General features: G+C 45.2%; 7 protein-coding genes across 7 annotated transcripts; 6 read left to right on the top strand and 1 right to left on the bottom strand.

The window, feature by feature from the left end:
* Positions 1–96,307: 96,307 nt before the first annotated feature.
* Positions 96,308–117,524, top strand: LOC147679925 (gastrokine-1-like). Its single transcript, XM_086944766.1, has 6 exons — positions 96,308–96,386; positions 99,175–99,228; positions 102,284–102,421; positions 115,532–115,642; positions 116,680–116,824; positions 117,341–117,524. Exons 1-6 carry the CDS (start codon positions 96,375–96,377, stop codon positions 117,430–117,432), a joined length of 552 nt encoding a protein of 183 aa, XP_086800892.1. The 5' UTR covers positions 96,308–96,374; the 3' UTR covers positions 117,433–117,524.
* An 84,610-nt stretch (positions 117,525–202,134) lies between these two features.
* On the top strand, positions 202,135–228,059 carry LOC147679924 (gastrokine-1-like). The gene is made up of 6 exons (XM_086943493.1): positions 202,135–202,181; positions 204,088–204,141; positions 206,258–206,395; positions 225,034–225,144; positions 227,116–227,260; positions 227,813–228,059. The coding sequence occupies exons 1-6, from the start codon at positions 202,170–202,172 to the stop codon at positions 227,902–227,904; spliced, it is 552 nt and encodes a 183-aa protein (XP_086799619.1). The 5' UTR covers positions 202,135–202,169; the 3' UTR covers positions 227,905–228,059.
* A 64,665-nt stretch (positions 228,060–292,724) lies between these two features.
* On the top strand, positions 292,725–305,920 carry LOC147679923 (gastrokine-1-like). Its single transcript, XM_086944765.1, has 6 exons — positions 292,725–292,795; positions 295,114–295,167; positions 298,369–298,506; positions 298,833–298,943; positions 299,395–299,533; positions 305,568–305,920. Exons 1-6 carry the CDS (start codon positions 292,781–292,783, stop codon positions 305,660–305,662), a joined length of 552 nt encoding a protein of 183 aa, XP_086800891.1. The 5' UTR covers positions 292,725–292,780; the 3' UTR covers positions 305,663–305,920.
* A 71,880-nt stretch (positions 305,921–377,800) lies between these two features.
* Positions 377,801–394,797, top strand: LOC147679922 (gastrokine-1-like). The gene is made up of 6 exons (XM_086943492.1): positions 377,801–377,888; positions 383,081–383,134; positions 388,790–388,927; positions 389,488–389,598; positions 391,113–391,251; positions 394,456–394,797. Exons 1-6 carry the CDS (start codon positions 377,877–377,879, stop codon positions 394,548–394,550), a joined length of 549 nt encoding a protein of 182 aa, XP_086799618.1. The 5' UTR covers positions 377,801–377,876; the 3' UTR covers positions 394,551–394,797.
* A 54,113-nt stretch (positions 394,798–448,910) lies between these two features.
* On the bottom strand, positions 448,911–465,669 carry LOC147679921 (uncharacterized). Its single transcript, XM_086944764.1, has 6 exons — positions 465,559–465,669; positions 465,249–465,313; positions 460,720–460,755; positions 454,080–454,517; positions 450,653–450,868; positions 448,911–449,225 (listed from the first exon to the last, which is right to left on the bottom strand). Exons 4-6 carry the CDS (start codon positions 454,515–454,517, stop codon positions 448,941–448,943), a joined length of 939 nt encoding a protein of 312 aa, XP_086800890.1. The 5' UTR covers positions 460,720–460,755; positions 465,249–465,313; positions 465,559–465,669; the 3' UTR covers positions 448,911–448,940.
* An 89,361-nt stretch (positions 465,670–555,030) lies between these two features.
* Positions 555,031–569,027, top strand: LOC147679920 (gastrokine-1-like). Its single transcript, XM_086944763.1, has 6 exons — positions 555,031–557,082; positions 558,353–558,406; positions 562,543–562,680; positions 563,258–563,368; positions 564,905–565,043; positions 568,684–569,027. Exons 1-6 carry the CDS (start codon positions 557,071–557,073, stop codon positions 568,776–568,778), a joined length of 549 nt encoding a protein of 182 aa, XP_086800889.1. The 5' UTR covers positions 555,031–557,070; the 3' UTR covers positions 568,779–569,027.
* A 76,102-nt stretch (positions 569,028–645,129) lies between these two features.
* Positions 645,130–1,132,855, top strand: ANTXR1 (ANTXR cell adhesion molecule 1). The gene is made up of 18 exons (XM_086943491.1): positions 645,130–645,509; positions 781,264–781,335; positions 802,612–802,683; positions 811,863–811,944; positions 813,587–813,620; positions 815,243–815,322; positions 817,308–817,376; positions 819,375–819,455; positions 853,500–853,560; positions 869,433–869,531; positions 898,553–898,622; positions 899,158–899,236; positions 907,214–907,309; positions 956,023–956,064; positions 1,044,427–1,044,522; positions 1,045,151–1,045,318; positions 1,073,561–1,073,641; positions 1,132,432–1,132,855. The coding sequence occupies exons 1-18, from the start codon at positions 645,352–645,354 to the stop codon at positions 1,132,708–1,132,710; spliced, it is 1,719 nt and encodes a 572-aa protein (XP_086799617.1). The 5' UTR covers positions 645,130–645,351; the 3' UTR covers positions 1,132,711–1,132,855.
* Positions 1,132,856–1,153,433: the final 20,578 nt, after the last annotated feature.

Below are 1,153,433 nucleotides of genomic sequence, written 5' to 3'. Positions count from 1 at the left end.
TGACTTGTCTGGCTCCCACCAGGTTCTGTAACCCAGAATCCCTTGCAAACCTCAACCTTTATTAAAAAAACATATTTTCCTCCTATTTCTGTGGTGGAAAGTTTGAGAATCTGCGTGGATCCACATAATTACACCCAACCGGCATTCCTCTAAGTCTTCTGAGAAAAATGGTTCCTCACTTGTACGGGTAAGCCTAGTATCCGGAACAGGAAACAGCCCAAAACACAATGTGAACACACCACATGTTCACAGTGAAAACTGACCCTTTTTTTGCAAAGTGTCTAGCTATAGAGTTTGAACCTTAGCTCTGTAGGCACCTAGGGAAACTTAGCAAACCAATTCATTTTTTAAAACTGTACACCAAGGGGAATCCAGGATGGGGTGACTTGTCTGTCTCTCACCAGGTTCTGTTACCCAGAATCCCTTTCAAACTTCAAACTTTGTAAAAAAAAAACAAGTTTTCTCACATTTCAGTTGTGGAAAGTTCTGGAATCTGCATGGATCCACAAATTTCCACCTACCTCTCATTCCCCAAAGTCTTCAGAGAAAAAGGTACCTCACTTGCGTGGGTGGGTCAAGTACCTGCGACAGGCAAGGGCCCAAAGCGTATTGAGGAGACATCAAAATTACATATCACAAAACAACCTGATTTTGCAAGGGGGTCACCTGGGTTTTTGACCCTGGGCAGGGGGCCATCTCGGGAAACCTACCAAACCCACACATTTCTGAAAACGAAACACCCGGGGAGTTCAGTGAGGTATGGCTTGAGTGGGCGCCCCAACGTTTTCCTACCCAAATTCTTTTGCAAACCACAAATTTTGCATAAAAAATAAAACATTTCTCAAATTTCTGTTTGGGACAGATCTGGAATCTGCATGAAACCATAAATTTCCTACCACCCAGCATTACCCCAGGTCTCCTGATAGAAATGGTAACTCACTCACGTCGGTGGGTCAGGGCCCAAAACTCATTGAGGAGACATCAAAATTACCTATCACAAAACAACGTGGTTTTGAAAGGGGATCACCTGGGTTTTTGGCCAGGGACTCAGTGGCCATCTTGGGAAACTACCAAACCAACACATTTTTGAAAACTAGACACCTGGGGAGTCCAGCCAGGTATGACCTGTGTGGATCTCCCAATGTTTTCCTACTCAGAACCCCTTGCAATCCTTAAATTTAGCTGAAAAATACACATTTTCCACATATTTTTGTGTGGAATCACTGTGCCGGCACAAATGGCCTACCCCACAGCGTTCCTCTCAGTCTCCTGAGTAAAATGAATCCCTGGCACTGAGTGGGCTTTCTGCACCCCCCCCCGGGGACAGGTCAGGGGCTAATGCCCCCATCTGCCTACTGGGGGGGCAGAAAGTATTTTGTTTTCTTTGTGGGGGTAGGGAGGGCGCATTTGCATGCCCTTTCTGGGCAGCCCCCACCCTGGGCCTATATAAAAATCCCTGGAATCTAGGGTGCTTTCTGCCCCCCAGAGGGGATAGAAAGACTGGAATTTTGTAGGAGGGAGGGATGGGGGGATTGGCATGCCCATCTTGGGCCACCCCCACCCCTAAATTCATTGGGGGGGAAATAACATGGTGTCTAGTGGGCTTTCGGCCACCCTGGGGGGACAGATTAGGGGCTACTGCCTCCATCTGGGGGCAGAAAGACTCTAATTTTGCAGGGGGTGGAGGCATTGACATGCCCATATTGGGCAGCCCCCACCCCTAATGTGCATTTTTTTTAAATCCCTGGTTTCTTGTGGGCTTTCTGCCCCCCTTGGGGGCAGAATGGGGGGTACTGCCCCCAGGGGGGGTAGAAAGACTGTCATTTTGCAGCGGGGGCATTGGCATGCCCACATTGGGCAGCCCCCACCCCTACCCACCCCTAATTCCAAGTAAAAAAAATCCCTGGTGTCTAGTGGGCTTTCTACCCCCGAGGGGGAGGGGGCAGAAAAACTGAATGTGCCCAACAAAATATGAGGAGAGCAAAGGCCCTTGCTTGCCCAAGCGGCCGCTCCCCCCTCCCTGGTACCAAGTGGGTGGATCCCTGCTTGCGGATCACCCCAGTGCGATCCCCAAGCCAGTCTCCAGTCTCCAGCCTCCAGTCAGTCAGTCAAAATACTCTTTATTCGATTTTTGTTAAAATCATAAAAGGACAAAATACAATACAAATACAATTTTTACAACATCAATTGATCTGGTTACTGAATTATAACATGTTAATTTCATTTTTCCATAAAATCACACTGGTTAAAATTATTACAATAATTTAAAATGTTCAGTTAAAACCAAGTTTAGATTAAAATAAGGCTGTCTTAGGTATTCTTTTCTTCCTTGATCTAAATGCAGCTGTTAGATAACATGCAACGCTAAAAATAGTAGCCCTTAAAACAGGAAGTAAGTATTTTGCCCTCTCCCTATTGTAGAGACCACAGAAAAATGTAAAATGGAGGGTATCCTGAACTGAGAACTGATCACAATCACAGGGTGGTCCATCTTCAGGTTTTGACCACACAGGGAAGTTACCTAGTGAGTAGTGAATTAAGTTCAGCCTGAATTTTGTGAGTAGGAATCTATGGAGTGGGTTGGTCACGATTTTTAAGTACGGTTCCAGGGAGGGAGTGGTCAGTAAAACTATATGCGCCCTTACCGGGGGTTTCCTCAGTTCCAACTCCTCTCTCGCCAAACAAGCCCTCTCCAGGAACGCCTGCTTAATCCATCTAATGTCTTCCCTTCTGATGTTAATTGGGTTATTAAAGAGTTCCGGTCTCCCAAGCGTGGCAAAAGCAGATTTAATATATTTCAGCAAGGGTATTCTCAAGGCATTATCCCTCAAGATAACATCTTTGAGGATAGCGTGATTTAACGTTAACTCAGGGTTCAGCCATGTTTTAGACCAGAAGAGAAGTGGCGCTAGTTTTAATTTGTCAACAATATAGGGCAAGCCCATTTCTGGATCGTGAAGGTGGGAGTGGAATTTGGGACAGATAAAATTTTTCTGATGATACCATTTTCCACCCTCTGTATTTTTTCCAGGTTTGCATATCCCCACATAGCGGACCCATACATAGCAATTGGAACACACTTGCTATTATATACTTTAATCACTGCCTCCATCGGTTTCGCTCCTAGTCTTTTTGTAAAGGCCAGCAAGGCTGATGTTGAGCGTGCTAGACTAAGACTCTTTGCTTTGATCTGGGGAACCCAGGACCCTCTCTGGTCAAAAAGGACCCCCAGATACGGAAAGACTGGTACCCTAGAAAGAACCTCGCCCTTGCAAGTGAAGGATTTTTTGTGCAACATATTTCCTTTACGGCTGTTAGACGGGGACCTGGAGGGTCGGCCGAGGACACGGGGAGAGGCCTCCGGGGAGGGCCGTCTCCAGCGATCGTCCTCTTGAGGTCCTCTCAATTCTAGTCTCTGGAAGGGAAAGGGGTAGCGGGACAGTCTTAGTACCGGTCCGGTACAGGTGGTAGGGTGGATAGCTCACAATCCTCGAGCTCGAAGTTCCGGGAGGTTGGGCCGCAGCAGCACCAGCGGCTCGGATGGTAGTTCACACAAGGAAGGGCCGCGGCAGCGCCAGCAGGTCCCTTGGAGGCCGTAGATTGCAGTGGGCCACGGCAGCGCCAGCAGGTCCCGACGAGGAAGTAGGTTGCAGTGGGCCGCGGCAGCGCCAGCAGGTCCCGACGAGGATGTAGGTTGCAGTAGGCCGCGGCAGCGCCAGCAGGTCCCGACGAGGATGTAGGTTGCAGTGGGCCGCGGCAGCGCCAGCAGGTCCCGACGAGGATGTAGGTTGCAGTGGGCCGCGGCAGCGCCAGCAGGTCCCGACGAGGATGTAGGTTGCAGTGGGCCGCGGCAGCGCCAGCAGGTCCCAACGAGGATGTAGGTTGCAGAGGGCCGCGGCAGCACCAGCAGGCAGGACGATGGTTCACAAGGCAGGGCTGCGGCAGCGCCAGCAGTCCGTCAAGGATGAGTTCTTCAAGGTGTCTCTCGACTCCAGGATACAACTGCCATCCTGCTCTGGAGCTGCCCCAGTTATAGGTCTGGCCTCCTTTGATGTCCGGACCCTCGCTCTTGGAGGTCGGGAGGTCCGGGATGAGGGAGTCCAGACACCCAGCAGGGGGGTGGAGCCAGCGCCCGGGGAGGCTGGGGGCGATCGGCCCCTGGCGGGGAGAGCCATCGACACTCCTCTCCCCCATTGACCTGCCAAGTGGTCCGTTCACCTCCTGGGTGGATGGTGGTGCCGGGATGTCGGGGCCTGGCCAGGCCCAGGGTTGTGGTCGAGCTGAGGCCACGCGGCCTCGTGGTGCAGTGTCCAAGATGGCGGCTGGGCCGAGCAATGGTACTGACGGTGGCCCGGGCCAGTGATACAGAGATGTCCAGGAGCAGGCGTCCCGTAGGGGACGGGTTGCGGGTTGCTTCTGTGGGTCGTCGGGGTTGTTCTTCTGGTGGCACCGGGAGAGCCGGTGTCCGGGCTCTGTCATGCGGGGAGGGAGCGAGCCCTTCACGAGACCTGTCCAACATGCGTCCCCCCCAGCTGAAGGCGGGGAGAGTCACCCATCCTCTTGGGGACTCTCCTCGTCGAGGCGGAAAAAGTGTGACAGGCCGTCCGCGTTGGCGTGGTCCTGGCCTGGACGATGCTCCACAGTGAAGTCCATCCCCTGCAGGGAGATGGACCATCGCAACAGTTTGGGATTCTCCCCCCGCATCTGCATCAACCATTGCAGGGGTCGATGATCTGTTTGTACCCGGAAGTGGGTACCGAAGAGGTAGGGCCGGAGCTTCTTGAGGGCCCACACTACTGCAAAGGCCTCCCGTTCGATGGTGCTCCAGCGCTGCTCTCGGGCCAGCAGGCGTCGGCTGATGAAGGCCACTGGCTGGTCGACTCCCTCGGGGTTTAGTTGGGAGAGGACTGCTCCAATGCCATGGTCGGAGGCGTCTGTCTGGACGATGATCTCACGGCTGTAGTCGGGGGCCTGGAGCACAGGGGCGGTGCACATGGCGGCCTTCAGCTCCTCGAAGGCCGCTTGACAGTCTGGAGTCCAGTTGACTGTTTTGGGGTGTTTCTTGGATGTGAGTTCCGTGAGGGGCCCCACAATGCTGCCATAGTCCTTCACAAACCGCCTGTAGTATCCGGTGAGCCCCAAGAAGGCTAGGACCTCGGTTTGGGTGACGGGTGGCTGCCAGGACTGGATGGCAGCGATCTTGAGCTGGAGAGGGGCCACCAGACCGCTCCCCACTTGGTGCCCGAGGTAGGTCACGGACCCCTGGCCAATTTGGCACTTGCTGGCCTTGATGGTGAGGCCGGCCTGTTGGAGGGCGTGCAGGACCTCTCGGAGGTGGTGAAGGTGGTCTGTCCAGTGGCGGCTGTACACAGCGATATCGTCCAGGTAGGCGGCGCTGAATTCTTCGAGGCCCGCCAATACCTGGTTCACCAGTCGTTGGAAAGTGGCGGGAGCGTTTTTCATGCCGAAGGGCATCACTTTGAAATGGTAGTGACCATCCGGGGTAGAGAAGGCGGATCGTTCTTGGGCTCTGGGGGTGAGGCCAATCTGCCAGTAGCCCGCTGTCAGATCAAAGATGCTCAGGCAGCGGGCAGCCCCCATGCGGTCAACCAGTTCATCTGCTCGGGGAATGGGGTGAGCGTTGGTTCGGGTGACAGCGTTCAGGCCCCGATAGTCGACGCAGAATCGGAGCTCGGGGGTGGTGCCCGGGGCAGCAGCTTTGGGGACCAGTACGACTGGGCTGGCCCAGGGGCTGTCGGATGGTTCGATGACTCCGAGTGTGAGCATTTTGGAGACTTCGTCTTGGATGCAGGCGCGCACCCGATCTGGCACCCGGTACGCCCGGTGTCTGATAGGGGGACTGTCCCCAGTGTCCACATCGTGAAGGCACCAGGGGGTGACCCCGGGGGTGAGGGAGAACAGGTTTGCAAATTGCAGCCGGAGAGCCCGACAGTCTTGGCGCTGCTCCGGGGTCAGGGCATCGGAGAGTCGGACCCCGTCCACCGAGCCATCTTTCTCGCGGGTCCTCAGTAGGTCAGGGAGGGGCTCGGAATCTTCCTCTGTCCCACTATCTGTGGCCATCAGTAGGCTGAGCTCCGAGCGTACGAAGTGTGGTTTGAGTCTGTTGGCGTGAAGGACCCGGAGGGGGTTCCGGGGGGACTCCATGTCGATTAGATAGGTGACAGGGCCCTTGCGCTCAACCACCTTGAAGGGTCCTGTCCATTTGTCCTGCAAGGCACAAGGCTCGATGGGAGACATCACCCATACCTGTTGACCAGGCTCGAACTCGATGGAGGAGGCATGTTGATCGTACGATTTCTTCATGTCCTCCTGACTGGCCTCGAGATTGGCTTTAGCGAGTTCCCTGAATCCCCGGGTCTGGTTGCGGAGGGTCAGGAGGTACTTATACACGTCCGGAGGGGTCTTCTGGGGGGCCATTTCCCACTCTTCTTTAACCAGGCTGAGGGGCCCCCGGACAGGGTGTCCGTACAGGAGCTCGAAGGGGCTGAAACCGAGGGATTTCTGGGGGACTTCTCGGTAGGCGAAGAGGAGGCGCGGGAGCAGCACGTCCCACTGGCGACGTAGGGGTTCCTCCAGGCCCATGATCATCCCCTTGAGAGTGCGGTTAAACCGCTCAACCAGTCCGTTTCCTTGCGGGTGATATGGGGTCGTGAACCGGTAGGTAACCCCGCACTGCTGCCAGAGAGATTTCATATATTTGGAGATAAAGTTCGTGCCTCTGTCGCTGACGACTTCCCGGGGGAATCCTACTCGAGAGAAGATCCCCATTAGGGCTCGGCCTACCACAGGCGCTGTTACAGTTCGAAGAGGAATGGCCTCGGGATAGCGGGTGGCGTGGTCCACCAGAACCAGGATGAATCAATGCCCTTGTGCTGTTCGGGGTCCAGGGGCCCCACAATGTCTATTCCCACCCGTTCGAACGGGGTGGTGACGACGGGAAATGGTTGCAAGGGTGCTTTTATTTTTCGGCCGCTCTTCCCGCTGGCCTGGCAGGTGGGGCAGGCCCGGCAGTGGTTGGAGACGTCATTTCGCATTTTGGGCCAGTGAAAGTGGGTTACCAGGCGGTTATACGTTTTGTCTTGCCCCAAGTACCCAGCAAGGGGGACATTGTGTGCCAAGTTCAAAAGGAAGTCTCTGAAGCGGAGGGGCACCACCAGCACCCGACTGGCCCCCAACTCTGCAATTCTTTGCTCGCTGTATAGTAGGTCATTGTCCCAATAGATCCAGTGGGCCCCTGCGGTGTCTCCCGCGCTCTAGGCGAGTGCTTGCTGTCGGAGTCCCTCGAGGGAGGGACAGGTCTTCTGCTCCTGGCGGAATTGTTCCTGGGTGGGTCCCCCTTCCTGACGCCACTGGGCCAGTTCTGGAAGATCTTGGAGCTGAGTGGGCCCCTCTTGGGGTTGCTCTGGGGGATCAGTACTGAGGGTGTCTTCCTCTGGCGTGATCGGGGAGGAGGTGCTGGCCATTCGGGTTCTTCGGGTCTGGGGATGGCGCGGGCGGCCATGGACCGGGTTGTTACGCACGCCCAGTCCGGGAGGCCCAACATCCCCAGGTGCTCTCTTCTCTCAACAGCTGCCCACGGGGAACTCTCGAGGTCGTTTCCCAGGAGGCAGTCCACTGGGGCATCATCGCGGACAGTCACTTTTAGCATACCGGACACTCCTCCCCATTCGAAGGGGACGCAGGCCATCCGACACAGGCTCTCTGAATTGTCGGCTGTTCGGACGGGGAAAATAACGTTTGGCAGGATTTGTTCCGGGGTCACCAGGTGACAGCGGACTGCCGTCACACTGGCCCCGGTGTCGCGCAGGGCTTCGGCCTTGCGCCCATTTATGTTCACCCACTGGCTGTATTTTCTGGTGTTGGCAGGTAGGGGAGCCCGCGGGATCATGTCTCTTTCCCCTAGGCAAGCCAGGATCATGGCGGCAGGTTCCCACTCGGGCTGTTCCTGCTCGTACTCTTCGTACTCTTCGGAGGTTGGCTCCTCTCCTAGGGCGGCGGCCGCGACCTGGCGGGGCACGGGAGTCTGGTTCTTCGGGCAGCTTGGGTCGCTGGCATAGTGGCCGATTCGCTGGCACCGGTGGCAAGTAACGTTGGCTCGGAACCCTGGGCGCATCGGGGGGTTTCCCCGACCGGCCGGGGTGTTGCTGGGGGGGGGTTGCCGGGACGGCCTCTCTGCCCCGGCCCTGGCCTCCTCCTCCTCCTCGGGGGCGATGGGGACCTTGGTTGGTTCTGTTTTGTTCACTGTGCCCACTCCGGGCCACTCGAGTGCTTTCCCATCGGTCAGCTTCAGCGGCGAGCTGCCGAGGTTCAGTCAATTTACTGTCGAGGAGGTGCTGCCTAAGCTCGACGAAACAATTGTTGGAAAGGTGCTCCCACACAATCAGGTTAAAGAGTTGCTCGTAGGTGGTTACGTGGCTGCCCTTGATCCACCCCTCGAAAGCTCGGCTGAAATAGTTCACATACTCCACCCAAGTTGTACCCGGGATCCGTTTGCAGTCGCGGAACCTCTGGCGGTACATCTCGGGCATGAGTCCGTATCGAGTGAGGAGGGCGGCCTTCATGTGGTCATAGGAGGTCATCTGATGGTCCGGGAGCTGTAGCAGGGCATCGCGGCCTTCATTGACGAACCTTCCCAATAGCCCGGCTCCCCAGTCACTTCGATCAATCCAGTGGGAGGTCATGGCGATCTCGTAGGCCTTAAAACACTGCTGTATGTCGTCCTTCCAATAATATTCTCTGACGACATCCTTGGGGATGTGGACCTTTGGTTCGGTAGTGCCCGGGGTGTGCGGGCGCTCGGTCACCCCTAGATCTTTGTTCTGTTTCCGCATTTCTATTTCTGCTAGCTTGCGCTCGTGTTCGTATGCCAGTTTTTTCTCTTTGAGTTCTCTCTGCCTTTGTTTCTCTTCCCGCTCCTCTCGGAGCCGCAAGTGTTCTAAGTTTATCTTTTGTTCCGCCAGTTTCAGCTCTCCGTCCAACCGGAGCCGTGCCAACTCTAATTCATGTAGTCTGCTTTTCTCTCGTTCTTGGATCTCTTACAGGGAGAGACCCGCTCTCCATTCTTCCGTCGGAGTGGTGTTTGTTTCTGGTGTCTCGCTGTTTTGGTTCCGGGGTACAGCCGTACCCGTTTCTGCCCAAGATTCTAGGGCGTGTTTGAAGTCGTCTTTCGTGCTTAGCCCGGTGGTAGCAATGTCTAGTTCCATGCAAAATTGCTTTAGCTCTCGATGGTTGTACTCTTCTAGTTTCTCCATCTGGAATTTCTCTGCGGATCCGCTCTCATTTGTTGTCATTGTGGTTGAGTCGTGGGGTGAGTTACTCTCTGTACGATTACGCGTTGGTTCGGATCGCGCCGCTGGCCACCAATGTTAGACGGGGACCTGGAGGGTCGGCCGAGGACACGGGGAGAGGCCTCCGGGGAGGGCCGTCTCCAGCGATCGTACAGACAAGTAACTTTCCCCCCACAGATGGACACCACACAAGGATAAGGTTAACTCTCTTTATATGCAGTTCTTGAAGTAAAGTATCACGGTACAGTGAGATCGGGACACGAGGGTCCTCTCAATTCTAGTCTCTGGAAGGGAAAGGGGTAGCGGGACAGTCTTAGTACCGGTCCGGTACAGGTTATAGGGTGGATAGCTCACAATCCTCGAGCTCGAAGTTCCGGGAGGTTGGGCCGCAGCAGCACCAGCGGCTCGGATGGTAGTTCACACAAGGAAGGGCCGCGGCAGCGCCAGCAGGTCCCTTGGAGGCCGTAGATTGCAGTGGGCCGCGGCAGCGCCAGCAGGTCCCGACGAGGATGTAGGTTGCAGTGGGCCGCGGCAGCGCCAGCAGGTCCGGACGAGGATGTAGGTTGCAGTAGGCCGCGGCAGCGCCAGCAGGTCCCGACGAGGATGTAGGTTGCAGTGGGCCGCGGCAGCGCCAGCAGGTCCCGACAAGGATGTAGGTTGCAGTGGGCCGCGGCAGCGCCAGCAGGTCCCGACGAGGTTGTAGGTTGCAGTGGGCCGCGGCAGCACCAGCAGGTCCCGACGAGGATGTAGGTTGCAGAGGGCCGGGGCAGCGCCAGCAGGCAGGACGATGGTTCACAAGGCAGGGCTGCGGCAGCGCCAGCAGTCCGTCAAGGATGAGTTCTTCAAGGTGTCTCTCGACTCCAGGATACAACTGCCTTCCTGCTCTGGAGCTGCCCCAGTTATAGGTCTGGCCTCCTTTGATGTCCGGACCCTCGCTCTTGGAGGTCGGGAGGTCCGGGATGAGGGAGTCCAGACACCCAGCAGGGGGGTGGAGCCTGCGCCCGGGGAGGCTGGGGGCGATCGGCACCTGGCGGGGGAGAGCCATCGACACTCCTCTCCCCCATTGACCTGCCAAGTGGTCCGTTCACCTCCTGGGTGGATGGTGGTGCCGGGATGTCGGGGCCTGGCCAGGCCCAGGGTTGGGGTTGAGCTGAGGCCACGCGGCCTCGTGGTGCAGTGTCCAAGATGGCGGGTGGGCCGGGCAATGGTGCTGACGGTGGCCCGGGCCAGTGATACAGAGATGTCCGGGAGCAGGCGTCCCGTAGGGGACGGGTTGCGGGTTGCTTCTGTGGGTCGTCGGGGTTGTTCTTCTGGTGGCACCGGGAGAGCCGGTGTCCGGGCTCTGTCATGCGGGGAGGGAGCAAGCCCTTCACGAGGCCTGTCCAACAACGGCCTATAATCATAGTATGAGACTTAGTTACGTTAATTTTTAAGTCTAGGTTCTCCATGAAGGAGCCAAAGCGGTCCAGAAGGGCCTGTAGACCAATGCCGGTTCGTGCTATTAAAACGGCATCGTCCGCGTATAGGAGGGCTGCTATCTGTTCTCCTCCTATACGCGGCACATCAGCCATTCCTGCTTCTAAGTGTTTCCCCAGCCCATTTATATAGATAGTGAAGAGAAGGGGGGCCAGGATACAGCCCTGGCGCACCCCTTTCTCAGACTTAAAGCTGTCCGAACACCTTCCATCCCTAGTGACCCTTATTTTAGCATTGAGGTCCTGATGTAACCTAGCGATGAAAGCTACCAGGTGTTCTTCTATACCTATCTCGAGTAAGAGGGTCCATAGCTTAGTCCTATTCACCAGGTCGAAGGCCGAGGAGAGGTCCATAAAGGCCAGATATACTGACCCCTCCCCGGCCACCGTGTATTTGGAGACCAAAAGATGGAGATTGGAACATTGTTCAAGGGTCCCTCTCTTCTCACGGAACCCGTATTGAATATTTGAGAGCCCCCCACACACTTCTAAATTTTCCCTCAGTTTGACCAATAAGACTCTGCCCAAGATCTTAAAGGCTGAATCAATGAGGGAAATGGGGCGGTAACACCCTGGATCCTCCCGGTTTCCCCTTTTGAAAATGGGTACAATAATGGATGTTGCCCATGTTTCAGGGAAGGTTCCTTCATTTGATGCTCTGAACACTCTAGCTAATACTTTGGACCAGAGTGTCGGACAATATTTATAAAAGTCCGCCGGCACTCCATCAGGGCCTGGTGCCTTGTTTTTTGTGGTCTCCATTATGGCTTTATAAACCTCCTCTTCAGTAAACTCTACTGTGGCTAAGCAATGGTCCATCTCTGTTGTGCCTGTGGTTTCGTTTCGGGTACCTCCATATATATTGCTAAAATGCTGTACCCATTTCTCATCAGGAATTACACAATCTGTAACCATATTATCATCCCCCGAAAAGAAAGAATGATTGATAATGTCCCAGAATTGTTTACTGTTTTTAAGGACATCTACATTAAGAAGATCGTTCCATGCGTTATTTTTAATCTCATTTTTCCTTGCCTTAATATTTGCTTTATAGGCCCGCCTCAGGTTTGAAATTGCTGCCTTGTCTCTTTCCTTAGCCTTTGGAGCCTGTTTCAGAGCTTTATAGGACCGTGAGCGTTTAGTCTCAAACCATTTATGAGGCTTTGTAGGGAACTGTGATAAAGGTATTGTGAGGTCCCTGGAGGTTTGTGCACAAATAAAGTTGAAAGCTGTAATGATTTGGGGGTTTAAAGTGGTGTGATCCATACAAATTTCCAATGGTCCCTCAATTTTAGGCAATAAAGTGTCCATAAACTTTTCCTCCACAACCTTACCCCATTTAAGCCGTCTGCCCTGATCACTGGGCACCGCCATGGTGCATACCCGGGATTGACCCACTTGTTTGCGCCATAAGTCACTCCAGTGTATCTCGATCGACAGAGGGTTGTGGTCACTATGGGGTGAGGTAGATGCCTTATAGTCTCTCACCTTTGAAGTAAGGCCTGGGGAAATGAATATGTAATCAATTACCGACCCATTGATCGAGCCTTTAAAAGTGGGTACCATCTCGTTTATTCCTGTTTTGGATGGTTTGTGCATATTAAAACTAGCGAGCAATAATTCAAGTGCTTCCCCTGTTTTGGTGTGTTCAAAGTGAGGGATGCCTGCTCCATTTGGGGCCTCTGAATCACCTGAATGGCACAATAGTTTACATTGATGACTGTTAAAATCTCCCATCAAAAGGATTTCAAAAGGAATATGTGTATTTTGACTGTAGTTATTAAGAAAGATCTCAAAATGATCCACATGATCAGTTTCTGTTTGTCCTCCCCAAGCATTGTAAAAATGGATTACAAGTAGAGTATACCCTGGGGAAGCTGTCCATTCTATTGCCAAGATATTCGGTGAACCTGAATCCAGCTGAATAAAAGACCCTGCTAACTCTAAAGAGAAAAGTATGGTAAGCCCCCCTTTCGCTCTCCCAGCTTTACTAGAGCTTGCTGGTACTGTGAAACTTGAGAAACCATCTAGGAAAAAGATTGGCGAGGTGTCCCAAGTTTCTTGAAAAGCTATCACCTGGTATTTGGAGATATAATTTACCCAAGTTGGGTCTGTCCTTTTAGCTCTTGTCCCTGCGACATTCCAGGTCAGGAATGTACATAGGGATGGAGCCACCATCTCAGAGGTTACTTGTATTGGCGTCGCTATTGGGACTGATTGTCAGTCATTTGTGTTTAAATCGGTTAGGGGATTGAAACGATTTACCAGGTCCAGGCTTGGACCTTCACTGTGGTGTGTAGGTCTATTTTGTCTTGCTTTCCTAGATACTGTTTGCCACCCATTTCCCACTGATTCCGTATTGGGGGGTACATTCATGTGTGAGTTAAATCGGGTTTGCGAGGGATAAAAGAACCCTAAGGGAACCGCCCTGAGACTATCATTTTCTCGTATATCTGATCCACGCCCACCCGTTAGGCCACGCCCACCTCTTCGCTCTCTAAATGTGCCTCCCTCGCAAGCGCAGCGGACGAGCGCAGCGGGAGCACCGTTTGCGCGCCAAAGGCGCGCCTAAGGCAAGCCCGTCTGTGCCCGTCCGCGCCTGGCCCGTGCCTAGGGCCAGTCCCCCTGCCTGCCCGGCTGTCTCTGATCGCACTTGCTGGACCAGATCCCAGCTTCTTCTTCTCAAACCTTCAACTTGCCCTTCCACCACAGGCTGTAGTCCCGAGCACTTGGAGGATGCCTCTTTTAACTGCCCTCAATGCAATTTCACGCTCCCGCCTTGGAGCCTGCGCCCCTCTCCTTGCCTCAGCCAGCTGAAACTCTTGTCCCACCCCCTGAAGCTGAAAGCAGGTCTGATTAACTGCCGCTCACTGCCCCGCCACGCCAACGAGATATGGACCTCTATTATCTCCGATGCCTGGGATATCCTATTTCTCACCGAATCTTGGCTTACAGATACCTCCACCCCCGATGTCTATCTTGCCACCCCTCCAGGTTACCTCTTAAAGGGCATCAATCATGAAGGTGGCAAAATAGGAGGTGGTCTGGCCATCATCCTAAAATCCCACCTAAACTAAAGAATATCGGAATGATCGAAGCTTTATACTTCACTATCTCGAATACTGCGGCAGTAGTACTGGCAGGCTCTCTAGTATACAACCCTCCTACTGCCTCAACCCCCTCTTTAACGGCACTCACTCACCTGTTGGCGGATCTTTCCCTCAAACACCAACACTTTTTGGTATTAGGAGATTTCAACCTCCATGTGGACAATTCTCTCTGCTTGAAAGCCAACAATCTGCTTGAAACAATGCAAAGCTTGAACTTATCTCAACTAGTCAAGGGCCTTACACACAATGCTGGACACACCCTGGATCTAATCTTTGCTAATTTCTCTAATATCACAGTCTTTCCTTCCCTCCCTCTCACTTGGTCTGATCATCACCTTGTCCCTTTTAACCTAGAGCTAAGTTCGAGACCCGCCTCGACTGCCCCTAGAAAACAGCTGGGGAGAAAGTGGCACAAAGTCACCTGTGCTACCTTCGACCCCCTATTCAACTTTCAGCCTGACCCTCTATCTAGTGACATTGATGGAAATGTGTCTAGACTCAATTCTGCACTGCTCCTTGCCATCGACTCCCTTGCCCCTATCAAACCCATTTCCTCTGCTAGAACCCGCCCCTCTGCCCCCTGGTTCTCTACAACCCTCCATGAGGAAAAAAGCCATTGCAAACTACTTGAACGCAAGTGGCGGCAGAACTACGACCCGGAATCGAAAGTTATTTACAAAACTGCTTTGAAAAAATTCCTTAAGCAAAAAAAGACCACTATGAGAGAATACTTCTCATTACAAATCTCCAACGCGAGGAATTCCTCAAAAACTCTCTTCAATATTATCAAAGAATTTGTAAATCCCCCCGCCAGGGCCTCACATAATCCATCCAGCCAGACACTATGTGATGGACTCTCGGATTACTTCCTCGAAAAAATTGAAACAATCTGTACCTCATTTCCTACTGAGGTACCCCCCCTGATTCCCCATGCAATGGCCCCGGAATCCGCCTCTCTGCAGTTTTTTAACGAGCTGACTCTGGAGACCGCCCTCAGGCTACTTAGCCAATGCAGATCTGGTTCCCCCTCTGACCCAATCCCGGCTAAGATTATGGGTGACCTTGCCCCCTCCTTGGCCGACTCCTTTCTATCGATCTGGAATGCCTCACTTCATCATGGCATCTTCCCTACTACGTGGAAGGAGGCTTTGTTGGTCCCCATACTAAAGAAGCCTGACGCCGATCCTACTAAATTTTCTAATTATCGCCCCATTTCCCCCCTTCCCAAACCCGCAAAAATTTTAGAAAAGGCAGTGCAGCTGCAACTAACTGAGTATCTCGAAAACAACTCCCTGCTGCACGACTCCCAGTCCGGATTCAGAGCAGGTTTTAGCACGGAGACTGCTCTCCTGGAAGTGGCCGAGACTATCCGTGAATGCGTGGATAGGGGCGAGGAGGCCATGCTTGTCCTCCTCGACCTATCCGCTGCTTTTGATACGGTCTCTCACAAAATCCTACTTGACCGCCTAAAGCAGATCGGAATCGGTGGCTCCGCTCTTGCATGGATTGAATCCTTCCTCACTGGCAGAACTCAAAAGGTTATGCTTAGGCCGTTCAGATCAGAGGGTAAACCCCTGCTTTGCGGTGTTCCACAGGGCTCTGCTCTTAGCCCCCTGTTTTTTAATGTTTACCTTGCACCCTTGGCCCCAGTGGTGGAGGCTTGTGGAGTCAGGGTGGTCTCTTACGCTGATGATACTCAGTTGATATTTTCCTTTAGAGACCACTCTGACTCCACCTTTGCCAACTTCCGCCAATGCTTGAACAACATCTGTGATTGGATGACCAACAATCACTTGAGATTGAATGCTGATAAGACTGAGGTCTTGTTTTTTAACCAAAAAACACCTATCTCCCCTAGCCTGTGGTGGCCCACAGTGCTTGACCCGGCACCTACCCCTGTTCAATCAGCACGCAACCTGGGCTACCAACTCGATGACTCCCTCTCTTGCAAGGCACAAGTCAACAAGGTTACCTCTGCCTGCTTCGCGAAGCTGCGCATGATTAAGAAGATCCTTCCTTACCTTCCTTTAGACGCCCGCCGAACTGTCACTCAGGCCCTCATAACTTCTCACCTGGACTACGCCAACAGCTTATATGCCGGTGCTCCCCAATATCTGATCGATCGGCTCCAGATCGTTCAGAATGCGGCGGCCCGACTGATTGGCAATATCCCCTACCGTCAGTCGGTCGCCGCCTATCGCATAGAGCTCCACTGGCTGCCTATTGCAAGCCGCATTCAATTTAAGATCCTCACCCTCGCCTTTCGAGCTATCAACGGCCTGGGACCCAATTATCTGAAAAAGCGAGTGTCAATCTCTCAATCTGTCAGATCTCTAAGATCCAACAACTTACGCATCCTGATTGCACCTCGCTTCCGACGCTCCAGAATGGGCGGCAGAGGGTTCAGCGTAATCACTGCCAAACTATGGAACTGCCTCCCCATCGATCTCAGGTTCTGCCCGTCTGAATCCATCTTCCGTGCTAAATTGAAAACCTGGCTGTTTTCCAGAATATGATTTCTGTCTCACAATATGCTTCTCCTCCCCTCTTTCCCAGAGGCTCTGTTTCTAGCGCCGGGACACCCCTTCGGGGGTAGCTGCGCGCTGTATAAGCTACATAAATAAATAAATAAATAAAATCCCAAAACAAACTATTCGGGCAATAAGCGTTATCAAAATTTATCACCACACAGTCACCTTTCACTGTTTTGGCTCGCTTGACCCACCCACCCCACCCTTCTCGCTAAAATAATGCTGGATTGCTGAATAATGTTTGATTCACCACTACTAGAATCATCGCACCATTTTTTTGCCTTTCTTATAAGGGTAGCAGTAGATTCAACCTCTCCTTTCCTCAGCGGGGGCACTCCTATGAAAACTGCCACAAAAGGTACTACTGCTGGGGGCAAGTTTAGATGGATCCTACTTTCTGAGTGCGTAGGCTCCCGTAATATTGAGGGAACCCCCTGTGGAATAGTAGATATATGGTTGGGGTTTTCCCGGCCCTACGCTGTGCACTGCCATGGCATCATTAATGGGCACTGGTAGCAGTGATGTTGCCCGCATTTTTGTTTGGCATTCTGGACCCGGTATGTGACCCTTATAGGTACTATCAAATTTTTTCACTAGTTCATCTATCAGGACACATTTTTTTAACAATCCTTCGAGGCATGTATTCATAGTATCAACTATGTCCTTTGCAATACCCACTAAAAGGGGTTCAATTCGTTCCTCGAAGAGAGCCTCAAGGTGATCTTTTAAAGTGTCCTCCACCACTTTTCTAGCTTCTGGGTCTCCCTCGCCCTTCTTTCTCTTTTTCGATGTTGGTTTTGGGATAACAAGTGGGTCCAAAGTCACTATGGGTAACACAGTTTGTGGTGCACATGTTTGAATCAAACTGGGAGCAGTGGCAGTAGTGGGTTTCATGATAATAACGTCAGGCTCTAAGGGGATGCCTTGCGCTGGGGTTTGTTCTGTTATGGTGGGAGAGCCGGCTAATAAGCCCAGTTCTTGCTGTGCCGTAGCGATTTCTTTAGATAAAGCCCCAACCGCGGAAGTAAGGTAAGACATAATGGAATCAGATTGTTTGGCAACTTTTGCCTTCTTCCCACCATCATCCGCTGTGGCTCCATTTTTGCGCTTACCCTGCCTGATCCTGCCGTGGACTGCCATAGACTGTCCCGCCCTTGTCCCGGATTTCTCCCGAGCTGCTCCCACGCGCGACTCGTGGGGCGAGAGTAGCCTCTGCCTTATGTAGCGCCTCCAGGCGCGCTGATCTTGTGGCAGGTGTGCGGGGTAGCCGGGGTTGCTGGGAAATGTAGTTCCTGATTGGAACTACTGCTGTTGCCCTCACGGCGCTCACGAGTCTCTGGCCGTTCCCCTCACGGCGGTCAAGTGAGACACAAGCTGTCCCCCCGAGATGTCTCCCGCTGAGGCTCGTGCAGCCTCTGCCTTATGTAGCACCTCCAGGCGCGCTGATCTTGTGGCAGGTGTGCGGGGTAGCCGGGGTTGCTGGGAAATGTAGTTCCCGACTGGAACTACTGCCGTTGCCCTCACGAGTCTCTGGCCGTTCCCCTCACGGCGGTCAAGTGAGACACAAGCTGTCCCCCCGAGATGTCTCCCGCTGAGGCTCGTGCAGCCTCTGCCTTATGTAGCGCCTCCAGGCGCGCTGATCTTGTGGCAGGTGTGCGGGGTAGCCGGCGTTGCTGGGAAATGTAGTTCCCGATTGGAACTACTGCCGTTGCCCTCACGAGTCTCGGGCCATTCCCCTCACGGCGGTCAAGTGAGACACAAGCTGTCCCCCCGAGATGTCTCCCTCTGAGGCTCGTGCAGCCTCTGCCTTATGTAGCGCCTCCATGCGCGCTGATCTTGTGGCAGGTGTGCGGGGTAGCCGGGGTTGCTGGGAAATGTAGTTTCCGATTGGAACTACTGCCGTTGCCCTCACGGCGCTCACGAGTCTCTGGCCGTTCCCCTCACGGCGGTCAAGTGAGACACAAGCTGTCCCCCCGAGATGTCTCCCGCTGAGGCTCATGCAGCCTCTGCCTTATGTAGCGCCTCCAGGCGCGCTGATCTTGTGGCAGGTGTGCGGGGTAGCCGGGGTTGCTGGGAAATGTAGTTCCCGATTGGAACTACTGCCGTTGCCCTCACGGCGCTCACAAGTCTCTGGCCGTTCCCCTCACGGCGGTCAAGTGAGACACCAGCTGTCCCCCTGAGATGTCTCCTCTGACGATGGGTACCATTAGAAAGGGGAGATTCTCCCCTTTCCAGTGATACCTCTCCCATATTTCTAATAGCTCAGGGGGCAGAGATAGCTCTCTGAGCATGTAGAAAGCGCAACCGAAATGAGCCTCTTGGGAAACCAGGGAAGCTGTGGGGGGGGGGGAGTAAATCCCTCTGGTGCCCGCACCAGAGGGATTCCATGTACCATGTGCGAAAACGGCCAGGAGCTGTCAAAGGCACATGAGCACTGGTGCGTCGGACGGCCCTCATCCGTCCAACGCACCGAAGGGTTTACCCTGTGCCCCTGGAGTGATGTCTACATGCTCAGTCACTTTTTAAGTTCCGCTGCTGTGCAGGTTCGACGGAGCCACGGGCAGGCAGTGTTTCTGGGGTGAGAGAGATGCTTTGAAGAATGTTTGACTACAAGCGCTCCTCCCCTCACGTGTTAAAGCTCATGGGGCCCAATTAGGCAACCTAAAATTTCATAAATTAAGGAATTGCAAATTCGTTTTGTTAAGAAGTTGGCAAGTAGGTACAGAATGAATGATTTGCACATTGGATGTATGTTAATACAGAACACCCATCAGGCTAACGGCACCAGGCATTAGTCAGAGTGGTAACAGAGATCAATATACTAGGTCATAAGAAGAAGCTTAGGGGTAGGCTTCGAAACATATCGACCTGTGAAAGAACTGCTCATTAAAGCATCTTTCCCTCCTTATTCCCCATATTTTATTAATACTAGCTATGGGGAGCATTAAAGTTTAGTTTCTCCACAAAGTCAGGTATTTTGTAATTTACTCACTTCTGACCCTTCCAATCTTACACCAAACACATAACTTCACTTCACTTAAAAGTGCTCCCACGTATCCATCGGTCGTAGCACGCCCCATCCCGCAGCGGGGCGGTTAGAACCCGATGACGAAGCATGCCACCGAGGGACCTTTTGGTGGGTGAGGGTTATTTTAGAAGACTTATCATTTCTCCCATGCTAGTAACCAAACGATTCGCTTAGGTTTAGTCACTTTTTGGAAGGTTAGCACTATATTTTGCAACTCAGAGTGGACTCTTTTTGTTTTTCCATAGTTTACAGAGGAGGTTGAGTCCATGACTGATTATACATCTCCACTCCCCCCTTGTTTTTTGGTGTGCTTGACTCACCCTTGGCCTACATCATATTGGTGTGAAGTGCTGCACAGTGCAGAAGTGGTGTATCGGTGCCGGGTGTATGTATGCCTGGGAAAGGTGCAATACAGGTATAGTGCAGTATTGAGCAGTGTGTGCATAGTGCATGCTGGATGTACATGTGCCAATGAGGGGTACAGTGCCTAAATGCTCTAGTGCAGTGCAAGCATGACAAATGCATCTACTGGGTGTATATGTACTTGTGAATGCTACAGTACATGAGGAATATAGTGTGTGCATGTTAAATGCATTTACTGGATATGTTTGTGCCTGTGAGTGTAACTATACATAAAGGATACAGTGCTGGGCTGTGTGCTCATGTTAAATGCATATGCTGGATGTATGTGTGCCTGTGAGTGTCACAGTTTATGACGTATGCAGTACTGTGTATGCTATATACAAGCACTAGGTGTACGTTATGTACTGTTAACAAAATGTGTATAGCTCTCGTATACCCATAGGTGTCTTGGCACTGAATACTATGTGTGCTTGTGGATGGTGCAATACATGGAGGGGCCTGAGCTCCATTTTGGGAGACCCAGGCCTGCATGGTGAAATATGGAGAGGAGGTAAAGATATTCCCCAAGACAGATTTGTATATTGTTACATTTATCCAAGGAAGGGGGGACTCTGGGCTTTTTAAGGAGGTCCAGCGTACAAGCCCAATCAATATATGCAACAAGAAGAGGTACGCAGTTCCTCAATGTGTATAAGTGAGACCTACTGAGTGAAGGTCATAGTGCAGGTGGTGCTACCCAACATCCAATGAGGAGGGGAATTTCTCCTTTTGGAACTAGGGACCTCACACACCCAGCAAGCTAGGTGTCATGCTTCATCGTATGGGCCTGCTCCTCATCGAGTCGGCGCTGCAATACCAAACGGGCACCCCCAAGAGGGGCTCTTTGCCGGATCTCTTTTGTTCCTGACGTATGGGTGCCGTGGGTGGGAGGGGCCTAGGCCTAGATGTAGGTAATAGCAATTTACCGAATGGTAAATACCGAATTTTACAGATTCGGTATTCACTATTCGGTAATTGCTATGTAGGTAAAATAATCGGTAAAAATACCGAATCATACATCTGTATGATTCGGTAATTACCGATTCTGTAATTACAGAATCGGTATTTGCCAATGATTCCTATGGGCCTTGAAGCCCATAGGAATCAATGGCAAATACCGATTCTGTAATTACAGAATCGGAAAAATGACCGATTTTGCAAGGGTGACAGGGTGTCATTTTGACACCCTGTTGCACCCCTGTTTCTGGCTTGGGTGCCATTTGACGCACAGACATGCCCTTAGGGCATGTCTGTGTGCCACATGGCACAGGTGTACATGCACAGATGTGCATGTACACTGGAATTCGTTATTTACCATGGAATAGTATTCCATGGTAAATAACGATTCGGTAAGGGCCTGTGGCACTGATTACAGTGCCACCTACATTTTGATTTACAGAATCGGTAAATTTACCGATTCGGTATTTTACCGATTCTGTATATTTACCGAATCGGTAAATATACCGATTCTGTAAATAAAATGCCCCCTACATCTCAAAAGCCAAATACCGGTCGGAAACGGCCGAAATCGGCCGTTTCTGACCGGTATTAAGGCTCGTACATCTGGCCCCAAGTGTGTGTGTAGATGTGATGGATGGTGAAAATTAAAACAAATGAGAAAACAGGAAGTCTTACAGCAGGTAAGAACTGCCCTGAGCACTCTGAATGCACTGTGAGTGCGTAGCAAAAGGTAAACTAGAGATATCTGGCGAGATATTCAAAGTTTCGTGAATATTTTATTCAGCAGAGTATTTCAAGTCAATCCAAAAAACGATATGGGTAACACATATTTCTTCATATGGTTAAACTTCTAGTGAAGAAATCCATAGCAATTCTTGACACATATTTGCATGAAGTGAAATGGAAACCCCAATGCATTTCGTGCTATAGTAGCACTTCTTCAGGAGGATATATTTCTAGAAAGAAAAAGGAATAACACATATTGTAGGTTGCTGCTGTACAGGAACATCAAAGTGAAAAAGTATACAGAACGAACTAGGAAACAATGGGAGTGAAAACGCACCCCAAGTGAAACCTCAAGTGAACGTGACTGGTGTGAGGAAAGTGGTCGAGAAAGTCGAGATACGAAATTCGTGAAGAGGCCAGTGAATTAAAGTAATGGAAAAAAGGACTATGAAATCTAGGTAGGAAGGAAAACCATGAGCATTCTTGGAAAAGTACTGAGGTCACCCCGGTGAAACTGTAGGGAAAGTGACTGTACTGAATTTATAAAGAACGTACGCCATGTTCTCGAGAAAACAGAGAAACCACCACCTGAATCGCAGGAAAAATGGTTACTATCAACTTACCCATCACCAAGAACGGGCGTGTGCAACAGTGGAATCACAGGAGTGAGTCCGAGCCGCAACCCGGAAGACGCCGAGTGTGCGCATTAGTTCCCATAAAAAAAGAGAAAGAGAGAAATAGGACTCGCGGACACGTAGAGAAATGAAGATCGAAGTAGGACTTTAGGGTATGAAAGGTAACGAAAAGAATAGCGGAAAGGTATATTAATCATGGGCGACCACAACTAATAAAAATGTGTACAAAACGGAAGTATCAAGTCCAGAAGGAAAAATGAAAATAAAAATATAATGGAACAAGTCAGAGAAAAGAAAAAAAGAGAAAACAAAAGGACCAAGGTCTAAATAGAATACAGATGAAATACATTATGATTCGGTCATAAACACAGGTCAAAGGAAGATCACATATCAAATGACAACAGTTATCAATGTTCAAAGGTGACAGCTGAGTTCAATTCTATCATTAAGTCCCTTAGGTTGAAGGGCTTGTAGATAGTAAATCCAGTGAAGTTCGCGTTGTAGCAAATGTTTACTATTGTCTCTATGAGGAACTTTATTGACTGTCTCCAGAATTAGATATCGAATTTGACTGGGGTTGTGGGATTGTGAAACAAAGTGTGCTGCAATACATGACTTCATGTTCTTGGGACGAATGTTACTCCGGTGTTCGTTGAGTCTGATTTTAATTTTACGTTCGGTTTTTCCCACATATGGGAGGCCACACGGGCATTTTAGCATGTATATAACATTGGTAGAGTCGCAAGTTGCATTCACTCGAAGGTGAATGGGGGTACCTTTAGTAGGGTGACATAGTGTATTACCAGGTATGATGCTGTTACAGTGTCTACAATTGTGGCAGGGAACGGTACCCTTGTAGGTGATGACATTTTGCAAAGTGGGTTGTTTTACCAGGGATTGAATATTTCTGGAGCGTTGATAAGCAAAAATGGGTGGTTTTTCAAAAATATTGTTAAAGTCTTTCTCCAGATTTAACAGGGGCCAGTGTTTGCGAATCACTTCCTTGATTTTCTTAGATTGCAGTGAATATTTGGATACAAAAACAGAACGATTCTCCTCTTCACAGTTTTAAATTTTTACTTTGAGTCAGTCATCTCTGTTGAGACACATAGCTCTTTCTTCTGCAGTTTTAGTTAGTTGACTGGGGTATCCCCGTTGTTGGAATATTGTGATAATTTTTTGACTGTCCTGTAGGTATAACTCATTTGTCGAGGCAATTCTTTTAGCACGTAGTAGTTGCGAATAAGGCAGGTGACGTTTCAAGCTGGGTTGATGGAAACTGCGGTAGTGTAAATAGTTGTTTCGATCAGTTTCTTTAGTGTGTATAGATGTGACAAAACGGTTGTTGACAAGTTTTATGTGGACATCAAGAAATGATATTTCAGTTCTACTGTGGGTATAAGTAAACTGGATTCGGTCATTGATGTCGTTGAGTACAGATATGGCACGAGTCAGTTGAGTTTCGGTGCCCTTCCAAATTAGAAAGATATCGTCAATGTAACAATGACATGAACATAAGAATGGCTCCCAATTTCTGTCTTTCAAAATATGTGAAGTCATGTATTGCAGCACACTTTGTTTCACAATCCCACAACCCCAGTCAAATTCGATATCTAATTCTGGAGACAGTCAATAAAGTTCCTCATAGAGACAATAGTAAACATTTGCTACAACGCGAACTTTACTGGATTTACTATCTACAAGCCCTTCAACCTAAGGGACTTAATGATAGAATTGAACTCAGCTGTCACCTTTGAACATTGATAACTGTTGTCATTTGATATGTGATCTCCCTTTGACCTGTGTTTATGACAGAATCATAATGTATTTCATGTGTATTCTATTTAGACCTTGGTCCTTTTGTTTTCTCTTTTTTTCTTTTCTCTGACTTGTTCCATTATATTTTTATTGTCATTTTTCCTTCTGGACTTGATACTTCCGTTTTGTACACATTTTTATTAGTTGTGGTCGCCCATGATTAATATATCTTTCCGCTATTCTTTTCGTTACCTTTCATACCCTAAAGTCCTACTTCGATCTTCATTTCTCTACACGTCCGCGAGTCCTATTTCTATCTTTCTCTTTTTTTATGGGAACTAATGCGCACACTCGGAGTCTTCCGGGTTGCGGCTCGGACTCACTCCTGTGATTCCACTGTTGCACACGCCCGTTCTTGGTGATGGGTAAGTTGATAGTAACCATTTTTCCTGCGATTCAGGTGGTGGTTTCTCTGTTTTCTCGAGAACACGGCGCACGTTCTTTATAAATTCGGTACAGTCACTTTCCCTACAGTTTCACCGGGGTGACCTCAGTACTTTTCCAAGGATGCTCATGGTTTTCCTTCCTACCTAGATTTCATTGTCCTTTTTTCCATTACTTTAATTCACTGGCCTCTTCACGAATTTCGTATCTCGACTTTCTCGACCACTTTCCTCACACCAGTCACGTTCACATGCGGTTTCACTTGGGGTGCGTTTTCACTCCCATTGTTTCCTAGTTCGTTCTGTATACTTTTTCACTTTGATGTTCCTGTACAGCAGCAACCTACAATATGTTTTATTCCTTTTTCTTTCTAGAAATATATCCCCCTGAAGAAGTGCTACTATAGCACGAAGTGCATTGGGGTTTCCATTTCACTTCATACAAATATGTGGCAAGAATTGCTATGGATTTCTTCACTAGAAGTTTAACCATATGAAGAAATATGTGTTACCCATATCGTTTTTTGGATTGACTTGAAATACTCTGATGAATAAAATATTCACGAAACTTTGAATATCTTGCCACATATCTCTAGTTTACCTTTTGCTACGCACTCACAGTGCATTCAGAGTGCTCAGGGCAGTTCTTACCTGCTGTAAGACTTCCTGTTTTCTCATTTGTTGCTCACACCTTTTTGGAACCAGAAGGTGTCTCCCTGAGCACCTAAAAAACTTTTACCTAACGGACTACTTTACTACCCCTCTCTTTACACCCACAGAGTGCAACGGTTTCTTACTAGTTCATATTGAAAATTAAAACAAGTCACAAAATCCTTAAGGTAACTTTAATCTGGATGGATCCCTGCTCTATTCAAAATTGTGAGGAGAGGCGACTACCAAGCTCTGAAGAGTCAAGCGTCGCTCTACTCCTGAGTGGTCGACGTTTCACGCCAATAAGTCACAAGGATCAAGTGGCGTTTCTTCAGGACCGTGAAATATAGCTATCTACATCAAGTGGTGTGTTATGTTTACCACTAGTAAGGACTATCTAGGGTGGTCTGGTAAAGGTTTACCTGCCACCGTATGTGAGTGCTGGGTAGTACCCGGAGGCAGTAGGGCAAACCTGCAAAAAAACGTGTGAAATAGCACATGATTATTAATGCCCAAAGGTGCCGACCGCATGTTAAAAACACGGGGTGTATGGCCCCTTTCAAATGTGTTCACAGTAATGTATAAGCGATCAAGAAGTAAAATAACAACTAACATGTTGGCGACAATGAATGTAGCAGAAATGAAATCTAGTATCAGCATCATATGTATGCACCAAGAATACACAACCTGTGGTGCAAGTTGGGGAGTGGCGGAGATCTTAAACCCAAAAGACTCACCTAAAATTGGTAAAGATTGCACCCCAACCGCTTCAGCACAATCTTGGATATCTATATTAGGATGTCTGATGAAAAGTAGAAGAAAATCAAGTGAGAAAGGTTAAAACCTAGTAGAGGCAGGTTTTGTATAATCTGCTCGAGAAAGACAGGTCCCGCCTCTCAGGGACTGAGTTAGGTTTAGCGTGAGATAAGACAGTGTGTCGGAATGGCAGCAGATCACTGCCCCGGGGCTCCCTCATAATCCTCGAGCCGTGGCGAGTGAGGGCACGGGTCCCCAGCCCCTACGAGGTAGTGGGAATTACTCCTGACACACATTCGGTCAGGGAGCGAGGACCCACGCCCCAGCTCACCGCCAGCGGCCGGGAACAAGGCCGGTATTTGAGAGCCACTGGGAAGGATCCCAAGGGGCAGACTCTCAGCCAATGTCACAGACCCCACTGCCCTCAATACAACCCGCTTGCATAGCTGCCAAGGTTTCAGATTGCCATGTGTGACATTTTTAAATGTCAGTGAAATTATCAGTGACATTCCAACGACTATGAGTGACACTTTTCCGCGAGCAAAAATCATGCAATGAAGACTAGGGAAACATCTAAATATCAGAAATTACAGCCATTTGAGCAACAAGAAACTCCAAGGACTTCTTGAAACTGCCGCAGAGCACCAGAAATGGAAGGACACTAAACCTCAGTTGAAACAGACCCCCCCTCCCCCCTCAGTGCCGAGAGAGATCAGCGAGAGCCAGCCTGGCTGGTAAAACTGACCCGCACTGACCCGCAATTTGTGATAATAGTCAGGGCACCCATGATAAGGATGAGGAGACAGAGCAGCCCTGCGACCGGGCCAACAGATTGATTGTGATTAAATCAGATCTGCACTTGCAGATAAACCAGGCTCACTCAGAACGATGAATAAGACAGAGTTGCCCTGCCTGCAGATTTTAAACTATATTGATTGTGTTTGTGTGTGACTGAAATAATGTATTCAGAGATGATCAGACTGTGCGTGTACTGACACAAGCACTGTGCTCTGTAAAGTAAGTTCCGGACAGGGGGCCTCTGAGGAATGACACTACCTACCCGGTGACCTTCCCCTGTGCCGGGCCCCAGTGTGGACAGCAGAGAAAGCCCTGCCTTGCTTGGTAAAACTGTCACGCACTGAGTCCGGAAGGTTGACAGAGCAGCCCTGCCTGCAGATGCGAACTCTGATCATGAGAAGGGACAGAGAGGGGGCCTCTGAGGAATCACGGTACCCCCTTCCAGCCATCATTTCACTCGTCCATCCCTCCATCCACACTATCACTCATCCATCCATCCACTTTTTCACCCTATCCATCCGTACACTAATCTATCCACTCTTCCATTTACCCTTTCACCCATCCAGCTATCCTTTCACTTACTCATCCATCCAGTCACTCATCCTTCCACCCATTCATCTTTTCAGTCATCCACCCATCCTCTCTTTCTCTCTCTCCATTGACCCTTTCACTTAGCCATCCTTCCTTCCATCCATCCACCCATCCTTCTACTCATCCACTCAGAGGGCAGGACCCACGTCGGTAATTGGCAGCAGTGAGAGAGAGTGTGTGTGTTAAAGGAAAGTCACGAGGCCCCAGCCAGCCACGACAGGCTGGGCAGATTTGTTACTTTGTAGCGTTCTCACCCACTCCAGGTCGGAGAGCAGATGGATCTTTAACTATTTCTTGAACTCAGCCAAGCAAGCAGATGGCGGCAGCTCGTCTCTCGGAGCAGCAGAGCAAGTGCACAGGTGCCGCTGGCGGCGCGCGCTGACCAGTGACAAAATGCGTGACAATGCATTTCAGTGCGGTGATGCGGAACACCGCACTGAAATGCGTTAGCGTCACACCTATTGCGTGATACTTAACAGGACTGCACTTGCCTCCGTTAGTCGCTGTAGAATGCTGGGTGTTCTCTGGAGCTCTAAAATACTCACCCGCTCCTATTAGAGGCCGCACAGTTCTCCTACCCCTTCGTGCTGAAGCCGGATGATGCAAAGCAGCCCTTCGAATGTTGCTTATATACCCCAAACCGCCAGCATTACAAAGGTGTTGGGAAGCCGATCGGTAACAGCTGTGCCTCGGGGACAACATGTGCCCTGTCAAGGTTTATTAGTAGAAGTGGGGAAAACATGTTGGCCATCTTGGAGGGGATAATAGCTCAATATCCGGAAAGACCCCCCAAGGTAGTCAGGAGGGTTTAAGTAACCTGTGATATTGATTCTTTGACCAATGTAGATAATATAAATAAGAATAGTAAAGGACATGATTGTTAAAATTATATTGGGGATGATGAGGTACTCAATCTCATCATAAGCCCTTATATAAAGTGAGAAATAATATCACTGGTATGTTGGGCATCTGATGTCGTAATGTAGCTAACGGTTCAGCAGTATGGGTAGGTCAGTGGTTTCTGTGAGCCGGGCTGGGGGATATGTTTTTCAGAGTGTGATAACACTTGAACCCCATATGTTATGATTATTGCTATGAATGGAGGGGGGGTTGTCAAAAGATATCAATCCGGATGGAGGAAATGGACTCATAGTCATAGTCATTAGTAGTTCTAGACCAGGGAACCCGATGGTATCTCATCGTTTAGTCCCTGCTGGTCTTGTTGCACTCCCATAAGCTGGGGGGACATGCACTGGGGAAGGGAGTGTCTGGTTTCCCCTGTAATCTTCAAAGGGAGCTCAATGATTCTTGAGAGGTCACAATGAAGGGGCCTTGGCACATCTCAGAAAGTAGATGGGGCTGATAAGACAATCATAAAGTGTAGAGCTTGGGTCCTGGGCTAAGCTTTTGTTGCACATATCACTGTGGCTGACATCCAGGTGTCAGCTCTAGTCACTCCCATGGGCTGTGTTGCCGGACTATCAGCTTGGCAGACACTCCTGGTGTGACAGACTCCTTTTCAAGATGAAGATGCAGCAGAGGAGTGGGTACTTCAAAAGAAGCAGAACCCCAATGTACAACTTCAAAGACTCAGACCCTAAATCACATTTAAAGTCTCGAAATAGACTAAAAGAAGGGGAGGTCGAGACCCCAGAAATTGTCATTTGGCAAGCAGCATGATGGACTGTCTGAGGAGGGAAAGCTCTGAAAGACTTCTGCCTGCGACCAGGACTAGGGACCAAGGCCTGCTAGTCTCCCTGCTGAGTGAGGGGACAGCACCCAGGGAAACCAAGGCTACCTGCCAAGGATCCAGCACCTATCTGCTTTCCAAAACCAGTGTGCCCTGTAGGGAAGGGGAGAGCCTTAGAGGGAGAGAGGTCCAGTGGGGAGACCTGTAGAGTGGACTCCCTGTGCAAGGTGTGAAGAAATGGGTGCTGTATCATCGGGTTGTTGCCCATATGAAGAACAAAGGTGGCAACCCTTGTATGCCAAGAGAGGGTCACAGTGAATTAAGCCATATGTTGTGCTGTGCTAATTGAGCCGGAGCCCCTGAGTGGTAATGAGGGGCTACCGGAAAAAGACTACAGTGAGAAAAGGGGTTGTAGCCTTGCAAAGTAGCAAAGCAGCGTCCTGTAATCAGGAGGGTCATTAGAGAAAGACTGCTGTGAGGAAAAGGACCGTAGCCCCATGCTGCAGTGAAGCAGTGATCCCGTGTTCCAGAAGGGGCCGCTGTGCAATGTTTCAACGTGCTGATCAGGCCAGGGCCTGAGGACTTTGAGTAGTGGTGACCCCAAGATGGTAGAGTGGGTTACTGCGAGCACGAAGGACTGTGGCTTGTTCTTTCCAGCTGGAGAAATGAGGACACCTTGGGAGTGCTGGTGCGCCGTCACCAAGGTGAGGCACCCAGGGCAAGATTTTCCAACCATCAGGAGCCAAATGAACACTTAACCCACCGTAGCAGCCACAGGAAGTCTCCGAACAATTCAGGAGCTCTACTCTGAGTAACACACCACGAGTAAATTAGAGCATGGTAAACTTAACTGCACCCATTGCAAGCACCGTCAGATGGGGCGCACTGAGGAACACCGAACGATTCACACCTGCCTGTGCGGGTCGGACTAGTTTCAGCCTATCAGCTACGAGGGAACTTGCTGCTAATAGTGCTGCGCCACTAGAACTCTGTTGGCTTTAGCTGAGAGTCAAAGTAGACTCTTGAGGTTCGGACGGATAGAAGGGCATACCCTGAATGTTACCAATAGTGAATGGGGAATAACCACTATCGCTACTGCAAGAAGGGAATGGGAATGTTGTATTTTTCCTTTGCATTGATTAGCGATTGAAAAATAAAATACTTCTCTTTTCTCATAAATGTGAGTATTTGGCTGCATGGGACTTATTGCTGCGCGGATTTTGAGTCGTGATCCTGTGTTCACTAATCTGTATCCACACCTCGCCCCCATGGGAGTCTTGGCCTGCTCTGGCCTTGCTATCCTGAGATTCAGGTGCAGGACGGGTGCTTGGCCCAGTTGCTCAGAATCCATCGTAGTTCGGACTCCAGAACGTCAGGGGTAAAAGGCCTCAACCACCATGGTTGGGCCCATAAACCCCTGCATGCCCTGTGGCCCTCTGATAGGGGATTTGTCAATACAGCATAAATATTTTACACGTTGGCCTTTATTTAAGGCTGTCTGCTGTGTCAAATCTAGCAGGGTATTGAGTGCAGGTTAATTAAGTGACCTTAAGGGTTCACCCAGACAAGGCCTGTGGATATTCCTTGTGGTCGATTAGTTACCCACTCCAATTTATAATCCAATTAAGTTCTTATATAAAACATTTTATATTTACACTCAGACATACTTTAAAAGGGGTAAAGCACTTCCCAGAGGTCCAGATGCCATCAGCACTGTCTATGTTTCACCCGCCTAGAGTGCCAATGAAAGATGGAGCACCCAGCCCAGTTTCTTCCATGCAGTGGGTGGGCCCACCCTGGGGCCTGTGCCAAGTCTGATCTAGTTGAGTCCCTCTGCTACTCACAGTCTTGGGCTCACCCCATCATGTGCAAATGTCCGAGACAAGAACAACAAATAGCTGCAAGTGGCGATAAAGGGCTTTTGGCATGTGTGATCCCATGATGACAGCAACAGCACTTCTTGTGTACCCGCAAGACCACCCTCAGGCTCCAGCTCATCTGGCGTTTCAAAGGGAAATCATTTTGGCAAGAACAGCAAAGTCATTCAGATCAAAGAAGGGCACACCACTGCATTTGGACCACGCATTAAATAGGCTGGCCATGTCTGTTGCAGTAATCAAGAGTGTGAACCCTAGCTTCAGGTGGTGGCCAAGTACATGTGATTGCAGTAGTATGTGCATCCTGTTTTAAGGGAGTGTCATGCTGGAAGGAACAGCATATTATCTGTACCAAAAAATAAAATGGTGAGGAAATGGAAGGTTTTTCTTACTGTGCATGCAGGGTATGCCAGCTGCAGTTTTTGCCTCTACAAAAGAGCACTCAGTTTATGCTATAGGAACGTGAAAAGAATATGTCTGAGAAGGACACGTGCTCTCTAGTAGCCTGTACAATAAACAAAGAGCAGCATCGTTAATCAAAGCAGCAGCATGTCCTCAAGGAGCATTTAATGTTGACTCCAACCCTAGTTGCATGACTTTTTCTAGGTTTTCCTCACACATTGAGTCGAATGTAAACTCTGAGAGGCTGAAATGATCATGTGTGAGTCCTGCTTAGAGATGCCAAACATGAGAATGAGGCTGTGTAGTCAGAAGCGAAAAAGCTGAGCAGGCCCACGTGCAAGATGGGCCAAACATAAACCCAAGACGTCAGCTAGTGATTCATCGCAGCGGCAGCTGTTGCGGTGGTTGTAAAACAAATATTGAAACTTTATGCAGTTTCACAACTGCTCTGACATTTCCAGAAGGTTCGAACTCCTCTTAGTAAAGCACATGATTATGTCACCTGTTTAGGAACTACAGGCAGAATCTGAGAGAGAGACTTTTGTTTATGCAAAGGTTCCTAGAATGTATATTCCAGTTGTAGTTTTGGCAACCCTGACACCCACAAAGTATTCCAAGCAAACCAACATGCAGTCGTATGTAACCAACACATCCCACACAAACCAAAACACACGCTCCCAAACTCCAAGTACATTATTCATCTTCCCTCTTAAATGAACAAAAAAAAGCAAGTTACAAAGAAAACTAACTATACTCAAAAAGATAATAAAGTAGATTGTTATGAGCAAAAGAGCATCTAGACCTCTTCTGCTGGACCCAGCTGAGATAAAGAACGTACTCATCACTACATGTTACACTTTACAGGTCTCAAATGAACAGACCAATAATTCATGTTCCATGTACGTAGATTCAATGTTTGCATGTATGTGGTATTTCAAGAACGCGAACCTACCAAAAGGCACTGTACAGAGTTAAAGACAAGCATAAAGTCAATGAATGATAAAACCGGTAGCAGGATTGTGCACAGTTAATGCACTGCAATGTGGTTTATAGATGTGCATCTTCAACTCTTTCCTACATTGGAGCAGTGTTGGGGAGCTCTTGAGGAACATGGGGTTGTTGTTCTAGATCCAGAGTGCACAGATGGGAAGGGCCTGCTGCTCTGTTTTTCCTTTTCCAAACTCCTTACTCTGAAGTCAGGTGGCCCCCTGCCTCTGGATGTGCAGAGAACCAAGAGGAAGGGACCTTGTCTGGTAGATAAGAAAGAGTGCTGTTCTCGATGGCTTTGTAAATTATGCAGCTAGTTTTGAAGCTGATGTGGACGGGCAAAGTGAGCCAATTGACTTCCATCAGGATGGGATATTATTCTTTAGACCTGGATGGGATGAGCTGCATCGTGTAGGATGCCATTAAGGGATGCCAGTAAGGAGTCTGAAAAGCCATATAGCTGGGGGTTGCCACCATCCAGATGCGAAAATACGAGGACTTGAAGTCGCTTTCTGGAAGAAATGGCTTCACAATATTTAGAGGAAAGAGCTGGCACCAGGCCAACATTGTTGTTGTTTTTTTTGTAACGTGTTCCTTTTCCTTGAGGATGAGATTGGTGTTCAGGGTGAGTCAGAGTGACCTGGAGTTCAGTGAGTTAGGTTCAAAGCTGTCAAGGTTCATGTCATTGAGCCTGGTTTGTACTGTTGTTTTTCTGTTGTTCTTAGAAAATATTCGGAAATGTCTTGGTTGGGTTGAGCTTCAGATAGGCACTGGAGATCCTAGTATGGATGATGTGCAGGCAGTGTTTGAGGATTAGGAGACTTTTAGCTAGAGTTTCATATCATTGACATATTGAGGAATCTTGGTGCTGTTGTTTGTTAGAAAAGCACCAAATGGCTCCATCTTGCCCTTGAAGATGAGAGGAGAGTGAATGGAACTCTGGGGAACTCTGCAGGTGATAGGGATCATTTGGGACACGGAGTTTCCCATGTCAATTGTTTACATGAGCAGCACATGATTGTCCCCTGATTTTCATATAACTGGAAAACATGAAGAACCTTTCTTGTTATGTTATGTCTTGTTATGTTATGTTATTTACATTTGTAGCGCGCACGGATACTCCGAAGAGTGTCCCGGCGTAAGCCTTAAGGAATGCAGAGATCAAAATAAGCAAAGAGAAATAGTTTCACTTTCTTTTTAAACAGAATGGTATCTTGAATGCTTCAAAGAGCAAACAGCAGCGAGTTCCAAGCTAATGCAGATTTCAAAGCAAGGGAATTGCCTCCCATCCTTTGCAGCCGGAAACGAGGGACATGGGCTAGGAGTTGTGTGGAAGAGCAGAAATGCCTCGCCGGAGCATAGAAAGAGAAGCGCTTTCGTGGATAGATAGGGCCTGAGGCATGAAGAGCGCGATGGTCTAAGACTAAAGAGTTGAATTTAAAATGTTCGGCTATGGGCAGCCAGTGCAGGGCACGCAGATGATGTTGCATGCTGCTTCTGACGGGGACGTTGAGAAGGAGCCTGGCTAATGCATTCTGAACAACCTGCAGCTTGTTAAGCAGATATCCCAGGATGACAACATAAAGGGCATTGGCATAATCCAATCGGGATAAAATCAGGGCTCAGGTAACCAATTCTTTAGCAGTTCTAGGAAGAATAGGAAGGAATTTTCTAAGGATATAAGTAGTCCGAAACAGGTTCCGGCTACCTTCTTGATCTGGGTCGCGAACGCAAGATTCTCCTCAAACCAAACCCCAAGATTCTTGGCGGGTTGCCCCGTTGAGGTTGGCAGAGCAGAATCAGACGGCCAGAGTATTTCTCTAAACTGGGCAGGGGACTTTCCATACAGTCGGATTTCGGATTGCTTCTCATTACATTTCAGTTGTGCAGAAGCCAGCCACTGAAAAATTTTAGTCAAACAGTTTTTTGCCGAGGAGGTAGAGCACTCATTTTCCCCCCAAGTAAACAAAAGCTGGGTGTTATCAGCATCAGCAATGATTTTGGCCCCAGACCCTCAGCCAATTGAACCAACAGGTTGACGTAAATGTTAAAAAGGAGGGGGCTCAAGAAGGACCACTGTGGGACCCCCTTAGACACCATCTGTAGTGATGACAATGAGGGGGGGAGTCATACCTGTTGGGTCCGGTCCTCCAGAAAGGATTTGAGCTAGCCTCAAGCTGTACCAGATATGCCTATCTCAGCGAGTCGGGTCAACAACAGTGAGTGAGAGACAGTGTTAAATGCCGCCGAGAGGTCAAGAAAAACCAAGGCTGCCCTCCCACCAGCATCCAGACGGTCTCGAATGGCCTCGGATACTTCTACTAGCACTGCCTCTGTGCTATACGAGGCCCTGAACCCTGACTGGGCCGGATGTAAAAGGTCACCACTTTCAATGAACTCAGTCACCTGTTTGGTAACTACTTTTTCACATACCTTTGCCACGCAGGGCAAAAAGGAGATGGGACGATAGCTTCCTGGGTGCAATGACAGAATATTGATGTTGGGATATGGAAGTGCCAGAATATGGAGTTGTTAATATCGAAGTGGCACAATATCGACTGCAAGAATATCGTTGACCAGAATATCAACTTGAACGTAAGAAATATTGTTTACCTTAATATCGAAGTCAGTAATATCATTAGTAAAAATATTGTTGCTAATGATATCGATATTCATATTAGTGTTCTATATTTTTAGCAGTAATGAATTTTATGTTAATTAGTGTTTGCGTATTTTAGTTCTGTAGCGGGTTGTGGGCTAATAAGGGAATAGGGTGGGAAGTCATTTAATTATAATAAAGTAATTATTAGTTTGTATTTATTAGTATTTATAATTAATCAATTATTAATTGGTGATACATTTTTATGATTTAATTAATTGATAATTATATTAACTGTGTTATTTTTTTAGGAGCGGGTTGTGGGTTTATAGGGAATAGGGTGGGATTTTTATTTATTAGTATTTATAATTAATTTATTATTAAATAATTATTAATTGGTTATTAATTTTTACTAATTAATTAAGTAATAATTATATTCATTGTTTTATTAATTGTGTTATTTTTTAGGGGTGGGCTGTGAGTTTATAGGGGAATAGGGTGGGAAGTAATTTAATTATAATAAAGTAATCATTATTTTTGTATTACTTCCTATAATTAATTCAATATTAATTAATTATTAAGCGGTGATACATTTTTTATTATTATTTAATAGATAATTATGTAATAGTGTTATTTTTGTAAGAAATGAGTTGTAGGTTTATAGGGGAATAAGGTGGGAAGTAATTTAATTAGGGTAAAGTAATTAATATTTTTTGTTTATTAGTCTGTATAAATCTTTATTCGGTAAATTGATCACCATAAAAGACAACAATATACATTTTAAAATACATTTTAAAATACATTTCATCAAATTATACTAGCAACAACAAGGGTTGACCATACTTAAAATACGACTGGGCACTGACATGAATGATAAAAACCACAGACAAAAAATACTCCAGGCACTCAGGATTAGCAGCTTCAAACAACTCCACTCTAGGTAGGTAGAGGCCTTGCAATCATTCCCAGAGATCTTGATCTAATAATCCAGGCACTACCTAAAAACTTTGCCACCCCGCATATCAATGGGGTAGATGATAGATCCGATGTAATCACTCGTAAGGCCGAGCGGTGGCACCTCAACCCCAAACCTTTACATACTGGTTTCAACCAGTTTTTCCGATTTTATAGTATTGTTTGTGGTAATTTATTTATAAATAATTAATTATTAATTGTTTGTAAATTATAAATAATTAATTGGTAAATCTGTTAATTGTGTCAAATCTGTAGGAGGTGTTTGTGCGTTTATAGGGGAATATGTTGTGAAGTAATTTAAAAAAAAATCATGAATAAATATTTTTTGGTTATAATTAATTTATTTTAAAGATAGATATTTGTTTGTAAAATGTTGTTTTTAAACTTTTTTAAATTCATGTTTGTAGGTAATTTTTAGTATTTATTATCATTAAATTATTTTGTATATATTTTGAATTTTTTTATATTTTTATATGGTTTTTATTTTTGTATTATTAACAATTTGTGTTTTATTTAATTTTTTATTTTTTTGAAATATTAATTTTAACCCTCTGCTATCCAACACTTTGCCTACTGTTGCACTCAATTGAGTAGGAACCCCTCCGCTATCCAACACTTTCCCTACTGTTGCACTCACTGGAGTGGGAATAGTAATTTTTACCCCTACACTATCCAACACTTTCCCTAATCGTGCACTCTCTGGAGTGGGAATAGTATTTTTTACAGCTCTGCTATCCAATACTTTCCCTACTGTTGCACTCACTGGAGTGGTAATAGTAATTTGTACCCCTTCGCTATCCAACACTTTCCCTTCTGTTGCACTCTCTGGAGAGGGAATAGTAATCTTTACCCCTACACTATCCAACACTTTCCCTACTGTTGCACTCACTGGAGTGGGAATAGTAACATTTACCCCTCCCCTATCAAACACTTTCCCTACTGTTGCACTCTCTGGAGTGGGAATAGTAATGTTTACCCCTACGCTATCCAACACTTTCCCTCCTGTTGCACTCACTGGAGTGGGAATAGTAATTTTTTACCCTTTGCTATCCAACACTTTTCCTACTCATGCACTCTCTTGAGTAGGAATGGTAATGTTCATCAATTCGCTATCCAACTTTTTCTCTACTGTTTCAGTTAATGTAGTGTAAAATAAATTTTAAAAAGATTACAATTGTTTTAATATTTTAATGTATTATATATATTTTATTTTTATTTTTATGTTATTGGTGTATGTCTATATATATATGTATTTCCAATTTTTAATATGTTTCTAACAATTTATAATTTGGAGAGGCAAACCTGCACACAACACACCAGCACAACAACACACATGCCATCTACACCACCCTCACAACCACAACTGCACCCCAAAACATTAGCACATCACAAACCATGGCACCACAGAAAATGCCCAAATTCATAGAAAGTTAGTTGCCAGTCATGATAGATGAGATAATCAGAGTAGAACCCCAAGTTTTTGGTATCCTGGTCCAACAGACACCATTAGCCACAAGAGCACAAATGTGGGCAAGGATAGTTGACATGGTCAATGCAGTAGGGACCACCCCATGTTCCAGAAATGAAATCATGAAGCCTGGCATGACCTGAAGAGGGTTGTCAAAGAAAAGAGGAACAAGAACCGTGAGCTGGCTCAGAGGACTGCGGTGGGCCTACCATCCCACCAAAAACATTCAGTGCATGTGAGAAGAAGGTGCTTGCCATACTGCATCCAGAGAGTCTCACATGAGTACCCGCGGGAGTGCAGGCTGGTTAGATCAAACACATGTAAACCATTACACTGCCATGTACTGTCTTGCACAACTACAAAGCTGCCATTCCTAGGCCCAGGTAACTCCATATGCACCACAATATCAAAAACAGGTCTCACAGATGGAACATCCACTCCATCTAAATCACCCCAAGGGTAGCCTGTAACATTCCCAGGGATGCATGTGTACAGCACCCTGCATTACAACTCCCCCCATGCCCCCTGTCCTACCCCTGAGCAGGATGGAATACTCCCTCCCACCCAGAAGCATGTGTCAGCCATTGCAGTGTTCACTTCACCTTACAGGTAGGTACCCATCTTGGCATGGACGGCTGTTTGGGGGTGGGAGGCCACCACTACAACTCCCACCATGCCCCCTGTCCCACCACTCAGCAGGATGGAGCACTCCCTCCTACCCAGTAGCATGTGTCGGCCATTGCAGTGGTCACCCTCACCTAACAGGTAGGCAGCCATCTTTTCATGGAAGGCTGTTTGGTGGTGGGAGGCCTGCACTACTACTCCTACCATGTCCACTATCCCACCTCTGAGCAGGATGGAGCACTCCTGCCACCTAGAAGCATGTGTCAGCCATTGACGTGTTCACCTTCACCTAACAGGTAGGTAGCCATCCTGCTGTGGAGGGCTGTTTGGGGTGGGGGTCCTGTACTACAACTCCCAACATGCCCCCTGTCCCACCTCTCAGCAGGATTGAGCACTCCCTCCCACCCAGAAGCATGTATCAGCCATTGCAGTGTTCCACCTTCATCTAACAGGTAGGTAGCCATCTTCACAGGTCGTGCTGTTTGGGGGTGGGAATCCTTCCCCCCTATTCCCACCATGCCCCCTACCCCACCTCTGAGCAGGATGGAGCACTCCCTCCCACCCAGAAGCATGTGCCAGCCATTGCAGTGATCACCTTCATCTAACAGATAGGTAGCCATCTTGACATCGGCAGAGCATCAATGACCATATGAAAAGCTAAGCAAGCATGGTCTGTAGTACAAATTGAGATTTGCACATAACATGACAAAGGTATACATGAGACAACAATGGCTAGTGCATGCTCAGATGAAATGTCTGCCAGGCAGGCACTAGTATGTAGACCAACAATGTGATAACTAGTAAACTGTGTGGTGTATAACCTGTGAATAAGATGCATCAAACACCAAGCATGAGGAGTGCACTTCAATGACCATTTCCCCTCTATCCCACAGGTGATCAAGAACTGACTGCAGAGGACAACAACAGCAAACTGCAGAGCCAGTCCCCCCCCTGGAACATGGACTCTCTGATGAGGGCTCCCTGGAACTTTTGAATGCGGAGGTCGCAGCCGGACCATCTGGTGTGCCAGGGTGCAACAGGTCCCAGGAACCCATTGTCCACCCCACCACATCTGCAGCAATACCAACATCTACGCAGACCCCTGCTGTAATGGTCTGTGCGGCTTCCAACACCACCACCACCATCAGCACCATCAACACCAGTGCTGCCTGCAACACTCTCCCTGCCACAGAGGATTACCAGCACACTCCAAAAATTGAAGATGGCAGGGAGAGGATGCTGGTGCCAACAGTGATGAGGCAACAGGTCCGTGGCAGTAGGGCAGGTGGGAGGGTAAGGGTCAGTAACAGACAACCGGACACTGGGACCGAAGCTCTGGACAGCATCAACAGAGTCCTTGGGCCTATGAACAGGCCCAGGGATGAACGGGCCGGGCTGAGGAAACTGTATGCGAGCTCCTTCTGCTGATGAGGTCCATGGATACCTGCAAGGCCAAATCGTGGACCTCTTGGGTCAGCTATTGCCGGTCCTGAGGGACAGGCCTGCACCACAACCAACACCTCCACCTCCCTCTGGTGGCCTGCAGGATGACTTGAACCATCCTCCCCTGCGGCCACAGAGTGGGTGGAGTCCTCAGACCCCACTTGCCCCACAGCAGAGGCCCCAAGCCAAAGGATCAAGGGGCAGTCTGAAGAAAAACCAGGAAGGATTCCGTGGCAAAGCACCTGCCAAACTCCAGTCATGGAGCCAGACATGATGGCAACCCTCTACACTACTACATTGACTTTTTGGACTGTCCTTTCCCACACTGCCTTGTGAATGGCATACGTCTGTTGGACTGGGTCACCACACCAATGTGGTGACTACTCAATTGTCTCATGTACCATCACTGACAACGCACTACGTTACCAATCACCGTATTGTAAATATACACGCCCAGTCACATGTCCCCATTGTAAATAAACACTCCTTACATACACATTTCATTTTGTCTGCTCCATGATTACAATGTACCCGGAGTATTGAATGTATGTAGGCGAGGAGAGGCTGAAGGGACCTAGGAAAACACAAAATAACATTGTTCACGCATCAGGTATTGGCATCACAGCCATCACACAACACTTGTCATCAAGGTACTCCAAACTCCCCTATCCCACAAACATTGGCAGACATCACTGGGTCACCAACAGGCTGCAGTCACAAAGTTCACATACCCCTTGCTAACAACAACAACATCAGCAGACAATGGCTCTGTTGTACATTGTCACTCAGCTTCAGGTGAAGGGGCGATTGATGAGCTGTTGACGCAGGTCGACACCTTCCTCCTCTCCACTCTGGGTGTGAGATACACAGAGCAACATTGTCATGTAACTGTGGCAGAAGATAGCATGTCACACACATAGCGCGCCAGTGGACTCTTCTTACTCACCCACAATCCATGCATGCTCCGGAAGCAGATTATCCACCAGTCGGGGCACAATGCTGTGACGAATGATGTACGGGTCATGGGCCGAGCCTAGGAATTTGACACAGACGTGTGAGATGATCATATTCGCCTAGCACACCACTTGCACATTGATGCAATGGAGATGCTTCCTATTCCTGCAGATGTGCTCATGTGCCTGTGGTGGAACCAGGCCAACATGTGTGTAGTTAATGGCACCAACAACAGTGGGGATGTGGCCAAGTGCATAGAAATCTGCCTTTAGAGCTGCCAATTCTGCCTCCTGGGGAAATTGATATATCTGTCCTTGTAGATCATCGTAGCGGATAGGACATCGCGTAGCACCATGCTGAACATAGGTTGCGACATCTCACCTGCGCTGGACACCGTGAACTGGAAAGATCTAGAAGCAAAAAAATGCAGGGCCGCAATCAGCTTAGACGTTGGTGTAAAAGCACCTGGATAAGTCCTGCGAGGCTGCAGGTGGGGCTCCAATATAGCACATAGGTCTTGGAGGGTGTCTCGATCCAGATGGAATTTCCGTATGACCTCCTCATCTTCCATGTCTGCCAGCACTGTGAAGGGACGATGCACATTTGGTCTCCTCCTAGGTGAGATGAAAGCAGACACATGTCAAAGTAATTCACCAGGAGATGCGTCCAACAACTTACGTTGTGACAGACACATCACTAACAATGACTAGGCTCACAGTTCAGCTTACGGCACACTTGCATGTAGGGACAACCCTTAGCTAAACCATCCGTATACCTGTCCACTTTTCATACAGCTAGCACCTCACAAAAAATATCTAAATATGTGAATGTACAAAGGTACATGGCCACATCTTGTATGGGCAGCCCTGAGAGTAGTACCAACAGCATATGTTGGAATCTTCTGCACTACTGTCTCCTACCTAGCTACTGTACCTGCCACACCTTCTTGAGTAAGTCACACAGGACACACATCAACCACACAATGACCCAAAACTGTGCGTAGATTGACAAGTATGTGCATGATCCAAGAAAAGTATATCTGCACAATGTGAAGTCAGACGTTCATCACTGTGAGTTGCTCATCACTCTCACACATTGACATGTGTATCCATTGGGGTGTCTATCACTACACTGTTTTGTGTACATGCCCAGCAGAATCACAGGTGACATGTGAGGGAGTAAATGCCAATGCTACTAATCATATTCAACAACATGGCATGTGTAGTCAGCAGTGGGGTTAATATTATGTTGGGATTGAGTGCCCAATCTTGTGCCATGATTCATGTGTCCAATGTGCACTGTTGAGACCTGGCCATTGGCCATACACACTGCATGACGTGTCAATAGGTGCTGTCAAGGTGATCTGTCACCCAATTCACGGTCACGGGCTCACATACATGGCAGCCATTCCGCAGTAGCAACCACCTGGCCACTGCTGTGTGTCGCAGCCAATGCCCAATACACAATCGCTGTAGTGATAGTGATGTGAGTATGGTCAAAAGGCAGTTGGCATGCACCGTCACCCAAATCCTGGTCATCCATAGCAATGTATGGCACACAAATTGCGGTAGCGACCGCCTGGCTACTGCGGTGTATCCCAGCCAATGCCGAATACACAATTGCTGTAGTGATAGTGATGTGAGTATGGTCAAATTGCGGTTGGTATGCACTGCCACCCAAATCACAGTCATCCATAGCAATGTATGGCACATAAATTGCAGTAGCGACCGCCTGGCCACTGCCGTGTGTCACAGCCAATGCCCAATACACAATCGCGGTAGTGATAGGCATATACCCATGCTCAAATGGAGGTTGGCATGCACTGCCAACCAAATCCCATGCATCCATAGCAATGTATGGCACAGAAATCACGGTAGTGACCGCCTGGCCTCTGCAATGTGTCCCAGCCAATGCCCACTGCACAATCTCGGTAGTGATAGTGATGTGAGTATGATCAAATGGCGGTTGGAATGCAACGACATCCAAATCCCGGACATCCATAGCAATGTATAGCACACAAATTGGGGTAGCGACTGCCTGGCCACTGTGGTGTGTCCCAGCCAATGCCCAATACACAATTGCAGTAGTGATAGTGATGTGAGTATGGTCAAATGGCAGTTGGCATGAACCGCCACCCAAATCCCGGTCATCCATAGCAATGTACGGCACACAAATCGCGGTAGAGGCCACCTGGCAACTGTGGTGTGTCACTGCCATGGCCCATGCCCTTACAGCCAATGGATACGGCAATCATGGTAGACTAATGCAATTTTGAAAATCAAGGTAGGCGTGCTCCGCCACAGCGCAGCCGGTCATTGGATGCAATTGCAAAAATGCACAACAGCGGTAGCTTGGCCTGGCCCTTGTGGTGTGTCACCGCCATGGACCATGCACTTACAGCCAATGGGAACCGCAATAGGGGTAGACTATTGCAATTTTGAAAATCGCAGTAGGCGTTCTCGCCACCACGGAGCAGGTCATTGGATGCATTTGAAAAAGGCTGACCTGGAACACCAATTGCAGCAGCTTAGTACCACTGAAACTGCCCCAGGGGGCTAAATATGTGTGGGAGAGAGCCTCACATTTCCACAGCTTCCAGAGCCTGCTGCCTGCCACCCCTCACCACCACTTTCTGATGCTGCTGCTCCTGTCTCCAGAGCCTGCTGCCTGCCACCCCTCACCACCAACTGCTGCTGCTGCTCCTGTCTCCTGGACAGAGTGATGATGAGGACTGAGAAGATCTGGGCCAGTCCCTTCACCACCGAGGAACTGGTGGTCCTGGTGAACGAGGTGCTCACACAGTATCCAAGGCTATATGGTGCTCCAAATGTCAAGGTAAGTGTTTCAGAGTGGAAGTGAGAGTGCACGGGGGCACACATAACATTCATCCTCTGCAGTATGTGCCTGAGGGTGTGGGGTTGTGTCATGCACTGCCTAGCATGCTTTCCCCAGGGGAAAGGGTTGTGTAGCCTACATCACACGTTTTCCTGCCTGCACATTAAGATTGGAGGAGCACGTATCGTCTTGTCAGCCATACAGTGACGCAGCAACTTGGTAATGCTGGAGTCAAGACAGTAATTGCTTGTGTGTATGGATGTGGGGGTCCCTGGTGTCAATCAGAGGCTCACCTGTGGCCTTAGCAAGGGTTTACATTCAGAGGGTAGTGGTGGAATTGTGTCTGACTCAAAATTTGCATCAGCCATGGGACGGCACTATGCTAGGGCTTTAATACTAGAGGGTGACACTCCTTGGGGTCATTCACCTATGAAGCAGCAGATTGTTATACTTGTGTGCACAGCCCCTTCCATTTCCACCAGCTTGTGTACTGACTGGCATTTGTAGGCAATATTTCGACTCTCATATTGTCCCTTCATGTGACATTTCTGATGCCTCATGTTCTGCCTCAGCGTGATCCCACATGGCCTGCACAGGCACTGCCCAATCTGACTAGGACACATCACTGAATGTAAAGAGTGTAACATGTGTGTGGTTTTCTCAACTCTCCATCAAAGAGCCATCTCAGCCCTGTAGAGTGCACACGACAGACCTTGTGAGTAGGGTATGGGATTGTAAGATCATGTCCCTCGATGTGACCTCCATGACACAGAGAGCCATTTACAGGTAGAGGACATTGTTGGATGCACAGTGCTGGACACAGTGAGTGGGCCCCTAAACATATATTAAAATGTGATGTATGACTTGCTCACCCTCAGACTGGATAGTAGATGTGGGCAGCCTACACATGACTTTCTGTGCTGGCATCCTGCATGTATCAGAGATAGCCAGGTACTGTGTCCACCCTCATGCTTGCATGCATTTTCGTATGATTCTCCCATGTAAATGTGCCATATGAGATGCAGTATTATCTCAGCTTGACACGTATGTGAAGTTAGGCTGAGTTAATATTGTGCACCTGTACTGAGAAATAGTGGTACAGAACACTGTCACTGATTTTTGCCCCTCTTGTCTCCCATGCCTGCAGCTCAAAGTTGAGCAGCGTAAGGCCGTGTAGCGGACCATTGCATGTAAGGTGCAGGCTCCGGGTGTCTCCAACTGATAGCGCACACACTGTCATAAGATGTGGGATGACATCTGCCGGCTGAGCAAGAACGTGGCTGAGATGACACTGGGGCTGCTCCCTCGGATTGGCAGGTTGGCGCGCCGGAGCATGACACCACTAATAGCCCACATCTTAGCTGTGGCACAGCCTGATCTGGATGCATGTCAAAGGAGCATCAGCAGCAAGATGGGGGTGAGTATTCTGGGAAGGGTGACTTTGGTTGTGAGTGGCTGCATGTGTTGGGTTAGTCAGGGAAATCACATGGAAGGGAACGGCAGTGTGCATCATCTGAGTGTGCATTCCTCAATGTGTGCATTGCCTTATGTCAGATTTGTGAGGACCAATGTGCAACTGTAGTTGTGCCCTAAAGAATGACCTGGTGGATGGCATGAGTTCATGGCCATTGTTGACTGTTATGTTGGAGTCAGTGTCACTCTGTGCTGTCCACTTCTGCTCCCTCCAGATGTGAGCGTGGCAGCATGTTTGGAAGTGAATGGTTGCCCCCCTTGGTCACCCAGGTCCTCGTCAGCAGCAGGTTGGACTATGGAAACGCCCTCTACGCAGGAGCCTCTGCCAAACTCCTGAAACGACTTCAACGCATCCAAAACGCCTCTGCACGCCTGATCCTCGACATCCCTCACCGCGTCCACATCGCACCCCACCTGAGAGGCCTGCACTGACTCCCCATCAACAAGAGAATCACTTTCAAGCTCCTCACCCATGCACACAAGGCACTCCACAACACCGGACCGGCATACGTCAACAGACGACTCAGCTTCTACACACCCAACCGCCAAGACCTGGAACACCATCCCCATCCTCCTACGGCAGACCCAGGACCTGCTAACCTTCAGGAGACTCCTCAAGACCTGGCTATTCGAGCAGTAGCTATATCCACCCCCCAGTGCCTTGAGACCCTCACGGGTAAGAAGTGCACTGTACAAATGTTCTGATTGATTGATTGTTTGGGTGTGCTCAGAGAGATTTCTGTGTCTGGTTAAATGGAGCCAACAGCAGGCTATTTGGCTGTGTGGTCATCACATGGCTCACGTATGCCACGTTTGAATGATGTCACGCAAAATCGAATTTTTAATTGACTTTGCACATTGTTACTGCACAGCGTGGTGTGCAACATGGGAATATCATCATCTTATTCAATGCATTGTTTGCATATGATGTTTGTGTTGATGCTACTGAACTAAACCTAAATATCTACCTCTTGCAGCATCTCCCGTGGGCACAGAAGGACAGGGGACGGACACCAGTGGTGAGGCATCAAGTACGACTGCTACACACGAGCACAGTGACACAGATGTAACTAGCGCCTCAGAGGGAGACAGGAGTCTGTTTGAGGAATCACAGCCAGGGACACCAACCTCAACGTCATCTGATGCCAGTGGTGATGCATCTAAGTTGGCTGGCACAGGGAGCAGAGACTCTGCCTCCTCTTCCACCACACAGAGTCCAGTGCACACCTTCCCACCTACTTCCACTAGTGCTGCCTGTGTTCACACCAGTAAGAAGGGAAGAGTGTCCTTCACCCCAGGCACAGCTGCCCCTGTCCCCCCTGCTGCCATCAGTGCTGAGTCTGTGAACCTTTTGCACCAGCTGTGTGGGGCTTAGACAACTCTCATCAATGCCTTCCTAGACCACCACAAAAAATTGGCACAAGTTGTTGCTTCATGGAGGGCATTCATTCAGACGTGGGTGGGCTACACCGGACTGTCCAGTCTTTGTCTTCCGCAGTGACGTCAGCCATTCTACCTGGCACATTCGCAGAGTCCAGCTACAGTCCCTTTGGCCACCCCATGCCGGTAGCTACATCTGACGATAGGGACCAGACACCACAGACCTCAAGGGCAAGATACAGCACACGTAGCACACAACAGCAGCAGCCCAAGTGGTCTAGGGTGCAGACACCATCCCCACAGAAAACTAAAGCCACTCCAGAGTGCAAAGGCAAAGTCCCTTCTGGTGACACACAGGGCCATAATGCCAAGAAGCAGGTCTCAGGCTCACATGCCTCAGAGGCATCCCCAGCCAAGGACTCCCCTGTCCAAAAAGCATCTCACAAGGACAAGCAGATACTTGCGGTGCCCGCTGAGAAGATTGTGCCTGCTAAGAGTACACATAAAAAGAGCTCCAACGGTTATTTACCCACAACATCAACTCCCATCAAGAGCCTTGTGAAGCAGGCTAAGGAGGGCCCTGTAGGGGGTACACCTGGCAAACAGGGGATGGAGGGGCAGAGGCAAGGCCAGGCCAAGAGCACCGCTGCATCCAGCATGTCCCCAGAGGGAGGGACACAGGCTGCACCTGTTGCTGCTTTGGTGGAGAGTGTGCCTGTTGTGCATACACCACTTACCACTCCGACCAAAAATATAGAAGCCATTTCGAATTCCCAAGAAGTGGAAGGGCACCCCTCCACATTCTCAAACCCACACTGTATCTCAGGGCAGCATGACTCCACCTCTTCATGCCACCAAGCAGCCCTCCGGATTTCATTGCCAGTGAGACCTCTACCTCAGATGGGCCTCTCTTTCCCCGTTTCAGTCCTTCAACTGGTTTTGACACTCAGCCACCTTCCAGTCCAACTGACAGCCAAGTCTGTTTGGAAGTTCCTCTCACACACCTGTCTCTCCCACTGCAGTGCCTGGACTGCCCATTGTTACCCCCTGACTGTGTTGCTGACATGGCAGGGTACGTATCACCCCTTCCCTGTGCAGGATCTCATGTACTTACTCTGCAGATTGGACTGGCTACTGGCCTTGTGTTCGCTGATGTTTGACCCTTCCCTGTGCAGCTTCTCATGTACTTACTCTGTACCCTGGATTGGCTACTGGCCTTGTGTTCACTTATTTGTGCCTCTTCCTTGTGCAGGATCTCATGTACTTACTCTGCAGATTGGACTGGCTACTGGCCTTGTGTTCGCTGATGTTTGACCCTTCCCTGTGCAGCCTCTCATGTACTTACTCTGTACCCTGGATTGGCTACTGGCCTTGTGTTCACTTATTTGTGCCTCTTCCTTGTGCAGGATCTCATGTACTTACTCTGCACCCTCGACTGGCTACTGGCCTTGTGTTCACATATGTTTGACCCTTCCCTGTGCAGGATCTCATGTGCTTACTCTGCACCTTGGACTGGCTACTGGTCTTGTGTTCACTTATGTTTGACCCTTCCCTGTGCAGCTTCTCATGTACTTACACTGCACCTTTGACTGGCTACTGGACTTGATGTGTGCCCCTTCCCTGTGCAGGATCTCGTGTACTTACTCTGCACCCTGGACTGGCTACTGGCCTTGTGTTCACTGATGTGTGGCCCTTCCCTGTGCAGCTTCTCAAGTACTTACACTGCACCCTTGACTGGCTACTGGCCTTGTGTTCACTGATGTTTGACCCTTTTCCTGTGCCGGATCTCATGTACTTACTCTGCACTTTGTACTGGCCACTGGCCTTGATGTTCACTGCTGTTTACCCCTTCCCTGTGCAGGATCGCATGTAACTGTTCTGCACTTTGTACTGGCCACTGGCCTTTTGTTCACTGGTGTTTGCACCTTCCCTGTGCAGGACAGGATCTCATGTACTTACTCTGCACCCTGGACTGGCTACTGGGCTGGATGTGTGCCCCTTCCCTGTGCAGGATCTCATATACTTACTCTGCACCTTGAACTGGCTACTGGTCTTGTGTTCACTGATGTTTACCCCTTCCCTGTGCAGGATATCATGTAACTACTCTGCACTTTGTACCTGCTACTGGCCTTGATGTTCACTGCTGTTTACTCCTTCCCTTGCAGGATCTCATGTAACTGCTTTGCACTTTGTACTGACCACTGGCCTTGATGTTCACTGCTGTTTACCCCTTCCCTGTGCAGGATCTCATGTAACTACTCTGCACTTGCTCTTGTCTACTTTTTGCGCCTATCTGTGTGATATGTAAATAAATACAGTTAGTCCTGTTGTCTGCCTTGTCAGTGTCCTTGCTAAATAAAGCGTTTTCTGTGTGGTTATGGTTTACGGTGACACATGCTCCATATACCACTTCAACATTGCCAATGGCCTGTTTCATTTTTCAGGGTTTTGCAGAGGTGACAGGCACTTCATTTCTTCTTGACTCTGGGGCTTGGGGCTGTAATGCTGTTGGTTTATGATGAACTACTGTAATCATATTCACTGTTTGGCCATGTTAGCTATATTGTACACATGTCATGTTTGTATGCACTGCCATCACGAAGTGGGATTCTATCCAGAGGATTGCAGGGTGGCTTGCCAGGGTCATCATGTATGTGTGATCTTTCTTGATATGTGACCAGCAGTGTTGGTGCATGCTCATCTTGTGATGGCCATTCATCCTAGTCACATGAGTGAATTTCTGTGTGTGTACTTGGGTGGTCAAGAAGTGTGCAGTGTGAATGGGGTGGCTTTGTCGGTGGTGTTGATGTGTGTGTGCCCCTTCAATGTCAACTGCATACATGTGTAGTCCAGGAGTTGGGTGCTTGTTATTTGAATTGGTCAGCCCTGTGCTTGTGAGTGTGTGCACATGTGGGATTTGTAGGTTGTGCACTGGGCAGTGAGTTGGTATATCCTTGCACTTCTGGGGGACACCTACTTGTTGTTGGTGGCAATTGTGAGTATGCAGAGTGTATGACAGGCAAGTCAATGTTCGGTTTTGTTGTTCAGCCATGTGTCTTGATACTGTTTTTACTCGCTGTGCAGCCATGCTCAGCCACACTGACATTGTGGGTGTGTTTTCTCATGCACCAAAGCCAGGCAAAAATCACCACTCTACTCAGGGCAAGGGAACTACTCCTCAGAATGACCCCTGCTCACCCTTTCAGGTAGTGTGGCACGAGCAGACAAGGCTAAATTTCGGGGCGCTAGTTTAGCGTTCATGACCTTTCTCAGTAAAACACACTGATTCCCCCCACAAATGGACACCAGGCTTTGGTTCTGTAAAAATACGTAATCTTTATGTAAAATGTATATATATATATATATATATATATATGAGGCAGTGACTTATCACAAGACCAGTGTAACACAGTTTGAGGCCACAAGATCTTTAAATAGGCAAATGTTCTTTTTGTGACAGTTCAAATTACCAAAGTTCCTTCTACAAGGCAAGGCCACAATACTTTAAATATGCCAGAGTTCTTTGGAGGTTGTCAAAAACGGTTTTGGTTCATTTGGCAATGGTCTCTGTCTTTTTAGAATTCTGAAATCAAGGATGTTGAGTTACTTTTTAAAAATGATAAGGTAGGGTTTCAACCTCTTTGGTGCCTCTTTTACCCATTGTACGCTTTGTAGTGCTTCGGTGCGCTATGAACGGTTGAAATCGGCAGGCCCCACCAATACTCACGCATCTATCGTGAGCAAGAGTACGTTGAGTACAGTTCTCAACAGCACTATGAAGCGCACAGTGTACGGGTGAGGTTCCAGGCTCTTACACGGTTTCAGTCATGATGACCTTCCCTCTCGGACACTACCTTCCCCCACCTTGGGGCAGAATCTGGGCTCTTGTTTGGTTTCTTTGCAGGCGTGGCACTCACCAGCTCTCTGTCGGCCACTGGACGCGTCGCACGGGGAAGCCCGTCTAAGTTGCATGCCTCTCGCGGGCGCATAATATGAGTCGTACGATTTCAGTGCGTTTCACACTTCAGGACGAGCTGTGGCCTTTCTTCCCGTGTGCGCCTCGTATCAAAGGCGTACAAGGCTGGGAGGCAGGAGCAAGCAGGGGCAATAGGCAGTGCACAGTGCTACGGGGAAACAAGAACGTTGCGGGCCCGAGCCCGGTGCAGGATTTTTGTTAGGCGTGCTGACACGGTAAATTAAGGATAGTCCCTCTTCACAGGGGGACGTGTCAGGCTCTTGATGCGCTTCGTAGCGCAGACGTACCTCGGGGTCTAGGAAGCAGCGGGAGGGTTCTGAAGGTGTGGCGCGGCACGGGGGCCTCCAGCACGGTCCATGCTGTGGGGCCAAGTCCTCTGTTGTGCAGCGCAGCCTCTCCACAGGTCAGGGGGCACAGCGGGACGGCCGTGTGCATTCACAGCGCACGGGCGGCCGTCCAGGCTTCAGGAGTGCGCCCAAGAGACCAGGATTCCCGCGGGAGGGGCGGACAAGTACTCCAAGCACCTCCAATAACGAACAGGGGCAGAGGAGCAGGCGGCCTGACCCGAGGGGCAGAGAGCGACTCTGTAGCAGAGCGAGGCTCTCAACGGGCAGAAGGGCGGGCCACTCCCGAATGCCACAGGTCTAGAAGGGAGGAAACACACGGCTCAGTTCCACACAAGCCAAGGCACAGAGAACCCCCTAGTCCTGGGGTTCAGGTCAGGGGGCAAACTCAATCAAGCCCTTGGAACACAAGTCAGCAAAGTCCTCTTTAGGTCTCTTCCTCTCCTTCCTCAGCAAGGCAGACAGCAGGCCAGTCCTTCCAGCTTCTTCTTCTTCCTTCTAGTTGGGCAGAGGTTCATTGTGGGAAATAGGATCTAGTTTCTTGGGAGCAGGGCTCCTCTATTTATACTCAGTTTCTTTTGTTCTTTCAGGCCAGGGGGGCTTTGCATAGCCTATTTCAGTTTTGAAGCACTCTGTTGTGCTGTTTCTGGCTTTTCCTTTCAGTGTGAGGGGCAGGCACATCAGACGCTCTGCAGGAGGTGGAGCCAGCATTGTGATGACAGGGGCAGCCAGGAGTACTCTGTTGACAGTCCTCCCTCTTCCTGGGCCAGGTGTCGGGCTGGGTCATCAGTCGCTCCCCAGGAGGTGGAGCCAGCATTGTGGTGGCAGAGCACAGCCCTATTCAGAGTCCAGGGGCACTCCCACCTTCCACTAAGGTGCAATCCTTGCATTCACCACCTCGCATCCCCCAGCCCTGTCACTCATACAACCCAGACAGCAGATACACATCCTAGCAGAGGCGGGCTGAAATGGTTAGGCAAGCAAATGCTAGCTTTCTAAAAGTAGCAGTTGCAAACACAGGATATTAAAATAAACTTTACTAATAGAAGAATTTTATTATTCTGAGTTTAGGCATACTAAACACGACTCTCTACCATGTTCCCTGAGCCTGCTGGGATTATAGGGTGTGATAATTCCAGCAGCCTATCTTGGCCTAAGAGAACAGGTAGCCTTACATTAGTGAAAAAGTAAATTGACTGTAATCCACTGTTAGGACTTGCCACACACATCAGGGCTTGTCCTACCTTACACTTACAATGCACCCTGCCCTAGGGCCTACCATAGGGGTGGCTAATATGAAGCAAAGGGAAGGTTTTGAGGCTGGCAAGTGGGTGCACTTGCCCAGCCAGCATGACAGTACCAGACTGCACACAGGTTCTGCAATGGCAGACCCTAGATATATTTTAAAAGGCTGCTTCTGTGGGTGGCGCAACCAGCGCTGCAGGCCCACTAGCAGTATTGGCATTTACAAGCCCTGGCACTCCTGGTGCACTTTACTGGGGACTGACAGTAAATCCAATGAGCCAATCATGGAAATCAATCACATATACATTTTACATTGGGAGAGCATATTAGCACTGGTCAGCAGTGGTAAAGTGCCCAGAGTCATTAAACCAACAAAAACAGGTCAGAGAGAATGTTGGAGGAAGGCAAAAAGTTCAGGGATGACCCTGCCAAGAGGGCCAAGTCCAACAGTTACACTATGCGCCGTGGTGCTGTTCTGTGCACAGGACCAATGTGCCACTCAGGACAGTTTCCCAATTGGTTTTATGTGCACAGTCTTCTGGTCATGTTGTTTTCACCTGGGTGTCCCAGACTTGCGCATCTGTGGGTGTTGAGTTAGCTGTGTGTGTTTGCTGAGGTACTGCTTCCCTTCCTGAGTGTGATGTTGTCTGTTTGCCATGTGGATTTTCTTGTCTTGTTTTGCAGCCATGGATGCTCATCTGCAGTTCAACTGTTAGTGCTGCACAGTCCTCTGGTCATGTTGTTTTTACCTGGGTGTCCCAGACTTGCACATCTGTGCGTGCTGAGGTAGCTGTGTGTGTTTGCTGAGGTACTGCTTCCCTTCCTGAGTGTGATGTTGTCTGTGTGCTATGCTGATTAGTGTTGTAGGGGTTCATGGTTTGTCACTCATGTCTGTGTGGAACTGGTATGTTTGGTGTGCTCACAATGCTTGTCGTGCATACAGTCCTCTGAGTGTATGTTGCCTTGTCCTTGCCTGGTGTGCCCACCTGTTGTCCTGCTGTGTTTGCAATGTGATGTATTTGCATGTGCATCTGTTGTGTGTTTGATGTAGATCTGTGCAGTGTTTGACCTGTGCTGTCTCTTGCATCTGACAGATGCTGTGTGTGTGATCTTATATTTGCATGTCAGTGTGTGTGTTTTGTTAGTGGGTTGTGATTCATTCAGATGTGTGTTGCTACTGTGGTGTTCATTACTTGTGTGTCTGTCACATGCCTAAGGCTAATCTTGTGTCTGGACTTGTTTTGGGTGCATCATTGAGGGTTTCTCATCTCATATGTGACCTGTCATTTGTCAGGATTGTGCATGTGCATGCTTGTGGTGCACTATGGCACCATGTGGACTTGATGGGTGGTGTGGTATGTCTGTCTCTGTTTCATTGTAGGCCCTTTGGTCACAGTTTGTGTCCATGATTGTTTTGATATGATGCAATTCTTGTCTGTCTTGTGGTATGTTGTCTGTGCATTGTTCCTGGGTGATAAAGTTGTGTACTCCTGTTCTGTCTTTGCTCCCATTGCCTTTCTACTGTTTTACTGCACAGGTCTGGTCTTGTTGTCCTTCTGTGTATGTTGTTTGTGTGGTTTGTGTTTGGCTTTTGTTTTTGTGCCAGTATTGGTTCAGGCATCGCTGAGTGTTTGTGTGATGTTTGTGTATGCCCCGCAGGGAGTGTGATTATTTGTCAGTGTATTGACTGGACATTATTGGCACCCTTCTGTGTGTTTGACACTGGTGTTGTGTGCTGAAGGTGTGAGGTTGGGGGAATGTGTGAAGGATCCTACTTATGTTTGACAGTCATGGAGTGTGTCCATGGGCCCTGTGTGTTGTATTGCTGACATACACCTGTCAAGTAGTTGGATGCAGATGCGTGGCTGCTCACTGTTTGACTTCAGAGACTACCTTTCATCTCTCTGCCTGAACATGGTTTGACTTGCTTTCTCCCTGAGGTGTTGCACAGAGGTAACTGTGGTTTAATTTCACTCTGTGCCAGCCAAGTGTGATTTGATGTGCTCATGGGTGCTGTTATATTTTCCTTCTCTTGCATGTGATGTACACATGCTTAGTGGTTGTGTCCTTGGCCTTCCATTTGTGTGCACCCCACATTAGCTTTCTTATGTGTTGTCCTCCATTGCTGCTGACATCTGGTCTGAGTATATGGCTGTGTGTCCGTGTGGGGTCTGTGTGTGTGACTTGACAGGCTGTGTGTCCAGTTGGTTCATATTCTCTGTGGATGTTCATTTTGTGCTTGGACTTGTTTTCTGGCCATGTGTGTAGAGTGGGTGTGGTGTGTGGGTTGCCATGGCCCTGAGCTTCTGTGTTGAGTGTTACTCTGCAGCCCCACCTGCTGAGACTGTGTCCCTGGTTGTTTGTGTGTGGTGCAGGGTGTGGGTTCCCCTGTCTATTTCTTGTGAATGGGGGGTACATGGGGGAAATAGCATGTCCCTTTATGTTTGGGTGGGGGGCTGGTTTGTGGAAGGTTGAGGTGTGGCCCTTTGTTCTTTGTGCACTGCCCATGCCTGGAGCTGGCCTTGCCTTCTGCATTATGCGCATGTTCTTCGGCGTCTTCACAGCTGCGGTGACGTGACCGGGATATTGCAATAATATCGCGGTTGGTGGGTGACCTGGATGCAGAGGGGTGATTTGTAGGCAGGTAGGTAATGTGTGGGTACACTTGTGGATGTGTTCCTGTCCCCACCAGGGTGCATTGTGTGGACAGGAACCCTATATCTGCCCAGGTATTGTGTGTTGTTGTTGTGTGCGGATTTGTGCTACTGCGTACCTGCCGCAAAGGTGTCCGCGACGGTGCATGAGTTGCTGGTAGTTTATCAGGTACAGCACCAGGAATACGTGTAGAGCAGGATCCATTGCGTTCCGGACCTGGTGGTGTGGACCGGGACTCTGGTTTCGCGCTCCGCAGTCGTGTTTCCACCGTCTCTGGTTGGGTAGTTTCTCCGCTGCGGTGCGACTGGCTTTTTGGGGCATCCTGATTTGTACAGTGGATGGGACATCATTCCGCACGGCAGTGGGTCTCCATTGGCTCCTACCGCCGCGGTGGCAGGCGCTTTTTGATGGCGGTTCGCGTCGTATAGCGGCAGATGGGAAATGGGCTACGTTTAGCCATACCAATATGGCGGGTGTGAGGACCGCTGCTCGCATGCGGAAAATGGCATTTTCCACCACCGCCAAGCACCGCGGTGGTGCCTCCACCCACCATCATAATGGGCCCCAATATTTTTTACTGATATTTTTGTACTTCCCATTATGTAGATAAGACTTTAATATTCTAGGCAGCGATATTTTTGTTCCGATATTTTTGTACCTCAATATTTTCGTTGTCGATAGTCTGTCAGTGATCCAGCTTCCTAGGCTCAGAGGATCCAATGATGGCTTTTTTAATAAGGGTAGAATTTTGGCCTGTTTCCAAGCTACTGGAACATGAGCCTCCTGAAGGGACATGTTAACAAGTCTGTTAACTTCTTGGTTAACAGTCTCAGCAACTTCAGCCAAAAGTCTGGCAGCGCAGGGGGCCGATGGAGAGCCTGATTTCAGGCTCTAGAGAATTCTAAGTAAGCTAGGCCAGTTAATTTGAATGAAATCAACTTCTCGCAGTTACTGGCCACAATGTTCAAATACCAAATCATTCTGAGGTGTTACTTAGAGATGTGATTTCTTAGGCTACATATCCCACATTGCACCCAAATAGTGGTAACGTTATCATAGGATTGCCTTTTTAACAGCAATCTATCTAGCCTTGAGTAATTCTTTATGGGAAGTCCATCTGCCTTAACATGTAGTCTAGTTGATTAATACATTTAAACAACCTGTTTTTTGGAGTGAGGCATCTGTCTTCCACTCTGAGAATGGATTCATTATTTACAGGTGCAGCTGCAATCTTACTTCAATTAGAGTGTTAAATATTGTTTACTTTTGATATTCTTATTACACAAAGGGCAATGTTGACTCTTAGTAGTGTGGTTTGGGGTTGTCATTATGTAAATATACTCGCCAGTTTGATTAGATCATTTGGGTTTTCCTTGCTATCATATACTGACGACACTCAAATTGTCGTCTTGTTCTATAGTGGTGACAACAACACTGGAACCAGATTTCACAGCATGCAGGCTCTGAGTGACAGGATGAACAATCATTTCCTAAGGCTAAATTACAGGAAGACAAAGGTCTGCTTCCTGTTGGTCCACCTCAGGAGTCCCCAAGAACTAGGGACGTTTCTAATCCCGATCAGGAATGTAAGGAACCAAGGAGTCATAGTTGATGGCAACCTCACCTTTGGTGTTCAAGTCAATACTGTCATTTCTTCTTCTTTTTACACTTTAAGGACAATAAAAAAAAAACTACATTCCAAACAAAATACAGAAGACTGTAGTGACGTTTTAGTTCTATTTAAATCGATTTCTGTAATGGTCTCTATTTAAAAATGCAACAGAACTTGATTAATATGCTTCAGAGACTGCGGAATGCAGCAGCACGCATGGTCTTAGGGATTTCCACATTTCATTCTGCATCCAAAGCCTTACAAAAACGACACTGGCTACCGATCAAGCATCGTGGCACCTTTAAGGCCTTGTCTATCGCCTAAAAAGTTCTACAGGACACGGGCCCAGACTATCTGAAAGGTAGCTTCACATGGTACTTTCCTAGCAGGATGCTTTGCTCTACATCGGCCACCAACGTTTTATTCCCAAGTTCAAGCGATCCACATGGGGTGGGGGAAGCTTTGCTATTTACACAGCTAAACTATGGAGCAGTCTACCTTTAAATATTAAAATCCATGTGCAATCTCCTGTCTTTTTGAAAGGTTTTAATTACCTGATTATCTGTTAATTATTAAGAGCTTCACCCCTGACCTTTTGAACACTGCAGCACCAAGATGCCTTTGAATATTCTCACGCTTTATAAGTACTTAACAATTACATATGTTTTCAGTGAAGTAAATCCGACTGAACTAGGCCTGCCATTTAACTAAATCCATTATAATAGGAATTGTGTCATATCCATTAATAAAGGAAAATAACTTAAAGGATGATATCAAGCATTTGAAAAATGTGTTTTGAAAACACACTGTTTTTTTTGTTTAAATAAAAATATCCAACCAAGCATGACTTGTGTGAATGGTAACATCAAAGAATGTATTACCTTCTGTGCAACAGAATAACATTTGTCGTACTAACCCCCTTTTCATTTCAATCATTCTGAGTAACAAATCCGCCCCGTTTAGTATGCTCCCACTTTACCATTGTTACCTTGAACAGCAAGGAAAATAGGGGAAGCGAGCAAATGGCTACTGGTAAAACTGTAACCAAAGCCCACCTCTTGCTTCATATTGGGACACATGTCCTATGCTCTAATGGTTAGGATGAAACTGAAGCAAAAGATAAAACCATATTACTATGCCTCCATTTAGAATTTTTGATAGAGCTGGAAGAGGGCCCAGCCATGTACATATATTAAACCCAATGGGAAAGAAACCTAGAAGATGTGAAAAATATATGCAAGATATAACCTTATTTTGCATGGCAGTATGATCATCCGTAATGTATTTGAAAATTAACAGCTCCTCTATAAGCCCTTTGTAAACATTTAGTTTTTTTATCGCCATCAAGCACTTGGTAGTTGTATCCAGATGGAGTTCTCTAATGTGTACCTTTGGGCCTGGAGTTCATCTGGCAAAAGAGTTGATAAAGAATGTTGAGCCATAACTGTGTGAAGTGAGATAGAGGAATGCTAAAGGACAGAACCGATGCACAAATATAGAATTTTATTGTATGGTACTGCAATGTCAACTATGTCATTGCAAATATAAATGGCACTGGAGCTGTACAAAGAAGAGTACTGAGCTAGGCCTGGTCCCTCAGTTGTAGATAGGTGATGATAAAATCATGGGTGATGTGATCTTGTAAATAAAGGAAGGTTGGAACTCTTTTGGTGCCCACTGCGCAATCAATCAAGACATTTTTTAAAGCGTGGTACTCCCCAGTGAGGGTCTCAAGGTGCCGGGGGGTAGGGAGGTGCTGCTACTGCTCGAATAGCCAGGTCTTAAGTAGCCTTCTGAAGGTTAGTAGGTCTTTGGTTTGCCATAGGAGGATGGGGAGGGTGTTCCAGGACTTGGCGGTGAGGTAGGAGAATGATCTGCCACCGGTGGTCGCTCTCCTAATGTGGGGGATGGTGGCAAGGGCAAGGTCGGCCGAGCGGAGCTGGCGGTTCGGGGTGTAGAAGGTGATCCGTTTGTTGAAGTATGCTAGTCCGGTTTTGTTGAGAGCTTTGTGTGCGTGGGTGAGGAGCTTGAAGGTGATCCTCTTGTTGACAGGAAGCCAGTGCAGGTCTCTCAGGTGGAGTGTGATGTGGCTGTGGTGAGGGATGTCGAGGATCAGGCGGGCGTTGGTGTTCTGTATGCGTTGCACTCGTTTCAGCAGTTTGGCCGGGGCTCCTGCGTAGAAGGGTTTTTCCACAGTCTAGTCTGCTGCTGACGAGGGCCTGAGTGACCGTTCTTCTGGTGTCAGTGGGGATCCACTTGTAGATCTTTCGGAGCATGCGGAGGGTGTTGAAACAGGAGGATGAGATGGCGTTGATTTGCTTGGTCATGGAGAGTCGAGGATGAATCCCAGGTTGCGTGCGTGGTCGCTGGGTGTTGGAGCTGCTCCTAGGGCGGTCGGCCACCAGGAGTCATCCTAGGCCGAAGGCGTGGAGCTGAGGATGAGGACCTCCGTCTTGTCTGAGTTCAGCTTCAGATGGTTGATCTTCATCCATTGAGCGACAGCTTTCATACATTCATGGAGGTTGGTTTTGGCGGTGAGAGGGTCTTTGGTGAGTGGGAGGATCAGTTGTGTGTCATATGCATAGGAGATGATGTTGAGGTCGTGCAGTCTGGCGAGGGGGGCGAGTGGGGCCATGTAGATGTTGAACAGCGTCGGGCTGAGGGAGGATCCTTGGGGTACGCCGCAGATGATCTTGGTGGCTTCGGATTGGAAGGGAGGGAGGTGGACGCTCTGTGTTCTGCCGGAGGGGAAGGAGGTGGTCCAGTCCAGTGCTTTGCCTTGGATTCTTATGTCGTGGAGGTGGGTGGGTAGGGTGCGGTGGCAGACAGTGTCGAAGGCAGCTGACAGGTCCAGGAGGATGAGGACCGTGGTCTCGTTGTTGTCCAGCAGGGCCCTGATGTCGTTGTGGGTCGATGAGGGCCGTTTCAGTGCTGTAGTTGCTGCAGAAACCGGACTGGGACGGGTCCAGGATGTTGTTCTCCTCTAGGTAGCAGGTTAGCTGTCTGTTGACAGTTTTCTCGACGACCTTTGCCGGGAACAGGAGCAGGGAGATGTGCCGGAAGTTCCTGAGGTACTTGGCCTTCGCTTTAGGGTTCTGGAGCAGGGCGTTAATCTCGGCATGCTCCCAGCTCTCCGGGAAGGTCGGGGTCTCGATGGAGATGCTGATGGCTTTGCGGAGGCGGGGTAGGAGGGTGGCACTGGCTTTGTTGAAGATGTGGTTGGGGCACAGGTCTGATGGGGAGCTGAAGTGGATGGTGCCTTCATCGTTTATGTTGGTCCAGGTGAGAAGTGGGTCGCCGTGGGTGGAGGCCGTGGGGTCAGAGGTGTTATTGACTGTAGTGGAGGCCTGGTTGTTGAAGCTGTCATGGATGTCTGCGATTTTGTGGTGGAAGAAGGAGGACAGGGAGTCGCACAGGTCTTGCGAGGGTGGGATTTCCTTGGTGCTGGCGCTGAAGATAGAGAGTGCCTTTACAATGTTGAAGAGCTCTTTGCTGTTGCGTACGTTTTTGTCGAGGCGGTCCTTGAAGGAGGTCTTTTTGGCGGATCCGATGAGGTGATGTTGTTGGCGCATGGCGTTCTTGTGGGCTGCTTGGTTCTCTGGTGTCTGTTCATGGTGCCATTTCTTCTCCAGCTTTCGCCAGTTTTGCTTGGAGGTCTGGAGCTCGGCGGTGAACCAGCTGGCAGCCTTGTTGGTGCGGCTATTTGAGGGATTCTTGATCGGGGCGGGGGTGTTGGCGCAGTCTTCGATCCAGCATCTGAGGTTGCTGGTGTCAGGGTCGGTGGGGTCTGTGGGTGGTCTTCGGGCAAGGGCGGTGTGTAGCTGGTGTTCGGTGATTTTGCTCCTTCAATTGCGAGGGTTCTGTTGGGTGCAGTGGTGCGTGGAGGGCTTCTAGAAGAAGCAGTGGACGCAGCGTGTTCGGTCCAGTGGAGTTCAGTGGTGTGGCTGAAGGAGACGTGGGAGCTTGCGGAGAAGATGGGATTGAGTGTGTGTCCGGCGGAGTGGGTAGGAGTCATGATGAGCTGTTTGAGTCCGAGGTTGGCGAGGTTGTTCAGCAGGGTGGTGGAGTTGGTGTCGTTGTTTTTCTCGAGGTGGAAGTTCAGGTCCCCGAGGAGGATGTAGTCCATGGACGCGAGGGCGTGCGTGCTGACGAAGTCGGTGAGGGAGTCGCTGAACTGTGGCCGGGGTCCCGGAGGCCTGTAGACCAGAGATCCTCAGAGGGTGGTGTTGGGATCAACGTGGATCTGGAAGTGCAGGTGTTCGGCGGTGTTGAGGGTGTTGTCAAAATTGGTCGAGACCTTGAGGGTGGACTTGTGGATGATGGCGATTCCACCTCCTACTCCGTTGGTGCAGTCTCTGTGGGTGTTCTTGTAGCAGTCTAGGATGTCTATGGTAATGTGCCGAGGATTCATTCATCCAGGTCTCTGTCAGGAAGGCGACGTCCGCTGAGGTCGTGTGGAGCAGGTCCCAGAGTTCGACGGCGTCCAGGTATGGACTGTCGCAGAAGGGCTTGCCTTAGGCACGCCTTAGGCGTGCCAGTGGCGCACCCGCTGCCCGCGGCCGCGCTGCAGCCGCTTTAAGAGGGGAAGTGGGAGGGAAGAGCAGCTGGGAGGGGGGAGCCGACGAATGGGCGTGGGGGGCGGGGATGCAGGGGACGCAGTGGCAGGAAGCGGGACCGGACAAGGAATGGAAGGCAAAACGGGCACAACAATCAGGGGGAATAAAAGGAGGAGGAAACAAGCACATAATATACAGTACAAACTGGGTACATCAATCGGGGGAGTGAAAGGAGGAGGAAACAAGCACAAAATATACAGTACAAAACGGGCACAACAATCAGGTGGAATGAAAGGAGGATAAAACAAGCAATACAGTACAGGCAAAAACAGTAATGGCAAAAACAGTCAAAACAACAGTGAAACAGGCAAAAGCAAACCTAAGATCTACCATGGGCCACCAGGGATGAGGCGCAGGTGGTAGCCTGCGGGTGGAGGTGGGCCTCGAACTCGCAGCAGCAGCTGGGCTCAAGACACAGGCGCATTCAGGTGGAGCTGTGCGGCGTGGGGAGCGACCTGCTTGGAAACAGGGTCAAGGGTCGCAGGTGACATAAGCATTGGATAGGTGTTAAGACAGGGTTAGAATGTTGAGTTCTGACTTGCTGACAGATAAAGACATATACAACTACTCTCCATGTGTGGTGTGGGCATTGGTGACTACCTGGGACTGGAAGGATGCTACCACTGGTGACAAGATAGTAGATACAAAGCCAGTACACTGAAAGCACTCTTCCAGCAACTGCTTGTGTGTGCCACGTGTGCCACAGTCGAAGCACAGAATCAAAGTTGGCACTGGTGGAGCCCAGCACAACATCAGTCTTTGTAAAATGCTTGAAGACAAAGAAAGCAACATTGAAAGTCTACATGTGGGTGGCTGGGAACTAAATGAAACAGCAGCAAAAAAAAAATTACTGCTCCATTATGCAAATTAATGCCATGTATTAAATGGAGAGAGAACGCTAACGGCGGATGCAACCAGGTTACAAAAGCAGCACATAGCAATAGTTCAATCCAAATGAAACTGAAATTCATGTGCTAGCAGAGGTTAGCCAGGTGTTTGTAAAAAGACATTTAATCACAAAGCTGACAAAATATCATAACGCTATCTGCTTTTATGAACTAGTAGTCTACAAGGTTTGTCTACCTACTGAAAGCACTAAAGACTGTGGAGAGGCCTCAGAAAGAGGGCCGGGTTGTGCTTGAAGAGTGGTCCCCAGAGTAAGCGGCCCACCACCACAACTGCCGCACAGGGCCCAGAATAAATCCCTACACTGCCCTCTAACAAAGAGCTCTAATAGAGATTGAGGAGAAGATCCAAGCTCCAAAAGTTGTTAAAGCTTACCCTTAAGCCAGCATGTCACAAGGCATTAGAGAAGCTCTACCTGATCTAAATCCACAAGAAGGACATGAGATACCACTACTGTCCTCCAACGTGTATACTGCTGCTACATTCTTAAACCTCACATCTGCATTTGATACTACCAAGAAACACAATATTGGTAATAGATGTACTGCATTGATAGAGACTTTTGAAGATTTCATAGATACAATAGATGAAAAAGATCTGAGAACATGGCTGGTGAAAGAGTGAAAGAAGTCATGAAAAAGATACCACAAGAAGGTGAAGGGACTAATGATCAAATTAAAACAGCCTCGAATGTCCAATTTAATTCAGTGCCAAATGTGGATCATGAATATTACATATTCAATTTAGAGTGCCAGAGACCATGTGAAACGATTAATGAGTCTGTTGAGAGACTAGATGTTCTGGTGAATCCCTGTAGATTCAATGAGTTTAACAATGAGGAAGCTACCCACCTCAGATTGATCAACTGATATCTGTCAGATTCCTTTCGACAATGAATCCTGATGAAAACTCTGCATGCTGATCATCAAGTGACTGACATGGGGGCCGTGCACCAAAGCATGAGGCTGAGGGACATAAGGTGATGTCTCTCTCCACAGATGAAGAAAACGTGTTACATATGTGGACTGTCCCTTACACAAGAAGGCAAATGTCCCACAATTGGTCAAATATGGTGAAGTAAAGCAAACCATTTTGTGTCAACTTGCAAGGCGAATAGAAAAGTAATTGCGTCCCTGCGTGCAGACAAAATGTCCAACCGAACTCTACCTCAGTGATGGAATCCTCCTTGATTCTAGAAGCAATTGAATCAGGAGAAGGCCCGGGAAACTGATCTGGTGCAGAACCAGAACAACTTTGAGAATGAGAATAAGCATTGGCACCATGCTGGATAGGACACTTCGCAACCTTGCTTACATTCCAGACCTTTCCATCTTGCGTGATAACAGAGTTATTAAAAACATTCTTAACCTGAATGGGTCTACCATACCTGCTCATGCCCTTGCTAACAAAAGCAGGTTTCAGAATCTTAACCCAATCTCCAACAGCCAAACCATGCTCTCTTGCCTTCCACTTCTTGTTATACCACACAGCAGACTTATTCTGTTTACAAGAAACCCTGTCCGCAATAACCTTGACATCCACAACATCCTCACCAAAACCCCTACACTTCTCCTTGAACCACCAAGGACAAATAACAGAAGCTGGATCTCTCCCCTTAAGAAGTTTGAAAGGACTAACCTCTGTAGTAGTGTGAGGAGTTATGCGGTAATTCCAAAGTTTCTCTCTGAGCACATTCAACCAATTACCCTTTTCCTTAATAGCATCAACAACAAAGTTCTTTAACACTCAGTTGAAACGCTCAACCTGACCGTTCTCATGCGGTTCATATAGAGAAGTTCTAACATGTCTGATATTACAAGATTGTAAAAATGACTGCATTTCTGACGAGACCAATTGCACTCCGTTGTCTGACACCAAAACAGAAGGGCAACCTTCTCTAGAGAATACTTCCTTAAAGAACAAAATAATGACCTCAGAAGTGACTTTGGACACAAATTTTACTTCTGGCCATTTTGAATGGTAATCAATAATTACAAGAACAAAACGAGAAGACTCAGGTAAAATATGAAACGGACCAGAAATATCAAAGGCAATTTTATTCCACGGAAATTCAGGCCACACTACCGGTTTAAGGGGTGGGACAAAAACCTTCAACATCTTGTCCTTATCACAACACTCACTGCACTCTCTAACCACACGATCTACAAACCTGTCCAATCCTGGCCACCAAAAGTTCAACCTAATAAGACGCTTCATGGCAGAAATTCCAGGATGGGTTTATGCTCCAACTTGAGTATCAAATCCTGAACTCCAACCGGTGGAACACACTTATCACCTTTAAAGACTAAATTCCCTTCACAGAACAATTCATCAGCAACATTAAAAAACGGCACAATATCCTCTCTGATATTGGCTTTGCTGGGCCAACCTTCCAAAAGGTATTTCCTTAAAGTAATTAACTTATCATCCTCATCCTGACATTTGATCCAAAATTGTTCGGTGATATCCTGATACTGAGTAGCAACAAAATCCTGCAAACTAGAAACAAAATCAACATCTTTAAATCCACTAACACTGTCAACCAAACTAACACAAGGAAGGCGTGATAGGCAATGAGCAGTAACATTTTTCTTTCCAGGTATGTATTCCACCGTAAAGCTATATTCCTGCAGTTTTGATGTCAAACGTGCAATCCTTGCTGTAGAATTCCAACCTCCTCCCACTGATAGAATATAGACAAGAGGCTTGTGATCAGTTCTCAAAATGAACTTACTTCCCCAAATGTAGATCCTATAATGTTCAATGGCCCACACACACGACAGTAACTCTCGCTCAATGACTGCATACCTGCGCTCTGTCTCACTCAGCGTCCTGGAGGAAAAAGCAACATTCCACTCCGCCACACCATCTGTTTGAGACAGCACACACCCCAAACCGTATAAACTTGCATCCGTAGTACTGATACACTTCTTGCCCATCCTAAAGGGTCTTAAAGTTGGTGAATTGGCAATGTCCTTTTTAATCTCAGTGAAAGCCTTTTCTTGCTCTGTGCCCCAAACAAACTCATTCTTTTGTCTCAAAAGTTTCCTTAAGGGCTCCATTTTGGTAGCAAAATTAACCACAAATTTGCTGTAATATTTGCACATGCCCGAAAAGGACAGAAGCTGTTCCTTAGTACTAGGAGCTGGGGCATTAAGAATGGCTTCAACATTAGATTTCTTTGGAACCAAACCTTCCCCCGATAGAGTAGGCCCCAAATACTCCACTGACTTCCTAAACAAATTGCATTTATGTGCTTTAAGAGTGAGACCATAGTTTTGCAATCTAGAACACACTTCATCAAGGTGGACAGAATGCTCAACATAATTTTTAGAAAAAATCAGAATATCATCCTGGAAGCACTTAACAAAAGAATCAAGATCTCTAAAAATCTGAAACATTACACGCTGAAAAACAGAAGCAGCAGATGCTAACCCAAACGGCGATCTTCTATACTGGAAGAGACCCATGGGTGTAATAAAGGCTGTGAATTTTTTAGATTCTTCCGTTAGCTCAATTTGATGGTACGCTGACCTAAGATCCAGGGTAGAGAAGATCTGCGCACCATCAAAAAGAGAAACCAGCTCATTAATATTTGGGAGCGGATGGCAATCAATAACAATATTTGAATTAAGAGCTCTCAAATCAATGCAAACTCTCAACTTTTGATCAGGTTTTCGTACGAGAACTATGGGTGAAACCCATTCAGATGACTCTATGGGTTCGATAATATCATCCTTCAATAGGTCATCCAGCATTTCTTTTAATTCAGACCTAACATTCAGAGGCACGCCTCTTAATTTTTGCTTAACAGGAATAGCCCCATCTTTTAACACTATTTTGTGTGCAAAGCCTTTCAACTTTCCCAGCTGATCACAAAAGACTTTGTCAAATGTTTTACTCCACAATGAGGTAACATCCTCTCCCCCATCACTAATGGTATTAATCATTTCCTGGTCACTACAAAAATCAATGGGATCCTTAGCACGTGGATTCAATTTGATACCAAGTTCCCATTGATCATGCCACCCCAGAACATTAACACCCTTGATAGCAATATATAACTTGATGTGAGCCAGCCTACCTCTAAAAGTTAAAGGAACATTCAAAAATACTTCAATAGAAATATTGCTTCCATTAAAACTCTCAGCTAAAATGTCAGATGGCTGTAATTTTGAAAAATCACACACACCCTGTAATTTCTCATTAAAGTATTGCTTTGTAATAATGGTCCATGGAGACCCAGAATCTACCATCAGTTCAATATCAATCTCAAAAATGTGAAATATGCACTTAGGTGATTTCCTACTAGTCAAAACAACAGTACCACTTAGAATGATGGAAACAACATAGCCTCTTGCAACTTCCTGTGATGTGATTTCAGAATCATTAACAGAAGAAACTTTAGCAGGAGTAGGATAATTAGAAATAGAACATGATTGTCCCGCTCGCCCTTGTGTATTAAAACGTTTTTCTCTGCAGACATTGCTAAAGTGTCCCATTCTACCACATACATTGCAAGTTCTATTCAAGGCAGGACAACCTTGGAAAGAGGCAATGTGCGACTTGTTACCACACCTAAAACAAGATTCAAAATTACTGTTAAAATCAGGTTTCCTGTAATTACCACTTGAAACATTCTTTGTACCCAAATGTGTAGTAGTGAAATTTTTCCCTTCATTTTTGTGCTTAACTAAGCATACTTCTTCCTCAACATTAGCTTTGTTGCTATTGGTACTCTGTTTCTCTACAATATTCGTCCACTTTTCAGACATCTCTGTGGACTTAGCAATAGCAATGCTTTCCTCTAAACTAGGATCACCTAAGCACCACAACTTATCCTGGACCTTCTTATTTTTAACGTGAACAATGATTTGGTCACGTATCATTTCATCAGCCATGGCCCCGAAGTTACAACGTAAAGTTAACGCTCTTAAAGAAGTGAGGAAATCATCGAATGATTCATCCTGTGTCTGCGCCCTGGTGTAAAATTTAAAACGATTAAGCGCAATATTGGCAGTAGGTTTAAACCTCTTCTCCAATCTGACAAGAGCTTCAGAATAAACATTAAGGTTATCACCACTTCCAGAAGGAGCAGTAACCTGAGGCAAAGTTCTAAAAATTTCTTGCCCTTCTGAACCTAAGCAATGCAACAATATACTCTTTTTCCTCTCCGCACCCATACGTTCTCCATCGATGGCCCTCATATAATTGAAGAATTCCTCCTTCCATCTTGCCCAAGGCAAAGGAGGGTCACCCTTGATTTGTAAAGATTTTGCAGGAGGGTCAAATTGCATTTTAAATAACACAAGTAAAACACAAGTAAAAGAAACAGTATCAATACACCAATAATGTAAATAAAATTTCCCAAAATGCACTCTAAAATAAATGTACTTAAATGTAAAATATTGTGGCAAACACACTGAAAAGAGTCACTGTGCTAATGAAAGTGACATATACAAGTTCCTCCATGTGATTGCAGAAGAAGAAAGTACCTTTGTGGATTTGGCTGAAACAGTTCAAAAATACGATGTAAGTAAGCCCAAATGTCACAACACGGAAAAATAAGAAAGCGCTGATAATTTAAAAGAAACAAAGAAAGCGCTGTTCAAAAGAATCAATAAAGCGGCATCTCTGTGGAGATTTGCGGACAAAGAGGTCGTTGCTAGACAGCAAAATGCTCCCGGAGACAAAATGGTGGCACGTTGCATGCATCGTCAGTACGTAGGACGTTACGTGAATGCTGCGTGTAGATGGAAACGCTCCGTGTTACCGTGGCAGCAACGCGATGAGATAACAACGCGCTGAGACGCTTCACACGTCAGTTGCTACGTGACACAGCGATGACGTAGACAGGAAGCCTTGATGTCTCGATGCACTGTTACGCTTCTCACGCCGAGTTCCACACCTCGGAAAGCGTCTTGGTAACCAGGCAGCAGATTGGAATCTTCGGTAGAGGGAACCTTGTACGTTGATAACAGGTACAAGAAACTTGAAAGATGCACAAGTCCAAATTCAATGTAAATTAAACGAAAGCAAGCTGTAAATTCTCCCAAGCAGTGAGAGAAACAAAGGAACAAATCCAGGAAGCCACAGATCCAATATAAGTATTTTCTTCAGAAGATTAAAGGCAAAATCTTCATAAAAGTCCAAATAAGTCCCAAATGAAATAAAATTGGGTTCACTCCGCTCCTGTGCTGTAGATGTCTGGAGTCCTCGTCGCCAAAATTTGTAGAAATGCAGGAAACAGGTTAAAATTAAGAAGGTTTATTCAGCAGCACAGCATCATAACATAGGGCTTCAGAGTCCAGATGCAACTGACTCAAAGATGCAGAATGCATCATCAGGAAAGTTCTGTGAAGAACACAGAACTAGAACAAAGAGCAAACAGGTCTCATGCCATTAAAGGGGAAGGAATATAATACAAGATGTAACAAGTTTCTAAATCACATCCATAAAAAGCAATCAATAAGCACTTCTCTTTGGCTCCAGGCCAATAGCCTGGTAGCACGGTTCATGAGTACTCTAAAGAAAGCTGCTCAGCATGCTGGATTGGAGAAGCTCAACCTCAAGGGTGTTTTGAGCACTACTTTTCTAGCGTACCATTCGACTTCTCATCCAACGACAGGGGAAAACCCTGCAACTTTCCTATTTGGAAGAGCCATCCCAGCCAAGCTGCCCCAATGGACCAACCTAAGATCCAAGAATGAGGAAAGCATGTATACTATGAACTTTGGTTGCAAACAAAAGATGAAAATATATGCTTACAGACAACGTCATGTAAAATATGTCACCTTTACATTAAGAGATCGAGCGCTTGTTAGCCAACACAGAAGAAGAAAGTCTGATGCTCCTTTTGAGGCTGATTCATTGATTATCACTAATATCAAAGGACTTATAGTGACTGCCCAGTGTCCTAGGAAGTCCAGTGCGAGAGATTCCTCTCACTTTCGAAATGTGGTCCATCAGTCCCCAAATATTGATGTCAATGTAGAGACTGGGTCTAGACAGAGTCTTGATGACTCTGTTTCTGATGATGATTCTGCCTCACCTGTACAGATCACTGACAGTTTACCTGCCAGTTCCAGGTTTCCAGCGACCTGATCAGGAAGTGTGATTCAATTGGCACAAAAATTAATTGAAGAATTATAATTGCTTGAATGGAGATGCGTAGCGCTCTCTTGGATGCGAAGTCCGGTGCCCACACTATCTCAATGGTCGAATGTGATGATATATTGCTGCACGCAAACTGAATTATACAACGACTTACTGCCCCCCTCGTCACAGACCAAAGAACTTCTGGTCTAGGTTTCTAGAGAAGCAACCCACATAGGACACTCCGGATGAGGAAGATGTGGAGATGAATACGGGGGTGGAGGGTTCGAATTGGGATCCTTAAGGTACTTGGTCGTGCATCCATTCCCTGGACGCCCTGCATGCTAACTGGACGATAGGCACATATACAGGACTGACCTTATGTACCCTGGATTGAGATAGGTATCTGAAATGTTGCGCCCCCGGTGGACCTCCAGTTGATATGCAATGTGTGCCTGCATTCTTACTGTGTACGTCTATAGTTTATTTTACTGCCTTTATCACTGACTGGTATTTGTACATTCTAATGTCATGGATTGCTGCCTTTGTCTTTTGTGCTTGTTTCTTTCTGAAATGCCAATAAACACATACATTTTTTTTAATTATAACTGCTTGAATACCTATAATTATCTGTACATTTATTCATGTATTTAGTTATTTATCTATTTATCTATTTTGCACATTTTTATTTAACAAAGCGGGTGATGTATTGTCTTTTGCTTCCCACTGTACTGTAGGCCTTTGACATAATCATTGGAGAGATGAGTTGAAGACAGGCTTAGAATGCTGAGCTCTGACTTACATGCAGCAGAATAAAGACTAAAGACTTGTGCAACTACCCTCCTCCTAGTCCAGGTTTTGCGATTGCTGCCACCAGACACTACACTCTGAGCAAGTGACAGCAAGTGAGAGGAGGTGGAAGACGCTGCGCCACTCCTCGCTATTTTCATTCTGTTTCATCCTGCTTTTTCACCCTGCTGAGCCCCTCAAGGCAGTGCTGAGCTCCGTGGAGCCCAGCTGAGGCCTCCCGCAGCCCTTGCAGCCCTTGTAGTTATGGAAGGGAGGGGTGGGGGGGATAGAGACCACATCAGGTTTTGTGTGAAAAAGGCTGCTTTAATGGAACAGGTGCACATCATATTTACAAACTCCTCGGCAAATGCCTTACAAAACTATACTTCACTAAATAAAACACTCACTTACCCCCGGGCCCCTCTACCCCGCCCCTAAACATTTTACAGACCTGCCCCCAACCCAGCATTACAACATTACAAATATTACAAACTAATTCAATGCATAAACAGAAATCTAAAAACATGTATCACCCACAAACTTCACTGCCTGCCCCTTCACCACTTGCGACCACCCAACCCCTGTGAGTACCTTGACAAACAACCTGCCCAAACAATCCCTGTCAATTACCCAACTTTAAAGTAAACACCAAAAACTCTGCCAACCCTGGCCAACTTCCACTAATCCCGCACCGCACCTGCTCCAAGCGACAATACAAAATGATCTATCCTGTGCACCAGAACCAACCAAGAGACCTTACTATAAAAAGGGGCCAAATCCACATTCAGAGGGGGTAAAAAGGCAAAAAGAAAAATAGTAAACCTAAAAAATTGAGAGGGAGGGAGGGAGGGGACAAAAACCTAACTATGCTCCAGCCACCAGGTCACCAATCGACAAAATGGTGGCTGGAGCAAGTAGCCCAACGTATTTATACATTGGGCTACATTTGGGCTATAAAAACCCGCCATTCCCAAACAGCCCCGGGGGGAACCTCCCTGCGGTCATCCGCCCCCCCACCTCCCCCAAGCCCCCCTTATAACTGGCTCTTGGAATTTGTTCTGGCGGGACTTTTGGGTCTGGAAGTGTAGCCTGTGGGTGGAGCAGGTGTGTGGTGTGCTGCAGGGAGCGCGGTGGTGGAGAGAACGAGCCAAGAGCTGAGGAGACAGAGCCGAATTGTGTGCATAAGGTGAGGGGGTGCCCACGCCAGTAAGGGCTCCTTATCAATCCCCCTGCAACAGCAATAGCTTCCAACATCGATCTCCTTGACCGTCCTGACTTCTTGACTATTGGTGCATATTTGGACGTGTCTGGATGAGAGGGTCATTGCAGGCACCCGAGTGGAAAGGGCTTTGGCAAGCGCAGCTGCCTTTAGCACGGCGGCCGCAGTGAGAGTGGCCTAGGCGATATCACGGAGGTAGCCTGCTTAGGTACCTCGAAAGTCCTGCTTGCTCCACCGCTGCCTCATTCCCTTTCTTGCTACCTGCATTTTCCCCGATCGGACCAGCAAGCCATCCTGGAGCTTCTGGAGTAACGACAGGGGGCCTGAACGATTTCCTTGCAGCTCCACTACCACTACCACTTTTCCTTCTCAGGATTTCACAGCATTAAAGAAATAAATTCAACACCCTTAATTAACTTCATCTGCTGAGTTAAGCTAAAACTGTTGACTCCGTCTGCCCTTTAGCTCTTAAGGTGGGTAGAGCCAGGATGGACAGACAGACCAGGGGTATTCTTACATGAACTCGGTTTAGAACTTGTTGCAAACTTTTTGCACTATCATCTGCATTTGTCATACTCTAGTAGTTCCGGTAGTTTTGCCGCACCGGCCTCCATTTGGAAAGTTAAAGGGTTCCCAGCTAGGCACAACTGAACCCTCACATCCCTCAGCCCCTAGCCTCTTACAGCCCCATACACAGAGACATTTTAATGCATGGGCAAAGTGGGCTCTGGCCCAGGGCCCCATCCTTTCAAGGGGCCCCCTGACAGATTCATCTCAGTTCTCCAGAGTTTTGCCCTAATGACCGTGAATATTTGTAAAAACAGATTGTTTTAAATAATGTTATCCTTTAGTTTATTGTTTATGTACCTTATATGTGAGAGTCTAGTACAGCCATTTTGCAGAGAAATTTTGTTTTTTTGAGATCAAAACTAGGCCTAACATATAAGAAATGGTAGGGCGTCACAGAGATTATTTGCAGTAATATTGATGAGTTGCTGCTGTTACAATATTGAAAACACACATAACTATCCCTGAATATTAGATGTAAACAGATTTAGGGGCACATGCATCAATGTAGGCTTTTGCAGTTCCTTAATGGCGACTATTAAGGAATCGCAACTATGGAATTACAAAAACCTCTGCATGTAAGAATCAATTTCAAGTCTGCAAGGGTGTCAAAAGGACACCCTGTTGCACCCCTGAAATTGATCTGTGCACACATGTTGGGCACACACATGCCCCAAGGGCATGTGTGTGTAATCAACAACTTAGTGCATTTTTCAAAATGTTTTTGCAAATTACCATGAAGTTCAAATTGATGGTAATTTTTGACGTATCTGTAGGCGCAAAAGTGATGCATTGTTAGGGTGTGGCTGAAAATAGACGCAACTCCAGCAATGTGTCCTTTCACATGGGGCAAGCCCCATGTGAAAGGGCCTTCATCAGTCTCACGCCTGCTGTGAGTCAGGTGTAAGATATTGACACAATGGCGTCCTAGAAGTGGCGCACTGAGTTCTCATAGATTTCAATGCGCCACTTATACAAGGCTTTTGGCGGGTGAACACCGAACTTGCAAACATTATACCTGGTGCAGGTGTAATGTGGTGCAGGGGTTTACAAAGTGACGCATATGCCTAGATGCATCACTTTTGTAAATAGGGCACAAAATGGCACATTTTTTACGCTGCTGGTGCGTCAAAAAAAGTGACACACTGGCGGCATAAAAGTGAAGCAAAGGTTCATAAATAAGGCCCTTAGAATTTGGACGAGTGATCCTTTGAACTGTCAGGGACCTAATGAAATGAAATAGTGTATTTTATAAAGCGCGCAGCCACTCAGACTAGAGTGTACTGGCGCGTGACAGCGGGAGGAAAACAAGCGTAAAAGACCCATCAGTTCTTAAAAAGCAAGATTTTTAAGTTCTTCCTGAAAGAGAGTAGGTCTGTGGTTAATCTCAGAGATCAGGGAGTCTATTCCACAATTTTTCAACTAGAAACCCGAGGGATCCGCCTCCAGTGCAGGCACTGCATATTTTAGGTACGATGGTGAGGTTGGAATTGGAAGATCTTAGGGGTCTAGATGTTGTGTAGCGATTAACGCTACACAACATCGCTTTGAAGTCGATCCGTTCTTTTATGTGGAGCCAGCGTAGAGACTTAAGAATAGGGATCATACTAGATCTGGGGTTAGGTCTCAGGATGGCTCTGGGCGTCGTGTTTTGTACCACTTGTAGGTACTGGATAAGGGATTTAGGAACACCGAGGTACAAGCTGTTGACATAGTCAAGCTTTGATGTCACCAGAGCCTGCACCACGATCTTTCTACTCTCAAACGGTAACAGTGGCAGGAAATTTTTTAGCATCCGGAGTATGCCAAAGCAAGCGCGAGTTAGATTTAGGATTCGAAAATGCCTGGAGTGTGTCTTGTCTATGACAATTCCTAAGTTTTTGACTTTCTCCTTTTTCACAGGCAGGGGAGGCAGATATTTTGGCCACCAAGAGCTCCAGTCAGGCATTTCTGGATTACCAAAGAAAACAACTTCAGTTTTGTCAGGATTGCACTTTAGCTGATTGATCTTAAGCCAGTTAAAAAACTTTGTGAGGCAAGACCTAATCATTGCCCGGTCAAAGTCGGTTCCTTTTTCACATGTAAAAATCAGCTGAGTGTCATCAGCATAGGAAACAATTTTGGCACCCTCTTTCTCTACCAGAAATGCAAGAGGGATAGATATATATTAAAAAGGGTAGGACTTAGAATGGAGTCCTGAGGGACACCTACATTCATGGCCAGAACCAGGGATGAGAAAGGGGGGAGCCTGATGTCCTAAGATCTATTTGCCAAGAAGGATGGCATCCATGTTATGGCACCCCCCCTCTTCCCAGGCTGACATTAGCAAGTGTCTCCAGGAGCCTCTCGTGTGGGACGGTATTGAAGGCCGCTGATAGATTGAGCAGTATCAGAACAGCCTTTCCTCCCTGGTCCATCTTACCCTTGAGAAATTCAGTCACTTCCAGCAGAGTAGACTCTGCACTGTAGTTAGCCCTAAAACCAGATTGAGACTCATGAAGGAGAGGGCAGGAAGAAGAGAGATTGGCGTGTCGTTGGCAGGGTCCATTGGTTTGGCATTAGCCTTTTTTATTAGTGAAGAATCTTAGCATTCTTCCATAATTTCGGCATGTTGCTGAGGAGAGGAAACATTAAATAGCTGGTTTATGATAGTGGGTGGAGATTTTAATTCTGTGGCCTCAGGTGCGTTGGATTGTCACCCGCCCAGGGACTTAGGTCCCTCAAACTGATCTCTGCCAGATTTCCTGGACTCACTGGAACTGATTGATGTCTGGCGATCCATTAATCCCAATAGCATCGAACACACTTATCATTCAGGAGCACACCATAGTCTATCACGTATTGATTACCTTTTGGTACCGGTGTCCCAAGCTGAACATGTTCAGGAAATAAGACATATGGCAAGGGGCATCTCGATCACTCCCCTAGATGGGCACAGTTTGTGATTGTACAACAGAGGGTGGGTAGTGTTGCCCCCACTAAGCCCTGGCACCTCCGAAACTCGAGGGTCCGAACAGTACTGCAAGAGGCAATGGAACTCTATTTCTCTGAAAATCAGGGGACAGTATGCTCCCACCAGACACTGTGGTAAGCGTTCAAGACTGTATTTAGAGGACAAGCACTCTCCCAAATAGCAGGAGTGTGAAAGGAAAAATTAAAAGAAGTGGTAACAGTAGAAGAGGAAATCCTTCAGCTGGAGGGAGACCTTGACAGGGAGGTGAAGCCAGAAAAGCTCCATTTCTTGCAACTTAAAAGAGATAGTTATAAGGCGATAGTGACAGTCCTGGAAGACAAGGCGGGGAAACTCATTGCATGGTTGGACAAGAAAGAACTTGCAAGTAGACTGGTGCCCGAGTTAGTTGATGAGACAGGCCAAAAGATCACTGGTCCTCAGGCAATAGCGACTATGTTCGCGATGCACTACAGCGACATCTACCGCTCTCAGGCAGCACACACAATAACTGATTCCCAGCAATTTCTCAAAGACATCACCCTTCCGACCCTTTCGACTGATGACTCAGCACTGCTAGAAAGTAACCTGAGTAACAACGAGATAGCCCAAGTGATTAGGAGTCTCAGGTTCGGGAAAGCTCTGGGCTCCAATGGCCTACCAATAAAGCTCTACAAGTTTCGTCCGGATAAACTTGCACCATACCTGCAGGGGATGTGGGAGGAGACCAGGGACTACTCCTGAGAGACCAACGGTTTGCGACACTAGTGACAATACACAAGGAGGGCAAACCCAAGACAGAGTGTGCCTCCTACAGACCAATATTGCTGCTTAACACAGAACCCAAGATTTTGGCCAAGCTCCTAGCCAACCATTTGGTTAAAGTGATTAACAGTCTGGTTCACAGGGACCTATCAGGCTTTATGCCTCAACAAAACCCTGTACTCAATTTCAGTAGAGTGCACAGGCTGGTAGGGAGAGTAGAAAAGGGAGTGGTGATGAACAGAGTGTCTGAATTGAGCAGACCACTCTTACCCAGTCCAAAGATCAGGGCTTGATCCATCACCGTTATTTATCTCACTGCCCCATCCCAGCTCAGAACCTGGCTATATGAAAATCAGTCTGTCCCTGGCCCAGTGCATCATGGGAACAGGGCAGACTAAACTACCAAGCCAATTCTTCAACCAGAAAGGAAACAAGCTACCAGGGACCGGTTTCTGGCATTTCAGCCGTCTTCGGCCCGGCTTGCTTCAATCCTGATGGAGCAGTGAGAAAGGGACTCATGTCTGAGTATACCCTGCCACACCAATAGTGGCCAAAATCGATTCAGAAAAGGGGGTGGTGATGAACAGAGTGTCTGAATTGAGCAGACCACTCTTACCCAGTCCAAAGATCAGGGCTTGATCCATCACCGTTATTTATCTCACTGCCCCATCCCAGCTCAGAACCTGGCTATATGCAAATCAGTCTGTCCCTGGCCCAGTGCATCATGGGAACAGGGCAGACTAAACTACCAAGCCATCAGGATTCAAGCAAGCCGGGCCGAAGACGGCTGAAATGCCAGAAACCGGTCCCCGGTAGCTTGTTTCCTTCCCAGTATAAGAATTGGCTTGGTAGTTTGGTCTGCCCTGTTCCCATGATGCACTGGGCCAGGGTCAGACTAATTTGCATATAGCCAAGTTCTGAGCTGGGATGGTGCAGTGAGCTAAAAAACGGTGATGGATCAAGCCCTGATCTTTGGACTGGGTAAGAGTGATCTGCTTAATTCAGACACTCTGTTCATCACCACCCCCTTTTCTGAATCATTTTTGTCCACCATAAGCGTGGAAGGGTATACTCAGATGTGAGTCCCTAGCTCATTGCACCATCAGGATTCAAGCAAGCCGGGCCGAAGACGGCTGAAATGCCAGAAACCGGTCCCCGGTAGCTTGTTTCCTTCCCAGTATAAGAATTGGCTTGGTAGTTTGGTCTGCCCTGTTCCCATGATGCACTGGGCCAGGGTCAGACTAATTTGCATATAGCCAAGTTCTGAGCTGGGATGGTGCAGTGAGCTAAAAAACGGTGATGGATCAAGCCCTGATCTTTGGACTGGGTAAGAGTGGTCTGCTTAATTCAGACACTCTGTTCATCACCACCCCCTTTTCTGAATCATTTTTTTCCACCATAAGCGTGGAAGGGTATACTCAGATGTGAGTTCCTAGCTCATTGCACCATCAGGATTCAAGCAAGCCGGGCCGAAGACGGCTGAAATGCCAGAAACCGGTCCCCGGTAGCTTGTTTCCTTCCCAGTATAAGAATTGGCTTGGTAGTTTGGTCTGCCCTGTTCCCATGATGCACTGGGCCAGGGTCAGACTAATTTGCATATAGCCAAGTTCTGAGCTGGGATGGTGCAGTGAGCTAAAAAACGGTGATGGATCAAGCCCTGATCTTTGGACTGGGTAAGAGTGGTCTGCTTAATTCAGACACTCTGTTCATCACCACCCCCTTTTCTGAATCATTTTTGTTCACCATAAGCGTGGAAGGGTATACTCAGATGTGAGTCCCTAGCTCATTGCACCATCAGGATTCAAGCAAGCCGGGCCGAAGACGGCTGAAATGCCAGAAACCGGTCCCCGGTAGCTTGTTTCCTTCCCAGTATAAGAATTGGCTTGGTAGTTTGGTCTGCCCTGTTCCCATGATGCACTGGGCCAGGGTCAGACTAATTTGCATATAGCCAAGTTCTGAGCTGGGATGGTGCAGTGAGCTAAAAAACGGTGATGGATCAAGCCCTGATCTTTGGACTGGGTAAGAGTGGTCTGCTTAATTCAGACACTCTGTTCATCACCACCCCCTTTTCTGAATCATTTTTGTCCACCATAAGCGTGGAAGGGTATACTCAGATGTGAGTCCCTAGCTCATTGCACCATCAGGATTCAAGCAAGCCGGGCCGAAGACGGCTGAAATGCCAGAAACCGGTCCCCGGTAGCTTGTTTCCTTCCCAGTATAAGAATTGGCTTGGTAGTTTGGTCTGCCCTGTTCCCATAATGCACTGGGCCAGGGTCAGACTAATTTGCATATAGCCAAGTTCTGAGCTGGGATGGGGCAGTGAGCTAAAAAACGGTGATGGATCAAGCCCTGATCTTTGGACTGGGTAAGAGTGGTCTGCTTAATTCAGACACTCTGTTCATCACCACCCCCTTTTCTGAATCATTTTTGTCCACCATAAGCGTGGAAGGGTATACTCAGATGTGAGTCCCTAGCTCATTGCACCATCAGGATTCAAGCAAGCCAGGCCGAAGACGGCTGAAATGCCAGAAACCGGTCCCCGGTAGCTTGTTTCCTTCCCAGTATAAGAATTGGCTTGGTAGTTTGGTCTGCCCTGTTCCCATGATGCACTGGGCCAGGGTCAGACTAATTTGCATATAGCCAAGTTCTGAGCTGGGATGGTGCAGTGAGCTAAAAAACGGTGATGGATCAAGCCCTGATCTTTGGACTGGGTAAGAGTGGTCTGCTTAATTCAGACACTCTGTTCATCACCACCCCCTTTTCTGAATCATTTTTGTCCACCATAAGCGTGGAAGGGTATACTCAGATGTGAGTCCCTAGCTCATTGCACCATCAGGATTCAAGCAAGCCGGGCCGAAGACGGCTGAAATGCCAGAAACCGGTCCCCGGTAGCTTGTTTCCTTCCCAGTATAAGAATTGGCTTGGTAGTTTGGTCTGCCCTGTTCCCATGATGCACTGGGCCAGGGTCAGACTAATTTGCATATAGCCAAGTTCTGAGCTGGGATGGTGCAGTGAGCTAAAAAACGGTGATGGATCAAGCCCTGATCTTTGGACTGGGTAAGAGTGGTCTGCTTAATTCAGACACTCTGTTCATCACCACCCCCTTTTCTGAATCATCGGTAGGGAGAGTAGCCACTGTTCAAGAAGTGGTGATAATCGTATCTCTTGATGCCACAATGGCATTCAACGCCATTGAATTGCTATACCTCTTTGCAGTCCTCTGAAAAATGGGGTTTGGGCCACGCTTCACCCAATGGGTTAAGCTCCTTTTTTCGGAAACCCTTGCCAAAGTAGTCATCAATAACAAGAGATCTGAAGTATATGAACTGGGAAGGGGGACCCGCCAGGGCTGCCCACTCTCCCTCCTCCTTTTTGTGCTAGCGTTAGAGCCATTGGCATGGATCCGTAAAGATCCAGTGATACGGGTACTGTGATGGGCAGACAATTGGGGACACCACATTTTGTTATATGCGGACAACATCCTCCTCTTCTTGGGTTCACCTAAGGCATCACTTACAAGTGTACTAGATACATTTGCAGTTTTTGAACGATACTCCGGCTACTTGATTAACTGGAGTAAATCGACTATATATATCCTCAAGGGACCCCCTCCAGGCCTCCAGAGAGGGTGCCCGGCATAGATCACAATGTTAGGTTTTAAATATTTGGGCATTTTTAAAAGGACAGATCCGACATGCCGCTTTGAGTGTAATCTCCTTCCCCCCTACAAAGACTGAAGCGAGATACAGTGAATTGGAGGGCACTCCCGCTCTCATTGTTAAGCAGGGCATCGCTTTTCAAAATGATGCCCCTACCCCGCTTTTTATACGTGTTGCAAAACTCCCCTGACTTAGTGTCTGCCAGCTTTTTTAAAGACATTGAGAACCTGCAAAGGAACTTGCTATGGAACATGAAACCTCGTATAGCACTCGCCAAACTTAATCTTGTCTGGTATTATGGAGGTATCGGCCTCCCTAACCTCAGAAAGTATTATTGGGCGGTGTACCCCGCCGCCATTAACCATGGCATTAACCAACGAATGGACGACCCAGGCTATTCCATGGATCAATGGTTACTACCTGGGGGCCAATATAATAGAGCGCTGTACTCGAAAAGTGGATGGAGACTTCTGACAGGCCTAACCAAGCACTCTGTACAGGTATGGCAAGCAGCCAACAGGAGTTTGGGGTGGGACTACAGGTTGGCGCTTGCAACCCCCTATGGGACTCAAAACTGCTAGGAAACCTGTGACAGTCAAAAGGTTTCAACAAATGGGACCTCATGGGTATCTCCAAGGTGGGAGACCTCTGGGTGAAAGGGGACATGAAACCCTTTGCTTACCTGCAACAAGAATATGACTTGGCCAAAACGGAGCACTTTAGGTACATGCAGGTCCACCACGCACTGCGCACAGCGCTCCCAGCGGGGACTAATCCCCCGGAGTCTTCACCTTTTGAGGATAGACTGTAGGAAGGCTACCTCGCATCCAGGGCCATCTCCCTGATGTATAAAAAACTAGTTAATCACTCAGGGGACGTACTCAGAGACATTAGGGAAAAGTGGGACAAAGACGGTATGCTCATGGATGATGACGACTGGACGGTGGCTACAGCATCCCCGCGAGAGGTGGCTATATCTGCGCGAGAGGTGGCTATATCTGCAAGGCTGCGACTTATCCAACTAAAGATTTTGCACAGAATATATATAACTGGGCCCACGCTAGTGAAAATGGGGAGCAGGTGGTTAAGGGACTTGTAGGAGAAACTGCGGTAGTATAGGGACCATCATACATATACTGTGGGGTACACAGTCAAAATATCGAATTTTTAATTTCGACTTACACTTATATCGAGTTGCTAATATCGATGGGACAGAATATCGATGTCCAGAATATCGATGGCCAGAATATCGACCCTAAGGTAAGTAATATCGAAATTACTTATATCGATAGCCTATATATCGATGTAAGTAATTTCGATTTACTAATATGTGTTAGAAATTTTAGTTAAGTATTTAAATTAATTGTTATAATATGTGTTTAATATGTTTTTATAAATAAAAAATATATGAAAGTAAATAATATGTTTTACTACCAGAGCTGGTTGTGGGTTTTTAGGGGAATAGGGTGGGAAGTAATTTATTTGTAATTAAATAATTATTTTTTAATGATTAATTTATTTTGCAATTACATATTAATTGGCAATGAATTATTTTAATTGATTAATTGATTAATTAATTGATAATTTATGTATATTTTTAAGTAAATTATATGTTTTACTACTGGAGCGGGTTGTGGGTTTATAGGGGAATAGGGTGGGAAGTAATTTATTTGTAATTAAATAATTAATTTTTAATGATTAATTTATTTTGCAATTAAATATTAATTGGCAATGAATTATTTTAATTGATTAATTGATTAATTACTTGATAATTTATGTATATTTTTAAGTAAATTATATGTTGTACTACTGGAGCGGGTTGTGGGTTTATAGGGGAATAGGGTGGGAAGTAATTTAATTGTAATATTAATTAATTTTGGGTAAAGGAGTATGTTTAGGGTTCAGGGTCAGTTTTGGGTTTTTGGGTAAAGGGGTATTTTTAGGGTTCTGGGTCAGTTTTGGTTTTTTGAGGTAAAGGGGTATTTTTAGGATTCAGGGTCAGTTTTCAGTTTTTGGGTAAAGGGGTATTTTTAGGGTTCAGGGTCAGTTTTCAGTTTTTGGGTAAAGGGGTATTTTTAGGGTTCAGGGTCAGTTTTCAGTTTTTGGGTAAAGGGTTATTTTTTGGGTTCAGGGTCAGTTCTCAGTTTTTGGGTGAAGGGTTATTTTTAGGGTTCAGGGTCAGTTTTTAGTTTTTGGGTAAAGGGGTATTTTTAGGGTTCAGGGTCAGTTTTCAGTTTTTGGGTAAAGGGGTATTTTATTTATTTTTATTTTTTTATTTTTGAGAATTTGTAAAGCGCGACTGACACCTTGCAGGCTTCCTGGCGCTGGAAATTACTCTGTTAACGGTTAACCGGGGGAACAGTCAGACGGACAATTTATTTGGGGAAGAGCCAGGTCTTGATACGTCTCCTGAATGGAAGAAGCTGTGATATCTGACGTATGTCAGTGGGCAGGCTGTTCCACAGCTTGGCCGCTGCAACACTGAAGGATCTACCCCCTGTTCTGGTTCTGTTGAATCTGGGTACCTTTACCAGACAGGCAGAGGATGAACGTAGATCTCTGGCAGGAGTGTACCACAGGAACAGGGCTTGCAGAGGTTTGGGTCCAAGTCCGTGCAGAGCCTTAAAGACAATGCAAAGGGACTTGAAGGCCACTCGTTGTTTTAAGGGTAGCCAGTGTAGCTCAGCCAGAGCTGCTGTGGCCGAGGCCCTCCTCGTCCAGCCAAGAGCCAGCTTGGCGGCGGCAGATTGAATTCGCTGTAGTCGGTCCATCAACGTGACTGGAGACTCCAGGAGCAGGGCGTTGCAATAGTCAAGGCGACTGAGTATCGTGCACCTGACTATCGACGCCCTGGCTTGTGCCGGGAGAAGAGGCATGATTTTCCGCAGTGATCGAAGCAGGGCTGTGCAGATCCCCACAGTTTTCGTCACCTGGGTTTCCATACTTAATTTGTTGTTCAGCATGGCTCCCAGGTTTTAGGGTTCAGGGTCAGTTTTCAGTTTTTGGGTAAAGGGGTATTTTTAGGGTTCAGGGTCAGTTTTCAGTTTTTGGGTAAAGGGTTATTTTTTGGGTTCAGGGTCAGTTTTCTGTTCTTGGGTAAAGGGGTATTTTTAGGGTTCAGGGTCAGTTTTAGGTTTTTGGGTAAAGGGGTATTTTTAGGGTTCAGGGTCAGTTTCCCTACTGTTGCACCCACTGGAGTGGGAATAGTAATTATTGTTAAGTAAGTATATATTATATATGATTTTTAAATATTATTTTTTTTATTAAATATGTATTATTATTTTTTTTACCATTATTATATATATTTAAATATGTTTAGGTAATTAATAAGTATTATTTACAGTATTTTTTATGTTATTTTAAATCCCCAAAAAATCGATATATTTGACAACGATATTTTTAACATCGATATTATTTTTTCGATATTTTGGTACTTACCATGTTGTACATAGGGCGTAGATATTTTTGCTATCGATATAATTACGCCGATATTTGTGTAGGTCGAAATTCTGTCTGTCGAAATTCTGTCATAGATCCATACTGTGGGAGTGCAGACACATCCAACGATACTGGTATAGAATACACAAGACTATCAGTGAAGTACTCTCCCATACTATCCGTCCAGAGGCTAAGAGGTGTCTCTTAAATGTGTGGGAGCCCACGGATTTGAATAACAAACGCGTCCTGTGGGTAACACTGGGCCTTATGGTGGCAAAACTAAACATAGCGCAACTATGGGGCGCTGTACACACACCGGCGACAGAAGCCTGGGGAAGGGACATGAACTGGTGCATGATTAGAGAGAAAACAGTTTATGTAGCTCGTGGATGCCCCCAGAAATGGTTACAAGTGTGGAACTATTGGAACATTTATCGAGGGGAGATCTGTAACCCCCCAGTCATACCTACACAAGATGACCCACCGTTGCCGTAATTATCATTGCAGCAATTATTTAACTGCTCATGTACTGATTTGGAAATCTAAGTCAAGTCTTACGTGATCTGTATACACTGTAATGTACCTTGTATTGTCGATTCTTTTGTTCAATAAAAAGAATTATAAAAAAAATAAAGAGGTGGTTCGCCGTGGGGTTTATGGTGGGAGCCAAAGGGTTCAGGATATTCGCTGGACTTGGGTCGGTAGGAGATGCAGACTTAATGCTTTGGAGAAGGGTCAGTGATTCTTCAAGCTGAAACTCAGGGAAAACTAGTAAAGATGGAGGATCCAAGAGGTGAAATGTGCTAGTAGAACTAAGGTAGAAAGTCTGTTCTTCCTCTGAGAAGTTAGTGAAGGCTTGTTGGATCACAGTGATCTTTGTGGATCAATTGAGCTATTTGCTTATACCATTCTTCCGTGCATGGCCCTTCCTTTGTGCCGGCTTTCGGGCAGTAAAGGATTTAATTATGCTAAAGATTTCCCTACTCCTATTTTGGGCATTTTCTATCTTGGTTTGATATAAGTTTTTCTTGGCTGCCTTCAGAGAATGTAATGAGCTTTTAAGGTGGCTTTATACACCTTCCTATCCTCAGGTAGATTGCATTTACGCCATTTACATTCCATTTTTCTACAATTTCTTTTGCTACATCTGAAGGAATCATTAAACCATGGAGCTGGTGGGGCCGACCTCTTTGAGGAGCGGTAAATAACCGGTACCACTGCACCAATTTTGTGAGCCATGAATCTATTGAGAGGGCGTCCGTGACGGGCTGCCAGACAGCTCCGGTGAGGAATGGCTGAGGGCGTCTGCTAACATCCCGATGGATATTCTATGGAACGCCCTCTAATTAGGGACCCACGATCCTGCATTAGCCTGAGGGACTGTGGCAGAGTTGGGAATTATGAATTTTATTAGGAGGTGGTCAGACCAGGTAATGGGAAGAAGTAGGCCTAATGATATATACATTTTATGAAAGATTTGGTCTAGGGTATTGCCCTTCTCATGGGTGGCCGAAGAAATAGATGGAAACATGTTACAGGCCTGCAGAGTCTCCAACAAGGAAATTGTTTGAGGGTCTTTTCCTTTGTCCATATGTATATTGAAATCAAATCTCCCAGGATAAGGCAGTTGTTGTATTTTAAGGCCAAAGAGGTGGTGGCTGTACTAAGCGTAGTAAGAACATTTTCAATACCACTGGGAGATCTGTAAATCAGAAAAACAGCCATGCTATGATGGGGGAATAAGGTACTGCGGAAGCGTAAGGACTCTGCGCCCTCGATGTTTTCAATCGGGATGGGAGAGCAGTCTAGATTTTGATTGTAAATTATGGGGACATCGCCCCCCTTCCCACTCGGTTGGTCCCTCCTAAGAATTTTATAACCCTTAGGGATGTCCGAGGTGATAGTAGGGTTGGAGGCTTCAGACAGCCAGTCTCTGTGAGAAATAAAAGATCAGGCTGTTCGTCCAAAAGTAGGTCATGAATGTGTGGTTCATGCATTTGCATAGAGCAACAATTTAAAAGGGTGGCATTTAAGTCCTCTGTTTTTTTTTTGTTTTTACACTTATTGTTGCATGGAAGGATCTTGGGTGCGAGTTTCCTGGGCTGGAGGAGAGACCAGTTGCACTTACAGCATCGAAAGTCTACCTCCAAGCTTGGATCCGTCGCTGTACACTGACATAATGGTAGCCGCCTAAGGCTAAGCAGTTTTTCCCTATTGTAATATAGTGGAAGAAACTCACTGGAGGGGAACGTGGCAGCATGGCCAGCGCCGGACGCCTCCGGGATGCTGACGGGCGCAGACGGACTTGCCTTTGGCATGCCAGTGGCGCACCAGCTGCACGCATCGATTTGCATCGGGAATATATAGGCTATGATGCAAACTGGATCGCTAACATAGCTGAGGAAGCGGAAACCACGTGGGCGGAAGTGAGGAGCCTGATAGTAGCCCCAGCCCTCCGCACAATTGGCATATCAGCCGCGGCGGATCAGGACTGGAGCAAAAGCGAGATGCAAATCGGAGCAGCTAAGGAGGTGTAGGCAAGCATAATCAAGTAAAGTGCTACTGCGCGTAGGTAGGAGAAATTGTTACAAAGCACAGAGTAATTCAGCCAACCCTTATACAATTTAAAAAGTATTAAAAACCTAGTAGCAGGGCCAGAAACACTAAATCCTACCGTTGTCAGCTGCGTGTGTCTGTTTTCATTGGGAATATATAGGCTAATGCCTATAATGCAAAATGGATCGCTAATGCAGCTGATGAAGCGGAAACTGCATGGGAAACGGGGGCTCAAGTTGGATCATAAATTCAAAGCTGTTCTGAACAAGGGACCCCCAAAATATGTTTGGCCAGGGCCCCCAAAATCTTTAAGATGTTCCTGCCCATACAGTCCACACGGATAAATCATCTGGCGAGTCGGACATCGGGGCTGGGAGCCATGAGATTGGGCAGAGTAAGAAAAGCCCCAACAAAACCAAAATCACAATCACAATCTAAAGCAACCAAACGGCAGAACGAGGGCAGGAGAGGTCCTAGAGACACTAGCACACTGGATCTTGGCCCTCATAGTCACAATATAAAACGTGAAAAGTTTGATGACACGCAAAACGACTAGACGGCCAATACAACACTCAGTTCTCAGAGCAGCTTGCATCCTAATGTCGCTAATAACAAAGTCTTCTTACCCCTGGAAGGCAGTAATGCAGCAGCAAGGGACAACGTAGTCAACACGAGGCTAGGTCTGGAAGAACAGGATCAAACTAGGGCAGAAGAAACACCACCAAGGAGGAACCCTTGTTTCTTTCAGACTAATATATACACAAAGCTTTCCTTCCTGAAAGATCCTGGTACACTTATATTCTAAAAAAGTGCCACCATAGAAGGGTTGCAATCTCCTCTTTTACCCCTTGTTCCACAAAGCCTCAACCAAAAATTCCATCCTAATGGCAGACTTCAAGTAAGTCCTCAATACAAAATTAAGGGGAACAACGACATAAGGCAAGCAGTCAAAGAATCAAATGCACCATGTACAAATAAGGAGTATGAATGTGACCAATTGGTACACCAACATGCTGACCAGAAGGACAACAACAATGAGCATGCAACCTCCTTCCAAAATAATCGATCGATTAGTTTATGCAACGCTCAAAATACTACCTTGTACTTTCAACTGTTTAGGCCAGCATTTGAGGATCCATTAGAGTCAACAACTTTAATACCCTACCTGCAAGGGGGACCAATATCAGGTTCAGACCCTCAGAATCCTCAACCCTCCTCTTATATTGCTGAGACTATTCTAGGCGAGGGTGCTTACACTTTACTTCATCCTACGAGGTCTGACATGGGACCTGCCCTTAAGCTTCATCAATGCCTTTCACTGGCAGCAGACCAGCCGGAGGAGCATAAACCAAGGGAACCGGCATTACAACTAAATAAGTCTCTCCTACAGTCCTCGTCACTCATCAGTTCAGACAAAACATTGCCTGTGGCATGCTCGCCGATATCTGGCAAATCTAATGAAACAAAACATTCAGTGCTAGGACAGCCGCCCCCAAACGAAGATCAGTCTGCTTCCAATGGCGACATGTCCTTCTTAGCTTTCCAAGAATGGGAGGAACTAGTCACCTCTTACAGTCATGACTCCAATACTCTTCCAAAAATTGTGCAGACAGGAAGAAGCAACATTAGTCACAATAACAAAATTTCAATTTGGGAATCGTTACTAAGTACTATGCAATATTCAACTGCGGCTTTGCAATATCAATCTCACAAACTGGACCTTCAGTTCACAGTTCTACAAACTCTAGCTGACTTCAGGGATTGATAGGAAGCTAGGCGACTTGAACGGCCTAATAAAGAGAGGGCAGGAAGCGGCCTCTAAAATACAGCCCGTGCAACAAGAATGTCCATGTGCCCCAATAGTGGATAAATTACAAATGCTACCGACAATATTAGGTGATTTGCTGACCGCACTGAAATTAACAGCTATAACCCAGAACACTAATAGTAACGAAAACTTGATGGCAGACGTGACAGCATTGGCCCCACAATTAACATGACCGACACCATTAAGCAGCGAATTCTTATCAGGAGGAAGCAGTCCCTTGCAAGGCATTAAAACCAGATCACTAAACAAAAATGATTTACCCAAAAAATCTGGAGGCAAGCAAAAAAGGAACGGTAGGAACAAGAAACTAACAGTCCAGGTCCAACATTCGGCCACCCATTTCCAGTCTGGCTCAGCCACAATTGATCTAACAAGCGATAAAACATTAAACTCAGTAGTTCCAGCACTGGCAAAATGCACAAGGGTCTTGACCACAAGACCCAATCCCACAAAGCCGCAGCAAAGGAGTTCTTTCCCCCCAGACAGTGTTAGTAATAAACGAGAAGATGAGTATGAATCATTAAGGAAATCGTCTGGCAGTATCTCTTCTTTAAGCCCCTCTATTCAGGGGAAGCATCTGGCAAGCACTAACCCAAGGCAAGAGCCACCTACAACTATATCAGACATGAAGGTGCCTATAGAAGGAACACAAGTAATAACATCAAAGTCAGGCTCAGACTCGCAGGACCCTCAAAAGAGCGCCCACTACCCTCAAGTCAAAATCATGAGCAAGATGCCAGAACGCACGACACAACTCGGTTCTCATCTGACAAACTGATATTTCCACATAACAATCACAACCCAGAAACAACCAAAGCATATTCTCTTCATCAAGGGCTTTTTGTCTACACTGCACATAACAGCACAGGTTTACTGTACCAAAATCTGGACTCATTTGCCCACACAGCAACTAGCAGTGATAGCACACAGCTTCAAGATCAGAACTCAACCGAGGCAGAAGAGCTCGACACTATAATATTCCATTCTCATTAAAAATCACGAGGTCCCGTGGACATATTGAATAGAGGGAATATTTTACGGCTCTTACATTCCATCACACCCTTAGCCAACATTGAAACTTCTGACTTATTGTCAATAGAATTCTTGTCATCCAATACTACCCAGAGCCCCGAAGCGACCAAAACAAGATGGCGAACCTCAGAGGTTGCAGGCAGAATCTTACGGGAAAGAAATAGATTTCAAAACTGGGGGATAACCCTGAAATCAATCCCAAAGTCATCATATCCAAAACCTTTCCTTAGCAGAGTCGCAAACAATCCAAGTCTGATGACCGTTTCAGTTTTTAAAGGAGCAAGGAGCAGAACAACAGGCACAACAACTGAGGCCAACTTGACAATTGCCCTGTTACCAACTCAATGTTTATCTGCCCCATCACATCCTCCAACAAGTAACAACTGGACAGGCACACGTCGGCTAATAAAAACTGCATGTCCAAACTGCCATCCAACAGTCGTTGCACAGCCACCGTTAACAGAACGAGATGAAAATTCCACATGTGTCTGGAACATTAATGGCTTAGCCTCTAAAATGTGTGGTTAGGAGATTCTAAACTATCTGAAAACCCTTAATATAATCTTGCTTCAGGAGACCTAGGAAGGCAAGCCCTTTGATCTGCAACGTTACACCTCCCACTCACTTCCACCGAACAAGAGATCTGTCTTTGGCCGCTGCTCGGTGGCTCATTGTTTCTAGCCCTAATAACAGAAATAGGAGAATTTCTTTCTGTAACAATACATTTAACACCTCCAAGCTGTATTCAGGCTGTGAAAATAATGCTTATGCTTAATCAGCTTAAACAGTATATCCATCCATATCCATACTAATATTATAAAGCCCACCATATACATTGTAAGGGGGAAAGAACGTTAGGGGAAAAGTAGTCCGTTGTGGGTGTGGGCGTTCTGCTGGAAAGCCATGGGCGTGTGCATGGGCGTGTGCATAGAGCGATGGGCGCGGCCTGCTGGGACTACGAGGGGGTGTTGCATTTACCATTGTTGTGGCTGTTGGCCGTTGGCACAATGTGGGGCGTGTAATTGCCGTTGGATGGAGCGTAGCTGTCCCAATACAAGTAGGCGTCGTCCCAATACAAGTGGCTGTTGCATTTACCATTGTTGTGGCTGTTGCATTAACCATTGTTGTGGGCATTGCACGTTGACGCGATGTGGGGCGTCTAATTGCCGTCGGCTGGAGCGGAGTGTCAGGTGGAGCGCACAAACCCGTTCGCGTCTGCAGCGGACACAAACGTTCCCATATTGCATTGAGGACACAGCTTCACAGTGGACGCATTCTTCTGCGGGGGCTGAGCCGGGTGATGAGGCGATTCTGAGTCACGGGGCCTGAGCCAGGTGATGAGGCGATTCAGAGTAAGTTTTAAAATAAATTTGCTTCACAGTGGACGCATTCTTCTGCGGGGGCTGAGCCGGGTGATGAGGCGATTCAGAGTACGTTTTAAAATAAATTTGCCTTGCAAATTCAAAGCATTGCAGACATTCTATTTCATCCCCGGACAATGTCGGGACGGGCTGCTAGTAATAATAATAAATGTTTACGTGCACTCTAAACAAAAATCAAAAGCAGCGAAGGAGCTGTCGACGGAGCTACAGAGAGTAATGGAAGAGGCGGCAACTGACCTCATCGTCCTGGCTGGAGACTTTAATATGCACCTTCTAGGGTTTACTCAGGATGATAACCCAACGCAGGAGCTCTCAGGCGCATGGGGTATTCCAACGCAAGGCCTAATAGAGACCATCAAGCCTTTAAGGACTGCGAAGAACTTGATCCGGGAATTCGAGCACTTAAATATGAGAGCACTAAACGGCCGGCTTAAAGATAACAATCCACCAGTAGCTACGTATTACTCGTCTACAGTATAATCTCATTTAGATTACACCTTTACGACTCTGACTCTGTTCAATAAAATTACTACCTTCAAGATTGGCAATAACGAATTTAGCGATCATTTGCCACAAGAGCTGTGTCTTCAAACAAGACCTTGCAAATACGAGAAACTAGCAACTCTATTGCGCTGGATGAAACCAGTAATCTTAAAAGAATAAGGTGCAACATCAACAGCTAAAACCCTATACAGCCAAGGAGGAGTTAACTTAGCCCAGCCCTTGAAAAGCTGGGAAAAGGTTGTTACATCTCTAGGAGAAAATTTCTTAAATAGCCAAGGCCTGAAATAAAGGAAGGTTGTTGCTACTCCAACCAACGCAGCAAAGAGCCCTCTCTCCAAAAAATTCAAGCGAACCATAAATCGTGTCTTACAGCAACAACGCAAATGTCCAAACAACAAGAGTATGCAAGGAACTCTCCACAAACTAAATTACATCATTAAAACGGAGAAGATGGGTAAGCGAAAGAGCAAAGGAAAATAAATTATGGACAAAACTTCTTCATGATGCAAACCAGAAAAACAGCGCCTAATTCTGGAAATCAGTTAACAAACTGCAGCGGCCTAATCACCCTGGCATAGACTCTAATATCAATGAAGCTACCTGGGTTGACTATCTCTTCAAACACTGAAACGATCAGGAACCAGAAACAGTCACTCCCCTTGTCCATTTGGGAAACGTCTGCATCAACAATTTAATAAGTGCAGGAACAAATCAACACCGCTCAAGTGATGTTGACAGTGGACAAACCAAGCTGACTCAGCTGGAGATGGCACTGCCATCAGGCCCACACTGACTACCAAGTGCAGTAGACAAGCAAAATGGTCCCTTGGCTATAGCAATAAGGAAACAAATAGCCAGAGGTAGACTGGCGGGAGTACATGGCCCAAACAACATACCACCAATGCTGTACAAACAGGATCCTGAATTTTGGTGCAACTCACTAGCTCCTGTGTTAGGACATGCTCTACGAACCACAGCATTTCCAGAGTCATGGAGAGGCTCAATTATTAGCCCTATATATAAGCAAGGAGCGAGGTTTGCTCCAAACAATTACCGCCTGATAGCCCTTATAGATACTGAGGCCAAATACTACGAGGAGATTATATTAAATGATCTGGTTAGCTGGTCTTCCATGAATCACATTATACCTATAATTCAAATAGGTTTCTGTCAAGGGCATGGTACTATAACTAAGATTAAGGCCTTATCTATGCTTATGGAGGCTGCGAAGCAGGGCAAATCCCCCTATACCTCGGCTTTATAGACTACTCAGCAGACTTCAATCACGTTGACTGTGCCAGGCTTTGGTACAAGTTGGACAGATGGGGGATACCACCACCCCTCTTAGACCAACCTATACAACTTCATACTAAAACAGGGATCAGAATTAAACTAGGCGCTGGGAAGTATCTTTCAAGCTGAATCACCACTACAAAGGGGTTAAAGCAAGGATGCGTTCTAGCCCCCTTGTTATTCAGCCTTTTTATGGTGGACTTACCTGGAGAACTGGACAATTGTTCTTTACATGCCCCGAAGCTAGGTGGCATGATATTGACACACTTTCTATATGCTGACGACTTAGGGCCTTATTTATGAGGCCGTGCGTCACTTTTATGCAGCCAGTGTGTCACTTTTTGTGACGCACCAGCAGCGTAGAAAATGTGCCTTGTCGCACCATATTTATAAAGTGACTCATCTAGGTAGATGCGTCACTTTGTAAACCCCTGGGCCACATTATACCTGTGCCAGTTATAATGTATGTAGGTGGGGCATTCTGACGCAAGAAAGGGTCATAGAAGTGATGCAGTGAAATCTTATAGATTTCACTGCGGCACTTCTACGGTGTAAATGCGTCAATATCTTACGCCTGCCTCACAGCAGGTGTGAGACTGACGCAGGCCCTTTCACATGGGGCTTGCCCCATGTGAAAGGACACATTGCTGGAGTTGCGTCACTTTTATGACACACTCCAGCAATGCGTCATTTTTTGCGCCATACAGATACATTAGAAATACTGACGTATCTGTAACACCTTGCGACATGATGTGTCATACATTAAATATGACGCATCAATCATGTCGCAAAGAGGGCGCACTGAGAAGTGACGCATCGCTGCTTTCACGCAGCGATGCGTCACTTCTCATAAATGAGGCCCTTAGTTTAGATCAGCCGAACTTCTATCGGACTTCAGCACCTTCTAGTTGCAACTGACAAATTCTGGCAATGGAATGCTCTAAAAATAAATTTCAAAAAGTATGGCAGTAAACCATCATAAGAAGGCAAATCTTAGCTGGTATTTGGCCGATAAACATCTAGACCAAGTAACAAACTATAAATATCTGGGCTTGCTCTGAGGTCAAAATAACTCCTTCAAGCCGCAGTTGGAATCCCTACGAAGGAAGGGCACTACAACCTAGTTCGCACTAAAACCCTTGAAGAAGATGCTACCGGACCTAACACTTGAACCTTTTCTGAAAGTCCTGGCAGCCAAATTGCAGCCTACGATCACCCATGGGAGTGAATCTCTGACTGGAAGAGACGCAGCAATGCTCAATAGCATAAAAGCATAATCTTACTGAGAGATTTTCCCGCTTCCCAAATATGTTTCACCGGCCCAAATTAGGCTGGAATTTGGCCTCCAAAACTAGGTGAAAGAAAGAAAGGGAGCCTTTGTAAAAAGCTGGCATAAAATTAGAGCTGCTGATATAGGGTCCTTGAATAATCATCTCTGGGTTGAGCTGTCCCACACTGGAAAATTGCCAGCCAATGTGTACCTTCAGGAATCTATTAACACTCTAGGTCTGACAGACGCCTGGAACACCTCAATGGGCCATTCAGTTTTTTAAAAAAATTGTAACAGAGTGAACAAGACTCATATCAGCCATAGAGGACAAGAAAGCATTATCAAAACGAGCTCATGGCTGGGTTATGCTCAATAATGACAATGTCCTTAAACACCAACCCTATCTCAAGGCAGGAACCAAGATTTTGACTAAGGAAAAATTGTTAAGACTCTGTTTGGGAGTCGGTTCAATCAATCCCTTTTACCACCTTGGGACAGAAGAGGAGGAGACCAGCCTTGCCGTCTACGCGCTTCCAGCACGGAGAATCTCATTCACATCATATGTATCTTTAACAAGCTAAAGGACATATGGAAAACTCTGTTAAAACCATTCATTAACCAGCACAGAGTAAGGTCCTGTAGGCAGGCAGTGATGCTGTGCTTTAATCCAAATTTAGTACAGCTAAACTGCCACATTACAAATTATTTTGATTTAACAGTATTGAAAAAACCTATTCTCAGCAGTTAAGATCTAGCCCCGTACAATGGGTTGGGCACTATTTGAGCCAGCCCTTTAATGCTACACAATGGCTTCTTATAGTGGCATCAGGACATCACAATCAGGGGCAACAAGGTGCAGTTATTTGTCGCACAGGAACATCTCATCAGCTTAAACTGATTTTTAACAGACTGACTCTGACTCTAACTATGTCAGGGATGCAAGTACTTCCGAGATCATTTTTAAGTTTTTATGTATAACACAAAACAGTTTATTTTAAACTTTGTAATTATATTAGTGCAATGTTCTTTGATGTTAATGTACTGTATGCAATGGTTTTAATTAAAACACTGGTCAGCTCTCAAGTTTTGTCTTCTCTTGACTACTGCAATGGCCTATTCTTAAACGCCCAGGTCAGGGTAACCAATAAGCTTCAGACGATACAGAACCCAGCAGCACGTCTGCTTTCTAGAACACCCAAGTTCTCGGCCATATCAGACACAATTAATAAATATCACAGGTTGACGATCCGGAATCGGATCAAGTTCAAATCACTCTGCATAGTGTACAAGGCACTCCATGATCAAGGACCGCATTTTCTGAAGGATCAGCTGATACCCTATAAACCAGCTAGACAGCTCCGATCCACTACTCTTAACCAACTAGTGGTCCCACGTACCAAAACAGTCTCATGGGGTGACCGCCGCTTTCTAGTCACGGCACCCAAACTATGGAATGCCCTGCCTCAACACATTAGGACAAGCCCTTCACTCCTGCTGTTTCGTAAAAGATTGAAGACCTGGCTTTTCAACCAGTAATACTGGCCATTAACATCCTGGGGAAAGTTATGTGAATAGTCTAGCGCCGAGACGCCTGCTGGTATTCGATCGTGCTTAATAAATCGCAAAAATAAATAAAGAAAAATAAATTAATTAATTAATCAAGCATAATACAATTTACTGACTTACTTACTCTCCTTGTTGTGTTGGCAGGACTCTACAATGGTGTAGATTTCCAGGTGGAAACAATAGTTGCAATATTTGAACACTGGCCTTTTGATGATGGCAGATCCATTCACTGCAGGAATGAGCTGAAGCTTCCAAGAATTGGCACTTTACTTTCCATATGTACAAACCGGATCTTACTGCCAAACGTTGTGTCCACCTGGGGAAATGTTTTTGGAAGACTGTAGAGTTGAAGGTGTAGTGAGCATGCAGTCAAATATTGTCACACGGGAAGCTACACATTTCAGTCTAATATGTCCCTAGCCCTGGGACACTGCCCCCCCGGTTAAGGGACATAATGAGATGGGAGATAATTAAAAACATGGATTGGTGGTAAACAATTCAAGAGAAGCTCCATCCACTGGCACTGTCCCATTAAGTTGAAGATAACCTATGTCACAAGCATCTTATATCCCTGCCATATTCTCGATGACTGACAGCCATTCTCTGGGCAGTACAGAAGCACCCTCAAATGGTTGGTAAGCTCATCCCTGAATGCTCTGCATTCTTAACATCTCACCCCTGTGTACTTCCAACCTCTAGTTCTTCTGTTGTGCATATATAAATTGCCTCACACTCCTCTTCTTTCTCCTTATTCATCTCTCTTCCTGATTCTTCTCTGGTAGGCTGTAGGAAAATCAGCACCAGACTGTATCCCTGCGTTGGCATCCATGGGCAGGCTCTTGTAAATCTTGTTTTTTTGTGCTGAGGGGGCAGAAATAGGTGTGCTGAGCCTACTTATGTTTTGCCTCTATTGGAGGGAACACCCTGGATTTAGTGTCCAATTCTCTATTTCAAAGGGTGCCTTGGTCTAAACTCTTTTATATATTTCAGCTATTTACAGCACCTACTGGTGAGACCAGGTACAAGTTTTTGCACCTTGTGTGATGGCTGCAGTACACATTAGCGATGTAGACTCCTTCCACCAGCGGCCATAATAGTCATATGTGTCTGCCCACTTATTTTCTCTCCCAATACGTACTGCTTCTCACTTGTGTACCTGATAAAGTATCACCTGCTATGATAACAGTCTTTAACACTTCATTGAAATGACTTATTCAATAATTCCTCATCCAGGAGAAAAGAAAATTGCACATGTCATTTTAACTGTATACTTTTGGCATGATTCAAAAGTCTTCCGAGACATCGAGGACACCTCACTCATGTAATCAACACAAAAAAGGACACCAAGGTCCATTTTTGACCCCCTGCCTCTCCCTTCTACACTCAGGTGTAATTCTCACTTAGGCATCCAAAGAACATTCCCAGTGAACGGAGATTTCGAGAACAGTAATCTCCAGACAAACCCTAAAATGTATTTGACTAACTTCTAGAGCAACAAGGCCTAGCTTAATCTTTGTTGACTTACAAAGCTAAAATACAGGTTTTTGTTTTATTGGTCCTCTCTTCTACATGTACAAGCAGTCAGCATAGGGGTACCCTCTGGGACCTCTGGAGCATGTACAGTGCCATGAGCCCTATTCTGATCACAAATAGACCCAAGAAGTGACCGCAGTGACCTGTCTTTGCCCTTTAAGTCTGACTGGACTGCCAAAGAAGTACTCCTATTGTTAGCCCCAAGAGTAATGGCATCTTTCTGTTATTGTAAGCCAACAACAAATGAAAAGTTGTCTTCTGTTCTTTCTGTTTCCATACTATAAGACAGACTGTTCTCATTCATTCATAGCCTTCATTTTCTTACAGAATTCACCTCAGAATACCCAATTGGGATATGGCGACACAATAAAACAACATGGCTACTATCCCAGGATGTTGCCACGCTTCATCCAAGTTTTCACTTTGTCTTTAAAGATAAAGAACAATAATCAAACTCTGCCCCGAAGACACAATGGGACTTTACTTAGTAATGGGATTAAGATTTGTTTGTATATTTCCAAGATTTCAAAAGCCTACTTTTTTAACTTCCAATAGCTTCTCAAATACTTGATTAAGATCAATATTTTACATACGTTTATTAGCATCATATTTTCAACATGGCAAATAAACGAAGGACCTGATTTAGAGTTTGGTGGATGGAATACTGCAGCACAAACATGATGGCTATCCCGTCCGCCATATTTCAAGGAGCATCATATCCTACCGCACTTGTAATCCAGCAGACTGGATAACCATCTTGTGATGGAGTATCCCATCTGCCCAAATCAGTCTAAATCAGGTTGTAAGTTTTTTTATACAGATGAAGTATACTGGCAAAAAGTTAACAGGCAAATTCTCATTTTCCATTGAACATGAATTCAAAGGAGGCAAAAGCCAGAATCAAAACAAGTCCAAGAATGCCCCAGTGGAAAAGGCATTAAGCTAATGTGCTGATTTGGGGTGCTTAAACTCATATATGCACATCTAAAATGTAGAACCCTGTAAAGCAGAAGGGTTGGAAATATTTTAACCCAAACTGAGAGCATTTGGTGGTCTGTACTCTGCATAACATGCAGAATTAGTAGCTTCTCCATCAAGATAAACTCCTTGGCTAAAGAAACTTTGCCACTCAACAGTGAAAGCCATCTTTTTCTGAGAAAGAGTCTGATCAGTGAAGCCGTATTGCTAGAAAGGCTACACCTATGATAAATAAAGAACTTTAAATAGGCAGCCGTGTTTGAATTTAGGGTTTGATAATCTTGAATGTGATTTGATGGAAATGCAGGTAGTACTGGCTCATAGATATGTATACTGCTGAGAAGTTGATACATGTTCTGACCCCTAATACGATTTTTTTATTGCTTCTACCTGCACAGGAATGTCTGCTTTGTGAGCACCACTTATCAGAAAGCTAATCAGGGTGGGCCAATGTGTGGGTGGGTCTTCATTTGGAACTTCTGGCGATTCTTAATGGAGATTAAATAAACCAGGCTATCTAACATGTGGTGGGGTTATGCAAATATAGAGATTGGTTTACCACTGCAAACGTCACAGGGAAGTAGATAAGAGAGATCAGGTCTAACACGGTGCAAGCCCTGGACTTTCCACACAAGGTACGGGTTCAAATTCCCTATAAAAGCACCGGGTAGAGGGGACCATCTCAGGCAGATCTTTACAGACTCTGAACAAAACACAATGAAGATGTCTGTAAGTATTTGATCTAGAACATGTGTCATTAAGCTGTCTGTAACTATGTGATCCTGACTAGAACATGTGTCATTGCTGAGTGATTTGAACGGTCTAGGAGTGAGGGTGGAAGTAACACGGAAAGGCTTTGGGCGTCACTTTAATATATAGAACTGTAAGGCGTTATCGCTCAGACTTTCACAACAACAGCTAAGACAGAAAAGCTGCCAATCTTCATGCATATAGCAGTGTCTCATGCAGCACAGGCCTCATACCATTGGCCAATTGGAAGTCATATGATTGGCAGCAAAAACCTGGTGCACAGTTAAGGGTGTCTTACTGCATTTTGTGAATTGCTTATTGGAGACACATACATTTCAAAATATTTGAAGACTAAACCTGGGTTCCAATCTGTTTCACAATATGGATGTAGTCTATCTGCTGTATTCCACTTTGGTTTTCATGCCTCAGTAATGGTCATCATGTTATTCCCGGTTTAGTCTCTGTTCACTAAGAAGTAAGGGTCTAATTACACATATCCTGTAAAATTCCAACCCCTGCACATACCCCGGTACATTATTTCTGCCAAACTTGCCAGAATGTAAGGGAGGCAAAAGGTTAGCTTTACTAGGATGTGGATTTTGATGTACTTAGAACTAAAAGTCATATGTTATTCCCCATTACTGCATAAAAACTCCGCATAAGCAGAAATTAACTCCCCGGAAAGTGTGGAACCTTGAGTATGCAGATGCTATTGGGTGCAAAAAATTCTGTCATGTCCTTGGTGTGGTCAGTGTCAAATAACATACGACAAACAGAAGAAAGATATCGAGCTTCCATATTAGTTGTATGAAAATAACCAATTTGTTTTTTTATTTAACAGTTTTATGTACTGTGAACTGCACCAGCTGTCAGAAGTACATGTTACCTGAAAAAGAAAATGAGAGTAGCGTGTTGGAAGTGGGAAAAATAATGAAAGGATGGCATAGCATTAAAAAAAGCAAGTCACCTTGGGAAACACAGTAGTGGGCCCTGTAGTGGGGTAATGGCCTTAGTTGAGGTGCAAGCAAAAAGCTGCATTGTCAAAGCCCTATTGAAGGACAATAGAGCCAGCTGAGTTCTGCGATGAAAGGATAGAATGTTCCATACTTTATTAGCTAGCTGGGAAAAAACGTCATGGCAAAGTTTGACTTGTATTTAAGTGTTTCAACTAGATGAAAATTCTTACTCCGTAATACATGTTGGTCTTGCGAGACAATTGGAAGATCTTCCCAACAAGACAGTATTTTCATGTGGATGGCTCTATTTATTTATTTAGTTAGTTATAAGTGAACTGGTTTATATCTATAGATCCCTTCTTGAGTCAACGGATCAAAGGACTATATTGTTGAACATTAGACTGGTACAGTTCCTGGACACCTTTAAAAACCTTGTCAAAACACTTGTACAGACATAGGTTGGGTAGGAGGAGGAATGAAGAAGGCCCACAATAAGAATCCCTGTGTGTACTACTCAGTGGAGGTTTGCTAAGGAAAATAAACACCAGTTGCTTCCTAACCCGTTGGGCTAAGTACAAAATCAACATCACCTTGTCTGTCCCTTGGTTATTTGCACTTTCAACATAAATTTGCACAATTGCACAAAAGCACTTTTAGCACAAATTTGCAAAATTGCACAAATATATTTATGTTTTTGCAGGCTGTTAGAGCCCATAAACTATGAGGTCTTCAAGCCCGTAAAGTCATGTATGAGTACTTTTAATACTCCTCCTTTCCTGTGTCTAAATATCGAAACATTCTGCTTAAATTTGCACACGTCATAGGCTTCGCCAGCTTTTAATCTTTGCACATTTGCACTTTTTGCGAAATTGTCCACTGTATGTGCCGCAAATGTTGTATTATTGATCGCTCCCCAAATGAGAATGAATGTGTTCATGATTGATAGCCATTTTTTAGATTTTCTATTTATCTGTTTTAATGTGTATGTCCTCTTGTAGAGGTGTATTGTTTTAATTGACTAATAAACATATTATTTACTCAGATACCTTGCTAATTAGTTGCAGCTGAGCAATCATTTGGACTAGCAAGGATCAGTTATGTAGCACGCATGCGACTGTCTCATGCCTACTTGCCTCTCAAAGACATGATTTTTCCAGAAACTCCCTTCACTTCCCAACGAGACAGCTCAAATTTGGTGTTTCACTTTCAAATTTCATGGCCGAGTAGGAGAACTGAATAAATGTGGGAATTATTTCTATAGTGGAAACAAACTAACCTCTTGGAGATAACAAGTAAGTGACGTAGTAGAATGGCCTAGTGATAGAGTGAAGGTGTATTTAGTTATATTTCACTATCTGCCCTTTCGTGTCACCATGCCCCTTCTCCATCATCTGTGCAAACTCCTCTCACTAATTGCCATTATTTCACAGCAACCCTGCACACTTACTCCGTCAGAGGGCAGACCCCACATTAGATCCAAATCCCCTAAGGAATGAAGTAAGAATATTGCCAAAAACATGGCGGTGGAAAGTGGAAATTGTCACTGATTTATATTTGGTTACTTTGTGATTTCCAGCTAACTGCATCACTGTGACATTGGGGCACAATAGCTGGTGTCGCCAAGAACAAGCAAGGCCAGGGGTAATGAATGAAGCAACAATAAATGTTCGCCACTTTGACTGAAGTAGATTGATTCCATAACTGGTCCACCTTTAATGTGCATGGTTTACTTTTTAAGTAGCCTAAACATAATTGGTTTTCCTGCAGTAGTGCTATGTGTCTGATAATTTGTGTATTTATGTCTCTCACAGATCTTCCTCCCTGCCCTTCTGGCAGCCTTGTTGATACCATCTCTGGCCGATGATGTAAGTAGAAAAACTAGATTATGGTAAAATACAGCTGTTTAAGAATGTAGGCTAACTTGGCAGTGATAGAACCTGATACTCTGTATGCACTAATTATGTACACATTTCCTTGCATGTTTATTTTGTTCACTCTGCTAACCATTTCAGACGCATTTGTTTTCTTGATAAACGGTGGATAGTTACATTGATTAGATCAGAGGGATTATTGATGCCTTGTCTGACATTAATTTTACATTACAGTACTCGTTGGATGTATTTTTTTCAGTCTTCAATATGTTTTGTACTATATAACCAAGCAGCACAAAAAGTTCCTCGAGTATAATGCAACCACACCTACTCAGTACTGGAGAGTTTTGTAAAGAACAATCAAGGGGCCAAAAGGTATATATGGAGTCCAAAAATTCCAATAGTAATCCTAAAAAGGAAACTATATATGGAAAATTAGGAAAGTGTAAGAAAACTGAACAGATTGTCACAACACTGAAATGAGGTGAAGCAGCCAGGTCAAAGGTACAGTGGGAAAATAGGTTCTGCAGGTTTTTTGGGAAAAAATGAGTTAAAAACATTTCTGATGTTTTGGGTGGTTGGATTATAGCTTTTTTTAAATCAAATTTGAAATTGTGAGAAATTGGATTGTTTGACAAAAGGATTCAGTTTTAGTTTTGGCACTCTTGAATTGTAGTTGCAGGACAAAATGTAGTCAATTGAAATATATATTTGGCCTTGTGTGGTTGGAACAGTAAATAAAGAGCTGAGTGAGGAGTATTTCCGAAAGCTGCACCCTCTCTCCATTGCCCACTATGCACGAGCACCCTCTGTAGCAGATGGGTTTATGAATACAGGGTCCCTGTACTCAGAGACTTCTGCATGCGTCCTAACGCCATGCATGTGCCACGTGCAGGCTGGATCCAGAGGCAGTGTACAGCTGACTGTGGTAGTACACATACTCGGCATAATATGTGGCCATGCACGAAGAGTTGTGTGAACTCAAGATTTTAGGTTTCAGGGAAAATAAATATGGGCAGCTGTGCTGGGCAATTAGTCCTGCACACCTGCATCAGAAAGTTTACTTCTCAAACCTGCTGAACTTTGGTCATGCAGAGGTGATTCGGATAACCAGGAGTGGCACTGAGCATGGTTCAAAGACATACCCTCCAGCCAGACCCGACTGCACCCAGACACCATGGACGCTGCAAACTCATTTTGTGGGGGTTAGTTTAGAAATAGAATCCATGGATAGCTGTACACTGCCTTGGAAGGTTGTGTGCCCTGGAGAAAGTTATTGATTCCGTTCTGGGAAGGACATGGCTTTTGTAGTTCGGACTGGACTGTTCCCATGGGGCACAGGGTCAGAGCTGATTTGCATATCGCCATTGTCTAACCCGGGGTGGTGTGGAGTGCAAAAAAACGATGGATTTGGGCCCAGATCTTCGGACTGGGGTGAGTGTGTGACATTGATCCACATTCGGTCCATCACTTGTTGTTTTTGCAAATTCCGCCCTAAGTGCGCTGGGGATGCCCAGACGTGGGTCCCAGGCACTCCACACCACTGGAGTCAAGCTAGCCGGGCTGATGAGAGGTGTTACCTCGAAACCGGTCCGGTCCTCGGATGCTTGATTCCGTTCTGGGAAGGACATGGCTTTTGTAGTTCGGACTGGACTGTTCCCATGGGGCACAGGGTCAGAGCTGATTTGCATATCGCCATTGTCTAACCCGGGGTGGTGTGGAGTGCAAAAAAACGATGGATTTGGGCCCAGATCTTCGGACTGGGGTGAGTGTGTGACATTGATCCACATTCGGTCCATCACTTGTTGTTTTTGCAAATTCCGCCCTAAGTGCGCTGGGGATGCCCAGACGTGGGTCCCAGGCACTCCACACCACTGGAGTCAAGCTAGCCGGGCTGATGAGAGGTGTTACCTCGAAACCGGTCCGGTCCTCGGATGCTTGATTCCGTTCTGGGAAGGACATGGCTTTTGTAGTTCGGACTGGACTGTTCCCATGGGGCACAGGGTCAGAGCTGATTTGCATATCGCCATTGTCTAACCCGGGGTGGTGTGGAGTGCAAAAAAACGATGGATTTGGGCCCAGATCTTCGGACTGGGGTGAGTGTGTGACATTGATCCACATTCGGTCCATCACTTGTTGTTTCTGGAGAAAGTTATGGCAGAAGGCAGAAGTGCCCAGAGGCCCACTGCCCACTGCCAGTGGCTGAAGCCCATACTTCTGTAGACTCCATAGACTGAGGATCTTAGGGGGTGTAGTGAAAACACAATAAATACTAGCTTGATATGTTGTGTATGGATGGGTGCAATGACCTCAGAACGTTTACTTTCCCAATCAGGGTAAATGCACACAAAGCTGATTTGGGAGATACAAGTGGGCACATAATGTTGCCAAATGCCTATGGACATACACCACTGCATTTGTGACCCTTGAATTTTGCCGACAAGACCAAAACACATTTTTGTGTCCTAAACAAGCAGTGCACAGCCAAAGGTTCAAATTGTGCCTGGTGAAAGCAAGACAAGTAGTATATCTGCCAAGCACTCCTTGTGGTCTCATCCCATCCACCTATCATCATCTGTACATGGTATAGGTCCTTACTTGGTTACATGGAGGGCTGAATTGTGATCTGAATCTTGTGCCGTCTATTGCACCCACTGTTCAGGTGGCTAAATTCTTTAGCCAAGACATTTCCCATGGTATTGATCTGTATACATTCAATACAGCCAACACTCTAGTGATTTGATGCTTTTGATTAGAGTTTGTACCATTGCTCAAAATGTAATATCGTTTATTAGACTCTATGCCATTTAAACTCATCTGATGATGCCCTGCAGGCACTTCCTAATATTAAATTTGAAGAGGCGCAGCAATTCCACACTGTAGATGTTTTGCTCACACTTCTAATGAGTTGATCTATTAAATTAAATCTGATGATGCTATGATGATTTCTGTTCACTTCTGTTTTGTCATTTCACGGTAGACCTGGTCGCATATGTCTCCTCTGAAGATCATGTTGTAACTGCTAAGTGTTTCCTGTTTTCTCCGGCAGTGTGTCAACCTTACTAACCGGGACAATGATGGCGGCAGTGTTCACCAGACGGTGAACATCAACAATGAGCAGAACATTGTCAATATCAACACTAACGCTGGGTGGAACTCAGTGAACTCCATCTGGGACTACAACACTGTGAGTACCTGAGAGTGTGGGCTTTACATCAACGTGAAAAAAATGTGGACGACCAAATACAAAAGTAGATAGCATGTATATGTATAAAACACATTAGTGTTAAGGGGAATGTTGGGTCTCCTTGACTGGGAACCATCAATATGCTCGACCACCACTTCTTGAGCCATTGACTGGACTCTGTGGCCACTATGTTGGTGATAATTTGGCCTGGATCCAACTCTTTATCACGGGCCATACCATTCTACTCAAGCTCGGAACCTCAGTATCCATACCCGAAATTGTAAAATATGGGTAAGACAAAGCCTAGGCTTTTCTCCATGTAAATTAATAAGCTACTTCTAATGTTAGAAGTATACTACGTCAATCGTATGTCAATGACACACAATTTTATAGGGAGTTTAAAAGCTATAAATAAACGATAATTTAATTTCCCCTCACGCTTTGAACATGGTATGCAGCTGTATGGCATTTGAAATTGATAAAATGGAAGTCATTAGTGCATATTAACAAGGGTATATCGCCGCCAGAACGTCACTTTTAGTGATGTTCTGGTGGCGTTAACTCCTCCTTATTTACAAAGCAGAGTTAAGCCACTTAATAGGCTTAACTCCGCCTTCTAAATAAGGCACCTTTTCACGCTTCACTTGGCATGAAAGGGGCTTGCAGTTGGTGTTGCAGTGGGCATTCTGCTGCCACACCCATTGCTCTTTGACAGTACCCCATATTTACAAGGATGAGACAGCGTCAAAAACTAAGTCCAGGTAAAACCTGGTCTTAGGATGGCAATACGGGGAGAAATTAATAATTTCTCCTCATATTTAACTCTTTCTATGTGTGCTGCATTCTGCACCACACATAGAAACATCACATCTCCTTTAAAGATTATATATGTGCAGAAAGTTGTGCCTTCCTGCACATAAGCAATCCCCTCTGCAGCGCAGGCACCATTGCAACATGGCGGAAGGGTGGCTGGTGTTGCGCTAGGCAGCTTTTTAGCGCCAGCACTAGGGGAAATACATGGGTTCACCGTATTTTAAAAAATACGGCACATCCCTGTGTTTACAAATGTCAGAGCGCGGCGCTACAAATTTTGGCCTAACACTGCACTCCGACATTTTATTATAAATACCCCCCATTATTTTCTAGATTATAGCTAGAATAAGCAATTGGCTAAATGACACAATATCACCATTATTTATGCAAATGGTATCAGTGCTCTGATAGTGAAAAATACAAGTTTTGAATATGTAAAATACATGTTTAATTCACAGATTCCTATTTAACAGCAGTTCTATACATTTGAAATATAAAGTAATTTATCAAACGGTCAGGAGCTTGAGGATCTAAGGTGCCGGCCTTGCATCTCCTCACCGTTCAATGCTCAGCCTTAGAAGGCGGGAGAATGGCATTGCTTGAGCAAAACACATGAAACTCACTGCCACTAACACACTCCAACACTCAAAAGGGATCCTGAAAAACTACTTTTCGCTCACTAGGTTCATTGTTGTAGAAGACAACTACCTTTCCTCCACCCAATGATGGTTTTCATGAAGACAGTACCTAAATGTTCCATTCATTCATTTATCCAATGTTCACAGTGCTATTAAAGGGCACCTTCCTGGTTGCACACAGAATGCTCATCAGACAGACAAACCCATTAAACTACAAGACTTGACCAGTGTTGTGTTGGACATGGATGGGAGGGGTAGGTAACACCATAGGCTCGTCCATTAACATTTGAGCAGACTGAGCTCACATAAATTGAGTGTGGAAATTATACGTTTAGTGCTGTTTGATAGCAGGAAGTGGGAGATTGTGGCCCTCCAAAGGCGGTGGATTGAAGTACCAGGAAGTCAAGAGATTTCCTTGTGAACTTAAACATAATTATCTATCTTGTTAAAGGAAAGATATGATGCTCCAATGTTATGTCAGTTCATCCTGCAAACATTTACAGTTCTGTTTGTTTTTCAGAGATTACTTGCTGTAGGAACTAATATTATTGGCAAAAAAAGTACGAAGATTGTTTGGAGGGCGGGCCATTGGATTTAGGAATATTTAAAGCTTCATGTTGTGGTTTTCTCTTTATTTATTTTCTGATACAACAGTTGCACACAGTTTGCCAAAGCATGTACGCATATTGCATGCATGCACATTTATGCCTGCAGTCCATATCCATTCCGTTTTTTTAGGTCTCGCGACCTATCGATGCGCACAAGCGCATCGAGCGGAGCGAGAATTCAAGTCGGCAATACACAAGTCAAACCAAGGGCTTTTCAGCCCCGCGGTTTTCTTGCAGTTCCCGTGTACATGCACGCGCATCTCTTGCAAGCCCAGCCTCTCGCATTCCCAGGCTCTCCCGCCCCCATCCGGCATCAGGCTTCTCCTCCCCTAGCAGCACTCCTCCCACACCAGCACCTACCCCTCCCACACCAGCCCCTCCCCTCTCTCTCCCTGCAAACACAGCCTTGCCCTAGCAGCACTCCTCCCACACCAGCACCTCCCCCCTCCCACACCAGCACCTCCCCTCTCTCTCCCCGCAAACACAGCCTTGCCCTAGCAGCACTCCTCCCACACCAGCACCTCCCCCCTCCCACACCAGCACCTCCCCTCTCTCTCAACGCAAACACAGCCTTGCCCTAGCAGCACTCCTCCCACACCAGCACCTCCCCCCTCCCACACCAGCACCTCCCCTCTCTCTCCCCGCAAACACAGCCTTGCCCTAGTTTTACGACTTGTGCCTTGGTTGTACAAAACATCAGCTGGATAGTGTAACTTGAACGCCCGAAGCGCCAACTTCATATACGGCGCATGGTCCGTGTTTTTCAGAGTGTAAACCATTCACAAACATTTTCACGTTAGTGGTTGATATCAGCAAGTATACAAGATCTTATTTATGCTTTTAAATTTGAAATTCCGATTACCAGAAACGTATGTTCAAAGCAAACCGTCATGTGGTTTTAAGGAAAAGTCCACCTTTTGCACGGGCTTAAAGCAGCCCCACAGCTTTGTGTGCAGACAATGACGCTGCCAGGCTCTCTGCTCTGCTAAGCTTCTGTGAATGCGCGTTCAGATTGTTTTACCTACTTGTTGAGTCTGATGACTAGCGTAATTATATCAATCTGCTGTATAAACAGAGTGCGCCCTGGTACTCTAACCACGTGTGTAGTATTTTAATATGTCAGCTTATATTGGAAAGTTTTCAATGAGTGAGTAACACCATACGAAGTAAATGGAATTAACAAATCGACTAATCGAAGGGGAGCAAATTCTGATTTATAAAAGTGATGAAGATGCCAGCTTTCCCTTTTGCGAGGATGAGTTGGAACATTCCACTTTTCTAGGTACCTCATCATATGGAACTGACCCTGACTTTGGTTTTATCGTGACTAGATTATTGCAACACACACGCTACGCCACTCGCACACGCAACGCAACTCACACACGCAACGCCACTCACACATGAAACGCAACTCACACATGCAACGCCAATAACACATGCAATGCCACTCACACATGCAACGCCACTCACACATGCAACGCCACTCACACATGCAACGCCACTCATCCACGCAATGCCACTCATCCACGCAACGCCACTCATCCACGCAACGCCACTCACACATGCAACGCCGCGCACCCACGCTACACGACTCACACATGCAACGCCACTCACACATGCTACGACACTGACACATGCAACGCCACTCACACATGCAACGCCACTCACTCAAAGCAACGCAATTCACTCACACAACGCCACTCACACATGCTACGCCACTGACACATGCAACGTCACTGACACATGCAACGCCACTCACACATGCAGCGCCACTCACACATGCAGCACCACTCACACATGCAACGCCACTCACACATGCAACGCCACTCACACATGCAACGCCACTCACACACGCAATGCCACTCACACACGCAACGCCACTCACACACGCAATGCCACTCACACACGGAATGCCACTCACACAGGCAACACCACTCACACAGGCAACGCCAATCACACAGGCAACGCCAATCACACAGGCAACGCCACTCACACACGCAACGCCCCTCACACACGCAACGCCACTCACACACGCAACACCACTCACGTTGCCAATAGGTCTCGCAGTAGGAAAGTTGGAGCCATTACCATTGCAAATAACAATGCCTTTTATTTTTTTTCATTTTAAAAACATAAAGGGCTTTGTCATTTACAAAACCAATAGCTCAAACTTTCCTACTGCAAAACCTATTGGCAACGCCAGTGCTTGTTTTATTGAACCAGGCGAACCAGTTGGCCCTGAGGCCTGCATGAGAACTAGCATGCTACAAGAAAACTATTGCCAATCTCCTTTATCTGAGGGAAAATAATTATTAAACGGGGTTTTAGCCACTGTTGCAGTCTACAATCTAGCCCCTTCCTGGTGGGTATGGGTGTTTCATCCCACTTGTTTCTGACCTGATAGACAATTGACTCCCAACATAAGTATAACCAGTTGTCTACGCCCTCCCTCTAGCGATTGCTTGTGTTATATAGGTGTCATACTTCAGTTTATGACAAGTTCGCAAAAAGTGTGTGGTGTATCGCATTCACATCCTGATAAGACCTGATGATGATGATTCAAGTTTCTTGTCTGTTTTAGAATTTAGTGCTTTCAAGTGCTATCAAACAGTCATACTAAGTTAGCAGACCCCTAAGGCCCTGGATATATAGTTTGTCCCCCATTTGAGGAGGTCTTCAATCTACCATTGATTGCTCAGTGTCCCATGCGATTTCCAGGTCATGGCAATGCTTCATTTGGCTGGTGATTTCGCCAGAGCTATAAATTGCACAAGATATTTAGTTTTGTTCATGTGCAGTCTCAGCCCCAAGAGACACTGCTCAGGGGTCCATGTAAGTGTTTTGTTCTTAAGCTCAGCCACAGTCCGCACCCCGTCTTCCGTGTAAGTTACTAATTCAGGGCAGGGCCACACCATTTGTTGGAAGTCCTCTGTTGATGAGGTGCATCTAAGACATTTGGGTTCTATCCCCAAGTTGATGCGGTTCAACGGCACTGGGGTAAGGTATGTTTGATGTGAATAGTTGAACTGGGTGTACTTGATTCTGAGGTTTGACACTGTCTTTACATGCCCCATCGCCCCTTCCTACTTCTCATTTGTCAATACGTGTCCCACAATGGCTTCCCATTTACCCTGTAGGCTGGGGTACTCATTAAGGCCGGTGCCCAGCAGCGCATTGTATAGCAGAGCTACCACCCCCCTAACCCTGCCATATAGTAATGGGAGCCACAGCCTTTCTGAGGTGCTCTGCTCTGAGGGATTTTGGCCCCATTGTTTTTTAAGGATGAGTCAGTGTATTATACTTCAGGAACAGCCCTAAGCCAAGACCATACTACTTAGTCACTTCTGGGAATGTGAGCAATATGTTGGGTTGAAATATATCTCCGAAAGGGGGGAAGTTCGTTCCCTGACCAGTGCTTTGTGTCATGATGCTGGGTGATTGTTTTGAAATCAGTGTTTGCCCTTAGCAGCAGGACCGGAAAGTAGGGAATATTGGGCATTCCAGTGAGTACATACTTATGCCAACAATACTTTGCCACCTTGGCGGGTCTGCCAACCATAACATCAGACACCCCTTGGTCTAGCAGCCATTCCAGTAATGACTGCTCTCAGAGTCCCCGTGCAATTTGAATTGCCTCAGGAGTCAAATCATTCGACAGCCATTTCATGGGCTACTGCAGCTGGGCAGCTGCATAATATAACTCGTAGTTGGATACTCCCAGACTCCCTCTATCCATCGGGTTGTGTAACTTCTGCAGAGCTGCCCTCTTCCTGCCACATCCACAGACCAAGTCTGTCAGGTCTCTGTCAAACTCTTTGAAAAAGGTTCTAGGAAGCTGCAAAGGGAGTGCCGCGAAATAGTACAGCAACCTCGGCAGTACCAGCATCTTAGCTATCACAATTCTTCTTATCAGAGAAGTGTATTGACCTGAACTCCTGCAGTATGGTTAGTACATCGGGGAGATCCCTTTGTACTTTCATGAGGTAGAAAAGAGTCTCATCCACATACCGGGAGATGACATCCTATGTGCCATAGTGTGTTATTCCCCACTCTGGGTCTCTCGTCCGAATAAGAGCCACAAGCAGATTTATGACTAGTACACATATTAATAGCACCCCTGCCTTGTGCCCCAGCTAAAGGGGAAAGATGCAGAAATGTCTCTTTTCGTGTGCACTCTAGGTGTCAGAGTGTAGCATAGGAGGTAAATCCAGCATCTAATGTCATGATCGTACCCTATGCATTCAAGTATTGCCTCTAGGAACGGCCATCCCAACATATCAAATGCTTTCTTGGTGTCTAGAGGAATCACCATCGGTACTGTATCTTCTTCTGTTCCATTATCATAAATATTCATTGCAGATTCAGGAAAGTATTCCTCCCTGGTATAAACACATTTTGATCCAGGTGCACCAGTGTACTAATCACTTGGGTCAACCTGTTTGCTATCACCTTTCCTAAAATCTTGCAGTCAGTGTTAAGCAACGACCAATAGGATCACACGTTTGAGTGATCGCGATTCGCTTATACTTCATGTCATGTTTAACCTGTATTTCTTATCCTCAAATTATGTCTCTAGTTTATCGTAATATGTTCTGGTAGCGTGTACACACCTCTTCTCTGAATTTCACCAGGCACTACTCTTCAAAGTATGAAAAATCCACAAGCTCTGATAGAGCACCACTGTATACACTTATATCTGAGTATTGAGGAATTCATGTAGCTCTCACATGGCACTCTAACACTATCTGCTTTATTCAGCTCCATCTCATTACTGAAGAGCACACACATTCTCATGATGCATTTCTACAATGACTTTAACTGTGCATTGATATTTCGGTGCAAACAGATTCACAGATATCTCACAATTCACCTCCTTACTGGTATGCACCATACATTCATGTTCTTGGTTAGACAATAACAGGGCTCTAATGCACTTCTATCCTGATGTACACTAAGCACTCCTATCCTCTACATGGTCAACAACATATCTGCGACAATGTCCCTCACTTCTGCAATTGACTGCTATCCTTGCTCTGAGACATTTGCATTTATTATATTTCACAGATGTTAAATTCTGAAACATGACCAGCCAGCCAAACTCTGAGACACTGAGTATTCACATTTTACACAACTGCAACATGTACCAATAGCCAAGTACTGAGACATTAACCTAGACTGACGTACAAGTACTGAGACATTTAGAATACTCTGATGTTGAACATCAGTGTTTACTAACATTATGCACTGATATCCCAGTAGTAAAGGCATATATTGAACCACACTTTGCTCCGCTGTGGTACAATGGTGTCCCAGACATGGATACAAAGTACCAGCTTCTTTGACATTGCCGTAGAGAGCATTGATAGACATGGTTCCTCCTCTCTCACCATAATAGTACGTGGTACAATGGGAAAACATATGATTTATGCCCAACTGACTTAGTTAATGAAAGCTTGTTGACATACTACTAAATCCACTGTAGAGAGATGTGCAAGAAGTAGATTGAGAGAAATAGTAGTTAGGTATATTGCAGTGTTCACGCATCACTTTAGAATGAGGTGCATAGACAGTATACCTTAGCCCTGATGAGACCCGATACATTTTAATTGGGCCAAAATGTCAACAACAAACTTTTGATTGCAGTTTCGTTGACCCGCATTGCATACCTCAAATAGAGTTTTGGCAGGGCTCAGTGTTGTTTAAAGTGGCCATAACAACCTTGGTTTTCATGACACACATCCCACTGGACACTTCTTATATGTATTTCAGGTGGAAAATTATACTGCACGTCAATGTGGTCCCCACTTTATACACCCCAGTCCCTCCTGGCGGGAGGGATTTTCAAAGTATTGTATTTCAAGGGGTGAAGGTTATGCCTCTCTTCTCCTGTCTGCAAAAAATAAGAGTGCTCAAAATCAAACTTTATTACAAAAAACTAGAAAATGTCATACTTCCACAGAACGCACAAGCAATGTCAGACCTTCCATTTCCATGTCCTGAATCATGCTTGCTCTGCCAGATAATAAAGAGCATTGGCAAGTTGTGCCTGAATACCCAGAGATAAGCTCCGCACACCCTTTCTCCCTATCCTTCTGTACCCATGAATGCCAGGCTAGAACAATAATATGAATACTTATGATAACAATTTATTGTACATACCACACTTCTCCATTTTTTAGCAATGCAAAATAACAAATAATATAACAAAATGTAATACTATATATTTAATTTAAAATAAAATACATATATTAGATTGATTCAATTAATATATACATGAAAAGGTCCATATAACATTGCTTGATTTGTATACTGTTCTCTTCACTGGTAGTGTTTTCCTTGAGCTTCTGATAGGCTTTTTTGTATGAATCTACCTACCTAGTTTAGAAGAACCCTCACTCACCACTTTCTCTCTCATACTTATTGCCCATCTCTCTCTCTCTCTCTCTTTCTCTCTCTCTCGACCTCTCCATCTCTTCATTTCTCAATGGCCCTTGGTTGGTAGATCACTATTAAAATCAAAAGACTTTATTAACTTTATATGTTGTTTACAATAAATTTACATCTGCAGACAGTTTTCCCTACTTGGGGCCCAATAAGATGTTGAGCGGAAAGCCTCTGACTGACAGTCGGATTCTTTTCAACTGTGTTGGAACCCTTCCGACTGACTCAGTCGGTTTACAATCTGACCGATTAAGATGTTCTCAGTTGAATTGTAAACCGCTTGGTCATTCCAAATCGGTTCGGAATGGCTCTCGGAGTATCCCTGTCAGTCAGAACTGCATCGTACACATCTATGGACAGTGTTTCCGACCATGTGATTAAGATGCGGATATCCTACAGCCTTTCTGAGTTGGCCCGACTGACATGGAAAGGCTGTCGGAGAGTGAATGTGGGGGCCCCTAGCAGGCCCCTGTCATCCTGTGACCTCCGGTTGGGGGCCGATGGGGGACCTAATGGATCCCCCTTTAATACCCTGCACTGTGTAGCAGGCAAAATGGGGTGCCTGAGACAGAGTGCAGTGTTTTCTGCACACACCCCATTTCCCCAATGTAACCTGTGTTACGGCCGGATGTCGGTCGGAACACGGACTACCATAGGAATCAATGGGAATCCGTCAAACAGTGTTCAATCGCATCATAATCAGTCGGGCGAAACCGCCACTCACAAGTCGGTCAAAACCTATTCAGAGAAGGTGTTGGGCAGAAAGTTTCCGCCCGACATTGTAATCGGGCCCTTTATCTCTCATAAATGCTGCACAATTAGCAGAAATTGCAACTCAAAACCGTCCACAAAATGACACTTTGTTGAATTATTAACCTATGATGCACTACATAAATTCCTATCTCTGCTTTCATAAACACTTGAAACCTGTTCCAGAATGCTCACCGATGGCCATCTCCGCCCTTCATGCGCGTTCTGCCCCATTATCAAATGCATTGTTTCTAGCCAAGCCTGATTTGTTTACAAAATTATATAGGATTCAAGAAATTATATTATTACTTCAGCCACAGTAAACATGGCCTCACAAATCACAGCAGGTTCAGTGTGGCTGCTGAAGTAGCCTGGTTGTCTGAATCGACTTGGCATCTATGCTTCAAAGCAACACTCTATCAGGCATTTGGAGGATATGGCATGTCTTCATCATTCCCCTATGCACATTTTATCAACATTTTATCAATCCACTACTCACAGGGACCCATCATTCCACAATCTACTGAATAATTTAAACTTTGGATTTTTAACATGTGTCCTGCTGCTTTGCCAGATAATAGTTTTTAAACAGCCATTCTGCTCCTCTGTGACAGAATACAAACAGTAGCAAAAGATCAGTTATGATTTTAATAATCTCATACTATCTAGAATGTAAACCCAGAGGGTAGATCAAATATAAAAGACTTTCTTGAAAACCTTTCATCTCTACACAATAAGCAAAACGGAATGATGAAAATATGTTAGAATATCAACCACAGAAACATTGTGCTATCAAAACATAGGGGCCAAAATATTGGAAACCACAATACAGAGAAGATATGTGTATATGTAAGTAGAGATGTAATAGTCTTAACTCCATATAAATGTATCAAGACGATATACATAGTCAAGGTATATATATGTGTAGTTAATTAAAATAATCATATTCTTACCTATCTGTACTTATCAACTTGATATTTTGGTCCTCAATATTTTAGTCAAAATAATTTGGTAGGACGAGATACTGGAATTGATGTTACGGAGGAATACTAGGCATCTAGAAGGAAAAGGAGGAAAACCATTTTATCTAAACATCAAAATGCATACATATTATTGTTATTAATTTTTTACCTGTTTCAAAGATTTACAAAAAGGCATATTATGTTGAGGGCTTTCTTGATTAGTCAGAAATGGTACTTTTTCACTCTAACTTACTTTATTTACATTGGAAGGTGCATTTGTTTGCTTCAAAACATCCCTAATTGTACGTTTCCGCCTCCCGCTTTCAACAAGGAATTCATGCCAGTGTAAAAATTCAGTAAAAGGTGTTTATCCATTTACACTGATAAGGGTTTTTCCTTTCATTGTGATTGTACCAGTGTTTTTGCATTTGAACTTAAAACAGGCATGCTTAAACATAATACAAAATAAATGTCTGGATACATAAGGCTATCTATGAATAGCAGTTGAGTGTTAATTGGCATATGTGCTTAATGGTCTGGTGGCTTAGTGGACTAATGCGTCCACTGTTGGGACCTGTGCATTACCTGATGTTCACAGGTTCAAATCTTGGTGGGTTCACTCATCCTTTCATCCTTCTGAGGTCGATAAAATTAGTATTTTTGAGTTGGGTAACAATAAACATCTGTTATTCAGCGCCATGACACCTTCTGGGTGAAGATGCGCTTTACAAATACTTATGTTCTGTGCAAGAGGAGGTTGCTCAGTGGTCAGATGCTGTTATCATGTTGCGTTGAATGTGTGTTGTCTATATAGCATTAATGAGGGTGATAGCATGTCGAGCTAGAGCAACTACAGCAGATATTTGCCTTTAATGTGCACATCACATTTACAGGTGCCAGTAAAGTAGGTGATGCTAGTAAGATAGCTCACTATAATAATGTTTCCGCTAAAGAGGTGTTTGCGTAACCTGCAAGTCACAAAGAAGGTTGTATGACATAGGCACGCATAGCTAAACCACGCATGCTTCTACCACGCTTCCTGAACAGCAAATGTGCCTTAACTATGCATTCCTTTACCATGCATGCCTTTACCATGTAATGTTGTTGTGAAGGCTTGTTTGGTAAAGGAATCCGCGTGGTTAAGATTGCCACTACCCCGACCTCCCTCCCTGCACTAAGCCCTAAAATTCTAATCTCTTACCTCGCCTTTCCATCCTCAGACCTTAAACCAACCTCGTCCTGTGCTAAAATTTACCCCTTCCCTTCCCCTGCCCTGAGGCCTAAAACTCTGCCCCCTTTAACAAACTGCCCTGACCCCGCCCTGAAACTTACCCTGCACTGCCCTTAAAATGACCCCAACCCTCTCCCCTGCCTAGATCAGTAAAACCCTGTCCCCTTTAAAAGAAATGCCCGATCCCTACCTACCTTGAACCCTAAATCCAACCCCAAACCTTTAAAAAACTACCCTGACCCACGGCCCTGACACTTTCCCCAGTGCTGCCCTTAAAATTACCCCTAACGATCTCCCCACCTAAAACCCTAAAACCCTGCCCCCTTTAAAATGAACTGCCCAGACCCCAGCTGCCCTGAACCCTAATCCAACCCTTAAAAACTACCCCCAAACCAAGCCCCACTTACCTGTCCTCGTCCAGAGCTTCCAGTTGCGCCGCTTTCTCCAATCTCCAAACCCATCCGGACACTAAACTGCACTATCTGCCTTAACCAGACATGTGTAAAAAATAAAAGACTAATGCATATGCCTATTTTAATGCACCCCATATACATATAAAAAAGACACAGTTCACTGATGTGTACTTTAACGCCTTTGATAAAAAAATATATGATCTTAATGTAAATGGCATTACATGAAAGTCATAATGCCACCGTTCCTGTTTGTACTGCGGTGGGATTAGAGGTGTAACCAGGGAGTAAAGGACAGCATGGCCTGCAAACAAACTGACTCGTTCCTAATTTCCCATTGAGTGCCACAGTTCTGCTGTACACTGCAACCTAGAGTAATAACAGTGGCGGCTGGAATGGCTCACCGGTGGTGAGGCGGGTGGTTGCGCACAGGAGGGAGGTCGCACACATTAAAAAAAATGTTTTTACAAAAAATAAAATAAACGTACTTTAGCGCCGAGTCCCGCATCTACGCTCCTGCTCTTCTCCATCTCAGACAGAAGCACAGCCAGGCCCCATTGTCCACTCACAACTGTGATTGGTAGGCATGCAGGCTCCCCTGACCAATCACAATGCTGCAATGCAGCGTTGTGATTTGGTTTGAGCGTCCTGGTTGGACGCTCAACCAGGGAATGGAAGCCTGGGCATGTTCTCCATGCAAACTGTAATGCAGCCTGCATGGAGAATGGGGAAAGTGTGCATGACTCGGGCCGCCCAAACAGTCATTATGCCCTTAAAAGTGGGCAAACTGCCCCTCCACTGTCCTGCTCTGAGAGCAGAGCAGTACCGCCCCGCTAAAGCAGCAGGAAGCATTAAAAGATCATAACTTAAAGTTGTTACCATTTAACGCTTCTTCAGCAGTGCGGTGACGCTCCTCTGCCACTGAGTAATAACAACAAAAATGTGCTGGTCCAAAGGCCTTGCTGAGCAGATGCAGTTTTGTGGCTCTTCCCCTCTTCCTTACTACAGCACAAGCTGTCGCATGGAATTCTGCCGTGAGTATTCATTTTGTGGATTTGAACCAGTGACGTCCATAGAATGCATATGTCTCTCCAGAGAACACAAAAAGCTATCTCTCAAGTGTTTAGGGGGTTTTCCCATCAGTTCAGTGCACTTCAGAATGCATCTATTCCATCAAAATTCCACAATAAGCCCATGTCATACACCAGTCTATTGTACACATTGCATTACGTTGATCAAGGTTGTTTTATCTTCCAGGGATTCATTGCAGTCCGGCCCTTTGCTAAGAAGTCCTGCTACGTTCACAGAATGAACAAGAATGTGGTACCCAGTATCCAGGAGCTCGCCCGCCTCACCAAGGAGAAGAAGGTCACAGTGGGAGCGGGGGGACACTGATAGGGCCTGAAACATAAAGATTTTGATGTGCATAGGAGTGACTTACCCTTAGAGGAATCCTGACATTTCCAAATTCCACTCATTTACCAGGCATACTCCTGGGTTATTCCTAACATTTAGTTTCAAACAGCTAGCTTGTTTTCAGTCGCAGTGCATTCAGAGTGCATGTAAGTGTTCATTCCTGCAATCTGCACAGTGCATTCTCTGTAAAAGGGTGCTCTGTCTTAGTGACCCCAATAAGTAATATGACCACTAGTGAAGTGTATCATGTTCTAGATGGATGTACGTCGTTACAACGCATGCTTTTACAATGCATGCCTTTACGATGCAACTTTTACAACGCAAGTCGTTACAACGACTTGCGTTGGGGGGCGCTGGATAGTGAATAGTTTAATTTACTATTCTAACTCCAGTCCCCGTGGATAGTAGGGAAGGTGTTGGATAGTAAATTAAAACTATTCCCTATCCTAAAGCACCCCCCAGCGCAAGTCGTTGTAATGACTTGCGTTGTAATGGTTGCGTCGTAAAGGTACTTCGTTGTAAAAGTTGCGTTGTAAACGCTGTTTACCGTTCTAGATGCAGTTTGTGGAATGCTATATTCAGTTTTGTTTGCCACATTTCATGTATCATGCAAAGTTCATGAGGGCATAATTGGGGTTCTGTGTAGAGCTCTAAAGGCTTCACCTGGTACAGTATCAAGTTCTAAAGCCATATCTGTTGGATTCTGAACCTTTTAGATGGCTCCCTCTAGAGCAGTATATCCAGTTCTGTGGGCTATATCTAACGTACTGTTTCTAGTTAACATTTGGAACTTGAATTGTGTCCCATTTGGAAAGATTTATTGTGGCCATTTCCAAGTAGAGGAGTCATGATGAGGCCAGATCCCCAGAAGACAGGCTATGAAGAAAGATCAAGAGAAAGAAGAAAAGGAGAAGGGAGATGAGGTGTGAGCAGAAGGGGAGAACAGCAGTAAAACCTGTATTTGATTACATCTCTGCCCCCCCCTCTAGGATCAGAAGGCTCCTGCTGGACCACCCCCTCGCTCCTTGCAATACACAGTCACCAGCACTAAAGCAGAGAACTTTGCAGTGTATGGGAAACCCATTGAGGTCATGTGCCAGGGAGTGCCATCCTACATTGCTGAGGAAGATCACGGTGAGTACCCTCCAGGTACACTCCTCAGTGGTAAAATGGTGAGACGAGGGAAGTGTTTTTTTCAAATAATATGCTAAATCTGTGTAACAGTCACATTGAAAGAATCAAACTAGGGCACAGTTAGCCTTAAGATTTGGAGTCTTCCAAACATGTCTGCTACACTGGCCTTTCAGAGGCAATGGCATCCTATGGATAACATCTTAATTTGATGATAGTCCAATCTTGTTCTGATCAACGCATCTCAAACTTAAAATCAATAAAATCATCCAAGGTTAGGTATTCTGTTCTCTTCTTTGATGGAGGGTTTGGTCAGATGTATATTATATGTGTACGCCTTACGTGAGCTGTTTACATACTTACCAGTATCAAAGTTAATATGTTTTGATGAATTAATATGTAGTATTTCTGTTGTTAATTGGGGTTAACTAACAGGTTCTAGCCTAATAATGAATGCACTTTACATTTTTTAATTACTCTGAAGGGGTCACATATCTCCTTTCTTTCCTCCCTCTCTAGGGAACAGCTTCTTTTTGGGAATCGGTGGCTGTGTACAGGCTGACCTTCTCTTCATCCTAAATGTCAGTGTTTGTGGAGGAGTGGGATTCTAATTCCAGACTCATTGAACATCAGATCTTTCAGATTCCTGTCTGCCATTTTGGTTTTCCCGTGATTTACCAGCAGCTTGTCTATTTTATATCTCCTCCTGAGCCGTGTGCCCCAAAAATCTGTAAATAAATCTATTGTAGCATTTCATCCCTCGGTGTCTTATTAACATGTATTAGCGCTGAATGTGAACTTGTTTGGGTGAAGCAGAGTCTCTAATCTTTTAGGTAATGAGAGCTACTTCTGATCAGTGAAAATCATTGTGAGCTACCAAAGGTCAAGTAACTTGCATATTGTTACCAGACACCCCCTCACCCAGCTTCATTAACTTTCAACCTAGGGAAATATTTAGAAGCCCCTATCGCCACTACAACATCACTTTTCAGGACATTGTGGTGGCGATAGGGTCTTCGCCTTATTTAAAAGGTAGTGGCTGCAGATCACTCAGAACCAAGCGGCACGGCTGGTCTTCAGGATCCCTAAATGGCAGTCGGCCAAGCCTCTTCTTGCCAAACTGCACTGGCTCCCGGTCAATCTCAGGGCAGCCTTCAAGATCGGCTGCATAGTATTTAAATCCCTGACCGGCCCCTCCCCTAGGTTCCTGAAATCCCTCATCACTCCATATCACCCCACTCGCAATCTCAGATCTTCCCACCTTCATCTTCTTGCCACTCCTTCTTTCAAACTTGCGAGGATGGGAGGTCGGAGTTTTTCACATCTTGCCCCCACACTCTGGAATTCCTTTCCCCTTTCTCTTAAATCTGCCAACTCTCTTATTCTTTTCCGTAAATCTCTTAAAACTTGGCTTTTCCCCCAATCCGGCTAATCTCTCTCTGCTATCTCACTGATATCCCAATCAGCGCCAGGAAACTCACGGTGTTAGTGCGCTCTAAAAATACCCCCCTAACATAACATAGTGTTAAGACACTTAACATGGCTTAAAGCTGGTTTGTAAATAAGGCGCCCTTTCACGCCATACTTAGTGTGAAAGGTGAAGGCAATTGGTGTTGCTGTGGGCGTTCCAGAGCAACACCCATTAAGTTTGAAGCTGCCCCATATCTACAAAGGTTAGTGTAAATATGGGGCAGCCGCAAAATTAAGACCAGGAAAATCCTAGTCTTACCATGGTGCAACAAGGAGACATTTTTAATTTCTCCTCATTTTTGCTGTTTCCGTGTGTGCTGCGTTGTGCAGCACACATGGAAACAGCAAAACACAATCAATTGTTTATGTGCAGGAAGGTGTCCTTTCCTCCACATAAATAATCATTTAAAAAATTTCATTTTGCAACTTAGATATGTGCTGCATGTAGCAGCACACATAGAAGTTACAAAACACCATTTAAAGATTGTTTATATGCAGGAAGCGACACCTTCCTGCGCATAATCAATCAGTCCCCTCAACGCAGGCACCCTTGCACTTTGGTGGAAGGGTGCCTGCATTGAAACTAGGCAGCTAAATCTAGCACCAGCACGACGAAAACGCACGGCTGCACAATAGTCTTGCAAATATGGTGCAGCCCTTTTCTGGTAAATAGGGTGCAGCCCTGCGTTTCTAAAGATACTGAGCATGTCGTTAGCCTTCTTGGCTTAACGACAAGCTTTGCCTCTTTCCTAGCAAATATGCCACCTATTGTCCTTGGAGTTTGATACTGGGGTTAGAATAAAATACTGTGGCTATGGGTACTATGATATGGCTGCCATATGCGTCAGTGAGTGCCTGGTCTGTGGGGATGTATGAACATGTGAGTGAATGAATGGGATATATGCGTATAGGTGATTGATAGCCTGGGTCGTATGTACCTGTGGAACAGGACATCCGTTTTGCCACGTTTGGCACTGCTGACGTGTACAATACATACATACAACCATTTGTTTTAAAAATGGGAAAAATTAGAAGTGCAGAAAAATGTTCAGCCAAATTTTTCCTAATATAGAACATATTTTCTGAGTCAATGGAAAAAAATTCTCTGCACTTTAAATTTCTCCCATTTAAAATGAATGGCTGTATTTTTCAGTTATAAATATGACATATGTCTACCAGACACTGGGTGCAAGATGTCTGCTGTGTCTAAATGCAACTCTTTGAAATGGAGCTAACTTTATGTTTATATCCATTACAAAAAAATAATCATTTAAATTTTCTTCCACGTCAAAGTGTCTTTATATACAGCAGGCATTTTACTCCCAGTGGCCTGTAGACATAGTGACATATTTCTAACAGGAAAATTCAATCATTTGTTCAAATGTGAGGAATTTGAAGTGAAAAAACATGCTTCATAAAACATTAGGACTTAATGAGATTAATTTAAATATAGAAACATTAAGACAAAGTTTCATAGAAACAGTTTTCTTCGCTTTTAAATTTCTTCCATCTAAAAGAAAATGACTGTATTTTTCAGTTACAAATACAGCACTGTTTCTACCAGCCACTGGGTGCAGGATGCCTGCTGCGAGTAAAGCCAACACTTTGTAAAGATAGAAAATTAAAATGAAAGTTAACTTAATTATTAAGTTAACTCTTCAGTTGAATTTTCTCTCATTTAAAAGCATTCAGAAAAATCATTTTGTTCCCATGCTCCAATACTGAGTTGAGAATTACTTTATATAAGAGTTAAAGACCTTTGTGCTTCAGTTTTCAACCTCTATGACCCATCTGGGTTATAAATCTGAGTGGAGCACTGCTCATTCTCAGCCCTGCTATCTGCAGCCTGATAATAATGTCAAATAAACGTAGCCTTGGTGTTTATTGCAGTTCTTAGCTCAAAATGAAGCTAAGATTTCTTGATTTTGATACAACAGCTATGCTACCTTAATGCCATTCTGATTAATTCCAAGACAACAGAGCAATGCATATTAAATGGGTTTAGCAGTCGTCAAACCAAATGTCAACACCTACAGAGTGCTTACAGAGTATTAATGCTGACCCAGAATTAGAAATATTTTCTGCAATAGGTGTACTTAGTGCATATTCACAAGAAGGAATAGGGCCCTCAACTGAACACAGGTGCCAGGTATACTAGGTCTGATCCTTAATGAGTCAGTTGCCCGTGTCGTTATTGTAAAGGCCAGGACTCTTCTGAATGCAATGACCTTTTCCAGGATTTCTCCCTGTGCAGCCTTTGTGACTATATTCCTGAATCTCCCTGTATCCTGTCACTGCATCCTACAGCATCTGCTAGAACAGCCCTGTCATAAATACTCAAGCCTGGAAAGCCATAAATTCAGTCACTGTGCCAGTTACCTTTGCCAACATAGTATTCTATGGATTGGTGTCACTACAACGCATGCTTTTACATCGCATGCCTTTACAACGCGGTTTTTACCACGCAGTCCATTACAACGCATAATGCTTTTAGGCGCTGGATAGTGAATTATTTAATTTACTATTCCAACTCCAGTCCCTGTGGATAGCAGGGAAGGTGTTGGATAGTAAATTAAATATATTCCCTTTCCTAGATGGCCCCCCAGCGCAATGCGTTGTAATGGTATGCGTTGTAATGGTTGCGATGTAATGGGAGTGCGTTGTAAAAAATGCTTTGTAAGTGAAGTTCCCCGTATTCTATCTACACTACTTTTTTGAGATCTGGTGAGTACTAATAGATCAAACAAATAGTGCAAAAGGAGTTTGGTGATTGCATATGTGAGTAAAAGATAAAATAGTGAAGGGTGAAAAAGTGAGCACCAGGAACAATATTTTGTGCAATTAGCACAAAAAACATTGGTAAAGCTAACAGGTCTCACTTTGATAAAAGAGTAAATGTCAATAAAATTCTCATATACTTCCAAAACAGCAGTTAGCACTTTCTTCATGCCACTACAGTACCATGGGCAATTAGTAGAGGTCCCATGGGTCTGATACAACTCCTTGGTTTGGCAGGCGATAGTACCGCAGGGAGTTATTATTGCATGTTGTTCCATAATACTATACTACTGGAATAAACATAAGCAGGAAGAAGCTGAACTCCATGGGTTAAATACATACAGTGGGAAATGACCTTGTAACACACACCTGCAGGGTTGGACTGGGAAAAAAATAAAGTGTCCCTCTAAGTGAATTAGAAAGCTAAACAATTGGCCCATGTTTGCAAATTGGGGCAGTTTTGAACTTGTAAAGACAAGCTGTGTACGTGTTTGGAGAGATATGGAAGACTGTGTGGATTTGAGCTTACTGGAGGCAATGTTTTCTTTAATATCAGATACATTACCAGTAAAAACGGGCCCAGGAGACCATAAAACAAGACGATAGTCAAAAAAATGGTCCAAACACAGACATGTCATCATAGCTACCAAGGTGTCAGATTGCTATGAATTACATTTTTATAATGTCAGTGTAATTGTGAATGGCATTTCAAGGACTATGAGTGGCATTCTTGCGAGCAAAATCAATCAATGAAGTCGAGGGAAACATATAAGGAATGACACCCATTTGAGCAATGAGAAACTCTAAGAAGATCTACAAACTGCTGCAAAGCACCAGAAATGGAGGGGATCTAACAGGAGACAAAATATGTGACTGCAGTTCTCAGTAATAGAGGGCAGGCAAGCACTGCAGCTGCTCAGAAGACAATATCATTAATCTGATCATTCTTGACAGCGTTTTAGCCTAAAAAGTACATTTTATAGCTTATTACGTGCAAGTAGGAGATTATACCAATTCCACTTAAGAGGAAGAATAAGGGAATTAGATGCACAGACCACATTGTAAAATTAATATGATTTAGAAATGACAGATCGGTGCTCTATACAGGAGGGATGTCAACCCTGCATCCCAAATAATTATAGTCAATAAATAAAAACAAACCTCTGAGCACACGCAATCATACATCCACAAGAATCATCCAGTATTCTTGATGCTCTCCAAGTCTTTGCTTTACTCAAATAATAGTTCTCACAAACAAAACTTGTTTCGTCTGTGGCTAAGTCACACTACGACTTCCTCAGGGGTGGAATATTAAATTAAAATAAAGTATGTCTTACAAATTAATCCAGTATTGCTATGTATTAACACATCATATCCCGTGTGTTTATAAGTGCTATATCAAAATACTATACTATATCAAATACCACTCGCAATTGACTTTGTTGCCCTTGCTGTTCTGGAGCTTTGAATCGCCGCCTACGCTACAGGAGTAGCTGAACCACTCTCACCTAGTGTTGCTGGATCGGCTAGGACGCCGGTAAACACCGCGTGGCCGCAGAGGAGGGTGAGGCGCTGGCCCCGGGACTGCGAGGACCAGCATACAACAGCTCCAGCTGGTCCTCTTCCCGCGAGAGCCGCGCCCCCTCACAGTGCCGCGCCCCCAGCCAAACCCTTTAACATCTCGCGGCACCCGCTTCGCGGGTGCCACTCGCAATTGACTTTGTTGCCCTTGCTGTTCTGGAGCTTTGAATCGCCGCCTAGGCTTCAGGAGTAGCTGAACCACTCTCACCTAGTGTTGCTGGATCGGCTAGGACGCCAGTAAACACAGCGTGGCCGCAGAGGAGGGTGAGGCGCTGGCCCTGGGACTGCGAGGACCAGCATACAACAGCTCCAGCTGGTCCTCTTCCCGCGAGAGCCGCGCCCCCTCACAGTGCCGCGCCCCCAGCCAAACCCTTTAACATCTCGCGGCACCCGCTTCGCGGGTGCCACTCGCAATTGACTTTGTTGCCCTTGCTGTTCTGGAGCTTTGAATCGCCGCCTACGCTACAGGAGTAGCTGAACCACTCTCACCTAGTGTTGCTGGATCGGCTAGGACGCCAGTAAACACAGCGTGGCCGCAGAGGAGGGTGAGGCGCTGGCCCTGGGACTGCGAGGACCAGCATACAACAGCTCCAGCTGGTCCTCTTCCCGCGAGAGCCGCGCCCCCTCACAGTGCCGCGCCCCCAGCCAAACCCTTTAACATCTTGCGGCACCCGCTTCGCGGGTGCCACTCGCAATTGACTTTGTTGCCCTTGCTGTTCTGGAGCTTTGAATCGCCGCCTACGCTACAGGAGTAGCTGAACCACTCTCACCTAGTGTTGCTGGATTGGCTAGGACGCCGGTAAACACCGCGTGGCCGCAGAGGTGGGTGAGGCGCTGGCCCCGGGACTGCGAGGACCAGCATACAACAGCTCCAGCTGGTCCTCTTCCCGCGAGAGCCGCGCCCCCTCACAGTGCCGCGCCCCCAGCCAAACCCTTTAACATCTCGCGGCACCCGCTTCGCGGGTGCCACTCGCAATTGACTTTGTTGCCCTTGCTGTTCTGGAGCTTTGAATCGCCGCCTACGCTACAGGAGTAGCTGAACCACTCTCACCTAGTGTTGCTGGATCGGCTAGGATGCCGGTAAACACTGCGTGGCCGCAGAGGAGGGTGAGGCGCTGGCCCTGGGACTGCGAGGACCAGCATACAAAAGCTCCAGCCGGTCCTCTTCCCGCGAGAGCCACGCCCCCTCACAGTGCCACGCCCCTACAATCCACCACATCTTAAAAGCAACCACTGGAACGCGCATCGCGGGACGTGCGCGGGTCGCAGCCCGGGGCGAAGACCGGGCAAAGAGCGGGCCGTTCGAGACTGTGCGAGTGCGGTCCGGCCCACCCCCCTAACCTCTGCACTTTGGACATCTAAACACAGGTACCTAATACCTCCCTGACCTCTCCTATAACCAAATAGCCATCAGAGGAGGGTGAGGCGCTGGCCCCGGGACTGCGAGGACCAGCATACAACAGCTCCAGCTGGTCCTCTTCCCGCGAGAGCCGCGCCCCCTCACAGTGCCGCGCCCCCAGCCAAACCCTTTAACATCTCGCGGCACCCGCTTCGCGGGTGCCACTCGCAATTGACTTTGTTGCCCTTGCTGTTCTGGAGCTTTGAATCGCCGCCTAGGCTTCAGGAGTAGCTGAACCACTCTCACCTAGTGTTGCTGGATCGGCTAGGACGCCAGTAAACACAGCGTGGCCGCAGAGGAGGGTGAGGCGCTGGCCCTGGGACTGCGAGGACCAGCATACAACAGCTCCAGCTGGTCCTCTTCCCGCGAGAGCCGCGCCCCCTCACAGTGCCGCGCCCCCAGCCAAACCCTTTAACATCTCGCGGCACCCGCTTCGCGGGTGCCACTCGCAATTGACTTTGTTGCCCTTGCTGTTCTGGAGCTTTGAATCGCCGCCTACGCTACAGGAGTAGCTGAACCACTCTCACCTAGTGTTGCTGGATCGGCTAGGACGCCAGTAAACACAGCGTGGCCGCAGAGGAGGGTGAGGCGCTGGCCCTGGGACTGCGAGGACCAGCATACAACAGCTCCAGCTGGTCCTCTTCCCGCGAGAGCCGCGCCCCCTCACAGTGCCGCGCCCCCAGCCAAACCCTTTAACATCTTGCGGCACCCGCTTCGCGGGTGCCACTCGCAATTGACTTTGTTGCCCTTGCTGTTCTGGAGCTTTGAATCGCCGCCTACGCTACAGGAGTAGCTGAACCACTCTCACCTAGTGTTGCTGGATTGGCTAGGACGCCGGTAAACACCGCGTGGCCGCAGAGGTGGGTGAGGCGCTGGCCCCGGGACTGCGAGGACCAGCATACAACAGCTCCAGCTGGTCCTCTTCCCGCGAGAGCCGCGCCCCCTCACAGTGCCGCGCCCCCAGCCAAACCCTTTAACATCTCGCGGCACCCGCTTCGCGGGTGCCACTCGCAATTGACTTTGTTGCCCTTGCTGTTCTGGAGCTTTGAATCGCCGCCTACGCTACAGGAGTAGCTGAACCACTCTCACCTAGTGTTGCTGGATCGGCTAGGATGCCGGTAAACACTGCGTGGCCGCAGAGGAGGGTGAGGCGCTGGCCCTGGGACTGCGAGGACCAGCATACAAAAGCTCCAGCCGGTCCTCTTCCCGCGAGAGCCACGCCCCCTCACAGTGCCACGCCCCTACAATCCACCACATCTTAAAAGCAACCACTGGAACGCGCATCGCGGGACGTGCGCGGGTCGCAGCCCGGGGCGAAGACCGGGCAAAGAGCGGGCCGTTCGAGACTGTGCGAGTGCGGTCCGGCCCACCCCCCTAACCTCTGCACTTTGGACATCTAAACACAGGTACCTAATACCTCCCTGACCTCTCCTATAACCAAATAGCCATCACGCAAAGATCTCCTTACACTCATTCATTGGAAAATGAACACGAGATCTAGTAAGCAGAAAAAATCTAAAAAAAATGGGATAGGAGAAAAACTGTTAGGTCCAATGGATGATTTTCTCGCCAAAGCAAACACATTCATTGACCAAAGTATAAGTTTAATTGAGGGGAGAGTTTCAACCGAACTTGCAATTGCACGTCGATCCTCAATGGGACCACTAGCAACCGCAAGAACCCCAGATGTTCAGTCAGCGCCAACCCAAACCTCGGCGACTGCAAACAGACTCAGCCTCCCAAACAATGTAGACCTTTCAGCCTCCCAACTCTCAGTAACTTTCTCGGAAAGCGACTTAGAAAAAACGCCAGACATCTTCCCCGACCCAACCCCTGAAGAAGTAAGGCAAATGAGAGGGAGGCGGGAGGGAGCCATTAAGAAAAGGAACGTTAGGAAAAATCCAGATCACATTGAAAATACTAAAGCGACCGACCTCATAGTTCTGGTAGGTGATACAAACCTAACAGTGTTACCCCTTCACTCTGCCCCCCCTTCCAGCAACGTAGTAATGATACACCAGCTACCACATGACCTTCAAGATTCCCCAATCCCAGAACCCCCAAGCCCACAACAATTAGGCAAAGAAAGAGAATCAGCCAGACTAATCAAGGAGATAGCTTCCCTCCTAAATTCCTACATTCGCCCTTTAGAATCTAGACTTAGTAACATCGAGAGTCAAATAATAAAAATTTCCAGCTCTCTTAAATCCATACCCCCACAAGCCCCTCCAAAGCCAGTTTCAAATTCCTCGACCACACTTCACATAATTAAGAAACCTGTAACCATACCTCTTCCGGAGACCAAAAAACAATCCACAGTAAAGCTCTCTACAATACCAAACCCTCCCACTGCACAAAAATCTATTCCCAAGCCCCTGACCATTCCCCCACAATCCAATCCCCATCCTACACCAACAGTAAATACCCAAGCATAAACACACCCGCCTCTAAAACCCCAGTCACCACAAACACTCATGCCCCCAAAACCCCCGCCGCAATAAATACAAACCCACCAAAAACAAAAGGAGCCCCGAGAGAGACTACTGACCAAAGACCCTCTTTTAACTTGCCACCTGCGGCATGTCCATACGTGGTAGTCATGACGGGGGTCCCCGAACTTACAGGTGAGGGGACGGAACCCAACTGGTCACTGAAGAACAAAGTCCAGTATTGGCTGAAAACAAATCGCCCCGTCCCGCCACCCTGGAAAAGTAGAATAGCATCAGTCTGCCGGACCTTGTGGGTGGGCCATAGAAAAAAAACTATTCAGGGAGACTGCGTAGTAATCACGTTTGAGGATCCCAGCATAGCCGAGTACATCTGCTCCTGGGAACATAATAACTCCTCAGGGGGAATCGCCACAAGATCTCTGTCATACTTTTACCCAAAAAGATACAATAACAATAATTATACCCGTGACACTGATAACATCTGGCGGAAACCAATTCCACAGCCATGGGAGCTAAATGTCGCTGGACTAAAACTAATGCCGCGACACAGTGACTCCGATAATCCTTGGTGGTCAGTAAATCAAAGTCACCAGCAAAGAGAAGTTCCGTGGCAGATCATGGGCCCACAAAATAGACCTAGAAATTGGGAGCAGTGGGAGAGACCACCGCAGAATCCATACGGGCCCAATTATAGAGATACCATCAATGGGCAAAACTGGCCAGGCATACCGACCATGAACCGGTTTAGCGGCCTGGAAATGGTCGATTGACAAATAACCAAATCCCCGGAGCCCTTACAAACAACTCTGGCCCCCTCCATTTCTATTACAGCCCCTCCACAAACGAAAAACTCAGCTTTAGAAAACACATCCTCACCGCTACCTGTGATCTTTTGGAACGTGGCGGGTCTCCGAAATAAAATAGAGGACGGTTCGGCCGCTGGCTTCTTGAAGGACTCTCAAATTATCTGCTTACAAGAAACCTGGGCAACGACGCCTCTACATCTTGCGGGATATAGGACATTCACATCTCCCGCCCTTTCCAGCATCGCAGGTAGACCGAAAGGGGGACTGGTAATCTACCTAGAAAATACAATTTCTGACATGAAGATCATCAAGGCAGACTTATTACCAAATTTCCAGATCCTCACACTCATAATTGGGAAAAAACTTCGCTTCACAATAATCAACCTATATAACAACCTAGAGGATGACATTTTCTTGAATGTTCTTTCCCTAATTCAAGAAAAAATAACCGAACATTGGCACTCCAAACAGAAAACGGAAAATGGCCATATAATTTGGGAAGGAGACTTTAATCTACATCCCTGCCCCTTCAACGACACCTGTGGAATGGTGGATGAAAATGAGAACTCCCTAGTCCACTTTATCCATTCAGGAGTGGGGCTTGCCATGAATAAAATACTATCTGATTTGGATCTGCAAATTTTAAACCCCATCCAACAGCGAAATAACAAACTAGAACCCACTTACAGAGGAAGGGGCCACGAGACCACCGTTGACTATGTATTAGTCTCAGAAGGCCTGAAAGATCAAATCAATAACTTTAAAATTCTGGAAAACAATCTCAGTGACCATTCTGCTCTAAGCCTGATCTTTCATACTAATCAACCAAGAACACTGATGGCAACCATAGCAAACACTCTAACGCAGAATAGGCTTGAACTGGGCAAAAATAACGGATATACCATAAAATGGGAAAAAGTGGACCCCAACATTCTAACAAAACGGTTAGTAGAATCTGGCTATAATAGCATCTTGATTTGTCTCGACCCTCATGCGGAGCCAAATCAAATTTTGGAAAACTTCAACATAATAACAGAGCAAGTTAAAAAACTGCTAACCAAAACACCTAGCCAAAACAAAACAAGCTCCACAGGCTGCTTCAACCGAGACTGTACTAAGGCACAGACCAAACTGAGGAAAGCTCTCGGAAATCCAGACAGAGACAAAACAAACATCCAAGCTCTTCGACGAGAGTATAACACTGCCAGAAAAGCGAGGAAAAAAGAACTGAAACAATCTTTGTGGAACGCCCTACATAAGAGCGCACTTCTGAAAGACAGTCGGACTTTCTGGAAAATAGTTAAATCCCCCTCGCTAACGGAATCCAACGGCCCAAAAATAGACGTGGCCATTGACGAGGATGCGTGGGTGAACCATTTTTCAAAAATCTTCAAATTTACATCTACCAGCGAAGAACACCATCCTAATATCTACCCAGTAGTTTATCCAATACCTATGGACGTTGATATGCAGGATCTAGTATTGGCGCTATCTTCAAGCAAGAGTGGGAAAGCTCCCGGCCCTGACGGGGTCCCAGTCGACTTATTTAAACATCTACCTGACCTCTGGGTACCAATCCTCACAAGAGTTTGTATAGCAACAACAAAACTCGGCCTGTTAGAGTCATGGTCATCTTCCATCATGGTCCCAAATTTCAAGAAGGGGGACCGACAAGACACCAAGTGCTACCGACCAAAATCGCTCCTAGACTCCTTGGGCAAAGTAGTTGGCAGAGTCCTTCTCGAAAAGCTACAGCAATGGGTAGAAGATAAAAACATCCTCTCGGACTTACAGTTCGGGTTCAGGGAGGGCTTTGGGACTGTCGAACAGGCCCTAAATTTAAGCTTGTTAACATCAAAATATACCCACGCTAAACCTGGTTCCATCTACATGGTATATGTGGATTTGTCCTCCGCATTCGATTGTGTTTCGCATGCGAAGCTCTGGTCGCTGCCGAGCGCAATGGGAGTAGACCCTTCTCTTCTGGACTTTTTGAGGGAGCTATACAGCGAAGCCACGGCGAGAGTGAGATACGGGACAAAAGGAGAACTGACGGCACCATTCAGGGTAGAGCGGGGAGTGAGGCAAGGCTGTGTCCTGGCCCCCTTCCTCTTCTCTTTGTACACCAATGGCCTAGAAGAGTCTATGTTGAGAGGGGGGAGGGACCTCCCTAGAGCAAAAGACCGCTTGATCCCCGCGCTCCTTTACGCAGACGATGCAGTCATTCTTGCTCGTACCCCCAATGAACTGCAGAAATCTGTATCTAAATACGCAGACTTTATGGGTGCCTTGGACTTGCACATTAACATCAAAAAAACTTTTGTCATGGTAATCAGTGGATCAAGAAAAGCAACTAAGTCCATCTTTCTGAAAGATCAAAAAATCGAAAAGACCTCACAATATCCCTACTTAGGTATTATGATCGACGACGCCCTAAATTGGAAAGCGGCGGTTGAGGCCAGGAGACATCTCTTCAAACGCGCGATCATGGCGTTGATGAAATTCTCCAATAAACTGGGAAAAAGACCACCAACAGAATTGCTACAGATCTATGCTGCGAAATGCCAATCCATTGCACTATATGGAGCAGGGATCTGGGGACACGCACCCTCCGGCTCAATACAAAAAGAGGAGAATATCTTCACTAGATTCCTTTTGTCAATTCCAAGAGGCACCTCCACCTACGCCTCACATCTGGAACTGGGAATTTCTCACATCGAAGATTTAATAAAAATTCAACCTCTTTTGCTTTGGAGGCGAGTTTGGCTGTCGGAAAAAACCATCCTGACCAAAAGCATCCTACAGGACACAATGGATTTGGACCATGCCCACAAAATAGCATGGCTCTCTTACGTAAGAAATTTTTTTACCGACCTGGGTCTACAAAAATATTTCCACACGCCAGAAAGCTTGAAAGAAATATCCAAAAAAGAACTGAAACAAATTGCGTTGGGTCATCTGGAATCTCTGAGACTGACTTCACAGATCGCAAAAAAATCTGTTACCCACGCAATTATGACACAGCAGTCCCCGAAAATTCAGTTATATTTGACCATGGAGATAACAGCATATGAAAGGATGCTCCTAACAAGGTTCAGAATGAATCTTTTCTTCAGATTAGTGACTTTTCCTGAAAAAAACAACTGGAACATTCAGATAGTCCCGTGCCCATGTGACAACCTTTCCCAACAGTCCACCATGCACACAATACTGTTTTGTAAGTTTTTCCACACTCATCGGAAAATCTGGCTAATCCCTCTACTAAAAAAATGGGGCCACAGACAATGTCGTCCAGCCATGCTGGCACTTCAAATTTTGGACTCCGAATGCACTGTTTATCATGTACTAAATTTTCTAAAGTGTATCATGAGGCACAGAAATAACTTGTAAAACAGTGGACTAATTTCTATTTCAATCTAATCGTCTGCATTTTTCACTTTTTAATGTATATTTTAACTGTACTTTTTTAAACAAACCTTATTGCGAATTTTTTGTACATTGTGATATCTTTTATGGTTTTGCAAATGCTAAAAAACCGAATAAAGATTATTATTATTATTATTATATCAAAATATTCTCTATAATGTCATACACCGGAGAAAAAACATGCTTTACTCTATACAAGTTATAATAATAATACAATGTCTCAACAGGGATATCATGCAAGCAGACAAATAAAGAGTGAATCAATCACACAGCACCAGGCAAGGACAACAAGGGAGACCAAAGGATAGTTAACAATTATTATTTGCATATAGAAGGACACAGGAACAAATGAATTGTGGTAACCAAAACAATCAAAGGTGTACTGGCAACGTGAAAGTGAATGGACTGCGCAGGACACAAGTGATTATGTGACAACGTGAGGCGGCGCAAAGTGGACAATTATAATGTGAAGATCAAAATACAATATTTACAACTATATACAAAACATTTCTATCATTTGCAATTTGACCAAAATGAAGCAGCAAATGGTGTTGCAGGGTCCACGGCGTTTCAACCTCTATGACTTGAGGTCATCATCAAAACAATGGTTACATTGATGTGGTCCTATGCTCTAAAGAATAAGGAGAGAGGGATTGATATAATTTAGGGCCCATAAACCTAGAATCAGAATCAAGAGGTGTGACAAGAGAAGGGTACTACTTTTCAAATAGTAAGACAGATTCCAGGTCTGGAATCCAAGGACACGTCTTCAACGGAGTAGAGGTCCAGAACTAATGTGGGGGACAAAACAAGAGAGTCAGGAAACCCCTCAAGGCCCGTGTAATGAGGACGAGGAGTAGGGGATGGGGAAGAGGGGTGGAGAGAGATCACACAAGGATGAGTAAGGGGGGGAGGGGAGGGGGAAGGGGAGGGGGAAGTGGGGAAAGTAAAGGTGGACAAAATCAGGTTGTGTGTACAATGGCAGCGCGAAATCATGTAAGCCACATAGGCGGCAATGCTTACCAGGAAAACGCCCGGGGGCTTCAATGGGGGATAGAGACTCAAGCTCTGAAAAGGAAGAGGAGGCTGGTATAAATGGCCAGTTATGTCCGGTGCATAGAATAAATAAACTGGTTGGCCAACTATAATCGAGGTTAAGGACCGCGTTCTTACCAATATATGACTGAAGGAAGTCCGTAACCGGGGGACCAATTCCAAATTATCGACGGGGCATGGGCGTGCCATGCAAGTCAGGCATCCGCATGAGGGAATGTTAATTCTGAGAGTACTTCACTGTTAACATTGTTAGGATGATTCATTTAGCAATGTGTGTGCTACATTATCTGAGATATTGTCCAGATCTTTAGAATGGTTTAACATTGCTTCCTAATTTTGTAGTTATTTATGTGATAACTGATATACCAAAAATTCCCAAAAGTTTTCATTAACACTGTTTTGTTGTATTGTTGGAGACATTGTCATTTATGTCAATGAACCCCGTTTTTCTCCCTTTTCCCCGCTTCATTTCTCCTTTCTTCTCTCGTTTCTTTCTTCCATTCCTATTCCTAACCCTCCGGTCGTCCTCCACCCCTGGACCATTTATTCCGGCAGTCATTGCAATACGTTGCAGTAGTTAGGCGCCCTTTCTTCCCCGGGGGCACTAAATCACGGCTATTGCACTGGCTAGTCATTTTTCGATGACGTGAGCAGTCCTGAAACCCGGAAGCTCACCTTCAAGCAAACGTCGGAGACCCTTGAATCGTCAAACCTGTTCTCTGGTTACTTCCCGGAGTTACAGAAGGAATTTTCGAGTACAATTTGCTCTCTATGTGGTTATTAATAAAAATATTTTTAAACAAATGTGGGCAATACGGACTATGAATAGGGACTATACATGTCTTTAGATGGACATAAAAGGTGAAATAAATTTCACGACATCAATTGAAGGCAAAGAGTACTGATACAATCTATAGTTGTGTATTTAGGATGCCACAATTATCGTATTCCACTCATGAAGGGAATTTAACCCGTGGGCTACGGAGTCAGTTTGTGTGATCAATCTACATTCACATCTGTTCATCAGGGTTTGGAGATTGCTGCCTCTTGTTGGTAAAATTGTGCGGTCTATTACCTGCCATGTCATATCTGTTTCAGAATGGTTCATTTCTTTGTAATGAGTCCAGGCTTTTTATTAAACAGCTTGTTGCATTCTGGGACTTGCAGTTTCGCTTTTAACATTGTACATATCAGCTCCAAAAAGTCACAAAACACAATGAAATTTACTAAATTGGAAGTAACGGCTAACATGTGACAAGGGGCATTTGGCAGCTGTGCCGTCTCTCACTGTTACACTTAGAGACAGATTTAGAAGGTACATGAATTATGGGAATTAGCACCAAAACAAAAACACCTTCAGATCTCCAGAAACAGAAAAGGTGGGTAGCGTATGGGATGAATACATTTAAGCACAGAAACATTCATTTTGGATAGCTACATTTGAAAAGGTGAGGGTTTAGAGTTGGAGTCACAAGCCGCCTACATAGTTGTGCGAACGTCCTCATTTTGCAATATTTAAATGCATTTCCTACATCTTGTGAAAAGTCATCTATTTGGAGAAAACCCTGGTACGGGATTCAGAGGTGCGGAGAAGAGAAACCACAGACAATCTTGTAAGGTGTGGAAGATCAGCTTTGTTGAAACAGGTGCACATTAACAGCTTGTTACTGGGCAAACTGCCCTACAAAACAACCATCTCGCTAAACATCCAATTGACTAAGCAATGTCCTAACTCCCCAAACCCACTACGCCACCCGCAATACCCCTCCCACGAGTGGCTCAATAATATTGAAGCGCATTTCAACATTTTCAACCTAAAGTTTCCCCTCCTGCCTATGTCTGCAAGTATTAAACTTGAAGCAACTAAACTTCGTAACCTTAAACTTCCTGCCTACCCTCACTTTCCCCGCATTTCACCAATGGCAATGCCACTCCAACTTCTTGAACCTCCTGGAAAACTTTCCAGGCCACCATCACCCAGAAAAAAACTACCTTTTCCTTTTTCTGACCCCCCCCCATAACTAACCTACCCAGGGGCCCCCTATTTATCTACAAATGTTCAGAGACCAATTCACTACCTCATTCCACTCCAAACCGTACAACTCCATCCCTACCTGTGAAAGATGATCACTGTCACTCCGAAAAAACTCATCATCATAATATTTAACCTCCAAGTGGCAGATGCTGGCAAGACCAAGCTCCAGAAAAACAAACTCATCTCTCTGTTAATCTTCCTGCATGCCCTATATACTGCTGCTATCTTCTTGACTCTCCTCCACTGACTACTGGGTATAAACTCCTTCCAGATTACAAACTAACCGGACCACTGGGACTTTAACTTCCTTAAGTCATGTTTCCTAGCTCTCATCAAAGCCAAGCTCATTTTACTCCAAATGGAAAACCAATAGATCCAGGCATCTTTCTCCCACCAGCATACCATTCAAACACCTTATCAACTTGCACCACCTCATGCCCCAATACCCCCACCAGGCAGCAGAAAACATGCATTAGTTGAACCCCAAGTTGGTCCCATATCCCCACTGAGCCGCCTGAGGTTCCGCCCATTTGATGAAGGAATTTCCAACTACCCTGATCGATACATCCTCCACCGTCATACATACAACTGAACCCGAACAGTCACAGCAATAAATATTCATACAGGAAGATCTGTCAAGCTGCACGCCCCGAAAGTGGAGCGCACATCTTGGAAAGCAATCTGAAGATCAGCGCCCAAACCTCATATCAATAACCCCATTATTGATAGACCTATTGTAAGGTTCCTGAGGCTTGAGCCGGGAACATCGTTTTTGCGATCTCGAGCGCACATTTTAAAAATCAATTTCTCTGTGTTGTTGTTTTTAAAATACTCCCGGGGAATTTATTACCTTTATTATTCACTTGCTCACGCATACGATCATCGCGCTGAAGCTGGGCCATTGCAGCAGAATAAACGCTGCATTGGAAACTTCACCGCCATCTTGGGTCAGTCACAGGGCGAGCAGACTACTTGCTCGGCCCTCCCACCCTCCCACCCTGACCAATATAAAATGGGACCTCCTCCTCGGAGGTGCAGCGGACGGGTGCAGCGGGCGCGTCGGCGGCGCGCCGAAGGCTCGCCAAAGGAAAGCCCGTCTGTACCCGTCCGAGCCTGTCCCGAGCCTAGGGCCAGCCCCCCTGGATCAAACACTTCCGACTCACCATACTCGAGAATCTGCTATGATGCAGAATATTTAACATCTTTAAACACCAATAAAGCCCACTGCTCCCCGATTAACCTACATACTCTAGACTATGCCCCATATACCTGTCCCCTTTGCCCTCTTCACATTATGGAACATCCACACTTACCAAATCTAGTTGTTACTCCTCACAATAAATCCTTTTATATCATCAAACTAGCCCTTTTAAACACTCGATCACTCCCTAAACACAGGTATGAAATTGCACATTTCATTGATAGTTGGCACCTCGATATTCTGCTACTCACTGAAACCTGGGGAGACCAAGCTTCGGACCCTGATTTCACCTCAGCTCCTCCGGAAGGATTTTCTAACATCAGACTTGATAGGTCACTAAAAAAAGGGGGGGAGTGGCGATTATCTATCGCAACACTTTTCGTTTACGCACAGAACCCCTAAAAATCAACACATGTGAAGCTCTGAACTTCACCTTTGTTACTCCTTATTATACCTCCTTCCGAGGTATTTTTCTTTATCGCCCCCCTGGCCCCCGTTCCACTTTTCTGTCCTCTTTGAGCCATATTTTAGAACCAATTCCTGGAGAAAACAATTTCACTATTCTGGGTGATTTTAATTTTCACTTAGAGAGGAAGGAAGATCCTGATACTCACTCCCTCATCACGGAAATTAATGCAGCAGGTCTCACTCAACTTATCCACTCTCCTACACACCTAGCTGGACATACATTGGACGGAGTCTTTTCCAATCTCAATTCCTTAACCATAGAGCACATATTACCTCTCACTTGGACAGACCATTCTGCTGTTTGCTTTATTATTCTCCCTCTGACGCCGACTCACACGAAATCCTGCAAACCAGGCACCTTCAAATCCTGGAAAAATATTAATGTTTCTGAATTTACTAATAAACTAGACGCCTTGAAAGAAATCGACACCGCTGACCCAGAAGCCGCAGCCATTCGTTACACTACGTGTATTAAGACCGCAATTGACACCTCTGTTCCCATAAAAAAACGTTCCTCTAACAGACTTTCAAACTCTGCTCCTTGGTTCACTGAAGCACTCAGGTTAGAAAATCAAAGTTGTAGATGCCAGGAGCGCAAGTGGCGTTCTAACTACGACCCCCACGAGAAAAGCTGTTACAAAGAAAAACAAAAAAATTACAAATTATCAATCATTAATCAGAAAAGCAATTTTTTTAATAATCAAATTGAATCAGCTCAAGATTCAATTAAACAACTCTTTCAGGTCGTATCCCATCTCTCCGGCCATGACAAACCTTCCACTGTAGAAGCCTCCCAACCTATGTGCAATGCACTTTCTACCTATTTTCAAGAAAAAGTTTGTGATATTTATTCCAACTTTAACAAACTTACTAATGGTGCACATCAGACCTATACCCACACCACACTCAAATCCACTCTCCCCAACCACCCCATAACCCCCAATCATCCCAATTTTTCATTTAGCCACATTTCACCTGAGATGATTCACAAACTCATGATGTCCACCAACTCTGGTTCACCCGATGATCCCTGCCCACCTTCAGTCATTAAAGTGGCTCTAGAGAAGATTTCAATTGCTCTTGCAAACATCTTTAATGCCATGATTTCATCCTGTATTTATCCTACCATATGGAAAAAAAGGTATACACCTGTTACAACGCAACTTTTACAACTACCTACTATTACAACGCAACTTTTACAACGCATACCATTACAACGCATTGCGCTGGGGGGCGCTCTAGGATAGGGAATAAGTTTAATTTACTATCCAACACCTTCCCTAGTGTCCACGGGGACTGGAGTTGGAATAGTAAATTATACTTACCACTATCCAGCACCTCTAAGCGCTATGCGTTGTAATGGTATGCGTTGTAATGGTAGCGTTGTAATGGTAGGTAGTTGTAATGGTATGCGTTGTAACATGGTACATCCGGAAAAAAATAGTAATTAAGCCTTTACTCAAGAAAACTACTTTGGACCCTTCCAAAGTAACCAGTTACAGACCTATAGCATGCATTCCCTACCCATCCAAGATCATTGAGAAAATTATGAACACTCAATTATCTGAATATATAGATTCCAACAACTGTCTAGACGCCTCCCAATTTGGTTTCAGGAGGGGACACGGGACGGAGACAGCATTAATAAAAGCCTCAGATGAGATACGAATGATCCTTGACAAAGGAGGCGCCGCGGTGCTCATACTACTCGACCTGTCTGCGGCTTTCGACACGGTCGATCATTCCATTCTGATCGACCGTGTCGGAAAAGCTGGAATATCATCTGATGCTCTCTCACTCCTGACTTCCTTCCTGACAGACTGGGAGCAATCAGTCTCCATGGGCACATTCTCTTCTGACTCCTTCTCACTACCTTGTGGAGTCCCCCAGGGATCCTCGCTAAGCCGAACACTTTTTAACTTTTATGTGACTGACTTAGCAAGGATCATTAAAGCTCATCGTCTAGCAGTTACATCGTACGCAGACGATACACAGCTTGTCCTGGCTATTAACAACAATGGAATGGAGGTTGCCAATAACTTCCAAAAAGGAATGGTTGCCATATGTAATTGGATGAATTCAAACTGTCTGAAACTTAACTCGGATAAAACCGAGGTGATGGTGTTTGGGAAACTTACCTCTGCATGGTCTTTTATATGGTGGCCGCAAGATCTTGGCCCCCCCGCCCAATCCTGTCACCAAGGTTAGAAATCTTGGTGTTATCTTTGATAACAAACTCTCATTTATTCAACAAGCCAACTCCATAGTTTCTGTCTCTTTTTTCACACTTAAAATGATTTAAAAAATCCAGCCCTATCTTCCTTTAAATACCATAAATACCTTGATTTCTACCTTACTAATGTCCCGAGTCGACTACTGCAATGCACTCATGCTTAACGCCCAAGAACAAGTAGTCAACAAACTTCAGCTGGTCCAAAACGCGGCCGCATGACTCGTCACAGGTATACCAAAATTCAAGCCCATCTCCAATACCATCTGTAAGCTTCATTGGTTGCCAATCAGACAACGTATCAAATTCAAAGCCCTCTGCATTGCCTTCAAGAGCATTCATGAAAAAGCACCTTCCTTTCTTAAAGATGCCCTCTGTCCCTATCGATCACCACGCAATCTTAGATCTGCTGATGCAAATCTTCTAAAAGTAATCAAAACTAAAAAAGCAACTTGGGGAGATAGATCCTTTGCAGTAGCTGCTGCTAAATTATGGAACACCATGCCAGGACATCTAAAAAACGCTCCAACATTATTATCATTCAGGAAGCAGTTGAAGACATGGCTGTTCAATTATTAGATCCCTTTATTCCCAGGCCCAACCTTCAATTTTTCTCTCTCAAAGCGCCAAGACACCCTTGGGTAAACGTGCGCTCAACAAATTGCATAAATAAATAAATAAATATATTGTCATCCTGTACTCAGCTGCAATTTCCTCCATACGGGGGTCCCATATCCCCACTGAACGACCTGATGTTCCTCCCATTTGATGAAGGAATGTCCTTCTACCTAGATAGATACATCCTCCACCGCCAGACATACTACTGAATCTGAACAGAAACAGCAATAAATATTCATACAACAAGATCTGTCATGCTGCCCTCCGCCCAGTGGAGCGCACATCTTGGAAAGCAATCTGAAGGCCAGGGCCCAAGCCTCATTTTGTTATCCTGTGCTCAGCTGCAATTGCTTCCCTAATGGCGGCTGCCCCCCAAATCCTCAATTAACCAACTGAGCTACAACATCTCAGCAAAAGTGTCTAGTATAATTTGTTTTAGAGGAGGCTGTGCAAAGTCACAGCAGGCAAGCTTATTATGCTATTTTAGATGCCAAAACTTTTCAACACTCCTTTTCAGAAAAGTATTTTTCTACATTTATTTAATCTGATATTGATTTGGGCAATCCAAAATGTATCTTGCCTATCTTTTATATGTCCTCATACTTTAATCTTCCATTCTCAACAACGTGTAATGCTACTATTGTGACTTTGATTTTTTGTACCTGGGGAAATCCTGTCTACAAACCAGTCCATGTTAATCAGTACTTACCTTGCTACTGGGCAGGACAATTGGCCCTTATTACAAGTTAGGTGGGTTAGGTGAATTATTTACCAAAAGTGGTAAATACCATTACCATAGAGTGAGGTACTTAACACGTGTGGTAAATACCTCTGATTCCGACCAGTTAACTTGCAAACAAGACATAACATGCAGGATGGGTATTACAGAGCCAGTTTTCCCATACTACGCATTTTTGTGCGGGCCTTTTCACCTGGTGACTGTGTTGACAAGTTTAACCTGCCTGAATTTATCAAGGGAAAACTATCAGGATAGGGTAATTATTACACAACTCATAATTCTGATCCATCTGCAAATGTTTGCACAGAGATCCAAACCCCGCCTTGCACATATAATTATTGCCATAGAGTTTCAGAACAAGTGAGGCTGTGAAAAAGGTGCTGAAAAGCTGTCATCTTCTGTAGAAATAAAATGTATGTATCTCTCAGAATAGATCAGCCCCTGCAAAATACTTCTCACACCACAAAGATGTATGAATAGTCATTTGTGCATTGGGAAGTTACCAAGGTACTAAAGGAAGTTTGGAGCTGAAGGGGGCAATGTCAAGGAGTCTGTGCCATAAGAATAAAAGATGTGCCCAAAAAAGATTTATAGATTTCGGTGTAAATTGCTAAGAAGTCATATCAGAGCCACAGATGGGACTCTTAGTCAAAGAGCTCTGACTTCGCTGACATTTTGTTATACACTAGGTCATTGAAACTGTATGGGGAGACAAATCAATCTGCTTATCAAGCCTGACTATAAAGCAGCAGTAGCTTTCCATAATTGATATTTATATTTTACCTACACAAAAAAACACAGCCAGTACACAGGTAGCTTGCTACTTCCATGTACACACTTGTTCTGCCTTGTATGTTCACACATATTCACAGTTATTCAGAAGCCTTTTTCCCCCCAAGTCAAAAAACTTGCATGGTCAATGTCAGTGGTAGTTGGTGATCTCCGAAAGTTGTGGTGCATAATATTTATGAAAAAACTACCGTAGATTGGGGGTCTGTAGGGATGTTTTATAGACCACTCAGTGTGCGTTCCCAACTATAAATACTACACAAAAATGCGCAACTGTGGTCTAAACCATATGTATGTAACCACATGTGCCAGGTTACCTATCTCAAGACCGACAATTACACTACAAAAATAACTGGGGGAGACATCCCTTAAGGATAAGAACCCTCACTCACCCGAGAGTGACATGCTTCATCATATGGGTCCTCCTTACCAGTGACGCAAACCTGGTCAACACTGGGAGCTACTACTCCGGTGATTTAAAGGAGGAGCTCAGAGATTTTTTTTGGACGTAAGGCTGGTAATCCCATATGTGAGGAAATAGGTGTAGTGAGGTATGCAGCGCTGTGTGAAGGATAGATAAGTGAATTTTAAAACTATCTAAGTGGATACACTATAATGTTTTATTGTTGTGTTCTGCTTGACAGAGTTAAAAGAAACAGCACAGAGGTATAGATACAGAACCACTGTCACGTGATAGTCAACATGCTTCAGCCTATAGATCCATACTGTATCAACGGCTTTCTTCAGGACCAGATCGAAAATTGAGTGAAATTGCTGCTGCAATAATATGTGACAACACAGTAGAAAATACACAATAAAGTGAATTTATATATCCCACCGGTATTCCTGTCTTATATTTGATGATCAGGTCATACCCAGGTATCTGTAATAACAAGTAGCAAACAGAAGGATAGTGAGAGAAAAAACACCTGTACACATTGTGAGGTTAACAAACATATTCAGGGACAAACCAGAAAAATTATGTTGCTGGTTACCAGTGAGTGAATTTACACTGGATAGAACTCACCCTCAATAGTAGGAAAGTCCTGCCTCACCTCTACCTGGCTGGCTGCTCTGGGAGGAGGCCCGCGCTATGGGGAGAAAATATATATAGGTGTCTAATAGAGTACACCATACAAAAGACTTCCAAAACTAAGTGCTAAAGAAAGACAAGGCCACAGAGTTCCCTCTAAGTGCACTTGGTACGGTCCCATGATTAATGCTCAATGGTGAGCAATTGATTACAAAGTTGAAAGCTGTAGGAAATAAGTAGGCTATTTCTAGGTTCCCAAAGGCATCAACGCCCTTCCTATATTACCAAAATTAAAAGAGCCCTTAAAAGTGGTAAAAACGGTGGTAAAAAAAGGGGGTGGAATATCAGCAGTCTTACCTGTCCGTCGGTACCTCGTTGCTCAGTAGAGCTAGCCCCGGGAGGTACTGATCGGCAGGAAGACTCGGTGTTAAAAAACCGTATCGTAAATCGACAGCAGCTGTGATTACAGGGTCCTGCCAGCTAACTGTCGTTTTCCGCATTGCCTGAATGGAGAGTACGCATGCGCGAGGGACGAGTGGTAGAGAGCCGTGCATGCGTGTTAGCGAAATACGGACTCTAGCACTTGCTGTCAATTGCGCATGTGTCTAGGAGAGGCTACTGGGAAAATACACGCGCATGCCCAGTTAATGGACTCCGCGAGCGTCGTGCTGTGGTGATATTAATGCCTTAACCAAGTCTAGAGATGATACAGACAAGGTAGACATAAAACGAATGACATGACAGGGAGACCTGGCCTGATCGCCAGATCGGGAAGGACTTAATTTTACTTAAACAATTGCCGAAAAACCTCTTGCATTACCAGATATGCTCAGAGCATAGTGCAAAGTGCTTTTAATGTTTTAAATCCTCATGTTGCAAGATACACGGGTGATTTATGCCAAATTAGTGAGATGTTGGTCAAAATGTATATCTCACATATGACATGATCAGGGAATCATGGCCATATATGACATCAGATATCTGTAAATATCTTAACAACAGAACGTGTAATGCATGTAGGGCAAAACATAACCCTATATATTGCATAGGTTGTCTGAAACTGTGTAAACTGCAACACAGGGTAGACCATATGTTATTGAAAAGAAGGTCTCTATTATTTCTAAGTAAATCAAAGAGTGTATATCCAAAATGAATGATAAGAGGGATAAGCATGTCTACAATAATCCCCTACTCTGAAAAATACACCCTAATGATGTAGTTAAAGATAACTCGAACACACAACCAGTCATGTACTTATACAGACACCCAGGGTATATCATCATTGAGACCCAGGGTGTATGTTTTCAGTTTATACACCCACTGTTGCTCTCTGCTAAATAGAAATTTAGCGGGGTCTGTCAAATGTGTTAGCAACAGTGGGTGTATAAACTGAAAACAGACACCCTGGGTCTCAATGATGATATACCCTGGGTGTCTGTATAAGTACATGACTGGTTGTGTGTTCGAGTTATCTTTAACTACATCATTAGGGTGTATTTATCAGAGCAGGGGATTATTGTAGACATGCTTATCCCTCTTATCATTCATTTTGGATATACACTCTTTGATTTACTTAGAAATAATAGAGACCTTCTTTTCAATAACGTATGGTCTAACCTGTGTTGCAGTTTACACAGTTTCAGACAACCTATGCAATATATAGGGTTATGTTTTGCCCTACATGCATTACACTTTCTGTTGTTAAGATATTTACAGATTAAGCATGGGCGAATTTTGTGAATTCTCAATCCGCAAAATTCGCAAATTTGTGCGAATTTGCGGATTTTTGTTTTTTTGCGTGTTCGCGGGGTTTTTTGCGTATTCGCGGGGATTTTTGCGTCTTCGCGAGCCGCTTGCATAGCGAAGTTACCCATGCAGCCGTTTATGGGAGAGAGAGATAGATAGATAGATAGATAGATAGATAGATAGATAGATAGATAGATAGATAGATAGATAGATAGATAGATAGATAGATAGATAGATAGAAAGAGAGAGAAAGAGAGGGAAAGAGAGAGGGAGAGAGAGAACGAGAGAAAGAAAGAGAGGCCGGATCTCTGAAGGGCCAGATTCCTGAGTTGCCCCTACAGAACATACAGCTTTTTATTTTTAGCAAAATGCATATGAAAATTGTGCTGTAAAGGTCTTTTTAGTTTAACCCCTCCTGACAACTCAAAATGGGTGTATTTGCCATCCTCTCCCTTCTTCCTGTTTTTTATATCTGTAAGTGCTTCCTGAAGAGGTTTAATTCCTTGGACAGGTGCCTCATTGCCTACTTGTAACTGTTCTCTGACCCTGCTTCAAGGGTCAGAGCAGGATCAGAGAATAGTTGCAAGTAGGCAACGAGGCGCCAGGAAGCAATTAGCAGCAGGTGTCCAAGTTGAAGTTAATTTGTTTGTAACCCTTTTGTAAAAGGTTACAAAGAAATTAGGTTCAACTTTTGCACCTGCTGCTGTAACCCTTGCTTGGCTGAAAATTCGTCCCCGCTGATTCGCGGATTTTACCGCGATTTCGCGAGATTCGCGGATCGCGAAATCGCGGAAAATCCGCAAATTCGCCCGCGAAACGGATTTTACGCCCACCCGTATTACAGATATCTGATGTCATATATGGCCATGATTCCCTGATCATATCATATGTGAGATATACATTTTGACCAACATCTCACTAATTTGGCATAAATCACCCGTGTATCTTGCAACATGAGGATTTAAAACATTAAAAGCACTTTGCACTATGCTCTGAGCATATCTGGTAATACAAGAGATTTTTCGGCAATTGTTTAAGTAAAATTAAGTCCTTCCCGATCTGGCGATCAGGCCAGGTCTCCCTGTCATGTCATTCGTTTTATGTCTACCTTGTCTGTATCATCTCTAGACTTGGTTAAGGCTTTAATATCACCACAGGACGACGCTCGCGGAGTCCATTAACTGGGCATGCGCGTGTATTTTCCCAGTAGCCTCTCCTAGACACATGCGCAGTTGACAGCAAGTGCTAGAGTCCGTATTTCGCTAACACGCATGCGCGGCTCTCTACCACTCGTCCCTCGCGCATGCGTACTCTCCATTCAGGCAATGCGGAGGACGACAGTTAGCTGGCAGGACCCTGTAATCACAGCTGCTGTCGATTTACGATACGGTATTTTAACACCGAGTCTTCCTGCCGATCGGTACCTCCCGGGGCTAGCTCTACTGAGGAACGAGGTACTGACAGACAGGTAAGACTGCTGATATTCCACCCCCTTTTTTTACCACCGTTTTTACCACTTTTAAGGGCTCTTTTAAGTTTGGTAATATAGGAAGGGCTTTGATGCCTTTGGGAATCTAGAAATAGCCTACTTATTTCCTACAACTTTCTACTTTGTAATCAATTGCTCACCATTGAGCATTAATTATGGGACAGTACCAAGTGCACTTAGAGGGAACTCTGTGGCCTTGTCTTTTCTTTAGCACTTAGTTTTGGAAGTCTTTTATATGGTGTACTCTATTAGACACCTATATATATTTTCTCCCCATAGCGCGGGGCCTCCTCCCAGAGCAGCCAGCCAGGTAGAGGTGAGGCAGGACTTTCCTACTATTGAGGGTAAGTTCTATCCAGTGTAAATTCACTCACTGGTAACCAGCAACATAATTTTTCTGGTTTGTCACTGAATATGTTTGTTAACCTCACAATGTTTACAGGTGTTTTTTCTCTCACTATCCTTCTGTTTGCTACTTGTTATTACAGATACCTGGGTATGACCTGATCATTAAATATAAGACAGGAATACCGGTGGAGTTTATAAATTCACTTTATTTTGTATTTTCTACTGTGTTGTCACATATTATTGCAGCAGCAATTTCACTCAATTTTCGATCTGGTCCTGAAGAAAGCCGTTGATACCGTATGGATCTATAGGCTGAAACATGTTGACCATCAAGTGACAGTGGTTCTGTATCTATACCACTGTGCTGTTTCTTTTAACCCTGTCAAGCGGAGCACAACAATAAAACATTATAGTGTATCCACTTAGATAGTTTTAAAATTCACTTATATATCCTTCACACAGCGCTGCATACCTCACTACACCTATTTCCTCACATATGGGATTACCATCCTTACGTCCAAAAAAACAGCGTTGAGCTCCTCCTTTAAATCACCGGAGTAGTAGTTCCCAGTGTTGACCAGGTTTTTGTCACTGGTAAGGAGGACCCATATGATGAAGCATGTCACCCTCGGGTGAGTGAGGGTTCTAATCCTTAAGGGATGTCTCCCCCAGTTATTTTTGTAGTGTAATTGTCGGTCTTGAGAGAGGTAACCTGGCACATGTGGTTACATACATTTGGTTTAGACCACAGTTGTGCATTTTTGTGTAGTATTTATAGTTGGGAACGCACACTGAGTGGTCTATAAAACATCCCTACAGACCCCCAATCTACGGTAGTTTTTTCATACTTAGTAAGGTTTTCAGCCGTGGGTCTTTCTCACTGTTTGGCCAATCCTTTTGACCGAACCCCTTCCTCTCTTGGCGCTCAGGATTGGACGGGCTGTTCACTGTTTCTTCTTGCTCAGAACTGGTACTTAGGTCAAAATCAAAAATATTTTCAGACATGGCAGAGAGACTTGGTTTGTCCTTTGACGAGGAAATGACACAAGAGATACTGAGTAATCCCAGTATCCTAAATATCACTCCAACCACAACTTCTAAAGTGAATGATGACTGGACTAAATTGGCTCTTCTAAAGAAATCCCACTCTAGAACCGAAGTACATGGGCTAATTATGATTGAATATTTTAGGGCTAACTGTGCACCATCTGGTCTAATAGTCACCAATGCTATATGTCTCTTCCTTAATGATAAAGCTTTCTTATGAGACTGGTCTCTTATTTCATGGAAATGCACTAGAGACTGGTTAATACTGATTATAACAACGGCAAAGAAGCAGCCGATTTAATCCTTGTTGAAATCCAAACACTTGAGGCGAGTATTAAACAAGCTATTGTGAACTTAGTTTACAAGAAGCAGGCAGACAAAAAACAAGCAGAGGAAACTTGTAAAAAGCAAATTGAAGACACAAATAAAGATATTGGTGAATTTAGAGAGTCTATTCTAACTACGAAAATTGCAAAATTCAAAAAAGACTTGGACAAATTTGCGATGGACAAAGTATATCCCTACACCAGCGACGATTATGACCAACCACAATTTAACCGCAGAGGAGGAAGACAAGGGTCTAACTACTCAACGTCATCCAGCGAAGATGACCTGAATATGGATGATAATACGTCCTATGGAGCCCAAACTGGAAGACCATCCAATCGTCATGGAAGAGGAAGAGGGTCCAGAAGAGGTAATAACTTTGGACAAGGATATAATCTGTGGTGGCAACCCCCACCATTTGGTTTTCCACCTGGCAACCATCCACAAACCCAGTTCATTCCTTATCCTCCTTTCACTCAAATGATGCCACAACAGCCTTTTTTAGGGTTTGGTCCCAACAACCAAAGAGGCAGAAGAAGAGGACAAAAAACCAGAGTGAATTGGAACTCACCATTGCCCACAACAATGACAGCTCAATCGTCAGGAACAGCATCAACGAGCGGCACGAACAAATAATAATAAATCTGAGCTCATATGAGCCAAGTGATGTAGAGCTACGAATCCTAAAGAAAGGATTGGGTTTTGTACCAACATTTAAAGAAAGACGCTTTTCAAACATGTCAAGAATTAGCGTCCTTCTTTAGGAAGATAAGACTAAATGCCTTTTTTAAGGACAAAGAACAAGGAGATAACAGCAACATTAACACTGGACTACGCCCAAAATCAACATTCAATCCACCCATGCATTTAATTCCAGCACGGATTGTGGCTTTTGAAGAGGCGGTATTATATGATTTTGATACCATCACTAACACTAACCGCAACCAATACCAGAACCTCTCCAGGATGGAGAAAATTGCCCTTACCAACTTGGCTAACAACCAAGACCTTGTCATAAAACCCGCGGACAAGGGTGGTGCGGTAGTTCTCCTGAACAAAGAAATGTATAGAGAGGAATGTTTACGCCAACTAAACGATCCTAAATCGTATCATAAATTATCTATGGACCCAACGACACGATTGACCAATGAAATCACCACAAAAGTGGAAGAGGCCAGGGAGAACCAATGGATCACAGAACACGAGGCACAGTACCTAATTGTTATGGCCCCCATCATCCCGTACTTTTACGTACTACCTAAAATACATAAAGCCACTAGACCACCTCCAGGACGACCGATTGTCTCGGGAATCGGGTCGGTACTTGAACCGCTTTCTACGTTTGTGGATTCATTCCTTCGGCCATTGGTATCACAAATGCCCACCTTCATTCAAGACACCAAGCATCTTCTCACTGAAATTCAAGACTTACCATTTGATGTAGAAAAAGATTGGCTGGTGTCTTTTGACGTGGAATCCCTTTATACATGCATCCCACAAAAACAGACTCTAACCACCATCAAATCAATGCTGCAAAATCTGGTTTGGGACAGCATGACACCGATAGACTTTGTTATGTTCTGTGCCAGAAAAGTGCTCAAAGACAACTTTATTTAAGTTTGAAGACCAGTTGTACCTACAGATATCCGGTACTTGTATGGGGAGTGTCTGTATCCCTAGTCTGGCCAACTGGTATGTCCACAAGTTGAACAAGAGATCGTATTAACACCGCACAATCCGTTTGTCAATCATCTATGTACCTGGAAAAGGTACATAGACGACATTTTTGTCATCTGGCGAGGTAGTGAAGACACTCTAAAATTATTTCACGAATGGCTGAACCAACAGGATGATTTCCTAAGATTCACATTGGAATGCTCTAGATCTAGTCTCCCATTTCTGGATTTGTTAATCAAACCAAGTAATGGTGTCCTAGTTACAGAGTTATACAGAAAACCTACCTCATGTAACTCTCTCTTACCTTTTCAAAGTTACCACCCACGTGCTCTCCGTAAAAACCTTCCATTCGGGCAGTTTTTACGCATAAGATGTAACTGTACCGAATTGGCTGAATATGAGAAACATACTATGGCACTGACACTTGATCTAAAAGAAAAGAAATACCCCACATACCTGATTCGTAACTCAAAGAAAAGAGCAGCTAACAACAACAGAGAGGCTTTGTTAGAGAGGAGTTCTCCAAAAGAAACAAATGAGAGAATCACCTTTGTCAATACCTACTCTAGCTTTTCCAACTCAGTAAAGAAGAGCATAAACAAACACTGGGGTATATTAAATCTAGCTAACAACACCCTTCCACGTCCACTGTTTGCATACAAACGTAGCCCTAATCTTTGTGATAAATTAGTTCACACTCGTCCTTACAATAGCACGCCCAACCAGCCACAAACCACTTTATGGAATCTACCACCTGTAGTTGGCCACTTTCCATGTGGGACTTGCTCAGTGTGTCCACAGACCGAAAAAACCATTGAAGTTGATATAGGTACATCAAGACCTTGGAAAATATTTAAACATACAAACTGTAACAGTGATCGGTTGATCTACCTTGTTTCGTGTCCCTGTTTACTCCGCTATGTGGGTATGACCACTAGGAGGATCAAGATCCGCATCCAAGAGCACAAAAGCACCATCCGATGCGGTAAACGGTCGACCAAATTGACCAACCATTTTATTGACAAAGGACATCAGGATACAGACTTTCATTGGGTAGTTTTGGAAAAACCTTGGATACCCCCACATTTGACAGACCCCACTAAATTTCTATTTCGCAGAGAGCAACAGTGGGTGTATAAACTGAAAACAGACACCCTGGGTCTCAATGATGATATACCCTGGGTGTCTGTATACGTACATGACTGGTTGTGTGTTCGAGTTATCTTTAACTACATCATTAGGGTGTATTTATCAGAGCAGGGGATTATTGTAGACAAGCTTATCCCTCTTATCATTCATTTTGGATATACACTCTTTGATTTACGTAGAAATATTAGAGACCTTCTTTTCAATAACATATGGTCTACCCTGTGTTGCAGTTTACACAGTTTCAGTCAACCTATGCAATATATAGGGTTATGTTTTGCCCTACATACATTACACGTTCTGTTGTTAAGATATTTACAGATATCTGATGTCATATATGGCCATGATTCCCTGATCATGTCATATGTGAGATATACATTTTGAACAACATCTCACTAATTTGGCATAAATCACCCGTGTATCTTGCAACATGAGGATTTAAAACATTAAAAGCACTTTGCACTATGCTCTGAGCATATCTGGTAATACAAGAGGTTTTTCGGCAATTGTTTAAGTAAAATTAAGTCCTTCCTGATCTGGCGATCAGGCCAGGTCTCCCTGTCATGTCATTCGTTTTATGTCTACCTTGTCTGTATCATCTCTAGACTTGGTTAAGGCTTTAATATCACCACAGCACGACGCTCGCGGAGTCCATTAACTGGGCATGCGCGTGTATTTTCCCAGTAGCCTCTCCTAGACACATGCGCAGTTGACAGCAAGTGCTAGAGTCCGTATTTCGCTAACACGCATGCGCGGCTCTCTACCACTCGTCCCTCGCGCATGCGTACTCTCCATTCAGGCAATGCGGAAGATGACAGTTAGCTGGCAGGACCCTGTAATCACAGCTGCTGTCGATTTACGATACGGTATTTTAACACCGAGTCTTCCTGCCGATCGGTAACTCCGGGGCTAGCTCTACTGAGCAACGAGGTACCGACGGACAGGTAAGACTACTGATATTCCACCCCCTTTTTTTACCACCGTTTTTACCACTTTTAAGGCCTCTTTTAAGTTTGGTAATATAGGAAGGGCTTTGATGCCTTTGGGAATCTAGAAATAGCCTACTTATTTCCTACAGCTTTCAACTTTGTAATCAATTGCTCACCATTGAGCATTAATTATGGGACAGTACCAAGTGCACTTAGAGGGAACTCTGTGGCCTTGTCTTTTCTTTAGCACTTAGTTTTGGAAGTCTTTTGTATGGTGTACTTTATTAGACACCTATATATATTTTCTCCCCATAGCGCTGGCCTCCTCCCAGAGCAGCCAGCCAGGTAGAGGTGAGGCAGGACTTTCCTACTATTGAGGGTAAGTTCTATCCAGTGTAAATTCACTCACTGGTAACCAGCAACATAATTTTTCTGGTTTGTCACTGAATATGTTTGTTAACCTCACAATGTGTACAGGTGTTTTTTCTCTCACTATCCTTCTGTTTGCTACTTGTTATTACAGATACCTGGGTATGACCTGATCATCAAATATAAGACAGGAATACCGGTGGAGTATATAAATTCACTTTATTTTGTATTTTCTACTGTGTTGTCACATATTATTGCAGCAGCAATTTCACTCAATTTTTGATCTGGTCCTGAAGAAAGCCGTTGATACCGTATGGATCTATAGGCTGAAACATGTTGACCATCAAGTGACAGTGGTTCTGTATCTATACCACTGTGCTGTTTCTTTTAGCCCTGTCAAGCGGAACACAACAATAAAACATTATAGTGTATCCACTTAGATAGTTTTAAAATTCACTTATCTATCCTTCACACAGCGCTGCATACCTCACTACACCTATTTCCTCACATATGGGATTACCATCCTTACGTCCAAAAAAACATCTCTGAGCTCCTCCCTTAAATCACCGGAGTAGTAGCTCCCAGTGTTGACCAGGTTTTCGTCACTGGTAAGGAGGACCCATATGATGAAGCATGTCACCCTCGGGTGAGTGAGGGTTCTTATCCTTAAGGGATGTCTCCCCCAGTTATTTTTGTAGTGTAATTGTCGGTCTTGAGAGAGGTAACCTGGCACATGTGGTTACATACATATGGTTTAGACCACAGTTGTGCATTTTTGTGTAGTGCATAATATTTATCCTGATATTCAGCAAGTAAGTGAAATGAGGGTTGCTGACTACTAGGAGGATTCAGGGGTCTGCCCCTGCGGAATTTGGGGCAACACACTGCATTTTGAAGCACAATTTCCATATAGATTTGACAGAAAATAGAGGCTCTGAAAGGACACTAGTGAATTATTCAAGTACTTTAATGGGGTGCCAAGTTTCCTTTCATACAGCAGTCACCAACCCCAGGTTCTTTACCATTCGCACGATTCCTCCAATTTCGGAGAAATTCTTCCCGTAAACAAGACTACTAAGGTTTTGTGTACCGAACTGCAAAATAGGGGCTACCCATGGAAACTGGTCCGGAAGTTAATGAAAATGGCTTGGTATTGTCCCCGAGAGCTACTATTAACCCTGAAATCTAAAGAAGAAACGAAAAATTATCAGATTGTCTGTGTAGCCACTTTCTCCCCAGTATCCAATCAAGTAAAGAAATGCATATTGAAACTTTGACCAGTAATAAATAGAGGCAAACTAAAATTTGAAAGACCGCTTTTTGCATTTCACAAGAATAAAATGATTAAACACCATTTGGTGAGAGACAGCCTTCCCTTGATTAAACTATCACAAACCTTACCAGAGCTATGGGGGTTAGCCCCCCACCCCCGAGAGAGGGCATTTTAAATGTGGCAATTGCAGTGTTTGTTATAATCATGTCAACATTGTGTGGACCATTTTTCAAACTATAATACCATGAACGTTATATATGCCATTACATGCCCCTGTGAATTGATATCGGGCAGACCACCTAAAAGGTATGCATACGAATCTTTCAGCACAGAAGTAGCATTCTATGCAAAGTAAGCAGTGCACCATTGGTGGATCATTTACATCTCAAAGGCCACACTGAGGATGACTTACGCTGGCAGGTGATCATGGTGGTCAAGTCCCCACCCGAGGTGCTGATAATAATTCACTTCTGAACAAAGAGTGATTTAAATGGATCTTACGGACCAAGAGTCTACACAGCAGGTTAAACAGAGTAGAGAATGGGATGACTTTGTTAGTACCACCTTATTTTTTTTGATAATGTCAACTGCTTTCTGAACTTCCCGAACATTATTTCAGTCCTAATAGGGGTACTGTAGCCATCATAATTACTTCTCTTTAATCAATATTTAGTACTGTATTTAACCAACAATCTAAGTATTCAAACACACTCAAGGCAAATGTTACATTACCTCTTTGTGGATACTAGTCCCCCCATCCCCCTCCCCCCATTCGGAGTGATAGAAATAATGTCTTATTGTGTATTTACCAATTGCTTATGGATTATTTCCAATGTCTATATAGAACCTTTTCCTTTTTTGCACCTTTCCTTTCTCCTTTTCATCTCCCTTTTATCACTTTTCCCTTACACTTGATAACTATACTTGGTTTATTTTCTTCATTAAGATGGGCACCACCATGCCGACGTTAGCGTTTGGCTTCCAGTAGGTTGAGGCAAGCAGCGCGCAACCTTTTCACTTCCGGGTTGTATCCTCAGCAATTCATGCACGCACATTGATTGAAAGAAATGGTGTTGCAGCAGGTAGCCTCAAACTGCTGCCACTCCGGCCCCGTGACTTGACATTGCAGATGGGGCTCTGTCTGATGCCTCGTACATTTGTTCTATCCGGTGACTAGCTGTCTCATTTTTTTGTTTAAATCTGTTTTTATTGACATTTATATGTCAACAGTACAGCATAACAAGAGACAACTGGCCACAAATGCCAGGTGAGAAAACTGTAGCAGATAAAGGCTTTGCATTAGCCATGGTAGCTTGGGATCACTGTGATGGGTATGGTGCAGATATGTTGTCCATAATGTCAGAACACTTAAGATGAAGTGTGAATGAATGTGTGATCACAGTGCTGTGCATTGTGATGCTCCACTAAGCGTGATGCTGAGAAGTAAGGAATGATGGGTGGAGGATACAACATAATGAGGACAAAGTAACTTAACTAAGGGAAAGGGGTAACTATCCGTGACCTAAGGACCTGAAATGTAGCTATGGCTAAATAACTGCCTGTATAGTGCATGAAGATGCCGTGTTTCTATGGGGTGTGTGAAGATTGTATAAGGCAGCCCCCATTATGGTGATGCATTAGCGAGTGTGGAGAGCCCTCTCGGCGCTGAAGCAACCTTGGTCTCCTCTTGGGTGTTTGCTGCGGGTGGAGCTGAATTCTGCAATTCTATCACGATAGCCCCCCAAGCTGTGGTAAGAGGGAATTTGTGGAGTCCCAGTAAGTCTTCCCTCTGCAGTGTCATACCCTCTGACTTGGCCCAGTTGAGCATAGAGCAGTGCCAGGCCAGCACATGAGGTGCTGCCAGGGCGTTCCATCTTTTAGTGATCAAGCACTTCGCTGCGATGAAGCCCAGGTCTAAGAAACGTGCAGTAGCCTTTTGCTTCTTGCTCCTTTAAAAAGAATTTAATACGTACACCTCCCAGTGGAAGGGAACCACATGCTTAGTACAGCAGGCCAAGGAGTCTGCCACACCTGTCCAGTATTCCCATAGGGTAGGGCAATGCCAGAGCATATGTAAGAGGTCTGCGTTGGGCAGGTGCCACCTGGGCATTCAGGGTCGTCCCTATGGAAGAACTTATTTATCTGGGCAGGGGAAAGGTACGCGCAGTGGAAAATAAAATATTGGATCTGGCGGAAGCGCTGGTTGCGAGGGACACTTGTAGAACTTTCGGGTATAGCCATTCATTCTTTTTCTGATAGGGCACGACACAGGTCAGCCTCCCAGTGTTGCCTCAGTGGGGGGGTCAGTGATATTGTAGTGTGTTGGCGGAGTGAGGAGGCAACCCAGTGTGTCACGTGTCCCCCTGTGACCATAACATGTAGATATTGCAACAAGTAATGTGTGGGGGGTTCTGTTGCTAAATTGTCTCATCTAACTGAAAGTGACGCTATGAGTGTCTGGTGCATAAGGAATTCCATGGTAGCCCATCTTTCGAAATAAGGTCTGCATAGGGAATTAGGGTGCCATCTCTAAAAAGGTCTCCTGTGTCATGAATGCCCACAGCCTCCCAACTACGGAACTCTTGCCACTGTGACGTATGACCCACCCTCTGGAGATCCTAGTAAAGGGATAGCATGGACGTAAAGTGTAGTAGTGCGAGTGATGTATAAGCTTCTGCGATAGCATCTGAATGCTATGGAAAGCAACAAGAGTCCACTTTCCTGGGCTTAGTGCATAGGTGAAACATTTGAAACATTTGAAGCAAGTCATGGAGGGCCATGGGAGGTTGCAGAGAGGAGGTATCCGGTAGGTGTCGCGATGCTAGCCATCTGGCTATCCATTGCAGCTAAGCTGCCAAGAAATAGTGCTCAAAATTAGGCATTGCCAACCCACCTAGTCCCGCAGGAAAGTATCATATCCTGATGGAGACTCTATGTGGAGACATGCCCCAAAGGAAATCCCTAACCTTTGCCTCTAGCTTAGTAAAGTATGAGGGTGGAATTTAGAGAGGTAGGGTAGCGAAATAATAAAGCAGGCGTGGGAGAACCACCATCTTTGCAAGAGTCACTTACAGAATGCCATCTGTGAATAAATAGAGGAAGTGGCTCTAGGAATGTTTCCATCAAAGAGATCAGTTTTAGTATGATATCTATGGATACCCAAGTACCGAAATGTACCCGTACACCAGGCTACCCCCCTTCACCTGTGTTTTTCATTATTTATTGGTTAAATTGAAATGAACCGCCTTTAGTGGGCGTGGCTATTATTGATGCCGCATAGCATGATGGATCTCGTAGTCCCACAGGTGAGTAATGTCTTTCCTTAGTAGGCTCCATGCCCCTGTACAATATTTAAGCTTGTGTGTGTATGTAATTTAACCAATAAATAATGAAAAACACAGGTGATGCTCTTCCAATGCCTCTGCACATTAGCTCATGATTAAGAGGCGGAATGCCTCGAAACGCATCGAGCATGAACAAGAACTGGATGACAGGAGGGTGAGCTGCAGCGAGGCTACACAATCCCTGATGGGCGCAACAGCATCGAGTGCACTCTCAAGCGCAAGGGCTTTGGATGAATAAAGATGCGCGGCTGCCTGAGCCGCGGGAATGAGATGAGCACCATTCCTGGTGTGTCAGGAAGGCTATGGAGGACAATGTTCCGTTCCAAGAAGCATGCTGTTGTTTTCTGCAAAAACTAAGCCCGCCTTCCCTGGGATCCTTTCCTACTAAAGGTTTTTACACAAGCTTAAATATTGTACAGGGGCATGGAGCCTACTGAGGAAAGATATTACTCACCTGTGGGACTACGAGATCCATCATGCTATGCAGCATCAATAATAGCCACGCCCTCTAAAGGCGGTTCATGTCAATTTAACCAATAAATAATGAAAAACACAGGTGATGCTCTTCCAATGCCTCTGCACATTAGCTCATGATTAAGAGGCGGAATGTCTCGAAACGCGTCGAGCATGAACAAGAACTGGATGACAGGAGGGTGAGCTGCAGCGAGGCTACACAATCCCTGATGGGCGCAACAGCATCGAGTGCACTCTCAAGCGCAAGGGCTTTGGATGAATATATATATATATATATATATATATATATATATACATATTATTAACAAAACATGTACAATATTTTTTCTGTAGGATAGCGAGAGGGTTAAATTTACTATTCCCACTCCAGAGAGTGCAACAGTAGGGAAAGCGTTGGATAGCGTAGGGGTAAAAATAACTATTCCCACTCCAGTGAGTGCAACAGTAGGGAAAGCGTTGGATAGCGTAGGGGTAAAAATTACTATTCCAACTCCAGAGAGAGCATCAGTAGGGAATGCGTTGGATAGCGTAGGGGTAAAAATTACTATTCCCACTCCAGTGAGTGCAACAGTAGGGAAAGTGTTGGATAGCATAGGGGTAAAAATTACTATTCCCACTCCAGTGAGTGCAACAGTAGGGAACGCGTTGGATAGCGTAGGGATAAAAATTACTATTCCTACTCCAGAGAGTGCAACAGTAGGGAAAGCGTTGAATAGCGTAGGTATAAAACTTACTATTCCCACTCCAATGAGTGTAACAGTAGGGAAAGCATTGGATAGCGTAGGGGTAAAAATTACTATTCCTACTCCAGAGAGTGCAAATAATTAATTTTAAAACATATATATATATATATATATATATATATATATATATATATATATATATATATATATATATATATATATCCACAGAAACGCCGTCTCCAACAGTTCATAAGACAACAAGTCGAGGCCCAATTTGCATTTAAAGTGAATTTATTTTCAAGCGATCACACCCAACGCGTTTCGCAGCCTTAGCTGCTTGCTCACATACATATATATATATATATATATATATATATATATATATATATATATATATACATATTATTAACAAAACATATACAATATTTTTTCTGTAGGATAGCAAGAGGGGTAAATTTACTATTCCCACTCCAGAGAGTGCAACAGTAGGGAAAGTGTTGGATAGCGTAGGGGTAAAAATAACTATTCCCACTCCAGAGAGTGCAACAGTAGGGAAAGCGTTTGATAGCGCAGGGGTAAAAATTACTATTCCCACTTCAGTGAGTGCAACAGTAGGGAAAGCGTTGGATAGCGAAGGGATAAAAATTACTATTCCTACTCCAGAGAGTGCAACAGTAGGGAAAGCGTTGGATAGCGTAGGGTTACAAATTACTATTCCCACTCCAGTGAGTGCAATAGTAGGGAAATACTTCATATATAAATATAAATAACATAAATATTAATACCAATTACAAAATAATTAAAATATTTTACAATTTTATAAAATATTTTAAGTAATCAATTAAAATTACAAATAAAAATTAACTATTAATACAATTTACCTACTAATACTAATTATTTACCAATTACTAATAAATTAATTTACAATATAAAAATAATAAAAAATTAGACACAAAAAATATTTAAAAATTGTAATGACTTATAATTAAATTACTTCCCAAGCTATTCCCCTATAAACACACAACCAACTACAGAAAATAATGTAATAAAAGTAACATATTTATCAATTAATCAATTACAATAAATTACAAATTATATTTTAATTAATTACCAATTAATAATTAATTAACAATTAATTCTAAATAAATAACAATAAATAAAATAACATATTTCATTAATTATAATTAAATTACTTCCCACTCTATTCCCCTATAAACCCACAACCCGCTACAGAAAATAAATTACTAAAATTAACATATTTATCAATTAATCAAATAAAATTAATTACCAATTATATTCTAATTATTTACAAAGTAATAATTAATTCACAAGTATTTCCTAAAAATACCAATAAATAAAATAACATATTTAATTATTATAATTAAATTACTTCCCACCCTATTCCCCTATAACCCCACAACCCGCAACAGAAAATAGATTACTAAAATTAACATATTGATCAATTAATCAATTAAAAGTAATTACATTTATATTGTAATTAATTACCAATTAATAATTAATTGACAATTAATTTTTAATAAATACCAATACATAAAATAACATATTTAATTAATTATAATTAAATTATTCCCATCCTATTCTCCTATAAACCCACGACCCGCTACAGAATTATATTACACAAAAATTAAAAATTAATATTAACTTACCTTAAATTCGATATTTTTGTTGTCTATATTCTGTCTAGTCGCTATTATGTCCATTCTATATTTTTGATTCAATATTATGTCCATTCTATTCGATATTAAAATTTTCTAGTCGATATTTTGGTAGTCTATATTCTGTCTAGTCGATATTATGTCTATTCTATATTTTTTAATCGATATTATGTCTAGTTGATAATAAAAACTCTATATTCTGACTCTATACCATTTGACAAGAAGAGAGATAGCAAATTCACAGGGTGATTGACATGCAACCCCAGACAAGGAAGGGCTAATGTCTAAAGCACCCTCGCCCTTAGTGATACTCAGCTGTGTCACAAATGGATAACAGGAAAGCATATCAGAAAGGTCAGTACTGGGGCTTCACCTGCTTGGAAAATCTCTTTGATAGCTGGTGAAGGCACCTCTGTGCAACTGCTCCATCGATCGGACATGTTTACCGACTTAGGCTACTGCTTGAGCATAGCATATATTGAGCGTCGACATTTTTCAATTATACCAAAAGTGAATAATCGGCTACTATTCACTATTAGTACAATAATAAAGGCTAAAAACAAGGACTGTACGGCCTCAAAACCTACAAGGGTGACCACCACTGACATCCTTGTACCTACTGTCCTTCACAGAACTGCAACACATGAAGAATGTTTCTTGCTGCAATCCAGCAATTCAATTTATATGCAATAACCATCTCCCACTTACTGCCAGTCATATTTAACATCCTATATTACCTTAATTTTCTCTTGTATGTTTACAGCACCCAGCCTTTTGGCACAATGATAAATATTAACTTGCAGGTTCAACCCAGCTAACACCACATACTATGGGTTTTGGGTTTCTTCTATAAAGAGCTTTTAGCACCACAAATTCAGTAATGGGGTATTGAATTAGCTTGCAAAAATATGTGAGAAGCACACCATAAAAAATAAAAAACAACTCTTAATTTGACCCAAGAGAAATAAGTATTACATACAAATGTTCCAATTTAGTTGCTCAATCCCCCAAATATACGAATACTGATTTGAAGTCAAAATAACATTCTTTCTTTCTTTCTTGCAATATACAGATGAACACAGCCATCACGTTTCATCCAAAGGATAGTGGGACTTCTTTCTAAAAAAATACAAAAAAGCAAAAAATATGAAAACTTCTACATGAGAAAAGGAAAACATATTAAAATTATAATTTGTTAGAATCCTAATACCATTGTGGTACTTTGATTAATTAAAAATAAAACCTTTTTAGGATCAATGACCATACAAATGGTAGTCCTAATTGATAGCAAGAAATGCCTCATGTACAAGTTGATTTATAAAAGATTAATCACCCAATAGAAAATTGGCTAAGGGTTCTCCTAGGCATCCTTTCTTTACAATATAATTAGAATGCGTATTCATCGATCATCTATAATTTCTTGGTTTAACCAACATGTAATCCCAAAATGTTCACCAACAGTCAGTAATCATAATGCAAAAAATGGCCAGGACTTTAAGACAATAGTAAATCTCTATTAGACAATTCACATAAAAAAATGTAAATCCTAAAATTATAAATATTTATTCATTATATAGTAAAATACAAAACTAATATCAAATGTATTTAAATAATCAGGGTACATTATTGTACCTAAAAAGGAGCCCCTGTGAATGACTAAAATTCCTGGGACAGGGTAAAACAAATGATGAAAAATAACACTCCCAGGCAATATATACTGTAGCGCAATGTAAGCAAGAAACTCACAAGAAAAAGTGTGAATAAAAAATTTCATACATTTTAATCATATTCATAAAGGTTAAAAAAACATCATAGAAACAATAACATATCACAAGATTATGGTACACCTAACATATTAAAAACATTTCGTATTATGGTGCTTAGTTAAAGGACGATGGTTTCTTCAACGCGTTTCAACACAATTGGTGTCTTCATCAGGAAAGTACCATCAACAATCTTATGTAAGCAATCCTGTGTATATTTTAGAAGGGCCACAAATCTGTTAGTCGAGAGTATTGATATAACATTTTTTAATTCACACTTTTTCTTGTGACTTACTTGCTTACATTGCACTACAGTATATATTGCCTGGGAGTGTTATATTTCATCGTTAAATAATCAGCGTACATTTTGCATTACTATCAATATAAATACATGTGAACAGCGTATACAAATAGTCAATATTACTCATTTTACTCAATTGATAGTATGAATTACTTAATAAAATCATATTGAGTCCAAGTTAGAGTCATAAAAAATATTTTGGCAGGCCCCTGTCAATAAAAATAGTTGAAATAAACTTGTTTAGGTGCAGCAGTCATACAATAAGTTATAAAATTACATTTTATATCTATTATTTCATAAGAAATCCAAAAGTATGATATCGCAGTTGCCCTTATAAACCTGCAATGTCCAAAAATAATGTGTTTTCAAGTGTCCCGATATCAGAACAAAACGGTACCAATTTTAAGATAACACACAAATACCTACAAAAATTCATTTACTTATCATTCAATTAGCTCAAAACATAACTTTTTATAACAACAGTCCTTTTTAATGATAATTTGACCTTCCCACATTTCCTAAAGGATAACATTTGATCATTATTATCATAGTGTAAAAACTATAAAATCACTGTAATATATGTGACCAAGTACTTATTACACCTCAGACAAGGTGTTGTATAAATATCATCACATCCTTCATCCAAAACAATATAAGAATATCTATAATGTTTCGTATGGTACTCATCTTCTCATTTCCACATAGAAACTGTGCTACCATATTAGAAAGGTTCAAACGTAACTCTTAAAATAATGTTAAAAGCATCCAACCTATATTAAATATATATCTCGTATACCAACAATATTCAGTAATCTTAAGGTAAATCAAAAACAGCCCTTTAGATAACCAAAAAGTAAATGAATAGATCACAATTGATCATGTACCTATGTTACCCTTCCAAAATACTAGATTTGTTAACCAAACTTAAACTGTTCGGCCACGATTGAATTCGTCAAGCAAGACACATAAGGAATCAAAGCTGAGCGTTTCTCAGCTCTATACATCATATGCTACTCTTGTTCCTTCCAGCCATTTTACAACATACTCAGGCCATCAAACTAGTCAATATTAACACTGTCTCCATACTTGAATCCTTTGATATACACTAAATCTAACCATTGTAGTCACATTCCAAACAGGCGCCATATTTCAATTCTGTCAAACTGAAAGCAGGAACTCAAAATCCACATCGATAACCGACCAGAGCACAATCTCATCTAGTCTAAGTAATATGGTTTTGTATAAGAAAAATGTAAACAAATATCTAGTCCCTTACAATCAAATTACAACCTACTATAACCATCAAACAATACAATCTTATTGCACTCCCACTATCGGAGGCCTTCAATGGGAGCCGAATCTTAGAGTCCTATTCACATGTTTAAAAGGGTGTGTGGGTGTGTCATATTGCAGCTCTGTAAATTTCATACAGTCAACCAAAAATTATGTTCATAACCAAATAAGGCATATATTAAGAAAACATAATTAGCCAGGGGTTATTTTGAAACAGAAAAAAACAGCCATTCAGTTCACAGCAAACCAGAATAAATCAGCCAATGTTCCTCTTAATTTCTTCAATAAATAACCTACATTGACTAATAATCTAATTGAAAACTGATACATTGGTGCACAAAAAGCACCAGCAACAAATGCAAGTTGAAATAATGCCATAAAACAACAATCACAAATGTGCAGATATGCAAGAAATGTAAGATGACTAGTTACACCTGAATTTAAAGGCCAAGCAGGTACTCAAAGAAACAGGGGGTCATGTCTGCAGTTTCTCGATGGGTGGCCTAGGGGCTATCTGTGCCCATCTTGTAATTGCCCATGAGTGGCCTATAAATTTTGCAACAGTGCATACAAATAAATAATGGTCCTACTTCTGATTTCAGTATGCGCGCGGCCTCTCTAGAATCTCGCCGATTTGCCTGCAGATGGGAGTCAGCCATTTGCTCCTGGATTTTACATAAGCTGTACAGGCAAAAAGAAAATGGCCAATGGATTGGTGCAAGCAAGACCAATAGGGGCAACCCTTTTGCTGTACTTTATTGGCCATCCATGAGTTTGTAAAAGCATTAACTGGCAGACTACCATGCCTGAATAGGATGCAAAGCTTTCTGTCTGCCGGCACTTTGATTATATCATGGTAGCTTTCTAACGTGCGGCTGATTTGGACTTCTCTAAAGTTTTCAGTTAGACTGTTCTGTGCGCTATCTATCCAATACAAAGATTAGATCTGGCATCTACTGCAAATTGGGGGACAGGCATTATTATGGCCGGGAAAGCCTAGACTGGACATAATACTTCTGACATATTTGATCCAGCCTATTTTATTAGCAGAGTCTTAGGCACAGATCTCCTCAAAAGCGGTAGCATAGGATGAGAGTTCCGGGGTGAAAACCATCTGCTGCCAGAACAACAAGGGGCGGAGCTTCGTTAAGTCACCAACAGGTTTTATGCCCATACCAAGCAGTAGTGGGAAAAGTGGGGTGCTTTGCGAGAAGGAAGTCAGGTTTCTGAGGAACTTATTCTCTAAATTAGTCAGGTTGCTCACTCCTTCCATACCCCACAACTCCGCTCCACTGTTCATAGCCTTGCAGCTGTATACCTTCAATGCTGGAGCAATTGGCTTAGTGTAAGAAAGGCAATGTTCTTTACCAAGAGCCCCGGTTACCTGGGAAACGTTGAGGTAGGCCATGTTGAGGTGGTGCTTCCAGGCCATGTCCTCCGACAGCTTATTCCCCAGGTAATGGAAGGAGCTCACTCTCTCCATGGGAGTGTTGCCTAAAAACAGTTTTCTCTTGAAGGACTTGTGGGGATTAAATAACACAAGCTTGGTTTTGGACGTGGTAATTTCAAGCCCCCTTGTAGCGCTGAAGAACTTGAATTGGTGTAAGTGTTTTTGCAAGCCCATTAGAGTCTTTGAGACGATAAGAGTGTCATCTGCGAATAAGAGGGTAGAAATTCCTTGCTTAGCTAAGGAGGGGGCATCCACTGAGATGGCTGTTAAAGACTCAACAATGTTATTAATGTAGAGTGAGAACAGGGTTGATGCCAGGGCACAGCCTTAGCGGACCCCACATTGTAATCTAATGGGGTTGGTGGCCTGTCCCTACCCCGTCTGACCATGGCAAAATTCTCAGCGTGGAGCCTGACAAGCAGTGTGAGAATATTCAATGGCATACCCATTTCCCTAAGTACCTGCCAACGTTTGACCCTTGGAATGAGATCAAAGGCAGATTTTAAATCTATGAATGCGATATATAGGCTCCCTTTGCTCAACTCAACTACCATCCAGTAAAGCATGAGCAGGCAAACAACCTGATCGATTGTGCCAGTTTTCCGTCGAAAGCCCACTTGAAAGGGTGAGAGAATGTCATTCTTCTCTATCCAATCTGAGATTTTGGCTAGGAGCAAAAAACAGAAAACGTTCGATCAGGCTAATTGATCGATAATTGGCCATTTTTTAAAATAGGAATCAATTCCGCCCCCTTCCAAGAATCTGGGATCCTCCCCCCACTTGCGATGTCATTGGCCAGTGTAAGAATATATGTTGCCCAGTTTTCCCTGTCTGATAGAAAGAGGTCTCCGTGGATGCCATCCAGCCCGGTGGCCTTAGCAGGTACTATTGCATCCAAGGCAGTCAATATTTCATCTTGAGTAAATGAGAGATTGATTGTTGATTGGAGTGGGGCAGGTACTGATAATTCGTTATCAGGAGTGCCAAGGATTGAATAAAGGGCTCCAAAATTATTTTGCTACTCATTGGCTGGGATATTATTAGCCAGAGGAGGTGACCTTTTGTGATTGCCCTTACCCACGAGTAGCCTAAACAACCTGGGATATGGATGCAGAATGGACTCCCCCAGATATTCCCACCTCCTTCTGTCCCATTCTCTCTTGGCCATAAGCTGTGCCAGCTTGTATCTCCCCACCAGTTCCCGAATTAACGGGATGTCCTATTGCCTAAGGGCAAGGGATAGCCATTTCTTGCAGTATCTACACTCCTGTGAGAACCATAAACTTGTTTTAGCCAATTTGACCTGGTTTGAGTAAACCTTATGTGAGGGACCAATAAAATTCCTTGCCAAGTGATTGAAAAACATGTGATGTAGTGCAATACAGCTGGATGGTGTAGTTGTATCACTTGAGGGGGAGAACAGCACCTCTAAATGGCTCTCTAGGTCGTGTTTTAAGGTATTGAGTTTTTGTTCATCAGCCATAATTGTGGGCCATTTGAGCCAGCGTTTGTCATTTGAGGGGATCACATCCCTTGTGGCAAGAAGAGCAGGAGCTATCCTTATCTTTTCACCCCACTGATGCTCCAATTGTCAGGCTAAGAGTGTTGTGGTCGCTCCCGGATGTCTGGAGTATAGACATATCTACTACAATTTGCCATAGCATGAGGTCCACAAGTATGTAGTCTACTCTACTTAATCCATTTGGCCCAACAAAAGTCATACCTCCACTCTTATCAGAGGGAGTCCTCCCATTTGCAGCTCTTAGCCTATGTGCAAGAGTTAGGGAATTCAACTGGAGGGCTGTTTGTGACCACTTCTTTATTGGGTGTAACTCCAGGGATGGAACTGACCACTTGTTATCCTCCTCATTGAGTTCAAGGATGTCTTCCCAGTCGAGGGGCTCAAAGGTTACATTAAAATCGCCTTCCACAATTGAGGGCATTGCTGCCAGCTTTGTGTCCAATACCTCGTCTATGGCCTGCAGGGTTGGTGATCTGCCTGATTGGGTGCTCCTTGCATAGACATTAAAATACCAATGCACTTGCCCAGTGGGCCTTTGAGTCTGGCCCAGAAGATGTCACAGTTGTTAGTTGGGATCACCTCAGTGGCACAGTTTAGTGAGATGTTGATTAGAATGAGGAGCTCTTCAGAGGGGCAACTGTGTTTGGAAGGGATTGCTGGTTTATGAAAAGTTACAAAACCTGGGATGAAAATAGTGGTCAGGTGCCAGGTTTCCTGCAAAATACAAATCTAAGTTTGGTTAATAAACTCATGCCAATGCGGGAGATTTATTTTCCTCCTAATGTGCTCCACATTCTATGAGGCTCTTTTCAGTGTAGTTAGGTGAATGGGTAGATGCGATCGTGATGCCAGCCTGATCATCATCTCTCATTTGTTGGGTAAAATAAGCATGTAAAGGAGGATGGCCCCTCAGCATTAAAGGAGAGATAACATATTGGTCAATAGTAGGAGGACGCTCACATTCCCAGAGATGCTCCGGGGGCAGTCAGTCATTCTGCGAGAGAGGCAAGAGTTATATATCCCTAAGTGTTGCTGCTGTGGTCCTGAGAGTCGCTACAAAGGAGTGATGCTGAGTTTCAAATGAATATTGGTGGTATGTGGGGGGCAAGTTCTGGCTTCCAGGGTTTCTAGATTATGCACTAAATTTTCATTTGTAAGAGTGAGTTCTACTGCGTCAACAGTGCTATTGCTCAGGATGCGTCTTCTAGCACACAGGATATCATCCCTAATCACTGATCAACAACCCCTGTTGCATTCTGCTTTGTGGAAATTAGTCCTATAAATGATTCACTGGGAAGGCGTAAGGGGGGATTGGGTGGGACCTGGAGAAAGTAACGCTTTACTACGGCCGGTGATCTAATGGAATGGTTCTTTCACAGTGGCTGCCATGGGTCCGGTCGACCCCTTGGTGTTTCCTCTGGGGCAATTTTGGTATTGGTATTTGTCCTGAGTGGGTAGTATATTGCAGAAATACCCTTCCCGATAGCCAGTGCTGCAGGTCAGAGGTGCAGCATTGATAGATGGAATATTGTGCATTAATGTAGGGCATCATGTGGTGGACTGGTTAGATTCGTGGACCTAGTTGTACTCGAAGGACCCTTGGATGACTCTGACTTCATAGTGTTTCGATCTGCAACTATAAGATATTATTTGGAGATAAGGGTATTCAGGGCCCCAACTGTTTCTTTAAGGGCTATGATTTTCCTCTGGAGTTTGAAGTTGGTTAGAGATGTTTCAATGTCTGTCAGCCTACGATCACCATGATGGGAGGTTGAGTTCACCCCACTCGGAGCTATGCCCAAGAGCTCTGGGCACTCCATTAAAGTTGATTGTTTATAATTAGTTTTGTGGTCCGCAAGAGGTGGGAATCTATTGGTCAGAGTTAGATCTGCTGGGATCCCACTTTGGGTTTTGGTATGGTCACTCGTGGAACTGGTATAGGGACCCCCAGTGTTATCAGGTGCTTTAGATGGCCGCTTATTAGTGGCAGACTTCCTGAATAGGCTTAAAATGCTGCCAGGCCTGGGCTGGTGATGGATGTGGCAGGGTGGCTGAGGGATTGGGGACCCTTGGAGGAGGGTGCAGATGCAGTAAGAAAACCCTCACAGTCAATTAGTATGTTCTCTATTCGATCTAGCACACTTCCCCTGCATTCCCCATGCCTCTCAGGCCCGGAGCTAGGGATCTTGGGCCATCTCTTAGACCTTTTCTTTTGGGCACCTCCCAACCCTCCCTCAGTCACTTTCCTTTTTCCAATTGACACCTGTCTAGCTAGTTACTGCTAAGGGGACTGTATGAGGCTTGGTGTGATCAAAAACAATCACAATACCTTTTTGAGGCAAAAAGTCCAAAGTCCTGGTGCCTCGAGTGAGAGATTTCAGATGGTTGGCCCAGCCCAGCCTTCTCCGGCTCTAACGGGTACAAACGGGCCCGCCCTTGGCCCAGGCTTTGTCCAGGTGCAGATACAACAAAGAAACTTAGGGGTCTAAGCTAGAAATCCTTTGGTGATTTCTTAGAGTTTTCCTAATGCCTCATCGAGTACACAGGAAAAAACAGATTAAACTAACAGACCATATCACCAGAATGTGAAACACCTGTGATTGTCAGTCAACCTCAATGAGGATTCCCATCAATGTCTTGTATCGATCAATATTCTCATCTGGTAATCCTACCAGGGTAGTGTTTCTCTTGATCATTGAGACAGCCAGCATACCCTAATGGTCGGTTTGGGGTGACGACCTACAATCACTCGGTTATACCACATGGTGTTGATATGATGGGAAGGTTCAGTGCAAAAATTATATAGGTGGTGATTAAAAAAGGATAGGGAGCTTAACAAAAAACTATTTATTGGACGTAAGCCCCTTCCGGTTTAAAAACAAGAACAGTGCATCACAGTAATCGCAGTACACACAAATAGCTGCGAGAGGGCCAACATGTTTCAGCCTGTAGTGGAAAATGACCAAGGCTTTCTTTAGGACCTCTGTTCTACATTCATGCTACTGCCTACAAGTGACTAAATGTGTGAAAAATAATATAAGAAACACACAAGTGAACCATCAACAGTAAAGGATATAATATTCCTTCAACTGTCTGTTATCCTCTCTTCGGCTCCTGGTGTCTTAGTAGCATCCAGTGTGTCCGGGGAATGGACCTCACCTCTTCCTGGACCTGGCTCAGGATATGTGAGACCCCGCTCTGTCCTTCGTTGTCTCGGTCAGTGACTGAGTCAGGGGGAGGCTCCCCTGACTCAGTCACTGACCGAGACAATGAAGGACAGAGCGGGGTCTCACATATCCTGAGCCAGGTCCAGGAAGAGGTGAGGTCCATTCCCCGGACACACTGGATGCTACTAAGACACCAGGTGCCGAAGAGAGGATTACAGACAGTTGAAGGAATATTATATCCTTTACTGTTGAAGGTTCACTTGTGTGTTTTTTATATTATTTTTCACACATTTAGTCACTTGTAAGCAGTAGCATGAATGTAGAACAGAGGCCCTGAAGAAAGCCTTGGTCATTTTCCACTACAGGCTGAAACATATTGGCCCTTTTGCAGCTATTTGTGTGTACTGCGATTATTGTGATGCACTGTTCTTGTTTTTAAACCGGAAGGGGCTTACGTCCAATAAATAGTTTTTTGTTAAGCTCCCTATCCTTTTTTAATCACCACCTATATAATTTTTGCACTGCACCTTCCCATCATGTCAACACCATGTGGTATAACCGAGTGATTGTGGGTCGTCACCCCAAACCGACCATTAGGGTATGCTGGCTGTCTCAATGATCAAGAGACACACTACCCTGGTAGGATTACCAGATGAGAATATTGATCGATACAAGACATTGATGGGAATCCTCATTGAGGTTGACTGACAATCATAGGTGTTTCACATTCTTGTGATATGGTCTGTTAGTTTAATCTGTTTTTTCCTGTGTACTCGATGAGGCATTAGGATAACTCTAAGAAATCACCAAAGGATTTCTAGCTTAGATCCCTAAGTTTCTTTGTTGTATCTGTAGTTCCCCTGGGGGATAATACTTAGGCAAGGTCTTTAAACATCCCTCTAGCCCTCTACCACGTATTGTTTTTTTTGTCCACGTGCACCCTTGCGCTTCCCACGCTGTGAGAGGCCTGGACTTGATTTATGCACCTCCGGGCAGACAGAGTTCGCATTGGTACCCCCAGGCACAAGGTTTGGTGGGGGTTGAAGTCTTCTGGAGTGCAGCAGCAGTGAGCCGGAAATGATATTACACAAAAAGCAGTATTCAATAGTGCACTACCAACAAATGGTAATGATATCAACGTCAACCAGTAATTATCCTTGGAAAAACAACAGGTGCATGTATTTATCAGAATCAGAAAACCAGGGAATATTCTTAAAGAATATGTAACCAAGCAATGAGCTGTTCCCACTAAACTAAATCACGTCGGTTACAGATGTCTGTCATTCCCATCTCAAATATCTTATGTACAAACTACCATCCTCACCGTTTATGTATTAAAAATGGATTTAATACATCATATTAAATGATGACATTCATGTTCCCTATATAGTCTGAATTCAGGAGAGTGATTGAAATGTCACACAAATACCTAGATACAAACTTCATTCACACAAAGGGGCCTATTTCGATGTTGGTAGGAAAGCCTCTGACCTGCAGTCGGAGTCTTTTCAAAAGACATCTACGGTTTCACTTCCGAAGGCCTAATTACAATTTCGGCGGCCGAAAGTGAAACTGGACAGTCATTCCGGCTGGATTCCTATAGGCTCAGGGATCCCGCTGGTCAGTCGGAACCAGCACAAAATCCCAATAGTGCAGCGTTTCTGCAATCGGGATTATGATATCAGTTACCGACAGGCTTTCCATGCCAGGCTTGCCTGTCGGAATGTGACTTTGGGGGCCCCTAGCATGGCCTCCATCTCTCTAATGCTTCTGGTGGGGGGCTGAGCATGCCCCCTGTTAATCCCTGAAAGGTGTCACCGGCACACCGTGCAAGGATTATCAGAATCTCTCATTTTTCTATGGAAGCTTGTGCTACATCCAGTTTATAGAGAAATGGGAGTATGTGACAACACCATGTGTCGGCACCACTGTCCATAGGTCAGTATGTACCGAGATTGACACGGTGTCGGTCAGAGGCAACGCCCACTGACATCATAATAAGGCCCAAAGAGTTAGACACTAGCTGGGACTTACTTTCTCTCTGACAGTCTGCCCCTGCTATATGTCGCAAAAGGCTTCTTAGTCAGCACAGTTTCTAAACCAGGAGCCCTCAGAAGAAGCTCCCAATGTTTATTGAGAACTTTCCATATGTTTTGGTAGAAGTTGTGTAGGTGGTGATGGAAGCTAAAATGCCATTGCTTTTCTCTTTATTCCTTTCCTTTAATGAGGTTCTGCCTTGGAATTGTTTGAACTTTATGTTTGGTCCTTTTTATAGTCTTGGGATTGTACTCACTCTGAATTATTCTTTTCATGGTTAAGTCAAGTGTTCACATTCAATCAGCGCTGTACTGGGAAGCCAAAGCAGCCCAGGTAAATTTTGTCACAGCAGCACCCGTGCAGGGTGTAGCGAGCAAGCACAGCGAGTGAGACTGACTACTAGTAGGGGTTTTGGGGGGTGTTTCCCCTAAGAAAATTTGGTAAAAATGGAAAAAATGTTTTCTACAACACATTTGTCCTTATAATATCAGTATTAGTACCTTTTAAATAATGTGCTTACAGCAACCCAGGATACCTAGTCATACCCACACACCTTCTAATGGAGAACACAAAGACCATTTTGATGGATGTTAGCATTCTCAACCCCAGTAAGTGGTTGGAAGGGACAGCTTTAGCACTGTGGCACTCGGTTCGACAATATTTTTGGACCATCGCTTCCCTAATGATGCCCTCCTCCACCACAAATTCCCTCACTATCACTTTTCAACAGGGCCCCTCATCTCTCCATAGCCCACGCTAACATGTATTTAATTTGCTTTATAGAGCCTATCATACCAGTGTAGGGTGTCAGACAACTTTACATCACACACACATACAGAAACAATGAATCAGTGTATAGAAATGTTACCTAAGATGGCGTAGGATTCAAATGTCATCCATCTGGTAGGCATTTTGTAAATGTGCTTGTTCTGGAGAATCACAAACTCAGGACTGAAAATGTAACACAGTGTTTAGGGTTGGCTTTACTAATAATACATGATTTCTAACCAATCAAACCCTTTTTGGAAACATAAGGATAATTAAAGTGTAGTTTGCATGTAGCTCTTTGCAGGCAGTTCGCTGCTAAATTATGATTTTAACTTATGAACTGCAAGTGATAAAAGGATCATTATGACAAAAGCAGTAACCAACTGAGATAGCCATAAAAAATACAGTTCTGTGATCTGCATTGAACATGTTCTTTGCAACATGTAGGTTAACCCCCTGCACTACTTTAGGTGAGTAAACTCTGTTTTGGGTAAATCGCAGATCCTTCTTTAGCAGGAACATTAAATCACAGCGTTATCTATTTTTTTTGTAGACTGAAAACTGTTGGACATAAAAGGAACTCTACAATGGGTGCTTTTCAACCCATATCATTTCGCAAAACACAAATTCCCAGGTCAGAGATAAACCGGGCCCATAAACAAAACCACCCCCCACCTTTCCAGCCTCCGGGGGACATGCATGTTTGGCCTTGCTATCAGTCTCCTAGTGCATTAAATAAAAGAAGTAGGGACCTAATGACTGCTACAATAAAATTCCCGGTGATTCCCCAGAGCTTGACAATATACAGGCATTGGAATCTCCCTTTAATTCAAAAGTACATTTTGTTCACACCTTTAAATATCACACAAATACCTAGCTTCGGCTTTCTTTCACACAAAGGGGAGGACATTGTTTATGAATCTCTAAACTCCATAGGTGATACCTGTCTATTATTTGGATTGGAAACCATGTAGATGTACATAGGAATAGTGTCTGAAAATTAAATATTGTATTCCACAGGTTGCATATTTGATGGACAATGTGCTGAGTAGGTGGGAAATTATTTACAGACTGACTTAGAGTTTGGCTGAACAAGCAGAGCTTAATTTGAGCTGTGGTTTCCGGCACTTTACTGTCAACTCCGGGACTTATGACAGCCTGCCACATGGTGTTGCTGTTTGTTTTTATTTTTTCAGAAGCACAACATATGTTGTATAATGATTAAATATACAATTAATATCACTAATACCTGCCACCTATAAGAATAGCTCGGGCGACATGTATTAGTTATTTTAATGTCTATTTAAAGACTAAACTGTCACACTTATATGAGTATGATGGCTAGTACTGCCATTGTCAGTGCTTGTGGAAGCAATGGTTGGTGAAAGCTGCAGTGGCCTCCTGACAAAGTACTGGTAATGAGAGAACCTGCCTGCTAAGCACACAGTTTACCCGCCCCATTTAAAGCACAGGAACTGCTTTTTGACCACCAATGGACCACCGAAATTGGCCACCCATTTGCCTCAAAATGATTGCATTTCATGCATTGCGTGACGATCCAACCTAGAGTGGTCCTCCGAGACAGGTTTTCTGCGATTCACCATTCATAGGGGTGTAGCTACAAATGGTGCAACAGGTACAGTGGCACAGGAGCCAGAGTTCTGAGGAGCCCCTTGCCCAAGACATCTTCTTTACGCTATTGATCATGGTGAACCTTGGCGGGTAAAATTAAAAATACCACCGGGGGGACACTGCTGACGACCTACCTGGAGGGTCGCACTTTCCATGGGGATTACTGCTAGGCTCCTGACGCTGGTTGTTTCCCTCGCCGCCGTTGCTCACCACCTAGCACGGCCGCCGTGGGGGGAAACTACAGCTCCCAGCGAGCTCGGCACTCAGCACCGCCCACTTCCTGGTCAGTCGCGCCCGGAGGCGCTTAAACGGAGAGAGCTCCCACAGAGGAGCGGGGGACACTGCTGACGACCTACCTGGAGGGTCGCACTTGCCACGGGGATTACTGCTGGGCTCCTGACGCTGGTTGTTTCCCTCGCCGCCGTTGCTCACCACCTAGCACGGCCGCCGTGGGGGGAAACTACAGCTCCCAGCGAGCTCGGCACTCAGCACCGCCCACTTCCTGGTCAGTCGCGCCCGGAGGCGCTTAAACGGAGAGAGCTCCCACAGAGCAGCGGGGGACACTGCTGACGACCTACCTGGAGGGTCGCACTTGCCACGGGGATTACTGCTGGGCTCCTGACGCTGGTTGTTTCCCTCGCCGCCGTTGCTCACCACCTAGCATCGCCGCCGTAGGGGGAAAATACAGCTCCCAGCGAGCTCGGCACTCAGCACCGCCCACTTCCTGGTCAGTCGCGCCCGGAGGAGCTTAAACGGAGAGAGCTCGCTCCGCGTCGCGGACACGCGCGGGCGGCGCCGGGCTAAGCCCGGGCAAAGGGCGGGCCCTCTGTGGCCCTCAGAGGCACGAGGAGGCCGGGTCGGGACACCCCATTTGGCTGTTACGAACTTGGAGGTACTGTTTTATTACATTGCACTGTTTTTATACCATGTCCATCTGGGAGGAGCTGAATGCCCTGTGTGGAACGAACTACGCCCTGAATGTATCTACCCCCCTATAGTGGGTAGAGATGCCGATGAGGTAAATGACATTGACATTGAGAATACCGATATAATGTGCACTAGTCCCTCACTACAACCTCCCAATCCACCAATAATATTGCCAACGGAGGCGTTGAACAAAACAACTGACCCAGTTTCACCACTCCAATTGACCCTGCTGGCACAGATCGAACAACTGCTAACAACCGCACTATCACCCCTGATTATTAAAATAAATTAGCTGGGAGACAGGTTGACCAGTATTGAAAATAAATTATCAAGGAACCCTATCCCAACTGAAATAACTGCCGCATCCATTTACCCTATTCTCCCCTGCAATAAAGAAAACCTCAAACCCACAACACCTATGAAAGCTCAAATTCCTGAACCCCTCATCTCTCCACCAATTCCAAGAGGCCGGAACATTATTTCACCCCATAGACTACCCAGGTTTGCACATGAAAGCAGGAATTGGATCAACCTACCTCCAGAAGCTGCCCCCTTCGTGACTGTTCTTTCTGGGGTCCCTGCACCTATCCAGGGCAAATTTGAATCTCATCAGGACTTGTTAAATAAAACCATCTCCTGGCTAAAACAACACAGACCATTGCCACCTGCTCTAGATGGCGGCATATTGAGGGTCAGGAGGGTGGGGTGGCTTGGTACGTCACCCAAAGACATTCCGGGCGACCTTATTTTAATTAAATTCAAAACTATGAACATCGTCCCCTATTTGCGATTCTCCCAACCCAAAGAGGGAGATGGTCCCATTTGCATTTGGGACTTGTACGATTTTTATCCCGGTCCTCGACCCTACCCGTCCCTAAGGCAAGCGACATGGAACCATAATTCTTGGTAAAAGGGGATGTCATGAACCTTGTGCTACCAACAACCACCCTTTTTTTCCGATTTTTTGTAAATACCTTTCTATTCACCTGAAGGGACAAATTGATTTTAGCTTGTTTATTACAGTAGGTTTTTCTTTTTTACTCTGCAAATGATATGTTGAGTCATGTTTACATGTTTTGTATTTCTTTGTTGCTTTTATGGTTTTAAACAAAAACCGAATAAAGCTTATTTGATTTGATTTGATTTGAAAATACCACCTCACACAAACAAAAATATCTGCACTTTCAAGATCCTTGATTTTGTTTCTTTTTCAGTGCCACTGTTTTCAACTTTTTCAGAAACAACCCCAAGCTTCAAGGATTTGTCTTCGGAAAACAAAACAAAATGCTGGGCAGACCAAAAAGGTGGACAGCCCGTTCGGCATTCTTCAGGGCTGAAAGTGCATTGGCCACACTGGCAGATGCACTTTCTGCTAATTGATCCTTACTAGGAGGTGTTGTACTTTGCTGACCCTCTGGCCCAGCATGACACCCAACAGTGTAAAAAAACCCTCATAATTCAATGCAGTATCTGACACCCCCAAGGATGCTCACAGGTGGATATTAGTGGTTTTATAATCTATTCTTTTTAATTGCATAGCAATAATATTAGTTCAAAAGCAATCACAGAAAAATGGAAATTTGCCATTCTCCCTTTGACTATTTTTGTGGTTGCAGTTTACTCAGTTAGCTCAATCTCATGACTGGGGAGAATAGTGTATTTTAATGTTTACATTCCTTCATGGCTCCTCCCTCTTTTTTGCTGGGGCAATACAAGGGCACACAAACGACTAGGAAAGGTGTGGCGGCGGGCCATTAACATGCTATCAGAACTATGAACTTTGGGAAAATACTGATTGCGATCACAACAATAATCTTTGGAGTATATGGAAAAAGGCCAGCACCTCCTACCGAAATAAACAGCAGGCTAAATATAACAAGAATTTTCCATTGTAAGAACATATTTATGACAGAATAAAGTAAGATAAAAAATAAAACCTACAGCAAAATATGAATAAAATGAATACTGCCATAGAAACGTATCTGGTATCACAAACACAGTGGAGTTGGGAAATTAACTCCTTGCGACCTCATTATGGACATCTAGGGGTCTGAGGGGCATATTATCAAGGGGTTTTATCTCCGCTTTTTTGGCTTTAAAAGCCAAGAAAGCGGAGATAAAATTATCTCCCTATTACCTAGCTGTCGCTAACACCAGTAAGCGACAGCTAGTAGGAGATAGCGACCATCTTGGGCCCCACTTTGCATGTCAGTGATATTTATCACTAATGACATGCAAAGTGGGCGTGCCAAGATGTTAGCGACTGGAAACAGTCGCTAACATCGGTATCTCCTATTACCAACTTTTGGAGATATTCGCGCTAAGCGCGAATATCTCCAAAAGCTAACACCTGCCCTGAGCAGTTCTTAGCCAATATCGCTGACTTTTCAGCGATATTCATGAATTGCGGCCGATTTTTATCGCATTTGCGATAAACCTTGGTAATACCAAGGTTTATCTGCGATAAAAATCGCCGCAGCTCAGCTGTAAATTTTTGTCTCTAACCAAGCAATAGCGATAATTATCGCTATTGCTTGGTAATATGCCCCTAAATTCCTCATCTACAGTTAATGATGCTAGGGGGTCCTTTTGATTCTGGGTATGCAACATGAAAGGCGAGTTTGAGTTGAACCCTGAGAGTTTCCTCAGAAATGAGAAATTACAAGGGAATCAGTCACTTGCTGTCTGACTCCCTTGCAAATTCTTCATTTTCCCCCAGACCTTCACACACAGATTTCTGAAATCTCTGAGTGAGAGCAAACGTCTGTGGTGTTCCCGCAGATCTCATAATTCAGATGGGTCTGAGAACTGTGGTTTATAGTGACAAATTCTGTCTAAGGAACGCTCACAATATTAAGAGGTTGCTTCATTTTATGCCGGATTTTAAGAGTGCTATAAATAATCCCCTCTACTTCTCTTAATGGGGGACTTCAAGCTGCAGATGTGTCCACAATATTGCCAAAGTGCTGGAAACTTAGATAGGTCTCCATGCAACCCGTTGATCACTGTAAACATGACCTGCAAGGAAAATCATTGAACAATATACTATGTAAACTCTGATAAACACCTGTGAGGTTAGTAAATCTGCTTACTTGGGTATCCCAACCTTTACATGGAGAGGGCACTATAGTATTAGTGACTATTTTTTTATGACATGAGAATTGTGATTGTAACTTTTAAAGTTATCACAAATAGTTTTAGTAATCGTAACCCACTACTTTGATCAATTTCGTGGAAGAAGGGTAGGTGCACAGTTCAGTGGCGGCTTCTCCGCTAAAACGGAGGAGCAACGCCCCACAAGAAAAATTAAATGATAATACCGCCAGGTTATTATCATTTGATCTCCAGGTGTGGTGCAGGGCGGGGCTGCATGCCCAAAGAGCAGGGAAGGACCGGTAGGCACTCTTCAAGTGCTCATAACTGCTTGGCCGGCAGTCTCATGCCGGCCAAACAGTCATGTGCACTGTGCATGATCTGCACCAGGCTGCAATGTACAGCCTGGCGAGGACCATGCCCAGGCCCTCAGTCCCAATCTGAGTGCCGATCCATGGCGCTCAGACCAATCGCGACGCTGTTCAGCGTCGTGATTGGCTAAAGGACTCTGAAAGCCTGAGTGTTTCCTGTTTCTGCCATCGTGGAGAAGAATGGAGGAGAGGTGGCCGCAGGCAAGGTAAGTTTATTGGGGTTTTTTCCCCAGTTTTTCTTTTTTTAACTCTACCTATGACCCCCACTCTCTTAAAGCCTGCCTTGCCACTAACGTGCCGTAGTAGCCGCTACTGACAAAAGCTGCTATTACCTTCTCAACAATTGAAATAATTTATTATAATGGGAGCAAAATACATCAAAATTCTGTAAGTCCCAATATTTTAAAAAAATATTTCTTGCTAAGCTAAACCAGGGAGGTTTTATTTGTTTAGATATTAATATGTCTTATTTGCCATGAAAAAATGGCTCCGTTCACCCTTCTCTGTGGCCCACCGCAAACTTGGTCATGGTGCGTAGCTTTTTATGCAAAAATGCTCTGTAGGCTGAAAAATAGGCAAGAAGAGACATGGGATAAGCTTAGAGATGTCAGTGATTTAAATGATCTTGGGGCTTTTCTGGAGAATATTTAACATTCTGTGTTTTGGGATTTCTGTGCTACTGCCCTATACCTGACCAGACATTAGTTTGAGGAAATCCAATAATTCCACTAAAAAAGTTAATAATAACTGAAAACAAGTAAGTATTGCAACAAAATCAGATCATTCAAACTTAATTTCCAGTTATTTCACCAAGTGCTATTGAATGAAGTAGTACAGGTAAACTAACCTCTAACCAGATGGTCAGAGACCCTCTGGGTGACCTTTCTTGCCAGCACAAGGCAAAGCAATGAGACTATCAGCCCCTCCGCCACAGTATTTTGTCTAGTGAAGTATGAACAATGTAAATATTTCAGTTGTATCAGCCTAAACTGAGAGGCAATGGCAGGTGCTCTGGGGAAGCCTCTTGACTCTTTATAACCGTCTTCAGCTAGAGGTTCTCAAAATCATTCCCAAGCCTCTTTCAAGCCAAGGAAGGAGCCAGGAGTATTGTTCACAAATGATCCACACTAGTGCTTCATATTTTGGAGTCCGTGGACCCCTGGTGTTCCCCAATATCTACTCAGGGTGTCCCTGACTGCTTAAAAAAAATTAATAGCCCACCGCAAACTGGTTTTAGAGATATATAAGCTCCAATATGACATATTGGTGGTCATGGTGTGTAGCTCGGTATGCAAATATGCTGTGAAGGTTTGGAAATTGGCATGAAGAGGCATTAGGTAAGGTTACAGCTGTCTGTGCTTTGAATAATCGTGGAGCTTTTCTAGAGAGTATCTACCAATTCAGTGTTTTGTGACACCTAATCAGACATCAGCATGATGAAGTCCAATAATTCCACTAATAAAAAAACATAAAATAAAATTGGAAATTTTAAAACATACTCTAAATGTGAGGAAATTTGAAACTGGAAGAAAAAAATTACATTAGTATGCATAGCTCAATTTATATGAGCAGCTTAAGGAGAGCAAACAGCAGTATGGAAGAGGAAGAGGTGTGGCGCAAGGGCAGCTGACTATGAAACACCGGGGCTCACGGTTCGATCGCCAGTGGCAGGTTAGGTTAGCCCAGCACCATGTGACTCTGGTCAATAATTTGCTTAGTCTTCCCGACGGCCCACAGCGCCTTGACACCCTTAGGGGTAAGTGTTTGAGCTTTACAAATACCACTATGAACAATTGGTGAACTCAATTAAACACTAATATGCACTGTCAAAAATGATACCTGGAAAAATGACAATGCAATATGCTAGAGCTTGTTTCTTGAAAACAAATCCAAAATTTGAAACGCCCCAACCTTCCCATTAAAATCTTTTGTCTGTGTATTGAAGACAATATTTCTGAATTGATATGTTTGTTTACTTTACTTTTTTTGCTACAGTTGTATGTATTTTTTCTGAGGTTCAAATCGTAGGCATTTCTTTGGTGGGCTTCACCGATGTCTAGTAGTCAAGCATTGAGGTATTTATTTTGGATCATTGTTTTTTTGTTAGAACGAAAATCAACATCAGTCACAAATAAAGCAGCAATCATTACATAGTCAGATATATGTTGTCTACAAAGTATACCCAACAAAAGTCTACTTACACTCAGCCATTCTTATCCTTCCTGTTCCATCGGTTTATTGTCATCTCCATTTCAGTGGCAGACGAGACACACAAATAACCCACTGCTGTTCCACCCCGGTGAGGTCCGTCGCTTCCCATATGTTGAGGAGCCCTAATTGTGGTGTCATTGTGATGTCTTTCCCTAGTGCTCGCTGCATGTGCCGTGTAACCTTTTCCCATAGGGCCTGTAGGAGGGGGCATTCTCATATGATGTGATAGAAGGTTGCCTCCCTGTTACAGAGGAGGAGACACAGGGAATCTTGTTGGCTCCCAATCTTTGCAAGGGTGACACCTGTGAGGTACCCTCCATGTAGGACTTTTATTTGGATAAGGCAGAGTCTGAGCGGGATGGCTGTCTCTTTTGGGGACATCAAAGCTGTTTGCCAGTCGTCATCCTCAAGTAGTCCCAGATCCGTTTGCCACTTTTCTCAGAGGGGTTGAAATGGGTCTTGTAGATTATTATAGAGTTTTCGATATGTGAGCAACACAGCTTTTTTTGCAGCGGTTCATTTACTGGAGGTATTAAAAGAACTGACTGCACGGAACCTTAGACTCAGGCTACCATCCTCTCATTGATTTATTCAAGCTGGCAATCCTTGACATAATGTCACCCAGCTGTGAGGTCCCTATGACATTGCTGCAGCTGAGACACTTGGGAATGCCACCTCGTCACCCTCAGATGGGTCGCACTTGTAAGCTTGCCTTAACCACACATATGCATGATAAAGGCAGTCAGCATTCTAGGTTCAGAGCAGAAGGGCATTGAGTTTGTGTGGAGGATTAGGAAGGATTGAGATAGGAAGGATTGGGACGCGGACTGGTAAGCAGGGCTGGAAACAGGTTTTAGAGCCCAGGGCGGGGTGGTCAGTGTATCTTTTAGGACTGGGGGTCGGATAAAGACTCGGGGCAGGGGGCTGGGTTCAGAGTTGGTTTTAAGGCTTAGGGTGGGCAGTTTTTAAGGCTGAAGACTCAGGGCTGAAGGGGGGGGGTCGGAGTAGGTTTTAGGGTTTAGGGAGGGTTGGATGACCTTTCTCACACATACCTTTATCAATCGTGCCTTTACAATAACATTTGTTGTAAAGGCATGCGTGGTAAATACGCGACTGTGGTTGTATAGTCATCTCTTATGAACTATGTTAATTCCTTTTTTTTTTTTTTTTTTTAAATAGTTTTTATTGAAATTTTTAACACATTTTTTGTACCCCCTGCACCGGGGATGAGGAACAAATTACTATATAGATTCGGTCATGTTTTCCAAACCAAACAAATCTACTAATACATTTCAAACAGAGAAACATATACATCATATATAAGATTTTTAACTATATTCGACAAGTAACAAAATAAAACTAGAGAGAGAGAAAAAGAAAAAAAAGAATAAGTAAATAGACAAGTAGATAATGAAAAGGTAAACAAGAAGGAGTGGGGAAAGACCATACAAGACATTGTTTCCTACTAGACACTTAAGAACCCTACCTCCTATCACAATAAACATTACGAGCCTATACATCATGATACATTATATTTCTTCCTTCCATTTTGTTATTGGCTCCCATATTTTCAACCCCAGTTTCCTCCCCTTTTTTCCTTTTCTAGAATATATTGCTTTTTCCAAACTGTAAATATTTAGGATCCTGGCTAACCACTGTTGAAATACTGGTGGTGACTGATCAAGCCACGCTGAGGCAATACATAATCTCAATACAGCCATTGCCACAAAAATAAAATAACAACCCTCTCCCTGGGTGCTGTCTGAGTTTACTCCCAGTATCACTATCGTAGGGGTTAAGTTGACTACTATTTTCAATGCTCTTTGTAGAAAGTTCTGTATTTCTTTCAATATTGTCGATAAGCGCGGACAGGTTGCAAATATATGAATTATATCGGCCTGCAAACTTCTGCATCTGGGACAATTAATTCCAGTAACCGCCCCCCATTGTGCAAGTTTTGCCGGGATATAGTACAGCCGATATATAGTTTTATAATGCTGTGCCTGTAGTGCTGCAGAGCACAGAATATTTTGACCCAGTTCTAGTGACAATTTAAAGCATTCCAATTCTGCCTCCAACTTAATCGACCAGCTTTCCCCCCACTTATCCATGTCATCTGGTTTTGTTTCAATTAACTCAGCATAGAACCTTTTAATAGTACAGTTTACTCCCTTTTGTACCACCTCAAGTATAGGATTTTTCTCAAATCCACTCAAACCCCCCCCTTTTATTCGCCAGAAAGCTTCTTACTTGGAGGTACTTAAAAAAATGCCTTGTTGCCAGATCATATTTCCCCTGTATTTCTACAAACTGCTTCATCCCCTGCGGGCCCATCAAGTCCCCCACCCTTGTAATTCCCTTCCTGTGCCATTCTATATAAGTTGAGTCGGAGAATATATCTTCAGGGAATAATGAGTTGTTTTTTATTCTAGTATATCTATTAATTTTCCCCAGACCATACTTTTTAGTGAAAGCTTTCCAGATGTTATAGGCTCCCATAATAGTCTTAAATCGCGTCCTTTGAAAGTAAGCTGTATCAAAGTGTCTTAAAAATATATTCTTTACCTCTTCCCCCATCAATAAGCCATATATTGCTAGTGATCCTAGAACATCCTCCCCCTCCACTTCTGCTCCGCCTATCAATCCAACCATGTATTGTAGGGCGGCCGCCCAATAGTAAAGTTTCAAATCCGGTAAAGCCCACCCTCCTCTCTCCCTTGGGAGCGCCATAAATCTTGCTGCTCTCCTAGTTTTACCTTTAGACCAGATAAATCTGTTAATCATACCTTCAATCTTTTTAAACCAAGAATTGTCGAACCATAAAGGGATTGTCCTAAAAATATATAAAAATTTTGGTAAAACTAACATCTTAATGATATTTACTCTACCAACTATTGTAAGATGTAAATTGTGAAGCCTGTCTAAATCTTTACCCACCTTCCTTATAATAGGGTCTATATTCAATTCTACTATCTTTCCCAGTTCTGCGGTAATTGTTATACCAAGATATGTTCCTGTCTGCACTACCCGCGGGTCTTGACATATTGCCTTGTCATTTTTAATAATTTGTGTTTTACCAGTGTTTAGGGAGTATCCTGATACTTTCCCAACATTTTTTGCCTCCAGTTCCAGATATCTAATAGCATCTGTGGGTACTGGTGTTACAACAGCCACGTCATCGGCATATGCAAGTATCTTGCAATCCCCCCTAGGTGTAGTAACTGGAGGTATATTCTCATTCCTTTCCATTATGCGAATTAATGGGTCCAAATACATGGCGAAGAGTAGAGGGGAACACGGGCATCCCTGTCTGGTACCCCTACTAATTTGCACTTGTTCAGTTATCCCTGAGTTTATTCTTATTGCAGCCACCGGATGTCTATATAGTGTCTTTATCGCAGTGACAAAGCCATTCCCAAATCCTGCCCTTTTTAAAACACTCCACATATAATCCCAGGACACTCGATCGAATGCTTTCTCAGCATCTAAGAGCAATACCGCTATTGGTTCCCCTGTAACTTCCATTTTATCAAAAAGAGTAATTAATTTCCGTGTGTGATGAGTGGTTCCTCGCCCAGGTATAAATCCATGCTGGCTGATGGTAACTAATGGGGTTATCACACTGGCAAATCTTATTGCTAGTGCTTTTGAGTAAATCTTTGTATCAGTATTCATTAATGTTATTGGTCTATACGAACCAGGGTCTGTAGGTGCCTTTCCTTTCTTTAAAATGACCACAATTTCTGCGCCGGACCAGGAGTTTGGTATTGATACACCCCTCTGCGCCTGTTGCATAGCACGTACCATATCCTTCCCTAATTCTTCCCAAAAAACCTTGTAAAATTCTAAAGGTATCTTATCTGGTCCAGCTGATTTACCAGATGGGAAGCTCTTAAGAGCCACTTCGATCTCCTGCTGATCTGATAAGTTATCTAATCTCCTTCTCTCTAGTTCATCCATCTCAACCCTTGGGGAATCATTCAAATATGTTGTTATTTCCCCTAAATCTTTTACATGGCTTTCTTGATGTAGGTTAGTATAGAATTTTCTAAAGACTTCTCTAATTTGGTGTGTGCCCGTTACCACCTTCCCACAACTATCTTTAATTGCATTTATCTACCCAAGCGCTGACTTTTGCCTTGCTCTGACGGCTAACATTCGACCTACTCGGTCACTCAACTCATAGCATTTCTCCCTATTGGTCACATATGTTTTGCTGCCTTGGATGCTATATATTCCTCTGCCTCCATTCTCAACTTCGCTAGTTTAATTATAGCAGGCTCTAGCACATTCCCATTGCTATTGGGTATGTTTGTCTGATTTACTGCACCCTCACTCACTTCTTCCTCAGCTAATAATATCTCCCTTCTTAGAACATGATTTCTCTCTTGCTCCTGCTTCCTTCTCTTTACCCCAAAACGTAGAGTCTCTCCCCTCACTCCAGCCTTAAAGCTATCCCAGACCATACCTTCGGTTGCTGTGCCCCTATTTATTGTCAGGTATTCCACGATCCATTGCTTCATATGTTGAATATATACCTCATCTTCTAACAGCGCTCTTTCAAAGGTCCAGACTGAGTCCCCCTTTAACTCTGATATTCCTTTTAAATTAATAATCAAGGGATTATGATCCGCCAATAATCTTGGCAATCTTTCAATATGTACACCAGGCATCCCAGACATCTAATAGACCGTTGTTCCTTGCTAGAGAGCAAACTGCTTGAAATACTCTTCTTTTTCTTCCTTGATATTTAACAGGAGGTCCTAGCCCTAATCCCAGCCCCCCTGCACCATTAATATTAAAATCCCCTCCTAGCACAACACAAGGGGCCCAAGTTGCCAATTCTATATCTATCTGTTCAAAAATTTCAGCATCGTCCCCAGTAGATCCATATATAGAGCCAAGAGTTATCCATTGTTCCCCTACCAAGCATTCAACCAAGGCCCATCTCCCCCAAACATCTTCCCATTTTTTCCTGGTGTTAATACCCCACTGTCTTGCTAGTATTGCTACTCCCCTATTCCTAGACCCCTGTCGTGAGTAGGCTAAAACTGAGAGTCCCAGTTGTTCAAGCAAGTGTACTTCAGACGCCTGGATATGCGTTTCTTGCAGTATTAGAAAATCCAATCTCAAACTTTTTATTAGAATAGACACCTTTTGTCTCTTTTGTCTATCGTTTAGCCCGCAGACATTCCATGTCATTATCCGAATATTCATTCTAGAGTATTAAGTAGACCGACATTTCTTATAGCGTTGCAAAACTCAAAACTTATACATAATAAACTAACAGCCATGTAGAAATAATACAATTTTCTTTTATTAGTCATTCTCTTCTGACTTACTTGTTTTGTTCGTCTGTAATATCTCCAAACCTTGTGTTCCTCACCCCCCCCTACCCTCCCCCACCCCTGAGTTCCCACCCTGTCGATCCCACCCCCCCTACTGGCAAATAGGTCCATAGGACCTATGTGTGGCAACTGTGACTGACTGGGAATCCCGTGTCCCCCACTCCCCCCGTCATTTTATACAAACCTATGCAGACCAAAAAGGAATCCCCAATATATACATCTTTTCCTTACTTTGCTATAAGGCCATTGTACATTTTATGCATTTTATGTCTTTTTATTTCCTTGTGACACCAGAGCTACCGCTCGCTCTTTATCAGCCTGTGTCTTGTTCTCTTTCAGCCAAATCAAAAATTCTTGAGCCTTAATTTCAGAGTGGAAAATTTTAAACTGTCCATCCCTTACCACTTTCAGCCGACTAGGAAACATTAGGTATGCCTCACATCCTATCTTTTGAAATGGCACAATCAACTCCCGCATTCTCCATCTCCTTTCTACTGTTGTATGGTAGAAGTCAGGCCTAGCAAAGAACTCAACATCCTTATATCTGCACTTGGCCTGAGGTTTTGCCTTTGCCATAATCTCCTCTCTCAACAGGTAGTTACCTACATATATGAGTATCGCTCTAGGTTTATTTGATGAATTCCCCTTTCTCTGTGTAAATGGGAATCTATGTGCACGCTGTATCTCAGTCTCCCAGTCCCAGCCTGATATGCCAGGAAGTGCACCTCTGAGTAACTCAATAACATATGACCTCACATCCTGCCCCTCTTTTCCCTCTGCAATACCCAAAAGTCTTATGTTGTTTCTACGCTGCCTATTTTCAAAATCTTCCAATTTCCATAAAACATCTGATGTGGTCTTTTCTTGATCTTGCCTGAACTCCTGCCATTTCTTCATTTCATCCTCCAACATGCCGGTTCTTTCTTCCACTTCTGTAACTCTCCCTGTCAGATCTGCATACAATTTATTCACTTTACGGAGAGATCCCTGTATCTTTTTACTTTCCTGCCTGGCTCTGCGGATTTCCACTCTCGCCTCCACTTGTATCTGTCTCAACATCGAGAACATCATTTCGAACCCCTTAGGTGGTTGCCCTTGGGACTGACTCTGCCTCTGTACTTGTTCTAAATCCTGTTCTGGTGTATCTATAGCTCTAGCTCCTGCCTCCCCAACAGTCTCTTGATATAACTGCGATGTTGCAGAGTAATCCCAGTCCAATCGCTTTGCTATGCCAGTATGTAGAGGACTAGAAACATTTTTTGATTTACTCCGTTTTTTTGTCAACATTTTTGACTTGCGCTTCGAGGATGATTTCTGGGCTGAACCCTCTCCTGAATCTGATGTGGCCTGTGCCTCTGTCGCTAATCCAGACATTGTTAAATCGTTCTCTGTTTCCGCAGAACTTGAGGAGGATGCAGAGGAGCTTTCCCCACCCCCCCCTCTGCCCCCTCTTCCTCCTCCTCCTCCTTCTCACCCTCATTCACAGAAAAAAAACATTCATCAGAAGGTGAGCCTGGATTAACCAAAGGATGCATACTGGATTGCCCTCCTTTTTAAAAAAAATCAGAGTCTTCAATATCCATATCGCTCATTGTTTGAACAGTCCCGGAGTTAATCAGCCCTTGAGTACCCCCAGCCCCCAGATTAGCTCCCAGAGTGACACCCAAGTCATTATCAATTTTGTCCACATCCACATCCCCTTCCACAGCCTGTAATTCAGCTCTTACTTCCACTGCTGATACCATGTCCTTGTCCATGTGTATGTGTATGGCTGTTGCTCCCTCTTCACCCGCAAAATTATCCTTGCTTACTACCCCCTGCTCTTGTTCTAGCTCGTGACATACTGTTGCCGGGGTCAGTGGAGTTCCTGTAGTCCCTGGGTTCACAAGAGTCACCGATGTTGTCAATCCATCTTGCTCCTTCCCCTCCGGCAATACGCTCTCTCCCCTTCTCGCATCCCCGTCAGCAGTGCCGATTCCTCCCCCGGCTGCTTTGGAGTGACTAGCCCCGCCCCCTGCTCGTTTGGTGTTTCTGCTACTTCCAAGCTTCCCGGTACTGCCGTAGCTGGGTCCTCGCCATTACACACATTTTTTTTTTTTTATTGAACTCAATCCAAACAGGTACATAGCAAAATAGTATTGCAGACTGATCATAGGAACAAAAACATAATGAATAAAAATACATAAATTCAAAATTTTAAGACACAGTACTCATGATCAAAGGAATTTCACATATTCAAAACAATAATAAAGTTTTTTTTTCCCCCAATCAATAAGAAGGAAGAAGAAGCAATAAATCAGGATTCAATACATAATTAAACTATTTACCATCTTCCACCCTTTCAGAGAAAATCTAAATGGGTGGATTTAATCCTGATTTCCACCTCAGAACTGGAGACCAGATTGATTCGCCCAGCTTTTTCCATTTACTTCCTCTTGTTGAGTATATGGCTTTTTCAAAACTGAAAACAGCTAAAAACCGAGATAGCCACATCTGGAAGCTTGGTGGTTCAACTTCTTTCCATCGAGCCGACAAAATAATCCTAAGCACCACAGTGCCTATAAATAATAGATTTTGCTCACTTTTTGATAGGGCGATTGAAGAATCATATCCTAAAATAAACAATGAATCTGTCTCTGGAAGATTATGGCCAAACAACACCTCCCAAAAATTAGCAATCATTTGTTTAACTTGACTAAGCTTGGGGCAACTGCTTAACATATGTATTAAGTTGGCTGGTCCTTGTGACCATCTTGGACATAAATTATTCTCTCTTTTACCCCAGGAGTATAATTTAGCGGGTGTATAGTAGAGGTCAAAAATAGTTTTGTATGTTTGAGCTTTAAGGTTACTGGCCCTGAACAGTCGTTGGCTCAGCTCGATGCTCTCATAGATGTCAACATTCGGATTGCTAAATTTAATAGCCCAGTTAGTTTCAGTCTTTTCCAAATCATCTTGCAGATTTACAAGAAGAAGGTTATATATAACCCCAATTTGTGTGCTAGGCCTATTAATGACCTCCAACAAGTCTATTTTTCCTAGCCCTAGGGTAGATCTTTTCGCCTTAAGGTTTGTATATAATTGAATATATTTAATATAGTCCCCATTGGAAAGATGATATTTATCCTTTACATGTGAAAAAGTGGTTTCTAAGCCATGTATCAAAAAGTCTTTGACACGCAGAAACCTGAGTCTCTGCCATTTTCTTGCTATGATATCGTTCGAAAATGCTGAGAACGCTTTCATATGCCATAAGGAGGTGTACCTATTCACATTACTAATATGCAAATGTTTAGCAACTTTGCCCCAAACCTTAATTGCACCGTTTATAACTTCATATTTCCGATCATGTGAATAACCTTGTGCCTCCTTCTGTTGTAAAAGCAATCCATTGGCCAAATTTCCCAGTAGTAATTCATAAATTGAGGGTGGAGTATTATTATTCATAAAGGGTGTTGTTTGTAAATTAAAGCTGATCAGTGGGGTCATTTGTTTAAGGCGTGCTGCCCAATAATACATACTAATATTGGGTATTGCCATCCCACCCCTTTCACTAGGAAGAGACATTAATTTATAAGACCTTCGAATTTTTCCATGTTGCCAGATAAATTTAATCATAAGGGATTCAAGAGTTTTCAGAATCTTAAGGTCAATAGCCAATGGAATTGCTCTAAACAAGTAGAGGCATTTAGGGAGTATATTCATCTTTAGAAAGTTAGCTCGTCCTATAATGGTCAAATGAAGTCCGTTTACTCTATCCAAATCTTTTTTTATACTTTGAATTAAAGGGTTATAGTTGTAGTTAATTAGAGATCTAACAGCGGGAGTAATAACAATTCCTAAGTATGTAGCACTTACTGCTTTTCTTTGATCATTATAGTCAATGTTATCCGTACATAGTACAACTGTCTTTGTCTTATTCAAGGAATATCCAGAATAGATGCCAAATTCTGTGGTTATAGCTTCAATTTCCCCCATAGCTTCAACCGGGTTTGATGTTACAACCGCGATATCGCGGTTGTAACATTACACACATTTTGTTGCAGATTCTGTTGCAGAGCTGCCCCGGACCGAGGGTCTTGAATCGAGGGCTGAGGTTGAGTCATGTCCGCTGCACACTCTCTGGGAGCCAGCGAGTTTGCTGGTGTCACGCGGGTATTGACAGGTAAGAATGCCTCGTAAACTGTAGGCTGCCTCATGGTTGCCTGCTCAGCCGTTTTAGCCCCTGTAATGCATTTCTTGCTAGACGCCGTCTTCTCCTTACTTTTCTCCTTCTTCTTCCTCTTTTCCGTCGTGCTGATAGCTACAGTGTTTGTAACAGCATTCTTAACCTGATCGTTGGCACGAAAGTTATCGCGCTCCTCCTGGTTTCGCGTCACTTTATTTGCTCTTAGGTTAGCTGCCGGGGCATCCGAGTCGCTCCACGCAGCCTTCTCCTTTTCTTTCCTCAGGTTCCTCAATAGCTTCAGAGCCATCGTATCCCAGTGATAGCACAGTGTCAGTGCCTTCCAATAGCAAAGCCGACTCCAGCCGGTGAGTTCAGCTATCAGCTGTGTTGACCGAGTCAGCGTCCACTCTACCGCCGCCGCCTTAGCACTCCAGAAAAGCGATTTCCTCCTGAATAAAATTAACTTGTATTCTGCTGTGGGGCGTAATGCTAAAATCAAGCTTTTAGCGTCCTGCTGTCCAAACCCGTACAGCATGTCCTTGTATATCAGGGAAATTCAGCTGCTGTAGTACCGGTCTGCATTTCTATTCCAATTCTTCCCGAAAACCAGGAAGAGTGAAGAGACACGTCCTCTCCCTACAGCCTGCCAGCGGCCATCTTGCCTCCCTCTATGTTTATTCCATATAATGCATACCATCAAATTTGTAAAGCCCACTGTAACCATGTGTGCATTAGGGGTCCAAGACAGGTCTTTTGGTGGATTGCGGACTATAAATAGATTGAATATGAATTTATTCATCGGCAAATCAATATACCTACATAATGATCTGCTGTTATCTCAGTACCGACTGCTGTTAATTGTTTAGAAAAAAACTTATATACCCTCATCATACAATGCCACCCTCATTGATAACCCGTGTTCACTGTCAAACCTTTTTACATGGGCATGTACTCTGATCTACTTTGCGGGGGGTTTAAACATAATATCAATGCATAGGCGAAGGCAGCAGGCATGCCTACCTAGTACCGCGTTGTAGCTTGAACACCTCTGACACTTACCTTTACACATGCAGGTTAGTATATAGTAATTGCACTTAATAGAAGAACGTGGGGCTAAAGTTTCATCCTTCAAGCAGGAGAAATAGATAGTCACACAGATTTATTCAAATGCCTCTTCAAAATCTTCTAAAAATATCGCCAGGGGACCACATAATTAGGCTGCTAGAGCCAGTGCATTCTGAATCTGTTTTATCTCATGTCGCACGGTTTGGCATAAAGCCAGATCGGTCTTTATTAACCAATAAGCTTATTACTTTAAGCATCCTATTTGTAAAGGCTTTCGCTATTCTTAACTTTTATGGACAATGATAATATAGGGTGATATGACACACACCAGTCAGGTGGGTGACCTAGCTTGTGGACTACAACTATTTTCGCCAAGTGCATGTTTGTTGGTAACCTCTTCTCTCTAAGGCCACCATAATCACCTGTAATAATTGGCTGGCTAGTTTAGTCATGGAGATTTTAAAGAACTCTACAGAAACGTCATTTTGAATGTGTCAATTGATAATCAGCTTAAAATGGTCAGTGAAGGATGGTGTAGGAAATCCACCTTTTCTGTGTGGTAACCCTGCAATTTTCGCATTTTGATGGACCCTATGCTATAATTGCTGGTGTTCCAACTCTGTGGACTTTCTTCCTGCTCACCAGTGTTAAAGAACCTGTGCTCCACCTTTAAACATAGTTGGATTGCATATTCCTAATTTATATTTTTAACTGACGTAAAAGTCCTAGTACATTATACAAAGTGCACCAAGGGCCTGTAATTTAATTGTGCCATCCAAATCCATAACAGTGTAAAACATGGCTTTCGGTCTAAAATTGGAGCCGGACAGTTTAAGAACTGCAATGCGACTTATCAAAATAAACCCTTAGACAGGTCAGAACCTACCTGTTAAATATCAATACATCAGCCCTATATAGGCCTTGTCCCCACAAGGCAGAGGACAAGGTATTTAAAAGAAGACCATGTGGAAACGTAATGTTAACATAAATATTGTTACTGTTACTAGCACTCAAATGTTATTTGTCACGGTGGCAGGTCTAGCTGTCCTTTGTAGAAAACCAAAGTACAGAATAAAATCCTAATAGGGTATCTTGGGAATAGGACTAGCTAGAAAAAAACAATTAAACAACTATTTTAATAGCTATTAAAAATCCAATTTAATAGAAAGTCAGATTTTTAATAAATAGTAAGGGAAACTCATTTTTAGAAAATTAACTTTTCCTTGCCTGAAGTTCCTGGAGGCTAAATGTGCATGTGCTCTCACACTTCTACCAGTCAGTAAATAGCATTTGAATTTGTGTGGTTTGAAATGAGCAAACAATAAGCTTACCAGAATGGGCAGAGATGACTACTCTAAACCTCCCAGAATATGCAGGATGGGGATGATGGATCAAGGTCTCGGAGAGAAGAGATTTGCTTGGAGCAATCCGCTCGTTTAACTCACTAACAAGTTAGTAATAAAGTTTTATGGATACTAATACGCATTTACATGAACACTTTTCGGTCAGCGAAGCTTGAATATGAAGGTATTAACCCAGATAACATTGAAGAAGGACTAATACCGCTTTAAACAGGAAATCTGTTTGCGCATGTTTCAACTACATATACGTAGTATGACGAGGTAATGCTTGGAGGGAAATTTTGGCGCATGAGCAGAAGCTATTAACATGCCGGCTTGAAGACTTGCATGCATGGCACCTGCTTGCTTGAAATCAGAGCAAGCTATTTTACTAATGCTAACGCAGGGATGAGTCTAATAAATAAATTGTGATAGAGTAGAGGTGGGTGGTATACAGTGTAAACACTCTGAGAAATTAACAGCTGTCTTTTGACTTTTATCAGTAGTGCGTATTTGGGCCTTTCTTGGAATTAGCTGATTGACCCGAAATCTGTGCATGCCCACTGAGGGAAGTAATGAAGGTCCATGACACAGCAGTTCAAAGAGAGCCAAGATCGAATGCTACAGCCTGGGAACAGATGGTGTAGAGTTCAGCAATTAAATGTTCTATTCATTGTACTGTCATTAATGTTTCAACATTGATACATGTAGTGTATGAGAATATAATTTCTGAATAAAAAGTAAGGGGTTGGGTATACGAACAATGGTTTAAGTGAATTTAGAGATAGCACCGAATGAGGTTTTGATGAAGTTAGAAAAGCTTAAGCCACGATACCCCCGATGAAGGGTTGTCCCGAAATGCATTGGGTTTTATAATAAAGCGTGGCATGGGGAATACTTGACACTCCTGCGTATTCTGTGAAAAACTGTTAATGGTTAATGGTTAAGAAAATGAGTAAAATGAATTGAATAAATTAAGGATGAAAAGATGAGAAAAGAAGTGAAAAGTGGAGTAACCAAAGAGTTAAATAGGAATTTGATTCATTGGATTCACTGGATTCGTTTGGCAGTGCAACTTGGAAGGGAGCCAGGCGGTTCCTTCGTGTTTTGCCCTTAAGTGAATTTAGTGACATGTAAGCATGTAAGCATGGTGTGATGAACCAATAAGATTTTGTATTTTACGATATTGAAACATTAGTGGGGGGAACATGCAGAACGAAAGGTATAATTAAGTTAGTTTTAGTTAGTTATTGAGCGGAGAGCACAGAGCTGAATGCTGGGAGGGGGAAAAAGGTAAATAATTCAACATTTTGTTTCCCTCAGTGGTATGGCAAATACCAAATGGTAATATGTTGTCTCCCGAATTAGGCCAGACCATCAAAGCCTCTATTGAGTCCAGCATCTTCCCCAACACTTGGAATTGGGCAGAGTTCAAGCCTCTCCTCAAGAAACCCTCAGACATCCCGACGGACCTGAAAAACTACCGGTCCATCTCTCTCCTTCCATTCGCAGCCAAAGTTACAGAGAGATTCATCAACGCCCAGCTGACCCCCTTCATCGAAGAGAACGCCATCCTCGACTCCTCCCAGTCTGGTTTTGGCAGCAACCACAGTACCGAGACTGCCCTTCTCGTCGCCACCAATGACATCCGCATGCTAATCGACCAGGGCCACACTGCAGCCCTCATCCTACTAGACCTCTCCGCAGCCTTCAAAACCATTTCGCACTGCACTCTCGCATGATGCTGGTATACGGGGAACCGCCCTCGACTGGATGCACTCCTTTCTCTCCAGCAGAACCCAAAGTATCAGACTCCCTCCCTTCCTCTCCGAACCTACAGAGATCAACTGTGGAGTACCCAATTGATCCTCGCTCAGTCCCACGCTCTTCAACATTTACATGATCCACCTCGATGCCATTGTCAGACAGCATGGGCTCAGCATAGTATCTTACGCGGACGACACCCAGCTCATCCTCTCTCTCAAAAAAACCCCAAGGACACCAGACTCAGCTTCCAAGAAGGAACGAAATACGTTGCAGCCTGGATGAGTGACAGCTGCCTGAAACTGGACTCGGAGCAGCCAAAGGTCCTCGTCCTCTGCCCATCCCCCACTGTGTGGGACAGCTCCTGGTGGGTCCCTGCCCTCGGAAATCTACCCACCCCGATGGACCACGCCCGGAACCTCAGCATCATTCTAGACTCTTCCCTCACCTTGACCTGCCAGATCAACACCGTCGCCTCCACCAGCTTCAAATCCCTCTGCATCTCCTGCAACACCTTCAAGTGGTTCCCCCCGAATGCAGAAAGACCGTGACCCACGCTCTCATAACCAGCAGACTGGACTACGGCAATGTCCTCTAAGCCGGAATCAACAAAACCCTGCTACACAAGCTCCAAACCATTTAGAATACTGCAGCCAGACTCATCCTCGGAACCCTGCGACACAAGCACATGACCCAGCATCTAAGAGACCTCCACTGGATCCCCATTGAGAAGAGAGTAACCTTCAAGCTACTCACCTACGCCTACAAATCCCTCCACAACATCGAACCCAAATACCTCAACAAAAGACTCTCCTTCCACTTACCCAAAAATAACCTCCGCTCTGCCGACCTCGCCCTGGCAGAGACCCTACGCATCTGCAGAATCAGAGCAGGTGGAGGAGCCATCTCCTACATCGCAGTAAAGACCTGGAATGAACTCTGAGTCAACATCAGATGCTCCCCTACTCTGCACTCCTTCATTAAAGGCCTCAAGACCTGGCCCTTCGACTGATCAGGAGCTGAACCCCCCACCCTCCAGTTCATTGAGACCCCAATGGCGCTGAGCAAGCAGGGATAAGCGTGAGTAAGCAGGAAGTGGGAAGCGGCTGACCTTGCCGATACCGCTGCTTTTCTTTCTGCTGTGGCACTGAGTGAGTAGAGCAGAGTAAGCTGATCCACTGATCCTGCCGATATCGTCTGCCTTCTTTCTGCCTTTCTTCTTTGGTGGCGGGCAGCCAAGTTGCTCTCAGTGAGCTGAGTAAGCGGGAAGAGGCCGAACTGCTCCCCCACCCCCCTGCTGATCCAGACGCTGGAGTCATAGTAAGGACAGTTCACTGCAGCTGCGGTTTACTCTGGGTACAGTGCTGCGGTACTGCGTTGCTGCGTTGCTGCGAGAGTGCTTTCTCTGGGGGAGCAGCAGGGACTCCTAAGAACCTCCCAACGTGGCAGGAGTATCGTTGAACACAGGGGGAAATCCGCAAAGTTACCAAACATCGCAGGAGCCGCATGAATCATCATTGAACGCGGTGGAAAGCCGCAAGATCCCCCATGCTGCAGAGTCACGAGCGCCACAAGCACCACCATTGAACGAGGTGGAAAGCCGTGAAATCCTCAAGGAGATTTTCAACTAACAGCAAGTAACAGCCTTTGTCGTTTGCCATTTGCCACACTAACATATTACCATTTGATATTTATGGTGTCTCTGTGGTAGATGTGCGGTGGGCAAGGGTCCATGGGGCTCCTGAGTGGGTGTTCTTCGTGGTCGTGGTGGTGTCTTCACTGGTGGCAGATTTCCAGGTGGTGATGTTCGGCTGGTTGTCAGTGGTCGAGAGGGTGGTGGTGTCTGGAGTCTGTTCGTTGAAGTTGTCGTAGAGGGCCTTGATTTTCTGTCGGAAGTAAGAGCTGAACTTTTGCAGAGGTCCTGAGATGGTGTGACGTCCGTGGCTTCACTGGGTGGTTTCGTGAACTGATTTATGATGTTGAAGAGTTCTTTTGCATTACTAGCATTAGTGTGGATTTCGTTATTCATAAAGGTCCGCTTGGTGGCTCTTCCGCGCTGGTGGTATTCATTCATGGCACTCCTTTAGTTGTTCCGGTCTTCTGTGGTTTTCCTGTTCTGCCAGAGTTTCTCAGGGGTCTGCAGGAGTGCCTGGCTTCTTGGAGGTCGGTGGTGAACCAAGCGGCCTTCAGGTGGCTTTGTTTGACACGGTGGCGGAGGGGTGCGAGCTTGTTAGTGCAGCCGGAGATCCAGCGGTGTGGTTCTTTGGCTGCGGAGTTGGTGGTGGTCGTGGCAGAGCGGGGGTCATGGAGGAGGGTGGTGTTGAGATGTCCCTTTGTGATCTTGCTCTATTTCCTTTGTGGCCAGCTTGGGGCAGGTTTGGGTGGGGTGGTGGTGTTGTAGGTAGGGTTAACGCAGCGGCGGTCTGTCCAGAGGGTCTGCGAGGTGTGGCTAAAGATGGGTATGAGGGTGTGTCCGCCTCTCTGGGTGGGGGTGGTGATGAGCTGCTTCAGTCTGAGGTTGGGGAGGTAGACGAGGGTCCCGCGCAGTGTAGTTCTGGGACTGGTTTGGATCTGGAAGTGAAGGTGCTCTCTGTTGGAGAGGGGGCCGCTTGTGCTGGAGGTTGGGAGTCGGAGGGAGCTCTCATGTGCGATGGCGAGTCCTCCTCCCAGGCGGTGGGGGTGGTCCTTTCTTTGTATCTTGTATCCGTCTGGGTGGGGCTGGCGATTTCGGGGCAGAGATGGCGTTGGTCCATGTTTTCATGAAGAAGGTGACGTCTGGTGAGAGGGTGTCGAGCAGGTCCCAGATCACTGTAGCGTGTCTGTGGAGGGAGCGCAGATTGAGGACGTCACGGCTTCGGTGTTGTGGGCATCCAGTGTGGGTTCAGCGGTCATGGAGGGGGCTGTTGATGGTGAAGGATTGTCACCAGTGTTGGCAGGGGAAGTGGCCGTGGGTGGTGTTTGGCGTAGATCTGTGGCAGTTGTTATCTCTTCCGGGGTTGAGTGCGAGGAGGGCAGCTGAATCATAGCAGTGGATGGCCGGGGAACAAGGGTCCCTGGCACTGGCTGCGGTCGGGTCTCGTACGGGCGCAGACAGGGTTGCCTTTGGTGAGCCTTTGGCGTGCCAGCGGCACACCCTCTGCGTGGGTGCGCAGCGTCCGCCATTAGGTTGGGGAGGGTGGAGGGAAGCGCTGCTGGGAGGCGGGATGCAGGAACCGGCGGGGGGGAGTGGATGCCGGAGCAGCAGCGTGGGAAGGACAGAGAGGAAGCAGAAAACGGGCACGAGGGGGACCGAATAAACAGAAAAAGGCACAGAGACAGACATGGGGTTGAGCAGGTCCCTGACCAGGAGGTCAGACGTCTTGCTCACACTCCCTCTCAGCGGCCGCCATTAAGTAGGGGAGAGAAAGGGCAGCACAGCTAGGAGGCAGGAAGTGCAAACTGGCAGGGGGGAATGGCCAAGGGGGCAGCAGCGGCGGGAAGGACAGAGTGGAGGCAAAAAATGGGCACAAGGGGGACTGAATAAACAGAAAAAGGCACAGAGACAGTCACAGGCAAAAAAAAAAACTGAAAAAGGCACAGAGACAGACGGCACAAAGGAGACAGAAATAACAAATTGGCACAGAGACAGACGGGCACAAAAGAGACAGAAACAGCAAAGTGGCACAAGGACAGAATCAGACAACAGTGGCCAGCAGAAGAGCAAGGCTCTCCCACTGGACCACCAGGGATGAGGTGCAGGCAGGAGCCTGCGGGTGGAGGAGAGCGTCAACACCTATCTGAGCAGATCCTGGTGCCCTGAGCGGTGGCACTTAGGAGAGGAGATGTGGGGGAGAGCATGTCTCTGACCAGGAGGTCAGAGGTCTTGCTCACACTCCCTCACAGAGGCCGCCATTAAGTAGGGGACGGGGAGGGAAGCACAGCTGGGAGGTGGGAAGCGGGAACCAGCAGAGGGGAAAGGCCAGGGGGCAGCAGTGGTATGAAGGACGAGAGGAGGCAGAAAACGGGCACCAGGGGACAGAATAAACAGAAAAAGGCACAGAGACAGACACAGGCACAAAAAAGACAGAAACAATATAGTGGCACTGAGACAGACACAGGCACAAAAGAGACAGAAACAACAAAGTGGCACAAAGACAAAACCAGACAACAGTGGCCAGCAGAAGAGCAAGTCTCTCCCACTGCACCACCAGGGATGAGGTGCAGGCAGGAGCCTGTGGGTGGAGGAGGACCTCAGCAACTACCTGAGCAGATCCCGGTACCCCGAGCGGTGGCACTTAGGAGCGGAGCTGCGCGGGGAGAGCAGGTCCCTTGGAACTTTGTCCATCTTGATGCAATTTCTACGTAAAACTTTATAAATTCATATCTCCTGCTCTCCCTATTGGTTTTTCATCATTAAGGTGTTCTTTTGTTTGTTAATTTTCACACAGTTTTTCTTATTTGTTTAGGATTTTATTGTTTTGCATTTTGACTTTATTACTGTTAATAATATTTTTTATTAATATTTTGACTTTATTACATGTAAAGGAAAAGTCCTTAACATGGTGAGAGACGTGCACGCTTGCCCTGAGTGCCCAACTATGTCGATGTCTGGATACTTAATGCTGATTTTTGTTGCCATAGACAAACACAAATCATGCGTGTGTGCCATGACATTGATCCGTCTCACAGATTGTGGTCTTGTTGGACCTGGAGGGGTGAATAAAGCTCTTTTATCATTTTGGTGGAAAACTACTGCCTTTACCAGGAGCTATGTACCACTAGCAGAGTGATAGCGCTATACAGGGCAGTGATCAGTTGGAGTGAACAAATCATTTTTAAACTGTGTCACTGGAGTATAGTCTACAGGCTCACTCACTTTTTAAGTTCTGCTCCTGGGTGCTTGACTCACCCTTGGCCTACATCATGTTAATGCGAAGTGCTGCATGGTGCAGAAGTGGTGTATCTATGCCGGGTGTATCTGTGCCTGGGAAGGGTGCAATACAGGTGTAGTGCAGTACTGAGCAGTGTGTGCATAGTGTATCATTGTACATGTGCCAATGAGGGATACAGCGCCTGAATGATGTAGTGCAGTGCGTGCCGGACAAATGTGCGTGCTGAGTGTATGTGTACTTGTGAGTAGTACAGTACATGAAGAATATAGTGTGTGCATATTAAATGCATACACTGGATATGTGTTTGCCTGTGAGTGTTGCAATACATATAGGATGATACAGTGCCTGGCAGTCTGCGCATGTTAAATGCATGTACTGGATATACATGTGCCTGTGAATGGCACAGTATATGGCGGATGCAGTTCTGTGCAGATTGTGTTTGCTGTATTTGTAAAGCGCTAGTATACCCTGAGGTGTCTTGGTTCTGACTGCTATGCATGCTTGCGGATGGTACAATACAAGGGGGGCCCTGGGTTCCTGCATGTTGAAACACAGAGAGGAGGTAAAGATATTACCTCAGACAGATTTGTGTATTGTTGCATTCCCATAAGTTGGGTGGACATACACTGGGGAGGGGAGTGCCAGGTTTCCCCCGTAACCTTCAAAGGGTGCTCTTTTATTCTTGAGAGGTAACAAGGAAGGGGCATTGGCTCATCTCATGAAGGAGATGGGGCTGATAAGGGAATCATAAAGAGTAGAGCTCGGGTTCTGGGCTAACCTTTTGTTGCACATATCACTGTTGCTGACATCCAGGTGTGAGCTCTAGTCACTCCCATGACCTGTGCTATGGGACTGTCAGTTTGGCAGGCACTCCTGTTGTGACAGACTCCTCTTCAGGGTGAAGACACAGCAGAGGATTGGGTAATTAAAAACAGCAGAACCCCAACGAAAATCTTCAAAGACCCAGACCCTAAATCACATTTGGAGTCTGGAAATAGACTAAAAGAAGGGGCGGTTGAGACCCTACAGAATTGTCATCTGCAAAACAGCCTGATGGGCTGCCTGGGGAAGAGAATCTCTGCAAGATTTCTGCCTGTGACCAGGACTAGGGGCCAAGGCCTGCTAGTCTCCCTGCTGAGTGAGGGAACATTACTCAGGGGAATCAAGGCTACCTGTCCTGGAGCCTGGAGCACCAGTGCCTGCCTGCCTGCCTGCAGAGTGGACTCCCTGTGCAAGGTGTGAAGAAATTGATGCTGCATCATCGTATCTTTGCCCATGTGCGGAATAATGGCAGCAAACCTCATATGCCCGGAGAGGGACATTGTGAATTAAGCCAAGTATTACTCTGTGCTGATTGAGCTGAAGCCTGTGCGTGGTAATGAGGTCCACTGTAAAAAGATTAGAGTGAGGAAAGGGGCTGTGGGCCTGTGAAGTAGTGAAGCAGCGTCCCTTTTACAGGAGGGTCACCAGAGAAAGACTGCTGTGAGGAAAAGGGAGTAGCCCTGTGCCGCAGTGAAGCAGTGGCCTTGTGTTACAGAAGGGGCTGCAGTGGAATATTTCACCATGCTGACCAGGGCAGAGCCTGTGAACTGTAGATTGCGGTGACCCCAATATGCTAGAGTGGATTACTGAGAGCACGAAGGACTATGGCTTGTTATTCCCGGCTGAAGAAGTGCAGACACCTTAGGAGTACTGGTGCACGGTCACCAAGATGAGGCACCCAAGGCAATGTTTACCTCCCATTGGGGCCAAATGAACACTTAAGCCAAAAGAGGAGCCACAGGAAGTCCTGGGTCAATTCCAATTACGTTCTTACATACAACATTTTAGATTTACACTCAGACATACTTTAAAGGGGGTAATACACTTCTCTGAGGTCCATTTGACATTAGCATTGTCTACGTTTGAGCAGCCTACAGTGTCAATGAAAGATGGAGCACCCAGCCCAGTTTCCTCCATGCAGTGGATGGGTCCACCCTAGGGCCTGCACCAAGTCTGATCTAGTTGAGTCCCCCTGCTACTCACAGTCTTCGTCTCACACCTGCATGTGCAATAGTCCAAGACAGGAACAACAAACAGCTGCAAGCGCCGATAAAGGGCTTTTGGGATGTGTGCCAAAAAAATTAAATGGTGAAAAAAGTGTAGATTATTTTTCCTGTGCATGCAGAGTATGCAAGGTGCAGGTGTATGCCTTATGAACTTGAAAAGAATATGTCACAGAAGGACACTTGTGCTATCTAGTAGTCTGCACAAATTTAGTCGGTACAATAAGCAAATAAAAACATTGTTAATCAAAGCAGCAGCATGTCCCCTACAAGGAGAATTTAATGTTGACTCCAACCCTATTTGCATTACTTTTTCTAGGTTTTCCTCATACATTGAGTCGAATGCAAACTCTGAGAGGCTCAGCTGGTCATGTGTGAGTCCTTGCTCAGAGATGCCAAACATGAGAATGAGGCTGTTTAGTCAGAAGCGAAAAAGCTGAGCAGGCCCACGTACAAGATGGGACCAATATACACCCAAGATGGCAGCCAGTGATTCATCCTAGTGGCACCTGGTGTGGTGGTTGTAAAGCAAAGATTAAAACTTCATGCAGTTTAACAAAAGCACTGACGTTTCTAGAAGGTTCGAACTCCTCTTAATGAAGCACTGAATAGGAAGCTGCGGGCAAAGTCTGAGAGAGAGTCTTTTGTTTATGCAGAGGTTCCTAGAATTTATATTCCAGCTGTAGTGCCGTCGTTTTGGCAAACCTGACATCCACAAAGTATTCCAAGCAAATTAAGATGCAGTCATTTGTAATCAACATACCAAACACAACCCAAAACACACACTCCAAAACACCGAGTACACCATTCACCTTCCTTTTAAATAAACAACAAAAAGCAACATATATATAGAAAACTAACCATACTCATAAAGATAACAAGATAGATTGTTATGTGAAAAAGAACATCTAAATCTCTTCTGCTGGGCCCAGCTGAGGTAATTTAAGTACACATCACTACATTTTGCATTTTACAGGTCTCAAACGCATAGACAAATAATTAATGTTCAATGTATGTTGATTGTATGTATGCATGTATGTGGTATTTCAAGAAAGTGAACCTACCCAAAAGGCACTGTACAGAGTCAAAGACAAGCATAAAGTCAATGAGTGATAAAGCAGGTAGCTGGACTGTGCACGGTAAGTGCACTGTAATGTGGTGCTCTCTTAAGAGGTGCGTCTTCATCTCTCTCCTAAATTGGAGCAGCACTGGTGTGGTCTTAAGGAATATGGGGGTGTTCCAGATCCAGGGTGCACAGATGGAAAAATCCTAATGCTTTGTTTTCCCTTTTCTACACTCCTTATTCTGGAGTCTGGTGGGGTCCTGCCTTGGGGGTGCTGAGAACCAAGAGATGGTGACCTTGTCTGCTAGAGGAGCGAGGGTGCTGTTTGTGATAACTTTGTAAATAATGCAGGTGTTTTGAAGATGATGTGGATGGGCGAGGTGAACCAGTTGGGTTCCATCAGGATGGGGGTGCTGTGATAATATTTCTTCAGAGCCTGGATGGGATGTGCTGCATCGTGTGGTATGAAGTTAAGGTATGCCAGTGAGGAGTCTGCAAGCCCATGGAGCATGGGGTTGCCACCGTCCGGAGGCAAAAATACAAGGACTGGAAGTCTCATTCTGGGAGAATTGGTTTAACATTATTTAGAGGAGAGAGCTGGCACCCGATCATCGTTGTTTATTTTTTTGCAACATGTTCCTTTTCCTTGAGGATGAGGTTGATATCCCAGGTGAACTCGATTGGCGTGGTGTTCTGTGAGAGTTGGGTTCAAATTTGTTAAGGTTCATGTCACTGAGCCATGTTTGTACTGTTTCTTGTTCTTGGAGAATAATAGGAAATGTCTTGGTTGGGTTGAGCCTCAGATAGGCACTGGACATCCAAGTATAGATGATGTGCATGCAATGCTTGAGGTGTTAAATATCTCAAATAGAGGAAACTTTCAAGCAGAGTTTTGTATCATTAGTCTATTGAGAAATCCTGGTGCTGTTGTTTGTTAGAAAAGCACCAAATGGCTCTATGTAGACCTTGAAGATGAGAGGAGAAAGTATGTAACCCTGGGGAACTCTGCTGGTTATAGGCATCATTTTGGACCTGGAGTTTCCCATGTCAAAAAACTGTTGTTGATTGGAATTGTTTACATAAAAAGCTCATGATTGTTCCCTGATTCTCATATAACTGGAAAACATGAAGAACCTTTCTCATTATCAGCTGGTCAGTTAATCTGTATGTAATCATCTTCTCCCACTTACTGTCCACAATGTTCAAGTACCAAATCATGTTAAAGCGCTACTTAGAAATGTGATTTCTTGAGTAACATATCCCACATTGCACCCCAATAGTGGTAACTTTAACATAGGTTCGCCTTTTTTAACAGCAATCTATTTAGCCATCAGTAATTCTTTGCGGGACGTCTTTGCGCATTACCATGTAGTGTTGTTGAATAATACATTCAAGAAACTCGTTTGGAGGGAGGCTCTGAGAATGAATTGGTTATTTATAGGTGTAACTGCAATCCTATTTCAATATGAGTGTTAAACATCCGTCCCTATTCATTAAGGTAAACGTTTGTTGTAAACTTAGACCAAATGTCCAAGTTTACGAATTTGGGAATTCACATAGGGCCTTTACAAGTTCTATCTTTATGTTGTCACTCGTGAAACGGCATACTGGTTATCCATCCTGTGATGGAGTATCCCATCTGCCTAAATCAGGCTGCAAGTTCTATTTCAGATGAAGAATACTTGCAAAAGGTAAAGGCAATTTCTCATTTTCACTTGAACATGAATTCATAGGAGGCAGAAGCCAGAAAAAAATCAGTCCCACAATGGCCCAGTGGAAATGGCTTCAAACTAATTTACTGCATCATCAAAATAATGTGGGGTGCTTAAACTCATTGGGGCACATCTAAATGTAGAGCTCTGTAAAGCAGATGGGTTGGAAATAATTTAACCCACACTGAGCGTTTGGTAGTCTGTACACTGCATAACATGCATAATTAGTAGCCTTTCCATCAAGATGGACTCCTTAGCTAAAGAAACTTTGCAAGTCAACAGTGAAATACGTCTTCTTATGAGAAAGAATCTCATAAGGGAAGTCATATTCCTAGAAACTCTACACCTATGGTAAATAAAGAAACTTTAAACAGGCAGCTATGTTTGAATTAAGTGTTTGTTAATCTTGAACGTGATTTGGTGAAAGTGGAGGTATCAATGGTTCAGAAGGGTGTATACTGATGAGAAGGTGATAAATGTTCTAACCCCAAATATGATTTTTTGTTGGTTTTACCTGCAGAGGAATTTCAGCTTTGTGTACCCCAGCTCCTCAATAAGCTAATCAGGGTGGGCCAGTGTATGGGCGGGTCTTCATTTTGAACATCTGGTGATTTTCAATGGAGAGCAAATAAATCAGGTGGTCGGGTTATGCAAATATAGAGATTGGTTTACCACTGCAAACGTCACAGAGAAGTAGATAAGAGAGATCAGGTCTTACATGGTGCAAGCCCTGGACTTTCCACACAAGGTACGGGTTAAAATTCCCTATAAAAGCACTGGGTAGAAGGAACAATCTCAGGCAGATCTTTACAGACTCTCAACACAACACAATGAAGCTGACTGTAAGTATTTGATCCTGACTCGAACATGTGTCATTGCTGAGTGGTTTGAATGGTCTAGGAGTGAGGGTGAAAGTAACATGGACAGGCAGTGGGTCTCACATTAATATATAGAACTGTAAAGCGTTATCTCTCAGACTTTCACAACAACAGCTAAGACAGACGAGCTACCAATCTTCATGTATATAGCCATGTCTCATGCAGCACAGGCCTCATACCATCGGCCAATTGGAAGTCATATGATTGGCAGCAAAAACCTTGTGCACAGTTAAGGGTGTCTTACTGCATTTTATGAATTGCTTATTAAAGCTACATTAAGTACACAATATTTTAAGACTAAACCTGGTTTACAATCTGTTTCAGAATATGGATATAGAATATCTGCTGTATGTCACTTTGGTTTTCATGCCTCAATAATGGTTCATCATGGTATTCCTGGTTTAGTCTTTGTCAACTGACGAGTAAGCGTCTAATCACAACTCTCCTTTAAAAAATTTCAACCCCTGCACAAACCCCAGTAAATTTCTTCAGTCAAACCTGCCTGAATTTAAGGGAGGCAAAGGGTTGGGTTTAACAGGATGTGGATTTTGATGTACTAAGCACCAAAGCCCATATGGTATTCTCCATTACTGCGTAAACCTCCGCATAGGAAGTAATTAACTCCTTGAAAACTTTGGAACCCTGAGTTTGCAGATGTATTGGGGGCAATACATTCTGTATATCCCCTTGTTCAGGTGATCATGTCCTTTGTGTGTTTTGTGTTAAGTAACATATGACAAACAGAAGAAAGATATCGAGCTTCCATATTAGTTGAATGGAAATAAACAATTTGTTTTATTTAACAATGTTATGTACTGTGAACTGCACCACCTGTCAGAAGTACAAGTTACATGAAGAAGAATATGAGAAGGAACGATGCAACCACTGAGGGGCAGACTATTGGGAGTGGGAGAAGTGATGAAATGATGGCATAGCGTAACAAAAAGCAAGTCATCTTGGGAAACACAGTAGTGGGCCCTGTGGTGGGTAATGGCCTCAGTTTAGGTGCAAACAAATAAGCTGCATTATCAAAGCCCTATTGAAGGACAATAGAGCCAGTTGAGTTCTCTGATGAAAGGCTTGAATGTTCCATACTTTATTAGCTACCTGGGAAAAAACTTCATGGCAAGGTTTGACTTGAATGTAGGTGTTTCAACTAGAAGAGAATTCCAAATCTGTAATACATGTTTTTCTCACGAGATAATTGGAAGATCTTCCAAACAAGACAGTCTTTTCATTTGGATGGCTCTATTTAGGCAGTTAGAAGTCAACTAGTTTATATCTATAGATCCTATGCTAACTAGGTGCAGCCGAACAATCATTAGGACCAGGAAAGGATCAAATAACAAGTAAGTGACCCTCAGGTAGTAGAACGGCCGAGTGACAGAGTGAAGGTGTATTTAGTCAAAAAGCATTGTCTGCTCTTTCGTGTCACCATGCCCCTTCACCATCAACTGTGCAAACTTCTCTCACTAATGGCCATTATTTCACAGTAGACCTGCCTACCTACCCTGTCAGAGGACAGACCCCACATTAGATCCAATACCCTAAGGAATAAAGTAAGATTATTGCCTAAACATAGCAGTGGGACGTGGAAATTGTCACTTTGATTTATATTTGATCAGTTTCTGATTTCAAGCTAACTGCACCACTGTAACATTGGGGCACAATAGCTGGTGCCACCAACAACAAACAAGGCCAGGGGTAATGAAGCAATAATAAGGTTCCACCACTTTGACTGGACTAGATTGATTCCATAGCTGGTCCACCTTTAATGTGCATGGTTTATGTTGTAAGTAGCCTAAACAGAATCGGTCTTCCTGCAGTGGTGCTATGTGTCTGATCATCTGTGTATTTATGTCTCTTACAGCTCTTCCTCTCTGCCCTTCTGGCAGCCTTGTTGATTCCATCCCTGGCTGATGACGTAAGTAGAGAAAAATTTGATTATGGTCAAATGCAGCTGTTTAAGAATGTAGGCTGTCTTGGCAGTGATAGGCCCTGATAATCACTAACTATGTTGACATTTCCTTGCGTATTTATTTTGATTCACGCTGCTAACCATTTCAGATGCATTTGTTTTCTTGATAAAAGGTAGATAGATACATTGATTAGATCAGAGATAATATTGATGCCTTGTCTGACATTATTTGTATATTGTGCTCCTCGTTGGATGTATTTTGTTCAGTCTTGAATATGTTTGGTTCTGTATGAGCAAGCAGCACAAAATGTTCCTAGAGTATAATTTAGTCAGTCAAGGGGCCAAAAGTATAGGGAGTCCACAAATTCCGATAGTTATTCTCAAAAGGAAAATAAATATGGAAAGGTAGGAAAGTATAACGACACTGAATAGATTGTCGCAAAGCTGAAATGAGGTGAAGCAGCCAGGTCAAACGTACAGTGTGAAAATCAGTTGAGCAGTTTTTGCAAGAACACGTACATTTGGTTACATAATTAGTTAAAAATATTTATGATGTTTTGGGTGGGTGGCATGTTGATTTATTTTAATAACATTTGAATATGTGAGAACTTAGATTTTTTGACAAAAAGATTCAGTTTTAGTTTTGCCAATCTTGAACTTGTGATTGCAGGACAAAATCTAGTCAATGGAAAAATATATTTGGGAACTAAAGGGCTGAGTGAAGAGTGTTTTCGAAAGCTGCACCCTGTCCCCATTACCCTCTGCAGCAGATGGGTTTGTGAATACAGGGTCCCTAAACTCATAGACTACTGCATACGTCCTAAAACTATGCATGTGCCCGTGCAGGCTGGATCCAGAGGCAGTGTACAGCTGACTGTGGTAGTTCACATACTCGGCATAAAATGTGGCCATGCACAAAGAGTGTTGTGAACTCAAGATTTCAGGTTTCAATGAAAATAATTATGGGCAGCTGTGCTGGGCAATTTGTCTTGCACACATGCATCAGAAAGTTTACATCTCAAACCTGCTGAACTTGACCTTTGGTCATACAGAGGTAATTCGGATAACCAGGAGCTGGCACTGAGCATGGTTCAAAGACATACCCTCTATCCATACCCAACTACTCCCAGACACGGTGGGCGCTGCAAACTCACATTTTGTCGTTAGTAAAAAAAATCTGTGGCCAGATATGCCCAGCCTTGGGAGGTCCTGTGGCCCTGAGCAAAGTTATGGTAGAAGGCAGAAGTGCCCAGAGGCCCGCTGACCACTGCCCGTGGCTGAAGCCCATGGGCTGTGGCATCCGTAAACTCTAGACTGGTGATCTTGGGGAAGAGGGGTTAGTGACACCACACTAATGACTCGCTGGATATACAGTGTATGGCCGGTGGGTGGGTGCAATGACCTCAGAAAGCTTACTTCCCAAATTAGGGTAAATACCATGTACCTACAGCTGATTTGGGAGGTGGGAGTGGGCACAGAATGTGGCCAAATGTTCACACCAGTGAATTTGTGGCTCTTGAATTTTGCGGACAAGACCAAAGCACACTTTTGTGTCCTAAACAAGCAGTGCACTGCTAAATGCTAAAATTGTACTTGGTGAAAGCTACACAAGTAATATATCTGCCAAGCACTCTTTGTGGTCTCATCCCATTCACCTATCATCATCTGTACATGGTAGAGGTCCTTACTTGGTTACTTGGTCTGCATCTTGTGCCATCTATTGCACCCATTGCTCTAATGATTTAATCCTTTAGCCAAGACATGGCCCATAGTATTGTTCTGTGTACATTCAATACAGCCCACACGCCAGTGATTTGATGCTTTTGATTAGAGTCTGTGCCACTGCTAAAATTATAATATTGTTTTTTAGGTTCATTGCAATTAAACTCATCTCAGATGCGCAACGGGCACTTTCTAATGTTAAATGTGAAGAGACGCAGCAGTTCCACACTGTAGATATTTTGCTCACTTTTCAAATGAGTTTATCTATTAAATTAGATCTGGAGGTTCTATGACACTTTCTGTGCACTTCTGATTTGTCACTTCACAGTAGAATTGGTTGCATAGGGCTGCTCTGAGGATCATGTTGTAACTTCTAATGGTTTGCTGGTTTCTCTGGCAGTCTGTCACCCTTACTAACCAGGGCAATGATGGCGGCAGCGTCCACCAGACGGTCAACATCAACAATGAAAAAAACATTGCCAATATCAACACTAACGCCGGGTGGAACTCAGTGAACTCCATCTGGGACTACAACACTGTGAGTACCTGAGAGTGTGGGCTTTGCATCGACGTGAAAAACATGTGAATAACCAAATACAAAAGTAGATAGCATGTATATTACACATTCGTCTTAAGGGCAATGTTGGGTCTCCTTTACTGGGAACCATCAATTCTCTTGAGCACCATTTCTTGAGCCATTGACTGGACTCTGTGGCCATTATGTTGGTGTTTTTTCATTTGGTCTGAATCCAACCCTTTAGCTCAGAAGTTACCATTCTACTCGAGTACGGAACTTTAGTATCCATACCGAGACTTTAGAATATGGGTTAGCACAAGGCCTGGGCTCCACATCAATTAATAAGCTATTTCTAATGTTAGGACTTTATTTTGTCAATCTTATGTCAATGATACTCAGATTCACAGGGAGTGTAAAATATATAAATAAACCATAATTTCATTTTACCTTATGTTTTGAAACCTGTATGTAGCTGCATGCAATTTGAAAGAGACAAAATGGAATTCATTAGAGCATATTTACAAGCGAATATCGCCACCAGAACGTCACTTTTAGTGACTTTCTGGTCACAATATCCCTTCTCCTTATTTACAAAGCAGCATTAAGCCTTGTGGCTTAAGCAACGTTAATCCACTTCTAAATAAGGTCCATTTTCATGCATCACTTTATGTGAAAGGGGCGTGCAATGGGTGTTGCAGTGGGCGTTCCAACCAACACCCATTGCTTTTTGACCCTGCTCCATATTTAGAAGCTCGAGGCAGCATCAAAAAAACAAGGTAGATGAGGTGATGCCTGGTCTTAGGATGGCGATACGAGGAGATATTATTATTTCTCCTTGTATGTTGCTCTTTCTATGTGTGCTGCATTCTGGCACATACTTCTGTTTGAAAATGTCAGAGCACGGCGCTATGAATTTTGGCCTAACACCGTACTCCGACATTTTATTGTAAAAATCCCCTTTTATTTTCTAGGTTAAAGCTAGAATAAGTTATTAGCTAAATGACGTAATATCACCATTATTTATGCAAATGGTAACAGTGCTCCGATAGTGAAAAATCAAAGTATTGAATCTGTAAAACCCATGTTTAATTCACAGATTCCTATTTACCAGCACTTCCACACATTTGAAATATGAAGTCATCTATCAAACGGTGTGAAGTTTAAGGATCTAAGGTACCAGACCCCCTTCTCTTCATAGTTCAATGCTCAGCCTTAGAAGATGGGAGAATCACATTGCTTGAGCAAAACACATGAAAGTCACTGCCACACACACACAACAGCACTCAAAAGGGAGCATGAAAAACTACTTTTCGCTCACTTGATTCATTGACAATTACCTGTGTACTACCCAGTAATGAGTTTCAGGAAGGCACTACATAAATGTTCCATTCATTTAGTAAATGATCACAGTTGTATTAAAGGGCACCTTCCTGGTTGCACACAGAATGCTTGTCAGTCATACAAAGCCACTAAACAATAACACTTGACCAGTGTTGGACAAGGATGGGAGCGGTGGGTAACACCATAGGCTCCTCCTTGCATTTTTGAGCAGCCTGAGACCACATTAATTGAGGGTGGAAATTATAAGCCTGGTGCTCTTTGATAGCAGGAAGTGGGAGCCTGTGGCCCTCTGAAGTTCCCACATACGGTGGTGGATTGGAGTACCAGGAAGGCAGGAGATTTGCTTGTGGACTTCAATATAGTTATCTTTATTGTTATAGGAAATAAATGATGCTCCAATGTTATGACAGATCCAGCTACAAATATTGACAGTTCTTTTTGGTTTTTAGAGTATACAGGAGGAACAAGTAATTTTGGCAAAAATATGAGAAAGGTTATTTGGCAGGCGGGGTACAGTGGGTTTAGGAATATTTAAAGCCTCATGTTGTGTTTTTGTTCACTAGTATATCTTTATTGATTTTCTGGTACAGCAGTTGCACACTGTTTGCCAAAGCATGTAAGCACATTATCATAAATTTCATGCATGTCTGTAACATAATGTACATCTGTCCCAGGTGTTTTGTGGAACTGAAAATACATGATACATTACATGTTCCTAGGGCATGGAAGCACGCCAAAGTTATTCCTTTAATAAAAAAATCCACTCTTGATCCGGAAGATCCGGCAACTATCGCCCCATATTCCGGCTACCTTTTTTGGCCAAGTTGGTAGAAGCGCATGTCAACTCTATGCTATCCAAATTTATTGAACAGCACAGTATTTTTGTTTCATCACAGCATGGGTTCTGACCTCGGCATAGCACTGAATCAGCGCTATTGGCAGTGTCAGAATCCATTCGGAGTAGGTTGGATGTGGGAGATTCAGCGGCCTTGGTCCTGCTGGACCTAAGCGCCGCTTTCGATACAGTGTCCCATACAATTCTCCCTGAACGCCTCTGGGAAGTTGGGATTAGGCATGGGGCTTTGGACTGGATCTGCTCCTTTTTGGAAGACTGGACGTTCCAGATCTCAGTACCACCTTTCCACTCCCAGGAATGTGCCCTGTGCCAGGGGGTACCACAGGGCTCTATTTTAAACCCACTTTTGTTCAATCTATATATGAGGCCACTGGCAGAGGTGGCAAAAGGCAGGGGACTGTCCTTGGAGTCAGACGCCGACGACACCCAGTTGGTAATTGCCTTCTCCAAAAATTGCTGTGTTAACTTGGAGAAATTTAAAGAAGATTTGCTAGCTATCTCGGATTGGATGATGGCAAACTGTTTACAGTTAAATGCCAGTAAATCTGAGATCTTGCTATTTGGCAAGGACCGGGAGCTCTGGTCTGAGCAGTGGTGGCCGGGCCGTCTCAAACTGCCCCGTCACCTAGGGAGGCTGTGAAGAACCTGGGCATGTGGTTTGACAACGGACTAACATTTGAGAAACAGACAAAAGTTGTTGCCGCTGTCTGTTTCGGGCTCTTGCGAGGGCTGAGACCCTTGCTTGGCTTTTTTCCACCTAGAGTTCGTCAAACCATTGTTTAAGCGTCCATTCTCTCTAGGCTTCACTACGGTAACTCTCTGTATTTGGGCGCTAATAAGGCCAGTATCAAACGCTTGCAGAGGGTCCAGAATGCTGTGGCACGCCTTCTGGTGGCCTTACCTAGATCCTGCTCGGTGGCACATGTGCTCCCTAAGCTTCACTGGCTACCCATCGAGAAACGCATTCAGTTTAAGGTGCTGTGTATCTCACATAAGATTTTGACGCATCAAGTCCCGGGGGGGCTTTCTTGCTTTTTGACACCGTATGTGCCTGGGCGAGCATTGAGATCTGCCGCCCTTGCTAAGGATGGGCGGAAAATTCGTTCCGCTCGCGGAATTTGTGGATTTTCTGCGATTTCGCGATCCGCGAATCGTGCAAAATCACTGCAAAATCTGCGAATCCGCGAGTGGGACGAATTTTGCCCAGGAAGCACTTACAGGGTTACAGCAGGTGCCCAAGTTGAAGCTAATTTCTTTGTAACCATTTACAAAATGGTTACAAAGAAATTAACTTCAACTTGGGCACCTGCTGTAACCCTGGAAGTGCTTCCTGAGCGGCGCCTCGTTGCATACTTGCAACTATTCTCTGACCCTGCTCTGACCCTCGAAGCAGGGTCAGAGAATAGTTACAATTAGGCAAAGAGGCTCCTGTCACAAAAATTAAACCTCAGCAGGAAGCACTTACAGGTATAAATAAAGCAGGTGCCCGAGTTGAAGCTCAAATTCTGTAACGCATTATTAATCAGCCCAGGAATCTAGTGAGCACGGTCGATGCTAGGCAGGTGTGCTTTCTCCCCAAATCTACAGTCTACAATTACATGTAATTCGTGATGGGGGTCTAGGCATCCACGAGTTTCTCGAACGCAATACCCCTGTACTTCCAGTGACCAGCACTTACTGCTTTCTCCTCATTTGCTGCTCTGATCGGTCTTGACCCTTTATAAACAAGAGGCATGTGAACTCGCACAGAAGCCCGGCCCCACACACACTAGGCTATGCAACCTCTTCCCGCCCTTTCCCCACTGTGATGGACAGCTCACTCAAGGAGCCTCGCACCTATGGGCGCAGTGGCAAAGTTATAGACACACGGGGTCACTGAAGACAACTCTTCTGGGCCTTTACGCAGCTGTAGTGCAGGAAAAGCATGATACATTTACCCAACGAGGTAGCACTTACTGCTTTCTCCTCATTTGCTGCTCTGATCGGTCTTGACCCTTTATAAACAAGAGGCATGTGAACTCGCACAGAAGCCCGGCCCCACACACACTAGGCTATGCAACCTCTTTCCGCCCTTTCCCCCACTGTGATGGACAGCTCACTCGAGGGACCTCGGCACTTATGGGTGCGGTGGCAAAGTTACAGACACACGCAGTCACTGAAGACAACTCTTCTGTGCCTTTACGCAGCTGTAGTGCAGGAAAAGCACAATACATTTACCCCATGAGGTAGCACTTACTGCTTTCTCCTCATTTGCTGCTCTGATCGGTCTTGACCCTTTATAAACAAGAGGCATGTGAACTCGCACAGAAGCCCGGCCCCACACACACTAGGCTATGCAACCTCTTCCCGCCCTTTCCCCCACTGTGATGGACAGCTCACTTGAGGGACCTCGGCGCCTATGGGCGCGGTGGCAAAGTTACAGACACACGGGGGCACTGAAGACAACTCTTCTGGGCCTTTACGCAGCTGTAGTGCAGGAAAAGCACAATACATTTACCCAACGAGGTAGCACTTACTGCTTTCTCCTCATTTGCTGCTCTGATCGGTCTCTGACCCTTCATAAACAAGAGGCATGTGAACTCGCACAGAAGCCTGGCCCCACACACACTAGGCTATGCAACCTCTTCCCGCCCTTTCCCCCACTGTGATGGACAGCTCACTCGAGGGACCTCGGCGCCTATGGGAGCGGTGGCAAAGTTACAGACACACGGGGTCACTGAAGACAACTCTTCTGGGCCTTTACGCAGCTGTAGTGCAGGAAAAGCACGATACATTTACCCAACGAGGTAGCACTTACTGCTTTCTCCTCATTTGCTGCTCTGATCGGTCTTGACCCTTTATAAACAAGAGGCATATGAACTCGCACAGAAGCCCGGCCCCACACACACTGGGCTATGCAACCTCTTCCCGCCCTTTCCCCACTGTGATGGACAGCTCACTCGAGGGACCTTGGCGCCTATGGGTGTGGTGGCAAAGTTACAGACACACGGGGTCACTGAAGACAACTCTTCTGGGCCTTTACGCAGCTGTAGTGCAGGAAAAGCATGATACATTTACCCAACGAGGTAGCACTTACTGCTTTCTCCTCATTTGCTGCTCTGATCGGTCTTGACCCTTTATAAACAAGAGGCATGTGAACTCGCACAGAAGCCCAGCCCCACACACACTAGGCTATGCAACCTCTTCCCGCCCTTTCCCCCACTGTGATGGACAGCTCACTCGAGGGACCTTGGCGCCTATGGGCGCGGTGGCAAAGTTACAGACACACGGGGTCACTGAAGACAACTCTTCTGGGCCTTTACGCAGCTGTAGTGCAGGAAAAGCATGATACATTTAACCAACGAGGTAGCACTTACTGCTTTCTCCACATTTGCTGCTCTGATCGGTCTCTGACCCTTAATAAACAAGAGGCATGTGAACTCGCACAGAAGCCCGGCCCCATACACACTAGGCTATGCAACCTCTTCCCGCCCTTTCCCCCACTGTGATGGACAGCTCACTCGAGGGACCTTGGCGCCTATGGGCGCGGTGGCAAAGTTACAGACACACGGGGTCACTGAAGACAACTCTTCTGGGCTTTTACGCAGCTGTAGTGCAGGAAAAGCACGACACATTTACCCAACGAGGTAGCACTTACTGCTTTCTCCTCATTTGCTGCTCTGATCGGTCTTGACCCTTTATGAACAAGAGGCATGTGAACTCGCACAGAAGCCCGGCCCCACACACGCTAGGCTATGCAACCTCTTTCCGCCCTTTCCCCCACTGTGATGGACAGCTCACTTGAGGGACCTCGGCGCCTATGGGCGCGGTGGCAAAGTTACAGACACACGGGGTCACTGAAGACAACTCTTCTGGGCCTTTACGCAGCTGTAGTGCAGGAAAAGCACGATACATTTACCCAACGAGGTAGCACTTACTGCTTTCTCCTCATTTGCTGCTCTGATCGGTCTCTAACCCTTTATAAACAAGAGGCATGTGAACTCGCACAGAAGCCTGGCCCCACACACACTAGGCTATGCAACCTCTTCCCGCCCTTTCCCCCACTGTGATGGACAGCTCACTCGAGGGACCTCGGCGCCTATGGGAGCGGTGGCAAAGTTACAGACACACGGGGTCACTGAAGACAACTCTTCTGGGCCTTTACGCAGCTGTAGTGCAGGAAAAGCACGATACATTTACCCAACGAGGTAGCACTTACTGCTTTCTCCTCATTTGCTGCTCTGATCGGTCTTGACCCTTTATAAACAAGAGGCATGTGAACTCGCACAGAAGCCCTGCCCCACACACAGTAGGCTATGCAACCTCTTCCCGCCCTTTCCCCCACTGTGATGGACAGCTCACTCGAGGGAACTCGGCACCTATGGGTGCGGTGGCAAAGTTATAAACATACGGGGTCACTGAAGACAACTCTTATGGGCCTTTACGCAGCTGTAGTGCAGAAAAAGCATAATACATTTACCCAACGAAGTAGCACTTACTGCTTTCTCCTCATTTGCTGCTCTGATTGGTCTTGACCCTTTATAATCAAGAGGCATGTGAACTTGCACATAAGCCCGGCCCCACACACACTAGGCTATGCAACCTCTTCCCGCCCTTTCCCCCACTGTGATGGACAGCTCACTCGAGGGACCTCGGCGCCTATGGGCGCGTTGGCAAAGTTACAGACACACGGGGTCACTGAAGACAACTCTTCTGGGCCTTTACGCAGCTGTAGTGCAGGAAAAACACGATACATTTACCCAACGAGGTAGCACTTAATGATTAGCCAGTAGAAAATACTCCAGTTGAGTACAGTGCAATTGCCAAAAAATCTGCGATTTTGCGGGGAAATCTGCGAATTCGCAGATTTTTTTGCAAATTCGCAAACCGCGAATTTTCAAAATTCGCCCATACTTAGAGCTTTCACTTGTCTGTGCTCCTCGGGTCCAGAGAGCGAGGGCATGGGGCCGTTCCTTCCACTATTTAGCGGCAAAACTCTGGAACTCACTCCCAGCGCACATTAGAGCTATGCCTAATCTCTTAGCGTTTCGCAAAGCTATAAAAATCTGGCTGTTCCCACTCTCTGTTTAGTTATTTAGGCTGGGCTCTCTCATCTTTTCTCTTGAGTCTCAGGTTGCGCTGGGACGTCTCGTTGCTGTGGCCGCCATGTGCATTATAAATCTTAATAAATAAATAAATAAATAACGTCCCCTTGTTAGTTGGGTTGCACATTTGTGCATGCAGTCCATATCCAGGCCCATGCAGTCTTTCCTTTTTTTAGAAGCCAGGGGAACCCCTTGGTCCTGAGGCCAGCATTTGAACTAGCATGAAACCAGAACTATTACAACTCTTTCTTATCTGGAGGAATATAATTATTAAACCGGGTTTTAGCCACTGTTGCAGCCTACAATATGGTGGGTCTGGGTGTTGCATCCCAATTTTTCCTATCCTGATAGACAATAGACTGTTATCATATCTATACCAGTTGTGTACTCCCTCGCTACAATTTTGGTTGTGTTACATAGGTGCCATTCTTTAGTGTATAACACAGTTCGCACCCACTACACTCAATACAAAAGGTGTGTGGTGTATCGCATGCACATCCTGACTGAGACCTGATGATGATGGCGTTTTGTTGTCTGTTTTAGATTTTAGTGCTGTAACATAGTCATCCTATGGTGGCAGCCGCCTAAGGCCCTGTGCATTTAGTTTATCCCATGCATCTGTCTCTGCTGTCCCCATTTGAGGAGGTCTTTTAACCACCATTGAGAAGTGCCTCATCTAAATACAGGGAGATGACATTGCATGTTATTCCCCACTATGGGCCTCTCGTCCTAATAGGAGCCGGTAGCGGCTTAATGACTAGTACAAATATTGAGGATGACAGTGGGTACCCCTGCCAAAGGGGAAAGATTCAGAAATGTCTCTGCCTGAGTGCACTCTACCTGTCAGGGCAGAGTATAAGAGAATAATCAAGTATCTAATTTCGGGCTCAAACACAATTAATTCGAGTAGGAACAGCCATCCCAACATATCAACTGCTTTCTCGATGTCTAGAGGGATCAGAATCGTATCATCTTCTATTCCATTATCACATTATTATATTATTTTAGGATCATACCAAGAAAGTGGCTGGTACCTGTTTTGACATACTCCGGGGTCTGAAACCCCTGCTGGGGTACTTTGACCCGTCCATGCGACAAACGATTGTCCATGCGGCTATCTTGTCAAGGCTGAACTATGCCAGCTCTCTCCTCTTGGGCGCTAATAAGACACGTCTGCAGAGAGTCCAAAACGCGGCTGCCAGAGCCCTGCTTGGACTCCCTAGAAGCTGCCGTACAACTGGCACCATTCGTCGACTACAATGGCTACCTATGGCCAAGTGCATTGAGTTCAAGGCCCTCTGTCTGGCCTTTAAAATTCTGAAGACCACCTCCCCGAGGATCATGGCCAATCTATTAGTACCTTATACTCCTCGGCGCCCCCTGCGGTCCATGGGGCAATGCATGGTCACCATTCCTCGGGTAAAACGTGTTCGTGCTGGCGGACGGTCATTTCGTCATCACTGATTTTATCACCCAACACGCCCTCTCCTCCGAGGACTACATCCTCTTGGGAGACCTCAATTTTCACCTTGAAAAGAGCAACGACAACAACATCACCACCCTTCTGGACAATCTCGCCAACCTCAGACTCAAACAACTTGTTAATACCTCCACACACCACGTAGGTCACACTCTCGACCCTATCTTCACCTCCAGCAAACATATTTCCTTCAGTCACACCACAGCTCTCCAATGGACGGACCACAGCTGCGTTCACTTCATTTACAATAAGACCACAACCCACAACCATCCTCAACGTACCCTGCGAAGAAACTGGAACAAAATCACCATCGACCAGATCTCCTCATCGCTTCTTCTAAACCCCCCTGCCCACTCATCGAACCCCAACCAAGCAGCCATTAACCTCACTCAATGGCTAACCAACACCGCCGACAACCTAGCACCTTTAAAAAAACGTCAAATCAAACCAGGCAGCAAAAACGCCCCCTGGCTCAACGAGGATCTTAAGAAATCCAAGAAACTCTGTCGCTCCCTTGAGAAGGCCTGGAAAAAAGACCCAAACACCAACACCAGGGACACCTTCAAAAACGCCACCCGCATACACCACCAATTGATCCTGACTGCCAAGAAAACCACATTCAAAGACCGACTAGACAAAAACGCCCACAACAGCAAGGAATTATTCAACATCGTCAAAGAGTTTACCAACCCCACTGCCAACTCCAACGACATCTCCCCCTCTCAAACTCTTTGCGACTCCCTAGCTTCGTTCTTCCACGACAAAATCGCAGACATCCACAACAGCTTCGACAACCAACTCGAAAACAAACCCACCCAACCCTCCGCTGTACCTCCACCCCCCTTGAACATCCTTAATGACAGAAACCCAATCTCCACTGAGGACACCGTCCGCATGATGAACTCCATCCACTCAGGATCCCCCACAGACCCATGCCCTCACCACATCTTCAACAAAGCAGACTCCATCATAGCACCACACCTCCGAAACGTCATCAACTGCTCCCTCAACTCCGGCACCTTCCCAGAAAGCTGGAAACCCGCCGAACTCAGCGCCCTTCTGAAAAAACCCACAGCTGACCCCACCGAACTCAAAAACTACCGCCCCATCTCGCTCCTCCCTTTCCCGGCCAAGGTCATCGAGAAGGCTGTCAACAACCAGCTCGCCGCCTTCCTCGAAGCCAACAAATCCCTCGACTCCTCACAGTCCGGCTTCCGAGCCAAACACAGTACTGAGACCGCACTCATCGCAGCAACAGACGACATCCGAACTCTACTGGACAATGGAGACACAGTCGCCCTCATCCTCCTCGACCTCTCCGCAGCCTTCGACACAGTCTGTCATAACACCCTGTTACAACGACTCAGAAACATCGGAATCCAAGGAAAAGCACTGGAATGGATCACCTCATTCCTTGCCGGAAGAACTCAGAGAGTACGCCTCCCACCATTCAAGTCAGTGTCCACTGAAGTCATCTGCGGCGTGCCACAAGGATCCTCACTCAGCCCCACCCTCTTCAACATATACATGAGCCCCCTCGCGACCATCGCACGCCAACACAACCTCAACATCATCTCCTACGCTGATGACACTCAACTGATCCTCTCACTCACCAAAGACCCAAACATCGCCAAAACCAACCTACATGAAGGAATGAAAGAGGTAGCCGAATGGATGAAGCATAGCCGTCTGAAACTGAACTCAGACAAAACAGAAGTCCTCATCTTAGGCACCTCCCCCTCCGCCTGGGACGACTCTTGGTGGCCAGAAGCCCTTGGAAAAGCACCCATCCCGACGGATCACGCACGGAACTTGGGCGTCATCCTGGATTCCTCACTCTCGATGACCAGACAAGTCAACGCCGTCTCTTCATCTTGCTTCAACATTCTTCGCATGCTCAAAAAAACATTTCGCTGGATCCCCACCGAAACTAGTAAAACGGTCACCCACTCACTGGTTACAAGCCGCCTGGACTACGGAAACTCCCTCTACGCAGGTACCACCGCAAAACTTCAGAAAAAACTCCAACGCATCCAGAACGCATCAGCCAGACTCATATTAGACATCCCGCGTAAAGAACACATTTCTGGTCACCTGAAAGACCTCCACTGGCTCCCCGTCAATAAGAGGATAACTTTCCGCCTCCTCACCCACGCACACAAAGCTCTTTACGAACTTGGACCCGAATGCCTCAATACACGTCTTTCCTTCTACACCCCCCCCCCCCGCCAGCTGCGCTCTTCCAACCAAGCCCTGGCTGCTATTCCCCACGTCAACAAAACCACCATGGGAGGAAGATCATTCTCCTACCTAGCGGCCAAAACCTGGAACTCACTTCCCATGCACCTTCGCCTCACTCAAAACCACCTAGCATTCTGAAAGCAACTTAAAACCTGGATATTCGAGAAGTAATTCCCCACCCCTCTTCAAGCGCCTTGAGACCCTCTGGGTATGTAGCGCGCTATATAAATTTATTGACTTGACTTGACTTGACTTTCGTAGCCTTGCGGCTAAACTCTGGAATTCCATTCCTTCCCAGATCCAATGTTTGGACAATTATCTGATGTTTCGTAAGGTGATCAAAACCTACCTCTTCCCTGCAGCTTAGGTCTCTCTCCTGTGTTTTGCTGCTCGCAGCGCCGGGACGCCTCTTTGCTGGGGCAGCTGTTGCGCTATATAAGATGCCTTAACATAACATAACATAACAAACAGTCGTCGCAGATTCAGGAATGTATTCCTCCCTGGGATAAACCCATTTGGATCAAGGTGCATCAGTGTGAAATCACTTGGGTCAATCTGTTTGCTATCACCTTTCCTAAAATCCTGCAGTCATGTGTTGAGCATGGACAGAGGCCAATAGGATCACACATCTAAGGAATCGCGATCTGGTAATACTTCATGTCATGTTCAACCTGCATTTCGTATCTTAAAAATATGTCTCTAGTTTTATCATATTATGTTTTGGGAGTGTGCATACACCTTCACCCTGAATTTCACCAGGTACTACTCTTCAAGGTATGAAACATCTACAAGTCCTAATAGAGCACCTCTGTATAAACTTATATGTGAATATTGAGACATTCATATGCCTCTCATATTGTGCTCATACTGAACTGTACTATTCAGTTTTAGCTCGTTTCTGAGGAGCTCGCAAACTCTCATGATGCAGCTCTACACTGACTTGGACAGTGCATTGATATTTCAGTGCAACGAGGTTCACAGATATCTCACAATTCACCTCCATTCTGGCAGGCGCCATACATTCATATTCTTGGTTAGACAGTCACAAGACTCTCATACACTTCTATGCTACACTTCAATGCTGATGTAGACTAAGCACTGCTATCCTCTACAAGGTCGACCGTAAAGCTACGACAATGCTCCTCACTTCTGCCTTTGACTGATATCCTTGTTCTGTGACACTTGCATAAGTTATATTGAGCAATATTAAATTCTGCAACATGCACAGCCAGCTGTCCACTGAGACATTGAGTGTTTACATTTTACACAGCAGCAACATGTACTGATAACCAAGTGCTGGACCATCGCCTAGATTACCCTGCACTTTATACTGACGTTCAAGTACTGAGACATTAAGACTACTCTGAAGTTGAACCTCTGTGCTGACCAACATTATACACTGATGTCCCAGTAGTAAAGGCCTACATTGAGCCACACTCCGACCCTACAGATTAGCAGCTTCTTTGACATTGCTTTGGAGAGCATTGACAGACAGGGTTCAACTTCTCCTCACATAATAATATGTGGACAAGGGGAAAAAATTTGACTTATGTCCAAATGGCCTAGCTATTGAAAGCTTTGTTGACATACGACTGCATCCATTGTAGAGAGATGCACAACAGGTAGATTTAGAGAAATAGAAGTTGCAAGTATTGCAGTGTTCACACATCACCTTAGAAGGAGGTGCATAGACAGGAAGCCTTAGCCCTGATGAAATCCGATAAATGTTAGCAATAAAGTCTTAGTTGTAGTTTCATTGACCCAAATTGTGTACCTCAAATAGGCTTTAGTGTTAGAGAGTGGCCATAACAATCCTGGGTTTTCATGACGCATGGCCCACTGGACAATGCTTATATGTATTTCAGGTGTAAAATTATGCTGCACATCAGAGGGGTCCTTACTTAATCGAGCCCAGTTTTCTCTGGGAGAGCTTTGCAAAGTATTGAATTTCAAGGGATTAAGGGATCAAGGCTATGCATCTGTTCTCCTGGCTACAAAAACTAAGGGCATGATTACACGTTTAGCGCAAAGGCACACCTCTACTGGCCAAACCCACGCATGGACAGCAAGCCGTATTACGAGTTGTAAAAGTACAATTGCTAATACGGTGGGCGGTCCTTTGCCTTTCCCATGGCGGTGCATTGAAAACAGGCACCCCAATGGTAATGGGCAAAACGTTCCAGGACGGCATGGGCGGTGATGTACATGCTGTGCTGGAACTGTGGGGAATTCAGGTGAATGTATCAGGCAGGGGGATCTTGGGGCCCTGCAGGGCCCCCTTTGTTTCTGCCTAGCCAGTCTTTTCATGGCGGGACTCCACCATGAAAAGGCTGGCGGTCAAGGAACTCAAAATATGCTGAGCGGGACTGCGCCAGTCCATGCTCATCATAATGTGTTGTAGGACTCCTGCACCACCACCAGGGAATGGCTGTTCCCTGGTACTGCCGGTGGTCCACTGCTATGATTTAGAATGTTATAATCAGCAAAACGGTGGACTGCCACTCCTTTGCCACCGCATATCTGGGGGTCGCAAGAAAGCCAGGCTTGTAATCAGGCTCTAAGAGTGCTCAGGGGCAACCTTTCCTACCAGAAACTAAGACATTTCATACTCCCACAGAATGCATTAACAATGTCAGCCCTTCCCCTTTCATGTCAGAATCTTGATTTCTCTGCCAGGTAATAAAGAGCAGGAAGTTGTGCCTGAAGTCATGCCCAGAGATGAGCTCTGTACATCCTTGCATCCTAGACTACCGAACCCACGAATGCCAGGCTAGAACATTATAACAATAATGTCTTGTCCATACCCCACCTCTCCATTTTGAAGCTATGCAAAATAATACATATTTTAACAAAATGTTATAATATATATTTAATTAACATTCATATATTACATTGATTTAATTATTATATACATTAATATCACTATATAACATTCATTGCTGGATGTGTATGCTGTTCTCTTCATTGGCAGTGTTTTCCATAGGCTTCTGATAGCTTTGTTTTGCATGAATCTACCTATCTAGTTTAGAACAACCCTGACTCCACCACTTTCCCTCTCATACTCACTGCCCATCTCACTGCCCATCTCTCTCTCTCTCTCTCTCTCTCTCTCTCTCTCTCTCTCCCTCTCTCTCTCTCTCGCTCTCCCTCCCTCCCTCCCTCCCTCTCTCTCTCTCTCTCTCTCTCTCTCCCCCCCCCGCCTTTGGCTGGTAGGCCACTATTAAAATCCCAAGACGTAATTAACATCATATGTTGTTTACAAAATCTTCATCTGCACACAGTTTTTCCTACTTTATCTCTCTTAAATACTGCACATTTAGCAGAAATTGCAACTCCAAACTGTCCACAAAACAACACTTGGTGGACATATTAACCTATGATGCACCACATAATTTCCTATTCCTGCTTTCATAAACACCTGAAACCTGTTCCAGTATTCTCACTGATGACTGTGTCCGCTCTTCTGTGCACGTGTTTCAGTTGTGCTGCCAATATATATGTAAATGTAAATTGATACTTGTATAGCACACTACTCACCCGCAAGGGTCTTAAGGCGCTGGTACAAATACCGCTGTGGAACCCATCCTGGCTTTCCCTGTGAGGAGTCCCCTCCTGGGCATCCCCAAGGTGGAGGCCAGGCATCCTTAGCATTGTGGGGGCCGTTGTGGAGATTAAGCAAGCTATTGACCAGAGTTGCAGAGTGGGACTCAATGATTAGAATAGGCACCGAGGTGAGAATTATCAGGTCCGTGGAATTTTTTGAGCCCAAGACCCGCCGAGGCAGGGAATTGAACCCTGGTCCCGGGCTAGACCTCTGCATCAGGTTCTGCCGCTCTAACCATTGAGCCACACTTCTCCAATGTATAGATATTCATAGCTGCCAATCTGCCCCATTATCAAATGTATAAATTCTATCCAGGCCTAATTTGTTAACAAAATTATATAGGCCTCAGGAAATGGTAACATTTCTTTAACCAAAGTAAACACGGGCTCACAAAACCCAGAATTGCCAGTGTAGCTGCTGAAGTAGCCTGAGCGGCTGGATCCACTCGGCAGCTATGCTTAAAAGCATCACTCCATCTGGTATTTGGAAGATGCGGCATATCTTCACCATTATCCTCTGCACATTTTATCAACATTTCATCATTTTACTACTCACAGGGACCCATCATTACACAATGCATTGAATGACTTGAACTTTGGATGTTTGGCACGTGTTGTGCTAGGGGTACTGACTTCTTTTTCTGATATTAATGTGTAACCGGTCATTCTGCTACTCAGTGACAGAATAAAAGCAGTAGCAAATGATCAGTTATGATTTTAATAATCTCATACTTTCTAGAATGCAAACCCAGAGGGTAGATCAAATATAAAAGCCATTCTTATAAACCTTTAATCTCTGCACAGTAAGTAAAACAGTCGTATGTTAGATCAACTACAGAAACATTCTGCTATCAAAACATTGTGACCAAAATATTGGGGAGCACAATTGAGAGAAGCTATGTGCATAGATGTATTATTCAGAACTACACATTAATGTATCAAGAAGATATAAATAGTCAAGGCATATGTATGTGCAGTCAATTAAAGTCAACCCATTATTAGCTATCTATACTTATCAACTTGATATTTTGGTCTAAATGTTTTGGTAGCACAAGTTTCTAGAGATGATTTTCCGGAGAAATACTAGGCACTTAAAAGGAAAAAGTTGAAAATCGTTGTATCTAAACATCAAAACGCATACACATTGTTGTTAATCATTTTGTAATTGTTGCAAAGATGTACAAAAAGCCATATTATGTTGAGGGCATCCTTGATAAGTCAGAAATAGCATATTTTCACTATTGCTCAATTTGCATTGGATAGTGCATGTGTGTGATTCAAAAATATCCCACATTGTGTGTTCCCGCCTCCCGCTTCGAACAAGAAATCCATAACAGTGTAAAAATTCAGTAGAAGGTGTTTATCTGTTTCCACCAGTAAGAGTTATTTTCTTTCATTGTGGTTTTACCAGTGTTTTTGCATAATGCATAAGGATATCTCTGGATACATAGGGATATCAGTGAATAGCAGTCGAGTGTCACTTGGGCATATGTGCTTCTTTTCTTTGGAAGAGGAGAATGGTCAGATGCTGTTATGGTGCTCGGTTGAAGGTATATTGCCTGTATAGTTTTAAAGAGGGGGCAGGAGCTTAGGCCCCCATAAACATTTATCTCCGGACCGATGTCTTGGTAGCACCTTGAGAGATAAAAGAGAGAAAATAATCACAGTTAAATCGCAATACAGTGTAACTAATTTGGTCACACAATAATCCACTAGACAACTAAATCTGAGTTTAGTAGGGTTTAATTATAAATTTAGAAACAAGTCAATATAGACCAGCCTTAACATTATCATATAGAAATACAGAACAACCACAATAAGCCCAAACATCCTGAAGAGATTTACCCTATATAATACAAAGAAGACAATGAACAATGCAAATGATCAGGAAAAAGAATTAAGTTTTAAACTGCATCAAATCGCTCTCCAAGGTAAGCATTAGCAAGCTATCTCTCCCTAGACTACCTTAAAGAGGCAACCCTAAACTTAAAAGCATTTAGTAAAGGTGAAATTAGAAAGGTGTCAGCTGTCGGAGTCTTCAGTAGAAGGCCCTCCAACCATGGGTCACGTAGCATAAAGCCACACAAAGAGACACATAGATCTCCTCCCAGTGAAGTCTTAAATGTCTCTCTGTTTCTCACTGACCTACAGCATAAAATACCAATTGTATTCAAGGTAGACAATCCTATGAGAATTTTGCTAGTACTTTTTCAGTACTCCGGCACAACTGGATACTTGCACCACCTTTCCCAAATTGACAAGTTGCAACTTCATTCATCCTTGGTCATTCTTCTCCTCCTCCATGAGAACTAGTCTCTTTGCTCAATACTGCACTTTTCCTTGCCAGACTTAATCTTCTCCTAACTTGCTATCTAATGAAAACAATCTATGCCAACTAATGAGGCCTTGTCCACACCTGCAGTGGAAATAAAAATACAAGCAAATACATACTACATTGAAGGTTAAATATGAATTACATGTTAGACTAAACGTGAACTTGAATTGAACGGGTTTTTCAAGGTCCACTCTACTCAACCTTTGCAATGCCCAGTTTTACAGAATACATGCACATTTCTACACTCATAATAAATGCAGCTTCTTAGTACATGAATACATCATGAAGAACTACAGAGATAGCATTCTAAATGTGCCTACATAGAAATAATTCCTCTTACACATATACATGTTCAAACATTAGTCTACACATGCACATTCTATTTTATTGACCTCACAATGCAACACATTTTACATTAACTTTGTCATATTAATATGGAAATGTTATATAGATCTCTATTAGTCACACTCTATACACAGAATTCTTCACATGGAGTGCTTTAAATATGCAATACTCCATTTCCCTTAGGAACATTGATCACACAGAATATATCTGAGTGCTGACTACACATGATTATGATGCACTCCTACGGTATCTCAGAATTGGATCAACATTAAACTTCTCCAAGGTTGATAGCATGTCAAGCTAGTGCAACTACAGCATATATTTGTGTTTAATGTGCACACCACATTTCCAAATGCCACTAAAGTAGGTTGTGCTAGTAAGGTAGCTCACTGGATGGATTTTCCCAGTAAAGAGAATTTTGTGTAGCCTGCAGGTTACAAGGAAGCATCAGCGTACTTCAGGTTGTCAATGTGACTCTTCTGCAAGGAATTTTTAATTCTTCACGCTGACAGGTTTCAGTGTCTTTAGGACAGTTGAGTTGTGTGTGTGCTGCCTAGACCCAGATGTAAAATGCAGGTCACAAGTAGTTCCAGTCTCAGTTAAACAGTCTGTGATACATCTTGCTTAAATCTCGGCATAATCTGCTGATCACAGGTTCGAATTCCTGCAGGACAGAATCAGACTTTAACACTTTCAAAGTTAACAGAATTAGTACATTGGCTGTGGTAATGGAGGTTTTTCAAGAATCTTCACATATTTTACTGGCTCTACTAGGTATAAAATATAAAATACTACTACATATGCTCTTCTTCGCAACCCTAAAAACACAGCGCAGACATGTATTCTTGTATGCCTTTGACTAAAAAAAATTATATTAATGTAAATGGCCTTGCATTAAAGCCAAGATGTCACTGTTCCTGTTCGTACTGCGGTGAAAGCAGGGGTGCAACCAGGGAGTAATGGACAGCATGGGCTGCTAACAGACTCACTCCTTCCTAATTTCCCATTGAGTGCCACAGTCCTGCTCGACACTGCAAACTTGGAGTAATAATAAAAAATGGTGCTGGTTCAAAGCCCTATGTGCAGATGCAGTTTTGTGGTTTTTCCCCACCTTCCTTACTAGAGCACACGCTGTAACATGGAATCCTGCCATGAGTCATCATTGTGTGGATTCGAACCACTGACCTGAATAGAATGCATATACCTCTGCAGCAAACACAACAAGCTATCTCTCAAGTGTTTTGGGGGGTTTCCCATCAGTTCAGTGCAGTTCAGAATGCATCTTTTCCCTCCAAATTCTACAATAAGCCCATTTCATACACCAGTCATGTGTACACAAGGCATTATGTTGATCAAGGGTTTTCTATCTTCCAGGGATTCATTGCACTCAGGCCTTTTGCCAAGAAGTCCTGCTACATCCATAGGATGAACAAGAATGTGGTGCCCAGTATCCAGGAGCTCGCTCGCCTCACCAAGGAGAAGAAGGTGACAGTGGGGTTGGTGGGATATTCAGTGGGCCTGGGACTCTAAGAATATGGTGTGCGTAGGAGTGATTTAACCCCAGCGGAGTCCCGTCACTTCCAAATTCCACTCATTCACCAAGAGTACTCCTAGCTTATTCCTAAAATTGACGAATAAGACAAGAGTAACCCAAGGATACTTCACATAAAAACCACAAACTCATGCTGCACACTCATACACACTCAGTCAGTACTGGACTCTTATGTGCAGCACTGAAAGTCGTACCTGCAGTATGAGCACTTCTGTGGTTGTATCACAACCAGTGCTCCAGTGGCAGAAGGGGTTTTTACACATATTGAGCTCCAAGAGCATTGAGACATTATAAAAGGGAGTCACTGCTCTTGTGCTGACCCTTCTATAATGCTGATCATGCAGTTGCCCGTTTTGTGTGAGTGTGTGCCCCATGGAATTGAGGGGAAGCTTTGCCTTTGTGCCTGAGCCATATAACAGATGCAGATACAGAGGCAATGGAGCTGTAACCAAGCACACTGGATATACGCCATAAACAGGTGGCATGGAATCAGTGCACCTGTCAGGGTGTGCATTATAAAAAGGAACAAGGATCCCAGGAACCCCCCAGACATACCCCAACAGGCAGATGCTGTCACTAATTGTACCCACCTGCACCTCCAGTGGTGTCACTAGTCAGACTGATGTTTAGGAAATAATCCTCCTCTGTTCATTACACAGATCACATAAGTTCGTTTTTAAAGATTTATTCTTCATTAACTCATCTTTGAATCAGATAAATCATCGCGAGGCTAGTAACCAGCCTCGCGATGATGCCAGTCCAAACCTTGCCGCCTTTCATTTAATGCTCCCCGACGAAGGGCAATGCCCGAAATGCATTGGAGCGAATATGAAATGGAATGAGAGAGAATGTTTCTCAACATAATTGGCATCACTTGTCTTTGGAAAAAAAACATGATTTATCTGAATCAAAGATGAATTAATGAAGAATAAATCTTTAAAAACGAACTTATGTGATCTGTGTAATGAACAGAGGAGGATTATTTCCTAAACATTGGTGTGCCCTATGGGATGTTATCAGTTCTTAACTGACCACGCTTATCTCACAGTTGTTCTCATTCGCCTAACGGGTGGAGGGCGATACCAGAGGAGCACCCTTCGAATTAACTATTGGAGCATTTAACTCAATTGAAATCTAGGTGTGCACGCGTCAAACAAACAATATATAATATTCTAGTCAGACTGAAACACAGACTGGGATGCCACCTGCATTGAAAGGGATAAATTCAGTTTCAAACATCTAGCTTGCTTCCAGTCACAGTGTGCTCAGAGTGCATGTGAAAGTTTGGTCCTGTACTCTACACAGTGGATGCATGCTCTGTAAAAGGATGCGCTGTCTCACTCTGTGCCAGTGCACCCAGTTATGAGTATGTCAGGCACATGTTACGACAGTGACCCCAATAAGTAATACAACCACTAGTGAACTGTATCATGCTCTAGATGCAGTTTGTGGAATATATTCAGTTCTGTGGGCCAAATTTGATGTATCAGGTAAAGTTTTTGAGGGCATAATTGGGGTACTGTGTGAAGCTCTGAAGGCTTTCCCTGGAGCATCGTGTCCAGTTCTGTGTGTGGCGTCTATGTATTGTATCAAGTTCTAAAGCCATATCTGCAGGACTCTGAGCCTTTCAGGTGCCTTCATCTGGAGCATTATGTCCAGTTATGCGGGCTATATCTAGTTTACTGTTTCTAGTTTACACTTGGAGATTGAATTGTGTCCCATTTGGAAAAGTTAATGGTGGGCATTTCCAAGTAGAGGAGTCATGATGAGGCTAGATCTCTAGAAGATATGCTATGAGGAAAAATCAAGAGAGAGCAGGAAAGGAGGAGAGAGACAAGGTGGGAGGAGAGGGGGAAGGACAGCAGTAAAACCTGTTATTTGATTTTATCTCTGACTCCCTACAGGATCAAAAGGCTCCTGCTGGACCACCCCCTCGTTCCTTGCAATATACGGTCACCAGCGCTAAAGCCGAGAACTTTGCACAGTATGGAAAACCCATTGAGGCCATGTGCCGGGGAGTGCCATCCTACCTTGCAGAGGAAGATCGTGGTGAGTATCCTGCAGCTACATTACTCAGCGGCAAAACTGTCAGAGGAGGCCTGCACATTTTAGAAGCAGCCCAAACAAGTGTTTTTTTTTAAAGAGTATACCGAATCTGTGTGACAGTCACATTGATAAATACAACCTAGGGGACAGTTAGCCTTAAGAATTGGGGTTATCCTAACATGTCTGCTACACTGGCTTTGCAGAGGCAATGGCCTCCTATGGAGGACAACGCAGTTTCTTGATAGTCCAATCTAGTTTGGATTAACGCATCTTAAACTTATAATCAAAAAAGTCAGAGTTTGGTATTCTGTTCTCTTCTTTGATAAAGGGTTTGGCCACATGCATATTATATGTGCACGCCTTACGTGAGCTGTGAGCAGACTTTCCAGTATTAATGTTCCTATGTTTTGTGCAGGACCCAGTTTGATGCATTGCCATGTAGTTTTTCTGTGGTTAATTGGGGTTACCTAGCAGGTTTCTAACCTAGTAATGAGTGCTCTTTACATTTGTTAAGTCCTCTGAAGGGGTCACATTTTTCCTTTCTTTCCTCTACAGGGAACAGTTTCTTTTTTGGAATCGGTGGCTGTGTACGGGCTGACCTTCTCTTCCTCATAAATATCAGTCTTTGTGGAGGAGTCGGGTTCTAAGTCCAGATTCTGTGAAAATCAGACCTTTCAGATTCCTGTCAGCCATTTTGTTTTTACCAGTGATATCGCATGTTTACTAGCCGCTTGTCTATTTTACTTCTACTCCTGAGCTGTGTGACTCAAATATCTGCAAATAAATCTATTGTAGCATTTCATCCATCTGTGTCTTATTAACATTTATTGACACTGAATGTGAACTTGTTTGTGTGAAGCAGGATCTCCAACTTTTTCTGTAATGAGAGCAACTTCTGATCAGAGAAAATCATTGTTAAATGTTGTATACTTGTAAAGCGCACAGCTGCCCCAGCAAAAGGGCTTCCCGGCACTGTATACCGCTGGGGAACCCATCCTGGCTTTCCCTGTGAGATGATCCCTCCTGGGCATCTCCAAGGTGAAGACAAGCATCCCCTGCGCTGATGGGGCCGTTAGTAGAGATTAAGCAAGCTATTGCCCAGAGTTGCTGAGTGGGACCCATGGTTGGAGTAGGCACTGAGGCGAGAATTATCAAGTCCGCTGACCATGGCCCAAGACCCTGCCACGTCGGGAATCGAACCCTGGTCCCGGGCCAACCTCTGCTTCCGGGTCTGCCGCCTCTAACCAGTGAGCCACACCACTCCACTCCATTGTGAGCTACTGAAGGCCAAGTAACTCGCACATTGTTACCAGACACCCCCTCCCCCAGCTTCATTGACTTTAAACCTAATGTCCTTGGAGTCCTTGGAGTCCGATACTATATTTGAATAAAATACTGTGACTAAGGGTACTATGATGGGGCTGCTATGTGCGTCCGTGAGTTCATGGTCTGTGGGAATGTATGAACGTGTGTGAATGAATGGAATATATGTGTATGCATGATTGACAGCCTGTGTCGTATGTCCTTGTGGCACAGGACATACATTTGGTCTTATGTGGCACCGTTATAGGAACAACAAAATCAGGGAGGTAGAGGTTAAGGATAGGTTTACCCTCCTTATTGTATATAGTTTCACATAATTTGAGTATATCGAAAAAAAACTAACCTATGGGGGTACTAGGATTCAATGAAAGTTTATTGTAATCACCTTACTAGAACAAGCATTTGCAATGCAGTAGGTCTGTATTTGCAAGAGTTTGAGCTATTGGCATTGTAAATGACAATGCCTTTTATTTATGACTTTGAAAACCTGCAAGCTGTGCATAAACAAGCACTTTGTACTTCTAGCTCTTGCTTATGAGAAGCAAACGTGGCAGTCTCTTTTACTGACAGCCTTGCTCGTCATATTCCCAAATGTTCTCGATTTTCATATCACATAAATATATAGGTATTAATGTGGTCCTTTACACCAAAGCATAATGGCAATAAAAGTCACTCCTGACAACCAGCATTACATGTTTTTTACATTTTTAACAAAAACAGTAACTGACATGGGCATCCTGTTTCTGGAAAGTCTCTCAATATCGGTAAAATAGAAAATATTAGGTGGAAATGTTCTGGTGAAATGATTAGGCTAAATTGGCCTCACAGAATGTGCCAAAGATTTCTCTTACAGGATTGATTACGTTGCCATTTCCATGAAAACGGACTCCCTCTAAGTGCGGAATGATTCTGGTGAGGGAGAGGTACGAAGTAGAAAATAAATGTATGATTCTGTGTTGCATTAGTTCGATATGTTCTTGTTTACCCGGATTTCAAAGTTTTATTAAAAAATAATGTTTGTTAACGGATTTCATTACAACTGAAACGCCTGAGTGGCACAATGTACATGGTGTATCGCAACATGTATGGCATGGGAAATATTTAGAGTTAAATTGGTAATTTATGTCCAGTGTGAACGAAGCCAACAGTAAAACAAGATAAGGGGCAGACAGCTATGTACAATTGTGGGATGAGACATTCCAAAATAACCAACTGAGAAGGAAAAGGAGCATGTGTGAGATGAGGGGAGAGAATATGGATAGGGGCAAGAGAGGAGAGATCTACATCCGGGGGTGAGACAAGTTTATTGGGGAAAGGTGAAGGCAGGACAACACCTCAAAAGAAACTAATATATAACGAATACTTGCCCACTTAGTTTTTTGGGGTGAAAGATACACTTCAGAATATGGATTTGGGAGGAAGAGTAATATTTGTACACATCAATTAGCAGCTAGGCATAGCAGGTGTGTAGTACTGAGAGACAGGATATACATTCATGTTCTCTTTAGGGGTAACGGCCGATGTGACTAGATACTATTAGAGGGCCCGCCAAACCAAAACACTCCCAGCCCACACACACCTCTCACCATAAATCTCTGATAGCTCCGCAGCACGGGCCAGGTTAGCGTGAGAGCCACAGCCCCAGCCTGCTGTAAACTCTGGCACCTGAACTGTGGGCATTGATGAGAAATCTGGCTGTTTTCAGCAAACTGTATGTCTCAGATAATTTCTTCATAAACTTAAATGACTATTGTTTGTAAAGTGCACTGATACCCCCGGGTCTTGCCAGCGCTATATAAAACACTTTAAATGAAATTAATGTAATTGCTGCCCTCTTGATCACTTTTTGAACCCCCAGAAGCTAAAATAAATAAACAGTTTTTTTCGTAGTCACCACTGTTGTTTGAAGCTGTCTAACATAAGAATTTAAAAGCAACATTGTTCGAGGTGGAATAAAGGTAAATAAACAAGCCCCCATATGCTAGGCTCATTTCGCTTGAGATAAGAAAATATGGTTCCCATACTGATTTCTCTTGCAACTTTAAGGGGAAGGGCTTGATTTTTTGGGGGATTTTTTTTTACTTGTCCACATTAACTAATTTGCACCACAATCACAAGAATTGAGGCGCAGCAGAGACTTGAATGGGGTTTCCCAGCATTAAAAGCCACACCTCTGCACATAATGAAACACATTGCAATGTGGTTCTGGTTGTCTACAAATGGGTGGCATTTGAACCTGGGGAACCAATAAAACTTCCGGCCTCGCCACAACTGCTTGCAATTATTGTGCAAATTAATTAACATGCTCATTTAACAAAAAAGGATGAATGAAATGTAACCCCTAACATTGTCATTGAAGAGAGCATTGGAAGCAAATGTTCTCATCGCAAAGGAAACTGAGTGCGACAGTATGTGTAATAGAGGTAAGCAGTTCCGGGAATGTGATAAAATGTGCTTGAGCTAAGAATAAGCAAACACTCACGTGCAAGGTCCGCTTACAGTCATGTGCTAAACACATAAACTCAGGCAAATGAAAACTTCTTTTAAAAAAACACAGCAAGGTTGTCGCCGAGATGCAGTTGCAAACAGTGGTGAAAGCTATATAAACAGGTGGACACAGACAACGGGGGGTGTGCGCATGGGATGGTGGGAGGCAAACACAGACGAATAAACAAAAGAACAAGCAAACACAGACAACGGGATGGAGCCTCTGAGCCAGCTACGAAAGATGCATTCTGTAGAGTGGCAAAACAAAAAGAAAACAAGAATTACATCGTATATGACGAGCCCGAAATAAGAAGCAACTAATTGCAACCTTTGACCCTAATGCTATGTTGGAAATTACAGGAACAGGGAGATACTAACCAAAGGGCCAGAAGAACAAGCATTATTTGCCAGCAAACGTGAATGCATACCTCTAAACTCGCCCTCATTTGGCCGTTTCTACCGCTATGAAGTCTTATTCACCATCCTGAGTTAAAAAAAAATGCTTCAGCAGACTTCAGTGTTTTAAATGGGCAGGTACTGTCCGGGAATGAGTACCTGCACTTCTTTAATTTGAAATGGAAAGTACCTGCACTTCTCAGCACAGCTGCAATATATTTATTGAGAGAGTAGCGGCACTTCTCGGGAGCAAACGGGCACTCTAAATAGTGTGTACCTGCACTTTTACATTTTAATTTAACCTCTTTTCAAACCTATACCACCAGAAAAAAGTTCCTTCTCTAACATTCGCCCTCTTAAACACCACCAGATTTTAAGTTCAGTTGAAATCAGAAAGCTTACCGGTACTGCAAATACCGGTATTATAGTCCCTGGCCACGGAGATTTAGGGAACAATGCATGACCATGACGGAAAAGTCACCAGGATTCGTCTGCTCCTGCATCGTTCCCTAAGACGGCCTGTACGCACGTCGTCACGTTGTGTCATCAGCTGACTCCCTGCCGCGAACCTCGGTGCACCTCCTGATCCGAGGATCTTTGCCACACCCTCCCGCTCCTGTCTCCTCTGAGCGCTCCTCTGCGTGGCGCAAGTGCGCACGGACTGCCTGACTTCACACTTTACTCCCTGCCTTTCTGGTCCCTCTATGAATGCGGTGAGTGTCATTTCTGACGAGAACGGTTGCCCACTCCGGGGATAGATTTGCCTGTTTGGTAATTATACTACACACAGTGTGAAGGGCGGCCAAGTGTTATTTGTTTACGCCATTGTAACATCCCATTGAAATGTATTAGATGTGAAGTCGTATACACAACCCTACTTGGGGAGCCTTACTACTAGGGTGTGGGGGCGTGCATGTGTGTGTATGCAGTGTGTGTGTGTATGCAGTGTGTGTGTGTGCGTGCGTGGGTATGTGTGTGTGTGTGTGTGTGTGTGTGCGCATGCGTGAGGGTGGCTGTGTGTGTGCGCGCACGAATGAGAGAGGCGGGAGGCTGCTGAATGTTGAACAGGGGATGTGCACGGCGGCGGGTTGGGTGGGCGCATCCTAGAGATGCAATCGCCGAGGGAAAGCGCGTACCCATCCCCTGTCCAACATTCCCGGCAAGCCGACAACAATAGGTTTTTCGCTGGACACCAGCGAGACCTAAAAAAGACTATTTTTCTAGAGACCCCTCACCCACCAGGGTTTCCCCTATGTCGCATGCTACCGCATGCGGTCTCCAGGGACAGAAGTAGGTAACGAACCAAGAGGCGTGCTTTGATGAAGGTGTGACTAAAAGCACCTCTGCCCCTGTTGTTGGCCAATGAGGTAATAGTATTGCTTAAATAGAAATACGGAGTATCATTTAGTACCCATATGTATTTTGTGCATACACATTCGGTGTACACTTCACTGTATCCTCATTATAGGATTTATTAGGAGTGGTATGCATGGGGCTGGACCCTGTGTAGTCCTGAGGAAGAGCATGTAGGGGACAACTCAAAACATGTTGACACAGACGCAATACTAGGGAAACCAAACTCATTAAGGTCAGGTTTCTCCTGGTATTAACCCCTGATTTTAACCGTACCAGCTAGGGGCGGGAATAGAATAGAAGCTCACTAGTTAGGTATTTTTAAGACTTATCCTCCTTCCACTCCACATCACTGCACCTCACATAGTCCATAACTAAGTACTCCTACATAGTTCGCAAATTGCAGCACGCCTCCATCCGTAGAGGATTGAGAGGAACCCCAGTGATGAAGCATGCCACCTAGGGGAAACCCGGGTGGGTGAATGGTCTCTAGAAAAAGAGTCTTTTTTCTAGTAATGTGATGAAAACGAATTTTCGTTGAACCGTTATATGTACAACACAAACATACAATCTTTTTTTTTAAATCGGAGAAATTTGAAGTACAGAAAAAAGTTCAGCAAACGTTTTCCTAATGGGGGACATTTTTCTGCACTCCAATTTAAAAAAAAGACTGTATTTTTCAGTTATAACTATGGTATTATGACTTCTAGCCACTGGAAGTAAGATGCCTTCTGTGTGCAAATGCAACACTTTGAAATAGGAGAAAAATTAAACTGATGAGTTAACTTAATGTTTATGTGCATTACATAAAACTCATTTTAATGTTCTTCCATGTCAAAGTGTCTTTACAAACAGCAGGCATATTACTTCCAGTGGTCTGTAGATATGGTGTCATATTCATAACAAGAAAATACAGTCATGTGGTTAAATGTGAGGAATTTAAAGTGAAGAAACAGCTTCAGAAAATATTAGGACTTAATTGGCTTAATTTAAAGTAGGGAAAACATTTTTTCTACAGTTTATATTTCTCCCATTTAAAATAAAATTACTGTATTTTTCGGTTACAAATATGGCACTGTGTCTACCACCACTGGGTGCAGGATGCCTGCTGTGCATAAATGCAACACGTTGAAAAGGAAGAAAATTAAAAGGAAAAATTAACTTAATTATTAAGTTAACTCTTCGTTTGAATTTTCTCTCAGTTAAAAGTATTAAGAAACATAAGTTTGTTCTCATGCTCCAATATTGAGTTGAGAATGACTTTTTATAAGAGTTAAATACCTTAGTGCTTCAGTTCCACCGCTCTGTGACCCACTTGGGTCATACATCTGAGTGGATCCCTGCTGATTCTCAGGCCTGCTATCTGCAGCCTGATAATAATGTAAAATAAATGTAACCTTTTCTTAACTCTAAAAGGAAAACACAGTGGTATTAATTGCAGATCTTAGTTCAATATGAAGCTAAGATGAATTGCCTTTAATACAACAAATATGCTACCTTAATGCCATTTTGATTAATTCTGTGACAATAGAGCAATACAGAATAAATGGGCTGAGCAATCGTCAAACCAAATGCCAACACCTACAGAGTGAGCCCTTAAATTGTAGCAGGCAGTGGCTGATCACAGTGGAGGGGCATACTACCCGGACGGTGTTTCAGTGGCTTCTCCCATTTGGGTTCAGAAAGGGTCATACTCAGAGATAATTTTGAAGAAAGTAGGCGAAACAGAGCATTTTCCTAATGCCCCCAATGGGATCCCCACCCTTATGGCGGGCGGTCCCTAGACACGACAGGATGACGGGCGGACTTCCTAATTGGCCCCTTAGTGTGTATTCACAAGAAGGAATAGGGACCCCACCTGAACACAGGTGCCAGGTATACTAGGTCTGACCCTAATGAGTCAGTTTCCTGTGTGGTTGTTGTGAAGGCCAGGACTCTTCTGAATGCAATGACCACTTCCAGGAATGCGCTCTGTGCAGCGCCTGTGCATGTGACATTTTCCTGAATCTCCATCTATACTGTCACTGCATCCTTCAGCATCTGCAAGAGCAGCCTTTTCATAAATATTCAAGCCCAGAAAGCCTTAAAGTCAGTCACTGTGCCAGTTACCTCTGCCAACACAGTATCTACCCAGGTGCTGCTCATGCAGTTAAGAGCGGTGGGGCGTAACTCAACGGATGTCGACGAGGGAAGATTAAATAAATAGGGCCTCATTTATGAAGGCCATGCGCCACTGGTATGTCACTGTTTCCCATTTTAAAAGTGACACACCGGCGTCGCAAGACCTTCATAAATAAGGCCCATAATATTTTTCCCTCGTTATTATCTGTCAAGTTCCCCCATACCGCCCGCCACACTTATCTGCACGAGCCGCTCCTGATTCTACCTGCACTACATTTCTGGGACATGATGAGTACTAATACATCAAAGAAATGGTGCAAATGGAGTTTGGTGATTGCATATGTGAGTAAACGATAAAATAGTGATGTTTGAAAAAGTGAGCACCAGGAACAATATTTTGTGGAATTACCATAAAAACATTGGTAAAGCTAATGGGTCTCCTCAATATGTTCAAAGAATAAATCTAACTAAAATGTTCATACACTTCCTAAGCAGCAGTCATTACTTTCTTCATGCCACTGCAGTACCGTAGGCAATTAGTAGAGGTCCAATGGGTCTGACACAACTCCTTAGTTTGGTAGCCGGTAGTACTGCAGGCTCTTACTAGTGGCCCCTAAGCTTAGAAAAAATAGTAACAGGCCATTAGTGCCATATACCATTAGTACAGGTGTTGTATGATTCTAGAACAAAGAGCACAGCAAGATGCTGGGTCAAAGTCAAAACTACTTCACCTCAAATATACAGAAGATAAGGCTAGGTCAGAATTAATTTTAGGAAAAATTAACATTACCGCATATCGTTCCAAAATATTGAACTACTGAAAAACATAAGCAGGAAGTAGCTGAACAACAGGGGTCAAATACATACAGTGGGACATGACCTTCTAACACAAACCTGCAGGGTTAGGCTGAGAAACAAAAAAAAAGTGGCCCTGTTAGTGAATTAGAAAGCTAAAAAATTGGCCCATGTTTGCAAATTGGGGCAGTTTGAACTTGTGAAAACATGCTGTATACATGTTTTTAGAGATATGGAAGACTGTTTGGATTTGAGCTTGCGGCAGGCAATGTTTGCTTTAGTGTCAGAAAAATTACCACTAAAAACGGGCCTAGCAGACCATGAAGCAGGGCCACAGTCAATAAAATGAGCCACACACGGACCTGTCAGCATATCTGCCAAGTTTTAGATTGCTATGTGTGACTTTATCATAATTTCAGTGTAGTTATGAATGACATTTAAGTGACTATTAATGACACAGTCTCAGATCAAAATCAACCAATGAAGATGAGTGAAATATAAATATCAGAAATTATACCAGTTTGAGCAATGAGAAACTCTAAGATCTTAAAACTGCTGCAAAGGAGCAGAAATGGAAGGGCACTAACGGGAGACTGCCTGTGTGACTGCAGTTCCCAGTAAGAGAGGGCAGGCAAGCACTGCAGCTGCTCACAAGATGATCTCATTGGTCTGATCATTCATGACAGTGTGTTAGCCTAAAAAGTAATTGTTATAGCTTAGCAAGTGCCTCTAGGAGATTATACTGTCACTAAGTCTCAGTTACTTACTTCTTTGGAAACCTGGTGAGCTGATGCCACAAAAACAAGTAGGCACCATCACACTCAACTGGTGCCGCTGGGGTCAGGTCCGGCCCGTGGGATCAATACCGCTGCGGTGCGAGTGGCGAGCTTTTCTTTTGCCTGAAGGTTCACAAAAGCGAGTCAACCGCTGGTGCTGATGGGGTCGGATCCAGTCGCAGGATCCATACTGCTGTGGTGTGAGGGGTATGCTCAGCTGCACTGCCATTGCCCACACACTCACTGCAGCAGCCAAAATGTGAATTGCTGCCAACTCGCGGCACAGCTGGCAGGAAGGACTTATCAACCAATTTCACTGTCTCAGTAGTAACCATTGGGCACTGATTCCTCCTGATGTCAGTTATTATGCCACTTTGTGTCAGGTGACCTGTGTGACATTGTAGCACAGACTAGTACTAGCAGCTAGTGAGCAGATGAGAGCATTCCCCAAGCCTGCTGGAAACACTACAGCAACAATGTGTGATTTTGCATTTCTATGAGGTGAAGCGGTTGGAAAGTGGGTTATTGGTAGGGGTAAGTATGCACCTACCACTAGTAATAAGTCCACTAACACGTTATAGGGTCCAGTAAAGATCTCATTTAATTAGCCTCTTGCTAAACCCTTCGTAGCTGACAATGAGTAGTAAGGCCTAACTTAGGAGACAGGACTGTAAAGCATTTAAAAACACCAATATATCAAATAGGTAAGACACAACACACCACAAAAATCCCACACCAATTTACAAAAATAGTAAATATTTTTATGAACAAATAGACACCAACATGACAAACATCCAGTGTACGTAACCAGAGATATGAATTTTTTGAAGGTTAATCACTTTATTGTGCTCAAAAACCTATGGCGGTATTTTGGGAAATTTGGTCAGGCTTGACTGGGACAAAGGCAAAGTTTCAGGCTGACCACAATAGAGCACTGCCAGATACACTAAGCAGGAGGCCCAATCAAAATTTTAACTACACACTTTGAAATTTTTTGGGAGTTTTTTCTTCCAATGGCCCTCGACCCTCCACAGCAGGCCAGATTCGGAGAGAGTTCGCCGGCGTGACATCCCGCGAGACCTCGGTCAAGTCCTGGAACCCTAAAGCACCAGAGCTTTCAGCAGGATGAACATAAAATCCTGGCCAGGTCGTGGTTGGAGGGAATCAGCTTGCCTCTCGCAGTCAGATCAGTCACCTTATGGAACATTTTCCCAAAAGTTCTCCAAACTTCAGGAAATGGTTCCTGAAGGTCTCATTGGAGGCTCAAAGTGTCAAAAACACAAATCCAAAATCTGAAATCTCCTAGATGGTCTCTTGAAGGTATGGACCATAGTTTCCACAATGCACCTGGCCAGGTTAATAAAGTTAAGAATCTCAGCTTCATCATTGATAAGAATTTTTCCCTCAAGCAGCAGGTCTCCAAGCTCACAGCCTCTTGCTTTTCCATTCCTAAATGGCTGAAGAAAATCCTCTGGCTGATTCCTTTTAACGCCCAGAGAACTGTTCTACAGGCCCTGATAACATCCAGATGGAACTTTGGGAATGTACTGTATCTGGACGCCGACAAATGTTTGATCCATCGCTTGTAGATCATCCAGAACGCGGCCGCCCGCCTTGTCTTTCTGCTGCCTAGATATGCTTCTGTCTCTCCCTTGCGCCACAAACTACATTGGCTTAAGGTTGACAAGTGCATTACATTCAAGGCCTTATGCTACATGTGTCAAGCAAGACACAAATTCGCCCCTTCATACATGCAAGGTTTAGAGTATCCGTATGTCCCCCACCCTATCGCTGAGATCAGCCAATCTCTCACTGTTTACCATGCCTAGGTTTCATCAAGCCCGTATTAAGGGGCGTTCTTTCTCCTATTTAGGCCAGAAACTTTGGAACTCTCTTCCTGTAGATCTCAGAACCTGAAGACTCTGCTCTTCAATTGCTCTGACTGAGTTCATGTCATCTGGCATGATGCTATATTATCCTTGCTTTCTTTGGCAGCTCTCCTTCACTGTCTGCTTTAGTGCGGAGAGACCCTTTCCAAATAGCTGTATGCTCTACAGATCTCTTAAATAAAAAAATTTAAGTAAAATAAATCCTTAAAAGTCCACTGGAAACACTCCAGGATGGGGACTCTTGGTGGAGATGATGCCAGTGGGCTCTGCTAACCTGTGGCTGCAGAGATTCCACTCCTTAATTCTTCTTGAAGCAAGGCACAGTTCACAAGACTGAAGTACCAAAGTGTTTAGCAGGCGCAGTCATTGCAAGTGCAGTCCTTTGGGAGCAAATCAGATTCCAGAAGTCCAATCCTTCTTTTCTTTGTAGATTCAGGCAACAGAAATTAGATGCTATGCACCTCTCACATATTTATTCTTAGCTTCTGAGCATCAAGCGTGGGGCACCTCTGACCAATGGGATACAGGGTGCCACCCATGTACATGACCACTTCCTCCAAAGTGTGGCATTTTCTTGTCCCAGAAAGCACTAATCGTCCAAAATCCATCATGGCTGGAATCTCAGCACAGCAGTAAGAGCTAGCTAAACCAACTCACAGTGTGGGTAATTTGTACTAGCTTCCCTCCTCACATCTGTAAACTTCTCTACTAAGCCTGCCATCTAACCGGGAGAGGGGCAGGCCTGGCTAGCATTCTAGTCTGCCCTGACCTTTTTTGAAGCTCATGCTTTATGGCCCATCCTCCTGCTCGGGCATTCCATTGCAGTTGCAGAACTCCCTCCATCAGATAACCTCTGCTCACCCAGGGCAATTATCACCTAATCAAAGAAGCCTGGCTAATCCTGTTAGAGCTTACCAATCAGGGAAGACTGCAGGAAGGCTGGATTTTGGCTCTTTGAAAAGAAAGTCTTATAACTTATTTTCTGTTCAAGTTAAGATAAATCCACATTAGCAATGCGTTCTGTTTAGCAATACCATTCTGTTAAGTTTTTGAATGATATTTCATTCCCTTCCCAGCAATAATTATGCATGCAAAAAATATTGCAATGTTAGCCAATGGGCCTAGTGTCTACAATGATGAAAAAATAATTGGGCAGATTTCCCTCAACATCTTCTATAAGGACCCTGCTTATAGTTACATGCCCCCCCCCCCACCCCTGGGGAGACCTTGCGGGTACTTAATTTGTAAACATAAAGTAGATTATCACTTCAAAAGTCCCCATAGCACCAAAGTCGAGTATGCAGTAAATTTCAATCAGGGATTCTTTTTTTTCCCCTTTATGCATGCTACTCACCTGTGAGCGGTCTCAAAGCGCTGGGGAGGGGGGAGCAGCTCCAGTCAGTCAATGAGCCAGGGCTTGAGGGTCCTACTGAAGATGTGCAGTGGGAGTGGCATCTGATGTCGATCAGGAGCTCATTCCAGGTCTTAGCCACGATGTAGGAGAAGGTTCTGCCACCCGTTCTTGCTCTGCGGATGCACAGGGGTTCACTGAGGGAGAGGTCAGCTGATCAGAGGCTCCTCTTGAAATTTAATTTCAAAAGCAGGGCTGCTTTTAAAATGACCACAGGCACTCAGCTGTGCACACATGCAAGTGCAAAAAAGCTGCTGACCACTAAACTTCCATGCCCTATTAATTATTAGCGTCTTATAGGTAGTTTCTATACCCCTACCCTATCATCTACTGGGAACTTATAGGGTAGGTGATGCCAATTGTAAGAATTTACTTTTAAAGGCAATCTGCAAGGCTACATTTAAAATGGCAGACAGCCACTCAGCAGTTCACACGTACAAAGTGCTTAAAACCTGCTGGGCCTCTAAACATAATCTAATTGTATGTGTACTCTAAAACATAGTGTACCCTATATATGTGTAGTGTTTTAAACATCACACCTTCCTGGGCTGGCCAGCAGAGCCCAGGGCACAGTCAGAGTCATTTACCACCAGTATCATTCAGCAAGAAAGTGGGTGAACAGGGGAAAAGGATGACTTTCTAACAGATGTGGACCACCACACTGAAATACATTAGTCTAATGCCGGAGGCGTAGCACTTGGTAGGGCTGTGTCAGATCAAGCCATCAGGCTCCGCCTGATTGCCCTGTAGGCCAGTTTGATACTTAACACTTAGACAGATAGAGACAATACAATGTACTTGGAGGGATGGGGAGAACCAGGAGCCCCTGAAATCTCCAGTCATGAAAACAGAAATGGTTTGGGAGTAATACCATAAATTTAAAATAAGAAAAGGGGGTAGAATGGAGTAAAGAGCAGTGACTGGCGAGATAAAGGGGCTTTGTAATACTTTTATTTTTAATAATAGTGTTAATAAAAACAAATGCATGTTTCTTTCTGTGTATATGTTCTGGTGTCTTGCTTCAATCACATCCCCTTCTGCCCCCTTTACCAGTTTAAACATGACTGTTCCATGATTTTTCGGTACACCTCTCTATCATTTCCTACAGAATGGCGATTGCATTCAGTAGCATATGAAAAATTACAAACATGTATAACTGTTCTAGTCTGTCACTAAAGACATTTCTGTGAGATGGCATCATGGCATGCATTTTATTTTTTTAGTCCTCATCACGCAAAGTTTCGAATAATAGAGTGTTGTAGCAAAATGACCACCTAAAAAGAGCCTTTCTGACTGATCTGTACCTTCCATGGCCCTTCCCCGGCACTAGGATCATTCCTTAATCTTTATGGGGGTATCCTACCGGCTTGTTAGGCGTCTCTTAAGCAGCTTGCCCACTCCTTTCACAGGCTATATTCTATACCCGATACTCAAAACTATTGTTGCAGTTAATCATTGGACCTCAAGGTTTGCCGAATCATGGTTTCTTATACTCTTTCCGTCCAGTACTGTTCCCAGTTATTCCAAAACTCCAGCCTTTTACTATATGGCCCGCTTTATCCAATTTATTTATTCAAATAACTGAATTTGACCATTCATCTACTGTGGGGGAAGGGGATTAACCCACTTTATACAGATCTCACGTCTGGCTGCTAACACCATCATAAATAACAGATTCCTGAGCCTTTTGTTTAGGCTAGATCCCCCGGTGTTATCTAATTTCACCCCAAATAGTATCAAATGGGCGCCTACCTGTATTTCTTGTTCGAGGACCTCGGAGAGGATCTTACCTACATTGTCCCAATAAGACCGGAGGTGCGGGCACTGCCAAAACATATGGATGTCGTCCACTCTTTCTTCGCTGCATTTGGGGGCAACTCCTTATTCTCCCTTTGTTCATTTTTGATAACAACTTGGGTGTCCAATATGCTCTATGGAGAGTAAACAAGAAGTTGTTTTTCAAGGGTGTGGATTTAATCACATCCCCACATGCAGTCACAGATACTTGCCATAGTGCTGATACATCCTGAGATGGCAGCGCCTTCCCCCATATCTCATTAGGTAAGGTGAATTCCTCTCATCCTTAATTGATAAGCGCCCAGTACCAGTAGGCTACTTCTCGAATGTTTGTTGAATTTTCGCCTCTAATTCTAAGTTTCCTGGCCAAATATTTCCCTTGGGTTTTAGCCCGGCTTGCTAACTGGTAGTACTTAAATTTTGACAGACTTCCGTTTGTTAAGTCTACAAGATTTTCCTAGTCGGTAATGTTAATCCAGTTAATATTTGTCCCCCTTCCACTATTCCGTTTTCTTTCAGTGGAACTGATAGCACATCCTTTAAGCATACAGGGTGAATCCCAGATGGGGAGGTAGTGACTATGATAGGGAATCTTCCAGAAGCATCTCATCTGGACCCACAATCTAATGGCTGCTCCCAATATTTTTTGTTTAATCTTCTTGAAAAATGTTGTGTGGCCGAATTTGTACAAAAAATAGTCCCCTTCTGGACCTGTCATTGCTTGCATATGAACTGGAAAACAGTATAGTTTTTTAAACAGCACTCTAATATTCTTAAAATGGAATGCACTATACTATTGGAGTAGGTCTGGGCTAGCTATCCCTCCATGTTCCTGTTTCCTTCTCAGCTTCTTCCATGAAATTCTGACTCCCTTGGAGGCCCAAATAAAGCTATTGATTTCGCCCTGCATTTTGGCTATCAAATCTTTTTTAAACTCTAATGGTATCGAGTTGAAAAGGTATGTGAATTTGGGTAAGATCATCATCTTGACCAGATTAGAGCGTCCTATAAATGACAAAGGAGGTGAACTCCAAGCATTAAATAGGTTTTTGACCTTAGATTGAACCTTGTTAAAGTTTATCTGAGCAAACTTCTCAATCTCCTTCACAATTAAGATCCCTAAGTATCTGATTTGCAGTTTTTCCAAAGGTTGGTTAACCTGAGTGTTCCAACACATTATCTCAGTCTTTTGTTGATTAATTTGGTAGCCTGATAGGCTTCCAAATTGCTGTAGTGTACCTATTATTTCGGGAAGTGAGCCTGTCAAGTTGCCTGTGTATATCATTAAGTCGACTGCGTAAAGAGCGACTTTCTTTTCCCATTTCCTACAGCTAAAAGGAGATATGTGTGGGTTGGATCTTAAAGCACAGGCCAGGGGCTCAATGTATAGATTGAACAATATAGAAGATAACGGGCACCCCTGCCTAGTACCTCTTTCTATATGTAGTCTCTCTGTCAGGGACCCGTTAACCAACACACATGAAGTTGGAGAACTGCATATAGCTCTAACCGCTCTTGAAAAGGTATTGCCTAAATTATAAGCTTCCAATGTGTCATGTAAAAAACTCCACTTAACCCTATCAAAAGCCTTAGCGGCATCAAAGGTAATGACCGATAGGGGAAGATTTTCCTCGTTAGCTAGATCTATGGCTCCTATCAACTCATGTGTGAGTTCCGGAATCTGTCTATCCCTTATAAACCCTTTCTGATCTGTGTGAATTAAATGTCCTGCGCATGTTCCTAATCTATTTGCCAACAGCTGCGTAAAGATTTTGTAATCACAGTTTAACATAGAGATCGGCCTGTAGGACTCGCAGGGTTTACGATCTTTTCCTGGTTTCAATATTATACAGATAGTAGCTTTGCTCCATGATTTAGGAGGTATTTGTCCTCTTATAAAAATGTCATTGAACAGTATGGTAAGTTCTGGAACCAACATCCCTCGCAATACTCTATAGAATTCATTAGGCAAGGCATCAGGCCCAGCTGCCTTAGCGCTTTTCAGACCTTCAATCACCTCGTCGACTTCCGATTCTGTAAATTCTGCATTTAGTTTCTCTTTTTGATCTTCTGACAAAGTTTGTTTAACCCATTGCCTAAGATATTCTTGGGTTAAGGCCTCGCTATTTTTTGTATCGTCCTTATACAGTTCTGAGAAAAATTCAAAGAAAGCGTTTTTAATATCTGCTTCTTCCACCAGTGGTCTAATACTATTTGCTTCTTGAATACTTGAGATTTTGCTTTTAGTTAGATCGGTCTTTGTTTTCCAAGCTAAAAGCTTGCCACACCCCTCCCCGTTTTGATAATGAGCTAACTTCCTTGCTTCCCACCTCTTCTTAATTCTAGAATCTAATATGTTTATTAGGTTATTTTTTGCCTTGATTAGTTCCTTCCTAGATATTTCTACTATTTCAGTTGATGTTTCCGCATTAATATTCTTTTCCCACCTATGTATTTCACCCTCTAACCTCTCTATTTCCTTCTTCTTTACTTTGTTTCTGTGGGCCGTTAGGCTGATCATTTTACCTCTAAGCACCGCCTTGTAGGCCTCCCATCTAATGTGGCTCGAGGTCTGTTCCTAATTTAATTGAAAATATGATAAAGTTTCATCCCTGAGAACCTCTATTATTTTGACCTCTAAAAGTATTACTTTGTCTAGAGTCCACCTTGGCTGAGTCCAGAGTTTGTCAAACTCAATTTCCATTGTTACGGTGAAATGATCTAACAAGTGTTCAGATAAGGGTCTAACCTTTTTAACTTCCCCCAGTAATGATTTATCAATTGAAAAGTAATCAATTCTAGAAGAATATCCCAGTTTTTTATTTTTAAATGTAAACAAATGGTTTGTTTTTCTCCCTTATCTCTCCATACATCTATTAGACCTAGATCTTCTTGGTAAGTCTTAAGCCACCTCCTCATTTTAGGCAAAGTGTGTCTACTTTTTGGAGGACTCCTATCTAATACCGGGTCCAACAAAATGTTAAAATCGCCACCAAAGATGATGGGCCATGGTGCGTCCAACAGGTGTGCATAAATCTCCTGCAAAACTAAGGGATTGTCGACATTAGGCCCGTAGTACCCTCCAATCACTAATATTCTGCCATCTATACGTATATTACCAACAGCCCATCTCCCTTTTACATCAGCTTTGTAAGCCTCCATAGTTGCTTTTGCTGATTTAAAAAAAATAATGATTACACCTTTAACACAACATGTTTGTTTCGTACAAATATAAAAATCTACCCAGCGATGGCCTTTCATTATTCCTTCCCATTCGGATAACAAGAGATGGCTTTCTTGAAGGGTAATTATGTCCCAATCTTTATTTTTGAGGTACTCTAAGATCCTTTGCATTCTTGTTCTAACTCTCAAGCCATTCACATTCCATGAAAGAATTTTAATTCCCATGATTTAAGTTGGTAAGAGCACTTTTCCTCTTAGCTGTGCATGATTCAGACCGGATTCTTTTTTAAAAATTCCCCAATATGCTCCCACACCATGTGCACCATAATTTGTACAAAGGCCGTGTCTCCCCTCCCGCCCCCCCCCAGTTTATCCCTCCCCTGGAGAACCCTCCCTTTACTCTTCGGCAGGCCTATCCTGCCTATTCGAGAACCCTACCCCATGGGCAGATTTCGTACAGTCTGGCTTTTTGCACCTTAATTGTATCTATCAGCGCTTCTACCCCTTGTTATACTTAAGGTGCTATATTAGTCCAGACCCTCATTTCTGCCCCCAATCTTCTGCTATTCTGCGAATGCGAGCCGAGAAGCTCCCGACCGGCTTCTCTATCCGGCCGCATTTTATTATTATTTATCATTTGACATTTGTAGAGTGCACTGTAACCCTGCGGGCATCCGGGCGCTGAGAGAAAAGTTGGAAGAGACAGTCAGCTGTGAGGACAAAGAAGAAGGCATATCAACAAGGATCTCTTACTGTTGCCCCTGGGGATTATACCCTAGGAAAGAGCCAGGTCTTGATGTTCTTGCGAAACAGCAGCAGACCTTGTGTTATCCTGATTTCAAGAGGGAGACTATTCCAAAGGCGGACTGCTGCCATGCTAAAAGCTCTTCCACCCTGGGTCACTTTCTTTACCCTGGGTATTCTGACAAGGTTGGTGGAGGAGGAGCGAAGGGTCCGGTGGGCTCATGCCACTGAAGCTTGCCCTGGAGCGGCTTAGGACCCTGACCATGCAGTGCTCTGAACACAATGCACAGGGACTTGAACAGGATCCTTTGAGGTACTGGAAGCCAATGTAAATCTGCCAATGCTTGTGTTGTTGAGGATCGGCGAGTTCGGGAGAGTGCTAACTTAGCTGCTGCCGCCTGGATTCTCTGCAGCCAGGAAATCAGAACTCCCGGCGATTCCAGTAGCAGGGCATTACAGTAGTCCAGGCGGCTAAGGATGATACTCCTGACTACCGTTGTTCTTACCTGTACAGGCAGCAAAAGCAGCAGCTTCCGAAGACCTCGTATTAGAGTAAAGCAACTTCCCACCAGTTTGTTTACGTGGGTCTCCAGATTTAGGTTTCCATTGAAGCAGACCCCCAGATTACGCACTGTATTCACTGGTGTCAATGTGCCATCTGATGTTAGAGGCCAGAAGTCTGCTGGCAGACTTTCGGTGATCCCCCCACCTTACACTGTAGGATCTCCACTTTCCCACTGTTAAACTATTCTCCCTCTATCCGCCTCACGGCATGCATGTAATATCTAGCCAGTCTAAACTTTTTAATAAACAGCAAGTTGCATTTTGGGACTTGCAGTTTCACTCTTAACATTGTAAACATCAACTGAAAAAATCACAGAACACAATGAAATGTACTAAATGGGAAGGACCGACTAAGGTGTGACAAATGATTTAGGGGATTTGGCGGCTGTGTCGTCTCTCACTGTTACACCCGGAGACATATTGAGAAAGTACAGGAATTATGTGAACCAGCACATAAACAAAAATGCCTTCAGCTCTCCAGAAACAGAGAAAAGGCGGGTAGCATATGGGATGAATACATTTAAGCACATAAGCATCCATTTCAGATATCTACATTTGAAAAGATGAGGGTTTAGAGTTGGAGTCACTGGCCGCCTGCACAGCTGTGTGAAGACCCTGGCTGTGCAATATCGAAATACTTTTCCTACATCCTGTGAAAAGTCTGATTTTTAAAGACAACCCTGGTACAGGGCTGGGAGGTGGGGAGCAGACAAACCACTGATCATCTTGTAAAGTGTGGAAAAGGCCGGTTTATTGAAAGAGGTGCAAATTCACAGCTTATTACTGAGAAAAACGCCTTTCAAAACTACCACCTTGTTAAACATCCAATTAACTAACCAATGTCCTAACCCCACCCCTATGGTACCATCCGCAATAGCCCACCCGACAAGAATCTCTTTACTATTGAAGCGCATTTTAACATTTTTAACCTTAAATTTCCCCTCCAGCCTATGACTGCAAGTATTAAACTTGAAGCAACTAAACTTCTCAACCTTGAACTTCCTGCCTACCCTCCCTTTCCCAGCATTTCACCATTGACAATACCACTCCAACTTCTTTCACCGTCTGGAAAATTTTACGGGCCACCGTCACTAAGTATCATGAGCCGCAATGCACCCAATATAGGCCTAGGTAGCTACACAACTTTTTATCTACATTCAGCCTACCTTGGTCTACATAACAATTCCGGCACTGACCTTTTGCCTAGTTATATGGTGAATAAATGTTGATCAGTTTTCTCTAAAACTACCCTCATTTTTATGCATGAGGATTCCTAGTATCATATCTTAATACCCTGCCCAGGACATACACAGAAGGATTACCATCTTCTGTATAATAACTCTGTACAAAAGTCACTGCTAATGGATCACACCCGGAACCTCGGCGTCATACTCGACCCCTCCTTCACCGTGACCGGACAGATCAACACAGTCACCTCCACCTGCTTCTACACCCTCCACATCCTCCGCAAGACCTTCAAGGGGAAATCCTCTGAGGCCAGAAAGACCGTTACCCACGCTCTCATTACTAGCGGACTGGTCTATGAAAACGCCCTCTATGCCGGAATCAACAAATCCCTATTACGCAAACTCCAGACCATCCAGAACACCTCTGCATCCCACGGCATGAGCACATCACCCAACACCTGCGAGACTTCCGCTGGCTCCCCATCGAGAAGAGAGTAACTTTCAGGCCTACAAATCCCTCCACAACAGAGGACCCAAATTCCTCAACAAAAGAGTCTCCTTCCACGTACCCAAAAGGAACCTCCGCTCTGCCGACCTCGCCCTAGCAGAAACCCCTTGCATCCGTAGAACAAGAACAGGTGGAAAAGTCTTCCCCTACATCGCAGCCAAAGCCTACAATGAGCTCCAGTCAGCATCAGACGCCCCCTCACTCTGCACACCTTCAGGAGGAATCCCAAGACCTGGCTCTTCGGCTGATCCAGCCTTGAGACCCTCACAGGTGAGTAGTGTTCTTTAAACCCCTGATTAATCAATTGATTGCTTTACATGCAGTCTCAGGCAAGGAAGGGCTAAAGTCTAAAGTGCCCTAGTGATCAGTGATACTCAGGTGGGTCAACAATGGGTAGCAGATAAGCATATCAGTTGTCTAAGGTTAGGACTGGGGCTTCACCTGCCTGGATAATCTCTTTGATGGCTGGCGCAGGCACCTTTGTGCACCTACTCCATCGATCAAACAGATTCACCGACATAGGCTACTGCTTGACCCTAGCTTACAGTGAGGGTCAACATTTTTCTATTGGTACAATAATAAAGGACAGACAACAAGGAGAGTGGAGCCCCAACACCCACAAGGGTGACCACCACTGACATTCTTGTACCTTCTGTTCTTTGCAGAGCTTAAAAATATGAAGAATGTTTTTTGCTGCAACCTAGCAGTTAAATTTGTTTGCAATCACCATCTCCATTTACTGACAGTCATATTTGACAGCACCTGACTTTATGGCACAATGATCAATATTAACTCACAGGTTCAACCCAGCTAACACCACATACTATGGGATCTTCTTCACCAGCTCCATTGGCTGCCGATAAGGCAACGCATAGAATTCAAGACGTGTTGTACAATACACAAATGTCTGTTTGGCACAGGACCCAAATACCTGAAGGAAAAGTTTGTACCATACACCCCGGGACGCACTTTACGCTCCAGTAGTCACCAGTTACTTCAGGTCCCAAGGTTTAGAAGAACCAGACAAGGAGGTCGTGCCCTCTCCTATAAAGGCCCTGTCCTCTGGAATTCTCTCCCCCTTATGCTGAAGCAAATCACCAATCTAGAATCCTTTAGGAAAAATCTCAAAACCTATTTATTCACCCAGTCCTAAGAAACACTTTTGCTATCAGCATATGATCGTGACTGAGTCTATCAGATAGGAGCGTAAGCGCGGAGATATCCCTCCGGGGATCGATTCAGGCGCTATACAAGAACATAAATAAAATTGGGGTTTCTTCTATAAAGAGTTTGTAGCACCACAAATTCAGTAAAGTGGTAATGAATAAGTATGCACAAATATGTGAAAAGCACACCGTAAATAATAAAACAACTCTCAGTTTGTCCCAAAATAAATTAAGAATTACATACACATGTCCCAATATTGTTGTTCAACCCCACAGATATAAGGATACTTGTTTGAAGTCAGAAATAATATTCTTTATTTCTCTCTTGCAATACACAGATGAACACAGTCATTGCGTGTCATCCAAAAGATAGTGGGACTTCTTCAGGTCTGATTAAAAAATAACCCAAAAAGCAAACAAGTATTACAATCTTAACCATAAGAAAAGAAAAACATATAATACACAAATATTAAAAGTATACCTTGTTAAAATCATAATACCTTTGTTGTACATTGATTAGTAAAAAAATCTAACCATTTTAGAATCAATGACTTTACCAAGGTGTAGTCCTAATTGAAAGCAAGTTATGCCTCATGTACAAATTGATTTGTAAAAGGTTAGTCTCCCAATACAGAATGGGCTAATGGTTCTCATAGGCATCCTTCCTTTACAATATAAGAAGAATGTGTATTCATCAATCATCTTTACTTTCTTGGTTTAACCAACATGTAAGCCCAAAATGTACACTAATAGTCAGCAATCATAATGCAGAAAATGCCCTTTAAGACAATAGTAAATCTCTATTTGACAATTCACCTTAAATTAATGTTGAAACTTTAAATTGATAAATAATTCTCCATTATATATTGAAATATTGAAATACAAAACCAATATCAAATGTAATTAAATAATCATCATACATTTTGCATTACAACCAAAATAAATACATGTGAAAAGAGTATATAAATAGCCAATATTACTCATTTTACTCAAATTGCTAGTATCCAAAAAGGTTCTTAACAAATTCATATTGAGTCCAGGTTAGAGTCATTAAAACTATGTTGGCAGTCCCCTGTAAATAAAATTAGTCCAATCAAACTTGTTTAGGTTCAGCAGTCATACTAGAAGTTATAAAAATGCATATATTATATACATTATAAAAAAAAATTGTAAAGTGCACAGATATCAGGATATAACAGTGCAACTCTCAAGATAATACACAAATACCTACAAAGTAATAATTTAGTTATCATTCCATTAGCCTAAAACATAAGCCTTTGTAACAACAGTCGTTTTTAATGATAATTAGACCGTTCCATTTTTCTTACAGGATGCGATTTGTCCATTAATACCAATACAAAAAGATAACCCCCAAAAATAAACATAATGTCATAGTGTAACACTATAAAATCCCAGCAATATATGTGACCAAGTAGTTACAAGTCAGAAAAGGTGTTGTGTAAATATGACAAACACAATAAGAAGGACAGAGCGCTGAAACTTTTCAGACACTCACCCCCAGTCACTATTAGATCTCAATTAAGTCCATCATCATTATTTAGCTCACTTCACCACCCCGGGCTGGCGTGTTCCCATGAGGAAGATTGTTTTGCATATGGCTGGGTGTAAACTGGGGTGCTGAAGTGAGCTAAAGAACAATGATGGATTCAACCCAGATCTTATAGTGATCGGGGGGGTCTGAAAAGTTACACTGCGACGTCCATCATCTCCTTATTGTGTTTGCTTTGTTAGCCCTAAGTTGGCAGTGTATGCCCAGTCGTGGGTCCCCTGCTCACTTTGCCACTGGATTCAAGATAGCCTGGCTGATGAGGGGTGTTATCCTAAAACCGGTCCCAGAATGCTTGTTTCCGGTCTAAGGAAGACCTGGCTCAGCAGTTCGGGCTGGACTTTTCCCATGGAGAGCAGGGTCAATACTGATTTGCATTTGGCTGGTTCTGAACTGGGGTGACGAAGTGAGCTAAAGTACGATGATGGATTCAAACCAGATCTAATAGTGACTGTGGTGAGTGTCTGAAAAGTTTCAGTGCTCTGTCCATCATCTCCTTGTGTATGATTTGTTTGACCTAAGTTGGCATGGAGTGCCCAGAAGTGGCTCCTTTGCACACTTTGCCACTGGATTCGAGCTAGCCTGGGTGATGACGGGTGTGACTCTGAACCCGGTCCTAGGATGCTTGTTTCAGGTCCAGGAAAGACCTAGCTTGGCAGTTCAAGCTGGACTGTTCCCATGAGGAACAGAGTTAAGACTGATTTGCATATGGCTGCGACTGAACTGGGGTGGTGAAGTGAGCTAAAGAACAATGATGCATTCAACCCGGATCTAATTGTGGCTGGGGGTGAGTGTCTGAAAAGTTTCAGCGCTCTGTACATCATCTCCTTGAGTTTGCGTTGTATAAATATCCTCAAAATCTTCATCCAAAACACTATACTAATTTCTATAATGTTTTGTATGGTCCTCATCTTCTCTTTTCCACATAGAAACTGTGCTGCGATTTTAGAAAGGGTCAAACCCAACCCGTAAAATATTATTTAAAGCATTCAACATATACTAAATATATATCTTGCATACCAACAATGTTCAGCAATCTTAAGATGAATCAAAAACAGCCCTCTAGATAACCGACAAGTAAATGAATAAATCACAATTTAGCCTGTGCACATGTTGCCCTTTCAAAATACTAAATTTGTATACCGAAGTTAAACTGTTCGGCCGTGATGGAATACGTCTAGCAGGACACAGTAAGAATCAAAGCTGAGCATTTATCAACTCTATAAAACATGTGCACCTCCTGTTCTTTCTACCCATTTTACAACATAATCAAGCCATCAAACAAGTCAATATTACCAAAGTCTCCATACCTGAATCATTTGAGGTACACTGAATCTTACATTATAGTCACATGCCAAACAGGCTCCATATTTCAATTCTGTCAAATTGAAAGTAGAAACCTGAAGCGCACATGGATAACCGACCAGAGCAACATCACATCTAGTCTAAGAAAAAAGTATTGTTTAAGAATTTTTTTTACAAAATATGTAGTCCCTTCCAATCACTTTACGACATACTATAGCTATCAAATAATTTGATCCTATTGCACTCCCCTCTCATGAGCCCTTCAATGGGAGCTGAGTCTTAGCGTCATATTCACACGTCAAACGGGTGCCATATTGCAACTCTATAAACGTTATAGGCAGTGACCCAGAAAGGACGTTTGTAACCGAATAAGGCATATATTAAGAAAACATCATTAGCCAGTGGCCATCATGAAAGAGAAAATACACCCATTCTATTCACAGCAAACCAGAACAAATCATTTTGAGAAATGAGGAATATTTAAAATACATACAGGCACACGGGGTAAATGCTGGAAGTCACCAGCTGTGAATATAGTTCAACTTACCCTATAGTTGGGAGGGTACTGACAGTTAGGGAGGCTCAAGGTTGAAAGCCTTAATAATTTTAAAAATAAAAAAGGCGCTTAGCTGATGTCAGGAATTTCTGAAAAGGAAGGTTCAAAAACCCAGTAAATACGTATGTTGCACAGGTGGTCAATATATATTTATATTGGTCAAATTGAGGAAACTCCCACCTGTGGTAAAGGGCTGAACTCTAAATTAGCCTCAAAAGAAAATGACGACAATCCATCTTTTTGTTACCTAAAAATAAACAGTGAAATGAGTGAATAAACATCCAAACAAAACAAACCAACGAGAAAGAGGGTCTGAGGGAATATTTAGAGACCCAGCGTGGACCTATTCCCCATCTATACCTTATTAACACTAGAAAAGATCCACGAGTCTGAAAGGCCCAGGAAGCCTCACACCAATTTCATGTCGAGCAGTGATAGGAATCCGTCCTCCTTTTAGGATTTTCCCTGAATTTTCATATCTTCTTGTTTCTTTCCTAATCAGTTTTATGGGATCATAACTACTCAACATGAAATTTGTGTGAGGCTTCCTGAATAAACACCCACTCAATTTCCAAACTATAAAAGCAGGATTTGGCGCAAATGTACTGTTACTCGGTGTGGAGAGGATAATGGAATGAAAGGGGTTGCCAAGGTCAGCTGCGGCCTGCGGTAATTAATCAGGCTCGCCTCATGGCGTGGAGAGAACGCACCTGTCTGTCTCTCCTGTGCAAAGACAAGACCGATCGAAAGGAATTGGTATTGTTTTATGCTCACAGGGCGCACCCTGCTGGTCATAAATAAAATAGATGAGCAGTCATGACTAAAGGAAAAGACGATAATAATAGAACAATGTCTCAACTGGTATATCATACAAGGGGACTGTTCATAGAGAGTGCGTCAATCACATAGCACCGGGACAAAGGTACGAGGGAGACCAAGAAAGGTTGAAGGGTTGTTATTTGCATATAGAAGTACTATAATACAACCAGAATGCAGTAATCATAACAATCAAATTTGCACTGGAAGTGTTGTAGTGAGTGAACGGCGCAGTGACACAAGGGATTAAGGAACAACGTGAGGCGGCGGAGAAAACAATAAAGAGCAATAAATTGGGGGGGGGTCAAAAAAAGGTATATACAGGTACAATTACATGGTTTACAATTGACCCTTTGTTAGCCGTGAATGGCGTTGTGAAGTCCTGCACCAGAGGGATACCCTGGGTCTTGCCGTTGGACACGCGGGAGCCTCCTGACGCACATGACCACTTATGCGTCGAGCAGCTCCCGCACATCCGATGCACAGAAGGAGTTAAGCCATTAGCAGTGTTTCTGTAGGCTTCTAGAAAAAACACAGCTGGATGCTGGGTCGAAGTCCAAACTGCCCAAGCTCAAAACATGGACAAGGAGAGGTCAGAATTAATTTGAAAAAAAAATACATTACTGCATGTTGTTCCAAAATACTGTGCTGATGGAATAAACGTGAACAGGGAGTAGATGGTCATCTGGGGTTACAGCCATGCAGTGAGATATAACATGCATAAAGAGGAAATGCAATGAAATTTGAGGAATGGAGGAAAGAGGAGGCCCGGATATATCCAGACCTAGAGACAGAGAAGGTTTGGGAGTAATACCATGAATTAAAAGTGCACCAATTCATAATGCTAAAGGCAGAGTAAGGGGTAGAATTTGTGAGAGACATTGCTTAATTTGAGCCAGTGGTTTCCAGAAGGGGCCACCGGCTCTTATTTATGGGGTCTAGCACTTATTTATCTTCATCAGATAATTGCCAGGAGCATGAGGGGCAATACACACAAAACCAAAAGACAATGAAGATAAAGACTGAAAACCAGTGCCCACAGAGAAAGCAGGAACATGCAGGAGTACAATAAAGGGGCAGGGAGATTTTAGTAGTGGATGAAAAAGCCTTGAAGTGGCTTTTATGCTACGCAGCATTGGTATTTGGGACTCTAGATTAACTACTGGTGAGAGAGCAGTGACTGGCAAGAAATAGGAGCATAGTAATACTTATATTTTTAATAATAATGTAAATAAAATAAATGCATGTTTCTTTATGTGTATGTGTTCCGGTATCACATCAGTCAAGTCCTCCCCCAATTCTCCGTCTGACTAAACATAATTGTTCCCTGATTTTTAGTGGCACCTCGATATGAGTTCAGTCAGTAGTGTATGAAAAGTAACAAACACAATTGTGTATATCTGTCTAAGCCAGCACTAAAAACATTTCTGTCAGGTGCCACTGTGGCATGCATGACATCTCTTGCCTGTCCAGTGTTTGTAGTCAACAGCATGTTGCATTCTGGAACCTGCAATTTCGCTCTAACCATTGTACTTGCCAGGTTGAAAAATCACACAATGTTCTATTAACTTAAAAGCTGGGACTGGCTAAAGTTGTGATATGTGACACATGACGCTTGTACAGCATCCATTTTAGGACATCGTCACTCCTCATCCCTATGTCTCATCCTTATTTCTCATCCATCATCACTACTTCTCATCCATCATTAATCATCCCTACTCCTCATCCATCATCCCTACTAATCATTCCTCATCCATCATTCCCACTCCTCATCCATCAACCCTACTCATCATCCATCGTCCCTACTCCTCGTCCATCTTCTATCATCTCTACTCCTCATCCATCATCCCTACTCCTCATTTCCTATCCATCATCCCAACTCGTTATCCATCATCCCTACTCCTCATTTCCTATCCATCATCCCAACTCGTTATCCATCATACCTACTCCTCATCCATCACTGCTCCTCATTCCTCATGCTGGGTGAAGACTAAAGAGGAGAGAAAATACAAGTGCATGTGTGTTTCCAGTCTGTTCATTGGTGCACAGCATTTCGTTTTATTTAACCCCTTGCATGCTGGGGATGGCCCCCGCCCGTCATGCTTCACGGTGGGCGTGTGCGGAGGATGGCCGGGAGCCGCCCAAATTCAACCCATAATTCAAATCGCCCACACAGAAAGAAAATTTGTGCTGCATGCAAGGGGTTAAGTAAATGCATTTCTGTTTAAACAGGCATCTGTAGAAAGCTCTGGTGGTTTGGGGAAGACATTGGGATCTCCAATGAGGCCATTGGAGAAAGAGTTATACAGTTCATCTAAAAAACACTGGAGCTAGAGCAATCCAATTGGAAAACATTTCTGGTTTCATTTTTATCTGTGACAAATACATTGTTTTAGTTTGAGGGTTCGTTTAGCTCTGAGAGCTGATATTTTTCTCTTAAAGTTAAAAAAATGTGAGACATGGCAGAGCTTCTTTGTGTAGCAAATCAGGAAGAGCAAGGCCTGAACAGAGGGAAGGTTCAAGGTAAATGAAGATTCAATGAAAAATAAAAGCTAGCTTGCCTTTTAAAATGTTTAATTTACAAACGCTCAATGTCAGCACCATGCACTGTGGGTGTAACATCTATGTTTGCTCATAAATAACATGTATTTATTTTGTTCTAAATATATTGAAAGTAAACATTGGGGTCAGAGAGAATGTTAGGCAATTAGGGAAACTCTAACCTTCCTGTTGAGAGACTATCTGTAATGACATGCATCAAATTTTTTTTAGCAGACATCACATATGCACAGTTTAGCCATTTTATTAAGCATAATTTCTCCCGATTGTGATATTTTCCCAGCAGATTTCAACTTTTTGCACCAGCCAGCTGTATGTATTTATTTAGTTACCTGCCGATTATTTTGCTGAAATCTGAGTTTCACAAGTACTGATCTTCAGGAAGAACACTTCTGTATGGGAAGACAGCTGGTGGCTAGCAAAACTGGGACCAACACCCACACCCACAGACCATGTTCACAACCTAGGAATCATCCTCAACAGTGACCTGATCATGAAATGACAAGTCAACACAGTCAACTCTTTCTGCTTCCAGGCCCTTTGCACGCTCTGCAGAATCTTCAGATGGATCCCTGTCAAAACCAGAAAGACCGTCACTCAAGGCCCAAGTCATCAGCCACCTTGACTATGGCAACACTCTCTATGCTGGCATCTCTATCAAGCTCCTCAGAAGACTCCAGCCTATACAGAATGCTGCAATCACACTCATCCTGGACCTCTCCAAATGGACCCACATCACCCCCACCTCAGGAACCCCCACTGGCTCCCCATCAAGAAGATATGACAGTTCAAGATCCTCGCGCACGCCTGCACAGCCATAGATGATTAAGGATCGGCCTACTTCCATCTACCCACAAGACATCTGCGCTCCTACTCACTGGATTGTGCACACATCCTCCGCACCCATTGCAGCAGGTGCTGCTCCTTCAACTACATAGCTGCCAAGACCTGGAACGACCTGCCCCTCTATCTTCGAACAGCACCCTCCGTGCTGAACTTCAGAAAGAAACTCAAGACCTTGCTTTTTGACGGAGATGTCGCACCCAGAGCACCCAGATCCACTATGGGTTACAGTGTTGCACTATACAAATACAAATGCAAATTGGGGATATGGGAGTGCTTCTGTGGATGATGTCATCAGTGATATTTGAGATGTCGTCAGTGATGTCATGAGTGATGTCACTGACCATGCCATGAGCAATGTAATATTTGAGATCATAAGCAGTGCATTGCGGGGGCATAAGTTATAGTTAACTCAGGTAACTATAATTGCTGAATTTCACTGGTTTCTTAAGAGTAAAATCGGAGCTTAACTATTACATCTCTGTAACCTTTGATTCTTTTCAGTGAATTTATAAAGTTTTTTAATTCTATTTCCTACCTATAACGTCCCTGTAACCTTTGTTTTTTTCATTGAATTCCTATGTTTTTTTAATGTTATTTCCTAGCTGTAACCTGTAACCTGCAACCTTTGAGAGTTTGTGAGTGAGTCCATGAGTGTCTCAGTGGGTGTGTGAGTGAGTGTGTGAGTATCTCAATGGGTGTGTGAGCATGAGTGTCTCAGTGGGTGTCTAAATGTCTGAGTTGTTCTGTGAGTGGGTGCACAGTGCCTGAATAGATTCTGCTTCTTTTCTCCCTTTATTCTGCTCCCTTGTGACCTTTACTTTCCCTCTTTCTGCTCAACTCCAGGGAATTCTGCAGAGTTACTGAATAACTAAGCCAAATTCAGCAGAGTTCCGTGAGCGGGTAGAGTATTGCTACGCCAACCCTAATTAGGTCCCCTTGGATGCTGAGAGTAATTAGGGGCCACAAACCCCTCCTGTGCAACCAGTAAGTCCCTCACAGTGGAAATGCTGAGACCTTGATGGTGGCCCTACCCCCTTTCTCAACCACTCCGCAAACACACTTAAAAAAACAAATGTTACAGGGACATTATAGTTAGGTAATATAATTTATTTTAAAACCTTAGAAATCCCACTGTGGAGGACTTACTGGTGGCAACAATAGGGGTTCTTGGACCCCGAGGGCCCTCAACAGACCTGGGGACTTCCTTCCCCAACCAGTAATGCACTAGAAGTCTATGTTTATTTGCTGAGTTGTCCGTAAGTGTCAGAGTAGATTCAAGATTTTTGCCAGTACTAGTGGGTGCTTCGGATAAAACCCGTGGATCTTTTAGCTTCAATATCGTGTATTTTAACTCTCACATTTTGGATTCATAGACACAAGGAGCTCATCAACTTCAGTAGGGTTTATAGGAAAGCATTGCTGGGCAACAATGTCTATTTGCATCTCTTTGGTTACATTGCTGGCCATCAGTGGCGTAGCTTGGGGGGGGTGGTTGCAATCCGCTCCAGGCAGCACTATTTTGGGGGCAGCTGCCTTTGTAGTTTATTTGGGGTCCGGGACAGTCACTGACACTACTGTCAGTCAGTCTAGCCACGCCTCTGATTCCCTCTCTTTCTGTCTTGCTCCTCACTTACTGAAAACCATGACGTGAAGAAACGGTTCACAACCTCTCTTTCCTTCTTTCATTTAGTTGCTTCCCTGTGAAATGGATTCAAAATAGAAAAACACTCTTGCGGGAAATGCCCTTTTTCTGAAATTTTTCAATTCCAAAGTGCAGCCTCGGAATGGAGAGAAATAAAAGGTTTTCAATATGAAAAATAAATAGATAACTAAATAAAGCAAGACAAAGTGGTTGCAAAGTGGCCAGATTGGTTTTATTCACATCCAAACACATCAGCGTAACTTTACAGACTTTGCAGTGAAGCACTACTTTGGTTTTCTCATCTTTCTTTGAACAGCATTGCTGTCCCCAGGTGGGCAAGTGCACCATTCCTGGATGTATTGCAATACGTGGTTGATGGGTGGATTGGAAAACAAAATGATTACCATGGCTCTGTGTTTAAGGATGTGATCTTTTTAAACCATACTGCTTATGTTTTGTAAGGATATAAGTAATGGACATTGAAACGGTTCCCTTCAGGGCCCTGTAGTCATGTCCTTAACTTTTCAGGTAAAACCACTCGCTGATTTCTGAATAGTAAGTGAGAGATCGTTAAGGTAACCATGTCGTTTCTGCTTACATTTCACATGCTTTACTTAATCTTGCATTCCCTATGAGTGTTTACTTTTACTTTTTTTTTAGGCAGCATATTACTCTTATCAAGTGCATAATTTGAATTGAGCCACATCCAAGTGTTTATAGCTGGCACAATTCGGTTGTAGCTGAAGGCAGTGCGATTCTCTCTCAGTGGGGCAGTATGGTGTACAGTGGGAGAGAGGATGTGGCACTATGGCCAGAGCTGTCGAATTTGGACTGGGGAACTCAGTTCAGCCTTCATGACCAGTCCACCAGACCACTCTACTGAGGGAGCATATTCCCATTTAAGACCTTAGAAGGCCCCACTGGACTTTAGAAGGCCTGATGTCTTAGCGCTAGCAGGTGTACCCTAGTAGTGTCGATTGTGGGTTAACCGTGAAGACCTGTCCACCACTATCCATACAGAAGTTCATCTCCAGTCTTGTGGGCAGGCCTACGAAGCAGCACACCCTAGAGCAACAGTGATCCCGTCACTGTGACTCTGTCACTGAGGTCACATGCACCTTGAGCAGGTTAGGGCGGTGCGAATGGTGTGACCGCACTGGGTACCTATTTTGGGAGGGTGCAAGTATATCATAGTTTTAAAAAACTTGCTGCCTCCTTCCTGGCCTCCAGCAATTTTCAGCAACAATAAAAATGTCATGATAACTTCGGTGATTAATGTTCTTCCTAGAGACAGAGCGATGTTTTGTCTAGTGGAAGGGCTGACTCCTGGAAAAGTGGCACAGAGGGTTAATGTGCCTGCTGCAAAGATCGTGTACCATGGGGATCACAAAGTGCACATAATGTTAACTAGGTTAGTAGGTTACTGCTTTTGTCATAGAGATCCTTTTGTTACTTGCAGTTTATAAGTTAAAATCCTAACATGGAACAATGAGCTATTAAACTATACTGCCTACTAGTAGGGTTTTCATGTGGCTTCTACACCTTGTAGACCTTTGTCATATGTAACATTTCCTATACAGTGATTTACACACGTATAAATGATTGTCTCTGTGTAGTGTGTGTGATGTAAAGTGCTCTGACACCGTACACTGGTATGAGTGGCACTGTAAATCAAATTAAATGCATCTAGTGTGGTTATGGAGACTTGAGCATGGTTGCCGGGTGGGCCTCAGTAGAGCCTGTGGGACGCGCGTGCCGATCGAAGGTCAGGCAGGCTGACGGACATGTTTGGAGGTATTAGGAAGAATCACAGCGGTATGGTTGGACGAGTCACCCCGGGATGCTGTGCGCCCCTCTGCGGCTGCAAGTTCAGATGGTTGGCACTTGCTTGCACTAGTTGGTGGACCGGTGTGCAGGGGCATTCCAGTGATACATGTGAGAAATATTTGTGCCTGAGGTTTGACAGGGGGGGGCGATTCGAAATTCGAGTCAAGACTTGGCCTCGCACGGTCATGGGGCTGCAGATGCCTTGGGCGGCAGTCTGTGGGATGGCCGGGCACCACGGGCTCTAGCTACACCTCGTCTGGCCATTATCCTTTCGGGTTGTTATACAGTAACCTAATCCTCCAGCTGGAGCGGTTCAAGCCTTTTTGTACACAAAACAGTTGGGGGAAACAGCCTTAACAACGATTCCTTAAGCACGCATGCCATATCCCAAAAGCTTAACAACGCTTGCCTTAACTACGCATACGCCATCACCAAGAATATGTGTGTTTGAGGCAGTCGGCTTTCTAGCTGTCTCAGCAAATGGGAGAGGAACCGGAAGGCATGTGTCAGGCAGGACGGATCAAGACATGGCTGGGTAAGTTGGGTTGGGGCCGGGGGATGTTTTAGGTGGTAGGGGCTGGTTTTAGCTCTCAGGGAGCGAGGCTGGGGTCGGAATAGTTTTTAGAGTCTGAGTTATAGGGCCCAGTGCAGGTGGAAGGGGGCAGGAAAGGGGCATTTCCTGGCTTTGGGCAGTTTTTAGGGATCAGGATGGGTGGGAAAGGGGCAGTGTTAAGGGTTTCAGGGTGGGGATGCTGGTGGCAGCGTCATTTTTGGGGGCTGGGGGTTGGGTTTTAGGGCTCAGGATAGGGCTGGGGTGGTTAGAATGCACAGCATGAGAGACGAATTTAGTGCCCAGGGCAGAGAGGCAAAGCAAAGATCATAGTTCAGACATGCGTTGTTGAGGCATGCATTGTTCCATCACACAATCAACAGTTGGCATTATATTACTACAATCATTAAGTCCCATACTAAGAGTCCTCTGCAGTTCATTACAGCTGTTCAGCGTTTTGGCAATAAAGTTAAGAAATATGTCTGATGAGCACTTTTTCTGGTTCTCAAAAAATGTAGCCCTCTTTTTTGTTTTACCATTTACCTTCACCACCAAGCATCTATTCCATAACATAGACCCTATTTCTTCTATTAGCTTGTCAATATCTGCTATTGAGCTGTTCTCTGTTGCATGCTTAACTTGTTTTTTCTTTTCTTTATGCCCTGAGGGTTTGATGCAGCTTTCTTCTTTACCATGCTACACTATCCAAGTGGCTTACACAGACAACACAATTAACGTGGCAAGATGGAAAAGACACTCGGGGACTTATGATTGTACAACACCAATTTGACCCAGTTCCTGCACATAGGAAGCAAAAGGTGAAAGAGAAAAAATAAAAACGCGTCCAAAAATACCATGTTAAGGATGGGGCACTCAAACCGAAGTTCAGTGGCTTGAGTTGCAAAGCCTTTGGGGTGGACCAGCCCTCCCTCTTTCAAGTGTTGATGGGTACAGAGGGCAAAGATGGGCCCGCGTTGGCCTAGGGTTTACCCCGGTGCAGTCTGCATGCATCCAACACTGCAGGAGAACTTCTTATGCTATTAGGGGCCATATGTATCAAGCCGTTTTTGAATTCGCAAAATGTGAATTCGCAAATAAGGAAGCTTAAGGAATAGCAATTAAAAAGCGATTTTGTTCATACATACAATTTTGCATTTCCTAAATAGCGATTCCTTAAAATTCGCTATTTAGGAAATGCAAAATAGTTTGATGATACATATGGCCCTTAGACTTTGATTTTGTGCCTCAGCCCCTTTCTTTTGTTGGTGTTCGGGTGAGTTTCGACGTTTCATAGTACTACAGTGGTATTGCAAAACGTACTACAAGGCACTATTCTCAAACTACACTTTTGTAATCCAACACTATACATGGCCAACTCATGGGTGGGAACAAATAGGGAAATGTAATATTTACATTACTTGAGAGCCTTTCTGTGTTTTTGTAGTGGAAATGGCAAGGGCGCACAAACGACTTCGGAAAGGTGTGGTGACGGGCCATTCAAATGATATCAGTATAACCTTTAGGAAAATCCTGATAGCAGACAACCCTTTATCAACAGTGTCCCTTCTTTCAACGTGATTCTTGCCGTTTGGGTGCGTGAATTACTACACCTGAAAAAGGAAATGGAGAGAGACCTTATAAGGAGTTCTTAATAGGAGAATTTGATTGTTTCAAAAAGTGACAAAAAGTTCAATTCCTCATTCTACAAGAGCTGAAAGCAATGGTCTTTGAAGTCTGTGTAAATATAAATGTAATATAAAGTTTCTCCTGAGCAAACATATTTATTGCAATATGATGGAAGGCAAAACGTAAAGTAAAAATAAGGATAAGGCTAACACTGACATTATTATAAGATATGTTACCTAGAAAAGTATCTCATACTACAGACACAGTGGAGATGAAAAATAAAGGTATTGCAACCTCATTCCAGACATCCCAGATAGAGGGCAGTTATTCTAAGCCCAGAGTTAATGTTACTAGGGGTCCCTTTAATTCACTGGGTGTGGCATTAGAAGCGATTCTGAACTGAACCCAGAGAATTTCCTGAGAAATAAGAAATTGGAAGGGAATCATTAACTTCATGTCTGATTTCTCGAGACTTTCGCCCAAAGATTTCTGAAATCTCTGAGTGAAAGTAAGCATCTGAGGTTTTCCTCTGGACCTCATAATTCAGATGGGTCGGAAACTGCTGATACCAGCCCCAGCAGCATTTAAAGGGATCTTGTTATGAATTCCAGAACGAATCACAAAATGTTTTTTACCTGCGTTATTCAGTGTCAATGGTGGTAAATAAAGCAGTTGTCAGTTCTAACACCTTTTACCAATGTATCATGAAACAGGATTCTGGTGGAGGCAATTTGTGACAAGAACATTTGGGCATGTTTGTGACACTTTGTCAAGGTGGTCACGTGTTTGTAGCAGCCTGACACTTAGGACGACCAGGACAGTGACTGACCATAGGGCACTAGGACCCTGTGGGTCATGAGGGCAGTGACCAGGTCACTGGACACCACATCCTGTTAGGGACAGGAAGTGGACAGAGATAATACAGACTGACCAGAGGACGGACGCACAGACGATCGCTCCTGTATAATAATAAAGAAGATTGCATTCACTGACCTGGCACTCGTGTTTGGTGTGCCAGCTATGAGGATCTGACAACTGGCGACGAGGGAAGAAAGCGGATCAACGCGTAACGACCACCGTAGTGGGAAACAAAAAAAAAACAGGTGCCACCCTGGACAAGCGGAAAAGACAAGAAACGGAGACATCAGCGCGGGAGCCAACCCCAACATTGTTGACTGCACAGTGCGGCCGATCGTGGTAAGCGCAAAACAAGCAAAGCACGAAGGCACAGAGAGATGCGCGCGCGTTCAAATACAGGCGCGTAGTCTCGCGAGAACAGTGAACTATCGGGGGCCATTTGCAAGTCAGGCAGCCGGGGCCAATCAAAGAAGAGGAACACCACAGAAGACATCTTAGGGTCAGAAAACGCGAGATTTCGAGCGCGAAATCTCGCGAGATCACAAGCGGCCATTTTGAATGGGACATTGAAGAGAAAGGCATAGAAAAAGAAGGACAGCCATTTCAAAGGCAGGCAACAAGGAAATACAAAATAAAAGAAGAATAATTATAAAGGAAATTAACTACAAAACGAAAAGGCAGGCTGGTAGAAGGAAATAAAGAGGAAAGGGACAAGAAGATCCCCACAAAAACACTATCGCAGACCACTGCCATTTAGTGTGTCAGAACCACAGGTGGGAATACGATGGGAAAAGTGGATCATGAAATTCGAAAGATACATGGAAGCCACGGATGTAGTAGAAGGAAAAAAATTAGGGCTCTTGCTAAACCTGGTGGGTGATGAAGTGGATGACCTTCTGATAACAATTCCAAAGACTGAAACAAGCACATACAAAGGGCTAATAAAATGCCTGACGAATAAATTTGATCCTCAGAGAAACCTCGACTTTGAAAGATATAGTTTCAACATAGCCTTTCAACAACCTGACGAGTCCATGGATGACTTTGCAACAAGGCTACGAAAGCTAGTGGCTCACTGTGAGTTTGAAAAATATGACAATGAGCAAGCCATCCACCTAAGACTAATAGAAGGATGTCGTGACACAGACTTCCGTACAAGGATACTAAAAGAACCGACCACACTAGAAAAAAATCTGGAGCTGGCCAGAGCAGAGGCGAGGGCGATGGCACATGCAAGACAAATGGATCGACGGAGCGAGCAAGTCCACAGAATGACAGACACGAGTCGAACGGGACACTGGAAGAAAGGGTCGAATGACCAAACAGCAAGGAAACAACAAGGATCACAATGCTACAGATGCGGGCTAGAGTTCCCGCATCGAGGGGCATGCCCAGCATTCGGTCAGACATTTCGAAAGTGCAACAGAAGCAACCATTTTGCCACCATGTGCCAAGGCATGAACTTCAAGAACGAAAGAGGAAGACCAGGGAGACCTAGAACGACAACGAACAGACATCCGCGACACATGGAGGCAACAACATGGAGCTCTTCACTAGAATCAGGAGAAGAAGAAGAAGAAGAGGAAAAAGTACAACGCCTATACCTCATGTCCACAGAAGAAGGACCAGAAGATGAAAACATTAGGCTAGTGGACAAGCAGTCAATAGAAACAACAGACTCTGTAACCATTGATGTAGGACCGCACCAGGCAGACTTTGTGTTAGACAGTGGTGCCACTTGCAACATTATGTGTGCCATAGAATATGAAAAAATGAAAAGAAAACCACACCTACAACCGTCTAGAGTGCGAGTATTTACCTGGGGTGCGAAGAAACCGGTAACGAACTTGGGAAAATTCACGGACACCTTAACATACAAGGACAAAACAATTACAGAAGAAATTCATGTGCTAAGAGGAGACATCCCAGCACCGTGCCTACTAAGCAACATCACGGTGAAAGTGATGGGTCTACTACAAATTACATACCACGTGTCTGACAAAGGAAGCATCCTACGAGAATACCCGAAATTGACAAAAGGACTAGGGAAACTGAAAGGGCGGCAGATCACTCTGCACATCAACGAGTCAGTCAGACCTGACGCTCAGCATCACCGAAGGGTACCGATCCACCTCCAACCACAAGTGGAAGAGGAAATAAAGGCACTGCTAGAACAAGATATCATCGAGCCAGCTGAAGGGCCAACACCATGGGTATCTCCAATAGTAGCCGTACCAAAAAAGGACACTACACAGATCAGAATATGTGTAGATATGAGAATCCCGAACACAGCCATTGAAAGAGAGCGACATCCGGGCCCGCATTTGGATGACATGATCAGTTGTCTGACGGGGACGCGAAGATTTCCAAGCTAGACCTGTGCAAAGGGTACCACCAACTGGAACTGGATCAACAATCAAGGTACATAACAACATTTTCGACACACTTAGGCCTGTTTCGCTACAAACGGCTAAGCTTCGGGATCTCATCGGCAGCTGAGATTTTCCAAGAAACAATAAGGCAAATAATAAGACCAATAAAAAACAGCCTCAACTACAGTGACGACATCCTGGTATTTGGAAAATCAGATGAGGAGCATGACAAAGCACTAAGAGAAGTATGGTCACAGCTGGAAGAAGTGGGACTAACGGTGAATGAAAAGAAGTGTGAACTGGGAAGAGAGGAGTTGGTGTTTTTCGGACACATCTTCTCGAAAAAAGGAATGCGGCCAGATCGCAGCAAGGTAGACACCCTAGAAAAGGGGAAACAACCAAAGGATGTAGCTGAGGTAAGGTCATTACTTGGACTTGCCAGCTATTGCGCACACTACATCAAGGACTTCGCAACAGTGAGCACACCACTGCGCGAGCTCACGAAACAAGGACAAACATTCAAATGGACCACAGAGTGCGGTAAGGCGTTTGAAGAAATAAGGGCATCAGTGACGGCAGTAGAACACCTGGCGTACTTTGACCCAGACCTATGCACCGAACTAACAGTAGATGCCAGCCCGGTGGGACTGGGCGCAATACTGGCACAACATAAATATGGAAAAGACTCGCCACGACGGGTCGTGGCCTACGGAAGCAAAAGTTTGTCTGACGTTGAGAGAGCATACTCTCAACCGGAAAAGGAGAGTCTGGCTGTGGTGTGGGCATGTGAGCACTACCACATGTTCATCTATGGGAAGCCGTTCACGATTGTAACTGATCACCAGGCCCTAATAACAATATATGGCAACCCCAGTGCCAAAATACCACCAAGGATCGAGCGGTGGGGGATAAGATTGATGGACTACAATTTCAAAATAGTTCACAAACCTGGAAAAGAACAAAACCCGGCTGACTATATGTCACGACACCCACTCCCCCATCGAGAAGATGGCACTACAATGGCCGAAGAATATCTAAACTTCATCCTCAAACAAAACACGCCAATGTCAATAACGATTGCCGAACTGGAACAAGAAACGAAGAGAGACCCGACAATGCAGGCCATCGGGAGAGTAGTGCGACAATAGAGATGGAGACACATCAACAACAACAGCACCACAGAAGAAGGAGTAATAAAAGAAGAAATGCTAGCATTCAAGAAAATAAGTGAAGAGCTATCGGAAACAGAAAATGGAATACTAATGAGAGGATCCAGAATAGTGATACCATATAGACTGAGGAAGAAAACAATTGAACTAGCCCACGAATCACATCGAGGCATTGTAGCAACAAAGAAGATGTTGAGGGAAAAGGTGTGGTTCCCAGGACTGGACGGAATGGTGGAAGAAGCGATAGCCTACTGCCATGTGTGTCAAGTGACGGGACCGCCATCAAAACCAGCACCGTTACAAATGTCGGAACTGCCTCAGGCGGTATGGACTGAGTTGGCGGCGGATTTCTACGGACCACTTGAGACTGGAAACTACCTTTTGGTTCTAATTGACGAATTCTCAAGGTTCCCGATTGTAAGACAAATATCATCGACATCAGCAAGTGCCACACTACCAGTGCTAGACGACATTGTCGCTGCCTGGGGCTCCCCACAAACATTAAAGACGGACAACGGTCCCCCCTTCTCAGGAGAAGAGTTTTGTCGATTCATGGAATACCTGGGGACCAAGCATCGGAAAATAACACCTCTGTGGCCACAGGCCAACGGGATGGCTGAGCGATTTATGGGGACCATAAAGAAAGCTATCCAAAGAGCTAAATTAACTCAAATATCGACTGGACAAGCCCTGTGCCAAGTGTTGAGAGATTACAGAATCACCCCCCATAGCTCCACAGGTCGATGCCCAGCAGAACTGGTGCTAGGACGATCCAGCAGGACAAGACTGCCTCAAATGGACGCCAAAATGAGCAAGGATCGGAGCGAGATCACGGAAAGAGACCATGAAGCAAAGAGAAAAATGAAAGAATATGCCGATCAGAGGAGGCACGCATCGGAACCGAAGTTAAATGAAGGAGACCTGGTGGTGGTGAGATAGAGACAGCAACGGAAATCCGACAGCCCATTCTCCAAAGATCCGCTGGTAGTGACAAAAGTAAAAGGATCGATGGTAACGGCCGTCTCAAGTCACCAAAGGATAACGAGAAACAGCTCTCACTTCAAGAAGCTCAAGGAGGAGAAAGAAGAATCAGTAGCAGCGACCACACCGGAGATGAAAAAAGGAGAACAAGGAGATGATGGAGAGACAAGACCAAGAAGAGCATGCAGAAAACCACAAAGACTTATTGAAGAGATATAGAACGAACATCTATCTCTCTCTCTCTCTCTCTCTCTCTCTCTCTCTCTCTCCTCCCTCTCTATGTCTCTGTTCAAGGAGACGTCAGAAACATTTGTTTGCGACAGAGGGGGAGATGTAGCAGCCTGACACTTAGGACGACCAGGACAGTGACTGACCATAGGGCACTAGGACCCTGTGGGTCATGAGGGCAGTGACCAGGTCACTGGACACCACATCCTGTTAGGGACAGGAAGTGGACAGAGATAATACAGACTGACCAGAGGACGGACGCACAGACGATCGCTCCTGTATAATAATAAAGAAGATTACATTCACTGACCTGAGTCTCGTGTTTGGTGTGCCAGCTATGAGGATCTGACAGTGTTTTCTCGTGTGTTGTACTGCTGTGCTTTTATGATGCACAATTGCAAAGTGAATGTGAAGATCATGTACAACTAAAAACAAGGTCGTCCATTGGCTTAAATTCCAAATTTATGTTGACATCATTATGGTAAGAAGAGTCGCTTGGATGGCAAAAGATATCAAGCAGAGGGCTGTTGATTATATGGTCATTCATTTTAGGCCAGCCCTAGCCAGTTGGCTTACCAATATACTGTATAAATTATCTTGCAATAAACCTTCTTGAAGCCCGGATTAGGACACCGCCCCTTGGTTTCTTATATAACCGAGTTTTTTCATCTTGGCACCAACTTATGAACCTGAGAACAATGTTGTGTGGACCGCCACTGACATGCCGCTCGTTGGCGGTCGGCCCTTTAAACAGGCCTTCGATCCTACCTCCACATTAACATTACAGATGGTCGGACCGCAGAGGTGGGGGGGAGGACCGTCGCCTCCAATAGGATCCAAAATCCCATCGGGGCGATGGTCCGAATTGTATCCCTACCATGGAGGCGGTGCCTGGGAAGGCACTGTCATAGGGATTACAATGTCCCTTTCCGACAGCCTTTTCATGGTGGTCTGACTGCCATGAAAAGGTTGTTAGAAACGGATTTTGGGTGCCTCCACGCACATTCATGCACCGCCCTTTTCTGGGGCTGCAGGACAAACTTCAGTGTAAAAGAGCACTTTAGGGGCCGATTACGATAATGGGCGGTCAGACCACCGCCATTCTTTCGGTTGTTCTCTTGATCGACATGATAGCAGACAGCGGTCTGACTGCCCGTTATTGTAATTAGCCCCTAAGTTTCAAAGAACACAGCGTGGAACCTTTCTCTTTATCAGTCTTTGATCTCTTTGGACTGCAACAACTGCCTTTTTCCATTTTCTCAGGCTCTGAGAATCTTCTTTCCTTGAATGTTGCAGGGCTACAATTCAAATTGATAATTCAGACTGTGTCACCTTCATCAAGCACATTTTTATTTTTACTTCAGGAAACCTGGTCTATGATGACCTGTTATTTAGATGGATTCATGTCCTTTGCCATTCCAGCTAACCCTTGCCGTGCATGCAGAGCAAAGGGTGGCCACTTAACTTTGGTTAATATTTCTTCAGATTATAGGGCAACTATTTTGAATACTGGCTCGTTAAAGTCTTTTTTAAGCTACCCTCTTAATTTCTAGAAACAAAATAAGTATACTTGCGCTAAACTTTTATAATGTCAATTTCAGTCAAAGTTACTCTCACAATATTAAGACGTTCCTTCATTTTATGGAGGATTTTAAATGTTCGAAAAATCCCCCCATCACCTTCGTTTTAATGGGGGGCTTCAATCTGCACTTGTGCCCACAATGATGTCAGAGTGCTGGTGACTTCGATAGGTCTCTTTGCACTCCTTTTGTTTAACTGTCAACATGACCTGCAATGAGCACCGCTCAACAAAATGCTTTGTAAGCTCTGTTTGATAAAGTGAGTTCAGTGATTCTTGAGTATTTCAACCTTTACATGGAGAGGGCACAATGGCAATTCTAACTATATTCTTATGATGGAAGACATGAGAAATGAGATTTTAACTTTAAAAGTTATCACAAGTAATTTTAGTGATCACAATCCACTAATGTTATCACTTTTGTAGAAGAACAGTAAGTAACCAGCTGCTATTACCTACCCATGAATTGAAACAATTCATAATAATGGCCACAAAATACCTAGATTCCTTGATTGTTGATATTTTTCCTAAACATTTGTTGCTGAGCTGTATCAAGGAGGTGTTTTGTTGTTTAGATGTTAATGTGTCTTGTTCAGATGATTTGTCCTCTTTCGATCTGATTTGTAACAGCACGAAGAGATTACTGACTGCCTCTTGAAAGCATAAACCTGCTATTTATCCTCAATTCACCCTGCTCTTTTGCCCACTGCAAATTTTTACTCGCATTAAATTAAGCTCAACATGACCTATTAGTCATCATGGCGTATGGATTTACTAGGAAATCAGCACTTAAAGAAGAAGCATGGAGCGAGGTTATAGTTGCCTGTGCTTTAAATTATCTTGAGGCTTTTCGGGAGAGTGATTAATGCTATTTTTAGGGACTGTTTTGCTACTGCCCTAGATGTAACCACACTGTCTAATTCCTGGGTAACCCATTTCACTAAAATCAGCTCCATGCCAATGTTACGGGAAGAGTCCGATATGGGATTGGGGGTGAATGTACAGATTCTTTTCAGTTAAGCCGGGGTGTGTACCAAGGTTGTGTCTTGGACCTATTTCTTTTTCAACTCCACAAATCAGCTTGAAGCCACTCTGGTATCCAACGGCCATGTAACACCCATGATATATTTTCTCCTTATTCCTGTGCTGTTGTATGTGGATGATGCCATTTTACTGGCCTGGTCCAATAATGGGCTGAGGAATTTGATGGAGACATTTGTTGCCTTTTGAAACAAAATAGAGTTAAGTACAAAATTCTCAAAAACAGATACTAAAAAATTAGGCCATAGTCAATTAAAACTAGAACATTTAGGATCAATACCAAAATATTAAATAAAGTCAAATCCTTTTCATATCTCAGTGTCCCTTTCGATCAGCAAAATAAGTGGCAACAACTTCTTACTTTTAGAAAGATAACATTCTTAAACCATTGTTGAGATGCCGGAATAGTAATGGAACAGGCGCGAGGGTTCAAAAAGTGGTTTAGAGATTTGTAGAGTTCCTTTGCAGAATTGCCCGCTAGGGAAATTGTAGAAGTAGCGTGTACTTTTGGTGCCACCCTTATCTTCCTGTAATAATCACTAAGCATGGCTCATAGGCTGCCTTGTCCTCCAGGGATTTAGTGGAATGTCTTCGCCTTTTCAGGCATTCGCATTTCGAATTTTTCCTGCCATAAATTATCAGTGTACCAGGGTGCCTTGTTTCTAGGTGAAGAGGGAGAAGGAAAGGATTTTTTAAGAGGATCTATTTTATTGAAGGAGGTTGTGAGGAAATCACGATGGACCGTCAGGTGGCTTTATTTGATACCAGAGCTTGCTCCACGTTAGACATGATTTATCTTATCTACCTCGGTTTGCTGTTTGCAGATGTAAAATAAGTTGTGCATGTATCTATCTCCTCCACCTATTTGATGACTTTCTATATTTGCCTTTCACTAAAGATAGAATAGTCAGAAGTTCAGAACAGAGACCAATTCACATACAAAGCCACTGTGAGTACCTTCTTGAGATATTTGTTCACCCAAAGCTGAGGACACACCTCACCAGTATTGTTATGTGTTTTTCACCAAATCAACTCAAAGCTTGACAAACACTAAACCCGAATAAACCACGAATGTACTTTTTTATAATTTTTTTCAAAGATGTAGACTTTCCAACCTTCATAATCAAACTGCTGCATTGAAAAGGTGGCCTTTCACTGTTCAGTTGTAAAGTTCTTTTCTCTTAGTAACTCTTAACTTATTCAGAGACTTCTAATTCAGCATGTACAAGAGAAAATGCCCTAACTATGGCTTAGAATACTAGTAAGCCTTCCTTAGTCCCTGATGTTCTTAGGTATACATTTACATGTGCTCTTAAAAAATCGCAGCACCCCGATCATCTTTTAACAAGTGTTACATAAGCTAGCAGCCATTTTGTCTAGGAGTTCATGGGGATTTGCTTTCTTAATGTGCTCCCTCTCACATGAGCTCATATTCAATGATAAATAAAAACTTGCTCATATTTCAATTTGCTTTCCTTTTCCAGTTAGACTTTCTTTGAAGGAGACTTTTGTATAATTTGAAAACACTTGGATGGAAACTAAGAGCATGAATAATTCACATGTAAGGTGCGAATCTGACATACTTAAATGGACGTAAACCTGGTAGTGTTTTGTCATGTAGGAACTGTACACAAAAATTCTCAATCCTAAAATTCAAGTAGAATCAAAGGTTCTTCATGGCAAGGCCTGATCATTTTTCTACTCAACAACTGAGTAAGTACAGTAATGTAATCCCCTGATGAAGTGTGGTGATCTCATGCGAAGGAGAGCATGTTATTTTGTAACAAATCACAGTGGACAGCAGAAGGGACATTTATTCCCTGTAGAGAAATCACCTTTTTTGGCCTGCTCACCCCAATTTTTGACTGATGCTGCTGGTTACTGACTCTGAAAGTGCCCAGGGCTCTGGCAACCAGGCCCGGGGCCAGTACACTGTCCATTAAAGATATATGGTAATTGGTACAATTCTAATTGTCAAAGACACCCTACTTGTAAGTCCCTACTACATGGTGATGTATGTAGGTTTAGAGACACCAGTGGACTTAGTGCACTTAAATGAGCACTGCTCCAGTGCCTGGTGTCATTTTAAAGCCAGGTCTGCCTTGCAGGATGGTTTTAAAATAAAACTATGTCCAAATTCGTCTTTGGGATTAAAAGTACTTCAAAAGTCCAAAGCTACCATTTTTATTACATTTAATTCACCCTAAGGTCTGCCCTATGTGCCCCAATGATAGGATTCATTGTTATAAAAGGCAGGAATAATATAAAATATGTTATATATGCCCCGATAGGGATAAATAGCCAAAGTCGTTTTCCCTATTGTAGTGCTGCTAGCCCCATGGCTAACATGGAAAGGCTTTATTAAACACAATGAAGTCTAAATTGTGACTGGAGCTAGCTAGACATATTATTCAAAGTATCAAAATAATGGTTACAATAAATCCTACAACTTGCCATGGTCAGATTTATTATAACTATTACAGGAAAGTAGTTTTAGAATTTACCATCCTGGAGTTACCTTAGATAGCCCTGTAGCAGCCTCTTCTGATTGGCTTGCCTTTTACAGCCTGAGCCCAGCTGCTGCCTGAGTAGGTGTGAAGAGTTCTGGGGCTGCAACAATCCAGCCATTTGGTGGAAGGAGATTTGCTTTCTGGAAAAGCAAGGGAGTTATGCTGGACTTCAAAGGCAGGAGAGCAGATGTCATAGGATTCGGACCAGCCCCCACTTCCTTGATCCCCAGCCAGATCGGAGCCCCCTATTTAGATTAGGAGAGGGGCTGGGAGGGGAATATAGTCAGATGGTAGCCACACCCCTGGGTTGTGTTACACAGACACACACATCAAGCAGATAATTTTCATCTTGATTTTTGGAAAAAAAAGTGCATTTTGGATCAAACATATGCCACACTTTGCAAGAAGTGGTCATAGCGGAGGGAGATGGCTTCACGTCTATTGGTTGGGGTGTCCTCCCCTCCAGCCAGCCCAGAATGGAGGATGAATATGGGAGAGCGGTAGGAGCTCATCCGACCACTGTCTGGAAAATCATAAGAAGCACTAGCCTGCTGGGCCCTTGAACTGCACCACAGAAGGCTTGCACTTAGAAGTACTGCAACAAATGCACTCACAAGGCTTCACAAAGGGCAGACTGTGCCTGACTCAAAGGGAAAGGAGTGAACTCTCTGATCAGCAACAGGTACAACAGAGTTGGAAGAAGTCACCTGCCCAACCAAAGAGGGGGTCGCCACAACTGACCAGTTGCAACAGGCTTTTTCCTAGAGTGTGCAGGTGCTTTGTGGGAAATTGAGTCCTAGCCCCCAATAGGCAATCCGGAGTCTCTGACCCCTTATTGGTGCTACTGGACTCTTGTTGTCCCCAAAGGAACCAAGAAACAGCAAGAACTAAAGGTTTTGAAACTTTCTGTAACCACTGGCAGAAAAGCTCCAGTAGTAGACCAGCTGAACGTCAAGACTCAAGCCACTAACATCGACTCATCGATCCGAGTGACCTAGCTGGTTCATCCTGCTGAAAAGCCCCAGGCAGAACCCAACTTGACATCAAGAGAGAAGCTTTTGATTACTGATTCAAGACCCTTCTTACCATTGAGGATTTGACGCCTGTCTTTTTACTGAGACACCGAGCTGAAGCAGGCCACCATCGTCGACTCGAATTCGGGTCCAAGAAACCTGAGGACCCAGCAACGATCTCGTTGTTGATAGAAAAGCTAAAAAAATAGACCTTATTTAGTTGTTGGTGGTTCTGGGACCACCGTACCAGTAGATGGTGGTCTTACTGTCGCCATCGCTTTGGGCCTCTCACCCAAACATGATGGTGGCAGTGGGACCTCCACAAGACCGCCACCAGTGCCAGGATCCAGGATCCTGTGCCAGCACAGGTGGGGAAAGCAGACGGGAATTATGGCAGTGCTGATGCCAGCACCGCTGAGCAGATTCCGACGTGCCTTCCTCCAAGCATTTCATGGCTGGGGACCCCCCATGAGATGCTTGGTGCATAACATGGTGCATGCCACACAGTAAATATGTTGAATATATCTTTTTTTTAAAAATCTTTTTTATTCAACTTTGATCATCTGCAGTATAAAGTATCGCAAATGCATGTACATGGATGATGCATAGAGAACTTTAGCAGTATGAGCTTGTAATTTACTAATACAACATTTATTCTGCGGCAAGTTCCAATCTGACCTCATTATGGTATATATTGGGTTTATTTCACCTAGTGGTGCCACTATTATTGACCCTCCCCCTTCCCCTCCCACTGTTCTTAAATTCCCCTTTATTCCACCCTTCAGGACCATATTTTCCCCCATAGTCAAGGGCAACCTCTGCTTTCATATACCACTTTTTCTGTTGCACTGCACCAATCTAGATCAATCTTCCCTTGGTACACTCTCGGGGAGATTCACCCCCCAGGCCTTAGCAATATTTCTTTTGGCCACCGTTGCGGCCATCATTAACCACATTTTCAGGTACTTTTGCCATGCTTGCTCGCCCGTCACAGTCAAAATAAGCCTTCTAGCCACCAGGGGAATTCCTGTCCTATCACCGTGGACATGATTTGAACCACCCCTTCCTGATATATTTGTGTAGCCGTGCATCCACAGATAATATAGAAAGATTTACCCCTTTTGCTGCATACTCTTACGCATACATCTGAGGAGCTGCTTCCCAACTTGTGCATCAACATTCCTGTAGCATAGGACCTACGTAGGATCCTTAACTGGACTAATCAAAACCGTGCTCTCACTGCTACCTCCCTTGGACTCTGTATTGCTTCATTCCAGTCATCGTTTTCCAATAATCCAATATCCGCTTCCCGTGCTTCCCGAGGGCCCTAAGCGGGTCATGTGATTTATTAATAATTTTCTTATTGATCAGGGAGATGGCTTTATCGCAAATCGGGTCTATTAATAACCGGTCCTCAAGAGGGCTGTAATCTGGTAGTTGTTCCCCTTCTCTGATGGGTCTACGTAGTGCATGCCTCTCTGAATATCTCCAAGATGCGATATGTCTAACAATTTCCATTTACTTAATCCCTATAGCGTACCCACTTCCTTTAACATATCGCTATCCCAAAGCGGGGTTTGCTCTGTCAATCTCTCCACCCACCCTAGGAATTTGGTGGCCCTTTCCCAAGCACTTATCACTGCTTGTGTATGTGGGGGCAGCTGTTGTCCACTAGTCTTCCAGTATTGCAAGCCTAGGTAACCCCTCTGCCCCATTGCTAAATGGTCTACCATATACGCCGGCCCTCTCTGTCTACAAAGAGCCAGTCGTTGATTGCCACCGTCTGTGATGCCCAGTAATATTTTTGATTTCTGGAATTGCCAGACATCCATTATAAACCCCTCTTTGAAGTTTAGTCAGAGCTATCCTCAAGCCACCTCCATCACACAGGAGCTTCCTTAATTCACTATTGATTTCTCCAAAGAACCTATCCGAAATCCTGCAGGGGTTATTTTGTAGGATGTATAACAAGCGCGGCAACACCATCATTTTGAAGAGCACTGCTCTCCTCATCAAGGTCTCTCTTCAGACGTTCCAATTTGGGGTAACTAATTTGCTTCCATCAGTTCAGTTTCTATCTTTGGAATCATGATGCCTAAGTATTTAAATGCATCTTTGGTTTGGAGTTTAACCTCTCTAATCAGCAGGGGTAGGGCTCCATCTTGAAGCCCGAAAAGGAGAGATTTGTCCCAGTTAATTTGGTAGCCTGAGTAGGTGCCAAATAGTTGGAATATCTGTAGCAGTCTGTCTATTGTAAACTGGGCCTTGTGGCATAGAGAAGGACATCATCTGCAAATAGGGATATGCGTTCCTCCCAGTCTCTGCCTCCCATAGTCCCTATTACTAGGGGATCAGCTCATGCCCAGGCTGCCAGTGTTTCCAGCGCAAATAACATGGAGATCAGAGTGCACCCCTGCCTCTTTCCTCTATTCAGGACAAAGGAGTGGGAGACAGCGCCGTTCACTCGCACTCTAGCCAATGGATTGGTGTAGAGTGGCATGTTGAATATATGTTGTGCTTTGAAAATTTTCAAAAGGTTGTTTTCCATTTAAGAAACTTATGGATGCATGTGCACGCTCAGTAACAAAGCAATGTATGTTTCTAGAGAGCCATGTATGCAATTATATATCAAGTGTGATACCTTGATTTCACTCACTCATAGCTCAGAAGAAAAGCATGTATACAGTAAAACAGGTAGTTTGATACTGGCATAAGGAGGTAACCAATGAGTCAGAGATATGGTGACAACTGTCATGAATCTAACAGCAATGAAGGTACTTTCTCAGTCAGTCAGGCAGTATTAAGGCACTCATGCAATTACCCAGCCACTACTCGGGGATTCATCAAATCAGTGATTCACTATCCATGGAGGTATTCAATTACCCAGACACTACTAAGCATGGGTGAATTTTGCGAAGTGGCAATTCGCGAATTTGCGGATTTGCAAATTGGCAATCCGCAAAATTCGGGAATTCGCGCGAATTTGGGGATTTTTTTATTTTTGCGTGTTCGTAGGTGTTCGCGAGGCACTTTGCAATTTCGCGGGGGTTTTTTTTTTGCCTGCTTAATCACTTCCACCCTCTCGTTTTTTATGCCCATCTGCCCTCTGTACCACTCGTTTCTGTGCCCTTCTGCCCTCTGCCCCACTCATTTTTTGTCCCCTTCTGCCCTCTGTCCCACTTTTGTGCCCTTCTGCCCTCAGCCCCACTTAGAATGGCGCCGGCAAGCTGCCAGCGCCATTCTAAAATAGCTAGAAATAGCTTCAACAGGAAGCACTAATAGATAAAGTAAAGCAGGTGCTCCAGTTGAAGGTCAAATTAAGTTGCACAATCATTAATCACCCCAAGTTTGGGGTGATTAATGATTGTGTAACTGAATTTGAGCAGCACCTGCTTTACTTTATCTATTAGAGCTTCCGGTTGAAGCTGACTTTTGTAACTATTTTAGAATGGCTCTGGCAGCTTGCCGGCGCCATTCTAAAAGAGTTACAAAAGTCAGCTTGAACTTTTGACCCAATCCGTTCCGTTCGCGGATTTTGCGGGAAATTCGCCAATCTCGCGGATTGCGAATTTACTGGAAATCCGCGAGCGGAACGGATTTTCCGCCCATGCTTAGACACTACACATGTACTCTTGCAATCAGGAAGGAAGAAATTATGTAGTGATTGATCCATGCAGGTACTACCTATACATTCATCTAATCACCCAGGTACTAGCTATGGACTTATGCAACTAACAAGACTGTAACTATGCAATCATTATAACATTTGAGCACAGCCTCTGCAGGCATCTAAACACCCATTTACAACCCATGCAGTCATTGAAATACTGAGTCAATAGTCTTGCACTAATATAATCACCCCAGCAGTATACCTACTTTCAACCACTCTCTCAAGCTATAACAATGGAATCATGCAGTTACTCAGACACTAGTCATGCATTCATGTAATTAGCAGGTACTACTGATGCACGTATTCGATTCTTCAGGCACTACCCATGTAGTTATGTGAGATGCTTGGTGCATAACATGGTGCATGCCACACAGTAAATATGTTGAATATATCTTTTTTTTTTTTTTATTCAACTTTTGTCAGCTGCAGTATACAGTATCGCAAATGCATGTACATGGATGATGCATAGATAACTTTAGCAGTATGAGTTTGTAAATTACTAATACAACATTTATTCTGAAGCAAGTTCCAATCTGACCTCATTATGGTGTATATTGGGTTTATTTCACCTAGTGGTGCCACTATTATCGACCCTCTCCCTTTCCCTCCCACTGTTCTTAAATTCCCCTTTATTCCACCCTTCAGGACCATATTTTCCCCCATTTTCAAGGGCAACCTCTGCTTTCATATACCACTTTTTCTGTTGCACTGCAACAATCTAGATCAATCTTCCCCGGCCTTGGTACACTCTCGGGGAGATTCACCCCCCAGGCCTTAGCAATATTTCTTTTGGCCACCGTTGCGGCCATCATTAACCACATTTTCAGGTACTTTTGCCATGCCTGATCGCCCGTCACACATAAAATAAGCCATCTAGCCACCAGGGGAATTCCTGTCCTATCACCGCGGACATGATTTGAACCACCCCTTCCTGATATATTTGTGTAGCCGTGCATCCACAGATAATATAGAAAATTGTACCCCTTTTGCTGCATACTCTTACGCATACATCTGAGGAGCTGCTTCCCAACTTGTGCATCAACATTCCTGTAGCATAGGACCTACGTAGGATCCTTAACTGGACTAATCAAAACCGTGCTCTCACTGCTACCTCCCTTGGACTCTGTATTGCTTCATTCCAGTCATTGTTTTCCAATAATCAAATATCCGCTTCCCATGCTTGCCGCAGGGCCCAAAGCGGGTCATGTGATTTTTTAATAACTTTCGTATAGATCAAGGAGATGGTTTTATCGCAAATTGGGTCTATTAATAACCGGTCCTCAAGAGGGCTGTAATCTGGTAGTTGTTCCCCTTCTCCGATGTGTCTACGTAGTGCATGCCTCTCCAAATATCTCCAAGATGCGATATGTCTAACAATTTCCATTTACTTAATCCCTATAGCGTACCCACTTCCTTTAACATATCGCTATCCCAAAACAGGGTTTGCTCTGTCAATCTCTCCACCCACCCTAGGAATTTGGTGGCCCTTTCCCAAGCACTTATCACTGCTTGTGTATGTGGGGGCAGCTGTTGTCCACTAGTCTTCCAGTATTGCGCGCCTAGGTAACCCCTCTGCCCCATTGCTAGATGGTCTACCATATACGCCGCCTCTCCTCGGTCTACAAAGAGCCAGTTGTTGATTGCCACCATCTGCGATGCCCAGTAATATTTTTGATTTCTGGAATTGCCAGAAATCCATCATAAACCCCTCTTTGAAGTTTAGTCAGCGCTATCCTCGAGCCACCTCCATCACACAGGAGCTTCCTTAATTCACTATTGATTTCTCCAAAGAACCTATCCGGAATCCTGCAAGGGTTATTTTGTAGGATGTATAACAAGCGCGACAACACCATCATTTTGAAGAGCACTGCTCTCCTCATCAAGGTCTCTCTTCAGACGTTCCAATTTGGGGCAACTAATTTGCTTCCATAAGTTCGTTTTCTGTCTTTGGAATCATGATGTCTAAGTATTTAAATGCATCTTTGGTTTGTAGTTTAACCTATCTAATCAGCAGGGGTAGGGCTCCGCCTTGAAGCCCGAAAAGGAGAGATTTGTCCCAGTTAATTTGGTAGCCTGAGTAGGTGCCAAATAGTTGGAATATCTGCAGCAGTCTGTCTATCGTAAACGGGGCCTTGTGGCATAGAGAAGGACATCATCTGCATATAGGGATATGCGTTCCTCCCAGTCTCTGCCTCCCAAAGTCCCTATTACTAGGGGATTAGCTCGTGCCCAGGCTGCCAGTGTTTCCAGCGCAAATAACAAGGAGGTCAGAGTGCACCCCTGCCTCTTTCCTCTATTCAGGGCAAAGGATTGGGAGACAGCGCCGTTCATTCGCACTCTAGCCAATGGATTGGTGTAGAGTGGCATGTTGAATATATGTTTTAGAAGCAGAAGAAGTATTTGAGAAATGATGTAGGTATGCCATTCGCAAAAAGTTTTGTGCTTTGAAAATTTTCAAAAGGGTGTTTTCCATTTAAGAAACGTATGGATGCATTTGCACGCTCAGTAACAAAGCAATGTGTGTTTCTAGAGAGTCATGTATGCAATTATATATCAAGTGTGATACCTTGATTTCACTCACTCATAGCTCAGAAGAAAAGCATGTATACAGTAAAACAGGTAGTTTGATACTGGCATAAGGAGGTAACCAATGAGTCAGAGATATGGTGACAACTGTCATGAATCTAACAGCAATGAAGGTACTTTCTCAGTCAGTCAGGCAGTATTAAGGCACTCATGCAATTACCTAGCCACTTCTCAGGGATTCATCAAATCAGTGATTCACTATCCATGTAGGTATTCGATTACCCAGACACTACACATGTACTCTTGCAATCAGGCAGGCAGAAATTATGTAGTCATTGATCTATGCAGGTACTACCTATACATTCATTTAATCACCTAGGTACTAGCTATGGACTTATGCAATTAACAAGACTGTAACTATGCAATCATTATAACATTTGAGCACAGCCTCTGCAGGCATCTAAACACCCATTTACAACCCATGTAGTCATTGAAATACTGAGTCAATAGTCTTGCACTAATATAATCACCCCAGCAGTATACCTACTTTCAACCACTCTCTCAAGCTTTAAAAATGGAATCATGCAGTCACTCAGACACTAGTCATGCATTCATGTAATTAACAGGTACTACTGATGCACATATTCGATTCTTCAGGCACTACCCATGTAGTTATGTGAGAACTACCTGTTCAGTCAACCAAAAAGAAATGGGCAGGATCCAATCATCCAATAGGCTAGGTGATATGCATGGGCTTAAACAATCAGGTATGCACTATCCACGCACTTGCTTAAATCAGCAATATACTATGTATGTGCTCTTGCAATCATCCTGGCACTAGAGTTGCATTCATTCAATTCTCCTACTAGTATCTATAAATGTATTGAATTATTGAAGCATTAGTTATGCACTTGTCGAATCATTCAGGCTCTACTGATGCACTCATCCAAACACCCAGATACTACTGGTATACTCATGCAAACACGCAGGCAGTAATTATGCAGATATGGAATGATGCATGGAGGTATGACATTGTCAGGAAATAATCTAGGCACTACTTGTATCCTCAGGGTATCACCTAGGCACTACCTATGCACTTATTCAATCATCCAGGGAGTATTGATTAAGCATGGGCGAATTTTGCGAATTCGCGAGGAACTTTGCGTATTCGTGGGGTGCTTTGCGTGTTCGCGTTTTTTTTTTGCTTGGTTCATCACTGCCACCCTCTCGTTTTTTATGCCCTTCTGCCCTCTGTACCACTTGTTTTTGTGCCTTTTTTGCCCTCTGCCCCACTCTTGTTTGTGCCCTTTTGCCCTCTGCCCCACTGGTTTCTGTGCCCTTCTGCCCTCTGTCCCACGTTGTGCCGCTCTGCCCTCAGCCATAATTCAGCTTCAACAGGAAGCACTAATAGATAAAGTATAGCAGGTGCTTGAGTTGAAGGTCAAATTAAGTTACACAGTCATTAATCACCCCAAGTTTGGCGTGATTAATGTGTAACTGAATTTGAGATTCAACTCTAGCACCTGCTTTACTTTATCTATTAGTGCTTCCTGTTGAAGCTGACTTTTGTAACTATTTTAGGGCAATATGTTGTCTTTAAACAATATGGGTGATATGTTTACTACATTGGCACTCTCTGCGTAATTACATGAGTGCATGAGTTGAGCCTGAGTGTTTCATCAGTACACGTGTGTGCCTCAGTATTTCAATGACTGCATGGGTGCTAAGTGGTTGCTCAGTTGGCTGCATAAGTTCTGTGCAGATGTTATGATAATTGCATAGCTACAGCCTTGTAAATTTAGTGTTAAATTTTAAAAAATGTAGAAGAAGGAGAGATGCAGTGGAACAGAAAGAACAAGTTGAGAGAGTAGTTGATAATGGCTTTGCTTTGAAGAGGAAGCTTTTCATTTTCATTCTAAATAGAATGAAGACACATGACAAAAGAGTGTTGTGCATGAGGAGACAAAAGCAGAAAAAAAATGGTGAATAGAAGTAACTGTTGTATAGTTCTTAAAAGATAATGGATACATGCTGTTTGTAGAGAGCCATTCTTTAATGAAAAAAGTCATCTCCAGGGTAACAAATTAGTTCATGCTATTGATTAAAGAGGACGATGTTATGAAATTAAGAATGGTAGTCATATATCAGTAGAGTTGATGGTACCTAGAAATGTAGAAGTTATTGCAGAAGAGGTACAAGGAAGGCGTTGTCACGGTATTGTATACAAATGGAATTGTGGTAGTGTTTCTAGTATTAGACAGTAATCCATTGATATATTAAGAAGATTCCCACATATATTTCAAAGGCTAACTTCAAAAAACAAAATAAGTTATACCGCTCAACAATGCAAACTTTAGGTAGGATGCTGTATTATGTGAAAACTCCTGCTGTATGTTTAGGGGAAATGAATAGAGCACTTTTGCATGGTAGTGTGGCACACGTAGAATAGGTTTCAGGTGATGTGCAGTTTAGTTTCTTTGGTCCTGAGCAGGATTCTAGGGAAAATGAAGAGCTGTTAAGAGGAGGAGTTGCAGAACAAGATGCATATATTACAGTTGATAGTTTAAAAGATGAGAATACAAAATTTAACACAGTGTTGTCTATAAAAACAGAGTATGTTTGTATATGTTGTTGATACACTTACTAGAAGATTTAAACACAGACTGTTGATTTATATTTAATAAGTGAAACATTTAATCATAACTGGCGAAAGTTACCTGTGTACTTATTTGTAGATGGACGGGTTGACTTGTCTAGACAGCAAGTTATATGTAAGTAGTGTTACAATAAATTAGGAGGTAATAAAATGAACAACACATAGATAATAGATACCCATTTTGTAAAATAATAAAATGCCTGCTAATGTAGAAAAGCTATGAAGGGCCAAAAATAAAAAAAATCAACATTTATTATTCTTTGCAGCATTGCGAAGATTATGTTATCTCCAGCATTCACTACAACTCCACAATCCATGCAGAATAAGGCCATCAGGGAAAACTGTGGAGCAAATCTTGAAGTTGAGATTGGACTTTTGAAGGGACTCTCTGCTTCGGTGTTGTTGTGCTGTAATTGGAGTTGAGGGTTCTTCAGCTTTGCGTTGCCTTCCTGCTGTTCACTATGAACTCCTCTTATGAAATGCACAAAAAATATAAAGGGGGAAAAATGTTTACCATGTATGATTTTTGGCAGCATTGTGAATAGCTGTAAGGAACTACTCACCAGCTGTTATGACAACACTACAGTCCATGCAATGCGTGACCATTCTTGAAAATTCTGGGGCCATATCTGTTGTAGTAGTCTGTACCTGTAAAGGGACCTTGTGGACAGGAACTGTAGCTGCTGCCAATGATCTAGATGGTCCTCCAGCTTCCTTCTGCTTGGTCAGCAGTTGGCAATGTTTTCAATGATAAGTTTTAAGATGATATATAATGAACGTCATCACAAATGAGTCCAAAATTGTTTCTCGCCAAAATCTGCCACTTGCTCAGGATAAACTTCTGTAAAATAGATTCAAGAAGGAGGAGTGAGTTTATACTTCCTATTCATTTTACTGAACAGTATAATATCCAATGATATTCCTTACTCTCACGGCCATGTGATGTTTTCAGATTGTGCATTGTACTAGTTTGGCAATAGTTTTTAAATACACATAAGTTTGGTTAACCATGGGTAGTTTGATGGGGTTTTGGTAGTTAAGTTCTATTTGAGAGTTCAGAGGTTTAGTTATTTTTTGGAACTGTTCTTTTTTTATTAATGTGCTGTTAAAATAAAGTTAAGCCAATATGTTACTAAAGAGCAAGACTCAGACTTTGTGGAAAAAATGTCTATCTATCTGTTTTTCACTTTGCCATTTGGATTTATGACTACTGATGTAATTGCGACCTCTGGTGTTGCTGTGAAGAAGGAAAATGCATTTTTGATTTTGTTATTTTGAAAAATGAATACAAAGAGGAAGGGTACATTAGTATCTTACTAAATAGCTACACTGAAACCTTATATAAAATATGTCTATATATGTGTTTAACACTTTGTGAAAAACACCTGGTATTCACAGTCTGTGCTTGGCTATGGCCCTCATTGATTAATACAGGCAGTATCTGTGCAATCATGAAGGACCTCCTTTCTCCATCAATCTGTAAACGCGCCTCCTGGCATAGTACTAGTTGGGGGATGAAGCCTCCTTGGCTATTGAGGGTATTTTGGGGCCAAATATCCCTCTTGTTACATATATGTACACCAAGGTGTATTGACCTTTGGTTTTTTCAGTGAAAAACAAATGATATATATATATATATTTTTTTATTCAGTATATATATATATATATATATATATATATATATATATATATATATATATATATATATATATATATATATATATATATATATATATATATATATATATATATATATATTTCAAAAACTCCACTGCCAGCTGGCTTTTGAAGTAACACACAGATGGAGCACGGACCACCATTCAGTGCACAGAATCTCCTTTATTCTGGTTCACCTCTGTCGGCCATTACGCGTTTCGGCACTTGTTCAGTCTGATTCAATTCTCAACACCTACGACCTATGAGCTAAATGACAGAACAGCATAATCTGGAAGAAAATCTGAGTATTTATTTATAATATTCTTTATTCTTTGTTTTCAGATTGCAAACATATGTGCCTGTTCTCAAGGGTGTAAAGAGTAATGAGTGTCCTGAAATATTCCTATAGAGATTGGTATTTTGAGCAACTCCTTTTGCTGACATCAACGAGGTGGTGTGTCCAAATAAAGGAGGGGTGAAAAAAGCATGGATATTTGATAACCTATCATACCACAAAGGTTAGTAAGTTCAGCATACCAAAGGTTATTTCTTTGTCTAACTGTCAGACTTTCTTCTACAAATCACAATCCTTTCCCACAAGGTAAGAAAACAGGTGCATTGCATTTATGAAGCAAAACCTTCAGTCATTTCAGCCTGCACTGCATGTGCGGTACTTGTTCATTGTGTTTGAATACCTTTCTTTTGTTTAAGCTACAGCTCTTCTATATGTGAAGAAAACTTACTGTGCATTACTTGTGGTTGTGTGTGAATAAAGTGTGCACAAGTGTAACACATGTTTTAGCTGTTCCATTTATAAAGAACTGGCACACCACATGTTCCTGCAGCTTTATTTTTAACTAAACACCAAGACCACACTTTGTGGTTCCAGCTTTGTTTGTTGGAAGGTTTGCATTTTCGGGGCATAGATGGTCCATTCTTGATATATTGTGGGCATTACTAGCATAATTGTGGCTACATTTGGCACAATGATGACCCTGACCTTATTGCACCCACACATGACATATAATGTGCATTCTTAGCATAATTCTGTCTGGTACAATATTGTCCCTAGCTTAATGGTGGCTATCCTTGACATATTGTGGGCATTACTAGCAGAATTGGGGCTACATTTGGCACAATGATGACCCTGACATTATTGTGCTTACCCTTACATATTATGTCCATTCTTAGCATAATTCTGTCTAGTACAATAATGGCCCTAGCTTAACGGTAGCCATCCTTGACATATTGTGGGCGTTCTTGACATATTTCTAGCTATTCCATACATACTGGTGTTTCTAGAATAAAGGTGGCCAGCTTCGAGATATTGTGACCATTGTTAATATAGCCCTGGCCTTCCATTGTCATTATGCTTGCCGTGGGTTAAAGATAGCCAACTTTTTATATTGTGGGTATTCTAATGATAAATGATAGGTGAAAACAGAATATATTCCTACAAGCAGTCGTAAATGATGAAAATGACAGGCGTATGGTTGCGGACCAAACATATACTTAGTAAAATTTAAAGGCTGGTTGCTTAGCACAAATACTATTTTGAGTGCAACAGACTGGCATAAATTTATGATCAGTCAGGAAGAACACATGTGAGGATCAAACACATAAAGAAAGACGTTCCCTATACAGCCAGTAGCAGGATTACCAGAGTTTACAAACAGGGACAGAGGTAAAGCGACCCAGAGACAGGCCTGCCCGCGCACACAGGACGAATATGAGCTACAAACACAATGAGTGACGAAACATACACAGCACTGACATGGAATGTCAATGGGCTAGGTTGCAAGATCAAGAGGGTACTGGTAACAAGACACATTAAGAAACTTAAGCCTGATATTTTTTTTGCAGGAAACCCACCTGCTGGGTACACATTGTACCTTTGTCTTGAGGGGGTCTTATACAACGCTCGCACACATGGGATTTTCCCCGGGGGCACAAGGAGTCGCTATACTAATTTAAAACCCTTCCACACAACTAAAACTTGGACAAATCTCAGTGGGACTAGTGTCGCTGTTCAGGGGACCTGGGGACAATGAGAGCTAACGTTAATCAGTGTCTGCACCCCGCCAAGACTGTGACCCAAAACCTTAGAGGCAATCGCTAGGATACTATTAGAATCAGGCCCCTCTACACACATCATTGGAGGTGACTTTGATGATGTAATCGACCCTGGTCCCTGCATATGAAGGCTTGTCATAAGGATGAGAAGCTAGAGAAAGACGTAAGACGCTGTTATTTGGAGAGAACTATGCAGGGATTTGTTGAGTGCAATGGGGGTAGGAGCTGAGTGGATCTGACAGTAGCAGCGACACATAGAGATTGGTGATTGGGCAACTTCCTAACTAAGTATACTGACATGCATATTGCGATGCCATTTTTGTATGAATATTTGGGAAATGTGTACAGGACTCAGATACATATTGGAAATAAGTTGATAAGCATTACCGGGGGTAACTCTGTTTGTAGCACCGCTCAGTTATGCGTGTGAAAACTTGAATAAATAAAGTTTATAAAAAATGTTTTTAAAGTGTAATCGACCCAAGCATTGACCGCACACACATTGCCACAGGAACTCGTTTTCCCACTCCACTGGCGAACTTCGCGAAGTCGCTGTGACTGACTGATCTTTGGCGGCGACAACATCCATTAGACAACACTATTTGTCCCTCGTGTAATTTCACGGTCAACAATTTAAAAATCAAAGATATCTCCCTATTGGATTCAAGGATTAGAAAGAATGTAGCACATACAAAGCCCGTGGAATGTACTTTATTAAATACAAGATCCCTGATGGAAAATAAAGTAGAATTTAATGATTTCATCAATTCTAACAGAGTAGATCCAGCAATTATGACAGAAACATGGGCGAACACATTGGCAGGCCCTGACCTCGTAGCCACTCTACCCACGGGCTACTCCATTTACAGATTAGATTGTTTGAACAAAAGAGGAGTAGGTCTTGCTATTGTTTGTAAAAGCCATCTCAGTACTACCCTTTCTCCCTTTCCTCATAATGTCAACTATGAAGATTTTGCTCTACAACTCAGTCTTAGTTTAGAATCCAGATTTGACACCACTAACTACACCATACTTGGTGATTTTAATTTCCACCTTGAGAATGGCTCATACAAAGACACTGAATCCCTAATAGAAACAATAGCTAGTTTAGGATTAAATCAGATAATTGGCAACCCCACCCATGTAGCAGGACACACCCTTGATGGGATTTTTAATGTCAATCCCCTGCTCAATTTCATATGGTCGTACCACTCTCATGCTGCGATCATTCAATGGTAATGTTAAATATCTCAACTATCGAAAAAGAGCTTCCTCCCACATTACCACTTACAAACAAGAGAATACAACCTTGGCAAAAATCAGATTCCTCAAGTTTAGAATCTACCCTCACTAAAACATTACCTACTAGAAATTTAGACCAAACTGTTGCCAATGTGATAAAATCAACAAAGTATAGATTATTACTTTCTGAACCCTGGTACTCTGACCGGCTCAAAATACAAAAGAAATTGTGCCACTAACCAGAAAGGCAATGGAGACAGCACTACAATATTGCAGATAAAAGACATATACAAAACTTCCCTAAAGGTCTATAAGATTATAATTTTCAAGGAAAAATCATCTTTATTTACTCAAAAAAATTGAGTCAGCCAAAGATTCTAATAAAGGACTTTTTAAAACAGTGAAAGCGCTATCTAAGATCTCGCAGAATAGCAGCACCAATGCCAGCCAGATTTTTGTAATACACTTGCCTTTTTCTTCCAAAACAAAGCAGAGGGTGTTTTCTTCTTCTCAGCAAAACATATAGTGACATCTACATCGCTACATCACAGATTACTAATTCAGAACTTTTAACCTCATTCTCCTACTACTAAAATTGGCAAAATCCATTAAATCTTACTCTCCTGAGGGCCAATGCCCCCCTCAAGTTCTTCAAAAAATATCTGAAATAATTTCTGGTCAGTTGAAAAATATCTTCAACTATATTTTCCTTACAGGTTATTTTCAAAGGTTTGGAAGAGAGCTCCCATCCTACCTCTAATTAAAAAAACGAATATCCTGCCATCTGATCTGAGTAAGTACCGGCCCATATTTGGCTGCCATTTCATTTCCAGCAAAGATCATAGACAAGGCTAAATTCTAACAGCTTTATTGATGCTAATGATTTTTTAGATGCTACCCAAATTGGCTTTAGGCGCCAACATAGCACAGAAACTGCATTAATTGTATAAGAGCCCATATCAGCAGAGGAGAAATTGCTGCCCTTTTTGTGTTAGAGCTCTTTACAGCTTTTGACATAGTCAATCATAATATTTTGATTGACAGTCTTTAGTCCTTTGGGATCAGAGGTACAGCCCTTGCCCTCTTATCATCCTTTTTGTCTGAACAAGTGTAATAAGTAGCAGTTGATGATTTTTTTTATCTCATTCCTTCACTCTTCTATATGGTGTTCCACAGGGTTCTTAAGCCCCACTCTTTTTAAGTTATATATTGCACCACTGTCCGAATTTATAACCCAGATTACACAGCTACCAACTTCTATATTCGCATGAAAACCATTGGAGATTGGATGAATGATATTTATTTGAAACTTAACTCAGGAAAAACTGAGATTGTCTTTTTTGGAACATCACTAAATATTGGTCCTTTAGTCGGTGGGCACCATGATATTGGTGCCTTGTCAAAGCCAGCTGACAAAGTAGGGAATGTAGGTGTAATTTTTGACAATCGACTGACTATTATCAACCAAGTCAATCAAATTGCCTCCTTTATCTTTTACACCTTAAAAACAATTAAGAAAATTCTCCCATTTATAACTAACAATCTTCAAAAGACAGTAAACACTGCATTAGTCCTGTCCAAATTAGACTATTGCAATGCGCTGTACATTAACATACACCAAAAGCTGCTACCTAAATTGCAAACCTTCAAAATGCGGCAACACATTTGGTGTTTGGACTTCCCAAACATCAATCAGCAATTTTTTCACTTAAAAAATACAGTGGTCACCAATACAAAAGAAAATTGCCTTTAAGGCCTTATGTATCACCTTCAAGGCGCGGCACAATATGGGATTAGACTATCTAAATCAAACCTTTTCTTGGTACATTTCCCCTAGACCCCTATGCTCTATGGCTGCAAAACATGCTGTAATTCTCAAAGTTAGGAAATCTTATTGTGGAGGCAAGAGCTTTGTGGTTGGCACAGCTAAATTGTGCAATTCCCTTCCACTCGAATTATAAGAAATTAATAATCTCCTGAAGTTTAGGAGGGCCGTAAAACACGGCTTTTTAATCAACAACTCATGTAATTTTTTTTTAATGACTAGGAAACAAACAATCTTAAATTGCTATCTAACAAGGCAACGCCAAGACACCCTCGGGTAAACAAGCACTCTGTAAGACTATATAACATAGCGTCTTTCTTTCAACCTCATCTCATTCCATCATTTGTTTTATCTATCTGTTCAAAGAGTGTCGGGAAGCCTGAGAATCTGTTGACTTCGCTGATTCTCATTCGGTACACTGTAGAGCAGTGTAGAGCAGTTTCTTAACCTGTGATATTAGAAGTCCTGGGGGTCCGCATCACATACTAAAGAGATCTGCGACTGCTTAGAAAAATAAATAATATTAATAAAGTGTGTATAAGGGGCAGAATGTAAAGTTGAGAATGTTAAAAACATTCTGTAAATGAGTAGAAATATGAAATTGGAAGCTAAAAATCAAGTTAGTATCCTCAGATTGATTTGTAGGAGCAGTGCAAGAGCATCAAACCAAATACAGTATGGTCGATGCGTGGCCTCAATTGAATTTAGAAAAGCTCCAACCTTCCCATTAAAATGTAACTTTTCATTTTTTTGTATTTGATAGTATATTAATTCAAACATTTCATAATTTGTGTATTTGTTTGATGAATGCCTTTCTGCAATTTTGGCAATTGCTTTCCAATACACATCTCTGAAATTTGTTGTCCTCGGATTGCAAAATGACCCAGCAATAATTAACTTGGGGTCCACAGAAGTCAAAATGTTAATAACCACTGCTGCAGAGCTGTTATTGGTAGTTATGAGAAATCTGTCATCCTTAGGCTTATGCTTCCTTTTTATAGATATGTATTGCTCAAATCCTTATCAACAAGATGTTCATGCTACCCCATGGAAGGCACTTCAGGGTTAACTGTTCCCATCTCAATCAAATATCCCAGAATATAAATCCTTATCCTGTCCCTGTAAGACTTATGAGGCCCCTAGATGAAAACTGAACCTGGAATCCACCAGCTGACTTTGGACATGAGCTGTTTGGTCATTCAAAGAAGCATCTGCTTCTTGGCCAATATTACCCTGCCCTAGGTTGGAGAAAGCTTGGACAAGTCAGAGGTAACTCTGGGTGGTTAGCTCAGTGGTGGCATTGGATTCGTTAGGTAGGTGTAATGTGGGTCATTCAAGGTTTATTTGCACGGCATCCAGACCATGAGGTGTCGGAGAACCTGCCTCAGCCGCCTCACTGCAACACACTTATTACGTTTTTGTTGTTGTTTCTGTCACTCCAAAATACTTGAAGGAAACTGCAGCATGTCAACCAGCCAGACATTTCATGGCAGTATGGTGGGCATCGTCTGTGTCTTTTTTTCCAAAAAGCAAAACCCCAAAGCAGAGTTTTTTTTTGTAAAATGTAAAACCAGTTCTCCTGATACATGTAGGGGGCACTGGGTAGAATTAATTGATAGTTTATTCTTGCCATGGTGAAAATAGATACAAGACACCCAACGCCGGAATCCCTTCCTGAAATATGGCACCTACAGATGTTATTGGGCCGTCTGTTCTAAAATAGCTTGCCTGCCCTGAGGGCCAGCTGAGTCTCCACCCTCAGAAATTCAGTGGTCGCCCACCATTATGTTATGCAGGGAATTACTAGGAAAGTGGACGAGACAGTTGACGGTTTTGGACAAATGTCTCGTAAACTCAAATTACTCCCTTAGTTTTAGGCTGAGTGGAAGAGGTGGGATGTGGCCACCTTGGAGCAGTCCTCAGTAGTAACTGACTCACTTCACGGAAAATTACCAGGAGAATTCCTGTGAGCATTCTCGGAGACCTCATGGATTAAATGAGTAGGGAGTGGGTCAAATTGGATGGCTATTCAGTTTAGGAATGTTTGATTCTACTTCCTAATGTCTAGATGATGCTAAAACTTGTATTCAGTATTGATTTTTGTTTTTTCTGTTGCTGATTTGTCTTTACATGCCAAAACCTAATACAAATATATCTAAAAAAAATGAGTAGGGAGTCGGAGGCACCATTTCTTTTTCTATCTCCTTGCAGGACTGAGGTACACAGACTGATGCTGGGAGTGAGAGATTCCTGATAATGCGGAAGACTGAGGCTGGGTATTGCTCATTCCCCTAACCATATGGCAGATAGTAAGGTAGCTTAGTAGGTAAGGTGTTTACTGAAGGTTTTTGAATCAAACTTTCGTCCGTCTTGAATAAAATGACTTTTATTGAGTGGAGAAATCACTGTTATGATCTGAGTACCAAAAAGCGATTTATTTTGTAGCATGAATTGTGTAAATGGAAAATATAGTTTGCTCACTAATTCAAAGTAGAGCCTATAGGCAATTTAGGTCAGAGTGTGTGTGTTATAAAAACATCAACAACTCTAATTTATAACAAACTTGAATTTCACAATAGGGCCTCAAAGTAACTTAGATCACAGTGTGTATGTTATAAAAAGGTCCCCAACTCCCTTATTTACAATCATGTAAGTTTATCCCTGTTAAAATTTGTAATCAGCAATATACAATGACACCTCTGCTTTATCACGATTCACAACTGTGTGCACATTCCACGGTGCCCCTACAAAAGAATGGATGTGCTTTAAAACATAAATTCCATCTTCTGTTCTGCAGCTTTCCAGTCCTCAAGTGCGGACCTTCCCATTAATCCAATATGCACGCCTCTCTGATCTTTTCTGTACAGCTGTCAACCCATAAAATGGGAACAGGAGGGTGGAACGGTAGTGGGGAAACATTCAAACCTATCCTATTTTGCAAATAAATGTGGTTGTTATCAGTTCTCTGCACACAATTTCACAAGATAAGTAGATATTTTATCTTGTGGTGGGTCAGGGGTCTTGGTCGTGCACTGGGTTATATAAATAGGGAATTACCACCAAGCAACACAAGCATTTCCGCCATCACTCCTCATCTTTATTGTGTCCGAAGGGGCGCCAAGCACCAAATATGATGAAAACCACGGTAAGTATTCCAGTCTCTTATTATTTTTATAAGTATGTTTGGTGAAAGGTCTGGCCTGGACTAGCAGGTTGAAGATGCTGGAAAGGAATAATCTGCTAGATGGGTCTGATGTCAAAGAGCAGCAGGGTTCTCATACAGTTTCTCAACTTCTCAAAATCACCAGAGTGTGTAAGACTTGTTTACCATATGCACATATGTATGCAGAATTAATGGCTTTATTCCTAATGTTTGTAAGTTTCCCATTAAATATGACAAGCACAGGAACTCGAAGCACACCTTGTAAATATTTATATATGTATTGTTTACTAAAGAGCAACAATAATCCTTCAAGAACATTGTTCACAGTAAATTAAACGGTGCATAAGGCAACTACTGGCTGGGTGTACAGGTGGTGCCATACAATTGAAGGTTTGTGGACAGTGAATGAGGTGATAAGGTAGGACAGTATATGTATTAGTAGGGTGCTTACATAGACCAACATGTAGTAAAACCCACTTTAGATTTTGATAGATTCTGCCTTTTGTTCCATCATAGCTTTTTTTTACAATGCACAGCTGCTAGGGTATAAAACATATTCTAAGAGACTGGTTTTGATGACAATGATAGAGCTAGTTAAGGGCTACTTTTTGGAAATGTAAACACACAACCTGGTGAGACTTTCGCATAACCGGACATTGCTTAGAGTTTGTCCCTGCAAGCAAGGGAATCTCTGTTTTATCAAAAGTGGGACCCTCAAGGACAATGTGAAACATTACCTGCAACCCTCAGCTGAAAACCTTTACTATCTTCGGTATCCTCTTGTCGGACAGGTGGACATATTGGGGGATCCGGAGTAGGATATTAAGACCCATTACAAGAAGGGACCTTTGCAAGCCTAGTATGGCAGCGCAATGTGTGTCACGAGCCACATTTTTGCACATGATTTACAGATATTGCTGTAGCAAGGTCAATAACGTGTAAGACATTTTTGGTAGGGCAGGGAAGACAGTCTTATGCTCCAGATGCGGTTCTAAAAGGTTGTCATAGACAGTTTTGCTGGAAAATATTTCAGTGTAGGGGTGCTGGCGGTGGTGTCTGCTGTCACAAAACAGTTAGATGAATGCGAAGTATAACATCACAAAATTAAATTCAACACAACCTGCGGGTGTCGATCAATGAAGTGGTATTGTATTGCAGCATACCTACTTTGATAAATAACTTGATTCTTTGCATAGTGCTTCGGGCTCCAGTTTTTGCCAGGAGACCTACCTTCCCTGTCACAGAGTTCACTCACTGTTGAGTCTTCAAATGCATCATTTTTAAGCAGTGCTTAATTTGTAAAAGAAAGAACGCCGGTGCCGATGCTCTGCTCACAAGGCGGGGCCGGTGCACTTATAGTCAGTGCGCCTAGTACCACAGCTGAGAGTCTTAAATCCACCTCATGCATCTTTAATCCAGTACCGGACACTCCCGGCTTGCTTATTTCACTCTTGCAGGGGCCTGTTCTCTCCCTTTGTGGCGTTGAAGCCGTATTTTTCTTCCTGTCTTTTCGATCTGTGTGCATTTCACCTGATTCGGAAAAATAAGTGACTGCCCCCACCTACAACCACCGTTTTTAACTGGAAAATGTACAATAGTATATCAGCGTAGTTTAAGTCATGCATGCATTACACAAAAAAGTAAAATCAATCCACTTTTTATTGTCTCGACGGGAAATCTTTGCTTCCTTTAAGTTTTAAGAAGCCCACCCTACCTTATATTTGAAAATGTGTAAATATTAGAAAACACCTAGGGAATGTTTTTTTTTAAGCGTATTGCCACCTCCCTGCAATAGTGCCACTTAAGTTCAAGGGGACGTTATTTTTAATGAAGACACACATAAAGTGATCTGCATGATAATAAAATAAGGAGTGGTTGGTCATGAGTTGTCATTTTGCTATGTTAAATTATATTTGACATTTGACTACGCTTAAAAACACAGACAACATAGCAAAAAAGTAACTATTTAAAAGTCTTTTTAATGCTTATTCTTCTTCGGAATGTTATCCTGGTCATGTGGGGGTGCTGCAGCACCTGCCGCACCCATATTCTCAGAGCCACTAACCATGGACGGGCCCCACAGATATGTTTACCAAGGCAGGGCACTTGAAACACCTGCAGGTCAAGAAGCTTTTCACCACGCACCACAAGTCAAGACGATATCTTTGAACGGCTCCTTGGTCCTGGCCCGCAGGAAGTAACGTCATAGCACTGTACGTGCGATGCCAGTACGAAAGGGGGAGTAACATATTCCAGTGCTCTGTGTCACACACACATTTATTATCTTCCTTTTTTCGCAGGTCCTGGTCGGGGTGCTTCTGGGAGTCTTCTTGGCACCAGCGCTTGCTGATGATGTAAGGGGCAGCAGATGAAAAGTACACTTGGCTCGAACCTCTGTCCTGGATATCCGGATTCATCCGGCCTCTCAAACCTCTCTTTCTGTGTTTATGAATGTTATACAGCGAGATATGTCTCATGTGGAACACTTACTTCATCTTTCCTCCTCAATTTCTTTCCATCCACCGCTCTATTTCTGTATCGTCACCCCTCTCGTTCTCACTATCTTTCTGCTCAGTTCAACTAATGTAATTTATTTTAATTGTATTGAATGTATAAATGCATCAGCAGTAAGAATTCTGGGGCAGATTTATGATAACTGGCGCATCCCCAGGGATGCGCCAGTTATTTTGCGCCGCTGCTCCGCCACCCATGGTGCACCGCATTTACAATGCGGCGCACCATGGGGCAAAAACGGCACAGATGCGTGACGCATCTGTGCCGTAAAGGTGGCGCATTGCTGGAGTTGCGTCGCAAGCGCGACACAGCTCAAGCAAGGCTCGGGGTGCCCCATCTTTACAATGCTGCATCAAGACCTACGCCTGCTTCAAGCAGGCGCAGGGTTTTGACGCAGCATTGGCCTGAAAGTGACTGAGTGAAATCTTATAGATTTCACTCAGCCACTTTTGCGAGGCGCACCTGCCCCGGAACGCCCACCCTGCGCCGGAACGCCCACAAGTGGCGCAGGGCTTTACAACATGACGCATCTGCCTAGATGCGTCACGTTGTAAATTGGTCGTAGGGATGCGCCACGTTTACGCTGCAGTTGCGTGACGCAAACGTGGCGCATTCCAACACATAAATCTGCCCCACAATGTTTAGAAGTACTACCAAAGCTTAACAAGCATTGTTCTCTTTGTTTCCCTCTCCTCTGCATTGCATTTCATCCGACTCATCCCCTCTAAATCTAAATGCATTCATTTGACTCATTCACCAAAATCTGCCATTCATCCATCCGCCCTACTTGACTTTTCCTCCGTTTGTCCATCCATCCTTCCACCCATCCATCCTTCCGTCCAAACATCCGGGCATCTGCCCGTCCATCTGTCTGCTGCCTTGGAGATGGTACTTTTTTCACTTACTAAAAACCATTAGCATTACGAGGAGCAGTGATATAACCAAGATGGACTTCGACTTCGACCTCATCTGGCTCAAGAGTGAACAGGGGTTGAGTCACACTAGGCAATAGGGTCATCTTGAGATCTAGACATGATAGACTGGACTTATGGCATAAAGTTTTACAAGGATTTACACTGGACACTCAGCCTTGAAAGCCTAGTAAGTTAAAACGCGACACGACAAATTATCGAGCCATCTATATGTGAGTAGAATGGTCCAAGACGCAAAGATTTTTAACTGCGTTTTATTATAGCAAGTGGTTCGAGGATATCACCGTAACCTGAATGCCAAAGGACTTCGAAACGGTGGTGCATATTTACAAGGCCCTATCACCACAGGAATGTCACTTTTTATGCGTGCATGTGGTGATAAACCCTTTGCTTTATTTACAAGCTGGCATCCTTATTTCCAAGGTGGCGTTAAGCCAATTAACATGGCCTAACACCGCCTTGTAAATAAGGCCCCCTTTCATGCTACGCTTAGCATGAAAGGGGCGTACAATGGGTGTTGCAGTGGGTGTCACGCCGCAACACCCAATGGTATTGACGCTGCCCCTAATTTGCAAGGCTGGCATAAATAAGAGGCAGTGTTAAAATTAAGACTAGGGAAAACCTGGTCTTAACATGGCAAAAAGTGGAGAAATGCGTAATTTCTCCTCGCTTTTGCTGTTTCTATGTGTGCTTCATTGAGCAACATACATAGAAACAGCAAATTGCCATGAATGATTGTTCATGTGCTGGAATGTGTCCCTTTCTGCACATAAACAATCATTACAAATTGACGATTTGCAACTTCTATGTGTGCTGCACAATGCAGCACAAATAGAAGTTACATTTCACCATTCATGATTGTTTATGTGCAGGAAGGGACACCTTCCTGCACATAAACAATCATTCCCCCAACACCCTTTCTTTATGGGGAAAGGGAGCCTGCAATGGCGCTAGGCAGCTAGATTTAGCGCCAGTGCTAGGGTAATACAGGGGTACGGCGCGTTCTTGTGAATACGGTGTATCCCTGCCTTTTCAGAATGGAGGAGCCTGCCATTAGCAATGTTTGCTTAATGCCAAGCTTCACCATTCCCTTGTGAACATGCCCCTTAGTATTTCTGTGATGCTTAGACAAACCTTTGGAGAAAAAAAAATCGAGTGGACAAAATATTGTGTCAAGAATATCAAGGACAAAAATATCTTGAAGGTAAGATTCCATAGCTAAGCAAAGTTTTAGTATATAACTCCAAATATATGTACCTTGCGATACATACATCTTCAAGGCACGTAAATGTGGAGTTAAGAATATCAACTCTATACTTACCTATTTGCACTTACCTTCTCGATATTTTGGTCCCAATATTTTTGACAGGATAGTCTTTCCACAAAATATTTCTGATAATCAATCTGTGATCCATTTTTGCAGTGTTTTATGGTTAAGTATTATCTATTGATGTACAGTTATACACATTCCTCTGAAAAATGAAGCAAACACAATTTGTTCATTCGACCTAGCACACCACTGAACTATAGCTTTGACTCTTTGATTATTACCAGTTTAGTCATTCCAATCAAAGGCTAAGCATTCTGTGGCAAATATCAATGCTTAACCCTTTGCATGCTGATGACGGAACCGCTCCGTCATCAGCTGCGGGTGCGCTGTGCTGATGACGGAGCGGTTCCGTCATGGCCCAGCCGCCGCACCTGCGCGGCGCTGATTTCGCGCCTGCGCGGGCGTTCTAAAGAGCGGGGCGGGTTATGACGGAACCGCTCCGTCACCAGCAGAGCTCAACCGCGGCTGGTGACGGAGCGGTTCTGTCACCAGCATGCGGCCGCCGCGCGGCCGCCCGCCCCTTTAGCGCTGCAGCGGAATAGCCGCCGCAGCGAAGGGGTTAAAACACTTAAGTGCAGGAGCAGAACAAATGATGCCCTGATGAAGGAGATAAAGATGAGGTTAGCACTGAATCCTCCATTGAAAATCTTTGTTTTTACGCAGTAAAGTGATAGTGGGAAAAGTCTGCAATAACTTTCGACTGCGCCAAACTTGAAATAGATCAGCTTTTCCCCATCATCAGGTGATTCACAGTAGCTTCTTGTGTCTTCCCCCTGAAGTCAATCCAGGTTATAAACCGAGGGAATGATGGAGGCAATGTCTACCAGACGGTGAACATCAATCAGCAGGTCAACGTGGCAGTTTTTAACATCTACTCTGGACGCAGCACAAGCAACGTTGTCCTGGACTACAACCAGGTAAGTGTAGAGCCCGCATACCCTTCTCACCCTGGAGACATACTATTAATTTGTCATTCCTGTAAGCCACTATGCAGGCTGCTTGGTGACGCTTAGGCCGCTCCTACTGCCACAGTGCAGAGTTACAGCTCTTGTAGTCACAACATCATTGTTTGACCGTATTCCAAATTTCTGTAAACATTGCGGCATGATCAATTGCATCGAACAGTGGTAATTATATGGTAAAATGGTGAGGCGTGGCAGTGTGTTGGATGGTGGAGCTGCCAGAACTGCTCGAAACATGATAGGGAGTGAGTATTCAACGCTGTTGCCTTGCTCTCTTACAGAACATCATTGCTTACCACATGCCCTACAAAGGTATCTGCATAGTTGCCCATATGCACCTCAGCTCCTTCCCAGGACTTGGTCGATTTGAAGAATTTATTCACAGCAGAAGAGTAAGTTGAGCCTGTTTCTTGAATCTGACAGGAGGGACAGGGCTTATCTCTAGGCTTTGAAAGGTTTAGTTGTTTCTAGACAGACTTGTTCTCTGGTGATTAGTATATGGTGTCCCTACTCAACAGTTCCTATTTGTTGTCCATATATTATCTAGGTTTGATAAAATCTTGTCAACTGCTAATTTCTTGTATATCATTATTTTGTACGCAATCAATAATATCCCATCTGCCACCAACATCTTATCTTCCCTCACAACATCATCTCCCATCATTATACCTTTGTCTGCCATCAATATGTTAACCCTCATGTTTATACGACACATACAAAATATTGTATTTGCTGCCAATAGTATCATATTTGCTTTTACTATTAATTCCTTATCTGCTGTCAATCACATCTCATCTGCCACCAGTTTCACATTGACACATTTTTTTCCCTACTACCCAACAGGACCTGAAGAAGGACCTAAAAGCTCTGAGAAAACACTATCAGATCACCAACAACCAAGTCAACAACCTGGCGCAGTTTGGTGGTGCCATCCAGGGCCTCTGCTGGGGCATCCCCACCTACTGGGCTGTTGAGTACCAGCGTAAGTAGAAAGTAGATGGCGAGAAAAAAGTACCACTTGCAAACATAGCTTTGCAGATGTAAATTGCATTCATATAGCGCTTACTACCCCACACAATGCTTTGAAGCACTTATCGGCAAGTCACACGCTACTCTGGAACCCAAGATTAGAGGTAAATTGTGGATTAGTATTGTGTGCCATTATAGATCAGTCATGGTAAGTCTGTTCAAAACTTGAACCTGAATAGAGGTGTGGGTGTTGTGATGATTCAGGAGGTAGTAGATTGGGGCTAGAGTGGCATATCCAAGAGGAGGTGATGCACTGGGGGTTGGTACTGGGAGCTCTTTTAGCACTCCGACTGAGCTGGAAGGCTAGCAGGAAGCAACAACAGACATTCGGGATACTAATCATTTTGACCATAGAGTGCCTACTACAAAGTGCTTAGGGGCAGATATACAAGCCCCTTGAGTCACTTTTGCGCCACCGTTGAATCACTTTTGTGACGCAGCGGCAGCATAAAAGTTGCGGCTCATTTACAACGTGACGCATCTAGGGAGATGCGTCACGTTGTAAAGCCCTGCGTCACATTATACCTGCGCCAGGTATAATGCATGCAGTGTAGGCGTTCCCATGCAAAAAGCCACGTGGAACTGGCACAGTAAAATGTACAAGATTTCACTGTGTCACTCTACGCCTTCACTGCGTCAAAATCCCTGCGCCTGCTCAGACCAGGTGTAAGGATTGATGCAGGGCATGTTACAGGGGACCTACCTATGTTTTCTGGCGCATTGCTGGAGTTGCGTCACTTTTGTGACAAACTCCAACAATGCGTCACTTTTCCTCCAGTAGATGCGTCATAATTTCTGACACATCTGTAATTCCTTTGACCATAGTGCACTGTATCGTAAATACTGCACATCCATGATGTCGCAAGGACATTTGGAGGTGAGGCAAGGAAACTGACGCATGTATGCAGATGCATCAGTTCCTTGTAAATCTGCCCCATAGTGTGTTGGCTCTTCAATAGTATTAAAAACAGATGTTATTAGCCAACTGGATACCACTGGTTATTCACCTGAAAAGAGCGAAGAGCTGAGTTGGTCCTTCCAAGACTGACATGTGCAAACTCATTTTAGAAATATATATCTACAGCAGGCTGTCAAACCGCTGGGATACCATACTAACCATAAAGGCACGAGCTAAGCAGGCTGCAAGACCACAGAGCATTGAGGCAGCATTCTTTGGCACTATAACGGGTTTGCAGGATAAGGAAATAAATCAAATATAACAAAAATATCAGCTCTATGAAAAATGCTTACGAAGGTGCTTTGTGGGACTTTAAAGCAAACCAAGGCTAGTTTTGCTTGAAGCTCTTTGAAGTCCCTTCATGGAGCATCAGAAAAAATTAATTAGGACAACTTGTTTATTTTTCTTTTGGAAGATCAGAGTGTCTTTTAATGTGGGCATCGCGCCAGAACCGTCAAGCCTATTCTGGGCAGCTACACGGCTTCTATTTTTAGTTTTGTTCAGACACAGACAGGTAACTCAGCGAGTTAAAACACCCACTGCAGAGATGTGCTTTCAACTATCAGCTCACGGGTTTCAATTCCTTTGAAACACAGTTCAGCCTTTGTCCCCCCGAGGACAATAAATTAAGTATCGTAGCCTTGGTGGAGATAGATGTTTTTTCTTAATTTTACACACAAATACAAGTGGAAACAATGTGCTTATTTGTCCCTATTTTTAAAAACGGAAAATATACACAGTAGCTCTTCTTCTGAGGGACTCTTCAGCCTTTCACTCATTACGTTTGGGTCAATATCTGTGCAGATTGACAAGGAAGGTTGAAAAAAGATGTTGTTGCAATAAATAAATATAGGTATATAAATAGCAAGGGCGGCTCTTCGGCTATGGTGGAGGAGCGTCACCCCACTGCTCTCAGAGCAGGAAAAAAATAATTGAAAATAACCTTGTTATTATAATTTTATTTTTCACTACGAGGCTGGGTTAGGGTGGGCCAGGACTGAGGTCACAGCGGGAGGACTGTGCATGACGGTTTTGCTCCTGTCTTGGGCCGGCCAAACTGTCATGCGCACTTTGCATCTTACCCACCATGCTGTAATGCACAGCCTGGTGAGGAACATTCACAGGCTCCCTGTCCCCGTCTGAGCACTGAACCACAGCGCTTAGACCATTCACAGCGCTGCATTGCAGTGTTGTGATTGGCTTAGGGAAGCCTGTGTGCTTCCTGGACCGAAGCTGGGGAGAAGGCAGCCGTGGGAAGGGACCATAGCAGAGGATAGATAGCCGCCATGAAAAGGTACATGTTTCAAAAAAATATATATTTTAGTCACCCCACACCCTGCCCCCCGCTCCGCCACCCCATTCCCTGCCAGCCGCCACTGATAATTAGTTGAATATGTGAACACCATTATTTCCTCTACAATTTGACTTGATTTAGCTTTTATACAGTGCTCCGTTCCCCATGTGGGTGAATACATCGGTTTTCAGTTGTTTCCTAAACTACAAAAGAGAGACAGTGTGGCGTGAAGCTTGGTAGATAATGTATTCCAGGCGGTCACTGTTAGGTGGCCAAAGTTTGGCCACCTAACCTGGCTCCCCTGATACGCAGAATGGTGAGTCGGTGTGCAGACATGGAATTTAGTCTGCGAGAAGGGTTATATCTCTAAACAATGTCTTGTAGTAGGGCCACAAGAGTGTACAGACCGACGACAAGAGCACAGACCTTTAAACACGCGTCTTTTCTCAAAATAAAACCATGGAAGGTGTTGCAGGTGACAGGATGTTGGTAGTACTTCCGGGTCTCCTGACGGAGTAGGGCTGATGCACTTTGAATCAGTTGCATGCGGTGAATCTGCATTTTTGGGACACAAAGGAAGACAGAATTACAATAATCCAGTATAGCCACAATGGTGGATTGGACAGTGATTCCCCTGTGCTCAAACAGTCTCATAGGAAGAACTTTTCCCGGAACTTTCAACGTAACAATTAATTAGCAGTAGCTTTAGAAATATTTTCATGAAAATTCAAGCTGTTATCAAAGATGATTCCAAGTGTTTTAGCAGATACAGAAGTGAGGTAGAAGGGCGAGCTCGCTAGGACGCCAAATAGAGTCCCAGAGGCAGCGGAAAGCCTTTAAATCAAATCTTAAGATCAAAAATTGTTTAAACCCTGGGTACTCACAAACATTTCCCAAGGGACCAAAAACCGTTGTCTGTCATGTGACTGAGGGTCACATTGAATCCAGCAGGGTGATGGTCAGGAGCAGGGGCGGTGCTGGTAAGGTGGGTGTAGGGGAAGCAAAGCATATGCATCTAGTGGCTGAATTGCACAATGTGAAACCAGAAAACCTGGGATTAATCCCGGCTTCCCCACGTCACCAAATTGTGTGATCCTAGGCAATTGTTTTATTTACCTTTTCCTTCATTTTCCTCAGTACCACAAATAAAAGGACATCAAAATACATGCCTTCAGTGCATTGTACAAAACCTCCTCCTGTGTTTCATTTAATAAACTATAATGTTGTCCATGAATAATAGGAAACCAGCCCAAAGAGTGCATTTAATAACCGACTTGCATCTTGTTCACTACTGACATTGTTGTCCAGGAGGGGGAGGATTTGGAGGGGTGAGATTTGAATGTTGGAAATTCATGCTTGAAAACTATTGCTTCAAATAACATACTGCTCAGTGCACTGATATACTGTGACATACTAAGGTGAAATGGTTCTGAAATATACTTTTTGAATTTTGAAGGGACCCTGTCATACTTCTATACTTTTGCTGTAAAGTAAAGGTGTTTCTCAAGTTAAGTGGTGCAGGATACACTAGTTACTTCATTTTTGTAACTTCAAATAGCCTTTAAATAAAGCCTTGCCTATTTATTTAACTTCTTTCTCAATGTTAGTGCTGAGTTAAGAAAACAGGAGCCCAGTGCTGATGTTGACCTAGGGGCCAGTAAAGATCAGGAGGGCCGAATGTGGACTCTGGGCCATACTTTGAGTTTCAGTGGTATAAACCTTGCTTGTGCAGGATCACTTACCAGCATAAGAACAAGCTAGGCACCACCACCATAAAAGGAGTTGGAGAAACCAAAAGATTGGATCAAGGACACTAATGGGGTAACATAAAGATCAAAAAGAGTGGGGTGCAGTGGCATGGAGGACACCTCATTTGATGCCTTTGAATTTGAATTGAAAAGAAGCGAGCAAGACTTCCTGGGAGTGGTCTGCCAAAGTAGACGCTAGCTAGTTGGGAGAACGGTCTCTTATCCCAGCCCTGGGTAGACCGATAGCCAGTGTGGAGTTGGATATCATGTTGAAAGCGGTCAATAAATAAAGGATGATTAAGAGCTTCCAGCATCCAGGAACATTCTGATTTAATTCGGAAACATAATTACGTCTGAGTCAGTGCTAAAACTGGATCCATTCTGAAATCAGACTTATGCGGGTCAAAGGGGCTATTGCTTTCGAAGAAGGCAGAGAGTTGAGAGGTAACAAGGGATTCAAGATTTTTTGTAGGACCGGGTAGTAGAGCGATGGGTCTGTAATGGGATACATTCTGAAATCATCTGAAGTTTTTTGTTTTTTTATTGGACTGCCTAAGACTTCTTTCGACTGCCACAATGGCAGATTACTGATGTTTTCTATTGAGCATAATATAGCATATACGGCTCGTGATAATGGTGAAACTAGGCATACATCCAAGTGTGAGTGTAAATTTACCACTTAAGTAAATGTTGACATGTACACATTGCAGCCTATTTTTTCACAGACCACAAAATAAATATTTATAGGTGTTATTAACATCAAAGGAAAGCAAATGTGACACATGTATATCAAATAGGAAAAACATAAATCGGATACATCCAGAAGCCCTGGTTATTATCATTCTCAACCAGGCATTTTGCATCTGTGAATGTCATACTATTCTGCCAAAGATCCTATGTACTGCACAATGCAGATAGGCAGTGTACTTTGATGCATTGCGATTTTCCAATAGTACCCACGAATCTCATGACAAACACTGGGATCCACTGGGATTTGATGCTTTTAGGGATGTAGTTCTATTTATGTCCCCCTGAATTACCATCAGGGTGCCACACTGGGTTTTAGTTTCGGGAATACTTTCTACAGAGGCTGTTATTTTCTGGGGACAGAGTATAAAATAGTACTCCTCATTGAGGCAATCTAATCTTGCTCTTAAATGGTATTAACATTGGTAAAGCCAGTAGGTCAGACTTTAATGTGCCAACACATGTAAACACAGACATTCACAAATGCTTTTTGCATGTGTTGCTTGTACAATGCATTCGATCACTTTAAAGCGTGCCCTACTGGTTTTCCCAATGCTGGGAAAAAATAAGTGACAAATACATACATAAAGGAGATAAACAAACGAATGTGATAAATAGTGTCATGATTCAGCGTATTGTTCAGATGTAAAATAGTCCTTCATGCGTTCCAAAAGAAGCACTTCCTGGAAGGCGGAATAATATACTAAATAGCCAGTAGCATTATTGGAGAAAGTCAGACTCCTCTGGGTGGAGTCCATTCAATATATATTTACAAACATGTAGGGCAGGTATAGCAGATGCAATGAACGGCAATATTTGCAGCATTTCGAGGAGATTTGATTAGTGAAGGGGGTTGTTAAAACCTAATAAACAAATAACATCTGCTGGGGAGTACAGGTCTGAAAGAAGGCAGACTGGAAGGACCCTGAGCTTAATACACAGATTGCCCCCGTGTCAGGCAATAGTTATTGCCATTTACCCCAGTCGCTAGATGCAAAACCAAAATTGGCACTGACTGACGAATTTGCACTGAATTTGCAAAAAGTCATTATTCCATTGATCAGTCTGTAAGAAGTGTGCAAGGGTTGGTGCAAACAATGGTGATTATCTACACCAACTCTTTTGCAGTTTATGACATTAAAAATGGTGGGGGTTCTAATGATACCAAATTTTCTACGAACTTCTATCGTATGATGTTTTTTTTTTTTAGCTCTAGCTGACCTTGTTCTTTAAATTACAGCTCCCCAACCACTGGAGATCGGCGCGGGTGGATGTGCTGGAGCCAGGTTCCTCTTCCTGGAGATCGGGTTGTGCGGAGGGATACACTTATTCTAAATGTGTGAGGCGTTGGGATTCCAATCCTGGCAGTCTTCCGGTCACGCACCACAACACAAGATGTCTGCACTATTGACATTGAAGACTGAAGATGGAAAATCTTGGGGGGGGGGTCATGTTAAGTATGCACAATCCATACTCAATTAACATTTAGAGGAAGGGGGCACTTGTCCCAATGATATTTAATGCACCTGCAATTTTTTACTATTCGTCCAATGTTTACATGCACAATAAATGCCTCGTGCTTTGCCCGTCTAATAGTCTGTTGACTTTTGTGCGACCATGATCTGCAGTATATAGTCATCATGAACGTTTTTGCTTTCCTTCATTATAGTTACTATCTACCGACAGTACGGCCTAGTTCTAAAAATATGTTAGTTGATAGTACATGGAATTACCCTTCACTCTAGCTGAACCTTATCGTACCTGCTTGAGTTCGTGCCAGTGCAATGTGTCACCACCATGGCACTATACCAGTAGCTGCAGTGCTTTAAATGGGTCGGTACTGTTCATTACTGAGTACCAGCACTTTTTTATTTTGAGAGGGAAAGTACCTGCACTTCTCAGGAGAGACATAATACTTTTATTTGGAGAGTGTCATCACTGCTCAGAAACAAACAGGTACTCAGATATAGAGCACCAGCACTTATTTTCTGCCATTTCAGCACTGGGTAGGTGTAATGGGAATTGTAGTACCAGGTTACGCAGGAATTAATGAATGAGGTAACACTTGTAGAGCGCCTGGTTACCCGAGGGCATCCCAGCACTGAAAGATATGCAAATACCTTATTCAGACATATTAGGGGACGAGGAAGGATTTTAGCTTTTTAAGGAAGTTCATGTGGTTTAATTGAGAACGAATGGGGAGGGGAATGTGATTCCAAGTTTTGGCAACGTTATAAGAAAACAGGCGACCTCCACTTCTCATTCGTTTAATTTTTGTAACTATAAGCAACATTAAAAATGTTACTAAGGTGTAAGAGTGCAGAGCAGAGTACCAGGGATTCTTTTTTTTACTACATGTAGGGGTGGGAGCTACTCAGAATGTGCATGCCAATGCTCCCAACCCCCCTCCCCCCCCCCATAGTCCTTGATCTGCCCATTGGGGGACAGAAAGCCCACTGGCCACAGGGATTTAGTTGTTTTGTATACTTAGGGATGGGGGCTGCCAAGAATGGGCTTGCTAATGCCCCTAGCCTCAATAAAGGACTTCTGCCACTCCCAAAAGGTAGATCGAGTCAACTGCCCACTAGGCACCATGGATATGTTTATGGGCATGCTAGTGAGAAGCCCCATAGGCAAGGGTTGCTCTCCTTTTTTTATGTACACATTTTGACAGTTTCATTTATATATTTTGTCTCAGCTGCACCCCGGGGGGGAGGGGGCAGAAAAACACTAGAAACCAGGGTTGGTCGAGCAGCAATCTGCCAGGACTGGTTGCTGTTCCCACTCCGGCCCTGCTTGGCTGGCGGTGTGTCAGTCAAAGTCAGTCAGTCAGTCAGTCAAAATATCTTTATTCGGCTCTTTAAAAGCCATACAAAGAAGCAACCAATAAAATACATTACATACAAAATTTACCAAAAAATGCACATGATACAAAAGTCAGATACTGTTTTAAGAATTATTAAAAAGACAATTTAAGAGAAAAAATGTAATTAACATTAAAAATTATTCTTGGCTAGGGGCTTTCGCCCTGGAGGCAGCTGTCAGGAATTTGGCAACGCAATAGGTAATATGAGGGTTAGGTAGTAGTTGTAAGTAGAGCAAAGCCGGTCTCACCTGTGTGAAGCCGGCCTCCTTAAGAATTGGTAACAGGAATTTTTTCCTAGGCTCTAAATACAGACTACAAAACATAACAAAATGCATTGTGTCCTGTGGTGAAAACTGGTCACAACTACAGGGCGGGGCTAAATCTAATTTCTGCCAACTGGTAAAAGAACCTAAATAGTAGTGCAGCAGGTTAAATCTGAATTTAGTTAAAAGAAACCTATGGAAAGGATGTGTAACATAACTAAGGTAAGGTGCAAGTGAAGGTGAAGTAAGCAGCAGGCAATGATCCCTCACTGCCGGCTTTGCTAGTTCGCGCTCTTCACGGTGCATTTCTTTCCTTCCCATAAAAGACTTTCTAACTAGATCAATGTCTTGGATCCTGATGGACTCCGGGGAGGAAAAGAGCTCCGGGCGGCCTAGATCAGAGAAAACTTTTACTAGATAGGCCAGCCAAGGAATTTTGTTGGATTTATCTAAGGCCAAGACATCGGTCAAGATCTTGTGATTTAATGGAAGTTCATCGTTCAGCCATATTTTTAGCCAGAGAATCAAAGGGGCCAGGCTTAATTTATCTGAAAGAAATTCAAGACCAACTTCTTTATGTACGGAGTACGTTGGGGTGGACTGAGGTACGGAGAGCAGGGCTCTGATGAATCCGTTCTCCGCTCTCTGTATAGGCTCCACATTTGCGTACCCCCACAGTGCTGAGCCATATAATGCGATGGCCACAGATTTACTATTATAAATTTTTAAGATGGCTTCCATAGGCCTTGCTCCTAGCCTACCAGCAAAGCTCAATATTGCTGAAGCTGATCGTGTGACCGCCAATCTCTTGGCTCTAACCTGTGGGCCCCATGTCCCTTTCTGGTCGAACAAAATACCTAAATAGGGAAATGTGGGTACCCTACTAACCAAAACCCCCCTACAGGTGAATGTTTTAGTTCTCTTCCTGCGGCACTCTGTGCCCACCACCATGGTGTGTGACTTGGCGACGTTTATTCTAAGGTCTAGATGGTCCATAAACGTGCCAAAAGCGTTCAATAGGCGCTGGAGGCCAACTCCCGTGCGGGCGATTAGCACGGCGTCGTCGGCGTATAGGAGTGCCGGTATCTTGGTTACTCCTACACACGGGACGTCGGCATCCTGCCCCTCAAGGTGCGCACCCAGGCCATTGATATAGATGGTGAACAGTAAGGGGGCCAAAATGCAGCCCTGCTGCACCCCCCTTAGAGATCTAAAGAGAGCAGTGCACCTGCCCTCGTTGGTCACGCGTATGCTAGAGAAGAGTTCCTGATGCAGGGAGGACATAAAGGTAACTAATGCTTCATCTATGCCAATCTCCAACAGAATGGACCACAGTTTAGTCCTATTGACTAAGTCGAAAGCGGAGGAGAGGTCCATGAATGCAAGATACAAGGACCCCTCCTTAGCTACAGTATATTTGGAGATGAGCAGATGTAGATTAATGCATTGTTCAATAGTGCCTTTTTTTTCCCTAAATCCATATTGGATTTCAGATAGCCCACCACAACCCTCAACATTCTCCCTTAACCTAGATAAAAGAACTCTCCCTAAGATTTTTACCGAGGAATCTAAGAGGGATATGGGCCTATAGCAGCCTGGGTCATCCCGCTGGCCTTTTTTAAAAATAGGAACAATGGTGGAAATATTCCATGATGCAGGTGCAGGATTATCATTCACTGCGTTAAACACATTTGTCAGGACTTCGGCCCACAATTTTGGGGAGTACATGAAGAAATCAGCAGGCACACCGTCCGGACCAGGAGCCTTGTGCTTGGTGGTGGACATAATGGCTTTCTCCACCTCTACTTGGTTAAAGATAATGGGGCAGGTGGCTGGTCTTATCAACGGGGCGTCTGTGATAGCGTCAACAGAATCCCCATAGACATTTTTAAAATGGCATAACCATTTATCATCAGGAATAACGCAGTCCATGATATCATTATCATTATCTGAGAAAAAGGGCTGTTTAATAATCTCCCAGAATTTTTTGCTGTTCTTCAGGACTGCTGCCGAAAGGAGGTCTTCCCAGGCTTCTTGTTTAATGGTGTCCTTTCGTTTTTTTACTGCTAATTTATAAATTTTCCTGAGTTTTGAGATCTCATCGTTTACCCTAGGAACTCTTTTGAGGGCTGCCAGTAATGATCTATGGGCTTTTGAGCAAGCTGAATCAAACCAGCGCTTGTTTCCTGGGGTTACGTTTTTAGTTTTTGCCAAAAGGTCCTGTGACACCTGCTCACATATGGCCTCAAACGCCTCTACGGTTTCTTTGCCCTGTGCGCTAAGATTTTTACAGACCTCAACCTGCCCCTTAATCCTTGGGAAGTTCTCTGCGTAAAATTTATCTGGGACCACCTTAGCCCATTTCAAGCGTCTTCCTTGGCCAGTTGTCTTTAATGGGTGGGTGGTTACTTTCAGCGGGGAAGGTCCTATGTTGCCTCCCCAAGCCACTTCTAGCTCAACAGGGTTATGGTCACTTGAATGAAATTGTGTGGTGCGATATATATTAACCCGTATAAGAATGCTTAGGGATACAAATATATAGTCAATAATAGTGCCATATGAAATACCAGTGAAAGTTGGCTGTCTAGTGTCACCATCAGGTTCATAAAGGTCGAAACTGACAAGAAAGTCCTCCAATTCCTCCCCCTCAGGGGAGTGTTCGAAGTGGGGTCCCTCAGGCCCATCATCCCCATCAGGACTGTTTTCCCTGCAATTTAGGTTACACGGATGGATGTTAAAATCACCTAATAAAATATAATCCATATCGAGCGTATTATTTTGACTGACCTTATTTAAAATCTTATCCAAATTAATAATATTGCGGCCTCTGTGGTCACTGTTCCCTGAATTATAGAAATTTACAAAAATCGTCCTTTTGGTGTTTTTAGTCACTCTTTCGACCACCAGGATGTTAGGAGAGTCAGTGTCGATCTGCCTAAAACTACCTATTAAATCTAAAGAAAACAGAAATAGGAGGCCTCCCTTGGCCCTCCCCATGCGGCTATGAACAGCGGCTTTGGTGAAACTAATGAACCCATCCCACCATAGGTTGTCGGAAGTATCCCACGTTTCCTGGAGGGCAATAATATGGTGGCTTAGGACAAAGCTTGACCAGGATTTATCCTCACGTTTACCATTTAACCCCGCAACATTCCAGCTCATTATCCTGCAGGAGTCCCTGGGAGTCTCAGTTAATGGGGCCGGAGCTGATGCCACGTCCAGTTGTTGAACCGTGGTATCTGTTCCCTGGTTCGTGGCCTCTGTAAGTCAATCACAGTCATTTAGACCGGACAGGACCCCATATCTGTTCCCCATTCCCGCTCCCCAGTCAAATGGATTGGGTACCTGGCCCCAACCATTTGCTGCTAGATTCCACGGTGGCTGCGGGGTGTTTGGTCGCATTGGAAAGTGTTCGTTCCCTTGCCTGAACATAGGCCCATTGCCCTGGCCCCTATATTCATAACATGGAGTTTGTGGGCCCCACCTATTTATATTGGGCCAAAGTGGCCCTGATGTTCTGGCCGTTGGCCCATATGGAAAGTTATTTTGCCCTAGCCCTCGACTACTCAAGAGGCGAGGATGGTTATTGTTGAATCCGGATCTAGTTTCCCCACCCCAGTGAGCAGTTCTATCATTTCTTCTGAACCTTGGAATTTTGGAGGAGGTCTCCATCTGGCTCTCAGTGTAAAAGAATTTCAGGGTTAGGGGAATTATGGATCCAGTTCTACGTTGCGGTGGGAGGATATTAGCTAGGATGTTAGGGAGTACTTCTGCGTTAACAAAATTTAATATGACACAGTCTCCATTAAATTTCTTGGTCTTATTGCCAATCCAAGATACCCTTCTTGCCCTGACAATTTCCCCAGCTAACTGGTCGGCTCCCTGATCTGCCATGCGCATGTTGTTGGTAAGCCAATATAAGGCTTTGTCCTTAAGGCCTTGGGCAGATTCTTTTTGCTCCTGAGATAAGGCGGGGACATTCGCCAGCACCAGGACTAAAGGAGCAGCTTCCTGAAGAAATTGTGGGGGGTCATCCACTTGGGGCGGTGGGGTTGGAGCCAAAGGTTGTGACGTGGGGGCCTCTCTAGTAGCATTGTCGTTAGTGGGCCCAGATGGTAGCAGTTGGCCATCCAAGGTGGGCTGTTGTACGATATCCGTGGTGCCTAAAGCTGCACCCAGATCTTCCTCAGGGGTTACTACAGGTTTACGGACTTCGTTGCCTAAATTCTCCAAATCATCCGCCAACTTGCTTTGAAGCCCTCCCAACTTTTTTATTTCAGATGTTAGTTTGTCAATTTTCCCGATGAGGGGCTTGATGATGGTTTTAATTTTGATATCTATCATGTCAGAAATCCTGTTAAATAGGTCATCATCAATAATTTGTTTAAACTCATCCACATCTACACGCTCCACATTTTTCCCTTTATGTCTAGGGGGTGAATTGATTTTTTTCTTACCTTGCTGTTTTCCCCCCCTTTTGACTTGAGCTTTTCTACAATTTCTCATAGGGCGCGTAACCGGGGAAGAAGATGAAGGAGAAGGAAACTCCTCAACAATATTTTGCTGCTGCTCAGAATCAGACGCAACATTTACTGACTGATCCGCTAACAAGTCAGCGTTTCCGTCATCTACCTCCAAATTAATTAAGTTAGTTAGGTTATCGTCAGGTATGAGGATTGAAGGGTCTAGCAATGGAGTGTCGGGGATTTGTATGCTAGGGTCTGGGCTCAATGGTGGCAGGATCGGCGATTGACTCAAGCCCAGAGATTCCCTTCTGTCATTATTTATCTTTTTAACCACTTGTACTAAAAAGGAGTCAAGAGTTTTAAGTGGGGCTGGGGTAGCGGAGGCCGATTTTTTAGACATAATTACAGGTGGATGGGGATAGATTCAAAAGTCGCAAACTACACAGGTGAAAGCTATAGACGAACAAAAGCAGGTTACAAATGTACCTAACCAAAGAAAAAATATTTTTTAAAATAGTATCGCGCAGCATGCACACATTATAGATTAAATAAACTCTAATCCTAAAACAATTACGAAAAAATACCAAGGCTCTGATTTGTATAAGTCTTAAAAATAACCTATGGTCAGTCCCAGGCAGTCTTGATAAGCCACCTATGAGGAAGAATCAATTAACAGGAGAAAACGTCCAGAGAGGACCAGATGGTCTATGTTTTACTCCTATTATATGGCGTTTACTCCCACCTACTAAACCTTATACCTGGGCGATTCAGTGGGGGATCAAAAGAACCCCACTGACCCCCGTCTGGCTACAAGTAGTAGAAAGGAGAACAGCTCTAAATGACACTCCAGGTGACAATACTTGGCAGTCCACAAATGTTAGTTTGAATGAACCAGTACCTTGGGTATGTCGTAAAATGAGATGTTAGGGAGTGGGCCCAGCCCGGCCTCCTATGGCCTCTGACGGCCACAGACGGTACCGCCCTTGTCCCGGGCTTCTCCCGGCGCGCTCCCGCTCGCTCCCGCTGAGCGGGGACAATCGTCCAATGTAAACCCTATGGGCTCTTGCTTATTGGTTGGCGTACAGGGGGGTGTGGCCAGCGGGGAGAGCAGCCCAGGTGTGTTAGATGGGCGCGCAGGGGCTCCTGGTCATTGGAGTCCCTGCCTGCGTGCTCGCAGCCCCGCCGGCTTGCTCACCTGCCCGCGCCTCCTGTCCTCAGCTGTTCCAGAGTCTGCAGCCTCCTGTGTGCGAGGCGCTGCGGGGTCAAGGGTGACGACGAAAATGCTCCGAAATCCTCAGGAATCCTCTAGTGATGCAGGCTTTCCCTTCCTGCGGACAGTCTCCAAAAACGGGCAGCAAGGAGATAAGGGGTCCGTTCTGTTTACTGAACCGCCGCTTTTTCAGGTCTGAGGGCGGGGGGCGTGGCCAGCGGGGAGAGCAGCCCAGGTGTGTTAGATGGGCGCGCAGGGGCTCCTGGTCATTGGAGTCCCTGCCTGCGTGCTCGCAGCCCCGCCGGCTTGCTCACCTGCCCGCGCCTCCTGTCCTCAGCTGTTCCAGAGTCTGCAGCCTCCTGTGTGCGAGGCGCTGCGGGGTCAAGGGTGACGACGAAAATGCTCCGAAATCCTCAGGAATCCTCTAGTGATGCAGGCTTTCCCTTCCTGCGGACAGTCTCCAAAAACGGGCAGCAAGGAGATAAGGGGGCTGGCGGTGTGCAGGGATGGCGCTGGGCTGGTGGAGTGCATGGTTGGCGCTTCAGGGTTAGGGGAATTATGGATCCAGTTCTACGTTGCGGTGGGAGGATATTAGCTAGGATGTTAGGGAGTACTTCTGCGTTAACAAAATTTAATATGACACAGTCTCCATTAAATTTCTTGGTCTTATTGCCAATCCAAGATACCCTTCTTGCCCTGACAATTTCCCCAGCTAACTGGTCGGCTCCCTGATCTGCCATGCGCATGTTGTTGGTAAGCCAATATAAGGCTTTGTCCTTAAGGCCTTGGGCAGATTCTTTTTGCTCCTGAGATAAGGCGGGGACATTCGCCAGCACCAGGACTAAAGGAGCAGCTTCCTGAAGAAATTGTGGGGGGTCATCCACTTGGGGCGGTGGGGTTGGAGCCAAAGGTTGTGACGTGGGGGCCTCTCTAGTAGCATTGTCGTTAGTGGGCCCAGATGGTAGCAGTTGGCCATCCAAGGTGGGCTGTTGTACGATATCCGTGGTGCCTAAAGCTGCACCCAGATCTTCCTCAGGGGTTACTACAGGTTTACGGACTTCGTTGCCTAAATTCTCCAAATCATCCGCCAACTTGCTTTGAAGCCCTCCCAACTTTTTTATTTCAGATGTTAGTTTGTCAATTTTCCCGATGAGGGGCTTGATGATGGTTTTAATTTTGATATCTATCATGTCAGAAATCCTGTTAAATAGGTCATCATCAATAATTTGTTTAAACTCATCCACATCTACACGCTCCACATTTTTCCCTTTATGTCTAGGGGGTGAATTGATTTTTTTCTTACCTTGCTGTTTTCCCCCCCTTTTGACTTGAGCTTTTCTACAATTTCTCATAGGGCGCGTAACCGGGGAAGAAGATGAAGGAGAAGGAAACTCCTCAACAATATTTTGCTGCTGCTCAGAATCAGACGCAACATTTACTGACTGATCCGCTAACAAGTCAGCGTTTCCGTCATCTACCTCCAAATTAATTAAGTTAGTTAGGTTATCGTCAGGTATGAGGATTGAAGGGTCTAGCAATGGAGTGTCGGGGATTTGTATGCTAGGGTCTGGGCTCAATGGTGGCAGGATCGGCGATTGACTCAAGCCCAGAGATTCCCTTCTGTCATTATTTATCTTTTTAACCACTTGTACTAAAAAGGAGTCAAGAGTTTTAAGTGGGGCTGGGGTAGCGGAGGCCGATTTTTTAGACATAATTACAGGTGGATGGGGATAGATTCAAAAGTCGCAAACTACACAGGTGAAAGCTATAGACGAACAAAAGCAGGTTACAAATGTACCTAACCAAAGAAAAAATATTTTTTAAAATAGTATCGCGCAGCATGCACACATTATAGATTAAATAAACTCTAATCCTAAAACAATTACGAAAAAATACCAAGGCTCTGATTTGTATAAGTCTTAAAAATAACCTATGGTCAGTCCCAGGCAGTCTTGATAAGCCACCTATGAGGAAGAATCAATTAACAGGAGAAAACGTCCAGAGAGGACCAGATGGTCTATGTTTTACTCCTATTATATGGCGTTTACTCCCACCTACTAAACCTTATACCTGGGCGATTCAGTGGGGGATCAAAAGAACCCCACTGACCCCCGTCTGGCTACAAGTAGTAGAAAGGAGAACAGCTCTAAATGACACTCCAGGTGACAATACTTGGCAGTCCACAAATGTTAGTTTGAATGAACCAGTACCTTGGGTATGTCGTAAAATGAGATGTTAGGGAGTGGGCCCAGCCCGGCCTCCTATGGCCTCTGACGGCCACAGACGGTACCGCCCTTGTCCCGGGCTTCTCCCGGCGCGCTCCCGCTCGCTCCCGCTGAGCGGGGACAATCGTCCAATGTAAACCCTATGGGCTCTTGCTTATTGGTTGGCGTACAGGGGGGTGTGGCCAGCGGGGAGAGCAGCCCAGGTGTGTTAGATGGGCGCGCAGGGGCTCCTGGTCATTGGAGTCCCTGCCTGCGTGCTCGCAGCCCCGCCGGCTTGCTCACCTGCCCGCGCCTCCTGTCCTCAGCTGTTCCAGAGTCTGCAGCCTCCTGTGTGCGAGGCGCTGCGGGGTCAAGGGTGACGACGAAAATGCTCCGAAATCCTCAGGAATCCTCTAGTGATGCAGGCTTTCCCTTCCTGCGGACAGTCTCCAAAAACGGGCAGCAAGGAGATAAGGGGTCCGTTCTGTTTACTGAACCGCCGCTTTTTCAGGTCTGAGGGCGGGGGGCGTGGCCAGCGGGGAGAGCAGCCCAGGTGTGTTAGATGGGCGCGCAGGGGCTCCTGGTCATTGGAGTCCCTGCCTGCGTGCTCGCAGCCCCGCCGGCTTGCTCACCTGCCCGCGCCTCCTGTCCTCAGCTGTTCCAGAGTCTGCAGCCTCCTGTGTGCGAGGCGCTGCGGGGTCAAGGGTGACGACGAAAATGCTCCGAAATCCTCAGGAATCCTCTAGTGATGCAGGCTTTCCCTTCCTGCGGACAGTCTCCAAAAACGGGCAGCAAGGAGATAAGGGGGCTGGCGGTGTGCAGGGATGGCGCTGGGCTGGTGGAGTGCATGGTTGGCGCTTGGCTGGCAGTGTTTGTGGATATTGCTTGGCTGACTGTGTGCATGGATGGCATTTGGCTGGCAGTGTACGTGCATGGCTCTTGGCTGGCAGTATGTATAGTAGGCGCCTGCCTGGCGGTGTGTGTGGATGGCGCTTGACTGGGGGTATATGTGGATGGCACTTGACTGGTAGTGTGTGTACTGACTCTTGGCTGGTAGGGTGGCTTGCATGGATCACCCAGCGTTTTCTAACCCAGAATCCCCAACAAACCTCAAATTTACTAACAAAGTCACATTTTCCTCACACTGCTGTGTGAGTAAGTTGGAGGATCACCGTGGAGATACAAATTTCCTACCACCCAGCATTTCCCTTGGTCTCCCAATAAAAATGATACCTCACTTGTGTGGTTGCCCAAAGTAGTACAAGCCTAAACACATATAAAGAAACTGCCGTTTTGGAACCGTTTTGGGCTCCCCTAAATCCCCACACATTTTTGGCCCATCCATGCTGAATCCACTGCAAACCTCAAATTTAGCTAAAAAAATCGCATTTTCCTCACATTTCTGTATGAGATCACCGGGCCGGTAAAAAATGTCCTAACACATAGCGTTCCCCTTGGTCTCCTCATAAAAATGATACCTCACTCTATACTTTGTTACCATTTCAGAAATATATAGGTTTCCTTGGTACCTATTTTTCGCTGTTTATATTTTACCAAATAAATTGCTATATACCCGGTACACAATGAAAAACCATTCCAGGACTCAGCTCAGTAATTGGCTCTGGGTTCCTCTGGTTCTTGGTGACCCTACAAGTCCTATATATATTCCCACAACCAGAAAGGTCCAGCGGATGTAACAGTATATTTCTTTTAAATATCTGTCATACTTAAGAGAAGTTACAGATGAAAATGTTGGAACAAATGGCTAATTGTATCAGCTCAATTTCAATATTTTTATTTTCAACTGTTAGTTTCTATTAAAAAAAACCTTGAATGATGTACACAAAGGACCTCTTGCTGAATTTAGAATGTTGTCTACTTTTAGGAAATGTATAGTTGTCCTGGATCCGTTATTGCTTTTACACCAATTTCTACGATTAACTGGAAAGAGGTTAAAAGCACAACAAAATAGGTAATGTCCCAGTAAAATGCCCAAACTGTGTTGAAAATGTTGGTTTTCTGACAAAAGTCTGCCTGTCACTGAAAGCTGAGAAGATGGTGTATTCAGCACTACTGGTGCTCTGATACCCGATTCGGGTCAAATTCACGCTATATAAAAACTCTGTAAAATAAAACATGTGTTAATCCCATTTGCAGGGGAAAAACTGACGCTTTCTTCTACAGCACTTTTTTTCCCATTTAGAAATAAAAAAAATTGCTGTATTTTGGCTAATTTTTGGGTCCCTTCCAGGGGAATCCACAAATAGTGTTGGAAAAAAAGGACACAAATTGGAAGTGGATACCTTTTGTGGACAAAACGTTACAGGGGCCTAAGTGCAAAGTACCCCAAATAGTCAAAACAAAAGCTTATCACAAGTGGGGAAAGGACTAGCAGCAAAAGGTTTAGTAAGTGAAGTGGATTTGTGACATTGAGCCAGCACATGTGTAGAATGCGTGTATAGAGTTGGTACATTGCACACTAGGGCAAGAGACTTTAAAGCTTTTTGAAATAGACAAAGCGAAGACAAAAGAGAACAGAACAATGATGGCTATCTCTGTGTCAGAAGGTTTGAATAGATTACAGGGTTCAGGGGTGCAATTATCTGGGCCGGGTGAATATTGTTGAGTGTTTGGAGATAGTGCAAAAGTGCAACATTTGCCATGCTGCGCTTTTGTCCTGTTTAAGCAATGCTGGCATGTTGTTGCATGTCAACAATGCTTTTGTTGGAGTTGTTAATAATGAGTGCGACATTTGTATATGATGCCGCACTCGTGTCTTTTATAAGTATCGCTATAATGAGTTTTTACTGTATCATCGGAGAGTTTGGGGTTGTTGATGTTCGATGGAGCTGCAGCAGGGGATGGAACTTGGAATGGGAGTCAAATAGAAGCTGTGATGTTTGAACGTCATTTGTGACTTGGACAGTGCTACTGATGCAACCATCTTTGGAGTAATAAACTTTCACACCTTTTCTTAACATTGAAGAGTCTGTGGTATTTTTCTTACTCTCTGTTACACTGGCAACGAGGATCACACCATTAGCAGGCATGCAGGATTTTTCTACATTGGACCTAGCCAGTGCTTACCACCAGGTCAGGCTCAAGGAGGAATCCAAAAAACCTGCCCCATTCATCACACCGGAAGGGCTGTTTAGATATTGCCGCATGGCTTATGGGATTGCTAGACATGCATCTGTGTTCCAGAGACTTGTGAAGGAAACGTTAGATGGCATAGCAGACGTAATTGCATTACAGGATGACATCTTAGTCCTTGGCCAGAATGCAGAAGCGAATGATGGCAAATTGGAAAATGTTTTGTCTGCTTTATCTCCCAAAGGACTCACGTTAAGACTAGACAAATGCAAGTTTGGGAAAAATTAGGTTGAATACCTAGGAGACCTCATCAGTTGTTCAGGAATCCAACCCTAACATTATCTTATGGAAAGTATCATAAAGCACCTATTCCTGTGAGCCAAGAACAGTTGATTGCATTTCTTAGGTTACCGAACTTCTATGCTAAATTCATTCCGAACTCCACTTCCAAAGTCTGGTCTTTAATTAAAAAAAATGTAAAGTTTGAGTGGAAAGATATTATGACCAAAGCTTTCACCAAATTGAAACAGTTAGTAGTTGGTGGGCCCTGTCTTAAGCCATTTCTAGTTGGACAGGAATGCATAATGGTTGTATATGTATATAGTTACAGGTTGGGAGGAGTACTTATGCAAAGGGGAATGGGAATGGGAAAGAATTGATTGTATTGTACGCACCAGGAGCATTGCGTGAAGCAGAAGAACATTATTTTGTAATCGAAAGGGAGTTACTAGCGTGCATTTGGGGTTCTGAACACTTCAGAACTTTCCTGTGGGGCACCAGTTCACTATGAAAAATGGACCACAAACCATTAATACACATAATGCCACCTGGGAGCGGTCGCAGTATGATGGCAAGGCTGGCCAGATAAGCATCTAGATTGCAATCATACCAGCACAGAATAAATTACATGCCAGGGAAAAATAATATACACGCTGACTGCATGTTGAGGTTACTTTTAGCAGTGGAGGATCCCAGAGGCCAAACAAAAAATGAATGTGAAGTGGCTTTCACACTGCTTAATATCAACTTGATAGGAATGAATAGGATTTTTTCAAGGTGAGGGAAGAGTTGGCTATTGAAAACTGAATTTTGGTAAGAGGTTACAGATTCATACCACTGTTCTCCCTCATAGTGCCCATGAAGGACATATGGATATTCCATGTAGATAGTATGGTGGAACACTATGTGAGTGTCTATGGCTGGAGTGCTTAGTCCAGATTCCCGACCAGTTGAATTTCCAGGAGGGCATTGAAGGAATTTAGGAATGGATATAATTGAGCCTTTTGCCCAGACAAGAAGCCTTTGGAATAGTCATGGTTGATTATTTTTCCAAGTGGCCCAAAATCAAAATGGTGAGGTTAGTCACTTCTGAAAGTGTTGAAGACTTTCTTGATGATGTGTTGTGCAGGGAAGGAATTCCCAGTGAAGTGGTAAGGGACAATGGGTGCATTGAAGATTTCTGTTTTCCATCCTGAATCAAATGGTGAAGTAGAAAGGTCCAATGGAGTGGTAAAGGAAGCTATTGCGCTGTCTATTAAGGGAGGTCTGGACTGCAGGAAGGCATTGCAGGCTATGTTACTTGCTTACAGAAAATCTCCTAATTCTGGGACACATCTGGTGGCAATGAAATTTTGTTTGGCCACTTCTCCTTAACTATGGGATGCCCACAATGCGCACAAATCAACAAGCACCAAGAAATCTCCCACATCTAAGGAAATAACACAGGATGGAAATTCTCTCTTTGACTTTCCATCGCTTAAACTCAAAAAAGTGTTAGGATTCTGATCAATACGGTCTCTATCATTCACCCTGTCAATGCTATGTTGAACGAGGTTCATTCTCCTAATGCTGGATGTGCACACCCTGTTAAGTCTCCTTTCTTATTACATTTGGAACATACCTTATCTGCTGTTCTGCAATTCCTGGAGTTGCCTAAATGTGAAAAACTACCACACCTGTAGAATAATGCTACCCCTTTTTTAAATAATTTTTCTTTGAAACTGATTTTTTCCAATCTGTCACCACCATTTTTCTTCACAACATGGACTTCATTATCCAGGCTACATGTAATCTCCTGTACAAACTTCTCATAATGTTCAGTGGCTTTTGCAATATCAATGGCAGCATTAAGGGAGTTATTCATCCTCATTTAAATCTGGTCCCCAAGAACTTGTTCATAACATATATGTTCAAACTCGCAAGTTAAAGCTAAGGATCTCAAAGCTGATACGTAAAATTCTATGGACTCATCCACTCCTTGTTTTCTAGAATAAAATTTAAACCTTTCCATGACAATGCTTTTTCCATACCTAATACAGATGTGCTTGAAAGCATATTGATACACATCAGTACCATCAGGATTAATTGACACAGGTAAGTTTTTAAACTCCTTAAACCCAAAACCACCTAAACAATGCTTTACCAAGGCTAGTTTCCTCTCTGGTCCACAATCCTCTCCACTCAGAATGTCAACATATGCCAAAACATTGCATCCATAGGTAGTTCACCAGGTACAACAAGAAATTAAGGGGGTTGGTACAATCCCGGACATTTTGCCCCTGGACCACAAAGACAATTGTTATAGTATACAAATACAAATGTTATGTCCCAATCAGTATTGTAGAAAAATAACAAAAGTAGTCAACATTATCATACATTACATGTGGGTGTGCCCGGTGGTAACTCCCAGTCCAATCACATAGATTCCATAGTTTCATCCACAATAAAAGCTCACCATTTGGTCAAAACCACATTGAAAAGCTCAAACAACCTCAATCTAGGCAAAGTGTCTGTATTGAGGATTTCATTCGCCTCAAAAAAGGAAGGATGGTGAGCAAGGGTGTACCATGTTGGTCAGATATAACACGTGTCAATGCAGTGCGTGGAATTTTAATCGGGTTTCGTTGTATAAAGGAAGAGATCTCAGTTATGGCAATAAGGATGACAGGAGCAATGTGTTTCTGGATGTGGGTGAGAATGTCAGTAGAGGAGGCATAGTCTGGAGCGATGCTCCTGCCACTATTGTGTGTGTTGATCCTACCTGCGCATCTTCCAGCATAAGTGGATGTTTGGATCAAGAGAGAGATGGTAGGATACACAAAATACCCACTATGTTCCAGGAATATGTTTTGGGGTAGTCAGACTTTATAGTAGAATACAAATAGGAATAACTATTTAGTAGAAAAGAAATAACAATAAATGTTTTCTTTTGAAAGCAGGAAGGTGTGTTGGGTATTGGTGATAGTGCACGTGCGCGGCAGTTGCCATGCTGCGCTCGTGTCTGGTTCAAACAGTGACTGCATGGTGATGCGTGTTAACAATGCTTTGGCTGGAGTTGTTATGCACAAGCACAACATCTGTATGATGCCACACTTGTGTCATTAAGAAGTAATGCTGTGGTATTCCTACTTAGAATGTTCTTTTTTTGGTTTTTGTTTTTATAGGGGGAAGGTGTGTGGTATTTCGACTTAGAATATTGTTAGGTTTTGGAATGTTATCTGTATTCTATGTTGGGGGATTCTATGAGCGTTGGGGTGAGTCAAGAGAACGTTATTTCCAGTTGTGGTTGTTTAAGCTGTGTTATGAGAAAAAACAAAATTTTCTCCATGAACCTGCGTTTGGAAGTTACTTCAAATGCTATAACGAATTTTCAATGTATCACCGGAATAGGGGGGGTGGGGAGTTAGATGTTGTTGATGTTCAATGGAGCGGGAGCGGGGATGGTACGGGGAAAGAGGTTAAATAGAAGCTGTGATGTTTGAACGGAGTTACTGATGCAGCCATCTTTGAAGTAATAAACCTGCATACCTGTTCTAAACCTTGGAGTTTCTGTGGTGTTTTTGCAGTGCAGCAAGCCTTCCAGCTACGCTGCCATGAGTGTAAAGAAAAGAAAAGGAATGCGCCAAAACTACAAGATACGGTGCATTCCTGTCCTTTTCCCACTGTGCTAGCGCACAATGGGCTGCCATGCGCCAACGCAGGCACACTTGCGCCATTGGGTACGAGGGTGTCTGCGTTGTAGGGCGGATTGTTTTGTGCAGGAAGGAACGCCTTCCTGCACAAAAGCAAAGAATGCAGCACCCATAGGAAAGAGAAAAGCAAGGAGAAATTACGGTAATGCTCCTCGTTGCGCCACCCTTATGCCTTCCTTGGGGAGGCAAAGACTCGGACGCATTCCCAGGTTTACGAAAGCTTGTAAATCTGGGAATGCATCTGGTTCCATGAGTGTTGCATTGGAACACCCACAGCAACACCCATGGAATGCCTCTTTCACACAGAAAGCTGCGCAAATGGGGGCCATATTTACAAGCCATGAAAAGCCATGTAGAGTGGTTTTGAATGGCCTTGTAAATATGGGCCAGCACACTGCGCCACCGGAGCGTAAAGAAAAGTGCAGCTCCATTGCTGCAAGGGACCTTGTAAACAAGGCCCTATGTGACTCTAGTGAAGGCAGCTAGGCAGCAGTTTTTAGGACTCCCTGAGCTAGCGCATGCGCTGTCTGCAAGACTTCTACTGTGTGGCTCCAGAAAATGCTACCACACGCTTTTGGTTGTGGCAGCCTAGAGCTTACAGAAACGCGCACAAGCACGCGTGCCTCGCTCTCCCTCTCCAATGCTCACTATGCCTCTCCTTCTTCCTTTTTCTTAAGGCTGTGCAATGAGGCTCGAGAATACTTCTGAGGGGGTAGGGGGCAACATGTGTGAGCATGGTTGCACGCTCGCGTGAACCAGTCGCTAAGGGAATCCACAGTTTTTGTATCTTCAGGAGGCACGTCATATCTGCATTCCAGGTCTCCCATACCACCTGCGAGATTGTGTCCCCAGGGTTTTTTTCAGATAAGGCTAGGCTTGCTTTTGTGGACGATCGGGGATGGAGAAGGAAAAGGACTCTGTCTCTTCCTTACTGCCCAGAGAAGACAGACAAAGTCCTCTTCTTTTCTGTGCTAGCAGCTGACCCCCCCTCACCCCCTCTTCCTATTATTCCCTCTCTTTCTGTCTTGCTCCTCACTTACTGAAAACCGTGACTTGAAGAAACATTTCACAACCTCTGTTTCCGTCTTTCATTTAGTTGCTTCTCTGTGAAATGGATCCAAAAAAGAAAAACACTTGCGGGAAGTGCCCTCTTTCTGCCATTTTTCTATTCCAAAGTGCAGCCTCTGGATGGAGAGAAATAAAAGGTTTTAAATATCAATCAATCAATCAAAAATCACCTTTATTCGATTCATAGAATCATATAAGAACAAACAGTGTTAAAAATACATTATATCAATCCTGTACAATAGTCCTCAAGAGCTCCTACATTTGAAAACCGCCTAAGTGGGTTTTACAAGCTATTACAATTATATTCACACAAGTTTAGGGATCTTTACAACAGTGGAGGATACGAAAGGCATGTTTGCTAAAGTAAAACTACAATATGTAGATAAGATACTAAAGTGCTTTAGTGCCTAGATACAATTTCGGAAAGTAGATACTTGACCCTTTAACCTTAATATTAAAATCAGTTAAATAAATAGATAAAAATCTACTTTTCCTCAAGTACTTCGATACAAAGTGCAATGTGCAAGTGCAAAAGAATATTCAACAGATTATTCCAACAATGCAAAATTTGCATTCTAAAGTGCTCTAGTACAGGTAGATAGTTATAACTTAAATTCTTTCTTCATTCTCATAAAATTGATTGCCAACAGAAATCTACTGGTACCAAATACAATAAGTTGTGTATTATCGGTCTTTAGGATACGTAGCATATCATTATACTTCCTAACGCCCAGTTTCCTCCCCAACGGTTCTATCCATTTTCTTCTAGCATTAAGATAGGTCGGGCAGAAAAAAAGGACGTGTGCTACGTCCTCCAAGTCACCTAGGTGGCACATTTTACACATACTATCTTCTTCGCTCTTCTGTGGCCTTTCCCATTTGGATACAAATGTTCCAACTCGGAGGATACCGTACCTGAATTTCAGTTGGAGTATTTTCACGAGTGGCGGTTCAATCTGTTCCAAAAATGGTTCAAAGCAGGGAGTTGGCTTAAACATTACAAATTCAGTTGTCAATGAACCATTTCCACCATTCAAAGTAACTTTGCATAAAATAAAGTTCCAATAGACATTTTTTAGTTCCCTTTTGGATTCAACGGTCAGCGCATTAGGATCAGTACAAAATTTCCTTAGGCCCAAATCCAAGAGCAATTTACGGACATTAGCCAACCAGGGGAATCTAACATGGGTATCCAATGCAAGTAATTCTCCCAATGCCTGCCTATAGATGAAAAGTTCCTCAGTAACCCATATCCTTATCCAGTAAGACAAAGTCATCCAAACCGCCCTGTGTTCAATGCGTTTTAGCCCCAAATCATAGATGTAAGGGATCAGTGGGGTATTTTGGGGAAGGGGGACCATCGCTCTTAGAGCCTTGTTTTCTCCCACAGTTAATGTAGAGAGCTATTCTCCTCCCAACAGTTCAGAGCCATACAGAGCGGCGGTTTGCACTCTGGATTTATAAACCTCCAGTGCAGGTGTAATATTCTTTATTCCAGTGGCATGGAGTTTTTTTAGAATGGGTGCTGCATATTGCGTTAGGATAGTCCTGGATTTGTTTATGTGTGGGTGCCATGAAAGGGTAGAATCTATAGTAACCCCCAGGCAAACAAAAGTGTTGACTCTCTCTAAATTAGCACCATTCAGCATTATATTACTCTTAAAACTTTTATGTGGCCTAATAGCCATGTATTTTGTTTTCGCAGGGTTTATTTCCAGGCCTTTTAATTTGCAGTACACATCAAGTTCATTCAGTAAATTTTGCAAACCCCTGGGTGTCTGTGAGAGCAAAATAGTGTCATCTGCAAATGTCAAGGCGCATATGCTGGTACCACCCAGTTTTGGGAAATCATGGTTTGTTTTTTGTAGGAACTCAACCATGTCGTTGACATAAAGGAGGAACAAAGTGGGCGCCAGGACACACCCCTGGCGTACCCCTTTCTTAACCGGTATTTCCTCTGCGAGCTTCTACCTTTCCCCCAGCGCACCTTGGCAAAATTATCTACATGAAGTCTAATAAGCTGAACCAGTATGTTTCTTGGAACCACTTGTTTCAGTAAATGTACCCACAAAAGGTCTTAGGAATTGAGTCGAAAGCATCCTTTTGATTGATAAAATCCACGTACAAATTGCCTTGTCTTAATTTGGTATATTTCCAGGCAATAGTTTGTAACCTAAATACCTGGTCGATGGTACTGGTTCTTTTTCTAAAACCTGCCTGGCAGGAAGATAAAATTCTATTATCGACTATCCATTCATTTAACTTGTCCAGTATCTGTTTAGAATAGACCTTTTGGGTAATATCTATCAGACTGATGGGTCTCTAATTTGCGGGGTCGTCTCTATTACACTTTTTATGTATTGGGACGATCTCCGCACCCTTCCATGATGGGGGGACAGGCTGACCTTTACTTATTGCATTACATAGTAAATTAAGGTATGGTACCCATACATCAGGAGCATGTCTGAATAAGTCCCCATGGATTTTATCTGGGCCTGGCGCTTTAGACAGCTTAATAGCAGCTATAGTTTGCTCGGTATCTGCAATACTAAAGTGTAGGTGTTCAAAGTCGCTCGACTCCATCAAGTCTTTAATGGTGCATTGATGCTCGCTTACTGTGGGTCCTGGACATGCATATAATTGTGCAAAATGGTTAAACCATGTTTTGGGGTCTAGGTTATAGTCCTGGACCGGTTTGCTAATATTATTATTTATTTTATTTATTTATTTCTTTAAAGAGTTTTATATAGCGCTGGCTAGACCCGGAGGTATCAGAGCGCTTTACATGAGGTTCCACAAAATGACAAGATTACATCATTTTCAATTTACAACAGTTGCTAGAAAAACAATTACAAGTGCATAGAGAATGAGATAAGTGGAGTGTAGAGGGGAAGGGGGGAAGGGTAAAGGGGTGGGGGGGAGATACAACAGAAAGACGAAGGAAGGTCTGCCCCAAAGTCTTGCTGGGTAGGTGACGGTCGAGGGGGAGTCCCAAAAACCATCTCCTCTATAGCTATCAGGTAGCTCCACTGGGCTTTGGCCAAATAGCTAGGTCTCAAGGGAAACATTAAAAGAACATGGAGGGCAAAATAATGGAGCGAAGAGGGGAGGGTGAGAAAAGGAAGGAAGGGGGATATACAACAAGGAGAGACAAAAAGAAGTCTGTCTAAAGGCCGACTGGGTAGGTGACGACCAAGGAGGGAGTCCACGGCCTATCTCCCCTATAGCTAAACCAGGTAGCTCCATCGGGCATCAGACAAAATAGTTCAGTCTCAAAATATTGAGAGAGGAGAGAAGGAGAGACATAGATAAAGGGAGGATGCGGGAAGAGATGACAGAAGAGTTGAAAGGAAGTCTGGCTAAAGACCGCCTGGGTAGGTGACGTCTAAGAAGGGAATCCCCGACCTTTCTCCCCAATAGCTAAAACAGGTAGCTCCATCGGGCATCAGGCAAAATGGCTAGATCTCAAATGACAAGGGAAAATTAATGGGTAAGCAGGGTGGGGACTAGGACCAGGACAAGGTGAGGGCAGAGGTCAGTAGCAGGCAAGTGGAGAGGAGTTGAGCGGGGAGGAAAGAAAGAATTGCAGATGTTCGCATAAGGGTAGGCGCAGTCCTGGACGGGAAGAGTAAGTCAAAGTTCAGCAGGGGGGAAGAAGTCATCATTTTCGGCCATGATGGGGTCAGGCATCCTTGGACCCTGTTCCATATGGAGTGTGTCAGGAGCGGCGGAGCTTTTCAGGGGTGGGGCGCCCATTAGTTGTTAAGACAGGCAACAAAGAACACCCCTGGTGTCCCTGGGTGCCCTGCCCTGTAGGTGAGCTGGGACACATTGGGGGCCGCCATTTTGCCTTGCGTATGGGTGGGGGAGTGGGGGGCGCTCACCTCGCTTCTTCACCAACCGGAGGCTGAGGGCAGACAATCTCTCCAGAATAAGGTTTGTTCTCCTGTTTTTGCGGCAGCTAACAGGTCTTCCCAATTGGAGTCCTCCCAGTTTCTGCGTGCAGTTTTTAGTGCCTGGTTATAAATTAACCTTTCTTGTCTAACTTTTCCCGGTTCTTTCAGCCTTAGCACTTTAATTAAACTCTTTTAGCTTTCCTACAGTCTTCATTAAACCACGGGTTAGACAGAGATATATTATTACTATTAGGACATTTCCTTCTCCCTTACTTAGGGGGTCATTAGGATGGCGGACGGACCTGCGTCCGTCCGCCACCCCCGAGGTAGAGGGACCGTCCGCATGGGCAGCGGTGGTCCCTCCATGCAAATTAGGATGTGACCGCCACCCTGGCGGTCACATCCCATATCTTTAACCTTGCGGCGGGTGCTGCTTGAAGCAGCACCCGCCGCAAGGTTAAAAATGCATGTATTGCATTTACATGCACAAAGCGGCAGGCACCGCGCGGTGCCTGCCGCTTTGTTCATGTAAATGCAGAGGGGTACCATAGGTACCCCCCATGTGCAACCCCCACCCCCTGACACCCTGGGGGCCCGCAACAGGCCCCCAAACTGAAAAGACCACATGCTTTTCCCCGGCGGAAAAGCCGCTGTGGAAAAGCATGTTTCCTGCCCCATCCTAAAATGGCTGGGGTGTCTGATAGACACCGCCCCCATATTAGAGCTTTTCCGCCACGGTCGGAAGGCGACCCCCCAGCCATCCTAATCTGGTGGGGGGTCTTTGGAGGCACTGCTGCGGTGATTCCGCATCCTCCGGGCCAGCGGTGGCTTCTGCCGGCCCGGAGGATGCGGAATCACCGCAATCCTAATCGGCCCCTAAGTTAGGTGAGGTATGATATTTTCGATTAGTGAGGAATGGATTTGAGTGATTGGTATGGGATTCAAATCCTGGTTTAAAAGAAAGGAAGAAAGAAGATCATAAAAATGATTACAAATAAAGGTAAGGGGTTCAAGTTTTCCTAATATAAATGGCCATTTAACTGTCCTTTTATTGTTGCACATTATGAGCTGCAGATCCTCTTCTCTAGTATGGGCAAGTTCTGGAAGTGTTCCCCCTTAAGGGTGAGGCAAAGAGGGAAGTGGTCACTTTCCCTCCTAGACTCTACTCTAAAATCGATCACAAACGACCAGTGTGCAGCACTGATCATAATGTACTCAATACAAGAGGATGATTGGACCCTTGAAAACATGTTAGACCACCCAAAATCATCTTCCATTACAGGATCGTAATCCTTTTTCTATCGTAAAGTCCAGGATCTGTAATGCGGAAACAGTACACCCTATCGGTGTCTCTGTTCTAAGTAAGGGGATGCCCAGTGCCAGGTCTTCCGCATCAAAAATAGATTCCATACCACTTAGCGGCTCATAACAACAATTAAAATCACCACCAATTATAATAAGGCCATCAGATGGACTTAAGTCGATGATTTCTTCTAGTTATTTAATTAGCGGTGACTCTTTAGAGCGAACTCTCGGTCTTATGTATTTATTAAATAAGGAGATCCTCTTTTATTGGGGAGATTTAAACTTAGTCCCTGGATGTCATTAGAGCCTGTGGGCAAAGTTTCAATCACAGCGTTTACATGGTTTTTAACCCATATTAAGAGTCCACCCGAGGGTCTTCCTCACTTTGGATGTTCAGCCTCTATGCTGAAGGTTCTAAAACCCTCCTTATAAAGTGGTTCCAATGCCCAAGTCTCTTGAAAGAGACAAAAGTCATAGTTGCCTACATAGTCCTGCCAATCTGGTTCCTGGAGTTTTTTTGTGGGTCCCGCTATATTCCAGGATAAAATTTTCACTGCGTTTATATCAGGAGCACTACTCTTAAGAGTACTAACCCCTCGATCCTTGAGTTTGTTAATTCCTTCTTGTATGATTGAGCTAGACCCTACTATAAGTGTTGTATTAATACTTTGATTATTTGGTGCGGCTCGAATTAAGTTCCCGATGTGGTGATACTGTTCCCCGCATATTATCTGGGTCTGATCATTGCATGGATTCAGTCAATCCACTGCTTTGAGGTTCTTTTGAGCTATCAGAAAATCAGGAAGAGCACCAGCGTGGATATGGGCAATTGGTGGATTCAACTGTGGATCTACCCGTTTTAGTCTGTCTGATACAAATTTTTGTGTCAAATAAGGAATGGGTTCTCAGGTTCAAAGTAATTAGATTATCAGCTATAGATTTTGAATGATATATTAACCTGACATCATCTAAGTCCCCATCCTCTTGTTGTAGTCGTGTTGCACTCTTGATATCAGTTCTAATCACAGAGAGACATTGTCTTTTTGTTCTTATCCAATGTATAACTAGGGAGTCCTCGTCCTCCCTGGTGCCTGGTTTTAGTCTAGGGACATTTGTAAGGAAAACATTATAAGATGTATTGCCCCCAATTACCCCCTGGTGGGATCCCGTACGTTGGTCACCTTGCCATACTTCATCTCTCATGCCATTCCCACCACCCCTATCCCCCTGTTGCATCCTAATCGGGGGTTGTCTATCTAAATATCTTAATGTATGGGGAGGGGATGGTTGGGGTCTATGGGCCCTATAATATTCCTGCAGGCTAGTCACCGGGTGTCCCTTGTGCAGTTGGGGACCATCAACGTTGTTTTTGTTAGTACACTGGACACCTATATAAGCTTGTGGGGGATTTAATTTTCTCACAGTTTGCTTCTTAGGGATATCATCTCTAGTGTAATGAACGTTCATCCTATTGTCTATAGGTCGGCTAGATCCAGGTGGAGCAGCTGCAACCTTTTCGCTTAAGTATGAGTTGTTGGTAAGTGTTTCAATCATTTTTGTAATCACTCTCACCTCTCCCTCAACAATATTTAATTTGGTAGTCAGGTCTAACACAAGTCTACGTGTATCAGTAATATATGTATAAGCCTGAGTATCCAATGTTGTTGTATTAGGCAAGCTTCTGTTCGCTATGTCCTCCCTCCTGGATTCTGGCACTGATATTACATCTGTGTTTTCAGATAATACAGAGTATTTATTGGAGCACTCAATGGTTATGATCTCTTCCTGTGGATCACTACCGCTATCTTTGCCTGGGGGTTCATAACCTTGTTATTAGGGGTAATTGTTTCGCTTGAGGTTGTTTTGGAATTATTAGCAGCTTTTGCGGGTGGCAAAACCGTTTCATGGATTTGGTGGACAGTGACTATATGACTATTAGACTCTTTACAGGTTTTCTTATCCTTTTTATTTTAATATGATGAGATTTTATTTCTCCCCTTTGAGTTGGAATCCTTGTCATTAGATAACATGCTCTCTACCTCTTCAATAAGATTATCTATAGCAGCTAGAGTACAATTCTCTGCTGCTGATTTGAGTTGTTTCTGAGTCCTTGGGTTCTTTTTCCTGCCTGTTATCGCTTCTGCAGCTTTCCTCTTCCCCATTGTTGGCTATGAGAAATTTTAAGACAAGTGTACTTTGGGATTAAAGGTATGCTAAAATGGCTATATAATTTCTCAAGCAATAACAAACAACAATTATTAGTATGTAATAACACAGATTTCTATGCACAAGCTACAATGTAACTCAGCAATATCAAATATTGCAAAAGGAAAGCTTATGCTCATTAAATCAGCAGAGAACACAGAGATTTTACGAGAATACTCTAGAAAATAATTGAAGAGGAAGAAAATCCATCAATAGTATCTCATTTAGAAAACAAAACAAAACAAAAAAATTAAAAAATAAGGATGTTTTTGATTATAGTTAATATGTAATAAGGCCCTTTGACGGTAACAATTCTTTACAGTCACAAAGTCTTACCGATGTGACAAGAATATCAGGCTGGTCTACTACTCCGATTGTCAGGGGGGCCCAGCCCAGCCTTGTCCGGGATTTGACGGGCAAGGACGGGCCCGCCCTTGGCGCAGACCGCGTCGCAGGTGGCGGTGCGCACATTTTTGTGCCTGGCGGCCCCTCCCCTTCAACAAAGGGTTCTGGGCAATGAAGTCCCCCCGCAGCGAGTGCAGGCAGCAGATGACAGTTCCCACGTCGCTAGTGGCGGTGTGCGCGTTTATGCGCCTAGTGGCTTCTCCCCTTCAACAAAGGGTTCTGGGCAATGAAGTTCCCCCGTGGCGAGTGCAGGCAGCAGATGACAGTTCCCGCAGCGAGTGCAGGCGCAGCGAGTGCAGGCAGCAGATGACAGGTTTTAAATATGAAAAATAAATGCATAACTAAATAAAGCAAGACAGAGTGTTAGCAAGTGGCCAGATTGGTTTTATTCACATCCAAACACATCAGGCTCACTTTACAGACTTTGCAGTGAAGCGCTACTTATCTTTTCTCGTCTTTCTTTGAACAGCATTGCTGTCCCCAGGTGGGGAAGTGCACCTTTCCTGGATGTATTGCAATACCTGGTAGATGGGTGGATTGGAAAACAAAATGCGTACCTCTGTGTTTATGGATGTGGTCTTTTTAAACCATACTGGTTCCGTTTATTAAGGATATAAGCAATGGACTTTGAAACGATTTCCTTCAGGGCCCTGTAGTCATGTCCTTAACTTTTCAGGTAAAACCACTCGCTGATTTCTGAATAGTGAGTCAGAGATCGTTAAGGTAGCCATGTTGTTTCTGCTTACATTTCACATGCTTTACTTAATCTTGCACTCCCTATGAGTGTTTGCTTTTACATTTATTTTTTTCAGGCAGCATATTATGCTTATCAAATGCATAATTTTAATTAAGTCACATCCTGGTGTTTATAGCGGGGCACAATTGGGTTGTAGCTGAAGGCAGTGTGAGTTTTTCTCAGTGGGGCAGTATGGTGTTCAGTGGGGGAGAGGATGGGGCACTATGGCCAGAGCTGTCGAATTTGGAACCGGGGAGCTGAGTTCAGCCTTCATGACCACTCCCCCAGATCACTCTCCTGAGGGAGCACATTCCCATGCTAGGCCTTAGAATGCCCCACTAGACCTTAGAATCCCAGGTGTCTTAGCACCAGGAGGTGGACCTTTGCAGTGGCTGGTGTTAAGAATGTCGTAACATTTACATCCAGAAAGTCAGATTAGAAATATTTTTTACTTTAAGGGCAAAAAGTTTTATTTCAATCTATAACCCTAGAAAACATTATAATTTCTAATATTGAAAAGTCTTTTCTCCTATGGAAATTAAATGTTAATGTTTCTGATCAAAGCATGTAGTTTCAACACGCGCTTTTTAATCAATGTGTGTAATTTTTAACTCCATTTATCTTCAGAGCCATGTGGGTGCAATACAGATTCCATATGCTTTTCTCATCCGTTTCTGGCAGCCTGCTGGAAATCATGTAGACAACTTGTCCCCAAATGGAGCTAATCACCCAGGACAACAACCCTTATTCCTTACAAACTTGCCTCAGTATTTCAGTCTGCCACAGACAGTCTCAAAGGCCTCCCTGCAATGCCCCTTGACCGGTCTTGATGTTCTGCTCGCTCGGTAAAAATACAATTAAAAATACAATTATTCAAATTGCTAAACATGTCGAGGCTTACTCAGGAAATACGGGGCATGTGTTTGCCAAGGACAACTGTCTGGCATCTCAGGAGAGAAGCAGTAACTTATTTGCCTGGCCAGTTTTGCATGATTTTCTTGTCTGATTGGCACTTCTTAGTGCCGCCTGTTGGGTATTGCTTTGAGACAATTTCTTAAGATTAGGTGTCTGGGGAAGAAGTATCCCCTGTGTCCGATAACTCTTTTTATGTTGTATAATCCACCCTCTGCAGATTCTTTACCCCACGCCATTCTCTCCTTTTGAGGTTGGGCCAGTACTAGGAAGGTTCCATTGTAGGTTCTGGTTGATACTTACATCTGTCTAGTTTCCCCCTCCTTAGGCTTTGGTTGGCCGCCAGGAAAACCAAGCATTGGCATGGACAATAGGTCTCGCCTTTGGGACCTTATAAGTGTTTAGCCATGCAACAGTTGATGTTGATGCTCAAAGGATATTGTGCTGCATAACTAAATACTTATAAGGTCCCCAAAACAAGGCTCATTGGCTATTCCAATGCTTGTTGTTAATGGTACGGAGAGCAGTTTAAAGGATTTTTGGGATGGGAATGTCTGTGTGAAAGGTTTAAGCCTTGTTGGGTTGTTAAGAATGATATTGTATTAATTTGGGTGGGTCGTTTAATGTGTGTAAGGCGTGCCTTGTATTTTATTTAAAGTTCATACAAATCTGTCTCATTAAAACAGCCTTTTTCACACTATCTCATTCTGTGTTGGATTGCGCCATCTCGCCCCATGTCAGCTCAAGAGAAAATCACGTAACATAAATGAGTGAGTTTTGATCACTGCGGCCAGCCCTAACCTTCCACACACAGTCACTTATTAACTGTAGTAGCTACTGCAAGGAATGCATTTCAACACACTGTGTGGCCTCTAGTATTCGGATACGTTCCTACCTGCTAACAAAGCTGCCATTCACATGATAATAGCTTAAATATACAGATCTTCCAAAGTAGAAGGATCGGGTAGATACATCTGTAGACAGTAATTTTGCCATAAATCTATAACTGATTGCCTAAATCAATGGCATAGGCAGGTATACTCACGTTAGTGACAGCAGTGCCAATCTAATTTGAGCATATTTGAGCCTCGAGCTGCTTTGGTGGGTTATGTTTAGGGTCGCTGGAATTATGCGGTGGGGGAGAACCAGATTGGACTAATGCATCAAGAAAGGGAAATTATGCAAAATAATGCAACACACTATTCTGTCATTTTTGCACACTTTAACACACTAACAGATGTCAAAACATGTTAACACAGTCTGGGCAAAAGTTTCACCTCCTTAGTATCAGTGTAACACTAAATAAAGCAATCACCTACACAAAGGTGGGCAGCTAAACTTTGCAGAGGACCTGGTACAGTGCAGCAGCAAGCCTGTCAACATTTTTTTAACTTTTAATACTAAAAAGCTTGAAACAATACAATATGTTGTTAACATCTTCAAATGGAGCAGCAGTTAATGGATTGTGTGGCAAGTGCGGCAAATCCATAATTATGTTGGAAATACTGTGGCTTCAGAAATAATTCCAGTGGCCATGGTTATGCTGTTTTGCTCCATATTTACTGCGTATATATTTAGGCGTGAGCCCTAAAACGTATTAGTGCATTTGTTTTTATTATGTGAGTGCCAAGTCAGTGAAAAATAATGTACTGATATCCATAACTTGAGCAAGCTCATGATGTCTTAAATGCACAACTCATGTAAAATGAAAAATTACAAGTTGCAGAAAGCAATATTCTGACTCAACTTGCAAAAAAGAGTGAGGAAGGGCGAGGGGCTAATTTCTGAAATTTACCTCATTACTAATAGATCACTGCTTCGTTTTACTAGCAATAGAAAGTCACTGAAAATGTCACACGACAATTTAATGACGCACCTAAACACACTGTAAACATGGACTTGACGCAAATTAGCAATATGAAGATATGGAAGTTACTGTAAATGAAAAAAAATTAAAGTACCTACTGTGACTGTCTGCGAGGATGTTAAAAGCACTGTACACACGGCAAAGGGAAAGCCAAGGTCAAGATGAGTAGCACAGACTACTGCCAGGAGTCTAGCACAGACTACTGCCAGGAGTCTGGGCATCTCCTTCTCACTGCTATTTAGTCAAGCACAGATGAAGCAGATGAAGTATGTTCTTGCCTGGTGGAGTCTCCATCTCTGGTGGAGTCTTGGGCTGGGAGACCTTGAGAGGTACCTTAATAGACATCACCTTAGCAAACCCTTAGCTGATGGTACAAATTGAAACACTTGCGAGTTTCACCTGTGACCTGCCCCCCAAGCAACAGCATGGGCATTTATTGTTGGAATCCCAAAGCTGCTTTTAGATTCATAGAAAATTACCCTGCATACTCTGCTCTTGGTCCCGCCCAGTCCAGGTGTCTCAAGGGCAGTACAAAGTATTGCAGGGGGCAAACCAATGGTAGCTACTGCGTCTGCTGGGGAACCCTAAAGGAACTCGAATGAAAGTGCCCAGAGCTGACACATAATTGTTGATGGATCATAGGGAGAAGTCCCCTCAGTAAGGAAGCCCAGGTCTTGCCAGGCTGATGATGTTGTAGCACTCATGGATATGAGACCTTCTGCCTGGCAAACCCTGGCTAGGTACCACCTGTGCATCAGCACTTGAAAAGTGCCTGGTGCCTTCATGACATGACGAGTGCTTCCTGACCCTTGCTCGGAAGCAGTGTCAGTGTAACAGACACTCATTGTGCAATGGAAAACTCGGAACATGGACCGCCAATGCGCAAATCAACAATCCACCACTGCCACAGAATGAGCTACATATGGCTCAGTGGCGGCTGGTGGCATTTCAAAGTGGTGAGGTCACAGGCGCAAAGGTTGTGAATGAGTTTTAACTAGTGGGCATCAAAGCAAGGGAACCCAACTGACATATTGAAACAAGCATTTACAATGCAACGGTCTTGGCTTTATTAAAGTTAGAGCTATTGGCATTGCAAATGGCATTTTTTTCATTTTTTGTTTTTTTTAAAACATAAATAAATTGTATTGTCATTAACAATGGCAATAGGTGAGCATTAGAGAGTAGTAGAGAGTATAATTAGCGGACACAGAGCCACACACACAGAGCCACACACACACACACACAGAGCCACACACACACACACACACAGAGCCACACACACTAACACACAGAGCCACACACACAGACAGAGACACACACACAGAGAGAGAGAGCCACACACAGACAAAGCCACACACAGACAAAGCCACACACACAGACAAAGCCACATACACATACAATACCTTACACACACAGCCAAAGCCACACACACACACAGACAAAGCCACACACACACACAGACAAAGCCACCCACACACACACAGACAATGTCACACAGAGACAAAGCCACACATACACAGACAGAGCCACACACACACAGACAGAGCCACACAAACACAGACAGAGCTCTCTGCCCAGTAACGCCCTACGGAACAGAGGCACGAAAAACCGGATCACAAGCAGGGCACAGAGGAACAAGCAGGGAACAGAGGCACAAGCAGGGCACAGAAGCACAAAAAACGGATCACAAGCAGGGCACAGAGGCACAAAAACTGGATCACAAGTAGGGCACAGAGGCACAACAAGCAACGCGGGGGCAGGGGCAGGAGAGCAAGCACAAGCAACGAGGGGGCAGCAAGCACAAGCAACAAGGGGGCAGGGCATCACAGAAGCACAAAAACCGGATCACAAGCAGGGCACAGAGGCACAACAAGCAACGAGGGGACAGGAGAGCAAGCACAAGCAACGAGGGGGCAGCAAGCACAAGCAACGAGGTGGCAGGGGGGTACAGAGGCACAAAAAACGATCACAAGCAGGGCAGGGCACAGAGGCGCGAAAACCGGTTCACAAGCAGGGCACATAGGCACAACAAGCAATGAGGGGGCAGGGGCAGGAGAGCAAGCACAAGCAACGAGGGGGCAGCAAGCACAAGCAACGAGGCGGCAGGGGGGCACAGAGGCACAAAAACCGGATCACAAGCAGGGCACAGAGGCACAAAAACCGGATCACAAGCAGGACACAGAGGCACAACAAGCAACGAGGGGGCAGGGGCAGGAGAGCAAGCACAAGCAATGAGGGGGCATCAAGCACAAGCACGAGGGGGCAGGGGGGCACAAAGGCACCAAAACCGGATCACAAGCAGGGCCTGGCACAGAGGCACAACAAGCAACGAGGAGGCAGGGGCAGGAGAGCAAGCACAAGCAATGAGGGGGCAGCAAGAACAAGCACGAGGGGGAAGTGGGGCACAGAGGCACAAAAACCGGATCACAAGCAGGGCACAGAGACACAAAAACCGGGATCACAAGCAGGGCACAGAGGCACAACAAGCAACAAGGGGGCAGGGGCAGGAGAGCAAGCACAAGCAATGAGGGGGCAGCAAGAACAAGCACGAGGGGGCAGGGAGGCACAGAGGCACAAAATCCGATCACAAGCACGGCATAAAGGCACAACAAGCAACGAGGGGGCAGGGGCAGGAGAGCAAGCACAAGCAATGAGGGGGCAGCAAGCACAAGCAACGAGGGGGGCACAGAGGCACAAAAACCGGATCACAAGCAGGGCAGGGAACAGAGGCACAACAAACAACGAGGGGGCAGGGGCAGGAGAGCAAGCACAAACAATGAGGGGGCAGGGGGGCACAGAGGCACAAAAACCGGATCACAAGCAGGGCGGCACAGAGCCACAAAAAAACGGATCACAAGCAGGGCACTGAGGCACAACAAGCAATGAGGGGGCATGGGCAGGAGAGCAAGCACAAGCAACGAGGAGGCAGCAAGCACAAGCAACGAGGGGGCAGGGGAGCACAGAGGCACAAAAACCGGATCACAAGCAGGGCACAGAGGCACAACATGCAACGAGGGGGCAGGGGCAGGAGAGCAAGCACAAGCAACGAGGGGGTAGCAACCACAAGCAACGAGGGGGCAGGGGGGCACAGAGGCACAAAAACCAGATCACAAGCAGGGCAGGGCACAGAGGCACAAAAATCGGATCACAAGCAGGGCACAGAGGCACAACAAGCAACGAGGGGGCAGGGGCAGGAGAGCAAGCAGAAGCAATGAGGGGGCAGCAAGCACAACCAACGAGGTGTGCCACGATTGAGCACCGGGAACCTAGTTAAAGTCGCTCTAAGGGACGCTTTTGTTTTGGGGAGGCCCGGTAGATGTTTGCCGGAAAACCTGGACAGGTAGTTGTGTCTTACCTCCTCTCCCGGTCTGCGGCAAAATCCCGGAGTTCGCAGCACCATCAATTCCGCTCCAACCTGCCTGATGCGACCCTCAGCAGTCGGGGGACACTGCGGCAAAACCAGCAGAGATGATAGGGCACGACCCTGTCGCTGAGCAGCCCCAGAAGATATACAGCCTGAGGCAATCCCAGAGGAGGACATCAGGGCATTCTCCGGTCACCGCCTCACCCCTACAGAGCGACGCGACTCATCAAGTAGGGTCGGGTTGAGGTACACCCTCGTGGCTGTGGAGCACTCAAAATGGCGGCTACCACCTACGAAGGAGCGGAGATCACCCGCTAGTGATGCCAGCTGCTAAGAGACTCACCGCCTCATAGCGGAGCCTATACCGGAGCACCTTTTCGGGAGCAGCAAGAACTGCACCACGGCTGGAGACCTCTGACAACAGCCCATGGGAGAGCAGAAACAAACCTAGCACGACCACGCCATGAACACGACCACGTTTCTCCGAGGCGAGGCAGAAATGCCTCGGAGAAACACACGTCATTTTGGGATTCGGGGGCGTGTTTTTAGGTTTGAGTGACTGAAGACGTCACAGAAAGAAAGAACCTAAAAAACACACCCCCGAATCTGAAAAAGACGGGGCTTGATCGGAGTTACGCCCCTCTCCTCCAATGGCCTCCGTTTTGGAAGCCAGCCAATGGAGAAGAGGGGCGGGTTCAAGCCCCCAATACTGTTGACATTAAATCTCGGCTGTGCGACACTGCTGCGCAGTGTACACTAGGCCGAGACCTAAAAAGTAGGATGAGTAAGTGCATGTCACTCGAGACATGCAAACGGAAAAATCAAGCAACAGGAAATGTAACACCAATGTTAGAGCATACAAAAAAACACAGACAAACAAGCACAGAGAGGCACAAACACACGCATGCCTGGCACACACAGACACACACCACACAGAAGCTGGCGCGCACAGGCGTACCTTGATTTTGATTAACGATCACGTCAGCATCACCTATTGAAATAATATCAGCGGACTGAAAAAAAGGGCAGGGTATAACGATTCAATTTTAAAGCTTCTGTCCCTGGAGCACCTTGATTCTTAATCTACAACTTGCATAATAGTCTTTTCACCTTACCCAGGAGGCCTGTGGAATGATGTGCCAGGACGATTGCAGGACACTACTTCTCTCTCTCTCTCTCTCTCTCTCTCTCTCTCTCTCTCTCTGTCTCTCTCTCTCTCTCACACTCGCGTGCAATGCCATCACTGATGCTGCGCATGAAGGGGAAGCGAACATTACATCCATTGTAAGGGGAAACACATGGCCAATCATTGCATGGCTTCACAATAAAGCTATACATTGTTTGGCCATGTCCTGTGAATGTCCAACCCTTGCAGTGACTCTTCTGTAAAGGCCCACCATGGGGCTAGAGGCTTACCACCTAACTCCTGACTGCACCAATCCAGACGCTGCTCCTGGGCTGTTGATTGTACTTGTAATTGTAATTTATATGGCACTTACTGCCCCAAAGAGGCGTTGAAGCTCTTTTTGAGCAAGTAGCACACTACTCCCGAATTCAAAAAGGATTAGTGGTGAATTAGTATAGGGAGACATTTAATTAATTTGAGCAGTGAGCATGTGAGTTTACTATTTGGATTCAAAAAGGATAGTGAAGGGATAGAAGAAAGAAGGCTTTGCATTTATACAGCGCTTGCTATCGTTGATGACATGTCAAAGTGCTTTACGGAAGATGGCACACTAGACCGGAACCCAAACAGAATTAGTGGGAAATTAGTATTGGGAAATATGAAATTAATTTGATATTAGTAAACAACCTGGGAACAGCACTTGGATTGGCTGGAGCAAGTAAACCCAGCGCTCCTTAGGAGACTGCTGTCTGTGGCTGTGTTCCCCATAGATCCCTAAAATTGCACAGGTAGGTGAGCCCTAAAGTGCACATGTCAGGCTGGCCACAGCAAGCTGTCCAGTCCAACCTGAGATGCGTACTTCACGTTAAGACCGCGTCACTTCTGTTTAATGAAGCTTCACCGCAGGCTCCACTCCTCAGGCAGAAAGGCAGGTAATCAGAAAGCCACTTAAAAAATTCAAATATGTGTTGGATCACATCGAACAGGGAGTCAATCACCCTACTGCCCAAATGAAGAAACTGCCCCTTATAAGGCTGTATAATTTGCATATTCCCACAAAATGTAGTCAAAGCTGTATCATGTTTTGCTCATGCATTGCAGCAAACTTCCAGTGTTCCAGCCTATAAAACGATGTCTTCTATTTTACAGTCAGAATCCAGCAAAAGAGTAATAGCCCTTATGAGTGTAAGCAGGTAAATACAGCCAAATAAGAGTCCCTCACACTCAGCCACTGCCTAGCAGGTCAGCTGCTAAACATAATCAGGAATGCATTGGGCTGCTGAACCATCCTTAATTTTACTAATTCATTTTGCTGTGCTGTTATCAGCCCTGCCTCTGTGAATGCCCTCCCTCTGCGAATGATTATGGCAACTTGGGTGGAAAATACCCATAATGTGATCCAAAGAAAATGGACATTTACAAGGAGAGAATGCATTAGGATTAGTCTGCCTTCATTAATGTTTAGGAAAGTTACTAAGAAAGGAAAATACCGTTTTGCCCTCCCCTTGTGCATAGAGAGTGTTAAATAAATTTTACCAATGCATTTTTCCGTATAATTATCAATACAAGACAGCTCATTCAAATGAGAGGCAGAGTCCGTGGTGTCTGAGTCATACGGGCTTTAATGGAAAATCCTCGAGGATTGGATATCATGTTCCATCACCTCTAAGGTTCAGGAAGGGACATTCAACGTTTTATTAGCATTACACATTATATATAGTAAAACGTTACAATTGAATCCAATACAGTAGGCGTAACAGGTGAAAAGAGAGAGATAAGAACACATGTACGTAACAAGAGGCGTGTAAGAAGGCGTACACGTGGGCGTGCACTTGATATGTCAGAGAAACGTAACATGAAACGTCACAAGTGGGTGGATGCTTTAGAGAAAGTTTGCAGAATCAGCAGAAACTTCTGACCTTCTGACTGAGCATGACGTGTAACCGGGAGAGCTGGGGGCTTTGACTTTTGCACGAGTAGAGGAGACCAATGTCTGGGGTGTCACGGCAACCTGTACCTATAACATATCTGATATCTCATGTTTGGAGGATGTAGAGTCTGGAGTAAAAGGTCTCTCGGGCAGGGGCCGCTCAATACTGAATGTTGGTGCGTGCATATGAATCCTCATGTAGAGAGTGCGGGGGCCATGGGCCTACCATGGTAACGGGAGCAGTAAATTACTTGCATGGTTTCCCACTAGGCCCTGCGCATTGGAATAACATAAACAGTAGTATCGACGTGGAACTGCGGATATTCCAGGCCTCCACTGACTATGCTAAACTTAATTGGGTTGTGTTACCAACTAGCTCAGAGGTCACTGGAAACTTTCTTCTCTGCATTGGAAGTGATCAGCTTCCTTGGCACAGACAAGAAGGGATTCAGTTTTCCAACAACCGTGCAACATGACAACTTTGCTCCTCAGATCAAGAGTCGATCTCTAGGGTCGTGTGAAACAATAGACATAGATTTCACTCAGTCAGTCTAGTGCAGTTTACTTTCACAATATGTAGAGAATAGAGAGACGGGCGTTTATCAATAAAGGGTTAACATTTATTGAACAGTCTTTCTTCTCATACAAGAGAAATGTATTGCCACAATTGCAATAACTGTTATTATAAAAAGTACGTACAGTAAGATAAGAATTGCGAAATAGAACTGTAAAAGCATTGATATGGTTTCTTAGCCATACAATGGTTTAAAAGTAATAAAACATATATACAGTCATATATACATTAGGCTAACATACTCAACTGGTGCTTCTAACTAAGCCTACCCCGGTGTACCTGACCTAAGCCTAACACGTGAAAAGGGGAGTAAGTAAGTAGCTTAAGTTAAGTTGGTTTTGCCAAGGTTTGTTTTCAAGAATTCTCTTCTAAGGGTTTAGTCAACACCATACCTCTGAATAGAATGATGGAGGATTGGTATCTCCTTCAGGGGTCTCTCTCGATATCCCAGTCACCCGCGAGGGTAAACCGGAAGCGCCGGGACTGGATTTCTCTGCACGAGAAAGGCAGCGGCTTCTCTCAGCGCGTCGAGGAAGGAGGGGTGACAGCGTCCGCGGGCAGCTGGGCTGGATGTCTTCGCAGAGGACGGCTGCACGGCTCCTCAAGCGTACTGAACCACAGTTCGCGCTGTAGCGGCGATAGTGATAATCAGTAGCTTCACCACCACAGGATAGCAGGCTGCAGCGACAGAGTGCTAGTTGTTACCAACACGGGGTCATGCAGGCAGCTGGCATCAGCAACAGGTTCGCTCGCTCAACAGCAGCTAGCTTCGCATTGCTTAAGGCAACGTTGGTAATATTTATACCTGACAGGTGCCGGGTTTGACGCAAGTTTGCTGGACATAAGACGTCAATTAAAGATGTCACTAGGAAGTGACAGTTATCAGTTGCTCATTAGAGTTCTATTACTAATCAAAACATAGCAAGCGGGGATTTCCAGGTTTGCTAAGTTTTTATCTTGTTGAACAACTCGGAGTGTTATCTAGGAATATCAGATAGTGACTGCTGCTCTGTCATTGCACTAATTGGTCGCAAAGGAAGTAGCAGAGAGTCATGCTGGAATGTGGCTCTGTGGCTCTGCTCGTGTGAGGCCAGAGATGACTTTTCAGAAAATCGCACTTGAACGGTTATGCCAATATAGGGAATAAAGGGCTTTATAGCCGAATAGGGGCATAAGGTCACAGTATCGATCAGGAACCTAGATAAACACATGACAGGAAGGCCGGGCCCTTTGCTCTGCAGCCGGAAATATGTTTACCTATTTCACTAGACTGGAATGTGTCTTCGAGGAGGCTCAGCAGATAACTGTAGGCAAGATATGATTTTGGCAGGCAGTCCAGGCCGAGCCGGGCACTGCTTCGCTGTCAGGAAGTAAGGCAGAGGTCAGGGATGCTTACAGCTTCTGGAGACAGGAGAGATGAGACAAAGGGGCCTTGTTTAAGGGGCTAGCTCGACTGGGCCAGAAAACATGGAGAAAACGTGTGCAAGATTAAAAAGTGTACCATGTAAAGACGTTGGCACCATAGGCATAGAAGCTTAATTAACGGGATTTCTTTGCATGACTGGATAGCTGACATGTTAAGGATGGACGCAAATGTATTTGCGTCTCTCTAGTATGAACATAACACAAGTTACACGACATACAAGGAACATGGGTGCATGGATAGGGTGCGAGTGGGGGACACATTAGCTACCTGAAAATTTCTATTACCTCATTCCCTCCTTGGCCCCTACCAAACCCTTTAGGATATATCTATATTCATAAGACCATCTATTTGTTCATATAACATCATTTGTTCATCTTTTATCAGTCGGGAGCGGGAACTTGGACCTGGAATACAGGCTGTGGCGCACAAGCCACAAATCGCTGGCCCACATTGTAGACAGAGACAACAACTGAATAGAATGAGCAGTATTATTCCTAGGAATGATAACAATTTTTATCCCCAAGCAGATATCACACTCCAGAGCCAACCGGACCAAGTCCAGGAGCCTGGATTCTGGTGAATCAGGTGAGCAATTTCGTGAAGCCGTGTAATGGCCTTATACACGGATGGCGCGTTATTAGGAATAAACACGCAACAACTGGATCCGATGACTCTACAAGCCCCGCCCCTATCGGCCAGGATGACGTCAAGGACAAGGCTATTTTGAAGAACTACAAGTCTCATAGCAGATTGCTCCTCGGTCAAGTTTCCTAAAGCAGAGGCAGTTTCATTCACTACTGCTTCCAAAGTTCTCGTTAATTTACGTATCAATTTACTATTACTAACGGGACCTAAGAAGAAAGAGAATCCTTTATTGAAATCTGTATATTGCTCCCAGGTAGTTTCTGTCTGGTCGACAATCGGGGTCTTGATCTCCCTCCTATGTCGTACATGCACAAGATGTGGATTCCGATGATAATCAGATGGGGCTAGAAAAACAGGTGGCAGTAGGAACGCAATATAACACGTCCCATCCCAATCAAGGGGCAGACGTACATAAGCTGTATGACCACAAATGAAATAAGAATGGCGTGATGCTTTGAAAGTAGACTTTCCTCTGTCACTGAATTCGACCACAGTAGTACAATCACTGTGTCCTAGATTTACTGAGCCATTCTTTCTGACGCATAGTTCACCTTTCACTGGTAAAACTGAAATAAACGGCAAGTTCGAATTAGTCTCGGACTGGACGTTTAGGATCATGAGATTGAGGGAAAAGTTACCTAATTCATATACTTCATTTTCTAGATCGGTCCCTGTCCTTTGAGGAAGACCTTCGTGGTCGGGGAAACATGCTTTATTCATGACTGTATTCAGGTTCCCCCATATCCAATTGCCTTGGGAAACTTTGGACTTACTGTCTAGGGAAGACATTAAAGTAAACCATGCACCACATGAACCATTATGTGTGAACGGGTAAGGGAAGAGAGGCAGAGCTCCCTTGTACTTCTGATAGGGAGGGAGTCGGCCACATACCCAGCAATCGGTGGCATTGCTGGCCTGATGAGTATGGTGTAACATACGAATGAATGTATTATTGCGCATTGCTAATCGATAGGACAATTCATGTGGGGGCAGGTCGCTGAAAGTGTGCTCTGCAGAATTATTAGAAGAAGTATGTAAATCAAGAGGGAAAAAAATATGTAGCATTAAACTTATGCATATTATCGTAAGACTCAGAAAAAACATAGAAATTAACGTTATGACACATCGACTGTGCAAATTTTTACAGTATTGTTCTCGTTTCTTGATACGCCTATCTCTCTGACTACTTGGGTCTATCTTATACATGTCAGAAACCTGTCTAACCGCTTCACCCAGGGGGGGACTTAAACAATTAAACGCTGTCTGACTTACTAGACCTTAGTTTTAGACGGTACTCCTCTTGGGGAGTTTTCTCTATCAGGGGAAGTTTAGAGTCAATGTCCGGGAGGGGGCAGTCCTTAATCACAGTATCTGGACACAGTCCATGAATCTTCTTTATGTGGCTGGAATGCAACCACCCCTTCCTGCCTTCCAGCTTGACCGCGGTCCTCGTCGTCATCAAAACCAACTTAGGCTGTTTCCACCTCGGCTCCAGCGGACTTTTCCTGTCGAAATTCCTCACAAGCACCAGCCCGCCGGGGACCACTTCATGCGGTTTCACTTGGGTGTTGTCTGGGAAGGCAGCCGCGACCTGTGAATGACAAGATTGTAGTGCAGACATCAAGGAAGCCAAGTAATCTGTCAGCATAGTACTTTCAAAATCAGTGATTTTCTTTGGCATAGGCGTACCCCACATATTGGGAGGCCGCCCAAAAATAACTTCGTAAGGAGACAATCCTGTCCTAGAATGGGCTACCATACGCATATAGAAGAGTGCAACTGGCAATGCTATGATCCAATCTACACCCTTTTCTGCACATATTTTGGCTAAGCGTGTTTTCAGGGTCTGATTATGTCTCTCTACGAGACCTGCGGCTTCGGGATGTCGGACGCAGTGGAACTTCCACTGGTAACCTAACAGGAGTGATACCTGTTTCATAAGCTCGGATGAGAATGGCTGTCCATTATCAGAGTACACGACACGGGGCAAACCATATCGTGGGAAAAACTCACGTACCAACAGTTTGGCAGTGGTTACAGCTGTGTAATCGGGGACTGGATATGCTTCTGTCCATCGGGAAAGAGCACATACGACTACGAGGACATACTTGAATCCTCGGCATCTGTCCATCTGGATATAATCCATCTGGAGGACTTCAAAAGGATGGTCAGGAGGATGGAATCCACCTTGTTCCACGGGAACACCTTTTCCTGGATTGAACTGACAACAGATCATGCAGGTACGCACTTTCTGTTTTGCTGCTGCTCGTAAATGTTTGTTGAACCAGAGGTTCTGTAGACTGTCTAACATGGCTTTCTCCCCTAAGTGTGCTGGACTATGTGCTGTATTAATGATAACTTGAACCATAGAGTCGGGGAGGAACCATGTGGCTCTTCCCTTCGTCATCCATCCCTGATCTGTTTGGATCCCTCCTTGTTCAGTCCATTTCTTGATTTCGTCTGGGGTTGCATGTGTCTGTATGTCGAGTACGTCTAGAGTGGGATCCTTAACTGTCAGGCAATGTGTCAGTGTAGGTACTTTGGTCTTTGTCATGTCAGTCGGGATGACTGTCTGAGCTGTGAGTTTGGCTGCTCGATCTGCCAGGTCGTTACCCTGGGAAATAGTGTCCGTGACTTTAGTATGTGCTTTGCATTTCATAATGGCTATGGCTGTAGGCAAGTGTACTGCTTCTAACAGAGCTTGAATGAGGGGACCATGCTGGATCTTGGTACCGTGAGAAGTTAAAAAACCTCTCTCTTCCCAAAGAACTCCGAAGTCGTGAACGACTCCGAATGCATACTGTGAATCCGTGTATATGTTTACTTTCTTGTTTTTGGCTAGAATACATGCTTGGGTCAGAGCAATAAGCTCTGCAGCTTGAGCAGATAGTGTGTCAATACGATGTGTTTCTATGACTTCAGTTTCAGTGGTCACTGCATAGGCGGCCACTAATTCTCCTGTACTTGTTCTCATACATGAACCATCCACGTAGAGTGTCAGGTCTGGATCGGTCATTGCAATATCTGTCAAGTCTTGTCGGGGCTTCGTCACTGTATTAATGACGTCTACACAGTCATGTGGTGTCGGATCAGTTGTACTCGAGGGTAACAATGTGGCAGGGTTCAGTACGTTGCAGCGTCTGATTTCTATGTGTGGCTGAAACAATGTCAGTTCATAACCTGTCAGTCGTGCTATGGTCAAGTGCTGAGTCTGGGTACGGTTCAGAAGAACTTCCACGGAGTGTGGAACTTGTACTGTCAGGGGATGTCCTAACACTATAGAGTCGCTTTGTCTAATGGCTAGAGCTGTTGCTGCCACTGATTTTAGGCACGCAGGCAGAGCCTGGGCTACTGGATCCAATGTACTGGAAAAATAAGCACATGGCTTATGGTGTCCTGCTTGATCTTGTGTGAGAACGGATAACGCTGTGCCATCGCGTTCTGTGACAAAAAGTGTAAAAGGTTTACTGTAACATGGTGTCGCTAAAACTGGTGCTTGACATAAAGCTTTCTTCAAGTCATTAAAAGCTTGTGTATGTTCCTGAGTCCAAGGGAGGGCAGTCGAAGTCGCTGCCTCCTGTGTTGTCAACTGTATGAGTGGCTTTGCTAGATATGCATACTGGGGAATCCATTGTCTGCAGTACGAAGTGAGGCCAATAAAGGCCCGTACTTCCTTTTGAGTCTTGGGTTGTGGCAGATGTGCAATTAACTGGATACGGTCTGGTGTCAACTGTCTACCCCTCTTGGACAGCAAGTGTCCAAGGTATACCACTTGCTGGGCACAGAATTGGAGATTCGAAGGGGACACCTTGTGCCCCTTCTCGGCCAGAAAATACAAGACTGTCAGTGACGCGCGCTCGCAGTCACGTTCGGTACGTGCTGTGATCAGTAGATCATCAACATACTGTAGCAGAGCAGTGTCAGTAGGCATGTGAATACTGTCTAGTTGTCGTTTCAGAGCTTGACTGTAAATACTAGGACTTTCCGTGAACCCTTGAGGTACACGTGCAAATTTGAAGCTTCGACCATTTAAACAGAATCCGAAAAGGTATTGGCTATCAGGATGAACGGGGACGCTAAAGAAGGCGTTCTTAAGATCAATTACAGTAAAGAACGCAGCTTCGGAATCAATAGCAGTCAATAGTGACGAAATATCTGGGACTACCGGGTACTGTGGCACTATACATTTATTGAGTTCGCGAAGATCGATCACCAGCCTGTAGACTGGAGGTGCATTTGGGTCAGTTCTTTTAAGAATCGGAATGATTGGAGAATTACATACATTTGAGTCAGTTTCTACAACTACTCCTTGGGCAATGAGTTCGTCAATAATTTTCAGTAAGGCTGCCACAGCCTCAGGGGGCAATTTGTATTGTCGGATTCGGGGCAGTACAACACCTTGCTTGAGTGTGACACGATAAGGAGTAATGTGCATACAACCTACATCAGTTGGACCTTGCGCCCATAAATGCTGTGGGACATTTTTCAATCTTGCATCAAAATCTCTCAACACATAATGACCCTTAAAGTCACGGAGAAATAATCTCACTCCTTCCGGAGAACAACATATAACAGCACCTAGAGCTTTCAGCGTTTTAATACCAAGCAAGTTTTCGGGACATGATTTCGTAAGTAACAGATCTGTAGTACGGGACAATGGACCAACTGCAAGGGGAACTGGCTTTGATACTTCGTTGACAATAGGCTTTCCTGAAAATCCAAGGGAAACATTCTGTGAGCCTGAGAGGGGTGCCCCTGGGACCTCGTCATGACTAATGGTAGTTCTGCTCGCCCCTGTATCAATCAAAATTTTTCTGTCTTTCCCTAATACCTGACTATGTACATAGGGACCATCTTGATCTACAGGAACCTCGATAAGGGGCAAGCCAACCTCCCTCTCTAGGCTGTTTCATGTGTACTGCTGATAATCGGGGTAATCTGACTGTGCATACTGATACATTTGCTGTGTAACGTGTTGTGTTGCGGCAATGGGTTGGGGTTGGGGTACAGCTACTGTCTGTTGCTGTGCATTCTGTGGATGTTGCGTATTCTGTGGAACATTCTGCGGAACATGTTCTGGTCTAGGCGGACGTGGTCTTTCTTTCGTTTTGCCTGTAGCAATATTGTGTCTGAGAACGGCACATTCATTTATGAAGTGACCTGGCTGCTTTCAATAGTTGCAATTCCCTTTAACAGGAGCTGTAGAATGGCTAGTCTGTGTGTTCTGCGTGTTACCCCTCTTCTGACCATCTGCTGGAACGGACTGGGCAACTAGTACTTTCATTTTCGTGTCTTTCATACATCTCAGTTCATGATCATGTTCCTCTCTAATTCTGTTCTGGTGGTACTGTAACATCTGTAACATTTGGGAAGGCGTATTTGCTTGCCACGTGCTTTCGACTTTCAATACTCTGTTTTTAACCTGTGGTAGGGAATTCTCGACTAATTTGGTTACAAAAAGATGTGGGTATGACTCGCTACTTGTTTTCAGACCACTATTAATAATAAAACATTTCTCGAATCTGGAATAAAAATCACTCGTGTCTTCGTCTTGTTTCTGTTTGCAGGCTGAGATTGCATCCCAGTCTTCCTTTTTAACTGTCAATAATCTAGGCAAGACTTGTACTAATAATCCTGGTAATGCTTTAGTTTTATCCCCAAGACCCAAACCTGGGGTACGTGTCTTTTCCTCGTCCTCTAATTCAGTCCAGATAATCTTTTTATCTCCCACCTCCCATTCCTTCTCTTTTAGTTTCTCGTAAATTCCTGCTGGCAACAATACTTTCAGCATTTTAAGGATGTCGGAATACGTATAATCTCCCATGAGTAACATGTCTTTTAATTCACGGTGGAACCCTGCGGGATCTTTATCATGACAAGGTACTATTTTCTTCATTTCCAATAATTCCATCTTACTTAAGGGCGTGTATACAAATACGCGTTGAAGCGCTCCCCCTGGAGTCGTCTGTACGGGATGAACTTCTCGAAAAGGATTCTGTCTGTCTATGTGAAAAGGATGGTTTACTGGAGGTGGAACGGGAACAAGATGTGGAGTCAAAAATGTTCTGTATTTATGACGTTGTTCAAGAATCACATTAATCAAATCGGTACCTAGGCCTCTCCATCTATTCAGGAGTAATTCATCCAATATATTGTATAGGGGACCTGGATCAGAATGCTGACTCTCATATAGCATAATGATATGCTGGATCATGTATATACCAGCTAAACGTTATTCAGTTGGAGTAAGACTCAAAAATGTTTGCGCTACTAAATCATCTTTATATACGCTGCTATTATCAGCCCACTGTACTGCGGACCGTGTTAGTTCTTGTTCATGCATTGTCCTAAGTTCGTGGTAACCTACTCTTTCTTTTAGGATTTTATCAGTGGCTTGGAACAAATGTTCAAGAGAATATTGCTCTGGTATCGGGGAAAGGAAACGTTTCTTGTTTTCTAGACGAATGGGTCTGTCAAAAGGTCTATCCAACGAATACTGTTTAGGGAGTTTCACTCTACCTACGTACGCTATCCTGTCCGGATTTTCTACTGGAGTCTCTATTTCTTCCTCCTCCGAGGATTCATTCTTGTCTGACTCGGCTTCCTGTTCAGCTTCTGTCTGTTATGTATTGCTACTATTTATTTATGGATCTTTCTGGACATGGCATCTATACAAGTTTGTTTATCATGTTTACAATCTGCAATATTTTGACTCCATTTAGTTAGTACATTCATCTCTTCTTGGACAACACCTGGCCGATCTCGTTCCCTTATCAAGCAATTTATCAAAAATCGTAATATTAAACCTTGTGTCTCAGCTTTCTGATATGCCATGGCCTCGCGAATACATTCTGGTCTCTCCCCCGTTCTAATGAAATGATATATATTGTCTAGATGGTTTGACATTTCTGGTAATAACATTAAATAATCTGTAACACGTCGTAGACGTAACGAGGCTAACATCATGTCTCCTTCCTTGCCAGGTACTGGGTCATATCTACAATCTGTAATATACTGTCTAAGGTTTTCGTATGCAACCGCCTTCGGTGTACGTTGCAATGCTAATTCTCTGATTGTCATTCGTTTCACTTGTGGTGGGGTGCGAATGTGGCCTCCTACGGCACCGCCTGAGGCAGAAACGAGGGCATGACCTGATGTCATGGCAGGTAGTAAAGGTACATGTGATGGGGTTGGACTCTGGGTTATATCTGTCGAAAACGGATTGTGAGGACCAGTAGCAGCAGCAGAAGGGGAAGTGACAACAGGCACGGGAAGCGAGTCTTGGCGTGGAGGGGTCGTGGCTTGAACAGCCGGAACAGGCTGCTGTACATTATTAGCGGGTGGTACGGGTACATTGGTATATGCTGGAGCTACATCATCTAAATAGGAAGAAAGGAAAATGTCTGCTGCGGTCTGTTTGTGACGGAGTTTGGTCGGAACCAATGGTGGTGGCAAGTTACGGGGTACTTCCGGGGTCGCCTTGGGCAGGCCCTCGGCCAGAACTGGATACATGCCTGTAATGAGTGCATTTCTTTGACAGTCTAATTGTTCTAATCTTACTTGTTCTCCTTCTTCTAGTAACTCTTTTTCTCTGGCTGTTTCGGATTCTTCTCTACTTTTCTCTGTTTTTCTGATTTCTTTTTCTGTACGTCTATGCGATTCTTTACGCCATAATTCTATGGCATCTTTCTGGGATCGTCTGGCTTTCTTTTTCCACAATACTTCTTCTACTCTCATGATGCATTCAGCATCCCATGTCCCTGAGACAGGCCATCTATGCTTCTCTTCCAGATCCTTAGTGTAGTCCACCCATAACTCTAAATACAGCACGGCCTCTAAGCCATGCTTGTGGTACATAAAATATCCTGGAGTGTCCCTAGGTGGGACAGGAACTGCTTCTTCGAGTATCCCTTTCCTAGTTCCTATCTGACGTAATTTCGTGAATAGTGGCATGATCGGAGTGATTCGGACGTGAACACAATAAACACAGTAATAAACAGTAAACAATCATTCACCCCACGACATTAAGAACACATCAAAACATTTCAGACTGAATTACCTAGTACACAGGAAACACATATTTCTGAAAATCTCGAGATAATACTGAATAACTAGATGCACTGCTGAAACAGTACAGACAATACCGGTCTCATAAAGAGACACGTCGGACCGTATCCCCCTAAGTGAACACGTACGGACCAGGCCTGTGTACCCAGACCTGTCTTGACAGGGAACAAATTAATGAACCCGTCTAGATGCTCCCCCCGTGACGGTACTCACCGGGAAACAGAAACTGAAGGCCTCTGAAACTGGACTGGACTGGACTGCTATGACATCTGGCTGTTACGCATCACGCTACCACGCATGCACTTCAGAACAGGTGGGCCTCCGGACTCCTCGGACCTTGCTCTCTCGACTAGGCTCTGGTCGGGATCCTCCGCATTCCTCACCGCCTCGTCTGGACGCCGGACCGCAGTCTCCGTCTCCCCCGTGGGCCCGAGGGAAGATAGCAGGAAAACCCGCAAACGTGCACGGTTTCCGTCGCGGCTGTGGAAGGGGTCAAAGCCTGCGTGACTTCACCGGCGAGTGGGGAGGGGGGTACCTGTTCGGGCGCCAAATTATGTGGTAAATAAATTTTACCGATGCATTTTTCCGTATAATTATCAATACAAGACAGCTCATTCAAATGAGAGGCAGAGTCTGTGGTGTCTGAGTCATACGGGCTTTAATGGAAAATCCTCGAGGATTGGATATCATGTTCCATCAAAAACAAAAGGGGGTCAAGGGGAATATTTAATGACCTGTCTGTTCGTACCCCTACTATCAGGACAAAAACACCCAAAAGAGCAGACCAGGTCTTTGGAATGGTGTGTCGCTAAATAAAGAAACTGTGAATAAATGAGATGTGTGTGTGAGCGAATGCTGTCAAAGACATAGGCTTGAATAAATCCCATCAGCCCACCTTGATGGCGGAGTTAACGTCATGTGGGAGTTACTGATCATCCAGTGCCACAACCGGCCATGTATTACCGGTGCGGGATTGAATGTCAGTGATCTTTAGCCATCTTGTCTGTGCTAGAGATAGAATTGAATGGAAGTGCAGTGCTCTGGTAAAGGTGGGTATAAAATTGACTACATAGACTTAAAGAAACATTCAGAAGAAAGTCAGAGTGCCAAAGGTTAAAAACACGCTAAGTAGTAGGACTACGTTATGGCGCTTATGTGGAGTGGTCGACATGTTTCTGCTATCGGGGCGTTGCCCCAGCTTTCTTCAGGACCTTGGATGTAGAAAAAGCTACTGCAAGTGGAATTAATGTGTAGACTGACACATTGCAATAAATGTACTAAAAAAAGTTACATATCTACCAGGAGTGTACCGAAGTTGGACGCCCACTGGGAAGAAAGAAGAGTATTTTCTTCCTAGAAAACAAAAATGTTTCACAATAACACTCAGTAAATCACACAACCATGAAGGTACACAGAGACTATATTAACAAACACACCTGCATGAATAATTTGCATTCAGCATTATACAAAAAAAGCATATTAGCTTAATCAACTGGAGGTATTACCTCACAGTGATACTCACCCAGCTTTGTGTGGGTGAAGACCTCACCTCACCCGGCAACCGCTCGGGGGTATGAGGCCACGCTCTGTCGTGTGGGAAAAGGACACTGTAAGTACACAGCTCATCAGTGCTCACTCGAATTAAACCACACATTAACCCAACTGACGTGTGTTGGAAACTCACTGTCACACCATATACTAGCCCACATTCAAACCACTGTTGAACATTTTTGAAAGCACACTGGCTATGATTTTGGTATTTGTCTAGGGAACCAGCAATGATACTAATCTGTGCCGAAGGGCAACTATTATCTGGTTCCTAAAGAGCTATTTCAGACCACAATGTAAACATAAGTAGGGGGTCCTGCTAAATGCCATTGAGATAACTATCTTGGGCATCTTTAAAACAAAACCTAACAGGATAGTGGCGCTACCAAGGGTCCCTGTTCAGACACTGATTATTCCGATCCTTTCTGAAGTAGGAAAAGCCTAATTCGGGAAAAAGAAATCAACCTCCAGGTTACTAACCTGTCCGTCGGTGCCTCCGGTATTCGACCAAGCGGAAGGGAAGGTATTCGACAAACCGAGCTTAACCCTTAAATAACCATTTGCAATTGGATAATGAGGTATGCTGGGCATATACCTCGAGCAATCAGGATGCGATGATTCCGGATGGAGGCGCGTCCTAAGACGCCGCTCTTTCGCGCATGCGCGGTACTTGGGAGCCGACATGCCGAATGTGCATTATAGCAGTCCAAGTCGCCACTTCTTAACAATCCATGAGGGGACAGAGAGATAGTGGTAGTGGAACATTCCATGTCACTCTTGTAACATGGTAAAGTGCGAGCTGCATTCCTCTAGAGTCAAATACGACAAGGGAACAAGCCCGACGGTTGTCATGTCCGTCTCAATCATTTCCCTAATGCGAGTGAATGCGCATGATCAGCAGGGATACACTATTCTTGTAACGTGCATACAGCATGGGGTGAGAAATCTTTTAACATTGAAAGTTTCTTACAAATAGGTATCTTAGGTGCATTACTTCCGTGAAAGGAACCGGCAAAGTATACTGGAACTCAAGATTTACTCACTACATAGGTCATGAAGTGGGTCATATGGTTATTGTGATATTAGGAGCATCTGTAAGAAATTATCGGGAGATCCTACTATCTGGTCTGCAGATGGTCAAAAGGGCAGGTATATTCAGAGATACTGTTAAACGAATACCCACTTTGTTAGCTACTGTTTATGACTTAAGCTAGTGTAGTATCTTTCATAAAGACAAGAAAAGAAATGTTTGTCACAACAAGTGTCAAGAGTGGGGAGAGGCTAAGTAAGGTGAGCAGAGAAGGAACGCACACAATTCAGTTGGGTGAGCTCTAAGGTGCAACCATGAATGTGTTGCACGATGAGTGAAGACCCGCAACCAAAAAGTTGCACTTTATATAACAAAAACAAAAGGGGGTCAAGGGGAATATTTAATGACCTGTCTGTTCGTACCCCTACTATCAGGACAAAAACACCCAAAAGAGCAGACCAGGTCTTTGGAATGGTGTGTCGCTAAATAAAGAAACTGTGAATAAATGAGATGTGGGTGTGAGCGAATGCTGTCAAAGACATAGGCTTGAATAAATCCCATCAGCCCACCTTGATGGCGGAGTTAACGTCATGTGGGAGTTACTGATCATCCAGTGCCACAACCGGCCATGTATTACCGGTGCGGGATTGAATGTCAGTGATCTTTAGCCATCTTGTCTGTGCTAGAGATAGAATTGAATGGAAGTGCAGTGCTCTGGTAAAGGTGGGTATAAAATTGACTACATAGACTTAAAGAAACATTCAGAAGAAAGTCAGAGTGCCAAAGGTTAAAAACACGCTAAGTAGTAGGACTACGTTATGGCGCTTATGTGGAGTGGTCGACATGTTTCTGCTATCGGGGCGTTGCCCCAGCTTTCTTCAGGACCTTGGATGTAGAAAAAGCTACTGCAAGTGGAATTAATGTGTAGACTGACACATTGCAATAAATGTACTAAAAAAAGTTACATATCTACCAGGAGTGTACCGAAGTTGGACGCCCACTGGGAAGAAAGAAGAGTATTTTCTTCCTAGAAAACAAAAATGTTTCACAATAACACTCAGTAAATCACACAACCATGAAGGTACACAGAGACTATATTAACAAACACACCTGCATGAATAATTTGCATTCAGCATTATACAAAAAAAGCATATTAGCTTAATCAACTGGAGGTATTACCTCACAGTGATACTCACCCAGCTTTGTGTGGGTGAAGACCTCACCTCACCCGGCAACCGCTCGGGGGTATGAGGCCACGCTCTGTCGTGTGGGAAAAGGACACTGTAAGTACACAGCTCATCAGTGCTCACTCGAATTAAACCACACATTAACCCAACTGACGTGTGTTGGAAACTCACTGTCACACCATATACTAGCCCACATTCAAACCACTGTTGAACATTTTTGAAAGCACACTGGCTATGATTTTGGTATTTGTCTAGGGAACCAGCAATGATACTAATCTGTGCCGAAGGGCAACTATTATCTGGTTCCTAAAGAGCTATTTCAGACCACAATGTAAACATAAGTAGGGGGTCCTGCTAAATGCCATTGAGATAACTATCTTGGGCATCTTTAAAACAAAACCTAACAGGATAGTGGCGCTACCAAGGGTCCCTGTTCAGACACTGATTATTCCGATCCTTTCTGAAGTAGGAAAAGCCTAATTCGGGAAAAAGAAATCAACCTCCAGGTTACTAACCCCACTCTTGACACTTGTTGTGACAAACATTTCTTTTCTTGTCTTTATGAAAGATACTACACTAGCTTAAGTCATAAACAGTAGCTAACAAAGTGGGTATTCGTTTAACAGTATCTCTGAATATACCTGCCCTTTTGACCATCTGCAGACCAGATAGTAGGATCTCCCGATAATTTCTTACAGATGCTCCTAATATCACAATAACCATATGACCCACTTCATGACCTATGTAGTGAGTAAATCTTGAGTTCCAGTATACTTTGCCGGTTCCTTTCACGGAAGTAATGCACCTAAGATACCTATTTGTAAGAAACTTTCAATGTTAAAAGATTTCTCACCCCATGCTGTATGCACGTTACAAGAATAGTGTATCCCTGCTGATCATGCGCATTCACTCGCATTAGGGAAATGATTGAGACGGACATGACAACCGTCGGGCTTGTTCCCTTGTCGTATTTGACTCTAGAGGAATGCAGCTCGCACTTTACCATGTTACAAGAGTGACATGGAATGTTCCACTACCACTATCTCTCTGTCCCCTCATGGATTGTTAAGAAGTGGCGACTTGGACTGCTATAATGCACATTCGGCATGTCGGCTCCCAAGTACCGCGCATGCGCGAAAGAGCGGCGTCTTAGGACGCGCCTCCATCCGGAATCATCGCATCCTGATTGCTCGAGGTATATGCCCAGCATACCTCATTATCCAATTGCAAATGGTTATTTAAGGGTTAAGCTCGGTTTGTCGAATACCTTCCCTTCCGCTTGGTCGAATACCGGAGGCACCGACGGACAGGTTAGTAACCTGGAGGTTGATTTCTTTTTCCCGAATTAGGCTTTTCCTACTTCAGAAAGGATCGGAATAATCAGTGTCTGAACAGGGACCCTTGGTAGCGCTTCTATCCTGTTAGGTTTTGTTTTAAAGATGCCCAAGATAGTTATCTCAATGGCATTTAGCAGGACCCCCTACTTATGTTTACATTGTGGTCTGAAATAGCTCTTTAGGAACCAGATAATAGTTGCCCTTCGGCACAGATTAGTATCATTGCTGGTTCCCTAGACAAATACCAAAATCATAGCCAGTGTGCTTTCAAAAATGTTCAACAGTGGTTTGAATGTGGGCTAGTATATGGTGTGACAGTGAGTTTCCAACACACGTCAGTTGGGTTAATGTGTGGTTTATTTCGAGTGAGCACTGATGAGCTGTGTACTTACAGTGTCCTTTTCCCACACGACAGAGCGTGGCCTCATACCCCCGAGCGGTTGCCGGGTGAGGTGAGGTCTTCACCCACACAAAGCTGGGTGAGTATCACTGTGAGGTAATACCTCCAGTTGATTAAGCTAATATGCTTTTTTTGTATAATGCTGAATGCAATTATTCATGCAGGTGTGTTTGTTAATATAGTCTCTGTGTACCTTCATGGTTGTGTGATTTACTGAGTGTTATTGTGAAACATTTTTGTTTTCTAGGAAGAAAATACTCTTCTTTCTTCCCAGTGGGCGTCCAACTTCGGTACACTCCTGGTAGATATGTAACTTTTTTTAGTACATTTATTGCAATGTGTCAGTCTACACATTAATTCCACTTGCAGTAGCTTTTTCTACATCCAAGGTCCTGAAGAAAGCTGGGGCAACGCCCCGATAGCAGAAACATGTCGACCACTCCACATAAGCGCCATAACGTAGTCCTACTACTTAGCGTGTTTTTAACCTTTGGCACTCTGACTTTCTTCTGAATGTTTCTTTAAGTCTATGTAGTCAATTTTATACCCACCTTTACCAGAGCACTGCACTTCCATTCAATTCTATCTCTAGCACAGACAAGATGGCTAAAGATCACTGACATTCAATCCCGCACCGGTAATACATGGCCGGTTGTGGCACTGGATGATCAGTAACTCCCACATGACGTTAACTCCGCCATCAAGGTGGGCTGATGGGATTTATTCAAGCCTATGTCTTTGACAGCATTCGCTCACACACACATCTCATTTATTCACAGTTTCTTTATTTAGCGACACACCATTCCAAAGACCTGGTCTGCTCTTTTGGGTGTTTTTGTTTTTATCATGTTCCATCACCTCTAAGGTTCAGGAAGGGACATTCAACGTTTTATTAGCATTACACATTATATATAGTAAAACGTTACAATTGAATCCAATACAGTAGGCGTAACAGGTGAAAAGAGAGAGATAAGAACACATGTACGTAACAAGAGGCGTGTAAGAAGGCGTACACGTGGGCGTGCACTTGATATGTCAGAGAAACGTAACATGAAACGTCACAAGTGGGTGGATGCTTTAGAGAAAGTTTGCAGAATCAGCAGAAACTTCTGACCTATATGCGCGCGCAGCTGAGCATGACGTGTAACCGGGAGAGCTGGGGGCTTTGACTTTTGCACGAGTAGAGGATACCAATGTCTGGGGTGTCAGGGCAACCTGTACCTATAACATATCTGATATCTCATGTTTTGAGGATGTAGTGTCTGGAGTAAAAGGTCTCTCGGGCAGGGGCCGCTCAATACTGAATGCTGGTGCGTGCATATGAATCCTCATGTAGAGAGTGCGGGGGCCATGGGCCTACCATGGTAACGGGAGCAGTAAATTACTTGCATGGAGGACAGGAAGGCCGGGCCCTTTGCTCTGCAGCCGGGAATATGTTTACCTATTTCACTAGACTGGAATGTGTCTTCGAGGAGGCTGAGCAGATAACTGTAGGCAAGATATGATTTTGGCAGGCAGTCCAGGCCGAGCCGGGCACCGCTTCGCTGGCAGGAAGTAAGGCAGAGGTCAGGGATGCTTACAGCTTCTGGAGACAGGAGAGATGAGACAAAGGGGCCTTGTTTAAGGGCCTAGCTCGACTGGGCCAGAAAACATGGAGAAAACGTGTGCAAGATTCAAAAGTGTGCCATGTAAAGACGTTGGCACCATAGGCATAGAAGCTTAATTAACGGGATTTCTTTGCATGACTGGATAGCTGACATGTTAAGGATGGACGCAAATGTATTTGCGTCTCTCTAGTATGAACATAACACAAGTTACACGACATACAAGGAACATGGGTGCATGGATAGGGTGCGAGTGGGGGACACATTAGCTACCTGAAAATTTCTATTACCTCAAGAGGCAGTGTTTGCATGCATCCTTTTACAATTCAATTTTATTTTTTACCTAGCCGTCTTTTGAGAAAATTGAAAATATGTTGTTGATTTGTCATTGTTTTATTGTATCACCTCTTATCAAGACAACTGCAACAAACAGGGTGCCAGCTCCTGTAGCGGACATCTAGCACAGCACATCCAAGAATGCCTGATCAAAAGTCAGTATCCATGAGAATTAAAATGTGAACCATTCCAAGCTATTAGTCAATACATTTGACATTTCTGAAAGTGTAGGTTCTTTGTAGTGCTCAAACGAAGCAAACATTTGTGTATGAATGTAGGCTTAATGCTGTACTCAAGGACAGGTGTTCTATAAAATGATTTAGTGGTCATCGCAGACATCCACAGAGGTACCATAAATGGTTTTAATCAACTACTTCACCTTTCTAGTGGGCGAATCATCGAATTTTATTTCCTATCAGATTCACATAACCTACAAGTAATATGTGATCCTAAACTTTAAATTACCACACATGTATTTTGTTTGGCTTCATTCATATTGTCGACAACTAGTTCTTTGTCTGTTTTTATTGATGTTTTTATACTTTATTATCACGTGAGAGATACAGGGGAACTGCACCATCCCTCCACTTCGCTCTGTAGCATCTTACTTATATGCCAACACAATTTTGTTGACTGCATCATATCGATTAATGTGTTATATTGGATATGGTTTGGCTTGCCTTTCTTTGTGTGTGCGTTCATTAATTGTACCTATGTGGGTTTCTGTTGCACCTGTCCTTTAGACCCAAATAAAACACATTCTTACTTAATTGTTTCCTCATTTTGAAAACTCAAAAGGAAACTATTAAAGCATTTACCAAGGTATCTTTGGTTACTGGTTTTGCCCTTCTACCACTCGCAGCAGTCAATAAAATGCATAGTGGAGTGATGGTGTGGGTGGAAAGTGAGCAGCCACTATGTTGAAGGGAGAGCGGTGAGCACATGACTCGACACTTACAAAATAGCAAAACAGAGCAGTTCAAATGCAAGAGGGGCATGCTGGAAGCATTAGTTTTCAGCTTTATGAGGAAACAAGGATATAAGTTATCCTGGCACAACTCAAACGGCTAAGTGTGTGTTTTTTTTTTTTGCAGGAACCCGGTCCAAGGGCACTAATTCACTTTACAACAGAACTAGTTTGTATTACACATCATTGTTTGTGGGGGAGCACAGCAGGGTGTTTAAGTAAGATATTGAGCCGTAGCCAGGATATGAACCAGGTTACCCATGTTCCAATGTGCAGTTATTGTCACAGTGCTACTTCAAGGTACCACATCAAAGTACCTAGTACCATCTCTGAACAGGTATGACCAAAGCTGCAAATGTTATGATATTTCGGAGGTGTAACTAATTGGTGAATTTGTTGACGGGGTAGATACCCACCTCGTGTAATAATCACAATCCTTGTTAGGGTGAATCACTAAAGTTACTGAATTAACCTGAGCTCAACTCTCTGGTAGTTTTGGCCTAGAGTAGACAAGCTTAAATGAGAGGCAATTTTAAGTATATAACCCCTTCGATGCGTGTGACAAGGTCAACTCGTCATGGGCCCCGACGCAACTCGCCAAGACGGGGCGAAACACGTGTCGGCTGTCGGCTGTCCATGTTCCACAAAAAATAATAAAGATGTTATACTGCAACTAGAAATAGTCCTGTCCTCTGTATACAGACTTGAAAGAACGGATATTATTCCTGATAAGAATCTTTGTGATCTTCTATGGAGCACACACTCATCACTTCTCAAACCAACTCGTCATGGGCGTTACCTGCGTGTGCGTGTGCGTGTGACGAGTTGACCTTGTCACGTAACGCGGGATTTTTGACATCTCAGCACTCAGCGGGAAAACCGCTAGCACGCATGCGGTTAAGCAGGTACTAAATCAGTAATATTGTCGAAATGCAAAACAATAAAAATCTCAAAATGAATTCGAAAAATAGAGTAAAATGCAATAAACCAAATGACAAAAATCCAATAAAGGTAGCCAGAGAAATGTTTAAAGTTTTAAGTAGCAACAGCGCAAAGAAGCACTAATTGCCCATGATATGCTCACTGTAGAATAGTAACAAAATTTGACATAACTGTGATGGAGGATGGTTCGGATACACCAACCTTCTGACTTTAGTAATTTAAGTCCCAATCCGCCTCAGGAGTACACTTCTAAAGGCCTCCGGGACCTCATTGGAGGCACTTAGAGGATCATGGGATGTAAGGCAGAAGCCAATAGCAGGGACCAGTCCAGGTTCGATTACAACTGTTCAGCTGGGTAGTTGCTGTAAACGCCTCTTGTAGCTTGTTGTGTCCCTGTAGTTTGAAGAGGAGGTCAGCCATATGACCATTGGAGTCCACTTCTTTGTCCTGGTATGACACGGTGAGCAGGTTCATTCTTTTAGGGCTGATCTCAGGCCTCAGACAGTGAGTACAGTCCTCTTCTGATCTTTTATAGGTCCAGGAGTGTTCTGAAGTGGGTACTTGGAGTAGACCTGTTTATTCCTGGTACGACCTAGTGGGTGGGAATGCCCCCCGGGTACACTCTTACCAATGGGGTAAACAATACCCACCCTGGACATATTCAAGATTGCAAAAGTCTTTGGCCACAATAAACTTGGGCCTGAGGACTGGGTGTGTGGGGAGTGTACTGGGTAATCCTAGTGTCCTCCCACATATGACACTCAAATGCAGTTTGAGGTAGGACCTGTGCCTGCAACAACCTCTGAGACAGCCAGCAGTCTTGTAGAGTTTTCAGCAACCAGCCAGAAGGTAAACAAGAATTGTTTTGGCAACCTGTTTCCCTCCTTTGACATGCACCAAGAAAGTTCCAAGTATACCCAGCAGGCTGGTCAGACAGGCTGTGACACTGTAATATTAAAAAGCCCGACCAAGTGTCAGCTAACATTTGCTTGTGACAGGGAAGTCCCCTCGAAGTGCGCCCCAAGTGTAATTTGAAAATCCTGAGCCAACTTGTCAAGCAGGATGTGACATTCAATTACAATTTGACACTTTACTGTCAAAAATAATCCTGAACAGTTACAGTCCCACCCTGCATATTCAGTCAGTTCAGTGGGGTCATCTCTACCCATTAAGGTCAGCCTGTTGTTTGCTCCTGAGAGGCATTTCATAGCAATTAAAATTAAAATGCTAATTATTTGCTGGCAGAAGTGGGAGAACACAATGCAGATTAGCCTCTAACAACTTCAGGCAGGGAAAAGGTAATTTTCTAAAAGTCCTTTTTCTGCAATATTTCATTAATAAATATCAGACTTCACTACTGAATTGGATTTTTAATTACTGTTAAACATAGATATTTCATGATTTTCCTCGCTAGTCCCATACATTATTAGCATTTAATATTGCATTGCAGTGTTTTTCCATGGAAAAGTCAGCCTTGCTACAGTGACAATAGCTTTTTAGAGCATTTTCAATGTGAGGACATGTGTAACAATACACTTTTACATGTCTTAATTAAAATATAATGCACCTTGCCTTATGGGCTGTAAGACCTGCTTAGGGTGATCGATAAATATATATATGGCCGCCAAATGAATTGTTTGTAATCAACAGTGCATCTTCTATGTTCAATAACTGAGCGGATATGACGCAATTGTTAACCTGGATACTGTATTGAATCTTTCTTATTTAAAATGGTGGTCAATGTTTATGTGCGTTACCAGTACAAAAAAGGCGCGAAGCCGAAACGCGTCCTGCTTGATATACGGCAATAAAATCCGTATAACTACTTCCATCTGAGTGCGGTCCATTCTTTTCTGTTGCAAAGGAATCTGAGCATGATTATATATATATATATATATATATATATATATATATATATATATATATATATATATATATATATATTACCTACTGGCGGTCGCCAGTAGGTATATATAGTTAGGATTTTTTCCCTATGGGATTTTTGAAAATTCTATGTCTAATAACTTTGGCGTTTGTGGACGGAATCGGCTGAAATTTTCAGGAAAATGGCACATTTTGTTTCTGAGCAGCCCCTGAAAATTTGGTGGGGTTTCGTCAAGGGGGGGCCGAGAAAAAAGGGGGGTCCCAAAACGCGTTTTTCCCATTCATTTTTCCATAGGGCCTTTGGCCTCACTTTTAGCTCGAACGGCTGAATGGATTTGCACGAAACTTGGCAAAATTGTAGGGACTGTTAGCCCGATGTGCCTTTGCTAGGTCTCAATATATGTGCTTCAGTGGATTTTGAGAAATTAACGTTTAAATCAAGATATATATCTGTAACAGCGCTCCGGGCAGCGATCCGGTCCGCTTACTTTTCGCTTATCGGAACTTTGCGCGCAGAAAGCTGATTGGCTCTCCGGTGTCTGTCAACATTCTAAACAGTCCGGAGCGGCCGCCATCTTGTCTCTCGGTAGGATCGAGAGAGAAGAAGAGGTGAAAAACGAAAGGGGAATTTAATGAAAGGGGGCAAGGTATCCCCCTCTTGACCCCCTAGGAATGTTGTTGGGGTTATTAAAGGGTCCCGTGGGGAAAATAAAAAAAAAATGATTTTTCACGGTAGAAGCGCTTCACGGGCCGCGAACTGGGCCGCAAACTGGTAGCGAAACGGGAATTCGCCATTTTGTGCTTCGTTAATTAAAGTACTAGGTATAAGGGGGTGCGGGAGACATATCCTAATCCCCTATGTTTCCTGAGGGTGGCTGAGGAGGCTGATATATGTTGATACATCTCTTCCAGCGGCTGCGCCATCTTGCCTTTTTTCGAATGCCACAATTTTGTCGTGCACGGCAGCCATTTTAGATGCCAGGCTGGTCCCAGGCTATCACCTAACCCTGCGGATGTAGTTTATGGCCCCAGCTGTAGAGAATTCAGACATGCCAATCCTCCTGATTCAGGCGTGTGACTACTGTTTCAGTGCTAGTCTCCCGCCTCCCGATTTCTGCAAGCAAAAACCCGGGGGCATATTACGAACAACTAGCGATAATTTTTGTCTCTAACTTGTTTAGAGACAAAAATTATCGCCGCACATCGGCGATTTTTATCGCAGATAAACCTTGCTATTATCGCAGAAAAGTCAGCGATATTCATGTATTATCGACCTAATGCTCTTAGCCATGTTATCCACCTCCCATTGGATAACATGGCTAAGAACTGCTCAGGGCAGGTGTTAGATTTTGGAGATATTCGCGCTTAGCGCGAATATCTCCAAAAGTTGGTAATAGAAGGTAGCGATGTTAGGGACTGTTTCTAGTCGCTAACATCTTGGCACGCCACTTTGCATGTCATTAGTGATAAGTATCACTGACATGCAAAGCGGGGCCCAAGATGGTCGCAATCTCCTTTTAGCTGTCACTAACTGGTGTTAGCGACAGCTTGGTAATAGGGAGATAATTTTATCTCCGCTTTCAAGGCTTTTAAAGCCAAAAAAGCGGAGATAAACCCCCTTGATAATATGCCCCACGATTCCTTGGGGGTTTCAGCTGACAGGGCTTGGTATTGGGTTACATGGTAATTTTTCCAGGAAACGTCAGAGGGTCGATGCAGGGGTTCTAGAAGAGGTGATAAACCATTTAAGCCTCATGAACGAGCGCATGGTCTTTTAAAGATTTGTGAAGTACTCGGAGCGGCGGTGTGTGTGTGTGCCCTCTTTCAGGAGCGGGCGGGGGGGCACTGCCAGCAACTTGCCAGGTCAGGTAGTGTTCAACACGTGCATCACCCTTTCTCTGCTTGCTATTGCGCTCCATGCTTCGGAAAGGTAAGAAAAAGAACGTGCATTTGAGTTTGAAATGTCCGATCCTGCAGCAGCACACTTCCAAAGCCCACACATGACAATAACCCGATTCAAGGCCCCATTCACCCGTTTTTAAAAAAATAGATAACACTCCAACAAAGTAAGGTTATAAAACTTTATTAACTACTAACTTTAACGAACGGAACAAAAACTAAAAACATTTAAACATTTCTCAACACAAAAAGCAACAATGGTTAGAAGCTGTCTTTTGTGCGAATAGTCCCAAGGCAGCACAACGTGCAGAGTTCTGGACGGCACCCAGGTGATGTCGCCTGGGTGCCGCACTGGTTTAGGGATCCTACAATGCAGCACAGAAAAACAGCGTGGGGCGTCCCGGGTGGTGCGGGGGGAGGCCTCGTCAGTAGCGGTCTGTGTCCAGTGTCACATGGCTGACACAACATGTACGACAGGCACCCAGGTGATGTCCAGTAAACTGCCGCACTGGTTTTGGTATCCTACAATGCTGCTCCGAAAATTGGCGTGCGGCGGCCCGGGGGGGGGGCGTGAACGGGCCTCCCCAGGTGGCGGCCATCTAGCTGAGTTGCGCCCGCTCTTGCGGCTACAGCGTCTCGCTCACCATGTTGTTGAGTTGCTCCCACTCTTGCAGTGCAGCGATAGGCGGCTGCCACATGGCTCTTAAAATGGCGGACGGCTCCTCGGTTTTAGGCCTGGTCCACTGAAATGGCCCTGGGACACTTTGGAACTCGGACGCTTGCGTGCTAGGGCTTGGGCTCCATTCTCGAAAAGCGTTCCCTCAGCCGTGAAGATTGTATAAAAGTCTTGGGGGCCCCCGACTCCCGCAGGCTTCCGGTGGGGAGCGGCTGCCATGATTGCTCGCGGAATGACCACGACGGAGCCACGAGATGGTGGTGCTCTCATGCTGACGCCAGCTTCAGTCTGAATGATCCAGAAACAAGGTGGGGCTTTCATCGTTTGGGAAAAAAAAATGTTCTAAACCAATGAAAAGTGTTATTTTTAGGTCATATGACCAAGCCTTCCATCTTTAGGAAACCAAAAGTAAAATGAACCAATGAAAAGTTTTATAAACAAGTCACATGACCTGTTATGCGGCATAGGGCTACAAAAAGCGTAGAAAATCCGTTGGCACGTGAGGCGGCGTCAGTAGCGGACCGATGTGCGAATAGGCCGAAGGCAGCACAACGGGCCGAGATCCGGATGGTACTGAGGTGGTGTCCAGCAAATTGCCGCACTGGTGTGGCCATCCTACAATGCTGCGCCGAAAGACGGCGTGTCCAGCTGAGTTGCGGTCACTGTTGCGGTACAGTGACTCGAACGCGCCGAGATCCGGATGGCACCGAGGTGGTGTCCAGCAAATTGCCGCACTGGTGTGGCCATCCTACAATGCTGCGCCGAAAGACGGCGTGTCCAGCTGAATTGCGGTCACTGTTGCGGTACAGTGACTCGAACGCGCCGAGATCCGGATGGCACCGAGGTGGTGTCCAGGAAATTGCCACACTGGTGTGGCCATCCTACAATGCTGCGCCGAAAGACGGCGTGTCCAGCTGAGTTGCGGTCACTGTTGCGGTACAGTGAGTCGAACGCGCCGAGATCTGGATGGCCCCGATGTTGTGTCCAGCAAGTTGCCGCACTGGTGTGGCCATCCTACAATGCTGCGCCGAAAGTCGGCGTGGGGTGCCCCGTTGGCTTATGAGGTGATGTCAGTAGTGGACCGATGTGTGAATAGGTCGGAACCAGCACAAGGCACCAAGATCCGAATGGCAAGTCCTGGATGTTGAGTGCCTCAGTTGAGAGTTCTGAGCAGTGCTTGTAAGACTGTCTGAAGCTTATTTGCACCTGCTGCAGCTTCACTAGGTCCGGCGGAACTTTTTTCCTTTTCCTTTCTGCTTCTTTTCCTACAATGCGTTTCATCTGAAGACACGACCAGGTCCCTGAATGTGTGCAGGGGGACGCTATTGATTGAATGAAAATGGCGGCTTGACACAAAGCTGACTCAAGCGTTACTGTTGGTGCTATACAGAAAAAAATTGGTTTTCAGTTTGTACATTCTTCAGGTTTTTTTTTTCCATCCAAGTCTGATTGAGAGTTTGTAGAAAAATGGCTTCAGATTTTCCACATACTACTCTTCAACATTCTTCCTAAATGTAACAATGTGAAACTCACTAGGAGAACGGCTGTTTCTGTTTCCTTTCAAAATGCTGCCAACAATATTTTCTGAATGGAAGACACCATCTTGTAGCATAAAGGGCCGAAAGGGGTTCTGGTCTGGCCGATGGTTGGTGGAGACATTTTGACTATATCTTGGACCTGCCCGGCCTCGCCCAAAATGGCGCCGGTATAAATGGGACTCGTAACTCCTTGCCCGCAAATGTATATCTAGAAAATGTTATTGTAAGTGGCCCTGTTCTATTTTAATTACAAAATGTATGTCCACCGATTCCGCAACTGTTAGACACCTTAGTTCTTGCAACCTAATGGCCCGCTCGTTACGTTCCTCTACAGTGTAAATGTCTCCTCATCATATACGATTTCAGTTTGCTCCGTGGCCGGCCCACGTGGTTATAGGCCCGTATTTGTATACTGACATTTTCACAATAAAGGTTTTTAAAACAAAACACGGTAGTAGTATTTACATTGGTAAAGTTTTTACTTTTAGTGACTGTTTTCGAATCAGTAAAAGGCAAGTGAAATAAAGCAGTCCAATTACATGACGGATAAAAGGTATAATATGTAGGAACGCAGTAAAGATAAATGGTCAAGGGCAGTTGTGTTTTTCATGTCTGCAACATAAAGTGATCGATAAGAATCTGATAATCAGGCGTATCGGCGACTAAGACAGCAGGCCGAATCTCTTTTACTCAACGGCTCCGTCATGGAAGGAAGAAACGCCCTTTTTCTCGAAAAAGGAATATATTTTACTTGCAAGACAGTTGTAAATTTTCCGGGAAAGTACATTAGCCTGGAATATTATAACATATGTTTGAAAAAAAAATATTGTTCGAAAATAATAAAAAGCGTAATTTTTAGGTCATATGACCAAGCTTTTCATCATTAAATTAACAAAAGTAAAATGAACCAATGAAAAGTTTTATTAACAAGTCACATGACCTGTTATGCTTACGTTACGCGCTGCGCGCCGCGCCTCGGATCACTTCCGGGTGCGCTAACGCGGCGTGTCATAAAACGCATTACGCGACAACGTAGGTCAAGAATATAGTCTAAATGTCTCCACCAACCAGCGTTCAGAACACAACCCCTTTCAGCAGTCCAAAAAGTTCTGTTAAATGACAACAGAGGGGACAGGCAACAAGAACCATCAGTCAAAGAGGGGAGGGCAAGTTCTTCTCTTCCGGGTCATGTTGGGGCGCTACCGGAACTGATCGAATTGGTAGTCTATAGTGTTTCTGGATGTTTCAGACTAAAGCTGGCGTCAGCATGAGACTACTACCATCTCGTAGCTCCGTCGTGGCCATTCCACGAGCAATCATGGCAGCCGCTCCCCACCAGAAGCCTGCGGGAGTCGGAGGCCCCCAAGACTTTTGTAGAATCTTCACGGCTGAGGGGACGCTTTTCGAGAATGGGACCCAAGCCCTAGCAGACAAGCGTCCGAGTTCCAAGGTGTCCCAGGGCCATTTTAGTGGACCAGGCCCAAAACCGAAGAGCCGGCCGCCATTTTGAGAGTCCTGTGGCAGCCGCCTATCGCTGCACCGCAAGAGCGGGCGCATCTCAACTACATGGTGAGCGAGACGCTGTAGTCGCAAGAGCGGGCGGTAAACAGCTGAATGGCGGAAGAGGCACAGTGTAGCAAAAGCGGGCGGAATGGCAACTAAAACGATAAAGGGGCGCCCCACTACAGCTTGTCTTCAGGTCAAACGGATTGTGGGACAAGGTCCAGAATTGAAGAGTCATCAAAAGGCAAAAAGTTCCGCCGGACCCCGGGAGCCGGCCGCCTATGTCGGGGGCGATCTCAGGCTACACCAGTGCTATAAGACTTGGGGAGGGTGTCGGAGCCAAGCGTCTTCTCCGAGTCCATGGCCATCACACCGCCCCTCAGGGGCCTCCGTCAAGCTGTTTAGGAAGGTAACATATCACATTGTTTTCTAATGCAGTCAGGTCCACAAACGACACTCACTTACTTTGAGAATAGTGAAGCTGCAGTAGGTGGAAATAAGCTTCAGACAGTGTTACAAGCACTGCTCAGAACTCTTAACTATGGCACCCAACATCCAGAACTTATGCTATTTGAGAATGGCAGTGACATCGAAGCATCTCAGGGACCAAAACCATTAACGTACTTTCACGTATGAAAATCTTACTTGGGGAGGGGGCAGGAGCGAAGCGCCCCCTCCCAGTCAGCGCCACCACACCGTATGTTGAAAATCTGAAGCCATCGTTCTACAAAGTCAACCAAACTTGGATTGAAAAATCTAGAAAAATGTACAAACTGAAAACCAGTTTTGGTCTGCATAGCATCAGTAGCAACGCTTGAGTCAGCTTTGTGTCAAGCCGCCATTTTGATTCAACAAAGCACAGGCATTGAAAAAGGCTGAAATTCAGAACTCTAAACTATGGCACCCAACATCCAGGAGCTTGCCATCCGGATCTTGGAGCCTTGTGCTGTTTTCGATCTATTCACACATCGGTCCACTACTGACATCATCTTATAAACCAACGTTATGTAAATAGTTTTTTAATAAAATGTTTTACCCTGTTTCTTTGCTGGTGTGTTGTCTATATTTTTAATATTTGCATAGGGTTTGTCGTTATTTTGTGCGGGATGGGTGATGGAGCCGAGCTGTCTTGCAGCCCTCATGGTGTGGAGCTCAGTTCATCTCACTATTTTCGTATTTCTCATGAAGGGTTGTTCCTAATATTTCTATTTTAGCGAGGTCAAAAAGAGATCCAATTAGTGGCCTACTGATTTTGCTCGATTACTTTTATTTTTTTACACGATTTTTCACTATCTGCAAAGACTAAACAGAGTATTGCGACTTTGTGCTTGTTTGTAAATAGAGAATGATCCAAAGAGAACCAATTCTAAAACAGTAAATGCTTGGACAACAATCAATCAAATGGAGAGACAAGGAGGCACGACGGATTACAACGGGGGTAAAGGCCTGCGTTAACTACCCTTCAGTATCTGCAAAGAGAGAGTACTACTAAGACAAAAGAGGGGAGGGGGGGGTGCAGCGTTCAAAGCACATCAGCGTGCATAAATACGAAAATGTTTTTATCTATCACGTACTTGACATTTTAAAGCTTTTCATATTTGCTATTAAAAAACCAATGAAATTCACAGAAAAAAACATAGGTTATAGTGGATATATAGTTAGGAATTTGCATTTACAAAACCTTGAAAATTCAATGAAAAAACCATTGGTTTTAGGCCATATATAGTTAGGAATTAGCATTTACAAAACCTTATTTTACTCGCATAAAACCATTGAAATTCCATATATAGTTAGAAGCGCTAACTATATATCGCGCACCCGCAATCCACTGCTGATGATGTCACATATTACATCATTCATGACATGGTCAGTGACATCACTGATGACATCACTGATGACATCTCAAATGACATCACTGATGACATCACTGATGACAACTCAAATGACATCACTGATGACATCTCAAATGACATCACTGATGACATCACTGATGACAACTCAAATGACATCACTGATGACATCTCATTTGTCATCACTGATCACATCACTCATGTGATAATACAATGAACCTCTTCAGACTCTAATATAACCTTACATACACTCAGTATAAACAGACACTCACAGACTGTCACTCATCCATGGAGTTACTCACACACCTAGTCAGTCATGCAAAGAATCAATCACACCTCCATTTCCTCAACTATACAGTTATACACATCTTACTTATTCAAACATATAATAACACATATTTACTCTCTTATATAATCCCTGATACAAGCTCACAGTGATCGATACAGCCACTCACACATTCACTGGCTCTTATGTTCAGTTATTTATATATTTCAACTCTCACATGTATTGTGTTTTACATACGTACTTACTTGCACATGTAGCAATGAGAAATCCATTCACTCACCAACACACCCATGCACAGTCAACCGCCCATATAGCTGTTTCCACATGCACTCTTGAACTCATACTCCTAGTGAATCAACTGCTTACACATCTATGCACAGAGTCACGCACCTCCCAGCCACCCACACACACACTCAGCCTCCCATTCAAATACTTGGGCAACCAATCAATAACCCATATGGCCACTCTTATAGCTACTGATCAACACATGCAGCAGCTTACACAACAACAAACATACTGATGCACAAATTAAGACAGTTTAGTCACTAACCCATGCACTCAGTGAGACACATTTAATCACTCTTTCATACAGTCAGTGATGCACCTACTAAATTCTTCATCCAGACACTTATACATCCACTCATTCTTCAATATGTAAAACATATTTAAACTTTACAGACACATACAATCACTGGATGTTGTGATCAGTGATGTCATCAGTGATGTCATTTGAGATGTCATCAGTGATGTCATCAGTGATGTCACTGACCATGTCATGAATGATGTAATATGTGACATCATCAGCAGTGGATTGCGGGTGCGCGATATATAGTTAGCGCTTCTAACTATATATGGAATTTCAATGGTTTTATGCGAGTAAAATAAGGTTTTGTAAATGCTAATTCCTAACTATATATGGCCTAAAACCAATGGTTTTTTCATTGAATATATATATATATATATAATTTTTTTTTCTTTTTTTTTTTTTTTACAGAATTTTATATACCGTGAACTTGACCCGAAATGGGTATCAGAGCACTTTACATAGCACCGGTTGCGTTACATGAGGACACATTCATTTTTGTTAGGCACAGGGAGATTGAATGATTTGCCCAGAATCACAGGATGTTCAGCATCATTGCCGAGACTCGAACCGAGGTCCCCAGATTCGAGGTTTACCGCCCTAGCTGATAGGCCAACTCCTCTCCCCTATTTAAAAGGAGGGGTCAGGCCAGATTGAGTTTAAAAAAGCATAGCCAGGCTACAGATGATGGGCCTGTAGTCAAGTTCTCACTGTCACCACAGTGGATGGCACAATGAATGCTACAGTACACTAGTGATGTTTCACTTACAGGCCCTGGGTACACACTGTACCATATCTTAAGGACTTATAAGTAAGTTAAGTATCCAAAATGTATCATGTTGAAAGGAGGAGCAGAAGCACTTTATCACTGGTTAGCAGGTGTAAAGTGCAGAGGGTTCCACGGTTAACAAAACTAAAGGATCCAGCAAAAGGCGAAAGATTTGTGTTGATCATGCAAAAAAGGTGGATTTCCACAGAAGGGCTTAGGAGCAAGACTTCTATGTAGGCGGCATTGGTTTCTTATTAATTGGTTGAGGATATCAAACTTTTAAGCCATTATTAGACGTATACACCATTTAAATCATTGAGCATCCAGGAGTAAGATGCACTCAGGGTCAGAGTGTTTTCTAGAAATTGACAGCCAAATCCCTGCTGCTATTAAAAAAATCCATACAAACATAAAACGAATGTGCTTTGCAGAGTCTACTAGACGCCCATTGCACAGTGTCAATGAGAAAGGAGTGCAAATAATGCTATGTTCATACTACAAATGAGACAGGTGTGCTGTACTGTATCCTGAGTTAGAAAAAGCTTGGAGAGGCGACCAGTAACCCTTGGTGGACGGATCAGGTTTAGCAATGGGTTATTCAGTCACTCGTCAACTTGATTCAAGCTGACGCCATCAATATCAATAGAGAAAGTGTTAAGTGTGAAGGTAATCCCAGTCCACGGTCAACAATCAGGCAGCTGCTTCACAAAAAACTCTCATAAAGTAGTTGTGTAGTTCAGTTACCATTTTCAGCATAGATGTCAGGAATTGAATGAGCGGGGTCTGTGTCTCATGAACAGATTTGAGCACTCAGAGGAGGGCAGCATAGGAGATGACACTACAGCCCATGATCACATGCTCTGATGCTCCCATTCTCCCCTCAGGAACCTGGCAGAAAGTAAGACAGCTCAGTGAGCTAAGGATTCACGCAGAAAACAGTGTTTAACCTGTGAGTGGCAGGTAATAAATCTGAGACTAATGACGTTGCTTTTTATTTATCTTTAGATAATACATTGTCTTCCTATACATTGAACAATAATGACACCTATCATTGAACACCAAGGAACTATTCAGTCTGTAGAGTCTCATGTGCATGGGAAATACATGCTTGAAGGTCTCAATAGTGCCTGGAGGTGATTCAAATTACAGTTCAACTCTATCAATAACGTTTTTTAGGAAACCTTACCCTTTGCTAACCAGTGCCTGGCATTGCACCCTGTCAACTTTAGTTATCCTGGAATGACTCACAATTGTGACACATTCCACGGTACAAAGGATTGTTAGAACAAGTGTACACCCCAGCATATATCCTGATATTTACCTTCCATTGGTGCGAGCCCTTCCCACACATCGCGAACCACGGGTTCACCAGATTACGTGTTGACACAGAGCGTCACTGGGTGAAAGTTATGCCTAGAGTATTGATAAGAAAATGGGCCAGGAGGCAGGAAGCAATAGGAAGGGGCGTGGACTACCACTCTGCCCATTGAAGACTGTGCCACCACATACTGGTGGTCAAAGCATTCCCTTTTACTACCAACCAGCACAAGCGTGCACACTGACGGCTAGTGCCATCTGCGCATATTCCCAGCAGTGCCAGCTCTTTATGCTGCCCACTAATGCCATATTTTCACATTTTCCACCTGTTTCTGTTCCTTAAACTCTCCACACTCCCCACCAAGGCCTGCACCTCACACTACCACCAATATCGACTGATAACTCAGTCCTCGCACTGCTTCACACTGCCCAGCACTGCTGAATCTTTCTACTGCTCACCAATCTGGCCTCATGCACTGCCCTTGTGCTAGTTTCTCACACTGCCCACTAATGCCAGCATTTAAAAGCGCCCACCAGTGCCATATAATTTCTCTTCCGATGCTGCCAGCCAGCAGCTGCCCCTCACCCTGTTGCCAAATGTGCCCCTGCCCCTCATTGATGGTTCTACACACTGCCCACACCCGCAACACGCCCTCAATTTCCCGCATTTACCTTTCTTTTTAACACTCACGAGTCACAATACATCACAATGAGCACCAATGCGTGTTCCTCACCTAGCTCACCGAAGCCACCTCCTCACACTGACCCTCAGCGCCTGCACTTACCACTGCCATGTTTGACCCAAACAGGGTTTGGTGGCTGGTGGGGGAGTTTAGCCTCCGTGGCCGTCAGTCCCTGGCCTCTCGTTAAGAGGAAGGACAGTTCATCTGACTGCGCTTTTTATTTTGCCTAAAAGCTTGTTTGTCCCCCTGTTCTCTCTTTCGCTGCCCCCTCTCTCTCATTTCTGTAACATGATCCAATAGTAACAATATGTCATACGGAAATGTATGTGAGAGCGGTAGCTCATTAAGTTGAACCAGGTGAGTACCTCTGCAAAAGATGAGCAAAGTTCCAAGGCCCCCTGCGTTTAATCAAACTAAGTTAACAGCAGTTTAACAAACAATCTGGTGCCAAAAAAATGAAACAATCATGCAGGTGCTGCAGAGGTCAGTGTTGAAGTGGGTAGTAGAGAAACGGGGAGTAAAGTCTTTTTTTTTTTTAACCAATAAGGTTTCAATAAAGACCGTCCTTTCATAAAAGCAAAACTATCCAAGTTTGCTTTACCATCTGAAGGAGATCTGTCAACATATTGACATCCAAGAACTGGGAAGGGTTACTATCGGGACGGAAACACTATATAGCTTTTAATTGTCCCCGTTCAGCTGAGTTGTTGGGGAGAAGGTTAAAAGTGGAAGAGGCCCATGCAAGGACTGATGAGCGCAAAGGAGGCTCTTGCTAATGTGGCAAACATACATAAGTTGTTCAAAAACAACCAAATGGCACTGGTCGCTTGAGGCTGTCGACCACTTGCTGGAACTCTCTTTGTCATGATTTACCCACTACATCTTTGGTGAATGGTGACAACTAATAATTACATGCACTTTCCGTCCTGATTATAACCTCAATTAATGTTTTATCAATGAGTCAAAACATTAACAGAAGATTCCCTTCAGATTGTTAAAAAACATTATGGCCTGTTTATGACTTTGGTGGTGTGGCAGCGGGCCGCCATGCCAGCGCCCTGCTGCCACACTGCCAAAGCCGTAATGACACCTCCCACCAGATTAGGAGTCTTTGCTTGGTGAGGTGGGTGGTGGTTTGGTGGGTCAAGGTGGTGAGTCTTAAAAAGGCACCAGAATGGAAACGCCACAGCAAGTTCGTGCACGGCATAGACTGTAAAGTCCAAGCCGTGCAGGAGCTGGGCTAGCATGCAGACAGGGGGGGGCACACCATGTGCTCCCCTGCATGAATCCCCATGGCCCTGTGGCACAAGGGCCCTGTAGAGCGCCCTTAGTTTTCTCACCACCACAGTTTTCATGGCAGGCTCACCGCCATGAAAACTGTGGCCAGGGTCGGCTCTAGGGCGGTGCAACCGGTGCCACCTCACCGGGTGCTGACTTCTCTTGGGGGCGACTATTTACTAGTTTATATTGTGCTTAAAAGCACCTGCTGCCGTGTTCAGCAATTTTTAGGCAATAATTAATATGTCAAGAAAACTCCGGTGATTAATGTTCTTCCTGGCGAGATCGGAGTTTTGTCTAGTAGAAGTTTTGACTCGGAAGTTTTTATTCATGGTAAGGTAGCATAGAGGGTTAATATGCCTGCTGCAAAGAACATGCACCATGCAGATTACAAGGTGAATATAATGGAAACAGGTCCGTGGGTTACTGCTTTTGTCAGAGACTTCCTTTTGTTAGTTACAGTTTACAGGGAGCTATTAACTGGCATTAAAGAACTGCATGCAGACTTTAAGGGAATAATTGAAAGCGTATGGATTTTTTCCCCAGACTTTCATTATTCTAATGTTTCAAAAAGTGTTCATTTTGGTAGAAATCAGTTCTTGTTATTTAAGAGAGCCCCAATGCATTGTGTTATATTTTAAATTCAGAGTTTGTGCTTCTCCAGACCAAGTACTCTTCAACTATACACCCTACCTATATGGATAATATGTGAATCCACCCCTTGTTGTCCTCTGTCTTATGTAACATTTCCTATACACTGATTTACACCCCTATGATTGATAGTCTGTGTGTAATGTGTGTGTTATGTATAGTGCTCTCACACCCTCCACTTTTATGAGTGACACAATAAAATTAATTAATTGCATCTGAGAGAGAGTGGTTATGGAACCTGTTAACGGGTGGTAGGGAGGGAATTCGTGGTGGAGGTGATCATTGGGGGGCCAAAACCCATTGTCGCACTGGGTGCCACCAGTGCTAAAGTTGGCCCTGACTGTGGCAGTGAGGAAACTTATAATATGCTTGGCGGTGCCTCAGAGACTCGATCAGCATACTGCAGGCCTCAGATCGCTGCAGACCCGCCAGGGCTCAAAGATCCCTGATGGTAGCAGGGGTCCTTTGGCAGTTCAACCACCCAACTTGTGATAGGGCGGTCAGTGCTGTGGTGCCCGCATGGCCACCGTGGCTACGACGGTCCATCGGACCACCATAGTCATAGTCAGGCTCTAAGTATATTCTTGTAAATATCAATTTATGGTTTTGATGACCAAATCATGTACATTTTTAATTTGTATTGACTGTTTGTACTGTGCATATTTCAACAATAACTATAAGTTAGCTACTATTTTGACACCAGATTGTTTGTTAAGCTATTGTATTAAATTAACGTAATTTGTTAAAATGGGCGTCCTTTGATGATGTCCAAATAAGTAACTCTATTGATGAATGCACAAAATAGTTAATTGGCACTCAATGTTGTGCTATATCTTTCCATTTTTTTCTATCTGTCTTTATCTCCTACCATTACATCTCACCCATCCCTGTAGCGCCTGCCACTTTCCTCTCTGTCTCTTCCATGATCTGTCTTGCTCATCACGCGAACGTTCACTCCTCTTTCAATCTTGATCTCCCCTTTTCTGGGCTTCCAGCCCTCACTGGGTCCTTCTTCCACTGGTTACCAGTATGAACACCAGCCTGGGAAAGGGAAGAAGTGAAAGAGCATTATAGTTTACTGATACGGCCACTTGTGGCCCAAGAAGATACTACCAACGTTAAAGTGATGGCACGCCCTTAACTCACAGTTCTGAGTTGACCCTCATCAGGGTCTGACTTAATTTCATCCACTTTAAATTTAGAAAAATTGCACTGTCCTCACTAAATGTTCACCATTGAGGTCGTCCAGCGTATCATAATAAGACCTTTTCACTTTGACAGCTTGACAGCAAACGCCCCTCATGGCCCAGGGACGGATAGCAAAGTGTCAATGGGTCCAGTCCAAGGCATTGTTAATGCAGCATTACAACAGTTTCTTTACACAGAGACCAAAACTAAAGGCTGTATCCATGCCTGCTTTTCCATGTATGGTTGTCAGGTGGAAAGAGGGTAGGGCGGTACTGAGTAAGAAGCCAAACCCATCCTATTTGGTAAATACATCTGGTTGATACCTGGGCTCTGCACACACATTGGTTAGATATGCAAATATTTTTATCTTGCAGGAGTGGGAGCTTAATCATGCAGAGGTGTATAAAAGCAGTGCAAGCCATCAGGCAGTCTAAGCTTTCCTGACATTGCTTCTCGTCTTTATTGAGTCCTAAGGGTGTTACACAGTCAACAGGATGAAAGCAGAGGTGAGCATGCCTTCTTCTCCATATGGTTCAGTGTTTAATCTGTTTTCGAAGGATCCTTGAAAAAAAAGTTTGCCTGGCAAAAATCTGTATTCCCATATCGCTACATCACATAGTGCTTTAAATGCATCATTCACTGAAAAAGGTGTTACTTGTTCTGTTTTACTAATTTTACAGGTTACTATATTGAAACCTAACCATGCCTTGTAGTTATGCTTTACTTCTTAAGGCTGATAGTATCTACTCTCTGTTTATTTCAGGGGCGTAACACAAGCCCCCGCAAACCCCGCAGTGCGGGGGGGCCTCGCGCTCATGGGGGCCCCCCGGCCCTCAAGTAAGATCTGCCGCTGCTGTGACAAATGGTGCACAGCTCGGGCCCCGGGCCGGGGCCCCTGTGAGTTTGAAATGGTGGGGGGCCCCGGCCGGGGCCCCTGCAAGTCTTGAAATGGTGCGGGACGGGCGGGGGCCCCGGCCCGGGGCCCCCCTGGGAGTCGTCAGCCATCAGCCAGTTGTAATTGCGGCCCGGAGGGCCGGAGGCCCCGAGAGTCAAGATTCCGACATGGTGGGGGGTAGGGGGCGGGGCCCAGGCGCCGGCTGCGGGGCTTGTGACCACCCGTGTGAGACTGTCACTGAGGCTGGCAGTTGTTGTGAGTACACACAGATTACAAATTCAGAAGGGACACGGCCACGGGCACCACGGCGGGCACTCCAATCATCATCATGCAATTAAAATGGTGCCGGGGCCGCCCGTGAGCAGTTTTTTTTTTATTATTCTTTTGAGGATCAATGAAAATGGCGGCGGGCCGGGATGAATGCGCGTGGCGCGCACACACTTGTCCAGTTACATACTGCGACTTTCACTTTCTATCTACTAATTTCCACCAAGCGCGTATGCGCGTGGTGGGCGGGCGGCGGGGGCAGGGCTGGCTGGTGAGTGACCAATGCCCATTACACCACTGCAGCTGACATGCGCAATCGCCGGGTGCCGTGGCGCAAACTCGCAAAGGCAAGGTGTGGCCTTCGTCGCGTGTGGCGCGCATAGGGCCATAGTGAAGAAGAAGAGTCGAGAGTAGACAAACAAAGCCAGGCCCGCCCACGCTCAGAGTCAGACTTCAGAGGACTGTCTGAACTAAAGTAAGTCCGTCCGGCGTCCAGTCACCAGTGCAGGCCTTCTTTATCATTTATATGATTGATTGCCCGGCGCGCTTCCCGTCAGTAAATGACATAGTGCACCTTCATGTCCTGGCAGCCTGGTGGGCACTGCAGCGCCTCTGCGTTGCGTACTGCTATTAGAATAACTGGTCTGCACTGCAGGTTGATGAGAGCCCCCCCCCCCCCCACCCACCACCCCTTCTGATTGGCACTGGGCAGGGAGAGATTGAATTGATAGGCCGGCTGTGGTGACATGACTGTGCCTGGGGGGCGATCTCACGATGTATTAAGGATAAAGAATGGCAGGCACCGAATACTGGGTTTACGAGACAAGCTAGGTAACTCCGCTCACTCAGGTCTTGGCCCTTACACGAGAACCAGTGAGTGTTTGTCGTCATTGCCAGATCCCTATTTCAGGCCTCACCGCGTGGCACCGGGGCATCTACCACAACGGACCACCACAGGTGTGTACCAATAAGGCCGTAGATGTGAAAGAGCTTCAACTGGCACAGTGTTCTTTTGATTTAGTAACTATATGGATTTTTAGTTGATGATGCACTGTGTGCATTTAGTACGTGAAGTTATTACATGCACGGATCAAGGCCAGAAACCTTTAGCAATCCCTCGTGCGCAATTACCCTGTTACGCTGAAAACGGCACCAACTACTGTGTGGAGGGACTTCACACCAATGAAATGTGGCTGTCCCTTCGAGCATGCTGTGTGCAGCGCGAGGATCCCGCTCTGTGTGGCCTGATTGATTTTAAGGTATAAATGTGTGTGTCGAATTGTGCCTGACATGTATATGAATTTAAACACTTGTGTTTTGCTCTACCTTGGTCATTGTCCCAGCCTGTATTTAGCATTTAAAATGTACATAAAGCAAGTTGGGCTGGTTGTGTATTTAGTGTATTAGTCCATACGGGCATTGCCCAACAGCAAGAAGGATTGAATAAAAAAAACATACTAACGATAACAGCTGAAGCAGGCAGCTATAGTGAGGGTTCTTCACAGAGAACACAGGTGAGAGACATGCGCCTTCACTCGGACAAAAACAAGCACAGCTGGGCTGGATGCAGGAGGCTGAGCGCAGTATAGCATGAAAACAAACATTTATAAAAATACTCTGGTTAAGGACAGATGTGCTTAAATACACAAAGAACAAAACACACGTTTGCTAAAAAGAGAAGAACCTCTCTTTAACAATGTTCAGTTGAAGATAAATGGCCTTCTTGGCAACTGTTTTACCCCATGGCCTGCGTCTTTTATGTCATTTTGTTGTCGTTTTTTACAGGCTGTTATTGCTTTATACCATTATCGGTTGTTATTGCATTATATAATTGCCTTATCAGTTCCTCAATTCCTATGCAAAGCGCTCTGATAGCCACTAGGGTCATGTTCGCGCTATATAAAACATTTAAAATAAATAAATGAATACTCTTTCCGGATGATGCACAGACCGACCCTGCTCCTCCCTGTCTAGGCAGGACACCTCTCGCTTTCTCACGCCCTCTTTCAGAGTCTCTCTCTCTCTGTCTTCTCTCTTCACTCTCTGACCCTCTCCCCCTCTCTCTGACTCTTTCCCTCTCAGACTTTTACTTTCTCTCTCTCTCTCTCTCTCTCTCTCTCTCTCGCTCCATCTCTCGCTCGCTCTCTCTCCCCCTCCCTCCCTCTCTCTCTCTCTCTCTGTCTCTGTTTCTCTCCTCTCTTGCACACTCACTCACTCTCACTCTCTTTCAGACACACTCTCTCTCCTGCACTATCGCTCCAGTTGATGCCCACATCCCTGTCTGGGCACCCCCCCTCTCTCTCTCTCTTTCTTTCTCTCCCTTTCCCTCGCTCTCTCTCTCTCCCATACTCCCTCTCTTTCTCTCCCTCTCTATCTTTCACACACGATCTCTTTGCATTTAGAGGGTCGGGATTAAAGGCATAACACAGGCCCCCTGCAGCCCCTACATCGGGGGCACCCCAAGGCCAAACCCAAGGTTTGTGATGGCAAAAGACATTCTTTTTGAGTGGTAGTGCAAAGAGTTAACAAGTGAGTTGTTCAGTCAGTGAGTGTTTTTGATTGGCGTGGTGTTGAAGGGATAGTACTGTAAAAAAAAAATGTAAGTACAGTCTCAGTATTATTAAAATATATATATTTTGGAAACACCAGTTTATCGTAACCTTTTAAGCATTTTGTAGCAGCATATCTTCTACTGTGCGTACTGCAAATTTTAAAAAGTGAATTACATAATCTCAGTGCTTTCTGTCACAGACTGACCTTGTGGCACTAGAAATACACAAGTAACTATTCTCCACTGCACTAAGATGTAATTCTGTGGCTCTCTGATTACAATCAGACCTCGGCAGTGTAGACTTTCATAATGTACTACAGTGCACTTGCCACTATCATTTAAAAGAAAAAAAAACATTTAAGTTGCAAGTAATTTTATGTGTAGCTACCTGACAGTAAAGCTTTTATAATATTTTGGCTTTTTAGCCACACCTTTTGTACAACTGATATTCTGAACTCCTGTATTTAAAAGTGCATGCATGCATACGTGATAATGAAGAAAATTGAGTTTTGGTCAAATAAAATATTTGCCTAAGATCACACCATTTAAGTGGGGGTAGCCGTGATTTATCAATGTTTTCTGGTTTCGCTTTGTACAAATCGGCCACTAAATGAGTATCTATTTGCCATTCATTATGTTAAGGCTTTGTTTTCAACCTCTTTTTGCAGTTTTTATATACCACAAACTCGACCCGACATAATAGAGCTCTTTATGAGCACCAGTTACATAACACATGGTCACATTTATTTTTATAGACTCATGTGAAATTAACTGATATAACCAGAAATACAGACAATTCAAGTAAGAATTAAACCTGGTTCCCCAGTTCCTAAATATTCAGCTCTGGCCGTGGTGCATTACAAAACACATTTTACGCCTCACCACTTTCAAATGTCACCAGCCGCCATTGCGGGGAGGGGCCCCCCTCGACGTACCTTGCAGGGGGGCCCCCTCAAGTTTCGTTACGCCACTGGTTTATTTGTTGGCCTTTATTTTAGGATCTTCTATAATGCTCACACCATTGGATAGCAAAACACTAACAGGCATGATTTTGTTGACTCCGAGGCGAGAATAAAGGCCGCTTTTGGACTTTAAAGAGACACAGGCTTTTATTCTGAATGCCTCCGGTTTTGGTGCCTTAATAATGCTTGGGAAATGCGGTACTGTATGGTGAGATTTTTCCTAGTGTTGTTTTCCCTCCTCATTCTCAGAGGTAATGTGCGGTATCTTAGTGTGCACAGCTACTTAGCACAGATTTTAATTTTTTTCACATTAGCTTCTCCTGAGCAAAATTCTCCGGGATTTTCTGGCGGATATCTGCACAGTGCTAAATGTGCAATAACTTCGCATAAGTTCCAATGTGAAATTGGACACAAAAACCTTGTGCCCTTCCGGAATTGGTGAGCCACTCAAAGTGAGGGGCAATCTAGTGAGACATTTGAACATTCTGCAGTGTTTTCATCTGGGGCCCCCTCCTGTCTTCTGCAAACAGAAGCAGCTTTCTTTTCCAACCACAGGCGCCTCACCACACTGGGTAACAAACCAACCAGGCTTCACTGCATGTCTTAATGGCTTGATGTATATATTTTTTACTTTTTTTCTGTCTGTGCAGATGGACATATTGGTAGGGCTGGGGCAGATGACTCTGAAAGGCTGGTATGGCTGGGGCAGAGGTAGTCATATGTCAGCTGGTGCCACTGAAATGCTGGTAGGTTTCTGGCAGACGGTCACACTTCAGACAAGGTGGTAGGGCTGAGGAAAAGTCACTTCTGTGTGTCTGTGGTGCCCTGATGGGCTGGTTTGGCTTTGTCCGAGTCAATCGCATTTCAGGGTGGTGCCTCTGAGAGACCAATAGGGCTGGGGAAGAGACCACGACGTTAGGTCAATGCCCTACAACGGTCAGTGGATATATTTTGGCCATCATGGCTGATTGTGGTACTGGCCAATGAGACAATGACATTAAATCTCTTCCTCTTTCATCACAGATCCTGGTCGGGGTGCTTCTGGGAGCCTTCTTGGCCACAGCGCTTGCTGATGAGGTAAAATCTGGAGATTAACAAAATGCCAGGACACGCCCATCTGTACTGTACCTACCTCCTTACCGCCTTCCGGCAACCTCTTTTGTGTGTTTATGTTTATAGCTAAGCCTTTCCATGAAGCGAAATATGCATCCTATAGGCCCCTTGCACCCTCTTTCTCTCGACCTCTCTTCTCCCCACCCCATGTCTCTCCCCTCTTCCACTCTCTTCTCACCCAGCTGTCTGTCTTTCAGTGCCTGTCCATGGGCTCAGTGTAATTTATTTCAAATTAAGTAAGCCCTCACAGATCGCAGACCTGGGTTCAGGGGAAGGTCGTAGGGTTACCAGCCCCTTTGGAAAATCCCACAACACACAAATGAACTAACCACAAGTACGTGGGTTCGATGTTATTCTTTTGGGCAGTAGATGGATTCAAGGATAAAATGTAATTCGGTTGTAGGTCAGAGCCAGCTATAGGGTGCGGCCGCACTAGGCTGACCTGCCTAGAGAGAGGCACTGACCTCAGGGGGGCGCTGTGTTGAGCAACAACTTATGATTTAAAAGCAGCTGCCTCAGAGTTCCTTGTGCGTCTAGCTTTCAGGCAGCAATGAAAATGTCAAGGCAACTCTTATGATTAATGCTGCTGGTACATAGAGCGATCCCAGGGACATTTTCATTGCCACTAAAGCGGCGATAATTGTATCGTCCTATTACCTAGCTGTCGCTAACACCAGGTAGCGACAGCTAGTAGGAGATAGCGGGCATTTAGGTGCCCACTTTGCATGTCAGCGATAATTATCGCTAATTACATGCAAAGTGGGCGTGCCAAGATGTTAGCGACTGGAAACAGATGCTAACATCTCTATCTCCTATTACCAACTTTTGGAAATAATCACGCTAAGCGCGAATATCTCCCAAAGCTAACGCCTGCCCAGAGCTGTTCTTAGCCATGTTATCCAATGGTTGGTGGATAACATGGCTAAGAGAATTTGCTCGGTAATGCATGAATATCACTGACTTAACAGCGATATTCATGCATTTCGGCTGATTTTTATCGCTTAGGAGATAAACCTTGATAATAGCAAGGCTCCTAAGCGATAAAAATCGGCAGAGCTCGGCGATATTAATATTGCCGCTAAACCAACATAGCGATAATCATCGCTAGTTGTTGGTAACATGCCCCCAAGTTTTGTCTAGTGGTAGTTTTGACTCCCAAAAAGTAGCACAGAGGGTTAATACTCCCACTACAAAGAACAGTACCATGCTGATCACAGATCTGTATTTTATAGCTGAGTGGATCAGTAAAGCCAGCCTTTACCAGTGCTTTAAAATAAAGGAAATGTATGTGAGAGAGGGGCTGGAGAGATGAGGAGCACTTTTGCTTGGTGGTAGCGAGGGAATCCGAGGAGGAAGTCATGGGGGGGAGAACCACCAAAATGGATTTTCGCACCTGGCGCTACCAGCGCTAAAGCTGCTCTGCTGCAGGTCTACTGTTTCTGCAATCCATATTCTTCTGAACTCAATCTCCAGCTGGAGAATATGCATACATGTGAACATTTTAGGAAAGGGACGTTCGAGATTTAAGATAAAAAAATCGTAAGAACGAAAATTCCCCATTGACTTCTATTGTAGAAAATGCTATTTTAGGCGGGAGACAGCTAAAATAAAGCCATTTTTGGCTTGAAAAATCGGTAGTCTCCTGCCTGAATCGGGTCTATTGGCATGTATGAATATGCTAGCTTGGAACTCACGAGTGTGTACTGAGCTGGTGAGGAAGTCTCTCACACCTGCACATCTAGCTGCAGCACAAGGCACTCCATCAGCTTAAGATCTTATGGCGACCCACTTAGCATCAGGGCACTCCGGTCCTTCCGCAGGCTTTCTTAGGGCATCTCGATCACCTGCCCCTAGGGTGCATGTGGTAAGCACTCAGGGTAAGTTACAGACTCACGTGGGGTGATGCGAGAGAACAATCACTTCAGGGTCTCAGAAGGGAAGCAGGCCAGATGTTCCCCTACTGGGAGTAATGGAGTTTCACCTCTTGGCGTGTGACGTCTGAAGAAGGGCCAGTGTATTGCACATGGGGAAGGAGCCTTTCTGTGCCCTCATGGCTGGTAGCACTAAAATGGTGAGCTTTCATGAATTTCCCACTGACTACCCTGTAGAGTACTGTGGAATTCGGGAACCAATTGGCTCAACTTGGTCTCCAGGGCCATCGTACGCTGCAGAAAGAGACTGGGGCCAGGATGGCTTTAAGGGATCTGTACGCTGGTGCTCAGCCAGGACAAGCCTAGTCAGTGCTTGAAATGGAAACATAGAAGTGCAGGTACTCTGTAGCAGAGTACCTGCTGTTTCTGAGAAGTGCTGAACTCTCCAATTAAAAGTATGGCATTTCTCTTGAGAAGTGCCGGTACTCCATACGGGACAGTACCGGCCCATTTAAAGCACTGAGCCTTGTGCTGTCCTGTACACCCCTTGGTCCACGAGGGCCCTGCTCCTACCCCTAGTATCGCCCATCCCACACAGGACTCCTCAGAAGTTTCTCTCACTACACTCACAATCCCTATCTCTCAGGGGACTGCAGGTCAAAGCCCTGCACTCATGGCCTGCCCCATCCGTACCCATGGAATCTTCTGGAACATTCACACTTCCGTCACAGGCAGCCACCCCCCTGCAGATACTAAGACAATCAAACAACTGCAAGCGATGTCACTCATCCCAGGGTGGGCCCATGCACATTTCCAGCAGCACCTCCTGCCTGCTAGTAGACCCACCGGGCTCTCGCAGCCATGTAAACACGCAACCTTTTCCACAACACCTTAAACATATACCAAGAGTGAAGAACCCCCTTAAATAGTTATTAGCAAAAATGTATTACTTCTTTTTTTTGTGAAAAAATAAATATCCCTTGATATTCGTCTACCCACAACTTCAACAAAATATAACGAGATTAATATTTATTATCGACTGTTGCTAAAAGTCACTGGACTCCAGAGTGTACTGGTCAGAAGTGGGCTCGTTCGATTTCGCGCCACTACATATCAGTAATAATTCACCCTTGTCATTGTGCACTTACAAAGATGCTTGATTTTGTAGAGATGAGCTATTTAAATACACGAGTTTGTTCATTCATTCGTTTGCTCGTTTGTTCATTCATTCGTTTGCTCGTTTGTTCATTCATTTGTCTGGAAAAATAAATAAGTATTCATTCATTGCTTGTCATCCCTTATCAGATTCACTTTAGGCACACACACTACAGAGGGCGTAGTTGTTTTTATTCCATTTTCAAATAAAAATATGTACACAACTATTTGTCTATCTAAAGCAATGTCATTCATTGAATCAACATTCTCGAACACACATACCTAAAAATGAATGTAGTTCTCACAGGCTTTCACATTGCTTCAGCGCTGTTGGAAGGTTTGAAGTGGCCATCATTAGAGAAAAATTGTTGTTGAGAAAAAACTCTCATCCTAAAATGTCATTTTTAATATAAGAATGATGTTTATTAACGAAAGCATTGAAGTTGCTACGTAATGTAGCATGGCTTTAAGTAAGTGCCGAGACGGAACCCTATCGGGCTCTTTTTTTTTGCCCTCACTCTCACGGTGAAAAAAATAATCTAAATTCTGCAGCAGTGCCACCTGTCACTGCCTTTGAGATAACTTTAAAGAGACTCATTTTAGTTCTTTCACAGTCTCAACATTTCAAAATGGAAGCGTTTTTAATGCTGAATACAACAAAGCCATAGTTGATGCTATGTAACTTTATGCAACTGAAATGAATGAAATGAAAACAAATTTATATAGCGCTACTAAGCCCAATGGGCGTCAAGGCGCCTAACCAAAAAGAAACTAGCTATAGCAAATATGCTCTCATTGTGGGTAGGCCTTGATAAAACACCAAGTTTTGAGCGCTTTTTTGAAAAGGGACAGGGATGGTTGGGCCTTAATCTCCAGAGGGAGAGAGTTCCGCAGCCTAGGAGCAACGATGGAAAATGCTCTACTGCCCCAACGGACCTTCTTAGCATGGGGAACCACAAGCAGATTCATCTCCGATGATCTGAGGGTTCTACTAGGCATGTAGCGAATTAGCAGGGCACCTAGAGGGTCCAAAGGACCATCTGCAAGAGCTCTATAGGCCAAGCACAAGATCTTAAAGGAGATCCTCAGTTGTATAGGGAGCCAGTGCAGGCTCTTTCTGGCCATTGTGGCAGAGGATGCATTAGGAAGAGCCAAAACAAATCGAGCAGCCGCATTCTGTACGACCTGAAGGTGTTGAATGAGTCCCTTGTTGGAGTCTGCATAAAGTGCGTTACAGTAATCCAACCTGGAACCCACTAATGCAACCACCGTCTGTTTACGTGCTAGAGGAGAAAGATAGTCCAAGATTCTTTTGAGGATTTTAATGACCCCCCAACAAGTGGCCACTGTTCGATTGACCTGTAGAGTCATGGACAATGATGTGTCAAATATTACGTCGAGGTTTCTGGCTGATTGGGAAGGAGATGGACAAGTTCCCAAAGCTGAAGGCCACCACTCACTAGACCAAACATCCTGGTCCTTGCCAAAGACCAGAATCTCTTTTTTATCGCCATTCAACTTTAGGGAGTTCTGGATCATCCAGTCCGAGACTGTCTGCATACAGGTCCTAAAGTTGGTGGCGGAGGTGGTAACAGAGTGGGCCAGAGACACCATGATTTGGGTGTCATCGGCATATGACACAACCTCCATCCCCTGCGATTTTACTAACCTCGCGAGGGGGGCCACATAGAACTAACAATCATTGACGAAGCCAATAGTCCTGGCTTGTTGTATGTGTAATGATACTTGTTGTATCTGTTTATCTGGATGCAATGATTGGAACAGCAAAATTCTAGACAGGCGGCACACTATGCTAAGCACAGATTTTTAGCTTAGGTTTTTTTAAGCTACCCCCTTAATTACATAGGCCACTGCCCTTTGAGAGACCCCCTAGTTTTGTCATCCCACATATAGCCCTGTAATCTAGTAAAGCATGTTGGTGCCTCACTTCAGCCTTGGTGTAAATTACTACAAATGCTTGAAAACTGCCTGTGTATCAATGTATGGAGAGCTCTGCCATTGGCAATATGCAATTTTCCCTTTTGCGCTGGAAATCCTTGCACCGTTTCTGTGTGCAATGCTTCATCGATCACAGTATGCTGATTCAAAAACCGTTTGGTGCACGTAAATTGAACTTAGCAGCTCAAACAACATTTTTTAATGGTATATTACCAGTCCTGGTTCACAGAAATCATTTTACTCGCTCAAAGTAAACTTGGGAACAAAGAAATTCACGTAGTATTGTTGAATTGCAGTATTTGCAAATGTGTGCACTTTCTAATCAAATGCATTGCATATCGCTTTAGTTGCCCCAACCATTCTGGAAGTGTGTGGTTGCCCATAATTCGGCTTCAATCCGCTAAATGCAGGTGTGCACGACACACGTGCTACACCCGCGAAACAAAATGAAGAACAGGGAGAAGATTGAAGCCTTCATTCAAGTAATTGGCAATGGACATTGATGTCATGCAAAGTAACACAATCTAATCTCTAAATTAAGTTCATAGAGGTCCCAATGTTAGATGGCTCAGCTTTGTGTTTACCCCACACTTTGTTGGTGCTCACCATAGTGTCTTGTGTCTTCTCTCTATAGGGAATCCAGATCATCAACCAAGGGAATGATGGAGGCAGTGTTTACCAGACGGTGAACATCAACAGAGAAGTCAACGTGGTTAATATGAACGTGTACTCTGGACGTCACACGAGCAACGTCGTCCTGGATTACAGCCAGGTAAGACTAAGGCCTAAGTGAGCATCTGTTCCCATCAATATATGTTGAATCTGTCATCGGTGACCATAGCGATGAAACAATGCATAGTTAAGAGGCTGCTGCCATGGTTACTTGGATGAAACGTAGACCCCCTTACACTCTCTTAAAACAGTCTTCACTAATAACCCTCAAAGTTTCGGCACTTGTAAACCCAGCACAAGACCTGTCCACCTTCACCACAGTGCATTTTGTGAACATTGGGTAATTGTAACAATACAATACACTTAAGCAGTTCAAATAACAGTTTTGGGTAACAGGGCTAGCAGAATCTCTCAAATGCAAAAGATGATTGTATGCCAGAATATTATAGTCAGAAATATAGTTTGTTGTGAATATCATGTCTAAAAATCGTTTACCCATTGAGTGTGAATTTTCTATTATTAACGTCAAATGGGCTGTATTTTTGTGAACAATATTTAGGACACAATATTTATATCAGACGATATTCTGACAACAATATTCTGATTCCACATCAAAAAGACGGCGGGCGCTCACCACTGCTTGCTTTCTTCTTTTTACAGAACATCATCGCTTACCACATGCCCTACAAAGGTATCTGCGTGGTTGCCCGTATGCACCTCAGCTCCTTCCCATCACTTGGCCGATTTGAAGAATTTATTCACAGCAGAAGGGTAAGTTTGGGATGTGTTGTGTGTCATCTGATTATTCAAATTAGCTCTAATGTTTGATTTTATAGACAATGATTTCTGAAGTATTTAACTGATATACTTCTTTGCTGCTAATCTATAGAAGCTATACCATATTTACTGATCAAACAGTGGCAGCTCCTCCGCTAAGGTGGAGGAGCGTCGCCCCACTGCTTTGCAGCAGTGAAATAAAGGAAACATAAAATGATTATAACCTGTTGCTATTATCATTTTACGTTTCCCTTGTGCAGCAGCTTTGCTGGCGGGCGGGGCTGCTCTGCTTACAGATCAGGACAGGTGAGGAGTGGTTTGCTCTCCCTACGTGCGCATGAATATGCGAACTCCACACAGTTAAAAAAAACTCTGCAGCGCTACGCGAAGCTCCACAAGCGGCGGAATGCACGGTGATTTTCACTGCCGGATGTTTGACCACACTGTGCAATCATCGCGAACTGCACCATGCACAGTGCAAGCGGGCGCTGTTTTCTTTCTGCTGCTCGAGTACATTCTTACTCGAGCAGCAGCTTTCTCAACACAAACGGATGGTTTCTCAACACAAGAGGTCGCACGCATATGCGACCACTCACAATGAGAAATGCTTGCGCTCGCCAACTTGACGTTGACGATTACGAACGAGAAAAAATCTCACTGGGAGGTGGATTTTCCTCGTTGAGCCTGCCAAGTTGATATTGACGAGCGCGAGTGAGGAAAAATACTCTGCTTCCCAGAGCAGAGTTTCCTGGAACTCTGAGAGCTCCGAGGAAAGTGGAGTGCGGAAATCTCTGCAAACTCTGTAAGCAGAGTGGAGTCCACCACCCATACTTACTACTTTCCTCATTAAACCAATCTCCTAGTCTTTTAACTGGGGTGAATGATTCATTGATTCCAATACATCTGAAGAGGCTGGAGGCACAACGCAGCATTCCTTAGAATACCAATGTTTTCTTTTGTATATTTGAAATACTGCCCTTGTAGGTCAATCAGATGCATTCTGATTTTTTGAGTAAGGAGCTGTCAGCTGGGAAGTAAACCTGCATTGGGTCTCCATGCCATGCTCAATAATTTCTTACCAGGAGCACCAATATCATCTAAATCTTATCTTTTCATTAACATATTATTTGCAAGCAATCTTATCTGCCATCATTACATTACCTGCTGACAATCACATCTTATTTTAACTCTATATCTATCTGCCAACAATGATGTCTTGTTTACTGTCAAACGCCTATGCCAGCAACATCTTATTTGTTAAAAAAAATAACTCATCAGTTATCAATATCTTATATGACATCAGTAGTATTGTACCTGCTATTGATAATAGCCATTGGTTTGTCAATATCTGATCCTCAGCAATAATACCTTCGCTGCTGCCAACAGAATCTCACTTGTTGTCAATATATATTACACGTGGTAATCTATAATATCTTGTCTGGTCTCAATCATATATCAGTTGCCACCAATTTCTCTTTGACCTTTTTCTTTGTCCCCCCATCCAACAGGACCTGAAGAAGGACCTCCAGGCTCTGCGAAAGCACTACCAGATCACCGATGAACAAGTCACCAACATGGCACAGTTCACCGGTGCAGTCCGAGGCCTCTGCTGGGGCGTCCCCACCTACTGGGCTGTTGAGTATGAACGTAAGTAGACCATAGACAACAAGGACAACCTTTCTTGGAAACCAAGGTGCTGTTCCCTTAGTAAGGTTGAAAGGCATTGGGTGAGGGTGCAAGGAAATTGACCCTTGGGGCGGAGAAGGAGAGGGTCATGGGGTGATGATGCCATGGGACTGGGCCTCTAGGCGCTCTCAAGCTGAGCTGTAGCATTAGTGGTGAGAGAGAAGTGATAGGCGTGATTAAGGCTGAACATTTTATGGCACCCACCACAGACTGGATCGTTTCTTTCTACATGAATAAGAAGAAATGGGTCTTCTTTTTTGCCAGCTCACTGCTTCCCATGCCAAGGGGTTTGAAAAAGTGAAATGCTGACCTCGTCTTCCAGGACTGAGGCCTGCTGAAACCTACCGTTTACAAAAAAACTTTACGGAAGGCTGTTAACAAGTTGTTATTTCGTGCAGGTGTTTGCCATCAGACTTATTTTTTGGAGACTTTGACTTATTTTTAATCATCAGACTTTGACCCACAGTGGGAGAGCGAAACGGGGTAAATGGAAAAAGGGAAAAGAGAATGAGAAAGATATGAAAACAGTCACAACGAGAGAAAACAATGATTGAAAGTAACCTGTTGGAGTCAGATAAAGAGACAAGATGTATAAAGTGGTGGAAGAAAGAAGCATGAGATGGAATCAACACAATGTGACGTTTGGTGGTTGGCAACCCCAGTGTTCAGAAGCAGTAGGTGTGGCTCCAAGGAAAAATGTTGGGCCACTGCACTTTATGGTATTTGCCAATTAAGCACTGTTGTCAACCCATCAAAACATCTTGCCAGCCAAAAAGCATAGGCAACATGAACATGACACTAGAGAACCTTGGGGCAGCGTGAGCTGGCACCAGCAGACAGCTGGTGCCCGCTTGCCAGGAGAAGGAAACACAAGTCAAGACAAAAATATAAGATCTGAGGAAAATGTGCTTACAAAGGAGTTTTGAGGCAGTGCAAGGAGAGCAAGGGTGGCTCGGGTGGGAATTGCTTTAAAGAGCCTTTGGGAAGCATCAAAAACAATAAATAGGCCAACCCGTATATTTTTCTTTAAGACTTAAGAGTGCCTTGATGTAGGCCTCAAGCCAGAACCACCAAGGCCCGTCTTGGTAACAAGACAGCTTCCATATTCAATTATGTTCAGGAGAACAGAAAAATGTCTCAGCGAGTTAGTGCACCTACTGAAAAGACCTGTAAAAACGAGTAGGACACGTTTTAATTCAGCGAAAAAAACAGCTCAGACTTTCTCCCGTCCAAGGTCGTTACATTGAAACAAAAGCTGTTGTTCACAGTGTCAGAGAGTTGCAGAAGTATAGGCAGGGAAACTGCAGTTATGCGATTATGCAGCAGCGGTATTTTCCGTACAATTGTAGATTTGTCACATTTGCCATATAATTCAAAATCTACTGCATAATTTCCAGAATTTTCCCCCAAAAATATTGTTTATAGCTCAAACATATCAAAAGTTGCTAAAACGAAGAGACAAGTGTTGCGGCGCAGTGGAAGGCCATTCATAAAAGTTGGCTGATCACCTTTCAATTGCCTATTGCTGTATTTGAGTGTTAAATCATCACTAATGAGGTGGTAACTTTACTAACAGTGTTAACATGCAAAAAAAGACAAAATAATGCAGTAAACTGTCACAAAATGTATCAGATTATGTCTCATAATTGACTTTTCTGGCTGCATAATTTAGTGAACCCTGCTGCATAATTTGGGTCTCCCATTTCACACAATTCCAGTGACCCTGACTATAGGCAGTTCTAAAACAAAAGACAATGTTGTGGTGAATACAGTGACTTTTTGATGTGGAATGTTTATTATAATACTTGCGGCTTTCTTATGCACTTTGCGGCTCTCCAGGCGCAAATGTAATGTTATTCTAAATAGCCTAATTAGCGTATGCAAAATTCAGAAACGCAATGTGACTATGCATTGCGATGCATCGGTAACGCAGAGAAGCGCAGGGCTAACTGCGGGATTTACTGAGATTTGTGCATGTTGGGGGTGTGACCTCCAGCTAGCCAATTGAAGTTCTGACACATTTCGAGATTTACGATTTCTCGTAAATCTGGACATGCATCAATGAACATGGGTGTTGCGTGGGAACACCCACAGCAACACCCATGCCACGCCCCTAACAGGCAAAGTGTTGCGTAAACAGGGGCGATATTTACAAGCACAGGTAAAGTCACGCAGAGGGACTTTACCTGTGCTTGTAAATATCACTCAGCAGTCTGCTCCACTAGTGCGTCACGCAACGTGATGCACCGGCGGCACATGGGGCTTGTAAATCTGCCTCCAGGTCTGGAAGAGAAGATAACTCCTTTCCTAACTTGAGCCCAGCAATGCTACAAACTGGTAAAATTAAAGGAAAAACTCTGAACTAAACCAGGTAAATGGAAAGTGCATCATTGCCCAACTCGCCCTCACCTTCCAACCACCATCATTGTTATATGGTATATATACAATAATGCTGCAATAATGAACAAAATTTGATGCTGCAGAGAGACCAACCCCAGAAACATTGCCTCCTCATCCATCTTCCTCATCCCAGTCCCGACATACACAAGGGGAAATGGCTCGGGAAAGACTAGGACTCAGAGTAATGAAGATGACCGCTAAGTAATCAGAATGTTTCCTCTGGTATAGGAACTAAGGGAACAGCTAGAGGCCAAATAAAACTGCTGGCAGATAATAGGAAATGTTCACTGTGAAGACCAGTGGCATTCTCCACTGTGCACATTGGTGTCTGACATTTTTGCTCCAATAGCATGGCCATAATCATTGGTTGGGTATGCAAAAACACACTTCACGTTCATTGCAAGGGCCAAATATCGCTTTCCCATGAACAATCAGTGCAAATGTTATTTGTTTGTACTTTGGCTGATTGGTGAAGACACTACAAAATTACCAGTAGCATACCAATGGTGCCCTAAACTTTAAACCAAGAAAGGAAAAGGGGCTTCTTCCCCTCTGGTTAGGTCACGAAGGAGAGAAATAACTTGGGTGCAGTCTCACTTCACTTGCTGCACTATTGGTAGCAGCAATCCTGAAAATGAGTCTTGCAGTGGAATCCCGTACGTAATTTGGGCACAGGGGTATCCCACGTCCCTACAATTTCTTTGTGATTGTATTGAGAATATATTCATTTTTTGGCAATTGCTCACCATTGTTTTTTAATTACAGCCCGCCAAAGACTGGACATCGGTGCAGGCGGATGCGCTGGAGCCAAGTTCCTGTTCCTGGAGATAGGGCTGTGCGGAGGGATACATCTCTTCTAAGTGTGACGTGTCAAGATTTCTGCCAAGCAGCCCTGCAGTCACAAAAACATGTACAAGATGTCTGCACTATTTAAGTATGCAAGTCAGAAGATTCAATGTTCTGATGGGTACCACTGCTCATAATAACACGATGAAGAAGGGATGCTCATAACAAGGCTGACTGAAAAAGACACGCTTACTCTCTTGTAATGTTTACATGCAGCAATAAATGCAATCAGAGTTTAATAAATCAGTTTGATCTTGCTGAGCTGATGTATTCTTTTTATTTTTGTGAACATGACCTGACAGTTTTACCCCCCCCCCCAAAATGGAACCCATACCTAGCCTCATCCTAGTCCAATATATCAATCAATCAATCAGGAATTATAAAGCGCAGCTAATCACCCAATAGGGTATACAAGCGTTTGCAGGCCTTCAGGCTTTTCTGATCAGCCAGGTCTTGAGAGCCATTCGGAGTTCTGGAAGAGAGCTGATGGTCCAAAGGTGCGTGGGAAGGCTGTTTCAGAACTTTGCTGCGATGTGGGAGATGGAGCACCATCTTCTGCTTCGGTAGGGGCAGGGAGTATGGGTAAGTGAAAGGGAGGTGGTGTGTAGTCTTCTCAATGGTTGGTGGGTGTTCAGGAAGTGGTTAATGTAGGCGGGTCCTTGGTTGTGTAGAGCCTTGTGTGCGTGGGTCAGTAACTTGAATTGGCATCTCTTCTATACAGGGAGTCAGTGGAGTTTTATGAGGTGGGGTGAGATGTGGGTTAATCAGGGAAGGCTGAATATGAGTCTGGCTGCAGAGTTCTGCATTGCCTGAAGTCTCTGTAAATGTTGTGCAGCGATTCCTACGTAGGGGGCATTGCCGTAGTTCAGTCAGCTGGTGATGAGGGCTTGTGTCACAGTGCATCACACGTGTAGGGGTAGCCACTTGAAGAACTTATGTAGCATGTGCAGAGTGAGAAAGCAGATGGATGAGACGGCATTGATCTGTGATTTCATGGTGAGCTTGATGTCAATGATGATTGTGAAGTTTCTGGCATGATTGGAAGGAGTGGGTGCGGTCCTAGGTCTGATGGCCCCCAGAAGTCATTCTATGTGGTTTGCTGTTATTGCCATAGATCAGTACTTCCATCTTGCCTGTGTTCAGCTGCAGGCAGTTATTCTTCATCCAGTCAGCAACATTTGTCATGCATCAGTGGAAGTTGGATCTTGTGGTGGCGGGTTGGTTGGTCAGTGAGAGGATGAGTTGGGTGTCGTCTGGGTAGGAAATTATGTTGAGACCGTGGGATCTGACAATGTTGGCCAGCGGGGTCATATATCCGTTGAAGAGCGAGGGGTGTGTCCTGGGGGACAAACCAGGTGATCTCCTTGGGTTCAGAGGTAAAAGGTGGGAGGTGAATCCTCTGGGTTCTTCCGCTGAGGAAGGAGGTGATCCATCTGAGGGTGTCCCCTTGGATGCTGATGTAATGGAATCTTTCAATCAGTGTGCAGTGGGATACAGTGTTGAAGACTGCAGAGAGGCCGAGGAGGATCAAAGCTGGTATTTCTCCTCAGTCGAGGAGGGTTCGGATCTCAGCGGTGGCTGTGATCAAGGCTGTTTTGGTGCTGTGATTGCTACGGAAGCCCGATTGAAAGGATTCAAGTAGCTGGTTCTGCTTCAGGTATGTCATGAGTTGATTGTTGATGATTTTTCCAGTATCTTTTCGGGGAATGGGAGCAGAGAGATTGGCTGATAGTTTTTTAATTTGCTGAGGTTGGTTGAGGGTTTTTTGAGTAGTGGCCTGACATCGACATGTTTCCAGGCATCGGGGAAGTGTTGCGGTGTTGATAGAGGTGTTGAGTAGGGTGGTGAGTTTCTAGCCAATCCCTTGGCTTCTGAGGTTGAAGTGTTGTGCTGGCATGGGTCTATGGGAGCTCCAGAGTGGATGGATTTCATGGTGCAGGTGGTTTCCTGGATGGGGAGGATGTTCCAGGTGGTCAGTGTGTGGTTGGTGTCGGTTAAGGTGGTGGTGTATCTGTCTAGGAAGTCAGTAGGTGTGGGTTGGAGTTTTAGGTTTCTGTATATGGTTGCAATCTTGTTGTGGAAGAAGTGGGCAAGGTTGTTACACAGCTCCTGTGAGGGTGTGATGTTGTTGATGGCAGCCAGGTTGGAGAATTCCTTAACAATGTTGAAAAGTTCCTTGGTGTTCTTGGCACTAGTTTCAATGTGCACAGCAATGGCTGTCTTCTTTGTTGCCCTTAGCAGGCACTGATAAAAGTTGAGGGAGGTATTGAAGGCTGCCCTATTGGAGGTGTCTTTGCTGGTGCGCCATCTCCTCTCCAACTATTTGCTGTCTCATTTACCTGTTCTGAGTTCTTGGGTGTACCAGCTAGCCTTTTTGGAGGATTTTCTCTGGACGTTGCTCTAGATGGAGACAATGTTGTCTGTGCAATTGGTGATCCAGGCATTGGAGTTTTTCACTCCCTGTTCAATGTTGGTAGCAGGGTTGGAGGTGTTGTGGGCGTTCGCCCAGCTGGTCTCTGAGATTTAGTTTCACTTCCGGGTGAGGCATTGGTTATCTTGGAGGTGCCGTGAGGGGGGTGACACTGAAGTGGGCAATGAAGTGATCTGTCCATGTAACTTCTATGACATGGCTGTATTTGATGTGGTTGCTGGAGTTGAGCGTGTGTTCTGGGGTGTGTCTTTGTAGGGTCATGGACTCTCTGTGTCACTCCGAGGCTGCTCATACTGTCGACGAAATATGTGGTGCTTTTGTCATTGAGGTCATCGATGTGGAAATGTTGATTGCTGAGTAAGATGTAGTCCATGGAGGCTGAGGACTCAATGAAGTCTGAGATGGTGTTGCAGAAGCTAAAGCATGTCCAGTCATTATACAAGGGTGCCTCTGATGGTTGTCTTTTCGTCTGTGGGGAGCTTGAAGTTGAGCTGTTGCACCGGGGTGGTGGTATTGTCAGTGGTGGTGCTACACTGTATGGTCTCCGTGGATGATAGCTGTTCCACCTCCTGGTTTGTTGGTGCTGTCCTGATGATTGATGTTATATCCACCGGGGATCGCTGTGGCAATGTCTGGTGCGGATGTGGGTTTGAGCAGGGTGTCAGTGAGGAAGACGATTTTGGGTGCGAGGGTGGCGATGAGGTCCCTTAATTTAGTGGAATGCTTGCTTAGTGAGTTTGTGTGGCAATGGGTGCATGGAAGTTGTTTTATTTTGTTCAGGTGGTGTCTGTGGTGTGTTCGGGGTGGGGCTGGTTGGTGGGCTGGCATGTGTGCAGTGGCGGGTGAAGTAGCAGTGGGAGCAGGTGTCAGGTCCTACCATGCAGCATGGGTTGGTGCTGTGGCAGTGTTTGTTGCAGCGTCCAGAGTTGAGGGTGTATGAATAAATCAATAAAAATTACCAAAAAAGTGGGTAAGATGCATGGAAGATTGAATGTGTTGCAAGGATCATAGAATTCCTACCTAGGCATTGATTATGATACCTGTATCACACACCATAAATAAATATACACTGGGGATCCTTATTTGTGAGGCGTGGTAAACAGTGCCAATTACGAGTTTCCTCATTACAATGATAAGAAAAATGCAGATTTCGGTGCTTTCCCCTCTAAAGTTTGCATTCACTGGTGTTTATCAGAGATTTCTTGACCCAGTATATTTCAGCAGATTTGACCTGCAACACCTGTCAATATTTATCAGGGAAACATCCAACAGTCCTATATTTATGGTAAACTTGTCATTCTGATGGCCAAGTGATCAGGGGCTTTCACAGCTGTTGGAATTTAATAAGGCACTCCAAGAGGAAAAAATTACGCAACGATAAATACATGAATCAGTTTGTATGTGCATGTATCACCACATGTTTGGATACATGTAATGTGTTTAATTTGAGCCGGTGGTTGCTGGTGGGGCCCACAGGCATTCATTTTTGGGATAGCACTTACTTTTCCTAAACAAATCTTTGTCTAGAGAAAAGCATTCTAGTGAGAAAAAAGGAGGAAGAAAACGATGGAAAAATATACTAACAAAGGGAAAAGGTAGGGATGAAAAAGAGCCTACAAGAGTGAGATAAAGAGGGACGATTGTCTTGTGGTGGAGTAAAGAGGCATGAGGTGGAATCAAGACTATTCAGCTTTGGTATTGACACCCGACCTTTTATAGCACCGGCGGGGACTTCTGAACAGCTCTCTGGACCTCAGCACTTACTATTTAACAAATGAAGCAGGGATGCAAAACCCTGTGGGTCAAAAACAACCACACCTGTTATGTGCTCAAAGTACAGGCCACACCCTCGTTTGTTTCACTTTCATAAAAGGATTACATGTAATATGTGCTTTGAGGCAGCATTTTCAAACTGCAGGAGTTAACTGAGAATTACTCGTACCACTTTTAACAAAAAACATGCTCAGGCATTTACTAAAGATATTACACGTTTCTATTTTGAAAGAAATAAAAGCATGCCACAGAAATAAGAAGGGGAATGAAAAACCTTGTTAATATCATTTAGATTATGATTCACAGAAGGAAAAAAATCTTAGGGAACCCTCATCAAACAATCATAGTGTGAGTAAATGAAGAAATGATTAGCTTTTTTGTCAGTAAAAATCTATTCTCTTTATTTGCCTAAGTCATCGTGGTCAAACTCTTCATGAAGAAAGACTGCTTTCATTTCTCCTCCCTGATGCTTCTTTAATTTCAAACCTGATCTGACTAATATTCCCCTAATGAATTTACACAGCCCAGTGATCAAACATGAGCCCGAATTTGCTCTCTTTACGGATTCCACCTGCCCTTTTTCTTAGAACAAAGCCATTGTGCTCCTTAAATTGCCACAGAGACCTCTCCACTGCTTTTTTCAGGGCTCAGTTCCTTGGCACAACTGAACACCTGTTTTGCAATGCCAAAAGCGTTTCACGCTTCACACATCATGGGGCCGATTCTGATCCTGGATTTTTATTTTCCATACAAATCGGATCCGTAGTTTTTTTCCATACAAATTGTACAAGTCCCTTCCAACCCGTGTAGTACGATTCGTACGGGAAAAATACATACAGATCAGCCCGATCCTTACAAATCGGATCGGGAAAAGCTGTACGACACGGACTTGTAAAAAAGAACATACAATTTGTAAAAAAGGCTATCCAACCCATCAAGTACGATTCGTACAGGGTTGTCAGCATACGATTTGTATGGAAAATGGCCTGTATATGGGGAATGACTCATACCGGGCAACGAAGCGATCCCCTATACGCCTCGTACCCAGGTGTGACTCATTCTGGGGGTACTACTCATACCGGGGTACGGGTCGTATAGGGGTATGAGGGGTACAGGGGTCCTCCCACATGCGAGGCGTGTGTATGGTGCGTACCCCAACATCGCGCATGTACACACCGTACATACGCGATTTTGGGGTATGGTGCGTACACAGGCGATTTTGGGGTACGGTGCGTACACAGGCGATTTTGGGGTACGGTGCGTACACAGGCGATTTTGGGGTACGGTGCGTACACAGGCGATTTTGGGGTACGGTGCGTACATACGCGATTTTGGGGTACGGAGCTTGTACGGTGCGTACACGACCAGTACCCCTTCATTGCGTATATATACCCCACTTTCCGTGTCATCTGTACGCACCGTACATACGCACCGTACCCCTGTATTCATGGGGTGTACACCGCGTACATGGGGGGGGTCTGTCTCGTACTGTTTTCGGGGCGTACAAGGTTTTCCCAGCACTTTTTGGCTCCTGTAAAAAAAGAGCCGTACGGAGTGCCGTTTGTACAAATCGTACTTGACGGGTTGTAAACTGCTGCCGGGAATACATGGGGACGTCGTGTACAGAGCAATTCGAATCGGAATCGCTTGTATATACGAGTTGTATGGTATTTTTTACAATTTGTATGAAGTGCGTCTATTTGTACGGATCGTACTTCCTAGGTTGTAGGGGAATCCTTACAAGTACGAGTTGTATGGGGAAAACGCTCCATACCACGATTTGTACAGCGTTTTTCCAGGATCGGAATCGGCCCCATTTGTTTTTTATAATGTTCCATCCCCATGGGCTAACAGGCGATGCTCTTTTTTGTGCAATTTTTAGAAAGAGCCCAATTATCAAACGGACGTCAGGCCTAGCCCTTCGCAGGTTCATGCATACCTACCATTCGAGGCCGTGATGTTTCACACCCCCTTTTAACACCTAAGATGCAATGGAATGTATAAACCCCATCTTCCGGCATGCATCAACTCACTCATACATGTGACTAAGGGCCAGGAATACACATGAGGGTGGAGGTAGGGGGGATACATGCATTTGGGATAGTGTGGGTCAGAAATTAAGGGACATAATCTGGGCATTGATTACAAGACAAGTGTTGTTTCTGTTTCCAGTGCAAACATCCAATTCGGGTGGTATTTGTCCATGTGTGAATTGCACATGCGGAATTTTCCCATCTGCGAATTACCCACCCTACACTATTTTTGCACACGTTTTCGGCAATAAAAAACCCTGACAATGATTGCGAAATTCGAATATGTACTCACAGGAAGTGGATATACTATGAGCAAATCAGACCATGTGCAATGCAGGAGGCCCAAATCAGAATTTTGTAGTACTTGCCAACAGGGAATCTTGCCAGGTTTCATCTGCCAAATACCTGTGGGCAAACAGCACGGAGCACGGGGTGGGAAATTTGCACATGAGTGAACAGCAAATGTGCAGTTGTTGAAATTCTGTCAAATACAGCACTGTCTGGGACTTTAGCTCCTCATACGAAATTAGATTGTAATTATTGATTCATCCGGCAGCTAACTGAGGCAGACTTTTTAGGTCATTTCAAAAGACAGGGAAATAGTTTGAGATCAGGTCTGCCGCAAATTGAAGCACTTTTTTCAATGGAGAAATGGTCAGATTGTATTTATCTCATGAGCACCAAAGAATGAAAGATTTCTAATTGTTGGCCAAGGGCGCCATGGCCTACATTCACAGCGTATTCCAACTTTGAGAACACAGATCCATTTGAGTCCATGAGGTTATTTCTGACAAACGTAACTAGTGATCCAGTACCTCCGCAATGCGTGTAATGAAAAATATGTGAGCAGCATAATGGGAATTGTCACGTGCTGCAGGACGACAGGAACCTGTCTGATTTCAATCGGTAGAACAACATTATACCTGTGGAGGAGACAAGGCAGGTTTATGCAGCATGGGTGGCAAATACTGGAAGGCATTTGGATGTCAACAAGGAAGGAAGTGTTCTCCAGTCTACTGTGTGGCTCTGCACAATATGTGCTGATGTAACAAGCAGCCACCACAGCATTTGAATTATGGGTGGGTGAAATACCGTTCCGCTGGCAGAATTGGTGGAATTTTGGGGACCCCCACATTACTCTTGCAATGAGGAGTTCCGGACAAATTCCGCCAATCACCACGTGGCAGAATTGTTTTTCTCATGCGCCCAACAAAAAGGTAAGTTGGCAAGCGCAAGCAACATAGTAACAGCACATCTAAACACTGACGTAAACTCACAACAAGACAGAAATCTTCTTGACTTCCTCCTGACCAGTGCGACAAAACGGTGCTAGCCAAATGGAAAAACACCACCAAGGCCACATTCAAGGGGTGGCTGAACAGGGTGATGTACCTGAGAGGGGCCGACAACACCGCACTAAGACACACACCTTGAAGAAAGCCCAATAGAGAAATGTGGTCATCCTTAGACAGTTTCCTAGACCCGCACAAGCCACCGTAAACAGTTGTGAGCAGGCAAAATAGAGACAATTATCCACAGTGTTTGACGGTCGATCCACAACCAGCTGCCAAACGCCTTTATGTTATATGTTTTTATGTTATATGTTAGAACCAGGTACAGGGCCGAAAAACAAAGGGTCCTCTGCAAATAAGCCACAGCGTTCGCAAGCCAACCGGACGTTCAACAATGAAAAGAAACCACCCAGCAACCAGCTATCCAAAGCCGTTATACAATCTGAGTACGCCAATTGTAACAGCGAAATGTACTATTTGTTATATGTGTATATATATTCTGTCAAAGTAAACAATAAAAATATATTACAAAAAAAAAATGTAACAGTTTTAGTAGTCTAATATGTATATATACATAAAAATCAAAAGTGAAAATTGAAAATGCTCTGTAAAAATTAAGATGGTATCCTTAGCTTGATTCGTGGAAACAAGGCAAAAAGACCAAACAGAATAAAGTATGGACAATTGGTGGCCTCAAAAAAGCACTGGTATGCGTAGGCAAAAGAGAGAATGCAATAAGAGCAAAAAAAAAAAGGCAATATGATAGAGTGTAGCATATCACTTCATCTTTTAAAAATAAAAATAAATATCGAAAAGCTCCAACCTTCCAATTAAAGCTAAAATTCCGATTTTCTTTTTCTTTTTTATTGCTTGTAAATTAAATAAAATATGCTGTAATTTGGGCACCAGTTTGATGTATGCTTGCTTTTGTATTTGTGTCTTTTGTTTTGAGGTTCAATTTGCAAAATTGCTTAGACCAGGGACCCCAGATTACAGTGCTTCATCGGGGGTCAACAGAAGTAACAAAGCTTAAGAACCATTGCTCTATGGAAGACATGCAATGGAGTAGCTTCCATGGGTACAGCAGGTCTACTGACACCTGCACTCAGAGGCTTGAGGGACCCACCAAATCCTGGTTATTGTTGATTTATACAATTCAAACAGCAGAAAGATTGTCCATACTTACACTTAGGTCCATGACACACTGACTATGCTGTTGTATCTTGGTCTGGGCCTAACAATTAACAAACTGGAGACCACACGTTACTGTGCTGGTGGTCAGTACACTGCCTGCCACGCCCAGGGTCCTGGGCTCTTTATTAATTACAGAACGTGCCCTCCGTCTCAACGTCGGGCTAAACCACCAATCTCACGCTTGAGGGGGGGGGGGGGGGCGGAGCATTAAGGCAATTCTGGTCGTGGGCCACAGTGGTTGCGCCCACCTACTGCAACACTACATTCCTCCTTTACCCCAAAATGAAAAACAGGATAAACAAAACATAACTTATCAAAACTTCCGACCATAGTCTCTGGAAACTGCAAAGATGCAAGAAAGGAACAGTCTTACTTTTATGCAGGCTGAGGTACAGCTCGAACTCTTTCAACGTCTGCAGCTGGCCACAAAGTCTCGGTACCTCTGGGACGGCTTCGGACAGGGGCGCAGATTGTACTTGCTTTGGCTGCGCTCGCCTGACGGGGTTTGAGCCGGTTCTTCAGAGTCATTGGCCTCGGCAGTTCCTGGGTAGCTTTGGGCCACTTGCGACTCATGTCTGCTCCGGGTTGGTGTGGCTGAGTCTGTTTCTGGGCCTTCCTCTTCGCTGGGAGTGTCCTCTTCCTCTGCTTCTCTTGGGCCTTGGGTCGGTCCTGTGTAGGGCTCTGCAAAGTCGGGGAAACCATCATCTTCTCCACTCGTGATTCTCTTAAAGAACGACACGTTTCTGGTGACTCTCTCCCTCTTACCGCCGTGATCATGGTGCCATTGACGTTGGTGACAGTCCATGGGTCTAACTCGAAAGGGAGGTGGAATTTCCCCCCGGGATGGCGGTCTTTCACGAGCACACAGTCCCCTACTTGGATGGGGCTGTCCGCCGCTCTTCTTCTCCGGGACGCCTCTCTGTTAGATTTCGTTCGCTGTTCCATGGATCGGTTACAAGGAGTTGGAGCCAATGCCCACATAGGATGGTGTGGGAGAGTGTCCATAACTGCCCTATTGAAACATAGACGGCTTGGGGGACCCCTGTGGTGCAGTGGGGTGTCAGTCTGTACTCTCGTAAGAACTGGAAAAGGGCCAGCTCTAGGTTCTGGCCGTCTGTCATTGCAATCTGGATAGTCTTGTTCAGAGTTCTCATCAGCCTCTCGACTTCTCCATTGGCTTGAGGCCACCTTGGGGTTATTTTCCGGTGTTTGATGCGGTGTGATTGTAGGTATTCCGCTAGTTCACAGCTGTTGAAGGGAGGTCCATTGTCGGTGCGTAGTTCCTCCATGAGGCCATGGGTTGCGATTATTTTTTCCAGCTTGGGAATCACTTCGGAGGCTGCAGTGGAGGGCAGGATCTCAATTTCAGGGTACCTTGAGAAATCATCTACTACCACAAACATGTATTTCACGCCGGGAAGGCTACCAAAGTCTGCGCTGGCGCGCACCCATGGAGCCGTCGGTCCTTCCTCTGTGATCACAGGCGCTGGGGGGTTGGGCAGGCCGGTCGCTAGGCACACAGGACATCGTTGGACGACTTCTTCGACTTTCTTGTCGAGCCCTGGGAACCAGAGTTTGCTCCGAAGGCGATTTTTTGATTTTACAATGCCCTGGTGTGCGCCATGGGCCAAAAGGACTGCTTGCTGTGTGAGACTGTCGGGCAGTACCAGGCGAGGGCCTCTCAGGAGACATCCTTCCGGGGAGATGGACAGCTCGCTTCGGACTTGGTGGAGTGCTCTTAGCGTTGCTTGGGCCTCCAGGGTGCGGAATGATGCTGGGCTCTGGAGTGGTTTCCAGTTTCCCGACTGGATAGCCTGGATGGCGATTTGTAGGCAGTCGTCGTCCTTGGTGGCTTGTGTCATATCTTCTAGGGAGATCGGCAGAGGTCTCGATCGCTCTACGATCATTCTGACGTATTCCTCCGTGGCGTCGGGTTCCGCGGCTTCTGCTTCAGTGACCGGGCGGGCATGCCTCGACAGGTAGTCGGCAGGGTTTCTGGTTCCTGGCCGATACTCCACCGTGAATTGGAATTCCTGGAGCTGGAGCACCCACTTCTTGATGCGAGGGGGGGCCGTGAAGATGATCCTTGGAAAAGAGGGACAAGGGGTTTGTGGTCTGTGATTACCACAAACGGGTGTCCGTATAAGTAGATGTGGAAATGCTGGCACCCCCACAAGATGGCGATGGTCTCCCTCTCGATCTGCGAGTAGCGTTGCTCTGTTGCTGTGAGGGATGTACTCGCATACGCGACAGGGGCCCATTCCCCGCATGGTTGTTGTTGAGTCAGGACGGCTCCTAGGCCTGTCGGGCTGGCGTCCACCACGAGCTGTGATTCGTTACGAGGGTCGAAGTAGGCCAGGGTCGTGTCTGCTGAGAGTGCCGCTTTGGTTTTCTGGAAGGCTTCTTGCTGTTCTGGCCCCCACTCCCAGGTGGCTGTGGATTTCGTGAGATCACGGAGAGGGCCGGTGAGGTCTGACAGGTCTTTAATGAAACGCCCGCAGTATGTGACCATCTCAAGAAAACTGCGGACGGCGGTCACTGATGTAGGGGCGGGAGCTTCATGGATATCTTTGACTTTGTCAGGGTCCGGTCCTACACCCTGGTCAGAGAATTTGTAGCCGAAAAAGCTAATGTTTTTTCGTAGGAACTCGCACTTTTCTCTATGGAGGGTTAGACCCCGCTCTTGTAGCCTGGCGAAGACGGCTTGGAGGCGTCGGATGTCTTCATCCAGGGTCGCCGCATGGACCAAAATATCGTCGCTCACATTTAGCACAACGTCCAACCCTTGCAGGACGTTCTGAATAATGTTCTGAAACACCTCTGCTGCGCTTGATATCCCAAAATTGAGTCTGGTATATCTCCACAGGCCTGCGTGAGTGGAGAAGGTCGTTATCGGGCGTGAGTCCGGGTGTAGTGGGATTTGGAGGTATCCTGACCTTAGGTCCATCTTCGAAAACCACTTTGAGCCTGATAACTCTCCGATGATGTTGTCTATGGTTGGCGTCAGATGGCGCTCCCTCTTGATCGCGAGGTTGGGGATGCGCATGTCAACGCAGATCCGCACAGCGTCAGGTTGCTTCGGTTTCTTGGCTACCACGATGGGCGATACCCATGGAGTGGGCCCGCTTACCCTTTCGATGATTCCGGCTCTCTCGAGCACTCGCAGTTCAGCTTCCACTTTGGGTCGTAGGTGGAACGCGATGCGTCGGTGCCGGAGGGCCACTGGGGCGACTGAGTGATCTATGTGGAGGTGAATGGCGGGTCCTCTCAAACAGCCTATCCCTTCGAACAGTGATGTGTGTTGTAGCACGAGATGGTCGAGGCTGTGGGCTTGGACTGTGAGTGCGAAGTGTATCAGTCCCAGGTCTTGGGCAGTTCTGCACCCAAGTAGGAACCTGGATCCCTCTTGCGACACGTAGATTTTGGTGTGCAGTTGATTGGAGTTGTGTGACAACGCTGTCCGGAAGACTCCACACAGGCTTAGGGGCCAACTGGTGCCGTAGGCGTATACTTGTACTCTCGTGGGATGGAGCACTGGTGGAGTGTCTAATGTCCGGTATACGCTGGCTGCCATTAGGTTGATCATTGCTCCGGTGTCAATCAGGGCCGCCACAGCTTGATTCTGCACATTTACTGTGCACATAGGTTCTGCGGATGGCGTAGCTGCCAGAGTGTTGAGCATTCGTACAACGTGGACGGAGGCTGTGTCCACATCGTCATCGTCCATGTCGCTGTTGGTGGAGGCGTTTGGCAGTGGCTCAATCTGTCTCACTCTTCGGGGCGGGCCATTGGGCTTTTTCCTCTGTGTTGATAGGCACACGCTAGCAAAGTGGTTGGCTTTCCCACAGGCGCTGCAGATCTTCCCTTGTGCAGGGCATGCTCCATTGTGGGGTGTTGCTCCTCCACACCATGCGCAGGCGCGGTCGTGGGAGGAAGGAGCTGGGCCTGGTCTCCCTCGCCGGGGTTGCCTCGTGCGTGTGTTGGTGGCACTGGTTTTGATGGCGCACACTGGTTCTACTTTGACTGCGACTGTGGGTTTTGGTTCCATATGCGCGGCTCTGGCTTTCGATAGTTCCTTGGACCGCCCTAACGCCAGGATGTTGCGCATGGGCATGTTGTCTGTTCCCAGGACTCTTTCTCGCAGCTTTGAGGAGGCGCAGCCTTGAATGAATTGGGCGCGGATCTCGCCGTCGACTTCCGGGAGGGTGCATGTGCTGGCTAGCTTTTTAAGCCTCGCATAGAAAACGTCTACCAATTCTTCTGGGAGCTGGCGGGCCTGGCGGAGCAGGAATCTCTCATAATCCGCACTGGCGAATGGTTCGAAATATTCCGTTATGGCGTCGCATAGCGTGGTTTAGTTCCGGGGCGGGCCTCCTTCCACCACGTCTTTCGAAATGTCGTGGATTGCCTCCCCTCCTAGGTGCAAGAGCATCGCCTGCCGTCGTTCGACTGCGATGTCCGCTGCCACAAAGTAGTTCTCCAGGCGTTCCACCCACTTCCTCCACCGAGCCGCCTGTGACGGAGGCGTGCCAGTGACTGCGAAGGGCTCCAGCGGGGGCACGGCGGCCATGGCCATTGGAAAAGACGGGAGGTCTTGTCAGCCGGAAGTGTCCTTTCACCAGAGGGCCAGGAGCACAGGAGCACGTAGGGGGTGACTTCTGGCGGCCTTGGAATGTCCCAGCAGCGTTGCACGCGAGATGCGTGAGGAACGGCAGGGTCTCCAGACGCGAGATGCGTGGGAAACGGCAGGGGCCGCAGCGTTACACGCGGGAAGCGTGAGGAGGCGCCCGCCAGAGACACGTGGTAGACCCAGCGGGCTGGCGCGTGGCTGGACCCGGGAGCAGGCGTGTGGAGGAGCGCGGCTGAGGCGCTGGTGCAGCGGATACGCACCTGAGGCCGCGAGGCCGATTCGGCTGGGCGGAGCGGCGGGGCCGCAGACGGGCAGGCTGTTGTCCCAGGAAGCACCTGCTCGTAGGAGCGCAGGGGAGCAGTGGTGAGTCCGAAGGCTGGTGGCGCCGGTGCGGCGCGGCTGGACCGCCGCTTGGCAAGGCCGTCTGTTGGGTGGCTGGGAGCACACCGCCGGCGGGGGTTGTGCCGAGCACGCCGGGTGGGGCACACTGCAGGGGCTGCAGGTGTGGGCTCGCAAGAGGCAGAGCGGCGGAGCGTGGCACGCAATGGGGTGGCGAGACCACCTCGTCACCAGTGTCGTATCCTGGTCTGGGCCTAAGAATTAACAAACTGGAGACCACACGTTACTGTGCTGGTGGTCAGTACACTGCCTGCCACGCCCAGGGTCCTGGGCACTTTATTAATTACAGAACGTGCCCTCCGTCTCAACGTCGGACTAAACCACCAATCTCACGCTTGAGGGGGGGCGGAGCATTAAGGCTATTCTGGTCGTGGGCCACAGTGGTTGCGCCCACCTACTACAACACTACATACGCCACGGAAGATACATGCACATAGAACAGACAACAGGGTAAGCAGGCAGCAGCTCATGGCAGGGATCTGCAAAATGGAATCACCACAAATAGATCTAGGCAAACGTGCTATGCATCAAACTAAACCAATCAGATTACCTACAAAAATACCTTCCTGAAAGTGCATGAAACATAACAAACATGTATTGCACCAAAGAGACAAAATGTACTGAACTGAACACAAGTGCTCTACATTCAATATGTATTTGTGGTAACTATTGGTGAGCGGCAAAAGGTAAAAAAAACTTAGCCCAATCCGAACAGGATGGGCAAATTCAGAAAATTCTCCTCAACAAAGGTGGAGTAGGATTCCGACTTCTCCCACCTTTACTGACGTGATGGTTTCATGTGATCCTGCACAACTAATGTCCCATAACACAACTGTAACAGAGGGAGGAGCAGAGGCTGTGGCATGGGTGGGGAAACTGGATCCATATGGTTGGTGTACAGTGGGAGAGGTTAAATAACGTAAGATGAGCAGGAATAGGAAAGGTGTCAAGGATATGCTAGTGGTGTTGGTGCAGGCAGAGGATTTCTATTATGTGGTACCAGCCTACCACTGAAGCTTCAAGCAGGTAGAACTGTTTACTCTTGCAGAAAATTCCTAGTTGAGCTGTCCTATTTTTGAACTTCTTAAACTTTGCAGAGCTTCCAAGAGTTTTTTTCAGCAAAAACTGATCTAAGTTGAAAGTTGGATGATAATGGATCAGTGAAATCAAGCATGTTGAAAATAGAATACCGTTCTCAGTATTCTCCTAATCCTCCCACCAAAGACAGGGCATTCTGGAAAGGAATCCTTTAAGGTGTAATATAAGAGACAACAGTTATCTATGGCAAAGTAATAGTTGGATGTAATCTGGACCTAAAGCTGCTCCCCTAAACGGTGCAAATATACTGATTCCGGTCTGTGAGTGCACTGTCAAACATGTGCAGCCATGTTGCAACTGGGCATGTCACACCCTGTAGAGGTGGTCAAACATTTTCTAAAAAATAAAGTTTATAAAAAAATGTTCCTTATAATATAAGACATAAATATAACTAACACATAAAAGGCTGAAGTTATCATATAGATCATAAACATGTACATCAATAATTATGGAGCCCCATAATCACATTGCATGGGCCAATAAGTATTGTATAGTTACAAACTTCAAAACAGATCACAAACATATAATATTTGTGATTTTTTGTATGCACATGATTTATTATATGTTTGTGATCTGTTTTAAAGTTTGTAATTATACAATACTTATTGGTCCATGCAATGTGATTATGGGGCTCCATAATTATTGATATACATGTTTATGACCTATATGATAACTTCAGCCTTTTATGTGTTATTTAAATTTATGTTGTATATTATAAATAAAAAATATAATTTGATAATATTATTGGTCTTTGGGATATGTGACTTTGTGTATGTATTACCCTTCGAAAATTATAAATAGGGAAATTGTACTTGTTGTTGGCTGTGTATTCCCCTGTTTCCCCTATTTATCTGACTCAGGGTCTCTCTTCTGTTTTGTACGAGGTGATCAAACATGTCATAATTACACTACCCAAGGCCCTTGAATGATAGTGATGTGGGAGCTTGGAGTATCCGTCTCTGACTAATGGCTACCTGCAGTGTGCAAAGAAACAACAATCCCACACTATAATCTCTTTTTTTGGGCACTTCATAACAGTATACAGGAAATTAGAAATGTCAATCATAAAAAACTGCAACATTGCCTTTAAGGAGAATATACCCTACTTCTTACCCACTTCCATCAGTTGATCCCTGCACACATATCCTTGTCCCTAGCGCCCCTGCCTTCAAACCCACACGTTTTCTTAAACTATGGTGTGGTGAAAGTGTAAAACCTTACTGATTTTCACTGAAGCAGATCAGTTGCAGAAGGCTAACTGTGAAACAATTCAGTTGCCTCTGCAGATACAGCATGCCACCACTAAATCATTGCAGTCAGCACAGAGGAATACAAGTACTTAGCATCCAGCACATCTTTGTTATGAGTCCTATTGCTGGTGATGAAATATATATATTTTTATTTAACAAGACTCACATAATACATGCATATATATCACCTACTGACGGTCACCAGTAGGTAGTTATAGTTAGGATGTAGTTTCCATAGGAAGAGCGTTTTTTCATTTGCCAATAACTTTGGTGTGATCCGTCAAGGGGGAGTGCCCAGAAAAAGGGAGAGTTTCAAAACTCGTTTTCCCCCATGTTAACTTACATAGGTACTTTAAACATGGCTACAGCCCGAACTGCTGAACGGAATGACACCAATTTGGCAGAAAGGTAGCTGTTAGTCCAGCGCTTAGTTTCTACTCGGCCCCCAGGTGGCCCAGGTCCAGGGAGCATGTCCAATAAATTTAGGAGGTGGGTGCATGGGGGCCTCCTCCTAGGAGCCCAACAGCCCCAGGGACAGCCATCTTCCAGGAGCATTCTTAATAATGTATGCAGGGGTTGCCTAAGGACAACCCCCAGGCTCTGAGGACCGCCACAGAGCAAATGTTATATTAATATGAGGGACACCCCTCAGTCTCCCCACAGCCCAAGGGACCCCCGCCACCTGGTGCTAAATATGACACAAATGCGGGTGTAATGCAGCCCCTCTGCAGCCCCAGGGACAACCACCTCCCCAGGGTATTCTTAATAATGTATGCAGGGGTTGCCTGTTGACATCCCCCATGCCCTGAAGACCACCACCTCCCAAGGGCACATGAATTAATGTGGGGGCTAAAATGAAATTAATGCAGGGGGGCCCGTGGGGCACCCCCACAGCCCTGCAGACCACAACCTCCATGAGGCAAATTTTAAGAATTAAAGTGGGGGCCTCACGGCTTCCCACAGCCCAGGGGATGAACAGCACCCCGGGGTAGGGTAGAAGACACAGATGCCCTGGGGACTGTCACCCCTGAGGGCCCCCTCCTGCTAAGTCCTGTGGTGACCAGCCCCGGGGCATAGCTGTTTGCTCCCACCAAGCCATAGCAAACTTTGCTCCGCCTCTAGCAAGCGAGAGCATAAAAAAGGCTCTTGGTTGCTAGAAGCGGTGCAAAATAGCTTTTACAGTGAGGGAGCTGCATGTTAGCAGTGCCCTCTCTGTAAAAGCAATACAGGTTCCTGCAGAGAGGGTCCCTATTAATGGTGAGCGGGTGCCCTGGGTGGAACTAGGCCACCCACTATAGAGGCCAGGATTTGAGGGATGGGGTCTCCAGGGCTGAAAAAGGCCCTGGAGGAAGGCTGTGCGGCCCCTCCTCTTATTTTAGAAAAAATACAAAAAAGAGGCCGTGCCCTGGGGGATGGATTCCCTTGGGCCGAAATCGGCCAGGAGGGGGGGCCACTTGTCCCCCTCCCTTTTGCTTTAAAAATAAATTTTTTAAAGGTTGGTCCCGAGGGATGGAAGGGGCTGGGAGGCCCCCTCCCCCATTTAAGAAAGGCCTGGCCCGGGGGGATGGGGTACCCTGGGCTGAATTTGGTCCAGGTAAGGGGATTCATGTGGCCCCCCTTCCAATATAAAGAGTTTTTTTAAATGCAGACCCGGCCAGTCGTCAGAGGCCCGGCCCCCTTTCTCCACCCCTCTGCAAACACACCTCCTGGTGCATTGTTGGTTGAGAGAGGAAGTCCCCTTGGGGCCAGAGGGTCATTTGGAGGCAAAAAGCCCTCTTTTTACCCCCCAATGACTTCATCCCCCAACCAGCACATTGTCCCCTTGGATGTTGAGGGTACTTCAGGGCCAACAAGCCCTCTTGTAACCTCCAGTAAGTCCCACACAACGTGATTGCTGATAAGACTTCGGAGGCCACACCCCCACTCTCCACCACTTTTCTGCTGGTTGGGGGATGAAGTCCTCTTGGGTCCAGAGGGATCCTTGGGGGGCAACAAGCTCTCCTGTTACCTCCCGTAAGTCCCACACAGCGGTATTGATGAGAGGTCTTAGGAGGCCATGCTCCCTTTCTCCACCACTCTGCAAACGTGAATACTAGTTAAAAAAACATAGAAATTCACTTTAAATACCTAAGGGTACAGGGACCTTATAGTTATGAAATAGAATTTGAAAAACCTTCGAAATTCACTGTAAATCCGAAGGGTACAGGGACGTTATAGTTAGGCTCAGAATTCAGGGCATACAAGAGGTTGTATGGGTGTGTGAGTGGGTGTGTGAGTGGTTCTGTGGATAATGTCATCAGTGATGTCATTTGAGATGTCATCAGTGATGTCACTGACAATTTCACGATATGTGAGGTCATAAGCAGTGCATTGCGAGGGCGTAAGTTATACTTAGCTCAGGTGGTAACTATAACTGCCAAATTTCACTGGTTTTGTTCGAGTGAAATCTGAGCCTAACTATAACATTGGTGTAACCTTTGTTTTTTTCAGAGAATTTATATATATATTATATATACACATATATTACCTACTGGCAGTCGCCAGTAGCTAGTTATAGTTAGGACCTAGTTTCCATACAGAAAGCATTTTTTGACTTGTCTATAACTTTGGCATCATTTGACCAATTTGCATGAAACTTTCCAAAAAGTTTCACAGTAGGTTCTGTGTGTCATGGAAATTTTGGGGGTGATCCGTGCAGTGGAGCATGAGAAATAGAGGTGTGAAATAAGGGTGCATTTGTAATGTTAATTACCATAGGAATGCATTGTCGAACCTAAAGCCCAAACTGCTGGACGGAATTACACTAAATTTGGCACAAAGATAGATATTGTTATGCAGATTGTGCTTTTAGTTTTTTGGTGCATATCCGTCCAGTGGTTTTGTGTAATTAAAACCAAACAATATAGTTTCATCTCTGGCCGTGGATATTTTTGGTGGTTTCACTGTGATCGTGATTAAATTGAGATGTGTTTGAAGTAAATCGTGGAAGTGCGCACCAGCGAGGAAGCTCTGATTGGCTGGATGCAACCTGAACAGAAACCTGAGGCCACCATTTTATTAATCGGGAACGGTTCCCGGGGCTGAAAATGTCTGTTAAAGCTAAGAAAAGGGGTCAGGTTGGAGGTACTCTGACCCCATGTTTGTGAAATGGGGCTGTTAGTGACGCAAGTTATGTGTCCCAAATAGATTTTTTTGATCACGCAATATTCGCGATGACACCGCGACCGCCAGTGCGTCCCCCGTGTACCATAGCTAGGACATCGTGAATATCGCGATGTCTTCGCAAATATTGGTGAAAATACAAAAAACATATATATTTGTAAAAACTCGCTGATAACCGTCAAATACTCATGTATGCACTCTCAAACTCACTCAGACACTTATATACCCATTCACATACCTACTCATTCATTCATTCATTCATTTATTTATTTGTAAAGCGCAAACTGTCGCTCCGGAAGGAGCATCCTGGCGCTGGGGAGAATGAGCAGAAGAAAATGATGACGTTTTAGATTGCTGCTGGGACTGATGCATCTGTTGCATTAAAAATCCACGTTTTCAGTGATTTTCTGAAATGGATTTCTGAGGATTGAAGTCGAAGTACTTTCGGGAGGGCGTTCCAAGCCTTGGATGCTAGGACGCTGAGGGATTTGCCCCCCTTGGTCTTATAGTTGAATTTTGGTATTTTAGTTAGGTTTCATCCAGCCGATCTTAACGCTCTGTTAGGCAGATAAAGTGTGAATTTTTTCGCCAGGTATTTAGGGCCAATATTATGTAGGGCTCTAAAACCGATTAAAAGAATTTTAAAAAGAATCCTTTTATGAAGAGGGAGCCAATGCAGTGTCCTGAGGGCAGCCGAGGCAGAAGATTTATGGGGAAGTTTTAAAACAAGTCATGCTGCAGCATGTTGGACACTGAAGTTTTTTTAACGTTTGTTTCTTTATTCCAGCCATCAAACTATTACAGTAATCGAGTTTTGAAAGTATCAGGGCAACCGTCACCGTCTTTCTAGAACTTATTGGGAGGAAGTCAGAAAATTTCTTTAAGGATTTTATGATGCTGAAGCTGCTTCCTGCTAAGCTCCTTGCGTGGTGATCAAAGGCGATTGATGAGTCAAAAAAGATTCCGAGATTTCTTGCAACCTCTACTGTTTCCGGGGGGGGGGTAGTTCCCTCTGGCCACCAATCACTAGGGGTAAGTTTACTGTTTTTGCCTATTGGCAGTATTTCGGTTTTACTCGAATTACATTTTAAGTGGTTATCTTTCATCCATTAAAAGATATTGGACAGGCAGTCACGGAAATTCTGTTCTGCATCTGTGGAGTTTTTTCCAGACTTACAATCAATTGGGTGTCATCGACATAAGATGTAACTTCGATGCTGTATGACTCAATGAGTGAAATAAGAGGGGCCATATAAATATTAAAAAGCAAAGGGCTCAAGGTTGAGCCCTGGGGTACTCCACAGGTGATTTTCTTGTCCTCGGAGGTATAAGAACCAAGTGATATCGTTTGTGTGCGTTCAGAGAGGAAGGACTTGATCCAGTTGAGAGCAATGTCCGTTATCCCGCTATCTCTCAACCTTTCTATGAGGATGTTATGAGAAATGGTGTCAAACGCCGCCGAGAGATTGAGTAAAATCAAGACGGCGTTTTTTCCCTTATCTTGTGTAGTTTTAATAGAATCTGTGAGTTCTATTAATTTTTTGTTTGAATATCTTTTATTAGTTGTTTTGTTAAGTTACGTTCAATTCGTACACATATATGAGATAGTGACATAATTGTGGCACAGTACCACCAGTACATATCTTGCCAATCATAGAGACATAATATCGGCAACAAGTAAAAGATGACATAATACGAGTAAAGCAATGTATACATCATGACTAGGCCATTCGTTCCTGATGTGCACTGTACAGATGTGAAATCGCAAATTAACAACAGCGTTTGCTGAAATCGCCAAAGAATTTCTAACCACATACCAGGAGAGTGAGCAGGTAGGGGTATACATTATATAATTCCTGTGGTATTGTGTAATAGTAGTTGTGGCATACATGTAGCAGGTACTCAAATCTATTGCATGAACAACAACTTGGGGTTGAAAAAAAACTAGGTAAAGGTGAACTAGGTCTGTGTGGTTCGATCAGGGCGGTCAGGAACGGGCGTGTGTAGTGTCATGGCTGTAAAGGAGGTCGATGGGTCCCTCATTGAGATGAGATGTGAGGGGGGGGGAAGGCAGGAGGACTGACCACGAGGTCTAGTCTGGAGCGTGCGGGGCTGCGAGACCGGCATGTGGCCAGGGGTGGGAGGGGGGGAAAGGGGGAAAGGGTAGCGGGAGAGGGGGGAGGAGGGGGAGGGGAGAGGCAGAGGGAAAGGGTGGGAGAAAAGGTAGGGGTAGCAGGGTGAGGCGGCCGCCACACACCCGGGTCTAGATAATGTCTTTCAGCAGGCACACTCGGTGATAAGTGGCCAAGGTGTTGTCCCAGTCCTGCGCTATGGGGAACTTGCGCAGTCCGGCCGTCTCCTCCCTATGTAGTGCCACACTTTCCCCCCTCACCCAGTTATCAAATGAGGTGCGCCAATGTGCAGGTTGCGGGGGTGCACTATCCTTCCAGCGCTTGGTGATGAGGCACTTTGCAGTTATCAGCCCCAGGTCCCAGAATCTAGCCTGTACTCTGGTCTGCTCCGTTCTCTTAAACAGGCCCAGCAAGCATGCCTCCCAGGTGTGTGGCAAGCCGCCTCCCGCCGCCGCCGCCAAAGAAGCTGAAATCAGTGGCCAGTAATTATTCAGGAGAGGGCACTGCCAGAGCATGTGGAGCAAATGCGCATCCACAAGTCTGCATCTGGGGCACGCTGATGAGTTTAGGTCGAAGTATCGATTGATTTTGTCCGGAGAGAGGTACGCGCGATGCACTATGTAATACTGTATGATTTTGAATATTGAGTTGCGCGGAATATTAGTCGCCCCAGCCAGTACCACTGCCCATTCCTTGTCAGTCCAGGTGCGGCCTCTGTCTACAGCCCACTTGTCTCGCAGGCGTTGCGGCGAGAATTGTGTGTGTGTGTGTAGTGCTTGGGCAAGCCAGTGTATTATGTGAGAGCCGTTTCCCATCACATGTAAGTACTGAACCAGTAAGTGGGGAGGTAATTCCACTGCAAGGTCGCCCCACGCCCGTGTCAATAGATGAAGCAGCGCCGCGTTTGTTAGAAATTGTCCAGGTGATAGTCCTGTGTTAGCTGTCAGGGACTCAAATGAAAGCAAAGTGCCGTCCGTAAAGAGGTCCCCTAATGTTTCCAAGTCGACACTTGTCCAACTGTCCAGTGCTGTCTCCGTGAGCATGCCGCCCTCCCAAGGTGTTCCCAACAGCGGTAGATTGGGGGCATAAGGTGCGACAGAGAACGTAAGTTTTAGGCTCCTCGCAAAACACCTCCTCGCCAGCGCGAGATGCAAATGGTCTGGACAGCGATTCTTAGTCAGGGGGTGAAATAGCGCCTGTATCTGAGCCACTGACATGACGGTATCTACCGAAGTCGTGTCGCAGAGGTTCCTACCGCTCAGCCAGTAGGCAACCCACTGTAACTGTGCTGCCAGATAGCCAGATAGTAAAGCTCCTGATTGGGGACAGATAATCCCCCTGACTCCGTTGCCGCATATAGCGTTTTTAGCGCCACTCTGGGGCACCCTGTATTCCAGATCAGCCGCCTAGTCAGTGTTTCCAGTTCACGGAAAGTTTTAGTCGGGACATACACGGGCAAGTTGGCATAATAATACAGGAGTTTCGGCAGCATAATCATCTTGGTATGGGTAATCCGACCCGGAACAGTTAATGGAAGGGTGTTCCAAATGGCCACCTGCGCCGTGAGTGACGAGATGGCTCGCGTGAGGTTACCCTCTAGTAAGTCAGCTGGGTCTCGGTAAATACGTATCCCCAAATAACGGAAGACGGTTGGGTACCAGACGAGTTTTTCACCCATCACTATAATGTCATGTTCCGGCGTGTCCGCTGCAAAAGAGTACACTCCTGATTTTGCCCAATTAACCCTAAGGCCTGACATATCTCCAAAATCAAGGAATATGGAGGTAAGCGCACGTGGAAAGCAAGTCAGGTCTCTGATGTAGATCAGTAGATCATCCGCGTATAGCAACACCGAGTGCATCCCATCGGCCAAAGGAAAGCCCCAATCTGCCCCAGAGGCGCGAAGTAGTGTCGCCAAAGGTTCCATCATTAGGGCAAAAATTTATGGGGAGAGAGGGCACCCCTGCCTAGTGCCTCTATGTATTCGGACCAGGTCTGATAAAAGCTTGCCTGTGCGCACCCGTACCACGGGACCTTGGTAGAGGATTTTCACCATCTGCAGGTAATCCTCCCCTAAATCAAATTTCTTGAGCACGTGCATCAGGTACGTCCACTCCACGGACACAAACGCTTTCTCCAGATCGAGGACCAAGCACCCCGAGCGATGCCATTTAGACGTGGCTAAGCTTTGTATTCGAAAGAGGAGTCTGATGTTATAAGAGGGCGGGAGGGCACAAAACCGTTCTGGTCAGGGTGTACCAGGTTAGGCACCAAGGGAGCCAACCTCTGAGCTAGAGTAGACACCAGGATCTTGTAATCCGTGTTAAGGAGTGCAAGTGGTCTGTATGACCCCAGATTGAGTCCATCCCTGTCAGGCTTCAAGAGGGATATTACGTGCGCCTCATTCAGGGTTGGGGGGAGAGCGGAGTTGTCTATCGCTGCCTTATACATCCGTAACAATTCGGGTATAAGAATAGCGGAGTAGGCCTTATAAAACTCCACAGGCAACCCGTCTGGGCCTGGGGTCTTGCCATTGGAAAGGGAGAAAATGACCGTCCTGAGCTCTTCCGCCACAAGTGGCGCACCCAGTTCCTCCCTCTGCGCATTAGTGGCGATTGGCAGGGGAAGCTGTGATAGGTATTCTGAGATTTCTTCTTCAGTGACCTGCAATCAGGAGCGATAGAGGCCCACATAGTGATTCATGAAGGCCCCGTGTATGGCTCTCTGTGTATAGACTGTGGAGTCGTCAGTGGTACGAATCGCTGAGACTGGCGCCGTTTGAGCGTCCCGTCATATTAACCAAGACAAAAGTTTGCCCGGTTTGTCCCCAGTATGATGTGTGCGTGCCGAGTGGGCAGCCTAATTCAGGTTTTTTAACCTGTCCAAAAGGCGAACGTGCTGCTCTCGGGCCGCCATTAATCTCGTGTCGTCTCCCTCAAGTGCCTCTCGTTCACCATCTAGCAGGGCAGATTCTACACATGTCAAGTCCCTTTCCACCTGGCGTCGCATGCCCGCTTGCATGCCCAAACAGGCACCCCTCACGACTACCTTGAATGCGTCCCACTCTACTTGTGGGGTAGTTGCAGTGCCAGTATTGTCCTCGAAGTATCGCAGAATGCAATGTGAAAGCGCCTCCCTATATGTGGCATCTAACAAAACGTCTGGTTGAAGAAACCACGTGGGCGCCGGTGGATGAGGGCGCTCCCAGGCAAAGTCCAGTGTATGCGGGTTGTGATCAGAGTGGGTGCGCCCCAAATATTTAGTGTCAGCAACATGGGGGAGTAAGTCGCTTGTGAGCATAAACCTGTCTAGTCTAACATGTAAGGCATGGACGCCCGAGTAGTACGAGTAAAGTCTCACATTGGAGTTTCGGGTACGCCAAACATCATGCAAATCCCACTGTGTTGCCCAACTTGTGAGTGCCCTCTGTGCTCCACTCGTCGGTGCAGTGGCTAAGGGGGGGAACAAGTGATCAAGCGCAACATCTAGCACACAGTTAAAATCGCTCCGATTAAAAGCGGGACACCCGGCCATGGCGCCAGCACCGATGACAGTCGTGAAAAAAACCTCCTGTGCTCCGAGTTAGGTGCGTAAATGGAAACCATGGTCACCTGCAGTCCATCTAACTTGCCCTGTATAAGCACATATCTGCCCTCAATGTCTATCGTGCTGTGAGCTAGTGCAAAGGGGACCCCGGGGCTAATCCAGATTAAAGTTCCTCGCGCAAATGCCGAGAATCCTGTGGCGTAAAGCTGCCCCCTCCACCTGCGGCGTAGTGTGCCTACCTCTAGGTCCGTCAAATGGGTCTCCTGCAACAATGCAATGTGTATTTGGTGTCGCTTAAGATAGGAGTAGACCTGGTAACGGCGTGAAGGTGTATGCATACCATGCACGTTCCAAGTGCAGAATTTAACCATCGTCATCGTGTGTCCATTTCCCAATAGCTCCCCTCGGCCACCTCCCCCCAGCACACAATACAAATATACTACGCTTCAGAAATCCACAACAACCATGCCATATCAGTTGCCCCTGGCTGACGTCCCACGAAAACACATGTAGGAAATAGGGAAAGAAAACCGCCTGTTTAGCAAACAAGGAAATCATTAACATAATACCACAAGGTCGACAGCAGAACATGTTGTCGTCCAAACGCTCTAATGAGCATTAAAAGTACGTAAGTTCAAGGGGGGGTCACTGAGTCGTGATCTATATCTCACAGAGTGTACATGCGAGGGAGACAAAAGTGCTGTCCCCCACCACAGGCAGTTAGTGATTGCTAGGTCAGTTCCGGTAAAGTGTCTCAAAGTCAGTGGAAAGTGTTCCGGCTTGCCCAAGGACCCGCTGCCCAGAGGCACAATGGCTCAGTTTGCTTCAAGGCACTCACCTCCAGGGGAGTCGTCCACCCCTTTGGCGTAGACTCACGATTCACCTACAGTGATCGCCCCTAAGGCGCAGTAGGAGTGCAGAGTGCAGCATACGTGCCCAAGGCAAGCAAAGGTGGGCAACTTTAGAGTATCGAAACCAGGAAGCGAGATTCACCCCTGTGTCCGGCCACTTTGGAAGCATTTGCGCTGCAGCCCTCTGAGCGATTGAGGAATGAAGCAAGTGCCCCAGGACACAAACAGTGGATCATGTCTGCAGTTTGCGGTGTGACATCTGGAAGATCCAGCGATACCTGGGAGTCCGGTAAGCCGTAGTTATCTTCATCGTCGCTCGCAAGGGCCACGGGACTGGTCTCCAAAACGGGATCCGCTGTGTGTGAGCCGCTGATTTCCGCCACCAAACGGAGGGCCTCCCGTTGCTCGCTCTGCATGCACTTAGGTGTGGGACCCACCTCAGGTTCCGGGTGTGGCGAATGTGTTGGGGAGGGTCTTCTGCGACGTTGTCGTCGGGAGCCACGCTCGCGCCGTATTTTCGGCGGCATTTCTCTAGGTTCCAAGTCAACACCGGAGTCAAGCAAAGCATGAACTGCTTCCGGAGTATTAAAGAAGAGCGTCTTTTCTTGCGTCACCACTCGCAGGCGAGCTGGGAAGAGTAGAGAATACTTCAGAGCCAGGCGTCGGAGGCGTTGTTTTACCGCTAAGAAAGAGTGGCGCTGGCGCTGCACCTGCACAGTGTAATTAGGAAAGAACATGATCTTGGCGTTCTCCACATTGACATCAGATAGCTTCCGAGTCTCATGCAATATGGTATCGCGGTCTCTATAGTTCAAAATGCGGATGAGCATAGGCCTCGGATTGGAGCCATCAGGGGGAGGGCGCGCTGGTACACGGTGGGCCTGTTCCACCACAAAGTGTTATGAGAGGGTACCCTCCGGGAGTAGGTTCTTGAGCCAATGTTCCATGTGTTCTGCCGGTTCTCTCCCCTCCCATCGTTCCGGCAGACCCACTATGCGAACGTTGTTTCTTCGTGCACGTCCTTCCGCGTCCTCCGCTCTATCCTCCAGAAATTCCACTCTGTTTAGGAGATCTTGAACATGTTTGTCAATCTGTGTAACTTTGGGTGTCATGTCCGCCATGGTACGTTCAAGTTCCGTCGTCCGATCCGATAACTTCTTATGGTCAGCACGGAGGTGGGTTAGATCAATCGCTACTTTATCGATTTTAGTCTCTAGGGACTATTGGGTCTGCTGCAGCGACTCCTCCAGCCTCTCCATTGCTGCCAACATTGTGAGAGAGCGCAAACTGAACAAAATGTATGAGTGCATCATAAGTGTCAGTAATATGCACAAACCATAATAGAAATACTATAAGTGCTGAAAATATATTCACCTATACTTAGAATTGTGTGGTTAATCTAGAGATTTCATATAGAAGTGGAACTAATGCAGAAATGTGTGGAAAATGTATAACCTTATTAGACGTGATTAATCCTGATCCATGTTATGTAGCTGCTAATGGAAGAATGTCATGCTGCAAAGCACAGAACGGAGTAGGCCCCATGGCCAGAGCTGAAAGGGTTGGGAAAGGTATTCATTTGCATAATATGGATTGCACTAATGTTATTTAGTAATTCTGTTTTCGATAAGCTTATATCCTATAGATGTGTTTTACCTGAACATAGAATAAAGTATTAGCATGTTATTTTGATTTACGAAAGGATTTGAAGAGAATAAACCTCTGCGAGAAATGTTGTAGGCCTGAAGTGATCAAAAGGTTTCTGATTTGCACGTACTGGTACAAGCCGAGCTGTGCCGAGAAATAAGTTGCAAACTTCTGTTAGAAGTTTATGAGAATTGGGATCCTAGCTGCGGATGTCTGTCTGCGGGTGCGAGGGGGGCTCCAATTAGGTATTGAATGAATAGAGTTCTGTTCAAGAGACTGGTGCAGACATGGAGGAGGGTTCAGGAATGTTTAGGGGGTATCGGCGGGCCGGAGAAGAGTCTGAGAAGCAAGGTCAACTCTAACGCACGAGGCCCAGAGGAAGATCATCATGGAAAAAGCCAGAATCGACACCACGTGAGGGGCGTCTTGAGAGGGCGTTTCAATTGTAATTGGGGTTTTGTATTAGGGACAGCACCCCTGGGTGGAGTTAGAGCAGATGCCTGAGGACCCTTTAGAGAGCGGATGGGTAGGCAGAGAGGGGTCATGACTGGAGATCATAGGTTTTCACCTAGAGACTAAGAGTGGGTGATCTTCCTAGGAAGTCATTCACAGCTGACACCTTTTGATAGGTTGGGATTCTGTTAAGTAGGGATACCATCCAGAGCAGGGTAGGGACAGCCTAACCTGAACCTTTCCCTCCTGCTGTAAATGACGGAGAGATCACAATTCGTGTCTATGCTTGCAGCCCTTTTGATTTTAGAATTAGTCCTAGTAGTGTTCTTTGCTCGCCTGAGGGCTTTTAGAGAGCACATGTATGTAGTGGTGCCCGTATATCTTCTGAATCTCATTTTGAGATGCCTGTACTTGCAGTTAACATTGACTTTGTAATAAACCTTTAAACTTAGAAGTAGTCTGTGGTTTTTCAGAGCCGAGTCCATTATTGATTGAACTAACCTGGTAAGAGATGCACTTTCTTCCCTCAATGACAGGCAATAAAGATTCAGTCGACCAGAACGGGGTTTAGATCTAGAGTGATAAGATAGCGATCAAAATCCCGCCCCCGCAGTTGGTAGCTATAGAGGATGGTTGCCTTCTTGAGGAAGGTGATCTAGGCCAGGTTAGATTACCCCAAGGCCCCTAGAGATCGATGATCGGAAGAACCGCACGCCGAAGAGGGTCCGGATGACGTGAGACAGAAAAGCAGCAGTATCGGTCGAGAGTGAGTATAAAGGGTCATGCGTGTTAGATTGCGGTGTTTTTGTGTTGTATCTATGTTGTAATGTCTGGCGAAGTTGAATGCCTGTAGAGTGACTGTGGAACAGGTTGTGAGCGCGCGTAACCGGTGCAAATCTTAAGTTCAAAGGGAGCTTAAGTGGTTCGGGTGTATCGAACATCCAGAGTAATTGTCAACCAGTGTGAAGGGGGTCATGAGGTACCATTGATCGCCCGCAGGACCGAGATAGGGGGAACGTAAGAGTGAGTGCGTGAGTAACGGACGCTGGTCGGAAGTTACTGTGTGTGTAAGCAACCTATCAGAGAGACGTTAGACCTTTCGTCAGTTGTGGCGACAATTACAGATAGACTGTGGATGTACAGTCGAGAGAAGTGACCGCTTGGTCGGAAGTAGTCATTTTTCGGTGTATGAATGGGACGCATGCGTGACCGGGAGACGAGCTGAGAAAGGAGGGGAGCTGCTGCGAAAGGGAGACGAGTGACGTCAGAAAGTGCCGCGCTGGGATTGGCCGGCCGGAGTGAGACCGCGCTGTGATAGGCCAGCTAGCAAAAGCCGCGCTGGGATTGGCGGATCGTCATCAGGAAGTAAACAGAATAGCGAGGCTGGGAATTGTACGATTAATCATGAAATGTTTTAAATGGTTAAGAGCGGCGTTTAAGAGAGAGAGAGGCGGAGATCTTTTGATGGGGAAGAAGCCCCGCCGGAGGGTACGCCGGCTAATTATATGGGGACGAATGTTGGGTTGCACACTATATTGTGGATTTCAGAGTGGAGTAAGATTACAGAAGGAAATGAGGAACTGACGTTTCCAAAGTACGGGACATTCAGATTAGAGGCACTACATCGATTAAAAGCAGTAATGACCTCAATGAGACCCATGCCTAGACCGACCCAGTTTGAAGCTCTCAATGCATGGATTAGGGCGGCGCACGACAGGAACCAGCACAGGCGTCAAGAAAGGGTGAAAAGATCGGTAAGAGCAGTGCAGGATGCCAAATGGGATGCGGATGCTAAAAGATGGAGAGTGCATAACCTTGAAGTAAACAAACTGTACCCAGTAATAGAGGTGGCAGGAAACAAAAGCCCATTAGAAGAAGATGATGAGAGCGAGACAGAGGACAGCCTGATAAATAGGTTACTGACAGATAGGCCACCCCGTACAACAAGGAGACAGGAAATGTTGAGCCCAGCAGAGACGGGGGGCCTGGCATAGGGGAGTATGGACCGCTTCCAATTACAGATTGGGATCCCACTGCAAGCAAAGAATTGTCTCAACCTAGTCCGGTGCAGCAGGTAGTCGGAAGGTTTGTGGTACAAAGGGCGCCAGAAACGGAGCGTGCCACATCCTACGCACTGCCAGATGCCCTGCAAGTACCTGTTACTATAGGCCCTATAGTATCGATTTATGACCCAGAGAGAGCCAGAGGGGAGGAACAGGTACGATTGGACAGGGAGAGAGCAGAGATGGCAAGGAGGAATGATACAAGCAATTCCCCAAGTCAGTTGCCAAGACCAAGAGATTGGAGCACCCCAGTACATACAGCAGTAGATCCAACAGGAGATCCGGGGGGCCCTAGATGGCCGATGGATCTGAGGGGATCAGGACGGAAATCCTTCCAGGAGCTAAGCGAGTACATGAAGAAATGGGATGAGGCAGTGGAGGCTCACAAGAGCATCATAGCAGCGGAAGCTGGAAGGGAAAGCCAGGATAGCAGGACCCGGACTCACTGCGGGGCTGATGAAAGCAGTCCGGAGTGGGACGGGAAGGGTCAGGACGGCAGCGGAGACACTCGTCATACCAGGAGTGGGGGTAGAGCAAACCTGGAAAACAGGAGTCCAGAGTGTGGGGGGTGTCCTGCCCAATTCACAGCGAAGGGGATAGGAGAACGCAAGAGTACAGAAACAGTTTTAAGTGCACCCACTATGAGTCTGGCAATAGTGGACAGAACGAGAGTTGCGAGAGGTTTCGCCATAACCCCTGTGATTACGGACAAGAACGCAGTTCTGGGGAGATGGGGAGCCGAGAGGGAACTTACCGAATACTGAGTGACACTAGACAACGAGAGAATAGCGACAGGAGGGAGAACAGCAGGGAATCCTACCATGGAGCGAGGGAGGACAGAGAGAGTGGACAAAATGAGATTGGGGGAAACAGGCCCGTGTTTCATCACCTTCCAAGGCAGGATGGCCGAGCATGGGACCTAGAGAGATGGGAACAAAGGAGAACTCTCCTTAACTCCCCTGAGCCCAAGCATAGGACCCGGAGCTGGGACGGGAGAGAGACCAGTGAACACCCTAAGAAAGACATACTGCGAGCCGAGATAAAAGCCAAGAGACTTGATGTCGCCAGCTTAAAGTCAGATCTGGATGACATGGTGGATGGTACCTTGCCTCTAGAGAGAATGGAGATGTACGAGCAGGATGAAATACTGTTCATGGCGAAGGACATCACTCGAAAGGCGAGAGCAGCACATGAGAAATTAGTCGAACTAGCAGGCAAATATATGGTAGACCTGTCGAGGACCAAAGCATTACAGGGTAACCATAGGCTACATTATTCAGACCAGGACCTAGATGAGAGAAGAACAATAGGATTGAAAACACACATAAGGGAACTGATAACTGGAATAAGGACGTGGAGGGCGCTGGATAAATGGGAAGAAAGGTGGTCCAAGAAAGGGACCGTTAGGAGAAGCATGCTTGGGATGTCCCAAGAGGGAGGACTGCAGAGAATAGAGGCATACCCTTTGCGTGAGGTTGCAAACGGGAACTATGTACATGTGCCATGGAGTAGGGGGGACTTAGCAGCCTTTACCAACTCCTTCCCTAAATTGAGGGAGAATCCAGTAGAGTGGTACAAGCAGGTGGAGAGGTTTGTAAAAATATCCAAGGTACTATGGATAGACCTGAACACTCTGTTTGATATTGTGGTACCAGGAGACTTGTGGACAGCATGTAAGGTTAGTGCTGAGTGGCCCACATCAGAACCAGAGAGAGATGCACGGACTAATGGACCGTCCGAGACAGTAATGGCAAAATATGAGAGAGTGATGACTTGGCTGAAAGAAAAGGTGCCAATGCAGGACATAGATTGGGTCAAAATAGATCGAACTAGACAGGAACCCAAAGAGACAGTTCATGAATATTATGAGAGATTGCTGAAGGCGTTTAAACAGTATAGCGGGTTGGATGTAATGGATCCTAAAGACATAGGGCAGTTTGTGTCTAAATTTGTTTTGGGCTTAAGACCGGATATTAGTTTAATGATTCAGCAACACTTGATTTGTTGGCAAAATAAACCTTTGGATGAAATTCTGAGATATGCTAGGTACTGCTGTGACGAGATAGATTCAAAAGCCAAAAAGCTAAAAGAAAAGCTGATGGTGGTGCAGATGCAGTCAGCCGGTAAGGGTGGACAGCAGCAACAGCAACAGGGAACAGGGACCGGGGGCAGGAAACAGAATAACCAGAACAAGGGCAATGAGGAGAACTCCAACTTTAGACCTAGGGTAGACATAGCAGCCTTGAAAAAGACGACCCGGTGCCACCAGTGTAACGAGGTGGGGCATTGGAAACGCGAGTGTCCCTACAACATTGAAATCGGAGAACAGGAAGTAGAGGAGGAAGAGGTTCAAAGCACTCCAGGAAGAGGGGTAACGCCATACCAAGGAAGGGTGGTCAAAGGGGGGACCCCAGCTCCACGAGCTCAGTTCCCTCAACCACCCAGAATAGGGACAACGGGAAAGACCTATAGACAAATGCCTCTTTTTGTGGGAGGAGAGGAGTGTTACTATGTTGATCCCCTAACAGGACAGAGAGTGGAGAGAGAAGACTGTACCCTCGGGGCAGCCTTAGATGTGGATCAAAGGGGACCCTACGTTGAGGCCGAAGTGGCAGGGTGTCCCACGACCTTCCTAGTAGACACAGGAGCCACTCGATCCACGATAAGATCAGCTGCAGTTCCAGGCCTGCCAATGTCAGGGGAGACAATCCAAGTGGTGGGGGTCGCAAACAGGAGAATAACCAGCCCATTGACAGAACCAGTGCAAGTGAAAATAGGGAAATACAGCGACGAACATCAGTTTGTGGTTTGCGATTCTAGTCCTGTATGTCTGTTGGGAAGAGACCTTTTGTGCAAATTAAATTGTACAATATACTGCACACCGCAGGGAGTGGAGGTATTGACTAATGATGATGACGCTGACTTCAAAGTCGCAAACTCGAGAATATGTGTGGACCTGTATCCCACTTTGACAGTGGATGAGCTCCCCTGGGATCTAAGAGAGACCGTGGCACCAGAAGTGTGGGATTTCACTGGGGAGGAGATTGGACTAGTCAAGGGAGTAGACCCAGTGAAAATCATAGTGAAACCGCATGCTGAGTTCCCAAGAACACCCCAATATAAATTGACTCCAGAAACGATTGCAGGTATAAAACCCGTGATTGAGTCCATGATTAAGCAGGGAATACTGAAAGAAATCGTGGGTAGTCCATGTAACTCCCCGATTATGGGTTTGCAGAAACCAAATGAGAAATTCAGAATAGTGCAGGATCTTCGAAAAATCAATAACATAGTTGTCTCATGTTGTCCAGTGGTGCCGAATCCATCAGTGATATTGTTTCAGATACCGTTCCAAGCTGAATGGTTCACGGTGATAGACCTGTGCCAGGCTTTCTTTTCGATCCCATTGGACGAGGATAGCCTTTTCCTTTTCGCTTTTAAGCTGGAAGGTCGCGTATTAACATGGTGTCGTATCCCACAGGGGTATACAGAGAGCCCATCGATCTTTAACCAGCTTTTGAAGAAAAATCTTGAAAGTCTAGTGCTGCCCCAGAAGTCGGTTCTGGTCCAGTACATAGACGACCTACTTGTGGCGTCAGAAACTGAGGAAGCTTGCAGGGAGGACTCCATTGCTTTGCTAAATTACTTAGCTGTAAATGGGCACAAGGTGTCCCCGGGCAAATTGCAGTACTGCCTGACAGAAGTACAGTACTTGGGGCACAGAATTGAAAAAGGGAAACGAAAGGTGTCACCAGACAGAATAGAGGCGATCATGAAGATGAATGCGCCCAAAACACAGAGAGAGGTCAGGATGTTCCTAGGGATGGTGGGTTATTGCCGACAGTGGATAGCGAACTTTTCACTGAAAGCAAAACCCTTGCAAAAACTGACGCACAAGGAGGTGAGTGATCCGGTACCATGGGACAAAGACTGTTTGATGGCGTTCCTACAGCTGAGAGAGGACCTGTGTCGTGCTCCTGCTCTGGGAATGCCAGATTACGATAAAATATTCTTGCTTTACTGTTGTGAAAGAGAGGGTTGTGCTTTGTCTGTTTTGGTCCAAATCCATGGGAATGCCCGTAGACCAGTCGCCTACTTTTCGGCTACCTTAGACCCAGTAGCCGCAGCGTTGCCCGGATGTCTCAAATCCGTTGCTGCAACAGGTGTCAGCATCGAACGTTGTGAAAATATAGTTATGGGGCACCAGTTGGAAGTATATGTGCCACATTCTGTTGAACTGTTAATGACCAGGACCAAAACACAGCATCTGACCAATAGCAGGCTCACGCGCTATGAGCAAGTCATTCTTGCTGCAGAGAACGTGACCCTCAAGAGATGCTCTGTTTTGAACCCTGCTACCTTGATGCCACTCCCAGGTGACATTGATGATGATGTATGTACAGATCATGATTACCTCGATGTGACTGAACTATGCACCAAACCAAGACCCGACATCGTGGATGAGCCACTGACTGACCCCGATGAAGTTTTCCTTGTCGATGGCTCATGTGTAAGAGACGAAGTTGGGCAGTTGAGAGCAGCTTACGCTGTTTGTACAATTACTGGAGTTGTGGAAGCCGCATGCGTGGAAGGAGTACACTCCGCTCAGGTAGCCGAAATTATTGCATTGACGCGTGCCTGCCTGGCAAGCAACCAAATTCGAGTCACCATATACACCGACAGCCAATACGGTTACGGGGTAGTTCATGATTACGGGCAATTATGGTCTCAAAGAGGTTACATGACTTCTTCAGGTTCACCCATTCGTAATGGAGAGTTTGTGCGTCTACTGTTAGAAGCTTTGCAATGTCCGGCAGCTATTGCCGTAGTAAAATGTACCGCTCACACAAGGAACATGGACTTCGTGTCACAAGGCAATAGATATGCCGACGAAGTCGCAAGGTACTGCGCAGAACAAGGGTACTCTTTCACAGAAGTGGAAGTGGGCGGAATAAATGTCAGGACTGAATTAGCTATGATATTGGAGACTGTAGACACCTGGGACGAGTTAAAATGCATGCAAGAAAATGCACCCGATTGTGAAAAGCAAACATGGGAAACTGCAGGATGTGTGATAGGCGAGGCGCATTTCTGGGTTTCAGCTGATGGAAGGGCAGTGTTACCAAATGAGATGGTGAGCCCAATGGCTAGACAAATCCATGGTCCAGTACACCTAGGGAGAGACGCTATGCTGAGAGTATTCAGACAAACCTGGTACAACCCTAAGTTCAGAGTAGCAGCAGAAGCGGTGTGCCAGCGTTGTGTGACCTGTCAGCAGCTGAACATAGGAAAAAGAACACCAGTTGCATTGAGTCACATAGGGAGGTCCGGAGGTCCATTCAATAGAATGCAAATCGATTTCATCGAAATGCCAAGGTGCAACCGCCTCCGTTATGTCCTGGTGGTTGTTTGCATATTTTCCAGATGGGTCGAGGCATACCCTACACGCAGGTGTGACACCCTCACAGTAGCCAAGTTATTGCTTAGGGAACTCATACCGCGCTTCGGGGTACCGGCCTCTTTGGAATCAGATAGGGGAACGCATTTCAACAGCGAGCTTGTGAAAATGATTTGTGCGGCCCTGAACATAGACCAGAAATTGCATTGTAGTTACCGACCAGAAGCTTCGGGAATTGTAGAGCAGATAAACAGCACCATCAAGTCCCGAATTGCCAAAATGTGTTCATCAACGTCTCTGAGTTGGCCTGATGCTCTGCCGTTGGTCCTTATGAGCATCCGTAGTACCCCAGACAGAAGAACGGGACTATCACCCCACGAGGTGTTAATGGGGAGGGCAATGAGATTGCCATCAGTACCAACTGCTGCACTGTTGAATATCACCGATGATATGATCCTGGACTATTGTAAGGGTCTGTCTGATGCCATTCATTCTGTGTCCCTTCAGGTGCAGGCTGCCGAGGTCCCGTCGTGCCAGGACTTGTGTCATGACCTGTGTCCTGGCGATTGGGTGCTTGTCAGGAAGCACGTAAGAAGAAGCTGCCTAGATGTCCGTTGGCGTGGGCCCTACCAGATCATCCTGATCACGAACACTGCTGTGAAAGTGGGAGGCCTGCCCAATTGGATCCACGCGTCTCATACGCGGAGAGTTCCAGCACCTCTGGAAGAAACAGCTCCTCTCTCGGATGTAAGTCCAGCTGCGGACAGAGAAGCCATAGAGGGGGCCAGCCAAGCTGTGGAGGTGCCAGAAGAAGCTGGGAACGTGTCTGACCAGGCTGAGGACGGTCAGTACAACAGCGAAACGGACGACGCTACAGAAGGAGAAAGTAGCTGGGAGTACGAATCAGACACTGACCAAGCTGAAAGAGAACGAGAGCAAAGCAGAAGGACAAGGAGCAGAAGGGTAAGGCGTGGAGAAGCCAGCTGGCCGTAAAGAAGGAGTTCAAGCCTGAGGTCAACTCCAGAGAGAACCCTTGCTCCAATATCTGAAGACTCAGACCTAGAAGAAGGTGCTCAGGGCTCTGAAGCACCAGATCCAAGGAGGTCAAGAAGAGTACGTGTGCCTAACAGAAGATACGCCACTCCTGAGTGGACATATCTGGCGACAAATGTCTTGGGAACGAGCAACAGGGAGGATAAGAGCGGTGCTGGTGACCAGCTCTGAACCCATCATCACAGTGGAAGTACAGCTGTTAGTGCCCGGAGTAGAAGCAGAAGGGTCACTAACGTTCAAGCTCCCCAACCCTCCCTACCTAAGCAAGTTAAAGCACATGTTTTTCACCGAATTGCAATTCCCCGATTTTGGAACAAAGATAACAAGCCATGAAGAGCACATTCTTCGTCTGGAAATATTGAATTATGCTATTCAAGCCGCAGGCCCAAGCCTCATTGTAGATGCTTAAAGACTTTGTAAATAAACGAGAAAAAAGAAGATTACCTAGCGCCTAGGAAGCAGAGAAACTTAGGGACCTTTCCTATAAGTTGACGGAGAAGGGCTAGGGTTGTCTGTGTTAAAGCTCAAAAAGACTTTGCAATAGGAGATTGCCAGTTTCCAATTGTGTGGTTCTAAAGACTGAAGAAACAAAAGAGACTGTAGAGGAACAAAGAGAAAAGAATTTTGTGGTGGAATAGAAGGAAAGAATCATACTGTCTGAAGAGATGGAGGCCGGTAGTCCGAACCGTAGAGCCAAATGTATAATTGGCACACTAATAGTAGGAGTGATACTTCTTATAGCTTTAGTAGTTACTGTATCATATGTAATGGGACTTGAGAGTGAGGCAAGGGTACCAGACGAAAAATCTGTAGTGACACCGAAACCCACTGTTGCTGGTAAAAAGGGGGAAACCATTCAGGAGAAAGCGTTATTAGCAGCAGAAGCCCGTAGGTTACACATGGATGAGTCCCAAGGTGACTATAGGTCAAATGCTTATGCCAAACTTTTGTATGAATACGTGGATGCCATGGAGGTCAAGGATTCTTATGTGTGCATGCAACTGCCTGCGTCTGTAGATGAAGGCATTAGATATCATCACCTCCCGCTGACTTATGGCATTACATGTAGCTTATTGCTTAGCATATTTTATGGAAGAGATAGTTTTGAGTATTACTTCTCTAACTACGACTCAGTGTTACCAGAAGTCCCAAATTATAAGCAAATGAATAAATGGGACTACTGGAAGAGTGAAGACAGATTGGCAAAGTTCTTCATTCCTTGGGATACTTTAGATACGTCACATGCCCGCAGAAATAACCTGACATGCAAAGTGTCAGAAGTCGAGAAGAAGTTTATAGGGCAAGTGGATGATCGATACAGAAGGCAAAAGATTTTGAAAAAATCAGGACACTGGAAAACAGATTGGACCGAGGAAGAGAAGGCAGACAAGAGGAAGGGTAGTAGTGGTCCAATAGCCTTGGATCGCACACAGAGAGGGAAGTTATGCCTTCACAGAAGCAAAACGTACTACGAAAATGTATTCGTAGGGGAAGTCAGTTGTGAACATGCTTTTAGATTAGAATATTACACTAAGGATTTCTTGAAAGGAATGCAAGTGATTCCAAATGTATATTTTGTATGTGGAAGAAATGCCTACGTGAGACTACCCGATAACTGGTATGGATCATGTTACTTGGCAATTGTCTTCCCCAAAATATACCATGCCCAAGACTTAGAGATCATAGAGGGCAAGGCCTCAGCAAGAGGGAGAAGAGACCTAGAAGATGCAGAAATGGTTGGAGATGTATTTGGAGCTGCATTTTCTCTTTTAGGACTGATCCTCAATGATGTCAAAATTAGGAGACTGGCAACAGTCGTAGACAGATTGTCTGCCAGCACTGCTAGATCCTTAATGCTGGTGGAAGGAGAGATGCAATCGATAAGGGCCATGGTGCTTCAGAACCGTCTTGCGTTAGACGTCCTGCTAGCCAAAGAAGGCGGAGTCTGTAAGGCTTTGAAGGTCCAGGAATGTTGCACTTACATTCCAGACAATTCAAAACCTCTTGAGAAGGTTATCATGAACATAACTAACATTCACAAAGAGATCGAAGACCTGACTAAAGTAAATGTTTGGGAAAAGGTGGGCCATGGAATGGGCGAAGTTGGAGGTTGGTTCGCCAATCTAGGGAAGAGCTTTGTATGGTATGTGCTGAAACCTATCATCATAATAGTGATCTGTGTGATCATGTTGTGGGGATTGGTGAGGTCATACCAATGGTATAGATCAAATAGATTGGAGAGATCCAGGAGAGAACAGTTACAGAGATTAGCGGCGATACAGGACAATCAGTACAGGAGCCTGAGGGCTCTAGAAACGCAGAAGCGAGGGGCGATCGCAATTAGTTCAGTTTAAATCTTAGTGATGACCCCGAGAGGTCATCAAAGGGGGGAACTGAGAGAGCGCAAACTGAACAAAATGTATGAGTGCATCATAAGTGTCAGTAATATGCACAAACCATAATAGAAATAGTATAAGTGCTGAAAATATATTCACCTATACTTAGAATTGTGTGGTTAATCTAGAGATTTCATATAGAAGTGGAACTAATGCAGAAATGTGTGGAAAATGTATAACCTTATTAGACGTGATTAATCCTGATCCATGTTATGTAGCTGCTAATGGAAGAATGTCATGCTGCAAAGCACAGAACGGAGTAGGCCCCATGGCCAGAGCTGAAAGGGTTGGGAAAGGTATTCATTTGCATAATATGGATTGCACTAATGTTATTTAGTAATTCTGTTTTCGATAAGCTTATATCCTATAGATGTGTTTTACCTGAACATAGAATAAAGTATTAGCATGTTATTTTGATTTACGAAAGGATTTGAAGAGAATAAACCTCTGCGAGAAATGTTGTAGGCCTGAAGTGATCAAAAGGTTTCTGATTTGCACGTACTGGTACAAGCCGAGCTGTGCCGAGAAATAAGTTGCAAACTTCTGTTAGAAGTTTATGAGAATTGGGATCCTAGCTGCGGATGTCTGTCTGCGGGTGCGAGGGGGGCTCCAATTAGGTATTGAATGAATAGAGTTCTGTTCAAGAGACTGGTGCAGACATGGAGGAGGGTTCAGGAATGTTTAGGGGGTATCGGCGGGCCGGAGAAGAGTCTGAGAAGCAAGGTCAACTCTAACGCACGAGGCCCAGAGGAAGATCATCATGGAAAAAGCCAGAATCGACACCACGTGAGGGGCGTCTTGAGAGGGCGTTTCAATTGTAATTGGGGTTTTGTATTAGGGACAGCACCCCTGGGTGGAGTTAGAGCAGATGCCTGAGGACCCTTTAGAGAGCGGATGGGTAGGCAGAGAGGGGTCGTGACTGGAGATCATAGGTTTTCACCTAGAGACTAAGAGTGGGTGATCTTCCTAGGAAGTCATTCACAGCTGACACCTTTTGATAGGTTGGGATTCTGTTAAGTAGGGATACCATCCAGAGCAGGGTAGGGACAGCCTAACCTGAACCTTTCCCTCCTGCTGTAAATGACGGAGAGATCACAATTCGTGTCTATGCTTGCAGCCCTTTTGATTTTAGAATTAGTCCTAGTAGTGTTCTTTGCTCGCCTGAGGGCTTTTAGAGAGCACATGTATGTAGTGGTGCCCGTATATCTTCTGAATCTCATTTTGTGATGCCTGTACTTGCAGTTAACATTGACTTTGTAATAAACCTTTAAACTTAGAAGTAGTCTGTGGTTTTTCAGAGCCGAGTCCATTATTGATTGAACTAACCTGGTAAGAGATGCACTTTCTTCCCTCAATGACAGGCAATAAAGATTCAGTCGACCAGAACGGGGTTTAGATCTAGAGTGATAAGATAGCGATCAAAATCCCGCCCCCGCAATTGTGTCCAGCTTGGAGGCAGTCTGATCCTGTTCGGACTGTTTCGCCATTCTCCCTTTCACCAGAGTGCCGCCTGCACCAGCTCTCGTCTTGGGCCCCCCAGACATGAGAGTCGCACAAGTGTTCCAAGTACAGCATGGAGGAAAGAGACACACCACAGAAACAAACAAAGACTGCGTAGCCCCAGGGCGACACCAGGCCACTGAGAGGGAATTGTGGTCATCCACCCCCCAGGGTCTCGCAAAAGACTCCCAGAAGAAACAAGCATTAGAAATGCAATAGGTCTCGCAGCATTAGAGTTAGTGCTTTTAGAATTGTTATTAGGTTTTTTGTTGTAAATCTTTTGCATTTTTTTTTTTTAGGAAATGCAAAAGAATTACAAATCCAAAAAGCAATAAGCAAATGTAAAAGCTGTAACTAAAAATCCTGCGAGACCTATAGCACTGTGTGAGGGTGAGGGGTTGAGGGTGAGTGAGGGTGGGGGTGAGTGAGGAGTTGAGTGTGAGTGAGGTGTTGAGGGTGAGTGAGGTGTTGAGGGTGAGTGTGAGTAAGGGTGAGGATGAGAGAGTGTTATTGTGATTTAGGGTGAGGGGTTGAGGGTGGATGAGGGGGAGGGTGAGGTGTTGAGGATGAGTGAGGATGAGTGAGGGTGAGTGTGGCGTTGAGGGTGAGTGAGGGTGAGTGAGGGTGACTGAGTGTGAGTTATTGTGAGTGAGGATGAGTGAGGGTGAGTGAGGGTGAGGGTGAGTCATAGTGAGTGAGGGTGAGGTGTTGTGTGTGAGGTGTTGAGGGTGATGTGTTGATGGTGAGGTGTTGAGGGTGAGGTGTTGAGGGTGATGTTTTGTGGGTTATTGAGTGTGAGTGAGTGAGGGTGAGGTGTTGAGGGTGAGTGAGTGACGGTGAGGTGTTGTGAGTGAGCGGATTTGAGGGTGAGGGTGTGAGGTGTTGACGGTGAGTGTTTGAGGGTGAGGGCGACTGATGTTGAGGGGGTGAGGTGTTGAGGGGGTGAGGGTGAGGTGTTGAGGGTGTGTCATTGAGCGTGACTCTGAAGTGTAGAGTGTGAGTGAGAGTAAGAGTGAGGGTCATTGAGTTTTTTAGTGTTAGTGAGGGTGAGGTATTGAGGGTGAGTGAGGGGAAGTGTTATTGTGGTATTGAGAGTTAGTGAGGGTGAGGTGTTGAGGGTTATTGATGGTGAGGTGTTGAGGGTGAGTGAGGGTGAGGGTGAGTGAGGGGGACGTTGAGGCGTTTAGGATGAGTGAGGTTGAGGTGTTGAGGGTGCGGATTTGAGGGTGAGGGTGTGAGGTGTTGACGGTGAGTGTTTGAGGGTGAGGGCGACTGATGTTGAGGGGGTGAGGTGTTGAGGGGGTGAGAGTGAGGTGTTGAGGGTGTGTCATTGAGCGTGACTCTGAAGTGTAGAGTGTGAGTGAGAGTAAGAGTGAGGGTCATTGAGTTTTTTAGTGTTAGTGAGGGTGAGGTATTGAGGGTGAGTGAGGGGAAGTGTTATTGTGGTATTGAGAGTTAGTGAGGGTGAGGTGTTGAGGGTTATTGATGGTGAGGTGTTGAGGGTGAGTGAGGGTGAGGGTGAGTGAGGGGGACATTGAGGCGTTGAGGATGAGTGAGGTGTTTAGGGTGAAGTGTTGAGGGTGTGGGTGAGGAATTGAGGGTGAGGGAGGGTGATTGTGGGTGAATGTTTGAGGGTGAGTGATTGAGGGTGAGGTGTTGAGGCTGATGTTTTGTGGGTGAGTGAGGGTGAGATGTTGATGGTCATTGAAGGTGAGGTGTTGGGTGAGGCGTTGAGGGTGAGTGAAGTTGAGGGTTGTTGAGTGAGGATGAGTGAGAGTGAGAGTGAGGGTGAGTGAGTAGTTGCGGGTGAAGTGTTGAGGGTAACTGAGGGTGAGGGTGGATGAGGTGTTGAGGGTGAGGTGTTGAGTGTGAGTGAGGTGTTGATGGTGACTGAGGGTGAGTGAGGGTGTGCAGTTGAAGGGGAGGCGTTGAAGGTGAGTGAGGGTGAGTGAGTGAGGGTAAGGTGTTGAGGGTGAGTGAGTGATGGTGAGGCGTTGAGGGTGGTTGAGTGAGGTAGATTTTTTGAGTGTGAGGCATTGAGCGTGAGTGAGTGAGGGTGGTGTGTTGACGGTGAGGTGTTGAGGGTGAGGTGTTGAGGTTGAGCTGTTGAGGGTGAGTGTTGTTGCTAGTTGTTGAGTGCGGATGATTGAGAGTGAGTGTGAGTGAGGTGTTGAGAGTGAGGTGTTGAGAGTGAGGTGTTGATGGTGAGGTGTTGAGGGTGAGCTGTTGAGGGTGAGTGTTGTTGATAGTTGTTGAGTGGGGATGATTGAGAGTGAGTGTGAGTGAGGTGTTAAGGGTGAGGTGTTGAAGGTGAGGTGTTGAGGGCGAGGCGTTGAGGGTGAGTGAGGGTGAGGGTGAGTGAGGGTGATGTGTTGAGGGTGAGTGAGGGTGAGTGAGGGTGAGGGTGAGTGATAGGGAGATAAGTGTGAGGATGAGTGAGGGTGAGGGTGAGAGTTTGAGGGTGAGTGAGGGTGAGTGAGGGTGAGTCTTTGAGTCTTAGTGAGGGTGAGATGTTGCGGGTGTGTGAGGGTTGTGTGTGAGAGTGTGTGGGTGAGTGGTGTTAGTGTTAAGGGTGTTGTGTATGAGGGGTGTTAGTATGAGGTATTTGAGGGTGAGGGGGTGAGGGTGAGTGTGATGGGAGGGTAGGCATAGTGAGTGATGTTGAGGGGGTAAGGGAGTGTAAGGGAGAGTGAGGGTGAGACTGAGCGGGTGTGAGCGCGTTAGTGAGGGAGTTTTTGAGAGTGTGAGTGAGGGAGTGTGTGAGGTGTTGTGTGAGAGCGTGAGTGATGGGGTGTGTGAGGGGTGTGTGAGAGGGTGTGTGAGAATGTGAGTGTGTGTTAGGGTGAATGAGGGTGAATGAGGGGGTGTGAGGGGGGTGAGGGTGGGGTGTTGAGGGAGTGAGTGTGAGTGTGTGAGGGGTGATGTAGAGGGGATGAGTGTGAGGGGGTGAGTGTTAGGGGGTATGAGGGGGTGAGGATGAGCGAAGTTGTTTGCGTTAGAGAGTTTTTGGAAGTGTTGTGAGTGTGAGAGTGTTGTGCTGCTTTTTAGGGGAGCGTGTTTGTGTGAGGGTACGTTTTTTGAGGCTGAGGGGGTGTGTGTGTGTGAGGGTCATTGAGGGTGTGTGTGGAGTTGTTTTTTAGAGTGTGTCTGAAGGTGTTTGACGGTGTGTGAGGGTGAGGTTGTGTGAGTGTGAATTTGAGTCATTGGGAGTGAGTGGGTGTGTGAGGGTGATGAGGTGTGAGGGTGAGGGGGTGTGAGTGTGTGAGTGTGTGAGTGTGTGAGTGTGAGGGTGAGTAAGTGTGTGTGAGGCTGAAGGTGTGTGAGGGTGTATGAGGGAGATGTTGTGTTAGCGTCATTGATCGGGTGTGAAAGAGTGTGATTGTTTTGTTGTGTGAGGGTGATGTTATGAGTGTGTGTGTATGTTAATATTAATAAAGTTATGTGCTGTTTTTAATAAAAGGTGTCACATGTCCCCTTTCTATGGCTTCTGTTTAATGTGTATATTAGTATGTAATGTACGTGTGTATGTATTGTAGTAAGTGTGTTATTTTGTGTTTACGTGTATGTGGAGTCCCTTTTTTATTTTCATGTTAAAATGGCCGACGTATTGCGTCACGTCGACGTCTGCTATGTTTAGCGGTCTAGTTTTTTTTTGACTTGTGTGTGTTTATTGTTTACGTTTTTTTTTAGCCAATCGGAGCGCGACGTTTTTGACGTAGCGTTCCGATTTGCATACGTCAACTGTGGAATTCCCCATAGATCGCGAATGTTGGTGCGCGGAAGGCGTGTTCTTGTTCCTGCGGTGTTGGTGCGTCGTTTGACAGGTAAGAATGTAATTCTAAGTTTCTTTTAATGTAATGTACTGATGTATATATAGTATGTTAAAGTTAATTATTAGCGAAATGTATTTATTTAGCTCGTAATATTCTAAAATGTTTGTAATGTAACGTAAAAATTTCTTTTTTATTGGCGATATGTAAAGCATATGTATTGTTAAACTGTAATGTAAAGTATTAATTTGTTTTTTGTGCTAATTTGTCGAACAAAAGGTGTTTGTTTATTTTTCACGTGCTAAATGTGTTTTATAATATATTGATGTAAGTTGTGTTTGCATAATCGATGTGATATGTATTCTTAAACAGTAATGGAATGTATTATTTTGCTTTTTGTTGGTAATTTGACGTACATAAGGTGTTTGTTTAATTTGAAGTGCTAAATGTGTTTTAATATATTGATGTAAGTTGTGTTTGCATTATCTATGTATGTGATGGTGAAGTAGTCGGATAATTTGTTAGTGACGTACTTGAAGTATGAAATGAAATTTTGTGTATTTGCTGACTGTAGTATTTTTAGCAATGTATGAACGACATGTACAGTGAAGTAATGTGTTATTCGTTTGCTTTTTGTGACTAAATAGTTCTATGTTTGTAATATGTTTCTTCAATCCGAACAAATTTTGTCATGATAAATGCAATTGTGATATGCGTATCTCTTTTTGTGTAACTGTAGACTATTGTATTGAATGGGTCCCATTTTCCGGATGAATCGTTCTTGTTTGTTTCCCTCACAAAAATTTGACTGTTTCGGAATGTGTTTTTTTTAGTCATATTATATTTTTATTACATGGAATTCCGTGTGAAGAAGTGCTATTGTTGTATGCGTCCGGTTTTTGTTGGTGTAACTGTTGACTATTGTCTTTAATCCGTCCCATTTTCCGGATGAATAGTGATTCTTTATTGTCCTGCGAAAAAGTTGGCTGTTTCACTGGTGTCTTTGTACATCCTCGTTCTCCCTTACTGACACATATTTATAATTGTTTCCTTTGTGTATTATTGTTGTAATATCGTACGAATTAGATTTTGTTTTTGGGCCGAAGACTCTGACATCCTTGCATCCTTTTAGGTCAATTATGTTAATTTTTTTGGGTGTCTAACGTATGTGCTGCAGTACTCGGTCGACCCCATTGTTTTCCGTTCTGAAATTTCTTTATGTGTAAGAAAAAGGGCTAACATTAGTAAAATGTCAGAGTGGGTGAATGCTGCAGAGTGGGTGAATGCTGCAGAGTGGGTGAATGATGCAGATGGGTGAGGAGTTTAGGGTGATTGAGGATGAGTGTTGAATGAGTAGTTGAGGATGAGGTGTTGATGTTGAGGGTGAGTTAGTGTTACGGGATGATGGTGTGATGGTGAGGGTGAATGATGGTGGGCGAGTGTGAGTTAGTGAGACTTTTTGAGAATGTGTGTGGGTGTGTGCGGAAGTGTAATTGTTTGTGAGGCCGTGTGTGTGTGAGGGTGGGGGTGTGTGAGTGTTGTAGCATGTGCAGGTGTTTTTTAGTGGTCATTTAGGTGAGTGTGGGTGAGTGTGAAAGAGGGTGAGGTGTTGAGGGTGAGTGAGCGTGAGTGAATTTGAGGGTGATAGTGAGTGTAGATGAGTGTGAAGTGTTGAGGGTGAGTGAGGGTGAGGGTAAGGTGTTGTGGGTGAGTGAGGGTGAGGTGTTGAGTGTTATTGAGGGTGAGTTGTTGAGGTTGATTGAAGTTGAGCGTTATTGCGGGTGAGATGTTGAGGGTGAGTGTGTGTGACTGAGGGTGAGGGCTTGATGTTGAGTGAGGGTGAGTGATGGTGAGGGTGAGTGAGGGTGTTGAATTGTGGGTGAGGTGTTGAGGGTGAAGTTAGTGAGGGTGAGGTGTTGAGGGTGAGGGTATGAGGGTGAATGAGGGTGAGGTGTTGAGGGTGAGTGAGGGTGATGTAGTGAGTTAGCACATTGATGTGTCATTTTCGTGTGATTTTGCTTCGTTTTGTGTTTTTTTGAACAGTATGTGACTTTTTTCGCCGTGATGCATTTTTTTGTGTGTGTGTCTTGTTGTAGTGTAAATTGTTATGTATGCAAAGTTTATGTTCTATTTGTATGTTTTTTTTTTTTTTTCTTTATTTCAGGCAATGAGCTTCTACGATCGACAGGTAATGACAATTAATTTTTTAAATTATGAAAGAGTGTCTTTGTGACTTTGATACTTGTGTGTATGCATTTGGTTATTGTAAATCTAATGTAATTATAGTTTTAGGTCTTTGTGCTCGAAATTTACTTTCTGACTTCGTTCTTGCATTAGACTGTTTTTGTGCATTTTCATACCGGCTGCTATTTCGGTGTATTTGTTGCCATGGATTGAGTTCCGTTTTGCCGTACGTGTTTTTTGGTCAGTTTTGGCTTGTATTTAGTATTTTTCTTGTCCAAGGGATCCCTGAAGTCCATTTCTGCAGCACACAGCAATCGCACATTATTAATATTTGGCACCCCCACAGTACCATTGAGCAACATCACATTATCACTTTTGCCCACTAGAGCCGTATTTAGTACACCCCCAGTGTCATTTAGATATAGTACTGCAGTACTGTCCAGCTGCAAAGCATGCTTCTTTTGCTGTAATTGTGTGTTGAAGGTAAAAAAAAAATGTCCTAAAGCGTGCACTTCTGGCTGGTGGTGTGTGTGACTGTTGAAAGCGTGGACTGATGCCTGTTTGTGTGCATGTATGCATGTTGAAAGGATGCACTGCTGACTGATGTGTGTGTACGCCTGATGAAAGTGGCCATTGCTATCTATTGGTGTATGTGCCTGTTAAAAGAGCACATTTTTTTTTTGTATGACATTTGCCTGTTGAGTAATGCTGTAGTGGTAATGATTGGTGCTTTGGTGTTAAATGTTTGTGTGTGGTTGTAGTGTGATAGTGTGTTTTTGTTGAATGATACTGTTTGGTTGGTCTAGAGTGATGTTGGTGTGTTGCTGAGTGATGTTAGTGTGGTGCTTAGTAATGCTGTTGTTGTGATGTGTTGTTCTGTGCTAGTGATGAGTGGTGCTGTGTTGGTGTTTAATAATTACCAGCACAGCATATCTCAGCACCAGAACAGTTGCACTTCTCCCAACAATGGCATCACTGATGTCCACGAATGCAACACGCAGCAATTCCACTTTATCATTCTGCACCCCCGCAGTACCATTGAGCAACAATACAGCATCACTCTGCCCCACCACAGCCCCATTTAGCTACCGAACAGTGTAATTCATACATACTACAGCAGTACTGATGACTTGTGTATATACGCCTTGTGATAGAGTACATTGATGTGTGTGTGTGTGTGCTTGTTAAAAGAATCCATTTTTTTATTGTATGAAGTTTGTCTGCAGAGTAATGCTGTAGTGGTGATGAGTGGTGCTGTTGTGGTAATTGTTTTTGTGTGTAGTTGTAGTGTGATAGTGTGTTGTTGTTGAATGATGCTGTTGTGGTGGGGCAGAGTGATGTTGGTGTGTTGCTGAGTGATGTTAGTGTGGTGCTTAGTAATGCTGTTGTTGTGATGTGTTTTTCTGTGCTAGTGATGAGTGGTGCTGTGTTGGTGTTTAATAATTACCAGTACAGCATAACTCATCACCCCTACAGTTGCACTTCTCCCAACAACGCCATCACTGATGTCCACGAATGCAACGCGCAGCAATACCACTTTATCTTTCTGCACCCCCACAGTACCATTGAGCAACAACTCTGCATCACCTTGCACTACCACATGTGTTGTTCACACAACAACAGTCTCATTTATACCTACTACAGCAGTACTGATGACTGTTATGTGTGTATGCCTGGTGATATTTCACATTGATAGCTGTTGTTGTGTCTGACTGTTAAAAGCGTTGAAGTTTGTATTGTATGACCTTTGTCTGCTGAGTCATGCTGTGGTGGTGATGAGTGGTGCTGTGGTGGTAAGTTTTTGTGTCGTTGTAGTGTGATAGTGTGTTGATGGTGAGTGTGGGTGAGGTGTTGAGGGTGAGGGGATGATGGTGTGATGGTGACGGTGTGAGGGTGAGGGTGAGTGATTGTTGGCGAGGGTGAGGCTCTGAGTCTTATTGAGAATGTGAGTGGGTGTGCGAGGATGTGTGAGATTGTGTGAGTGTGTGAGTGTGGATGTGTGTGAGGGTGGGGGTGTGTGAGCGTGTTGGCATGTGAGTGTGTGGTAGAGCTTATGAAGTTGATTGAGGGTGTGTGAGTGTGTGAGGGTGAGTGAGGATGTGTGATGTTGAGGATGTGAAGGTGTGTGAAGGTGGGGGTGGTTGAGGGTGCCTGAGTGTGATTGAGGGTGAAGCGTTGAGGGTGAGTGAGGGTGAGGTGTTGAGGCTCAGTAAGGGTGAGGGTGGGTGAGCGTTAGTGAGTGAGGGTGATTGAGTTGATGAGGGTGATGTGTTGATGTTGAGTGAGGGTGATGTGTTGTGGTTGAGTTAGGGTGAGTAGTTGAGGGTGAGTGAGGGTGAGGGTGAGTGAGGGTGAGGTGATGAGGGTGAGGGCCTGAGGGTGAGTGAGGGAGGCTGATTGTGGTTGAGTTTTTGAGGCTGTGGGTGAGTAAGGGTGTGGTGTTGAGGGTGAGGGGCTGAGGGTGAATGAGGCTGAGGTGTTGAGGGTGAATGAGTGTGAGGGTGAGTGAAGTTGAGGGTGATGTTTTGTGAGTGATGGTGAGTGACGTTGAGGGTGATTGAGGGTGAGTGGATGATGGTGTGAGGGTGAGGGTGAGTGATTGTGTGTTAGGGTGAGTGTGTGAGTGTTATTGAGAATGTGTGTGGGTGTATGAGGATGTGTGATAGTGTGTGAGTTTGGGTGTGTGTAAGGGTGGGGGGTGTGTGAGGGTGGGGGCATGTGAGGGTGTTGTTGAAGCCATGATGTTGAGTGAGGGTGTGTGAGGGTTTGTTATGTTGAGGGTGTGAATGTGTGTGAGGGTGGGGGTGGGTGAGGGTGCGTGAGTTTTTTTTGAGGGTGAAGCGTAGAGGGTCAGTGAGTGTGAGGTGTTGAGGCTGAGTGATGGTGAGACTTGTTGAGCGTTAGTTATTGAGGGTGATTGACTTGTTGAGGGTGATGTGTTGAAGTTGAGTGAGGGTGATGTGTTGTGAGTGAGGTTTATTGTGTCAGTGAGGGTGGGTTGTTGAGGGTGAGGGGCTGAGTGTGAGTGAAGGCTAGTTATTGTGTTGAGGTTTTGAGGGTGAGGGTGAGTGAGGATTGAGTTGTTGAGGGTGAGGGGCTGAGTGTGAGTGAGGGATAGTGGTTGTTTTGAGGTGTTGAGGGTGAGTAAGGCTGAGGTGTTGAGGGTGAGGGGCTGAGGGTGAATGAGGGTGAGGTGTTGAGGGTCAGTGAGTGTGAGGTCTTGAGGGTGAGTGAGAATGAGTGTGAGTGAGTGATTGCGTTGTTGAGGGTGAGGTGTTGAGGGTGAATGAGGGTGAAGGTGAGTAAAGGTGAGGGTGAGGTGTTGAGTGTGAGTGCGGGTGAGTAAGAGTTGAGGAAGAGGGGCTGAGTGCGAGTGAGTTGGTGAGGGTGAGTGAGGGTGAGGTATTGTGGGTGAGTGAGGGTGAGGTATTGAGTGTGAGTGAGGGTGTATTTTGAGGGTGAGTGAGGGTGAGTTGTTAAGGGTGAGTGAGGGTGAGGTGCTGAGGGTGAGTGAGCTTGAGTGAATGTGAGTGAGGGTGATTGAGGGTGTGATTGGCATATGTGAGTCTCGCCCATGTGTTAATGTTGATTATAATGTTAAAAAAAACTATTTTCGTATGTGTATACGTTTGTAAAAGTATTTAGTGTATGTCCTTAAAATGTGTTTTATTTCTGTTGTAGTAAAGGGTATTACGCAATGTATTCCCTTTACGTTTGTTACGTAAGGGATGTTAGCGTTCTATTTTTTAGTTGATGGTGATGTAATGTTGAGCGCTACGTAATTTTTAGCCAATCGCAGCTCTACGTTGTGTGACGTAGCGTTGCATTTGACGTGCGTTAACGGGGCGTTTTCTACATTGGTGTGAATGTTCGTGCGGTAAAGGTGTGTTATTCCTCCGTCGTTGTTGCTGCGTCGTTGGACTGGTAAGATGTACATTTATTAACATTGAGTACATGAATTTGAATGTATTAATACTTGTGTGTATATACGTATTATTCATAATGTTTTATTAGGATGTATGAGTGTTTTATTTGTATTGCGCCTTGTGTATTATCGATTTTCGAGTTACAATATTCTTTAGTACTGTTGTAAAAGATATATGTTTGTAAAATGTTTTTTTTTCGAAATGTTACATAAAGCAATGTTTATTTTATTATGTTTTTGACATTGCGTCCGTTGTGATTTCGCGCTGACTTTCCTTCTGTTTTGCAATATTTCTTGATCTTTATGCGAATGTTGGCTCGTGTTTAAGTTGATAGTTCGGGATGCATTGTGTAATCTTTGCTAGTGTCTTCCTTGAATGTATTTTCCGGAGTTTCGTTTCGCCTGAGGTGGCACTGTGATGTTTATTTTCCCTCTGACTTAGCTTTTTCTTGTGTCATTTGTACCCGTATGTGACTTCTTTCGCCGCTAGTCATTTATTTTGCTTGTTGTAGTTAAAAGTATTATGTATGCACTGTGTATGTTTTCTTTTTTGCTGTGTTTCTTTTATAATTTATTCATTTCAGGGAATGAGCTGCTACGATCGACAGGTAATGACAATTTTATTCCCTTATTATGAAAGAGTGCCTTTATGAGTTCTTATACATTTGTTTATGCATTTCCTTTTCTTGATGTTACTGTAATTATTCTTTTCGGTCTTGCTTTGCTAGGACGTATTTCCTGTCTGGCTCCTCTCATTTGAGTGTGTTTTGTATGTTATCAATGGCTGCTATTTAGTTTTATTCTTTGACATGGATTGAGTTTCGTTTTGCCGTACGTGTTTTACGGTCGCACTTGCGTAGTAATTTTCTCTTGCACGGCCTCCCTTATGTCCATTTCGCCAGCAATAGCACATTATTAACATTCGGCACCCCCACACTACAATTGAGCAACATGAGATCATCACTCTTTGCCAGTAGAGCTGTATTTAGAACTCCCCCAGTCTCATTTAGACATAGAACTGCAGTACTGTATAGCACCAAAGCATGCTTGTATTGCTGTGATTGTGTGTGCAACGTACCAAAAGTTGTTCTACAGCGTGCACTTTGGCCACTTGGTGTGTGTGACTGTTGAAAGCGTGGCTTTATGGCTGTTTGTGTGGGTGTATGCATGGTGAAAGGATGCACTGATGACTGTTGTGTGTGTACGGCTTGTGAAAGTGTCCATTGCTAGCTCTTAGTGTGTGTGCCTGTTAAAAGCGCACATGTTTGGATTGTATGTAGTTTGTCTGATGTGTAATGCTGTAGTGGTAATGAGTGGTGCTGTTGTTGTAAGTGTTTGTGTGTAGTTGTAGTGTGATAATGTGTTGATGGTGAGTGAGGGTGAGGTGTTGAGGGTGAGGTGTTGAGGGTGAGGTGTTGAGGGTGAGGTGTTGAGGGTGAGGTGTTGAGGGTGAGAGGATGATGGTGTGAGGGTGACGGTGTGAGGGTGAGGGTGAGTGATTGTTGGCGAGCGTGAGGGTATGAGGCTTATTGAGAATGTGAGTGGGTGTGCGAGGATGTGTGATAGTGTTTGAGTGTGGATGTGTGTGAGGGTGGTGGTGTGTGAGCGTGTGGGCATGTTAGTGTGTGGTGCTTAGTAATGCTGTAGTTGTGATGTGTTGTTTTGTGCTAGTGATGAGTGGTGCTGTGTTGATGTTTAATAATTACCACCACAGCATAACTTTGCACCACAACAGTTGCACTTCTCCCAACAATGGCATCACTGATGTCCACAAATGCAACATGCAGCACTGATGACTGTTGTGTGTGTATGCCTGGTGAAAGTGGCCATTAATAGCTGTTGTTGTGTGAGTGACTGTTAAAAGGGTACATGTTTTGATTGTATGACCTTTGTTTGCTGCAGTGGTGATGAGTGGTGTTGTTGTGTTAATTGTTTTTTTGTGTGGTTGTAGTGTGATAGTGTGTTGAGGGTGAGTGAGGGTGATGTGTTGAGGGTGATTGAGGGTGAGGCGTTGAGGGTGAGTGAGATTGAGGGTGAGTCAGTGTGAGGTGTTGAGGGTGGGTGAGGCTATGAGGGTGAGTGAGGCGTTGAGGGTGAGTGAGGGTGAGGTGTTGAGGGTGATTGAGGATGAGTGAGAGTGAGAGCAAGGAAGGTGTTGATGGGGAGGTGTTGTGCGTGATTGAAGTGGTGTTGTGGTGGTAAGTGTCTGTGTGTGGTTGTAGTGTACTGCTGTGAGTGTGAGGTGTAGAGGGTGATTGATGATGATTGAGATTGAGAGTGAGTGAGACTGAGGGGGAGGTGTTGATGGTGAATGAGGATGAGTGAGGGTGAGGAGTTGAGGGTGAGTGAGGGTGAGAGGCTGAGGGTGAGTGAGGTGTTGAGGGTGAGCTGTTGAGTGTGATTGAGGATGAGTGATAGTGAGGGTGCGTGATGTGTTGATGTTGACTGAGGGTGAGGCGTTGAGGGTGAGTGAGGGTGAGGTGTTGAGGCTGAGGGTGAGGAGCTGAGGGTGAGTGGGTGATGCGTTGAGGGTGAGGCATTGAGGATGAGAGAGAGTGAGGTGCTGAGGGTGAGGGTGTGAGTGTGGGTGAGGCGTTGAGGGTGAGTGAGGGTGAGGTGTTGAGGGTGAATGAGGATGAGTGTGAGTGAGGAGTTAAGGGTGAGGTGTTTAGGGTGAGTGAAGTGTTGCTGTGGTGGTAAGTGTTTGTTTATAGTTGTAGTGTGATAGTGTGTTGACGATGAATGAGGGTGATGTTTTGAGTGTGAGTGAGTGTGAGTGAGTATGAGAGTGAGGTGTTGAGTGTGAGGTGTAGAGGGTGATTGATGATGATTGAGATTGAGGGTGAGTGAGGAGTTAAGGGTGAGGTGTTCAGGGTGAATGAAGTGAGGGTGAGTGAAGTGTTGCTGTGTTGGTAAGTATTTGTTTGTTGTTGTAGTGTGATAGTGTGTTGACGGCGAGTGAGGGTAAATGAGGGTGAGGTGTTGAGGGTGAGTGAGTATGAGGGTGAGGTGTTGATGGTGATTTTTTGAGGGTGAGTGAGGATGAGTGTGGGTGAGGTGTTGAGGGTGAGGAGTTGAGGGTGAGGGACTGAGGGTGAGTGAGGTATTGAGGGTGAGGTGTTGAGAGTATTGAGGATGAGTGAGAGTGAGGGTGAGTGATGTGTTGATGATGAGTTGTTGAGGGTGAGGTGTTGATGGTGAGTGAGAGTGACGTGTTGTTGCTGAGGGTGAGGGGCTGAGGGTGAGTGTTGGTAAGGCGTTGAGGGTGATGTGTTGATGGTGATTGAGGATTGTTAAGCGTGAGGGTGAGTGAGGGGTTAAGGGTGAGGCGTTGAGGGAGAGGTGTTGAGAGCGAGGGTGATTGAGTGTTTGAGGGTGCAGGGTGGATGGTGAGTGAGGGTGAGGTGTTGATGGTGAGTGAAGGTGGGTGAGGGTGATGGTGATGTGTTGAGGGTGAGTGAGGATGAGGTGTTGAGGGAGAGTGAGGATGAGGTGTTGAGGGTGAGTGAGTGTAATTTAGGGTGGGTGATGAGTTAAGAGTGAGTGAGTGTGAGTGAGGGTGTGATTAGCAAATGTGAGTGTTTTGCATGTGTGACTCGTTATTGTAAAGTAAGTGTGTTTGTGTTTTTGTATGTTGTTGTTGTAGAATGATGCTGTTGTGGTGGTGTAGAGTGATGTTGGTGTGTTGATGAGTGTTGTTAGTGTGATGCTTCCTAATGCTGTTGTTGTGATGTGTTGATGATGAGTTGTGCTGTGTTAGTGTTCAACTATTACCACCACAGCATAACTCATCCCAACAACAGTTGCACTTCTCCCAACAACCTACTTTGTGATGTCCACCAATGGAACACGCATCAATACCACCTTAACATTAGGCCCCCCACCGTAACATTGCTCAACAACACAGCATAACTCTGCACCAGCACAGGCGTATTTAGCTCAACAGTCTCATTCATACCTAATACTGTAGTGCGTGGAAGCTACAAAGTATGTGTATTTTGTATATGTTTTTGTAATGTCAAATGGATTGGCAGAATGTTGTATGTGGGTGTGACTATGTTGTATAAATTGAGTGTCTTAGTTATAATTTGCCTTTCGTATAGAAAAAATGACCATAGAAGTTGTAAAATTTGTATTACACACTTTTTTATTTTGTAAAAAAAAACACAAATATTTATTGTTTAACTTTGTACAAAAAAAAGATATCCTGGCAACATGCAAAATTTAGTCAGAAAATATTTCATCGTCTTTTTCTTTCAAAATCTTTATGATTTGCCCATTACAAAAGACAACTTCAAAAGTTTGTGGCAAAAAATGGACAAGGGCATCTCCGATGTTGTCAACTTCCTCATCTAACATAAACCATTTAATTAAGATCTCGTTTTCGATGGGCATCGATTGCAATTCGTCTGTGTTTGTCACTTTTATTGTGATAATACTGGTTTGCTCAGTAGAGCTTTCAACGCCATAAATTAGAATGTCCATCTTTTCCTCTGGTGGTGCTGTTACCTGTGGAGAGAAAATAAAAGCAACAATTATTTTTTAAATTTGTATACTTTAATTTTTGTGTAAGGCCTATAGTGGTTGAAAGGGACAGAGTTGTTGAAAGGGACACATTGGGTGAAATGGACTGAGTAGGTGAAAGGGTCACAGTTGTTGATAGGGTTTGAGTGGGTGATAGGTCGAGAGTGGGTGATAGGTGGTGGTAATATTTTTTTTGTGTGGTTGTAGTGTGATAGTGTGTTGAGGGTGAGTGAGGGTGAGATGTTAAGGGTGAGTGAGGGTGAGGCGTTGAGGGTGAGTGAGATTGAGGGTGAGTCAGTGTTTGATGATGAGTGAGAGTGAGAGTAAGTAAGGGGCTGATGGGGAGGTGTTGAGCGTGATTAAAGTGGTGTTGTGGTGGTAAGTTTTTTTGTGTGGTTGTAGTGTGATAGTGTGTTGACGGTGAGTGAGTATGAGTGTGAGTGAGAGGGAGAGTGAGTGAGAATGAGGGGGAGGTGTTGAGGGTGAGTGAGGATGAGTGAGGGTGAGGATTTGAGGGTGAGTGAGGGTGAGGGGCTGAGGGTGAGCGAGGTGTTGAATGTGATTGAGGATGAGTGAGAGTGATGGTGAGTGATGTGTTGAGATTGACTGAGGGTGAGGGGTTGAGGGTGAGTGAGAGTGAGGTGTTGAGGCTGAGGGTGAGAAGCTGAGTGTGAGGGTGAGTGTGGGTGAGGCGTTGAAGGTGAGTGAGGGTGAGGTGTTGAGGGTGATTGAGGATGAGTGAGAGTGAGGAGTTAAGGGTGAGGTGTTTAGGGTGAGTGAAGTGTTGCTGTGGTGGTAAGTGTTTTTTTTGTAGTTGTAGTGTGATAGTGTGTTGACGGTAAGTGAGGGTAAATGAGGGTGATGTTGTGAGGGTGAGTGAGTATGAGAGTGGTGTTGAGTGTGAGATGTTGAAGGTGATTGATGATGATTGAGATTGAGGGTGGGTGAAGAGTTAAGGGTGAGGTGTTGAGGGTGAATGAAGTATTGCTGTGGTGGTAAGTATTTGTTTGTTGTTGTAGTGTGATAGTGTGTTGACTGTGAGTGAGGGTGAATGAGCGCGAGGATTTGAGGGTGAGTGAGTATGAGGGTGAGGTGTTGATGGTGAGTTGTTGAGGGTGAGTGAGTATGAGAGTGGGTGATAAGTCTAGAGTGGGTGATAAGTCTAGATTGGGTGATAGGCCTAGAGTGTGTGAAAGAGCCAGAGTTGTTGAAAGGTCCCGAGTGGGTGAAAGCTCCCGAGTGGGTGAAAGCTCCCGAGTGGGTGAAAGGTCCCAAGTGGCTGAAATGTCCGAAGTGGGTAAAATGTCCAGAGTGGGTGGAAGGGGCAGAGTGGTTGAAAGGGGAAGACTGGGTGAAATTCCAAGAGTGGCTGAAAAGAGATAATTGCAAAATGTTTAGTTTGTTGTGCTTACCTCCATTTTGCTATGGCGCGTTGTATTCAATATTTTTTGGCAATTGAATTCATGTACAGTGACATGAGTCAGGGTCACATATTTCCCAAGATGTATTTTAAATAGTGACGCTTCTCTCCACAGTGTCACTTTTATATCATCAGTTGCATCTTTTATTGTAATGGATTTGAGTGGGGTATCTTGCCCATTGATAAACACCGTTTTTGCGTCCTCTTCCTACACAAAAAGAAAGCATTCTATTAAATAGTGATAGTAAAAACAGATATTACTAGTGCATTGTATGAAAGGCTATATAATGTATCATATTTAACGTCCCAAATGAACGTCCTTTCTAAAAGATTGAATTGTTTATTGTAAAAAATGGCCTTGTAGATCGTACTTGTTTTTGTAGTATACACCAAAGCACTGCTATCTTTGAAGAGTGTATAATTCAAAATTTTTCCAGTTAGTTATTGAAGTTACTAAAGGTGTAATGTGTGTGTAAGTGAACTATGCATTTTTTAAGTAGACATGATGACATGAGTGAGGGAGATGGTGCGTTATTGAGTGTGAGGTGTTGAGTGTGAGGAGTTGATGGGGAGTGAGGGTGAGTGAGGATGAGGTGTTACGTGAGGGTGAGGTTGAATGTAAGTGAGGGTGAGTGAGGGTGAGGGTGAGAGGGTGAGGGTGAGAGATTGAAGGTGAGTGAGGGTGAGAAGTTGAGGGTGAGTAACGATGAGCGTGAGTGTGACTGAGGCTGAGTGAGGGTTATTTCGGGTGAGGATTTGAGTGTGAGAGTGAGTGAGTGTTGAGGGTGAGAGATTGTGGGTGATTGATGTTGAGAAGTTGATGGTGAGTAAGGATGAGGGTGAGTGTGGGTGAGAAAGGGTGAGTTATTGGGTGAGGGTGAGGTGTTGAGGGTGAGTGAGGGTGAGGGTGAGGCTGAGGCTGAGGTGTTGAGTGAGAGTGAGGTTGACTGAGGAGTTGAGGGAGAAGTGTTAAGTTTTTGAGGGGGAGGTGTTAATGGCTAGTGAGGGTGAGTGAGGTGAGGAGTTTAGTGTGATTGAGGGTGAGTGAGGCGTTGAGGCTGAGGTGTTAAGGGTGAGGTGTTGAGGGTGAGTCAGGGTGACGTTTTGAGAATGAGTGAGGGTGACTAAGGGTGAGGCATTGAGGTAAAGACAGTGTTTTGGTTCTATTCCTAAACAAAAACTAAGCATTGTATAAAATATTTACTGTAAAAATACATCTTACTATTGCGTTGTATGAATGGCCATATAATGTATTATATTTAGCGACCCAAATGAACATCCTTCCTAAATGATAGCAATATTTTTTGAAAAAACTGGCTTTGTAGAGAGTACTTGTATTTGTAGTATACCGGAAAGTGCTGCCATATTATAGTTTTCAAAAGGCGTGTTTTTTGTTTAATTGTTAATGAACTTACTAAATGTGTGCTGTGTGTGTAAGGCAAGTATGCATTTTTTTAGTAGACCTGATGACATGAGTGAGGGTGTGGGTGAGGGTGAGTGATTGAGGGTGAGGTGTTGAGGGTTAGGGTGAGTGAGGGTGGGGTTGAGGGTGAGTGAGGACGAGGTGTTACATGAGGGTGAGTGTGAGTGTGGCAGAGTTAGGGTGAGGGGTTGAGGGTGAGTGAGAGTGAGGGAGTGTTGAGGGTGAAAGATTGAGTGTGAGAAGTTGAGGGTGAGTAAGGATGAGTGTGAGTGTGGGTGAGTGAGGGTGATTGATTGAGTGAGGGTGAGGTGTTGATGTTGACGCTGAGGTGTTGAGGTGTTGAGTGAGAGTGAGGGTGACTGAGGAGTTAAGTGAGAAGTGTTGACTTTTTGAGGGGGAGGTGTTGAGGGCGAGTGAGGGTGATTGTGTGAGAGGTGTTGAGGGTGATTGAGGGTGAGTGAGATTAAGGCTGAGTGAGGCATTAAGGGTGAATTGTTGAGGGTGAGGTGTTGAGGGTGAGTGAGGGTGAGGTGTTGAGAGTTATTGAGGGTGAGAAGTTGAGGGTGAGTAAGGATGAGGCTGAGTGAGGGTGAGTGATTGATGTTGAGTGTGAGGCTGAGGTGTTGAGGTGTTGAGTGAGAGTGAGTGAGTATTTGAGGGAGAAGGGTAGAGTTTTAGAGTGGGAGGTGTTGAGGGCTAGTGAGGGTGATTGAGGGTGATTGAGGAGGAGGTGTTGAGGGTGATCTCGGGTAAGTGAGATTGAGGTTGAGTGAGGCATTAAGATCAAATTGTTGAGGGTGAGGTGTTGAGGGAGAGTGAGGGTTGGGTGGTGCGGCTGAGTGATGTTGACTGACGGTGAGGCATTGATGTAAAGACAGTATTTGCGTACTTTTGGTAAACCCAAAAAGAACAATCCTACAAAATAGTGACAGTAAAAACACATAGTAGTAGTGCGTTGTATGACTGGTAATATAATGTATTATATTCCACGACCCAAATGAACATACTTTCAACCATAGTGCATTTTTGTTTTAGTCAAAATTGGCTTTGTGGAGAGTACTTGAATTTGTACTATACCCCAAAGCACTGGCCTATTATATTTCTCAAAACTATTACTTTATACATAGTGTGAAAGAGTGTCTAATGCAAGCTTTTTTGAGGTTGTTAGTGAAGTTCCTAAGGGCCCGATGTAGGTAAATCCCATTTTTGTATGTAGGTACCAACATCTGGATGCATTACAGAATCCTTAACAAATCTTTAATTACCGAATCGGTAAATACCGAATAGGTAATGCCCATTCATTCCTATGGGCTTTGAAGCCCATAGGAATGATTAGGCCTTACCGATTCGGTATTTACAGAGTCTGTAATTAAAGAATTATGAAGGGTGCAGGGGGTGTCACTTTGACACCCTCTGGCACCCCCAAAAAAGGCACAGGTGCCATGTGGCAAGCATACCTGCCCTAAGGGCAGGTCTGCCTGTCACATGCCATAGGTATTTTACCCTGGATTTGTATTCCATGGTAAAATACCGATCGTGTAAGCCATGTGCAGAAGGTAAATTGCATACCTACATTACATTTCAGTTAATTTTATTGAATCTGTAAAAGTACCGATTCGGTAATTAAACAGATTTGCTAAAGTTACCTTAAATGTGCCCCTACATCTCAATAGCCCTTTACCGATCTGAAACGGCCCAAAATCGGTATTTTTGGCCGATTGGGATCGCTAAAGGGCTACCTACATCGTGCCCCTAAATGTGTAATTTGTGTGTAAGCCAACTATGCATTTTTTTAGTAGACATGATGACATGTTTGTGTTCATACTTCTGGCACATATTGTCCCTGAAACAGTCATCAGACTATTTAGACTTGCAATTTCGAAAAAGCAAAAAAACATAAGATATGTCATTTACAATACTAATAAGTCCAACTTTTCCACTGCAAGACAATAGTTTTTTTTAGTTGACATGATAACTTGTTTGTGTTCATACTTACGGCAATTATTGTCCCTGAAACGGTCATCAGGCTTTTTAAACTTGCCCGTTTTATTTCCTTGATGGGAGAAGCCGATGGTGCAGGCGGATGCAAAATGTTGTTTGCTTGTTGGATCAGGCCCTCCTCGATTGTCATTGCGGGAAATTTGGTTACTTTAGTTTGTTTTGTAATTAAAATTGTTTTGTTTTTGAGAATAAAGTTTCGTATCAGTAGTCCACAGTTTATTTTCGTTTGCTCATATAAATTTTCTTGGTAACAAGTACATTTAATTGTTCCAGTTTTATCTGCTAAAGCCAAATGGAATAATATTTTCTGCTCTTGTTTAGCATTTTTGTACGTAGTTTTCCCTGAGCAGCTGATGACATTAACTCTTATTGGTTTCTGGTATGGTTTGTTGTCATCAGTATTAATGTTCATTATTTCTTCAATAGACATCATCTGAAATAGAAAATGTGATATAACATGTTAAATACAAACCCATATTGGTTTATGATCACTGTAATAGCATTCTAAAGTACCATAGTTGTGTAGTTGGTCATTTGTATATATATGATCTAAAATGGATTGGTAGTTAGTTGTGTAACTGTTAATGAGTTGTTGACATTGTAATTTTGTTTCAAAGAATCCAAGTAATTGCTTGCTGTTTGCATTTGTTTGAGATACATCCACATTGAAATCCCCTATAATAATAAATTTGTGCGTGGGGTAAAAATCCGTAATATTTGTGATGAAATCAAAAAGAGAAGTTATACTTTTTAGGGGTGGTTTGTATAAAATAATAATAAGGTAATCTGTGTCATCAATCTGTAGAGTAAAATGTAAAATGTCTATCCCTTCAAGTGTCTCATAAATAGGCAATATAAATAATTTTTTTTTGTAGTACATAATCATTCCATGGTTTGTGTTGTATGTATGAAATTTATCAAATATAATGTGATGATATTGTTCTATCGTGAAATCATTAGCTGTAGCATTTCTTGTAGTGTTGATCTCAGTTAAGCAAATAATGTCTGCTTGTAATATATTCCTATCCGCTACCATAGATGAAAAATTTTTCTGTAGTGATCTTATATTGTGTGCAATGATATTGAAATGTGCACTGTATGTATGTAACTGTGGGATATGTATTTCAAGTGGCATTTCTGTCCTTAATCTGTGCATTTCCTCATTAACTTGTGGATGTACTACAATTTTTCGTTCATCAAAATTGTGTACATAGACATTTTGTATTGATTTTGCCCTGCTAATAGCAACATAATGCAAATGATGAATCTTGCTGTTATTAAAGTGTATATAAAGTGGTTCGAGAGTTGCACCTTGTGTGCGATGTATAGTGCGTGCTGATGCTTGGCGTAAAGGAAATTGCTTCCGTATAATGGTAATAAATTTCTTAGTGTATTGGAAATGTCTAGCTATAGCATGTATTGGTGTCCATGTATTTTGTATTTGTGAATGAAATAAGTGTTTATATTGTTGTCTGGTTGTTTGTCCTATAGTGGGATTGTCAAATAACAACCAAACAATAATAGGTGTATTGTTAATCAATTCTACTAATTGTACAACACCAGTTGCGCCATTTGTTAAACCATCATTGACATCCACATTGCAACTTAAATCATAACGAAGTTGTAAGGCAATGTGTAATGTATGTGAAAGGCCCATTGTTTTCTGTGGATCTTCGGGCAGTTGCTTAAGAATCGTTTTTTTCACACTTTCAGACAAATCAGAACTAACAGTATCGCTTGCTACTGTTATGTAGACAGGATAATCTTTGCAATGTTGTTCTAAAACCTTTTTGTTAATTTCATTAACTTCTAGATTAGTTGACATGATATATGGAATTGTTTCTAATAAAGTCTCATCAGGTTGTATTTCCCTTTGCTTAATTTGTGAAATATCTTCTTCAGTATGCTTGCCTTCTCTCAATCTGTTTAGTAATTCAGCAAATTGTAGATCTTCTTTTTGGCGCATAATTTTTGTTAATTCAAAAATTTTAAAATGTTCTTTCCATAAGTTAGCACTTAAAGGACCATACATTTGTGTAGAATCCTGAAAAATGTATCTGTCAAATACAGGTTTTAATTGGTAAAAGTCACCAATGGCTAAAATAGAAATTCCTCCAAATGGTTCATTAGATGATTTAATTTCTTGAAGCCTGTTATGTATAAAATTCAACATATTGTGTCCTACCATTGAAATTTCATCAATAATAACAACTCTAACATGCATCATTTCCATTTGTAGAGCAGTTCTATGTTCATGACTCAGTTGTTTATAAGTCAAACTTTGCGACACAGGTATTTTGAAAGTGCTATGCAGTGTTTTGCCATTAATATTATGGGCAGCCTTTCCTGTTGGAGCAGTAAGTAAGATATAAACATTATCAGGATTTTCACCGGCCTTAGTGTTATAGTAGCGTAGTAAAGTTTGATATAGTGCAGATATTACAAAACTTTTCCCAACACCAGCCCCTCCAGTGCAAAAAGTATAGCATGGAGTGCTAGTAGTTTTAAACCAATGCAAGTGATGGTAAACAAATTTAAGTTGTTCTTCCGTTAAGTTTTGCATAAGTTGTTGGTATTTTTCATTGGGCAAAATAACGTTAGTTGAGCTTTGTTCTTCAGTTGTAGTTCTAATTCCTAAATCTAGAGCCAAATCATATCTATTATTATGTTCTGGATTTTTGTCTTCTGTCTGTATATTCACAGTTGGTGATAGAGGAGGTGAAATTACATTTTCATGAGACTGTTCATGAATAATGTTTGTAAGTTCGCCATGCTGTTTGTTATAGATTTTTAGTTGTGTGTCAACAAATGTTTTAACTTCCAGATACCTATCATAGTAAGTTTCCTTGTTGATTAGTATTTTTTCTTCTTCCCTCCATGGATAGTGCAACATTAAGATTTCTCTATAATACTCTTCTGGTTCATTATTTTTGCTAAATCTGCAAAAGCGTATTATTTTCCCTTGTCTGCGCTTATTTAAAGCATAATCATAATTATGTTTCTGTTGTTGTTTATTTCCGTCACTACATTCTATTTCTAATTCTTCCTCATCTGAGCTGTAAAAGTTTTGTTCTGCTAGTAAATCTTCGCAATCATTTATTTCTTTCCCATGTGTTTTTTTCTTCACATAGTTGAAATTAGCCGCATAGTCTGCTAAAGTGCACATCTCTAATGATTGTGGCCTTTTGCAGTACTTAATAATAATATTTTCACATTGAATGTCAGTTGAATTTTCGGGCAAGTTATTAATAGTTTCAAAATCACGCATTAAATAAGTTCTTTTCTCTGGACGGCTAGTATTAATAAATACAAATGATCGTGAGCTTTTCCGTAATGGTATTTGAAGAATTAGATATGCTGCTTCTTGTGCACTAATTTCTGTGCAGTTGAGGAATTTGTTCCCTATGTGTTTAAGTTGATCTTTGATATTACTATTGCTTGTTACCTCTTTAGCAGCTTGCGCTAGAAGTTTGCTAATTCCTCTTTGCGATTTACTGATATATGAGATAATATAGACTGCACAAGCATAAGGGTCTAGTATAAACTGCAAGTCTATGTTTGCTCGCCAAGCTTCTAAAAGAGTACTATTGTAGTTATTGATGAAGCATTCGGCTGGTGTTCTTTTTAAAAAAATAGTTGTTTTTTGTAAGCTAGTTTGTATAGAAGTAATATATTCTTTATCATCCATTTTAATGAAGTCCAAAAATTCCTCAAAAGAAAGTGTATTAAAAGTAGTATTATTCATAGCTTCATGTATTATTTTCATATTATCTTGCCATTGGTTATTTGTCTCCTCCAGTGTTAATGGCTCTAATATGAGCGTTCTTGACATTGGATATTTGGGATATTGATATTTGCATGTCCGTTGCTGTTTACGTCTGCAATTTTTGGTGTGACCATGCCTTTGTAGATTTATTAACGGTTGTAAAACAGGGTTCTCAGACTTCTGACAAGTGATATATTTGTCAATAAAGCTATTGACTTCTTCCACTGGTGAAACACCATATAATGGTGCTTTGTTTACCCAGAGTAATGCATGTATATGTGGAGAACCTCTTTGTTGGAATTCGACTCTGTAAAAGTAGTCTACTATTTCCCCAATTGGATTAGTGCCATTCAGCAAAACACAATTAAAGAATTTCCTAACTTGATAGTCAAACTGTCTTGCACATGTTATTGGATCTTCTTGTATTAATTTACTTTTAGTTTCCCAAGACATGTTTAAGAATTCTTCCTCTGTACATTCCTTTAAGTTTCTAACTCTCAATAGTATATTTATTAAATGGTGCCATTTTGTTTCTGCAGCAGATAATGTCAAAAAGAAAGTGGGAATGCCAAGTTGCCTTATCATAGCAAAAATATCTTTTTTGCAACCTTCCCAATATGGAGGTGAACTGCGTATAGTTTTTAATATTTTGTACCCCTCATTAAACTGTAAAACATTGGCAATATGACATTTAATGTCTTTAGCAGTTATTTTATTCCCATCTGTAAAATGTTTTCTGATGGAAATGTTGATTTTACCATGGATCTGCTTAATATGTAATTTCTTCAGTTTAAAAAAGACATTAGTAATAGATTTAGCGACTCTTCTATCATAACTCCTTAACTCTGCTTGGCAAATAGTACTATAATGTACCGGTATGTGTCTTTCTTTATTGTTAGGCCTTCGTTCACCACAAAAAATAGTAGGGAAAGCCAAAAACTCTGAATCTTTATCCTCATATAAACCTCTTGGCGTGTTATGTTCAGCTGGAGCGAAACTTAACACATTCAGCGAATTACTAGTAATAGTTTCATTTGTTAATATAGTATCCAAATTCCCAGCTTCTATGTTGTCAGAACTATCAGATGAATTGTTTGTCTCAGAAGTCTCATTGTGAGATTCTATTTCTGGAGGTATATACTCCCAGTCAGGGTTAATGGTAACACCATATTCATTAAACATTGTACTATTTTTAGCTAGCCATGTAGCTGCCTTTTTTACAGTATTTGGTCTAATATTCTCATAATGTGTATATGATTTATAGATTAATTTCCTTTTTAATTTCACTGGGATTGTCATGGCGTCATTAATTTGCCTTGGTAAAATGGTAACAGTTGTCATAACATCTGCAGGTACATTAACTACTGCACCTGATAATGATTTTTGAAAACCGCGTGGCAGACTCCGAATTTGTAAGAATGGTATCCTAGGTGAAACTAATCTTTCTTCTAAATCATATAATTCTAATTCAACTGGTACATTTGGGAAGCCCATGCCATTTACAATTGAACATGGTGGTATTTTGTTTTTTCTAATGTAATAATAGCAAGTCTTACAAATAAAATTTGTTTTCTTGTTACTAATGTTACACTTGTTGAAAATTTCGGATTGGCTAACACTGCGTATATTTTGCAACGTTTGTTTATGCCACAGTTGATTGCAAAGAGTACAAATGTACTCTGGCCCATGCAATATTTCCCGGTGGAATTTGCGAATGATTGTATGGATTTGTTTACCTCGTTTCTGTCTTTGGGCCTGCGTGAAGATGGGTATGTTATTATCAATAGCACTTAGTTGACTGTTGGTAATATCTTCTTCAGCTGTATTAACTTTTTTACTTTGTACAACTGTAGTTGGACATGTACTTGAATCCCTTTTTCTTTTCCGAGACTGTTTATTTGTTCCCTGGATAGCTTTACTATTACCTGGTAATTGTGCTAAATGATTGCTATTGCTATTCCCTCCCTTACTTGTATTCTGTAAATGATCAGAAGACATTGATGTTGCTGTTATCGTCTGATTAGGAGTACATTCAGTAGTATGTACCCAAATTTTTCTTTCTTGCGGCAGGTGACTATTTTTTTTGTGCACAGTAAGTGCTTTTGTAAAGGATTTCCTTTGAATGACTTTTATATCTATTGGTGTTAATTCAAATTGGACACATTGCTCAGCCTGATGTGTAAAGTTATATGCTAGTTTCATAACATATTGAATTAGCCCTTCAAACGAATTAAATGCAATTGTAACACATGTTCCGTTTGAATGAGGCATGCCTTCATGGTCCCTACTATGTGAATCAAATACAAAGTATGATTGCATATGTTTGAAAATAGCTATTACATAAACATTCATACAAAGTAGAACACCACAGTGCTTATTAATAGTAACATTTAATGCTGTGCTAATATCTGGGTAGGCTTTATCAAAACGTTTAAGGACATCACCGTAGTAAGCATTCCGTAGCAAAAGTGAATATATCTCTTGATTGTGGTCTATATACCTTGGCAGGTCATCTGGATGCATAAGTGTTTCTTTGTTAATAGAATGCATTTGGAGATATAAAGCGTCCCCACGGTCCATTATATAATGCAGATCATTAGAGTTCCAAGTAGTTACTGGCTTGCATAAATTGTGCAAGACAGCAAAAGCACTATTTGGTAAGCATTGCTTACCTTGTGATTTGCTATTAAATTTGCTATTCCCTTGATGGTAACTTGCTTTCAAGCATTTCTGCATCTTATAAGTTATACTGAAATGTTGTTATCAACAAATGTAAATTAAGAAGGTTTGTGAACTAACAATTTTTTTAGGGGACTGTAAGGTATGAACTTTTAACAAATTTTAAACTAAGTGGCAAAGTAGTATTTACCTTAACTTCTGTTTCTTTTGTTGTTGTTTTAATAATCTGAAAGGAGAAAAGAAAAATTTTGTTTAGAATACATTTTTTCGAATTTTTGCCATAAAGGCCACATTAGCATGTAATTAGTCTTTTAAAGACCTGTTAAGAGCTCTAGTGCTGCTGTGAGTGTATGTGCCACGGCTGGCACACAGGCAGGGATGAGATGATAGAGGGAGAGAGAGGGAGTGGGAGGAAAAGGGGGACAGAGAGAGAGTGAGTGAGTGCGTGAAAAGTTAATACTGAGAGACGTTAAAAAATGTGTGTGTGTGTTATGTGTTGCATTGAATCAGAGAATGGATGAGGTGTGAGGAAAGGAAAGGGAGTGAGAGGGAGAGTGATAGGAAGGGAGACGGGGATGGAGGGAGGGAGAGAGAGGGAGAGGGAGACAGAGGGATTAACAAAGTTAGAGTGAGAAAGAGGAAGGCAAGAGAGAGGGAGGGTGAGTTAGAAAAGGAGAGAGAGGGTGAGTGTGGATGAGGGGTTGAGGGTGAATGAGGATGAAATGTTGAGGGTGTGAGTGTGAGGGTGAGGTGTTGAGTGTTGTTGAGGTGAGGTGGTGAGGGTGAGGGTGAGTGAGGGGGAGCGGATGAGGGTGAGTGAGGGTGAGTGGTATTGAGGATGAGTGAGGGTGAGAGTGAGGGTGACTGTTTGATGGTGAGTAATGGTGAGGGTGAGTGAGGATGACATGTTGAGGGTGAGTGAGCATGAGGGTGAGTGAGCATGAGGGTGAGTGAGCATGAGGGTGAGTGAGCATGAGGGTGAGTGAGGATGGTGTGAGTGAGTGTGAGTGAGAGTGAGGGGTGGAGGGTGAGTGAAGGTAGGTTAGGCTTAGAGATTGAGGGTGAGTGATGGTGAGAAGCTGAGGGTGAGTAAGGATGAGGGTGAGTGTGGGTGAGTGGGAATGAGGTGTTGTGGGTGAGTGAGGTGTTGAGGGTGAGTGAGGCTGAGGTGTTGAAGTGTTGAGTGAGAGTGAGAGTGAGGGTGAGTGAGGAGTTGAAGGAGAAGTGTTGAGGGTGTGTGTGTGAGGTGTTGAGGGCTAGTGAGGGTGGGTGAAGTGTTGAGGATGAGTGAGGGTGAGTGAAATTAAGGGTGAGTTAAATTGAGGGTGAGTGAGGTGTTGAGGGTGAGTGAGAGTGAGGTGTTGAGTGAGAGGTTGAGTGAGTGTGAGTGAGGGTGAGGGATTGAGTGAGGGTGACTGAGGGTGACTGAGGGTGAGTGAAGGTAAGTGAAGGTAAGTGAAGGTAAGTGAGGGTGAGTGAGGATGAGCGTGATGGTGGATGAGGGTGAGTAAGAGTGAGTGAGGCTGAGGGTGAGGGAGGGTGAGGTAGAGCGAGGCATTGATGTTGAGTGTTGGTGAGGTATTAAGGGTGAGTGAAGGTGAGTGAGAATGAGGGTGAGTGCGGGTGAGGGTGAGGCGTTGAGGGTGAGTGAGGGTGAGGGTGTGAAAGGGAGAGGCGTTGAGGGTGAGTGAGGGTGAGCTGTTAAAGGTGACTGAGGGTGATGCGTTGAGGGTAAGTGAGGGTGAGTGTGTGTGTGTGGCTTCAAAAAGTAAAGACACCCTTAAAGTAGTGTCGTTATTTGTATTCGGAAAATAGTTTAGAATTGCTGAGGATGTGGGACTTGAATGTGTCTGTTGTTAGTTTTAAAAGCTGGAATTGTTGTTGGGGATGGAGAGGGAGTGAGTGTGTGCGTGAAGAGTTAATAGTGCCAGACGTACCGAAAAATGTGTGTGTGTGTCATCGTGTAACTTAGATTACTTCCTATATTGCATTGAATATGAAAATGAATGCGGTGTGCGTGTAATATTGAAAGTGTATACAGTTAGTGTGCAAGTAATGTAGAAAGATAGAGAGGGTAGTAAATGGGAGACAAATGGAGAGTTATGTACAAAGACAGAGAGGAAGGGAAAGTTAGGGAAAGGAAGGGAAATGGAGGGAGAGGAAGAGAAAGGGAGTGAGATGCTGGGTGATAGGGAGGGAGACGGAGAGGGAGGGAGAGAGGAGGAAGAAAAAAGGGGGAGTGAGACAGAGGGAGGAACACAGTTAGAGTGAAACAGAGGAACACAGGAGAGAGGGAGGGGGAGCTATAGAGAGGGAGAGAGAGCTATAGAGATGTAGGGAGACCGAAAGAGAAAGAGAGCTAGAAAATTATGTGTATGCCGGGAGGGCTCAGTGCACGAAGCCTTCGGCTGCAGGGTCCTGTGATTAACCTCATGGTCAGTTTAATGTTGTTGCTGTCGCCCCGACCCTTAACAACTAACCCTGCCCCCACCGATGCGGTCCTTGGACACAAAGTAAACAGTACATTTTTCACCTGCTTGAAAGATTGTGAGTAGCCATGTAATAGAGGGTGTGTGCGAAAGTCCCTTTGATAGTGGATTGTGTGTATGAAAAATTTGTTGTGGTGTGGCGAAGTGTTGCGAACGGATTATGACTGTACTATTCCCCCTAATGTTCCAATGTGCCTGTGACTAGTGTAGTAAGTGTAAGGTCCATTATTTTTTGGGTAGGCAGCTAATCCTGGATAATGTGTTATTGGATGTGTGCTTGTGAAAATGTAATACTAGTCATTGTACGAGTGGCTGTTTCTGTGTGTCAGCTTGTAACTTGGATTACTAACTGTGCAAGGAAATGTACGAATGAATGCATTGTGCGTAAATGTTGTAAACTGTTGCCTGTTTACGTGCTAATTAATGTGCAATTAGAAGTTCTGACTGAAAGTTTGGTGCTGTAGTGGCGAAGTGCTATGATGTTACATTGCGTAGGAGTTGCACGTGTTGTATAAGGGTGGCAGTCAGTGTTTTGCCTAATGTGACAGGCTGTGTGTGATTAGTGTAAGATTCAGTGTTTTGCCTAATGTGACAGGGTGTGTGTGATTAGTGTACTATAGAGAGGGAGGGAGACGAAGAGAGAAAGAGAGCGAGAAAATTATGTCTATGCCGGGAGGGCTCAGTGCACGAAGCCTTCGGCTGCAGGGTACTGTGAATAACCTCATGGTCAGTTTTATGTTGTTGCTGACGCCCCGAGCCTTAACCACTGACCCTGCCCCCACCGATGCGGTCCTTGGACACTTAGTAAACATTAAATTTTGCACGTGAGAGAAAGATTGTGAGTAGGCATGTAATAGAAGGTGTGTGTGAAAGTGTCCTTGTTCGTGGAATGTATGTTTGAAAATTTTGTTGTGGTGTGGCGGAGTGTTGGTGTACCCAGTTAGTGTGCAAGTAATGTAGAAAGATAGAGAGGGAGTAAATGGGAGACAAATGGAGAGTTATGTACAAAGACAGAGAGGAAGGGAAAGTTAGGTAAAGGAAGGGAAGTGGAGGGAGAGGAAGAGAAAGGGAGTGAGATGAAGGGTGATAGGGAGGGAGACGGAGAGGGAGGGAGAGAGGAGGAAGAAAAGAGGGAGAGTGAGACAGAGGGAGGAACACAGTTAGAGTGAAACAGAGGAAGACAGGAGAGAGGGAGGGGGAGCTATAGAGAGGGAGAGAGAGCTATAGAGATGTAGGGAGACCGAAAGAGAAAGAGAGCGAGAAAATTATGTGTATGCCGGGAGGGCTCAGTGCACGAAGCCTTCGGCTGCAAGGTCCTGTGAATAACCTCATGGTCAGTTTAATGTTGTTGCTGTCGCCCCGACCCTTAACAACTAACATTGCCCCCACCGATGCGGTCCTTGTACACAAAGTAAACTGTACATTTTTCACCTGCTTGAAAGATTGTGAGTAGCCATGTAATAGAGGGTGTGGGCGAAAGTCCCCTTGATAGTGGATTGTGTGTATGAAAAGTTTGTTGTGGTGTGGCGAAGTGTTGAGAACGGATTATGACTGTACTATTCCCCCTAATGTTCCAATGTGCCTGTGAATAGTGTAGTAAGTGTAAGGTACATTTTTTTTTTGGGTAGGCAGCTAACCCCGGCTAATGTGTTATTGGATGTGTGCTTGTGAAAATGTAATACTAGTAGTTGTACGAGTGGCTGTTTCTGTGTGTCAGCTTGTAACTTGGATTACTAACTGTGCAAGTAAAGCAACGAATGAATGCATTGTGCATAAATGTTGTAAAGTGTTGCCTGTTTACGTGCAAATTAATGTGCAATTCGAAGTTCTGACTGAAAGTTTGGTGCTGTAGTGGCGAAGTGCTATGATGTTACATTGCGTAGGAGTTGCACGTGTTGTATAAGGGTGGCAGTCAGTGTTTTGCCTAATGTGACAGGCTGTGTGTGATTAGTGTAAGATGCAGTGTCTTGCCTAATGTGACAGTGTGTGTGATTAGTGTGCTATAGAGAGGGAGGGAGACGAAGAGAGAAAGAGAGCGACAAAATTATGTGTATGCCGGGAGGGCTCAGTGCACGAAGCCTTCGCCTGCAGGGTACTGTGAATAACCTCATGGTCAGTTTTATGTTGTTGCTGTCGACCCGACCCTTAACGACTGACCCTGCCCCCACGTCGGAGTGTTAGGAACGAAAGTAAAAATTGTGTAGAAGAGTGAACAGTTGGCTGTACTTACATGATATATGTTGGTGCGCAGTTTCTTTCCCCCTATCAAGGAAATGTTGAAAGCGTACCAATAACCTACAAGAGATAACAATAAAAAAAGCAATATGTATCTGTTGGTTTAAACCAAGGTATGACCTGTTTAAGAAATTACGTAGTCCTTTGCTAAGTATTACCATAGAAAATGTAGATTAGCAAACACACATGTGGCAGAATAATTTAACACAGGTGCAATGTTGATATAGTAACAGTTCTAATAAACGCAAGTAAATATATCAATACTGTCCCTTAGATGTATAAAAATAACACTTGCATGCACTTACGTTGTAAGATTGAATGCCGTAATTTTTCAGTGGCTGTTGGTCGATAGCAGCAAGTACAGCGCCGTTCTGTAAGTCGAACTTCTGTCCTCGCTGGTAAAAAGAGAGTATGACTTAAAGTGACCCGTCCCTCTGCTTAAATAGGGGGTAACGATGCAAGAATCTTTTTTTTTTTGTGTTTAAGAAAAGATCAAAGCTTTTAGTCCTTCCCTTGCCCCAAGGAAAAGTCACACTAGCTGATGTGCGCGACTTGGAAGTGTGAATGTTTGAATGTGTATGCAGATGGAGTTTCGACATAGGCGCGCCAGTAGACTTCACTGGGCAACTCCCTTAAGGCCATATAAGATTTTGCTGGGAACTAACAAAGCAAAGGGCCTTCAACTGTCTGCTCGAAGTTACACGTAAAAATGGCATATATAAAGCATCAAAAGTATACAAAGTTTCACTTTAAAACATACTACTCTTGTAATATACTGGCTCAAAGTTGTGCAGTTTAGGTTTAGTATGAAAATACTGAATATTGCTGCGGATTCGTCCATTAATGTGTGTGTGGCAACGTGAAAAAATAGTGGGTAAATGAGAAAGATGGTCGATGATTTTGTTTGGCAAAAAAGAAATGGAAAGACAGGTGTGGTGCTGAACGGGTCAGAGGCCGGATGCAATATTTGCCATTAAAGTTGTGTTTTTCGTTTTATTATGAAAATAGTGAACATTGCTGCGTAAGTGGCCCTTAAATGTGTCTGTGGGTATTTTTAAATGCTAGGCTAATTTTGGCGGTGTGTGTACGTGTTGTAAATACTGAATTTCGCTGCGGGTGCATCCCTTAATGTAAGTCTTGTAATATACAGGCTCAAAGTTGTGGCGTTTATGTTTAGTATGAAAAAACAGGACATTGCTGCAGATGCCTCCATTAATGTGTGAGTGTCACCATAGAAATACAGTGGGAGACTGAGAAAGATGTTCGATGATTTTGTTTGCCAATAGATAAATGTAGCGATAGGTGTGGCGAAATGTTCTGAGCTGATTTATTTGCCATCAAAGTTGTGTTGTTATTTGTAGTATAAAAATAGTGAGCATTGCTGAGGATGCGGCCCTTCAATGTGTCTGTGGGTAATTTTAAATGCTAGGAATTATGTTGGTGTGTGTGTACGGCATGGTATGTAAACTATAGTAGTTTTGTTAACGTTTCCAGACACCATTTTCTCCTTTAATGTAAATCGACTTGAACTGTCTACGCAAAGGTACACTTAAAAATGGCATGTGGGGTTAAGGGTGAGGATGAGTGAGGGTGAGGCTGAGGTCTTGAGTGTAAGTGAAAGTAAGAGTGAGGGTGAGTGAGGGGTTGAGTGTTAGTGAGGGTGAGGTATTGAGGATGAGTGAGGGGAAGGGTGATTGAGGGATTGAGAGTTACTGAGGGTGAGGTGTGTAAGGTGAAGTGTTGAGGGTCTGGGTGAGGGGTTGAGGGTGAGGGAGGGTGAGTGAGGTTGAATGGTTGAGGGTGAGGGGTTGAGGTGAGGAATTGAGGCTGATGTTTTGAGGGTGAGTGAGGGTGAGATGTTGATGGTGAGTGAAGGTGAGATGTTGGGTGAGGCGTTGAGCGTGAGTGACTATAGAATTTTTCTACCTTACTGTCATTTGACTTGAACTGTTAGCGCCAAGTTACCCTTAAAAATAGCATGAGACGTTGAGGGTGAGGGCGAGTGAGGGCGAGGCTGAGGTGTTGAGTGAGGGTGAGGTGTTGAGGGTGGGTGAGGGTAGGTGAGTGTTGAGGGTGAGGGTTGAGGGTGAGAGTGATTGTTTGAGGGTGAGTGGTTGAGGGTGAGTGGTTGAGGGTGAGTTGTTGAGAGTGAGTGGTTGAGGGTGAGTGGTTAAGGGTGAGTGGTTGAGGGTGAGTGGTTGAGGGTGAGTGGTTGAGGGTGAGTTGTTGAGGGTGAGTGGTTGAGGGTGAGTGGTTGAGGGTGAGTGGTTGAGGGTGAGTGGTTGAGGGTGAGTGGTTGAGGGTGAATTGTTGAGGGTGAGTTGTTGAGGGTGAGTGATTGAGGGTGAGTGGTTGAGGGTGAGTGTTGATGGTGAGTTGTTGAGGGTGAGTTGTTGAGGGTGAAGTGTTTAGGGTGAAGTGTTTAGGGTGAAGTGTGGAGGGTGAAGTGTTGAGGGTGAAGTGTTGAGGGTGAGTCGTTGAGGGTGAGTCGTTGAGGGTGAGTCGTTGAGGGTGAGGTGTTGAGGGTGAGATGTTGATGGTGAGTGAGTGATGTGTTGGGTGAGTTGTTGAGGGTGAGTGTTTGAGGGTGAGTGGTTGAGGGTGAGTGGTTGAGGGTGAGTGGTTGAGGGTGAGTGGTTGAGGGTGAGTGGTTGAGGGTGAGTGGTTGAGGGTGAGTGGTTGAGGGTGAGTGGTTGAGGGTGAGTGGTTTTCGGGTGAGTGGTTGAGGGTGAGTTGTTTTCGGGTGAGTGGTTGAGGGTGAGTGGTTGAGGGTGAGTGGGTGAGGGTGAGTGGGTGAGGGTGAGTGGGTGAGGGTGAGTGGGTGAGGGTAAGTGGTTGAGGGTGAGTGGTTGAGGGTGAGTGGTTGAGGGTGAGTGGTTGAGGGTGAGTGGAGGAGTTTTGATAAAAAAACCATAAAGTTTACAGACGCCAATTTCAACCTTACTGTAATATGACTGTAACTGTCTGATCCAAGTTACGCTTAACAAATGGCATGAGGAGTTGAGGGAGAGGGTGAATGTGAGTGAGGGTGAGGTTGAAGTGTTGAGTGTGAGTGAGGGTAAAAGTGAGGGTGAGTGAGGCGTTCAGTGTTAGTGTGGGTGAGATATTGAATGCGAGTGAGGGTAAGGGTGACTGAGTAATTGACAGTTAGTGAGGGTGAGGAGTTGAGTGTTAGTGATGTTGAGGTGTTGAGGGTGAGTGAAGGTGAGGGTGAGTGAGGGTGAGTGGGAGGGGTTGAGGGTGAGTGAGGTGTTTAGGGTGAAGTGTTGAGGATGTAGGTGAGGGGTTGAGGGTGATGAAGGGTGAGTGAGAGTGAGGGGTGGAAGGTGAGGGGTTGCGGGTGAGGGTTGGGGGTGAGGGGTTGAGGGTGAGGTGTTGAGGGTGAGTGAGGCTGAGATGTTGAGGATGAGTGGTTGAGGATGAGTGGTTGAGGGTGAGTGGTTGAGGGTGAGTGGTTGAGGGTGAGTGGTTGAGGGTGAGTGGTTGAGGGTGAGTGGTTGAGGGGTTGAGGGTGAGTGAGGTGTTTAGGGTGAAGTGTTGAGGATGTAAGTGAGGGGTTGAGGGTGATGGAGGGTGAGTGAGGGTGAGGGGTGGAAGGTGAGGGGTTGCGGGTGAGGGTTGGGGGTGAGGGGTTGAGGGTAAGGTATTGAGGGTGAGTGAGGGGGAGATGTTGAGGGTGAGTGGTTGAGGGTGAGTGGTTGAGGGTGAGTGGTTGAGGGTGAGTGGTTGAGGGTGAGTGTTTGAGGGTGAGTGGTTGAGGGTGAGTGGTTGAGGGTGAGTGTTTGAGGGTGAGTGGTTGAGGGTGAGTGGTTGAGGGTGAGTGGTTGAGGGTGAGTGGTTGAGGGTGAGTGGTTGAGGGTGAGTGGTTGAGGGTGAGGGGTTGAGGGTGAGTGGTTGAGGGTGAGTGGTTGAGGGTGAGTGGTTGAGGGTGAGTGGTTGAGGGTGAGTGGTTGAGGGTGAGTGGTTGAGGGTGAGTGGTTGAGGGTGAGTGGTTGAGGGTGAGTGGTTGAGGGTGAGTGGTTGAGGGTGAGTGGTTGAGGGTGAGTGGTTGAAAGTGAGGCGTTGAGGGTGAGTGGCTGAGGGTGAGTGGCTGAGGGTGAGGTGTTGAGGGTGAGGCGTTGAGGGTGAGGCGTTGAGGGTGAGTGGTTGAGGGTGAGTGGTTGAGGGTGAGTGGTTGAGGGTGAGTGGTTGAGGGTGAGTGGTTGAGGGTGAGTGGTTGAGGGTGAGTGGTTGATGTGTGTGTGGGAACGTTAAAATAGAGTGGGGGATTTAGAAGATGTTACATAATTTTTTATGGCAATAAATAAATGTAGAGACAGGTGTGGCGAAATGTTTTGAGCTGATGTATTTGCCATCGAAGTTGTGTTTTTTTTTGTTATAGCATGCCTACATTAATGTGTGTGTGGTAACGTTGAAATACAGTAGTGATTATCCAAAAGAAGGCAAAATCGGGAATGTTTGAGTGAGGCAACATAGAAAATATTTAGTCTGTAAAAGCGCCATAGTCAAAAAAGTAGGAATCGAGGTTGGCTGCAAGTTACCCTTAAGAAAATAGAAAGAGAGGTTGATGGTGAGTAGGTGTAATGAAATGTTAAAATACAGTGGTAGATTGTATTTAAAGTATAGGAGTTTTAATGTAAAAAAAAAAAACGTTTCCAGACGCCATTTTCTGCCTTACTGTAATTCGTCTTGAAATGTGTGCTGCAAGTGACCCTTAACAAAATAGCAAGAGAGGTTGGCTGCATGTTACCCTTAACTAAATAGAAAAAAAAAGCGGTTTAGGGTGATTGAGAGTGAGGCTGCTGCGGATGCGTCCCTTAATGTGTGTGTATCAGAAATTTGGTTGTTATCCAAAAGAAGGCAACATCATAATTTTTCCACTGAAGGCAACATTGAAAATCTGTAGTCTGTACAAGCGTCGAAGTAGAATAGGCCGATGTTACATACTACGTTATACCTCAAAATTGTGAAATACTAGGCCTGGTTATGTAAACTAAATAAGTTTTGTTAAAACAAATAACGTTTCTAATGTTCGTATTTACGTTCAGTGGGATTGTTTAAGTTTAGCGAAAAAACTTCACGTTTCTACTGGATTTTGGGGTGGGGGGGGGATGTCTGTTGTTGTTCTCGAGCTAACACCCGGCTTGCAGTCCTTCCCTTGCCCCAAGGAAAAGTCACACTAGCTGATGTGCGCGAATTGGAAGTGTGAATGTTTGAATGTGTATGCAAATGGAGTTTCGACATTGGCGCGCCAGTAGACTTCCCTGGCCAGCTCGCTTAAGCGCACATAAGAGTTAGCTGGGAACTGACAAAGTAAACTTTTTTTATTTTTCGTTTGTTTTATTTAACGTTTGTGTCATTGAAGTTCAACAGTTTACTCGAAGGTACCCTTAAAAATGGAATATCTAAAGCTTGTAAAGTATACAAAGTTTCATTTTTAAAAATAGAACTCTTGTAATATACAGCCTGAAAGATGTGCAGAAGTTGTGGCGTTTATGTTTAGTATGCAAATACTGAACATTGCTGTGGAGCCGTCCAGTGGGCGAATGAGAAAGATGTGTCTGTGGGTATTTTTAAATGCTAGGATAATTTTGGCTGTGTGTGTACGTGTTGTAAATACAGAATTTGGCTGCGGGTGCGTCCCTTAATGTAAGTCTTGTAATATACAGGCTCAAAGTTGTGGCGTTTATGTTTAGTATGAAAAGACAGGACATTGATGCAGATGCCTCCATTAATATGTGTGAGTGTCAGCATAAAAATACAGTAGGACACTGAGAAAGTTGGTCGATGATTTTGTTTGTCAATAGATAAATGTAGCGCTAAGTGTGGCGAAATGTTCAGAGCTGATTTATTTGCCATCAAAGTTGGGTTGTTATTTGTTGTATAAAAATCGTGAGCATTGCTGAGGATGCGGCCCTTGAATGTGTCTGTTGGTAATTTTGAATGCTAGCAATTATGTTGGTGTGTGTGTACGGCGTGGTATGTAAACTATAGGAGTTTTTTTAACGTTTACAGACACCATTTTCTCTTTTAATGTAAATCAACTTGAACTATGTACTCAAAGTTACACTTAACAATGTCATGAGGGGTTGAGAGTGAGGATGAGTGAGGGTGAGGCTGAGGTCTTGAGTGTAAGTGAAAGTAAGAGTGAGGGGTTGAGTGTTAGTGAGGGTGAGGTATTGAGGGTGAGTGAGGGGAAGGGTGATAGAGGGATTGAGAGTTACTGAGGGTGAGGTGTGTAGGGTGAAGTGTTGAGGGTGTGGGTGAGGGGTTGAGGGTGAGGGAGGGTGAGTGAGGGTGAGGGAGGGTGAGTGAGGGTGAATGTTTGAGGGTGAGGGGTTGAGGTGAGGAATTGAGGCTGATGTTTTGAGGTTGAGAGAGGGTGAGATGTTGATGGTGAGTCAAGGTGAGATGTTGGGTGAGGCGTTGAGGGTGAGTGACTATAGAATTTTTCTACCTTACTGTCATTCGACTTGAAGTGTGAGCGCAAAGTTACCCTTAAAAATAGCATGAGGGGTTGAGGGTGAGGGCGAGTGAGGGCGAGGCTGAGGTGTTGAGTGAGGGTGAGGGGTTTAGGGTGGGTGAGGGTAGGTGAGTGTTGAGGGTGAGGGTGAGGGTAGGTGAGGGTTGAGGGTGAGGGTGAGTGGTTGAGAGTGAGTGGAAGAGGGTTAGTGGTTGTAGGTGAGGGTGAGTGGTTGAGGGTGAGTGGTTGAGGGTGAGTGGTTGAGGGTGAGTGGTTGAGGGAGAGTGGTTGTGGGCGAATGGTTGAGGGCGAGTGCTTGAGGGCGAGTGGTTGAGGGCGAGTGGTTGAGGGCGAGTGGTTGAGGGCGAGTGGTTGAGGGCGAGTGGTTGAGGGCGAGTGGTTGAGGGTGAGTGGTTGAGGGTGAGTGGTTGAGGGTGAGTGGTTGAGGGTGAGTGGTTGAGGATGAGTGGTTGAGGGTGAGTGGTTGAGGGTGAGTGGTTGAGGGTGAGTGGTTGAGGGTGAGTGGTTGAGGGTGAGTGGAGGAGTTTTGATAAAAACCATAAAGTTTACAGACGCCAATTTCAACCTTACTGTAATTTGACTGTAACTGTGTGATCCAAGTTACGCTTAACAAATGGCATGAGGAGTTGAGGGAGAGGGTGAATGTGAGTGAGGGTGAGGTTGAAGTGTTGAGTGTGAGTGAGGGTAAAAGTGAGGGTGAGTGAGGCGTTCAGTGTTAGTGTGGGTGAAATATTGAATGCAAGTGAGGGTAAGGGTGATTGAGTAATTGAGAGTTAGTGAGGGTGAGGGGTTGAGTGTTAGTGATGTTGAGGTGTTGAGGGTGAGTGAAGGTGAGGGTGAGTGAGGGTGAGTGGGAGGGATTGTGGGTGAGTGAGGTGTTTAGGGTGAAGTGTTGAGGATGTAGGTGAGGGGTTGAGGGTGATGGAGGGTGAGTTGTTGAGGTTGATTGAAGTTGAGCGTGAGTGCGGGTGAGATGTTGAGGGTGAGTGTGTGTGACTGAGGGTGAGGGCTTGATGTTGAGTGAGGGTGAGTGATGGTGAGGGTGAGTGAGGGTGAGTGGGAGGGGTTGAGGGTGAGTGAGGTGTTTAGGGTGAAGTGTTGAGGATGTAAGTGAGGGGTTGAGGGTGATGGAGGGTGAGTGAGGGTGAGGGGTGGAAGGTGAGGGTTTGCGGGTGAGGGTTGGGGGTGAGGGGTTGAGGTTAAGGTATTGAGGGTGAGTGAGGGGGAGATGTTGAGGGTGAGTGGTTGAGGGTGAGTGGTTGAGGGTGAGTATTTGAGGGTGAGTGTTTGAGGGTGAGTGTTTGAGGAGTTTTTTTAACGTTTACAGACACCATTTTCTCTTTTAATGTAAATCAACTTGAACTATGTACTCAAAGTTACACTTAACAATGTCATGAGGGGTTGAGAGTGAGGATGAGTGAGGGTGAGGCTGAGGTCTTGAGTGTAAGTGAAAGTAAGAGTGAGGGGTTGAGTGTTAGTGAGGGTGAGGTATTGAGGGTGAGTGAGGGGAAGGGTGATAGAGGGATTGAGAGTTACTGAGGGTGAGGTGTGTAGGGTGAAGTGTTGAGGGTGTGGGTGAGGGGTTGAGGGTGAGGGAGGGTGAGTGAGGGTGATGGAGGGTGAGTGAGGGTGAATGTTTGAGGGTGAGGGGTTGAGGTGAGGAATTGAGGCTGATGTTTTGAGGTTGAGAGAGGGTGAGATGTTGATGGTGAGTCAAGGTGAGATGTTGGGTGAGGCGTTGAGGGTGAGTGACTATAGAAATTTTCTACCTTACTGTCATTCCACTTGAAGTGTGAGCGCAAAGTTACCCTTAAAAATAGCATGAGGGGTTGAGGGTGAGGGCGAGTGAGGGCGAGGCTGAGGTGTTGAGTGAGGGTGAGGGGTTTAGGGTGGGTGAGGGTAGGTGAGTGTTGAGGGTGAGGGTGAGGGTAGGTGAGGGTTGAGGGTGAGGGTGAGTGGTTGAGAGTGAGTGGAAGAGGGTTAGTGGTTGTAGGTGAGGGTGAGTGGTTGAGGGTGAGTGGTTGAGGGTGAGTGGTTGAGGGTGAGTGGTTGAGGGAGAGTGGTTGTGGGCGAATGGTTGAGGGCGAGTGCTTGAGGGCGAGTGGTTGAGGGCGAGTGGTTGAGGGCGAGTGGTTGAGGGCGAGTGGTTGAGGGCGAGTGGTTGAGGGCGAGTGGTTGAGGGTGAGTGGTTGAGGGTGAGTGGTTGAGGGTGAGTGGTTGAGGATGAGTGGTTGAGGGTGAGTGGTTGAGGGTGAGTGGTTGAGGGTGAGTGGTTGAGGGTGAGTGGTTGAGGGTGAGTGGAGGAGTTTTGATAAAAACCATAAAGTTTACAGACGCCAATTTCAACCTTACTGTAATTTGACTGTAACTGTGTGATCCAAGTTACGCTTAACAAATGGCATGAGGAGTTGAGGGAGAGGGTGAATGTGAGTGAGGGTGAGGTTGAAGTGTTGAGTGTGAGTGAGGGTAAAAGTGAGGGTGAGTGAGGCGTTCAGTGTTAGTGTGGGTGAAATATTGAATGCAAGTGAGGGTAAGGGTGATTGAGTAATTGAGAGTTAGTGAGGGTGAGGGGTTGAGTGTTAGTGATGTTGAGGTGTTGAGGGTGAGTGAAGGTGAGGGTGAGTGAGGGTGAGTGGGAGGGATTGTGGGTGAGTGAGGTGTTTAGGGTGAAGTGTTGAGGATGTAGGTGAGGGGTTGAGGGTGATGGAGGGTGAGTTGTTGAGGTTGATTGAAGTTGAGCGTGAGTGCGGGTGAGATGTTGAGGGTGAGTGTGTGTGACTGAGGGTGAGGGCTTGATGTTGAGTGAGGGTGAGTGATGGTGAGGGTGAGTGAGGGTGAGTGGGAGGGGTTGAGGGTGAGTGAGGTGTTTAGGGTGAAGTGTTGAGGATGTAAGTGAGGGGTTGAGGGTGATGGAGGGTGAGTGAGGGTGAGGGGTGGAAGGTGAGGGTTTGCGGGTGAGGGTTGGGGGTGAGGGGTTGAGGTTAAGGTATTGAGGGTGAGTGAGGGGGAGATGTTGAGGGTGAGTGGTTGAGGGTGAGTGGTTGAGGGTGAGTATTTGAGGGTGAGTGTTTGAGGGTGAGTGTTTGAGGGTGAGTGTTTGAGGGTGAGTGTTTGAGGGTGAGTGTTTGAGGGTGAGTGTTTGAGGGTGAGTGTTTGAGGGTGAGTGGTTGAGGGTGAGTGGTTGAGGGTGAGTGGTTGAGGGTGAGTGGTTGAGGGTGAGTGGTTGAGGGTGAGTGGTTGAGGGTGAGTGGTTGAGGGTGAGTGGTTGAGGGTGAGTGGTTGAGGGTGAGTGGTTGAGGGTGAGTGGTTGAGGCTGAGTGGTTGAGGGTGAGTGGTTGAGGCTGAGTGGTTGAGGCTGAGTGGTTGAGGGTGAGTGGTTGAGGGTGAGTGGTTGAGGGTGAGTGGTTGAGGGTGAGTGGTTGAGGGTGAGTGGTTGAGGGTGAGTGGTTGAGGGTGAGTGGTTGAGGGTGAGTGGTTGAGGGTGAGTGGTTGAGGGTGACTGGTTGAGGGTGAGTGGTTGAGGGTGACTGGTTGAGGGTGAGTGGTTGAGGGTGAGTGGTTAATGTGTGTGTGGGACCGTTAAAATAGAGTGGGGTATTTAGAAGATGGTACATATTTTTTTATGGCAAAAAATAAATCTAGAGACAGGTGTGGCGAAATGATTTGAGCTGATGTATTTCCCACCAAAGTTGTGTTGTTTTTTGTTCTAGCATGCCTACATTAATGTGTGTGTGGGAACGTTAAAATACAGTGGTGATTATACAAAAGAAGGCAAAATAGGAAATGTTTCATTGAGGCAACATAGAAAAACTTTAGTCTGTAAAAGCGCCATAGTCAAGAAACTAGGAATAGAGGTTGGCTGCAAGTTACCCTTAAGAAAATAGAAAGAGAGGTTGATGGTGAGTAGGTGTGGCGAAATGTTAAAATACAGTGGTAGATTGTCTTTAAAGTATAGGAGTTTTGATATTATAAAACATAACGTTTCCAGACGCCATGTTCTGCCTTACTGTAATTCGTATTGAAATGTGTGCTGCTAGTGACCCTTAACAAAATAGCAAGAGAGGTTGTCTGCAAGTTACCCTTAACTAAATAGAAAATAAGAGGTTGAGGGTGAGTGAGAGTGAGGCTGCTGCGGATGGCTCCCTTAATGTGTGTGTATAAGAAATATGGTGATTATCCAAAAAAAGGAAAAATCTGAAATTTTTCGCTAAGGCAACATAGAAAATCTTTAGTCTGTAAAAGCGTAAACGTAAAATAAGACGATTTTACATGCCACGCTGTCGAGGAAAGTTGTCAATTAATAATCGTGGTTATGTAAAGTAAATAAGTATTGTTAAAATAACTACACGTTTCTAGTGTTAATATTTGCGTACAGTCACATTGCTTACGTTCTGAAAAAAAGATTCACGTTTCTAGTGTAAGTAGGGCCTTTGTTGGGGGGGGGCCTTTGTTGTTGTTATCGAGCTAACACCCGGGTCGCATCCTGCTGTTCTAAATTAGCACATCCCCAAAGAAACTTCACATGTGATTACAATCTTGGCGACAGCGCTTAAAGTAGTCTAGCATCCTGTAGTTTTCGTGACGAAAGCCTTGCAGTCTGTGGCCTGACTTTGTGTTCATGTAAATGGGAATAAAGATTTTTTTTTTTTTTGGTAAAATGCTACAGATACAATCGGTATTTTTAACGTAGCACGCTTTATTTCGTGGTGTAGACGATTTCAGTTTAAAGTCTTTTTGTATTCGGAGAGCATAGATGGGTGCAGGGACAGAGAGGGGAAGTACTGGCGTCTGGAGAGGGGGAGTTGATTTGCGAGCCTGGCTGTGTACAGGAACAGAGGGGGGAGGTTCGGGCGTTTGTGGGTTGTAAGCTTAACTTTTTTAGGTGCAATGCTAGGATGTAGCTTGTAATGCGTCTGTCATGATTTTTTTTGGTCGACCATTTCAGTTTAATTTTTTTTTTTTGTGTTCGGAGAGCCTGGATGGGTGCAGGAAAACAGAGGGGAGGTCCTGGCGTCTGGAGAGGGGGAGATGAAATGCGAGCATGGCTGTGTACGAGAACAAAGGGGGGAGGTTCGTGCGTTTGTGGGATGTAAGCTTAACTTTTTTAGGTCCAATGCTACGATGTAGCTTGTAATGCGTCTCTCATGATTTCTTTTTGTCGACCATTTGAGTTTAAAGTCTTTTTTTGTGTTCGGAGAGACTGGATGGGTGCAGGAACACAGAGGGGAGGTCCTGGCGTCTGGAGAGGGGGAGTTGAAATGCGAGCATGGCTGTGTACGGGGACAGAGGGGGGTGGTTCGGCCGTTAGTGGGTTGTGGAAAACATGTCGAAGGCTGTACAAATGTTTATCAACAAATAAGTATGTTTCATTGTCAACTAAAATTAATTTGCGGAAATTTGAGTTGAAGAGGAAAATGTTTTCTAAAAGAAAATAAGTCGTGCTAATGGTAATACTTTCGTGTGCCAAACAGTTTCACGGTGGTAGACAAAATGGGGAGGGGGCGGATCCAGAGGTGCGTCTGGAGAGGGGGAGTTGAAATGCGAGCATGGCTGTGTACGGGAACAGAGGGGGGTGGTTCGGGCGTTAGTGGGTTGTAGAAGAAATGTGGAAGGCTGTACAAATGTTTGGTAACAAATAAGTATGTTTGATTGTCCCGTAAAATAAATTTGCCGAACTTAGAGTTGAAGAGGAAAATGTTTTCGGAAAGGAAATAGGCCGTGGAAATGATAAGACTTTCATGTGCCAAACACTTTCACGGTGGTAGACAAAATGGGGAGGGGGCGGATCCGGAGGTGCGTCGTGAGGAGGAGTGGAGAAGGAGGGGGGAGTAGAGTAGGGGAGGCACAGCCTAACAGCCGTGCAATCAAAAAGTGAGGAGGCGGAGCTGGGGGAGGCTGTCAGAGAGAAAGAAGGCAATGCAGGCGGATGGGGGCTTGTGCACGCGCTTTTAAGCTGTTTGCGCATGCGCATTGACCTTAAATGTCTCGTGCACTGCAAGGAATCGCCACGATTCCTTGCACGTTGGATAAAGAGTTGATAAGCCCCCATAGTCTCGCAAGCTCGATGCGCATGCGCATCGACAGGCGAGACCTAAAAAGAGGCTACGTAGAGGGTGAGTGTTAAAATTGCACTGCTCTCATGGCCTCCGACCCGCTCCAATGTTAGTCAGTGGGTCTAAATGGGTTTCCAAAATGAATTCCAGCAGCAGGGGCTCCCCACCGCCTGCGTATAGGCAAGCGCGACCCCCTCCACAAACTACAAGGATAGGGCAGATGCCAGGTGGTAGGGTATGGCCCCCTCCTCGTCCCAGGTGCCCGCACACAGTGAACTGGAGTGTCCAATACCTCTGGGCGCGTCCCCTCCACGCTGCGCCAGTGCCAAAGCCGGGCAAGAAACTCTCATGTGTCCCGAGGCACACAAGCCCCGTCAGCCCCGGTCCAAAGCGTCTGTAGCGGGTGCGCGATAGTCCAGGGAGTGGGGGGCCAGGGGCGCAGCAGGTCGCGCCAGTGAGGAGCAATTACAGTAATCAGAAGGGGCCAGGCTAATAGCCAGAGGGCACCAATCCGTGCATCAAGGGCAGTCCACCGTTGTATTGAGCCACTGCCACTCCAGTGCAATGTGCCTCCCTCCGGCCGGAGGAGGGGGTAGGCGATCTCCGGCAGCGCAATACGCCATCTCTCTAGCCCCAGCCCGCCAGTCACCTCATTGCCCCACGGCATCCAGGGGTCCAAGCACCGCTCCGATGGTGTTGCAGAGGCAGTCAGGGGGGATCCGCGACAGCACCAGGACATCCGATGTTATGTGTCTCCGATAACCGCCTCGGGCCTAGCAGGCCTGACGCATCCTCGGCCTCGGGTAGTCATCGGCGCCGGCCGGAGGAGTCCGCCAGCGGGGCAGGCAGGAATTTAATTTGCCGGAGCGGCCGGGAGTAAGCTGCCGGTTCCAAACTTTTCCAGCACGGAGAAAGGAGCTCCCAGCGCCCTGGCTGAAGTTATCAGCGGGTTGGGGGCGCTGGAAGTGGAGAAATGGCCTGTGGTAGGGGAGCTCTGCCTGGAGCTCTACCCAGGCACGTCTACCGCCATTGCGTGCTCAGCCACGCCCCCCTGTGAGTTCTATTAATGCTGTTTCTGTGGAATGCTTGGGTCGAAAACCTGATTGTTGGTGGTGAAGAATATTATGTGATTCCACATAATTTGTTAGATCTGAATGCATCATTCGTTCTGTTATTTTTGCTAATACTTTTAACAGGGATATAGGGCGAAGATTAGAAAGTTCAGTGGGGTCTTTATTTTGTTTTTTCATTAAAGGTTTCACTGAGGCTCTTTTCCATTCCTGAGGAACTGTGCCTGAACTAAGAGAGGCATTGACTATATTATTAATAATGGGGTTCACAATATCCACAATTTGGTGTAGAATAAGAGGAGGACAGGCATCTGAAGGAGATCCTGATTTGCATGACAAGATAGCCTTGCGTGTATGTGCAAGGGTAGCTTGTTTAAGGGAACTAAAATAATTACAAGAGGTAACTGTGGAAACCTCTCCTATATTATTCCCGGCCAAAAAGTCATCCGACGGGAAGTCTTTCTGTATAAGTTTTATTTTGTCCTCAAAATAATCTGCGATATGATCACAGAGAATTTGGGAGGGGGGATCTCTGTTTGCAGGGCTTTAGGATGAGTAAAAGATTTTACTATAGAGAAAATCATCTTGTGACTTTGTTGGGCATCGTAAATGTTTTTGTAAAGTAATCCTTCTTGGCGATTTTTTGAGTGTATGATATGCATTCCTAAGTTTTATAAAAAGTATTTTAGCGCTGGGGTCATATTCTTTCCTCCATTTTCGCTCGCCATTTTTACATAGGTGGCGGGATTCTGAAAGGGCCGGCGTGTTCCATGGGGCACTTATCTTTTTTGAATTAACCCTCTTGTATTTCTTTTTGCATTCTGTGGGGGGGCAAGAGCGCTAGTTACTGATTGCATCCACGTATGAAAAGTTTGAGAATCTTGTGACACCTCTCCGATAAGACTTGGGAGCTCAGAATTGGCTAACTGACTAAGATGGGAGTTTTTAGCAATTTGTGGCCAATTGAGTCTGGGTAAAAAGTGTCGGCTCAGCTTTCCAGTATTGGTAGGGAGAGGGGAATGTATGTTAAAAGGAATAAAAAGATGATCGGTCCAAATTTGAGGGATGGGTGTCAAGGTTTCCAAATGGGAAAAATTGGAGCAGACCCCATCCAGGGTATGTCCTGTTTGGTGAGTAGTGGTGCCTATTGTTTGGGTCAGGCCAAACATTTCTATAGTTTGAAGGAAATTATTCATGCTGTCCTAGAGATTCTCCTAGAGATTCTTAAAATCTCGTGGGGCAACCTGGTGGGTGGTAAATTAGGCCTCCTGTAAAGGTAAGGGAGGCATTTAAGGAGATGCAGAATCCTATGTTTTCAGCCCCTTTAAGTTGTTCTAGATTGAAAGTTGAGCAATGTAAAGAGTCTCTAACTATTATTGCCACCCCTCCTCCCATTCCCTCTTTCCTATCAACTTGGTGTATGGCGTAATTGTGAGGTAACGCAACTGCAAGATCTGGGTTACTCCATTCTTTGAGCCATGTCTCGGTTATGAGCAGAAAATCTAGGTTATGATGTAGGATTAGCTCTTTAATGTCCTGGTTATTGCTGCCCATGGAACGGGCATTTATAAGCCCTCCTTTAAAACTTATTTGTGCCTCGGAGGTTTGATCCAGCGTTTCGGACTTATGGTGAGGCATGGCCCAAGAGCAAAATGTACATGAAATAGGCCCCCATATGTGGTCTATGGGGATTCTAGAACTACAGTAAGGATGTCCATTAAGTTCTCTGAGAGTGTTAGCCTGATATACAATACTAGGGTGGTTTTGGGTAGCATGGCCTGCGCCTGCCACAGTCTTGGAGCAGACGGGCTTGCCTTTGACGCGGCTTCGGCGCGCCATCGGCACGCCCGCTGCGCGACCGGCCCAGCGTGTGATTTAAATAGCTGGCCGGACGCGGCAACCAGGTGTGTGTGGGGCCGGATGTCAGGCAGTGTCTGACAACAGGAAGTCAGGCAACTGTCAATGTATGTGCAACACGCAGGATTCAAACATCGAGTTTTAAAATGAAAATGCGACTTAAAAACACAGTAAACTTGAGGGTACAAAAATCAGGAAAGTGCAAATGCGCAAACTAAAAATCCGGACACCTGACTTTTAGCAAAGTTGCGACTTAAATTGACACAAATGAAGCAACAATTTTCGAGCTTGACTTTCGTTTTTTTTTGTTTTGTTTTGTATATTTTTATAAAACAGATTAAATCACAAACACACACTTATACATCCAGTCACATGCCCACTCAGTTTTTTTTGTACTCTTGAATTGTTTCTTTGATTCTTCTTACACTTATTCCATTTTTGATTCTTTGTCTCTCCCAATCTGGGACCCCTTGTTCTATAAAAACTTTATACCCAGGTTCCAGTGACTTAATTTGGGTTGACTCTGTTGATTATAACGCACTCAGATACTCAGGCACTCACTCACATACCCATTCAGGTACTCATGCATCCACTTACAGACTCACTCGGAGAGTGACACACCCATGTATAGACTCACTCGAAGACTCACATACCTACGTAGAGACCCACTCATAGACTCATGGGCACAGTCTCATACCCACTTAGAGACTCTTTACACCCACTCACAGACCCACCTGGGCAGTCATGTACCCCCTCACAGACTCACTCAGATACTCATGCACCCACTTACAGACTCACTCAGAAAGTCATGCACCCATGTACAGACCCACTCACAAACTCATGCACCCACTTACAGACCCACTCACATGCACATGTATATACTCAGACCCACTGAGACACTCAAACACCCACTGACAGATCCACTGAGACACTCATACACCCACTGATAGATCAGCTCAGACTCTCATACACCCACTCACACAACCATACGGTCACTCACACACTCTGTCACAGATCCAGTCTGAGAGTTATGCACTCAGTCACTCACTCATACACTCAGAGACTCACTCACCCACTCATAGATTCACTCAGATGTACATGCACCCACTCACTCACCCTCACAAAGACTTACACAGCCACTCACAGACCCACCAAGAAACTCACCCTCCAAGTCACAGACCCTCTCAGACACTCATGCATGCACCTGTTCATTTACCCACTCAGAGACTTATGCTCTCACTCACAGACCCATTGAGACACTCATGCACCCACTCATAGATTCACTCACATATACATCCAATCACAGAACCACTCTGACATTCACATACCCATGCAGTCACTCACACACACACTTACAGACCCACACACACACACCACACACACACAACCACACACACACAACCATACACACACAACCACAGACACACAACCACACACACAACCCCACAAACAACCACACACACACAACCACACACGTACACACAACCACACACACAACCACAGGCACACACACAACCACAAACACAACACACACAACCACACACTAACACACACATACCACACACACAACCACACACAGCCACACATAACCACACACACAGCCACACACACACAACCATACACACACAACCACACACACAACTACACACACAATCACACACAACCACACACACAACCACAAACACACAGCCACACACACACACACAACCACACAACCACACACACACAACCACACACATACAACCACACACACAACCACACACACAACAGACACAACCAACCACACACAGAACCACAAACACACAACCACAAACACACAATCACATACACAACCACACACACAACTACACATACAAACACACTTACAACCACACACAAAACCACACTTACAACCACACAGACAACCACACTTACAACCACACACACAACCACACACACACAACCACACACACAACCACAAGCACAAGCACAACCACACACATAACCACACACACACACACACACACAACCACACACAACCACACACACAACCACACACACACACACCCATACACACAACCACAACTAACCATACACAGACAACCACACACACACAATCACAAGCACAACCACAAAAACACACACACACAACCACATACACAACCACACACACAACCACACATACAACTACACTTACAACCACACACACAACCACGCTTACAACCACACTAACAAACACACACACACAACCACACGTACAACCACAACACACAACCACACACACACAACCACAACCACACACAACTAGCACAACCACAACCACACACACACAACCACACACACACAACCACACACAACTACAAGCACAACCACAAGCACAACCACACACATAACCACGCACACACACACACAACCACACACAACCACGCACACAACCACACACACAAACACACACACACACAGCCACACCTAACCATACACACACAACCACAGGCACACACACAACCACACACACACACACAAACACAACCACACACACAAAACCACAGGCACACACACAACCACACATACACAACCACACAACCACAACACACACACACAACCACAACCACACACGCAACCACACACACAATCACAACAAAACACACAACCACACATACAACCGCACACACAACCAACCACACACAACCACACACACAATCACAAACACACACACACAACCACACAACCACAAACACACAACCACAACCACATACACATACACAACCACACACACAACCACACATACAACCACACATACCACCACACACACAACCACACACACAACCACACACAACGACACACACACCACATGCACAACCACACACAAAACCACACACAATGACACACAACCACACACAACCACACACAACCGCACACACACCACATACACAACCACAACTACACACACAACCACACACAACCACACACACACACCACACACACAACCACACACACAACCCCACAAACACACACAACCACACACACACACAACCACAACCACACACACAACCACACACACACAACCAGAGACACACACACAACCACACACAAAACCACAACACACACACCACATAAACAACCACACACACAACCACACACACAAACAACCATGCACACAACCACACACACACAACCACACAAACAACCACACACACAGTCACACACACAACTACACACACAATCACACACAACGACACAGGCAAGCACACACACACAACCACACAACACACAACCACACACACAACCAAACACACACAACCGCACACACAACCACACACACAACAGACACAACCAACCACACACAACCACACACAACCACACACACAACCACATACACAGTCACACACACAACCACACACACAATCACACACAACCACACACACAACCAAACATACACAACCACTTTCACACACACAACCACACACACAACAACGGACACAACCAACCACACACTCAACCACACAACTACAAACACACACACACAACCACATACACAACACCACACACAACCACACATACAACCACACATACAACCAGACTTATAACCACACACACAACCACACACAGACAGCCACAATCACACATACAACCACAAGCACAACCACATGCACAACCACACACACAACCACACCCAACCACACACACACACACCACACACACACAACCACACACTCACAACCACACACACACACACAACCACACACACAGACACACAACCACACACACAACCCCACAAACAACCACACACACAATGACACACACACACACACACAACCACACATGTACACACAACCACACACACAACCACACATGTACACACAACCACACACACAACCACAGGCACACACACACAACCACAAACACAACACACACAGCCACACACACACACATACCACACACACAACCACACACAACCACACATAAGCACACACACAGCCACACACACACAACCATACACACACAACCACACACACAACCACACACACAATCACACACAACCACACACACAACCACAAACACACAACCACACACACACACAACCACACACACACAACCACACACATACAACCACACACAACCACACACACAACAGACACACCCAACCACACACAGAACCACAAACACACACACACACAATCACATGCACAACCACACACACAACTACACATACAAACACACTTACAACCACACACAAAACAACACTTACAACCACTCAGACACACACACAACCACACACTCACAACCACACACACACACACAACCACACACACAGACACACAACCACACACACAACCCCACAAACAACCACACACACAATGACACACACACACACACACACAACCACACATGTACACACAACCACACACACAACCACACATGTACACACAACCACACACACAACCACAGGCACACACACACAACCACAAACACAACACACACAGCCACACACACACACATACCACACACACAACCACACACAACCACACATAAGCACACACACAGCCACACACACACAACCATACACACACAACCACACACACAACCACACACACAATCACACACAACCACACACACAACCACAAACACACAACCACACACACACACAACCACACACACACAACCACACACATACAACCACACACAACCACACACACAACAGACACACCCAACCACACACAGAACCACAAACACACACACACACAATCACATGCACAACCACACACACAACTACACATACAAACACACTTACAACCACACACAAAACCACACTTACAACCACACAGACAACCACACTTACAACCACACACACAACCACACACTCATAGATTCACTCACATATACATCCAATCACAGAACCACTCTGACATTCACATACCCCATGCAGTCACTCACACACACACTCACAGACCCACACACACACACCACACACACACAACCACACACACACACAACCACACACACAGACACACAACCACACACACACACACAACCCCACAAACAACCACACACACACAACAACAAACGTACACACAACCACACACACAACCACAGGCACACACACAACCACAAACACAACACACACAACCACACACTAACACACACATACCACACACACAACCACACACAGCCACACATAACCACACACACAGCCACACACACACAACCATACACACAACTACACACACAATCACACACAACCACACACACAACCACAAACACACAACCACACACACACACACAACCACACACACACAGCCACACACATACAACCACACACACAACCACACACACAACAGACACAACCAACCACACACAGAACCACAAACACACAACCACAAACACACACACACACACAATCACATACACAACCACACACACAACTACACATACAAACACACTTACAACCACACACAAAACCACACTTACAACCACAAAGACAACCACACTTACAACCACACACACAACCACACACAACCACACACACACAACCACACACACAACCACAAGCACAACCACAAGCACAACCACACACATAACCACACACACACACACAACCACACACAACCACACACACAACCACACACACACACACCCATACACACAACCACAACTAACCATACACAGACAACCACACACACACAATCACCAGCACTACCACAAAAAACACACAATCAACCACATATACAACCACACACACAACCACACATACAACTACACTTACAACCACACACACAACCACACTTACAACCACACTAACAAACACACACACACAACCACACTTACAACCACACACACACAACCACAACCACACACAACTAGCACAACCACAACCACACACACACAACCACACACACACAACCACACACAACTACAAGCACAACCACTAGCACAACCACACACATAACCACGCACACACACACACAACCACACACAACCACGCACACAACCACACACACAAACACACACACACACAGCCACACCTAACCATACACACACAACCACAGGCACACACACAAACACAACCACACACACAAAACCACAGGCACACACACAACCACACATACACAACCACACAACCACAACACACACACACAACCACAACCACACACGCAACCACACACACAATCACAACAAAACACACAACCACACACACAACCAACCACACACAACCACACACACAATCACAAACACACACACACAACCACACAACCACAAACACACAACCACAACCACATACACAACCACACACAACGACACACACACCACATGCACAACCACACACAAAACCACACACAATGACACACAACCACACACACAACCACACACAACCGCACACACACCACATACACAACCACAAGTACACACACAACCACACACAACCACACACACACACCACACACACAACCACACCCACAACCCCACAAACACACACAACCACACACACACACAACCACAACCACACACACAACCACACACACACAACCAGAGACACACACAACCACACACAAAACCACAACACACACACCACATAAACAACCACACACAACCACACACACAAACAACCATGCACACAACCACACACACACAACCACACAAACAACCACACACACAGTCACACACACAACTACACACACAATCACACACAACGACACAGGCAAGCACACACACACAACCACACACACACACAACCACACACACAACCAAACACACACAACCGCACATACAACCACACACAACAGACACAACCAACCACACACAACCACACACAACCACACACACAACCACTTTCACACACACAACCACAACCACATACACAGTCACACACACAACCACACACACAATCACACACAACCACACACACAACCAAACATACACAACCACTTTCACACACACAACCACACACACAACAACGGACACAACCAACCACACACTCAACCACACAACTACAAACACACACACACACAACCACATACACAACACCACACACAACCACACATACAACCACACATACAACCAGACTTATAACCACACACACAACCACACACAGACAGCCACAATCACACATACAACCACAAGCACAACCACATGCACAACCACACACACAACCACACCCAACCACACACAACCACACACACACACACACACCACACACACACAACCACACACACACAACCACACACACACACAACCACACACACAGACACACAACCACACACACAACCCCACAAACAACCACACACACAATGACACACACACACACACAACCACACACGTACACACAACCACACACACAACCACAGGCACACACACAACCACAAACACAACACACACAGCCACACACACACATACCACACACACAACCACACACAACCACACATAACCACACACACAGCCACACACACACAACCATACACACACAACCACACACACAACCACACACACAATCACACACAACCACACACACAACCACAAACACACAACCACACACACACACAACCACACACACACAACCAGACACACACAACCACACACATACAACCACACACAACCACACACACAACAGACACACCCAACACACACACAACTACAAACACACACACACACACAATCACATGCACAACCACACACACAACTACACATACAAACACACTTACAACCACACACAAAACAACACTTACAACCACTCAGACAACCACACTTACAACCACACACACAACTACACACAACCACACACACACAACCACAACCACACACACAACCACAAGCACAACCACAACCACAAGCACAACCACACACATAACCACACACACACACACACAATCACACACAACCATACACACAACCACACACACACACACCCATACACACAACCACAACTAACCATACACAGACAACCACAGGCACACACACAACCACACACACAACCACACACACACAACCACAGGCACACACACAACCACAGACACACAACCACAACACACACACCCACACACAACCACACACATAGCCACGCACACACAAACACATACACAACCACACACACAATCACACACACAACCACACACTCAACCACACACACAACCACAACAAAACACACAACCACACATACAACCACACACACAACCACACACAAAACCACACACAACTACACACATCCACAAACACAACACACACAACCACACACACATTCACACACACAACACATACACAACCACACACACAACCACACACATAACCACACACACACAACCACACACACACACACAACCACACACACACACACACACAACCACAAACACACAACCAGAGGACCACACACAACCACACAACCACACACACAACCACAAACACAACACACAACCACACACACACACACCACACAAACAACCACACACACAATCATACACACCCACAACCACACACACTAACAACCACAAACAAACCACACACAAAACCACACACACAACCACACACACAACCTCACAACCACACATACAACCACACACACAACTACAACCACACACACAACCATACACAACCACAAACACAACACACACAACCACAACCTCACAGACTAACAACCACACACACCCACACACACACCACATACACAACCACAACCACACACAAAACCACACACAAAACCACACACACAACCACACACAACCACACACACAATCACACACACAACCACACACAAGCACAACCACACACACAAGCACAACCACACATACAACCACACACACAACCACATACACAACCACACACACAACCACACATACAGCCACACTTACAACCACACACACAACCACACTTACAACCACACTCATGCACCCACTCATAGATTCACTCACATATACATCCAATCACAGAACCACTCTGACATTCACATACCCATGCAGTCACTCACACACACACTCACAGACCCACACACACACACCACACACACACAACCACACACACACAACCATACACACACAACCACAGACACACAACCACACACACAACCCCACAAACAACCACACACACACAACCACACACGTACACACAACCACACACACAACCACAGGCACACACACAACCACAAACACAACACACACAACCACACACTAACACACACATACCACACACACAACCACACACAGCCACACATAACCACACACACAGCCACACACACACAACCATACACACACAACCACACACACAACTACACACACAATCACACACAACCACACACACAACCACAAACACACAGCCACACACACACACACAACCACACAACCACACACACACAACCACACACATACAACCACACACACAACCACACACACAACAGACACAACCAACCACACACAGAACCACAAACACACAACCACAAACACACACACACACACAATCACATACACAACCACACACACAACTACACATACAAACACACTTACAACCACACACAAAACCACACTTACAACCACACAGACAACCACACTTACAACCACACACACAACCACACACAACCACACACACACAACCACACACACAGCCACAAGCACAAGCACAACCACACACATAACCACACACACACACACACACACACAACCACACACAACCACACACACAACCACACACACACACACCCATACACACAACCACAACTAACCATACACAGACAACCACACACACACAATCACAAGCACAACCACAAAAACACACACACACAACCACATACACAACCACACACACAACCACACATACAACTACACTTACAACCACACACACAACCACGCTTACAACCACACTAACAAACACACACACACAACCACACGTACAACCACAACACACAACCACACACACACAACCACAACCACACACAACTAGCACAACCACAACCACACACACACAACCACACACACACAACCACACACAACTACAAGCACAACCACAAGCACAACCACACACATAACCACGCACACACACACACAACAACACACAACCACGCACACAACCACACACACAAACACACACACACACAGCCACACCTAACCATACACACACAACCACAGGCACACACACAACCACACACACACACACAAACACAACCACACACACAAAACCACAGGCACACACACAACCACACATACACAACCACACAACCACAACACACACACACAACCACAACCACACACGCAACCACACACACAATCACAAACACACACACACAACCACACAACCACAAACACACAACCACAACCACATACACATACACAACCACACACACAACCACACATACAACCACACATACCACCACACACACAACCACACACACAACCACACACAACGACACACACACCACATGCACAACCACACACAAAACCACACACAATGACACACAACCACACACAACCACACACAACCGCACACACACCACATACACAACCACAACTACACACACAACCACACACAACCACACACACACACCACACACACAACCACACCCACAACCCCACAAACACACACAACCACACACACACACAACCACAACCACACACACAACCACACACACACAACCAGAGACACACACACAACCACACACAAAACCACAACACACACACCACATAAACAACCACACACACAACCACACACACAAACAACCATGCACACAACCACACACACACAACCACACAAACAACCACACACACAGTCGCACACACAACTACACACACAATCACACACAACGACACAGGCAAGCACACACACACAACCACACAACACACAACCACACACACAACCAAACACACACAACCGCACACACAACCACACACACAACAGACACAACCAACCACACACAACCACACACAACCACACACACAACCACATACACAGTCACACACACAACCACACACACAATCACACACAACCACACACACAACCAAACATACACAACCACTTTCACACACACAACCACACACACAACAACGGACACAACCAACCACACACTCAACCACACAACTACAAACACACACACACAACCACATACACAACACCACACACAACCACACATACAACCACACATACAACCAGAATTATAACCACACACACAACCACACACAGACAGCCACAATCACACATACAACCACAAGCACAACCACATGCACAACCACACACACAACCACACCCAACCACACACACACACACCACACACACACAACCACACACACACAACCACACACACACACAACCACACACACAGACACACAACCACACACACAACCCCACAAACAACCACACACACAATGACACACACACACACACACACAACCACACATGTACACACAACCACACACACAACCACAGGCACACACACACAACCACAAACACAACACACACAGCCACACACACACACATACCACACACACAACCACACACAACCACACATAACCACACACACAGCCACACACACACAACCATACACACACAACCACACACACAACCACACACACAATCACACACAACCACACACACAACCACAAACACACAACCACACACACACACAACCACACACACACAACCACACACATACAACCACACACAACCACACACACAACAGACACACCCAACCACACACAGAACCACAAACACACACACACACAATCACATGCACAACCACACACACAACTACACATACAAACACACTTACAACCACACACAAAACAACACTTACAACCACTCAGACAACCACACTTACAACCACACTTACAACCACACACACAACTACACACAACCACACACACACAACCACAACCACACACACAACCACAAGCACAACCACAAGCACAACCACACACATAACCACACACACACACACACACAACCACACACACAACCACACACACACACACCCATACACACAACCACAACTAACCATACACAGACAACCACAGGCACACACACAACCACACACACAACCACACACACACAACCACACACAACCACACACATAACCACGCACACACAAACACATACACAACCACACACACAATCACACACACAACCACACACTCAACCACACACACAACCACAACAAAACACACAACCACACATACAACCACACACACAACCACACACAAAACCACACACAACTACACACATCCACAAACACAACACACACAACCACACACACATCCACACACACAACACATACACAACCACACACACAACCACACTAGAGACCCACTCATAGACTCATGGGCACAGTCTCATACCCACTTAGAGACTCTTTACACCCACTCACAGACCCACCTGGGCAGTCATGTACCCCCTCACAGACTCACTCAGATACTCATGCACCCACTTACAGACTCACTCAGAAAGTCATGCACCCATGTACAGACCCACTCACAAACTCATGCACCCACTTACAGACCCACTCACATGCACATGTATATACTCAGACCCACTGAGACACTCAAACACCCACTGACAGATCCACTGAGACACTCATACACCCACTGATAGATCAGCTCAGACTCTCATACACCCACTCACACAACCATACGGTCACTCACACACTCTGTCACAGATCCAGTCTGAGAGTTATGCACTCAGTCACTCACTCATACACTCAGAGACTCACTCACCCACTCATAGATTCACTCAGATGTACATGCACCCACTCACTCACCCACACAAAGACTTACACAGCCACTCACAGACCCACCAAGAAACTCACCCTCCAAGTCACAGACCCTCTCAGACACTCATGCATGCACCTGTTCATTTACCCACTCAGAGACTTATGCTCTCACTCACAGACCCATTGAGACACTCATGCACCCACTCATAGATTCACTCACATATACATCCAATCACAGAACCACTCTGACATTCACATACCCATGCAGTCACTCACACACACACTCACAGACCCACACACACACACCACACACACACAACCACACACACACAACCACACACACACAACCACAGACACACAACCACACACACAACCCCACAAACAACCACACACACACAACCACACACGTACACACAACCACACACACAACCACAGGCACACACACAACCACAAACACAACACACACAACCACACACTAACACACACATACCACACACACAACCACACACAGCCACACATAACCACACACACAGCCACACACACACAACCATACACACACAACCACACACACAACTACACACACAATCACACACAACCACACACACAACCACAAACACACAGCCACACACACACACACAACCACACAACCACACACACACAACCACACACATACAACCACACACACAACCACACACACAACAGACACAACCAACCACACACAGAACCACAAACACACAACCACAAACACACACACACACACACAATCACATACACAACCACACACACAACTACACATACAAACACACTTACAACCACACACAAAACCACACTTACAACCACACAGACAACCACACTTACAACAACACACACAACCACACACTCATAGATTCACTCACATATACATCCAATCACAGAACCACTCTGACATTCACATACCCATGCAGTCACTCACACACACACTCACAGACCCACACACACACACCACACACACACAACCACACACACACACAACCACACACACAGACACACAACCACACACACACACAACCCCACAAACAACCACACACACACAACCACAAACGTACACACAACCACACACACAACCACAGGCACACACACAACCACAAACACAACACACACAACCACACACTAACACACACACAACCACACACAGCCACACATAACCACACACACAGCCACACACACACAACCATACACACAACTACACACACAATCACACACAACCACACACACAACCACAAACACACAACCACACACACACACACAACCACACACACACAGCCACACACATACAACCACACACACAACCACACACACAACAGACACAACCAACCACACACAGAACCACAAACACACAACCACAAACACACACACACACACAATCACATACACAACCACACACACAACTACACATACAAACACACTTACAACCACACACAAAACCACACTTACAACCACATAGACAACCACACTCACAACCACACACAACCACACACACACAACCACACACACAACCACAAGCACAAGCACAACCACACATTCAACCACACAACTACAAACACACACACACACAACCACATACACAACACCACACACAACCACACATACAACCACACATACAACCAGACGTATAACCACACACACAACCACACACAGACAGCCACAATCACACATACAACCACAAGCACAACCACATGCACAACCACACACACAACCACACCCAACCACACACAACCACACACACACACACACACCACACACACACAACCACACACACACAACCACACACACACACAACCACACACACAGACACACAACCACACACACAACCCCACAAACAACCACACACACAATGACACACACACACACACAACCACACACGTACACACAACCACACACACAACCACAGGCACACACACAACCACAAACACAACACACACAGCCACACACACACATACCACACACACAACCACACACAACCACACATAACCACACACACAGCCACACACACACAACCATACACACACAACCACACACACAACCACACACACAATCACACACAACCACACACACAACCACAAACACACAACCACACACACACACAACCACACACACACAACCAGACACACACAACCACACACATACAACCACACACAACCACACACACAACAGACACACCCAACACACACACAACTACAAACACACACACACACATAATCACATGCACAACCACACACACAACTACACATACAAACACACTTACAACCACACACAAAACAACACTTACAACCACTCAGACAACCACACTTACAACCACACACACAACTACACACAACCACACACACACAACCACAACCACACACACAACCACAAGCACAACCACAACCACAAGCACAACCACACACATAACCACACACACACACACACACAACCACACACAACCATACACACAACCACACACACACACACCCATACACACAACCACAACTAACCATACACAGACAACCACAGGCACACACACAACCACACACACAACCACACACACACAACCACAGGCACACACACAACCACAGACACACAACCACAACACACACACCCACACACAACCACACACATAGCCACGCACACACAAACACATACACAACCACACACACAATCACACACACAACCACACACTCAACCACACACACAACCACAACAAAACACACAACCACACATACAACCACACACACAACCACACACAAAACCACACACAACTACACACATCCACAAACACAACACACACAACCACACACACATTCACACACACAACACATACACAACCACACACACAACCACACACATAACCACACACACACAACCACACACACACACACAACCACACACACACACACACACAACCACAAACACACAACCAGAGGACCACACACAACCACACACACAACCACAAACACAACACACAACCACACACACACCACACAAACAACCACACACACAATCATACACACCCACAACCACACACACTAACAACCACAAACAAACCACACACAACCACACACAAAACCACACACACAACCACACACACAACCTCACAACCACACATACAACCACACACACAACTACAACCACACACACAACCATACACAACCACAAACACAACACACACAACCACAACCTCACAGACTAACAACCACACACACCCACACACACACCACATACACAACCACAACCACACACAAAACCACACACAAAACCACACACACAACCACACACAACCACACACACAATCACACACACAACCACACACAAACACAACCACACACACAAGCACCACCACACATACAACCACACACACAACCACATACACAACCACACACACAACCACACATACAGCCACACTTACAACCACACACACAACCACACTTACAACCACACACACACAATCACAAGCTCAACCATAGCCACACACACAACCACAGACACACAACCACACACACAACCACAAACACAACCACAACCACAAGCACAACCACACACACACAACCAAACACAACCACACACACACACACACACACACAACCACACCTAACCATACACTCACAACCACAGACACACACACAACCACAACCACACACACAACCACAGGCGCACACACAACCACACACACACAACCACAGCACACAACCACACGGACAACCACAATTACAACCACACACACAACCACACACAACCACACACACCGCACACCGCCACACACAACCACACACACACACAACCACAGCCACACCTAACCACACACACACAACCACATGCACACACAACCACACACACAACCCCAAAAACAACCACACTCACAACCACACACACACACAGCCCACACAACCACACACACACACAACCACACACACACAACCACAGGCACATACACAACCACACACAACCAGACACACAACCACAACACACACAACCACACACACAGTCACACACACAACCACACACAACCACAGACACAGTCACACACACAACCACACACACAATCACACAAACCACCCACACAACCACACCCACACACACAACCACACACACACAACCACACACACAAACACACAACCAGAGGACCACACACAACCACACACAACCACACAACCACACACAAACACACACACAACCACAAACACAACACACAACCACACACACACAAATACCACACACAACCACACACACAATCACACACACAACTACACACACAACCACAACCACACACACAACCATACACAACCACAAACACAACACACACAACCACAACCACACACACTAACGACCACACACAAACCACACACAACCACACACACAACCACACACACAACCTCACAACCACACACACAACCACACACACAACTACAACCACACACACAACCATACACAACCACAAACACAACACCCACAACCACAACCACACACACTAACAACCATACACACAACCACACACAACCACACACACACCACATACACAACCACAACCACACACACAACCACACACACAACCTCACAGCCACACACAAAACCACACACAACAACACACACAACCACACACACACAACCACATACAAGCACAACCAAAAACAAAAGCACAACCACACACACAACCACACTTACAACCACACACACAACCACACACAACCACACACAAACAACCACACACACACAACCACAAGCACAACCATAACCACACACACAACCACAGATGCACAACCACAGACACACAACCACACAAACAACCACAAGGACAACCACACACACTCTACAACCACACACAACCACACACACACACACCCACACACATAACCACGCACACGCAAACACAACACACACAACCACACACACACAACCACACACACAACCACACACACAACCACACACACAACCACACACACACACCCACACACACACAACCACACACACACACACACAACCACAAACACACAACCAGAGGACCACACGCAACCACACACAACCACACAATCACACAACCACACACACAACCACAAACACAACACACACACAATCACACACACAATTACACACACAACCACAACCACACACACTAACAACCACACACAAACCACACACAACCACACACACAACCTCACAACCACACACACAACCACACACACAACCATACACAACCACAAACACAACACACACAACCACACACACACCACATACACAACCACAACCACACACACAACCACACACACACAACCACACACAAGCACAACCACACACACAAGCACAACCACACATACAACCACACACACAATCACACACACACACAACCACATACACAACCACACACACAACCACACATACAACCACACATACAACCACACACACAACCACACTTAGAACCACACACACAACCACACACAAACAACCACACACACAACCACAAGCACAACCATAACCACACACACAACCACAGACACACAACCACACACACAACCACTAGCACAAGCACAATCACAAGCACAACCACACACACACAACATCACATAACCACACACACACACACAACCACAACCACACCTAACCATACACACTCAACCACAGACACACACACAACCACAGACACACACACAACCACAACCACACACACAACCACAGGCACACACACAACCACACACACACAACCACAACACACACAACCACAGCCACACACACAACCACAACCACAATCACAACCACACACACCACACACAGCAACACACAACCACACACAAACACACAACCACAGCCACACCTAACCACACACAAACAACCACACACACACACAACCCACACAACCACACACACACACACAACCAAACACACACTCAACCACAGGCACATACACAACCACACCCACACCCACAATCACAACACACACAACCACACACACAGTCACACACACAACCACACACACAATCACACAAACCACCCACACAACCACACCCACACACACAACCACACACACACAACCACAAACACACAACCAGAGGACCACACACACAGCCACAAACACAACACACAACCACACACACACACATACCAGACATACAACCACACACACAATCACACACACAACCACAAACACACACACAACCATACACAAACACAACCACAACAACACACACTAACAACCACACACACAACCACACACACAACCACACACACAACCTCACAACCACACACAACCACACACACAACCACACACACAACTACAACCACACACACAACACACACAACCACAACCACACACACTAACAACCACACACACAACCACACACAACCACACACACAACCACAACCACACACACAACCACACACACAACCTCACAACCACACACAACCACACACAACCACACACACAACCACAACACACACAACCACAGCCACACACACAACCACAACCACAATCACAACCACACACAGCAACACACAACCACACACAAACACACAACCACAGCCACACCTAACCACACACAAACAACCACACACACACACAACCCACACAACCACACACACACACAACCACACACTCACAACCACAGGCACATACAAAACCACACCCACACCTACAATCACAACACACACAACCACACACACAGTCACACACACAACCACACACACAATCACACAAACCACCCACACAACCACACCCACACACAGAACCACACACACACAACCACAAACACACAACCAGAGGACCACACACACAGCCACAAACACAACACACAACCACACACACACACATACCACACATACAACCACACACAATCACACACACAACCACAACCACACACACAACCATACACAACCACAAACACAACCACAACCACACACACTAACAACCACACACAAACCACACACAACCACACACACAACCACACACACAACCTCACAACCACACACACAACCACACACAACCACACACACAACCACATAAACAACTACAACCACACACACAACACACACAACCACAACCACACACACTAACAACCACACACACAACCACACACAACCACACACACACCACACACACAACCACAACCACACACACAACCACACACACAACCTCACAACCACACACACAACCACGCACAACCACACACAACCACACACACAACCACACACACACAACCACACACAAGCACACTTACAACCACACACACAACCACACTTACAATAACACACACAACCACACTTACAACCACACACACAACCACACACACACAACCACACACACAACCACACTTACAACCACACACACAACCACACTTACAATAACACACACAACCACACACAAACAACCACACACACACAACCACAACCATAACCACACACACAACCACAGACACACAACCACAGACACACAACCACACAAACAAGCACAACCACAACCACACTCACACACACACAACCCTACACAACCACACACACACAACCACAACCACACCTAACCATACACACACAACCACAGGCACACACACCACCACACACACACACACACAGCCACAACCACAGGTGCACACACAACCACACACAACCACAACCACACACACAACCACAAACACAATCACAACCACACACACAACCACACACAACCACACACACCCCACACAGCCACACACAACCACAACCACACACACAGCCACACCTAACCAGAGACACACAACCACATGCACACACAACCACACACACACACACAACCACACACAAAAGCCCAAAAACAACCACACACACAACCCACACAACCACACACACACAACCACAGGCACACACACAACCACACACAACCACACACACAACCACAAACACAACACACACAACTCCACACACAACTCCACACACAACCACACACACAGTCACACACACAACCACACACACACAACCACAGACACAATCACACAAACCACCCACACAACCACACACACACACAACCACACACACAACCACACATACACAACCACGCACACACACAACCACACACACACAACCACACATATACAACCACATACACAACTACACACACAACAGACACAACCAACCACACATACACACACACACACAACCACACACACACCCACAAACACACAACCACAAACATACACACACAACCACATTCACAACCACTCACACAACCACACATACAACCACACTTACAACCAAACACACAACCACACTTACAACCACACACACAACCACACCTACAACCACACACACAACCACACCCAAACACAACCACATACACAACCACACACACACAACCACATGCACAACCACAAGCAGAACCACACACATAACCACAAGCACAACCACACACATAACCACACACACACACACACACACAACCCCACACACAACCACGCACACAACCACACACACATACACAAATACACACTGTTGGAAGGCGGTGACCCCAGGGGTCAAGAAGACTCTCCTAATCCCCTGGAACCTCCTCTCCCACAATTACTGCTGAGTCTTATCGAGGGGGGAGTCCTCACCGGGGAGGACTGATCGTACACACTGTCGACACACCACACTTATGAACGGACACTACACCGTGATTCTTTATCAAGAAAGACTTTATCAAGATTAAAGTAAGGAGCAATACACAGCGATCGAGGGATCGCGAAAGTCTCGTAACGAGGGATCGGGGAAGCGGGACAGTCTTAGGAGGCCAGCTGGCACGCCACGTACCCTGTGCACAGTTCCTCGAACTGGGGGGTACGGGGGCTGGCGATGGGACTTGCTGTCCTACTCACTTCTGGTTCAAGATGATCGTGAGGGTAGCGTTGATGGTCCAGCCAGACCAGAGAGTTTGTCAAGCCGCGACGAGGTCAGCCGGGCTTGGGCAGGAGTACTCCGTCGTACTCGTAAGCAGATGGAGCCGCGACAGCGTCAGCAGGGCTCCGATGTTCAGGTCTTGTGCTTCAAGAGGGAGCCGCGACAGCGTCAGCAGGGCTCCGATGGTTCAGGTCTTGCTCTCGAGAGGGAGCCACGACAGCGTCAGCAGGGCTCCGATGGTTCAGTTCTGGTGCTTCGAGAGGGAGCCGCGACAGCGTCAGCAGGGCTCCGATGGTTCCGTTCCGTAGGTTCTAGGGTGATCCGCGACAACGTCAGCAGGGCTCGGTGGGTCAGAGTCTGTTCTCCTCAAAGTCAGCCGCGATCAGATCAGCAGGGCTTTCTTGTCCAAGATACAACTGCCGATTAGGTGGAAGGCAGGCTGTCTTATAGTCGTCGAGCTCTTTGATGTCCGGACCCTCATAGGCAGGAGGCCGGAGGTCCGAGGGCCAGGCGCCTGATCGTCTGGGCGGTTGGTTCTTTGATGCTTTGGACCATGCGCCCATGGAATCCCAGCCGCCCATCAGGGCCTGGAGCCAGCTCACTAGGAGGCCCAAGGTGCCATCGAAACCAGCCCCCAGGGATAGTTCAGCGGTGTGAGGGAAACCAGTTCCTCGGAAGGGGGCCGGAGGTGTGATGGAAGTCTTGGTTTCGGGTACTTGGTGAGTCGTTCACCCCCCGGGTGGATCTGGGCGCGCCGGACGCACAGGCTTAGCTGCAGCCAGGAGAGGCCAGGGCTGCCGAAAGGAAAGAAGGCGGCCGGCCGGCCGGGGTGGCCAAACATGGAGTCTGATGGTCACGTGCACGGGTGCAGGCACGCGGTCTGGGGATCGTCTCAGGTCCAGTGTAGGAGTGTCATGTACAGTTCTGGGTGGACGGGAATCAGTTCCACCCGTAGATCTGGGGCTGCGGAGATCAGCGAGGACCACGCCACGAGGCCGGGTCCAACATGCGTCCCCTCCAGCTGAAAGACGAGGAGAACTACCCATCCTCTTGGGGGTTCTCTTCGCTGAGGCGGAAGAAGCGGGACAGGCCGTCGGCGTTGGCGTGGTCGGCACCAGGCCTGTGTTCCACAGTAAAATCCATCCCTTGGAGGGAGATGGACCAGCGTAGCAGTTTAGGGTTCTCTCCTCTCATTTGCATGAGCCACTGGAGAGGACGGTGGTCGGTCTGGACCCAGACGTGGGTCCCGAACAGGTAGGGCCTCAGTTTCTTCAAGGCCCAGACTACTGCGAAGGCCTCTCGCTCGATGGTGCTCCATCTCTGCTCCCGGGGTAGTAGCCTCCGGCTGATAAAGGCTACCGGATGATCAATCCCCTTGTCGTCCACTTGGGAGAGCACGACCCCGATGCCGTGTTCGGAGTCGTCGGTCTGAACCACGAACTCTCGGGAGTAGTCAGGGGCCTGTAGGACTGGAGCGGTGCACATGGCTTGTTTCAATTCTTCGAAGGCCTTCTGACAGGCGGGGTCCAGATAACCTTCTTGGGGTTGGCCTTGGCTGTCAACTCGGTGAGGGGGCCTACAATACTCCCGTACCCCTTGATGAATCTACGGTAGTACCCTGTGAGCCCTAGGAAAACCCGCACCTCGGTCTGGGTCGTGGGGGTCTCCCAGGCATTGATTGCGTCTATCTTGGGTTGGAGGGGGGCCACGAGGCCGCTGCCGACCTGGTGCCCTAGGTATACCACTGAGCTTTGTCCTATTTGGCATTTACTAGCTTTAATGGAGAGCCCGGCTCGACGCAGGGCGTCCAACACCTCCCAGAGGTGGTGCAGGTGCTCGGGCCAGTGAGCACTGAACACTGCAATGTCGTCTAGGTAGGCTGCACTGAAACTTTCCAACCCAGCCAGGATCTGATTGACCAGTCGCTGGAAGGTGGCGGGGGCGTTTTTCATGCCGAAGGGCATGACTCGGAAGTGGAAATGGCCATCCGGAGTGGAGAAAGCAGACTTTTCTTGGGCCCTCACCGTGAGGCCGATCTGCCAGTAGCCACTGGTGAGATCGAAGGTACTAAGGTACTGAGCCGACCCTAGGCGGTCAATCAGTTTGTCGGCTTGGGGGATGGGGTGTGCATCGGTTCGGGTGACTGTGTTGAGTCCGGGGTAGTCTACGCAGAACCTCAGCTCAGGAACGGTGCCGGGGGCGGCTGCCTTCGGAGCCAGGACCACGGGACTAGCCCATGGGCTGTCGGAGGCTACCACCACTCCTAGGTCCAACATTTTGTCGACCTCCGCCTTGATGCAGGCTCGGACTCGGTCCGGGACTCGGTAGGCTCTGTGCCATACCGGAGGGCTGTCCCCGGTGTCCACGTCGTGGACGCTCCAACTAGTGACGCCGGGAGTGAGGGAGAAGAGGTCTGAGAATTGTCCCAGCAAGTGGCGACAATCCTCACGCTGCAAGGGGGTGAGGGAGGAGGAGAGACTCACTCCCTCTACAGAGCCATCTTGATCCTTTGCACACAGGAGATCGGGTAGAGGGTCCGTTTCCTCTTCCTCTCCGTCGTCGGTGTCAAGGAGTAACCCCAACTCAGACCACACAAAATGGGGTTTGAGCCGGTTTACGTGTAACACTTTCAGGGCGTTCCGGGCTGATTTCGTATCAACGAGGTAGGTGACCTGGCTCTTGCGCTCTATCACCTTAAAGGGTCCAGTCCACTTGTCCTGCAAGGCACAAGGTTCCACTGGGGACATGACCCAAACCTGTTGGCCTGGTTGAAACTCGACCAGAGTGGCATTCTGGTCGTACCAGCGTTTCATCTCCTATTGGCTGGCTTCCAGGTTGGCCTCGGCCAGCTCGCGAAACTTCCGCGTCTGGTTCCGGAGGGCCAGGACGTAGGAGAATATGTCGGGGGTGTGCTCGGGGGGGCTGCCTCCCAGCCTTCCTTGACCAGGCTGAGGGGACCCCGGACGGGGTGCCCATAGAGCAGCTCGAAAGGGCTAAACCCCAAGGATTTCTGGGGTACCTCTCGGTAGGCGAACAGGAGGCAGGGTAGGAGGACGTCCCACTTGCGTCGCAAGGGCTCCTCAAGACCCATGATCATCCCTTTCAGGGTGCGGTTGAACCGCTCAACTAGGCCGTTGCCCTGGGGATGGTAGGGGGTGGTGAACCGGTAGGACACCCCACACTGTTGCCAGAGGGACTTCATGTACCGGGATATAAAGTTCGTTTCTCGATCGCTTACCACTTCTCGGGGGAATCCCACCCGGGAGAAGATCCCCATGAGGGCCCGGCCCACGACTGGGGCCGTCACGGTCCAGAGGGGGATGGCTTCGGGGTATCGGGTGGCGTGATCGACCAGAACCAGAATGAACCGGTGGCCTAAGGAGGTCCGGGGGTCCAGAGGTCCGACGATGTCGATCCCCACCCTCTCAAAGGGGGTACAGACAACTGGAAAGGGCTGGAGGGGAGCCTTGCGCTTGCCTCCGCTTTTGCCACTAGCCTGACACGTGGGGCAGGACTTGCAGTGGTGTTCCACATCAGCCCGCATGTGGGGCCAGTAGAAATGGGTCACTAGTCGTTGGAAGGTTTTATCTTGGCCCAGATGCCCTGCCAGGGGCACATCGTGGGCCAGGTTGAGGAGGAGTCCGCTGAAACGTAGGGGTACCACCAGCACACGGGCTGATCCTAGTTCCGCGGTCTTCTGTTCACTGTACAGTAGGCTGTTTTCCCAGTAAAGGTAATGGGAGCCGGACTGGTCTCCAGCGGCCTGGGCTGCGGCCTGTCGGCGGAGCCCCGCTACGGCAGGGCAGGAGGTCTGCTCTTGGCAGAACTCCTCTCGGGACGGTCCTCCCTCTTGGCGCCACTGGGCCAGCTCGGGGAGATCTGCTAGGGTCGGGACTGGTTCGACAGCTGGTCCGAGGGGACCTTCGTCGGATGCGTTCTCTTCGAGGGAGGGTGGGTCGAGGACCGTAGGGTGCTCGCCGCCCTCGGGTACATCAGGGGCTGAACTGGGGAACTCAGGCTCTTCGTTCTCGGGGTTGGGCATTCTGGCGGTCATGGCCCGGGTGCTCACACAGGCCCATTGGGGCAGTCCTAACATGGCTAAATGGGTCCTTCTCTCTACCTCTTTCCACTGGGAACTCTCTAGGTCATTCCACAGGAGGCAGTCTACAGGCATGTCCGTGCGAACTGCGACCCGCAGATCGCCCGAGACCCCCTCCCACTCAAACGGGACCTGGGCTATCCTGCAGGTGCGGACAGAGTTATCGGCTGCTATCACCCGACAGGAGGTGTGGGGGATGATTATGGACTCAGGAACTAGCGTATACCTAACAGACGTGATGCTGGCTCCTGTATCCCGAAGGGCTCCTATGCTGCGCCCGTTAACCTTCACTGTTTGGCGGTACTTTTCGGTGTTGTCGGGCAGATAATCTCCGGGGATCATCTCACTATTCCCCAGGGAGGCTAGGACCATGGCTGCGGGTTCCCACTCCCCCTGTTCTTCTATCTCCTCCTCTTCTAAGGCCACTGAGGATATCTGTCTAGAGGAGGGCCCAGTGGGAGTGGATTTCGGGGTCAGGGGACATCGGGGGTCACCGGCATAGTGCCCGGGTTGCTGACACTTGAAGCATGTGGAGCTGGGGCGGAGCCCCGGGGGTCCTGCACTCGGGGCTGCTCTCGTCGCGGGAGGAGAGCGCGGGGTCTGGTTTCTGGGGGGACTACGCTGAGGCCCTGACTGGGAATTTTGCTGCTTGCCCCGACCTCCCCCACCTCGCTGGCGGGAAGATCCTTGGTCGTTCCGTGGGGGGTCTCCCCCGGGCGCCTTCTGGACTCGGGTGGCCACCCATCGATCGGCTTCCACAGCCAGTTTCCGTGGGTTGGCGAGCTTGCTGTCCAGGAGATGCTGTCTTAGTTCCACAAAGCAATTTGCGGACAGGTGTTCGTAAGCCACTAGGTCGACTAGGCCCTCGAAGGTGGTCACATTGCTGCCCTTGATCCACCCATCTAGGGCCCGGGTGTAGTAGTTCACATAGTCCACCCATGTGGTGCAAGGAATCTTCTCGCACTTCCTAAACCGCTGGCGATACATTTCTGGCGTTAGGCCGTAGCGGAATAAAAGCGCGTCTTTCATGTGTGGGTAGGCGTTCATGTGTGCCGTCGGTAGGTCCAGCAGGGTGTCTCTCCCCTCGCTGAGGAAGCGGCTCCACAGGCCGGCCCCCCAGTCCTTCTCCGGGACCCGGTGAGCAGACATGGCCACCTCGTATGCTTTGAACCATTGCTGGATGTCGTCTCCTTTGTAGAATTCCTTTACAACGTCTTTGGGGATATGCACCTTCGTTTCTTTGGGGACCACCTGCTCCCCAAGGCCCGGTGATCCGGCTGCTTCTTTTCTGGCTTTCAATTCGATTCCCTTGAGGCTGCGCTCGTGCTCGAGCTGAAGTTTCCGTCCTTCATGCTACCTCTGGAGCTTCTTCTCCTCTAGCTCTCCCTGGAGCCGCAATTGCTCCACCGCCAACTTTTTTTCTGCGAGTTTGAGTTCACCCTCTAATTTGAGGCGTGCTAGTTCGAGCTCATGGCTTCGGTCACGTTCTCGATCGGCCATCTCCTCCGATGACCGCTCTCTCCCGGTTGCTGGGCTCCGGGTCGGTTGCTGGATTCTCTCACCGGTCGGTGTACCGGGTTCGGTCTGTGGCCTCCCTCCCTCGTCTTCGATCGGGGGAAGAGATGCTCCGGACTCTATCCAGGCGGTCAGCGCTTTCTGGAAATCTTCCTTAGTACTTAGTCCGGTACTCGGGATACTCAGTTCTTTGCAGAACTGCTTCAGTCCTCTATGTGTGTAATCTTCCAGGTGGTCCTTGTCGAAGGTTGTCTTTACACCAGATTCTGTAGTCGTCATTGGTGCTCTTTTCTTGTGTGTTTTCTGCGTGTAGGTTCAGGTAGTGTGTCAGTGGTATGATCTTTAGACGTAGGTTCGTATCCCACCGCTGCCACCAATGTTGGAAGGCGGTGACCCCAGGGGTCAAGAAGACTCTCCTAATCCCCTGGAACCTCCTCTCCCACAATTACTGCTGAGTCTTATCGAGGGGGGAGTCCCCACCGGGGAGGACTGATCGTACACACTGTCGACACACCACACTTATGAACGGACACTACACTGTGATTCTTTATCAAGAAAGACTTTATCAAGATTAAAGTAAGGAGCAATACACAGCGATCGAGGGATCGCGAAAGTCTCGTAACGAGGGATCGGGGAAGCGGGACAGTCTTAGGAGGCCAGCTGGCACGCCACGTACCCTGCGCACAGTTCTCAATCCTCGAACTGGGGGGTACGGGGGCTGGCGATGGGACTTGCTGTCCTACTCACTTCTGGTTCAAGATGATCGTGAGGGTAGCGTCGATGGTCCAGCCGGACCAGAGAGTTCGTCAAGCCGTGACGAGGTCAGCAGGGCTTGGGCAGGAGTACTCCGTCGTACTCGTAAGCAGATGGAGCCGCGACAGCGTCAGCAGGGCTCCGATGTTCAGGTCTTGTGCTTCAAGAGGGAGCCGCGACAGCGTCAGCAGGGCTCCGATGGTTCAGGTCTTGCTCTCGAGAGGGAGCCGCGACAGCGTCAGCAGGGCTCCGATGGTTCAGTTCTGGTGCTTCGAGAGGGAGCCGCGACAGCGTCAGCAGGGCTCCGATGGTTCCGTTCCGTAGGTTCTAAGGTGAGCTGCGACAACGTCAGCAGGGCTTGGTGGGTCAGAGTCTGTTCTCCTCAAAGTCAGCCGTGATCAGATCAGCAGGGCTTTCTTGTCCAAGATACAACTGCCGATTAGTTGGAAGGCAGGCTGTCTTATAGTCGTCGAGCTCTTTGATGTCCGGACCCTCATAGGCAGGAGGCCGGAGGTCCGAGGGCCAGGTGCCTGATCGTCTGGGCGGTTGGTTCTTTGATGCTTTGGACCATGCGCCCATGGAATCCCAGACGCCCATCAGGGCCTGGAGCCAGCTCACTAGGAGGCCCAAGGTGCCATCGAAACCAGCCCCCAGGGATAGTTCAGAGGTGTGAGGGAAACCAGTTCCTCGGAAGGGGGCCGGAGGTGTGTTGGACTTGGCCCTTCTGGCAGGTTCACCCCTGAACTTTTTGCCTAGTGATTTCTGGTCTTTGCGCACTTTGACACTGTGGCGCAGTGTAAAGTGCGTGCTCTCCCTGAGTGCGTGTGTGAGATTGGCCTGCTCTCCCATAGGAATGCATGGGGAATGTCTGTGTCCCTGGTAGTTCCTGATGCATGAGGCGGGCATGGTCAAGTTTAGTATGTGCGAACTCGTGTGATTGAATGCTTCGCAACGATGTATGTGGCCTGGTTGTGTCTTGTGCGGAAGTGCTACTTCTAGACATGGCTGTGTATGTGCTGTGAAGTTGCTGGCGTGTGATTGGCTGGAGCTGGCTGGGATGCCAGGCTCCAGGAAGTCTGTGTGGGTCTGCCCCGGTGGTGAATGGAGAGATTAGCATGCTGATGTGAGGGAGGGGCTGCGCCTGTGTCCTGAATGAGGCTGGGTTTCCCCCACACAATGCTGGCTCCGCCCCCTGTGGTGCGACTGATGACCCTAGCCTGCCTGATGAATGAAAGGGGTGGTTGAGCCATCAACAGTGCTCACAGACCAGCTGCGACTGGTTCTGCCCCCACCCTGCACCTACAGACAAAGGGAAAAGGTGTATAAAAGAGGGGCTGTGACCCCATGAAAATGTCTTGTTCCCCACTTGAATCTGACCAGGGGCATGCTGCTGCTGGGGCCCGGGGGAAGGCTTGCCTCCCTGGGCCCTGCCCAGCCCCTGGACTCCTTAAGCACTTTGCTGGACTGTGGAATGCCCTAAAGCGCCTGGGAGCGCTTGTTCTTTGCTCTAGCGCTGTGGAGCCCTTTCTGTCTGCCCTTCTAGCGCCTGGGAGCGCTGGATTGTCTAATAAGCGCTTGGGGAGCGCTTCCTGTCTGCTGCAGCACGCTGAGAGCGCTTTTACTTGTCCAGCCGGTGCCCACCCGGCATTTGTGGAGTTCTGCTGCGCTCGGTATTTATTTTACGAGTGCCCACCTCGCTTTATTGTTATTTTAAAGCCGGTGCCCACCCGGCATTTGCCCGCGGTAATTGCCGATTTTGAAGCCCCTGGCGAGTGCCCACCTCGCCAGGGACCGTGCCGCTATTTTTATGGCCATAGCGAGAGCCCACCTCGCCTTATTTAAATTATCGGGAGCTCACCCCGTGTGGAAATCATCGCCGCAGCCCAGGAACCGGGCCGGGCCACCGCGCTGCCTACGGTGACCCGGAAATCCCGCCTCCACGCCTCCAGGGCCGCGCTGCCATTGGCGGCCCCCGCGGTCTGACCCGGAAGTCAGGCAAGCTGTGGAGGGACAACGTGACGCGGACCAGGAAGCAGGAGCCGCAGGAGCCTACTCCGCGCTCCTGCGTGTGGAGAAGAGGCTTCCTTTACTGCGACGGCCCCAGGGAGAGCCCCGTGGTGACCGGCCTGAAAGAGGGAGAGTCTGGAGTCTCCGTCGAGAGCGCCCAGCACGCCGCCGGCAGACGGAGCCGAGGAGGAGCTCCGCCCCCCAGAGTCCCGGTGAGTGCTGCGCTGTGTCTCCGGTGCTGGGGGGGCGTCACCTGCATTTCGAGTCCCCAGGAGGGGGGCTCCATCGAAGAGGCAGCATTTGTTGATGAAGGAGCCCAGAGAGGCTCAGGGGGCAGTTGTTTAGAGCCGGAGAGGCTCTACCTTGTCGGGGCACATTGTCGGTGCCCGCGCCCCCCCCCCCCCCCTCTGGTGTTCAGAGCCTGCGAGGCTCAGGGGCATTTTCTGTTTGCGAGCCACGAGGCTCGAGTGGGCGATTCTTAAGTTCAGAGCCTGAGAGGCTCAAAGGTGCCACATTCGTTGTGAGAGCCCTGAGAAAGGCTCAAGGGGGCATTTTTGATTTACTGAGAGCCCACGAGTGGCTCAGGCGCCACAAGTATCTTTGAGAGCCCAGAGAGGCTCAGGGGCCATTTGGTTATTCAGAGCCTGCGAGGCTCCCACGTTGGCCCATCTTTGCTTGCACCAGTTGCCCAGCACTTCGTGGGCAACTGCCACGTTTAGGCCCTGACATTGGGACACAGGGACTGCCACAGGTGGTGGCGAATGTGGATTTTGCGCTATTGTGTTGCTGTTCCTTGCACCTCTGAATGTGTTTTTATGCGTCATGTGCTTTGTCCTTTTACACCGCTGAATGTATTGTGATGCATCATGTGTTTCCTTCCTTAGACCCCTACAGGTATAGCGATACTTAGGTGGTTTCCTTCTTGCTAGTACAGGTGGTACTAGCGAGACCCAGGTTCCTAGTGTAATCTCCTAAGGTAGTGAGGGTTGCATAGGTGGTGCTCACCTGGTACCAGTAGTGACTGGTTGTGTGTTACAAGTTCTATTTTTGTACTACAGTGATTTATATTCTAAGTGCTATTTTTAAAAGTGTAACTTCTAAGAGTGCTGATTCCTGACAGTGGTCCAGGTGGCCCTGTCTTGTAAATATCCCCTGTAAATTCTGCCCGTGCCCATGGCACATTGTAAAGTGTGTGTTTTTATCTAATGTGGTTATTGTAATACAAAGGCTATTTTTTTATATAACCTTGTGTGGAGTTTCCTTTGTGGTGGGCCTTGGGTGTTGTTGCTGGGGTGCGTGCGCAAATACTTAACTCATATCGCCTCCAAGTTTAGCCTTGCTGCTCGTGCCACGTTACCTAGAGGGTGAGTAGGGGTTATCTTGGTGTGTAACTCCCTTGCCCTGACTTGGGAGTGGTGGTCTCTGACTGACTTTGGCGAAAGCCCTGGCCAGCCAGGGATCCCATTTCTAACATTGGCAGCAGCGAGAGGATAAGGATTTGTGTTTGCGATGTACCACAGTGGCAACGGGCCACACTACAAAACTCTGCATTTTAGATAAATCACATTTTGGGGATTATGGTATGGAGTTTGCTAAAAATGTAATTTCTGTAGAAATGTGTTTCTTGTGCACTTTGAGTTAGGTGTCCCTAGCTCGGGAGGGTAGATCATCCCCCTAAGTGCAGTGTGTTTTCTGGATTCACCAGAAGGGTGGGATCCAGTGGTGGCAGCATAAGTGTGTTCAGTGCATGTGTCCCCCGTCCCTGCCCTGGAGTTATGGTACCTGTGTCACGTGTGGTCAGGTTGAGAAATCAGGGGTGGTAGAAACTGCCTTACCAGTCTGGGGAGGGGTGTGTGTGGATAATTTGTGTGTTGCACTGGACAAGTTGTGTGAGTTCTCTGGATGGGGAGCTTGCTGAATGCTTGTGTACTCTTGTTTTGCTCAGATACCTAAAGTTCCGTGTGTTAAACTTTTCCCAAGAACGTCTGCAGACAGTGGAGCTGGCTTTTGATTTCTGTGGTCTATTTAGAGACAGATGTTTGGAGTTGGTAATTTTCTGGGAGGAGAGAGGCATAGGGGATGGAGTGATTCCAAAAGGAGTGGCTGAGGTGTCTTCCAGCCCAGTGTGGTGGAAGAGGTTAAGTGTAGCCCAGCTAGGTCTTGGTGTAGGGGCTCACGTCCTGTCTCAAGAGGAGAAGGAGTGGGTGGGACTTCATGTCTCCAGGTGCCCGAAACCCAGTGTCAGGGCCTGGAATGTTTCTGCAGGGAACATCAGGTCGGGGGCCTAGGCTGTACCAATAGGTCATTTGAGGAAGATCTCCCATAGTATTTGGAGAATGTAGAACATCAGTGAACAGGGTGGGCCTGAAGCTCATGGGAGTTTCCCCTGCCCCTGTGCCATTGTGTTAATTGTTGGGGAGTGACCCTAAGGAAAGGTTCTGGTCTTCCAGCCCAGTGTGGTGGAAGTGGCTCAGAGGAGCACAAGCCTGGTCTTCGTAGTCTGAGTGTTTTGTTTTTGGGAACACCAGGTGAGGGAGGCTAGCATGTCCGTATGGAGCGTCCTTGTAGGGAGATCTCCCAGTGTGGAGAGAACGTGGAGCGCCTGTAAGCAGGGCTCTAGTAGTTCTGTTATCTGGCAGTACCGCTCCAGTTGGGAGGGTGCAGAAGTCCAGATAGAGGGGTGCGAGGGGGATAGGTTCCCCAGTGGAGTAACCAGTGGGTCAGGGACCAACCAGAAGGGTTGTGTCGCCAAGGAGTGACCAGGGTGATGCCACTTCTGTCCTGAGTGTCAGGCAGACTTGTACATGACACATTAGTTATGTGTCACCCTCAAGGAAGTCCTGGTGCGCCAGGCATCTGACCAAAGGGGTACGTCTCTCGGTTGGGGAGCCAGTAGCCGGTGTGTCCGGATCTGGACGTAAGGGCAACTGTATGTAGTGTCCTGAAGGAACTCCTGCCTGAAGAGAAGGAACCGGGTAAGCTGTATGGGGGATTGACCTGCAGTGGTTGCCTTGCTGCTGAAGGAGGAGTGAATTCGAATCCCAGGTGGTAGACCAGTTAAGGGAGCTGTGACTCCATCATGACCAGCCTGGTGTCCTGTAGGCATCGCACTGAGCCGCGTCTGCCTTCGGCCGCGCAGCCTATGCCGCTTGCCGTCCCCGTCTCGACGCGGTCCGTGAGCCGCCGCCTGCGCCGCATCTGGCAACCCGCAAAGTGCAACGCCTCACTACACCGATCTTGTGCTGGTCTGACCGTGGTCACTGCTGCTGAGGAAGTAAGGTCCTAAACTGGTGGGAGAGTTGTGTTCTGGAGGGTGCTTCAGAAGTAGAGGTAGGGTGGGGCATTCTTGCCCGTGACCTCTGGCCAGCCTGAGGGTGTGGACCCTAGGTTGAAAGATCAGTGGTAGTTTGGAACTACACTGAGAAAGGGAGTGGAGAATGGCTATGTAGGCCAGGGGTTACCACCCCTCACTCTGTGGATTGGTAGGGACCAGTGGTATCTGGGTGGCCTAGGGCCTGGTCCTAGCCGTGGACAACTAAGGAGTACCAGTGGGGTAGCCTAGTTGGGCCTGTTTTTTTTTGTATGTGCTTGTCTTATGGATAGACGTGGCGTAGAACAGGAGGGTGTCCCTGCAGTGCGGGCCCGCGTCCGTGTTCTATCGCCCCAAGCAGGGAAGTCCATCACGGTGGTGATTGTTCTCCCCTGCATTTTGGCTAGAAGGGGGTTGTGTTGGACTTGGCCCTTCTGGCAGGTTCACCCCTGAACTTTTTGCCTAGTGATTTCTGGTCTTTGCGCACTTTGACACTGTGGCGCAGTGTAAAGTGCGTGCTCTCCCTGAGTGCGTGTGTGAGATTGGCCTGCTCTCCCATAGGAATGCATGGGGAATGTCTGTGTCCCTGGTAGTTCCTGATGCGTGAGGCGTGCATGGTCAGGTTTAGTATGTGCGAACTCGTGTGATTGAATGCTTCGCAACGATGTATGTGGCCTGGTTGTGTCTTGTGCAGAAGTGCTACTTCTAGACATGGCTGTGTATGTGCTGTGAAGTTGCTGGCGTGTGATTGGCTGGAGCTGACTGGGATGCCAGGCTCCAGGAAGTCTGTGTGGGTCTGCTCCGGTGGTGAATGGAGAGATTAGCATGCTGATGTGAGGGAGGGGCTGCGCCTGTGTCCTGAATGAGGCTGGGTTTCCCCCACACAATGCTGGCTCCGCCCCCTGTGGTGCGACTGATGACCCTAGCCTGCCTGATGAATGAAAGGGGTGGTTGAGCCATCAACAGTGCTCACAGACCAGCTGCGACTGGTTCTGCCCCCACCCTGCACCTACAGACAAAGGGAAAAGGTGTATAAAAGAGGGGCTGTGACCCCATGAAAATGTCTTGTTCCCCACTTGAATCTGACCAGGGGCATGCTGCTGCTGGGGCCCGGGGGAAGGCTTGCCTCCCTGGGCCCTGCCCAGCCCCTGGACTCCTTAAGCACTTTGCTGGACTGTGGAATGCCCTAAAGCGCCTGGGAGCGCTTGTTCTTTGCTCTAGCGCTGTGGAGCCCTTTCTGTCTGCCCTTCTAGCGCCTGGGAGCGCTGGATTGTCTAATAAGCGCTTGGGGGGCGCTTCCTGTCTGCTGCAGCACGCTGAGAGCGCTTTTACTTGTCCAGCCGGTGCCCACCCGGCATTTGTGGAGTTCTGCTGCGCTCGGTATTTATTTTACGAGTGCCCACCTCGCTTTATTGTTATTTTAAAGCCGGTGCCCACCCGGCATTTGCCCGCGGTAATTGCCGATTTTGAAGCCCCTGGCGAGTGCCCACCTCGCCACGGACCGTGCCGCTATTTTTATGGCCATAGCGAGAGCCCACCTCGCCTTATTTAAATTATCGGGAGCTCACCCCGTGTGGAAATCATCGCCGCAGCCCAGGAACCCGGCCGGGCCACCGCGCTGCCTAAGGTGACCCGGAAGTCACGCCTCCACGCCTCCAGGGCCGCGCTGCCATTGGCGGCCCCCGCGGTCTGACCCGGAAGTCAGGCAAGCTGTGGAGGGACAACGTGACGCGGACCAGGAAGCAGGAGCCGCGGGAGCCTACTCCGCGCTCCTGCGTGTGGAGAAGAGGCTTCCTTTACTGCCACAGCCCCAGGGAGAGCCCCGTGGTGACCGGCCTGAAAGAGGGAGAGTCTGGAGTCTCCGTCGAGAGCGGCCAGCACGCCGCCGGCAGACGGAGCCGAGGAGGAGCCCCGCCCCCCAGAGTCCCGGTGAGTGCTGCGCTGTGTCTCCGGTGCTGGGGGGGCGTCACCTGCATTTCGAGTCCCCAGGAGGGGGGCTCCATCGAAGAGGCAGCATTTGTTGATGAAGGAGCCCAGAGAGGCTCAGGGGGCAATTGTTTAGAGCCGGAGAGGCTCTACCTTGTCGGGGCACATTGTCGGTGCCCGCGCCCCCCCCCCCTCTGGTGTTCAGAGCCTGCGAGGCTCAGGGGCATTTTCTGTTTGCGAGCCACGAGGCTCGAGGGGGCGATTCTTAAGTTCAGAGCCTGAGAGGCTCAAAGGTGCCACATTCGTTGTGAGAGCCCTGAGAAAGGCTCAAGGGGGCATTTTTGATTTACTGAGAGCCCACGAGTGGCTCAGGCGCCACAAGTATCTTTGAAAGCCCAGAGAGGCTCAGGGGCCATTTGGTTATTCAGAGCCTGCGAGGCTCCCACGTTGGCCCATCCTTGCTTGCACCAGTTGCCCAGCACTTCGTGGGCAACTGCCACGTTTAGGCCCTGACATTGGGACACAGGGACTGCCACAGGTGGTGGCGAATGTGGATTTTGCGCTATTGTGTTGCTGTTCCTTGCACCTCTGAATGTGTTTTTATGCGTCATGTGCTGTGTCCTTTTACACCGCTGAATGTATTGTGATGCATCATGTGTTTCCTTCCTTAGACCCCTACAGGTATAGCGATACTTAGGTCGTTTCCTTCTTGCTAGTACAGGTGGTACTAGCGAGACCCAGGTTCCTAGTGTAATCTCCTAAGGTAGTGAGGGTTGCATAGGTGGTGCTCACCTGGTACCAGTAGTGACTGGTTGTGTGTTACAAGTTCTATTTTTGTACTACAGTGATTTATATTCTAAGTGCTATTTTTAAAAGTGTAACTTCTAAAAGTGCTGATTCCTGACAGTGGTACAGGTGGCCCTGTCTTGTAAATATCCCCTGTAAATTCTGCCCGTGCCCATGGCACATTGTAAAGTGTGTGTTTTTATCTAATGTGGTTATTGTAATACAAAGGCTATTTTTTATATAACCTTGTTGAGAGTTTCCTTTGTGGTGTGCCTTGGGTGTTGTTGCTGGGGTGCGTGCGCAAATACTTAACTCATATCGCCTCCAAGTTTAGCCTTGCTGCTCGCGCCACGTTACCTAGAGGGTGAGTAGGGGTTATCTTGGTGTGTAACTCCCTTGCCCTGACTTGGGAGTGGTGGTCTCTGACTGACTTTGGCGAAAGCCCTGGCCAGCCAGGGATCCCATTTCTAACAAGGTGTGATGGAAGTCTTGGTTTCGGGTACTTGGTGAGTCGTTCACCCCCCGGGTGGATCTGGGCACGCCGGACGCGCAGGCTTAGCTGCAGCCAGGAGAGGCCAGGGCTGCCGAGAGGAAAGAAGGCGGCCGGCCGGCCGGGGTGGCCAAACATGAAGTCTGATGGTCACGTGCACGGATGCAGGCACGCGGTCTGGGGATCGTCTCAGGTCCAGTGTAGGAGTGTCATGTACAGTTCTGGGTGGACGGAATTCAGTTCCACCTGTAGATCTGGGGCTGTGGAGATCAGCGAGGACCACGCCACGAGGCTGGGTCCAACACACACACACACAACCACGCCTAACCATATGCACACAACCACAGGCACACACACAACCACACACACACAACCACAACCACAAACAACCAGACATTCACAAACACAGGCACACACACAACCACACAACCACAACACACACAACCACACACACACAACCACACACACACATACCCACACAACCAAACCTAACCATACACACACAACCACAGACACACACACACCACACACATACACACAACCACACACAACCACACACACACACACACAACCACAGGCACACACACAACCACACACACACAACTACACACAACCACATAACCACAACACACACAACCACACACACAACCACAACCATACACACACACACACAGACAACCACACATACAACCACACACACACAACCACATACACAACCACACACACAATCACACACACAATCACACACTCAATCACACACACAACCGCAACAAAACACACAACCACACATACAACCACACACACAACCACACACGCAACCACAACCACACACACAACCACACACATCCACAAACACAAGCACACATATCCACAAACACAACACACACACCCCAACCACACACACACAAACACACACACAACCACACACACACCACATACACAACCAAACACACAACCACACACACAACCACACACACAGCCACAACCACACACACAACTACACACAACCTCACACACAACCACACACACAACCACACCCACACACCCACACACACAACCACACACACAACCACACACACACAACCACTTACACACAACCAGAGGCACACACACAGCCACACAACCCCACACACAACCACAAACACAACACACAACCACACACACACCACACACATAACCACACACAACCACACACACAACCACAAACCCACAACCACACACGCACAACCACACACACAGTCACACACACAACCACACACACAATCACACACACCAACACACACAACCACACACACAACCACACACACAACCACACACACACACAACCACACACACACACAACCAGAGGCACACACACAGCCACACAACCACACACACAACCACAAACACAACACACAATCACACACACACCACACACATAACCACACACAACCACACACACAACCACAACCACACACACTCAACCACACACACACACTACCACACACCCAACAGCCACAACCAACCACACACACAACCACACACACAACCACAAACACACAACCAGAGTACCACACACAACCACACACACAGCCACAAACACAACACACAACCACAAACACACACATACCACACATACAACCACAACCACACACACAACCATACACAACCACAAACACAACCACAACCACACACACTAACAACCACACACAAACCACACACAACCACACACACAACCACACACACAACCTCACTACCACACAAAACCACACACAACTACAACCACACACACAACACACACAACCACAACCACACACACTAACAACCACACACACAACCACACACAACCACACACACACCACACACACACCCACAAACACACAAACACACACACAAAACCACATACAAAACCACTCACACAACCACACATACAACCACACTTACAACCAAACACACAACCACACTTACAACCACACACACAACCACACCTACAACCACACACACAACCACACCCAACCACAACCACACACACAACAACACACACACAACCACATGCACAACCACAAGCACAACCACAAGCAGAACCACACACATAACCACAAGCACAACCACACACATAACCACACACACACAACCACACACACAACCACACACACAACCACACACACACACAAATACACACACACACAACCACACCTAACCATATGCACACAACCACAGGCACACACACAACCACAACCACAAACAACCAGACATTCACAAACACAGGCACACACACAACCACACAACCACAACACACACAACCACACACACACAACCACACACACACATACCCACACAACCAAACCTAACCATACACACAACCACGGACACACAAACAACCACACACATACACTAAACGACACACACACACACACACAACCACAGGCACACACACAACCACACACACACAACCACATAACCACAACACACACAACCACACACACACAACCACATACACAACCACACACACAATCACACACACAAACACACACTCAACCACACACACAACCACAACAAAACACACAACCACACATACAACCACACACACAACCATACACGCAACCACAACCACACACACAACCACACACATCCACAAACACAACCACACATATCCACAAACACAACACACACAACCACAACCACACACACACAAACACACACACAACCACACACACACCACATACACAACCACACACACAACCACACACACAACCACACACACAGCCACAACCACACACACAACTACACACAACCTCACACACAACCACACACACAACCATACCCACACACACAACCACACACACAACCACACACACACAACCAGAGGCACACACACAGCCACACAACCACACACACAACAACAAACACAATACACAACCACACACACACCACACACACATAACCACACACAACCACACACACATCCACAAACCCACAACCACACACACACAACCACACACACAGTCACACACACAACCACACACACAATCACACACAACAACACACACAACCACACCACAACCACACACACACACAACCACACACACACACAACCAGAGGCACACACACAGCCACACAACCACACACACAACCACAAACACAACACACAACCACACACACACCACACACATAACCACACACAACCACACACACAACCACAAACCCACAACCACACACACTCAACCACACACACACAACCACACACACAACAGCCACAACCAACCACACACACAACCACACACACACAACCACAAACACACAACCAGAGTACCACACACAACCACACACAACCACACACACAGCCACAAACACAACACACAACCACACACACACATACCACACATACAACTACAACCACACACACAACCATACACACCCACAACCACACACACTAACAACCACACACAAACCACACACAACCCCACACACAACCACACACACAACCTCACAACCACACACACAACCACACACAACCACACACACAACCCCACACACAACTACAACCACACACACAACACACACAACCACAACCACACACACTAACAACCACACACACAACCACACACAACCACACACACAACCACACACACAACCACACACACAACCTCACAACCACACACACAACCACACACAACCACACACAACCGCACACAACCACACACACAACCACACACACACAACCACACACAAGCACAACCAAAAACACAAGCACAACCACACATACAAGCACACACACAACCACACACACACAACCACACACACAACCACACATACAACCACACTTACAACCACACACACAACCACACTTACAACCACACACACAACCACACACAAACAACCACACACACACAACCACAAGCACAGCCATAACCACACACACAGCCACAGACACACAACCACAGACACACAACCACACAAGCAACCACAAGCACAACCACAACCACACTCACACACACACACACACAACCACACACAACCACACACACACACAACCACAACCACACCTAACAATACACACACAACCACAGGCACACACACCACACACACACACACACAACGACAACCACAGGTGCACACACAACCACAACCACACACACAACCACAAACACAATCACAACCACACACACAACCACACACAACCACACACACCCCACACAGCCACACACAACCACACACACAACTACAGCCACACCTAACCACACACACACAACCACATGCACACACAACCGCACACAATCACACACAAAACCCCCCCAAAACACACACACAATGACACACACACACACACAACCCACACAACCACACACACACAACCACAGGCACACACACAACCACACACAACCACAAACACAACACACACAACCACACAAACAACCACACACACAGTCACACACACAACCACACACACAACCACACACACAGTCACACACACAACCACAGACACAATCACACAAACCACCCACACAACCACACACACACACAACCACACACACACAACCACACATACACAACCACGCACACACACAACCACACACACACAACCACACACATACAACTACATACACAACCACACACACAACAGACACAACCAAACACACACACACCCACACACACACCCACAAACACACAACCACAAACACACACACACAACCACATACGCAACCACTCACACAACCACACATACAACCACATTTACAACCAAACACACAACCACACTTACAACCACACACACCACACCTACAACCACACACACAACCATACCCAACCACAACCACACACACAACCACACACACACAACCACATGCACAACCACAAGCACAACCACAAGCAGAACCACACACATAACCACAAGCACAACCACACACATAACCACACACACACACACACACTCACACAACCAATCCAATCCAAAAATTCTTTATTTCGGTCATATAGACCATAAAAGATACAGTGCATAAGACAATAAAAACATTACTTACAATAAAAACACATTTCATACAATCGTAAAATTGATTTCCCCCCTGGCAAGGAAAAGGGAGGTTTGAAGCAAGCCACCTCAATGTCCGCTCATTAGAGGGTTTTTTTCCTAATCTGCCAAACTGCCATTAAAAATTTGGCTACTGCAAACACAATATGGGCGAGAGTGCTGGTTTTCAATACTCTATATGCGTGTGAATAGTTACTGAACCCCACACACACAACCACACACACAACCATGCACACAACCACACACACATTCACACATACACACACACACAACCACACCTAACCATATGCGCACAACCACAGGCACACACACAACCAAACACACACACACACAACCTCAACCACAAACAGCCTGACATTCACAAACACAGGCACACACACAACCACACAACCACAACACACACAACCACACACACACAACCACACACACACACACACATACCCACACAACCAAACCTAACCATACACACACAACCACAGGCACACACACAACCACACACATACACACAACCACACACACACACAACCACACACACACAACCACACACAACCACATAACCACAACACACACAACCACACACACACAACCACAACCATACACACACACCCACAGACAACCACACATACAACCACACACACACAACCACATACACAACCACACACACAATCACACACAATCACACACTCAACCACACACAACCACAACAAAACACACAACCACACATACAACCACACACACAACCACACATGCAACCACAACCACACACACAACCACACACATCCACAAACACAACCACACATTTCCACAAACACAACACACACAACCACAACAACACACACACGCACAACCACACACACCACATACACAACCACACACACAACCACACACACAGCCACAACCACACACACAACTACACACACAACCACACACACAACCACACACACACCCACACACACAACCACACACACACAACCACACACACAACCACACAACCAGAGGCACACACACAGCCACACAACCACACACAACCACAAACACAACACACAACCACACACACACCACACACATAACCACACACAACCACACACACAACCACAAACACACAATGACACACACACAACCACACACACACACACACAGTCACACACATAACCACACACACAACAACACACACAACCACACACACAACCACACACACAACCACACACACACACAACCAGAGGCACACACACAACCAGAGGCACACACACACAACCACCAACACAACACACAACCACACACACACCACACACATAACCACACACAACCACAAACCCACAACCACACACACTCAACCACACACACACAACCACATACACAACAGCCACAACCAACCACACACACACAACCACAAACACACAACCACAAACACACACACAACCAAAACCACATACACAACCACACACACAACCACACTTGCAACCACACAGACAACCAGACTTACAACCACCCACACAACCACACACACAACTACAACCACACACACAACCACAAGCACAACCACAAGCACAACCACACACACATAACCACAAACACACGCAACCACACACACACACAACCATGCACACAACCACACACACACACACAACCACAACCACACCTAACCATACACACACAACAACAGGCACACACACAACCACACACACACACAACCACAGCCACACACAACCACACACACACACACAACCACAGGCACACACAACCACACACACAAAAACACACACAACCACACAACCACAACACACACAACCACAACCACACACACACAACCACACAGACAACCACACACACAATCACACAAACAACCACACACAAAACCACAACAAAACACACAACCACACATACAACCACACAGACAACCACAACCAAACACACAACTACACACAGCCACAAACACAAACACAACCACAACAAAACACACAACCACACACACAACCACAACGACACACACAACCACACACAACCACAAACACAACACATACAACCACAACCACACACAACCACACACACAAACAACCACACACACAACCACAACAAAACACACAACCACACATACAACCACACACACAACCACATACACAACTACAACCACACACACAACCACAAACACAACACACACACACCCCCACAACCACACACACACAATCACACACAAACACACACAACCACACACAACCACACACACACCACATACACAACCACAACCACACACACAACCACACACACACAACCACACAACCCCAACACAACCACACACACAACCACACACACAACGCATTCACAATTAACTATTGCAGCAATCACACAACCACAACTACACCACATACACAACCACAACCACACACACAACCACACACAAACACACACACAACCACACACACAACCACACAACCACACACACAACCACACACACAACCACACACACACAACCACACACACAACCACACACAATCACACACAACTACACACACCACCATAACAAAACACACAACCACACATACAACCACACACACAACCACACACACAACCACAACCACACACACAACCACAATAAAACACACAACCACACATACAACCGCACACACACAACCACACACACAACCACAACTACACACAACCACACACAATAACAAACACAACACACACAACCACACACAGACAACCACACACACAAACACACACAACCACACACACACACCACATACACAACCACACATAAAACCACACACAACCACACACACAACCACACACACAACCACACACACACAACCACACACAACTACACACACCACCATAACAAAACACACAACCACACATACAACCACACACACAACCACACACACAACCACAACCACACACACAACCACAATAAAACACACAACCACACATACAACAGCACACACACAACCACACACACAACCACAACCACACACAACCACACACAATAACAAACACAACACACACAACCACACACAGACAACCACACACACAAACACACACAACCACACACCACATACACAACCACACATAAAACCACACACAACCACACACACAACCACACACACAACCACACACACAACCACACACACACAACCACACACACACAACCACACACACAAGCACACACACAAGCACAACCACACATACAACCACTCACACAACCACACTGTCAGTGCACACTTTCACCAGGCACAGACACCATCAGTCGTCAGTGCATGCTTTCACTGGGCATAAACACCACCAGCCGTCAGTGCACACTTTCGCCGGGCACAAACACCACCAGCCATCAGAGCATGCTTCCACCAGGCACACACCACCAGATGTCAGTGCACGCTTTCACCAGGCACACACACGCCACCAGCCGTCAGTGCACGCTTTCACCAGCCACACACACACCATCAGCCGTCAGTGCACGCTCTCACCAGGCACACACCACCAGCCACCAGTGCACGCTTTCACCAGGCACACACACCACCAGCCGTCAGTGCACCCTTCCACCAGCCTCACACACCACCAGCCAGCAGTGCACACTTTCACCACGCACACACACCACCAGCCATGAGTGCACAATTTCCACAGGTACACACACCACCAGCCATCAGTGCACACATCAGTTGTTAACGCATTCACAATTAACTATTGCAGCAATCGCAGTATGGCACACTTTACTTTTAAACATATTCATCTAAAGCGCAGCACGCCACCATTGCTACAAAAATAAATACACATTTTTTTGGCCTACAATTTATAGACTTTCTGGGCAATGACTCAGGGGTCTCCCAGGGTCAGGTAGTTACAGTTGGAAACCCTCAGAGGCACAGGGGCAGTCGGGTGCAGAGGTAGTTAGGCCAAATGTTATCCAAAAAAGGCAGGGGGTCTTCGATTGGTGGCTGCTGGCTAGCAGGCCACCCGGCTGTGAGAGCTGGGCTACTGGTCACTTGCTCAGGGCAAAGGGGTAAGTAGGATAGTACAAAGGTTGCTCCACACACAATAAAAAACACAACACACACAACCACACACAGACAACCACACACACAAACACACACAACCACACACACACACCACATACACAACCACACATAAAACCACACACAACCACACACACAACCACACACACAACCACACAACCACACACACACACACAACCACACACACAACCACACACACAAGCACAACCACACATACAACCACACACACAACCACACTGTCAGTGCACACTTTCACCAGGCGCAGACACCATCAGTCGTCAGTGCATGCTTTCACTGGGCATAAACACCACCAGCCGTCAGTGCACACTTTCGCCGGGCACAAACACCACCAGCCATCAGAGCATGCTTCCACCAGGCACACACCACCAGATGTCAGTGCACGCTTTCACCAGGCACACACACGCCACCAGCCGTCAGTGCACGCTTTCACCAGGCACACACACGCCACCAGCCGTCAGTGCACGCTTTCACCAGCCACACACACACCATCAGCCGTCAGTGCACGCTTTCACCAGGCACACACCACCAGCCATCAGTGCACGCTTTCACCAGGCACACACACCACCAGTGCACCCTTCCACCAGGCACACACACCACCAGCCAGCAGTGCACACTTTCACCACGCACACACACCACCAGCCATGAGTGCACAATTTCCACAGGTACACACACCACCAGCCATCAGTGCACACATCAGTTGTTAACGCATTCACAATTAACTATTGCAGCAATCGCAGTATGGCACACTTTACTTTTAAACATATTCATCTAAAGCGCAGCACGCCACCATTGCTACAAAAATAAATACACATTTTTTTGGCCTACAATTTATAGACTTTCTGGGCATAGACTCAGGGGTCTCCCAGGGTCAGGTAGTTACAGTTGGAAACCCTCAGCGGCACAGGGGCAGTCGGGTGCAGAGGTAGTTAGGCCAAATGTTATCCAAAAAAGGCAGGGGGTCTTCGATTGGTGGCTGCTGGCTAGCAGGCCACCCGCTGTGAGAGCTGGGCTACTGGTCAGTTGCTCAGGGCAAAGGGGTAAGTAGGATAGTACAAAGGTTGCTCTGCCAGGGGCACTCGGGCGGTTGGGTGCAGGGTGCTTTTGAGCCTTCGGGCGCTCAATGTTATTCAATGGAGTTCTTGAAAAGGGAACAAAGGCTGCAGGTTTAGGAATGGAGGATCTTCTGGAGCGACCAACACTTTGAGGGGTAAGTTGGGATCTTGGAGGATAGGTAGGCACCCCGGAGTTGGGCACAGGAGGCCGGGGGGCGCCAGGTGCAGGGATGTCTTTGGCGTCGGGAAATCTTACCTCTGCTGGTCGTGGTTGGAGGGGTCCCTGGTACTGAGTCTGTAGGCATCGTCTGGGTCATCGAGGACGGTCTTTGGGGACTGGATTTCAGGTCAGAATCACTGGGGGGACGTCCTAAGTGTCTATGTCCACTTGGGCACAGGCTGGGCTCGGTGGGTGCAAAGTGAGTTGGATTTGCGGTTCTTGGCTGGAGAAGCTCACAAAGGCGGCATGCCTTTGAAGCTTCCCCCTGTCCATCCTGGAGGAGGAGACCTAGGACCTCGCCCAGGATGTGCATTGTTGCAGGCCCAGGAGTGCGGGGGGCTCTCCACCCAGGGGTCCAGCAACATGTCTGCTGTGTGGCAGCCTAGGCAGCCTCTTAGACAAGACATGGATTGTAGGTTAGGTTTCAGGTGGCATCTCTAAGACGCCATCTGTAGTGCATTTTACATTAAATCCCACACTGGCATCAGTGTGGGTTTAATTTGCTGAGAAGTTTGATATCAAACTTGTCAGTCTTTAGTGTAGCCATTATGGTGCTGTGGAGTTCATAATGACAACGTCCCAGCACCATATACTCTTAATGGCATCACTGCACTTACAGTGCCCAGGAATGGCCCTGGGTACTGTAGGGGCACAGGGCTCATGCACCTGTGCCTACACCACTGGTATAGAGCACCCAGCTAGAGGGGTGACTGATGTATGCCAGGGCAGTGGGTTTGTGGGCATAGCACACAGAGATGTGCACCATGTTGACTCTTTGTTTAGTTCTGCACCAGGATACTCAGTCTGCAAAGGAAGTGTGTGAGTGTCAAGGTACAGGGCCCCTAAGGGTGGCACAATAAGTGCTGCAGCCCATGGGGGTCGTTTCTGGTCAAAATTGGACGGTATAATTGGAAGGGTTGTGTTGGACAGGCCACGTGAAGGGCTTGCCTCCTCCCCACATGACAGGACCCGAGCCCCGGTCCTCCAGATGTTACCCACAAAAGCAACCCGCACCCCGTCCCATGCGGGGCTCCTGCCGCGGACATCTCTGTATCATGGGGCCGGATTCCTTCCCGCTCCCTCGGCCGGCCCGGCCGCCATCTTGGACACTGCACCACGAGGCCGCATGGCCTCAGATCGACCCTAACCCTGGGCCTGGCCAGGCCCCGACATCCCGGCACCACCATCCACCCAGGAGGTGAACGGCCCACTTGGCAGGTTAATGGGAGAAAGAAGTATCGATGGCTCTCCCCCGCCAGGTGCCGATCGCACCCAGCTCCCCCAGGCGCTGGCTCCACCCCCCTGCTGGGTGTCTGGACTCCCTCATCCCGGACCTCCCGACCTCCAAGTGCGAGGGTCCGGACATCAAAGGGCACCAGACCTATAACTGGGGCAGCTCCAGAGCAGGAAGGCAGTTGTATCCTGGAGTCGAGAGACACCGTGACGAACTCATCCTTGACGGACTACTGGCGCTGCCGTAGCCCTGCCCTGTGACCTATTATCCTGCCTGCTGGTGCTGCCGCAACCTTCTGAATCCTTCGACCTCGCCGGGACCTGCTGGCACTGCCGCGGACCGTTGTAACCACCATCTTCACCGGGACCTGCTGGCACCGCCGCGGACCGTCGTCTCCTTCGATCATCTCGGGACCTGCTGGCTCTGCCGCGGCCCGACCATCTAGAACGCCGAGCTCGAGGATTGTGAGCTATCCATCATATCATCGCATCTACCAGATTGGTAACAAGACTGTCCCGCTACCCCCTTCCCATCCTAGAGACTAAAACTCGAGGGGACCCCTGAGTCCAGACCTCCTTGTACCATTCTACCGTTCTTAAAGATTGCATATAAAGAACGTTAAACCTTATCTTTGTGTGGTGCCCATCTGTGGGGGGGGAAGTTACTTATCTGTACGATCATTGGAGACGGCTCTCCCCGGAGACCTCTCCCCTTGTCCTCGGCCGACCCTCCCGGTCCGTCTAACATTGGTGGCCAGCGGCGCGATCCGAATCAACGCATAATCGTACAGAGAGTAGCTCACCCCACGACGAAACCACAATGACAACCAAAGAAAGCAGATCCACCGAGAAATTCCAGATGGAGAAATTGGAAGAATATAACCATCGTGAGCTGAAACAATTCTGCATTGAACTAGGCATTGCTACCACCGGTCTGAGTACTAAAGACGATTTTAAACACGCCATTGAGTCGTGGGCAGAAACCGGGACCGTCAGACCCCCGGACCAAAATGTCGCAGCATCAGAGAGGAACACCACGGCTCCCGAGGAGCGAAGAACGGGTCTCTCGCAGGAAGAGATCCAAGAGAGGGAAAAAAATAGACTACATGAGTTGGAAATGGCCCGGCTAAAAATGGAAGGTGAACTCAAGTTAGCCGAACAAAAACTGAACCTAGAACATATGCGGCTCCGAGAAGAACGGGAAGAAAAGCAGAGACAAAGAGAACTCGAAGAAAAAAGACTAGCTTATGACCACGAGCGCAAACTAGCAGAAATAGACTTGCGGAAGCAGAACAAAGAACTGGGAGTGCCCGAGCAACCGCGCACCCCAGGAGCGACAGAAAAAAAAGTACACATCCGCAAGGATGTCGTTCGAGAGTATTTCCGAGATGACGACATGCAACAGTGGTTCAAGGCCTACGAGGTCGCCATGACCTCCCACCGAATAGATCGAAGTGACTGGGGAGCCGGTCTATGGGGAAGGTTCGTCAATGAAGGCCGCGATGCCCTGTTACAGCTCCCTGACCATCTGATGACATCCTACGACCACATGAAGGCTGCCCTCCTCACTCGATATGGGCTCACACCCGAAATGTACCGCCAGAGGTTCCGAGACTGCACCCGGATCCCGGGTACAACTTGGGTGGAGTATGTAAACTATTTCAGCCGAGCCTTCGAGGGTTGGATCAAGGGGAGCAACGTAACGACCTACGAGCAACTTTTTAATCTCATGGTGTGGGAACACCTCTCTAACAACTGCTTCGTAGAGCTCAGGCAACACCTCCTCGACAGCAAATTGACAGACCCACGGCAGCTCGCCGCCGAAGCTGACCGGTGGGAGATCACCCGAGTAGGCCGGAGCGGGCCGCACGAACAGCACCGAAACAACCAAGGTCAGCACCGTCCCCGGGGAGGAGGAGGAGGCCAGGGACGAGGAAGAGACACCGCCCCGGCCGCCCCCGCTGCCAACACACCGCCCCCGGCCAACCGGGGCAACACCCCAGTGCGCCCGGGGTACCGAGCCAATGTCACGTGTCACCGATGCCAGCGAGTCGGCCACTACGCCAATGACCCGAACTGTCCACAGAACCAGGCTCCGAGACCCCGCCAGGTAGCTGCCGCCGCCCTGGGGGGAGAACAAATCTCCGAAGAACAGGAGGAATGCGAGCAAGAACAACCAGAATGGGAACCAGCCGCCATGGTTCTAGCGTGCCTAGGGGGAAGAGACATGGTTCCGCGGGCTCCCCTACCCGCCAACACCAGGAAATATAGTCAATGGGTGAACATTAACGGGCGCCGGGCCGAAGCCCTACGTGACACCGGGGCCAGTGTGACGTCCGTCCGCTGTCACCTGGTGACCCCAGAACAGATCCTACCGAACATTCTCTGCCCCGTCCCTTCAGCTGACAATTCAGAAAGTCTCTGTCGGATGGCCTGCGTCCCCTTCGAATGGGGAGGAGTCTCCGGCATGTTGAAGGTGACGGTCCGAGATGATGCCCCCGTGGACTGCCTCCTGGGGAATGATCTTGAGAGTTCCCCGTGGGCCACCGTAGAGCGAAGAGAGCACCTAGGGATGTTGGGCCTCCCGGACTGGGCGTGCGTAACCACCCGGGCCATGGCTGCCCGTACCGTCCCCCGAGCCGAAGAACCCGAATGGCCAGCACCTCCGCCCCCGGTCGCTCCAGTAGAAGACACCGACCAGACCAACCCCCCAGGGCCAACTCCCGAAGGGCTCCCTCAGCCCCAGGACCTTCCCGGCCTAGCTCAGTGGCAGCAGGAAGGGGGGCCCACCCAGGAACAGTTCCGTCAAGAGCAGAAGACCTGCCCCTCCCTCGAGGGACTCCGCCAGCAAGCCCTCGCCCAGAGCGCAGGGGACACCTCCGGGGCCCATTGGATCTATTGGGACAACGACCTGCTATACAGTGAACAGAGAATCGCGGAGTTAGGGGCCAGTCGAGTGCTAGTGGTGCCCCTCCGTTTTAGAGACTTCTTGTTAAACTTGGCCCACGATGTCCCCCTGGCTGGACACCTGGGTCAAGACAAAACCTACAGTCGCCTGGTGACCCACTTTTTCTGGCCCAAGATGAGAAACGACGTCCTTAACCACTGCCGTTCCTGCCCCACGTGCCAGGCCAGCGGGAAGAGCGGCCGCAAACTTAAAGCACCTCTGCAACCCTTCCCAGTGGTCACCACCCCGTTCGAGAGGGTGGGAATAGACATTGTGGGGCCTCTGGACCCCCGCACAGCCCAAGGACATCGGTTCATCCTGGTACTAGTGGACCACGCCACCCGCTACCCCGAGGCTGTGCCCCTGCGAACTGTGACAGCCCCGGTGGTCGGCCGGGCCTTGATGGGGATTTTCTCCCGGGTGGGCTTCCCCCGAGAAGTCGTCAGCGACCGAGGCACAAACTTTATTTCAAAATATATGAAATCCCTCTGGCAACAGTGCGGGGTCACCTACCGATTCACGACCCCCTATCACCCTCAAGGAAACGGACTAGTCGAGCGGTTCAATCGCACGCTCAAAGGGATGATTGGGGGGTTGGAAGAGCCCCTCCGTCGCCAATGGGACGTGCTCCTGCCGTGCCTCCTCTTCGCATATCGAGAAGTCCCCCAGAAGTCCCTCGGCTTCAGCCCGTTCGAGCTCTTATACGGACACCCTGTGCGGGGGCCCCTCAGCCTAGTCAAAGAAGGTTGGGAGATGCCCCCACTAAAGACCCCTCCAGATGTCTTCAAGTACCTCCTGACCCTACGCAATCAGACCAGGCGATTCAGAGAACTGGCGAAGGCGAACATGGAGGCCAGTCAGGAGGACATGAAGAAGTGGTACGATCAAAATGCCTCCTCCATCGAATTCGAACCTGGCCAACAAGTATGGGTGATGTCCCCCACTGAACCGTGTGCCTTACAGGACAAGTGGACGGGGCCCTTCAAAGTGGTCGAGCGCAAGAGCCCCGTCACCTATCTCATCGATATGGAATCTGCACGGAACCCCCTCCGGGTCCTCCACGCCAATAGACTTAAACCCCACTTTGTGCGCTCGGAGCTCAGCCTCCTGATGGCCACCGACAGCGGAACGGAAGAAGACTCCGAGCCTCTCCCTGATCTCCTAAAGACCCGTGAGAAGGATGGATCCGTAGACGGGGTCCGACTCTCCGAAGCCCTCACCCCGGAACAGCGCCAAGGCTGCCGGGACCTCCTGCTGCAGTTTGCGACCCTGTTTTCCCTCACCCCAGGGGTCACCCCCTGGTGCTTGCACAACGTGGACACTGGGGACAGTCCCCCTATCCGACATCGGGCGTACCGTGTACCAGATCGGGTACGGGCCTGCATCCAAGAGGAGGTGTCCAAGATGCTTACGCTGGGGTCATCGAGCCCTCAGACAGCCCCTGGGCCAGCCCAGTGGTACTGGTCCCCAAAGCTGCCGCCCCCGGCACCACCCCTGAGCTCCGGTTCTGCGTCGACTACCGGGGCCTGAACGCTGTCACCAGAACCGACGCTCATCCCATCCCCCGAGCGGATGAACTGATCGACCGCATGGGAGCTGCCCGCTACCTCAGCATCTTCGACCTGACAGCGGGCTACTGGCAGATCGGCCTCACACCCCGGGCTCAAGAACGATCTGCCTTCTCCACCCCTGATGGCCACTACCACTTCAAGGTCATGCCATTCGGCATGAAGAATGCCCCAGCTACGTTTCAGCGACTGGTGAACCAGGTCTTGGCGGGACTCGAGGAGTTCAGCGCCGCCTACCTGGACGATATCGCTGTGTACAGCCGCCCCTGGTCCGACCACCTCCACCACCTCCGAGAGGTCCTGCGGGCTCTCCAACGGGCTGGCCTCACGATCAAGGCCAGCAAATGCCAAATTGGTCAGGGGTCCGTGACCTACCTCGGACACCAGGTGGGAAGCGGTCTGGTAGCCCCCCTTCAACTCAAGATCGCTGCCATCCAGTCCTGGCAGCCCCCCATCACGCAGACCGAGGTCCGCGCCTTCTTGGGGCTCACAGGCTACTACAGGCGGTTCGTGAGGGACTATGGCAGCATTGTGGGGCCCCTCACGGAGCTCACCTCCAAAAACCACCCAAAGAAGGTCAACTGGACCCCAGACTGTCAAGCGGCCTTCGAGAAGCTGAAGGCCGCCATGTGCACTGCCCCTGTGCTCCAGGCCCCCGACTACAGTCGGGAATTCATCGTCCAGACGGATGCCTCCGACCATGGCATTGGGGCAGTCCTCTCCCAGTTGAACCCCGAAGGACTTGACCAACCAGTGGCCTTCATCAGCAGACGTCTCCTGGCCCGAGAACAACGCTGGAGCACCATCGAGAAGGAGGCCTTCGCAGTGGTGTGGGCTCTTAAAAAGCTCCGACCCTATCTCTTCGGTACCCACTTCCGGGTGCAAACAGATCATCGGCCCCTGCAGTGGCTAATGCAGATGCGGGGGGAAAACCCAAAACTATTGCGTTGGTCCATCTCCCTGCAGGGGATGGACTTCACCGTGGAACATCGACCTGGCCAAGACCACGCCAACGCAGATGGCCTGTCAAGATTTTTCCGCCTCGACGAGGAGAGTCCCCAAGAGGATGGGTGACTCTCCCCGCCTTCAGCTGGGGGGGACGCATGTTGGACAGGCCACGTGAAGGGCTTGCCTCCTCCCCACATGACAGGACCCGAGCCCCGGTCCTCCAGATGTTACCCACAAAAGCAACCCGCACCCCGTCCCATGCGGGGCTCCTGCCGCGGACATCTCTGTATCATGGGGCCGGATTCCTTCCCGCTCCCTCGGCCGGCCCGGCCGCCATCTTGGACACTGCACCACGAGGCCGCGTGGCCTCAGATCGACCCTAACCCTGGGCCTGGCCAGGCCCCGACATCCCGGCACCACCATCCACCCAGGAGGTGAACGGCCCACTTGGCAGGTTAATGGGAGAAAGAAGTATCGATGGCTCTCCCCCGCCAGGTGCCGATCGCACCCAGCTCCCCCAGGCGCTGGCTCCACCCCCCTGCTGGGTGTCTGGACTCCCTCATCCCGGACCTCCCGACCTCCAAGTGCGAGGGTCCGGACATCAAAGGGCACCAGACCTATAACTGGGGCAGCTCCAGAGCAGGAAGGCAGTTGTATCCTGGAGTCGAGAGACACCGTGACGAACTCATCCTTGACGGACTACTGGCGCTGCCGTAGCCCTGCCCTGCGACCTATTATCCTGCCTGCTGGCGCTGCCGCAACCTTCTGAATCCTTCGACCTCGCCGGGACCTGCTGGCACTGCTGCGGACCGTTGTAACCACCATCTTCACCAGGACCTGCTGGCACCGCCGCGGACCGTCGTCTCCTTCGATCATCTCGGGACCTGCTGGCTCTGCCGCGGCCCGACCATCTAGAACGCCGAGCTCGAGGATTGTGAGCTATCCATCATATCATCGCATCTACCAGATTGGTAACAAGACTGTCCCGCTACCCCCTTCCCATCCTAGAGACTAAAACTCGAGGGGACCCCTGAGTCCAGACCTCCTTGTACCATTCTACCGTACTTAAAGATTGCATATAAAGAACGTTAAACCTTATCTTTGTGTGGTGCCCATCTGTGGGGGGGGGAGTTACTTATCTGTACGATCATTGGAGACGGCTCTCCCCGGAGACCTCTCCCCTTGTCCTCGGCCGACCCTCCCGGTCCGTCTAACAGGTTGGCGCAGGTGCGTCACGCTATATGCTCCTGAGGCTTGAGCCGGGAGAAAAATGCTGCTGCTATATTTTTAGAAAGTGTACTTTTACCATTGTTACTTTTACCATTGTTTTATAAATTACCTTGTGTCCACTAGTTTTTTAGCCTTTACGTGATGTTTTTATGTCCGTTCTGACTGCTGCTAAAATTTGCTACCTTGCACTCATGCTGCTAGAGCCTGTTTTAATACTTAAAAAAAGTACTTACTATTAAATTTGGGAAGGCACTCTGGGATCCTGGTGCTCGATTCCGGCTGAGACCGGGTGCTGTACTGGTCAAAGTGGGCCGCCATTTTGGGGGAATTACGGTCAGTGGGCTAGTCTTTTTCACCCCTGATGGTATAATTGGAAAGGATAGCTCGTGCACCCAGCGGGCGCGCCGCTGGCGCGCTGAAGGCGCGCCAAGGGCAAGCCCGTCTGCGCCTATCCGCGCTCGACCAGTGCTCAGCGCCAGCACCCCTGTAGGTTATGGAGCTGGTAAGCCAATTATACAACAATACTCAAGTGTTTACGTAAGCAGTGTTAATGGCAAGGCTGGAGAGGTGGGGTGCCCACATATAAGTCTTGATAAGGAGGTTCCCTCCTGCTCTACTATGTGCCCTAAGTGTAATGTGGTGCTACCTGCCCTACTTTACAGACCTGCTAACTCCTGTAATCATACTAGAAGGAATAAGCCAGACTCCTTACAATTGCATGGGCTGAAGTGCATTTTGTTGAATGCTAGATCCTTGGTAAAGCACTGTCTGGAGTGCGCCAGACTAATTGAGGATGAGGCAATAATGGTAGCCGTTATCACAGAATCTTGGACTGATGAGGCATCGGGGCCATATTTAGTGAAGGCTACGTCCCCAGGTTATGCTTGGCGCATTCTGTTCCAAAATAGGCCTGGGCGGTAAATTCTGTTCCGCTCACAGAATGTGCGGAATTTGGGTAATTTTGCGTTTTGAGAATGCGAAATTGCCTAAAATTCTGCGTTTCGCGACTTGGCAAATTTTTTTGCTTGTTCAGGTTCTCAAATGCGTGTCTGCAAGATATTTCCCCCGAGCATGCAAACAGCGATTGTGAACAGTAATAAAGCATTGCGAACAAGCAATTCCACGTGTTCGCAGAATTTCTGTGTGTTCGCGGAGATTTTTTACCGTTTCGCAGAGATTTGCGTAACGAGATTACGCAAATTCCACCCACCCCTATTATGTTATGTTATATGTTATATGCTGTTTTGTAACGCGTACAACTACTACCGGAGTATCCTGGCGCGGTATACCGCTAGGGAACCCGTCCTGGCTTTCCCTGTGGGATGGTCCCTACTGGGAGTCCCCAAGGTGGAGCCAGGCATCCCCGGCGTTGATGGGGCCGTTGTGGAGATTAAGGCAAGCTAATGCCCAGAGTTGCCGAGTGGGACCCCTGGTTAGAGTAGGCACGGAGGCGAGAATTATCGAGTCCGCTGACCCTGGTCCACGGCCCTGCCGCATCGGGAATTGAACCCTGGTCCCGGGCCGACTCCTGCTTCCAGGTCTGCCGCCTCTAACCAGTGAGCCACACCACTCCAGTGAGCCTCACCACTCCACTATTCCAAACCATTCTCTCTGCCCTGCGGAGTTCCGCAGGGGTCCTCACTTACCCCCACGCTTTTTAATGTCTAATTGTCCCTGCTGGCCCCCCTGATCAAATCCTTTAGATTTGCTCTGACATCGTATGCAGACGACACTCAGATTGTGGTGTCCCTGCTGCCTGGGCAAGAGACGGTGACTGCAAAACGATTTCATGACTGTATGAAAGCAGTGGGTATATGGATGACCCAAAATTGTTTAAAACTCAATTCGGGTAAGAGAGAAGTTATTCTGTTTGAAAATGACCCCACGCTCTGGACCCCAAGTTGGTGGCCAGATTCGCTGGGGGTACATCCGACTCCTATGAGGAAAGTAAAGAACTTGGGTGTCCTGATTGATGACAAACTAAACTTTGAGGACCAGGTCAATGCAGTTTTCTCAGCGACTACATTTGCTCTTAGAACATGCAAGAAAATCTTGCAGTTTCTACCTAAGGAAAACCAACGAACAGTAGTGACGGCATTAACTATGTCACGGTTGGACTACTGCATCAGCCTTTACCGAAACATTCAGGAACGTTTACTGCATAGACTCCAACTTTTACAAAATTCAGCCGCCAGACTGCTCACAGGGACAGCTAAATATGCTTCGGTCTCCGGAGATATCAGAAGACTTCACTGGTTGCCCGTTAAGAAACGGGTGTAGTTCAAATCACTCTGTACAGTTTACAAAGCTCTTCATGGTTTCGGGCCAGAACATCTGAAGCAACAGTTTTAGTGGTATGTCCCAAATAGACCACTTTACTCTCTGGGAGCAAAGTTGGTATTGGCCCCCACCTCTAAAAGAGCTAGCTGGGGAGGTAGGAGCTTTTTAGCAGGTGCAGCCAAGGCTGGGAATACCCTACCACTTCATCTTAGAAACATTCCGGATTTATTGGCATTTAGGAAAGCCTTAAAAACTTGGCTTTATGGCGCTTAACGCTGGGCTCTTCATCTATATCTCTTTGGGTTGCGTATAGACAGTGCCAGGACACCTTCGGGTAGCAGTTTGCGCTTTAAAAATGCTATAACATAACATAACAATACCCTGGGTACCTACGGTACCATTTACCAGGGGCTGACATGTGGCCAGAGTGCTAATTGGGTTTTAACTTCAATACAGTTTTAGGGAAGGAACACAGACCTTGGGCACCTGATTGGCAGGAGCCCAGGGCACACTCAGTCAAAGCACATCAGCAATTCAGCAAAAAGTGGGGGCATACCATGCAAGAAAGATGGCACTTTCTCACAAGTCCCCACAGAGATAGTGTGAGATTATAGGTATGATCAAGACCTTATATAGATGGTGTGAGAAGGTAATAATGATCAAGTTCCCACAAAGACAGTGTATGAAGACGTTATTCAGGTCTCCACACAGATATGTAGATAATGATGCTCTAATCCCCATAGAGATCGAAACTATTACAGGAATGTTCAAGACCTCTCAGTGATTTTGTGTGAAGGTAATCATGTTCAAGACACCAAAAAGATAGTAGTTGAAAATAATGTTCAAGTCTCCATAAAGAGTGTGTGACTGTAATGCTGTTTTAGTATCAGAGATACTATGGTGCTGATTCACAAAGGTATACTTACACCTTTGAGTAAGTTTACGATTTTTCGAAATTCCCATGGAATTTTACTAGTAGTATCTTTATGACTGGGGAGTCTCTGCACTCGGGGCAGAGACACCCCACATAAAAAGGTAGAGAGTCTTAAAAATACTGCTCAATAAATTGCTTTGTGGATTACAAATTTCATAAACTTTTCACAAATGTTTAAGTTTACCTTTGTGAATCAGGCCCTGTGTGATTATGGGAATGTTCAAGATCTTCCAGAGATTATGTGTGAAGTTAATCATATTCAAGTCCCCGGAAAAATAGTGTGTGGATATAATAGTCGAATCTCCCCACAGATAGTATATGGTTAGTGGTATGTTTGAGTCCCTACAGAGACAGCATGTGGTTATTGGGATGTTCAAGCTGCCACAAAGATAGTGTGTGTTTATTATGATGTTCAGGTACCCCCAGAGATAGTGCACAACTATAGTAGTGTTCAAGTCCCAAAAGTGATAGTGTTTAAATAATCCTTATGTCCTTACACAGATAGCATGTAAAGGTAAGATTGTTCACATTCAAACAGGGATTACAGGCATATTTAACCCTGCACATATATAGTGTTATTATAGTGATGTTTAAGTTTCAAAAAGATTGTGTGTAAAGTAATTGATGTTAAGGTCCCCACACAGATAGTGCATGATTATAGGTCTTTTCAAGAACTGACATAGATTGTGTGTGAAATTAACCTTTCTCAAGTCCCAACAAAGATAATGTGTGAATATTATGTACAAGTCTCCCCATAAAAATTGTGTGAATTTAAACATGTTCAAGTCCCCACAAAGATAGTGTGTGAATATGATGTTCAAATATCCCCATAAGAACTGTGCGATTATAAACATGTTCAAGTCCCCACAAAGATAATGTGTGGTTACAGGGATGCTCAAGTCCCCACAGTAATAGTATGTGGTTACTGGGATGTTTAAGATGCCACAAAAATAGTGTGTGTTAGGATATTCAAGTCCCCACAAAGATAGTGTGTGGTTACAGGGATCTTCAAGTCCCCGCAGTGATAGTGTGTGGTTACTGAGATGTTCAAGCTGCCACAAAGATAGTGTGTGTTTATTAGGATGTTAAAGTCCCCACAAAGACAGTCTGTGGTTACAGGGATGCTCATGTCCCCACAGTGATAGTGTGCGGTTACTGAGATGTTTAAGCTGCCATAAAGATAGCATGTGTTTTTTAGGATTTTCAAGTCCCCACAAAGATAGTGTGTGGTTACAGGGATGCTTAACTCCCTACAGAGACAGCATGTGGTTATTGGGATGTTCAAGCTGCCACAAAGATAGTGTGTGTTTATTATGTTTATGGTGTTCAAGTACCCACAGAGATAGTGTGCAACTATAGTACTGTTCAAGTACCAACAGTGATAGTGTTGAAATAATCTTCATGTCCTTACACAGATAGCATGTAAAGGCAAGATTGTTCACATTCAAACAGGGATTATAGGCATGTTCAACCCTGCACATACATAGTGTGTAATTAATGGGATGTTCAAGTTTCAAAAGGATTGCATGTGAAGTAAATGATGTTCAGGTCCCCCACAGACAGCGCGTGATTATAGGACTGTTCAAAAACTCACACAGATTGTGTGTGAAATTAATCTTATTCAAGTCCCCACAAAGATAGTAGTGTGTGAATATATTGTTCAAATCTCCCCCCAAAAATTGTGTGATTATTAACAAGTTCAAGTCCCCACAAAGATAGTGTGTGGTTACAGGGGTGCTCATGTCCCAGTAGTGATAGTGGGGGGTTACTGGGATGTTCAAGCTACCACAAAGATAGTGTACGTTTATTAGGATGTTCAAGTCCCCACAAAGATATTGTGCAAAGATAATAGTGTTCAAGGGCCTGATATAGATTTCGGCGGAAGGTCTACTCTGTCACAACAGTGACAGATATTGCATCCACCGAAATATAAATCCCATAGAATATTATGGGATTTACATTTCGGTGGACTGGATATCCATCACTGTTGTGATGGAGTAACCAGTATGCTGAAATCTAAATCAGGACCTACGTCCCTATAGTGGTAGTGTTTTAATACAAACTTCAAGTATTCTCACAGATAGTGTGTGAAGGTAATGATGTTCACATTTAAACAGGATTACTATCTGATTATAGTATGTTCAAATCTGGGTGCAGAGACTAAGGGGCTTATTATGATGGTGGGTGGACATCAGTCTGCCCGCCATCATAACGGTGATGGGACCGCCGCACGCACCCAGCCCAATTAGGATGCGTCCGCTACACTGGGGGGGGGAACGCTTCCTGGTCATTTAACATTGCGGACGGTGCTGCTGGCTGCAGCACTGTTCACAATTTCAAAATGCCATGATGTGCATTTCCATGCACAACATGGCAGGCACCACGCAGTGCCTGCCACTTTGTGCATGGAAATGTAGGGAGGTACCATGGATACCCCCCAGAGCACCCCCCCACAGAAGGGGCCCACAATGGGCCCCCAAAGCCAGTCTCCGCCTGTCTTTTTGTGGCGGGATATCTGCAGCAAAAAGACAGGTGGAAGGGCTCATGTTAATCACTACGGCGGTACCTGCATGGTACCACCGCAATGATGTCCGGGTTCCGGGTTCTGCAAGGCGGGCGGAAAAGGACTGCCTTGCGGAACCATGGCGGACGGACTTTGTGTCCGCCGCAGAACCTGTGTGAATCCCACCGTTTTCCTAATGTGGCGGTGGGTTAACCACGTTGTGATGGCAGGAGGATTGCCACCGCCGGCCCGGCGGTGGCAATCCTCCCGCCGTCATAATGAGCACCTAAATATCAAATCACAAATATCGACTAAGCTGAATATCGTTGCAAAAATATTTTGGCTCAAGAATATCGACAGACAAAATATTGTGGTGCAGAATATCGACTTTGGGTAAGTAATATTGATGTAAAAAATGTCGAAGTGGTTAATATCGTTTGCAATAATATAGATGTTAAAAATAACAATTTTGTATTAATGTTATGTATGTTTGTATATATTTTGTATGTGTGTGATGCATGTATTTTTGGTATAAGATTTGTTTGTATTTTTATTATATGTGTAAAAATGTTAGTAGTTATTAAATTTTTTCGTTTAATTTTGCATGTTTAGTTCCGTAGCGGGATGCGGGTTTATAGGAATAGGGTGGGAAGTTTATTATTTATATAAAATGTTTTGAATATTTTGAGTAGTTATAATTTTTTTTTAATTTAAATTTTATGTTTTCAGTACTGTAGAGGGTTGTGGGTTTATAAGGGAATAGGGTGGGAAGTAATTTAATTATATAAAATGTACAGAATAATTTTCATTTAGTAATAATTGTGCTGCTGGCTGCTGTTAAAATGCCACAATGTGCATTTCCATGCACAACATGGCAGGCACCGCATGGCGGTGCCACCTTGTGCATGGAAATGTAGAGGGGGTACCCTCAAGCCCAAACCGTAGCACTCAGAATAAAGGAGGGCCTGCTAGGGGTCCCCAAAGTCAGTTTCCAACAGCCTTTTCAAGTTGGACAGACCGAGTCGAAAAGGCTGTTGGAATCAAACATCGTAATTGGTCATGCAGAAACGCTGACAGCTGAACTGTACAAATCAGTTCCGACCGACTCGGATTCTCCAAATGCTGGTCGGAACTGATTCGGAATTCACCTTCCGACAGCGAGCATCATAATCAATCGGTCAGAATTGTTTCTGACTGAGTCGGGCAGATGGATTCCAGCATGGTCTAGGGGAATCTGACTGTCGGTCAGACGCTTTCAGACCTTTCAGACGCTTTCAGACCGACGTCGTAATTAGGATAGTGTGTGATTATAGGAATGTTTAAGATCTCAAAGAGATTGTGTGTGAAGGTAATCATGTTCGAGTCACCTCAACGATTGTGTGTGAAGATTATGATGATTAAGTGCCCACACAAATAGTGTGTGATCATAGGACTGTTCAAGAGCTCACACAGATTGTGTCTTATTCATTTCCCCACAAAGAAAGTGTTTGAATATAATGTTCAAATCTCCCCATAAATAATGTGTGGTTACTAACATGTTCAAGTCCCCACAGAGATATGGTGTCTTTCCTGGCTGGCTGCAAATCCACAAACACACCTGTTGTGGATGATCACAGTTAAGTGGGAAGTCTGGGACTCTTCTTACTCCAGTTACATGCTGAAAGAGTCCCGAAAGCATATCCTGCTAAAGGGAGCAGTATATCTGTTTTTAATTAACCCAGAATGTCTATGTGGGTATGCAATAACTTGAAAAGTGCAAGTTAGTGAATAAGCTGGAGCCAGCACAGCTGAGAAACAGGTGTGTCGTGTTGCTTCAGCAGCTAAAGTGGGGGCTATAGTTCTTTGTGCTCCTATTATGTCTGCACCTGGGCAGACAACATGTCATAATGAATGCAATAAATTTATACTGCCTCAATAGAAAAGCAAACAGGAGAAAGGAAGAACAAAAGATGGGTAGAGAGAAAAGGAAATGAAAGAAGGAATATTTTAAGGAAGGATGGGTGAAAGGATGGAAGATGGGTGTATGAGTAGGTGGATGAATGGGTGGGTTGGTGGATGAGTGGGTGAAAGGATGCATGGAATGAATGGATAGGTGGATGGACAGGTGAAAGGATGGCAGAGGTAAGACATGGATGGATGGCAAAGCGATATATGGATAGATAAATGGAAGGAGATGTTAAAGAATGACAGAGTAAGTAGCTGGATGGATGAGAGAGTGAAAAAATTGGTGGATGAACATGTGAAAGGATGGCAGAGGTAAGACATGGATGGATGGGAGCGTAAAACAATGGATGGGTAGGTATATGGACAGGTGAAATGATGACAGTGTAAAGGTATTGCTGGATGGATGAATGAATGGATAGGTGGATGGGCAGGTGAAAGGATGACAGACTAAAGTGATGGATGGACTGATGGATGGATGGATGGATGGATGGATGGATGGATGGATGGATGGATGGATGGATGGATGGATGGATGGATGGATCGATGAGTGGATGAAATGAGTTAATGGATGACAGAGTAGATGGATGGCTGAATCGATGGCAGAGTGAATGGATGGCAGAGTGGATGGGTGGCAGAGTGGATGGATGGCAGAGTGGATGGATGGATGGATAGTAGACGGCTAGATGGATGGCTGAGTGGGTAGATGAACAGCACAGTGGATGGATGATGATGGATGGCAGGATGGATGGCTGAGTGAGTAGATAGACGGTAGAATGGATGGGTGGATGGCAGAGAGGATCAGTGGAAGAGTGAATGGATGGATAGTGGAGCGGATAATGGATGGCAGAGTGGATGATGGATGGATGCCAGAATGGAGAGAGGGATGACAGAGTGGCTGGATAGATGGATGGATGGATGAATGGATGGATGCATGGCAGAGTGGATGGATGGCAAAGTGGATTGATGGATGACAGACTGGAAAGATGGATGACTTGATGGATGTAAAAGGGAAGAATGAATGAATGACTGATACAAAGTAAAGGTAAAATAGTAGATATCAAAAGGTGGTAGAGTGGAAGGATGCTTGGATGGAAGAACCAAGGGAGCACAGCTAGGGCAGGTTTGACTCACTTACTTAGGGCCATCAAAGCTTTAGTTCAAAATTGGGGAGTATGTTCATTTTCTGGCTACTCTCTTGTTTAGAAACATAGAGCAGTGATGCCACCCAGTGATCTAGATAAACTAACCATGGGGCAGTGCTATATAAACATTTGTAATATTCCGTTGCACTCCCTTGGACAAACAGGAACAATAGTAAAGCACCATATTTTCAAAGAGTCGCATGCCAATGATGTCTGTTTTGTGTGATTCTAAGCATTGCACGACAGTGTCAAGGCAAGCTAGTAGTGTCTTTTGTGAAATTTTTATACGACGAAGCCCTCCAGTACAAACTTCAACATAATGTCAAGAGTCTAAGGGTAAGCTGTGTCAAGTGGATATTTTTGCAGAAATTATATGTGTCAGGAAATATCCTAGGCCTTTTTGTATACCCATTGTTGGCTCCTGGTTTCATTTGGTGGTATCACTTCATGCAAATGCAGGACACATTAGTTAGGTAGATCTGGCTTTGTGTGGATTCCAGTTGCCTTTGAACTGTTCCCACCCTGATAGTGGGTTTGTGACCACAAAGAAGAGAATTTGGTGCTGCACTCACATCAATGTTTGACACCTAAATCATTTTATGTGGCAAAGTTGATTGAATCCCCCTCAATGTCACACGAGTACATGATCAAAATGCAAATAAATCATGGCTGTATTTATAATAGATGTAATATTTATAATATACGGTCTACAGCTTAGCCACTAACTTAGACTATTTCCATGCTAGGGTATGAGCTGTAGGTAATGTAGCACAATTACATTCCAAAACAGACAAACATCTACTGTTTTCTGCCCACACCCATATCCATACCTATGGCTCTTTCTTCTTAGATGTATACCAATATTTTCTAGGCTTACCCAAAATATTAAGTGTAGTCCCTCGTTTTAAAAAGTACTGCCCTCCTTAAATGACAGTCTATTTACAGCAACATTCATGCTTCAATTCCAATATACGTATGGTAGATTCCTTGCTAAAGAAACACTCTTTATAGTCTGCAGTTAAGCAAACCCCACAATCTCTTCTCCCAACTGCTGACCAATATGATCATAGAAAACATATTATGGCAAAGACATTTTTCACTTCTAAACAAGACACTTTTCACCCCCTTAATGTGATATACTTGTCCATACTTTAGGCATCCTATGTCTGCAGTGAAAGCCTTTCGTCTCTTGGGTGGAGTATGAGGCTCTCCAAGATTGAGTCATTTTTATACAGAATAAGTGTATAGTCATTAAGGGCTTTGAGTAGTTAAAATAGTTCAGTGTGTACAGCAATTATGTGCTCCAGACATTTTGATATTGAAGTATGTTATGCCATGAGCAAATGTTTTTGATCAGTGAGGCCCTCTGTTTTGGATGCTTCATTTCCTGACTAGTTGCTTTCAAGGTCCTAGGTCAGACTCAACACATACTACTTCTCTTTCCAGAGGTGTGCTGTTACCAGCCGGGCCCATCACCCACTATGGGAGTGGAATCAACTTCAGAAGGTTCAGGTGCACTGGCCTATTCACTTGTTAATGGGAAATTTGTTATGTGCAGGGGTCATTGCCCTGAAGCCCTGCCTGAGTTTCTTCTCTAGGCAGATGATAGTAACATTCCCAATTGAAGGAAAGATGAAGGAATATAAACACACATGCAGTTCATCTTCTCAGTAGGTCTAGTACTGATGTGTAACAGGCTGCAGCTACCTCATGACAGATCTCGAGACCTGAGCAGTAGTCTATATCATCCTCACTCATGGCTGTGGTTGCATTAATAGACTTGACCCCCACAAAAGTTCTCATGTTGAAGCAACAAAAGCCGCTTCTCGCATACTTCTGTAAATGCCTCATTCCCACCGGTGCTGAGCTTGTGTCACTCCACTTTGAAGCACTTTAGATGAGCACCAGTTAAGTCATGTACAATTTCTTTAGGCACAGGGAAATTAAGTGATTTGACCAGAATCACAGGATGTCAAGCTAACGTCAAGAATTGAGTTTGAAGTTTGCAGCTCTAGCATAACGCCACATCCTCTCTACCCTTCCGACTTGAAGACCTTCTCACTTATAAGGCAGGTGGTTGAGCACAGCCTATGCTACTGCAGTATGTTGTAGTTAAGCTAGTTTGATCTTGGAAGGCAAACAATATTTAAATACAAAGGAAGGGCAAATTGAAGAGGACATCAACATGAGGGTGCCCATTTTACAGCAGAACTTTGCACCTTAGCTGAAGCACTAAGTCCAAACAGTAATAAGTGTGGGTGCCAATGCAGTATTAAGGGCACTGTGAGCCCAAATGTAAGCTAGGGATTTGGTCTCCTATCCACCTCCACTTTTTGACTTTTAAAAGATACCCACTAATTAGTGTGAACCAGGAGTCTGTGCCTCTGCACCTACTTCACTACGGTTTATATATATCAGAGTCTCATAGGTGACACCTGTTGGCTTTGCCAATGCTTGTTATATGACTGTTCTTCACCCATCTATGGGAATGAAGCTGATTTAATTTGTAAAGCATTAGGAACAGTTTTAAAATTAAGCAATTCAATTAAATGTAATTTCAACTTATGGCAATATTTGAATATATTTTTTAAGAATGTCACTAATGTTCTAAGAACATGCTTTTCTGTTAAAATTAAACTTCCCATTGCTGTAGGCATGACATTACTGCAGATCGGCATCTGAGAGAGCATAGCTGTTCACACAATGCAACTCTAGGCACTCACTCATCTAGCCATCATCTTAAGAACGTATTCCAAAGTGCATATTATTATGTAATCAAATTTGTAAAAAACAATCAGATCAGTTTATATTGTATCAAGTTTTAATGCACCATCATCATTTAATTGCAGATAAGGATCATACCACAATAGTGATTTAATCTGGGATTCAAATCGTACCCAAATTGCTTGTAACAATGTTTAACAATTTTTAAACTCAAATAGTCTGAATTAAAAATTTTCATGTAAATAAAGTTTTACTTTATTAAATGGGGAAAATGTTAGTTTGCATGAAAAATATGTTTTAACCCTGGGTTTTTCAGCTTTTACCTTGAAATATCTGTGCTTTCTGCTGCAAACTTGTGTTCCTGGCGAACAAAGTGTGTTTAAATGCAAAATGTGTTTAAGACTGCAGTACCGCCTCCTGTCTATGGGGGCAGAGGGAGCAAAAATATAAACACACTTTCTGAAACACAGGTCCCCACAAGACAATTTTTTTAAAAGTTGTAAAAATTGAGACAGATGTTCCTGAAGCCATTTTTTATCATTTAAAGGACATTACCTTGTGGGGACCTGGATTCAGGTCCCCACAGTGCAATCAAGTCCCCACAGCGTGAGTGTGTTATCACACCCAAGTCCCCACAAGGATAGTAACACAAACCCACTCAGAGACCTTTGCACCCCATCACTCATACACTCAGAGACTCACACAACCACTCACAGTTACACTCAGAGACCCACGCACCCATTCACAGAACCACTTAGACACCACGCTCACAGTCATAGACCCACTGAAAGACTGATGCACTCAGTCACAGACCCACTCAGACACTCATGCACACACTTACTCCGCTACTGAGACATGCACTTAGACACTTATGTATCCACTCACAGATTCAGTGAGACAGCCATATACTTACTTTCAAATGCATGAAGGCACTCATGCACCTAGTCACAGATCAACTGAGAGACTCGTGCAACTATATCACAGATCCATTGACACACTGATGCACCCAGTCATAAATGCAGAGACAGTCACACAGTTTGTTACAGAACCATTGGTAGATTGATGCACCATCTCATGGATCCACTGAAATACATAAACAGTGAATGAGAGAATTACTGATACAGTGATGCATGCAGTCACTGATTCCACTGAAAGAGTTATACACTATGGTATAGAGATATTAAGGGAGTTATACATGCTCTTATAGAGTCTTTTAGATAGTAATGTGTTTAGTGTGTGGTTAGAATCTATTTTGCAGTTATAAGTTTTATATGTGGTGGTGGCTATTGAATGTCTGCTTTTGTTTTGTCATTTTGTGATGTATTTGCGGTGATCGTGGGTACCGACATAATCGCAGCGACCGGCCTCATCGTGAAAACAGGAAATCGTTTTAAAGAGGGTTTTTATACAAACTCCCTTGAAAAATATGATTTTAAACTATGCACTAATAAACCCCTAATGTTTAAAATACCATAAAATGTGTGCATATATGTATTTTAGGGCCAGATATATCAAGATACACTTTTGCGATTCTCAAATAGCGATTTTTAAGGAATCGCTATTTGAGAATTGCAAAATGGTATGTATGTAGAAATTTGCTATTTTTTTGCGATTTCTTAAAATTCCTTAATTGCGATTAGCAAATTGCTAATCGCAATTAAGGAATAATTTCCCATTCATTTCTATGGGCCAGGAGGCCCATAGGAATGAATGTGAAATTATTCTCAATTTGCGATTCTCAATTTGCTAATCGCAAATTGAGAATAATTTCAAGGGTGCAGGGCTGTCCAAAGGACACCCTGTTGCACCCCTGAAATAAGCATGGTTGCACATGTGGTGCATGTATGTGCATCACATGGCACTTTGAAAAATGCTAAAATGGGCATTTTTCAAGAAATTCGCAAATTACCACCAACTTGAAGTTGGTGGTAATTTGCGATTCCTTAAGGACAATTAGCAATTTTTTTTGCTTCATACATTGCATTTAAGGAATCGCAAATTTTGAGATTCCTTAAATGCAATCGCAAAATAAGGAATTGCAAATTTGCGATTCCTTATTTTGCACTGAAATTTGCTACATACATACAATTTTGCTCAAATGAGTTCGCAAACGCGAATTTCGGCGTTTGCGAACCCATTTCAGCTTAATACATCTGGCCCTTTCACTTTATAAAAAAAAGGAGCGATTGTTGCGGTTACCGTAGTCATTTCAACTCTCGAAGGAATCGCAAATCCAGAAAATCGGTTTAAAAGATTGCTTTTATACAAACTCCTTATAATAATATGACTTTAAACAGTGCAGTAATTAACCTCTAGTGTCTACAATATTCTAAAATGTGTGCATATATGTGTTTTACACCTCTTAAAAAAGGCACGATCGTCGTGGTTAGCGAAGTCATTGCGACTCTCGGAGTAATTGCGACAACAGAAAGTAGGGTGCAAACTGTTTTTTTGAAATTACTAGAAATATATATGCACAAACCTGTTTTTTAAGTCGTGATGTAGTTAGTATAGTGTGTATTATAATACCTAAAAAAAAAACAAAGGTTACAGGGACTTTATAGTTAGGAAATTGAATTAAAAAAAACTCTTCGAAAATCACTGAAAAAAACCAAAGGTTAAAGCGACATTATAGTTAGGCTCAGGTTTCACTCATACAACACCAGTAAAAATCAGCCATTATAGTTAGTTAGCACTGCTTTTGACCTCACATATTACATCTCTCATGACATGGTCAGTGACACCACTGATTACATCACAGATGGTATCTCAAATGAAACCACTGATGACATCACCCACAGAATCTCTGACACACCCACTCATTCCCCCATATAACCTTTCATACACTTCCGCACCACCATTCTCAAACCCATTCCCACACCCATACCAGTACATACACAGTCATTCACTGATTCATAGATCAACACATGCATCCACTCACTCACCCATAAAGCCAGGCATACAGCCACTGACATATCCACTCATACACCCATAAAGCCACTCACTCACTGAGTCAGTCACCCATTGAACTACTCAACACCTACTCACTCTCTCATACAGCTAAATCACAAAACCAATTTCTCACCCATACAGTTACAAACACACCCATATACTTACTCATAGAGATGCTAACACATACTCACTCACCTATACAGTCACTAACACAATGAAGGTCTCCTGTCATTCATAAAGCACACTGGCTATTTCCTGTCCAAATTGCAGCCTGTCAAGTGAGATGACAACTGCTTATTCATCGGGATGGACTTATGTTCACTATACACTAGTATACATGATGTGGACCGCATCAATGCAGTCAAATACTATTTGGGCAATAGGAGTATTCAGTTATATGATCATAATCTGATGATAGAAGCCATGATTGAATTGTGTCCCAACAACAACTACTTTCTCTTCAATAAGATGTTGTTCCAGTAACGACGGGGAGTCGCCACGGGGCTTGTTTCTCCCTCGGTTATGCCTGTCTTCACGTTGGCTGGTGGGAGGAACATGTCCTCATGGTTGACCACAGGGAGGTCTATGATGTACACATTCTCCATTGGTGGAGGTTTATTGATGACGTGTGTGTCATATGGAGGGGTTCCGAGGAATCTGCACATCAGTTTGTACATGACATTAACACTAACAATCTTAATCTGAAATTTTCCACACACATCAGCAGGGAGTGTGTGCAATTCCTGGATGTAGAGCTTTATTTTGAGGATAACATTATTCAGACTAGACTCCACAGTAAGAGCACTGCTGGCAATTCAGCAGAAACCAGTGTTTAACCTGTGAGTGGCAGGTAATAAATCTGAGGCTCATGACTTTGCTTTTTATTTATCTTTAGATAATTCATTATCTTCCTATAAGTTGAACAATAATGACACCAATCGTTAAACATCAAGAAACGATTCAGCCTGTATAGCCTCGTGTACATGGGCAATACATGATTGCAGGTCTCAATAGTGCCTGGAGGCGATTCAGATTGCAGATCAACTCTATGGAACACTTTTTTAGGAAGCTTTTCCCTTTGCTAACCAGTGCCTGGCATTGCACCCTGTCAACTTTAGTTATCCTGGAATGACTCACAATTGTGACACATTCCACGGTACAAAGGATTGTTAGAACAAGTGTACACCCCAGCACATATTCTGATATTTACCTTCCATTGGTGCGGGCCCTTCCCACAGATCGGGAACCACGTTCATCTGATTGCGTGTTGACACAGAGCGTCACTGGGTGAAAGTTATGCCTTGAGTATTGATAAGAAAATGGGCCATGAGGCAGGAAGCAATAGGAAGGGGCGTGGACTACCACACTGCCCACTGAAAACTGTGCCACCACATACTGGTGTTCAAAGCCTGCCCTTACACTACCAACCAGCACAAGCTTGCCACACTGACGGCTAGTGTCAGCTGGGCATATTCCCTGCAGTGCCAGCTCTTTATGCTGCCCACTAATGCCATATTTTCACATTTTCCACCTGTTTCTGTTCCTTAACCCCTTGCGTGCTGATGACAGAACGGTTCGGTCATCAGCATCGGTTGAGCTGTGCTGATGACGGAACCGTTCCGTCATGACTCCGCCCGCGCAAGGCGGAGTCAGCACAGGCGGAAAATACGCCCCGCACGCAAGGGGTTAAACTCTCCACACTCCCCACCAGGGCCTGCACCTCACACTACCACCGATATCGACTGCTAACTCAGTCCTCGCACTGCTTCACACTCCCCAGCAGTGCTGAATCTTTCTACTGCTCACCAATCTGGCCTCATACACTGCACTTTGGTGCCAGTTTCTCACACTGCCCACTAATGCCAGCATTTAAAAGCGCCCACCAGTGCCATATAGTTTATTTTCTGATGCTGCCAGCCAGCAGCTGCTCCTCACCCTGCACACGAGTGCCAACTGTGCCCCTGCCCATCATTGATGGTTCTACATATTTTCCTCCACTGCCACATCCTCACTTTCCCCCATTTACCTTTCTTTTCAACACTCACGAGTCACAATGGATCACTGACAAAATATAGAATACAGAAATATAGAATACTAAAAATATCGAAGTAAAAATATAGAAAGCAAAAATTCGAAGTCCTATCTACAAACAGGTAAGTACAAAAATATTGAATCAAAAATATCGAAAAAATATATATAGTTAGTCAAAATATCGATTTTTTAAAAATGTTTTTAAAGTAATTTAAAATTAATTAAATAATAACTATAATTAAGTAAAACATACTTACAAATACTTAAATAACTTTAAAAGTATTAAATAATTAATTTAAGTTAAAAAAATAAACATACAATTTAATTTTTTGACACATATGTATATATTAACATAATATTAATTAATAATATACAATACTTTTACTGTAGGATAGCGGAGGGTAAAATTTACTATTACCACTCCAGCAAATGCAACAGTAGGGTAAACGTTGGATAGTGTAGGGGTAAAAATTACAATTCCCACTCCTGTGAGTGCAACAGTAGGGAAAGTGTTGGCTAGCGTAGGGGTAAAAATTACTATTCCCTCTCCAGTGAGTGCAACAGTAGTGAAAGCGTTGGATAGCGTAGGGGTAAAAATTATTATTCCCACTCCAGAGAGTGCAACAGTAGGGAAAGCATTGGATAGCGTAGAGGTAAAAATTATTATTCCCACTCCAGACAGTGAACAGTAGGGAAAGCGTTGGATTGCGTAGAGGTAAAAATGACTATTCCCACTCCAGAGAGTGCAACAGTAGGGAAAGTGTTGGATAGTGTATTGGTTAAAATTACTATTCCCACTCCAGAGAGTGCAACAGTAGGGAAAGCGTTGGATAGCGTAAGGGTAAAAATTACTATTCCCACTCCAGAGAGTGCAACAGTAGGGAAAGAGTTGGCTAAAGGGGGGGTAAAAATTACTATTCCCACTCCAGAGAGTGCAACAGTAGGGAAAGCGTTGGATAGCGTAGGGGTAAAAATTACTATTCGTACTCCAGAGAGTGCAACAGTAGGGAAAGCGTTGGATAGCGTAGGGGTAAAAATTACTATTCCCACTCCAGAGAGTGCAACAGTAGGGAAAGAGTTGGATAGCGTAGGGGTAAAAATTACAATTCCCACTCCAGAGAGTGCAACAGTAGGGAAAGCGTTGGATAGCGTAGAGGTAAAAATTACTATTCCCACTCCAGAGGATGACACAGTAGGGAAAGCGTTGGATAGCGTAGGGGTAAAAATTACTATTCCCACTCCAGAGAATTCAACAGTAGGGAAAGCGTTGGATAGCATAGGGGTAAAAATTACTATTCCCACTCCAGTGAGTGCAACAGTAGGAAAAACGTTGGATAGCGTAGGGGTAAAAATTACTATTCCCACTCCAGAGAGTGCAACAGTAGGGAAATGTTTGGATAGGGTAGGGTTACAAATTACTATTCCCACTTCAGTGAGTGCAATAGAAGTGAAAGTAAATACTTCAAATATTAATAAAAATTAATTAAATATTAATACCAATAAAAATTTATTAAAATTATTTACCAATTTAATATAATATAATATTTAATCAATTAAAAATACAAAGAAAAATTAATTATTAAAATTCATTACCTAATAATACAAATTAATTAGCAATTAACAATTAATTAATTAGCAATTAAAAATTAATTAACAATTAATTCAAAATAAATACCAATAAATAAATTAAAATATTTAATTAATTACAATTAAATTACTTCCCACCCTATTCCCCTATAAACCCACAACCCACTACGGAAATAAATTTATAAAATTAACATAATTATCAATTAATCAATTAATAAAAATTAATTACCAATTAAAATTTAATTATTATCAATGAAAATGTATTTAACAATTAATTCAAGATAAATACCAATAAATAAATTTAAATATTTCATTAATTATAATTAAATTACTTCCCACCCTATTCCCCTATAAACCCACAACCCGCTACGGAAAATAAATTGATAAAATTAACATAATTAACAATTACTCAATTAAGTAAAATGAATTGCCAATTAAAATTGTATTAATTACCAATTAAAAATTAATTAACAATTAATTCAAAATAAATACCAATAAATACATTTAAATATTTAATTAATTATAATTAAATTAATTCCCACCCTATTCCGCTATAAACCCACAACCCGCTACAGATTTAAATTACGTAAAAATTGAATAACATAAAATTCATTACTTAAAATAAATTATAAAATAAATATACACTTTTCACACATATACTAACATACAAAACACTTAAAAAAATTCGATATTAAAAATTTGATATATTTAATACCTATTTTATATACTTCGATATTTTGACTTTCAATATTTATGAAAATCGATATTAAATTACTTACCTTAAATTCGATATTTTTGTGGACTATATTCTGTCCATTCGATATTTTGTCCATTCTATATTTTCACTTCGATATTAGTGCTATTCTACATTTTTGATTCGATGTTTTGTCTGTATACCGTCACAATACATCACAATGAGCACCAATTTGTGTTTCTCGCCTAGCACACAGAAGCCACCTCCTCACACTGACCATCAGTGCCTGCTCTTGCCACTGCCATGTTTGACCCAAACAGGCTTTGGAGGCTGGTGGGGGAGTTAGCCTCCATGCCCGTTAGTCCCTATCATCTCGTTAAAAGGAAAGACTGCATTTTTTATTTTGCCTAAAAGCTTATTTGTCCCCCTGTTCTCTCGTTCGCTGCCCCCTCTCTCTCACTTCTGTAACATGATCCAATAGTAACAATATTTCATACGGAAATGTATGTGAGAGCGGTAGCTCATTAAGTTGAACCAGGTGAGTACCTCTGCAAGTAACAAAAGAGATCATACAATGAGCAAAGTTCTAAGGCCCCCTGCGTTTAATCAAACTAAGTTAACAGCAGTTTAACAAGCAATCTGGTGGCAAAAAAATGAAACAATCATGCAGGTGCTGCAGAGGTCGGCGTTGAAGTGGGTAGTAGAGAAACGAGGAGTAACGTTTAAAAAAAAATAAGGTTTCAATAAAGACCATCCTTTCATAAATACTAGACTATCCAAGTTTGTTTTACCATCTGAAGGAGAAGATAAGTCAACATATTGGCATCCATGAACTGGGAAGGGTTACTATCAGGGCTGAAACAATATATAGCTGTTACTTTAGTTGTTGTGGAGGCCACTGACGATGAGGGAAGGGGAGGGGGGGAGAAGGTTAGAAGTGGAAGAAGCCAATGCAAGGAGTGATGAGCGCAAAGGAGGCTCTTGCTAATGTGGCAAACATACATAAGTTGTTCAAAAACATCAAAATGGCACTGGTCGCTTGAGGCTGTTGACTATCTGCTGGAACTATCTTTGTGCATGATTGCCCGACTACATCTTTGGTAAATGGTGGCAACTAATGATTACATACACTTTCCCTCCTGATGAGGACCTCGATGACTTTTTAATCAATGAGTCAAAACATTAACAGAACATTCCCTTCAGATTGTTAAAAAATGATGGGCCTGTTTATGACTTTGCTGGTGTGGCAGCGGGCCGCTATGCCAGTCCTGCTGCCACACTACCAAAGCCGTGCTGACTCCACCCACCAGATTGGGAGTTTTCTCTTGGTGTGTTGGGTGGTGGTTTGGCGGGTCAAGGCACTGCAATGGGAACGCCAAAGCAAGTTCCTGCATGGCATAGACTGTTAAGTCCATGCCGGGCAGAAACTGGGCATGTATGCAGACAGGGGGGCACCCCATGTGCTCCCCTGCATGAATCCCCATGGCCCTGTGGCACAAGGGCCCTGTAGGGTCCCCTTAGTTTCTCACCACCAGAGTTTTCATGGCAGGCTCACAGCCATGAAAACTGTGGCAGTGAGGAAACTCATAATGTGCTTGGCGGTGCCTCAGTGGCTCAATCAGCATACTGCAGGCCTCAGATCACTGCAGGGCCGCCAGGGATCACAGATCCCTGGCGGTAGCAGGGGTCCTTTGGCAGTCCAACAACCCAACTTGTGATAGGGCGGTCAGTGCTGTGGTGCCCGCACTGTAACCGTGGCTACGACGGTCCATTGGAACACCATTGTCATAATCAGACCCTATGTATATTCTTGTAAATATCAATTTATGGTCTTTGATGACCAAATCATTTATATTTTTTAATTGTATTGACCGTTTGTATTGTGCATACTTCAACACTGACTATTCATTGGCTACTATTTTGTCACCAGATTGTTTGTCAAGTTATTGTATTAAATTAACATACTTTGTTAAAACTAGCGTCCGTTGATGCTGTCCAAATGATAAACTCTATTGATGTATGCACACAACAGTTAATTGGCACTCATTGTTGTGCTAGATCATTCCATTTCTTTCTATACGTCTTCATCTCTTCCCCCTGCATCTCATTCATCCCCTTAGTGCCTGATCATTTCCTCTCTTTCCCTTCCTTGATCTCTTGCGTATCACTCGAACGCTCACTCCTCTTTCAATCCTGATCTTTCCTTTTCTGGGCTGCCAGCTCTCACTGGGTCCTTCTTCCACTGGTTACCAGAAGGAGCAACAGCCAGGGTGAGGGAGAAAGTGGAAGAGGATCCTAGTTTACTGACACAGCCACCTGCACTTCTGGCCTAAGAATTTGCTACCAACAACAAACTGATGGCACAACCTTAACTCATAACTCTGAGCTGAACCTCATCAGGGTCTGATTTAATTTGATCCAATTTAAATTTAGAAAAATTGCAATGTCCTCACTAAATGTTCACCAATTCGAAACAGAGCGTTTAAATATGGAGTTTGAGGCCGTCCAGCGTATCATAATAAGACCATTTCACTTTGACAGCTTGACAGCGAACGCCCCTCATGGCCCAGGGACGGATTGTAAAGTGTCAATGGGTCCAGTCCAAGGCATTGTTAATGCAGCATAACAACAGTTTCTTTACACAGAGACCAAAACTAATGGCTGTGTCCATGCCTGCTTTTCCATGTGCGGCTGTCAAATGGAAAGAGGGTAGGGCGGTACTGAGTAAGAAGCCAAACCCATCCTATTTGGTAAATACATCTGGTTGATACCTGGGTTCTGCACACACATTTGTTAGATATGCTAATATTTTTATCTTGCAGGAGTGGGAGCTTAATCATGCAGAGGTGTATAAAAGCAGTGCACAACCATCAGGCAGTCTAAGCTTTCCTGACATTGCTTCTCGTCTTTATTGAGTCCTAAGGGTGTTACACAGTCAACAGGATGAAAGCAGAGGTAAGCATGCCTTCTTCTCCATATGGTTCAGTGTTTAATCTGTTTTCGAAGAATCTTTGAAAAAAAAGTTTGCCTGGCCAAAATCTGAATTCCCATATTGCTACATCACATAGTGCTTTAAATGCATCATTCACTGTAAAAGGTGTTACTTGTTCTGTTTCACTAATTTAACAGGTTACTATATGGAAACCTAACCATGCCTTGTAGTTATGCGTTACTTCTTAAGGCTGAGAGTATTTGCTCTCTGTTTCTTTGCTGGCCTTTATTTTAGGATCTTCTATAATACTCACACCATTGGATATCAAAACACTAACAGGCATGATTTTGTTGACGCAGAGGCGAGAATAAAGGCTGCTTTTGGACTTTAAAGAGACAAAGGCTAATATTCTGAATGCCTCGGCTTTTATTCTGAATGCTCAGGTTTGGGTGCCATAATAATGCTTGGGAAATACCAATACTGCATGGTGAGATATGTCCTAGTGTTGTTTTCCCTCCTCATTCTGAGAGGCAATGTGCGGTATCTTAGTGTGCCCAGCTACTTAGCACAGATTTTCATTTTTTCTCATTAGCTTTTCCTGAGCAAAATTCTCCAGGATTTTCTGGGGGATATCTGCACAGGGGAAGAGTGTTAAATTTGCAATTGGTCACAAAAAACCTTCTTGTGCCCTTCCGGAATTGGTGAGCCACTCAAAATGAGGAGCAATCTAGTGAAACATTTGGAAATTCTGCAGTGTTTTCATCTGGGACTCCCTCCTGTCTTCTGCAAACAGAAGCAGCTTTCTTTTCCAACCACAGGCACCTCCACAGCCCAGGGTAACATAGCATCCAGCCTTCACTGCATGTCTTAATGGCTTTGATGAATATATTTTAACTTCCTTCCCGTCTGTGCAGATGGACATGTTGGTAGGGCTGGGGCAGATGACTCTGAAAGGCTGGTATGGCTGGGGCAGAGGTAGTCATATGTCAGCTGGTACCACTGAAATCCTGGTAGGTTTCTGGCTGACTTGGTCACATGCCAGAAAAAGTGATGATAGGGCTGAGGAAGAGTCACTTCTGTGTGTGCCTGTGGTGCTCTGGTGGGCTGGTATGGCCTTTTCCGAGTCAGTCGTATTTCAGGGTGGTGCCTCTGAGGGACAAATAGGGCTGGTGAAAAGACCATGACTTTAGGTCGATGCCCTACAAAGTTCAGCGGATATATTTTGCCCATCAGGGCTGATTGTGGTACTGGCCAATGAGACAATGACATTAAATCTCTTCCTCTTCATCACAGATCCTGGTCGGGGTGCTTCTGGGAGCCTTCTTGGCCACAGCGCTTGCTGATGAGGTAAGATCTGGAGATTAACAAAATGCCAGGACACGCCCATCTGTACTGTACCAACCTTCTTTCCGCTCCTGACACCCCTCTTTTTCTTTTGTGTGTTTATGTTGATGGATGAGCCTTTTCATGAAGCGAAATATGCATTCTATAGGGCCCTTGCTCCCTCTTTCTTTCGACTTTCCCTTCTCCCTGCCCCATGTCTCTCCCCTCTTCCACTCTCTTCTCACCCAGCTGTCTGCCTTTCAGTGCCTGTCCATAGGATCAGTGTAATTTATTTCAAATCAAGTCATACCAGGGCTTTAAGTGGGATGTTAAACCTGGGGGGTCTCCCAAAAGGGCGTGGCCAATGTAATTGAGGGTGTGGCTTAAAAGCAAGTAAGCTAAAAATCTGTGCTTAGCATAGTGTGCCACACGACTTGTATTTTGCTGTTTCTGTAATTGCATCTAGATATATACTACAACAAGTAACATCATACCTACAACAAGTCAGGGATGTTGGCTTTGTCAATGGTTAGTTGCATAAGATAAATAAGCAGCAACTATGACTTGTATATAATATTGAAAAAGCTTCCACTTAAAACCCTGGTGACACCACTGCAGTGTTGCTGCTCCTGGGATTCAAAAAGAGAAGGGAAACCCAGAGAGAAAATGACTCTCTTTAAAGGATTTCCCTTTCCCTACAACGTTCACTGGGATGACGTCATGCTGTAACTTCTCCACAAGTGAGAAGTGAGCAGTGTGAGCATGTGCACATCGATGTGCCTGCTGTCACTGCAGTATGGAAAAGAACAGACCGCCTGTGCCAGCGCACAAAACAGAGCCCGATAGAGACCCGTCTCAAGCCCCCCTTTAAAAAACTGCCAATGCTCAGCACAGGTAAGACCCGGCACACTTAAAGCCCTGAGTCAGACCTCACAGATCACAGAATTGGGTTCAGAGGAAGGTCGTAGGGTTATCTGCTGCTTTGGAAAATCCCACAACACACAAATTAATTAACCACAAGTATGTGGGTTTGATATTATTCTTTTGGGCAGGAGATGGATTGAAGGATAAAATGTCTTTGGTTGCAGGTGAGAGCCAGCTTTAGGGTGCGGCCAGCGGCGTGGCCGCACTGGGCACTGGCCTACTGAGAGAGAGGCACTGACCTCAGGGGGGGGCTGTGTTTAGCAACAACTTATGATTTAAAAGCAGCTGCCTCAGTTCCTTGTGTATCCAGCTTTCAGGCAGCGATAAAAATGTCAAGATAACTCTAATGATTAATGTGCCTGCTACAGAGAGAGATATGAGTTTTGTTTAATGGCAGTTTTGACTTCCATAAAGTAGCAGCAAGAGTTAAAACGCCTGCTAAAAAGAAGGGTACCATGCAGATCACAGATCTGTATTTTATAGCTGAGTGGCTTAGTAAAGCCAGCTTTTACCAGTGCTTTAAAACAAATGAAATGTATGTGAGAGAGGGGCTATAGAGGGATGAGAGGCACTTTTGCATGGTGGTAGCTAGGGAATCTGAGGAGGAGGTCATGGGGATACTCCAAACAAGATTGTGGCACCTGGCGCTACCAGCGCTAAAGCCAATCTGCTGCAGCTCTACTGTTTCTGCAATCCATATTCTTCTGAACACAATGTCCAGTTGGTGAATATGACAGCTTAGAAGCCTTGTAGAGTGTGCACTGAGCTGGCGACGAAGTCTCTCACACTTGCACATCTAGCTGCAGCACGAGGCACTCCATCAGCTTAGTGTCTTCCGTCCCACTTAGCACCAGGGCACTCCGGTCCTTCTACAGGGTTTCCTAGAGCATCTCGATCACCTGCCCCTAGGGTGCATGTGGTAAGCACTCAGGGTAAGTTACAGACTCACGTGAGGTGATGCGAGAGAACAATCACTTCTGTGTCTCAGAAAGGAAGCAGGCCAGATGTTCCCCTACTGGGAGTAATGGAGTTTCACCTCTCAGCTTGTGACGTCTGAAGAAGGGCCAGTGTATTGCACATGGAGAAGGGGCCTTTCTGTGCCCTCATGGCTGGTGGCACTAAAATTGTGAGCTTTTCTGAATTTCCCACTGACTACCCTGTAGAGTACTGTGGAATTCGGGATCCAATTGGCTCCCCTTGGTCTCCAGGGCCATAGTACGCTGCAGAAAGAGACTGGGACCAGGATGGCTTTAAGGGATCTGTACGCTGGCGCTCAGCCAGGACAAGCCTAGTCAGTGCTTGAAATGGAAAAATAGAAGTGCAGGTACTCTGTAGCAGAGTACCTGCTGTTTCTGAGAAGTGCAGAACTCTCTAATTAAAAGTACAGCATTTCTCTTGAGAAGTGCCGGTACTCTGTACGGGACAGTACCGGCCCATTTAAAGCACTGAGCCTAGTGCTGTCCTGTACACCTCTTGGTCCACAAGGGCCCTGCTCCTACTCCTAGAATCGCCCATCCCACACAGGACACCTCAGAAGTCTCTCTCAATACACTCACAATCCCTATCTCTCAGTGGACTGCAGGTCAAAGCCCTGCACTCATGGCCTGCCCCATCCGTACCCATGGAATCTTCTGGAACATTCACACTTCCGCCACAGGCAGCCACACCCCTGCAGATACTAAGCCAATCAAACAAATGCAAGCGATGTCACTCATCCCAGAGTGGGCCCAAACGCACTTCAGCAGCACCTCCTGCCTGCTTGTAGACCCACCGGGCTCTCGCAGCCATGTAAACACGCAACATTTTCCACAACACCTTAAACATATACCAAGAGTGAAGAGCCCCCTTAAATAGTTATTATCAAAAATGTGTTACTTCTTTTTTTTGTGAAAAAATAAATATCCCTTGATATTCGTCTGCCCACAACGTCAACAAAATATACCGAGATTAATATTCATTATCCACTGTTGCTAAAAGTCCCTGGACTCCAGAGTGCACTGGTCAGAAGTGGGCTCGTTTGATTTCGCACCACTACATATCAATAGTTATTCACCCTCGTCATTGTGCACGGACAACGATGCTTGATTTTGTAGAGATGAGCTATTTAAATACACGAGTTTGTTCATTCATTCATTCACTCATTCGCTCGTTTGTTCATTCCTTTGTCTAGAAAAATAAATAAGTATCTCCCTAAAATGTAATTTTTAATCTATGAATGGTGTTTATTAACGAAAGCCTGGAAGCTGTTACGTAATATACGAAAGGACAGCACTGCAACATAATCTAGTAAGGCATTTTGGTGCCTTACTACAGCCTGGTTGTAAATTACTACAAAGGCTTGAAAAACTGCCTGTGTATCAATTTGTGGAGATCTGCGCACGACAACATGATTTTTTTCCTTCTCAGGCTGGAAATCCTCGCACCGTTTCTGTGTGCAGTGATCAAAGTATGCTGATTCAAAAAATCGTTTTTTGCACGTAAATTGAATTTAGCTGCTCGAACAACATTCTTTAATCGTAAATTCCCAGTCCTGGTTCACAGATATCATTTTAATTGCACAAAGTAAACTTGGGAACAACGACATTCAAGCAGCATTGTTGGATTCACAGATTTGCAAATTTACACTCTTTTGAATCAAATGCATCGCAGAGCGCTTTATTTGCCCCAACCAATTAGGAAGCGTGTGGTTGCTCATAATTCAGCTTCAATTCCTTAAATACAGGTGAAACAACAGAGGAGAAATGCCAATACTGATACTATAATTCATATAACAATTTGTCAACCAAATAAAGATAACTATTCAGAACTGGCAGGTGCTATTTAATAGCTGTTTATTCTACGAAGAAACAGCTATTAAATAGCACCTGCCAGTTCTGAATAGTTATCCTTATTTTGTTGACAAATTGTTATATGAATTATAGTATCAGTATTGGCATTTCTCCTCTGTTGTTTTGCTTATCAGGCTCAGCCTTACTGATCAGAGCCAGCCCTAGTTGTTTCTAGTTAAATACAGGTGGGCACGACACACGTGCTACACCGCGAAACAAAATGAAGAGCAGGGAGATGATTGACGCCTTCATTCAAGTAATTGGCAATGGACATTGATGTCATGCAAAGTAACATCATCTAAACTCTAAATTAAGTTCACAGAGGTCCCAATGTTAGATGGCTCAGCTTTGTGTTTACCCCACACTTTGTTGGTGCTCACCATAGTGTCTTGTGTCTTCTCTCTATAGGGAATCCAGATCATAAACCAAGGGAATGATGGAGGCAGTGTCTACCAGACGGTGAACATCAACAGAGAAGTCAACGTGGTTAATATGAACGTGTACTCTGGACGTCACACAAGCAACGTCGTCCTGGATTACAGCCAGGTAAGACTAAGGCCTACGTGAGCATCTGTTCCCATCAATATATGTTGAATCTGTCATCGGTGACCATCGTGATGAAACAATTCATAGTTAAGAGGCCGCTGCCATGGTTACTTGGATGAAACGTAGACCCCCTTACACTCTCTTAAGATAGTCTTCACTAATAACCCTCAAAGTTTCGGCACTTGTAAACCCAGCACAAGACCTGTCCACCTTCACCACAGTGGATTTTGTGAACATTGGGTAGGGGTCTTGAGGTAATTGTCACAATACAATACACTTAAGCAGTTCAAATAACAGAGCATTGGGTAACAGGGCTAGCAGAATCTCTCAAATGCAAAAGATGATTGCATGCCAGAATATTATAGTCCTAAATATAGTTTGTTGTGAATATCTTGTCTAGAAATCGTTTACCCATTGAGTGTGAATTTTCTATTATTAACGTCAAATGGGCTGTATTTTTGGTGAACAATATTTAGGACACAGTATTTATATCAGACGATATTCTGACAACAATATTCTGATTCCACATCAAAAAGACGGCGGGCGCTCACCACTGCTTGCTTTCTTCTTTTTACAGAACATCATCGCTTACCATATGCCCTACAAAGGTATCTGCGTGGTTGCCCGTATGCACCTCAGCTCCTTCCCATCACTTGGCCGATTTGAAGAATTTATTCACAGCAGAAGGGTAAGTTTGGGATGTGTTGTGTGTCATCTGATTATTCAAATTAGCTCTAATGTTTGATTTTATAGACAATGATTTCTGAAGTATTTAACTGATATCATACTTCTTTGCTGCTAATCTATAGAAGCTATACAATATTTACTAATCAAACAGTGGCAGCTCCTCCGCTAAGGTGGAGGAGCGTCGCCCCACTGCTTTGCAGCAGTGAAATAAAGGAAACATAAAATGATTATAACCTGTTGCTATTATCATTTTACGTTTCCCTGGTGCTGCAGCTTTGCTGGCGGGCGGGGCTGCTCTGCTTACAGATCAGGACAGGTGAGGAGTGGTTTGCTTTCCCTACATGCGCATGACTACGTGAACTCCACACAGTTAAAAAAAAACTCTGCAGCGCTACGCAAAGCTCCGCAAGCGGTGGAGTGCATTAGATAAATGCCGCTCAGGGTGACTTTCAGTGCCGGATGTTTGTCCACACAGTGAAATCATCGCGAACGGCACCATGCACAGCGCAAGCGGGCGTTGTTTTCTTTCTGCTGCTCGAGTACATTCTGATTCGAGCAGCAGCTTTCTCAACACAAACGGATGGTTTCTCAACATGAGAGGTCGCACGCATATGCGACCTCTCACAATGAGAAATGCTTGCGCTCGACAACTTGACGTTGACGATCACGAACGAGGAAAAATCTCACTGGGAGGTGGATTTTCCTCGCTTGCGCTCGCCAAGTTGATATTGACGAGCGCGAATGAGGAAAAAAACTCTGCTTCGTGGAGCAGAGTTTTCTGGAACTCTGCAAGCTCAGTGTAAAGTGGAATGCGGAAATCTCCGTAAACTCTGAAAGCAGAGTGGAGTCCACCACCCATACTTACTACTTTCCTCATAAACCAATCTCCTAGTCTCATAACTGGGGTGAAAGATTCATTGATTCCAATACATCTGAAGAGGCTGGAGGTAAAACGCAGCATTCCTTAGAATACCAATGTTTTCTTTTGTATATTTGAAATACTGCCCTTGTAGGTCAATCAGATGCATTCTGATGTTTTCAGTAAGGAGCTGTCAGCTGGGAAGTAAACCTGCATTGGGTCTCCATGCTGTGCTCAATAATTTCTTATCAGGCGCACCAATATCATCTAAATCTTATCTTTTCATTAACATATTATTTGCAAACAATCTTATCTGCCATCATTACATTACCTGCTGACAATCACATCTTATTTTAACTCCATATTTATCTGCCAACAATGATGTCTTGTATACTGTCAAACGCCTCTGCCAGCAACATCTTAATCGTTATAAAAAATAACTCATCAGTTATCAATATCTTATATGACATCAGTAATATTGTACATGCTACCGATAATAGCCATTGGCTTGTCAATATCTGATCCTCAGCAATAACACCTTCTCTGCTGCCAACACTATCTCACTTGTCGTCAATATATATTACACATGGTAATCTATAATATCTTCTCTGGCCTCAATCATATATCAGTTGCCACCATTTTCTCTTTGACCTTTTTCTTTGTCCCCCCATCCAACAGGACCTGAAGAAGGACCTCCAGGCTCTGCGAAAGCACTACCAGATCACCGATGAACAAGTCACCAACATGGCACAGTTCACCGGTGCAGTCCGTGGCCTCTGCTGGGGCGTCCCCACCTACTGGGCTGTTGAGTATGAACGTAAGTAGACCATAGACAACAAGGACAATCCCTTCTTGGAAACCAAGGTGCCTTTCCCTCACTAAGGTTGATAGGCATTGGGTGAGGACGCAAGGAAATTGACACTTGGGGTGGAGAAGGAGAGGGTCATGGGTGATGATGCCATGGGACTCGGCCTCTAGGCGCTCTCAAGCTGAGCTGTAGCATTAGTGGTGAGAGAGAAGTGATAGGGGTGATTAAAGCTGAACATTTTATGGCACCCACCACAGACTGGATCGTTTCTTTCCACATGAATAATAAGAAATGGATCTTCTTTTTAGCCAGCTCACTGGTTCCCATGCCAAGGGCTTCGGAAAAGTGAAATGCTGACCTTGTCTTCTAGGATGGAGGCCTGCTGAAACCTACCATTTACAAAGAAAACTTTACCGAAGGCTGTTAACAAGTGGTTATTTCGTGCAGGTGTTTGGCATCAGACTTATTTTTTGGAGACTTTGACTTATTTTTAATCATCAGACTTTGACCCATAGTGGGAGATCGAAACGGGGGAAATGGAGAAAGGGGAAAGAGAAAGAGACAGATATGAAAACAGTCACAATGAGAGAAAACAGGGATTGAAAATAACCTGATGGAGTCAGATAAAGAGACAAGATGTATAAAGTGGTGGAAGAAAGAGGCACCAGATGGAATCAACACAATGTGACGTTTGGTGGTTGGCAACCCCAGCCTTAAGAAGCAGTAGTTGTGGCTCCTAGAAAAACATTTGGGCCACTGCACCTTATGGTATTTGCTAATTAAGCACTGTTTTCAACCCATCAAAACATTTGGCCAGCCAAAAAGCATAGGCAACATGAACATGACACTAGAGAACCTTGGGGCAGCGTGAGCTGGCACCAGCAGACAGCTGGTGCCCGCTTGCCAGGAGAAGGAAACACAAGTCAAGACAAAAATATAAGATCTGAGGAAAATGTGCTTACAAAGGAGTTTTGAGGCAGTGCAAGGAGATCAAGGGTGGGTCTGGTTGAAATTGCTTTAAAGAGCCTTTGGGAAGCATCAAAAACAATAAATAGGCCAACCCTTATATTTTTCTTTAAGACTTAAGAGTGTCTTGATGTAGGCCTCAAGCCAGAACCACCAAGGCCCGTCTTGGCAACAAGACAGCTTCCATATTCAATTATGTTCAGGAGAACAGAAAAATATCCTAGCGAGTTAGAGCACCTACAGAAAAGACCTGTAAAAACGTGTAGGACACGTTTTAATTCAGTGAAAAAACAGCTCAGACTTTCTCCCATCCAAGGTCATTAAATTGAAAACAAAAGCTGCTGTTAACAGTTTCAGAGAGTTGCAAGAGTATAGGCAGGGCAATTACAGCTATTCGATTATGCAGCAGCGGCATTTTCTGTACAATTGTAGATTTGTCACATTTGTCATATAATTCACATTCTAATGCATAATTTTTAGATTTTTTAAAAATATATATAGTTTGTAGCTAAAACATATCAAAAGTTGCTAAAACGCAGCGAGAAGTGTTGCAGCGCAGTGGAAGGCCATTCATAAAAGTTGGCTGATCACCTTTCAATTGCCCATTGCTGTATTTGAGTTTTAAATCGTCACTAACACTGTGTTAAGGTGCAACAAAAAAACAAAATATTGCAGTAAACTGTCACAAATTATGTCACTTAATTGACTTTTCTTGCTGCATAATTTAGTGAACCCTGCTGCATAACTTAGTCCTCCCATTTCACACAATTCCAGTGACCCTGACTATAGGCAGTACTGAAAAAAAGGACAATGTTGTGGTGAATACAGTGACTTTCTGAAGTGAAATGTTTATTATAACACTTGCGGAGTTCTTATGCACTTTGCCGCTTTCCATGCGCAAATGTAATGTTATTCTAAATAGCCTAATTAGCTCATGCAAAATTCAGAAGCACAATGTGACTATGCATTGCGATGCATCGGTAACGCAGTGAACCGCAGGGCTAACTGCGGGATTCACTGGTATTTGTGCACGTTGGGGGTGTGACCGTCCAGCTGGCCAATTAAAGTTCACGTATGTGCCAATTGCTTGGAAATGGTAAATAAGACCCTGGGACTTACCATAGAACACGCCAGGACAGCGGAAAAATCCTGCTTTGCTCGTGAAGGGGAAAAACGTCATCTTTTACAGACAGGGAGGCAGATCTACAAGAAAGTAACACAGCGCAATGCAGCAAGTCATTTTGCTGCACCGCACTGCGTTAGTTCCAAAATACAGGGACGCAACATATTTACAACAATATGTCGCATCTCTGTGCTTCCCCCTGTGTAGGTGCACAAACTTCTGCCATGCGACGGCACCCTTGCACCATGGTGCAAGGATGCCTGCGTTGTGGGGAGATTGTTGTTGTGCAGGAAGGGACACCTTCGATTGAGGTGGTTTCCTCTTCCAATGCATGCTGAGGAAAAAAACGAGGAGAAATAAAAACATTTCTCCTCGTTGCACCTCGCAATGATACCCCTAGGGTGGCGTGGCATTTTGACGCATTTCCAGATTTAGGATTTCTTGTAAATCTGAAAATGCATCAGTGGACATGGGTGTTGCATGGGAACACACACAGCAACACCCATGCCACGCCCCTAACACGCAAAGTGTTGCATGAACAGGGGCGATATTTACAAGCACAGGTTAAGTCACGCAGAGAGACTTTACTTGTGCTTGTAAATATCACTGAGCAGGCTGCACCACTGGTGCGTCACTCAACGTGATGCACCGACAGTGCATGGGGCTTGTAAATCGGCTAAAGGGTCTGGAAGAAAAGATAACTCCTTTCCTAACATGCGCCCAGAATGCTACAAACTGCTAAAATTAAAGGAAAAATGCTTAACTAAACCAGGAAAATGGAGAGTACATCTTTGCCCAACTCGCCCTCACCTTCCAACCACCATCATTGGTAATTGTACCTATACTAATAATGCTGCAATTAGTAACTACATTTGATGCTGGAGAGAGACCAACCCCAGAACATTGCCTCCTCATCCATCTTCCTCATCCCAGTCCCGACATACACAAGGGGAAATGGCTCGAGAAAGACTAGGATTCAGAGTAATGAAGATGACCACTAAGTAATCAGAACGTTTCCTCTGGTATAGGAACTAAGGGAACAGCTAGAGGCCAAATACAACTGCTGACAGATAATAGGAAATGTTCACTGTGAAGACCAGTGGCATTCTCCACTGTGCACATTGGTGTCTGACATTTTTGCTCCAATAACATGGCCATAATCATTGGTTGGGTATGCAAAAACACACTTCACGTTCATTGCAAGGGCCAAATATCGCATTCCCATGAACAGTCAGTGTAAATGTTATTTGTGCTTTGGCTGATTGGTGAAGACACTACAAATTACCAGTAGCATACCAATGGTGCCCTAAACTTTAAACCAAGAAAGGAAAATGGACTGCTTCCCCTCTGGTTAGGTAATGACAGACAGACATAATTTGGGTGTAGTCCCACTGCACCTGCTGCACTATTGGTAGCAGCAATCCTGAAAAAGAGTCTTGCAGTGGAATCCTGTATGTAATGTGGGCACAGGGGTATCCCCCTTTCCTACAATTTCTCTGTGATTGTATTGAGAATATATTAGTTTTTTGGCAATCGCTCACCCTTGTGTTTTAATTACAGCCCGCCAAAGACTGGACATTGGTGCAGGCGGATGCGCTGGAGCCAAGTTCCTGTTCCTGGAGATAGGGCTGTGCGGAGGGATACATCTCTTCTAAGTGCGACGTGTCAAGATTTCTGCCAAGCAGCCCTGCAGTGTCACAACAACATGTACAAGCTGTCTGCACTATTCAAGTATGCAAGTCAGAAAATTCAATGTTCTGATGGGTACCACTGCTCATAATAACACGATGAAGAAGGGGTGCACATATCAAGGCTGACTGAAAAAGACACGCTTACTCTCTTGCAATGTTTACATGCAGCAATAAATGCAATCAAAGTTTAATAAATCAGTTTGATCTTGCTGAGCTGATGTATTCTTTTTATTTTCGTGAACGTGACCTGTCAATTACCCCCCTCCAAAAAAATGGAACCCATACATAGCCTCATCCTAGTCCAATACATCAATCAATCAATCAGGAATTATAAAGCACAGCTAATCACCCAATAGGGTACACAAGACTTTGCAGGCCCGGAGGCTTTTTCGAACAGTCAGGTCTTGAGAGCCATTCGTAGTTCTGGAAGAGAGCTGATAGTCCAAAGGTGCATGGGAAGGGTATTCCAGAACTTTGCTGTGATGTGGGAGATGGAGCGCCGTCCACTCTTGCTTCGGTAGATGCAGGGAGTATGGGCAAGTGAAAGGGAGGTGGAGTGTAGTCTTCTCAATGGTTGGTGGAAGATTAGGCAGTGGTTCATATAGGCGGGTCCTTGGTTGTGTAGAGCCTTGTGTGCGTGGGTCACCAGCTTGAATTGGCATCTCTTCTGTACGGGGAGTCAGTGGAGTTTTATGAGGTGAGGTGAGATGTGGGTTAATCGGGAAGGCTGAATATGAGTCTGGCTGCAGAGCTCTGCATTACTTGAAGTCTCTGTAAAAGTTGTACAGCGATTCCTATGTAAGGGCATTGCCGTAGTCCAGTCGGCTGGTGATGAGGGCTTGTGTCACAGTGTGTCACGCATGTAGGGGTAGCCACTTGAAGAACTTAGGGAGCATGCGCAGAGTGAGAAAGCAGATGGAGGAGATGGCATTGATCTGTGAATTCATGGTGAGCTTAATGTCAATACTGATTGTGAAGTTTCTAGCACGTTAAAAGGAGTGGGTGCGGGTCCTAGGTCTCATGGCCACCAGAAGTCATTCTATTTGTTGCTGCTGTTGCCATAGATTAGTACTTCGATCTTGCCTGTGTTCAGCTGCAGGCAGTTATTCTTCATCCAGTCAGCGATGTTTGTCATGCACCTGTGGAAGTTGGTTCTTGTGATGGCGGGGTGGTCAGTCAGTGAGTGGATAAGTTGGGTGTTGTCTGGGTAGGAAATTATGTTGAGACCATGGAATCTGACAAATGTTAACCAGTGGGGTCATATATGCATTGATGAGTGAGGGATCAGTCCTGGGGGACAAAACAAGTGATCTCCTTGGGTTCAGAGGTGAAAGGTGGGAGGTGAATCCTCTGGGTTCTTTCGCTGAGGAAGGAGGTGATCCATCTGAGCCTGTCCCCTTGGATGCTGATGTGGTAGAGTCTTTCAATCAGTGTGCGTTGGTATACAGTGTTGAAGACTGCAGAGAGGCCGAGGAGGATCAAAGCTGGTGTTTCTCCTCAGTTGAGGATGATTCGGACCTCATTGGTGGCTGCGATCAACGCTGTTTCGATGCTGTGAGTGCTGCAGAAGCCCAACTGGGAGGATTCAAGTAGCTGGTTCTGCTCCAGGTATGTCATGAGTTGATTGTTGATGATTTTTCCAGTAACTTCTCTGGGAATGGGAGCAGAGAGATTGGCTGATAGTTTTTTATTTCTCTGGGGTCAGTTGAGGGTTTTTTGAGTAGCGGCATGACTTCTGCATGTTTTCAGGCATTAGGGAAATGTTGCGGTGTTGATAGAGGTATTGAGTAGGGTGGTGAGTTCCTGGCCAATCCCTTGGCTTCTGAGGTTGAAGTGTTGTGCAGGCATGGGTCTATGTGAGCTCCTGAGTAAATGGATTTCATGGTGGAGGTGGTTTCCTGGATGGGGAGGATGTTCCAGGTGGTCAGTGTGTGGTTTGTGTCAGTTACGGTGGTGGCGTATCTGTCTAGGAATTGAGTAGGTGTGGGTTGGAGTTTGAAGTTTCTACAAATGATTGCAATCTCGGTGTGGAAGAACTGGGCGAGGTTGTCACACAGCTCCTGTGAGGGTGTGATGTTGTTCCTGGAAGCCGGGTTGGACAATTCCTTAACAATGTTGAAAAGTTCTCTGGTGTTCTTGGCACTGGTTTCGGTGCATGCAGCAAGGGCTGTCTTCTTTGTTGCCCTTAGAAGGCACTGATAGAAGTTGAGGGAGGTCTTAAAGGCTGCCATATTGGAGGTGTTGTTGCTGGTGATCCATCTCCTCTCCAACTATTTGCTGTCTCATTTACCTGTTCTGAGTTATTGGGTGTACACTACCAGCTAGCCTTTTTAGAGGATTTTCTCTGGATGTTGCTCTTGATGGAGACAATGCTGTCTGTGCAATTGGTGTTCCAGGCATTGGAGTTTTTCACTCCCTGTTCGAGGTTGGTAGCAGGGTTGGGGGTGTTGAGGGCATTCGCCCAGCTGGTCTCTGAGATTTAGTTCCACCTCCGAGGGAGGCATTGGTCATCTTGGGGGTGCTGTGAGAGGTGTTGAGATGCTGAAGTGGGTAATGAAGTGATCTGTCCATGTGACGTCTGTGACATGGCTGTATTTAATGTGGTTGCAGGAGTTGAGCATGTGTTCTGTGTGTTTGTAGGGTCATGGACTCTCTGGGTCACTTCGAGGCTGCTCATACTGTCGAGGAAGTATGTGGTGCTTTTGTCATTGGGGTCATCGATGTGGAACTATTGGTTGCAGAGGAAGCTGTAGTCCATGGAGTCTAAGGCTGGGGACTCAATGTAGTCTGCGATGGAGTTGCAGAAGCTAAAGCGTGTCCGGGGGCTCAATATACCAGGGTGCCTCTGATGGTTGTTTTGTCGTCTGTGTGGAGCTTGAAGTTGAGCTTTTCCATGGGGGTTGGTATTCTCAGTGGTGGTGGTACACTGCATGGTCTCTGTGGATAACAGCTGTTCCTCCTCCTGGTTTGTTGGTGCGGTCCTGATGATTGATTTTATGTCCGTCGGGGATCTCTGTGGTAATGTCTGGTGCGGATGTGGGTTTGAGCAGGGTGTCAGTGAGGAAGATGAAGATGGGTGCGAGGGTGACGATGAGGTCTCTTAATTTAGTGGAATGCTTGCATAGTGAGTTTGTGTGGAGAAGGGTGCATGCAAGTTGTTTTATTTTGTTCAGGTGGTGTCTGTGGTGTTTTCGGGGAGGGGCTGGCTGGTAGGCTGGCGTGTGTGCAGTGGCGGGTGAAGTAGCAGTGGGAGCAGGTGAAAGGTCCTACCATGCAGCATGGGTTGGCGCTGTGGCAGTGTTTGTTGCAGCGTCCAGCGTCGAGGGTGTATGAATAAATCAATAAAAATTACCAAAAAACTGGGTAAGATGCATGGAACATTGAATGTGTTGCAAGGATCATAGAATCCCTACCTAGGCATTGATTATGATACCTGTATCACACACCATAAATAAATATACACTGGGGATGCTTATTTGTGAGGCGTGGTAAACAGTGCCAATTACGAGTTTCCTCATTACAATGATGAGAAAAATGCAGATTTCTGTGCTTTCCCCTCTAAAGTTTGCTTTCCCCGGTGTTTATCAGAGATTTTTTGACCCAGTATATTTCAGCAGATTTGACCTGCAACACCTGTCAATATTTATCAGGGAAACATCCAACTGTCCTATGTTTATGGTAAACCTGTCATTCTGATAGCCAAGAAATCAGGGGCTTTGACAGCTGTTGGAATTTAATAAGGCACTCCAAGAGGAAAAAACTACTCAACGATAAATACATGAATAAGTTTGTATGTGGGTAAAGTGCATGTATCAACACATGTTTGGATACACGTAATGGCAGGGTTTAATTTGAGCTGGTGGTTTGCTGGTGGGGCCCACAGGCATTCATTTTTGGGATAGCACTTACTTTTCCTCAACAAATCTTTGTCTAGAGAAAAATATTCTAGTGAGAAAAAAGGAGGAAGAAAACGATGGAAAAATACTAACAAAGGGAAAAAGTAGGGATGAAAAAGAGCCCTCAAGAGTGAGATAAAGAGGGACGATTGTCTTGTGGTGGAGTAAAGAGGCATGAGGTGGAATCAAGACTATTCAGCTTTGGTATTGACACCCGACCTTTTATAGCACCGGCGGGGACTTCTGAACAGCTCTCTGGACCTCAGCACTTACTATTTAACAAATGAAGCAGGGATGCAAAACCCTGTGGGTCAAAAACAACCACACCTGTTATGTGCTCAAAGTACAGGCCACACCCTCGTTTGTTTCACTTTCATAAAAGGATTACATGTAATATGTGCTTTGAGGCAGCATTTTCAAACTGCAGGAGTTAACTGAGAATTACTCGTACCACTTTTAACAAAAAAACATGCTCAGGCATTTACTAAAGATATTACACGTTTCTATTTTGAAAGAAATAAAAGCATGCCACAGAAATAAGAAGGGGTATGAAAAACCGTGTTAATATCATTTAGATTATGATTCACGGAAGGAAAAAATCTTAGGAAACCCTCATCAAACAATCGTAGTGTGAGTAAATAAAGAAATGATTTTCTTTTTTGTCAGTAAAAATCTTTTCTCTTTTGGCCAAGTCATCGTGGTCAAACTCTTCAAGAAGAAAGACTGCTTTCATTTCTCCTCCCTGATCCTTCTTTAATTTCAAACCTGATCTGACTAAAGTTACCCTAATGAATTTACACAGCCCAGTGATCAAACATGAGCCCTGAATTTGCTCTCTTCACGGATTCCACCTGCCCTTCTTCTTAGAACAAAGCCATTGTGCTCCTTAAATTGCCACAGAGACCTCTCCACGGCTTTTTTCAGGGCTCAGTTCCTTAAAACTACTGAACACCTGTTTTGCAATGCCCAAAAGCGTTTCCCGCTTCACACATCGTTTGTTTTTTATAATGTTCCATCCCCATGGGCTAACAGGCGATGCTCTTTTTTGTACAATTTTTAGAAAGAGCCCAATTATCAAACGGACGTCAGGCCTAGCCCTTCATGGGTCCATGCTTACCTACCATTCCAGGCCGTGACGTTTCACACCCCCTTTTAACACCTAAGATGCAATGTATAAACCCCATCTTCCGGCATGCATCAACCCACTCATACATGTGACTAAGGGCCAGGAATACACACGAGGGTGGAGGTAGGGCGATAGATGCATTTTGGGATAGTATGGGTCAGCTATTAAGGGACATACAGCCAGATTCATCAAACCAGAATCGGCTCGCAAAGGGCCAGATTCTGAGAATCTGGCCCTTTGCGAGCACGATTTTTGCATTTGGGATGCATCATCCCAAATTAAAAAATCGCAAATGTAGAAATCCTAAATTGCGATTAATTGCATTTAAGGAATTTCAATTTGAGATTCCTTAAATGTAATTCATGAACCATTTTAAAATTGCGAAATCGCAATCTGGGACCGCTATTTACCGCGAAGTCTAACTACGTTGTAAATAGCATAAACTTAGAAAAATGCACTTTAGTGCATTTTACTAAGTTGTATGTTACACACACACATGTCCTTGGGACATGTGTGTGCGCAACACCAGTGGACATTACCATTTCAGGGGTGCAACAGGGTGTCACCCTGGCACCCTTGGAATTTCTCCCTTATTTGCGATTCACTAATTGCTAATCGCAAATAAGGAATGACTCCCCATTCATTCCTATGGGCCTTTAGGCCCATAGGAATGAAGCCATTCCTTATTTGCGATTCGCAATTAGCGAATCGCAAATAAGGAAGCTGTGGAAATCGCTAAAATGATTGCGATTTCTACATGCATCCCGTTTTGCGAGTCTTTAATAGCGAATCCTTAAAATTAGCTATTAGGGACTCGCAAAACAGGACTTTGATGAATCTGGGGGATAATCTGGGCATTGATTACAAGACAAGTGCTGTTTTTTTTTCCTATGCAAACATCCAATTCGGGTGGTATTTGTCCATGTGTGAATTGCACATGCGGAATTTTCCCATCTGCGAATTACCCACCCTACATTATTTTTGCACACGATTTTGGCAATAAAAAACCCTGACAATAATTGCGAAATTCAAATATGTACTCACAGGAAGTGGATATACTATGAGCAAATCAGACCATGTGCAATGCAGGATGCCCAAATCAGAATGTTGTAGTACTTGCCAACAGGGAATCTTGCCAGGTTTCATATGCCAAATACATGTGGGCAAACAGCACGGAGCACGGGGTGGGAAATTTGCACATGAGTGAACAGCACATGTGCAGTTGTTGAAATTCTGTCAAATACAGCACTGTCTGGGAGTTTAGCTCCTCATACGAAATTAGTTTCTAATTATTGATTCATCCGGCAGCTAACTGAGGCATACTTTTTAGGTCATTTCAAGGCAGGGAAATATTTTGAGATCAGGTGTGTCGCAAATTTAAGCACTTTTTTCAATGGAGAAATGGTCAGATTGTTTTTATCTCATGAGCACCAAAGAATGAAAGATTTCTAATTGTTGGCCAAGGTGGGCCATGGCCTACATTCACAGCGTAGTCCAACTTTGAGAACACAGATCCATTTGAGTCCATGAGGTTATTTCTGAACAAAGTAACTAGTGATCCAGTCCCTCCACAATGCGTGTAATGAAAAATATGTGAGCAGCATAATGGGACTAGTCACGTGCTGAAGGACGACAGGAACCTGTCTGATTTCAATCGGTAGAACAACATTATACCTGTGGAGGAGACAAGGCAGGTTTATGCCGCATGGGTGGCAAATACTGGAAGGCATTTGGATGTCAACAAGGAAGGAAGTGTTCTCCAGTCTACTGTGTGACTCTGCACATTATGTACTGATGTAACAAGCAGCCACCACAGCATTTGAATTATGGGTGGGTGAAATACCGTTCCACTGGCAGAATAGGTGGAATTTTGAGGACCCCCACATTACTCTTGCAATGAGGAGTTCCGGCCAAATTCCGCCAATCACCACGTGGCAGAACAGTTTTTCTCATGCACCCAACAAAAAGGTAAGTTGGCAAGTGCAAGCAACATTTGGTGTCCCCTAGCTTGATTTTCGGGCGCTAGAAGGATATCCAACGAGTAGAAAATCTATTTGAGCTGCAGCAAAATCAACTTGAGTAGCTGTGCCCTCTGGCGCCCCGCAGAATGCAGTTCGGGCTCCGACTCTAAATCACAATGCAAGCCTATTTCTGTCCATTAGCAGAACTTGGTGGAATCGCGCAGAGTTTTTTTTTGTAACTCCGCGGAATTCCATGGAGTCAAATCCCACACGTTCTGCTCACCTCTTAATTTGGATATCTTCGATCTTTACTTTAATGTGGATTCCATGGACCCCTAAGGCACCCAAAACTTTTCAGAGGGTCTACGAATGTTTAGAAAATTTAACAGTTTTAGCAGTCTAATAAAGTATATATACAATCCTTGCTGCCCTTAACATATGTTTTGACAACTAATAAGGCACATCCCAGAACCATCCTTACTGGCCGAGACACACAATTTACAACCGCTCACTCTCAATCACACACACATCCCAGGGCACACATTGGATGTAAGTGTTGGCAACCTGGAGCTAGTCACACTCCAAAGGATTACTCTGGTCACTTGGTCAGACCACCACCTTGTTGCCTTCCAATACAAGGTACCACAACTTATCCCCTTAGCCCACACAAATTGAACTTGGAAAAAGTAAATTTTGAGTGAACTAGAAAACCTGCTTACCTCCAACACAGATCTGATCACAGACGTTTGTGCAACCACTCTAAAGATGCCTCCTTAAAGTTTTTATATGCTTAATTCCACTGAAAACATTTTCACATAACACACAAGAAAACGGACCCCTCGTATGAATGTAGGATTTAAAAAAATAAAATCACAAATTGCTAATCTTCAATGCAGCTGACTCAAAACAAACAACCCTCAAGATAAAATACACCTGCACAGACATAACAGTATATACAAATCAACAATCAAAAGAGCTAAAAACTATACTATTCCACCAGAATTCACAATGTAAAATGTACCAATAAAGGCTTTTATGAACTACTCACAGAACTCCACAAGCCACAAGGCACAATGTAACACTCCTTTTTCTTAAGATTTTTGTGACAAACAGGCAAATCATCACACAACTAAAGTGAACTTGGTGGATTCTTACTTAACCAACAAAAAACCAACAACTCCAGCCCATTTGCAACAAACCACTCCAGGAAAAAACTCACACAGCCCCCACACTCCTTCAAAGAATTTTCACTAACTTAATTTGGAAAAATCTAAAATCTTCAGTTGCTTCCGGGCCATTGGCTAATGAATGACATGGAGCCACCTAAAAATGAATGCGTCCAAAAGTGAAATATTCTTGTTCAAACTTTATTTCGGTCGATTGACCATAAAAGATACATGTTAAAACATTCCCATTATACATTTATCGGTCAGTTGATTATAACACTTGGTGGGGCATTTGAGCATAACTGCATGATCCATTCTAATTATAAAATTAAAAAAGCTAGATACATTCAATAAATACAATAAAAAGAATTTAAGAGCATAAAAAGCTAGTCATTTTTAAAGTAAAACCTTTTAAAATCCATCAGTCGCCAACCTTAAATTTAATACATTCGATATTTTCCCAAGTTATTTGATATCTCCACGAGGTATGGACCTTCTATTACATCAGAAATTCGTCACTATGTTATCAAAGGTTGTTAAAGTGCAAAGTGCATAAGTATATAAAAATATTTACTACAGTAGTATATGTAAATGTATTTGAGCTTATATAGCGCACAGCTACCCACAAAGGGTTTCCCGGCGCTTGCTTAGGGAACCCGTCCTGGTATTCCCCTGTGAGATAACCCCGGCAGGGTATCCACAAGGTGAAAGCCAGGCATCCCGCCGCGAGGGGCCGTTGTGGAGATTAAGCAATCTATTGCCCAGAGTCGCAGAGTGTGAACCCGTGAGTCGAGAAGGCACCGGAGCGAGAATTATAGAGTCCGTGGAATTTTTGAGCCCAAGACCCGTCGAGGCAGGGAATTGAACCCTGGTCCAGGGCCGATCTCAGCTTCCAGGTCTGCCGCCTGTAACCCCTGAGCCACACTTCAGTTACAGTTTCAATCCAATTTTTGCTCTTATAGTATTCACGTTAAATAGGAATCTGCTTACACTAAAGACCACCAATTGTGCTGTGTCTGTCCTCAATATACGCTCAGTCTCTCTGCAGTGTCTAACATTCAGAATTTTCAAGAGATGTTTGATCCATTTTCTCCTCAGGATATTGTATTGAAGGCAAAAGAATAATATGTGTGTCATATTCCTTAACCACATTTGTGCATAATGTGCACTGTTAATGACTTCTATCATCACAGTTACTTCCCCATCTAGATTGGCATTTGTTTGTAGGACCCTGTATCTGAATTTCAGAAACAAAGATTTCACTAGTTGGGGTCGTACCTCGTCTATAAATGGTTCAAACAGGGCTACATCTTTAAATAGAAGGAATCTTGATGTTAGAGGACCCATGCTAGAATTGTGTAGCACATTAGCACTAATGTAAACCCAAAAGGATGTCTTTACTAGCTTGCTACATGCCATGGTCAATTCAGATGGCTCATCCCAAAAATGAAACAGACCTATCTTGTGTTGAAACCATGGAATAGCCTTGGTTTGGCCAACATTCATGATCCTTTTGAGACCTTCTTTATAATATAATAGCTCCGATGTTGACCAAATCCTCACCCAAAATAAGATTGGGCGTAATAAAGCGTGATTGTCTGTTTGCTTAAAATTTAAATCCATAACAACTGGATTCAGAGGTGTCCTACGTGGGAGAGGTAATAGTTTCCGAAAGAAATTATTTTATCCCATTTCGAAGTTCCGTTTACTATGAGGCCCCCATATTTCTGCTCCATATAGGGCAGCTGATTGGGCCTTGAATTTAAAAACCTCTAGAGCAGGAGACACTGCCCTTGAAGTACTCCCCCCATGCTTTTTAGGTCTCGACCTGCCAATGCGCTTGCGCATTGCTGTCAAGACATATAGAGGGCTACCAGCAAATCCTACCAAGAGGTTTTGGATTGCGGATTCTCCGCAATGCATGTGAGGCATTCATGCGCGAAGCTTCACCAGCGCGCGCTCGGACTCACTTCTCACTCACACCCGATATGCTCGTTACTTCCCACTTGCTGGCTCCCCCTGCTCCCCGCCCCCCCAACCCTACTTGAAAGGAAGCCGCTTGCACGCCACCATTCCATCATTTGTGCCTCGCATCAGGCTCCCCCCATCAGACTTCAAAGGCATGCCTCCCCTGCCCCCGCCACAGCAATGCAGAGAGCTTGTTTGTCGCTCCTATCTCTTCTCTCCCTGTCCTCTCCTCATTGTTTTTAAGCCCCCCTTTCCTGCACCCTTCTTATTCCTTACAAGTTCACCCGCACCCCCAACCTCTTCTGCAGCCTGTCCCACACTCCTCCGCTACGGCCTGCACCCCCCTTCACCCCTCTTCTGTTGCAGCCTGTGCCTTCTTTCTCTGTCGCCTGTTCCCCGCTCCCTTTTCAGCAGCCTGCACCACTCTCTGCACTCCTGTTTCTGCAGGTTGTACCCCTGGTGTACTCTTCCTGTGCCGCCCGCGCCCTCCTTGTTTCCACAGTGGTTCTTTTCTTTCCTCATTACATGCCAGCCCCTTTTAATACATCAGCACGAGGTGTGCGCCGCACAAAAACAAAGGCCTATAAATTACTCCATTCACAGGGCTTTAAGTGGGATGAAAAAACTGGGGGGTGTCTCTCAATGTGGCGTGGTCTATATAATTAAAGGCATGGCTTAAAACACCTAAGCTAAAACTCGTTCTTAGCATAGTGTGCTGCCCGACTTTTATTTTATGCTGTTTCTGTCATTGCACCCAGAAATGTAATACAGCAAGTAATAGTATACCTAACAGCCAGGACTATTGGCTTTGTCCATGATTGTAACTACTGCCCTGTGAATCCACGTGCCCTTGTGCCGTGATTGCTTTCCACCCTTGACATGGGCTCCCCTCCCCCAACGTTCACCGCCACAACCCCAGCCTGCTACTGCAATTACAAGCCCTGACACCAATGATCAGTGTGGCAGGGTAAAGCGCGCTATCGGTTTCCATGACTTTGCTGCAGGTTAGAGTATTCTTCATGAACAAAACACGCATTAAGTAGATGCCATTGCCATCAAATAAACCATACTTTTCTCATACACAGAGCAGAATTATTGGCCACTGTGTCATGAGGCACGGATCTTTGGAGAAGTCAGTCTATGAAGGTGACATTCGTCGTAGTGCCCTTGTGTGTGGTCCTATCTGTATACCCGTGCTCTCTCCACAGTTGTCTTCTGCGGCCACTTCATATTCTCTTCTTACTTCATTCCTTCGTCTCCTAATGCTTTGCATCAAACTCCGTTTTGCACATGTATATTTTTTCCCACCAAGTCTATTCACAGTTTTGCCCCATTCGGTTAGTGAGTCCGACACTGACCAATCTTGTATTTTGTTTTGTAGTTTTTATAAAGCGCAAATGCGACCTACAGGTTTAGGATTGCTTTACATGAGCACCAGTTATATTATATAAGGACAGATTCATATTTATGTAGGGAGCTCTGACCATTCCGCCACATCCTCTCCAAAAGAATCTTTTGTACCACTACTGCAATAGCGTGCTGTACACCTTCACTTTGGAATCTACTGCAGGTAAAACTTGGATGGGGTCAGATTGGGCCTTTTAGTGAATTACATACCTAAAACAGTAGACTTGTCTTCAAGCAACCCGGGGCAGTTTTGAACATGTTTGAGACTGCATGCATGTATGCTTGCTGCAGCCAATGAGTGTGGTAATATCAGGGGAAACAGCCTTTATAAGGAAGGGTGAACAACGAGATGCCTTTACAATGAAGGCATTGTGGGTGTACTTGTAAAGCACACTGAGACTCCATGGAGTATCCTGGCGCTGTAGACCGCTGGGGAACCCGTCCTGGTTTTCCCTGTGAGATAATCCCTTTCTGGGTATCTCCAAGGTGAAACCAGGCATCCCTGGCGTCTGTGGGGGGCCATTGTAGAGATGAGGCAAGCTTAATGCCCAGAGTTGCCGAGTGTGTTCCCTGGTTAGAGTAGGCACCATGGCGAGAATTATCAAGTCCGTTTTGACCCTAGTCCACAACCCTGCCGCGTCGGGAATCGAACCCTGGTCCCAGGCCAGACCTCTGCCTCAGGGTCTGCCGCTCTAATCGGTGAGCCACACTTCTCTACAATTATGACAATGTCTTCATGATACTTGTTTTTAACATGCTTTCAGTTTAGGCAGTTTCGGTGCTAAAATGTACTTTCAGCTGTGTGCTTCTAACAATGACCTACTTCATGATTTCGGACCAGTAATGTGAGTGAGACATCCTGTCCAAAATAAACATGCATACCCTCAGCGAATGACGGCAGCAGCAGTTGGATGGTGACGGCCGGTTTGGCTTGGTGGTGAGTGTAAAACAGTGTAAAGTAGTAGCCCCACGCTACTTTCACCACTCTCTTATTCCCCCAATATCACTAGCCGCTCACAGCTCTTCCACACTAGCAGTTCCACAATACCCACAACAGCCATATCCCTCACAAACTAGCAGTCTTACACTACCAACAACACTTGCACACTCCTCATAGAGTAGCAGTCTCCCACTAACAGCACTCTCACACATTCACACTACGTACAACACTCGCACACCCTTCATAGACTAACAGTCTCACACGCCTCCCAAACTAACAGTCCTGCACTACCGGAAGCCCTCTCACACCACTAACATCCTCTCACTCCCCTCACATGCTGGAAGTCAGACAATACCAGAAACACTGTCACACCCCTCGCAGACCAGCAGCGAAGCTAACAGGTTCGGCACAGGCACTTTATCTAAAGCGCCACCCTCAGGTCAGTATTCCTAATGCCTCGGTATGGTAAAGCGCTGACACAAACTACGCAGAATGCACAGTGGCGCAGTTTGTTAAGCGCTAATATTACCCACGAGACAGAATGAAAACCCACTCCCTTCTGACCTGTTGTCCCCAGCTTGTGGTTGCTGTGATACTTTTCAGTTTTTGCCACCGCACGGTGGCTTATCTTATGTCACGGGCCGGTTTTATTTAATGCAATTTTATATAGCGCGAACATTACCAGAAGGTGTCAACAACACACACAACCACACACACAACCACACAGTCAACCACAACCACACATAGAACCAGACATACAACCAGAAATACAACTACACACACACAACCACACACACACAACCAAACACACACAACCACACCGTCAGTGCACTTTTTCACCAGGCACAGGCACCATCAGTCGTCAGTGCACGCTTTCACCAGGCACAAACACCACCAGCCATCAGTGCACGCTTCCACCAGGCACACACCACCAGATGTCAGTGCATGCTTTCACCAGGCACACACACACCACCAGCTGTCAGTGCACGCTTTCATCAGACACACACCACCAGCCGTCAGTGCACGCTTTTACCAGACACACACCACCAGACGTCAGTGCATGCTTTCACCAGGCACACACACATCACCAGCCGTCAGTGAACACTTTCACCAGGCACACACACACCACCAGCCGTCAGTGCACGCTTTCACCAGGCATACACACCACTAGCCATCAGTGCACGCTTCCACCAGGCACACACACCACCAGCCGGCAGTGCACACTTTCACCAGGCACACACACCACCAACCATCAGTGCACAATTTCTACGGGCACACACACCACCAGCCATCAGTGCACACATCATTTGTTAACGCATCCACAATTAACTATTGTAGTAATCACAGTATGGCACACTTTACTTTTAAACATATTCATCTAAAGCAGAGCATACCACCATTGCTACAAAAATAAATACACATTTTTTTGGCCTACAATGTATAGACTTTTTTCTCTCTCGCTTTCCCGCCGACTCTGTGGTTGCGTTCTTTCTATGGCCTTTTAATATTCTGCTTGCATTATTTCCCATTTTCAATTCATTGTCATTCCCTTCTTTTCTATTTCCCTCTCTAACCGTGGCTCCGCTTTCTCTTCCGATGCCCTTCCACTTTCACTCCATCTCGTGCTCAGCATTCTGTTATCTCTCCTTTCTCTTTCCGTAACTTCCCCTCGCATCACCCCTTCTCTACTTCTCTCAATTCACGTCTTTCACGTTCTGCTTTCTCTTCATTTCACCGTTATCGTCCATCTCTTTCTCTCCTCGCCTTTATCTTCATATTACTTTCCCTCACACTAGTCCCATTCTTTGCATTCTATTGACTCTACCTTATATTAACCTTAATCCCCACTTTCCCGTGTCTTAGCCCCTCTCATCCCTTTCACTCTTCTCTCGCCAGTTTCACTTATTCGTTTCTTTTACCCGTCTCTTCCCTTCTCTTTCGACTTTCTTTCCCTCTCTTTTGCCTTTTCCCTTTTTGTGAATTTCCCTAATCTCTTCATATCATCATTTCCTGTCCTGTCTTCGTCTCTCTTCATTTTATCCCTATATCATTATCCTGCACATTTTTCTACTTTCATATTTCTCTATCACATTTGACTGAATTTAACCACTTCTTTCCTTTTCGACATCCGTCTTTTCACACTTCCTCGTTCTTTTCCATTCACTTTTCCTTTAGTCTCTTTCCTATTTTGTAATTTATTCCTCTCTCTCTTCCTCTGTCTCCCCCTTCACATCTCTAACTTCGCTGTACTTTATGACATTCTCTTGCAGCACCTTTTCTCCTTGTCTCGTCATTTTGAGACCTTATTGCCTCGCTTCCCTTTTCAGCTCCTACTTATCCCCCTATCTCTTCCTTCTGCTCTCGGTGTCTTATCTTCCGAACTACATTCTGCGGTTACCCCTCTGTGACTCACTTCTCATCCCTTCCCTTATATGTTGGTATTTTATCTGCCCTTCTTCTTATTTCTCGTGACTTTAAATCTACCCTTCCTGCCATTTATCATTTTGTTCCGCTTTCTTTCTCTTTAGGTCTTGCTGAGATAACGTGCATGCGTTCTCAGCGAGTTGTAAAAGGGCATTAAAAATGCTACCAAGCAGGCGGAATGCCTACTGTGCATGTTTGAAGGTGCATGCACATCGAATGGCAGCCTGTGAGCCTCTCTACACACTCACACTTCAAAGGAATTCTCACACTTCAAAGGAATTGGCTCCCCGTCCCCCTACGCCCAATGCCAAGAGCTTGTTGTTTATATACAACCCCCCACCTGCTTTTGATCCGGAATAAACGTTAAATCTGTAGTGTGAGCGAACAGGCCACTGATCAGTTTACACTTTGTTGCAAGCACATACCTTAAGATGTTTTCAATGTATGGTAATGTGAAGATATATTCTCGCATTTTCTTGGTGAATTAAGGAAGGGTAATGAATAAGTCATCTTAGAAAAAGGACGTCCTTAACTCTCTCTAGACCCTCCACTCTCTACACCCCCCTCTCTCTACACCCCTCTCTCTCTACAGCCCTCTCTCTCTACACCTCCTCTCTCTACAGCCCTCCCTCTCTACACCCCCTCTCTCTACACCCCCCTCTCTACACCCCTCTCTCCACATCCCCTCGCTCTCTACCCTACTCTTTCTACACCCCTCTCTCTCTACACCCCTCTCTCTACCCCCCTTGCTCTCTACACCCCTCTCTCTACACCCCCTCGCTCTCTACACCCCTCTCTCTACACCCCCCTTGCTCTCTACCCCACTCTCTCTACACCCCTCTCTCTCTACCCCACTTTATCTACACCCCTCTCTCTACATCCCTCTCTCTACACCCCTCTCTCTATACCCCTCTCTCTCTACACCCCCCTCGCTCTCTACCCCACTCTCTCTACACCCCCTTGCTCTCTACACCCCTTGCTCTCAACCCAACTCTCTCTCTACACCCCTCTCTCTACACTTCTCTCTCCACACCCCTCTCTCACCACACCCCCCTCTTGCAACACCCCCCTCTCTACACCCCCTCTCTACACCCCCCTCTCTAACCCCCTCTCTACACCCCCCCTCTCTACACCCTCCTCTCCACCCCCTCTCTAAATCCCCCTCTCTAAACCCCCATCTCTCTACACCCCCCACTCTCTACACCCCTCTCTCTCTAAACCCCTCTCTCTCTACACCCCTCTTTCTCTCTACACCTCTCTCTCTCTCTCTACACCCCTCTCTCTCTACACACCCCTCTTTCTACACACCCCTCTTTCTACACCCCTCTCTATACACCCCTCTCTCTACACCCCCTCTCTTTACACCCCCTTCTGTACACCCCCCTCTCTCTACACCCCACTCTCTCTATACCCCACTCTCTCTTCATCTCTCTCTACACCCCTCTCTCTCTACACCCCTCTCTCTCTACCTCTCTCTCTACCTCTCTCTCTCTACACCTCCATCTATCTATCGCCTTCACTCTATCTATCTATCGCCCTCACTCTATCGCCATCACTCTATCTATCTATCTATCTATCTATCTATCTATCTATCTATCTATCTATCTATCTATCTATCTATCTATCTATCTATCTATCTATCTATCTATCTATCTATCTATCTATCTATCTATCTATCTATCTATCTATCTATCGATCGCCCTCACTCTATCTATCTATCGCCCTCACTCTATCTATCTCCCTCACTCTATCTATCACTCTCCCTCACTCTATCTATCGCCCTCCCTCACTCTATCTATCGCCCTCCCTCTATCTATCACCCTCCCTCTATTTATCGCCCTCCCTCTATCGACCTCCCTGAATCTATCGCCCTCCCTCTATCTATCTATCGCCCTCCCTCTATCTATCTATCGCCCTCCCTCTATCTATCGCATCACCACAGCATCACTCAGCACCACCACAACATCACTATGTGCTACTACAGCATCACTGAACGCCACAGCATCACTCGTCGCCACCACAACATCACTCAGCGCCACCACAGCATCAATCTGTGCAACCATTCAACAACAACTGGTTCAAATATGTTCTCTCAATGTTTCAAGCTTTATTACAAATGTCACAAAAATAAGTTTATATTTTACTTCTGTTCTTGGATTATCGTCACAATAAAATACACTGAACATAATCTTCACAAAAGTAATTTACAAAAGTTTAAGCTATTGCCATTATAAATTACAATAACTTCCATTTAAGTATTAATTATTTAAAAAAAATTAAAAGCCATTGTTATTTGTAATATCAATACATCTAAGTCACATATTGCAGTACAAATGCTATAGGTGTCACATTTGCGAAAGTTAAAACTATTGGCATTGTCAATGACAAAGCTATTAATTTCGCTATATTCAAAACCAACACATTAATAAAAAAATTGACATTTACAAAACCAATAGCTCAAACTTTCTTAATGCGAGACCTATTGCATTGCAAATGCTTCTTTAAAATGGGAGTAGAATTTTGGAGCAGAATTTTTCTGTTTTTTTCCAGTTGTGACTTCCAAGTCAGTTTCGTATCTAATGTGATTCCTAAGTAGTTAAAACCTTGAAAGTAGTTGAAACGTACTCTAATCTCTGGTGATTTAACTCTAAATTCCTTTTCAAAGATCTATGTGGATTTATGGACATAAATTTAGTCTTGCTTGAATTTATTTCAAGGCCCTTTTTAATGCAATACAAATTAAAAGAATTCATCAAATTTTGGAGTCCCCTAGGGGTTTGCGAGATTTAAATAGTGTCATCAACGAATAATAATGCTCGTATTACTTCGCCTCCCAACCTAGGTGAATCGTTTCAAAGCTTTATTCGACATTTGTCATAAAAGCATCCATCCTAACCCTATACAATAAATACTAAAGCTAAAAATACTTTTTAAAAACACATATTAAACAAATGACAGTCGAATGCTATACACAAATAAAATGTGTGCTTAGTTCATAGAATTTGTTTAAAAAACTTTTAAAATAGGAGAGCATTTAAGACATGGCAACCATACTTCATTATGTTACATTTAGCAGTAATGTGCGGGTGCGGATTACCCAGGCCCAAGCAAGAAATTTTGCTACAGCAATCACAAATGGTGTAGAGCAGTCGGATTCTAATATTCTAAGTGCTATCGATTGACTGCGAGTGCCAATGTTTAAACAGACTGGCTTTAGCCATTTACGCCGTGGGCTGGCATATAAAGGGCAACAAAACAGCAGGTGGGAGATGTGCTCTATTTGGTCTTTACAATGATAACAATGTTCATCCCGCGGCGGGGACCAATGTTTCTTGAAGGCATTCACTGGGAGTGTTCCAACACGAAATTGGAAATATAATTTCCTGTCATGCGGGCGTTCAATTATGTCCCAGTATGCTTCGCACGATGGAAACATTTTGATGTCCAAAAAGCGAGATGACAGATTGGGTACAGATCCTTTACAATACATTGTTGAATACACCATCTCCCAATACATTTCTTTCAATTTTGTTTTCGATGGAAAACAAGCCACATCCCTGTTACCCCATAGATGTTCCAGTTTTAACTTTACAAGTAGGCCCCGCAGTTCTTTTAGCCATGCAATACAATGGAAACGATCACACTTGACAACATCTGACAAAGCTGTGACATAGTGGCTTAGCTCTGGGGTCACCATCAAACGCCTTCAATACAGCAGTGGCCGTAGCCGAGCCATATCCTCAACATTTTTCCTGCCAAGGTCCAACTTTAATCGGATTGTTGGTGTGCTTTGTGGGGCCATTACAAGCCCTCGCAAAAATCTATTTTCTGCCCGCCCCAAATCTCCTAGATTTGAAAAACCCCAAAGTTCGGAACCATATAAACAGGCGCTCAGTACTTTCATGTTATAAATTTCAAGGTCACAGTTTATTGGTTTTGTCAGCGAGGCTCTATGTTTGAGGACGACTACGCCTGCAAGCTGGCTAAACTTTAGTACTGCTGTATTAATATGCGATTTCCATTTGATATCGCCCTGCAAAATAATTCCTAGATAGGAAAAAGCATCAACTTTCTCAAGTGGGGTACCTTTGTATGTTATCACACCTTTAAACGTGGTCTGGTGGTTGAGGCACATGAATTTAGTCTTGGTGGTGTTCAATTCAAGGCCCCGACTATCGCAAAATTCACCAAAGGCATCAACCGCTTTTTTGAGACCGCTCGGTGTACGTGAAAGTAAAAGCGTGTCATCCGCAAACATTAGGACGGGAACATGTGAACCTGCTATGATTGGTGCGTCACTTGGAGATTTCTTCAAATGATCAACAATACCATTTATGTAGATTGAAAATAGTGTTGGGGCCAGGACACACCCTTGCCTCACCCCTTGCTCCACCGGAAAGGGCTCAGTCACTTCTCCCTGCTTGCCCCACCTAATTTTGGTGAAATTATTTTCATGGAGGCGCACAAGCAGGGTGAGGAGTTCTTGGCTTATGCCTACATCAGCCAAGGTCTGCCACAGTTTTTCTCATGGGACCAGGTCAAAAGCAGCTTTTAAATCCACAAAGACAGCGTACAATGTGCCCTTTTTTAGTGTGACATTTCTCCAATAGATGGCTATGAAGTAGAAAACTTGGTCAACACTGCTGGTCAAGGGGCGGAACCCTGCTTGATATGGTGACAGTATGCTTTTTTCTTCAATCCTTTGTTGCAATTTATTCTGGACTAAGCGCCCCATAAGTTTTTGCACTGTGTCAATGAGACTGATGGGTCTATAGTTTTTGGCCTGGGTTTTGTCACCTTTTTTAAATATAGGGATGATTTCCGCTCCCTTCCATGAGGCGGGCACTTCCCCTCCCATAGCCACTGCATTAGCCAACCATGTAAAATAAGTGCACCATGAATTCCGGTCAGATAGGAACACATCTGCCGGGATTCCATCCATGCCCGGTGCTTTTCCCCGGCTACACAATCCAAGGCCATACTAACATCTTTTTCATTAAATATTTGGTTTTTAAAAAGGACAGTCGGGGGGGGGATCAGAAATTAGCGTTGGGTTGCGGGCATACTGTGGCTGAAAAAACTCAGTCCATTTATTTTTAGCAACGTGATTTTGTGGTTGTGCAGCTATCCCTCCCCTATCCCATTTTACTGTGGCCCAAAATAACTTGGAATCCTTGAATGCGCAAGCCTGTTTCAGCTCGCAGCAGCGTTCCTCGTCCCAACGTTTCCTGGCTTGTTTTTGGGTCAATCTATAACTATCTCTCTCCTTCCTAACTGCTGTAGCATTACTCGTTCTCAATTCAGTACTTAGGTTATGTCGTGCCAGTCTACAGCTCTTATCATACCATCCCTGCCTTGGTTGTTCTTTTTTAACTCTGCTTGGATCTACAGTTTTAATGAAGAAGCTTTGAAGTTTACAGAAGAGGTTTTTGTGAACCTCCATCATGTAGTCCTGGAAGTTTGGGTTCCCATAGTGGGTCTTGATGTTATTTACTTCCTCTGTCACTACTTTTTTGAGGTCCTCTAATTTCGCTACATCTTCTATCAAGATTCTCCATTTCAAGTGGCGTTGGTTGTTTGAACACACAACATCTTGCGTCACCCGCTCACTTTTATTGACATGTTCTGCAGTCTCATGGTAAGAGTCAAAGGTCATGCACAGGGGATTATGATCACTTTCCAATCTTACTTCCACAGCCATGTCTATCAATTTGCTCCAGGCCCTTACATCTATTAAAAAATAATCAATTCTACTTGATGCACGGCCATTGTCAAATGTATTGTTCCCTTTTATGTCAGAGGGCGTGCGCCCATTTACCGCTCTCAGTCCTCTTGCTAAGCAGAGACTCTTTAGCTGAATTGCCGCAGCACTCCATCTTTTAATGGCAGGCACCTCCAACTTAGGTATTCCCCACTTAATGTCCTCCTCCTCGGCCAGAATCCTGTCCTCTTCACCCAAGGGTTCAAAGCTGGTATTGAAATCCCCACCCACAATAATGTGAGGTTGAAGTGTTAACAGTTCAACATCCTGTTCTAGAATAGTTACTACTTCGGAACATTTACCGCCACCAACACCCCTGGCATAAACATTAAACAGAGCGAGTTCTTGACCGCTGTCCCATCTAATGTTAAGTGCTAAAATATCATTAGATGGTAAATATCTTTGCGTTATCAAGCAATTCAGCGATTGACGGATCCAAATAAGTAGGCCTCCAGAGGGGCGTCCTAAGCGATTTCTGATTGCTGGTATGTGGAAGTTTAAGTACCCCTGGCGAAAAACTGGCTTTAGTGACCAAGTTTCTTGTAACATGATAATATCATGTTGGGCAATAAAATCAACCCATTCTGGTGTAGCTATCTTTTTCGCTATGCCTGCTATATTCCATGAGATGAAGGTCAAAGAAGGTTTTCCTAGGCGTGGCCCTGACTGGCCCATCTCCACATCATTTTCAACAGGGACAACACTTATTATTTTTCCATCCTCCAATACTACCTGACTCCCTGCCGTTTCCCTTTTTCTATTTTTACCATATGGGTCTTTATCTATCTCTCCAGAATTTGAGACTCGAGATTCCCTATATCCTATTATCTGCTTATTAGATTGTGTGCATGCCATATTATCTGCCATTCCAATCATTTGCAATCTCTGTGGCTTGGCTGACAAATGTTGACACCTTGTGAGGTACTGGGTTTTCTCGGAACCAATACTATTACAATAACCCAGCGGTGTCAGGGCAACACCCAAAGACCCCGGATTCCCCTGTCTTGGCAAACAGAGACACGGGATACTTTTCGATGACGTCAAAGACCAAAGTTTATTGGTTGCAACCAGGGACAGAGGTCTACGAAGTACACACGGGTAGTTCGACAGAGACTGCACCACCTCAATGAACGAAACTCGGTCTTTTATGCCGAAAATTACGCCTCTGGTAACATCCCAATTTACATTCGGTGCATACAAACTAACCAATTAACAAGTAGCATTTCAAAAAGTAACGAATCACAACAGTCAAAGTTAATCCCACTTTCCGTTGTCCAGCCCACCAAAACGATCGCACATATGCTAAGTTTCCTGTTCGATCAGGCCGGACAAACCCACCATAAAATCTTCAACCCAGATCGATGAACATGTCGTAAAGGAAAGGCAGAAACAGATGGAAAGGAGATAGAGGAGTGGGAACGGTGTGCCATAAAGTCAGGGCACGTCCTGCTCTTTGATCTTTATCAGTGCAGCTGCTAAACAAGGAATTGGCTCAGCGGGATTCGCCCCAGGCGAGGAGTCAGTTCGGCCAGGTCAACCAGAAGTCAACTAAGGCGTACGTGTCAAGGACTCGTTCGGCCACGATCATAGGGCCTATGTTAGGGCAACCACACAAGATGGCTGCCACATACAAAATGGAACTCGAGGGTTCAAACTAAATCCTCAAATGCAGAGTGTTCCCCTATATCGATTCATACGAAAACACTCAGACACGCTACACTCGTCATTTGCGGTCTGTTGACACCAAAATCGTCCATTTCCGACGATCTTTATAAATCGGGTTTCGAAACTATCGAACCCAATTCAGGACCACGGAACCACAGACCCTCCTTTTGCCCTATCATAGGCAATAAACCCAGACCCATTTTAATCTGAATCCGAATCTATATTCATCAAGTCATCGATATGCTGTTGTAGCATCACCTTATTACTATGCATTTCTCTCCGGACAGGCTTCCGTACGCACAAAGTAGCACAAAGGCCATTAATAGCCGGAGCACACTGTACACAGAGACAAAACATGAACAAAATCGCTAAAACCATACCAATGACCATCACAATCTTCCAACCCCAAGTGAATATCAATCCCCATAACCATCCCATCAAAGACCAATCCCCTTTGTCCAGATGGACAGAATCGGAGATCTTTTGCAATTTGGAAATGGCCTGGAGGACTGACGGAGCATTGTCAGGAATAAAAACGCAGCAGCTCGATTGAATCAATCTACAAACTCCCCCTCGATCTGCCAGAATAACGTCTAGGGCAACTCTATTCTGAAGTGTCATAAGTCTATCCGACTGGAGCTCAGCAGTCAGGTTACCAAGGGCACCGGCGGTCTCCACTATGGTGGACTCAACCACTCTCGTAAGCTGACGAATGTTCCTACTGTTAGCCATGGGTCCCCAGAACGGCAGAAAACCCTTGAAGAAATCACCCAATTCTTGTCCTGCAGTGTCTTCTTGGCTAAAGACACCTCTAGCAATTCTCGTCTAATTCTAATTCTAATTTAAAATACTTATAGAGCGCAACATACACCTTGCGGTTTCTTGGCGCTGAAGGTTCAGTGGCTGAGGGGAAGGAAGACCGGGGAGGAAATTTAGGCGGGGAAAGCCTGGCTAAATAGGAAGGTTTTCAAGTCTCCACGGAAGGAGAGGTACTGAGTTGCGGAGCGGAGGTTATCAGGGAGAGAGTTCCAGAAGGAGGGGGCCAGAGTAGAGAAATTGGATCCACCCCACTTTTTGCGCGAGAAACGGGGGATCAGGAGAAGGGACTTGGAGGAGGACCGGAGATTTCTTGCGGGGACGTAGGGTTTGATAAGTGAAGTGATGAAAGCAGGGGCAGTGCCCTGACGGGCCTGGAAGACCATGCACCCGATTTTAAAGAGGGAACGTTGTTTCACAGGGAGCCAGTGGAGTTTCTTTAGGAGGGGGGTGGAGTGGTGATAACGTGGGAGGCCATATATCAGTCTGGCCGCCTGGTTCTGGATGGTTTGGAGTCTACGCAAACTGTAGGCAGGAATGCCATGGAAAAGAGCGTTGGCGTAGTCCAAACGCGAGATTACCAGAGCGGCCATAATGGTCTTGAGAGCCTGAGGGGTGAAGAAGCGGGAGACAGAGCGGATGGTTCGAAGAGTGAGGAAACAGGAAGAGACCACGGAGCTGATGTGTGAGTGAAGAGTGAGCTGATTGTTCATTTTGACACCCAGTGTTTTGACAGTGGTGGAGGGGGAGGGTGCAGGGCCAAGGGAGGGGGGCCAGAAAGAAGAGTTCCAGGGGCTGGACGAACCACCAGTGAGAACCAACTCAGTTTTATCAGGGTTCAGTTTAAGATGGTTGTGATTCATCCAGTCCCTGATGAATGTCATAGTAGACTGGAAATTGGAGACCGAGAGAGAAGAGGGGGACAGATCAAAGATGAGCTGGAGGTCATCCGCGTAGTTGAAGACGGTGACCTCCAGCTGCTGGAGAGCAAAGATGAGAGGAAAGATATAGAGGTTGAAAAGAAGGGGGGAGAGAGAGGAACCCTGGGGAACACCGCAAGTGACAGGGAGGGGGGTGGAGGTGAAGTCGCCTAGACGGACCGCCTGGGTGCGGTCCCTCAGAAAGGAGGAGAGCCAGACAAGGGCTGATCCCCCGATGCCGGCCGCCTTGACACGGGTGAGTAGGATGGTATGGTCCACCGTGTCAAAGGCGGCGGAGAGATCGAGGAGGACCAGTGCCTGGTGGTTGTTGTTATCCATGCCCTTTCTGAGGTTGTCTAGGACGGCGACTACGACCGATTCTGTTGAGTGCCTGGGGCGGAATCCTGCCTGACGAGAAGCCAGCCCCCCATTAGCCTCGATGTGAGTGCTCAGAGCCGCGGTAACATGGCGTTCCATCACCTTGCCCAGAAAGGGCAGCAGGGAGATGGGGCGAAAGTTGGACGAGATAGAAGGGTCCGAGCCGGGTTTCTTCAGCAGGGGTACTATGGTGGCTGCTTTTAGTACCGGGGTCACCACACCCTGTGCCAAGGCGCTGTTGAGGAAGGCAATCGGGGGATCAGGGCAGCTAGAATAGATTTGCTGTAGGATGCGTGCGGGGCAGACATCCGCCGGGGACCCTGATTTAACTTTGGGGAGAATCGACAGAAAGGATTCCTGAGTGAGGGGAGGGATAACAGTGAAATGATTTTGTACTGGGGGGGGGGAAGGATCGACGAAGGTAGGCGAGGGTAAAGGGATATTGGCCTTGATATTAGTGATCTTGTCCACGAAGTAGTTGTTTAGTTGGTCGCAGAGAAGCTGGGAGGGAGGGATTTGGGGCGAGGCTCGATCTGAGAACGCCAGGTCGTTTACGATTTCAAAGATAGCCCTGGGTTTGTTGGCGGCCGACGTTATTTTCGTGGAGAAATAGTCGGTCTTTGCAGCTAGAATTGCTGATTTGTAATCAGCCAACAGTGTCAGAAAGTGGGTTTTTAATAACGGGCTGTAGTCCTTCCTCCACTGCCTCTCCGCCCTCCGGACGCTCAGTTTAAGTTCTTTTAGGTGGTCGTTGAACCATCGGTTAGAGTCCTTAAGCCGGCGGGTGGAGATGCGTCGTAAGGGGGCCTCTGAGTCGCAAGCTCCAGCCAGCCAGGTGTTAATGGCCTTGGCCTGTGAGGCCGATGGTAAGCCGGAGAGGGGGGGGATGGAATTGTGAAGCAGGGAGGTCAGGGAGGGGAGATCCAGCCTGTTCCAGTTCCGCGCCCAGGTGTTTTTGGCAAGCGGGGTTTTGGGGGATGAGTTGTGGGGAATGGAGAAAGAGATGAGGGCATGATCGGACCAGGGGCAAGGAGAGACCGCCACCGAAGCCAGAGGGAGGTTAAGAGCCCAGACCTGATCAAGTGTGTGCCCGTGAGAGTGAGTGGGGACAGAAATGTGTGGGACAAAGTTGAGGGAAGACAGAGATTCGGTAAATTCTTTTGAGGCGGAGCACTCGTGTGGGTCTGAGGGCCAGTAATTAAAATCCCCCAGCACCAAGACCGAGGCAAAGTTGACCGCCAGATGTGCTAGCAGGTCTTGGAAGGCAGGTAGAAATGAAGGCGAGGGCTGAGGGGGGCGGTACATGAGGAGACAAGTGATGGGAGGGGCGGTCTGGAGGGAACGGACCACCAGGAAGTCGACAGGGGCCATAGGGGGAGAGGGAAGTGACTGGAAGTGCAGATCTGACCTAGTAATTAGCGCGACCCCACCGCCCGCCCTGCCGGCCGGTCGATCGGCACGTAGGGCCACGTAAGACGGTGGAAGGGTGGCCAGGAGAGCGGGAAGGGAGGAATCGCAATACCAGGTTTCGGTCAAGAGCAGTAGGTCAGGTTTCTCGGTGTCGAGTAGGACGAACAGCTCGTGGTGATGCTTGACCGCCGACCTGGTATTGAGTAGAATAGCGGACAGAGCTGGGGTGGAGGGGGGTGGGTCGGGGCAGGGGAGGCAGGGTGGCAGGGGAGATCGCGGCGGGGAATGCGGCGGTGCAGGGAGGGTGGGGGCAAGGCCCAGTGAATCGACGAGTCTACGGACAGAGTCCGGGAGTGGCCAGGTGCCTTGAAGGGCGATAAGGTCTTTGGAGGAGTATGATATAATTTGAGCATGGCGTCGTGCCCCTTGCCCCGTTCGGCCGCGGACGGGCGTAGACGGGCTTGACTTATGCGCGACTTCGGCGCGTAGTCGGCGCTCCCGCTGCGCTCGTCCGCTGCGCGTTCTGTATTGACACATTAATAGAGGCGGCCGTAAAGGCGGGAAGGGGGCGTGGCCTGGAGGTGGGCGTGGCCAGCCGGCAGGAGGGCGTCACGTGAGCGATGGATCCGCTGCACGGAGCCCTCGATGTGCAAAACAGCAGGTAGCAGCAAGGTAAAGTTTTAAAATCACAAATTACACAGTAAAACACAAAGCGTCTCCCGGCTTCCGCCTCAGGAGCAAAGAACCTAGTGAGCGCTCGATAGCTGGCGCTTAAGAAGGGCGGGAAGGGGGCGTGGCCTGGAGGTGGGCGTGGCCAGCCGGCAGGAGGGCGTCACGTGAGCGATGGATCCGCTGCACGGAGCCCTCGATGTGCAAAACAGCAGGTAGCAGCAAGGTAAAGTTTTAAAATCACAAATTACACAGTAAAACACAAAGCGTCTCCCGGCTTCCGCCTCAGGAGCAAAGAACCTAGTGAGCGCTCGATAGCTGGCGCTTAAGAAGGGCGGGAAGGGGGCGTGGCCTGGAGGTGGGCGTGGCCAGCCGGCAGGAGGGCGTCACGTGAGCGATGGATCCGCTGCACGGAGCCCTCGATGTGCAAAACAGCAGGTAGCAGCAAGGTAAAGTTTTAAAATCACAAATTACACAGTAAAACACAAAGCGTCTCCCGGCTTCCGCCTCAGGAGCAAAGAACCTAGTGAGCGCTCGATAGCTGGCGCTTAAGAAGGGCGGGAAGGGGGCGTGGCCTGGAGGTGGGCGTGGCCAGCCGGCAGGAGGGCGTCACGTGAGCGATGGATCCGCTGCACGGAGCCCTCGATGTGCAAAACAGCAGGTAGCAGCAAGGTAAAGTTTTAAAATCACACATTACACAGTAAAACACAAAGCGTCTCCCGGCTTCCGCCTCAGGAGCAAAGAACCTAGTGAGCGCTCGATAACTGGCGCTTAAGAAGGGCGGGAAGGGGGCGTGGCCTGGAGGTGGGCGTGGCCAGCCGGCAGGAGGGCGTCACGTGAGCGATGGATCCGCTGCACGGAGCCCTCGATGTGCAAAACAGCAGGTAGCAGCAAGGTAAAGTTTTAAAATCACAAATTACACAGTAAAACACAAAGCGTCTCCCGGCTTCCGCCTCAGGAGCAAAGAACCGTCTTGTGGTAATCTGCCGCAGCTGTAAAAGTGGGGGGTAACAGAAAGGAAACAAAACATGTGCCCGAGAAGTCGGCGGGCAACCATGTATACGCTTTGTCATAGCAAACAAAGTAAGTACCCTTAGCAGCTAAGAACGCTGGAGAAGACTGAGACGGAAACACATATGTCTCAGCGCAAACGCTCTTTCCCTAACTGAGCCTTCGGATTCTTACCGTTGCCCTGTAGACAATAGTAGACAATAGTAGCCCTTATGGGGCACTATCCAGATCGGTAGTGGACTTTTCGCTCGCTGGTTAATACTCAGACTAACTCCATATCCAGTTACGTTCCAACCACTATATTAGTCCCTTTAATCATGTCGACTATGCCTCTAGCTATAGGACTATTCTTCGGATTATCTCTCGGTGAACGTAAGGGGTCAACACTGTGGGCATATATGAACATGGCTCTATAAGCTTGAATCGAACCATTCAAACTAAAGGGCAAAACCAAATAAGGAATTCCTTTATCAGTTGTATGAGGCATCAAACCACAAATCCAGCAGTTCGTTGTATTGATCACTAACTGATGCTGGTGCAAAAGCTGTATGAAGGAATTATTGGAGAATTCCTTACGTCTGACTACCTCATATTCGGGCAAAGGGTGGAAAGAATGAGAGGAAACAGTAGGTGAAGGTGTAGATTGCACAGTGGAATTAGACGTCATTTTAAAAACAAATGCTACATAACCAACTATGAAAATTACGAAACTCAGTAGTAAAAGTATGCATGGTATCAAAAAGCATTTCTTCGACATTATTTTGCAAATGCGTTTTCTAAAAGTCAGTGTCTGAACAGGTCTCTCCAACTCAAAGAAATCCATCCTAAACTAAAGTTGCTGCCCGCGGTGGTTGGTTGATTCTGCTTGAGAGTGCCTCTGCTGCACCCAGGAAGACTGCCTCGGACCAACAGAACCCAGGACCTAGTGTCTCAGGCTTACACTCCCAAGACTGGTAGCAACCGCGACCCTAGCAGCAAGAATCGGATGGCAGTTCAGAAAAACAAAAATACGTAGATCCTTGGTGGAGAGTTAACCTGCAAACAGTAAAAGAAATCAACTTTATTAATTTTTATTTGTCCTTAGTTCTCGATCTCAAATTGTATCTATTTCTTCCAGGTAACTCTTGATCAGCAAACAAAAGATGAGGCTCAGTAGTGTCTAATCGATCTGCAGGGGGTATTGATGCTTGCAAAACCAATCGCTCTCCAGTTCTGAGCTAGTCCCAATCGAACGAGCATCACTGAACGTTACAAATTTCGGTATTGTCTCGGTCTCAGAGTCTGCGAGACCATCCTGAACCCACTTATCATACGGCAAAGGTAAGGGTGCTTTCTTCGTGTGGGAGCCGTGTATCCAATGGCGTTTGCCACGTACTCGCACTGCAGATCTCGTCGATAACAGGACCTGGTAGGGCCCAGTCCAGCGGGGCTGCTCGTTCTTCGTTCACTGAAAATTCCTGATGAAGACCCACGAGCCAGGTTCTAAGGCATGGCCTGGATATTCTGTAGCTTGTGGAAGGGAGTCATATACCTGTTGGCGTAAAACACTCATTTTAGTTGTCAATTCACGCAAGTAATCAAGCAAAACAGGATATCATACGGACTCAAACCCATTAGTGAATGCACAGTCATTCGGGTGGACAAAAGTGAATCTTTCCATGGGCACTGCATTTCACGATCGCTATTTGCAAAGGTAACGTAAGAGATTCAAGAAGTTCATTCACCAGCTGCCCATGCTGGATCTTCGTCCCATGCGATGTCAAAAATCCACGTTCACGCCACAATGGTCCAAAGCTATGAGCCACTCCAAATGCATACTGAATATCAGTATACACATTCACTCTTTTCCCTTTCGCCAACACGCATGGTCTCGTGAGTGCAATTAATTCCGCCGCTTGCGCAGAATTGTGTGGGATACGTGCAGCTTCGACAACTGTATGTAAAGTCGTCACGGCATATGCTGCAGTGGTATCGCCATTTGGTAATTTAAAACACGAGCCGTCAACCCACAAAGCATCGTTACAGTCAGGAAGAGGAGTATCTCTTAAATCTATCCTCCCTTTCGTTTCTTCTTCTGTTCTTAAGAAGCAGTTGTGTTGCTCTTCGCTATCATCGTCTGTCTCAAGCGAAATCGGCAACAGCGTAGCCGGATTTAGGGTATTGCACCTCTTGATGTGCACATGGCTTGCTAACAACGTAAGCTCATACCCTGACAACCGAGCACTAGTCAAGTGCTGTGTCTTCGTCCGATTTAACAAGGTATCCACTGCATGTGGAACCATAACCACTAGCGTATTGTCCATAACTAAACCAGCAGACTGTCGAATCGAAACAGCCGCTGCTGCAGTTGCTCTCAAGCAACTCGGCAATGCTCTAGCCACAAGATCTAATGTTGACGAAAAGTACGCACATGGGCGTTGCTTCCCGCCAAATTGTTGAGTCAAAACCGATAATGCACATCCCTCTCTCTCACGGACATACAATGTGAAAGGCTTGCTGTAGCCGGGAGTACCCAACACAGGAGCCGAACACAACCCATTACGTAATTCAGAGAAACTCTTTTGGCATTCCTCAGTCCAAGGAATCGGATTTGGAGTATCCTTAACCGTAAGAGCGATCAAAGGTTTCGCTAGAAGGGAAAAATTTGGGATCCACTGTCTACAGTACGACATAATGCCCAAAAACGCACGTACTTCTCTCTGTGTCGTAGGGACACTCATTCTCGCAATAGTCTGGATTCTTTCTGGGGTCAGTTTCCTTCCCTCCTTCGATAAGAGGTGACCTAGATAGGTTACTTCTTGGCGACAGAATTGCAATTTCGAGAGAGAAACTTTATGATGGCATTGAGACAAATGAGACAACAAACCCACGGTGGCATCCTTACATATGTCTTCTGTATCGGCAGTGACCAACAAATCATCAACATACTGGATAAGGGCTGCACCTTCGGGCAAGGCCAACAAGTCAAGTTGCGTCTTCAGAGCTTGACTATAGCTAGATGGACTCTCGCAATAACCTTGAGGAGCGCGCTTAAAGCGGAAACTTCGTCCTCCTAAAGAGAATCCAAATATATCTCTACTCTCTATGGCAATCGGGATGCTGAAGAAAGCATTCTTCAAATCAATCACCGAAAACCAGGTAGCAGAAGCTGGAATCAATGTCAATAATGCAGTAATGTCGGGTACAACAGGAAACTGTGGAACAACAATTTTATTCACTTCACGAAGATCGATAACAAACCTATATACAGGAGGCTGTGAAGAATCAGTTCTCTTCAAGACAGGCAAAACCGGACTATTACACAGATTACCTTGAGTCTCTTCAATAACACCCTTGTCGATCAGATCATAAATGATCGCCAAAAGCGCTCGTTCACCATCGCTTGATGTACGATATTGCGGAATGTGCGGTAACTGAGCATTCGCCTTCAGCGTCACAACATATGGGGGAATATCTAACAGGCCCACATCATTTGGACCCGTAGCCCATAACGAATCCGGTAACGAAGACAACTCAGGTGGAAGACAATCTTTCTAAACATATATCGGAGAGATCACATTCTCACCCAAAGTAAGATGTACTCCTGACGGAGAACAGTACAAAGTCGCATACAATCTCTTCAACAGGTCAAGGCCTAGCAAGTTCTCATTACAACCTGCAGTCAAAAGAAGGGGTGCTTCGAACCTACGAGGACCAACAGAAAGAGGCAATGGAACGGAAATCGGATTCATAACGGGGGCGCCAGAAAAACCTATAGAAACATTATTAAAGCCAGACAAAGGTGCGGCAGGGAGTTTAGAATGCATAATAGAACTCTTCGTAGCACCAGTGTCTAGCAGAAAAGGCTCTGACACACCTGATGCAATCACTTCCACGTAAGGTCCACTCTGATCTACCGGAACTGAAACAACTCCCTCTCTTTGTCCATGGCTGTCCTAACAATCATTACCTTGCTCCTCATCACCTTCAGCATAGTAATCATCTACGTAGTACTGTGTAGACCTACCAGAAGGATTCTGCTGTTGATCGAAACTGTTCATTGAATTCTGCGGAGGCAAGGGGCGCGCGTTGTGTCCGCGACCTCTACCTCAAGGCGCTTGTTGAGCACCTCTACCTCTAACACCAGGAGCACTATTAGCACGTTGCAACAGAACCGGACAACTGTTCTTATAATGGCCCTCTTCTCTGCAATATGCACACTGGTTAGGCCCATACTGAATACGCTGTTGTTGAGGAGTCTCGTCTCTTTGCGAGTTCCTCGAATATTGTTGAGGCAGCAGATAATCGCGCTGATTATTAACACGGGGTGGATAAGCTTGTTGTAGAAGAACTTTAGTCTTCAATTCCCTAGTCTTCTTATCCGCTCTCTCTAACTCATCCTTACGCCTATTCTCGTGGTATTGAGCCGTAGCAAGAATTTGAGCCGACGTAGAAACAGGCCAAGCACTCTCGGAATCCTTCAACTTAGTACACAGCTCAGGAAGAAGATTGTGCACGAATTTATCAACGAACAATCTCTGGCCACCTTCAGTAGCCATATCCTGACCACTATGATCAACGAAAGTTTCCTCGAAACGCGAGAAAAAGTCTGAAACAGACTCGTCTTTCTTTTGCTTACAGGCTGACAATTTGTCCCAATTAACACGGATTTCAGGCATTAAAGTCTTCATGAAAGTGATAATTCTACCAGGAAGTTCAGCAATAACATCTTCAGGCCTAGCACCTCCAACTTGTCTATCGTTTGCTGCAACAAGATTCACCCATGAATCGCCCAATTCATGATCATGATCTGTATGCCGAATGACATTCCAGATGGATGTGGGACAACATTCCCAAACAACATATCTATATCCGCCAAATTCATAATGCACGAACTCACAGTTTGCGTAAGTTCTTTATAATATCCTGCCGGATTCTTCCGCGGATCTGGTAAAGTCTGATTAAGCGCTAAAACTTCTGCACGCTTCCATGGTACATGGACCCACACGCACTGAAAGTGCGCTAAAACAGGTGGCTGAGCAGCAGCATCAGCAGGTCTCCATACCGGAGGAACCTCTCGCATCGGATATTGACGCGCATGTCTCCTAACTGATGAATCTGGCTCAAACAGCCGTTCAGTAGGGACATCGCTACGAAGTGACAATAACGTCGATACTGCTATCTCAACATCGAGCAGACTCACAATCGTTCCTTTAGCAAATTCTGAACGTAATCGAGACAATTCTACAGGAACTCTACCCAATCCGTCCATCCATTGTTCATGGAGGAACGCACACATTAGCTCAAAAACATAGCGCTGCTTTGGTGCTTCCCATTGTCAGAAAACATCCATAATACCTTCTAGATCATACTGGGACTTATACGTCACCCATCTACGTGCCATATGGTCCAAAACCACTCGCTCATCTGTATCAGGCACTTGGCTACGCGATTGTCTACGCTCACTCACAGGAGACATACCCATTTGTCCCAACAAAGGAGTTAGAAAATTAGAAAAGGCAGCGGTTACCCGCTGTCTAGGAGAAGGAACAGTCGGAAGGACAAGAGGAGACAAAACAGTAGTAGTAGTAGGATCCATAGTCGGAAAAGGCATAGAAGCAGTAGTAGTGGGAAAAGGCAAAGTTGGCAACCCTTGAGAAGGCTGCGCATAAGGAACAACAGCCAACGAAGAAGCTGGCTGTGGAGGAATAACAGGAGGCAAAGCAATAGGTGCTTGCGCGGCTACGGTCAGTGGTGGTGGTGCCGTAGCATTCTGCACATAAGGTGGTGGTGAATTTAGCAAATGCGACATCAAAGGGTCTTTCACAAGCTCCTTATCGTCTTTCTGCTCTTTAGCCGGCAAGACTGGGTAGCATCTGTCTACCGCTAACTTCCTCACTCTAAGCATCTGCTCACTGTTTTTCTCTTCTTCGTCATCTCTGTATGCAACGGCAGCTTGCACCATTGACATACCCTTTCTATTCTTCTTTGCTAACTTAATTTCTTTCTGTTTGGCTTCCTTGCGCCATATACGGAAAGAGTCAAACATTGGCGGCCGGGCTTTCTTCTTGAACAACCTCACTTCAAGGTTATCTAAAACTTCTGTCTCGAAACTACCATAACGGGGCCACTGTAGGACACCGTCATTCTTCGTATATTTTACCCAAACCTCATTATAGCTAATAGGACCTATCGGAGCAGCAAAGACCTTCGGAACCACGCCGACATTCAGGGGTCGCTGAAGCGGCTGGCCAACCTCTGGAATTTTCTCACGAAGCTCCTCACGAACCTCTGGCTTGGACCGGTACCGCTGAAGTCGCCCACGTTGGGCGCCAATTGAGGTACTGGGTTTTCTCGGAACCAATACTATTACAATAACCCAGCGGTGTCGGGGCAACACCCAAAGACCCCGGATTCCCCTGTCTTGGCAAACAGAGACACGGGGTACTTCTCGATGACGTCAAAGACCAAAGTTTATTGGTTGCAACCAGGGACAGAGGTCTACGAAGTACACACAGGTAGTTCGACAGAGACTGCACCACCTCAATGAATGAAACTCGGTCTTTTATGCCGAAAATTACGCCTCTGGTAACATCACAATTTACATTCGGTGCATACAAACTAACCAATGAACAAGTAGCATTTCAAAAAGTAACGAATCACAACAGTCAAAGTTAATCCCACTTTCCGTTGTCCAGCCCACCAAAACGATCGCACATATGCTAAGTTTCCTGTTCGATCAGGCCGGACAAACCCACCATAAAACCTTCAACCCAGATCGATGAACATGTCATAAAGGAAAGGCAGAAACAGATGGAAAGGAGATAGAGGAGTGGGAACGGTGTGCCATAAAGTCAGGGCACATCCTGCTCTTTGATCTTTATCAGTGCAGCTGCTGAACAAGGAACTGGCTCAGCGGGATTCGCCCCAGGCGAGGAGTCAGTTCGGCCAGGTCAACCAGAAGTCAACTAAGGCGTACGTGTCAAGGACTCGTTCGGCCACGATCATAGGGCCTATGTTAGGGCAACCAAACAAGATGGCTGCCACATACAAAATGGAACCAACCCGAGGGTTCTTACTAAATCCTCAAATGCAGAGTGTTCCCCTATATCGATTCATACGAAAACACTCAGACACGCTCCACTCGCCATTTGCGGTCTGTTGACACCAAAATCGTCCATTTCCGACGATCTTTATAAATCGGGTTTCGAAACTATTGAACCCAATTCGGGACCACGGAACCACACTTGCGAGTCAATCGCATTCGTTTAGGTTGGATAAGGCCGAAAATCTGTTTTCCAGGTTCAACCCCCAGTCACAAATAGGACCATCCCTAGTCCTTCTGCTACCCACAACTGACCACTTGGTCCTTAATACACTTGGATTTGCCACCAGTCCTCTTCTGCTATAGAAGAAGTCCAGCGTGAGTGGTATTATTTCTGCCGTTCTGCGTTGGGGGAGAATAGATTGAGCAGGATTTCCGGTAGTACTTCAGGACCCTTAAAGTTCAGTACCACACAGTCCCCCGCAAATTTCTTAGGTTTATTCGCTATCCACTTCACTTGTCTTGCTGGTAGAAAGTCCTCTGACAGCTTTTGTTTGCCCCAGGGAGAAATGTGCATGTTATTGCTCAACCATTGCAGTGCTTTATTTAGCAAGGATTCAGGCGGCTCAATCTGGCCTGTATTCAGGGGTGGCACGTTGGCAAGAACAAGAATCAGAGGTGAAGCTTCTACGATTAGCTCCACAGGGCCTATTTCTAGATTTGGGCCAGGATCTGTGATATTCCCTGGGGTTACTGTTGGGCCAATTGCTACAGGGTTATTTGGTTGCATGCCAAGATTTAATCTAGTTGGCTAAATGGGAGCTATTACGTCTACTGTTCCCCCTAGTGGAATTTCCATTGATTGCTTTTCGTCAATTTTACCTAATACCAGATTCGGTATTTCCCCCACATTGTCATTAGTAGTTTTTAAGAGGGTCTCCTATTTATTAACTTTATCAGCGAGGTGGTCAATTTTAGACAGCAGAGGTTTAATTATCCGATTTAGTTTAGTGTCCAACATACCCATAAGCTTCTTTATAATGGCGTCGTCCCAACCCATACTGCCATTATCTTCTCCCACTTTTCCTTCTAAGACACTCTTACTAGGGGGTGTTGCTGGTCTTTTCCTACTAGACCGCAGCCCTCCTCTTTTGGGAGGATTCTTAGTGACCCCTCTGGCTGCTCTTGGTGCAGGGACAGGCGCCGGTGGAGACATGCATTCCTCGACTAACTCTAGGTCATGTTGGGAGACATCTAAATCATCCCCCACTGTTATGTCTACATTAGTGTCTAGATTTGAAACCGTGGAAACATTTAGCAATAGTTGGGTAGATGGTTCTATAGCATTTGTTGGGTCCGAATCCATTAAATTCATACTTAAGTTCTCGCTTTGGGAGGATGTTGGTGAGGTGATAAGTCCCAAGGAAGACCTCCGCTCGTTATTTATTTTTGCCACCACCTGCACTAAATAGTTGTCCATGGTGTTGGCGGGAGCAATGGGGGTCTTTTGTTTAGACATATACAAGGCAAGTAACAACCAGATAATATATATCAAGCTAATGGCCCTTACCAATGTCGATGTATTCGCCCTTTACCCTGGGACAGTCAGTAGAGAAGGCACGGATATCTAGTTACCTCACAGTGCGATTTTTGCAAGAGCCCTGGTCCAGTCCAGTCGTGGCCAGTCTTGGACTGTCTTAGACTGTCCATCCTTTGTCCGCGCTTCGTCCGGGCGTCCCGCTCGCGTCCCGTGTTGCGGGGGGACCCGGCTTTTCAGGCGCCTCCTGGCGCAAGATGATGACGCGCACAGCGTGCGCGAGAGCAGGGCCCCCTGGGATAGCGAGTTCGCTCCGCTGCCGCTGGTGACTACTTGCGTGGCGGCGGCGGTACTCGGCACGTGGCGTGTGTCAGGTAGGTCAGCGTCTGGCAAGTGACCCAGGTGGATCACTGAAATAATATCGAGGGACAAAATATCGACTTGCCAAAATATCGTGGACAAAATATCGACAGTCAAAATATCGAGTTTGTATCTACAAACAGGTAAGTACAAAAATATCGAGTACAAAATATCGTTTACAATAATATAGTTGTAAAAAATATCGACTTTATTAAAAACAGTGTTAAATTAAATTAATAATAAAATTTAATTACTAAAATATACTTAAAAATACTTAAATTAACTTATAATAATTAAATAATAAATGAAAATAATAAAAATAATTTTTTACAATCTTATTTGTTAAAACATATATATATAGTAACATACTATAATCAAATAAGATATTATTATATTACCGTACGATACCAGAAGTGTAAAAAAGTAGTATTCCCACTCCAAAGAGTGCAAGCGTAGGGAAAGCGTTGGATAGCGTAGGGGTTAAAATTACTATTCCCACTCCAGTGGGTGCAACAGTAGGGAAAACTGACCCTGAACCCTAAAAATACCCCTTTACCCAAAAACTGAAAACTGACCCTGAACCCAAAAAATACCCCTTTACACAAAAACTGAAAACTGACCCTGAAACCTAAAAATACCCCTTTACCCAAAAACTGACCCTGAACCCTAAAAATACCCCTTTACCCAAAAACTGAAAACTGACCCTGAACCCTAAAAATACCCCTTTACCCAAAAACTGAAAACTGACCCTGAACCCTAAAAATACCCCTTTACCCAAAAACTGAAAACTGACCCTGAACCTTAAAAAAAACCCTTTACCCAAAAACTGAAAACTGACCCTGAACCCTAAAAATACCCCTTTACCCAAAAACTGAAAACTGACCCTGAACCCTAAAAATACCCCTTTACCCAAAAACTGAAAACTGACCCTGAACCCTAAAAATACTCCTTTTCCCAAAATTAATTAATATTATTTAATTACCAATTAATTATTAATTAACAATAACAATAAAGTAAATATATTAGCACATTAGCTGTAATTAATTTAATTTAATAATTAATATTATTTTTTCCAAATTAATTAATTAACAATAACTAAAAATTATATATATAAATAAATTACTCTAAATAATGTAATCAACTAATTAATATTATTTAATTACCAATTAATTACTAATTAAAAATATGTACAAAATTATATTAATAATCAACTAATTAATATTAATTAATTACCAATTAATTATTAATTAAAAATATTTACAAACATATATTAATTAATTAATTATTATTAAATTACTCCCCACCCTTATCCCCTATTAACCCAACATCCCGCTCCTAAACATTAACTACAATTTATATTACTATTAATAAAATAAAAAAATTTTACCTTTTTTCTACATATTATTGAAATTTTTTACTTTGACTATTTATATATATTTTATCTTGTCAATTTCTTTGAGTCGATATTTTTGTACTCGATATTTTTTTATCATTATTTTAGACGATATTTTGACCAACAATATTTTTGTTATCGATATTTTATTATTATCGATATTTTTTACTCGATATTTTGTCCATTCGATCTTTTTGAGTCGATATTTTATCTGTGCACCGACCCAGGTAACTGGCAACTAGTGTGGCAGTAGGCTTTTCCACTTCTGCTCGGGGTTTTGCTGCAACACACACTGGTCGGGGGGACCCGGCTTTTCAGGTGCCTCCTGGCGCAAGATGATGACGCGCACAGCGTGCGCGAGAGCAGGGCCCCTGGGATAGCGAGTTCGCTCCGCTGCCGGGGGTGACTCCTTGCGTGGCGACGGCGGTATTCGGCACGTGGCGTGTGTCAGGTAGGTCAGCGTCTGGCAAGTGACCCAGGTAACTGGCAACTAGCGTGGCAGTAGGCTTTTCCACTTCAGCTCGGGGTTTTGCTGGTGAATCATTATTGCAACCTTCCAGATATTGAGGGATATCATTTACATACAGGGAGAACAAAGTGGGTGCCAATACGCACCCTTGACGTACTCCCCTTCTTACTGGTATTTCCTTAGTAAGTTCACCCCTAGGCCCCCATCTTACTTTGGCAAAATTTCCATGGCGGAGCCTAATTATTTGGACAAGCAATTCGACTGGCACCCCTAGATCTTTCAAAGAATCCCACAACAAGCTCTGGGGTACCAAGTCGAATGCAGCCTTTAAATCTACAAAGGCACTATATAAACTGCCTTTCCTTATGTTTATATATTTCCAGCATATGCACATAAATCTGAAAACTTGATCAATTGTACTAGTTTTTTTTAAGCGTGAGCGCAAAATCCGTTCCGCTCGCGGATTTCACGGATTTTCGGTAAATCGCAATCCGCGAACTCCCGCGAATTTACCGAAAATCCGCGAATCCGCGAGCAGCGTATTCGGGTGGCAAAAGTTCAAGCCTTCAAGCTTGAAGTTGTTGTAACTATTTTAGGATGGCGCCGGCAAGCTGCCAGCGCCATCCTAAAATAGTTACTAAGTTAGCTTCAACAGGAAACACTAATAGATAAAATAAAGCAGGTGCTCGAGCACCTGCTTTATTTTATCTATTAGTGCTTCCTGATGAAGCTAATCTAGTAACTATTTTAGGATGGCGCTGGCAGCTTGCAGCGCAATCCTAAAATAGTTACAGGATGATAGATGGACATTGGAAAGCTCACTCAAGGGACCCCTGCGCACATCGGTGTGCATAGTAACACACACATGGCCGCTGGAACTAGTTGAAGCTCAAATTCAGTGACTCATTCATCAGCCCAAAAACAATCGTGAGTGTCGTCGAGGCTGGGCAGGTGTGCCTTCTTCCCAAATCTACCATCGAAAATCAGCTGTGATGCTGGATAGAGGCCTTTGTATCCTTGACTTTCACGAGCCCAATCCTCGTGCTGTTCCTGTGACCAGGAGCTTCTTTCTCTTCATCTGCTGCTCTGATCGGTCTCTGACCATTTATACACACAAGAGGAACTTGAACTCGCACAGAAGACCCCCCCCATTTAAAAAGCCCGCAAAATCCGCGAATCTGCAAATTCACAGATTCGCGAAATCCGCCCATGCTTAGTTTTTTTCCTAAACCCAGCTTGGTATTTCGAAAGTAATTCAACCTCTTCCATCCATACAGTTAATCTACATAAAATGTGCCTAGCAAAAATGTTTTGTGTGATATCAATCAGGCTAATGGGGTGATAATTTGCCGGATCATGCCAATCGCCCTTTTTAAAAATTGTAACAATTTCAGCCCCTTTCCATGTGTCTGGTACTGGTGCAAAATCAACAATCGTATTTCAAAGATAATTTACATAAGGTCCCCAGACTCCAACTTCGTGCTTTAAAAGATCACCAGGAATTTGATCTGGTCCTGGTGCTTTGCCTGATTTAACTAGCTCAATTGCTAATAAAGTTTCTTTTAGGCTGAAGTGTAATTTGGCAGCCTTAGCGGCATTCTCCATATCTTTTGTTACCACAAATTGCTCACCATTAGTTTGGGGCCCATCGGGAGACGGGTAGGGGAAAGACCGACCGGAGACATTTTAAGGTGTGATAAAGGCCGCTTTATTGGGAACAGGTGCATCTTAACAAAACATATCTTTGGCCTTTGCCATACAAAACTAGTCCTAACTTAATAAACACGTACCTGCTCAAACCCCCACCCCTAAAAGTTCCCCCGCAACAACATATACATCTTTACCAATTACCCAAACGCCTGCTTCAACTGTTTTACAACTCCTGCTAACTGTACACTCCCTCCCCCTCTGTCCATGAGACTTCATTCCTCCTATCCTACCCCCCCCTTAACTAGGAAAAGCACCATCCAAATTTATTTCCAGCACCTGCCCCCAGCGACATCAACCCATCAGACCTAACCAACACACCTGCTCCCAACAAAACCCTTCCATGGAACCTCCCTACCTGGGACGGGCGGGTGGGACAACAACTTGCTACTGATCGGCTGCTGGGTCACTGTCACCAAAATGGTGCCCAGTGACCCAAAATAGCCGTAGTTGTACCCCTGAAGCCCAAAATGAGCCCAAACCAGCCCAAGGAGCCCAACCAGCCCAAACCTGCTTCCTGTCCCTCGCTCTATGTCTTCCCCCCTCCCTTCCTCCCGGGGCCCCAAACTTCCCCGGGGGGGAGAGCCTCCATCCGGTCGGCCACCCCCGCAAAGCCCCATTGGGGCCCATCGGGAGACGGGTAGGGGAAAGACCGACCGGAGACATTTTAAGGTGTGATTAAGGCCGCTTTATTGGGAACAGGTGCATCTTAACAAAACATATCCATGACCTTTGCCGTACAAAACTAGTCCTAACTAAATAAACACGTACCTGCTCAAACCCCCACCCCTAAAAGTGCCCCCGCAACAACATATACATCTTTACCAATAACCCAAACGCCTGCCTCAACTGTTTTACAACCCCTGCCAACTGTACACTCCCTCCCCCTCTGTCCATGAGACCTCATTCCTCATATCCTACCCCCCCTTAACTAGGAAAAGAGCCACTCGAAAGCCCCGTACAGCTTTCAACCCCCCCCTAGGGCCCTTGCACCTTCGGATACCTGCGCACCCCAACCGCCTGATCTACCGCCTCCTTCAGCTGCACAATATATAGCTCCATCCCGTATCGTGACAAGTGCACTCCATCCTCCCTGAAGAAGTACACTGCCCCATACCTCAGCTCCGGATGCTCCATCCTACCTACCCCCTCTTTCTCACAAAAAACAATAATTTCCCTGTAAATTTTTCTCCGTGTCCTGTCAATAGCTGCAGGCCTCTCCGCCCCTCTCCAGTACCGCCTAGGAATAAATTTTGACCAAATGACGTAGCACCCCGCCCACTGTCTCCTCATTTCCAGCACGTCCCTTTTCATTTGCTTCACCAGTGCCAGTCCCTTACACTGCACCAAATCGTTTTCACCCAAATGGATGACCACCACATCTGGACAGACCCCCCCCCCCCCCGCACAACATTGTTCAAAACCGGCACCAACTTGTGCCAACGCATACCACCTTTCCCCCTCCAATGACACCTAAACAACTGTTCATCCAACTCCAAATTGAGGCTCCTGTGTTTCTCCCATTCGGCCCTCTCCGCTCTCTTAACAAAGGAATGGCCCACCACGTAAATGCTCATCGCTGCCGCAGTCGGCCCCGCCACCGCACCTGCAAAGATACATATGTAAGCAATGGGCCAAACATGTCAACCTCACTCTACCCCCTCACCCCGCATCCTGACGTACGTCCTATAACAGTCCGACTTCCAGCGCCCCAGCCACTTTATCTCCTCCGTACCCCAACCCCGTTGCGCCGCCTCCGTTGCTGCACCAATGTGAAATGAATGCGTCCCGAATTCCTTCGGGTCCTCACCCATTGACCGTAGGGCGTGCCGCCGGACCCATAGCAGCTGAGCCGCCGTCAATCGCCTGGCCCCCCGCCGGCCAAACACCTCCACCCCGTCCTGCTCCCTCCGTTCTGCCAACCGTCTCCCCCACGCCGCCGGACACACCGCCTCCGACCTCCCCGGACCCAGTACCACCCAAGTGCCTTCTCCGCATTGATCGGTCTTAGACCGCTGCAAACGCACCGCTACCTCCCGGCCCCACAACTCCACCTCCTCCCAACTCACTCCCGGCCCCCCGCGCAACCCCACCAGTTCCGACACCCTGAAAGCACCAAAAAACATCCACGACATCAGAGTGGAAAACAGCACCGTCTCCGCCTGATCCCTGCACACCCCCAGTAGGAGGCGCACCAAACCTTCCAACATCACTTCCGTAATTGGCCGACACCACCACGCTCGCGCCCCCTCTCTCTCTCCCAACTTTCCAACAGCCTACCCCCATCTCTCCCGCTGAAGGTGCATAACCCCACCAGAGCTTACCCATGAATGCCACCCCAGCCAACTTCCCCGCAATCGTCACCCTCGCCTGCCATCAGACCGAGCATGTACCGCACCACTTGCTCCTCCCGACGCCACCTGCCACGCCGCCTTACCGACCCCGAACGTAGAAACACCAACCAAGCCTGCTCATAAGCCCTCCATGTGGACGCCGCCACCAAAGCCTTCACCAGTTGAACGACCCGCGCTCTCCCACCGTCCAGAGCTCCTCCGGCACCTTCGCCTTGACTGCGTCCACCTCCGTGGCTAGCCCATGGAACCTTTGCCACTGTGAACGAGACAAAGCATCCGCAATGTCATTGTCCACCCCCGGTACATGCTGCGCCTGAAACAGTATGTCGTGCTCCAAACACCTCAACACAAAAACGCGCATCAACTTCAGCACTTGGGCCTCCCTCGCGGACTGCCGGTTCACAACCTGCACTACCGACATGTTGTTCACCGTGAACAAGACCCGCTTGTGCGCCAGATCCTGCGCCCACACCGTCACCACCACCACCAGCGGAAAAAGCTCCAAGAACGCAATACTCCATCCCCCCGCCTGCCACCGCGCCGGCCACTGTTCCGCGCACCATCTCCCTGCCCAGTAGAGCCCGAAACCCCGACTCCCGCCGCATCGGACGACATCGTGACGTCCCACTGCCAATCCTCCGGCGGCGCCATGGGCACTCCATTGAAACGCTCCAAAAACGCCAGCCACATGCTCAAATCCTCTCTCGACCCCGCTGACAGGCGCACGTGATGGTGTGGTAATGTCAGACCGGACAATGCCAATCCCAGCCGGCGGCAAAACGTCTGCCCCGCCCGCACGACCCGGCACGCAAAGTTCAAGTGCCCCAACAACACCTGCACCTCCCGCAGCTTCACCTTCCTCCTGACCAACATGTCCCTCACCAAGTCCATCATTACCACCCGCTTATCCTCCGGTAGGGGTGCTTCCATGGCCGCTGAGTCGAGCTCTATCCCGAGAAAGGACAGCACTGTGCTGGGACCCTGAGTCTTCTCCGGCACCAGGGGCACCCCCAGGTAACACATCAAGTCCGTAAAACTGTCCAGCTGCTGCCGGCAGTCCGTCGAACTGGGCCGACCCACCAGGAAGAAGTCTTCCAGATAGTGCGTCACTGCCTCAGAGCCTGCACGCCAGGAAAAAGCCCACTGCAAGAAGAAGCTGAACCTCTCAAACAGAGCACACGACACGGAGCACCCCATGGGAAGCGCTCTATCCACGAAAATGTGGCCCTCAAACTGTATCCCCAGCAGCTGATGATCCGCTGGATGTACCGGCAACAGCCGAAACGCAGATTTCACGTCGCATTTTGCCATGAGCGCACCCCGTCCCGCCGCCGTCACCAGCCTCCTCGCAATGTCCACCGACGAGTAAGACACCGACGCCAACTCGGCCGAAATGTAGTCATTCACCGACGTGCCTTCTGGCCAGGACAAATGCTGAATCAGTCAAAACTGACCTGGCTCCTTCTTAGGGACCACCCCGATCGGTGAAATGATCAGGTCTGGCAGGGGCGGCTCCTGAAAGGGGCCCACCATTCTCCCTTCCTTCACTTCCTTTAACAGCTTCTCCCGAACGATGCCTTTGTGCGCGTTCCCGGATTTCAGGTTCTGCGCCCACCGAGCAATCTTGGGACCTTCACACCCCAACCGAAAACCCTCCCTGAAACCCCGACGCAGCACGGTTGCATCCTCCGCCCGCGGATAAACCACCAACAGACGCTCGAGCCTGTCCAGCCTAACCGGCGTATGAGCCTTTTCCCAGGGCACCGCTCCCCCCCCTGCTGCCCCCCCTCCCCACCGGAGGCCGCGGCCGGCTGCTGTCCCTGTGCGGGCCCTCCCCCGAGCCCCCAGCAGCGCACCACTGGGTGTCTCCTCCCGCACTTGGAGCATTTGTGCCGAAAACGGCACACTTGCCTGAGACAGGACCCCCTATTGAAGTCCTAGCATGCCCCGACGCTAGTCACACTTCCTGTATCCCCCGACCCCACCCCCCCATGGGTGGGGCGGGCCGTAAAGGGCGGCGCTGCCAGCGGAAGCCCACTGGTCGTGTAGATGGTGCGGCCAAACTTTGCGCCACTCATCGTCTGTTGATACAGGTCCGCGTCAAGTTCTCCCCACTTCGCCTTGGGGTCCGACGCCATACGCGCCCAAAACTCCTCGTCGTAATGCGACCACGCGTACCTGACGTACGTCACCTGTGCCCGCCGCACCACATCCATATATTTGAACAACGCAACCGACCTGTCCGTGTACTTCTCCCAGTACACACTGGCGTATATCAAAAAAGCCGCCGACCAGTTCTCAATGGTTACCTGCACCTTGGGGCCCCTAGCCAATCCTGCTCCTCCTCCTTCGAACCCTCCTTAGCCATCAACTCCCTGTGCAGCAATCTTAAAATCTCCACATACTCCACTTTCCAAATCTTTTCTTTAGTCGCCGTGACAAGTGCGCCCCCAAAGGTTTTGCCACCCCCATGTACGGCATCCTCTTGACCGGCACTTCGCAACTCTCCTTCGCCCCGACGCCGCCGGCCCTACGGACCCCGCCGCGCCACCCGTCCCCGAGCTTGCCGTCGCCACTTCGCCCGCTGCCCCTTCCGTCCCCGTACACACCCCTGCATCTACCACATACCTGCCCTTCACCAAGCGCACCAAATCCTCCCCTTCCGCATCTTTACTCACAGACACCTGGCCACCCCACGGAGTGCCTCCACCACCCGCCTCTCCGATCACCCGGCCTCCATGAGGCCCGCCCAAGCCACTCCCCGTCTGTGCACCTTTCTTACCTGGCGTCAAGGCTGGCGTCCGCACCGGATCCCGCCACCTAACCAGTTCCGCTGGGGGGGCCGTCACTCGCTGCACCGACTGCCGGGGGCATACCTTTAAAACACTTCCAACAACATTACTCGTATCCCCTCCCCCTCCCGCAACTCCCCCTCCTCTTCTGACTCCATATTCCCGCCTCCTACACCATCCCCCCACTGCTGTGCCCGACCAGTGCTCACCCTGCTCAAACCAGCCTTATCCCTGCACGATGTCATCAATTCCCCCAAGTCCACACTCTCCCTTCTCCCCCTCTCCGTTTGGTAATCCGGGTATCCACACACATTTTCACTCAAACCCCGTCCCCCGGCGGCCGTCCCGACCCATCGGGGTGGGGGCGGCAGCGGCCCATGGCCCTGCCATCAATCGTCCTCATGTACATGGTCCCTCGTTGGAGCGCGACCGCCCGTACAAGACAGAGCCGGCCTATCCACTCGGCGGGTTGGAGCCGCATGCTGCTCACCCGAGCCCCCTGCCAACTGTTCCTGCCAAGAAAAATTTGGAGAAGTCCAGCATGCCGAGGAAAACTCCCCCCCAACTCACTGGCGCACCCCTCCCCCACGCCGCTGAGTGTCTGCCCCGTCACGCCGGACGCCCCCCACCCCCCATTCCCCCAACCCCACCCCGCACCCCCCCATGCCCCCCCTGCGCCCCCCCCAACCCTTTGCACACCCCACACCCCCACGCCCCACCCTGGCTGTCCCCGACCCTCCCCACACCTCCCTGACTCCACTCACTGCCCCCCTCCCTCCCCCCTCCCCCACCCCCTAACCGCCCCCCTCGGGCCTTCTTCGCCCCTCCCCCGCTCCCCACTCCTCCCCGCCTCACCACCCTCTGTCCCCCGTCCACCCAACCCCCCAGGGGCGATGCTGGCCTGCTGGGCCCAACCATGTCTCCCTCCCTGTCCGATGATGACCCTCAGTCCAAGTCACTCCCCCCCCCTCCTCCCCCGGTCTCCCCCTCCCCCTCAGACTCCTCAATCAGCAGCAGAGAATCCCCACCGCTTCCAACTGCCCCCGGACCCTTCTCCTCTGCCCGCACCCTGCGCGCACCATCTCCCCCCCCACTCCACGCCTCCCGTGAACCTGGCAACCCCCCCTCGGCTCCCCCCTCCCCCGCCCCATCGTGCCCATTCCTCACCCCCCCGGCATCCCCTCCTCGCACCCCCCATCCTACTCCTGGGGCTCCTGCCCCCCTCCTCCCTACCTGCTCCCTCCTCTCTCCTCGCCTTGGTCGCGGTGGCTCGCAGGCCACCACTGCCGCCACGGCGCCATCGGCAGCGCGCCGCGGGGGGCTTACCCGCAGGTCTCCACGCAGGAGGCCCATCCTGCCCGCCTCTCCTAAGAGGCGCAACGCTTCCCTCACTCGAGGATCCGCACTCGCTGACTCGGCCATGCCTGCCATTACCGCCGCTCCCGCGTCACCGCCTTAATTCAAATACCGCCGCACTGCCGCTCAGCCCCTCAGCGCTCTGTCGCTTGACAGGCACACAACACCTTCTGCCGCTAGACCGCCGAAAACGCCTAAACTACTCCCTAACGGTGCACAGACATAATATCAATTCCAAAATATCGATTGGACATAATATCGAGTTGTAAATATAGACTGGACAAAATATCGACAGGACAGAATATAGATAACCAAAATATCGTTTTTAAGGTAAGTGATGTAATATCGACTGTTAAAAATATAGAAAGTTACAATATCGAAGTATATAATATAGATAGTTAAAAATATCGATTTTTTAATATCTAATTTTTTATAGTGTTTTTTATGTTATAATATGTGTGAAAAGTGTGTATTTATGTTATAATTAATTTTAATTAATGAATTTTGTTTTTATAATTATTGTGTAATTCAATTGTGTAGCGGGTTGTGGGTTTATAGGGGAATAGGGTGGGAAGTAATTTAATTATAATTAATTAAATATGTAAATGTATTTATTGATAGTAATTTTTAATTAATTGTTAATTAATTTATATTTGTGAATTAATTAAATGTTAAATTAATTGATTAATTGGTAATTATGTAATTTTTACTAATTTATTTTCTGTAGCGGGTTGTGGGTTTATAGGGGAATTGGGTGGGAAGTAATTAAATTATAATTAATTAAATATGTAAAATTATTTATTGTTATTTATTTAGAATTAATTATTAATTAAGTATTTATGGGTAATTCTAAACATTTTATTTGCCAATTCATTTAATATAATTGATTCATTGTTAATTATGTTAATTTTAATAATTTATTTTCTGTAGCGGGTTGTGGGTTTATAGGAGAATAGGGTGGGAAGTAATTTATAAATAATTAATTAAATAATACAATGTATTTAAATTTATTTAATTGGAAATAATTGTTAAATAATTTTTAATTATTAAATAATTAATTGTTAATTTGTAATTAATTTGTAGTAATAGGTGATCAATTGAAATAATTATTGTTAATTAGTAATTTTAATATATTAATTATTATATTATATAAAATTTTAAAATATTTTTAATTAATTATTAATAGATATTCATTTATACATTTTTAAATAATATATGAAGTATTAACTTTCCCTAATGGTGTATTCTCTGGAGTGGGAATAGTAATTTTAACCCTTACGCTATCCAAAGCTTTCCCTACTGTTGCACTCTTTGGAGTGGGAATAGTAATTTTAACCCCTACGCTATCCAACGTTTTCCCTACTGTTGCACCCACTGGGATGGGAATAATAATTTTAACCCCTACGCTATCCAACGCTTTCCCTACTGTTGCACCCACTGGAGTGGGAATAGTAATTTTAACCCTTACGCTATCCAACGCATTCCCTACTGTTGCACTCTTTGGAGTGGGAATAGTAATTTTAACCCCTACGCTATCCAACGCTTTCCCTAGTGTTGCACTCTTTGGAGTAGGAATAGTAATTTTAACCCCTACGCTATCCAACGCTTTCCCTACTGTTGCACCCACTGGAGTGGGAATAGTAATTTTTACCCCTTCGCTATCCAACGCTTTCCCTACTGTTGCACTCTTTGGAGTGGTAATAGTAATTTTAACCCCAAAGCTATCCAACGCATTCCCTACTGTTGCACCCACTGGAGTGGGAATAGTAATTTTAACCCCTACGCTAGCCAACGCTTTCCCTACTGTTGGACTCTTTGGAGTGGGAATAGTAATTTTAACCACTACGCTATCCAACGCTTTCCCTACTGTTGCACCCACTGGAGTGGGAATAGTAATTTAAACCCCCACGCTATCCAACCCTTTCCCTACTGTTGCACCCACTGGAGTGGGAATAGTAATTTTAACCCCTACGCTATCCAACGCTTTCCCTACTGTTGCACCCACTGGAGTGGGAATAGTAATTTTTACCCCTACGCTATCCAACGCTTTCCCTACTGTTGCACCCACTGGAGTGGGAATAGTACATTTTACCTCTACGCTATCCAACGCTTTCCCTATGCTTGCACTCTTTGCAGTGGGAATAGTAATTTTTACACTTTTGTTATTGTACGTTAATAATATTGGCTATTATTTAATTATATTTTGTTACTATATATATATATGTTTTAACAAATATGATTTTTTTTTTACTTTCATTAATTATTTATTTATTATAAGTTAATTAAAGTATGTTTAAGTATATTTTAGTAATTAATTTTTAATATTAATTTAATTTAACATTGTTTTTAGTAATTTAAACCCCCACGCTATCCAACCCTTTCCCTACTGTTGCACCCACTGGAGTGGGAATAGTAATTTTAACCCCTACGCTATCCAACGCTTTCCCTACTGTTGCACCCACTGGAGTGGGAATAGTAATTTTAACCCCTACGCTATCCAACGTTTTCCCTACTGTTGCACCCACTGGGATGGGAATAATAATTTTAACCCCTACGCTATCCAACGCTTTCCCTACTGTTGCACCCACTGGAGTGGGAATAGTAATTTTAACCCTTACGCTATCCAACGCATTCCCTACTGTTGCACTCTTTGGAGTGGGAATAGTAATTTTAACCCCTACGCTATCCAACGCTTTCCCTAGTGTTGCACTCTTTGGAGTAGGAATAGTAATTTTAACCCCTACGCTATCCAACGCTTTCCCTACTGTTGCACCCACTGGAGTGGGAATAGTAATTTTTACCCCTTCGCTATCCAACGCTTTCCCTACTGTTGCACTCTTTGGAGTGGTAATAGTAATTTTAACCCCAAAGCTATCCAACGCATTCCCTACTGTTGCACCCACTGGAGTGGGAATAGTAATTTTAACCCCTACACTAGCCAACGCTTTCCCTACTGTTGGACTCTTTGGAGTGGGAATAGTAATTTTAACCACTACGCTATCCAACGCTTTCCCTACTGTTGCACCCACTGGAGTGGGAATAGTAATTTAAACCCCCACGCTATCCAACCCTTTCCCTACTGTTGCACCCACTGGAGTGGGAATAGTAATTTTAACCCCTACGCTATCTAACGCTTTCCCTACTGTTGCACCCACTGGAGTGGGAATAGTAATTTTTACCCCTACGCTATCCAACGCTTTCCCTACTGTTGCACCCACTGGAGTGGGAATAGTACATTTTACCTCTACGCTATCCAACGCTTTCCCTATGCTTGCACTCTTTGCAGTGGGAATAGTAATATTTACACTTTTGTTATTGTACGTTAATAATATTGGCTATTATTTAATTATATTTTGTTACTATATATATATATGTTTTAACACATATGATTTTTTTTTTACTTTCATTAATTATTTATTTATTATAAGTTAATTAAAGTATGTTTAAGTATATTTTAGTAATTAATTTTTAATATTAATTTAATTTAACATTGTTTTTAGTAATTTAAACCCCCACGATATCCAACCCTTTCCCTACTGTTGCACCCACTGGAGTGGGAATAGTAATTTTAACCCCTACGCTATCCAACGTTTTCCCTACTGTTGCACCCACTGGGATGGGAATAATAATTTTAACCCCTACGCTATCCAACGCTTTCCCTACTGTTGCACCCACTGGAGTGGGAATAGTAATTTTAACCCTTACGCTATCCAACGCATTCCCTACTGTTGCACTCTTTGGAGTGGGAATAGTAATTTTAACCCCTACGCTATCCAACGCTTTCCCTAGTGTTGCACTCTTTGGAGTAGGAATAGTAATTTTAACCCCTACGCTATCCAACGCTTTCCCTACTGTTGCACCCACTGGAGTGGGAATAGTAATTTTTACCCCTTCGCTATCCAACGCTTTCCCTACTGTTGCACTCTTTGGAGTGGTAATAGTAATTTTAACCCCAAAGCTATCCAACGCATTCCCTACTGTTGCACCCACTGGAGTGGGAATAGTAATTTTAACCCCTACACTAGCCAACGCTTTCCCTACTGTTGGACTCTTTGGAGTGGGAATAGTAATTTTAACCACTACGCTATCCAACGCTTTCCCTACTGTTGCACCCACTGGAGTGGGAATAGTAATTTAAACCCCCACGCTATCCAACCCTTTCCCTACTGTTGCACCCACTGGAGTGGGAATAGTAATTTTAACCCCTACGCTATCTAACGCTTTCCCTACTGTTGCACCCACTGGAGTGGGAATAGTAATTTTTACCCCTACGCTATCCAACGCTTTCCCTACTGTTGCACCCACTGGAGTGGGAATAGTACATTTTACCTCTACGCTATCCAACGCTTTCCCTATGCTTGCACTCTTTGCAGTGGGAATAGTAATATTTACACTTTTGTTATTGTACGTTAATAATATTGGCTATTATTTAATTATATTTTGTTACTATATATATATATGTTTTAACAAATATGATTTTTTTTTTACTTTCATTAATTATTTATTTATTATAAGTTAATTAAAGTATGTTTAAGTATATTTTAGTAATTAATTTTTAATATTAATTTAATTTAACATTGTTTTTAGTAAAGTCGATATTTTTTAAAACTATATTTTAGTAAACGATATTTTTAACTCAATATTTTTGTACTTACCTGTTTGTAGATAGAAACTCGATATTTTGTCTGTCGATATTTTTTCAACGGTATTCTGTCCCTCGATGTTATGTCAGTGATCCCTCCCTAACTACACTAAATCGAGAACAAACAACAACAACTTGCTACTGCTCGGCTGCTGGGTCGCTGTCCCCAAAAAATCTTTTTTTGTCTACACATTATCATTGGCTCCACTCGATGTATGATTTAAATTCTTGAAATTGATTCATTTTGCAGAATTTGTAAATTCGTTAATCCCCATACAACCTCAAATACAATTTATGTCTCACCAACTATCCCTGAACTGTACCCCTTAGAGACCTGAGTCTCTTTACTAAAAACAGATGAAAAGGGAACCTTTATATTTTTCATAGTACTTAACCCCTCCCTTTTCACAAAAGGGTTTCTCCTATAAACTTTTTCTGACTGCTTGTAATTATGCCTTTTTTCCCTTATTGCAGTTATACTATTACTTTTAACTGCCTGAATAAGCTCTTTCTTAGCTACCCGGCAATTTTTATTATACCAGGGGTTCCCAAAATTGTTCGTATAGTTAGTTTCAACATTCCCCTCTTTCGGTATATTACTTAGAACCAGGCTTAATGCATCTACCAATGCGACATGCAAATCTAGCATCGGGATTTTGTCTCCAGCTTGTTCTAAAAATGGTGTAATTGTATCTGCAAAAATAGTATAAATACTAGTCATGGCTTTGGTGTTCCCTAGAATATATGGCCACTTTACAGCTCGACGATTATTACTTAATATAATTTCGTCTTCAATGGTATCAATTCCATTATTACCATCTTGTAATGGAATGAAAAACTTCGATGATACTGTCAGCCGTAAAGGGCGATGGTCGCATTCCATTCTGGGATCAATTTTTAAATCAAGCACATGCGACCAAAACCCTAATGACACAATTATATAGTCTATTTTAGACCGGGAACTACCTCTGCAGAATGTATATGCTTTTGGTCTGTCAGAAGGCTGATGACCATTGCATGCTTTCAGGCTATGTCCTGTTGTGTGCTTCAAAATTTGGGCCACTGCTACTGTGCACTTCACCTCCTTATCGCTCTGTACAGCAGGAATATTATTTGCCATATCTTCATCCTCGAATAAATTACCAAGGCCCAATAAAGGTTCGAAATTACAATTGAAGTCTCCTCCAATTATTATCCTGGGTTTATGTCCTGGTGTATCTACAAAGGATTTGAGCTATCTAATTACTGCTGATTCTTGATTAGCGGGACTTGGGTCTATTATAGATATTAAATAGAAACAAAACCTCTCCATCCCATGAGATCAGTTTGAATCCCAGCATATCTCGAGATGGTACATTTAATGGGATGATATCGACTTTCAAAGAAATCCTTATCCGTATCACCAGACCCCCCGAGGGTCTTCCTTTTACTAGGGGGCTGGCATCCACACTAAGGGGTCGATTAGGATTGCGGACGGAAACGTGTTCCGTCCGCCAAGGAAGGTGGCAAGATACTCCGGACCGCTCCACGGATAAACCGCCATAGCGATTAGGATAATATGTGAACGAAACTCCGATCGCGGCGGACGGAGCACACCAAACTCCGTCCGCGGCGGTCGGAGTACACCTGAGACCGCCGCGAGCGGACGCAAATGATGAAACACCGGCCTCCACGTACGCACATGACCGCGTGAACAGCCACATCTCCCGCTATACCTGTGAAGGCTCCGTGTCCGCGATTAGGATAACACCACCTGTACCCCAGTACGCACCGCAATCCACGTCTGCTGCGGTAACAATGCAACAAGAAACCGTGCATCACAGCGGAAGGCCAACACGAACAACATCCCTACCGTCAAACCAATGACAAACAGTGCGACGGAAGTAAATAGCAAACACAGGAAACTGAACTACCACCCACCTGAAACATCAAAACCAATCACAAGACACAATGACCCACCCCCAAGTACCAAATAATGCACACTAGTCAACACACCCACCTAGCACCTGACTGTCAATAACCATTAAAACAGGACCAAGACACAGACTATAAAAGTACTCCCACCCACTACCGAAATCCTTTGCATCACAGCATAGCTGATAGCAAGAGGCCCAAGAGTACCTACAGCACACACCTATAGAAGACACACAACCACCACCCAAGCACACCCACAACACAAACACCCACCACACCATTCCTACACACCACACACCTGCACCTCCCAACTCACTCAAACCCACACCCTGAGCACCACACACTATGGCACCGAAAAAGAACCCAAAATTCACAGACACAGAGTTAAAGGTAATGGTGGATGAAATCATCCGTGTAGAACCCCACTTATTCGGGTCCCTAGTCCAGCAGACCACCGTGGCCAGAAAAAATCGCATGTGGGACAGGATAGTTACTAGGGTGAATGTGTCAGGGACAGTGCCGAGGACAAAGCTGGAGATACAGAGGCGGTGGCATGACCTTAAAAACAGGGTGAATGGAATCCGGGCCAAGAACCATCTCCGGGCACATCACACTGGTGGCGGAACACCCCCGGAGCCCTTACCCTACACCGATTGGGAGGAAAAGGTGCTGGGCATACTGCACCCAGAGACCCTTGACGGAATTGAGGAAGGAGAAGAGGCTGGTAAGTACAAATCAAGCACCACGAGCACAACGACATGGCGTGCCTCACACAACTCTGAATACACATCTCCCAGGCCCCAACCCATGCATGCAGTCCACATACTCACCAACGTGTAAACCACTCCAACAGGCCCCCATGTCCAAAGGGAGGGCAGTGGTGGTGGGTGGGGTGTGTGAGAGGATGGCACTACAACTCCCAACAGGCCCCCATGTCCACAGGGAGGGCGGTGGTGGTGGGTGGGGTGTGTGAGAGGTCACCAGTACAACTCCCAACAGGCCCCCATGTCCACAGGGAGGGCGGTGGTGGTGGGTGGTGTGTGTGAGAGGTCACCAGTACAACTCCCAACAGGCCACCATGTCCACAGGGAGGGCAGTGGTGGTGGGTGGGGTGTGTGAGAGGATGGCACTACAACTCCCAACAGGCCCCCATGTCCACAGGGAGGGCGGTGGTGGTGGGTGGGGTGTGTGAGAGGTCACCAGTACAACTCCCAACAGGCCCCCATGTCCACAGGGAGGGCGGTGGTGGTGGGTGGGGTGTGTGAGAGGATGGCACTACAACTCCCAACAGGCCCCCATGTCCACAGGGAGGGCGGTGGTGGTGGGTGGGGTGTGTGCGACTGGACACTGAAATGTCATCAATTTGAAAAGAACACGTAATGTCCACAGTACTGATCTGCACAATCTTATCCCCCAGGTGATCGTAATCTCACTGGTGGAACCACCATCCGGCCTCAAGACTCGCCTCACACCGTACTCTCTGGGGACGATGCCACAGCCAGCTCCGGTGCGGAGGATGGTGCAGGCCCAAGCAGGCTGCCAGGGCCATCTGGCTCCCAGGAGATTCCAGCCCCAACTACTACCGCCTGTGCTATTCCTGCTACACCGGCCACAGTGACCTGCACAGCCACCACCACCACCACCTCCACCACCACCAGTACCACCACTCCTGCCTCTGCCACCCTGCCTAATCCACCGCACGACGCAGGGCCTGCGCCATCCCAGCCACGCAGGGAGAGTGGGCGTCAAACGAGAGAGCCGAGGCCACATCAGCCAGGCAGGAGTTCTACGCAACGTCGTGCAGAGGAAGGACACCCACCCCATCCTGTGGCACAGTCACTGGAAGCCCTAGCCAGGGTCCAGGCTAACTACGAGCGTGGCCAGGCACAGGCAGATCGTGCCCACCAGGACTCAGTGGAGAACACCAACATGTTGCGGGCCATTGACAGCCGGCTTGGGCAAATTGTTGACATCATGGCCCAGCAGACAACCATGTGGAGGGAATGGATAGCCCGCAACACCCCCACCCCCACCCCCCCTCAACCAACGCCACAGGCAGCACCGCCACCGCCACCTGCGCCCCTGGCGACGGATGTTGCACCTGAGCAACCTGCCCCCCCCAGATGACTCCGTCCAGCCTCCAAGACGGAGGGGCCGTCCGAGGCTGGAAGTGGGGGAGAGCAGTGGGGATGCTCCTTCCACACGCCCTAAGAGGGGCCGTCAATGACTGAGACACTGCCAGAGCCCGCCATTCACCCAGCAAACTATCCTGTCCCACATAGCCAATCATTGGCACAGGTCTGCTGGACTAGCCAGACACCACCCAATGTGGTGACAGAACGGACATTTCATCTGCCATTACCTTCAACTCACACTCCCCCACCCCACACTTATTTGTAAATATGCACTGCACCAATGCACAATCTGTAAATAAATACCACTTACTCACTCAATGATGTGTTGCCTCCATGTTTATTCACATGATTGTATCAGAAACAGTCGTTACCAGGTTCAGGGATCCAAGTCGTACATAATCATGCCGCAGCGGGAGTGACCTAGGGAAAAACAGAGACAGCAAAGAGACTTCAGGAAACAGAATCACACCCATCACAACACACTGCAGTGCAACATTCCACAAACCACACTCATCACAAAATCATTGGATGAGAGGACACACATCATGGAGACTTGCATGTCCAAATAAATAAACACACACACATGCAAACATCACATAGCAGAACACACAGATGATGCACACCACAACCACACAACACCAGCAAACATGCACAAGGCATACACAACCAGCACAAGAGGTGCTCACTCACATTCAAGGGAAGTAGCGATCAATGAGCTGGCGCCTCTGGTCCACACCTTCCTCCTCACCACTATCCTCATCAGTCGACATGGGTGGGTTGGGAGGGCGAGGAACTTGTTGTTCATCAGGGTCCAAGAGCAGTTCTATGTTATTGCGCACAGCCAGGTTGTGGAGCATGCAGCAGGCAATCACGATCCTGCATACTTTGCCTGGTGAGTAAGGCAGGGCCCCTCCGGTCTTATCCAGGCACCGAAACCTAGACTTCAGCAGTCCAAAAGTACGTTCAACCACTCTACGTGTCCTTCCATGGGCATCATTGTATCGCATCTCACCCGCTGTAGTAGGATTACGTATGGGACTCAGCAGCCAAGGCCTGTTTGGGTAAGCCGAGTCGCCTATGTTGGGGGAAGAGAGAGACAGAAATATCACTACCAGAATTGGTGGGCACACCATGCCACACAGATATCACTCCTGTCACCACAGCATACTCACCAACAAGCCACGCTTGTGCTGGACGCAGATATGCCATCAGTTGGGAGACAATGCTGCTCCGCATGATGTGGGCGTCATGTGCAGAGCCTGGAAATCTTGCACACACATGGGATATGATGTTGTCGGCCTGGCACACCACCTGCACATTGAGGGAATGGAAGTGCTTCCGATTCCTATACACCTGCTCACGTGCCCGTGGTGGAATGAGAGCGATATGTGTGCCATCAATGAAACCCACTACGTGTGGTATCTGGCCAAGTGCATAGAAGTCTGCTTTGACCGCTGCCAACTCTGCCGGCTGTGGGAAATGGATGTAGTCATCCTTGTACAGCATCATGGCTTTTAGAACATCCCGAAGTACCATGCTGAACATGGACTATGACATCCCCCCGGCATGTCCAACTGTGTACTGAAAGGTGCCAGTTGCAAAGAATTGTAGTGCCGCCATCACCTTTGCTGTGGGTGTAATGGAACCTGGATAGGTTCTTCATGGCTGCAGGTGAGGAGACAATTGGTCTACAAGCTCCATCAATCAACGTCGATCCAGCCGGAATTTCCTGATCACCTCCTCGTCAACCATATCCTCCAGCACAGTGTATGGGCGGTGGACATTTGGAGCCCTCCTGTGTGGTAGAAGATGGAATGGAAGTCAATTGACATACAACGCATGTCTGTGCAACTCACTCACATGTCAACGAACTCTACCAACAAGTAAAATGTAGTGGATAATTGTCATATGTGTGACATCTCCGATTGTCACTACAACATGGAGTGCCGTAGCAACAATATGCAGCCACTAGCAACATGATGTGTCTCAACATGTGCAATGCTACTTAGTCTCAGGTCAACATTACTGCCAACTAGACATGTGTCATGACCCAAATGTGTAGAAGCCACATCACAGACACACATGCAAGTGCATGCACACAAACGATAAAGATACACACACACCATCTCATCATGCACCAATGGCAACAGCAATAATGGTGGGCATGCGTACATTACATGCATGGTGACAAAACAGGCAACACACATACACTGAATACATGTGTACCCCCACCATAGTTATTACCTCACATAAACCACACACTGGCAACAGAATCAGAATGTGGCGATACATCCGGGATGTACTGTGTAGATGTGAAGAACTAGAAACGTGTGTAGGGAAATACCCGACGTCAACACGTCGACATGCACATGTGTTGCACATTGTTTGCACACCGATGGGCATAGTATGGACACACATGGAATAGAGCATGACAGATGAAGTCACGCAATCACGCACACAACCGTCATCACGCAACTGCAGACAATACAACACGGTGCATCGTCTGAAAATATACAATCATTGGCGCCGCCATGGCGGTGCACTGCTTCCGCTGTTTACGAATGGGCATACGCGGGCCGCGTTCCCTCTTCCCATTGGCTGCATGTGCACGGACCCTCACTGTCACACATCGGCAACCGCATGTGCTAGCCTCCGGGACGGATGCTTCAATTGCAACAATGTTCAATCACTGGCGCCACCATGCCGGGGCACGTATTCGGTGGGGGAGGTGCAGGCCAACACATCCATTAGCTGATGTCAATGGACATGGCAGTTCATGACCCCCCTTACAGTCACATTGCATCATCAACCGTACACCGGCCAGCCCAGCCCGGCCCAGGGCCGGCGTGCCGGCCATGTCAGCCACCGTCGTTTCAGGCCCCGTCCACTACCGCCGTGCCAGGCCCCGTCCACTACCGCCGTGCCAGGCCCCGTCCACTACCGCAGTGCCAGGCCCAGCCCAGGGCCGGCGTGCCGGCCATGTCAACCACCAACGTTGACAAGGCCTGCACGGCGGTAGTGGACGGGGCCTGAAACGGCGGTGGTTGACATGGCCGCCAGGCCGGTCCTGGGCCTCGCCTGGCACGGCGGTCGTGGACGGAGCCTGGCACGGCGGTAGTGGACGGGGCCTGAAACGGCGGTGGTTGGCATGGCCGCCAGGCCGGTCCTGGGCCGGGCTTGGCACGGGGGTAGTGGACGGGGCCTGGCACGGCAGTAGTGGACGGGGCCTGGCACGGTGGTAGTGGATGGGGCCTGGCTCGGCGGTAGTGGACGGGGCCTGAAACGGCGGTGGTTGACATGGCCGGCACGCCGGCCCTGGGCCGGGCTGGGCCAGCCGGTGTACGGTTGATGATGCAATGTGACTGTAAGGGGGGTCATGAACTGCCATGTCGATTGACATCAGCTAATGGATGTGTTGGCCTGCACCTCCCCCGCCGAATACATGCCCCGCCATGGTGGCGCCAGTGATTGAACATTGTTGCAAGTGAAGCATCCATCCCGGAAGCTTGCACATGCGGGTGCCGATGTGTGACCGTGACGGTCTGTGCACATGCAGCCAATGGGAAGTGGGAACATGGCCCGCGTATGCCCAATCGAAAGTAGAGGATGCAGTGCACCGCAACACCAGGGCCAGTCATTGGCCCTTTTCCAAACACGCATCCAGGGCTGACCAATGGCTGGCGACATATGCCACTGACATGGCCTCAGGGCCCTATAAATGTGTGATTTGCAAATGCACACATTCAACGCTGGGAACCAGTGCTGCCTGTGACCATCGCCTCGACCTGCTGCTGCTGAGCTGACCACCGACTGCTGCCTGTGACCATCACCTCAACCTGCTGCTTCTGAGCTGACCACCGACTGCTGCTCAAGTGCCATACTCCGTGAACTTGCCATGTCGAGAGTCAAAGAGATCCGGTCTCGTCCCTTCACCGCCGCGGAGCTGGATGTCCTCGTGGACGGTGTGCTCCGCAACTTCGGACAGCTGTATGGCGCCCCCGGACAGGTGGTAAGTGCAGTGGGGGACATGTTGGTGTGCATGAGGTGGTCAATGACTCCGGGCCTCTGCAATCTTGGCGGTGTGCTGTGGGCCCAAAACATTTGTCGAAATGTGCATGGCTGCTGAAAGATACGTGTTGCCCCTATCTGTGTGACTGGCCAACTGTCCACTGACTTGCACCCTTTTGTCTCCCATCATGGTAGGTCAAGCTGCACCTTCGCAAGGACGTGTGGAGGAGCATTGCACGTGATGTACGGGCAGTGGGGGTGTCCAATAGACAACATACACACTGCCACAAACGCTGGGACGACATTTCCAGGCTGAGCAAGAATGTAGCGGAAGTGACACTAGGGATGATTCCAAGAACGCCACGTCTGGCCCGACGCTCAATGACCCCTCTCATGCACCGTATCATTGCTGTGACGCATCCTGACCTGTCCTACCGGCTGCGTGTGGATCAACAGCAAAGTAGCGGTAAGCACACTGTCTGTGTATGTTGCTTGTGAGTGCAATGCATGTATTGTTGCCCAGACACATTAGTGACTTCCGTGTAGCGTATGTATCGTTGCAATGGCATGTTGGTGACATTGGCGGAGTCAAATGTCACTTACAGGTCCGGCATGTTGACACGCCACTCGCTAAGCAGTTGAGTGTTTATGCACATGCTGTAGTGGTCCGTCACCCCATGGCAAGACATGTGTGCAGATGTACGTGCTCCTGCCCTGTCCGCATGCTGTACATGTTTCACGGCCAACACCGCTTATTTCATGTGAGGATGACTGGTAGGGGTGGCCCGTGTGCAGGTTGGGGGCTAGATGTACTTTGTCAGCAATGGCATTAGGGATTCCTTGTCCTACTGTACGTGAGTGTGCCCATGACTTACACCACTTTTCTGTGCATTTCAGCTTTGGCAGAGGGCATTCAGCCACAGACGGCGGAGATGAATGGAGGGAATGCATCCGGATCAGACTTCGCGCACACGCAGACTGACACAGAAGAGGGCAGCGCCGGAGAGGGGGACAGAACCGTCCCTGAGGACTCGCATGTGGAGACAACATCGTCCTCATCTTCCGACAGTGTTGGTGAGTCAGCACTGTTGTCACAGACTGGGAGTGGGCAATCAACACCTTCGGTCGGGACACAGCACACAGGGCCCACACTGCCGCCAACTGCACCATGTACTGTTCGTGCACGCAGGAGTAGGGGGAGCAGAGTGGCGTTCGGTGTTGGCACCGCTGCCCCAGCCTCGGGGAGCCAAAAAAAAACTTTGTGCTGAGGCTGTTGATCTGCTGCGACAACTGTGTGTGGGGCAGACCCATATGATAAATGCATTCCAAGACTACGATAGGAAGTTGGGCCAGGTAGTGGCATTCATGGAAGGGATGCATGGCGATCTTGCTGGTCTACACAGGACAGTTCAGTCATTGGCTAGCAGCGTGTCGTCTGCCATTGTACAGTCGCATGGACTGGGTGCTACTTCTATTTCCCAATCTACAACACTGGATGTCTCAGGGAGGAGTGAATATTCTGACCAGGACTCAAATACAGGTTATTGCACTAGAAGCAGCGTCAGCCAGCACGTCAGGGCACGGAGGGCTCAGACACCATCCCCTAGGTCAGCAAAATCTGTTCACAAAGACAACGTCAGATACACTGCAGTACACACACGGGATCCACAAGTGGTGTTTGGGGAAATGCCTTCACATGCTACACAGGCATCCCACACAAAAGGTACTCCCAAGGCAAGGGTTGCTCCCAGTTCCATTGACACTACCTTGGACAAGGACAGTCAGAATACAAAGGCACCTCATAAGAGCAGGGATACTCCCAAGGACAGGGACACTAGGAAGGAAGGAGCCACTCCCAAGGGCAGGGACACTAGTAAGGAAGGAGCCACTCCCAAGGACAGGGACACTAGTAAGGAAGGAGCCACTCCCAAGGGCAGGGACACCAGTAAGGCAGGAGCCACTCCCAAGGGCAGGGACACTAGTAAGGCAGGAGCCACTCCCAAGGGCAGGGACACTAGTAAGGAAGGAGCCACTCCGAAGGGCAGGGACACTAGTAAGGAAGGAGCCACTCCCAAGGACAGGGACACTACTAAGGAAGGAACCACTCCTTAGGGCAGGGACACTAGTAAGGCATGAGCCACTCCCAAGGGCAGGGACACTAGTAAGGAAGGAGCCACTCCCAAGGACAGGGACACTAGTAAGGCAGGAGCCACTCCCAAGGGCAGGGACACTAGTAAGGAAGGAGCCACTCCCAAGGAAAGGGACACTAGTAAGGAAGGAGCCACTCTCAAGGGCAGGGACACTAGTAAGGCAGGAGCCACTCCCAAGGGCAGGGACACTAGTAAGGAAGGAGCCACTCCCAAGGGCAGGGACAAGGACAGTCAAAAGACAAAGGCACCTAAGAAGAGCAGGGACACTCCCAAGGGCAGGGACACACACAGGGAGAAGGTGTGTTCTGGAGACAGGTACACCACAGATGACAAGTCTGCTGCCAGGAACAGGGCACCATCCAGGGAACAGGGAAAGTCCACAGACAACATTCCTCCTACGGAAAAGGAACATCCAAGGGACAAGGCTTCTCCCATGGACACTGGCGCTATCAAGGACAGGCATAAATTACCCCTTGCTGCACTGAGGCTGATGTTGTTGAGGGAACGGAATACAGATGTCTCCGCGGTGGAGTCACCCCTTACCTCCACTCCCATCAGGGCCCGTCAGGAGCAGAGGAAGGTGGACCCTGTTGTAGCATCCCCCATGACACATGTTGCAGAGGCCAGAAGGCAGCCACACAGCAAGCGACAAGCAGGCTCCAGCACATCCCCAGAGAGCATACCCCCGGCAGCAGATGCACCACCCATGGTGGGTGATATTTCATTTCAGTCCGAACCACTTGCCAGTCCTGTCCTGTCCAGGGTGCACTCACATATCCCCAAGATACGTAGACACACACCATTGACACATGCCCACCCCAATATCGGTCAAGTGCAACTATCCCCAGCTCCCAGAGCCACCCTGCCTCCTGGCCCATACAGCCCTGTGGCTTATCATTTCAGTGGTCCCAGTGGCGCAGCTGCAGTTGACTCGCATGTGTCAGATAGTGGCACTGTGTCTGTTGTTTGCTGTCATGCATCATGTAGTAGCACTGTATCAGTTGTGCCCTCTCCTGTTTCTGGTGCTGGCAGTGTGTCTGGGTCTATGGCCCATGTGTCAGTCACTCGAGCTGTGGCTGTGTCTCACACTCCTTTATCAGGTGCTGGCAGTGTATCTGGGTCTGTGGTGCATGTGTCAGTCACTCGAGCTGTGGCTGTGTCTCACACTCCTGTATCAGGTGCTAGCATTGTATCTGGGTCTGTGGAGCATGTGTCAGTCACTCGAGCTGTGGCTGTGTCTCACACTCCTGTATCAGGTGCTGGCAGTGTGTCTGGGTCTATGGCTCACGTGTCAGTCACTACATCTGTGGCTGTGTGTCACACTCCTGTTTCTGGTGCTGGAAGTGTGTCTGGGTCTGTGGTTTATGTGTCAGTCACTCGAGCTGTGGCTGTGTCTCACACTCCAGTTTCTGGTGCAGGCAGTCTGTCCGATGCAGGTACTTCACGCAATCCACCTGATAGTGTGATGTGAGGTGCTGTTCACTTCACTCACATGTCATTGCACATGGTGTGTACATTGTCCATTGTAAACAGACTTCCACTGCTGTGGTCCTTGGGACGGGTTGCTTGTAATACGTACTTGTGCTGCCTCTGATGTACCTGCTCTGGTGTCCACAATGCCCTGTTGCTGTTCTGATAATGCATTCTGCCCTGTCGTTTGCTGCCTCTGATGTACCTGCTCGGTTGCCCACAATGCCCTGTTGCTGTTCTGATAATGCAGTCTGCCCTCTCATGTGCTGCCTCTGATGTACCTGCTCTGGTGTCCACAATGCCCTGTTGCTGTTCTGATAATGCAGTCTGCCCTCTCATGTGCTGCCTCTGATGTACCTGCTCTGGTGTCCACAATGCCCTGTTGCTGTTCTGATAATGCATTCTGCCCTGTCGTTTGCTGCCTCTGATGTACCTGCTCTGGTGTCCACAATGCCCTGTTGCTGTTCTGATAATGCAGTCTGCCCTCTCATGTGCTGCCTCTGATGTACCTGCTCTGGTGTCCACAATGCCCTGTTGCTGTTCTGATAATGTAGTATGCCCTCTCATGTGCTGCCTCTGATGTACCTGCTCTGGTGTCCACAATGCCCTGTTGCTGCTCTGATAATGCAGTCTGCCCTCTCATGTGCTGCCTCTGATGTACCTGCTCTGGTGTCCACAATGCCCTGTTGCTGTTCTGATAATGCATTCTGCCCTGTCGTTTGCTGCCTCTGATGTACCTGCTCTGGTGTCCACAATGCCCTGTTGCTGTTCTGATAATGCAGTCTGCCCTCTCATGTGCTGCCTCTGATGTACCTGCTCTGGTGTCCACAATGCCCTGTTGCTGTTCTGATAATGCATTCTGCCCTGTCGTTTGCTGCCTCTGATGTACCTGCTCTGGTGTCCACAATGCCCTGTTGCTGTTCTGATAATGCAGTCTGCCCTCTCATTTGCTGCCTCTGATGTACCAGCTGTGGTGGCCGCAAAGCCCATGCTCAAGCATACACTGTGATTATACCCCGATTATGTGTAATAAAGCAAGTCAACCATGTGTCGTGCTTTGTCGGAGTCATTCCTGCGTGTGTGATACAGGTATGTATTTGTATTTGCATCAAATCAGTGGGTTCAGATACATGACACTCCCCCTCCCAACGTCACGACCCTTGCAGGTACTCCCCTCCAGACAGCTTATGGTTTGTAGCGTACCTGCGTCGTCCTCGATAGTGAGCCAAGACTAGGACGTGGTGGATCGCGAAAAGTATCGGGTAAGCGTGTAGTGCTGGGTCCATGTCGGCGAGCGGCTCATGGTGGGTATGTTCGCTGTGGGGCATCCGCATTGTTCAGGCAGGTTGTTTTTCCGCAGCGCTTTTATGTGTATTTTCCGCCATCTTGATTTGGGGGATGGTCCTAGACGTCAGACCGTACGGCGGAGTCTCTGGATTGGTTACGTCCGCCGCGTGGTCGGGTGTAGTTGGGCGGCGGAGCGTGATCTTCCGTCGCGGACGGAATTTGGACAATCTTTCCTATCCTGATCTGGCGGACGGAGTGACCGCGACAGGCGGACGCAGAAAAGGCATGTTCCGCATACTCCAGGGCTGCGGAGGCACTTCCGTCCGCCATCCTAATGAGCCCCAAAATGTTTTAAAACCAACTCTGTGGGAAATTTCTAGTGACCAGGTCTCCTGTAAAAGAATAATGTCGCTCTGTTCTATATATTCATTCCAGGTTATATCGATTATATTCCTGTTTAGGCCTGTTATATTCCACGAGGTAAGGCATATTTCCGAGTTTCTGCACAGCTCTGTATTAGAAAGTAGCCTTCTTCTAATATTTCTATTGGGTGAGTTGAGATCCTGGCTTCCTAGTGGCATGTCTGTCTGCACCTCAGTTCTAGGAACTTGTAAATTCTGGGTTTCCCCTACTTTCTCTAGGTTTGGGATTTCATTACTCCCATCCACTAATAAATCACCTTGGAGAACTTCTACTCTGGATGGTTCCAAGGCCAAAAACCGAACCATAAAATCATTACTCTGGGATATTACCGGCGCATCCGCTCTATCGTATGAATACTTTGAATGTCAATCTAAGTCCTCCAAAGATGACAATCCCTCAAATCTATTAAAGAGTGGAACCAGGCAATCTGTACTGTTTATATTTTCCCTGCCCATCGGTCTATAGAAGTACCCCAGTTGGACACTGGTGTTCCTAGATTAAACTTCCTCTTTGGTAGCTAAAATATCCCTAACCATCTGTGGTCGAATGAAATTTATCACCACACAATCACCCTTAATGTTCTTCCTTGATTCTCCCACCCCCCCTACCCTGCGCACCATTATAATGTCTTCAATTCTAAATAAATGAAATTCTTTGAACTTTGCTAACCAGTCAACCGTCCTGTTCCTTAAATTAACCCAATTCTCATTCTGATTTCTTCTTAGGACCGGAACTCCAGCTAAGATTATCACATAAGGACATGAGGCAGGGGGTAGGTGTGAAACATCACTAATCGGTATTAAGTCTGTGGCTTTTGAGCTGTGTACTACTGCCTTTCCAGATTGGATACCTGTCCTATCGAGTGCTGAATGTCGATGTTGATTGCAAATGGTATTCCCTTGATTTTCAGCACTAGGCCGTGTTCCACCCTCAAATATACCCACCCCGTTTTTTACCGCAGGATTAGAGTGTGACCTGGTGAAATTCACAGGCACATTACACCTAGTGCAACCATTCACTTCGGCCAGTGGTATCTTGCCATCTCCCTGTGCTATTATTTGCAGAGGTGGACAATCTTGTATTTTTTGTATTTTTTGGGGTCCACCGTCCTGCCCTGGACAGTTGATGTAATTACTACTATTCTGCAAGTGTCCTATGGCAGTGTGCAATTTTCCCATCTTCACTTCCATGAAGTGAAATATTCACCATTGGCAACTGGGAAATGTATGGCTCTCTCTGAGCCTAGCCTGACACTGTAGGACGCCACCAAAAATATCTAAGGAGCTAAGAAGCCTTTGAATGACCATAGATGCAAAGCTGTCAATTAATGCCCAAGAGGATAAGGTAGCCAAATAAAGCTTTCTTACAATGAGCAGCACTGCAGCACTGCAGCACATCATCCCGCACCTAAGATTCCCCCACAAGCTCCAAGCAACAATCTCTCCTGTCCTGTCAAAACTTCCCTTTATCAACTATGAAAAGATTTCAGAGAAATCAGAACTCTGCTGCTAGACTGATGCTATATGCAAAGCTGGGAGCACACATCCCATTTGCCTGATGGCCCTACTCTGGCTGAGGATTGTCAGAAGATCCAGCTTCAAGCTGTTTTGTTTCATCCATAAAGCAATACATGGCAAAGACCTAATTTAATCAGGATAAAAATCCCTAACTACATACAACAAAGGAACCTGTGATCTAGACTGGCACCTTGTCTCAAAATTCCAGCATACATGAAAAAAGACATGGGTGGAACATCTTTCTCTGCTCAACAGCCAAACTACAGAATTTATTACAAACAAACATGAGATCCATTAACAGGCATCTAATATTTCAGAGGACTAGGCAAGAGCTGGCTCTTCCCTACAAAAGTTCTCACAACACAAAAGTGTACAGAACCAAGATGTACAAGACATTAAAGCCTCTGCTGTGTGTGTGTGTGTGGGTGTGTGTGTGCGTGTGTGTGTGTGTGTGGGGGGGTGGGTGGGTGTGTGTGTGTGTGTGTGTGTGTGTGTGTGCGTGTGTGTGTGTGTGTGTGTGTGTGTGTGTGTGTGTGTGTGTGTGTGTGTGTGTGTGTGTGTGTGTGTACTGACAGACAGGCAGACAGACAACGAACAAGGATAGATAGATAGATAGATAGATAGATAGATAGATAGATAGATAGATAGATAGATAGATAGATAGATAGATAGATAGATAGATAGATAGATAGATAGATAGATAGATAGATAGACAGACAGACAGACAGACAGACAGACAGACAGACAGACAGACAGACAGACAGACAGACAGACAGACAGACAGACAGACAGATAGATAGATAGATAGGTAGGTAGGTAGGTAGGTAGGTAGGTAGGTAGATAGATAGATAGATAGATAGATAGATAGATAGATAGATAGATAGATAGATAGATAGATAGATAGATAGATAGATAGATAGATAGATAGATAGATAGATAGATAGATAGATAGATAGATAGATAGATAGATAGATAGATAGATAGATAGATAGATAGATAGATAGATAGATAGATAGATAGATAGATAGATAGATAGATAGATAGATAGTACTCTTAGACACAATAAAATATGCTTGTCAAAATATGGGGATGAAGTTGCTGTTATACATTCATACACTCAGCTTGCTGGGGCATTGACCAAAGAGCATAGGTTGTCCATAACCAAGCCCATTGCCCCCATTGTTAAAATGTATGCTTCCAAAATCTTGCCCGCAATTATGTATGGTGCTGAAATATGGGGCTTTAGCAACCTGTCCCCACTAATAGGTGCTCAGAATAAATTCTTAAGATCGATCGTATGCTTGTCCCAATCATCACCGCGTATTCCTCTGTTGTTAGACCTCGGCTGCCTGGCTCTTGAGGATGTAGCACGCTTCAGACCTTTGGCATTCTGGAGACGTCTCTGGACTACTCCAGAGCTCTCCCTGTATGCCAAAGCCCTAGCTGAAGTAAGGGGGCTAGGTTGTTCATACAAGATTTCTTGGCTGTCTGAAATTGTCATTGCTGACTGATATGGGGTTGGGGGAACTTTGGGTTCATCCGGACACAGCTGAGTTTCCACCCAAAAAAGTTTATAGTGCTGTGTACTGGGAGATGATTAAAGTTAAGAGATTCTCCACCCACATCAGTAGGTCTCTGACAACAATTTTCCTCGATAACAAGGATGATCCCCTCCTCGAAGATTACTGGGATATTATCACGAAGCAATCCAATCGCAAACACCAGTTCAGAGTAGGCACTTTGCCCCTACGATGGTTATCAAGCAGATGGAACTCTGCTGGTAGTGATAAATGTGTCTTTTGCCCAGATTTCGTTGAAACTATTGATCATTTCTTATTTGCTTGTCCTTTGTACCATCAACCAAGGCGCATTTGGCTAAAACCTGTATGTTCGCTTATGGGAACAAGATCAGCGATGGTCGCTAGTAGAATATTGAAAACTGAAACTTCAAACTTAGTTGTAATTGGAGTAGCAAAGCTTCTGAGCTGGGCATGGGTTATTCAAAATAAAACAGGGGGGGTATCGCAGTCAGGATTGACTGAAGCCGCGGCTAGGAATTAGGGGTTGGTGTTGGAAAATAATACGGGATTGGAGAGTTCACTCCAAAGTCTTTATATACAGATATGTATGAAGCCTATTGCTGGTTCAAATATTTAATGCTTTTTTAGGAATGGTTTTAAATATAATTTATTCGCATTTACTTATTAATGGATTCTAGATTAGGTCTTAGAATCTTGAATTTTATGGTTTTAACTGTGTATGGAATTTTGTATTAACTGTTCACATTGTCTTTTATGATGAAGAATCACAATAAAGACTAATGGCCACATGTATCATTGTTGCCGTTTGCGATTTCTTAATTGCGAAAATTAAGGAATCGCAATTAAGAAATCGCAAAAGGCTATGCATCAAGAAATTGCAATTTTTTTCGCGATTTCTAAAATTTCCTTAATTGCGATTCACAATTTGCGAATCGCAATTAAGGAATCCCTTCCAATTGATTCCTATGGGCCTAGAGGCCCATAGGAATGAATGGGAAGTCATTTTCAATTTGCGATTCGCAATTTGCGAATCGCAAATTGAAAATGCAATTTCAAGGGTGCAGGGGGGATCCAAAGGACCCCCCCTGCACCCCTGAAATATAACTTTAAGTGCATTTTTCACACACACATGCCCCAAGGGTATGTGTGTGTGTAAAATGAAACTTTCAAAAATGCACTTTTGTGCATTTTTGAAAGTTTTCGCAAATTATCATGAAGGTCAACTTCATGGTAATTTACCTCTCTCTATTTGCGAATTCGCAAATTTAAAATGGTCATGCATTGCATTTAAGAAATCTCAAATTGCGATTTCTTAAATGCAATCGCAATTTTAGGAATCGCAACGTGATTGCGATTTCTAAAATTGCGAAAAACATGATGCATCCAAATTTTGTCAATTGCATTCGCAAACGGACGAAAATTCCGATTCGCACCTTTTGCGAATGCAATTGACAATGATGCATGTGCCCGTAAATGACTGAAACTATGCTTTTTCTCATAAGCAGATATATTAATACGGGAAGAGCAAAAACAAGTTTTGTATATATTTAGGCACAATATACATGTGTACCTAAGATCATGTAAATATTGTATATGTTAATTTCAGTTAATTGTCGAAAAATTTACGAAAAAAAGAGTTTGCCTTCCACCTTTATCCTAATCTTTCTCTTTTTGACTCATCCAGTGCATAATTTGAGCCAGTGGTTTCCGGTGCTTGGCACTGGCATTTAATTTTTAACCCCGCACTAGTAATAGTCCACCACAGCATGGCGCTGCCTCAGTAATTTTGATATGAGCACAACAATAATGTTTAACAATTCAATATACATTAAAATGACAATTCCCACCGTCCCAAGCCATTCTTCTAGCATTGGGTGGCCGGGAATAATCTGAATTGTCACACGTGTAGGAGATCGATGGTTAGTAGTTCCATTGCTACTGCTATTGGCAGTATTGGCAGGGGCAGTGGGTAGTGCAGGCTGCATTGGGCTCCCAAGAAGGGCCCTTACACTTACTTTTTGACATATTAAGCACTGGACTCATCCCAAACGTTTCTGACTATTATGCACTCCCAAACATCATTTTTAAACCTCGCCTTCCTTCTTGGCCAATTCACCCAACTAACCGGCACACATATCCGATACTTCCAATAATGACTTACTGAGACCAGTTGGAGGGCTTCCTACCTGCGAGGCAGACGCTGGCACAGTTGCTCCTGGGTCCCTAACGCTGTGGTCTCGCCGCCGCCACATTCCACCTCGCGGCTTGAGACTACAGCTCCCAGGGTGCTTTGCGCCACTTCCTGCTTCCGCCCACAGCGCGCCCGGAGGCGCTACTTGAACAGGACACTCCCTCCGCGTCGCGGGACGCGCGCGGGCGGGTGCCGGGCTAAGCCCGGGCAAAGGGCGGGCCCTCTGTGGCCCTCAGTGGACTGCAGTGGTCGGTCGGGCCACCCCCCTTGTTTTTACTTCACTTTATTTCGTGAGTACTGTTTAAATTTAATTAGTTTTTAACTTTTTGCTCATACAAACCCCACTACTATTGGTATAATGCCTCCAAAGGAAAGTAAAGGGAAGAGTGACACTGTTGCATTTACGGGAGCTATGGACTAATTTATCAAAAGAATGAATTGTGTGGTGGATGAAAGTATAAACATCATGGAAAGGAGGGTTTCGCAGGAATTGGACATTGCGAGAAGATCTTCCCTTGGGCCAATGGCATATGTTCAAACACCTATTTCTAAAGACAGAACTGAAATAGTAGGAAAGTCTATTGGATCACAAAGTAATGAAATCAATGTGGATATAATTACTAACAACGATATATTGAATGCCTCAGTGGGTAGTTCTCTCATTGTCTCAGAATCTATTTTACAATCACCTAATAACCTACCTAATGTTCGTGCTGCACCGGTACCTGTTGAGCAAGCTAAAGTATATAACACCAGACAGCAGAAAGGGGTGAACGCAGGGGCTATTCCAAAGAGTAAACAAGGGCCTATAACCAATATTAGTGGTAAGAGAAAGAAGGGTCCCAAGCATCCTGTGTCACCTAATATTAGTCTGGAAGGGGCTGCTGGTACAAACAAGGATAAAGCAGGGATTGGCGCAGAGGGGGGGATTCTGCTTCCATTGTTATACTTGAAGCACTACGACATATGCTCCGCCCATTAGAGGAGAGACTGAGTACAATAGAGGTATTTTTAAAACGTATAGAAAGGGACATAAAGGAGAGAATAGACAACCAACAGAGTAAGTCTAGTACTAATCCGCAATTAACATTGTCAACAGCGATTCCTGTAAAAACCCCAGATGTTATACTAGCGCCAAAGGAAAAAGTAGCACCTAAACCAAATGTGGGGGACCCTATGACACCTAGAGATGTACCCAACAACCAACCACAAAAGCAAAGTACACCAAGTGCAATAATAGGCAGTAAGGGGGTGATAAAAGGAAATAGACCAAGTAAAGATCAGGTAAAGGATGTACTCAATCTTCCCCCGGAGGTCTGTCCATTTGTGGCAATCCTGACTGGAGTACCAGAGCTAGGCGAACAGGAGTTGGAAAGCTCATCTTACCTTTGGAAAAGGGTGACTCAATGGCTAAACACCAATAGGCCGCTACCCCCTGGCCTGAGGGGCAATATCCTGAGTATCAGGCGAGTACCCTGGGTGGGCTACTTGACGAAAGACATAGAAGGGGACAGCATAGTTATCAATTTTGACAATCCAAGAATAGTTAACTATATCTGTAATTGGAAGTACCCTAATCCAGACCCAGCCACTCCCATACATCCATTTAAACTAACACATTTTTACCCACCCGGCCATTTTCATTCTAGGAATGATGGGTGGACTATGGTAAGACATCGTGGTAGGAGACACCAAGGAGGAGGTTGGACAGGACAAATCCATCACCCCCACAACTTCTTCTCCTATAACCAATTTGATTGCCTCGAGTCAGTTGATTGACTACAGGTATTACCACTGACTACTAGACCTGAGGAATCTTTATTAAATTATGTAATCCCCAAACCTAATGTTATACCTTTTAAGGAGAGTGGGGAGGTGAATATACAATTTCATCACCAGGAAATTGGCTGTGAAAAAGTCTGCAATAGTAACAAGATGGCAGGGAATGGCCATGAAGTAAACAAGAGACCTCGTGACTCAAAGGAAGGAGATAGTGATAACAGTGAGTTATTTGTGGATAGGTACGTAAACACCTGCACTACTGTTGATGAAAATGTACTTCCTACTGTTAAATCTAGTACCCATTGTTTAAAAGAGAGACCCTCATTGATAACTTTAGTTTCGTGGAATATCGCTGGAGTTGGTATAAAAATGTGTGATCCTGACTGGAATAGTTATATTAACTTATTTGATATCTGTGTGCTACAGGAAACCTGGGCCACGGATCAGATCCATAGAATAGGATCTAGAACCTACCAAGTGGCGGCCGTCCCTTCAGTAAGAGGGCGAGCCTCGGGAGGGTTGGTAATATGGATCAGTACAACTATCGATGTGGGGATAAAAATGTTAAATACCGATTCCTTAGACATACTTGGACTGAAACTAATCACAAGTGATAAGAGGGTAATAAACCTTATAAATGTGTACAACAGACCATGTCCCGCTAATAGGGAATCTCCATGTATTGAGAAACTGGAAATGTTTTTGGATACCTTAGATCAAGATGAAAGTATCATTTTATGTGGTGATCTGAATTGCAATTTTGAGCCGATTGTGGGGATGGTTAAATTGTATGAGGATGAGGACTCTGTTAATGGGATACCAGCATTGAATAATGGAACTGTTCCTGGGACCACATTAGCCCTCCAGATCACAGGGCTGCTTACAGGTCATGGTCTAAGGGCTTGTAATGGGCGCATGCCATCAGACTCCCCGAGAGCATTTACCTTTAGTAGGGGGAATTGTAGAAGCAAGATAGATTATGTTTCTGTTTCTTTTAATCTGTGGCCATATACAAATGATTTAAAGGTTAGAGAACGTTTTGAGAGCGATTACTTCCCGCTGGAAATGAGTTTTTTATCTAGTATGCTGAATGAACCTGGTGTTACTGAGGGTATTCATAGCCTAGAAGCCCCATTAACTTGCGACAATGTCATACTAAGTAATAATCGAAGGGCCGTTAAATGGGCATACATTCTTGAAAGATAAGATCTGTTGGCTAACATTTATTCCACATTTGTGAATACATTTGAATTCTATAATATGGATGAATGCAAACCTGGTGAATTCATTGGACTACATAAATCCTTTTGTAAAAAACTGATTGATCTCATTACTAAAAAACCTAGGAAAGGGAATGGGTTGGCGAACACAAAATCAGTAGGCAAACCTTGGTTTAACAAGGAATGCCGAGTAGCCAAGACCGACCTGATTAATGCGGTAAAAAGCAAAGGCTCTGTAGAACTTAAAATAAAAAGGAAAATCTACAATAAAACAATAGCTGCTGCCAAATCATCCTGGGATGAGGATCTATGGTCTAGTATGTTAACAGCTGCAAAAACTAAAGATCACAGGCAGTTCTGGGAGTTAGTAGCTAAAGGGAATAAGCCAGACAAAGGATCAAGGGAGGTTTTCCTAAATGAAGCTACATGGGTTGATCATTTCACATCATTATATGCAGCCCAAATTACAGAGGAAAAACTCCCGGAAAACCTAAACCAAATAGTAACCCAGATAGAGAATGATGAAAACCCACTGGTAATCTTTGACATACAAGAGACTGAAACAGCAATTGCTTCTGTGAAGCAAGGGAAGGCTCCTGGTCTGGATAAGATCCCTGGTGATCTTTATAAGCACAATGTGGAGATCTGGGCACCTTATCTAAATCATTTGTTTAATGTTATCGCAGCTGGTGACCAAATCCCTGATACATGGGATGGGGCTGAAATTATCACTATTTTTAAAAAGGGGGATAGAGGCGACCCAGCGAACTATTGCCCCATTAGTCCTTTAGATATAACACAGAAAATTTATGCCAGACACATTCTAAACCGCGTAAACACGTGGTTGGAGGAAAACTTGGTCTTATCCAAGTATCAGGCAGGGTTTAGGGAAAAGACCGGGACCATCGACCAGGTATTAAGGCTATGCTGCTTGTACTGGAAATATGTCATCATCCGCAGAGGTAATTTATATGTTACCTATGTAGATCTACGAGCAGCATTTGACCTTATCCCTCGCGATTTATTGTGGAAATCACTGAAAAAGCAGGGGTTCCCAGGTGAAGTATTGAAATTAGTGACTGGGTTACACCAGAATAATTACGCTAGGGTAAGATGGGGCCCAAATGGTGAACTCACAGATGCAATCCCTATCAAGAGAGGAGTACGCCAAGGGTGCGTGCTGGCACCTACACTTTTCTCCCTTTACGTCAATGATATTGCAGTTTATATGGAGAATTGTGACAACGACTCTCCTCGCCTGGGGGGGGAACGAGTTCCGTCCCTCCTCTTCGCGGATGACACGATTCTCATTTCTCAAACCCCTCGGGGCCTACAGATTTTATTAGATAGGTTCCAGCAGTATTGTATCACAAAAGGGTTAGAAATGAATGTAAAAAAGACTAAATATATGGCTCTTAATCCCCATAAAAGTTTTAGGAAAAACCTAACACTGAATGGAGCAAAACTTGATTATGAACTAAGTTTTACTTATTTGGGGGTTTTATTAGACTCATCTTTAAATTGGAGACCCCAATTAGAAAAATCTAAAATTGTGTTCAAACAAAATTGTCTTCCGATACTGAAAAGACATAACAAATGTGCAAACAAGGCAGTTACCCCAGCGTTAGAACTCTTTAAATTCAAGGTCCAGTCAGCAGTTTTGTATGGGGCAGAACTATGGGGACCTATGTGTAGAAAGAACTTTTAAATCTTGGAGAATAAGTTCATAAGGGGATTATTAAAGGTTCCTCATAATACTCCACTATTACCCCTACTCCTCGATATGAACATACGACGCACCGATCTACATGCAATATTAAGACCGCTATTGTTATGGGTCAGGTTGTGGATTACCCCTGAGTTAACTGAATACAAAAATGGATTGGTTGAAGTTTTGAAACTAGACACTAGCAGCAAGATTTCTTGTTTTAAACATGTTAAAACCTGGCTAACAAAATTGGGTTTATCTCATTTTTGGAGCCAGCCAGAATCCTTGACTGCGTCCTCAAAGAAAATAGTCAAACTTTCTTTTTGGGCCCTTGTGAGCCATGATGCTGCATACGTTGGAGTACATGGCCCCTTAACTGAAAAATTTTTAATGGTAAAAAATGTAGCCCAGTTTGAAATGTTTCTAGATGAGATTCAGCCACCATTGGCTAAACCCTGTATTTAAAGTATAGGTACGGTACATTAAGAACCCGGGAAACCGAGTCAAAATGGGGGAAAATTAGTAATGACAAATGTACCTTATGCACAAACAATGTAAGAGAAGACATTTTTCACATTCTGTTTTTCTGTTCAAGTTATGTAGAAACAAGAAGGAAATGGATAGTGCCATTGTGCCGTAATATCGGAACTACTTCGCATAAGGAAGCTGGAAGAATATTAATTACGGACACTAGTCAAGCAATAGTGTTTGGCATCAGTAGATTTCTCTTGGCAGTAAAATTCACTAGACAAAAATTGTCTCTGCCATTTTAAGTGTCTGGCTGTTATAACCCAATTTAATGCTTTTTTAACCTTGTAAATATTTAAAATAATTTTTTAACTATATTTATTGATGTGTGTCTCAACCCCATCCTCATTATTTAGCTGAGAAGAGTTATGGTTAGTATTTGGTCATGCACTAGCACTTTTTTTGACTGTTTATTCTTGTACACTTGTCAATAATAATGTGGTCATGTATATTATGTATTTTGTATGTATATCATGTATTTTGTATATCTTTTATGGTGCAATTGCAACGAAATAAAGATTATTGAATTGAATTGACTTACTACTTCGACTTCTAATCCACCCCCAATGTTCTATTCCCGCTCAAAACACTACTAAACTTATGAGTACTCGAGGGCACAAACTTAACAAATTTCCCTCAAATAATCCACGAGGAAAAAGGTAAGCACATATTACGAACCTTGGGGCAGATTTACAAGCCCCTTGCGCCACATTTGCATCACTTTCCCCATGTTAAAAATGACGCAAAAGTGGCGCAAGGGCATTGTAAATAACCCCCCTACTATTTAACTCCTATGTTGGATTCCAGAGTAGCATGCTACTCGATGCAAAGCGCTTGAACGCCTCGTCAGGGGTAGAGTGCGCTATATCAATTCACTGTACAATTACAATTGCATTCTTCATGGTGGCCCATCATTTTGTCTTACTGATTCTCAGCGCACAAACAAGCCTTTGTCGGAGCCTTTGGCATAGCCAGTAGGTGGCGCTCTTTGAGTTTATATCCGCCCCATAGAATGGAGGGACAGCATTAGGACGGGGGGGAATATGCATCCCTTCTGATCTTGGACCCACGCGAGGCTTGTCAGGAAATACTTTGCCCTGTTAGCAAAACACAGGCTCGACGCTGTGCCGGGGGGAGCGTGCAGCAGATGTCAGGGCCCTTTAAACCAAACAAAGGACAGCAAAGAACAATATTAACACGCTGTGCGCCTCCTGCTGAAATCCGAACTTGCCTCAGACGGGGAGTCATTGCCAAGCAGGGCTGCTGAAGTCTTGCAAACGCTCGGAGCCGGGATTCGACGGGTCCGCCTGGGAAGGAGCGCAGATCTCTGGTGGGAAAGTTCCAGGAAAAGTTGAATTTACGGAAAAGTTACACTTGAATTTTACAAAGACGTTTTGGAGAAGGTTGCACTGGAATTTTAAAGGTTCTCTTCTTTCGGGGAGTCTGTGATCAATTCTCCCTTCTCTTTGTTTCGGAAGTGCTGCCCATCCTGTCGCTGGTCGCCAGGTACGATGGCCGCGGGGGTTCGCGGCATTGCCAGGCGCGTTGGCACGCCATGTGTGCTCCTGGCCGCATTCCTAATGCTGGCATGTCAAGGTCAAGACTCAGAGGAGGGCAAAGGGGGGCCATCCTGCTACGGGGGCTTCGATCTGTACTTTATTTTGGACAAGTAAGTGGCTTCAGATTTCTTATACTTACCTTTCATAGCGCCAGGATTATACTTACCTGTCATAGCGCCAAGAACAATACCCCAGGTGGCTTTTAAGCGCTGTACAAAGAACTGTATCAATCAGATATCATGATAACGATTAAGAGAGCAAAGATGGTAATATTGGAGTTATGGTTTTGTGTGAGGGTGCAGTTGCCTGGGACAGGACATTAGAGGTACTCTTCGTGCACTGGGACAATGCCAAGCTGAACCCTGCAGGAACTCTGGCTGGCAGAGGGTGATACGGGCACACGGCCTTGGCAGACCCCTTCTGCACTGGAAAGCCGTGGGTCTGAAAAGTTACACCTGACACGGGCTTGTGCTGGCCCAGATTGCTGGCAGTGCCTATTCTTCACTGGAGCAGTGTGAGGCTGTGATGCTGCGACTGGCACAGGGCGACACTGGCAGAGCCATGGCAGTGTTCTTCTTCACTGGGGCAGTGTGACGCTGCAGGAACTCTGCCAGGCACACTCTTATGCGGTACAGATAGGGAGAGGGCAGTGCCTACTCTTCACTGGAGCAGTGTGAGGCTGTGATGCTGCGACTGGCACAGGGCGACACTGGAAGAGCCATGGCAGTGTTCTTCTTCACTGGTGCAGTGTGACGCTGCAGGAACTCTGCCAGGCACACTCTTATGCGGTACAGATAGGGAGAGGGCAGTGCCTACTCTTCACTGGAGCAGTGTGAGGCTGTGATGCTGCGACAGGCACAGGGCGACACTGGCAGAGCCATGGCGGTGCCCTTCTTCACTGGGGCAGTGTGACGCTGCAGGAACTCTGCCAGGCACACTCTTATGCGGTACAGATAGGGAGAGGGCAGTGCCTACTCTTCACTGGAGCAGTGTGAGGCTGTGATGCTGCGACAGGCACAGGGCGACACTGGCAGAGCCATGGCATTGTTCTTCACTGGGGCAGTGTAAAGCTTCAGGAACTCTGCCAGGCACACTCATATGCGGTACAGATAGAGAGAGGGTAGTGCCTATTTGTTTGAGCAGTGTGAGGCTGTGATGCTGCGACTGGCACAGGGCGACACTGGCATTGCCATGGCAGTGTTCTTCTTCACTGGGGCAGTGTGAGGCTGTAATGCTGCGACTGGCACAGGGCGACACTGGCAGAGCCATGGCAGTGTTCTTCGCTGGGGCAGTGTGAAGCTGCAGGAACACTGCCAGGCACACTCATGTGCGGTACAGATAGAGAGAGGGCAGTGCCTATTTGTTTGAGCAGTGTGAGGTTGTGATTGCTGGGACTGGCACAGGGCTACACTGGGAGACCCTTGGCGGTGCCCTTCTTCACTGGGGCAGTGTGAAGCAGTGGGAATTCTGCTATGCACAGTCTAATTAGGAGCAGTGACTCTTTGTTGAAGCAGTGTGAGGCTGGCACAAAGCCTTAGCGGTGTTTTCCTTCACTAGAGCTCAGCTGTGTGAGGCTGTGTGAGCTATGACTGGCACAGGGTGACGCTGGCGCTGTTCCTTGCGATGCATTTTTCACTGGAGCACCGTGAAGCTGTGAGAGCTGTGGTTGGCACAGGGCGACACTGGCACAGATCGTTAGCGGTGTTTTTATTCGCTGGAGCAGTTTGGGGCTGCATGAGCTATGACTGGCACAGATCCTGAGCGGTGCTTTCTTAACTGCAGCACTGTGAAACTGTAGGAGCTATGATTGGCACCGAGCTACACTGGCATAGAGCCATAACGATGTTCTTCTCCACTGGAGCAGTGACAAGCTGTGAGAGCTAGGATTGGTTCAGGGTTATGCAGGCACCGTAGACTGTCTATGCCTTTTCTTTACAAAGCAGTGTGAGGCAGCAGGAGCTCTCATTGGCACCGGAGCACACTGGCACAGCGCGCGGCAATGGCTCTTTCTTTGACTAGAGAAGTGTGAGGCTCTAGGAGCTACGTGGGTACATATGTTTGGCAGTGCCCCTCTTCACTGGAGCAGTGTGAAGCTTTGGGAGCTGTAATTGGTGCAGGATTTATAAAAATATACAGCGTATTCTACAGCAACCAGTGGCACAGGGTTACACAGGAGCAGGGCGCTGCGGTTTCTTGTCTGCACTCGAGCAGTGTGAGGCTCTAGGCGCTGTGCCTGGCACAGGGTTAGATGAGAACAGTAAATTAGCAGTGTCTATACTGGGTGGTCTGGAGCAGCCGGATGACGTCAGAATACTGCACTGCTAGTTCCAGAAGCGCACTGCAGCACCGATGATGCTGAATGGCAGTGAGTTTACCAGACACAAGGTTTTCTAGGTACGCGCCTGTAGTGCACTGCAGCAGTGAGAGGCAAGCTGTGGAAACCCTTCCTGAAGGTATCAGGCACCGAGCTCTGTGGTCTGTGGCAGTGAGAGCAACAGGAACTCAGCCTACCACAGGGTTAAGTGGGCACATGGCACCAGTACGCGAGCGCTCCATGCCATAGGCTGCCTGGATACAGAGCGCAGTGCAGTGCACGGCGTCAGAAGGACGCTGGCAAGCACGGAGCTGATTGGATGCTGAGCTCTGGCAGCGCTCCTGGCTCACTGGAGCAGCGTGCGGGCTTCGGGGGACAGTCTCTGTGTCGTATTGGTGTTGCGCTTCCGAAGGGCCACTGGACCGCTGGAGCAGTGCGAGGTCTTCTGAGATGTGCCTCTCGCCGTGCTAGTGGTACACTCTTAGGTGGCAAGGGCTCTGGTGGCTTAGGGTACACAGGACTTAAGTGCCGCTGGTGCTGTGCACTGGAGCAGTGAAGGGCTCTGCCAGGCGCCGGGTTTGTCAGGCGTTGGGCTTTAGCAGCGCCCGTCATGCCCTGAAGCAGACATAATAGATCGCAGGAGCTCTGTCATACTTCAGTGTTGATCGACGCAGAGCTTAAGCAGTGACCCCGGTGCACTGCTGCAGCGAGAGGCAGAATCACCTCTCCAAGACGTGAAGTTGATTGACATAACTCTTTAGACGTGTTCCTGGTTGTCTTCTGCAGTGAAAGTCAGTTTGATGGATGCAGCGCTTTAGCAGTGCACTGGTGCCCTGGAGCAAAGGGGGCTGAGGGGCGGCGGTGCTGGAGGTGCCCTGTCCCACTCCCTGGTGCAATACATCAGTGAGAGACTGAATAAGATGGGATATGATAGATGCAGTGCTTTAGGAGTGCTCCCGGAGCACTGCAGCAGTGAGATGTTAAATGATCGCTACCACACACAGGGTTTTATAGATACAGAGCTTTAGCAGTGCCCCTGCTGCACTGAAGCAGTGAGAGGCTGAACGCTCTGTCAGGTGCATGATTTGATAGGTTGGGCCCTTTACCAGTGCCCCTTTTTGTACTGCAGAAGTGAGGCGCCTACTGCTCTCTGACAGATGCAGAGCCTGAAGGCGACAGAGCTTGAACTATCGAGCTCCTGGTGCACTGCAGTAACGAGAGACTGGACGAGCACTGCCAGGCACAGCGTCTGATAGATACAGAGCCCTAGCAGTGCTCCTTGTGTACTGCAGCAGTGAGAGGCAACATGATCTCTGGTAGATGTAGGGTTTGAGAGGCAGATCACCAGCACTACCCCTGGTGCACTGCAGTAACGAGAGACTGGATGAGAGCACTGTCAGGCACAGCGTCTGATAGATACAGAGCCCTAGCAGTGCTCCTTGTGTACTGCAGCAGTGAGAGGCAACATGATCTCTGGTAGATGTAGGGTTTGAGAGGCAGATCACCAGCACTGCCCCTGGTGCACTGCAGTAACGAGAGACTGGATGAGAGCACTGTCAGGCACAGCGTCTGATAGATACAGAGCCCTAGCAGTGCTCCTTGTGTACTGCAGCAGTGAAAGGCAACATGATCTCTGGTAGATGTAGGGTTTGAGAGGCAGATCACCAGCACTGCCCCTGGTGCACTGCAGTAACGAGAGACTGGATGAGAGCACTGTCAGGCACAGCGTCTGATAGATACAGAGCCCTAGCAGTGCTCCTTGTGTACTGCAGCAGTGAGAGGCAACATGATCTCTGGTAGATGTAGGGTTTGAGAGGCAGATCACCAGCAGTGCCCCTGGTGCACTGCAGTAGTTAAACGCAGCGCACTCTAAGAGTGTCCCCATTGCACTGCAGCAGTGAACAGGTCCTACCAAATTCCGGGTTTGGTGGCTAGAGAAGTCCAGCAGTGCCCATGGTTCACTGCAGAACTGTAAAGCTGCATGAGCTCTGGCAGGCACAGGATTTGCTAGATACAGCACTTTATCAGTGCCCTCTAGTGCACTGAAGGCGTCAGAGACTGAATGAGCGTTGCCTGCCACAGGGTTTGGTAGATACGGCTTTCTGGCAGTGCTCCTGGTGCACTGCAGCTGAAAGAGGCTACAAGAGCGGTGCCAAAAACAGGATTTTATAGTTAGAGAGATTAGCAGTGCACTGTACTGCAGCAGTAAAAGGCAGAATGAGACTCTGTGATCTCTTGCTGAATGCAGCGCTCCAGTGGTGGCCCTGGTGCACTAAAGCAGTGAGAGACTACATGAGCTTTGCCAGATACAGGGTTTGGTAAAATGTTTTAGCAGTGCTCATGATGCACTGCAGCACTGGGGGCCGAATGAGGTCTGCCAGACAAAGGCTGCAATGAAGCAATTAAAAAGATTTAAAGAGCTCGATCTGTGTTCCTGGTGCACTGCAGCAGTGTGGGGCTCAGTGAGCTCTATCAGTGGAGTTTATAGATATACAGAGCTCTAGCAGTGCCCAGTGGCCCACAGCGATGTGATGCTCCATGAGCTCTGTCGGACGTGGAGTTTATAGAATCAAAGCTCTAGCAGTGCCACGTGCCCTGGAGCAGTGAGAGGCTCCATGAGCTCTGTCAGATGTGGCGTTTAAAGGTATAGGGTTCTAGCAGTGCACAGTGCCCTGGAGCAGTGAGATGCTCCATGAGCTCTGTCGGACGTGGAGTTTATAGATACAGAGGTATGGCAGCGCCCCAGTGCTCTGGAGCAGTGAGAGGCTTCATGAGCTCTGTCAGACATGGAGTTTAAAGATGCAGAGATCTGGCAGTGCCCCAGTGGCCTGGAACAATGAGAGGCTCCATGAGCTCTGTCAGACACGGAGTTTATAAATGCAAAGCGCTAGCAGTGCCCAGTGCCCTGGAGCAGTGAGAGGCTCCATGAGCTCTATCAGACGTGGAACTTATAGATACATAGGCCTCCCACTGCCCCAGTGTCCTGGAGCAGTGGGAGGCTCCATGAGCTCTGTCTGACATGGAGTTTATAGATACAGAGCACTGGCAGTGGCCCAGTGCGCTGGAGCAGTGGGAGGCTCCATAAGCTCTGTCAGACGTGGAGTTTATAGATGCAAAGCTCTCGCAGTGTCCCAGGGCCCTGGAGCAGTGAGAGGTTCCATGAGCTCTGCCAGACGTGGAGTTTAAAGATGCAGAGCTCTATCAGTGCCCAGTGCCCTGGAGCAGTGGTAGGCTCCATGAGCTCTGTCAGATGTGACAATTAAACATACACAGCTCTAGCAGTGCCCCAGTCCTCTGGAGCAGTGAGAGGCTCCATGAGCTCTGTCAGACGTGGAGTTAATAGATGCAGAGCTCTAGCAGTGCCCAGTGCTCTGGGGCAGTGAGAGGCTTCATGAGCTCTGTCAGACATGGAGTTTAAAGATGCAGAGCTCTATCAGTGCCCAGTGCCCTGGAGCAGTGGTAGGCTCCATGAGCTCTGTCAGATGTGAAATTTAAAGATACACAGCTCTAGCAGTGCCCCAGTGCTCTGGAGCAGTGAGAGGCTCCATGAGCTCTGTCAGACATGGAGTTTATAGATGCAGAGATCTGGCAGTGCACAGTGCCCTGAAGCAGTGAGAGGCTCCATGAGCTCTGTCAGACGTGGAGTTAATAGATGCAGAACTCCAGCAGTGCCAAGTGCTCTGGGGCAGTGAGAGGCTTCATGAGCTCTGTCAGACATGGAGTTTATAGATGCAGAGATCTGGCAGTGCCCCAGTGGCCTGGAACATTGAGAGGCTCCATGAGCTCTGTCAGACATGGAGTTTATAGATGCAAAGCGCTAGCAGTGTCCAGTGCCCTGGAGCAGTGAGAGGCTCCATGAGCTCTATCAGACGTGGAGCTTATAGATACAGAGCACTGGCAGTGGCCCAGTGCGCTGGAGCAGTTGGAGGCTCCATGAGCTCTGTCAGACATGGAGTTTATAGATACAGAGCACTGGCAGTGCCCCAGTGCGCTGGAGCAGTGAGAGGCTCCATGAGCTCTGTCTGATGTGGAGTTTATAGGTATAGAGCTCTAGTAGTGCCCCAGTGCTCTGGAGCAGTGAGAGGCTCCATGAGCTCTGTCAGACGTGAAGTTTATAGGTATAGGGTTCTAGCAGTGCCCAGTGCCCTGGAGCAGTGAGAGACTCCATGAGATCTGTCAGACGTGAAGTTTATAGATGCAGAGCTCTAGCAGTGCCCCAGTGCACTGGAGCAGTGAGAGGCTCCATGAGCTCTGTCAGATGTGGAGTTTATAGGTATAGGGTTCTAGCAGTGCCCAGTGCCTTGGAGCAGTGAGAGGCTCCATAAGCTCCGTCAGACATGGAGTTCATAGATACAGAGCTCTGGCAGTGGCCCAGTTCTCTGGAGCAGTGAGAAATGCAAAAACAATAGTTGATGGACTGAATGCAGAACAATGGCATACATTCACCCCAGTACAGAGATCTGGGCCTAAAGCCATCGTTTTTTTGCTCACCATGCCATTCCAGTTTGAACCCAGCCATATGCAAATCTGTCTTGACCCTGTGCAACTGGAGCAGTGAGAGGCTCCATGAGCTCTGTCAGATGTGTAGTTTGTAGATACAGAGCTCTGGCAGTGCCCAGTGACCTAGAACAGTGAGAGACTCCATGAGCTCTGTCACATGTGGAGTTTATAGATACAGTGCTCTGGCAGTGGCCCTGTGTCCTGGAGCAGTGAGGGGCTCCATGAGCTCTGTCAGACGTGGAGTTAATAGATACAGTGCTCTAGCAGTGCCCAGTGCCCTGGAGCTGTGAGAGGCTCTATGAGCTCTGTCAGACATGGAGTTTATAGATGCAGATATCTAGTAGTGCCCAGTACCCTGGAGCAGTGAGAGGTTCCATGAGCTCTGTCAGATGTGAAATTTAAAGATACACATCTCTGTCAGTGCCCCGTGCCCTGGAGCAGTAAGAGGCTCCATGAGCTCTGTCAGATGTGGCGTTTAAATGTATAGGGTTCTAGCAGTGCCCATTGCCCTGGAGCAGTGAGAGGTCCATGAGCTCTGTCAGATATGGAGTTTATAGATACAGAGATCTAGTAGTGCCCAGTGCCCTGGAGCAGTGAGAGGTTCCATGAGCTCTGTCAGACGTGGAGTTTATAGATGCAGAGCTCTAGCAGTGCCACGTGCCCTGGAGCAGTGAGAGGCTCCATGAGCTCTGTCAGATGTGGCGTTTAAAGGTATAGGGTTCTAGCAGTGCACAGTGCACAGTGCCCTGGAGCAGTGAGTGGCTTCATAAGCTCTGTCAGACGTGGAGTGTATAGATGCAGAGCTCTAGCAGTGCCCAGTGCTCTGGAGCAGTGAGAGGCTCCATGAGCTCTGTCAGATGTGTAGTTTATAGATACAGAGCTCTAGCCATGGAGCAGTGATAGTTTCCATGAACTATGCAACACACATGATTGGAAAGTCCTGAGCTCTAGGACGACCCCTGGTACAGTGCAGTAGTGAGAGGCTCCTTGCGCTCTGCAGGTGTAAGTTATGATGGATGCAGAGCTTTAGCAGCTCATTTGGTGCACTGGTGCAGTGAGAGGCTGTGGCGCTCTTTCATGTGCAGGGACTGATATACAGTGAGCTTCAGCAATACACCAGTTGCCTTGGTGCCCTGAGAGATCAGTGGGTAGTAGAAGATACAGGGTTTAATAGACCTTTAGCACTGCCCTGAGCCAGTGAAAGACAGCTGGATCTCTGCCAGACCAGAGTTTGTTAGACATAGAGTTTTAGCAGTGGTCCTTGCGTACTGCAGCGATGAGACCCTGGATGTACAGTGGCAGATTCAGGTTTTCATATATACAGAGCTCTAGCAGTGCCCCAGGGGCACTACATTAGCAAGAGGCCACATGACATCTGCCAGGGTGCACCAGAGGTGCTTAAAGAGTAGCGGCCTCATTTACAAGCCCATTGCGCTACCGGTGCATCACTTTTTTCACACAACGCAATGGGCCTGCCCACATTTACAAGGCCACATAAAACCACCCGGCATGACTTTTCATGGACTTGTAAATATGGGCCCCTTTCATGCATTACTCTGTGTGAAAAGGGGGTTCCATGGGTGTTGTTGTAGGTGTTCCCACACAAAATTCATGGAACCTGACACATTCCCAGATTTACAATGTTTGGTAAAGCTGGGGATGCGTCAGAATCCTATGCCTCCCCAAGGAGGCGTAAGAGTAGCGCAACAAGGAGAAATACCTTTATTTCTCCTTGATTTTTCCTCTTTATATGCGTGGTGCATTCTGAATTAGAATACAAAACACTTATCTTGGAACTGCCAGCCACCACCTCTCCTGCATCCTCTTCCTTCTTCCTTTCTCCAGTCCACCGGCAGCAGGAAGCACCCAGGCACACAGGCTCCCCTGAGCTAATCACAATGCTTCAATGCAGCGTTGTGATTGGTCTGAGTGCCATGGTTTGGCACTCAGAAACAGGGAGCCTGTGCATGTTCCCCACCAGGCTGTGCATTACAGCCTGGTGGGGGGACATGCAATGTGCGCATGAACAGTTTGGCCGGTCCAAAGAGGGACGGTCAAGTAGTTCATGCACACTTAGGGAATGGAAACCACTCCTCCCCTGCTCTGGCCAGCCCAGCCCGCCTCACATTGAACAAGGCACTGACTGCATACAATAGGAAAAATAAAATGATAATAATGATGCGTTATTGTCATTTTACTTTTTGCACAGTGGGGCGACGCTCCCCCCCTTAGTGGAGGAGCCGCCACTGCAGAAAGTGCCAATGGCAATGCATTTCACATTGGGAAAAATATAAGTGCATATATATCTTCTTAATTATGAGCAATCTCTGCATCTCTGCAAGCTTCCTGCTGATGTTGTAAGTCCACTAAGCATAGGATTGGTCTCTTTAATAAATACTTCTATTAGCGTAGGCAGAGATTATTTTATTAGGGCAACTCCTAATGAGAGCAACAACGGGAGCACAGTACGGGCCTAATTTAGCCTCTGGAGGTCGGAGTACTGCGTCACAAATGTGACCAATATCCCTTGCGCCTTTTTACAAGTGCATTATTTTCTATGTCATCTGTAATACGTTTGGTATATCCAGGGCCGGCTTTAGTGCAGGTGGTGCTTGGTGCAACAGCTTTTTTTGGCACCCCCCCTAATGACCTCCTTCTACACAAATTCGCTCACTACCACTCTCCAACAGTGCCTCTCATCTCTCCATAGCCCATCTCTGGCATGCATTTCATTTTTTTTAAAGTGCTACTCATAGTTCACTCACACTCAGTTTTGTGATCTGCATGGTGCACATTCTTTGCAGCAGGCACATTATCCCTTTGCGCTACTTTATGATGAGTAAAAACCGCCACTAGGCAAAGTTCCAATCTTTCACCAGCAGTAACATTAATCATCAGCATGACCGTGACATTTTTATTTGAAAACTGCTGGTCAAACAAGGTAGTGCACAAGATTTTAAACCCATAAGTTTTTTTTAAACACACCGCCCCACCAAAGTTAGCAGCAGGTGCGGCTGTACTGGTGGCACTGCACTAAAGCCGGCCCTGGATATGTGTGTGTGTGTGTGTAATATACTTGTAAAGCGCACAGCTGCCCCAACAACGGGGCGTCCCGGCGCTGTATAACGCTGTATAACCCTTCCTGGCTCTCCCTGTGAGAGGCCCCTCCTGGGCACCCCCAAAGGTGAAGCCAGGCATCCCAGTGTTGTTGGGGCCGTTGTGGAGATTAAGCAAGCTATTGCCCAGAGTTGCAGCGTGGGACCCATGATTAGAGTAGGCGCCGAGGCGAGAATTATCGAGTCCGCGGACATTGAGCCCAAGACCCTGCCGCATCTGGAATTGAACCCTGGTCCCGGGCCTGATCTCTGCTTCAGGGTCTGCCGCTTCTAACCAGTGAGCCACACTTCTCCACATGTCCGTCAAGTTTGTGTAAAACTGTATATATACCCTGTCTGGCAAACTCTAAATCGGGCCCTAAGAGATTAACTGCATCCAGGGCTTCTCATCATCAGTATGCTTTTATGATTGATAGCGAATTTGTTTTGCAGTTTTATGTAGCGCTAGCTCGACCCAAAGGCATTCGAACGCCTTACATAAGCACCAGTTGCCTCACACACGGACACATTTATTTTTTAGACACAGGGAGATTAAGGGATTTGCCCTGAATCAGAGGATGCTTAGCCGACCCAGAGACTCGAACCTGGTTCTCCAGTTCTAAAGTCAGCAGTTTTCTCCGTAACGCCACCTCCTCTCATGTGCAACCGATACTATGACAGTTAGTGAGTGGACAGTTAAATTAACACTCCTGCAAACTGTGTAATGCTTTTGATAGCTTCAAGTTTTAGATAACATAGGGGCATATTATCAAGGACAGGCGATACATTCGCTGCTTTTATCGGCAGGAAACTGGCGATAAAGCGGCAATAATGGCCTTGATAATATGCTCTATGAATTCCAATCGAAGCCCATGTTAAATGTGAACACATCTAACATGGGCTTCGATTGGAATTCATAGAGCATATTATCAAGGCCATTAACGCCGCTTTATCGGCAGTTTCCTGCCGATAAAAGCGGCGATAATGTATCGCCTGTCCTTGATAATATGCCCCATAATTTATGTGTCCTATAATTCTCCCCCTCATCTATTGTGGTGAAGAATGACCCCTGTAGGCGTGTGTGCCCTCAGCATGTAAAAAACAGAATGGTGGAGGAATAAAAAATATGTAAACTGTACACCACCGCCTTCATCGAGATGTGAGTATGCACATGTTAAAACGTGGGGTATATCACGTTGTCACTGCCTATTGATAAGGTTGACGTGTTTCAGTCATTACAATATCTTGAGGCAGCTTCATCAGGACCACAGAAGAAGGGCATTGATGCAAACTGTATGCCTGCTGCAGTGCTGCAGCGTTCCATATGTATTTGCTTGCCACGACACCCGCAAGGTGGAGCCTCCTCTATGCAGAAACCCAAAGTTAGTATAAACAAGTTATTTCCAGGCATGAATTATTTTCTTTTCTGTCTGGATCACAAGAAAAACCCATCTGGTTTTCACATGGGTGTTTGAGAGCAGTCTAATGCATTTGAGTCAAAAGGTGAATAACTTTAAATGAGGCATAAACACCCAGAAACCTTCAACAATAAAAGGAGCGTATCAGCTAGTTTGGGAACCATCAGTGAGATGCATCTGACGTGCTTTACCATTAATAAAGCTCAATGGATAATAAAAAAACCAATGTGTATCGGCTTTACTTAGAGTTTGGTGGGCGGGATATTCTGTCAAAACGAAATAGACATCCTGTCTGCCATATTATAAGTGTCATAGGCTATAATGTACTTGTAATGCGGCGGATTGAACTACCTCCACATTGGACGGAGAATGCTGTCGGTTAAACTGTATATAAGGCCCCATGCTGGGGTGAATAAAAGCATTATCTTTAAAGTGCACAATAACAAGGACCGTTCCCCACTATCATTTACAGAAAGAAAAGGCTCCTGCTGCACTTTAAGAATCAAGGCACATAAAAACAGGTGGACTTTGGGTGTTTATACAAACGAACATCCACATTTTAGTTTGAACGTTTGTGCAAAAAGCTCAGAAGGTTTCACAACTTCAAACTTGACTTTGTTGGGTAAACACACATCTCTCAAGGACGTTCTGTGATCACAGACGGACTCTTTGGTTTGTTGTTCAGTGATGAAATCATGATCATTTTTTAGTGTTTGAGTCGCATATGGAAGTAGTCAGCAGAGCTCTTCTGAGTTTTGGTCAGGACACCTGGGGAAGAGTAACAAAAACTGAGAGTAAATGCTAAAATTAGAGGATTTCTTGGAAGCTTCCTACCAGAAGAGGGAAAAACACCACAGATTTCTCGAAACATCGTCTATTTGTCCCGAAATGTCATAGAAATATTCAGACTTTATCAATAACCAGTGATAGATGACAATGCAATGTACTACCAGACCAAGCAAGAGGCCTGCCCATGAGCTGGTGGGGCAAATTGGGTAGCGATGCCCTGACACAGCAGTACACCCGTCAGGCACATAAGGCCTTTGCCCCAGAGAAGACAATCACTCAAGTGTTGAGAAAGCAACTAAGAACGGGGTTTTGCTAGCCTTATGCACGTCATGTTCATGTGGAATGTGGGGAAATGGGAGGGCATAAAAAGTACATAGAATATCTTTTGTCTTAATCCTTGTGGTGGTGGGGCTGGGGCAGAGTCACACAGAAGAAATAATGGTATGAGGGAAACCAAGGGGAGCATTTAAGAAATACCCCCAAGACAAACTAGAAAACCCTAGAGAAACCTACAGGCAGCTGCATCTTGAGTCTTGTAAGAGGAAGTAAGGCAACTCAAGCCTCCCTGAACCAGCAGTGGAAACCTGGGTGACCCATTAAAAGAGGTCAATCAACCCTACAACACCAGTGCGTGCCTAGTGGGGTTCTTCAAGACAACTCCTAGCACGTCATTACAAGTAAAGGAGGTCGGGCCACTAAAAGCCCAATCCAGGCTCAAGCCACAGGACTGGCTATGACTCAATTCGAGGTTCTCTTGGAACATAAAGTCAAAAAAAACGAGCCAAGCCGTTATGAGGTCTTTGGTGTTCCAACCACCTGTTACTTAACTCACCATTTTCTAAAACCCTTTATGTTTCAACATGATGTATTATGTTGCACAGTGTACTGATGTAGCTCCTCAAAGATGAAAGACAAAGCATTAAAACGGAAGCGAGGGATACGTTTCTAGTGGTTGAATTGCACAACCAGAAAATCTGGGATCAATCCCGGCTTCTCTCCTTAACCATGTTGTGTGATCCTTAATTCGGGAGTCCTCTTTTTCCTTTATTCTAACATTTGTAAACACTTTGAAATACATCAGTTCAGGATGTGTGCTGCATACAACGGCATGCATCTTTGTGAAACTATCACTTTTACTGAAAATGCCACTCAATGCAGTGATACAGTTTAATGCTCTAAAGTGAAATGTTTCGACAAGCCAAAGAAAAACACTTTTTTTGAATTTTGAAGACTCCTCGTCATATTTTCACTTGACATTTTTTATGCAATTTATATGCTAAACGTCGACAGATCGGCTCGGGTTATAGCTGTTAGAGCCAAGACAATGCTTTGGCTTGGCTCGGCTCTCCCTAATGTGCTGGCTGACCCCCTTTAATTATGAGTCGGGCAGAGGGAATTCCCCTATGGAAATGCACTTTACCCAGGCAAGAATGGCTCAGTGTTTTCATAACTGCTTTTCCCTGATTCGAGAACATCAGACGCAATTTTACTAGCTGGAAAAGCCAGTTGATACAGTTGCTTCAGGCTTTAAGTACAGATGGGGAGTTAGGATCCTGCCAGTACAATGTAACTCAGTGGCGGTCGGTGGTGGGAGTAGCTGCTGGGCGGTGACAAGGGGCGGGGGAGGGGCAGGGTGGGGGGTAGTAATCTATGGATTATGGAGGATTACAGGTAAGTAAACATATAAATAAGTAAAACGAATTTCGTCCCCAAATGCGATGCACTGCACGCAACGAAATTCGTTTTATTTATTTATATGTTTACTTACCTGTAATCCTCCGTAATCCACCCACCCTGCCCCTCCCTCTCCCAACGTCACCGGCCGGCAGCTACTCCCACCACCGACCGCTACTGGTTATGATTGACTTTGCCCTAATGTTACTGGCCTTTCAGTGGCTCTGGCCTTATAGATAAATGGCAAATAGTGCTTCCGACCATTTGTTCATTCACAACTACAGATCCGACAGGGCCAATCCACTACTGGTCAAAGGGGGGGGGGGTATCCTAATATCTACAGTGTCTTCTTTGCCAGCATACCAGCTGTCACCAGAACCTTGAATAAAGTGCACTGCAGACTAGCATATTTTTGTTCAAAAGGTGCAGATGTAAGCGGAGAGGATGTGGCCTGACAGCTAGGACGGTCGACCTCAAATCTGAGGAACCGGGTTCGAGTCTCTGCAACGACACTCAACATCCTGTGATTTTGGGCAAATCACTTGATCTCCCTGTGTCTCACAAAACAAGCATTGGCATAGCCAATAGGTCTCACTTTTGGGACCTTATAAGGCTTTAGCTATGCACCAGTTGATGTTGCTGCACCAAGGATATTGTGCTGCATAAGTAAATACTTTTAAGGTTCCAAAAGCGAGACCTATTGGCTATGCTAATGCTTGTTTTAATAGGCTGACAGTGCTACCATGCAGTGGGTTCTCATAAATATGTGCCGTGTGAAGAAATAGGTACAGGTTCCGAGCACTGACTAACACTGGCACACATTAAGCACTGGGACTCAAGCCCGTCCCTGACACGTCAAGTGAGGCAAATCACGAAATGGTTCTTTTACATGCTCCGATGCATAGGCAAAAACTCCCTTTATTTAGGATTCCAACAAAAGATACAAGCCACCTTTCGTCTAGTCCTCATCCGTCTAGACTTCGACAATTGTTTATAATGCACAGCAGCCACCTAAGTGATCAAATAGAATCTGGAATGCAACTTCAAAACAACTCATCAACCTTCATATAAGTTCATGCATTTTCTTTGCTCTTCAGTTTCTACACTGGCTGCCTTTGGCTAAGAGTATCCCTTTCAAAACATGATGTCCAGCTCAAAGTGCCATCCATGGTTGTCTGTGTGGTTGTGTGTGTGTGGTTGTGTGTGTGGTCGTGGTTGTGTGTGTGGTTGTGGTTGTATGTGGTTGTGGTTAAGCATGGGCGAATTTTGCGAATCTGGCGTTCGCGAATTTTGCGAATTTGCGAACTCGCAATCCGCAAAATCCGCGAATTCTCGTGAATTTGCGGATTTTTTTTTGTGTTCGCAAGGATTTCTGCCAGTTCGCAAGGATTTCTGCCAGTTCGCGAGGGTTTTGTACCAGTTCGCAATTGCGAACGTACATGTCGGCTCGCAACGGTCACGATTATGTTGTTTCTACGTCTGGTTCATCATCACAGGTTCCCAGCACCCTCTGTTTCACCCCTGCCACCCTCTGTTTCACCCATGCCACCCTCTGGTACATCAATGCCACCCTCTGGTTCATCATCACTGTAGATTATGGGGGGAAAAAGCAAGCACACCTGCCTGCTTCAACCGACATGAATTAATTTGGGGTTGATTTATTAATGTGTCACTGTTTTAAAATTCCAGTCTGGCACCTGCTTCCTTATCTGTAATTTGCTTTCTGTTGCAGTGCAATTTTTTTCCAGGACCTTTGTGGCCTACTTGTAGCTATTCTATGAGCCTGCTGTGAGGGTCAGAGCAAGGTCATACAATTGTTGCAACTAGCAAATGAACTCTGGAGGGGCCCTTGTCAGGAAGCACTACAGGGAATGGTTACTAATGATGAGTTTGAACTTTTGAACCTGCTGAATGCTTTCACTTTTGCAAAACTCGTTTTTCTGCAGAACAGCATTACAGCAACTGTAATGCCCCAAACAAGCTTATATGAGAAAGTTGATTTCTAATGCAAAAGTTATCCAAAGAAAATCAAAAGGCCTCAAATCCAAAAAAGTGCAGGCAAATGTCAACCTGAGGAGTTATTCTGATAAAAATCATCATTTTCAGAAGGTCTATGCTGCTTGCTAGTAGATTTCTTGTGCAGAATTGCAATTTTTGTAATTTCGCGAGTGCGAGATTGTTGATGCCCGCCGTACCTACATGTTCGCAATTGCGAACTTACACCGCACGCCGCAAAATTGTATCACCAAGAAAAAAAAATCCGCTGCGTGCAAATGTGCGGATTTTCTGTAAATTCACGAGCGTTCGCAGATTGCGAATTTACCGAAAATCCGCAAAATCCGCGAGCGGAACGGATTTTCTGCCCTTGCTTAGTTGTGGTTGTGTGTGTGCTTGTGTGTCTGTGTTTGGTTGTGTGTGTGGTAGTGTGGTTGTGTGTGGTTGTGTGTGTGGTTGTGTGGTTGTGTGTGTGGGTGTGGTTGTGTGTGTGTGTGGTTGTGTGTGTGGTTATGTGTGTGTGGTTGTGTGTGTGTGTGGTTGTGTGTGTGTGGTTGTGTGTGTGGTTGTGTGTGTGTGCATAGTTGTGTGTGTGTGTGGTTGTGTGTGTGTGTGGTTGTGTGTGTGGTTGTGTGTTGTGTGTTTGTGTGTGTTTGTGGTTGTGTGTGTGGTTGTGGCTGTGTGTGTGTGTTTGTGTGTGTTTGTGTGTGGTTGTGTGTGTGGTTGTGTGGGTGGCTGTGGTTGTGTGTGTGTGGTTGTGTGTGGTTGTGTGTGTGGTTGTGTGTGTGGTTGTGTGTGTAGTTGTGTGGTTCTGTGGGTAGTTGTGGTTGTGTGTGTGGTTGTGTGTGTGTGGTTGTGGGTGTGGTTGTGTGTGTGGTTGTGGTTGTGTGTGGTTGTGTGTGTGTGTGGTTGGATGTGTTTGTGTGTGGTTGTGTGTGTGGTTGTGGCTGTGGTTGTGTGTGTGGTTGTGTGGGTAGTTGTGGTTGTGTGTGGGGCTGTGCATGTTTGGTTGTGTGTGTTTGTGGCAATAGCCATTTGTTGCACCAAGGATATTGTGCTGAAGTTATGCAGCACAATATCCTAGGTGCAACAACATCAAGTGTTGCATGGCTAAACACTTATAAGGTCCCAAAGGTGAGACCTATTGTCTATCCCAATGCTTGTTTTAATAGCAGCTTACACTCTGAATTTGTAAATAAGTAAAAAGCAGTAAACTTACTCATGAGTGTAAATTACTTAAAAGTGTAATTTCCTTTATAAATCAGGCCTCTGTGGAAATGTAGGTCAGTCACACAGGAATATGGAATTGGGAATAACATGCATAAGGCCTGGTATTTCATTGTTGACTTCCGTAACCGGTTCCTATTTTGGTAGAATAGACATGTCAATTTCATGCTCTTTTTGAGCAGCGTGGCTTTAACAGTGACCTATAAAGTAGAGGGACAAGCCGCTGTCTTGAGTTCTTAGTAATGATGTAGTGACTGCCGAGTCACTCTCAGCCCATGCGCCATGGATGTGCAAGGCCCAGCCTGTTTCATAAGTGCACGAACCTGAATCGTTCCCAATCCCCGATTTCCTATGTAGTTCCCTCATGTGTGCTAGCTACGCCCTCACTCGATAATTACTGCATATACACACACATACATAACACTACAGCAGCCGTTTAGTAGGCGCAGGATAATCGTTAGGATTCCTTTATCAATCTAAAAAATGCCTTTACTAAATGCATACATTCTTTCCTTCTTAGAAACGCAGTGGGCTTGTGTACCCGCTATATAACAATACTTTTTGTATAGCGCTTCATATTGTTGTTAATAACATAGGTTATTATTGGCCAATTTACCAATAGTTAATAAAACGACATCACAAAGATGCAAGTCTGAGTTTGCCTTGCCAGAGTCTAAACCGAAGACTTGTGCCACGTATTTGTCAGGAGTTTAGGTAGAACTGACGGAGGCATCTTGCAAAAAAGTATACAAGCGCTACACACACGCGCACGCGTGCACGATATCCTGATTGTCACCTGTAGGCTACTATAGGTTTTGCCTTTCACTTTAGTGAGGGTCAAAAGTCTAAATATCTTTGAGCTGGGTAATATTAACGGGTGTTACTGCAAAGCATTTATCACTCTACAAGAGTGCTATATTTAGTACAGCCATTGATATTATTAAATCCATCCAGCTTACCTGTTAATATTGGAAGCACAAGGATCGCTAAAACCTTCATTTCAGGATGAAAATATGGCCGGAGGACCAAGCACCGATATGAATCTCTTCTCTGTGAAATCCCCTCCGAGGTGTTGAGACAGCAATTTTTTTTTTCTTCAAAAGCAAAGTCCCGAAGGGGTAGCTTGTTTTTGAAAATCAAAAAAGAAATGTTCCTGAATTGCTGGAAGTTTTATTCCTGACTGTGGATGTCCGTTTTTTGCTTTCACTAAGCTTTTGCTGCAGTCTCAAACATAATAAATCATTGGGGCAGATGATCTGATGTACTTTTATAGACTGCCTAATATTAGTCAGGCTGTCATTCCGAAGTTTCCACAGGTGCAGCCAGAGAATGGTCTGCAGGGGGAAACTTGGTAGTTCATCGAACTTTAGAGTGGAAGGATCGCGAGTTTGGTGGACAGGGACAAGGCTACATTGTTCTCCAAAGTCTTATTAAGGCCTTTTTTAGGTTTCATCTAGGCAGCGCATGCACTGTCGCTTCGAAACATACTGTATCTACTCAGTAAGCTTACAGCCCGCCCATAGCTTTTTATTCCTTAGTGTGTGTGCCCTTTTAAAATGCTTTCTTCCATCTGGTTGATATGTGTTCTTTGACCTCCTATTTGTATCTTGCTCTCTCCCGCAAAGTATGGCCCTATTATTAGTATGCTTTCACTTTCAGCCATTTCTGTTTGATTCGGCGCACAATTTTTTAGCTGGTTTCTGCCTTTAACATGAGCGCAAGTATTTTCAGTCACCCCATTCCTGTTTATCGTCAAATTTCCTGAGACAGATGTCGCTCTGTTCCTATTTGGCTTCACATTTACCACAGTTGACACAAGCACTTGAGTTCTGAGCTGCTCCATTCCTGTTTATTGTAACATTCGCTGCGACAAATGTCGCTCCGAGCTCCATTCTTGTTTATCGTCACATTTGCAAATCTTTTACCATTATGTGTTGTAATTTTGATTTTAACTTTCTTTTAAGCTTAAAGTTTTATTTTTAAAATGTTGGCATGTGATGTAAAAATTCTTAGCTTAATTTGATCCTCATAAACCTCGATCTATTAGCAGAACAGGAGAACCTGAGAGTATCGTTCACAGGAGGGGTGGGGCTAACACCTGGCACACTGCACATACACATAATCTCTGTACGTAGTTCGTTACTTCAGCAGGCACCAGCGCAGCAGCCAGTTCCTGTAAGGGACAGTGGCACACTTGGCACTTTGAGGCTGCCTCAGCCACTAGTACTTGTAAAGCAGAGGGGCTTTACAAGTAGCTGCATGTGAGTCTGTTTATTTTGCCATTCTGCCTAAATATAAAGCAGTGAGGCATTATGAATGTGGTGCTTTACTTATTCCCACCCATTACCTGTTTTTTCAACCCTGTGTTTTCTCCCGATCTCTGGGGCATATTACCAAGGGCCTTATCGCCGCTTTAGCTGGAATTTTTCCCACTAAAGCAGCGATAATTTTATCGCCCTATTACCTAGATGTCGCTAACACCAGTTAGCGACAGCTAGTAGGAGATAGCGATCATCTTGGGGCCAGCTTTGCATGTCAGCGATATTTATCGCTAATGACATGCAAAGTGGGCGTGCCAAGATGTTAGCGACTGGAAACAGTGGCTAACATCACTATCTCCTATTATCTACTTTTGGAAATATTCGCGCTAAGCGCGAATATCTCCAAAAGCTAATGCCTGCCCAGAGCAGTTCTTAGCCATGTTATCCAATGGTAGGTGGATAACATGGCTAAGAGCATTAGCTCGGTAATGCATGAATATCGCTGAAAAGTCAGCAATATTCCTGCATTTCGGCCGATTTTTATCGCTTTTGAGATAAACCTTGATAATAGCAAGGTTTATCTGCGATAAAAATCGACGGAGCTCGGCGAGAATTATATTGCCGCTAAGCCAACATAGCGATAATCATCGCTAGTTGTTGGTAATATGCCCCTCTGTTTCTTCACTTCCCCCGTTAGCCACACCCACTCGATTGACACAGTCAATAGGTCTCCCATCGGTGAGACCTATTGGCTTTGCCAATGCTTATTCTTTCCAGTGAGCAGATTCTTGTGCTGCCACTATTCCCCCAGATCTGTGGGTGAAGGCACACCACACAAAAGAAATGCAGTCTTCAAGGATTGCGCTGCCTGTACCACTCTTGATCTAGTGGGTAAAACTAATGGCAGAGTACTGGTGCATCAGCTCTGCCTCACTGTTTCCCTTGGCACATTTTCTGTTATTAGCATAGGTATGGCATCATGTATTTTTAGTAGTACGGGGCTGATTTTCCAAATGGTTTTGATTCATCTTGTGAGGGTGTGTTTTCAGTGGTGTGAATGGGTATTTGTCAATTGTAGGTTAATTTGACAAGCTCTGCATATCCTCAAACTTCTACACCTCATCCTACACAATGAGTTGCTGGTGGATATTGTTGGTGGGTGATGAGTGAGACAGAAGGACTGTATGAAATTGCTCATGCAGCTTCTCTGAAAATATGAATGCCTATTCCCCCTCACATTGAAGCGTAGTACCCTCATGATTGTGCTCTCACCCCTACTGTTACTGATATCAATGATGGCACATGTATAAAGACATTGTTGAGGTTTCTTCTGGAGTTGGTGTCCAGTCCTGGCAAACATCCATAGAGAATTGTGTATGGTTCTGGATGACTCATCTGCAGTACTGTGTTGAGTGTGAATGTCTTCTGCAGCTTGGATACCGACTCCAGAAGGTTTATCTGGCAGATTTGTTCCAGGTCCTGATGCCACGTCTGAAGTCTTGTGCCCAGTTCAGATGCTCAGATCTAACAATGCAAATCTGTCCTGTCCCCATAAATGCAAAGCAAAACAACATGGTGAAAAAGTCAAAAGAGCACACGGAGATAATGCTGAAACCGATTGGACCCTCAGGAGCATAATTACCAATATGTCACACAGTCACTTTGCTGGGCTGTGTGACAGGGAAAGGGCAGGAGTGCACTGAATTTCACACAATACTGCACATTCCTGCCTTTTCGCACTGCTGACGGTCAATGGGGATGGTGCAAGGGTGCCTGCGTTGTAAGCAGGGTTGTTTTTGTACAGGAAGGGGCATCTTCCTGCACATAAACAATCCCCTGAGACATTTTCCTCTTTTCATGGGTGCCGAAAAATGCAGCACACATAGCAAGAGGAACAAAACGAGGAGAAATAAACATATTTCTCATCTTTAACCCCATCCCCTGCGGGTCATGGAACTGCTCCGTCATCAGCCGCGGTCGCGCTGTGCTCATGACGGAGCGGTTCCGTCACGGCCGCTCGGCACGCCTGCGCGGCGCGGATTCCACGCCTGCGCTGAGCGTTCCATTAAGCGGGCAGGGCCGTGACAGAACCGCTCCGTCATGAGCACAGCGCGACCGCGGCTGGTGACGGAGCAGTTCCGTCACCAGCATGGGTACGCCGCGCGACCCCCCCGCCCCGTTAGCGCTGTTAAAAAGGGTTCCAAAGACAACCGGTAACCAAAAACCCTTTTATGTTGCCCGGCAGTATCGCCTCTATGACCCACCAATATTAATCAATGAAGAAGCAGGCGCTGGAGACTGGAAGGCGGGAAACGAGGATTTTATTCTCTCCGGAGGAGAACACATCAATTCAGACAGCAAGTATCGTCACGAGGTGCTCTAACCACATCTCTGAGGCCTGGCCTCTTATACACAGGTTTACGAACTTTATTGTATGTAACACATTCTTGCAATGCTTTGAAGTATGAAAGGACATCCTCGGAATCTCCCCTTCAGGCCCGTTCCCACACACATTTACAGTTGGATTCCCCACCCCGGTCACAACAGGTGATAGTCGTCACACAGCAGGGCATTCCGCCGATTCACGGAATGCATGGGGTTGATCGGATCTCATGGGGTGGGGGCTTTGATCGGTTCGGGGGTCTTTTGATGGGGAGGGGAGGCTACCTACTGTACGGGGTAATAAACAGTATCCGCAGAGCCAGGTGGCGGTCTGGGAACAGGGGAGACAAACGGGGATACAGGAAAGGGGGTTCGCATCAAAAGGGTTTGAGGTCATGAAAGGAATGAGGGGAGGTGTCGCGCTGGGAACAGGATGAGATTCAGTGGTGAAGCTGCGCTGGAGAGGGGTTTATGACCTAAGACATGAGAGAGCGGGGGTTGTCAGTGTGCGGGGGAATGCTTGTGAGGTTGAGAGAGAGAGAGAGACGCGCTGGCTATCAGCGAGGGGCAGGGAGGCCATGGCATTCAAAATGGCTGCCGCTTACGCGCACGACTGGGCTCGAAAAAGGGGGGGCAAGATGGCGCCGATAATGTTGACGTTTTGCAGTCTAATCTTTAACAGTCCTCCCTTTTCAACATATCTTAGCCAACTTGCTTACTGAATGTCAATCTTCATCAAATTCCTAACCTCGGCATCATATATTGCTCTCACACGTTCGTTTTCAAAGTCCACAGTCTTAGGGCAAATACAATTTGCACATAATGAACACAGAGGTGGCAGACATTGAATTCCTAAGCATAGACCGCATATCACAACTACAGGAATCAGGATAATGGTGAACAGTCTCCAACCCCAGTTCTTAACAGTGTTCCAGAACCAACCACCAAGCGACCATTCTTCTTGTTCCTGGTGTACTTCTGTAGAGAGTCTGTGGAGATGTTCGATGGCTTTGTACACTGAGGGTGAGTTGTCCGGTATGTATGTACAGCAGCTGGACCCAATGATGCGGCATGCTCCACCACGGTCCGCAAGAACCACATCCAAGACAAGGCGGTTCTGGAGGGCCACCAAGCGGACCGCTTGAAGTTCAGCGGTGTTGTTAGTAAGGATACCAGCCGTGATGTTCATTGTTGTCTCAACTGCTTGAGTCAGATGTCGGATGGCACGGCTGTTTGCCATCGGGCCCCAGAGGGGGACCAGTCCTTTCATAGCATCGATGAATTGCGCTCCTGTTGAGTCGGCCTGTTCGATGTCCTTGGCCCGTTTCTGTCTGTGATGATTTGCTGGTGCCACATAAGTCGGAGGAAGGATGAAGGAAATGAAACAAGTGCCCCCCCAGCCTTTGGGGAGCCAGGTGTAAGCCTTCGTGCCGCAGACGAAATACGTGTTTGGAGATGCCACAAAGGAAGGCGGGTCGATGGAGTCCAGAGTTCTGGAAAACCGGCAGGCACTGTGGCCTACCAACTGAGTCCCAAGCCCTTCCATGCACATGTGGCCAGTGACGTTGATGACTGACAGGGCCACAGTCAGAGTGGCAGCCGTTCGTTTTCGCAGGTAGGAGAAGGTGGTTCTGGTTGGATTATTGAACACTTGCATTTCAACTTGTTCTTTAGCAGGGATGTCCAAATGGATTGTGTTGTTGTTGGTCCGCGGGCAGAAGTGTGTCTTTGTTCTGTTCCGCCAGACCCCGTGGTAGAAATGCGTTACCGTTTTGCTGGAGGTGGCATTGTCCTTAAAGCTTTCTTGCAGAAGCATCAGCCAAGCAAGACAGGAACCGTGAACTGAGAAAGGTGAAGGGATGAATGGTATCGAGTGTCCAGTGGCGTGGGGTAGCAACCCACAGATCCAACAGTTGGTGGCATTGGTGGCAAGGTTGTGCTGGTGAAGTAGTTGTACGAAGGAGTTATTCCAAAATTCTTTTCGCCTCTCTCTGAGTTGGGGAGAGAGCGAGATCAGATAATGTTCCTTCATGGTGGTAGGCTGGACAGTGGTCAGGAATGTTTCGTGAGCAGGTGCATTTTCTTCCACAATCCAGAGTGTGGTCATGAGGAGAAAGCAGAGGAGGATTGTGATGAAGAGTGCAATAGTCTTTGGGCTATGGAGTTTGTCTGCCTTTGGGTTTCTGCGGTGGGTATTTCCTGTTTCCTTCATCATCTTCTTATTTGGCGCTTCCATCATCTTCTTATTTGGCGCTTCCATCATCTTCTTATCTGGCGCTTCCATCATCTTCAAGGGGCTCGGTAGCGGGCAGAACCACAGACTTTGCTTTGCTTCTCTCCGGGTAACCCTTGGTAGTGTTTAGGTCACCGTTCTGAGATTTAACTCAGTCCGTGGTCTACTTAGCCGAGACTCCCTCCTTTCGACGCAGGAAATACCCTTCTTTTGATGGCACTGTGGGATCAGAGAATTTTGAAAGTTCAAGTGTGTCGGTATCAGGATAGCAGGTTAGTGACGGTCGGTCCTTGTTCAGGAGCTCTTCTTGGCTGTCGATGTTTTCAGTCGAGGTCAGGGTCGAGGAGATCTTCTTACAGTGGTGTGCATGCAGCCAGTTGCGTTTTCCCTCCACCCGTAGTGCTGTTCGGGTGGTGATGAGGACTTGCCAGGGGCCCGTCCACCGGGGTTCCAGACTCTTGGCACGCTGGAAGTTCCGGATCAGGACAAAATCTCCAGGCTGAATGGTGTGTCCGGGACCCCTGGAAGAGTCAGGGATGGCATGCAGCACCTGTTGATGGATAACAGACAGCGTTTTAGTCAACTGACATAAGTAATCAGACATTAGGACGTCCGGGACGTCATGAATGGAAGTTGGTTTTGGTGCAGACCAGACATTCATAGGCCGGCCGAAAACAACCTCGTATGGTGTCAAGTGGTGTTTGGTGGGGGTGGAACGCATTGAAAGCAGCGCCAAGGGGAGTGCGTCTGGCCATTTCAGTCCTGTGGTAGCTACTATTTTGGCCAATTTTAGTTTCAGTGTGGCGTTATGTCGTTCCACTAGTCCAGCAGATTGGGGGTGGAAGACTGCGTGGAACTTTTGTTTTACACCCAACCCCTTCAAAATGAGTTGGATAACTTCAGCTACGAAGTGGGGGCCATTGTCGCTCCACAAAATTCGACAAAGGCCGTAACGGGGGAAAAACTCCTTCAACAGTACTTTTGCTGTGGCCATAGCAGTGTTGTCACGGGTTGGATATGCTTCCACCCATTTGCTAAATGCACATACTACCACAAGTACATATTTCAAGCCTTGACATCTGTCTAGTTGGATGTAGTCCATCTGCAGGACTTCAAATGGGTGATTCGGGACCCCGAACCCTCCCCGGGGTACTACAGTTCCTTTCCCGGGATTGTGTTGCAGGCATATCAGACATTGTTGGACCAGGCGTTTGGCGGACTCTGTGATCTTATCATTGTGCCAGACTCTGGAGACAAGTTCAATCATGGGGGCTGATCCTATATGGGCAGGGGAATGTGCCATAGTCAATATGGGAATCAGGTATGAGTCAGGTAACAACCATTTGTTGGTGTCTTTTGTCCGCCAGCAGCCTTCGTCATCTTTCAGTCCTACCCGTGTCCATTCAGTCAGTTCGTGTTGTGTGCTAGCCATTTGAATGTCTCTGATAGTGTCCCTAGCGTCAGTCCACTTTTCTGCTTGTGACCTGGTCACGTACATGCGTGTTGTCGTCCTATTTTCAGCTGTCGCTCGGGCAGTGAGGTCGGCTAGTGCATTTCCCTGTCCAATAATGTCTGTCACCTTTTTGTGTGCCTGGCATTTGATGACCGCAAGCTTTTTGGGGAGAAGGACGGCTTCGATCAAGGCGGAGACTAGGTCCCCGTGTAGAATGGGGGTGCCGTGTGAGGTCAAGAATCCCCTCTCCCTCCAAAGGAGCCCAAAATGGTGAACCACCCCGAAGGCATACTGGCTATCGGTGTAAATGTTTGCTGTGGTTCCTGCTGCTAGAATACAGGCTCGTGTCAGGGCAATCAGTTCCGCTGCCTGGGCAGATCGTTGCGTTATGCGGGCTGTCTCGACTACAGTTCGAGCCGTGGTGACTGCATAGGCAGCTGAAGTGGTGCCATCGGGGAGCTTGATGCAAGAACCGTCCACCCACAGCTCTCCGTCGGGGTCGGGGAAAGCCGTGTCTCTGAGGTCAACCCTACTTCTGGTCTGTTCGTCAGTGAGGGTCACACAATCGTGTACAGGGTGCACATTGGGATCGTTTTCTGGTAAGGGCAGCAGGGTTGCTGGGTTCAGTGTGGTGCATCTCTTCAGTGTGATGTGGGGTGCGAGCAGAGTTAGTTCGTATCCTGTCAGTCGTGCACTCGTCAGGTGTTGCGTTTTGGTTTGGTTTAGGAGGGTGTCAACTGCATGGGGTACCAGTACTGTGAGGGAATTCGAGAGCACGATCCCCTCACTCTGTCGGATAGAGATCGCAGCAGCAGCTACGGCTCGAAGGCAAGCAGGCAGGGCTCTGGCTACGGGGTCAAGAGTGGCTGAGAAGTAAGCGCATGGTCGTTGCTTTGGGCCGATGGACTGGGTCAGGACAGATAAAGCGCACCCCTCCCTCTCATGGGTGTAAAGGGAGAAGGGCTTTGTGTAATCGGGGGTACCCAACACAGGGGCCGAGCAGAGGGCATCTCGTAGTTGCACGAAAGAAGCCTGACACTCAGGGGTCCAAGGGAGTGGGAGAGGGATGTCCTTTGTTAACAATGAAAGCAGTGGTTTTACTACAAGGCTAAAGTTGGGCAACCACTGTCGGCAGAAGGAGGTGAGGCCTAGTAGGGAGCGGACCTGTTTCTGGGTCTTAGGGACGGGGGTGTCGAGAATAGTTTGGATCCGGTCAGGAGTCAGTTTCCTTCCGTCTTTGGACAAAAGGTGGCCTAGGTAAGTGACCTGGGGTTGGCAGAATTGCAACTTCTTCTTGGAGACCTTGTGGCCATTTTCTGCAAGGAAAAGCAGGAGTTGAATGGTGGCTGTGACAGCTAGTGGAGTGGTGTCGGCGGCCAAGAGGATGTCATCGACATATTGTACTAATACCACTCCATCGGGTAACTGGACTTGATCCAGTTGTCTCTTGAGGGCCTGGCTGTAGATGCTAGGGCTTTCTGTGAAGCCCTGGGGTGCTCGGCAGAACCTATATGAGCGGGCTTTTAGGGTGAAACCGAAGAGATATCGGCTGTCTGGGTGGACGGGGATAGAAAAGAATGCGTTTTTGAGGTCAATGACGGTGAAGGTGGTGGCAGTGGAGGGAATCAAAGTCAGGATGGTGGTAATGTCCGAGACCACAGGGTACTGGGGTACCACCACTTTGTTGATCTCTCGAAGGTCAATGATGAAGCGGTATGCTTTCTCATCTCCTTCTCCCTGTTTCTTAATGATGGGCAAGATTGGGCTGTTGCAAACGTTGCTAACTACTTCCTCTACTACTCCTGCGTCTATCAGTGATTGGATGATTTCTACCAATGCCTTCTCGCCCTCGGGCGATATTCGATATTGTGGGAGTTTTGGGAGTGTTGCATCTGGTCGAACAGTGATGTGTATTGGGTCGATCATCATGCGCCCTACATCCGAATCTGTTTTGGCCCACAGATACGGAGGCAGAGTGTCAAGCAGGGAAGTGTCAGCGTCGGTGATGGAAAACATGTGTCTGGGGGGGCAATGTCTAAGCAGAACAGGATTGTCGTAAAGGAAAACTCGGACTCCATCTTGAGAACATCTAATCGTTGCTCGGAAGTGTTTCAATAGGTCGAGTCCCATAATTGCGTCAGGGCTATTGGAGGAGAGTAAAAACGTGGTGTTAGTGGTGTTGTTTTCCAAGTCAAAGAGGATTGGGGCGGACAAAGGGTTAGTGGAGGGCGTCCCATCGAAACCTGTCGATGTTATTAGTAAGCCAGACAAGGGTGCCCTTGGAATCAGTCGTTTAGATAATGCACTACGTGTTGCGCCAGTGTCTACCAGGAATGGTGACTTTGTACCCAAGACCTTAGCAGTGACATAAGGGCCTTGCTGGTCAACATGGAGCTCGACTGGATCCCTCCCTTGCCCTAGGCAGTCCTATGCAAAGTCATGAACGTCATCGTAGTCAGATTGCTGGCATTGGTTTTGTCGGGGTCGATCAAACGTGTTTGGTCTACTGGATCTATCATTAGTTGCGTTGTTTGGGGGCCCTCGCTGTGGTCCCCTATTTCTTGGTTCATTTGCTGAATCTCTAGGATCTCTATTTCTGGTGAGTTCCAAAAGAACCGGGCACTGTGATTTCCAGTGGCCCGATCCTTTACAGAAGGCACACTGGTCCTCCCTAATGTCTGTACGTCCAATGTGGGGAGTTGAAGCACGGTCTTTGGGAGGTGTCGTTTTAGGGGCGTTCATCTGATGGTTTCCCCGATATTGGTCCCGTCCCAGAGTCACCCCTTGCAGTTGTGCTATCATCACCCTCTCCTTTAATTCTTTCTTCTTCCTCTCTGTTGTTCTATCGTTTTCGTTTTTCTGATGTTCATAATATTGGGCCATCTGGAGGATAGCCGTAGGTTTGGAGGCTGCCCAACTACTTTCACTGGCCTGCAGTTTCTGCGAGACCTCCGGTGATAAGCCTTTAACGTAATTCTGGACAAACAGATGGTGTCCGGTTGCAGTGGTCAGGTCCTGGCCGCTGTAATCGGAGAACACCGTTTCAAACCGGGAGAAGTATTCCGATACATCCTCCTGAGGTTTCTGGCGACAAGCCGTTACTATCGACCAGTCCACTTTCTTTTCTGGGATCAGGGTTTTTAATTTCTGCACGATTTTATCCGGGAGGTCTAAAATGGCTTTCAAAGGCTTTTGTCCGGGTTCTCGTTGTCTGTCTATGCCATCAAGTTGTGACCAGTTATGTCCAAACAGCTCAGTGTGGTCGACTTTCCGGATTTGCTTCCACACATCAGCTGGTAGACATAACCCGAAAAACAAGTCGATGTCAGCTAGAGTCATAATCGTCGATCCTAGGGCCGTACCCAACTCAGTATAGAAGGCAGTGGGGTTTTTACGTAGGTCTGGTAGAGATTTCCGGAAGGTTAGAATCTCTTGCCGGTCCCATGGTTGGTAGACCCAATTGTACACTACCCTTCCCTTTGCATCTTTGTGGTTTGCATCATCGTGAGTCCCTTCACCTCGTGGAGGAACCCAGTAAGGGGCAGCCTCTCGTATCGGCATCATAGTGTTAGGTCGTTCAGTTTGCGGGTTGGTTGCTACGGAGGTAGTGGATTCGATTTTTGGCTTTTGTTCAGTGAGGTGGCGGAAAACCTCAAGCGTACGCGTAAGGAGGTCCGTCACATCACTCTCACTCTCATCCCCGATATCAACCTTCCGGTACAGAGTCGTTAGGCTCTGTGGACCCTTTTCTTGATATCGGTCCTCGTATGCATTTAAGACATGGTAACACAGCTGTACAGTGAAGTGTCGTCTGTGACTCCCAGTATAAGAATTAAACACATCCATGACGGACTCTTCATCCTCCCTCCTCTCTATCAGTATCTTTGCTATCTTGTCGACCCCTGCTCGTTCATGTTTGCTTAGTCTATATGCTCTAGCAGGACCACCCCTTCGGGCTTCCGGGTCGTCCAGCGTTGTCGCTTGCGTAGTATCTAATACAAGGAGTTCAGCCGGCACGGAGGCCATGGGGGCTGAAGCCGTGGTGCTACTCTCGGGGGTACCTGGGGATAGTGGGCGTTGGGCTAAGGGTTGGGAAGGGGCGTATGGAGGGGGCATGTGGATGATCGGAGGACCTAGCAGCAGATCATCGTTGGTTCGCTGTTTTGAGTGTAAATCAGGGTAGAGCGTGGAGGGAGTTCTAACCAGGCACTGGCTTGATGTTTCTATTTCTAGCTTCTGTTTGGTATCCTCTCTTTCTTTTATCTCTTTCTCTAGTTTCTGGGCCGCTAGGTGGGCTGCTTTCCGCAGCTCCTTTTCCAACCTACTCTCGGTTCTCTTTTTGCGTTGTTCGGCTTCCTTTCGCCACATGCCGAAGCTGTCAAGCATAGTGGACGTCGTCTTGTTCTTACCAAGGGCTGTTTCTAGTGCGATTATTCTATCGTCTTCGAAGGATCCTATCAGTGGCCACTGACTTTCTCGATCCCTCTTCGTATATTTATGCCACAGTTGGCTATAGGCTATAGCGACTAATCCATGCTTTGTGAACATGTCCTTATTAGGGGTGCCCTCCAGCGGAGCCGGATGGTTCATCTCTAATAAGCGGTCCGGGTTAAACAGGCTACTAACTAGTGGGGAGAAGACAGGCATGACGGATCACAATGGGATAATAGTCAGCACTACCTATCTTATCACTGCGTGCAAAGACTAGACAGAATATTTCTATTCTACGTTGTTTGCACGTAGTGAATACCTCATGAACCAATTCTGAGCAATCAATCAACGTTAGGTCAAAAATAAAAAATCAATATGGTCAATGGGGAGAATAAGTAGGCTCGCAAAGGTTCGCGTCACCTACCCTTTCACTATCTGTAAAGAGGGGACCTAATCTTCCCTGTTTTCAGACAGAGAATCTCCAGAAAACAATCTATAACTGTTAATCAATGGGGCAAAGGGGCAATTGTTTAGTGGGGGAGAAAAATAGGTCCGACGGGTGCGTACCTATCCTTCGCTGTTTATAAAGGGAGAGCCTGTTGTTTCTCCGTTTGCAAACAGTGAATCTCCAATAAATTAACAAAGAGTAATACTAGTATTTTCACAACAATTATCAACTATTTTCAATTATCTATCACTTTCGCAATTCGTCGTGTTTACACGACCTTACCCGGACCGCATGGACAGTTTCTCGTCTTCCGAATCCAGCGCCCGATCGTCCTCTTCTCTCCGTACTTCTCGTGGCACTCCTGATGGTTCCCAGTCAGGACCGCAGATCACTCGAGAGAGGTCTGTTCGGAACCAGTGAAGTTCGGATGATCGGCTGTCAGACGAGGGTCTATCGGACAGGGTACCTTCCGATCGTTGCAGTCGTTCACTCTGTCGTCAGGACCTCTCCCACTGGATCCACGAGTCGCTGATGGGCCCCACGTTTGGGACGCCAATTGTTAAAAAGGGTTCCAAAGACAACCGGTAACCAAAAACCCTTTTATGTTGCCCGGCAGTATCGCCTCTATGACCCACCAATATTAATCAATGAAGAAGCAGGCGCTGGAGACTGGAAGGCGGGAAACGAGGATTTTATTCTCTCCGGAGGAGAACACATCAATTCAGACAGCAAGTATCGTCACGAGGTGCTCTAACCACATCTCTGAGGCCTGGCCTCTTATACACAGGTTTACGAACTTTATTGTATGTAACACATTCTTGCAATGCTTTGAAGTATGAAAGGACATCCTCGGAATCTCCCCTTCAGGCCCGTTCCCACACACATTTACAGTTGGATTCCCCACCCCGGTCACAACAGGTGATAGTCGTCACACAGCAGGGCATTCCGCCGATTCACGGAATGCATGGGGTTGATCGGATCTCATGGGGTGGGGGCTTTGATCGGTTCGGGGGTCTTTTGATGGGGAGGGGAGGCTACCTACTGTACGGGGTAATAAACAGTATCCGCAGAGCCAGGTGGCGGTCTGGGAACAGGGGAGACAAACGGGGATACAGGAAAGGGGGTTCGCATCAAAAGGGTTTGAGGTCATGAAAGGAATGAGGGGAGGTGTCGCGCTGGGAACAGGATGAGATTCAGTGGTGAAGCTGCGCTGGAGAGGGGTTTATGACCTAAGACATGAGAGAGCGGGGGTTGTCAGTGTGCGGGGGAATGCTTGTGAGGTTGAGAGAGAGAGAGAGACGCGCTGGCTATCAGCGAGGGGCAGGGAGGCCATGGCATTCAAAATGGCTGCCGCTTACGCGCACGACTGGGCTCGAAAAAGGGGGGGCAAGATGGCGCCGATAATGTTGACGTTTTGCAGTCTAATCTTTAACAGCGCTGCGGCGGGATAGCCGCCGCAGCGAAGGGGTTAATTCTGCTCAGTAGATGCATAGCAGTTTTGGTACATTCTCAGGGCTACCACTTATGGTAAATCTGGGAATGCGTCAAATTCGATGGGTTTTGCATGGAAGCACAAATGCACCACCCATGGAACGCTGAATCGATCTTTCCATCTAGGACAGCAAAGCTCTTTCACAACGTATTACACATTTTCCCAATACAAAACAGCCAAATAAATAACTAATTCGAATCAAGATCTCATCTAGGGTAGTGTTCATTTCCTGAGGCAACATCTGGTGGATTTGCTCAAGCTGCAGAGTTTTTGTTGGATCTGATACTCATCAAGTAGCATTTACCTAAACTTTTTGCTTTTTCCACCTAAGTTGTACAGATTTGCTTGCGTGTCCTCCAGGCTCTGGGTACTTCCTCACTGAAAATGCAGTGCTAAAGTGCATGTGCCTTCCTTGCTGGCATGGTGTTCTAAACCTGTGTCCAACCTGCAATTGCAGGCTTGTGTGTGGGCACCAGCACCTCCGGTGCTCGGGCTACGTGTCCCTCCTGACCCTACTAGCTTGGGTGTGTGCACTCACACCGATGGCGCAAGGGACTGTGTCCCGCTTGCCCTTGCAGGTTTATCTGTGCGCACTTGTACTAATAGTGACCAGAACTATGTGTCCAGCCTGCTCTTGCAGCCCTGGGTATTCACATTTGTAGCTATGGTGCTCATGACTATGTGTCCAGCCTGCCATTGCATGCCTGTGGGTGCGCACTTGCACCAAGAATAGCTAAACCCATAGCCAGGCTGCCATTGCAGGCTTCTGTGAGTGCAATGGCACCAATGATGCCAGAGTCTCTGTGTCCAGCCTGCTATCTCAGGCCTGTGTGAGCATTAGTGCACATGCGCTCAGGTAGTGTAGAATGCCCAAGTGTGTTTTCACTACCTATGAGACTTGCTCTTCCCATAGGCAAAGATGGGGAAGTGTGGATGGCACAGATTGGTAGGGGAGGAAGTGACACTTAGCCTCTCGGGCCGGATTATGGCCCCACTAAAGATTAAGATCTGCATTCCACAGCCACATGCCAGACAGGCCTGAAATTTCGGGGAGACACCTGTGGTTCAAAGAGAAACCCCCTGAACAACCCCCAACTTCAAAGGCACACTTCAGTATAACTACTGGTGCCATACTTCAGCAAAGTAGAGATATGATTGAAGGGACATGGGACCAGAGAAACCAGACTGCATGGTGCACACTGTCAGAGGAATCGGTTGTGAGGATGACTTTACAAATAGTGGCTGGCCTGGGCTGGAAACCTGCTGACGTGTGGCGACCTGAAGTGTGCTCTCTAAGGGTCCATCGGAAAGCCTCCTGTTCTACTGGAAATCTCAGGGATATCAAAGATCTCCTATGAGGGGCCCACACCTTCTACCTGTGACATCTGGAGAGCGGTGACCTCGCAAGTGCCTACTTTGTCGCCTGAAACCCAGCTGGAATCGAGGCTTGTGCTCTGAACAAAGAACTGGGATTAGAGGCTGGATTGCCTAGGGTAGAGCCCCAGAACTTTTGCACGCATCTAAGGTGTGTGGTTCTTGTACTGCAGGTACCCCAACATTCATAAATGTCTTGTTGGAGGTGAGTGGACTCACAAGGTGCGGGACCTCACATGGCCCATTTCGTCAATCATGCCACATCTCTCTCGTGTGTCAAGGCGACTGTATGCTCATTGCGTGTGTGTCCGGTTCAGAGTGTGCGGCCCTCAGGGGGTGCACCCATAGTAGTGGCTTATTCTACCCCATGTAGCTCTGTTGAAACTGCACCTGTGTGTGTTACCGGACTGGTCTGATGTAACCCAAATCAACGTGCACCAGACGGTAAACAGACATAATATCGATTCCAAAATATAGATTGGACAAAATATCGAGTAAAAAATATAGACTGGACAAAATATAGACTAGACAAAATATAGACAACAAAAATATCGACTAGAATAGCCAAAATATCGAATCAAAAATATAGACTAGACATAATATAGACTAGATAAAATATAGACAACAAAAATATCAAAAATAAGGTAAGTTATTAATATTTAATAATATTTGTGTAATATAAATCTGTAGCGGGTTGTGGGTTTATAGGGGAATAGGGTGGGAAGTAATTTAATTATAAATTATTAATTATGTAAATTTAATCTAATTGTTAATTAAATAATATTTGGTAATTAATTAAAACATAATTGTTAATTAATTTAAAATGAATAATTGATAAATAATACATTTTTAGTAATTGATTTTCTGTAGCGGGTTGTGTGTTCACAGGGGAATAGGGTGGGAAGTAATTTAATTAAAATTAATTAATTATTAATTAATTGCAAGTTTATATAGCGCTAGGATCGACTCCCGGAGGAGTATCTCCGCGCTTCGACCGCTGCGAAACCCTTCCTGGCTTCCCTGAGAGATGGTCCCTTAATGGGTATCTCCAGGGTGAGACCAGGCATCCCCGGCGGTCTGGTGGGGCCTTTAGTGAAGATGAGGCAAGCTAGTGCCCAGAGTTGCCGAGTGCGATCGCTGATCAGAGTGGGCACCGAGGCGAGAGAATTATCGAGTCCGCTGACCCTGGTCCAGAAACCTGCCGCGTCGGGAATCGAACCCTGGTCCCGGGCCGTCCTCTGCTCTCGGGTCTGCCGCCTCTAACCAGTGAGCCACACTACTTCACTGCAAATTTAATCTAATTGTTAATGAAATAATAATTGGTAATTATTTAAAAATAAATAATTGATAAATAATTAAATTTTTGTAATTTATTTTCTGTAGCGGGTTGTGTGTTTATAGGGGAATAGGGTGGGAAGTAATATAATTTTAAATAAATAATTATGTAAATTATTTATAGTTTTAAATTAATTATTAATTGGTAAATAATTAAAATATAATTGGTAATTAATTTAAAATAATTAATTGGGAATAGTAATTTTCACCCCTACGCTATCCAATGCTTTCCCTACTGTTGCACCCACTGGAGTTGGAATAGTAATTTTTACCCCTACGCTATCCAACGCTTTCCCTACTGTTGCACCCACTAGAGTGGGAATAGTAATTTTTACCCCTACGCTATCCAACGCTTTCCCTACTGTAGCACCCACTGGAGTGGGAATAGTAATTTTTACCCCTACGCTATCCAACGCTTTCCCTACTGTTGCACCCACTGGAGTGGGAATAGTAATCTTTACCCCTACGCTATCGAACGCTTTCCCTACTGTAGCAGCCACTGGAGTGGGAATAGTAATTTTTACCCCTACCCTATCCTACGCATTCCCTACTGTTGCACCCACTGGAGTGGGAATAGTAATCTTTACCCCTACGCTATCCAACGCTTTCCATACTGTAGCACCCACTGGAGTGGAAATAGTAATTTTTACCCCTACACTATCCAACGCTTTCCCTACTGTAGCACCCACTGGAGTGGGAATAGTAATTTTTATCCCTACGCTATCCAGCGCTTTCCCTACTGTTGCACTCTTTGGAGTGGGAATAGTAATTTTTACCCCTACGCTATCCAACGCTTTCCCTACTGTTGCACCCACTGGAGTGGGAATAGTAATTTTTACCCCTATGCTATCCAACGATCTCTTTAATGTAGCACCCACTGGAGTGGTTACATTAAATTTAAACCTTTTGCTATGCTATGGTAAATATAATCTATATGTTTTATTAATAACATGTATTTAAATATATATATCCACACAAGAAGGAGTTGCCCCCTCGGAAAAGCCCACAAAGGTAGGTTTCACTTCGTTTATTAACAGGAAGTTGCAGCACAGGTGAAATGGAGACCTCGCATTCAATGATTCAGATCGCCGACGCGTTTCGTGCATTCAAGCACTTCTTCATAGGCATACTGGTCCAAGCAGCGCAGAGCAGTGTGTGCACTAATTATAATTCACATCTGAGTCCCGCCCCTGTGGGCGTTAGCTCCTCGCAGAGCAGCATGGTCTCTGTAGTGCACAATTTGTAATCCTCCAGTGAGGTGCTCGTTGCGCTGCCCTGTTCACCTTGAATTGAAGCCCCAGTGGGTATGCAAAGTTCTAATTCACTCCGCGCTGCATGTAGCATCTTCCAAAAACAGCCTCCTTTCCATGACGGTGTTTGTTTGATGAAAACACCATCGGGCCGCTTTCATGCAGCGGGGCTTTTCCACGGCTGGGCCAGCCGTATTTATGTCCACACAAGAAGGAGTTGCCCCCTCGGAAAAGCCCACAAAGGTAGGTTTCACTTCGTTTATTAACAGGAAGTTGCAGCACAGGTGAAATGGAGACCTCGCATTCAATGATTCAGATCGCCGACGCGTTTCGTGCATTCAAGCACTTCTTCATAGGCATACTGGTCCAAGCAGCGCAGAGCAGTGTGTGCACTAATTATAATTCACATCTGAGTCCCGCCCCTGTGGGCGTTAGCTCCTCGCAGAGCAGCATGGTCTCTGTAGTGCACAATTTGTAATCCTCCAGTGAGGTGCTCGTTGCGCTGCCCTGTTCACCTTGAATTGAAGCCCCAGTGGGTATGCAAAGTTCTAATTCACTCCGCGCTGCATGTATCATCTTCCAAAAACAGCCTCCTTTCCATGACGGTGTTTGTTTGATGAAAACACCATCGGGCCGCTTTCATGCAGCGGGGCTTTTCCACGGCTGGGCCAGCCGTATTTATGTCCACACAAGAAGGAGTTGCCCCCTCGGAAAAGCCCACAAAGGTAGGTTTCACTTCGTTTATTAACAGGAAGTTGCAGCACAGGTGAAATGGAGACCTCGCATTCAATGATTCAGATCGCCGACGCGTTTCGTGCATTCAAGCACTTCTTCATAGGCATACTGGTCCAAGCAGCGCAGAGTAGTGTGTGCACTAATTATAATTCACATCTGAGTCCCGCCCCTGTGGGCGTTAGCTCCTCGCAGAGCAGCATGGTCTCTGTAGTGCACAATTTGTAATCCTCCAGTGAGGTGCTCGTTGCGCTGCCCTGTTCACCTTGAATTGAAGCCCCAGTGGGTATGCAAAGTTCTAATTCACTCCGCGCTGCATGTAGCATCTTCCAAAAACAGCCTCCTTTCCATGACGGTGTTTGTTTGATGAAAACACCATCGGGCCGCTTTCATGCAGCGGGGCTTTTCCACGGCTGGGCCAGTCGTATTTATGTCCACACAAGAAGGAGTTGCCCCCTCGGAAAAGCCCACAAAGGTAGGTTTCACTTCGTTTATTAACAGGAAGTTGCAGCACAGGTGAAATGGAGACCTCGCATTCAATGATTCAGATCGCCGACGCGTTTCGTGCATTCAAGCACTTCTTCATAGGCATACTGGTCCAAGCAGCGCAGAGCAGTGTGTGCACTAATTATAATTCACATCTGAGTCCCGCCCCTGTGGGCGTTAGCTCCTCGCAGAGCAGCATGGTCTCTGTAGTGCACAATTTGTAATCCTCCAGTGAGGTGCTCGTTGCGCTGCCCTGTTCACCTTGAATTGAAGCCCCAGTGGGTATGCAAAGTTCTAATTCACTCCGCGCTGCATGTAGCATCTTCCAAAAACAGCCTCCTTTCCATGACGGTGTTTGTTTGATGAAAACACCATCGGGCCGCTTTCATGCAGCGGGGCTTTTCCACGGCTGGGCCAGCCGTATTTATGTCCACACAAGAAGGAGTTGCCCCCTCGGAAAAGCCCACAAAGGTAGGTTTCACTTCGTTTATTAACAGGAAGTTGCAGCACAGGTGAAATGGAGACCTCGCATTCAATGATTCAGATCGCCGACGCGTTTCGTTCATTCAAGCACTTCTTCATAGGCATACTGGTCCAAGCAGCGCAGAGCAGTGTGTGCACTAATTATAATTCACATCTGAGTCCCGCCCCTGTGGGCGTTAGCTCCTCGCAGAGCAGCATGGTCTCTGTAGTGCACAATTTGTAATCCTCCAGTGAGGTGCTCGTTGCGCTGCCCTGTTCACCTTGAATTGAAGCCCCAGTGGGTATGCAAAGTTCTAATTCACTCCGCGCTGCATGTAGCATCTTCCAAAAACAGCCTCCTTTCCATGACGGTGTTTGTTTGATGAAAACACCATCGGGCCGCTTTCATGCAGCGGGGCTTTTCCACGGCTGGGCCAGCCGTATTTATGTCCACACAAGAAGGAGTTGCCCCCTCGGAAAAGCCCACAAAGGTAGGTTTCACTTCGTTTATTAACAGGAAGTTGCAGCACAGGTGAAATGGAGACCTCGCATTCAATGATTCAGATCGCCGACGCGTTTCGTGCATTCAAGCACTTCTTCATAGGCATACTGGTCCAAGCAGCGCAGAGCAGTGTGTGCACTAATTATAATTCACATCTGAGTCCCGCCCCTGTGGGCGTTAGCTCCTCGCAGAGCAGCAAGGTCTCAGATGTGAATTATAATTAGTGCACACACTGCTCTGCGCTGCTTGGACCAGTATGCCTATGAAGAAGTGCTTGAATGCACGAAACGCGTCGGCGATCTGAATCATTGAATGCGAGGTCTCCATTTCACCTGTGCTGCAACTTCCTGTTAATAAACGAAGTGAAACCTACCTTTGTGGGCTTTTCCGAGGGGGCAACTCCTTCTTGTGTGGACATAAATACGGCTGGCCCAGCCGTGGAAAAGCCCCGCTGCATGAAAGCGGCCCGATGGTGTTTTCATCAAACAAACACCGTCATGGAAAGGAGGCTGTTTTTGGAAGATGCTACATGCAGCGCGGAGTGAATTAGAACTTTGCATACCCACAGGGGCTTCAATTCAAGGTGAACAGGGCAGCGCAACGAGCACCTCACTGGAGGATTACAAATTGTGCACTACAGAGACCATGCTGCTCTGCGAGGAGCTAACGCCCACAGGGGCGGGACTCAGATGTGAATTATAATTAGTGCACACACTGCTCTGCGCTGCTTGGACCAGTATGCCTATGAAGAAGTGCTTGAATGCACGAAACGCGTCGGCGATCTGAATCATTGAATGCGAGGTCTCCATTTCACCTGTGCTGCAACTTCCTGTTAATAAACGAAGTGAAACCTACCTTTGTGGGCTTTTCCGAGGGGGCAACTCCTTCTTGTGTGGACATAAATACGGCTGGCCCAGCCGTGGAAAAGCCCCGCTGCATGAAAGCGGCCCGATGGTGTTTTCATCAAACAAACACCGTCATGGAAAGGAGGCTGTTTTTGGAAGATGCTACATGCAGCGCGGAGTGAATTAGAACTTTGCATACCCACTGGGGCTTCAATTCAAGGTGAACAGGGCAGCGCAACGAGCACCTCACTGGAGGATTACAAATTGTGCACTACAGAGACCATGCTGCTCTGCGAGGAGCTAACGCCCACAGGGGCGGGACTCAGATGTGAATTATAATTAGTGCACACACTGCTCTGCGCTGCTTGGACCAGTATGCCTATGAAGAAGTGCTTGAATGCACGAAACGCGTCGGCGATCTGAATCATTGAATGCGAGGTCTCCATTTCACCTGTGCTGCAACTTCCTGTTAATAAACGAAGTGAAACCTACCTTTGTGGGCTTTTCCGAGGGGGCAACTCCTTCTTGTGTGGACATAAATACGGCTGGCCCAGCCGTGGAAAAGCCCCGCTGCATGAAAGCGGCCCGATGGTGTTTTCATCAAACAAACACCGTCATGGAAAGGAGGCTGTTTTTGGAAGATGCTACATGCAGCGCGGAGTGAATTAGAACTTTGCATACCCACTGGGGCTTCAATTCAAGGTGAACAGGGCAGCGCAACGAGCACCTCACTGGAGGATTACAAATTGTGCACTACAGAGACCATGCTGCTTTGCGAGGAGCTAACGCCCACAGGGGCGGGACTCAGATGTGAATTATAATTAGTGCACACACTGCTCTGCGCTGCTTGGACCAGTATGCCTATGAAGAAGTGCTTGAATGCACGAAACGCGTCGGCGATCTGAATCATTGAATGCGAGGTCTCCATTTCACCTGTGCTGCAACTTCCTGTTAATAAACGAAGTGAAACCTACCTTTGTGGGCTTTTCCGAGGGGGCAACTCCTTCTTGTGTGGACATAAATACGGCTGGCCCAGCCGTGGAAAAGCCCCGCTGCATGAAAGCGGCCCGATGGTGTTTTCATCAAACAAACACCGTCATGGAAAGGAGGCTGTTTTTGGAAGATGCTACATGCAGCGCGGAGTGAATTAGAACTTTGCATACCCACTGGGGCTTCAATTCAAGGTGAACAGGGCAGCGCAACGAGCACCTCACTGGAGGATTACAAATTGTGCACTACAGAGACCATGCTGCTCTGCGAGGAGCTAACGCCCACAGGGGCGGGACTCAGATGTGAATTATAATTAGTGCACACACTGCTCTGCGCTGCTTGGACCAGTATGCCTATGAAGAAGTGCTTGAATGCACGAAACGCGTCGGCGATCTGAATCATTGAATGCGAGGTCTCCATTTCACCTGTGCTGCAACTTCCTGTTAATAAACGAAGTGAAACCTACCTTTGTGGGCTTTTCCGAGGGGGCAACTCCTTCTTGTGTGGACATAAATACGGCTGGCCCAGCCGTGGAAAAGCCCCGCTGCATGAAAGCGGCCCGATGGTGTTTTCATCAAACAAACACCGTCATGGAAAGGAGGCTGTTTTTGGAAGATGCTACATGCAGCGCGGAGTGAATTAGAACTTTGCATACCCACTGGGGCTTCAATTCAAGGTGAACAGGGCAGCGCAACGAGCACCTCACTGGAGGATTACAAATTGTGCACTACAGAGACCATGCTGCTCTGCGAGGAGCTAACGCCCACAGGGGCGGGACTCAGATGTGAATTATAATTAGTGCACACACTGCTCTGCGCTGCTTGGACCAGTATGCCTATGAAGAAGTGCTTGAATGCACGAAACGCGTCGGCGATCAGAATCATTGAATGCGAGGTCTCCATTTCACCTGTGCTGCAACTTCCTGTTAATAAACGAAGTGAAACCTACCTTTGTGGGCTTTTCCGAGGGGGCAACTCCTTCTTGTGTGGACATAAATACGGCTGGCCCAGCCGTGGAAAAGCCCCGCTGCATGAAAGCGGCCCGATGGTGTTTTCATCAAACAAACACCGTCATGGAAAGGAGGCTGTTTTTGGAAGATGCTACATGCAGCGCGGAGTGAATTAGAACTTTGCATACCCACTGGGGCTTCAATTCAAGGTGAACAGGGCAGCGCAACGAGCACCTCACTGGAGGATTACAAATTGTGCACTACAGAGACCATGCTGCTCTGCGAGGAGCTAACGCCCACAGGGGCGGGACTCAGATGTGAATTATAATTAGTGCACACACTGCTCTGCGCTGCTTGGACCAGTATGCCTATGAAGAAGTGCTTGAATGCACGAAACGCGTCGGCGATCTGAATCATTGAATGCGAGGTCTCCATTTCACCTGTGCTGCAACTTCCTGTTAATAAACGAAGTGAAACCTACCTTTGTGGGCTTTTCCGAGGGGGCAACTCCTTCTTGTGTGGACTTAAATATATATATGTATTATTATTAATTTTTAAAGTTACATTAATTATGTAATAATGTTACATTTATTTAATAATTTTAACTATGTTTATATTAAATATATTTAATATTATAATAGTTTTAACTTATTTTAAAGACATAAAAAAACGATATTTTGACAGTCTATATTTTTAACACTCGATATTTTTGTACTTACCTTAGTGAAGATAGAAAGTCGATATTATGTCCCTCGATATTTTGGCATCGATATTATGGCAACTCGATATTTTGGCTGTAGATATTATTTCAGTGATCCGCACCAGACGTGTCTCATTTCCAGGGTGGTACGGAATTTGTGACACTTCATTTTTGTGTGACCAGAATTGCCTTGTGCAACCCATATCAACATGAACAGGTCATTGAGCCTCGTTTCCAGGGAGGTACTGAATTTACAACTCTTCATGTGTGTGACATGAAGTGTCTAGTGTGACTCATGCCAACGTGCACCAGACCTTGTGCCCAGGCTGCCTGGATATGACCCTGATCAACGTGTACCTGACAGGGTGCCTTCTGAATCCGAAAGGCTCCCCATTATTATTCCCCATACATCGTTGCTCCCTTCCTGGCCTTCATCTTGACGTACCAACTGGCCTCTCCTCACCTGAACCTTCCCAAAGACATTGTGGAGCCAGGTACTAGTGGCCATAGATTGACGGGGCTGGAGGAACGCTTCTGAGACAGTTCAGAAGCGGACCAAGAGAACGCGTACCTCCTTTGTGTTTTGAGACCTGTGGGTAAATTCCTGAGTGGTGAACAAACCCCTGTTTTATATGTCTAACTCCTAATTAAAGGGGTTACTTTCTTCACCTTTTTCTGAAAACCCAGAGTAAGTGGAACTTGGGGATTTTCCATCCGGGGACATAGGACAGTCAGGGTGAACTGGTGGGTAGAGGGAGGTTTGGACCGTGGGGTCTACAGTGTTATCAAATGACCCGCTGTGTATCAGCGCACCACATTATGGTGCCGAGTGCGCATGAATGCAAGAACGTTCCATACGGACTGGTTGGTATCAGTGACACACATTTAGCTGTGCGGAGTGAGTGTGGAAGTGACTGTGTGTGTACCGCCAGTATTTCAAAACATTGCCCAGTGATGTGGTTTTCTACATTGACTTCATATCCAAAAACAGTTTACAATTGACACTGGTTTTACCTGTGTGAACCCGGCCCGCTGTGATGCTAAAAAGTTGTCAAATACCTTGAATGCACATGTTTCTGATATCTTTGTGCTCTAGGGTGCCCCTATAACTATGTGTGATTGAATCACAAGGATTGTTGAGGTGGGCCTGGGGGGTGTTGCATGTTGCATAGCATAAGGGTGCTGTGTATTGTGTGGGGAGGGTAGATTAGGAATTGTCCCCAGCGTGCCTCTTCTTGATATCATCACAACACAAGTGGGCCTAGTGCTGCTAAAACGTGTGATTTATACCCAAAAGTCCATGATGTTTATGTTCCATTGATTATACACGTGTATTGAATGCAAACAATTTTCACATACGTCTGATGTGAAGTCTCTTTGTACCGTGCGGGATATATATCGTGAGTGAGTGCTGTGCCAATGCTTTCCACATTGCCTCTGTGATAAGCATGACTGCTCAGTGCCAAGCTACCCAAGGGTGAGCACAGGTCATACAGCGAGTGTAATCACCTTCCCTTGACAGGAATGGTAGATCTTGCCAGACTAGGGCATCGCCTCAGCAAACCAAAAGCCGCTGCTTCCAACAGGTTTATCTAAACTATTGTGTCCAATTCTGGAGGCAACATCTGGAGACCTGTATTTCTGTTTTGGGGCCACATCTCCAGAAGGATAACAACTTATTCAGTGCAGCCAATAGGAAAGTTACCAGGATGGTCCACGTTAGTCATCGGTCAAGTTTATAACCAGAGACATAAATATGTAGAGCATCCATGAAAGGAGAATGTAGGAGGTACAATTCCAGCAGGGGTAATTACAGTAAAGGAGGGAGATGGGGATATATGGGAGGGTAATTTAGCTGCCTCTGGGGAAAACATACAGTGCAGCAGAGAGAAGGGATATTTGACAGAGGCATACATCTGCTGAAAAGCAGATTCCAGCAGAGTTCTGCCTCTAGGCCAAAGATTAGTGTTTATCAATAACACATGTGGAGGAAGGGGGGCCTCAGAAGTAAAGTACGTACATTCTACAGCTAGAAGTTGCTGAGTGTATAAAATGACTGTCTAGCAGGAGAGATGAAGGCTAAAAACAGGAGGAAAACAATCAAGTATTGACAAACCCAATAGGTCTATAGTTGGGCTTCTACTCAGAAAATGTTCATAAATAAAGTGACAGTCAGTCAACAAGCATGCATGCCAGAGACTCACTGAGTGTGGTCACATTCCTCCCAGAAGCAAGGCTTTCACTTTACTTTCATTCCCAAAACATACAATACCTACCTCCTACAAAACTACCCCTGCACTCAAGCTCTATACATCCTCGAAATTCTACACCTCGTCCTACACAATCACCTACACTACAAACACATGTTTGAAACACAAACTACACCTTGTATCATGTTCCCCTTATACCATATATACCACATAAACACCCACCAAAACTCAATACCACATTATCTTTTCATACATACACAATCTACTTTCCTTAGATTCATACGTACACTCCTTACACATTTAACTATATCCTACAGAATAAACACTCTAGACAAACAACTTCACCCTTACCTATACATTATACCACCACACCTACACATTATACCACCACAAGTACTCTATACCTCTTTCTACATTGTATACACTACATATTAACTACATCACAACCTACGCTACACTACACCACTTACATCCTACACTACCATTCAGAAACAACTCAGGACACAATCACCTGCACTCTGCTCTTGCTAAATTTTCAACCATTTTCACATGTACTCCCTTTATCCCTATCTATATATTACAAACTACACCCCTACCTATGCCGTACACAACTCTACAGCAAACACACTGTACAATACCATTGACCCCATAACCCACAAGCTACCCATATTCTTCATCTACAACCCCTACTCCTGCAATCTACATCATCTACACCCTATACCTTAAATCACAATCTATATACTCCACCTTATCTTAATCACAACCACCTACACTTTAGACTACCACCTGCTCTGCACACTCACCTCCATTCTTTACGGAAATCCACGACCTCCTCCAATTTCTAGAGCAACCCACTCACCCTAAGCTGCACCATTCAACACCACCTACACAAGACATCACTCCTTCAATTTTTCATTATCAACTACTACCTACAAAACATACACTTCAACCGCCACCTGTATCACTGTAAGTACGTTTTACAATGGTTTATTACCTACAACAATTTCTCCCCATACGACTACCTACAGGTGACGTCTACTATACTCCTACATAACACACTATCAATGATATCCCACTCCATGGCTAACACACTACTTCACCTCGAATCTATACATCTTACACCTATACTCTACATCTAGTGCACCATGTACCACAACCTACTCCACACATCCCCTACAACTAGCAACAAAATGTACACCCTAGATGATTACCTGCACTCTATACACTACTTGTTCTCTTCAACCTATAGTCTATTCCACCATCTCCACCCTATGTTACACCATGTACAACCTACATCACAGAGTATCGCTACTTTGTACACCACCTACGCTGTCACCTGTAGTGCTTATTGCCCCCTGTTCTCGACAGTGCTACACCTTTCTCCACCTACATGCCATACATCAAATACAGGTGAATATATGCACCAGCACAAACAGCTGACACCTACATATACAGATTCACATACATCCCTACCTACACTACTAAGTAATAGACTCTACATGAAGACAAACAGACACCAATCTGAAAACTTGCAAATATACCAACAGAGACGATTAAACATATATCACCATATAGACAAACACATACTTTATTATACACAAAATCCCAAATCAACAAATACACAAACACGTAATGTGCACATGCACCACCACATTGACACGCCGTTTATTATACACCAATAGTGTTTTAAAAGAAATCGGGATTGTCCATTACCCACAATGAATTACTATAATATGCTTTCAATTCAGCCACCAGACCGTTGGCACTCAAGTGAGCGTTAATTAATAGCATCTGTATTTACGACTAAAGAATGCGCTTAAGGCAAAGTTCGACACAGGATAATCTACCTGCCAGAGCTTACCTGGTTACTTACACTGACGTGCAGGTTAGGACAAGACCTGGGATGCCTTTCCTGAGCAACAAAACAGAGCTCCCTAGCTGGCATCAGTGTAGAGAAAAGGAAGATCCGCTGAGGTACCTTCTGCTTCCAGCTGTTGATTCTTCACAGAACAGAGAAAAATGGCCCAATTCACAAACTATGTTTATGTGTAAGTTTAGATTAACTGCGAAAATCTTCACAACTCTAAAATCACTTTAAACATTCACAAAATGTGGTTTTACACTCGTAAAAAAAGGCCAAATATGCGTGGGGGGGGGGGTGGGGGGGGGGGGGGGGTTGGGTTACAAAGTTTTCATTAAGGTACATTTGTTGGCTGAAAATACCTCTTGTATGCCCTCAAGAGCTCACAAAAGGATTATTTGTGGGTGTAAATGTATTTACTACTCTGAACTTCTCTGCCACAAGAATGGAGACATCCACGGTAATAAATCCCATTTAAGGGATGAAAAAGAAGGAGTTTCAAGGACTGATTTACCTTGGAAGTATGGGATTGCCTCCAAATATGTGTGTTAGTGGGTGTTCCCAAACTCCTCCGTGACCCATTTCTACCCCAGAAACAGACATTTACTCAAGCTAACTCTCTTTTCAATAAGGGAAGGGAAACAGATAACCCCTGGATCAGCATGGGGAGTCAGGAAAGTGTATTTGCTTGAGAAGATCAATCATCCCTGTGCGGGGACTATGCCATATAGAATTCCAAACCTGGGGAACCGGAGCCCTTGGAAAGTGTTTCATGAGATTCCCAGTAGGAGGTTTGGAATATAGCACCTGGTGCTGCTTTTAATCAGTTATTTAATTCCCCCTCACTCCCCCCCCCCCCGCCCATGGTCGTCTGTCGAATCCCCCAGCCCGGCCCCACCGCGCCCCGCTCTTACCTGCACAGGCCGCTTCTGATTGAGGTGTACTACTGGGAATGTTTATTAATAGAAAGAAATGGTGATCTCAGACCCCTCTTTTACTTTTTTTTATATATAAGGTTTGTGGTGATTTTCATATCAGTAAATCTACTTCCAAGGATAGGGATATGCAATCCATGGAAGGCATGCCCTGAATTTTTTTGCGCAATCCACAATGTTCCTTGTTTGTGGGCATTCCTAAATGTTTTTCAAACCAATTTTCCCTCCTGAAAATGGTCATACATGAGCTTCTTTCCAGGAAAGAACAAGTCTCTTTGCAGGGTAGGAATTTGCAGGAAATAGAGACAAAGGGACCAATTGAAAGTTTGGCAGACAGCATACTCCATCGCAGGTAAAAAAACAAGGTACCTTACTAGAGTAGATTGATGATTTTTGTGAATTGTCTGTCTAGCTATGTCACCAGCCTTAAGAACACCGACCAGCGACACCAACAATATCATGTGTTTTCTATTTATTTAATAATGCTTACTGCCTATCACCCTGGATTGTTTTCACAATTTTCCTTTTAAATCTGTTGGTTTTGGCTTTTCTTCTCTTTTTTCAGCTTTTCTTCTAGTACTGTGTGAGAACCCTGCATGACCACTACTTACGGTGACCTATTTTGTGTGGGGAGGAAGCTTGCACTGCTACTGCCCATGCTGTGTCTGTTTTGCATATTTTAGTGATGCTTGATAAGACATTCTTACTATAGAAAGGCCAATTCTATTGACTTTGCTAATATTTGTTGTTGGGTCACCCCGTATTTTTTAATTCTGTCACTGAACCCATTTTTGTTGACATTAGGACTCTGTGCACTGTGTCCCTGCTAACCAGTGATACATTGCTTGTGTTCTCTCCCTAAATCATGGTACAATTGGCCTACACCTAACTGGTGCATTACATTTACTTGTAAATGTATCTTATGTGGTACTACATGTACTCCGTGCCTGTAAAGTAAATGCTGCTAGTGGGCTGCAGCCCTCATTGTGCCATCCACTAAGGTTACAACATGTCTCAGGCCTGCCACTGCAGCATGTAGTGCTGTTTGAAACTGTCATTTTAACCTGGCAAAAAATACCCTTTGCCATGGCTAAACCTTTCTTTTTAATATTTATAAGTCACCCCTAAGGTAGGCGCTATAGGTTTATACATGTTCTGATAGTGAAAAACTCCTAAAGTCGATTTTAACTGTTGTAAGGCCTAACTCTCCAATTGGCTAACACTCAGTTACTTTATTACATTTAATAAGTGATAACTTTAGATTGGGATCAGATCGAGATGTGTTGTTCACACTCAAATGAATTGTAATTTAAAACTCTTATAATGGTAACGTCAGATTTTAAGTTAGAATTCTGAAAAATATGCCACTTTTAGAAAGTTTGCCTTTTCTTGTCCCAATCATCTGTGCCATCTGCCAGTTTTGTGCATCACATGACTGTGAGTAACTCTGTAGTAACAGAAAGGAGGCCCTGGTGTGGACAGGGTAGGCCATCCTGTCAGGATGACTTCGAGGGGCTGTACCCAGCCCCACATCCACTTCAAAGGACATTGGGGCATATTATCAAGAAACGGCGTTAAAATTATCGCTGCTTTAGCGGCAGAAAACTGCATATTTACTTAGTGACTTTTGTAGTTCACCCTGACAAGAATTGTGGGTGTTACCCCTGTGGGGCTTCCATCCCTTACACCTGTTACAAGAAAGGTTTACATGAAACATGTATGCCCATGGATCATATTCTACTTTTATATGTCTACATACGGTATGATGAAGAGACAGGTCTTTAAATTAGGAGTGGGGGTCAATTCCACTCCGCCCACAGAATTCATAGAGTTTTTGCTAGTCCGCGTTCTGCTTGGAGCATGGAGTTTGGCACTAAATCCGCCTACACCGTGTGGCAGAGTTTGCCGGCAGCACCCACCTGAAATAGCTCCTTAAAGGTTAGCACTGTATATCTCTTTTTTGTAATAGTCAGTCATGAACTGCGCATACCTGAGACTTTCGCTTACTCCCACGCACTCTGAGAAGTAAGTGTGGTGGGTGGCGTGCGCACGTGTGGGCAAAGACACTGGGGCTGGGCTCAAGCCCGTAGGTGCAGTGGGAGGCGCGTACCCACACAGATGAATCATTATAAAGTGAAAGTAAAAAATACTGGGCCGAAGTTATGCAGGAGGCAGCTCAATGGTGGGAAAAAATGGGACTGGTATGTGTTATACCTTATGTGCTATCAATGTTCATTTGCTTGCAACATTTAACATCTGCCTTAAGAAATGGTGCACTGAAGCACTTGTTGGGCCATTCAGCACTTCACAATTATTTTACTCATAAGCCATTTCACACAACAAATAGATAAGGACTGGAAGCCTGAAATTGCAATACTCTCACGCGGCACTCCTCCAAGGTTCTAAAAATCAACACTTACAAAAGGATAACAAATGTGTGTATGTATCTTACAGCAACTTGAGCTGCGACAGCCAGTTTTTAGGCTCGCTAGTTACAAAAGAGTACTCTTCACAAGAACAGAAATGCAGTCTTTGCCCAGAGTTGTTGAGCAAAAGATAGCAGTGGGGAAAACAGGAAGTGAAGAGTTCCAAAACACAGCTTCTCGTGGGCAGGAACATATTTAGCAGTTGTATAGTAGAGTACATTATAACAAGCCCCAAAATAATTGTGAAATCCAGCCCAAGACAACTGCCTTGCAGATGTGTTTTTCAGCTGTCACATCTGGTTTTGCTGCCCAATCAATAGGCTGCTGAGGCAATGATCAGAGATGGTACTGAAGAGCGAGCAAAGTGTGGAAATCTTCAGGCACATTAAAATCATGGCGGAAGGACTGAACGCTAGAGCTGGTAAAGTAGCTCAGTAGGCTAAGGCATCTGCTGAAGAGACCAACATACAACCTAAGGATCCTATGTTAGCATTTTCCTATATCTACTCAGCTTTACATCCTTCCGTTAAATTCTTACTATTGAATTTGGTAATAATAGACATTTTGTTACCTTGAGAATAAAATGAATTCGGCAGAAATGTTCTGGTCCAACACATCGATGTGGATGGACGGTTTAAGAGCTGTTCAGGGATGGACCTCCATGAGGCACATTAAGGCTGTTGCCTCACAGCAGTACAAGTAGATGGCACCAAAATACAAGAAATGGCCTGATTCTTAAATTACTCAAAACTGTCACTGCAGGAAAAAATCGCCTCACAAAAAAAAATCTGGAGAATTTTCCCACACATTTTTTGAAGATAAAAGCACCTCTGAGATTTTTGTTTCAGAATTTCTACTCTGCAGAACTCATCTGCACAAGATATGCCCCAGAAATTAAAATGTTCATGAATGTTGCAAAGTTTTCGGAAAAAAAAGTTGACAACGTTTGCAGAGGGAAACTTATACAAACTTATACAATATTACATGCCGCATTTATTTTTATGTCTAGTTATTGGCAGTTTTTCCTATGTGATGACCTCATTTTATCAATTCTACAGAAGAAGTACAAAAAGAAGTAGAATAGAGAGAAAAAATGCTTTCGTCTGCCTTCTTCATCCACTGGCTTTCATGTGTTTTTCATGGTTTACCATTGCTTGGATCGTCAATGAATCAAGGACAAGGCATTTTGTGAATAGTTTCATTTACACCTGCCTTTTCATTCTTTAATTCCTGGGCAGTGAGTTTTCTAGGAATAGTAGGTCTTTCCCCAGTCTTCTCTCTGGAGCTCTCCCCGTTTTAGTACCTTGATGTAGTTTGGTATATATGCGCTTTATAAATCTACATTATTTCATTTCATTATTTCACATTAAGTTTGTGTGATGGAGACATCAAGCATTCCTTTTGCTAGATAGCAGATGGCGCTTGTAGCTTGTAATTAAGATGCAGTGTGTGTTTTCTGAAGTACTTATATTGCTGGCATAACAATTTAATTTCTGTTTTGTTTAGGAAAGAATTGCAGTTTATAGGCATTACTATAACATAAAGACACAGTGATAATCATTAATCGCCCTAGTGTATTCATTTATTTCACTTTGCAGAAATTATAACTTTGATGGATTTTGAGCTTTTTTGTTCACAACATAAATATGTTTGTGCAATTAGATTTCCTAAAAAATGCAACAAAAGTAATGGCCGTTTGTCAAAAGTATATATTATGCAATATTTTGTTGCCTACACCATTGAGGTGCACCAGTACCAACACAAGTGTCCTCTTTTGATTCCCTTTTATACTGTTCTTCTTTGAGGCTACAGATTAACACTTCTGATGCAGTTAATTTAGAAGAGTATCTCTACTCCCCAGTTTCTAAGCCCAAGATGTTGCCTCAGTATGTGATTTTCTTTCTAAGACAGCTGAGGTCAGCACACAACAAAGTAGCCTAACAATTTCCAAATATTTCCCCTAACAAAAGGTCAGATGTACTCGGTTTTCTAACCCAACCCAGAGCAGAACCGGCGCATCACTTCTGCTCTGTGGAGTTTCCCCGATGTAAGGACTCTGCATCGCAGCCCGCAGTCTCATTGGAACCGCTGGGATGCGATGCATTCATGATGCAGGCCCTCAAATCGCAAGCCCTCCTAGTTGATGGCATCCTTGATGTCAACGCAGGACCTCGCACCACGGTCTCAGTACTCCATGGAACCGATGCAGGGCAAGCCATTTCTGTCCAGACCTCTCATCGCCTCAGCTGCATAATGCATCCTCAATGCAGGACTCTGCAACTCTTCACAGCCAGGATTGAAGGTACTCTTGTTCAGCTGGCCGAACTGGGTTCCTGTACCCCGCCTGCACTCGTTCGCAGTTGGGCTGAACTTGTCTCTTTGTCCCTGTAGGAAAGTGCACTTTTTGACATGGTAACACCTCACTTTTTGCCTGGTATTCAATGTGATTTTGACCGGAAGAGTACTGGGTTCCTTCTAACAAGGACCTCAGTGCCAGATCTCTTTCCCAAAACTGTGCAATTGATTTCCCAAATTGACGATACCTTTAGTGCCCTCTGTAACTTCCTAATAAATGGTACCCCGATATCTAGGTCCTGAAGTACTAAAGAGGGTTTCCATGGGCTGTAGCACGTATTGTGCCCCGCTAAGGGACACCTCATCAATTCATACAAACTGCCACTGCAGTCTGCATGTCTTGGTGCAGACAAAAGTGAAAATCCAGCATGGCACACAGCCTGTGTACCCCACCTGCAGAAACTGCAAGCAGCTTAAGTAATTCACCCCTACAGCTCGCATTCTACCCTAAGGCAGGGTGCACTGTACTACATTTGAGGGCATAACTGAATGAGCAGATATGCCCACGTACTGGTCACTTTCATTATTGCCAGTACAATTTTTTAGGGAAGCCGTTTTAAAAGCATGTGCTAGATACATGTGAAAATGAGTTCCCCAGCTACACGATGGCTTCTCTCAAAATAGAGATGCTTAGTATCAGACATATTATATTAATAAACCCACTCTGATGCCAGTGTTGAATTTAGCAATACATGCACCCAGAAGGCTCCTTAGAGGTGCCCCTGAAAACCTACCAACTACTGGTGTCCTGACTGACTGGTTTACGCATGACTGCTCAAGGGTGAAGGCCTTTGCTGTCCGAGGGCCAAACCAAGTCTGCTCGTGCAGAGGGTGCTTGACACCCCCACCCACAGGATGACCTGCGGATTAGCAATCCAAGGCCGGGGAGATTCAAAGAGGCCCACCACCTGTGGTATGTGAATCTGGCTCCTCTCACAGGAAAGGAAACTGACTATCTTTTGGCCAGAGAACTTTTGCACCTGGACAGGCAGAAAATTAGCCAGGCTAAACAGGCATGGCCACCTTCAGGTGAGCACCACCACTGAACTGGGCTACCAAAGGTGGATGCAACTTTTCAGAAGTGACCATCTTAGTGATGACATTCTTAGGATCTCTGGGACAAGGCTATGCTCACCTAACCCAGAAAGTGGTCTTATAGGGGGTGTGGTGCCCCCAGGGGTATTTGGCCCATTGGCTACTATCCTACGCTCCGCTAACACCCCTAAATTTAGTATTTAGGAGAGCCTTGGCACCAGGAAATCAGACACTAATAACCTATGAAGAAGGACACTGAAGAGCTGTGAAAGCAGAAGACTGAAGAAGAGCAACTGACTTGGCACTAGCCTGGCCGGCCTGTTTGCTGTCGTGCCTCCAAAGCCTGGGAGGACTGCCTACCTTCAATAAGACTCAAGAACTCCTGAGAAGCAGCAGAACTGCTTCCAGTCTTCTTGCAGGCACCCCATAATCTATGAGTGCTCCGAACGGTAAAAACACAATGCGCAAAACACTTGTAAACCCGTGCTTCTTAGCTCGAGCTGAAGTGGGCCAATGCTGCAGCATGGTCCCCAGCCTTCCAGAGACAAAGCCCACCTTGTACTTGCCTACTGTGGACTTCCTAACGCGGCCTGCAGCCTCTGCTTGCAGGCCCCCTCTACCACAAGTGCTCCCAGTGACGAAAATCCGACGCCTAAAGACACCTCTGCACCCATCACCCCTGGCCCCTGGAGAAGAGGACCAAAGATGCCCCCACGTCCCTGAGCATTGCAAGAGCTGAGCCTCCATGTTGGTTCAGCCCGATTGGTCCCCCAGTGCAAGCCTGCAGCCTCTCTTCTGACATAAGGATCTCCATAGACTTTATTGGGCACCCGTATGTTGTAAGGCACTGCTGCACCCAGCCACCCTAGTGCTGCCCGAAGTGAACTGTTGGTGCCGACTTGGACCTTGCTCCGTACTTACCTTAAGTCCAGAAGACTGATCCTGTAAGTCGCTGTTAAGTGCCCGAATGTAATACATGTTTTTCCTCCGTAGGTTAACATTACAGTGAAGTGCTTCAATTACGATTTGAAGTATCAAAAACCTGTCTTCTTCAAACCCTTTAAAAAGTACTTACCTGATTTTGATGATCTTGGTGCCTACATTTATATAAAAACAAGGGTTATTTTTATAAATTGGTGAGGATCTGTTTATTAAGTCATTATTATCATTTATTGATGGTGTGGATGCAACAGGTTTCTAACACTCCTCTTTGATAAGCATACAGCTGCTCGACCACACTACCCCCTAGAAGAGCTCTTTGGGATTGCTAGAGCAAGACCCTGTCAGTTAGTAAGGGAATACCTGGACTTTTTGCAAAATATATCTCTTTTTTTGTATATTGTATAAAGAGCCAGCTTCGTACTGTCCCTGTCTAGCACTGCCAGATACCCCCAGTTGACGCTTTGTGCTTTTTGGTGCTATTTTCACAGAAATGTTTAAACGTGCATATCCCCAATTCTACTGATTGATTTTTTTGTCAGTTAGGTATTGATTTATTTGTTACAATTTATTCTATTTTTCTAATTTGGTGTAGGATTTTTGTTGTGTTGTGTTTTCACTTTATTACTGCTTAAAGTGTTGCATGCATACTGTACACAGAACTTTCTGTCACAGAAATGTGAGGAAACTATAAGTCCAGCCAGAGTTTGAAGTTTTCACAGCATTTTGGTTAAGAAACTTAGTACAATCTATGCAAATGACACCACCCTGCAATCCTCTTAATGTCTAGTTTAAAAAAAAGCCTGGTAGGTTTCCATTGGAGGCAGCCAGTGCTTACTTTGAGCAGTTGATTGCAGAGGGGCCCACTGCCATACTCATTTTTGGAGATCAACACTAATTTTGCCTCATCAAACTTTGACCCAGAGCAAGAGTTAGAAAAACACAAAAGGGGGAAAGAAGGAGAACGATGGGAAAACAGGGCAGGAAAGGACAGGGGAAAAAGCTGTGATGAAAAAGAACCGAAAGGGTGAAAAAAAAGCTTGGGAGTGGGTGTTGGATGAAAAAAGCTTGAGTTGAAATTAATACAAAGCAGGTTTGGGTATTAACAATCTCAACATTTGAATACGACTGCTGCGAGTTTCCAAGCAAAACATTGGGTCCAAGCACTTATTCACTTTCACTTCCAAATTAATCCTTGTTGATGGAAAAGCCCAGGTACAAAAATGTTAACCGCTCACACCATCAAATGGGTCAGTTTTCAAGACAAAATCTTGACGTCTCCATGTTGTGTTTGGGATCTATACTGGAGTGGGCAGTTGGCCCAGTCACACAAGTGGGGCACAACTTTATCAGAAGTGCGTGAATATAGAATAGCAGAACATTGGTTATTATCAATTACATTTCTCCTCCTTTAAGCTTTCAAATTTAAGCCACTGTACAAGAAAAAAACATATTTAGCAAAATGCCCTCTGGATCACAGGATATTATGGATCACCTCAAATTGAGAGTTGTGGCACGAACCACTATTCATAAACTCTTTATCTTTCTTTGGCATATTTAAAAAATATACAGGTTTCCTATGTGCCCATTTATTATTCATTAGATGTTACTGTATGAAGTGATGCATGGTTGTTACACAACAAAAAATTATTCTATGCTACAGCTCAGTTGTTGGCAACAAACACTATTTATCCTTGCGTCAGAAGTCTGCATTGGAAGTAACTTCATAAGCTGGGAACAGGGTGATCTTAGCACAGCAAGCCTCTTGTTGATGATACGTTTAGAAAAAAAAGAATACCCTTTCTAGCATAGTACTTATATTTTGCCTAATTGCTCAGGTTCCTCCTGGGGAATCCACAAACCCTGGGTACCTTTAGAAGCTATGTCTTTCAGTGAAAATAAAGACACAAATTTGGCCTGTATACTTTTTGTGGCAAAAAGTTGTGAAAACTTGAGTGTGAAATGCTGTAAGCATAAAAATAAATTCTTAGCATGGAGGCTTGAGGGCGGCAGTCAAGCCTCAGCCATCGGGAGGTTAAAAAATCTGCGCTTTTGGAGGTGGGGTTTTGTGCATTTGTTACTTGTTTTGGTTACTAACATCAATGTTTGTGATGGATAGCTGTTTTCAGAAGGCCAACTCTCATGAGAAAAATATTCATTTAATATTATGTTTAATTTTAGTTTAGTTTCCTTTATTTATAATAACTACTAACGTCAGGGGCCCAGCTGCAAGGGTCAGTGACATTAAGACAAAACAGATAAACAAAACCAAAAATATAAAACAAATAGGACTAAATTGAGAGCTTGAAGAATACCAAACGAGGTAATTAAGTAGCTTCAGAGTATAAGACTCGTAGCTGCATACTAATTAGAGGAGCAGCTTGTTAGACAAAGATAGACCAAGAATAGTGTGAGAGATAGGTTAGAAATTAACATAAGAATGTAAGACTAATAGGGACTTCATTCAATGAAACTAGGCCATTGGGGTTGCGCTGTGCTGACATCCAGCGTCTTGTTCTCACCAATTAACAGAGCATGGGAAAAAGGAAACAAATTGGCGATTTCTGGGATACATGCTGCTATCTGTGGCGAAGTGTGGCTCAATGGTTAGAGCGGCAGACCCTGATGCAGAGGTCTAGCCCGGGACCAGGGTTCAATTCCCCGCCTCAGCGGGTCTTGGGCTCAAAATTCCACTGACCTGATCATTCTCGCCTCGGTGCCTATTCTAATCATAGAGTCCCACTCTGCAACTCTGGGCAATAGCTTGCTTAATCTCCACAACGGCCCCCACAACGCTAAGGATGCCTGGCCTCCACCCTGGGGGTGCCCAGAAGTGGACGCCTCACAGGGAAAGCCAGGACAGTTCCACAGCGGTATTCGTACAAGTGCCTTGAGACCCTTGCGAGTGAGTAGTGCGCTATACAAGTATCCATTTACATTTATCTCCATATGTGCTGGATCATTATGAAGAAGCCATTGCCCTCTGAATGACAAGCGCTGTCTGAAAAGCAAGTCACTCCATGAGCTACAGCTCCTGCTGATTCCTATTTAGGAGACCAGGTTTATTTCCACTGGTAGTGAGGGTGTGAGTTGAATGACAATCATCGACAACTGCATAATGCCGCCCGCTCCAACACGTGTGGGACCAGGGATCAGTTTCAAATAAGCCACTCAGCTTCCTGGAAGGTAATACAATTGAGACACTGTTGGATTTTAAAAAGCATCACAAGAAAACTCAAAAAGCACATTGATTGTTAGTATCTCCCTGCTGGTATCTATTTTCATATAATTGGTTGCATTAAGACTACGAGAATGGATCCAACAAAATACCTGTCACAAAAACGAGAAGAATTGGTTATAAAAGTATGAGAACAATGGAGCGTGACAGCCAAATTCCTGAGTATGTCAATGGAATGGTTTTATTGGCAAAGACTGTTTTTGGCTTGTGTATTAGTTTGTAAATTAGAAAGATATGGATCCAATGTCACTGGAAGTGGTCATTGTTGAGCACAAAGGAGCCCACACTCCAACCATGAGAACCAAGGAGCACACATACCAATCATGGAACCGAAGGGGCATACATACCAACTAAGAGAAACATGCAGCCTGATTCATCAAAGGTAATGGCGCTCGCAAAGGGCCAGATTCTGAGAATCTGGCCCTTTGCGAGTGCGATTTTTGCATTTGGGATTCATCATCCCAAATGCAAAAATCGGTAATAGCGAATTCGCAAATTTGCGAGGAATTACATTTAAGGAATCTCTATTTGAGATTCCTTAAATGCAATTCATCATCCATTTTCAAATAGCGAAATCGCAATTTCAGGCCGCTATTTACCGCGAGGTCAAACCTTGTGGTAAATAGCGAAAACTCAGAAAAATGCTTTTAAAAGCATTTTTCTGAGTTGATTGTTGCACACACACATGTCCTTTGGACATGTGTGTGCGCAACACCTGTTTAAATTAGCATTTAAGGGGTGCTACAGGGTGTCCTCTGGACACCCCTGGCACCCTTTAAATCGCTATCTTATTTGCGATTAGCTAATTGCTAATCGCAAATAAGGAACACTACCCATTCATTCCTATGGGCCTTTTGGCCCATAGGAATGAATGGGGAGTTATTCCTTATTTGCGATTAGCAATTTGCTAATCACAAATAAGGAATAATTAGGAATTGCATTTTTTTGGGATATTCCTACATGAATCCCGTTTTGCGAGCCTGTAATAGCGATTCCTTATGAATCGCTATTAGAGACTCGCAAAACGGGTCTTTTATGAATCAGGCTGATGGAGCCTACACACCAACCATGAGAACCAAGCAGCCTTGAAATGAAGGCCACTGCCTCCACTGGCCTGGCAGCATGAGGGACAGCCTTTTATCATTTAAATGACCCCGAAACTCTCACATTTCACCACCAAACATAGCAAGAGAAGGTTGAACCAATCTTGAACATTTACCTTAATGTTCTTACTTCTTGACCCCAACTCTATTTTTTACTTTGTTCACAGTATTACACGTCTCCTCTTTCTATTTAACACCACCCACCAACCTGGTTAGAAAGTTTACAGCTCAAAACGATGTGCTCTGCAGGGTAATGCAAAATGCATTGATATGTCCAAAGCTCCACAGCCAACTCTTGTTCAATTCCTTCACAAACAGGCTCATTGGCATTTTCCACAAATTCCTTAGCTTGCCAATTATACAAAGCTAAGCGCGAATATCTCCAAAAGCTAACACCTGCGCCTGAGCAGTTCTTAGCCATGTTATCCAATGGTAGATGGATAACATGGCTAAGAGCATTAGCTGGTAATGCATGAATATCGCTGACTTTTCAGCGATATTCATGCATTTCGGCCGATTTTTATCGCTTAGGAGATAAACCTTGATAATAGCAAGGTTCCTAAGCGATAAAAATTCCAGCAGCTCGGCGATAAAAATATCGCCGCTAAACCAACATAGCAATAATTATCGCTAGTTGTTGGTAATATGCCCCTATGTTCATTGAGAAAAATATAAAATTAGGAACTAAACATTTAGGCTTTCCTGTAAGCATCCCTCAAATGATCTTTCAAAAAAGATGTATCATCTGACGCCACTGAGTCACTTTTTTAACTGGCTTGATCAGCAGTTTATTCAATCATCTCCATTTTCTTGTAACTAGAAATCGTTCATACATTTGCTCTCTCTAGTTAACCTCAAGTGCCAAGAGTTATTCCTTGCATAAACGAACTCAAATGTATTTCTTATTAATAATATTATTCTTTCTTAGTTATCTTTTCCGAAGAAAAACACTGACATATTACATATTTAGTGTTGCATGTGGCTTTTTGACACTTTATAATATCATTAAAAGATTCCTTTATCATTCTCTCATATTTCTTAATGTGTACTCATTTCTTGGCATAAGTATCACAGAACAAGCTCATACACCATTCCTTGTGCACTGTACCTGCCAGCTAGATTTGCTTTTCTTTTTTAAGAGTTCTTTACAGGTTTTGCTTTACATAAGCTCTGTTTGCAGTTATCCGAATTCCTTTGATATTCATTACATAGAGGTTTTGAATTCTTCTTTGAAAGGTTTCCATTGTCTGTGAAACCATCAAGCTCTTGAGGAGGATCACTTACTTGGAGGTTTTATCACCATGTCTGCTACACTGCATTCATCAGATGCTCCCCAGTGCTCTGCTCTTTTGCTACCTTACCACAACTGGTGGTAGTGCACTTAGAGGTGCACCACACAACACCTTCTCTTACATAATGCAACCAAAACTAAGCCTTGCTGGCCAATGTTGTGTGCATTAGGACATTGAATTGCTCATTTCTGTAGCATTTAGTAAGTTGTAGTGAGTGGTAGAATGTTATCCCCTTATTTAGCATTTTAACTTAATCAGAGAACTTTGGTTATGCTATAAAACACAGGAGAATATTTCTGATGTTTGGGTACATTTATTCATTGATATGATCTTTGTCACGGCTGCGAATGCCAGTTTCCTGGCATCCAGTGATTAGCGCTCTGGAGCACAGCATAGTCCCTTCTGTTCATGTTTTGCTGGGTAGTCTTCATGAGGTCAGCGTGCTTTATTCTGTTTGGGTTTGCCTTAAGTTATAGGTTTTAAGGATTTTTGGACAGCGCACATTCTCAACCTTGATGATTGTAGCTTAAGAAAGACTAAGGCTTTCCTTGAATAAACCTAAGGTTTAAAAATAAGCAGGCTAGGGAGTCCTATTTCGGGTTCCTCTTCCATAACAAACGCAAAGGCTGCGGTACGCAGGCATCCAGATATATAGCCTGCACCTTCACTAGGCAAGCACCTCCCGTCTCCAAGAAGTCATCGCCTTCCCTGCGTAGACTCACCTGCCTCCAGTGTTGATGGTAAAGAGGCCTCGAGCCGGGTCCAGCATAGTCACATCCAAAAGTTCATTCTGGTCTAAGTCAGTATCTCTTCATCAAGGGTACTATTCAAAGGGTAGCAAATTGATCACAGTCTGATGTTGGAAGAGCACATGGTGTTACTTCTTGTGAATGATGTGTTTCTTGATGCAGTGCATCTTGAGTGACTTCCTGAACTGGAGGGGGAATGGTTTTAGTCATACTGCTGTCCTCTCCTTCTTGCACTTGCTTGACAGTGTCTAGATTGTGTGTGTTGCACAAGCCATCCAAGATCCTGATATTTTATGCCAAGGAGGATGCCATGTTGAATGTTACTGCTGTTATGTTGAGATAATGAAAGGGAAGGCACTCCTTCTTTTAACGAAAATATAGTTTTAATCCTCTTGTTTTTTCACATGCGTGCTGCAGTGGTGGCACGTTTGTCCTGCTTCCGTGCCTGCTAAACTACCAACCTAACTTGAGTGGATGAACCTCTCAACCCCTGCGCACTGTTGCTGCTAGTGAGTCACACTAGAAATATCATCATTTTAATTTTCATTTCACTTCTTTTAAATATGAATTTATCATATAACCAAATTCACCATTCTTCTTTGAAAGTATGATATTTAATCATCAGTTCATTTTCAATAAATTCAAACATATGTTCAAAAAACAAAACATTTCATAATTTCAATGTATCAACAGAATCTTTCTTGACAACGTGTAGTTGATGTAGCCCGATGCATTTCGAGTCCTTGTTGGACTCTTCCTCAGGGGCCTGAAAATATGAATATCTCATATCAGCAATTTCATTATAATATCCTATTTTTTTCATCAGATTCAAGTTAACAAAAACCTTAGAATGCTCAAAACAACGAAATATCACTTTGCATTTCATGTACAAAAAAATGATGACTGCATCATGCACTTTTGAACCTCTTAAATATAGAAACCACCACCATTTCACCTCAGAAGTGAATGTGTTGAAAAAATGTACTCACAACCAAACCACGAGGTTGTGATACCTGTAAACAAAAAAGTTCTGACTGTAAATGCACACTAAATTCATCTACCAATGCCATAAAACCAAAGAACCACCTCGTGTAACTTCCTCTTACCTCGAGTCTTTTTAAATAGGAAACCACCGCGTTTCCGAACCAATTCAAAATGCCACCTACAACAAAAGTGTAACAATCCTTAGCTCTGTGCTTCAAAGTTCAAATGTTGCCTCCGCTATCCCCCACGGACGCCCGTTCTTACCTAAACGCTCAGCACCAACTTCTAACTCCACTGCCTGCCGGTTTCAAGCCCAACACCGGGCTCGTCAAGTTTAAAACACGATTGTCTCTCAGGAGACAGTGAAAACGGACTGCTTCCGAACGCTCGGGCGCGCCATTTTGGTGAAGTCTAACAAAACGAAGCCATGGGCACTCGGGGAAGTATACTCAACGGCCAAAAACCGAACAAAATCACTAAATGCCGCCCTGATCAAACCATGAGTTCCTCTAACTCCCATTGATACTCAAAGACAAATGAAATTTTTTTTTTAAATAATAAGGTGCTCACGAAATAAAATGCATAGAAAAAGTTTCAGAGTGAATATAGTACATTTGGTGCATTTCAACCATTCAAATATACATGTATGGAAAATGTAATCAAATATTCACATGCTAAAGAGAGGCTTGGCCAAAACCTCTACATGTATCTAGCCTAGCATTACAGTATATTTCTTACAGAAAGCATGTATAGTCTATCTTTTCATTTAAACCTTTAGGTTCCTGGGTCCCTAGGTACCGGATCCAAAATATCTCTCTTTGTAGGAGGGATCTAGTGAGATCCACTCCTTCTTGTGATTCAGTTTTCTCCAAAACCGAAAACTGTAGCTGGGAGATGTTGTGCCTGTTTTCTGACCAGTGTTTAGCTAAATTACTCTTGATATTAACATTCCTGATAGTACTTTTGTGTTCAGATATTCTTGTCTTTAATTTTCTTTCAGTTTTCCCCACATACAATTTGCCGCAAGGACATTTGATGAAATAGATCACACTTTTGGAGTTACAATCACTGTCATGATGTAAGTCAATGGTTTTTCCTGTCTGGGGATGATGCAACGTATTCCCAACAATCACATTGTGGCAGTGCACACAATTCATGCATCTTTTCATCCCTTTATGGGTTAGTCTTTTTTTGATTATAGGTGTTTTCAACAGCTCTTTTAGGTTTTTCGATCTTTTATATGCAAACATCGGTTTTTGCAAAAAAATGCCTCCAAAATCTGGTTCGTGTAACAAAAGTTCCCAGTGTCTTGTTATTATGTTTTTTATTTTAGATGAGCTTGTAGAGTATTTTGAAACAAACACCTGTCTGTCCAGAGTCTTCTTTGGTTTCTTTTCCAGGAGGTTCTCCCTGCTGAACCTGGCAACCTTGTCCTTGGTTTGCTTTAGTACACTCCCCGGGTAACCTCTAGATGCATATTTTCCTTCTTGTATTTCCAAATGTTTTTCCAAAGTCTCAGGTTCTGAGCATATCCGTTTTATTCTCATGTATTGCGACAAGGGCAAATTCATTTTTAGATTCTGAGGATGAAAACTCTGAAACAATAAAGAATTGTTGACATCGGTCTCTTTCCGAAACACTTCAGTTTGTAATGTTCCATTTTTTACTGTCAGTAACACATCCAGGAATGCTATTTCTTGGTCACTAATGGTGTGAGTAAACTTGATTTGATCTACATGAGTGTTTAAAGTCAAGATTTTTTCTTCCAACATTTCTCTGTTGCCTGACCATAATACAAAAATATCATCGATAAATCTTTGATATATCAGGCTGTGATCCTGCCATTCTTTATCCGAGTAAATGTAGTCTGCTTCAAATTTAGCCATGTACGTATTGGCATATGCGGGGGCCCCCGCAAATCCCATTGATGTTCCATTCTGTTGCAAGAAAAAAATTTTGTCCCATTGAAAATAGCTGTGGTATAAGCAGAAATGCAACAATTCTAGAATGAAAGATTTTTCTGCTCTAATAGTTTCAAGCCCCAACAACGCCCATTCCACAGCCTCCAGTCCTGCTTGGTGAGGTATCGAAGTATAAAGAGATTTTACATCTATAGTACATAGTAGTAAATCTTGTGTTATGGTGATGTCTTTTAATATCTGCAAAAAATGATTGGTGTCTTTTGTGTAGGATGGCCACTCTTGAACAAATTGCTGTAAAAAAGTATCTATGTACTGCCCCAATGGTTCAAAAATCGTGCCACAACCTGTGACAATGGGCCTCATGGGAGGGTTCACTTTGTCTTTATGAACTTTGGGCAACATGTAAAGGCGGGGTCGCCTGGGATGTTGTACTGAAAGGAATTGTTTCGTAGCCATTGAGATATGACCAAGTTCACACGCTTTATCTAAGATGATTTTTAAGGTTACTTCCAGATCATAAATGGGATCTTTATCCAGTTCCAGGTATGTGGATTCATCAGACACATGTTCGTTGACTTTTGCCACATAGAATTCTTTATCCATCACAATTATTGCTCCTCCTTTGTCAGCCTTTTGAATATGAATATTCTCATTCATTTGGAGTTTTTTTTAAAATGTTCCTTTCGTGAACTGATAGATTCTTCGTTTTAGATCTGTGAAAACTCAATTTCTCTAAATCATTCCTCACAGCTTTTTCAAATGCATCCAAGATTTTGTGTGAAACTGGTGATTGATATTTAGATTTAACTTTGAATTCCATAAATTCGGTAGGTTCTTTGACTTCTTGTGTGGGAACCACATTAGTGAAAAAATGCCTGAGTCTTAACACTCTCATAAATTTGAACAATGCTATTTCACATTCCAAGATGTTTGTATCATAGGTCGGGACAAAACCCAGTCCTCTATTCAACACTTGAAGTTCTTCTGATGTTAACTCTGTTTTAGAAATATTCATCACTAAATTTACTTGGTGCTCCTTGTTCTTGCTCCTTCTCTGGCTTCTCCTAGTTTTTGTTTTGGTTTTCCTGGTGGTTGTGTTAAATCCCCTGCCTGGGGAAAAGAAGACGGCTTTGATGTGGTTGCTGTTTGATCTGGTTCTATCTGTTCACTAGGGCCGGATGCCTCTCCAATTTGTGTTTGTGCTGACGGTCTAGAAGCACTTAAGTCGGTGTCTGAAACTAAGCTCTCCTCCGAAGTGGTGGTTGGTTTTTTCCTAGGTTGATAGGCTCTCCTCTGGGCATAGACTTCAGCCCAAGAGTATACTTCGTTGAGCTTGTAATCAAGCGTGTCCCTCTTGAATTTTCTTAGTTTTCCTTCTTGAATTTCCTTGGTGTATTTATCCAACGTGATGTTAATGTCATTTAAAGTTTTGTCCCAATCTTCCTTTTGCATCCTTCCTTCTAAGTTTTGTTTAATCTCATCAATTTCACGGGTCAAGTCTGCAATGACTCTAGCCAGTTCCTCAACCAGTAACAATATTAAATCTAGTGAACATTTATTTAATATTCGATACCATTTTTCCATAAAGTCTTTGTTCAAATGGAACCTGTAGAGCATTGGTTTGATAGACATTCGTAATCCTCGTGGGATCCTTTTTTCTTTGTGGTACTGTACCAGGGTCGGTGCATGGAGTTTTTGGCTAACTTCTCTTTTGGCTAGAAATTGTAGTTGCTTCAATTGTTGTACTATCGTGTTGCCCTGGGCATCCGAAGTCTTTACTTCTTGAATCAAAGAATAAATATCTGTTGCTTGCTCAGCAGTATATGCCAAAGTTTTTGCTCTCTCATCTGTGAGGCTTGATATTTGATCAAACGACATCTTTTATTTCAGTGGGTGCTCTTTCCGTTTGGACAATGTGACAAAATGAGATAATGAAAGGGAAGGCACTCCTTCTTTTAACGAAAATATAGTTTTAATCCTCTTGTTTTTTCACATGCGTGCTGCAGTGGTGGCACGTTTGTCCTGCTTCCGTGCCTGCTAAACTACCAACCTAACTTGAGTGGATGAACCTCTCAACCCCTGCGCACTGTTGCTGCTAGTGAGTCACACTAGAAATATCATCATTTTAATTTTCATTTCACTTCTTTTAAATATGAATTTATCATATAACCAAATTCACCATTCTTCTTTGAAAGTATGATATTTAATCATCAGTTCATTTTCAATAAATTCAAACATATGTTCAAAAAACAAAACATTTCATAATTTCAATGTATCAACAGAATCTTTCTTGACAACGTGTAGTTGATGTAGCCCGATGCATTTCGAGTCCTTGTTGGACTCTTCCTCAGGGGCCTGAAAATATGAATATCTCATATCAGCAATTTCATTATAATATCCTATTTTTTTCATCAGATTCAAGTTAACAAAAACCTTAGAATGCTCAAAACAACGAAATATCACTTTGCATTTCATGTACAAAAAAATGATGACTGCATCATGCACTTTTGAACCTCTTAAATATAGAAACCACCACCATTTCACCTCAGAAGTGAATGTGTTGAAAAAATTTACTCACAACCAAACCACGAGGTTGTGATACCTGTAAACAAAAAAGTTCTGACTGTAAATGCACACTAAATTCATCTACCAATGCCATAAAACCAAAGAACCACCTCGTGTAACTTCCTCTTACCTCGAGTCTTTTTAAATAGGAAACCACCGCGTTTCCGAACCAATTCAAAATGCCACCTACAACAAAAGCGTAACAATCCTTAGCTCTGTGCTTCAAAGTTCAAATGTTGCCTCCGCTATCCCCCACGGACGCCCGTTCTTACCTAAACGCTCAGCACCAACTTCTAACTCCACTGCCTGCCGGTTTCAAGCCCAACACCGGGCTCGTCAAGTTTAAAACACGATTGTCTCTCAGGAGACAGTGAAAACGGACTGCTTCCGAACGCTCGGGCGCGCCATTTTGGTGAAGTCTAACAAAACGAAGCCATGGGCACTCGGGGAAGTATACTCAACGGCCAAAAACCGAACAAAATCACTAAATGCCGCCCTGATCAAACCATGAGTTCCTCTAACTCCCATTGATACTCAAAGACAAATGAAAATTTTTTTTTAAATAATAAGGTGCTCACGAAATAAAATGCATAGAAAAAGTTTCAGAGTGAATATAGTACATTTGGTGCATTTCAACCATTCAAATATACATGTATGGAAAATGTAATCAAATATTCACATGCTAAAGAGAGGCTTGGCCAAAACCTCTACATGTATCTAGCCTAGCATTACAGTATATTTCTTACAGAAAGCATGTATAGTCTATCTTTTCATTTAAACCTTTAGGTTCCTGGGTCCCTAGGTACCGGATCCAAAATATCTCTCTTTGTAGGAGGGATCTAGTGAGATCCACTCCTTCTTGTGATTCAGTTTTCTCCAAAACCGAAAACTGTAGCTGGGAGATGTTGTGCCTGTTTTCTGACCAGTGTTTAGCTAAATTACTCTTGATATTAACATTCCTGATAGTACTTTTGTGTTCAGATATTCTTGTCTTTAATTTTCTTTCAGTTTTCCCCACATACAATTTGCCGCAAGGACATTTGATGAAATAGATCACACTTTTGGAGTTACAATCACTGTCATGATGTAAGTCAATGGTTTTTCCTGTCTGGGGATGATGCAACGTATTCCCAACAATCACATTGTGGCAGTGCACACAATTCATGCATCTTTTCATCCCTTTATGGGTTAGTCTTTTTTTGATTATAGGTGTTTTCAACAGCTCTTTTAGGTTTTTCGATCTTTTATATGCAAACATCGGTTTTTGCAAAAAAATGCCTCCAAAATCTGGTTCGTGTAACAAAAGTTCCCAGTGTCTTGTTATTATGTTTTTTATTTTAGATGAGCTTGTAGAGTATTTTGAAACAAACACCTGTCTGTCCAGAGTCTTCTTTGGTTTCTTTTCCAGGAGGTTCTCCCTGCTGAACCTGGCAACCTTGTCCTTGGTTTGCTTTAGTACACTCTCCGGGTAACCTCTAGATGCATATTTTCCTTCTTGTATTTCCAAATGTTTTTCCAAAGTCTCAGGTTCTGAGCATATCCGTTTTATTCTCATGTATTGCGACAAGGGCAAATTCATTTTTAGATTCTGAGGATGAAAACTCTGAAACAATAAAGAATTGTTGACATCGGTCTCTTTCCGAAACACTTCAGTTTGTAATGTTCCATTTTTTAATGTCAGTAACACATCCAGGAATGCTATTTCTTGGTCACTAATGGTGTGAGTAAACTTGATTTGATCTACATGAGTGTTTAAAGTCAAGATTTTTTCTTCCAACATTTCTCTGTTGCCTGACCATAATACAAAAATATCATCGATAAATCTTTGATATATCAGGCTGTGATCCTGCCATTCTTTATCCGAGTAAATGTAGTCTGCTTCAAATTTAGCCATGTACGTATTGGCATATGCGGGGGCCCCCGCAAATCCCATTGATGTTCCATTCTGTTGCAAGAAAAAAATTTTGTCCCATTGAAAATAGCTGTGGTATAAGCAGAAATGCAACAATTCTAGAATGAAAGATTTTTCTGCTCTAATAGTTTCAAGCCCCAACAACGCCCATTCCACAGCCTCCAGTCCTGCTTGGTGAGGTATCGAAGTATAAAGAGATTTTACATCTATAGTACATAGTAGTAAATCTTGTGTTATGGTGATGTCTTTTAATATCTGCAAAAAATGATTGGTGTCTTTTGTGTAGGATGGCCACTCTTGAACAAATTGCTGTAAAAAAGTATCTATGTACTGCCCCAATGGTTCAAAAATCGTGCCACAACCTGTGACAATGGGCCTCATGGGAGGGTTCACTTTGTCTTTATGAACTTTGGGCAACATGTAAAGGCGGGGTCGCCTGGGATGTTGTACTGAAAGGAATTGTTTCGTAGCCATTGAGATATGACCAAGTTCACACGCTTTATCTAAGATGATTTTTAAGGTTACTTCCAGATCATAAATGGGATCTTTATCCAGTTCCAGGTATGTGGATTCATCAGACACATGTTCGTTGACTTTTGCCACATAGAATTCTTTATCCATCACAATTATTGCTCCTCCTTTGTCAGCCTTTTGAATATGAATATTCTCATTCATTTGGAGTTTTTTTAAAATGTTCCTTTCGTGAACTGATAGATTCTTCGTTTTAGATCTGTGAAAACTCAATTTCTCTAAATCATTCCTCACAGCTTTTTCAAATGCATCCAAGATTTTGTGTGAAACTGGTGATTGATATTTAGATTTAACTTTGAATTCCATAAATTCGGTAGGTTCTTTGACTTCTTGTGTGGGAACCACATTAGTGAAAAAATGCCTGAGTCTTAACACTCTCATAAATTTGAACAATGCTATTTCACATTCCAAGATGTTTGTATCATGTTTGACCAAGAAATAGCATTCCTGGATGTGTTACTGACATTAAAAAATGGAACATTACAAACTGAAGTGTTTCGGAAAGAGACCGATGTCAACAATTCTTTATTGTTTCAGAGTTTTCATCCTCAGAATCTAAAAATGAATTTGCCCTTGTCGCAATACATGAGAATAAAACGGATATGCTCAGAACCTGAGACTTTGGAAAAACATTTGGAAATACAAGAAGGAAAATATGCATCTAGAGGTTACCCGGAGAGTGTACTAAAGCAAACCAAGGACAAGGTTGCCAGGTTCAGCAGGGAGAACCTCCTGGAAAAGAAACCAAAGAAGACTCTGGACAGACAGGTGTTTGTTTCAAAATACTCTACAAGCTCATCTAAAATAAAAAACATAATAACAAGACACTGGGAACTTTTGTTACACGAACCAGATTTTGGAGGCATTTTTTTGCAAAAACCGATGTTTGCATATAAAAGATCGAAAAACCTAAAAGAGCTGTTGAAAACACCTATAATCAAAAAAAGACTAACCCATAAAGGGATGAAAAGATGCATGAATTGTGTGCACTGCCACAATGTGATTGTTGGGAATACGTTGCATCATCCCCAGACAGGAAAAACCATTGACTTACATCATGACAGTGATTGTAACTCCAAAAGTGTGATCTATTTCATCAAATGTCCTTGCGGCAAATTGTATGTGGGGAAAACTGAAAGAAAATTAAAGACAAGAATATCTGAACACAAAAGTACTATCAGGAATGTTAATATCAAGAGTAATTTAGCTAAACACTGGTCAGAAAACAGGCACAACATCTCCCAGCTACAGTTTTCGGTTTTGGAGAAAACTGAATCACAAGAAGGAGTGGATCTCACTAGATCCCTCCTACAAAGAGAGATATTTTGGATCCGGTACCTAGGGACCCAGGAACCTAAAGGTTTAAATGAAAAGATAGACTATACATGCTTTCTGTAAGAAATATACTGTAATGCTAGGCTAGATACATGTAGAGGTTTTGGCCAAGCCTCTCTTTAGCATGTGAATATTTGATTACATTTTCCATACATGTATATTTGAATGGTTGAAATGCACCAAATGTACTATATTCACTCTGAAACTTTTTCTATGCATTTTATTTCGTGAGCACCTTATTATTTAAAAAAAAAATTCATTTGTCTTTGAGTATCAATGGGAGTTAGAGGAACTCATGGTTTGATCAGGGCGGCATTTAGTGATTTTGTTCGGTTTTTGGCCGTTGAGTATACTTCCCCGAGTGCCCATGGCTTCGTTTTGTTAGACTTCACCAAAATGGCGCGCCCGAGCGTTCGGAAGCAGTCCGTTTTCACTGTCTCCTGAGAGACAATCGTGTTTTAAACTTGACGAGCCCGGTGTTGGGCTTGAAACCGGCAGGCAGTGGAGTTAGAAGTTGGTGCTGAGCGTTTAGGTAAGAACGGGCGTCCGTGGGGGATAGCGGAGGCAACATTTGAACTTTGAAGCACAGAGCTAAGGATTGTTACACTTTTGTTGTAGGTGGCATTTTGAATTGGTTCGGAAACGCGGTGGTTTCCTATTTAAAAAGACTCGAGGTAAGAGGAAGTTACACGAGGTGGTTCTTTGGTTTTATGGCATTGGTAGATGAATTTAGTGTGCATTTACAGTCAGAACTTTTTTGTTTACAGGTATCACAACCTCGTGGTTTGGTTGTGAGTACATTTTTTACAACACATTCACTTCTGAGGTGAAATGGTGGTGGTTTCTATATTTAAGAGGTTCAAAAGTGCATGATGCAGTCATCATTTTTTTGTACATGAAATGCAAAGTGATATTTCGTTGTTTTGAGCATTCTAAGGTTTTTGTTAACTTGAATCTGATGAAAAAAATAGGATATTATAATGAAATTGCTGATATGAGATATTCATATTTTCAGGCCCCTGAGGAAGAGTCCAACAAGGACTCGAAATGCATCGGGCTACATCAACTACACGTTGTCAAGAAAGATTCTGTTGATACATTGAAATTATGAAATGTTTTGTTTTTTGAACATATGTTTGCATTTATTGAAAATGAACTGATGATTAATGATCAAACTTTCAAAGAAGAATGGTGAATTTGGTTATATGATAAATTCATATTTAAAAGAAGTGAAATGAAAATTAAAATGATGATATTTCTAGTGTGACTCACTAGCAGCAACAGTGCGCAGGGGTTGAGAGGTTCATCCACTCAAGTTAGGTTGGTAGTTTAGCAGGCACGGAAGCAGGACAAACGTGCCACCACTGCAGCACGCATGTGAAAAAACAAGAGGATTAAAACTATATTTTCGTTAAAAGAAGGAGTGCCTTCCCTTTCATTATCTCATTTTGTCACGTTGTCCAAACGGAAAGAGCACCCACTGAAATAAAAGATGTCGTTTGATCAAATATCAAGCCTCACAGATGAGAGAGCAAAAACTTTGGCATATACTGCTGAGCAAGCAACAGATATTTATTCTTTGATTCAAGAAGTAAAGACTTCGGATGCCCAGGGCAACACGATAGTACAACAATTGAAGCAACTACAATTTCTAGCCAAAAGAGAAGTTAGCCAAAAACTCCATGCATCGACCCTGGTACAGTACCACAAAGAAAAAAGGATCCCACGAGGATTACGAATGTCTATCAAACCAATGCTCTACAGGTTCCATTTGAACAAAGACTTTATGGAAAAATGGTATCGAATATTAAATAAATGTTCACTAGATTTAATATTGTTACTGGTTGAGGAACTGGCTAGAGTCATTGCAGACTTGACCCGTGAAATTGATGAGATTAAACAAAACTTAGAAGGAAGGATGCAAAAGGAAGATTGGGACAAAACTTTAAATGACATTAACATCACGTTGGATAAATACACCAAGGAAATTCAAGAAGGAAAACTAAGAAAATTCAAGAGGGACACGCTTGATTACAAGCTCAACGAAGTATACTCTTGGGCTGAAGTCTATGCCCAGAGGAGAGCCTATCAACCTAGGAAAAAACCAACCACCACTTCGGAGGAGAGCTTAGTTTCAGACACCGACTTAAGTGCTTCTAGACCGTCAGCACAAACACAAATTGGAGAGGCATCCGGCCCTAGTGAACAGATAGAACCAGATCAAACAGCAACCACATCAAAGCCGTCTTCTTTTCCCCAGGCAGGGGATTTAACACAACCACCAGGAAAACCAAAACAAAAACTAGGAGAAGCCAGAGAAGGAGCAAGAACAAGGAGCACCAAGTAAATTTAGTGATGAATATTTCTAAAACAGAGTTAACATCAGAAGAACTTCAAGTGTTGAATAGAGGACTGGGTTTTGTCCCGACCTATGATACAAACATCTTGGAATGTGAAATAGCATTGTTCAAATTTATGAGAGTGTTAAGACTCAGGCATTTTTTCACTAATGTGGTTCCCACACAAGAAGTCAAAGAACCTACCGAATTTATGGAATTCAAAGTTAAATCTAAATATCAATCACCAGTTTCACACAAAATCTTGGATGCATTTGAAAAAGCTGTGAGGAATGATTTAGAGAAATTGAGTTTTCACAGATCTAAAACGAAGAATCTATCAGTTCACGAAAGGAATTTTTAAAAAAAACTCCAAATGAATGAGAATATTCATATTCAAAAGGCTGACAAAGGAGGAGCAATAATTGTGATGGATAAAGAATTCTATGTGGCAAAAGTCAACGAACATGTGTCTGATGAATCCACATACCTGGAACTGGATAAAGATCCCATTTATGATCTGGAAGTAACCTTAAAAATCATCTTAGATAAAGCGTGTGAACTTGGTCATATCTCAATGGCTACGAAACAATTCCTTTCAGTACAACATCCCAGGCGACCCCGCCTTTACATGTTGCCCAAAGTTCATAAAGACAAAGTGAACCCTCCCATGAGGCCCATTGTCACAGGTTGTGGCACGATTTTTGAACCATTGGGGCAGTACATAGATACTTTTTTACAGCAATTTGTTCAAGAGTGGCCATCCTACACAAAAGACACCAATCATTTTTTGCAGATATTAAAAGACATCACCATAACACAAGATTTACTACTATGTACTATAGATGTAAAATCTCTTTATACTTCGATACCTCACCAAGCAGGACTGGAGGCTGTGGAATGGGCGTTGTTGGGGCTTGAAACTATTAGAGCAGAAAAATCTTTCATTCTAGAATTGTTGCATTTCTGCTTATACCACAGCTATTTTCAATGGGACAAAACATTTTTCTTGCAACAGAATGGAACATCAATGGGATTTGCGGGGGCCCCCGCATATGCCAATACGTACATGGCTAAATTTGAAGCAGACTACATTTACTCGGATAAAGAATGGCAGGATCACAGCCTGATATATCAAAGATTTATCGATGATATTTTTGTATTATGGTCAGGCAACAGAGAAATGTTGGAAGAAAAAATCTTGACTTTAAACACTCATGTAGATGAAATCAAGTTTACTCACACCATTAGTGACCAAGAAATAGCATTCCTGGATGTGTTACTGACATTAAAAAATGGAACATTACAAACTGAAGTGTTTCGGAAAGAGACCGATGTCAACAATTCTTTATTGTTTCAGAGTTTTCATCCTCAGAATCTAAAAATGAATTTGCCCTTGTCGCAATACATGAGAATAAAACGGATATGCTCAGAACCTGAGACTTTGGAAAAACATTTGGAAATACAAGAAGGAAAATATGCATCTAGAGGTTACCCGGAGAGTGTACTAAAGCAAACCAAGGACAAGGTTGCCAGGTTCAGCAGGGAGAACCTCCTGGAAAAGAAACCAAAGAAGACTCTGGACAGACAGGTGTTTGTTTCAAAATACTCTACAAGCTCATCTAAAATAAAAAACATAATAACAAGACACTGGGAACTTTTGTTACACGAACCAGATTTTGGAGGCATTTTTTTGCAAAAACCGATGTTTGCATATAAAAGATCGAAAAACCTAAAAGAGCTGTTGAAAACACCTATAATCAAAAAAAGACTAACCCATAAAGGGATGAAAAGATGCATGAATTGTGTGCACTGCCACAATGTGATTGTTGGGAATACGTTGCATCATCCCCAGACAGGAAAAACCATTGACTTACATCATGACAGTGATTGTAACTCCAAAAGTGTGATCTATTTCATCAAATGTCCTTGCGGCAAATTGTATGTGGGGAAAACTGAAAGAAAATTAAAGACAAGAATATCTGAACACAAAAGTACTATCAGGAATGTTAATATCAAGAGTAATTTAGCTAAACACTGGTCAGAAAACAGGCACAACATCTCCCAGCTACAGTTTTCGGTTTTGGAGAAAACTGAATCACAAGAAGGAGTGGATCTCACTAGATCCCTCCTACAAAGAGAGATATTTTGGATCCGGTACCTAGGGACCCAGGAACCTAAAGGTTTAAATGAAAAGATAGACTATACATGCTTTCTGTAAGAAATATACTGTAATGCTAGGCTAGATACATGTAGAGGTTTTGGCCAAGCCTCTCTTTAGCATGTGAATATTTGATTACATTTTCCATACATGTATATTTGAATGGTTGAAATGCACCAAATGTACTATATTCACTCTGAAACTTTTTCTATGCATTTTATTTCGTGAGCACCTTATTATTTAAAAAATGTTTTTCATTTGTCTTTGAGTATCAATGGGAGTTAGAGGAACTCATGGTTTGATCAGGGCGGCATTTAGTGATTTTGTTCGGTTTTTGGCCGTTGAGTATACTTCCCCGAGTGCCCATGGCTTCGTTTTGTTAGACTTCACCAAAATGGCGCGCCCGAGCGTTCGGAAGCAGTCCGTTTTCACTGTCTCCTGAGAGACAATCGTGTTTTAAACTTGACGAGCCCGGTGTTGGGCTTGAAACCGGCAGGCAGTGGAGTTAGAAGTTGGTGCTGAGCGTTTAGGTAAGAACGGGCGTCCGTGGGGGATAGCGGAGGCAACATTTGAACTTTGAAGCACAGAGCTAAGGATTGTTACACTTTTGTTGTAGGTGGCATTTTGAATTGGTTCGGAAACGCGGTGGTTTCCTATTTAAAAAGACTCGAGGTAAGAGGAAGTTGCACGAGGTGGTTCTTTGGTTTTATGGCATTGGTAGATGAATTTAGTGTGCATTTACAGTCAGAACTTTTTTGTTTACAGGTATCACAACCTCGTGGTTTGGTTGTGAGTACATTTTTTCAACACATTCACTTCTGAGGTGAAATGGTGGTGGTTTCTATATTTAAGAGGTTCAAAAGTGCATGATGCAGTCATCATTTTTTTGTACATGAAATGCAAAGTGATATTTCGTTGTTTTGAGCATTCTAAGGTTTTTGTTAACTTGAATCTGATGAAAAAAATAGGATATTATAATGAAATTGCTGATATGAGATATTCATATTTTCAGGCCCCTGAGGAAGAGTCCAACAAGGACTCGAAATGCATCGGGCTACATCAACTACACGTTGTCAAGAAAGATTCTGTTGATACATTGAAATTATGAAATGTTTTGTTTTTTGAACATATGTTTGAATTTATTGAAAATGAACTGATGATTAAATATCATACTTTCAAAGAAGAATGGTGAATTTGGTTATATGATAAATTCATATTTAAAAGAAGTGAAATGAAAATTAAAATGATGATATTTCTAGTGTGACTCACTAGCAGCAACAGTGCGCAGGGGTTGAGAGGTTCATCCACTCAAGTTAGACTGCTGTTATGTTGCCCAACTGCAATAGTCTGCCTGCTGGTTTGCTGGGCATCACCTTGCTGAAACGGGCTTCGCACTAACCCAAACAAATCTGGTGCGCCGAATAATGTCCTTTTTTCTCCTTTGCTGGGTCCCTACATCAATTGCTGCTGGCACTCACCTGTCTGTGTAACTCCCTGTGGTATGCCAGCCTCATTTGCTTTTGCATCTACATTCTCACTGTTAGGCGTCCCCCACCAGATGGTATTTCCTCTGCAAATAATTAATTTCCTGGAAGCGAGTGGGGCTGGCCATGAAGGGTGATATGTTTAAGGAAGGAGCCCTGACAGACTTCCAAACCTTGAAGGAGCAATTTGGCTTACTTGCAGACCAATTTCTTACATAGAGACTGATCTACCACGTATTGCATTCGGCCCTGCAGGCACCATTCACGGAAACTCCCATATATGCTAAGCTACAAACATGGGTATGGGGAGAGGTTGATTACCTGGCTATAAAGAGTGATCGGGCAACATGCTGATGTGACACTATTGCTCCTCAGACATGGCTGGAAGCCAGTACTACACCTAGTTTTTAATGATAGCGAGTGGCAAGCTGTGCTGATCTACCCCCTCCAAGATGACACAGAATGCCCAGTTCAAGCCCACACCAGTCTAAATAGTCCACAGGCTCTACCTTATGCAATTGAAGCTTCAGAATTTCTTCTCGTTAATATGCCCAGAAAGCCCCGGATGGCACGCTGCAGCAGTACTCCTGATGCATATGCTTTGGAGTTACCCGAGACTTTGACCCCTTTGGTCTGGGGTTTTGAACACACTAGCAAAGGTAACTGAAAGGTGCCCCCTGGTGCTGTTCTGGGATTGTGTTTCTGGCTGAACAAAATGCCAAATTGAGCACTAGATTTTTGGACCCAGTCCTCCTGCTTGCTAGGAAGGCTATTACCAAACTTTGGAAGTCCTTGGCCCCTCCCCTGACATGGTCCTGGAATTCTGATTTGCAGCATTGGGCGCTGGCTGTAAGCACTTCTGGCGCAGGGTTGAGCTGCATGACCTCCATCATACCCCCAGGTGGACCTACGGGACCCACTTGTACAGGAGCATAAACTTCTCCCCAATGATGACCGCCCCTCTCTGATCTACTGACCTCTTCAATCAATGTCCCCCCATGACAAATGTTGCAGTCCCTTCCCAACCCCACTGCTTGTAATTATGCGTTTTTCGACCTCCTGTGTTGGACAGTGAGAACATTTTAGTAGGTTGATGTCGCACTTCGTTGAGAATGTCAGGTAGTGTTGCACCAAATTTTCTAAAATAAGTTGATCTGTATGGTTTCAGAGGCTAAGAGAATTCACAGAGATTTCATGTAGTCATTGATAAAGAATGGAGGCATGAGGCACATCTCAGGTCCTAGGATCAAGTTCTGATCATGAGGCATTCATCTAGAAGAGCTGCTATTTGTAGGTCAGGTAGGAAACAAACCACTTCCAGATGATGTCTTTAAAGTACATTTGTGTGGTGAGTCCTCTGAGTCAAGTTTGATCCTTCATATGGAGTACTGAAAGACTATGGAGATGGGTAGACACAAGTCAGATACTTTCCAAAGGAACAAATACTCCATACTAAGGGCCCATCTCCTTCAATACCCACGGGATCTGGCTCAAATGGAGTCGTGGGTCATATTCTGCGTAATTCAGGTTTCGTCAAATTGGAGTAACTTCAGGCTATTAATGCACTTATGCCCACATGCATCATTGAGACTTGCATTCGCAAACGGTGCGAATCGCAATTTTCGGCTGTTTGCGAATGCAATTCTCAAATTTGGGATGCATCATGGTTTTCGCAATTTTAGGAATCGCAACCATGTTGCGATTTCTAAAATTGTGATTGCATTTAAGAAAATCCAATTTGAGATTTCTTAAATGCAATGCATGAACATTTTTAATTTGCGAATCCGTAAATAGGAAGGGGTAAATTAGCATGAGGTTGACCTTCATGCTAATTTGCGAAAACTTTCAAAAATGCACAAAAATGCATTTTTGAAAGTTTCATGTTACACACACACATGTCCTTGGGACATGTGTGTGTGAAACTTGCACTTAAAGTTACATTTCAGGGGTGCAGGGGGGGGTCCTTTGGACCCCCCTCTGCACCCTTGAAAATGCATTCACAAATTGCGATTCGCAAAATGCTAATCGCAATTTGTGAATGCCTTCCCATTGATTCCTATGGGCCTCTTGGCCCATAGGAATCAATGGGAAGGGATTCACAAATTGCGATTCGCAAATTGTGATCATAATTAACCTCATGTGCGCTAGCGGAATTCCGCTCGCACGCTGAGATTTTTTAAATCGCATGTTACGTGACGAGCTGGGCTCGTCATCAGCGTGCGAGGAGGCTACGCCATGACGAGCCCAGCTCGTCCTCAGCGTGGAAGGGGTTAAAGAATTTTTAGAAATCGCAAATAAAAATGCGATTTTTTGATGCATAGCAATTTGCGATTTCTTAATTGCGAGTCCTTAATTTTCGCAATTAAGAAATCGCAAATGCTAACTTTGATGCATGTGGCCGTTAGTTTCTTTGCAGTAAGACACAAGGGTTGGTCAATCAAAAAGGGAATAGTAATACTTACTTCATGAGGTAGAGCCCATCATGTAGATTAGGCTCTAGACTGATGGTCCTGATAAATTGTCACTGATCCACTTAGGGTCAATAACAATCAAGAAAAATGTTGACCAAGGTTTGATCTCATGGAACATTATTTTCCCAGAAGTCGCCACTGTTAAAACCTTAACAATGGCCTCCTATGAATAAAAGTGTGTTATGGAGGATCCTTTAGTTAATTTGATCTATTCCTTCACTCACCTTACTTGTGAATCTATCCTACGAACACATCAAGTCTGAAATGTTGGATATTACGGCTGATTTTGAAAAGATCGTTGACAATGAGCCAGCAGCACCCGCTCCCCTGCCACCACCAGCAAAACAACCATAATAAAACGGGTTTGAAACTCATTTTATTTTAATCCCCTGGACCCGCCGCAAGGACTCTGACGAGTCTTGGGGGCAGGTCCATGGGATGGCACTGCTGGTAGGGGAGTGGCGGGCACTCTCTTCACTGCGCATGAGGTGTTTGGCCGGCCGTCTCAGGCAGACCAGACTCCTCATGCGCAATGAAGCTCTCTCCAGCCCCAGCTGCGTTGCTGGGGCTGGAGAGAGCAATCACAGGCTCCCAGTCTACCTGGGACCGCAAATTGCTGGCACTCAGGCAAATCCCAATGCTGCACTCATGCAGAGTCAGGATTGGCTGCAGGTAATTCTGGGAGTTGTGGCCAGAATCTGGAAAAGCGCGAAGTGGCGGGAGACGGTGGCGGCGTTCAGGTTAGTTTCTTTTTCATTTATTTCTTATTGTTTTGGTCCCCGAAAAATTACCCCTTCCACACCTCCCTCCATCCAGCCCTTCTCGCCACTTTGGCAGGGGACAGGCCGCTACTGCAAAAAGCCCTCTTGTGGGGCTCGTCGGGCATTGTAGCAGCAACCCAACGAGGAGAACAACCTAATCATGAAGCATGTCACTCATTGGTCAAAGAGGGCTTTAGCTCCGGAACACAGTTGCTGAGGTTGACCTCTATATATTCCACCTATCACAATAGATAGTCTGAACCTTGACTTCGGAGCTGCACACATCGTTTAGTAAGATTAAGACATTAGGGAGGAAGTGTGCTGGACCGATCATATCCTCTTTCCCCTCCACATAAAACTTGCATGCTGTGTTCAGGAGGGGCTGAAGGACTTAACTAGAGAAAAGCTTTAAACTTGAGGAAAGCATGATGTCATCATTATATAGGACGTTTTTGAGTGAGTCGAGGAGAGTTTAAATTCATTGAGGGTAATTTGCTTCAAGTGTGACTGTTTGGTTGCATTACGTGGAAGGATTGGTAGAATTACATTTGGTGTCATGTGCTGCAACAATGAGTTTACTGTGAATGGCCTAAATTGTTTACAAGTGCCCACTGACTTCCTGGAGCAGGAGGTTTGTGCCAAAAATTCTCCTATGTTTTGCATGCTTGCTTTAGGAACGTTTGTGAAAGTATCAAGAGGCCGAGGGCTTTGTTTTCATGAGCATATTTGAATTGGAGAAGGATTGTGAACTTTGAATATGTACATTGGTTTCAATGTATTGGTGTTGTTGTTGACTTTGTGCTCTGATATACTGGTCAAGAGATCAGGTCTGCTAGGTGAATCAGTAGAGTAGTCCTTGATGGTGCTTAACTGTCGTTTAAATAGCTTTGATTAGCTGCACTGAGATGGTCTGGTGTGAGGAAGGCTGAGCAGGATGGTAGAGTTGTCTCTACAATCTTTGCAACCAGCTTCAAATGCAGAGAAGAAGGCCCTTTAGAAACACAAGACCTGCATTTCTGACTCAATCTATGTACATATCAAGGTCAGGGTTTCTAATGCTAAAATACTAACACATTTCGAAAGGTACATTAGGGGATCAAGTAGCATTTCTTAGGACCAGTGTGACCAGGCTTTGATTCACAGGGCATTGACTCCGAAGATGATTACCTGCTGATAACAGTACGTAGGACCTCTTCAGTGACAGCATTTTTGGAAACAGTTAAAACTTTTCCTTGTGAATTACAGCAAGAAAGGAATCAACTTTGGGCCAGGCCATTGCTCCGGGTTGGCTAGCTTTCTTGTCTATCTGATTTCCATACTCCTTATTAGAACATTGGAATGTTGGGAGCTCCATTGCAGACAATGGAGTGCTCCCTGCTTCTACGGCCGGTAAAGGCCCGCAGAGCAACATTCCAATGTTCTACAAAGGCTTCTGGAAGCTTGAGGGGATTTATATCCCCTCGAGCTTCGAGAACCCTTTGTTTAATTAGTTAGAACATTCTGCCCTCTAGTGGCAGAATGTTCTAATAGCCTTATAGCCCTTTGTAGCAGGGCTATACCGGCTATTTAAGGCCCGCTGTCTCGTTAAAGTCCCTCGCCTTCGGCTCGGGGCCTTTAAGGATTCAGCTGGCCATTAATAGCCGGTATAGCCCACTACGGCGGGCTATAAGGCTGTATTCCATGGCTTTTCTCCACATTCCTGTGCTTGCCCACCTCTGGAGCATTCCTGCGTCCTTTTATTGCTGACATAAGGGGTCTATTTCTGAATTTAGCTTTCAGCACTTCTTGGGGGTACATCACTTTCTTCTCTTGAAACCTGCATCAAGTTGCTGGGGCATGAAGTCGCTTTTGTGCATCGGTGGCATCAAGGGAAAGGGGGCTGCGGTCACCTCAGGATCTCTTCAAACATGGTTCTAGTGCACTAGTAAGATAGTCTTTGACATAAGGTGGTCAAGGCTCAGAGGTTGACATCTGGGTGTGAGCCACAGGAGGTGGTATAATGTGTAGAAAGATATGTCATGGTTCGGTAGCACCTATGGCTTTGTTTATGGGTAATAGTTCCAGACTAGGTCAGAAGTTTTTCAATTAGGCTCCTACTTTGGATAGACAGTATGGGAACTGTGCACCAAATGTGGCAAATGGAACCCTTAAACTTTAATGTCCCAGGGTGTACCCTGCTAATGGATCTAAAGTAAGAATCAACTATGCCCTTTTAGCACATTATCCTCAGGTTAGAAAAGCAGACAATCCAAGGTTCACTCAAAGAACTGAAGACCAGTAAGATACCCAGGTCGCTGCATAGTGAAAACAGTGCACAATAAAACAATGGCTAACTAGTACTTTGTCTCTTTGTCTTTGAAAGAGAAAACAGTTTGTTATAGATACGAGGGGAAATTAAAGTGTGGAGCTATCAATAGCTGTACTTCTAGAATCCCTTGCCCCTGGTGACCAGGTCCCTCCTCCCTCAGTTTCATGTGCTTATTTCATAAGGTGCCCAAGTGCCCCCTCGGATTCGTAGCCCCTGGACCACGCATTATTGAGGGGAAGGTCCCCCCACCCACCATGGTAATTCACCCTCTTGGAAATATCCCTGTGCTTGGGCCTTCTATCTGTAAGTCACAAGTCTAAGCAAGTATTTCAATCTTATTTCACTGTCTCGCCCTTCAGTACCAGGCGCACTCGCTGGGTTTGCCGTGAGCTGGTGTGCCGTGGCTTCCACTCGCAGACCTCGTGGCTATGGACAAATGACAACCACAATTCTCTCAATCCTTACAGCTATGGTTTGGGGAATCTCCCATGTGCTCTCTGGGGAGGTTGTGCAGTCCCAGTAACCTGCCACAAAAGATCAAGAGTCAACCCCTGCATTTCAGCTATTTATGTCAGTTCAGAAGTCTTAGAGGAGCCCCTCGAATCCTGGGTTATGGTGGTGAATACAGTCTGAGGTGCAAAAGTAGTGATCCGACCATCTCCACAATCACAATGGGAGCTCTGTCCCGGTTATTTACCTTTTTCCTGTACTGCAGAAGCTGGGGCAATGAGAGGCAGGGGTTACAATTCACCCTGTAACAAGGATGCACCTCCATTCAACTATGTACCTCAAGGCATTTACCATACCTACAGGAGACTCTGCTAGCAGTGCAGTGGCAGGGTGGGACTGCAGTCTGCTCACCACAGCTCTGGCCAGGCCATTTGGTCCCTAAAGTTGCTCTCAGTGCTCCGTTGGTGCTGTTCAGTCCATCCTTCGCAGTTCCTTCTCTTCTTTAGGGAGCTGGGCTCTGGGGTGCCTCTCCGAGCCAGCTCCTCAATGCAGGGTTACCTCCAATGCTCCCTCTCGTCAGTGACATCTCCTGCCCTCAAGCCTTCTCCTAAGCACTTCTAACGGGAGCGTTTCAGGTGCAATCATGACCTGAGAAGGGGGTTACTACCGGAGACGCCAGCATTTGAACTCAGAAATGTCTCCAGTTCACAGTTGTGGACCACCTGGCACTGGTCAGTGAGCAATCCCTGGAACAGGATCTGGGGGTGGCATGGTGTATTTATACTGCGCTAGCAGAATAATATTTGGATCCCAGAGCCCACTCTTGTGGTGAGTTACGTGCGGTTTCAGGGGAGGGGGTTCCACTTCTCACTATCTGTACCTCACTTTATAGATGAGTAGCTAGCAGAATAAAGTAACAATTTTATTTAAGTTTGTATTTCATGGTGGCGGGGTCAAGGCATACAGTGCTTATTTTCCTTATGTAACACTGGGAAAGGTGGGAGTCAATGTATGGAGCACATAAGTCACTGTGAGTTCCAACTCTATCATAGATAATAGAAATAAAACAGGACATGTCTAGGATATCTCGTCCACAGTATAGTGTTTCGCGGAGGGGTCCATCATCTATCGAGGGCTCGAGGGACGAGGACAGTTTACATAAGTTCTAGTGACGTAGCACATCAGACATAGTAGCTGGGTCACCCCAAGTACTTAATATATTTCAATGTGTTACAAACAGCAGCCAGTCCCTCTCAAACATATGCACTCTATCTTTAATAAACACAGATAAATTTTCTATTGCATGTATTTTGCAAATCGTTCCCTGCCAGAGCTGTAGCTGGAGGGGGGGGGGGCATGTGGAGCTTCCAAACATGCAATAGCTAGCAGTGTAGCAAGTAGGGAATACATGATGGTTTTTCCCATAAGGGATGGCTTTGGATAGAATCAGTCAAGTCCTGAAACTTCTAATAACAAGATTGTGGAGTGTTGTGATAGGGGTAACAGGGGCGTAGCTTGGTCTGTAAGATGGGGGATGGGGGCTGTAAGGGGGAGCTTCAAATTTTTCCTACATCATGCTGACATATAATGTTTAAATACTTTTATGTGACAAGAAGGGTGCATGAGAGGAGCCTAAGGGGCTTTGGAAAGGAAGAGTGCTAAGAGAGAAAACACAATATTTTGGGGAAAAAACGTGTTTTAAGTACTTTCAAAACCGAGAGTGAGTGTGTCTGCGCATTTGTCTGTGTTTATAAAAAAATCCTGCTGAAATCTGACTGGCATCTCACAATACCAGACTGATAGCAACCCTACCCAACTATTTATCAGAAGATACACTTATTAGGGGGGTCGCAAACCCCCCCCCCCCCAAGCTATGCCCCTGAGGGTTAACCCTATGATGGCTCTAATGTGTGACAGAATCTCTTTCAAATAGGGCTGTATTTGTATGCACAATGACTGGATGTGAACCTGGGTACAAGTCTCTCAACAGCCCTTCCAACATGTGTCTGACCCATCAAATGCCGCTTTCCGTTGGGTCACGGATAGATACCACCTTGTCATGATTTTATAGGTGTTTTTGCAGTTCGATCCCAGAGCTCATTCGAATCTCACCAGTAATCTCGTTGTTGAGAACTTTTTCCTAGTGGAACACGAAAAGAGTCTCTGATTGTTGATATGGCGATACAAGCATGATATACCTTTGCATCTTTGCTGTCCACTGACTCATCGCTACCTAGCGCCATGAAACCGTCCCGGTATAAGCGCGTTTTACAAATTTGTTAAAATTCAAAATTCAAAATTCAAATTCTTTGCCTGTGACAGAACATCAATCCTATTCGCGTTTATCTTGGTCTTTCTTCTCAATTCATTAGGCATTAGCAGAATGTGGAGAAAGAGACCTCATGTTTCAGTTGCACCTATAGCTTTGTGTATGGCTAATAGTTTCAGACTAATGTTGGGCGTAGTAAAGCCATGTATGTATACTATTGATATAAGGGAACCCCAAATCCCCATCTTGGAACAGTGTACTTTTTGCCACCCAAAAAGGCCTAATGTTTCATACAAAAGCCTACAGCCTATTTTAAATCTGTGACAGCATAGCTTTAGGGAACCTGAAGGGTAATGTCAGTACTACTTATAAAAGGTGTGGCAAAAAAATGACTTGGCCACTTGTTATTTTTCCCATCCATGTAATATCTAGTTTCCCCCACCTGTGCTGATCTTTGTAAAGAGTTTGAAGAAAGAGAGGATGTTGCAGTGGAACTCCTCAGACAGCTTTCGGAGCAAGTATAGGCTCAGATATTTGAGGGACCAGCTGACCAAAGTTAAAACATGGTCTTTCAAGGGAGCCTAGCATTCATCTAATTGGTCACAAATTCTCAGTCTCTGGGACTTGGCGGTATTTGTTCTAGAGCCCCTCTACTTTTGAGAAGAGTGTTAATACATTGAGAAGAGCTAGTAATAATTCTATGGGTTCAGTTGAAAAAAGCAAAGTATCTCTTTGACCCACCGTGCCAATTTAACTTCATACTGACCTAGTGTCATCCCACTAAAGTTGGTGTTCGCAGTAATCTTCTTGATGACGTGCTTCATCCATAAGGCAAAAAGTAGTAGGGAGAGGGAACATCCCTGCCTCGTACCTCTAGGCAGTAGTGTCATTGGGAAACAGTTTCTGTTCATCTTGGTCTTTGCTAAATTCATTTGGGACCATCCCTGTTTTGATCAGGACTTTGTCAGATCAGATCTTTGTTTTGCACATTTGCCAGACAGGAGAATGAGTTAGTATTTCCTGACCTGGATAATACATAGAGAAACCCGTACACATCTCTAGGGAACACAGGAGCTAAAAGGGGACAGAGACTGCCTTTACATTTGAAAGGCATCCTTCTTCCTCCTTCCTTTCACAGGGCTCTGGTCTATTTCAAAAGGATTTCAGATACAATTCACATTCCTGTTTGACAGGCTTTACTGATCCTTCATTTGAGAACATCTATTTCACAGGAGGTCAAAAAGGGATTCCTGTGTCCTTGCAACTATACACAGTCTACACACCCCATACTCACCCTGCCACACAGTCACAAACCAAACATACATGTGCCATCCATGCCTTACAGGGCACTAGTGAAAGACCCAGATACAATAGCAGAATCCGTTTAGCAGAAGGGGCCCTAATGCTACTCTCACCATTTAGGTAACAGTAAAAAGCAAAAAACACAGTCATAGGATGCTTGTTTCCAGTCCAGGGAGGACCTGGCCTGGTAGTTTGAGTTGGACTGTTCTCATTGGGCGCATGTCAAGACTGATTTGCATATGGCTGGGTCCAAACTGGAATGGCATGCTGAGCAAAAAAACAATGGATTTAGGCCCCGATCTCTGTACTGGGGTGAATGTATGACATTGTTCTGCATTCTGTCAATAAATTGTTCTTTTTGCTTTAGTCACCCCGAGTGGGATGGGTATGCCCAGACATGGGTCCCATGCTCTCCATGCCACTGGAGTCAAGCTATCCTAGCTGATGAGGGCTGAAAGCCCGTAACCGGTCCTAGGATGCTTGTTTCCAGTCCAGGGAGGACCTGGCCCGGCAGTTCGGGTGGACTGTTCCCATTGGGCGCAGGGTCAAGACTGATTTGCATATGGCTGGGTCCAAACTAGAATGGCTTGGTGAGCAAGAAAACGTTGGATTTAGGCCCAGATCTCTGTACTGGGGTGAATGTATGACATTGATCTGCATTCTGTCCATCAATTGTTCTTTTTCCATTTGCCACCCCGAGTGGGATGGGTAGGCACAGATGTGAGTCCTGTGCTCTCCATGCCACTGGAGTCAAGCTATCCTGGCTGATGAGGGCTGTAAGCCTGAAATCAGTCCTAGGATGCTTGTTTCCAGTCCTGGGAAGACCTGGCCTGGCAGTTGGGGTTGAACTGTTCCCATTGGGCGCAGCGTCAAGACTGATTTGCATAGGGCTGGGTCCAAACTGGAATGGCATGGTGAGCAAGCAAACGATGCATTTAGGCCCAGATCTCTGTACAGGGGTGAATTTATGACATTGTTCTGCATTCTGTCCATCAATTGTTATTTTTGTAGGTAATAGTAAAAAGGCCTAAACCTACATCTGTACACTATTGCTGCCACCACTGCTAGCATTTCTCAACCCAGTGAGAGGACAGTAGCCACTCTCAACAAGGGTGGAGTGCAATTGGTAAGATCCTCCAGACCACAGCCCCCGTCTGGGTCTTGATTCACACCAAAGTTCCTCACGCCGACGATACGCAGCTTCTCTTTACCTGCGACAAGAACACTGAGTTCGCCGGTAATTCCATCAGGAGCTGCCTTGAGGCCGTAATTTCTTGGTTTCAACAGAATCAGCTAAGATGCAACTCGGATAAGTCCGAGATTATTTTCTTTGGCTGCCACCCTGACGCCCATTGGAAATCCTGGTGGCCTGCTGATATGCATCCTCCATCATCAGCCACCTTGTTGGCGAAGAATCTGGGTGTAAAAATTGATAACGCTTAACCCTCAAACCCCAGATTCTTAATTTAGTCGGCCAGTGTTTTGCCCTGTTACGAACCCTTAGGAAATTCCTTCCCTTTCTCTCCCATAGCCACAGGAGAACTACGGTTCAGGCATTGATCGGCTCTCGGCTTGACTACGTCAATGTACTCTATTTGGGCCTTCCGGATTACCTTCTTGCACGCCTCCAATCGGTTCAGAACTCGGCGGCCAGGGCCATTTTTGGCCTCTGCTGTAGGGCCCATTCCTCAGCTCTCCTGAACTCGCTACATTGGTTGCCGGTGCGGAAACATATCTATTTTAAGACTCTCACCATGGCCTTTAAATCCTTGCATGGTATTGGTGCTGTCCACTTAAGGAAAAGAGTCCAGTTCTATTTTCCCTCTAGATCTCTTCGCTCGGCCTTGCAAGCATTGGCTATTGTCCCAGCCACCAAACGTGCGCGCATTGGTGGTCGTTCATACAGATTGCTGGCCCCTCAACTTTGGAACAAACTTCCCCTTTCCCTTAGGAAACTAGATAATCTGTTGTCCTTTAGGAAAGGACTGAAGACTTGGCTTTTTGGCCTATAGTCTGTCTACGTTTCTATGGCCACCCCTCTACAGATCTTTATAGCGCCGGGACACTCTGCCCGAGTAGCCGAGCGATTTATAAGACACCCAATAACATAACATAACAATGTACATGCAGGATTTTGTGTGCACAGCAGTGACAAATCAACACAAAGGTACATAAACGTGCCTTGGGGAATGTAGAGTAGGTGTACATAGCCCACTCAATAATGCAGGAATTTGATCAGACTATCTGTGAGATGAACAATTTGCTCTGTGACATCTTTCGCTGTTACATAAACTAGCCTGTAAGTGATGTAAGACTGGCTGTGACAGACGAGGTTTAGAGCTAACTTCAGTAAATTACCTTGAGAGTTACTCAACAACATAGTTGATACCTGGGACAAATGTGAGACACAGAGACTGGAATCACTACTAAGATTGAACTTCCATTCTTTCACCTTTTGATAAACATGTTAACACAATAACATGATTGTAGGAATGGCTATATTTTACGTGGTGTACCCCCTGATTTTTGCATGGCCTGCTTTCGCAAGGTGTAAAATCTGTGTATTTTACCCCTGCTAATCAGTTGCAAAGTGCCTATGCTTCTCCTTTCAACACAATGAAATTGGTATACTCCTAGTTGGCATATTTAACCTATATAAAATCCCTAGTTATGGTACAACATATACCGAAGACCTGAAGTTAAATGTCATTAGTGGACTACAGAACCTATTGTTCTATCTACTACACTGATGGAGTAAAACTAGAATTCAGGCCTACAATTGTAGCCTGATTGTGGCAATTTAAACACTGCAATCTGCAATTTGACCTGTCAAAACAAACCCCTCCGGACAGGTCAAACCTCCCCTATAAATATTAATAAGTTACCTATATGTCTACAAGGCAAGGTGCATGATTTTTAAAAGTAGAACATGTAGACGTTTAATGTTAACATCTCTTACAGTGACTAGCATTGGTTGCTGTAAAACCCAACTTTTGTTCTACCAGGCTTCGGTCTCTGGGTTTATTGTGGGCACAATGGCTGCCCCAAACTACATTTTCATGTTAGATGTAGGAGAACACTGGGATTAATATAGTACATACCTCACACACGCCCCAAGCCTGAGACATTTGGTCTGGTAACTTTTATTCCATTAGTTGGGGAGTGCCCAGGAGTCATTCCACCATATAGCTCATAGAGGCGTAAATATGCCACCTTCAAGCACCCACTTCAAAACACTCCTAGAACTAAGGAAGATCAGAAGAGGACTGAACCTGCTATCTACGTCCTGAGAAGAGCCCTTAAGAGCAGCTGGATTTACACTCTTTCGTACCCAAAACAAAGAAGTGGGCTCCAAGGTCAAAAGGCTGATATTTTGTTCAAACTAATGGGATACAACAAGCTACCAGAGGGTAACAGCCCAACTGGTCGGAAGGAACTGGACCTAGACCCTGCTATTGGCTTCTGCCTGACACTCTCTGAGTCTCTAGTGTACTCCTGTGGTTGATTGGGACTAAAAGACTAAAGTCAGTAGGTAAAATGCTACATTGCAGTCATTGTGTCAAATTATCCCTAGGTTCTTGTGTATGGCAACAATTGACTATCAATGGTGCTTTAAGCTTCTTCGCACTACTCCTGCTTAAGACTGGTAAAAATGTATATATCCAACTCCCCTTGTTGAATTTTTGTCATTTTGGTGCCATTGTGTTAACTAAATTGCACGCTATTTTTCTAATTTTGCTTGGGATTTTTTGGTTTGTTTTGCATTTCGACTTTATTTCTGTTTTGGTACTGCCTACATATTTTACGCATTGCCCTTAGTTAAGTTTGTCTGCTCTGTGCCATAGCAACCTGACAGCTGAGCGCAGGTTAATTTTGGGACTTTGAGGGTTCACCTTGATGAGGGCTGTGATTATTCTTTGAGTTGAATAGTTGGCCACCTCAAATAATTCCGTTTCTCACAATGATCTACAACATCAAGGGCCATCAATGAGTCTAAAATTCTTCTTAGAGGGATCTGTGAGCTGATGTATTGATCAGTTGTTGGCCGCCGATTGGACCACTTTGTTGGTCCCATCTTTGGACCACTGTTCTGTAGCTACACCTCTCAACACACAGTCAAGTGGGTACCCTCAATGCAGACCACCTCTCCCTGGGTGAGCAAATTGAGGAAGCTCAAAGTGTGTTGAGAGCTTACTATAGAGATCTTTTTGTATTCTGCAGATTACAGATTCTAAGTCCAGTAGCGTCGGCCTAACATTCATCCTTATGTAGTATTTCTGCTCGTACAGTGCTATGATGCAGGAATATGAAGTTCTACAGCAGAGAAAATATAGAAAGAAAAAGAGAGCCTGTGTAAACTTGAGAAAGAGAGATTAAGGTTTATGACAGTAGATGTTGAAATAAGCATGTTTGGAAATGTAAAACTTCTCATCCTTTCTGAAAACTGGGCCAGTACGGACAAGAGAGTGGTCTGCTATGAGCCTAGCTGTGGGAGCCAAGGTGCCACAGGAGACCAAAAACACAACACAGCTGTGTGCTGTGTAAAAAACGCAAGAACTCCTCTGATGTGGTTTGGTGCTCCAGACCAGGAAGTGATGTCACATGCTTCCTCCGAGAGCCGCAGCCCGAGTGCAGTGCCACTAGTCTGCAGAATGAATGGAAGCAAAGGCAGATAAGTAACAGAAAAACACATGCAAAGCTGCTCGTCGGTTGAGAAGAACAACACTTGCAGGCCTGAAATGTCACTGTACACGTGAAAGTTGGTCACCTAAGTTAGTCTGGTATGCAAAGTTTGTGACTGATCGGCTTCCAAGTGCTTCTTTCCTCCTGTGGTTTAATTCATAAGGAAATGCCATTGGGTTGCCGTAGTGCTTAGGCGGCAAATACCGTTTTATAAGTGGATATCAACCTTACAAAACAACTTTTTTGTGTGCAGCGCTGGCTTTTTTCCCTTCTTTGCCCTAAATGATTTCTCAAGTAACCAACGTTTCTTCTAAAACCCTGATTTTCTGACGCAGCCCAGCATCTCTTCAGGAAAGGGAAACAGATGCAACAAAGAGGGCTAGCTTACCAAAACTCATGTATAATCTAGGCTCCTACTGCAGACATCTTCAGCTGTCTAGTGGCCTGATCAAATGCCTAACATAGGTCAGCCACTTGCTCATGATTGTGTCAGCCACTTGCTGCAGTGGATGGTTTTGTTGTCTATCTTAAATGTGAGCTTTTGATTTGATCACTTTTCTTCCTATTCTTCTGTTTGTCCCATCCAGGGAAATTTGGTCTCACAGTGTTCTGACTGAATGAATGAATGAAAAATATATGAAGCATGGCTGGGACCGTAAAATGGTGTCCTGGCGCTTATGAATCAGCAAGGCTGAGAAGCACTTTCAAAATGAATAGACACATATTGACTTTATTTCTGAAATATTTGTGAGAATATTCTTTTCGAATGTTAATCAGGGGTAAAGTCCTGCCATTAGGGGTGTGGTAAAAGAAAGTCCATCCTCTTCCTGTGCATTTTTTTAAATCTTGGTATCTCAAGCAGAGAACAAGGAGTGCAGAGTTTGAGGGGGAATATGGATTTTAACCTGTAGATTGATGTCACCAGGACCTTTGTAACAAATGCACAGAGCCTGGAAGTGGAATCTGCATTTAATTGGGAGTGTCTGTTTTCGCCCAAGCAGAGATAGATCTATTGGTGTTGCCAATGCTTGTTTTATTTACTTGTGACCAAAGTCTTTCCACGTGAATCACCGTGCATAGTACATTCCTTTCCACATATTGATTCATATAATAGTATGGGAAATCAAACTATTTGCACGCACTCACATGTTTGATGAAACACACAAGCCAGGATCAGAACCGAGATCACACAGTTCCACTAGACTGCATCACCTTCTACAGATAACTGGGATGGATGTTAGAATGAATGTGTGTGAGGGTTTTAAGTGGGTTTACTACATGTTTTATGGTCACTTGTACTGCATCAGTGACATTTCTCATGCAAATGGACATCAGGTAGCATCTATTTATATGTGGCGTCTTGTCTGTGCTGATCACATATAGGTGAGCATCTGGCATATGTTATGTAAGAAGCGTCTTATCTTAATGATAGTGGTTGGGTGTTGAGGCCAAGCTATCATCTGTGTTTATCCTTAAGAGGATGGAGCTGATTGGTCCAAATATTGAGGCAGTGGGAGTGTTTATGTTTATCAATTCCACTCAGACAACTGGAAGGTAGGATCTGGACTGGAGAAAGGGGAGACATGTTTAGCTCTGTCAGAGAAGCTACCAGGAAGTCGGCTTCTTTGATCCAAGACTAAGGCCTCTAAAAGAATGGGCTTCTATTCTGAGGCAACCCAGTTCTAGACAGAAGGGCAGTGGGCATCCTGTCTTCAGTTAAGGCTGGTGATATCTGACTTTTATCTAAAGCACATCCAGATGCCTGAACCTCAAAGCCTAGGCCCTGGTAGTTCACCTGGGCTTGAGGTGCAAATCGCTTTTCAGATATCAGAGTGAGGAAAGACGTCTCAATATATTGATTGCCTGCTTTTTTTATAGAAAGGGTATGTAATGTTTCATCAAAGGACTTATTCAGGTATTATGTAAATGGTATTATAATATATGGGATTCTGTAATCCTGTATAAACACCAGTCTTTAATTTCTTAATATTCTAGATTCGGGACGCACCCAGTAGCTGATTGCAAAGAAAAGATGTCAGATCTCGACTATTATATCTTATTACAGGCCCGTTCGGATGTCACATGCCTGCTGCCAGAGCTAGGCTGACTGAAGTGAAACGCAGTCAGGTCACCCAGCATAACTGAATCAGCTCTTTAAAGCAACGTAAAGAGAACATTGCTTTTCTTTCTTCTCTATTTTTCTAGCTTAAAATGCTAAGCAGAGAGAACATGTTTATTTTTTGCACTCCTTAAATGGTTAGAGAAAAGCTAGAATCTTTCTGCATATTTCTACACATTCCGAGCTACTGCAGGTTCTAAAAAAAATGTTTTTGCATTGAACAGTGGCATAACAAAACTTGAGCCCCCCCCCCCCCTCCACTCCTGCAAAGTACATGATGAAGGGGCTCCCACGTCTAATAATTCCGTTGGAGGTAGCTGTGCGCTATATAAACGACTATAATAATAATAATATTAATAGTTATTGTTCCAATAGCGGAAAGTGGCAGTTTATTTCTCTGCTGGGGATACATGTGGCATATCTGTTTTGTTTTTCTACAGGGAGAACATAACCTTTCCCTAATCTATGACTGCCTCTTAGTCAGGGACGAGTTTTCCCCAATTTAACATTTGTCTTGCTTTGGTATCAGGGTTAACACAAAAGGCAATGGGCAGCTGACAGAGCTCAGGGTCTTTCGTTGGGCATGTTCGCACAGTTAGAACCCTGTTAACCCTCCATTTTTCACCCAACCCCTTCCCTTCCCCTTCCTCCCCACCCGCTCAGTCCCACCTGCCCCACATACGCAGTATACGGCTGCTAAAACCACTACTACGAGCAATGATACTCAGCCAATACGCACATTGTGATCCTACGCGATGGTCGTACGGCTACCACTTCACCAGCCTGGGACACATCACAATTATAGATACGCATTAATCGCTGTCCGTAGTACTATTAAAGCAACAATTTAACCCAGGTGGGGGTGTGGCTTCGCCAAGCTGCGAAATGGCCGCTAGATAAAGCGGCTCAGCCGGCCAAGCCCAATTAATCCGGATTAATCCGTCAAACATTGCCCGATTTTGATACCTGCAGTCGGAGGAAACATTTCGTACGTTGCGGCGACCACAGGAGGTGTATCGCTGGAGGAAACAGAGCGTGTGAAGCTGGGAAGCGAAGTGGGGCCCACCCGGAGTCCCGCAGCTACGAGCTGGAGGCTGTGGTGATTGCCTTCCCGGACCTTGCTGAATGGCGCCAAGAGGGAGAGAAGTGGACTGAGCGGAGGCTGCGCTGTCCACAGTGAGGGTGCCGGCTTGAGGATTATAATTTCCCTTCGGGTAACGGCTAGCAACGACATTAAAAGACCCTGCAGTAGTGGGGGCTGTGCGGCGGCCGTGGCATCGGAGGAGCTGGGTGCCGCTGCCTGTGTCTGCAGTTGCGTGGACCGCCTGTAGTGCGCTGATCGGGTCGGCAGCAGGCTCCTTGGCAGCTGTACCTACGGAACAAATTCTGGAAAGCTGTGGAGCAGAGCTTCAGTACTTGCGGACTGCCACACACTAGCGGATCGGTGGAATAAGAAGAGACCGCCATTTTGGTGAGAGCCGCAGCGCACCGTGAGAGTGACTCGGCGTTAGGTGGTGAGTTGTGCCTGGGGATCTGGAGTTGACGCCGGGAGGGTGCTTGCCTGATTGCCGCCTTTTCGTGACTTTGGGTCAGGTCTGCCCTGGTAAATGCTGCGGGGTGAGGACTGAACGTGCTGTGACGAAGCCGGGTCCTAGCAAGCCCAGTGAGAGCGCCCAGAGTGGAGAGACTAACATAGGCGATTGCAGGCGGACACTCACTGCAATACTGCCAGCGAAGTGCAGGTGAACGTTGGATTTTGAATCAGCCGCGCTGAGCCCATCTCGTGCAGGGGGGCCTGCTATGGACGCGCTGGCCCCGATGTCAGAGCAGTTGCTGCAGGGGGCACATGAGGAAGATGGTGGCTGGTCAGGGTGAAGGTGTCACCTTACAGTGGAAGTGTGATATCCTGGTGAGCCTAGACACGGTAATGTGTTTTAGGAGACACCTCGCCCATGGCACTCGGACTCGCGGCCTGAGGACGTGCGATCCCGCATCAAGGTGGATTGCGAGTGGTGTGCATATGAGAAGGGGCCTGGAGATCTGCGAAGCTGCTGCGGTGCGGTGAGACACCTGGTGCTGCTGTTGTAGAGTTTATCACGGGGCCTGCGGCGATACCCTGAGCCCCGCTGCTTGTGAGTCACTACCAGGTATCGGCATATTAAAGTCGCTCTAGGAGAACTCGCGTGACATTGAAGAGGAGAGGGTGGCCAGGTGGGTCGCATCTCTAAGATAGACGCTTCTTATAGGTGAGACAATCCTACAGCGATGGCCCCTCGCGGTGCCTGATCCGGGTCGCAATGGAAAAACCTGACACACGACAGCCGAAGATCGCCTTTGATAAGGAAACGAGCAAGGCAACTGAGTGCGATTCCAGTTCGTAGAACCAGTCGGAGGATTGCGCGGCGGGCCCAATTCCAGAAGACGACATCCGCTCCATGTTTAAGGACCTGAAGTCGAGTCTCCAGGGCATCGACTCCAAGATGGATACCCCTGCTGAAAGGATGGACAGGATAACCAATAGGGTTGAGAAACAGGAGGGTTGTCTCGGCGTGCTTGAAACTAGGGTGACAGAGACGGAGGAAGGTCAGACGGAAATGGTCAAGAAATTGCAGGCCCCAGACGGCCTGCTACACGCAGTCCAGCAGAAGAATGAGGACTTGGAAAACCAATCGAGAAGAAATAACATAAGAATCACGGGAATTTCCGAAATCACAGACATACAAAACATGGAGAAATATGTAGAGACAATGATGACAGACCTTTTTGGATCCGAGCTATCAGCCATGTTTTTAATAGAGCATGCCCACAGAATGCTGGGCCCTCGGCCGCGTCCGGGAGCCCCTCCAAGACCTATACTAGCAAGGGTGCTTAACTACAGGGACCGTGACTTGATCCTCAGACTGGCGCGAGAGAAAGGGTCCACACAGTACAAAGGTAACGACAAAGCAATGTACCCAGACTTTACACTGCAAGTCAAAGCGGCGCGCAGGGAAGTTCTGCCTGAAAAAAGATCTTCCAGCAAATTGGAACTAAATACTCTTTGATTTACCCGGCCAAGCTGAGGGTTCAGAGTCACGGGAAACCTACCTTTTTTACCGATGCCAAGGCAGCTCTGTCGTATGCAAAGCAACTGGCTAAGGAACAGAAGCGGGGGAGAAGTCAGGTGATCCCCAATCCGAGAGCAATCTGGACGACAATGATTGAGAGTCATGTTGCACGCTGCTGGAAGAGCAGATAAGTCTTTGTACAAAAATGTGGGTTATTGGGGAGTATGTTCTGTTGAAGCTAAGATTGTCCTCCAGGAGGTGCGTATATGTGACTGTTGATATATAAATGTTTCACCTCCACTTTCAGGGAAGCCGTAACACTAAGTATGTTCTATACAAGAGGCTTCGGGCATAAGGACAAATGTTAGGGCTCGGCCACTCTGCCAAGAGTGCGGGGTTGTATCCCGACAGACCCACGTTCCCCCATGGGATGAATCCGTTAGGGTCACTTCTGTGGAGAGTTTGTTTACAGTTGTGGGGTGTTGGGGTGAGGCTATCACAACCTGTTTAGGGTGTTGGTGTGGGTGGGGACGGGGTGGGTATATTTGAAGACGTGTCGATCTCCTTGCGTCACTGTATGAGTCAGATTATTTTGCCACGCATCAGAATGTACATATATAAAGGTCAATTTACAGGGACCCACATGCTAGGGTTCACCATGATTGTATTGTCCCTGACCTCCATATTGGCCGGGCTGATGTCACTTGGGCGCCTGGTGTTTATACATGACCTATTATTAATATGATGCATTTAAACTGTCTCACATGGAATGTACGGGGTTTAAACGACCGTAGGAAAACAAGGTTGGTCCACTCTTATCTCTCAAGGCATGGGGTGGATATTTGCCTATTACAAGAAACCCACCTGATGAAGGCGACAGTGAGTTTGCTGCGAAATAATAGATGGAGTGGAGGCAGGATATTCTAATTATTCCAGGGGAGTGGCAATACTGATACGGAAATGCCTTCATTGGAGGACGCACCAAGAGATTGTAGATAGGGAGGGGCGATATATTTTATTATAGGGTACACTCTACAACGCACCCACGGTATAATAAATACATATGGTCCGAATACGGACTCCCCAGATTTTTTTCAATTTATATGGCGAAAAGTACAGGCAATGACGAACACTACAATCATATGGGGAGGGGATTATAATGTAGTACTCTCGGATGTAGCCGATAGACAAGGTACAACACGTGAGCATCAACCGAGAGCATCGGCTGCTTTGCTGGACATCATGGCTGATCTTCACTTAGTGGACTCGTGGAGACTGTTACACCAAGAGCTTAGGGATGCATCATCGTAATGCATGGTCCAGGTTGGATTTCTGGTTGATTTCCAAGGACGTTCATACGTGGGTTACAAACGCTGAGCACCACCCGCGCACTCTGTCAGACCATGCACCTGTCCAGTTGACGCTTAGAGTGCCAGGCCCTTACATATCACCGTTTAGTTGGAGGTTCCCGTCTGGTGCACTATTAGACCAAGTTTTCAGGGAAGAATTAAGAGGGAAAATAGAAGAGTATTTTGCATTTAACGAGGGTACTGTAGACTCTCCGGGCACATTATGAGAAGCGTTCAAAGCAGTGGTACGCTGCGATTGCATAGCATTAAAAACGGGTGTACTGCGTGATATACTCAACACGTTGCAGAGGCTAGAGGGTGAACTTAGAGAATTGGAAAGATTGCAAATGCCGTCCCCCTCACCTGATGTTTTGCCACAGATTAGATCTAAATTAACTGATTTCCAGGCAGAGCGCAGACAGGGAAGTGAAGTATATTCACAAACATTCTCTGGCGACGCGTTATGGGGAGGGTGATAGAGCCGGAAAACTTTGGCAGGCTTATTTAGACTACCTAGAGGAGTGGATTTTATTACCAAAATGCTAACGGAGGACGGTGAATTAGTAAGAACACCGCCAGAAATTCTAAATATAATGTCCTGTTATTATAAAACACTATACACTTCCAAATATGTCCCCCCTCTGGCCGAGATTGTGAACTACCTGGACTTGTTAGCACTGGTCTGGTTTAATGATGGGGCGAGTCAGTATATGGAGATGCCTATAACAATTGAAGATGTCAAGCAGGTAATAAGTAGTATGCCAGCGGGTAATGCTCCGGGGGCAGTTGGCCTGACAGCAGCCTTCTATAAAGAGTATGTGGAAATTCTCACCCCTCGTCTGCTACAAGTGTACCTAGAGGCGATGGAAACAGGCATTCTCCCTCCTACATTGTGGGAGGCTACAATAATTATGTTGCTGAAACCTGATAACGACCCGGCCCTTGCCACAAGAATTGTATCGCCCACTATCTCTAATCAATCTGGATGCTAAGATTTACGCCAAACTCATTGCCAATAGGTTGCAACCGATGTTGCTGCAGATAGCATTACCGGACCACTCCGGTTTTATAATAGGTCTTTCTACGGCTCACAATCTTCGTACAGTGTTTGGCCTTCTCCACTACTTGGCCCCACACGTACAGGCAGCAGTGGCATTACTAGACGCCACAAAGGCATATGACTCCTTGAAGTGGCAGTTCCTGTCACTTTGTTGCCCTGCATGGGGTTCAGCCCTAGTCAATGGACAGGTATCAGACCCTTTTCCAGTGATGAGAGGGACGAGACAGGGCTACCCCCTTTTGCCTCTTTTGTTTGCAATTGCGACAGAACCCTTGGCGGCTAGGCTCTGGCAACACCATACACAAAGAAGTATAGGGTTCACATCTAGAGGGCTATTGATCTCGCTGTATGCCGATGATATGGCGGTCTATTTAACAAATCCACAGGAGAATTTTGTAGTCATTATGAGCAAGCTGCTATGATATGGGGGACTAACTGGAATTCAAATAAGTTGGTTGAAGTCCGTTGTTGTCCCACTTACTGATGCAACAGTACAAATTGACACGGAATTCCCCATACAGTGGGCTGCCGGAGAAGTGAAATACTTAGGCATTTGGGTTAGCAGGTCACTGTAAGAAATATGGCTAGCAAACTATGGAAGAGTTGTAGATTGGATAGAGTGCAAGGTTCTGAGATTGAAATCACTGCCGCTATCGATGATTGGGCGTATAGCGATCGTTACAATGGTGATTTTACCCAAGCTGCTGTATTTATTTGTGAATATTCCGATGCCACTGAATTCCCACTTCTTTAAGAAACTTCGCTCCCACTTACTTGACTTAGTATGGGCCGGGAAGCAACCCAGAGTTTTGTGGAAACTGCTGACACTGCCTTTTAAGCAGGGTGGATTAGGGGCTCCGGATTTTGAGCTGTACGCATACAGCATGCAGGCACAATACCTCCACTTCTGGCAGCACCCAACACCATTCCAGCCTCATGTGGCGATAGAAATTGATAGGGTCGCCCCACCCCATTGAATACAGCGGTCTATCAGCCTTATAAAAGACCACATTCGGAGATAGACACGGTAGAAACCACGCGTTGGGCCTGGAGAGGGATTGCGAAAACGGCAGCACAGGAGGAATTGTATGCATCCTCCATGCCCATTGGGGATAATCCGCTGCTATCCCCATTAACAGATAAAGCAACTAAGATGCATGCTAAGGCTCGTGAATTGGAAAAGGGAAGCGATCTGTACCCAGATGGGACTTTTCTGGCGCTACAACAAATGTGCGGTACACAACCACCTACGGCTTCTGATATGCTGCTTTATTATCAGATTAGGGCGGCATGTCGAGCCAGATACGTGACGTTCCCACAAGAGCCCCTGGCGCATCCGGCGCTGGAAAATATTCTGTCCAATCCTTTGCCTTGTAAACTAATTACACGCATCTACAGTATAACACAGGGAGAATCTCCTATACTTGTTCCTATGGCTGAGGCAGAATGGGAGAAGGACACTAACCTTGACATCTCAGACAAACAGTGGCAATACTGCTGCTCCCAATTAGAGAACCTCTCACCAAATTATAGATTGAGACTTATCCATTTTAATTTTTTACACAGACTATATCGTACACCGGCTCAGTTACATTGAATGGGTATACATCCGGACACTAGAAGCTGGAGGTGCGAGCGCAGAATGCTTCTTTATACATTTATCATGGGACTGCAGGCCGATCGAACAGTTTTGGATGGAAGTTTTCAGTCATATCGGACACATTACTAATAGGCAGCCGACGGTTTCACCATTGATGGCTCTTTTGGGTTTTGTAGCAGACGTGCCGAAGAACACTCGTAAACTCACAGCCATGTTACTCTTATTAGCTAAGCAACAAGTGGCAATGCATTGGAAAAAGCAGCAGCCCCCTACGATAGCAGCATGGTTAAACACAGTAGTTTATTGTAAAGACCAGCTATCCAATTATTGGGAGCTAATGCCTAGTAGATCTAGCCTGCTAGATATATGGTGTCCCTTTGTGACTTAGTTGGGAGCAGGTGGGTCTGACCTCCTTGTTGGCCAACCAACGTGACACGCTGGAGGCCGGTATGGTATGGGTTTATACACGGGCACACATTGACACCAAGGTGCAGATTCAGAATTCGGAGTGGAGGTATGTGCGCAATAAAGGTTTAATGGCGACGCTGGAGTGGGAGAAGTGACCAAGATCATGATGAGATACGTGACACAGGGAGGAGTGCAAGGATGCTGGGGGAATGGCAGGGAACGGGAGGGAAGGGTGGGTGTTATAAGTTAGTTCATTCATTTGGGGTGTGTATTGAATTTTCATATACCAAGATTGATGGTTGACATGCAGGATTGTATGACGCTAAACCTATATATGCTGCCAACCTGTTGGGTAGTAGGCAAAAGAGCTGTGTACTGCTTAATCATTCCGACTATATAATAAGCTGCCGGCCTCAGGGTTGTGTGCAAATAGCTGTGTCAACTGTGATTGTGAAAATGAAAGAAAAAAAACAATGTAACCCAGGTTGCTTGTAACAAATGTAACTGCATAGGTTATGTCCTTGTTGAATTGCAAGAAAATAAATAAAGAAATTTAGACAAAAATTAAAGATTAACACAAAGTAGGTAAAAGAGGACATCCATTTCTGCTTCCAAGGCCTCCTTGGCACTCACCCAACCTACAATCTTAATGGCAAGTAGAGCAGGAAGCTCAAAACAAAGCATAACAGGTCTTCTTTCTAGCCACATGGACCCATTTCAGTTGGATCTGATTTGATGTGATTTAGATTTTGGTACAACACCCTGCCATTTGGTAAAGGTTTCTTACCTCTAAAGGATACAGAAACCTGACAGTGAAGAGAAGATCAGCAAGAAGTCATGTGTGCTACAACAAAAACCTTCCTAAAAGTAAGGAAATTATCAATGTGTCTATGGTTCTTGGGGAGTTGGTTCCAAAGATTAGCTCCAAAGAACCAAAAAGAGCCTCCGCATGGGCAAGTTCTCGTGGTTGCTTAAATGCATCACAGGAATTCGGTTTCTGATCGGAGAGATCTCAGTAGTTGGTACTTATGAGAAAGCTGGGATGGACTGTTTGCCTCTGGCTGATAGGAAATTGGAAATTAGGCTTATGCACTGAAAGAATATTCCCTGCTCAATTGTAGCCAGTGTACCTGATGTCTAAGCAGGGAGGCATGGTCACACTTCTGAAGACGGAAAAAACCTTCAATGACTTATTCTACACAAGCCACAGCTTTCCAAAGGTGTCACTGGACAGTTTCTGGAAAAGCTGTTGCGATAATCCAACTGTGCGGTGATGTACAATGATAATATAGAGGCGTGTACATCTGTTGGTAAGTAAGGTAGTACAGGAATAAGAAGAAAAGGATAACATGAGCAGCTGGCTCCATTGGTTTATTGATTAATTGATAGATCAGGATCGGATAGATCAGTATAGACTGATCAGTGTAGGAGATGTAGTAAGTAAGCCATAAGGAGTAAACCAGGCATTCCTTATTTTTCTCAACTAATAGTAGTTCTGTTTTGTTTGCGTTAAGTTTTAGAAAGTTGAAAGCCATCCACTTCTGTGTTACATATAGTCAATCATGGAGACTAGATATTGAGGCCATCACCATATGGTTAATGTTAATATTGAGCTAATTATCCCCATAAAAGAAAGCTGTACAGGAGAAAAGCTCAGCAGGAGGATAGCTTCACTACTTGAGTTCTTCCTTGAGTGTTTGACACAGGGAAACCGGTACCAAGGATAGCAACTTCCCAAATACAAGCGATCAAGGCAGAATGAGCAATAGTATCAAAGGCTGGGAAATTTTGTGGTTAATACAGTGGAATTTGTCTTCATCAAGAATCAGTTGATGTTCTTCCATAGATATTAAGAGACTCTCTTTCCCTGTCTCTGCTTGAGAAAAACCCAAATTGCCACTCATCCAAGGCATGAATATCTTCCAAAAATGTGGAGAGCTGGCTAGTAACAACTTTTTCTAGGGACGCTCCTCCGCCTTAGCAGAGGAGCCCCCACTGCACAATATTGTCCCAGCATAAATTAAATTTCTCCTGAATCTAGTGCCAAACCAGCTCAAAGGTGACAGAGTGAGCCAGTCCCTATCCTTCCTCCCAGCCGTTACAGTCTATGATGAAGCCACCAAACTTCCACACTATGAGTATTTTTATTATGACCAGAAGAAAAGAAAATATTGAATTACACTTTAGCCTACCTTAGACCTCCCATTCCAATGGGCATAAAGACTCAAACGATGGATCATCTGAAAGCAGAGAGTCTCAGAGCACAGGGAGGCTACAGTTTCCACAACTAGCCTCAAAGTGACCTCCAGTGATGACTAATTGATGTTCTTGGAGCTCTCGTTGCCAGTGGATGGTCTCCACTGCCATGTCACTGGTTGGGCTTGGAAGCAAAATGGTTTCCCCGCACAGTTATTCAGAATGTCTCCATTTTATTTATCAACTGGCAGACCAAGCAGTTGCTCAGAATCAGATGTAAGACTCAGCAACAGATGTATTCCTTTATCGTAGCAAAATTGTTGAGACTTGCTTTTTGTTACTTCTAAACTGAAAGCACTTAATTTCATCATATAAACATTATATCATTCATTGGCGGGATTACAAGTTCTACATATTCCCAAAATGACAAATGCATCTACATTGTCTCAATCTTCTTGCTGGACTGCTCTTTTTGGACTGGGGATGAAATAATATACCAGCATTTGTAAATCCCACAGTTACCTCCGGAGAGGTGTCCCGGTGCTGGGGGCGGTCGGGAAGATTAAGCGTGCTATTGCTTAGAGTTGCATGGCGCTGGGCTAACCTGCCGCGAGAGATGGAACTGTGAACCCCGTGGTCTGGAGTCAGGCACCCTGGCCGCTGCGCTACACCTCAGAATGATATTCATATGGCTGATCCTCTCTCGTAACAGCAAGGTGATGCTTATAGAAAGTGGTGCACTGCACCATTAACTCTAACTTGAATAGCAGACCCACCACAGTTGACTCTCAAATTTACTTTACATCGATTACATTGGTCGTCTCATCATTTTGCTTTTCTGATTTAGGATAACCCTCTACAGAGAAAGTTGATACATCTAAGTTATCTGTGTATAATGCGGACGCTGGTGATGCCATCACCAGATATTCAATTTTGACATTTCTCTGCAGGTAAATTCAAATACACATCTATATCCTATTTTTTTGCAATTTCAAAATTGCTGTAAATGGGAGAGCCTGTCCGATTAATAAAAGCATATCAGTCTAAATGTGTAGTTCGAGAAATTCATTTTTTCATCTAAACAATCCCAGGGCTCAAATTCTCAAGTTAGCAACCCTCCTTGTTGTTGGTTATTAAAGTTTACATTTCATGGTCCAACACTTAAAATGCTTCCGATGATTTCTTCAGATTAGTTTTCTCCAAGTTCTTGAGATTGTCAGCATTAGAACCCCACTAATGTCCCCCTTATTATCAGTCATCCAACTGACAGTGGTGACTGTACACACCGGCTGCAAATATTAGTGTCTCATTCCACACGTAGCCAGGCGAAGCCCGGTGATCATCAGATCTCGTTTTCAATCAATGTTCGCCAGTCAGTCACCCCATAAACCATCAGATTTTCTTCCATCGTTCAACCCACTTTTAATTGTTCCAACTTGTGCCCTAAGAACTCTAGTTAGCCTGAATGTGATCTTCTTTCAGACTCTTTTTCTAAAATTGGAATGTGTCCCTATGTTGTACGTTCACTTTGGTGGCATCTTTTCAGCCCTATGAACGAGTTTGGGCCAAGGCTGTCAAAGTTGTGACACAGCCAATCAAAGAGTGGGAACGAATCACATATGTAAACATCTATAAAGTGGTGTAAAGAGAGGTTAGAATGATCTGACATGTTAAATTAAATGTATGAAACCATTAAACAAGGGCAATCGATTTTTCAGCTAATAAACCAGCAGAACCTTAAAGATATTAGGAGAAATTAGTCAATTTCCTGTCGTGGATCAGAAGCCCATGGTATACTCAAAAAGTAATCGCAATCAATCAACTAAAGTAAATTCATTTTCAGTCTCACCCAAGCAAGACAGAAAGCTTAATTGCTCTTTGCAAAGGACTGGGAAGCCTATTGACCTCACTGAATCGCTTGCACCTTTTTAGGGACATCGACAGTTACAGGAATCTATATATTTTTTTTTCTTTTTAGTTTTTAGTTTTCGTTTTTTTATCAGTCATGTGACACACAAATTAGAAGCACATGATTCACATTATTCTCACTTTAATCTAGTCATTTTATTCAGAATTATTATGACATCTTTCAGATTGAAATTTAGGTAAACAATAGACGCTGCTGTTTTCACAACATTTCCACCTGTAACGCCGCCTCCTCAGTATGTGCAAAACATAATCTAAGTGTTCATAGGCAAAAAGATAGTGTTGCACATGCATTAGTAAATCCAACTTGTAAATGCTGCGCATTATCCCATTTTTTGAAAAAACGATTGTCAAATTCCCACTTTATACCACCAAATGCCTTTTTCACGTCTACAGTCGGAAAATGTCAGGCTACATTTGATGACTGGTCCACTTGGGCATTGTCCAGAAAACTGATTACGTTTACAGATACCAGACCTCACTGCCCAAGAGTTATTGGCTTTCAAAGGCAAGTGGCTGCAATTCCCCGGCAAAGAAATTTCATTCATGTGTTTCAATCATTACAGGAAAGCTGGAATAGCCTGTAAATACCACATCATTTTCCACTCTAATGATTATTTTGGGATTAACCTATGTATGTCAAAATAAAGACTCAAAGCCTCCTTGACTGGAGAGGTCTATTCAGGGGCTGCGGTTGCTCCGCTAAGACAGAGGAGCGTCGAACCACTGCAGAGCAGAGAGGCAAAAACAAAATGATAATAGCTTAGTTATTATTATTACTTTTTTTTTTTTTGCGCGGTGCTGGGTATGGGCGGGGCGGGGCTGACGGCACGAGAGAGGAGTGGTGTGAACTTCCAAAGTGCGCATGAGCTGTTTGGCACTGGTCGACAAAACAGCTCATGCAACACTTTGCATGTTCCCCACCAGGCTGCATTACACAGCCTGGTGAGGAACATGTAAAGCCTCCCTGTCCCTGTCTGAGCACCAAACAAAGGCGCTCAGACCAATCACCATGCTGCATCCAGAATCCCAATTCAGGGCTACCGCTCTTGTATACTGCTCCATTGCTTCCTGGCTAGATTTTCTCTCCTTAAATACCTGTACATCACAGTTTTGATGCAGATATCTTCTGTTGATATATTCTTTCTAGTCCTGCAGGTATCGTCTACTTCATGTGTAGATTTTTCCACTACAAACTTTACTAAATGTAGGAAATGTTCTGACCATATTGTATTGTTGCCTATTAGATTATACTTTGCTGGGATTTTGATGTATCTGTACGGTATGCAGCGTTTAGAACGCAAGCATTACCACGGAATACCTTTACAACGCGGGCGTAACAACGAAAGTTGCTACCACGCATTGCACTGGGGGGCGCTCAAGGATAGTAAATGATTTAATTTACTATCCCAACACCTTCCCCACTATCCACAGGGACTGGTGTTAGAATAGTAAATTAAATTAATCAATTTTGCGCCCCCCCCCCCCAGCGCAATGCGTGGTAACAACTTTCGTTGTTACGAACGCGTTGTAAAGGTACGCGTTGTCAATGTATGCGTTCTAACGTCATACATCCATCTGTACGGATTTCCTGATGCCAATGGCTTAAAAGCTCAATACATAAAATAAAAGTTTAAAAAAAACTGTACAAACAAACAACATTTTAAAAGCTTTCTTTAGAACACAACCTATTACCTTTCACTGTTGTCTGCAGGTTGCTGAAAATTCTGAGTGGCCCAATTCAGCATACAAATCCTTTGTATCTTTGATCCCTGCAGGAAGGGGGTGCAACCCCTTTGCCCCATAAGGAAGGTACCTGGTAAAGTCCCACTACACCCCCATTTCATTCCAATCCACCACCCCTCTTTTCATGATGACAGAGCTGAGGTATGCCTCTTGATATGCAGGCACACAGGCACCTGTATTTCTATTATATATTGTTATCTGCCTCTCTTTGTCCTTTCCCTCTTTTTCTCTCTTTTCTACTGGAAAAGTCCTCTTATGAAAAACTACTTGTAAAACATATTCATGGGAATCTCATGGAGTGCCTGGAATCCCAAGGCTGTCTTGACTCCTCGTATTCTGGTTTTAGACCAAATTATTCCACTGCATCTATCCCTATAGGTGACACAGATTTTATTAGAGTGGCTGTGGACAATAATAAGGCCATATTGCTAGTGCTGCTAGACTTGTCTGCAGCCTTCAATACTGTATCCCACCATAAGCTCCAGCAAAGACTCAATGAAACTGGAATGCAAGGGTTAGCTCTTCAATGGCTCTCGCGCTTTCTGGAGCAGCTGACACAGACAGTACATTTAGGTCCCTTTCGCTCTGGTGTTAGACCTCTCATGAAGGGGGTGCCACAGGGCTCGAGCCTTAGCCCCACACTATTCAATGTGTACGTGGCCCCTCTTGCAAAAATTATTAGAGACCATGGGTTTCATCCCTTCTTATATGCTGACGACACCCAGCTTCTCTTTTCATCTGACAAGGTAGTGGCTGCAACCACAAATCGTTTTGCCGAAGGCATGAGAGCAATTTCTCGCTGGTTGATGATAAATTGTCTCAAGCTTAATGCTGATAAAACCGAAATCTTAATGTTTAGCAATTTGAAAATACTGTGGTCTCCTGATTGGCAGCCGTCAGAGTCTGCCCTGCCCCTCGCCCTACAATGACTGAGAAGAACTTAGGAGTCTATCTAGATCCTTCTTTATCCATGAGAGATAAAGCAGTTTCTACAACAGGCAATTGTTTCTATACTCTAAGGCTTCTAAGGAGTTTGGTCCATCTCCTTCCTTTATCAGTACGCAAGTCCCTGATCTGAGCCCTGGTAATCAGTCGTCTTGACTACTGCAATGCCCTCCTAGCAGCAGCAAACAAAGCCGTTTTGAACAGGTTGCAAGTGGTTCGGAACACGGTTGCATGGCTGGCCTTCAACATGCCACCTAGAACAGCTTCTCTCCCCTTCCGATTCATAAAAGAATTACATGCCATTCTCTGTAAATTTGTTATACATAATTATCTGACCTTAATCGCTTTTTAAAATGTAATCTTGAGTGATTTGCAACTTGTATATATGTAATCCTAACCAATAGTATCTGTAGTAGACGCATTTACTTACTACCCTTCTTATGCAAATTTACAGTTTTTATGTTTATTTCTTCTCCTTGAGTGAATCTTCATCTTGTATATAGGCTACTTTAACCTCTAGTATCTGTAGTAGACGTATGTACTTACTACTGTTCTTTTGCGAATTTAGAGTTGTTCTGTCTGTATCTTTTATGTAACTCATGTACTCCGAAGTCCTTATGTAGTGTAACTGGTCTTTTTGTAAAGCGCTCTGACATCTTTGGGTAAAGTTTGAGCTACATAAAATCGCATTAAATAAAATAAATAAAATAAATTTAAAATCTGCAGTTTGGTCCATAAGCGCATAACAACAGGGGCCCTAGTTACTTGGTGGATAAACTTACAAGCTATCTACCAAGCAGATCTCTGCGCTCTGGGGAGAAGGCCCTTCTTATAGTCCCTGGGTTCAACAAACCCGCTCTGGTGGCAGAACCTTCTCATACCTTGCCCCACGATACTGAAACTCGCTCTCTATCCACTTACACAAATGTGCTACTTTCCCAAAGTTCAGGAAACTCCTGAAGAGGGAACTTTTTAACAACGGATCCAGTTTCCTAGCTTTTCTACCTCCGCATGCAGCTCGGAGATACCCCTATGGGGGTGAGCCCTGCGCTTTATAAGCTCAGTTATTCATTCATTCATAATAATGACTTTAATCCCCTTCCCCCTGAATGTAAAATACTCTTTGCTGCATATACTTATGGACTGTATTTTTTTATTTTCTAACCGGATTGAGTTCCAAAGGCCCTTGTTTATTGAATATAGAACAGTACAAAGGATGAAGGTTGTAGAGTTGCTGCCAGAAATGCCATTTAGATGTGGAAGTAGGAATTTCTCGATTTTTAGGTTCTGTTAAACACAGTTTTAATGATGGATTAAAGTGGGGCGGGATGGGTGAGGCTGATGGGTTTTGAGTTATTTTTGTACTGTAGCTGTCTTTATTTATTGTTTCCAATGAATGATTTGTCCAAATAAACTTGTTTTCTACCTACCTCTCTTTTCTGTTCCCACTTTCCCCATCTTCTTTTTCCTCACTCTTTTAAAACCGTCTCTCTATAGTATCTTCTCCCTCTAATCTTTACCCTTCCCTTAGGTCCCCTGACCCTTTAACTTTAACCATCTCTCCCCCTTTAGTTTTCCATCTCTCTCTTTCTCTTTCTCTCTAACACACAAACACACCTGACTTTCTGTCCTGTGGGAGAGACTTATTAGCTTGCAGAAACTTTTTTACTTTCAGCTGGGGAAACAACCTAGACTTACCAGAGCTGTTATTTCTTTTTCTCAAGACATGAAACCTTTCGTATATTAATGATCAGAGGGGGTGAGGAGACCTCATCTAAAATGGATAAGCCCGCCTCCCTACAGCCCGCCGTGCTGGGCAGGGCAGTATCTCTTTTACATCCCTAGATTCATTGAACCCTACGACTCCTCTCAAGAACAGTCTTTAAGGATTTCAATGTCATAGAAGTGGTCATACTGAGACTCACAGAAAGAGTGGTGATATTTTTATTTCATGCTCTACAGACATCATTCATTATAAGTTGAGAATAAAGGAGTGGAATGGGGTCGGCTAAGTAGTCCTTTCAAAAATCTATTTTCTTTTCCTTGAAGTCTGTTCACATCTGTCTGCACATAAACTAGCGATGAGACACATGTTGCGTTCCAGACAGTCAGCATTTGTGCTAAAAGTTTACGAGCGACTCTTGCGGGTGAAACTGAGAACTGCTCCAACATCTGCACAAGCCACTGGTTCTTACAATTTTGTCCACTTCAGCAACGAATCACATGTCATTCCAAGATAGGAACATACCTTTACATTTCAATCAGTGATGTTTTTGATAGTTGTTGGTAATTGTCTTGGTTTAGTGTTCCTTGGGCCCTTAACAATTACACAGGATTTTGAAAAAATATAGTATCGAGATCCAGATCATTCACAAATGTCAGATAGGTTTTGATCAAAACCTGGAAGCTATTTGACGTCTCAAACAAGAAGGTTTCATCATCATCAGCATACATTAAAATAGTGACGCCCTTCCTGTTCAGTTGGGGAAGTGTGGGACACTCCCTCAAAACTCACTTGAATTGATTTCTATACACATTAAGGAGTAAGGGGGCCAGGAGGAACCCCGTCCACATATCCCTCTGTGACCAAAAACTGTTGGCGCACTCTGCTCCTGGTCCTGTTACAATCAAACTAACATTCCACTAAAAGCCTTTGTTAGTGAGCCCAGAACTGTCTACAATTTTGACTTCAGAGTCTGTTAAAGAGATTGAAAAATAACAATTTGAACCTTCTCTGTCACCATTTTGAATGATTGAGAGCTACCATAAATTGGAAACTCTGATTGACGGATTCAAATTTTTTATTACAAGGGGTGCCCAAAGCGCCATGTTATATACAAGGGGTCTATGGGAAAACCATTAGGACCTGAGCTTTGCTGACAGGACTGCTTCTGAGTGCCTCCTCCGCATCATTAATTGAAAAGTCCCTGGGTCTTTAATAAACACTTAATGATTCAATGGTGTGGTTTTTAAACCTCGAAGACTAGAAAAACCCGTAAAAAGCCCCACTCCTTGAGCCGCCTCCATCGTAATTCCCAAGAATTTATCTTTTCATCCAAGCTTCATTGGTTATTAGCTGTTTAAAGTATTTTTACTCCTTATGTTTTGTGGTATTATTTTGGGGATTTTGAGAAGTAGAGCTGGCCTTGTCTCTCCTTGCCTGAATCTCAGTTAATTGGCAGGGTGAAGTGTGTAGATCATCAGGGACAAGAGTTCTTGTCTTTTGTACAACAGACATGATTAGCCAGCGGGAATGTTGTTGTCCTCCTCCAGCAAAGAAGAAGCCGCCTCACTTGAATAATGTGGTCAAATTAGCATACCAAGGCAGCAGAGCTGATGAAATAGTATGCACTTAGTCAGCAGCCTGGAGAAGGGATATTATTTCCGGTAGCTTTTTTGGGTTTAGTTTTGTTTCCATGAAACACTGCAGCCGGAGTCTTGGCAAGAGTCCTTCTGGCAGACGAACAGAATCCGAGTGAGAGGCTCAAACCACGAGGACACTGATTATCAACATTGGTGTTCAGCCAGCACTTTGTTTAGATGAGGCTGAAACTAACAAAGGCTACCTCCAAGGTTCCTAAACCTCTCTCTCTTATTGGCAAATAGAACTCTTGAAATATTTTCAGAAATACACTTTTGAGTATTTTTCTACTATGGCCAGAAGTTCTGAAGACAGAAAAAATACTTAGCATGATAAAAATCAGATTTGTCTGATTGCCTCGTGGAAAGTTTGCACAATAATGCAGCCATTTTCTCTAATGTTTATCCCCTTTCAAGTGAGGATTTTAACACTTTAAAGACCAACTCATTTAGGAAAGCTTGATAGACAGAGTTATTCTTTCCCCTTTACAGTGCTCGTTCAAATAGGACCAATGATTTATAACGGTTCGGTCTGGATCTCCCAATGATCCTTGGCCACCTGCTGTTCTTAAAATCTGCCCCGAGGTCATTGCTTTCACTCTCACACCGTGTTCAACATGATCATGGATATGGGTGAGTACCCCAGGGAGTGGAAATCCGCCTCGATTCTCCCCCTTATAAAAAAAACAGTTTGGATGCAAAGGATCCCAATAGTTACAGACTAATATCTTGTCTTCCATATCCGACTAAGACATTAGAGAAGGCCATTAATCAACAACTTAGTACGTTCTTGCAGAAGACCAATGCCCTAGACCCTACGCAATTTGGGTTTCGTGCAGGTCACAGCACGGAACTAGCCCTTATCAAGGCCACGGAAGAGGTTAGTGCGGTGGTGGACCAGGGAGGGGCTGCTGTGCTGATTCTGTTAGATCTGTCGGCAGCCTTCGACATGGTCCACCATGGAGGGTTTAAGGACCGGTTGGCGGGGGCAGGACTGGAGGGCCCGGCTTGGAGTCTCCTTAAGTCCTTTTTGACCCACAGAATTCAGACAGTAGACCTAGGGGTGGATAAATCTGAGCCTTTTACCCTTCCCTGTGGAGTGCCGCAGGGGACCTCCCTGAGCCCCACGCTCTTTAATATTTATGTCAGCCCTCTGGCGGCCTTGATAAGATTTTTCAGCCTGCAACTGACATCGTACGCAGACAATACTCAAATTGTGTTATCATTACAACGAGGGTCTCAAGTGGAAATGGCAGCGAGATGCCACGACTGTCTAAAGAACGTGGCGGAATGGATGGCCTCCAATTGTCTCAAATTAAATGCCGGGAACACTGAGGTTATTATGCTCGGAAACAATCCTAACATGTGGACCCCTGACATGTGGCCGGAGGTTCTGGGAAGTCCCCCTATCCCTACTGGGAAGGCCAGAAATCTGGGTGTGATTGTTGATCAAAATTTTGATTTCGGAGACCAGGTTAGCGGAGTAGTGTCATCCTGCTTTCATATCCTTAGGAAATTAAAGAAAAGAAAATGTTTCCTTCCAGCTGAGGGATTCTGGACGGCTGTCACTGCCCTCATACTGTCGCGTTTGGACTACTGTAATAGCCTGTACCTGAATTTGAGAAAGAAGCATGAATGCAGATTACAGGTGGTTCAAACCGCGGCAGCAAGACTTTTGCTTGGAATCCCCAGATATGTTTCAGTGCGTGAGGGGCTTAGGCAACTACACTGGCTGCCGGTATCAAGACGGGCTCAGTTCAAAGCTCTGTGCATAGTCTTTAAAGTGTTGAAGGGCATAGGTCCAGAGTTTTTGAACAGTGGTATAAAATGGTATGTGCCGGGCAGAGCGCTTCGATCAGCCGAAGGAAGATTGGTTGTGGTGCCACGAGTAAAAAAAGACCAGATGGGGAGGAAATAGCTTCTTCTTCTGTGCTACTAAAGCCTGGTACAACCTGCCGGGGTATCTTAGAAATACCTCAGAGCTACTTTCATTTCGAAAGGGGCTTAAGACCTGGTTATTTAGGGAATAGTTCCTCCATCTTGCTCCGGAGTCAGTAGACAGAGCCAGGACGCCTTCGGGCATAAGTGCGCTTTATAAGGTCATAAATAAATAAATAACAAGCCAATGCAATTTTGTCAATGTGTTTTAATTAATTTAAAAGCAGCATGAACATTTCGATCCGAAATGTTGTACAAACTATCGATGCCAGTACACAGGTAGTGTATATTGGGTTGTGTACTTAGCAGGTGATGGTAACAGTTACTACATAGTAGATAGTTCCAATGAGCAAATCTGATTGTGAAGACACTGTTAAATGCCTGTCTTCTGTGAATGCATTCAAAAGTCCCCATCCAGTCCTGAAGTGGGAAGGTGTCCACAGACCGCTTCACGACATGCCTTTACAATGCAATAGGTCTCGCAATAGCGAGATTTTGACCTATTGGCATTGTAAATGATAATGCCTTTTATATTATTAAAGGCATTGTCATTTACAATACTAATAGGTCAAACTTTAGCAAAAGCAAGACCTATTGTATTGTATTGCAGTGTGCGATGTCCCTGAAGTGGGCTGCACTCCCCAGTAAAGTAAAAAAAATAAAAGAGCGCGGTGCCCAGGAAGCGGGCGATGGGCTCAACATTATAATTTTACAAAAAAAAATAAACTGAGTGCAGTGTCCCTAAAACAGGCGCTGCGCTCAGCATGCACATTAAAAAAAAAAATTAAAGGTGAAAGAACGTGTGGTGTCCATGAAGCAGACGCCGTGTTCTCCTGAAATGTAGTAATAATAAAAAATAGCTTGGCAATTTGCAGTGAGTTCTGTGGGGGTAGAGGGCAGCTGCTTTAAAAGTCAGAGTGGCATAGCACTGTATACGAAAAGAGGTGAGCGCGCTGCAAATACAAACAAAAAAGCAGCCGCCATTCTTTGTCCGCATAGTCAATAAACAAAATAGTGCTCACCCACATACAACGTCGACCGAGTAACAAGCCACGTAAAAGGTCTAGTCATTATGAGCAGTAAAAAATTCCGACAAGGTGATACCAAGGAGGGACTAACAAGTCTGCTTACAAATCAGAAGCCAGCATTTATGAAGGACAATGACACAAGCCAATGCCAAATGTGGGCAGAGAGTGGGAGGGGCTTCCAGTGCATACCCTATGACAGCATGCCTCGCAGAGCGAGCAGCGCATGCCCGCTGCTCTTAGGCTCAACCTAAAAATGGTCAGGAGACTTTGGGCCTGATTTTCATCTTGGCTGATGGGTTACTCCTTCACAACGATGACCGAAATCTCATCCACCGAAATATAAATCCCATAGGTTATCATGGGATTTATATTTCAGCAGATGGTATATCTGTCACAGTTGTGATGGAATAACCGTCCGACACGATCTAAATCAGGCCCTTTGTTGGTTTTCTACTCCTCAATAGCCTTGGAAGAGTTTTACCCTCAACCCATATACATCAGGTTCTCCCAGATCAGATATTTGGCAAGCTGGAGGGACAGTGGGACATGAACTGCTTGTGTAAGGTCTGACCTATGAATACACAGAATGCTTCAGTGACCTCTGATATATGCCTGGGAACGTTTGTGAGCATTGCAATGGCACAGAGGCAGGGTGCATTATATGAAAGATGTGAACATATAAGTGCAAGCCTATATGTCCCTATAGTAGACTATTTCCATTAAGGGCCACTATAAGTCTGCAGCCGTCCATAAGATAACATGGGCTGGCAACCGGGCACCCCGAGGTTGCCAGTTCCATTATGGTACCATTGAAATATGTAATGTTTGGTATCAAACAATGTGCCTGATCACTCCTGACATGATATTAATATAGAGTGGATTTGGCATGCACCCAGGTTGCTACTTTAGAGGTTTCCCATCTGGTTGCCCCAGCCTTTTCTGTGCCCTGGCAGACAGTCCGCAGCTGCTGACACCAAAACAGGAATAAGACCCCCTGCCAGGAGGTATGACCTCTCGCAGGAGTCAGAAACAAAGGTCCTGCCCCTCTAGTACCCGCATAATCCGAGCTAGTGTGTGCTCCATGTATTACAAACTATTGGCACTGAGCTAAGCACCTGCATCACTATTTACTCAGATGCATTTCATAGGTCCATGATTCATGTACAGTGTGGGCAGAGAAAGTCCCCTTGCCATCTATATATGAACGCAATTTTCCAGAAAAGTTTAGCTGACCTGAGATTCACTCGTCTTTTATATTAGCTATTCCCAGAGTCGTTTCTCCCGGCAAAGTTTGCTCTGTGCCTCAAGGGTTTAATTTCATTCTAACTTAAGTTCCTGCCACATTTCCAAAACAAACACGGCAAAGCCAAAATGTCTGGCCTTTACCCCTTCCCCGCGCATGACCGGACCACGCTGTCATGAGCCACGGGCGGCATGTGCTCATGACGGCGTGGTTCCGTCATGCTGCGGCCGCTCCGCCCACACGGCACTGATGCCCCGCTTGTGCGGGCGAATTAGTGAGTGGACAGAGTCGTGACGGAACCACGTCATCATGTGCACAGTTCGCCTGTGGCTCATGACAGCATGGTTCCCCGCGCTCACCCCCCACCACCTCAGCACTGCGGCGGAATTAGCACCGCAGCCAAGGGGTTAACAAATATATACTTTTTACTTTCTTTATATTTTTTACAAAGATGTACAATATGTAAAAATAAAAAGGCAAATATTCAAAACAATTATTGAAGCCGGTTAAGTCGTGGGTAAAAGCAGAGGAACTCTGGTTTTAAGTCTGGCGGGAGTCGTTCCCTGTGCAGAACTCTGTGGAAATACTTCTGGTCACTGCCCTGACTGCCTGAATAGCGTGTGGAACTCTGAGCCCGTGTGCTCCATTCCTGGATTTCGTGTTGTGCTGAGGGAGAGGGACGCTCAATCACCCAGCGGGAGCGGGACTGCGAGGCCCAGAGGTGCTTGTGCCTGCTCATCGCGCGCACCTGGTGCCTCTTCCCGCCCCCCTCCTCCTCCTATTTAGCCCCGCCTCCTGACCCGAGCGCGGGACGCGCGCGGACGGAAGCGTGGGCGAAGACCGGGCAAAGAGCGGGCCGTTTGAGGCCGTTAGAGACCGGTGGAGACTGGACTGGGCCATACTCTTTGACCCCAACTTCGTACTTCAGACCCACCAGCCTGCGAGCCCGCTGAAGACACGGCAACATGTCCACTCGTGAGTATAGAAGTAGGGCAGCCAAAGGGAAGCTGAAAAACGGGACATTGGATGACTTCATTACTAGGACCAACTTTGCCATAGACATGGAGATCAATAAAATGCAGCACAGGGTGTCCACTGAACTGGATGCAGCTAGAAGGCTTTCCCGGGAGCTGGCCATGGCTAAAAAATCTTCCCTAGGGCATTTTGCCTTTGCTAAAACACCTGAGCGCCTAGCGGGCTCAGCTCCCATTCTGACTGTGACACAGGCAGATATCCACCTGCCACCAGCTTTAATGCCCCCCCACATCCAAGGCGGGGTCACCACATGTATCCTCCGCCATCCAAAGACTATCATTGGGCGGGGTGGCTGGGGTTGATGCTACAGTTGATGGGGCCCCTTCGGAGATGGTACCAATTGCTAAGCATAAAGGAATGAGTGAGAGGACTCTTCTCACCCCCCAAAAGGGCCCCAACTACAAAAGAAAGCGTAACAACAATACTTCTGCCTACTCAAGAAAAAAGGCCAAGGTAGCAAAGGCCCAGTTACCCACTCAAGTATCACCCCAGGTATCTCATGAGCCCCTTCCAACGGGAAATATCTGCCCCCCTGAATTAGAAACAGAAACTAGTTCTGCAAAACTGGTGGGCAAACACGATGATGATAATCTCGTAATTGAAAGTGAGAATGGTGGGGTACCATTATGTACTATAAAAGGGAAGGATGTGGAATTCTTAACAATCCTGTGGGAAACACTAAAAAAACTATTATCCCCCCTCGAAGTTAGACTCTCGAGAATAGAAACCCAGTTGCTTGAGACTGAAAAAAGCATCCTAAATCTAGCCACCCTGACTTTACCTGAAAATAAACCCACTAGCTCACCAGTCACTACCAACACCCCACCATTACCTGTTCTCACACCACTACCTGCCACTATCCCATCTGAAGCCCCGGTGGCTAAACCCATCTCGAAACCACGGCATAAGGGCATTACTAGCACTTCTGCTAATAGGGTAGCGGTGGCCAATAATCAGCCGCAGGTTCAATCTACACCAGCTCCGACAGTTATGGCTATCCCGAGGGCCACAGACCATAACATTCCAACAATCCACTACACAGAGAACAAAATCCACCAAAAATCGCTATAGGGGCTATGTTGACCTTCCCCCCGATGTAAGACCATATGTAGTTGTATTAACGGGGGTACCAGAACTCCCATATCAACAGCAGGAAGACTTTGGATCACTAAAAAACAAAGTAATCCATTGGCTCAACGTCAACAGGCCAATACCCCATCACCTAAGAAGTAAAATTCTTATGGTGCGGCGCGTCCCTTGGATTGGCACGTCGCACAAGTCTATTACAGGTGATTGTGTAATTGTTTAATTTGAGGATCCTAATACTGCACATTTCAATCACTCCTGGAGTAATAATGGCCTAAATTCGCCCATAGCATCCAGACCCTTAACTTATTTTTATCCGCCATGCACACATTCTAACATGGGAGGGAATTGGAACTGGATTCCGGCGAGAAAAGGGGTACAGGGGGGGCCACCCAATTACTGGCATGACATAAACGGTGGGTGGAATGGGGCACCCACTTACAACAGATTTGGGTGCCTTGAGGAAATGGATTGACTTACACATAGGTTCTCAGTTTCACCGTCACTGGCAGACCCATCTTGCTGCTCTGCCAACTCTTTGGGCCGATCTGCTTCTCCATTACTACATCACCCACCTGGAGATTGCAATCAAACTACAAGTGAGACTAGGCACACAGATGGGGATGCTGTGGAATACTGGGCGGGACCCACACTAACTGAGCCAACAGCCGATAAAACTAGCCACACAGATAAAGTTAAAATTGATCAAAATCATATGGACAACTTCCTTTCTGAGGTGCTGCTAAAAACATGTTTGGTGGTAACGGATGGTTCATCCTTCCACCAACAGGGCCAGTCTAGGATAAGCAGGTGTACTTTGGTATCTAATGTCACTGATAAGATGGTGGCTCCCGGCGCAGTTTCCATACTTTCCTGGAACGTTGCCAGATTGGCCAATAATTTGGATTCCCCAGAGTGGGCAGAATTAATTGAAGGACACGATATATGCTTGTTTCAAGAAACATGGGCCAGGAAAAAACAGTCCCGTACGGGATATGCTTCCTTTGAGATCTTGGCAAAATGGGGCGGGAAGGGAAGGCCATCAGGGGGCCTTTTGATCTGGGTGGGTTCACACCTTGGATGCAGGGCGAGAATCCTCGAAACCAGCTCAGCGGATTTTCAGTGCGTTGTTTAGGAGTGGGCATCTGGTGCGAGCGTAGGATTGATTAATGTGTACTCAAGAGCGGTGGGGATAGCAGGCACTTCAGGGACAATTGAGGATCTAGCGTTGTTCCTTGATTCTGCCACTCTTTGTCCTTCGCTTATAGTTGGGGGAGACTTTAACACTCAGTATGAGCCCCTCCCGGAGCATCTGGCAGGAGTAACTAGTGATGAGGATGATCTCTGGGAGATTCCCCCTCCCGTGGGCCCCCCTGTAAAGTCCTGGTCACCTCTTGTCACCCAAATAACATCTCTTACGTTCTGCCATTCGTTGAGGGCTTGCAATGGCCGAATCAAGGGAGATATTCCATCAAAACATACCTTCAATAGGCCAGGGCACGAGTCACGAATTGACTATATCCTGGTTTCAGTGAAGGACTGGGCTAAAGTGAGGGACTTTGGGATAATAGCTAGGACTGACAGTGACCACAATGTACTTTCATTGAGATATGCGGCCCAGGGACTGCCCATGGGTACCACAGAAGAAAATTCAACACTCCCATCTGGCTTAGTCGCAACCAGCAACAGACGCAGACTTAAATGGTTAAAACTCCTGGGGAACCCCAATAACATCCAGAGGTTGTATGCGACAGTGGTCCCTACCCTAGAAAAGGTTGAGGGTCTTATCCCCCAGCTAGCTATTGCCACTGACCCCCCTGCTCTAGAAAAAGTTAAGGCTACTATCCCCCAGCCAGCCAACGCCGCTGAGTTCACTGTGCTTGGGGATATTCATTCTGAGTTATGCTCTAACTTAGCAGAAGTACTGAACCCGGTGGCCAAGTTGAAGAAGCCCAAGGGGAGAAGAGCCTCATGGTTTAATGCTTATTGCAGGAGAGCAAAGGCCGCCCTACTAGAGTCCCTTAAAATTCGGGAATCTCATAGCAAGATCAGGGAAAATCGGTTGGCTTATAAGTCCATCGCATGCAATGCTAAAATAGAATGGGACAAGGAAAACTGGTCCGAAATGACAGTTGCCCTCACATTGCGAGATGGCCGAAAATTTTGGCAAATAGTCAAGCACGGCTCAGCTGAACCTCTACCGGCAGTAGAGGCAAACATAGCATCTGTTGTCTGGGAGGACCACTTTAAAACCTTGTATAGCGTGCATAATCCGGACCAACTGGCGACCCCATCTGAACTCTCAATGGTCCAACTTACAGAAAGTGCAGCCTCCATGGATGAATTTACTCTAGAAGAAGTCACTATGGCGATCCTGGGCCTTGCCGCTGGAAAGGCGCCAGGCCTAGACAGGCTTCCAGGTGATCTATATAGACACGAAGATAAAATTTGGGCCCCGTATCTCAGGGTGTTGTTTAATGCGATCCTGAATGGCATGATGATCCCTCCAACTTGGCTGGGGGCAGAGATAGTCCCTATTTTTAAGAAGGGCTCCCCTCTGCTCCCAGCCAATTATAGGCCGATAAGCATGATAGACATTTCACAAAAGCTCTTCACTAGAATACTCCTGGATCGCTTGTTGGAGTGGATGACGCAATATGATATTCTGAGTCCCCTTCAAGCGGGCTTTAGAAGGAAGGTCTCAACTATAGATCAGGTCTTTTGGCTTGCCCTCATCTTCTGGAAAACGCGGTACAGCTGGAGGGTGGCAGCCTCTACACTGTATTTGTGGACCTGAGGGCGGCCTTCGACCTGGTCCCCCGCGGAAAGCTCTGGGAGGTGCTGGCCAAACTAGGGGTCCCTAAGGGCTTGTTGGAGATGATCATTCGTCTCCATACTGCCAATTTCGCACAGGTGAGGTGTGGCAAGGAGGGGGCTCTGTCGAATAGGTTCCCCGTTGACAGGGGGGTAAGGCAGGGTTGTGTGCTTGCACCGACCCTGTTCTGCCTCTACGTCAACGGGGTTATCTCTCACCTGAATGGGGTTGCTAACTCCGATGCTCCTAAGCTGGCAGGATCCAGGGTGCCGGCGATCATGTTCGCCGATGACACCCTGCTGCTTTCAAAGTCTGCGATGGGTATCCAGCGTGTCCTAGACGGCTTTGTGGATTTCTGTGGGGACCATGGGTTAGAAATCAACACCCTAAAGACTAAATTCATGGTGTTTAATCCCCCACCAAAATTCCCCTCTAGCCCCATTATCGGACAGAGCAGACTTGAAAGGGTGAGAACCTTTGAGTATCTTGGAGTTATACTAAATGAGAGAATGTCCTGGCGCAACCACCAAGAGAAAGCACTCCTCAAAGTGATTCAGTACTCGGGTGGAATCATGAAGCTCATGGGCAACAATAAGTCATCTATTCGGCCCGCTGGCCCACCTTTACAGATCTATAGGGCACAGGCAAGGGGGGCTGCCATGTATGGGTGTGAGCTTTGGGCCACGTAGGCTCCTCTGACCTGGTGAAAGAGGAGAATAAGTTCATTCGGAGGGTGGTAGCTCTTCCCCCCAGCACGCCCCTTGTCCCTTTAAGGTTAGATCTAGGAATGCGACTTTTGGATGAAGAACTGGCTTTGCGACCACTGGCTTACTGGCGTAGGCTGTGGTCTGTCCCAGAACTGACCAGTTACAGGCAGGGACTTCAGGAGGTGCTTGCTATGCCTAATGCAGGGAAAATTAAATGGCTGAAATTCATCAAAACTGAGCTAGAGGGCCTAGGCCTCCTGAGGCTGTGGTCTGACCCTCTATCCACTTGCCCAGTTTTCCCGAAAAAGACACTGGTAAAGGTTTTTCGCGACAGTAAATTAATGGCACTCTGCTGTCGACTAAACCATGGACCATTAACGGAGTCATTCCTACGCACCAAGGACACCTACAGCTTTGAGCCAGCCCTAGATAAATTATATCCTCCCCTACTCAGGAAACTGTACTTGCAATGGAGGCACGGGTCCCTTCCACTACGAGAACTTACAAGCAAGTGGAGTGAACAAGCAGTCAGTGTATGTCCAGCTTGTAGAGTGGCCAATGAATCTGAGCTCCACATAATTTTCTTCTGCCCGGCCTACAATGAGTCTCGTAAAAAATGGATTGTCCCCCTATGCAGAAATTTGGGATTCTCAGAGTGTTTGGCCGCGTTCAGAGTTCTGAAAACAGATCTGTCGGAGCAAATCGTTTTCGCAGTGGCTAAATATCTAGGTGCAATGTGGTCCTTGAGAAGACAATGCCTTAAAGCTGGCCACTGACTTTACTGTACTAAAATGTGAAATTTGCATTAAGAAATTTTCTAATGGACTCTAATGACCTTGTAAAGCATAAATTTTTATTTCTGAAGTTTTATGAAATGTTTTAATGTCTTTTATGGTGAAAACTCACCGAAATAAAGATTTATGAAATGAAATGAAATGAATAAAAAAAATTAAGATGTAGCTCAATAGCACATGCTCACTAGTCCTGGAACAGAAAGTGCATGCCATTTCAGCTGGATGTGCAAATGTGACCAGGCTAAATGCAGTACTCATAGTGCATAACAACCAATGGATGGATTGTATTAACCCATTTTCCCATGATGTATGCTGTGGTGGACAGAATCAAAAATTGAATGACATTCCAACAGATAAATGGATGAAGAGAGTTCTAAGAACTGTCAGATAGAACTGTGTCTAAAACACATCTACAAATAATAGTAAAAGTGAGCATGAAAAGAAGAATGTTCTAGGGGTATAAGACGTGGCCTCGCAGGTCAGGGAAGTGCTCCTCAAAGGAAGCACAATTTCTCCTCTAATGGACCTTTCACTAAAGCAAATTTTAGACACTTGTTATTTCCAAGATGGTCAATGCTTTCCATAGCTGTCACAAAGTGTAATTGGCAATCAACCCATATAGTTTTGGTATGAAAACATGCACTGAGCGCCCAGCCAGTGGTTCAACACCTCACATTTGTATATTGACAGATGAGACAGTTTCCATTGTTTGCAAAGAGGTTGTATTGCTTCAGAACTCAAGTGTAAAGTCTCTTTTTTATCTTCTAGGTTATTGCTATGGCGCTAGCTTAGTACAATTGTAAAGAGAAAGCGTTTCATGCATAATTTTGGTTTCACTGGGCTTGTAACATAACTGACCATATAATATATGATTGCAGAATTTTAAAATGCTTCTAGCGCAAACAAATCAAAAGTTGCTATAAAATACACCACAGTTGCCGCACAGTAGCAGAACCTTTGCAACAGTGAACTGGTCACCATTGAGTCACATATATGTTCAGCTGTTAAACCGGTACTAACTTAAACTATTGCCCAGAATTATATTGATGCTTGTTAAAAGTACAAAATAGCAAAATGATACTGTCATAGAATGTGTCGGAGCATGCTGCATAATTTGTCTTTGCTTACCACATAAGGTAGCCAAACCTGCGGCCTAATTGCGTCTTTCATTGCTGCATAATTCCAGTAGCCCTAGCCACAGATACATTTGCAAACTTTTCAACCCACTGCCGACCAGAAGGCGACGGATACGCTGCACTTTGTCTTCTAAGGGTGTGAGGTCGAAGTGTATATTACACAGTGTCTTCGAGGAAAGTGATGCGAGTGCATAATCTACGTAGGGCCAGATGTCGGTGGCCAAATACCGGTCGGTAACGGCCGATTTCGGCCGTTACCGACCGGTATTTGGAATTTTAGATGTAGGGGGCCTTAAAAATTACCGAATCGGTTAATTTACCGAATCGGTAAATTTACAGATTCTGTAAATTACCGATTCGGTAAATTTACCGAATCGGTAATTTGAGATGTATGTGGCAGTGCCACAGGGCCTTAAGGATTCGGTATTTACCACCAACTATTAGTTGGTGGTACATAACGAATACCTGTGTATATGCAAATCTGTGCATGTACACCTGTGCCATGTGGCACACAAGCCTGAATCAGGGGTGCAACAGGGTGTCAAAGTGCCACCCTGCCACCCTTGACTATTCGGTAATTTTACCGAATCGGCATTTACCGATTCGGTAATTGCCATTGATTCCTATGGGCCTCAAGGCCCATAGGAATCAATGGCAATTACCGAATCTGTAAATACCAGTTCGGGAATTACGAATCTTAACGATTCGGTAATTGTTACCGAATATATACCTACATGGCATTTACCGATATGTAAATACCAATCAGTAAAATTCTGTATTTACGAATCGGTAAATGCCATTTACCTACATCTGGCCGGTAGTGTCTTCTAAGGATGTGAGGGGAATGCATATGCTTAATAGTATCGTTTAGGATTGGAAGGTAATGTATGCGCTACACAGTAACTCCTACAGATGTGAGGACAATGTATTTCCTCCACAGTGCCTTCTAAGGATGTGAGCGTCTAAGATGTGAAGGTAATGTATATGCTACAGAGTACCTTCTAAGGGTGTGAGGACAATATATGCGCAACACAGTGTCTTCTAAGGATATATGATGTTACAACGCGTACTTTTAGCACGCATACCATTACCACGGATTTTTTACAACGCAGGTCAATTTACAACGGAAACCTTTACTACGCAATTCACTACAACGCAGATACTATTACAACGCATACCATTACAACGTAAGTATAGGTAAGTATATAATATTAATATATAATGTAAATATTTTTTTGTATTATTTAATTTAATTATTTATTATTTATTTATTAAATAATTTTATTATTAAAATTAATTTTAATTTTATTATTTGTAAATATATATTAAAAATACCCCTGTACTCCAAAACCCAAACTCAGCCCTTAAACCTAAAAATACCCCTGTACCCCAAAACCCAAACCCAGCCCTAAAACCTAAAAATTCCCCTGTACCCCAAAACCCAAACTCAGCCCTTAAACCTAAAAATACCCCTGTACCCCAAAACCCAAACCCAGCCCTAAAACCTAAAAATACCCCTGTACCCCAAAACCCAAGCCCAACCCTAAAACCTAAAAATACCCCTGTACCCCAAAACCCAAACCCAGCCCTAAAACCTAAAAATACCCCTGTACCCCAAAACCCAAACCCAGCCCTAAAACCTAAAAATACCCCTGTACCCCAAAATCCAAACCCAGCCCTAAAACCTAAAAATACCCCTGTACCTCAAAACCCAAACCCAGCCCTAAAACCTAAAAATACCCCTGTACCCCAATACCTACACCCAACCCTAAAACCTAAAAATACCCCTGTACCCCAAAACCCAAACTCAGCCCTTAAACCTAAAAATACCCCTGTACCCCAAAACCCAAACCCAGCCCTAAAACCTAAAAATACCCCTGTACCCCAAAACCTAAACCCAACCCTAAAACCTAAAAATACCCCTGTACCCCAAAACCTAAACCCATCCCTAAAACCTAAAAATACCCCTGTACCCCAAAACCCAAACCCAGCCCTAAAACCTAAAAATACCCCTGTACCCCAAAACCCAAACCCAGCCCTAAAACCTAAAAATACCCCTGTACCTCAAAACCCAAACCCAGCCCTAAAACCTAAAAATACCCCTGTACCCCAAAACCCAAACCTAGCCCTAAAACGAAAAAAATACCCCTGTACCCCAAAACCCAAACTCAGCCCTTAAACCTAAAAATACCCCTGTACCCCAAAACCCAAACCCAGCCCTAACACCTAAAAATATCCCTGTACCCCAAAACCCAAACCCAACCCTAAAACCTAAAAATACCCCTGTACCCCAAAACCCAAACCCAGCCCTAAAACCTAAAAATACCCCTGTACCCCAAAACCCAAACCCAGTCCTAAAACCTAAAAATACCCCTGTACCCCAAAACCCAAACCCAGCCCTAAAACCTAAAAATACCCCTGTACCTCAAAACCCAAACCCAGCCCTAAAACCTAAAAATACCCCTGTACCCCAAAACCCAAACCCAGCCCTAAAATGAAAAAAATACCCCTGTACCCCATATAAATGTTTTTAAAAAAAGATAAACTTACCTATAATTATACTTACGTTGTAAGGGTATGCGTTGTAATAGTATCTGCGTTGTAGTGTATTGCGTTGTAAAGGTTTCCGTTGTAAAATGGCCTGCGTTGTAAAAAATCCGTTGTAACAGTTACATACCGTCTTCTAAGTATGAGAAGCCTTATATGATGTCCAGTGCCTTTTAAGGACAATGATTATGCTACACAGTGTCTTCTAAGGATGTGAAGGTAATGTATATGCTACACAGGTCTTCTAAGGATGTGAGGGCAATGCATATCCTATATTGTGCATTCTAAGGATGTAAAGACAATGTATGTGTAAACAGTGTCTTCTAAGAATGTGAAAGCAATGTATATGCAACACAGTGAATTCCAATGAGGTTATGGTAATTTATAAACAACAGAGTGTCTTCCAAGGATATAAAGGCAGTGTATGTGATGCACAGTGTCTGCTGATGACGCGCTGGGACAGTTTTCCTTCTATGTAACAGTCACAGCTTTTGTAAAATCGCCAGTTTCTTCCCCTTCTGTAAATATTAAACCGAGAGCTCTGCGTAGGTGGTAGTATTAGTTGCTGCCAAAGATTGTACTATTTTTTTCAAAAGCAGCTGTTTCTTACTGATATACAGCAGAACATCACGCAGGCCGCTTAACTAGAAGCTTCAGTAAGGAATGAAAAAAAACTACTCAAATCTGCCAAGTCGTTTGCATGACTGAGTGCTAGCATGACCTCTTGCCTACATTCCCATTTGCCTGCATGGCCACCCACCGGCATGACCGCCAGCATGACCACGACTGTGTTTTGTCCCGCACTCATTTTGGCTTCATGCTCTTGGATAGGCGCAGGGACATAGGGAAGATAAGAGTACTGCTTTACTCCTCACTCAGGGCCTGCCCTAACCATATAAGCCAGTGATACTCAAAGTACGGCCGGGGCTGCACGCGGCCCTCTTGACCTTTAACTGCGCATCCTGGGCAAAAGCAGCACTGGGTTGCTGTTTACGCAACTCAGCACTAACAGTAAAAAAAAAAAATCAATAAACAGCAAACATTTATTTAATGGTAATTTCCAGTTAAAAAAGGAAGTAACTAGGGTGTTCTGCACCCCTTAACTTTAGGAACACCTTCAGCAAACATAAAAATATGATTGTCTCTTCAAAATTCAAAAAGTGTATTTCATTAACCTGCAGAACCATTTAACCTTAATAAATCAGATTATAACAGTGCATTCAGAAGTATTTTTTAAGTAATAGTTTTCAGACATGAATTTAGAACTGTTTGAGGTCCCCCGCCCCCACTTTGACAACAATGCCAATAGTGATTAAGTCCAAACACAGGAGACGGTTTTGTACAGCACGCATCCTGAAGTAATGTATTTCGAGGTCCTCTTGCATGTGAAATAAAGGAGGGAAAATTAAATAAAACAATTGCCCAGGATCACACAATTTGGTCAAGTGGGGAAGCCGGGATTCATCCCTGGTTTTCTGGTTTCACATTGTAAAATTCAGTTCAGCCTCTAGATGTACCTGCTTCGCTTCCCCAATACCTACTTTATGCTCCTCCCTCCCACTCGACAACCACCCTACAGGCATCAGTCTCGGTTACACCAAAGACCGAACTTTTTGGCTCCTGGGAAAATGTTTGCGAGTACCCAACGTTATAAGCAATACCCCAGACACACTCTGTCATATTGGGCACTTCCACAGGCTTGCATGCTAGACATCAGTAAAGTGCTATATGAACGTATTTACATGCATTACTATTATGATCTGTATTTCTGTACAAGCATTTGTATCCCTGTTATTCATGTTTCTCAGTTTGTGTCAATGTCATCTTTGTGCGGCAAAGCGCTTTGAGGTGCTGGTGACATTAATAATATATGTTTTACAATGAATATAAATAAGCAGTAACCTAAATCACTGCAAAGTGCTACCTCAACAAGGAGGGTGGATTGAAACCGTGGTTACAATCTTAGACAGGGAAATACAAAAATATGGTTCAAGATGGATAGAAATGTTTTATCGTTTGAGGCAAACATCTTGAGGCAGCTGGCACTAACAGTAAGGGTCAAGGACATTATGGCTACTTTTGTTAGAAAACATTTTCTTTATCAGGTGGATGAAATCTTTAGAGGCCATCTTCGTGATCTACAAGATTCATAATATATAGTTACATTAAGTAACTTGATGTTCCAAGAAGAACTTTCAAATGGCCCAAGCAGCCAACGAAAGTCACTTAACCACATGATATATAAAGTATCTTTGAAAAAATTATTATTATGCTCATAAATAACCAGTCATACACTAAAATATAGTACAAAGAAATAACAAATTTATAGCAGAGAGTGCCCTACACATATGACAATGATATAGTATAACATAATGATTAAGGTATTCGCATCTGATTTGCTGCCACACAAGCCTAATTTCCGTTTAAGTATCCTGTAGAATGGTATTTATTCTGCTGTAATGTTAAGCGTTTTCTTAAATTGCGATATTTCCACTGGCTTCATCATTAAAAGTGTGCACATGTTTCCAGTAACATGATACAGGCAAAGCTTTACGAGTTTTTAAGAAAACCCCTTTTTACGTCGAGCCTAGCGCAGCGCACATGCGCTGCTCTGCGAGGCTTCTTGTAACTACTCTAAACTACTCTGTGTGGGTCTGACTCCCCCCACGCATTGGTTTGGCTTTTGCGTGTGTCATTTTGTAATCGTAGCCTGCAAATGGCTAAAGGTGGGTGCATGTCCCACCTCTTTTGAAAAGGGTCACTGCCATGGCGTTTTGCTGGATTTGAGCAAGCAACGGCGCGCAGGGTGGCAGCTGCAGTGCCTCCTAGTCTCCCCTGCACCACTCCTCCTTGTCTCCCTATGCCCGCCCCACCACTTCTCTTGAGCTGCTTGTCCTTTACTTATGTGTGATATATATGTCCTTTCATAAAGTACAGGATTTCTAATGAGTCAAACACGCTAGCATCACGTTGCTTGAGGCAACGTGAAGGACACGGATGTCCGTAACATGGTCGTCTGCGTCTTATGATGTAAAATGTTGTGCACATAGTAGCGCAGATTGTAATCATGAGCCTCCAAGCAAGAAGTAGTTAGATTGAGTTGATTCGGTTAACAGGAGAGAGCCAGGGAGCACAGCTTCGGTCTGCGGAGCAAGGCATCAACTGACTCCCAGCTGGAACAAGCAAAGAGAATACAACAACCATTCCATGTCTCGCCCCAAAGAATACACAGACAAAATATGTTTAAAAGCACATAGTAAAACAATAGAATATAACACAGATGTATCTGAAAATAAAGCCACTGGCAAGAGACATGGCACGCACACTTTAACTCGCAGGGGGGGATCATTTTCACAAACAAGATCTCGGAGTGAATTGGTCCTTAAATAGACTTAAACATGCGCGGGATTGTGCGTGCTGGAGAAATACTCATTATACTGGCGGCCCGTATGTTATACGTCACTCTGTCAGCCCCTTCCCGTTGTCCATGTTGTTTTTCTTCCCAACCCCTCACGCCATACATGTGGTTGTACATTTTCTGTTGGTCTCACCGCTGTGTTGTCGATCACAGGCCCCAGAGGGCCGGTCACAAGCGGGTGGTCCACAGGTGTAACACACTGCTCAGAGGAGGTGCCGCACACTGCTCAGAGGATGCACCGAGTCTGCTGCTCTCACCCTCTCCCCTTCACTTGCAGCAGCCCATGAGGTAGCCACTGTTTAAATGCTGAACAGAGTCATCAAAAAGCATTGCAAAGCCGAAAGGCGAGACCTATTGGCTTTGTCAATGCTTGTTCCTTAACCAATTTGAGTTGAACAGTATTGTTACCCCCGCTCCTCTGTCTCCATGTTCACCCTCAGCTGGTATGATTTGTAACCTATTGATGGGCATGGGCGACCGCCACGAATCGGGGGTAGAGGGAAGATGGGGGGATATGGGGATATAAAAAGGAAAGGAAACGTACCTGATAGCTGCATATCTCCTCAGTCTCTCCTCCACCATCTCTCCCCCCAGGCCTGAACAGGAACAGCGTTGTGATTGGTCTGAGCGCCAACGTTCGGCTCTCACCCAGGGAATGGGAGCCTGGACATGTTCTTCATGGAGGCTGTAATGCAGCCTGCATGGAGAGGGCGGCCAAGGGGGCGGCCAAACAATGGAGTGGGCAAACCACTCCTCCCCCTGTTCCACTATCATCGGAGCAGCCCTGTCCCACCCACAAACCTGCCGCAGCATGAAAATATAAAATGGTAACAATCTCAAGTTATTAACATTTTATGTTTCGTTGATTTCACTGTATCAGTAGATGACCCCATCAGTCTTCTGTCGCACCACTCTGGGGCCCTGACCTCAATGGATGCATATTTCACAATATTTCATAACAACATCAACAGTGAACTGTAGGAGGCATTAAGAAACCTCTTTTACTCATGAAGAAAAATGGTTTGCTATGTTGCTCTGTAACAAAAGCATTTATAGCGGCCTTAGAGAAAACCTAACTTATTCGAAATATTGTAACTCTACTTTGCTTAATGTTGTCTGTTACATGTTAAATATACAGGTGGAGTGATCATCAATGGGCCTGGCATTTCAACAGGAACATAGAACCTGTCAATGGGTTAAGGTTACTCTCTGGGAACACAAAGTATGAGTCCAGAGCTCTCACCTTCTATATGCCGAATAGGTGAGGTACTTACCACAAGTGATATATATAATTACCTCAGAGTGAGGTATTTACCATGTGTGGTAATTATCTTCAATTCAGGCTTTTTAACTTGAAAATGAGGCATAACATCAGGAATTGGTATGTAACACATCAAATTCCATAAGGTTTGACTTTTTAAGTTCCTTATCCCCCAATTCCTTTCTGAAGGATTAACCTGCCATTATTTAGCATGGGAAAACTGAAAGGAATCTGGCAATTTTCACACTACTCATAATTTTGATCTCTGTGTAAACATGTATTTGCATAGGAATCACAATCTTTTCCACGCATTTAATCAGGGCACATATGTCCTCAGTTCTTTTAATGCACTCTTTGTCAGCCTTAGACTCCAATGTTCAATTTGCCTTGCCTCTACTGAAGCCTGAAACAAGGCTGACAATAGATGGACAACAAGCATTGACAATGCCAATAGGTCTGGATTTACAGGAAGAGCGTTTGGTAATGTGAAGCATTGCAAGTAGATATTATTTTAATGTATATTCATTTGTGTGGAAGCAAACTACTGTAGAATAATATTGATGTAGGTTAAAAGGTCAAATGACAGTTGCACTGTCAAGCCAGACCTAAAACTCCATGCAGGTTAACGACTGCGCTCCTTCTATCTGTGCAATTGCCAGAGAAAAACTCCATAAATTATCTAGTAACAGTTTAATAGCATTACATTGTTATGTGTGTGCCCCTGAAAGTTCAAGCTCATGCAGCTGGATAAATAAACAAAACAATCACATTTGTATGGAGGACAAACCCTTTTTTGTGGCGGCACAAATCTTCTGTCCAATAAAACAAGTACTCCTATCTTCAAACATGTGGGTGGAACAAAAGTCACTCTGCTGGTGATTCTCACATAATTGTCTGGTGACGGCTGCACTAAAAGTCCAGACGGCCAGTGCTTCATTTGTTTAATAAAATGAGTGCAGGTGGCCAAAGCTTTAGTCAGAATCCCATAGTTGGTGCTATTAAATGTCGTTTCAACAAATGCATAGTCTTGAATCCACCTCATGCCTCTATAATCCACTATCAGTAACTCCCTGACAATTTATTTCTCTCTTGCAGATTCTTCCTTTCTCCCCTGTGACAGTTATTCAATATTCCCCTCCTCCTTCTTTCCAGTGTGTTTGTTTTTCCTTCTCTTGCTCTCGGTCAATGTCTGAACAGAAATAATAAGTGTGGCCCCTAAAAATGTGTTTCAGTGGGTCCAATCCGCACCACCCAGGCGCAAATTTTGCAACAACGCCAAGCGAATAGGAACTTAACAACTATCAAAACCAATAAACATGGTGCAGTTGCAAATAAACAATCCATTAAAGTAAATAGTTTTCCAAGGCTGAAATATATCACTTTAAATTATGAAATATAGCAAATATTCCAAAAACCAACAAACACTGAGGGCAATAGGCCCACAAACTGTCCCTGAGTGTTTACATATCTTAGTGCGTTGAAGTACGCACACACCTAGTGCCTCAGGTCTTTTCCTACATCAGAATAATCCCCTATCCATGGCTTCTGGCTGATCAGTCTACCTTCTTCCTTCTCCAACCCATACCAAGCAAAATATTTGCATAGCTCACCTGCAATCATCGATTGAACTCAGGCTATCACCCTAGTTTGTTAGCTCAAAGCACTGCTTAATTTGTGCTAGTATTGAGGCCCCGCATTTGTTTTGGGGATCTGGGCAGTATAATTGAAATCGCCCGGGGAACAACAGGCATGTGTGCCCACTCTATGCATCCCTAGCCCAGTTTGATGTTACTGCAGGGATTGCAGACATGTGCACAAGCCCTTCTGTAAAACAGATATTAGCAGTGCTATATGTGTACCAGCATGATCTCAAGGTTCTTGCCTACACTAGGAACAGCACATTTACTGTGCTACGGTGCACTGTAGAAGTCTGCACTAAGTGTGGCCCTTGGCACAGTGTGGGACACTTCGTTATATCCATTTTGTGGAGCTTGGAACTGTTCTTTATAATCAGACTTTTGATACAGTGCAAGAGAAAGAAAAGCAGAAGAGACAGCAATAAGGAGGAAGAGAAAGGAAAACAGTAACAAAAGAAGTAAGTACAGATGAAAAAGAACCCACCAACATCCGATTAAACTACAGGAACTATAGGGTTGTGAAACAAAGAGGGCATGAAGGCTTATCAGGGCTAGGAAGTCTGGGTATTTGGCACTCCCAGCATTCTGGCTCATGGCGCTTTACTTTTAAGAATGACTTTGAACTGCTTTACTTTGTTTTGCTTTTCTATTTAAGATTATGCCTTGAGTAAAGGTTTCACTAATACACTGACATTCAGATGAAGAGTTGTAGGAGAGTAACCCTCTTAGCATTGGTGCCTCTAGTCACATATCTATGTGCTTTTCTCTATTGATCTGTGTTTTTGTTGGACCTGACAACCTTGGGGTGGTTTCCCTCAAACTTTTTGCCTTCCCTCCTCCTGTGTTGCTGACTTGTTTATGTTGGCCTTAGGACCCTGCACACTTTAGCACTGCAAACCAGTGTTAAAGTGCTTTCAATTACTCCTTTAAACATGGGAAAATTGGCTTGCACCCAAGTGGCTCACTTACTTGTAAGTACTTAGTAAAGTGGTACTACATGCACCCAGGTGAGTACATTAAATGCTGCTAGTGGACCCACGGCATCCATTGTGACACCCACTAAAGTAGCATTTTACAACATGTCTGAGGCCTGCCACTGCAGCATATGTGCAGTTGTAGACTGCCATTTCAACATGGCAAAAGAAACATTTTGCCAAGCCTAAACCTTCCTTTTTAATACATTTAAGTCACCCTAGGATAGGCCCTCAACAGCCCACAGGGCAGGGTGCATTGAATTTAAAATGTTGGGCATGTACTTTTAAGTTTTACATGTCCTGGTAGTAAAAACCTCTTAAATTCGTTTTTCTTTACTGCAAGGCCTACATCTTCTAAAGGATAACATTGGGTGAACTTATCACATGTTAAAAGCAATAACATTTGCTTAGGAGAAGGTAGGAATTTCATGTTTGGGCTCTAGAGAATTGTAATTTAAGATCCTTTTTAATGGTAAAGTTGAATGTTAAGTCACAATTCTGATAATGCCACTTTCAGAAAGTACTGTATAACGTGCTAGATGTCCAGATAGCACCTTTAAGACAAATTAAGGTGTTTATGTATCATTTTTTTGTAAGTATGAAAATGTTATTTCACAAAAAAGTGTTGCCAGACAAGATGAAATGAAAATAATAGCTTCATCTTGTTCTCAAAATTACAAACGAAAAGTGAAATTAATCACTCAGGCTTTGGAATTCAAGTCTAAGGTCATGTTTAAATATTAATGTGTCATAAAGGTGCTATCTGGACATCTTGCATGTTATACAGTATTATAGTGATCCAGCCCAGGTGGTGTAAGGACCCAAGCCTTCTTTGTTCAATAAACTTTTAGAAAATAGGCATTTTCTTGTCCAAACCATTTGGTTATTATAAGCAGTTGGCTTGACGGTGTTACCTAGGGGGCTGAGGGATGGCAGGATGACAAGTTGGGTGGGGGTGCAGCTGTCATCTACCACACGTGCACTTCAATAGAGGCTGCCTCCTGCACTCACAAAGACCTTTAAACTACACTATTCTCAGCATCCCAGCCCTCTTGGGACCTGGGCAGAAAAAGAACGGAAATTCCAGAACCAAATGTGGGGTGAAGCATAGAAGTTTCTCCGACTTCAAAGCCTGAACAACTCTTCAGATTACTTCTGGACCTGTGGAAAAATCTGAAGAATGAATGCTCTGATGCCATGCTGCTGAAAGGACTGTTCTGCTGTCCTACTACAAGAAGGATTGCTCTGCAGCCATGCGGCCTGAGGAAGGAAGACTGGATCTGCTCCTTGAACCTAGAACCTCCAGAGCTACTACAAGGGCTAGCTGACTGGCCTCCTGTTCTAAGTTAAACGGACATACCATTCTCCAGAGACCTGCCTTGTATTTGCCCAGCTGCCCAGATTCAACTGAACTTGCCTGTGCCCTTCTGCTGGCTTCTACTGAAGTGAGCATGATGCAGGACCTCGCAACGACGCACCTCACAGCTCCTGATCAGAGGCATCAGCAGAACCAATGCAACTCGATTCAGCTCAACACAGGACCCCGCATCTCAGTCTTGGTTCAACCAGGTACACTGTCCAGTAGGCCAAAATGGGTCCTGTACCAAGCCTGCGATCCATCAAGATCGACTTGAACTTATGACTTTGTCCCAGTACACTGTGACCAGATAACCTCAGTTAGCGCTTTGTGCTCTTAGGGCACTATACTTCCCTAAATCTTTGAAATTGCATATCTCTGGTTCTACTGATTGTTTTATTGTTGTCAAATGGTTAATTACATTTTACACAATTTTCCTAAATTAGTGTGGGATTCTTCTTCTGTTGTGTTCTCCCTTTGTTGCTGTTTGAGCACTGCATTAATAGGTTACACATATCCTCTAAGCTAAGCCTGACTGCTTTTGTACCAAGCTGTTAAGCACGGGTTAATTTAGCGACTTGTTGTTATTCCACCTGATGAGGGTGTTAGTTGTTGCTTGAGAAGGGTTTAAGGCTCCTCAACCAATAACCTAATTTCTCACTTTTCAGTCTTGTTGCCCTTTAGTGGTGTATCCAGTTCTTCACCAGGAGAACAGATGTTGATTATCAATAGCCTGGTCAGTGCTACAGAGCGAGTCAGGGGTCAAAGTCAAGGGAGTAAGGCTGCGCCACAGCATTATCTCTTGTATTCACTCTTCATTGATTTGACTTAATTCACACTCTCTTTTATTTTTGAGAGATCCTCTCTGTAATCCGACAAACACAACAATGACAGAATGCAACTAGCATATAGATGTGTTTTTCGTAACTAGTGTTTTCATAAGCTGAAAAAGTTTGCATATTGAAGAGGTGGTGAACGGAGTAAAGTTGGAGTTTGTGTTTCCTGGGATAAATCAATCAATCAATCAATCATAACATTTGTAAAGCGCACTACTCACCCGTGAGGGTCTCATGGCGCTGGGGTGGGGAATGCTGCTACTGCTCGAAAAGCCAGGTCTTGAGGAGTTTTCTGAAGGTCAGCAGGTCTTGGGTCTGCCGTAGGTGGATGGGGAGGGTGTTCCAGGTCTTGGTGGCGAGGTGGGAGAATGAGCTGCCGCCGGAGTTCGCTCTTCAGAAGCGGGGCCTGTGGCAAGGGTGAGGTCGGCGGAGCAGAGCTGGCGGGTGGGGTTGTAGAAGCTGAGTCATCTGTTGAGGTACGTTGGCCCGGTGTTGTGGAGTGCCTTGTTTGCGTGGATGAGGAGCTTGAAGGTTATCCTCTTGTTGACCGGGAGCCAGTGCAGGTCTCTCAGGTGGGGTGTGATGTGGCTGCGGCGAGCGATGTTGAGGATCAGGTGTGCAGAGGCGTTCTGGATGCGTTGGAGCCGTCTCAGGACGCCTGCATAGAGGGCGTTTCCGTAGTCCAACCTGCTGCTGACAAGGGCCTGGGTGACCGTTCTTCTCGTTTCAGTGGGGATCCACTTGTAGATCCTGCACAGCATGCGGAGGGTGTTGAAGCAGGAGGAGGAGACGGCGTTGACCTGTTTAGTCATGGAAAAGGTGGTGTCGAGGATTGAGTGTGTGGTCGGTGGGTGTTGGGGCGGTCCCAGTGAGGTGGGCCACCAGGATTCGTCTCAGGCCGAAGGGGTGGATCCGAGAATGGATCCGAGAATGAGGACCTCCGTCCTGTCCGAGTTTAGCTTCACTCGACTGTTCCTCATCCATTCAGCGACTGCCTTCATTTCTTCATGAAGGTTGGTTGTGGCGGTGTAGGGGTCCTTGGTGAGGGAGAGGATCAGATGGGTGTCATCAGCATAGGAGATGATATTGAGGTTGTGCCAATGGGCGACATGGGCGAGCGGTGCCATGTAGATGTTAAACAGAGTTGGGCTGAGGGATGAGCCTTGGGGTACGCCGCAGACAATCTCAGTGGCTTCAGAGCCGAAGGGGGGTAGGCGGATGCTCTGTCTTCTGCCAGAGAGGAAGGAGGTGGTCCAGTCCAGGGCCTTCTCTTGGATCCCGGCGTTGTGGTGGTGTGTTCGTAGTGTGTGGTGGCAGACCCTGTTGAAGGCGGCTGACAGGTCCAGGAGGATGAGGGCTGCCGTTTCTCAGTTGTCCAGCAGGGACTTGATGTCATCAGTGGCGTGATCAGGGCAGCCTCGGTGCTGTGGTTGCTGCGGAACCCGGACTGGGAAGGGTCCAGGATGTTGTGCTCCTCGAGGTAGTGGCTCAGTTGTTTGTTGACGGTCTTCTCAATGAACTTTGCCAGGAACGGGAGCAGGGAGATGGGCCGGAAGTTCGTGAGGTCCTTGGGGTCTGCCTTGGGTTTCTTGAGTAAGGTGTTGATCTTGGCGTGCTTCTAGCTCTCCAGGAAGGTTGCTGTCTCGAAGGAGGTGTTGATGACTTTCCGGAGATGGGCTGCGATGGCTATGCTGGCTTTGTTGAAGATGTGGTGTGGGCATGGGTCTGAAGGAGATCCGGAGTAGATGGTGTTCATGATCTTGATGGTGTCGTCGTCATTGATGTTGGTCCAAGAGAGCAGGCGGTTGGTGCGGATGGTGGTCGTGGGGGTGGAGGTCTCAATGGTTGTCAGGGCGGTCGTGGCATTGAAGCTGTCGTGGATGTCTGCGATCTTGCGGTGGAAGAAGATGGCCAGCGAGTCGCCCAGGTCTTGAGAGGGTGGGACGTCATTGGTGTTGGAGCCGGGGTTGGAGAGTTCCTTCATGATGTTGACGAGTTCTTTGCTGTTGTGATCCACTGTCTGAAGTTGCGGGCTGGGGTGTCGGGGTCGGTGGAGTCGGCGAGTGGGCTCTGGGCGAGGGTGGTGGTTAGCTGGTCTTCGATGACTTTGTTCCAGCAGCGGGGAGGCATCTGTTGGGTGCGGTGGTGCGTGGTGGGTTTCTCGAAGGTGAAGTGGATGCAGCGATAGTCGGTCCAGTGGAGTTCGGTGGTGTGGTTGAAGGAGACATGGGGGCTTGCGGAGAAGATGGGGTCAAGTGTGTGACAGGCAGAGTGGGTGGGTTTTGTGACGAGTTGTCTGAGTCCGAGGTTGGCTAGGTTGTTGATCAGGACGGTGGAGTTGGTGTTGTTGTTGTTCTCGAGGTGGAAGTTCAGGTCCCCGAGGAGGATGTCGTCTGTGGAGGCGAGGGTATGTGTGCTGATGGAGTCGCTAAACTGTGGTCGGGGTCAGGGGGGTCTGTAGATGAGGGTTTCTCTAAGGGTGGTGTTGGGGTCGGTGTGGATCTGGAAGTGCAGGTGTTCGGCGGTGCTAAGGGTGTCGTCGGTGTTGGTCGAGACTCTGCGAGAGTTCCTGTGGACGATGGCGATCGCAATCGCTATATTTGCTTAGCAGGATGTTGTTCATTTGCCCTCAAGCATTTTATTTGAGTTTTAGGTACCCACTAAATATATGGCGAAACATCAACATAATGTATTTTTCTGCTTGAATGAAATTGTTTCTGTAGTAAACCAAGAAAGCTTTTTATAGGACAAAAACCTCATATTTTAACTCAAAACCAAAGCCACTGAATTTTACGCATAATTATGGATTGACCACATTTAATTCATAATCCACCATTTGCTTCATAATTGGCAGATTTTAACAAAAAAATGTATGCAGCTCAAACGGATCATTAGTTGCTAAGAACATGGCGACACATGTTGCCTTGTAGTGGCAGGCCCTTCGCAAAGGGTAACTGGTCGCCTATCACTTGCTTATTGCGTATTTCTGTGTTAAACTGGTGCTAATACAGTGAAACCTTATACAATACTAGCATGTATAGAAATGACAATCTAATGAAGTAATGCTGTCACCTTATGCTGTATGTTTTTTCTATTCTTACCACATAATTTAGTCAATCCTGCCACATACTTTGGTCCTCCCCTGCAGCACTGTTCCAAACTGGCTAACCAAACCTCTTATGTCTTTTCCCGTTCAAGAGCATACTGTACTGTGTGTGAAATATGCAATCTTCAAACATTATACGTGACAGTGAAGCAGATCTTATACAAAATCTGCTTGTTTCGACTGATATTAAGACCAGTTCACTAAATGCTCTTTATCCCTCCACCTCATTTTCACAGATCTGGAAGCGTTCAGCATCACTGGAGTGAAATATACAATTTCGTAGAACACCTGGCCCACAAGTTTATAAGGTACTTATTTATTTCACTTGTTTGTAAATATACCAAGAGTGTGGTTAAGCATATGTGAAGTGGCTGATTGGGTTAACAGAGGCACATAATTGTGGTAGAAAGCACAGACGCCCACCACGAATTACAATGAAAGAGGTAGTTACTGAGAGAGGAAATACCATATAAAACCATGGACCTGGAGAAACTGAATGTGGCCAAAAGAAGCAGAGGGTCCTCCTGTCCACTGGTAGTTAGTTTTCAAGAGCTGGTGATGTTGATATCTAGGTTAGTAATATATATATATTAACTGTTTTAAACTTTACGTGTGACTAATACTGTGTAATTTTAAAACAACCTGCCTTTCTCCTGCTCAGCGGATCTCAGCGCTGACGAGGGGAACACACCCTCATTGACGCCAGCTGAGGGGAATCCATTGGGCTCACGCCCACCCCATCTGGCCACGCCCCCTTGCAAAAGTATTTAAACCCTGCGCTGAGGCACTAGCGCGTCTTTAAGAAATTGCATGCTCCTGAGGCGGAAGCCGGGAGAAACTTTGTCTTGACTTTTAACTGTTTTAAACTTTACGTGTGACTAATACTGTGTAATTTTAAAACAACCTGCCTTTCTCCTGCTCAGCGGATCTCAGCGCTGACGAGGGGAACACACCCTCATTGACGCCAGCTGAGGGGAATCCATTGGGCTCACGCCCACCCCATCTGGCCACGCCCCCTTGCAAAAGTATTTAAACCCTGTGCTGAGGCACTAGCGCGTCTTTAAGAAATTGCATGCTCCTGAGGCGGAAGCCGGGAGAAACTTTGTCTTGACTTTTAACTGTTTTAAACTTTACGTGTGACTAATACTGTGTAATTTTAAAACAACCTGCCTTTCTCCTGCTCAGCGGATCTCAGCGCTGACGAGGGGAACACACCCTCATTGACGCCAGCTGAGGGGAATCCATTGGGCTCACGCCCACCCCATCTGGCCACGCCCCCTTGCAAAAGTATTTAAACCCTGTGCTGAGGCACTAGCGCGTCTTTAAGAAATTGCATGCTCCTGAGGCGGAAGCCGGGAGAAACTTTGTCTTGACTTTTAACTGTTTTAAACTTTACGTGTGACTAATACTGTGTAATTTTAAAACAACCTGCCTTTCTCCTGCTCAGCGGATCTCAGCGCTGACGAGGGGAACATACCCTCATTGACGCCAGCTGAGGGGAATCCATTGGGCTCACGCCCACCCCATCTGGCCACGCCCCCTTGCAAAAGTATTTAAACCCGGTGCTGAGGCACTAGCGCGTCTTTAAGAAATTGCATGCTCCTGAGGTGGAAGCCGGGAGAAACTTTGTCTTGACTTTTAACTGTTTTAAACTTTACGTGTGACTAATACTGTGTAATTTTAAAACAACCTGCCTTTCTCCTGCTCAGTGGATCTCAGCGCTGACGAGGGGAACGCACCCTCATTGACGCCAGCTGAGGGGAATCCATTGGGCTCACGCCCACCCCATCTGGCCACACCCCCTTCCTTCTATAAAAATGTGTCTACCTAGTAAGCGCAGCGGACGAGCGCAGCGGGAGCGCCGTTTGCGTGCCGAAGGCGCGCCTAAGGCAAGCCCGTCTGCGCCCGTCCGCGACCGGACCGTGCCCGGCGCCGGCCACGCTGCCAGTGACCAGTCCCACACAAGAAGGATAGTCTGGTCTAGAAGCGAACTTCTAGCACTTAACCCTGGCAACCATTGTCAGGTTCCCAGGCTCGACCTTTTCGCCCCGGACCTCCCCCCCTCCTGCTCACGGTGCAACAAGCCTCTGTGTGACGTTTCAGTCTCTGCTAATTCCTACCCAAAAACATTGAACTATCGCTCAGCCAACACTCCCACCTCCCCCTTTAAAGCTGGGCTTCTGAACTGCAGATCCCTTCCTAAACATGCAGATGATATCTATCTGCTGCTAGCTGACTCAGAGTGGGACGCCCTATTTCTCACCGAAACGTGGCTCAACGAAGAAAACCTTGCCTCCATTGCTCTAGCCGTTCCGCTCGGTTTCACTTTAAGTCTCTCCAATAGAGAGAAGAACAGAAGAGGTGGCGGAGTGGCTATTATCTTTAAAGATAAATACACCTTATCCTCTTCCACTCCTACCACCCTCGCCGGCATAGAGGGGCTACACTTCTGCCTCCAAATCAACCCTCAAACGTCCCTAGCTGGCCTGATAATATATAGACCCCCGGACTGTTCTCCGGCCCATACCCATGACCTTATGGACTTCATAGTCCAAAACACTCTCTCTGACCAACACTATATAGTAGTCGGTGACTTTAACGTTCATGCAGACAGATCTGACTGTCTTTTGGCTTCCCAACTTATTAACACACTTCAATCAGCAAATCTAGCCCTTATCACCTCCGGTACCACGCACCAGGCAGGCCATATGCTGGACCTCATTTTCCCTAACATTTCGGATACCACAACTAAACCCCCGCTGCCACTTCTATGGACAGATCATTTCCTCGTCCCCTTCCTAATCTCTTTCCCTACTTGCTCTCGAACTACAGGAAAACGCACGTATGTACGAAGAAACTGGGATAACTTATCCACCGAGACCCTCTGTCCCGCGCTCGCAGCTGCCCCCCCTTTACTATCAGCAGATGTGAACTCTGATGCAATACTACTGAATCACTGGATTAGCAGCACAGTAGACTCTATTGCTCCGCCCAAAATAGCCACTTCACGAAGAGAATCCCCGTCTGCCCCCTGGTTCTCTGCAGAACTGATAGCTGAAAAAAGCAAATGCAAAAGACTAGAACGTCAGTGGCGGGCTAGCTACTCCGAACCTGCAAAAAACTGCTATAAAAAAGCCCTGCACAGCCTTCATCACTCCATAAAAAAAGCAAAAAAACTGTTCTTTGTATCCTCTATTCAACAAGCGGAACAACCGAGCAAAGACATTTTTAAAATAGTTCAGTCCTTCTTCAAACCCAAGGCCATCGAAACAGAAATTATTCCCTCTAGCAAACTCTGTGAGGATATCTCAGATTTTTTCGACAAAAAAATCCTGAAGGTCTATGACTCCTTCACCCCCTCCGAGCCAACAATTATGGCAGACCACGATATCATTGTGATGCCTACCCCTCCCTTAACTCGGTTCCTCCCAATCACCCACGAGGATGCATTGAAAGAACTACACAAATGCAAATCAGGTGCTCCTGATGACCCCTGCCCCCCCAAACTGTGGAAAATGATGTCGGATGCCACGGTAGGGCCACTCCTTCACATCTGGAACATGTCCATCGAGACTGGCACGTTCCCCGACCGCTGGAAACATGCCACTCTTCTCCCATTGAAAAAAAAACCCAGTGGCGCCCCCGATGATCTGAGCAATCTCCGCCCCATCTCCCTACTAGCAGCCCCGGGAAAAATGCTGGAAAAACTTATCCAACGCCAACTCAATGGTTTCATCGAAAAAAGTGGCATACTACACGAAACACAGTCTGGTTTCAGGGCCGGCTTCAGCACTGAAACTGCCCTCATTGAGGTGGCTGAGTCAATCAGGTGGTCGCTGGATTCAGGAGCATCGGCCATGCTGGTGCTCCTGGATCTATCTGCCGCCTTCGATACTGTGGATCACGGTAGATTGCTGCTCAGATTGAAGGATATTGGCTTAGAGGACAAGGCACTGAGCTGGTTGCACTCCTACCTTACGAACCGCTCTCAGAAAGTAGCTCTGGGCGCTTTTTCCTCTGAACCCAAACGGCTGTGGTGTGGTGTCCCGCAAGGGTCCACCCTCAGCCCGCTACTTTTCAATGTTTATCTGGCCCCACTTTTTACCTTAATCGCCAAATGGGGGGTCAAGGCGATTTCGTATGCGGATGACACGCAACTAGTCTTCCCATACATTGAGGTGTCAGAAGCAGCGTTCAGCAAAATAAAAGGCTGTCTTAGTGACGTAGCCAGATGGATGAACACTAACAAGCTAAAATTGAATGCTAGCAAAACCGAGGTACTATTCTTTGGGAAAAGTACTCCACCCTCCCCTGACCTCTGGTGGCCCACCGAAATGGGTCCTGCTCCCACCCCTGGCACCAAGGAAAAAAATCTGGGTGTATGGTGGGACGAGACGCTTTCCTTCTCCTCTCACATACAACAAGTCACCTCTAGCTGCCACTATAAACTCCGCAACCTCCGAAAATTTCTCTCTCTTCTACCAACTGACTGTCGTAAATCGGTGGTCCATGCGACAGTCACATCCAGACTGGATTATTCGAACGGCCTCTATCTTGGCCTCCCAAAATATCTGACACAACGCCTGCAGAGCGTGCAGAATGCGGCTGCGAGATTGATAAAACACGTGCCTTTTAAACATCATATCTCTCGCATCTTCACGAGCTGCACTGGCTTCCAGTGACAAGCAGAGTAAAATTCAAGGCGCTCACCCTAGCTTACAGAGCACAAAAAGGGACTTGTCCCAATTATCTGAAACTCCGACTCCCCCGCTACCATCAAGAGAGACACCTAAGATCAAACTCGCAGACCCTACTGGCTGTACCTCGAGCGAGACTCGGAGGTAGATCTTTCTCAGTAGGCACTGCGAAGCTTTGGAACTCCCTCCCCCCTGCCATCCAATCTGCCCCGTCAGAAGCCATCTTTAGGAAACTCCTAAAGACTTGGCTCTTTGGACAGAAAGCCTAGTACCTCTCCCTGCATCCCTCTCTGCTGCTGCGGTTTCTTTTCAGCGCCGGGACACCTCCTCGCGAGGTAGCTGTTCGCGCTTTACAAGAATCAGTATTATTATTATATATATATATATATATATATATATATATATATATATATATATATATATATATATATATATATATATATATATATATACATATTCTGGTTCGCTTTAAAACTGAATTCACCCAATATATTCAAGACCTTAAAAAACAGTTGGATACTTTTTCTGAAAGAGTTTTAGTCTAAGCAAACAACCTGCAAATGATTGAACCAAGAAACTTGATTTTTGCCACCTCCATCGTGGGAATGGAGGTGGCAAAAATGAAATTTGTGAGATCTTGACCAAATGAGGAAGAATTTTTGTGCTAGGTGGGAGGCCCACCATTGTGCTCGTGGGGATACACCTTGCCCACCCTAAATTTAGGGGAGCGCGTTGCCCTATACGTCGGCTCCCACCTGTTTCAGAAAGAAAACGTTCTCTAGGGTTGTTTTCTACCAAATGCTACAAGTCTACATGCGCGGACTTCTTGTAATAAGAGATGTGCCACTTTTTTTCTAGGTATCCAGTTATGTTTTCAAACTGGTCTTCAATTTTTTGTTTACACTGTGTCTACACTTAGGCTTTTAGAAGCATATTTTTTCATGAAGAGCCTCGCTCTACAGTACTACATGGGACTCGTGTGTGAATGTTTGTTGTTTCTTTCAACAATTTCATGCTATGTCAGAAAGGCTCCTCCCCCTGTAGTCTTAAAACCCTGCATGAAAAATTGACCTTGACATAAAACGTTTGATTGTTTTCCTCTCCTTTATTTTCTTTGAACGACCCCTCCGTTACCTGGCTTCTTCTGCATACCTCCTCTCTAGTATATAGTCTACTATAAGTTACATGCCTGTGTAGCTTAATCTCATTAATTTTATTTCTACAAATTGCCCACAAATAATTTCATAGATCACAACCTCTCCGTCTTTGAAACCATATCCCCTCCCTGAACAAGCCTATCTATTTATCCGGCCAACCATTTGCCTAAACCCACATAGCTTCCACATTTCCTCACACCTAACTCCTATTAAATGAACGTTCCACAAAGAAACATGAGTAAATGTATTTAATGGCTTCTGTGAGAGCACAAAACTAAACCCAATAACAACAATAACCACTGTACTAACCACTACACTTGGGTCCCTGAGTGAATGCAACATGCCGTAAAGTGCTTCAATTCTCTGTCAGGGATAGTAAGTGCTATATAAATGCAATCGCAACACAATACACTACAGTAGTGTAAGGAGTGGATCACGAAAACATTTTTGACAGATGATGTTACATGTCCTTGATGTTAAGAAATGCATTGTTTGTTGTAAAAAAAACTTTTACTATCAGATTATGAAGCAGATTTCTGGAGCTGCTAATGTATGTCAGTAATGTTTATGCATATTTCCTGAGTTGTATCTTGTTGGGGTGCTGATGTGTTGTTTGTTTGTGCTGCTGTGTTTTCGTACTGCATTACTAGATTGCGTTTTGGTTGGTTGGTTCTGGGGATGTTGGAGTTCTGTTTTGGCAATTTAGTTATATTGTGCCCTGTTTGTTTAAGTTGTATTGTCATTTTGCTTTACGTTATGCGGTTATGTTATTTACTTTAGGAATGTTATCAAATGTTGCAACATTTCCAACTAAAAGCAACACATTCCTTTAACGTTCCATACAGAAACAACAACCACTAAGGTCATTAAATATCACTACTCCAGCTCTTGATCTGTTTAAGACACATGAAATCTTTTGTTGTATTTGATTAATTAAATCTTCCAAAGAAGCATTGATCATAAAATATCATAAAACAAACTGCTGTGATATGGGGGATCAGTGGGTAGGTCTATTACTTAAAATATGTTACCAGGGTGATACTGTTACCCTTTTAACCCACTCATTCAGACTGACTAGGGGCAATGATAAATTAAGATACAAGCATGTAGCTACAATTCATATTTGTGAGAGCTATTCCGTGATGACCATGCTTGTGAGTTCACCAAGGGCTCTCCTGGGGACCAGATAAAGTGCAAGTTGCAGAAAGGTATATAACTATAGGAGCAGCAATAAATCTAAATATATGCGTGCACCAGTTATTAAATGTCATGGGAGCAAACCACTGAATGCCAAGAATGTTAGTTCACTAAAGACCCCTTTGGAGGTAATTATGGGAGCAGCAATAAATTAAAGTGCATGCATGCAGCAGCTATTAGTTCACTAGTGACCCCTCTGAGATCCAGTAAAGGGCAAGTGAATGGGCATTTTTAAAGCACTCTGTTACACCATGGAGTATCCTTGCGCTATTTGACAAAAAAAACATGTACTGCAATAGATAGCACAGCAAATTTACTAGGTTAACTTCAGAGGCCGGCAGATAGGTCTGGCAATTGGAGCGGACCTTCAGAATATGTTGGCGTATTGCGGGTCCGCCCGCCTCCCCACTAACTTGGGGTGGCTCCATTGTATATGATTTATCCTGGGCATGAAGCAAATCTCCCTTTCCCTAACACAACAAGAGTCCTCATTCCCTGATCTCTGGAAACCATTCCTGTCAATGCTCCCTTCTGATTTTTGAGAACTCACATTTCCCAAATACCTACGACTCCTGAGACTTACCACCCCCCGCCCCCAACAACAGAGCCCTGAGAGACAGAATTAGCCAGTACTGTGTTAGCAAATGTTTGGGGAGAGGGGGGGATGGGAGGTAGACCATTGGGGGTAGGGGGGAGTTTTGGGGGTTTAATTTTGAATGTCATATGTAGGGTACATTTGATTTGTATTTCATCTAATGGTACTCTCATTCATAAAATCAAAAAAGAAACGTAAACATAACTTCAAGCCACTTTTGATAGAGTCGAGCAAGCAACTTTGTCATTGGTGCCAGAAGTCGGTGGCCAGGATAGCGTTAAGGTTGGAGAGAGGCTTATGTAAAGTCAGTGGTTCAGGTGTGAATGAGCATGTGACCAGCCCCCAATTGATCAATAAGATCACAGGGCCGAGTTGCAGTGATGCAGTGATTTACTTGCTTGGGCAGTTTTCGTTCAAATTCGTTTAAGGATTTCATGAAGCGACAGGATGATATGGGGTCGTCTGGACCTAGACAGAATATCACGGTGTGTCTACATGTACGGATTCCTTTACTTTGAAATAGGGGCTTGAGGAGGCACCCCCTCTCCGAAGCCAGCTTGGGGCAAATGCAGGTTAGTGTAGGAGATTCTCAACTGTTGCCCCACGTAAATGTCACCCTCTATTGCCAGTGTAATTCCATGCTTTTTTTTCTGCAAGAGATGAAGGGCAGCCCAGCTGGCACGGCAATAGTTTAAGTTTCAGATGAAGTCGGTAAGTGCAGGCTAGATACAAGCTTGTGATAATTTGGCGTAACTGTTGATGACCGACCAAGAGTTGCCTCTTTTGGCAAACTCCTGAGACATGACTTAAATGATCCCTTTCATAGCACATTGACTCCATCTGTCTTTCCAGGAGGCACTGTAAAATTCAAGACATCAGACCTAAAAAAATAGAAGCAAAATTATCAGGATTTTCTGCACTTGATGTGTCCTCTTGAAATAACTGCTCCACTTTCAGTCTGCTTTTTCATCTGCTATCTCTGACTGAATACAATTATCATGCATTAAACATTCTACAGGGGCAAAAGGCTGGACGGAAGGACATACAGCAAATGTCCATGAAAGAGACCATAAAACATGTGGGGAAAAATAGTGAACGATAACCCATCCTCTTTCCATATAGAAAGAAGAAAGAAAAGTTGTAACACAAAAGTTGACCATCTGATCACTGCCCCATTTGAAAGTCCTTATGCCAACACAGAACTTTCCGGATCCTCTGGTTATCATGACTCTGGATTGCTGAGAATTTTCATAATAGTTGCTTTGAGGTGAGCATGGTTTCCTCCACCTTGCTATTGGCAAGTCCGTACATTCATCAAACCTGCCTATTATTCCAGGTTACCAAATTTCATCCCACCTTCACTATTTCCACTGGATGAGTCTTTCCTTCTAGTTAGGTTTTGTACCCTCCCCAGTTCATGACAGTATCTGTCTCTATACCAGCAAGGAACTTCACCCACTCAACCATACCGGAGCTGTATTAGTTCCAAGAGTTCTGTCTTTCCGGACTCAAAAGGAGACACTCTAGTCATACTGTTGTGGGATGTATGGTAAAACCAAATCATCTCAAAGGAAGATGACCTGAGTTCGGCACTTGTCCATCCACTAAGTCTGATCCATCCCTTATCATCCTATTCAGCCGTTCTATCATACCACTGGCCCTGGAAGAGTATAATTAAAAAAAATAGACATCATCGCTATCTTACTGATATATTCCTTCATGAGGTTCAATATAAAAAAAGAATTCTCTTGCCCTAAAGGCTCTGCCTGGTAAATAGACCTGAAGAATAAGCATACAGTAAATGCAGGAAGGTGGGTGGAACAAAGGGATCAGGAACATACATTGACAGTGACTTTAAACCATGTAGCAAATACATTTAGAAATATAGCACTTTCCTACGAATGGTCGTGTAAAGATGTTTAATCGTAAAATCAAAGGAAGGGAGTTCATAGGGAAATTATAATGACCCAGAGTCATAATATTATAGACTACCCAGGCTCATGGCTAATGCTATCTTGATGGACTGATCCAAAGTGTCTTAGGCCACTGGCCAATAAAGCAGGGAAAGAAGAGGCAGCTCGACTTCATTAACCAGGAGGAATGCCCCAGGCTGCATCCATTGGATCCCAGTCCCATGATCAGGCCAAACCTAAAGTAGCAATGCTCAAGCATATATTGAAGTTCCATAATGTGCTTTAGTGATTGTGAAAATATTATTAGTAATTGATCAAGAGTTTGCATTAACAAAACTATAGCAACGTTTGCAGGATTTTTAGGACTGCTTGTAAAGAGAGGAGCAAATGTGTGAACTGAACAGAAATTTAGTTAAATGTATATTGGAAAAGCCCTAAATCAGATAGATTTATTTTTGTATGAATTGAAGAGCACACATTAAGAAGTCACCTGCAAGCTCGAACATTGAGACTTGCCACAGTGGCCCTCTCCATCACCCTTGCTAGTGAACGTTTCCATATGCCTGCTAGCATTAACTCCTGCAGCACATCCCTTAATTTCCAGTTATATGCAGATGATATCCAAATTCATAACAGAGTGAGGGAAGGATTGGAGAGTCAGAACCTGTCTGAATGTCTGGTTATTATTAGTCCTGAAAGATGTAGGGTTGTTTTTATCCTAAGGGATCAAAAATGGAGGTGTGGCTCACGTGGGAACAGAAAACAGGTCCTGGAACTCTGTTACACACTGACATGCCTTCAAAGTCCATGTTGAAACAGTTGTCGAGAGTTGAATGTTCATGTATGTTCTCTCAAGATGGCAGCCGCAAACTCTCCCTTTAAATTGAAGTTTGTGAGACTACTGATGCTGTCAAGGCTGCATTAATGTAAGGTCATCTACACATGTATCTTTAGATTCTCAATCCAGGAGTGAAGAAGAGTACAGAGCAAGATGACTAGAGCACAGCTACACCTCTAAAAAATAAATACACAATACCAACCTTGAAAACACTCCACTGGCATCAACTGGAACTAGGAAGTGCTTAATTTGTGGCTGTGGCTGAAGCAGGCGAGCACAGGCATGCATTTTGAGGAAATCGGCTTGCTTTTCATTATCATTCTTTGACCAAAATAAAGAGAGTGAGAGAGGGCCAACAAAGGAGGAAGCACAACAAAAATATGGAAATATCTACATTTTAATGGGAAAGCTGGATTTTTTTTAAATGTAATTTTATTTCTAAAAGACAACGTGAAATGCTAGACCTTAACACCATTTTGTCTTAATTTGCTTCCAATGCCTGTTCACTTTTTGTCAGTGCCTATTTGTGCTTTAATTGTGGCCAACAGTCATCCAGCCCAGATTTTGTTTGCTGCATTTGTGATACTCCCACAAATCAAGTCAAGGATGCCAACTTAAATTTTAGCTTCCAATTTCAAATTCCTTGACAATTACCTGGCGTTTTACAATTTCACATTTTGTTTTTTATGTGTATATAATTAAATAATCTGCTAACATCATTGAATTTACAAAACAGTCGCTGACCACTTGAGCAGATGTCACAGGCCCCAGTTTAAGAACCGCTGCCCTAAAAGACTTGCTCGCTCGCAAAACTGAAAAAACAAAGCGACAGGATGCGATTTAAATAACTTCCAAGAAAATCAATAAAAGAACGAAATAAACCTGTAAGGCACATTTCCTGAGCACCTGAGCTGGAAAGGGGAAATATTTGAGCCTTGAATGTTTCAAGATGTGTCTAAGGAATAACATGTGTTACATATATGGTTCTTAACAGTAAATAGCGAATAGGGCATTCTAGGGATGTACAGGAGTCGCTGGATCAGAGCTTATGGAAGAGGCTCTTAAGCCAAGGCAGCAAATGACTGGGAGGGATCTCTGTCTTTCTTGCTCGAGGCCTTCTATAGCATAGCGCCTGCACCAGATAGCAAAGTCTCAGCTAACCTCTGGAGACCTCACACGCACTGATTGGTGCCACATGTTATTAAAACATGTTGTTCTTTTGGCCGATGCATACTTTACATTGTTCCGGTTGCAAAACATCCTTTGTCTTGGAGAAGCAATATTTTGTAGCTGTGCCTTTCAACTATCAGCACAAATTCATAGTTGAAAACAAGCAAGGGTGGAGCAAGAAGGGGGGGACAGCGGAGTAAGCAGCAGCAAGTGAGGGGCAAAGTAGGTAATAGTTGGGGGGTGGGCAGCAAGGCAGGTTACAGCAGGGGAGAAGGATTGCAAGAGACAAGAGCAGCATACAATCAAAACTATCATCACTGATGCGCCCCCATGCCACCTCCAAACTTCCACCACAAACTCCTCTGTGTGAAAGTATGTCTTTTGTTGGAGATAATTGGCATTGTAATCGTTCCAATAGGCACTTTTATGACATATGTACACCCTAATTTATCCTCCCCTTCTGTTTTTCAAAAGTCAATTATACCCTGTTGGCTAGTATGTTGGCTGCCTTGCCACTTTTAAGCCTCTTTTTTGTGCTTGGGGTCCAACCTCTTCATGGTCCCCAGTCAGTGCTTAATTTGAGCCGGTGGCTTCTGGTGCTCGGAACCAACACTTAATTGTCCACACCCGGGCTTGTGACAGTCTGCCACAAGGTGGCACAATCAGGCAACTTTAGATATGGCCACAACAACAGTTAATTATTGTCGCCCAAGCCCTTCTTATAGCATTGGGCCCTGAAATAGTCAGAACTATCACACTTGTAAGAGTGTGATCATTAGTAGTTGTGTTACTATCATTGTCAGCATAGCAGGGGCAATTTGTGGTGCAAGCTGCAGGGGCCTCATGGCTAGAGCCCTGGCACTTATTTTTCTACAAATTAAGCACCGTCCCCAGTGAAGCCTGAGCACCTCTGACACCGGAAGAGACCAGGGCACAATTCTCATTAAAACCATTAAAACAATCTGAGGGCCCAAGAAACTGGCAGCAAGCCAGGATACCGTTGGCAAAAGGCCAGAAACACACTTTCATTGACAATGAGCTCAACGGACACTAGTGGCTGGCCACCAACCATACAGATTCAGACACTGGAAGAAAGTAAAGCCCCATCTGATATGAACCATGGAGGCCCCCGGAGCAGACACCAGACAGATTCAGACTACCATCAAACATAGGGTCCAGGAACAGGCAATGGGACAGATCCATACCGCTAGGATGACTGATGGCAGTAAGTGACAGCAGCAGGTGTCACCAGAATGTATTGGCATTTATATATGTCACTGTCATTAAAAATGTGCACTACAGAGACTGGCTACAGCTACAGCCTGTGTGTCTTTAACACAGGGTGAGGAAGGAGGCGGTATAGGACAGACACGATGTGCACCTAAACCCCACTTTTTTTGATTTTATATAGCGCGAACTAGACCTGAGACATCGGGTATCAGAGCGCTTTACAAGAGCACCAGTTTTGTTACAGAAGGACACGTACATTTTTGTTGGGCACTGGGTGCCCTTCCAGGCTCATGACGAGCTGGGCTCGTCATGAAGTAGCCTCCTACCAGGCTGATGACGAGCCCAGCTCGTCATGATCAATGGACTTTTGAAAATTCCAGCACAGGAGGAAAATATCACTAGCAGCGATGGTGTTAAGTGTTTTTTGCCCAGAATCACTGGATGTTGAGCTTTGTTGCTGAGGGTCGTACCCGGTTCCCCAGCTTCGTGGTCGACCGCTCTAGCTGTAAAGCTACATCTTCTCTTTAACTTTGAGAGCCCCAGGCAGTGGCAACAAGCGAACCCCAGGTTACCAGGCACTAGGCACAGACTGGAACAATGTCATGGCTGAAATCTAATGCTCTAGTCACTGGTAGCAAGCCTACTTTTCACGGGTAATAAAATGAGGGTCATGGCCAAAGGCAACAGGGCGAAGCCCAGTGTTCATAAAAGCACAAGGCTAAACCCATACAACAGGCTGGAATGCTTTTTTGATTAAGTAGCGCCCCAGACACTGGTGGTGAGCAAGAACTCCAGAGTCACTAACCTCAAGAGGTCCCACACCCACCAGCAAGTTAAAATCCCAATTTCAGTAAAACCATAAAAGGCCATAGGAACTGGCCGAACCGAGAACCCCATTGGCATTAAACAGAGGAGTTCCTGACACTGACAGCATTCCAAAACCCCACTTGAGTTAAAAGTAAAGTCACCTGGTGTTGACAGGATGCCAAGTCTCACTGCATCGACAACCAGACTATTGCAAAGCTAAATCTATATTGGTAAGCATCAGTTTATCATTCTTTATTTCACATCTATGTACCTTGAATACATATACAACCCATCAACATACATAAATATGGAGTTATTATTATTATTATTATTATTTATTTCTGTAGAGCGCGTAGTCACCCTGAAGTATCCCAGCGCTAGGAGCCCTATCTCTTCAGTTCAGCAGGCCGAGGGCAAAGCAAAAGGGTGGGGGGGCAGAAGATCAGTGTTATGGGTAAGCATGAATCATTGGGGAAAAAGATGAGTCTTGAGCATAGTAAACTCAGACTTACCTTTCTAGACTTACTTTCACAATATTCTAGAAGTCGATATTCTCGACATTATATTTTGAGATGTCAACATCTAAACCACAATATTCTGATGCCAAACCATCAAACTGTAGTTACCCAGGGATCCTGGACTCTGGAATGACTTACTGTCATTAAAAAAAACGAAATGACTCCAGACACTGACAGCAGGCCAAAGCCCACTGTCGATAACAAAGGGCTCTAGACACTGACCACTGCCAATACAACTGAGGATTCATTTTTTAGCAACTTTAAAGACTGAACGGTACAGGGATTATTCTTTGGAAATAGCAGATGAATAATTATCACCCGTCAGTAGTTAACAGCATCGATCTCTGGGATTTCCTAGGCATGGTCAAGGGAAAGTGTGTTAATGGGGTTCAGTAAAGAATTGGAGGTTGGCAGATGTTAAAGAATTTGGAGTGGATGAGTAAACCCTTGCCACAGCCTGCCTTTCGATAAGGGCAAAGAATGGGCGCATTATTTCAAATGTACCCGATGTGCCGCTAACGCGAGCCATCGGTGTCTTCGTGACAAAGAAAGACCACAGCAGTGCCCACCAGGCTGCAGACTTGGAGTTGGGTTGGATCCCTCTCCTTTTACACAGATGGGTGAATTCCACGAGAGCAGCAGGAGGAGGTGAGAAACCAGTTTGCCTCTTAGAGAATTCTGTGTAGTTGTTATACTCCTCCACGCCCCCAATGGATCAAAAGGAAATTGACTCTCTGACATGACTTTGATGTGAGCCAACATTTTTCCAGAATGCTTTTTAATCCGACATGTCCACCATACATATGACATCATTCGGCTTTAATAATTTGCTTTCTGTCTATTTTTCATATTAGAAGCTCCATCAAAAGAGAGGGAGCAGGGGACAACGGTGCTCGGCGCCTATTTGACAGAATAATTGACTGGGTCTGGTGTGAGGGTGGTGATGGTGGAAGGGAGGGTTATTTTTGGAGGGGCTCAAGATGGTATGCATAAGGTTGAGCAGTGATGAGGAACCCTCTAAATGTTTTGTGGCGGAGGCTGTTACACAGCATTGCACAATTGCCCGTGGAATAGTGTTGTAATGTACCTTTTACTAATGCACTCTCCCTACAGAGGTTCTCTCCTTTGCTGCTCAGCCTGTGATGAGGTCAGAGAGAATGTTGATTGTGTTTGGATTGAAAGAGTGATTCAGTTGGTGTGGATGGGCTGAGCCGTGGAGAGCCTGCTCCTGGTAGGGCACTTTAAAGGATCTAACTTACATCTGGTCACCTGTAACTATGAAGAGATCTTGAGAATAAAGTAGAGATCTTATTATCTTGGTATAGGCATCTTTCATCTATGTAACATTGGCGACGATTTAAAGAACCTGCTACTGAAATGGACTTTTGAATTTAGAAGAATATAGTAACTAAAGGAACTTCAAGTACGTGAATTGCAACCCGTAGATTTGATGAAACTAGGCACTCCAAATGCACCACCAGTGACCGTGTCAACGGTCACCCTTAACTAATTTGTGCCAGTTTCTGTTTGCCTGCTTGCTACCTTGGAAAAATGACTGCCAGCTTCTGCAACATTGTCCCTGCATTGACTCTGACTGACACTTCAATGGTATTATCAGTTGTGACGTGTGCAGAGGAAAAACTGCACTTCAAGTAAGCTGTTTTGATGTTAATGCCTCAACACTCCAGGGGAAAGCATCGATGTGTGCTGAGTATTGGCAGCAGTGAGGAAAGCAGCGATACGTGCTGGGTATTGGCAGCAGAGAGGGAAGCAGCGATGTGTGCAAGGAAAACTGGCATCCCCATAAGGATATGCAAATTTTTGGATATATAAACTGCAGCTGAGTGATACTTGACGTACCGACTAGTACTGGGAGGGCGCCGCACTTTGTAAGTCTTTGCGCATATGTGAAGGTGTGGGAATATTTTGTTTTGGAGTTAACATGCCACAAAAGTTGCCTTTGCACCGTGGCAGTTTGTCTATTTACAGTCAAACAGCCCATGAGCCCTCCTCTGTGTGTTTATATTTAGCGCGTACAGTTTTACCGTTCTTGTGATGTCTGCAAGATTTCAGAACGCGCTGTGAGTCAACGAAAGCACCAGCACGCGCTCCTCAGAAGTTCTCTCCACGTCAGACAGTTTGAGAGTCTTTCATGACGTCTACTTGCAGTACATACAGACGTAACCACACGAGGTCACGTAACGTTACCTTGCGTAGCAGCCAGTTTTGGGGGGGGGGGGAATTTCATCTTTGTTCCTGTTGCTACCTGGTAACCTAGCAACTAGTTAATTTTGCCAGCATGATTTTCCGCCACTACACTCTTGTCTGGGACAGTGCAACTTCTTCAAGAATTGTGAGGGGCATTTTTCGGCAGCGGCGATATTAGGATAACTGGAACAAGACTCTATCGAAGGGGCAGCGGTTCAATCCAGTGGTTACCAGTGGGCAAGTAGAGACACATAGAAGATTCTTTATTTTATTTATTTATTTATTTTGGATGGTGATCCTCGGGTGAGAAATCGCTCACTGAACCTATGTCATCATTTTTATCTGACTTTTGTACCGATTATTGTTATTTTAATATGTGTTTTGCCATTTTCAAGGGGGTATAAAGTTCTCAAAGGTTCCAATTTATTGTAAGGTGATGACTAGGCACTTTCTGGTTTAAAGATATCCTGTCTGTTTTCCTTTCAGTTTTGACCTTGTGATGTGTCCTATGTTTTCTCTGAGTTTTCCTGCGCTTATGGGAACGTTTTGGTTTAGGTATAACTTGTATTACTTTGGGTTAAAATTACCCATAGTGTGTGAGAGAGTGTTTTGGGGTTTAAGGTTACCCTAGATTGTCGTGGGTTAGAATTACCTATTATTTGTTTGTTATGAGTTTATAGTTACCCAAAGGAAATTTTAAGTGTGTTCTGGGTTAAGGGATACCCTGGTTTGATTTATGTTTTTGGACTGTGCATTTTTCGTTGTGCACGTTGGGTTTTGTGATTCTCATAATAGATATGTTTTCTTTTATTATGAGACTGGTTTTTGATTGTATTTTTGGAGTATGTATTGGACTGTGCGTTATAGATACGCACGTAGAGTATTTTTCGGACTCTGTGTTACGGGTGCACACGTGGGAAGTTAACCTCTTGTCTAGTTTCCCCTATTTGGTTTTGCTGTTACCCTGTATGTGGTTAATGCCTCTAGTATGTGTTTGGACTGTGCAATTTTGGTTGTGCACGTTGAGTTTGTTTATTCTCATTTTATATTTGCTTTGGGTTTAAACAGACCATATTATGTTTGCTTTGGGTTAAAGAATACCCATATTGGTTTTTAGAGTATTTGGGGGTTTTATTACTCTGTCTTGGTTTGGGCTGTGTCTTATTCCATTTCTTTGAGGTAGACCTGTCTTGCCATTGGTTTGCGCAATGAGGGTTATAGATCCCTGTTTTGCTGCGGTCTTGTGCCTTAGTTGTGGCGCAATGGGTGCTCAGTCTGGTGACTTGGATTTGTGCAGTTGAGGGTTGTAGATCCCTGTTCTGCCACAGTTTTGTGCCTTAGTTTGTGGTGCATTGGCTACTCATTATTGTACCTGTAGTTTGGGGCGTGAGTTACGTGGATAGTTTCCACTGGTTTTGAAGGAGGATTTTATTTAACTTGCATTCTTATTGTTTATGATCATTATGAAGGGGAGATGGGTGTAGTATCTAAGGGCCCGATGTAGGTAAATCTTTTTTACCACTTCTTAAATACCGATTCATACCGAATCGGTATTTAAGAAGTGGTAAATAAGAGGAGGGCAGATGTAGGTAATTAATTACCGAATCGGAAAGAATCGGTATTTACCGATTCGGTAAATACCGAATCGGTAATGCCCATTGATTCCTATGGGCATTGAAGCCCATAGGAATCAATGGGCATTACCGAATCGGTATTTACCAAATCGGTAAATACCGAATTTTGCAAGGGTGCAGGGGGTGTCACTTTGACATCCTCTGGCACCCCAATTACAGGCATGTGTGCCATGTGGCACACATACATGCCCTAATTGCCTGTCTGTGTGTCACATGGCACAGGTGTGCATGCACAGATGTGCATGCACACCTGGATTCGGTATTTTACCACCCAATTGGATTGGGTGGTAAAATACCGACTCCTAAAGGCTTGTGGCACTGTTTTCAGTGCCACCTACATGTGGAATTTACCGATTCGGTAAAAATACAGATTCGGTATTTTACTGAATTGGTAAATTTACTGAATCGGTAAAATTAGCGATTCTTAAATAAAACGTCCCCTACATCTCAAAAGCCTAATACCGGTCGGAAACGGCCGAAATCGGCCGTTTCCGACCGGTATTAAGGCTCCAACATCGGGGCCTTAGTTGTCTCATGCATCCTCCTTTGTCCTCATTTGCATGTTTGGCAACGTTCATGCATTTGTTGTTATGATCATTATAGCAAGGGGTGATGTATAATTTTGTTATTATTGCATTCTCCTTTGCTGGAACGTGTGTTTTATCAACTTCACACATGTTGATTGTTTTCCATCATTATAAAGGGGGAGATGTGTTGTAATGTACCTTTTACTAATGCACTCTCCCATCAAAGGTTCTCTCCTTTGCTGCTCAGCCTGTGATGAGGTCAGAGAGAATGTTGATTGTGTTTGGATTGGAAGAGTGATTCAGTTGGTGTGGATGGGCTGAGCAGTGGAGAGCCTGCTCCTGGTGGGGCACTTTAAAGGATCTAACTTACATCTGGTCACCTATAACTATGAAGAGATCTTGAGAATAAAGTAGAGATCTTATTATCTACATCACCTGGTCTACGCATCTTTCATCTTTGTAACAAATAGATTGTTTACAGAATTTAGGATGAGCCAATAAGAAGGTGTTTTACATTAGGTTAAATAAGTCATGAGTATGGACTTGTCAATGAGACCTCCTTTTACCATGGTCTAGCACAAGTACATTAAAATGTAGAGAAACAGCATCTTATTTACCCGGATCACACAATTTGATAAATTCAGGAGGCCAGATTTCAAACCTAGGTCAGCTCCCAAGCGATCCACTCAAGGAGCCACGAAGGCTGACTTACAGCGTTCAAAATTTAATGTAACTGTAGGGGGTATTTTGGAAGTTTACCACATGGCATCTACAATAGTTGAATCCCCTATTTTTATTTGTGAGGTCTTCCTGTTAAATATTCCTGTCATATAGCATAAATGTCAGATGCAGAAGGGAGAGTTGTTGGTTCTCCTTCAATTACATTTTAAACAACACTTTGGTCTATAATGAGTTCAACCCCTTATTTACGAAGCGAGTAGGTGCTTCCTTGATAGGTAAACATCATGTATTGGCTCAAAGCACAAATTTGTAGAATGGAGTATGGTTGTTATGAGCTTGTTTTTAGGTCTCACCTACAGGCATCTTAAGGTGTCCCTTGTAAACGGCTTATACCCTTGCTCTTGACTGGATAGCTTTTTTGTCAATGACAGTTTCCTGTTCCATATTCAATGGTTTTCCACTCTAATTTAGTATATTGGCATATTATTTCATTATTTCTTTACATTATTTATTGATTGGACGACTTGCATCATTCCACTGATGATGTGAGGAGACTACTTTTGGGAGTGCATAGCTTTTTTAACTCTTTCTCCTCTTGGCTCAATTTCTTCCTTCAATTCACTATGTTTAGATTCACACAGGTGCCCAATTTCTAACGCTTTTCCAACTAAAACAAATTTGCAAGATGGTCGCACATGCCCTCACAGGAACTGTGATGCTCTAGTGGCCATCTTGGAATTACTTTGGTCATAAAGAAAACACTGTAAGATGGCCACCGTTGTTTGCTCATTTTTTATGACACACTAACAGGGATCGTGGAATTCTTTTTTTGGGGGGGGGGGGGAATCCATGATATCATCTGGCATGTCATGACACATGCCCATGAGTAGTTACACACCATGGTATATATATTTATTTTTTATTTTTAAAATGGCAATGGAAATAATTATTGACATATTAAATAGCTTGAGAACCAGATTTTCAAATCTGAGACCCACTGGCTATGCCAAAGCTTGTTTTAAATGGCTTTACAATGTTATTCGAGAAAAGCACTATATTGTTCGTGAATTTTTTTCTTTTTTGTATCTCGCATCTAGCATTCTCAAAACAACTCTTCAAAATCAAACCATGTGCCTTCATTCCGAAAAGTGGAGCTCGGTGAATAAAGCTGAAATATGATTAAACAAAATTCTTGTTGCAATTGTTTTAATATTAACCTAAATGCTGAGGTGTTTAATTTTTATTTAGGAAAATGAGAAAAGTCATGGTCATAACCACGGCTTGGCAATCAACAATGAGCATTCATGGCTACTATTGTAGTGTGATTTCAAAGTTCCCTGATTTCTTTCAGTGGCTTGGCACACACACTGGCACAGGCCATTACAGCCTATGCGTGCCCTTTGCTACACCGTTGCTCCCCAGTGAAAAACAGGGCATCCGCACTCTACTTTCTCTGGATTCCTTAAATAATGGTCGTGGAGCAGACAGGAGATGGGAACATAGCTTGGTCACTAAGATTGGGGGTGTAAACTTCAGATTTTCCAACAATCACGCTGGCATATCTCGTTAAAATACATTATGAGTAGTAGGACATGTGTGGGTCTTACCAAGAAGTGAAAAGACAGGGGAGTGCGGATTGTCAGGGGCATTTAAAACACAAATGTTTTCAAACTAACCAAGTTTTAAGGCAGAGACAGGAGACAGAGAGAGGGAGGAGCGTGTGTGTGTGGATGTGTGTGTGTGTGTTTGTCAGTGTGTGCATGTATAAATCCAGGGTGGATACCCAACTATTTGCTACATAATACATTTTTAAGGGGGGTGTAACATCCAAAACACTCCCCTGAAGCTGCACACCTATGGGCAGCACATTAGGAGGCAGTACTGTAGCCCTGCTTTACCTGCATTATCTCCCTTTAAAAGGCAATGGCCCATTGGCGGAAGGCCAGGGCCAGTTGAGTTATAGGGTTGGGAGGGAGGATGGGGGGAGTTATATAGCTCATATCTCACCTTCACCTTTGCAAGCTCTTGGGTACCGATGTATCATCGTTAAGTGGTTCACCAGTGGGGAAAAGCTGCATAAATCAGACTAACAGCAATAATACATATGACTGTAACTGTTACTCGAAACGTTTGACATGTTGTCTGAGAACCTCAACGATGCACTCATAATTGAAGGTATGAAGAAGACTGTAAAATAACACAAGTATATTGTTTGTTTCCGTATGATGCTATATTGGGAAAAATTCGATAAAATATGTTTTAGAAAAAAAAAGGCAATGGCTTCTATTTCCTCCCATGCAGATCAAAGTGGGAAACATGAGTAAAACAATTCAGACAACTTGACCAAGAACACACAGCAGTTGAATGTTTGAGTTTCCGATCCATAATCCTTATTTTCTCATGTACTTTCAGCCCACAGCTCAGGATGTCATTCATTGTGTTCTCGACACGGGGGTCCATCCTCATGAAACTGACTGAGGACAGGTGAGTGTCCTTCGAAGGCATATTGTTTATTGTCTGCCATTTTGAAAACAAGAATGTTATGAAAATCTCTTAGAAAACACTGTATTGCTGTCACAGAGTTCATGTGCCCAAGCTACTGCAAGAACTGAGGTAGAAACCTGAGATTGTGATGTCCTCTACTTTAGAAAACATGTTCTTCTACCTGGAGCCAAGATGAAGCAGATTAGATAAGAAATGTTATTTATGTGTAATCCTAATTCTCCACTTCAGGTATCATCATTGAATAACTTCAATTGAGGATCCTAATACAAGTAATGAAAACAAAATATCTCTTTCTAAAAATTCAGTGCAGTCAGATAGTTCGTTAAACATTACATTTTTTATGAGTTTTTTAAATAATTCAAATTCAATTTAAAAAGGAAGGTACCAAAATCACTGTGTTGAAAATCCCTTTTTTTAATTCCTCAATTTGACAGGAAAAAGCAGTCAATAGAACTAATACTCAGTATCTTTTAATGCCTTAACTGCTGCCGTTATTTCGGCGCAGTGCGGGCGTTCTAAAAGGTGGGCGGGGCCGCGTCGGCCGTTGGCCAACGGCAGCAATAGTGAGGTAGTGCTGCTGTCGGCCAACGGCTGATGGCAGCACGCAATGGGTTAAAAGAGAAGGTTTGTGCTCTCATTTTGTGGCAAGCTATCCAGGCTGAATGACGGCTGATAGCCAGAAACCGGTCCTTGGATGCTTGATTCCGGTCTGGGAAAGACATGGCTTGGTAGTTCGGACTGGACTGTTCCCATGAGGCACTGGGTCAGAGCTGATTTGCATATAGCCAGTGTCTAACCCAGGGTGGTGTGGAGTGCAAAAAAACGATGGATTTAGGCCCAGATCCTTGTACTGGGGTGAATGTATGACATTGTTCTGCATTCTGTCCATCAACTGTGTTTTTTGCAATTCTCATTTTGTGGCAGGCATGTTGTGCCCAGGTTATCCAGGGTGTCCTGCACTGACTATGACATTTCGAAATGGAGGGATATTTTGGCTCCCAGCTCAAAAGCAATTGTGTATACACAAGCCTGTCCAGAAACTAGTAAAAATCCATACAGGGCATACCGTCTCCAGAGGCAACACTTACATTAGACTGCACAAGGTGTTTGTTATAGTAAGGGTGTTTTTGTGAACTGACAAATATAGTAAAAGCTTTTGGTTGAAAGCTAATGTATTAAAAAATACTGGGAAAGATTATATTGCTTACAAATAGAAATAGTAGAATGGGACAGCTATCTCAAGCCTGAATCATGCTCACATCTCGCACTCCAGCATCCACACACCATTGCCCATGTATTCCCTCACCACATGCTAACCGCCACACAATGAGGGCCTCCTGGTGATTCCTCTTCTCTGGTCAGTGCCGGTTTGAAACAGCGCAGTTCCTTGTTATTTCGGCAATATATAAAAGTTCCAAAGGTCTATTTGGCCTATTAGAGATTCATGCCCTTCTTTTAAAACGACAGCCAGAGTGCTGCACAATTGAATGTCCGACCAGCCCCGTTAACAGCGGAATCTCCGTACTAATATTTTTAGCGTTTTCATAGGGATTGACACGCTCGCCCTATTACCACAAATATCACTGAGACAAATCAGAACCTGACGGTGCAGTGCGGTAAATTCAATTTTTCAGATTAATTATATGCTGGTACTTTCCTGACGAAGACACTTGGTGTCGAAACGCGTTGAAGAAACCGTCACTACTTCACCCTTACCATTTTTTTCAATTTTATGTTCATGTCTGTTTTAATTATGTATATAGTTTTTTAGAAAATATATGCATTTTTTTTGTAATTTGTGTTAAGAAAATTATTAAATACTCTGATGATTTTTTATAAAAATCGTTTTTTAGTAAAGTGTCATTTTTAATTTGCTGGTTTTCATTGCACTTTGGAATTTTGGTTTGCCTGGGGTTGTTACTTGTCATTATATTGCTTGCCCTGACCAAAGAAATTGATCCACAATCAGGGGGTCCTAGTTATTTACCATTGGGAAAGAGGGATGCAGCACATATAACTGACCACTTTGTTGGGTGGAAAAGGACGGTTTATTGAAACAGGTGCACATCCCAAGTTCTATCTGGCAAACAGCATTACAAAAATAAAACCTATCTATAAATCAAACTACCCAATGTCCCCACCCCCACCCCTATGGTCCCCTACCTGCCCACCTTGCAGCTATCTCATTTAACTGTAGTGCATTTTAACAATTACAGCTTTATATTTCCTCGACAGCCTATGACTGCATGTATGAACCCCTGAGCAACCAAACATCCTAAAATGAACCTTGAACTACTTGCCTACCTTCCCTTTGCACATGGTTCACCAACTGACAATGCCAACCAAACATCTGACAAGTCCTGCAAAAGTTTCCCGTCCCCTGCAAAGCACCTGTTCCAAGTGGCAACCAACACATCACAAAACAATGCACACCTGTCTCAACAATGGAGACTGAATGAAAAAGACCCAACTAACATGACCCCCGGAAACTACTAGCTATAGGGGCAGGCAGGCGGAGAAAAATGCCTAAATCTCTCCCTGTCAACAGCCAACAGCCACTAGCTCACCTGAACCTAAAATGGAGGCAGTGAGCCCAATTTAACCTCTTATATAACCTGGGCTATATTGGGCTAGGAATGTAGCCCAAATCAAAATGGCAGTACTTGGACTGCAATAAAAGAAAAATTGTGGCACTCTTTGGTTGCTCAAACTTTCTCTGATTAACCTGGTTTATTCTTAGGTAGGGTGCAGGTGATTATCACCCTCTGATCTAGGGCGTATGTCTTGAAAGTAAAAAATTGTGTTGTTTAACCATAAACAACGTCCCCACTGTCCACTCTGTAGGGTAAAGACCCTTATTTGATTTTATCAAAGTAATACAATTTGAATGGTTTGTAGACAATTGTATCCTTGGGTTTATTTCATTGAGAACATAGTGTTACTTCACAATCATGTTTTTTTTCCGTTGGTAACAGAAATCTTCTATATGATTTCATTTGTGAATCACTTTGTGTAAATTCCCAATACATTTCAGGACAGTGCCCTTCATCAGGGGTATCTTTCTAAAACAATGATCGAAAAATTGCAAAATTCAGTAACTCAAGAGGCATTTCAGCCACAACAATAAATAGAAAGCTTGTGAAGAAGTGGAAACATGCAATAGTCATGGCAGTGATAACGTAAATCTCAAATTTTGGAAAAAAGGGATACACCCCCCATTCGGAAAGATAAAGATTGAGAGCATGTCAGCAGAAAAATAGTGCCCATGCCTTAATCGCTGATCAGTTAGTATAGTCAAAATCATTTGTAGATCATGCGTAGTAGAGGAAAGTCAGATTACCACATTCAAGCTAGTAATACTAGATGCTGTTAAGAAGTGTCCAAGTGCTCCTCATTGTACTACTGAAGTTGGTACAATTTCATAAGCCTGTGTGTAAGAATGACGAATCATGTTGTGTCATGTGTCAAACATCTAGGTGTTGATTTCCCGAATTCGTGTTCGGATATTAGTCAAGTGACATGATGGAGTATTGCCCTCTTGTGTAGCTTTATAATGTAGTACAAAAGACTTTAAACAGACAGTGAGAAAAACATACCATAAGAAAAACAATCAAGTGCCCGGATATGTACTCAATAATAAAACCTCCAGGTAACACCACTGCTATCAAGTGTAAAGTATACCTTTGTAAAGAAGTGAAACTGATGCTATATGCGTGTTGTTTTAAAAGACAAACATTCTCAATATGCAATAATGTAATAGATTTGGCACCCCTGGGGGGGAGTCCTACCTTAAAGGATGGGCCAGGTAGACCTGTGCCATCGCTTGCAAGTTGCGTGTGTGTAAAATAGTGCCTCAAAAGAGAAAGGGAAGGTGTGTAAGTGATGAATTCATATGGCGATTGCCATCTTGGAGTGTGGAAAAACGTAGAAGTAAGTAGACTAATGCCGATGTGTCGAGAAGAAAACAGACTGGTACGTACTACCCTAAAAGGGTGAGGTGTGAGAATGAACTTAAGGTCCTGTAACAAATGTAAACAAATAATGTTGCATAGTGCAATGTGCCATATGGTAATAGAACTGTGTGTTCTCAAATAATATGAGTGTGATGGTCGTGGACATTTTGGAGTGTTAACATTAAATAGAAAAGTTAAACTGGTCACAAATATGTGAATGTAAATGAATTGGTACCTGGTATGCAAGAAAATATTCGGAAGGTGTCAGTGACTGTGTTCTTAAGAAAGTTGGGAGTGTTGACATATACTGTTACAACATGTGTAAGTGAAAAACGCATTTGTACATAGAAAACCAGGTTGGCAAAAAAGTAACAGAGGTCCAGTGAAAGGTTAAAGTGCACAAATAAGTTGCTGCATAACATGTTTCTGTAAATCATTACCCCCATACCACATGTACTTCGTTGTAAATGAAACTGTAGTTCTTAGCATAGTAGTGTTGTTGGCGATCTTCTTCCGAGATGCAGAGCCTGGTTGAAATCGTGCTAATCGGTTCATAAGCAACAACTAAAATCTGACCGTTCGTTCAATCATTTAGGGTAAATGCATCTATTTTGTTCATCCAAAACAGTTCTCATTGCAACAACCACTTCTTGTTGTCTCTTCCTTCTACAATTGCACCACTTCCAACACTAAAAATCTTAATTGGTGAACATTATGTTTGTTTATGCTGAAATGCATCGCAACCAGTGATTTTTCTTGTCGATTTTGGATGTTGCTTTTGTGTTTGGTAAGCCGAATCTTAATTGTACCTTCAGTTTTGCCCACGTAAATGAGTCCACATGGACATTTGAGTAAATATACTAAATTTTTTGAATCACAGGTAGCTGTAGTATACAACTTTATGGGTGTCCCTTTGGTTGGATGTGTCATGGTGTTACCTTTGATTATGCTGTTTCAGTGCCGGTAATTAAAACACGGGGTAGTGCCTTTGTAAATCATGATGTTGGGTGTAGGGAGTTTGGTCAAACATTCTTTTAAGTTTCTTTTACGTTGGTGAGAAAAGAGTGGAGGATTTTCAAAGATTTCCATAAAGTCTGTCTCATTTTGAATCATAGTTCAATGTTTTAACAAGATATTCTTGATTTGGTAACTCTGGGTGGTGTATTTTGACACAAAAAACGATCCTTTTGTTGTTTTTTTCTGTTTTTGTGTTGTTAAAAGTTGATCTCTTCCTATTGTTTCCGCTCTTTGAACTGCTTTCTCAATGACGTTTATGGGATATTTCCTCTCTCTGAATTTGTCTATCATCTTTCTGGTGTTAGTTTCATAGTAATCATCCTTAGATGAGATCCTCTTAACCCTCCACATCTGTGAGTAAGGCAAATGATTTTTTAGGGCGATTTGATGGCAGCTGTTAAAATGAAGTAAATTGTTTATGTCAGTAGTTTTTTTGAAGACATCAGTTTCTAGTTTACTGCCCTGTCTCATGATGCCTACATCTAGAAATGTGGTGGTGTCAGTACTCATGGTGTTTGTAAATTTGATATGTTCATCTATTGTGGTCAATTGGTCAATGGCCTTCACAAGTTCCGATGTTTGTTCCTTACATATGAGAAATATATCATCGATGTACCTCCGGCACCCTAGCAGATTCTGGGACCAATTTGGGTTAAATAAGATGTTGTCGATTTCAAACCTGTGCATCAAGAGGTTTGCACAACAGGGTGCTGCAAACTTGACCATTGATGTACCTGACAGTTGCAGGTAGTATTCATCTTTACAGCTGAAGTGGCTATGAAAAAGTGAGAAATTAGTCATTCCAGCAGGAATACTTTCAAATCCTCATCAATTTTGTGATTTAATAGAAATGATTCAACAGCATCTATTCCCTGATTGTGGGGGATAGAAGTATACAAAGAGCATACATCAATAGTACATAGAGTTAACATGCTCTCTTCCTCGAATTCAATGTTACTGATTTTATTGAGAAAGTCAGTGGTGTCTCTTAGATACGCGGACATTTTTTGCACAATAGGTTGTAGATGTCGATCAAGGTATCTGCCTGTTGGTTCGTGAATGGAATCCCTGGTTGATACAATTGGCCGAAATGGTGGCTTAAGTAAACTTTTTGTGCACTTTAGGCAACATGTAAAGGTGCAAATTTTTGGGATGATCCTGTATAAGATACTTCTTATCATTTTCAGTGATGGTGCCCATGGTACATGCTTTATCCAAAATCGTCTTCAATATTTTAAGAAATTCTTCAGTAGGATTCTGTGTCAATTTCATATAAGTTGCCTCATCTTGTACATGATCGTTGACACTCTGCTTATAGAAATCGGTATTCAAAATAACCAATGTTCCCCATTTATCTACTTTGCAGCATGTGATTTTGGGATTGTTTGTCACTTGGTTAATCGCCTGTCTCTCTTTTTTGATAAGGTTAGTTCCCTTAGGGTTGCAAGTAGGGTAAGGTTTCTAAAACATCTTTTTTAGTTCTTTAAGCACTATAGTTTCATAGGAATCTAAAATTATGTGGCTGATAGGTGCAACAAAAGTGCTTTTCTTCTTAAGACCCTTGAGGGATCCTTCTTCTCTTGTGGTCGAGCTTCAACCACATTCGCAAAGGAGTGTCTTAGACGTAAATTCCTCATGAATTTGTAAAAGCTAATCTCTATTTCAAATTCATTTGAATGGTATGTCTGGACGAAAGAATGCCCTTTTTGAAGCATTTTAATCTTGAATTTAGTAAGTGCAGTACTGGAGATGATAATCACTACGTTTTTTGACTCCTCGTCGATTTGGCTATTGGTTGGTCTTTTGTTCCTGTAGCCGCGTCCCCTCCTGGTTCGATGCCGATGTTCTGGCCTCTGTCTAAAAAATGCACACCTGATGCGGAGCTGGTATATGCTTCTGTTGAGACGATGTTGGAAACATGTGTATCTTGGTTAGTATGTTCTCCTATAAGTCCCATTTTGTCTACAGATTCATTGGACGTGGAGCTCTCTCCATCTGTAAATCTTGTTGAGAATGGTTTCTGTTGTCTTCCTCAGGCATAGATCTCTGACCAATTATACACCTCTCCCAGTTTGTAATCTATAGTGTCCATTTTATATTTTCTTATTTTGCTTTCGTTGATCTCCTTAGTGTATATGTTTAGCTGTTTGTTAATGTCATTTAATACTGTGTCTAATTCATCTTTAAACATATTGTTGTTTAAATACATTTTGAGTTGGATTATTTTATCCAAATTTTCAAGAACTTTAGATAATTCCTCCATGATCAACAGAATTACATTGAGGGATTATTTGTTGAAAATAGCGTACCAACGCTCAGTGAACTTTGAATTGTTTTTACATGGAGTTGATTTCAAAGAGATACTTAAGCCTCTTGGTATGGGTTGTGCTCTTTGGTATCTGATCAAAGTGCTGGTATGTAAAGGTTGATTTATTTATATTTTGGTTGTCTATGGTAGCTGCTTAATCAGGCTTTGTGTGGAACCTGTATTGGTTGTGGTTAGATCTGCCTCTTGAATCAATGAGTATATGGGTTTAGTTTCTTCCAGTGAAAAAATAATGGTTTCTGCTAGGTTATCAGTGATGTTTGCAATTTCCTTGTAAAACATTTTGAATTGTAGGTGGCTTTCTTTTGTTGAGAGCATAGTGTTACATCACTCTCATGTTTTTTTTCAGTTGATAACAGATATCTTCTCAGTAAATTAATCTATATGATTGCATTTGTGAAACACTTTTTGTAAATTCCCAATGCATTTCGGGACGTGCCCTTCATCAGGGGCATCATTCTGAAACAATGATCAAAAAATTGCAAAATTCAGTAACTCAAGAAGCGTTCCAGCCACAACAATAAAGAGAAAGCTTGTGAAGAAGTGGAACTATGCAATAGTCATGCCTGAGACAACGTAAATCTCAACTTTTGAAAAAAAGGAGATACACCCTCCTTTTAGAAAGATAAAGATTGAGAGTATCTCAGTAGAAAGATAGTGCCCAAGCCTTACTCGCTCTTCGGTTACTTGAGTCAAAATCATCCGTATATCATGCGTTGTAAAGGAAAGTCAGATTACCACATTCAAACTAGTAATACTAAATGCTGTTAAGAAGTGTCCAAGTGCTCCGCATTTTACTACTGAAGTTGGTATTAAGAATGTCGACACCCTCCCAATCAGCCCGGGGGCAGACCTGTGGTTGAGTGCCTCCCAAATCTCCCTTAACAACAACATGAATAGTGAAAAACTGCACTAAATTGATCAAAGGTAGGAATGTGCCAAACACTATTTGGTCATGACAAATAAGTGCAACTTTGTGCCAGATTGAAAAAGTCATTCAAAAAATTCTTGTTTTAAGCATATTTATGAAAAGCATATCTGTTTGGAGGCTTAGCTGAGAACCGGTGGGAGGGTAGAATTAGAAGTCACGGCCCTGACACTAAAATTAATGCATCTTTGACTAATGCTATTTACTTTGAGTACCCCATCATGTGCCAGAGTGCTGCACCCATACGTTTCTTTATTGACAATATAAACATAGTTGCATGTCGATTGACTGCAGAGCAAATCCTGTGACTCAGGCACAGGCTTATAAAAGGTCACTTAAGGGTAAATTGCTTCTTTCTGCTCATCCTAGAGAAGTTGCAAATTGATCAATCAATCAATCAGGAGTTTGTTAAAGCGCGACTACTCACCCGTGAGGGTCTCAACTCGAGAAGTAAGATCTTTTAGACAGCCTGGGCACCTGCATTAATTCTCTTGGGTTATCTAGTTGGACATATGTATCTCAATGCAGTCTACACACCCAAGAGCGCTAGCTTAGAGAGATCTGTTCTACAAGCGCAGACCTCTTTCACAGAGTAACCTGGCCAATCCCAGCAAACTGTTCAGAAGAGACAGAGTCTCTGATATGTTAAATTAGTTGTTCTCAGAACCAAAGCTCAAGCGTATGTAATCTGGACTATTCCTAAGGATAGTCCAGTCCATTAAAGGTTTCGGGCTCCAGTGTAGTTGCCCTTCCTTACACCAGGATTGTTGATAGAGCTTAAGTTATTCAAGGTTAACTATAACTTTAGTTGTTTTTACTTTCCCTGTTATAGTGATGGGTACAAGTACGAAATAGATGCACCAGCAGTAGCTAAAAGCTGATCTGGCTGTTTCACAGATATTTACTGACTCACGCTGCTCTTTCTCACCTCTAGGGAGCAGATCCGTGAAGGTCTTGAAGAGTTGCAGAAAGTGTTGCCAGGAGGTGACACGTATATGCATGAAGGCTTCCAACGGGTAAGTATGTCTCTTGCTGATGTGCCCCTTTCCATCCAGGGACAATTGTTTGTTTCAACCCTTTGCAGACCAACTGTTGCATCCATTGTTACTCTAACACTTTATCTTACAAGTTGTCACTACACTGTCAGAATTCTGAATGTTCTTTGCTTATTTTTCAAAACATGTATGGACAGTGTCAGCAGAAGTGGTTAAAAAAACTGTCGGAAACTGGTGTAGCCAGGAATGCTAAAAAGATTATCAGTCTTCTAGGTAAAATAGCATTTTGAATGTCAGAACACTACCAGTGCACTTAGAAGACATTATTTCCAGGCCTTTTGCAGTAATTCTGTTTCATCACCAGGTGGCTCCCTAGAGCCATTCTCTTTCACCTTATGGCATCTTCAGCCCTTGGTTCAGTTACAAAAAACAGTACACACAAATCACACAGATCCCTAGCATTATTCACGATACCTGTTTCTGTCCCGGGCAAGAGTCAATAGACATGGTATGGTACCAGAATGTTCTATGACATAAATAGCTTGTCCTAAATAATCCACTGTACTCCACTGAAGTTAATCCTAGAAAGTCTACATCCAGTGAGACAATATTTTTGTTAATGATAATTAAGATACCATGGGGTCGATTAGGATGGCGGTCAGAAAATCAGCCCGAACGCCATGGTAGCAGGAAAAGACCGCCCGCAAGGACCACGGCATAACGCCAGTCCGATTAGTATGCTCCGCAGTTGAAACCCGACCGCGGTGGTACGATCGCAGGCATTAACATTGCGGCATTTGCTGCTGCTGCCAGTGGCACAGCTGCGATGTGAAAAGGAGCATGTCATGCATAACTCTACACTGCGTGGCAGGTACTGCACAGTGCCTGCCACCTGGTACAGGGACATGTAAGGGGGTACCATGGGTACCCCCAGTGCACCCACCCACCCCCCAAAACATTGAGGACCCGCATTGGGCCCCTGGAGACATTCTTCACATGCCTTTCCATGGCAGACCACCGCCGCGGAAAGGCTGGCTACCGCCAGCATCATAATTATGTCGGCGGAGCCTGGCCCTGCACCGGCACCAGTGTAGCGGTCCAGTTCTGCCCACTAGGCAGGAGTGCGGACTGCAACCAGCGGGAAAGCGGCGGGCGGAAAATTTCAGCGCTGGAGCTGTCACCTCCATGCTAATGGGACCGGTGGTTTTCCGAGTTGCTTACGCGGGCGGATGTCCGCCGCCAGTCCGGCGGTTGCCACCACCGGCCCGGCGGCAGCCATCCGACCGCCATCCTAATAGACCCCCATATTTATATGAAACAACATTACTAAGAATGGGAGACATGCGACGATAGACACAGGTATAGAAGGAGGGCAGGAACGCCAAATAGCAAAGGTATCTCACGCTGGAGGACTCGCGATCTAATGCCTGGGGACAGTATATAGTTTACAAGTGAAAACATGAGGAAAGTAGATTTCCCAGAGAGTTGCAGACTGACAAAAAAAACATATTTTGCAATCAAGCTTTGTAAGGCAACTCCTATGGAAATTGTGGTCTGGGGTTGGTGGGTAGCTAAACTTGAGAAGGAGAGGCATGACTTAAAGACTAAAGTAAATGCAAAATTACGTTTTGAAATTTTGATAATGAGTCCTTTTCACTTCCAGGCAAGCGAGCAGATCTATTATGAAAACAGCCAAGGTAAGGAGCAACCATTTCATAGAAGGTGTTTCTTTTTTTAATTGTTCATATTTTCCATTGCATTAATAAAAATATTTAAAGCGATGAATAGAAACATTTTCGTAAGTGCCAGCTTGAGTGAACCTGTAAACTCCACCAACCACATAAGCCTGGGAATTGCTATTTCGTTGTGAAAGCCATAGGTTGAGTTAAGGTTCAGTTGACTGAATAAAAAAGCTCTTTCTACTTAGAGGGTCTAAACCTTAAACCCAATGTCATTGGGAAAATGTGCCCTGTATTCACATTATGTACTTTATTCACAAAATGACTGCTTGTAGTGCTTTGACAGTTTAAATAACATACAACTTGCATGCCCTTATTCTACCTACTGCAGACATTCTAATTTCTGAAAATGTTCCACAATGTGAGGAATGGTCAGGTTGTGATGAGGAGTAGGGTGTAGGAGGGGGGGCTTTGTGGTAAGTACATCTTGAGCAGGGCACAAGTCGTAAAAAAAGAAGTGGGGGGACGCTGTCACCAGAAGTGACGTCACGACAGGAAGTGATGTCACGAAAGGTGCAGAGCTCCTCGTCCCAGAGAAGCCAAAGAATGAAGTCCAGCTGTTTGGCAGGGGGGGATGCGTCCCCCCGGTAAAATAAGTGGGGGGACGCCGTCCACCCGCGTGGTACCCCGACTCGAGCCCTGATCTTGAGGCACTTTAACTCAACACTTCCCCCTTCCATACCGAAAAATAAGCGTTTGAGCCCGCTGCAGTTGTCCCAGGGTAGATACACACCCTTGAATGGGCATCGCCTCCGCAGAACCTCCCAAAAATGTGCTGAAACCCATATTTCTGCAATGGTTTCCAGATAATTGTGTGCACACTGCTTGATATCAGCTCCTCACCAGCAGACCATGTGAAGTGTGCCAATATTACGTTACAGATGATGGCACAGTGTGAGTAGGAAGGGCTGCTATTGTTCCACCAGCATGGGAAGAGGCAGGAGCAATGGCAAATTTGTACCTCTGAATGCAGGTGGGGAGGATGGGCAGCAACACTCATTTTTGGTGACCAAGATTTATGTTTTATCATCAGACCGAGAGAGAGAAAGGCAGAAAAGGGAGAAAGGAGGACTAGAAAGAAAAGAAGAAAGTGACTAAAGTAAAAAGCAGGAATAAAAAAGAACCTGCGCAAGTGAAACATAGCACCAGGAAGTGTTGGGTGGTCGAAGAAAGAGGCATGAGGTAAAATCAGAATAGACAACCTTGGTATTCGGCAACCCTGGCCTCAACAGCGCCAATGGCTGGCTCTTGAGAAAAGCTTTGGGCTCCTGCACTTATGTTTTTACAAATTAAAAACTTCCAGCAGACTCTTTTAATGCTAGAGGAAGGCTGTTTTACCCGTACCGAAAAAGGTGTGATATAAGATAAATATAGGTATAGGGCCTGTAGGGAAAGGAGATTTTTATATATATACTCTGCTGTAACATGGTCATCTTATGCATGCTGTAGACCTTCCCGGTTACCCATTCCAGACCCACTAATACCCTGTATCCCGGACACAGTGCCCTGCTTTGACTACTCTGTTCTCCTGATCATGTGGAGTGTTGCCGCTTCAAAGTGTCATTCTCTTGCCTAAACAGGTTACAGGACGGCCAGTGTCATCATTGCCCTCACTGACGGAGAGCTACATGAGGACTTGTACTACTATGCTGAGCGCGAGGTACGGTGAGGACAGCCCCCTAAGTTGCACATAATATGATAGATCTTGATGGTGTTACATAAGACAGGAAGGCGCTCCTTGGATTGCTGTGGAACTAGGTGTGGAAGGATTTTTTATTAAAAAAAATTCCAAGAGAATTCCCAAGATAAAACATGCATTTTTTCCCGCTTTTCACAAAAAATTGGATAGTAGAAGAAAAGGGCAAATTTCTTTTTGGAGAAAAATTTACATACTTTTGTCAATTTATGCATGGAAACTTTTCTCTTGGAATGGGTTTTATTAGTCCCATATTATTACATTTTGCAGTGAAATCAATGTACTACTAAAAAAAAAAAATCATAACTTTCAAAGCCAAGCGGTTTTGTTCACACAAAAGAGTAATCAACGATTTCCCATATAATTTGCTGTGTTGGGATTCACAAAAGTCCTTAGAAAAACACACACACACACACACACAAATTCCCTTTCGGCCTCATATGGTTCAGCTGGCTTCAGCCATTGGGTCCTAGGGCTGTCCATCAGGGTTGGTATGACTCATTGCATTTCTTATATATTACATTCGAAAATAGCGCAGACACACATAAAGTCTGGCTGAACCAACAAAGAGCTACTGGACTAATTTCTCCTCACAAGCGCACTTTATTATTTATTTTTACTTTCACATTCTAACAATGAGCCATCTATGTTGGACCAGTAAACTAAAAAAAAAAACCAACATGGCGGTGTTGTGGGTCATATAGAATTAGTGCGTATGTGTCATTAAGTATAATTACAAGAGATTTTTTGGGTCAGGTCTGCAGTGTGGTGGAACTGGAGAAGTATCTGATTTTGTTCTGTGTTTTATTTCACAAACACCTTGCGACCCGGGCTCTTTGTCAATCAAGCTATTAGCGTTGAAGATTTATAAATGCATCTGGGTGTGTAGTCAATTGGCCACTATAGAGCCCAATTTACAAATCCATTGAGGCTCGTAAATCAGATTTACGATTGTAAATGGCTTGATATACTGCTGTAGGGAATTCACTAGGGTGACCCTGGAGTCGTAAATAGTTTTACTGCCAAGCAATATTACCCTTTTATTGTGTGGTATTATGCACAAGTGCATTGCATGCAAGCGGTGGGAAGTGGATTTTTTTCATGATTTTTTCATGTTGAGAATTTGTGAATGGTCACAAATACTTGAATTTATGGGCATTCACAAACTCCTCTCACCCATTTCCCTCCCTGGAAATAGAGATTTATTCCACTCAAGTGCTGGAGAAAATCTCTTTCCAAGACAGGGAGTCGAGGGAAACGCCCCCAACCTCGAAAGGATCTAAGTAAGGGATTTCTCCCTTGATTAATATATTGTTCAGGTAGAGGAAACAAAAGGAAAAAATATATCATTTCACAGGCAAAGTAAACTTTCTTTATATAGTAAGTAATTGTATTTTACACACAATTGCACGCTGGGAAAATAGCAACGCCACAACAAACAATACAGGATGTCACATGACTTTCCCTGCAATATACCTAGAAATTTGGGCACCCCCCCCCCCCTCCAGGCATATCCCTACTAAATGCTGTGAATTCCAGAAAGTCATAAATCTACATGTGAGGTCGTAGAACTGGGGGTGTATTTTTACAACCATACTTGTATATCAGGGCCTTACCTAACAGGTCTACACATCCTGTCAGTTCACTGGAAGTTCTACCAACCTCAGAAAAGTAGCTCTACCTAAAGCTGTGTCTTCTGAAAGGCTGGTAAGCCTGTGGATATATAGGTATCTCTTACGACACAGAGGCTACAGCATAGCTGCCGCCAGCAGAGGTCAACTATATCAGCATCGGATAGGTAAATACAGCTCACACCAAAAGAAGCCAGTATGTGTTAAAATATCCCCCACCACCTACCTAAGAAATCTTCAAAAGAATCAGTGATACAAAAATTGTACAATCTCCTTACGTCAATATTCATGTTTTGTCTTACTCCTTCTGTGTTGCAGGCGAACCGATCGCGCGAGCTTGGGGCAACTGTCTACTGCGTGGGGGTGAAGGATTTCAACGAGACTCAGGTAAAGATAGAGGCACACCCTGCTTTTCTGCTTAGATTGAATGCAAAGAAACTGCTATAGTCATTAGAAGGGGTGAGAGAAGCCCTTCTAAAAATCAAGACGGGAATTGCACAAAATACAAAATTATCTACTTGTAAAAAAGAAACCCCAAAATGAACTGCATTGGGCAAAATCCTAAATGTAAAATAGGTGTGTGTAATGTAAGAGAAATAGGATATCATATTGGGCCTGTGACATGTCTTCAAACTTCATTACAGCCTGGAATAATCCGATGACCCAAAAATCAGAATAGTTTACTACTGCATAATTGAGGTGTCGGCTGCCCCTTCTGTAATACCAAAATTCATTGAGGAGGCAAAAAGTTGTACGCAAATTTCTGTTACACACATGGGACTAATTCTGTTAATTGGCCCCCAGTGGTGGGCACAAACTTATTTTAGCACCTGGTTACACACTTAGCAGACCTTGGGGGTTGTGTGCTAATTATGCGCAGTATGTGTTTTTGGATATTCAGTTACCTACAGCCACCACCTGCAGGAAAATGCACCAGCAAAACAGAGTGGTAAAGGAGAATAGCATCTGCAGAAACTGCCATAAAGACAGTTTTCACATTGTATTCCCCATTGTGGAGTACAATGGAAATAGGTGCAAAAATCGACCCTGTACAGGCGCATTCAATATTCCACTGGGTGGTAATTGTCTCCGACTCTAGCAAGATAATCAGAATAGGCTGAAAGTTCTCTACCCACTAGGCCCAATCTTTAGGAGAGGTAGTTCAGTGACACACTCCACTGATGCAAAATACGTCCTGTTTGTTACCACCCCAAATACTTCAGTGGTTAACTTAATTTGTGAAAAAAACATAAGTGCCTTCAGGAGGTAGCTTGCACCAGCCCATTTCTCCTGTGACCACCGGCTAAAACAGAACCAACTACTAACCATGAAAGTGGGGATAGGATGTGGCTAATGGCCAGAGCTGCAGACATGGGGAGCTGTGGAACAAGGTTTGAGTGTCGGCATCTGCTCAACATCCTGTGATTCTGGGCTATTCACTTAATCTCCCCATAAATGAATGTGTCATTAACTGATACTCATGAAAGGCGCAGGTGCTGAGCATCGTAAAGCACTGGCTCAAATTAAGCACTGCAGTCTGGAATCATAATGACTGATCTTTAAGTGAGTGCATTGGGCAAAGAAATGAGTCAATTTTAGAAAGACTGTAACATTTGCAGATACTCATGCCTTAGGATAACTCTGCTTCTAAGGACTACTAATTTCAATGGGTACAGCGGGAAAAGTGACAAAATAGTCCACTTTTGCACTCCGTTACCACACAGAGAAGTCATGGATTTAACTCATATCTACTAATTCCATGGCATACAGTGAATCACCTAAACCTCATTTCCCGAATAAATAGTCCTTTAAAGAATCAATAAATCTGTTTATCGAAAATTCTGCCAACATTTGGGTCGGTTTACATAAAAGATATCACAGCTTGTGGCATATTATATGGTATGGATGTTGATGTTATTCTGATTTGGAACATTTTTTAATTATTGCAACTTTGGAACTTAACACAAATAAACATTATCTGCGTCAAAATGTGTATACTTTAATCTTACACTGATCAGTGGTGTCCGATTCTGTTTTTGATGGCATTACATTAGTCTACTGAGCTCTAGTTTGTGACGTCACCGGAATGACCTCACACACATACTGGCCGGAGAAAGGAGGCACCGCAAGTAATAAACTTTTAGAAGTAGATTCAGATTAAAGCACAAACACATCAGGTACGTGTCATAAGGACAGGGCCAGACGTGAAGGACGGAAGGCAAAATAATAATGAGGATATTAAAAACACATACTGCCAGTGCCCCAATAGCCCCCATTCCATATCCGGTTATGGGTCAGCTGTTCACCCCAGCGATAATTGGTGTAAGGAAAAGATCTGGGAGGCAGGAACACATCTGGGCACCAACCTCTGTTTTTGCTTTTCAGCTCGGGCGCATTGCTGACGGGCAGGACCATGTGTTTCCAGTCAACGACGGCTTTGAAGCTCTGCAGGGGGTCATCGTCTCTGTGAGTATGAAAACTGTTCCATGCTGCCATGAATTCAGTAGTTTTAGCAGCGCCTGAAGAGAGGAGTCATTCTTGCCCTTTGACCTTAAAGTGGGGTTCGAATTACCCCCCCTCGTACGGCCGTGACACTGAACTTCAAGGGGTGCGGAAGAATAGGTTAACGCTTGAAAGGGATGGTACAGAGAGGTTGTGCAGCCCAATTTTCTATGGCTTTAACAGTGGATGTTGATAATTTTACTGCCACGTACCGCCGAGAACATGAGGGCCAATACTAGAATGCATGCCAGGCAGCTGGGGTCAGTCCTGAAAGGGAACAATCAGCATCGAAATATTCAATAAGTGGAAACAGAGGCGCGTGTGTGAATGCGTGCGTGCGCGGAGCACGCGCTGGCACACGTTTGGGCACGTTCAGCAAACACTGTCAGGACAGAGGACCAGCCCGGTCCCCGCAGTGTTGGTAAGCCCTGACAAAGCCAAACACCATCTTTGTGAGGACCAGCCTGCAAGGGCCACAGTTGGTCCCTATGGCGTGTTTAGATACCTTCGAAAAGGTGCATCAAAAAGCCTGAACGACCTTTTAATTGGGACTGCTGTATAACCTACCCTAGAAGAACTAAGGCGCACCTGGAGTTAAAATAGTAAATACACTTTCCATTTTCATCAATGACTGGTTCTCGTTTAGTTAGGTATGTTCTGATGTGTGTATGCGTGCTTGTGTGTGTGTGCCCACGCCTACTTGAGCTGCACACCTCTTCACCCTCCTATCTAAGTGAGAAAATGAAAGTCCCAGGAGCAAAAAGGTGATCCAGAAATACCCAATCCTTGCTCCTGGAACCCCCAACCTTCAGTCAAGAACAGTACATGACCCAGTCATTCTGTGGTAGCGCCACCAGAATCTGGAACTCCTTACCTCCCTCCCTTCGCCTAACAACCTACATAGTCGCCTTAAAAAATTACACCAAGCTCCTCCCATTTGACAGACACCTGGGTTAATCACCCTCAACCATACCCAAGTACTCTATCCTGGAGAACGCTACCTTCATTGTGAGTCCCCACCATCTTCATCAAAATAAACCCACTAGAAGCATAAACCCACTAAAGTTCAATAAATTGGTGAATGAATGTCTCAGAAATGTAAATTATTTCCCCACTACATATCTCGTTACAAGGAATTCAGAAATCTTGATAATGGTGCATACAGGAGTTTTGCGACAAGCAAAGTTTATGAGTTGAGTGAGAATCTCCAAACCTGGTGTAATATGTACATGGGAAAAATTATCCGTAATAAGGGAGGATGTGTGGAGATCATGAGCAAACACTGCTTCTGCAGTTATTCTAGATTACATTGGGTAATAGAGAGGTAACACCACACTCAGTAATTATCATACATCACAGTATTGATAATCCTGGATGACCACACTTCTTGAGATGAGCATTAGGCGCACTTCACACCCTACTCTGCATGCGTCTGATTTGGCTTCGGCATTAACAGGATAGGAGCTGGTGTAGCACAGGGAACATATGTAATTCATAGCATAAGGACATAAAATATTCAAATCTGAAAGGCGCTTCCTTTCTGATACATGGGACCATACAACTGTCTTGATCTATCTTCCAAATGAAACGGGGGAGATGGCAGTGGGCCATCATCAGCAGTTTAACCCTGAATTGCAAAAGAGGGAAATTATAAAGGATATACCTACACCTCTCCAGGAAGTCAGAGACATCCACTTATTCATGGTTCATGCACCCACCCATACTGTCCTCACCCTGTTGTGGCTCATTGGCTTACTCACAAGAGTGAACTTATTCTACCCCAACCATCTTGGCCAGACACTCTTCAACGTTTACTGATTGGTGGACTCTCCCAGAAGTATCCAACACCTGCTCTGAGTAATAAATGGTAAATAGTGGCACAGAATTAATAACGTGAGAAGGAATGGTTTTACATAACATCCCAATCAGGTCCACCTATGTGCCAGTCTGGTACCAATGATCCTTATCTGGGAAGACTAAGGCGTGCAGAAAGGGCAGAGTGCCAAAGCACTGTTGGAAGGAGCATCCCATATTAGCGAGTTCCCGCGGGGCCCAGTAATTTTCTTGCGCTGTTGGTAGCCCTTAGCAGTGACGACTCACATCACCTACTTACTGCCTATAAAGTAACTCTTAAGATGTCCACCATAAAACATTACCATTGTTGATGCTTGTTCTAGGGCATGGGATCTTGAGATAAAACAAGCGTTTAGGGCTCAGGAGAAACTGGAGGAAATAATTCACAGCAAAGGTGAAACATATGGCCAAGAGGAGGAGATGGGTGTCCATAACAACATTGAAAAAAAAGGCCTGTTTGAGAGAACGGGGAGTAATCAAAGTGTGATAGGCAAAACCTACCACTAATCCAAACCAGACATTTTACCCAATATGCACCCTTTCCATACCCTAGCCCTTTTATTTCTCTTTTATTTAACAGGCAACCGGAAGATAGGTGAGAGCCAGTGAGGTGCCATTCAGCATCCTGGGGAGCACCTCCCTTGATCCCTGACACCTCGCCCCCCTGCCTTCCCCCACCGAGCACATGGGGAAGTGGTGGGCAGTGTGGGTGTATATTAGCTCTATTTCCTACTCCCACCATTCCCCTCTTCAGCTTGTGGGTCCCTGAGGGAAGTATATCAACCAGGAAAAAGCAGCTGGTCGTGGTTTGAGGGCAGACACTGCCATATGAGGTGGAGTCATCTTCCTCTTACTTCCCGGGATCCCCCTAGGCCTATTTATTTATTTATTTATTTATTTATTTATTTATTTATTTATGCATTTTTATATAGCGCAGACTTTACCCGAAGGCGTCAGAGCGCTTCACATTAGGAACAGAAATGAAACATAATGAGAAACATTACAAAAGAACAGATTACAAAAGCATACGTTACGTTACATAAGGTAATAGTGACAATTGTGAGCAAACAAAATACACGAGGTAGTAAAACCTAAGAGGTCTAATTTCCTCTCTCACTAGCTCTCCCTCTCTTTGCCTCCCCGTCTCCCTTTCTGTCGTTTAACATTCGCATACGAACCAAATCAAAACCTGCCCCACGCCATACTAATGGTTAAAGACACAATACAAATGCTGATGACGTTACATAACATTCATCTCCATGGTAACAAGCCCAGGTAGGACAAGCTATCTAGATCCTGTATTCACCACATCTCTGTGGTAGCATGCCTTTGTAGACAAGATGTCCGGGTTCTGCATTCTCTACGTCTGTATGGTAGCGCTCGCGTGAGGATCGACCTATCATTGCTAGGCCATCCTTTCTTTGTAGGGTAGCTTGCCCTGATGGATGATTGAACTGTGCTCTGCAGTCCCTGTGTCAGTATGGTAACAGGCTGACCCAACAGTATATGGAACACAGCATACAACATTCAATCAATACAGCTCATTTATGCCTCAAATGGCTGTGAGGAAGCAATAACATCCCTGAAAACTAACACAACATCCTTTGAATGGACTGGACACAACTCATGGTACCACCACGTGCACAGCATAAATTCAAGACATCAAGTTGGCTAAGCAAGTTTCACGTCAAAAGGAACCTACATTCACATGTATCAACATCGATATACAAGTCAAGTCAAGTCAAGTCTAGTCAGAATTTATATAGCGCGCTACATACCCAGAGGGTCTCAAGGCGCTTGAGGAAGGGATGGGAATTACTTGTCGAATATCCAGGTTTTAAGTTGCTTTCTGAATGTTAGGTGGTTCTGAGTGAGGCGTAGGTGAGTGGGGAGTGAGTTCCAGGTTTTAGCTGCGAGGTAGGAGAAGGATCTACCTCCCATGGTGGTTTTATTGATGCGAGGAATGGTAGCAAGGGCTTGGTTGGAAGATCGTAGCTGGCGAGGGGGGGTGTAGAAGGAAAGTCGTTTGTTGAGGCATTCGGGTCCAAGTTCGTAGAGTGCTTTGTGAGCGTGGGTTAGGAGGCGGAAAGTAATCCTCTTATTGACGGGGAGCCAGTGGAGGTTTTTCAGATGGCTGGAGATATGGTCTTTGCGCGGGATGTCTAGTATGAGTCTGGCTGATGCGTTCTGGATGCGTTGGAGTTTTTTCTGGAGTTTTGCGGTGATACCGGCATATAGGGTGTTTCCGTAGTCCAGGCGACTTGTGACCAGTGCATGGGTAACTGTTTTTCTGGTTTCGGTGGGGATCCAGCGAAATGTTTTTTTGAGCATGCGGAGGATGTTGAAGCATGAAGATGAGACTGCGTTGACTTGTCTGTTCATAGAGAGTGATGAGTCCAGAATGATGCCCAGGTTCCGTGCGTGGTCCGTCGGGATGGGAGCTTTTCCAAGGGCCTCTGGCCACCAAGAGTCGTCCCAGGCGGAGGGGGAGGTGCCTAAGATAAGGACTTCTGTTTTGTCTGAGTTCAGTTTCAGACGGCTGTGCTTCATCCATTCGGCTACTTCTTTCATACCTTCATGTAGGTTGGTTTTGGCGGTGTTGGGGTCTTTGGTGAGTGATAGGATCAGTTGGGTGTCATCTGCGTAGGAGATGATGTTGAGGTTGTGTTGGCGAGCGATGGTCGCGAGGGGGCTCATGTATACGCTGAAGAGGGTGGGGCTGAGTGAGGAACCTTGGGGTACGCCGCAGATGACTTCAGTGGCCTCGGACTTGAATGGTGGAAGGCGGACTCTCTGGGTTCTACCGGTGAGGAATGAGGTGATCCATTCCAGTGCTTTTCCTTGGATTCCGATGTTTTTGAGGCGCTGTAGAAGAGTTCTATGGCAGACTGTGTCAAAGGCTGCGGATAGGTCTAGGAGGATGAGGGCGACTGTGTCTCCATTGTCCAGTAGAGTTCGGATGTCGTCTGTTGCTGCGATGAGGGCGGTCTCCGTGCTGTGTTTGGCTCGGAAGCCGGACTGTGAGGAGTCGAGGGATTTGTTGCTTTCGAGGAAGGCGGCGAGCTGGTTATTGACGGCTTTCTCGATGACTTTGGCCGGGAATGGAAGGAGCGAGATGGGGCGGTAGTTTTTGAGTTCGGTGGGGTCCGCTGTGGGTTTTTTCAGAAGGGCGTTGAGTTCGGCGTGTTTCCAGTTTTCCGGGAAGGTGGCGGAGTTGAGGGAGCAGTTGATGACGTCTCGGAGGTGTGGTGCTATGATGGAGTCTGCTTTGTTGAAGATGTGGTGAGGGCATGGGTCTGTGGGGGATCCTAAGTGGATGGAGTTCATCAGGCGGATGGTGTCCTCTGTGGAGATTGGGTTCCAGTCGTTAAGTATGTTCGAGGGGGGTGAAGGTCCTGCAGAAGGTAGGGTGGGTTGGTCTCCGGGTCGGTTGTCGAAGCTGTTGTGGATGTCTGCGATTTTGTTGTGGAAGAAGGAAGCTAGGGAGTCGCAGAGGGCTTGGGAAGGGGTGATGTCGTTGGAGTTGGCTGATGGGTTGGTGAATTCTTTGACGATGTTGAATAGTTCCTTGCTGTTGTGGGCGTTGTTGTCTAGTCGGTCTTTGAATGCAGCTTTCTTGGTAGTCCGGATCAGTTGGTGGTGTATGCGGGTGGCGTTTTTGAAGGCGTCCCTGGTGCTTGTGTTTGGGTCTTTTTTCCAGGCCTTCTCGAGGGAGCGGCAGAGTTTCTTCGATTTCTTAAGATCATCGTTGAACCAGGAGGCGTTTTTGCTGCCAAGTTTGATTTGGCGTTTTTTCGGCGGTGCTAGGATGTCGGCGCTGTTGGATAGCCATTGGGTGAGGTTAATCGCTGCTTGGTCGGGGTTTGAAGAGTGGGCAGGGGGGTTTTGAAGAAGCGATGAGGAGATCTGGTCGATGGTGATTTTGTTCCAGTTTCTTCGTAGAGTAGGTTGGGGTTGGTTGCGAGTGGTGGTTTTATTGTAGAAAAAGTGTACGCAGCTGTGGTCCGTCCACTGGAGGGTAGTGGTGTGACTGAAGGAGACATGTTTGCTGGAGGTAAAGATGGGGTCAAGTGTGTGACCTGCGATGTGGGTGGGCGTAGAGACAAGTTGTTTGAGTCCGAGGTTGGCGAGATTGTCCCGAAGGGAGGTGGTGTTGCTGTCGTTGCTCTTTTCCAAGTGAAAGTTGAGGTCTCCTAGTAGGATGTATTCCTCGGAGGGGAGAGCGTGTGGGGTGATTAAGTCAGTGATAACGTCGCTGAATTTTGCACGGGGTCCTGGTGGCCTGTATAGGAGGGTGCCTCTGAGTGTGGTCTTGGGGTCGGTGTGGATCTGGAAGTGAAGGTGTTCGGCGCTAGCGAGGTTGACGTCTGAGCTGGTTGAGATGCGGATGGAGTTCTTATGGACGATAGCGATGCCTCCTCCTGTTTTGTCGGTGCGATCCTTACGGATGATCTTGTATCCTTCCGGGATGGCAGTGGTGATGTCAGGGGCTGATGAGGCGTTCATCCATGTTTCTGTCAGGAAGGCGACGTCGGGAGAGATGGTGTCTAGTAGATGCCAAAGTTCGATGGCGTGTCTGTGGACTGAGCGGGTGTTGAGCAGGATGCATTTTAGGTGGTTGGAGTCAGATATCTCATTTGTGTCCGTGGATGAGGAGTTGACGTTGTTGCCGTTGAACTTGCAGGATTTGCAGGAGAAGGGACCATGGGTGTGTCCAGGAGTGGCTTGGACGCAGTGGGGGAGTCGGCCGGGGTTAAGGGCTAGGAGGGTGGTGGCATCGTAAGTAATGCGGGGGAGTTGGGTGGTGCGAGGACCAGGGGATCTGGCTCTGGGCGCGGTCCAGGCGCGGACGGGCGTAGACGGGCTTACCTTTGGCGCACCTTCGGTGCGAATTGGGCGCGGTCGCTGCGCGTGAACGCTGCGCGCAAAATCAGCTGTCATATGTGGATGGTGGAAGGGGAGGGGCGAGGGAGTGTCAGCTGGGAAGGCGGGAGCGGGGTGGAGACTGGGGCGTGGCGCAACAAACAACAACAAGGTTAACACCAAAATGGCCGGCAGCGCGGAACGGAGCAGGCAGCCACAGAGATACTCAAAGTGCGGGTAAAACTACACAAAAATGCGGTCAGGGCAACACAGGGACAGCACAGTGCTACAAGCGGTAAATGAGCAGGCGAGGTGGTAAGCGCTATCAGGTTACAGTAATATAGCAGCAAAACGAACCTGCAATGTTATGCAAATAATTAAATAATAGCGATGTAAATGATTGCAGCGGTCTTGAAATGCGCGTTCTGAAATAAATATATATCAATGAGCACAATCAGCAGATGAGAGCAACGATACCAGGCTGTGAGGGGAGGCAGGTCGGGGAGCAGCGAGGAGGAGCGGCCGCGTCTCCATTTTGTGGCAGTGACAGCATCACTGCCACAAAATGGGGAATGGTGCCTCGATATGGAACATGCACTTAGAGTCGAGAACTCTATTCCCCAGAAGAGATAAAGAAACGGAAAAGTCCTTAAACAAATGCATCCATGCGCTTAGGGCTTGATATAGATCCATAAGCGAATCTTGCTGGTCACTATCCAATATATTATATCAACGCACAATATTTAGGCCTTGATGGCAACTAAGTGAGGGCGTAAACTTGCACAAATCATGTATCAGCTCAATTGTGACCCCTCATTGAAATCCTCCTGTGGAGCAAAATTGCACAATAAAACCCACCAAATTTGCTCTGAAGATGAACCAGAGAAACAGGTGCATTTCAGGTGTTTAAGTAGGTTTGTGTGTGATTCTATGCTTCCAGTAAAACGTGGTCTTTGGAGAACCAGGCAAGCCTTGAACTGTCAAAACTAGGCACAAACCAGGCAGTTTCTGATTTGTGGAAGCTCTGTGGCTCCCTCATGCTTTCTATCAACCCATTGTAGGTGAAAGTGTATCAGGAAAAGTTCACAGATTTGCACCGCCATTTTCATACGCTTACCACTGAATTTGAAACATCGCTCAACCCTACTGACCACTATCAAATATAACTGAGTAGTAAACAATAGGAAGCACAACAAAATACAATCTCAACAGGCCTGTTTGACTCCTCTCAATGAGAATCCCAGAACTGTCAAGGGCTACCAGATTCTGGAAGCACTTCAGGAGCATACTTACTGTGGGAATTTGTGATACAAGTGCACTTACTATAACCCCTTTACTTTAGTTTAACCCTAAAAGTAATACATTTAATAAACCTACCCTTACAAATACCTCAATAATATCCCGAAATAAAATCCTCATCCTGATACATACCCTTACTATAACCAAAACCTTAACTTTTTTTAAAACTAAAAATATTCTTAATTGTCTTCAATGTTAATTAAAAAAAAAGTATTTCTTTATTATTCGTTGGTCTTTGGGTGGCTGTCAGTTTAGATATACTCCTGGCATTCTCAGTCATGACTTACTCCTGTTGAAGTAGAGGTGGGTGGGCTATGTTTCACTAAATGACCACTGGCCTTGGTTACGAGTGTAGGTGCTATTTATTGCACCTGATAAATAAGGATACCATAGGGTACTCCATTTATAAACAACACCTAATAAGAGTTGGGGGGGGATAACATGTATATTTTGGTGTTTAATGCAGCAAAATCTGCATGTTATGGTACATGCTGTGTGTTTTCTCTAATGAAATTTCGGCACTTTTGACCTGCCGAAACTTAACAATAGTTGGGGTATTTAATGCATCCCATAATTATCAGATGTGTTAACTATCTACAAACTCGTAATTACGACCCATGCCTAAGCATGGGTTTCCGCATGGGTCAGAATATACCAACCAACTCGTAATCAGGGCCTTGGTGCCCATATAATCCATCTTTTTCCATAATCCTGGGGCTCTTTTGTGATTGAGGAAGGGACCCCTGGCTGGAGCAGCCTGCTCCCTTGCTGCTTGTCAAAACGCCTGAAGGTGTCAGAGAACTCAGCCGAGGTTCTCTGCAATAAATAATGAGCCCAGAACTTTCCAAAAATGGAAGCTAAAAAAATAGAGAAATAGATTGTTACTGGTGAGTAGAGTGTCTGTAGAGAAGGGTGGGGTGGGTTATGAAATAAAAAATGCATATTTTCAATCTTTGAAAACAAGTTCCATCTGCCAATATTGAAGCCATTGTATTATTTTCCAGACGTTATTTTGGAAAGAAACCGAGGACACTGTTATTTATTTCTATAAACCTTTTTGATTACATATTCAGATGAAACATGATACCTACAGCATTATCACATAGCATTCTTATGAAAGAGAAATACTATTAAAGTGTTGCAATAAGGAGCACACTGGTAGCAGTCCATGCCCTGACTTCTTAATCTGAGGGATCATGCCTGTCTCCCCTATGTCCTGGTAGAATTTCAGAGTTTGTGTGCTGAAATCTTGGCTTTCTTTACAAGGCAAGCACAAATGAAGCAATTCCAGACCTTGAGTTGTGCAAGGTGGGGAGTGTCGCAGAACCTTCACATCCATAGTGCCAGATTCGCCTCAATCTCCATCCAACACCAGTTTCACTCAACCCAAGAGACAGAAAATGTTATTTTCTACTAGTATTAAAAATAATAGTCAACGCTTTGCGTAACATACTCTTCAAAGTGGTTGGGCGAAATTGTCCACTAAAATTTGGACAGAGATAGATTTATCTTTTTATTCCTCCTGCAGATCAGAGTTTGTTTTGGAACCCCCCAAAATGTGCTGAACAGGTAAGTAGGAAAAAAGAAGTCTTCTATGGCAGAACCCAAGAAAACTACTTCTGTTCAAATTGCACATAACTCCCTTGACTGTACAAAGGTCCAAGCAGAATCAGGCTGCATAGGGCTATTATGAATGAATGCCCTTCAGTCAATTAGATGGTCTAACCACAGAGAACCATTCTGATTGGTTGATGGCAGTCAATCAGAATGGTTTGATAGAGCAAACCGATCAAGACTTCTCATTAGTTGTCAATTCAAATTGGATACCAGAAATCAATTTCAGCGGATCTCTATGACTAAACCATTCTGGTTATCTGCTAGGTACCCAGTCAGAAAGTTGTGCCCCTGTCTACTAAGCTTTCCAGAGATGGGATGGGCAAACTTGAAATATTGTAGTATTTTCTGATCACCTACAAGATACTTCTGTAAATTTCAACACAGGAGTCAGTGCCCCCCACATTATGAAAATTATTCAAGTGATGCTTTAACCAACTGAGATATTGATTACTGTGCTGTGTCATTGAAGAAGTTCATTTATCAAGTAACATGCCCAGCATACTTTTCTAGGTTAACACTCTATTGCTTTAGCTACACTCAGTGAACATTGGTGCAACTGCACATGCAGGAGTATTAGATGCAGGCAGTGGCCTCTCAAGGGTGCCTTTTGGCTTGGGAGAGCCACTGTAAACTGGCTGTTCTGTACCCTGCCAAAATTGGGTTTCTCCAACTCTATTCAGAGTCACTGTGTTTCTGATTGTGGGAATTTCAGTGGCTCCAACTTTGGGAACCTCTGTCTTGACAGCTGCCCATCACAGGGGTGTCAGGTCATAACCATAGAGTGTCTGCCCTACTTTGGCAAAGTGAGCCTCACTAGATTTCCGCTCACTAGATGTCCACCATGCGAGGCCCCCATGCGCAGGGAGAAACCGCTCTGTGCATGGGAGGAAAAAGGTGTGGCGCCGCGGCTAAGGCAACTGACTCCGGAATCTAGGGGATCACTGTTCGATCCCTGGCACCGGCGGCAGATTAGCCCAGCACCACGTGACTCTGGGCAATAGCTTGCTTAATCTTCCCCATGGCCCCCAGCGCCTAGAGACCCTTACGGGTGATTGTGCGCTTTACAAATGTGGATTATTATTATTATTATTATTATTATTATTATTATTATTATTATGTGCATAGCAGTCATTGATATTTAGTTTTTCAAGAATAAAAAGGCACTTCGCTATTTATAGAACTTTGCAGGTCTGGTGTGCCAAACAAGGCACCCACTTGACAAAATTTCACTGCCTTCAGAGTCAGAGAGATCCCCCCTGTGTGGCAGAAGGTCTTCTGCTGGGAAGATGGAGACAATGACTTCTGTTGTTTTGGCAAACCGCCCACCACACTGTCAATGCTTTCCCCCTCCCCCGCCATGGTCTTCCAAATAAGATGTCCTTTATGAATTTTCCTCTTTAGACGAATCCCCACCATGGTTTGTAGTAATGTGGCTGTCCAGTGATCCTATATGTACAGAAAATGCCTCCCCTCTTACAATATCCACTGAAGGGCATGCAATGGAATATGGTAAGGAGCAGTGCCAGTGCTGGGAAAGTGCCAATTAGCAGGAAGGAGTGAGCATCACTGCTGGGAGGTAACCCAGAGAAGTTTTAAGGCTTGGGTAAAGTGGCCAATTTCCCAGGGTCCCCACCTCCCATGCCCCCACCCTATGGAAAATTGAATGATCCCTCTACGTGGCCTCTGTCTATTCTGGTTTCTTTCAAAACCTCTTTCCCTCTCTGCCTGGGGCCATCTAATTATGTCTTTTTGGATCCAGCCCACAGAATCCTTAAGATTACACTGATGTAACCTCCACTTCTGTAGCTTCATTTTCTGAGGAAGCTTTTTATATGGATGCAGATTAGTTTTAGATGTACATTTGAGGCAGATTTACAAAAGGATATTCAGCGTCCGTGGCCACAACCTTCCTTTTGATTTTGTCCTTTATTGCTAAAATAAATGCAGTTTATTGGAAACACAGAAACTGAGTGGCTTGCATGGATTATCCTCTGGGAGAACGTGGAGGACAGAGAAATGGACATTTCAAGGTAATTCGAAATACAAATTTTTTACAGAGAATGAAAATCACCAGACTCCTCCCTTTTATAAATTTGCCTGGTCTCATTCCATAACACCTTCCCATTTAGTTCTGGCCTAGAGACACACAAGCACTACGTTATAAAAAAAGATATAGATCTAAACAGACATAGAAAGGGGCTCTCCAGCTGTCATCCACCATCTGTTTCTGCCAACCACAGCGTATACCGCGGGAAATGGATCAGCCCACTTCAGCCATAGGCTCTACCGCCCAGCCATTGACGGCATTTTCCTGGCCACATATGCACATCTGCTTAAAAGGAAGTCCACTTTAGTACCAGGACGAGTGGGCCAATACTTTGCCAGTGTGTTTTTCTTTCCATTGTTTACCCATTTTTAATTTTTGCTCTTCATTGATTGGTTCAAGATATGTCTTAAGGTTACAGTACTTCAATGTCAATAGTAACTTTTCGGTGCCCCAATAAGAATCATTTCATCCTCTTATGTGCATTTAAACAAAAAAGGGCTTTTCTGGTTGTTTTATGTAAACCTGCTTCCTGCTAGGAAACATCCAAACTGTTTTACTAGAATTATATGTAATGGTTTAAATTGGTTTTATTTTAAAAGTTGTATTTTAAGCACATGACCAATACATTCATTGGGTGGTATGCTTTCTTTTCTTTTACTTTTCGTTCTGTGCTATTTTCCTTCTAATTGTGTTTTTTTATATGAACCTTTGGACAAGCTTGACTTTGCCAATGTCACTCGTTCCACCTCGCAACTATTCCACCCTTCTTTCCTTTAATTTAAATGTTGTTCCCTACATTTTGGATGGGATGCTGGGCCATGCATCGCTTCGATTTTCCGTAAAAACTATCATCTAGTCCCACTCCTATTCCTCTGCATCCCCTCTTTCAGGACGACACTCCCACATCCGATCTCTCTGCTGTCCTCCATCTTCCTCCCTCCTCCATCGTGCTCTGATTGACATTCTTGAACCCCTCATCGCTGGACTTTCAGTTCCATAACACACACCCCTTACGTCAGTTGCGTCTCGGCCATCTACAATCTACCTAAATATTTCTGAAGATTTGCTGTTTATGATTGAAATTAATACTTCATATATAGCCACTGGGACTTGAAAGGGTAATCCAGATGTGGACATAGTGCTCCAGATATGATCTCCTGCCCGAACACAGTACTCCAGGTGCAGTTGCATACTCGAACAGGGTACTCCTCCAAGAACAGACACAGTACTCCAGACGCCTCCTCCAGGGCTAGACACAGTACTCCAGATGTGGACATAGTGTTCCAGATATGGTCCCTTGCACAGACCATAGTACTTCAGGTGTTGTCTCCATAACTGAATGCGATACTCAGGATGTGATCTCCAGGAACGGACACAGTTCTCCAGAGGTGGCGTCCGGGAACACACACATTACTCCAGATGTGGCCTCCAGGAACGGACATGATACTCCACATGTGGACACAGTGGTCTAGATGGGGCTTTCTGGACTGTACACAGTAACTCAGATGTTGACATAGCGCTCCAGACATGGTCCACTGCTGAGAACACAGTACTCCTGGTGTAGTCTCCATAACTAATCATGGCACTCTGGATGTGCCCTCCTGGTCTAGACGCAGTACTCCAGATGTGGTCATAGTGTTCCAGATATGGCCCCTTGCACAGAACATAGTACTTCAGGTGCTGTCTCCATAAGTGAATACTGTACTCAGGATTTGGCCTGTGGGAACGGACACATCATTCGCGATATGGACATAGCGCTGCAAACATGATCTTCGACCCAGAATACAACACTCCAGGTGTGCCTGTTATCCATGAACACAGTATTCCAGAGGCAGCAAACAAGAACAGAACAGAAACAGCACTCCAGAATCAGCCTGCTGGACTGGACACAGTACTAAGGAAGCGGACAGTGTTCCAGATACAGTCCCCTTCACAAAACACAACACTCCTGGAGTCCCCTTCATAACTAAACACAGTACTCTAGAGGTGGTGTCCAGGAACAGACGCATTACTCCAAATGTGGCCTCCAGGAACTGACATGGTTCTCCACATGTGGACACAGTGGCCTAGATGTGGCTTCCTGGACTGTACACATTAATCCAGATGTTGACTTAGTGCTCCAGGCATGGTTGCTGCTGACAATGCAGTAATCCAGGTGCAGTCTCCATAACTGAACCCGGTACTCCGGATGTGGCCTCCAGGAAAGGACACAGTACTCCAGATGTGGACAGTTATCCACAGATGATCCCATTCCCAGAGTACGGTACTCTAGGTACGGCTTCCATCCATGAACACAGTACTCCGTAGGTGGTTTCCAAGAATGGACACGGTTACTCCAGTAGTGGCTTCTTGGTTTAGACACAGTATTCCAGATGTTGACACAGGGATCCAGATATTGTACCCTTCACAGAGCACTGCATTCCAGGTGTGGCCTCCATAACTGAACATGGTCCTCCAGAGGGAGCATCCAGGAACAGGCACATTACTCCAGATGTGGCTTTGAGGAACAGGCACCGTATTATACATAGGGACACAGTGGAATGAATGAGGCCTTCTGAACTGTACACAACACTCCAGATGTTGACGAAATGCTCCAAATATCCCTCCTGCTCAGAACACAGTACTGCAGTTGCAATCTCCATAACTAAACACGGTACTCCAGATGTGGCCCCCAGTAACGGACACAGATGTGGACTCCGGCCTACTTGACATCTGAACTCCAGAACTGGCTACAAAGCCCCAAAAAAGGCTTTTTCAATATTGGCTGCAGTACACGGAATGTGACCTCACCTGTGACCGGCATCCACTCCATCATTCCTGAAAAGGGGGGGCTCTTGGCCCCCCCGCCCGCATGGCGGCGCGGCGACCGTCCCCCTCCTCAGAGCTCCTCGGTGGAGGGGCGTGCCCTTCCGGGCGCGCCTCGCCACCGATTGGTTTGCGCCCCCTTTGACCCGGATGTCATTTTTGGGCTTCCGGGTCGGGGGGGGCGGGCTGCAGGAGGGGCTGGGGGGGGGCGTGCCGCCCTCACCTGGCCCCTTGGGGATAAAGAAGCGGGGAGCGCCCAGGAGACCCTCTTGTTCTCTGGACGCTCCCCCACAGTGTGTCGTGCCCCGCGCTCGGGGCTTCTCGTTTTCCCACCCACCATCCCTGGAACTACTCGGTCGAAGCTGTTTTAGTTCAATGTACATATACTTTGCTGGGTTATTACTAGCACAAGGCCTGGTTTAACGTGCGTTATGTGACTAAAGTATTTTGTTGTAAGTGTATTTTAGGCCTTTTTTCCCCGTTTAGTGAATTATGCTATAATATGCTGTGTGGTAGTGTTTGTGTTAGGACCTTCTCTCCTTTGTAGCGATATGTCGATTTTGATGTGATATTTAGTTAGAGTAGTTGTCCTTTAGCTCTTTCTTCCATAGGTCGTCGTATTTATTAGGTTTGGGGCATGCGGTAAGGTCATGACCGGTGAGCAGCTATTTTAAGGTCTGAGGGGGCGGGCATCATCCCATGGAGGTTCCCGCCCAAGGGGAGGTGCCCTTGGCACCTCATAAGAACTTCAGGGGCAAGGTAATTGCTGTTCAAAGGGGCGCGGGTTGGAGTAGTCACGCTTTCCTTAGGCTGGTAGCCACCCCGCGCGCGCATACTCATGACGTCACCGGATGGCGCAGAGTAAGGGCCCTCCTTTAGTGGGTAAATGGAGTTCACGGCGTGGACCGGGTAATTACCGGGCCCGGCTACGCATGCGCACATCTCTTGGTGAGGCGCAGCTGGTAATTGGATTCACGGCGGGGACCGGGTAATTACTAGTCCCGGCTGCGCATGCGCACATCCCTAGGTGAGGCGCAGCTAATAAGACCTGACACCGGTTAGCGACCTTGCCATATGGCCAGAAATGTAGTATACAAAAATCTAGCTGAGGATGTTAGTTTCGGTTAGGAACAACTTGTATTAGAGTCTCTGTTAAGGTTAGCCTCTCAAGTTTGTTGACAATATTGTATCTAATGTCCTGCTGATTTTTGTATAATGTATTTATCATGCTATTAAAATTCTTTAATTTTATATCTTAATAAATACGGCCGGGGGTCCCGCGACCCCCGCCTTCCAAAGATAACCATGTTTCATGTTCATGTGTCCGGGAGTTGGTGTGGTAAGTTGGGAGGGGGGCGGCAGCCAGTCGCTGACCATGTCTTGCACATGGACTTCGAAAGTCTGTTTATTGGCTTTGAAGTTCTCAGATAAGGCGGCCCAGAAAATCAGAAAACACAGCCAGACTGGGTGTGAGAGCCTTTCTCGCTTGGGCCCTGAAAGCCTGGAACGGGCTTCCAGATGTCTTAGAAGTTCCAGAGAATTTACTGCCCTTCAGATAAATGTTGAATACTCATCCTTTTCGGACTTCTTTGAATCGGGCAGCTTATTGGAAGCGCCTGGATTCGCTATTTTGAGTGTAAGCGCTGGAGGGCAGCTCAAGGCAGGTCCTTTAAGACATACTTCCTGCAAGGCCCCTCAGGATAACTTTGCTGTTAGTGCATGACTTGGGATTCAGCTACATCGAGGCTTAGTTGCCTCTGCCCGACCACTTCCATTATTTATTTGTTTTTTAATAACAGAATATGACCACCTACGCTGGTCTTGTGTCATCGCTGCCTTCCCACTGTCCAGGCGATAAGAAAATGTGTGAAACTTTCGCAAACAGCACAGAAGCAGAGTTTGTCATTGACACCATTTCATTGTGATTGATCTCCGGACTTTTGACATGAGGCAAAGTTTTGAGGACAGATGCCTTTGATCAGCTCAGCTGGGGCAAATTAACTTATTTTTTTCCACAGAATGAGCAAGAAACCAGAACCTCTTGGAGAGCAGAGAGCCTTCGTCACTGTTGCCTCCCAAGGGGACTTCAGTTACACATAGAAAATGCATAGATATTGTATCACCAGTCCCGACTTTTGGCTCCTCTTACTTCTGTCTCGTCTGTTCCTCCCTACTCCTTTTTGTTGTCATTTTATTTGTGTAGCAGCCCACACAGCATGTCTGAATTCCTGAAATGTGCCGCATTTCTTGAAGAGCAGCTGAATTCAGACATAGGCGGTGACCTACTGTCCAATGAAAACAAGTGCCAAGCAGGAGACAGGCTGGGGTCAGAGGGCCTCATTTACAAGGCCATTGCACAGCCTGTGTGCAACTTTTTTCATTATGCACAGGCAGCACAGTGTGCCTGTCCATATTTACAAGGCCATGTAAAGCCCCCCTGCATGACTTTTCATGTCCTTGTAAATATGGGCCCCTGTCACACATTCCTCTGTGTGAAAGGGACGTTCCGTGGGTGCAGCTGTTCCCACGCAACATCCATGGAACCTGACACATTCCCAGATTAATAAAGTTTTGTAAAGCTGGGATTACGTCAGAATCCTATGCCTCCCCAGGGGAGGCGTAGGAGTGGCACAACTAGGAAAAAAACTTTTATTTCTCCTCGTTTTTAGAATGCAACACGCATAGATGGAAGAAAATGGCATCAGTGATTGTTTGTGTGCAGGAAGGTGTGTGCCTTCCTGCACAAAAACAATCATCCCCACAACGCAGGCATCCTTGTAACATGACACAAGGTACCTATGCTGACACATGGCAGCCAATTGTGGGCCAGCGCGCGGGAAAGCACACAGACGCGCTGTATAGTTGGTAATACGATACATCCCTGTGCTTTTAAAAAGACGTAGCTTGGCACAGCAAAATGGCTTGTGGCGCTGCGTAATATTTTTGAGGCCCAGAGTGTCAAGGCTTACTTTGCTCATTACAGGGGCTCATCAGATACTAAGCAGGAGCAAATTATGTCACCATTCAACTTTCACATGGCAAATGATTTTTGGGCCAAAGGTTGATATGAGTGCTGTGCTAAATGGAATTGAGTTATTTAGCGGCAATCCCCCAATAGGTCAAGCAAAATGAGCGTATCAGGACAGAAATAGTGCAAAAACCTAAAGAATTCCAGGAAATGTCAGATTAGCTAATGTCACGCGAAACAGATCCACCTGGATATCTGTAGAATTCTATTGCAAAATGAAACCGGATGCAAACAATGAGCAAACGGAAAATCCTATGATTACCCCAAGCATCATACCTGTAATTTTCACAAAATTACAAGTTACATAATTAACACTTGGGGCAATCGAACATAGTAAATTCCATGGGATGCTGTGCTTTGATTGCAAATCTTACACATAGCAGCGCTAATTCGCGCCAAAGTGAAAAGCTAAATCATATTTAATGCTGCGTTAAAACTGAAATGTATTGCTAGCGCACTGCTGATGACAGCACAACATCCCTTGAAAGTATAGAACTGCGCTACTTTTTGCCAGTTGCACAATGCAAAGCTGCAGATTCCTGTGCACCACGGGGTTGCTCTAATCTGGGTAAAGCTTAGCCTGTGTGTCAAGGGACAGTATAGTACTAGAATATCGTGGCCTAAATAAGGTGTGGCAAAAATATTGTATGGCAAATATTGTGTTTAAAAATATTGCTTAATTGAAGTTAAAAATAGAAAGTTTACTCTGAATGGAGTGATAGTTAGTAAACAGCAGCCAACAATATCTGTGTCAGACAACATTTTTCTCGGTGATATTCTTACTAACACCCAGGTGTAGCAGAATCATGTGAGTAGAGGTGTGACCAGCAGGACTGATCTGCTCTTTGATTCCTAATTAGTGTAGCCTTTATTTCTGTTTTTCTATCCCACTGATGAAGTGATGGCTGGTGACCTTTAAAAGTGGTGGGGCATAATCATTGGTTCAAATTCCAATGAGCTCCTTCTTGATGGGTTCTGTCACACTTTCTTGAACTAATGGCCTCTTTTAAAAAGATTTGGTGTGGGGCAGCGCCGCCAGTCTTTTTTCTTCGCTGCCCTATGCCAAATCAAAAGGGTAGACTACACTGTATCTACAAGATATGGTGCATTCCTGTCCTGTAAGCCAGCTCCAACACAGGCACCCTTGTTCTGCGTTGGTGGCAGGATTGTTTTTTGTGCAGGAAGGGAGACCTTCCTGCACAACCTTCCTGCACAAAAACAATACATGGAGGCATTGTCCTCATTCTATGTGTGTTGCAGAATGGAGCACACATGGAAAAAGGAAAAAACTAGGAGAAATGAAAAATGTTCACCTCATTACACCTGCTCTGGGAAGGGTGTACATTTTTGTCACCGCCCCAGTTTTGCCCAATTTTGTAATTCTGGGGCAGCATCAAAATCCATGAGTGTTTCATGGTAACACCCACCGCAATGACCATGGACGCCTCCTTGACACAGAATAAGGCATGCAGAGATTTGCACCGTCTTGTCTTACTCCATATCTATGAGGTCATGCAAAGCCACTGAGGGTTGTTTTGTGTCACCTCATAGATATGATTGAGAGGCCTGAGCCAGCGAAGCATCTAAAAAAGTGATGATTAGGGGGAGCAGGCCTCTTGTAAATAAACCCCTAAGTTTACTGTCTCACTTTGACTCACTCCGTCTCACTAATTCACGCAGTCTAACTCATTCTACTCTGACCCACTCTGTCTCACTCAGTCCCACTCATTCCCACTCATTCTGAATGAGTCTTACTGTGCCTCACACACAGTAACACCCAGTTACTATTGACAATCAGATCAAAAAATATCTCAAACGAGGATACCCCAAAACGATACTTGAAGAATCAAAAAATAGAGTGATGGAAATGAATCGAGAAGACCTACTTAAAACAAAAGAGAAAAAAGAAACAAAACTCACAGTATGTGTTCTCAAACATTAAGTACAATCCAAACAAATAACAAGAATCATGAGACAATACTGCACAATGATCACTCAAGAACTAGATCTCCAACCACTATTTGCGGAACAGATTACATTTGCTTATAGCAGATCAAGAAATATTAAAGAATTGTTGAAGAGAAAAGGGTCGAAATCTACAACAGAGACTCATAAAGGCATGCAGAAATGTATGAACTGCGTACATTGTAATAATGTAATTTTGGGAGGAGTATTCACCCACCCCATGACAGGAAAACAGATTCCATTACTACACTCAAGCACTTGTGACACAAAAAACATTATTTATGGCATTAAATGCCCATGTGGTAAACTTTATGTAGGCCAAACTGAACGCAAGATCAAAGTTAGAATAACAGAACACAAGAGCAATATCAGACAAAGGAATCAAAAATCATCCAGAGCGATGCATTGGTTGGAGGAAAAACATAACATTTCCCAACTTCGATTTACCATACGTGAAGTGATCACAACAGAACAAGACACTGATATTCATAAAAAAAGATTGAGAGCAGAATACTTTTGGATTCGTAAGATGTGTAGCCTACAACCACAAGGATTAAATGACAGGATTGAATTATCTTGTTTTCTTTCATTTCAAATTAAGACTGTTGTTTCTGCATACTGTATCCCTATCCAAGATGGCCGACATTTTAGAGATCATCATCGGGTTTTATGAAAGATAACGTGAAAGTAGATTCTCCGTAGAATACACACTAGAAATTATTTAATATCATTTATACATTTATGTCCTCTTATAATTATTATGTGTTCATTTTGTTTATTTTTTCGGACTTTTTCGGACTTTTCATATTAGGTGTCTTAAATGTCATTTTGTATAATTCACCGAGATATTCCACATTGCGCATCATGTTATTTTAAAGTACTAGCCCAAATCTTATTAAACAATCATTTTTAGATTTAAGTCCGATAAAATATACATGTCGCGATCACGTGACTGTCACTTGATCCAATCAACAGAGTGTTTTATAATTGCTGCACTCAGTAAACTGCTAGCGCGTTGAGGATTGGATACACCACAAGGTTTGCGCGGACTTTCACTTCTGTGAGTACGATCGAAATGCTGAATATGTAGATAACGTGAATTTTCCATCTAACACACGAAAATTAGGCTTACAAACTTAGTGAGCAATACAGGAAGAGTAGTTTTAAGACAAAATCTGTATCTTTAGATCTTTTGCGTTAAGACTCTAAGCTTTGTATTTTTTACAGAACCAACAGATGTCTCTTTCGAAATGTCAAGATTATCTTGATCACTTTGTTTATTTAACATTGACTTGATATGTCGATTGATTCAGTGTATATTTTTGAATAGTTTCGTGAATGTTTATTATTCGTAGTACATTTTGAAAAAAACACTTAAAGGGTGGCTCATAAAAGTCCTTGTTTTTTCCTTATACAGACCCCCGAAGAAGGGTCCCTGACCCGAAATGCATCGGGTATATGTGAAGTGAAATTTGATCTAATCATGAAGTTTATATTATGCATGAATAAATAAACGGCATTAAGAGAAGAAGAATATTTGATGATTTGGATGAATTTTTTGACAAACATTTTGAAATGAATAAATGAGAAATTTGTTAATGACCTTTTCAGGCCTGAGTTGAAGAGTGCACACGACCTCTCAAGGTGTGGAAATTCCGCCTTTTCATTCACATTCATTCTCACAGATACTCATCCTTACTGTCTCTCATTCTCACTCACTCTGATTTACTCCTTCACTGACTCTCTCTCACTTTTACTCACAGACATAGTCACACAGATATGGTCACAGTGCTGGAATGGCACAAGTACCTTCATGCACCTGTGTCAGCAATCAAACAATGTCACTAGCTTCTTCAGTGTGTTGGTGGACCCGAAACAGGTCTGCATTTTATTTTTATTGTACCAAGAGTGAATAATTATTCTCTTTTACTCATCTTTTTCGGACCACAATACAAGGAGGGTGTGGTGTAGCTGAGGAGTCCATAAAGGAGAGCCGCCACTGGTCCAGGGACACCCATCCATCAAACCAATCCATTCACTCAATCATCCAACTTTTCACTTATCCACCCCCTGTCATCCATCCATTCATCCATCCTTTCTATCATCCGCCCATCCTTTCACTTAATCATCCACCCTTTTGCACCATCTATCAATCCTTTCACTTCACCCATCCATCATCCTACCTTTGGTTCATCCATCAATCCATCGATTCACTGAGCCTTCCATCCTTTCACCCCTCCCTCCACCCTTCATCCCATCCCTCCTTTCACCCATCCATCTATTTACCCATCCATCTATCCACTCATACATCCTTCTCTTTACCATTTCACTCAGCTATTCATCCTTTCACTCACTCACTCATCCATCTATGTATCCATCAATCAAATTGCCCTTTCACTCGTCCATCCATCCTTTCATCTAGAAATCCATCTACCCTGCCTTTTCCTGATATTTCTATTGTTTAACTCATCCATCTTTACATACATCCTTTCACTCATCCATCCTTTTGCTTATTCATCCATGTTTTCACTCCATTCAAATCATCCACTTAACCATCGTTTTACACTTCCACTCATCCATCCATCCTTTCACTCCTTCTTCCATCATGAAACCTTTCTCTTATCATCCATCAATCCATCCTTTCACTCCTCCATCCATTCATCCTTTTACCTATCCATCCATCCATCCATCCACGCACCCTCCCTTTCACTCATACACCCTTTCTCCCTTTCACTCTTCCATTCCTACATCCATCCTTTCACTCATTCATCCATACATCTACCCAACCACCATTTTATCCATCTATCCATCCACCCACCCATCCATCCTTTCACTCACTCACTCACCCCCCTAAGTTCGTCAGAGCCTTTGTCTGCCAAGCTGCAGACAGAAGAGGTCCATCAGGAACCCCACTTTCCCTGTAGCTGCTAAAGTAGGGAGGGGAAGAGGTGGGTGTGGGGTGTTATGCCCCTGATTACAGAGGCTTAACTGCACACTTACCTCTTAGTCCACTAGGGCAGTTGTCCACAGCTGGTTCCTGTCTTCCCTTTGGGCCTCTATGGCATTGAGATAAGGAGCACTCTGTGTGCTCAGCTCCATAATGTGTATTTCAAAGTGAAACCAAATGCAGCACTAAACACATGTTACTGCTAGGAGAGAAGCATCCTGCCCCCTCCTACAGCCTGCCCCTTGGTGATAATGAACAAATTGTTGCTACCCACACCTTCCTTGTCCTGGGTGGCCTGCTCCACCTGCAGTTATTGAAGTGCATGGAGTTTGGTAACTCCTCCCAGGGTCCCTGTTCATGTGCCCCAAAGCAACCGGATCCATGGCATTTTAATTCAGCACTCCCTCTCATGTGATGTCACTGCTGTAGCTTGTGCCTGCAGGCCTAAGAACACCTCGCTTTGCTGGAGCTTGCAGGGTAGGACATGTGCGAAGTTCACTAGAGTTCATTCAGAAGATTCAGCACACTGCCTCAGAGCAGTAATTTCTTTTCACCTGCTCTGTGTTTATTTTACCGGTTCTTGCCTCTTTCCCTGAGGGTGGCAAGGCAACACCCCTTTTGCCCATAAACACTGGTTGCCCCTGCACTGGCGTTTCTTTGGCCATGAGGATGCCTTCACACTCTTTTACCAGTGCACATGGCGTTTTTTGCTATTTCAATAAATCGCAGATATTTTCATTGATGGTTAATGTGAACAAATATTGTTTTAATAATAAAATAACTTGTTTGTTATGACATTACTACATTTTGAGAACTATATACAATAACAGGTGTAGTTGTGAACTTGTTTCATAATATTCACAATTTACAGGTATGAGAAGGTGGCTTATTAGTTGGGGTGGACAGGTTGTCCCCCATAAGTAAAAATGGCACGTTTCGTGTTAACTCCAGTAAAGGTTTCATCGCACAGAGCAGACAGGCTCAACTTAGGAAAATGTATAAACGATTTAGGAGCCCCAAAACTGTTAAAACATTGAAAACACAAAATATTAAAAATCCCACTCCATTTAAAAAAAAATTGAGAATAATCTAATGCACAAAATGACCCCAAAACAACAAAAATCCACTAAGGGGAACAAGAGATATGAGATTCTAACATTTCAAATAATAGAATCTCAAAGTGCAAAGCCCCAACCGCGGGCAGATGTTCACTCTAGAGGGGCACAAGGGTAAGGTTTGTGGAGGACCGGAATGGAGCACAGGTTGGATATGAGGACCATGTTGTTCTCAAAGAGTTACATTTGGACTTAGAAACGTTTCACGAATATAGAGTGCTCAGCGGGACAAGGCTCTAGGTTGGATCCGAAGACAGGCTCGTTGGTGATGGGCTAACAAAGGACAAGGTCTCAGTGAAGCCGCTGACAGAAACAGTAAAAGATCTGAGCTAAAAAAAAGTCTAGAGTTCACACCCAGGAACCCATTGACATCAATTGAAAGCTGTGCTGTGTCAGGCCCGTGAACATTTCTACCTCAGACTTAGACTCTTTTCAGGAAATTCGATTTCCTCAGCGGGGCAAGGCTGCAGAGTGTAGCCAAAGGGGGATTGATGTAGTCGGATGCCAGTCAGTATCGGGCCTGCTGAATCAGATTTGCTGGTGTGAATAAGAATGTAGCTCGAGCTGTGACAAAGTCAGGGCCACAGGTGATGCACCCTGGGCAGATCTGCCCGAGGCTTGGTCCTGATCTTCAATGGTCTTCCATGCAAAAAGTTTGGAAAATGTTTCAAAGTCCCAGCTTTTTAGGTTTGGGCAGGAAGAGTAGACTCTGACAACAGCCAAGAGTTCCAGGACCTCAGGAACAGGACCTTTGGGTCAGGCTCACTCCAACAGAAGCCACCAGCAGGGTCCAGGAAAGGTCCAATGAAAATGGCCATCTGAGCTCCCCTAGGAAACGGGGCTTCTCACAACTTTTTTGTCCCTGTAGATTAAGAGAACATCTGCCAACTGACCTTTGGAGATCACCTATTTCTTTTGAGTACAAGTGGAAGCAGGTCCGGCCTCAATGGTTCTCCTTGCAGGTCTCAACAGCAGGTAAAGTGTTCTTCTGACTTCCATAGCTTCAGCAGTGATCTGAAGAGGGTCCCAGGTTTGTTACATTTATACCTGGCACTAGCCTGTTTGTGGTTGGGAATGATCCTTGGTTCCTCCCTAACCAATAGGGAAAAGGTTTCCAGTGGTAACCCTACCCACGTTTGCAGCAGTTCCTATGTGCCCAGAGCTAACAATCCCACAGTGCCCATCTCTATCTAAAACCAATATGGCAGAACATTTCATCCATTGTGAAGAGCTCCTTTATCCACCCTATAGGTGTGGCCAAGGAAATGAGCAACCCCTCGTCTGTGGTCACTCAAAACCGGTTCTGGGGGCAGCTTCTCTCCCACTGGGATTGGTGTTTGGCTGGTTAAAAGGACAAAAGAGGGATGTGGGCACGTTTTAACTACATCTCCCTGTAACAGGGTAGGCCTCTTTGGAGATAATTAATTTCCAAGGCAATGCCCAAATGGTCATCCTGTCAGAGGAACGGAAAAACTGCTCACTCCGAAGGTTATTGTCACAGTTCTATGAGCAGATTCACACTTGCATCAAGGGTTTATTCAGCTCATGAGTGACAATGGAAAACTCATACAAATGGACTTCTAGAGTCTTTAGACATGTAAAAGGTAACTATTTAAAAGTACATTTTGTAAAATATTCATTCTGTTTTTACGAATTAATTGGATTAGAAAAAGCATTTTTCAAAGTTCAAGAATGACCTTTTTAGCTGGTTCCTGAGCGAAGATAATTTATTAACTTTAGTAATGTATTTCAGATTGAACCGCTAAACCTGCAGTGCTACCATGACAATATCTTTTAGAGCCTTATCACTGTAAAGACATGTTTAACATCAACTTTTACATGTCCTACTTTTAAATACCATGCACCCTGCCTTATTGGCCATCGAGGCTTGCTTAGGGGTGACTTATCAATATTTAAAAGAAGGATTTAGGCCTGACAAAAAAGTTTATTATGGCAAGTCGGATTTGCAGTTTTAAAACTGCACAGACTGGCTACTGTATTAGGCCTACAGTCATGTTTTGCACTTTTACTCTAGTTGTGGTACAATATGTGACTCAGTCCACTACTGACATTTAACTTACAGTGCCTGGGTACACTTTGTACTATATACTAGGGTCATATAGGTATGTTAAATATGTCAATTAGAAGTATAACAAATTCAACATGTTTTCAGGGTCAGAGCACAAGCACTGGGCACAGAGAGCAGTGTACCATTAATGCATAGTCCAGAAACCAGCAATAAAATCTAGCAAACAGTTGGGGTGATCAGTCAAAAATTGTCATTTTCCTACAGCAAGTTTTTGCTGTAATCACTCGAGGTGCATCACAATGTGTCCAATTACACATGCCACTCCTACCAATGGGAGTGAAATTAGCAAAGCATGTGGACTTAACTTATCATTTACTGAGAATACCATCCTCCCAAACCATTTTTATGATGAAAATTGCACATCTATAGGTACATTAATTGTTGCTACAAGTAAGAATAACAACTAATGAGTGATACAACTCTCATTTCAACTATCAAACCTATATTCCACCTGGAAACTAACATTCTATCCCTGTAACCTTGACAAAAAGGAGTGTTTCGTAAAACACACAGTGGTTGTCAGCATGAACTGTCATTTGTGTAATATGCACAATAAATATGTTGCTCTACAGATCACATGAAAATACTTTTGGGTCAATTTCTTGGACATTTTGCATTGGTGTGAATTCATCTATTGAAAAATTGTGTGATACTCAAAATTACCTCCAAAACCATTGGCAGAAACGCACATAATCCAGTATATGAGACCAAAGATACTGCTGAACATTTGCTCTGGAAGAAAGCAGGTTAACTACTACAAGCACTTTCTAATGTGCTGGCATGGCTGGAAACCTGCTTGTCGTTGGCTCAGGTGGAGGGGATATGTACTCAATTAGGTCTAAGACAATTGAACTTCTCAATTTACACATTTGTATGTCATGCCCTTTGGTAACACAAACAGTGTAATCCTCAATACCCTGCTGCGAGAAATTGTGTTACTGGTTTAGGGTTATGAAACCCTACTCAAGCAGCGACCACGATCCTTCTCAGGGTGAAGTCACAAGTAAATCCCAAATTAGTCTCAGCTACTTTCCGCTGGCTTAATTTACAGGCAATGTGTAAAGAATTTATGCTGCGTTTCAAACAGTAATTAAGTGAAAATATAACGTAAGAACCCCCCACACCAATTAAAAAAAAAATAAAGTACCTATCCATTAATAATTCAAGACCAAAACATCAGAAATCCAATCAGTAGGACTGGAGATGTGCAATTTTGAACGACCTCAGTGAAAATAGCGCCAAAAAGCATAAAACACCAACTGTGTTTCTCTGGTTGCTCTGGACAGGGACAAAGTCACAAGTTCAGGCCGATTGCAATGGAGTGCAGGCCGGCTACAGAAGCCCATTTAGGTCAGCTGAACACTTTAATCCTGGTTGCAAAGACATGCAGAGTCTCGTGTCGAGGATGTGTTGCGCAGAAGAGGCGATGCGGCGTCCGATCGAGAAGATGTGTTGCACTGCCGCGGTTCTGGGGAGCTGCAAAGTGCGATATAATGTCCAGCAGCAGCAGTTCAGATGAGCGGTGATGGGCGATTCAAAGTTCTTCCGTCTAGGAAGCCCATGCAGCAGAGGTGATGCATGTGTGGCCAGGTTGATGTGTCGAGCAGAGGAGGCAAAGCACCATTCTGCTGGAGATGCACCTTGGAGGAGATGCATTGGTTCTGCTGAATGCACAGATTAGCTGGCAGTGCACTTTCAAGCCCACTTCCAATGATCCAGGACTGGGGAACACCACTTAGGAGGGCAGAACTCACAGATGGCAGAGTTCAAGTACTGAATACAAGGTTACTAGAAGCCTGTTCTGTCCCTGAGGCTTCTGATCAGGAGGGCAGCCAACTAGCCCTCTGGGGTCTTGGGTTTAGAGTTGCAGGTCCAGTCGTTCTCACCCAGGCAAGAGGGCAGCAGGGTAGCACAGTGTGTCAACTGTCCTTCGGGACAACAGTCCAGCAGAGTGGCAGCCCTTTCAGCCGCAAAGCAGTCCATCTTCCTGGTGGAATATTTGTACCTGGTGCCCTCATTAAAGTAAAGGAAGTTACTAGAGGTTTGCACCCTCTTGAGCAGGTATCCCCTTCCTCCCTGTCCTGGCCCCAACTTGACTGGAGTCCCAAAAGACCAGAGTCAACCCCTTTGTAAGAGTGCTCAGGAAGAGCTTTTGATGGAAGATGAAGTGTGGTAGGTGACAGCTCCCCCCTCCCCCCTTGTTAACTCAGAGTGACCCATCAAGCCAACATCTATCATCCCTTTGTCTCACTGTCTGGGAGCAATACACAAAGGCCAACTTCCAGCTACACCTAGTCATGTGACCCAGGAGCTGGTTCCAGGCCACAAATGGTTAGGATAAGAAAATGCCAACTTTATAAAAGTGGCATTTTCAGGACTCTGGCTAAAAATTCAACTTCACTATTAAAGAGAGCTGTTATATACAATTCTTCAGACTCCATACTGACCTGCCTACCTGCTCCCAAATGAAAATGATCATTTATTAAATGTAATCATTAAAACCAATATTATCCTCCGGGAGAGGTAGGCCTTGCAGTAGTGAAAAACGAATTTAAGAGGTTTTTAGTTACAGGACATGTAAAACTTAAAATTACATGTCTAACTTTTTCATTACACTGCACCCTGCCCTCTGGGATATGGTGGGGTTACCCTTGCAGTGATCTATATGTAATAAAAAGGAAGGTTTGGTCCGGGAAAAAGGTTTACATTTCCAAGTTGAAATGGCTTTTTTAGAAATTCACACATAGGCTTCAATGGTATGCTTAGGATATGTTTAAAGGACTACATAAGTGGATAGCACAATAAGTGTTGTAGGCCCACTAGTAGCATTTAATTGACCTGCCCTGAGTACTTGTAGTACCACTTTACCCTGGGTTTACAAGTAAATTAAGTATGCCAATTGTATGTAAGCCAATTCTAGCACTGGTAAAGTGTACAGAGTCCTAGAAGCCAACAAAACAGGTTCAGAATATGGAAGGATGAAGGCAAAAAGTCTGGGGATGACCCTACAGAAAGGGCAAAGTCCATCAACTGCCTTCTCCTGCGTACATATTGCCAATTCCTGTAGCTTCTGCCTGAATCGGTTGGCACTCTACCTCATCCATTGTTGTTCCTTGGTGAGAAGGTAGGGTCTGTTTGCCCTTTAAATGCCTCTGATTTTTTGCTATTGGTTGCATGTTTTTATTTAGTGCTATGTTTGTGTGATATCTGCGCATGTGATAAGCATTGCTATGTTGTGTGATGTTGGTAATTGTGGCACTTATGGTACTTTGCATTGTAATCCCTGGTTACATCCACTTTGCTCATGTAATTGGAATTTTAGTGCAACACAATGCGATTTCAAGCAACACAATTGTTTTGCTATCTGTGTCTCTGTATTCACTCTCTACAGTTTTCTCATCTGTCTCGCACCAATTTCCTTTCCTACCATCTTTCTCTTTCTTTCTTGCTGTCTCCTCCTTGTCTATCTCCTCTGTCACTCTCCTATTCCCTCGACCCTCTTGCTCCTTTGTTTCTTTGACATCCCTGTCCGTCTCTTACTCGTCCCTCTTGCTTTCTTTTGCACTCCCCTCGACCTCTCTTCTGTTCTCTCATTATACGTGTCCCCTCCATCCATCGCTCTCTCTCTCCCCCCTACTGCTCGCGCATTCTGCAATATCTCCTCTCTCTCTCTCTCCCTTCTCACTCTATCTCTGTCTTTTGTCCCACCCTTCTCTCTCTCTCTCCTCTCTCTTTCAGTTTCCTGATTTTGGTGCTGTGGTGCATACCAACATCCAGAGCTCGACCCTTGGTTCCCAAACCTCTACTGCCAGCAAGCCTTTCAGAGCCTCTCTCTCACGCACACACGCACGCGGGCCAACAGGTCCCATGATCCCCTGCCACTCATATCCAACAGATATCCGGAAATGACGAAGGCGCTAACCAAGGCCCAGTCGTGCTCTGTGCACTGTGATGGACAAGTTATTTATTAAAGCGAATTAAGTGCAACCTTCGGGCGATTTGGAGCGGTTTTGTCTGAGCCGCAGTGGAGGCGAGGCTGAAGAGGAACATTGTTGCTGGATTGGATCATGTTTTTTGGCTGAGGACGCCGCCTCACAGATTTACTGTGGAGGATTGAATGTTGGCCGCAGGCAGCTTCTCTACGAGACCAACATTTAGGTGACTGTAAATTCAAGTATAGGAATTACTGCATGGCAGACTCTCCTTAGGCTGAATTATGTAACACATGGATTCTCAGCCAGGGTCTTATGAGAAGCACGGTGGATCCTGGGCTAAAGGCACATGCAGGGATCAAACTGTGGGCCCTGGGGCTGGCACGCAGTGGCAGTTCTGCCAGATAGGCCCCACAGCCTCTTTTTACACACTACGCGCCCCATCAGAGAGAGCATGTGGCCTAACAGCAAGAGCTGCCGACTTTGGAGCTGGCGGACCAGGTTCAGGGCCGGACTGGGAACCAAAACCGGCCCTGGCAAAGTGCTTGGCCGGCCCCCCCACCCCCCGGGCGGGAGGGGGGCGAGCGCTTTGTCAGGGCCGCTTTTCAGCCGATTTTGTTACAGGGCCGAAAACGGTTCTGCAACAAAAACGGCCCCCAGGGCCCAAAACCGGCCCCCACCCTTGCGGCCGACCGGGGGATTGCCAGGTGCCCACAACGGCCAGTCCGGGCCTCACCAGGTTCGAGTCGCAGCATTGGCTCAACATCCTGTGATTCTGGGCAAATCACTTAATCTCCCTGCGCCTACCAAAAATGAATGTGTCCTTGTGTAATGTAACTGGTGTTTATGAAAAGCGCTCCAATATCTTCGGGTTGAGTTTGTGCTATATAAACCTGTAAGTAAATAAATAAATCAATGCTGGTAGCTGGAGTTACCGGTGGAATCGAGATTACAAGTCCTGCTGGAATACTGTGGGTCAGGGATGTTTCACCTGGACTCTAAAAAAGACAGCCCAAAAATGGGGACTAACATACGGGAATCAGCAGAACACCAATTCCTACAAGTTATTGACCATTTCACATATTGTATCCTGTTATATCCTGGTATAGAAGCAGAAATGTATTTTACGAATTTATAAAGCGCGACTGTCACCATTGCAGGCATCCTGGCGCTGACAGAATCAGAGGGGATCGAGAAGCAGAAACCAAGGGAGTAGGCTAGCCAGGGAAAAGCCAAGTTTTCACCTTTTTTCTAAACTGCAGAAGTTCATTGATATGCCTAATCTCGATGGGGAGAGTGTTCCATAGTCTGGCAGCAGTCACCTCGAAGGATCTACCTCCAGCTCTGACCTTCCTAAATCTGGGACTACCAGTTTAGCGTCCGATGAACGAAGTTGTCTGGTAGGAACATACCATACAAACTTAGATTGTAGAGGGGCTGGACCGCAACCATGGAGGGCCCTAAAAACTATACAAAGGGCCCTAAATTGAATCCTCTGTCTAAGAGGAAGCCAGTGTAGTTGAGCCAGGGCAGATGGTCCATGAGATCTTCTCGGCAGCCCCAAGGCCAGTTTTGCAGCCGCAGATTGGACCCTTTGGAGCCTGTCCAGCAAAATCTCAGGGGACCCAAGCAGGAGGGCATTGCAATAGTCCAACCTGCTCAGGATGGTGCATCTAACCACTTGGGCGCGGGCATGGGTGGGTAGGAGGGGCAGAACTTTCCTTAGTGAACGAAGGATGGCAAAGCAGCAAGCCGATGTTTTTACGGATGGTGATAGTAATACCACATTCAGGACTACCATGCCGAGCCCTCTGTACTCATCAAATGTCCCTAAGACATTTAGGTTCTCATGTAGACAAGGATGACTTCTTGCAGTAATTTCAGTATTTGGTAATAGTGTCTCCAGGGGCAGTAATTGTGATGTTATCACAGATTTTGCATTAAATAGGACATAACAAGCAGAAATGGGATATGCACATTATTTTCCACATATATAGGTGTAACTCTAGCAAGAGCTTTTTGATTGTGTGAACCGCCATTGCTTTCCCATGAAAAAGTATTACCGTTTTAATGTGGGAGTATCACCTTACTCTTACTGGAAAACGTATGGTAAATGGACAGATATCCACTTACCATTCATTCATCACATTGTTTTCCATTTCTGACCTTTGCTAAATAATGGCCTTAAAGAAGTGACAGTATCGCAGCCATGGAGAGGCCGATTATAAAACGTGTTGAGTGAAATTCCAGGATGGAATTTGGTTCGCAATTTTAACAATGTGCTTGTATTCCCACACCAGGATTTTCCAAGTGGTGGACTACTGGACCCGATATTATTGACCTCAAATGCAAGCCTGTAAAATAATTTGGAAAGTGCTGTATTGGGACTAGGACCCATTTCTCTGCCCCCCTCATCCCACGCAATCACCTGCCAAGGCAGTGGGACCGTGTATGAGACATTCCAACTGTCTGGAATCTTGCCGCATAAGTCTTCCAAACTTCGCTGTTAATCAACATACTCATTGATTTTTCTATTGCCAGGTGTTGAATTTGATTGTACTATTGAGTTATGGCTCAGGCAAATTAGTAGTTGTCCTGATGATCTCACATTGCTAAGGGATCAGAACGCCGTCGACCCACATTCTGACCTGCTACACCTTGTATAAACTTTTCTTCTGGGTGCAGAAGTGCTTTGTTCTTGAAATAAGTGACCCTCATTTCCCATATGATTACTAGTGACACCTTGCTCTTTGCCTGTGTATTTATTGTTTTGTTGGTTTTCAAAACTTGTTTCGGAACTACCCAGTAGGAGGTATATTCCCTAATTTTTGCATATTGTCACTGGAACAATTTTGGTGAATTATTATGTTTCCATAAATATTGAGTTCACATTTACTGCTTAGGGACTGCTGTTCCTCTAATTGCGCAGTACCCTTGGTCCCTAATGATTTTTAGTTTCCCCCTGTTTTATAGAAATCATTTACAAGGCCATTGCAACCCTCATCTTCTCTTACCTTGCAAAAAGCTCACCAACTCTGATGGTTCTCAGCACACCCACAGCCATGACAATCAGACTGCCGACTAATAAGCATAGAAAAGTAAAAACAAGGCAGTAGGCCTTTTCCATCGATGTACCCAACATCCCATACTCACCAAGATAACCCCAAGGCCGCTCCAGTCTAGGAGGGAGTTGAAGACTGGCCTTTGTAAAGAGCACTACATCACAATGCATTAGCAGTTCGTAAACTAGATACCTCTCCTATCACTCGTTAACTTTAGGCTTGACTTTGACCCTGTACAGCATTCTGCTGCCTTTTATCCAGGTTCACTCTAAAGAAAAACCACATATAAACATACAATAACATCAACCTATATAAATTTAATCATAATCTCAGCCAAAATCACCTCCAACTCATTGTAATGCTGAGTAAAAGTTCTTCTATAGATAAGTCAAGTATATCGGGGGGAAGAACACAGTAGAGTGATTGGTTAAGGGATGGTGTCGCCACCCCAAAACACTTCTCACTTATTAGTTATTTAGACTGCGGTCTGAACAGCAGGTGCAAAGACACCCCATCGCAAATACGAGGTATGGGTACCAGGTATTTACATCTTGAACCCTTATTACAAGTGGTTTGATGCTTGGTACAATAACTATTGCACAACATAAACATTAACACAAGTGTGTTTGGAATGTATAAGGTGCAAAAATGATAACCTACTAGAAGTATGATTTCACAGTGGGGAATAACATGCAGATTTTCGGGCTTACCACACCAAATCCCAAATGCCCCGGTATTTAGCAGTCATTTTCCCCTCTTTAACTTCTGTCAGGTTTGGCCCACAGAAATTTAAAAGAGGGCTGTGATCTGTAATTACCTGGCGCTATAAACGTTTCTCACATTTGTAAGAGGTGGTTGTATAGGGGTCGTAATTTGCCGATCCGCTGGTAATGAGGGCCTAGGAGTAGGAACATGCAGAGTAACATTCACAAACAGTGCTTGGGCCCCTTTAGCATGAATTAGTACATACTTTTTTTTTTTAATCTCTGCCCGGGGTCAGTGCCACCAGCGGCAAAGGGATGGTGCCAATAAGGTGCAAAATACGAGTAAGTACAGTTTGCACTCAGCTCTCAATAAGCGCTAGACCATAGACAGACTTGAAATATGTTTGCACCCATTTTTTCCACTAATATGCGGGTCTTTATGACATTGCTACAAGTAGAGCCGTGAAAATCAATATTTTAATTTAGGTTGCAGTGTATATTGATAAAAGAGGTTGCTAAAGTGAATGGGTTGAGTAGACTTATTTTGTAGGTAGGTTTTACCGTATGGGCTATCTTTTGCAGTCAACGTTTTTTGCCCAATATTTTATTATCTTTAAAGTTAATTTATTCCCTGAAGCCGAAGTTGTATTTTTTGTCACTTCTCTCAATTATTTCTTGCAGATCTTGAAAATGTCCTGCATAGAGATTCTAGCTGCTGAGCCCTCGAGTATATGTGCAGGAGGTACGTTTGAAAATACCACTTCCTTAATCCTCTAAGATGAATTTATTGACGTATGACAACAAACAACGCCACCTTGTGTAGTTTCAGTAAACACGAACAGTCAGAAGATGTAACTTTTTAAATAATTTCAATTTCAGCATAGCCCTCCATTTTGTATCTGCTGCTCTATAAATTTAGCCGTTGTCGGTGGTCAATAAAATATTCTAATTTAAGTTAACTATTCAGTACTATCTAGAATTTTAAGTGTGTTCCCATCAATTCCATTTACGTTTTATTTATATGTTTACTCTTTTATCTGCGCGATGAAATGTGTAAAGTGTAAAATGTAAGCACTGATATCTGCCAATGACTGTATTTCCAGGTATACAACCCTTACAACAAATCTTTTACCACGCACTACCATTACAACGCAGTCATTACTACGCAAACCATTACAATCCATTGCGCTGGGGGGCACTCTAGGATAGGGAATACGTTTAATTTACTATCCAACACCTTCCCTAGTGTCCACGGGGACTGGAGTTGGAATAGTAAATTAAACTATTCACTATCCAGCACCCCAAAGCGCTATGCGTTGTAATGGTATGCGTTGTAAAAACCGCGTTGTAATGGTATGCGTGGTAAAAGTATGCGTTGTAACGTCATACATCCGTATTTCCATGATCTAGAAACGCCCTAAAATCTCTGTTGTTAGGAGAATGAAACTGAAGATTTAAGTCAACCAATAAAATTAAAGATTAAGAATTAAAAATAGTAGGGGTGAGAAAGTATAGACGCTCTGAGGTAATATAGCCCTTAGGAATGGGTGGTCTGCAATTTAAGTGCTCTCGAAAAGGAGTAGGAAGTGGAAAATGTAAGCAAAAATGTCATAGCCTCTCAAAAAGTAAGAGCACAATGCGTCCTCAAGTTCAAAATAGACAAGCGACAACATCTCACACTAAAACAATTGTACAAAATGGCATTTCACGTAATTTTGTGTTATTGTTGGGGGCATTTGGGGCAACTTCTACATGGGAAGTTGCACAAATTAAACCCAGGCCTAAAAACATGCTATTATTGTATTGTGCACCATTATGATCTTGTTACTCGGAACAATGAACCCTGCAGTAGTGGTGATATTCATGTGGTATTACTAAATTACTATAGCATGGGAGACATCGTTTACAATGCACACGTTAAAAGATATGCCATTACAATGCAAAATCCATTACAACGCACTCCCCAAAGTAACGCCCCGTGTAATGGGTTATTCATTGTAATGGTTTGTGTAGTAAAAAATGCACTGTAATGGCACGCATTGTAAATGTGTGCTTTGTAATGCGTTCTATTCCTATACCAGGGCTATAATGAGGTAGTGATTCCAGGGGCAAAGCTGTCAGTTGTGCTGCAGGTGCAGTGGCAGAGTGGCCCAGGAATCCATGGGGTTCACTGAACCCCATCTGTCTTTTACTATCCAACCTTGGGGGAAAATAGCGCATTCTCCGTTCTTGCGTTAGGGCCCATGAAACTCTTGCTACTCCACTGCCTTAGTCTCAGAAGAGGAGACAGTGTATAGGTTTTTATGTAAAATGCAGCTAACTTGTACACACTGGAGTCTAGTGCAGAGAAGATGCCTTCTGAACCACCAAGGCTCATTTCCAGGAACATTCCAGCCATCAGCATCCTAGCTACCAGCATTCGTCAGCATTGTAAGAAATTGGGGTATTAGTTGAGAGGGGTGGAATCCCCGTTCGAAAAATAAACAAAATCCTTGTCCGTGTGAACTACAAACGTCATACATATTCTGTGCTGAAACCTCTGATAGTTTGGCACAAAAGCAGTCAGGCTTAACTTAGAGGCAATGTGTGAAACATTTTATGCATTTACTCAAACAGTAATAAAATATAAACACAACACAATACAAGAAAAATGCCAAACCAATTTAGAACAATAGAGTAAATTTCAATAAATAAAATGACACTGAAACAATAAAAAATCAATCAGTGGAACCAGAATTAGGTATTTTTGAAGTTTTTAGTGGAAATAGCACCAAAAAGCATAAAGCACAAATTGTCATGGTAGTACTGGCGGATGAGATGCAGGGAACAGTTTTGTCCTGCTGAAGATTTGACCTTTTCTGAGTCCAATTCCACGCGGGGAGCTGCTGGGGAGTTCCACGTTGGTGGTCAGCACAAGAAGACCATTGGCTTGAGGAGCAAGTCAGTGTGAAGAGTCAGTTGTCTCTAAAGCTTCGTGTTGGCAGTCAACAAAGACTCTCGCTGATGGAGTTGGTTCTCGGAGTGGATGTGAAGAGCAGGTTCCAGGCAGGCATCGAGAATGGTCGTCAGGTGACATGAGGAGTAAGTTTGCGGCCGCGAAGATCCCAAAAACCTCTCGATCTTCACTGGAACTCAGGGGCTGTAGTTTCAGGGAAGAAGAAGTACACTCTGATGCTATCCAAGGGTCCAGTACAGGGAGAGACACTGCTTGAATTAATCTCAACCACTGGCGTTCGCTCAGACCACATCCCAAACAAGTATTTTCTGCTGACAATGCCACCTCATTTCGGACCCAGCCATATGCAAATCAGCCTTGACCCTCTTCCAGTGAGAACAGACTAGCTCAAACTTCCAGGTCAGGTCCTTTCTGAACCAAACCTCATGCAACCAGAGCTGGTTTCACCCTTGTTATGGGCTCATCAGCCAGGTGGAGCTTTATTTCAGTACCACAGTGAGCACAGGGCCCACGTCTGGGCACACTGTCATACTGAAGGCATCAAAACACAAAGTGATGGATTGAATGCTTGAATGAATCTTGGCCAATGACAAATGCGCGGGGAACTAACTGGGACGGGCATGCCCAGCATTAGTCATGTACACACTTTGCCACTGGACAAGGATGCAGCAAAAAACAGACATGGTTTGCTCGTTTTCTGGTTCAGGGAGTACCTGGACTAGTAGTTCGGTCTGGACTGTTCCCACTAGGGCAGAGCCAATACTGATTTGCATTTCACTGAGTCCAAACTGAGGTGGCATTGTGTGCAAAATACCGTTTGATTGGGATGTGGCCCGAGTAATTACCTGTGGCTAAGATTAATTAAACAATTCCAACAATTCCAACCATTACTTTTTTGTGATGGTTCACTTTTTTGTATACTTTAACTTTTCTAAAAGTGGCATCTTCAGAATAGTTACTTAAAATTCGACTTTACCATTAAAGAGTATTTTAAATTTCAATTCATTTGAGTGGACGAATCAGTTCTCTATCTGTTCCCAAATTGAAGTTCTCACTTAAGTGTAATAAGGTAACTAGTGTTCGTCTATGGGAGAGATAGCCTTACAGCAGTGAAAAACAGCTGTAGGAGTCCTTCACTGTCAGGACGTGTAAGACCTAAATACGCATGTCCTACTTTTTAAATGCCACGTGCCCTAGCAGTGGTTAAGGCTTACCTTAAGGATGATTTATGAATATTAAAAAGGAAGGTTTAGGCCTGTCAAATGGTTTATTTTGACGGATATAAATGACAGTTTAAAACTGCACCACAGGCTGCAGTAGCAGACCTAGGCATGTGATTACTTTACTTGGTGGGCCCAAAGAGTGCTGCAGCCCACTAGTAGCATTTGATTTAATTTACAGGTCCTGGGTACATGTAGTACATTTAGTACCATTTACCAAGGACTTAGAAATAAATTAAATGTACCAAGTTTAGAAAGAAGAGCACAAGCCATATACACTCATTAGCCGGTAAAACGTGCACAAAAAGACAACAAAACGGGTTCAGCAAAGGCAAAAATCTATGGGCCCTGGTTACATGTAGTACCATTTACCAAGGACTTAGAAATAAATTAAATGTACCAAGTTTAGAAAGGAGAGCACAAGCCATATACACTGATTAGCCGGTAAAACGTGCACAAAAAGACAACAAAACGGGTTCCGCAAAGGCAAAAATCTAGGGTCAACCTGCAACGAGGTGCCGGCCCAACAAGCATAAAACACAAAAAGCATGTTTTGTTACAGGTTTTTCGTATTTAATCCATAGTACACGGATTTAACAGTAATGATGAGGGAGTGACGCAGGTTTTCTTGCGAGCAGAGATGAGGCGAGTTATATGTTGAATTTCTAACATATACTGTGAATGGTTAAAGTGGCCTTGCAGTACTGCCACAAATTGATGCATTCTTCCCTGAGGGGACCAGGCCTACTTTTGTCATCCACGTCCCACGTTCGTTAACGTGGCATGTGTCTAGTGAAATTAATTTTTATTTTCAAGCTGCAGCTGCAGCTGCCGCCTCAGGGAAGCAGGTATGAGGCCGCACGTGTCCGTGCACGAGACAGGCCGGTGCATGCATGACCGCACAAACATCTGAGAAGAGCCCTCTCGCACCTAACAAAAGCCTTCTGTGACGAGGCATTCACCTGCGTGAGGTAGCATGTTCTCTCTTCAGCAACCAATGCACTCACATAAATAACCCATCCAGAGATCATCTTAGATCCTATCATTTTAGAGCATTCAGAAAAACACGATGGCATTTTTTATGCCCCAACTGTTCATTTCATTGGAAATTGAGTAGTGTCTGCAAAGTTTTGCTAAGGTACAGATTTCCATTATTTAAGTTTAAGAAGATTCCCTTTCACCTTTGTACGTGAAATTTTTTTTTTACCATCTGCATAACGAGTTCCATTTTATGGCAAAAGAGTACAGTCACGTCAATCAAGAGATTAACCCCGTTTAAAAATTTTCATCACTACTCCGTTCTGAAAAGTGCATACAGAATTGTTTGTGCAAGTTTGCAAGTTTTAATTTTGCTGAGATTTCCTATGCACAATGGCAGTATAGCTTCTTCAAATGTGATTTCAGCGTGAAACAATGATATATGCAACACAAATTGTTACCTATATCACAGTTGAAATACAGATGTTTCGAAGAAAAAACCTACACAAAGTGTGCAGAGTGGTAAAAAGGTTTTGGAAATATCTCGAGAAATTTCCACTAATAAGCACATGCCACCGGCTGAGAGGGTTTTTTTTAAAGGCACAGAGCTCCTTGGTGTTAGATCACCCTAAATTGGTGTACATAACACCAAAGTGAAAAAGAATGTTCTCCTTTCGAAATAGATATTGCTTACCTTGAGGCTAGAAATTTTTTTTTTAAGAGAGTTGTCTGCAGATTTATGAAAAATGGCTCACTCCAGACTTTTCCCCTGACAATGGAAGATGGCCTATACGCATTTCCATGCCTTATGTACTAATTATGCAATCGCAAACAGTGGGCCCAGTTTGAGAAAACATTTTTTGCACTCGATGCCTTATTTTTCAAACTCACCTATGTACGAATACGTGGGTTTCACAAATAATGAATCACTCTGATTGGTAGCCTTCATAGAGAGGGTGGCATGCTAGGGTCTGCAGACCACTATGTCTGTTCACCTTTAAATAGAGTAAACTTATCTTTTTTTAAATGCAGTCTGATGTCCTTAAAGGAAACCGGGCTCCTTTTAAAAAAGTTAGGTTTTTTTTAAACGTTTGTGTGAGAGTTGTTAATGGTCGCTTACACCACTGCCGACTCCCAAACAAACATTTTTTTAAATTCACAAATTTTTATATTCACAAGGGGACCCCTTCCCTTTTGCAAATGTGTGAGAACCCCAACTTGGGAGTCAGTAACTTTTCTGGGGCCTATTCCGATGACATCGATCTGGAGCCGTAACCGACCAACCTGCTGCTGTCGGTTATGGCCCTGCAAGTACGATGCAACCGAACCCTCTTCGGTCGCACTCGTATACTTCACAATGGGAGCATGCATTACGAGCGGAATGCATGCCTCCATTGTGAAATGCAGGGGTGCAGTTCATCCCTGCAGCCTGTGGCCAGCACCCAAGGTGCCTGCCACCGGGTGCAGGGATCAACGGAGGGAAACCATAGGTGCCCCCAGGCCGCCATACAGCGGCTTTACACCCATGGGGGCCCTGCTGGGGGCCCCCAGAGACAGTTTCCGACTGCCTTTTCGTGCCGGACACACCAGCATGAAAAGGCAGTGAAAAACTGCCATCGTACTCCCTCTGTCGTAAAGAGGTGACCGGGGGAGTACAGAAGGAATTTCGGATGGCAGACGGGCTCTCCGAGCCTGTCATAAACCATCTGGAAATCCGAGTCGGATTGCACTCCGACCGAGCCCATCAGAATGGCTCGGTCAGAAAGGAATCTGGCCAACACGTTCCGATTCGGTCAGAAGGGCTCCGAACATGGTTTGGAGCCCTTCTGACTGGAATCGGAATCGGCCCCACTGTGTGTTGCTACCGGTTTGCGGTCGCAAAACGTTAATACTTAAGAGTACTGAATTAGTATTTGGAAGTAACGCCCAAAACATGCCTCTTCCGAATACCGATTCACTATCTATTTCCTAACACATTTAATGATTTATTAAAAAGAATTCCAAATTTCTATGTGTATTTAGTATATAAGAAATAGGATTTTAGCACTCACAAATATTATGCTGTGCTGTTTCAGAGGGTTTGTGGACACTGAAACCCATCATACATCTGCCCCTCAGTGCATCATTTGCTTTGTGGGTTCCCAGATGTCACAAATAGAGAATTTTACTGGACTATCTCCAAGAAATTGTCAGTCAGTCAGTCAAAATCACTTTATTCGATTAATTAAAATCATAAAAGTATACAATAAAAACATGATGATAAAAACAGTAAAAAAATACTAAAAAATTAGCCCAGCTATTTTGCATATTAAAAAATTATTTTACAGAATTCAAATCTTTTAGATTTACTTTACAAAAGGGGAGAAAATTCATAAAACATTTATTCAACAGTTGAAGATACATTAGAGCTGGTTTAACCTGGTGGAACCCCAACCCTCTTAAGAGTGGGATGATGAATTTTTTCCTCAATGTTGAGTAATGCTTACAAAAGAACATAAAATGGGTGGTGTTTTGCATTTAACAGTTATCGCAGTCACAAAAGGGAGCCTTGTCTGGGGTGCACCATGTCTGATAGTTTCCTAATAAAAGATATACCTGGTTAAATCGAAATCTGGTTAAGAGCCAACGATGGAAAGGTTTGGAAACAACTCTTAGGTACAGTTCCAGGGAAGGGGAAGTGACTAGCAAAAAGTGCTCTCTCACAGCTGGTTTTGCTAGTTCCTCGGCCTCTCTTTCCAGTAATTTCATGGACAAGAAGGGCCTTTTGACCCAAAGTATATCACCTTTGACAATACCTTCCGGGTGATCAAAAATTTCTGGTCGCCCCAATTTAGCAAATGTTACTTTGATGTAGGATAACCATGGAATTTTGATCCCCCTTTCCAAACCGATACAATTTCTTAATATTAGATGGTTCAATGTTAGCTCAGGATTGAGCCAGGTTTTGAGCCAACACATGAGGGGTGCTAAACTAATCAAGTCACCAACAAATCCCATGCCTAGCTCTAGGTGAACAGCAAATGTTGGGGTAGACTGTGGGACCGTTAGAAAGGAACGAAACAATTTATTTATAACCCTTTGTACCTCTGTCATGTTTGTATACCTCCTGATTGCTGAACCATTAAGGGTTAGGGCAAGACATTTGGCCTTATATAATTTAAGGATTGCTTCATTGGGTCGTCCCCCCAAACGCTGTATTAATTTTAATAGTGCAGAACCCACTCGTACCAAAGCGGTTTTTTTGCCAGCTTCTAGGCCGTCCATGAGCAACCATTGTCAAACAGGACCTCCAGATATGTAAATGCTCTCACACCTTGAACCTCAACCCCTCTACAATAAAAGGACTGTGATCTGTTCCTGCCCGGCCCCAAAGCCATGACATGAGACTTAAAGGTGTTAATCACTAGGTCTAGGGATGACATAAACTCCCCAAAACGGTGCAATAGCCGTTGTAGGGCTAACTGGATACGTGCTAAAAGAACAGCGTCATCCGCGTATAGGAGCACAGGAATGGAACGGCTTCCTATACGCGGGACGTCCTGGGTAGCCTTTTCGAGGGATTTGTCTAGGGCATTGACATATAGGGTGAACAGCAAAGGGGCCAAAAAATTTAAATGGTATCATATTCTTGTGAATCTTAATATTAGCCGTGTATTTAGCACACACTTTAAAATTAGTTGCATTTTGCTATTTGAATAATAGGTATATTACCAAATCTATCTGTATTAACTTTAGTGAAAAAAAGCTGAACAACCCAGGAAGGATTCAAAACATGGCCTTTCAGGTTACAGATAAATCTGTGCAGCATGTGCTCAACCTCGAGAGCTATCTTACTATCTCTGCAGGTGCACTATCATAGGAGAAGCATCTTTTTAGGGTTTGAGAGTCAATGTATACCAAACTCCTCATATATGGTGTTATGCTTCAAACTACTTCATACAATCTGACGTTGTGTGCAAAACAACCTCCCTGTACTATGTTTGTGCCCTAGACTCCTCCCCTGTGTGGTTTTGGGCCCCAAGAGTATTTCACTTTTTAGGCATAAGCCCCAAGCTCCTTAAACTGCTCAGCTATGGGCTCAAACGTCCTTACGTGGTGTGCAAATGGGTTCCAAACATCTTATAATGTTAAGGATATAGGACCAAGCTCCTTACCCTATATAGTCAGGGGACCCAAACTCCTCCCACTGTGCAGTTTTTGTCCCAACTGTGTGGTTGGGGATCCCACGCTTTGAATGAGGCCCTAAGCCCCTCACTTTCTGTGCTCATTGGTCCAAAGTGGCTCACACAGTGTAGTTATAGCTCCAAGCTTCTCGCTCTGTTTTGCCATTGGCTCTAAGCTTCTCACTCTGCACAACTATGGGTCATAAGATGCTCACACTCTGTAGTTATGGCCTCCAAACTCCTACCAGTCTGAATGTACAGGCCCCAAACTTTTCACACTGTGTAGTCATGGGCCCTAAGCTCCTTGCATTGAATAGCCATGGCCCACAAGCTACTCACTCTCTGTGCTTATGGGCCCTAGGCTCCTCACGCTGGGTCTTGATGGGCCAGGCTCCTTGTATTATGTGGTTAAAATCCCCAAGCTCCTTATGCTGTCCATTGATGATCCTCACAAACACACACGTGCTCCACGCGAGGGGTGAAAACTGCACAGAGTGCGCAGTGGTAGTCCCACTAACACTCCGAGAGAGAGAAGAGGAACCCGCCCTCCCTGCAGACTGGAAAACCTCGTTCAAAAGAATGTGTGGAGAGAGCAGGCTCTTTCGAAGGCCGTTCTCTCCTGGCACTGCTTCTACCAGAGACCAGTCTTCCTCACTGTTGGCTTTCGTTCCCTCCAAGCTGCATGGCACTCCTCCATGCATCTAGTGGCTTAACGCCATGTATAACAGCCATTCTCTATGCATGGATCCAGTGCACTTTCCAGGTTTATCATGAAAACTGAGAACAGCCCGGCGAGCCAGGGAGCTGTCTCCACTCTCTTTACAAGGTGCTGGGGACGTGTCTGCGAGATAGGCGGTCTGGAATCTTCCCGCAAATGGTGTTGAACTTGCATTGGGTTGGTGCTCACCCTCCCCACAGGCGCATTGATACTCCTCTCAGCCCACATCCATGGGGTGAAAGGGCTACACGGAAAGTATCAACATGCAAAAGGAAGGCGTTGAGTGACAGAATGCAGCAGAAAACCACACGAGTACGCAAAAATATAGTGGTTAAGAATATCGACAAGCAGGTAAGAAATATCGATTTTAACTATATCGAAGTTAGTAATATCGATTGTCAAAATATCATTGTTAATAATATCGATTTTTTTGTGTTTTGTATGTTAGTATTTGTGTTAAAAGTAATGAATTTTATGTTAATTAATTTTTGCGTAATTTAATTCAGTAGTGGGTTGTGGGTTTATAGGGAAATAGGGTGGGAAGTATTTTAATTATAATATATTTTTAAAGAATTATTTAGAATTAATTAATTATATGTTAATTACTTTTTGCGTAATTTAATTCTGTAGCGGGTTGTGGGTTTATAGGGGAATAGGGTGGGAAGTAATTTAATTGAAATTAATTAATTAATTCATTCATTCATTAATAATTTAGTATGTAATAATTTATCTTGCTATTTAAGTTAATTAATTTATTATTAATTAGTTATAAATTGATCAATAATCAATTGGTAATTAGGTTAATGTGTTAAACGTTTTTTTTTATTAATTAGTAATTAAGTAGATATTAATTATTAATAATCATTGTGGGAATATGTTAATTGTGTACCTTTTTATGAGCGGGTTGAGGATTGTTAGGGGAGTAGGGTGGGAAGTAATTTAAATTTAAATGTAATGTTTATTATTTTTATATAATATTTATCAAAAGTCATTTTATAGTGTTAATAGTGTGAATTAATTAAATTTGATGGTTATTAATGTTATTGTTATTTGTTATTAGTTAATTAATTAATTGTTAAATAAATATGGTAATTTATTAATATTTTACAATATTGTAGGTGACGTTTATAGGGGAAAATGGTGGGAGATAAACTAATTTTGAAAAATTCCCACCTGCTATCCAACACTTTCCCCACTGTTGTACTCACTGGAGTGGAAAAGTAATTTTTACCCTCCCACTATCCAACACTTTCTCTACTGTTGCATTTCCTGGAGTGGGAATGGTAAGTTTTACCCACCCACTATCCAACACTTTCCCTACTGTTGCACTCACTGGAGTGGGAATAGTAATTTTTACCCTCCCGCTATCCAACACTTTCCATACTGTTGCACTCGCTGGAGTGGGAATAGTAATTTTTACCCACCCGCTATCCAACACTCTCCCTACTGTTGCACTTGCTGGAGTGGGAATAGTAATTTTTACCGACCCACCATCCAACACTTTCCCTACTGTTGCACTCGATGGAGTGGGAATAGTAATTTTTACCTACCCACTATCCAACATTTACCCTACTGTTCCAGTCGCTGGACTGGGAATCGTAATTTTTATCCACCCGCTATCCAACACTTTCCCTACTGTACCATTCGCTGGAGTGGGAATAGTAATTTTATCCCCTACGCTATGCAACATTTTTAGTATTGTTATATTTAATGTAGTGTAAAATATTATTTAAAAAAATAATAATTTTAATGTTTTAACTTATAATGTATAATTTATATTTATATTTATATTATAGGTGTATATATGTATATATATATATATATATATATATATATATATATATATATATATATATATGTATATATATGTGTAATTATATTTAAAATTATGTTTTTATATTTTATAATAAAAAATATTGACTATTTTCTAATATTATCAAGTTAATATATATAAAAAAAAATATGCATGTTTATTTTGGTAATTACATTTATCATTTATTATTTGTAATGTGTTTTACTTATTTTTAAGTGTGTTTTACTTAATTATATTTATTATTTCATCAATTTTGCCTAATCGAGCACCTCCGTTGGTCCACCTGAACTACTATTAATCGTTGCGTCCACGTCATCCAGGATCTCAGTGCAGGCTTTGATGAGAGGCTGGCATTGTCCAACCACAGAAACACTCTTGGGGTATCACTACCACCAGCCACCCACTTCACCCAGTGACATCTGTTTGTATGTGATGGTCTTTAACATTGACTAGTCCACTGCATTGGGTGAGTGGAAGGACACAGTGAAGCTATAAGCCCTTCTGGTATGCAAGGAATGGCTCTGCCTTTTAATACAATAGTTGGACCATTTTGTATAGTAAGTCCATTTATATAGTACTTTTTACTACTGACGAGGCACAAAAGTGCGTTAGTGGATGGTGCATGCTACACCATCGGGGGAGTGCATGGTATGAACAATGTTGAGTTTCTGTATGTTCTGAGTTGAAATGTTCTGGTGTTGCAGATGAGTGATCAGCGTGGTACTCTGATCTTATGTATTGTTGCAGTGCCATGCGTAAAATGGGCTGAAAACGAGTAAGAGATACAAAGGTGGAATTATACAGTAATGTAAACGTATATGATTCAGCACGTCTCAATAGAGTCTGCAAAGGTCATGGCATGAACTGCATACAAGCAAACGTGGCAACATTAAATAATCTCCCTGTGATTGCGAGATCTGAAAACTGCATCTAGGACCAGCAAGCCGCAACTCACAGGCCTGTGCGGGAGAGAACCAGCAACACATAGGGGTCTACTACGATCCGTCCGCCACCGTAATGGCGGGCGGTCCCCTGATGCATATTAGGATGTACCTGCCACATTGGGGGGCGTATACAGATTTTTTTACATTGCGGCGGGCGGTGCTTTCAGCAGCACCCGCCGCAATGTAAAAAAGGCATGTTGTGAATTTAAATGCACCATAGGTCCCCCATGGTTTCCCCATAGGCCCCCATGTGTACCCCCAACACCCTTGGGGCCTGCATTGGGCCCCCACATTTAGGAACCGCCATGAAGAGGCACATCTCTGCCTTCATTGAAATATTGATGGCAGTTTCTTGCAGACACCGCCACCATATTCAGCCCCTTTTCCGCCCGGTCGACATCGTAATATGGCGGGGGGAAATGGGAGGCAAGCAGTGGTTAATGGCGGGCAGATCGCCACCTCCATATGGGCGGTGGCGATCCGCCCGCTATTGTAATAGCTCCCTAAGTGTCCTTTTATGTCATGGAGCAAAAGCGAAACGACCCATGTCTATACTGATAGGGGCTTATTTACAAGCCCCTTGTGCCACTGGTGTGTTACTTTAATATGGGAAACAGTGATGTACCTGTGGCGCAAGGGGATTGTAAATAATTCCCATAGAGTGTACATCGAGGAGCGTGAGGACCGGGGCTGCATGTACAAAATGGATATTTTGACTATACGAGTTCACTACTAATCGTTTATGGGTTCCGGAGTAGACTCACATAAAAAGTGCTTCAATGTCTCATCAGGGGTAGAAAGCGATATACAAATGTAATTACGATACAATACTATACAATACAGAGATTCATAGAAAAGCCCTATATAGTCCGTCCAGGAGCAAACATTCACCAGCCCACCACCAGCACTGATGTCAGGCAGGCAGCCTAAAACCCTGCAGCGTCGACCCAGTAGAGATAGAGGGCAGTCAGTGGCATATATAGATGAGGCAAGCATCACAAATGATCTAAGGGGTTCCTATACTTCTTATAGGGCCCGCCCATAGATGAGAGAGACCAAGGGCATGTACCCACATAGATTGCCCTTACAAATCATCTGAGGAGGTGGTTTGGCAGCAGCTAAGAGTAACCTTCCCCCATACTGAGGAGTAAGGCAGTCTCATTCAAAGCCCTTTAGGCTCCATCCACAGGCCAAGGTGTGGCATGCCGGCCCGCAAGGAAAGAAATCAGACAAGATGGGACAAAAACAATTTGGAAAGTCACAGATCAAGAGGTCTTTGGTCAAATGCCCAAAACCTGCACATATTGGTCAACCTTTCACAGTTTAGAAACTATTAATGTCAGCCAGATGTTTCTACATTGGTTACTACCACCAGGATGGCAGAGTGACAGTGGTTAAAAGTAGCCATCATGTGTGCTCTATAAGGTCCATCCAGGAGTAACACGCATAGAGGCCGGGGCAAGAACGCCACAGGAATTCGCTGCCTGCATGCAGCTAGGATAGATGCCCTGTCGTGTCCATCGAGGGGGGACAGTGCAGCGTGCTATGGACTTCACAAGTTACAGGCGACCAATGCTGCATATCATCCATGCACGAGCGAGAGAGGAGCACGTCCCAGCATGCATTGGTTGCAGGTAGCGACGATAAATGTGCTACAGTGCCCACACTTGAGGGTCGAAGAACAGTTGCAGCATAAATTGTTTGCAGTGACCTGCGATAAAATGTCCTGTAAGATCCACCCAGGAGCAAGATAAGAACCTTCATTGTGATCACCTGACTTACTCAGTGTCTAACTTGGGACCAACAACGTTTACCTTAATGCTGCATCATTATGAACTTTTCACTACCTTAATTGCTGTATTGTTGTATACACTTTTGTTGACTGTTTATGACCGACACAGATCCTCACATGCAATGTGAGTAAAATCATGCACAAAACTTAAAAAGCACTCTGATACCTTTGGGTCTAGATGGCACTATGTAGAACTCAAAAATAAGTAAACAGGGGAGTAGCCCATGGCAGTCACTGGTCCCAAGCTTCCAGGATAAATTCTATACTGGCAGGGACACTAGGAATATTCAAATGCAATTGTGTAGCCAAGGTACTTTCAGAATAAATGTGGATTCTCTTCATATGTTGCATAATTCGCAGAATATAACTAAAATAAATTGCTTTTAGCGCCGACAGATCAAGGGTTGTTAACATTGGGCTGCAACGCCACTCCAGAAAACGTAACAAAAGTTTTTTGGTCACCTTCAACTGTTGATTGCTTTAATCAGCCAGTTAAAGAGGTGGCAACGTTGAACAGATAGTGTTAGCATCCCTGTCTGGAGACCTGGGGGAGGGAACACTTAAATGTATTACAAACAGAGTGGCTAATTTGGTTACTTCATTGTCAAGATTCTAATTTTGCATTCACATCACAACACTAATCCTTTGTCGATTTCTTAATAAATTCCATATGGTGGACTGGTAGATCTGTCTAATGGGGCTTTTAAGGGTAGCCAATGTGCAAGCCTTAGTCAAAAGGGAGCATCATGTTCTCCCAGTAGCACCCATGATGCTTTGTACTGTGATAGCCACTGCACAGTAAGTGTGGGTTAGCATTCACACATCTGTAAGAAATGTCTGATTACTCCAACAACCTTCTGTAGATACTTATTCTGACATATGTATGCCAACATGTGAGCGTAGACTAGGAATAGGCCTGGGCCAATGTAATTTGTGTTATTTTTTGGATTTGACTTTACTTTTGTTATGTGAAATTCCATAAATTACCCCATTAACCTACTCCATGCAATTTTACATGGCATTCGCTGAAAAATTGTACAGGAAATGCACAGGAACAACAGAAAACGTACCGAACCACGTATGTTTACTGTGCTTTTGTTTATATATCCGTCCTTGTGGCAAAAAATGGCATAAGGACATATTAAAAAAAATATAGCGCAAAATTATTGATTTGGATTTTTCATAATTATGAGTAATTTCATATAATTCTGCAGCAAATTCTTGGAATAATGGGAAAGCAAATTACACAAATTTTGCACACTCTTAGGGATAGATTTACAAACATTTTGCACTGGGTTAGCTTTACAAAAGTGATGCTAACCAGCATACTTTTTTAAATATAATTTAATTTCAGCTCAAAACTAATTTTGCGCTGGAAAGTACCCTAAAAGTAATGTAAAGCAGCGTGAAGCACTGCTTTGCGTTAATTAGTGACATGGGAGGTACATAGGTGTTCCCATGCAACCACCCACTCCTTTTGATGCAAAACCCATCTACAAAAAATAGAAGATAGGGTTTAGCGCCAAAAGTTAAAGTCACTTCAAAGGAGGCGATAAAAGGAGAAATGCTTTTATTTCTCCTTTCTTTTCCTACTTTGCATGCATACTACACTGTTCAGCACACAAACAAAGAGGGGAAAGTGTTTACATTTGTCTTGGTATAGTATTTTGTACCTGAAGGGTACCTTTCCTGTACAAAACCTATGCTAGACTCAGGCACACATCCTAGCACTATGGCACTAAGGTGAGTGCCTGGCGCATTTCAGCTGAAATCAACCCCAGTGCTAGGAAGAGGGAAGAAGCGAACCATGCCTCTGTAACTATGGCATTCTCCTGCTCCCTTCCTGTCCCACAACGCAACACAGCCTCTTTTGTTGCTGCGCTGTGTTGCGTGTCTTTTTTGAAAATATGTCTCTTAGTGTGACCTCTCATATTAGAGAATATTTCAGTGATATAAGCAGCCAGCCACGCGTTCACAGGCTTCTGTGACAAGATGTCTGACTTTGCTCTCTCTCTCTTTTTTCTTTCCAGTTTCCTTCCAAGTGGTTGTGAAAGGAAATGGATTCCGCCATGCGCGCAATGTGGACCGTGTCCTGTGCAGCTTCAAGATTAACGAGACTGTTACTCTCAGTAAGTTGTTTTCTCAATTTGCTTCTCTTTTGATTTTTTAACATGCTGGTTAGAACGTTCTTTTAAAAAGAAAATTTGTAACAGCCGAGTTACGAAGCTAAATTAGGCCATTGCTGGCCTTGGTACGTAGACATCTGGGATCCACCAGTACGCAAACTTTAAGGCCTGGCAAAGCTCCTGGGGGTCACCCTAAACAGCTCATTAAACAAACATCACGGTATGCATGCATCCATCATGGCACGTGCTTGGGCATCGGCAGAAATTTTGGAATGTGTTTGTTTAATAGAAAACCTTTTTCAAGCTTGGTGGACATGCCAATGCCAACAAGGAGTGGCAAAACCAATAGCGCGAAATGTAAATGCTGAAACATATTGGCTTTTTCACTGCTTGTTAAATGTTACACCATGCTTGCAGAGACTGTAAAATGAGGAAGTGGTGCTATGCTGATGCTGAGGTGGTGCTCTGCAGATGCTGAGGTGGTGCTGTGCTGATGCCGAGGTGGTGGTGAGCTGATGCTCTGCTGGTGCTGAGGTGGTGCTGCACTCGCGTTGAGGTGGTAGTTGAGTGATACTGAGGTGTTGCTGGGGGTGGTGGTGTGCTTCTGCAGAGGTGGTGGTCAGATGGGGCTGAGTGAAATGTTGTAATGCTGAGTGATGCTTAGGTGGTGTGCAGGTGATTCTGTACTGGTGCTCAGGTGGTGCTAAGTGATGCTGATTAGGTGCTGCACTGATGTGATGCTGCACTGGTGCTGAGGTGGTGCTGTGCTAATACTGTAGTGGTGCTGCATTGGTATTGGGTTGCTGCTGAGGTGGTGCTGTGCTGGTACTGAGGTAGTGCTGCACTGATGCTCTGGTGGGGGTGTGTTGGTGCTCAATTGGTGCTGCACTGTTGGTGGTGCACTTATGCAATGGTGTCGCTGTGCTGATGGCAAAGGGGTGCTGTGGTGGTGTTGAGTGATGCTGAGGAGATGCTGCACGGGTGCTGAGGGTGTGTTGAGTGATAGTGTGGTCTCGTTGAGTGATTCTGTGCTGGTGCTGAGTGATGCTGAGGTGGTAATGAGCCATGCTGAGGTGGTAGTCCTGCACAGGTGCTCATGTGGTGCTAATCTGGCATTTAGGTGGTGCTGGGTGATGCTGACTTGGTGCTGTGATGAGGTGCTGATGTGTTGATGCTGAGGTGGTGTTGCGCTGATTCTGAAGTGGTGCTATGTTGCTGCTGAGTTGCTGCTGAGGTGAGGCTGCACTGGTGCTGAGGTGGGGCTGCATAGGTGGTGGTCCACTGATGCAAAGGTGGTGCTGTGCTGATGATAAGGTGGTGTGAGGCTGATGTTGAGGTGATGCTGCGCTGGTGCTGAGTTGGCGGTGCACTGGTGCTGGTGCACTGATGAGGTGGTGCTGTGCTGATGCTGCGATGGTGCTGCGATGGTGCTGTGCTGATGCTGAGGTGGTGCTGTGGTGGTGCTCAGGTGGTGCTGTGCTGATGCTGAGGTGTTGCTGAGTGATGCTGAGATGACGCTGAGTGATGCTGTTGTGATGCTGAGTCTTGCTGAGGTGGTGGTCCTCCGCTGGTGCTCAGATGGTGTTGTGTGATGTTGAGTTGGTGCTGTGCTGAGGTGATGCTGTGCTGATGCTGAGGTGGTGATGCACTGATGCTGAGGTGGGGCTGTGCTGATGCTGAGATGGTGCTGTGCTGATATTGAGATGGTGCTGTACTGGTGCACTTATGAGGTGGTGCTGTGCTGATGCTGAGATTGTGCTGTGCTGATGCTGAGGTGAGCTGTGGTGGTGCTCAGATGGTTCTGCGCTGATGCTGAGGTGGGGCTGAGTGGTGCTGACGTGTTGCTTAGTGATGCTCAGCACCACTGCATAGTGATGATGCAGTGGTACTGAGCGATGCTGAGGTGCTGGTGCTCAGGTGGTACTGAGCTAGTGCTCAGGTGATGCTGGGTGATGCTGAGTTGGTGCTGAGCTCAGGTGATGTTACACTGATGCTGATGTGGTGCTGTGCTGATGCTGAAGTGGTGCTGCGCTGGTACTCAGTTGATGCTGCGGTGGGGGTACACTGGTCCTGAGGTGGGCCTGCACTGGTGATGCTACACTGATGTGAGGTGGTGCTATGCTGATGCTGAAGTGGTGCTGTGCTGGTACTCAGTTGCTGCTGAGGTGGGGGCACACTGGTCCTGAGGTGGGGCTGCGCTGGTGGTGGTGCACGGATGCAGAGGTGGTGCTGTGCTGATGCTGACATAGTGCTGAGCTAATGTTGAGGACGTGTTGTGCTGGTGCAGAGGTGGTGCTGCGCTGGTGTTGAGGTGGTGCTGCGCTGATGCTGAGTTGGTGATGCATGGCCGGTGGTGCACTGACGAGGAGGTGGAGCTGTGCTGATATGGTTTGAGGTGGTGCTGTGTGGTGCTGAGGTGGGGCTGTGCTGATGCTGAGGTGGTGCTTTGCTGATGCTGCCATGGTGCTGAGCTAATGTTGAGGACGTGTTGTGCTGGTGCTGCGCTGGTGTTGAGGTGGTGCTGCGGTGATGCTGAGTTGGTGATGCACGGCTGGTGGTGCACTGATGAGGAGGTGGAGCTGTGCTGATATGGTGCTGAGGTGGTGCTGTGTGGTGATGAGGTGGTGCTTTACTGATGCTGAGGTGGTGCTGTGCTGATGTTGAGGTGGTGCTGCACTGGAGCTGAAGTGGTGCTGCACTGGTTTTGAGGCAGCACTGTGCGAATGCTGAGTTAAGGCTGCACTGGTGATGGTGCACTGATGAGCAGGTGGTGTTGTGCTGATGCTGAGGTGGTGCTATGTGGTGCTTAGTTGGTGCTGTGTTGATGCAAAGGTGGTGTTGAGCTGATGCTGCTCTGGTGTTGAGGTGGAGCTGCACAGGTGCTGAGCTGGTGCTGAGTGATACTGAGGTGGTGCTGATGTGGTGGTGTGTTTGTGCGAAGGTGATGCAAAGGTGGTGCTGAGTGATAGTGAAGTGTTGCTAAGTGAGGCTGAGGTGGTGCTCAGTTCAGCTTTGGTGGTGATCAGGTGATGCTGTGCTGGTGCTTAGGTGGTGCTGAGTGATGCTGAGTTGGTGCTGCGCTGGTTGTGAGGTGATGCTGCAGTGGTGCTGAGATAGTGCTGCACTCATTCTGAAGTTGAGGTGGTGGTGCACTTATGCTGTGGTGGGGCTGCACTGGTGCTGAGTTGCGTTGGTGGCGGTGCATTAATGTGGATGTGGTGCTGTGCTGATGCTGATGTAGTGGTGTGGTGGTGTTGAGTGATGCTAAGGAGATGCTGCGCTGGTGCTGAGGTGTTGCTGAGCGATGCTGTGGTGGGGCTGAGTGATGCTGTACTAGTGCTACGCTGATGCTGAAGTGGTGGTGCTGCACTGATGCTGAGGTAGTGCTGTGCTGGTAGTGAGGTGGTGCTGCACTGGTGCAGAGGTAGTGAAGTGCAGGAGCTGTAGTGGCACTGCACTGGGGTTGAGTGATGCTGATGTGGTGCTGCTGTGCTGGTGTTATTGTGGTGCTGAGGTGCTGCTAAGTGATGATCAGGTGGGGCTGCAGTGATGCTCTTGAAGTGGCGTTGAGTGACGTGTCTGGTGCTGAAGCGATGATGCACTGATGCTGAGCTGGTGCTACGGTGGTGTTGAGGTGGTGTGGCACTGTCTACTTGTAGGATACATTGTTAACTAACCTCACATTACATGCCGCATTTGGAGAGCACAAGGAGGCATCACTTGATATTGGTTTTATTTCACCAACTATTGAACCCTAAGAGAAAGCATCATAGGTTGAAAGCGTGCAACTTTAAGCAGCTTCTATTTTCATAAAACGGAGCATTTACAGCATGTTTACCTCTTTAATCATATGCAAATAATCATGCTGTCAAAAGCACAATGTAAAAAGGTCGATCCTACTGTTGGCCATCTTCTTAAAGTACACTTCTATTGAATAAGTATATTGTTTAAGGTGTGGACATTTGAGCTAATGAAACCAGAAATGTTATAGGATGAAAAACAACATCGCCTTCGGCTGAAATAGCGCTTGTGAAACCAAAGACAGTGGATAACAAGGTAAGGATATGATTTGAAGACCTCGGCTGAGCGTGCTCGGAAAGACAAACAAGCTGAGGCAAAAGAAAAACTAGTGCACCAAACTTAACATATATGGTCGATAGTGAAATAATCCATATAACAGGGCCAGTCTCCAGGAGTGACCAAAATAACAAAAGGAGGGACAAAGGTAAACTATTCACCCAAAAATCCAAAGGAATTTCGAAAGGCACATGAAGGAACAAATGAAAACGGATGGGCGTGCTGAAAGCCCATACAGTAGATACAAGGTGTCTCAAGAGACAGTGCACGCCCTGCCTAGGCAAAACCGTAATACTGCTCCAAAAATGGGAGCAGTGGATGGACCCAAAGTCTTGGTCCTTGCTCTAGTGGAGGGGCAAACACAAGAAGAGGACATGACGTATGCCATGATGAATGGAAGCATAGCAAATGAGAACAAAGCTGAAGCTTACCAATGGCAGGCTATGGGTGAGCTGTAAGCCCACTGATTGTAAACAACATGTCTTGAAGAGACAACTTATGCACTATCTAGCTGAGATCTAAAAATATGGTGCAACAAAAGGAAAAACGTTAGAAAATCAAAGTGGGCGGATGGAATTAACTACAGGCCAACTGGTTTGTTCTAATACTGATTGACACATTAAATTACCCAGCAGTGCTTCTTTTATAATTTATACTGAATTGGATGATGCTGTATTCTGCAATGGAGGATTGCTTTGTTATACAACACATCAATAAATTGTTGCTTTGCAAATAAAACAACTGTTAAATAAATCATTACTCTCAAGATTACTAAAGTAGATTATTGCCTAAGGGCGCCTTTTATAGCTTTTTAAATAAAGACGCATGAAATGGGTGTCTGCTAGAAGCTATTTTAAGGGTGGGCTGATGTTGTGCGGGTAAACAGTGCAATCACTAAAACGTATTTTAAAAGATTGATGATAACAATTCACAACTCCATACAATGAACTATTTAGGTTTTCTATTGTTCAGTCATCCATTTCATATACGGGCAGATACAGTAGGAAGATAGCACTAGTAAAACTGCATTGTGAAGCAGTTTAGGCTTTGTGAAACTTTCATTCCTAGACCTTAGAAACGCAAACATGGTAATGGAAAGACATAATTTTAATTTAACAAAGTAAGTATTTAATCCAGATGTAAAATGTGTTCAAGTACATGGATTATTACTTAATTTCCGTTTTTAAACTCTAAAAAGCTCATAACTTGTAACATATCTGCTGTTGATATTCCTTTAGGAAACATAGATTGCGTAATTCTTAGAACTTCCACTTACAAAATTGGCAGAGCAATATTTATCATGGGAAATCTTTTCAATTAAGTATTATCCACTAAGAAAAACACGTTTGAAAATGCCAGTTGAATCAATGTAACACATTGGAAGATGTGTCTGAATGGTGGGTGATAATTCCTGAAATCCTTTAGACACAACTGTCCACTTCAGACATGAAAATATATCTCTTTAATACATGTAGACTATGGCAAAACATGTTTTGGAGATCACAATAACTTTTCATAGTGAAGCTGATATCCAGCAAATAGCATGTTTTTGTAAATTAAAAAACACTTTTTAGAATGTATGTTCAGAGGTATGCCATTTTATTAAAATAGAAAGGGAACCTCTGATGGTCAGCATGGAGCATGAATTAAACGTTGGCACCCCAAATTAATTGCAGATTTCTGTTGTCAGGTTCTTCATGAAAATATTGTACCACTGGTGAAGTTCAACATTTCAAAACGGCCTTGCTTCACAAGAGACCACAGCCTCTAGGCAATTATTCCATACTTGCACTTGAAACACAAACTGTAGCCCCCTCAAAATAATCTGTAATAGTTTATAAAAATAGACAATAGTTCATGAGTAAGAAATATTTTTTTTGCTTAGTTTTCTTGAATGTTATATTGACCACCGTGAATGTTGAATGTACTTTGGCCAATGTTCAATCATATCTGGCTGTTACTATGTGATATTTGTATCTCTTCTATTCCTCGGATCAAATCTCACAGATTTGAGTTCCGTTGGTTTCACATTCAATACCTTGCATTGCAGTTTATTTTTCTTTTAATTTCTACAATTCAGATTTTCTGGTTAGTGTAATGTATTCTGTTTCCTCTCTTAGCGAGTGTTTGACACATTCTGGTTCTTTCTGTTTCTGGGAAACAGTTCACAGAGATTAGTGTATTCTACTTTTGAGGCTGTCACTGACTGCACCTGCCTGCAAGTGGATCTCTAATCCCCTGTAAAAGTGCAGATGGGTGCCTCCTGCACTGTGAAAACACAGAGTGACTGCAAGCAGCCGCTCCGTGTTTTCATATGAATGCGCTTCCCCCAGGGCAGTGCGAGTTCGCCTTTTAATAGGTGCACCCGGCGCAAGCAATTAAAATGCATAACAAAGCCACAGATGAGCATTTAAATAAGCAGTGCTTAAGTCAGAAAAACTGGACTTAAAATTTAGGGGAATTTAAGTGGACAATCATCATGCATTTCTGGACTCAATTGACAGATTCCTATGAAGTTATACTGGTCAAAGAGGATTAGCCCCCACAAGTTATATACAACACTCCCACCAAAGAGCCCATAATTGTAGTCTTCTCTTTGCAAGTGCCCCGGCTACTGAAGGACCGCTATGTCTCAATGTGTGCATCTCAAATGGCTCCAGCACTATCTAAAAATCATGCTGGTTGACTCAAGGAAGCATTTTCTTGTGATACCCTTTAGAGAAGAACCACAGGTTGAGGCGCAGTATCCTATATAACTGAAGTGAAAGCAGGAACAGAAATGCATATTTGATAATATGCAATATCAGAGGATGAACAACCGATGTCATTCTACCATGAAGACCCAATGACACCTGTTTAAAAAAAAAATCCTGGAGATTAGTACTGGACTATCACAGTTTAAACCCACATTGTAAAACATACACTGTACAGAATACACATTGGTGCTAGATTAATGATGCAACTCACATGCAGAAAATGCAAAACCACTATTGACATAGTAAATGGGTTCTTCACCCATAGTATAGTCCTTGAATCATACTAACATAATTCACATTAACAGCAACACAGTATGGACCACGAGATGCCTCAAGTTCATAAAAACTTAATAGATTTTTTTCATCCCCTTTCACTGAATTGATGCAAGAGGATTTGAGTGTGGGCTTTTATGTAGATGAAACATACATTACTAATGATGACTTAGATGAAGAACCTCCGATGGAGGAAGGAACTTCAAAAATGCCAAGATATGATATCTTAATGTAATAGTCCTAGGATATGTGCTGTACAGTGAATGAAAATATTACAACAGAGTTATTGGATAAATGTGTGATATTAGCACGCCTAAATACTCTACAAAATTCCTGGCATTAATGAGATGTCAAGCTTTAGTTACTTGTTAATATTAGGGGTGGGCGGAATTTGCGTAGTCGTGTTACACAAAGTTCTGCGAAATGGTAACAAATCTCTGTGAGCTACGCAGAATTCCATGAGTATGCGGAACTTCTTGTTCCGCCCATTCATGATGTGTTTTTTCCTGTTCGGGGACGCTGTTTGCCTGCTCAAGGGAAATATCTCGTGAACTTGCCCTTGCAGTTGCCAATTAGCAAGACCAACTTGTTTCACTAGTCCCGCCCCTTCGCAATGTGTGTTTCCTGTTCGCGACCGCGGATGTTCGATGGCGCGTCCGAGTGACATGTTCACGATCACACACTCTTGCGGGATCACACGGCAGGCTACCGCGAACGGATAGGAAAACTCGTCGGCTAATGCAGGGATCCCGGTAACTCGCTACAGCGTGCGCAAGCGTGCATTTTGAAAGCGCGAACAAGAAAAAAGTTCAGCTACGCTGCGGATCGTAGAATTTTTGGCAATTCTGCATTCTCTGCGGAGTTGCCAAAATTCCGCAAATTCCACGTGCGGAGCGAGGTTTACCTCCCAGGCCTAGTTAATATACTAATGTGTGAACTTATGCAATGCATTCCTCTATACCTTAAAGTGCTTTCAGACTTGAAGTAGGAACCTCAGGGTTGAGAGATGACTCCATCATAAATTCATGTGTCTAACCACACCTCTTCAACCTTTAACTTATGTACTACCATTTATCGGCATGACGTGCAATGGGGAAGGGTCATCTAATTTTTGGTATCATTATCATTATAAAGGATACAATACCTCCTGTTCAAATTCTATGCTGAGGATTGCTGTTAATCTCTTTCCTACTTCCTGCAGGTGAGGACAGAGACATTTTAATGCATGGGCAAAGTGGGCTCTTGCCCAGGGCCCCAGCCATTCAGGGGCCCCTTGACAGAGTCAGCTCCGTTCTCCTAATGACCTTGAATATTTCTCAAAAAGATTGTTTTGAATACTGTTTTCCTTTAATTTATTTTTTATGTACATGATGTGTGAGAGTCTAGTACAGCCTTTTTGCAGAGAAATGTTGTATTTATGTTTCATGCAATTTACATAAAAAAGTTTCTTTTAGATCAAATCAAGGTCTAACATATAAGAAATGGGAGGGGTTCACAGAGATTATTTGCAGTAATATTGGTGAGCTGCTGCTGTGTTACAAAATTGAAAACAAAGAAAATTAGATGTAAACACATTTAGGCCCTTATTTATGTGAAGTGATGCATCGCTGTGTGAAAACAGGGATGCGTCACTTCTTAGTGCGCCCTCCTTGCGACATGATGGATGCGTCATATTTACTGTATGACGCATCATGTCGCAAGGAGTTACAGAAACATCAGTATTTCTGACGTATCTGTGGGCGCAAAAGTGATGCATTGCTGGGGTGTGTGTGAAAATAGCGGCAACTCCAGCAATGTGTCTTTTCACATGGGGGAAGCCCCATGTGAAAGGGCCTGCATCAGTCTTACGCCTGCTGTGAGGCAGGTGTAAGATATTGACGTAATGGCGTCCTAGAAGTGGCGCACTGAGTTCTCATGGATTTCAATGTGCCCCTTCTACAAGGCTTTTTGCGGGGCAACACCCACCCTGCATACATTATACCTGGCACAGGTACAATGTCATGCAGGGGTTTACAAAGTGACACATCTGCCTAGATGTGTCACTTTGTAAATAGGGCGCAACATGGCACATTTTTTACACTGCTGGTGCGTCACAAAAAGTGACACACTAGCAGCATAAAAGTGAAGCAAGACCTCATAAATAAGGCCCTTAGAATTTGGACAAATATTTCTCTGTACTGTCTAAGACCTAATGAAATGAAATAGTGTATTTAATAAAGCGCGCAGCTACTCACAATAGAGTGTCCTGGTGCATAACAGCGGGAGGAAAACGTGCGTAAAAGACTCCATAGTTATTAAAAAGCCAGGTTTTTAAGTTCTTCCTGAAACAAAGTAGGTCTGTGGTTAGTCGCAGAGACTCAGGGAGGCTATTCCACAATTTTGCTCTTAGAAAGCAGAGGGATTTGCCTCCAGTGCGGCCACAACATATTTTAGGCATGAAGGCCAGGTTGGCATTGGAAGATCTTAGGGGACTAGATGTTGTGTAGCGATTAACACGCTTATTTATGTAGCCGGCTCCTAACACTGGAAAGCTTTAAAGAAGATGGTCATCACTTTGAAGTCGATTCTTTCTTTTATTTAGAGCCTGTGTAGAGACTTAAGAATAAGGGTCATACTAGATCTGGGTTTAGGTCTCAGGATGGCTCTGGCCTCCGCGTTTTGTACCACTTGTAGGCATTGGATAAGGGTTTTGGGAAGACCGAGGTACAAGCTGTTGACATAGTAAAGCTTTGATGTCACCAGAGCCTGTACCACTATCTTTCTGCTCTCAGGTGGTAACAGTGGCAGGAATTTTTTTAGCATCCGGAGTATGGCAATGCAAGCGCCAGTTAGATTTTGAATTTGAAAGTGCATGCAGAGTGTCTTGTCTATGACAATTCCTAATTTTTTTACTTTCTCCTTTTCCGCGGGCGGGAGCAGCAGATCTTTTGGCCCCAAGAGCTCCAGTCACGTGTTTCTGGATTACCAAAGGAAACAACTTCAGTTTTGTCAGGATTGCACTTTAGCTGATTGATCTTAAGCCAGTTAAAAACCATTGCGAGGCAAGACCTAATCATTGCCCCGTCAAAGTCGGTTCCTTTTTTCACACGTAAAAATCAGCTGAATGTCCTCAGCATAGGAAATAATTTTGGCGCCCTCTTCCTCTACCAGAAATGCAAGGAGGATAGATATACATTAAAAAGAATAGGACTGAGAATGGAGCCCTGAGGGACACGTACATTTCATTGCCGTAACCGGGAATGAGAAAAGGGGGAGCAAAATGTCCTGAGATCTATTTACCAAGAAGGATGACATCCATGTTAAGGCGGTCCCCCATGCCGATGTTAGCACGTCTCTCCATGAGCCTCTCATGTGGGACCGTATCTAAGGCCACCAACAGATCGAACAGTATCAGAACAGCCTTGCCTCCATAGTCAAGCTCACCCTTGAGAAATTCAGGGCCATATTATCAAGCCCCAGTGATAATTATCGCTAAGCGCACTTAGCACTAGGATAATTATCGCCGGGTAGCGTGGATTTTCATCACTGAGATAGCGTGCTATTAGCAATGCTTATCTCAGAAGTGATAAAAATCCTCGCGCTAACTGACAAATGAGAGATTATCGCTGGAAAACCAACGATAATCTCTCGAAGTTTGGTGATAGCTTGATGATAGGGGCTCACAAACTTAGCCATGATATCAACCTTCCATAGGATATCATGGCTAAGTCAGGAAAATACCAGGTGTAAAAAAAGCAGCGCTAACCGCGGTTAGCGCTGCTTTTTTTATCACTAACAGTGATATCCTTGATAATAGGTGAAATGTCGCTGAACAACATTTCTGTCAATGGGGGAGGCTGTTCCAGGAATTCGCTGTGAAATAGGAGAAGGAGCATCTTCAACTGGTGCTTTGGTGGATGTGGGGAATGTGAGTGAGGGAGAGGGAGGCAGAGCACAGGAGTCTGGAGGGTTTGTGGAAGTTCAGGCAGTAGTTAATGTAAGCTGTTCCTTGGTTGTGCAGGGCTTTGTAGGTGTGGGACAGCAGTGGGCTGCAGTGTAGACTTACATTAACCACATGAAAATGTTTTAAAGCATGACTTCAGGTCTACCTTCCTTGTTCTGAACTGCAGTCAGAACGCTGCATCAAGTACTTGCCAATGGAAGCTCTTTGAACAGGTACAAGAGCCTATTTTAGACATTAGCTAAATCATCTGTATGTAGTACCTTGAAACCCACATAGCCTGGGTGTGTAATTCCCAAAGTTGGTACATGATTAATGTTTAGATTGGTATGTCCCTGCAGTGAAGAGGTACAAACATTTGTTTTCCCTGACAGAAAACCTATTTGTGAATAAAAGTAATTTTTTGATCAGTCATGATAGAAAGTAGCTATAAAGACCGTATGAGCACCATTGTCATATTTATGACAAAATCCAATTAAACAGAGCGTATAGATTGTTGTTAACTATACTACAATGGTGAGTTTATAAACTCTAGTTTGTCGCTCACTGAGAGCCTGGGAAGTGATTCCATGTTCTGTTAGGCTGTCCCTCCTCATTAATTAGCCTCCATGGTGAGGTTTGAAATGTATTTCCTCCAACAGAACAATAGGCCCCGGCCTGTCATCAACAGGGCAAACAGAAGTCATTAGTGGCTCCTTAACTTAGAACATGGAAGTGGGGGGTGGGCATAGCCGGAAGATGATATTTACAAGGAACTTACAGGAACTTTCCAAAGTAGCATGTTCACAGGTCTGTTATAGTGCTATGGGTACCTTTGATGCTCCTCTGCTCCCTTACAGGGTGTCTCTACTCATTGCAACTGAGGAACTCAACTCAGAGCCGGACAAGGTTGGTTTTCCAAGAGTGTTTCCTCAATTAATTAATACAGCTAAGGGGCAGACTCAGAGCTTTGTATATCAGGATCTGGTCATTGTAGAAGAGTTTCAAAGCAAGTCTCCCTGGAATAGACTTCAATGACACAACATGAAGTGTTGTATCAGAAGGCTGGTTTAGCCATGAACATTTTGTTAGGATTGAATTGGAAGTTGTCACTTCTCACTGATTCGTAGAAATTATAAGGAAAGTTTCCCTCCACCAGACCAAAATTTTAACTATTTGAATCCTTACTATCAATACAATCATGTTTTAGCTGAGATCCTAAAAGTTTGGACTGCTTGAAACTGTTATTTCACTCACTGACTGCTGTTTGAACAGTCGTCAGACAAGAGACTTGGTTCCCCTGCAAAAAATACCTATTGAAGAGTACATTTAGAGGGGTAGTCAACATCGACTCCGGAAGGTGGACTTCCTGACAGATTTCCAGGATATCACAGACTATGGGAGCCTAATTTAGAGTATTGTCTATAAACGTACCTAAAGGGGACACGCTGACAATCTTACATAGATCTGGCTCTCTTGATCCTGAGCTATATTTTGAAGGAGCTCAAACTGAGATCCAGTAATGGAAATCTAACTGTTCTAGCTAAATGTAATCAACAGGTCCATAGTGTGAAGTTAATCTGCATGGGGGAAGCCAGCTCTGGAAAGCGCTGTGTTTGAAACTGAAGGCTTAACCTAGTGTGCCAACTTTTTATAAAACTTGAAAACAAACCTATTTAAAGTTGCATTCTCAACACCCTGTTATTGCCAACCTTCCAAGAAGTGAAACGGACCCATGTACATGGTTTGACCCCACTGAAGATAGAATCTGAAACGTCTTCTTTTGTGACTCGATCCCCTGTCTCTACAGATGTTGCCTCGTCCATTCTTAGAATACCCTGGAAGAACTAAGAGGTCTTACTGTCTTCAGCGTGCTATAGAGGATATTTGTCACAATCCGGAGCTTTACAAAACAATGCTATACATAAATATGGTCATATATGCCATACAAGACCCAAGCAAAGCTCTAAGTCATTTCTTAATAGGTCTAGGTGCAGTCATCATATGTCTAAGAATGGTTGATATGTGTCACAGTTCTGCATTCGTATGCCACAGTGGAGTCATTTTACGGCCATAGAAGACAAACTCATCAAACATCCCACTTGATTCCCGCGCAATAACACATATTTAGCAACGTATTAATGCCCTAGGATTGAAACTGATAGATCTGATAATTCTCTCCCTTGTTTCTCAAAGAAGTCACAAAAAGACGGATACATATGTGATAATAACTCATCCCTAAACAAAACACATCTGCAGATCCTAAGATCCTAATTAACTTTCACCCAATTTCAGATCTACCGATTCTGAGCAAAATCATGATGATGAGGTAGCTAATCAAACCCCAAAACACCTGGAATAAAATTAAGTTTTCAACAACTGTCAGTCTAGTTTCATATCAAGAAGGACCACTGAATTCTTTCTTGCCAGGATTAAGGAGGGGATCCTTTTGTCTCTAGCCACAAACAGTCCTGAAGCTCAGGTCCATCTTAGCCTGTCTGCAACATATAATACAGTGAGCCATGGAATTTAATTCGATTGCCTGTAACAATGTACTGACATCTCATGCACACAATTGTGGTGGTTCTGAATTATCATGCCAGGTCGAAGCCAAAAGATTAGAATTAGCAGTTTTAACTCCACGACCAAGCCCACAGATCGCTCTCAACCATCTCTTCAACATGCATGGATAACCCTAGCCGGAGGTAAGAACTGCATTTCAAGATGCATGCTGGGGACAGGTAACTACACATCTGCCCAAAAAAAATAATAAGGACGAAAATAATCAATTTAATTCTGCCAAAGATATGTGTGTCATAAGTAGTGCATTGTTATGTTAGATGTGGGTGTTCCATATGTGAAGTTATAAGCAGTGCATTGGAGGAGTTAGATTAGGTTATGTTATGTTAGGTTAGGTTAGGTTAGGTTAGGATAGGATAGTATAGGATAAGATTAGTATAGGTTAGATTAGGTGAGGTTAGATTTAGTTAGGTTACTTTAGGTTAGGTTCCCCTTACTTGTATAGAGAGCTTCCACCATGTCTATGGTTCACCTCATTTTTATCGTCACATTTAAGTGATTAATAGGTTTTGTATGCATTAAAACTATAATGTCAGCACATGAAACGTGTATGTTTTGTCAACCCTAGTTAGTATGCTTTCTTAGGAGACCATTTTATGTTTTTAAAAGAGTGTTAAAATGTGACCCTAGGGTATCAGAGTGATGTAACTAGCAAAGACAAACAAAAACCATACAAAGACAAAAGCTCTGAATACACGCCAAAGATATGGTAACATACGTCTGCTAGTTAAATAAAATATCAGACTCTTGATTGTGGAGCAGGTAGGAGTGGATTTGACCAGAAAACGTATCCATTTTCATTGAGGTCATTGGAGAGGGGAAGAATTCTCTGTGAAGGGGGAAAAGAAACATGCAGAAAGTAGGATCTGTGGCCATCTTTTGCCAGGTGTGGTGATTTCCAAATTAATTATTTGCTCATACTAGGGGAAGGTTCAGCACGGATGTAATCTATTCATCAGATTTACTTTGGCCTCCTTTTTAGGCTGTGCCTAGAGTCAGCGTGCATGCGCTGCTCTGCGAGACTTTATGCATCTACAATATGGGCTTTAACCAAGCCCATCAACTGCCACTCGCTCACTGTTATGCCATTGAAAAATGTGTGCCTCCTATTGGTGGACTGCTTTCCAAAGGCCCTCTCCTGGGTGCTTGGTTGACACCCAGGCGATTTCACTTTGTGAAAATTTTTGTTGGCCATCATACTGCTTTCAGCTTGCTCCTGTTACAGCCGGTGGTGGCCCCTCCATCTCTATTGCGTCTCGCTAAAGCCCTGACTCCCATGCTCCACCACTACCCGTGGGATGGAATTTCAACACCCTGCTTTTGAAAAGGTTATTACTTTGAGCTATGTTCTGAAAGACTTTATGTATCTGCAATATGGGCTTTAGCCAAACCCATCGACCGACACTCGCTCTCTGCAGTACCAATCAAAAATGCTGGCCCCCTATAATTACTATCAACATAATTCCAAGCACACCATGCCACATAATACCAGTACACAAATTCACTCCACACCACACAATTCCACATCAAACAATTATGCAACTAACTAATCCAATCCAAACTGCATAATTCCACAACACACCACATAAATACACCCCATAACACATGAGTAAAAAACATTGCCATTTACAATGCCAATAGCTCCAACAAATTCTAGACCAATTTCATTAGTAAAGAACATGTGTTCTATTCTTTCTTGAATCTTGTTGTTTCTAGTCCCAAGTCACTTTAAAAAAGCATTTCCAATGAATATATTAATTATGCACACAATTTGAAAAAGGCATCAATTCATTCTTGCACGCCAGCCAGCCATCGAGTCTTAACCTACATTTAATTGAAATTTCAGGCAATAACTCCTAGTAATTTAAGAATGTTTGGCCTCAAATCTACATTTGTATCAGCTCCAAAACTGACATCACCACATTGTGGATATGCATACAGTCACAGAGAGCATTAGAGAGAACAGATGTCAAAATATCTGGCTGCTGACCAAAACAATGTTGTGCAGTCGAGAAAATGTTATTTTTTTTCATGAATCCTAGCTTCCTCAACTAAACTTTGGGGTTGAGGGGCGCTGGTTGCTTAGAGCTAGCTCAGAAAGCATTAAGTTAGCCAGTGTAAACAAAGGCTTCCCTTTGGTGTATTGTTTGAGGACTGCCAGAGGTTTTTTTGGGGGTAATTTTGGCCTCTGAGACTGGAGAGGCAGAAAATATTATTGAAACTCAAGCTGGACATTCTTCACTTCGGTTTTTCAACACAGCCTTCTAGAGAACTGACTATCTGGCAAAATACCAATTGCACGCCAACGAGGAAGGAGAAACATATGCAGTCTTTTTATGGCCTATAAAGATGCACATAAAATAGCAGACGAGAATATGAAACAGCAAAATAGAAATAGGTATACACATATAATGTAGATGAATAGTCACTATGGTACCTTTATTGCCTTTATCTAGGAGTCCCAATGATCAAAAACCTAAAATGAATGTATCAGCTTAAATATGCTGCTTCCCTCACTACATTAAAACTCTTAGAGGATCATTTACAAGCCCTTGCACCGCTGGTGCGTCAATTTTAATATGGGAAAAGGTGACGTACCGGCGGTGCAAGGGGCTTGTAAATAAGCCCCATAAGATGTCAAAAGAAAATGTAAATAGTTTGAACTGACACCAGTTGTTGTTTAGGGGAAATCCTTAAAACAATGATAAGTGGATTAAAAATTGGTGACAACCTGAGACCAGTGAGAGCTGATGGGATTGAATTATCAGTTATTGAAATAACAATTGCCAGCACTGTAGAAACAAGCATTGAAGGATACAAAATATTTAAGTAACAAGTCATTTTTAAGGCTATAGAAAATATGCGCTCTAAGGCCGTGATTATGAGTGCCTCACCTTGAGGCAGATGTTAGCACATGCACAGTAGAGAGAGACAAACGGCTGATGTGCGCTGACCACTTTCCCATTGCCATATGCAATACTAAGTGGAAGCAAAATATGAACGCCACTTGAACAGGCCAATGGATGAAGAAGGAAACTTAATGTTCCTGCATGTATGTATTTTTAGTTAGATTTTTTGGGAAAACAGAAGGCTAGCCATAGGCCACAGCTAAAAAAAATCTGTGCAATACAATTTAGTAACGTCACCATGCTTTTCAATTTAGGAGGGCATGTCTTGTAAGCAATGGTGCAATATTTCAACAAGTACTAATATCACAAAGGAAATTATCTTGTAACATGTATATTTTGTCGATGACATGGGGCAATTACTGAGTGATATTGATTCACAACAATATGGTGCAGCCCTGCATTTCCCGCTGAGCTGGTGCCAACGCAGACACCCTTGCACCATAGCGCAAGGGTGTCTGCGTTTAGGCGAAGATTGTTTATGTGCAGGAAGGTGTCCCTTCCTGCACATAAACAATCTTTAAATGGCATTTTGATACGTCTATGTGTGCTGCTTAATGCAGCACACATAGAAGTTGCAAAACGTTTCTTATTGAAAAAAGGCCTTTGATTGTTTATGTGCAGGAAGGTACACCTTCCTGCACATAAACAATCAAAGGCCTTTTGCTGTTTCTATGTGTGCTGCACAATGCAGCACCCATGAAAACAGCAAAAAGAAGGAGAAATGAAACATTTCTCCTCGCTGAGCCTGTTTAAGACCAGGCTTTCTTTGGTCTTAATTTTTGTGCTGCCCCATATTTACGCGGCCCTTGTCAATATGAGACAGTGTCAAAATCAATGGGTGTTGCGGTGGAACACTCACTGTAACACCCATTGCCCACACATTTCACGCTAAGTATTGCGTGAAAGGGGCCTTATTTGAAAGGCAGCGTTAAGCCACGTTAAGTGGCTTAACGCATCCTTGTAAATAAAGCAAAGCACATATCGCCACAGGAACGTCACTAAAAGCAAAGTTCCTGTGGCGATAGGGGCGTGTAAATATGTCCCTCTAACATACAGATTAGAAATATTACTTAACTAATAAGGATAAACTCTCCTTAGAATGTAATTTGAGCTTCACCGTACTGTCGTATGTGAGCCTTAGCAAAGCACTGCAATGGGAACGCCATTGCATATTCCTGCAAACAGTCCATGCCCTGCGGGAACTGGGGGTACATGTAGGCAGGGGGGCACACAATGTGCTCCACCCTGCATGCATTCCCTGGCGCAGAGGCAACAGGGGTCCCTGTGGGACTCCCTTATTTTCCACAGTGCCACACTATGCATGGCGGTGGCACCACCATGAAAACTGGCGGTGAGGAAACTAGTAATATGCTTGGCGGTGCCGCAGCGGTTTCACATTCCTTTTTCACATTTCCTTCACACCGACCTCTCGTCCGCTCTCTCTGTCTTTCTTCCTCTCTGTCTATATATTTTCTCTTCTCTCACTCCTCTGTCTCCCTTGTAAGCTCTCTCTCAATCTTGTCTTGCCTCCCATATCCTTACTACCTCACTCTCTCAATTTCGGTCTCCTTTTTTGAGTTTTACTTCAGTTTTCTTTTTTGTCTTGAAAATTCTCCCTTTCTTCACGTGTGGTTTTTTTTGTCTCTCAAACTCATTTCCACCCAACCCTTGAAATCCTTTGAGTCCTGTACAACACCTAATACTACATTCTGTTGTGTTTTGTTTTATTTATTGCCTTGCTGTAGTCAGTATTTGTTTCTTTAGCAAACCTTAACATTTGCAAAAGAACATTGCCCATATCAATTCAAGGGATTGCTGGCCTTGTGAGTGGTTTGAGTTCCTCATTCTTCCAAATATGATTCAGGGAACAGGAGGCGTCTTGTTTTACCCCTGCTAGTAGACAAACCACCAGCCTGGTTTTGTGTTGTATGATAATGGAGAAGCCACCTGTTTCTAAAGAAAGTGTTAAACCAGAGGACAATCATCTGGTGGCATTACTTTTGCTGTACTATCCAGTCTACCTACTGGCAATCGCTTGGGGTAGCATTCCAACCATCGCTCTTTTGCCCATAATACCACATAATACCACGTCAGTTTGGACACAGCCATAATCAAATCAGTCTTGATTCTGCTCCAACAGGACCGTCCAGCCTGAACTGGCGGGCCGAGTCCTCCCTGAACTGGTACACAAGCATCCCAAGACCAGTATCACCCTGATTGGGGCCCATTAGTTCAGTGTGGCTTGGTTCCAGTGGCACATTGAGCAAGGCACTCATGTCGATGACAAAGCATGCATTGATCTAAGAGCTTATTCTAAAATACTGAGCAATCTACAACATGAATTGTGCTGGGGCCTGATACCACTTTCACGAATGTGATGCGGGCTAAGATGGTACATGGTTCTTTTTTAGAATGTTGTGCATGCTGTGGGACGGCTTAAGACCTCTCTCGTGACTGGTAAGTAGGCTGTGACGTTATAGGCATGGTTACCATTACAACAGCTGGCAAGACTCCAGATGACCGAATCCCATCTTTTACAATTCAAATGGCATTTCCAGCTGTCTCTTACAGAAATATTCCAGTTTGTGCCAATGAAGAAGATTAGTTGAAGTTCCAAGTATTTTTTTATTTATGAACTGTGCGATTACTTAAAATCATTACAGTATAGAAAAATACAGTTTGGTTCAATAAAATACAGTAAAATGCAGTAAAAAGCCCCCCCCCTGCTCGGTATACCCTGGTCTGGCCCATTTGTACCGATATTTGTTCTCGGTGCGGACTATGTTCACTGGTGCTATACATTATTAAAGGAATTAAAAATTTTGAGTCAACGTGAGACCTCGCTTACTAGAGTCTGGAGGGCGTATATAAGTTTGACATCCTCAGTTGCACTGTGGACTACATTGGGCCCAGGGTCGGCACCGGTTGGATACCTCTGACCGATGGAACCCTTTTCTTTTCGGCGGCTCCCTGTATTATCTATGGATTGCCAACTTTGGGACGGCGGGTCACAGGGCTCTTCGGGATGGTATCCTTTAATTGGTCTTCGAGTGCCATTTTAATTTGATGGATAAACTTGCCTATCCTAGCTAGTAAACATGTTGTGGTTTCAGAGAAACACCAATCCGAGGCCTCTTTGCAAGTTCTGTGGCCCAAGATGCATAGTGCCGGACGTAGCAGACGCTGTCGGTCGCTGGCCAGCTTGGTACAGCAACATAGCAAGTGTAGCCAGGATTCTCTGCGATAATTGCAAAGTCGGCAGGCAGTGGCTCCGTCCGGGCGTGCCCAGCGTGGATTGAAATCCGTTATCCTGAGGGCCAAGAGGCGCATAAACAGAATTTTCTGTCTTGCTTCGGTTGTTAGTGAGTCTTGTAAGTATGGTTGAGGTTTACCGGGAGTGTAGGACTTGTCCAGGGCCAACGTTAGTGGGTTGGGCCGGAGCGAGGAAAGGTCTAGTTCAAAGGAAATGGACTGGACTTGGCGCTTGACGGCTTTTGCCCAGGCGGAATATGGAATTTCGTGTAGGTGCAGACTCCGCCCCTCGATCTTCAGAAGTTCAATGGCTAGTTCCACCTGGGCTTTCCATGGCGAGCCTGCTTCGCCAAAGATGGTTTTTAGCGCGTGCTTTAAGGTGTTTTCGGGCGACTTCAGAACTCTGATGTAGTATTTTAGCAATTCCCCCAATAGTATCAGTTCAGGACGTTTCAGGCCTATTTCCAGTCTCACCCTGTTGTTCCTGGCCTGTTTGGGGGCCCGTAGCACCATCTTGTATGCTTTCACCTGTGCTGCTTGGACCACTTTCTCAAAAGCCCCTGGGTAGGCTATATGGCCGTACGTGATAGCGGGGATCAATTTGGCCCTGAGTACTGTCAGCATCGGATATGCGGAGGGACTGTCCAGGCTGTGGCTTAGACGTCTTAGAGATGTAATTATTTTGTCGATTTTTGGTTTAAGCGCCTTCAGATGTTTGACTGCGGTGGCCCTCTCTGATACCCATGTGCCCAGATAGTTGTAGGATGGGGCCGTGGTGATTCGGTGTTCCCCCAGAGACCATGAAAATTTAGTTTTGTGTGGATATTTACCAAAGATTATTATCTTGGTCTTGCTCACATTAATATGTAACTCGTTCTCCTTGTTGTACGTCGCAAGACTGTTTAAGGCTCTTTGGAGGCCTACCCTGGTGTGGTCCATAATTACTGTGTCATCTGCGTACTGGAGCGTGCCCAGAACCAGCTTCCCCAGTCTGGGCGGTGCTAGGTTGGCATCTTTCAGGGCGTGCCCCATGTCTGCAGTGTACAGGTTGAAAAGCAGGGGGGCCAGAACACACCCCTGCTTTAATCCAGAGTCAGTGGAAATTCTTGTGGTTACAGATGTGGTGCTTAGTTTCACCTGAACCCAGGTCCCCTCGTACAGTGCTTTTATGGCCTTTAGAAGATCTCTAGGGATCCCCCAAGACTCTAGTTTTGCCCAGAGCCGGCATCTGTTCACACGGTCGAAGGCCGTTGAGTAGTCTATAAAGCAACAGAACAGGGGCAGCTTATTCCGCATGTTGGCCTTCTGAGCGAGGTACGAGAGCGCTATGATGTTGTCCAGCGTGGAACAGTTAGCCCTGAAGCCGGTCTGTGAGGGCGGGAGTATGCCGTTCTTATCCACCCAAGATTCCAGGTCCTTAAGTAGCAGGCGGGCATAGATCTTGGCTTCAATGTCAAGAAGGGCTATCAGTCTGTAATTAGCCGGATTCGAGTGGTCACCTTTTTTGTGGATAGAAAAGAGAATTGAGCCTTTCCAGGAGAATGGCAGGGTTGCAGTTGCGAATGCGTGGTTAAATAGAGGAGTAAGTTTGGAAGCGAAGAATGCAGGATCTTTCTTAAAAACCTGTGCGGGGATTTCGTTAGGGCCTGGGGCACCGTCGGGTCTGATGGCTTTGATGTATTTTGCTATCTTCGTCTCCGAGAATTTTCCAGGTACAGGCGGACTTGAGACATCGTTCAAGGCACTTTCAGGGCTGATGGTAGCTGCCGCCGCCTTGGGCCACCCGGTTGTACCGTGAGACGTTCGATTTGACTCACTAGTATACAGCCCCTTTGCATATTGTTCCCAGACTTTTCCTCCAACACTGTTAACCTTATGTACACCACCTGATGACAGGCTGTTGATGTAGCGCCAGAGCTTGCTATTATCTTTGCCTTTAATTATGGAAAACACTGTCAGCCAATTCTGTTCGATCCGTTTTCTTTTCAGATCCCAGATGTTCTTTTTGTACTTGGCTCGCAGAACGGCAATGGGGAGCCCCCCTGGCAGGTGGATACCTTTCTTTTTTGCTCTCACTGCCTTGTTGAGTGCATGCTTGGCAAGCTTAAGACTGTGGGTTTTTTGGTGACCTGGGATGAGATTTTTTTGTCCGTTTCTTGAATGGTGGGTATTGCCCAGGCACATCAGTAAGTCATTGGTCAATGTTTCCCATAGGTGTAATATACATTCACTTTCTTGTGGCCATGGTACTGTCGCCCTGTTAGCTATGAATGCATTAAGACTGTCGACCATTTTATTCTTTTAAGGACTAAATGGTGTTCTTCGCCTGTTGTCATACCAATTACGGCGTAGGAGTCCGCCTGTTCTCGTGTCAGGTAGTTGAAGTTAAAATGTTTCTTCTCTTGTTGCATTGTTAGTTAGCCCTGGGCTAATTTCGTTTTTGAAGATTCTGATGGGTTGATTATCGGCACAATATCCTACACCAATCATTCAAAGAACGAAAAGCAATTTTGTAGGTAGATATGTTTGCTATGTCACAGCTTGCTTAGCATTTCAGAAAAGGTGTATTAAAATGGAAGCTGCGGTGCATTTGTTTTTAATTAAGTAGGATTTCAAGATGTCCGCACCAGGGCAAGTTAAAGAAAGGGGTCGACTTGTCGCGTATTCTTGTTGTGTGTATAGTTCGATTCCCATCGAGAGCCCAGGACTGCAGATTGTGTGCCATAAGAAGAAGAACTCTCCAACTTTTCCACAAGGCGAAAAGTTAAAAGTAAAAAAAAAAACAAATTGAATGAGAGTTATGTAACCAAATGGATGTGTCATGTCTGTGGCACGATGAAAACATGCTCAAGCAAAGCAGCCCGGAGAAGGCCCGGGGCCGCGAGCTGACGCCGACTCCGCCAGCTCCGTGGAGACGCTGAGGAAGGAGTCAGGGTTTTTGCAAGAAGCAAAATGCGATGTTCTTGGAAACGGTCTGCGGCTCCGTTTGTTTTTGCTAAATTGCAAACATAGTTTATTAGTCCGAAAGTCAGGCAGAGAATGCTGATGGCTCATCGGAAACTTGCTATTCCTTCGGTGGCTGCCGGGGAGCTGAGGGATTTTACTGGCTGTCTCTTGGTCTCACAAACCCCCTACAGAGCAGCTCAGAAACCAGGGCCGCGCTGGGAAACCAAAAGAACCCTGGCAATAAAGCTTAAACCGGCGTCGCTTCCTGCCTCTTCTCGTGCAATCTCTCTCTCTCTATCCTTCCAGTGCCTCTTCCTCTCCTCTCCCCCTCTCTCTTCTCCCTTTCTGATCCTTTCTCTCTACCTTCCTCCGCTCTCTACACCCCTCTCCCCCCACACCCCACCTCATCCTTCCATGCCTGCTACAATTAATTTCAAGGAGTTGGGGCAAATGATGGAGACACCAGGAGCAGCCCTGGGCTTCCAAAATTGTCACCCAAGGACTCCAGTGAACCTGTGGACATGACCAGTGGAATGAAAGGCCTGTCCACACCTGTCAGAAACACAAAGAAGTGAATAGGCAACAAGACATATGTGTTTAGAAACACCCAGCTTGCATAGAAATGCAACAACATGCACAGTTTGGCGTGCAAAATATTACCTTTACATACACCTGCCCACAGAGTCACACACATACATATATAGTAATGCATGTTAACTGGGATGCTATATGCACAGTCTTAAGAACAAAGGCATACACATTGAGACCGATTTGGGAAGTCTACAAATATGAACTGACAAAATCGAACACACACAAATACAGAAACACAGTGGCCATGGGTGGTGGGGGAGTATAATGAGCACACTTACTCAGTGGCATAGCGTTGGGGGGCACCGTGGCGATTGCCCCGGGTACAAAATTCTTAGATGATTCGAAATTTTGAACGAAAATTCGAACTACTATTTTTTTTTATTTTCAAATTTTGCGCCAAGAAGTGCTAACGGTCCACAGGTTAGGGGGCACAATACTTGCCTTGCCCCAGGTACTGTCAACCCACGCTACGCCGCTGCTTTTACTAAACAATGATATACTGAGGCAGACTTACTAATTATTCATGTAGATGCATAAACCTAAAGTGCAGTGCTGTGTTGTACAAGGGGGAAAAGCACAGTACAGAGAAATATTTACTATCATTGCCATGGTGCCACTGTCATCCATTGTGGTGGCACTCTAATAGCGATGTCATGTGTGGTGCACAGCCTCTCACCATGGTGCAGAGGTGAGTCAACGCATTTTGGCATAGGATTTGTACTGCCGGCATATCCTTCCAGTACAAATTCATATATCTAAACACAATTTAGACACTCCCACACATTGGATGTATGCTGTGCACTATGTTTTTTTGAAAAATGAAAACATTTCCTCTTGTTCACGTCTGATTCGAGGAGGTGTTCGTTTTTGATGCAGTGCCCAGTCTGGCTATCTTAGTATGTTGGGCTTACAAAAGCCTATGAGGGTTTGCACTGATCTACAAGCTCCGCCCCTGTAACACCCCCTTGATGCAAAGTGCCATATAGAAACCCACAGCAGTGTTTGCTTTGTAAACAAGAAACCAATGGATTGCTTTGCATCACTTTGCAAAAGCGCAAAGACCTAGTAAATCAGGGCCACAATGTCACCCACCAAAAATCACAACGCATTAAAACTGATATTCGCCGACCAACTGTACACCTCAGAAAACTATACTAGGCACCGGTCTGCAATGCAAATGGTTGGAAAGTCACCTAAAGTTGCTGTGATGCCAATCTAATGGCAGATTTACAGCAATCCATAGTCATAAATATACACAAATACCCACATACAATCACACACACACACACACAACTACAGGAATAATTAATCACACATATAGAGAGACAATCACACTGAAAACCACAGAAAAAAACAGTCACTGATGCAGAAACGGAATTGCACAATCACAAATCCGTAACAACAATCACACATACATTCACACACAATTAATCACACAAACAAGTGGAATACTTCATAGCACGTATTCATAGAGGGTATTGTTGGAAATAATCCTTTTTGCAGGGTTATCCCCAAACATTTTCCTTCTTCCTCCTATTTTCTCCCCAGACCTGTTGTTGTTGGCTATAGGGCTCTGGGCACTTTACGACTGCTGATCAGCGCTAAAGTGCATATGCTCCCTGTGTAAATTGATATTGTGATTGGTTCTCCCTGATTGGCATATTTGTTTTACCAGTAGGTCCCTAGTAAAGTGCACTGAATGTGCCAGGGAAAATCAAATACTACTAGTGGGCTTTGCAGCACTGATTGTGCCACCCACATGAGTAGCCCTGAAAAGATGTCTCAAGCCTGCCAATGCGGAGTCTGCAAGTAATTTGTTAACTGCCATGTCGACTTGGTAAGTGCACCCACTTGCCAAGTCCTAACCTTCCCCTTTCTTACATGTAGAGCACCCCTATGGTATGTCCGAGGTACCCCCCTGGTCGCGGTGCAGTGTATGTGAAAGGTAGGACATTTACTGGTGTGTGTATCATGTCCTGATAGTGAAATACTGCCAATTTCGTTTTTCATTATTGAAAGGCTATCTTGCCCCATAGGACAGAATGGGGATTGCTTTGTAACATTTTACAAGCATATCTTCCCATAGGGGTAAGATGGAAAAATGGAGTTTGGTATCCCCAAACTCGGGATTTAATAACACATCTTTTAGTAAAGATGGTTTTTAAATTGTGTGCTTGAAAACACCACTTTTAGAAAGTGGCTATTTTCTTGTTCAGCCATCCTGTGTGACTCTGCCTGTTTGTGGATTGGCTGTGTGGCTTTGGAGTGACAGGGACTGGGGAGGTGCAGTGGCTCCAGGAGTCTGGATGAATCAGCACTAGGCTGAATAGGCCTGATCTGCATTTCGAGTGGTGGGAGGAGTAGCACCTGTACCTGAATAGGGCTGTGCCTGACTTCCACAATACTGGCTCTGCCACCCTGTGGTGTATCTGGAGCCAAGGCTGACACTGGCAATGAATGTTGTTGTGCACTTGCAGTGTGTCCCCAGAACTGGCTTGAACAGGGCTGAGAGCCCCTTGCACAAAGAGAAGAAAGCCATTTTGGGGTATAAGCATCAGACCCAAAACCCCAGACTTTAGATCTTTCCTAGAATTCAAGAGGAACCTTTGCCAAGGAGAAGCGCTGGAGAGACTGACGAGAAGAACTGCCCTTGCTGTGTGTCTGGGCTTGACTTGCAGATGCTGTTTCCGCCAAGGAAAGGAGAAGGACTTTGCTCTGTGCTGTGTCTGCTGCTTGAAGGAGCTCTCCAGGGGCCTGAAGTGTGCTAGCTTCCTGTTCTAAAGTCTCAGGGACACAAATATTTCACCCCCAACTCACCTTAACTCACGTTGTTGCTGCTGTTTGGGAGCTGGAAGAAAGAAGAAACTCAAAGACCTACAGAAATTGGCAGATCGAGGGATCGTAGCTGAAGAGGACCAACGCAGTGTCACTGCATCGATCGCCGCTGCATCGATTGCCGCTGCATCGATCGCCGCTGCATCGATCGCCCTGCATCCCAGATTTCCACGTATCATACCTGTGCGGCAAGTTCTTCCGACGCATCACCCATGGACCGGAACCGTCATGAAGAATTGATGTATCACTCTCCGTACAGACCGGATTCGACGCAACCCTTCCTCTGCGTGCAGCGGGACAGTCACATCCCCTCCCCAAGGTCTCAGGAGTGTCGCATCCCTTTGTTTTCCAACACCGCGATTGTTTGGCTTGAGCACTTTGACGCATCTACAGGTACTCTGGTGAAAAGTCATGCATCCATAGTTTTCTATGGTACAAGTTCTTGAAACCTTTTGAAAGTCATATTTTTAACTGTGTTTTGGTCTTGTTTAGTATAGATAAAGATATTTTATTTTGCAAACTGGTGTGGTTTCCTGTTGTGGTGTTTTCACTGTGTTACTGTGAGTGTTGGTACAAATACTTTACACATTGCCTTTGGGATAACCCTGTCGGCTCGTGCCAAGCTACCAAGGGGGTGAGCAGGGGTTATTTAGAGTGTGTATCCCCCTTACCCTGATTAGAAGCAAGGGTCCCTATTTGGACAAAGGTACCTACCTCTGCCAACTAGAGACCCCCATTTCTAACAGGTATTATATGGAAACAATTACTAATGACCAGCACAGTGCTGTACTTGTTGTCAGGCTATGCCTGTGGGGGTAAAGGGGTTGCGATGTTCCTTATATATATTTTTTTTTATTATTTATTGATTTATTATTTAAGAAGTTTTCTATAGCGCTGACCAAATCCGGGGGTATCGGAGCGCTTTACAACAGGAGGGAAAGAAAACATAAACATATACAGTTTGGGAGGAGGATAAACCTGTTCATAAGAGTTAAAAACAAAAAAATTACAATTGTGATGAGCGTTAGAGGTGCGCCATTGAGGTAGAGAGGTCTAGGGGTCCAGGGTGCAGGGTTGAGGTAGAGAGGGTTAGAGGTAATCTCGATACATGGACAGGTTTGAGAGGAGGATAAACGTGCTCATAAGTGTTCAAAAGATTACAATTGTGATGGACGTCTGAGGTGCGCCCTTGAGGTCGAAAGGTCTGGGGGTCCAAGGTGCGCCGATGAGGGAGAGAGGGTTAGTGATCATCTAGATACATGGACAAAGATTAAGGCTGAGAGATTTTTCTGAGCAGCTGTGGAGCAAGGCGAACGGGTTGGGGGAGGGGGTGAGGTAGGCACTGGATGCGCATTACCAGATGTCTGATGGCTGGGGGCTTGAGAGTCACAGATTTCAGTCCAGGAATGCACAGTTGAGGTAGAGGACTTTTAGGAGGCTTTTCAATTTTGCAAAGGAGGGGGTAGTTCTGATGGGCACAGGGATGGAGTTCCAGATTTTGGGTACGTTTCCTGCAAAGGAGCGGGCTACGTTTTTTGTTTGTGCGTTTTCAGGTGGATGAGTACGAGGAAGTTGGAGCTCCTGAGACTTCTAGACTGGCCGGCTTTCTTAAGTTTAGAGGCTAGGTATTCTGGTTTCCCTGTGTGCAGGGCTATGTGTGTGAGGCATGCAGTTCTGAAGCTGGCACGCAATTCCACTGGGAGCCATTTTATTTCTCTGAGAGCGGAAGAAATGTGGTCATATTTTTTGACTCCGGTGACCATTCTGGCAGCTGCATTGAGAGTTGTTTTGAGTGGCGCTAGGTGGGAGAGGGCTGTCCCGGAGAGGACTGCGTTCCCGTAGTCGAGTCTGGACAACACAAGTGATTGGGTGGCTTGTTTGAAGTCCAAGGGTGGAATGTGGGGTTCTATTTTGTTGAGAAGCTAACTGACATGCACTTCAAACTGAAGGGGCCACTCGTCATTGCTAGCAATCAACAGCATTGACGACAGACCCCGTCCTGCCATCTTAGAGTTCGGCAGAAAGCTTGAAAATTAAAATGGTAATAAAATCCTTTTATTATCATTTTATTTTTCAGCTTTCCGCGCAGCAGTGGGGGCGGTGGAGCGTTTCGCTTATTTGGAGAAACTGCAGCTGGATGACGCAGTGGATCTTGAGAAATATGTGGATTTAAAAGGGACAGTCAATGCATGTCATTCAGGGTGGGTGTAATGATGGAAAAGTGAAAGGATACAAGTCAGTTAATCAATAGGCTGATTAAGATTCTATGTTCATTGTGAGAGACAAACACAAAGAGAGTAATGTAAGCCATTCAAGGAGCAAGCAAAGAAAAGTGACAGTAAAGCCAACCAATGGTAAGCAATGGGTGCACTGTAAGTGCACTGTCTTGTAGGCAAGACCTAACAAGACAGACAAGAGTGAGCATTTACATTGCTCTATCAGCAGAAGAGACAAAGGACATTAAAGGAAAGTATTTGGAATGAGTGTACTGTCCGTTAAAGTCTTACTACCTACAATGAGATGAAAATCTGGCCACATCACTGCATACAATGAAGGGAAAATCAATTAAAGTTTAACTTTGATTAAAGTTTCACTATAAACAAGTGAGAAAGAAACCATTAAAATCTCAATATCTCCAATAGCAATAGTTGATTGTATTTGATGATTTATGATAGAACAAATACTGTAGGTGTCTTAAATACAGAATAAAGTTTGAATGTCACCATTAAAGTCACCAAGGGAGAAATGTACCTTGGATCACAGTAGAGTGTACGATTCCCACATAGTTGTCCTATGCTAACTCCATCAAGTTAATGCTAACTTGCATGCTAAGTATGTTCAATACTGTATCCACCATCTCATGCTATGTAACCTATGTTCTCTTAGCAGCGAAGCCTTTGTTGGTGGAGGATACCTACCTGCTTTGCCCAGCGCCCCTGCTTAATGATGTTGGCATGTAAGTATAATGAAATTCATGTTCAATAGTTGGGCTGATTATTTTGGTAAAGCTCTGATTTTGTTGACATAATTTTGTGGCTTATATTCTGTGTGGCCATTTGTTTTCCATTCTCTTCCTTCCTAAAGATGCTTCATAGTACATGGTATGGTAGGCAAGCTTTCAATGTCTACAAGTCCCGCCCAGTTCACTAAAGTTGGAGATGATTTGATCAAATTACAAAGGAGGTGGTCCATATATTGATGTTCCCTGGGACTGGTAGCAGCTGTCCCATGACCTAGGTTCACATATGGAGGACCCTCGCCGGTGATGTAATAGACTTTGCTCATATGTTCCAAGAGTCTACAATATATAAAGGTGTCTTAGTGTCAGGATTTTGTTGTGGGTCAACATGTGCAGGATCTAGTACATTTACTGAGGCGATCAATAGCAGTGCTGTAGAGTGTGCCTATATGTTACAGAGCCATTACACACAAGGAGGTGCCTTACTGGTGTTGTTGCATACTAAGGCCGTTGTTGTCTTCTTGTGTTCCAGGCAAGCGGCGCTCCAGGTCAGCATGAACGATGGCCTCAGCTTCATCTCCAGCTCTGTTATCATCACCACCTTACATTGTGTGAGTTAAAGACTGTGCTACAGCCTACTACTGTTCCTATAGCAATGCCCTAAGCTGAGCACACTTCATTCTTTTAATCTTCAAGTACTTTATTGTAATACTATGGGTGCGTTACTCTGCACAATTGTATTCTTCATATAAACTTTTATCTTTTTTTTTCAAAAAAATCAAATGTGACCTTTACGTAATGCTTAAAATGCAGAAACATGCACCAAGAATGAAGAAGTATCAATATCTTAGATTTGCATTGATCTAACTGTTGGTTTGTACAAAAACAGTAGTGAGAGATTAAACATTTCATCAAGTTATTAGTTGGGTTGTTAGAAGAGTATCTGAATAAAGGTCTTTTTTACTCAAACCACTGTGATTGTATCCATAATCTGGAGCATGCTTAAGCATTAGCCTGATAACTCTATAATGTAGCTGAGGAGTGACCACAATCTGAATACTTTGTGTTCTTGTCCAAAGTAACCGATTTCATTTATTACATTTAGTCAAATCCAACTTGCCCTCTTCACACAGAAGGTGACATTTAATTGCCACAATGCTCCTAGGGATTATTTAGTATAATCCCTAATACATTCAGACTCCTGTACATCCGTTTTTGGAAGTGAATCACGTAGGAGATAGCACTTCACATGTGTCTTGATTTATTTGGCGTTCCAAGAAATATGAGAACTCCTTGATCATGTCTATCAGATAATTTATACATTTGTGTGGGTTCAATTAGGTGTGTCTTAAATCATCTGTCTACACCATAAACTTTTTCCCTGTAAACCACGTGATACCTGTAATTGTCTTGCTTGCCTTTATATCAGCATGGTAAGTTTCTAGGGCAAATATAAATAATGATGGACAAACCTTGTATTGCCTCTAATGCTTAATGTACATTTTAAAAAGAAAGGTACTCCAACATTCCTTGTCCAGTGCTATTTATATAGTAACAGTGATTTACTTTGTGCTCTGGTCGAAAACAGAACGTAACTTTGAATTCTTAACTCCAGTACCCACTGTAAAAAACGTATTCAGTGTTTAACCACAGAGCAGATTTATTTTTCATTTATTCAATTCTTGCCAAAGTACATTTTGAACAGTGCTTACGCTAGTTCTTGCTGAGTTCCCTAAGATAAAAATGCCTTGTGATTCATAAATTACAGGTGAAATGACTGGACTTGGCCAATTCGGCAGTAATTGTAATTGTTTTTACAATAGCACTTACTACCCCTCATGAGGCATTGAAGCGTTTTTCGGCGAGTAGCACACCACTCTAGAACCCAAAGGATTAGTGGTAGATTAATATAAATTGTTAATTTGAGAAGTGGACATGTGAGTCAGCTAGTTTATTTGAACAGGACCAAGGAGGGATTAAAGAGGGAAGAGCCTAGATAGTGTTATTTGGGAGTTCATATTAGTTAGATGAGATATGGGATGAGTCAAAATGGGGATAAAGGAAGTAAGAGCATAGAAAGGGTTATTAGGGAGGTCATAGTAGTAAAATTAAGTTTGGGGTGAGTCAAGGAAGGCTAAAGGAAGGAAGAGTCAAGAAAGGATTTTAGGGAGAAAATAGTAGTAGAATGAGGTTTGGGATGAATCAGAGAGTGGAGGTGGAGGATATATTGAAAAAGGTTTAGGATGAAACATAGAATAGTGCATTGGAGGGAGTTGAGGTTTACATTTTTTTTTGTTTTGTTTCTAAACTTGCGATGGAGCAACCTGGGAGCACTCTGCGACAATAGGGAGGACTCACCATGTTTTATTAGGAATTTCTTTTATATCTGTTGTTGGAAATAGGGATCTCTAGTTGGCAGTGGTTTGCACCTTTGTCCAAGTAGTAAGTAAGTAATCTTTATCTAAACCAAAGAAGACCAAAATGGCACAAATCCACAATACAGTAATCAAAACGTACTTCTTAGAAAGTAAAAACAGTTCTGTCCATAGCAAACTGTAGATGCAACACTTTCAACACAAAGTACCTTGGATGCGTCACAATCATGAACAAAAACAGCCATAGGGAAGGTGATGCGTTGGTTCCACATGCGCAGGGAAGGTGATGCATCGGTTCCTTACTCCAGGGGAGGTGATGCGTTGGTTCCCTACTGCCATGCAGGAGAGGTGATGTTTTGGTTCCTTACTGAAGGGAGGTGCTGCATCAGTTTCTTACTGTGGCCCCGGTGTCCTTTTAGATTTAGTGCACCGGTGTGATGCGTGGGGATTGGGGATGCGTCGGTTCTTGATGAGGCGGTGGTGGCAACTGCGCTGCGTTGGTCTCTCCAGCCACGGTCCCATGATGCTTCTTGCAGCGGCACAGCAGGGCCTGCGTCTGATTCAGTGCGGTGATCTCAGACTTCAGAGAGCGGTGCACAGGATTTGGAGTACCGCAGTTCCTCCAGCCGCAGGCAGGCACTGGGTCAGTTTCTTCAGCCGCACAGCAGCGATGCATTGGAAAGAGGTGCGGATGCGTTGCGCTTCTTGTAGTTGTGTCTCTTTTCCAACTCCCAACAGCAGGAACAACCTCCAGAGGCCCAACTCAGCAATAGGCACCTCTTGGCAGGTCAGAGCTCCCAGCAAGGAAGTTCACGGGAGCCGGTGGTAAAGTCTTTGTATCCCTGAGACTTCAGAACAGGAGGCAAGCTCCACTTGGAAATCTTCTTCCAGCAGAATACACAGCACAGCAAAGTATTTGTCCTCTCCTTGGCAGAAACAGACACTGCAGGCCAACCTCAAACAGCACACAGCAGAGGGGCAGTACTTCTCCCTCATCTCCTTGGCAGAGGTTCTTCTTGAGTCCAGAAGTATTCTAAATTTCTGGGGTCTAGGTCCCAATATTTATATTCCATTTCTCTTTGTTCTCTTGTGGCAGAGACGCTCTGTACTCAGTCAAAACATGTCCTCTCTAGTTCTGCTTACCAACAGGAGGTGGAGACAGCATTGTGTAAGGCGACTAGACTCATTCAGGTAAAAGGAAATCTCCTCCCCCTACTATAAATGCAGCCAGAGTCTATTCAGCCCAGCCCAGACTTATCCAGGAAAGGCAGGACACACCTCAACCCCCCATGTGACTGTCTACACTGAATGCACATCCCCAGCCCCTGTCACTCCAAAGCCAGACAGTCAATCCACAACCCAACAGAGGCACACAGGATGGCTAAGCAAGAAAATACTCACTTTCTAAAAGTGGTATTGTCAAACACAGAATGTAAAAATAAACCTTACTAAAATATGCATATTTATATTCTGAGTTCAGGCATACTAAACTTTGCATTCTTATCTTGTCCCAATGGAAAGTTATATTCATGAGATATTATAAATAAACTACCATTCTATCCTACGGGACAGGGTGACTTTCAATAGTGAAAAACAAAATTCACTGTAGTTCACTAACAGGACATGTTACACACATCAGGACATGTCCTACCTTTCACATACACTGCATCCTGCTACAGGAGTACCTTGGGCCTACCTTAGGGGTGACTAATGTGTAAGAAAAGGGAAGGTTAGGGCCTGGCAAGTGGGTGCAAATGCCAGGTCAACATGGCAGTTGAGACTGCTCGCAGGCACTTCAGTGGCAAGTCTGAGACCCCTTTGAAAAGCTACTTGTGTGGGTGGCACAATCAGTGCTGCAGGCCCATTAGCAGCATTTGACTTACATGCCCATGGGCACATACAGTGCACTGTACTAGGGACTTAGTAGTAAGTCAAATAAGCCATCATGGAAACACCAATCCATATTCACAATTTACAGAGGGATAACTTGCACGTTGGCACTGATCAGCACTGGCAAAGTGCCCAAAGGATATAGACCAGCAAAAACAAAATTCAGCACACAGCAAAAATACAGGAGGCAGAAGCAAAAAGATAGGGGAAAACCACGCCAAGGATGCCAGGTCTAACATCCATGTTAGTTAGTGATATAGGCCATTAATTGCTGCAAGTTGTGGGATTCCTGACATGTTGCTGAATGATTATGATCAAATCTCAGTTAAATTAGGGGATTGTCTTCTCTTTCTCTTTTATGGCTTGGAATACCTTCAAGAATGTGTGAGCCTGTGGGTCTCATGTAGCATTCTAACGGTGACCCATCACCCTCTTGTGCTTTCTCTGTTGGGATATCCTTCAATATTACTCATTAATTCTTCCTAGTAATTCATTTGATCTTCCAATAAAATTAAAATCCATTCCCATTTAAAATCCTCTCTGTTTTATGTTAGTTTTAGGAAACCTCCAAAGACACACCAGTTCTTATTTATTGATTTGTCAGTGACTGTATTAACTCATTACTTGTTCTGTAATGTGGCTGTCAAGTGACTCCAAACTTTTTAGAGCCATCACAGCCTGGATTTTCTACATGAAAATTGTTTGCAGTCCAGCAAATGTATCTGCGTTACCATGTGTTTGCTAAAAATTCCATGATCATTGCAGCTGGCAAGGCTATTAAAAACTACAATCTTACCTATGTTTCAGCTAGCTGACTTAATACCTTTGCTGTACGAAGAAAATTGATAACTATGGGGCATATCTACAAGGAAATAGTGCAGCGCAGTGCTGTGGCAAATTTTGCAGCTCTGCGTCATTTCAGAAACTCAAGGATGCGCCCTATTTACAACAATACAGCGAACCCTGTGTTTTTCCTTGTGCTGGCACAAAAAATATATGCGTAGCACCAACACAGACACCCTTGTGCCATAGTTCCAGGGTGCCTGTGTTGCAGGAATGATTGTTTATGGTCTCCTCGTTTTTGCTTTTTCTATGTGTACTGCATTCTGCAGCACACATAGAAGTAGCAACTCGCCAATATTTAATGATTGTTTATGTGCAAGAAGTGGCATCTTCCTGCACATAAACAGTTAAAGGAGTTTTGTTCTTTCTATGTGTGCAGCTCAACGCAACACACATAGAAAAAGCAAAAATTTGGAGAAATTAAAGTATTTCTCCTTGTTGCGCCAACCTACTTTTGCATTGTGTTAGTTCTTGGAGCAACCTCAGATTTACAGATCCCTGTAAATCTGGGGCAGCATCAAAAAGCAATGGGTGTTTCTGTGGAACACCCACAGCAACACTCATTGCAAGCCCCTTTCACGCAGAAAACTCAGTGAAAGGGTACCACATTTACAAAGCGTCGGTAAACTACGCAAAGTGGCTTAACGCCACCTTGTAAATATGGTGTAGGGCATTGCACCACCGTAACGTCTTGAAAAGTGTCATTACGGTGGCGCAATCCCCTTATAAATATGCCCCTCAGTGACCCTGTGGTGAATTATATTTTGATCACATCTCGACTTAATAAGAGGTGTGAGCTGCAGATATCAGTAAATATCCCTTGAGTTATAATTTAATGCATTTTTTTCTAGATCTTATTCTGATTTTTCGAAATTCTCTCATGTTTTTTAACAACCCTTTGGAATAGCACGACCCTGAAGAAATTCTTTAAAAAACATAGAAAATACAAAAATCTTGAACCAATAGAGCAGTGAGCTCCACACCTTCATTCAGTGCTTCAAGAAATGAACCTTTCTTTTGGATTTCATAAGAGATCACCATTCTTTATATATCTGACACCTCTGAGCTTTTTCTAATTCTAAAGCAATGCACAGCAATGGTGACGAACAGCCTAAAACTCATCCACTATGATGTAAAAAATGTTGACATTTGAACTTTGTGAGCGATAAACCAAGGCCTTGTTTCTTCTCATGTTCGTGTGGTAGTTTCCTGGATTTGTTTGGTGGTTTTATGGTGTGTCCAATGGCATGCCAACATGTGATTGCAAGGAGATGTAGGCCTGCTTCTGAAAAGCTGTGGCTTCAGCAATCAGAAAAACACATCTGCTCCATAACAGTATTTTTCCTCCCACACTACTGTACTTTGGAGCAGCATCTTGGAAAATGAAAAGAGGGAGTTTTGGAACATGTACAGGGTACAGATGCTTCGCACTCCCAATATGGAAATAAAATGTGGTTACTGCAAAATCTAGGATAACTTTGCTCAGACACAAACATGTGTGGAGCTCCCAGTCTTGTCTAACTGTGTAAAAAAGTACAATTGTAGATTTAAAAAAAAACACACAAAAAACAAGCATTCGAATGGCTTTATTCCGGCAATCATTTGATAACTAAAGTGAATCGAAAGCTGAATGGGTGAAAATGTGAACTTCGGGGCTACCCTCAGTCACTCTTTCTTCCAGAGCTCGAAATAGGATGAAGTGACTTGTTGCCTTAACATTGGAAGCAGGACGGCCTTTAATTCTACCGGGCATTTCCCGTGTGTGTATGTGTTGAGGCGATGGGGCGGGGGGGGGGGGGGTGACAGGGTCCCTGGAGCCCCATTTTTGAAAGCCCTGCATCGCTCCTGGTGCCTCTGTGCCTTTCTCCAGGTCCCCGAGGCTAACTACAGCAGGCCTGGAGAGGATTGATGGGAGAGAGGGGAGGGAGCAGGTAGAGAGTAAGCGATCAGGGAGAGAAGAGACAGAGACAGAGAGGAGAAAAGGAGAGAGAATCGATGGATGGGAAGAGAGAGATTGCCCGAGGAGACGAAGGGAGTGGAGCTCGTTTGACCATTTTGCCAGTAATGCTTTCAGTTCCTTATTTAACAGAGAAGCCTGCTCTGAGCCGAAATGGGCCCAAAGCCACGGTTTGGTCCAGCAATGCTGCCAAGCTAGGGTAGGCTTTCTACTAACTCCTTCCTTGCATGCCAAAATGCTGACCAGAAATCAATGCAATTTCCCCACAGATCAGTGGGAGGAGAAAGAAGCCTACGCAAGCTGAGAAAAAAATAAAACATTGTTAAAAAAAAGTAAACTGGTAAGAAAGAACACATTTTAGAAATGAAACGAACCAGAGCCAAGTCTTGGCCTCTTCAAATTATGCGGAAACTCTATTCAAATAATGCAATTTATATAATATATCCATATACATTGTTTCCCTTTTCTCTTACTGAAAATGACTTATAAAAACAGAAATGCCTCTGCACTCTGATTACTGGTGCATTTACTGAATGATGGGTGCATTATAACTAGGGCCACTGAAATTATGCAGCAGGGGAGGAACAAATTATGCCCTAAATTATGCGTCAAGAAAAGGCAAATTATACAGAGTAATGCTGCACATTTTATTATTGTTTTACTTCCTTATTTTGTACATTTTTCACATGAGTTAACATTGTCTGGGTAAAGGTTTAACCTCATTAGTACCAGTTTAATAACCAAATACTCGATAAGCAACAGAATGGACCAGTCAACTTTTGCAAAGGGCCTTTCACTTCACAACAACACGTATTGCTACCTTTTAGCAGCTTTTGCTCTGATTGAGCTACAAACTATTTGTTGTTGTTATAGTCTGCATATTATGCAGCAGATGATGGATTATGTGGCAAATGCGGAAAATGTATACTTATGCAGAAAACGTCACGGTCGCAAAATCCCATAATTCCAGTTGCTCTGGTTAGAGCTGTGGCAATTAATATTCAATTATGTCATGATTACTGGCCCAAAAAAAACTGTATAGATATAATTACTTTCACTGGTTCTAAGTGACAGTGAAAGGTGTTCATTCACAAACATTAGCTGGTAAGAACATGAGTACTATCATATAATGGCATGATGAATGGCACATTTTCGGCTTTGAACATAATTTCTGGTGCAGCAACTTTCTGATTGGTCACATTGGGCCAAACAAACTATGAAAAACTGATAACACAAAATCGCAAAGTTTATTTAGATGGCTGAATATAAAGCACATTTCCGCAGTCTATATCAGATTTGAGCTAGGGAACAATGTTTTCATTAATACCTGTTAAAAACTAAGTAGAATTCTGCAAAGGATTCAGTGCAGTTCATCTTGAGGGGGAATAGGATTTTCCTTATAAAAATTCCACATTTTCCTAAGTTTTTTACTTAAAGATGTATAGGATTTGCAGATAAATTGGACTGCATATCGGTACCTGAGCTCTCTGTAATGGATTACTAATCTATGCTTCCTCTTACAGTCTGATGGGACCATCCTGGCCATCTCCCTCCTAATCCTCTTCTTGCTGCTGATGCTGGCGCTCCTCTGGTGGTTTTGGCCGCTCTGCTGCACAGTGGTAAGTCGCCATCTAACTCATACCAGTCTAATCTTATATGACCTGCCCTGGTACTTTAGTCTTTTAATGACATACATGTTGTTTATCTGTACGCTTTGATTGTTCTTGGTAAACCAAATAAAGCTTATTTGATGATGATGATTATGATGATGATGAACTGCACTGGTACATATATATGTCTTGCTCAGAAGTGTGCATACTTATTATAGTATCAGAAATTCCGCCATGCATGTGTTAAGCAGTTTTAAATTGCGGAACATGTCCTCGTTACTGGGAAGGAAGGAGGAGGTTTGAGGTGCAATTCTTCACGGATATCTCACTCATGCTGCTGTGCAAGCTTCTTCTGGTATGAATGAATGCTTTTCAATGTGGGTATCTTTTTTTCAGTGTGCCCAGCCACTGCTCGACATAAGTCTTCTGTTCGATTCTATGTTTCATAGGCTTACAGGGTAATAAATGCTCCTTAAAGCCAGACATAATGGCTAATCATTAGGCAATTAGGGTTGGTTCCTAGTGAGAGGGATGTCCTCTCACATTGGTTTGCAGTCCAATACATTTTTAATTATTGTACAGATATAATAAGGTGTAGATTTGTGTTGCGTTATAGTAAAAGGTCCCAGTTTTCAATTTCCACTGGTTTTGAACCACACAAAAACAAAACTGTCTATTTCTGTTTTCAATAATATTTTTATGGCAACTTTTAGACATAAAAGCAATACAAGAGGAGAGTACCACTGCGAGAGATCAACAATTAACCGTCAAGAAGCTAAAATATAAAGTACAGCAACGAGGAATTCATACATGCTCTCATCTTACAAAATACAATAGTGAGGAATTCAAACATACTCTAATCTTACAAGGGAATCTCATTTCATCATATACATGAATAACAAAACATTCAAAAGATGGAAAACATATATACAATGTCTAACAAATCCCCTAAGGGAATAGAAGCCAATACATCTAGATCTTAAAGTGCATAGTGTACAGAAAGTTTTCAGACCAATCTATTAGGTAAGCAGCAACCTAAAGGTACTTGGTTTTAAACAGCAGACCGAGCTATATCTTAATATTTTGTGATTGGCGATCCCATTGCCCCCAGCAAGGCATTTATACATCCAACTAGCAGAGTCTCTAATGGGGGGATGTATCCTCAGATTGTATACCTGGGAAATCTTAAAAGGGTGCCCATATCTGTTGCCCATTTAGGTTGGCTTTTTTTTACCTCTTTTTAGATATAAGGTCATTTCCAGATTGAATATTGCTAAAAGTCGGACAAACCATTGTTGCAAAGTAGGGGGGATTTTATCCAACCAGGATGAAGTGATACACAGGCGGACCACCACCATAATTATAAATGTAAACCGCTGAGCAGGGCCTGGAACCTCTTTGCAATGTACCCCCAATAAGATAAGCTGAGGAGTTAAAGTGATTTTAGCTCTTAAACAAGAATTAAAAAAATGTTTTTATCTCACTTCGGAGTGGTTCCAGTAGGGGGCAACTACAAAACATACATATTAGGTCTGCCTTCTGAAGTTGACAGGAATTTTTCTGGGTGTATAATGTAGATCATAAATAGTTTTATAGTGTTGGGCTTGTAGATTGGCTGCAAGCAGTGCAGTACAGCCTAGCTGCAGTGATTCCAGGAAAGAACAATCTGCAATCTGAGCTTATTCTGCCATTTGTAGGTTTCGAATGCACATTGCTTGCGCTACGCTTGTGAAATCTATTGGGGCATATTAGCAAGAACCTCGTTAAAATTATCACAGTTTTAGCGGCAGGAAACTGCCACTAAAACGGCAATAATGGGCTTGCTAATTTGCGTTATAGAATTCTAATAAAAGCCCAGGTTAGATGTGCAGGACATCTAACCTGGGCTTCTATTGGAATTCTATAACGCATATTAGCAAGCCCATTATCGCTGTTTTAGTGGCAGTGTCCTGCTGCTAAAACTGCGATAATTTTAACGAGGTTCTTGCTAATATGCCCCATTGTTTTTAATATATCTCAAAAGGGACTTACATCCTGCCTTCACTTTTTATTGGGTCGTATGCTTGCCCGTTTACTTTCCTCCATTTCTACTGGTTGTAGCTTGTTCTCCCTTCTGTGTTTCTCTTATCCGTTTCCCATGGCCTAACTACTCATTCCCATCCACATTGGTGATTGGACCTTTTTTCTTTTGGTCAACGCTACATTCCGTTTACTGTTTCAATTTTGTTATCTTTCCCTGGCTGCATGCTTTTAGAGAGTGCTTTTTGTTTTTTGTTTGTCTCATCCTGTATAAACTTATTTATTTAACAATGTTGAACATGCATTTTGTTAAATATTGTTGTTGCTGCAGCATGTATTTTATACATGTCTTTTGAACTATTTCTGCCTCCGCTGCCTTTCAGCTACTTTTATTGTTTTTTGCGACTACGCTGTTGTTGCAGCAGCACGCATTTTATGTGTGTTTTTTTTAAACTATTTCTGCCTATGATGCCATTGAACTACTTTTATCATTTTTTCTATTACACATCTTGTGAATTATTGTTGTCGCAGGAGCACGCATTTTATGCGTGTTTGCTGTCCGCATATTCAGCTTTTTTAAATACTTTTCTCTTTCGGATGCCTTCCAATTAATTTTGGGGCATATTATCAAGAATGTCAATAAAATTATCGCTGCTTTAGCGGCAGGAAACTGCCGCTAAAGCCGCGATAATGGACTTGATAATATGCCCTTGTGAATTCCCATAGCAGCCCAGGTTAACACCAGAACCTGGGCTGCTATGTGAATTCACAAGAGTTTATTATCAAGCCCATTATCGCCGCTTTAGCTGCAGTTTCCTGCCGCTAAAGCGGCGATAATTTTATCGCCGTTCTTGATAATATGCCTCTTCGTTTTGTATTTATTTAACAATCTTGGCTCCTTTTAGAGGCACCTTAAATATAGGGTGCTACAAATTGAAACATTTATACTACTCAAAATGGAGATTTCTAATGGAAGATTAAGGGCCCCATTAGGATGGCGGGCGGATTGCCCCCGCCGGGCCGGCAGTAGTCACAGCCGGCCCTGCAGGGGCAATCCGCCCGCCATCCCTGTAGAAAAGACCCCCGCCATATTATAATGGCTAGGGGTTCCGCGGCAGACGGAAAGACCGCCCGCCGCTTTTCCGCCCGGTCGACATGTCGACCAGCCGGAAAAAGGGTTCAATATGGTGGTGGTGTCTTTCAGACACCACCAGCCATATTAGTATTTGCATTTGTGAATGCCTTTCCATGGCAGGCATGCAGAGTCTGCTTGGGGGGCCTCTTACAGGCCCCCATGGACTCCAGGGGTGTGGGGGGGTCACATGGGGGGTGCCTTTCAAAGAACAACGTGTCAGGCACCGCGCGGTGCCTGTCACGTTGTGCTTTGGAAGCACAACGTGTATTTTTAGGATTGCGGCGGGCATTGCTTTTAGCAATGTTGAAAATACGGTATGCGCCCGCCACTGTGGCGGGCGCATCCTAATTGCCCCCATGGGACTCCCGTCCTTATGGGTGCGGTCCCTTTTACCACGAGGATGGCGGGCGGACAAAGTCCGCCCGCCATCCTAATGATGCCCTAAGTGAGGTGACTTTAATGGGATTAAAGGTTTTACAGAGTGGCCAAAACAGAGAAAGTCCCTACTTAAAAGGGATTTTTGACCTAAGCTTTAATTTAACAGGGCCTAATAATTCCACAGTGGGTACACCAGAAAACCACTCAGGCATCACAAAGGTTAGCGAGCAACTCCATCACCCTGCGCGCATAGAAATGTATATTAATACAGATTTATGGAGCGCGCTGCAAAAAAACTCAGTGAGGTGCCCACAGTTTGCGATTCTCCATCGGCATAACGTTTTTCAAGCTTCACCTGTTACTGATACCCCTAATGGTTTGTATGAACATGACATTTTAAATGAAATGTTGTAATCTTTTAAAAAGTTTTGTATTTGCAATGTTTTTTTTTAAATCACGCAATAAATAAATACTCTACTCAGTGCGTGCACACTGTAAAGAGTCAGGTGCCTCAGCAGCAATAGCCACTACGTAAAGAACAGCCCCCAAAATAATCCCCCAGTTACTAGCATAGCTGTGTGTTTTGTAAATAAAGCTTCAAGGGATTTAACCATTTCTACTTTTCAAGACTTTTGGTTTTACTTATTTGCTGTTGTGCTATGAGTAACATGTTTTGGCTGATCACTTTAATGGTCAATTATGTACGTTTAAGCCTTTAGCCTATATTAAGCACGTCTGCCCTTTCTAATAGCTTATTTATTTAATTTATTTATTTATAAAGTTACAATTTAATTTTTTTACAAAGCAAAAAGGGTGTGACAATGAATTTGCATTCCCAGAAGAAACGTGAATACTTTGTACTTTGGTTAAGAAAGGCAATCGCTACAGTATATAAAAGAGGACATTGGCTTAATATTTCAGATTGCTATCACAGCGTATTTAGAACTTGCTTGTTAACACCACGTAATTATGTTCTTTGTCTCGTCCTGTCTGCACGCAATTCTAATGTCCTTTTTTGGGTTGTTCATCTCGTCCTGCCTGCACGATTTTCTAATGTCCTTTTTTTGGTTGTCTGCTTTGTCCTATGTGCACACATTTCTAATCTGCTTCCGTGCTGTATATATTTTTTTACATTCTCCTCCAATACCTTTTAATGAATGAACTCGTGTTTTGGGCCATGCGTTTTCAAAAATATTATCGTACCAGCAGCATGCATTTTATGCCTGTTTGCTGTCTTCCTATTGTGTTTTTTTTAATGTTTCTCCCTCCGTTGCCTTTAAACTTATTATATTGTTTTTGTTCTTTCTTTTATGCCTGTTAGTTTCCTGCATTTTTATTCAGTTCTTCATATAAGTTTCATTGGTGTTGTGTACGCAGTTTCACTTTAACAAAGCATGTGGTGTTACTCCTGACTTTGGAAGTGGCCAAATATATTGTGGTCCCTTCTCGGGTGACATTGTGTTTATATTGTGTTTCAAAAGCCTGTTAAAATGTTAATCCAAACATAATCCGTGCCTGTTAGCAACAATTTTTTAGGTCAACACATTCTTGAGGCACCTTAAATATAGGATGTCACAATTTCAAAAAAAGTATACTACTCAATTGGCTGATTTATAATGGAATATTGAGTGAAGTGGCTTTACCAGAACAAACACTTTTATACAGCAGCTACAACAGATAAAAGTGCTTTTTGCTCTAATCTGCAGTGTGACACGGCCTAATAATTCCACAGTGTGTACACCAAGAAACCACTCACTCTTCAAAAGGGCTAGCGAGCAGCCCCATCCCCAGCGTGCATTTGTTTATGTTATCAATCAATCAATCGGTCCAGATTTATAAAGCGCAGCTAATCACCTGATAGGGTGTCCAAGTGCTAGCAGGCACCAGAGGCTTATTCAAACAGCCAGGTCTTGAGGGCCATTCAGAATTCCAGAAGTGCGGTGACAGTCCAGAGGTGCGTGGGCAGGCTGTTCCAGGTCTTTGCTGTGATGTGGGAGAAGGAGCGTCCTCCACTTCTGCTTCAGTAGATACGGGGAGTATGGGCAATGGAAAGGGAGGCAGAGCGTAGTCTTCTGGATGGTTGTTGGAAGTTCAGGTGGTGGTTAATGTAGGCAGGTCCTTGGTTGTGTAGAGCCTTGTGTGCGTGGTTCAGTAGCCTGAATGGCATCTCTTCTGTATGATAAGCCAGTGGAGTTTCCTGAGGTGGGTTTGTCGGCGAATGCCGAGGATGAGTCTGGCTTTCGTGTTTTGTATGGTCTGAAGTCACTGTAGAAGGTGTGCCGCAATTCTTACTTAGAAGACATTGCCGTAGTCCAGTAGGCTCATGATGAGGGCTTGTGTCATGGTGCGACTTGTGTTAGGGGTATCCACTTGAAGACTTACGTAGCACAGAGTAAGTAAGCAGGTGGAGGAGACAATGTTGATCTATGATTTCATGGTGAGCTTGTTGTCAATGATGATTCCAAGGTTTCTGGCATGGTTGGAGGGAGTGGGTGCAATCACTAGGTCTGATGGCCATCAGGAGTCTTTCCTTATGTTGCTGCTGTTGCCAAAGATCAGTATTTCTGTCTTATCTCTGTTCAGCTGTAGGCAGCTGTTCTTCATCCAGTTGGTGACGTATGTCATGCATCTATGGAAGTTGGTTCTGGTGGTGGTGGGGTCATACATGAGTGAGAAGAGGAGTTTGGTGTCGTCTGCGTTGGAAATTATGTTGAGAACGTGAAATCGGATGATGTTGGCCAGTGAGTCTTATATGCATTGAAGAGTGTGGGGAAAAGGGATGGGACTTGGGGCACAACGCAGGTGATCTTCCTGGGTTCTGAGGTGAAAAGTGAGAGGTGGATCCTCTGGGTTCTTCTGGTGAGGAAGGAGGTGATCCATCTAAGTGCATCCCCTTGGAGGGCGACATGGTGTAGTCTTTCGATCAGTGTGTGGTGGGATACAGTGTTGAAGGCTGCAGAGAGGTCAAGGGGATCAAAGCTACTGTTTCTCCTCAGTTGAGGAGGGTTTTGATGTTGTTGTCGGCTGTGATCAGGGCATTTTCGGTTTTATCATTGCTGCAGAAGCAGGATAGGGAGGCAGTGAGTAGCTGGTTCTGTTCCAGGTATGTCATGAGTTGTTTGTTGATAATCTTTTCCAGTACCTTCTCAGGGAATGAGAGCAAGGAGATTATCAAGTAGTTTTTGAGTTTGTTGGTGTCGGCGGAGGGGGTTTTGAGTAGTAGTCTGACTTTGGCATGTTTTCAGGCATCTGGAAATGTTGCAGTGGTGATAGAAGTGTTGAGTAGGGTGGTAAGTTCCTGGCTGCTCCCTTGTTTTCTGAGGTTGAAGATGTGGTGCAGGCATGGGTCTGTGAGAGCTTCTGAGTGGATAGATTTCATGGTGGAGGTGGTGTCCTGGTTGGAGAGAATGGTGCAGGTTGTCAGTATGTTGTTTGTGTCGGTTACGGTGCTGGCGTATCTGTCAAGGAAATCCATAGCTATGGGTTGGGGTTAGAAGTTTCTGTATAAGGTTTCAAGAAGTGGGTAAGTTTGTTGCACAGCTCCTGTGAGTGTGTTGTTTTCGCTGGCAGCCAGATTGGAGAATTTCTTAACAATGTTGAAAAGTTCCTTGGTGTTGTGGCACTTGTTTCAATGCATGTGGCAAGGGCTGACTTCTTTGTTGCCCTCAGCAGGTGCTGATAGAATTTGAGGGGGGTCCTGTAGGCTGCCCTGTCTTAGGTGTCCTTGATGGTGCACTATCTCCTCTTCAACTGTTTGCTGTCTCGTTTCACTGTTCTGAGTTCTTGTGTGTACCAGCTGGCCTTTTGGAGGATTTTCTCTGGATGTTGCTCGTGATGGGGATTATGCTGTCTGCACAATTGGTGATTCAGGCGTTGAAGTTTTTCACTCTCTGTTCAAGATTGGTGGTGGTAGCAGGGTGTTGAGGGCATATGCCCAGCTGGTCTCTGAGATTTGTTCCACCTCCGGTGGGGGCATTGCTCATCTTGGGGATGGCAGTGCAGTCGCTTGAGATGGTCAAGTGGACGATGGAGTGATCTGTCCATATGAGTTCTGTGACATGGCTGTATTTGACGTGGCTGCTGGAGGTGAAAATTGGGTCCAGTGTGTGTCCTGCGGTGTATGCAGGGTTGTGGACGATCTGGGTCTATACAAGGCTGCTCATACTGTTGAGAAGTTGTGTGATGTTTTTGTCATTGGGGTCGTTGATGTGGAAAGTTAGGTCACCAAGGAAGATGTAGTCCTCGGAGTCTTAAGGCTAGGGTCATAATTAAGTCTGCAATGGTGTTGCAGAAGCTGAAGCGCCAGCCTCTGAGGGTGCCTCTGATGGTTGTCTTGTAGTCCGTGTGGAGCTTCAAGTTGATATGTTCCATGGGGGTGGTGGTGTTGTCGGTGGTGGTGGTACACTGTATGCTCTCTTTGTGGATGATGGTTGTTCCTCCTCTCGGCTTGTTGGTGCGGTCCTGGTAAGTGATTTTATATCCATCAGAGTTCACTGTGGTAAATGTCTGGGGCGGATGTGGGGTTCAGCCAGGTCTCAGTGAGGAAGATGATGTTGGGTGCGAGAGTGGCAATGAGGTGTCATAATTCAGCGGAATGCTTGCATAGTAAATGTGTGTTGAGAAGGGTGCTTGTGAGTTGGTGTTCTCGTTCAAGTGAGTTCTGTGGTGTGTTCGGGGTGCGGCTGGTCAGTGGGATGGTGTGTGTACAGTGACAGTGGCAGTAGGTGCAGGTGAAAGGTCCTATTGTGGATTGTGGGTCGACGCGGTGACATATTTTCATTTTTTTTATTCATACCATACTTTCTTCTCATCTAGATTTTTACAACTTGAGTTATATCAATTACATATGATCACATATATTTTTACGAAAATCCACATATTGACATACACCATTTATCAAAAATTCCATGTATCGTAGAACAGTTACCAATTACTGTTACTACTAAAAACATTTTTCTCTCTCAATCATCCCCATTCACCCCTTCTATTCCACACTCTTCTCTATCATACCGTTCATACCACAATCCTCCGGGATTTAATCCGTTGTGACATTATATACAGGCTCAGAGGACCTTTTCTGAATCGATTACATTGTCGCTATTACCTGCTTAGTGACATGAATCATTATCACTGGGATTCAAACCAGAGAACTATAGGTTTCGAATAGATTCTTTTGAACTGAGTGTTCCACTCATTAAGCTGCTTTACCTCAGTGAGCAAAAGAGCAGAGGTTATAGCTTAACACAGAAGAGAAGCAGAGGATTGTCTAGCCGGGTAGAAGCCCAATCACAGATTACAGTAGATCAAAGTGGCTTGATTAATCAGAATCATCTGATTGGTCGGTAGATGGTACTGATCATTCATTTTCAGGTACATTCCAATGCTGGGAAAGCAATAATGTTTCACACCAAACACTAATCTACGATGCTGAAATGTACTCAAAAATATGAATAAGGATGTTGCGAACAAGACTTTGGCCACTATGCCTCAGTTGCTTCTGACATTTGAATGACTACCCTTGAAAACTGGTATTTTCTGTAAGCTCCAATGGCTTCTGGGTGGTGCCCACTTGTCAGGATCTCGATTATAACCTAGGCCCTCCTGTCTTTAATCTAGCAATAGAGAGAAGCCGAGAAACCTCAGGTCTTAGCCAGAAGAGCCATGTTGCTTTGGGGAGACTTCTGCTTCTTGGAAGTGGATTCAGGGGGAAACAGTCCAAAGATGCCTCTCACTCTCCAGGAACAGTTTTCTTTGGCCGATCCTCCTCCAGTTTTACATATTTCTTACTCTAGAATGGAGGCCTGAATAAATCCGGCTTTTGGCAGAAGTGAAGTGTGTGTGGCAAGTCCACAAGGCGGTTGCCTTTCATGTGTTAAATATGGCGTCACTGAGATGAAGTAGGCGCGACAGCTATTTCAATGTACAGTGTCACTTCACCCACAGCACGCCTTTCCAGCCAGAGACCAGTCCAGCTGACTATCTTATCCCCTCCTAATCCAAAAAGAGATTTTTTTTTCTGTTCTTCAACCATAACTGAGGCGATGACTGCAGATGGAACGAGGCCTAATTGTAAAGTGAAACCTGCAGCTGAGGTGTTCCCTGCATCTATGGCAAGGTCCAATGAGGTGAAACTCTTCAGTTAACCTGGGTTGTTAGGAATCACCCATTGCCCTATACTGTCAGTGGCATGGTGTTACAGTGCATCCTTTTCCTCACAATGATGAGGCAAGTTTTCGAATGTACCCTACAATTCTTTTTTGTATCGTAAACAATATAAGTCATTATTTTGAGCCTTTGGTTGTGTACGCCTGTTTTTCCATTTCTCGATGGAGTTGTATGGTTAATCATTTGACCTTTTGTATCTGCAGATTAACCCCGTTTGACTCTCATTTAATTCTTACCTATTAGCTTCACAAATGACCCCCCCCCCTAACAATTTACCTTATTTGTAAGACCTAAGTTAGCATCTGCCTTCTTAAAGTTCATGTGGCTATGACTTATTCAAATATGTGTGTAGCTGCTTTTCTGCTTCCTGGTTTATAGTCAGGGCTGGACGGAGGGACCAAAAGTAGCCCTGGCAAACATACTCAAACCAGCCCTGTTCCCTTTGTCTTGTCGCACATTTTCTCTCTTTCCATCCATCCACCCTCTCTCCTCTCTCCTTCGCTCATCACTTTTCTCTACCTTCCCCCTCGGTCCCTCTCTCTAAGCCTCCATGTGCTTACTGGAATTAACCTCCCAGAACTGTGGAAAGTGACAGCGGCACCAATGGTGACCTTGTCTTTCAAAACTGGCCTTCAAGGGCTCCAGCCCACCAGGGAAATGGCCAGTGGAATTAAAGGTTTGTCGGGGTCTGCTTATTGTGCTGTACTCAATGAAATACCAATGTCTTGGGACACGTCTTTGGAGGCTATGGCAAAGAAAGAAAGAAATGGAATCTACGGAAACTATTGGCGCAGAGCCAGGACTTGAGCACCACCCACCAACTCACGTCCTGCAATTTAAAACCAGACGAAGAAACAACAACAGTTTGTGTTTCTTAGAAACCACCTCAAAAATACTCGGAATAAAATGAACCCACTCATTAATAACTCTTGTGCAACCAGGTTACATATTTGAGGGGAAACAGTATGTTCTTATCAGCGGAACTGTTTGGAAAATACTGCATATTTCTCAGCACTGCAGCCACGTGAGGAGGATGAGGTCATCAGGCAGACCTGTTATTGCTTTTTGTCTTCGAAGTCTCTTCATTCACTGAATGTTATCAATAATATTTTGTGCCCAGGCCACAATTCTGTGACTAATTAACTCCATAGTTTATTAGTCACTGGGGCCTCAAAGCAAGAGACAGGAAGAGACAGTGGCACCTGTTCAAATTCCGAGTCAACAATATGGTCAGACCATTTCTACCCATGTCTGTCCCAAGAGTAGTCAAGGACATAAAACAGGGTGGTGGTTAATTTTTAGGTCTCGCCTGAGACAACACATGCGCTGTCACTTGTGAGTTGCATCGATCTATTGTTTCTAAAATAAACCAAATTTATTGGTGAGTGTTGGATTCACTTGGGCTTCACTTTGTCTGCTGATGTTTGTTTTGTTCCATGGAGCATTGACCAAGTACTAATTGATTTCCTGATTAGTGTTCTTCCAAATGCTTGTGATCGGATTTCAGTGGTCTTTTTGGTTTTTGTGCCTGCTAGACAAATTGAAACCATCAGAGTTGAAGCTCATGTTTCCCAGTATTTCCGAGAGCTGAACGCAAGCAACTAGCAATAACAGACCTTTGTGGAATGTGAGCAATTTGAAAAACATGGATTTTGTCGTCAGTCATTTTTATTGAAGATAAAGCTGCAAACGAACTCCTTTCATTTAACTCCTTCATAAGTAAGCCTCCCTATGCTAAGATTTTTTGGGATATGTATTTATTTATTTATAACGTTTTATATATATAAGGTATCCACCCCAAATTTCCTCCACGTATTCCAACATCCTGGGGAGTCTAAAGGTACTCAGGGTTTCTGGATTCCCCAGGAAGGGACTGATAAATTGGCCAAAATATGGCTAAATTATGTGTTTTTTGGGGGACAAAAATGTCTTCAGAAGACAGCGTCTGTTTTTTTCCTACTAATGACAGACTTGAAGGGCAACCTGGGTGTTAAGAACTTTGGTGGTCGCTGCAGTTTTCAAGTGTTTTCCTCACATAAATGCAAGGAAATGTGTTTTTTAGGCAAAGTTTAAGATTTGGAAGGGGTTCTGAGGAGAGCCACACAAGTCTCCCCACCCTTCCTAACTTTCAAGTATGTGCTGGTTTCATAGATTTCCTAAGCTGGAGCCCAAAATCCACAGCTAGCCATCTTGTAAAAAAACACATGCATTCTGCTGGGTGAAATATGATGTCTCTTAGGTCACATTTTGGTGTGTTTTGTGTCCCAGGTATAAGGCCCAAACACACAAGTTGAGAACCCTTTTTATCGGGAGACATGTGGGAATACAGAATAGTAGACCATTTGTTATTTCCAAATAAATATTTCTACGTTTTGTGCCTTTCAAACATAAGCAAGTGTGTAACACAGAAGAAACATTTCTGAAAACTATACACCCAGAGGAGTCCATGGAGGTGTGGCTTGCATGGTGGATCCCCCGTTTTCTTACCCAGAATCCCCTGCAAACCTCAAATTTTACTAAAATGTCACAATTTCCTTACGTTTGTGTGTGGAAAGGTCAGGGGATCACAAAGCTCGCACGAATTTCCTAGCACCCAACATTCCCCATGTCTCTCAATAAAAATGCTACCTCACTTGTGTGGGTGGGCCAAGTACCAGTGACATGGAATTGCTCAAAACATGTTGTGGAGACATAAAAATGATCTATCAGAAAACGACCTGGTTTTGCAAGGGGGACAAATGTGCTTTTGGACCCGGGATTAGGGGCCATCTAGGGCAACCTAACAAACCCAGGCATTTCTGAAAATCAGACACCAGGGGGAGTCTAGGGAGGGGTGACTCAAGTGAATCCTCAAACTTTTTCTTGACATGAATCCATGGACGTCATTTCGGAATAACTTAAACGCAAGAGTGTGCAATTCCTTGGACACAGTATTGATAATAATAGTCAATCAGCTCAGTGGAATGTGCTCCAATAGGAGCAAATGCCCTCACACACCCTGAAAGGTGTCATGCGTCTTAATCTGGGCATGCTCCTCTTCTGGCCAGCAGTGCAATACCCGACGTGCACCCGCGAAGGGGCTCTTTGCAGGAGTGTGAGTATGTGGGCTGTAAAATGTAGTTTTGTGAAAAGGGTGATTAAAATAGGTTTAGTGATGCTGGGTTTGAGTAAACTTTATTAGTAAATCTCACTAACCTAATTAGAACCAGTGCTGCTCGTGTGGGATGCAATGGTCCTAAAGAGCAGTCGTGATTAATATCTAAAACGTAAGGTCAACATGTGTCTTGCCTACTTTAGCCCCTAAGGGGTCTATTGGCAATTCATCCGGACCAAAGAAGAGTACACTGCTGTAAGACTGATTGTTCGATGTGTACTGATAATTCTAGTAATCAGTCAAACCATAAGTAACAAAGCAAGATTCTACTTTGTTTTTCGAACTGACCCGAAAGACAAGAGGGACAGACAGAACATACATAGTATTTTTTAGATTCTGGTGGAGGTAGGGCAAAGTCGAATATTGCAATATGTTGCTTCTTGTTCATATCACCTTATTTGTTTCATGCCCCTTATTGTAGTTCACAGTGACAATAGGTGGAAACACCCCTATAGCACCACCAATGTGTGAAAACTTTTTCTGATAGCATCATGGATTCTTTGTCTCTCAATACAGTGCAAAAAAGTGACAGGGATTCTGTGGCGTTGGGTTCTTTGTTACAGGATCTAAGCCAATCTCGAAACCATTCATACGTAAATGGCGCCATTGCCTTGACCTGTGCTCCAATCCAACAATCAACCGGAACCTGTACTGCTTGTGTACACACTATGCTTACAGACAAAAGGGTGTGTGCCGTTTGGAAGATTGCCATGACAAAAAAAATCCCACTGTTATTGTAAAATTAGATCACTCGCCCGTTTTGGAGTAAAATGTAAAAAATGTAAATTGATACGTGTATAGCGCACTACTCACCCGCAAGGGTCTCATGGCGCTTGTACGAATACCGCTGTGGAACCCATCCTGGCTTTCCATGTGAGGTGTCCACTCCTGGGCACCCCCAAGGTGGAGGCCAGGCATCCTTAGCGTTGTGGGGGATGTTGTGGAGATTAAGGAAGCTATTGCCCAGAGTTGCAGAGTGGGACTCCATGATTGGAATAGACACCGAGGCGAGAATTATCAGGTCTGTGGAATTTTTGAGCCCAAGACCCGCCGAGGCGGGGAATTGAACCCTGGTCCCGGGTTAGACCTCTGCATCCAGGTCTGCGGCTCTAACCATTGAGCCACACTTCTCCACACCTCAATTAGGTTATCACCAGGGCCGGACTGGGAACCGAAACCGGCCCTGGCAAAGTGCTCGGCCGGCCTCCCCCCCCCCCCCCCCCTCCCCCCCCCTCCCCCCCCCCCGGGGGGGGGGATTGGGGTGCGACCGTGCTCTTTACCAGGGCCGGTTTTCCGCCGATTTTGTTACAGGGCCGTTTTTGCAGCTATGCTGCAACAAACGGCCCTGTAGCAAAAACGGCCCCCTGGGGCCAAAAACCGGCCCCCACCCATGCGGCCGACCGGGGGATTGCCCGGTGCCCGCAACGGCCAGTCCGGGCCTGGTTATCACAGGAACATAACAGAGCAAACGCTCACTCGTAACCTAAAGGTATAATAGCACACCGGGACAGTTAAAGGTAATCATGCGCCTTACCCCGGTTGTTATAGGAAGTTTCCTGGAGGGTCATTTCTCACTTGTCCGTGGTGTGGCATTTGCCTGCACACCTACCCCGGCTCTGTCTCCTGTACCGAGGCGATGGAGTTATAGTGTTGTCAGTACTTCCTGTGAATTTTTTGGGAGACTAGAGCGGTGACCGCGGGGCCATCATGGGAGGGGCGGGCACAACCTTAAGTGTTCTTGATTTTTAATTTGTATTAAAACAAAAATCAGCATGACTGAGTTATAAGGGTGAAGCTATGGAGACACCCTGTATGGTCTCCAGGGATGGAAAGTATTCACCACACTTTCACATTCAGCCTAACCACTTCAAAATATAGACCTATTAGTATTACTCAAGGCTCATCTGAGATGAGAAACAACCTTTACAACACAACCATTACATCGCACTTCACTTACAAGGCAGGCATTACATCCCAACATCCTTTACAACGCATGACACTACAACGCTGGCATTACAAACCATAACATTACAATGCATGACACTACATCGCATGTCACTACAATGCAGGCATTACAATGCATACCATTACAATGCATACCATTGGAGTTAGAATAGTATTTTTTAACCCCTACACTGTCCAACACTTACCCTACTGTTGCACCCCCTGGAGTTAGAATAGTAATTTTTACCCCTACTCTATCCAACACTTACCCTACTTTTGCACCCCCTGGATTTAGAATAGTAATTTTTACCCCTATACTATCCAATACTTATCTTAAGTGAAATGTAATGGCATGCGTTGTAATGATATGCATTGTAAAGGTAGAATGCGATGTAATGGAATGCGTTGTAAAGGTAGTTTTTTAAAATGCGATGTAGTGTCATGCGATGTAATGGAATGTGTTGTAGTGGATGTTGCGATGTAAAAACTGCATTGTAAGTGCCTGCGTTGTAAATTTATGCATTGTAACATCATACATTCATCTGAGAAACCAGCCTCGCTCGCTGTAGGTGGTTGTGTGCAATGTAAGGGTGGTTCAGCATGGATATTTGTGTGATTTAAGGATGAATCTGTGAGAAAAATGTCAGCAGTGTGATCTTCCTCCATTATGTTACACAGTGTGAAACACCCACGTATTGTTATGCAGTTCTTCACACTAATGGGAGGATATTAGAATTATCTATTTAGTTCTCCGCAGGGGATATCATCATTCAACACAACCCTCTGTGTGGACAATCTGAAAATCCACATCTGCTCCTTTCTGAAAAGAGCTTCATTTCTTATCTGTGGGTGTGACTCTAGAACAGCCCATTTCAGGTCATCAGATGTATGCTCGGCAGTGGTGTAATGGGCACACATCTTAGTGTTGGTCTTTTTGCACTTGATGTTACCCGAATCCTCTGTGATTCACACTTTGACAGCTCGAGTGGTCATCCCTATGTATTTCAACTGACATGGGCAAGTGATCAATTAAATGCAGTTGCGTGGGTTGCAGTTGGTGTGTTTCTGGTGTATCCATGTCCGGGTGTCAGTCGACTGGACCTTCTTAGTTGGCTGTGTAAGGGGTAGATGTTACAGTAACCACAAGGGTAATGGACCACTACCGAGGGCAGATTCCAAAGTTCTCTCTGCACGGAGCGTATGTATTTTTGGCCTTGTGTTGATGAGCATGTCTTTAGTTTCGCTGTTCTTCTGAGTGCGAACCTTGGGGGGTTGAATGTTAATTTGCCCGTTTGCATAATTCTCCAGTGTTTCTTAATCTTTTTTTTTATAAAGTTGGACTCTTGGGGTATATATGGTGATGCAAGTTAATTCTTCAGCCTGGAGTCTCACTAGCGGTTTTAGGAGACACTCCCTATTGTTGGTGTATGCTCTTTTCTGTGCAGTTTTGATGTGACTGAGTGGGTACTTGCGTCTGGCCAGGTGTACCGTAGGTCATGGGATTGATCTGTGTAGTCACTCATGTTGATGCAGCTATTATTATTATTATTCAATGTTTTCTATAGCGTGAACCTGACCCAAAAACTTGGGTGTCAGAGCGCTTTACAGTTCAACAACATTCAAATTCAGATGCTGTCCCAATCTTTAACACCTACTACAGGGAATAGATAATCATATAGCAGTGGCATATTCTTAAACTTACAAATAACACACAGTGTAAGATTACTAGACATCAACTAGAATTACTGTAATTCAAGTCACGTCACACTTAAAATGTCAAAATAAAACAACTACTGAAAATTACTAGGTATCCACGATCGTTGTAGTATATTGCATGAAAAGTCCAAAACGAAAGTGGATTGATCTGAGTCATAAACACAGAAACTGCCCATAAGGAAGGTTCTCCCGTAAGGCCTTCAGGTGATGACTAATAAACATTAATAGCCTATGACTGTCAGTAGGCTTTTTGAAGGTTTTTGTATTCAGTTCTCCTTCAGAAAGACTGATTAGTATTCTAGGAATGGGAGTTCCTTCTCCGAAACATGGACAGTGAAGTTAAGGTATGGGCTCAGATTGTTAATCTATCCAACAAATATGGTGACCCTGTTCCTAGTTCCTTTCCAAAAGATCAGTATGTCATTGATGTATCAACGCCATGTGATAATGTTCTCGATGTACGGGTTGGTAGGGGACAGGATAGGTTTCTCTTCAAAATCTGACATGTACAGATATATGTGTTTAAGTCATTAACTAAGGGAGCACGTGTGCTGGACCTACCCAAAAGCGCCTGGTTCCTTTCGTTTAAATGATTGTCATTTGGGAGTAGACAGGGGTCACAGCTGTGACCTCTAGCTTGCCCCATTCTACTCCTGGCACTTCCTTTGTAACCCCTAGCCTCAGAGGAGACACAGATTGTACCCCTACCTCCCTGCCTCAGGCCCCCCTAAACCCTACACTTTAGGTCTCTTCTGAGAGAGCGCATGCATTGTTGCTTGCAAGCCATTTTGTTTAATAACCGGCGGCTTAGAGTCCACCTGTTGATTTGGTACTTCAACTTTCTCATTTCCTTGCTTCTCTTTGGTCAGTGAGTGTGAGCTTCACTTCCTCTTCATGTGGTTCTTTCTACCCTGGAGCCTGGCACAAGTACTGCTTCCCTTTCCCAGTGTTTGTCCACTGCTTGCCATTTTCAAAGGTACATTCTGCCTTTTACTTGCATCCTCTTCCTTCCTTCAGCACTATTTCTTGCTCTGCTGTCCCCTACCATCCTCCTACGCTGCTGCTTGTCTAGTCTGCCCCTGCCCCCGTCATTGCTTTCCCCGTCCACCGCTCCCCCTTCTTGCTTGCCCCTTCCCACCCTGCCAGAACCGAAGCATGCAAAGGCCAGGCCAACAGGTTTCAAAATACTACAAAGATGCAGACGGCGCTGCCATTCCTGCTCTGCTTGGCCTTTTTGGCGCTGTCTCAATGCAGGCCAACACAGTGAACTTCATCCCAGACATAATATCATTAAAGGTTTTGTTTTTTTAAGGCAGAGAATAATCCCTTCCTACGAAAACAGATCACTTCCCTTTGTGGTCAGCGATGGCTGCATCATGGCCCTTTTGTTCAATCTTTCAGCCATGCTTCACAGCCGCCAGCTGCTCTTGAACATGGCTAAGAGAAATTTAAAAAGTCAATAGCTCTCCCATAGGCGAGACATACTGGCTTTGCCAATGCTTGTTAGCGTGTGTAGTCGAAGATCTGAGTTCCAACAAAGTGGTCCAAAAATGGCTTGAATTGTATTATCCTGAGCAAATCACTATGTGTCTGTATCTCACTTCCCATTTCTTACAAGAATAAGAATGGTTAAAAACATAGCAAACACCAGCAGTAACGACTGTATAAACTAAAGGAACAAACCAACTTCACAGTAGTAAACACTAGAATGAAGTCTAATGTCAAAACATTATTTCCGAGATAACTTGCACTGTAGGTTTCTTTCAGATATGAGGGCTGTGGAAGAGGTTTTGGGACACTAGTGGCACTCTGAGCTTTGTGAAATCGGCTCTCAAGTAACCAGCAATGCTTGTTAAAAAAACTTGGCAAAAAAAAGTAACCAGCAATGATCTTCTTGAACGCCAGAGATAAAATATCAGCCAACATTTTTGTATCTGTTAGTCAAATACTGCATATGTGAAAAATAAGCTTTAACTCCTACATCATGTCCTTGGAGGCTCTAAGATAACACAACAAAAGCTTCCTATTACAGCTAAACTACTAAAACAATCGATCAAAAGAGCATGGTGGACCCCACGGGAAGATATGTTGGTGAAAAAGCAAAAAAGGCAACAACAACGTATTGTCTGTGTCTCTACCTTTTGCCCTTCATCTAACATCTTCAAAAACATGATTCACCAAAACTGGCATTCTTCTTAAAGATTTAGATGCCCAGCTGACAAATGTACCTCTGTTCGCATACAAAAAAGACAAAAGCATAGCGAATCACATTGTCCGAGCAGCAATCCCTAAGAGAAAAGCTCCCACATTACGTGATTATATGAATCTTCCGCCCATAACTGGCCATCGCAAATGTGGCACATGCCTCTGCTGCGCTTCGACCATAGAGGGGAACCTCTTCCAACATGCCGGGATATCATGGATTTACAAAAGGGGGGGGTGGTGATGAACAGAGTGTCTGAATTGAGCAGACCACTCTTACCCAGTCCAAAGATCAGGGCTTGATCCATCACCGTTATTTATCTCACTGCCCCATCCCAGCTCAGAACCTGGCTATATGCAAATCAGTCTGTCCCTGGCCCAGTGCATCATGGGAACAGGGCAGACTAAACTACCAATTTTAAGGAAACAAGCTACCGGGGACCGGTTTCTGGCATTTCAGCCTCTTCGGCCCGGCTTGCTTGAATCCTGATGGAGCAGTGAGAAAGGGACTCATGTCTGAGTATACCCATGGAAGCATGACCAATTTACCAATTGCAAGACACGGAATGTGGTCTATGGAATACTGTGCCCATGCGACAAACTGTATATAGGCAAAACAAACCAGGAAGTAAGACAAAGGATGTCGCAACACAAGTCCAGAATAAGAAAAAAAGTCCTCACAGCTCCATTGGTCCAACATTGGATTGATCAATCACATGGAGAAAATGATTTCAAATGGACGATAATATCCAAAATCGAACATGACCCTAGAGGCGGAGACTTAGAGGCCAGCCTGAGACAACGAGAAGCGATGCTGATTCTGAAATTCAACACCACCATTCGAGGTCTGAACGAAATGTCCGAGCTAAATAATTTATGGATTCTTTGGTAGCTGTTAACAACAATAATATACTTTTCAGATGATTCACTAATCCATCAAGCGTGCCCTAGCCCACCACCTAGAAAAAAAAATTTCCTCACAGAAATCCTTCTAAAAATAATCTTTTATGGAGCCTGAATGCAAGTGCCAATGCGATCTACATTATTAACTAAGCGAAGATATTTGGACAAACATCCAAGTTATAATCACTCGCTTTCGCCATAACAAACTACAAACCCCCAATAAACTACAAACCCAAAGACATCAACACACGGACCCGTAAGAGCGTGGCAATATAGACCGGATGACCCGGAACCAGTCCTAACGCTCTCACTCTTGGAGGCGACGCAGACTGGAGGAGACGGATGCACTCGTCAAAGGTAAATCGGCAACGCAAGCAATTCCACCAGTTAGTATGAAGGGTTTCCTAACTTATATGCCCGCCACTTGAACTATCGGAACGTCCTGATTAATTGGTCTTCACATTAGCGCGAGACAGTGCGAATACAAAGCGCGACAACCGCGCTTTACGAATGAGTTAGTAATCGGGGTTTCTTCACTTCCTCGCCCGCCATTTAACTACTGGAACGCCCTGATTAATCGTTCGAGCGCTAGTCAGTACGCAAACAAAGCGCGACCCCAACGTTTGACAATGGGCCAACTCTAGTCAATTACACGCGCTCATCCCGGCATATCTGATTGCTGTTAGAGACATTAATGTCTGGGAATCGAGATCTGGGTCCCCGTGTTTTGAATCATCACACGATTTGTTTCAACACCCCTATAGCTTTCAGAGGGTAACCATTCCTCACATTCTATTCACAGACTCAACCGCGAGGCAACACAAAGATTTGATGAACATGTACGTGCTACTTTTGGATTTCTAAACTGTGCTTGGGCGTGCCACAACTAACTTTATAGTGAGAATCTTAGATAAGTCTTATAACTTAAATTGGAAGGTCCAAGCAGATTGGTTTCTGACCTAGATTCTTTCATTATTTCACTTGCAGTTAATACATCTCCAAGTCTTCATAAAACTCCCACAGGTGAAAAACTGAGTATGTGTGCTGAATCGAATGAAAGTTGAGAGCCTCTCTTGGATATGACTGACAGATTGTTATTTTATTTTATTTGTGTCTTACAGATTAAATGTGTATGGTCCTGAAGAGAATCCTTTGATTTTCCAAGGATTCGAAACGCGTCGACCGAGGTGTCCGTTGACCGTGGTGTCACTTTTGAGTGTTTAGACCAATCTTCATTTGGCAAAAAATTATTGCAATCCATGAATTATTGATGTTCTAGATGGTCTATGTTATTGTATTGATGCATTTTTCATTAAATGTAGTAGGCTATATCTGTGATTACAAATAAGATGAGCACAGAACCTACCGTTGAACCGATCATTCAGTTCCTCCACTCATAAAATAGCCACACCACCAACCCTCACCACTTCCCCCGCTATTAATTTATGTGTGCCCATTGTTTTGTGTCTATTCATGTTGTCCAGCATAATGTCGTACGTTTGTCCAACTCACCCCCACAATCACTTCCCCTTCTATGAATATGTTCCACTCCTCCCTAATGTTTAAAATGCTTGATGTTTATTGCTGAAAACAAAAACTAAAAATAACTTCGTTCTTTGAACTAAAAAATAAAAGTTAAACTTATTTTTTTACTAGATTTTTGACTGAAAGAGTGGTCATTTGGGAATGAGCAATTGTTCGTTCATTCACCTACTTTGTAGCAAATGGTTGCACATTACTGGCAACCAGTTTTGTTCATTGTTAAAAAAACTTGGCAAAAAAAAAGCAACCAGCAATGATCTTCTTGAACGCCAGAGATAAAATATCAGCCAACATTTTTGTATCTGTTAGTCAAATACTGCAGATGTGAAAAATAAGCTTTAACTCCTACATCATGTCCTTGGAGGCTCTAAAATAACACAACAAAAGCTTCCTATTACAGCTAAATTACTAAAACAATCGATCAAAAGAGCATGGTGGACCCCACGGGAAGATCTGTTGGTGAAAAAGCAAAAAAGGCAACAACAACGTATTGTCTGTGTCTCTACCTTTTGCCCTTCATCTAACATCTTCAAAAACATGATTCACCAAAACAGGCATTCTTCTTAAAGATTTAGATGCCCAGCTGACAAATGTACCTCTGTTCGCATACAAAAAAGACAAAAGCATAGCGAATCACATTGTCCGAGCAGCAATCCCTAAGAGAAAAGCTCCCACATTACGTGATTATGTGAATCTTCCGCCCATAACTGGCCATCGCAAATGTGGCACATGCCTCTGCTGCGCTTCGACCATAGAGGGGAACCTCTTCCAACATGCCGGGATATCATGGAAGCATGACCAATTTACCAATTGCAAGACACGGAATGTGGTCTATGGAATACTGTGCCCATGCGACAAACTGTATATAGGCAAAACAAACCAGGAAGTAAGACAAAGGATGTCGCAACACAAGTCCAGAATAAGAAAAAAAGTCCTCACAGCTCCATTGGTCCAACATTGGATTGATCAATCACATGGAGAAAATGATTTCAAATGGACGATAATATCCAAAATCGAACATGACCCTAGAGGTGGAGACTTAGAGGCCAGCCTGAGACAACGAGAAGCGATGCTGATTCTGAAATTCAACACCACCATTCGAGGTCTGAACGAAATGTCCGAGCTAAATAATTTATGGATTCTTTGGTAGCTGTTAACAACAATGATATACTTTTCAGATGATTCACTAATCCATCAAGCGTGCCCTAGGGGCTTCTGTTATGCAAACTTTTGCCTTCAGGGCTTCCTGTCACATGACATAGGTGCTTCCTGGGAGTCCCTTTTCCCTACATATCTCCTCGGTGGGAGTTTCGAGAATATTAATTCTAGCCAGACTTAATGAATCGTTTTGTAATAGGAAGCTTTTGTTGTGTTATCTTAGAGCCTCCAAGGACATGATGTAGGAGTTAAAGCTTATTTTTCACATCTGCAGTATTTGACTAACAGATACAAAAATGTTGGCTGATATTTTATCTCTGGCGTTCAAGAAGATCATTGCTGGTTACTTTTTTTTTGCCAAGTTTTTTTAACAATGAACAAAACTGGTTGCCAGTACTGTGCAACAATTTGCTACAAAGTAGGTGAATGAACGAACAATTGCTCATTCCCAAATGACCACTCTTTCAGTCAAAAATCTAGTAAAAAATTAGGTAAAAAATAAGCCCACCACCTAGAAAAAAAAATTTCCTCACAGAAATCCTTCTAAAAATAATCTTTTATGGAGCCTGAATGCAAGTGCCAATGCGATCTACATTATTAACTAAGCGAAGATATTTGGACAAACATCCAAGTTATAATCACTCGCTTTCGCCATAACAAACTACAAACCCCCAATAAACTACAAACCCCAAGACATCAACACACGGACCCGGAAGAGCGTGGCAATATAGACCGGATGACCCGGAACCAGTCCTAACGCTCTCACTCTTGGAGGCGACGCAGACTGGAGGAGACGGATGCACTCGTCAAAGGTAAATCGGCAACGCAAGCAATTCCACCAGTTAGTATGAAGGGTTTCCTAACTTATATGCCCGCCACTTGAACTATCGGAACGTCCTGATTAATTGGTCTTCACATTAGCGCGAGACAGTGCGAATACAAAGCGCGACAACCGCGCTTTACGAATGAGTTAGTAATCGGGGTTTCTTCACTTCCTCGCCCGCCATTTAACTACTGGAACGCCCTGATTAATCGTTCGAGCGCTAGTCAGTACGCAAACAAAGCGCGACCCCAACGTTTGACAATGGGCCAACTCTAGTCAATTACACGCGCTCATCCCGGCATATCTGATTGCTGTTAGAGACATTAATGTCTGGGAATCGAGATCTGGGTCCCCGTGTTTTGAATCATCACACGATTTGTTTCAACACCCCTATAGCTTTCAGAGGGTAACCATTCCTCACATTCTATTCACAGACTCAACCGCGAGGCAACACAAAGATTTGATGAACATGTACGTGCTACTTTTGGATGTCTAAACTGTGCTTGGGCGTGCCACAACTAACTTTATAGTGAGAATCTTAGATAAGTCTTATAACTTAAATTGGAAGGTCCAAGCAGATTGGTTTCTGACCTAGATTCTTTCATTATTTCACTTGCAGTTAATACATCTCCAAGTCTTCATAAAACTCCCACAGGTGAAAAACTGAGTATGTGTGCTGAATCGAATAAAAGTTGAGAGCCTCTCTTGGATATGACTGACAGATTGTTATTTTATTTTATTTGTGTCTTACAGATTAAATGTGTATGGTCCTGAAGAGAATCCTTTGATTTTCCAAGGATTCGAAACGCGTCAACCGAGGTGTCCGTTGACCGTGGTGTCACTTTTGAGTGTTTAGACCAATCTTCATTTGGCAAAAAATTATTGCAATCCATGAATTATTGATGTTCTAGATGGTCTGTTATTGTATTGATGCATTTTTCATTAAATGTAGTAGGCTATATCTGTGATTACAAATAAGATGAGCACAGAACCTACCGTTGAACCGATCATTCAGTTCCTCCACTCATAAAATAGCCACACCACCAACCCTCACCACTTCCCCCGCTATTAATTTATGTGTGCCCATTGTTTTGTGTCTATTCATGTTGTCCAGCATAATGTCGTACGTTTGTCCAACTCACCCCCACAATCACTTCCCCTTCTATGAATATGTTCCACTCCTCCCTAATGTTTAAAATGCTTGATGTTTATTGCTGAAAACAAAAACTAAAAATAACTTCGTTCTTTGAACTAAAAAATAAAAGTTAAACTTATTTTTTTACTAGATTTTTGACTGAAAGAGTGGTCATTTGGGAATGAGCAATTGTTCGTTCATTCACCTACTTTGTAGCAAATTGTTGCACAGTACTGGCAACCAGTTTTGTTCATTGTTAAAAAAACTTGGCAAAAAAAAAGTAACCAGCAATGATCTTCTTGAACGCCAGAGATAAAATATCAGCCAACATTTTTGTATCTGTTAGTCAAATACTGCAGATGTGAAAAATAAGCTTTAACTCCTACATCATGTCCTTGGAGGCTCTAAGATAACACAACAAAAGCTTCCTATTACAAAACGATTCATTAAGTCTGGCTAGAATTAATATTCTCGAAACTCCCACCGAGGAGATATGTAGGGAAAAGGGACTCCCAGGAAGCACCTATGTCATGTGACAGGAAGCCCTGAAGGCAAAAGTTTGCATAACAGAAGCCCCTAGAGTGTAAGGTAACATTGACTGCTGTCAGTGAGTTTGCCTGATGAAACAAAACAGAAACACAAATAGAGCAACAAGTGTAGTCTATGGAGTCCTGCTGGTAGGACTGCTTCATACACAGGTTGCAATCGCGCTGCAAATAGCAAGGCTGACACACCTTCTGGTTTCAATGCGTGAGGCAGAACTGGCTCCCCAGTCTACGCCCCCCTTTTTATTTGCTCCTCCACGTCACTCACAGGCCAAACCAAATGCATCCGGAGGGCAGGGTGATTGTAGACACTACCCAGTTAGTTGACCCAGTTCCCCAATAAACTTTCTTCGAACATGAGGAACATTACATTCCTTATCAACCATAACAAGGTTAGAGCAACATACCTAACAGACTGATAACAAACAGCTCACCTCTAATCACTCAAGTGCTGGGATGGTGAAATAAGCGGTACAAAAGGTGGTTGCCACAAGTTCCGAAATGCACCACTTTGGCAGTCAAATTTACACCATGTGTCAGTGAAGGAGTCTATATTCAAGAAGGAATAATCCAAATAAGAGAACGCTGAGTCCAAAAGTGCAAGCGAATGTTCAAGGTTCCTTTAATTTTCAATTGAAAAGCCAGCCAACGCGTTTCGTTCCTTCAAGCGGAACTTCTTCAGGGCGGTGTTGGTAGTGAAAAAGTCTCGAGATTTTCTGAGCCGGGATCAAAGATAACCTTAAATATCTGTTTCCTATGTCTGGAGGTCGGTAAGTAAATAAAGTCACCAAATGTCGGTTTCCGAAAGGTAGTTGCCTTGTATCCTTCGAAAGGAATGCTCCTTGTAAAAGCCTTCCTGTAGATTCTTATTTTGCTTTTTTCATTTCTTCATCATTAAATTATTGCTGGATAGTGACCTTAAAGTGTGTAGAAAAGGTTCGTATTGTTCTCTGTTGCTAGTTCGGATTGGTAGATCCCTAGTCGACTCTGACGAGATAGTCACATTCAGGTAGTTACCTGTGGAGATCCCATTCGATATCCCCAGTCGGCGTTTCCACGGTGCTCGCGCCTAATCCGGTCCGGCCAGTGTCCGGCTTCGAACATGAGGAACATTACATTCCTTATCAACCATAACAAGGTTAGAGCAACATACCTAACAGACTGATAACAAACAGCTCACCTCTAATCACTCAAGTGCTGGGATGGTGAAATAAGCGGTACAAAAGGTGGTGGTGATGGACGGAGCATCTAAACCAATCAAACACTCACACCCAGTCAACAGATCTGGGTTTAATCCATCACCGTTCTTCAGCCCACTCTGCCACCCCAGTTCAGACATGGCCATATGCAAATCAGTCTGACCCTGTGCCTCATGGGAACAGTCCAGCCCAACTGCCAAGCCATGCCTTCCCTGGACCGGAAACAAGCTTCCTAGGACCGGTTTCTGGCATTTCAGCCGTCTTCAGCCAGGCTTGCTTGAATCCAGTGGCAAAGTGAGCAAGGGACTCACGTCTGAGCCTACCCTGCCAACTTATGGCGAACAAAGCAGTACAAAAGGTGGTGGTGATGGACAGAGCATCTGAACCAATCAAACACTCACACTCAGTCAACAGATCTGGGTTTAATCCATCACGGTTCTTTAGCCCACTCTGCCACCCCAGCTCAGACATGGCCATATGCAAATCAGTCTGACTCTGTGCCTCATGAGAACAGTCCAGCTAGAAATGCCAAGCCATGCCTTCCTTGGACCAGAAACAAGCTTCCTAGGACGGCTTTCTGGCATTCCAGCCGTTTTCAGCCAGGCTTGCTTGAATCCAGTGGCAAAGTGAGCAAGGGACTCACGTCTGAGCATACCCTGCCAACTTATGCGAACAAAGCGGTACAAAAGGTGGTGTTGATGGACGGAGCATCTGAACCAATCAAACACTCACACCCAGTCAACGGATCTGGGTTTAATCCATCACCGTTCTTTAGCCCACTCTGCCACCCCAGTTCAGACATGGCCATATGCAAATCAGGCTGACCCTGTACCTCATGGGAACAGTCCAGCCCGAACTGCCAAGCCATGCCTTCCCTGGACCGGAAACAAGCTTCCTAGCACCGGTTTCTGGCATTCCAGCCGACTTCAGCCAGGCTTGCTTGATTCCAGTGGCAAAGTGAGCAAGGGACTCACGTCTGAGCATACCCTGCCAACTTATGGCAAACAAAGCGGTACAAAAGGTGGTGGTGATGGACGGAGCATCTGAACCAATCAAACACTCACACCCAGTCAACAGATCTGGGTTTAATCCATCACCGTTCTTTAGCCCACTCTGCCACCCCAGTTCAGACATGGCCATATGCAAATCAGTCTGACCCTGTGCCTCATGGGAACAGTCCAGCCCGAACTGCCAAGCCATGCCTTCCCTGGACCAGAAATAAGCTTCCTAGCACCGGTTTCTGGTATTCCAGCCGTCTTCAGCCAGGCTTGTTCGAATCCAGTGGCAAAGTGAGCAAGGGACTCGCGTCTGAGCATACCATGCCACCTTATGGCGAACAAAGCGGTACAAAAGGTGGTGGTGATGGACGGAGCATCTGAACTAATCAAGCACTCACACCCAGTCAACAGATCTGGGTTTAATCCATCACCGTTCTTTAGCCCACTCTGCCACCCCAGTTCAGACATGGCCATATGCAAATCAGTCTGACCCTGTTGCTCATGGGAACAGTCCAGCCAGAACTGGCAAGCCATGCCTTCCCTGGACCGGAAACAAGCTTCCTAGGACCGGTTTTTGGCATTCCAGCTGTCTTCAGCCAGGCTTACTTGAATCCAGTGGCAAAGTGAGCAAGGGACTCACGTCTGAGCATACCCTGCCAACTTATGGCAAACAAAGTGGTACAAAAGGTGGTGGTGATGGACGGAGCATCTGGGGAAATCAAGCATTCTCCAGAGTGCGCAGTCTTTTAGCCGAATTGATGGTACAGGTTTGTCCCTTACATGATATCTGGTGCAATTGCTCCTGCTCTCCTGAGTCGCCTCTCTCAGTGGCTCCACACAGGGGACAATCAGTGACAGAGGTTGGTTGACCCCCTCCAAGTGAGCAGGCCTTGAGGTCGGAGGCGGTGGTGTTGGAGTTACTGTCCCCTCACTGATCAGCCCCCATGACCCAACTGTCCTCCTCATTTGCCCCAGCATTGGTCCTCTCTCTTGCAAGCTTGAAAATTTGATTTTCTGGCAATCTTTTCTCCACTCTGCCGTGCCATAACCATGGTACCATGTGGTCTAACTATCACTCACAGGTGTCGCTCGAAAAGTAGTTAGGACTTACTGCCGGATTACCTATTCTTGCCAACAACCTGGCCGAATTTCTACATGTCAGCCATCCAAGCTCTAACGTGCATGCTCACACATTGTGAAGGACCGGGTTTTTAGAACCCAGCGGCGTCGGGGAGAACGCCTGATGCCTTCGAGTTCCCCTGTCTTGGCAAACAGAGACACAGGACACTTCTTGATGACGTCAAAGACCAGAGTTTATTGGCTGCAACCAGGAACAGAGATCTACGAAGCACACACGGGTGGTTCGCTAGAGACTGCACAAATTCAATGAGCGGAGCATGGTCTTTTATACCAAAAATCAAGCCTCAGGCAACATTCAAAATTAGCATCAAGCTCATACAAATCGACCAATGACAGTGTGACAATTTAAAAGTAGCGAATGACGACAATCCCATTCTCCGTTGTCTAGCCCACCAGAAATGACCAAGCACATTCCAGATTTCTTGTCGGATCAGGCCGGACAAACCCATCATAAAAACCCTCAACCCAAATCAATGATTATGTCGTAAAGGAAAGGCAGAAACAGATTGGAAGTGAGATAGAAAGGTGGGAGCAGTGTACCATAAACTCGGGCACGTCCTACTCTTTGATCTTTATCTGAGCAACTGCTTAACAAGGAACTGGCTCAGCGAGGTCAGCCTCGGGCAAGGAGTCAGTTCGGCCAGGTCATTCAAAAGTCAGCTAAGGCATACGTGTCTCAAGGACTCGTTCGGCCGCAGTCAGGGCCTATGTGAGGGCAACCATACAAAATGGCTGCCATACACAAAATGGAACCCGAGGGTTCAAACTAAATCCTTGAATACAGAGTGTTCTCTTAGATCGATTCATGCGAAAACACTCAGACACACTACACTCGTCATTTGCGGTCTGCTGACACCAGAATCGTCTATTTCAGACGACCTCATTTGAACGGATTCGGAACCACCGACCAGACCCAAAAACTCACGGAACTACACACCTCCTTTTGCCCTTACATAGGCAACAGACCCAAACCCATGTTAATCTGAATCCGGATCTATATTCATCAGATCATCGATATGTTGCTGTAGCATCATCCTATTACTTAGTACCTCTCTCTGGACAGGTCTCTTTGCACACGAAGTAGCACAGAGGCCACAAATAGCAGGAGCACACTGCACACAGAGACAGAACATGAAAAGGATAGCTAAGACCATCCCAATGACCATCAGAATCTTCCAACCCCAGGTGGATATCAATCCCCATAACCATCCCATAAATGACCAATCTCCTTTGTCCAAATGGACAGAATCGGAGATCTTATGTAACTTGGAAATGGCCTGGAAAACTGACGGAGCGTTGTCTGGAATAAAAACGCAGCAGCTCGATTGAATCAGTTTACAAACTCCACCTCGATCTGCTAGTATGACATCAAGGGCAACTCTATTTTGGAGTGTCATAAGTCTATCCGACTGGAACTCAGCAGTCAAGTTACTAAGGGCACCGGCAGTTTCGACTATGGTGGACTCAACCACTCTCGTCAACTGGCGAATATTCCTGCTGTTAGCCATCGGTCCCCAGAACGGCAGAAAACCCTTAAAGAAATCTCCCAACTCTTGCCCTGCAGTGTCTTCTTGACTAAAGACACCTCTAGCAACTCTCGTCTTATGGTAATCTGCCTCAGCTGTAAAAGTGGGAGGCAACAGGAAAGAAACAAAACATGTGCCCGGAAAGTCAGGGGGCAACCATGTATATGCTTTGTCGTAGCAAACAAAGTAGGTACCCTTAGCAGCTAAAAATGCGGGGGAAGACTGAGACGTAAATACATAAGTATCCGTACAAATGCTCTTCCCTAACTGAGCTCTCGGATTATTGCCATTACCCTGCAGACAATAGCGACCCTAATGGGGCACTATCCAAATCGGTGGAGAACTCTTCGCTCGCTGGTTAACACTCAGACTAACTCCATATCCATTAATATCCCATCCACTATAGGGTTGCTTCTCATCTATCGGAATAGTTTCAACGGCATTAGTCCCTTTAACAATGTCGACTATGCCTCTTGCAACAGCACTATTCTTCGGGTTGTCTTTCGGTGAACGTAGGGGATAAACACTATGGGCATAAATAAACATCGTTTTGTAAGCCCAAATCGAACCATTTAAACTGAAGGGCAAAACTAAGTAAGGAATACCCTTATCGGTCGTATGGGGCATTAGACCACAGATCCAACAGTTTGTCGTGTTCATCACTAACTGGTGTTGGTGCAAAAGTTGAATAAAGGAATTATTGGCAAATTCCAATCGTCTAACTACCTCATGTTCAGGCAAAGGGTGAAAAGAATGAGAAGAAATAGTGGGTGTAGGTGTAGGTTGCACAGTGGGATTAAACGCTACTTTAAAAGAGAATGTCACATAACCAATTATGAATGTCATCAAACTCAATAGCAAAAATAAACAAGGTATGATAAATCGTTTCGTCGTGATCAATTTGCATAGCTTCTTTCTATAAATCATTGTCCATGCAGGTCTCTCCAACTCGAAGAAATCCATCCTAAACTAAATATGCTGCTCGCGATGGTAGGATGTTCTATGCTAAGGAATGCCTCTGTCAACCCAGGGCAACTCCCTTAGGCCAACCAGAACCCTTGACCTAGTGTCTCAGGCTTGCACTCCAAAGACTTTCGGCAACCGCGACCCTACAGCTGAACCCGGATGGCGGTTCGAAAAACAAAAATGAGTAGATCCTCGGTGGAGGGTTAACCTGCAAACAGAAAAATCATAAAAACGTTATTTGCGCTTTATTTATTTGTCCATGACTCTCGGTCGCAAATTATAGTGGCTTTTTTCAGGCAATTCTGATCTTTAAACAGCAAATCAGGCTCAATAATGTTCAAGCGATTCAAAGGAGGCACTGCTTCTTGTAAAAGATCATCACTTTGTCTCTCAGAGTTCGTAGCAATCAGACTAGCTTCATTAAATGGCAAAAATCGTGGAACAGTATCAGTTTCAGAGTCTGGAAGTCCCTCCTGGACCCACTTATCGTACGGTAAGGGCAAAGGTGCTCGCTTACAGTGTACACCATGGATCTAGTTTCTTTTGCCTTGTACTCAGAGTGCAGATCGTGTCGACAAGAGGACTTGGAAGGGTCCCGTCGAGCGGGGCTGATCTTTCTTGCTCCGCTGAAAATTTCATACAAACACCCAGCTTCCAGGTTCAATAGCGTGGCCTGGATCTTCTGACGCTTGTGGTAGGCTCTCTTATACCTGTTGGTGTAAGACACGCAATTTAGTCGTCAGTTCGCGCAAATAGTCAAGCAACACAGGATGTTCGATTTCACTAAATCTAGTTGGTCTTGGCACACCCCAAATATTAGCTGGACGACCAAAGACCACTTCATAAAGGCTCAGACCCATTCGCGAATGCACAGTCATTCTTGTGGACAGGAGCGCTAAAGGCAAAGCATCTGGCCACTGTAGACCAGTGCTCGCTTGGATTTTGGCCAATTTCAATTTAAACAAGCTGATTGGGGGTGATTTGCAGCATGGAATTTCTGCCGAATTCCTAATCCCTCACACACTCTCTTCATGACTTGACCCACAAATTCACTCCCATTGTCACTCCAGATAATTCTCGGCATTCCAAATCTCGGGAAAAACTCTTTTATCAAAACTTTCGCTGTGGACAAGGCAGTATTGTCCTTAAGGGGATAAGCTTCAACCCATCTAGAAAAAGAGCAAACAACCACTAACACATATTTCAAGTTGTTGCATCTCTCCATGTGGATAAAATCTAGCTGCAAAGCCTCGAACGGATACGTAGGAGGAGCAAAATGACCAGCTGGTGTTGGAATTCCCTTACCAGGATTGTACATCAGGCACACCATACAGTTCTTAACCAAGTTCTCTGCACATTTTGGAATTGCCGCATTCTGCCAAACTGGAGCCAACAACTTACAAATCCCTTTCACGCTAATATGTGCCATTCCATGAGCCATTGTAACAACCGGAAGCACATACGCGTTAGGCAACAACCATCTTTGATGCTCGGACAAATCAGTCCAACAATCATTCGGATCCAATCTACCCTTGCTTTCTCTCCATTCATTCAACTCTTTCTCTGTAACTTCAGCTTGAATGGATTTCACACTCTCAATCGTATCTTCACACATACTCTTCTCTGGAACCCATCTCGCCGGACTCGCAACATACATTTAACTCATCACATTTCTCGCAGTGTCTTTCGCAACTTCATCCGCAAACGCATTCCCGCGACCAACATCATCCGTAACTTTCTTATGGGCACTGCATTTCATCATCGCTACTTGTAATGGCAAAGTAAGAGATTCAAGAAGTTCATTCACCAACTGTCCATGCTGAATCTTCGACCCATGCGAAGTCAAGAACCCATGTTCACGCCACAAACGTCCAAAGCTGTGACCCACGCCAAAGGCATATTGGCTATCAGTATATACATTCACTTGTTTTCCTTTTGCCAACACACATGCTCTCGTTAATGCAATCAATTCTGCTGCTTGTGCTGAATTATGTGGAATACGTGCAGCTTCAACAATCGTATGCAAAGTCGTAACAGCATATGCCGCAGTCGTATCACCATTCGGCAACTTAAAACACGAACCATCAACCCACAAAGTACCATCACACTCAGGAAGAGGAGTGTCTCTTAAATCTACTCTCCCTTTCGTTTCTTCTTCAGTTCTTAGAAAACAGTCATGCTGTTCTTCACTATTATCTATCTCAACTGAAATTGGCAACAACGTAGCTGGATTCAACGTGTTGCATCGTTTAATGTGCACATGACTCGCTAACAACGTCAACTCGTAACCTGACAACCGAGCACTAGTTAAATGCTGTGTCTTCGTACGGTTCAACAAGGTATCCACTGCATATGGAACCATGACCACTAACGTGTTGTCCATAGCTAAACCAGCAGACTGTCGGATTGAAACAGCCGCTACCGCTGTGGCTCTCAAGCAACTCGGCAACACTCTAGCTAAAGGATCTAAAGTCGACGAAAAGTAAGCACATGGGCGTTGCTTATCGCCAAACTGCTGATTCAAAACTGACAATGCACATCCCTCTCTCTCGTGGACATACAGTGTGAAAGGCTTACTGTAGTCGGGAGTACCCAACACAGGAGCCGAACACAACGCATTGCGTAATTCTGAAAGGCTCTTTTGACATTCGTCAGACCAAGGAATAGGATTTGGAGTATCCTTAACAGTAAGTGCTATCAAAGGCTTTGCTAACAAAGAAATACTAGGAATCCACTGTCTACAGTACAACATAATACCCAAAAACGCACGCACTTCTCTCTGCGTCTTAGGAACACTCATTTTCACAATAGCTTGAATTCTCTCTGGGGTCAGTTTCCTTCCCTCCTTCGATAAGAGGTGACCTAAGTAGGTTACTTCTTGTCGACAATATTGCAACTTGGAGAGAGAACCTTTATGATGACAATCAGACAAGTGGCATAGTAATGACAAAGTGGCTTCCCTGCAAATCTCTTCAGTATTAGCAGCCACTAGCAAATCATCAACGTACTGAATAAGGGTTGCACCATCAGGTAAAACCAACAAATCCAGTTGTGTTTTCAAAGCTTGGCTATAGATCGATGGACTCTCGCAATAGCCTTGAGGAGCGCGCTTAAAGCGGAAACTGCGTCCTCCTAAAGAGAATCCAAAGATATCCCTACTCTCTATGGCAATCGGGATACTAAAAAAAGCATTCTTCAAGTCAATCACCGAAAACCACGTGGCTGTAGCCGGAATCAGAGTCAACAAAGCAGTAATATCAGGCACAACGGGGAATTGTGGAACAACAATTTTGTTCACTTCACGAAGATCAATGACAAACCTATATACAGGAGGCTGTGAAGAATCAGTTCTCTTCAAGACAGGCAAAACAGGAGTATTTCACACATTACCTCTTGTTTCCTCAATGACACCCTTGTCGATCAGATCATAAATGATCGCTAAAAGTACACGCTCAACATCACTCGAGATACGGTATTGTGGGATGCGCGGTAACTTAGCATTCGCTTTCAGCGTCACAACATATGGGGGAATGTCCAGTAAGCCTACATCATTCGGACCAATAGCCCATAATGAATCCGGTAAAGAAGACAATTCAGATGGAAGACCATCTTTCGACAGGTACATCGGAGAGATCACTCTCTCACCCAAGGTAAGATGAATCCTGACGGAGAACAATACTGTGTCTCATACAATCTCTTCAGTAAATCCAAACCCAACAAATTCTCATTACAACCGGTAGTCAATAGAAGGGGTGCTTCGATCTTCGATCTTACACAGTCCAACAGAAAGAGACAATGGAGCAGAAATCGGATTAGTAACGGGGTCGCCAGAAAAACCTACAGAAACATTATCAAAGCCAGACAAAGGTGCGCCAGGGAGTTGAGAGTGCATAATAGAACTCTTCGTAGCACCAGTATCTAGCAGAAAAGGTTCTGACACACCTGATGCAATCACTTCAACATAGGGTCCACTCTGATCTACTGGAACTGAAACAACTCCCTCTCTTTGTCCATGGCTGTCCTAACAGTCATTACCGTTTACTTCGTCACCTTCAACATAGTAATCATCCATATAGTACTGTGCTGTCCTACCAGACGAACCTTGCTGCTGATCAAAAGTATTCATCGAGTTCTGTGGAGGCAAAGGACGTACGTTCTGTCCGCGACCTCTACCTCTAGGCACTTGTTGAGCACCTCGACCTCTAACACTATAAGCACCATTTGTGCGCTGTAACAAAACCGGACAACTATTCTTAAAATGACCCTCTTCTCTGCAATATGCACACTGATTAGGCCCATACGGGAAACGCTGTTGAGAAAACTCGTTTCTCTGCGAGTTTCTGGAATATTGCTGATTCTGCTGATAATCGCGCTGACTATTAGTACGGGGTGGATAAGCTTGCTGTAGAAGAACTTTAGTCTTCAATTCCTTAGTCTTCTTATCCGCTTTCTCTAACTCATCTTTGCGCCTATTTTCATAGTACTGAGCCGTAGCTAAAATCTGTGCGGACGTGGAAACGGCCCAAGCACTCTCGGAATCCTTCAACTTAGTGCACAACTCGGGAAGCACATTCACCACCCTCAGTAGCCATATCCTGACCACTATGATCTACAAAAGTTTCTTCAAACCGCGTGAAGAAATCAGAGACAGTCTCGTCTTTGTTCTGCTTACATGCAGACAACTTGTCCCAATTAACACGCACTTCGGGCATCAAAGTCTTCATGAAATTACTAATCCTACCAGGCAGTTGAGCAATTAGTTCTTCAGGTTTAGCACCTCCTACTTGTCTATCATTTGCAGCAACAAGATTAACCCATGTATCACCCAATTCATTATCATGATCCGTATGTCGAATCACGTTCCAGATAGGCTGTGGAACAACATTACCAAACAACATGTCTATGTCCGCTAAATTCATGACGCACGAACCCACAGTTTGAGTGAGCTCTTTATAATATCCTGCCGGATTTTTACGCGGATCAGGTAAAGTCTGCTTAATCGCTAGAACTTCAACACGCTTCCAAGGAACATGTACCCATACGCAGGCGCAGCTACAATACCCAATGCAGCATCAGCCTGTACTGCTTCCTTCCATACCGGAGGAACCTCACGCATCGGATATTGACGCGATATTCGCCTAACCGACGAATCAGGCTCAAACAATCGCTCGGTAGGGGTATTATTACGAAACAACAACAACGTCGACGCCGCTCTCTCAATGTCGAGAAGAGTCACAATCGTCCCTTTCGCAAACTCGGAACGCACTCGATATAATTCCTCAGGCGCTTTACCCACTTCGTCCATCCACTGTTCATGGAGGAACACACACATCATTTCAAAGACATACCTTTGCTTTGGTGCCTTCCATTGTCGAAAAACATCCATTTTTTTATTTTTTTTATTTTTAAGAATTTGTAAAGCGCAGCTGTCACCATTGCAGGCATCCTGGCGCTAGCAGAACCCAAATAGAGGCAGATCAGCAAAAATTCCGGGGGAAAAAGGCTAGCCAGGGAAAAGCCAGGTTTTCACCTTTTTCCTAAACTGCAGAAGTTCATTGGTGGCCCTGATCTCGATGGAGAGAGAGTTCCAGAGTCTGGCGGCAGTCACCTGGAAGGATCTACCACCAGCTCTGACCTTCCTAAATCTGGGAACGACTACCAGTTTAGTATCAGATGAGCGAAGCTGTCTGGTAGGGGCATACCAAACAAACTTGGATCTTAGAGGGGCTGGGCCGCACCCGTGGAGAGCCCTAAAAACTATACAGAGGGCCTTAAATTGGATCCTCTGTCTAAGAAGAAGCCAGTGTAGTTTTGTCAGGGCAGCAGGTCCATGAGATCTCCTAGGCAGCCCCAAAGCCAATTTAGCCGGCGCAGATTGGACCCTTTGGAGTCTGTCCAATAGATACTCAGGGGACCCAAGCAGGAGGGCGTTACAGTAGTCCAACCTGCTTAGGATGGTACATCTAACCACTTGGGCACGAGCATGGAAGGGTAAAAGGGGCAGAACCTTCCTAAGAGAACGAAGGATGGCAAAACAATAGGCCGATGTTTTCTGTACATGGGTGTCCATACTGAGCCCATGGTTCAACATAACCCCTAGGTTGCGGACAGAGTCCGCAGGCCGTACGATGGAGCCGGATTCCGGGGGCCAGAAATTGTTAGGGAACGGTCGAGGGATCCTCGTTCCAGCGTTGAAAAGCACTTCAGTTTTCCCGGCATTAAACTGAAGCGAGTTTGCCTTTAACCAGCTTGCCGTGTTCCTTAGGCAGTTATGTAGGACCTCCGCAGAGATAGACTCCTCTCCTTCCAAGGAGAGAATCATCTGCGTGTCATCGGCATAATTAATAATTCGAATGCCGAATCCTTTAATAAGCGAGATTAGTGGCCTGAGGTATACATTAAAAAGAATAGGGCTGATGGCAGAGCCCTGAGGCACTCCATGCAAGACCGGGGAAAAGGATGATTGAAAAGGAGGCACTGAAACCGCCTGCTGCCTGTCCTGCAGAAAAGAATGGAACCAACGCAATGCAGAGTCTCTCACTCCTGCCTCAAACAACCGCCTCAGCAAGATCTTATGATTTACTGTGTCAAAGGCGGCAGACATATCGAGCAGGATCAAAAAGGATGCCTGACTTCTGTCTGCACGCCTTTGAAGTTCATCCATAGCGGTGATGAGGGCTGTTTCGGTACCATGGGCAGGCCGAAAGCCGAATTGATCCTCGTCAAGTAGTAGAAGTTGTTCTAAGTGGGTGGAGAGAGTGTTGCTAACCACCCGCTCAACTATCTTGGCGGGGAATGGCAGCAGTGAGATAGGCCGATAGTTTTTTGAGCACTCAGGATCTAAGGGTGTTTTTTTTAGCAGGGTGGAGACTAACGCCCGTTTCCAGTGAGCAGGGACGGTGCCAGTCACCAAGGATTGATTGCAGATAAGATAGAGTGGGGGGAGGGAGGAGCCTAGCTCGCAACCGCGATGGCCGCCTGACTCCTCGGCTCCGCTGACCCTGCTGCCATCCTCCCGGTTTCCGCGCTATCCTGCCTCTTGCTAGAGCTCTGCGCTACGACAGCGGAACCGGGAGGCAAACCCGGTTACGCCGATGTGCTCCTTTCCTAGATCCCGGCAGCAGAAGCCCCGTGACGCCTCCACCCTTCCGGACGCCGAACAGTGCAGCCCGGGTCTTTGTCTTGTGGGGACGGCCGGCCCCGTGCACAGAGACGGCGGCCATTACAAGTCGTGCAGAGCCGGCTGTAGTGCCCTGTCGGCAGCGCCTGCTCCTCTGTACCTGGCACTGCTACTTCTGACCTCGGACACCGCCGCAACCGGAGCTACAAGGTATCTGCTCTTCAGTCCCGAGACGGCTCCTCCGCAACATTGTTTCCCTTGAAGTTGCTGCGAGCGCCATCTTGCTGCCTGCTCTCGGCTCCTGCAGTTATAAGCCCAGGGCTGCTGGTGGGACGCGGGCGTCGGCCCGAGCCACTCCACAACTGTTACGGGATGGAGTTTGCTGCCCCTGTGCCCCTCAATCGCTTACATCATGCCTCGCCCCGGCAGAGTGCAAGAAGGTTCGCCGAGAGCGTGGGTAAACGACCAGTGGGTCTACCTCTCATTCGCCATGCTCGAGTTTTGGAGGGGGTTGAGTCCCTGCCCTTTGAGGCGCCCTTGCATCTTGGTGATATTCTGAGCGCCCTGGACGACCTCAGGTCCGCCATGCGTAATGTTGCCGGTGAATTGGGGGCTCGAGTGGCTGCTACTCTGCCTGATGCCCCCCAGTCTGTTTGCATGCGGGACGCTGCGCCACACCCTATAGCTGCTATCCATGGCTCCCTCACCACCGCCGCCATCGAGCTGCTGCGGTCGCATGACCCAGTCATTGCTGGAGTGCTGGTGGGGACACCCCCGAAGGAACACAAACTATCTGGAGAGTTGGACTGGCTTGGGCGGCGCTGCGGGACGCCACGCCTGAGGACTTCCTCGGGGGCTACTGGCGGACCTCCGTCTCCCACCCTGAAGCGATCATTGCCGTGTGGACTGGCTGCCTCTGATGCACTGCTGCCGTGCTATGGATCATCTGCCACGATCGTGGACCACACTACTGCGTCCGAGATGGACTTTGGTGATTGTTCCCTCACTCAGCTGTGGTCCCTTTGCTCGTTCCCACCTTTCAAGAGGTCTATCGTGCAGCTGGGTTGTACCGTTGCACCGCACCGTAGGGGACAGGGTTGAGGATGCACCCTCCTGGACCAGGACTGTCTCTCTTCTGCTGCTGGGTTGTTGACGGACTGCCGGGGATTTGAATATTGGTATTGTACTGGTCTTGGGGTCGGGGTAGGGGCGGCCAGGGAACGGTATGTTAATTGAGTTGGATATATTTCATTGGCCCTCCTCCGGTCTTATGTGAATTGTATTTCTTTTACTCTTTCCTTTTCTCTTTTCTTTCTTCTTCTCAATTTCTCTTCTCTTACTACATTTCGGGTTTTTGGGGAGATAAAACACTCTGCTAGGGGGGGGGGGGGGGTAGGCCGTAGCCTCTGCATGTGTGTAGGGTGGTGGGGTATATTTTAGTTTCGTGTTTTTTTCTATGGTGCCTTTTGTTCTTATATAATTTCTCCTTTTTCAGGCCCGTGTTAGGCATTGGGGGATGGGTGGTAGCGCGGTGTTAGCTGGGATGTTGCGTCCTCTCTAGGGGTGTGTATAATGTGTGGCCATCCTCTGGCTGGGACTTGCGTGTTGCTAGTCGCACTGATTGGTACGGGTGTCTGTTGTCGAGTCCCACCTACATGGACCTAGTTTTTTCTTTCTTGCTTGTATAAGTACGGAGTAGTATGACCTGATCTTAATTGTTGCGATGAAAACCTTTAAAATTAACCTTCACCGATCTTGAGACATGGTAATACGGTAATTACAGTGTAACCCCTCTAATGCTTGCCTATAAAGAGAGATATTACTATGTCGCCGTAAAGTTGCATTAGTGCTCAACTGTTTTCGTGGCCGGCCGGAAGGTTGTAGGCCCGTATTTGTCCTGATTTGATGCACAATAAAGGTTTTCAAAAAAAAAAAAAAAGATAGAGTGGGGGGAAAAACTCATCTGCAAATTCCTTCCAAATTTTGGGGGGGACTGGGTCCAAAGGAGAGCCGGAAGCAATTCCTCTCGCTATATTGGAGAAATTTTCAAAAGTAAGCGGCAGGAACCTGAGCAATGACTTTTCCAGAGCCAGAGCCGAATCAGGTACTGGGTTAACCGGTGGGACAGGTCCATGTTCAGAGGGAGAGTCACTGTCAAGGGGAATGTCTAGATCTTTAAGAATCAAGTCTATTTTTTCTTTAAAGATTATGGCAAGATTGTCACAAAGATCTTGGGACGGGACAATCACATTCTTGCACGATTCCGGGTTGGTAACGTTGTTTAAGATGTTAAAAATACTCCTAGAATTATTAACGGTATTACAGATCAAAGAGGAGTAGTAATCAGCTTTAGATCTTTTAATGAGATTTTTATAGGCAAGAATCTTAGTTTTCCATATTTCTTTAAAGGATTCATTGTAATCGCGTCTCCATTTTCTCTCTGCTTGTTTACACCCCAGTTTTAAAGTTTTGAGATCGTCGTTGAACCAAGGAGCAGAGTCTCTACCTCTAAAGAACCGGGTTTTTAGAGGAGCACGCAAATCGACGACCAGTGAAATACTGGTGTGAAAGGAATTATAGTTTTCATCCGCCCCTTTGTTCACATCAAAAAGCAACTCCAGATGGAATAGTTCGCAAGAAGAGTGTAATCGTGAGAGAGCTTTCCAATCTCTACATTTAATTTCTCTAGTTGGGGCCGGTGCCTTGTATGGGTCCAATTTCTTATAAAGAAAGAATTTAACTAAAGAGTGGTCTGTCCAGTCCATTGGCAAGGTGTCCCCCATGACCACCAGATCTGGTCCTGCAAAGACCAGGTCCAAAAGGTGGCCAGCTTTGTGGGTGGCTGTGAGAACCAGTTGGGAAAGGCCGCAACTGTCACAAGCTTGAAGAAGGTTCCCAAGAGCTGAGTCAAGTGTACCATTACGCCAAAGATTAAAGTCACCGATGATAAGTAACTTTTGATGGGATACTACGATATTGGTCAGGGTGGTGATTAACGCTTTTTGCTGTAACAGGTTAAACGATCCTGGCGGACGATAGCAGACCAGCCCAGTGACAATTGTCCCAGGGTGAGTAAAAATAGAGAGCCCCAACATCTCAGTGCCCATAATACCCTCAAGATCATACTGGGAGTTATACGTAACCCATCTACGTGCCATTTGATCCAACACTACACGCTCATCTATATCAGGCAACTGACTACGTGATTGTCTATCCTCATGCACTGGAGACATACCCAATTGTCCCAACAAAGGAGTCAGAAAACCAAAAAAAGCAGCAGTCATTCGCTGCCTAGTAGAAGGAGAAGATGGAAGAATAAGAGAAGACGGAACAACAGTAGAAGAATCCAAAGTCGGACCAGAAGGAGTATTACAGATAAGCGTAGGAGTAGCAGACAAAGGGGAAGGCAAAGTTGGCGGCCCCTGAGGAGGCTGCGCCAAAGGAACAGTAGCCAACTGAAGAGGAGCTGGCTGTAGAGGAATTACGGGTGGCACAACAACCGGAGGTTGCACAGCCACAACTGGTGGCGGTGGTGCCGTAGCACTCTGTGCATAAGGGGATGGTGAACTCAAGAGATGTGACATTAAAGGATCTTTCGCAAGATCCTTCTTCTCTTCCTGCTCTTTTAGGCGGTAAAACTGGGTAGCATCTATCTACCGCTAACTTCTTTGCTCTAAGCATCTGTTCGCTTTCTTGCTCTTCCTCATTATCCCTAAACGCAACAGCAGCTTGTTCCATTGACATACCTCGTTCACGCTTATTCCTCTTCGCTAATTTAATTTCTTTCTGTTTGGCTTCTTTGCGCCACATGCGGAAAGAGTCAAACATTGCCGGCCGGGCTTCTTCTTTAACAGTTTTGCTTCAAGATTATCTAAAATCTCACTATCAAAACTACCGTAATGGGGCCACTGTAGGACACCGTCTTTCCTCGTATACTTCACCCAGATCTCATTGTAGCTGATAGGGCCCACACCATGCTTCACGTATAATTCATATGTAGGAGTTCCAATTGGAGGAACCGGACACAAATACTCTAACCGGGAATCCTTAGAACAACCACAACCAAATAACTTTCCAAGTGTGCTAAGACCAGGCATCTTGCTCACTAGTCTAGCTTCAAACAACAAGGGAAATCTAAAAACGATAGTCTCGCGAATACACGAGTCCCTTGGCTTTGGGGCCTGCAGGTACCAAATCAAAGCGATCCACTAAAGGGATATCAAAAACAAACTAAGGACTAGGAGACGCTCCACTCATACTTAACTGAAATGTCGATGGCGTCACCAGAAGACCCGTCAATCGTCTCGCTCTACAAACGTCTAAGGCTCCAAGACAAGGCGACAGTCAGGGCAGCAGTCCTTCGTAGCCATCGGAAAGCGGGGAACCTCGCAGCAAAGACTTTCGGACCACGCCGACATACAGGGGTCGATGAAGTGGTAGGCCTTCCTTCAGAATTTTCATACGAAGCTCCTCACGATCTTCGGGCTTGGATCGGTACCGCTGAAGTCGCCCCATGTTGGGCCCCAACTGAAGGACCGGGTTTTTAGAACCCAGCGGCGTCAGGGAGAACGCACGATGCCTTCGAGGTCCCCTGTCTTGGCAAACAGAGACACGGGACACTTCTTGATGACTTCAAAGACCAGAGTTTATTGGCTGCAACCATGAACAGAGATCTACGAAGCACACACGGGTGGTTCGCTAGAGACTGCACAAATTCAATGAGCGGAGCATGGTCTTTTATACCAAAAATTAAGCCTCAGGCAACATTCAAAATTAGCATCAAGCTCATACAAATCGACCAATGACAGTGTGACAATTTAAAAGCAGCGAATGACGAAAATCCCATTCTCCGTTGTCCAGCCCACCAGAAATGACCAAGCACATTCCAGATTACTTGTCGGATCAGGCCGGACAAACCCATCATAAAAACCCTCAACCCAAATCAATGATTATGTCGTAAAGGAAAGGCAGAAACAGATTGGAAGTGAGATAGAAAGGTGGGAGCAGTGTACCATAAACTCGGGCACGTCCTACTCTTTGATCTTTATCTGAGCAGCTGCTTAACAAGGAACTGGCTCAACGAGGTCAGTCTCGGACAAGGAGTCAGTTCGGCCAGGTCATTCAAAAGTCAGCTAAGGCATACGTGTCTCAAGGACTCGTTCGGCCGCAGTCAGGGCCTATGTGAGGGCAACCATACAAAATGGCTGCCGTACACAAAATGGAACCCGAGGGTTCAAACTAAATCCTTGAATACAGAGTGTTCTCTTAGATCGATTCATGCGAAAACACTCAGACACACTACACTCGTCATTTGCGGTCTGCTGACACCAGAATCGTCTATTTCCGACGAACTAATTTGAACGGGTTCGGAACCACCAAACCAGACCCAAAAACTCACGGAACTACAATTGGTTGGTGTTCCTCCTCCGCTGTAGTATCTGCTTGTAAACAATGGGCAGTGGGCCAACTGTGGGTGGTAAGGAATGATGTCAGTGACCACCCGAAATCCATAAGAGCATGCCTGGGGTCCCCCTGTCGGTGGAATGTGGACTCTGGTCATACTCTCATAATAATGCATATATGACCCCATTCCACGTTTGAAAAATAGCATGAGCAATGCTGATGACTTTGTTAAGCGTTTGCATGAATCACTCTACTTCGCCATTAGCCTGCGGCTGATGTTTCTGACTTGAAAGTATGCCCCGAAATCATGACTGTAAAACAGTGGGCCATAGTCAGTATGTAGTTCTTTCAGCAGCCCATCGGTCACCATCCTTATTTCCAATTTCTGTAGAGTCTCATCAGCTATTTGGAGGTTACAATCTCCACTTCCGGATATTTTGTGTAGTCATCTATTAGAACCATAGTGTAGTGCCCTTCTGGGAGGGAGACAAAAGCAAGGCTTGTGCATTTCCATGGTTACTAGGGGCCATCTTCCGTAATTATCGCGGCTGCTGGATATGGGTTTCACTGACACCTGGCACCACTGGCATAACTGGACCATGGTTTTCACCATTTCTTCTATTAAGGGGAAACATACCTTACACTTAAGTTGATTTTTCAGTTTAACTACCGCTTCTTGTCCTATGTGCGCTAGCTCCACTACTCGTTCGATGAGGCTACCAGGGTCCTGTGTGCCCTGTGTTCTTTGAGTGCCACCCATTTTCTGGTCTGTATGATGGTTAGAGCAAGCTGGAGGCAGTCAATTTTCTCAGTTTGTGCTGATCTTGTCGAGTGGTAAAGGGAGAGGCCAGGACCGTTTCACCACATATCTGACGTATTCTTCGGTGTCCTCTGCTTCCGCTACTTCCGCCGATGTCGCTTCTCTCGGGTGTCGGAGAGGTATAGTGCTGAGTGATTCGACCCTGGCCGGTGCTCCACTATCAGAATTCTCAGAATGAATGATACTACTGCATGACTGAATTGTCCAGATACTTGTTGTATACATAGCCCCTTAGATGCAAGAATTTGCCCGATCCATGATACATAATAAACTGGCACACTTTTTCCAAATATCCGAGGCAATTAAAGTTCACACTGTTTTTATTAGTCCCTTTTAGAACTGTAAATTGTGATATACTATATCGATTATACTATAGATGTTTTAATTTACACTTTCTGCTCGGGGAAATGGCATGGTGACTGTGTCTCTATCGCTTTTTTGTAATTTTCGTTTTTATTTATTTTAATGTTATTGTGCAATTAGCAGTTCTTAATTATTTATATACATAATGATGTATTTAATTTACTGTAAATGTCAAATGTGAATGCATGTGTTTTTAAAACAAACCATATAAAGATATTACTACTACTACTCCACTTGGCAATCATAGCCTTGGAGCTGGAATATCCATTTCTCTATGAGGGGCAGTGGCTTAGAGGATGTGCCTCTTAATAGCAGGCCTGTGGTTACAACAAAAGGATGCCCATAGACGTAGAGGTGAAATTACTGACATGCTCAATGTATAGCCATTGCCTCCTTTTCAGTTTTGGAGTGCCATTGTTCTGTCAGGGAATTGCTGGCTAAGGCAATTGGGGCCAACTCTCTGCAGGGTTACTGTTGCATGAGGACTGCTCCTTTCCCAGTCAGACTGGTGCCCACTGCATGGGTTAATGGCTTTGAAGGGTGAAAGTAAGCCAGCGTTGTATCGGCTGACAGTGCATCTTTTTTTGCCTGAAAAACCTTGGCTTGATCAACACCCCATGTCTACGTAGTTGTGTGGGGTTTTAACAAGCTCCCTTAAGGGTTGAGTCAGGATAGTCAAATCTGGTATGCAGCAACCACAATAATTGACCATGCCCAGGAATCTTTTCAATGCAGAGACATTAGGTGGTGTAGGGACTTCTTTTATACCTGTCACCTTGGGGGGATCAGGAGTAACACCATTAGTGGAGAATGTGTATCTAAAGAAGCTAATCCATGGATTCAGAATTTCGCATTTGTCTCAGTGACGGTGAGCCCTTGCACTCTGATTCTTCTCAGCAACCCTCAGAACCATTTGTGGTGCTCTTGGATAGGGTGGCATACACAAGGATGTAATCTCTGATACTACAATGCTGGATAGCCTGTCTAGAATCTCTTGAATGGCATTCTGAAAAAACCTCTGCGCACTGGAGATACTAAAGTTTAGGAGGCAGTAGGAGAGGAAAAATGGTGATGTGCCTCGACTCTGGGTGCATGGTTGTTGATGGAACCCTGACCGGAGGTCAAACGTGGAGAACCAACTTGCACTACTCAACTTTTTAATGAGGTCGTCAATGGTGGGAGTGAGGTGGCGGTCCCAGAGAATGGAGAGAGATTTTGTAGCCTCATGTCTGCACAGACTGTCTTGGTTTCTTGGTCACGAAGATCAGAGACACCCATGGGGTAGGGCCAGTGACTCTCTTAACGATCTCTGCCTTCTCAAGTTTGTCTCATTTGGCTTCCAGCTTCGGCCATGGGTGGAACGCTATCCTAAACTGGTGCTTAGCCACAGATTGTATGAACTTCTCGATGTGTAGCTTCACTACTTTGTTCTTCATGTAGTCTGTCCCTTCAAACAGGCTCGGGAACTCGGCCAGGATATGGACTGTGTATCTCAAATGCTCATTTGACCAGTTTGAGGGCATCCGCTGTGCTGCTGGTCAGGAGCATGCCCTGGCTCCTTTAGAAATATATACAGTGGTGTCTCCCCAAACGGTGCCATGTGAGATCTGGACTTTGAAACTTCCTAGCATGGGCAGAGGTCTGCTCTGTCCCTACGCCAACACATGGATCTTGGTCTGATTCAGTGGAGGTGGAGTGGGCAGAGAGTTGTATAGGTCTGTCGACATGATGTTGGTGGAGGTGCATGTGTCTATAGTTGGTGTCCTGGGGTCAGTTATTTTCAGACAACACAGAGCTTCGTCTGCAAGTGCCGGTGGTGTCACCAAGGCCAATGTAAAGTCCTGGTAGTAGGACCCCTTCAACCACTCAGGCCACAGTGGCACTGCAAATAACGAGACCAACACACCTTGTACTTTCGATACATGGCGCTGAACTGGCCACGCCCACTTTTTTATATGCTCCCCACGTCACTCGCAGGCTAAACCAAATGCACCCGGAGGGCAGGGTGATCATAGGCACTACCCAGGTAATTGACCCCGCTACCCAGTGACGTGTCCTTGTGCACAAGGAACATTACAGTGTCTAAATATACTAAACATTCTAGTGGTATTCACATATTTTGTCTATACAACATACAATATGCAAGTAGTGCAGTGTTTACAGTTTGTGCATCACTGAACTAAATACACAAAACACATAATTCAGCGTTTGCAGAGTGCGCCTACGGCTGCATGGTATAGTACAAATAGTATTAAAAAAATAACTTTCGGGGGAGGAGCCAGGCCGGCGACCGCGATGGCCGCTCAGGCGCCCGGCTCCGTAGACCTCTCCGCCCCGCAATGATATCCAGACCGAGATCCTGTGATTGCACCGCAGATTCGGAAAGATGAATGGTTGTGCTCACCGGCCGTGTGCCTCCGGACTCTCTACCTGCTGCACTGCCGGAGATATGCCCCGTCTTTGATCGCGGCCTGAGATGGTGCCGGAGCCGGGGCTTTGTGTGAGGCGCTGAGCCTATCGCCGACGCAAAATTGCGGCCACCAGCTGCGAGGCCATATCGATCACCTAGAGCGGGAGATAAACTTGCAGAGCTCCGTCGGCAGCAACTGACCCTCGCTATTGATGCCACTGAAGAGGGCCTAGAACATCGTCTTCTTGACTGTTGTTTGTGACTCGCTCCTGATCCTGCACGGGGCTGGATACGTACCGAGCTGCAGCTCTGGTCAGCAATACCCTGCCTCAGGTCTTCCAGGGTGATCGTGGTCTCGGGTCAGGGAGATACGCTGGAATTGGGGCGTATTGCGACAAGATGGAGCTTGGTGATCTGGTTTTGGCCCTTGGCGCCCTTCGAGGTGCCCTGAATTATGATGCACGGAATCTGGGGGACAAGCTGGACGCCATTATTGCCACCCTCAAGAAGGAGACGCCAGTCGTACCTTGGGTGAATGAAACCCTGCCCGATCTCGCATCAGTGGGATGTGCTCCTGACACCCTGTTAACAAGCGAGGCTCAGAGTGACAAGACCACTACAACTCCTGGCCGGCCAACGGAAGGTACGCACGAAGCGGGGAACAGTGGATTTGTACTGCCGGAAGGGCCGGAAAATCACGCAGCGCCCCTGGATGAGCTGGCAGGGCTCCGACAGTCGACTCAGACAGTGATTCTTCCCCACTTGCTAAGGACCCCATGCTCAGGTCTGTCACGTTCTTTGGCGCACGTATTGGGGCGGACTGATCCCCGCAATGACTCTTTTTTAAATGGCCGGCTGTTCTTGCTGCTTGGGGTGCCTGAGCCCTCCGACACGATCTTCTCTGCGGCTGATCGGCTGATGAGCGTGAGTGAGCTCGATAGGGTGGGCCAAGGTTAGGGGTGGTGCCGTTGTACTGGGACTGCTACCTGGCTGACGGTGGAAAGGAGACTCGGAAACGTCCTGTGACTAAGTAGCTTTGCGGGCGCAACAACGTATCTTATTCCCCTTTGTGGACTGACTGCATTCGATTTCGTATTGTTTACTGTATTGAGGGTTTAGCGCGGGGCGGAGTAGGGCCGGGGGCTGGCCTGGAGGTCCCCCTCCACTTTACTGGTATCTATTTCTTTACCTTTCTTGTAGATTAGTTCTGTTAGTGGGTTTTCAAGAGCGACAGGCACACTGTTAGGGGGGGTAGGCTGTAGCATCTACAGGAGTGCAGGGTGGGGGGTTGGGGGGATGGGCTTTTGTTAGTTTTGTCCTTTTATTATTTCTATGGCCCTTTTTCTTTTTCTTTTTCTCTCTTTCTTTTCTGGGATCTGGGTAGGGTATTTCCATACTTCCTGTTAGCTTGCTCAACTGGGGAGGATAATAATACGATGTTCATAGGCGTGCCGTAGGAAAGTTTTAACGGTGCTACGAGTATTGTTTCTTATTGATTATCCTGTTTCATGTGCACCGGCACCGAAGATTTAAATCATAGTGATCCTAAGTGTGAATATCCTGTGATAATGTTATTCCTTATTTTCTTACTGATTGATTCTACTGAACCGGATCCTGTTTTGTCTTTACGTCTTATAAAAAAATTTAAAAACCTTCCTTGATCCTGATATATGTATGTTATGCCTAGTGCTACTGTAATCAGCTTTGACGCGGGGCCTGCGGGTGGCGGACTACTGCTTTTCGCTTGATGCTTTACTATGTTGACTTAACCGTACTAGCGGCCAGCCATGCTGGTTGTAGGCCAATACCTGTATCTGATTAATGCAACAATAAAGGTTTACCAAAGACGTTAAAAAAAATTTAAAAAAATAACTTTCAATTGTCATGTTTTTCTGTCCAGCAGTGAAAATAATTGACTGTTTTGAAGATTAAACTTATGACTGTTTAATTTTTTCTAGGTGATCAAACCACCGCCGCCACCGCCCGAAGAGGAGAGTGAGGTAAGAACATGCACCTCAGGTCACTTCTAGGCTGCTCTCTCTGGCCTTCCAACATCCTCTCACTGACTAGGGGCCAATTTGTACAATTAAGCTATGTTTCTATGTTATCGTTGTACTGTTATCGAGTAATGACCTGCAGAATGTGGTTTAATGGCACGGACACAGCACTCTAAATATATTACTGTATAATTTCCACAAGTTTACATTTCTGACTTTGTGATACACAACCCGTGCAGATGTAGGGCTATGCAGTTGTTGATTGTCACCTGTGTGCAGAGATATCATAGTCCTAAGTGGTATCCAACATGAACACATGGATTCATTTTATTTGTTTTTTTGCGTAGCGTTTAGGACAACAACGGCCACTCAGTGCGCTAGAAGGTTGGTATACATAGAGAGGCAAGGGGATTCTTCTAGAATAAGCATGATTGGATGCTCTCTGTATTGGTTGAAGACTGGCAAAGCAATTTGCTAAACTGCATTCCAAATGATTGTGATACAGAGGAGGTTTCAGTACTTTCTGGAATGTCACCAGGTATGCTTCAAGGTAGTTTATGGTATGTTATGAATATTTATATAGCATTTACTATCCCTGACGAGGCACTGAAGCACTTTGTGGATGGAAAGCCTACTACTCCATTGGAGTCCAGTGTTAGGGATTTAGGGCCTAAATTCGAGTGTCTCAGAGAGGGTACTCTGTTGCAAATGCAACAGAGTACTCTGGCCACTAAACCCTCGGCCCATCCACCTCATTTAGATATGGATGGACCTTAAGAACTCCATTGATGGAATACTTCCTCCAACAGCTCGATGGATTAAGGGCAATTAGTGTGGAAGAAGAGCAATATGCCATCCGCCATGCTTTAGGTTGTACAGTGAAAATGCTCGCAGGGTGTGGGGGTCATTTGTTTTTTGTTTTCAAAAGCAAACTGTCACTTTTGAAGTTTGTTTTTGAAAAACTAAAAACTTTTGAAATGTTTGACATACATTCATTGTGGCTGATGGTACTGTCAGTCAAACGTATCCTACATTGACAGGAACCACCATGTTTGCAGTTCCTGTCAATGTACAGAGGGATATCCATGGGGCTGGTGGGTGCAGGTACCTCAGGATGATGGAGGTAATGTCCTTTGCTATCCCTCTGACCACCAAACTCTAAATCTACTCATTAGTCATGCATAAGGGTTGCAGGTTTTGATACTGTCTTCAAGCTGTGTTATGCAAATATATTGTGCAATTTCTTATATATGGAGGTTGAATCTGTGCATTTGGAGTTAGAGAGCTTCTTCACACCACTAGGAGTGATGAGGTGGTAATAGAGAGTTCAAAATAGAAAGTCCTTGCATGTGTATCACATTGGATATATGGCGAGTCTGGTTACTGGTGGAAGCTGCCCTTCGTTGCCTGGCTGGCAAGTAGTGTACCATCAACTTGAACAGTTTGTGGGACATCTGGCCATAGAAGGCCTTATGGCTTTGAATTTACCTGCTTGCTTTGATGAGACAGCAGGTCTCAGTAGATAAACTGGCCATGGTTCCAGAGGTGGATGTGATGACAGTGCTATTAGCAAGTGTTAAGACTATGTGATATCAAAATAAGTGCACAGCTACATAATATATGATACCCACAAGGGAATAGGTGATATGTATATCCACAAATGTAAGGCAATTTGAAATATGATAGTCACAAGTGTAGGGTTGCGTCATAATCAATATACTCAAATGGAGAGCTTGGTGACACGTGATCTACATCTAATTGCTTAATATTTTTATAAACAATATTTTTAACACAATATTTATGTCTAATACTAAAGCACTTGCTCGTCCTATGCTTAAAGACTATGCTCTAAAATGGTAAAAGGCTTTGTCATTCAGTAGCCATGTTTAGTAGAAACAAGTATTTGGGATCAGGCATTATAGCAATCTCAACAGTCATATTCTGGAACATAACTTATTTAGGGGAATATTTATCATTATTTCATGCAATGTAGCAAGATACTTTGGTGCGCTGCATGAAAGAGAGAGGGCAGGAATGCACCATCTGTATTAAAATATGGCACACTCCTACTCTCTGCTTGCGCTGGCGCACAAACTGCTGCCCAGCGCCAATTCAGGCACCCTTGTACCATGGTGCAAGGCTGCCTGCGTTGCAGACAGGATTGTTTACCATCCTCTGAGACGTTTTCCTCTTTCTACATGTAATGCAGAATGCAAGGTGGCCTTGTGTGTCTTGTTAAATATAATTCTAGATGTTGCGTCGCTCTTGCGTTATCTTGCATAGCGCAAGTGCAACTCAAAACTTTGATAAATGTTCCCTTTAGTATTTTGAATGGGTAGTGGTTGGTGGTGGACAAATAAAGTTGGAAGGGAGATAGATAGTCTGATGGATGGTGAAAAAGTTATGGAGTGAAAAGAGCAAAGTCCTGCTCTGTCAGTTGTAACAATGGGTAGATAATTGGTCCAGTACGAAGGACTTAATTAAAGTATAAAATACCAACAAGTACCTCAATGAGTAGGAAAGAGATAAGTAGAATCACACCAGCCTCACCTGTGAAGTGGGAGTTGTTGGGACATATCAGTGCCTCCTAGAGGTCAATCCCTGGCCCTACTTTCCTTCCTTTGTGAGAATGCAATGCAACTGACTTTATCCGTGCCCTCCTAACAAAAAACTGAGCTTAATAAGTGACTTTCTGAGCCTCACTCCTGTCGCTCAGGTAGTCTTAACTGTGAAATGCGACTGACTCTAGCTGAATCCTACCATCCTTTCAGAGGGTCCAGACTGTCGGGAAGCTTCCTGGTGCTCCTGTGGACCAGTCTGTCTCTGGACATGGACTCTACCTATTGCCTTGAGAAGATGCTTTAGTGGTTTGAGTAAATTTCGCCTCTTGGTGAATCAATCTGGGGAAGAGGATTCCAAATTCAGCCCTGCGAAATCTGCCGTAGCCCAAATCGTAAGAGACTGTGACAAGAATGGAGTCATGATTGGGTAGTAGCAGCATATCCTGACCATTCTGAGCAGCCTGCCATCAGAATGGTCGGTCCAGCGCTCCTTGCGAGTAGACATTGACAGCTGTTGCCAAGATGAGGCAATCTGACTGTATCATGGAAAACACACACTTCTCGATGCAACTGCAACCCCTCCACCCCACTAGTTCTGGAAAACAAGTTTGTTCCTGGACATATGTCCTGGAACGAACATAATTGTTTCAAGGTCTTTGCCTGGAATGCCAGCCTGGGGCTCGAATGACAGAGGAGGGAAGTGGATTAGCATGCGGCGTGCGAAGGAGGGTGCGTAATGTTCTCTTCCGCCAGTGCATGCGAACTGGTGATTTTATAGAGGACACCGTCTTCCCCTTTCCCCATCCGCAGTCAGAGTCCGGAAAGATAGTCAGACCAGGCCCAGCTGGAATCATTTCAACCCAAGTGGTGAACTACACCCCTCCTATGGCAGAACTTCCTGGAGTCCTAAAAGAAATGAAGCTCTCTAACACTATACCAAGTAAAATCTCACTGCAACGCCCAGGGCCCGCTTTAGCCCTGGTGGCGCGCAGTGTGACAATGTTTGTTGGCACCACCCCATCTGTGGTGGTGGTGACCACCTCCATCACGGGTTCCCTCACCACCACCTTTTAACAGTGCTCCTGAAGTCTCCATTATGACTCTCGTTCAGATGCAGTCAATTAGTTATATAGCGCCACTTATACCAGTGTATAGTATCAGAGCACTTTGCATCACACACACTTTACACAGAGACAATCATATGTGTGTAAATCAGTGTATAGGAAATGTTACATATGCCAGAGGAATACAAGGTGTGGTAATGATATGTCATCTATACTGGAAGGTAGTATAGTTTGAGAGTGTTGGTCTGGAGAAGCACAAACTCAGAATTGAAAACGGGACACCTTAGTTGGGGGTTCTCTTTATAAACCCCTCCCATGATCGTGACGGAACCGTTCCGTCACGAGCCTCAGGTGGGCTGTGCTGGTGACGGAACGGTTCCGTCACGGCCCTCTTGCCGCACCTGCGCAGCGCGAATTCCGCGCCTGCGCTAACGTTCTGTAGCGTGGGCGGGGCCGTGACGGAACCGTTCCGTCACAATCACAGCTCACCTGCGTGCCGTGACGGAGCGGTTCCGTCACGAGCACGGGACCGCCGCGTGTCCCCCCCACCCCCTTAGCACTGCGGCGGAATAGCCGCCGCAGTGAAAGGGTTAATAAGAATTCATTTCTACCCAAATTAACCCATTTTCCAACATTAATCTATGCTGTAATCTATACTTTGCAGTGTGCATGCAGTTCTTTGATGACAGTTAATATTTAACTCTTGTTTATGGTGATTTTACCTCATAAACTGCGAGAAACAAAAAGATGTCTCTTACAAAATCTGTAACCCTCTGACCTATTTACATTATTTGCACTTTGTGATCTGCATGGTACATGTTCTTTGCAGCAGGCATGTTAACCCTCTGCGCTACTTTATGAGTAAAACTTCCATCTCTCTCCTGGAAGACCAATAATCCCTGGAGTTATCTTGACATTTTTATTGTTGCCTGGAAATTGCTCGAGGCAAGGAAGGAGCAGCAAGTGTTTTTAAAACCAAAATAAACTTGCAAATTCTGTGCCCACTGAAACCAGCACCTGGTGCGGTGGCACGAGTAGCACCACCCTAGAGCCAGTCCTGACAAAGCCTTCAGCTAAGAAGTGCTCGCCATTATCAAGTCCTCACTGGAAAGGAGAAGTTTGAGAAGTGTCCAAAATGCATGCAGTCTTGTCCTTTCCCAAAAAATCCAGACTTTGATGTCAACAACTTCAGATCCCTCCAAACTTCCCTCCCATCCCTAAGTAGTACAGTCCAGAGTCTGTTATGTGGTACTTGTCATCACACACCAGAATAAAAAGGAAAAAAGAAACAAGCATTTACAATGCAATGGTCGTGCCATTGCAAATGTTTGAGCTATTGGCATTGTAAATGATAAAAAATGTATTTATGTGTTGGTTTTGAAAACAGATAAATAAATGGCATTGTCATTTACAATGCCAATAGCTTAATCTCTCGCAAATGCAAGACCTATTGTATTTGCACCCACACACACACTCAGAGCCACACACACACAGAGCCACACACTCACAAACACACACACAGAGCCATACACACAGACAGAGAGCCATACACACACAGAGCAACAAACACGCACACACAGAGCCACACATACACAGAGCCACACACACACACAGAGCCACGCACACACACAGAGACACACACACACAGAGCCACACAGAGCCACACACACACACACACAGAGCCACACACACACACACAGAGCTACACACACAGAGCCACACACAGAGCCACACACAGAGCCACACACAAACAGAGCCACACACACAGAGCCACACAGAGCCACACACCCACTGAGCCATAGACACACACACAGAGCCACACACACACACACGGAGCCACACACACACAGAGCCACACAAACACAGAGCCACACAAACACAGAGCCACACACACACACAGAGCCACAACTGTTGTGTTTGCATTTGTCACCCCGAGTGGGATGGGTATGCTCAGACGTGAGTCCCATGCTCTCCACACCACTGGAGTCAAGCTATCCTGGCTGAAGACGGCTGATAGCCAGAAACCGGTCCTAGGATGCTTGATTTTGGTCCAGGAAAGACATGGCTTGGCAGTTCGGGCTGGACTGTTCCCATGAGGCACAGGGTCAAGGCTGATTTGCATATGGCCATGTCTGAACTGGGGTGGTGTGGAGTGCAAAAAACGATGGATTTAGGCCCAGATCTCTGTACTGGAGTGAATGTATGACATTGTTCTGCATTCTGTCCATCAACTGTTGTGTTTGCAACCTTTTTATCAGCACTTGTCTATACATTACATATGTGCACAATCATAGAAAACAACTCTGATTTGATTTCCTCTTTGCAACACATTCCTACCAAAATACACCCTCTCAACTGTCCATATTCTGCAGAGTCCGCTAGGACATACAAAGGGGCAGATTTACAAGCCCTGTACGCGACATTTGCGCCGCCGTTGCGTCACTTTTGTGACGCAGCGGCAGCGCAAAGCCAGCACCATGCCGCGGGGTATTTACAACGTGACGCATCTAGGGAGATGCGTTACGTTGTAAAGCCCTGTGCCAGATATGGACGTTCCGGCGCAGGGGGGGCGTTCCGGCGCAGGAACGCCTCCTAAAAGTGGCTGCGTGAAATATACAAGATTTCACTCAGTCACTTTTACGCCCCTGCTGCATCAAAACCCTGCGCCTGCTTGACGCAGGCGTAAGGATTGACGCAGCATGTTAGGCATAGGGGCACCCAGCCTTGCTGGAGCTGCATCGCGCTTGCAACGCAACTCCAGCAATGCGTAACCTTACGGCAGCAGATGCGTCACGCATCTGTCTATTTTTGCCCCGTGGTGGCGCAAGAGGTGTCTGCCAAGTTGGAAATTCTTCAACTGGAGCCCTAGAGACTATCCCGCAAGCAGATTCTGACTACTTCAGAGCAAATTTCTGCCCGAATTTAACATTGCGAGTATTCCTGACTACTTTGGATACCAAGCAGATAAAGTACAAAAGATGTCCCAGGAGCGGATACCGGTGTGTGGTCTTTTGGCGGTCGAGTACTGCTACCAGTCCTTTTCTACCAGGAGCGTCACTATTTTCATCAAACCTCACGGGCGATGCTATGACCAGATCATCCTCCATAGTATTTTCCGCTCCTGGGACATCTTTTGTACTTTATCTTTAGGTGGATACAAAATATTAGTGCTAACAATTGTACATCATTATTGCTCGCCTCCGGATATTTTATCAACTTGTGAAGATAAATACTAGTTTCCTTCACTATTGCTCTCATCACCTTACCATCTACTCACTGGAAGTTATCCTCGTGGAGGTTCTACAAATGTCAACACAAATAACGATCTGAATCTAAGCTACCTCCACTATACTGTTCTACCACCTCCTTTTCTCTGATGTCATAACATCATATGACAAGCTATAGGACTACATCGTTCCACATCTCAAGATCTTAAGAAGCTGCCTTTACCGACTGACCTTTTATATCCACGCAACACCTAACTGTGAGTCCTGGACTCTTTGAAACTCTAACAATAGACGGTCACCTGAAGAAGGCTCAAGAGCCGAAACGCGCGTAGTGGTGTCTACCGCTTTGCCTTCATCACTGTATATATGTTTCATGTCTATTGATTTTCTATTTTCTCTTTTGTATTTTTTAATTCAAGACTATATAAAATTTAAACACATAATCACTTATAAAAACTATATATATTAAAAAAAACAGTAGAAAACAAAAGAAAAATAGTCAATAACAATAAAGCTCTATCAGAAATTATTTTGCTCATTGGTTTCTGTACACAAGTGGACTTAATATACTGTTTCATTCTAGGTTTTTATTTACAAAAAAACCGTAAATTGTATTATCTAATCAATGTCTGTCACTTTGCTATAGACCTTTCCTAACTCTGTTTCTTCCCTATGTATAGCAAGTGCTACTATATTATATAGGGGTCCCCTTTTTCCAAATATGGTCTGACAGATGACAACATACAAGACCGAAACGTCAACCTAATACATCAACTCCTCAACATCGTTTGCACTGAAGGATACCATGATACATTTCTGATTTTGGTTTTACTTTGTTATTGTTGGAGCTGATGCACTGTTATGAATTGACTAGTTGACACAGATATACTGCCTTTCATAACTTTTATGTTAAGAGTTTTGTTCCATGTTTATGCCCACAACATTTCTCACCTGATTAACTTTAATATAATTAATTTTGAATATAATCTTTTTTTGCTGTGTGTTTCTTCTCTTGATTGTATTTGTTTACTTTACTTTCTTTGAAATTGGTGATTAACATCATTGTAATCCTGTGGATACATTAGGTTTAATTCATCAATGAACCAATAAGTGAAAACCATTTTAGTGAAGTGACTTCGAAAATAAAATCCCTTGTAGTCATCCTTTACTTTAACTACTGAAATGAGAGCATTCATCACAGCCATCAACTGCAGAACTGTGGTTAATGGCATGGTAATGTCAAGAGTGTACTACATCAACACACAACTCCTTAGACTGCCTCACTGTTCACGAATCTCCACTTATGCTGTGTTCACCACAGCAGCGCAGACTATTACAGGAGTCATTCACCACATCACCATCGTACTCGAAATCACTTCCCTTCTCACCCCTAGAAGCGCAAACCCTACATAACAAGAGACAAAACTAACTATATTTCATAAATTTTTTAGATAATACTGTGGTTTCCAAACAGAATCAAGGATGCAATCAATGAGTGCTTTCCTTATTTTGAAGGCAATTCATTGTGTAACACAAGACGATTTTACAGAAAAATGTAAAAGTTAAGGGCCTCAGTTATGAGGATTTGCCGTAGGGCAGCCCTGCAGGCCTTTCAGCTGCACTGCCCTATGGCAAACGGAAAGGGCAGGAATGTGCTGTATCTATCAGGTATGGCACAATCCTGTCCTTTTCCCCTGTGTCAATACAGGCACCTTTGCACCATGGTGCACCGGTGCCTGCATTACAGGGATGATTATTTTTGTGCAGGAGGGGAAACCTGCCTTTTACTCTTTCTATGTGCTCTGCAGAATGTAGCACACATAGAAAAAGGAAAAACGAGAAGAAATAAAGATATTTCTCCCCGTTGTGCCTCCCTTACATCTCCCCTGGGGAGGTGCAAGTTGTTGCCGCTGCCTCAGAGTTGCTATTTCTCATAAATCTGGGGCAGTGTCAAAAAGCCATGGATGTTGCTGGGAACGCCCTCAGCAGCACCTATTGTATGCCCCTTTTATGCAGAAAACTGTGTTGAAGGAAACAGTATTTACAAAGTAGCATTAAGCCAAAAAAAGTGGCTTAGTACTGCCTTGCAAACACGAAGCAGGCTCCTGTGCCTCCGGAACGTCACAAAAATTGATTTACCGGCAGCACAAGGGAGTTAGATCTTGGAGAACAAGAGTTCATCCCATTCGCCAACCCGCTACTCCGAAACATAAATAAAAAGTAGCAACCAAGTAGCAGTAAGCGATCTACCAGTTCTGCACATCTCTACGTGTCGTGTTTTGCAATTCCCTGTAGTTCTGTTCAGCTGTACACTCCACTGTGGGGTGTAGTGTGACGCCAAGGTATGCAATATATTTCTGCACCAAGGAGAAAGATTAGTTCTCCTGAAGAGAAGTCTAGAGGTCCCTCACAATGTAAAGTCCTAAAATTTGCGATTTTTGATTGTTGAGCTTAAACCCTGATGCAGAACCAAAGGTGTCATTCTCATGGAGATGGGTAGGGAGATTGGTCTGCGGATTCATGAGCATCAGCAGGATGCCATTTGCATATTAAGCAACCTTAAGTTCTGCTTTACCAAATGTGACCCTGGCGATCCGCGTGTTCCACCAAACCACCTATGCCAGGGGCTCAATGCAGAGAGACAACAGAAGTGTAGGTAACTGACATCCCTGTCACATCCCCCTCTTTAGTTTATTAGGGTCTGATGTGGTGCCATTCACCCTGACACTCACCTCCAGGCTTGTGTTAGCCACTTAAGGCCAAAGTTCTGGAACCTGGGGCCCATCCTGGTTTTGTTAAGGACAACTCAGAGGAAGGATCATTGTTTCTAATCAAACACTCTTCCAGCGTCTATGGACAATAGAAAGGTTGGGTTCCCTGTACATGAGGCCTTATGTATTATGTGTTTTTTGTTGTGATGACAGCCCTGCTCAAGGATAAAACCCGTTTGATCAAAGTCAGCTAAGTCCTGCATATATGGGGCCAACCTGCAAGCGAGGATGCTCGTGAAAATCTTCTCATTCACGTTAAGAAGTGGCGGTAGGAGGCACATACAGTTGGGTCGTTCCCTTGTTTAGAAATGACAATGATGATGGCTATTTGCATCATAGGAGTAAGTGGTGTAGTGTCTGTAAAAGAGTTATGTACTCTAGTCAGGAGGGGAGCCAGTTTTGGGATAAACATCTTATAGAAGGTGGTTGTGAGCCCATCTGGTATTTAGACTGAGGAACTTTAGTTGTGAGTGCGCAGTGTTCTACCATGTGGTCTCTCAGAATATATTGCAAGGGTGTGTGTGTCTCTTGTGTGTTAATCATGTGGTGGCTTGTGGTGCAGATGGCCTATTGTGTTACTGTGGTGTCCTTTCCAAATCTCCCCATGAACTGAGTAAGCGAACTCATAAAACTACCACCTCCCCAACTTGAAAATATAGGAAATACCCATTGGGTCCATGCTCCATCATACCTGTTGTAATCCGTCTGGTTCCCTCCATTCAGTGTGCAGCTTTTACATCAAGCAACACTTCCCCCCCATTACGTTTCAGGTTGGCCAGAGTCCCAGACTTAGGGTTTCAGGTTGTCAGCGTGGAGTTTCTCCAGAGTGCCTGCAGCTCTCGCTAGATTTCAATGTCTGTGAGCTTCTCTTTTGGTTGCCTTGCCCCTTTCGCATTTGCCACCGGCCTGCTCTCCTCGCTGCTTGATCTGCGGAGGAGGAGGGTTCTCGCTGGGAGTGGATCTGTGCCAACACCTGCAGTTCCAGAATTGCGGCAACTTCTGTTAGGGAATAAACTGCATGGGTTTCATTGTTCCAGGTGAAAAGTAATTTAAAGGGATGAGTCCATCAGTACTTTATTGCTTTACTTTGTAGGAAGGAAGGAACTGGTTTCATCTGCCTGCGACACAGTAGGGTGCCCAAGGAAAGATCCTGGTATAAGCATATCATAGTGCACTTGGACTGTATAGTTCTCATTTGGCACGATGCTTCCATGATCGCCTCCTTCTGCTGACAAGTCAGGATGTCGGGTGGAGCGTTTCCTATATTTGTAGCTCAGTTAACCCTATGAGTCCTATCTAGTTTCATGTCAGGCAGAGACAGGTCAGGGAGAACGTGCTCGAGTAATCATTTTTCATACAATTAATTATCTACCTTTTCCACTCCTTGTGTTGCTCCTCGAATGCGCATGTTTGATTGGCGTGATCTATTTTCCAAATCATCCAGGTGGGCTTGTGGTGTGAAGTGTTGATCTCGCAGATCCATCCGCTCCCTTCTGTAAGAGTCATGCTTCTCCTCCTTCACATCTGTGCTGTTTTCTAGGCTGGAGACTGTGGTCCAATTCCCACAGTTTGTGTTTCATGTCCTTCACGACTTCCTCCTGTAGGAGTATGATATCAAAGGTCCTCCATGAAGTCCCTGGTTGGTGGTGGCTCTGCTAGTGAGGGTGAGGATCCATGTGGGGAGGGGATACTTGGTAAGCATATCTTTAAGGTAGGAGTCCTTTCGTGCCTTGAGTTTCGCCATCCTGTCCGGGAGAAGGGTCTGCAGGGGCACTGCTAGGCTCAGACCATCACAGCGCCCTGGCTCCATAGCCACCTAGCAGTCGTACCTGTGAGGCCCTGAGTGCAGTCTGAGCAGATCCATTTGAGGTGATAGTTTGGACACCGATGCACCCGTATCACCCCTGTTGTCGTGGTGGCTCCACGGCGGTCCAAGCAGAGGGGGCTTGAAGCGCTGTGTGGCTGATGACTAGGTGAGGGCTTGCGGGGAATCCACACACCCAGGCGGCTGGTCCACAGTCATAATTTCTCCCATGCCAGGGCCCGCCAGGGCTACCCATGTGACCGACAACAATCCATTTGGCCCAGAAGAGGGTGGGCAGCGCTTGCCTGCAAGCAGTCCGGGTCCGGTCGGTGAGAGGTCTCTGTTTTTCTTTTCCCCCACTTTGTGCCTTGGGGCGTTCGTTGGGGGTCAGTCTGTGCCGAAGCTGCAGTGGACAGAGCCAAAGTACTCTCATGCTGCAACCCCGGCGGCCAGACTCCAACAGGTTTGGCGCTGCCAGGGCAGGCCCACTCGGATCGGCCGCTGAGGGGCCCTATGGGGTCTGGTCTCTGCGGCAGAGTAGCTACTGCTGCTGCCCACCCCAGGATATGTAGATTCGGATGGCAGGGGAAGGTTGGCTATGGAACCGGGAGGCTGGGCACCGAGCAGAGGAGAGGTGCTCCTACTCCATCGCCATCTTGGCCACGCATCCCTTGACTGCTGATGAAAGTTGAAATCTCCCTGTGAAAATCTTGGTACAAATGGCGAATTACTGAAGGAATCAGACAAGTAATTTCCAATTCCCCTGGTAATACTGACAAAGTCCCCAGTAACTCATTATTTCTTAATGGACCCTCAGAGACCAACTCATAACGAGACAGATTCTCCTCACCGCCATAGGATAGATTGTAATTCTATACGTGTTTGCAGGGAAGTGCTGTGGGATTGAGGGAGGCTCCAAAGAAATGCACGAGGAATTTTATTAAAGTACATGAGGTCAATCTGACAAAGGGTGTGATCCTATTGACGTCATTGAGCCACTGGCATGTCTTGATATTAGGGCAATTCATTATCTGGTGAAAAGTTATCACACACGCTCACACTTATGTGATGGTGGGGCTCGATTGATGTCTATGAGGCTTTTGATAATGGAAATGCACTCTAGCTCTGCAAGGCCAGCGGCATGGGGAATGAGTGAGCCTTCTTTAAAATTCATGAGGTCAGTGTTTTGCTGATTGGCAGATACTGCATTGAGGTGTTTGAGGCCCATGACACGGTAATGAGTGAGATTCCTCTGCTGGAAAAGAGGCCAATGAGGTAAGGTGTAGACCCAGTGGAGTGAGATAAGGCTGTAATTCTATAAAAGTTATCTAAGCCAATGCTGTGTGTGAGTGAGTGGTACATCATGGATGTGCATGACGCCAGTGACGTGCCAATAAGTGTGATTGCCCTGATGTCAGTGAATTCATCGGAAGGGCTCTGTAATGGGGGATTTAACTATCCACCAGGGGTTCTCTAAAGCACAGAAAGATATGATGGAGGCATACTTAGGCGTTTACAAGGCTCGTGTCTTCGAACAGAGGCGTGTGAGGCCAGCGGTATGGGAAATGCGTGAGACTTTTAGGAGTTTTTTGGGGCCAGTGAAGCACATGTTGAGAAGAAAGGGGATTAAATTAAACAAATATAGCCCAAACCACTACCTGGCGCAGCTCCCAGCCAGTCATGGAATCAGGGTCAGTCCAGGGCTCTACCTTGCCAGAGTGAGCCTATAATAAGGATATTCAGATAATTAAAAATACTGCGGCCTGACACGACCTCGCCTGGGCCAAGGCCAGACAATTAAACGGCTGCACTTCCGCCCCACACTCAATGCCACGCGCCCAGGGCCGGTGCGCTGGCACGAGACCCAAGCGCGAGGGCTGCGTCCAATTACAAGTCAAAGAAAGTGAAAATGCGCACCGATAGTCACGAGCACTCCCGCCAGTGCACTGTACGGGCGGAGTGTGAGGGGGATGAGGGCACGTGACAGCAAGGGCAAGGAGAGCCGAGCCAGGACACAAATACAGGTCAGATTGACCTGCAGAGGTCAGTGTGCGGGCTGTTTTCTTGGCTGTTTGCGGGACTGTTTTACGGTCTCGTGGGTAGGTTTTTACGATTAATTTCCGCAAACGTTGTCTGCAGCATGCACACATGAATGTAGACTTCAATATCTTGAAAACAATAGGGCTGCATAATTTTGTGTGATTTGGGGAGTTTAACATTACGCCTGTATTACTGAAATTCAAGAGATGACACCATTATGCATGCCACTTAGCATAATTTCACGGAATCTGCCATTCATGGTAAAACGTTTCTCTGACTACAGAACAGCAGAATGCAAGTGGCAATTGTTTGGGGTGCTTTTGCTTATCCTTGTTCCAATAATTGACGCCTTCCACCCAAAAATATAGCGCAAAACGGCGGATTTGCATTTCAGTTCATTACGTGAAATTTTGGGTAATGTTGCTGGGAGTTCGCGGAATTACGTGAAAGCAAATTACGCAAACTTCACACACTCTGACAAAACACGAATACAGCTTGTCTTTACAAGTTTAAAACTGACCGATTTGCAGAATGTGGGCCACTTCTTTAGCTGTCTGATTCAATAATGAGGACCACTTTTATTTAGTTGCCTGGGTGTATCTTCTGTCGCAGTCTGAACCTGGTAGTACTGGTTCCCATGCAGTGCCTTCTGTTGTGCCACAGTTGCAGGGCCCCCTCCTAATGGACAGGTATCAAGACCACAAAATGATGAAGTCACATGCAGAGACATGTCACCCATGAAGACAGATTAGGGGGATAGACAGTCACATGCCACAGACATGCTAGCCGTGGCAAATTCACATGGCACAGACATGATACGAAGATTGGCAACGGGGTCGAAGTCATGTGATACACATGGCAGTCGAGAAGCAGGAAAGAGGTCACATGATACAGACATAGCAGCTCTTATTGTCCACAGGTAAGAAGTTACATGAGGCAGAAATGGCATACATGGATTGTGGCTGGGAGATGAAGTCACATGACACATCCATGGCAGGCATGGGGATTGGCTAGGGGGAGGAAGTCATGTGACAAACTCAAAGCATTCATAAAGAATGAATGAAGGGAGGAATTCACATGGCACAGACATGGCAACCAAGGAATGGGAAACAGCCACTATAACGTGGGCATCACATCGCGATGCTCTTGCAACGCAGTCATTACCACGACCGTACTGTTACCACGCACTGCCATTACTACGCAAGTCATTACATTGACTTGCAGTAGATGGCGTGCTAACATTAGAAATAGTACAGTTTACTATTCCAACACCTTCCCTACTGTTACGTAGGCTGGAGTTGGAATAGTAAATTATACATTTCTAATGTCAGTACGCCATCTACTTCAAGTTGATGTAGTACTTGCGTAGTAATGGCTCTGCGTGGTAACAACGCGGTCGTTGCAACAACGGCGTTGTTATGGCACGCGTTGTGATGACTCGCGTTGTGATGACTCGCGTTGTAACGAGTCATATTCTCAAGAAATATGGCAAGGGTGAATAAGTCACAAGGTACATACACATAGTGGTCATTTGGGGTGAGCCAGTGATAGAAGGTTACACGGCTCAGATAAAAAAGGCTATGTGTAATGGTCAAAGGAGAGAACCCGTCTGATATTAACATCCAGCCATATATGATGAGTGAGAGGCATAAAGTAACTGGGCGCAAAATTGTTGCAATGTGGATGGATAACCAAGCTTTATTTCCACAGAGATTGCATGAAGTCTGTTTTAACCAACATGGCGGCTGTTTCATTTACCATGTGTCACTCACCGCACACGAGTATCGCCCCAATTCTTAACATGTAAAATATTGCCAACTTTGCCTCATTTGTGGAACGCACTACAAACCACATTCAGAATCAAAACTTTAAACAGTAATTGTCCTATACCAATCATGGGTTACCCATCTTATAACATAGACACTAACCATGCATGGGTAACATTTATCTGCCCTTAATTTTGAGGCACTCTTCTTTTGAAGCATTGTCCTTTGCCTACATGATTGAAGCATTATATGCGAGTGCGACCTTTCCTCTTGTTCTTTTTTTATTTTAAATTGAAAGTAGCTTCCTCTTCCACAGTTTATGACAGGAGAATAAGTAATAGTGTTAGTTTGCGTTTAGTATTATTCTCCCAAAAGAGTTTCACGCGTGTTTCTGCGCTGGCTAAGTGCACAGGAAATGGTCAAGTTGATGCCATTTTCAGACCACAGGATCACTGATGATTTCTCCAGACACGATTTTGGAAATCGTTCAGCCCTAGGCTAGTACTAAATTCTCGCTTTGGGGAAGAACAACTCCAGAAACTTTGAATGCTGTTGACAAAGGCTGTGCTACTGGAAGCAAGCAAAGCTCAAAATGTATCACCCTTCAGCTTAGCCATTTACTCTGCATGTCCTTCCCATCGCACTAACAACTTAGTTTACCCGATGCCCCTCCTCTTCACAATACACTCCCTTTATAGCCCTTAAGGTCTGCAAGAGGTGTTACAGGAGTTCATATTCTGCGTAGAGAGTGTGTGCGTGCGTATGTGTGTTTGTTTTTGTCAGTGTGGGCATGTAAAAATCCAGGGTGTAATCTGACCGACACCTCACTATCCCCGACTGAAAGGGCCTCTACCCAACTATTTGCTACAGAAGACATTTTTATGGGAGTGTAACACACCAAACAAGCCCTGTGCAGCTAGGCCCCTGTCTTTGTTGAGTCACACTGGCGACTTCTCCTTCTACAGTTGCACCGAGGGCAGCCCGTGGCCCTTCTGAACTGGGGCCTGACCTTCTTTGCGCTGTTAAATCCAGGCGAGGGATTGAAAAATGTCTCATGGGCATGCTTAGGCAGAAAGCAGCATCCATACCCCTGCAGACATCTTGCTTCTCAATGCCCTCCCCAGTCTTCATCAAACAACCCAATGTGCTGAGGGCTAATCCTTCTGTCACCACAGGGCCTGCCTTGCACCATGCAAAGGGTGAAATTGTGAAGTGGGCACAGTAACCATTGTTATTCCTCCACCGCTAGGGGGCACTGAGTGCACCTGGTAAATCTGCATGCCCGTTGACAAAGAGATCCACAGACCCTCAGGGGGACCAGGCATTGAAGCGTCCACTGACTCATTCACAGAGATAAAATCTTCATGGGAGAATTAGGAAAGGAGTTTCAGCATCCTTTGAGAATCACCACATATGTTGGTAATACACTGCAAAATACTTATCAAATTGGGATAGTTGTAAAGAAAATGTAAAAAAAATCTAAACGGCGTATTAGACTAACAGGAACTAAGATCTGATGAATGCTGAACTTTCATTAGTTCCCAGCAATTGTAGACCACACATGGAGTTTAGAATTGCGGTCAAAACGTGTGAACCCATAGTTCTCTTTTACATAGTACCTTTGCTCCAGTATGTTTTCTGGAGGTACACAACACTTTGAAATTAAATCCTGGTGTCAACTGGTGGTCAGAAAAGTGCTTTAAATTTAGGTTTGCTCTGATACCACTTTTGAAGGTTAAGGCACATTCTGGTTGCTTGGTTCTGAAGAGTTTGGAACATGACAATGAGGTTACCAGGAAGGTCAGAATAGATTCTATTACAGTAGGTGAGAGATGTCTGCAAGAGGTCTCTTCACGGCCGAGGAGCCAACCCTTCTTTACTACATAAAGAAATGTGGGGCCCATTTTTCTTGCTAGCATTAGGGCGCAGGTCACGCTTGCTGCATATGGAATAGGGAACAGGGTCCAAGCAATGGGGAGGGAAAGGTGTGGTTTTAGATTGATAGCCCAGGGGAATGGCAGAGTTGCCAACCTGCTCTGCAGACCTGCTGCAGCTGCAGAATGATAGCTGTTTCACTTTGTTTGTTTTCTTGAATTAGGAGACCAGTGCATACTTGCTGTGCCAGTGTTGATTTGGGCCTCAAAGCAATGGCCCATGGCACGGGGATGTCATTTAAGCGTATCCAGGCGGTGCAGCTGGGACCCCTGCCTTCCCCCTTGAGACCTCAGGCACTGCCTTTGCGACCCCTAGCCTCAGAAGAGGAAAAATCTGTACCAGGAACAGAGGGACAGCTTGTCCTTTTGGATGCCACTTGGGGCACCACTCTTCTTGTTTTCTATCAATGTTTTATTATGCTAATAGTAAATAATATATTATTCAAAATTAGCATAAAAAAGAATGGAATAAAATTAGCTGGAATATGACCCTCACTGGCAGCTGAGGTAAGTAAAAAATACTTTTAAATATATGGTGTATGCATGCTTGCGGGTGACAACCTGTTTATGTGGGTGAGACTGTTTGAGCATGTGTGTGGGAGTGAAAGCAAAGTTCAAATAGCGTGTGATGTCATTTCCGCTACCCCTGACATTTTGTGAATTGACGTTCATGCCATGGCAGGGCAAAATTGAACCTGAGGGGACACCTAGGTTTGAGCATCAGGAAAATGAGAGGTAGAGGGATGGCATGAGATAGGAGCCCATGTTGTTAACAATGGGCAGAGGAGACAGCCTCACAAAGCCGTAACCATTGCTAGTGAAGCAGGTGCAGTGGCACTGGGGCTCAGAAGTCTGAGGCCCAGTGCATCACAATTATGAATGTCTTGCATTACAAAGGAAAAGACAAACAATTAATGGATGGAATGCAAAACATATGAAAACATTCCCCCCCCAGTCAAGAGATCTGGGTTAAATCCATCATTCTTTTGCTCACCATGCCACCCCAGTTTAGACCTGGCCATACTCAAATCAGCGATGACCCTGTGCCTCATGGGAACAGTCCAGCTCGAACTGCCAAGCCAGGTCCTCCTTGGACCGGAAACAAGCATCCTAGGACCAGTTTCGGGGTTTCACCCCTCTTCAGCCAGGATAGCTTAAATCCAGTGGCACAGTGAGCCCAGGACTCACGTCTGGGCATACCGGGCGCACATAGGGTGAGAAAGCAAAAGCCACACAATTGATGGACGGAATGCAGAACAAATGAAAACATTCTCCCCCAGTCAAGAGATCTGGGTTAAATCCATCCATAATTCTTTTGCTCACCATCCCGCCCCAGTTTAGACCTGGCCATATGCAAATCAGCCTTGACCCTGTGCCTCATGGGAACAGTCCAGCCTGAACTGCCAAGCTATGCCTTCCCTGGAACGGAAACAAGCTTCCTAGGACCAGTTTCTGGTTTTCACCCTTCTTCAGCCAGGATAGCTTGAATCCAGTGGCACAGTGCCTTTTTGCATTTGTCACCCGAGTGGGACGGGTATGCCTAAATGTGGGTCCCTTGCTCCCCAGGCCACTGGAAGTCAAGCTATTCTGGCTGATGAGGGTTGAAAACCCGAAACCGGTCCTAGGATGCTTGTTTCCAGTCCAGGGAGGACCTGGCCTGGCAGTTCAGACTGAACTGTTCCCATTGGGCACAGGGTAAAGACTGATTTGCATATGGCTGGGTTCAAACTGGAATGGCATGGGGAGCATAAAAACAATAGATTAGGTCCAGATCTCTGTACTGAAGTGAATGTACGACATTGTTTTGCATTCTGTCCATCAACTGTTCTTTTTGCATTTGTCACCCCGAGTGGGACGGGTATGCCCAGACGTGGGTCATGTGCTCTCCATGCCACTGGAAGTCAAGCTATCCTGGCTGATGAGGGCTGAAAACCTGAAACCGGTCCTAGGAAGCTTGTTTCCAGTCCAGGGAGGACCTGGCCTGGCTGGCAGTTTGAACTGAACTGTTCCCATTAGGCACAGGGTCAAGACTGATTTTCAAATGGCTGGGTTGAAATTGGAATGGCATGGGGATCAAAAAAACGATGGATTTAACCCCAGATCTCTGTACTGGGGTGAATGTATGACATTGTTCTGCATTCTGTCCATCAACTGTTCTTTTTTAATTAAATTAAAAAGGAGACATGGAGGGGCATTATCCTTGCTGGCATTTACGTTGAGAGCACCAGATTCGGACTGGCCATGGTCGGCATTGAGCATTCCCCAGGCACCTAAAATGTTGGGGGTCAGTTTTTCAATGGTGGGGGCCGGTCTTGCAGCGGTGCTCAATAGTGGCCTCCAATAACAAAAGTAGCAGTGCTTTATTCACACTTGCACCTCCTCCCCCCTATTTTGGGAAATATAAGTTTTTGTCAATTCTGTTTTTGTTTGATGCATTTGGTTGTTTATGTCACATTTAAAGGATGGGCTATGAGCTACAGTAAAGCACACTTGGAATAGTCTCATAAGTGCCGCCCCCTGCGACAGGGTTGGATTGGGATTGAAAATCGACCCAGGCACGCAAAAAAAAGGGGCCCACATTTGCGTACTGCCTTTCCGCAAAACACTGCTTTGGCGAAATTTTTTAAAAATAGGGAGGGGGGAGAGGTTTTCAAAAAAATGCAGGGATTCGTTTACACTAGTGAAACACCTGAAAACAAGTGAGACCACGTTTGCTCAGGCCCCCTGGTCCCGCTCAATATGCATATATTAAAGGACCGGCCCAGCAAGAGAAAGGGAGTGACACCTCTGCCGTTGATAAAAGGGAGGCAATGGACGTCCATCTACCTCCAGAAAGGCCACTTAGGCAACCACTGGGCCGCTGGCGGCATCAAACAAAGCAGAAACCGCCCAAATCGCATGCCAGGCTGCTCAAAAAAGCAGCCCACAGGTGGAACTTGGATACCGGCCCCTCGGGCATTGCCTGAGTGCCCGCATTACCAATCCGACTCTGCCCTGTGATCAGTCATGCTCTTTCGACTCCCCCAGCCTTTGCCATAAACTTATGGGGGGGGGGGGATGGTTTCATAATATTTTGCTTAGGTTGGGCCCGGAAGAAAATAGTTTCAAAGGCCTATGGCTTACAGCCATGCACACACCTTTGCACCATAGTACAGAGGTGTGAGCATATTGGTGTAAGGCAGTGCAAAGTACTAATTGCACTAAAAAAAAGAGAAAAAACACTTTACCAGCGCAAAAACTGTTTTGCTTTGGAAAGTAAATACCCTATCAAAACTTTACACTACTGAACATCACTTTGAGTGACTTTAAATGGTCAAGTAGAAATTTTAGTGTGAAAATATTCACTGCCAACGATACTTGGTGCGTAATGCACCAGCTGATTAAGGAGCATATTATCAAGGGGGTTTATCTCCGCTTTTTTGGCTTTAAAAGCCAAGAAAGCGGAGATAAAATTATCTCCCTATTACCTAGCTGTCGCTAACACCAGTTAGCGACAGCTAGTAGGAGATAGCGACCATCTTGGGCCCCGCTTTGCATGTCAGTGATATTTATCACTAATGACATGCAAAGTGGGCGTGCCAAGATGTTAGCGACTGGAAACAGTTGCTAACATCGCTATCTCCTATTACCAACTTTTGGAGATATTCGAGCTAAGCGTGAATATCTCCAAAAGCTAACACCTGCCCTGAGCAGTTCTTAGCCATGTTATCCAATGGTAGGTGGATAACATGGCTAAGAGCATTAGCTCGGTAATGCATGAATATCGCTGACTTTACAGCGATATTCATGCATTTCGGCCGATTTTTATCGCTTAGGAGATAAACCTTGATAATAGCAAGGCTCCTAAGCGATCAAAAAATATTGCCGCTAAGCCAACATAGCGATAATTATCGCTAGTTGTTGGTAATATGCCCCAGAGTTTCTCCCCAACCACTTCCTTAGTTTTGTAATATTCCTGCGGCATTAGCTGCGACTTTCCCTCTTGTTTTCATTTTTAATTGGAAGTTGAGTTCGTGTGGCACAGTAAAAAAAATGGAATATAGGAAACATGGCTAGTATACATTTAACAATCTATCGGCAAAATACGTTGTAAATACATTTCGGGGTGGTTAACTTTACAGGAAATGGCTACGCTGATGCAGCTTTCAGACTATATGGACCACTGATGATTTCTCCAGACACGGTTTTTGGAACTTAGCTATTATATCCCTACCAATTTTTTTCCGGTACACTACGCAAACTATATAACTTCATCTTCATCTGAAGGTAGCGCCGTGGCAATTGTTATTTTACCGCTAGGGGGCAGTGAGTGCGCCCTGGAAATGTGCAGGTCGGTGACTAGGCATGCAAGCGTTCGATGACTTGTTTACAGAGAAGATATCATCGTGGGAGAGTTAGGAAAGCAGTTTTAACTACTGATAGTAATCTAAATGTTTGCTGGTAATGCAGCGCATTCGTTTTATCTAATAAATAGTAGAAAAAACATGTTTTTACAAACACATCCAAGAGCCCCACTTTAGAAGAAAAGGGAAACGAGGCATGACGACAACTTTAAATGTCCTTATTTTACAGTAATTTCAGGCTTCATTTGCAAGCAGACCACACACATCCATAAGAGAAAAGCATGCAAACCTTGGTCAACAGTCAGGGAGGTCTATATGGAAATGGGGATATTGGGTCACCAGCATTGGCGGCTCCTCCGCTAAGGCGGACGAGCGTCGCCTCACTGCTCAAAAGAAAAATAACATGATAATAACGTATCGTTCTTATCATTTCATTTTTTCTATTGAACTCAGTGGCTCTTGGGGTGGGGCGGGGCTGGAAAGAGTAGGGGGAGTAGTGGTTTGCACTCCTTAAGTGCGCATTTCAGCTTGGCCAGCCATCTTGGGCAGGCCAGACATGCATGTGCACTTTGCATGTTCCCCACCAGGTTGCAGGAACATGTGAGGTACATGCAAAGCCTCCCAGTCCCTGTCTGAGGGTCGAACCACGGCGCTCAGACCAATCACAACGCTGCATTGCAGCGTTGTGATTGGTTTAGGGGACCATGGGAGCCTGGGTGCTTCCTGTTGCTTCCTGCTGCCGTTGGAGACAGGAAGAAGGAAGAAGGAAGAGGACTGAAGAGAGGCGGCAGCCGGCTGACCCAGGTAAGTGTTTTTTTTAAATTTCCTTCCCCCACGTCACCACTTCCGTTAAGTAGCAGCCGCTACTGCTCGTCAGGCAATAACTTTAAAAAGTTGATACAGCTTGGGTAGTGTCATAAATAGTGGTGCAGCACAGAGCCAAAGGGCGCATAGCTGCAAATGAAGGAGTCAGTAGGTAACTTCACCCTTTGATGCCATTGCTTCCTGGGGCCTCTGCATCCCCTGCCCCCCACAGATTACTCTGCACACATCTCAGCTCTGGAAACAGGTGCATTTAGAGTGCAAATTCTAACTCTATCCAACAGGTGTGACACACAGTGTGCAGTGAGTGAGTATTGGACCTGACCTTACATTGTGTGACACTCACGATGAGTAAGACCTGAGGTCTGGTAGATCTGGGGCAGAGGCCAGCACATGTCAGGCTACCTGACATACAACTTGGTTTGACTGAGTGATACCTATTTTTTTTAGATGTAGTACCAGATGGGTTTCATTATGAGGAAGGTTACAGAAAATGTGGTGTTGCTTGAAGGAGGGTGGGTGTATTCAGTACTTTCTAAAGAACATAAGAAAGGGAGATAGACACATCTGGGTGGGGAGGGGGATTCTAGATCTTATGTATGTAAATTGTATTTTTATAGCAGAAACCTATCCAAAAGTCTGGCAGAGCACTGTTTAGGGTCAAAGACAAGCATAAAGTCAATAAGTGAGGCAGCTCGGTTTTAGACGGTTAATGGAAGTGATGTAGTGTTCTTTAAAGAGGTGCAACTGATTCCTAAATTTGCGCAGCACTGGGGAGGTCCTAATGGATACGGAGAAAATGTTCCAAATCCTGGGTGCATAGATGGAAAAGGCCTGCTGCCTTGTTTTCTTCTTTATTGCACCTCTTAGTCTGCTGTCTGATGGTGTCTAAAGCCATCCCAAATGGTGAACCTGTCTACAAGTTAGGCACGGTACTTTGAAATTAATGCAGTGGCGTCACTAGGGTTGGTGTCACCCGGTGCGGGTAACTCATGGTGTCACCCCCTCATGACTTACCGCATGGACCATCTCACCCTCTGTACTCACCATCTCTCCCTCTGCCTGCACCATCTCTCCCTCTGCCTGCACCATCTCCCCTCTGCCTGCACCAGCTCTCCCTCCGCCTGCACCAGCTCTCCCTCTGCCTGCACCAGCTCTGCCTCTGCCTGCACCATCTCCCCCTCCCCCTCCGCCTGCACCAGCTCTCCCTCTGCCTGTACTAGCTCTCCCTCTGCCTGCACCATCTCCCCTCCGCCTGCACCCTCTCCCCTCTGCCTGCAACATCTCCCCTCTGCCTAACATCTCCCCTCCGCCTGCACCGTCTCACCCTCCGCCTGCACCGTCTCACCCCCTGCCTGCACCATCTCTCCCTCTGCCTGCACCATCTCCCTCTCAGCCTGCACCATCTCCCCCCTGCCTGCACCATCCCCCCCCTGCCTGCACCATCTCTCCCTCTGCCTGCACCATCTCCCCTCCGCCTGCACCATCTCCCCTCTGCCTGCAACATCACCCCTCCGCCTGTACCATCTCCCCTCCACCTGCACCGTCTCACCCCCTGCCTGCACCATCTTGTCCCCTGCCTCCACCATCTCTCCCTGCAAAATCTCCCTCTTAGCCTGCACCATCTCCCTCTCTGCCTGCACCACCCCCCTCCTCCGCCTGCTGCTCTTTTAACCCTTTCCTCGTCGCCTTCTCCCCCCCATGGTTTCTCCCACAGTTTTTGGCTCTTCTCAAAGTGACTGAAATAAACTCATGAAATGCGCTTTGAATTCGTGCACGCAACATTGAGTGGAAAAGTTTGGTGTCATCCGGTGCGGCCCGCAACCCCCTAGTGATGCCACTGGGTTCCATTCCTCAAGATCCCAGCAGCACAACCTTGCACTTACTTCTCCACTCCCCTTTAAAATAGCAGCAGCACCTCACTCTGTGGCCCGAGGACTGACTGACTGACAGCCAGGACCATCCGCCGACATGCCAGGCACCGGGGAGAGGCGGTGCTTCACCCAGACTCTCATGGAAGGGTGCCTCCCCTGATACAGACTTGTGCCTCAGGGTGGCCCATCAGCAAACGACCAGGATCGGACCAAATTTGTCCTGTAAATCCTGAAAGGACTGGATGTTCTCCTCCTTCAACATGTCGGCCAGGCACTTCTCATTCACATCTCAAAAGATATCACTATCATTTGTCTCGGGAATTACTTATCAACGAGCAGTATGTTAACTACTAAGTGTAGAAAGTAGATACCTGAAAACACAATTTACATTGATTTAAAGTCCTGTAAATAATGACACGCCTGTTTGTAAAAAAAAAAAAAAACAGCCCAGATTAGCAGTTTTCTTTTTCAGCGAAAAAGGGCTTTGTCCATTAATTTGTGACAGATCATTTTTCACGGAAGGTCACCTCTCTTTTACTTTCAGGAAAGTATTTTCGCAACGTTTAGAAAAAAGATACAAAAGAAGGTTTTTCATTTCTAGTTTTGCATCACCCGGTTCATGCAGGAGATAATCCGATGGCCCCATTTATAATCGCCACATTATGGACCTATTCCATTTCCAGGGGACACCATCAGAGGGGTGACAACAAAATCTGAACTCGCTATTTATTTACTGTTCCTATAATGTTCCGCATTGCACAACGTCTTTGCTTGTTTAATAAGTACGAACGGTGTTACATGAACAGTAAATAAATAGAGAGTTCATTTTGGTGTCACCCCTCTGATGGTGACACCCAGTGCGGGCCGCACCTCCCGCACCCCCCTCGTGACGCCACTGAATTAATGCAACTGGTTTTGAATCAAGTGCAGGCTGACAGGGGAGGCCAATGTAATTTAATCAGGGTGTGGTTGGTGTGATCATATTTCTTTAGACCCTGGATGACATCTACTATTGTGTGTAGCATATACTTACGGGGTGCAGTGTAGAGGTTGGAAGGCCATGGTTCAGGGCATTACCACCATCCTAGCGGGAGACTGAGAGTGTTTGAAGAGCAGTTCTGAAGCTCCTGTCTGGAAGAAACAGTTTCACTTTCTTTAGAAGTGAGGGATGGTACTAGGCTGTCTTTTTGGCTATGTTCTCAGAAGTTAAGTTTGGCGTCCAGGGTGAATCCAAGCAACTCGGCATTCAGTGAAAGTTGGGCTCAAAGCCGTCAAGGTTGAGACAGGTTTGTATTGTTTCATGTTTGTTGTTCTTGGCAAATACCAGGAATTCTGCCTTGGTTGAGTTGAGCTTCAGGTCTGGATGATGTGCAGGCAGTGTTTGAGGCATTGGATGTCTGAAGCAGAGACTTTCAAGTGAAGTTGTGCCACATTGGCATGCTGGTGAATCTTTATACTGTTATCTGTGAGTAGCTGCCAAGCAGTAACATGTAGAGGTTGAAGATGCTGGAGACAGTATAGAACCCTGGAGGTACTCTGCAGGTGATAGGGATCTCTTGGGACATGGAGATGCCCATGTGATCAAACTGGTGTTGGTTGAAAAGGTGAGAGAAGAAATAGTGAAGTACATTGCAGGTGAATCTTATTCGAGACTCCTGCGTAAGAATGGGAATGAGAAGATCGACTATGTCTAATGCAGCGGAGAGGCAGAGTTCATCTTCATCTGTGGTCAGGAGGGCATTGTCTACAGTGTGTAAAGTAGTGGTCTCTGTGCTGCTGCATGATCTGAAACCAGAATGGTAGTCATGGTGGAGATGTTCGCCATTGATACGATCTTGGAGTTGAACATAGACTATTTTTTCAATGATATTGCCAATGAATGGCAGGTGACAGGATCTAGTGTAGATTTCTTTAGGAGTGGGAGAATCTGGCCTCTCAAGAGCTTCTGGCAATATGCCTATAGTGAAGGAGGCATTGGCAATGGTGAGTAGGAGTGAGAGAGCATCCCCAGAAAAAGCTTTGATGAAGGACCACGGTGAGACATCATCTTAATGAGAACTGACTTTGAGGGGGTTGAGTATGTCGTTGAGATCTGTGAGAGAAAGGCATCTAAAGGCTGCATTTTTCTATGGCAAATTGTGAGAAATGAAGGAGGCTTGGTGTTGTCAATGTGCTGTAAGTATAGCAAAAGTAGGCTTGGCAACACATCTTCTCCTTCAGACATTAAGCTGTTGATTTGGTCGCCCCTAACAAACACATCTCTGGAAGTAATTTTCAGTTCAAAGAGAACCCTGACACCACTGAAGACTGCACTTGATCAAATTTAAAGAAAATTCAACAGAGAATTTTTCAGGTTTGCCTCGAACAAAGGAGACAACAACTCGATAGGGATACATTGACAAGAGGGAGACATTTGTGTGTGTCCCAAGGGCTGAACCTATTAAGCTAGGAATAAGCATGCTAGGAGAATGGCATAGGTATCAGAAAGTCAGCTGTGTTATTAAAGAATCATTCCTCATACTCGTAGACCACTTTTCAACCAGCTATGACTATTTCTCCACTTGTCTCAGTTCTTTTCCTCAACAGCACCATCAGAATCCAGTTGCTTATGGTATGAGCTATTTCCAGAACTGCCATTGGTTCCCAGTCCAGCCCTGCTCTCTCTCCCCATCCACCTCTGACTCTCTCCTCCTCCCCCAAGGACCCATTAAATGCTGCCCGCCACTCCTCATTCACTATCTAGATGCAATGTGTTGGCCATCTTGGCAGTATACAAAATAACAATTGAAGAGGGCGACCCCCTGTTTTAGGCTTTGTCAATACTTGCTTCCCAATTCTACAAGCATTGCCTAATCCAATAAAGCCCGCTAATAAGTATTGGCAAAGCAATACCATTTGACTTAGTCATTGTTTTTAGTCAGCAGCCTGCCTGTAATATGCTTCATATCTGGCTAGCCCGGTCGACACTGTTATTGATACTATGCAGGGTAGGACTATATATTTGCAGGGTAGTTATTGGTGTGTTCGCAGGCAAATACTATTAACCAGGCAGACTTGTGAAGTGTGTAAACAGTAGAAGAAAGAGGACCAACGCCTGATTGAATCAGTCCATGATCGCTGTTCCTACTGAGTGACTACATGGTGCAGATCTCACTTTGGGCCATGGAGTGACTCACCTGCGCAGCTGTAACACTATTATTTCCCTCTTGGAGAGTGTTGATCCTTTCATCTGAGCTTGCCAGGTTTTTGGGAGGTTTGTGGCCCTGTTTTATGGTCTGGCGGGACGTTTTATTATTGAGTTCCCTGATATTACCACAAAAATGGCCTGTCGCAAGCACAAATGCAAGCGGAACTAGTAAAACACCTGTGCATAGAGTCTCTACAAATTCAAAACGGACCTAAATGCAAATGTGGGTCACTTTTTTTTGCTATCTAATTTACTAATGGGATCAACTTTTATTTGGTGCCTTTTTTGGCCTATTTTCTGTTCCAGTTCGACCCTGTCCCAAACAGTGCTCAATTTGTAAATAAATAAGTGGCAGGGCCCTTGTCAGCGGGCCGCTGTGGCTTGCACCATCCACTGCCCATGACATCGCTGTCAATGACAGTATACCAACACAACTACACAGTCATCCCATTCCTAGAAGTGTGACAGTTCAGAATATTCAAAAAACCCAAACCTATAGTAATAGCTTGGACGCAAGTATTAGTAATTTCTAATGTTTATTGTATTAATAAATAACTGTTGTTATTCTCATCTGTAAATTAGACAAGCAGCGCCACCATGTTGCAGACTGTCATAAGTGCTGGTGCAGACAATTAAGTGCCACTGCCAGCCCTGGAAACCACAGCTTATTCGGCTAAGTGCCAAGAGAGGAGGGCAGGCTCACTTGTCAGTCCTGAAGCTCAAGGCACCAGATCTCTCCATCACCTTGCTCCGTTTGACGCAATCCCATAATACTCTGCTGCTTCCGGGTCATAGATGGGAATCTGGCTTCGTCCCTGGAGGCGGGCCTGGAGCTTTTTAGGTCTCGCCTCTCAATGCGCATGCGCTTTGAGCGAGACTATAGGGGCTAAAATAAGGTTTACTTAGACTGGCGATTTGATGCTGTGCCCGTGCGCTTTTAGGTCAATGCTCAAGCGCATTGACCTAAAATGCTCGTGCACATCATCAAATCGCCATCTGTTCACCAGCAGCACTCCTCCCACACCTTTGAAGTAAAGCTTAGCTTCACTTCAAAGGCCCCTGCTGCTTCACACTATTCACGGCCGTAAGGCCGTGTCTCTCCCCCATCGCCGCTCTTCCCGCTCCGCCCCCTGCTGCGGCTGTGTCGCATTTCTCCTCTCCCCTCCCCACAGCAATGCCCTCCGTCTTGTTCTCTCTTTCTCTCGTGACTTCCTCCTGGTTGGGATTTTTTTTTTTCTGGACCAATAAATGAAACTTTGGCGAGGTGGCGCGCTTGGTGGGCATCTGCCGCTCTGCTTCCATGTGGAACGGCCAAGGCCATCACAATGCAGGATTGGGCCCAAAATGCCATTTAATGAAGTGAGGCTGTGTTCCCGGCTCCTCAATGCTTTGCAGGCCTGAGGCAGGCCGCAGTGGCAGTATGTGTGGTTTTGGTGACTGAAGCAAAGTACGCTGTCGCTTCTTTTCACACATTGTTCACCTGCTGAAATGTTTGCAGTGGCAAACCTTCTTTGCGTTCCTGGAAAGTCGCACATTAAATGGCCCACGGCACGCCCCCACTGGAAGCCCCCAGGCCGACTTGTGTGCTCTTTGGCACGGACCATAAATGCCAGTCAGATTCGCTGTGAAAATAACAAATGAATGAAGACAGCTGCATTTTGACACTGTATGAAACGGCGTGATGCGCTTAATTCCCCAGCCCAGAAAAGCGGCCGACAGATGTTTCTCTAATTCTTTATTTGAGGCGAACAAGCCTGAAATGAAGTTAACGTGCCCCACCAAACTTTGATACAGGCATGCTTTTACAATGGTTTAATGAAATTTGTATCCACCAGAGCAGCGGGGCTCATCCATTGATTAGGGAATGGGTGTGAAACTGACAGATGTGAAGTAATATACATTTTCTCCACTTATGTTTTTTTTATTATGCGCTACTTGTTCTTGTGAACTTCTCCAGTTTTTGGATATAATTTAATTTCTACAACTTTTCACTAGTTCGTATTTGACTTCGGATACGGAGATCTAAATGTTTGCATAGAGAATACATTTACATCATTTTAGCTTGGGTTGCATTTCATTCTAAAGTCGCAAATCTGGCCAGTAGCAGGTTCAACAAGTGAAAGGCACTCAAGTCTATTCTTGATCAGAGAAATGTGCTGCTTTCTGTAAAAAAAAACATTCTTTAGAGCAAAAAAAGAATGGGATTCTCTGCCATCCACCCCTGTTGGGGGACAAACATACGAGACCTTCGTCTCGGCAACAGGTGCATTAACCGCCAGTGCAGTCTCGACTTGCTATGCATAAGTCATGAGTAGTTAAATGCCCTGTCACTCACGATACCTTTCTCCGCAGCAAACGATACGTAAGAAAAATAGAGTAGGTGCTGTCTAATTCATTGCTCAACCTGCCCCATTCTCCAGTCCAGATTAAATAGCCGCTCGCTCATCTGTTTGGATACATATTTTTCACAACAGTCATATAGTCGAGAAGTTTCACGTACTGACCCCCGCCCCCCCCCCCCCCCCCCCCCAACCTTCTCCGCCCCTCTTCCTGGTAGGTTAACCTGCTGACAAAAGGAAAAACCACTGGCCTCCAGATTAAAATGTATTTAAGATGCTGCAATGTCCTTTTCAATGTTTTCTTCCAATCTGTGTGGTCTATCAAAGCTCGCTTCAGGGCCATGGGTGCAGACACTGTAGGCCCACTTTAGTGGAGTAAAGTCTATTGAGCTAGGCCCCGAGGCCTCCATGTGCTTTAGTTAAGGTCCGCTTCTGAAGGTTTTAATTTATGTTCTGGTTGGAACTGATACCACAGTCTAATCCCCAACATTCTACCAGAGTGCTGCTTACAATGCTTTACTTGTGCGCTTTTCCATAGATCTGTTGGTTTGCGAAGCTATGGTACATGGGGTTGGGCTGAAGTTACAAAACTGTCCTTTAAAGTTTTATTTGGGGCATTTTCACAGATGCATAATGAGGGTAGGGTGTATGGGGGTATATTATGTGCTCCACTGCACGCTCTGTCCAAGATCCGTGGCTCTTTCACCTCCAGCATTTTGTTTTGTCCATGGCGCTCTTGTGTGCTCATCGGAGACATGTCATGTCAATTATTTTTTGTCCACTACCATGGTGGTCATCCGTGAGCAGCCGTCTTATTGGCGCCATGCTTTCAGATTTTTTTTCTATTCTTTCTGCATTAAAATACGTGATTCTACAGTGCCATATGTAACAAGTGTTTTAACATTTATTTTCTTAGGATATATTAAAGGCCATGCGTTCATTAGGCGCGAAGCAGGAGGCTGCTGTTTGGACGCTGCCAAACACCTCTGTATTATTGTAAGGTGATACCTTACAAGCTATTCGTGCTGCCATTGTAAAAAATAAATGCGCTAAAAATTGGGCGTCTTACTGGCGTCAGCACCACGCATTCATTAAGCACAGAGCTGAACGCCACGCGTTCATTAGACTCTAAACTCGAGGCTGCTAAACTCCAAGTCTCTGACTTTTTCATCCAGTCATATGTACCTCTGCCATGTGTTCTTTCAGGCCTTTTGTAGCCAGTTGGTTCCTAGTCACCCACCTGGGGTTGCTTGAGTTTTTCCTCCTGCACATCACGTACATACAAAACATTTTGCATTACAAATGCTATAGGTGTCACATTTGAAAAAGTTAAAAGTATTGGCATTGTAAATGACAAAGCTATTAATTTTGCTATTTTCAAGACCAACACATAAAATAAATTTGTCATTTTCAAAATCAATAGCTCCAACTTTTCTAATGCGAGACCTATTGCATTTCCAATGCTTGTTGCCTCGAGCATTCCAACTGAATCTCTCTAGCAGACCAAGATGCTAACTTGTGCGAAGCTCCTGCACACTTCTTGTGTGTGAAACGATATAAAGAACCCTTTGTTTAGAAATCAAATCCCAGCATGCTCCCGGCACCTGTAGTCATTAGATCACTCTGCAAGCAGAAATTCACCTATAATGGGGAGATGCACTTAAAAAAAGAATCTTCTGTGTGCACAAAATTGTGACTCATCCAGAGAGGGTTCTGCACTAAGGGACTCCCGAACTACGTTGATGTTGGTGGGTGATTCATGTGGTTTGGACTATACAGGGCCGGACTGAGAAACAGAAGCAGCTTTGGCAAAACATGTTAAACCCACCCCACTCCTTTCGTCTTTCCATTCATTTGTTTGCTCTCACTAGAGTCGTTCTGGCCCCAGTGGCGGCTGCTCCCAGGAAGTAGCAGTAGGGCAGGTAGGAGAGAAGAGGGGGAGGAGGGATGGGATTAAAAAACAACACTTACCTGCCAGCCGGTTGGCCAGCTGGCCAGCCGCCACCTATCCCCTGTCCTCTCCTTCCTCTTCCTGTCTTCTTCTGTGCAAACATAGTGCCCACCACTCCTCCCTCTGCTCTGAGAGAAGAGCAGATCCACTCGCCAAGACGCCGCAGCAGGACCAAATAAAATTATTATAAAGTCGTTATCATTTTATTTTTCCTTTTTTTTCCTGCGAAAAACAGTGAGCCAACGCTCCTCCGCCTTAGCGAAGGCGCCACCAATGACTGGCCTATGGGGCATGCAGGCAGTGACCGATGGGCTGGTCTAAAAGGTCCGTGTGGGCCATTTTTGGATGTTTGTGGGCCTCTTTTATGTTTTTTTTACTGTGAATTTCTCTGATATTACCACAAACGTTTCCTGCAGCAAGCACAATTGCATTCAACCGCCCATACCTTGGAAAACTTGTATACAGTGTTTCTTTACATGTTTAAACCTGCCCCGATTTGCAAGCGTGGGCTTTTTTTAGCTATTAGATTCTCTTCTGGGGGGACACTTTTAATTTGGTGCCTGGGCCTATTTTCTGTTCCAGTCCAACCCTGTCTCTGTCTCTCTCCCGTGCATGCACTCTCTAACTGTCTCTCGCACATGCGAGAACTGTCTCTACTTTTGCCCCTGCTCTGCCTCCTGCTACATGAACTCCATGGAGCTGGAAACAAAGATTCGATATTCAAAACCGGTCTTCAATATTTCCAGCCCCAGGGGGGAAATGCCTGATAGGATAAGTGGCCGATCCAAGCATGGGTTTATCTTCCCAGAGGGGAGGGTCTGTCGGCCGTCCAGTTTAGCCTGCCTGGGTAACAAGTCTGTGGTTCGGGGGATCGGGTTATGAGCTACCCCCGCCCAACTTCTGACACCTTTGCAGTGTTGTCGTTTAAGGCAAAGGAGCTTCTTCACTTCTGCACAGTGCTTACTTTGAGCCGGTGGTTTCCGGTCCTTGGTGCTGGCACTTAGGGGCATATGTATGAACAAGCCCTTTTGCGATTCCTTAATAGCAATTTTTAGCAAATTGCTATTAAGGAATCGCAAAATGCTATGTATGTAGAAATGGCAATAATAATTGCGATTCCTTAATATTCCTTAATTGTGAACTGCAAATCACGATTCGCAATTAGCCCCTTCCACACTCATGACGAGCTGGGCTCGTCATGGCGTAGCCTCCTCGCACGCTGATGCCGAGCCCAGCTCGTCATGTAAAGTGCCTTTCATAAAATCTCAGCGTGCGAGCAGAATAACGCTAGCACGCATGAGGTTAAGGAATACCTTCCCATTCATTCCTATGGGCTCGGAGGTCCATAGGAATGAATGGGAAGACATTCTCAATTTATGATTCGCAATTAGAGAATTGCAAATTGAGAATGCAATTTCAAGGGTGCCATGGTGTCAAAAGGACACTCTGTTGCACCCCTGAAATATGTATGTGTACACATGTGGCGCACATACGGGCATGTATGTTCACCACATGACACTTTGAAAAATGCAAAAAAGTGCATTTTTCAGAGAAATCGCAAATTACCACCAACTTGAAGTTGGTGGTAATTTGCAATTTCTTAAGGCCAAATCGCACTTTTTCTGTGCTTCATATATTGCATTTAAGGAATCACAATTTGTGATTCCTTAAATGCAATCTCAAAATAGAGATTCGCAAATTTCGCGATTCTCTAATTTGTGATGCCCTTTTGGGATGATACATCCCAAAAGGCCCTTTCCTGTTCACAAACCAGATGATTCAGAGAATCGGCCCGTTTGCGAATGGGAAAAGGGCTTGATACATATGTCCCTATATTCTGAACACCTGCACTTATGGCAGTCTGCTACATGGTAGCGCTCTTTGCCAAAGTTAGAGATGAGCAACAAAACACGTGTTTAATAATTCAATATACATTAAAAATGACTAATACATGCCACCTAAGCCGTTATCACAGCTTTGGGGCCTGTAACAGTCTAAATTGCCGCATTTTGACACATGTGTGATGGTTAGTAGTTGTGTTGGGACTGTCATTGGCGGTGCTGGCAGGGGGAATGGGTGGTGCAAGCTGCAGTGACCTCCTAACGAGAGACCTTGCTCTTATGTTGTTACAAATGAAGCGCTTCATTCTGTATAATGTGGTTGGGTTAGGTTTCAGGGTTTAGATGAGTGTTTGGAAGCCTTTTCAAGGAATACTGTGTAAACAGAGACATTGCCCACACTGTGGCCAAAGTGTTTTTTTCTAGAAAGATAAGAAATAGTTGTAACAGCAGTAAATACTGATGAATAATACTTTCATGAATGCTCACCTGGCTTTGCTAAATCGAATACGGCGACCTAATCACTCATTCACTGATGTAAATATTCAGAGGATAACACTTATGTGCAGGAAGAACTAGGTATGGAGTGCCTAGGAAGTTCTGAAATATTGCAATGGCGACCTTAGAACTCTGGCTGGCACACCATGCAAGCAGATATATATCTGGTGAACTACCAAAGAGCTATTGAAAGGGACATAGCAGGCTCTGTGACATGAATGGTCTTTGTAAAATGTCAACCACGCTGTGATATATGGGTTCCAATCAACAGTGGTAGAGACCACTGGTGATTGGAAGTGATATATCACAGCTTGGTTGACTTGCACTGAGCAGGCATGGCTGATGATTTACAAACCTCCATTGGCTGAGCTTGTAGCAGTCACCAGCTGTTTTCAAAGCAATGCAAACAGTAGCCACTCTGGACACATCACAGCTTGATAAGCTTTCTGGGAAGTCCTCAAATTGATGTCTTCTTGAGCAGATCAGAGATGCAAGACTTTAAGTTAATATTGTAATGGTTCCGAAAATTAGTTCACTTTAATGAAGGAGGAGACCTCTATCTGCTCCAGTCTGATCTATTTCCAGTCAGGGATTTTTTTTATATGGTCATACTGTAATCTGAGCCACTCCTGGGCGCCTAAGGCCTTTACTATTACATCTACATTTTCTTTACATCTTGCACTTTCTTTCTGTTACTTAATTGCCCTTCAGGCCCGCTTCCTCCTCCAGGGTTGACCAAACAGCTCGAGTCCAGCTAGCTTTTTTTTCTTGTATCCTGTTGTTAATTTGCCTAATAGACCTGAGGATGTAGTGATGGACACAAGGTGGGGGCAGAAGGCGTCTAGCTGAGGCACGGGACATCACTAAAAGAGATTCGAGTGCCAGGAAACGTATGGTAATTGTGTGTCCGGTTTTTAACAATCTACGTCTTTAAATGTGTATTTTAAGGCTTAGCTTTTATGATGCCGTGAAGCAGTGCTTCGAGGGAAAACGTTTAGTAGATGCTCCAAAAAAGTGCCCGTGTGGCGTGTTTCCATGGAAACTCAAGTGCCGCCAATATACAGGGGAAGAGAAACTAAAACTTTTCAACTAAAGTACAAGGAGACATAGAGTTCATCTGCTGACATTTGTAGCACGGGCATAAAAAACCAACAACATAAATGTTCTTGCAGAATCTTGTCAGCAAGGCTGCTCGGTACTGGAACACAACCACCAGAGTAGGGCCAACAGGCATAACGTTGTTTTGTTGTAACCCCAACCTGCCCCCCTAGCACCTGGAGAGCACCCAAACATTACTGGCTCAGTCGTCTCACCGCTCACCTCCGAAACCAACCATCAGCAGGCGAGTGAAGAAGACAAAACAACACCACTGGTGACAACTGGTACCATCTCAGCATGACTCACCGAGGACAACTCCATTTAACTTGGCTGGCCTGCATACAGGGCCGGACTGGGAACCAAAACCAGCCCTGCCAAAGTGCTCGGGGGGTTGAAGGTGTGACCGCGCTCTTTGCCAGGGCCGATTTTCGGCCGTTTTTGCAGCAATGCTGCAGAAACGGCCTTGTAACAAAAACGGCCCCCAGGGGCCCAAAACCGGCCCACACCCTTGCGGCGCATGGGGGATTGCCCGGTGCCCACAACGGCCAGTCCGGGCCTGCCTGCATACCTGTTGTTTAGGCTCCAACCTTTTCATAATACCGCGCCCAGATTAATTGTGGGCTTTCTTAAATTCCCGTCAGTCTCTGCCCACCTCTTGAAGTCCCAATGGGGTTGCAGTCTTTCGTGCACTGCTCCTATGTTGTATCAAGTCCAGATTCTGCCTGAAGCTCCTAAAACAAGTCTTCCAGCTGTAAAGGTTTTGGCGTATGAGTCACAGGAAACAAGAATCTATCTTTCTAGTCCGAAAAACTTTCACCTTGCCTTCCTCACAAAGAGCTCTTCCTACCAATCTGCACGTGGAAAGATCAGGAAGATCCCACACAAGCGACCAACCCTTGGAGCAATTATTGATCAATCAATGGTCACAACTAGGACTCCGGCAGGCCAGAAGGTTCCTATGCACTTATCCGAAAGGGTGGTAATCTCATGTGGTGCTGAAGTGCAGGTCCGTTCACGTCAAGATTCACCTAGAATTGACCAAATGAACAGTGCTGTGTTTCACAAGTCAAACAAATGCAATAAGCCACCAAAAACCTAAATCCAACCAAGTTTCATTGAAATAGCTCATTCTCTGGCAAGCAAAACGCTGTTTGAGCTACTTGACTGACATGCTCCTTCCGAGGCTACATGTAACCCCGGGTTTCCCTTCCTTTTTCACGCCTGCCAACAGGCCAAGGCCAATGCATACAAGATCCGCAGTGTCTGAACCACAAAGCTGACACAGCCAACAAGGGATTCGCAAGCCTGACGCCCTGTGATTCAAAACCCCAGAACAAACCAGAAGATCCTCGAAGGGGTCTGGCAAGAAGTTCTCGGCCTGCCTCGAATGTGGAGAAGAAGCTCTTCCAGCGCAATATGAGCCAAAACATAAATTCAACTTTTGTTATTTTTAAGAGTGCCTTAGGACAGAATTATAATTTTGGGATTACCCCTCTGTGAACCCGAGTATAATGCTTGACTTGACAGAAACAGTTGCTGCCTACTTCAGCCAAGAATCATCAGATCTGGAACACATGTTCTGTGAGTAGGATCTGAGCTTTTGTGATGAGGAAGGTTTGGGGTTTGTAGGCATAGACATCTAGAGATAAAACCAGGACTTACGATTGAGACCCAGTGAAGTTCTGTGGCTGAGCCTTGATTTGAGCCAAATATCATCCTAGCCACCAGTGCCACCTCCCTGCTATTTATAACTTCATTGATTTCTTTAGCTGCAGGAGATTTCAAACAGAAATGATCTACTAAATGATATTAATGGTACATGTTGAGCAACGAAGGTGCGGCTGGCACAGGTAAGAGCGGTGGGAGGGGCGGGGCTGGGTGGGAGAAGTCGACTGATGAAGGGATAGGTCAAATTAAATAAAAAAGAAAAAATCACTTACCTTGCGCTTGCCGGATCGCCGACTCTGCAATGCAGCGAGCGCCAGGTAAGTGGTTTTATTCATTTTTTTATTTAATTTTACCTATCCCGTTGTCTGTTGACTTCCCCCATCCCGCCCGCCCCTGCCCCACACCTCTTAAACCTGTGCCAGCTGCGCCTGGTGCTACGCTTATTGTGTTTGTTAACATACTTGAATCAATGATTGAGCTAAGAGGATGCGTAAGGTTTTGGCCCGGCCCCAGATTTATGGGATTAAGTAAAACTGGGGCAGCGTCAACATCCATGGGTTTTGTGTGAGAAAAACCACAGCAACACCAATGCTGGCGCAAGCCTCTCATAAATAAGTCCCAAAGTCTTTCACAAGCACAAATGTTACCACCACATGTGGATAGAAATCTGCAGCACTAAACCCCACACAATGTGGAGAAATAAGGAAAAAAATATGCATTTGCACATCGGGCTGCATTTCTCCAGGGCACAACTGTACAGTATGTAAAATTCTGCGCTGATTAAAGAAATGGGATCCCGGGGAACAGGTCACATGCAAAGACGTTTTAAGACATGGGAAAAGTGGGCTCTGGCCCAGGGCCCCAGGCTTTCAGGGGACCGTCTGAAATAGCCAACGTTGTTCTGCAGTCTTGCCCTCATGACCTTGAATAATTTTTAAACAGGTTGTTGTAAATAGCATTTTTTTATAATTAATTTTTAATTTGTGGGAGTCTATTACAGGCATTTTGCAGATAAAATGTGTTTATGTTTCATGCAACAGCCATATAAAAAGTTGCTTTTAGATCAATACAGGACCTCAAATATGAGAAATGGGACAGTCCGCGACGTGAACGGCGGTCCCGCCATGCCAATTATGATGCGCCCGCCAAACTGGCGGGCACATCATGCATTTTTAACATTGCAGCGGACGATGCTGAAAGCACCGTCCGCTGCTATGTTAAAAATGCAGGCATGCATTTGCATATACAGCCTGCCGCTTTGTGTATGCAAATGCAGGGGGGTACTACAGGTACCCCCCATGTGCACCCCCCTCTCACCTTCACCATGGGGGCCCAACTTTACAGGCACATTTCTAAGAATATTTCTGAAATCCCAAAAGTTGTAAATCTGTATCTTTTTGTCGAAGTACTGTTACGGGTGCAGATCTGCTAGTTCTCTTTGTGAATTAGAGTCAGTGTGTATACACAAAATGTATTGTCTCTCTTTCACACTTTGGTTCTACATTTCATTCTTAGTGGTCCTCAGAGCATGTTTGAAACAGCCTAGACCACCATAAACTTCTCCGCACAAGACTAGTATATAGTCCCATGCCCTACCAATCACACATAACAAATGGAGTAGCCCCTTACTCGACCACCAAGAGGGCTCTGGGGTCTGGCCTGGGGTGTGAGGTACCGTACAAATGTTCTAATTCAAAGATCCTCTGGGTTCGCGTGCATTATTACAGCAATAGTTTCTACACCACCACATCAGGGGACACAACATCCTGTAAGAGGAAAAGGACTGGAATGGACTGTTATTCCAAAGTGCATGATTTTGAAAGCCCAGGGCTGCTCCGGGTGCCTCTGTCACTTTCCATAGCTCCCAGAGACTAATTCCATTAGGCATGTTGAGGTGGTGCTTCAAGGATGAAAGGGAGGGAGACTGGTAGGGAGATGGCACTCAGAGAGGGAGAAGAGAGGCTGGGTAGTGATGGTGGGTGGAAACGGAAAGGTAGAGCGAGAAGAGGCTGGGGTTGTTCTTGTTTGTCCATTTTTGCCAGGGCTGCTTTTAGTTCCTGGGTCCAGCCGACAGGACTCGACATGATGTCACAGATCGCGATGGAGGTGTGTCCTCTACAGCAACAGGAAGGAGGGCATGATGACCCCAGGAGTTTTGCCTTCCTCTTTTTTCAGTTCCAAACAGTCATTAAGCATTAAGATCTCCCAGCTTGTCTGTCTCTGTTAAGCATGAAATTCAAAAAATAGACTGAGGATATTTCCACAGAGTATGGAAACAATTCATGGGGAATGAGGGAGGTTGTCAAATGCATTTGGATAATTAGAAACAGAGGAGAGCACAATTGTATTGCTCTGGTGAGATGTGGAAGAACTATGTAAATGGAAATGTCAAAGAGGAAACTGTCTCCTGGTAAGAATCCTTCTGATCCAAGGTAGCAGCAGCATGCAGCCAACACTGGGGGGCTTGGAGTACGGAGAGAAGATCCCAGCTCAGCTGCCCTGCACCTGGTGTGATCTTGGTCATGCTATATTCACCATGTGGAAGAAAGAGGGATAGCTCTGCACTCTGAATCCTCAATCGTTTCATTTACTTGGTCTTCTGATGGATCTTGAAGCATGCAGACAGGGGTAGGGTATAGGGCATCCAATCCAGTTATCCAATGAGGACCGGGAATTGAATAACTGACAAACTAGTAAATAGATTCATATATATATAACCTGCAACAGTACACTATTCAAGTACAGAATTATCACAGTTAGACCAAATCATCTGAAGAAATTTAGTTGGACTAAAATAAAAAAAACAATAGCTCAGTTAAAGCTATGCCTAATAGTAACATTAGAATCTGTTGTCCAGAGACCTCTCTTTTTAGGTTCTAATCCCTCATTAATACTCAATTGGAATGCACAATCAATAATTGAAGGCAATCCATGGAGAGAAAGAAACAGGGTTTGAGGAGGGTTTAGTTTATCAGTAATTATAAGAAGAGTAAATACATCTACATCAGTCATTTAGATTAAGAGCTACAGAATAATCAAATGTTTCTCTTGTGGCCCATCAATTACCAAAGGTATAGAAGAAAAGTTCAAGAAAGGACAGGGATCATATCAGCTTAAATGTTCTCTCCCAATGAGGGAAAGGAGTCCAGGAATAGCGCACACAGCATATGCGTCAGCCCAAGGAAAGCCAGTAGAGTCCGCAAGATCAAACGCTGTCTCCCAGTCCGCAAAGAGCAAGATTTTCAAAAAGGAAGAATGGGGCTCCAAAAAGGACACACACTGTTGCCTCGTTTTACAGCGTATATTAATCCACAAGCTCCGGCGTGACACCTCCTGGTTCAGACCACTCAGTCCATGGTCAGTTTGTATAGGGTGATTGTCATGCAGCATAAATAAGACACATTTTATGGAAAAAAGATGGCGATCATTATGAAAGCTTGTCGAACCATTCAAATTGTAATGTTGCAAACAATAGTCTTTAGCAGAAAGGCACACAAGTGAGTTCAAGGGGACAGCTTATCTTGGTAGATATCCCAAAGTAACAAAAAGGTTGAGAGCAGTTCTAGTATGCACAAGGGAACTCATTATATGAAAAATAGTGTCATTCCACATCGTCAGCCTATGAAGCTTTTCCATGAGACCAGAATTAAGCAAGGAAAAGAAAATGCAGGCCTAAATTGAATTTGGTTCATGAAGTACAGAATATAGAATAATGGACATATGTATTTCATTCTAGAATCTTGGGATCTCTATATATTGCTTTAAACTCTTTTGCACTCATAAAGCATTCTAGTTTCACCAAAATTAGCATGTGTAACTATGTCACATTACTACATTTTCAAAGTACCAGCCTATAAAATCATTTCAAAATATAAATGTTGTTTCTAGCAATTTTCATTAGTAGATGTATGAAGATTATTCTCTAGAAGTTTCATAGCAATTGGAATTATTATAAACGTGCAGCACCAGCTTCTCTTTTTCCACTTGGTGCACCTTTTCATGTATGCAAAACTTAGTTTTAAAATGAGACTCCTAAGATAACATAATATCATCTAAACTACATTAGTTTAATTAATTCTTCACACACATTGTTATTTAAAGAGGATAGTTAATGAAATTTTAGTAAAACATGAACCTATGTTACCTGGCTATACTGGTTGAGGCATTGGATGCCCAGGTCATTTCTTATACTGATGATATACAGCTCCTCTTCTCCTGTGGAAAGGGAAGGAAAGGGATCTGGATGGGCAGCTCTTATTTCAGTGTCTCACCAGGGTGTTTCAGTGGTTGGACCGGCACCAACTAAATTGCAACCTAGATAAGACCGAGATTGTGGTCTTCGGAGATGTCCCCCACAATCTTGTGAGAACCTGCTGGCCGAGCGATGTGCCTCAGCCTGGTCCCCTCCAAAACTCTGTGAAGAACCTAGGTATTAAAATAGACAGCACTCTCGCTTTCCAACCACAGATTCAAACTCTAACCGGCTAAGTACTGATTCAACGCTCTCTGTATGCTAAACATTCTTTTACCTCTCCTGTTTGAGTCAGCAGTCAGAAAGGATATTCAGGCTCTGATCACAATGAGACTGCATTATGGGAATGCTCTCTATCTCGGTCTCCCTGATTTTTTTCTCAACAGACTCCAGCTGTTGCAGAATTTAGTACAACAATATACAGGGGTTCTGCCCAAATTACCCTCCTATACCTGGGCAAGGAGCATCACAAGGATGAAAAAGTAGAAAAAATGGTACTGAGGAATCAATAAAACATGGGTTTCTTCAAAACAAGATACATTTAATTATCCTGTTTTATACAGTTATTTGTATCGTCATTAAATGGTACAATTTAAAAAGGACATATATACGGATCACAAGACAAGGTGGATCAAAATATACACAATGGACAAAGACCTACAAATGCAATATATACATTATATATACAACAATGTACCCTAAACAAAGAGAAAAAAAGAAGAGGAAATCAATTTTCTGTCAATACCCACTTCTCAATTTGAGTGGAGTATCACAATCAAGGAAGTCCTTATAGCGCCTAAGTTGTTACTCCTTATAACCACAAGCAAAAATAATGATTAATCAAGGCGCCTAACGTCATTCAAACAATATACAGTATAATTGGACTCCTTAAGAAGGTGTCGACGCAGTCGCGGTCGCGTTTCCGCCAGTAGTTTCTTTTGGCTTCATCAGGACAGGGGTACTTTCAAGAATACTGTGGTCCCACCATAGAACGCAGTCCTGGGGAAAAAAGGCAAGCCTCCTCGTCAGGTGTGTACAAGTCGGGCCCTCCTCTCGATTAAAATATCTGTGTCTCAAAAAAAACGGTCCGAGTGTATGTATTCTTCCACAAGCCGGGGAAAATAAATCACCCTGAGCCAAATCAAGGGAGTTCCTAATGTGCTTCTAAGCCATAAATCACCAAGTCACAAAGGATCGTAGTCACCGAACGCCGGGCAGCACAACCGTCCGTGTGTCCAAAGGAGATTGTGGTCTTCGGAGATGTCCCCCACAATCTTGTGAGAACCTGCTGGCCGAGCGATGTGCCTCAGCCTGGTCCCCTCCAAAACTCTGTGAAGAACCTAGGTATTAAAATAGACAGCACTCTCGCTTTCCAACCACAGATTCAAACTCTAACCGGCTACTGATTCAACACTCCCTGTATGCTAAACATTCTTTTACCTCTCCTGTTTGAGTCAGCAGCCAGAAAGGATATTCAGGCTCTGATCATAATGAGACTGCATTATGGGAATGCCCTCTACCTCGGTCTCCCTGATTTTTTTCTCAACAAGCTCCAGCTGTTGCAGAATTTAGCGGCTAGACTGCTACTCAGTCTCCCACCCAGGTCCCACATGTCTTTTCATCTGAGCGCATGAAGCGGGTGCGGTATACCACAGGGCAAGGATTAGCAAATACATCCCAGCACGTACCCCGCGTTCCTCCTCCGTGGAGTCCGCGCACTTGCAAGTGTGCCCCAGGTCATCCCACTCAGAGCAGGCGGGAGATGCTTTTGTTACCCAGGACCTCCGCATGGTCAGCAATCTCGCTGCCTCCAAGAGGAAACCGAAGACATGGTTTTTTATGCAGTCAAACTAGGTACCCTGGTCTGTTGCCCTTAGCCTGAGCGCCGGGACACTCTGTTGAGTAGCTGCGTGCTTTACAAGTCAGGTTAACATAACATAACATAACATAACATAACATGACATTCAAACGAGCATTTACGTCTGCTCTACACTCCGGCATGCTTTTACGATGCAGTAACTAAGTCTCTTTATGATCTATTTTTCAAGATTCTCGAACGAATATTGAGTTCAAAATTGTGCACTTTCTCTGAGAGATGTCAAAATCAGTGTTATTTGTGCACAAAGGATTTCAGCAGTTTATCTGCTTCATCACCTCATAGATATAATTGAGAGGGTTACTCCGCCGTAGCATCTAAAAAAGCCCCAAAGTTTTTTACAGAATCACGTTTTACCATCATGAGTGGATAGAGTGGATTGAAATCTGCACTACTAAACCCCACACATGTGCAGAAAAAACTAAGCTGAAAAAATATGCAGGTGCACATCCGGCTACATGTCTCCAGGGCACAACTGTACAGAATGTAAAATTCTGCGCTGATGAAATAAATGGGAGCTTGGGGAACAGGTCATGTGACATTCCAAGAAGCCTGACTTGAAATCTGCACCTGGCCCAGCTTTACAAGCACATTTCTAGGAATATTTCTGAATTCCCCAACGTTTTAAATCTGTATATTGTTGTTGAAGAACTGCTATGGGTGCAGATTGGCTATTTTTCTTTGAGAAGTCCAGTAACTATACACAAAATGTATTGTCTCTCTTTCTCACCTCAGTCTTTCATTTCATGCTTAAGTGCTCCTCAGAGCACGTTTGAAGCACCCTAGGCCACCACAAACCTCTCCACACAAGGCTACTCTATAGTCCCATGCCCTACCAATCACACATAACAAATGGAGTAGCCCCTTAATCGACAACAAAAAGGGCCAGGGGTGTGAGGTGCAGTACACATCCTCTAATACAAAGATCCAGTTGGTTCTTGTGCATTATTGCAGCAATTGTTTGTACACCACAGCCAGTGGCGTAACACAGGCCCCGCAGCCCGTGCGGAGTGGGGGCCCCAAGCTTCAGGGGGGCCCTTCAGCACAGTAGTCTGGCTGAAGAGCTCCCGATTTAGTCCAGAGGGGCCCCTCCACGAACCTTGCAGGGGGACCCCCTCAAGTTACTCCAGTCACCACAGCATCAGGGTAAATGAGATCCTATAGGAGGAAAAGGGCTGGATTGGTCTTTTGTTCCACCGGGCATTTCCCTGGTGGGCTGGAGCCACTTGAAGCCAGGGCCGCTCTGGTGCTTCTGTTACTTTCAATTGCTCCCCGAGGCCAATGCCGGTAGGCACAGCGGGGTGGGGGCGGGGGGCGGAGGAGCTTCAAGAACGAGAGGGAGGAAGGCAGGTAGAGAGATAGCGATTGGAGAGCGAGAAGAGAGCAAGGGGAGAGATGATGGGTGGAAACGGAAAAATAGCGTGAGGAGAGGCTTGGAGAGGGGCTTTATTTGACCATGTTTGCCAGGGCTGCTTTTGGTTCCTAGGTTCAGCCAAAAGGGCTCGACAAGACGTCACAGATCACGATAGAGTTGTGTCCTCTACAGCAACAGGAAGGCGGATAGGATGACCCCAGGAGTCTCCTCTAACTCTGCAGCTCTAAACAGTTTAATAGAGTGTCTGTCTCTCTGTCACTGAGCATCGAGATATCCCTGTCTCTCTCTGTTAAGCTTGAAATTCAAAAATAGGCCGAGAATATTTCCACAGAGCATGAAAGTAATCCAAGGGGAACTGAGGGACCTTGTTGAAATGCATTTGGGTAATTTGAAACAGACGAGAGCATGATTTTATTGCTCTGGTGAGGTGTGGAAGAAATATGTAAATGGAAATTTCAAAGGCGCGCAGAGGAAAACGGTCTCCTGCTGTTAAGAATCCTTCTGATCCAAGCAGGGCACAAGTCCTGAAAAAAGAAGTGGGGGGACTAGCCTAGTTAATCAGTTTGCAAGTGACACCACAGCACATGACATCGTGGCACGTGGCATCACGGCATGTGGCATTGCGGCACATGACATCACCGGAAATGGCATCTTAAGCTGTGATATCAGATCTTAAGCCCTCACATATATGTTTAACATGTCTATCATGAGTGCATTGGAGCATTTTTCGAGTATACAGGGAAACCCTCCTGATTTAGGGAGAAGATTCGCACTTTTATAAGCTACACATAAAACAATGTTACAATGGTGCCTTTTGATAGCGTAAACTTCCTGTACCCATAGTGCTTTACAAGAAAAGATTGTGATATTTAAATTATTACAATACCTTCTAAGAGGTGGTAAGCACTATATAAATGCTATTTATTTTGTGTAAATACTGGGAAAGACCAAGACATCTGACATTCTTACAGCTGAGGCATATCTCCTAAACAGAGCCTGAACAAAGTGAAACGCTGCCTCTCTTAAGTATGGGTGAAGTGCTCACAAGGTGTGAGCCTTTGTTTCCCCCCTGCTGCATTTGTATCAGGTGTGTGGATCCTGACTGCTGCCAGCCAGGAGACTCCAACAAAAGCAGGCATGATGATCTCTCAGATTCGGCCTTTGTAATGGGCCCAGCAGGAATCTTAACTAAGAAAGCCCGTCCCAGCCTGCACGTTGTTGCGGATCTAAAGCAGACAACAACGTGCACTGCTGAATGAGTCCCAGTGTTTTCAAATTACACCGGGACGAATTCAGCCTATTTTTCAGTGGGGCTCAACTTCTTAGCAGGGTGGAGGACGACCACCTTGTGAAAATATTGGGTGGACACAGTCCACCCGCATGTCCCCCCGACTTGTGCCCTGGATCCAAGGCAGCAGCAGCATGCAGGCAACACTGGGGGCTTAGAGTATTGAGAGAAGGTCCCAGCTCAGCTGCCTTGCACCTGGTGTGATCTTGGTCATGCCATACTCTCAGCCACGGCCCGTGGAGGGAGTTTCGGTGGGGTGGAGAGGTGGGGGAGGGGCAGAGTGGGGGGTGCTAAATATGCGATGCAGGGTGCGCTATGAAATTCGTTTTATTTATTAAATTGTTTACTTACCTACATTTATTCATACTCCAGTTTTTAGCACCCCCACCCTGCCCCTTCCCCGCCCCACCTCTCCGCCCCACCGAAACTCCCTCCGCGGGCCGTGGCTGCATACTCTCCCTGTGGAAGAAAGAGGGCTAGCTGTGGACTGAATCCTCAGTCGGCCATTCGGTGCTACCAACAGAGGCCCCCATGATTCAGGTTAGCTGGCCTCGAGGCATGAAAGTGCAGTTCGATTTCTGCTGCTGCACTACGATAATAGTGATTCTACATTCTGGGTTTTGGGAATCTGTTTCTGAATGATTTGAACTGCACTTATTTCCAAAAGTGTCTGTTCACCCAGGGAAGATCATGTGATGCGCACCTGCAGGCAAGACCAGAGAGGACAGAGAAAAGGCCAGGACAAAACCCTTGTCTTTTGTGGCTAAGCGATCAGAGCCACCAGCTTCGTTTTATGTGAGTAAAAAGCAAGACCCCCCCCCTTTCAGAAAAGGGTGATAACGTATGAAACACAGGTGTGACGTCATTACCTCATTAGGTGTGATTTCCACCAAAGCATTCTCTGCCGGGGCATTTACCATCGCATCAGTGGCATAACGAACCTTGAGGGCCCCCCCTGCAGGGTACGTGAAGGGGCCCCCTGCGGACAAAATCTAGAGCTCCCCAGCAGAAGTGCGATGCTGACGGGGGCCCCTGGAGGGGGAGGGCCCCCCAGCCCCGCAGGGGCTGCAGGGGCCTGTGTTACGCTCCTGCATCGCATAGAAATGATAACAGCGAAGAGTGGGCAGGTGGAAGTTACAGTGAAACTTCCCTTCAAGGAGAATCGTCTGGTGGAATTGACTCCTTCATTAGGACAGTATGGCACGTGTAAATTAGTCAGAGTCTCTTTGGGCTACTTTAGGAGAAAACTCTACAGTAGTGGTTATACCTTTTCCGCCACTGCTGCTTTACAGATGTTTATACTTAATGACCAACCTTCACCACCACAGGCCAAAGTTCCGGTGTTGTCCTTAGAGAACAAAGACGTGATGGAGGAAATTACTATGTGGGCCACATGCAGATCAGCCTGGCGCTGCCCTTAATGGAGAAGCCCAAACTGAAATCGCCAGGCCATGTCCCACTGAAATGGGACACATTACCACACTTATATGTTGCCTTAGGGTCTGACAGACAGTCCACTGCTTCTTTCTGAGAGAAGACTTGAACGTGGTTCCTCTACACACTGTTCTCTGCCTTCTTGCCTTGGTTTTACCTTTCATCTTTATGAATGCCGTCTGTGAGCATGCTCATATTCTGCTCCCTCCCCTTTTCATGCTACGCGTTCTCTGAAGCTGACACCTTCCAATAGTGGCAGATCATTTCTTATAGGTGTGCGAAATGTACATAATTTGCTTTGTGTGAATACGTGAAATTTCTGAAAAATTGTGTAAAATGACTCCTATTTACACAAAATGCAAAACTGGCATTTGGTGCATATTTTAGCATGACATACGTCCTTGTGTCCATTTTGGAAAATGCATTTAGTGCCAAAAAAAAAATATAAAACCACAAGGAACACAAACATAAACCGTGGACGCTATTTCATTTGCATTGTTGTTGCCACAACCAGCGCATAATTAGACCATGTGGCCCAGTATAGTTAATTTTAGGAATTCCCCTTAACAAGCCTAATATGAAATTATGGAAATCAAGCGAGATTGCGCTAGTATCATGGAAATTTCTCTCAGGCCTAATTTCTACACACAAAAGGCCCTAGTCAGCGAGCCAAGAATGTCAAGATATGCCAGTTGGTTAAAGGTAATTTAGAATTAGTGCAGTGTATTATTAAATTTATGGTTTTTGTTTTCTGGGGAAGAATTTGGGGCTTGTTCAGTGCGTTGTCATCGATGGGTTAGGGTTTGCATAGTACTTTGATAGGCGTGTCATTGTGCTCTCTGTTGATAGGCTGTTGATTTACATCCAAGGGCCAGTCTATCAATGAACAACGAGTTGTATTTCCATAAAGCTCATAAGACCTTGTCTTTTAAGAATTTACTTTCGGGTAATTTCTCTGACCTCAGTGTGATAGCTTCTTTTCTCAGCCAGCACTGGGATCCCTTCGGGCCAGCATGCACCCTATAAATCCTCTAGCATAGCGTAGCATGGGGGATTTGTACAGTGTCACATACAAGCTGATGAAATTTGATGTACATCGGTGAAGGACAGTACAGTGCTTCAATCGGTTCAGGACCTGTTCAGTACATTAACGAGTTGAGTATTTTATAAAGTTTAATGTCGGGTGTCCAGCTTATTCTCCTCTTCTTGTTGGTTGTAGGGAACACCTAGCAGTTTTAAAAGTGGCAGTGAGTCATCTCTATACTAGCACGCCTGTAAACTAGGACTGCTATGGTGAGAAAGGATTCTGCAGCTTCCTTGACGCGCCATTTTTAGCAGTGCAGCAGCAGTCAATGGTAGAAAGAGTGGCACCAAATACAGTGTTGTTTGTAATTTATATAGTGCTTGCTACCCATGGTTAGGAGTGGAAGCAATTTACGGTGCAAAGTACGCTACCCAGAACCCTAGGTTAGTGGTTAATTCAGTTTGTATTGGTTATTATGAGTCCACAGTGGCGGCTGGCACGGATCGGGGATGGTAGGGCAGGGGAAGAGGGCAGGAAAAAAGAAGAAAAAACAAACCTGCTCGCCGCATCTCTCTTCTGTCATCCCTCCTCTGGCTGGAACAGGAAGCACACCCAAGCTCTCCTTAGCCAATCACAACACTGCAATGCAGTACTGTGATTGGTCTGAGTGCCGTGGTTCAGTGATCAGACAGGCAGTGGGAACCTGGGCATGTTCTCCACCCAGGCTGCAATACAGCCTGGGTGGAGAACATGCAAAATGCGCATAAATGTTTGGCCCCCCAAGACGGCCGTCCAAACATTCATGCGCACTTACAGAGTGTGCTCATCACTCCCCCTGCTCCGCTGTCATCGGAGCAGCCTGCCCTGCAAAGCTGCGGCAGCAGGACAAAACAAAAAGATAACATCAAGTTTTATCATTTTATTTTTCCTTTATTTCACTGCTGCAAACCGGGGGAGGCGACGATCCTCCGCCTTAGCGAAGGAGCCGCCACCATCATTTCTTATTTATGGTTATTGGGATCCGTCACATGCTGTTAAGGAAGCCTTCCATAAATTTATTCCAATTTCATGGAGATAGATTAAGTGAATAGGAGCCAGGTGTGATCATTAGTGCGAGTTCGGGAAGGTGGTTGGTGGATGAATAGATAGGCTGAGAAGGTTATTTGTCCTTAAGAATAGGCACACGAAAGGTATTTGTCATTTATTTAATCGCCTCCTTCAAATAAGAGGACATTTGTTATCATGCACATCACAAATGAAGGGCTCAAAGTATTTATCAATGTGTTTCTTTAACAAAGTGCTGCTCATCATGAAAAACACAGAATTCCAAGCAATGCAGGCAATGCAGGCAATGGAGATTTTCTCTACCATCAATTGCGTAATGAAAAAAAGAAAAAGATAAAGGCCCAGTCAAGGGTATTACTTCTAGAAAGGAACTTTTTTTATACACACAGAGAAAATAAAACTGAGAAAACAACCATTGCCAAAACCAACATGCTTGGGTTTCAAGTACCGAAGCATGTAAACGGAGGCATTGGCAAATGCTGTTTGTATGCGTTGCTGACAGAAATGCTGTTTATCGCATTAAAGCGTATTCTATTGGTTTTGTCAATGCTGGGGAAAAAGTAGTACAGAATAATTGCTGCCTCTGTAGTATTTATATACACGAAAAAAAGAATTGAATCTCACGAACATTGTGATGAGTGTACTTTTCAGATGTAAAAATAGTCCCTCAGTATTCCAATGTACATACTTCCTGGAAGGTGGAATGATAGCACCAAATAGCCAATAGCCTGAACTGAGAGAGTGATGTAATACTGCTATGTGTGGAGCCAAACCCACTCTGTGCATCTTTTAAAGAGCTGGTAAAAAAAGTCTTGTAGACAGAACAGATGCACCGTCAAGTCAGACCTAACTAGAATGATCCAGGCCCAGCCAGCATGGAAACAGAAGCCCAAGACGCCGTGCAACTGAAGCGTGTGGTATTGCTCGCAAATGAATCAATATTTCAGATTTAATCAGCCAGACATTCATGGTTTCTATGGTTTGTTGGTTATATTCAATCAACCAGTCCCTCAACAAGATTTTATTTGTAGAAAAATCAGTAGAATCATCTTATACATTCAAACATTTGTTAACATCTTCATTAAAACGCTTATTTTTACATTAGGCACTAGTTACATTAAGAGTAGCTGACTGATAGACAGTATAAGCATTGCACCACTCTATTTCCTTTATAATTTAAGGACAAAATCCAGTCTGGACCAAATACTGAAGGGCAGATATAGCTGCTACAGGAGTCAAGTCCAACTTCTCTAAACCTAATCTCCTAAACCCTGGTTCATTGTCCCCAATCCCAGTGTTGACAAATATAACTCCTTACTACGCATGCGATTTCATCGCATGCCATTACAACGCAGTCTTTACACCAGCCCTGTTGTTAGTACACAATCCCATTACATCACACGTCATTACACCGACTTGCAGTAGTGGGAGTACTGGCCTTAGGAATAGTATTATTTACTATTCCTACTCCAGTTTGCGCAACAGCAGGGAAGTTGTTGGATTTTAAATCCAATACCAGTGCACCGCCTACAGCAAGTCGTTGTAATGACTTGCGATGTAATGGTATTGCATACTAACAACGCGGTCTTTGTAACAACCGAGTTGTAATGGCATTGCGTTGTGGAGACATCATTGTAAACGCTGTATCCCGTGTTGACAACTAGCAACTGGCAGCATTTATTAAAACAAATTAGATATTTCTCAGTCTAATTACACTCATCTACATTTTTACATCACACCATTTTCATGGTACATTTGCCCCAAAAAAATCAACGCCAAGAGACCGCAGGGTAGTGGCCGTATCAACAGTGTTTCGGCTACAACAGGAAAAGCAGCTGATGCTCAAACAACAGGGGCCACAGCTGTTTGCAGTCAAAATAGTTGACAGATGGTTCTAACACTTTGCTAACATGTACATCAGTTCCCTGTAGTATTGTAGGTTCTATATAATATAATGTATTGTAGCTACATCAGATTTTACATTGTTATTTATAGCTTACACTGAAAGCCATTAGCGTGAATAACTAGACCAAAATCCAGTTATTAACGGCCATGACGTACAAATAGTGGAAAACAACAAGTGTTTCTCATAGTTATGATGTCACAAGGGGACGGTTGCGGTTCAGGGACCTGAGTGAGGTTGCCACATTCCCCTGTCCGCGCGGGTCTCTCCGTCACTGAGCGTCTCGCAGCTTTTGTGAGAGCGGAGAACTCAGCTTTCGGCAAGGAGAAGAGGGGAAGGCGAAGAGAGGGCTGCTGGGGAGGGTGGTAGAAGCCTGGTATTTTAAATGTTAAAATGTAGAGTGTGGTCTAAGAGGTCAGAAATGTTAATTCGATGTTTTGAAGGTGTGGCAATGTTATGTATGACTTCCCCTTAACTCCTCTGCACCAGAATAGAAGCTGAAAGCAGGGGCGATGATTTAGGGGTGCATATATCACATAAAATTAAAGTTGGGTAAAAAGTAAATAACACAGGTGTATTTTACCTCGGTGTACCAAACTTTTGCTTCTTGATGTAAAATGTCTCTTTTATGAAATAAGATAATCTGTGAAGTATGTCCTTCTCAGAAATGCATAAAAGAGCTCTAACAGATTCCTTACAAGTTGATATCTTGATGCCCTTAAAACATTGGTAACAAGGGTTGATCCTGAGAAATCCTATACTAAGGGCAGCGCAACAGAAAATTTACTAGATCGTACCTGATCTCTCATATTCCTGAGAAAAAGACACTAAGCTCATACCTATTTCCTGGATTGCTTTCATATTTATTAGTTGTAACCAACTAGAGTTGTGTAGCAGTTGTGTTTGCAGCTTGATCTAATTGATAGTAGATTTTTGATGGATACGATTGTCGGACACTTGTAGCGATCAGTGGTAGGTACTTCCAAGAAAAAAGCTCACCAAGATGCTCTCAGAGATAATACTCTTGAAGTTTATCACATACATAAAATGTAATCGACTTATATTATCCTAGGGTGTCAATCTGAGTGATGGGGAAATATGTGTAATTGCTACAGCCTCTAGCATACATTGAAAGATGTGGTCTATGACCTATCCCATGTCCAGCATTAATATATGAGAGAAATTAAGAGTTGGGTGCCTGATTACAAATTGCACAGCGTTCAATCACACCCAGATCTCCCACACGTGGAAACACAGGTCCTGTTTTTACTAGCTGAAAAATCCAGTCCGTAAAATCACAAGGGACTCAAGCTGCAGCAGCTGTCTAGCCTAGGCACACTAGTCCCACTATCCTAGGTCCCAAAAGTACCATGTAACGTTCCCCCTGACACCAGATCCTGCCCTTTCCCCTGCCACATCCACAACACCCTCCACCGTCCCACACTGGCTCTCCACAACAATTTACTGGATGCTCAGAACTGGGTACATTCTGCACAAAATAGAAAATACCATGTTGAATTTGACCTGTAGAAAGCAGGTCTACATGGTTATTTCCTCCACGTTGTGAATTCCCTGTCTGCTATTTTACAAGAGACACAGGTTATAATACATTTGTAATATGGCAGGTTTGACATTTGTGACAGAGCATCCCTTCGACCAAGCTCTAAATAAAACCAATAGTTTTAATACTGTGGTGAATAAAAGACATATGCAGATATAAGTAGAGGGAGGAAAGTTAGGAAAAGGGAAAATGTATTGTTCAAAAGAAACAACCCAACAATAAAAGGGGAAGGAGAAATTACATTTATTTTAATAAATGCTAAAGGAAATTTGGGGTGCAGACCAAAAAATAAACAAGTGGGAGGGATCAGTGGAGGAGAGTTGGAAAGAGAATGTATGGGGGAAACTGTGGAAATGGGAAAGAGGGATCTGGGGTAATCCCCTGAACTGTAAGTTTAAAAATAAACAACCAGTGACAGGACATGAAAAGGGAAGGAGGTGAATGGAAAGAATGTATGCATTAGCTTGTAGAAAAACCTACAAAAGTGAATCTATTTCAAGATAAACGGAATTTACACTTTGAAAAGCATGTAAATGGCAAATGTAAAAAAATAATTCTATGAATTGGTTTCTATCAAATGGTGAATGCCATTCATCTATACCATTTCTATTAAACACTTTACGTGAAATGGCTTCTTTCTCAGAAATTGTATTCAACAAATTATTTTTTTCTATGAGATCACATACAATTGGGATAAGGACCCTAAACCCACAGCAGAAAGTATGCAACAGTAGGAAAAGGATGTTCAGGGTAGAAAAAAGCTCTAAACCTAACAAGGAGCATAAGTAGAGTCCTCCACCAAACCCACACCAAAATGGAGAGCGGGCCCTAACAGGTTCAACAAGAAAGGGCACATCAACCAGAAGAAGCATGCACAGCGGAGATCATTTACAAAGCTCCAAAGCCCAACAGGCATCCAGGACCAATGAACCCCAGAGATGCCACCAGGGGCTCCCAAGTGAGGGATACAACAAAGGGCCAGCAGACAAGGCCAAAAGAGGGTGAAACCTTTTCCAAGTATTAGCTACGGAATTGGCAGAACCTCCTAGATCCATTTTTAACCATTCTATTAAACAAGGCAAACTTCCCAAAGCATGGAAAGCTGCTCAAATTATGCCCATTCGCAAAAACACTAAATTGGCCTCGGATATCATAACTGTTACCTCTATATGGTAAATTGCTAGAGAAGCATGTTAACACCCATCTCTCAGCTTATTTGGAATCCAATAATTGTCTGGACTATTCTCAGTCTGGTTTTCATCCCAGACATAGTACCGAACTTGCTTTCATAAAAGTGATTGATGACATTCGAATGCTAGCGGATGCAGGTCAGGCAATAATTCTGGTGCTGCTTGACCTATCCGCCGCATTCGATACTATCTCTCACCAAACATTATTGGAAAGATTACGCTCTATAGGTGTCCAGGACACTGCCTTGAGCTGGATACAAGATTTCCTGACAGATAGAACACAAACACTGAACCTAGGCTCTTTAAAATCCAAGATCAGCCATGTCACGAAAGGGGTACCTCAGGGCTCGTGCCTTAGCCCGTCTTTATTCAATGTATATGTCGCCCCCTTAGCAGCACTTCTTAGGAAAATTGGGTTTTTCCCCAATTTCCTATGCGGACGGCACGCAATTGATTTGTACTTACAATAAATACACCCTCAACATCCAGAACACGTTCTTGGAAGGCATGAAAACAATCTCCTCTTGGATGAAGAGTAACTTCCTGAAGTTAAACGCAGGAAAAACGGAAATCATGCTCTTTAAGGACGCTGTTACTAGCTGGTCCCCTAGTTGGTGGCCAGAAGAACTAGGCACAGCTCCCACCCCAAAGACTGTTGTTAAAAACTTAGGGGTCTTAGTAAATAGAGACCTTAACCTGGAAGATCATATAGCAACTATTAAAAAATCCTGCTTCTATGCGTTGAGCTTGCTCCGCAAGATTTTTCATTTTTCCTAATCAGTACTCGGAAAACATTAATCCATGCTTTAGTTCTTAGCCTCTTGGATTACAGCAATGCTTTGTTGATTTCGGCTAAGGACTCTGATTTACAAGGCTTGCAGGTAGTGCAAAATTCTGCTGCCTGTCTGGTGACTAGTGCCCCCAGGCGAACTCCATCTCTTCCCTTACTCCACAACTTACATTGGCTTCCTATTTGGAAGAGAATTCATTTTAAAGTGTGCTGCCTCGTTTTTAAGAGCCTTAATCAGATGGCTCCTATCTATTTGGCTGAGAAGCTAATCAAACACATTCCATCTCGTACACTTCGTTCGGAGGGAAAAGGCAAACTTGTTGTTAATCGTATTAGGCTATCCAGATTAGGAGGAAAATCCTTCACTTAAATTGCCCCCACGTTATGGAACCAACTGCCTTTGGACCTTCGCCTGAATACCAACTATTTGGCCTTTAGGAAAAAGCTCAAGACTCATCTTTTCTAGCTCCATTTCCCTCCTTGTGTTGTACCGCTTTTGTCCTCAGCACGGAGATACCCCATGTGGGGTGAGTCAGGCACTTTATAAATGGTTAAAAAAAAGATTTTTTAATTAAAAAAAAAAAGTGAGGACATCGAGGTGGAAGGGAACGCCAATTAAAGGTCAACACAAGCACAGAAGATTGAAGGAGCATACATCAATGGAAAAATACTGAAGACTAGCCAAGTAATGAAAATCAGCCAGGGTGCCTAAAAAACATAAACCCCTAAACCCAAGTCCAGCATGGAGTAGGGCAAAAGTCTAAAGAAGTGCATGTATGTAACAAATGATACAAGCATTCATTCCAAATAGAGACGCATACAAGCACCAGTCCAAAGAAAGAGTGCAGTTTACTGCAACTCAGATCCATTGAGCACAAGGAGGGAAACCAGTAAAAGCGTAAACCCAGACTGCACCCAGTAGGCGGAGTAATACAAAAATGCCCCCATCCCACCTGGAGACTTGGGAACACCCCAGAACGTAAACATGCTCAGGAGTAAACAGAGTCAGTCAGTCCACCAGAGAGATTGTAGAGCACCCTTGATATCCCTCCACTGAACAAAGTGAAATGCCATTGCATGGCACAGTCCTTCACCAAAGTCCACACCAGAAAATGGGAGAGTTACCAACTAATGAAACATGATTGCACCGGAATAGTCCGATTGCAAAGCAGTAGATCATATCACCCAAACTACCACAACAAGCATAAATCACTGTGAAGCATGGTGAAGGGGCAGATAGATGCACCAGCGAACACATGGTCAGCAACCACATGCCCTATGTCAAAAAGGGAGTGAGAGGAGCACACCCACAGAAAAATATAAAGCCACAATGAAACTCAAACAAAATACCAGAAGGTGACAGCCTGGAGTAAAAACTCAACCAAGGTCAAAGAGACTAATAAAGGGGAGTGAGGGGACTAGACTTACTGCCCCCAAAAAACTATCCCATTAAAAGAAGTGGGCCAACAGCCTAATCAAATCAGCAAAGCAGGAGGAGCCAAGCCCAAGTTGAAAAAACAAGGTAAAAAACAGGGAAGCCAACCTACAATCACCAAGTCCAACAGGGAGTTAGCTAAGACGGATGTATGATAGTACAACGCAATCTTTTTGATCGCGGTACTTTACATTGCGGATTTTACGTTACGTTAATTTTCTATTCTAACACCAGTCCACGTAACAGTAGGAAAGGTGTTGGAATAGAAAATTACAATATTCCTTAATCAACAGTGCCATCCAGCGCAAGTCGTAGCAACGACTTGCGTTGTAATGGCAGCGTGGTAAAGGTCGTGCGGTGTAAACACTGCATTCTAAACGACGTTTCCCAGCTAAGACCCTATTGAAAGACCTATTTGTGCACTTCCCACACCAGGACACAAGCACTTAGTCCCTGTGGAAAACTAATTTACAGTAGGAAGTGCAGGTAGCAGCCGAACAACAAACAGCACCTGAGAAAAAAAGGCCAACTGAAAGAAAACAACACGACAATGAGAAAGGGCACCCACAGCAAACAGTAGCTAAGGGTCAAAGTAGGTACAATGTCAGAGAAGCAGCACCCTCACTATAGGTCCAATTCACTCCCAGACACATAAAAGGGCACATGGGGCAGCACACCAACAACCCCAGACCAAACTAAAGAAGCAGGGCAGTAAGGACTGCAGGCTGGAGAAGGATACACACCCCTTTCCCAAATGCCAAATCACAGTGAATAGACGGAAGACTGCTCGGAAAAAAGGCAGTGAAAGTCTACATATAAAGTTAGATAAGAGTCCAACATGGGGACTGCTCTGTATGAACGCCAGGAAAGCTCCCTAAGCATGAATCTGTTGTGGAGTCTGCTTTCGGGGAAGTGAGCTAAAGGTCTCTGGCAAGCCAAAGAAGAGTCTAGGAAAAGTCTGGCGCACATCCCAGAAAGAATACATTTTATAGTTTCAGAGAAGTGAAAAACAATGTATTCAATATGGTAAGAAGTGCTATCATGGGGCTGTACTAACAAAGATACATGACTTAAACCAATCAACATTGTAGAAATTGTGCTACATAAAGTAAGTTACTGTAAGAAAGACCTACATCATTGGCAAATATTAACCTACTTTACCCTACAAACAAGGAGAATGACATTGCACTCTTGAAGTAAACTAAACAATACGTCATTTAAAAAAATAAACGAAAATACCATTGTGGCTTGGCAGCAACAGCCTTGATTTTCCAACATGTGAGAACATCTTGACATACTGTTCTCCTAAGGCACACATTTAGTAGCAATACAAGAAAACAAGACCATGAAACGAATCCCAATTTTAATATTTTAGGAAAAGGATAAACACAGAAAAAAATGCTAGTAGGAAACTTGTTTGTTTGACTTTTAAAGCCACAGTTCCTTCATCAGATTCAAAATGGATGTCAATACAGTGAATTAAATATGCAGCCTAGGTATCCTAACTAAAAGACATGTAAATAAACATTATTTTCTAATTAATAAAAATGCTCTCTCACTAGCCCAAAGTCAAGCAGGGAACCAGTGATGGGCAGACCAGACACCAGTGTATTACCACACAGCTTCTAACAAGCACAGCAGGGAGTAACGCAAAACCTTCTACGGGAGAATCCTTTCTCAGCAAATCCATATTAATATAGTGGTTGTGTGGTATAAAACAACACAATATTAGTTGTTTATTTGCTAATTCAGATAATAAACCTTCTTCGTCATTAAATAAATTATTTCAAACATAAGGTACATTCACAAACAGAGCTGGCCTTAGGTGCACAAATACAGCTGCCATGTTTGGAAGGATGGGTCCACTTTTTCGTAGGCAATTCTTTAGTAACTGACAATGTAGATGAGGTGAATGAATATCTTCTATGTTGAACAGATGACCATTTGAAAAACAGTACTTTTGGTAAAAAAATTATAGGTGTGAGGTGATACTACAATCAAAGGCAAGGGAGTAGCCAGAAAATTAATATACCCCCCACTTCGAACCAAAGCTCTTATGGCACCAAGCAAACAAAGCAATTCATCATGACCCTCCCCAGAAGAGCTCTCTTATCTCTTCCATCAAGCACCTATCCGTTCATCTTTCCATCCAACTGCTGAGAACCACAATTTCATCTTTACATTATGTCATCCCTTTATTATTTAATCTATCGTTCAGTCTTTCATCATTCCATTAATCTGCCTATCCATATCCAAACCTATGTATCTATCTCCAAGCCATCCATCCTTTCACTCATTCTTCTCTCCATCCAAGCTTTCACTAACCAACCCATCTTTTCTGTTCACTTAAACATCCATCCGTCTACCCTTTCACTCATCCATCCATTTACTCACTTATCCATCCCTTCCTTCATTCATCCCTCATCCGTCCACCCTCCCTTTCACTCATCTGACTTTTCCTTCACTCATCCATCCATCCACCCTTTCATTCATTCATCAATCCATCTATTCAAAACGCCCACCCTCCATTTCACTCACCCATCCATTCTTTGTTTGCCATCCTTTCTTTCATCCATCCATTCTTTCGTTCATCCATACATTTTTTCACTCATCCAGCCATCCATCAACCCTTTCAATCCATCCATCTGTCCATACTCCCTTTCACCCATCACATCTAGCAATTCATCTACCCTCCTTTTCACTTAGCCATCCATCCTTTCAGAAATGCATCCATCCATCCTTTCTCTCATCTTCCATGCACCCTTCCACTCATCCATTCATTTTTAACTGATCCATCCTTACATTCATCCTTTAAGTCATTCAATCCATCCCTCAGCCCAGCCATCCATCCTTTCATTCACATGCCCATCCATCCTTTCACTCATTTACTCCCTTTGTCTGCCAAATTGCAGACAGAAGAGGCCCTCCAAGAACACCACCCGCTGTAGCGTCTAAAGTTGTGCGGTTCATGACGTCCCAGCATCCACTCTTTCACTCATCCATCCATCCTTTTGCTCATCCATCTATCCACTCTTTCATTGCGTCCATCTGTCAAACATTTCACTCCACCCATCCATGCTTTCACTAATCCACCTATCCATTGTCATCATCCATCCACCTTCAGACATCCATCCGTTCAACCTTTTATCCATCATCCACCCTCTTTCATTCATCCATCCATTTTTTCACATATCCACACTTTATTCATAATCGATCTACCCTTACTTTCCCTCATCCATTCCTTCTTTCACTAATTCATTCTTCCTTTATCTGTCCATCCATCTATCCACTCATCCACCATGTCACTCATCCTTCCACTCATTCACTCTTTCATCCATCCATCCACCCACCTTCATTAACCCATCCATTCTGTCACTTATCCTTCCATCCACACTTGTAACCATCTATCCACCCTCCCTTTCACCCATCCATTCATCCGTTCACTCATCCTATAATTCATTCACTCATCCATCCTTACATCTTGAGGTAATATAAATTTTATGGTCAAGTTATGTTCCCTAGCGCGTACCCCACCGACTCCATGTACGAGTTAAAGTGCATGTAACTTCCCTCCTGTACCAGCTATGAAGACGCAAATACATTTGCGTCCAACGTTAACTTGTCCTCTTTCAGACCCACCATGAATGGGTTGGATGGTCCGTTCCTAAGTATGCTATGCCAACGTCTTTTTGTAGTGTACTCCTAAGTTTTTCAGCCCTGGCTGAAGTAGGCCCTGAATCTCTGCCACCGAGCCTCTTTTCTGGCTTCCGACTCCGAGAAATCTCTGCCCAGGCAGCCCCCGTACCCGTGAACTCTGACTTACTTCTAGCGCGGCCCTCCGTGCTCAGCTCAGCCTGCTGCCTGCCAAGATTGACTATAACCTTCGAGTTATCTGTTTCCCTCCCCGAAAATACATTCCTTCCTGCTAGTTTCAGTAAACATCCTTCCTCAGCTACAGGGCTAAAGGGCCGACCTGTCTCTGTGCAAGTAATTCATAGCTCCGTTGCCATGCTTTCATGGAAGGCCCCTTGCCCCACGCTTCTCATACAGACACCCAGGCGCTTATACACGCACTCACAGCAAGTATAGAATAGCTTCTGCTCTAGAGACCTTTCTGCCCAGATAGCTTAGTTCCTAAACATCAGATATCAGATATGATAGAAGCACAAGTTGATCTGACATGCCAGACTTCTGTCTCTTTCCGTCAGTGTAAATGTCAAGTCCCCTGCACCCCTCCAGTTACACGTCATCCAGCTGCGCGCGCATCCAAGCTTCCGATTTCTGCTGACATTGCCACATTTTCTGTTAGTGCCACCCCTTTGTGACACCTATCAGTGACGTTTCCAGAACACACCTCTAGTTCACGCCTCTTGATTACGTACATGTACCACGTGTAATATTGTTATCTTGTCTTCTCTCAGCTGTTACGCCTCTTGCACTGTTACTTATGGAATGAAATAAGTATATAAGCTATGTACTGTTAATAAAATGTAGCGCTCTATCCCTTCTGACACCCTGTGTGGTGGTCAGAACATGATATCCTGATTCCTTTATGAGGAATAAACCCCTTAGAAACTCTTACACCACGGACTCTGTTTTCCTTCATTTTGATTGAGTTATTATTGATTAAGTACCTACCTGCATAGAAATTAAGAGAGTAAATTAATTATTTACGTCATTTTGGCGCCCGAATAGGGACCCCTCCCCCACCTCACGCGCCGGTTGGCGCGTTGCATACTGTGTCCCCTGCCGTCAGTTAGATGGAACACACGTGTACTGGCAGGATTTCCTGCATCTCCCTCTGACCCACGGAGATGACGAAGACTGCAATCAGTGCCCAGACGAGGCGGTGAGGAGTGCGGAGGATCCCGACCAGAGCCCAGCCGAAAGAAGCAAGGTCCGAGGTGTGAAGAGGCCCACCAGTTTTCCGAAGTTTTCCGAAGTTTTCCGAAGTTTTTCCGAAGTTTTCCGAAGTTCCGAGTCGAGTCCAGTCGAGTTTTCCGAGGCCTTCTGTTTTCCGTGCTTCCCGGTGAGTACCATTGCTGGGTCGTATCTAGACGGGTTTGGGTACGCAAGTCCGGTCTGCACTGTTTTTAGGCAGTGTATCTGTACTGTTTAGCAGTATATCTAGTATTCCGAATTTCTGAAATTCTGCACTGTTACAACAGTGTATCTGTACTGTTGAGCAGTACATCTAGTATAGAGGGGTAGTCATCTATGTTTTAAATGTTTTTGTAATTAATGTCGTGGTATGAATGTGATTGTTTTTGTGCATTATTGTGTTTTCTTGTATAAATAGTTACAGTCGAAATTGAGTATCAAGGATCAAGCATTTCAGTATCAAGTAGGCACAATGCCGTTTTTCAACAAGTTAAAGCAGATAGGAACTAGGAAAGGGATGTTAGAGGAAGAGATTCCAATCCCCCCTAGGGACACTCCAGGTAATTTCATGTATAATAAGCATGGCATAGACGCCATCCTGTATCTAGAATTATGGACCGATTATACCAAGCACTTAGAGGAAAGATACCGATGGCCAGTTAACGGAACATGGGATGCCGAGTGCATCATAAAGGTAGAAGAGGTATTACGGAAAAAGAAAGCCAGACAATCTCAGAAAGACGCCATAGAATTTTGGCGTAAGGAATCACATAAACGTGCTGAAAGAGCACTCCGTAGAGAAGACAGACTTAAAGAATCAGAAAAGGCTCAAGAAAACGAATTAGTTACTGAAGGAATTCGAGTAAAATCAGAACAAATAGATCGCATCCGAAATAGCCAAGTGAACAACATGTATCTTTTGGCCGAAGGTACCCCTGACGCCATTTCAGAAATACCGAAAAATTTGCCGTCACCATTAGTTCCAACTAAAGTAATGCATAAGACTACTAAAGACATATTCCTAAATTCATACTTAGACGATGTAGCACCAGCTTACACCAATCTGCCTGTTCGTGCCCTGCCTATAGACAGGGACGGGGGTGGTATTCCGCCCCCAGGTCACGTTCCGCCGGTACCACAACAGACTTCTCCTGTTCCGCCAGCCCCGCCACTTCCCGTACTCAAAACTGACCTACCGAAACCACGTTTGCCTGATCCACCTAAACGACAAGTTCACGTTCAGATACAGACTCCCCAGGGAGGTAATGTACAAGCTTCCGCTTCAGGAGGTGCGACCGCGGGTCCTCAGACCCCGCCACCAACTCACAGATTCAATCTCAAAGATATGCAGAGTCCTCTCACCTACAGGTCTCCCCACTCCTCTAATTCATCCCGCCTCGACGCATTGAAAGAAAACATGTCAGTCTGCAGATATGATCCAGTACCCGGAAAGGACGATTTAATGATATTGGCATCATTACGGTTAAGATCCGCTACTGATAGCTTGTTATGCTATGCAGGAATGAAGGATCGTCTAGACAGAATATATGAGTTTGTTCAAACAGGAAAGGACTCTGACAGTATTAAGGATGCCATGGAGAAACAGAAAGTTGGCATGCAAGCACTGATACTACGATTTTTCATAAACTGTCTAATAAGAGAACGAGACAGGCCCGGAACAGATCAGAGTGAATTAGACGCATTGAACAAGTGGGGTCAAAATATAGCTGATGGAAAACATGACAGACAAAATTGCATAGAGTCTATGTATAAGAAGATTAAGAAAGCAGTGATAGCAGTACACCAGAAAGAGAAAGAAAAGGCTTCCTCCGAGGAGGAAGAAGTACAGGAAGAATCCGAAAGAGATATAGGAACAATAGCATATGTAGGTAAGGGAACTTACCTTAGGAAGGGTATCCGTCCGGAGAGCAAGAGAGTTTTCTTCTCTGCCTTAACAAATCCGAATTCTGCTGAGCATCAGTTCCAGGAAACTGATAAAAGGCTCCGAGACCGAGTTGGGTATCATGTACTCAATTCTATGGATGAACAAGAACTAGCCCGATCAGCTGTATCATGGGCCGAAAATGCAGACATATATAATGATGACACAATAGCGCAGACATTTCTGAACCTCTCCCCCGACGAACAGAAATTAGCAGGTGTATACATGATTCAGCACCTTCTTATCAAATACAGGAAACACTATTCTGATCCAGGTCCTTTACACGAAACACTAGAAGCACTACTGATGGATAGATGGAGAGGCTTAAGCACTAAATTAATTCAAATAATTCTAGAACAACGACACAGATATGATACCTTTGTAAGCTCTGAATATGTTCCCGTCCCACCTCCAGAAAGGAAAATGTACCATATGCAGTGCGGGGGTGGTATTGAAAGTCAGAACCCCTTACGAGAAGTGCACCCTGTTATGGGTGAGGATAAAATTTTGAAACGCGTGTATGTACACACGCCTCTGACTAAATTAGAACTGTTAGAAATGAAGAAACTAGTACCATGCCATGATAAAGACCCTGCAGGTTTTCACAGAGAGCTTAAAGACATGTTACTGATGGGAGATTACACGTATGATGACATCATGAAAATGTTGAAAGTATTATTGCCTACGGGAATATTCGAGAAATTAAAGGAAAAGGAATGGGAGGTGGGAGACACAAAGATAGCATGGGCAGAAATAGAGGACGAAGAAAGAAAACGGGTTCCAGGGTTAGGCCTTGGGGACAAAACTAAAGCATTACCAGGTTTGATAGTACAGGTCCTGCCCAGATTGTTGACAACTAGAAAAGAAGATTGGGACGCAATTTCATCCTGTAAACAGAAACAAGATGAAGATACTAGTGACTTTTATTCAAGATTCGAGAAATGTTTTATTATAAATAGTGGTCTAAAAACTAGTAGCGAGTCATATCCACACCTTTTTGTAACCAAATTAGTCGAGAACGCTCTACCATTAGTTAAAAATAGAGTATACAAGGTCGAGAGTACATGGCAAGCAAATACGCCATCTCAGATGTTACAAATGTTACAATATCACCAGAATAGAATTAGGGAAGAACAAGATCAGGAACAGAAACGTATGAAAGACACGAAAATGAAAATGTTAGTAGCTCAGACGGTCCCATCCGACAGTCACAGAAAAGGTACGACCCAGACAAGTCACACTACGGCTCCCGTTAAAGGGACATGTAACTACTGCAAGCAGCCAGGTCACTACGTACACGAATGCCCAGTTCTGAAACATAACATAGCGACAGGTAAAACTAAAGAAAGACCGCATCCGCCTAGACAAGACCATAACCAGCATCAGTCTACACAGAATACACAGCCTATGCATGCATCCGCACAGACAGCACAGACCGTAGCAGTACCACAGCCACAGCCCATTGCTGCAACTCAGCAAGTTTCACAACAGATGTACCAGTATGCCCAGTCTGCTTACCCCGAATATTCCCGATATACATGAAACAGCCTAGAGAGGGAAGGTGGCTTGCCTCTTATTGAGATTCCTGTAGATCAAGAAGGTCCTTATGTACACAGTCAAGTATTGGGAAAAGACAGAAAGTTTTTAATTGACACAGGGGCAAGTCGCACTACAATAAGTCATGACGAAGTTCCAGGGGCACCCCTCTCAGGCTCACAAAATGTTTCCCTTGGTTTTTCGGGACAGCCTATTGTAAATGAAGTGTCCGAACCAGTTCCCCTGGCTGTGGGTCCATTATCACGTGTTACAGACTTATTACTCACGAAATCATGTCCAGAAAATCTATTAGGAATTAAAACATTGAAGGCTCTAGGAGCTATAATCTGCTGTTCCCCGGAGGGAGTTAGACTCTTTCTGCGGGATTTCAAGGGTCACTATGTTCTGCGTGAGTTTGACGTCAGATTAAAAAATGTACCTGATTACTTGTGGGCAAAAGGCCCAACAGATGTAGGATGTATGCACATTACACCATACCGCGTTACACTCAAGGCAGGTGTTGTATTACCCAGAATCAGACAATACAAGTTACCACCCGATGCTGTAGTGGCTTTACTGAAAATCATTGAAGAGCTCATTGCCCAAGGAGTGGTCGTCGAGACCGACTCCAATATCTGTAATTCGCCCATCATTCCGATTCTTAAACGTACAGATCCCAATGCACCGCCAGTATATCGGCTGGTGATTGATCTTCGAGAATTGAATAAATGCATTATCCCACAGTATCCTGTGGTCCCCGATATCTCATCCTTATTGACTGCTATTGATTCAGAAGCAACGTTCTTCACTGTAATTGATCTCAAGAACGCCTTCTTCAGCGTGCCTATTGATCCAGAGAGCCAATATCTCTTCGGATTCTGTTTAAATGGACGCAGTTTCAAATTTTCGCGCGCACCTCAAGGATTCACAGAAAGCCCCAGCATCTATAGTCAAGCACTGAAGAGACAACTAGATTGTATTCAAATGCCAGTTAACACCGCTTTACTACAATACGTCGATGATCTGCTGATCACCGCACGAAGTGAGCCCGAATGTGAAAAAGCATCATTGACAGTTCTACACTTTCTGGCCGACAAGGGACACAAGGTGTCTCCTTCGAAGCTACAATTCTGTGTTCAGCAAGTTGTGTACTTGGGTCACTTGCTGTCCAAAGTGGGGAGACAGCTCACTCCCGATCGCATTCAGTTAATTGCAAATATGCCACAACCCCAGACACAAAAGGAAGTGCGGGCCTTCATAGGCCTCACCTCGTACTGCAGACAATGGATTCCCCAGTATGCATTTCTAGCCAAGCCACTCATCCAGTTAACGACACAGGAAGCAGCGACTTCGACTGCCCTCCCTTGGACTCAGGAACACACACAAGCTTTTGAAGACTTAAAGAAAGCCTTATGTCAAGCACCAGTTTTAGCGACACCATGTTACAACAAACCGTTTACACTTTTTGTTACAGAACGTGATGGTACAGCGTTGTCTGTCCTCACTCAAGATCAAGCAGGTTCACATAAGCCTTGTGCTTATTTTTCTAGTACATTGGATTCAGTAGCCCAAGCACTCCCTGCGTGCTTAAAGTCAGTAGCAGCAACAGCGTTAGCAATCAGACAGAGCGATTCAATTGTTCTAGGTCATCAGTTAACAGTACAAGTTCCACATTCTGTAGAGGTTTTGTTAAACAGAACCCAGACTCAACACTTGACTATAGCGCGATTGACAGGTTATGAATTAACACTATTCCAGCCACACATAGAAATCAGACGTTGCAGTATCTTGAACCCAGCAACACTGTTACCTACAGTTATGACAGATCCAGCTCCACATGATTGTATAGAAATAATTAATGCAGTAACTAAGCCTAGACGAGACTTAACAGATGTCCCATTGACAAATCCAGACCTGACACTTTATGTGGACGGTTCATGCATGAGAACAAGTACAGGAGAATTAGTGGCCGCGTATGCCGTGACCACTGAAACCGAAGTTAAAGAAACACATCGTATTGATACACTGTCTGCTCAAGCAGCCGAGCTCATCGCTCTGACCCGAGCTTGTATTCTAGCCAAGAACAGAAATGTTAACATATATACTGATTCCCGTTATGCCTTCGGAGTTGTACACGACTTCGGAGTCCTCTGGCAAGAACGAGGTTTTCTGACTTCCCATGGGGCCAAGATACAACATGGCCCCCTCATTCAAGCACTGTTAGAAGCAATACATTTGCCCTCGGGCATATCAGTCATGAAGTGTAAGGCACATACTAAAGTCACAGATTCTGTTTCCCAGGGTAACGACCTGGCAGACCAGACAGCAAAATATACAGCACTAACTCACACCCAGATTACTGACATAACAAAAACAATAGTACCAACAAAGTGTATGGCAGTTAGAGATCCCGCCCTAGACGTAATTGACATCCAGACACATGCTACTCCAGAGGAGATAAAGAAATGGACTGAACTAGGAGGGATTCAGACAGATCAAGGTTGGGTGACGAAGGGAAAATCTATATGGTTTCTCCCTGACGCAATGGTTCAAGTCATGATAAATACAGCACATAGTCCGGCCCATCTAGGAGAGAAGGCGATGTTAGACAGTTTACAGAATCTCTGGTACAACAAACACTTACGAGCAGCAGCAAAACAGAAAGTGCGTACTTGCATGATCTGTTGTCAGTTCAATCCAGGTAAAAGCGTCCTCCAGATGGATTATATCCAGATGAATAGCTGTCGAGGTTTTAAATATGTCCTTGTAATTGTTTGTGCTCTGTCCCGTTGGACCGAAGCATACCCAGTCCCAGACTACACTGCTCCGACCACTGCCAGACAGTTGGTTCGTGAATTCTTCCCACGGTACGGTTTGCCCCGTGTCGTGTATTCAGATAACGGACAGCCGTTCTCGTCCGAGTTGATGAGACAGGTTTCCCTTTTGCTAGGATATCAGTGGAGATTCCACTGTGTCCGACATCCCGAAGCAGCAGGCCTTGTAGAAAGGCATAATCAGACACTAAAAATCCGCCTTGCCAAGATCTGTCAGGAAAAAGGGGTCGACTGGATAGTCGCCCTGCCCGTGGCACTATTCTACATGAGAATGGTCGCCCATTCTAGATCAGGGCTATCCCCGTACGAAGTGGTCTTTGGCAGACCACCGAATATGTGGGGGACGCCCATTCCGAAGAAAATCACAGATGTTGATTGTAATATGTTGACAGATTACCTTGCCTCCTTGATGTCTGCACTCCAATCATGTCGTTCACAGGTTGCCGCAGCCTTCCCTGACAATACCGATGTGAAGGCGCATGAGGTCCGTCCTGGGGACCTGGTACTCGTCCGGAATTTCGACCGGAAAAGTCCGCTGGAGCCCCGCTGGAAGTCCCCAAAGACCGTTCTGCTCACCACCAGGACCGCTGTGAAAATCGAGGGGAGAAAGGGGTGGGTCCATACGAGTCACATCAAACTTTGCAATGAACTAAAAAACGGACTGAAACAGGACTCTGACTCGTCCACCCCCACCAAAGACTGTGTTGAAACGAAAGACTTTACCGTTACCGAACGAGAAAAGACTCCCCAAGAACTATATCGAATGAAACTCAGATCTAGCAAGTCAGACAGTTTAATTGTTTAAGTCCTCCCCTAGGTGAATCGGTTAAATAGTTTCTGACATGTATCCCCTAGATTGAGATAGAGAGAGAGAGAGAGAAGCAAAGAAACGTACTTACTACAAATCACTGCGTAGTCACTGTATAGTGACGTTGTTAATAATGTTTTTTCTAAGTATTCTAATTATTATTGCCAGCATTCTGCTACCTATATATTGGCCTATTTTCAGGCGTGAACAATCTGCTTACAATGTCTCTGCTGAACACACTTTTAGTGAACTTCCTGCACATGAACTCTCTTACAGACTTGCGCTGCGCAACAATACATTCATTAGTATGTTACATCACTCCCATCAGACAAATAATGCTACGGACTGTTGGATATGTGGCCGACTCCCTCCCTACCAGAATTACAAGGGAGCTCTGCCCCTCTTTCCGTACCCGTTCACTCACAATGGTTCCTGTGGAGCATGGTTTAAAATAATTAATTCCTTAGATCCTGATATTGCTGTTTTCGATGGGGGCTGGGTTTGGGGAAACTTGAACTTAGTCCTGCTCAACGTCTGTTACCCTGATAAAGAGGGACTTCCCACTCGAATAGGAACTGATCTAGAAAATGAAGTATATGGATTAGGTAATTACACAATTAGCCTTATGATCCTTACTGTTGAATCCGAAGCTGCTCCAGTTTTGCCCCATATGTTAGTATTACCAGTCACAGGTGAATTATGTGTTAGCAAGAAAGGTTCAGTACACGTAGGTCATAGTAAATGCACTACTGTGGTCGAGTTCAGTGATCATGGTAAATCGTCCTTTAAAGCTACCAGTCATTCCTACTTTGTTTGTGGTCATACCGCATACATACGTTTGCCTCCAGATTGGGATGGTACCTGTTACATTGCATTCCTTCTGCCACCTGTTTTTCTAGCTCCCCCTGATTACCATAGAAATACGAATCTAGCACCGAATAGACCCAAAAGAGATATTCCCCTTGTCGACTACACAGAAACGGCATGGGAACAGTACACTGATTTCAATAAAGGATTCTTTTTCTTCCTAGGACCTGTCCAAAACAGTAAATTAATACGCAGATTAACCAGAACACTTGAAGCAGTAGTACATGAAACTGCCTCCGCCTTAGGTAACTTAACAGAGGAGCAATCTGCTATGCGGGTTGTTGTCCTTCAAAATCGTCTTGTAATTGACGTCATCTTGGCAGATAGAGGTGGAGCCTGTAAGGTCATCGGGTCAAGTTGCTGTGTTTTCATTCCACAAAATGCACCATCTGTCTATCAAGCTATTACCCGTCTGCATAAAATTGCAAATCAGATACATCAGAATCCAGGCACCTGGACTTGGTCCGGTTGGTTCTGGACTACGTTAACAGCTTGGGGATGGAAGATCTTATCCTTCCTAGGCATTGGCCTTGTTATAGTATTCAGCTGCTGCCTGTGCCTACAGTGTGGGCCAGCGATTTGTGGACTGTGTGCCACATCCTGCATTGAGCATTCCAGTTGTCTCTCAAACAGTCAAAGAAAGAAAGATGAACATATAATGTTACAAGAACAGACTGATCGATTCATGAGGATCGATATATCATGAAGGGTCCGTAGGGAACAAGGAGGGAATGAGGTAATATAAATTTTATGGTCAAGTTATGTTCCCTAGCGCGTACCCCACCGACTCCATGTACGAGTTAAAGTGCATGTAACTTCCCTCCTGTACCAGCTATGAAGACGCAAATACATTTGCGTCCAACGTTAACTTGTCCTCTTTCAGACCCACCATGAATGGGTTGGATGGTCCGTTCCTAAGTATGCTATGCCAACGTCTTTTTGTAGTGTACTCCTAAGTTTTTCAGCCCTGGCTGAAGTAGGCCCTGAATCTCTGCCACCGAGCCTCTTTTCTGGCTTCCGACTCCGAGAAATCTCTGCCCAGGCAGCCCCCGTACCCGTGAACTCTGACTTACTTCTAGCGCGGCCCTCCGTGCTCAGCTCAGCCTGCTGCCTGCCAAGATTGACTATAACCTTCGAGTTATCTGTTTCCCTCCCCGAAAATACATTCCTTCCTGCTAGTTTCAGTAAACATCCTTCCTCAGCTACAGGGCTAAAGGGCCGACCTGTCTCTGTGCAAGTAATTCATAGCTCCGTTGCCATGCTTTCATGGAAGGCCCCTTGCCCCACGCTTCTCATACAGACACCCAGGCGCTTATACACGCACTCACAGCAAGTATAGAATAGCTTCTGCTCTAGAGACCTTTCTGCCCAGATAGCTTAGTTCCTAAACATCAGATATCAGATATGATAGAAGCACAAGTTGATCTGACATGCCAGACTTCTGTCTCTTTCCGTCAGTGTAAATGTCAAGTCCCCTGCACCCCTCCAGTTACACGTCATCCAGCTGCGCGCGCATCCAAGCTTCCGATTTCTGCTGACATTGCCACATTTTCTGTTAGTGCCACCCCTTTGTGACACCTATCAGTGACGTTTCCAGAACACACCTCTAGTTCACGCCTCTTGATTACGTACATGTACCACGTGTAATATTGTTATCTTGTCTTCTCTCAGCTGTTACGCCTCTTGCACTGTTACTTATGGAATGAAATAAGTATATAAGCTATGTACTGTTAATAAAATGTAGCGCTCTATCCCTTCTGACACCCTGTGTGGTGGTCAGAACATGATATCCTGATTCCTTTATGAGGAATAAACCCCTTAGAAACTCTTACACCACGGACTCTGTTTTCCTTCATTTTGATTGAGTTATTATTGATTAAGTACCTACCTGCATAGAAATTAAGAGAGTAAATTAATTATTTACGTCAATCTACCTTTTCACTCATTCAATCATCCACCCTTTTATCCATCCATCCACCCTTTCACTCATCCATCACATCGAGACCCTCACAGTGATTTGCCATGCTCTATAAATATTTGATTGATTGAGCCAACAACCCTTTCACTCTCATTCATCCATCCTTTCACTCAGCCTTCCAATCATCCATCCTTTCACCCTTCCTTCAAACCACTCAAACATCCATCCTTGTAGCCTTTCACTCAGCCATCCATCCATCCATCTACTCACGTATCCATCCATGCTTTCACTCATCCCTCATCCATCCACCTTTTAATTCATCTATTAATCCATAAATCCATCCACCCACCCTCCATTTTACTCAGCCATCCATTCTTTGTCATCCAGCCTTACATCCATTCATTTTTTGAATCATCCAGCCATTCATCCACCCTTTCACTCCATCCATCTGTCCATCCCCCTTTTCACTCATCCCTTCCATCAATTAACCTGCCCACCCTTTCACTCAGCCATCCATCATTTCACTCATCCATCCATCCATTCATTGTTTTCTTATCTTCCATCTACTCTTACACTCATCCACCCACCCTCCCTTTCATGCATTCATCCATCCTTTCATGCATCCACCCTTCCACTCATCCATCCATATTTTCACTGAATGCAACTTGCATTCATCCTTTAAGTCATTAATCCATCCAGCTGCCCATCCATCCGTTCACTCACACATCCATCCATCCTTTCCCTCACTAACTCCCATTTGTCTGCCAAGTTGCAGACAGAAGAGGCCCATCAAGAATTGCAGCCCACCATAGCATCTAAAGTTGGGTGGGTTCATGACCAGCATCCATCCTTTCACTCATACATCCATCCTTTTGCTCATCCATCTATCCACTCTTTCATTCCATCCATATGTCCACCCTTTCACCGACCCATCCATACTTTCACTAATCCACCCATCCTTTCTCATCATCTATCTGCCTTCAGTCATCCATCCATTCACCCTTTAATCCCTTCCTTCTTTCACATAGCCATCCATCCACACTTTTATTCATCATCCATCCACCCTTCCTTTCATTCATCCATTCCATCTTTCACTCTTCCATTCTTACATCCATCTCTTCCCTTATTCATTCATTAATCCATCCATTCTTCCATCCACTCATCCACCCTTTCACTCATCTTTCCACTCATTCATCCTTTTATCCATCCATCCTCCCTTTCACCCATTGATTCATCATTTCACTCATCCATCCTTACATCTATCTTTTCACTCATTCATGTATTCATTCATAAACCCTTTTATTCATCCATCTACCCTTTCACTCATACATCGCCTTAAGACCCTCATGGGTGATTTGATTGACTCATCCACCCTTTCACAAACACATCTATCCCTCGGTCCTTTCACTCACTCCACCAACCAACCACCCACCCTTTCAATTTTTTTTATAAGCCTTTGTCTCCAGACAAAGGGGTCCATCAAACACTCCACCCACGCTTTAGCTGATAAATCGGAGAGGGGAGGGGGGTCACGATGCTCCTGATCAAAGGTGCAGTACAATGTCCAACAGCCCTTTTAGGCAACCCTCTATAAGGCTCAATCGGAAGTAGAGCATTCACGGGGACCAGGGTAGCATCTCACAAGTTGCAAGCTCAGCAGGGAGCATAGTGGAAAGATAAAAAAGTCTCTGCCCAGCAAGATGAAAATGGAGTAGCTCAACTCTCCCCCAGTGAAGTGGTCTCCCCTCACATCAAGCAGATAGACCCCTGCCCCAAATCCAGCAGGAAGCACACAGGAGACAGCCAATATCAGCCCTGCTAGCTTGGGGGTGTGGAATCTACATCCATTAATGAAACCAGATGTCAACATCAACCACTTTCTCAAACCCAAGCCCAGCATGGATCAAAGAAGGGCAGGTCAAACACTGGAACCAGCGCCACAAAGCCTCGTGCCCAGTGAGATGATAGCACACACAATGCCAGATTAACACAGGCCATTGATCTATCAGGGGCCAGGAAGCCAGCAAAACCAGGAACACAATTCACAGAAGAAACACACTGCCAGCAGCAGGAAATGAAAGGACAAGTAGGTCTTAAAAGGTAAGCAGGGTCTTTTATAGCGAGAAACAGGCCCCGGAGATAAAACAGATGATACAGCGGTGGTCAAGGCAGAGGAGACCCTTCATAGACACACCTGGAGGGAGAGTATTTTTTTTTCTGTAAGTTTCCAGTGGTTTGCCCGTCTACAACATGCAGACACACTTCAGGATGTAATGTCTGAAACAAAGAAGTGATGAGTTGGTAATGAGATCTGTATGTATATGTGTGGCCTTTGTATAGGACTCTGTACCAACACGGCAGTGGAGTGCTGTACAGGGTCAAAGGCAAGGATACACCCAACAAGTGATTGTAGAGGTAGCAGTAACAGTGGATTGTTTACTGCTTCATGGCGTGGGGTGCTTTGAAGAGATGCATCTTCGACGGCTTCCTGAATTGGTGGGGTTGGGGGAGGATTGATGGGCAGGGGAACGCTCTCCCAGATCGAGAGTGCAGAGATGGAAAACGCCTGTTGACTTGTTTTTTATTTTTTTATTCTTCTTTGCCTTCCGTCTGATGATGGGTGTCATGGTCGCTAGTGTGCCCAGAGCCACCAGGGAAGGTGAGCGTGTCCCCGAGAAAGGCGGGAGATTTGAAGTGTGCCCACAGAACTGAGAGGCACACAGTCTGATGAGGATTTGGTTGTGGTTTGTGCAGTAAAGAGACACCGTTTCTGTTACTGTCAGTGGATCCATGTGTTGGGATCTTATTCAGCCGAGGGCCTGCCTCCTTCCGACGGCTCCTACAAAATTAATGACCTTGTTTTGGCTTCTGTTAAACCCTGAAAAGCTTCTGAGGCCGGCCTGTTATTTCATTCTTTTCCATCTGTAGACATTGCACAACTTCCGCACACTCATAAAAGGTGTAAACACTCTGAGGACGGTCCACGCGCTTGTTTTTCAGAGTCACTCGGATGCCTCGCCGTTCTGGCGCAGAGGGGGCTGAGGAGCAGGAGGGCCGGCTGGGCTGCGGGGACGGTTCCCAAACCATGGCATTTCCTGTTGTGAGGGATCCAGGCACTGAACGGGAGAAACAAGGAGAGAGAAAGAGATCTAGAGCTGAGGGAGATGAGGGAGCGAGAAAGAGGGGATGACAAAAAGAGGAAGACAAAAGGAGCACAAAAGGGTGTTGATGGGGAAGTAAAAAAATAAAGAGGGGGAGAGGAGAGAGAGCAAATGAAAAGAGAGCGGGTAAGAGTAAAAGAAAAAGAGAGGAAAAGAAGACAAACAAATAGAGAAAGGCAACTGATGAGGATAGCGAAGTTAGTGGAGAGAGGGACAAAAAGGGAGGGAGAGAGGCAACACAAGAGACGTAGAAAGAGGAAGTGGGAGTTGCAAGGGAGAAAGAGAGAATGAAAAAGGGGAGAAACGGAAAACAATAGAGTTGCAGAAAAGAGGGGAAAAGAATAATTCTTGTACCACCTATACGTTTGAAAACAAAAATGTTCACAGGAATCACAGATGCAGTCTGAAATTTCCAAAGTGTACATTCGAGCCATACATTCTGCCTGGACTCTCCAACCTCTAACCTGTTCTCAACATTTTTTTTAAACCCACCCATCACCACCAACCCCACCGATTAGCAAAGTCTGCTCCCTGAATAGAATTGGATTACAGTTTCTTTCTAGGTGGTCTTGGAATGTCAGCAGGCCTATCACACAGCAGAGAAGCGCCACTCCTCCCGAGAGCTTAATCATCCTTATAAAAATGGGTTTAACTATAGGTCTGAAAAGACACCCTTTTCATGCAAACATTACATGAATGTTTAAAATGTTACTTGCTAGCCTTGATAGGTTGAGGTGATTGAGTTTCTTCACCACCATTAAGATTGAGCGTATTATGGGCCACCCTCAGAGCTATTTTCCCTGTGACACTGCATCAGAGGCTATATATGCATTTATGTAGCTATTTGGAAAAAGAGCTGAATATCCCCATTCAGTTTCTTCAGATCACTGATAGTCCTGTCGTGAAAGTCATCTTCAAACACCAGATGGAACCAGACAAATTTCGGGCGGGGGAGGGGTTGGGAGAGGGGGTTATTACATTTTTCGGGTGGTGGGGCTAATTTTTCCAGCAATAGTCAGAGTGGAGATGCAGGGGCTCTAAGAAGGGGTGAAAAAACAACAAAGCCTCGTTAACAAGTAAATAGTCTTTTAAAAACATGTGAAGTACTCGGGTGCATTTGGGATAAGACACCAGCCCACAGCAGCTCAAAAACTGTTTGTGTGAGCCCGGGAAGCTGCTTCAGCCCGGGTTGACACACATAACAGGGGATGGGGCGGAAGCCCTTTGAGCCCTCTGGCTCCTGGATGGGATGATACGATCTGAGTGGTGGTGGGGTCTGATCCTCGTCACGTGCTCTTCAGTACCTACCCATTTTCTGTGAGGTGTTCAGCTGTTGGCAAGTTTGAGAGGTTCCGTTTTCAGGTGTCCCCTGAACGGAATGTTGTTTGATTCCACTCTCAGGATGGGACACAGGGCATGCCATACACCAAGGCCCTGAATTCAAGAGAACCTACATCGATGTTCAAAGGTTTCAGGTTTATTTAGATGGTTAGGTGTGCAGACCCAGCTCTTTTCCTTGTAATGCCTTCTTAAGGCATGGATCATGCTGTTCTTTTCCTTCCTCAGTAGATTAACTGCATTAGCGCCTTGACGCCTTTGGGCATTTGATTGCGCTTTATAAATTGCCACATCAAATCAAATCAGAAGCTGAGGGTAGGCACCTGGTATGTTCGTAATTTTAAGGCTAGCTTTCATGAGTACTTTGGGCCTCTCACCTAGTGGGCTTGACATTGAACTTGATGCCAGTACTCACTGAGAACCAGCCGGGTGACTCAAATGCATTGAGAGTTGTTGTGTTTCCCTATGTTGAGACACATTTTGGTTGCTCGGTTCTGTAATTTTTGCAGCTTGTCAATGAGTTTCTTAGAGAGGCATATAAAGATGACATTGTAATAATCAGTGCATGTCATGATCAAGTCTTTTGTTATGTTCACCAGTAGCTGGCCTGGAATCTTTGGAGGATTTTTGGGGGAAGCGGGAGCTGCAAATTAGTTCCCTTATTCACTGTAATGACTCTTGAACAAGAGCTCCACATTGAAGATACTATCCAGGCTCCTTACTTATGGTGGGTCTGATGGAAGTGTCGCAAGGACTGTGGATCAATCAATCGCGATGAGTCGGGGTAGGTAAGAGGGAGTTCTTTAAATCAGGTTTACCTTAAGATTGCAAAGGAAATCGAATCCTGCACTTGGGAAACAGACAATGCTGAAATGTACCCCAAAGATAGTGGGATCATCATATTTCATATTTATTAAATGCATTGGTCTGTAGGAACATAATTTCGTGTTCATCTATTTAACTTTAGAGAGAGTCTGTGCTGGCTCACTGCAATCCAACGCAAGGTCGGAAGCACGTTTTTTAAAACTTAAAGGCAGAGTTGGCTGGAGTTTGTAGCCGCACATAAGAAAGAATGGCTCAGCAAGTACCTTTACACAGAGGAGGGGTCTTGTTCTCTCTCCTGTTTGGAATTACCAGCAAACACCAAAATGGAGGCCAGTGTGGCGCACGTTACTCTCGAGCCTGAGATCATCCAAAATATGTTGTGCCCGATTCACAGAACTAACTTAAGACAAAATCCTAAACTTACTACCATTTTGGTATTCACAGAAGGTACTTACTTATTTTGGTATTTACAGAAGGCCCTTACTCATCAATGAGTAAGTGCCTCCTGTGAATACCAAAATGAGTAAGTGCCTTCTGTGAATACCAAAATGGTAGTAAGTTTAGGATTTTGTCTTAAGTTAGTTCTGTGAATCGGGCCCAGGCTACACTCGTAAAAGGTATTTATAGTGATTCTTGTAGCCCACATGCAATTAGTTCTTGTTTTTATTAACATTCCACCCATAAAAGTACGAAACATTGAGTCATCCTGGCTTATGATTTTAATACATATTTACAGTGTTGTGGCTGAAGTCGTAGACATCTGTTTAGCACAGTCCAAGCTGGACTGCACGTTGCACAGCCGAATGGTACTTCCTGAATGTTGTTCAGCACACACCTGCCAGGCTGAGTCCCTGGAATGGGTGAGAACTGCAACAGTCATTCACAGGCAGCACAGGACCATTTGCTGGATTTTCGGTGAGGTTTAACCCTGAACAGGCACTGGCAGCTTTTGAGTTCACCAAGCCCTGTATGTTCTGTGTTTTACGGGATGTTCCTGGAACGGTCTGCATTTCATGGAAGCCTGTCTGGTACTCTATGAACCATAAAAACACACATGGCAACTGAAAGTTCTAAGTAACTTCGGGAGCTTTTCAGATCTTTGTTCAGGAGTAATTAGTGCAACACTCTTTTCATACTTTCTAGTATCCCAAATAAGATATGTTGTACCCCACTATTTCCACTTTTTTGTGACTAAAAATAACAGTGCTTTATAATGCCAGGAAATAACCCATATGGTTTAGGCTAACTTGGTGCTTGAATTTTTCAACAGCGGTGTAGCTTGGTTGGTAGAAACAGGGGGTGCGAGCTTCAGATTTTCCGACAACCAAGCAGGCATATTATGTTCATCATTATGTGAGAAGCAGCACATGAGGGGGGCTTTAGGGTCAGTTGAAAGGGAAAGGAGTGTGGATTGTGAGGGGTGCTTAAAACACACGGTATTTTGTAAAATAGCCATGTTTTAAAACCTTCAAAACAGAAAGGAGAGTGTGTGTGTATTTTTGTCTGAGTGAGTATTTAACAATCCCAGGTGCTATCCAACAGGCACATAGCTCAATCTTTCCATGCGGCGGAAGGCCACATAGATCTCTCTTCATGCTCTGTGGCTGAGGGACTGGTTGTGGGCTAACGAGGGCGCGCACCAAGATGGCGAGTGTCTAAAGCATTGCTGCCCGGCGGTAGCCTGGCATCGGCAATCCTAGTCCTCGCTCACCCACCGCAGCATTATCGCATTGATGGTCCCAGAAGGAGGAAGCTCCAAGCTTCCCTCAATCCAAGCTGCGGATTGGGTCAGCTGGATGCGTTGTCACAGGACAGTCGTAGCGGCAAAACGCAGTGAGCGTCTCTCTCTTCATCCCTCGCTCATGTTTGTTACTAGCTCATGTCTTGCTCTGTGCCACTGGTGGCCCTTGGTCACCTTGCCTCTCATCTGAGCCTGCTACTACAACACGCCTGCTTTCGGCTCATCATAGGCAGGCTACATTGGCAGGGAGCTCTCCAGGTAGAAGGGATCTGTCTCCCACACCTGCACCTCTTTTGTGAAAGCCAGCTGGAGTTGCGGGCTCCTTAGTAGCTCGCTGAAGTCACTGAAGTTGTTGGCACCACGACTTTATCTACGCTAGATTGCGGCACTGGGGTAAGACCCTTAAACAGTTCTAGCATTGTGGAGTGCATGCCTCTTTCTGCAATGGGTTGCTCTGGCCAAGGAATGTTTGTCAAGTGGCCCTTCTGATCTATACTACTATTATAAAGAGAGAACTTGCACCTTTTGGCCAGGTAAACTCGGGAACCACAGCGCCAATCTACACACCCGATACATCTATGAAAATGTCAGGGTGTGTAGATGGACATAGGCTATATACATTTTTTTTTAAAAGTAAATAAAAAAATAACGTTTCTAAACAAAGTAGTCCCCTGAAAGTAGCGTCGGCTGGGACCTAGCGCTGGCCGCGACGTGATGTGCGTGATGACGACAAGTAGGAGGGCGGTGCAGTAATGCCTCGATTTCAGTCTCTCAGGGCCGTGTCTCTCTTCTATGTCTACGGCTCTGAGAGTCGGAGCAACGAGTGCGGTGGAGCGGAGGGTCCGCGCTTGAGCGCACTGCCCGGAGAGTTGCTGGAACGCATCCTCTGCTCCCCAGGAATTACTGCCGCTGACATCTGCTGCGCGGCTCGGAGCTGCCGAAGGTTGCGGGATCTTTGTGGGGCCCGAGGAAAGGTGTGGAGGCAGCAGTTTCGGAGGAGGTACTGGGGCGCAAAGGGTTTAGGATTAGAAGAACAATTCAGGGGTCGCAAGTGAGTCTGGGTGGGAGGGGTCGCGAGTGAGTCTGGGCGGGAGGGTGGCGCGAGTGAGTTGGGGCGCGAGTGAGTCTGGGCGGGAGGGAGTCGGTGCGGGAGCGGGTGTATGCTCCCTGCCCCTTTCTGCCCCAGGCAACGCTGGGGCGGGCTGCTAGTTGTTATATAAAGAGAAACAAGAGGGGTCTTTTTGTTGTTCTTCTTTGCTTGCAAATATGGGAAGGCTGAAGGAATAGTCTCTTGAGTGGGGGGTGAGGAGCATGGGAGTGTACGAGGCAATATAAAATCAGCGAGCAAAATCCATACAAGGAGGTACAGTCAAACACGGTTACTCAAGCACCTTACGGCAGAGTCATCAGCTACACTGGAACCAAATTAATAAGGTTGGCTGTGGTCGGGTGTTGGAGCAGCCTGGGAGGGTTCATTAGCCCCCCCCCCCCCTCCCCCCATGGGGAAGGAACTCGTGGGGGTTTGCACAGGCGGTTCGTGTAGCACGGATGCAGCTTACAACCCCCTCGTGAACCTGGGGCATTACCCTTACCATACCTGAGCCCGAAGTTTCTAAGTAGCAGGTACTTTCCCACCTCTGACATCCAATGAAGCGACTCTCATGAGACACTTCAGTGAGACGCGAGCACCTGGCAAAACTGCAAGGGGCAACAACAGCCGCAACCATACAGCATCTATCTGAATGCAGGGCGCTAGCACTTTGTAAGAGACACAGCAGATCATTTTCCCAGATCATGTGCCTCAGGAGATGAATCTTCAGGAGTTGGCGGCATTGAAAAAACAGGGGGCCACTGGGGAAGGACCTAGTGGAGCAGAGTTGTCTTGCTTCACTACACCAGAGCTGTGCCCTCGATCTACCCGGTCTTGGAAGTGTAGGACGGGCACCAGCGCTAGATGATAATCCAATGGTACATCCTCATCTGGAAAATGCCCTCTGTACAACTTTGCTGATAATCCACCATTTTCAAATGGGCTACCAGCAGACACCATGCTCTCGGCTGCCAGCCCCAAGGGACAAGGAAAGGGAGGCTTTGGACTCAGTGCATGAACGTAGCAGGACATGCAATATTAGCAAAGACATTGGAGTACCAGCAACACATTTCAGCAGTCTTGTCCACCCCTCCCAATGCTACAGCTCCTCAGATGGTGTTCGGAAATCTCCTAGATATGAGCAAGAACCCGGTTGGTGACCATACAATCTCACGGTCTCAGGCCCAGCCCCAGTTTGTAGCATCATCTCAAGCTCCATTATCACTTCTGGCCCAGCCACCCCCAATCGAGGTTATACTGCATCAAATGTTACGCGAATTCAGGGCAATGAAAGTCTCACAGGAGGACGCCCAAAAAAAGACAAAGAAGCAATTGGGTCAGTTGTTTACCTCTCAAGTGTTTCAAGTGGACAAAGAGCCTCAGACTTGGAGGATTTTAGGTACAAACCAGAAACTACAGCTTCCAAGATCCAATTAGAGCTGACAGAACTTCAACTGAAACTAGACAATGGCGAAAATAAATCTTGCCGTTCTAATATGAGATTTGTAGGAGTTACACAGGGCAGTGAAAACGGTCAGACAGTCACCAAGTTAATTCAGGACCTTATTAACAAGCACATGTGCCCTGAAATGGCAGCAAAAGACATGGAGCTTACAGTGACCCTGTCGCACTGTGTCTCAGTAGTTCAACCCTCCAAAGCTAAATACACACGTACCATTTTGGTGAACTTTGGTGATTTTCGTATCAAAGAATGCATCCTGTCTCAAGCCATCAAGAATAAAGTGTACTCCACTTCAGATATTTATTGCTTCAGAATATTTCAGAATTGTCAATATTGGCTGCACGGCAGCAAAGAGACTTTATAGGGCTGATTAACAACTTCAAGAGCCAAGGGGCACCTGCAGGCATTGTCCAACAGTCTATGTTAAAATTCCTCTATAAGGGTCAATCACATATTTTTTATTCAGTAGACCAGCCTAAAGACTTTGGGGCTTTTTTAGAATCCCATTGCGCCGCCGGTGCGTCACTTTTATTGACACATCTGCAGCACAATGGGCATCCCCATATTTAGAAGTTCATGTAAAGTCACTCTGCCTGACTTTTCATTGCCTTGTAAATATGTTCCCTTTCACACATAACTCTGAGTGAAAGGGGCGTTTCATGAGTGTTGCTGTGGGTGCATTCTGCAGCACGTATAGAAAGAGGGACATGCCTTTTAATATTATATTTGTGCAGGAAGCTGTCCCTTTCTCCACAAAAACAATCATCCCCTCAGGGCACGCAAAGGTATCTGCGCTCGTGCACGGCTGCTGTTTGTGCGCCGGCACAGACAGGAATGCTCCGTATCTTGTAGATGCGGTGCATTCCTGCCTTTTTATTTTTGCTCACTGCAGCGCAGCAGGAAGGCCTGCTGTGCTGCTGTGTGGCAAAATATTGTAAAAGAGGCCCTTTCTACATACAATCCGGAGGTCTGACCCAGGAGTGGGGGAAAGAGGCAACACTATTTGATATAATATTTCTCCTTGTTACTGAGCAGAACTGTCTGAGTGCTGCATATGTGCAACAGGTCAACCCATTTCAGCTTAAGACCAAGTGACTTTGTTATAGATTAGGCAGCTGTCAGTTACCCTTGTTTGCAGTCTCAGGAGTGCCATGCCAGGGTACTTATTCAGGGGAAGAGTATGTAGAATGGGGGAGTGGGCACACAAGGGTGGTGGGCTACTGCTTTTGAGAGAGCCTAGGATGGGTCGGCTCCAGGGTCAGCAGGTGGGGCTGGGGGTTTCAGGTCATTTTAGGTCAGGAAAACTCAGGTTGAGAGATCTGGGTTCGTTTTTCTGATGAAGTATATTGTTACAATCAGCTGTTGCTGTCCAGGGCTGCAAGTGTCTAGGATGGAAGCCATTTATGATCTTCCTCCTAGGATGGAGGAATCCAGTGGTGCATCTTTAAGACTTTGCATTGGGAAGGCTAAGAGGTGGCTGGTTAAGCCAGTAGAAAATCCTGTTCCATGAATCTCAGGTCTAATAGGGTAGTATCTTGTAACACTAATAATATCAACAGCCCAGTTAACTTTAGGTCTATACTAGAGTGGTTCAAGGCGCCCAAAACACAGATTATGCTTTTTCAAGAGACTCATCTCAAGGCATTGGCCAAACTACCCAAGACTCTAAGATTTATTTCACAAACATTCTACGCGTCATCCAGCGCAGCAGTTAGTGGGTTGGAAATTTTAATTTCACTGGATTTCCCTGGCGAAGTGCAGCAGGTGGTGAGAGATCCTAAGGCCAGGTGGAGTTTGTCAAGCTCGAGGGTTCAGAACCAACGTATTCACCTGGTTAGCTTCTATGGCCCAATTGAGGATGCTATAACCCCTCCTCCTTAGTGAAGTCTACAATATCCTGCTCCCACTGAATGGATTACTAGTAATAGGGGAAAATTTCAACATTATGCAGAATGTTAGACTAGAATGTTCATGCAGTAACAAACAGCAAAATAAACCAAAGGCGTCACATTTTTTTAGCTAAAGCAATTAGTGATCTAGCTTTAATAGACCTTTGGCAAATAGATAATCCACAGGCGTTAGAATATACCTATTTCTCTAAACGCTTCAATTCAGCCTCAAGAGTTGGTTTCTTCCTAGTATCCCATCAATGGGCCAGGAATAAAACTTGCATACTTTCAAACCCCTTTAAAGACCACTTTGTCCCCTAGATAGACTTAGTAGTGAATGGCAATCACGCCGATCGGCCTCGATGGTCACTCAATAAATCTCTGCTGACTGTGGATAGTAGACTCATGGTTATGCTGTAAGTCGTAGATGACTTTTTGATTTAGAAATATAGGTTTAGCTTCCACTTTTGCAGTATGGGGGGACTGTAAAGCTTTTTTCAGAAGCGAGGCGATTTCCTACAAAGCCCAAATCAATAAGCTAAGGAAGGAAAAGACACTAGTCATGCAGCTCGATCACGATCATGCCACGCTTGCTTACTCTGCAGTCCATTCTCAAGCTTCAGGGACTAGAGTTGCAGAAGCAAGCAAAAGCTTTAGAGATAATTTAAAATCCCTGGATCTCATTAACCAAATACGTATTTCCAGAAGTACTACAAAGACAGCGAGCATGCCGGGCGTTTTCTGGCCTTGTCTATTAAGAAAAAAGGGAATAATGAGACCATTAAAACGATTTATGATGAGGCTAGGAACCAAATGGCTGATCAACCCGATCACATTGGCAAAGTATTTTTAGAGCATTACACAAACTTGTACGCTTCCACGTGTAAAACCATAGCAGTATAAATAGATGAGTATTTGTGGTCAATCGAGTTGCCTTTGATCATTGGGGATCTCCAAGCCTCAGTTATAGCCCCTGTTAGACTTGCTGAAGGGAAAGATGCTATCAAAACATCGCAAAATGGCAAAACATGCGGTAGTGACAGACTACCTGCTGACATTTGTAAGCTGTTTGTGGCCCAGGTTGTTGAATTTTGAATCATTCCATTCAATGAAATTCTGGATGGATGTGTGGACAAACCACTGGAGAAGCCTGCCTCCTATCATCCAATCAGTCTATTGAATAGTGACTACATGCTTTTCATGAACATCATAGCTTCCAGGATAGCTCCTTTAGCACAAACTGTGGTCGACAGTGATCAAAGCAGATTCTTACCTGCAAGATCGATCTTGTCAAACACCAATTTCCTGCTGCAGGCAATAGATTCCTTTTCAAGCAATAATATCAAGGCAGGCATCATCATGCTTGACGTAAAAAAGGCCTTTGATCTTGTGCAATGGGAGGTACTGTTTGCCATCATGCTTCATTTTGGCTTCCCCTTGTTTGTTTACTGGAAAATCTATAAAGTAAGGCCGATGCAAAGGTGGTAGTCAATTTTCAAATTGTGTGATCTGTGGCCATTAGAAGAGGTACACTGCAGGGATGCCCTATGTCCCTGGTTCTATTAGCCCTTTTCATTGAACCTTTGGCAGCTGCATTACAACAAGATCACCTGTTTAGGGCACCCCTGCAAGGAGCATCCAAGATTAAGCTTGTTGCAAACTACATGATCCGCAAAGGAGCAGTACATCTCCACAGCATTTGTCAAAATCCAGACTTTTACAGACATCGGGGGTTATAAAATACATTATACAAAATCAGAGGGCCTTCTGTTTGTCTAATCTATTAGGTATCTGGGCATTTATTTCTCACTTAGCTTCACTGGCTTATACCAATTAAATTATATTGCCACCCTTAATAAGGTGCGCTGTCTGTTAATGCAATGGCAATCATTGCACCTGACAATCATAGGGCGAGATGCATTAATCAAAATAGTAATTTTTCTGTTGTTCCTTTTTATTTTCTCTAATATTATGATTAAAGATCATCAATCCAATTTTAATGAGATAGATCAAGCAATATGCCACTTCCTGTGGCAAGGGAAAAGGGCTTGTACTAATTTGATATTTTTGCAACCAAGTATCGAAGATGGGGGCCTGGTGCTCCAGCGCATTAGGAAATATTACCAAGCAGTGTTCCTCGATTTGGATTACTCAGGCAGTAACACAAAGTACCCTGCCAGTTTCTACCTCCAGCAAATGCTCTGACAAGCCGATACTCGGCTCCCAATCTTTCTAAAAATCTCCAAGCTCCTGAAGCATACTAGATATAAGTTTCCACTCATTCTGGATGTTAGGTACATTATACTTAAAGAGGAGTTCCAGTTTCCCCAATTGTATCCGTGTATGAGTATAAGGGAATGAGCCCTTTTAGGTTTACAGGTGGAGATTGAAGCTATATGGTGTTGGTAAAAGGTGGGCGTCTTTAGATTTAGCAACTTAATGCTGGCTGGGATAATGAAATCCTGGGAGCAGCCGATAGGCGATAACCCACGATCCCTCTGAATTAGCTTCCTCCTTCCACCAAATCAATTACTATATGTGTAATATGAGTAATATTCAACCGAAAACCAAATCACTAGCGGCAAGTATCAGTCAAGCTTATTTCATCAGTGGTTTGATGGGAATTGGCAACTGGGACCTGTGCTTCATCACCAACTACACAAAACGGTTGTCCCTGCCGCTTTGACCAAGATTGAGGCCTCCACAGGCTGCAGGATTGGTCAGTGCACCTGGGGCTGGTATAACCAAATTGCCCATAAAGCCACCAGGGACCGTATTACAATGTTATTATATTATGTTAGAAAGCATTTGTAAAGTGCAACTTACACTCCGAGGAGCATCATGGCGCTAAGCGGGTCACTAGCAGACAGGGAGACTGAGACTGGGAAATGGTTAAGATCAGTGCTTTGTATAGAACATCAGGGTGTAGAAATCAAAAATCCACTTCTCAGGGGTATCACTGATACTTAGTCCATTCAAACCAATAATAAAGAATTTGACACAGAAGCTGAAAATATAAAAGAACATTTTTATTAAACTCAAATGAGTGAGACTACGTCACACAGAAGCCTTAGCAACTGAATGAGGCAGTCTGCCCGAATGGTCTCACTTCACATATTATATACTCTTTATCCTGCCCCAGGCATGTAAGGGAGTTGTATCAGTTAACTTTTTATTACATTCCTAAACAAATGGAAAATCTGGAGGGTCAGCAGGTGAGTAGCCTTTGGGGTTATAGCAGGATATGGGCAAAACATTATAATTACATAGTTCACAAGGTTAATCTGATTTAGATGGCACTGCAGGGCATGGCATGATTACATGTACAGTATCCCAACCCAAAAGTTAATCATTAGGAATGTCCCAAATTCAACCTCCAAAAGCCGGACAAACCTATAATTGAAAGCATAACCCATGTAATGAAGAAACATAAAAAGAAACAGTAACAGATGATGAACAAGATAAGGCATGTGCAAGGAAACTAAAAGTTAACAATGTCCTGAACATTGATTGGCAATCTCAGACAAAGATCGGTCAGGGAAATTGGCTTTGCGAGGTCAGTTTCAGTGGAAGAGGTCAGTTTCTTACAGTTAATTTCAGGGTCAAAAAGAAACCTTAGTTAATGTATACATGAACTAAGAAGACCAGGCCACTTTATTCGCCAGGCTATCTTCACAGGCCTACATGAGGGCAACACAAAATGGTGGCACAATATAAAATGGAGTCAGTCTCGAGAATTACAGAACCTCAAGGGGCCGTAAAGATCCAGGTTTTCAGAGCCTTCCTAAAAAGGGTTTCTGATTGGATCAATTGTAGGTGGTTGGGGAGTTGGTTCCAGGCCTTGGTCCCCATCACTGCAATTGATTCCCCCCCCCCCTTTTGAGACACATCTGAAAACAGGGGGTTTTAGTACATTTACTTCAGACGATCTGAGAGTGTGGCGTGGCACATAGCGTGCAAACCTAGGTCGAAGGTAGTGGGGTCCTGATGAATGAAGGATTCTAAAAGTAATTATCAGCATCTTAAACAGAATTATTTTGTGAATGGGTAGCTAATGTAGTGCTTCCAGTGCTGCATATGCTGAGGAACTCTTGGGCCATTTTAGTACTAGTCGGGCTGGTGACATTTGTACCATCTGTAATTTGTGAAGTACCAACTTATTTGCTCCTGCATAAAGGCTGTTGCAGTAAGTGCCCCAGGGGCACTTATTGCAACAGCCTTTGTGATTGCGGGTGTTTGCACCCGCCTTTGCGTGCGCATCCTGGGCACTTTGGTATTACAGAAGTGGGCACAGATGCTTGTGCGTCTCCTTCAGTGATACCGATGGTGCACTTAAAGCGACAGCACTACCTTCAGGGGGTGTTTCTTTATTTGCATAGGGTTATGCCCTATTCAATGAGAAAATTATTTTGCCTATGTGCCTGTGCCATATTACAGATGCAGAGGCAAAGAAGCTCTCAGGGGGCGCACTCACAGTGCGCCACCTGCAAGGTGCTGCTCTGTGAGTGTGCCTCCTGTAAGCAGCCCTCTGGAGGGGAGAAAAGGGGACCTATGGACCACCCAGACATCCCCTTGCAGGCTGGTTCAGTCACTGAGTGCACCTATCTAATCCCCTTTAAAAGTCAGGCAGGTTGCTGCCTGCACTGGGAAAACAGGGAGCAGCTGCTCTGTGCTTTCACATCAATGTGCCGCCCTGGGGGCAGAGCAAGTTTACCGGCTGCCCAGGGGCACAAATTACACAAGAGTGCATTTTTATTCAAAATGGATGCTTTATTACACACCTTTTCGTATCCAAAAATGTTCCTCTCGAGCTGAGCGGCAAGCTTTAGAGTTGCACATAACAAATACGACTAGCTTCACATATCTTTCACCTGTTCTGCTCTTGCCCATTTCTGGATGAAGATATATCAGTCAATTAGTGCAAAGCTACAAGCTTATATGACTCCTGACCCCCTTTATACGCTATTTCAATTACTAGATCCCCAAAATCATATTACCGTACAACAGCAACAGTTTCTGTTTTGAAATACGCTGTAGTGGCAAATTCTGATTGGCATGTGATCATATATTTTAGCCTACTCATCCACACTGGTTATTGCTTCATTCTCAAACTGAAAGACTTGATATCTGAAGGACAGCAGCGGCTGGCACAGGAGCAATGGGGCAGTAGGGCGCTGGTGCAGGGCGAGGGCGGGGTGGGGCAGAAGGGGGTAAAGTCGAAAGACGACAGAATAATTAAATAAATAATAACAATTCCATCCTCTGTTGGCTTCCCCCTGCTAAGCCCTTCCCTGCCCCGCCCAACCGCTTTTACCTGTGCCGCCCGCCGCTGCTGAAGGATGTCACAGAGAAGAGTTTTACACATTCTAGTGTTGTATTTCCGGCTGTCTCGTTTCCAGATATTCTTTTGATTAGTTACCTTGCGTTGATTTCCGCACCAAGCTAACTGAATGCACAAGAGACTAAGGCAAGATCCGACCAGGTAAAAAATGTGGCAGAAAACCCATTGGCACAAGATTCTTATCAGCTAGAAGCCAGTCAAAATAAGACCCGTGATATGAGAGTCAGTTCAGATACATTTATCAAATTAATAGTTCTAGGTGCCTCAAGGAGGGGTATATGCCATCTTCTCAAAGTGATCAACCCACATATTAAGCCCCCATGATCAATAAAAGTTGGTTAAAACTTTAGACAGAGAAAACAAAGTTGGTAAAGTAATTCTTGAACTTAGACTACCAAATGGCCTTAACCTGTGCAATAGTCAAGTTACATTTAGGACACAACAGCTCACAAGGCACACATTGAAAATCAGAATATTTTTAAAAGGGCAGTAGCCAAACTGCAGATTTACTGTGCACAATTAGCACTACCCCCGTCAAATTAGCACCTTCCTCTCAAATATTCATTCAGAAGGAACTTTGATGGGAGATAAGGTTTGCTAATGTGTGGAAATGTTGAATAAGTTTAAAAGGGACTCCTTCTTTCAGGAGTAATACCGAAATGTAAGAACTATTTAATTTGTTATTAATTTGACACGATTTTGAAAGATAAATTATTCTCAGTCTCTGCTTTAAGACTATACTTATCTCACACAGGAGGAAGATGATGATGGCTTGCCGAAGAAGAAATGGCCAACCGTTGACGCGTCGTACTATGGAGGCCGAGGAGTCGGAGGCATTAAGAGAATGGAGGTGATAATAGCCAAATCCCTATATGTGCATCAAGCAGGAACCAGCCTTGACATTCTAAATAGTACCAATTGGCTTTTCGTGAATGCCAAATTAGATCATGGCTCAGTCAGTTGGATCCTGGAAACTGGCTTCTTTTAATGTCGCCTGTCCCCATGTGCAGTATGTGATCCTGGTCTTTTCTATAAATGAGGTCTTGCTTTGCAGCAATCTTTTTGATGCTGCTCGGTTTCCGACTCTGTACTTCTACTCTAATAATATTCTGTCCCTATCTGCTGCGCTCTGCTCATATATGTGGCTCTAGTCTTTAATTGTCCAAGTAGTCCCTCTGTATCTAGATGCATGTAGTCCTGGTTGTATATAAAAATCTGAAAAATAATGTCAATTTCCAAAGCCAAATAAAAGCCTGAAATATTGGTAACCTCGAAATTTACTGCTCATGGTAGGAGCATCTTTATGTAGTAGAATTTAGGTCCCTTAGAAGCGATATCTATTCTCCTCCTAACCTAAGAAAAGAGTGTCACTCAGAGGAGACATTTTACAACCTTTGGTGTCCAATGTTCTCTCCTTGAACCTTCACAGAATATCCTTTGCTGACACCAATACATAAGTGTGTTAATATATATTTTAGGTTCGTTGGGGAGAGAAAGGCTCCACTGAGGAAGGCGCCAAACTTGAAAAGGCCAAGAACGCGCGTGTCAAAATGCCTGAGCAGGAATTTGAGTTCCCCTCGCCCCGGACGCTGAACAACAACCACATGCATAAATCCTACTCCAGGAAGTGGTACAGTCCAATAAAGGTATGCACAACATATATACATTTTTGAAATAATGGTATATTTAGATAAAGGTTTGAACCAGCTACGAATTGTGATTCATAACGGGGGACATCTGTCTAAATAAAATAGTACACTCTGGTAAAAGTATGCTCAAGGGTGAAAAAGATAATTATAATGCAGAAAAAATACCCACAGGAAGTGGCACGCTGCAATGATAGCGCATACAAGCCTCAGATAAATGTAATCTTTATTTAAAAAAATTATGAATACATTTATTTAATTTGGTTTGTTTTCTTACAGAACTTAGGCATTATGGGGCTTATTTACAAGAAACTGACGCATTGCTGCGTTCAAGCAGCAATGTGCTAGTTTCCTTGCTCCTGAGAGAGAAACCTTTGCGCCACCATGGATGCGCTGTATTTACAATACAGCACACCTTGGACAAGAATTAACAGAGGTGTCAGAAATTCTAACGTATCTTTTGGCACAGAACCCACACATTGCTGGAGTTATGTCGTAAGCCTGACACAACACCAGCAATGCCTGGGTGAGGCCTTTTCTTGTTGCACTGCGTCACTCCTTAAGTCTGCTCAAAGCAGGCTTAAGGTTTTGATGCAGTGCGTCCTAGAAGTTGCATAGTTAAATCTTGTAGGTTTCACTGCGTCACTTCTATAAGGCTTTCTGGAGTGGGAACACCCACCCTGCATACATTATGCCTGACGCAGGTATAATGTGGCACAGGGCTTTAACCGCATCGCTGCGGCGGCTTTTCCCGCTGTGTGCGGCTTTTTTCAAATTACCGCGCTACATGACGAGCTCAGCTCATCATCAGCATAGGAGCGCCGTAGCTGATGACATCCCGTGACAGCTCGTCATCAGCATCGATGTGGTTAAAGGGTGACGCACCTGCCTAGATGTGTCACATTTTTACGCCACAGCTGCATCACAAAAAGTGGCACAATGGCGGCGCAAACGTGTTTCAAGGGGCTTGTAAATAACCCCCTATGATTTCATTAGTCCTGTCTGTAATATCTCAAAATTATCTTCTTGAAAAACAGTCATGATAATTAATGGGACTAGTTTTGTGGCTACATTTAAAGGGTTGTGTTTTTCTGGGGGATATATCTATAGGTGTATATAAGGAACAATATATCAGGAGACTAGCTGGTTGAGATTGAGGCACGACTGGATGACTGGTGTGTTTTCTGTAGGGAAGGGAATTCCTTGAGAAGGAACGTAGTATAAACAAGTGAGTCCCTGAAGACTGGGAAGGAAGCAGGACAGAAGCTGAGGACTGACGCAGGTTTGGACAGGCAGTGAATAGGGAGCTGGCAGTGTGCAGGGAAAACTATGAACATAGCACAAAAACAACACAAAGGTAATGCAGGAAAACAACACACAAACTATCACAAATGATAGTTTGTCTGCTGCTCAGAAGGGATCTCTCTGTGAGGTGAGAACGTTCTTACAAGAAAACAAGGAGCAGCATTGCTTAATTTGTTAACATGTAAGTTCTAGTACCCAGAGTATTTCTCAGGAGGACTCTGGGGCTTGCACTATCCACTTTCCTTGCCAGTACTGCCAAATAAGAACTATTACACAACACTAGTGTGACATGTTGACAATAGCAAGACACATAGCAGGGTAAATATGGCCTGGACCCCTCACATTCATTTATATAAGCATATTGAATTTGTTGTTAACAAGTAATACTACAAAAATATACAGATAGCGAGACCATGTGGTAGACTGTCATAAAGTGCTAAGCACTGCAAACACTGGCACAAATTAAGCACTAAGGAGCAGAACATCTGACAGAGTTCTGGGAGACACCGAACAGCTCTTATGGAAAAACAGCACTAAGTGGATCTCTGTGTCAGAGGCCCAAGGCATCAGAAACACATTGGTACCCTTGGTAACAATGATAATCAACATTGTAACATAACACGCAAAAAAAAACCAGAGTGAACAGAAGAAGGAACAACAAAACAGAAACGGGGTTCAGGGAAAAGCAGGACTGGGATAAGGGCCAGGACTGAAATATAAGGAACTGAAAGGTTGAAAACAAGACCGGAAAATATCTACACTCTAACATGGCAAGATGGAAATATGCAGACAAACACAGAACACAGGGCAAGGAGTGTGCATATAACAGGGCAGATCAAGAAAAATGACAGAAACAAATACTACAAAATAGCCAACAACAGGAACATGGGTTACCGAAATAAGGGAAACAGAATCAAAGCACAAGCTTGGAATGACAACAGCAGGAACACAACAGAGCACAAGGAGACTCGGCAAACGTCAATTGCCAGCCACTGTACTTTGGGCTCCCAGGACTAATATAGCTGGAGGCTAAGAGGAGGAGCACAGATGCAGGGAGACAGCCAGGTGCAAGGAATCAGGAAGCCATCAGTTAAGGGAAGTGTGAACTGGAACTTGGAAACACCAGCAAACCAGGAGGCACAAGACAGGAAACAAGAAAACCGGGCATGGACAATGGATTGGCTCCAAGAGAGAAAAAGCTCCAGAGTGCAGATATATAATGGTCAAAATAATAGTTGCCTTCAGGAATTAATCTAGTGAACAGAGAGCCGCCATCAGAATGTAACCAGGGCAGGGTTTGTAGACAGTAATGACTACAGGGACCATGATGCATCAGGAAGGTAGTGCAAAGGTCTGTCTTGGAATATAAAGTGGATCTGGGAATGCCCTGTGCAGAAGTGTACGTAATTCTATTCAGGAATAAAGGCAGGGCCCCAGAGGACCTTTGTGAGCGCCACCTAGTGGCTGGATAGTAACGTTCTGATACAATATGCTAATTTTTGATAACAAAACATGTACTGTGCAACATAACATCGCTCCTTGCATTTTAATCTTTATAAATCTTTTTATTGGTATCTTGATTTAAGTCAGTACATCAATGGGTTGAAACCAAAACATTAACCTTCAAACTAGCATCATTGTGCACTTTATTATTACAGTTGTTTAAGAGTGGATTATTAGCCCTTCCAGCTTTACAGTCTCCTCAGTCTCCTTTCACACCTTGTCATCACATGAGGCACATCATTAGGGTTCACAAATGTTGGTCTGCCCTCAAACCTTTTTGAGGTTTGGAATGATTTATCAGGAATCCTCTTCACTATCCCTATACTTGAGCCATTTTTTCCCAGACCGTATATTTTTCTGGACACAATTGTAAATCAGAAGCTCAAGGATGGTAAGAGTCCAAATCTGCTTTCTACTTAAGCAATGCGCTCCCCAGAACCAACATAGGTACCCTTGGGTGCCTGAGTTGCAGGTAGGATTGTGCTTGTGTAGGAAGGGACACCTTTCTGAACAACAACAATCCTCATGGGCATGTTCCTCTCTCTATGTGTGCTGCAAGATGCAGCACTCATACAAAAAGGAAAAAACAAGGGGAAATAAAGATATTTCTCCTTGTTACACCTCACTTCTGGATGCATATCATTTTGACACTTTCCCAGATCTACATGTAATGGTAAGTCTTTATATGCGACAATATCCATGGGAGGTTGCGTGGGGGAGACCCAGGCTTCACCCATGGAATGCCTCCCTGGGGAAGAGTAACGCAATGAAGTGATTTGCGCTGCGTTGCATTAGTCTAGATTTCTCAAGCCATCCAGGGCCACGCAAAGTGGCCTTGTGTGGCTTGATAAATCTGTCTTAGTAGTTGCATCGCCCTAGCGCCCCCTTGCATTGCGCAAGGGTGACACAACTCAATGCCCCTCAGACTTTGGACTTCGTTGCATGCATCAGAGCTTTTCAGTGGTTAAGTATTTTCTTTGTATGTACTTAAATTGTATGAGGCAAAATCTATTTGACATTACCACCTCCCTAGGAGCCATCAGTGCAAAGGCCCTTCTTCCGTCTTGTAGGGGGTCCATCTTACGCTTCCAGACCTCTCCTGAATGAAAGTGTCTGAAGTGCTAATTATCAGGGTTTTGTACATACTGGATATTTTAACTTTTTTGGGGGTGGTGAGATTATTTTTTGCTTCCAGTACACTGAACTCTGGATTATCGTGCAGTTCAGTTGGATCTGATGTGATGACATGTCCTAGCTGCAGGCTATCGGAATAAACTTTGGTCTGCATGAGCCCAAATACCTACCTCTACTTTGCAAAGGACTTCATGGTGCCTGAAGAAACAACATCACCAATTTAGAGATGCCTATGCAGTTCCATCACCCGAATACCTCTAGGGAGTTAACCCGAGGGAGAAATGTACCCACCCAGCAAGGTGTTTTCCTCCCTAATTTTATGTAACCATCTGTTTTATGTAAGGGAGGCCCACAGTGTCTCCAGGACTACTTTAGATGCAGGGAGTTTACTATTGGGCAGAATATCTCTATATCAGTAGTGAATAGGAGGGTGAACTCCCACTGCCCATAGGTCTATTGAGTATTGCCAGGTCTGTTGAAGTGAATATCCAATCATTTGCTACTCACAGGTGTGCTGCTCTCTATTAAGACGCAAGGTCAATCATACCCAGCTGCCCCCTGTACGTTGAGGTGCAGCATTTGATCACTGATACTCATGGAAGTCTTTTCTGCCAAACTAAAAGTCTTATGGGGAAATTGAATTTTTCAGATGCAGTTTAGGGAGCAGATATAGACAGTTATGTAGGATGTGGAGAATTCTGAGAAGGATAATCCTTTTAATCAAAGCTGTTGTCCTCAACATATACGGTATAAGAGATGACCAATCTAGGGTGCACCTCCGAACTTAGACTTCTAGCAGTTGAATGTTTCCTGCTGAAACCACTTACTCTCTATTTTCTACCTGGATACCCAAATATTCAATGTAAGTGAGCACCGACTTGTAGCTCTATTTGATATGTCCAGGTAGGGTAGAAATCCTTATTTTTAAATAGAAAAATAATGTGAATCACTTTTTATGACCCCTTGTCTCATGTATAAATGTTAGGGTTTTCAGCAAAAAGACCTAACTGTACATTAGATTTTTTCTCCAAAATCCCACAAGCTATCAAGTCTATGTTTAATGAAATCCAAGAGGAATCTTTGACATATTTATTTTGTTACCTCTAACTCATTTTATGTATGTGATTTCCCCCATGGTTTATTAATCATTAATCAATGTGGGCATGAGACATAGTACAGGGTTGGATTCAGCATGCATGTGCAATGCAGCTTTGTCCCATTGGGTAAAGTTGATCAAACACAGATTATTGAAGAGTGATCATTGATGTCGTCCAACAGCCAAATATAATGTCCCAGTGTGTAAAGGTAGTTTCCAAGAGAGCAAACTGAGCGGAATTATCTCCACTTTAAATCAGATTGTTTTTCCATTGACCCCTCCATTACCTATAACCACCCCTTTCTTGTACATATGATCCATTCAAGGGATTGGACTGAGATTTTTAACAAATTTCCTTCATGTGTATATTTGCCAAAATAGGCCTCACGTTTCTTATCCTGTTCTCACAAATCAACTGATACAGATTAGCCGCGTGTCTTGCACCAGATTGTCTTGTAGTTGAAAAACTACGATTTTGGTGTGCCCAACATAATGCCAAATTTGACAAAGATTTTCCTAAGGCCATCCTTGCACATGTGGTCTAATGGCTAAACTATGGCTTTGGGGCCAGGGTTCTAATCTCACCTCCATTACTTTACCGGAAATGATGTGATTCCTGACAAATCAATTAATTGCCTGGTGCCAATAATTTGATACTAATGTGGACTGCTAATGTTTAAATCCCTAACTGATGTACAGTTCTCTGTTGCTATGTGGCTATGTTTCCACTACATAAATAGCAATGCATACATGATGCACGTGTTATTATAGCCAAGAACTGCCTGCGTAACCAACTCTAGCACCAGGCTGGGGTTACTTCATTTTTAGCCAACAAAGAACTGTTGCCCTGCCAACATATTGTTTTAACACAAAACCTACAAACAGGGTCCCCCAACCACTATGGAAAGTGAACTTGTCTCTGCATTTACCGAGAACTCTAGAGGTGCCTTGTTGATAAAGTAATAGCAAAGCTCCCCTGGAATCTTGGAGAGTACAGAATACGCAAACCCCAAGTGCAACACGTGTAAGCTTTGCTGGCGTCCAGTTGCTCTTTCCTATTGGTCAGAGTAATGCACGTTCTTCCAGTAGATGGCTGGGATCCCAGTTCTAGGGAAGTTGTTTGCAAATTTCATGTCTCATTGGAGAGCTTCTGAAGAAGCTGTGACTCATCCAAATTGGATAGGGAAGGAAAGAGTTTTACCATATGAAGATTAATGTTCATTAATCTTGAGATTTATGAACCACACACTTCTCCATCGCAGTCTTATCTCTCCCCACCATTTTTTCAACATAATTTATGATTCAGAACCATTCTGGGATGAAAAAAACCTTGGGAAGCATTCAGCTGGAAGTTAGTGAAAAAGTGCTACACTTCCTCTCATATATAACCAGAGTTAGACAACATTCAAGGTTACAGTTATATAATATAGGACCATTAATAGTTTTCGAACGTCACCTATATGCATATGGCAAACTGCAGGAGAAAACCGTTTAGGCGCTTAAGAAGGTTTCACTCTTGCAAATTATTTGATTTGCAAGGAAAGTAATTTTGTAAAAAAAAATCACGTTCTCATGTACTGAGAAAATTTACTCAAAGGGAGAAATGAACAGAAATTCCTAATAGGATACCTCGCAACACATTTTACTTCAGTGGAAATAACAAGGAAAAAAAACTATAACTAAAATCGGGTTGTTATTTTTATTGTTAGTAAGATCATAGATTTGTCCGGTATAGTATTTACACACAGGTTGAGACTATAAATGTTTTCAGCAAACCCATTTAATAAGAAGGAGAGACTCCTTGGAAGACAAATCCAGGACAGTCTTCTGACTCCTGCAGTCTATAGTTTTGGGGGAAAATCATCGATGATCGAAGCTTCCATTTGATTGGCTGGCAGAACTGAGGGTGGAATGTAAAACTATTGCCTGAGGCCACTGCACTCTTCTAATCTGGTCTTTTTTGGGCACAGACCCCTTAAATATAACAAAACAATCTTACATAACCAGGAAGTTGAATGTGTCGAATACTACTTCTGCTAAGCGGGAGGCACATAGATACTCATCATTTCCTCTTATGGTACCCATCACTTCTCCTGCTCAGACTCTTTCACTTCCCCATAGATTGTCAAAAACTCCATTATATTACCTTGGCGTTTTTGCTTAAAATAGGAATTTGCTACCCTTGCTTACCCGAAGCAGAGAAAGGTTTTACCATCTAGTTTCACCTGAAATTTGTGTCATAATCTGTCCTTTTTCCTAATAGCTTTTTGATGTTTTTTGAGAATGTTTCAGATATGTCATTACAGCTTTGGGTAGATTACTCTGGCAAAACATGTTCCCCAACTTTAGTCACTTAATAATATCAGTTTGGTTTATTACTCTTACATTGTTTGTAACAAAACAGTTTTCTGGACTACAACTAAATTCCTTTGCTCTTGAGATTTTTGCATTCATGGATGTATTTATATGTAGATATTTGTAAAGCACCAACCTGATCACTAAAAACAATGAAGTTCCATAGCTGAAACAGAGGACCAACCGTGGGATGCACCACTGGCATTACATAGCTGGTAGCTAGGAGTGATTGTCACCTACTGGGTTCCGTTTAACCACAAATTTGATTTGCCCAACCTCAATGCAAATATCAGGCAGATCTCTTGTTTAATAGAATTTTTTATAAAACGCTCAAAACAAAATACTTTTTCGTGCATTAGTTTGGTGGTGAATTCCTGCTCTCTAAACCACACAATCAGACTGCTGAAAGATGAGTGCAGTTACTGACAAAAGTTGCCACTTGCAGGTCATTGTCAAAAACAATGAAGAGAGATCAGGTGACATAAAACCATCAGATATCTGCGACCTGCCACCAAATTTAAAAGTAATGTACCCTCTCACTGGGAGTTATAGCTTTGAAAAAAATCTCAGGTAATGCATGCAAATAGGTGACATTTGGCTAGGAGTGGAGAAGTAAATAAAGAAGTGTTAATGGATTGAGAGAGCACAAGGACTTACTTACTCCACAGGATTTTTTTCTTAAAACCAGTTGGGCAATTGCCACTTTTGCCCAAGCAACATATATAGAAATGTATGAAATACCCATACACTTAGTAAGAGAGGCCTGGATAATCCTGCAGGGATAGGAGTTGCAAGTAATGAGGACTTCATCGCACCCATTAATCTGTGGGTAAGTTTACATTTGCAACCTTCGTGTACACAAACAATCAATGGCTTTTGCTGTTTCCATGTGTGCTGTACAACGCAGCACACATGGAAACAGCAAAAACGAGGATAAATTAAATATTTCTCCTCGTCAGGGTAAGACCAGGTTTTCCCTGCGCTTAATTTTGTCGCTGCCCTATATTTGCGCCACCCTTGTAAAGATGGGCCAGCGTCAAAATCAATAGGTGTTGTGGTGGAACGCCCACAGCAACACCCATTGCACTCCCCTTTCATGCTAAGCATAATGTGAAAGAATGCCTTGTTTACAAGGCAGCGTTAAGCCACGTTAAGTGGCTTAATGCTGCCTTGTTAATAAATAAGGCATCCTTGTTAATAAGGCGTAGTCCCTATCGCCACCACAACGTCATGAAAAGTGACGGTGTGGTGGCAATAGGGCTTGTAAATATGCCCCTGAGTTCAGAGTTCATCGGGAAAGATAAATAGGAGACCGTTCTCTTGTCCACTCACAATAAAGGCCTTAGTAGGGGGCAGTAAGTAGGTAGCATCATATGCAGTGATGTTACAGAAGAGTGGCATGGTCCCTGAAAAGCATGAAGCATATATTTCGAATATATTTTAAAACTCTAAGGGCCAGATGCACAAAGGTTTTGTTAGGCAGAATTAGGCTGTTTTCGACCGCAAAAAAAAGCTTTTTTGTGTGTACAAAAGGCTTAATACAATTTAGTAACTTATCACTGAATTGCTATTTGCATGTGCAATTCGAGATTTGGAAGGGGCATGTTTAGGGTGTACCTTCCAAACGCCGAATCACAGTAGTATTCATAAATGTTTTGCGACCAAATTCCAATCACAAAATATTAATTCTTTACCACCAATTCTAAAGTGGTGGTAATCCATACACAAATGGTAGTGGACCGCTACCCCTTTGAGAGTGTTTTAAAATGTATTTTTTAAGAGCAGGCAGTTGTCCCAAGGAGAGTTCAGGGGAGCTCGGGTTTAAGTCTTGGTGTCCCTGAGACTTCAGAACAGGAGGCTAGCACACACAGGACCTTGGAGATCTTCTTCAAGAAGGTTTAAGCAAAGTTCCAGTCTTTGTCCCTTCCTTGGCAGAAACAGCAACTGCAGGCCAACCCCACACAGCACACAGCAAAAGGGGCAGTACTCCTCCTCACAGCTCTTCAACTCTTCTCCTTGCAAAGGTTTCTTTTGAGTCCAGAAGTTCTGGGGGTTCAAGTGTAGTACTTATACCCCAACATGTCTTTGTTCTCTTTGTGCAAGGGTCTCCTGAGCCCAGTCCAAACCAGTTCTGTCCTCACTGGTACAGTATGTCCACAGCAGGTGGAGACAGCCTTGTGTAAGGAAGACAGGCCCTATTCGGGTGCAAGGAAATCTCCTCCTACTACTCTAAATTCAGCCAAGGTCTATTCAGCTCAGCACTGAATCATCCAGGACGGTCAGTGACACCTCACCACCCCCCACAGTGGCTGTCTACAGTGAATGCACATCCCCAGCCCTTCTCACACCAAAACCAGACAGTCAATACACAAACAGGCAGAGGCACACAGAATGGTTAAACAAGAAAATGCCTTCTTTCTAAAAGAGGTACAAAAGGGGGTGGTGATGGACGGAGCATCTGAACCAAACAAACACTCACACCCAGTCAAAAGATCTGGGTTTGATCCATCACCGTTCTTTAGCCCACTCTGCCACCCCAGTTCAGACATGGCTATATGCAAATCCTTCTGACCCTGTGCCTCATGGGAACAGTCCAGCCCGAACTGCCAAGACATGCCTTCCCTGGACCGGAAACAAGTTTCCGAGGACCGGTTTCGGGCATTCCAGTCGTCTTCAGCCGGGCTGGACTGTTCCCATGAGGCACAGGGTCAGACTGATTTTCATATAGCCATGTCTGAAGTGGGGCGGCAGAGTGGGCTAAAGAACGGTGATGGATTAAACCCAGATCTCTTGACTGGGTATGAATGTTTGATTGATTCAGATGCTCCGTCCATCACCACCCCCTTTTGTACCGCTTTTGGCCGCCATAAGTGTGGCAGGGTATGCTCAGACGTGAGTCCCTTGCTCACTTTGCCACTGGATTCAAGCAAGCCGGGCTGAAGATGGCTGGAATGCCAGACACCGGTCCTCGGAAGCTTGTTTCCGGTCCAGGGAAGACATGGCTTGGCAGTTCGGGCGGGACTTTTCCCATGAGGCACAGGGTCAGACTGATTTGCATATAGCCATGTCTGAACTGGGGTGGCAGAGTGGGCTAAAGAACGGTGATGGATTAAACCCAGATCTTTTGACTGGGTGTGAGTGTTTGATTGATTCAGATGCTCCGTCCATCACCACCCCCTTTTGTACCACTTCTTTCTCAAAGAGGCATTTTCAAACACACAATTTAAAAAACATATTTACTAAACGATGTGTTGATAAATTCGGAGTTCAGAGAGTCTAAACTTTTTTTTTCCATCTTGTTCCAATGGGAAGTTATACTTGTAAGATGTTACAAAGTATTTCCCATTCTATCCTATGGGGCAAATAGCCTTTCAATAGTTAAAAAATGAAATTGGCAGCATTCCACTATCAGGACTTGTGATACACACCAGTACATGTCCTAACTTTCACAAACACTGCACCATGCCCAGGGGGGTACCTGGTGCCTACCATATCGGTGCTTTTCATGTAAGAGGGAAGGTTAGGGCCTGGCAAGTGGGTGCACTTGCCAGGTTGACATGGCAGATAACAAACTGAGCACAGACACTGCAGTGGCAGGTCTGAGATAGCTTTTCAGGGCTACTCATGTGGGTGGCATAAGAAGTACTGCAGTCCCACTAGTAGCATTTGATTTACAGGCCATGGCACACTTAGAGCACTAGGGTCTTACCAGTAAATCAAATATGCCAATCAGGAAGAACCAATTGTACTCACAATTTACACAAAGAGCACTTGCACTTTTACACGGATCAGCAGTGGCAAAGTGCCCAAAGCATCTAAGCCAGCAAAAACAAAATCCAGCACAACATCAAAAATACTGGATGTAGAGGCAAAAAGTCAGGGAAAAAGACGCCAAAGAGGCCAAGTCTAACAAAAAGTAATCACATACATTGTGGTCTACAGACTCCAGTAGGCCACCATTCCTATAATGTTAGTGATTCCTAATGAGTCACAAATTGAGACCTACCTCATTAATATTTATGAGGTAGGTTGATTTATGACCTACTAGGAATCGATATTTGGGAATAAAAAAAGTCATACATTAGGAATATCAATTTGCTAATTGCAATTCGGAGACTATCGCAATTAGGAAATCGGCATTCCAAATGTTTGTACATCTGGTTCCTAGTCTCTCCACTGTTTAGCAAGATTTTATGCTTGTGATCACTAGATTACAGTATTGATTTATGGAAAATGTACAAAGAAACCATATGTCTGAACCTAGAACATGAAGATTGAGTGGGATGGTATAATCCTGAAGCTCTGTTGTGCCCCCTACAGGCTTTTAATGATAGTAAACAGCGAAGTTAAGAAAAAAAGCAATGCACTGTAATGTGACTTAAGTGATTACCAGTGGCTGCAGCTTTTCCAACCATTCTATCCATCCCCTTTTGTCATTTAAATATGGCCCCTATGGGCAACTGGTATACACAGATGTTTGTCCAATACTATCTGTGCTCTAGAATCAAACCTACGTCTCACAAATGAGGAACAGCATGGGTGAAACCGGTCTACTGTTGCTTATGTTCCTGTTCAGAGAAGATATAGCCTGGCAGTTTGGGCTAGACTCTTCATATTGGGGAAGGACTAAGTCTACTGTGCATATGTTTAGGATAATTCTGGAGTGTCAAACTGGATAAAGCAGGCAGTGGCAAAGCCAATAGGTCTGGTGTTGGAAGGCCTATTTTGTTGTCATTTTTTTATATTTTATTGTTGGGAGAGCTTGTGGGCCCTCACCATATAAAAAATATATATATTGACTAAGGCAAAAAATAAGTTTGGTCTCAAAAAACGGACATTGCCAACGTAGTTCCTGGCACTGACGGAAACTCATTTGTGTGTGGATGGGTTTTTGTGAAAGAGCAGAAAGCAGTCACTGTGAAGGTAGCAAATGACTGAAGTGGGCTAACCCATTTCCCTATGCAGTATGATGAAGAGGCTAGGAGAAAAGGTGAACAACAGAATATCAGACCAATGAATGAAGAGGGCTGAATGGAAGCCACTATAACGCACATAACTTGTGTATTTCAAAGTGCATGTTCGCCCAGAAGGACATATTGACGCTGAATAACAGATGTTCATTGCTACCCATCTCAATGGTACTCATTTTATTAACCTTAGCAGTATGAAAGACTAAGTGGACCCAGCTGGATTTGAACCTGAGACCTTGAGGTCAAACACAGGCCCCTACAACTAGTCGCATTCGTCCACTAAGCCACTATTCAATAAGTATACTGTATAGATTATTTTAGTCAAAACTAAAAGTCTAATCTAATGCTAGAACTCAAAACTGCAGACTAATAATATAGCCCACACCAAATATGAAATTGCCTCCTACATTTAAATAAGCAGTAGTCATTTTATTGGCCTTGTACAGATGCAAGGCTGGGTCAGTGCAGGATGGCAAATAGATATCTGCAGGAGGCGTGTTCAACCCAATGGCCTTCCACTGGAAGCCAAGATTCACTATAGAAATGTTGTCTTGCACAAGAGGCTTTGTGCTGTGCAGGGCCGGACTGGGAACCCAAATCAGCCCTGGCAATTTTGTCCAACCAGCCCTTGGGCGGGGGCGGGTTGTGCAAGTGTGAACCACTGCTGCTTTTGTTACTATTGTAGCACCACTGCAAAAGCGGCCTACATAACAAAACAGACCTCCACTGTGGCAAAACCGCCATTCACCCATACAGCCAGTAACAGGAAAAAAGTCTGATGCCCGCTAAAGCCAGTCCGGCCATGGTACTGTGGTGTCCAGGGACAGCCTTCTTCTCAGATAGTGTACCTGGAAGGACCAATTTGGTGCCATTGCTGGTGGTGGTGTTAATGAGGCCTCATGGGGCCATTTTGTGTTCAGAGGTCAATCCTTGCCTGGTTCTATCACACAGTGACAGGCTTCTGAATACGAGCATATCCACCTATCCCCCACACCTGAATCGTATACAGCTTGTTGCTGCTAAAGGGGCAGGTGGGGGCGTTAGAGGCAGTGCTTAATTTGGGCTGGTGGTTTCCGGTGCTCGGCACTGGCACTTAATAGTCAACATGGCTCTATTGACAGTCCAACACATTAATGGCGCTGTCTTTTTAATTTTGAGATGATCACAACAACTGTGTTTGTGAAGTCAATATACATTGAAAATGAATGATGCCAGCCTCTCATGCCATTATTATAGCTGTGTGTGGCCTGAAATAGTCTGACTAGTCACACTTGTAGGAGTGCAATGACTAGTTGTTATGTTGGTACTGTCATTGACTGAGCTGGCAGGGTATGGGTGGTGCTGGCTGCAGTGGCCTTCCGAGATGGGCCCTGGCACTTAACTGTTTGCAAATTAAGCACTGGTTGGAGGGTGTGAGAAGGAAATGAGAAGGACATGGGAGGGGTAGGATGAGAGTTGAGGGAGTGTTCACCGTAGACATCTGAATGCTCAACATTAATTCAGACAGCTGCGTGCACCCCTCTGAAGGTTGACTGCCACTATGTGCGCCCAGGTCACTCATTAAAGGCCGGGCCTGATGGTGCCTATAGCTATGTGAAGAATATAGGTAAAACATTGAGAAAATATCCAAATGTCCAATGAAGATCTTCCAATTTGTACTTGCAACATACTCTCTCCCTGTCCCACATGCTGGGTTTTCAGAAACCAAGATCCGCCATCAGTGGTGCATTTAAGCTTTTTGCTGCACACACATACTATTTCACACCTGCTGTGGAGTTTAGGAAGCATAATCTAGCAATTCTCGGACGACAAATGATGTCATACAAGATGATGAAAAGCAGGAAGAACACTCGAGTCGGATGTGGCACCACCAGGCAACTGTACACTACTACCTTTCTCCACTTTCCAATAGCATTTAAATGGTTGGTTGTGCGGTGGTGTAGGGCATTCCAACCAGGGCTTTAAATGGGATGAAAAAACTGGGGGATCTCTCAAAGGGGTGTGGCTGATGTAATTAAGGGAGTGGCTTAAAAACACATAAATTAAAAATCTGTGCTTAGCATAGTGTGCCGCCCGACTGGTATTTTTCTGTTTCTGTCATTGAATACTGGTATTTGATACATGTAACATTGTATCTACAACAAGCCAGGACTATTTGCTTTGTCAATGATTGCTAGTTACATAAAATAAATAAGCAACAACTATGGCTTTGTTGTATATAATATCAAAAATACTTCAGTTCTGAAATTATGAGACTGTAAAAGAACTATAACGAGTCTCTGAAGTTACCTCAAAGGCAGTAAAGGGTGGTATTGCTGTAGAGTTTAAAAAAAAATCACTGAGGGTGAGGGCAAAAATGGAGATCCCGAGAGCGACCCGTCCCAGCACCTGCTTTTAAGAACTGCCGGGGCTGAGCACCAGCAGGACCTGGCCCACTTAAAGCTCTTATTCCAACAAAAAGAAATCTAACTAGAAGCAAAACTGCCAGTTGATCCAAAACTGTTCTAAAATTCAAGTGACAGTCACCTACTGAGGGAGAGTTTAGGGGTTCATTAGTCAAGGTTCTTTCTTTAAAGGTGATATTTCATATGCAAATATGGGCCTCAAGCTAACCGTTTCCGGTGCCATATGAAGGCAATTGTACGGCTGCTGATAAAGACTTGAAAATGTATCCTCAGGGCTCGGGCTCCAGCTTTCTGTGGAGATGCATGGAGGAGCAGTCACTGGTAGTGCTCGAGGCTCTCAGGAAATTGCAGATATTACTTTCCATTGGTGTCCAGGCTAGCCAGGCACGTGAGCATCCTCCGGGTTACGAGAAATGGCACCGGATCGAAGCCATCGCAGCTGCCTGGAGCGTTCAAGCTGATGAGGAAGTTACCCGAACTGCAGTATGTTTTTTTTGTTTGCAGATTTATACAGTGCAAACGCGACCCGAAGATATTGGAACGCTTTACATGAGCACCAGTTACGTTACACAAGGACACATTCATTTTTTTGTTTCTTTTTCTGGTAGGCAATGGGAGATTAAGTGCTTTGCCCAGAATCATAGGATGTGGAGTCGCCCCGAGGGTCGAACCTTGGTTTCTCAGCTCCAAGGTCGGCCCTCTAGCCGTGAGATCACATCCTCTCCCCATGTCTGCAAGGACAGCTCTTACTGAAACGACATCACAGAGTGCCACGTGCAGGAAAAGCTGAAATTAAAAACAGACAAGAAAACAGTCAAAACTAGAGAGTTTCTATGGTGCAGAAATAGTAAGTGAGAGTATTGCTGAAGTGACTGAAGCGTCCTGCTGCACATGTTCTAGTGTCTCAGCAGGTACTTAGTTTACCAGCCACTCCCTTGAGGGCTGAACACACGATCACCCCGCACCCATCCAACACAGGTTTCATGAGTCATGCTAATAAAAGGGCCCGAGTGCACTTGCTCGTGGCCAGGTAACCAGCATACTCAATGTGTCTGCATCACTCTTTTTATTAGCATGTGGGCCCAGGGCCCACAACTCTACAATGGCGACGAGGTGTTCTGAACCCATGCCGTGCTGCCTAGGAAGTAACCCACGTTATTGAGGAGGAGATCGGAAGCCCTACTGCTGCCGGAACCTGCCACTGTGAAGTGGCCCCGTCCTCCCGAGAAGAGTGGGGACCTTGGCGGTACCCAGAAGGAGAACAGGGAAAAGACTGTTATCTCCAACACCTTGCCATCCGCCTGCAGAGTAACAGTGAGGCAGGCAGGGCTATGAGCAGGACGCCGATAGCGAATGCGCTGGGATCAAAGGAAATGGTCCTCACAGGCCTGTACCGTCTGCACCACATCCCTGCTGAAAGTCAGAGAGGCAGAGCGGCCTGGCAAGCAGCGCCGTGCATGCCTGCTGCTGACTGCGGCGGGAAACAACCATTACAATGCAGTCATTACAACGCACTACCTTTACAACGTGGCTGTTGCAACGCGACTGCATTTACATTGCATGCCATTACAACGCAGATATTGCAACGCATGTCAGTACAATGCATGCCATTACAACGCATACCATTACAACGCATGCCATTACAACACATTATAAGGTGAGTAATGGAGTTTTTTTCAGTTTTAGAGTGGGTATGGGTTTGGGGGGTACATGGGAGTATCCAACACTTACCCTACTGTTGCACTCACTGGAGTGGAAATAGTAAATTTTACCCCTACACTATCCAACACTTACCCCAGAGACTTAGAGACATGACGGGGGCCACAACAGGCCGTATCCCCACATAATGTGACGCCTGTAAGCCCCCCGCCTGCCAATAACAAATCTCGCAGCTCCCGCACCCTCTTCCTCGTTCACAGTGAAGACGGGACATGGCTGCCTGGCGAGAAGCACTCTCTGGAACAGCCCTACAGCCTGTATGCACCGCAGGATCACTGCCAGCAGTGTGGTAGAGCACAGTCAGAGGCCACTCGAGCACCCTAGGAAGCCCGGCTTTCCTAATGTTGCCAGCCCTCAGCAACATCAAGCTTAAGCAAAAACAGTTTTTTGATGGGAGTGAAGCAATTCCTTTGTTATCATGTACTTAAAATAAAATCTGTATCCACATTGAATGTACAGTATACAATGACACACAACTCCAATCTTGGTTAATACAATATCTCTTATTGAAGATACCATACAATGTATTAATCAGTAAATCAAGTGGCTGTTCTGGACAAACATTGACATACAAATACACATAAGTAATGCAAGGTTTAGTGACTGGCAGTGAGTGGTGATGACCGTGCTGTACAAGCATAAAAAAGGTGACATATATTCAATACAAATACAAAAAACATAGATTCTCGTATGTCCACTTCTGAGATAAATAGTCACAACAGACTCAAAACTTTTTCTTTTGTTGAGACTCCATATGGACGCATTGACATTAACAACGTTGACGTTTCGACCCTATAAGATAGTGCAGTTTTATTTGCATCTGGGGCGGGTCTTCATCAGGACAGGGGATGAGTAGGACAGCCTGAAAAGGCGGAGAGCTAGAGTGGTATCTTCGGTAACTCTTCTGGCCTGGGTGTCAGCCGACACCCTTGTGCGATTTATCTGGAGAATCTTCAGCAGGAAATGAAAACCTTCTTGAGAAGGCGGTGGAGAAAGTTGGGATAAGTGTCGCCTGTAGCGATCACTTGGCCATTATTTTCGGAGGACGTGCGTGTACGTCTCACGTGAGCGTTGCAGCAACCTCAAGGCAGCTGCAGCCAGCAATGAGTGCAACCACAGCGCCACCTAGAGGCCATTGAGAGGTACAGCATAAAAGAAAAAAAACTGAACACGTTTGTAAAGAAACGCCCAGCAGAAACGGCCAACAGCACTGCCAAGGCTGCAGTGTCCTAAAGTGAAGGTAAGGACAGCACCACCTAGCGTCTACTGGCTGCACCACACCTAAATAGAAAACACAGCTTGAAAACAAACAGCCCCAAGAAGCAGACACTTGCATAATTGTTCCTGATGCCCAGCATGAATAAGAACTGGGCAAGCCTCAGCGCAGATTCAGAAGGTGAGAGCGTGAGGATCCAGGTTTGTATCTCCACCCAAATTGCATCACAAGCAAGAGCCATGAACAGCTCCCTTTCTGCATGCAGATAGAGAATGCCTTACAACCTCAAGTGGGCTGCCTACCTTTTGGAATGCAAGAGACTGCAATGCCCACCCAGCAAAGAGCCACATAGAACATAAAGCTACACCAGCCAAGAGAAGCGTCAAGTGGCCAAACAAGGTTCAGCAAACGCAATGGGACCGAAGGCACCAAGGAAGCCCCACAAAAACTGCAAGAAGAGTGTGCCTGGTGCGCACACTCCCCAGTGGCTGTTTGACGCCACCGCAAGTAAGGAGATTGCGCTGCACGCCCCTGGTGGTGAATGACCACCACTGCAGAATGTTGCTGCAAAGGAGGAGTACCGGAACACTACCTGTCACCCTGAAGATGGAAGAGAGCATTGTACAATCCGAAGTGGCAAGACACAGCGGAGTCAAGAGCATGTAGAGCAAACACTCAGTAAAGGCCTAGGGTGGCCAAATTGAAAGAGGAAGAGCCTCTATATTTCTACTGCAGAAGTATAGCCCCACAGTGGGCCAAAAACGGCACTGAATGATGTCTCAAGATGGAGTCGCCAGAGGCCCCTTGCAGCCAAGAGAAGAGATGCACACTCCAAGTGGCAAGCTGCCACCACCGCAACACATAAAAGAGAATGTGGCACAATGCCACATCATGAAGAAGAAGAGTGACAATCCTGTCACCCTGAAGAACTGGACAAACATGGGTGCACTGGAGAGGTCAACAGGAGGAGAAGAAGGAGGACTCGCACCACTACAAGAGTGCACACACAGATGCAAGAAAGACACAAAGGCGGAGTGACTTCCCTGAAGACAGCTCAATCGGAGAACCACATGTAAGCCGCCAGCAAGCGCAAGCTGCGTCTCTACCCGAATGCTTCCCAGTGTGACCCCCAGTTCCTGAGAGTCAGCAGTTTGAGTCAAATGGCATCCCTGCTCTCGACCACAGATGCCACAGGAGAAGAACGGCACCAAAAAATAACACATAGCTGCGAAATCCCTCCAGTCATCCTCACTCCAGTCGAATCACCACCACCTGTCGTCCAGGTCTAATGGCATCCCCAACAACATTGCCATGTGAATCACCCAATCCAGCAAAGAAGCAAATCATCACCAGGGTGGAGCCTTGCACCCGCAAAGCATCAAGAAACCAAGCGTCCAGGGACTATCTGATATCCCATCTTCCCCTGTGACCTGTTGGCAAGCACACCAACCATTAGGTCATCTACCCTGGTGATTGTACGGACAACGTAATCGGATCCTGTGAGTGATCCTGCAGCGGTCCCAGGCTGCCCACAAGCAGCCCTGCACAGTCCACGTGGTACCGTGGCAGCCCCACATAAGGGCCTCAAGGACATTTCTGAACCAAGGGATCCTGGTACAAGAGACGGTCTGGAAGTAGCTCCACCGACAAGGTACCTGGCGGCATCTTGTCTTCAAGAGGAGAATGTCCCAAGCATTATCAACGCCATCCAAGTCGTGGCATGACTTGTCATCACAGCGCCCAGTTGCCCCAAGAGAAGACTCTCTTGTAGGATTTCACTGACACTCCAGATGCATCATGAGTGACACCAAGAGGATCACCGCAAGAGCACACAGGTCCAGCCTACAATGTGACAGTGGACATTGATTCAAAGGACAGGCAGCCAAAGAATCTAGACTCCATCGACACATCGTTCATACCCAGTAGTAGCTGGTTAAATTATGGACATGTACCGAGATGCCCGGGTGCTCCCAGCTGCCCTTGTTCACCATTATCCATTGCACCTGTCTACCGTTGTCCTGCAAACTGCCTCTCAAGGCAGAAAGTCTGAGTGGTGTCTTATGTGCATAGTTTGTTTCTATAGGTTGTTGGACTTGGTTTTGTTTTATTAAAGTTTGGGAGGAATGTAATGCCCTGCTGGACACCTTCTAGTGCCTCAGCATGCACTTAGTTTACCAGCCACTCCCTGGAGGGCTGGACACACATACGCACCCCATACCCATTGAAAACAGGCGTCACAAGTGACGTAGGCCTGCTAATAAAAGGGCCAGAGTGCACGTTCTCGTTGCCAGTTAATCAGCATACTCAATGTGTCTGCCTCACTCCTTTTAGTAGCATGTGGGCCCAGGGTCCACAACTCTACAGTAGTATCAGAAAAAGCCAATGGTTTTGTCATTTGTAGGCAGCACTCACAACACTGTAGAACTCTGTGTAACTGGTGCCCTCTGCACCACTAGAACAAAATCAAAGTCTTAGCCATGAGAACAGTTCCTGAAGGAGTCAGATGTTGTGGGTAAAATTATCTTTGAAGGAATATAAATGCTTGCCAAATCCACCCTTTACCACTGCAAGTCTCAGAAGCAGTTTTGAGTGTTGGTAGGGCAAGATTAAACGTCAGACAGGCTCTCTGATGATGCATCGACTCCATGGGCCCTGTTATGGAAAGGAATCACTTTCATAATAGGGTCCCTGATGTTCTTACCTGCCATTGCCACTCACTAGACCTGCCGGTGCGGATGCAAGACACTCCTCAAGTTGCATTGCAGGACCTCTTCTATGGTCATATTTTATACTTAATGCATATAGTCCCTGGATGCTTGGAAATTTTGCTGTACGCTGACAGGTCGCATGACGGCGACTGTAACCTCTGAATCATACACTTCAAATACCTGCATCAGCTATATTACACACCTGTTCAACTGCGTAGATTTGGGCTGCGGGACATCACTTGTTGTGTGTAAGCATGGGCGAATTTTGCGAATCTCGCGTTTGCGAATTTTGCGGATTTGCGAACTCGCAATCCGCAAAATCCGCGAATTCTCGCGAATTTGCGGATTTTTTTTTTTTTTGTGTTTGCCACTCTCTGTCACCACTGCCACTCTCTGACTACTCATGCCACCCTCTGGCCCACCCATGCCACCCTCTGTTTCATCACAGCACCCTCTGGTTGTCCAGTCAGTGTACATTATTGTGGCAAAGCAAAGCACACCTTCCCTGCCTCAAGTGACCTGAATTAATTTGGGGCTGATTAATGTGTCACAGAATATTTTTTTAGCTGGCACCTGCTTCCTTAGTGCTTCCTGATTAGTGATCTTTTGCACTTGCTAAGTGCTTTCATTGTTGCAAAATTAGTTACAACACCTGCCCTGCCCCAACTGACAATAATGAATTAGGGGCTGATTAATGGATTTGAACTTCCAGCCTGGCTCCTGCTTGTCTCCCTTAGCTGTAATTCAGGACCTTTGTGGCATATGTGTAACTATTCTGAGGTTCAGAGCAGGGTCACATAATAGTTGCAACTGGCAACTGAACTCTGGAGGGGCCCCTCAGGAAGCACTACAGGAAATGGCTACTAATGATGAGCCTGAACTTTTGAACCTGGTAAGTAGTTTCAGTTTTGTTAAGATCGTATTTCTGCAATTTAGCGCTTATTCGCGGGGCGCGAAGTTGTACTGGGAAGCCGCGAACTCACGCGAACAGTGCGAGCAAGCCATAAAATCCGCTGCTCGCGGATTTGCGGATTTTGCGGGAGATTCGCGAATCTCGCGGATTGCGAATTTACCGAAAATCCGCAAAATCCGCGAGCGAAACGGATTTTCCGCCCATGCTTAGTTGTGTGTGGTGTGGACAGGATGATGCAGACGTTCTACATCTTGCATGGGGATGTGCTGGCATACCGGCGTTCTGGATTAAGGTCACAAATGTGCTCACGGAGGTGGTGCTGGAGACTGTGACGTGTGAGCCTGCTGTCTGCATACTGGGGTGGGTAAAGCCATGCAATCGGAGACTGGTGGCTATTTCCACTTTGTTTGCTACGCGGGCGGTTGCACAGTGCTCGGGGACTAACACTCTCCCGACAGGGAAAAGGTGGGTCCGAGACTTACTAGACTGCAGGGACCAGTTGGGGATTTACGCAGAAGAACTGCCTGAGGCCTCGCGGCCCAAGGACTTTTGGGCCCTGCTCACTGGGTCCCTGCTAGGCAATCCAGATTTGCAGTAGGGAGTTGTACTGATGTATTACTTGTTTAAGGTGATGGGATGGAGGTCGCCATTTAGGTCTGTTCCATGTTCCCAATTATCTGTGATAACGGGTTCAACTCATTCTTTCAGTGCCAGGTTCTGGGGTGGGGGGTATTTGGGTTAGGCAAAATGTATTTTTTTCTATACTTCACTGTAAAATGCTTGTATTGCTTATTTGGCATATCTGATTTGCTGGGTCCCGTCTTGGGGCTGTGTATTGGTTGCTGCAAGCTTCTCAATAAAAACAAAATTAAACAATAAAAAATAAAAAAAGAACATGGACGGGATGAATGGCAGCACGAAGAGTGCACTCTGTCAGCTCAAATCGATATAATAATTAATAAAAACAAGGTAAAACAGTGGATGCCAATGGGCTCACGGAATCTGTGTCCACCCACTGGGCAAGGCTCAGAAGCCCATGTTATTATATGGTTACTTTAATATCACAATAGAATTGTACAATTGTGAGATATCACAAACACAATAGCAATATGAAGTTGGTTACAGTAAGCAGTAAATGGTGTTTTCACAATAGATTAGAATATGTGTATTCCAGCTCTTGAAGGTGCAACAAGGTTCCATTTAGCCTTTGGTTTATCCTCGAACCCATTAAAAATGACCAGGTCCATTGTCAAATTGTTTTTCATCTTGTTGCTACTTTTTCAGGGACTGCACCTTTACTTTATTCAAACAGATTCGCCCGTAAGATTGTTAATAATATTTCCTTTGGGGCGAGCCATCTAACTGTCTTATAGAGAATCATAAAACTCTCAAAATAAATAAATACATAAATTGTATGGTGACCCTAACACACATGTTTGTTAGAACAAGCAGGCCATGTTCTGACCAATAAGAACACTCAAAGTGAGAGTGTTAACTGGTGATGAAGGCCTGTTTGAGATTGCTTTGAAGCTTGTGATGTACAAATCATCCATCACAATGTGACCCTTACACTTTTTCAACTGTTACTTCTTAGATTTTTTTATGTTGCTCAATATGATGTCACGTAACAATGCCTGCCAACATTAATCTTTTTTTATCAAATAGATTTAGGAGCAGCATCCAGTTTTGTAGTTTTTTCCCAAAACTAACCCTCCTGAGTAGCAGTTCTAACAGTAGTAGTAGTCATTTTTAATGTATATTGAACTAATAAACAACTGTGGTTGTTCTCATCTCCAACCAAATTACACATGCAGCACCACCATGTGGTAGGCTGTCATAAGTGCCAGTGTTGACTATTAAATACTAGTGCTGAGCACCAAAACCACTGGCTCAAATTCAGCACTTCTGGAGACCTCACAGCACCAGACTATGGCCATAACACTTCTGTGAACTGCTTGGCATGTCCCTCTTAGGCTGGTGCTGGTCTTCTTTGAGGGACTTCCAACACCCAACATAGACTCATTCTCATGTACTCTCCTAACAACACAGCTTCACAAACTGAATCAGACTATGGTATACAAAGGGAATGGAAAGCATTTGGAAAGGTCACCCTTTTGAAAAGCACTGGAGCGGCATACTAATGGCAGTTAGTGCGCTATACAAATACCAACAATAACAATAGCAGGGCCCTTTGTGACCTCTTTTATTTACTCTGTTGCAGTTGTATTCATTTGTCAACAGAGGGCAGCAGGGTGAATCTAGAGCAGCGGTCTTCAATCTGTGGGGCGCGACCCCCAGGCGGGTCGTGGAGTCCTGGGAGGGGGGTCGCAGATTCTGCAGAGTGCAGTTCCTGGCATTGGGCTGGAGGCCTAATTCACACCGAGGTGTGAAAAACATCAACGACTCATTAACAAGTTAAAGGTCTTTTAAAGACCTGTCTAGTACTTGGGTGTGACTGTGTGTGTGTGTCCCTGAAGCTGTTACAGCCGGGCTCACATACACGAGCTTGGAAAGAAGAAGGAAGACGACACAGAGAGATACTGACCCCCCCCCCCCCCATGAGAGGCACAGAAAAGGTGGGTGGATGAATGATGAGTGGATGGATGGATGAAAGGCTGAAGGATGGATGGATGTGTGAAAAGGTGGGTGGATGAATGATGAGTGGATGGATGAATGAAAGGGTGGATGGATGAATGATGGATTGATGGATGTATGGATGGAAGGATGAAAGGGTGGATGGATGAAGGATAGATTGGTAAAGGATAGATGTATGGATGGAAGAATGAAAGGGTGGATGGATGAATGATGGATGGATGGATGTGTAAAAAGATGGGTGGATGAATGAAGGGTGAATGGGTGGATGAAAGGTGGATGGATGAATGATGGATGTATGGATGGAAGGATGAAAGGGTGGATGGATGAAAGATAGATTGGTGGATGGATGAAGGATAGATTGGTGAAGGATAGATTGGTGAAGGATAGATGTATGGATGGAAGAATGAAAGGGTGGACGGATGAAGGATGGATGGATGAATGATGGATGGATGGATGTGTAAAAAGATGGGTGGATGAATGATGGGTGAATGGATGGATGAAAGGGTGGATGGATGTATGGATGGAAGGATGAAAGGGTGGATGGATGAAGGATAGATTGGTGAAGGATAGATATATGGATGGAAGGATGAAAGGGTGGACGGATGAAGGATGTATGGATGGATGTGTGAAAAGGTGGGGGGATGAATGATGGATGTATGGATGGGAGGATGAAAGGGTGGATGGATGGATGAATGGGTAAAAGGTTGCATGGATGAGTGATGGATGAATGAATGTGTGAAAAGGTGGGTGGATGAATGATGGGTGGATGGAAGGAAGGGTGGATGGGAAAAGGATGGATGTATGGATGGAAGAATGAAAGGGTGGATGGATGAAGGATGGATGTATGGATGGAAGGATGAAAGGGTGGATGGATGGATGTGTGAAAGTGTGGGTGGATGAATGATGGAGGGATGTGATGAGGTCTAACAGGCGCATTTATGGTTGTCAAAAGTTGATGATGAGGAGTACCAGTTTCTAGAAACTTTTGTCGGAAGGGGGTCCTTACGCCTAAAAAGGTTTTACAAGGGGGTCTCGGCATCAAAAAGTTTGAAGACCTCTGATCTAGAGTAACACTGCATGCCAAACATTGCAGTGCAAACACTGAAGATGGGCCCACACATACCCATGCGCATTCCTTTAGGTGTGACCCAGGCCAGACACAGCTAACCCACAACAAGGACAATTGATGCTCGGACCTGTGTCTCCCCCTCCTAGTGCCAGGATACCTCTCCGGCAACTGATGATGAGGTCATATGCCTCGACCGGAAGTCATCCATTAGCCTAAATTTGCACGAACTGGATATCTGTCAAATTGATGACTGTGTGTACTATAACAAGACTTGTACATTCCGAACTCACCAACCCGAACAGCTAGAATATTTTGTTCTTTTGAAAAGACTTTGTACCCATTAGAAAGCCAATTGGGAACTCTTGCCGCCGATTGGAAGGCCGTATCCTTGCCCCATGGCCCCCTCCTCCCACCCATTTCACAACTTTAGGTTCGTCACAGTTCGGCATGCCAGGGACTGAGTGTGTCCAGATGTTCAGTCACTCCAAAGCCGGTACTCATCAAGACTATGGCAGCTGGATTCCTTTCGGGGTTTGGATAGGCTTTTAATTCGCATGCACAAGTCAATTTTTGTAATCGCATTATAATCAATCACATAGTAAAAAACAACGTCGCCATGGTTTCTGTTATGTTTCAATCAGCTGGGGCAAAACTAACAGTCTAAAACGCCATTTTGAAATGGGCCATCTTTCAGGGTTTGAACGTCTGTGAGCCTGTAAATCCAACATCAGCCAGACCATAAGAGACTAGCAAAGCTAGTGAAAGATTTGGCATGTCACACGTCATGTGAATATGATAAGACTTTAAAATCCAAAGAAGGGCTCCTTACTTTTTCACTTTAGTACATTAGGTTGCATCACTACATTGAGTGAACATAACCTTGTTTGTAGAGATTAACGCAACTTCAATGATCCTCTCCACCGCCTGACAATGTTTCCACGAGAGAACAAATAGACTAATTTGCCATGTGCACTTTATGTATAGCAATATTATATCATGTGAAGCAACATCATCATTTATTAAATGACAAACAAGTGACTTTTTCTAAAGCAGATTTCCTGAACTGCATCATGTCATTACTTCAAGAACTCTTAAGTTTGACAGGCAAGGAATATGAAGCGCAGTGAAGTAAAGTGTTTTGCCTAAAGTTACATAAAGGTGGTAAAGTGTAGATACTGAGACCAGGTTTATTGGTTACATGTTTGCAATACAGCCACTAACATCAAAAGAACCATGCTCTAGGGTTTATTGTCTTTCGGGAAGCTTAATAAACACACGGGGGCATCTTCACAAGAAAATGTGGAGTGTGGAGCCGTGCCAAATTTAGCAGCACCACTCTCTGACATTTTCAAAATGCAGGGATGCACTGTATTCACAAAAATATGGCATACCCATGTGTTCTCCCTAGCGCTGGTGCTAAATGTAGCTGCCTAGCGCCAACACAGACACCCTTGCACCTGAATTCAGAGTCCGGAATCCTCTCAATGGCATTTATGAAGAGTAACAACCACACCTGTTGTGACGGAAAGGACAGGTGCGCTTTGGAAATCCGTTCTGTCTGATGTGATGGATCACCAACCTGGGAAGAAAGTTGAATCCTGCCTCCTATCAGTTGGGCATGCAATACTAAGAGCAAACTAAAGTGGATTGGTGGCTGCTGTAGCAGGGGAAGAGGAACTGGAGGACTGATTCTATTATTGGCATGCATGCTGCCTGTCAGACCCGAGTCCATGCCCTCAGTAGAGCTGAGGTACTTGTACAATTAGGAATGCTGTCTCTGGGAGAAAGGTGGGCACGGAGTGAGAGAGATTGCTGAAGATGACAAGGAAAGAGGACAAACTGAGGCAAAGCAAGGCTAAGCTGATTGCAATGTGACAGAAAAAAATGTAGTCACAAAGTAGTGCCTGGACACCAAATAAATAACCCCACATTGGAACCAAATCTCACTCAAGGATGGTAGGCAAGAGCACATGCAGAGCTGTCTCTCACTCTCCTTCATCCACGCCATGAAAAAGAGTAGCCACACGATAACAGCAACATGGTATAACCACAGCGCCAAAGACCCCCCACCACACTGAAGTACTCCTCACAGCGGCCATGCGGCATTCCCTCACCCTTCCAACACATCAATGCCTTACATGCTGAGGTGTCGTAGTGGGCTCGTTTCCACTCCACGTGAAACCGAGGCACAGTTACATATAATACCATACAAGCAAAGCTCTGGTCAACACACAGAACACTGCATCAGGTGCCGTACAGGCCACTCTAATGATCTACAACGCATTAACAGATTACCTGACATCAAACCAATTTTCAGGTGCATGAAGTGCAACATAAACACATTTACAACAAAAAGATAAGAAACTGAGGAAAACAAAAGAGATGTAGGTTGGAGAATAAACAGAACTGAATGCACGGCTGAGGTAAAACAAATTGTGAATCCTGACAAGTCATAGGCCACTCAACACAGGAAAAAGATGCATATCTAGAGTAAATTAAAAGAAATAGGATGCAGGCAGTGTAAATTGGCGATGAGCACTCATGAAGAGACAGCAACAAATCAAATAAAGTGAGCAGCAATCAGCCTACGCGAAGGTACTTTTGGTATGTAACACACTGTTGATTACTGTATCATATAAGTGGTCAATTGCCCCTTACAATGATGCACAAATAGAATAATGCATCCAGTAATGTGCTGGGCAATTACACCTTTCAGTGCATTTGCTGGAGGTATTTCAATTTACATCATGCACTATAGAAAACTCCATCCTTTAACCCACTCTATGTATGTGTCATTATTTCCTTACTCCCCATTTGCTTCTGTCGAAGGCTCTCCCTACCCCCACATTCCTTTACTTATTTTCCGCAATTTTTTCATACAAAGCTGAAAAATATCACATAACTTTGTTAAGATTGGTTGACGGGCAGTGCACATAATTATCACTATAGATTTTCTATTCCTAACTCCACACAGATGTACTTACGCGGTCCATATATCTTAAAGGCACATAGATGTGGAGTTGGGAATAGAGCATTTATACTTCCCTGTATGCACTTAACTTTGGATTCTTCGTCACTCGATATTCTGTCCTTGATATTCTTGTACGATGATATTCTGAGTTTCCATGTTCACAGAACATGTGAATGGGAAGAAAATATAATATCTATGTTCACTGCAGCAAAGAGCATTGAGAAAATGTACTCACACTTACAGCCATTTTCTCAATCCCTGTCTCATTCTCCCTCGATTGCAGGGGAAGCTGGACGCCCTGTGGGTGCTGCTGCGGAAGGGTTACGACCGCGTGTCTGTGATGCGCCCCCAGGCCGGAGACAAGGTAAGACGACAGTTTTGTCAACTCGTTTGGCTCTTGACTGGCCTCTGTGCATTGTGGCAGACAAGGCATCTGATGTCCTGATGGAAGATATAGGCGAAATAGACTTTTCATTCATATTGGACCATTACCCGGTATTTGTAAAGCGCAAACTAATCACTCATAAGGGTCTTTAGGCGCTTGGGCCATCGGGGAGAATAAGTGAGCTATTGCCCAAAGTCACATGATGCTGAGCTGGGGCTTGAACCTTGAGCCCCGCGCTCCAAAGTCACTCACCCTGGCCGCTGCGCCACATCCTGCTAGAGTCACCTATTCTGGCGGGAGGAAGGTGACACCAGAATAGGTGCCTCCAGCAGGGCGAAACCTTTGACGAATGCTTGACTTACAAGGCTCCCCTCGTCCCATTCCTCCATGAAGAACTCTTGTCCTAAAATTGGGGACTATGTAATATACTTTGACCAGCAATTAGGAATTGGTACAGTATGTTTAAGTGTGCACTCAGTGTGTGTTGACACTATTCTTGGGAATCCAAAAAGGGAAAAATAAGATCCTAGTCCTGAAGAAAGCCCCAGACCCTTGTGTGGGCCAGTGTTGGGGTAAAACATGTCCACCTGAATAGGACACAGGCAACCTAATGATGCCTCAAGTGTCCCATGTTTGTTTTTAATCACCCCTACATCACCTATCAATACATATTGTATTTGAAAAGGCAGGTGTACGGGGTACTTAATTCTTAGGATCCCCCATCCCTCAGATATATCCCTGAACAGTCCCTCTGATCACAGCGAGGGCCGGCCGCCAGCCACTAGAGTATCCTCTGGCGAACGCAGAATGGCCAATGATGAAGCATGACAACCAGGGAGTGTGTGAGGCCATCCCGAAATGTTTTGTAAAAACCCTTCTGTAGGGTCCTTCCTTTAGCCGCTGGAAAAAGTCATCCTGATATTGAATGAAATGGAGAATGTCTGGTTTTGATAATTTGAGAGCCTGGGTTGGGGTATGTTTGCTTTTAATGATTGTGTGTATTAAAAGTAAGAGTGTAAATGGGTACCCACATTTGGCCTCTTTCATTCCCTCAGCAATTTTAACCCATTCCCAGCGTCAAACGTTCAGCGCCCAGTGCTGAACGTTCAGAGAACGAATGCTGGCCCGTCGGCCAACGGTCGTGCGCAGCACTGGGGAGGTAGCGCTTGTGACGGCCATTGGCCGACGGCAGCAATTAACGGGTTAAAGAACATTTAATAGGGATTTTGTGTGTGAAATGTTGACCACAGCCATTCTTCATAACTAAGTGGATGCATGCATTAGTGGTCGTCTATGTCCCAGGCACTCCTGAGATCACGCCAAACATACCTGCAGGTCAAAGCTCCTACTTGGGGTTCTAAGTGTGAAGATGTTTTCACCTCTGAAATACTATCACTCCCTGGAAAAAAGGAGGTGGCATGGTACTCCATAATGTGGTTATTTTATAGAGCATGATGAAGAATGAAACAGTGTCCTGACAGAGGAGAAAAAGTGTTGGAAGGGGCAAATGTGTCCAATCAGGTATGGGTGGGGGTCCATAGCTGATGTTCTTGAACATAGCTCTCATGGTTTGGGAGGTACATTAGAATGTGAGTCGGAATGCATCTGTTGTCTGTAGTTTCCTGACTCTGTCATTTGGTTCAGATCTCACGGGCAGCTTGAGGATATTACTCACACTTGGAAGTTGTACTCCTAGGGATCTGCCTCTGTGTTTTGTCTGCTTAAACAAACTTTGAAGCATCTAAGTGGCCTCTGACGAGTAGAGCCTTACTAGCTGCAGTGCAGGGTTGAGTTAATATCTGCCTTATACTGGAGGAAACCTGTGGGCATATCAACAAACTGCAGTGATAATTATCGCTCTTAGCGTGAGGATTTTTATCGCCGGCTATCGCAGATAATTATCGCCATGCTCGCGCTGTATTAACAACGCATAGCGCAATGGCGATAATTATTCCAGTGATAGCAATGTTTTCCATGGAAGATCGCTGGTTTTCCAGCAATGTTCCATGGAAAACTGTGATATCCTTGGTGACAGGGCCTGTGGTCTTAGCCACACAATCCACCCCCCATGTTAGGTATGCCTTAGTCAGGAATTTAACAGACGTTAAATTCCTGCGTTAAGGCATACTTAACGTGATTTTACATATCGCTAACCCTTGTTGTTAATATGACGAAGCTGGGTTAGCGATATTTTCCCAAGGGAGTCTTGTCAGGCATGCCTCCTTTGCATCTCATTAGCGATGCGATGGGAGGCGTGCTGACAAGGGGCGCTAATGCAAGGATACACGCGCTAGCGTGTTCTTGTTGATAATGCAATAATGTTTTCGCCGCTCTAAAGCGACAATAATAATATCGCCGCCCCTTGTTAATATGGCCCTTGGTCTTTAGATTCAGATATTGTTTATACAGGATTTAGTAACATTTCTGGGCCTGTGAGGCCTCAACCTCCACACGGGGGGAGGGGAGGGGTCCCATGGGTAGGGTACCTATCTACATAACCGGGAAAAAAGCTCTTGCGACCATAACCCCATGGTTAAAACTTTGTACACACCTTCTGGTTCTTTTTCCTAAAGCAAACATGCCTGGTTACCTGCAGAACTGAGCAGGTAACTCAAGCGGTTCCAGATACCTCCCACCACTGGTAGCACACACGGAGGTGACATGAACAGAGTGAGTGTTTCCCATGCAAGAAACACAGAGCACGTCAGCTGCTTCAGGCAACTAATGTCTGGACGTGCTTGGCTTAATGCCAGTATTGCAGCATAAGCTACCCGAAATGAAGTAAGAAGACAGGAAGAGAAAAACAACAAAGATCAAAATTCCAAGCGCATTTTGGCAGCGGCTCAGCATTAGGAAATCACTGAGGACGAGTGAAGATGGTTCATGCGGAAAAAAGGGAACTGGCACGTGATGTGTATGATGCACTTGGGCGTCCGCAGGGCGGGCAAGGAGGGGCGCTTGCCCCCCCCCCCCCCCCCCCACTCCCCTCCCTGGAGCGCTCCTCCTTGCCCTCCCTGCGGATGCCCAAGCTTTTATGGACGCCTTTTGTCCGTAATTCTGGGTCCCGCAGGGAGCAGAGCTGTTCTCTGCGAGAGGCCTCAACTTCATGATGAGGCGCCTCGCACTCCTCCTCGCAGGGATCCAGGTAGGTGATTTATTTCCCAAATAGCTTCGGCATGACTCGTTTCGTCGTAAGTGACTATATGAAATGCCTGCTAACATCAGTTTCCTGTCAGTACACAGCAAATAAACACCCACTTGTTCTACCATTGGTGGTTGTCCTGGGGGGCCGGGTCAGAGTTTCACAGTATGCTGTAGCTGCATCGGCAGACTACAGATCCCAGCATGCACCTCTCACTGCATGCCGGGTGAGGTGCTCCTCTCGTGTCCCAGTGTCCATATTTGGGATCCAGGACGGAATTAGGAAGTGGGGTGTCCTGGCCAACTATGTTGCAGAGTCAAAACCTCCCACTTGGTCCCCAGGACGCCTCTACCGCAAGTATCCACATGAGGACAGTTCTGAAACCTTGGAAACAGTGGCCCTTGGTTCCTCAGTGCAAGTTCACAGACTGCGGCTGCAGCGGTACTGTTCAAATGCTGGTGCGGTGGGTCAGAATACTCCCAGTAACCTGGAAAACAATGCTGCAATGTGCCCTTATTGACTCTATCCACTTTGTGAGGTGGGTCCCTCCAGCGCGACTCGGGCTGGCGCGCACAATATGCAACAAAAGATTCAAACCGAAGGAAGAATCAGATGGACACAGCGGGGATCCAGGTAGGTTATTTATTTCCGAAATAGCTTCGGCATGATGCGTTTCGTCGTAAGTCACTTTATAAAATGCCTGCTAACATCACAGTTTCCCGCCAATACACAGCAAATAACTCAGACTCATGCACACACTCGCTCACGTGCACACATGCACGCATTCACACATGCGCACCCACACATGCAACCAGACACGCATAGGTGCATACACTCAGACACATGCACTCATGTGCTCATATGCACACACAAACACACATGCACACATTCACACACGTATACACACACACACTCTCACAAACACATAAGCACACACGCACAAACAAGCACACACACATATGTCACCTTTATTAAAGGAGCATTTTCAAGCAAACTATTGGGTTTGCTAATGCTCACTTGTTTTCGCTAAATAGGCTAGCTGCTCCCTTCAGGAACTAAAATGGAGAAGTCAAATCTTGAACTCTCCATAAAGGTGCCCCTCCGGGATCAGCTTGTACAATAAATGCTAGGAACCCCCAGGATTGTGTGTGCCAATGAGTGGAGTTATTACTAAAACAACATTAGTATTTATATGGATTGAAGAGAGTGACCCTAAGTTAAAAAGATGCTGTAACACACATGTACATAGAACAGCTGTCTTAGTACTCACGTGCGAGGGTGTGTTGTTGTAGCAGGTTACTTGTGGACTCTCCTCAGGGAGTCTTCTGGTCACAGAGGGAGGCAGTGAGGTATCCAAGAAACCTAGCCTCAGAGGAAGGCAGAGAGGAATCAAAGAAACTTTAGTGTTCTTGTGTGCTCTAATTGTTGTCCAGTTTCAAATGCAGAATTAACAACTTTTTTTTCTCAGCTTGGTCTGAGCATTACCCAAACCTGATTGTCTGCCACTTTAGCATTTAATGATTAACATTAGCCACGCCCCTTCATTTGCCAGGTTAGCCTCCACCTGGAAAAATTTCTGCGGACGCCCATACTCGTGCATGAATGATACTGTTACATAGATCTATGAATTAATACCCTTTGAGGCAGTTTCTGGTACAACGAATGGGTGGCAGTGCACCCAAATGTTTGAGAACGAGAAATAACCTTTCCTCATTTTTTAAAAGAAAGAACAGGAAATTAAATGGCGCTAGCCCCATATTTGCTCTGCTTATCAACTTTATTACAAATGAAGTACAGTTCATTCAGCTGCACTCCATGGATTCTTTATCGAGGGGTAAAACAGGTAAGTAAAACACTGCCATAAATACTTGAATAGATAACTAAAATGTGCAGCCGGCTATCACAGTTGGTCCGTTAAGGTTTTATCCATGCTGCTGGATAATTTACCATGTAATGTGGTGTGAGGTGCCCACCATAGAGAACAAGATGGACGCCGAGAAGGCAGCTCAATTGCTGCAAATGTTTAATGTGAGGATTGCATCCAGGAACAGCTAGCTAAGAGAATGGAGCACAGATGATCGATGACGATCAGAGACTGGGGAACTCAGCCCTGACCTCTCTTGGAGGACCTGCTGGGCCAGACTGACAAGGCCTGGCACCGGGCAATACCCCGGTAGGCTGCCAGGGGTGGGGGCCGGTTTTTAGGCAGGAGGCCGGTTTTGTTGCTGGGTGGGGGCCCATTTTTTGTACTGCAAGCTAACTCTACAGTAGCCACTGCTCATTGCTGCGCTGGCTGCCGCAATAAGCATTCATTATTAGACCTGCTGCTGCGGGCCAGGCGGCACGGAATTCATGTGACGTGTTGGGGTCACGTGAATGCAACCAGTGTATCCATTACTCTTGCTGAGTGAGCGACACTTATGTTGCTTAAATAACGCTCCATTTTGCCAAAATCAAAACTGGCGCCTGCAGAGGGAGAGTGCAGTGGTTGTCGTGGGAGTCACCTGTCATTCACACTCATTTACCAAACAGGCGACTGACCCGGCCGGCGGCTCAGCTGACCCCACCATACTCAGACCGATGTTTGCTGCGGCGGGAGTCATTATAGACTAGTAAGGTACGGCTCATATCTCTGTAAGTAATGCCTCGTGATGATCAGGGCTGGACTGGGAACTGGAAGCAGCCCTGGCAAATTTCTGCAGACCAGCCCCCATCCGGCGTGAAGCGAGCGAGTGAGCGAGCGAGCAAGACTGCTACTAGGGGTGTTTGGGGGCGGGGGGGTTTCTCCCCAGAAAATTTTGGAAAACAACAGACCAATATGGTGGATTTTACAGCACATTTTTCATTACATATTCATTTGTATCAACTTTCAAAGCACAGTAAATAGTAGATGATGACCTTAAAGATCACCAAGTTACCCACCCAGTCATATGTACCCATAGACATTCTTTCAGAGAGCACCAAAAATAGACACAAGCAGTGAATCAATGAGAACAAAGTAAAAGTGAGGCCAGTCCCCCACATGGTGTGTAGCAAGCAAGTGCAGTAAGCAACCACTACTAGGGGGAGTTTGGGGGGTTGAACTTGTCCCCTCCCCAAGAAAATCTGAGAGACAGAAAGGCCAAAACAAAGCATTTTCAACAAATGTATTATTACATATTAGATTGTATTAACTTTTAAAGCATAGTAAATTGTCACTCATGTTATCACACATTAAGCACAGACATGTGATGTCACACATGAGCACACGGGCCACTGACTGAGGCCAGAATACTGTGGAAATGTCACACATAAGCATCTAGGCACTGACCCAAGCCTGGTCACACCGCCAGGCCAGTAAGCATGCAAATGTCACACATAAGCACCCAGACCAGTAAGCATGGAAATGTCACACATGAGCCTCCAGCTCCAGGTCACTGAGGCCAGAAACTATGGAAATAGCACACATAATTAGCACCCAGGCCAGAAAGCATGGAAACATCACACATAAGCACCCAGGCTGACAGAAGGAATGAAAATGTCTCAAATGGCACCCTGGCCAGAAAGCATGAAAAATTAACACAAAGGCCCTGGCCTTGACATGACACATCTTTAAATAGCCTACTTAAGAGGGTGGCACAATAAGTGTTGCAGGCCCACTAGCAGCATTTAATGTACAGTCCCTGGGTACATGTAGAACCACATTTCTAGGGACTTACAAGTAAATTAAAATTGCCAATTCAGTGTAAGCCAATTTTACCATGTTTGAAAGGAAAGAGCGCAAGCACTTTAGCACTGGTTAGTGGTGGTAAAGTGCACTGAGCCCTAAGAGCCAACAAAAATGGCCTTTTTTAGGGAATAAAGTAGATGAACCCGGAATTTAATTTGTAGGAATCTGAGGCCAACAGGGACTTATCTAACCTTGTCTCAGCAGTCAGTATGAACAATATGGGGCTGAATCACATAACTAACTTAAGACAAAATCCTAAACTTACTACTTTTGGTATTCACAGAAGTTAGGATTTTATCTTAAGTTTGTCTTAAAACAAACCTTAAGACAGACATAAGACAAACTTATGACAGACTTAAGACAGTATTAAGACAGACTTAAGGCAAACTTAAGACAGACTTAAGACAAACTTAAGACAGACTTAAGACAGACTTAAGTTAGGATTTTGTCTTAAGTCTGTCTTAAGTCTGTCTTAAGTCTGTCTTAAGTTTGTCTTAAGTCTGTCTTAAGTCTGTCTTAAGTCTGTCTTAAGTCTGTCTTAAGTTTGTCTTAAGTCTGTCTTAAGTTTGTCTTAAGTTTGTCTTAAGTTTGTCTTAAGTCTGTCTTAAGTCTGTTTTAAGTTTATCTTAAGACAAACTTAAGACAAAATCCTAACTTCTGTGAATACCACAAATCCTACAAATTAAAATCCAGCTTCATCTACTTTATTACATAAAAAAGGCCATTTTTGTTGGCTCTTAGGGCTCAGTGCACTTTACCACCACTAACCAGTGCTAAAGTGCTTGCGCTCTTTCCTTTCAAACATGGTAAAATTGGCTTACACTGAATTGGCAATTTTATTTTACTTGTAAGTCCCTAGAAATGTGGTTCTACATGTACCCAGGGACTGTACATTAAATGCTGCTAGTGGGCCTGCAACACTTATTGTGCCACCCTCTTAAGTAGGCTATTTAAGGATGTGTCATGTCAAGGCCAGGGCCTTTGTGTTAATTTTTCATGCTTTATGGCCAGGGTGCCATTTGAGACATTTCCAACCCTTCTGTCAGCCTGGGTGCTTATGTGTGATGTTTCCATGCTTTCTGGCCTGGGTGCTAATTATGTGTGCTATTTCCATAGTTTCTGGCCTCAGTGACCTGGAGGATCATGTGTGACATTTCCATGCTTACTGGTCTGGGTGCTTATGTGTGACGTTTGCATGCTTACGGACCTGGTGGTGTGACCATGCTTGGGCCAGTGCCTAGATGCTTATGTGTGACATTTCCACAGTATTCTAGCCTCAGTCGGTGGCCTGTGTGCTCATGTGTGACATCACATGTCTGTGCTTAATATGTGATAACATGAGTGACAATTTACTATGCTTTAAAAGTTAATACAATCTAATATTTAATAAACAATTTGTTGAAAAATGCTTTGTTTTGGCCTTTCTGTCTCTCAAATTTTCTTGAGGGGGGGACAAGTTCAACCCCCTAAACTCCCCCTAGTAGTGGTTGCTTACTGCGCTTGCTTGCTACACACCATGTGGGGGTCTGGTCTCACTTTTACTTTGTTCTCATTGATTCACTTCTTGTGTCTATTTTTGGTGCTCTCTGAAAGAATGTCTATGGGTACATATGACTGGGTGGGTAACTTGGTGATCTTTAAGGTCAGCATCTACTATTTACTGTGCTTTGAAAGTTGATACAATTGAATATGTAATGAAAAATGTGCTGTTAAATCCACCATATTGGTCTGACGCGTTCCAACATTTTCTGGGGGGGAGAACCCCCCCCCCTAAACTCCCCTGGTAGCAGTCTTGCTTGCTCGCTCACTCGCTCGGTTCGCGCCGGACGGTGGCTGGTCTGCAGAAATTTGCCAGGGCTGCTTTCAGTTCCCAGTCCGGCCCTGAGGACCTGCCGATGCTATTGGCCATCTTTGTCTATGGCCCCAACGCTGAACCTACTGTGGGATGTGATGTTGTGTGTGGCAGCTGATCTCTGCTTCTGCCTCCACTTGCTGGGCAGCCAGGTGACCATCTTGCCGAAACATGTGCCTCCCCTCCATCCGCACCGGAAGTTGCAATGTTCACTGAATTATGCCAGTGTGCCCATACATTCATCTGCTTAATCTTTGGTCTTTGAGGCCTTTCATTCATCAAACTTTATTGGGCCTCATTTATGAGGCCTTGCGTCAGTTTTGCGCCGCCGGTGCGTCACTTTTTGTGACGCACCAGTGGCGTACAAAATGCGCCTTGTTGCGCCATATTTAAAAAGTGATGCATCTAGGTAGATGCGTCACTTTTCAAACCCCTGCGCCACATTATACCTGCGTCAGGTATAATGTATGCAGAGGGGGCGTTCCCCCGCAAAAAGCCTCGTAATAGTGACGCAGTGAAATCTATGAGATTTCACTGCGTCACTTTTAGGATGCTGTTGCGTCAAAATCTTGCGCCTGCCTCACAGCAGGCGTAAGACTGACGCAAGCCCTTTCACATGGGGCTTTCCCCATGTGAAAGGACGCATTGCTGGAGTTGCGTCACTTTTGTGACACACTCCAGCAATGCGTCACTTTTGCGCTTACAGATGCGTCAGAAATACTGACGTATCTGTAAGTCCTTGCGACATGATGCGTCATACATTAAATATGACGCATCATTGGTGTCGCAAGGAGTGCGCAGTGAAAAGTGACGCATCGCTGTTTTCACGCAGCGATGCGTCACTTTTCATAAATGAGGCCCCTTGTGTTTAAAGTTGGCCTTATAGGCCCACGCTGGTGCTTTGTCCCAGAAGTCAGAGCTGGGATAGCTTCTTATGGAAAGATATTTTTAAATCCATTATTTTAATCTCACGGAGAATGTCTTCTACTGCCCTCTCATGCAATAAAGCAATCTTAGGCATCCACCTTGTTACTTCTTTGTTCTTCTTCTTAATAAGAGTACTCTGACTAACTTTTGAAACTTAGTCTGCACAGAAGAAATACTACTGTTCTTCCTTCAGATGAGCACAGAAACAGATTCCACCTACTTTAGGATCAAAACAGCCTCTGAAAGAAAAACGTTCACATCTTTCCATCTCGGCTATATAGATAAACAAAAAAGACCCAGACATAAGTCTGTTACACCCATTTCCTATTTAATATAGCGATTAAATAATACATTTTATTTCTCACACTGGTTTTTGTCAGGACCAAGAGGAGTACCCTTTCCACCCACCTTGAGATTGGATTGGGAATTAGGTCTAAGGGTAACTGACTAAAGATCCACCTTGTCCAGCTAAACAAAGTTTCCCTCTTTTTTAACATGCCTGGAGTCAACTGTTAACTGTTCACTGAAGTTGAAAAACCTGGTATTGTCTTATGATATTATTGTTACACCCTTATCATATGTGGTAGGAGGAGTAAAATAAAAGTTCATTTCTCACACCTAGCGTTATTAGGAACAAGAAAATAGCTTTCTGAAGTCATCTTGAGGTCATTTTTGGAATAAGCTCATAGATTAAGAATTGAAGATTCGTAAAAGTCAAACTAGAAACATCGCTTACTTGGCAACCTGCGAATGTATCATTTTAAGTATTTTAAAATGTCCCTCTCGGATCTCTCTTCACTCTCAAAACACCTAATAAATGGGGACCAAACGCCTTCAAAATCACATTACCCAAATGTATTAAAATATGCCACTAGAAACTTCAAACACAATTTAGTGAGAGATTTCCCAGTAACAGTGTTTGCCTGTCCACATCAGTGGTTCTGAAAGGTTCACTCAAAACCGACCTATTATCTTCACTTTCAATATTGACCTTTGGCTAACACACTGCACAAGGGCCTTTATACTTATTAGCTCGTTAATGCCCAACATTCCCTATGGTCACTTCAGAGGCTACTGCTCACGTCACTCTTTAATAATGGCAAGATTATTTCCCAAGCAAATGAGGAGAATCTGGCGCTGTTTGTTCTTCTCATTCTCGCCACCCTCTTCCATCTGCTCTTCTATGTTTTCCTTCTACCTTTCTTGCACTTATTCCCTCCACTCACTCCTGATGTAACAATGACAGAACCACAGCTTCCTAAAGGGCCACCAATGTCCCTTAATGCCATGTCTATGCCTTCCTCATCTTCCTCAAAGTTCACCCCCTAATCATTCCCCGTCCTCCCCATTGGTCCATTTGCTGTCCACATCTATCTGTCTGTGCTGAACTCATGACCTCTCTCATCTCCTCCCACTTTCCTCAGTCCAAGAATGAACATCAGCTCAGGAATGGTAGGGAGGGGGGCTCTGCCTTGCGGACAGTAGCCTATCATGGCCACTTCAAATTAACAATGAAACTCTCATCTGTAATTCCAGATTCTGTTTTTGCTGGAACTAGGAATGAAAAATCTTGTGGAAATATCTTATTCTTGCTGTCCCTCCACCTTCAAACACTGCACCAATTAACAACTGGATAATTTCCTGGGTTCAGACATTGCCAAAATGAATACATGTTGTATATAGTATTTCTATAGCCTGAATCTAGCAAAAAGGCTGCGGAGTGCTATACAGGGTTAAACACAAGAGTTAAGTCGGCGAGTAATAGCGAAGAAGCTGGGTTGTGGACGGTCACGCATTGTGATGTAGTGTTCTTTAAAGAGGTGAGTCTGGAACTGATGAATCCGTGTGGGAATTGGGTGCAGTAATAATGATTTGAGTGATAATGCCATTTCGAAGGTGGAAGTCGTGGTCCCACTTACAACAGATAGATTATTCTGCATCCTGAAATTACCAACACCTGTAGTATCTGTGACTTCTGGTGCAAAATTACTGAAAGAGGATACTGTTTTATCTGACCCTTGCTACCCTATGCATTCCAACTCCATAGTATCTTAAGTACCAGGCCCTACTCATCCCAAACACATTGGCACTCATTTTATCAACTTCAGAAGGATGAAAGAAAGAGTCTTTTCTTCTGACATTCAAATGAGTGAAGGCAGATCTTTGGAAAGGGAACATTATCCTTCTGATACAGCTTACTTGAGAGAGTGAGAAAGAAAACACCGATTACATGAGAAAATATACAACTTGTATTTTGACCCAACTGCTCCAAATCAAACAACTTCAGCGTCATCTCTAAAAATATAAAAATCCCCTCTACTTTTAGGCCTGCTGTTTCAGATAGACTGCCCGCTGCAACCCGGTGCTCCTACCCCTCCAGTAATGGGAGTTAGTTTTCGCGAACTCTCATCCAGATACCAAAAACTTATCATCAGCTCCAAAAACATTTGAGGGGAGACAGAGTTATCAGATAAATTCTGCTCCAAGATGGTATCTCGCGAAGGGAGAGGGCAATGCTTAATTCTAAAATAAGAAAGAAAAATGAACAGGCAGCGACACATGGTACTCATTAAGACTGCTTTGTGCGCGGCTTTCGATTCCTCTCTAGGGAGAATTGTAATAACAATTTCAGAAAAGCGATTATTGCTGTGTGTAACATGGATTTAGAGACCTCATGGGCCGTGGTTGGGGGGCTGAGTGCTGACTTTCTAAAAGAATGGGTTGAAAGACCCCTGGACTCTGAAACACAATTAGTCAAGCCCCCATTGGTTATATAGACCTGTATTAGCTGCCATGAAGCATTGAATGGGAGTTCTCAATACAGTTCTAATTTGTAAAGCCAGTCTGACTCCACAATAAGGACCAGGAATCATTGTATATGGTTAAAGGGTTTTATTTTGGATTACCGATCAATCCAGTGTATATGCAATGCAGAAATAAATTCAGTAACTGCAGCTAAACAAAAGGTATTCTGAAATATCTCAACAGATTAGGGCACAGCAGAATGATATATCGAATAGTAGTAATCCCAATTGTTGAAGCATGGATTACAACAGACAGGTGTGTACCACAAATAAACTTTGGAAAAAATATCATCTACCAAACAAAAACCCAATATAAGGTCATTTATTAAGGGTTCCTAAATCGGGAACTTGTGACAAAAGGAGGAAGGTGTCAGCATGATCAGACTTCGGTAGAAGTCTAAAGCAAAAAGAATTAGTGTTTAGCATAAATCTTCACACGTGCAAGAATAGGGCAAGCAAAGAGTTGTGTTCCTCTCAAAGTCTAAAGGGAATATGCTCTGATCTGCCTACAACTGTGAGAACACCACTTTAAAAGTAACAAGAGATTCCGAACATTCTTATCTCTCTCACATTACCAGGGATCAATCAGGTCTGCTTGAGTGCATCTGCAACACCAGTTCAGGTCCAGGCCCTATCAAACTGCAGCTTTGGTTCTCAACCTTGAACAACTTGACATCCTGGTACATGAGGAACAGAAAGTGTCTTTGAGCCATTGTTCCTCCAGGTTCACTGCCAAGTTTCCTCTCAGGCCTATTGGTCATTTAATACAGACAATAAGTCTTTCTCTAGCTAACAAATATTATGATAATAATCCTGCAAGGGAAAGCGAAAACCTCCTGGCAAAGCCAAATGCATTCCAATTGAGGCCTGTAGTCAGGCTAACTTTAGTTAAAGATTAAATGTGCACTTGTAATTCATGATGATACATGCACGTGTAGCACTAGGAATAAATGAAAAACATGAGTAGAGGAGTACGTTTGCATATGCAAATGTCACTTTAAAGATAAATGCAATATAACTTGAAAAGTTAAATATAAATGAGCATTATATGTCTTCATGTTTAACTGAATATTAGTGCACTCACATATAAATCTCTAGTCTCTACAGTGGTACATTTCAGTAATGAGTTTAAATGCTTCATACACATTAATAAAATTAAGGAACACAGTGAGTATAATGTCAAGTGCATGTATATAGTTTGCACTTTTCTTTTGTGACGTGTAAGGGTGGAGTCTAAATTACGCTGCTCAAATGAGTGCCCAAAGCTCTGCTCTGAAGCCCACACCCAGCGCTGTTGAATGTAGGGCCCTGAATACAACAGCTCCGTAGTCTTGAATCCACTGTATGCCCCTTTCATCCACTATACCCCCCCCTTTATCTCACTCCTACAGGTTCCTGCCTTCTCCCTTTGGGATTGATTTCCCATCTTTGTCTTCCTCCTTATTTCCCTCAAATGTGTTTTCCCCCCTTACTCGCTGGAAATTTCGACAGAGGAAAAAATAAGTGCTGGTCCCCAAAAATAAGTACCAGTGACCCCCACCAACAACTACCGGCTCAAATTAAGCAGTGGGGGAGGTGGAAGGAAGGAATAAGAGATGTCTTTCTGCTATAGAAGAAAAGATGAGTCCACTTTATTTTGGGGCGAAGGGAGACTGAGTAGTAAAGTTTGAGAAAGGAGTACCTTGGGAAGAGGTGAATGATGCCCAGAAGTATGTAGAGATGAGAGGACAACCGTGAGTACAGTCAGTAGATCCATCCCTCTCTGGGTGCCCATGCTTCACCAGTGTTGACTAATACACCCTGATTGTACTCATGCTACTTAAATATTGCATGCCTCACAACCCCTAGGCTACCACCCACAGTTATGTGATGTCATCTGCTCCCAACAGGTAAAGAGTACCCTTTCAGCAGTTAAATCAACCTGGATCATTCATATCAACAGCCACCACAGCACTTTAGTAAAAAGCCAGCCAAAACCATCATCACATCCGTAATGCTCAGCAGAAGGGACTACTGTGGTTGTGTATTAGTTTACTTCCTCCAATATTCCTACACCCCAAGTAAAAAGGCCCTAAAATGTACTTTCACCTTTTCATATCACCACCAGTTCGTATTCATTTTCTGGACGCAGGGACCATGTCCCTAAGTTGTGTAATGGCTGCTACAACATATTGTTCATGACAACCAGTCAGGATTCACTTCTCCCCTTTAAATTGGCCAATTAGCACATATCTGATATAGTCAGATATACTGAACTTTTGAACCCCTTCATGTCATTCTGAGGCCACCTTTAAATGCTAATTTCTCCAGAATGGCAAAATAGATTCACACTAAATCACCAAAAGCATGCTTTCTAAGAAAAGTTCTTACATTTTGGCAAATTTGCAGTAATTCCACTCAGCCATTTTTTCTGTCTCGGAGTGCAAGGTTTCCTGTCGGAATAAACGTAGGAAATAGCACTTTTGGGACGTCCCCTTTTTCCTGGCCCGCTTGACTGATCAGGCCAAAACCTGACTCAGACCTCTATCTTGGCGGGAAATCAAGGTCTCTAGTCCAGGCACCCCAGAAATGTTAGAAGATAAGTAATCTTTTGCAAATTTCTCCAGCATATTAGAGGTGAAGTCCTCTGATCCAGGAACTCCAGCAGGATGAGCCAAGCCTGTTAATCAAGCACTTCTATCGATAGGCAAGTCGTCTCTGCAAGACCCCTCCAGTGACATTACGATTCATTAGCTCTGTTCTGTGTATCTACAGCAGAATCAAAAGTTGTATTACTCCAATGTACCCCCAACAGAAGTCAAGGACTCTACACCAGGCTGCCCTTTCAGTCCGAGGAATCAGATCATTTTTCCAGCCATCTTCAGCATCTCCAACCAGATTAGGATCTGAAGCCTCTCTGGCGTTACCAGAGAGATCAGGATTAAATGCCCTTTTTTCTTGCATAGAATCAGGAAAGAAGCTAAGGCATCAACAGCTCAACAGACTCTGAAATTGAGGTTTACCTTTCTGGAATCTCTCTTAGGATCAGTCATCAAGGTCTCTCTCCCTGAAACTGCCAACAGGTGACGGGGTTCTCTAAAACTTCCATCAGGATTTAATGCATATTTTCAAGGGATATTATGTGGAATTGGGTGTCACAGCATCTTTGGTAGGGATCTTCTCTGGGATCAAAAGTCAATATTTCTCTTCCAGCCACAGTCTAGGAATCTTTTTTTTTAAATTTTATTTATTTCCAGGGTTGTTTTAAGGTGACACAACAAATTATTTTATACATTTGACATAATCAATACATAAAAAACATACCATAACATAAATAACATTATTGCTAACTACTTAATTTTTTCCCCTTTCCTTCTATCTTTTCTTCCAGCTTTACAACTTTAAAACATTTACTTCCAGCACTTAACAAGACCAAGGACAAAGGAGAAAGGAGAAAAGACAAAGGGACACACTAAACTAGTTTATCTGATTCTGATAATATTTGCAAAGGGGCTCAACCAGACTCTAAATAACCTGTTAAAGCACCCCAAATTAATGAGCCTATACGTTTTTTTCTTACCCCTTTCACTGCATATAAACTCCATTCTAGTTCATAAATATTATAAAGTTTAGCCCTCCAGAATTCGAACGTTGGGGCCTCTGGCTGTAGCCATTCCGTAGCAATACATAGCCTAGCGACAGTCATGGCTAAGAATAAGAAACATTTGTGTTTACTTAATACTGAGTCATCATCCACATTTGGTTCAATTCCCAATAACATAAGCATTGAAGATATTTTAATTGGTTTATGCAATATAATGGAAATGAATTTATCCAAACAGTTCATAAATGGGGACAACTTAATGCAATAATAAAATATATGAGACATATCAGCATCGGGATCTCCACAGCGAAAACATTTCCCATCATATTTACTGCCCCATGTGGCCATTCGCTTAGGGGTATAATATAGCCTAAATACCGTTTTGTATACTTGAGCTTTTAGGTTAGCTGCCATAAAAATCTCCTTAGCCATGCATAAAGTATCATGAATGTCAACTTCTGGGGCAGCTAACTGTTTTTGCCAATAAAGATTAAATTTATTCATATCATCAACTCTGCCCTCTAGCAATAGCGAATATAATGATCCGATCTTTTTCTTGATGCGGATCCCTTCAACAAGTGCATTTGATGCTGGTTTAATTTGCTTTTTTAAACAAAAATCGCGAATTTGTAAATATTCAAAAAAGGATGCTTGAGACAAATCATATTTTTTTACCAATGTTTCAAACGTAACAAATGTGGAATGCTCATCATATAAATCTCCAATTTTTCTTAACCCTTTATTTAACCATCCCTTTGTGACGTTATCCCAAAAAATAGAAGGTAATATTTTATCCGCAGTGAAAGGGGTGTAATAAGAAATTCTTCCTAAGTTAACTAATTTCCGAACTCTTCTCCAAACTTTAAAGGCTGAGACTACCACCTTAAAGCGAGTAGGCTTGTAGTAGTTACCCTCTAGTTCTTTTAATAAACTCCCTTTCGCTTGCTCTCCTAATAACAAATAAAATATTGAGGGTGACTCTGCTACATCCTCTGTAAGTTCTCCTGTCAGCATAAAGCGCAGCTTTTGCAAAAAACATACATAGTAATAAAGCAAAAAATCGGGTAAGCCACGCCCGCCTCTTTCTTCCGGGAGCGTTAGCCATTTCATGGCACGCCGAGTTTTACCCGGGAACCAGAAAAATTTCAGACACACAGTCTGAGGCTGATGTAAGTATTTTTCTGGGAATTCCAATGGGATGCTCCGAAATAAATATAATACTTTTGGTAGAAATATCATTTTGATAATATTCCCTCGCCCTATGATAGAAACTTGCAGACGCCCCCATCTTTCCAAAGATTGCTTGATTTGATTTTTTGTTTCTTCCCAATTAGTATCTACTATTCCTTGCATTTGAGCTCTGATTTTTATACCCAAATATGTAACCTCAGTAGTAACTCTTGAATCGTTAAATTGTGTAGTCTCTGTACATAAGATTTGAGTTTTTGCTGAATTTAATTTATATCCAGACCTGGCACCGAACACTTCTGCTAGTTGCTCTATCTCTCTTAGTGCCTGCCCTGGTTTGGTAGTTGTGATCGTGATGTCATCTGCATATGCAAATATTGAATATGGAATCTCTTTGACAATAAAAGGTTTAATATTGGGTGAATTACGTAAACTAATAATAAAAGGGTTTATAAATAAAGCGAAAAGCAACGGCGAACACGGACACCCTTGCCGGGTCCCTCGAGTAATATTAAACTTTTCAGATTTTAAACCCATGGCCACTATTCTTGCGTTAGGTGCCTTTTATAGTACTTTGATGGCAGTCATAAAAGCTTGACCAAATCTCATCCTCCTCATCACTTCCCATAAATATACCCACTCCACCCGGTCAAAAGCTTTCTCGGCATCAAGTAATATTAATGCCAAATCTCTCTTTTCCACTTCCGCGATATCAAATAGTGTAATGACCCTGTTTATATGTGAAACTGTGCCTCTTTTGGGGATAAACCCATGTTGAACCGTTGATACTAATGGTGTAATAACTTTAGACAATCGATTTGCAATCATTTTGGAATATAGCCTACTATCACAGTTAAGTAATGATATAGGGCGGTACGATCCCGGTAGTTCAGGAGGTTTGCCTTTTTTACTGAATACGACAATCGCGGCGTCATCCCAGGCATTTGGGGCTATCCCCTGCTGGGCCATTCTAAAAGTATCCAACATAACCTGTTTTAATGGTTCAAAAAAACATTTATAAACTTCCCCCGGGATGAAATCGGGGCCCGCTGCCTTTCCATTTGGTATACTTTTTACTGCTGCCTCTAATTCCTCCATCGAAAAGGGACTATCCAGAAATTCCGCCTCGCTTTCACCCAGCTTATTAAATAAACTCTCATTCCAATCCTTTCCTACCTCTTCATTAACTTGCCTAGTATATAATTCCGTGTAGAATTGTTGAAATATGTTTAAGATAGCTCCCGGCTCTTCGTGCATCACCCCAAATTGATCCTGAAGACTATGAATCAGCCGAGCCGTTGCTTTCATTTTTAATCTAAGTGCAAGGGAACGGCCTATGGACTCTCCATTCTGAGGTTCCGTGACAATTGTAAGTGGTGTTTTTGACTCACACGAATATGGTCGAGTCTAGTATCTATGAACCGCAAATGACGAGTTTAGCAAGTGTGCGCAGTTTCGCTGTGCTAACTTAAACCGTTCGTTTGTTATGTGGGTTTGTCATCTGTACCCACGGGTTCCATCTTAGATACGGCATCCATTTTGTCTCTTGCCCTCAAGTAGCCAGCGAACGGACGCTGTCCGCTTCGCGACCCTGGGACTCCCAAGATATTTGCGGAAGACACATGTTCTTTGAAAGTGTCTTTATGACGAGGGGGATGCTACTGTAAGGCAGATGGCGCCGCTCGAGGCTCATCTTGCCGCACGGGCTTATTGTCTCAGCCGTGCATCTCATTAGGCACGTCCCTTTGATGCCTGTATCTCGTGCTTCTCGACACCCCCCTTTTACACCCTTTCCGATCTCCCCACTGTCCCCGTCTTCCTCTGCACCTGTCTTCGTTCCTGTTTCGATCTACTTTACTGCTGATTGGAATTTGCTAATGGTGGGAAGATGGGTTTTTACAGTTGGGAACCGCCAAATGTTTCCGCACTTATGTTCCGGATCTTGTGTGTTTCAAAGTGATCTAAGCGACCCCTCTGAGAGCGACTTGTGGGAACCAGGTTGTAAACTATTGTGTATCATGTTATCCTATGGGTAGAAACTGTATAAAAGGAGCGATCCACAAATACAATTTGAAGCAGTCTCCCCGAACTACACTCGATGTACTTCTTGTGACTTCTGTGTTCCCTGCAGTAAATAAACCTTGACTCTTTGACGCCGAAGGAAGTGTCCCGTGTCTCTGTGATTTGTACGCCGGAGCAGGTTACCCACGAAGGTTTCAGGTGTTGTGCCCTGGCACCGCTGGGTCCAAAGAACCCAGTCCTTCAGTTGGCGCCCAACGTGGGGCTGCATCAGTGGTACCGGTCCAAGCCTGACGATCGTGAGGAACTTCGTGTGAAATCTCCGAGGGAAGGTGCACCCCGCTTCATCGATCCTGTTGTCGAAATAAGTGGCCCGAAGACTTTTCCCGCGAAGATTCCCGCCTCCTAACGGCTGCGACGGACTGCTACCCTGACTGTAGACCTGTTTTGGCGCCTGGCGTAGACCTTGGTATAGCGAGACGATAGACGGGCCTTCCTGAGGACGCCATTGATCTTTGAGTTAAGTATTTGTGGGTCGCTCCCAGAGTTCTTTGTTGTAAACACTTTAGCGAGTGTTTTTGTTGTAGACACTTTAGCGGGTGTCTTTGTTGTACACGCTGTGTGAGTGTTTTTGTCGGTGACACTTTGCTAGCGTACTTTGTCGTTGTTGTATTTGTTTGACGACTGCAGCCGCCAAAGACCGAGGGTTTTGTTCTTGCTGGGACTTGGTAAATCCCGTAACCCTTGAAGTTTGTGAAACTCGGCTAGTGTGCAAGATGCCTGGTCGCAGTACTTTGTTCAGTTGCTTTAGACCTTGTGGTGCGGATTCCCTGCTGGAGGACTCGTGTCCGATACCTCCGGTTGGAACTCCTACTTATGACCTATATAGCAAACATGGGCTAGGCCCGATTGCTTTTAACGATTATTGGATCAAATATACAAAGAAAGACGGCGATCTTCGTTGGCCACCTCACGGTAGCTTCGAAGCGTCGATCTTAGATAATTTGGAAATAAAGTTGTTCGAACGTAAATCTAGGCCGGCCATGTTTGATGCCTTTCGGTTCTGGCGCAAAGAAGCCCGACAGAAAGAGATCAGACAAAATAAACGTAGTCAGCGAGATACTGTTGCTACTATAGTGAAGAAAGCTGAACAGTTTCAGCGTGATAAGGAGGATAAGGATAAGGAAGTGTTTGAGAGATTACAGCGTATGTCCATAGACAAATGCTATCCTGTTTTGTCTACGGAGTCGGATAAGAAGGAAGAGGCAGTTGAGGATTCTTTAATGTCCTATCTTATGAAGTCGCCACCTCCGTACGTACAGGGTACCGCAGCTCCTGTGGTCCCTGCCGTACCTGTTCCACCAGTTCCTCAACCTGCACTTGCTCTTCCGACTGTTCCTGCTCCTTTGCCTCTTTCTATTCCTACTGCTCCTCCGCTTCCACATACTCCTGTTCCCGCTACTGCTCACGCTACTGCTCCTGTGTTGTTAACCCCTGTTGCTGCTAACGTCTCTACTCCTTCTCTTGTTAGTCCTGTGTCTTACTCTTCTCCCTCTACTCGTAATCGTGATTCTCCCCTTGCGACAAACTTCTTTCAGTCGCTCGGACCTGTTTTTGGGTCTGCAGGTTCTGATGGTCCACAGAGACGTAGCCAGCTTCCTGGTAATAGAGAACGTGTTGCGCTATACAATATGGCGATGGGTTGGATGATAAACCCTGTTAGAAATCCACCTCGTGTTGTCCTCGAAACGTTTGATCAATTCAACATACCTACTCAGAGATATGTGTTTGATGAAATGTGCAAGTTCTTACATGATCAGATAGCGGCTGTTGCGCCTGACGAGGTGCTGACCGCCCTGTCTGAACTCCGGCTTCAGTTCGCAACTGGACTGATAGTCGACACTAATGTCCGACGTGCTATTGAACGGTTGCTATCTCTTCGTCCCGCTCCTATTCCTCATGCATTGTTCGTTGAGGACATTGAACAACGAGATGGGTCTGGCCAATATCCTATGCGAGAAGTTCCGCCAGTTTGGGTACCCGCTGATAATACTAATGCTAATGCTCCAATACCAGCACATTTCCAGAGAGTGTGGATACACCTCCCTTGGAAACGATCGGAAGTGCTTCAGGTGAAACAAACTTTGCCTGATCCTCGCAAAAATCCTGCGGGGTATTACAAAGAATTATCGCAGCTCGTAGACGCTACGATAATGAATCTGGCCGATATCGACATGTTGTTTGGCAATGTCGTACCGCAACCGGTATGGGCCAAGATTCGTCACCAAGATCACGCGAATGAATTAGGTGGTGATTGGGCTGCCATTACAGCGGCAGACGCTGGACAAGTGGCTGCTACTAAACCCGATCAGTTGATTGAACTTCTTCCCCAGCGAATCATTACGTTAATGAAAACGCTTATGCCAGCTATGAGGGTAAATTGGGACAAGTTGTCAGCCTGTAAGCAGAAGAAAGATGAGAGTGTTTCAGACTTCTTTACGAGGTTCGAGGAAACATTCGTCGATCATAGTGGGCAGGATATGGGTACTGAGGGTGGACAGAGGTTGTTTGTGGATAAATTTGTATCGAACTTATTGCCCGACTTGAGCCATAAATTGAAAAATTCAGAAAGTTCATGGGCCGTTTCTACCTCAGCTCAGATATTGGCTACGGCACAATATTACGAAAATAGAGAAAAAGAGGAAAATGACCGTGCCGATAAAAAAACGAAAGAGCTGAAAACTAAAGTGTTGTTACAACAAGCATATCCGCCGCGTTCTAATCAGAATGCGCCTCAGCAGAATAGATCGCAGTCGCAATCAAATCGATCGCAGCCGCGTAATGATTCATCTTTTCAGAGATCTTCGTTGGGGTACAACCAATGTGCTTATTGTAGACAGGAGGGACACATTAAATTCAATTGTCCTGCTTTAAATGACCGTAGTGGTGGTAATTCGTCTAGAGGAGGTCGTGGTGGTTCACAGAACGCATCACGTGGTAGAGGTCGTGGTGCTCAGAACGACCGTTCTGATAACTCGTCAAATTCTAATAATTGTTTCGACCAACGTGGATCATCGCAAGGACGATCTGCGCAGTACAATGTAGACGATTATTACGTCGATCAGGGAACTGACGATAGTAATTACTAGGACAGCCAAAGACAAGGAGAGGGAGTGGTATCAGTTCCGGTTGATCAGAGAGGGCCTTACGTCGCAGTTGCTACATCGGGCGTCGTTGAGCCTTTTCTGTTGGACACTGGTGCAGCGAAAAGTTCTATCATGCATTCGAAACTCCCTGGCGCACCTTTGTCTGGCTTAACAAATGTTTCCGTTGGATTCTCTGGCGCCCCCGTTAGCAATCCAGTTTCGCGCCCTTTGCCCCTTAAAATTGGGCCACGTGAGCTCGAAGCTCCATTGATTTTGTCTACTGGTTGTGGCGAAAATCTTTTGGGTCTGGATTTGCTTAAACGCTTGTATGCGACTTTGTATTGTTCTCCTGCGGGTATAAAGCTTACGTTAGGAGAGAGGGTAGTCTCTCCCATGTACTTGTCCCTCGATAAGCTTCCACCGGAATTGAGTTCTCTTCCTGCATCTTTGTGGGCGACGGGTCCAAACGACGTGGGCCTACTTGATATCTCCCCTTATGTTGTTCAGTTGAAATTGAATGTGCGATTGCCACGTATTCCCCAATATCGTATCTCCCTGGATGGTGAACGAGCTTTGTTAGCGATCATCTATGATTTGATCGAGAAAGATGTCATTGAAGAAACTCGGGGAAACGTGTGCAATAGTCCTGTACTGCCCATTCTTAAACGTACTGATCCTACCAAACCGCCTGTTTATCGTTTTGTTATTGATTTACGGGAGGTGAATAAAATTGTGGTTCCTCAATTCCCTGTTGTGCCTGACATTACGGCGCTACTGACTCTGATTCCAGCTACGGCTTCATGGTTTTCGGTGATTGATTTGAAAAATGCGTTTTTCAGCATCCCGATTGCCGAAGAGAGCAGGGACCTTTTCGGTTTCTCTCTTGGTGGACGTAGCTTCCGGTTCAAACGCGCTCCTCAGGGCTACTGTGAAAGTCCATCGATTTACAGTCAAGCTTTGAAGGGTCAACTAGATGCGTTTAGGTTGCCGGTTGGTGCGGCTTTAATCCAATACGTCGACGACTTATTGGTGGCTGCTGATACTCAGGACATTTGCAAAATTGCTACAGTGTCGTTGCTGCAACATCTCTGTGAGTTAAATCACAAGGTGTCACCTTCTAAACTCCAATATTGTTGTCAAGAAGTAACCTATCTAGGTCACTTATTGTCAAAGGAGGGAAGGAGATTGACCCCAGAGAGAATTGCAGCGATTGCGCGCATGGCTGTGCCACAAACCCAAAGAGATGTGCGTGCCTTTCTAGGTATCACATCGTACTGCAGGCAGTGGATTCCTAATTTTTCATTGCTAGCGAAACCATTGGTGGCCCTTACGTGCAAGGATGTTTCGACTCCTTTACCATGGACGGAAGAATGTCAGAAACGTTTTTCTGAATTACGTGATTCATTGTGTTCGGCCCCTGTGTTAGGTACCCCTGATTACAGTAAACCGTTCACGTTATATGTTCACGAGAGGGAAGGTTGTGCTTTAAGCGTCTTAACGCAACCTTTTGGTGGTAAGCAACGTCCATGTGCATATTTTTCCTCGACCTTAGACCCAGTAGCTAGAGCATTGCCGAGTTGTTTGAGAGCAACTGCGGCAGCTGCGGTCTCCATCCGACAATCAGCAGGATTGGTCATGGATAATATGCTTACGGTGATGGTTCCGCATGCAGTCGATACTCTTTTGAACCGTACGAAAACTCAGCACTTGACGAGTGCGAGGTTATCTGGGTACGAATTGACGCTCTTGGCAAGCCACATTCAGATAAAACGTTGTAATGTCCTAAATCCGGCAACTTTGTTACCAATTAGTGCAGAGTCAGATGCAGTAACAGAACATGACTGCTATTTGCGTACAGAGGAGGAAACAAAAGGTCGTGTGGACCTTAAAAACACCCCATTGGAAGACCCGGATGGCACCCTGTATGTGGATGGGTCATGTTTTAAATTGCCGAATGGTGATGTGACTACTGCTTATGCTGTGGTGACATTGAATACTGTTGTTGAGACTGCGAGATTGAATCAGAATTCTGCCCAAGCTGCAGAGCTGATCGCTCTTACTAGAGCATGCGTATTAGCAAAAGGTAAACGCGTGAATGTGTACACCGATAGTCAGTATGCTTTCGGTGTAGCGCATAGTTTCGGACGATTGTGGCGAGAACGTGGTTTCTTGACGTCACATGGCACGAAAATACAGCATGGCCAGCTTGTGAACGATCTTTCGGATGCATTGACTTTGCCTGCTCAAGTTGCAATTGTTAAATGTAGTGCGCATCGTAAGGTGACGGATGATGTTGGTCGTGGTAATGCGTTTGCAGATGAGATTGCTAAGGAGACTGCCCGGAACCTTAGCACTCGAATGTATGTGACGAATTCGGTTAGGTGGCCTACAGAATCAAGTATGTGTGAGAATACTATAGAGAGTGTGAAAGCAATTCAGAATGAGGCCACCGACACTGAAAAGATGAAGTGGAAAGAAAGTACGGGAAGGTTGGATGTGAATGGTTGCTGGATTGATTTGTCAGATCAGAAAAGATGGATGTTGCCTGATGCGTATGTACTGGCCGTTGTGCAAATGGCACATGGGTTAGCACATATTAGCGCGAAAGGTATTTGCAAGTTGTTGGCTGATGTGTGGAAGAATGATGGAATTACTAAGTGTGCTGAACGTTTGGTGAAGAATTGTATGGTGTGTATAATGTACAATCCTGGCAAAGGAACCCCAACTCCCCCTGGCAGTTTTGCTCCTCCTTCGTATCCCTTTGAGGTGATCCAATTGGACTTCATCCATATGGAGCGATGCAATAACCTGAAATACGTTTTGGTTGTGGTTTGCGCATTCTCCCGATGGATCGAGGCCTATCCCCTCAAAGATAATACTGCCTTGTCTACTGCGAAAATCCTACTGAAGGAATACTTTCCTCGGTATGGAATGCCTAGAGTCGTGTGGTCAGATAACGGAAGTGAGTTTGTTGGAAGTGTGATGAGGAGTGTGTGTAAGGGCCTTGGAATTAATCAGAAATTCCATAGCGCCAATCATCCCCAGTCAGCTGGATTGGTTGAAGGGTACAATGGCACCCTTAAACTAAAATTAGCGAAGATCCAGGCTACGACTGGACTTTCGTGGCCTGATGCTTTGCCTCTAGCATTACTGTCAACTAGGGCGACTGTACACTCCCGAATAGGGCTTAGTCCCTATGAAATAGTGTTCGGCCGTCCTGCGAATGTGTGGGGGGTTCCTAGGCCAGGAATATTCGTTGATCTTGAGTATCCGATGTTGATTGACTACTTACATGACTTGACTGCTAAACTGAGGTTAATTCATCAACAGGTTTACGACGCCTTGCCGACGCAGACGGAGGGTCCAGGCCACCAGCTCCAGCCTGGTGATTGGGTTGTCACCCGAAATTTTTCGCGCAAGAAGAATCTGGACCCCCGCTTTGTTGGACCTCACCAGGTGCTTTTGGCCACGAGGACTGCCGTTCGTCTTGAGGGACGGAAGAACTGGGTACATGCTACCCATTGTAAGCGAGTCCCTATTCCTTTGCCGGCAGACCCGTGGGTGAGGAAAGGCATTGCGTCAACAGAAGCAGCGACATTGCCGGCGTTTGTACCTTTCAGTGACGCACAACTTGTTGGTGAACACTCAGCGCAGCAGAAAGCCATTGTTGGAACATTGTCAGCAAGAGACTCAAGACCAGACCAGCAAACTGATCAACAGGACGCTGTCTCTTCGACAGATCCTTTGTTCGACGTGCAGACACGTCCTGGGAAACATCGATATTCTTTGCGTTCTCATACTAAGGACAAATAAATTTTTTTCTTGCTTTGCTGAAACTGATAACTGCAATATCTTCGTTTCCCCTGATCAACTGTGAACAATTCGTATCACTGAAAATTGTTTTGTACATATATCAAGATTTTTTTCTTGTATCTTTTTCCTTCCACAGCTGAATTATTTGTGCTAAATAAAATACATATTGTGTATTGAGGGCCGTAGGGCCGCGCGCGTACTTCCTTCTGGACAGTAGGTCTTGACGCTAGGTTAAAGGCCGTCGGTTCCTAGGAACTCCTGGGAATTGACTATTGCTGCACAGAACGAAGTGCGTCAAGAAACGTTGCGGACGGTCATAGGGAAATGGCATTTTCAAAGCTGAACGATTTGGAAGGAGCTCAGGCGTATAGAGTCAAACTGCAGAAACTTAGTCGTACTAAATGTTTTGTATTCCAATTGTTTGTACTGTTTTTAACTGCTTCCGCATTTTTGGCGGGTGGGGTGTATTACACTATGTCTTACTTCTTACTTCCTACCCCTACTCCTACTCCTTACCCTAACATTACTTCTACTGCTTCTCCTCATTCCTTTCATATGTTACCAGAACACGAACAGGCTAGACGTGTAGAATTCCGCAACAATTCCTTTATCCAGCTCCTCCATCAGCATCAGTTAGTGGTTAACACTACTAATTGTTGGGTGTGTGGGTTGATGCCACATACTACGGGTAAGGGAATTCCATATCTGGTGTTACCGTATAGTTCCCAAGGGTCAGCTCGAGCATACCAAACAATGCTTCGAAGCGCACTAGGTTTCCACCCCTCTCCAGAACGTTCCCCCAAACCAGGTCCTACCTCATGGCAGTGGGTGGTATCGATGACAATACAGGATTTGGAAGATGAGATCTATGATGCTTATCTCATCCCTAAGGCAGAGGTACAAGCCTATAGGGCACCGAATAAAGGGGAATATAGTACGTTCACTAATGAAAAGCAGCTTAAAAGCTCGTCTCCAATATGGGTCGTACCCCACACTGGTAATCTTTGTCTTGTGGGTCGTGGCTCGCAAGCCTCACTTGGAGTAAGTGCTTGCACTGAAAGTTACGTTCTGTCAATGTCCCCGATCCCTGTGCTTCTGGCTGCCAAGGGTACGTACTTCATCTGTCATGATCGTGCATACACATGGTTGCCCGCAGACTTCATGGGCTCATGTTTTGTTGCAAATCTGTTGCCTCCGACGTTCACTGTAGATGCCGATTACCACAAGACTAGAGTTGTACGAGGCGTAATTAGTGAAGAGGATACTGCCGGTCAAGAGGCAGGAGACTTTTTCAAGGGTTTCCTCCCGTTTTGGGGACCTATGGTTAATAGTAGGAACCTGAGACATTTGACTCGAGTGGTAGAATCGACAGCTAACATTACTGCCAGTGCCCTTGGTAATATCACCACAGAACTTCAGGCGGAGAGACTTATGACATTACAAAACCGTATGGTTTTAGATGTTGTCTTAGCAGATCGCGGTGGGGTATGTAAAGTGATCCATTCGAGCTGTTGCATTTTCATTCCAGATAATGCTCCTACTGTCTATCAAGCCATCTCGAAGTTGCACAAGATCTCCGAATCCATACACGTGGATGTAGGGGATTGGACGCTACTTGGTTGGTTTTGGGGCCTGGTGTCGACTTGGGGTTGGAAGATTCTGACGATCATCGGGGTTGTGGTAGTGTTCCTGTTCACGTGTTGCCTTTGTGTGCAGTGTGGTCCTGCCTTATGTGGCCTCTGTGCTACAACGTGTATGAGACAACCATCTGTTACCAAGGGGACTCGGTTGGACAGAGCTATGCTACAACGACATCTTGATGGTCTGATGAATATCGAGTATGATTCCGACTAGTGCTTGCCTACATGAGGGCAAAAGGAGCGTCTGAGGTTCCGTGACAATTGTAAGTGGTGTTTTTGACTCACACGAATATGGTCGAGTCTAGTATCTATGAACCGCAAATGACGAGTTTAGCAAGTGTGCGCAGTTTCGCTGTGCTAACTTAAACCGTTCGTTTGTTATGTGGGTTTGTCATCTGTACCCACGGGTTCCATCTTAGATACGGCATCCATTTTGTCTCTTGCCCTCAAGTAGCCAGCGAACGGACGCTGTCCGCTTCGCGACCCTGGGACTCCCAAGATATTTGCGGAAGACACATGTTCTTTGAAAGTGTCTTTATGACGAGGGGGATGCTACTGTAAGGCAGATGGCGCCGCTCGAGGCTCATCTTGCCGCACGGGCTTATTGTCTCAGCCGTGCATCTCATTAGGCACGTCCCTTTGATGCCTGTATCTCGTGCTTCTCGACACCCCCCTTTTACACCCTTTCCGATCTCCCCACTGTCCCCGTCTTCCTCTGCACCTGTCTTCGTTCCTGTTTCGATCTACTTTACTGCTGATTGGAATTTGCTAATGGTGGGAAGATGGGTTTTTACAGTTGGGAACCGCCAAATGTTTCCGCACTTATGTTCCGGATCTTGTGTGTTTCAAAGTGATCTAAGCGACCCCTCTGAGAGCGACTTGTGGGAACCAGGTTGTAAACTATTGTGTATCATGTTATCCTATGGGTAGAAACTGTATAAAAGGAGCGATCCACAAATACAATTTGAAGCAGTCTCCCCGAACTACACTCGATGTACTTCTTGTGACTTCTGTGTTCCCTGCAGTAAATAAACCTTGACTCTTTGACGCCGAAGGAAGTGTCCCGTGTCTCTGTGATTTGTACGCCGGAGCAGGTTACCCACGAAGGTTTCAGGTGTTGTGCCCTGGCACCGCTGGGTCCAAAGAACCCAGTCCTTCAATATTCATGAATGTCTTTTGTTGACTAGGTATTTACTTGCTATCTCTTCCGACCAAACACTATTGATACTGGCCCGACAGCGTGCTACTCTGCCCTCTACTTCTGCTATCATCTGTGAAGTGTCTCTTTTCCCAATTTTTACAGTTAGTTCCTCTTCTGCAACTCTTAATTGGTTATACAATTCTCTCATATATGAGCGACGTTTATTTTGATGAAATATACCATAGCTAACTGCTTCCCACCTAAAACAGGCCTTAAATGTATCCCATACCGTTTCAATACTAGCGGTGCCCAAATTAACATTAAAAAAATCTGTTATCCATTTATTCATATATATTGTATATGCCTCATCAAAACACAGTTTCCTATCAAATGAGAAACTCCTAGGACAACCGATCTCTATGTGAATTGGGCATTCAATTAAGATTGGGGAATGATCCGAAGATATTCTGGGAAATATCTGTATATTAATTCCAGTCTGGATAGATGTAGAGGTGAAAAAATAGTCCAACCGGACGAGTTTCTTGTGGGGGGCAGAGTAATAAGTATATCCAGGAAGTGTCGGATGCTTCTTACTCCAGATATCTACCAGAGCATGGTCGGCTACTAAATCAAATAAGGCTCTAAACACTCGCGGTTTACGACCCTTATAATTTTCTGGGCCTGCGGCTAATTCCGTATTGGTTAAATTTATATTCATGTCTCCACATATAATTAATGGAGATCTCCAAGTAGCTTATTCCATATTTAACAATACCAGCACCTCATCCTCATCCATGTTAGACCCATAAATTGAGCATATTGTTAAGTTTCCCTGTCCCAATTTTAACTCCGCAATTGCCCATCTACCCCATTTGTCACTAAGATTACGGACTGAAACACAGAAACTCGGCCTGACAAGAATCATCACCCCTCTAATCATATTAGTCTGCTTAGAAGCAACTATTAGAGTATATCCTAAGTCCGCTATAAGTTTCCTTTTATCCCATGCTAGGTGGGTTTCCTGCAGGTAAAGGATATCAGGTTGCATAACACGAATTTCAGCTGCAATTCTTTTCCGTTTATTGACATTATTAAGCCCAGATACGTTGAATGAACACATTTTTACTTTACGCGCCATCCAATATTAAGAGCACCCTCCAGCATTCAACATAATTTCTACCAAAAAACTTTTGTATAGTTCTGTATAAACTAACTACATAAGTGTCCCTACACCAACAAAAATCTTCTCCTTAAGTATTGTCACCCGTCCCAACCCTGAATTTTACCCCCTTTTTCCCCCCTACCCCGAGTACCCTCCACCTACACCCACTGTCCCCCCCAGTCTCCCCTCCCTCTCCCACCCACCCCCCCCCTTTATCGAGGCCATTGGACTCACGGTCCAGTTGATGGTGGTGAGCTTGCAACCCTCTCTCTGACACCGGCCACAGGGTCGAGTGCTAGTTAAGCTCGTTTACCACAAATCTCAACTCTTCCCGCTTTCCATTCCAACTTCAATACATTGAAACCTATTTACATTGGCTTAGCCATTGCCAAAACCTCAATCTAGGTTTAATTCTGAAAGTGGCTACAAATAAAAAAAAAAAAGGTATAAAGAGGCATCCTCTCATTAGCCAAGTCAGCTACTACACTCTTGACTATGACCCATTAAACCTATGCTTAAGATTCAGAAAAACTCTGCAGATACTCTTTTGCAGCTGAAACATTAGTGAAAAAGCAAGTTTTTTCCCTATAAATAACTTTGAGTTTTGCAGGGTTCATAATGAAAGCTTGTGCTCCTTTGCTTTGGAACTGGCTCACCAACTGCCGCAGCTGCCATTGAGTGTCCATAGTATACTTGCAATAGTCGGATGTCGCGAAAAAGGTAAATCCTACTTCCATATTTTTACTATTTGGGCGAGTATGCAAAAACACATCTTCCCTAGCCCGGAAGTTATTGAAAGCCACAAGGAGGGGTCTAGGTTTAGTGTCATTTTGTCCTGGTCGAAGTCGAATATTAAAGGGGTATCTGTGCGCTCTCTCAATCTCTCTCTCCCAGTCCCATTTACTCAAGTCGGGAAATGCCTTCTGAAAGAGCTCTACAACAAACTTACGGGGGTCTTGCCCTTCTTTACCCTCGGGTATTTGCCTTTTCGAAATCGGCCATTTTCCACAATAAATCCTCCTTGTTTGCACTTAAAGACTCCGTCACTGCTTTCTGCTTAACCAACTCGTCCTCCATAGTAGATACCCTTGTTTCGATCTCTGTAAACCTTTCACCAAATTCAGAATGGGACTTAACCAACCGTCTAATTGAGTTTTGTAGCTTACGACAAGAGTTCTGAATTTTCTGAGTATCCTGCTCCGTTTTGTCCATATGACTCAGTATCGTTTGATAAATGGTAGTGAGGGTGATATCTTCACCTGTGTCTACTTGATAACCACCGACAGCCCCCTCTGTAATAGAGGTATCTCCTCCTCCTCTCACCGTAATCGGACTGTCTTCAGAAAAATCTCCCCGTTCCTCTTCCTCATCACCCTCACTATCCACCTCATCCAAACGCATCTGTTTGCTATACTGTGTTGTCAGGTCGTCACATGAGGAGGCAGAGTTCTCAGATACTGAGTAAAAATCTCCCGATTCAGCCTCATTAGTTATACCCAAATTCTCCTGAGTAATAGGCTCCAACACATGTTCTATATTAACTGAGTGATGTACAAGTTCTACATTTAGTGCTGTCATCAGGATTTAATGCATATTTTCAAGGGATATTATGTGGAATTGGGTGTCACAGCATCTTTGGTATGGACCTTCTCTGGGATCAAAAGTCAATATTTCTCTTCCAGCCACAGTCTTAGAATCCAATGTACTCCTTGCATTCAGATTCAAGAGAATTAGAGTTCAAGATCTACATTCTGGAAAACTCCAGCAGTGGTTAAGAAGCAATGACTGTGTTCCCTAGTAAGATTAGGAGCCATGTCATCTCCAGTATGTACATTCTCTGGGAATGTCTAGCACAATCAGGCATCATATAATCTCCACCGGGCACATCAGAATAATCAATCAAGATGCTTCAATCATCAACCAGTTCCTCCTTATCAGCCACCTGTGCCACAGTGAGAAGTCAAGGCCTGTTTTCCATCCATCTCCCTTACCATTGTGAGCCAACCGCTCTCCTCCAGCAGAATCAAATGTAAAAAACACCTCAAGGTGATTTGTGAGCCGAGCAGTGTGTGAAGGACTCTCTCCCATGAGCCTCGAGCAGGTGATGTATCCAGGGCTAGACTCCTAGCCATTTCTGGGCAGCATAGGATCCCAGCCCTGGTCCGTATTTTGCTGCAGCCTCTATTTCTGCAGCACTTCCTGTTCAGTTGGCTTGTCGCTTCCTTGTTCCTATGGATTCTGGTTGGGTTGCGTAATTTCCATTGTATGACCAGAACCTCCTATTCAATTGGCATGTAATAACCTTTAAGCTCCTATAAACGTCTGGAGTCCCTTTCCACTCTGTCAATCAACTGGTACGTGCTTCCAAAATCCTCTGGAGTGGCCACAGGTGACACAGAAGGGCCTACGTGGCTGGCATCAGTTAATGATGAAACTTCAAGGTCACCTGCTGTATCACGTTTTCTCACCTTGTACTTCAGTTAACATGCCAATTCCGCTTTTAACAAACTTCCTGTGTTGTTGCACCATTTTTTCTCCATGCACGCAGAACGTCTTGCGCGTCTCACACACCATTTACACTTTACTTTCGACTCTCCCATTCATATGAAAAATAACTGCGCTTCTGGAAAGGGGCGACCACTCGGTCCCCCCGCACGTATGGCGGAGTGCCTCGATCCCCCCGGGAAGCCATTTTTGGGGCGGGAGGCGCGTCTCGGCTGGTATGCCCGAAGCGGCGTAGCCGGGGCGCGCTTTTTCCCGCCCAAGAGTGGGCTGGCCTAGACACCGACGTAGCCAGCCCCGCCCCCGGGGCGGGCAGGGGCGGGTTTACGCCCGCCCTGAAGACGGATAAAAAGGGACGCAAGACCAGAAGACGTCCTCTTGTTCTTGTGCTCCGAAGCTGCACCTCCTCGCTACACGTGAGCTCGGGACAGAACGAAGAGCCAATTTTGAGCGTTTTGATCTTTTTCTTTGTCTTCTAGATACTTCCTCGGAGAGATGCCCAAGAAAGGCGCAAAGAGAATGACGACCGACCAGATGGTGCGGGCCCTTTGCAAAGAGGTGTCCGACATAAAGAAACGGTTGGCAGAGCGAGATGGGGAGGAGGGTTCGGGCCCTGCGCCGGCTGGTGGGAGACCTAAGAGGCCGAGAAGGGTTCCAGCCGGTGGAGACGTCCCGGTTCCCTCTGCCCCGCTCGAGGCGCCGACCCCAGTACCGATGGAGGGGACTCCAATCCCCGTTGTCGTCACCCCGACATCCAAGGAAGACATGCCCCCCGAGCTGGCAGCACAGCTAGCAGCATGGTTGGGGGATAGTAGTGATGGCGCCACGGCTGCCGAGGCACAGGCGCTGATAAAAGGGCTTCGTGAGAAGAGAGAGGCAGCTAGAGTGGCTGCGCCGTTGGCGGGGATAGACAAGCCGCAAGCGGCAGAAGCTGCGTCCAGTTCAGGTAAGCGGCCATTGCCGATTGCAAGGGACGAGTCAGCACCCTCTCGTAGAGAGAGATTGGGACAACATGTGCCTTTAGCTATAAAGGACAAGATCTGGGCGGGGGAATACGTGAATATTTTTTCCTTGCTTGTTGATCATTATGATGTGGAGCATGTGAAAAGTCAGAAGGACTTAATGCATCCGAGTGTTTGGCGCGCAAAAATGGCCGCCTTTAAGGTAAATGAGAACATTGGCAATTGGGGCAATGCATGGGGTATTTTTACATCGATTTTGGGGGAACGTAGGCCCGAGTTGCTTCCTGAGTTTCCCGTTTATCAATCACGGATTATGGGCTACTCGACAACGTATCAAGGTAACCATTGGTTTTGTTACGACAATCTGTTCAGGAAAGAAAAGGAACATAACAAGAGTTTGACTTGGGATTGTTACGATTCTCTAACATGGGATAAAATGAAAGAATCGGGAATGTTAAGAATGCCATTGGTCGGGAGCAATGTTGTTGATTACTCCCGCCAAAATGTGGGGACGCCCTTTCGACCAAGTACGAGCACCGACGACCAGTCGAGGCCCGCAAGCAATACAGGGAGAAAGGGTTTCTGTTTTAATTTCAACAAGGGGAAATGTACTAGGCCTCCGGGATCGTGTAAATTCAAACACGAATGTAGTACGTGTGGGTCATCCCATCCTGAGTCATCGTGCAGAGCCAGAACGAGTGAGAATGTGGGTAAGGGAGGCGCCAAACAGGTCTAAGCTAGGCCGAGGGGCGCCTTTACCAACCCCGATTGATACCTTGGCAATGATTCCCTGGCTCAGCAAATACCCGGATCGTACTTCTGCCGGGGTGCTGCGGAACGGTTTTACACATGGTTTCCGCATCCCGGTAGGGGACTTTCAGGGTGTAGGGATGTGCAAAAATCAACTTTCCGTTTTACAACATACATCTGTAGTGCAAGAAAAAATTCAGAAAGAGGTTAGCCGGGGACGGGTCGCCGGCCCGTTTAGTGTACCCCCGGTACCGGATTTTGTTTGTTCTCCGTTAGGGGTGGTCCCCAAGAAGGACCCAGGTGAGTTTCGTTTGATCCATAATCTGTCTGCTCCACATGGTCTTTCGGTGAACGACGCAATTGATCCAGAAGTTTGTTCGGTGCGATATGCATCTTTCGATGAGGCAGTAGCCATCTTGAATCGCCTGGGGCACGGGACGTTGATGGCGAAATCTGATATCGAGTCAGCGTTCCGGTTGCTCCCGGTACACCCAGACGATCAGCGTCTTCTGGGATTCGGGTTCCAGGGGTCATTCTACATGGATAGGTGTATGCCAATGGGATGCTCTATATCATGTGCTTACTTTGAGCAATTCAGTACTTTCCTGCAATGGGTGTTCATTAAGAGAACGGGTTTCCGAAATGTAATGCACTACCTTGACGACTTTTTGTTCCTTGGCCCCGCCGGTAATCTCGAATGTGCCCAGGCCTTAGCTGAATTCTGTGTGTTAATGGGTCATCTTGGCGTGCCATTGGCACCGGGTAAAACTATGGGTCCCACGACTTGCCTCGAGTTTTTGGGGATCGAGTTGGACTCAAGGGAGGGGTGCTTCCGTTTACCAGCAAGCAAAGTGTCGAAATTCAGGGCAGGCCTCCAACTATGTTTAAATGCATCCAAAGTTACACTGCATCAGTTGCAACAATTAGTGGGAAAGTTGAACTTTGCCTTGAGGGTGATACCAATGGCTCGCCCTTTTTCCCGCTCAATTGCCCAAGCGATGGTGGGCCTGAAGGAGGGTCATCATCGCACAAGGTTATCGGCTGAGGTCCGCCAGGACATGCGGATTTGGTTAGCATTCTTGGCGGACTTCAATGGCCGAGTCGTCTGGAACAAGCCAGCCGTGTCCTCCGAAGAGCTTGGGCTATGGACAGATTCAGCAGGGAGCGTAGGTTTTGGCGCCATCTTCGGCACAAAATGGTCGGCACAAAAGTGGCCCCTATGGTGGCACGAGAAGGGGCTGACGAGTAATATCGCTTTCCTTGAACTATTTCCCATTCTGGTGGCCCTGAGAACCTGGCCAGAAGGGTTGAGAGATCATTCTGTTGTGTTCTGGTCCGACAATATGACCGTGGTAGAATGCATCAATAGTCAGGCAGCCCGTTGTAAATTGATTTTGAGGCTGCTCAAAGAAATTGTCTTACTGTGTATGCAACTGAACGTGATATTCAGAGCAAAACATGTCCCAGGGGTGATGAATCAGGCTGCTGATGCACTGTCTCGTTTTCACATGCAGGCTTTCTCGGGTTTCCTTCCTTCAGCGGACCCAGAGCCGGCACCCTTCCCCGAAGCTCTCTGGTCTCTCGGTGCCCCGAACTTCGTCACCTCGTGGGAGAGAGTCTAGCACCCAGGACAAGGAAGGCATATGAAGGGGCGTTTCGGGCCTATTTAGCCTTTTTGCGGGCAGAGAGAGGGGGACTTTGGGGTCAGGAGGAGTCGGTAGTACTTTTTCTGATGTCTTTACGTAGGGCTGGGAAATCGGTGGCTACGGCCCAAAGGCATCGTGCCGCCATTTCCTTTGTTGCCAGGGCCCATGGCATCCAGGACCCGACAGCGTCTTTTACAGTACAAAAAGCGCTGCGTGGGTGGCAACGCCTAGAGGGTTGCAGAGTAGACGTAAGACGACCGATAGGTCTAGATAGGTTGTCCCAGTTACTGGCCACACTCCCTAACACATGCTCGTCCCCTTTCGAAACCTGTTTGTTCCGGACTGCATTTACGCTGGCATTTCACGGGGCTATGAGAGTTAGTGAGCTGGTTGCAAGGAATAAACAGGATGTGTCGGGGGGCTTGTGCAGGGAGCATGTTCAGATCAGGGGCGATGCGATGGTTGTCTCCTTTCTCAGGTCCAAGACCGACCAAGATGGGAGGGGGGACTGCACGATCATTCGCCGGACCCCCGGGTCCTCCATGTGTCCGGTACAGTGCTTAGAAGATTACCTAGCACGAAGGGTGGCATCATGGGGGGGGACATTGTTGAGGCATGCAGACGCCACCCCGCTGACGAGGTTTCAGTTTCAGCGGGTGCTTGCAATGGCCATTGCCGCAGCGGGCTTGGACCCGGGCGAATTCGGGACCCATTCCTTTCGAATAGGGGCTGCCACTGAAGCTACAGCCAGGGGTCTTAATGTAGAACAAGTAAAACGTGTGGGGCGCTGGTCCTCCAATTGTTATAAGAGGTACGTGCGATTGCACATGTTGTGAAGCTGTAATCTGGTACTCACGCTTCTTGTCTTTTGTTTGTTTTCAGTTGCGCAAGCCTACGCGGCAGGGCGGACTGTGCAGTCGACCCAACACCAGGCCAGCGGTCGCACATCACCGGCTGTGAGGAAGGAGGTGTGGGTCGTGGGCCACTCATACGTGAGACGGGCCGCAGACGTATTCAAAGCAGGTGACATGATTCACGTACCTGGGGAATACGGGTACAGAGTGTCCTTCTACGGAAGGGGCGGTCTCTGTATTGACCAGTTTCAGGCATTCTTTGAGGGTTTGTTAGAGCGGATGAGGTCACCGCCGTCCATAGTCATAGTGCATTTGGGGGGCAATGATTTGGTCACCATCGGTAGACGACTTCTCCTGGTGTCTATGCTTTCCACGGTAAGTTGGTTAGCAAGGAGAGTTCCGGGGTGCATAATTGCGTGGTCTCATATGATCCCACGAAAAGTATGGCGGGGGGCTATCTCGATCCCTGCTTTAAATCATTCGGTTAGAAAATTGAATAACAAAGTGAGTAGGTTGTTCCGTTCCAAGACATTGCATTCGATCTCGCATAGTTGTATTAATGATGACAGTATGTATTTGGGGGATGGTGTGCATTTGTCGAGGGTGGGCAATGAGTTACTCATAGGAGACTTCTTAGCTTGGTTAAAATCGTTAAAACATGACCTTTAGGTAGGAGTTTTGTGGGGGGTCCGGATAGCCGGTCAACTATCCGGACCTGTGGCGGTAAGGTCATGATCGGTGAGCACTAATTGGTAGATCCCTATGAGTGGGCGTCACCCAACACGGATGGGAGCGCTCGGGAGAGGTGGCCATTGGCCCCTCAATGGGGAGGCGGTCCCGTCTAAGGGCGGGTCGCCGGAAGTAAAGGAAAGGCGGTCAAGGCCCCTTCCTTTGTAGGAGGGGTTACAGCCCCCTCCTGGGGAATTTCCCGGGGCCAGTGTCATCTGCGACGGCAGATGCGGTAAGTTGTGTGGGGTGGGGGGAGGTCCACGATACCTTCTAGATACCACACACAAGTCTTCGAACGACCTTTAAATGGCGTCGAGTCTTAAGTGCCCCCGTCAAGTCAAGGGAAATTGTTAGTAGTTGCACTTGAGGTAAGCCTCTGTGCTGTCGCCCCTCCCAAGTGGGAGGGGTAAGTCTGGTTAGGGATCTTGACACCGGTTATGACCTTGCCGTTGGCCCTTAAACGTTAGGATGTACAATTTCAGTGTTATAGAGAATGTTTTGTAGGATGCTAGTTCGGCTAGGAGAACCTCTGTATTAGAGAATATGTTAAGGTTAGCCAAACATCGCAATGTGATAATGAAATTGTACATAACATGAAACGTTTAATGTTTAATTTTTTGTTTTAATAAATACGGCCGCGGGAGGGTCACTCCCTCCCACATCCAAAAACTTTCAAGAACTGTTTCCGGTTTCCCTCCTTTTGGGATCGTGTTGAGAGGGGGTGGCGGGTATCTCAGCCATATGGAAAGGGGCGACCACTCGGTCCCCCCGCACGTATGGCGGAGTGCCTCGATCCCCCCGGGAAGCCATTTTTGGGGCGGGCGGCGCGTCTCGGCTGGTATGCCCGAAGCGGCGTAGCCGGGGCGCGCTTTTTCCCGCCCAAGAGTGGGCTGGCCTAGACACCGACGTAGCCAGCCCCGCCCCCGGGGCGGGCAGGGGCGGGTTTACGCCCGCCCTGAAGACGGATAAAAAGGGACGCAAGACCAGAAGACGTCCTCTTGTTCTTGTGCTCCGAAGCTGCACCTCCTCGCTACACGTGAGCTCGGGACAGAACGAAGAGCCAATTTTGACCCACCCACCAGCCCCTGAGGACAGCAAGTTGTTGTGCAATAAAGCGAATTTTATAAGTATGTTTTCTGTTTTGTTTACAGGCTGTGAAAGTATCAGTTTGTTGTTGATCATAATAATGTATGGTGATTATCGTGTAGTTTGTTACAATTAAAATGATTTGATATAGTGTTGCATTTGAAGCATGCTCTTTCGGTCGTAGCGACCAATGTTTTCATAGAGTTGAGTAAGAATTGTCGTATTTATTTTTGGTAGGCGGTAAGGTCATGATCGGTGAGCACTAATTGGTAGATCCCTATGAGTGGGCGTCACCCAACACGGATGGGAGCGCTCGGGAGAGGTGGCCATTGGCCCCTCAATGGGGAGGCGGTCCCGTCTAAGGGCGGGTCGCCGGAAGTAAAGGAAAGGCGGTCAAGGCCCCTTCCTTTGTAGGAGGGGTTACAGCCCCCTCCTGGGGAATTTCCCGGGGCCAGTGTCATCTGCGACGGCAGATGCGGTAAGTTGTGTGGGGTGGGGGGAGGTCCACGATACCTTCTAGATACCACACACAAGTCTTCGAACGACCTTTAAATGGCGTCGAGTCTTAAGTGCCCCCGTCAAGTCAAGGGAAATTGTTAGTAGTTGCACTTGAGGTAAGCCTCTGTGCTGTCGCCCCTCCCAAGTGGGAGGGGTAAGTCTGGTTAGGGATCTTGACACCGGTTATGACCTTGCCGTTGGCCCTTAAACGTTAGGATGTACAATTTCAGTGTTATAGAGAATGTTTTGTAGGATGCTAGTTCGGCTAGGAGAACCTCTGTATTAGAGAATATGTTAAGGTTAGCCAAACATCGCAATGTGATAATGAAATTGTACATAACATGAAACGTTTAATGTTTAATTTTTTGTTTTAATAAATACGGCCGCGGGAGGGTCACTCCCTCCCACATCCAAAAACTTTCAAGAACTGTTTCCGGTTTCCCTCCTTTTGGGATCGTGTTGAGAGGGGGTGGCGGGTATCTCAGCCATATGTTCTTTGCACAGTCAACGTCACTTCCTCCCCTGGGTCCTCACTGCCTGGCGAGTTGCGTCCGTTTCCAACCTTAACTGTGTGGTCAACGAGTTTTGCCTTCTTCTCCTTTTAATGCTATTTTTTTTGGTTTTGCGTTGTTAACAAATTTCCCTGTTTATAGCCTGGATCAAAAGCCCTACCACATAATCCAAACAACTGAAAGAGTGGATTGAATTCAAGAAAAAAAGGCTTTGCCGTCCAGGAGCAGAGATTAAACAAGGGGTGACTCAGTCACTGAACTTGAAAGAAAAGAATGAGAAAAAACAACTCCTGCGGTAATGTTTTAATCCACAGGCAGGGTCATTTGAGTACATTATTTTAAGCAGCGTCAGCTGGCTGGATTTTATTATGGTTTTTACTGTTAATTTAGATTATCACGTGGATTGATAGCTCTCCTTCGAAAATGTCCATTTTAGGAGGGAAAATTTGAATTTGTGATTAAATACTCCCTATTTTGTATACATATTTTTTAAAGTTATCCCGGATTCTCGTTCACAGTTTCCCTAATTTGAAATCGAAAATGATCGGAAGTGATTGGGGCTACTCCTGTATCCTTATTAGTCCTAAAGAGTGAGGGCAACTTTTAAAATGGGAAAACGCACCGCACCGGCGGCGCAAGGGGCTTGTAAATAAGCCCCTCCTTTCACTATTTATCACTGTGTATGAACCTTCTTGCTTTGTTGGGACGTGGTTGTTGCACTCAGTGCTTTAAATGGGCAGGTACTCACAGGTACTCAGGACCTGCACTTCTATCAGTGAATGGGAGAGTACCTACACTTCATTGCAGGGGTCCAATACTTGTAATAGGAGAGTTCATGTACTTCTCACTAGTGAAGAGGTACTTTGGAAAACTGAGTATCTACACTTTTATATTTATAATTCAAGCCCTGGTTGTACTTACCATTGGAAAATAAACACTACCCCGTTGAGCCTGCACACATATCGGCTACCCTTCACCGGCGACCAGGGTGGGATCTTTCTAATAACTATGGGGCATATCAACAAGGCGGCGATAAAAAATTATCGCCGCTTTTGAAGCCGTTTTCAGCCGAAAAGCAGCGATAATTTTATCGCTATATCAGCAAGGTCCCGCTATTGTGTGAATCCTTGCCTTAGTGCCCTTTCCCGTAACGCCCACCTTTGCATCTCTAATGAGATGCAAAGTGGGCGTTCCAGCTCAAAATAACGTGAGAAATGTTGCTAACCGACATTTCTCCAATTATCAATGGGCACGCTAACAAGCATAGCGATAAGAAAAGTAGCGCTAACCTTGGTTATCGCTACTTTCTTTATGCCTGCTTTTAGTTTGACTTAGCCATGATATCCAATGGAAGGTGGATATCATGGCTGAGTCTGCCCTGCCCTATCAGCAAGCTATCGCCAAACGTTGTGCGATTATCGCTGTATTTCCAGCGATAATCGCACAACTGGCAGCTTGCGCCAGGAATTTTATTGCTTTTTAGATAAGTGTTGCTAATAGCACGCTATTTCGACGATAAAATTTGGCGATAGCTGGCAATAATTATCCTAGCGCTAAGTGCGCCTAGCGATAATTATCACGGGTTGTTGCTGATATGTCCCTAGGTTTTATACAAGTTGCCTGCTGAGTGGTATGAATATACGCTATAAATTGCAGGCGTTACTAACATCAAAATCAATGGCATTTATTTTAACTTTTTGAGCGAGAGGGTAAAAAGGCCAAGATTAGAAACTGTGATTTCAAACGTGCATAAAACTCTGCAGCAGGCGCCTTAGCCACTGATTAGGGTGCGTTGGTTAATCACCTTATTAGAGACTGATCTGTGCTAAGCATACCCTTCTGTGAGGAAAATAGAGTACCTGTGAATCCCCAAAATGTTCTGTTTTCCCATCCGGAACCCTCAAAATAGGACTGCAAGGAGAAAGGTTTTATTCTGGCATCAAAATTGATAAAGTCACTACCTCAAACAAAAGAAGGAATCATCGCTCAGATCCCAGATGGTCAGCTGGCAGAGTGGAATATTTCACTTCATAAAGTCTTTAAAATAAAAACAAGAAGCTGCCACTTTGTTGAAGTTATTTATATTAATTTCTCGAAGCAGAAAACATTTTCACCTTCCTGCGCAGCCCTCTGACCTATTAACTTCCATATTGATTTTTCTAAACTTCTTATGTAGGAAAGCACACTTTTTAGCTGTTATACTTTTTCAAAAGCAAAGTTAGCGCCTCCTCCCTTTTAAGGATACACTGAAAGAGAAATTGCTAGATGCTTTTTCAAAATGAATTTTTATGTCTGGCCTAGAGATAGCTTTAGCGGTTTGCCAGCCTCATGGTTTCTAAAAATAAAATCATAATAAAACACACACACACACACACACACATAGATAGGTACCCAGCTAGAAAGGATTTTGGTCTGCTATCTTCATCTATTGGCTTGTTTAAGTGGATTCAGTGTTTGCTTCCGATCCCCACAGCAGGGGGTAACGGTTCAGCCTACTTCAGCCATTGCCTCTCTCCAGTAGTGAGGGACAGCATTTTGTGCTGGCATATGTGCACATCTGAGAAGAAAGTGGTCCACTTCAGTGCCAGGGCGGGTTGCCCAATCTCTGCTTTCATGTTATGTTTTCTTTGCATTCATTTTTGTGAAGGGACAATTTTACTTACTTTTTTTTGCAAACATATGTGCACCACATGTGTACTTTGTATTATTCTTACACTTGTAATGTCCATTGCATATGTTTGAAAAACATAAATGTAAAAAACATTGCCTGCTCAGTGGGAAACAATTGCTTTCGGCATAGTAGTTGCATCGGTACACCTCATCCCACAACCCTCACCACCCAAATGATACACAGACACGAAGTTTGGGAGTAAGAAGTTGCAGGTTTATTTGCGGTCCAAATAACAGAGTGGGTTAACTGACAGGCGACCCCCCCTGGCCCCGCAACCCCTTGTTGCAGGGCGCCTGAAGATGAGCCAATACCGCGGACACCCTGGCCCTGGCCAGGTGTCGATTCCGGGAGGCACCAGCCTCCCCCCGGTGGACCTACCGTCCACCTACCCCGCCCTCCAGACAAGGGAGAGTCAACTCACACCTTGCCCATCCAGGCGGGGCATTTATTAGCAAACCCCCGGTTGCTCAGGCTTACAACCGCCCTAAGGACTAACGGGGTGCCGTTGAACCAAGTCCCCGAGAAGGGCCCCTCGGCTTACATATGACTCAGTTGTGCCTTGCACTGGGGCTTCAGGTCCTGTTCCTGCGCCTGTTCTGCATGTGTGGGGGGATCCCTTGTAACACCTCCTGCAACCTAGAAAACATAAATACAACATTAATATGTTCCCCTCACCACTTCCCCCCTTCCAGCGGGTGAGCGGTAGGGAGGGGAGCTGGAAACCGCGGGCCTCGCGTCCGACGTCGGGATGGAGGGGAGAGGGAGCGGGCCTAGGGGGGGGGCTAGCGGGCCTGAGGCTGGCGAGGCGGCAGCCTGGTGACCGTGATAGTGGCAAGGGGGCAGCAGCAAAGAGGGCGCCGGGCGGGAGGAGCTCCCTTATGACCTCCCAGGAAAAGGGGAGTGGGCTAGACCTGGCATGACCCGCCTCCCCCGCCCCTTCCCGCCCACGGGCTGTCCTCGGTTCCCTGCGCCCTACTACGGGGTTTGCCCTCCCATGGGGGGTCCCTTGCAGGGACCTCGGGCCTCCCTCATAGTAGTTGCATCGGTACACCTCATCCCACAACCCTCACCGCCCAAATGATACACAGACACGAAGTTTGGGAGTAAGAAGTTGCAGGTTTATTTGCGGTCCAAATAACAGAGTGGGTTAACTGAAAGGCGACCCCCCCTGGCCCCGCAACCCCTTGTTGCAGGGCGCCTGAAGATGAGCCAATACCGCGGACACCCTGGCCCTGGCCAGGTGTCGATTCCGGGAGGCACCAGCCTCCCCCCGGTGGACCTACCGTCCACCTACCCCGCCCTCCAGACAAGGGAGAGTCAACTCACACCTTGCCCATCCAGGCGGGGCATTTATTAGCAAACCCCCGGTTGTTCAGGCTTACAACCGCCCTAAGGACTAACGGGGTGCCGTTGAACCAAGTCCCCGAGAAGGGCCCCTCGGCTTACATATGACTCAGTTGTGCCTTGCACTGGAGCTTCAGGTCCTGTTCCTGCGCCTGTTCTGCATGTGTGGGGGGGTCGCCTTGCACTTTATCCACAGCCTTGGGCGTGGCAACCGCCGCGCCCAGGGCCCCCACTACCTAGCCTTAGTCTTCCTCTATCTACACCCGGCTAACTCTAGCGCTTCACCCAGGTCTAGTAGAAAGATCGCCATACCAACTTTGGACAGATGGACCCCATCAGATTCCCAGCACCCGATGGACTTGGCGTGCAGCAAGCCATGCCTAATGAAACCTACCCCTATTTGTTCGCTGAATTTCCGCATTGCTGCATTGACTCGCCTGCGAGTGACTTCCAGGGCCCCTTGTGATACTGCCCCGTGCCATATAGGCCTGGGTGATATCTCTGACCAGTATATGCTGCACTGTCCTAATTCGCCGCTCAAGGTGCTTAAGTCCTTCCTCATTGTGTCCAATAAACGCCTTTTGCCTAAAGCCACCAGATCATTCCCCCCCAGATGCACCACTAAGATGTTTGGCTTTCGCCTGTGCTCCTTCAGGATTCCCCGCAGCGTCCCTAATAGTGCTGCCCAGCGCATTCCAGGGATGCCGAACCACGATATGTTTGTGTTGGTAAAGCCATGTTTCCAGGTGTTGGCCCTCACCCATCTCGCCAGTCTGGTGACATAAGAGTGCCCCATCACCCACACCTCTGCCCCTGCAATAAAACACAGTGTGTTGATATTGTTGTTTATTAAAAAGTAAAGCACAGCAATCCAAACACAACACTCCAATTCACATCTAATTGTGGCACATAATATCGCTTCTTGTCCCCGTTCGCGGGGTATATACAAATTACAAGTCCTAGACCACGGGTCTGGTCAACGGGCGTATCACACTCAATGGTCTAACATACCTCCTGTAACAGTTGGAATCCCAGCGCCCTACTCTTTTTATTGCTTCGGCCGGGAGGCCCACCCTAAAGGCTGTGGTGGCCGCTCCTATCCTGAAGGAATGTGAGCTAAACTTTGCGCCATTTGAGGTGTACCCTGCCCTGAACAAGCACCCTTGCATTACATGGTCCACCTGGTACTTTGTTACTGGGGAACAGTCAGCGTGGATGAGCAGCAGCCCATCTGCATGCGGGCGGCTTGACAGGAACTTGTTCAGCAGGGCCACCGGGCAGTACTTGTCATTACCCAAGCGCTGTAAAGTAATTGTCCTACCTTTACCTGACTGGTCTGTTTTGGATATTTGCAAAAAGATCTCGGCTGACTCAGCTGTTGCGCGTACGTCCCGGATCGAGATTGCCCTGGGGGAGGACTCATTTTTGGACCGAGCTACTAGCTCGCTGATCCTAAATGCTCCAAAGAAAGCAAGGCTAAATGTAACTCCAAAGAGGGCTTCCTCAAAGGAGTTATGGGTGACTATGGACAAGGCGTCTATCATGTTCTTTAAAGTGTCATAATCTATGGGGGTCCTCTGATCGATTGATTTCGGCATCACTCTGGCCCACCCCTTGAGTGCCGCCCTAGTTGGAAAATACGTGGTCGGGTCCCTCTGACCTAGCAGGCGAGCATGGTGCCCTATGGCTGCTAAGTGCCCTGCCATCCAAGAGTGACTCTTGCCCTCGTCGTTCGCCCAAACCATGAAAGCCTGCACTTGGTCCCCTAGTCTTGAGGCGTCCTGCTCCCATGGGCCCATAATTTCGCAGAATGTTCTAACACAGGTTTGGTATCTTCTCATTGTTCTCGGCGCCAAGGACAACTCTCCTAATTCTCTGATGCGCTGCGCCACCGCAGCAGGTGCCAAAGTCGCGCCGGGAAAGGTGTCATCTCCTCCCTCGCTCGCGGCCACGCCTCTCGGAACCGCTGCCAATGGAAACGTGAGAGAGCGTCAGCAGCCGTGTTTTGAACCCCTGGGATGTGTTTAGCTTTGCATTCCACATTATTAAAAAGACAGACCTTGACCAGTTCCCTGAGTAGACATAACACAAGAGCACAGGACGCTGACTGGGTGTTGATGGCTTGGACCACCGCCATGTTATCTGACCATAGCACCACTCTTTTCGCGGACAGCAAGGCAGGCCAGAGGTGAAAAGCAACAACTACTGGGAATAGTTCCAACACTGTTATGTTGGAGGTTATCTTCTTCTTCCTCCAAGCATTGGGCCACCCCGCCGCACACCACTCTTTGTCAAGGATTGCCCCAAACCCATCCCTGCCTGACGCGTCAGTAAACAGCGTCAGCTCCTGGCTGCTGGTCCAGGGGGCCCTCCATATCACTGAACCATTAAAGTGCTCAAGGAATTCCCCCCACACCTTAAGGTCCTCCTTGACCCCAAAACTCAACCTCACCTGGTGGTGTTTGCGTTTTATCTTAGCTGCTGTCCTGGCCAACCTGCGCGCAAACGCCCTACCTGCCGGAATGACTTTCGTGGCGAAGCTCAATCTCCCGTGCAGGCTCTGAATGTCTTCTAATGTCACTTTATCCTGCCCTAGCACCCTTTTTATCTGTGCTGCTAGCTCCAGGACCTTGTCTGCCGGTAGCCTCGCCTCGCCTGACGCAGTGTCAATCAGGATGCCCAAGAAAACTAACGCCTGCGCAGGTCCCACTGTCTTCCCAGGGGCCAGGGGCACGCCAAGATGCTCAGTCATTCTTTGGAATTTAGCCAGTGCCTCCGCACATTCCGTTGTCCCTGGCCTACCCACAAACAGGAAGTCATCCAGGTAATGAGTTACGCCCTGTACCCCTTCAATGTCCTGCAGAACCCATTGCAAGAAGGTGCTGAATGCTTCGAAAAAGGCGCAAGAAATAGAGCAGCCCATGGGCATGCATCTGTCGTAGTAGTATTCATTGCCCAGCTTGAAGCCCAGTAAGTTCTGGGAAAGCGGATGAACCGGCAGCAGACGGAAGGCAGACTCAATGTCCGCTTTCGCCAGCCATGCCCCTTTCCCAGCTCTTCGCACGAGGTCCATGGCCACGTCAAATGAACAATACGAGACAGAGCAAACCCCCTCTTCAAGATTGTCGTTTACTGATTCTCCCTCGGGATAGGACAGGTGATGGATCAGCCTGAAGGCTCCTGGGTCCTTTTTTGGTACTATCCCCAGTGGTGACACCACAAAGTTGTCCAGTGGTGGGTGGGTGAAAGGGCCAGCCACCCTCCCCAGCTCGAGTTCCTTGCTTACCTTGGCTCTCACTACTTCGGGTTTATCCCTTGCGGATTTCAAATTATCTGCTTCCCTGGCGACCGGCACTCCTACAAATGGTATGACAAATCCTTCTGCAAAACCCCCCAAGAGCAATGTCCTGTCAATTCTGTTTGGGTATTTGTTTAACAGTGGCAACATTCGCTCCAACACTATCGGCGAGGGGCCCTTAACTGCGCCTCGCTCCGGGGGGGCTGCAAGGCACCCCAGGGAGTTACCAAGTGGGCCAGGCATGTTCATTTTCTGGGTACTAGATGGAGAGGGGTGTAGCAGGGTTGGGGGGGCCGTCGTTAAGTGGGGTGTGGGTGGGTTACTTGTTTTGCCAGGACCCACCTCTCCCTCTCCCTCCCTGGTAGTTACCTGGCTTTTGACTTTTGCTTGTTCTACAAGACCCCATTTGGTGTTGCCCTCCACAATTGCTACATGTGTGGGTGAATTTGCACGAGCTACCCCAATGGCAATAGCCCCCGTTGAACAACCTGCATGACCCTGGCGAAGACTTCCCGCCTCCTTTCTTCTGACTTCTCCCTCTCTGGCCCCCACGAAAGGGCGGCGTCCTCTGTTCGTAATGCGCCCCAGAAGAGCTCTTGTCTGAAGACCCTGCCTGTGGTTCCTGCGCCTTGCCCTTTGTTGCAACCCCTTGCAGTGCCCTGGACCCCATATGGTCCATCCAAAGCTGCACCTCCTTATGATCCCACCGCATATTGGGACATCTGGACATTTTCTTCCTAAATTCCCTGTCGTAATCGAGCCAACCTACTCCTCCCCACTTCTTTGCTTCATTGTGGATGAGCCTCCCGTACTGTACTAGCCCTGGTCCGTGGTCACTAAACTTTTCTACAATCACTGAATGTAGGATGGCAAACGCTTCCAGCCAGTTATCAATGTTTTTCTCTGGCCATGTCTGAAACCTCACTTTTTTCTCTTCTTCCTTGAGCCCTGCCTTGCGCACAGCCGCCCCTTGTTGACCCAGCATGAGTAGAGAGAAAATGTCAATAAACTCTCTCTTCCAAATTAATTCTTTCGCTGCTTGTGGCACCTCCCAGGATAGGCACGATCGACCTGATAGCAAAGGGGCGTCGAATTGTATCTCTTCCTCGCTAGGCAGCAATGGGGAAGGGGCAGGCAATGCTGGGGTAGGCACTGTCGAGTTTGGGGGGGGGAGGATTGGCAAAGCAGGTGGTGGGGGCACCGAGGGCATAGGCTGCGGTGCAGGGGGGCTGGGCGTTGCCGGCGAAGCTAAAGGTACAGGGAGCGGAGCGGGGGGGGTGCTGATGGTGTTGTCCCTGACGCCGGAAGCACATCTGCCATGATGGATAAATCAGTCCCCTCCTGCCTTCCCCCTGTCACTCCCGGTGTGCCAGGAGCAGGAGTTCCGTTTGCCCAAACATTGGAAGGTCTGACCTCTACATTACTTCCCGACCTCACACTTTCCCTCATTTCTTTCATGAATATCTCTAATGTGGACATCATCTTACCCAGCTCGCTTCTGGTAGCGTACTCCATTGCTGGCTGGGCGTTAGCAGGCCAGTTAGATGTACCAGGCAATTCCTGGCCCCTAGGCGGCAAGCTTGGCGCGTTCAACTCCTCCTGAGCGACCCTTCCTGTGGGAGCAACACTCCCCTTCTTTTTAGCGGGAGGCGGAAAGTCTTTGTTCGTGGGTACCTTAACCCTTTTTGACGCTCTCACATTGCCCACACTAGTTGTATCCTCTTCATTGACTGTTAAAATGTCATTATTCACACAAGGGTTCGCCGGGTTGGCCTTAAGCAAGTTAGTGGCCCAAGCAACTCCATTCGTCTCGACTAGCTGCAGGAAGAGCGCCGCATGCGCCGCTTGCGCCTCCGTGACTGCGAAACCTGTTCCTGCACAACCTTGTCCCGTTCCTGACATCTTATCCTGTTCGGTCTCACCTCCTGAAAGGAAAAACGTCGTGACTACTGATCTTACACTTTATGCATCCTTCTCCATAATCCTTCATTGCATCCTTTTCCTATCTTTACTTACTTTCCACAGGACTGTCAGCCGCGTGGTTTGGGGGGGGGGGGTGGGGGGGTAGAGGGCACTGAGTGTCCTTAGTACTCCAAGACCACCCTTCCCGTGGGGGTTTGTCGTGGCGACGCCCGTCGAGTTGCGCTCCTGTATGGATTCATATAACAAATTTTGGGGTTATTCCCAACCCCTTATTAGCCAACCCGCGGGGTGGGGGGACCTTGCAGGGCCCTGCCCCCCCTGGGTCCCCAGCCCCGCCCACTGTTTCTAACCTCCCCCTAGGGGGACCAGACCATGAACACTGGCCCCCCTAGGCTGCGTAGACCATGTCCCCTTAGAATGGCCAACCCCCCTTCTTGGGATCTTGCCTTCCTCGTGCAGGGGTGGTGCTGTGCAATCGTCACGTTTATGAAGTAATCCTTAAATTCCTAAAATTAGTAATACGAAATTATATAATCAGCGGGGGAAGAACCTTAACATACACATGCTCCCTAAATATAAACCAATAACTTAGTTCTTCATAACAGATAAATTTTTGTCGTCACGTTATGCATCAATCCTTCAATGCCTAAATAGGAATACGAAATATAAAAATTCAGCGGTGGGCTGGTCCCAATCTGGCTCATAATTGCGCGTGCTCCCCATAATTCATCTCGTACCGACCCGCCTAAACAAGCTCTTTTACTTCAATAACTCGGTAATTCGGCATTTATTTATCACTGCCAGGCCCTCCTGCTAAGTTAAGCCCGTCCCTTTCTATTGTTTTGCCTCGGTTTAAAGCGGCCTTCGGGCTGGACGGCGCCGCAGTGTGTGTACTACTGCTATTAATATGTTTCTCTTGTCTAAATTCGTTAATTTGCTCGCGGGAATGTGTTACTCCTAAACGCTTGATTGTCACTCATAAATACACTGAAACTATGACAATGTTACACAACGCAATATGCAACCTCAGCAGCTGTCATCACTGCCTGTGACATACAAGGGGGCGCTTCACTTTTTGTTTGCCTTAATGTACAAAATGTTAAACTCGCTTGCAGATGCCACTCTATTTATGGCAGCCCTAGCGAGTGCCCACCTCGCATCTACCTTAACTAACAGACTGTGAGGCGCTGCACCCGCCTCTTTACCCAGGGCCGCGCCGCCAATGGCGTCCCCGAAGCAAGCATCGCGGCAGCTCATTGGCCTTCTGACCGACGAAACTCCATTTCGTCATTCCTGCACCGCGCAGGGATTGGCCCGACATTGAGGGCTTCCCCACGCGCCGAGGAGGAGAGCTGGCCTCCACGAGGATCCCCCCCCGAAGTGAGGGATCCGCCACGTTGAGGGGCCCCGCAGAAAGGGGCTGAGGCATACGCCGATCACCCTGAAGCCGGTGAGTGTTTGGGGAAGGAGGGGGGGTGCTCCGTGCCGCAGCCGCGCTGATCCCGATGCTGGGATTGGCCCACGGACACCGGAGTAGCTGGCTGTAATAAGAGGGGCCCCGCATAAAGGACCTGAGGCATCCGCTGATCCCCATGCACCCGGTGAGCGTTTGGGGTAGGAGGGGGCGCGCTGCGCCGCACCCGCGCTGATCCCGGTGCTGGGATGGCACACAGTGCACCGCGCTTTGAAGGCCGTAAAAGATGGCGACCTGCGGGGGAGGGGGGGTAGGAGTGAGTCTCTCTGTGCTTAACGCGCTGATCCCGATGCTGGGATTGGCCCACGGACACCGGACTAGCTGGCTGTAATTACGAGGGGCCCCGCATAAAGGACCTGAGGCATCCGCTGATCCCCATGCACCCGGTGAGCGTTTGGGGTAGGAGGGGGCGCGCTTTTCACCTTCCTGCGCAGCCCTCTGACCTATTAACTTCCATATTGATTTTTCTAAACTTCTTATGTAGGAGCGCACACTTTTTAGCTGTTATACTTTTTCAAAAGCAAAGTTAGCGCCTCCTCCCTTTTAAGGATACACTGAAAGAGAAATTGCTAGATGCTTTTTCAAAATGAATTTTTATGTCTGGCCTAGAGATAGCTTTAGCGGTTTGCCAGCCTCATGGTTTCTAAAAATAAAATCATAATAAAACACACACACACACACACATAGATAGGTACCCAGCTAGAAAGGATTTTGGTCTGCTATCTTCATCTATTGGCTTGTTTAAGTGGATTCAATGTTTGCTTCCGATCCCCACAGCAGGGGGTAACGGTTCAGCCTACTTCAGCCATTGCCTCTCTCCAGTAGTGAGGGACAGCATTTTGTGCTGGCATATGTGCACATCTGAGAAGAAAGTGGTCCACTTCAGTGCCAGGGCGGGTTGCTCAATCTCTGCTTTCATGTTATGTTTTCTTTGCATTCATTTTTGTGAAGGGACAATTTTACTTACTTTTTTTTGCAAACATATGTGCACCACATGTGTACTTTGTATTATTCTTACACTTGTAATGTCCATTGCATATGTTTGAAAAACATAAATGTAAAAAACATTGCCTGCTCAGTGGGAAACAATTGCTTTCGGCATTACAAAAGTGAGGCATGGGGAGCCTCGGTGCTTAATGCTCATTCCCTGTGGGTCAAGGATCGGTATGCTGGCCACACTCAGGACTGGTCCAGCAGATAAAAAGGCTGCTAGATCTGAACTGTCCTTCCACTGCCAGACACTTCCCAGATAAACAAGCTGAGGAGAGGAGTCAGTTGGCCTAAGGGCTAGGTCGGTCGACCTCAAATCTGAGGAACGGGTTCGAGTCTTGGCAATGACGCTGAACATCCTGTGATTCTGGGCAAATCACTTAATCTCCCAGTGCCTATCAAAAATGAATGTGTCCTCATGTAACGCAACTGGTGCTATGTAAAGTGCTCCGATACTGGGTCAAGTTTGTGCTATCTAAAACTCTGTAAGAAAACAGATCGAGAATCAATAGGATTAAATTCCTGGGCTTCAGAACAGCATCATGAATGGACAGTCCAGTACAATTCCAGAGATGACACCAAAAATAGGACTCACTTTATTCTGGCAAGAAGGTGAAGAGAAATATATATTTGCATATTTGTGTTGTGTTGCTGTTAATAAAGCATTTCCTGTACGTTTTGTCTCAACTTAGATGCATAATGTCCAGGAAACTGATGCATTCCTCTACCAGAAGTTTGCATGAGTCTGCAGCATTCAATGTATATTCCAACGCGTCCTTATGTTATATATATTATGTTATGGGCTTTAGTCTTGTGCAAATTGGTCTCAGCATTTTTGGCATTCTAGGAGCTTTTCATTAGGCTCCAGAATTACCATTACAGACCTCCGTCTGTTTTCGCTTGTGATGACGTATTACATACATAGTTCGCACCTGGTGAGATGTGTTCAGTATAAACATGTTAAAAATACATGTAGTGCATTTCAAAGCACAACGTGACAGGCACCGCGCGGTGCCTGCCAGGTTGTTCTTTGAAATGCTGTGGGGTACCATAGGTACCCCCAATGTGCACCCCCTACCCCCCGGAGTCCCTGGGGGCCCGCAACGGGCCCCCAAAGCAGACTCTACATGCCTTTCTGTGGCGGCAATGCCGCCACGGAAAGGCATTGGAAAATGCCCATACTAATATGGCTGTCGGTGTCAGATAGACACCGCCACCATAGAGAATCCTTTTCCGCCTGTCGCAAGGCGACTGGGGCAGAAAAGCGGCAGAGGGTCTTTCCGTCCGCTGCGGACCACACAGCCATAATAATATGGCGGGGGTCATTCCGGCACGGATGGCGGGCGGATCGCCCCGCCAGGCCAGCGGTGGCTACCACCGGCCTGGCGGGGGCGATCCGCCTGCAATCCTAATGGGGGCCTAAGTGCGCATGACTGTGTGGCCGGCCGTTTTGACCGGCACAGCAGTCATGCCCACTTTGGATATTCCCTACCAGGCTGTAATCTACAGTCTGGTAGGGAATATGCACAGGCTCCCTGTCCTGATCTGAGCGCTGATCCACGGCACTCCGACCAATCACAACTCTGCATTTCAGAGTTTTGATTGGCTCAGGGGAGCATGTGTGCCCAGAGCTTCTGCAGCTTCTTCCAGACTGGAGTCAGGAAGAACAGAGAAGCGGAGGTGCAATACGACCGGTGGAGAAAAGGTAAGTGTGTTTTTTGGTAAATATTTTCAAGCCCCAACCCCCATGTCGTCGTCGCTTCCCCACCGCCCACTCACCACACATTCCCTACTAACCGCCACTGGCGGGCCCTCATATAGGCACCATTCATGACCTATGAAGCAGAGTGACCGACAATTTGATAGTTAGACAGTGTGCTTAATCTAAATTGGGACCTTGTGACCTATCAGAAATCTACTCTACAGAATGGGAAGTTGGTAAGGAATCTGTGATTAGATTGCATGTCTGCCAGGAGGAGCATTACCAAAAGTAATTAACTTGTTCTTCTGATAGATACTTCTAGCTGCAGATTCCTCAAATTTTGAATGTTTACCAAAGCAGTAAATTCTCAAAGGTGGTAGGTCTGAGGAGAGGGGTTTTTCACCAGCAAATCATGCACGACCTAGAGGGCCCACCCTACAGAGACATAAGTTATAGTAGTGCTGGGTGAAGGTGTGAACAGACGCCCATGTAGCAGCCTGGCAGACCGCCAGCTCAGAACACCTCTGTTGAGGGCTGTAGTGGTAGCTTTGGCTCTGGTGGTAAGAGCATCAAGGCCATCAGGAGCCTCCTTTTTGGCCTAGGCATAGCACATTTTAACTCAGAGAACGATCCACCTTGAAAGGGTCCATGTTTAACTGCCCTTCCCTTCTTTTCACCAGCAAATCTAATGAAGAGTTGGGCATCAACCCAGTGCTAGTCCGATCAGCATAGAAGCTATTGAACAAAGAGCTCTGATCGGGCAAATGAGGGACGGCCGGGAGGGACAACAAGTACATTTTGACAATGCCCACATCAAAATGCTGCTGGGCCAAAAAAAGAACTAATAGAAGTACATCAGAAAACTTAGCCTGAAGTATATCAAAGCAAAAGTCCTCACACCAGACCACAAACGTTGCCCAATGGGCCAAATATATTGACTTTGAAAATGGTGATAAGCTACCTGCCTATTGACTGGGGGCCCAGAACATGGTTTTTCCCAACTGCCCAAGAGGATTTCTGTAAGGGCTTCGGTAGATGCCTGACCAGGCCGGAGACCCTTCGGGAAGACATTGGTCTTTACTTTCATGGTCGGAAGCTGCAGGTAGCCCACCTTTGCTTAACAACAGAAAAAGAAGCACTTTCCTTTGTGGCAGGACCACAGAGAGAGACAAATTCTGTGTCTGGGGAGGTGTCTGAGCTACTGGCATCCTACAGTTCTCATACCAATTGTCCTCATTATACTATGGGACTAATTCACCTTCATTATAGTTATCTTTATTGTCTGAATCAGAAACAAAGAGCTGGTATTAACTCTGTCGAGTGGTAAAGGTGATGTGTCAGAGTCATAAGAGTTGCTTATTGGACGCAGTCAAATAGGATCAGAATGCAGTCTCAGCTGAGGTTGAGACAAGACCTACTCAGAGTCAGAAACCACTATGAATAGTCAATACTCCACCAGCATCAGCGGTGTCAGTACCTGCGTCAATATTAAATTAAAGGTGAGGAAGGCGCATGCGCACAAAAGAGACAACATCTGGCACAGCCACACTGCATTGTGACAACAACCAGAGGACGCGACCTGAGGCGGCCAGCGGTCTCACTATTCCCTCACTGCCTTAGGCCCCATGGGCGTCAGCAGGGGGGGCAAGGAGGGGCGCTTGCCCCCCCCCTGGAGCGCCCCTCCTTGCCCCCCCTGCGGACGCCCAAGCTTTTATGGACGCCTTTTGTCCGTAATTCTGGGTCCCGCAAGTAGCAGAGCTGTTCCCTTTAAGAGGCCTCAACTCCCTGATGGGGGTCGCCTTGCACTCCTCCTCGCAGCCCCTCCCACCCATTGTCATTCTGTCTGATGCATTAACTCAGATGCATGCACACACGCGCTCACATGCACACACAGGCATGCATGCACACATTCACACACATGCATACACACATGCAAACAGACACGCACAGGTGCATATACTCAGACGCATGCCACAAAAGATTCAAACCGAAAGAAGAATCAGAGGGACACAGCCGGGATCCAGGCAGGTGATTTATTTCCCAAATAGCTTCGGCATGTTGCATTTTGTCGTAATTCACTTTATGAAAGGCCTGCTAACATCACCGTTTCCTGCCAGTACACAGCAAATAACTCAGGCTCATGCACACACCCACTCACATGCACACACAGGCACAAATTCATGCATTCACACATGCGCACCCACACATGCAATCGGACACACCCACGCACATGTGCATACACTCAGACACATGCACACATGTGCTCACATGCACAGTTCAAACACACATGCACACATTCACACACTTGTACACACACACACTCTCACAAACACATAAGCACACACGCACAAACAAGCACACACACATATGTCACATTTATTGAAGGAGCATTTTCAAACAAACTATTTGGTTTGCCAATGCTCACTTGTTTTCCCTAAACAGGCTAGCTGCTCCCTTCAGGAACAAAAATGGAGAAGTCAAATCTTGAACTCTCCATAAAGGTGCCCCTCCAGGATCAGCTTGCACAATAAATGCTAGGAACCCCCAGGATTACGTGTGCCAATGAGTGGGAGTTATTACTAAAACAACATTAGTATTTATATGGATTGAAGAGAGTGGCCCTAAGATAAAAAGATGCTGTAACACACATGTACATAGAACATCTGTCTTAGTACTCATGTGCGAGGGTGTGTTGTTGTAGCAGGTTACTTGTGGACTCTCCTGAGGGAGTCTTCTGGTCACAGAGGGAGGCAGAGAGGAATCAAAGAAACTTTAGGGTTCATGTGTGCTCTAATTGTTGTCCAGTTTCAAATGCAGAATTAACACATTTTTTTTCTCAGCTTGGGCTGAGCATTACCCGAACCTGATTGTCTGCCATTTTACCCCCGCCCCTAATGATTAACAGTAGCCACGCCCCTTCATTTGCCAGGTTAGCCCCCCCACCTGGAAAAATTTCTGCGGACGCCCATGTTAGGCCCCACACTAACTAAAGCTGCAAGTGGGTTTTGCCCGGGGATCACAATGGCCTGAAACTCTTTCTGGGGCAGGGTAATGCCTGCTCTCCCGGGGTGCGTACCCCAAACACTACCAGAGCCTGGTTGCCCCTACCTGCTTGCAATGCCCCCTGACCTGCAACCACAGAGACGCAATGGGGGAGCATACAGACATGTAGGGCGTAGGGTGTATTGTGAAGTGCTGTGTGGAAATAGGCATATCCGCCTGATGAGCACGCTAGAGCTGCGTGGGGCCTGGGAGCACTGAAGCTGAAGCGCTCTGCGGGTGCCCATGCAAGGCATGTATATTCCCTGCAGTTTCCTGATAGCATGTTTGTATGTTTTACTCATTGTCTATCTGCTTCTATGCTATTATTGTTAGTTTTAAACCCTTCACTTTTTCAAGTTGCTGTGGGCCTATTCTGTTCTTTCTAAGGAGCTGTCACTTGGAAAGGGATGTGGGCGTAAGCTGCGAAAACACAAACCACAGTGCCCAGTTGCTGAACTTTGCACCTCTTGTATTGCCCTGACTCACATTAATGTTTTATTTGGAATGAATAATTCCCAAAATGATTATGATTCACTTTTGTAGACTATGTTTATTGTATTTGCAGACATTTTATATAGCTGTGCTGCAAGCTAAAATGTATCGGGTCCCTTTTTAGTCCATTTAGGAAATTCTGGAAATTGGACAAACCATTGGTCTGCAGAGCATTACAGAGCTTCACTAACTATAGCTGCTATCATACAAGCTGTAATTGTCTGTATTTTCTGACCACTCACAATTTAGTTTTATTCTATCCTTCTGAGAACACTAGAGGAGTGGGTGGGGGCGGGTAGGTGTGCTGCTTCTGTGCAATCACAGTATCACGAAGAGCCAGTTGCAGATGGAATTTCGCAGCAGCACTGGTGCAGCGGTTTAAGATCTTAGAGTTTCTGGTTGCTCAAATAGGTGTAATTTCTGATATTTATATGTTTCCCTCATCTTCATTGCTTGATTTTTGCTCGTGAGAAAGTCATAGTCGTTGAATGTCACTCATAATCACACTGAATTTATGAAAATGTCACACATAGCAATCTGAAACCTTAGTAGCTATGTAAGTGCCCTCTCGTATATTTCATTCCTCATTGCAAAAAACCAAACAGATGCTCTTGCTTTTCACTTGCTCGTATGTCCAATGCACCAGAAGTAAAAAACTCAGACAATGTGAGTGCAGGGGCAGTGGTGTGCCTTAGTGCCTATGACATTACAGGGTCCAGCACACTAAAACTAGACCTACTGGCATTGCCAATACGCTTTACTTTGTCAGTAAATGATTACTTGGCCTGTGGATTTAAGGAACAGAACTGGGGCGAGTTCAACAGTGCCACCTAATGGTCAGTTGGGGTATGGCAGTGGCATATGAGTGCACTATATGGTCTTTGGGTCACATGGGTTAATATAACATATGCCCACTAAAGAATTGGCACTCAGTATATCTCACAAAAGGACCAAATCAGGTAAAGCTCATGTTTACATCTGTGCATTGCGAGACTTAATAAGTTACAGATGTTTCTTTGCAAGCATTCTTGGATGCAGGGTACATGCAAATGGCAGCTTCTCTGTGAGCTTTTGCAGGCTCTACCTGGCTTGTGGTTGGGTCTGTTTCATTTTAAAGGCATGCACAGTTGAATGTGAAACTTCCCAAATGGCGTTTACAAGAGCACAGTGGGCGTGTGAAGTCCTGGAATGACCCAGCCTTCTTTCTTTTAAAAGTTAAAAACATATTCCATGGCACTGGATGAAGGATAGATCAGAAAAAGCTGGTGTCGACATTCTGCAATATGGGATAGAAAATAACTGTGTATTTTCGGAGCAGCAGGAGTGCTGGCAGCACCGGCTGACCTCGAGGATGCATGCCTTGCAATACTTTCTATTGGTAATTGATTGAAGTGGGTTGGTTCAATGGGAAATGATGAGCTTTGTGGCACACAGACAGATACTGCAGCAAGGATTCTGTGGGCCCTGGTGCAAGCAAGTAAAATGCCCTCTTTGATTGCAGGTGAGGTAGTAAATTACAGCAATTATCAGGGCTCAATAGGACCATCAAGGCTCTGGGCCCTGGTGCCACTGCACCTGCCACACCAACAGTAGCTAGACCCCTGACATATACCCCTCAAAGGCTGGGTATAATTGACAGTTGTGCACATGCCAGACATTGCATGACATGCAATGGAGTCTGTTCTAGCCCTACCAGCATTCCTGAGTGAAATGCTGGCCGGGTGAACTAGTCTCCATTTCCTATAAGCCAGCTAAGGACAGAATACAATGACCAAATTCAGATTTGAGAAGAGGCATCCTAAAACTAGTTATGGGAATGGGTTATGTCAGCGAGAAGCCAAGGATCAATCACGTTGAAGTTGAGAAGGTAATAAAACTGCAACGTGGCTTTAAATAATGCAGAAACACATCCCACACACGACATTATTGTTAACATTATCCAGGTGTTCCACTTATGCCCCAATCTGTAACTCATTTGATAAAACATTCTAACTTTCTAAGAAAAAGGTCTAATGCATATTGTCATTGGGATTGTGCTCATAATTTTAGGGCAGTTAAAGTAATACTTTACATACTCATGAGTGGCAAAAATGAGACAAAAAAGAGAAGAGATATGCACCATTTTAATCTGATGCATCACTAAATGTATACCTGTTTTTTTCTTTCAGGGCCGCTGCATTAATTTTACAAGAGTGAGTAACGAGGCTCCGCCCAGGTATCCGCTGAACAACGGCTACTCTCGCTCCTCCCTACCTCCAAGGCCGATCTACACACCGCCCCAAAATCCCATGTTCAGCTCCCCTCCCCCACCCAGTCCGCCGCCACCGCCCAGCCCACCGCCACCACCTACTCCCTCTCCACCACCAACACTGCCTCCTCCTCCTTTGGCCCCACCACCCAGTAGGGCTCCTCCTCCCGCCAGACCACCGCCCCGCCCCTCCATATAGGGTATGGTAGACCCACACTCACTAGTCCTCCAAGTGGGACAGGATTCTTTCTCAGCAGTACTGTACTAGGCCTTTTGGAGCAGAAGCAGGCTTTTAGCATTCAGAAATGGCTACAACAGAATAACCAACTTACACCCTTCCTCGTCTCCTGGGCGCCAATCCCAGATCCCCTCAGCAAAAGAGCTCCTCACAACTGTGCAGCTAATGTTCACATTTTACAAGGAACACACCAGACTTTTTAAATTTACAGCATTACAATATACTTCTCGCTGACACAAAGTAAGACTTGAAGTTAGGTCAAGTGGACCTGATGTTTAAAAATCGTATGGTACAGAAGACCAGAACTATATGGTACAGAAGACAGACCTTCAGTAACTGAACGTCTGACCTCTGTAATTCAACGGAGGATGAACATTAACATCTGGCTATCCAAGTCCACGCAGGTTTGCCAACCCGTTTCTTGGCACGATGAGCATTAACATCTGGCTATCCAAGTCCACGCAGGTTTTCCAACCCGTTTCTTGGCACGATGAGCATTCTGGGATTTTCCTGACTCTCCATCACAGAAAAGGTGTATCCACTTTTGGCTTAACACTGGTGAGAATATTGTGAGCATGCAGCTGGGATAAACGTGTCTCTTTTTAAAGAAAGTTTTTTTAAGAAAGTGTGGAATGGAGGGTAGGTTTAGCACAAGGTTCTCTCCCTGCACATGCCTTTTGCCTGTGAGGTTGGATGTGTATGTTCCCTATAAGGAGCAGAAGGAACTTTCAAACGGAGGATCAAGTTTAGATGAGCTGAAAATGATGATAAGGACTAAAAAGTGTCGGGAAAGAGCTGAATTTGCAAAAGACCTGGACAAAACTTCAAGTGGACTTATACTTCTTTCAAAAGAGCACAATGTGCAACCATTATTGGATCACGCTTGTGATATTGGTGATGGAGACCTAGCTAGGAAGTCATGTTAACTTGTGCCACTTGTCTCCTGGGTGGTAATATCAAGCAGCTGCCTTGCAAATTGGTTCATGGGATGTAGGGTAGTGGCAATAGTTCACCTTTCGATGATTGGTGCCTTGTTATACGATGTCACACTTTTTTGGGGAGTTGTTTCTTTTTTATGTATACTTCAATCCTGACGTGTAATTTCTTTTTTCGCCTTTAGTACATACGAAAGTGTTTTTGTGATATTGGTTAATTAGCTCTCTAAAAGCATAACTTGTTTCCTCAATTGTAGCCTGAAAATGTAAAATATGGAAGAAAAGAATGTGAAATGTTCTTGTCCCACCAATGACAACCACATTTCATACCGTCTATAGGAAACGCACTGGCTGCATTTCCAGGAACTTAGGTGGTGCCCATCAAAGATTTCCAAGACACCCCCCCCCCCCTTGAAGTGCCACCCACGTCTTTATATTAACATTGTAAGAAGGCCAAGGGAACCCACCCAAATAACCACATCATCGCAGCACACTCCTTATGAATATTTGCTTTGTGTTGTTCCTTGCTGGGTGGTTAGTTCCCGCTCTAAGGTTTCAAATAATGTCCCTGGGGTAAGAGTGGAATGAGAACATTTCTAGAAATAACTCCTTAACAACTGCAGATGGTGTGAAAAATCTGTATCGGATCTCCGTTGTGACATGGCTAAGCCTTTTCCCCGGTTCCACAGATCCCTATAGATTTTGTCCAGCAGTTTAGATTGTTCAGCCAGATAGAAATGCCTTCCCATGGTGTTGAACTGCTAAAGCGGAAGTAAGATGGCGTACTTCCAGAAAGCATCAACACGACTGGCCACTTGGCCACTAAGTATACATGCATCTGCTCAAGCAGTTCGCTCATGGCAATGTTGAAGATCAGATGATTTTAGGATAGTCCAGGAGACCCTCTGCAGGTTCATCTGCGCAATCATATCCACATTGGTCAGATAATCTGAGGTCACCACTTCTTCTGCTGTACAGGCCTCTGCTGAGGCGGGCTTTTGCCAGTCACTCTGCTTGGACTGCTGGCAGTTCAAAACAATACTTTACTGTGACTTGCTGCTGAGCAATCTCCAGCACGGTCACAACAAGAACCACCATGTTGACTGTCATTTGTTACGCAACAATGGATAGAAATATTCTCTACAAGGTTAGTTATGTTATTGACGATATGCAAAGTCGACCTCTGGTGTGTAAGGAATTTAGGACTTCATGATGAGCGGGTATTCTGAAAAGCTGAAAGGGGATGGATAGTCAAACAAATGTCAGACATGTGACTGACTCTGCTCCAGCACCGTGGCCTTTACAAAAAAAATCCAGATTTTTCAAGAAAAACCTTCAAGTGAACGGAGACCTTACAAAACAAATGTGCATATTTGCAGAGATTTCTTCTCTTTTGACTTTGATAATCCCTTAAAACCCATCTTCTGTTCCTTTTACATTTTTTATCTAAAAAAAAGCTAAACATCAATTCAGTCTGAGCCTTCAAGTTTGGTTTGCATCATGGCAGATTTGGTCACAGTAGCAAACGGTGACTATTATCTAAGTAGGATCTGATTAAGATGCACTCATCACCAGTGCAAAAAGCAATACTAAAATGGGAACAAGATTTCCTGGGCTGAACAAATCAGCCACGTCACAGCTTGCTTAACATTCTGAAAAGGTAGATTTAAACTGCAATTAATGATTCAGTATTCGAGAATTTTAGGGAAAACGATCACGGATAATAATTACTATATCTGAGACTCAGACAACAATTCATAACTTTACCCATTCGCCAAGTTGTTGTGCATAACCTTTTCTAATAAGCAAAGAGGAATTTGTGTAGCTGTCCAAAATATGGGAAAAATCATCTTTATCATAAAAAAATAGCAGTTTATTTATAGGACACATTGAACACTTGCACGCCAAGTGACTAAGCCTACGAAAGAAAAGTCACAAATTTACTCTATTAGGATTACTCCTGTAGGTGGATAAAATGTCAGAATTTTCAGTTATTCATAGAAATACAAGGAGGAATTTGGAAATCTATGTTGGTCGTACATATCCAGGAAAACTTATTAGTTACCCATGCAGAATATCCACCAGAAGTGAATCCCTGCTCACGGAATTGGGGCATATGGAATAAGCGTGCATCATTTGCACATCTAACCTTTTCTTTGGCCTGGCTTGATGGTGAACCTGTCTTCAAGACCTACTGTTATCAATTCTTTAAAATAGGCTTTCGATCCAGCCACAGCAGTACTGCTCTCTTACCTCATTCCACTGGCTATTGTGTGTATCATTACACCAACCTGGTATTTCTTCCATTGGAATGCATGCATTTCATCTGAAAAATACATTCAACATCACTGTGTTTGCCACATTCACTTTTTTATCTCATATATTCAATCTATAGATGAAGTAATACTTTTTTGCTCCTTAACCCCTTCCATGCTGATGACAGCCCCCAGCCGTCATGCACTACGGTGCTCGTGTGCTGATGACGGCTGGGGGCCATCATAAACCCGCCCACTCGCAATTCTGCCGCACAGGCGCAGAATCGCGGCCGCATGGAAGGGGTTAAGTGCACAAAAGCTTTGTTACTGTAGCCCAGGATGCATATAGGGCTGGGGTAATATTAACAAATTTAATGGACCGCGAAGATCCAGAGAAGTACTAACATCTCAGGTCCAAGTGAAAACATGGCGGTTGCTTATTAGATTTCCAGAAGTGATTTCTAGTATTAAACTAGTACTTGTTCTTGGAGAGCCAAGTGGTGATGTTGATTACTCTTCCGGAGCAAATGTCCAGTTTAATACAGTGCTTAATAGCACTCCCAAGCTTTTATCAGATAAGGAAACAGAGGTGCAAGAAGATAAAATGATTTGCAGAGAATCACACAATGTGCTCTCCTCCTTCCAGAGAACCACATCACCATCATACATTAAAGATGCAGAAAGGCACAATAGTTACAGATTCAGAAACTATGCTTTCGTACCCATAGGAGTACCTTAAACACAAACCATGTTTAAACAATAAAATTTACAAGAACATTGGGACTGTCCTTTCATAGGCAAGAGCATGTTCCTGTGGAGGGAATCCTTAAAATGTTATAATGATGTTTGCTTAATGTGGTAACTGGGGCCTGTACTGATGGAGCACACACGTTCTGTTTTGTTAGTTGCTTGTAAAGTGCTTAATGCAACCCTGAAGCCCCCTCAAAGTGCTGGGTGGGGTAGAGGAAAGACATGATGAGGGAGAAGAGGAATGATGTAAGCGCCTTGTTATTAGAAAAAGCTTCCCCAAATGCTCATAATACGTTGCCAGGCAGAGCCATTATATGTAGTGTGTAGCAACCCTGGACAGATAGGTGGAAAGAGAAGAGGCAAGACAGGTCTGGGAGCAGCAGATGAGGAAAGAAAGCCAAGGCGGAGAGAGAGACAGTGTGTGGGAGACTAAAATTAGAGCAGAGTCTGTGAGGGTAATCAGGGCCCGGTAGACACTGAGAAGTTGCGGTTGTCTTGTGGTGCAGTCGAGAAGGACAAAGAGAATCAGGAGTATGTGTGCATGCGTGTGTATGTTCAAGCATGTGTGTGTGTCTGTCTGTCTGGGATGTATTTAAAGCCTGTCAAGTAGTTCGATATCGTGGTGCGAGCCCATCAAAGCCAAGGCAACAACTGACACCTCCTCCCCCGACACCGTACTCACTGCACCAAGGCCTCAACCAGGTGCCTCTCTTTGATCAACATTTACCTAAAGGGCCCACAAGCTGGTGAGGAAATTGGGGGATTTGGAGTTTGGAAACAATTGCTGCACACCCAATTACTTCTCAAGATGCTCTGACCTTTAGAAGGGCAGAGCTGTCAAGTATCCAAGGAGGACTGCCCCACAGGGTATCAAAGGCCTCGCCCTGGCAATCATCTAACCTAGGGTGGCCTACACTGGGCCATCAGAGTTTGGTCGCCTTGATCGCTGCTCTCTTTAAGCCCTTGTAATGTTGGCAAGACAACAATAACTATGGTTTTTAGGGTGATTTACATGATAGATCAACATAAGAGTAGGGGAACAGACATTGGAAGAATAAGACAGGCGGATGTGAAAAAGGATAAGAAGAGAATGTGGCCTAACAGCAAGAGCTGTCGACCTCGAAGCTGGGAAACTGGATTCTAGTCTCGGCAGGGACGCTCAGCATCCTGTGATTCTAGGCAAATCACTTAATCTCCCTGTGCCTAACAAAAAGGAATGTGTTTCCTGTAATGCAACTAGTGCTCATGTTAAGCGTTCTGATACCTTCGGGTCGAGTTCGCGCTATATAAAACTAAAATAAAAATTGTTAAGCAGTCCCTCTCCATTAATAACTCATAACCACTATTTTATTTTTTTAAATGTAAAGCCATTAATACTTTGACAGCTCGGCAGAAAAGCAGCTTTTGTCTTTATCTTCAAATTTCAAGGTTTGAAGTTTCCCCACACAACCCAGTGATGTGACAGGTTGGCAAGTCACTTTTTAGAACTCTTCCTCAGGTATTCGCCATTTTATCTTACCCAGATTCGCTCAAGCATACATTAACACAATTCGGAGCATGAGGATACTGTTACTAGAACTAAAATATTTCTTCTAAAACATTTCTACAATTACAAATGTGTTCTAAAGACCTTGTCTCCATTTGACCTAGTTCTTGATTACAACAAGCCCATAAAAGTATGTTTGCACAGAGATACCGAGGATCGAATTATAAATGGTGAAACGTTTTTTGCACCCAATGGTTACCAGATGCAATAAAGTTTGCACCCTTTTTTTAAATTCCACAGGCGGAATGTGCTGGAATTTAAAATAAGAAAAATGCTTGTTAATTACTAGAACCTTCAGGTTTGGGCGTGGTAAGCATCAACAGCTGCATGTTGCTATCCAAAAATTTGGATGTTCGATAATTAGGGCATCTGACACCGCCCCTCGCAATCAGGCCCCAAGTTACCAATGTCTTGTAGAGCAGATGCAAAACGATTACATTTTAATGATCCACTTATCAAAAGTGGCTGCAAGGTGACATTATAAAAGACTCTTTGGGGCTATGAAAGGCAACCTACCAAAGCAGGAAACACTCAGTGCTTCTTGCACAGAACTATTTCTACGTTCTTCAAATTGCTTTTCCGACCTGAACGAATTAAGAATGTTAATCATATGAATGCAACTTTACGTTTTAAAACATCTAGAAGTCATTAATTATAGCAGCACTCTCTAGGAATGCTGGGCAAGCTTGGAGATTGCAAACTTAGCAACCTTCATTACTACATTTGTCATTCTGATAAGAGGATCACCAATGGATTATTGTTCAAAACATTAAAAATGTAACGCTTGCTGGACTTTTTACAGTCACTGAATGGTTCAAAGGTGGAACCTTTAAGTTAAAAACATGGACATTTTGAGCAGGTTTGTGGAGGAATTCAGACTGAAGCAAAGGAATCTCTGCATAAATGTCAACTTGTTTTGTAAGATTTGTGTCCCTTAAACCTGACACCGTTTGCACACAGATTGGGGAAAAGTGAGAGGAAGCCCGCGTGCATTAAATGTTCTCATTCCATAAAACCCCATTCCCAGCCCACAGTTTCCTTGTTGTAAATATTTTTAGGTCACATGCTTACAATGACAGGATTATGGACATCTCTCCTGTCCAGAGTGGATGGGAGGATAGTTTCCAGAGGTTGTAAATGATTCTAAAGCCCGCTAGACTTCGGGGTGTATTATTATACCAAGCTGTGCTTGTTTTTTTTATATTATTTCTCAAGAGTGTATTTTTGCTTTTATGTAGTGTTATGGATAGGATTGTTGATGTTTGAGACGAGTAACCCATTTACACAGCATTTGTTGAATAGGGCTTTTTTTCTGCTGGCATGTTTCTCTGTGGTCATTTTCACTCATTCGTGGCTATTCTTGGATTTAGTGCCTTTGCTATATATTTAAAGTACAACCAGATTTCACATCATAACACTTTTTTATAGAGTGCTTCCTGCCACAGCCTAACAGCTTGAAAACATTGTAAATAAGAGCTGTCATTAGCACCCCACCTTAATAGAACTCCCTTTATAGCCCTCAAGAGGATTAAAGAGCGGACCAGTGTAGAACCAATCATGTTGCCTGCAGACTGCACACAGATCTCAGCAATAGGCTGTTCAACACAGTAGATGCTCTGTATGGCCTGCTCAAACCATGTATGTTCACTAAATTTGGGTACCAGTTTATATTTTGCTTTATTTTGTAATGGGTAATCCCATAAAAAAATTAATTCTGCATTGCAGCTGAAATACAATCCTTCTCATTGCAACCTGAGGTTCACTGCTTTCTTAGTTGGCAAGTTGTTGAAGATGTGAATTTAATTTAGAGCATTATATTCTCCAGAATCAGGCGGCTAGTGCAGGAGGCTGGTCTACAGGGACGGTAGGTTATTGCCCTACCAGCCAAAGCCTCTGAAAGGTTAATAAAGCAGGGGCAGATTGAGTCAGCTGTTGCATATTAAGAATCCCTCTATTTATTAATTACTAATAATTTAAGACACAGCGTAAGACTGTCTCAGTCTTGCTCCTAGGAAGGAAAGACCTTTTGTAAGTGCTGTGCTGTAATGTAATATTTATTCCAAGCAGTCAGATCACCAACAGACACTGGCAATTCCTGTAGCACATTAGGCACATTGTTGGCGATTGACTCAACCTGCGTTGTTTTCCAGAAGCATGAAGGCAAACAATTTGCCAACATGCAGTATGATCTTCGAGATAAGTTGCTAAGAGCAATATTGGAGCCAGATTCTTTCATTTAAAAAAATCAAGGTTTAACTAACAAGTGCAAATGACAAACCACCTATTGTACTCTTCAACCCATCACAAATCATCACAAAAAGGTTATTTCCTAGACTTGTTTGTATTCTGGCATCCAGTATTCCCATTTCAGAGTGGAAGATCTACATCCCAACAGATGTGAAGGATTTGCCAGACACCTAAATGGCCAATTATGCCTCCGGAAGAATCTTTGGGAAATGACTTGCGACCCTGCTCAGCAGCTGCATTTTATGAGCAGATGATGACATTACAGAAGGTTGCTCTTTGAGTAACCGAAGATCCTTTCAACGATGCATCAGGAATCAGCCCTACCTGGAATGTGATTCTGAACTGGTTATATGATAACGCTGAAATACCAAATGTTGACTAAATGGTGCTTTATCTGTTTTATTGCTGATGGATCTGATCAGATCCCCAGATACATAAACCATAAATTCTAATATTATGCATTTCAAACTCGTCCATTGTATTAAAAAAAAGTTCAGAATGTGGCCTTCATTACAAAATAAGCCCAAATTCAACAAACTCTGTGTGAATGCGGTGGGATTAATTTTTGAACTATAAGTCACTGGCTAGAACCACAGCAGTCAAAACTTTTCAAGAAAAAAGCCTAAAAATTGAATACTCCATATATCACAAACCAATAGATCCTGCCAGTTAATGTTGCCACTTTTATTTTAGTACATTCTAGTGTAAGGTTCAAACCAGCAGCTGTTAACATCCAAAAGCTAAAATGTTTCTCTGAAACACACAGAAAAAAACAGATTGTCAGTTCTGCAGTCGGTGTCTTTCCAATTTTATGTCAGAGCTTGGCTACCCTTCAGGTTTTCATTTCAGAATTCTAAAAAAAATGAGTTGTTTGCATCACACTTGAGTGAACCACCTATTTCGAATCAATAGTGAAAGGGTTTTGCAATAATAAAATAACTTCCTGGCCACAATTTAAAATGAAATTTCATATAAGTGTACACATCTACAGCCCCAGGCTGCTCCAAAGGCACTATGGGAGATCATTTTAAAACATGTGACTGATTTTTTAGACCTTCCAACTTGTACACAAATCTCACTGTGTGAGGAGGGTGCGTGCCTTGGAGGGGATGAGGCACCATGCCGAAAAGTACCTAAGAGGCACTTTTGCCCTCCAGCCCTTTCCTCCAACAAAACTAAAAAGGTTTGCAGAGGCTGTTGCCGATGGCCTGGGGAGTTTTCACACCCCTTAATGGATGCCGACAGTTCAAAGCCTCGGAAAATTAGCTGGGAATCCACTATTTAAAGTGGTTTCCAGCTAGTTTTCCCTGCAATTATATGATATCGGCTTCTCACCAGGTGACCATGTGATGGAAGCGTATATCATGTGCCACATGGTGACACCGTGTGAGTTATCAGGTCTGGATTTTTGACAGTTGGCCATCCCATGCTTGCGAAGCACAAACTCAGATATGAGGTTGCAAAAATGCAAAGAAATGTGTACTAACCAATTCTCCTATGAAGTCCTGCTATCCAGTATGAATTGTACAAACCAAGGACTCACATCTTTAAAGAAAATCTAAAGATATTGGGCCTAATTTACAAAGATAATCTTACACTTTTTGTGTAAATGTATGACTTTCTGCTATTCACAAAGACATTTTATGAGTAGTATCTTTACAATTTCCTATCGTTGTATGGGCAGAGTCTCTGCCATGAGTTAGGAGACTCCACAGTTGTAAAGATACAACTTGTAAAATTCCTTTGTGAATGAAAACAAATCGTAAACTTACACAAACTGAAAGTTTACCTTTGTGAATCAAGCCCATCAATAAATTTTATGCAATGGCAACACTGGATTTTGCTTCTAAAAATTCCAGAGTTCTGCAACAGTTGTTAATGATATGTTATGCCAGATTTGACTATAGTCCCTTCTTAATATGGTCAACCAGGCAAGAATGCCTCAGTCTCAGCAGGATGGTTCACTCTTAGTCGTCTATGGACAACTGCTATTTAGTCATTCAGTGACCAGCTCTTGAATCTTAATGCGTTTCTGACCTATATTTCCATTGTGAGCCACAAAATATCCACAGTACTTAACAATCAGCTTTGAAGTATGAAAAGTGTTACTACATTGCTCATATTTGGCGGAAAGCCCTAAATATTCAACACAGGAAATTATGTTTTAGAATACTAAAGTTATATTTTGAGTGCCATGAGTTAGTAAAACAATTGATGTTATATGACCTACCCTGGGGATTGCTGGAAGCAGGCTGGTTTGTTCCTGGGCCCTTTTCTATAGTTTCTAGATAGAAAGGACATTATCTTTCTTTAGAAGTTTTCCATCGCATATGTCTTTTGTATTAAAAAATGATCATGGCTGGTTGCTGTTGTTAATAAAGAGTTACAATGCTTTTATGTTGTGCTTGCACTTTGTTGTTTCAGGACTTGTGAATGGTGGAAGGTTGTGAACTTAAGGTGCTCTTTTAACGTATATTGCGCAGTGATGTGTAAAATGAATATTGTTCTGGGGACTTCAGATTCCACTTAAATGAGTGGAAGCAATGAAGTGCTGAATGAGTTGGTTTCTAAAGAACTGACTTACATTTATGTGGTCAAGGATAAGTGGAATAAGGGAGCTTGAATAAACTACAGCTTCAGTATTTGTGTATAGGGCAAATATGCATGGAATGAGTACATTTCCACAAGCCTCGGGTTCCGCTGCATTGTTTGGGGACTGTGATGTGTCGAATGAGCATAAAGATAAACACATTTACCGTTAGTAACATTGTTTCTAGCGGATACTCAATCAACCCACAGATTCATCCCTTTAGAATATTCCTGGGCCCCAGCCTGGATCCAAAGATATCCTCAACAATGATCCTGCGTGCCAGTAGGTGGTGCTGTGTGGTTCTGGGGTGACTTCGTACCACCCTAGAAGTGATGGAATGGTGCCACATCCGAGCACCAGTCCTGTGCACAGACATCAGTTTCTTGTACATTTCTCCTTCTACATCCTCAGAATCATAGAACAATTGCCTAAGACACTGTGCTGGTCCTCTAACATGGGGCCTTACTAGATGCTAAGGAGGCAATTTTCCAGAACTGCAAGGTGGGAGGGCAGTGAGGAATCTGCAGTTAGATAGTCTACACCTGATACTGAAGGTAAGTGACATGTGCTTCTGTTGGATACTTCTAACCACAGATGCCTCAGCTTTAGAATCCAAACCATAGAGGGAGCTCCCAAAGGCAGAGGGTCTGGGGAATAAATTTAAACCAACAAGTCCTGCAGAACAGAGTAGCAAAGTAACCTTTTTGCTGGGCTCATAATGTTTCTTGAGCTTATGCATCAACACCCTCACCACACCCTGGCAGATGTTTAGAACTGCCCCCCCTATCGTTATATCAATTATGTCAGCCTTGTGGCCCTGGTGAAATGGACCGAAGGCATTCGGGGGCCTGCTTCCAGCCAGTGGGTAGCAGATGTTTCAGAAGAGGACGATCCACCCTGGAAAAGTCCTCTTTTGCACCATCTTGACTTTCTTTGCACCAGAAAATTTGACAAAGAGGTGATCACCCATGTGAAGATCCTTTGTGTGGTTAATGAAAATGTTCTTAGGTTTGAGGCAATAAAGTCTCTCTTCCTTTTTTGATGGGGAAGGCGGGGCAAAAAATGCTGGCAGAGTGATTGACCGGCCAACGTGGAAGGGAATCACGACCTTTGGTTGGACGGCTACCTGGGTCCTAAGTAACAATTACTCTGGAAAAAAAGTGATTAACAGGTTATTCCTTAACCGCATGCGCGCTAGCAGAATTCCGCTCGCACGCTGGGTTTTTAAAAAACGCACTTTACGTGACGAGCTGGGCTTGTCATCAGCATGCGATCAGGCTACGCCATGACGAGCCCAGCTCGTTATCAGTGTCGAAGGGGTTAAGCATCTGCAGTTTACTCATGTGGCATTCTGACGTAAGTGCTATGAGTAAGATAGTGTTAAGAGTATTAGAACATTGGAATGTTGAGAGCTCAATTGAAGACAATGGAGCAGCAATAGTCTATATGAACTGGTATAGGAACGCTGCTCTCAACATTTCAATCCCCTAATACACAGCATCTGCCTTTCTCCTTCCTCTGCCTCTCGAAAATATATAATTTAGGCAGAGGAAAGCGAAAGGCAGAGGCCGCGAAAGAGGACGCAAGCAGCCTTCACCCTCCTTTCCTCCTGTAGCTCAGTGCCACTAGGGTTTAAGAAGGAGGGAGGGGTGAATGCTGCTCAGCTTCTGGGTCTCCCCGACTTGGCTGAACTTCAAAAAGCAGTTCAGCTAAGCTGGAGAGAACCAGGGGCAGACTTTAGCACCCTTTCACAGCTCTTGCTGTGAATGTTCAACAGCTAATAGCCTTGGCCCTGACCAAAATGTTAGCTTTAGAACATTCACAGTAAGAGCTGTGGAACAAAGGCTTCGGAGCCTGAGGGGGATTTCAACCCACCAGTGCTCCGAGAAGCTGTTATGTTTTTCAATTAACCCGTTCCGTGCTCGTGACGGAACCACTCCGTCATGAGCCATGGGCGGCTGTGCTAATGACGGAGTGGTTCCGTCCCGGCGCGGCCGCCCCGCCCACGCTGCAGCAATTCTGCTCCTGCGCGGTGGAATTAATGAGCAGGTGGGCCTTGATGGAACCACTCCGTCATGAGCACAGCGCGCCCGTGGCTCGTGACGGAGTGGTTCCGTCACGAGCATGGCAGCGCTGCGCAACCCCCCCTCCACTGCCCCCTGCGCCACGGCGGAATTACCACCGCGGCCAAGGGGTTAAAACATTTTTCCCTCATGGGGTGGAATGTTCTAATAGCTTTATAGCCCGCAGTACCTGGGCTATACCGGCAATTAAAGGCCTGCTCCCTTGTTAAAGGTGAGTAGGCTTTTCATGGATGGTATCGCCCGCTATGGCAGACTATAAAAGCCTCAAGGATCAGCTGTGCATAGGCTTAATAGGTTTAAACATGAGAAATGTCAAGACCAAGTTCTGATCCCAGTGGGGCAAAACAAATAGTTTGGGGGAAAACATTTGAGCAAAACTTTTATAAAACATTTCACAAACAGTAATTTAAGCAAACTTGGATGATCAGGAAACATAGAAAGTCCAAATGGACCAACAAATAACCTTTCACTGTGGCCACCGCAAAGCTTTGTAGGGCTAACAGAACTAACAAGGCTAACAGAACAAACAAAAGACCATCAGACAGGTTGGCTTGTAAGGGGTCAAGGTTTCGGGCACTATACCAGGCAAAAAATGTGTCCCAGCGCCCAGCGTAGATTGACTTGGCAAAGAATACATTGACTTTTATTTACAATGCTATGGATAGTAAATGTGTTATATGGTAAATCGTGTAACTCCTCAACATATTATTGTGAACTTAAGGCACAAAGGGTGCATCTTGCGCTGGATCTGAATCATAGGCTAATATATTGTTAAATGTGAATGTTGAATCATAGGCTAAAGTATTGTGAATCCTCCCCTAGTACCGACGTTGGTGCAAACATATCGGAACGGGATCTGGATGCATAACAACTGGTTGCACTTATGTAATTTCATAGCATGACACAGGCCTGGATGGGGCGTGGCTTAGCTAGCCACGATGGCGGCTGTGTCCTGCTGAGGCTCCGCGATCGGGCTAGCATCTTGCCCAATTCCCGAGATCGCCGGGAGCCTCAACTCGCCCAAGAAAGCACCTGTGATGTCCCTGAGCACTGGGGCGTCCATCGACGGACCCGGAACTGCTGCGGACGGACGGCACGAGCCGGACTGCCTCCTGCCGGAGCCGAGTGGCGCCAACCCCTGAAAATGGCGGACGCAGCTCTGGCCTGAGAGAGAGCGAGCCACTGAGAGACGGCTCCCTAACAGGCGGCCCCGGCGAGCGCAATCGGACGACAGCTGCGGAGGAGCCTGCGGAGGTGAGGAGACCAACCCACCGGGGGGGCGCACCGGACGGCGCCGTCCTCTGCTCAGCGCCCCGATACCCAAGATGGCGGACACCACCCAAGGGCTCCGGTGTCACGGAGCTGTCTCCCCGCCGGGACCCTAACCGATCACCAGCCTTGACCAGCCTGCCGCCGCGGATCGCGGGGGGCCGACGAGCGGGTCCCCCACACGAGCGGGACACTGCAGAAGCCCGCTACCCACGCCGAGGGCGGTGAGTGCGGATCTTTCCTCTCCTCTCCCGTGGATCTCGACACCGGCGCCCTGGGGGGGCCCCCTCCTCCCTCGGGACCCCATAGGAGGTCATAGCATACGCCGCTGCCTACCTGGGGGACCCAGAGTGCGGTCACCGCCACATACCGCCAGCTGAACCCGGGCGCCTGACCTTAAAATGGCGCTCATGAAAGTCTGACGCAGCAGCACAACGTTCGTGCTAGAGAGAGCACCGGGGACCACGAGGAGCTCCGACACAACAGCGGGATCGGCCCTCAGAGGTACGCACCGGACCGCGCCCTCTCCCTCACCACCTCCCTGTTGTGAATCGCGCCCTCTCTCGCTCCAGCGCCTGAGTGCGCAAAGTGGCGGCCGCTGCACCGGGGCTCCGAGGGGGCTGACCCTGACAACGTACTGGGAACCTGATTCCCACCACCTGACCTCTGGCCCCCCCAGCCAATGCTGACACTGAACTCCCACCACCTGGCCTCTGACCCTCCCGGCCGCCACTGACGCTGCGCCATACACCAGGAGGGGCCCACGGGGCCTTTTTGACACCGGATCCACCGGCCCCGATGACCTCGGACCGCCTCTGACGCCCTGAACCAGAAGACGCTCCCTGAGACGAGGAGGGGCCGTCCCGGAGCCTGGGGAGACAGGAGTGACCGGCTGCCATTGACCTTGCCCGTAGCCCAGCTGCGTCGGCCTGCTGTACCCGGAGTGCACGGCGGCCCGGTAGCCCGCTTACCGACAGCTATGGGGAAGACAAAAGCCTCGCTGATGACGGCTGTCCCTGAAACGGCCGTCGAAAAGATGCCGCACACAAGGACGTGGGCGCAAGCCAATGCGTCGCAAACAGACCCTACGCTAACGGCGAAACTGGACCAGGTGTTGGCAGCGATCGAAATGTCTCGCCTCTCCATGGAAGAAAGACTAGGCGCCCTGACGACGGACATTGGCTTGATCCGCGACGATCATCGTAAGCTGGCGGACAGGGTGAAGGAAGGAGAGCGAGCTGTGACCGAGTTGCAACCCGTGGTGAAGATGCAGGAGGAAGACATGAGAGAGATACTACGCCGAGTGGAAGCCCTGGAAGAACGCACGGTGGACTTAGAAGGACGCTCGAGAAGGTGTAATATCCGCGTTCTGGGCCTGCCGGAAGGGATTGAAAATTCGGATCCTCTGACCTATATGGAATCCTGGACTAGATCGTTCACCCCAGAGAGCGAGCGATCACCGTACTTCTCCATCGAATGGGCCCACAGAGTCCCAGCCCGGGCACCCAAACCCGGCCTCCCCCCACGACCCATGCTGGCTAAATTCTTGCACTTCCGTGATCGAGATGCGGTGCTCCGTGCGGCCCGGACAGCGGGCCCCCTGCAAGTGGAGGATCAACATGTTATGGTGTTCCCTGACTACGCCCGGGAGGTCCAGCAGCGGCGATCCACCTTTCTGGAAATCAAACGGCGCCTCCGTGCCAACGATCTACAGTACTCCCTGCTGTTCCCAGCCCGCCTTAAAGTGCTACACAACGGGAAAGCCCTTTTCTTCACCACGGCGGCGGAAGCACAAGACTGGACTGAATTCCACTGCCCACTGCTCCCTAAGCCCGGACCCCAGAAGACCCGCAACAACGACTTCAGGAGATCTAGACGACGGGGCGTGAGCCGTGCCCGTTCTAGCCGCCCCAAAAGCCAGGGGTCCTCCCCCACGGGGTCACCCGACCTCACGCAAATCATGCAAGAACGACGAGACGCCCTACGAGCGGTGACCGAACTACACAGGTCACCACCAGCATCAGACCTGGAACGTCAACCACACCTGTTCACTCCAGAGAAAGACCGAGACAGCGATGGAACGATGTCAGGATTTGGCCCAATCTCTTCCCCCCTCCTGGCGGCACCTGCACTGGACGCTACCCTGGCCAGCCAATCTAACACCTCGTCCTGAACATTGAACTATTGATTGCCGTATCCTTCCAATGGTTGCCCGCTGTCTTGCGCGACGTCTAGGAGCCTAGACTGTTTTGTCTAATTACTGTGTGCGCTACCGAGCGATAGACTCTTCTCCTACAAGAGCCCGGCCCGCGCACAGGTCCAGCAGCGACACATGCTGCCACCCCCGCATTTACCTGTTGTATTTCTCCCCTAGTGGGACACTAGTTTGGATATGCCACCTCCGGTGCTATATCCTCAGTATTGGGACTGTTGCCCACCCAAGGTTTTATCTGTTGTTTTTCCCCTTAGTCCCTCCCCTACGATTGTGGAAGCTTGGCGCGCAGGAACACACATGACACAGACATGCTGGCGACTTTCGGGTACTCTAGGGGGGCCCCCACCCTCACCGCGACACCCTACGAATGGCAGTCCCACGCTCAGACATTAACGTCCTCACACTGAACGTGCGGGGCCTACACACACCCAGCAAACGTTACTCCGTTTATGCCTACATTAGACGCATGTCAGCCAATATCGCACTACTACAAGAGACACATATAAACGCTACTGAACTCACTCGCCTACAGTCTAAATGGCGAGGGACCTTCTGTGCCACACAATACTCGGCGTTTGCACGCGGCGCGTTAATTTGGGTTAGGCCGGGCACTCCCTTCCGGGTGCTTCGGCGGGTGGTGGACAAAGAAGGCAGATATGCGTTACTAGAGGGAATTCTGGACGGGCAGGGAATACTCCTTGGCAGCATTTACGCTCCTAACGTGGACCAGGATAAATTCTGGGACCACCTCACGGGCGTCCTGGCCCAATTCACTTCGGTCCCATGGGTACTAGGAGGCGACTTTAACTGCACGCTGGACCCCACCCTAGACCGCTCCCATCCCCCTCCCGCACATTCCCCGGCTCCCCGGCAGGCAGAACTCTTTAGGACATGGGTCACACACTGGGCGCTCACTGACGCATGGCGACACCTACACCCACTGGCTCGCATATACTCCTTCCACTCGATCCCCCACAACCTTCGGGTCCGCCTAGACCGCTTCCTCTGTTCTACGCCAATTCTCCCTAAGATCACTTCTTCGGAATACCTAGGCCGGATCCTCTCGGACCATGACGCCCACATTATACGCCTAACCTGGCGCCCCCCCCACCCACCGGTCCCCACCTGGCGCCTCCCTAAGGATTGCCTAACCGATCCAGTCTTCAGAGACACACACAAAACCAGCGTACAGGACTACTTCACACATAATGCGAACACGGCGTCGTCGGTACTAGTGGAGTGGGACGCGTTTAAAGTGGTGGCCAGGGGAGAATGCATCAAACAGGTGGTTGGGGTACGCCGCACCTTGGAGCGGACACTCCTAACCTCGGAGCAGGCTCTAGCCGCGCTCACTAAGCGACCTGACGACTCGGAGGAACACGCTGTACTCACGGCCGAGGCTAAGACGGAATACCGAGCCGCCTGCGCTGACCTCCGGAAGTACAATTTTAGGGCCTACGCCTCCAGAGTGCATAAGGACAGGGACAAAGCAGGGGCGTTGCTAGCCTGGATGGCGAGACAGGACACCGAAATCAAACCCATCACGGATATTATCAACCCGGACGGTGTGCTGGTGCGCTCGCAGGCCGAGATCCTTCTGGCGTTCCAACGTCATTATGCACAGGTGTACGAGGCCCCAACCCAGCCCTCCCAGCCCTCCGTGGACGATTTTCTGGACCCCCTGACTTTACCCACAATATCGGACATTGACAAGCGCTCCCTCGACGCCAAGATTGTCCCGTCCGACATCACCCAGGCGATACGGGCCCTGTCCCGCAATAAAGCGCCGGGATTGGACGGCTTCCCGCTAGAATACTACTCGTCCTTTTCCCCCCTGTTGGTCCCCCGCCTCTCACGGGTGTTCGGGGCATCTCTTCATCTTGGAAGGCTACCCCAGTCAATGCGAGAATCCGTGATCGTCACCTTTCCCAAGCCCCACAGAGATCCACTTCACATGGGGTCGTATCGCCCCATCACGCTCCTGTCGGCCGACTGTAAACTCCTGGGGAAAATCCTCGCGGATCGATACGCGCAGATCATTCGCCCTTTGGTCCACCCCGACCAATGCGGCTTTGCGCCGGGACGGAACACCTCCCAGAACCTCCGCCGCGTTTTCCATGTGCAGGATCAGGTGCGTGACCGATTTCCTCGCGCCGCCTGTCTCATCATGGACCTGGAGAAGGCGTTCGACACCCTCACCTGGCCCTATCTCTTTTCTGTCCTGCGCCGACTCAATATCGGCCCGACACTCATGGCGTACACGCGCCTCCTGTACACCGATCTTACCTCCCGGGTTCGTATCGGGAAACGCATATCACCGGCATTCGGAGTCTGGCGGGGCACAAGGCAGGGGTGCCCCCTGTCGCCCCTCTTATTCGCGCTGGCGGTCGAACCGCTGGCGGTTCGGCTGCGCCTGGAGGGTACGGAATGGGGTATTCCTCTCGCGGATGACACACATTGCGTGTCCATGTACGCGGATGATCTCCTCATATATGTCCGGGACATCGAAATGGACCTGGCCCCCATAGGGGCGACGCTGGCGGACTTTGCAGATGCCTCGGGTCTCCGAGTGAACTGGGACAAGTCCACAGTCTACCCTCTGCACCCGAGCCTACCCCCCCGAGAGGTCGAGCTCGGTCCGCACACGCTTTCGTGGTCCGCGGAGGCTCCCCGGTACCTCGGAGTCCGCTTGTACCATTCTCCAGCAGCCATGTTTGAGGGCAACCACCGGGTAGTACTTGCTAGTCTGCGCCCTACGGTCGCCTTCTGGAATAAACTCCCGCTGGCCCCGATAGGACGGATAGCCCTGGCTAAAATGGTGATGCTCCCCCGACTCCTTTACCATTTCACAAACTTGCCGGTTATACCACCCAGGTCCTTCTTCCGCGATATCGACTCCCTCCTAGGGACCCTTATCTGGGGCGAGGGTCGTCACAGGGTTGCCTTGAAAACCCTCCAACTTCCCACAACACAGGGAGGGCTCGGAGCTCCATCCTTCGAGGCATACTTCCTTGCGGCACAGCTCCAATGGCTATCTTACTGGACGGCGGATCGCTATCCTCAGGAGACGGTCACTCCGACCGGCAGAGTCGCGTCCCCAGAACTCACTCGTCTTCTCCTCCCGGGCACCAAGCCACGGCGCACATACCCCCTTCAAGTGGCGATAGCGCGCCGGTGCATGATGCGGATCCACCGGTTGTCCCCCGGTAGACCTCCGTACTCCCCGCTACTACCACTGATAGGCAGCCCTAGACAGGACTCCTACTTCACCGCTCCGCTGTTCGCTGAGTGGTCCCTCTGTGGCATCACGGACCTGGAATCGCTCTTCGAGGAAGGCCAGCTAAAATCGCTCGACCGCCTGACCGCTGAATACGGACTCTCCCCAGGCCAATTCCTCAGATATAGACAGCTACTCGATGGATACCGGCCCCACTTTAATCTCAGCATTGGCGAGCCAGACACGCATCCAGTAATACATACAATCCTACATATGGGGGTGGGACGCCACTTAATCACCTGGTTATATAAATCCATCCGGGAACTCTCACTCGCTCCTCTTACGACTCTGCGGGCTACTTGGGAGGAGGACATAGGCCGCGCACTGCACGACTCTGAATGGACGAAAGCACTTGAAGCCCCAAAACGCGTCTCTAGAAACGCCCGCTTCAAGAACATCCAATACTATATCCTACACAGGGCATACCTCACCCCAGCGCGATTGCAGAAGTTCTATCCCTCCACACCGTTTCTCTGCCCCAGATGCTGCTCCCCCGCGGCAGATTTCCGACACATGTTCTGGAGTTGCCCCCACCTTCACCCCTTTTGGCGGGCGGTGCACGACACTCTGACGGGATTAACGGGCCTCACTACCCTAGCCACCTGGGAGTCCAGCGCACTAGGCATCTTTCATGGTCCTAAGCGAGTCCCGGTACACAGGCGCTTCGTGTCCCTAGCACTCCTGTTGGCCAACCGATGTATAACCATGCGCTGGCGTTCCCCGGAGGGTCCCTCTGTAGCGGCATGGAAGGGCGCGGTTGGTAAATGGGCGGCGGCAGAGGAAGATGCCCTTAGAGAGGAAGAAGCCAGGGGTGCGCGTAAAATTCCCATATCCATGGAATGGGCCATGCTCCTCCACAGCTTCCGGCAGTCCACACATGTAGAAGAACCACCTACTCCCCCCCCCCCCCCCCCCACCCCTGAGAACCAGTAGCCTCTACCTGGTATCTACCCTCCTGGGACCGTCCCCCGGTACCTCCTACTTCCTAATCAAATTCTCATATTACAGGTCACCCACCTCGATGCCCGCATATACGTGGGGTGTACACCCCCCGGCCCCACTCCTTCCCCCCCCCTCCCTCGAAGTGTAGACCGGCTGGCTCCGTGAAAATCCCCCCCCCCCGACGCCCGTCGCCGGTAACCCCCTGCTTGGACCCTGCTAGCGCCCACACGCTTCTCTCCCACAGTTTTGTCCCCCCTTGTTCTTAGGTGCCTCCACTGTGTGAACAGTACAGACCTCGATCCTACGCTTTCGAGGCGGGACCCTACATACCTGCAATTACCCACTGCCCCATTAGGAGGGCAGACTCGCTGCTGCCCGACCTGCAACCACGTCTGTACGATCTACACTGATTACCCATGGAAATTGTAATTTTGCACCAGTTGTATAAAAACAAGAAAACGTTGCGCGCTTGGCTGTTCGTGGCTGAATGTTGAGGCCACGTCAGTAGATCATTTACACTGTACTTGTATACTTTATTGCAACAATAAAACAAATGTCAACAACAAAAAATGAC

This window comes from Lissotriton vulgaris, chromosome 11, assembly GCF_964263255.1.
Source record: "Lissotriton vulgaris chromosome 11, aLisVul1.2, whole genome shotgun sequence".
NCBI lineage: Eukaryota > Metazoa > Chordata > Amphibia > Caudata > Salamandridae > Lissotriton > Lissotriton vulgaris.
Note: the sequence above shows the minus strand (reverse complement) of the source record. Positions and strands in the feature narration are given on the sequence as shown.

Excerpts from the sequence above, each read along its gene's own strand:
- LOC147679925 (XM_086944766.1), top strand. Across the intron at positions 99,229-102,283 it reads TACCATCTCTGGCCGATGAT|TGTGTCAACCTTACTAACCG; the intron begins GTAAGTAGAAAA and ends TTTCTCCGGCAG. Across the intron at positions 115,643-116,679 it reads GCCTCACCAAGGAGAAGAAG|GATCAGAAGGCTCCTGCTGG; the intron begins GTCACAGTGGGA and ends CCCCCCCTCTAG.
- LOC147679924 (XM_086943493.1), top strand. Across the intron at positions 206,396-225,033 it reads CCATCTGGGACTACAACACT|GGATTCATTGCACTCAGGCC; the intron begins GTGAGTACCTGA and ends TCTATCTTCCAG. Across the intron at positions 225,145-227,115 it reads GCCTCACCAAGGAGAAGAAG|GATCAAAAGGCTCCTGCTGG; the intron begins GTGACAGTGGGG and ends GACTCCCTACAG.
- LOC147679923 (XM_086944765.1), top strand. Across the intron at positions 295,168-298,368 it reads CACCAGCGCTTGCTGATGAT|TCAATCCAGGTTATAAACCG; the intron begins GTAAGGGGCAGC and ends TTCCCCCTGAAG. Across the intron at positions 298,507-298,832 it reads TTGTCCTGGACTACAACCAG|AACATCATTGCTTACCACAT; the intron begins GTAAGTGTAGAG and ends GCTCTCTTACAG.
- LOC147679922 (XM_086943492.1), top strand. Across the intron at positions 383,135-388,789 it reads CCACAGCGCTTGCTGATGAG|GGAATCCAGATCATCAACCA; the intron begins GTAAAATCTGGA and ends TTCTCTCTATAG. Across the intron at positions 388,928-389,487 it reads TCGTCCTGGATTACAGCCAG|AACATCATCGCTTACCACAT; the intron begins GTAAGACTAAGG and ends TTCTTTTTACAG.
- LOC147679921 (XM_086944764.1), bottom strand. The coding sequence starts at position 454,517 with ATGATGTCTATTGAAGAAATAATGAACATTAATACTGATGACAACAAA. Across the intron at positions 450,869-454,079 it reads TTTCAGGGACAATAATTGCC|GAAGAGGACGCAAAAACGGT; the intron begins GTAAGTATGAAC and ends CTTTTTGTGTAG. Across the intron at positions 449,226-450,652 it reads CGCGCCATAGCAAAATGGAG|GTAACAGCACCACCAGAGGA; the intron begins GTAAGCACAACA and ends TTCTCTCCACAG.
- LOC147679920 (XM_086944763.1), top strand. Across the intron at positions 558,407-562,542 it reads CCACAGCGCTTGCTGATGAG|GGAATCCAGATCATAAACCA; the intron begins GTAAGATCTGGA and ends TTCTCTCTATAG. Across the intron at positions 565,044-568,683 it reads CTGGGCTGTTGAGTATGAAC|CCCGCCAAAGACTGGACATT; the intron begins GTAAGTAGACCA and ends TTTTAATTACAG.
- ANTXR1 (XM_086943491.1), top strand. The coding sequence starts at position 645,352 with ATGGCCGCGGGGGTTCGCGGCATTGCCAGGCGCGTTGGCACGCCATGT. Across the intron at positions 813,621-815,242 it reads CTATTATGAAAACAGCCAAG|GTTACAGGACGGCCAGTGTC; the intron begins GTAAGGAGCAAC and ends TTGCCTAAACAG. Across the intron at positions 898,623-899,157 it reads CTGCTTAATGATGTTGGCAT|GCAAGCGGCGCTCCAGGTCA; the intron begins GTAAGTATAATG and ends CTTGTGTTCCAG.